At 37.1% G+C, this 990,614-nt stretch overlaps 2 protein-coding genes and 2 long non-coding RNA genes across 7 annotated transcripts; 2 read left to right on the forward strand and 2 right to left on the reverse strand.

Annotated features, from left to right (window-relative positions):
- Positions 1-181,179: 181,179 nt before the first annotated feature.
- On the forward strand, positions 181,180-799,873 carry SYT1 (synaptotagmin 1). Of its 4 annotated transcripts, none has more exons than XM_031463091.2 (11): positions 181,180-181,196; positions 330,002-330,112; positions 493,674-493,728; positions 626,039-626,223; positions 673,143-673,327; positions 679,254-679,367; positions 682,901-683,068; positions 686,299-686,466; positions 722,068-722,185; positions 792,283-792,416; positions 796,786-799,873. In XM_031463091.2, exons 4-11 carry the CDS (start codon positions 626,058-626,060, stop codon positions 796,990-796,992), a joined length of 1,260 nt encoding a protein of 419 aa, XP_031318951.1. In that variant the 5' UTR covers positions 181,180-181,196; positions 330,002-330,112; positions 493,674-493,728; positions 626,039-626,057; the 3' UTR covers positions 796,993-799,873. The 4 variants fall into 4 exon arrangements, with proteins under 4 accessions (XP_031318951.1, XP_031318950.1, XP_064347627.1 ...); XM_031463090.2 differs by having other exon boundaries at positions 181,182-181,196; positions 679,245-679,367; XM_064491557.1 differs by lacking the exon at positions 181,180-181,196 and adding an exon at positions 432,386-432,499 and having other exon boundaries at positions 329,720-330,112; positions 679,245-679,367.
- A 45,760-nt stretch (positions 799,874-845,633) lies between these two features.
- LOC135322526 (uncharacterized) lies at positions 845,634-853,931 on the reverse strand. Its single transcript, XR_010383137.1, has 3 exons — positions 852,233-853,931; positions 848,709-848,815; positions 845,634-846,195 (listed from the first exon to the last, which is right to left on the reverse strand). It is a non-coding gene; the product is annotated as an uncharacterized LOC135322526 (long non-coding RNA).
- A 7,053-nt stretch (positions 853,932-860,984) lies between these two features.
- PAWR (pro-apoptotic WT1 regulator) lies at positions 860,985-956,387 on the reverse strand. The gene is made up of 6 exons (XM_031463089.2): positions 955,605-956,387; positions 895,438-895,569; positions 885,602-885,636; positions 869,700-869,847; positions 867,985-868,089; positions 860,985-865,789 (listed from the first exon to the last, which is right to left on the reverse strand). Exons 1-6 carry the CDS (start codon positions 956,115-956,117, stop codon positions 865,703-865,705), a joined length of 1,020 nt encoding a protein of 339 aa, XP_031318949.2. The 5' UTR covers positions 956,118-956,387; the 3' UTR covers positions 860,985-865,702.
- Positions 956,388-956,578: 191 nt separating this feature from the next.
- Positions 956,579-971,663, forward strand: LOC135322528 (uncharacterized). The gene is made up of 3 exons (XR_010383140.1): positions 956,579-956,733; positions 969,326-969,449; positions 970,361-971,663. It is a non-coding gene; the product is annotated as an uncharacterized LOC135322528 (long non-coding RNA).
- Positions 971,664-990,614: the final 18,951 nt, after the last annotated feature.

Genomic DNA, 990,614 nt, shown 5'->3' on the forward strand with positions numbered 1-990,614 from the left:
GTCTTGCTTTCTCTGTGTTTGAAGCATTCTCTATGCTTAGAATGTGCCAGTGTCGTCAGGCTATTTTTGTTGTCATGTTGCTTTTGTGATTAGTTTGCTTGGGATATGACTCATCTCTCAATCTCAAAACACAGATTTTTAAAAACTGGATAGTTTTTGAGAATTCCTCTTTGATTATTGTTTACAGTCTCCTGCCTTCTCTTTGGAAATCTCTCTTATATAAAAGTTGCATTTCTATTTACTTTGCCATTTTTCTCATTTTCTTGCTCAGTGTACTCTGTGCTCTGTTCCTCTGGATTCCTCACTTTCTTCTCCGTCTTGCCCTGTAAATCACTAATTAAATGTTCTGCGATGTCAGATCTGCTAATTATTGATTCAGACTAAAGTGTTTGTTTTATAATTCAATAAGTGTGCTGTTTATCAACAGTTTTTCCTCACCTTTGTCATCTGTTTCTACTTCATAGAGGCAATGTTATACTGATTTGTTTTCCTTTCTTCTGTTTTTTAAGGACCATGTGAGTCTACCGAGTCAGATACTGTCCTTATATTGAAACACTTTTTCATTATCTTCTTAATTTTTTTTTTTTGGTTAATTCTCTTTGAAAATTAAATGTACATTTCATATAGTTTTACAATGATATATTGCTCTGAGTTTTGTCACAAATCATCACAATTCTCTATCCAGATCCTTCATAGAGGAGCCCCTCAAGATGCCTCCTGAAAGTCTTAACAGAGTGTCTCACTTTTCACATAGAATTAATGTCCAAACTAGATGAAGAATCATCATCTTTTTCTGAAGTCCCATGACAGTTTTACTATCATCCCTCCAGTTATCCAAGATTAATCAGAATCTCTTTCAGTCCATTTACCCTTTTTAAAAGAAAAACTTCCCAGTTCCACTGTGGTTCATGTGGTGTTCCCTGTACATGTGTGTTTCTTCTCATATGCATTTACTACCTTAACAACTGCTTGGTCTTGTCCTGCTTCAAAGCGACCTGTACGGTATTATCAGGTTGTTCTTCATAATGCTCAACTCCAATAGCACGTTTTCTTTGAAAGCGTTCAGGCACCGAAATAAACACTGAGACAGACCGCCCTGTAGAACAAACAGGAATTAGCCACAAGCCAGGTTTGCAATGCTTAAGGTGGTCAAAAGATTATCAGGAGTACATTAAGTTCACTCAGTAGAGATTGAGAGAGTGTGGAGAACGGTCTGTGGATCTCATGTTTATGTATTATATAGCAAGAGTTAGGGATGCTTTTCCTTCACCAAAACTAAAAAAAGGGGGGGGTCTTAAGACCACTCAAATACTTTAATAGGAACTACCTGTAATTTATGGGGTGGGGGCAGACAGAGTGGGTAGACAGTGGACTCCTACTACTTTCAAAATTCTAAAAGCAGGAAAAAAAATGACTGGATAACTATTATAATAGCTAGAAGATGTTTTTGTTGTGGCGAAGCATGATGAAATTTTAAGTGTTTTCCATGAGCCACAGATAGGTCAGGAACAAAAGAAAGTCTCTTGAGTATCATCTTGTGTAAAGGGTTGCCTGCAGGAGCAAATAGACATCAGTTTCTGGAATCTGGATTTTGAGGTTGGTAGAGTAATTGAGCCCTCAGAACAGAGACTGTTTTGTATGAGTTTAGGAAACCAGGGGGTGAGAGATCATCAGTGACTGAGCAAATAACTGAAGCCCCTGAAAAAGCACTAATGAGGGGAAAGGGTCTGCCCTAGACAGCTGCCAGACCCTCTGAACGCAGCTCAGGACGGTGTGGTCTGTCCTCTCCTCCATTCTGCAATGCCCTTCCTGGATTTAACTCTACAGTGAACCAAAACTAGTATTTTCAAACTGGAAAGAGGAAGAGAGAAACTCAACCATCCTTTTCCCCTTTCTGTGAGCTCCCTCCTCCACCCTGCTCATCTCCCTGCAATGGATGTGATGGATGAGAGGAAAGGATATACGTCAGTATTAAACAAGTTGGGCTTAATATTTTACTTATAAACCTGAGATAGTAGCTTTGATTTGAAGTGACTATTTCCTTAGAATGACACACACACACACACAAATCTTAAGACTGTCTGTGTTTCCATCCAGTGGAAAATAAACAACTAAATACATTTTGAAAACAATAGGAGACTAAAATAAACTTGTTTTATGATCTCATCCCATGAGTCATATTCATCCAGTGTACCAGTTACATAAAGAAACTTTAAGAAGTTATCTGTGTTTGAGAACTCTCCTCCTCATGCTGAAAGTAATAATCTGACATGGGATAGATGAGTCAGGAAGACTGTCCCTTCCTGTCTAAGTTCCTCTTTATCATCAAGGTGCCACCTCAGACATTAAGTCATTAATGATTTCCTTCCACTGCCTTTACCATCCAGTCAAAGCTGCTCACTCATCAGTTTATTCAGTAGATGTTAATTGGGTACCTACTATGCTTCAGATATTGATCTGATGTTTGGAATGCATCAAGGAATGAAACAGATAAAAATCTCTATCCACATGGGGTTTACATTCTAATTGGCAGAAATTGACAATAAACAACACACATGACACCTGAGAAGTTTCACAGTACACAAGAAGATAAATAAGTACCATAGAATAAAGAAAACAATAGAGGAGGATAAAGGAATTTGAAAAAGATGGATTATCTCAGCTTTAACAAGGGAGTCATTAGGTCTCCTTTTGAAGATGAGATTTGAGCCAAGTCCTGAGGGAGGTGAGAGAGTTAGCCATGTGGAGATCTGGAGGAAAGAGTTCCAAAACCTTAGTGTGGGGTTATTTTTGGTGGTTTGTGGAACAACAGGCAATCCTTTGTGGCTTGTTGGAGAAGAAGAAAACTCTCCCTGTTCTTCAAGGTTCTTTTGGCTGGTCTAGGCATGAAATGGACATGAAACAGATTAACAAGAAAAAATTAAATTAAATTTAATACATATGAGAACCCCACATAAATGAGGGGTTAGAGACCTTGCATCCATGAGAGGTCCAGAGACAGAAAAGTAAAATGAGGTCTATAGACCATTCTAGGCTAAGGAGTGGGATAGAGGCCTGGGGCTTCCAAGGGTAGAAGGGACATGCACAGAATGAAAAAAAGAGAAAATGTTGGGTAATTAGCTGTCTCTCCTGCCATGTACATGGGGACACTTAGATAAACTGTATCTCAAGCAATAACTCTTTTCTGGGAAAAATCCCCAATGGAAATTCTTCTGTGTAGTTCAGGGAGGGGCAGTGGTTTCTCTTGAACCCACAGGGTCTCAGTTGCCTTTAGCTCAGAATAATGCTCATGCCAAAGTGGCAAATTTTGGGAAGGCTTGCTCTGAACCCTTACAGGCTGAACAGGGTGAGTTCAGGGGAATAGTAGCAGGAGATGAAGTCAAAGATGTAATAGCAGCCAAATTGTGTAGGGCCTTAAAGCTCATTGCAGGGGTTGTTGACATTTTATTGAGTGAGGCAAGAAGCCATTAAAAGAGCTGAGGAAAGGAATGACGTAATCTGACTCGTGTCCTAAAAGAATGATTGCTTTCATCTTCAGTAGCCTTTTTTAATTGATCATACCATATTTACCATAGTCAGGTTTTTTGCAATGTAGTTATTTGTGTGTGAGTTCTTTTCTAAATTACAAATTCACAAATGAAAGAGCCTAGGGCTTACTCAGCTTTGTATCACGTACAGTGAATAGCCAGTACTTTGCATCTAAATAATACCCAACCTTCCTTTGCCAGAATGTGGTTTTATATCCCTTTAGGCAAGTGATACTGATGTTGTCTGACATTCAAAGAATTGTTTCATCGACTAGAATATCTCATTATCCTGGACTCATTATTCTCTTATGCTACAGAGCATGAAATTGCATTCTGTATATGTTTGACTATAGTATAGAACTTTGGTCGTTCTACTTTACCCTGTTTTTCTCTGTAATAGCAAACTGTTCTTTCAGGTCTCTAATCAGAGTGGGATCAGTTTTTTAAAAATTTGTCATCTTCCTTCTTTATTATCTGGGTTCCCTATAAGGTCTGAACTCCCCAAATATCTTTTTTTTCCCACTAGGGCAGGGGAGTAAGTATCTAGGGTTGGACAACATGTACTTGTTGTTGACTCACGACCAGTTTGCATCTCTTACATTGTCCTGATCCCCAAATATCTTGTTCACTGTTGAATCCCTAGTGTCGAACTCTCTGTTTGACACACAGTAAGTAATCATAGATGTTACTGAATGAATGCCTAAAAGAACGAAAATAGTGTCACATTATCGTAACATTCTTTACAACTATTAAGGGTTATCCAATTGAATATGAATCATCTGAGTTTATTTCCATATGTCTCATGGCTAGAGCCAGACTTTTAGAGTAAATCATGGTGTCTCCATTACTTGGAAAGACAGAAAAAAAAGAATGAATGAAAGAAAAAGGAAGGAAATGGAAGGAAGGAAGAGATGAAAGAAGGAAAGGAAGAAAGGAAAGAAGGATGGAAGGGAGAGAAGTGGGAGAAAGGGAAGGAGGTAAGGGGAAGTAGAATTTGTCACCTCTTTAGTATTACGATTCTTTTCAGCTAGGTATTTTGTAAAAACAGCAGATTTGGGAGAAACTCTGAAAGGTAAGTAGAAGTTACCCTTTTGTAAGGGACATTCACATTTATAAGAGAAATCTCCCTTTGTAAGGGTGTTTCTCTGCACCAGGGAGAGAAGGAGGGCTGTCTCTAGGAACTCTTCTTGTGGACTTAAATCTGCATAACAATCATACCTTTGTTCAGTGCTCTTGCCTGATAACCTCCCATTTACAGACCTTCTCCCACCTCTTCTCCTCCAGCATCTTTCTTTTGTCATTAGCAGAAGATGGTATTTAAGGAGGTGATTTGGGCCACTGTGGAGTTACTCAGGTTTCCTTGGTCTTTCCCTTATAAACAGGAGGTATATATGTAATTAAATTTCTGTTGGTTTTTCTCCTGGGAATATGTCTTTTTAATTATGAGGGGTCTCAGTCAAGAATTTCGATTGCTAGAGGAAAAGTTATTTTTCCTTCTCCACCGAGGAAAAGAAACAGAAAGGAAGGGAGGAAAATTCCTCACTGCTGCTGAGGCTCCTTCTCTCCTCGCATCCTTTTAAGTTTCTGACTTTATCCATTGCATACAGTCTGTTCCATATTGCTTTGCACCTCATCATTTTTAATGTTTAAGCAGTGAAAGGTACATTATGAAATAATACTTCCTGACTTGCTTGACACTGAGTGATCAAAGAAAAAAAATCCATTTCTCAGTGGGATTTTTATTCTGTAATAAAGAATAAAAAAAAAAACCTATAGCTACTTGTTAGGGAGCTGGTGAGGTTTACCTAGCCTTTTTTACATATTAGGCAGTAAGCATGTAGAACAGAACAGCCAAGAACCTAGTGATTAATGTAGCTGACTGCAGAAATCAACTCCAGTGAGCTCCCTTCATTGTAGAATGCATCTCGACCAGAACTTAATAGATACTTTCTGTGTTTTCATCAGTCAGCCTGCTGTGTGCAAGATGAATGCAGTTTAGATAGATTCATTCTATCATTTGGAATGTTCTAATCCAGAGAGGTCCAAATTTAAGTTTTGAGCAGTTCAGATTCATAGGACTTTAGAGACAGTCAAAGATGGTGAGGCACTATTTCTAAGGAGATAAAAGGCACACTTCATGACATCAGATATTCTAGGTTCCTGACCATTAAAACTCCTTACATAACGCGAGGCACCAGGACCATTATTTCAGTTGCAATGGAAAATGCAGGATTTCCAAAAACATCAAAGAACCAAAATCTTATCCTGCTGACATCTCACACAATCTTGTAAGGTGTCAAAAACATGTTACGTGTGGTTCTTTTCAGAACCTCACATGGTAAATATAGAATCAGCTTTGTCCAGGAGGTAAGGAAGGAATCCTGCAGCAAAGTGTGAGAGAGGGGTAGAAATACAGAGGTGAACAGAATTGCTTTTCCCTGCAGAGGGTAATTCAGGGCTTTTTGAACTAAATTATCCAGATGTTCACCATTTCCTCTGTTATGTATACATTAACATTAAAAAAGGAAAACAAGAAAATAACAGAATGAGCCTTCTACTGAGGCTTTATCAGAAATTGTGCAGATGTGAATCATAATTTCTTTACATGATGTTATCCAGTTATTGCAAAAAATGGTCTGAATGATTTTTGTCTATATTTTGCTCCAACCCTATTACCGGTGACACTTATCTGATCATATTGGATTTGTCAAGACACGAGCTTCTTTTTATGTCCTGGCTTTGTATCAGATGCCAAATAGAAAAGTTCTCATAGGTTAGAGCATTTGTCTTGGAATCAGGCAACTGGAGTTCAAAGGTTGAGTTAAATTCTGACATGTCTTACCATCCTCTTTTGCTTTGACTTTGGTAAATCATGAATTGTTCTTATCATCAGCTTTGCTATCTGTAAAATGAGAATAAGGATAAAACCATCCTTAATAGTTCTTATAAATATTGAAGAGGAAGTGAATGTGAAAATCCTTTTCAAACTATGAAGAAGACCTCCTCATGTGCAGGGTGATACTACTGTTAACATATGACCAAACCTTAAGCCCATATTATTTGTGATTGTGCAGAGGTCACCAATTTTTTTTGTTTGTTTGTTTGTTTACTGTTAAAATAGATCATTGCTGTATGGGTTGACTGGGGCCTCCAAAAAAAAAAAATCTACATCCAAATCATAATCCTTGGAATTTATGAATGTAACCATATTTGGAAAAGGGTCTTTATAGATGTAATTAAGTTGAGGATTTTGAGATGAAATCATCTCTGGATTTGGACTGGGCTGTATATACAATGACAGGTGTCCTTGTAGAGAAGGATAGAGGGAGATTGGAGACACAGAGATACGAAAGGAGAAAGCAAAATGTGGAGGCAGAGATTGGATTTATGTAGCCCTAAACTAAGAAGCACCAGGGACAACTGACAGCCACCAGAATGGAGGAGAGAGGCAAGGGATGAGTTTTTCCTCAGAGCCTTAGAAGGAACCAACTTGGTTTCAAACTTCTGGCCCACAGAACTATGAGAGAATAAATTTCTGATGTTTTACGTTATGTGGCTGGTGGTAATTTGTTATGTATGGCAGCCCAAGCAAACCAGTACAATTTCCGTTGAGAGTGTTGTTGGAGTAACCAGCCTGGATGATTTCTGAGCTTAATGTATGTACTCTGGATTCAGACTTAATTTTAATTAGAAAAAAAAAGACTCTAGGAAGCTTTTCAAAGTACATTCCACATTTACGCCAAAAGATATGAATGTGTTTGAGTAGAATGATATCATTGTAGAGATATTGAAATTTGTTCTCTTTCTTTCAGAAATTAAGTAGACTCAGCTTCAATTCTAAAAGTTCCCTTTCATGTTTGGAGTACAAAGTTATACTCTTTGTGGGGGTTTCAGCAAAGGCTATTTGAAGAAATTTAGGTTCTTTTGCAACCCCTTCTAGAGTGAACAGTCCGTCTGTCCAGAGTTTCATTTTTTGGTATGCATAGATACTCCAAACATTATTTTATATGCTTGGCATTTGATTTTTTCCAAAAAAAATTTTTTTTAAGTTACATTCTTCAGATCACATTACCTTAGTAATAGACTTAATTTTAAAGGTAATTTGTTAGAGATTTAGCATTTAATTGTTTAAATATTTGATATGTATTAATGAGGAAAATATGTGACCTCTTCACATATCTTAATATAATGCTTACGTTTTTTTCATAAAATGAAGGAGAAAGATACTTCCTACATTTTTATAGCAAACCATGCTCTTGATTCTGTCTTTAGAAAAAAATGAATAAATTAAACAGGTAGAAAAGGCAAAAGGGGATCAACCAGCTGCTTTACTAATCACATTCTTTTTTTCTTTTTAACTTGTCTAAGTATCTCTTGCTGACTTGATCTATTTTTAGCTCCTTAGTAAGTTAGGGAGGCTAGGGGTGGGAGAGATCCATGAAGATTGTGTATAGGCATTCAGCAAAAGCACTGCAAAAGTTCCCTGCTCTTCTGGACCAGAAAGGGCGGGGGGAGGGTTGTGAGAGAATCACTGTACAGATAAGGAAATGTTCGCAAAGATTTGATCTGTTTGAATCTTGTCCACTGGGAGGAGCTCCATGGAGGATGCCCAGGCCTGTCCTGGGGCTTGTCCTTTTCTTGTGTTTAACAAGAAGGATTAGGCCAGGGGTTCTTAACCTTGTACAAAAAAGCCATGTACTTTCTTGGCCTTCTGAGGAGGCCTATAAATCCCTCCTCTGAATTATGCTTTGCATTTAACTTTTTACTTAAAAAGAATTGTAGACTGACAGGAAGTTGCTAAAGTACTGCATAGAGTCTGTCCTTCACCCTGCTTTCCTCAATGGTGGCATCTTGTGTAACTGGAGCACAGTATCAAAGCTGGGAAATTGACATTGGTATATTACTGGTAACTAGATTGCAGAACTTGCTCCACTGTCAGAGGTTTTCCTTGGTCATCTGTGTGTCTGTGTATGTCCCTCTCTGTGCATCACATTTGTTTCCCAGCCTTGTTGAGATTGTTGACTTTGCATCATTGTCTCATACTTCATTTCTCACATCAGATCTAAATTTATCACCCAGCTTTGCCTTATGCTCTTTATTGCCTTAGTATCTTCCTGACGTCAGCTTTATAATTGTCTCAGGCCTGTAAAGTCTGATAAAAATTTATTGATGATGAAATGATAAAAGAAAATGAAAAAAAGTAAGACATAGATCAAATATTCAGCCCAGCTGTATGTGTGGAACACTTGGTAGGCACAAAGACTTTTGCTTAGAAACTAGGAGATTGTCTCCCGAAGAAGAAAAACTCAGCTCCCATGACAAAAGCCATTAGAAATAATTTGCCTAATAGGAGGGGAGTCCTATCAGTTTATTGTAAGAATCTTTTGTTATTTTTGTGATATTTAGAAGTTTAGACATTAAGGAATATTATTTTGATTGAACACCTGAATTTAAGACCCAATTTTGTGTCTATGGCCTGAGGTAAATCATTTAACCTCTTAGAGTCTCAGCTTACACGGCTGCAAAAGAAGAAACTGGATGCTCTACAAATAAATAAGAACACAAAATTTTTTTTTCATGAGATGACAGATGTGTCTTCAGCAAAACTATAAGGAACATTCTCTCAGATCCCATGTCCCTTTGCTTTCTGCTGTTTTGAATTGATGCTTTCACTGGATTTCTTTTCTTTTTCTTTTGTTTAGGTATAGCTTATATATAATATAATGTAAGTTTCAGGTCTACAACATAGTGAGTCACAGTTGTTCAAGGTTATATTCCATTTCTAGTTATTACAAAATGTTGGCTTGATTCCCTGTGTTGGACAAGATATTTCCGGCTGTTCCTATATCCCTCCTAAATGTGCTACCATTGTACCCTGTTATCTAGTTTGCCCTTTTTTGAAGCATGATATGACCCAACTCTACATGACTACAGACCTCTATCCTCCTTTCACTAAGGATTATCACCAAGCCACTTTGGGAAACACTGCCTCAGTCTTTATCCTCTAGCATCAGAACTTTTCTGTTTTATGTCCCTATCCCATCAGAGCCCCTTGGGTGAAGGTATTTGATAAACCTGTTCATTTTATTCCTATATTGGGAGGGTAATTTTTTACAGATAGTTATTTGATTTTGTTAAAAAGTTAAAAATAGACTTCCCATAGAAAGTGCCTTAATGGAGCAAACCTGTCTTCCATGATTGTATTCTATGTAATAGGAGCTGCAGGATGTTGATTATACAAAAGATTCTCATTTTATGAGAGAGTCTGTTTTCAGTCCATCTACATTATTCTACCATTTTCATTAATGCATATTGGTCTGTTTTTTCTGGGTAGTTTTAATCTTAGAAAACATTTCACTCTCTCTCTCTTTTTTTTTTTTTTTTGCGCAGGAGAGGGTAATTAGGTTTACTTATTTGTTTAATTTATTCATGGAAGTCCTGGGGATTGAATGCTAGGTATGTGCGCTACCACTGAGCTATGCCCTCCCCCTTCACTCTCGTTTTTGACATTAAAAAAAAATCTGATTCCATGTACTTTTTCAGCTAACAGAAATCTGTTTTCCTGCCTAAGCAGGGGTGGAAAAAGACAAACCCGCATTTTCATGATGGCAGATCTTAATCTTTCTCAGCTTTCCCAGGAGCTAGCGTTGTCACTGCTTGATCGGTGACATGCATGATGTGGGATTGAGCTTCTCCCACATTGTACATTCCACCCCTGAGTTTTCCATCTGATAGACATCAGACATGTATCATAGGAGCCTCCTGTTAGCACCTCCACTACATTATCACTGTAAAACTCTTACACATCTTTATATCCTATCATTTTCACAGCTATAATGGCCTTCTGAAGAGTTGACTTTCCAGCCTCAGCCTAAACATTCTGGCTCCTGATAGAAATATAATTGTTGTAATAACCAGAATGTCCATAACCTCATCATCGACTCTTTTACCTGTAAGACACCACATATTGATCTGACACTTTATCTTTCTTCCATCATCTCCCCAGTTCCTGAAGCCATTCTTGAGAGCTACACGTGGCACGTAACATTATCCTTTATAACCTCTTGGAGGCATAGAGACATTAAATGATTCACTTATCAGACAGCAGACCTGGAACTAGTCAGTTCTCCTGTGTTTTAAACAAACAGTTTTAGCCCTACTATCTTCATAATGCCCCATCTCACATGAGACAAGTCATACTTCGTGTATGAGAATAAATTTCAGCTTCTAAAATGCTAATACCATCTCAGCACGGTGTGCTGTATGACTCCATCACAATATGCCTCTACTTAGAATCTACTGGTGGGTCCTCATTTTTTTTCATAATCTGCCCCCTTCTCCTTTAATTCGCACATTGCCTATTACTTTTACCCCCGCTCAGTCTACATCTATACCTCCATCCCCACTGGCTTCCTTGACATTTTTCAAACATAGTGAGCAAATTTCAACCTCAGGGCTGTTGTATTGGCTGTTCCCTCTGCCTGAATCATTCTTCTCCAGGATATTAACCCCACAGATACTCATCTGTTCCCTTCTCAAAGAGTCCTACATTGTTCATCACTTTTTTGAAAATTATAACCCCTCACCACAAATTCTTTTACCTTGCTTTATTTTTTCCCATTGCACTGATGATCTTTAATATACTGTGTTATTTAGTTATTTGATACGTGTATTGTTTGTTATCTGGATTCCTCCACTAGAAGTTAAGCTCCTCGGTGGTAGAGATTTTTGGTGTTTCTGTTTGCAGATTTAGTCACAGCACCTAGTAAGGCTCAGTACACATAGGATAAGGGACACACACTCTGCCAGGCTCTCTGTGGGTTTGCAGATGGCACCTCCCCTTAGAACTCAGCTTTGGGATACTGTCTGTGTTTCCTGAGGCAGAGGGTTAATAGCCCTGTGGCTCCCTCAAAGGAGAGAGCAGAACACCAGGCTTACTTTTGCAGCTTGAGGGGAATCCAATTTAAAAAGCCGCCATATTCTATAATAGAATATAGCTTGATAAAAGATTTTGAAAATAACTTAAAAGCTTCCTGGTCAGCATTACTTTTATCAGCTGATACATCTCTAGACTGTAGCTCTTCTTTTCAGCTTGGAAATTGTAAAGTGCTTTTTTCCTCCTGGCTCTAAGTCTGAGGAAAACAGTATCTAAATACTATTTCTCTTAAAGACGAGTGAGCACTCTATGGAGAAACTCACTTGCAGTGTTCTGATTTTTACATTTCTCACTAACTCAGATGATTGTTCTGAATTCATGGGACTGGTTTGCAAATATCTAGCATTCTCTAATTAGACATGTATATGTAAATGCCTCTGTCTCCTGTGTGTATGTGTGTATTCGGTGGATTTGTCATTTAGGACTTCAGTCTTTCTTTTAATGCCTGAAAGAGGATTTTAATTGTTTTCATCTCGAAAGGGTGCAAAGTCTGTTCAGAGAGGTGGTACTTCAATCCTTATGCAGAATGCAGTGTTCAAGGTTGACAAACTGTCACAGAGCAGTTTCCAGTCCACCTAAACAGTGATCACCTCAAAACAAATGAGAAATATTTTAAGGACTCTGTTTCTCTTTTTAAGAGATGAATAAGAGAGAAAAAGATGGATATTTGGATGTTATTCTTACCAGCTCAGTCTGCAAGATTCCTCTCTCCTTCATCAGTTTACACCTTGTTTTCCTTAGGATGTTGACTGGAGACAGAGGGAACTCATTTCAGATGGATTGCCCGGAGGAGATGTTAATTGAGGCCAGTGGTATTGTGTAGCAATTCACCGGCTCTGTCATCTGTTCACATTTGTTAATTTACTTGGAAAATGAGAAATGGAAAGGTGTGTTTGTGGATAAGAACTTGCATGTTTTCACATTTGTGTTGGGCACCGAAAATGGAGGTGAGGAAGTCAAAGAATTACATCCACACAAAATACAAAAGGCACAGGCATGTCTCAGGAGGACTTTGTGGTACAATAAGTGACATGCTAATTTTCTCTCTGAGTGTCACATTTTTGTTCTCCCTGAAGTTTATCATCAAATAAATGAAACAGTAACTTACTCATTCCAGTGTTTCATGAAGCCTGAGAACAAATCCATCTCTCTCCTTTTTTTTTTTTCTTTTTAGCAAAGCTAAAAAGAAAATTGACTTCATTTCAAGATGCATATCAAGTAGAGGAACAGACCACTATCTGGGACAAGCATGAGGTGCTCCTTCACGCTATTTCACAACAGCCCGTTTTCTTGAAAAGTCAGGTTGGATTCGTTAAATTAACAATGAAGAGACTGTCCTCAGCTTTAAAGTCAATTGTAGTGATTCTAAAGCCTTGTTGCAAGTGCAGTAAATTAGGAGAGTGTTCGATTTGGCACCTAAAACATGACATTATTTTGGAGCATGAGACAGGTGAGCTGAGCCAGCAAAGTCTCCTTCCTGTGTGAGGTCTATATGAGCAACACAAAGTGACCCCACCCTTGGGAGGTGGGGGTGTGGGGTGGAGCAGGTGGGGAAGTTTCAGAGAGAGCCAGACTTTTCCAAAGTAGATGAACACAAAGGTGATCCTTTTTTCAATTGAAGTAGAGTTGACTTACAATGTTGTGTCAGTTTCTGATGTACAGTATAGTGATCAGTTATACATACATACGTATATATTATTTTCTGTATTCTTTCTTCATTATAGGTTATTACAAGCTATTGAAGACAGTTCCCTGTGCTCTACAGCAGGAACTTGTTGTTTTTCTATTTGCTTTTGAGTAAGGATGGGCAAACCGTCTCCGTAGAGGGCTAGATAGTGACTAGGCTTTGCTGGGCAGAGAGTCTGCCACAATTACTCAGCTCTATGAAAACTGTACTGCAGATGCTGTGTTCCCATAGAACGTTGTTGATGGACACTGAAACTTGTATTTTACGTAATTCTTCAAGTATCATGAAATATTCTCTCTTTTAACTTTTTTTTTTTTTAGTCATTCAAAAACGTGCAAACTATTTTTAGCTCACTGGGTGTATAAAATCCAGGAGCTGAGTTGTGGGTTACTGTCTCCTGTTTGGGGGCAACAGCTGATAATGTGCACAGACTAGTGATGGATATATATGCATTTTAAAGCTCAATTGAACATTTCTTGAGTTTTAAAAAAAATCAAATTCAGTATGGACAGTCTATGTGCTTGCTAGTCAGTCTGGCCAAAGTTAAAACTTTCAGTGGCCCAATAAAATAATGGGAAGAAAAAATTCTTGCCTTTTGTGGATTACTTTAAGCCTCAGTGACCATGAAATCAGCTCTTATGATAGAGAGGAAGACTCCTCCTCCATCCATCTCAGAAGTTTTAGCTCCACATCTCTCTTACAGGAAGTGAAGAGAATGATGCCATCTCTGTGTTCATGCCCCTCACTTCAAATACAAGCCCCTTCTCCGCCTCTAGAACGGCTGTCATCGTTGTTCAGTGATGACTGTGTGCTGAGCACCGTGGTCAACACTGCACAGGTGCTTGTCTTACTGAATCCCACTGTCCTTTATGAATATTTATAATCCCCACCATAGAGGTGAGGACACCGAGTCTTAGATGGGTTATATAACATGCTCACAACCACCCTGCTGGCAAGGTGTGGGAATGGGTTATAAACAGGACTTCCTGCTTTCAAAATCCAATTTTATCCTTTTTTTTTCCTACAAGTATTAGTATGATAGTAGCGTATCTCCAGGTCTCTAAGGACTCTGAAGGTCCTTGGATTGTGAAAGTTTAAAGATGGATTTCATTTTTGAAGGATGATTGACTAATGCATTAAATTAAAAATCCGATTTCTACTAGGTAGCAGGCACTAGGGCTAGTCAGAGTATGATCCCTGTCCCAAAGGATTTATTATCCAAGCAGAAGAGACAGGTACCTGAATGGTTAAATGCAGTTCTGTACTCTAGCAAAGGTAGGTACAGAATGTAGATATAGAAACGTGATTTATGAGTGATTTATTTCACTGAGAAGAACGGAGGGGCTGTGGGGAGGCTTCACAGCATTGATGAGACCTGGTCAGAATGGAGCGTGAATGAATGATTTCTGCCTACTACGTTGATTTGTTTATAACTGTAGTTTCTAACATTCCATAGTGAAGTAGTTCTTGGAGCTCTCAAATTTGTTTCAGTTCTTCTGTAAGAATTGAGTTGTTTTCTGGGTGTGCATTTTAGAGAATAAGCTAATTTCTTCTGCCCACAGAAGAGGAAACACAAAAAGCTTTCTAAACCAGATTGAATATTAACTCTCTTTGGCAGAAATCAATTAGAACATCAAATGAGTAATTACTTATACTTCTAAAAACCACCATAAACAATAATGGAAAGAATAGGAAAGCTAAAAATAAGGTCCAGTGGTATTTCTTTAACCATTCAATCAGTTATTCAGCCAAATACTTACCATGGTAAATCCCTCTTAGGTGGCCATGACATTTTAAGTGATGGAGATAAAGTGGTGAATCCAAAAAAAAAAAAAAAATTCCCTCATTACTAGAGCTTACATTCTAGGATAAGCTAAAGAATAACATATAAGCACAAAATAAAAATTAAAAAAATTAAAAGTGCTTTAAAAAATAAAAAAAAAAACCCTACAGTCATGGTTTAGAAAATAGACTGGACAAAGAAGCGTTTTGATAGCACAGCTAGAGAGAAAATGATCTGAGAAAATGATACTTCAGCTGAGATTTCAGTGGACTTAAGAAGTTAGCTGTGGGAAACCTGGGCAAAGGTTATATCAAATATAAGAGAAGGAGTTTGGCGGGGTCTTCCAGAGTCAGGAAGAAGTCCTGTTTAATAGAATATACTTACTGAAAGCAAAGGAGATGGTTATGAACTAAGGTGGAAGGCAATATTAACCTTTAACATCATGTTAAGCAGTTTTGATTTTATTCTAATTGCACTAGGAAGTTGTTAAAGGGTTTCATGCAGTGAGGTGATATCTGATTTATAATTTATATACCTTTGCTGTTGTGCAGAGAATGAAATGTAGTTGAGCAAAGGTAGAAGTCTGTCGTAGTTGACTGTTAATCCCGTTATGGGTAGAAATACTTTATACCAGTTGTCCGAAGTAAGAATGGTAATAATTTTTATGTTAAATGTTTTCTTAAATTTTGGGGTAAAGAGAATTGGCCAATCTGCAAATAAATTTGCCCATTGGCAAATGGACCAATTTGCATATGTGGGCTATTAACATTTATATGAAGATGGAGCTACGTCTGTCATAACTGAAACCTCACTTAAATGTTTATTGAAACCAATTTTCAAGATTCTGGTCAAAATCTGATTTAAAAACATTTGTTTGATGTCTTCTTTGGGCAGAACACTTTGTGCTAGGAGGAATGTGCAACTGTTAAGGCATAATCCCTACCCTTAAGAGTGTGGTGCTTTTGTCCGTGTTGCTTCAAAGTTTCCAATTCCTTTCTTGATAAATGAAACATTTTAGCTGGCCAGCTCTAATTAGTGGTCAATTTCCAATAGCAACTTGTGCTGTGATGGGTGTCACTATAGGGCATTCTCTTAAGACCCTTGGCTTGCCACAGTTAAAGTTGTTTGACAGCCGTTTATTGCCACAATTCAGGTTCTTCATAAGTCCTGGTCTTACAGTGTCTGCTAGCTAAGTGCCTGGTGCGTCGGTGGTGATCAAGAAGTTCTGGAATGGATGATACCGGGGGTTGCGTAATCACAGCTGACAAGGATTGTGTGCTTACTAAAAGTCCGACACTGTCCTAAGTGCTTTTCCAGCTCTTATTTTATACTTCTTATAGATGAGGAAACTGAGGCACAGAAAATACGTCACTTTCCCAAGGTCTCCCCACTAGTACATGGAGCAGATATTCACCCTTGGCAACCTGAGTTAACAGGCTGCACAGAGCTGGGTCTTCTGTCATTTGTTTCCAAAGTCCTGAACTGGGAAGATTTCCTGTCCTGTGAATTACTGGGGCAAAGGGAAACCTGCCCTTGTCTGCCTCTCTGGCCACACCTTTTGTGTACACACTTCACACTCCAGGCTTGCTCATAGCTGGGCTACACCAGGTTCCTTGGACACACCCCTGGCTCATGCTTTTGTGCCTTTGAACCAGGGCATGCTCTGTGAGTGGGCTACCTGTGCAGTTGCATGGGGCCTCACACATAAGAGGGCCAGTGCTTGATGGACTGCTGTGCTATAGTGGTCTCAAGTCTTAATAATTTTAGTTTTAAGCATGTGTTTTATTAATGTTCAGAGAGACAAGGGAGCATGAGCATAACTGTAGAGAATCAATATATGTGTGTCCAACTTTATTTGTTGCTCTGTTCACCCACAGGATTTGAGTTGCCCTGTGAGTGCAGAGTTCTGGCAGACCCACAGTGTGTCAAAGTTCAGCACAACTTCAAGGACAGTATTTGTATGAAGTCTACAACTGAGTCAGCCGGGACACAGATAGTCTGAGAGATCACACTTTCCTGTTGAATCAGAACTTGCTTTAAATGCAAAAGGGAGACAATAGCATTGCGAGAAACTTGGAAACCAAGGAATCTTACCATGTCGTTTGTTACTTGTGTTACTTCCCTGTATTAGCCAACTATTTATGCTGAAAATGGTGATGTAGATGGAAAGGGAAAGATAGGGCAACACACAGTTCCTTTTTCTTTCAGTCCTGCTCTTCAGGAAGTCTAGAAGTAGAGTGTGTCGGTAGACCATGTGCCTATCAAAGAACGACATAAAAATAGTTGAGTTAGATTTTGCAGCACTTCCGTTGTTCTGGTAAGAGCAGACTACATGCACCTACAAGCTACGGCCTACAAATTGTGTAATTCAGTGATTCCACATAGGAGTTAAATGCTCTTACATTTTCATTTAAAACTGATATTGTAAAAATAAAGATGAATGGTACAACTGATGCTTATAATTTAGAATTTTAATTTTTCTTTGCTTAGAATGACGTTAAACAGCAACTAGTAACCATGATGGCCAGTGGGAGAAAGACCATGGAAGAAAGGAAAAGCTTTATATTTTAGTACCTTTACCTCTACTTTCCTGCCTTTTTTTTGAACAAAGGACCTGGCCCCATATTTTCATTTTTCACTAGACCCCAGGAATTACGTGGCTCTGCTTAACACACACTGTTCACATAGCCAGCCAGCCAGCCAGCCGTCCCTGGCCCACCCGGCAAGTAAGATCTAGCTCACCTGGTGCCTCCTCAGGGATGCCTGCTCTATTTGGCAAAACTTAGGTGCTTCATTTTCTGTGAACTCACAATAGCCAGTGCCTCCTTACTCATTCGTAGTCACTCATTCCACACACACGTGTTGCCTACTGCGGGCCAGGCACTGTTCTGCACGCGTTTTATACCTTCCATAACAGTCATCTTACTCTGTTGTGTTTGCTATATTATCTAAATATAATGTCCTGTAGATAAATACTCTGTTTTGCAGTCATCCATTTGTTTATTCATTTAAAACGCTGTTGAGTGCCATAACTTAAGTTGTCTGAGGACAGATTCTGTTTTTGCTTTAACTACGATTCTAGTCTCACCCTGCAACACAGTGTCTGATTGTATTCTAAGCACGTGTGTGATGTTTATTGACTGAATTAGCAAGGAAATTAAAAAGACTGTGGTGAAATTCACTTGGATCCGTGGAGCAGCCTGACTCTGCCTTTCTCTGGGACTGTCCTCCCTCGTGATGGAAGACCATGTATGTATGATTCCCTTTCCAGTATTCTACTGTGAGATTCAAGGCAATGATCTGAAGAAAACTGAGAGTAAGTTTTCATTTGGTGATGATGGATACTCTTTCTAAAAGCAAATTTAATAATCTCCTTATGCACATTCTTTTCTTTATTTCGCACCATAAGCTTGATTTCTTTGTTTTGTTTACCCCTTTCCTAAAAGAGGGCTTGGTTCAAGCCTCCCAGGATATTCTTGGTCAACTTATGTTGAATGAATGAGTGAATCCTGATAGGATTATGTACTGATTTTAAAGCTCTGAAAAGCACAAAGCTGCAGTGATGAAACAGGTTGAAATAAATGCAGCTGCAATCATGGGGCAGCCGTTAGTTTTCATATTGTTCTTTGCCTTGTAATGACAATCTTAGGGCTTAGATGTTCAGGTACTTCTTCTGACCTGCCTAAGCCTTCTTGCATGTGTGAAATTCTCAGAGCCATAACATAAAGCAAAAGTTTGAATATAAGTTATTCAAAGAATGAATATAACTGTGATAGGACAGCATGGGCTTTGCAGAATTTTTTAGTAAAAGGGAAAAAGGCTTTTCAAAGCTCAGCAGTTGCTACTATGTATTTGACCCAGTGTTTCAGCCTGCAATTTCAGATGTTGTGCAAACTCCCGTAGAATATACCACCGCCAAAAAAAAAAAAAAAAAAAAAAAAATGCTGTTCTCTCCAGGAACCTGGCCTCTTGCTGATAAAATATAAAGTGTAAAATGGCAAAGAAAATTTCAGGCCGAGACGTTTACCTTCAAAAGACAAAACATGTGGGCGGCTTCTTAGCAGGAGTGAAACATACATTTCAGTGGGAAGACGGGGGAGGTCGGAGGTCACAATTGCTCTGGAACACATTTCAAGGTGGAATCGATATCCAAATGGTCATTAAAGGTACCAAAGAGGACACAGAGGGCCAGGGCAGTAATGCTTCAGGACTCTCAAAGAAGAGGCGAGAGAGGAAAAGCTTTCTTGTCTGCCAGGTAAATGTGCTTTTATTTTAGTTTTAAAAAGTCTATCCTCAAATATAAAGCACCATACCCTAACAGTTGCAAAGATGTTTTTATAAGAGAAATTACTAAAATGGGTACAGAAATACAGGTATTCCTTCTCTTATCAAGTAGTATGCTTGTAACAAATATTCAGTAGGGAATAATCTGTTTTGGAGAATCAACTCATGATTGATAAGGTTGCTTTCCTGTTGGGTATTGGAAATTAAGGGGGGGGGGAGTTAAGTGTATGTCAGGCAAGACTGTAACTGGGGCAGCTGGTTGATGGGTGATGCCATTCACCGAATCAGGAAAGACATGGAAATGCACTGATTCTGGTGAGAGATGAGGACATGGTCTCATCTGGACATGGTCTGGGTGGGATATTTGTTTTGTTCACTAGTGCATTACCAGTACTTCCCAGAGACCTGGCCCCTAGGAGTTGCTAAATAAATACTTGTCTATCCAATGAGTGAATGAATGAATGGCATCAGTGTAACTGTTAGAGTTGGAGAGATTTGGGTTGGAGACACAGATTTGGGAACCATCAGTACTTAGGTGGTCATTCATGGGAATTTAAAAAGAGTGAGTATAGAGAGAAGTTAGAAGAGTTGATAACATGGGTTTTCTTACAGGCAACAAACTACTTATCCTTGTTCCCTTGAGTTGGGCAGACGCCTTTTAGGCCCTCATCCAGGGGTAGGACTTTCTGAATGGTGCCACTGAGAACAAGTGAATGTGCTTGGAGTCAAGGCATGAGAAGAAGTAAAGAGAACAAGATAAATATTTTGAGCCCCCATGGCTATTGTGCTGTTACAGCTTTCACAGCCGTCTCATGTAATCACCACATGGAAGCTGTGGGAGGAAGGAGGGCAGATGTGAAGCTGGCATTCATGATCTCTGTCTGTTCTCGTCGGCCACATTTTCCGTGCTGATTGGTTGGAGCTGGCACCTTACTGAGTGCCGACTACGTTGACTGTCACCCTTGAAGGTGGTCGTCATCAGTCATATTTAACAAAGAAGATAAATGAGGCTCAGGAACTGAAAAGCCCAAGGTCATGGTACTTCCGGTGCTTACAGCTATTTCAGCCAAGATGTGAACCTGCTAGACATTTATACAGTCAAAGCCTCAAACCTCCCCTCAGCTTTCCTGGAGCTTCGGGCCCCCTGTGTCTCCCATCCCCAGTGACAGAGCAGAAACTTATTTGCCGAGAGCCAGGAACTGTCTGTGTATGTGGACTGTGGTCTCCATCCTGCTCGCCTCCTGGATGGATATATACTTCATGGGCCAGGGGTTGCTTGTAGCTGGAACTCCCCATGAAAATACCCAAGGGATTGCCTGTTTCTTTGCAGCTTTTTGGAGTCTTCCTTCATCCCAGCTGGTCCACCTTCTTACTTTAGTTAGTGAGTCACTGACTCTAAAGAACATGATTAAAGCTCACCTTCCTTTGCTCTGCTTTGTTCTGCTCCCTTGGAGTTGCTCTCAAACCAACACAAAACACATTTTAAACATCGCTTCCTCACAAGACAGTATATGTCTTATGTAACAGATAACTGCAAAGCAGACTTTGGCTGCCTATGCTCTGTGAATGAAGTCTAGATGTAATAAGTTTCAAGTGTGCAGACAATATGAAAGCGGTGTGTCAGTAAAATACCGACTAGCAGAGTTAAATGGGATCTGGAATTGCTCTGACGGGATGTTCAGACACAGATGACAGCTACTTAAAGGGATTCATTTAGGTAATTTAAATTGCTTGCATATTGTGTATAAAACATTCTATCTTCTTTAATAATGAGCAACAAGTTAAAAGACTAATGAGTCGGCAAGACAGAAAAAATTCCATTTCTAAAGAATCCTTTGATAAACTTCATCTAAAATTTACATTTTATATTTAGTATTCTTAAAAGTGGACACGCAGAGAGAGTTTTTGAATTAGTTTTGTTCCAACAATTCCAATTTGTTTAAAATACCTTTGGTTGAAACTCCTTTCAAGCTGTAATTGAGGATATTTCTTAACAGTTAAAATCAAATAACAAAAACCCTTCCGATATAGAGTCATTTCAAGGGCTCACAGGAATGTTTTAAAAGGTTTCTGCTGAAAAATCAGCTGGAATGGCAATAACAGTATCACAAACTCACAATTTTAATTAACATTGCATTAATTAGCAGCACATAGATTAAAATCCAAGAAAATGTATGCCTATGTGTTTATGTGAGGGGGTGTTAGTGCAAGTTCCACAGTGTTCCCATAGTTTTAATTATTCCAGAGAGCTATAGCATCTACCCATTTGGATTTTATGAGCACAGAGACTATCTGGAGAAAGTGTGAGTTACAGCCTGAAAGTATCTTTAAAATCAGCCCAGTTGTGCCTATAAATGCTGATTTTAGGGGCAGAAAGTTAGGAACTCCAGAGTTAACATCAATTCCTCTGTCTCTCTCCCCGTACACACCCCACAGATTTTACTAAATACGTGATTTCTGGTTTTATTTCTCCTGATGAACGCTGTCAATTTAATTCAGGCTATTATCTTTTGTTTTGACTCTGTTATCGGTGTCTCCTCACCCTGATCCTTCAGTCGCTACCAGAATTACTTCTGTCATCTGTATGTTGTTTGTTTCTGATACTAAGCATTCAATTCCCCATCACCAAATTCCCCTGACTACAGGATTGTTTTCAGATGGGCATTTGGCCAGTCTCGATCTGTCATCCGCCCCCTGCTGTTCTCTCTCAACTCCCAACACAGTGATTTGCTGGGGACTGGACTGTAAACAAAGCTGGTGCAATCAAATTGACCCTTGGAATGTGTACTATAAGCTACAGTTGAAATACTCTTATCCTGCTTAGAGTGGAACCTTGGAAGATGACACTCTGGAGCAGTTGGTAACTGTCTGGCCACTTGAAAGAACCCTGGGATTTAGAAGAGAGCTATGGAAAATGGACACTTTTGGATTAGTAGCTGGAAAGAATGTAGCTCTAACGCTCTGGGAGTTTTCTTGCCACCAGGTGGCGCCTGAGATAAAAGCAGCGGGAAGGACAGCAGAGAAGTTAGGTGGCAAGTCCCCGGGGCATCATTTGAACTTCTGGTTCACCCAGCCCTTGAGACAATTTTCTTTGAGATTTCTATCCCTTACAACCAAATGGATACTAGCTGATCCATCTTTAGACTAAGAAGTAAACCATTTACCAGGGGATTGAAATCCCTTCACAGTGAAGTTTCAATCATTCTTTCGGTATCATCTTTCTCTGCTCAGTAGATACACAATTCACTGCCCAGGAAGACTGCACTTTCCACAAGTTTTCTGTTCTTTAATAATATTTGTCTTTGTGCACTTGCTAAACTACTCATCTTTTAATCAGCTCAAATGTCACCTTTTAAAATAATATTTTCCCAAACTCCCCAAGGAGACATTATTTTCTTCTCTTTGATTCCCAAAGTTTGGGCTCATGTTTCTGTTTTTGTGCTTAAAAATTCTGTTTCTTGTTATTATCTTCTGCTTCTAGCTCCATTGTTGCAAAGGCAACATCTTATTTATTTTCATATCTCTACTGACTAGTACAGTAACTGGGAAAGTTCAGTATGGTGCTCTATAGGTGAGTGGTAAAGTAAGTAAAAAAAAAAGTCCAAAAAATACTCAAAATTTCCATCTTTTGGAATTGTACCATTGAATGCCCTGGTAAAATACGAGGTACTGAAGAATGTACATTTAGCAATTAATTGCCTTCGGAGTTTATTTTTTAAATATGTCATCTGTTTTAGCTGATTGACCTGGTCCTCCCCAAACTTGATGATCAGAATCACTAGGGAAACTATTCAAACACTGGGTCTTATTCCCAGACATCTGGATTCAGCACATCTAGGGTGAGGCCAGATCTGTGTATATTTTTAAAAAATACCTGGATTTTTCTGATTCTCAGATGCATTGGTGAAATACCACACTGACGCATTTAGAAAATGGCACTTTAAATTGGGAAGCTTAATTGATGGAGAAGAGAGAATCCAGAAAATCTTGAGACATAAACTGATTTGGAGTGGAGGAGGGGTGCAGGGAATCTGCACTTGGACGAAAGGAGGAGCAGTGTGGGGTAGGGAGAGAGAGAACGTAATGGAATTGGTGTCAAAGACAAGACTTTTACTTCTCGTTTTTCCCCCTTAAATCATTTTTTGATTTTTTTGCGAAGAAGAGTCTTTTTTTCATTTATTTTCAATATATAAAATTATTCTGTGGTTGAGTTTAAAGAAATAACTTATTTATAATTTTACTTCTTACTGTTGTTTGATATATGTTCTAAACAAAGCTGATCATGCATTTCATTGATAGAACACACTGAGGTTGTTTTTTGTTCTGGCTTTTGTTTTTGTATTGCATTTGTAAATTGGAATCTGTATTATAGAAGACACTGGAGGTTATCGCAATGCCATCAGACTAGCAAGAAGAAAAGTCACTGAGTCTCTAATGATCTGTTCATAGCTTCAGACCTGAGAACGTTTTGTGAATTAGGTTAAATGTGCTAACACTTAGAAGAAACTGGAGGATTAACTTTTAAGCTCATTAGTTCTGCAAGTGGCTAAAAAAGAATGCCTAGCCACTAAAAATAGATCAATTTCTTTTTCCTGAAGGCTTCAAATGGTATTTTTTTTTTTTTACATCTGCACTTAGAACTTTTCTCCCTTTGATTTTCATTTATGTTTATGTTTTTTCTTGCCTCTTTAAAACGTTTCTGAAATTGCTTGAACATAACTCATATAAGAAATAGTGCAAAAGCAAATGTGAACTCTCGTATCTGTAGTCCCCTACTTTTGAAAACAATATTAAAATGATATTCATGTTTGACTTTGTTATCTTTTGGGGGAAATAATTATCCATTCCAAACTCATAAAAAGTTTCCATGACTAAGTTTGGGGGAATTAAAAGACAAAATTTTAAGCAATTAATTGGCAGGAGACTACGAGCGTTGTGACTTACAAAGTTCGCAACTGAGGATTACTTGACATGTTAAAAAAGGTAAAAAATTATCAGCTGTTCAGGGAAACAGATGCTGTACACAAGCTCATTTCCATTTTTACTGAGAGTTATACCCGTTTAAGTGATATTTAAATCAATGTTTTGTTATAAAAGGGTTAGAATAATTGAAAACTGTATTTATCTAACAAGGTTGCTAACATGATAATTTCTGAAGCTAGAATTATAGATACATATTTTATATTTAAGTAGTAGGAAAGTCTCTAAATTGCAAATTAAGCCAGTTTTAACCAAGTATTCTTTTACCCCAAATTATAGATGTTTTGTATAACTTTCTTTTTTCCCTTAACTTTGTTGAGATATAATTGGCATATAATCTTGTGTGAATTTCAGGTGTACAACATGATGACTTGAGATACGTATACATTGTGAAATAATTACCCCAACAAGGTTAGTTACAACCATCACCTCATATAGTAATTTCTTGTGTGTTGAGAACATTTGAGATCTACTCTCCTAACATATTGCAAGTATACAAAATAGTATTGTTAACTGTAGTCACCATGCTGTACATTAGGTCCCCAGAACTTATTAATATTGTAACTAGAAGTTTATATCGTTTGACCAACACCTTCCCATTTTCCCCACCCCCACCTCCTGGGAACCACCACTCTACTCTTTGTTTCCTTGAGTTTCGCCTTAGTAGAGTCCACAGGTAAATAAGATCATGTAGTTTTTGTCTTTCTCTGTCTCACTTACTACACCTAGCATAATGCCTTCAAGGTCCATTGATGCTGTTGCAATTGGTGGGATTTCCTTCCATTTCATGACTAAATAATATTCCATTGTATATATCTACCACGGTTTCTTAATCCATTCATCCATTCAGCACTTAGGTTGTTTCCATGTCTTGGCTATTTTAAGTAATACTGCAATAAACATGGGAGGGGGTGTTAATATCTCTTCAATATAGTGATTTGATTTCCTCAGACATATACTCAGAAGTGGAATTGCTGGATCATATGGTAGTTCTGCTTTTAATTTGTTGAGGAATCTTCATACTGTCTTTTGGGCTGTGCCATTTTACTTTCCCATCTATAGTGCACAAGTGTTTCTTTTTCTCCATATCCTCTCAAACATTTATTACCTCTTGTATATTTGATAATAGCTATTCTAACAGATTTAAAGTGATAACCTCTTGTGGTTTTGATTTGCATTTCCCTGGTGATTAATGAGGTTGAGCACCTTTTCATGTATCTGTTGGGCATTTGTATGTTTTATTTGGAAAAATGTCTATTTAGGTCACTTGCCCATTTTAAATCATTATTTGGGGCTTCTTTGCTATTAAGCTGTAAGAGTTCTTTATATATTTTGGATATTAACCCATATCAGATATATAATTTGTAGCCATTTCTGTGGTATCAGTTATAATATATCTTTCTTCATTTATAACTTCATTTATTTGAGTTGCTTTTTTTTCTTGCTTAGGCTAGCTAAAATTTTGTCAATTTTATCTTTTCAAAAAAAAAAACCCCTAAGTTTATTGATTTTTTTCCTATTATCTTTTCTAGTCTCTATTTCATTTAATTTGCTATGATCTTTGTTATTTCTTTCCTTCTTCTATCTTTGGGCTTAGTTTATGTGTCTTTTTCAAGTTCCTTGAGGTGTAAAGTTAGTTGTTTACTTGAGATACTTTTTCTTTTACCATAGGCATTTATCTCTTCCCACTTAAAAATGCTTTTGCATCATTTCATATGTTTTGCTGTGCTGTGTTTCTGATTTACTTTTTGATTTCTTCTTTGACCTGTCAATTGTTCAGGAGTGTGATGTTCAGTTTCCTTGCATCTGTGAATTTCCCTCCTGCTCCTGATTTCTAATTTCATACCATTGTGCTCACTGTGATGTGCAGTCAGTCTTCTTAAATTTGTTAAGACTTTCTTTATGGCCCAACATATAATCTATCCTGGAGAATGTTTCATGTGCGCTTGAGAAGAATGTATGTTCTGGTCCTTTTGAACGTAATGTTCTGTGTATGTCCATTGGGTCCATTTGGTCCACAGTGTTACTCAAGTCCACTGTTTCTTTATTGATTTTCATTCTGGATGATCTTTCCAATGTTAAAAATGGATAATGAGTTCCCTCACTATTATTATATTGCTGTTTATTCCTCTCATTAGTTCTATTAATATTTGGTTTAAATGAAGCTGTTGTTGAGTCTGCAGTGGAATTGATGGTTGGCAGGGTTGTGTTACAAGGGGTTTGGGATCACCTGGATCCTGTGTGGTCTCTAGGTTAATGGGACTACCTCCAAGACCTTATTCAGGAGGGTAGCACTGGGAGAAGGATTCACTTCAGGGTCTGCAGTTGGATCATTAGATACCAGGCCTTTTACCAGTGCATAGACAGGTGGTGTCCTGATGGTTAGCTGGGAGGGCTCCTGTCAGGTCACCGGCTATTTCCCTGAGTAGGCAAGACTGGATCCAGATGATGGTTGGGAGGGGCTGGAACTGAGTCCCAGGGCTACTTTGGGTCCACAGCTGGGGTTGAGGTCTGCATACCTTGCTGTAGAGGCACAGATGGGCTCATCTCCTGCTAGTGCTCTCTGACCATGACTGGGAGGGCTGGAGCTGGGTTACAGGGATGTTTGAGGATCTGTAGTTGGACTGAGACTGGCAGGTTTACCTTCAGAGGCACAGGTACATGTGTCTCCTTGTGGGTCTGTGAATGAGTTGGACTCCTTCTGGACCACAGCTGGGAGAGGTGGAAGCTACGCCACAGATCCATTTTATGAGTTGCTGTTGGACTGAATTTGGCTGGCCTCCCTGTGGGGTCACTAATAAGCATGTTTCCCAGAGACACTGGACCAGCAGGGCTGTCTGTGAATGGGGGCTGGAAACGCTGGAGCAGAGTGTAGGTCAGGCCCAGATGGAATGTCTCGCATCAGGTCTCTGTGCCAGGCGGACTGCTCATGGATGAGGCTGTTTAGTGTAACTTTCAGTCGTGTTTTCTGTTTCCACAAAATAATACTTTGCTAAACTAAATATAGTATTAATGAAATAGTATTTGGCTCTAATTGCTGTTTTACTTGAGAGCCACTGCCAAATTCAAATAGTTATCTTCTCACTTTTTCCCCTACACATTTACCATGCTACACCCAGGGCTGTATAATCCAGTTTAGTTAGAAGAGGGCACATAAATCTTTATTTTCTAGTTAAATGGATGGTGTTTCTAGTTAAGTGGATGAATAAATGAGTGTATAAACGCATGAATGAAATGAAGGCTACACAACAGTGATGGAAATATTGCTGTCTGCTCTTTTATGACAGTCAATAAAAGGACTAGAGTACTGATCAATGGAGCTCTTAAAATGCTCTTTTGATAAAGGGAAAAAAAATTAACCCTGGTGCTAAAGCCTGACTGAAGGTGTTTCCCTTGGACTCTGCCTGGTCCACGTGATGAACTTAAATTGATTGCATCTAAGATGCAATGTGTTAAATCATGAAAACCTTGACCTTCAGAGACTAATATTCATTAGTTTTAGGACAGAAATCAGATTCTTTGAGAAGAAGAGAATGAGAGAAAAGAAAGCAAGAGAAGGAGAGAGCACTTCAGTTGAGCAAAGGTCTTTGGAAAAGTACATTAAAGAAAAAAATATGTAACTAGGTCCATTGTACATCCATGACTAACTGTGGTTATGTCTGTATTTCAGATAGTTTTATTTTCTTCCTGTCTTTTGTGTTTAATTAGTGTTCTGTTTTGATTTTGTAATCAGTGAAAAATAAAATTGAACCAAAAATATTTTGAATAAAAAATACCTGATGTTTGGTAAATAGTTAAGAGTAAAGGTCTGATGGTTAACAAGTTCTATTCTATATTTAGAACACTCTCCTTTAACAACAGAAATGACAGCAAGCATAGGAAGGAAAAAGAATCCCTTGGGGGATTTCACCTGAAGAATGCTCGAGTGTCCTTACTCTTTATATAAACTAAATATAAACGCTTGATGTAAAGTATTTCAGAGATAGTTGTGACTCTAGGAAATAGAGATTTAGGGAAACATTTCCTAAATTGTGTTCAGTGGAACATTAATATCCTGATAGTTTGCTAATAGGCATTCTTTACAACAAGGGTTTTATAATCAAATGAATCTACAAAGCTTGAAGTTAAACAAAGTTAAAGAGGCTTGTTTTTCAGAGCCATTTCATGTAATAATGTACCTTGTGATTGATCAGGAAGAGACATAATGTATAGTGTTTCCTAAACTTTCACCAAAAATCCCTGTTAACACTTGGTATTAGTAGAGTTTAGTGAAAAATATGATGGAAGATTTCTGCTGATACATTCAAGTAGGATGTAGTACTTTCAGTGGTTGGTTATCTCTAATTTTACTTTTACATTGTTTTGGTTCATCTTTAAAAATTTATTTATATCCTTAAATATAAAGTTATCTTCCATTCCTTTTTATTTTTTTAATTTAAATTTTTAAAATTTTTCCTTTTTTTCTCCTTTTTACAGAGCAAATGAAAATTACTATATTCATGTCTTCCCAAGTATGGCTACATATGTGTAAAAGTATATTTAAAAAAAAACTTTTTCGTGAAATTAAAAAATTTTTCTAAAATGAAAAATATTCTTAATGAACAACATATTTTATGAGATCATTATAACAATCTGATTAGAGCTAATAATGTGTATAATTGGTGATAGGAAATTACAACTCAAAATTTAACTTTAGAAATACATCATTATAAAAGCACAGTGTAGGGTTATAGAAATAATAGTGAGACAGTTGACTTATTTTTTTGTATGTGGTGTGCAGGAGTGTTCTAGTTTCATTAATTTACATTTAGCTGTCCAAGCTTCCCAACACTACTTGTAGAAGAAACTGTATTTCTCCATTATATATTCTTGCCTCTTCTGTTTTAGATTAATTGACTGTAGGTGTGTGGGTTTATTTCTGGACTCTATTTTCTGTTCCATTGATCTATATGTCTGTTTTTGTGCCAGTACCATGCTGTTTTGATTACTGTAGCTTTGTACTATTTTCTGAGATGTGGAAGGGCTATACCTCTAGCTTTTGTCTTTTTCTTCAGGGTTGCTTTGACAATTCTGGGTCTTTTTGGCTCCATATACATTTTAGGATTATTCTAGTTCTGTGAAAAAGTCATGGGTATTTTGATAAGGTTCACATTAAATCTGTAGATTGCTTTGGATAGTTTTTCCATTTTAACAATATTAATTCTTACAATCTAAGAGCATGGGAAATATTTCCATTTCTTTGAATCATCTTCAGTTTCCTTTATCAAGAATTTTCATTGTACAGGTCTTTTACTGCCTTGGTTAAATTTGTTCCTAAGTGGTTTTTTTTTTTTTTTTGGATACAATTTTAAATGGGATTTTTTTTAACTTTCTTTTTATTTTTAGTGTAAAGAAGTGCAAAAGATTTCTGTATATTAGTCTTACATCTTGCTACCTTGCTGAATTAATGTATTCTAATAGTTTTGGTGTAGAGTCTATATAGAGTATCATGTCATCTGGAAATAATGACATTTTACCTCTTTATTTCCAATTTGGGTACCTTTTGTTTCTTTTTCTTGTCTAATTTTTGTAGCTATGACTTCCAACACTATGATGAATAGAAGTGATGAGAGTGGATATCCTTACCTTTTTCCAAATTTTAGATCTTTTTTGAAGCTTTTGTTGTATAAGAGATCATCTACCAGTTTCCAGATGGTTTTCTGTGAGAGTTTTTCTGCATGTAGATGTATTTTTGATATATTTGTGAAGGGATGTGAGCTCCATGTCCTCCTACTCGGTCATCTTGATCCTCCTCCACTTTCTGTTTATTTTTGAGAAATTGAAACAGTATATCTTTTTACAAAAAAAAAGTGTTACAAATTGTATTTTATCACAGTAAGAAATATACAGGGCACTTACTTATTTGTTAGCTTATTTTTGATTATAAAATTCCCAGGCATATAAAAAGGCATAAAAATGACATAACAAGTACCTGTGTAAATACTAGCTTTAAGAAATAAAATATTATAATAAAGCTGAGTCTCCCAAGCCCCTTCCTACTCTCCATATACTACCTCCAAGTGGTAGCATCTCTTGAATTTAAAAACTTCAAATACAGGTTTTTATATTTTTACTATAGAATGTTTTATATGAATGATACAATTCTGTGGGTGTCCATTGGTACTCCCATTTTTTCCCTCACTAGTGTGCTTGTGAATTCTTTTACGTTAATGCTTTCATGGACACTACGATAAAAAATACTTGGGGTGAGCAACAAACTCATAACTCCCTGATGTGGGAGTTTTTGTGTTGGTTAAGCCTTAATTTGTAGCTTAATATGTGATTAATTATCAAAAGCATTCCATTTGTTCCTAAACATATCTATTCTCCAACTTTTGAGTGCTGCTCTGTGTGTGTGATACATGGGCATAAGTTTTTTTCCTCTTGGTATAATCTTTGGTCTGCTGATCTATTAACTCCTAAGAAAGAGATTTAAATTTTTTCTACATCCGAGTATGTACAGTTTCCTCATTTTTACCTAGCTTTGTTAATTTCTCTTTTTAATTCTTTCACTTCTTGCTTTATGACCTTTTTAGTTTGTATTATTAAGTACAAAGTGATTTAGAATTATTATATTATATTATATCTTCCTGGCGAATTTAACTATCTAATTGTTGTATTGCCTCATCCCATTTTATCTTTAGCAGTGTCTCTTTTTATAACTTTAATACTATTTTGCTTGGTAGTAATATAGCTATACCAAATTTTCATAAATTTGTTAATATTTCTGAGTCCTTATGTTTTATATATGTCTTTTTGAACAATAGGTAGGATAATTTAACAATCTGAAAATATATATTTTTAGCTGATAAATTGAACTACTTGATATTCATTTTGATTATGAATATATTTGCACTTATTTTTAATAAACATGTTTATCTTTCAATTTACTCTGCTTTTTCTTTTAATATTACAGTTCCTTCTTTTGGAATGTTTGAGATATTTTTACATTATATGCTTTCATGTACTGATTTAGAAGTTATACCTTGATTCTCTTCTTTAATAGTCACCCTTAAATATTTAACATGCATATTTAACAAAATCTAAAGTTAATCAATATCTCTGTGCTCCTTCTGAATAATATTATATACTTTAACTTCCATTACGTTCTTTCAATTTCCATGGAATTGTTTTCCAGTATTCTAATTCCACAAGAACAATCTTGATTTTTACCTCCTAAATTATTATTAATGATATTATATTATGCAATTATCATTTGTTTAGATTCACCTGCGCATCTATGATTTTCTTCGATCACTATTACTTTCTGCATCTTTTTCCTTTTTGGTTCAGCTTTCTTCCAGAAGTTCCTTTATTGAAGGTTTATCGATGGTTAATGCCAAGGTTTTATTTTTCTGAAATACCTTTATTTTACCTCCTTTTCAGGGGAATGTATACATTCGTACCTAATTCTAGATTAACAGTTATTTTCATTTAGAATCATGTAGCACTGTCCCACTCTCTTCTAGTTTCTGTTCTTACTGTTGAAAAGTCTGCTTCAGTCTGCTTCTTGTTTCTGTGATATGCCTGGAGAGTGACAGAGAAAACTGTCGGGTTCCAGAGTCATCTTGCACCCAAGAAGTTGCAACTCATGCCCAATTCTCTGTCCGTTATAGAGAAGTCATTGCTGCCTCATTTCCCTGAAACTCCATGGATTTAAAGGTGATTCAACCCCCAGAGTACTGGGAAATTTTATTAGTAGGCTTTCCCACTTTCAACTTTACCATTTGCCTCCATACCACCCTCTTCATTAACAGTGAGAGAGTTGACTGTGTTTAGATCAGAAAGCTCAGAGAAGTTCAGGTATAGTCTTTCCATTGAACACCAGATATTGGGAGTGAGTGTCCATCTGAAAATTTGACCATCAGGCCACAAAGATGCCTTGGCCTTTTGGCTCCTAGAGGAGCCTGGAAAATAACCCATCTTTTTTACTTAGGGTGTGATTGACCAACTGCATCAAGAGAGGACCAAGCTAGATTAAAATGACCCATGAACCACTTAAAAGAACTATATATGCAGCAATGAGGTTTGGGAATCATAAAGGAGTTGAATGGCCTTCTCTGTGTGCAATATATTGATGACTTAGGCATTTAGTCTCTGAGTCATTAGGGTATGTTAGATTCTGTCTGTGTGTACTGGAGAACACAGTAATGCGACAGTCTCTCATGACTGCTAAGGTGGGTAAAGAGTACATACCTAAATTATAACAGGATTATTTTGAACCCAGATCCTGTAAGATTTCTCCCATTTCTTTGAAGCAATGTATATAAAGTAGGGGCATGCATGCTGATGACTTGGGGCATCTCACAACTTCTCTTTTCTGTCCTTGATCATCTCTGGCTCTCAAGTGGTTAAAATGACACTTGGTGTCTTTTCTCAGTAACTCACATGCCATTCAGGGAATCTATATGGTTTCCAAGGAATGTATATACTGCTTGAAATAGTAGGTCCTGTTACTACCACTGCAACTGACTTAGGGCCAGGGTAACAGTACCTCGCAGGGAAGCCTTTCTTTCTTGAAAGGGGAGCCGGACACCAGGAGGGAGTTTCCACAAACTGCCTGACTTTATGTAGGTTGGCCACAGGCTGCTTCTCCCTGCTGTCATTAACCTCATTGTCTCCCTCGTGGAAGTGATAGTTCTGGTCCTCAGTCACACTGTCCTAGCAAGACCTTCCACCCAGCCCTGGCCATATCTTTTTTCCTCCCCTCAGTGGCACAAAAGACACCAGCTTTACATTTCTGGGTGAGACCTTCCCCTATTTCTTGGGTTCCCTGTGTGTTGCTTCTCTTTAAACTGGAGCCTTTGTCTAAACTGAGTAACCATTTTCTTCCCAGTATCTGGACCAGATTTTATCACATATTGACAAGTCTCTTTTTCTTCTCCAGACTATCTGTCGTCTTTACCTGTCCAGTCAGAATTTTCCAGTCTCCATCACCTCATATTTTTAATTTTATTTATTTATTTATTTGTTTGTTTGTTTATTTATTTATTTATTTTAACATTTAAAAAAATTGAGTTATAGTCATTTTACAATGTTGTGTCAAATTCCAGTGTAGAGCACAATTTTTCAGTTATACATGAACATACATATATTCATTGTCACATTGTTTTTTGCTGTGAGCTACCATAAGATCTTGTATATATTTCCCGTGCTATACAGTATAATCTTGTTTATCTATTCTACATTTTAAAATCTGTCTGTCCCTTCCCACCCCCCACCCCCTTGGCAACCACAAGTTTGTATTCTATGTCTGTGAGTCTGTTTCTGTTTTGTATTTATGTTTTGTTTTGTTTTTGTTTTTGTTTTTTTAAATTCCGCATATGAGCGATCTCATATGGTATTTTTCTTTCTCTTTCTGGCTTCACTTAGACTGACATTCTCCAGGGGCATCCATGTTGCTGCAAATGGCGTTATGTTGTCGGTTTTTATGGCTGAGTAGTATTCCATTGTATAAATATACCACTTCTTCTTTATTCAGTCATCTGTCAATGGACATTTAGGCTGTTTCCATCTTGGCTATTGTAAATAATGCTGCTGTGAACACTGGGGTGCAGGTGTCATTTTGAAGTAGGGTTCCTTCTGGATATATGCCCAGGAGCGGGATGACTGGGTCATATGGTAAGTCTATTCCTAGTTTTTTGAGGTATCTCCATATGTTTTCCACAGTGGCTGCACCAAACTGCATTCCCACCAGCAGTGTAGGAGGGTTCCCTTTTCTCCACAGCTTCTCCAGCATTTGTCATTTGTGGACTTTTGTATGATGGCCATTCTGACTGGTGTGAGGCATCACCTCATATTTTTAAATTGCTTGCCTTTGTTTATTTGTTTATTAGATTGTTTGGGGAAGGAGAAGAAAGGAATAATTCAGTAATTTCTATAATTAAATCATTTTGTTGTTTGCCATTTGTATTATTCTTATCTGAAACATTTGAGTCTTTAAAGTTTTCTTCAGTGGTTTAGATAAACAGAATCATTCTCTAAGTGAAAGAATTCTTTAACGCTAAGCTGCATGATATGATATTGAAAAATAACCTGCCAGCTCTCTGAGTAGGGTGAATGCATGAGAGTTTTATTCTAGGCATTGAGGAATGGAATTTAGGCCTTATGTCAAATCAGTGTCAAGGTCAATTAAAGCAGTTGATTAAATGGAGGCATTTTATAGAACCTGTATCAATAAAGTAGGTACTGATGTAGATTTAAGAGATTTGAAATGGAATACTTAAGGAATTAAAAAATACATCTTGAATTATTTCTCATCTTTCCCCTCTGAGCACCCCATTTGGAATTTTGTGGCTCATTTGCAAATTAAAAATGGAATTACATGAATTATGCACAATGTTCTTAACTGCAACATAGTCTCTGTCACTGGAACCACTGTCACCTACCCCCACGTCTTCTCCCTCCGTCCAAAAAAGAGACTATTTATTTGTGTTATTAGAAATGCCATATTGAATTACGGGGAAGAAATAAGCAGAATATCCAACTCCCTACATCCCAAACTGAAGCACTACAATTGCACATTGAATGTGTTGTTCAGGCAAAAAACACTAAATTTCCTTTGATTTTTACAGTGGTTTATGCTGTCTGGAAATTATGGGCTGGCATTTCAAAGTAACACTTTAGAAGTGGAAAATGGATATCTTAGAAGGATATTTCTTTTGGCATACACTGTGTCAGATGAATTTTTTTCAAATGGTGAAAATCCCTGTCTGCTGGGTTCTATCTTTGAAGGCAGAAGGGAAGAGATGGAAAAAGCATGTGACTTAAATACATCTTCCTGTATCTTAACTTCCAACTGTTTCTTCATAGAATGGCCTCTGAAAGATAAATTTTACTGCTCCTGAAAACTGTCTAAAGATGAGAGTCAGTTTCAGTAAGAAAAGCAAAGAGTAAACTGAGCTCACATACCAAAAGTCAATGACATGGAGCCTGAATAGAACATGACATGGATAAACTGATTTGTTCCACTCCATTGAGTTACATTGAATTTGGAGAAGTTTGTGGGACTTTGATGTACATAGAGGTAAAAGTGGTATGTGGTTTTTTTTTTTTTTATCAAACTGAATACTGATTGCTCATAGTTCTGAAGTGCAAATGATGGTGGTACAGCAAAGTAGTTAGAAGAATGTGAACTTTGAGATCAGACTGAAATTCGCTTCACAGCCCAACTCTGTCATTTCCAAGTTAAGTGTGGATGGGTTACTTAATCTAAGTCTTACTTCCTACATCTGTCTGTCACAGGGTAAGTGTTTATTATACAAAGAATGAGAAGTAAATAAATCATATAAATTAAGCAAAATGAAAGTACTCAGCACAGTGCCTGACTTGCACATATTAAGTTTTTGGTAAATGCTACTTCTTATATTAATTTATTATTATTATTATTATTATTATTATTATTATTATTATTATTATTATTATATGAGAAAAAGATTGTCATACAAACAATAGTCAAATTCTTATTTTAAACTTTTTTGAATTTTTATGGTAAATTAATACTAGTAGTAACTTCATAGATGAAAGGTACCAAAACTTGGAGAAACTGTGAGAAAATTAATCTTTTTAAATTCTTCTATTTTCTCAACTCTGCTGTATGCACTTGGTGATTATCCATAAGCTTTGAACACCTCTTCCGAAAGTAAGTACTTGTCTGTCCTCCTAATGGCCTCCAAGGAGAGAAATGTCAAGAAATTCATTTGAAGCCTGTTTTGGTGTTTAAAACCTGCTGAGCTCATGTCTCTACAATCTGACATTCAATGGAAGCAATAAATGGTGATCATATCATCAGGAAATCAGATCTGCTCCTCAGAACATTCCATTGACCCATTCCTTTCATATTCCTGTGTGAAAAGATTTAATATACCCAGAATGGTTGTGTGTATGTATGTGTGTGTGTGTGTGTGTGTGTGTGTGTGTATGTGTGTGTGTGTGTGTGTGTGTGTATCTACGCTTGTACATTTAGGATGACAAAGTCTAAACTTTTCAGTAGTCTGAAGTACAGTCTTTTCATGGAGGAGTCATGTGTTTGTAGAACTGTACTAACCTTACCATTTAATCAAAGAACATTAATTCATTTTGTCTATGTGGTACCGCATCCAACACATCCAATACTTTACCTTATTTGATTGCACATGAATATGGAGAGACTTATCTGAAAGGCATCTCTTTAAATCAGTTAAAAAGTTCTAGTGTTCTAGATTTTCAGCTCTCCCTAGATTGATGAGGACTTTTGATGACAAGTATGAGAAGTCAACTTCAACACGATTAAAATAGAGGGAATTCATGATAAGAAAGTACAGGACAGAGACACCTCATGAACCCAAAGGTAGGAAAGTACTCAAATCTCAAGAAGAGGAATTACAATCAAGAGTTGGTTGACCTTTAGAAATCCTGTAGTTTGTCTCTGTATATCTGTTGTAGTAATTCAACCTCAGGGGTGAACTACTTCTTTTTCTTGATGTGCATGGTCTTTGGAAAGTGGCTGGCTACATCTGTTTATCCATGCAGAAAGGATTCTTTAAGAAGGCTTACTTCGAACTTATTTTTCCATTCTATTTTCTCAGGGCAGAGAAACCCAGAGAAGCTTGGGTCAAATATACAAGAGTGTAATAAAGTTTGGACATATAGGTAGGGTTACACACTATAAACATGATTCTCTAGTTGCTTCCCTTTCATATTTTTGAGCAGGTAGAGTCATAATGAGCTAGGTTGGTATCACAGAGGAAGTCTACTAATCTTGTATCACATCCTAGTGTCTCAAGAAGAGCTGTGTCTCAGAACATTACGGGAGGTGCAGTGAAAATGAAAATATATTTCATATTTAAGCTGAGCCCCCCAAGTTTTCTTCACTGTATTTGTCCCTTAGTCTTTTGTCATAGTTATTCCTTCTGAAAATCTGTTGAATTTTCATGTGACTCCTTCCAGAATTAACTGTGATTACTTTAAATCATATTTCTGCATTCTGTTGTTAGTGTATTTATACCCCAATATGCTGCTATTCATAATTTTAGTAAAATTCTATTTATCCTAATATCAACAATATTCATAAATACTATCATTGGCTCAGCCTTTAGAATATTCCTCAATACAATGTCCTGAATAGATGTACATTTACTGAAGCTATAATTCACTAGATAACACCTTTTAAACTTACCAAACAAAAGCCAAGACATAATAAAAACCAGTGTGTGTTATGTTTTTGTGTGTATTTGTCTTTGGTGGGAGATTAAAGCAGCGTAGTGATTTGTGGGATCTATCAAGCATGGAAGAAATGTCTCTCTCTTCAAATACATGTACTGCTGACAGAAACAGGGGAAAATAGAACCTGTACCCACATCTCTTAGCATCTTGGGGATTCTGCATAGGTTTTAAAAAGCTTAAGAATCAGCTGAAATGAGAATAATCATCTATTGCAATGTCTATTTGAGCACAGTTTTACAAGTTTGAGGTTTTCATGCCTCAGTTTCTATTAATTTACTTGGCACACCATTTTCCTAGACTATGAAAAAGTTCCTACTGTCTACTTCAATCAGCTCCCCATTTAACTGGAGCTGGCAGTCACCGTGCAGCTTGAGCTAGTGAGACTCCCCAGAGGGCTCTTAAGGACATCTGTTGCTAATCTCCATTCTCCCAATTTCCCAAAGATTCAGTCCCCTTCTCCAGCTTTCTCACCCTTAGCAAACGATTTTACTTAACAGCTTTCCTGCGGATAAGTTTATCTGACATGGATTGCACCATCTTTAGTCTGTGTTCTTGCACCCATTACTTCCTGCATCTGCTGAGACATCATTCCATCAAATGTCTGTCCTTAAATCTTTTTTTTTCCTTTTGCCAAATAGGATGAATAACCTCCTGTGTTCTAAAAGATATTCCCTAATACTTTTGTATGGTGACGTCATATAACTGGACTTACTGTGGTGATCAGTTTGAAATGCATAGAAATATCAAAGCACTGTGGAACTAATATAGTGCTGGCCAGTTATACTTCAGAAACAAACAAACTCCTAAAAAAAAAAAAAAAAGAGATCAAATTTGGGTAGGGTAGCCATAGAGGGGAAGGGGACTTGGATGAAGGCAGTCAAAAACTACAGACTTCCAGTTACAAGATAAATTAGTGCTAGGGATATAATGTACAGCATAATAAGTATAATTAGCATTGCTGCATGTTACGTTTTCCAGTGTTTAGGATGTATATAAGGTGCATCTCAATTGAACAAGAATTTAGTTCTAGAAAAAAAATTTCCATCAGCATAATTTAAAAATGTGTTTAGATAATTATTGTATTGATTTAATTACAATATTTAATAAAGTAAAATTCAGTAAGAAACAGAAAAATACCACATGATATCGCTTATATGTGGAATCTGAAAAAAAAAAAAAGACGAACTTATTTACAAAACAGAAACAGACTCACAGATGTAGAAAACAAACTTATGGTTTACCTGGGGGAGAAGGGGGTGGGAAGGGATAAATTGGGAGTTTGAGATTTGTAGATACTAATATGTATATATATACAAAATAGATAAACAACAAGTTCATACTGTATAGCACAGGGAACTGTATTCAGTACCTTGTAGTAACTTTTGGTGAAAAAGAATATGAAAACAAATATATATATCTTCATGTATGACTGAAGCATTATCCTGTACACCAGAAATTGACACAACATTGTAAACTGACTACACTTTAATAAAAAAAAAAAAAGCAAAAAAAGAAATAAAAATTTATGCCTAAATTACAAGTCTACTATCGTAGTAAACATTTATAAATACAAATAACTGAAAACAAACATAATGGAAGCAATGAATATTGGTACATAGCAGGGTTATAATACATAAATTGAAAGAGACCTGGGAGAATGAAAGATTTTCTGTTCTGTCCCGTGCATGCCCTTGTTACCTGCAGCTGTTCCTCCCAACCCCCTATTGAACTTCACCTTACTAATTGTTTCTTTCACCTTCTTGACAAATCAGATTGCCAAAACCATGGTGATTGGGGCACAAGAACAATCTCTCCCTTTTGTGAAAACCAGTTTTGACCTCCTATTCCTGAAACTAGCTGAACTTCAGATGAGCACCTTGCTAAATAGTTACAAAAATTCTGCCTCCCAACCCCCCCCCCAGAATAATCCCTGGCCTTATGAATAAAGGCTTATAATTAATGGTGATCTGTTTGATTCCCCCCCCACCCCCCCCACCAAATTTAAGTTGTTTTATGATATGTTCAGTGAAGCCATAGCAGAAAGAGATAAGAAGTCTGTGTTTTTGGTGTCACTTCTAAGAAATCACTGCCCAGACCAGGGTCAAGAAGGTTTTATTTTATATTTTCTTCTAAGAATCTTACAGTTTCAGGTCTTATTCTTAAGTCTTTAAACCATCAAAGTTGATTTTTGTGTAAATAAGTGTCCAGTTTAATTTTTTTGGATATGGATATCCAGTCTTACCAGTACCATTTATTGAAGAGACAATCATTTCCCCATTGTATATTCTTGGTACTCTTGTCAAAAGTCAGCTGATAATATATGCATGGGTTTATTTCTGAGCTATCCATTCTATTCCATTGGTCTATATGTCTTTTCTTTTTTAATGCCAGTACCATACTATAGTGATCACTTTAGCCTGGTTAATATATTTTGAAATTGGGGAATGTGATGCCTCCAACTTTGTTCTTGCTCAAAATTACTTTGGCTATATATAATCTTTTGCAGTTCGTATGAATTTTAGGATTGTTTTTATCCATTTGTGTAGAAATATGCCATTGGGATCTTGATAGAGATTGCACTGAGTCTGTAGATTACTTTCAGTAGTATCAACATTTTAATAAAATTATTTCTTCCATTCCATGAACACAGACTGTATATTTATTTGTGTCTGCTTTATTTTCTTTCATCAGTGCTTAATAGTTTTCAGTGTACAAATCTTTTCACCTCCTCATTAAACTTACTCCTGAGTACTTTATTTTTTGATGATATTGTAAATGGAATTGTTTACATAATTTTCTTTTTGGATAGTTCATTGTTAGTATATAAAAATGAAACTAAGTTTGCATGCTGATTTGTATACTGTGACTTTTCTGAATGTATTTATTAGTTCTAACAGTTTTGTTGGAGTATTTGGGATTTTGTACATATGAAATTATTTAATCTTAAAACAGACAGACATAGTTATCATCTTATTTCTGATTTGGGGGCCTCTTATTTCTTTTTCTTGCCTAATTGCTTTAGCTTGGACTTCCAGTACTATGTTGAAAGAAGTGGCAAGAGAGGTCATCTTGCCTTGTTACAGATCTTAGAGGAAAATCTTTGTTTCTGACTACTGGGTATGATGTTAACTGTGGGCTTATAATATATAGAGTTAATTGTGTTGAAGTTAGTTCCTTCTATACCAAATTTGAGAGTTTTTATCATGAAAGGTTGTTGAATTTTGTCAATTGATTTTTCTGCATCTATTGAAATGGTAAGTGACTTTTATTCTTCATTCTGTACATGTGGTGTATCACACTGATTAATTGGTGATAGTGAACCATCCTTATATCCCAGGGATAAATCCCACTTGATTATTGTGCATGATCCTTTTAATGTGCTATTGAATTCAGTTTGCTAATATTTTGTTGAGTATATTTACATCTATGTTCATTAGAGATACTGGTCTGTAGTTTTCTTGTGTTGACTTTGTCTGGTTTTTGGTATCAGAGTGGTACTGGCCTCATGAAATAAGGTTGAATGTTTTCCCTCTTGTTTTTTGAAGGAGTTTAAGAAGGTTTGGTATTAATTCTTCTTTAAATGTTTGGTAGAATTCATCTGTCATGCCATCTGGTCCAGGTGGTTTGGTTTTTGAGAATTTTTTGATTACTGTTTCAGTCTCCTTAATGGTCATATTGGTTATTGATCTGTTTAGGCTTTCTATATCTTCTTGATTTATACTTGTTAGTTTGTATATTTCTAGAAATTTATCCATTTCTTCTAGGTCATTTGGAATATAATTGTTCATAATAGTCTCTTATTGTATTTTTTGTGGCATCAGTTGTAATATATCCTCTTCCATTTCTGGTATTCTTTATCTTCTACCTCTTTTCTTACTTATTTTAGCTAAAGGTTTGTTGATTTTGTTTATGTTTTCCAGGAACTACCTCATAGTTTTCTCAATTTTTTCCTTGTTTTTCTGTTCTCATTTGATTTATTTCAGTTCTAATCTGTATTATTTCCCTCCTGTTGACTTTGGGTTCTTTTTCTAGTTTTTTTGAGGTGTAAGTACATGTTGTTTACTTGGAGATCTTCCTTCTTTTTTAAATGTAGGCATTCTTCATTATAAATTTCCTTCTTAGTACTGTTTTTGCTGCATCATGCTTTAGTTTTAGTATGTTGTGTTTGTATTGGTATTTGTTTTGAGATTTCTAACTGCCCTTTGGACTTTCTCTTTGACCTAATAGTTCAAGAATGTGTTTAACTTCCATGTATTCATGAATTTTTCCTTTTTTTGTAATTGACTTTTAGTTTCATATGATTATAGTTAGAAAAGATACCCAGAATAATTTTAGTCTTCTTAAATTTGTTAAGACTTTTTTTGTGACCTAGCATGAGGTCTCTCCTGGAGAATGTTCTGTGTGCCCTTGAAAACAATCTGTATTCTGCTACTTTTGGATGTTATCTAAATGTCTATTATGTCCAGTTGGTATATAGTGTTGTTTGAGTTTCATTTTCTCTTACTGGTTTTCTTTGTGGTTGATCTATCTGTTATGGAAAGTGGTGTATTGGAGTCTTCTATTACTGTATGAGTCTATTTCTGCTTTTACATCTGTTTGCTTTTTAGGTGCTCTGTATTTAGGTGTTCTGATATTGAGTGTATATATATTTATAATTGTTATATATGGCAGTTAAGTTGACCCTTTTATCAATATGCAATTATCAACTTTGTCTCTTGTGACAGTTTTTTGACTTAAAAAATCAATTTTGTCTGATACAAGTATAATCACCTCTGCTCTCTTTTGGCCATTATTTGCATGAAATATTTTTTCCATTCCTTCAATTTCAGCGTATTTGTGTCCTTAAATCTGAAGAGAGGGTCTTTTTATAGAGCATATAATTCAATCTTGTATTTTAAAAAATCCGTCAGTCTCTCTAAATCTTTTAATTGGTGAGTTTAATCTATTTACAAATTATTGATAGGTAAGGACTTACTATTGCCATTTTGTTGTTTTGTGCCTTTTGTTTTTCTCTCTTGCTGTCTTCCTTTGTGATTCATTCGGCATTTTTTGTATTGATATGCTCTTTTCTATTTATCTTTTTTGTATCTACTATAGTTTGTGTGTGTGTGTGGTTACCATAAGGCTTGTATAAAACTTCATATAATTATAACATTTTATTTTAAGCTGATAACAAGTTCAGTTGCATAGAAAAACTTTACACATTTATTCTCGCCCACACTTAATGTTACTAATGTCAGAATTTACTTTGTTTTATATTGTATATCCATAAATAATTTTTTGTGATTGTAGTTATTCTTAATATCTTTGTCTTTTAACTTTTATACTAGGATTAAAAGTGATTTATGTAATACCAGTACACTATTACATGTTTCTCTGTTTGTCTATGTATTTATCTTTACTAATGAATTCATACTTTCATCTACTTTTGTGTTGCTGTCTAGTGTCCTTTCATTTCAACTTGAAGAACTACCTTTAGAATGTCTTGTACAGCAGGTGCAGTGGTGAAGAACTTCCTCAGTTTTTGCTTTTCTGGGAAAGATTTTCTTCTTTATTTTTCAAAGACTGTTATGCTGGATGTAGTATTCTTCATTGGCACTTTATTTTTCCTTCAGCACATAAAGCATTTTATCCCAACCTTTCCTGGCCTGCAAGCTTTCTGCTTAAAATTGCACTTAATAATCTTATGGGATACCCTTGAATCACTTTTCTTTCACTCCTTTCCAAATTCTCCATTTGTCTTTGATTTCAACAAGTTAGTTATATTATGTCTTAGTGTAGAACTCTTTAAAGTCAACATTTTTGGAGTTCTTTGGTTTTCATGAATCTGAATGTCCATTTCCCTTCCCAGATTTGGGAAGTTTTCAGCCATTATTTCTTTAAATAAACTTTCTGCCCCATTGTCTTTCTCTTCTCCTTCCAGTACTCCCATGACGTGATTCTTTTTATGGTATCCCATAAATTCTCTAGACTTTCTTTATTATTGTTCTTTTTCTTTTTCTTTTTCTTTTTGTCTTTCTGACTGAGTAATTTTAAATGACTTGTTTCTGAGTTTGCTGATTTTTTTCTTCTGATTGATCGTGTCTGCTGGTTTGATAATGTTTATTGAATATTTGAGTTCAGCCATTGTATTCTTCAGCTCCAGAATTTCTGTCTCATTCTTTTTGATGGTTGCTATCTTTTTGTTGAACTGATCATTTTGTTAAGGTATTAATTTTTCTGATTTCATTTAGTGTCTGTGTTTTTTGTGTTCACTCAGCTTCATTAAATGACAGTTCTGAATTTTTTTTATCAGGGAATTTGACTTTTATTTCTTTAAAGTCAGTTACTAGAGCTTTATTTTGTTTCTTTGTTGGTGATACGTTTCCCTGCCTTTTCATGATCCTTATAGCTTGCATTGGCATTTGTATATCTGAGGAAGTACTAACCTCTTTCCGTGTTTTCAAACTGGGTTTGGCAGAGAAATTTGTTCATTAGTTAGTTCAGCCTAAGATTTGGGCAGGCTGACTGGTGAAGTCCATGAGTGGCCTTCACTTCACTCATGGTGCCAGACTCCATGAGCAGATGGGCTTGAGGTTTTTATAATCTGAAAAGTACTAAATTTTATTTTAGTTTTATTTTACTCTAGTACTGATCTTGGGATCCCTTTCTAAGAGTATGAAGTATTGACACTATTTTCTTTGTGATGGTATTGGAAATGTAATATAAGTTACTTATTCTTAAATTATTTTTATTATATAATGTTTGATAAATACGAAAGAGTATATTCTATTAAAGATATTATCTACTCATATACATGGGAAAATAAAAGTTGATCAATTTTGGTTTCAAACTCACATGTTACTTCATGGAATTCCTTTATGGGCATGCACAAACCTGGGTTCTAAGAATTAAACACATTAAAATACATTTCATGCATCTTGGCTACTTCTGACCTTGTGTGAATGACTCATGCTCTTTCTTGGCATCCAGCAGGCTTTTTAAAAAAATTCCTGCTTCTAAAGTGTTCTGAAAAATAGTCAGTGACTTTGTGGACTAATAGTACAAAGTATGTTCTAGACTATGTTTTTTCCTGAACTTGTTTTTAATAAAGTATTTAAGAGAAGTCTCTTTCATCCCGAAAGAATACAGAGAAATATTTTGCATGTATGTGATGATAAAATAAAGCATGGTCCCCTGTACACTATAGGGATCAATAAAAGTGAGGTCATAAAGTATTTTATTTAGATGAATGCATTTTTAAAATTTATGTGCTTTGTTGATTTTCATTATACTTGTGTGTAATTTGTTGAAGTTTTCTTTCTAAGCCTATTTACATACAATTAAAGCTTTACAAGAAAATGAATTCCAGTACGTTTTAAAATACAGTTATGTATTCAGTTACATTAATAATATATTTATTTATTGCAGAATTATTCAAATCCAATTTAATAACATAAATATTTTACCCAGGATACTGAAAAATGTCTGTATTAATAAGATTGTCAGTCTCACACTAGGGAGACATATATTGGTCAATTATTTATTCCACTGGTTAATTAGGTGGGGGCAATGAGAACCTTTGGACAAATCCTAAAGCCCTGTAAGTCCCCATAAACTATAGAAGACAAAAGACAGGGAAGGAAATGAAGTTCCTGGCTTCCATTTTACCTCCTCTAACACTTTGGAACACTAATTATTATCTATTTGAAAAGCTGATTAGTAATCAAAACTCAACTTCCTCAATTTTAGGGTAAGGCTAAAAGGGCCCTGAATACTAAAAGGAACTTTTTGCATCTCCCACTAACTGTTTTGTTTTGATTTGCTTTAGATAGTATGTGCAGATTGTAGATATTAAGTAAATAAATGTTGTGTGCAGATTGTAGACATTAAGTAAATAAATGTTGATTTATGTTTTGAGACAGTTGAACTTATTTATTATATTTTCCATTTATTCTTAAAATTTTTTGAGAAGAGAATTTAGAGGTTTTCTTCTTTTGCTTCCTGAAGCAGCTTATCTTCCTGTAAGCCTTGGCACAGCCTTGAAGCTCACTGCCTTTGCTTCCTTATCACTTGTCTCTAGTTGAGGCAAAACCTTATGTTTCATCACTAATTGCCGCCTGGTTTAATTTGGAACAATCTGACTATTCATGGTTTCTTAATTTCAGAGGAGAATCTTTCTTTTCAATCCACTGGTATCATCATTTAGAAAATAAATCCGTCAAACTTAGGGTGAAATATAAACATTAAACTCCATGGACCATGTATTCCAAGATTTGCTTCCCAGTTTAAAAGCTATATGCTTCACTTGGATCTGCTGGGGATAACTATTTCATATGAATCTTCTGTATACAGTTGGCCTATGAACAACATGGACTTGAATTGTGCAGGTCTACTTACATGCATTTTTTTTTTTTCAGTAAGTACTGTACTGCAGGACTACATGATCTGTGGTTGGTTGAATCTGTGGGTGCAGAACTGAGGGCCTAATTTAAAGTTATAGGCAGATTTTTGACTACATAGGGGTCGGCATCCTTAATCCTCATGTTGTTCAAGGGTCAGCTGTACTTCAGACAAGACATGGAACAGCTTGTTTTTCTTCACAAAGTTTTTTCTTTCTCCTACAGGAAAGAAAGAGGTCATTAAAATTTTCATAACAAGTTGGCTCAATTAAGTTGATTAATACTGTTTACAACTTAACTTCTATCCTTGTTGTATTAATCATAAAGCTCTTATTAAACTCCACAAGGGAACAACATAAATTTTAATATTTATATGAAACATGAACTTAATAAACAAGATTTCATCTTTCCTGTATTCAAGTAATCGCTTTCTTAATGTATGTAAATGACAAGCACTTCTATTGATTTTAAAGGGAAAAAGTCATTACAGAATCATCCCTGATATGAAACTTTCCAAGTTGCTTTCCTAAAATGTTTGCCACAGAAGTATCTTTCTTTCACATCCTAGTTTTGGGTCAAACCAATATATCCCTTTTGGGATCAAGACAAGGATTTCTTTGAAATTTGGAGAATTATTATCAAGATAAATGTACTTTTTTATTGAAATATGGTTTGTTTACAATGTTATATCAATTTCTGATGTATAGCATAATGTTTTAGTCATACATATACATATTTTCCTTTTTACATCCTTTTTTATTATAGGTTACCACAAGATAGTAAATGTAGTTTCCTGTGCTATACAATAAAAACTGTTATCTATTTTATATGTAGTAGTATCTGCAAATCTTGAACTCCCAATTTATCCCTTTCTCCTCCTTCCCCCTATGCTGTAAGTTTATTTTCTATGTCTGTGAGATAAATGTACTATTGATGTAGAGGAAATTATAAGCAACTTTATATAATTATATGAAAATAAACATTACATTGTAACTTAACACTATGCACAAACTGGTTCAGCTTTTAAAAAAATACATAAACAATGGGAGGCAGTAGTGAGAAAATGGTCAAATGTTTGTGTAAAGGCATCTCTAGCCCAAGCGGAAATTAAATAAGGCACGTGTACAAAGGTTTACATTTTATGTATGAAGAAAGAGAGGATTCCTCCCGTTTCAACACATAAACGTGTTTGGCCAGGCGAGGCAAGAGGATTACACACTTGGTCTTTTCCTCATAAACAGAGGTCTTGCTGTTTTACCTCTATAGCAGTTTTCTAGGCTATGTTTTTGCTATTTCAAAATGGGAAAGAAAGATTTCTGATGTAGCTGTGAAAGCAGGAGAAGCATTTTTTGCCACCAGCATACTATATTATCAATGTGGTGTGGGGCTTGGAGAAGCTGAAGTGGTCACTTTTTTGTGCAGGGCAGAGAACGTTCTCGTGAGTCTACACCATTAAGCACTGTTTTCAACATTTGTAGACATGATCAATAATTCATAAATCTTCAGGAGATATTTGTATCAGGAGTAGGTGTTTCATCTTTTTCTATTCTGTTTACCTGGGTATTTTGGAATGGTTCATGTTATTGACTCTCTGTTCATCAAATCATTGTCCTTTTGGAGCTGTCCTCTAAAGGAAATGTCATTTTTTTTGTTCAGGTAGATGAACGATCATCCCAGCTCATCAACAAGCAACTACTGAGTGTCTGTTCTCCACCAGGTGACGTCTAGGTATGAATTGTAAACAATACCATTTCAGTGTCAGGGAAACAATACAAAAGATTCTGAAGAAATTGGCAAACATGTAAGACAGTCTATGCAAATTGTGTGAGTTCTGTATGATTTTAAGTGCTGTATTATGTGATAGAAATGAATGACCATATGTTACAAAACCAAAATCAGGATCCATGTTCCAGTAAATTATTTTTGCTCTATTATTAAGTGGTACAAACTATCTGGGAAGGGTAGTTTAGGTGCTCAATCATGGAATTTTTAGGGTATTTTAGTGATTTATGGGGACAGCAAACATAGTTGCAATTAAATTTGTCCCTCCAAACCTGATATGTAAACGTACTTTGGATATTCAGATATAACAAAGAGTACTGTTCAGGCCTTTCTATTCGTGGGTCGTCATGAAAGGTGTTTTTCTCATTTGTCCGATATTAGTGAAAAATTTATCATGGGTCGGTGTTGAGAAGTGGGTGTTGGAAGTAATCCAACAGGGCTTTATAGACACAATGAGCTGGATTTCTCAAGCAAATTGGATTTTGGTAAACATAGAGGATGGATCAGAAGGCATTTCAGGACAGGGGGATGAAATATTTGAAGAAATAAAGTCCTGGAAAAATCTAGCAGATTTGTAGAACTATGAAATAAAGCCAGGATTATGGAAAGGCATGAAAAACCAGGCAGAGTCCAGGCATGGTGGATACCTGGATTATTTATACATCCCTGTTGCAGTAAGGCACAGGGTCAAATATAAGATGACTTTATATTCCTTTAAAAGTTATGTTAATGATAGATTGGTATATTTCATGATGTCTGTGCTTTGATACCATTCTAAAGTTTGAGTTCATTTTTGTTTTTGATCATTTACAACACATGGAAACAACTTCTCTTTCTCCTGCTCCTTCTCATCTTCCTCTCCTATCTCTTTGTCTCTCTGTTTCAATCCACACACACACACACACACACACACACACACACACATTTATACATACACATACATGGTAGTCAATGAAGCTTGACTGAATATAAGAACATCAATTGATTACTTTTGCAGTGTTTCTTTTATTTTTCCTAAGATACTGTAATTTCCCCCTTGCTCTTATGTCCTAAAAATGGTTTTGAATAATAGAGCAAAAGTAGATCCCACCCTAATTATTGGAAGGTGGTGGAAGGAAGCTAACATGTGTTAAGCACAAACTACTTGATATTCACTAATGTGGTTGCCTTAAATGCACACATACATTTTATCTTCTAATCAACTGTAGTAGGGAAGAATTATCTCCATAATACAGATAAGAATATTAAAAAAAAAATCAGGTCAATCAGTTTGCCCAAGATCACTCAGAAAGTAAATGTCAGAGACTGGATTAGAACGCAGGTCTGTCTGGCTCCAAATGTTTTTTCATTCCTCTGTACAACTCTTTGCTTGAACAACATACTACTGCCTTAGGGTCAATACGATCAAAATTTCATTAATCTGAAATAATTCAGTGAGGTGTGTGCTTCTGTTTTATCATTTAATTAATGGCCCATGAAACAGTCACTTGTCAGTTGTCTTAATGGAAGAAAAAATTCACAACTGATTAGAGTCTTTATTTGTTCATAAGAAGCCATAAAATAAGTCAGGAATTGTGGAGCTCATGACTTCTGTTTGTAGTTAACAGAGAAAATAATCTACAGGCAGTTTTCCTGATAATAAAATGTGAAAGCCAGGGTCTGGTAGAAAAACAAAAATTAGGAAAAAAGAATTGGTCCTCTTCTCTTTGTGACTCTCTTCTCTCTGTATTCTTGTTGCTAATTCTGCTTGATTTTCTGGAGAGAGGAAGGTATGAACAGAAAATCACAGTCTAATTACATGCTGAACTTTTAACACAGTACCCTCATCAGTGAGTTTCCTGTATAATAAATGCTTCCCTCATCAGCTGTCTCTATGTATTAGGCCCTCCTAACTACCCGATAGTATATTAAGGAAAAGGAAAAAGCTAAGCTTTTCACAGCTCTTTTGTTCTTCGCGGTAATCATCATTCATGCTTCATCCACCTACCCCAATCACTGCCAGTGCTTTCATTAGAGAAATAATATCTGCTAGCATTTGTTAAGCCCTTACTATATGCGAGGCCCTGCTTGAAGTTTACAGGTGATGGTTTCTTATTCTCCGTACTTAACCCTACAAGGGTCATATCCTTTTGTCTTCCCTGCTTTGCAGATATCGAACCTAAGGCATAAACTGGTGATGAAGTAGCTATTTGAACCAAGGCACTCTTACTACAGAGGCCAGGCACTTAACCCCACATTGTCCTACTCAATTTCAGTAAGAAACTGAAAGATGTCTCAATTCCATTATTGGTGATGTGGGTACAGTATTTCCTAACTTTCAGAATTGTCAGGATTAAATTAGAGAACTTAATAAGATGATTATCATAGTGCTTGACACAAAACATTTACTATATATTTTATTTATTTATACTATTATATTTTATATAATTCTATATTAAGCTTCATTATGTATTAAATATAAGTGAAGTAAGAATGATCTGTTGATTATATCTTCATTATCATTGTGACATGCCTGTTTCCTTCTATTACAGGTACAGGATAGAATTTGTTGTTTATTTTTGTGCTCAAGGTACATAGTCTACTATCTAAAATGTAGCAGCTAGCTAACATATATTTGAACCACTTAGAAATACACAGATTGCTCAATTAGTATCATGTGTTTTTAAAGCTAATTTTGCAATTACTTTATACTTTCCATATTACAAACTCTTATGGAATGAAAGAATTTGATGCCCCTTATAATTTCTTAAGATGGGATATACCATATGTCCTTTAATGAGGGATGAAGGGTGGTAAATTGGGCTCATTAAATTAATTGAGAAATGCTAAACATTAGTATGTATATGAAAATGTTCCTGGTGACATTTTCTATAATAGGTCTACCTCGCAGTGGCAGCCTTCAGAAGCTCTCAGCAGATACAAAGCCTAGATATTTATTATTGGTGGTTACAAAGACAGATCAATAATGTGCTTCCTGAGAGTATTTGTAATTCAAGGGAGAGTTACTGTCAGATGATTGAATATGTTTTTAAAACTGATACATTGGCAGTTTAACTTTTAGCATCTATAAATACAAATGTTAAATAATTATAATATCACAACTATCTTATCATATATTACTAATAAATTTGAAAGAAATGACAGCCTTATCAGCCTGTAGCTCTAGAGTGAAGTCAGTGAAAAGGTCTGGAGCTTATGAAAAAGAGATCAGTGTGGTGGCACAGTATTGAAACTAGAAAGTAAATTCAGAAGCACCTGACTCCCCCCCCCCATTTTTTTCTTTTGTTTTTCGTCATTCACAGTCTCATTCAAGTGTGGAATTTCTCTTTAATTCATTATCCTCTTTCAACTCATCACTCATACATTTTCATAATTCTCTTGCTTTCCCCAGTGTTCTAGAGTGGAAATGGCATTCATTCATTTGTACAGTCACTTAAATATTTATTAAATGCCCATTAAGTGGGTGGATTTTGGAACAACATATTCATGAGTTCAAATCCTGACTCAACCACAGAGCAGCTGAGTACTGTTTCTTTTCTAATTACCTAATTATAAATTTCTTCATCTCTGTAATAGATATAGTGATACCAAACCCCCAAAGTTGTTGTGCAAAATAAAATATTGCCACAAGTGAAGAAAGTCATTTGATACCAGTCTTGCAAATAGGCAGAAAAGACACAAATAAACAAAGTAGAAGAATGCATCCTATAAACTGTACAACACAGGGCAAAGGTTTGCTGGAAAAGAAGTAGAGGTATCTGCTCGTTTTCCAGGGATCTGTGACATTTCCTGCTCCAAACCACTGTTGACCGTGTAGGTCAGAGATTTCATAAATAAAGAAGTGAGAATTCTAAGAAATAAAATGAAGGGGCAAATTTGCTAGGGGAAATTAAGATATTTAGAATAATCAGAGTATGCAAATCAGGATTTAGAGAAAGAAACATTATGGAATAGGATGAGAACAAGTCTCTTCTACAAGGTGAATTAGAGTAAACACTGCATTATGGGCAGTATGGAGTGTGTTTCTAAGTTTCCATTTTAAAATCTCATGATTCCTCTTGATTTAATCCAATTAATCCATTTCATACTTGTGTGAAAAGTGAATTTCCTGGGGATTACAGTGGGTTCACAAGGAGAAGGGGGCTTTATTGGTAAAGTACATCTTAGAGAACTTCTAGGAATGGAAGAACTCATCAGATTCAAAAGATGATTGTTGAAGTTGATTGTTATTTGCCTTATATTGTTAAATATTATTGTGTCCATTTTATAACGGACTTCACAGACACTTACGAAAAATAATCACAAACATGCCTGACTCTCTCTTCCGTCCTTCAAGTCTCTGCCCCCCCCCCCCCGCTGCTTTCTCAAACATTTTGTCGTGAACACTAGCATGTATAACAAGCAATAAGTCTACAGAGGATATTTGAACAGTTTTAATACTTTGAACAAAACAGTATGATTTATACTCATCTTTTATAAACGTGAACTTTAAAGAAACTACTAGAACCCAGGAAACATATACATAGAGATTCAATTTCACAGCTATTAAACACATTTATATAATATATAATTTATAAAAGATATCATCATATATTTTAATGTGAATCTCTTTGTCTGAATGCTCCAGAATCTGTCAGTAAGGGCATATTAATAAATCTCTGATGTCCTGAAGAAGTCTGATATTTTTATTTTTCTGAACTGTGTTCAGACCGATCAGGAATATAGGATTCATGCATCTGAAGCATGACGTTTTTACCAACAGAGACAGCATCTTCAGATATGTAGGAAAAATATACTGATTTAGAACACATTAAGGAGTGAATTCCACAAAATACAGAGTCAAGAGAACAGGGAAGGAGGTGATAAATCTGCAACGTGACTTTGGTTTTTACAGCTTTTAGTATAAGGACTGTTTTCTTCCCAATGAGGTTTTTCAAAGAATGAAAGTATAAGAATTCTAGAAACCATTAGAGAAACCACAGATGATTTAGCCTGAACATGAAAGAAACAGAACAGGTATTCTTACCTAGAAGGATCTGGAAGTATCAAAAATAGAAGTGGAGGAGGAACGAGGAAAAAATTGTCGTGATACTAGCAGGTCTGCATAAAGTGTGGGAGAAGAGATATTGGGGTCACAGAATCAGTGGAAGGATGTGGCCCAAGTCCTGGCAGTGAAGTTAGCCTTCCTGTCTTCTCCTGAATTAGAAAATCTTCTCCATTCTACCGTACGCCACCTACTGTTCAGTGCTTGCCTACACATCCTTGTGGGCAGGGTAAGCACAAGTAAAACGGTCCACGGTATACACTTGAGGGACAGTTAGAAAAGTTCCTCTGACTTAAAAACAAAAAACAAAAACAAAAAAAACCTTTGCTGAAATTCAGAATTCTAAGAGTGGCTCACAGTGACCCTCACCTTCCATTTGAGTATGGGTGGAACTTGTGTATGTGATGAGATGTCACTCCTACAATTATATTATGTGGGAAAGGGGAATTATTCTTGTTGGGCTAAACTGAAGCATGGGAGCCCTTAAAAGAAAAGGATTGCAGAAAGAAAATTTAGAGATTTGAAACATGAGAGGGTTTGCCTTGCCGTTGCTGGCTTTAAAGATGGAGGCAGAATGTGCCATGAAGTGTGGGTAGCCTTTCAAAAATGAGAGCGACCTGCATCAGTAGCTAGTTGATGAAAACTTCGTCTTAGAACTACAGGAAACTGAATTTTGTGGATGCAGGAGAGTTCCAGTTGTTCCACATCCCTGACAACACTCTGTACTGTCAGTGATTTAAATTTTAGATGTTTTTGTGTGTGTACGTGGTAGGATCATCATGAAATTGTTGCTATAGATCGTTATTCTGAGCATCTTTTCATGGGCTTCTTGTACATTTGTATGTTTTATGTGAGTTTAATTTGACGTTCTTCTGTTATTGAGTCATGAGTTCTCTACATAGTCTGACTACAAGGCATTTGTCAGGTGTATATTTTGAACATAATTTTTCAATCTGTAGCTTGCTTTTTCATCTTTCTAAGCATGTCTCTCAAAAAGCAGAATTTGAAATTGTATTAAAGGTTAATTTTTTACTTTTAAAATATAAAGTTGATTAGTGTTTCAGGATGTCCTGCCTTATAAATCTTTACCTATCCTCATATTAGGAAGATTTTTATCCCTGTTTTCTTCAGGAGGTTTATAATTTTAGATTTTACATCTAAAATCTGATACATTTTGTATAAAGTTTTATATTTGCATCTGGTATGGTAGGCAGGATTCTAAGATGTCCTGAAGTTTTTCATCTCTCTGGTGTGTACCCTACAGAATCCTTGGATCTGTGAATTTGATGTATTTTACTCCTGTTATTAAGGTATGTAGCTTGGATGACTTGAAAATAGAGAAATTATCCAGTGGGCCTAACCTAATCCCATGAGCTCCTTAAAAGCAGAGAGGTTTCTCTGGTGGAAGGGGAGGAAGGCGGGGATATTCATAGTGCGAGAGGAATTGGACGTGAGGGAGAGTCTCCTTTGCTGAGCTGGAGGGGACCATACGCCAAGAACTGGAGGCTGGCCTTTAGGAGCTGAGGCTGTTAGCTTCTTTCTACTTTTCTAACAAGGAAACCAAAACTAAAAAATCTCCACTGTCATAGAGCTTATTAAAAATGCCAATTCAGAATTTAAAATCCTTTCTGACTGACTCTAAATAGAATGCCTTTCCATTTTGCCACATTGTCTACCATGTTTTCAATCTCTCAGCTCTGGTGTATAAAATGCAGCAGTCAAGGTCTATCCAGTCCCAGAATGAAGATCAGACTGTCACACAGTGCAATGCTACACCAAATGAGTAATTGTAGGCTTAAGAAAGAGTGAATAATAAGAGTCTAGAAACTCTGTTTCGCAAATTTCAAATCCCCACATTGCCATCACCATCTGATGCCACACACTTCCCCACTGGGTCTGGTTTGGATAACCAAAACATTCAAGGCTGGTTACAAAGTCATTGACACTCTTTGTTTTTAATGTGTATATGGATAACCTGGGCTTTTTGTTAGACTGTAGATTTGGGTTTAGTAGTTTGGGGATGGGCCCAAGAGTCTGCATTTCTAACAAGTTCTTTGGTAATGGGGTTACTGCTGTTTCACAGAACACGTGGCATGTCAAGGAGTTAGAGTGTTTTTAAAAAACCACAGTATGGAACTTGAACTTGACGTAGAGTATGGCAGCATCCCAGCTGAAGTAGAGCCATTCTGTGCTTCCAGTGATACTAATATATTCAAATGTGAAGAGCTCCCAAATATTCAAATAATTTATTCAAATAGATTTTTGAAACTCACCCTATTTATTATGTATAAAAATGAGTTTCACTAGAATGAAGTGGCTGCTGGCAAAAGAATTTATAATTCACTGAGATGGTTAGGACTTAAGATTTTAGGAAACATTATAAAATTAACCTTCAGAAAAAGGGCTATCTTGTGTTGTATGAGTTTCATCTTATTTCTTTTTTCCCATTAAAAAAAACCCCAAATACTTGTTTATCTGATTTATGGCTGATTTTTAATGACAGAGAAAATGTATTGGTAATTTGTGAGATAATTAATACTTTCTATTTTTTGTGTGATTAGTCAAAAATTAGCTTAGAGGGAGTTTGATAGGCTTTGGTAAAAAATTCAATTCTGAGTCATGCTTTTTGTTTTGAAATGTAGGTGACACGTTTTGATTTCTCATTCAGTCAATTACCAAAAAAACAAAAAACAAAACAGCCACACTTGAAGACAACTGAGTAACTTTTTGTTTGATTTTTAGACAAAAGTGTATTGAACTGATGCACAAATTCTTAAAATGCATAGATTTGTGTAATGGACTATATTTATTTCTCCTCTGATGATTTTTTTGGAATATATAGGTTTTATGGAAATTGTCCTGATACAAGAATATTTTTAAAATAACATCTCCAATAACAGCTTCTTAAAAGTTTCAGTGGAAACGAACCATAATGTTAGTTACATCTGTAAACACAAATTTATAAATTTTTCTCATGAAAGTCAAATTTTGAGTGTCGCAGACTGATGCAGTTTGATTAGTCTCTTTGGGACCAAAGGAGTATATATTATCAGGCTTAGGTCAAGATGGGACAGGAAGTCTCTCTGGGGAGAAAATTAGTTTGACTTACTTAGGAAATTTCATGAAGAACTTGCTATTCAAATGAAGATTTTGTTTATAAGCAGTACTTCATAAAAACAAAAAGAGAGTTGTTTACCAAGAAATGGAATTTTTGGAGCTAGTTTATGCTGCTTATGAAGTAAACAAAGTTACTAGTTTCTCTCATTCTTTCACTTGACTTCTTTGTCTTGTTATCTGAGTTTCTGTTTATAAAAGAATCCAATCCAAAAATACAATTAGATGGCCAGAGCCAAAAACACGTTTTTAAAGTAAATTTGAACTTTTGGTCCGTTTTATTCTCTTGGGATTCAAATAATCAGCATTCCTGTCTTACCACAATTCTCTTATGCCGTGACAGCTGACATGTCTAAAACACGCCAGTAGTTTTCTCCAAGTCCTTTGGGAATTTTCAAGCCTGTGTAAAAGATTCTTTCTCCCATTGTCACTCAGAGGAAAGAAAGGCCCTAATGGCAATTTTTCATTAGCCTTATCATTAGCTTGTCAGTGCAGTGCAGTTCAAACAATAACAGCTTGAAAGTCAGAGTTTTTATAAGTGTCCCCTTTACTAGCTGCGTGGACTTAGACAATTCTCAAGGACTCAGTTTTCTCAGTCAGCAGTAATAATGATGATGCCTTTCTCTTATAATATGATGAGGGTAATGAAAAGGAACACATATAAAGTACCCAGCATGATTTCTGACCCATGATGATATTCCATAAGCATATTTATATTCTTTCCTTTTTTCTCTCTTTTTTTCTCTCAACCTTATGAAGTCTTTACTAAAATAAATTGCATTAATTGTCAGTATTCTGCGCTTGGCAGAGCACTTTAGATATCTTCTCCAGCTCCTTGAAAAGTGCTTTCCATTCTGTATAGAAAGAGAAAAGGAACTTGATCCAATTGTGAATCGTGCTGAAAGAACATTATTTCATGTGAGAGAGGATAAATTCGTAAACTTCCTCGAAATGCAGTTACTTTATTTCTGAACATAACTTTAAAATATTTCATAGCTTTCCACTTTCAATCAGTTTTACTGAGTAAATACTTCCTAGTTGTTTTGATGGCAACTCACTTCCAAGTTTTTCCTGCCACTAGCTTTGAGATAATAGTCCACTTGCTGAATAATGTGTTGATTTGAAATCCTTACATGATAATGCTATTTTAATGATATTGAAATTTTTATATAGACCATTGGTAATTAGGCATAAGGGCGTTCAGGAGAGCATCTGTATAATAATAGCAAAGTATTTTAGTAGAGGAAAAGCAAGCTAATGATACGGATTTTCCTCTGATGAAGGCTAATTAGTAGAAGAGAGGGGAATCTCTTTGATCTACATTTAAGATTTGCTTGATCTAAGTTCTTGGGCTCACCAAAAGGCCAAGGACTCTGGAAAGCGAAATGAGGAAACCACGCCAGCATGCGTCTGTTTAAAATGCCATTAGGACCTATCTGTCCTTAGATCCTCTAGAAGCATAAAGACAAATTAATATATTCTGTTCATTCATTCACTCAGAAATATTAATTGAGCCCCAACCATGAGCCTGACCCTTTGGGGATACATCAGTGTCCCAAACAAACTACAGTGTCTGGCCCCATGGAGCTCATGCATTTCAGAGAAGGATGTGGTTAGACAAGCAAAAGTATTAAACATACTAAAGTATATACTTTGCTGAAAGGTGAGAAATCATTTGAAAAAGAAAAGAGCAGCTCAGAGGGCCCTCAAATATTGTGAAAGGGGGTGGGTTACATTTGACCCACAGATGGTGATGTTAAGGTTATACTGAACGATGGACTGTCAAGTCAGAAAAATGAGAACAGAGCTAGAACACTGTGTTTACATACAATGAGAAAATGGTTGCTTAGTGTATCATTCAAAGTTCTCAGGTGGTAGAAATTTATTAAAGTTTGTTAGTAAGTCCAGAGTGTCTTCCAGAGAGCTGAAGACTAGCCAGGAAAACTCCCCAGCTCTGCCGCGTGAACTGTTGCAGAAATCTCTGTCGTCCCCAACCTGCACAGACAGCGTAGTTCTGAGTCAGCATTGTTTGTACCACTGTTGCTAACAATGGCCAGACCAGAGACTTCCACTGCTGCTCCTCTCAAAAGGTCTTGCTCCTTCACCACGTTAGTCACTGAAAGATGGACTCGGCACCTGCCCACTTCTTGTTGTTTCTGCTTGTCTCATGAAGAGTCCTCTTGTTTCAGCTAGCTGCCTCCCACAGGTGTGTCTAATTGGCAATCTAAGTCACCTCCCAATGTCCTAGCGGTGAGGAAGGCAGACACAGTGAGCCCTGGGATAGACTTGAGAAGAATAAAACTCCCAGTGTGGGAAATTCCCCATTTACCCAAAAGACATTCAAATGATTCGGGGCTAACCAAACCAAACAAGTATAAACCGCAGCTAGCAATCACTGATTAACTTCTGAGCCAGATAATCTTATTTTTATGTTTTACCTTATTCTTAATGATTGATTTTTTTCCTCTCAAACAGATTCATGAGAGTGTAGCCCTGTGTCTTTCAATTACCTGGGTTTGGGGACATTTTAGTTTTTCGAGCACCATTGATTTTTCTTTCACATAGGATAAAGACAAAATCAATGGGTATTGATGATGATAGTGGTTTTCAAGGTGATTATATTCAGATATCTAGTAAAAGGTGAGAGACATATGCTTAAAGGTCACAAACCGGTTATAGTTTTAAAAACAAAACTCTGGACTTTGATATGCTATAGGGAGTAGAATCTCTAACAGTCTCTCTTGTAAAATATTTATTCCTTCTTAGAAATAGATTAAAAAATACATTCCTCTCTCCTTCACAGCTGGTAAGACTAAAGGATGATCAAGTGAAATACTGTCTTAAAAAGTATATGCAACTATTGTGAAAAGCACAGTTGTAGAATTCCACCTTATGAACATCAGTGTATGCATTTTAGCTATGATTTATGAACTGTGTATTTTCACTGATGGATAATATTTTTGTGCTCAGCTTTTTCTGTCCTTTCCTTAATTTAAATTTAATTTTAATAGTTCTCCCCTTTATTGACCAAGAGTTCTTGAATATATATATTACTCATTTAAATACTTTATATATATTTATAAAGAAGGGAAGTGCATGTAAATAATGGGTTGTTTCATAATTTTTTTTACCTTGTATAAGTAAAATGGAATGGAGCCAAAAACTGTAGTAAAATATTTTTCCTGAAGAAACATATTCAGAAGAGAGCTTTCATCATTTAGGTCATTGGTAATGAGTGGCAGGAAGTGAGACCAAAATCATGAGTCCGAATCAGAAGGGTGGTTTGTGTGAGGTTGTTGAAGAACTACAGGTAAATTGCATTGGAAGGAGGAGGATCATTAAAGAAGAAACTGGCATAAAGTGAATACACCGAAGGATGGAGTGCGTGTTTATTAGAGATTAATTCTTCCTTCGATATCATTTCCTGACCCCAGCCATTTAGGGGCTGCTCATGTGCCCTGTAGGGTCACCCCCTTCCACTTGAGGTGATTCAGTCCATACACCTGATGTGATGCAAGGAAGAATTCCACTCCTGCCTTTTGTGAGACTAAAGCAAATGCTGCTTACTTCCATGGCATATTACTGGGTGTTTCTATGCAAGACTGGCACCAAATTGGGCCACGCATGAGTTCCTTTTGAATTAGTTAGCCAGACTACAACTTAGCCACAGTTGGAAGGACTTTGTAGCAGTTGCCAAGGATGTTTGGACAAGCAAGATTTCCACAGCTTCTCAGAGGAGAATCCTGACACATTTGTCACTTCCTAAATCAATCAGTGGCCTTGTTGTTTTGCTGAGTTTACCAATGGCAGGCCTGCTCTCCCCGGAGATGCTGAGAGCTTGGCCAAAGGGGCTGGGCGGTCTGCAGAAATATGTACCACAGCCAGGATTGTCAAATTGCCTGAGTTCTCCCTTGAGCTGAGAAACTTCAAACGCCATCATGATATAATGCCTTAAACTATCAGCAAAGGAATTTTCAGAACAAAGCGTCTTTGTATGCTTGGCAGTGTAGTCCATGCGACAAGCAGAGGGAGAATCTGGTCATTATCCAAAGAATGGAACAGAAGGGAGAGCCTGGCCCAGAACACCTTTAACTGTGTTGAGCACAACAACAATCTGTTTGGAACACACTTTATCCTTTTGTTTTCTCACATGCATTAGCTCATTTAACTGTAACAACCTCGCGAGACTTGAGACAACGTGGGATGTGGCTGAGCACAGGATTGGGAATCCTAAAACGTGGAGCCAAGCCACCATTAAAACTGTCTGTCATTAGCATCCAAGTGGCATTGTGTGCAACATAATATGAGGATAAACAAGACGATGAATGAGCCTGTGCTTTGTAAAAGACTCTGCAGATACAAAGGAATGATGTTATCATCGAAGTGGACCATACCTTGGTAAGCAGGGTTGTACACTATTATTTCTGTAACCTAGGTCATCTGTGAAGGTTCCCAGAAATATGTGAAGAAGGAAACCCAGTAAAAACACCAGACTCCTATGGATAAGCAGGGTCAGGATTTGGACTATTCTGATTTGGGCCTTAAAGGAAAAGATGACCCTTGAAACCTAGGGAAATCTAGGACATCTGGGTTACATAAGCAACTCTTTGAAATACAGCAATTATTTTTGGTCAGATAACACTGGAGTTAAAGTTTTTATAATTCTGTTTTATGTGAAATAAACAAGACCTGTTCAGATACTGGAAATAGAATGATGTTGCTTCTTTACAGAAGCAGCAGCTATGAGGTAACAGTTTTGACGTGACTATGTAGCAGTGGACATAAGGAGGGAGGGAGAGAGAGAGACAGGGAGAGACAGAGACTGATTATTATCCCACAGACAATAATTTTATTTTCAGACTCTGGAGCAGTTTAGTCTCAGTTTCCCATGAAATATTAAATGTGTGTGCCGGCACATACTCACACATCACAAATGTTAAAAAAAGATGCTTACTATAGGGCAAGGCTCAGGGATTTGGATGAAATCGTGAACAGCACTATTGAAGCTGCTCTAATTTTAAATTCTCTCTTGCAGCTGCAGCATCCTGCCCTATTCTCTATGAATACAACACATTGATTTAAATAAAAATAGTTATCTGCATCATGCTTCCCCTTACCAGCTGCAGAACTCTCATAAGCCCTTGATTTACTCTCCATTAGTGGTATAGAAATAAAGCTATTTAAGACTAAAATAGTAATGCCCCCCAGTCCAGTTCCTAGATCCTGTCAAGTTTAACCTAATGTCAACTAATGAGACTGGTTTTATATGTAACAGAGGAATAAATTTGGCTCTTTCTGTGAAGTAGGGAGGAAAGCTTCTGAACAGGGGCCGTCTTCTCCATTTTTCACAGGTTTTGTCCTAGAGTTGACATCCTGTAGAGCAGTTCCTGGACAGCCCCTGGTTTTTCTCTCTTCCTGTCCTTGCAAAGCTCTCCCTCTTTTTCCTATTCATTGCTGAAAAATCTGTCTTGACAGTGCTTTTTATCTCTTGCCTGCCCCTCTGTCATAGAGAGTACACAGAGACAAAAATCACCTTGGGTGCCCCTCCTTTCTGTTTCCAAGCACCATGAGCCTCTCCCTAGAGTAACGCACAACTCCCTTGAGGCTCGATGTGAGCAGAGGCCAGATCGGCATTTCCCCCATCGTGTATCCCTGCCATGCATCGCACAGTAGATCCTTAATAAAATAACCATTGAACACGTGGAAGACGGGAGTGAATCTGTTGCCTGTTTTCTTGCCTGCTCTTCTGCCTAGCACGAAGTAGGTGCTTAACAAGAAAGATCTGTTGAAGAAGTAAATGGAGTGTGCTAGAGTGGTTTTCACTTGTCTGTGTTGACTCTAAGAGGAAGAGAACTGTGAGGGCAGGAGGGAAGATATTCCCCTAATTATTCCCTCTGGCGCTAGAATCAACTGAACAGTTCTGTGGTGGTTAAAGGCCATCCTGGTTCAGACCTTTCTCACCCATCCCACTTCATCTCTTGCCTCTCTTCAGACTTCTGCTCTCCACCCCGCACACTGCCCACTGCATAACTGCAGACCTCTTGTTTCCAGCTCTCCCTTTGCCATTGCATGTTTTTCCTTCTATGAGCAACATCCTTCCTATTTCTTCACCTTGCTTCCTTGACCTTCAGGTCTTGGGATCAACATCACTTTCTCTGATGACCCTTTCCTGACACCCCAGGTGGACATTAGGGGACTTTTTATGTGTTCCTTTGCATGCTGAGGTACCTTGCTTTAATAGCCATGCTTTGTTATAAATTATGAGTTTTCTGGTCCTTTAAACCTTTTCCTACTGGATGACTTTGAGGGTCACTTCATTTAAGATAAAGATCCGGATTCTTAAATATGGAACCCAGGGTCTTAGGGGATCAAACCACTCTTTGCCACTTCAGCCCTAAGGTCTTTGGCCATCATGTTCCTTTAAGTTTGAAAAATTCTTCTACCTTCCCTGAAAATTTCTTCTCATCTTTTAGTCCTCCCTTAGGACACAGAGCCTCTTCTGTTATCCAAGTAACTAGTTAATACCTAGTTCAAATATTTGTTGCAAAATTAAATGTATTATCACTATGCAGCTAACTGTAATAACCAACACAAATAAGATATAAGCATAACATGTTTACTTAAATTAGTAATAATACCTTTTTAAAATAATCAGTAAAACATGCTTAAAAAAAGAAAGTCTGATGCTCTGAAGATGCACCAGAGATTTATGTGGATGGTATTTGACTTCTTCCTTCTCATTAGGCTGTAACAGTTAAGACCTAGAGGATTGTCATATTGTTCTTGTCTTCTTATATCAATTCAATTCTTCAACAGGGGTATCAAGATACTTAAAAGGGAGATGTTGTTTAGCCTTCTGCAGTTGAAAGTGCATGAGTTTAATGCTCACATCAATAAATAATCACTACAAGGTTATACTGTTCACCTGGACAAATTGTATAAACTAGATACTCATTGTTTTAATTAAGCTCCAGAGCTATTCCAATTAAGACAGCTGTAGAAAGATGTGAAGAGACAGAAAAATGGAAGTAGGGCATCTGAGTGTCTGAGGAAGAAAAAAAAAATGATGGGGAAACCGAGCAATCAATTCTGTGTTATATAACGAAATCAATTTGAGAAGTCAGATTGCAGGAACTGGTTTTCTCAATTTTCTATACAGCATCTAGTATACTATATGCCTTAATGATCTGAGACCTCCTTGTACCCAGAAACCCATACAGGAAGGACTAAGAGCTCCTTAGGTTACCTGCTGTGCAGATACATGAAACGCTAGGAACCGAAATTAAAATGTTGCACAGAAGGCACTGGTGAGTCAGGGGAGGGATTTAAAAGAGATGAATGATGTGTGGTTATTTTGTTTGAGGCTTAAGCTGATTGAAGTCAGGCATAATTAATAATAACTCAAAAAAAAAAAGATTTAGAAATATCATGGACTTTGCCTCTAAGGTCAGTTGTTCAACTAAAACTTTTCTGTATTTTATCTGTGAACTTCCCATAACTCTGTGAGATTCATGGTGGTATTATTATTGCCATTCCACTTGTTAGGAAATTAGTAAGTGCCCTCATGTTGTACACACATTAGATGTCAGAGCTAGAATTTGAACCTAAGACAATTGCATCCCCCAAACAAATTTCCTATCCACTTAGCATGTTACTTATTTATTCTTGACAGCAGTCCTTTTGGGAGAGTGTCATTATCCTCATTTTGAAGATGATAAAATTGAAACCCAGAAGAGCTCAGTAACTAACATAAGACCTCATCTGCAGTCAGTGATGGAGCTGGGATTTGAACCCAGCACAGTCTTTTCAATACTGTGCACAGTCTTGTTTTCTACAAGGTTAGCTTTGCTGTGGTAATTCTGTGCCATACTCTGGTGACTCTGTGGGTGAGGAAGCAAAGAATCATTCCACTTTTGCATAATTAAGAGAGTTATTTTCCCATTGAAGACACTAACTACTATATATAAAATAGAGTAACAAGGTCCTATGGTACAGCACAGGGAACTATATTCAATACCTTGTAATGACCTATAATGGAAAAGAATATGAAAAGAAATATATGTGTGTGTGTGTGTAAATGAATCACTATCTGTACATCAGAAATTAGCACAACACTGTAAACTGACTACACGTCAATAAGAAAATAAAATAAATAAACTATAAGGATATATAACACAGGGAATATAACCAGTATTTTATAGTAACTATAAATTGAGTATATCCTTTAAAAATTGTGAATAACTGTATTGTGCACCTGTAACTTAAATAATGTACAGCAACTATACCTCAATAAAAAATGAAAAGGTGAAAAAAAAAGTTATTTTCAAATGGTAAGTAAGCAGGTACCTGGGAATTGTGGCTACACATAATAGGGATTTCTTAAAATCAAGCTCACTCACAGGCTTACATTTCAATATGATTTGCTGTTTCCAAATTCCAGTAAGCTGGTGCCAAAGACTATTGGATCAAGTTACTGAAATTCTGAATTGATTTACTGATTGATTAATTTTTTTATAGCAAAATTTAGCCTACACTGACTGAAAAAAATCTACCTTCTTCCTAATTCTACCACTTTCTTGCTGGGTAACAGTGGGCACGTTCTTTCATTTTTTTCCATTGTGCAGCATCCTTGTCTGCAAAAAAAAAAAAAAAAAAAGTAATAATAATGCCAATCTTATAGGAGAAATGTGGAATTAAATGAGTTAATATATTCATGGTTCTTAGACCAGTGTTATTACAAAGTAATAATTCTTCTTTAGCTTCAATCCTCCATTTTCTCAGATGGTTATAGATAAAAAAAGATGAAACACTTTGTATGGTCCAAGAAGTTAACCAGGCTCTTCAAAGCAGTCATTTCAAAGCCTCTGCTGAATTTCTGGACATGTAAAGGGAAGCGCTGACCTGAGCTGACAGCAGGGGCAATGCAGAGCCAAATTGCTCTGCATTAGGAAATGGAAGGTAGTATCATTATTGGGTTTATGTCTGTATGTTTTTGCTTTTGTCACGAAAGAGATGAGAGAGGAGGAATGGGTTACATGGAATCCCTAAATCTCAGAGTGGCCCAAGGGCAATAAATAACAATCAATTTAAAGATGTTTTTGTCCCTCTGGTGTAAAACCATATTCGTTTCCTCCAAACTTTCAGTCACATAGACACCTTGGTAAATATTGTTTTGTTTCATTGCTTTAGTATCTGCCGTTGATTTTAATTTTATGGTTGCAATTTTTTTTTGAAGTCAAAGATTGGAGTTGAGGATAATGCTATATAGCAGAGGTAAAGGAATGTAAATAGTAGTCAGAAATAGAAGTCAGGGGAAAATACTGTAGAACATCACCTATAGCTAACCATAACAAATTCATAGTTGATTCCAGTATTAACCACTAACATCCCATGATACCATTATCAGAAACTATTAAAAAGTTTGTTTATTGAATGAGAGATCGAAAAAGGAAATCATACCAATGACATCATACACCTGGACTCTCCATTCCTCCATCTTTTGCCCAAGGGTAGAAGGCTCTCATGAGTCTGGTGTGCTTCCCCTAGGGATGGACCAAGCTTCTAGACCATGGCACAGTCTTGGGAGTTTCCATTTTTGACTCTGGAGATACCAGCCTGTCAGTGGGTCATAAGAAAGCAATGAATATATGGTCAACCCGAGTAACTCCTTTCTGTAATTGTCCAGAGTTTTCACTGACAGCCTTTCCCACCTTCAACTCAAACACACCTCTCTCCCCACAACAAAGGTTGATGAATTTCTCTTAGGCTGTTTCTTTAGAAACAACAGGTGAATGTCTCTCACTGGTTTATGTCCTCAGTTCTGACATAGGAGAGGGAGTCTGATATCTGTTAGTTTAACAGTTTTTGTTTTATACATAAGGGAATAAGTTTACTAAAGTAAAATATTTATCCATTTGGACTATGTTCTATCATAAATATATATATTTTAAATTTATAGAATGTTTGCTCCAAATAGCAGAGCATATTAACATGCCATTTACTTATACTATAGGGAGAAAAGTTACCTGCTAAAGAAAATTTACATGCTCAGGGTAAAACTTGATTTGCCCTTTTAGGGGAGTATTAGATAAGAAAAAGCATAACTTCAATAAATGTCTTCTTTAGTGACATTAAATATTACCCTTGTATCCCTTTTCCTCCCGACTTACCCCCAAATGTAGTACATGTGTTGGTGAAGGTGTTGGATTGTTCATAGGGTATTGCATGGGAATTCTAACCAATTTTATCTGACTTTCAAGGGGCAATTGACAAGTATATAAAAAGTGCATTGTTTCATTTAATCCTTTACCAGGGCCCTGTCCACATGATAAAAGCGAGGCTTAAGGTGGGTTTGGCTATTTCTCTAAATTCACAAGCTAATGAGGACAAAACTAGGATCTCATTCCAAGTCTATATCCATGTTAATGCTATAATGATTCCTACAGTAATAGCTTCCCAAGAATTAATTGTTACTATACTAGATAATTATCTCATTTGATCCTCAGAACGACCTTTGGAGTACGAATCATTGCTCTCATTTTAGTGTACTCAGTACTTACCTTATTTGATCCTTATACCTAAGGAAACTTACGGTCATATATCTGCAGCCAGTAAATGGTAGGGCTGTGAACTGACTCTGTATCTCTCAGTTTTCAAAATTTTTCTTTAACTGCAGTCTACATCTTTATCTCCCATTCTTCTCCTTTAACTCCTAAAAATCCTCCTTGGAAGCTATTCTGTTCCTTCCTGTCTGTTCTCAGCACCATCTTCAAGGTCCTTGTTTCACTAATGCTGCTCAAGTATTAGAAAGAATAATTCCACTCAGAAACTTCATTTTACCAGACTATTACAAAGCTTCTGGCCTTTATTTGATTATCTCTGTTTTTAAGCCATTGCAAGTTGATATTTATAGTCTCTTGTGGAAGAAATTCGATCACTTCACCATAGGTAGAGTGGCAAGAATAAAGTCAAACAAATTGAAGGTGAGCATGGTACATTACTCCTGACCTACCGGTGTCTTCCAAGACCCATCCTCTGAGATCTGGAGGCATTACTTCACTTCTCAGGAATCTCTCCCCTCAAAAGTTGGAGTACTAATTATCTTAGATTTTTTTCATAAATCTTGATGCTGCTAAAACCCTAAATGTGCTAATACTGATGTCGTATTGCTTCATGACTGTACTTTGGCTGCTTGAAGTGATGCAATGTTCCACCTTAAATAAGAAGCAGAAGTCATTTTATACTCACACAAAATTCATATTTAATAAGGAAATACTAGGAATCCCCTATTTCAAGGATGAATCACGTGCCCCCTCTTAAAGGAGCTTTAACTGTTGCAGGTGAGATAGGTACACAGAATAATGATAAAGCTGACTTTGGTAAAATAATGGTGAAACTGATGAGTGTAACTTAGAAAATTAAAAAGAAAAGAATTATTAGAAGAGAAGAGATTTCTGAGTTCTAAAGGGGTGGAATGTGATGGAGAGAAGGAAGAGCTGGTTACGTGGTTTGGGTTAATGGTGGATATGCAGGTGGGGCATTACTAGCACAAGACATGAGCAGATCATAGAAGTATTAAATCAAAGGATAAGAAGCAATATTTTGCTGTAACTGGGAACTGTGGTGCATAAAAGGAAGTAATGGGGATAAAATTGGAAAAAAAAATCATTTAGGAAATATGGAATACCAGGCAAAGACATTTGGAGACAATGGAGAGCTGTTGGAAATTATGAACAAAAGACTTACATGGTCAGAAATGAGTTTCAGTAATATTAATCTGACAATAAGACCCAGCAGGGATTGGAATGGGGAGATTCTGAATGAGTTAAGTTGGGAAACTAGGACAACATTTTGGGAGAATAGTAAAGAGATTCTGAATAAGTGCAGGATATGAGAAGGAAATGAGTAGAATCAGATTCAGTAGGACTTGGTCAATAATTAGGAATTGAAGGTAAAGAGAGGAAGGAGTCAAAAATGACTTGATCCTGGAATCAGTAATAGAATTAAGGAAGCCAGAAAAATAAACAGAATTTGGGAAAGGGAATTAAGTTTGGTATATTTTGAGGCTTAAGTAGAATATATAAGTGAAAAAAATCTAAGAGAAATTGGAAATATAGCCTAAATGACAAATTTCTTTGGGGAAGAAAAAGAATATTCTCTTTTTGGAGTTTTAAATTTATTTTTAGGTAAGCCTGCAGGTGCAGCTCAACATATTCTGGAAATAGGAGTGTTCAGGAAGGAGAAGGAATACAAGTGTTTTAAAATCATTATATTAGATAGCTGATAAATCTAACTGGAAAGTAATTTAGAGATGCTTACAATGTATTCTATTCCTAAGTCAGAGACATCTACTCTCTTAAATATCTCTAGGGAGGCAGTTTTAATTTATGTTTAAAATTAGAATGGCCAAAAAAAGACCATTATAATTCTTATAATCTAAATCTCATCTGTTGTAATTTATGACTACTTACACTCATTTTTAGAGACTTTTCTATTGATAAATTGCATCTTTCACTCAAATCTTATTTACTACTTACTAGCATTCTAGATCTGCTTTTGCATTAATTATCTTCATATTTATATTTTATCCTTGAATTCAAATTTACTAAGATGTGTTGCTGGGAATTTCCTACTATTCCTTGATGCGTTTAAAAGATTTTAAATTCTGTTCCATTGTGTTTATAGTGTACTTTAGCATAGCATTACCTTGATGTCTGGTTGAAATAACTTGGTGGTTCAGAAATTTAATGAAGATATTAATGACAGACACAGAACATTTATTTTAATTTTTTATGGTCTCAGAGATTTGAAAGTAGAAAGTATAAGTATTACTTAGGAACAACTGAAGTAGCATTTTGGGAATGTTTTCTCTTTGCTTAGGTCTGGCCTTGGGCATAGATAATTCTTTTAAGTCTTCAGTGTACCAGGTTCCTCCTACTCTATACATAGTCTTATGGTGTAAATATTTTTCTGCATTAGGGGAAAAAAATGGCAGTTTTACCAGGAAATTAACTGTGAAATGTATCTATGTATAAGGGAAATCTAATCCCTTCAAAATATATTAATAATTTATTTCCCTTGGTCATAATATAGACACATACTTGTAGCATGCATGAAAAAGTAAAACTTACCATAGGTCATACTGTTCTCTTGACATCACTTGAAACAATGCTACCTATCCTTTCCTTCTTGTATAGACTTTCTTTTCACTTAACGTCAGAGACGTTGAATACTGATGGTTCCTATCATGCTGAGCTACCTGGTGAACGTCTGGTTGACCTCCTTTCACACTCTACATGCCATTCAAAGAAAGTTCATCAGTTCACCTGGCTTCATCCACTCATTGCTAGTGATTCCTTAATTTTCTACCTTGTGTAGAAGTTACCTACTCATCTTTGACTCTTTTATATGGGCATATCCTGTCTAGTCTATATCATAAATACTGTCTGTGCACTCCTCACTGACCCCATTCCTGCTACTACTATTGACCGTGCTATTACCATCTTTCTGTGGATTGTTGAAATCAACTTCTAATTGACACTCTTCCTCTATTTCTCATTATCTACCTTTCTGTGCCAAAGAACCTAAGACACCTATCTGTAGCACACACCCAATTCTTCCAGAGTTTTATTAACATGCCAGTCAAGGCTCTGAACACCCTGCCACAAACATTTTTCAGAGCAAACTCCAATCCTCTCGCCCTCTACCAGTATGTACTCTTGCTTGACGAGAGTGTAACTTGGGCCTCTTATTCCTGTTCCTTTGCTTATGTTCCTCCATATTCCCAGGACATACTTCTAGTTCCTTCTCTGCTTTATAAGTTCTTACCCATTTTAAGGGTGTAGCACAAATACCACCTCCTATAGTTTTCCTTGGTTCTTCTGTCCGAATGACTTTATCTTCATCTGAGTTTCCAAAGATCTGTGTATAAACCTCCAGTATGGAACTCATCACCTTGTACTGGCGGGAATAGATTTTATACCTGGCTAAGTATAGAAGACTGAGAGCTTCCCACAGGTGGACGCATCTTATTTTCCTATGTCCTCAATGCCAAGTATAGTACTAGAAACCAGTAGGTCCCCAATAATTGTCCGAATCACTCTTTCATTCATATTGAGAGGTATAGAAAAAACAACTCTCCAAGGAAGAATGGAAAACCAGATCCAAGAGGATTAAAAGAAACATTACTATAATGTTTCTATAATTACTATAATCAAGATGGATGTCATTAACAGGGCACCAGGAGTGAAGTGGTTGCCCTCTAGAGTGCATGGCAAACTCGGGGAGGGGATCCTGTTGCTATGTGGTGGCGGAGACAGGTTTGGTGAATGGCCAGTTAGACTGGACGGATGAGGAGAGGAGTGAGAGCACCACCTGAGTATGAGCAACAGAGGATGACCCTAAATTCAGAGTTGAATTCTAAAACTGACCTTTACTGAGATTCGGACACATAGTCTGCCCCTAGGTAACCAGCTGGACAAGATGAAGCCTCTTTGTGCTCACACATCTCCCTTCCCTGTAATGTCTATGCTCTTATTCTTTATTCTTCCTTTCTTGTTCCCATTTTTCCTCCATATTAAAAAAAATTTTTTTTGTATGTGGTAGGGAGGGGGTGAGATTAGGGAAAACAACTAATAAAAAAGAATGTCTTGAGATTTATAAATACTGTTCTCAGATGCATGCTTATTCTATATTAGAGAGAGCAATGCTAGAGATACTGCCAAGTAAATTTCAAAATCTCAGTGGTCGTCGACTTCTTGCCCACATAAATCCCAATGGGCAGTTTGTGTGTTGACGGTGAGGGGAGGATGAGTGTATAGAATGTGGGGGGAGGGAAATGTGTGACGTCCGGGCAGTAGAGGGGGTTTCTGCTCCAGGAGTCATCCAGGAGTCTGAGCTGACAGCGTCTACTTTCTGCCATCGATTACACATTTCTGAGGCTATCACAATCTGAAATGAATTCCAGCCGTATGTCCAGGAGGAAAGGGAATTGGGTTATTGAACAAGCAGTCAGTCTGTGCCCACTAGGTACAAGTGATGCTACCAAGAGTTAGCAGGAAGAAAGTTTTAGATGTTATATGCATATGCATATGTATGTATATGTGTATGTAAAGCAACAAAAGAAACTGATAGAATATTCTTTAAAAGCGTAACAATAACTAATCACATACTTTTCAGATGTCTCCATATGACATCAGTAGATTGTGCTTCAGTAAATTTATTTTATAGTTTGGAGGCAGTGACTATAATATTACATATATATTGTTTGTGTTCATTTTTCTAAAAAAAGAGCTGTGAGAACTTTAAATCACACTTGCCTAAGGATTCAAAAGTAAAGAGATTTGTGGGTGGAAGTGATTTATGTGTCATGTAAATGATGTTATTTCTGTTTTGAGGCAACTGGGAACAGCAGAAAAAAGCAGTATAGACATTCTATTGAGTGAATGTAGGAACGTTATTGTGGATACATGCATTGCTGGACAATTGCAGAGTAAATAACAGAGTTGCCTGACATTTACACAGTTTCGGCTGCAATTTCTAAAATAATGAGACTTATTTTACAGAAAAATTACGTTAAATTTCAAAATAAAAAGGATAGTTTTGGCTAAACATAGATAATAATGTGATGTCAGATTTTTGTCTACAAAGCATTTGCATATATACCATCTTCACACTATCCTCATAATTGCTAAACCTCAACGCTGGACAATTAACAAACTGTATTAGTAAGAGCCAGCATCCAAGTTTGCACTTGCTGAAACACAGGCCCCAGATTATTTTTCATAGGGTTACATAGTGGCAAATAAGTTCTTAGCTTAAAAAAAAATTTTTTTTTTAGTGTGGTCTCAGTACTAATTCTATTGTAAACTGTATTACACATCATACATACTTAAGCATAGTATTATAGGTTTCATGTTTGTTTATTTCATCTTTGCAACAGATCAGCAGCATGGTTCAGAGCTCCCATCATTGGACCAGTGTCCTGTGTGCTCCGGAGCTGAAAGATGCTTTCCCTCGAAATGGACTTCTTCTTGACTTTACTGTTTGTGATTCTCTCTGTCTTCAATATGTCAGCTTCCAGTTAAATTGCACCCCAGGTAGCACAATAATTGCTTTTGATGCCTGGAGGGCTGAACATCAATTAGTTACCAGTGTTCAAAAGGCTTCTGACTGGCAGGTTACATTATTCTTGTATGAGGATTTCAAATTGCTCTGAAGGCATTTTCAGTAATGTCAACAGGTGGCAAAACTTTTAAATGATTTTGCCACTTATCTTTGCCACCATTCCATAGAACCCTAGATTGATCTACAGTGTCTAACAAAGCCTGATACTGGCCTCTGTGGATTCAAAATTATATTTCTTTTACCTCTGTTTCAGTTTTTTGCTGAAATTGGTAATATGACCATATGGAGGAAAGAGCTTTAATCACTTACAAAGAAGGGCTCAGAAAGTCACAGTGATTTACAGCAGCTTCTTAAATTTCCATGGACATACAAACCACCTGGGGATTTTGTGAAAATGCACATTGTGATTCAGTCGGTCTGGGGATCACCTTAGATTCTACATTTCTAATACAATCCCAAGTAATGCTGATGTTGCAAGTCTGTGGATCAAAATTTGAGTGACAAAGGATAATATTTCAATGGTCTGCAAGGCTAAAAGTTAGCTGCTAGGCTAGGACATATCCACAAGTTTAGGTTTCTCATTTTCTGATTAGTAGAATGAAGTCTAATATATTGTTTACAAATATGAATATTATTAGATATCTCTGAGTCCTCTAGTAACTACTTGTAATTGCTCAACCTTAATCCTTGGCAATTAACACATTCCACTGGGAAGAGCCAGCAGTTCAGGGATCTGGCCTGGAGAATAAATGGAGCAAATAAGAAATTTGACATAATAATTTGCTTCATGGTTGTCTATTGTAGAGCCTCAAAGAAACATGGATCCAAAATACCATACCTAGTATTTTGCAGAGTGTCTAACACTTATTTGTTTCTCAGCAGATGTTGACTGAGTAAAGGGTGAAGTAAAATAACCTCTGATTGTTAAGAGATGTTGATAACTGGTAGCCTACGTAGGTTTGAATAGGTTAATCTTTCAGCTAGACATACATAAGTGTATTACATAACAGATGTGCTCTCCCCCTATTTAATATCAATCAGCTTGTTGAAAGACTCTTACTATACAAACATATTAGAAATGATATGTATGCAGGAAATAATCCAAGAAAGAAATCAACAAATGTAAGATAGGATAACTCAATGGAATGCTACTCAGCCATAAAAAAGAATGAAATGATGCCATTTGCATCAACATGGATGGATCTACAGATTATCAAACTAAGTGAATTAAGTCAGACAAAGACAAATACTCTCTGATATCACTTAGATGTGGAATCTAAAAAAAATGATACAAATGAATTTATTTACAAAACAAAAAGGGACTCACAGACATAGAAAACAAACTTACGGTTACCAAAGAGGAAAGGTGGGGGGAAGTATGAATTAAGAATTTCAGATTTGCAGATACAAACTATTATATATAAAATAGGTAAACAACAAGACCCTATTATATATTGTAGGGAAGTATATTCAATATCTTACAATAACCTATAATGAAAAAATATAATGAAAAAGTATATATATATAGGTAAGAAATGCTATATACAAGAAACTAATGCAACATTGTAAATCAACTATACTTCAATTAAAAAATAAGTAAATAAGTTTTAAAAAGTAACCAAATGGAAGAAGGTAACATAGAGAATGAGGCAATAAGAAAAAATTCCAGCCAATTAAAAAAATAGTTAAAAAGCATTGAGTCTGGCATCACCTACAGTAGAACACATTAAACAGTGAATAAACAGTTATACTTTCCACCTAAAATTAAATGCATATTTTTACAGAAGAAATGCTTTTTTTCTACAATGAAGAAAGCAAAAAAAAAAAAAAAAAAGGAAGAAAGAAAGAAAATTCACCCTAGGAATAATATTTGTATATGTAGCGTTGTGTCTGTTGTCTCAGTGCTGAAAATCCGATATTCCACAGGTATTGTAAAAGGGAAACTTACCACTTATGGTAGCATTTGTCTAGGGCTGTCCAAACCAAATGTTTGTTTCACTGTAACAGGCTCAAGTCACCGGAATCTGATAAAGGGTAATGAAGTTTGAGAGACTCTGGGGTACCAGACTTTTACTTGAATTAAATGAAGACTTTCCTGAACATTGAACAATGGAGCCCATTTTAATTAACTGTGTTCAAACATGTAAACTCATTTGAGTCATATCTGGAGTGCAAATTTTCAATTCTTAATTAGCATAACCGCCATAAACTCACTCTTTCTAACTCTTAAATCCTTCTGAAATTTTCTCTTTTCCAGGAAGTTAATAAACTATTGCAACAGACTGAATGTTTACTGCCCCCAAATTCCTATGCTGAAACCCTAACCTCTTAGGTGATTGGTGGTCAGGAGGTGGGGCCTTTGGGAGGTGATTAGGTCATGAGGGCACAGTCGTGATGAATGGAATTAGTGCTCTTATAAAAGAAAGCCCTGTCGAGACCCCCTCACTGGTTCCACCATGTGAGGACACAGAGGGAAGTCAGCAGTCTGCATCCAGGAGAGAGCTGTCACCTGACTATGCTGGCACACTGCTCTTGGACTTCCTAGCCTCCAAAACTGTGAGGAATAAACATATGTTCTGTATAAATAACCCAGTTTATGTAATTCTGTCATGGCAGCCCAAACAGATGAAGACACAAGCTACTTTTAAAGCTCTGATGATCTTTGTTTTATTCTTTACCAGTCACTGAATTGGCCAGTTTCCGGGAGGTTGTATATTTATTAAGGAGGATAGCATGTTTAAGTATCAATAAAGTTGACAGAAGCCAGATAGTCCCTTTTCACCCCTGCCACAAGATGAATGATGCCATTAGGACAAATGTGGGCGATATTTTGAGGGTTCTGAAGATGTGAGCTCAACTTGAATGGCAGGCATGCACAGGTGATGTTTTCCCATTTTCTCCCAGTTGAACTATGAACTCTGGAATAAGAGAACACAGAAATAAACAGCAAAAGATGCGCATGGTGCCAAATAATGTAACTTCGTATTCTGGATATGATGGGCTTTGTCTTGTCTATGCCATATGTGTGTGTGTGTGTGTATAGTTTCAAGTAAAACTGAAACATCATATATACTGTGGTAGATGTTAGATGAGATATATTCATTCATTCATGCATGCATTCATATATCCAAAAAACATTTTAAATATATTTTTATTGAAGTATAGTCAGTTTACAGTGTTGTATCAATTTCTGGTGTCCAGCACAATACTTCTGTTATATAGGAACATACACGTTTGTTTTCGTATTCTTTTTCACCATAAGTTACTATAAGATAATGAATATGGTTCCCTGTGCTATACACTATAAACTTGTTGTTTATCTATTTTATATATATTAGTTAGTGCCTGCAAATCTTGAACTCCCAGTTTATCCCTTCCCACCCTCTTCTCCCCGGTAACCATAAGTTTGTTTTTTATGTCTGTGAGTCTGCTTCTGTTTTGTAAATAAGTTTTCTATGTTCTTAGGAAATGGCAGTGAACAAAAGTGAAAATCCTTGCATTCTTCGTGCCTGTGTGTCTAAATAGAAATTTATAAAATAAATAAATTGTAGTGTATTATACAGTATGATATAGGAATATAGTCTATGGAGAAAATATAATCAGAAGAGGAGGGATGAGAAGGGCTGGGAATGTGGGTTGGGGAGAGTTGCAGTTATGAATTAAGTAGTCAGAAAAGGTCTGGTTGAAAAGGTATCATCTGAATAAAAACTGAAGAAGGTGAGGGAGAGAGCCATATGCAAATTCAAGATCAGAGGTCCAAGTAGATGAAACTCCAAGAGTTTATGAAGTATGAAAGGGCCTGAGGTGTCCAGGAAAGGGCAGTGTGGCTGTAGGAGTTGAGGTCAGAGAGGTAGGGTTGTGGGGAGGAGCAGACCCTGAAGAAAAATGAATTAGAGAAGAAGCATGGGGAATGCTGTGTGTATGTACGGAGGTGCAGCTATAAATCAGGTGGTGATTATATGTAATTTTAAAAATTTATTTTAAACTTGATTAAAGTGGGAAGCTGGGCTTTGAGCAGAGGAAGACATGACCTCATGTTAACATAAAATAAGTAGATTGTTGTTTGTGTTCTGAATAGACTGAAATGGAGTGAATGTAGAAACAGACCAGTTAGGGTACTATTTAAAAAATCCTGGTGACAGAAGACTGTGACTTAAACACATCATTTCTAATGTGTTTGTATAGTGAGAGTCTTTCAGCAAGCTGATTCATACTATCTAGGGGGAGAGCGCATCTTTTATGTAATATAGGTATATAAGGGGAAACATGTCTGGCAGGAAGATTAATCTATTCAAACCTATGTAGGCTACCAATTATCAACATCTCTTAACAATTAGAGGTTATTTTACTTTCACTCATTGGTCATGTTCCATTATATATATGTATATGTACATACACGTGTGTACATGTATACATATGTATGTATATGTGTGTCTCTGTGTTTTTATGTATATTTGTTATTTATCCATTCATCTGTTGATGGACATTTAAATTGCTTCCATACCTTGGCAATAGTAAATAATGCTGCTTTGGATATTAGGATGCACGTATCTTTTCAAATTTTTTTTATGTTTTGTTTTTTGTTTTCATATATATACACAGAAATGGAATTGCTGGGTCATATGGTAGTTTTATTTTTGTTTTTATTTTTTTGAGAAATGCTTATACTGTTTTCCACAGTGGATGAAGCAATCTACATCCCCACCAATAGTTGAGGAGAGTTCGCTTTTCTCCACATCCTCACCAACATTTTTTATTTGTGTTCTTTTTGATGATAGCCATTCTGACAGGTGTGACATGATATCTTACTGTGGTTTTTATTGGATTTCCCTGATGATTAGTGATACTGTGCATCCTTTCTTGTGCCTGTGGTCCATCTGCATTTCCTCTTGGGAAAAATGTCTATTCAGTTCTTCTGCCCATTTTTTACTTGGGTTGTTTGGGGTTTTTTGTTTTTTTTTTTTGTTTTTTTTTTGGTGTTGAGTTGTATGAGCTGTTTATATATGTTTAATATTAACTCCTTATTGGTCATATGTATGAACCCTTAAATTATATAATTATTTTGCTGACTTTGAACATTATATAAACAATATTATACTCTTTTTACTGTTTTGGGATGAGAACTGCAACCAATTGCATCAAACACTGCTGCTAGGACTAAGAACTAAGTGTTACCAATATGATTTAGTTGTTTGTTCCAGGAAAGATAACACTGTGAACCAATGAGTAACACTTCTGCCTGCTTAAGAAAAGTTGGACAAAAAAATATGAGGCAACTGCTCAAGACAATTCAAGATCATCACTTTGCTATGTTTACTAATCTGGAAGTTTGATGCCACAGACTTTGCAAAATCCAATCAGTTTCCTGACTGGAAATTGTCATTTTTAACTACTTGTGCCAAGACCACAGATCCTATAAATATCCCTCTTCTGACCCCCACCTTCTGAATCACTGCTAAGACATTGCTAGGGTAATGTTTTCCCTTACTGCTTACAGTGACTGGTAAATTTAGCTTTTCTTCATTAACAAGTTTTCTGACAACGCTTTAGGGAGTTTGGCAAACTTGGGGAACTTTGGAGGAGTCCCACTGAGATGAATTCAAGACTTCCTCCTTGTCATGGTCCAAGAGGCTTGACTCAGAAATCATGTGCTTCACAGAGGGCCCTTACGCCTTTTACTCTGTGGATTTAGTCTCACAGTGCATCTCAGCACTGATTTCTTTGAGTTCCAGATGTTAAGTTTAGTTTGTATCAGAGAAAGTAGTATCTTTTAGGGGAGGCTTTTGGTTTTCTGATCAGATTTGAAATCTCTTATCTTGGGTGGAAACTTATCTTGTGACTACAAATGCTACTATTTGTTTTGTCTGTTTTTTTCCAGTTTATACTGTCAATCTGTAAGAAACCTACCATGGGGAAAATATGGGCATAAGCTCCCTAAGTCTGTCCTCAGGACAAGTTCTTAAAGTGTCTTCAGGAATCCCTTGGGCATGCTTTGCGCTGGTCACATTTTAAAAACCGTATAAAGACCTTCCTCAATTGCTTGTGTGACTGACCTGTTCATTTCTCTCTATTTGGATTTGAGAAATGTGTTGAGTTCTTGATTGGTGATAGACAATCTGATGACTAATTTCTTTAGATGCATTTTTGTATGGGTACCACTCTTAATTAATGACTGTTGCATTTCTCATGGGCTATTCATATTTGGGTCTTTAATCCACATAGAACTGGTTTTTATGTGAAGTGTGAAGTAAATGTTTAATTTCATCCTTCTTCCATATGTATGCATAATTTTCTGGGATATTTATAGAAAAGTCTGATCTGCTGTGACATTTCTGTCATGTAGTGTGTCTGTGTATGTGTGGGTCAGTTTCTTGGCGTCCTGTCATGTTCCTTTTGTCTTTGTCTAGCACAGGATTATTAAGACACAGTTCCGATTATTATATTTTTATAAGAAGTCTTGATATATGTTAGTGCAATTCATCCCAATTAGATATTTTCTTTTGTGAATACCTTGGCTGTATAAATGTCTTTCACTACTTTATATAGTAAAGAACAAGCCTGTCAAGTTTGAACCAAAAAAGTAAGGATTTTATTTAGGATGGCATTGAATCCATAAAATAATATGGGGAGAAGTGACATTTTTCCAATATTGAGTATTCCTGTCCTGAACATGGTTATAACTATTTATTTAGAGTTTTTTTAATGTCTCTCAATTAAATTTAAAATTTTTATTTACCAAAGTGTTACATATATTTGTAGACATATTCACCAGTCGTTAGTATTTCTGATTACAAGTAGTATCTTTAAAAAGTTTATATTTTAATTACTTGTTGATGGCTTATAGAAAAGCAATAGGCATTTATATTTTTTATTTTCTTCCTGTCAACCTAATCTTTTATTAATTTGAATACTTTACTTGTAAATTCTTTTGATAATACAGATGACAACTGCAAAATACAAATACCATCACTAAAAATGAAAGTTTTGTTTTTCCTTTTCAATCTTTAGTCTATTTATTTATCCTTTTTTGCCCTAGTATGTAGTGAGGACCTCTCAGGTAAATGCTGAATGAAAATGTTGCTGGTAGAACTAATTTCTATTCCTCATGTAAAGGGAAAGCTCTAAATATTTCAGTGTTAAGAATGATGTTTGCTCTAATTATGGTGGATACTGTTTTTCAGGTTAAGGGTCCTTTTTATGCAAATTTGCTAAGAGCATTATTTTAAAAGTCATGAATATTATTAAGTAATTTTCTGTTCATAATTACACACACACACACACACACACACACACACACACACACACACACAACCTTGGTGTCATCCTCCCTGCTCTTTTTCTCGGATACCTGCAATCTATCTGTTCATCTCTATCTTCAAAATATCCAGCATTTGACTACTTCTCACCATCCCCAGTGCAACTACCCTCATTGAAACCATTATCCTGTATTACCTGGTTATCCAGAAAGTTTCCATCCTAATTGGATGCTTTGCCTCCACCCTTATGGAGTCATAAATTTTAATACATAACACATATAATTTTTAATTATATGTATTAATTATAAATTAAAATAATTATAATTATGTATTAATTATAATACATTTAATACATAATACATATAAATTTTAATACATAAATTAATCAGACTGCATGGCTTGGTGACTCAAAATGATCAGCACCATTGAGTATCATTTTGCTCCATATTTAGAGTATTTCCTCAGGATAATTTCAAAACACTTATTTTGCCACTACATGCATGTATTTATTGTTTTTGTACATAGTGCCAAATACAAATTCAAAAGAATTACACCAATGTACAGTAAAGGCTCTGCCTAGCTTAAGTTTTATAATGTTTAATTATTGCTAATAGACAACTTTTTTGTTATTTTGATTACTTGTAGTAATGAACATTTTCCCAAGTATTTGCTAATTATTTGTATTTCTGCTTTTAGAAAGTTTTTTCCTATTGATTTTATGAGCTTTTTTAGATAATAGATTAACCTTTGGTCTATCATATTTACTGTCACTATTTTTCCTACTTTGTTCAGCTTTAAATTCTAGTGGGTTTTTTTTTTTAATGCTATAATTTACACCTTTTATGTATTTGAATCTGTATACGCTTTCCTTTGGGATTCTTTTCTCTTGCTTGTAGATTAAGAAATTTCTTACCCTGAAGATATTTAACAGTTTTTTTCTTGTTTGGCTGAAGGTTAGTGTTTACATTTAACTACTTGGTTAAGAGTCAGTTTATTTGGTATATGATGCTATGTAAAGAACCAAACTAAATCTTTTTTAGATTACTAATTATATATTCCAAACAACTCATAAAATAACTGCTACTCCATTGAACTGAGATGTGTCTTTTAAATGTATTAATTTACTAACCATGTTAAAATTTTAAATGTGGTTTTTACTTTTTTCTTCAGTGCAAACCAATGTGTTTATGGTCCCTGGACTATGTTTATAATAGGTGTATTATATTTGACATAGGGAAGGAGTCTCTATTAAATTACAAATTCACAATAAACAGATACTGAGGTCATCAATTATGTACCTTTGTGCTTGAAGAATAGGTATCTTCACTCACTAATAGTGGAAAAGGAATCAAATCACTTTATTTGTCTGTAAAATTATGGTAAGCTGGATTGGATCATAAAGAAAAACTTTCACAATTAGAGCTTTTTGAAAGGAATTGATCATCTGAGGAAGCAATGAGTTCCCCTTCACCAACTGTAGTTAAAGAAAGTAGTTAAATAAGAGCTCATTACCAATTGGAGGACTCTCATAAAGACTCCTTGTTGTTTTATATTGGAGGACTCGAAGCTCTGTTTCAACTTTAAGATTGAATGTTTCTTTAATCTACCTGTGCATAAATGTTTTTCACACTGTAAAACTTAGAGGGTAGGAGTATTTTGATTAACTTTTGAGTAGCTCCTAAACCATGGAGCAAATCAGCTGTTTCATTTAATTCTGTTTGACCAAATTTGCATAGATTCTCATCAAGGTTAATGTCTATACTTACTCTACTTTTTCTCAATAGTAGACAACAAAGTCCTAGGAAGAGTCCAGACCTAAGAGAAACACAAGGCTAATTTAGAAGTTCCCCAGGTAGTTTTAGAAGTTGGATAAAACAATTAACTGGCATGCCCAATAGGGGCTTCATGTCATTACTAAAACAGGAGATAGATGGTACCAGACTTTAAGGAGGATAATGGTGATGAATCCATGAAACCAGACACAAGTTTTACTAAAAGCAAAGTTATGTCTCATCTATCTAGATAATTAAGGAAATAACTCTAATATTGAATTATAGGATATTTTAAATAAAAATTTATAAGGCAATAAATAAAAAATTTTATAAAATATGACCTTGATAGAAAAAAAGTACATTTATTCTGTAAAATAAATTGCTTCAACAAATGAATGAGTATAAATTATAATTAATATAGTTACTACATTTAATATAGGTGTTGCACTTAGGATTTAAAAATTTGATTTCCCTCATAGTTTGAAAGATATTGATAGAAATGTAATGTATTAATATGCCCTTTAATCTTTTTTCTGTAGTAACCTAAACATTCATCTGAACCCTAAATAATCAAAAAAATTAAGTAGGTGGTTCTCACTGATGAAACTGTAGTACACTGATGCATTTCTTGCACAGCAAAGAGAATGCCATAGAAGTACACATCACAGAAGAAGTGAGAACCTGTGGCTTTAAGATGACTCTCAGGAGAGACTTAGCCCTGAAATTCCTGCATCCCTGACTCCAAAAAACTTTGTAAGCGGGTCACAGCAAATTGCACATTTTGGTACCTTCTGTTCTGCTGTATGTCTGCAGACACAACCCGAACTGCTTACATGGTACAGATGGCTCACATTTCCTAGAACAAACACAGAGGAAATTTTAGTGTATGATCATCATTTCAAAAATTTTGCTTTTATTTCCTCCTTAGGAGGAATCATTTAGTATAATGCATCTACTGAAGATTTTCATTGTAAAATGTAACACACATTCACAAATACAAAGTGATTTTACACATTTGGAAAAGAGCATCCTTATTTTCAGATAAATTTGCATAGGAATGTAGATTAAAAAAACAACATAAATAAATATTGTTTAAAGATGATTATTTTATAAGGAACAAGATAAAGATTTTCCTGTGTCAGTTTACTCAACTATTCAATGAGAATGATGGTAATACCCAACACACCTCACTGGGTATTGAAAAGGTGAATCAGGAGAAAGCACGAGTGCCGTGTTAAATGGCCATGCATATATTTATTATTGTTTGTTGGAGTTTAATTAAACGAGACACATCTTTGTTTAGTTTGATGTATGTTTGTAAACTTAAGTACAGTAGAAAGGACAGAGTGGATGAGATTGTATACATGGAAGAGACAGACATGAGGTTAACCAGTTGTAATATAAGATGGACTGTGATGCTAGAATAAATTGACAGGGGAGGCATGTTTCAGGCTGCAGGTGGGGGGATGATGGAGGAAGATGACGATGGGGACAGGTTTAGGTCATTGTCCATGTTGCATATTTCCCTAAACCAAAAATAATCCTTACGTACATAATCCAAAACTTCCCCATTGTACTCTCTTAAGGAGTCCAGTACTCTACCACTAGAGACATCCTTAGTTAGGTTCAGAATATTTAAAACATATTGATTTTCCAACTATCTTATAGATATGTTGTGCCCTTTCATGTCTCTAGGCCTTTGGAAGTGTGATTCTTTTTGCCCAGAATGCACATTTCTCTCCCTTCCTACATACTACAGACTTTATCTGACAAATTTGCACTCCCCCTCCAAAACCCAGCTTAAAATCACTTCCTCTGCATAAAACTCCTAAAAGAGAACCTACTACACTCATAGGGGGAAATTGTAGCAATATTTTTTGGATCTGTCTCCTAAGGCAAAAGAAACAAAAGCAAAAATAAACAAATGAGACTTAAACTTAAAAGCGTTTGCACAGCATAGGAAACCATTAACAAAAGGAAAAGACAGCTTACAGAATGGGAGAAAATATTTGCACATAAATGATATGATTGATAAGGAGTTAATATCCAAAATATATGAACAGCTCATACAACTCACTATCAAAAACAACCCCATTAAAAAAATGGGTAGAAGACCTGAAAAGACATTTTCCTAAAGAAGACACAAAGATGGTCAACAGGCATATCAAAGATGCCCAGTATTGTTAATCATGAGAGAAATGCAACTCAAAACCACAGTGAGGTATTACCTCATACCTATCAAAATAGCTGTCTTCAGAAGTCCACGAATAGCAGGTGTTCGAGAGGATATGGAGAAAAGACAATCCTCCTACAGTGTTGGTGGGAATGCAAATTGGTGCAGGCACTTTGGTTGACAGTATGGAGATTCCTCAAAAAACTAAACATAGAACTACCATGTGATCCAGAACTTTCCTGGATATATATATATAGCCCAAGACAATGAAATAAGTAATTCAAAAAGAAACACACCCTAGTATTCACAGCATTATTTATAGTAGCCAAGATATGTAAGCTACCTAAGTGTCCGTCAACAGATGAATGAATAAAAAAGAGATAATGTGTGTGTATATATGTGTATATATATGTATATATACAATGGAATATTACTCAGCCATAAAAAGAGTGAAATTCTGCCATTTGCCTCAACATCAGTGGAATTAGAGGGTATTACTGCTTAGTGAAATAAGTCCAACAGACAAAGACAAGTACAGTATGTTATCATTTATATGTGGAGTCTAAAAAATAAAATGAATAAATATAACAAAACAGAAACAGACTCACAGATGTAGAGAACAAACTGGTGGTTACCAGTGGGGAGAGGGAAGCGGGGTGGGACAAAATAGGAAGTAGGGAATTTAGATTCAAACTACTCCATATAAAATAAACAATCAACAAGGATATATTGTATAGCACAAGGATATATTGCCATTATTTTGTAATGACTTTAAATGGAGTATAATCTAAAAATATTGAATTACTATGTTGTACACCTTAAGCTAATATAATATTGTAAATCAGCAATAATATTGTAAATCAACTATACTGCAATTAAAAAAAATCACTTCCTCTATGGAGCCTTCCTCAAATTCTCCAGCATGGTGAGCTGCCCTTTCCTTGGTGTTCTCACAATGTTTTGCTTTGTGTCCTGTAATGTATTTATCAGACCATATATTGTAAATAGTCTGCACTACCTAAAACAGTGTTGAGCTAGTCCCCAAAACAAGGATGTATTTTACCCATATTGGATTTCCTAAAATCTAGCATATTCTGTGTTTCTAACAAATGTTTTTGCTTGAGTTGATAGATATAATAGATTTTGTATCATAACTTGCTAAAAGTAGCATAGAGACAGAAGCATAGCTGAGTGAGTAAGAGGGGGACAGTCAGAGATAATGAGAAATCTTTAGAAACGCCAGTTCTAGGAAGATACCTGGAAGCAAGACTCCAGTAACCTCTAGATGAGAAAAAGGGTTTGCAGGTAGTGAAAATGGCCACAGACTTTTAGACAAAATTATGAAACAAAATGTGTACTCCATTCTGCCTAGGGCGAGCTCTGAGAAGTTCTTCAAATTCAGCTTGGTTTTACTTTGAATTGTACCCCGTCCAAAAAGCCACCAGAATCACACTGTAGTAGACCTTCATGAACTTTATTATTTCTGTCTCTTTTATTCTTTTTACTTTCTAAGAGTTTTAATGTGCTGAATTTAAGTTTTTACGTGTTCATGCTTCTTACAGTGAATTTTCCCTTTCTGGTGAAATTTTACACCAAAAAAAAATCTATCCAAATTTTAAAGTAAACAGCGTACTTTTCTCACTGTTAGTTCAAAAATATGTATTTTTATCAAACTCAAACTTTGTACCAGGTCAGTACTAAGCTAGGTTTGACAACGCAGGGGGAAGAATCATATAAAGATGTCAAACCATGCAGTATGTTTCCTAGGATTTCTCAGGGTCATGGGCTAGTAATATTTTTATCGCATTTTATAGATTAAAAATACTTTGATTTGTTGAGTTTCATTTCATTTTTATTTACAAATTATTTCTTATCATTATCATTTACTTTTTAACAGGTGAGCAAACTAAAGGTAAGAGATTAAATGATGATTGAGGTCATACAGCTATTAAGTGGAAGAGTGTGGACTTACAAATGGATTTTCTGACTCCAGATCCCATATCCTTTCAACAGCATCCTACTCTGTTCCTTTGCGAGGCTCAGAATCACATTGATTAAGCCAGATGCCAGACCTCAAGAAAGTCCTTTGGAGACAGGCACATTGCCAGTGTTATAGAACTCATGGCATATATAGTGAAATGAGACCTCAAAGAGGTGAGCTATAGTATTTGGAATGGAGATGAGAAGGAAGCTTCCTGAAGGAGCTGATTCTTAACCTGAATTTCGAGGAACAAGTTTAGTGCTGGTTTGAGAAAGCTGGGGCAGAGTGCCTCCGTGCAGAGGGGCCTGAGTGTGTGTGTACAGAGGTAGGAGGGGCAGAATGAACTTGGACTAGAAGCACTGCAGAGAGACTGAAACAGAGAAAGAGGGCGCAGAAGGGGCTGAGCTAGGGAGGCAGGCAGATGTCAGCTTTTAAAGAGGCTGATGGACTCTGAAAATAAGCCTGGTCTTTTTTATGGAGTGGGGACCCCGCAGAAGCGTGACATGACCAAATTTGCGTTTGGGGACGTTCACAGTAGATGATTGGAGGGAGGACAAGGATTGTTTTAGGCCCAGACACAAGGACGCCATCACAGTCCCTGTGGGGAGAAGGAAAGAGAGTTTAAGACACAAGAATGGCAATCCTGATGTGGAGAAGGGGACATGGAAGATGAGGCAGGTTCGTACCCATAGAACTTGATATGTGATTTTATGGTTGAGTTGCGAAAGAAAGGAGGACCAATGGTTTTTCTCAGGTTTAGGGCTTGGAAAGCCAAAATGGACTATTTTGCTGTTTTCTGAAAGAGAAGTTGGGGGCAGGTTTGAAGAAAAGGTACAGCGAGTTTAGACTGGCATGTACTGGATGTGATGTATCTTTGAGGCACTCAAGGAGAGATGTCTAGGTCTCATTTGTTGTGGGGACAGCAATAGAACCCAGGATTTAGGATGGCAGTCTGTGGCACTGAGGTGACATATGTTTCAAGCCCTGCTCACCACACACCAGCTGCATGACCTTAGGCAAATTATTTGCTTAGTATCTTAAAACGTTATGTTCATCACTAGTAAAATGGGTTGAAAATAGCTTAAATTTTATTTTGAAGGTTAAATGTAATCACACATGTAATTATCTATGGTCTGTCTTTCCAATTGAATCATCTGCTCTTTGAGAGTAGAGACTGTGGGTTTGACGTTTAATTCTGTACCTCGGTACTTGGAACTGTGCTTGGAACATAGTAGGTACTCAGCAAATGCTGGGTGAGTTAAATGACCAAATGCATAGAGATTCTTGTGTCGTGGGCACTCAGTAAACAGTCAGTATAAGCTTAGCACAGGGGGTTGGGAAAGAGAATGTATGTGTGTACTTGAGTCTGGGTGTGGGTTCTGAATAGGCTCATCTGTGGAATTTGTACACAAAAGCTGTCCTTGAGGAATGGAAATTTTAAGGAGCAACTGAAGGAAAAGGAATCTGTGTTACCATGAATCTTGACTTTGCCCTGCTCTTCTTTTTCTAAGTTTATCAAATTTAATACTCTTCACATCAGAGCTGGTTCCTGGAGACACTCCTTCATTTGTCAACACCAGATTCAGCAGGGTGACTTCTCTCATGATGTGCACTGGTCAGTCAAGGGCAGGTCCCCCTTGTAATTGGAGGTCCTCCTTCCAGCAGCCTACTACCCATCTGTCTTCTGAGTTGGCAGGTTCCAGCAGCGACATTTAAGGGTGTCCTCGGCGCAGACAGGAGCAGCTGCCTGTGTGTAGCCAGCTGTAGGTGTTCCCTCTCTCTGGATGCGTCTCATAACTAACTTCTCTGCTGCTCTTCTGAAAACACGGGGCAACTGGGACATCTTAAGATGGGAAAATCTAATCTGTTTCATGCTATTCAGGATTTAAGTTTCTAATTAAACTCAGAGAGGTGACAACATTGTGGGTGTGTGAAGCAGTCTTCCAGCCAGCTAAGTGTTTCTCCTTTCCGCTTGTGCGACAGAGAAGGTTGTGCTGTGCTTCATTAACACGCGCCGAGAAGGCTTTCTCTCAACAGCTGGCCATTTGGTGTACACTCACGTGTTCTCCAGTCAGATGACAGAAGTGCCTTAGGGTGGTTTTTCAGTCACAACCACAATAGTTTTTCTGCATATTTACATGATAGCAACAATAACAATCATTCCCCAAGCTTCTGTTACATTGTAGAACAGGGAGAAGACGAGGAAGGGAAGGATGCAGACCTGTTAAAGGAGTTGCTTGTTGTGATCTAAGTACAAAGTGGTGGTAGCCTGAACTAAAATGGGGACAGTGAGATTAGAGGGAAATGAAAGGATTGAGATGGGTGAGGAGCTATGAATTACATGACTCGGTGCTAAATATGAGGTAATAAGCAAGAGGGAGCATCAGTGATGACCCGCTTCCAGCCCAGGTCATTTTAACCACCCCGTTGACATGCTGTGTGCACTTCTCCTTTTGTCCCAGTTTTAACACCTGTTACTCCGTTTCAAGTCTTATTCTTCACTGGTTGAACCTGAAGGAAGGCAGGGGCCACATCTGTCTCGTGTACCACAGCAGCTCTTGAACAGCCGGTGGAGTGAATATATGTAATTCACCAACACGTGGACCATAGAGGAAGGGGCAGGTTGGAGTTGCGTGACGAAAATGAAAATTATGGGCACATGTGAAACATTCAGATGGAGCTATGACATAACAAAACTGAGATAGCAGTCTGGACCCAGGAGAAGGTTCTCTGCTGGACATTTAGATTAACCATCACTAGTTAGATATCGATTGAAAGTATTAGAGGATTTGTAATCTACAGAGAATCTTTAGGGTGAGAGAAGACAGAACTTTGGGAACATGAGGACTTAAAGAGAAAAGCCGACTTCTTTTGAAAGAATTTAAGTAAACTGAACAATTAAAAGCAACCTTTGGGTTTAGTACCGATGATCTCATTGATTATCTTGCTGAGGGCAGATTCTGTAAGGTTTTGGCAGTGAAAATGCATTTGTAACAGGTAATCTGGCTTCTGCTACTATTTTGAAATGGCTGTTTGCTTTGTTGCCAATTTAGGGTACTTTCTGTCTGTACGACTGCACAAAGTCTATGCTTTCTGTATAGAGATTTTACCAGTTTCATTCCTAAGGAAGTATACTTTACTCCAGGAGAGATCTTTTAAAACACTGCCTCTGTCTTTTTCCTGTGACTGTTCTTTTTTCTCCATTTCTGTTCATTCCCTCTTTCAGTTCTTTTGGACTTGTATGAGACACTGTGATGGTTTTCCGTGAGTTTGTTCGAGTTTCTACTAAGTTTGGTAGACAGAAGTGTCCAAGCTGACCCACAGAAGCCTTGTATAGCTGTTCAGAAATGTTGGTGTGAAATAGCATAGATTGCCTTGACTTTAGAAGCTCAGTGTTGTTCTGAGTTTTCATGTCACATGAGTGAAGACCGTACAAATTCATCTCAAATTGTCTGAGGTAGAGGTAGGGGAATGGGCAAAAGTAATAATCCACCACCATGCCAGTAGCATCGGAACTAGAAGAAAACATATCTTCAGTAATTCTGACCTTCAGAACATCCATTGTCTGCACCACCATATTCAAAATAAACTCATCACCAAATGTTCCGTGTAGGCAGCTGGAGAAGCTGATGCAGGGGGTAATGAGGTCTGGGTCAGAGAGCTAACAAATCTTGGCAGAAGACTCCAGGCAAAGATTTGTTGGCAAAGATCGCTGAAGAGCAATAATCTCTGCCTTGATAAGCAGCAGGTGTGCACGTTGGACAAGAATTAGGTCATCTTCTGATGCCAGCGAAGGGCCTTGTCCCTACACTGCTATCGCTGAGCTCCCTGGAATATTACTAAATTGAATCCTGACTGCCACAGTGGCAGACAGAGCCTGAATTATTTGTTGGACTTCAATTGCCATGGGCATACCACGGGGCTTGAGGAAGAAATTATTTGGCCCCCAGTGTTGTGAATTTAATTTTCTTTCTGAATACCCACTGAAAGAACTAAGTCATTTGCCAGTGTGAAATATATCACACTGCAAGTTGATCGTGGCTGTATTTATTCTCAGTGGAGCCATATTTCCCAAGAAGGCTGCCTCAGTCTATAAAGCCAGAGATGAATTTCTTAAAGGTTTTACAACAGTTGAATCTTTCTAGGCTAAAGAGAATGGCTGAGATTTTGCAGGTTACACCTACTAGTCAGAGTATTGATTAAAATGTAGAAAGACTTTAGATTGTTCCTTCATGGTACATTTGTCTCACATTGTAAGTCTCTTCAGTTGTGAAAGTATCCTGTGTAATTATTGCACTTTTACTCAAAGACGCCCTGATGGGCATTCTCACCGACAGTCTCACTGACAATCTCTGCAAACAAGTCTAATAATTAATAGGTAGGAAGACCAAACTGTCCTCCTGCGGTAATAAGTAGGACAGAATTAGGGCAGACATAGTTGTGGGAGGAAACTTAAGAAGCTTTATCTTGCTTTTTGAAGGAAAAATAAACTTTCTACTTTACAGCTCCTTGATACTTTCCTAAAATTAAAGAAAAAATTAGAGAAATAAATTGTTAATATATACATTAATTAATAGTTGCATTTATTCTACAAATCTCTTTGAACTGTAGAAAAGGGGGAAGAAAACTAATTTCATACCTTTGGTATCCTCAAGAGTATAAATGAATTTGGGAGAAATGTTTTACATATATCTTGGAAGACCTCATGGTCTAAAAAAAATCCAAAAAAAATGAAGATAATGGATATAAATCTAAGATAGCATGGTCAGTATAGTCTAGCCTACTTATTTACTTTGGTATATATATGTGTGTGTGACAAAATCATATGTTTTGGGAAGGAAAGGAAATAACATATTTTTAAATTGAAATGATCTTTAAAGTAATCATTTTGGGAATTATAGACATGTGGTGATTTCCTCTTTGGGAATGCCTTCAGAATCAGGCTCACACATGAAATTCAGGTTTTATATTATAGCAATATATTTAAGACGCTAAGCCGTACTACCAAGACGTCACATATGTTATTCATAGAATTTGTCAAAATGCTATTTATTGATTTAAACAAATCTATTATACTCCCAGAGTACCATATCTAGTATGGCCTAAATGTATAATGTAGAAAATCCCACATGCCCCCTACCCCTTACCATTTATTACAAAAAGATCCAAACTCCACATTACAAAGGCCAAGTAAATCAAATCTAACTCAAGGCAGATCTGGGTCATCATCAGTTTCGGGGGAGCCTAATGTAAGTCAGTGGAACCCAGGAAGAGGACTTCTGTACGGCAGAGAAGTTTCTCAAATTCCAGCAACAGAGCAGTAACAGCTCTGGAGGTCTACCTACTGTGATGCTGAGATGATTTAAAAAGTTCATGCAGAGCAAGAAACAGAAACATATTACAATGTCAGTGCCACTTGGAAGGGCCAAATGGCACTGACATTTGTAATGTGACCAGGTCTTTGGTTTCATGTGGAGAGAGGAGAAGGGGGAGTGGCTTGAGGGAAATACTTGGAGTAAAGAAAGAAACAGAAACAACAATTCTCTTTTAGAAATGTTTACAATGAAGTGCTTAAAGTTTTCTCTGTAGAATTTGCACCCTCATGCCTCAGTGGAATTCGAGTACTTCGTGGGTTTCATTCTTTTTTAAAAATTATTTTAACATTTTTTATTGAGTTATAGTCATTTTAAAATGTGTCAAATTCCAGTGTAGAGCACAATTTTTCAGTTACACATGAACATACATAAATTCATTGTCACATTTTTTTTTAGCTGCCACAAGATCTTATATATATTTCCCTGTGCTATACAGTATAATCTTGTTTATCTATTCTGCATATGCCTGTCAGTATCTACAAATTTTGAACTCCCAGTCTGTCCCTTCCCACCCCCCGCCCCCTTGGAAACCACAAGTTTGTATTCTATGTCTATGAGTCTGTTTCTGTTTTGTATTTACATTCTTTTTTTTTTTTTCTTTTTAAGATTCCACTTATGAGCGATCTCATATGGTATTTTTCTTTTTCTTTCTGGCTTACTTCACTTAGAATGACTTTCTCCAGGGACATGCATGTTGCTGCAAATGGCATTATGTTGTCATTTTTGTGGCTGAATAGTATTCCATTGTATAAATATACCACTTCTTCTTTATTCAGTCATCTGTCAATGGACATTTGGGCTGTTTCCATGACTTGGCTATTGTAAATAGTGCTGCTATGAACACTGGGGTGCAGGTCTTTTTTTTAAGTAGGGTCCCTTCTGGATATATGCCCAGGAGCGGGATGACTGGGTCATATGGTAAGTCTATTCCTAGTCTTTTGAGGATCTCCATACTGTTTTCCACAGTGGCTGCACCAAACTGCATTCCCACCAGCAGTGTAGGAGGGTTCCCTTTTCTCCACAGCCTCTCCAGCATTTGTCATTTGTGGACTTCTGAATGATGGCCATTCTGACTGGTGTGAGGTAATACCTCATTGTAGTTTTGATTTGCATTTCTCTGATAATTAGTGATATTGAGCATTTTTTCATATGCCTATTGATTATTTGTATTTCTTCCTTGGAGAATTGCTTGTTTAGGTCTTCTGCCCATTTTTGGATTGGGTTGTTTGTTTTTTTCTTATTAAGTCGTATGAGCTGCTTATATATTCTGCAAAAATTTTCTCCCATTCCATAGGTTGTCTTTTTGTTTTACTTATGGTTTCCTTTGCTGTGCAGAAGCTTGTAAATTTAATTAGGTCCCATTTGTTTATTCTTGCTTTTATTTCTATTCTTGGGTAGACTGCCCTAGGAGAACACTTTTGAGATGTATGTCGGATAATGTTTTGCCTATATTTTCTTCTAGGAAGTTTATTGTGTCTTGTCTTCTGTTAAAATCTTTGATCCATTTTCACTCTTTTTTTAAAATTGTTAGACTTATTTTTAATTTTTCTAAATTTTAATTTCAATCTCTCCTCTGTTTTCAAAACTTTTAAACTGTTACTTCTTTTTAAACAAAAGAGAAAACAGTTTGGCTTGTCTTAGTTTTCTTTGTTCTGTTAAAGGAAGATTGAAGATGAATTATGAAGTTGCTCATTCCTGAACAACCAAATATCACATTCTTTGCAGAAATGACAGCTTGGTTAATGAATTATGTTGTAGGCTGTTATACAACTTCTGTGGGCAGGGCTGTCACATAAATTGCTCATATGAGCAGCTTCAAGAATATTGTACTGTTGGCGAAAGTGTATTGCTCAAGTGGTAGAACACGTGCTTAGCATGCATGAGGTCCTGGGTTCAATCTCAAGTACCTCCTCTAAAAATAGGTAAATAAATAAACCTAATTACCCCCCCCCCCAATTCTCAAATAAATTAATTAAATAAATTAAAATAACATTAAAAAAAGATCATTCTACTCTTAGTTCTCATGTACTATAGGGACTTCATCTATTACAATTGTGCATTTTATTTTATTGTCATCTCCTCCCTCTTCCTTTTGCTTACTTCTCAGTAGTTTTGCTAATGTAAACCTAAATGAACAGTTGTTCTCACCAAATTTATTGAATGAATGGTTCTCTCTGAAAATTTCATTGTTTCCTAAGCTTTCGGTTTCCAGGGTGTCCCTGACTTCTTCCGCCTGTACCTTGGAAAGAATCTCTCGCTTTCAGTTTATGCCAGCAGCTCACCCTGCCTACTCAATCTTTCTTGTCTCTTCCGTTATAGGAACTTCCATGGTTGGAGTGGTAGATATAAGATTAGAGCTTTAATTTCCAATTCCATGTGCTCTTTGACCATGTCCTAAAGAAACTCTGAGATTTCAGTATCTCATTTTTTAAGCAAGCATTTGTTGTAAAGAAGTCTGGCCACAACACCTGGGACAGTTAAGCCCCAGAGATGGATGAGTAGTTTTCTAAGGTGAGTAGAATTTTCCATCTGTTCAAATGGCACTTTGGGGGTTTAAGCAAGCCAGTGTTGGCTGCCCGGGGTGTGTGCCTTACACAAGCCTACTTTTTGGTCCCCCAGATATTTCCTGGCTGTCCCACTAAGAAATGGAGAAAGCAGGAAAATAAATATTGACTGTATTTTACAGCTGTTTGGCTGGTGTGAATGGATAACTCAGTTCCTTGGGGTTTATCTTTAAGAAACAAGAGCAAACAGTTTTTGTGAGATTCCAATCACATTTTAAATGCAGGACTTACTTTGGTTTATTCTGTTACAAAATATTTCAAAGCTAGAATTAAATGCAGAAGAATAAATTATCCCATCTGAAAGATATGGATGTACCATGTAACAGATTGTGGCTACCAACATTCTGAGTCAGGCCCTCCCCTCCAAATGCCCCATCCTACAGTCCCTCCACCCATACAGTCCACTAATTAATGCCTGATGGAGTCCTACCAAGTCAGTATTAGGAATATGCTATTTGGAACCTAGGTTATTGTTTGAAGGTCTCTTTCTTAGGATAAAACCACAGACGATGGTTCGTGAATTAGGCAGGATTTTTTGTTTGTTTGTTGTCTGTTTGAGAACATACAATAAGTTGGCTAGTACAAGGAAGCTCTTACATCCCCGCAAACTTCAGTCACATTGCCATGTAAAGTCATTGCCCAGTTTTCAAAAATGAGTCTGGACTGCTATTCCAGTTCACCACTGTTCCGCCTCCGTGGCAGATGGTGTTCGCTTGTGCAGGGGACACAGCTGAAACTGCGGTGGAGGTGTCATTCCACTGCTAAGGTTTTGGATTTTGTTGCTCTGAAGAACTCATATGCCAAAGAGTAACAGAATCTCGGTCTTCTCTCTCCATTGACAGCTGGTGTCCACCTTTCTTTCCATTTCCTCCAGACCATCCACTCCCCAGCATCATTTGTTAACCATAACTCTTTCTTTTTCTTTGGAACTTTTTTTTTTTTTGGTAAGCATATTGACTTACATGGTTTACTGATAATCCTGAATATGCATTTGCAGCCCTGAATCTCAGTGTCTTTCTGGCTTAAATATTGGACAGCTTTATAGCACTACTTGGAGAACTCTCTGAATACTGAGACCTGACCTATTGAAGTAGCATGAAGCACAAAAAGAGCATTGCTCTCAGATTCAGACAGACCAGATTTGACCTTGGCTGTGCCACCTGCTATCACTGTAGCTTTAGAGCATTTACTTGACATATGCTACTTATAAAAATGGAAATAATCATTCTTTAGAAACTTCACAGGATTAGGGGGATTAGATGAAATTGAATCTTTATGTTGGATGTAGTAAATGATTGTCTTCTTCTTGCTGCCAATTTCCTAATAATTGTGAACTTCCAACATTAGAATTATTCTTAATTTTTCACTCTTTTGTCTTCTAAGTCAAATCCATCACTGTGTATTATTAATCAGGGGGGCCCTCTTTCTTTGTGTCCATGGCTACATTTTTTTATTGGTTCAGACCATTACTGCAAGTCAGGAGTACTGCTGTATTTTATATCCAAATTCCTTTACCTTTTTCTATCCCATTAGTATAATTACATTTTCTTTCAATTTAGCAGACATGATTTTGAACCTACTGTGTGCTATAAAGATTGCTAGGCCACATCATAAATGAGGTTGCTAGACCCCTTGAAAGATACTAATGCTTAGATTCAAATGCCAGCTCAACAATTTAGTAGCTGAGTAACTTTGGACAAGTTACCAGATACTTCTCTATCTCATCTTCCTCATCTCTGACAAAGATATGTGGTATAGAGGAAAGCATACTGGTTTTAGGACAGAACTGACTCAAATTCCCAAATTCTCAGCTATTACCTTAGTGAATCCCAGTAAATATCTCTCTGATCTTCAATACCTTTATGTATAAAATATAGTAATACCTACTGTGATAATTAACTTTTGTTCAACTTGCCTGGGATATAGTGCCTAGTTATTTGGTCAAACACTAGCCCCAATGCTGCTGTGAAGACATTTCTTAGATGCGATTAACATTTAAACAAGCAAACTTCGAGTAAAACAGATTACCTTCCATAATGTGGGTGGGCCTCATCCAATCAGTTGAAGGCCTTTAGAGTAATAACTGGTTTCCAAAAAAAGAAACAATTCTGCCTTTAGACTGCAACATAGAAATCATGCCTGGATTTCCATCCTAATGGCCTGCTGTAAATATTTTAGACTTATCACCTGACAGAATGCTGTTTACCAATTCCTTAAAATCTAATATTCATTCTCTCTCTCTCTTATATCGTCTCTCTGTGTCTGTGGGCTTATATGCATACATACATATCATATTGGTTCTGTTTCTTGGAAGAACCATGACTAATAAACCTACCTTGCCTGATTGACATTAGGATTGAATGAGGTAGATTGTTGAAAACTCACAGTAAATAGTAGTGATTATTTTTACATAGTCAGTAAATTCTTTGGGTGGGTTATTGTACCTCCCACATAGTAGGTGCTCAGTAGGGATATGATGAATGAATGAATCAGTAACTGCCAGAAACTGGATGCCCTCTGAACAAATATTATTCCAGAAGACTGTAAAAACTTGTATGATTTGGTCACCATTAATCATTTCTGAGTCGTCTTTTTGGCTGAATGTACAGTACACTGCATTCCCTGTAAAGGTCTAAGGAAACCTATTCAAATGCAACATTATTCACGGAAAATAAGTCAGTATTTATTTTATGATGGCAAAAGTACTGTTTGGGAATGAAAGGAAGTCGAACACCAAGTCACTCCGTGAATCTTCCAGCAGCTTTGAGATAAATCTCATTTGCTACATCTGAAAACACTTCCTAAGAGTGTTTTGAACACTAGTTAGCTAATTGGGGCAATGTTCTTTGAAAAAAATACATATGCATACACATACAAATCTTAAGTATTTTAGTTCAGGTGGAAATGGGAGGTGGTAAGGGATTTTCAAAATGTTTCAGCATCTGGAAATTAAGTACACATATTGTAAGGATACATAAATTCAGGTGTTCTAGTGAGAACATACTCTGGTTCAAAGAACTGAGAAGATCGAAATGGTCAATGTTGAAATTTAACAGATTTCCTGTAAAGGTGTTTTGCAGTATATGGACTTGGAGGTTTGTCAGATGCCATCATATTTGGGGGTTCCCTGAAGGTATCAACTAGAAAACTAAGAGGTAGACCCATGTGGCAGGAATGTTAGAGTAAATGCCAAGACCCTGTAAGGGTCTTTAGTGCCAAATACACTCCCAAAGCCTAGGCTCTGAAAGAGACGTCTAGGGAGAAGGTGAGAGGAGGAGGGGAAGATTGAAAGATCCAGAATGAGATGCTAGAAACCAGATTGTCTACCCTCAGGTTTGCCTACCTTCCCAGCCAGAGTCTTCCAAAAGAAAGTGGTATTTTTTAAAACTCTATTAACATTCTTACTCTGGTAGAACCATCCTGAAATTCAATAGAAATTCTAGTCATTGTCAAGCCTTAATGTAGGACAAGTTTCTAATGGCCTCTGTTTTAACAGTGCCCCCTGATTTGAGAGTTAGGGATAAATGTCTTAATGAGAATGTTTTTGTTCATTAGGATAGGAAAATATCCTAAAAATAGGAAAATATCTCTACCACTTTTAAATACGCTTGCATTATAAACCTTCTCACTGGAATAACTAGCTTCTCAAACATCATTAACTACTTATTTAAAAATTTATTTTTAACACTTTTATGTTAGATCAAGCTTTGTTTATTTCAACAGTTTTTGAAGTAAGCCTGCCGGTTCCATGGGGATTTTAATGACGAGAGAGGAAATGACTAGATATCAGTTTTTTCTCGGTACTTAAATTCAGGCCAACTATAAGGTATCAGTCTTTAGATGTGCTCAAGCTGTCAAAATTTTTTTTATGAAAGTTGCATAGATTGGAACATCAATGAGTTGGAGATATTTGAAGGAAAGAAAGAACCCAATAAAGGAATCAAAGCTAATTCATGGATGTCCCCCTAGAATTCTAAGTTCCCTAAATGACATAAAATGTCTTGTGGCTTTGTGTGGCTAGGTGGTGACATTTGGACCATAAATTGAATTCCCCATTTTAAAGAAGAGAGATTTGTCATAGAGCAATAAAACTTGCAAAAATGAAGTGTGGTAAGCTGAACTGTATTTAAAATTCACACTGAACATTTGTGCCCTAGGCCATAAACATTCAGGAGTTGTCCCCCACATCGTCTCCTGTTGTGGTTGTTCATTTGACTTGTTGTGGGTACATGGCTGGGGAGCGTCAGAGACACACCAAGAGCAGACATCTGGGAAGCAAGTGGAGGTGGCGGTAGCAAGGGAGTAACAGGAGTGGCCTTGAAGGGGAGGGGCATTAAAGGGGGCTGAGACTGATTTTTCATAGCCTGTCACCGAGATTTGCTTAGGTATCAGAAGGAGGTTAGGGACAAGTAGAGTGACATAAGAGGAACCACTGAGGGGTTTGTTCCAGATTTGGGAGGGGAGGGGTAATTAGGTTTACATGCTTTTTAAAATCTTATTTTTATTTTTAGAGGAGGTGCTGGGGATTGAACCCAGGACCTTGTGTATGCTAAGCATGTGCTCTACCACTGAGCTAAATCCTCCCCCTTTCCAGGATCTGTTCTAACCCAAGTGATCTGTAGTTTGAGGGATCCAATCTCTGAATGCTCACCCAACTACATCATCATTTTTCAGTAAGCAACATGGAATTTGCTACAAATGACTGTTGCATTGATATGCACAGGTCTGAAGTGCCTTCAGCCTGATAACACGGCTTAGTAAGCTCTGAGACACCACTCAGAGTATGTATTTTTTAATAGAAATTAAAATAGTTGCCACCAAAGCCTTCAGCAGAGGGGAAGAAACTTGACCACACCCTTCTCTCTTTAGTTTATATCTCCATGTTCCGTTGTTCTGTGCATAGCTGTCTCTTGGACCTTTTCAGAAAGCCTTGTCACTAAAATTAAAAATACTAGCTGAATTGAATTTTAAGAAGAAGAGTATATTCCTGTACTGATTTTTTCCTTGTTTTGTTTTCAGTTTTGCTAAATTGCAGATACATCATTCTCTGCACAGCTGGACACTATATTCTTTCAAATATTTTTCCCTCTCAGAAATTTAAAAAAAAATACATAAATATTTGCCAAACTATCTTTCACCAAGCATGCTCAAAAAAATCATTTTATTCTTTTTATGTTTCGTGATGACGGATCTAACTTCAGAAACCAGTCACCAAACGGCTAGATAACCTAGTATTACTTCAGTCAGGCAGCCAGCATGTTGGCCACAGGCTTTATTGTCCAAATCTGCTCAGTGAAACCCCACACCAACAGAGATCATCACTCAGTAAGACTACAGATATTGCCAGAGAATCTAAAGACCATAAAATCTGCATTCCATATGCATAAATTTGCATATGGAGTTAAAGAGATCTTAACTCCAAGTGGGAAACTACTTGACGTTGTGAACTTAATGCTTTTGTGTTTGATCTCAGTGGTCATGTCAGGACATCTAAAATTTATAGCTGGTTGTGCCATGATTCTTGGGAAGAGTCGGCTGGGGGGTGAACGTATTCCCACAACTTCTTGGCAGGAAACCAAGGCTCAGAGTATACAGATAGGCACACATGGACCGAAAAGGTCTCTGCTGTTCTGTTTGCCTCCTTTTTCTACAGGGAAATGAGGTTAATAATTTAATTTTCTATTTTAATTAATCTGGTAGCCACAGTTCAACACTAGCTAGTGGTAGAGAGAAAGTTGCCTAAGTCTTTCTGACTCTTACTATTTTGATATTTCTCTTCTGTCATATTGTCTTAATATGATACCATAACTACAATAAGGTAAAGAATTTGTAAACAACCCACGTTAATTTAAAGTGCTTAGGAGATCTCTCCCCCTCTAATCCCACAAGAGCTGCCTGAAGATGTTTATGAGTGTGGAAAAATAGCCAGTAATTTGCTATTCATACAACTCTACCTCTGAGAAAAATACACTATAAAAAGATTTGCTCTGACTTTTCCAGCATGCAAACTTGATCTTATCAATTCAACATGCAAAAACAATTTAATAAACACTTAAAGACTCACTTTCCCTGGGCCCAAGGTCATATCTATGTAGAACTGTAAGAACTAAAGGTTTTTCAACACTATTACTGATATTCAGTCGTTTTTAACTTAGCCAAACCAAGTAATATTGACATGTACAAAATACAAATCTTAACCATCAGGATGATTAAAAATAACATACCAGTAACTTTTCTGAACAGTGCTTTACATCCCTTTTAATTGTACAGTCGTAAAATTTTCGTTTATTAATTTCACATATATTTACTGAAAATAAACTGTGCTCCAGGCATTGTGAAAAGTTTTAAGAATGTAAAGCTAAGTAGCAGAAGCCCTTCCCCAAGTTGTTAAGAAAATCTTGGTGCTTAAAAGGAATTGCAGAGAGCTTTTAATCCAGCCTGTCACAATATTCTTCACAGCTGTTGTTGTGTGTTTCATGGAAAGGCTGTGGCAAAAGCCCCAAGGAGGGGAATGAGAGTCCTGCATCCAAATCCTGCCTTTGTCCTCTGTGTGCTGAGTCACTTTGGCTAAGTCAGTGAAGAGTGACGCTCTCAAGTTTGTTCCCTAATTTATAAAATAGAGACTAGGGATGTAATAATACCTATCACTAAGGGTTCCTGTAAGAACGAAATGAACTGATATCGTGACAAGTGACTAACAGAGCGGCTTACGTGAAGTCAGCCTTATAAATAGTAGTTATTTTCAAGGAATTAACAGCCCAATAAGGCAGCTCATTCTGTTTTTCAACAGTTGTAATTGTCACAAAGTTCTGAAATCTGCCTTCCTGCAAATCCCAACCACTGGAACTCATGATGCTTGCTGGAGCAGGTAAGTTTAATTCTTTCTTCCACACGAGCACCCTTAAGATAGCGGAACAGTTTCCACCCTTTTTCATTTTCTCCCTGTTGAGCATCTGCAGGGAACTTTTATTGTTACTTAACTACTTTTTCTTAAGTGTAATGAATATATTAAAGCTTTCAAAAGCCATTTACGCTAGAGTGGGAATCAGTATAGGATGGAACATTTCGTACCGATTTTAAATCCCTGTAGTAATTGAAATTAGAAAACAACCTCTCCTCCCAAGTTCCACTTATCAGATAAACCTCCATAAACTTCCACCAAGGCAGCTGTCTCCTTGTTCATTTCCAGACTGTTTACTGAGTCATATTCTGAATCCAAATCTGTTTTTCTACTCATCGCCATAAATTTAAACTTCTTGTTTACTCAATATAGTGGTTTGTTTCATCACCTTTTAGGAGTGATCTCCTAACCTCTTAAAATTTATCGATGATCTCCAAAAGCTTTTGTTTATGTGAGTCAAATCTATGTGTATTTACTGTATTAGAAACTAACGCCGAGACAGCCATTTATTAATTTCTTTAAAATAACAGCAGTTCCTTTATATGTTAACACAAATAGCATATTTTTATGAAAAATAATATATTTTCCAAAACAAAAAGAAACAGTGAGTAGAGTGGCATTGCTTAATATTTTTGTACATCAATGTTGAATGTTTAACTTAATCGAAGCCAACTGTTGGCTTCTGCATTCAACCTGTTGTGATGTGTTGTTTTGGTTAAAGTTTGTGACAAAAATCATACCTCACAGAGATATGTGGTTGGAAAATGAAGGAATGCTTTTAATCATCTTTTTCAGATAATTATGAGTATTCTTAAATATTACACCAAATCTCAACAAATGGTAATTTCTTACAGAGTAGTTGAAATACGTGATTTCAAATGGTATCAATGGCCTTTTTCACTCTGTTCAATTAAAATCTATTGGTTTAACTTGAACTTTAAAAGGAACTTTTACCCATGTGTGATTTTGTAGTATTGTGTTTTGGTTATACAAAAAAAAAAAAAAAAAGAGGTTCACTGAGTTATACGGATATTCCAAAGATTGATGCATTTCACTGTACAATATATATAAAAAAAATCACATTCACTAATATCATCCCAAATCTCATTTAAAAAATGTTCTATGCTGGTAAGCTGTTAAGCTCATGGTGACAGATACAAGTTTTCGAAAATCCTTATTTTCTCTAAAGCTTGAATTTTGTCATTGGCAGCAAATGCTGTTGGTTGTTTACCTTACAATGACAAGTTCACTTTGTACATTTTCAAGAAAATGTCTGCCAAGTATGCTTTAGTCTTATAAAACTCATTTTGACGTTCAGGAACACACTGAACGAGTCTTGGGGACCCCAGGGACCCATGAACCGCACTTTGAGAACCGCTGTCTCAGCGTTTAATTGGATCCCCTACCAGCTGCAGCCTGCATTCCTCCCCTCCCATATCTCTAATCTGCTCTGGCCTGCCGGTGCCTGCTCTCTGCAGATCCCAGACTCTGTTTCCTAGATATCCCGGGCTCTTCTCACCCTTCTCCTCTACCTGGAATATCCTGCTAAAGACTCATTTTGGGTCCAAGATTCATGAAATCTTTCCTGATTTTTTTTTCATGAATTATTAAGATGTTACAAAGATAAACACTCCCTCCATGAATCTTTACAATATATACCTTCTACTTACTTTTACCATTGACTTACATGATTTCACTTGTTAACTACTGTCTCTTCCTTCTAGACTGTTGCTCATATCCTGGAACTCTGTCTTATTTGTATCTATATCAGAAAGAAATAGTAACTCTACCAATTATTAGCTTGAGCAGGTTTCTTAAGCACTCTGTCTGATTTCTCATCTGTAAAATGGAGTACTGTTACTTACTCCCGAGAGATGCCATGAGGATTGAAAGAGAAAATACAAGTATCAACTCAAAATACTATTAAGTGTAACCATTATTACTAAATGCTTTTGAGGGGTTATCCCATTGATAAGGTAATTCCTGCTTTAATATCAAAAATAGTAAGTTGTAAATGAGTCTATAACACTGAATTTACAAGGGTTTCTTGTCTTGTATTTTTCTATCTGGGACCTCACTCTAGAAGATAATTTATTTGAGTGATTTTAGATCTGTTACAAATTCTTTTTAGTAAACAAACATTTTCAGGTAAGATACTTGTGTCACAGTATTTATTCTGTGAGGCTCCATATTTTAAGCACAAGTATGTGGTTCCGACTCTCATTGATGCCATCAGTCTAGCCCCTGTCTTCTACCTACCCAAGAAGCCCATTAACCACGTCCTGCTGTCTCTCATGTTACTCCTCCACTCTCGTCCCTACTGCTACCATTTCAGAGTAGATTTTATCTCTTTTCTCCTGGAGTTTTCCAAGTAGTTTCCAGCCTCTCTCACCTACAATTTAACCTCCATTCTGATTCCAGAGAATGCAAATTCTTCATGACACGCTAGTATGACTGAAAACCTTTATTAGCAACCTGTCACCCAACAATGAAGTCCAAACTCTTTTCGTGGGTATTATAGCTCTTTATGTTCTCACCTCTTTATTTCTTGCTAAATTAACTTCTCATTCATTCCCTCTGCTCCACCCCACCTTTCATGCCCCTGCTGTGTTGAGTAACTTGCCGTTCCTAGAATATGAGATATCTATATACAATGGCTCCAATATTTTTTTTCCATTTCTGGGGTATCCTTCTGAAAGTCACCACTGAGCTTTCCAGAGTCAGCTCTTTTCTGCTGTGATGTCATCCTGTTTGACTTTCTCCTCTCCTAAGTTTATTTAAGCTCTGTGTCCTCTGTCATGGCCCACAGCACTTTATTACCTTTATTTGTGTATATATCTGTCTTCCTTCATACACTAAGACATATTTACAGAACCTGCCAGTCATAAACTCTTCCAAGAGAAACTGTTCTGCCTCAATCCCTGCTGTAGAAAGATCTATGACTTGGACCACATAATTCTGTTCTCCTGGCAAGGTCTTCAGACCAGGAATGTTCAACTGACAGGAAGGATGCTAATCCAAAGGATGCATCGTTACCTATGACTTAGGACCAATGGCATACCAAGTGTGAATGTTTGAACTAGGGCTGATCAGGTTCTCTCGGCAAACTGAGTTGGAAAGAATTGAGTCATAACCTGAAAGTGAAAGAATTTCTAGCAGTACTTCTGTGAGTCCCTACCTTCATGTCATCTGCCTCCATTTGTGTGCATATACTCTGCCTCCCTACTTTTAACACAGAGGTACCAACTGGCCATGCTTGCTTAAAGCCGACCCCTCCAATGGTACACTCAATCCTTGCCTCTCTCATTCATTCAAGAACAGCAGTCTAGTAGTTGTTTTTTTTTTCCTACCTTATCTTTTTCTCCTTCTAATAAATCATTCTCATCAATATACAAATATGCTGTAATTTCTTCAATCTAAATATATATATATTTTTTTTTCTTCCTCCTGATTCTACCTCTCCCTTTAGCTACTGTCCTATTTCTCTTCTCCCTTCTATGGAAAATTTTTCTGGAATAAAATAATTCCTAATAAATGTAATAATAGAGTTTTCTACTTTCCTGAACCTTCTCTAGTCAAGCGTTTACTCAACCACTGCAGAAGTGAAATTTTCATCATCTTCTTTCTCAACAGTTAAGAGGTATTAGACTGGCAGCCAAGTCTTCTAGCTTCAAACACCTTCTCCACCTGACCTTTAGGAGATCACACTCATCGCGTTGCCCTCTACCTCACTCACCCTACTTCAGGGTTTCTGCTTTCTCCTTGTTTTCAAGGTATTCTTTTTGTAAGGCAGTTTTTTTTTTTTCCTGTTTATACTGGCTCTGTTAGTATACTCATCCAGTCAGGTGGTTTTATAATACACCTATATACTGATGATTCACAAATTTAAGTCTCCCACTCAGACTACTTCCCTCAACTCCAGACTCTGAATGCCTCCTAGACAAACCCAGCCTCTGCATTTACCCCTCCCAGCAATACTTTTATTAATGCAGTAGCCAGAGTAATCCTCTTATAAAGTTATTCACAGGATATCGCCCTTCCTTTGTAGTCCTCTCATACAAAATCCAAGTCCAAGTCCCTGCTGTGACCTCAAGGTCCCTACATGATCTGTTCTGCCTCCTCCCTGCTATCTCCCTGACTTCATCTTCTACTCCCTTGTTCCTTAGTCCTTGGTCTCAGGACTCCCATCAAGCATGCTCCTGATTATGCCTGTTCTTACCTCTACCTGGAATTCTCTTCCCTTAAATATTTCCTTGGGTTATTCATGTTCCCTTCAGAACTTTGCTCAAAGTGGAAGTTGCTTTATTAGTGGAAACCTCTACTTAATTGAACTACCCCTTTGCCCACTGTGGTCCATGCCTTCCTCCCTGCTTTGATTTTCTCTGTAGCACTTAAATCAGGTATACATTTTTATTTATTTACTCAAACTTTGTCTTTTTATTATTACGGGTGCCTAGGGTATCAGCTTCATGAGGACAGGGTTTTGTCTAGTTTTTGCCTGCTATACCTTTGATTGACCTTAATGTTCCACTTGGCTCACCCAAACTTTAGACAGGCTTGTTCCTGACGACAGACTGCTGACCTCTCTTTTCTAAGGGCTTTTCTTTAGAAACCTTGCCATTGTAAATTCTTTCTCTGCCCCTTTGAGATGCAAATTTTCTCTCAGGTTATTGTCAGTTTTACAACCAAGGGATGACTTTCTCAAGGACCTGGGAGCCATCTCTCTGGAATGCAGTCATCAAGAAACAAGAGAGCTTATCCCCCAGTCTTTGTGGGAGGTAGGAGCCTGACTTCTTTCAACCAGCACCAGTGCGCAAACACAGATGGCCTGATCACACTGACCAACTTCCTCCTTAACGTTATCTGGTACTTGTCCACTAGTTCACCCCAGGGCTTAAACACTCTTCTGCCTTTTCTTATTGGAGTGGAGTTCAGTTCTGTACCGAAGTCCTCTCCTCTACTGAGGTAACTCAAATAATACTTGGCTTGTCGTTTTTAATGTATTCAGTGCAATTTCTATTTTACATCCTGTAATTTCCTCTTAACATTTTATGTGCTGTGCCTGCATGTGTTATATATTTAAGAACTGTTTGTTGTTTGAGTAAATGGATGCAAAGCCTCATAAAAGCTAAAAGTTTGAAAGGGTAGGAAAGAAGCATAGAAGATAAAGACTCTAGTAGGTGGGGGAATGAAAGACAGAAGGAAGGAAGTTGGAGGGAGAGCAAAGCAGAGAACCCTCTGGGGGCTGCCTTCATCAGTTCCTGACATATACGTATACTTATAAGAAAATGTATACTATAAGAAAGTATCCTTGGGTATATGTATAGCAAATATATAGAATATTTAATAAGGATGTTTATTATATAAATGAGCATGTAACAATAAATACATCCTTATCGTAAACCTGCTTCTTCTTAAGTTATATTGAGTGAATTTTCTGAATCCCTGATCCTAGCTACTAGATGAGGCCAATTAGAACTCTCCATTACTGTGATCTCATAGATAAGACCATACCTTTGAATCTGGAGTGCCTGGCATTGTACCTACTGCATATCAGGCATTCATTGGACAGACAATTTTTACATAAAAATAAAAATATACCAATGTCTTTCTCTTCCTCATAAGTAGATCTTCCATATATGAGGCGATTATGGACAAAATATGTTCTGTGTGGTTAAGAGAGTTATATAATTGCCTTCCCTTGTGGTAGAAATAATAACTTTAAGTACCAGCAGAAACAAATCAAGCTCTCTTGGAGTTGGCAGTTGTTAACCGAGGCCCCCACCAATTTCTGGTTGTTAGAAATCAGACTTGAAGCAACTTAGTAAGCCTCTAGACCTACTAATAAGAGAAAAATACATTTAGATTTCAAGTTCCAATTTTACTATTACTTCTTTCTATTTTATCAACATAGGGTACCTGGTTTTGCTGGAAAATCCACTCAGAGCTCTCAGAGGAAACAGACAATAAATATACAGTATAGGGGGTGCATTTTCCCTTTGTTTGAATGACCCCTCAACTCTCTGGCTTTTTAAGATTCTAATCTTCTTACTGCTGGCTGAATTCTCTTATTGAACCAACTTATCGTTGAACTTGTTGAACTTAACATTGTCCTCATGTGGCTGCAGAGCTTTTCCCTTCTCATGTATATTTTCCATCTGGGAGGCAGAAGGTTGTTCTGCAGAGCTTCACGTGCGATCTTTCGCCAGTTAACTTTGATGACCTCTGTGTCAGTTCACTACAAAATAGGACTCTCCCACTCCCTCAGAATATGAAAATCTTTCATATACTTCTCTCTTGACCTCTAAAGCAAAACAACAAGTATCTAAAGAATTCTTAAGTCCCCCATGCTAATTATTGTAGTAATTTGGTTGAACACGAAGATGGATGTTATGCTGCTATTTTATTGATCTGTTTCAACTGAACAACTTCTTGTGTGAAATAATTCTTTTTTTAAGCAGTCAAGAAAGATGTGAGGAAAGCATCTGTCTTTGACTTTAACTCAAGGCTTCTTTAGGACCAGGTCCAAAGGGATAAGTATCGAATGATTCATAATAGGACTAAAGATAAGAAATTTACTTCTTTTTACTGAGGTCCAAATGTCAAAGCCGAATCAAGATTCTTAAGGCAGTCTTCAACCATAGAGCTGTGGAAAACAGTGCTCTCTGTCCGATTCTCAGCAGGTTAGGCCTGCCCTAGCTAAATGCTAAATGCAAGCGAAGCACAGACTACATGAAGAGAAGCCTGAGGGGATGTGTTCTGCAAAGGGGTCAAATACAGCAGTTCAAATCAGTCTATTGGTGTCCTCGTTTCTTAGAAAAGTGTAGTATATTGAGTATTATGGATGGTCCAGTGGGACTGCAATGTGTTTTACTCTGCCTCTATTACGTAAAAGGATTCCAGGAAGGTTTGGAAACAAAATACAAATAAACCACTCACTTGGGTGCATGCACACACACACATTTAATCATCTAATGATCTGCTTTTATTTGACAAAAGCAAAACTGTTCAGTGCTAAAGATTGAATGACCTCTCAGGAGACAAAGTTTGGAGCATCATTTATTAATGTTACAGTGAGATGCTTAAGTATTTCATGTTTTTCGTACTCCATGGGAAATGTGATCAGATGGTAGCAATAAAAAATGGGATTTTCCTGATCCTCACTGTAAGCTCTTATTTTTCTTACTTGTCTTACTTTAGCTTTTTAATTATATTTTATGCTTATTATTACATAGTCACAATTAGGTAGGGTCTGCAACCTGCTGAGACATGTTCCATCTGTCCTTTCCTAGGAGAATTTCTTCTGACATTTCGAGTAAACTATTTAGATGTCTTTTCCACTTTTCAGTCTGGGAAAGAACTTTAGGAAAGCTAATTCACTGCAGTTTGATTCAAGGTTTGGATAAACACAAAATCTCCCAGAAAACTTGGCTTACTTCAAAGTTTAAAATGTCTTATTCATTGTGATTACTGTTAGGAGGAATTGAATTGAACAGTGATAACAGCTATTTACTAATTCTTATAGTAAGTTGCAGTACTCGGGAAAATATGGTAATCAGGGTTTGAATCCGATTCAGGCCCTGATTAGCATTCTGGAATGTGTAGCCTAGGGAAATATATACAGGATCTTGTGGTGGCTCACAGCGAAAGAGAATGTGGCAATGAATGAATATATATTTTCATGTGTAAGTGAAAAATTGTGCTCTACCCTGGAATTTGACACAACATTGTAAAATGACTAAAAAAATGGTAAAAAAAAAAAACAATTACTAAGAGCTTTGAGCAAGGAATGAGGCTGTAGAGACTGGTATTCAGTGAAGTCTTAGGACCTTATAGCTGGGAAATAAAAATATGATCAATAATTTAAATATTTGTATACTAGACGTCATACATAAATATATGGATGTCTCTGTTGTACGCACTGAAGGAGTGTAACATCAGTGCAGAAAAAGAAAAGTCTGCTAAATTCCTTACCGAAGTCGAGTATTTCTTGATGGTAGACCAATGAATGGTAGAGATAACACAGTATTTTTCTGGTGGTTCATTCAGTCTCTCTTAGATATTTAAGACAGTGTAAAGATGCTCAAGCTTGCTCAGAAGAAGTAGGGAGTCGTTGTGGGAGTTACACAGCAATGTTATTAGTATCAAAGTAAGTAAACAGTGTGGTCAGAGTTATTAGAGCTCTCAGAAATACTCGAGGCTTCCCACTGCATTTGGAATAGTTGAAACTCCTTTACATGGCCTTCATCTCCCAGATCACTTTCTATACTTTTCTTCTTGGTCATTTTGCTCCAACTGCATGGGTGTTTCAGGTTCTTGATTATTTCAAGACTTTTCTTATCTTGCGGCTTCGGTCTAGACGCCTCTCTCCACCTGGGCTGCTCCTGCCCAGCTCTTTGCATGGCTCTCTCCTCCTGTCCTTCAGACCTGGTACTAGTGTCATAGCCACGTGGTGGTTTTCCCGGACTGCTTTATCTAAGGAGGATTCCAGTGTCAGTTTCTATTCTTTTCCTGTGTGTATTAGCTTCATTAACATGATTCATAATCATATGCTTGTTTATTTATTTATGTGTGTGTGTGTGTGTGTGTGTGTGTGTATTACACAATTCTAAATTGTAAGCTTGATGAGAACCACTATATTAAAAAATCTAAAAAATCTAGTATGTAGTAGGGGCTCAATAAATCCTGAGTTCTCATCACCAGGGAAAATATATTTTTTCTGTTTCTTTAATTTGTTTAACCTATGAGACAGTAACTTTTTACTTAACTTACTGTAATAATAATTTCATGATATGTATAAGTCACATCATTATGCTGTAGCCCTTAAACTTGAACAGAGTGACATGTCAATTATATCTCAATAAAGCTGAAAGAAAATGTAGAAACAAAGTGATCACAAAAACTTTCACAGATATGGTGACATTTTTCTCAGTTATCAACCACAATTCCATGATCTGACAGTTTCTGTTTTTTTTTTTTTTTCCGCTGTGAAGAAAATTCTTCAAGCTAAAGGGAAAGGAAAATCCAGGCTAGCACTAAAACACTAGCAAACTCTCAGAAAGATAGATCGATCGATCTATCTATCTCCCTACCTACCTTCCTCCTTTCCTGCCGATATCTCCATTAAGGGTACACTTGTAAGGATATTAAGCCGTAGTCATCTCTTTCTAATCATTACTGACCAGCACATGTTTGTGAAAGGATTCCCTGCCACCGGGCAGGAGAGAAAGGACCCCAAAAGGAGAGAAAGAAAGATGGTTAGAGTTTATCCCTTCAGTCACTTTGAAATAAGTGAGAAGAAGAGACCACTTTTTCCTGATCATTGTTTACCTTGTAATTCTGTCTCTTTTGAAACGTCTACGCATAACAACTGCAACCCATCCCAGGGTAGGAAATATGGTCCACCAAATTTGTATTTCTCTCTTTGAGAGTGAAACAAGGGAAGGAGGAAGTGGTGAGAAGCCATACTCATCTAGAGGCTGTCTAGCAACCCTTTTGCACTTGAAGAAATGCAAGTGGAAAGCGAGTTGTGCTAAATCATGTGTCTGTCTGTGCCTTCTGTCTTCAAATCCAATGCTTGCCCATCACAATACAACCATGTCTGGTATTGCTTTAGAAAATCTGGGTTTGACATCAACATACACAAAAATTTCCAACATAAAAATGACTTAAAATAATTCAAGTGAAATTTTTATTAGGAAGAACATAAGGTAGTCATGGCAAGGATTTTTCGTTATACTATAACACTGGAATAAAGGTATGAAAACGCATTTATTACTCTGAAGTCCTTGGTGATTCATGTTGGAGGATTTGACAGGCAAGGAAGGTCATCTCTCAGACTAGTAGATCTTCAGACTAGACAAAAATAAATTTGGCACTAAGTGTGCCAGATCACGGTGATTTCTGCTGTGGACCCCTGACCTCATAGGACAGGAAATTTCCACACACAGATGTTCCATACCTGACAATAATTGGAAGCTTCAGGTTATGTGGCATTGTACAGAAAACATCTAGAATACTGATTTCAAAAAAAAAATCTAGGTATTCAGGCATTATTTAGTCTAAATCTCCATTTAAACTTTGGAGAAATTGTGTTTTTCAGATGTAATAGATACTTATAAATTCACGATATCTTTCTACCTTTTAAAAGTTATCCCAAATTTCAGAAAACATTAAAAATTATAAAGTGTGCATATCCTGGTCATATAGAATATGCTTTTGGCCTTGTTTTATGTGTAAATTTAGTCTGTTACTTCTTTGTCCTTTATATTTTATTATATAAACCTAAATGACAATTTCCTTGTGCTCCTATATTTTTCTCTTTTATGGTAAATGGCTTCATAGTTCTTTGTAAAAATCCAATCATCTCTCTTGTCCATATAAACCATTTTCTCAGAAGAGGCTATTTGCCTTGAGAACTCACATCATTCTTGAAAAATTCTGCTTGTCTCTCCCTTGTGGTTAAAGATAAACTGTTGTACTTCTTGGAAGAGAGAACTCCTGAAATGCTGGCTTATAGGTCAAATAGAAGGACACCATGACTCTGCATTGTGAATGGTCATTTCGTCATAGCTTAGATTAGACAGGATGTGTGGCATCTGGAGAATTGAAATAAAACCCTGAATAACAAACCAGTTGAACTGCAGTAAAATTTTGTAGAAAACTATACATGTTTTCCTAGTTGCAACAAACTTGAGTCCTACCTTTAAGTGGTATGGTCTTACATCCACACAGCAGAAGAATGGAGTTACCTAGTGAACTAAAAACCAAAAAAGAGTCACAGTCCTAGTTTTTTAAAGGCAGCATGTTATTGAAACATAAAAACCTGTTGTATAATTTCCAGAAGCCACAAAATATTTGTTTCTAGAAATCGGAAGGACCCCTGGGCCACTGATCTGGCTTACCTGGGAGTAGAAAGTGGACGCATTTAGGAATCTCCTTTCTTATGTTTGTTTAAAAACTTGATGCCATCTTACAAACAAATTTACACTTGCTCAAAAGATGTTAAAAAACAAAAAGAAATAGAGTCTGTTTGAGAAGCATGAGTTGGATTATATTGAGATGTTCAGGCCTGAAATGGGGAGGGGGAAAAGTGCACAATGTAGATTATCTACTGATAATGAGAAACATGGTATCGAGGATTTTGCTCTAAGTGTTTGGTTGCCATAGTAGCAAAAAGTCAAGGTAGATACTAATGAGGAACAAAATACCATGTAGTGCTATCAGATAGGATCAGAGTGGCATGAGAGAGTTTTATTTTCCTTCTAATTTGGAAGGAAAAAAGAAAAAAATAAAGAAACAAAAGTGAAGAGTGAGGTCAGCTGGGACAGATTGTAATGCAACTGGGACAGACCCAAAACAGTGAGTGTATTACTTCCGGCTTATTTGGAGAGCTGGGTCTGGCTAAGAGAATCCTGCTCTGAAGTACTAGTGACGGGCTACCTCAGAGCCACCCTCAAAACGGGGGAGAAAAACAAGGGCTGAACCATTGGATCCCGGGTTTGCTGTGCCTCCAATGGACGATGGTCTTAATACAGATAGTCTAAGACAAGAGTTTTGTGTCTAATGGAAACAATAATCAAAGACGTATGTTTGGGTCTTTTTAAATGTTTTTCAAAAGTAGTTATATTTTTAAATTTTTGGACACCAGTGAATGAAAGATGCATCAAAGTAATAACCTTTTGAGGAAAAATAATTCCTTTGACTTTTAAAACATCATGCACACATCTTGTTTAAGAAACAACAAAATGTGAAAATCTAGGATTTGTTTTAGTCGTGACGGAAGCTCTGTACGTGTATGTGACACCATCGCATGCAGAATATAAATTGTAATCTAGATTAGCATCGATACGTTCCACATACTGTGCTTTTTATTTGTGCTTCACATTTCATGGATTGTCATCAAAACGAAATTCTTACCATTGTGGTCCCTCTCAGAATCCTGTCCCCCTCTGCTCCTCCAACATGTCCCTCACTAGCCCTGCTCCTCTCAGTACAAGAACAAGCAAGAGGGACTTGTGCTTCTTTGAGGATCCCTGGCCTCCTCCCACATTCTGAAGTTAGAGGATGTAGCTCTTGTTTTCTTTTTTTCATATGCAGTATATATAGTCAGTCACAATGTGTCAGTTTCTGGTGTACAGCATGATGTTCTTTCTGAAGCAGTTTTGACTTTCCAGACACCTTTCCCCCAGAGAAACTTGTCCTCCTCCTACCAAAATTCCTGTGCTCAAATGATAATAGAATAGTAATCCTTTTGGTTTTAGCATGGGTATACAACCAAAGAGAGGCAGTGTTTTTGCTTTGGTTTTGCTTAGTACAGGGTTTTGCTTTGACCCCTTTTTGTCTCATTGTGCCACAAGGGACACCATCTATGCATCTGGGTGTTTAAAAACTTCTTGTACAAACACACTTGGCCGTACAAGTGAGCATATATATACACAGTCAGTTCCGGCATGCAGTTTGCTTGCCAAGGCATGAGCACTCTCTTAGGGGATGTGTCACCCAAGAGGGTGTACCTTTTTGAAATTTGTGCCAAAGCGCCAATTAGGCTAGCTGGCAGTGGCTTGGTGAGCCTCTGGCCCAAGCAGAGTACTTCTCTGTAGATGTAGTTTGAAACAGCAATAGACAGACCTGGGTATGGATGTGATCGTATCTAGAAAGCCCATTGGAACCTGGTGATTTTTCAGAAGTAAAAGCAATAAAATGATAATCATAAATAAATCTCACTCATTCAGCTTTTACTATATACATTCCTCAGTGCTTTATCTGAATGATCTCAAGATCCCTTTTCATTCTCAAAATAAACTTATGAGACCTGTGGTTTGAATCCTCAAGTTTCAGATGAGGCTTAGGAAAATTAAGCACCTCCTGCAAGGACAAACTTCTATTAAGCAGAAGAAACAGGATTCCCTCTCCAGGCTGACTGATGCTAACGCCAGTACTCTTAATGCTTTGATGTCCCGATGCTTCCAAATGATACAAAACCAAACGTCTAAGAACTTGCCATTCAAAAGTGCCAGTGGCCAAAGTTCCATGAGAAGGTCAGCACCCCAGAAATAATACATCATTGGATATTTGCCTGAGAGATGAGACATGCAAAGAATGGAATTCGATCGGAAGTCACCTCACACATAAGGATTTATAAGTTAATGGTAAAGGCAAATCATTTAGTCATCTAGATAAATGATACCTCCTAAAATGATTATCTAAATTCAATACTCATTCTCTGTAGCTTCTATCCTCAGTTCTGTACAAACACAGAAGAGAAAAGCTAAAACAAAATATATATATATTTTTGAGTCAGAAATAAAATAAAGCAATATATGTATAGGTCAGTTTCTGAACTCTTCTCCTCTGACCTGTGTTCCTTTCTTTATCTCAATAACACATCATCTTGATCACTGTGCCTTTTCTTGTCTTGAAATCGTTCAGTGTAAGTCCTCCAATTTTGTTCTGCCTCTTAAAATTGTTTTTATACGTCCAGGTCCTTTACATTTCCAGATAAAATTTATAATTGTTTTGTCAACTTCTGTAAAAGTAATTGAATCTCTATTAGGATTGCATTATTTATATATATATATATGGACATATATTTGAGGAGAAACAGTTTCCTAACAATAATGCGTCCCCCAATCCACAACCATGATGGATACCTCCATTTTTTAAATTTCTCTGACCAATCTTTTGTAAATTTCAAAATATAACTTTTTCACGTATTTTGTTATTTCATGCTGGTGTTTGATATTTAGTAGAATTTGTTGCTTATTGTTTATTAGAATTTATAGATGACATTTTATAAAAGTTTTTGCTAGCAAATGGAAATTCAGTTGATTTTTGTATGTCAGCCTTGCATCCTGTGTTCTTACTTACTGTTTACAGTAACTTTTTATGGATGTCCTAGGAGTTTCTTCAAATGTGATAATATTTGCAAATTAAGACAGTTTTATTTCTTCCATATAAATCTATATGCCTTTCATTTCTTTCTCTTGCTTTATTGCACTTGATAGGATCCCCAGAACAATGTTGAATAGAAATGGTAAGAATAAGATACCATTCCTTATTCTTGATTTTAGGGGAAAAAATTCAGTATTTCACATTTAAGAATGATGTTATCTCCAGTTTTCATAGATATCCTTTCTTAGATTGAAGAAGTTTCTTATATTCCTGGTTTACTGAGAAGTTTATCTTAGGTATTGAATTTTATCAAAAGGCTTTTTAGTATATGATCCTCTTTAGAAATGCATAAGGCTTTTTTATAATGCTCGTATGGTAAATTTATTTTGATTGGATTTTGAATGTTAAACAACCTTGCATTCCTGTAATAAACTTATTTAGACATAATATATTACCCTTTTCATATTTTGCTGAATTCAGTTTGCTAGTAATTTGTTAAGGGTTTTGCATCTGTGTTCAGGAAGGATATATTGTTCTCCTGTTTTCTTTTCCTGTAATGTGTTTGAGAGATTTTAGTTGGAAGATCACTCCTCCTCCTGTGTTTTGTGGAGAAGTGTGTGTAGATTTGTTATCCTCTCCTCCTTAAACGTTTGGTAGAAATCACCGGTGAAGGCATCTCGGCCTGGGGTTCAGCGTGGGAAGGCTTTTAACTATGAAACTGATTTATTTAAGGGATACAGGCTCATATAGGTTATCTATTTCTTCTTGAATGAACATTGGTAGTTTGTATCTTTCAGAGATTTTGTGTTTTTTTTTTCACTTAAATTGACAAAATTGTTGGCATAAGGTTGATGAAACTATTCTCCTGTTATACTTTTTTAACATCTGTAAGATTTGTAGGGAGAGCTTCCCTTTTCGTTTCTGATATTATAATTCATATTTTCTCTCTCTCTCTCTTTTTTTTGGTTTTGTTTGGCTAGAGATAGAGTAATTTTTTGCTCTTTCAAAGAAACAACTTTAGGTTTCATTTATTTTTTTGTTTAGTTTTCTGTTTTATTGCTTCTCTTGCTTTTCTTTCTCTATGTTATAGTTAAGGGGAGTGAGATTATAAATCTTAGACCTTTCATATTTTCTTATATAAGTGCTTATAAATAGGAGTTTTCTCTAGATACTATTTTAGCTGAATTAAATACATTTTGATATTTATTTTCTAATTCACTCATTTCAAAATACTTTTTGAAGCCCAGGTTCTAAGCTAGGAATCCTCTGTGATCTCTACCTTGACTCTAATAGCCTATCAGCTTTTAATCCTCTCAGTTCCACTTCTGAGATACTGACCAGTCACAGCCTCTCCCAGTGTCACCACCCTAGCCAAGGTTCAGTTAGTTCACCACTGGTCTCTTGCAACCCCTTTAAATAATTTTTCCAGTCTCCCGTTTATCCCCATTCACTTTATCTTGTCCATATAAGATGTCTAATAATTGAAAATGAAAACTCTTAGTAGGCATCTGTTTTCGCAGGGCTATACTTAGATACTGAAGAATTAAGGCTTATCAGTCACAAACCCCACCTTTTCAGAAATCTGATCTTGTTCATTCCCTTTCCTCCCAAATATTAAAGACTTACTGATTTTTTCCAAAGTAGTGCCGATTCTCTCTTACAATACTTAAGGCCCCTTCGTGAAGCTGTGGAGGCTTTTTTTTACCTTAAATAATCTTTATTTTCAAATCTAACATGAAAATACGAGGTAGATAGAGCAAATTGACTCCACGACAAGAAAGATAAACAGGCTTCCAGAAACACCGTGGCCACGTCTCCTCCCCACTCCCACCGCACTCTCTCACTTCCACCGCCCCTGACGACTCCCAGCTGGGCCCAGCCGCACCCAGCCGCACTCTCAGCCGGTCCCAGCTCGGCCGCACTGCCACTCTAAACACCTCTTTCATGCTTCAGACCAAAAGTCTGGTTTGGTTTTGTCCATGTGTCTGAGGAAGAGAACACTTAACTGGGAACATATTCACCACCTCTTATGGAAGAACTTTAAATGTCTTTTTTATAATTGGAAAGTTCTTGAGGAAAAATGATATATGTTAAATCTCTTTGAAAATCATGACTTACCTTCAGTGGATAGGAATGCTGTAGAAGAGATTTAGCTTTGATTGAAAAAGAGTAAAACAGATAACTGATAACACTGCCAGATTTTGAAGTGTGAAATTTGTTAAGTAGTATATTCTAACCACTGGTGTGCTAGAGTTCCAGACAGCTGACTATTAGTGTCTACTCCTGATCAGCTCTGTGTCCAGTGGCATCATGTTGGCCTCTTGAAATCCGCCATGGTGGAAGTAAAAATCAGCAAATCCTTTCCAATCAGGACATTCCCCCTGATCAGAGGGCCATTGGTTCAACGCTGACACCAATGCTCTTGACAAAATTCAACCTCGTGAAATAATTCCATTAGTATATCTGCCTAACATTTAAGAATTAGAATAAAATGTATTTTTTCCTATAACATTAAACTCTTTCCCTAAGTCCACATTCAGTCACTTAGATACCCTAAACCCTGAAAAGACTGCACACTGCCCAACAATACCAAATCATGACAATATGTGTAAGGAAATCCAGCTAATGTCTTTCTCAGCTCTGTGGGCAAGAAATAACTTTGATACTTTGTTTTTGAAATTATCACGTTGTAAAATGTTATGCCTTTGCCTTTTTAATGACTAAAATACCTGGTTGATATTAAAAATTAAATTAAAAATCTATTTAGAAAGGAAGACTGACCCATGTATTTTCCAGTATATGGCTCGGATGGATAGATGAATGGATGGTTAGATAGATATTGTGTCTTTTAATTTCATTCTTAAATTAACATTGTAAGGAAGGTGTTAGTCTTCCCATTTTTATATTTGAAGAAAGACTCAAAGAGCTTAAGTAAATTATCCTTATACATGTTTAGAGCTTTGATTTTATTCCATCTGACTGAATGCGGCTCTTCTATATACTACTTAAACACACACTTCTTTGGGTGTGGCTCCTTAAAGTCACTTACAAGTAGAGAGATATGGTGACTAGTCCACAGAATAAGTTAAAGCTGAATTAGCAGATTGACATGGCAACATGTTTGATTTTCTATAACATTATATATACGCACGTGACACAAACGGCCCGCTTGAAGAGAGGCACTTTTCTTTATTGTTGTTTGACCCGCTCGCTCTCTTTCCTAGTTTGGCTCCATTTATGGTATCTAGAGATACTCAGAATATGTTTATTAAGTGAATCAATGAAAGATTAATAGTATTCTTAAGTTCTTTCTGCAATTACTTCATGATAGCACTGTTCTTTATTTACTGTTTGTAGACATATGAAGCGGGTCCACTTATATTACTTCATTTTAATCTCACAGCTGAGTGAAGAATTGATTCAGCTTATGGATGGAGGACAAATACTTTACTTAAATGTATTCAGTTATTTAATGTCAGGGACAGAATTATAGAGCCAGATGACTTCTTTGTCACGCTCTACATGCTTATTTATTCTGCAAACCATGAACACATTTCTTTGAAATTTTATTCAAACTTAAATACATAATTTTACATCAAAATGATTACTTTAGCAATTAATAAAACAACTAAAATCTTACTAACTCTTCCTTTTAATCAACTCAGATGTTCCTGTATGCTCAATTTCCTCCGTTAATGTGATGGCAGTTTAGAGTTAAGTGCAAATGAGCCAAGAATCTAACATGGAGGAAGAGGAATTTAGAAAGAACTCTCTGGCACCTTGTCATGCCAGAGACTTCAGACACCTGAATCACTGTTGGAACTTTCTGGAATGGATTCTAAGCTGATACTCTTTTTTTTTTTTTTTCATTTTACATCAGTTTTATTTTGAACTGAGCCGTACCATTTTTTGAAATGAAATTTGATCGTAGTGAACTCTAGCTTATCTGCAAAGGTTTTACTTATTTTTAAAACTGTATACTGTCCTCTTCCTGTCACTTCCAGGCTGGGTCCAGGCCTGGTAACAGGAGATTCTTGTTGAGAGATCAGGACAAGATGGAGAAGTATTTGAACAGCAGCACCTGGGCAAATGCTTTACTAAACCACTATCTCACAATCTTTTAAAATTAAAATGCTATTATTACTTCATAAAATTAGAATCATGCAAGTTGGATTGAAGGAATAAGGGTACATTGACAACACAGTGTTACTTAGCCGTTTAAAAGAATGAAGCTGACTCAGATAACCTGGAGTGATTTGCAATTTTCATAAGCTACTGATGAGTAAAAACAGCACACAGAGATGCATGATAATTATTTTGAGTATACTCCTCTAAGTAATGGAAAATATCCCATGCAAGCTTATCTATGGGTATGTGGCTCTAAGAGAACGGAACATAGAGATTTTCACCCTCGGATGATTTAGACACATTACCTAGGGCTCCTGGTTGGGATTGTGGGGAAGGGAGCGTATGGAGGGTGGAATGGAGGGAACTAATAAGGAAGAGGAGGCAACTACAGAAAAGGAAATAGCACAAAATTGTATAAATGATCACATCTGTGTAAAATGTTATGTGTGTAGAAGTATATATGTGCATTAGAAATAACCGAGGAACAAAAGAAAGAGAGCATACGTACCAACTAATAAAAAAGGACAGCTGAGAATCTGAGCACCTAAGAATATTGAACAATGACTGTTTCACAGTTCTATGGGACTGCAAATAATGGGTATATAGGTGAGATAATATTTAGCTTTTCCTTCATATCATTTCATGTGTATTGTTTAAATCAAGAAATTCAAATATTTTCTTATATTCATATATACATTCATATATACGTCCATATATACATCATACAGTCAAAAGAGAATATAGCTGAAAATGATTATTTTTCTAAGCATTTTTTTCATGCATAGAGTACAAAAACAGGACTGTCTACATTTTGGTGGAATATAATTTTTGAAACCAAAGTAAGTCTTATTTATGTCATAATGGTACCCATTATTACATGAACATTTGCTGTATCACCTATAATTATTTTCAGCTGTTTGAGAGTTTCTTTTTCAGTTGAATGTACTTTTCAAAGCAACTAATTGGTAACACTTCCTTTACCAAGCTTTGAAATGATCATCAAATGGAAGAACATGCATATGTCATAAAATATTAGTTTTATATTATCGCGTGCTCTCTAATTATCTCTGTGTTCGCTTCTTTGCTGGAAGCATGTTTTTCTCCTTACACAGTCATTAATTTTCCTAAGTACGAATTTAAAGCATCTCAAAATTATTTTCTTTTGGTATTTCACACTCCCCACCAGCAGGGTTGCCCAATTCAATGACGTTGGAGGTAAAAAACTGAATTAATTAGTTCCTGGATAAATACAATAACAACGTATTTAGTTTTTAGAGAAACAAATAAAAACTCAGCTGTATGTAGTGAGAATGAAAATACATTCTACCTGTAGTACAATTCCTCTCTCTTTATTTAAGACCTGTAGATATCATCACACCAAAATATTTGCTGGCTGATACCAAACAAGGAAAGTAAAGAATTATTTCTCTTATAAGTCAGAGTATATAATGTTGTTAGATATTTATAGCATACAAGTCTTTGTATCTTCATAACTAAAAATTCACTATTCTCTTTTGTAAAAGAATGTGAACTGGAGTCTTCCAGTGTATACTAAATAGTGTGTAATGTATCCATATTAATTCCTAAAAAGACTATAACTCATTAAAATATAAGATTGAGATAAAAGGACATTAAACATAAAAATGTTCAGGACTTTAGATATGTTGTCTTATCTTATAATGAATGACATTTGCAAAACTAGTTTCCATTTGGATTTGCCTTTTCTGTTTTGATCAGTAGCAAGAAATTGTTTCTATAAATTAATATAATTTTTTAAAAATTCCAAGGTCATAAATAGTAATTATCGTGTTTTGTTTTAATTGATGTTTTGAGTTAGGAGACAATCTTAAATAAGGGTGCAGAAGTCAGTCCTAGAAAATAAACACAAGTATCAATAAAAATGTCAACGGAGAACTTATGATTAGGTCAGTAGTGTCCCTTATACACTGGCGGTTCCTGGCGTCTCATCACAGGGAGACGAATTCCTCCCCCTCTTCTCTTCTAGTGCTTGTTCTTAGGGAAACGGCTCCCCCGTATAGCGAAATGAGTGCATGCTTGGGAATCAAAGGACCCTTCAGTAATTAAATCCCTGTTAACACTGACTCAATGGCAGGACTCGGACAAGTCCCAAAATCTGATCAGTGTCATTTTTGGTGTTCTTCGTTTTGTGTTTTTTGTTTTGTTTTGTTTTTGCTTTCCTGTAAAATAGGAGAAAATCATATCTACCTCACATGGTTGTTAGCATTAAAACAATATAATGCATCTGCACATAAACATGGTATTTTTCCCATCTTAACTAAGCTCTTTCTTTACTTTATCTTTACGTCGTTTCCACTCATACAACTTCCCATTTCTCCACTCCTTTGTGAAGCAACATTCCTTGAAAGAGATTTCTTTGGTTGGAATCTTCAATTATTCTCCATTTCCTCTTTAATTCACTCCAACAAAGCTTGCACCCTCTCCACAGAAACCTCTCTTGTCACATCTGCATTGATGACTATATCCCTAAATTCAGAAGTCAGTGTCCAATTTTCATCATGCCACTGTGGATCTCTCCTCCTGCAAGTACTTTTTATTTATGTAGCTATGATGACATCGAATTCTCCTGATTTCCTTTCTGCATTAAAGACTGCTGCTTCTCAGTATCTTTTGCTGTTCCTTCTCACCTCCCCAATTTCTTCATTTTGGGGTGCCTCCAAGCTCAGTTCTTGGACATCTTCTTTATCCACCTTGGTGACCACACCCAGTGACATGTTTTAAATACAGTTTCTATGCTGGCGGTTCCCCAATTTTTTTCTTTCTGGTACATATCCCCTCCTGAACTCTCCAGACTTATACATCCAGCTGCCTTCTAAACGTCTGGGGGTATTTAATAGATGTCTTAAACTTAAGTAGGACAATACTGACCCCCTAGTTTCCCCTCCCACAGTTTTCTTTATCCAGACTTTTTCCCCATTTCAGTTAGTGGCTGTAGTCTCCACCCCATGTTCAGACCCCAAATTTTGAAGTCATCATTGATACATCCAATCAATTGGAAATACTTTCAGCTCCAACTTTAAAAATAGCCAAAATAAAATATCACTTCCTCTGCTATCACTCTAGTGCAGGCCACCATCTTTCTCTCTTGGATTGTTGCTGTATTGTCCCTAAGGTGTCTCTCTGTTCCTCTTCTTGTCCTCCAGTGTTTCTTTTCAGTCCAGAATAATAATTTTTTTGAAACTTGAAGTCAGATCATGATTTTGATCTGCTCTGATCCCACTAATGTCTCCTGTTTCACTCAAAGCAAAAAGTAAAGTCCTTAAAATGGTCTTCAAACCCTACAAAATCTGGTCTGGCATTAATTTTTGGACTTTTTTTGCAACCACTTTTTCTCTTTCATTTATCTCCAGCTACATTGTCTTCCTGGCCATTTAGAGAATACCTCTACACGTTGCTACCTAAGATCTCTGTGGTCTCGTTTCCATTCCCAAGAATGCCTTACCTCCAGATATCAGCGTGGTGTGCTCCTTTGTTTCCTTTACACCTTTGTTCCCTGACCTCGCAAGTGCTCAGCACTTATTACCTCCTTCCCCAACTTGATTTATTTCGGTGGCACCCATCGCCTTGTTACACACTGGATCATTTACCTTCCCAACAAGATCAAGAGTGCAAACGCCATCTGGGTGAGGATCCCGGTCTACTTTGCTCTCTGCTCTGTTCCCAGAATAGTGTCCATTGTATAATAAATGATCAATACACATGTATTGATGAAATGAATGACTGAGTAATAAACTACTTTGTGAAATATAAAGCACTAGGAAAACAGAGGTTAATATGTTTTCCTGGGATTACAGGAAACTATTTACAGTAACTAAGCATCTATTTAACTAATCAGCTCTGGAACTCTGGTACATTGCTTTGGGAAGTACATAGGTAGTAGGGACACAACGATGTCTGTCTGCTATATTTACACTCACTTACTATATATGATATACACAGTATTTATCTTGTCTACTATAATTACATTCAGTTATTATATACAATATACATAATATATATCTTGTCTACTATATTTGCTCTCAATTATTAACAGTTTGCCCTGCTGTTAGAATTCAAACATTTTGAGAGCAAAGACAATAAAAAAAATAGGCCAGATCAACGTTAGGTGACAATATGTTAGGTATTGGTTTTCACCATTGTGCCCGATTGAGTGGGAATATATTCACAAGAAATGCTGTGAACTTCAGCAACGGTTTGAAGAATCAAACTAAAACTTCTAGCAGGTTTAGAGAAAGATAATGTGGGAGTTTTCTTTAAAGTGTTTCTTATATTGCTCTGAAAACTAAACCTTTTTTACAAGGGATCTGCACTGGTTGTGACAGAGAATTTGTATAGTTATACTGCTGTGAGTGACAATGGCAGTGCCCAGCAGCTACATTCAATTTTTATTGACTGTTTCTTATTCCTTGTTACATGGCTCAAAGCTCTTTATCAGACATTATGTGCAGAATCTTAAATACCATGGATGAGGGCAAGGGGTACAGTTTGAGTGACAGGATTCCTGTTATTTCTTATATTTACTTTGAAAGCCAGAACAGAAGACTTTCCTGGCAGAAGATGAACTATAACACAATATTTCTAAAATAAGAGTTTGATAAAATTATTGTTCTAAGAATGGGGCTGGAAGAAAAGATGACGATATTTTTTCCCTCTCACTGTAACCACAGCAACCTCAATTGTGACTTTGTATTGGAAGGCTTTCATAAAGCACTTAAGCTTTGCATGGGGAAGAGGAAAAGGGGAAAAGTAAACATGGGAACATCCCCTCTCTCCATCTCAGCCCTTAGTGTCTTAGTTCTGCAGTCATATTTCCAGGGCTGTTACCACTGTCTTCTTGCTGTTTTTCCCAGTTCCAGGTTCAATTCTTCCTATTTTCCATGAAGCTGTCACAGTGATTTTCCTAGAACAAATATGAGTTTGTCTTCCTCTGTTTTAAGTCTTTAAATGCCTCCTATATATACAGTCAGTGTAGAACACAAGGGTTCCAGGAGCTTACCTCTCCAATCTGAAGGTGATGATGGTGATGAAGATAATGATAACAGCTATCATATGTTGAGCATCTTATTCCCCTAGACTGTGAAAATATTTCAGATGCCTATTTCATTTAATCTTCACTAGAAGATTACACAGTAATTAATATTCTCTTCTCTAACAAATGAGACTTGGATAAGTTATTTAATATGTTCCAAGTCACCCAGATACTTGGTGGTAGATCAGTACTGTGACCTTGTCTGTTTTCAAAGTTTATGTTCTTTCCTCAACAATCATACCTTACAGCTTAGTCGATGAACCTACATGGAGGTCCCCAGATGCTTCTCCAGGTGCCTTTGTGCACTTGGCTTTCACTGTCCGAAATTCTCTCTCCCCTTGGTCACTCGGAAAGTCATTATTCATCCATCAAACAACGCCTTTTTCTCTGAAGCTCTCCCTACTAGCCTTCCTGCTTAGAGGCGTTTAGGTAATCAACTCCCTCCACTGCCTTCAGTGAATTCTCTCTACAACTCTGTTATACCATCCAGATTATCACATTAATGATTAAGCTTTGCATATCTGACTCAGTTTTTGGACTATGATTTCCCTCAGGGCAAGTATCATGAATTATTCTTTATACGCCTTATGCATTCTATGAAAGTGATTTTCAGAAATTTCAAAACATTATAATGAAAGTATAAGAAAAAATACTTTGGAAACAGTTGCATTTTGCATGTTTTGAGCATTGCACCACCTGCTGTTGAGAGATTTTTATCTCCATTTAGTCATGGAAACCCCTACTTACGTTTTTAATCCACGCTTTTGGCTTTTCTGAATTGAATTCTCTGAGGCTCCATTTCCCTGAGGTTCTTTGCTAATCAGGGTATTTCCCTTATGTTGTCATGTGTACCTACTTGTGCTTGTGGGGCTGCTGATAGGCCTGAGAACTGTTGGTCTTCTTCTGATGCTCACTTGTAATTCAGGGTTCACTGGGGAAAATAAAAGGATGGTACCATCTCAGTTAACAGAAATTTCCACAAAAAAACTATGAGAATGAGTAGCCATTACTAGAGGTAGCACGTTGCTCTTGTGAATGCTGCCTCTTAGATGGTCAAGGCAGAAAGGACATGTTCACTCCCTCTGCTCAGTTATATCCAGTTGTCTGCTGCTTGCCTTAGGATGGTGATTTTAGAAGGCATGTCGTGGTTCTGCTTTCTCTGACTTCCTTGGCTTCCCTTGGTCTATGTTACCCTAAATTGTGTACTTCAGCTCTCTCTTTTTTTTTTTTTTTTTTTTTGTCAAAAGGAACCTTCAAGTCTCTAATATGTAGGCATGAGAAGTGAACAGATTCTCCTGGCCCTGTAATTTGGAGTAGGAAGGAATAGGTGCTGTTAGTAGGAAGACCACCCTCACTGATTAGCCAGGTTAGACTACGATCTCTCCTTTGGTGCCCCAAGTTTAAAAGTTCATGCTACAGAGACTGAGTAAAGAATAAAATGTTTAATGCAAAAAACGAGAATCGCATTCTAGCTATTCCTGTAAAAAGGAAAAGAAGAGAGAAAGCTAGAGGCTTAAGCTTTGCATCTTTTGAAACTATTTGAGGATTACAAAGGCAAATATTTGTAGTTTTGGATGCACATACATTCAATAAATAATTTATAATGGTTTATGAGTACTTAATATGAGCCTGACATTATGGTAGGTGCTTTAATTACTAAAATAAATAAGATTAATTTCGTCTGTCAACAATCTTTGGATTGTAGTTGAGGAAACAGACATATAAAAAAGATGATTATAACACAATGTGGAGACAATTAAATACACCATCTTATTGCAATGCAGATCAATCCTTCCAGAATAATCTTTAAAAAAAACAAAGCAAAAACATGTTTTTCTCTAGTTTTAAACCCTTGAATATTTTTCTGTTGTCTAATGGGTAAAAGTCAAACTCATCCTGAGGTCATATGTGATCTAGACCCTGAATACTTTTCTAAACTTCTTCTTTTTTGTTTTTAATTGAAGTATAATCTGTTATAATCTGTCAATTTCTGGTGTACAGCATAATATCCCAGTCCTACGTATATATACACATACCCATTTTCATATTCTTTTTCATTAAAGGTCTAAACGTATTTTTTTAAAATTTAATTAATCAACTTTTTTTGTTTGGTTTTTTGGGGGTATTTAGTTTTATTTATTTATTATTTTTATTTTAATTTTTAGTAGAGATACTGGGGATTGAACCCAGGATCTCGTGCATGCTAAGCATGCACTGTGCCACTAAGCTATACCTTCCCCCTCTAAACTTACTCTTAATGAACCTCTCTAAGACTCCATGTTTCAACCACATCAAGATACTCTGCTTGCAATAATTTCGTCTTCCTCTGAAATAATATACAAAATTATTTGCTATGATCAGGATATACATATATATTATATGTGCAGGATATGTATATTATATGTGCCTATGGGTGTGTGTGCATATGTATACGACTGACTCCCTAACTCGATTTTAAATGCTAAAAAAAACCTCAAGACTTAGATTAATTCTAAATTTATTCTTTTCCCTGACCCAACAGATAACAGTGCTAAACACATATGAAGTTATACTGTACAATATTTAGAGTGAAGAACAAAAAAGTAACAAAGAGGAAAGAAAAATTAGTAGAGAACAAAGGTGAGGGAGAAAAAGAATGATGTTTTCAGCTCCAAAGACTGAGACTTTCTGTAACTGCATGCACTGTCCTAAACAGTTGCTGCTAGTCACGTGGCTATTTAAATATACATTTAGCTCAATCATTAAATAAAATTCAGTTTCTCAGCCAAACTAGCCATACTCTATGTCCTTGCTATCTTTATGAGACCAGCAGCTGCCAGACTAGAAAATGTAGAACATTTTCATCCCAGGAAAAAATTCTGTTGGACAGCACTGATACACAGTCTCGAATCTGTGCACAGAAGAGAAGCTGGTTGTGTGTTGAATTAACCCTGTATTTGTGATAACTTTACTAATCCTCTTTCGGCTACAGAAAAACCATATTTTAACGATGCAGGCCTGCTATCTGGTCACATAATATACCTCTTCACGCACATACCCTCTTCGATTGACAGAAGAAGACCCAATAGCCAAAGGAAGATTGTTAGTCAATATTAATCATTCATAATTATTTATCTTCTAAGAGGTGCTTGGCTGTATAAAACTTAATATATCTTAAACATAAAATTAATATTGGGGTGACAGATTTCTGACATGTATACTAAATTTTATATTCATTCTATTAAAATGGGTATTTAACCCATGAGAATCATCTGTTTATGAAAAAATGAAAGGTGAAAAATTAACAGCTTGTTAAGGCACCAAGATGATTGTGGTAAGAATATTGAAAAATACTTATAAATATTTAGGCAGGTGTTCACTAAAACAGTATTTTTGTTTCACCATTTACTCAGCATTAATACTCTGCCTAAGAGTGGGCATGCTTAGGGGAGGTAACTGTTTTGATAAGAATGGCTCAAAATGTGAATCTTAGGAAACGGCTAAACATTCTGAAGGATTTCTCATCTGAGAAAATAAGATTTGAAAATCTGTGATTGATTGATTGATTTAGTATATATATTTTTATTGAAGTACAGTCACTTTACAATGTTGTATCAATTTTTTATGTACAGCACAATGCTTCAGTCATATAGGAACATCCATATATTCATTCTCGTATTCTTTTTAACCATAAGTTACTACAAGATTTTGAATATAGTTCCCTGTGCTGTACAGTATAAAGTTGTTGTTTATCTATTTTATATATAGTGGTTAGTATCTGCAAGTCTCCCAATTTAATAAAGTCCATAATCAGGCCATTAGGTGTTACAAGCACTTCTTTGTAGGGAGTTGTTGTGGATCAAGTTAAAGCAATATTTGCCCTATGTTATTTAGATGGATATCATGTCTAGGATCACTAGTAGAGAAGTGATGGCAGAGTTCAGTGTCCTTTTGTTGTGAAAGAAATTAATATAGTGTACTTTGAAGCTTTGAAACTGAATTTTAAGAATATAGTGCTGCTTGCTCTGATAGTTTTGAAATCTGAAGTAGCTGTTAATAATGTCACCCTAAATCAGGTACAGTTTTGAATGTTGAATGCAGCTCTTGTAATTTGTGTATATTATATTACACCTTAGGAAAGCAAAAAGGGTAAACCTGTATATATTTTAAGCATCCAGGTTGACTATCTAGAATTTTTTAAGTGACTTTTATTTTGTATTAAAGTTCTGTGAACTTTATTTTTATTCAAGGAGAATGTATTCCTTAATAACATAAGAAAATCATGTTAGGTATTCTTTGGGCTATTGTACAGTTTTTTTCTTGTTATTTTTCAGTGATAGATTTATTTAAGGAATGTCCATTTTTTTCAGTATTTGGAATCTTTCACTTTAGATGCCTCTTTTTTTTTTTTTAATTGAAGTACAGTCAGTTACAATGTGTCAATTTCTGGTGTATGGCACAATGTTCCAGTCATGCATATTACATACATATATTCGTTTTCTTATTCTTTTTCATTAAAGGTTATTATTACAAAATATTCAATATAGTTCCCCATGCTATGCAGAAGAAACTTGTTTTTTTTAATCTATTTTTATATATAGTAGCTAACATTTGCAAATCTCACCATTTTTTCTTCTATTTTTAAAGTGTTCACAATAATCTCACCTGCTCTAGTTATTCCCTGTCTCTGAATTAGGAACAATGGTGGGCCTATTTTTTTTCCTTCCTTCCTCTCTTTATTTTCTTCTTCTCTCTTTATGAAGATTTAGTGAACACCTGCTCTGTGCCACAAACTATAGTAAGTGTTGGGTTATCAGCAGTAAACCAGAGAAGTTCTTTGCCTTCTTGGAGCTTACCACATGGTACAGACAAATTAAAAATTTATAATGAGGTGTAGACATAATTCTCACATCATATTATATCATAAAGGCAAATTAATACCACAATTAATAAAGCTACAGCTGCCAGAGGAATCCTCTAATGCTCTCTAAATTGGATTCTTCACTGTATCATTTAGTTTGCTATAATTTGCAACCAGGAGAAAATTCAAGTCACTTTGCTTTTAAAAAAAAAAAAAAGACTTAAATTACTTCCATAATAAAAAGTCAACAGGGAGGGTGTGGTTCCATCAAGGGTCTCAACTTTGCTTTGTCCCTTGCTGGCATCCCTCATGCTAGAGCTGTTCTGGTGTCAGAACAGCACCTCCTGCAACCAGAGAAGAGAGAAACTGTTTCAGAAACTCTGATCCGTCTTGCTAATTCTCAGCAATATAAATTAGGTCAGATACTCACCAATTATTGTGTCAGTCTTAATAAAATGCAGGGCACAACAGCAAAAAAGAAAAGGAAGTTCCTAGTAATTAACTCGGGTACTCCTGGCAGAAAAATGAGGCAATGAAAGTTGGGGAGGCAATCAAGATTCATTCTTTCCAGCACAACTCACAGGATACTGAACATCAAATACCACAAGCTGCCCTAACTCTGAAGGTGGGGAAATAAAGGGCAGTACTTTTAGAAAGGGCTGGGTTTTATGGTCCTTCTTTTATAAGAAAATGAGAGTATAAAATATTATATTACATGCTGTCCAGAAAATTGTTTATCGTTTTTAAAACATTTATTTTTCCATTCTAGTTCCTAGGTGGACTTGCATGTGGGGGAAAAAAAAAAAAAACCTTTGACATTGAACTATTAGAAGATTTACCAAATTCAACACCAGCTGATCCAATCCAAGTACCTTTAATGACTGCATATGTGGCACTACGTGGTCCAAAATCTCTTTGCCACATCTTGATACAGACCAGGAGTGAGCATATACAGCCAGAGCTTCAGAGGTGGTAAGTGAACACTGTACATGGATTGCTATTGACACTACTGTTACTGTTCTTGTTTGGCCAGTCACTGCTAGACTTTGACTAATTTACATAATAACTATGGGGTTCAGTGTCATGATCTCATTGGACTATGGAGACCCAGTTATGTAACTAAAACCATTTCAGTGGGCACAAATCAAGATAATGTACATAAAGTCACGTGGACATATAGTACACAAATATGGAGTAGTCATATTATCTATTGGTTAATAATATGAGCTATAAATCTGGGCTCTCAAACATTAAGAAATATGTTTTGCATGTGTCATAGATTATATATTGTAGTACAAGCATTGGTCAAAATTGTTAAGAAGTAATTGCCTCAAGTATCACTCTGGGAACTGGCTGTTCTCCTCAATCTGACTCTAGAAGTATTCTTTCTAGATTATTAAGGTTGAGTGAAATTAAGTGTTTTTGATGCAAAATATCCCACTTAAGGAGCACAGATGCCTTCCTTACCTGCACACCAGTGAGAGCAGTGGGAGGTCCGTGCTCAGTGATGGAAGGGGGCAGAGGGATGTGTTCCTGTTGAGAGCTTCCTAAGTCAGGTGCCATATGGGCCTACTGACATTTGAAAATGTAGCTTTGTTTTTTTTTTTTTTTTCACACAGCTTTTTCTTTTCTGGCTTTGAAGTGTTATATTCATTTCCCTAAAGAAGCAACAGGGAAATGAACTGTAACAAATACTGTTTATTTCTGGAATGAGCACCCTCAAGTCCTAGAGAATGGCCTGGGATTAGAGAGATCACTGATATTCTTAAAATAATTCATGTCTCCACTGAACAAAAGAGCAGAAAGCACGATGGCTGTTGTAAACAACAATTATGATTTTAATAATTGCATTATTGAAGTGGTTTAAGTTCTTTGCAATGATAACACAGAAAATTTAAATAAATCCATAGAAATAAAGGTAGTTTTAAAAAGAATTAGATGAACCTGAAAAAAGGTTAATTTCATATTCTTTAGATGACAGCTTGGGTCAAGTGGTTAATGTTTTTAATTGATCTTTGAAGAGAACCCTGAAGCATAAATCCAGTTAAGATTTACATGGGTGCATGCATAAAAACATATAAATTTACTTGATATTTTATTAAAATGAGAAGATGTTCTGGAATTTAGCAATTTGAATGTACAGAAACGAGAATCTTTAGATAACCCAATTACGGATTGCTTAAAATAATTTTATAATAATACCATTGCTTGTCACGTATACAGAATGCTAGTACATCTGGTTGTGAATAGTTCAGTTATAATTAAAAGTATTCTACTAAAAATTCATCATGAAGATATGTCCAAATTAGTCAACCCTTTTTCCTGTGTTTTTTCCTTACCAGTCAAATTCTTTTCTTTTCTGTCTCTCAAGTGTGAATATAGTACCATTCATTTATTTTTAAGGGAGTTACTCCTTTAATAGAGAGAGATGAAGGAACTTAAGGCTTAAAGTTGAAGAAACTGGCCTAACTCAGTCAGCTAGTTAATATTAAAACCAGGACCAGGTATTCAAGCCCCCAGTTTTCTGTTCTCTTCCCTGCCATATGTTACTATGCATAAAATGAGCCTAGAAATAATTTAAGCCAACTTTCTACTCAACATATGAATTCAGATTGCGGTCATGTGAAAAAGGGGCCATTCTTTCTTGGATTGGAGATCGACATACTTCCACTTATTTCATTTTTAGATAGTTCTGAATTATTAAGTCCCTTCTAATACTAAGCTGACAGTTGCCTTTGGACAACGATCATTCATTGCTTCTGCATTTACAACCTAGTACAAAAAAGAACACGTACTTTCAGGAAATAAAAGTCAACTCTTAATTAACACCTCCACCCCCCTCAACTCAGTATCTCCTTTTTCACCAGAACACATCCATCAGTCATTCTTTATACACGATGCAGTGGGCCCTCAAGGATAACCTGTTGAAAGTAATTGAAATGAATTATTTATGATGTTTTCACCATTTCTTAAATATAATTCTTCAATTGCTCACCTGGAATTTTGACCCTGGAACAACAGCAATCAAAAAAAAGAACTCAAAAAACCAAACATAATTCTAATACGATTTGCCAAGTAAAAAGAGCAGTGAGATTTTTAATTAAGTTGTCTTGGTTTTGTAGTAAGGCATGTAAATGCTGTTCTTGCTGATCCTTTTGTGACCTGTAATGTGCATTTGTCAGATGAGTCGTGTTCACAGAGGTGGTCCTTTGGCAAAGAGCAGAGAGGCTCCAGCCACGAAGTGACTGCAGGATTATGACTTCCTAAAACACATCAGCTATACTTCATCTAATACCTTGAATGTTTACTATACTAGGCTCCACGATTGAAGACTGCTGTTTTAAGAGGCATGTCCCAAAGGAATTTGCTTGTCTCTCTGTAAACCCTGTTTATTACCTGTCTCTCACGTGAACTAATATTAGAACCAAGCCAGCTTGCCTGCCTTGAGTTTCTTCCTTAGCTCATCCTCCACATTGACAATAGGTTATTTTTAGAATATACATCTTTTTATATTTTTGCTACAGGTAGAACCTGAGTTTGACATACTTAAAAAATTGATAAAATTCAGGGAATTGGTCAGATTATGTAGGGCATTGATTGTCAGATCCAAGGCTGGGATAAATCATGTAGGTAATGGAAAATTATTAAAACTGTCAAAACGGGAAACAAAAATAATAAAAATTTTGACCTAAGAGTATTATTCTGGCAGTATTTACAGAAAAAAATTTACAAAAGCTAAGTTGGAAGCAAATCAAATAGAAAATTTTGTTCTCTCCTCTGTTATAGACAGGCTGGGGCAAATAATATAATATAATCTACTTTCTCACCCATAAAACAAGGGTGATTCCACTATTTTACAAAAAAAAATCTATTTATGTGATATTCCAAAATAAATGCATTATCCCTTCAACGAAAAGATAAACAAAAATTATAGTGAAAGTATAATGTACTCAACTTGTTAATATAATTATATAAATATACACATTTCAACATTATAGCTTCTCAAAAACTCTTAGAATTAAAAATAATGAAAATGTAAAAATGATATCCATATTAGTACATTGATTAAGATATGTGAGATTTAACAGGCATAACCTATTGCTTTGTTGATGGTAATAGGCAGACGGGAAGTTAGAGTGTTTATGTGAGTGTAATAGTTAGAAAATAACGAAGATAATGAAACATCAGCCATACAGCCTTTATAATTGCCATTCAATTATTAATCCCATCAGTTTAATTTAAAGCAATATACAACACTGTAACAAAACCAATTCGTAGTTACCATGGTGAATTCAAACACATAGAGAAAGCCAGCTGTGAGTCAAGATTTCAAACATTCAATTATTAACTCAATCAGTTTCAGTTAAAGGACCAACTACTGTATTACACAAGCAGTTAATAACTACCACAGAAGAGCCAAGTGTTTTGCACACTTTCTCATTATTATGTGTCAGGGAGTACTTTGACAGTGTCATCCACATTACATCACCCACTACAGAGTCACTGGAACTGCAAGTAATTTCTTAATCTAGGGTAGTGAAATATTTGAATCTATAATATAAATAAAAATTATAAATATTAACCTATTATGTTTTAAATGTATTTTATATAGAGGATTATAGCAATCGATACAAAGTGACTGTTCTCTTACCTCTCTGAGTCACAATGAGTACTGTTATGCATGAGGAAACCAATTACTCAAGTTGAACTACAGCAGTAATTCAAATTTCATGACTAGACTAGTAAAAACTACCCATAAACTTTTATTAGTCAGTGTAAATTTTCTTTGCTTGAAGGTGCCAATGTTAATGTGATCCAAAGCTCTCTTCACACTGCCCCCAGTGTGTGTGCACACATGCATGCGTGTGTGTTTATTTTTATTTTTAAAAATTAAAAAAAGTTTATTGAAGTATAGTTGATTTACAATGTTCCATTAATTTCTGGTGTACAGCATAGGGATTCAGTTACACGTATATATATATATTCCTTTTCATATTCTTTTTCATTATAGGTTATTACAAAATATTGAATATAGTTCCCTGTGCTATACCATAGAACCTTGCTATTTATCTATTTTATATATAGTAGATGTAGCTGCTAATCCCAAACTCCTGATTTATCCCGCCCACTCTTTCCCCCTTTGGTAAACATAAGTTTGTTTTCTATGTCTTGTGGGTCTGTTTCTGCTTCGTAAATAATTTCATTTGTGTCACTTTTTTAGATCCCACGTATAAGTGATATTGTGATATTTATCTTTCTCTGTATGACTTCACTTAGTATGAAAACCTCTAGGTCCATCCATGTTGCCACAAATGGCATTATTTTACTATTTTTATGGCTGAGTAGTATTTCATTGTGTACATAACTGTGTGTGTTTTTAAAATGGACTCAGGGAGCAGAAGAGATGAGGCAGATTTTAAGCATCATTAGAAGATAAACATCCAGAACCATGAGTTTCTGCCCTTCATGATCACCATTTTATCCCCAGGGAGACACAGTAGATTAATACAGGGTATCTGTCCAATGAATGAAAAACAAATGGTATCTGATCAAATCAGTGTATTTCTGGAGTGAGTAATAATGCTGGCTCTTTTGGTGCTTCAGATCTCATCTGTGAAAATAATTTTTAAAGGGAAATTCCATAGATGTTTTAAGCAAAGTAACCTAGTTGCATACTTTGACAGATCAGTATCATTTGGATATTTAGGCTCTCAGAAGTGTGTTCTATAAAAATCAATTCTCATTTACTTTCACACATTTAGTTAGTCTTTAGAGTTCATAGTTTAAAAGGGATTTTTAAAAATCCCTTATGGAAGGAAAAAGAAATGATCTGGCAACAAACAATAAACTACATACTCTAGTCTAGGTGTTCGCATCTACTCCTTTTGGTTTCTTTGATTCCTTTGTGCATAAAATATCAAGGAGAAAAACTAATATATATTCTTAAGATCAGATATCTGAGTTGTCAAGATTTTGGTGTTCATGAAAGGCAAATTTCCTTTTAGAATGCCTTTCAAGCAAGAAATTTAGACTAGTTTATTTTCTTGTATTAATATATAAACACTACTCAAATTTTTTTCTCAGTTTTGGTTAACTATGGGTTTTATGATCAGTTCCAAAAATTTTGGAAATTGTTTATTCGTGATTGATTTATTGAACAAGTATAGATCACCTCTTCTGTGTCATCACTCAGCTAGATGAGTACTCAGATCTTGTGACCTGATCAGAATAGGTAGGAAGTGAAATAGTATGGGGAGCATTTTAGGATCCTAATCAGAGAGAATGGCCTAAGAAAGAAGGGTGTGAAAGGTGTAAGGGAAGGGCCTGTAAGAGGGGAAATTGTAAAGTTCGCCAGGCATAGATCATTTTCAAAACCTATTTTATTTAGGGATTTTCAACAGGCAGTGGGATACAGAAAATGGCAGGACGTCTGGTTTGATGAATGAAAAGTTGCTCTGGCAACACTGTGGGTGATAAGGCAAGAGAAAAAAAGATTAGAGGCAAGATGACAAATTAGAAGCATAATTTGATAGATAAACTGCAAAACGATGAAAGCCTGACTTAAGTAGAAGCAGTGGAAATGCAGCGAAGAAGATAACCACGAGAGATGATGGGCTGATATGACTGACAGTACTTGGTCATCATTGGAAGCTGGTGGCAAGGAAGAGTCTGGAAGGAATATGGAATAACTTGGCAGACTGGATGAATAACAGTAGCACTCATTAACAGGGGGATAACAAAAGAGAGATTAAATTTTGGAGGAAAAAAAAAGTGATATCCACTTTTGGGCACTAGATTTATGTTGTCATATTGAAAGTGAAAACTTCCAGGAGGCAGTTAAATGTATAGTGTTGGAATTCAAAAGAAGCCTAGGCTAGAGATAACATTTGAGAATGATCAGCATGAATAATAACTAAAGCTGTGGGGGAGATGAGGTTATTCTGGAAGCATGATGAAACGCTCTTCACTTCTTTGTTTTTGTGGAAAAAGTCAGGAAAAGTAATGTAGATGAGTTTAGAAAGTTTTGTGCCTCCCATATTAGGACTGCACAAGCAAATGCCTTCTAAGAAACCTGAATAAACAGTAAATGGTTATGGGATGGCAGAGAAATTGTTAGGGATATTTGTTCAAAAAGTGGCATGCAATTAACTTGTCCCTTCCTTCAGATTCTCCCTTACAGTGTAATTTTCAAGAGAAACTAAGGGTAACTTTCCCTTACTTTCTGACTTCAAATTGGAAATGGTTTTAAGAGGACACATTGTTTAAAATGATCAGTGAATTTATGTTTTTGTATTTGCTTAAAAATAAAGTTCTCCATTCTCTACACAGAGTATATGAGTAAGAACCCTGCTGCAATGAATGAATAGAAAACCAAAATCAAAGTGGTTTAAACAATAAAGAAATGTGTTGACTCATATCACAAAAAGATTGGTGGTAGGGAAAGGCTTGTTGATCCAGTGATGTCATAATATCATCAAGGACAATGTGTTTTCTGTCTTTGTGCTTTGACCTTGGCTTCATCCTGAGCCTGTTTCCCAAATGACTCATCATGGTGGTAGAATGGCTGCCAGGAGCACACAAGGTTCCATGCTTCCATGCTTACAATCATATCAGAGGTGTAAAAAGAGGGGCTTTCTACACCTCTCTTAAGAGCAAGAAAGATCAGTCTCAGGAGCCTCCAGCTAATTTCTGAGGAGAGATTAGTATCGTTGGCCAGCATTCGACTAGTTGATTAGAATTACTCTTACACAAATGAGACCCACTCGTAGAGCTGAGGGGTGAAGTCAGGTTCTCTTAGCCATATGGATGTTGTGGGAGAGGATAGACATGTATAAAAATTCAGAATCTGTTAGGAAAGCATGAAGTCGAGTGTTTAGGTAGGTGGTCAGTGTCTGCTGCCAGAAGCTTCTGTTCTATCTTATAATTATTTACAATGCTAATAGCTTTAGAGAAATGTATCAAGAAAAATGCCAGGCATTTTGTATGAATTATCACATTTAATTGTCATAACACTCTATTTAGGTGACATGATTATATCCATTCTGCAAATGAAGAAAAGGAAATTTCTGGAGATTTTGTAATTTACTTGCGGTCCAACAAATGCAGGTCTCGATCCCAGCTTTGTTTACCTCCCAAGCTATTTGCTATGACATTTCATTCAAGTGCCAGGAAAACTTCATCTTTCTGCCTCATTTCCCTTTTGTTGATAAGGGTATTGTTTCTTTCCAAACAATTGACCAAGACCTCCTTGGTGACCTCAAATCTTCAGGTGTCTGAGAAGCGTCGCTCATATAAGAAATCTCCTCTTTCTTACTGTGACCTTCCCTCCTAGAGGTCCAGGAGAATAGAGTCACCTGCTCCAAAAACAACGTGGATTTCTGGAGTCTCTTGTACACAACGGGACATGTGCAGCAGTTATACTGAAATGCAGGCACAAAAACAATTCTCTCACAGCTCCTGCTTTATTAGAGGTGCTCAGAAAGAGGGACAAGGCTGAAGCTTTCTGCTGGAAATATATTTGTCTTGCAAGTTAGAACCAGCAATGTGGATCAGAATTTAAAATCAGGCTTCAAGAAAGCAAGACTTCTAGTTTGGCAAAGCCTTTTAATGGTATGATGTAGCAACAAAATGTTCCTTTTCTTCATTGGCTATACATTAGGCAAAGTGAAGGCAAATCTCTTTTATATCTGACCTGAAATATGAGGGTGGAGAGTTTCTTTGGTGAAATTTCTTTATTACGAATTTTCATACTAGATGAGAGAGATCTAAGAAGTGAACAAAAAGCATTCATTTGAAGATGCTTGTTATATTCTAATGTAGTCAGTGTTTAATTTCATTCTTTATATTACTTGATCAAAAGTCCATACATCAAAAATTTGGATTAGGAAAGTCTTGATTTTGATCATTGTAATGGGGTTGGTTGGATAATTTAGGAAGTGATGGGAAATTTTCAGTCACTAAGCACAATTCCTACTTGGGAGGGAAGTAAAACTCAAGATAAACCAATGTTAAAGAGGAAGATGATTATTTTGTCTTTCAATAAGCAATTTAAGTATAATTTATTTTCCAATGGAAACTATGTTCATTTACTTTCTAAACATATTAAGTACATGCAAGGAGTTATTATCCGTAGAAGGAGATGTGAATCCTGCCATGAAGTGGCTGATACTGGAAAAGGAGAATAAGATTTGTATTTAAAAAACTAAAATAGAATGTGAAATTGGAAGTTCCATATAAAAGTGCCAGCAAAAATGATAGTATTGCCAAGGGGAAAAAGTACTATATTCGGTTGAATAATCAGGGGAGATTTGGTGGCCAGGTAGACCTTGAGCTGAGTTTGAGGACTTGAACTTGCAGGTAAGAAAATGAAACTTCTCTGCAGGGACTAGGAACAGCAGGATGCAAAATAGGAAAGCAGGGAGTATGAAAGGCTATAAGCTGGTAGATCAGTGTGACTGGAGGAGGATTCTGCAGGTCAGTGTCTGGGGTGTTGTTTCTTCTTGAGGGAAGAGCCTGACCTTAACCTAAGATTGAAATTTTTCTTATCTGGGCTTCAAGAGATGGTGAGTGTTCCTAAGTGTTCTCTCCCGCAGATGCATGGATAAAAACCAAAGCAGACATTAGGTCTGAAGCATCAAAGAGGTGTTTAGCGTGGCAGTGGGGCTGAGCTGGGATCAGCTGAGAGTGAGGCTGGGCCCAGCTGCGTTTTGTCAGGGGACGTGGAAGTGAGAGAGTTTGGAGGGAGTGGGGAGATCTGTCCATGGTGTTCCTGGAAGCCTGTTTATCTTTCTTGTAGTAGATTTGATTTGCCCTTTCTACCTCATATTTTCACATTAGATTTAAAAATAAAGATCATTTAAAGGGCAAAAAAACCTCCATGGCTGCATGAAGGGGCCTTGGAAAAAGAATTGAAACTACTTCGGGAGAAATCAGTTAAGTCTTTAATATTTTGGAGAAATGGAATGAACAAAATCAGATTTCTGAAAGGGTAGGGCTTATGACTGATTTGCCTTAATTCTTCAATATCTAAGCGTAGCCCTGCAAAAACAGTTGCTTACTAAGAGTTTTCATTTTTAATTATTGGACATCATATATGGACAAGATGAAGTGAATGGGGAAAAACTGGTCATTGGAAAAATGATTTTAAGGGGTTGCAAGGGACCAGTGGTGAACATAACTGAGCCTTGACTAAGGTGGTGACATTGGCAACAGGGAGAGGCTGTGACCGCTATGTATCTCAGAAGTGGAACTGAGAGGATTTGAGAACTGATAGGCTATTAGAGTCAAGGAAGAGATCAAGGATGGTTCCTAGTTTTGAACTAGGGGTCTGGGAATTTGATGATGTAAAACACATACCTATATAAGGAAGACTGAAGGAATATTTTGAAGATGAAAATTTTAGTTTTGAACATGTGTTTGAGGTGACAGATACATTTTAGATGTTTAATAATAAATAGTTGGACAGGCAAGCCTGACTTTCACATGAAATAAGGGCTAGAGATAAATGTATGGGGGCATTTGAATCATGGTGACTGAGAAAGGAGAGACTAAATAGGATTAGAAGCCAATGGTGTATTTTGAGGAAATCTTTATTTGGAACGGTTTAAAGAAAATCTGGGAAGTACTTATAGAAATTTCAACACACTGTTTTGTTTAATGATAGTATTAGAAATTAATGAGATAATAGGAAGCAGAAGTTATCAAATCTACATTTCAGTTCTTTGCAGGGAAGAGAAATCTGAATTCAAGAATAAGCATTGGGATTCAAATCCATGAAACAGCCATGTTTCACTTGTTTATCACTCTCTATTCAGTTTCTTAGACTTAGTAGTTCCTCAGTGCATATATAAAGGTATTAGAATTAAATGGATTAAATAGGTTAAAAGTCAATAATTCATTGTGAAATAATTACATTCTCTGTTCTTCTGTTTTAGAGACTTTATTATTTAAATTACAGGTTAACATAATACTTACTGTGAAAAATTCAAACAAAAAGTATAAAGTATGTAGTAAAAAGTGAGTAGGAAATTACTATGATATCTCATGTATATTTTTAGATATTTTTATACACTATATATATTCATTTATTATTGTTAATAATCCAGTATTATTAATATACTAGAATTTATTCTAACATTCACAATGTATTTTGGGAGATTCATGATATTAGTACATGTACCTCAGTGTTTTTGATAGCTGTGTACAGTGTTCTGTAATACGATGTACAATGATTATTTCTACCATACTACTACTAAAGGACGCTTAAGTAATATTCAGGGTTTTTTTTGTATTTAGTCATGAAGATACATTGCCCAATCTTATACAAACATCTTTGTTCACAGGTGTGAATAATTTTGTGAAATAACTTCCTTTTAGTCATGGGATATACGCACCTCAAATTTTGTTAGTTATTGACAAATTACCCTTCAAATAGGCAATATCAATATAAACTCTACAAATATGCAAGCAAATACATACATAAAGCAACTCAACCACAAACTCTTTGCTTATTGCTATTTTGACAATAAGGATTTAAATATCCATGCATAACTTTTATTTTAAGTATTTAAAAAAAAAGTTCCCCTTTGCAATCTGAAGCAATGGACAAGTATTGCCTGTAGTGAAAATACTCCAGACTGTTTTCCTCCTTCAGTCCTCATCTCCTAATTCCACTAAAATATTCATGTTCGTTGAAAGCATTGGGCTGACTGCAATTGAGTTGTGTAGTGCAGGGGTGGTAACTCTATCAGGAACAACAAACCCACATATGTCCAGGGGCCAATCAGGTAATGAGGATATGTGAAGTTGGCTGCATTTAATAACTGGGATTCTGAACAGGAAGGATCATATGCCTAACATAGCAAAGGCATTCAAATTTAATTTAGCACAGTTTAATTTAATACTGTAATAATTTTCATATAAACATTCCAAATTCAATGTTATTAAGTATATATATAAAATTATACACATCAAAGCAAGCGTATCAGTGGGGCAGATTCTACCACATGATGCTAGTTCTGACTCAGTTCCTGATGGTGATGCTTGGGGCCCAAATTGGGTCTGACTGGATGAGTCCCAGCCTGTTCCAGTATCTCTGATCTGGAAGATCCTTGGCTACTAGAGAGAAGGAGTTTCTAGAGGGCTTCTTCCACGTCTGCAAAAAGGCAATGGAATCTCTTCTGAAATCCTAGTACTTGTCCTGCATATCTTATATTCATAAAACAGTTTTATTAAAAAATGTGTAAATCTGTTACTCTACTTGAGTTTCAGAACCTCTCTGTAATTTATCAGCAAAAATTTAAAGATTGGAAATTGGCAGATGACTGGATAAAGATGTGGTATATTTATACAATGGAATACTACTCAGCCATAAAAAGAGTAAAATAATGCCATTTGCAGCAACATGGATTGATCTAGAGACTGTAATTGTCAGTGACGTAAGCCAGAAAGAGAAAGAAAAATACCATATGATATTACTCATGTGTGGAATCCAAAAAAAAAAGGAGGGGGGGGAGACTAACGAACTTATCTACAAAAGGGAAACAAACAGACTCATGGACATAGTAAACAAACCTCTGGTTCTGGGTGGGGAAGGGAATGGGTAGAGGTAAACTGAGAGTTCAAGAATTGCTAATATTAACTACTATATATAAAATAGATTTTAAAAAAAAGGTTCTTCTTTATAGCACAGGGAAATATATTCACTATCTTGTAGTAACCTTTAATTAAGAAGAATATGAAAACGAATATATGTATGTATATGTATGACTGAAACACTATGCTGTGTACCAGAAATTGACACATTATAATTGACTATACTTCAATTTAAAAAAAGAAAAGAAAACTGAGGAGGCCTGTATAAGAAACTTGTTCCAAGTTTACATGCAAGTAAATGGCAGAGTAAGCCTCCAACTTAAATTTAACGGAAGATCTATTGTCCTTTGTAAGATACCAGGGTTATTCTTATGAGTACCTGACCGATTTCTGGATTGGAATTCTCTGGAGAAATCCTGAACCATATTTCAACCTCTTTTGTGTTGCCTATTTAGGTATTCAGGAAATTAAAAGACCTAAGTTGGTCAGGTTGTGTCACTACGGGAGCACATGTGCCTGACAGATAACCTTCAGGGTAACACATTACCTCCATATGGGCACTGGAGACTTACGCAGTGATACCAACTAGGAAAAACAAGCTACAAATATCAAGGACTCAACATTTAAACTGTATTCTTGTGAAGAGTGAGAAAGAACGACCAAGTTACGAGGAATGGAAAAGTGACAGTGTGTATCTGAGAATGTCACAGTCGTTTTGAAAGGGCAGTTACCAGAATTTTGTAGAAGTTACTAGAGATTAGTATTTTTCATGGGTAATAAAAAGCAAATGAATTCTTCGCAGCTCAATAAAACGATCAAAACTTAAATTACAGAAAATCAACACTTGAATAACTTTAAACATATGTCTGATCTCTTACTTAGATCATCTCAAAAACTGTGCCCCTTCTGTTTATTCCTGATTTGCAAGTAATTTTGAACTATTGATTCCCCGACATCTGTAAAATCAGCATTGTTTCTTACTGCATGTATTTGTATCACCCTTATCCTCCTATCTACCCACGTGCACTTCTTACCTTCCCATAGCACTGAAATAGGAGGAAGCAGAAAATAACCGAAATGGTGAAAAAGAGAATCAAAATTCATTTCATTTGTTTTACACTGGCTGTGTAATTCTCTTTAGGACTAACCTCATCCATTTAAAAATATATTTATATGCTGATTTTATATTTGATACACACAACAGAGGTCTCTTTAGTCACCGTATGCTAACTGCTATAGCACACTATTCCAAAATCTCAATGACTTTATACAATCAGGTGGTATTTTCTTTCTTGTGGATTAGTTGGGAGAGGAAAGGCTATGCTCCGTAAGTCATTTAGGGACCTGGGCTCTTTGAGTCTATGGCCACATCATCCTCTGAGGCTTTTGCGTCCTCCAGTAGGTACATTATATCCAGGTAGCAAACTAGGAAAGAGCGTGGAGGATCACATCAGAAGAGGTATATGGAACACACCTGAAGATGGCTTACAGCGCTTGTGGCAGCCCTTTGCCCACAAAACCTAATCATGTGGCTTCACCTGAAAGTTGAGGAACATTTAGGAATATAGTTCTAAGTATGCCAGGAAGGAAGCTAGAACACAGATCTGAGATTGCACTAGCAGTGTCTGTCCCACGTAACTGACTGACAGATGTTTCTCAGACATCTGTTTCATGATGCTTTACTTTTAGCCAGCACCAACAAAGATTTTTAAAAACTATTGAGGAAAAAGAAAGGACTCCACCCAAAAATATATAGGTATTTTTCCTATATCCATAGTAAAACAACCACTAGATTCTCTAAATATGAAAAGCAACCTCCTTTGTATATTTTTCCATTATATTAATAAAAAATATAAAATATTAAATAGAATACTTTTTAAATAGCTAGGAGTTATATAAATATAGTTATATAAGTTATAATTTATGCATATGGTCATATATTATGCAAGATGTTTGGAAAAATTTTAATAAAATAGGGAAATTAACATGATATACTCAATAAAGCTATTAAAAATATAACAGATCAATACACCACATACATCTAAAGTGCATAGGCTGATACATTTTGATATTTATGTATATCCATAAAGCTATCACTATAGCCAAGACAAAGACAAATCCATTACCCTCAATTTATTTTTCTCTTAAACATTTATAGTCCTTGCCCACTGCTACCCATCTCAAAGTAACCCATCTCCTTTCTGGTACTGTAGTTCTCATTTTATCTGGTTTATATAAATGGAATTATAGAGATGTGTGCCCTTCGTCTGCTTTCTTTCTCTCAGCATACCTATTCTGAGATTAATCCAAGCCCTATTATGGATCATACACAGTTCATTCTTTTTTATTGCTGAGTAATTTTCAATTATATGACCATACTACAACTTATTTATCTGTTATTCATCTACTGGTAGACATCTGGGTTGTTTTCATTTTGGACTTTTGCAAATAAAACTATTATGAATATTCATGTAAATACCTAGAAATGGAAGGGCTGAATCATATGGTGTTATGTACAACTTTTAAAATGAAATTTGCCAAATGGCTTTTCATAGTGATTCCAGCAATTTTTATTCCCATAAACACTTTATGAATTCCCATTTCATTCACATCCTCACCATCTTTTTGGTGTGATCAATATTTTCAGTTTCACCTATGCTACGAAGCTTGTCTTAGTAAATCTCATGAATCTCATTGTGGTTTTGATTTTCAATTCCCTAACAACAAATAATGTTGACAGTCTTCCTATGTCTATACATGCCATCCAAATATCTTCTTAGGTGGTATCTCTATTCAAATGCCGTGTCTGTTTTTCAGTTGAACTTTGAGAGTTGGTCCTTTCCTCTGATTCCTCGGTGACAGCTCTATCCTCTCTAATAGGGAAAGTAGTCTGGCACCCTGGACCTGTGCTCTCTGCGTCCATATTGACAGGAGCAGCCCTTCAGACCTCTGCGCCACATTTATTCTTTCCTTTTCTTGAAGGATAACAGATATTCACAGCTGAATGGCTCTATTGGCCCATATCCTGCCTATGGAGTTGCAGAATTTCAAAAGCCTTTTTTATCTCATCCCATCTCTGCCCCGTTCAGTCCAAGCTTGCAGTATTTCTGCTTAAGTAGTTGCTTGGATCCATGAATCTCATGTCTAATCTTTCCAGCAGAAATGTGTACAGTCATACTTTGGCCCTGTCTCGCATCAAACTGTCTGGATAGGGCTGAGAATTTTCCAAGTCATCAAGTTCTGATTCCTTTTTGCTTAACAGTTCCGTTTTAAATATACCTGTTTCCTTTCACATTTACTGTAGGCAGCAAGGAGAGCCAGGCTGCATCTTCAGCAGGCTGCCAGGAAGTCTTAGCTTATTACCCAAGTTCATCACTACTTAGTAAGGATGGGTTAGGAAACCTCTGGGGCAACGTCAAGGATGCTAACTTTTACAGTATAGGGGCCCAAGGAAGAGAAGAGAGAGAGAAAGAAGCAGAGAATTTATTTGAAAAAATAAGCTGAAAACTTACCTTACCTGGGAATGAAAACATAATTCCAGGTCCAGGAAGCACAGAGAGTCCTAAACAAGATGCACCCCAAGAGGTTCACACCCAAGACACATTATAATTAAAATGAAAACAATAAATATAAGGAGAGAATCTTAAAAAGCTGAAAGATAAAAAGAGAAAAGAAACTAGTTACACACAAGGGAAATCTCGTAAGAACATGAGCAGACTTTTCAGCAGAAACTTTGCAGGCCAGAAGGGAGTGGCGCAGTATATTCAAAGTAATGAAAAGAAAGAAACTGCAAACAAGAATACTCTACCCAACAAGAATATCATTCAGATGAAGGAGAGAGAAAGAGTTTTTTATAGACAAGCAAAAACTAAAAGAGTTCAGCAACACTAAGCTGGTTTTACGAGAAATGTTAAAGGGATTTTTCTAAGAGGAAAAGGAAAAAGCAACAAGTAGAAATGTGAAAATTATGAAAGGGAAAATCTGATTGGAAAGGCAAACATACAGTGAGAAGCTAGTCAGAAGGTTAAGAGACAAAAGTAGTGACATCATCTATAGCCACAATAAGTAGTTAAGGGATACACATACAAAAAAAGATGTAAAATATGACGCCAGAAACTTTAAACGTGGGACAGGGTGCAGGATAAAATGCAGAGATGTTAGGTTACATTCAAACGTAAGAGGTCATCAACTTGAAATATTCTCATATATAACTAGGTTGTTTTCTTTGAACTTCATAGTAACCACAAACAAAAACCTATAATAGATACACACACACACACACACACACACACACACAGAGAGAGAGAGAGAGAGAGAGAGAGAGAGAGAGAGAAAGAAAGGAATCCAAACATGACACTAAAGATACTTATCAAATCACAAGGGAAGAGAACAAAAGAAGAAAAGAACCAAAAAGAACTACAAGAACCAGAAAACAATTAACAAAATGGCAATAAGGACATGCCTGTTAATAATTACTTTGAATGTGAATGGACTAGATGTTCTAATCAAGAGACATAGAGTGGCTGAATGTATAAAAAAAATCAAGATCCATATATATGCTGCATCAAGAAGAATTTTTTTTAAAAAATAGGAATAAACCTAATCAAGATTTGTACCCTGAAATCTACAAGACATTGATGAAATAAATTGCAGACAACACAAATAGAATGATATAATATGTTCATAGTTTGGAAGAATTAATATTATTGAAATGACCATACTACCTACGGCAAGCTACAGATACAGTGTAGTCCCTATCAAAATACCAATGGCATTTTTCTTAGAACTAGAGCAAATAATTCTAAAATTTGTAAGGAAACACAAAAGACCCCAAATAGCCAAAGCAATCTTGAGAAAGAAGAATAAACTTGGAAGTAACATGCTCCCTAATTTCAAGCCATGCTGCAAAGCTACAGTATCTAGAACAGTATCGGCACAAAAAAACAGACACATAGATTAGTGGAACAGAATAGAGAGACCAGAGCTAAACCTACACTTATGTGGTCAGTCAATCCAAAAGGGGGCAATAATATATGATGGGGAAAAGATAGCCTCTTCAATAAATGATATTGGGATAGCTACATGCAAAGAATCAAACTGGACTTCTTCCTCACACTGTGTAGAAAAAAAATTCAAAATGGATTAAACACTTTAAGACCTGAAACCGTAAAACTCCTAGAATAAAACAGACAGTATGCTCTTTGACATTAGTCTTAGCAATTGTTTTTTGAAGCAGTCTCCTCAGGCAAGGGAAACAAAAGAGAAAATAAGCAAGACTATAAAACTTTTGCACAGCCGAAAAACCACAACAAAACACAATGGCTGCCTGCTGCATGAGAGAAGACATTGACAAGGGATATATCTGATGAGTGGTTAATATACAAAATATACAGGGAGCTCATACTTCTCACCATCAAACAAACAACTCAATTTTAAAATGGGCAGAGGACTTGAGTAAATATTTTCCCAGTGAAGACATACAGGTGGCCAACAGACACATGAAAAGATGCTCACCATCCCTCATCATCAGGGAAATGCAAATTAAGACCCCAATGAGATAACACCTCACACATGTCAGAATGGCAGTTATAAAAAAGATAGCAAATAACAGGTGTTGGTGGGGATGTTGAGAAAAAGGGATCCTTGAGTGCTGTTGGTGGGAATGTATTGGTGAAGCCACCATGGAAACGGTATGGAGAGTCCTCAACAAATTAAAAATAGAACGATTGTATGATCCAGAATTTTCACTTCTGGGTGTTTACCTGAAGAAAACAAAACCATTAATTTGAAATTATTTATGTACTCCAGTGTTCCTTGCAGCATTATTTACAATGGCCAAGATGTGGAAGCAACCTAAGTGCCCATTAATGAGTGGATGAACAAAGGAGTGATAAATATATGTATGTGTGTATGTGTATGTATGTGTATACACACACACACACACACACACAATGGCATATTACTCAGCCATTAGAAAATCTTGACATATGTGACAAAATGGATGGATCTAGAGGGTATTACACTAAATGAATTAAGTCAGACAGAGAAATACCACATGACCTTAGGGCCAGTCAATTAATTAATTTTTCTGTACCCTAGTTTCCTTACCTAAGAAATCTGATCCTGATAAAATATCTACCTCCTGGGTTGGTTATAATTTATAGCCCATGTGAAGCCTTTAGAACACTGTCTGGCAGATGGTAAGCACTAAATAATTGTTACCTATTACTATTATTTCCAAGATTCCATGCCAGTTCTTATGCCTGTGAGCAGAGCTCCTGGACACGAACAATTCCTTCTGGCGCTGTTAAGAGTGAGGTACTCCGTGTATGTATATAGCCTCTCTGCTCTTGTTAGGGTCTCATTTACCTAGCACTTTACCAGTCACTCAGGTGATCATAAAATTTACCACTGACAATTTGGAGAAAAACTTCTAGATTATATGGCTATCACTTTTCACTGTCCTGTTTCCCTCTTCATTTGCTGACTGCCAGGCCCCCGTCCACATGGTGCCCTCTGAAACTGCCAGCCTCTGACAAGTTGCCCAGAAATATCTTGCTATGAAGTAGCAATGCCACTTCTCAGCGGCCCTGATATTCCACCCTGTAAGATGAAAATCCTGAAAGGTCTCCATCTTCATAGTAGCAAAAAAAGCTTAGTTCAAAATAAAATTATTTTTAATTCAGTAAATTTTTGTTTTTGTTTTGTTTTGCTTTGTATTTTTTTGGTAAAGGAGTAAAAGACTGAAGACTGACATGGGATCAAAGAATGTTAGGTTGGTACATTCCCAGAAGGTAGTAAACCATTGCTTTAGAGAGCAGGGTAGGATAAAATATGTTCTCACTTAAAAAGTATTAATAAAAATTGGATTCATCATTAAACTCATCAGTGCGATTCATCAATTTTCAACCAAATAACTTGTCAGTGAAACAGAACTCCATGGTTTGAATCCTAATCTGATAACTTAATCAACAATCAAGGTGTAAATTTCTTAAATCATCTCCAGTTCAAATTCTCTAGTAAGTGAAAGCAAGCATAGAAAAATCATTTGATATTGGTTATTTTTTAGTCTCCATTTATAAAATAGCAGTGGTGTTTAAGTCTGTGACATAAATTTGGAGAGTACTGAATTCGCAGAATCTTCATTGCGTTTGGTATGATTATACTACTGGTACCTGTTTTTAAGAAACAAGATGAGATTTTGCTCATTTTTGAAACTAGGTAGAAGGCAATTTAAAGTTAAAGATGCTGTGCACTCTGGCTTTTCGGACAGTTTTTTTTTTTTGGAGAAGTTTGCTTTTGAGAAGGTGGCTGCATGAATATGTCTCCCTTCGCCCCACAGCAGTAGTTAAAAATCCATTCCGAGGTTTTAAGCAAAGTTCACTTGATTGTAGGTCAGTACCCAGTGGATAAATCACAAAATTGCTTCAAATAATGTACGTGATTTGCTTTCTCCCTGCTGAGGGGAAGCTCTGAACTGAGGAAGCATGAAGTAAGAATTGTTTCCTCACCCCTAAGGTTAATGCCCCTGTCACAGCTGAAGTCACCGCCAAGGAAACACAGAGATGTAGCTTAAAATGCAGCTGTTTTCATCAGTCTGCCACAGGCAGCAGAAAACAAATGATTGGGATCCTATCTTTGCCAGTGGCGGGGCATTTGTTAAAGGACAAAGATAAGAGAAAAGAAAGGGACAAGAAATCCCTTGGCAAAGACCATGAATGAAATATGCCACCGGAAGCGCAGGGCCTTTTTCACAAATAGTCTTTTGCAGTCACGGAGGCCTGTTAGGGTAGCAGAGTGTAATGTTTTGGTGAATGTGTTAGGTGTAAATGTTCCCCTTTCCAGTATTAGGCTATTAACCCCCTGTTGCAAGAATAATCTTTCTCAAGCACCATGTTCATCATGTCGTTCCTACTTAAGGACCCTTAGGGCAGAGCACCCTGGTGTCTGCCATATTAAATCCCACCTCTTCAGCCTGGCATCCTCAGTGGTCCTCTCCCACTGATCTTTGCCTCTGCTGCACCAGCAAACAAGCCCTCTTCAATCCATTCAAGTAGATTGGCTGGCTTTTCCCTACATAACTTTCTTGGTAGAAACTGGCTTTGAGATTCTGCTCCTCATTCTCCAGCCTTGAATGGTTTCCTTATTCCCAGAGGTACACGCTCACACACATACTGCCGTTCTATGCCTGAGAGTCTATGTAATCTCTATGGTTAGGTTTGCAATTGGCTTCCCTCAGGAAGTCTTCCCTGACTAACCACATTCCTATTCTGTTAAATATTGATTCTGGATCCCTCTGTTCAATTTGTATTATTTTTATATAAATATTCTGCCCTGTGGATTTCTCGTCTAGTTTGGTGCCCCAAGCTAGAGTCAAACTGGAACCAAGGTGGCATGCTTTATGTTTCTTTTCTCAAGGACTTGATCATCATTCATTCTTTTATTTATTCAATAAATGTTTATTACTTAATTACTGTATATCAGGAACATTGCTAAATTCTCAGTCCAAAAATAGACAACAGACTGTCTGGTTTGGGAGAATACTTAAATTCTAGTTGATTTAAGACCAAAGTGTTGTGTGAGTACAGAAGCTCAGGTAAAGCCTTCTGAAAGAAGCAACCTCCTCTTAACCTTTATGTATTTCATTTGAGATTAACTAGGAATTTCTGGCCAGGAAGAAATAAGATGGAAAATCTCATTAATATAAAGTAATAAAAAAGGTTTGTGGGAAGTCAGAATACAAATACAGTTCTTAAAAACCTCAATCTTCGTGTCATGTTAGCACAATCATTTTTCTCTCATGGGTAGGCTTACTGAATGTGAATTTATTTCAGAAATGTGGTAAATAAATAAATACCATGCTAGGTATCACATGTTATAGAATTATTTAGAATTTACCTGGTGGTCTCAGAAGTTAAATGAATGTTATGACCCTTCATGGGTCATAAAATTGAGACATATAATTACCAATTCAGTGGACTGACCTTTTCTCATTATCTTCAACCTTCCAGCAACATTCTTGACTATTAATCATTTCTTCTTCATTAAACTCTCTCTTGCTCCAAGGCACAATATTCCTGGTCCATCTCCTACCTCCCTGACAACTTACTGTATTTTTTTCTCCTTATTCCTTGTGAATATGGGGAATTTCCATATTTTTGTATTTGTTTGTTGCTTTCCTCTTTGTATTCTCACCCATGTATATTCTGTGGAAAAGAATACTTTTTGTTTTCCTAGCTCACCCTCAAGAGAGGAGAAACTTTTTAATGAACTGATGAGAATTTAAGACATTGCTTGGGTCACATTTACTATGGGGTGAGCTCACTCCCTGGGCAGCTTTCCCTTTACTGCTCATGACAGCCTTTGTGGGATGCAGGGCACCGAGCAAATCCTAGACTTTAAGGGTAGATCTCATCCTTGCACATTTCTGCCTCTACCTCCTCTGAAAGTGGAAAGGAATAAATAAGATTATTCAACATCTGCTCGGCAGATCCAGCCATCTTGCTTCCCATTGTTTCTGTGACTATCATCTTCATTCCATGAATTCCTGCTGTATTTGGAAGGTCAAGGCCATTTTACCTTCAACTGAAGGAGACATACTCTCTCTCTCATTTGCTGTTCTTTGTAGCAGACTCTCTAGGCCACTTAGGACCATGTTCCTAGACCAGGTAATAACATATAATACTGAAGTGCAGCTGCTACTGTTATTACATCATTGCAAAATACATTATTTTAGGGCAAGAAAAAGGTTACATTAAAAAGTCAGAGTTTCAGTATATAGACTTTTTAATCTGCATAATTGAATAGGCTTATTTTTATTGCCTAGTTTGATTCTTTTATCTTTCCCCTTAATTTGTTTTGTCATTTGCAGTCCTTTCAAAAGTATTTAAGTCTTACGTAAGCTACAGAGCATAAATATATGAAATTTTTGTCTTAAATGTTAATTCTAGATATTTAAATTGATGTTCCATTTTGAAAGCTATATTGGTCACATATATATACATATACACATATCTGTATATGTGTCTGTATATGTGTATATCTGTATCTGCCTGCCTATGTATCTGTCTATCTAGAGAGAGAGAAATTTATTTTAAAGTTTTGGCTCATGTGATTATGAAGGCTGGCAAGTCAAAAATCTCCTGGGTAATCAAGGAGTTTGGAGACCCAAGAAACAGCCAATGTGCAGTTCAAGTCCAAAGGCAGTGTACTGGAAAAATTCTTTCTTTTTGTGAGGAAGTCAGTCTTTGTTCTATTATAATCTTCAACTGATTGGATGAGTCCCACCCACATTATGGAGAGTAATTTGATTACTCAAAGTGTACAAATTTAAATGTTAATTTCATCCAAAAAAATCACTTACAGAAACATCTAGAATAATGTTTAACCAAATATCTAGGCACCATGACGTAGCCAAGTTGACAAAATTAAACATCACAGAAGTGAAAGGTTTTCTTCTTTGCCTTATTTTAGATCTTATTAAAAGTTAAGGAGGAAACTCTGTCCAAAGTTCATATTTTTGAATTCATGTGAACTGACCATAGGCTCATGAATCACAATCGCCACCACTGCCACCTCATACTCTTCACGTTGGCTGTGCATTATTCACTGAAATGTTTTTAATTCTTGCTAAGTAACCAATAGAGCAACCTAAGTGTCCATCCTAAGTGGATGGATGGATAAGGAAAATGTGGTACATATATAAAATGGAATATTATTCAGCCACTAAAAAGAAGGATATCCTGCCATTTTTGACAACATGGATGGAACGTGAGGCTATTTTATTAAGTGAAATAAGTCAGACAGAGAAAGACAAATATCATATGATTTCACTTATATGTGGAATCTAAAGAAACAACAAAACAATAAACTGAACTCAGAGATGCAGAGAACAGATTGGTGATTGCCAGAGGAAGGAGTGGGAGGTGGGTGAAATGGGTTGATGGTGATTAGAAGGTATAAATTTCCAATCTTAAAAATAAATAAGTCCTAGGGATGTAATGCACTTCATGGTGACTATAGTTAATAATACTGCATTGTGTATTTGAACGTTGCTAAGAGTAATTTTTAAACATTCTCATCACAAGAAAAAAAATACAACTGTGTGGTGATGGATGTTAACTGAACTTATTGTGATAATCATTTTGCAGTAAATACACGTATCAAATCATTATATTGTATACCTAAACTAATACAATGTCATATGACCGTATCTCAATAAAAAAAAAAACAACCACCACAAAAATATATTGAACATGTGTTAGGTTCCATTCCCTATTTCAGGTACTGTCCATAGCAGCCTCTTCTTGTGGAGCTCACGTTCTATTGAGGACCATACATAATAATAAAAAAATAAATGAATATAACATAAGCTAATGTAGTAATGAACTACTATGAAGAAAAATCAAGCTGGGCATTAGAGTAAGAATAGTAGGGGGATCTATTTTAAACAGTGTGGTCAGGGAAGACTGTGAAAGTGATGCTCCTCTTTTAACATGAACCTGAAGAAATGTTGGAAGAAACTAGGCAGGTATCTCGGAGAAATATGTCCTATTCAGACGCACTGGCAATTGAGAAGTCGTGAGATGGTTCTGACTTGCCATTTTGAGTTTATTTTTGTGTGTAGTGTGAGGCAGTGTTCTAAGTTCATTGATTGACGTGAGGCTGTCCAGCTTCCCCAGTGCCACTCGCTTAAGAGGCTGGCTTTTCTCCATTGTGTATGTTTGCCTCCTTTGTCATAGATTAATTGACCATAGGTGTATGGGTTTATTTCTGGGCTCTCTATTCTGTTCCACTGATCTACATGTCTGTTTTTGTGACAGTACCACACTATTTTGATTACTGGAGCTTTGTCCTATTGTCCAAAGTCTGGGAGAATTATGTCTCCAGCTCTGTTCTTTGTCCTCAAAATTGCTTTGAAAAGGAATGAAATGTTGCCATTTGTAGCAACATGGAAGCATCTAGAGAATAGCACACTAAGTGAAGGAAGTCAGACAGAGAAAGACAAGTATTATGTGATATCACTTTTATGTGGCATCTGAAAAATAACAGAAATAATTCCATATACAAAAGAGAAATAGACTCACAGACACAGACAACAAATTTATGGTTTACCAAAGAGGAAGGGATAAATTAAGAGTATGATATTAACACATACAAACCACTACACGTAAAATAGATAAGCAGTAAGAATTTACTGCATAACATGAGGAATAATATTCAATATCTTTTAGTAACTTAGAAAATAATATGAAAAATATGACTGAATCACTTTCCTGTACAGCTGAAACGAATATAATATTGTAAATCAACTAGATTTTAATTAAAAAAAATAGGAAAAAATGATACTTTAAAAAAAAACCAGAGATGGCTGATTTGGTGGCAGAAGCAATTATTACAAGGTTATGGAAAATAACGCATAGAGCAGTTGTAGCTATGTAAGTGAGGACAGCATTTACACAGAGGAAGAAATCTCCCTAACATTGCTGGATATCTACGACTGTAGAGACACTAAGGAATGAGCCGACAGTGTATCAGCTGTATCAGGGAAAATGCAGAGAAGATGGCCCCAGCAAAGGAGGATTTCTGAAGAACATACAGAAATATTTCATATGAGAAAGTCAGTTTAAACATTTAAACATTCATAGAATCTGCAAGCAGCTTATGACATTAGCAGTCAAGTAAGAACTCACTGCTTGCTTATAATTCCACCCTTTCTATTCCTCAGCCTGAGGACACTCTAGTCACACTCTGCAAAAATATAACAGACACGCTTTCACATGCACAGCTGAGTTCATGTGAAAGTGAAAGAAATACCCAGGGTCTAACATCAAACAAGAGTTAGGAAGCTTACATATGCCCCAAGGGCCTTCACATGTCGTAGAAACCTAGAACCTAAGACTACAGAAGCTACTTAGAGTAACAGACAAACAAAATAACAGGAGCAACCAAAAACCCTTGAGCTTATGCAAGGAGGGTAAAGAACTGAGGGCTCCACACGAACCTGAAACCCTTTCAAGACACCTACAATGTAAAGGAAGACTGAAGAAAAATCTATTTATTGTTCTAAGGACTGAAGAAAAAAATATTTTTTGCCCTAAGGAGGTGATAGGAAAACAAGTTTGTGTTGATTTGCAAGATGGAAAAGAGGAAGTGCCTGATAATTAAAATCCATAGACATGGCTCTTCTGTAAATTTGATGGTTGCATTTATATTACCTACAAAGTACAGAAAATGAAGGGAAAAAATGAATAAATTGCAGTGGTCACAAGTTGTTAGCCCCCAGAGATGTGGCAGGAGGAAAAGCAAGTCCTTTCTCAAGGCGCACAACTTCATGCCAAATCTCAAAGAATTTATACAGTTAAAAGTCTCATGAAACATGGATTCACAAACAAGAATTACAGAACACAGAAAAGTAACCTACCGTGAATGAAATCGTCAGAAGCAACAGACGATAGAGTTAAACTTACAAGAATGTCATGTAATTTGAAATATCATAAAAAAAGTATAAATCATATACTAAATATATACAGAAAAAAGAAATTACAGATGTAAGCAAGGTGAATCTGAAAAGAACAAAAGAGAATTTGTAGCAATGAAAACTGTAACTTTTAAAGTTAAAACTTAATGGATAACTTAAAATACATGAGACCCAGCTGAAAATGGATTTAGTGAACTGAAAAAATTAATCTGAAAAAATGATACAGAATATTACAAATTACAACAACAAAAAAGAAAAGTATCCAACAATTAAGAAAATACAGTCCTCGCCGCTTCAGGTAAAACAGTGACTTATCCTCTCAACATGTGCAGCAATTCAGATGCCAATAACAGAAGAAACTAAAAAGAGAAACTGGAAATTTTTAAAACTTACTACGAAGAAACAGTATTATAGAAATTAGAAAAATAAGTTGAATTCTACAACATAAAATGTCACACCTATGAAAAATAGGTGAAGTGGTATGTGAAGGAATACACACATCTAACTACTTGGATTGTATGAAATTATCAGGCAAGCATCCAACCAAAGAACTCAGAAACAGAACAAGAAAATATAGCTAAATAAAATAGAGGAAATGGAAAAGTAAAGATAAAAGCAAATAGTAGAGAAGACCAATAAAGCCATAAATTTGTTAAAAAATTTAAAAGACATATGACAGATGGATTTTGGCAGGAAGAATTGTGGAGAAAAGAGAAAAGATATGAATAAATATTACTAAAAATGAAAAGTGATATAGAATTACAGATAGAAAGTAAAAATGTTAAAGCAAACATTAAGAAAAACTTTAGGCCATTAAAGTTTAAAACATATAAAATGGTAAATTTCCTAAAACAAAAAAAGTAACTTGTGTACTAGTGATTCAAAAGAAATAGAAAGTTTCGGTGTATTTTTGATCATTAAGGAAATTTAATCAGATTAATTCATAGCTGTATATATACCCATCAAATATAAATATTAAATTACTAGGCTGGCATTATTTTATAAATGAATTCTAACAAATGTCCAAAATAAAGAGAGGCCCAATAGTGTAGATTAGCTAAGGAGAAGTAATAGTCGCAAATTCATCTTAATAGCAACTGTTGTGATCTTGATAACTTAAGAAGCTAAGACCATGTGAAGAAAATTATAAGTAAATCTAACTTGTAAAAACATACAAAAATCTGAAATTAGTATTATATTTTGATTTTGTTTTAACAAATCTTTTTTTCTTTGAAGTATAGTTGATTTACAATATTGTGTTATATATGTATGTATGTATTTTTTCAGGTTATATTATAGGTTATTACAAGATATTGAATATAGTTCCCTGTGCTATACAGTAAATCTTTCTTGCTTATATAGGATATATAACAATTAATAATAACATTCCATTATATATGTATGCATGTATATACATACTATGTCTTCTTTATCCATTCATCTGTTGATGGGCACTTGGGTTGCTTCCATGTCTTGCCTGTTGTTAATAGTGCTGCTATGAATATTGGGGTGTACGTATCTTTTCCAATTAGAGTTTTGAAATGAGTATTATTAAATTCTTTCTGACAACATGTAAAAGAGATCAGTGTATCAGACATAGATGGGTTTATCCCAAAAATGCAGAAATGGTTTAACATTAGAAAATATGTCAGTTTAATTTGCCACATTGACATTGAAGCAAATAACAATATGGCCATCTCAATAGACTGATGAAAAATATTTGGTAAAATTTTATACTCATTAATACTTAATCATTAATGATAAAAATTATAATAAAATTCTGTTAAACTGGGAAGAGATTATAAATCCCTTACTCTCATAAAGAGAATTAATATTAAAGAATGTCACTGGAAAATTTTATAAGCATTTCATTTAAAATTAAGATTAGGACAATGAGATGTATTGTCTCCACTTTAATTCTATCTATTTGCACACAAAAATAAAGGTGGGATAGAGAACGAAGGTAAAGATTACAAATGAAGAAAAACTGTAATCATCCTCAGATTATTTGTAATCACATGAAAGTCTCAAAAGAACCTAGAAGGAACATTAGAAGAATAGGAATATAGCAAAATGACTATGTATAAGGTTGGTAAAGAAGAATCAACACCCTTTCTACATAACTTTTAGAAAATATAATTTGTAAATTTCACTTACACTAATAACAAAAATATAAAATACCTAGATAGATGCAAATGATGTTTGAGATATATGGAAAATAACACTTTATTTAAAGTTATTAAAAAATACCTTTTAAAAAAGTGGAGAGACCACTTCAGTGGGTAGCAGAACTCATTATCTTAAAGATGACAATTATTTCTTCAGTGCAATACAAGTCAAAAGTCTGAGGTGGGTTTTTGCATGGGCTTGAGAAGCTAAATTGAATATGTACATATATTTAGAGGAGCAGATGGCCAAGAAGAGATAACTCAATCTTGAAAAAGAATAAAAACTAATGAGAATTTTTAGTTATCAAGATGTATTATTACATGTTTATTATAAAATATCAAGACTTATTATGAGTCAGCCTTACACATGCATCTATGAACACTTGATTTATGACACAGAGGCACTGCAGATGAAGAAGAAAGGATGGACTGTTTAGTAAAAAGTGGATGTTAGTCAAATGGTTAATCATAAGGAAAAGAAAATACAGTTAACATCCTACCTTACAGCATACACACAAATTGCAGTTTGATTAAAAATATAAGTGTGAAAACCAAAGTTTATGGAAAAATATCACAATGGCTTTTGTTAGAAAGGATTTCTTAAGATACAAAAAGCAGTAACCACGAAAGAAAAGATTAAACTTAATCTTTAATAACAGTAAAAATATTTGTACATTAAGATTAAAAACTTCTCTTCATGAAATGGGACAAATACAAGGCAGACACAGAGAAAAGGTGTTATAGTACATGTAGCTGACGAAAGATTAGTGAAAACGTGTCCGAATTAATCATAGTAAAAGAGGTTAGTAGAAAGGTGGGCAAAATACGCATTTTGATAGAAGAGATAACACCCAAACCCAAATTATAAGATTATTTATTGCATCAGTAATAAAGGGAATCCAAATTGAAACCGTAATTGTATATGATTTTACAGAAAATTGGCCAAAATAAATACTCTAGTGATTCAAAATGATAGATTAATGAAAACTGCACTGCTGACAGGAATCTTAACTGGTATAGCCTCCTTTGAGAGAAAGTTGACTGTATACCGTCTGGCAAATAAAAAATGAATTTAGCCTATGAAATTCGTTTAGAGAAACTCTTTACACAAGGAGACAGCCATGCATAGTAGCAATGTTAAAATAGTCATAAATAAATGTGGCATATTTACATAACGTAATACTTTGTAGCAGTGCACATAAATTACCTAGAGTCACATATATTAACGATGATGTATTTCACAAACTATATTGAATAAAAATAGTATTTTTTATGGTTGGTAAGAGAATAACAGATTAAAAATTTAAGTTGATGTTTCCCTCTGAAGATGATGAGTGTAGAATGAGGGAATTATACGCTATACTTAAACTGGTGGCTGTGTTCAAAATGTTGTTTACATATCTTCCATTGTCTGAAAATTTTCAGAGCAGAGTGGATAAAAGAAGGAGAAAAACTGCTTAACGTTTTTCATCTTTTTTCCTTTATCATCGTATAGCCTACCAGTCTATGCTACCATTTTGAAATGTTCATCCCCAGAAAAATCTTGGCTGAAGTCCTCCTTCTGGGTTAGTTATTTCATTACATGGATGTTTAGTTTGTATGTCTCTATCCTTACTTCCTAATTCTTGTATCGTTCCGGATTCACGGTACTTCTTGAGAAAATAATGTGAGAGAGAAAATGAAGTATTTGCTATACAATAAAAAGTAAAGCATGCTATAAAAATCTCTCAGTTCTATCTGTAAGTAAGTTTCATAGACCGGTATGAAGAATAGGTCTGACCTCACAGCTCTGGAAACAATTTGGCTCTTTAGAGGAGTACTCGAAAGTCCAAAAGCTATTCCGTGAAAACAGCATTAGTGAAGCCCTGTTCAATCATTTAATGTTTTAAGTGAATTAAAGACTGTATGAATGAGGTATCACCTCACACCAGTCAGAATGGCCGTCATTTAAAAATCCACAAATGACAAATGCTGGAGAGGCTGTGGAGAAAGGGGAACCCTCCTACACTGCTGGTGGGAATGCAGTTTGGTGCAGCCACTGTGGAAAACAGTATGGAGATTCCTCAAAAGACTAGGAATAGACTTACCATATGACCCAGGAATCCCACTCCTGGGCTTGTATCCAGAAGGAAATCTACTTCAGGATGACACCTGCACCCCAGTGTTCATAGCAGCACTATTTACAATAGCCAAAACATGGAAACAGCCTAAATGTCCATCAACAGGTGACTGGATAAAGAAGATGTAGTATATTTATACAATGGAATACTACTCAGCCATAAAAACCGACAACATAATGCCATTTGCAGCAACATGCATGTCCCTGGAGAATGTCATTCTAAGTGAAGTAAGCCAGAAAGAGAAAGAAAAATACCATATGAGATCGCTCATATGTGGAATCTAAAAAACAAAAATAAAAACAAATGAACAAACAAAAACAAAGCGTAAATAAAGGACAGAAATAGACTCACAGACAGAGAATACAGACTTGTGGTTACCAGGGGGGTGGAGGGTGGGAAGGGATAGACTGGGATTTCAGAATTGTAGAATAGACTACACTGTATAGCACAGGGAAATATACAGAAAATGTTATGATAACTCACCGAGAAAAATATGTGACAATGAGTGTGTATATGTCCATGAATAACTGAAAAATTGTGCTGAACACTGGAATTTGACACAACATTGTAAAATGATTATAAATCAATAAAAAATGTTAAAAAAAAAAAAAGACTGTAGGAACAGCACATCTTGCCCTGTTCAAGTGAGGGTAGTAAGCATATTCAGTGATGTAGGCAAGGAATGAAATTTGGTTTTTGCAGGGATGTGATATGATTTAAATATATGTATTTATATATATATATATGTAAAACATAGAAGCAACCACAAACCATGGAAGTAAGAATAAGATAAACATGGGCTAACCAGAGGAACTTGGCATTCATATTATTACTAATAATCTAAAAAGGCACTAAATGTTGCTCCATGGGAATATTGATGGATTGTTACAAAAAGCCAGAAGAAACAAAATTTAAATAAGCACCTTTGACAGAGTTGGTGCACCAAACTAAAGATGTAATGAGGAAGAGATTATCCATAGTGTGTGACTCTTTAGAAGATGTTGATAAAACTTATCCTTTGAAATATGACGCTGAAGGGAATTAGAAGATTTGTGTGCAAGAAAATGGCAATACAGGTCCCAGTGTGTATTCATGGCGATAGCATTGGGTTCCACTCAACTCTGGAGTGTGTGTGCAGGGGCTAGATTGTCGTAAAGTGACATATGAGGAAGTGATACATTTTTTCTGCTTGAGAAACAAGCAAAGACGGATAAAGCCTACTGTGCGTGGGGTTGGCACAGCTGTAGGGTAACTAATAGGAGCAAACCAACCAATTTCTTCTAGCAATACTAGATGAAGGAGATCACGCCATGGGCAAAGAGGCAAACATTCAAGTCGTGATGGGTCCCCTAAACCAGACGCAGCTGTGTCCCAAAGGGCACTCAGTGGCAAAACTTTGAAAAGACATATTCCTTACACATTTCAACTTGTGGACTAGAAATCATTTTTAACTTCCAATATGTACATATAAATGTGTGTATATTAAAAAAAGAAACCCAGGTTAATAACCATAACAAAAGAAAATTAAACAATGAAATTGTAATTGAATTTAAGAAGTGGTTATATAAAGCATCAATTATTGCAGTAGATGCCTTGCAGATTATAAGAGAAATATTTTCCTTATAATTCCCAAAGATTGGTTCACCTGAGATATTTATAAATTTGCTGTGAAGGAAAAACATTTGTAGAGTCACTCTAAAACATTTTAACAGAAAACATTAAAACACGTATTTAACTCAAGGATGAAGACAAAATGTGTAATAGATAAGGAAAGATTTCATGGAGGGTAAGTTATCTGAGATCATCTGTGAATGCTTTGCAGGATTTTGATGAGTGGGTTTGAATGGAAAATGTCTTCTGTACATTAAGAACAGTCCACTTAAAAGCACGAAGGCAAGAATGACCCTAGAGTTTGCAGGCAACTTTCAAGAAAGGAGCCTGACTGAGAAAAGTATTTTGAAGTCTTAGGAAATGATGTTGAATAGCTAAAGTGGAGTGAGATTCTTGAGAGCTCTGAATGCCTGGATGGGGAATTTCAGTTTTATCTCACAGTGGAGGAGAAGACATTCAATTATGTGAACTGAGTTGATCGAAGTAGTGTTTTAGTAAGATACATCTCTCTTTAACATGTAGGAGCTGTTTGAAATGGGAGGTTAGAAACTCAAGATAAATAGGAGATATTTGCATTAAACTACTTAAGACATGATTAGGACCGAAGCTACTGGTGTCAGTGGTGATGGGAAATGGTCAGTTCTACTCACATGCAGTTATTCTTCAATTTATTCACTCATGTTTTTTCCATTCAGTTAATATATATTGAATGCTTTCTCAGGGTTAAGTTCTATTCTAGGCACCAGATATACAAGAGATATACAGCAAGTAAAGCAAAGTCCCCATTCTCAAAGAATATACATCCAAAGACCGTGGAAAAGCAGAACATCAGTAACTTTATGTAGTTTTTTAAATTTTTTTGTTTATTGACTCATACTTTACAATGTTGTGTCAATTTCTGGTGTGCAGCATAAGAGTTCAGTCATACATATACATACATATATTTGTTTTCATATTCTTTTTCAAATATTATCTGACATAAATCTTAACAATGTTCTCCTAGGGCAGTCTAACCAGGCAATAGAAATAAAAGCAAAAATAAATGGGACCTAATTAAACTTATAAGCTTTTGCACAGCAAAACAAAAAGACAACCTATGGAATGGTAGAAAATATTTGCAAAAGATGAGACTGACAAGGGCTTAATTTCCAGAATATATAAACAGCTCATACAACTTAATAAGAAAAAACCAAACAACCCAATCCAAAAATGAGCAGAAGGCCTAAACAAGCAATTCTCCAATAAAGACATACAAATGGCCAATACGCACATTAAAAAAAATGCTCAGTATCACTAATTATCAGAGTAATGCAAACCCAAACTACAGTGAGGTATCACCTCACACCAGGTCAGAATGGCCATCATTCAAAAGTCCACAAGTGATAAATGCTGGAGAGGATGTGGAGAAAAGGGAACCCTCCTACAGTGCTGATGGGAATGTAGTTTGGTACAGCCGTTACGGAAAACAGTATGGAGGTTCCGCAAAAAACTAAAAATAGATTTACCATATGATCCAGCAGTCTGACTCCCAGGCATATATCCAGAGGGAATTTAAATTTGAAAGGATACGGGCACCCCATTGTTCATAGCAGCACTGTTTACAATAGCCAAGACATGGAGACAACCAAAATGTCCATCGACAGATGACTAGATAAAGAAGTTGTTAGCATTTCTTTAATTTGATTCTAAATTGTCTTTGTAATTGTTGGGACTGTTTTTCCTGTTGGTCTGTTATGCTACACATATCACATCAAAGTCCCTTTCATTTAGCGAATTCTGTATTTTTTCACAAGGTGTTAAACATGTGCATGTGAGAAAATTGTCACTGCTTAGCACATTCTTTGGCTCATGATGGTACATCTGCATCAAGCAGGTGAGATACCATGTGTCATTGTGCTGGTTCCTTTAGACTAGCTCAGCATCACCTATTTTGGGGTCCACCAGCTTTGCCACCACACTGTTTCAGTCACTCTCAACTCGTTTTGGGACCACCTCCCCAGTCAGTCTCAACTGTCCTCTGCCACTTTCTGGGCCCATCATTTTACAACCCCTGCTAGAATGATCGCCTTGGAGAGCCGTTTCATCTAGTTGCTTCTCTGAACAATAACTGGTTCCACACTGGGTACAGAATAAAGTAAGACTTAATCAGATAGTCAAGGTTTTTTTTCTCAATTGCACTCCAATCTACTTTTTAAAAATCTTACCTTCCCACATTAGCCCAGCTTGAAATTTCCTGCCCGTTCTCTGTGTTTTAGTGTTGTCTACCACCTAAAATAATATCCCCTCCTTCTAATATAATCTAATCCTAGTTACTCTTATTTCAAAGCCTATGTCAAAGCTTAAAGGCCTTTCTTTTAAGGGCCTTTTATTTCCATCACACAACTCACAATTCTCTTTTTTTCCCCAATTTCAATGACATTTTTTGTTGCCTGGACTCTTAATGTGAGCTATTCATATACACATGTATTATACATATGAGTTTGTTTATGTTATGATTTTTAATTATGAGAATCTGGGCATGTATGTCAACTTTAATGTGAGCTTTTGAAAGGCAAGAATGATTTACTTCTTTTATTTCTATTAATACCAGAAGAGTTGTCAGCACATCATACTCAGCACATATATTGATTGATTAAACACCTACATATAAATTATAAACAAACACAATTCATGAATTTGCTAATATAGTTGTTCTTATTACATCATTAGGCAAGGTTCAACTTGTCCCATAATCATTTTCCATTTTCTCCTCTTACTCCACACATCCTTTATAAGATGGGTTCTGTATATATACTTCTGTCTGTCTACATATACATATGCATTTGCAGACATATATGCATACCTGCATACCACATACACAGATTCCCTCTATACATAACATAGATCAGATAGGAGTTACATATGATAATTGTAATTGCAATTATCAACCGCAATCGACTGCAGTGTCATGTATTGGTTTGACAGTGTGTTGTCATATTTACTAATGCCACATAGGTTATTACTAATTTTCCTTTCTGAGAATTAAATAGACCAAAGGTTGGCAAATCTGACCCATTACCTGTTTTTGTAAATAAAGTTTTATTGGAACATAGCCATGCCCATTTGTTTACATACTATCCACAGTTGCTTTCCCTAAAAGGAAACATTGAGTAGTTGCATTATGGGGCATGTGGCTCACAAAGCCTAAGGTATCTGCTATGGCCCATTACGGAAAAAGTGTGCTGACACCTGACACAAAATCCGAGGAAATACAATGCTTTTTGTTTGCATAGTTCTCAAGACCCAGGTGCCATATATTGATTGATATGCTTCTGTGTGCCCTACCTGTTTATTCACTTGTAATAGGAGTCTGACACCAGACACATTCACAAAAGGGACATTATCATCCTCTTGTTGTTCAAGACATTCAGTCTGAGATATACTGGTCTTGAAAATGTGGAAAATGTTATAAGGAGATCTGAGAAGGTATGGAAGTTGAGCTTAAGACAGGATTATTTTCTTCCAAAGTCCTTTTGATTATGGAAGGCCTAATTAGCAAGCTAAATCATAACACAAGGAATGTGTTTGCTTTGCAAAATCAAATCAATTGCACAATTTATGCTCCCTGCAGCTGCTACTTCCCATTTTTACGGTAGCAGATCCATTCCAGCTGTGGCCGTGAGCAGCTCTGCCTCCTGCTCGTTGATAGTGGAGATATTTCATACTCATCAATACGGATGCCAACGACCAAATTTTATAAGCAAATTTCTTTAAAAAAAAAAACAAAAACAAATCAGAGGCCAGTATTTTGGAACTGAAAAAAAAGAATCTAAAATGTAATACACTGTAGGTTTTTGCAAGCCTGAGGAAATAACATAATATACACTATTACAAACTAACATATCAATTTCAAGGTTTGTCCTGTTAATTTGCAGTTTGAATTATTACTGTCATTTTTGTGCATCCCGAACTGACACATTAATTACTAATTTATGACAAGTTCTAAAAATATAATATTTTTATTCCTTTATAACATAACCTTAAGCAACTAAAGAGGATACACCTTAAAGAGACAACCAGTGTCTTGCTAATAAGTTAGCAAATGCACTCATTTGACATTTTCAATAAATTTCATTGACCTTACCACATTCAAGCATGTATCTGTGCAATATCTAAGGTATAGGTTTTGGCTCAATCTTTTCAGTTTTGCTTAATAAAATATTAAATTTTTGCTAAAAAATATGTATTGCTAAATAAATGTCTGGCAATTAGTCATGTTCTTTTCTTCCCCCTAGTTTTATAAGCCTTTTTTTTAGCATTAGTATGCTGTTAATTCTGGACTACAGCACAGTGATATTAAACAATCCCAGAACTGTAAGAATACTGAATTCTTGCCAAGTAAAGGCCATACATAAGAACCGCATGTGGTAAAATGTAAGTGGATTCATAGGCGCTTGGATAGTAAGTGTAATGTCTCCTTGTTCACAGAGCAAGATTCTGAAATTGCTCTCATTAACTTTTCCTGTATGTTGAGAAGTTCGAGAGCTGAGATATTGCCAAAATTATTTTTCATGCATTAGCACAAGCACGTTCACATCTTTGTTGTTATGCATTTGCTAATTTGCCCATCATGTTTCTAAATTTCTACTTTAACTGTGGTTAGAGTAAATGCTTAAGGATTGCACAAATTGATTCTAAAATGCACAAAGAAATAAAAGGAAAACCTACCATCACTATAATAACATATAATATTATTTGAAAGTCTGATCAGTTTGGAAATTGTACATTAGTGTAACATTTTTATTTGTACATGTGGCAATTACTTTTGAGCTGACATATTTACTTAAAACTTAATTTAAGGAAGGGTGTTTGTGTGGCATGTCTTGGAATGCCATTAGCACCAGCTGAGGAAATGTTCCTGAGCTTCTTGCCATATCTGAATCATGCAGGAAGAGTTGTGTGTACATAAAAGAGAAACATTTGATGAGGATACCGAGGGGAAATTCAGTGGTACTGAGTCACATTTCATAAAGTGCATTCCTACAGTTATATCACAAAAGTTAAAAATATTACAGTTTTATAATTGAATAGTTTTTAGAAAATATATTATTTCCTCTGAAAATTTAGTGTTTATTTGCATACTAGAGGCTTTGAAAAATCCTAATTCAGGAATCCTGCATTTTTTTGTTTTGTTTGGCTTTGCTTTGTTTTAATTTAGCCTTCATTCTTCAAATTCATTTAATCATGAAATGCTTTCTGTAAGTGACAACTATTAACATCCTCTGGAACAAATGTCCCCAAAACCATGTTGGGAAACACAGAAATGTGTCTTTGAAAAAACTGGTGAAAACGCTAAGGTATGCTAAGATCATGGGTTTCTGGCCAGTATCTCACCAGATTCATTTGTAGCAGATGCCAATTCTAGGTTCACTCAGGTTTTCTCTGGTTAAGAGATGACTGTGCAAAAGAAGATGCTCAGAAGGGAGCTGGGAGCATATGGTGACTCTCTGGCTCCTTAGGCGGGTGCTTTACAAATGGCAGGCACTTTTCAAGAAATGCCCTCTGGTCCTCTGTGATACTCTGGGAATTTCCATCTGCTAAGAACCACATGCTTCCTAAAGGCCATATCCTTTGTAAAACTCAAAGCTGGGGATCCACAATCATACCATCGAACAGTCAAAAGATTATAAAACACACTTCTTCCCAAACCAGGGGTCTTTGGCACTTTGGTAATTAAATTGAACAAGCATTTATGGAGACCAACACATGTGTGGAAGCCTGTGTTAAGACTGGAGATTTAAAAAAAAAAGATAAAGTAAAATCCTCAAAGCAGTAACAGATCAGTGTAAAATAGAATCACATGAACAAACAACCACAGTAAAGTCTGATAAATGTGCACTAGTGGAATAATTCAAGTGTCATAGGGACACAGGCGTGAGGGAGGGAATACATTCCTCGTGTGGAAGACAGAGGGAGAAGGGGGCTAAAATTTCACAAAGTAGGGGACATTGCATCTGAATAATAAATAAAATAATTTAATGGAAATGATTTAATAATAAATACAATAATAAAAATAATTCACTCCATCAAAAAAAAAAAAATGAACTAAGAAAGCTGCTGCCTAGAATGGAGTCAAGTCTTTAATCTGAGTCACAAACCCCCAGGGACAACTCTCAGCTCACTGTGGCATCTACGTCTAGCTGTGGCCTTGAGCACTAGTGACTCCTGGTATCTTCTTCAACAAATGTTTTTGAGGATTTACATTGTGTGAGGTGCACTTACTAAGTACTGGGCATCCCCTTGTAGATAAGATACAAACCTCAGGCTTAAGATTCTAGAAGTATAATGCAAAAAAAAAAAAAATGCAAATAAGCAATTAAAGTAAGCAATTAAAATACATGTATGCAAAATGCCTTCTGATTTTGTAAGTCAGATTGTTGTGTTTGTGAAGAGTTTACTATGCTGAGAGAGAGTGGTGAACAAAACATTAAAACCTTATGGTCACTGCCCTTTGGAATTTATAGTTACAGACTTTGGTAAGGCTGTATTTCTAGTTGATTATGTACATATTATATACATAACATTTCAGCTGTAAAATAATCCAGCGGTGAGTCTCAATTGCTTATAGCCAGTGGTGCAGCTTTACGACTTCAAAATGGATCGTTGTAAATATTCAATGCATATTATGCACATGTGTCCAGACCCATGCATCACAAGTAAAGCTCTCTGGTTAATACCTCTAGTTTTCTCATTATTGGAGAGTTTTTCTCAAAAATAAATCTCATTTATGTTTTGCATATTTCCTGGTATTACTAGATGCCTTTCTAAGAGATAGGCTGGGATAGGTAGGTGGAATTTCTGTATTTTGTCCCTTTTTTCTTTTAAATTTCTTTAAAATTTTGCTATGTCATTTTTAATAATATATTCCATTCTATACTTCTTTCCTGTCATAAAGTAAATGCAGCCTGTGCATATTTATGTAAGGTAACATTTTAAATTGAATATCTATATATGAAACTGGGAAAAATTAATTACATACACACGAATACACAACCTTTTTTTCACACAACTCTTTCCTCAAGAAATGCAAACAGTTCAAAATAAAGTTTGAATTCATCTTTGTACAGATTAGACTTATAAATAATGACTCACTTCTTCTTTAATTCTTAACATGATAAAACTGCCCTGAGAGTTTTATTTTTGCTACATAACTGAGACATGATATCTATGTTGTAGAGATCTTAAACGTTACAGAAACACTGTGCAGTTTGACACACTGTGCAGTTTGGCCCAGTGCATGCTCTAAGGTAGCAGAAGCATCCCATGAGATGTTAACAAGCGTGGAAGATCATACGTCATCCCGTGCCAAGTGTTTAGCAGTAAATACATCTGCCTTCAAAGATGGCTAGTCTGCCCTCCTACACACATACCCATACTTCTTTTCATCCAGAAATCAGAGATGATTTCTGAACTTTTCTTACCTTTTATATTTCTTTGAAGGAAAACCTTACCAATTTCTTATATAATCATCTAATGATTAATAAAGGAGCCATGGTCCAGTGACATTCAAAAACTACTTTTCTGCTAAGAGGAGCATATCTGATACATCTTGATTTTTGTTTATACCTTAAATTTGCAGAAGACAGTGGAAACCATGGAGTCAAGTCCTACACTGAATTCAAGTGGGAAAACAGATGAAATGATCATTTTATCACCAGATAGAATCACTGAAAATATAAAACAGAAAGTTGTTAAAAATTTGCATCGCACCGCATACTGACGAACATTTATGGGTTTCAATACTCAATGTATTCCACATTCTGCACATTTGTTCAAATGTTACTGTTGATTACTGAAATGTAAAGGTGGTCATGTCTGAGTAGTTGAAGATGCCTTTGCCAGCACTGAAGGCTTCATCTTTTTAAAAAGTGCACTCTCTTATCTTTGTGCTTTTTTACATTAATTTGCTTGTGTTACTTGATTTACAGAGTGGTGACCGTTCTCTCCAGCACCTTTAATCACGTTCTTTCAGACAGTAGTCTTCTAAAATGCTGTGAATGATTGCAAACACCTGAGACATAGTTCCAGAACAGCTGTTGCCTGCTAACTCTCTTGTTCTTTGATTAAGTTTCAAAGTTAAAATTAGGCTGTTGCATCTGTAAGCTATATTCTAGCAGCTTACACATAACGCAGGATCATAGACATCTCTTTCCATCAAGCTTCTATCTGATCTATTTTCATGCTCACTGTGGTCTAAACCAGGGTCACTAAATAGTGGCCCATACTTGCTCACCTGTATGGTATTGGGTCCCTGACGGGGAAAGGGTTACATCATTGTGTCTCAGGGAACAGGGAGCCCCAAGGAGAAGGAGATGGGATCAGTGCTGCAATCAGAACACATGCAACATTTATTGATTAAGTTCATCATCTTATAGGGGTGCCATTCACCCCAGTTAGGATAAGCACATCAAAGATTGCTGATCACAGATCACCATAATATAAAAATGAACATTTTAAAATATTGCAAGAATTACCAAAATGTGACTCACAGGCAAGTGAGCAAATGTTGTTGGAAAAATGGCATCAATAGACTTGCTTGACACAGGGTTACCACAGACCCTCAATTTGTACAAATCACCATATCTGAGCAGCACAATAAAACTGAGATATGCCTATACAAACAAGTTATTATATGTAGAATAATAGTTAAGACCTGCAGTGGTTAGGCCTTTGTAGTTTGAATTTAAAGTTTTTCTCTCGCACCGGCTCTGTGACATTGAGCAAGTTATATAAGTGGTTTAAGTAACTGTTTCCTCATCTGTAAATGGGAATAATAAAATGACCTATCTCAGAAGTTTTTTGATGGTTAAATTATATAATATAAACAAAGTAATTATTTCAATGCCTGGTTAATAATAGGTATTTAATATATTCAGTGCTTTTGGTCAAGAAGAGGAAGAGTCACCCAAAGAAGACAAATATAAAAGTTAACATCAGTTAAATCAGAAAAATTGAAAAAGCAAAGATGGTGGAACTGAGAAAAAAATTCTCAAGAAAAGACAAAGCCCACAACCTCACATGTTACAGGTTCAAGTCTCACTTTCCTGACAAGGCTTCCCTCTCCACTGGATTTACGTTTCTGAGCTCCCATCCCCAACATCACATCCCCTGTTCCACTTCCCTTCTTAATTTGCTTCCATCAAGCAGCTGGACCATTACCTGCCCATAGGAGGTACTAATAACTATTTTTTTTATTTTATGTATTTGTATTGAAGTATCGTCAGTTTACAATGTTTGTGTCAATTTCTGGGGTACAGCATGATACTTCATTTATATAGGAATATACTTATATTCATAACTATTGAATGAATGAATAGATGAGTCAATAATTGAGTTACAAATCAAGTAGAACAAAGATGAGATAACCTTGTTGCTTAGAGAAGGTGATACAAAGTTAACTGATGACAGAAAGAAAGCACAACTGTTCATCTTTACATTTATCTTCTTGCATCATGAGAATGGAGGCATGGGAGTTGCCCTCCATCTCCTCCTCTGTTTCACCTTCTCAATTTTATCAGGCACTCGGTCATGTCTTCTGATTATGTTTACCATCTTCTGCGCTCCATGTATTATTTTCTTTTTTAGTATCACAAAAATCCCTTTAGTAGACTTCTTCCTTCCCATGCCAGTTCTCTCCAGTTTAACCTCCACACTGTTGAGAATATTTTTTAAAGCGTGTAATCTGATTCAGTTAGTCCTTTATTTAAAGACCTTCACTTGCTCTCTTTTTTTTTGTAGAATAAATTCTAAATTCCTTAGAAAGGGGTGCAAATTATGGCACAGGGCAGTATTATGAAACACATTTCTTGTGGATTGAGGTGAAAAAAAATTACTTTAAAAGCCACCAGCATGGTGGTTAAGACCATGGACTCTAGAGCGAGATGTGCAGAGTTCCAAATTCAGTTCTGTTCTGCAGTTTACTAATTGTATAACTTTGGGTAAATTACTTAATCTTTCTGTACTCCAGTTTCCTTGTTTGTCTTGAAGCAAAGTTTAGTAATTATCTCTGTGATTATTTTGAAGATAAATGAGTTTATATATATAAATAGTATAAAAAGTACCTGACTGAAAGCATATATTCAATACTTATCAACTGTATTATTTGGAGGGTGGTTGGGTTTTGTTTTTAGTGTATATGTATTTTTAAGCTGGCTCCTAGTTTAGCTCCATATTCTTACCTTACTGACCCTTCCCCACCTCCCATGCTTCACTAAAGCCTATTTGAATTATTTAACATCCTTGCAGTGTGCCACCAAGCTTAGCACCTCATAACTGAAGAAGCTGGGGCAGAGAGAAGTAACTTACTTTGTCCAGGTTCATGGAGCCAGTTGCTCTGGCATGCTGGAGACCAGAGCTCAGATTCTTGAGCACCAGGCCATGCTGACTCTGTTGCTTTTGCTATAACCATCATCGTCCTTGTTGGGCATCACTTACTGAAATTCCCGAGTACTTACATATATCTATCTTTCATATTAGATTGTCTTTCCTGTACTCGCAATGCTCTTCTTGCAAAAGTGTCCCTGGAAAAGTGCAACACATTATTCTAGACTCTGCTCATAAGCACCCCTCTCTACATGTAACTCCTGACAGGCACGATTAGTTACTGATTCCTTGTACTCCAAAAGTACTTCCCTCTAACAGTATTTCTCAGCTTGTCTTATAGGGGACAGACAAAACAGATCACGTATGAGATGTCAAAAAAAAACAAAAAAACAAAAAAACAGGTCACTAGTCAGACTTGGGGAATGCTACACACTGTGCCTTCTTTCACTGAGGAAAGCCCCCAAATTTGTATATGTGTGTGAGTGTGTTTAAAAGTCTCAGAGAAGACCTGAAGAAAAGGTGGCAAATTTTCTTTTGTTTTCCACATTTTAAAAATAAACATTGAGTCATTATTTTGGTGTAATAATTATTAGGAAGATCTTTTGAAAGTGCTACACTATTAGCCTTTATTTCCCTAAATTGGGATTCTTTTCTGTGCCTCCATCTTTCACTGGAGTAACTGCAGTGTGTATTTGCTGTTTTAGCTCTCCGGGGTTGGGATGCCCTTCCTGTTTTGGCATAACCCTTAAATATTTAGGAAGTGACTTCACCTCCTACTGGGAAAGCAGAAGGAGCAAAATTACCTTTTGACACCTAATTACTTGTTTTCATCTGGGAATTTAACACTTCAGGGGGAAATAAGGAAAGCCCAAGGATATTCATTGCTATTTGTTAACAACATCTGTGGCTATCAGTGACCAGAAGTGGTGAGGCCATTGTTTTCCTGTGTCTCTCAGCTTCTACTGCGCAGCAAATCTCAGTGGCATACAGCAAATGCATTTGTTTCTCATTCAGGCATGGCGTGTTAACTGGTGCTCAGCTGATCTAGACTGCGCATGGCTGGACTTGGCTCCAGGCCACTCCTAGTGTTTAGGATTTCTCCATATGGCTCACATTTTCTGGGACAGCAGTATACTTGGTGCACACACATTCCAGGCATGTTTCAGGCCTTTGCTGTCTCATCATGTCCCCTCACATCCCATTGGGCACAGCAGGTCACACCACCAAGCTCAAAGTCAGGAGGCTAGGAAGTACACCTCCTCTGCCAGGAGGCCACGGCGAGGGTGTGCATGTGTAATGCTGTTACAGGGAATGGGGAGTTGTGAGCGTGATGTAATCTGCACATGTCCTGAGGATACACTTCCGTGGCTGAATCTTTGATGAACCTTAACTCCTTCTGTTCCTCCTGAAGAATTTTTCCATTCTTCCTGTTGATTCAGTGAGCTATGTGATGCCCTTCAGCAAACAGTGACATTTCAAATAAGGTGGCATCATACGGGCACGTGAGAGAGTCTTTGAGCACGCAGGTGAGGTGCTCAAATGACTTCAGGAGACCACCGTCTACCCTGTATCTTAGTAAATCCTAGTTCTGATTCATCAGTCTTCTCCATGATACTTATACTGTCCAATCAAATATTTTGTTGTAGGAAACATTGATCATTATATAGGATATGATTTTTAGAGATACAATTTAAAATAATACATGTCTTTATTAGGATGTAATTCATTCTTTTTTCACTTAAAATTTCTGATTTGTGTTATCTTTAAAATTGAAATATTTTACCAAAGCACTCACTTTCTTAAGTATGAATTGGAAGTAGTGGTATGTATGATTTTAGTTGCTTATTTTCCCTATTAGAAACCAAATTTGACAGGAGTGTGGGGTTTCTAAATATTTACATTCTTAAGTATGAAATAATTAAGTTGAGTTTCAAAGAGTCAGCAGTAACGATTATTTTTTTCCACAAACATTATTCTTCCAGATAACAAAATATGTAACTGTGACTTTGTTAATTAGTATCAGTACTAATTAACGTTAAAAGGTTTAATAGTCAAAGACTAATTCTTCACTTGAGGGCCAATAAGATGTATATGAGACATCACAAGAATGCTAGTTCACAATGAAATACCAAAAAACAAACCAAGACTTGGAGTGAAGAAAATCTCCAATATATGTGGGAAGGACACATAAGCCTAATGACCAGTTTGTGTGTGTTATTCTCAGTGTTCTTCCTTATGGTTAGAAATCTGAGCATGCAGAATAATGCACCTGCCCATCTGTGACTGCTGCAGGGAACTGCGTGAAAACGCTACTATCTATCCAGAAAGAAAATAGCATTTTAAAATACCTTGTAATGCAGGATAATGAGCTGATATGATTACAAGCTAACAGACTCCATTACAGTGCACAGTGCCACTCCGGGGTCAGTCTGATTGATACTCGTCTTCTCCCACTCCAGTTGCCACTCTCCTACTATTTTGTCTCTCTCTTTTTACTGTCAGTGTGTAGATTTACTGCTACTTTGTATGTTTAATTGTATCCTTAAAAAAAAAAAAAGGAAAAAAACCCCTCTGGTCTAAGGTGGTATTGGGTGTCTGAAAAGTAAATGTAAATCAATGCTTCCTAAGCTCCGGGAAGGTATGTTGACTAGTGAGGAGATGCACCACCGAGAGTCAGAGTCAGTGGCCTACGCTCATGTCACCATCTGCCGTGAAACAGGACTGTTTCTTCAAACTGCAGTTCTTTTTCCTTAAATGAGTAATTCTTTGTGGCAGGTTAGATGTGCCATGGAAGCTGTATCAGTTGAGGTTTAAGCTGAGCTGAATGTAACGGGAAACCTAAATATAGTCGATTAAACAAGGTTGGGGTTTATTAATATTTCAAGAAAGAGAAGTCAGGGAGTAGACCGCCCTGACTCCCGCCTACATCTCATTGTCCAGAATTTCGTCACCTGGCCAGTGCTACGTGCAAGGCACTATCTTTTAATTGGAAATACTGTCACACTCAGCAAAATAGTAAGGAAGAAGAGAGAAATGGATATATGGTAGGAAATTCGCACATTTAGTCACATGTCAAATCTAACAGCAGCCCTGGAAACTAATGGTAAGAGAATACTTCATGTTAAGAAAGACAGACACAGCCAACAATTGTAATGTAATCTCATTTAATAAGACTAGTAGAGGACTCCAGATGACTGTGGAGCAGAGGATTTTGAACTGTCAAAGAGCAATTATACCACACAGAGTCAAACAGGCAAGGAAGACCTTATTCAAGAGAATCGCAATAGAGGAGAGAGTTTGAACTAAACTTCCTTGAAACAAAAGATGGGAGACTATTTTAGCCCTGGGGTGAGCTAATGGAAAAGTACCAGAAGGCATTTGTTTGAGGGGAGCTTGGTTGATGTGATTAGGCCATCTGTGTTTGTTAATTGGTGCTTATCGAAGTTGGGCTTCTACCCTCCCACAGAGACTAAGAGATAGATGCTCCAGCTTTCTTGATGATTACATTTTGAAAGGATGACTCCTAGGTCTTGAGAAAGACATTTCTGAGTTGTAAAAATGGCAATAGTCTGGAAGAAGATTTTCATCTCAAAGGGGAGATGTTCTAAGAAAAGTGAGTTCAGGAGTGTGTTATGTTCAGGAAGAAACCTACCTGAGGTTTAATCCAGCTGAGGGGAACATTAAAGACCTCTTGGTCAATCTCATCAATGTTTGGAAATGCTAGACCATGGTAATGATAAAAAGCAGAATAAATTTAATTCATTTTTTAAATTCTCTAGAGGCAATATATTCCCTTGTTGCCTGCAGCTCAGGGCAGACACTCCCACTGTTCCTCCCCTCCTCTCCCCTCCCCTTTTGCAGGTGAGAATGATTTTGTAGATGATTCAATACAAACTTTAAGTATATGTGTTTAGTATTCTGAAAGACACATGTGAAATCATGGTATTTGGAACCATGGTTAAAATGAACAAAAAATTCTGAAACAAAAATAGGCAGAAAAGAAGTAAGAATAAGTTGTATATGAAGCAGCAGTTAGACATATTGGAAATGAAAAGTATATTCACTGAAATAAATATTCTATCCCGCTCAATCCTAGGGAGTTAATAAATTGCAGAATGTTGTACTAGATACTCAGCACAGAGAGACAGACGACTTAAGTGACTTGAAAGGTAGCTCGAAAAGTATCAACAAATAATCTAACAGGAATTCCTAAACAAAAGAATGGGAGAGTAACCATAGGAAGAAAACTTCCAGTTGAACTAGCCTGAAACCTATTTGCTAATTGTGGGGGAAAATAAAGCCTTTAAATTATACAATGTAAAAAACAAACAAAGAAAAATAATAGAAGAAATAGTGAAGAAGCAATAATTTAGGCAGCTGAATATTGCAAATTTTCCAAATTAAGGATATAGCTTCTCAGACTAAAAAACTTGCTGTAAGGACCAGAAAGGATCAGTAAAGATAAAATCACACTTAAATGTATCGTATTGGAACCGGAGAACAAATACTGACAAAAAGGAACAAGTTACGGAGTGGTAAGTCAAATGTAATATTTATACAGATATTGAGAATATACCAGACAAACTTACATCTTGCTTATGGACCCATTCATGTATAAAATAGTATAAAATACAGGAAAAGACTTCTAAAAATCATTTTGAGAGGGAAAACGCTGTTCAAGAAGGATTTTACAAATGGCTTCAAGGATATCTGTTATTGTTACAGGTTGCACTTTGTTCTTCCCAAATTCATATACTGAAGGCACACCCCCAGTAACTCAGAGCGTGACCTTCTACGGAAATAGTGGAAATAGGGATGTTGCCAATGTAATTATTTAAGATGAAGTTGTACTGAATATGGTGGTCTCAAAACAAATATAACCTGTGCCCTTATAAAAATGGAAAATTTGGGGGGAGTGTATACCTTAAGTGGTAGAGCGCATGCTTAGGATGCATAAGGTCTTGGGTTCAATCCCTATTTCCATTAAGAAAAATAAATAAGTAAACCTAAGTACCCCCCCAAAAACCCTCAAATATTAAAAAAAATTAAAAAATGAAAATTTGGACCTAGAGACATACACACACACAATGGGAGAACGTCATGTGAAGATTGAAATGATGCTGCCATTGGCCAAGGGACTCCTAGAAGCTAGGAGAGAGTTCTGAAACAGATCCTCCCCTGGTGGCTTCAGAGGGAGTATGGCTCAGCTGACACCTTAATTTCAGACCTCTGGCCTCCAGAACTGTGGGATAACAAACTTCTGTTCTTTAATCAGTCAGTTTGTGGTCAGCTGTAGCAAACTAATGCAGTCATTTTTTAAAATTATTTCTTCAAAAATTATTGATAGCAGGTATTGCAAAACTTGAAAAAAAGATAAAAGTGAATGATAATTATGTGTAGACTTGCCATGTTATTCTCTATTCTCTTTTCTGAACTTAGAAATGTCATGATTTTCAAAAATAAAAGTAAACTGCAATCCTCAAATACAGAATTAATAAAATGGAAAAGGTTTCCAACCAAGGAAGCAAGAATGTGAATATTAAAAAATTCAGTTTCACGGACAGCAAGAGGAAAGTCCTAAACAATAGTTAACTCCTGAACTGGTACACTGAAAATCAGTACAATTTAGGTAATTATTCTTTAAATTTACAAAGCAAAATGCTGAAAAATTCAGTTAATAAAAAAGATTTATAAGCAGAAAATAGAAGACATGGATTATGTCGATACACAGAGATATTTTTAAAATTATAATGATACAGTTGCCGAAGTTGTACATGAATATATTTAAATAACTTGAGAAAGAATAATTTTCTGAGAACCATGACTCATCTAATACACACACAGGAGAAAAATCCTAACGTCCCATTTCTATACATTTGTAATGTGGAAAGTATATATCATGGAACTTATAAAAGTGGGAATACACAATTTTAAAAATGATTAAAATCATACATCACGTAAATGCAAATTAAAATAATGAAATACATTGTTACATATCATTCTTTTTTTGTTGATTGTGTGTGTGTGTGTGTATATATATATATATATATGCATTTTTTATTGAAGTACAGCCAGTTACAATGTGTCAGTTTCTGGTGTTCAGCACAGTGTCCCAGTTGTGCGTATACATACCTATGTTCATTTTCATATTCTTTTTCATTAAAGGTTATTACAAGATATTGAACATAGTTCCCTGTGCTATACAGAAGAAACTTCTTTAAAATCTATTTTTATATATAGTGGCTAATATTTCATTCTTTGCTTTTAAGAAATCCAAACATATTCAGGTGTGGAAAGTTTAGGTTCCACAGCCAGATGGACCACTGCAAGGAAATGGGAGACAGTAGAGAATTTTGACATTTGAAAAGTAGAAACATCACTCTGACAGTGTCCTCAGTACCTTCTTTTGTGTATGCCCCTTAATCTGTATCTCACAGCAGTCAGAGCATCTTGAAAGCAAGGGTTTGGGGGTTTTTGCTTTTATATTCCACAGCACTTAAGAAAAAAATATGAAAATACATAAGGCTGGCAAGATTGTAGGTAAAAATTAAGTCAGTTACCTAGTTAGGAAGAATGGACATTGGAAATATGCCAAGGAAAATAATTTTGCAATATTTATGAAAACCCTTCAAAATACTCTTTTTCTTTTCTGTAATAAATTCATTTCTTAAAAAAAGTTTAGAGAAATAATCAGAAATTCAAATATGATCATCTCCTATAATGGTAAAAAGTGGAAACTACCTAGAGGTCTAAGAGCTGGAAAATTAAGATGTAAATCATAGCACAGTGTGTTATGCAGTCTTTTAAATAAACTTCATCAAGCGCTTTAATGATGTGGAAAAATCGCTTACAATATAGCATTATTCATTTTCCTCAGCTAAATAGTCAACCATGTGACCAATAATCAGAGAAGGGGAAATCTACCCAAATATGAAGAATGCATATCTTAAAGTGGTTGACTAATGATCCATTTTTATCCTCTTTTTGATATTGGTATGCGTTTTCCAAGGTTTTTGGAAAATCATGCACTATGTTACAGTCACAATACACATTTTTAGCAATGATAACTTTTATTTTAATTTTTATTACTGTTAATTTTTGCCTTGCTATAAAATGCTTTGATTCAACAAGTATTATTAGGTTATCTAAACAGCACTAGGCAAAAATTGTTAGGGAAACCAGTAAGACAAGAACTCATTGGACAACATATTTGCAATCTAGCTAACACAAAGGCAAAAAGGCATAAAAAGTAATTTTAAGGGCTTACCATCTTTTGTCTGGACTGTTAGAACAGACTCTTACTCACCCCTTACCTATTACTCTACCACCCTTCAGTTTATTTTCTGTAGCCAGAAGGCTTTGTCTAAAGAGCAAATTTCATGCCCTTTGCTTCCTAAACTTACTTGGTTCTCCTTTGCCTGCAACACTGATACTCATCCGTGACTCCTCATCATAACCGCCTGGACAGACTTTTTTTTTTAAGTCCAGTGCCCAGTCTTTTCTCCCTACTGAGCCCCTCACCCTAGGGTTCTGGATTTAATTACTCTTAGGTGGGGACAAGCCATCAATATTTCTTAAAGCTACCCAGAGTTAAGTAACTTAACATGACATAAATACTGTGATTACTTTTCCAGTCCTATTTCTCTTAACAGTTTCTCCAGGTAGACTCCGGATTTTAGGCTGTTCCTTGAATATGCGGTATTATCTCATAACTCTGTTTACCTATGATTCATCTTCTCCCTGGAATGCGCTTCCATTCTTTGTTACCTGGAATTCTCCTAGTCACCCTAGTCCTCCTTTTAAATTCTGTTGAAATAGTCCTTCACTAAGCAAACCTTCTCTGATACCCCACTGCAGAGTTAGGTGGCCCTACCCAGTCCCCTCCCGGAAAGCCCAAACACGGCCCTGCCTGGAGGGATTCTGTTCTGCAGCAGGATGAACCACTAAAGTGGTAGGAGGTGACAGAAGATTTTGACATTTCAAAGGTAGAACTGTCAATCTGATAGAGTCCTCGGTTTGGAAGATGTTTCTTTAGCTGCTTTCTTCTCACATTAGCCTGGGAGCTTCTTGAAGGCAAGGATTTTATCATGTTGATCTTTGTATTTCTTAACACTTAGTCCAATGTCAGGCAGTTTGCAGGTGCTCAGGCAGTGTTTTTTCTGAGTAAATATAAGAAACAATCATTAACCCAGTGCATGTGCTAAATATATGGCACAGGACAAAATATGGTAGGGAATCCAAAGAGCAAGATTGCTGGGCAGAGTTTTCATCGCCTCACAGCACAATGGGGAGCTTTGGGTTCACACAGACCATTGGGTGCTAATTGCTAGTTGTGTAAACAAGTTGCCTAATCTTCCTGAGCCTTCACTTCTCCAAGTGTGAGGATAACCAGCTTGATTTCACAGGGTTGCCTGGAACCCATGTGCTTGGCAGGTGGTCTGTGCATGTTGGTTGCTGTCCATCTTCTTCGTTGTTTGCACTATTGTAATTGATTCCTTGTTCACGAGCTATATGCTTCTTGGAGGCAGAGATGCTACCTTACTCATTAGTACTCTTTCATAGCATAAAACGGTTCATAGCACAAGCTATGTGCTCAATAAATAGTTTTGATTAAAGAAGAAATTACATAAGGTTGAGGGTTGGGTTACATTGGATACATATGAAGATGTAGCGTGACGGTAAGAGGAAGTAATACTGAGAATGAAAAAGTTAAAGGATAAATAAAATGTGGAGAGGAAAACAATCAAAACAGCTCCTAGAAGAAGAGTCAGTTCGGTGAAGTAGATGATTCAAGTAAGAGACTTAGTGGAAGAGTGAGCAGAAAGGTTAAGTCTTAATTACGAAAACATGAGAATTTGAGATTCTATCCTTTGTATAATAGGGAGCCATAGAAACATTTTGAGCAAAAGTGTGACACACTCTTCAGCTCAAGATTCAAGATGTTCCCCAAATTTGGGCAGGGTGAAATAGAGGTTGTTTGAAAATAGAGGTTGATTTTAATCATTGAGTGCACTAAAGAGAACTATTATTATTAATCATTGATGTGGTATAGTCTTGAAGTAGAGTGACATCAGAAGAAATAAACATGAAGTGAATATTACATGATAGTTTCATGTGAATGTGATAGGGAAGGACATGGAGAGCAAGGAAAAGAACAATGAAGAATAAGCTTGAGGACAGAAAATTCAGAAAATGTATTCAGCATGAGACAGCTAGTGGTGGTGGTGGTGGTGGTGGTGGTATATCCAAATACAAAAGCCCAGTTGGCGTTCTTTGGGGAGTGGGGAGTGGGACTGGATGGACACAATAATTACACAATTATCACTGACATGTTACGTTACAAGATTAGCATAGATGAAAATATTTTGACTCAAAATTCAAAAAGACAGTAAGAGAAGGCCAAAGTTTGGCCATCAGGGGAACAAAGTAGTAGATATTAGGAACCAAAGGGAAAACACACAATCTGGTATGTTTTGCAGAATTCTGATTTTTTTTTTTTCACTAGAAGCAGTGCTTCAGGGAAAAATAAGTCCTCTTTGGATCAATTTAAGGCAATCATTTTATTTTATTTTTTCTTCTTTTAAAAAAATACTTTTATTGAGATGTAATTCTCATAGTTCACTTTTTTTTAATGTGTACAGTTCAGTGGGTTTTAGTATATTCTCAAAATTGTGTACTGATCACTGCTGTCTAATTTCAGAACATTTTTATCATCCCCCAAAGCAACTTCATACCCATTCAGAGTCACATCCTATGCCTCCTATTCCCCCGTCTCTGACAACCACTAATCTACCTTCAGTCTCTACAGATTTGCCTGTTCTGGACATTTCATATCAGTGGGCTCATACAATATGCCTTCTTTTACTTAGCACAATGTTAATCAAGTTTCATCCATGTTATAGCATGTATCAGAACATCATGTATTTTTATGGTTGGATAATATTCCATTGCATGGATATACACATTCTGTTCAGCCATTCATCAGCTGGTGGACATTGAAGTTGTTTCCACTTTTTGGTTATAAATAATGCTGCTATGAACATTCAGGTACAAGTCTCTCTCTGAACATACGTATTCATTTTTCTTGGCTGTGTACCTACAAGTGGAATAACTCGATTATATGCCAACTTCATGCTTAACATTTTGAATAAATGCCGAACTGTTTTTCAAAGCAGCTGCACCATTTTACATTCCTGCCAGCAATGTTTCAGGGTTCAGTTTCTCCTCATTCTCACCAAAACTTGCTGGTTTTTTTTTTAAATTGTAACCATCCTAGTGGGCGTCTCATTGTGGTTTTGATTAGCATTTCCCGAAAGGCTAATGATGTTAAACATCTTTCATGTGCTTATTAGCCATTAGCACATCTTATTGGGGAATTTTTATTCAAATCCTTTGCCAATTTTGAAATTGAGTTGTCTTTTCATTGTTGAATCGTCAGTTTCTTATATATTCTTCATAGTAGACCCTTATCACATACATGATTTGCCAATATTTATTCTATGAGTTGTCTTTTTACTTTCTTGCTAATGTCCTTTAAAGCCCGAAGTTTTTAATTTTGAGTAAGTCCAATTTTTCTGTTTTTCTCTATTGCTTGTGCATTTGGTGTCATACCTAAGAAAACATTGTCTAATCCAGAGTTATGAAGATTTACACCTTCATTTTCACCTAAGAGTTTTGTGATTTCGTTCTGACATGTAGATAGTTGATTTGGACTCATCATTCTGGATGTAAATATTCATTTAGTTATCTTGTAGGTTTAGTACTCCTGCCTTTAACTGTGCCTGACTTTTCCTGGTTTGAAGAATGTCTCTTTTACTGTCTTCAGAGAACAAATCTTCTCTCTTAGGCCAGGATTCAAGAGGAAAAGGTATCCAGGTGCACGGCGTAGGGGATGGGATGGAGGCACTAACGCCGCTACTTGGGAGGCACCAGGTGCGGCTAATAATTAAGATTACCGGTGGTGTAAATTGGCTTGTTTCTCCGCTTTCCCTGCAATGGCTGCGGGACGCTGCGCTCTGGCGTCTGGTAAGTAAGTTGTTTCTTTTCTCTTTACATTTTGTTTTAAAAAATTGCACTGCTGTCTTACTCTTTTCTTTTCTTCCCTTTTGATCTTAAGTCTCAAGTAAAGTCCATCCTGTCATTTCAGTACGAATTCAGAAGGGAGCAAAATCATTGTTTTCTTTCTGCCATTTCTTTCTAGAGATCAGAAGTATCTTTTATTAAACTATTTCTTTCTCATGTCAAAAGTCCAGAAACAGCAAAATTTAAACCTCCAAATCAATAAATAGTATTTAGTAAGAGTTTCTGGTGCCTGTAAGATTGGTTAGTGAACTGGGAGTCTCTAAAAATAAAAAGTGATTTGAATCAAGGCATGAGGTTACAGGATGGATTATAAAATTAAAACAAGGAAATTGTTTAATCTTTATAATGATGGATTTTTACAATGAGGGTACTCCAGAAGGCAGGGGGTTGGTTCAAAGTGATTATCTCATACCATTTTTAGGAAGATGTCTGAAGTTTTTTATATAACTGTCGAAGGTATTTACAAGAAATAACCTAAATTAAGTTTTGCTTATGTTCATAGAATAAGCTAGCTTTCAGTTTTGCTTATGTGGCTTAAATGGTTTTGCCTGCTTGGGGCATTTGCAAATCTGGTCTCCACTTTGTATGTAAAATAACACTTTACAAAGTAAAGTTGAGCTGTGCTACGTGAGTGTTCCCTACTCGAGTTCTCTTTGCTTAATAATTAACGTCAATTCCTCTCATGTTCTGTTACTATGTTTTCTGACAGTCTTCATTTCCAAAGTTGTGAATCTTTGTTTTTTTTTTTTTTTAAACCAACTTAATGGATATCTTAGTGGCAGGTTGAGAGAAGATGTATTGGCAGTATGATTTAAAAATCTTCCTGTCAGAGAGCTTTTTAAACTAGAAACTACTGATTTTGTTTAGTTGGGAAATTATGTGACATGAAGGGATGAAAAATTAGAGTTGGGAATGCTGGCCTTGGATATTATGTTCCTTAAGAGAAAAAGCTGTTTATCACATTTCAAAAAATGGCTTCCCTCGTCACCTGAGGCCTATATCAGTATATACACGTCATCACACAGCACAGGTGTTTAATGAATGTGTCTAGGCAGCTGTTTTTCTGAGAGTTTTTCTTACAGCAAAAATCCTTGAAAGAGATGTCTGTCCATACTTTATCATGCTACTCCCTGAATAGTAACATTGATTTCCGTGACTCTAAAATGCTATCTATCCATAAGAAAATGGGTTCAGAACTTAAAATCTGTCTCTTACCTCTTTTTTAAGTTTAAACTCAGTTAACTACCACTTTGATTCCTATTAGGCATCTCAGCAAAATGGGTGTTGCTTTCCAGGTTGTTTCTATCTCGATAAGTAACTGCTGTTTACTCGGTGCTGCTCAGGCCCAAATCATAAGAGTATTCTTTGTTAAAATATAATTGGCATATAATATTATATTATTTTCAGTTATGCAACATATTGATTCAATATTTGTGTATTTTGGGAAGTGATCACCACAGTAAGGCTAATTAACATCCATCACTACATAATGAGTAAGCCTGTTTTTTGTAAGCCCTTTTCACACACCTGCTTCTGCCCTGCGCTCTGGGGCCAGTGGGTCCCTATCTAAGCCCTTTAAAAGTTACTTCTCATTTCTTCGCAGCCCCACGCATCTCATGAGCATGGGCCCCGCTGGTTTTCAGGCTAGATGTTTCAGGGGCTCGTTTTTCAGTGCACGTCTTAAAAGTTGGGGTGCTTGATGTGGGGCACGAATGCTAAACTCAGGGAGAGGCTCCAGATTTGAGTTTACTCTGGATGGTGCTGGGGGGTGGGGTTTAAGGCGAGGTTATGGCTCACAGCCTTTCCTACCTACGTTGATTGAGGTTTTTTTTCTCAGTTGCTCGATATGAAGGAGTTGCTGTGCTGGTTTCTTTGGTTTTCTTGTCTCTTTTTCTCTCCCCTCTCCAAGTCTATTGTTCTGTTTATAGCTGTAGATTGAATGTGACCACGGGAGGGGGTGAGTTCAGGATTTCTTTCTATCACCATCTTGAACCAGAGCCTAAAGCAGTCATTTTAGGAAGATAATTTGACGAATGATTTCCTGTCGTGTATGCTTGCTGCTGGAGCACGGGACTTTGCTGTCATTATTCATGATCTACTTCCTTAAACCATACGCTGATTCTCTGCATACACGTGAAAGTTAATGATGATGAAATTCATCATTCATCTCTTAAATTCATCTCTTGTAAAATGGTTAAATTACATACAAATTTTACCAAATAATTTATAGATAGTAGTTAGTAAAACTTATGAAGAAATGAAATTAAATGGCAAGAGTGTTGTTATTTTAATCTGCAATAATTCTGATTATTTTATTTTAAAGGTATTAGTTTCATCATTTTAAAAAATCAGTACCTTTGATTTGGATGATCCAATGAGCATCCTATCCTTTACAAATTAGTCTCCAATTAAAAGTTGCTCCTGGGAATGTGGATGATGATAATCAGGAACCATGAAATAGCTGATTTCATTTAGTATGAATGTGATAGGATTTCATAGTCTCCCAAACATAAGGGAGTTTTTTACAATACAATATAAAGTAACAACAAGATCCTACTGTATAGCACAGGGAACTATAGTCAGTGGCTTGCAAGTAACCTGTAATGAAAAAGAATATGAAAAAATATATATGTATAACTGAATCAGTATGCTGTAACCAGAAACGAATACAACATTGTAAATCAACTATACCTCAATTTTAAAAAACGAAAATAAAAAAATTCAAAGTAACCAAGAACAAATGGGTATTTTACTTTTAAGGTAATTCAGACAAATAATTTTTTCTGTGCACTTTTTTATGCCAGCCCTGAAAATTAAATGCTAGATCCTTCCTAGTGGAATAGATTCTAGTCTATTGTTTCTTTCTCGTTTTTCTTCCAGAACATTGTATCATTTTAAATGAAATACACTAAAAAACACTGTGTAATACTGGAGGGCTTAGAAAAAAAAACAAAACAGCAAAAAGGCAATGGAAAATTTCAAGCCTATAAACACAGACTACACAACTCAGGACTTGTCCCAAAATTTCTATAATAATGATAATAATAATAAAAGGGTAGGAAGAGAGTTTTCTTCTGAATTGTACAGTATGTGCATCCCAGGCTCATGGAAAATTGCCTTAGACCGAAAGCCACTTTTGACAAACACAGACTTCTGCTTACATGCCAAGAGAGCCTGCCAGTCCCCCCACAGTAGTGCAGTTAGCTGGCAGACAAGTGTTAAAAGAAGTTCTCATTCTATGACTTCCTGTTGTTGTGCTTCACCAACACCTTTCTTCCTAAAACAAAAAGACTAAGAAAAACAGGGAAGAATTCTTTATAATTCACATCTGATGATGCTGCCAGTCCTACCCCCAGCTCCTTCAACTGTCAAACTACACAATACACAGCTTAATCAGAGAACTTGCTTCCACATGCAAGTCAGCAGTGAATTGGTGAACAAGGTAATTGCCTATATTTTGAGTGAAATAGAAACATGAACCAAGGACTTCCGTAGCGAAATCCCACTTCAAAAAGAAAGAAGTAAGGCAAAATGATTTTCATTAATGATTTTAATTAAGCCTCTAACCATTTTTTTGTTGCTATTAGGTGAACAGATAGATGCCTGGAAGCCAAAACTATTCTTTTTGTTTTTTCCTTTAAATCAAGATATAATTGTCACAGAACATGGTATTAGTTTCAGGTGTACCATACATAATATAATTCAGTATTTGTATAATTGCAAAATGATGACAAGTCTAGGTAACATCTGCCACTCTACAAAGTTACAAAATTTATTTTTTTTGTGAAGTTATTAAGATTTACTCTTAGCAACTTTCAAATATGCAGTATAATATTAGTTGTAATCACCATCCAGTATATCACATTCCAGTTACTTATTTTACAACTGGAAGTTTGTACATTTTGAACCTTTTACCCATTTTGTCTAGCCCCACCCACTGCTGGCAACCACCAATCTGTTCTCTGTATCTATGAGCTCTTTTTTGCTTAAGATTCCATATATAGGTGAGATTATACAGTATTTCTCTTTCTCTAATTTATTTCACTTAGTATAACGCCTTCAGGCTTCATCCATGTTATCACAAATGGCAAGATTCTATTCTTTTTCATGGCCGAATAATGCATACTGTATCTTTTTCCACTTACTTATCAATGGACACTTAAGTTGTTTCCATATCTTTGCTACTGTAAATATTGCAATGAACATGGGTTGCAGATATCTTTTCAACTTGGTGTTTTCATTTTCCTCAGATAAATCCCCAGAGGTAGAGTTGCTGGATCTTAGGGTAGCTCTATTTTTAATTTTTTGAGGCACCTCAATACTGTTTTCCCTAGTGGCTGCACCAATTTACATTCCCACCAACAGTGCACAGGGGTTCCCTTTTCTCTCCATTCTTACTAACACTTGTTATTGTCTTTTTGATAATAGCCATTCTAACAGGTGTGAGGTTATCTCATTGTGGTTTTGATTTGCATTTTCCTGATGATCAGTGAAATCTTGACCATCTGTATTTCTTCTTTGAAAAAACGTCTGTTCAGATCTTCTGCCAAATTTTTAATTGAATTTTTGTCTTTTTTTCCTTTCTTTTCTTTTTTGTTTGTTTTGCTATTGAGTTGCATGCATTCTTTGTATATCAGAAACTCCATTTGTAAGTACTGTGGCTATAAGATTTCTGAAACAGTCCCATGAACCCTGCTTGGTGCTGTTACTTTCCACTTCCCATCACAGGTGGTACTCTCAACAATGGCCAATTTATTCGGTGTTTTATGGGCCTGAATTGTCTCCCTCAGCCCTTACCTGGAGAAGGTAATGTTGTATAACAAATTCCACTACTAGCTAAGCGCAAAGGAAAAATGATTTTCTCATCCTTAACAAGGAAGCCATCTGGATGGAGGATGGAGGGAGTGAGGAGGAAGGCTGTACTCCCTTCCTCGTGGAATTTGGAGCCCATTACACTGAGGCCTATAAGAGGAGCCCCGATGTGTCATTTGCCTCCCACACATCCCCAAATGGTTTTCTTAAATTTGCAAGCAGACATCTTTCATTTTTCTCTTCCAAGAGTTGACGTTTTAAAGGTCAACTATATTGAAAGGAATATAAGGGTTCTTGAGTAGCTGCTGCTTGAAAGAAGACAAGCAGTCTTGTATTTTTGTCTTTGCAAATACGTTTCTTGTATTTTCTGAAGTCTTCTGGATCTCAAATGCTTGACTTCTGGGCAAACCTAAAGTTTAACAGGGGTTAAACTAGTTCAACATTCGAATGCATGGAATGACTTCTGCTTCCTTAATTTTATATTACTGTGAATGTCTAATTGAGAAAAAAGTAATAGGATAAAGATTATCTAGTAAATCTCTAATTTTATAAAATTCCCTGTTGGGTAAAAGAGTTGCTGGTATCATTCTTATTTGAAAAATTGGGGGAGAGGATCAGAATTGGAAAAATAAGTATTTCAGTAGAGTCAGAGGCAACTAGCCTGTATTCCATAACTATGTGAAGCAAGATGAAAACCAAGACTGAAGTTGAAATAATTGAACCATTTCCTTGAGATACCACCACTGAACATTTATCACTTGTCTTTAACATGCCAAAAGACTACACTGACTTTTTTTTTTTTTAACAGAATATTTCAGATTGTTTTATCACCCAGGAGACTAAAATGAAAAGCTGGCAGTAATGCAAAGTCTAGACTATTCTTTCTCCCTTTATGAACTACCCCAAATCTTACGTAAATGCCTACTCTCACGGCAGTCACTCACTGCTCAGCCTCAGGCTTGCCTTAGTACTTGGTGACCTGAACTCTTTCTCGGTCTGTAAAAGCAGGACACTGTTTTACACAGGTTACCAGTGCCTTCCTAAATTGCCCAGCCAGAGTCTCACCCTAGAAAACCCCAAACGTGAAGGGTAAGAGCAGGATTGAGGTCTCCCCAAAAGATAAAGGGGAAGTGGAGAATCTAAGTTAGTTAAGGCAAGTTGAGAGGAGCATCCCCACCAGCCCCGTCCCTTTCACACAACCCCGAGAAAGGCGACCACTGCCGTGAACCGAGGTCTTGAAATGTTAGCGGCCACTATGCTCATTGGTTGAACTTGGTAAAAGGTCCAGTGCACTTGAGGGCGATCTCTCTTCTATCTTCTCTGGTGCAATTGGTGAATGAATGGTGTGAGAAGTCTAGCAGTTTTGTTGTACATCTTTCTTCCCTCCCTTTCTTCTCCTCCCCCTCTCCCCTTACCCTTCTTGGACTCCCATACTGCTTCCAAAATAGAATGGTTCTTTTCTAATGGAGGATTTTACTAGACCTTTGTTAAAACAGCTGAATTAAAAATAAATAAAATAAACGCATAAACTGACATGGCACTGAGACGTTTTCTTACAGTACTGAGCATTTCAGTGTGAGGGAATGAAGAAAACAAATGGTTCATTCAGGGTCTCTCAGGTTTCTGGATGGAGAAATTCTTAGCAGCCATTAGACACATCATTGCAAGATGTGTTAAGAAACCCAACTAAGGGGCAAGTGAAGCTAGAAGGGGATTATAGGCCTGGGGAAAAGGAAAGTAAAGGACGGGAGGCCATAAGGAGCAGAGACACTGGCATTTTGCAAGCATTAGGAATGAGAGGGGGAACACTGAAGACAGCAGTAAGGGACAAGACATTTTCGGTTCAAGATACTGTCTTAGCTCTTTTTCTCTCTCCTTCAGTGATTTATTTTCTCTCTACTCCTGTGACTTCAATTGTCATCTAAATGAAATATACTGAGTACCCTGCTCTCAAGAAGATTTCAATGAAATTTAAGTATCATCTTCTCAGGATTATTATTTGTTTATATGCAAAGGCCTCCCACACAAGTTTTCTGCCTTTCTTAGATAGCTCCAGGTTTATCATTTTAATACTGACCTTAAGCATCTCGGACTTAACTTAATCAAAGTAGAATTTATCAGTCCTTTTCAAGGACAAGCTTTTGCTCCTTTCCTGTGCTACAGTAAAGTGCCGTAAAAACCCAGTCTTACAAGTTAGAATAGAATCATCCAGTACTATGTTTTTTCCTGGGCATGGTCACATCCAGTCCCTCTATCTTACTGAGCTCCACGCAGAAGTATCTCTGAACGCTGGTCTCCACTCATCCGTACTGCCACCTCTGTAGGGGAGGCGCCCACCATGCCTCCTGATCTCTTAGAGCAAACTTCTGCTCCACTCCTCCACTGTTCATCCAGCTAGACAGTTCTCCACACTGTTGGCATTGCTATTTTTCTAAATCTACAATCATGTCACCAACATTAAAGGTACCTGAGGGCTCCTGATCGACCATGTGGTAAAACCATTCATTCATGTACCGTGTGCCGTTCATTGTGCCGGGTGCCTGGGGTGCAGCGATGACCCAGGCCGTTGTGATCCACCTTCCTCTCCTGGCTCCTGCTACTGCTTCATGTTCGTCTGCAGGCACGTCATTGCCTTGACGTCTCTTACTTTCAAGTTGGATTATTATCATCCAAGAGTATTCTGGGCTTTTTCACAATTTCTTCATCTAGGCAGTATTACCTGTCAACATTCAAACTAGGAACCTCTCAAATGCCTCTCCTTCTGTGAAACAGGAGGGTGTCACTGCCTAAGATAGTTCCTCTTACCTGTCCCAGGACTCTGCTCGTGCTTTTATTAGAGTACTTCCCATGTTTATCTTTCTCTTTCCCCTTTATTGTGACCTCCTGTAAAAACCTGTGTACCTGCAGCATAACACAATGCCTGACACACGGTACACAGCGAGCGAGCGGGCGGCAGTACTGAGAGGCATTGAGGACTCTGGAAATGGGGTGATGTCAACAGAAGGGTAAAAGCACAGATCCTGGAGGGAAACAAACCTAATTTGAATTCTTACATCAATAATTTTTTGTTATAGAACTTGAGCAGTCACTTAATGTCCTTTTTTTTTTTTTTTTAAAGGAAACTTGCTGTAATGGAAAACTGTACGCATACACAGCATCAAAATGAATAGTGTTGTAGACCTGCCTTATGTTTTCCTCACCCATTGTCATTTATTACCTACGTGTCTAATCTTTTCCCCTTTACCCTATCTGCTTTCCTCCTCCCGGTCTGAACTATTTTGAAGCAAATCCCAAACTTCATCAACTTTAATCCATAGATACTTTATCATGTATCACTGGATGATAGTAAGGTCCCCTATCTTTTATAAGACCTTCATAACATTGCAAGAATTAATAATCTGTTAATGTCATCAAATAGTCAGTTCAGATGTTTCCATTATTTCTAAATAAGCATGTGCTCTCTGAGTAAGTTTGTGATTCAGTATCCTCATTCCCACATTTCATGTACTGATAGATCTTTCAAGTACTGGTTGGTAAGTTTCCTCTCTGTTTCCTCCCTACTCTTGAGCCGTTAAAGAAACCAGTTTCTTGTTGCTTCAGGGGCAGTGCTTCTCAGATAGAAACGTACCTATAACTCACCCGAAGATGGTGTTGAAGTGCGGATTCCAAGTCAGTAGGTCTGGGCTGAGGCCTGAGAGTCTGCATTTCTAACTAGTTCCCACCTAGTGCTGGAGCCACACGGACCAAGGTTTAAAAACAAGACCTTAGAGAGTGGGATTTTGCTGATTTCCCCTCCGTGATGTCATCCACCACACTCCTCTGTACTTCGTGATACCCTACAGACTGATAGTTCCATCTAGAATCATGGTCCTCAACCTTGGCTACACAGGAGCTTCACCAAGGAACTTGGCAGAATCTCCATGTCTGAGCCATACTCCAGATAGGAGATTCAGGGTAAAAGGCTTTGATTCTGTCCTTTTATTGACCTGTTTTTAGAACAATGAGTTAATTTCCTTATCTTCCAAAAGATTCTGTTTAAATGGGCTTTAAATAGATTAACACATTTGTGTCTATGTAGCTATACGCACATATAAAATCAGAATTCTTAATAGAAGAAGAATTATATATTTTGGAACATCCGTTATTGATGAAGCATTTAAATGTAAAACGGGTGGCTCATGGTGCTGGTGGTAGTGTTTTTTCTCCTTTCATCTTTGCTGCTGTTCTGTATCTTTGGGGGAGCTGTACAAGCCTTACAGTCCCAGTGAACGTGTGCTATCAGCAGCCACCCCCAGAAGCTTGGCACTGACATCTCTGCCAGGGTCTGATCTTCCCCACCCCTGGGCTTCTGCCTCTCCAGGGGCCAGTACGGTTGTCCCCTTCTGAATCCTGGGAGCCCCGGGGCAGTGCCAGAGCAGGAGTGACTCTCTCTACTGCAGCTTGCAGGATGGGGAGATTCTTTTTCATGTGCCCAAAGCTCCCCTCACTCCCTTCCTTTTTAGGCTGAGTACAGGCTTTTATCAGGTAGGAAGAGTCTTTGTCTTCTAAAACAGTGCCGCTTTCAGCTTTGCAAAAGTCATCGAGGCGACGAGATACTGCGCCTCGCTCGCTGGCTAGGAATAGAGAGAGGAAAGAAAACTGGGGGGACAAAATTAACTTAAAAGGCTCTTTTTCCTTGTTATTTATTGTCATTGGCAGGAGTCTCGTATCTACTTTGCCACTTTCTTAATACGGCTTTAAAGAGAGCGTTTTCAATAAAACCCAGCATTAAACTTCATAGAAACACAACTAGAATTCTTACAGCTGTGGATGGTTACACATGCACGTGGGTCACTGAAAACTGACAGTTAATCAGAAAACTTAGAGAAAATATTTTCTTCTATTTATTTGTCCATAGTAGGATTAAAGATTTTAATCTACAACCTGTCTAGTAATCAGAGAGGTAATATTTAAGCAGTGTGCTTCAAATGAAAATAATCCTCTTGAAAATGATAATCAACTTCAAGTGGGTCTTCTGTTTCTGTCGTTTACAGAATGGGATTTTAAAAATAAAGCCGGTACAGGATCAGAGTACTTGGGGAACATTTGTGCAAACTAGCTCTGATTTGCAAACCCAGAGGCTGAAAATAATAAATACTAAAAGTATTGCCAGACAGTGAACTATACTATATGGTTGGCTGGAGGCTAATTTTTTTCATCTGCTGCTGTTGATTTATACCCATTATTCTCTCACCATGATATCATGAAATATATTGAAGAGTAGGTGCTTTAAAAGTTTAAGTGGTGTTAGAATTACTATGATTTAGCATAACTCTTCATCAGTTACACAATATGGTGAATGTATGTATGCTTAGACACCAATTCAAAAACACATTCAAGCCGTATAGTACCCCAGTGAGACAGGTGCTACTGTTATGATACTTTGATTGAGATGGAAACTGAGGCTCAAATAAAGACTTCAGAGATGGAAATTGATCTGTTGGAAACTAGAGCTCAGGTTTTCTGATTGCAGATCCTGGGGTGTTGTTTAAGCATAAACTAGATCCAGATGAGATCTGATCTGAGAGACATAATCAGGTTTAGGACTAGTCATATCTCTGACTAAATACTCAGGAAAAGTGATTGGCTAATGATGTATAATATACCAAATGGACATCTAGACATCCCATTTAAAAACTTAAAGTATCTTTACTGGTTTAATCTTACTTTAGTCTTCCAAGAAATCTGAGTTAATAGTTGCAAGACCTGACGAACAGATGAATAGACAGAGGTCTGGTGAAGTTATGAAACTCATCCACAATTACTAACTTACATTGTGACAAAAGCAGAAAAAGATTCATTCCTTCCAATTTTTCAAAGTGACCCTTTTTGCTAGAACCTTTCATTTATAAATACTCACTAGCCTAAAATTTACAAAGTCAGATTTTATGACCTATACTCATTTTCGGACTCTACAAACTTCTGTGGGGGGAAATATGCATATGAGAAAGTGGAGTTTACTTTTTAAAAAGAAAAAAGAAAGGAAAAGGGAAAAAAAAAAATCCAAAATCTGACCTGTATTTGCAGTTTGTAATGATAAAATCTGCCACACTGTTTTATGTGTACAGCTGTTAACCTTTACCCTACTCAGTGATGTAATTCTTTAGACCAATGTTTAGCCATAAAACAAATTATGAAATAAACATTTGGTGCCGTGAGAATGGATTTCATTTGTTTACAGAGTTAAGGCTATTGACCTGCATACAAATTACCCTCTGAGAAGCACCCTGCATCATTAAGATTTTGACTGTCATCAATATTACACTTTGAGAATTTTCTGTCTCAGAATTTTCTCTCTCTCAGACTGACTTCTCCCAGAGAAACGGAACACATTGTGCAGTTGAGTCCCTGGGGCCTTGTGAACCACACAGCTGTGAAAAGCTCTTCTCTTTAAGTGAGTTGGGCTGAAGTAGAAAGTTTTATTTAGGCCCTTCTATGGGAATGATTCAGGAGAGACGTAGTTTTCAGCCCAATTACCACTGGCTGAGTTGGGAAATCTGACTTGTTACCTCCATCTAAGGCAAGGATGTTTGGGTATCTGATGCTTAATGGGAATTGGAGAGGAGGGCTCTGGTGTTTAAACAGCACGGTATTCAGCTAAGTCTCACACTAAAATTATAGGCACTTTTGATAGAAGAAAGTAACTCCTTTGCCTATAGTGACACCAAAGATTCAACGTGCATCAAATGTGTTTTGATGATTGCAAAAGGGCTGGAAGCTTCAGACAGCCTGTCGGCAAGTCAGCCATGTGACTAACCAGGGGTGACTTCAGAACAGCCAGTTTTCCAAACAGGGAAGCCTTCCAAACAGCCATATGCCGCTAGAAACGCCTGTCACAGTTTAGCAGCTGAAGGTAATGCTGGCTTTTCAGTTTGAAGAAATGGTAAAACGCCTTGGCTTCCTACTAGACTTCTCTCTGGCATTGAATTAAACTATTTAGTGGCCAGAGGGTACAATGACTAGTCCTGGATATTAAAAAAACCAACAGACAAGTCACTAGGAAACAGGATCCTCAACTTCAGAAGCAAATAACCTTGTTGAAATACAGCTGTGTTAGGTGACTTAACCCTGCTGTAACCTTCCCAGTCCCTTCAAGGTCTTAATTCCTGAATAATAAAACCCAGGCATAAAAAAGCTACTGAAACATCATGCCTACACAGGTTTGACATAAGTAGGTCTGAGCTTCCAGGGCTGTTTGCATGTTAACAGAGACCAAGAAACCTTAAGTCAAAATAATGGCACTCTAGGGAATTACCTTGAGGCAGCAGCGAGCAGGAGGTACAAGTTATATTTCAGGACCCTGGTCCCTGCTGAGCATCTCAGAAATCATACGACAGGAACAGGTGACTTATTCCAGCTATATATGTAAGTTTGGTCCCCAAATTGGGACTCTCGTGCTCTGATTGCAGTAATAAAAATAATAATGATAGAATATTTTAATACGTTATTATATGTAATCTTAACAGCCTTGAGTTATGCAAAGCACTTAGTTTTAACCCCCCCCCCCACCTTTTTGTCAAGGAAAAAGGCAGACTGAGGTGGTCTAGATTACTTTCTGATAAATGACAAGTCTTAAGAATTGGAATGTACTTCTGAGCTGAAAAAGCTGAGTACTTACTGGTTATGGTAATGTATCCCAGAGGTATGCATGTCTGTCACAAAAGGAACATTTTTATTGAATGGAAAATGCAAATAGTAGCCATTGCTACATTGACAAGTGCTATGAGTATGAAATGAAGGGTAAAGCAAGTAGAGAGAAGAGGAAAAAAAAAAGAATTAAAAAAAATTAATAAAACTAAATGAAATAATGAAAGGGAAAAATTTTAAAAAATCATTAAAAACATCCCTAGCTATTCTAATACTTGTTTCTATTATTACAAAAGGGAGGGAAGTTCCTTAAGATTTTCATATTTAAAGATGTTTCTTGACAACTCTCAATGAGATACAGACTTTAAATTGGGAATATTATGACTTAAAAAAACAAAACAAACATTATGGACCAAAATCCCTTGTAAGCTGCTGCCAAATGGTGATAGACAGAGACATCCACAGAAACAGACAGACGTCCACAGAGCAATTTCTTCGTGCATATGTAAAGTTTCTGCCCAACGATCAAGCCTGTTAGTTTGATTTACACTAATTCCACTTTATGATACACTATTAGCTCCTACTGAGGTAAATCCAAATAAAAGTCAGGGGAAAGAGACATTTTCAGAATAGCTGGACAATGTACTTAAAGCAAGGATTAGGAACAGACTATGACATAGCATTGGATTACTGTGAGGTCCTTCTGTACTTTCTGATCTGTTACTTCCTAATTCTCTACCATATTCCTATGTATCTATGGTAAATGTATATCTGTAAATGTAAGATACTAACTAGATGAAGTTTTATTTTTAAGCCTTGGTAGCAATATAATATTGTGAAGGAGAGATCAAAACATGGAGGTTTCTATTTCATTTTCTCCATGAGCTTTTTTTTTAGGGATGCTCAAGTGTGCAGCCTCGTTAAGAACTAGGGTAATACGCTTCATGCAGATGGGACAAAATTTATCTAAACATGAGGGAAAAAGATATACTGGGACATTGTATCACATTAGCTAAGATGTGATCTTCCAATGTTACCACCACACGTAGCTAAGACTTGGGATAACGAAGCCTCCATTAAAGGATAACCTAATTGGTTAACACAATTACTGAGTTGCTCATGTTTTGTTGCTCATGCCAGACTTTTAAGGGAATAATAAGATTAGGTGAAGACAGGGGAATAAAAGGAATTCTGAAGGTTAATGAAACCAAGGGTAGCAAAGAAGGAAGATGTCAGTTCACGCACACCAGCTGCATATTGCAAGTACAAGAGCGTCTGTCTCCTGTCTGTGGGCCTGTTACTATTAAATCTGTCAAAGCACCAGCACCTAATGGAGGTTTTTTTTTTCCTCCAGTAGAAGGGCATTTCTTTGAAAAAGTCAAAGGAGGATTCTTGAGTCCATGGAAAATTCAAACTTTAAAAATCTCGTTTCCTTTATACATCCTAACCTTAGATCTTTTGTGTCTTGACTTCATCAAGTCTAACGACAAAATCCTGAACAAACCTGAGCGTAAGACGATAGGGGAATCGCATGGAGAGTCCATCTGTACGGGGCTCCTCAAATAGGAAAGCAGTAGAAGCCCAGCATAAACAGGCTGTGCGATTCCTGCGGGTGGGGAAAGACAGCACCACCAGGGGGAGAATCTCCATCAAAGCCAGTGAGAAAACCAGGCATCGCGGCCACAGAGAAAGAATGGAGACTTGGGACTCAGGTACCGGAGCTGCTTTGACAACAGGGAAGCAAGTCCCCATCGACACTGGAGCATGGACCTGTCCCATTCAACACTGGTGATGATGCGCTAGGGCAGAGTTGTGTTTGCAGTTATCCCCCTCCATTACTGGCTTGATGATAACAATTCCAGTACACTCTGTGTATGGCTTCAGGTAAGCAGTGTCTTTGTAACAGATGAATACTGAAATAACAAAGCCTTAAGCTACTAGCTGTGGTGGACTTGGCTATCTGGCAAGCGAAAATGTTGACTCTCTTTCCTTTCAGTGGAAGTTTTGCTGGGAAGCAACTGTCTAAGCAAGAGTTTAATTTTACATCCCTACAGGATGAAGGGAAGAGGTACCTGACTGAGTTGGGACCAGTGCTGGTAGAACTGACTTATCCCACTACTGGGCCTCTTCCCTGAAAAACAAAAGCAAACACAAACAAAACTCAGACAAGCAGTCTACCTCTATCTTCCCTTCTCAGCAACTTGTCAGAGTCCAGGGAAAGTAGAAACCATGTATAGAGGATGGCACATTCGTTTCTGCCGGATTTCTGGCTAAGGGCAGTAGCCACCTGCAACGCGTGAAACTTAAGAAATTTGCAAACTGACCAAGTCTTGATCTACCTCTTTCATCCAGTGCTTGCTAAATTCAGTCTGGAGCAAGTTTCAGTCTATAGTTGTCCTTTCTTATGAGCTACAGGCAAGGGATTGGTTGTCCGCCTTCTAAATTATTGTGTGTGACAATTATAACTCAGTATTTGGTCACTCATAACCTGGATCAGCAGCTTCCTAGACACCAGTATCAGTTTCCTCATAGCCCACAGCCCAACTACTAAGCCAGTGCCAGTTATTTTCGGGGTTGTTTTTTTTTTTTTTTAATGACATCACATCCCTTCTGATACCAGTTGGTTTATCAGTATACATAGACACCAGAAGTGTGACAGATAAATCCTGGAGTCTTAGGATTAACACAGTAACACAGCATCTCACTCAAATAAAAGCCAAGTGACAGCAGAGAAGGAGAGAGTTCTAATTGACAGTCATTCAGGGACCCAGGCTGACAAAGGCATTGCTATCCTCATGGGGTTTCTAGTTTGATTTGAGAAACCAACTTTCAAACACAGACATCCAGAGTGGTAAGAGAGTGCGTGTGGAGGATACACAGAATGTTTCAAAGCGTCAGGCCTGAACGTATCACAGATGGAAGGGACATGTGTAGAAGGGAAGACAGAAACATAGTTCCTGGCTGGGCAGCTGCTGCCCAGAAACAACTACATTGTCATCAGGACCTGGTCGTCCTTGCCATATTTGATCTCAATAAAAATATTATTAACAGTAGTGCCTTTTAGTAAAGTATGCCAAGTTTTACTTCAGTTGAATTTTGCTGAATAAAATCTATCTGAACTAAAAACGGGAAAGTTCCTAGCCTTTCAGTAAATGCTTCTTTACTACAAATAATAATACCAGCAAAAAACAACCAGAATAATAATCACTTGTTGACCATCTACTACATGCTAGCCTCTTATATTTATATTAATCCTCACACTTACCTTTTAATATGGCTAATATTACCTTTATTTTGTCAAAAAAAACCAACAAACAAACAAAACCTGAAACTGAGGGTGTTCTGCAATTTGGCCAAGCTTCTACTATGGCATTATCACACTCACGTTTTAAACTCAGATTTCCTTAGGCCAAGACGTGTGCTCTTTTGCACTGCACTTGCCTGTACCTTATCAAACAATAATTTGGAATTTCTGGTCAGTAGGATGGTCACAACTGAAAATAGAAATAATAAGTAAATAGTAAGTATAACTCCTAGAAACTAAAAGGCAAGAGTTTTGTATTTTTCAGGTAATATGTATATGCTTAAAATATTCCATAGGAAAAAGTGGCATAAACACAATTTAATAGCTTTCCTGTATGTTATGAGAAAACTTGCCGTCTATTAGTTTACTGATTAGAATTTAAATGAAAACATTTTGGAAGGCATTTCTTTTGACTGGATTATTTTTAGGAAGTTCTCCTAAGCCAAAACAAGTAAGTGTAGCAAAGGCATTAAGTACATGATGTTTTTCTAGCTTTATTTATACAAGTGAGAGATAGGAGGCAACATAAATATTTAGTAATACCAAATGGATAAGCATCCTCTTGATGTAATTTCCCCCAACTCTAAAAATTGATGTTTATATTCATTCAGAATACTATAATATAATGCTTATGTTACAACAAATTTTAAAAAGTATACTAAATTCTTCATACAGTGTGAACATAACCCTTAACATAACATTAATCAAAAACAAAGCGTAATGTGTAGAAAACCAGGATACACACCAAGTATTAATTGTGGCTATTTTTATGTGAAGGAAAATTTATTGCTTTTGTCTTTATTTCTTTAATTGGGTTTTTTTTTCCCCTCACAAATCTCTTGCATGGATGATTTTTATAGTGGAAAATATCTGACCTTTTATTTCAATGAGTGTGGCAGGGAATTACATTTGTGAAAGTAAGAGTGATTAATGCAATTATCTGCAATCAGCACTCTGGGTATAACACCTTCCATGACCTGCTCTATAAATGCACAATCCTAAATGTCTGTGATATGCAAAGCAGCTCCTTAAACACTAGCTGAGTATGTAGCCCTAAACATTTCACTTTAAACTAGCTCTGTTACTTTCTTACACAGAAAATTAAAGTTCTGAGCTCTTAAATTATGATAGGAATACCTCATCCTTATAATCATCATCATCTTGATCATTGTCATTATCACAATGTAGGTATTTAACGTAGATACTGGGAAGACCTGTGTTCTTCCAGACTAGCTCCCAGCAAATTCAAAGACTTTGATATGCTTTCATGTTTGAATGACTATAGATGATTTTTTGTTTAGCAGTCTGCTCCAAGTCTTCTTTGGCCACTGTATGCTAAATAGAGGGCAGAATTCCAGGTTTTATAGCAAAATAGTGCTGAATTGAAGGACTGCCACACCATTACTCATTTTAAGGATCTATATTCCACGAACCACTATGCATTTACATCTGATTTTGATACTTTATAACTATTAACTACCCACTCCGTACTGGAGAGAGCCTTGGTAAGAGTAGCTAATTTCAAAGTGCTATGGGACCCTGGCCATTTGGCTGCAATAGTTTCCATTTGCACTATCTCTTTAAATAAATTATTATAGATCAAGTTCCTAATTCACATTTTGTTTTAGCCAAGCTCATTTCTCAGTCCTGATAACATCAAAAGAATAAGCCAGATCCTCTTTAGCAAAGAAATTACATTATTTGGCATACCAAAAATTGAACTGTGATCCTCCCCACTGTCAGTATACAGTGAGTTCAGTTCACTCCTCTACTAAAAATTCATTTATTTGACTGTGTTTTTCCACAAACCTACACAGCTCCTGTGCCACCTCTTTGTGGAAGGCTTCCCTGACCTCACAGTCTGGGCCAGCTGCCCCTCCTCAGGGTTCTAGTGACTTCCGTGCTTCTCCCAGTAGTGGGGAAGCTCTACCGAAGTGGCCACCCGACATGGCTTCTACCTAAACCATATTGACTCAGGTGTAAGTCATATGAGGGAAAAATGGCCATTACGTTAGATTCATGAAAATCCTAGACTTGATCTTAGATGCTATCTATATGATCCTCTGAAAAGGGTTACTGCAGCTAATACCACATAACCAATTTGTCACGCCTGTCCCCATTGAGAAAGCTATCAATCCCAAGGTTTTTAAGCTTTCAACGTCTGCTACCCAGTAACAGACTCCATTATCTCCTCATCAAGCTTGTCAAACATGACTAATCACCTCTACACACAAAGCTGTATGGTCCTAGCCCCAGGACATGTAAATTACACATGTAAAGTAGGCACACTGTAGACTCCTGGAACATGAGACAGTTGCAACATCTGGTAGACAAAGCAGTGAAGCCGAGAAGACGAGCTTGCTAGGTTCTTTTGCCTTCTGCTTTCACCATCTTTAGGTCTCTAGTCTACTCTGTTCCCCGTTCGGGGAAGGAGATGGAGAGAAATAGGGCAAAGGACCCTCAAATTAGGCTGAGTTCTGGTTTCAGACCTGTGAAAGAGAGGCCCTCTGATGCAGTGGCCGACGAGAAGAGGTTGGATGAGCACCTTCTAATCAGACTCCCGCGCTCTCTAGAAACATTAGCAATGTAATGATGACTATCAAGAGGTGTGTTCTCTGGGCTTGTTTACCAGAATTAGGATGTACCAGCCCTGAAAATAATCCATTTGGCACAAAAGGGACAAGATTCCTTTAACATGTCAGAGATACAGGACCCACTGAGTTATCCAGACACGCTGAGGAGCCTTTCTCTGTGCCCTGATGCTTCTCTCTGTTCCGGCAGCCAGCCAGCCAGAGCACTGCATTTTCTGTCAGAATCTCTAACCCACTTAGCACTCTGTTTCTGGGCCTGGCCTTTTGTTTGTTTGCCTTAAGCCTGGGCCTGATTTAGTTAGACAGGCAGCCCTAGCCAGATTCTTGTCATTCAGAATCACTTCCTGACTCTTTTTAATTTCATTAATATCATTAATCTGTTCCTGACACCCTGGAAAGAGTTTGTCAGTTCTCATCCTCCGCATACATAAACGCTTGAAATTCCAAGATAAATTTAAATAAGCCACTTCAGGTTGGACTTTATAATATTCAAATATATTTGAAGCTCACATGCTGCGGTTTAAAAGAAACGTATGGAGAGTCCTTTTCAAAGGCAGAGAATCCTGAAAGGGAACCTGGAGAAGCGTTTTGAACGAGCACTGTACTGGAAATTAGAGTCAAATCCAGGTCCCAGCCATCACCAAAGCTTACTGTGTGGTCTTGGGCAAGTATGTCTGTCATCTAACCTTTCAACCTGAATTTCTTGTCTTTCCAACTGGAGTGTTGGATCAAGTAACCTCCATGTTCTGAACAGCTTTCAAATTTTACTATTATGCTATACCACCACCTGAATTACCAACACCCAGCCTCTACATAATTTTTTTAACACAAGTGACCCATAATATACAGAAGAATCCAGTTCTACCTGTGAACTACACATCTCACCACACATGCCACCCACCCAAAACTTGTAGGCTCTTTCTCTGAATGAAGACAATTGTAACTCCTGTCAGATGAGACATTAGTTAATTTTTCACTCATCTGCTTTACATGCATTGATTCCTTACCTTTAAAAGGTTAGATAATTTTTTTTAACAGAGTTGTTACAGAGATTTAGTAAGATAATACATATTCTGGTCCTAGTATATCTGGGGGAGAAGAGAATGAATTTGGTTTTTGACCTTTAGACAGAATTAACATTACCTATAGGTCAACTGGCTGTTCTGCTCAAAAACCATGTGAGACTTGAACTAGATGTGAAATTGTTATTTGTCAAACCAGTTGTTTTATCTTCATTTTTCCTCCTATTCTCCACCATCCTTAGCAAGGCTACAAATTGATCTGTAGCAGATCCCAAGCTCATGATTGAATTCACTGTAGTATCTAGTGTTGGGCACCATATTTAGCACAATGTAGGGCTTCATGTTGTATGGAAGTCATGCGAGTTTGATGATACCCAAGAAGAAATAGGTTAAAATGAAAAATCCTGGAGGCTTTTATGGTAATACAATAGAAATGTTTGACTTATAAAATATTATTAGCAGTGAAGATAGAATGAGGTGGATATACTTGAGAGACATTAACAGGTCGAATCATCACTGCTAGGTGATTAAGTAGGTGTAAGTGGAAGAGAGGGAAGAGTATGCCAGGTTTTTAGCTTGAATTGGGTAGAAGATGGTGTCATTTATAGAGTCAGTAGCAGTTCTGTACATATTAAATCTGAGATGACTGTGAGCTATCCAAATGTCAAACAGATGGTTGGATTTGAGAATCTTGAAATCAGAAGCAAAGTGAGAGCTCTAGAAATGCAGCAGTCAGATATAAGTGAACTCAAGGAAGAGGAAGTGCATGACATTTCATAGATAAAAAGGTACAGAATGAGAGGAGAGGTCAGGGGAGGATCCTGATGTTTTCAGACATTGAATAGTAAGTTCAGAAGGAAGAACTGAAAACGAGACCAAGGAATAGACGAGAGATACTGGAACAAAACCTGGAGAGGTGATATTATGAAGAATTACTAATTACTAATCCATAGGCATACAGTTTCATTTAAGAAAGTTGAATAAGAAGAGATGAATAAGATAGAAAGCCATAGAAATATGCTGTATAGTATTGACAATAATATATTGTACACTTAAGAGTTTAAAAGATTAGATCTCATGTTAACTATTCTTAGCATGAAGAAATTCTAATAAATTTTAAATATATTTGTACCATTTTTGTATTAACAGTATTACAAATAATTTGCATACTGTAGAAAACAAAAAAAATCACTCATAACCCCATCACTCTGAGATAATCCCAAATAACTTGATGCTTGTTAACTACTGATGCTTTTTGGCACACCCATCCTTGATATGTTTAATACCACAATCATAACAACATAGTTGTATTTTTTCTTAAAAATAACATGTTACTACAGCTATATTTGGCATAAAATAAGTCTGTAAGTCTGTTAACATCTGCTTTAGGCACTTTGGATGCAAAGATTACTAACACAAAAGTACCAGTAATGTCCAAATTGATAAGATATGAATAAAAATACTAAAATAGGTATGAATAAAATAATGGAAAAAACAAGGGATCCAGAAAAAGCATCACAGAAGGGAGAGTGCCCTTCTAAGATCTTCATAAGAATTAACAATCCTTTAAAAGAAGCCTAAATACTTCCTTAATTTCTATGTAAGAGAACTGAGAAGCAAATGATGGATTGCTCGTTTGAAGTCAAACGGCTAGTAGGTGACGTGGCCAGGACTTCAACGTTGGAGGTCTAAGGGCAGGGCCTGTGCTCTTTTAGTTACCAGGTGTCACTTCTTTTCACCAGCAGGACTTTCCAGAGCAGAAGGTACACACAAAGGCAGGATGATAAAAGTCCACGATCTACTCAAGGAAGAGCCAGAGGTTTTCTCTAGCAGTAGTGGAAGAGGGTCAGTGTAAGGTAATGGAAGAAATGAGACTGGAAAAGTAGATGGCAGATAGATCAGAAAAAGCATTTAATGCCATTCCAAGCATTTGGACTGTGTCCTGCAGGTAGTATAGGAGCTGATGCAGAATTTTAAGCAGAGGAAGATGTTTCTGTGTGCACTTCTAATTTGTATAATATTGGCATCACCAATCTTAAGAGTTAGAAATCACTTTTTTTGTTGTTCAAATTACTGTATTTTAACTTTGCCCCTCTAAAACCTCTAAAAAAGTTTACCTCTAAAAATAAATAAACTCTCTAAAAAAAAGTTAGTATCAAGAATCTTTAATAACAACTTAGGTTCAGATTTTCTTGCTCCGTCTAACTCGGTGGGGAAGTTGGGAAACTGTTAGGTACTGTGCACCTCTGTCTACATGTAAATGGCTTCAGAGGTTTTGCCATCAGTGGAAGGGCCATCCTCTTCCTGTTTCTTGTGTTGCCCAGGTATCCGGGGTCCTACTGGAGGTGCTGAAGAAGATGCAGGCCAATGAGCCATTAGCTTTAAAGGTTAAGTGGAGAGAGCTAATTAAGTGAAGAAGTGTACATTTACCATAGGAGAGTCTGGCTCTGATTAGGGAATATTTTTAATTACTTTGCTACAGTCATTTTCTACTGCTTTATGGCTACAACAAATGTATTCTTTAACTCCATCTTCACTTCTTGAGTAGTGCACAATGATTTTACTAGAAAATATAATACAGTTTCAAGTCAAAGATACAATTTAAGATGTCATTTCCCAGACCTGAAAAAATATTGCTTACTCACTTGGAAATCTGTCTTTTGGTTTTCCATGGGATTCAATACCATATTGAAGAAGCATTTTATGATCCTACATATTTTAAATCAACATCTGCAGTTTCTACCTAACTCTCTTAGAAAAAAATTAAAAAAAAAAAAACCTTTTCCTGAAGTTATTAGTTGTTGAAAGGACTTGGTTGAAGTTTCAGATTTTGATTGTTTTTTTTTTTTTCCTTTGCTCTTTCCAAGTAGGAGTGCCAGAGAAAACCAAAATAACTAAAAGATGTGAAGAAAGGCATAAAGGATAAAGCTGAATCATTTTCAGAACATGGATAATACGATTTGTTCATGCTGTGTTTTAGCAGATACACATTAAAGGTGTAGATCATGTTTTCTTATTTGGCAAATTAAGCCATTTGCTTCTTAGTTAACTATGAAAAAAAAAAAACAAACCAGCCAAACTTTATGAGCTTCCTTTTATTTTGCATCTGAAACCTATAGAGCTGTGAGCACTGTTACTCGGCTTCCTAGAGACCGAAGGTAATTAGTCATGGTTTGCCAAAAATCCAGTCTCACAAGCAGAATATTAAATTAAGGTGAGTAAGTGTGCCCCCACAGTTAGGAAACTGAAGCAGCAGAACAAATAAAAAGGGAAAGAAGTTTTGCTCTATTAACATCTAAAATTGAAGCTTGAATTCTCGGGCTGAACTCTGCCACTCCCTTCTTATCTGTTCCTGAGAAACTCTAAGCAAGAAAGGCCCTAGGCAAACATCTTATCTTACTGAACTCTTCATTTTGTCCTTCTCCATCTGGCATCTCTGTTCTACACATCACTGGCTGGTTCCATCACCAGCTACCTCTTTCTTAATCTAATTCCCATAAAGGTAAGAGTGAGTTGATACTGGCGGATGATGTCTGGAAGAAGCAAAGCTTATCCTAAAGGAACAAGCCTCTAATAGTGAACTTCAGGCAGTACCACATCTGGATGCTGTTCCGAGGCAGGGGAGTCTAGGTGGTCCCCTAGGTCTCACTGAATGCTAATTACGCAGCATGACTGCTCTTCTGAGTACAGTGACTTGATCTAGATGGTGTGGACTTGCATCCCAGGTTCACTGCCTACCTTAACTCAGAAGCAGCTATGGAAACGCAGTTGGGCCCAGCACTTCACCCCTCTGGTTTTAGTCTCTCCGTCCGTACAGCTGAAATAGTAATAATGTCTTCCTTGTAGGATTTTCAGAGGATTAAAGGAGTTACTCAATGTAAAGTGCTTAAAACTATTTTGGCCATGGCAGGTGCCCAATAATTGTTAGCTGTTGGTTTACTTACTTACACATTTTCTCAGATTTTTCGAAAGGAAAAAGAAAGGTGCTTGGCATCAATTTTGGTATCCATTCTCATGGCTCATTATTGTGGAGGAAAAATGTAAATGTTAACATTTTGTCTTACGATTGGTGGGTTCAAATATTTGCAATTCCTTCTGCCAAACTTACTGTTTTATACTGAGATCTTGCAAATAAGATGGTAGAGGTAGGAGAGATACTGTGTCCTGTTAAGAATGAAAACAGGCTTGGACTTAGAAGACTTACTTCGAATTCTTGCTCTGCCACTTAAAATCTAGTCAGTTCATAAAGTTTCTCTGAGTTTAACCAATTTCCTCTGTGAAATAGAGGTAGCAGTCGCCTATTTGGTTAGGTCATGGTGGCATGTGGAAGGTAAAACTTTCATCCCTAACCAAATGGAGTGTTAGAGGAGGAGGCTTGTGGAGGGATGTGGATCCCGTCGTGGTAAGAATTAGATAGATCTTCATTTCTACTTCCTGCTAAATATTACTTCCTTGCAAGTGATCCAGTAGGTGTTGATCTGACGTGAATGGGTACTGCTTTCGTAATGTCGCTTGGAAAGGCAATCAGCCAACGTACAGCCCTGAGTAACTGTCTCTGCGTGTTTCTTCCTCAGTTTTACAACCTCGTTTCTGATTTTCCTCCTACTTTATTGGCTGCTCTTTCTAGGATGGTTATTGTGGACTTACTCCATTTTTTAATTCCATTAAAAAATCTGAGTTATTCTGTGTTCATTTCTTATCTCACTGCTATTGATGCTCTCTGCCCGCCTTGGATGATCTCAAGAGCTTCAGCTATCATTTACAAACAGGTCATTCCCAGCACAGACCAGCCTCCAGGTCAGCCTTCTCTGCTATGCTGTGGACTAACTAGCTACTTGGTGTAAACCTCCATGGGCTATCCCACAATCATTTGAAACTCAGTAGTTCAGTACTAACTGAACACCTGCCCCAGGTTAAAAAAGATGTTTGTTTTGTTTTGTTTTTTGTTTTTTTTACATTCTATCTTAGAAAATGGCACTACTACCCACCCAGTCATTGAAGCCAGGAACCTAAGGAACATCTCGGAATATTGCTTTGTATGTAACCTCCATTATCACCTCTCCTATATTCTTATTCCTTAATATTTCTCACCTCCCTCCCCAGTCCGCTCCCCTGTTTTAATTTAGTCCTTCATGGCTTCTTGATTGAGTGAATTTAATAGCCTTAAAGTGATCTCCTTACGTTATACATCTCATCCTCAAGTCTTGCCTCACATTGTGACCATAGTGATGTCTCTTAGGGACAAACGTGAGCTGCTCTGTCTCCTGCTTAAAAGTCGGAATGGCCTCCTCCTACCACCCCAACACAATTATAATGGCCTACGTAGCTTTTCAGACAAAACTGAAAATACTCGAAGGCGAGTACATGACTGTTCCACAGTTTGCCCTTGCCTCTTTCCAGTCCCAGCACTGGAACGTGTGTGCAGTATCTTTACTTGTCACCCTGAAGTCATGGGACCATTTCTGACAGATGCCAAGAACGGCAGTCAGACTCAGGCTGCACAAAGACTTGCACCTGGGGTATTCCTTCTGTCACACCAGAGTACTTCCAGAGACAAAGGAGTGACGTGGACCTGGCTACCATCATTTGGAAGCCGTGAGCCCCGGAGATCTGTGACACTATTTAAGTAACATGAGGTAGAATCCACCAATTGGTGTGAGCTGGGCGAAGTAGGGGGCACCAGGGTTAGTTAATGGCGTATTTTCACAGCTTGAACCCTTACGGTGTAGGACTCATAGACTAATGGACTTTTTAGACCTAATGCTTAATAAAATGCCCAGCACACATTAAATGCTAATTAAATTATTTAGAGAAGGAAAGAGAAAGCAAGGGAAGAGGACACTATGAGCATGTTTTTGACCCTGTACTCACGTCCTGCATTTCCTTCTTTTTGATAATGTTCAGTAAGGTAGAAGATGAGAAAAGGAAAAGGGACTATTGACCAGCATGTTTAAACATTTTGTTTTGAGGTCAGATTTATACATTGTAAGTGCACAGTGCTTAACTGTGCAGTACAATGTGTTCTGACAAATGTACACACCATCCCTATCAAGATACAGGAAATTTCCAACATCCTACTTTTCTTCATGCTCCTTTCAGGCAGTCACTGCCCAAACAGCCACTTTGCTGATTTTCAGCACCATAATTGGTTTGCCTGTTCTTGAGCCTCATATGTGGGGAATTGTACAGTAGACACATTTTTGTATTTGACTCATCTTACTCATCAGGCTTTAAAGGCTAATCCATGATGTTGGAAGTATCAGCAGTCAGTTGCTTTTCATTGCTGAGTAGCATTCCATTGGATGAATATAAACATACCAAGATTTGTTTGTATTTTGACCTGTGGATGGACATTTCCATCCCAACTTTGCCCCCACTCCCACATTTTTGGCTGGTATAAACCTACTGTGAACATGATAATACAGATCTCTCTGTAGACAAAATCTTTCATTTCCCTTGGATAGAAACTTAAAAGAGTGCAATTGCTTGCTCCCATGCTGTATTATATGTTTCAGAAATTGCCAAACTGTTTGCCAAAGTATTTGTAAGATTTTGCATGTCTACCAGCAGTGCATGAGAGTTCCATTTTGTCCACATTTTCATAACACTTGGAATTGTTGATGTTTATTAATTTTAGCCATCCTAGTGAGTTTTAATTTGTGATTTTAATTTGATTTTCCCTGATTACTAGTGATGAGCATAATTTTATGTGCTTATTGTCCATTGTATAACTAATTTTGGAAAGTCTTCAGATCTTTTGCCTACTTTTTGAGTTGTTTGTAACTTTATTGAATTATAAGTGAGATAATTAAGTATATAATAATATTATATATGAATATAATTTTTGAGTCTATGGCTTATTTTTATTTTAATATTATCTTTTAAAGAGTAGGAGCTTATACTTTTGACATCCAGTGTAGTATTTTATACTATGTCTGCTGCCTTTTTAGTTCTAAGAAAATCTTCGCTACCCCAAGATCATGAATGCATTCTCCTATTAATTTTAAATAATATTTTGGGTCTGCATAAGATAGGAGTTAGGGATCATTGTTTTCCATGTGGATATCCAGTGGTTCCAGATAATTTATTGAAAAATTTCCTTTCCCCAGTGAATTGCTTTGCCATTTTGTGAAAACTCCATGGACTATATGAATGTGTCTATTTCTGGACTCTCTGTTCTGTTCTACTGATCTATTTATCGATATTCACACCATACCATACCATTCTGATGGCTGTAGTTTAATGGTAGTTTGTAAAATTGAGTAGCATAAGTCTGTTCTTCCAAGACTGTTTTGGTTATTTGATGTCCTTTGCATTTAATAATTTCATACATATTTCAGAATCTGTTTTATTTTGAACAGAGGAAGGGAGGCAGGAAGGAAGGGAATTGCTGAGGTTTTGATTGGAATTGATCAATTTTAGTGGAATTGGTGTTTTAAAAAAGGTTGAATCATCCAGTTAATAAACTGGAATATTTGTCAATTTAATTTTTCCTTAGTTTCTCTCAGCAGTATCTTGTAGTTTTTCAGTGTAGAGATGTTAAACATATTTTACTAAATATAATCCAGTTTTTATGATACTATGAATGATACTGGTTTGTAAATTTCATTATCCAACTGTTCCTAGTTTATAAAAATGCAACTGATTTTTGTATATTGTCCTTGTGAACTACTAATCTGTTTAGTGATAGCATTTCTTCTTTTCCACAGATTTTTAAAATTTACTATTAACTAAGTTAGGTTGTCTATTTAAAAATACATTTCAATTTTCCTCTTAATCTTTACCATTTTAATTTTTATTATTATTTTTTTACTGGTCTTAACTGCACTGGATGAGAACTCCATTTATATGGATGGAAGTAGTGAGAACAGACAAGTTTGCCTGGTTTCCTTGGAAAGGAAAGGATTTAATCCTTCAGTATGATGTTGATTGTAGATTTTTTTTTTCTCAAGTTAACCTTTCTCAGATTGACGAATTTCCCTTAGATTCACATTTTGTTGAGAAATTTTTATCATGAATGGGCATGGAATTTGATCACATGCTGCTTTTGCACCTGTTGAAATGACTATACAATTTCTTAGGTGTTGTATAGAATTCAACAGTGAAGTCATCTGGACCTAATATTTTACTTTTAGGACAGTTTTACATTACATTTACATTTACAAGTGACTAATAGGTGTAAGGCTAGTCAATATCTATTTGTTAGCAGATGAGTTTTGGTAACTTGTATGTTACAAGAAACTTGTTGATTGCATCTGAATTGTTAAATTTATTGGCATAAGTTTGCTGATAGTATTTCCTTACTAGTCTCCAAATGCCTGTAGGATCCATAGTAATGCTTCCTCTTTATTTCCGATTTTGCAGTGGATGTTTCCTCTCTTCTGCTGTTGTTACTGTTGTTCGTGGTAACTAGAGTTTTAGCAACTTTGTTTCCTTTCCAAAAACTGGCTTTTAGTGTGATTGAGTTTTCTATTATTCTATTTTATAATTTCCTACTTTTATTTTTATTAATTTTCTCCCTTCTAGTTGCATTGGGTTTAATTTAGTCAATTTTTGTTAGCATTTGAAGGTGGAAACTTGGATCAAAGATTTTAGAAATTACTTTTTGGTCTATACATTTTTCCCGGGAACTGTGTAGAAGCTGTCATTATACTCTGCTCAACTGTGAAGGCTGATTTCTCCCTGGAATTCAGTTCATCAGGTTTCTTTGCAAATACTTTTTCCTAATCTTCCTAAAAACCACAGAAAAGTGTGGTTTTTAATTGTCTTGATTTTTCTTAGTTTTACCATCAGAGAAAAAGTCTTTCAAATCCTCTACCTCTTCCCTAGTGGTAGAAGTCTTTTTGTTGGTTCTTTAGAATAGATGTCCTGTACATAGTGAAGTTCTTGCTAACATCCAGTTTAAAAAACATTCATATATCCTTAGCATCTTTCCCCATTTTCCTAAATTACTGCTAAGTAAAATCCTGGCATACTAATTCTGAGCAGTGTCAGAAAAAAAAAACTACTTTAAAAAACAAGATGGAAATATGAGGTCTCGCCTTTCCAGGCTAGAAAACAACCAGTTAACCATTTTATTTCCTTCCTCTAAATGAGTTACTAATTTGTTAAATTCTGAGGGAAAGCTATACAGTTCTCTCCCATATCTTTTTATTTCTGCTTTAAAAGTTTTAAGTAATAAATTGCGCTGGGAAGTGGTAAGTGTAAAATATCTTAAAAGAAAAAGAGTTGAAGAATGAGGGAACATTTTATTCTATCACAAGATTCATTTATCAGATAGTACATCTTTTTTAAGCAACATTAAAAGAAAAATTCTTTTCATAAATGACAGCTATGATTTGCATTCCAGATCATGTATGCTTTACTACCCAGAGAAATTTCCATGGGCCACCCCGCGAAAGGGGGTCTAGCAGTGAGGATCAGTCACGTCAGAGGCAAAGCCACGCCCACTTGATGATTTCATTTCAATAGATTTCATTTTCTTCTTCTGACTGCCTCTTTCCTCTCTGGTTACGTCAGGAAAAGACGTGGTTAAATCCCATTGTGAAGAGAATCCAGGAAAAAGCTTGCTGCAAGGCAGGAGCTGATTCTCTGTTCTGTAGGGAGTGGTACTCATCCATCCTCCAGTAAAAGCTAATGGCTCACTAGGCCTCATGCACTCAGCTAATCTAGGAAGAAGTTGATGCTTAGGAACTGGGATTCAATCAAGGATTAAGTGTAAGTGCTATTACTGCATATAAAAATATACTTACACCTACATGATATAAAATATGACTAAGTTTGTTTTTTTTAAACCTAACCTACTAGCTTTAGCCTTGTCAGTATTACATAGACATTTGGAAATGCGATAGTGTTTGGATGAAGTGCTACTGATGATCAATTTGGGTGTTACAGCCAATGATGATATCTGCTAATTAGAAAATAAATATATAAATCTCTGACCTGGAAATCAGCCTTGTATTCCCAAGGTCCTCTAAAGTATTAGAAATATTTAAGTGATGCTATTTAGAAATGACTCAATGACTGCTGTTTACTATTGAGTATTCAGACATCCTAATAAAAGGGGATAAGCTTTCCTAGGTCAGGTATTTTTGCCATTCATAAAAGTCAGAGCAGTTTCCTTTTGATATGAGGGGGGTGTTGGCTAAAGGCACTGCCATACTATGCACATCAGGTCCTGCAAGCAGAGAGAAAATCAGGAATAGGGAAAGAAAGCCAGTGAGAGAAATAAGCAAGATAAAGTTTGGAGACAGAGTTCTTATATAGGTAAAGAGCTGAAGAGTTCTGTGAGATTCAGTTGTGTCCATTGGGGAGGGTGTGCCCTCAGTGTGAGTCATGAGTGATCAGTACAAAAAAGTCCTCTCAGATAACTTCTTTTCACTTAATTACATACTATTTCTTTAGATGGCTCATTTTAGTTAGTTAAAACAGAGAAACCACAATGTTAAATTGCTTACGATTGCATTGAAGATAAAGAAATTTCAAACATTTTGATTTACCAAATACTCTTAGTATAAAAATCATATATACTGTTTTTATCATTTCAACCACAATATTCACCTTCAGTTTTATTTGGGATGATAACGTGCCTGTAAAGGCAAAAGTTAATTCATAAAAGCAATGCACTGTTCTCATGATGTTAAATGCAGCCATGTTTATGCATAGACATATCATGTTTTATGTAAAACATACACATTCAGTAGAGATTCTCTTGACCTCCTGGTCACAAATGTTTGCGTACTCCCTAGCATTTGAGTATTTTTATCTATGTTGAATTTTTAACAGTCGGCTTATGCTGAAACAATTTTAGTTTTGTCCTAAGCAAACAGAAATGTAGTGCTGTGAGTAATTTCTTCTTAATATAATAGGATTTATATTAAAGCCTGAGAATTGTATTGAACACCCACTGTGAAGGCTCTCTACTAAAACTTCAATTTGCTCATCAGAAAAATGAGGAGTGTGATGTATAGGTCTCCCACTCTTCTGATAGTTTAATATTCTGATTGTGTGATTTTACACGTTGCTCATTACAAAGGATTAAAAATAGGTGTAATTTCATTACCTAAGGAAGTGCTGTCCAAAAGTTCTCAGGTCTCATCTGGTTTCATCTCTCAGCAGTGTGACCTTTGAGAGATTTGGGAGCATCAGAAAGAATCAATGGCCTTTCATTTTCGAAGGTTAAAATGCGTTGCTCCTTTCTTGTAAAGAATGAATTCTTATGTACAGGTTTGTTCATCTGAAAAGGGAATATAAAACCAGGGTGCTTTGAAAACAGTAGCTGTTTGGCTTGAAGACACTTCCATTACTTACTTGTGAATCCTAGAATAAAGCCAAACAACTTCACAACAATTAGCAATACCTCATATTCACTGGACACTAAATACGTGCCAAAAATTCTAAATGCTCTAATACATGAACTTGTGTGATCCTCACAACATTACTGTTCCACCCATTACAGATGACTTACAAGTGATTGCCTTGCATAAGATATTAGTAAGTAGCCATGCTGAGGATCCAACCCATGCATTCCAGCTTCACAGCCTGCATGTGTATAATCAGTGCACTGTAGTGTTTCTATGGAATAAGTGTTACATTGAACACGGTCAATACTAGTTCCATATCATTGGTTTTATTTTTTTTACCACCAAATTGGATAACATGGGTCATCTAAGTGGTCTGTGGCAGCTGCATTCTTCTTGGAGAGAAAGTCAGACCCAAGCTACCAGGGTATTTCCTTTCCAAGACTCTGATTTATTTATGTCCTTAATCAACTATTAACTGTCTTTCATGGGCAACTGGCTAAGTCAGCTTGGGCTGCTGTAATTTGTTATTTGTTGATACTCGTTTTCTCACAGTTGTGGAGGCTAGAGGTCCAGGATCAGGGTACCAGCATGTTGGGGTCTGGTGAGGGCTCTGTTTCTGATTTGCAGCTGGCTGCCTTCTTGCTGCATCTTCACGTGGAGGAAGAAGCAGCCTCTGGTGTCTCTTCCCTTTTTACCAGGGTACTAATCTCATCATTGTTGGGGTGGGGGGCACACTCTTGACCTCATCCAAACCTAGTTACTTCCCAAAGGTCCCACTTCCTAATAGCATCACTTTAAGGGTTAGGTCTCCAACATATTAACTTGGGAGGGGGGTGGAGAACATAAACATTCCATTCATAATAGCCAAACTCTGCTCTAGGTACTGGGAATATAACAGTGAACAAGTCAGACCAAAAGCCTTTCCCGTGTGGAACTTAAAGTTGTCTGGGGAAGATATTTGATAAACAAGACGAATAAAATAGACTGTAAGTGATATGGGAGATAAAAGGCAGGTAAGGTTAGAATATGTCAAAATTTTGGATAAGATGGTTGAGAAAGTCTTCTGAGAAGTTTCCTCTTAATGTGAATGGGCTAAGCTGAGGGAAGAGCCAATGCTAAGAGCTTGGGGGTGGGGAGTATAGCTGGCCTGTACTGTTAAAGGGTGTGTCGACTTATGTGAATTAGGGAGGAAGTGTGAGAGATGAGGTTAGAGACATCTGGGGGACCCAGACCGTGAAGGTCCTTGTAGTTCATAATAAAAACCTCAGATTTTATTCTGAGTGAAATAGAAACTATTGGAAGATTTTGAGTGGAGGAATGACATGATCTGACTTTAATTTTAACAGCATCATTCTGATTGCTCTGCTGAAAATAAACTGGAGAGGGCAATAGGAGCTGAAGCAGAGAGAACAGATAGGAGGCTATCACCTGTCACATTATTAAAAGAGATTAGGCAAATGGGTGCTAATCATGTCTCATCTGAATTGATCAAATGTTTTTGTTTGCTGCAGAGAGAAAATTTGAAAGTGATTTTAACGCTAGTTTGGGAAGACTTCCAAGAAAGTTGGCAAAGTGTACAATGCATTAATCTCTTTCAGACTCGTTCAAAGAAGAAAAACAACCTCAGATTAGATGTAAACTGCATATGTCTACTGAAATTAAACAGTGACAACAAAGCCATACTTCAAATTCTATAGATTATCTCCTGGACAATATGCAATTTATACTTAGGTGAAGTACTCCAAAAATACAAATACTGCTTATAATCCTAAATATGAAAAGGAATTGAGAAAGTCGGACAATCTGACTACTAAATTCTCTTGCTTGGAGGTTAATAGTAGAATGTTATTATTTGTGGTCTCACTCTCATGCCATAGAATGGGAGGAGGACTGAGCAAGAGATCTTCTGACCACACAAGATAACCATGGTATCTCATTTGAAAGGAAAGAAGGAGATTGTAGTGGTAGCTGGGTCAAGGGAGAAACAAGGGAACAACGATGTGGGGACATCTTGGGTCAACAAAGACATTTTGTGTTGCAGATCAGTAGAAAAAAAAAAAAAATCCTACGAGCTGTATTGAATCACACTAGATGAAGCTTTTTCCAAGGTGGTGTTCACTCCTGAAAGCCTAGGAATGAAGATCTCATCCTAACCTTGCACTTATTTAACCACACAAGCCAATGGGAGATGGAAGTCAATGAATCTGTAGGAAAAGTTGACAAGAAGTTGCCTAGTGCCCTGTCTCCCTTAGTAACCACCCCGCCCAGTAGCCAAATAAACTTAATTAGATGAAGGGAAAAAAAATCAGTAACATCAAGGCTTCCAATTTAAAGTACTGAAACGATGTCATGATAAGACATAGAAAAGTAAAAGAGAATCTCTGTACCATATTTAGGAACAATTATTAGCCTAAGTGGCAAAATGAAAAGCGTTTTGCTATGAGAAGCAAAATCAAAAATAAATATAACATTAAATTAATGCAAAAGTTGGCCAAGAAAATTAAAGACACTTATGCTATATGTAAAGCATAGGTATATACATTTTGTAATTTTAGAAAAGAATTGCTTTACCCTTTCAAGTAAATTAAAGACATCAAAGGGTAAGAGGCAAAATATCAAATTACCAATTGGAAAAAGAACTACAGAAGTGAGTAAATTAAATAAAGTAGGTAATTTCAAAAACATTGAAAAGGAGCAAAATTTTATTTGTGTGTATATGTATACACATATGTATACACATACACACACACCCTGAGGGAAAGGTAAAAAAAATGAATATTGTCAATGCATAAATTGTGTTAGACAAAGTTAAGTAGGTGAAGATGGTTTTATTCAAGGCTACTGGAATAGGGAAGAAAGATTAGAATGCAGTCTGAACTAAACTCTGCTGATGGTAGGGGCAGGAGAGTTTTTAAGGGCTGAGTGCAGGGGACCACAGCCCATCTTCTCATGCCTGTGTCACAAGAGATGGTCTTAACACTTGGAGCAAAGCAAGTTAAGCTCCTGCCCATCCCACAGAAATTTAGAGAGAGGGGTACTCTTTCCCTTGTTGATTGCATTTCAAAGGGATGACTCCCAGGTCCTTGAGAAAAACAGTGTTAGGTTGTAAAATCAGGAAGAAGCTTCCAAAAGTATTTAAATCACAGTGGAACAGAGAAAGAATTTATGACAAGCTTTCTAAAGTAAATGCTCTAAGTAAAGGGAGGAGAGAGCTGTGTATTTAGGCCATCTGGATTCTGTACGGCAGGTGAGGGGTGGGATCAGAGGCAGGAAGAAGCCCGTCTAAAGTTTAGTCAAGCTGAGGGAAAGGTTAAAGTTGTCTTGATCAGTATAGATAATAATAGAGTTGATACAGAGGGCCAGACAATGAAGGTGCAATCCCCAGATAAGTATAAAAAATACTTTAGAAAACATAATGAAAGAATTCTTGAAATCAAATAACATCTCGATCAGTACATACTTAGATGCTATTCTAGGAAAACTTAACACCAAGGATTAACTTGGTAAAATAACTAAACTTTGAGGATTAAAAAAAAAAACAAAACAAAACAACGGTGTTCTAGGGGGAAAAACATAATAAAATTGTAGAGGAGGAGAAGTATTTAGCCAGGCCACTTTCAGACCTCAGGTCAGCAAGTGTGGGCCAATGTCATTTGCATATTTTCAGAGACTGGTTAGATTGCTGAAAGCAATAAATTCTAAGCTAAGAAATTTTGTCTTTATTCCCTTCTGTGCTTTTTTTTTTTTAATATATAACTTTATTGAGGTGTAACTGAGAACCAAAAAACTGCCCATATTGAAATGTGATAAATTTACACATATGTATGTATATATATGTGCACACATACCTATGAAACCATTACCACAGGTACATTTCCATAAGCTCCTAAAGTCTTCCAGTGCTTTCTGTCACTAAACATTAATATGTATTTCCTAGAATTTTACAGAAATGGAATCACACATTGTGCAGTCATGTGATTATGATTATTATCATTTTAGTACCATCATGCAATCCCATTATGCAGTCATGATTTTATAATGTAAGCAGAGGAAGAGAATGTGACTTTTTCCATGTAGCATTTTTGTTTTGAGACTCTCATGTCACATGAATCAATCGTTTGTTTTTTTACTGAGTAGTTGTGTAATTGCACCATGAAACATAGTTTGATTGACATGTTGGTTGTCATTTGTGTTGCTTTACCTTTTAGTTAAGTTTCTAGCTTTTAAGACAGAATCCCAAACAAATACCCCATGAACATTTCTATACAAGTAAGTCTGTGTGTGGAAATAGGCTGTAGTTTCTTGAGAGTGAGTACGTAGAAGTGGAAGTTGTATGCCATAAGGTAGCTGTATGTCTACCTGTTACCACCAGCGGTCTGTGAGAGTTCCAGTTGCTCTACATCCTCACAGACACTTGTCATGAACAGTCTTGTTAATTTCAGTGATTCAGATGGGTAGGTCATGGGATCACATTGTGTTTTTAAATTTTGTATTTCTCTGATAACTAAGGATGTTGAGCATTTTCTCTTATGTTTACTTGCTGTTAGTAAATCTTCTTGGAAGTGTCCAATAGTTTATCTGTTTATTTTTTTATTGGGATAGGTATCTTCTTATTGAGTGGTAAGTGTTCTTTATATATTCTGGATTAAGTTCTTCAGTTAATTGTTTGTCAATATTGTTTCTTAGTCTGTATCTTGACTTTTTATTGTCATAACAGTAGGTATTGGAGAGTAGAAGTTGGTCATTTTAATTAAGTCCCAGTTATCAATTGTTTTATAGCTCATATTTTAGTGTTTTTTCCTAAGAAATCTTTACCTAATACAAAAATGATATTTAGTCAGTTTTTTCTAGCAGGACTTCTATAGTGTTAGCTCTTAAATTTAGATCTGTGATTCATTTCAAGTAAAATACTATATATGGTATGAGGTAAAGATCCAGATTAATTATTTTGCATATTGGAAAACCAATTGCTCCAGCACTGTTTTGAAAAGATTTTTCCCCCACTGAAAATTGCTTTTGTACCTTTGTTAATCAATTGGCAATCCATGTATGGCTCTTTTTCTAAGGCTCTCCATCCTATTCCATTTCATATATTAGCACATTAAAGTCTTAAGTTCCACACAAATGTGTAGCTTTATAAACAATGTTTTCTAAATGTATTCAACTGCAAAATTTTTTGAGAAAGAACTTGTAATGTTGCCTAAACTATAGTAATATTTTCTAAAATTGCTGCCTTAGGTCATTTGATCAAAAGATTGACATCAAAAATTGGATGTTTGGGGGAGATTAACATAGTGGCTATGCATAGGATGGATTGGAAGCCAGGAGATCTTACCAACTCGAAAGCCATTGGGCTGGCTATTGCAATAAGCGAATCAGGAGGCGATGAGAGCCTAGAGAGTTATAAAGAAAGAATTGATGAAATGCCTTGTTCTTTGCTTTTCAACATGGATTTTAAAGAATTGTTTTTGTTTGCATAACCACAATAACAAGAATAGGCTGGTAGTATTTACTACTTGACAAGTTATAATCACGTTATCCCTGCTTGTTTCTGCAGTCTTCTTACCATCTTTATTTGAATTGACATGCAGCTTGTTACCAACAGATGAGTCAGTTAAAATGGATATAGTAATTTATTAATATTAAAAATCAATGTTGGTAAGCTCCGCCTTCATATACCAGGCCTAAAAGTTACTATTTGTTTTAAAAGCTGAATCAAATCCTACTTCTTCACCAAGAATTCCTAAACTATGCTCTCATATATTAACTCTCTCATCTCTGAATTACTCTGGCATCTATTTACTTTATTACTGTATTACATCCTGCCTTATTTTTTTAAAAGTATTTTACATATGAATTCTGTATTCCATGGAGAGAATCTTGCTTTAGATAAGAGCTTGCCCTCCTGCATCATCATCTATATACCTAATGCAGTGGGTACACGATAAGTAGTAGTGATTAGATTTAAATATTCTACTTTTCTTGATTTTTGTATTGTTTGATAAAAAAGCTGTGAATTTTAATAAAATATTTTCTGTGCATTGGAGAGAAATAGAACAGGATAATTTCATGGAAAGGTAACTTCTTAAACCTTTAAAAATGTAAACACACACACACATATATATCTAAATTAGTAGGACATTATACTTGTGATCATTCCATTAAGTTCACTGTGTCTCAGTGTCAGACAAGATAACTGAGAATACATAGCCAAACTTTTCAGCAGCAGAGCTTGTGCGCAGGTGAAAGTTTCATATACTTCATTTTCTTCGAGGCAAGCAAAAGTGAATTCAAATCAAGCATCTAATTTGCCTACCTACCCTTTAAAAAATCAGTTTCTATAGGAAAAAATACAGTGGCTAATAGCAACTGATTGGACTATTGTTACGAAGAGTAGGAGGTTAAAATAAAAACATCACGTGGTATAGTGATGGGGTAGAAGCTCTGGGTCAGTAGTCATTGAAATTGGGTTTGAATCACAGCTTTTGTTTTTCTAGCTAAGTGACTTTGGGCAAATCGCTCTATAACCATCCATCTATCTTCTTATTTTGAAAATAATAGCACTTTCCCCACAGGATTGCTATGAGGCCCTTGAGATAAAAGATGTACATAGTTATAAAGAGTGAGGGGAAAAAAAGGTTCTATATTTACTTTTGTGTAATTCATTGTAAGATATTGGGGCATATTAAAGCAAAGTAATTTCTCAACAGAGAAATAAAACATGTAAATTAATTTTAGGGCCATTAGTTATAGAGATATTTAAGACAATACAAAGTCAACTTCACTGAATTTTTTGCTCCACGGTGACAGTAAATATCATGGGCCCCACAACAGTTTTAATTGAATTTTCAGAGAAAAGTATTTGCATGGTCCAAAGTCAGTTTTTCTCCTCTGTTTTTTCTTGTTTTACATTGAGGTCTATGCTTTATTCTGAGTTAAATCGACTTTTATGTTTCGTAAGGTGTGGATTCTTTTGCAAATGGTTATCCAGTTGTTTTAACATGATTTAATGAAACAAGTGTCTTCTCCCCACTGGCTTGCTTTAGTACCTTTGTTGACAACAGTGGCCCATATATGTGCGGGACTATTTCTGACTTTCCATTTTGTTCCGTTGATGTATTAGTCTATATTTACATCAATATCACAGTGTCTTGTTTATTGTATCTTTTTTATTGAAGTATCGTTGGTTTACAATGTTGTGTTAATATCTGATGTACAGCATAGTGATTTAATTACACACACACACACACACACACACACACTCTCTCTCTTTCATTATACACTATTACAAGATACTGGATATAGTTCCCTGTGCTATACAGTAGGACCTTGTTGTTTATCTATTTTATATAGAGTAGTTCGTATCTGCAATTCCCAAATTTGCAACCAATCCCTCTTTCCTCCCTGGTAACCATAAGTTTGTGTCTATGAGTCTGTTTCTGTTTGGTAAATAAGTTCATTTGTGTAATTTTTTTAGATTCCACATATAAGTGATATAATACAGTATTTTTCTTTCTCTTTCTGGCTTACTTAGTATGACAATCTTCAGGTCCTCGATGTTGCTGCAAGTGGCATCATTTCATTCTTTTTATGGCTGAGTAGTATTCCATAGATACCACAACTTCTGTATCCAGTCATCTTTTGATGGACATTTAGGTTGCTTCCATGTCTTGGCTATTGTAAACAGTGCTGCTGTGAACATTGAAGTGCAAAAGCCCAGGAGTAAGATTGCTGCATCATATGGCAAGTCGATTTTTAGTTTTTCGTAAAGGAATCTCCTTACTGTTTTCCACAATGGCTGCACCAAACTGTATTCCTACAAACAGGGTAGGAGGGTTCCCTTTTCTCCACACCCTCTTCAGCATTTATCGTTTGTGGACTTTTCAATGATGGCCATTCTGACTGGTGTGAGGTGATAGCTCATTATAGTTTTGATTTCCATTTCTCTGATAATTAACGATACTGAGCTTTTTTTCATGTGCCCATATTGTATCTTTATAAGAGGTTAGGTAATATTCTCTGATTATTTCAAACTTACTTGCTATTCTAGGCTTTTTGCATTTCTATATAATTTTTAGAATTTTCCAGTCTCTACAAAATTACCTTTTCAATTTTGATTAAAATGTAAAATTCATAGATCAATTTGATGAGAACTGGCATCTTAAATTACTGAATCATTCAACCCACATAGAATGTACATCTCTACTTAGGCCTTTTATTTCTTTCAGCAACTTTTAAAATTTTCGTATCTTTCATGTCTTGAGAGATTTATCCTTAGGCATTCATATTTTTGATACTATCATAAATGGTATCACTTTTTAAATTCCAACCATTTTGGAATCCAGTTTGGCAGTTTCTTAAAAATTAAACATACTTGTAACATACGATCCAGCCATTTATCTTATAGGTATTTACCGAAGAGAAATGAAAGCACATATCCATAAAAAGACTGTGTGCAAAAATTCACAGCAGCTTTATTTGTAATAACCAAAAGCTGGAAGCAACTCAAATACTCATCAAAAGGTGAGTGAATAAACTGTAGTATATACATATAATAAAATAATACTTAACAATAAAAAGGAATAAACTGTTGATCCAAAGTTAGGACATGAATGAATCTAAACATGATTATATTGAGTGAAGTAAGTAATTCAACAACAACAACAAAAAATCTGTATAATTTCACTTTATAAAATTCTATAAAATGCAAACCAATCTGTAGTGACATTAAGCAAATCTGTGGTTGACTAGGAATGGGGTGAGGGGCTGGGAAGGGATTACAAAGTGGCAAGAGGAAAGTTGCAGGGGTATATTGGTTTGCTAGTTCTTCGGACAAAATACCAGAGGTTGGGTGGCTTAAACAGCAGAAAATTCTTGTCTCACGGTCCTGAAGTCTAGCAGTTCAAGGTCAAGGTTTCTCCTGCGGTCTCTCACGGTGGCTTGCAGCTGGTTGCCTCCTTGCTGCCCCTGTGCGGCCTCTCCTCTGTGCCTGCGAGCATCCCTTGTATCTCCCTCTCTTTTTATTAGGATGCCAGTCATGTTAGATTAGGGCCCCACTTTTATGACCACATTTAACCTTATCTACTTAAAGGTCCTATTTCCAAATATAGTCACATTGAGAGTTAAGTCTTCAACCTATGAATTTTACAGGGGGTTGGGGGAATACAATTCAGTCCATAACATTCTACCATCTCACCCTTCCCCAAATTTATGGCTCATAGCTGTGAGTCTATTTTAATTAAATCTGTGTGTTCCTTTATTATGTTAACCTAAAGCCTTGAGAAACTGTTTTGTGTCTTACGGCTAACGGAATTATTTCTAGTTAGTTTGCACAACTGATGATTTTACATAACTTTCTAAGAAGTGGTAGCAGGATCGATACAGGGAGAAGGTAGTGTCAACCCACAGATCAAAGTGGACTGCCAAGTAGAGTTGGTGAATATCTTTGAGAATAAAGTTGTTAAATTCTGTGCTATTTTAAAAATTCCCGACTGGCTGTTTCTCCCAAGTTGTTTTCCATAGGCGCTCTGCCAGCTGTTTATCACTTAATTTAGCAACATACCTCCCAACTGTGTGTAAGCCTTTGATTTGATGTGAAGTGGCCGCTTACTCAAATGGCAGATCTGAATTACATAGTGTAATAATTTATAAATATGCACTAATGTAGTCACAAGGATACAGTTAGTAAATAAAACAAATTTAGAAAAAAAGATTATAATCAGGGGAGTTCTCTGCATGACTCCAAACAATAAACAGGATTTCTATACACGCTCTAATTTTCCTTTTCAGTAGCCTATGTCTAAGGTGTTATGTATAAGCTTCTCGGTATTTAACAAGGGGAAGTAGGGAATTGTACCATTTTTATCATAAACAGAAGGTGTCATTCATGTAGATGAGCAAATAATGTGAATGAGATACAAGGTATTTTAATAATTGCAGCACAAAACATTTATCCTTTTCTTCTTTTGTAGACTCTACGTACTTTTCTTCTTAAATGTCATCCATATTTATCAGACTGCGTGGTTCCTGACATTTAAGACTTTTTTTTTTCGAATTGTAACTGAAGCTTTGACAACAGGAGCTAATTATCAAGGGACTGAAGAGTTACTTCATGGTTTTTTTTTTTTTTTTCTTCCAGGCAGCAGGCTACAGTAAAAGTGTGAATTATCAGTCATTTGTGATACTCTGTAGCTGAGAACTTTTATCATAATGTAGTTAAGTCTTTCTTAAAGCACTTTATAGTTCTTGGAAGTTTCCATGGAAAGTTTTAGAAATTAAGTTTAATTTATTAGACAACTTTTCCCATCTTTATATCTTTTCTAGTTATCTACGTGCATCATATTGAAAAGTTGTTTGGAAAATCTTCTACAAAACAAAAAGCCCTCCATGAAGTGTTTTATGGTGATAATTATTTCCCCATGAAAAGTGCATTGAAGCATTTCAATGTCTATCTTTGATCATCCACATTAATCTTTTAAAAGCCCCATTTTAAAGTATATTAATGACTAGTCAACTTCAATATTTTCACTAGATGTGTTTACAAATTATTTAGCAGCAGTGATAGGATTTCCTGCTCTTCAACCAGTCATGATACCATATGAAATATATGTTAATAAGCCTTAGGCAACACTGAGGAAAAATATTTGCTAGGAAACTTTTAATAACAATTGTTGACTTGTCAAGAATTGTGAAAGATCTGAGATCTGACCCTCCTTCAAGATAACAAGTTAGCCCGCCACAGTTTTAGGAGTTCTGGTATAAGACACAAGATTGCTAGATCAAAGACCAGTGACACTTTATGTCTCACAGCAGTAGCAGCGGACAAAGTCTAAGTTCTGCTTTGGTTCCCTGAGCTTCAGTTCCCACAGGGCGAGATGAAGAGGACCCGTTGACATTCACAAACTCAGTGGGTTGCATCACAAAGGAAGAACCCAAGGCTTGGGGAACTCCAGTTTGCCCACCACAAATATGTTGGTTGGACATTTCATAGCACACTATAAACTTTCTGTTTTCTCTCTCTAGGAATACAGTAATTAGCTCCTATTTGCAAAATTACCATAGCAAGTCTCTTTCCCTCTAAATCTATAATCCAGTTATGCTGCTGAAATCTGCAGGAACAAGGAGTGGGCTGGTGGTGGGGCTCTGCTCTTCTTTCACTATTTTTAAGATCCAGAGAGACTCTAATGGAGTCCCAACTTAAATTCTCAGCATGTACACAAAAGGGCAATTTCGTGGGCATCACTGTGTTTTACATTTCTTCTAGATTTAGCAACGTCTCTTCACCTTCAGAGCATGGTTTTATTGCTTAACTATTTTGAGATCTCTAGTGTGTAGGCTGTAGTTTTTAAAACTAGTATATTAAGGTAAAAAGTTCTGAAAAACTGTTCTGTAGATGTCGGGGAAGAGGAGAGAAAAAAGAAACAAATCTACCAACAATAGAAATTACTTTGCTATTTAAGATGAAATTGAAGGTGTGGTTATAACACTATCATTTCAATTTATTTGATCCTTCTCAACCTAGGATCAACAAAGGCAAATTCTTTACATGTTTTTACCCTTGAGCTAATTTGGTAATTTTTAATATTTTCCTAATTATCTCTCTTAAAATTAGAAGGAAAGCAATATATCTTGTTGGAAAAAAATATGGGCTCAGGAATTAGACAAACTGAATTCAAAATCTGGTTCCCCCATCATTACGTATACAAACTTGAAAAAGGCATCGTGTCCTCCAAGCCTGAGTTTAACCATCAGTAAATTAGGACTAATAACGTATAGTTTGCAGGGGCTTTTGAGATTTATGCTATTATGTGTGAAAAATACTATGATTGTTTGCTCTCAATAAACACTTAAAAATCAACTTTGATATAATTAAATTTTTGCTAACATAAGATAATAAGCCATTCTTCACTATTAAAATATTTAAGCTAACACAATGGTAGTTCCATTTGTCTTTTACTCTTTGACTTTGGAAACATTAAATGTCTTAACAATCCTACAGATCTTAAAATTCACACAGTGATCTCTTTGCTCTTCTGTAAGACCTCTACACCTTCTATCAGTCAAGAGACAAAATCATGTTATTTTATTAAGTTATTATACCATGTCTCTTTATGTTTCAATTCAATATTGATCTTTAAACCCTTCACCATGAAGCCTGTTATTTAAGAAAAAAGGGAAACATGATACTCAGTCTGTAGTAGATATTGAAGTTTATAATACTAGTAATAAGTATTGCACAGCTGTGATTTTCTTGATTTAGATTGTATATGGTCATAAACAAAGAATCGATCCCGTACATGCCTACTTAGGGTTCCTGCCAGTCAGAAAGGCATAGTAAAATAGCTGCTATAGTTAAAAAAAAAAAAAAGATTTCAGATGTAGTATGTCTCTTACAACATATTGACATATTACACTTTTGTGATCTCCAAGGAGCCTTTAAAAAATAGATTTTCTTTACGGCCAGCTTACCTATGCAATTCTCTTTTGATTGCAGATTTTCCTTCTTTCTGTTTTTTAGATCTTTCAAAAGCAGCAACACCTGAGTTCACAAAACAGTGTCATTGATTACTCTTCATTGTGCAGTTTTATAAACAGTAAGCCTTTTATTCTCATAGTTCATGCCTAAATGACACGTTCAAAGCAAGACTGCTATTTAGCCCATATGCACAATTTTCAGTCATGCCAGATGGTCCAGATGTTAGAATAAATGAATATTTCTGAACTGGAAGAAAAAGAGCCAAAAACTTGAGCCCAGTTCAGTATCTCCCCCCAGCACATTTTGTCCATCCTGTCAAGACTCCAGCAAGATCTAGGATGAATGAAGGAACAGTGGGGACCTCCAAGATTCTGCTTTAGCTCCTGTTGATTGGTGTCATTATCCTTGTTAAATATTTAAAACATCAAGGGATGTTGGGTAGAAGTTAAATATATGTTACATACCATTTTTGCTAGATTTTTTTATATATAATTTGAAAGACATATATGAAAAAGTTGATGTGAATGAACCATTACATCTAAGCCCAAGAAGGTGGGCAATGTCCTTATTACCCTGACCTTTTTGGTTTGGTCTCGTTTGGAGATGTTTTCTGGGATAGTTGAGGGGGGACCAGCTGTCCACCTGGTGATTCCTTGGACACCAAGGCAGGATCTGGAGTTGAGACTACCTGGATTCAAACCTTGCTTTTGTTCCCTCTCTAGCTGTGAGAACTTAAGTCACTAATTTAACTTCTTTCTGCCCTATCTGTAAAGCAGTCACCCTAATAGTAACTACCTCTTAGGGCTGCTGTGCAAATCATATGAGATCATTAATGTTAAGCACTTATGCAAGTGCATGGCACATGTTACATTCAGTAAATATTAGTTGTCACTGTGGTGTTGGTGGTCAGTGTTGTTATTACTGGGTCGTATTGATGTCTGTCAGACTAAATAGTTTCTCATGATTCATGAAGTTACACTTAGCAGCTTTCAGAAGGTATAAATGATGGCTTATATACAATCTATTCTGGCAGAAAGACCTCCAAAGTAAAAGTATAAGTCCACTAAAAAAGAAAAATCTTTATGCAAACAGTACTAATTATCAAATCACCTTTAATAAAATGTACTAATTGTATGGCATTGTAATAATGTGACTATAGTCCAGTCTCCATAATTGCCCTTCTCTCCTGCTCCTTGAAAGAAAAATATATATTTGATGAACTTTTTGCCTTCCGCATAGGTAGGACATAGCAACACTTCCGCATAGGTAGGACATAGCAACAATCAGAAGAACTACTGTGTACTTAATGTCATATATTTAAATATATAATCTTGATTCCCACAGCACCTCTAAAAAGTAATTATCACTAGTCTCATTTTACAGATGAGGAAACATTATCAGAAAGGTTAAATACATTTTCAAAATTATGGAACTAATAAATTGCATAATAGTGTTATAAAGTGTATGCTCTGAAGAGTAAGTCATTTTTAAAAGTATTGCCACTATGAGATTTGCATAAAAACATCTGTGGCACCACCACGTCAGTGTATCTTTAAATTAGGGGTATGGACACTAGGAGGATTCGTCAGCCTTGGCATCAGAATCATTTTTCATATTTTATTTCACATTCATAAGAAAAATCCTTATTTCTATATAAGTTTTGACTTTGGAAACAGTTTTAAAGTAGATTTTGTAATCTCAGGATTTTTTTTTAAATTACGCTGACTAAAAGCTTGAAATAGGAACAAAAGGATATATTTTAGTTTCAAAGTGAAAAAAAATTCTAACATAAATAACATTCCTTTTTTTAGTAGGTTTAAAACAGAAACACTCACTAATTGCAAAAACAATTTAGAGTAACATCACCTAAAAGGATACATGTTTATTTGATATTGAATAACTTTATTTAGAAAATTGTGTGGATTCCCGTGATTCTTACCTGCATGTAACTTTCCTCTAACTTCTACAGTAACTTATCTACTTTGTTTTATTTCCCATATTCTCTCTTTCCTTACTCATTTCCACAGTTCTCCTTTACCTTCACATTTCCGAGCACCTAATGGTGCTTCATTCTAGCTAATGCTTTATTTCATCTTTGGAATAGTCTGACAACTCAGGGATTTCTCATGATACTGAAAATAATTTGAACTCTCTGTGATAAATACTAGATTTAATTAGAAGCCAGAGAATAAGTCCAGAGGGAAAAGATTGGAATATCAAGGTGAAAATGATACATTTTTTTTTTCTGATTCTAAGGCTGTTAGTTTTTTTTGTTAGGTTAAAAAAACTAGTGTGTTATATAAATGATTGTTCCATTAAACTTGATTTTTCTTTTGCTTCTCAAATAAAAAGGATTTTAATTGAATAATTAAATCAAAGCCAAATGCAGAGTTTGAGCTGACCCACTAATGCATAGTCTCTATAATAACCATCATCTCGCATCTATCCTTTTATCATGGAGACAAAATTAGATGATTTCTTCTCTAGCTTAATGTGAATATTTAGTACATCACATATGAATGATCAGTATTCATGGAAAAAGTCCACCTTGTGAAACTGAGCAGCTTTCCAAATTGGTGCTGTTAGTTCTTGCTTCAGAACAGCTCGTGTTTTTAAAAAAAAAAAAAAAAAAAAAAAAAAAGTTAACAGGTCTGTAACTGTATAAATTTACCAATGAAATTAGCTGGTGCAACCACTTAAATTTCTGAAATCTTTTGCTTTTTGTAGATAAAACATTCTCTAAACGGCCAAAGTTCAGCTGTATGCCAAGACAGTAAAGTGCTAAAATTAAATGCCATTCTCATTTTAAACAATTGAAAAGAAGAGCTAGCTTTTATTGAATAAATTAAACAAAAGGCTTTGACATCAGAGGATCACTGTGAGAAATGCTCAAACAAAAGCAAGTGCAATGTTAGTCAGTAAATCCTTGAAAAGCCTTTACGAGAGACAACAATGTATTGCAGTGTTTTAATACACTGTGGGATTTTTTTCCCCCAACTTACATAGAATGGATTAAAGGGGGCTTGAAGCATAGGTGTCTATTCCAAAGCTTATCTATGAAAACAACCAGTGGAAGACTTACACATCTTTGTAAAACTTACCTTTTTACAGACCTTCGGGACTATGTAAATCTGGGCTACTCAAGCAGTTGGTAACTCACGGAGCCCCTTGATTTGGCTTGACTCTGCAGTAAGGAGGAGATACTGCTGTGTTGTGGTTACGCATCAAACAGCTTTCTGTGGACCGACTAGTAACGATGTGTCCATTGCAGTGCAATTAGCACAGCATCCTTTGAGATAAAAGAACAAAGAGGCAGGCTATTTACTTCAACATTCTCTGCACTATGCTCTCCCTCTCTCGGTAATGTCATACCTGAGACTCAATGGATAGAACTAAATTATCAAATGGGTAGACTCATAAAATGTACAATTCTGCTAAAATCATTCATCACTCCTGATAGGAGCTTAATCTCAAACTCAGTGGAGCTCAACTTCAGATCAAACAAATGAAATTTGACAGCCACAGACTAAGAGACATGCTATCGTCTGTTCCCTAATTCTCAAAGTTTGTTCTCAAATAAAGTCATCAGGCGGTCATTGCTTTTGTTTTGATCTAGGTAGGGTATCAGAATTGTCTATTGTAGTAGTTTTTCATCTCTTGCATCCTTTATAGATGATCTTTTTCATCTTTTGAGAATAGTGTCCATTAATTTGTTCACTGTCCTTAGAGCATTGAATAGCAGAAATTCCAGTGTAATGTATAAGAAAATTAGATTCTTATCCTGGCTTTGATACCGAGCTATAACCCTTTAAAAGGCACTCAGTGAGTTTGGGCTTCAGTTTTCTCATTTCAAGAAGCAGCAAATTGGACCAGGTAGTTTCTGCCACCTTCCCAAGATCCAAATCTTCATAAATTTCAAATTTATTTTCTCTCTCCTATAGGAAATAGTATGTGTTTCTCATTTACCTGTTGTCTCTCAGCTCTGAACCTCCCACTCTATACCTTTGCTCTGTGATGCTCAGAGTTGAGACTCTGTAACCCACATTTCTCTTTGGCCACTTGGTTTCCTGTTAGATTCACTCAATAGGAGGCACCATCAGGAGACAGCAAGACTGTTGACCTTTGAGCACTGCAGATCAGTCATACATTGAATAGCAGTCAGTTCCAGTCTCCAGCTTCTTTCCAAATTCCCACTTCTTTTTCAGTCCTTTAAGTTTAGTCATTGTCCTATATTAAATTCTTATGATAGTTTTTCGTTGTTTGGACCTAGACTTAGATCATGGTGCATCAAGAGGATAGGACTCAAGTCTATCTTCGTTACCTTGTTCACTGCTGTATTTGTGTTAGAAACCTAATAAGTTCTCAATACATATTGACTGAGTGAGTAGGGACTTTTACAGACAGGTGACCTTCACAACCTAGCCTTAACACTTCAAAGTTCTGTGATGCTGGGAGATTTTCTCAACATTTCTGATCCTCAATTATATAATCTAAAAGAAAAAAAAAACCCCACAAAGGTAGATGTTGTTTTTTCTAATTCCTGGTTACTTAAAAAATTGACTTAACTAAGTTTTTCTTACGTACCTCATAAGTGTCCCCAACATCCAGCACGTTGTCTGACTCATGGTTGGTATTCAGTGAATTTGTGTTGAATGAATGATGAGTGAAGGCTGCATGTGATTAAAACATTTTTTATAATTAGCCAGAACATGGTAGGTATTGGAAAAGTTTTGACTATATCATCTTACAATTTTTGTAAGATTCAAAATTCTCCAAAGAATAGCAAGTCTATGTGTCAGGACTACATTTTTTATAGCTCTGTTCTCGATGCGTAATATAGCATGTAGATGTCTATAGGAATAGTTGAATGAAGAATATTGCTAATTGTGTTCAGCTACAATAAATGCCTCATCTTACTCCTGGTTGCAATACAATAGTCTCTTTTTTTTTAAATTACTTTAACTGCATTGTTTATGGACATGGTAAATTTTTACGTTTTGAATCCTAAGCTCTTAAATGTTTCTCCACATTCGTTATTAGCTGTTAACTTCTCTGTTTCACAGCTTTCTTATATGTAAATGGAGATTATAATAGTGCTGCTCTCAGAGTTGTTTCGAGGATTCAATCAGTTACGACATCAAAGCTTCTTAGAGTAGTGCTAAATATATGATAATCATTCAGTAATACTAGTGACCGTTCCAGAGGCATTCATTCAGAGCTGCTAAAATCTTATTTCTGAACTCTATTATTGACATTCGTATATCCTTACATCCATATATCTTGAGCATCTACTATATGCCATTAATTTTTCTAGTAAACATAAAAATACTGTCATGATTCAATAGAATTCCAAACCAGAAACCCATCAGTCTTTCTCTCTCTCATCCTGCACATCTAACCAGTCACTGAGGGCTATACAAATGAACCAAAGATAGCCTCTGTGTATTGGCCTCCAGGTTGTTAATTTCTTCACTGCAAAGTGACACCTCTTAGCCCAAAAGCCTGCCCGCACCAGACTCAGATTTTCTCAACTCCAGTGATTACAAAAAGTAGCCCAACCAAGCAGTCAGCTTCCACGGCCTTTTTTTTTTTTTTTTCCTTTTTTTTTTCCCCTTTGTTTAAACATCTCTAGAATCTACTCTTTAGTTTTCGTCCCGGCCACCACTGCTGTCATTCATGACTCGTCCTCTGTAGCCCTCAACTTTTAAAATAGGCTTGTAACTGGTCCCTCCAGCTCCAGTGTTACCCTCCATGCAACTGTCAGAATGATCTTCACAAACGCAAACCTGATCATACTATGTCCTGCATAGTATCTTCCATTAGCTGAGTATAACACTGTGACTCTTTTGAATTGCAGCAGGTAATGTGAATGTCTAATTCTAAACTTCTAAAGTAAATCTGTATATAAATATTTTAAAAAACTGAAAAACTGAAAATTAAAAGAATATTATAAGTTGTAAATAATGTGAAAAAAGACAGGACTATTTTAAAGAGGAAGCAAATTACTAATTAGTAGTCTGACATATAAAAAGATCAAAGACATATTCAAAGATAATTTTAAAACAATATATTAGACTTAAAGTTATGTGAAGTATATTATAGTAATTCTCAAATAGATCTGTGTTATTTCCTTGTTCATAAAGCATGTTGTCACTTGTGTAAAAGATTTCAAAAGGCATAGGACTTTAAAAAGTAGTAGAAAAGAATAAAATAGCAACCTGTCTTCCAAATTTGCAAGTTTGCATGCTTATTGTAGCAAAACTTGTTTGAGTCAGGTTGGATTCATTTGTCATTTAAGAATTCATATCAATCCTAGAAAAAATTAGAAAAATTATCATTTGAAATTATGAATCCTTTACCACACACTCTTCTAATATCTAAAATTCCTTACATCTTGTCAAGGTTGAATTCCAAAGCTATCCTCTGATATTTGTTGACTTACTAGACATTTAACTGTTGAGCTCTGTGCCTGGTTCTGTTATAAAGACAAATAGAAAAGATCCCTGAGTTACAAGCAGTTTATATTTACAGGGAAAAAAAAACCCACATATAACCAAATAGTCCTCTGACTGAATAAAAATAACTAGAGAGAGTTTTGTGTATACCAGATGTAGGTATGGTGTAAAGGCGCCATCATCAACCCCCTTCAGGTGTGTAGAGAGAACGGTTGCAGAGAAGAAATCTTTGCCTTGAATCTTCAAGCAAAGAGAAGTTTATTAAAAGAGAGGTGGAGAGGAAGGTCACTGCAAACCAGAGATGAGTCCACTCCAGGCCTCTAATTCCTAAACAGCATTTATACCATATATATCAGGTTATCTTTAAGCAGTAAACTCTGTGCAATATTTCTCAGACATGAGCTTCCAAGTATACCTAGGTCTGACCCTTAAAGTCTAGAGGAGTTTAAAAAAAGAACTGTATCTAGTGATTTTACCTATACATTTGTCTTTGGGGAAATGTTCTTAAGTTACTTCAGGTAGATTTTTAATATTTTACTTGATCATAGAATGGTATGTAAAATTCTCATAATTTTTAGTTGAAAGGAAAAAAATAATAAGCAGTGTAGAGATTAACTGTGATAGAAAAGAACTCACCAGTGCCTCAGTTTCCTTATCTGCCAAATAGGAATCACAAACCACATACCACATAGGGTAGTGGAAAGAACTATTATCTATGTAAAGTGCTTAGAAGAGTACCTGTCACACAGTGAACTCTAGGTAAATGTTGTTTATTATTCTTATTATCAACATCATTATTACAACATGCTGAACACTCATATTTTTCCAGACTCTTGAAATAAGATAAAACAGACTGACAGTATTTTTCGTTATGTTCCTTTGATTATGTTTCCTATCTTAATATAGAAGTAAGTTATTCACCATAGGATATTAGATAAGTAACATATTATCATTAAAATCAATTTATGGGCCAATTTAAGGTGTTCGGAGATGCCCTGTACCCAACCTGTTACATCCTGCATGAAGGATCAAAGGTGGGATCAGGATATAAAGTGGCTCCCATCCCCCAGACCCAGAAGCATGTGGCTTCCAGTCTTACAGTTCGTATATGAAAGAGAGTTGACAGTGTTTTTCCAAATTAGATGGTGATTCTAAAAGTTTCTGTGATACTGCCAATAATAAGTTGTAAATCTAAATCAATCATTTCTAAAATATCAGTAAAATTAATGTACTCTGGGAGAAGAACTGAAATTGATTTTTTAAAAATCTCTCTATAGAAAACGATGTACAAAATTGCCATCATAGGAAAACGCAGTCAGTAAGTTTGTAGCCAAAATCTGCAGCAAAAAAAGTATTATAAATGTAACATTAGATAATGAATACAAATATCACTGTTTCCTCATTTTTTTGTGATATTTGTGGTCTCAGCTTTTAATACGTTGTACTTTGTTTTGATTTCTTTTATTCTCAGCAAATAACCACATTGCACCAATTGTTCCTCTCTATTTTGTAATATTGTTTTTTAAACAAATTGTCTTTGCTCCAAGCCCCTCTGTCTGAACACTGTTGTGGTATCTGATTTACAGTAGGGAAAACTGAGGCACAGAGCCAGAAGTCACATGGCTAGTAAGTGAGAGAGCAGGATTGGGTCAAGAGTGTGGTGTATGCGATGAGAAATGCAGGGATGACAACTAGGGATGAGGAACCCAGGGAAAACAAATCAAGTGTCCGTTGCGATGGAGAAAAATGACAGAAGAGATTAATAAATGATACGTGTTTGCAGCCTAGAGGGCATGTCTTTGTGTACCGAGCAGATTGAGGGATGGAGAAGAGATGGGCAGAAGCGCGGAGTTGGAGCAAGGAGATGCTCTGAGAACAGTTTAGGAGGCAGTGTGGAAGCGAAGCCAGGCAAGGGTGAGGAGCAGAGGGAAGAAGATGAAAGATGGGGGTGAAGGGAGAGAAAGAGTGAAAGAAAATAAAGCTTTTGGTCTGACTGAACAATCTGTTAGGGTTCTGCCTACAAAGAATAGACGCCTACTTGAAAGTTTGTTTTTGAGTAATATTGTGTGAGGAACATATGTGAAGTATCTAGTGAAAATTTATTATTTGGCTCCCTTAATGTGAGCTTACAGTTGGAAAAAAAAAAGTAAGGAAAATAAAGAAACCTGAGTACAAGAAGGATGAAATAAAAACAGTATAGTTATTCCAGGATTAAGTAAAAATTGCATAGGGATTAGTCAACACTTTGTAATATGCAGTAAAAAGCGCATAATTATAGCCTAAAGGGAGTTTTAAGCTAAGGCTCACCACTTCTGAGAAAACTGTGTTTACGTTATGGTAAGAAAGAGATTTAAATAATGAAAAGTATCCTAGTCACTTAATTATATTGCCATATGGCACCACCAAATCAAAGATAATCAGATGACATGAAATATTTTATACAGATTGTTTAAATGTGTTCATTGTTTCTCCTATTTTCCCCTTAATTTAGTTGATAAAAGGTGGATACCTTAGTCAAAGGCTGAGACATGAACCAGAAAGCTGTTTATTATATTCACAATCATTTATTCCTTGCTTTATTGATGTGAAGAATATCCAGTACCAACTGTGCTCCAAGCACTGTGCTCTGGACAAACAATTACTGGACCAAAATGACTGGCAAAACCAGGCACCAATGGCCTCTCTCAGGGAACTAACTTACTAATGGAGAGACAGACATTAATTAAATAACTACAGAAATGAATATATGAATACACTGCGAGATAAATCCTATAAAGGAAAGTAACCAAATGGGAAGACATTGCTGAGGATGAGAATGTGTCTGAAATGGAAGTGATGGAGAGAGAATATTCCAACAGAGGAAAATCAAGCATATTAAGGCTATTGGGCCCTAGTTTAAGAACAAAGAAAGTCATTTAAAGGTGGAGGTTGGGTTGAGGAGGGAAATACATGTAGGACAGAAGACAAACAGGGGCATTTTGGGTTAGATGGGAGCATTAGAAATGGAGAGAAATGGAAGCATTCAAGAAATACTTAAAATATAAAAGTGATGAATTGCATATGGGAGGGGTGATGAAAGAGGGTGCAGTGTCAGGAGTGACTCAGACTTTGTGCTTCTGGATAGATGTTTCCATTCAGTAAGATGGGAACCACCAGAGAGGTGGGCTGAGAGGGTGATGGACATAAGGCTTTCTTACCAGGATTACACTGGACTGTTGCAAAGATCCACTGCTGACACAGCGTTGCTGTAGGACTCGAGGCACTTCACTAAGCCAGTTACCTCTAATGATGAATGGGCAGATAGGCATAAATCACTTAGTAGTGTGCAGTATTTCATCATCTTCACAGATAATTCTATAATAGGACCGAGGGCAGTGTAACAGCACAGATTACATTCTGTTCTTAGATGGTTGCTTCTGGCTTATATAATTGTTAATTTGGTAACAGAATGGAAACAGAATATGTAAACATATGCAAGAGCAAAGCTGGCCTTTAAAAAATCTATGCTAAATGTGTTTTTCTTTACATTACTCCTAAGTAGCCTTCCTGGAAGATGTAGTCAGTTTACTGTAATTGTTTATTCATCTCATCTCCCCAAATAATTTAAACCAGAGTAAGACATTTCTCCTTAACAACAAAACAAAAATCTAGTTAGTCCTCATACATGGCTTCAAAGTTGTTTGTTTCTAAAGAGAACCATGCTAAGAAAAATTTTCTTACATATCCCAAACTGCATTTTTTACAACTCTTTTTCCCCCCAATGATTACCGGTATATAAACAGAGGAGAATTATTTATCTCTATTCAACATTCAATAGGTTTTGGTATCTTTTGGAATGTAATGGATTCGTTTGTGGTTTTTTCTGAATATAATGCTCGCTATTATAGCCCCATGACTTTGCAAATTTATTTTAGTTCTTTAAATGTGGATTCTAAGAACAGATGTTGAATACACGTCAGATTTTGATTCAGTCATCTTATTCCCCATGGTGTTAAAAATGCAATAGCTGATGGAATTTTAAAAATTAGAGCTAATTTCAGATGAGGAAATCAAGACCCAGAGAAATGAAACCTTTCTTTTTGCAGGAACACCTAGGAGGCTCCTGACCAGATCAGAGATGGGGCTATAGCTGCGTGGGTTCTAGCTCGTGTCTCTTCTACTGCATACACACTGTTTTCCACGGCCACTGGCTTCTGAAGCCATTTTATTTAATACTTACTAGATGCTCTAGGAATTCTTCAACAGTACCTCCGATGTTTGCTCATCTCTCATCAGCCCACTTTTACAGATGTGCTGTCTGAGGCATAAAGAGCTGAATGTTTCACCCTAGTAAAGGGTGGAACTGTTACCCAGCCCGTAGTCTGACGTCTGCATCGGAGCAGTTAACCAACGCACTATGCTGCCTTAGAAAAGCTCAAAAAAAGCTGAACCTGAAAACGCTGCCCCTTGACTAATCATTTTTTTTAATTAATTTTATATAAAACATATTTTTTCTATTAATATGAATAATTTATTTTAAACGCTTTCAGGTATATTTTTCATTGTTAAAATAGAAGGAATTTGCGTGAAACCTTAGTGAATAATATCTCCTAAATTTAATATATTTACCTCCTCTTAGACTCATATTCTTTCTATTCTTCAAAGGAATTCTCATTACTGTGACTATTGAGCCAAGTATGAAGTCAGCCTAGAATTCCCTAAAAGCCTTTAGAAGTTGAATAATTTAATTCAATGAAAGTTCTAGTCTGGTTAGTTTCCTCCTTTTTCACAGGGAGGACGTAGTAAAGAAAGTGCAAAATGCACTCATTACAAGCTGATCGTAATATACCTATTTGAACCACTTTCTACCCTGATTTTTTTTTGTAAGCCTTCCCATCTCAGCATCATTTTTTTTTGCTGCAGATGTGTATAGAAGAAGCATTGCATGAACTGAATAAAAAACAGTTGATATCTTGTGAAATCTTCTACCCTGATATTCTCTCTAGGCTTTGAAGCTCAGTTAGAACAATGGAGGAGGCTGACAGAGGAGAAAGATAATTGCCGAACTAGGTGCTAGGTTTTTTCACATAAAGTATCGCGTTTTTATCACAGCTCTAAAATAGGCATATATGGTCTTCATCTTACAAATAAGGAAACTAAGGCACAAAGAGAGAAAATATTGTGCACAGCACACAGCTAATTAGAGACAAATTCAGGACCCAGATAGAATGAAACTTTCCTTACTGTTTCATGCCAGATAGTCTATAAGCGTATAGATAGCTTCTAAAATTTTCCAAGAAAAAAAGAAGTAAGGGGAAATTTTGCTTAAGAAACAAGGAGCATTTTATGGAAGGGATGTGGAAGGGAGGGGTTACATGGAGAACAGTGTGCATGCGCATAAGGATAGAGTGAGAGACAGACACCACTCACGGTGGGGGACAGAGAATGTGGAGAGGAGAAATTGGGGTACCAGAACGAGAGGGGAGAGCAGTATTTTCTAGGAGTTACTGTATGGCATAGGTGAGAGATAGAAAATATCTAATGATGCCATGTTAAAAATTCATCGACTTTTCAGTATCTTTACAGTGAGAGCAAGGACTTAATTTTTTCTCTGATGGAATGTTGTCACTTATTTTAATGTGGTTTTGCATAAACCCTAGACCATGTGAGCCCTCATTATCACTAGTGTTACACATTAATGATCTGTACTGATAATCAGTTCATTCATAGATATCCCTCCATATCACCTCCTGCTTTTTTGTCTTTCTGCTTCCTTGAGGGAAGGGTAGAGAAGCAGATGAAAAACTACTGGACTTAGAAACATATATAGAGCACTTGTTTATGCTATAGGAATCAGTGCAAATACGACAAACTAGCATTTTGGCTAGTTTGAGGAATGTGGAGTTTTCCAATATCTAGAGTTCTTTAATGTAGCATTAATAATGGAAAGTGAGATTATTAGCTAGTGCCATGTATCTGGATGGATATGGAAAAATGCTTCTCTCACTCTCCAACCTTCTTTCAAGATTCTCCTCTAGAGTACTATTTCCTTTTTCTCAACCTTGAGATTCTTGTCATTTATTCATCAATGGTTGGTCCAAAGATTCCCTGATTTTAATCATCTTATCCATTTAACAAAAGGGCATAAGTACCTACTCTGTGCCAAATTCCCCCTGAAGGATTGCCTCTTGCTCCTGCCCGATTCCTTTGCTCCTTTATGAGTTGGTTATCTTGTACTAAGCAACAGAGTAAATACAATTACAGTGAATGCTGGCGTTCCCTCCTCCTGATGTGAGACTACCTAGTACGTCATCATAAAAACATGGTCAAATGGTTTCAGCCCAGGAAGATACATTTTATTTTTAAGTGGAAAATATAAAGTAGCTCTTAGGAACTTACTCCTTTTCAAATGAAACCGCCTCCCTTCAGTAAGGCTTAGAAATTTGAAGAGAGCTTTGCAGTTCAAAAGGAAAATATAGAAGGTAGAAACCTTTTCCAAACTGTGGATTATATGGCAAATTAGAAATACTGGGGTCATGAGTTGTCTCAGTGTCCTTGGTTTACTCTTGGCTACTTACTTGGTGCGCCAGGGAACAGAGTACACACCGCTCCCGTGCCGTCCTTGGACGATACCTCAGGTTACCAACCAGAGTCAGTTCTTAAAGACAAAGTATGTGATTTTTTATTTTCCCCACATATAGCTGCATGCAGTTGTAGACACCATAGGAAAAAATCTGAAAGAAAAATGGAGCCTTTAAATAAGATAGGAATTTTGGTGTACCACTACAATTTAAAAAATATATCTGTAAAATATGTCACATTCTACTCTATGAGCAGAGTATAGGTAATCTTTTTCAAATGTTTATAAAACATTGCTTTAAATGTTGATAAAAAACAATTATAAAACAAGATCTCATAGTAAGCTAGAGAGAACAGTTTAGAAAATTTCCCAAAGTTGTTATTTGACTAACCACATTCTCTCACCATAGTAACATAACACTGGAGGACAATTTTTAAATTTAACTAAGAGATAACTACAGAAACTGAAAAATACAATCTTGATTGCTGAAAAAGATACTCAAGTTTCAAATTACATAAAAGAATATTCACAATTTAGTTTTAGAACGTTGCATGTAAAAATTTACGAGATACCATTAAGAGTACCTATTTGGAACAGTGGACATTGAGTTTAATAGTGAGTTTGTGAACTTCTCACAGTGATGGAAATATTCTTTTAACTGTTGAGTGTGTAGCCACTAGCCACATGTTGCTGTTTATCAGTTGAAATAGAACTAATATAACTCACTAAATTACTGAATTTTATGAGGAAAATTTATAGTGAAAAATGTTCATGTTCTTAAACATGAAAGAATAGAAACAAACTAAGCACTCAGCTCCAAAAGGTTAAAAAATATTAAAATTAAAAATTGCTTAGTTAAAATTAGAAGTGCATTAGAACTTACGAGTAAATCTAAATTCAGGCAGGATATTTAAGAAAAAGAAAGAAGCCACTAAAGCCACACCTCAGGAATGAGAAAGACATTACAGCCAGAATGTAAAGAAGTTTTTTAAAGAATAAAAGAAAGAGAATCTCTTCTAACATAATGGGAAATTTTCAGTAAATGTGGCAATTGGAAGCTATAAATTACAAAAATTTTTATAAATAATTCTGTATTAAAATTAAAAAATCCCAAAATATGTACCAGACCAAATTTTTAAATAGGTAATTATTTAGCTATTTGATATGTTCATAGCACTGACAAAGATTAAATCCTCCTAGAAATAATTTTGAAAGCTAAAAATGGTTTGATAAGCACTCTTAACATGTTATACAAAGAATAAACTAATATAAGGTATAAAAGGAAAATTCCTGTAAAAAGTCTTTCAGAATTTCATACAGAAGAATGAAATGCCACAAACAAGTCGTATGTGTCCTAGGGAAGCAAGAATAACTAAACATGAGGAAATACATCTTCATTAAATCCGTCATACAAAGAAGTATTAGGGAATTTATTTTTAAAGAGCTATAATCATCTTAATTTATTTGATGAAATTTAACATCTGTTCCCTGTTCTCAAAAGCACATATTAACTAGTGTTTCTTAAAACATACTTCTCATAATATGAGTAAAAAATCACCGATTTGGACCAACAATAGACATCAGTTTTAATGGTAGAATCCTATGGCAGTGCTGTCCAACAGAACTTACAGCGATGGTAGCAACGTTTTTCACACTGTCCGATGTACTAGTCACTGGTCATATTTGGCAAGGCCAGGCGTTTGACAAGGCATTAGTCAAACGTGGCTGTGCATCAGTTGAAATGTTGCTAATGGTACTGCAGAACTAAATTTTTAATGTTACTTCATTTTAAATAATTTAAATATAAATTTAAATACCACTTGTAGCTAGTGACCACTACATTAGAAAGTGGAACCCCAGGCACACACCTCTTAAATTCATGAATATATTTATGGCGTTCCATCTGAGTGCCATGAACTATGCCTATGTCCTACTACAGAAACAAGAATGGTTGGATAGATCTTACTCCTTTCATCATGACACTAACATTCAAGTTATTTCAGTAGAAGCAATGCTGTTATTAAGAGTACTCACAGGTCTTATTTGAAATACGCAAAATTTTAAAGTACGAAATTTGCAAACTTTAAGACTGTAAACAGAAATGCACTGTTTTACATAAATAAAATTCCACTAGAATGAAAGCTCCTTGAAGTCTGGGACTTTGTTTTGTTCACTGCTCTATGTCCTTGCTTAGAACAGGGTTTGGAACACATAGGACATTCATTAAATTTTTAATGAGAGAGAGGGGAAAAAAAAAGAAAAAGGAAAGAAAGATAGGAAGGAAGAAAGGGAGATAGAGGGAGGAAGGAAGAATGAGTCTGTTTTTTTCTGTTCAATCTTACAGTGTTGGATGATGGCTTTGGTATTAAATTATGTAATTACATTGATAAGATAAATAATGAACACGTACAGTGAGATTTTTCTTAGCCCTTAGCTGTGTATAAGGCTATATCTGTTAGGCCCACACAAGATTGCTCCAACTGTTGAATAAGATGTTAAAGGAGCTTTTAACATTTTTATGAAAGCAAATACATTTCTATTTCAGGACTCCCCATTGCTATTAGTTACCAATTTTACTTTATTCTAGCCCAAGTGATTCACAAATCAAAGGGAATTATAATGTATTTAATATTTTTGTTGTTAGAATTGAGTCTTAGGTTCAAGAAAATGACGAAATACTGAGTTGGGAAAAATAAGAGAATGAAAGGCGTAGTTAGCAAGTCACTTGAAGACGCTGGTGATCCTTGGAGACCGGAAGGTCTGGACACCATGAAGGCTAGAGTGCAGATCCATGATCCCTAAAGGCCTGGTGTAAAGAAAGAGGACGTGCTTTAAAATTAGATTGGTCTGGATTCCAGTCCTTTCTATGCCAAGTGCTGACTTTGTGACATTTAGATTCACCGTGTGTAAATTTTCACGATGATAACACTTCACCGGAATGGTATAGTGTTAAATAGAATACTGATTTAAAGCACTGATATTGAACATGACACCTGGTTAGCACTTAGTAAATGTAAATTTCAACATGAATGCCATCTTTTCCTTCCTATTACTTCCCTACTTTTGTAGCAAAAGGGTTTATTCCGTGTTCAGATAGCAGTTTGCGTGATTGCACTGGGACGGCTTTTGTCACATATATCCCAAGTTCCAGCAGTAGCCCATAGAAACAGCAGTGTTAAATTTCATAGGAATATCATATTTGCTAACATAACAGGCTTTTCAATGTGATAGAATCTCTGTGATAGAAAGCTCTTCCTTTTCTTGAAATTCTGGCCAATAAAAGTGGAATCTTTCCTGCCCTTCAGTGGCCAGTTGTGGATAAATTACAAACAAGATCATACCTAGTTTGAGACAGCTTTTCCGTGTAACCCACATCCTCTGACCTTCCATGAAATAAGTGAACTCTATCAACTCATAAATATTACTTCTCAGCAAAGTTCTGTCTACACTGCATTCTTTTCAAGAATTTCCATCTTGACCTTGACTGACTCCTGCATTATTCCTGCACAGTCCTTGATTGATCACAGGGGAAAGTAGGTTGGGATGGAAAAAAAGATAGATAAAGTAGGACTAAGAGAACACTTCAACCCAATTTTTATTTACACTCATGTTCCAGAAATGGAGTGAAAAATATAAAATGCCGAGGGTTCATTTTTTAAAATAGATTTTAATGGAATAAGGAGAGTATTGTATGAAGACTTCTCATTAAGATGTAAAGAAAGTAAACTCGAATAGTCAAAGGGATACTGGGTGCTCCTTTATCGGCTCTCTTAGCTCCCTTTCTGAAGACGGCAGGAGGAAGACAAATAGGATAGCTTCTGTTTTGATTGTGAGATGCTCTGTTTCATTTCAGTCTAGACTCAGTTTTGTTTTAAGATTGACAATGTGGCTTAGTTTCATAGTGCATTTCTTCCAAAAGCAGCGCACTGGAGCAACATTGCAATATTGGTTCATTTTACATGGTTGATACTGTGACTGTATAATTAGAAGAACTGTGAAGAAATCTTTCACACTTCTGCCCTGGTTGAAGAAATAAACAGCTCCACGGGATGAATCGTTAAAACATTAAAGGATTTGAAAAATAAGTGTTGTGTTGGTGGTTCATGCAGCTCATAATAATCTGGGTTACATTTATCATTTAGTTAGGCAGATTGATACTTAGGTAAATAGTCACTTCCTTGGACAAAGCTGGGCTTAGATATCTCTTGACTTACTATAGCTAATAACAGAAGTTAATGATAAATGTTCAAGACAGTAGTTCTCAAAATACAGTATGTATATAAATCGCCTGGGGTGCTAATAAAATCCATATTCTCAGGCCCCACCCGCTGATTTTCAGTTTTAATGGGCAACACTTGGGCCTGTGAATCTACGTTCTGAATAAACCTCTGGACTACTTTGTTACAGGTGGTCTTAAGGCCATAGTATAAGACGCTGGAGTCCAAGACACCCTTCCTATGAATCAATTCAAGGAAGAGGTATGCACCTGTAATTTGCTTATAATGGGCATAAATTTGTGTCTTTATGTCATCAGAGACAACTTTTCAATGCTCCTAGATATAGAAGACGCTTAAAGTGAGATAAAGTAAACAAGTCCAGAAATAATGGGGTTTTTTGCTTGCTTGCTTGCTTGTTTGTCCCCTAGTACTTAAAAGAGCAGTAACAATCAGGTAACATAGAGACCGCTGAGGACTTAAAATTATTCCACCAACGCAACCATGAGAATTAAGGCCTTAATCAGAAATCCAGAGAACATGAAATAAGGAGCTATTAAGGAAAACTAGAGGAGCTACTAATTTTTGCAATGCCAAAATAGGAATCATAGAAATACCAAGAAGAATCAGAATACAGTGGTCTGGAGGGGACTGTTTCAGTTCCAGCTTGTAAAGAGCTTGGAGGGCCTCACTTGTATCCTTATAACAACAACAAAAAAAAACTGGACACACAGGAGACCAGCAACTTTTCTTTTCTTGGACCCACTAGAGAAATAAGGTTGCAGGGCAAACTGACACTGTGAAATCTAGAGAGAGAGAGAGTTCTTTCTTTCTCTGTGTGTGTCTCTCTGTCTCTCTCTCCTACCCCTCCGCTCCTGCCCTCCCTCTCCCTTCCTGTCTCTCCCTCCCTCTCTCTCATACTGAGAGTCACATCTGAGATACACTTACTTGGAGCAGAAGACTTGAGTCATGAACTAACTGGTCAAACACTTTCATTGCCATTTTGACAAAATTCTAAAGATTGAATGTGGACTAATGTAAGAGTGAAAAACTCCTTTTTGAATTAATGTTTCTCTTTTTCTCTGACACATGCCCAGGAGTGGAACTGCTGAGCCATATGGTGGTTCTATTTTTAGGTTTTTGAGAAACCTCCCTATTTTCCATAGTGGCTGCACCAATTTACATTCCCACCAACAGCGTACAAGGGTTCCCTTTTCTCCACAACCTTGACAACATCTCTTATTTGTGTTCTTTTTGATGATGGCCATGCTGACAGGTGTGAGATGATACCTCATTGTGATTTTGATTTGCATTTCCCTGATGTTGTGATGTTGAGCAACTTTTCGTGTTCCGGCTGGCCATCTGCATTTCCTCTTTCGGAAAAATTTCTGTTCGGTTCTTCTGCCCTTATTTCAAGTGGGTGGGTTGGTTGTTTTTTAATGGAAGTACAGTTGATTTTAAATGTTGTATTAGTTTCTGGTGTGCAGCATAGGTGGACTTGGACGGCATTATGCTAAGTGAAATAAGTTGGATAGAGAAAGACAAATGCTGTAAGATACCACTTACATGTGGAGTCTAAAAAAAAAAAAATACAACAAACTAGTGAATATAACAGAAAAACAGGCTCACAGATGTAGAGAAGGAACTAGTGGTTACCAGCGGGAGAGGGCAGGGGAGGGGCAAGATGGAGGTGGAGGATTAAGAGGTAATAAACTATAAGGTATAAAATAAGCTACAAGCATGTATTGTACAACATGGGGAACACAGCCAGTATTTTACAATAACTATCAATGGAATATAACCTTTAAAAATTGTGAAGTATTACATTGTATACCTGTAACATATAATATTGTACATCAGCTACACTTCAATTTAAAAAATTATAATTGTAAAAGAAATACACAAATTTTAAAAATGAAAAAAAAAAAAGAGAAAGTCTTGGGGACCCTCTAGTCCATTGTGGGTTCTACTGCCAGGAATCCTGCTAGGTTCTCGTGTTGAAGATCTGAGAAAGACCCCCCTTGTTCTGGCACGGGAAGGAGAAGAACAGTCATTATGAAAAGTACTCAGTACCTTTTCCTTAGCAAAGGCCTGATCTCCAGGAAACAATCATTTATGAGGCTTAGCTTCAGCCTCCATACCCTCTCTGTCTCACCAAAGAGGCAAGGGGAGGACACACAGTCAAAGGGATAGAGTCAAAGAAATAGATTAGAAATGCTTCCATAAGGGATGGGAGTAGAGATGGGATGGTGTTGTCTGTGCTTCTGGAAAAACACTATCGAAGGTCACAGCCCACACAAGCCCACTAAAAGACTGATACTCAATCATAAGATTATAGGGATAGCCTTCTCCCAAACCATACTACTGTACCAACAGGATTCCTGTGTAATAACAGTGAGTCATAGCAGAAAGAACTCAAGACAAACTCTGAAGAAGAGAAGGCCAAAGTCAAGAGAGGAAGCAAAAACCAGCATCCTGGAATAATTTAAAGCCTTGGGCACTTACGGCTAGGGCAAACATTAAACACAGCCCAGCTCCCAACCAGATAACCACAAAGCTTTGCTTTATGGGCCTGTTTACCTCTGTTACTAATAGCTAATACAACACCTCTCTCTTTTAGAAATTACAAGGTACCTCAGAAGGGAAGAAAAAGTACCATATGAAGAAACAAAACAAAGCAATTATCAGAATCACACTCACACATGACACAGATTTTAGAATTATTTGACAGGGAATTTAAAATACCTTTGTTCAGTATTGCTTTGGCAATTCTAGATCTTTTGTGATTCCATATAAATTTTAGGATTATTTGTTCTAGGTCTGTGAGAAGCGTCATGGGTAATTTGATAGGAATTGCATTAAATCTGTAGATTGCCTTGGGCATCATGGTCATTTTAACAATATTGATTCTTCCAGTCCAAGAACATGGGATAGCTCTCCATTTCTTTAAGTCATCTTTAATTTCCTTAATCAGTGTTTTGTAGTTCTCTATGTATAAGTCTTTCATCTTCTGGTCAAATTTATTCCTAAGTAGTTTACTGTTTTGGTTGTAATTTTAAAAGGGATTGTTTCTATACTTTCTTTTCCTGATATTTCATTGTTATTGTAAAGAAATGCAACTGATTTCTGTATGTTAATCTTGTATCTTGCTATCTTGCTGAACTCATTTATCAGTTCTAGTAGTTTTTGTGTGGAGTCATTAGGGTTTTCAATATGTATTATCATGTCATCTACATATAGTGACAATTTTACCTCTTTTTTTCCAATTTGGATCCCCTTTATTTCTTTTTCTTTCCTAATTGCTGTGGCTAGGACTTTCAAAACTATGCTGAATAGAAGTGGCAAGAGTGAGTGGTATCACCTTACACCTGTCAGAATGGCCATCATTCAAAAGTCCATAAATGATAAATGCTAGAGAGGGTGTGGAGAAAAGGGAACCCTCTTACACTGTTGGTGGGAATGTAGTTTGGTGCAGCCATTATGGAAAACAGTATTAAAAAAAAACAAACAAAAACACTTAGAACTCAGCAATAAAACAAACCACTCACTTTAAAGATGGGCAAAAGATTTGAATAAATACCTCACCGAAGAAAATATAAATACGTCAAATGAACATATAAAAAGATGTGCAATATCATGTGTTAGTGAAATGCAAATCAAAATAACAGTGAAAAAACACTATATTATCTATCTATTGGAATAGTTAAGAGTAAATTTTAAAAACTGGGACTACCAGTTGCTGGTAAGGATGTGGATTAACAAGAATTCTCAATCATTGCAGTGGGTGGGCAAAATAGTATACCCACCCACTTTGGAAGACAGTTTGGCAGTTTCTTGTAAAGCAGAACATAGTGTTTGAAATATGCTTCATCACTGCACTATTAGGCATTCACTCAACTGATTTAAAAACTTACATGTACACATAATCCTGCATGAGACTGTTTATAGCAAGCAGCTCCATTCATAATCACCCACAACTGTTACCAACCAAGATGTCCTGCAACAATGGGTAAACTACATGTAGTATATCCCTGTAATGGAGTATTATTTGGCAATAAAAGAGAATGAGCTCTCAAGCACACAGAAAGATATGGGTGAATCTTAAATGTATATTGCTAAGTGAAGGAGGCCAGTCTGAAAAGGCAACATATTTTTTTATTTCATTTAAGTGAAGTTCTGCAAAGGCAAGACTATAGATGCAGTGACCAGACCAATTGTTAGAAGCTTGGAGGATGAGGAAGGAATAAATAAGTAATGCACAGGAGACTTTTAAGGGCAGTAAAATTATTCCACATGGTACTCTTGGCAAATAGATGACATTGTGTACTTGCCAGTATCCGCGTAACTTTACTGAGTAACGGTGAACTCTTACGTATGCAAATGTTTAAAAGGTTTATTGAAGTTAAGGGATCTCAAGATGAATATGGGATGAGACCAAAAAGAAAAAAAAAACCCTAACACTAGAAAATATGAAACAGAGTTGGGGAATAAGTTGCTGACCTAAGCAGGTAACTTTGCAAGTGGAGTGGCATCTGTAAGACTAAAGGCAAAAGGAACTTTGCATGAACACTCAACTCTAGTTGATAAAGTTGGTTCCCGCAGGAGTATGGGTTATCAATTCTGAAACCACTATGTATTGGAACTGAAGTTAAGCGAGTGGAAGGGGATGGTGGGAATCGGTTTTCTAACTTTTGGAGTGCAGGTTACGTGAAAATATGGGAGAAAGGCTAGAGTAACCCATGCGGTTGTGGATTAGAGCAGAGACATCAGTATCAACTCACATCGTGCTTAATGTCATACCGATACTGGCATTTAGAAGTATTTATAGATGTGCGTATCCAATCTGTGTATCTACGCATATGTATTTCTTGCCCTGTCAGGTGAGAGGTCCTTTGTTCAAATAGCAAAAGTGCTGATTGTGACTTTTGAACTTCCTTCCAAAATTCAAGACATTTTTAATGTTTGCCATCTTGATCTGGTCCTGATTATTGGCTGTTATCCCCACTTGAAATAACAAAATAAGAAATCCTGAACAGTGGAATCTATTCATCCATTTGTTCATTTTCTTATTCAACAAGTAGTTACTATGTGTCTCTTTTGAACCAAGATACTTAAAATGCTTAACACGTGAAAGTTCCACCCCCAGGATATAAAATCAATAATGTCATGGCCCTCATAGACGAATGGGGAAAACATTCAGTCAACAAATAGTTACATATCTTCAACATATTAAAATACTTATAAAGTAAGTAAAGGAAAATATTACTACCCTGGGACAAAATTTCAGAGCAAGAAAAATATGCAGTTCTTTGACTTGGTATCAGACAGCTGCCTGCAGTAGGGAATTCTAGCCTGATGATTGCGGTACTTCATTAATCCAGTTATACACTGAATTCAGCAAGTACTCGTTGGCACCTCATATGCTATCTATATCCCATTTAGGGGTAGAAATGTCTATTCATTCCCTTATTGAACATTTATTGAGGGGCAGCTCTGAGACTATTTCTAGAAATGTTCAAGATGAATTAGACATATTTGCTTTTCTCTAATAGGTCAGTCTAATGGGAAATAAACACAATTTTTAAAAAATGCACTCTGACAAAATATGCACAAAGTATTCTGGAACTATAGGGAATGTCATCTATCCTAGCCTGATGGTCAAGGAGGATTCTTGCTACCTGCCTTTTCTGAGCTGTGAGACTGAACGTTTCAGAAGGTAGGTAGCCTCCAGAACCAGGCAAGAAGAATGTAAGAAGAGGGGATGTCTACTACGAAGAGAGGATGGACAATGAGAAAAGAAAACAACGTGCAGGGAGCTACCAGTAGTTTGGCCCTGAATTTTCAGGGAGGAGGCAGGAGTAGTAGGAGATGAGGCTGGAGAAAGAGAAAGAATCAAGATTGGACAGAGGCTTAAGCCATGTTGTGGAATTTTAATTTTATACTGTGAGGATAGCACTTGGGTTTCAAAGTTGGAAAATGATGTAGTTAGATTTAGAGGTGAAAGATGTATTTCACTCCTTGAGAATCATGTGGCCTCAAAAAGCAACTTTCTCTTAATAGGGGATACATTGCCCTTATCCTTGAAGAAATCCAAGAGTTTAGGAACAGAGAAATGGATTCTTGAGATCATAACAATGTCAAGGAGAGATACCAAGGACTCAAGGAAAAGTAAATACAGTGAGATTTATCCTATTAATTTTCTTTTCTTTTTTTTTTTTTTTTACAAGAAAGTTGGGACTGTGAATTCTGAGTTCCAAGGCTGATCTTTAGAAATATCTATTTTTAAGGACTGGAACATTTAAAGAGCTGGTTTGTTCTGTAACAGGTTGACATGTGTAGGAGGAGTGTGTTTTGCATATTCTGTATGATCTGAGCAGGATCACTCAAGTGGTCACAAGCAAAGTATGATCATAATTGAAATTAACCTTTTGGTTTCTTATTAGGGATGTGCCTTTTGGCTGGCATTATAAAATGCTTAACCCATGAAAGCACCTTCTTTTGATGTTGCTACAGTGATCACAGAAAAATATAACTTTCCTCTCAGTGAACTAAATGAAGCAAATTATAGTGAGGGCTGCAAAGAAGAAAATTACATGTTGTCATCAATTTAGACAGTACAGTAATAATTTTAATAAAAACTTTCCCTATTAATTTTGTCAGTCATTTTCCTTCTGTGTGTTACTGTTGAGTGACTAACCATCCCCATGGACTAGACAGGCTCACATTAAAAGTTTCATTCTTCGGCAAAAGTTTTCCAAAAGCTATCATAGAATTTAAGGTTCTCGCTCACTTGCTAAAATGTATAATGAAAGTGACACGTAATAAACTGAAATGTGTTGAGAAGAGAGTTACTTCTAAAAAAAGTCTGACAGAGGCACTGGATCTCAGATTTCATGTGCCACAGAATCACCTGTGAAGGCTGTTTAACGTACATGCTCCAGGCTCCTCCTCTGTCAATCTCAAGAAGGAAAATAACACCTACATTTGTAGTGCCTTTCTGGTGCAACCCAAGTTTGAGAATCAGTGTTGTAAATGACAGAAGACCTGCCAGTATCAATTTGGAAAACTAATTTTAAAAATTTATAGTAAGAACAAGAATGCTTTTTTGCTTCATGCTTAAACTTGAAAATGTATAGAGTTAAAATGTTAAATTCTCTTTAAATTAAGCAAGTCATCTAGAAGATTGGAATTTACGAAGATGAACAGATACTAACTGATGTGTTTAAATGAATATAATGAAAGATAATAAAAAATAACTAGTGTCATATGAGAATGCCAAATGCCAGTCAAGGGATATGCTGGATGTATAAGAAATGAGATTTACTGGCTATGCGAACTTTGAAAATACTAAGTTTATGTGGAAAAAAATAAAGCATGATTTAATGCATTCAGCAAGTATGTAAAAAGAAAAAGTGCCAAAAATAATGTTAGGGGGAAAAACCCAAGAAGGCAGTTGCCTCTAAAACTGGATTTTGATCCTCTGGAACCATTGGTTATTTCTTTTTGTTTTTGCTGCACTTACATAACATTAACAAAAACAAATATATCTCAAGCAAGCATACACTTCAAGTTTTTGGTTACTAGTACAAAGAAAACTCAGGGTCTATGTGCAGTGCAGACATTAAACATTTTCTAATGTCCTCCAGCATTTATGAAAATATGTATGTATACTTATACCAATATACTTATTACATCAATATATAATCTTTTCCCAATAATGCTGTGATTTCTGCCCATCACCTCAGAAATGGCTCATAAAATTTAATAAAATAATTTATTTTAAGGGAAGTATGCATGTACTTGTGGCATCTGGTTTGTTGAGGGACCCTGTGAATGCCGCTGGCCTATCCCTTTAAACTGCTGAGGTTTACATAATCCAGGCTGAACCGTCAGGACACTGAAAATAGAAGGGACAGGAGGGACTGGAAGGCAAGTATTCCACAGCTAGCTTCTGCTCAGCTCAAAAAGTCATTCTCCTGTCAGATTTGTTTTGGAGATACGTGCCTCCCCGGGGCTGTTGCCAACTTCTAGCCTCTGCTCTTTCGATCCAGTGGTGCAACTCTCAGACAAACAGAGGAGAACTTTCTAAGTGCATAGAAACAAAATAGGAAGTCTGAAACTTTGCTAAAATTTGAAAATGTCAGAATGGTTTCCCCCAGGCCTGCAAATTCTCTTTAAGTTGCAGTGAGCGCAGGCAGCCCTGCGTTTGTATTGGCATGACCAGTAGGAACAAGCACCGGATGGTGTGTTTGGGACTTGCCAAGACTGTGATGGGCCAGGGCATCAGTTTAGTTAGAACTGGGTTCAGGTGTGAACTCTAATTCTCATCCTCTTTGTGACCTGAGCTATTGTCTCTAACCCTTTTTCCCGCATGAGAAAATGTGATGATATACATCTTGATAGATTCTTGCGATGACTAAATGTTGAAATTCATATGAAGTACGTGGGAAAAAAAAGTCTAAATAGTTATCTATGAGGAAGAAAGTAGACAATCATTCTTGCAGATGTTTACTGATTACCTCATTTGTATAATAGGGGTGACAGGTTATATCAAATTTTGTGAGCATCTTTTTAGGAGCACTTCGGAAGGTCTTTGAGAACTTGGTTTGTATTTAAGTATAATTAGCCTCGAGGAATGGGAAGGGGAGCCAAACTCTGTCATATGGAGAGATTTCCAAGAATTTTGGAGGGACTGTATATTTATAGTGGCAAAAGATGACACAATTAAGTCACTTTCTCTCAACTGTATAAGAATTCCAACAAAAATGAAGAAAATAGAATGTTAGAATTATTCAGGATTAGACTATTGTTGTTTGTTTTGTTTTTCCAGGGAGTTATAAAGGATCAAAAAGAAACAAGGTCATAGATGGTGTTACAAGAATATAGTTGGAGTCACCAAAAAAGTATTAAGAAAATGGAATAGGAAAGTTTACAATTTGAAGGCAATATTTTTGAGAAAAATTAGCAGTTTCCAATATTTCATCATGGTTATGGGTGACTTCAGTTAAAAAAAAAATGTTGCTGGCTATTGAGTTAAGGAGATCAAGAAATTCCAAGGCTAGAGGCTAGAGATGGAGAGACACACTCTGGATCAGCTCACCGCCACCTTCAGTGGCTATAGATTTGACCAGGATGGTTAATATCAGTATTAAGAAAAGACAGTAAGGTTATATTGATACATATCAATGGATATCACAAATCTTAAAAGAGAAAGGCTCTTAACATCAAGGTATAAGTTGACAACGGGGAACAGGAGCTAAGTGATGCTGACACCACTCTTGTCATTGCCACCAACACGATGCTGATTGGTGATGGGAGAAACTAAGGTGAATGGGGCCAACAATATGGGGGATAATTAACAGCCAAGAAAAGATAGTGGAATTAAGAAAACTGTGAAATAGATGAGTGTGAAGGAAAGTTTGTTGACCATGAAAGGGCCACTCCAGAGGCCAGAGGAAAGAGTTAGAAGGGAAGGGAACCGTGAGAAAAATGGAGTAGGGAGAAGATGCACACAATATATGGGGATGAGGTTACAAGAGAAGATAGGTGTCAAGAAAGGAGGCATGGAAGTGGTATCGAGGTATGTGACTGTTACTGCAGGATGACTTGATCTCCGAGATCCCCAAAGACTTTGGGGTTAGTTTTTTTCAGTGTTTCCATAGTCCAGGTGGTTCAGCTGGCTTGTTTGTTGGCAGGAGGTATGTTGTATTCATTAGATGCACAGATTGTAAAGTCAAATCGGCTAGTTATAAAGTTCCTGCTGTGCCTGCCGGCTGTGCAACTCTAGAATCAGTTACTTAATCTCCATAAATCTTGGTTTCATCATCCATAAGATGATCAGTGTAGCAGGTTCATCATAGAGCTGTAAGGCTGAATGTCATTATGTGCATTATGTTAAGATTTAAACATGGCACAAAATAAGCACTCACTAAATGTACTTTGCTTTTACTAGTACTATTTTTGTATGTATAAGAAGGTGATGGTTTTTATTTAAAGTTCAAAACAGAACATTTAGTAAAAAAGTACAATTTCTTACTCAAACAGTAGACGTGGTTTTCGTTAGTTTATAGAATAATCACCTCAACATAGAAAAATCAGGAGATTGTGCAGAAGGAGAGGATTCGGGATCTTGAGAGTGGGAGGATTCTCCTTGTAAAGAGCCGTTCTTGTAGACTGGAGACCTTTGCAAAGAAAAGCTTAGTGAGGGAGAGGGGAAGGGGTGCAAAGGAGGTTTGTTAGTTTCCAAGATTGTTCCCTTTATCTATTGCTGCAAAACAAACCTCTCTGAATTTGGTGGCATTGAAAACAACATTAAAAAATACATATTCTCTCTCATAGTTCTGGGGTTGACTGATCTCAGTTAAGCATCTCTCCCTCTCTATTTTACCATAGGTCCTTTTTCCTGTGCCAGGATTTCATTCTGGATAATATATTGCATTACATACAAGGTCATGTCTCCCTAAACTCTTGGCTGCAACATTTCCTCAGACTTGCTTTGCTTTTGATGACCTTGTCAGTTTTAATGATTGCTGGTCAGGGATTTTATATAACGTGCCTCAGTTGGAGTTTGTTCAATGTCTTTCTCACGATTAGACTAGGATACTGTGTCTTGAGAGTGTGAACACAGAGATAAAGTACCATTCTCATTACAAAATGTCAAGTATAGGATCAATGTATATATATTATCTATGTGACTTCCTATTATTGATGTTACTTGTATTCATTTTCTATTACTGCTGTAACAAATTACCACAAACTAAGAAGCTTAAAAACAAACAGGACATAGCCCTTAGAAGTGAAGATACTTGGGAATACTGGAGAAAGAGGGATAATGGAATTAACAATGAAGGACAAAGGAAGCCTCCTTAGGAGTTTTAAATTCTGATATTTATGCATTCTAGGGTCCCTTCACCTCAAGAGAAAAACTAATGCATAGTAATTGCATAGTAATTCCTTTAATTGGAAGTGAATTCGTCTCTTAGCTGTGTGACTATTAGACGGGTTGTAATTTAGTTTATATATCTGATTTTAAAAGCTTGATCTATCAGACTGATAATGGATATCTAAAATAACTAAAACTTTTCACTTCAGCAGTATTTCTGTACATTATTCTTAAAATTTTTACCTTAAAATTTTTTTCCTGTAATCATCTTTATCTTTTCCACACCACTCAGCATTGTTTAGTACAAGTAGATTTAATATTTTAATCGATAACTTACTTTCTACTCAAAACAGTATTCTTTAAAACAGAAACATGAAATTTGGAACATAGAAAATCAAAGTCTTGCATATATCTACTACTATAGAAAACTGTTAACTGGTGCTAAATCCTTCATCTTTTTAATGCATACAGTGATGTTTATAAAGACATTTTTACAGACAAAACTGATCATACTCGACATTCTCATTTGTTTTCATTGTGGCAAAATTAGTGTATGTGCGAAGTAGAAGCCTTAAAAGTTGAGTACTATGCATTTTGACTAATGTATATAGAACTGTATGACAAACATCCCAGTCAAAGTATAGAATATTACCATCATCCCAGCAGGTTTGCTTGTGCTCCCTTACAAGTAAATTCCTCTCCTCATATTCTAATTTTTACCACCATAGATAATAATGCCTATTTTTGAAATTCATCTGAAAGAAATCATACAATATGTATAGTTATGTATCTAGTTTCTCTCACTCAAATATTGTTTTTGAGATGCATATATGTTGTTGCATTATCAGTGGCTCAGATTTTTTTCTTGCTTTTGAATAGTGTTCTATTTTACGAATGAACTAATTTTTATCCATCATCTTGATAAAAGATATTTGAGTTGTTTCCAAGTTTTGGCTATCTCAAATATTACCAAAAAATTGCTGCTGAAGTGTTTTCTAAATTGGTTATACTCTTTTACCCTTTCACCTGCAATATATGAGTGTTCTCTTGTTTCACCCATGGCAACTTTTGATATTGGCAGTCTTTTTATTTTAGCTCTGATAACATTCACATAACATAAAATTTACCATGAATTACATTTAGTACATTAACAATGTTGGCACAACCATCACCACTATAGTTCCAGAATATTTTCATCACTCCAAAAGAAAACCTTAATCCCATTACACAATTACTTCTCATTCTCCACCTCTCCCCAAAATACTTTTTTTTTCTGTCTTAAGAAAAATGTACTCTATCTCCATTCTCTTTATTGGACTCTCAAACATCTTTCTCTTTATTGGACTCTGTAATGATAGACCACCTGTCATTGTTCTATAAGCACTGAGGCTATATTCCTGTTTTGTTTTTTTTTAATATTTCTTTTCCCTGGTCTTGTGATTGAATTGTTTTTATTAATATGTCTTCAAACTTTATTATTTAGTCTCCAATCTGCTTCTTCAATTTTTTAGATATCATAATTTTCAATACTAGAATTTTCATTTGATTCTTGTTTATATTTCTCATTCCTCTGCTGAGATTTGCTATCTGTTTTCTCATTATATCTATCTTTTATTCTAGTCCTTGAATATATATAATACTTACATTAAAATCTTTGCCTGCTGATTTCAACATCTAGGTCGTCTTGAAGATGTTTCTGTTACCTGCTCTGCTATTACTTTGTGCCATATTTTCTTGCTTCTTTAAAATTCTGGATATTGTGGTTCATGCCATAGTTAATCTGAATGTTGTCTTCCTTAAAGGGTATCAGATTTTATTTAGTCAGGCAGATCAATTACTACATGATAATTAAATTTAACTTGTCAGAGTGTGTGTGTGTGTGTGTGTGTGTGTGTGTGTGTGTGTTTTATTTTCACTTGTCTGTACGTAGGATTTACAGCGCTCAGCCAAGGACATTTGGGGAATCTCTACAGAGTTCTGTGCCCATCTCTCTGTGCAGCTTTCCCGTATTTGGTGTCTAATCAGTAAATTCCAGCTACTTGAGCAGCATCTCTGACGGCTGGCCCCTCAGCTTAGCAAGACTTCCGTGCTCTACTTGTACCCCTCTTTATAGCATAGTCTAGAAAGAGACCACAGGCACAAAGAAAGAGCAAAAGTGCAGTTGACCTGGTGTGTCTCCCTTGTCCTGAGAATCAGAGTTACGTACTGCCTGTGTCTGTGAGTGGTTTTCTCTTATATTCTGCTCGGTTTTATATTTGTTTACAGAAAGGAACAAGTCTAGTATTAGCTACTACACATAGCAGGTAAGAAATGTCTTTATGAGCCTTTTATCATTTAATAATCGTATTATAAAATAATAATCAATATTCGTAAAAATACTATTTTCTCCTTCCTTGCAATGTTTCGGTTCTAGGTTGATAAACATATATATCCTTTTTTGTTTTGTTGTATTTTTTCATATTTTTCTATGAAGTATACTGTTGGTTGAAAATCAATTTAAAAAGTTAATTTAGACACTCCTTGAAGACAGTGATTATATTCTGTAGCAATAAAATGGTAAACAGAGATATTAAATATCGGAGTGGTAAGTTAAAAAAAATAGGATAACAGGATTAGTGTCATGGAGGATAATACAAAGAAAATGTACTGAAAGAGATACTGCAGTGTGGAGGTTACTGCAAGGTCTAAATAACAAGGATATGGGGACAGGGAAAATGAGAGGGTGAAACAGAAAGACTCTGCTGCTTTTACTTGTTTGCCACACTTGATTTCATAAAGGTTGTAGAAATACGAACACTGGCATAGAATAGAAATCAATTATTAAGTGAAGGAAAAATTAAACTTAGTCAAAACATTAAACTCTACGACCATGTTAAAGGAGTCACAAATCTGGCATGAGATTCCTAGTAAATAAAGGAAAAGGAAAGAGTGAGCACGGTATCCCTGAAGCTGAAAGAAAATCTAATTATTTAGAAGAACATAGTGAGTGAGCGAGAGAGTGAGTTTTTTGGTTCCAACAGCGCAAAGAGGTTTCTCTGATGGGTTCTCACAGAAGTACCACGTTTAAGCATGTACTCTGATAGCACCTTTATATTAAAGACAAGTATACAGTTTGCTCAAGTAACATAATTACATCTTCTGATGCTCAGGGTTAGTGTTCTTTCCTTTACACTGCTCATGCATTCCAATAGAAATATATTGACAAATACTCTGTTTTATTATATAAAGATTGGGTGGTATGATATCCTTGATCTGTAATATATTGTCTTTAATATCTAATATTTTTGCATACTCAGCAATATTCATCCATTCTTCTCTGTGCATATCATGTCGATATGTGACTGAATGAATAAATGGCTGGATGAATGAAGTAGGAGGAAGAAAAACACTCAAATCCTAAATAATAACTTTCTATGTAGGAAACAAAAATCTGTTCCTTGCAGTGATAAACATTCACTTATATGCCAGTTGGCCAAATGGGAGATTTGGGAGCAGTAATCTTTCAGAAAAATCACTGGATCAAGGCTTATAACTGACCTTTTTGGTATTTATTGTAATTCAGTCTTCGCACTTCCTAGCTTTCTTTAAACTCCGAAATGTTGGGACTATGCTAATCTCAACAGGAACTTTATAGCTTCAGCCTTCCCAGATATAAGAGCATATTTGCATAGCATGAACTTTATATTGACTCTTACGATTCCTCAGATAAATGTCTTTGATATATTTAAAAATGAATAAAATCCATGGCACAAAACTGAGATGGAAAAATAAAGACAAATTTTTATTTTCATTTCTTCTAAACTAAAAAGGCACCATCTTGGTAGAGCAAGAAGAGTTTTAAGACTTCTGACTCCCATATATTTTGGTCATGATCCCAAAATGGCTAATCTTACATTGGAAAGGTAATAATGAATATTGATTTTAATTATTTTATTTGTCCACACATGTCCTTTATTTTACTGTTGATCACACATGAGTATGAGTTAGTTTAATTTATGGGGAAAACTTTAAATGACAACCCAATTTAGATAAATCATAAAGAGACCTGGTAAAGAAGGAAATGGAGAATTTTGGAAACAAAGGAAGTTTTTCACCAACCTTTTTATATGTAGCTCTATTTTAAAAATGTGCTTCGAGTGATCTCATGTTCATAATTCTAGAAACTCGATGAAATATTTATCAAAACAGACTACAAAGCAGTTTATGTCATGATAAAGCAACTACACAAGGCACACGGGAGAAAGTCATGAGTTACAATTTGATATTAGAGTTGGTATTTTTCCTGGTTGGATTAAATAAATGTGATTGCTGCACCAACTCATTGATGGGATGATTTCTAAGAATATAGCTCATAAAACATAAACAATATTTGAACATATGATAAATAATCCTACTTTGTCAAGGATTTTATTTCTACTATGCTGCAGGGTATTTGGTATTGGATAACTCTAAAGAGAGAGAGATTTTGGCCTCTTTGATAGATTTCTCTATCAGTGGTAAGCAAAATGTGTAAAATTAACAGGGAAACAACGGTTTCTATTTTCTGGAATACTGTGTGAACTTTTCATTTAAAATGATTTTAAAAGTTATTCATTTTATAAGCTGTGGACAGTGCCTGCTCTGACTATAATTCTTTAATACATTTTTATTTATCTTATTATTGGTAAATTTTGTTTCTTACTCAATTTTGGTCATTTATGTTTCCTAGAAAACTGCCAACTTAATAAAATGTTAAAATGTATATCAGCATAAAGTAGTATTCCTAAAAATGGATTTTTGGAGATAGTGGATTCAGGAATTGTTAACAGAGGTACCAAGAAATAAATATTCCTTAACAGAATAAATTTGCATATTTAACAGAGAAAATGGAAATCAGCAATATACCTTAACCTTTCTGCTCTTGTGAAAAATCCTGAAGTCAGGATATTCCCTTGTTTTTGTTTAACCTGGGATTTCCCAAACATATGTGAATGTGAATGCTACCATTACCCAAAAACATACCTATAAATACACTATAAAACAATACTTTGTGAGACAGCGGTTTAGAAATACTAGTAAACAGCAGGTGTACAAATTGATCTCCTGCACTCATTTACGTATTTTTATTATATATTGCTTTTGTAATTGCAAAATAATGAGTAGACATTGTAGAATACTAACAAACATAAGTGTGAATAACGCTAGTGAAAGTTTTTATTTCCCTACCTCCATCTGTGCTTCCTTTTGTAGAATTCTGGATGGAATGATTATTCACATTTTTTCTTAATTGTTAAGTCATTTATCAGTTTAAACATATTTAATTAGTTCTTAACTACAAATTTTACTGCATAATTTGTACTTCTTTATTTGCAGTTTTTTCAAATTCTTTGATTTTTCCTTGAAATGATAATTGAGACTTTTTTCCCTTAATTTAATAGTGGATGAAGATTTCCTAAACTTTTTTTTTTGTTACTATCCAGTTTGTTACAGTGAAATTGGAGATTATACTCGTAAACCTGACTTTAAAGGAGCTCACTGAAGTATTCAGTAGGTGTAGCTTGGTATATAATAAAGTGTGTAAATACTGGCAAAAATGTACATTCTTTCCTTGGAAAGTAAAACATTTAATTTGAATCAGTTTGTTATATTTATAATTTATTGATTATGTAATATTCTTACAATGTTTACTCAAAAAAGCATATGAAAATGCTTCCTGGTTGTGGTTGTTCCAGGTAAATATATTCAAAAAGAGAAGGATGAAAGAATTAGAGGTATCAGCAAAGGAATATTATTGCTAATGCTAACATAATGCTAATGCTAACATAAATTGCTAACATAATGCTAATTGCATTATGTTAAACTTCCATCAGTGTGTCTAATTTGCTAGTTGTCCCACCTATGCTTGAATGGCATTTTGAACAACTCAACTCCAGTCACTTTTTCTTCAATTTTTATCAAATTTGTAATAAGTTTTTGCTCTAGATTGAGTCATTCATTCAACAAATACTTACTGAACATCCATCATATTCCAAGCATTCTTCTAGGTACTGTAGATATATTAGTTACTACAAAAAGACAAATCCAAAAGTCCCTGCTCTCACTTAACTTATTTTATATTCTCACGATACCATCTTTGATGCTCTGATATTTGACACTAAAAGATAGTGGAAGCCATGTATTAATTTTGGCTTGTCCTTTTATTAGTATACCTATTCAGTGTAAGTTGTCAACTCTTAGAATTTGTAAAACTTGACTGGTAAAATTTTACCTATACTTTTTTTTTTTTTTTTTTTACTTCTTTCTCTTTCTCTTTTTCTTTCTTCTTTCTCTTCTCTTTTTTGATGGTCTCTCATAGAAAATACACCATTCTTTTATATCCTAAATATTATTTGTTCTGTTGTAAGTGTTTATTCTGTTCAGTCAATATGTTTTTCATATGTAGCTTGGTGCAGGCAGCTTTCTAATCTCTGGTGGGTAGAGTGGTGTGAAATATATCCGAGGTTCTCACTTCCCTGTAGTTTAACTTCATGTGGGGAGAGGTAAATCCTATTTTAGATGCTAGTAAGGGTTATGAAGACAATAAAGCAAGTGAATGAGAGAAAGGGGATATGAGATATTCTACGTAAGGGAGCAGGGAAAGTTGCTAATTTCTGACTAAAAATCCAGTCATGCAAAGATGAGAGAGAATAGTGTTCTGGGGAGAGGAAAGAGCAGGTGCATACGATTTAGAAATTGAAAGAAAGTCATTGTAGCTGGATTGCATGGAGCAGTGGGAATGAGGTTAGATAGTAGGCCCAAACCAGATCACGAAGGCCTTTGGATCTGCAGAGTAAGTTGAGTGTGTAAGAGAATATTAAAGACTGTTCTGTTAGGAAGTGTGGCCTCAAATCTGACAGCAGTCACTACAGAGTAACCTGTCATTCTAGGTATGGAACCTTCATGCAGGACATACATAAGAGTGTCCAAAACTGGTTCTGCTGCTGTCAATCCATCTCCCACCAATATTAGATGAGCAGAAGCTACATACTCCTTAGAGAGCATGATTTCTATGAAGAGAATAAGGAATTCTCTGGAGCACTGGTTTCTTCCTCCCTCTCCATTGGCACAGACCTGTCACTCCCTCCCAGCCAAAAAAGAAGGCTTTACAAAAGCATGTTCAGAGAGAGTGCCAAGCGGCCTGGAATTGGAAAGGCTGCACTGGTACCTGTATCAAGCCTGAAAAATACCTGAAGGCCAGAGTGTGGCTGAAGGGGCTGGTGTAACAGAAGTGAGAGAGATGTGCTGGAAATAAGAGTGAGGTTCAGAGTTGGGCTGTGGGTTTTCCTGTGGAATACTCTGAGGATGATATAGCCAGGTGACACCTTGATGGGAAAGGACAGCCTCTGACTGCACGTACGTGGTGAGGTCCTCCTGAAGGCAGGACAGTGGGGAAGCCAGAACTGGTTATCAGAGGCAGCACTGCCCACATCAGGGTGCTGCAGGTGAGAAAGCCACACAGTGACAGTGTGGCCAGAACATGCCTCTGTACCCCGTTTACTGAACTGAGACTCGAGGACAAGAGTTTTGGATTAAGTAGAAAAGGCAGCAGTATTTCTTTGCCAGGCAAAGGCCGTCACAGTGGACTAGTGCCTCTAAGACTGTTAGCCTGCTGGGGAGAGAAGGCAGTGGGTTTTATAGGAAAAGTTCAAGAATTCAAGGGGTGGAGCTAGTTTCCATAGAGATCATACACAGGGTAACAAACTGTTGTAGAGGTTGTTCTTGTTTTTGCAGATGCAGGGTTTCTCTTCCCTCTGCTGGGTATGAATTTCACTTCCGGCTTTGGGACTCTCTTAATATTCTTGTACCTAGAGCAAAGGGTTAGGAAGGGGCTCCATGGAAAAGAGCTCTAGAGAAAAATTTGAGCAATTTGAAGTCAGGTTGATAAATACTTTTAGCCTTTAAGCAGCCTGAGGCCTGGGGCTCAAACAATAGGAAACAAGGGAACCACAAGGGGTCAAAAACAACTGCAGGCATGCACAGTTGGGGCAAGTTATGAACAGCAAGATACACAAAACACCCAACTGCCATTTCTGAGGTGTTGGGCTCAAAAGCAGGGCACTGGGGGCAAGAGCAGTCCACTGAGCATAATCCCCTCACACAGCTCCATGAGGGGGTTGGGCAGACCTCCCAAGCCTGCCTCCTCTCCAGCCCAACCTTGGTCAGTAAGAGTCTGAGAAAAACCCTTTAAACCATAATACAGTTAGGCAGCTACAAACACCGTTAGAGACCTCAGATGGTCACCAATGATAACAATACGGTCTTGTTCGGTTACAACAGGCATCTCCAAAGAGCCTGCAAAAGCTCTTCCCGGGCAGGAAAAGCAAATAGCAGTATTAAATAATGGGCACCAACATGGTGCTAGATGGCTGGACTCCAGTAGCACCTGTCACTTAAGGTTGTGCACGCTTGAGAATTCTTAACTCCTGCTGAGGCTGGCCCAGCTTTGGAGGGGAAGAGGCAGAACTTGGGGCTCATCCCCTTTCCACTTGGTAGGTTGGGTCAGTGAGGGAGGAAGAGAAGGTTTGAAAGGAAAGAAGTCATCCTTTGCTTTAGATCAAAGTGGACTTCATAAATTAGAAAATGAGGCCTTTCGTCAATATCTGAGAGCAACTAAAAATCTGTGAAATCTTTATGGTATTCAGGAGCAGAGTATGAAAACGTCTACTTTAACAACTGCATTCCTACAATTTAATTTTGTTCAATAGACTGGCAAAGTTTTAATATACTTATATATTTTAAAAATCTACATCCATTTATTTCCATACATTATAGATTTGGTCTTTCTGCATATATTTAGTCTATTTTTGTTGATGTTGTCTGAGAAGTACGTTACATTCATATTTTTAAAAATTATTTACTTTTCTACTAAGGACAGTGTGTTAATGTTATATTACTTTTAACTGTAGGAATTAATTTTTAAATGGAATTCTTTTCTTCTGTCTCTTAATTTAAATCCTTTTAAAATCCCAGTCTTTTTGTTCTTTCATTCTTCCTGCCATTCATCTCTCAGTCAATTCAGCTATCTCTGATTCAAGTTTTAGAGGAAGTATATTGACCTCTTATTATCTGAGAATGGCTTGGCATCATCTTTGAAGAGGAGTGAGCATTTGGTTGGTCAAGTGTTTGCTGAATGCTCAGTCTTTTTTACTTTAAAACTTATCCTTATACTCAGTGTTGCACAGATGTCTGCTAAAATTCTGATTTGGATTCCAAGGGTATTTGTAGAGTTTTGTTTGTGCTGCATCCTTCTTATTATCAGACTTGGTCTAGGATTAGGTCTCTTTTTCTTAGTTAAAATTGCTTTAGAAAGAAGTTCAAGAACTTGTTTCTGGTTAACAGTGTCTTCTTCTTACGTTTATTTGATCACTGCTTCTAATCCATCTATTTTGTTTCTCATTCTGAGAGCTGTATTATATGCGAGTTTAAATTCCTTAAACCTTGTATGAGCTGGTCTCGGAAAAAGAGTTCCCTGCTTCAAATCTGCAGTGCTAATCACGTTGTGAGTGTCTTCCCTGTTGCTTCTGCACCATTTGTGCTTTTACATATAAAAAGCTCAGTCTGCGGCATACTAACTAACTTAGATTCATCAAAGCTTCGAAAAACTAATTCATTTTCTAATACAGACTTTTCCTCCACTTTTTTCCTTCTTTGTGGGGATTTCTTTGGAAATCTGGGTGGGAGTTTTATCCATCTATATCTGGATAATAACAAGCTTATCCAGACCCAAAGCACTTGTTTTAAGTGATGTTTTATGTTGCACCCTTGTGGAAATATCTACAAATATCCACGTTGCTGAATGTAGTGCCTGAGATACATTTATATAAGTAGAATTATTGGCTTAAAATTATGAACACTGAAACTTTTTGATGCGTGTTACCAAAATACTCTCCAGAAAATGTAATGTCCTCTATGAATAGATGGTATATGTCCTTTTTGTTGGGCTAAATATTGCATCTCAATTTTTGTGTAAATTTGAATTTTCTTCTAGTAGGATTGAACATGATTTCATAAAGTAACTTGATGTTGTATAAAATGTCTTTGCAGGTCTTTGATCTTTTTCGAAGTAGTTTCCAATAAGTCACTTATAAATTTGAAAAGAGTTCTTTATACATGAAGTATACTAACATCACATTATATTAGTTATAGTAGGTTTGCCACTGTAACAAATAGATCCTTAAAAGAATACTCTTCTCCTGTGCAGATTTTTACTTTGACATAGTTGAGATAATTTTACATACGAATTTTAACAGCGCTGAACACAGGAACATTTACAGATTTTCTTTGTCATGGATTCCCTTTTATGGCAAATAATATTTTTTGTTTAGTTTTTTTTTCAGCACAATAATTTTAAATGTTTCAAAAAAAAAAATGAGAAGAAATTTCATGTGAGTTGTGTGATTAAGAATGTGACTCAAACATCACATTTTCCCTTATGGAGAATACAGGCTCAGAACCAATATTTATCCAAACCATATGAGAAGAACTGGAAAAATCAAATGAACTTTCAAAGTCAAGAGCTAAACTGTATAAAACTTCAGAAGTTATTTCATACTAGAAGTAACAGTTTTTCACTTGTAACCAGATGCTTCAAAAAAGACATTATATGTTTACACTGTCTTTTCTTGAACTCCTCACACACATAGGAAGACATGTTCCAAATAGTGGAACACTACTTCCTTTAATTCCTGTTCTTTTAACCTGGATCCTAGCATGGGAAGACAAAGGAAGCAGACCTGAACACCTACAGGCTGGAGTGAAGCCATGCTAAGGCCAGAGGAGTTTGGCAAAGCCACAGTCAACCCATCAATCTGAGAAGGAGAAAGAAATGTTCATTGTGAAGGCCATTTCATTTTAGGGTTGCTTGGTGAAAAAGGTGACTAATATATTGAAAAACTAATACATTGAGAAGATATTAGAGGCATTTCTTCAAAGTTTGAATAAAGTATGTCACTATTACAATTATTTAATACAGTACTGAGCTGTTAGTCATTGCATTTGGATATAAGGATGCAGTTAGAGGAATAAGAATTTTAAAAAATGAAAGTTTTACAGATTATATGATCATATATCTGAAAAACCCAAGAGAGTTAGTGTAAAAACAACAAATGATAAAAGACTATAGTAAAATAACAGGAAATAAACATATAGAAATCAATACAGTGAGTAACCAGTTAGAAGATATGCTAGAGAAAGTCCTATTTTCCATGGTAACGATAAGAAAACAACAAAAATACATAGGCACAAACTTAAAATTGTGCAAAAACTCTATGAATAGTTTAAAATCCCCAAAGACACATAACAGATTTAAGCAAGTGAAAAATAAAAACATAGATTGTTCTTGGATTTGAAAACTCAACATCAAAAAAATCATGTCTTGCAAAGTTGTAAATTTGCATGATTTCTACAAAAATATCAGTAGGCTTATTTTTCTACATTCATTGTAAAATCCATATAGAAAAATGAAAAAATAAGAATTACCAAAAAAAACACCAAAAAAGAGTACTATTTATAGAGATAACCCTACCAGTTATTAAAACATATTATAAAACCTCTATAATTAAAGCAGTTTATAATTGGCGCTGACCTACAATGGAACAGGTTCCTAAATTCACAAATAGATAGAAATACATATAGAAATGTAGCAGATGAAGAATGAGACATCTCAAACATGTGAAGAAATAGGTACTCTTCGTGTTGGTATTTGTAGTGGCAAATTATTGGAAATGACCCACATATCCATCAGTTTCGGACTGATTGAGTAAATTATTGTCTGTCTACACAATGAAAGAATGCAATTGCAAAATGGAATGAGGAATATCTCTATAAATTGATATGTAGCAATCTCCAGAATATATTGTGGAGTGAAAAAAGCAAGATGACAAAACATTATACATAGTATGCTATCCTCTGTGTAAGAAATGCACTAATATTTGTACATTTTCTTTCACTGAGAAGAATAATCACTAGATGGGTAAATTTGGGGGGAAAAAAAACACCCACACAAGAAAAAAATACTTGTAGAAGAATTGTGGAGATAGACTAAGTAGTTTGCTCACACAATACAGTTACTATTCCAACCTCATTTTTGTTACAAATCTTAAATTTATAGACTAAACACAAGATCACTGGGAAAAACCAGGGAATGGCTTCTCTACTTTATTTGAGAGGAAAATGTTCACATCCTTTTTAGGTCGCAGTACCAATTTGTTCTTAGTTTAAAATGTACTGGTCTTGTGGTTATTGGAAGTTCTTCACAGACCCTGTCAGTAGGTTGACAGTGAGTCTTGCTTTTTCAACGTGGTAATTTTCTTTTCCTATCTCTTCATAGCATCTTAAAGAAAAACATTGGAGAAGCGAGGCATTATACTACTCACAAAAAATCTACACTCAAATTATGAATTTTTAATTATTTTATCTGTGATAAATTTCTAAGATCTGACTACACAGTCTCCTTTCATAAATGGCTTGGCTAATCTTATTTATTTTATTTAGTTTAATATTCCAAGCCATTTCTGCACATAAAGGAATATTTTCCCATTTGCGATTTTGTTTAAAATTTCCCAAACTTGTTACTAAAGAAGACTTGGGAGGTTTATATCATTTGTTTTTTACTATGGAGGCTTTAGTTATAAAATTTCATATAGTTTAATTCTTTTCATCATTTTTATAATTAGTTTCATCATATTCATAAAACTTTTCTGAATATTTTATATTTGTACTGGTTGTTATACAGGGAAGCTATTTATTTTGGTATGTTTATTTTATACCCAGGCACTTGGCTTTCTCATTAGTTCTAATACCTAAAAAAGCATGTTTTCTACAAGTACTTATGATTGTGATGTCAGGTTTCCAAAAGTTATAACCAGTAAATCCGATTTGTGGCTTAGTGACTTAATAAAACATGAGACTGGTAATTCTCCTTTTCTTAAACCAAATTACTGTGCGAATGCTTTCAGATTGCATTTAAATACGATACCAATTGTTCTTCATAGTAGGACAGAACCTAGCTACCCTGAAGTTTACCATTGTGGGCTGTGTATGATATCCAATTATTTATGCCCACTTTAAAAAGTGGGAACTCCCCAGAACTCTCAGGAACACATTCCAATAATTAATAGCCCTCATTATCAGGGAGTATCTGTATACTTCACTTAAGTCCCTAGTGCTTCAATTCAAATCAGCTACTACTTACACTATCCCTCAAGAACTGAGCGAGTTCATTATCAGCATTTTGTTAGATCCCACAGTGTTCATTTCTATTCATAGGAAAATTACTGTTCCTTTTTCAATTATTCTCATATATGCTTCAAAAATACTCAATAACAAGTATGCTCATCTGAACAAATCCATCATGGGACAGATTTCGGTTACTGTTATTACCTCCCTTATAAAACTATTTTTATCATGCTTGAAAAGGTTTCAAGTGGCCCCCTTGGCCTGATGCTTTAAATTATTTAGTTATACTTTTAAACTTTATCATGGAGAAAGAGTGCTAATCAAGAGAGATTATTCTAATTTTATTCTAAACAATCCTTAAGTAAAAGTAATTTCTTAGGAAATAAAATATCTGATGAAAGCAATTATACTTAGAAAAACTCGATTAGCTATATAAAATTACCTTTTAAAGCATTCTGCACTGAGGTTATATTTTCTAACAATCAGTTTTTATGGAGAGCTAAGATAATCACTTAACATTCTGTATTCAGTTAGCTTAGTCAAAGGTAAATATGAGTACTGGGAAGTCTCTGTTAATTAGTATGGACATTGTTAAATATATAATATCAGTAGTTATATGCATAGCAAGGGAATAAAAATACTGATAATGTGAAAAATTTTCCAACTCAGGGACTCTATGGTTTGAAGTTTTGACTTTAGATAATAAAAGAAAAAAGTTACTAATTTTATTTTAAAATAGCATTATTTTTTAGACACAAATTAGGTAGCTCAAGAGAAATTTAAAATGAAGACTATACTGATATCACACATACATACTTGGAACATTGCTTTCAGAATCAGTTCTCAAGGCTTGAGACAGATAATGGACCTTTGCATGTTTTAACTGATCACTCATTTTACTATATTAGAATAGGTTCTAAATAAAAAGTGTTGGGTGGAAAATGAATTTATACGTTTATTAACATCAGTGAAGTTTATTTTTGTTATGAGACTATTCTGAAGCACAGTGTATCAATGAAAGACTTAGTTTCATATTAATCTTTTATTTCAAAATTGATTAATTTGTTTCTTGAAGAGCTAGAAATTATTGTCTAGATCATTTAATCTGACTATAATTTTCAGTTCAATTCAGTGGAAATAAAAATGGCTTTTTCTCTTGATAGTCCTCCAGATATGCCTATTTTGCTTCAAGGACTGTTCTTTATCAGTGGAAATATGAACTGAATATAAACTCGTATATTTCATACTAATATAGCTCTCCCTGAGTCTAAATCTGTGAAGGAAAATTATTCTTTCTCTATCGATTGCCAGTTACTTAAGGGGGAAAGAAACAACCCTTCAGCAATCAAGTAGAAGAATCAGATTTTGAACTTATAAACATCGAGTCTACTGTAATCACTCATTGCGGATAAAATCAGAAATCTTTCAAGTGTCACTAATTTAAATAGATCTTTTTTTGTTTGTTTTATAAAATCCAATGGACCATTTAGAATCAACTTTTTTTCCCCTTACCACTGTAGTAGTGTTCTAATTCAGTTACTATAAATCAATTTTTTTCATGTTCCTATAGCCTAAGCAAAACTGAGTTGAAATACGGGGCGGGGCGGGGAATGGATATTGTTGGTAGAAACTAAAAAGAGATACTTTATTCACTACTTTTGCTTTCTATCCTTCTTACTAACTTTGACTTCTCAATGAAGATAGTGTGATATGGGGAAATGAAATACAACTCATGGTTGACTCTGAGCTTCTTTACAAATTTTGCACCCAGTTCTTTTTTGGAACAGGCAAGTCAGAAAGTAGACATTTATGGGTAATTAAATCTGGTAGTCCAAGAAGGTAAATTTAACATGATTTTTCTACGTCCCCAAAAAAGGGAGACTTATTTTCCAAGCCTTATGTGCTTCTGACAGTACAAGAGAAGAAAGAAGTAGATGGATTTTATCTGGGACATACATATTTTATGTGTGTATATTCATTTGTTCAGTACCAGTTTACTGAGTTCCTATTATGTGACAATTACTGATAATAGGCACTAGGAATACAGTGATGAAAAACATAAATTCCTTCATCCCATGGGGCTTATAATCTGGAAGGAGAAGACAGAAAATTAACATACATACACCAGAAAAAAATGCTATGTGAATGGACTTCTAATTTTGGCTAAAATGGGGTAGCTTGTAATAGACAAATGCTCCACTAGAGAACAGAAAGAGACTCCTGATTTGAAAAACACATATTTAAAACACTGTAGGCACTGAAGAACTACTAAGAACTTAGTGGGCATAATCTCTGAGGCACAAACAGTTGTACGGTTAAGCAAACCAACATTTTACAGCTCTTTCTTTCTCTCACAATTCTGAACACAGGTCAGAAGACTGATGAACACACCATGGACCCAGATAAAAGGTGTTTACTCATAGATAGAGAAGTTGCATAGTTTTGGGCAGCTCTTTGGGGATAGAAAGACGTAAGGGGCCAGAATCCCAATGACAGGTGGTACAGAGAAATGATGTCAATAACTGTTGTCAGTTTTTACTCAAATTATTTGCCAAATTTTAAAGCTACATGGGACAAAAGATTAAGAAAGCAAGCACAAACTCAGAAAAATCAGAGAAAGATTTTCAGTAGTCTGTACAGATTAAGAAAACTAGGATTAGGATTCAGAACTAGTGTTCAGCCTTGAACACTCCACGTGTAGCTACATGTCAAGGAGGTTACCACCTATGTTTTCTTCCGGGTGTTTCATGTTACATTCAAATCTTTAACCTATTTTGAGGTAATTTTATGTATGGTGTAAGATAGCAGTTGAGTTTCATTCTTTTGCATGTTGTTGTCTAGTTTCCCCAACATTATTTAAGGAAGAGATTGTCCTTTCCCACTGTATGTCCTTGGCTGTTTTTTTCTAAATTTATTGACCATATAAGCATGGATTTATTTCTGGGTTCTCTATTCTGTTCCACTGATGTGTGCATCAGTTTTTATGCTAATACCATATTATTGTTTAACTAATTCAGTTTTATATGGTAGATTCAGTTTATACACACACACACACACACACACACACATATAAATTTGTCTTTTTTCAGGTTCTTTCCCATTATATGTTACTACAGTATACTGAATATGGTCCCCTGTGCTATACAATAGGACCTTATTTATTTGTCTTTATTTATTACTTACCTATTTTATATATAGTAGTATGTATCTGCTAGTCCCAAATTCCTAATTTACCCCTTCCCTCTTCCCTTTGGTAACCATAAAATTGATTTTATGTCAGTGAGTCTATTTCTGTTTTATAGGTAAGTTCATTTGTATCAATTTCTCAGATTCCGTGTGTAAGTGATATTTGTCTTGCTCTGTATGACTTACTTCACTTAGTAGGATAATCTCTGGATCCATTCATGTTGCTGTGGAAGGCATTATTTCATTCTTTTTTATGGCTGAGTAATATTTTACTGTACGTATGTATACCACATCTTCTTTATCCATTCATCTATTGTAGACATTTAGGTTGCTTCCATGTCTTGGCTGTTGTAAATAGAGCTGTTATGAACATTGGGGTGCATGTATCTTTTTGAATTAGTTTTCAGTTTTTCTGGATATATGCCCAGGAGTGGGATTGCTGGATCATATGGTAGTTTTTAGTTTTATTTATAGTAACCTCCATACTGTTCTCTATAGTGGCTGTACCAATTTACATTCTCATCAAATACATAGGAGGGTTTCTTTTATCCACACCTTCTCCAGCATTTATTATTTGTATACTTTTTGATGATGGCCAGGCCATTCTAATCAATTTGCATTTCTCTAATAATTAATAACATTGAGTATCTATTCATCTGCCTGATTGGTCATCTGTATCTCTTCTGTGGATAAATGTCTATTTAGGTATTCTGCCCATTTTTTGATTGGATTATTTGGTTTTCTTACTTTTTTCTCTTTTTTTTTTTTTTCAAATATTGAGCTGTATAAGCTGTTTGTATATTTTGGAAATTAATCCCATGTTGGTTGTATCATTTATAAATACTTTCTCTGATTCTGTAGGTTGTCTTTTCATTTTGTTTATGGTTTCCTTTGCTGTGCAAAAGCCTTTAAGTTTAAATAGATCCCATTTGTTTATTTTTGCTTTTGTTTCCATTACTCTAGGAGAGGTATTAAAAAAAATATTTCTGTGATTAAAACATATTTATGTCAAAGAGTATTCTGCCTGTGTTTTCCTCTAGGAGTTTTGGAGTATCTGGTCTTACATTTAGGTCTTTAATCCATTTTGAGTTTATTTTTGTATATGGTGTTAGAGAATGTCCTAATTTCATTCTTTTATATATAGCTGTCCAGCTTTCCCATCACCACTATGGAAGAGACTGTCTTTTCTCCATTGTATATTCTTGCCTCCTTTGTCATAGATTCATTGACCATAAGGTATTCATTTATTTCTGGGCTTTCTATCTTGTTCTGTTGATCCATGTGTCTGTTTTTATGCCAGTATCATACTATTTTTGATTACTGTAGCTTTGTAGTATAGTCTGAATTCAGGGAGTGTGATCCCTCCAGCTCTGTTCTTTCTCAAGATTGTTTTGGCTATTCTGGGTCTTTGTGTTCCTGTACAAATTAAAAAAAAATTTTGTTCCAGTTCTGTGAAAAAATTGCCATTGGTAATTTGATAAGGATTGCATTGAATCTGTAGATCTCCATTGCCTTGAGTACTATGGCCATTTTAACAATATAGATTCTTCCAATCCAAAAACATGGTATATCTTTCCATCTGTTTGTGTTGTCTTCAATTTCTTTCATCAGCACCTTAGAGTTTTCAGAGTACAGGCCTTTTCCTTCCTTAAGTAGGTATATTCCTAGGTGTTTGATTATTTTTGATGCAATGGTAAATGGGATTGTTTCTTTAATTTCTTTTTCTGGTATACAGAAATGCAGTAGAATTCTGTATATTACCTTTGTATTCTGAAACTTTATCAGATTCATTGATGAGTTCTAGTAGTTTTCTGGTGGCATGTTGAAGATTTTCTATGTATAGTACTGTGTCATCTGCAAACAGTGACAGTTTTTCCAGTTTGGATTCCTATTATTAATTTTTCTTCTCTGACTGCTGTGGCTAGGACTTCCAAAACTATGTTGAATAAAAATGTCTAGGTGGACATCCTTTCCTTATTCCTGATCTTAGAATGTGTTCAGCTTTTCACCATTGAGTATGATGTTAGTCATATATGGCCTTTATTATGTGAGGTATGTTCTTCCTGTGCCCACTTTCTGGAGAGTTTTTATGATAAATGGTTGTTGAATTTTATCAGAAGCTTTTTCTGCATCTATTGAGATGATCATATTGTTTTAATTCTTCAATATGTTAATGTGTGGTGTATCACATTGATTAATTTGTGGATATTGAAAAATCTTTGCATCCCTGGGAGATAAATCCCACTTGATCGCTGTATGACACTTTTAATATATTGTTGGATTTGGTTTGCTAGTATTTTGTTGAGGATTTTTGCATCTGTGTTTAATCAGTGATATTGGCCTAGAGCATTGATTTGATTCCTAGAGCATTGTAATATAGTTTGAAATCAGGGAGCGTCAAGCCTCCAGCTGTCGTTCTGCTTTATCAAAATTTCTTTGGCTTCTCAGGGTCTTTGGTAGTTCCAAACACATTTTAAGATGGTTTGCTCTATTTCTGTGAAAAATGACACTGGAGTTTTGAGAGGGATTGGGTTGAATCTGTAGCCTGTTAAGGTAGTATGGGCATTTTAACAATTTTAATTCTTCCAACCAAAGAACAGGGAATATCATTCCATTTATTTGTATTTTCTTCAGTTTCTTTCATCAGTATCTTACAGCTTTTGGTGTACAGATCTTTCTCCCCCTTGGTTAAATTATTCCTAGGCATCTTACTCTTTTTGATGCAGTTGGAAGTGGGATTACATTCTTGCTTTATCTTTTTGTAATGTGTTATTTATGTATAAAAAGGCAACAGATTTCTGTTGCAGTTCACTCTTGGTGTTATACATTTTATGGGTTTGGACAAATACATTATAATATTTATTTATTATTATGGTATTAACAGTATTTTCACTGCCCTAGAAACGCTCTGTGCTCTGCCTCTTCATCTTCCCACTCTTGCCCTACCGCAACCTCTGGCAAACACTGATTTCTTTACTGCTTCCAAAGTTTGCCTTTTCCAGAGTGTTACATAATTGGAATCATACAATATGTAGACTTTTCAGATTGTCTTCTTTCACTTTGCAGTATGCAGTTTCATGGCCATGAAGAAACATAGGGGAAACTTAAGTGCATACTGCTAAGTGAAAGATAGCTCATTTATTGTTAGCACTGAACAGTATTCCATTGTATGTATATGCCATGGTTTATTTATCCAGTCACCTACTGAAGGATATCTTGTTTGCTTTCAAGTTTTGACAATCATGAATAAAACTGCTGTAAACATCTGAGTGCAGGTTTTGTGTGAACAGAAGCTTTCAACTCCTTCCAGTAAATACTGAGTGCAGTTGCTAAATTATATAGTAAGAAAATGTTTAGTTTTTTTTAAGAAAGTACCAAACTTCCTTCCAAAGTGACTATACCATTTTACATTCCCACCAACAATGAATGAGAATTTCTGTTGCTCCGCATTCTCACCACTATTTAATATTGTCAAAGTTCTGGATCTTGGTAATTCTTAGAGAATTGTAGTAGTACCTCGTTGTTTTAATCAGATATACGATGTAGAGTATATGCTTACTGGCCTTTTGTATATCATTTTTGGTAAGTTAAGGTCTATTAAGGTCTTTGGCCCATTCTTTAGTCAGATTGTTTGTTTTCTTATTTTTGAGTTTAAAAAAATTCTTTCTATATTTTTGTTAAGAGTCCTTTATCAGATATGTCTTTTATGCAAATATTTTCTCTGAGTCTGTAGCTCCTCTTTTTGTTACCTTTCAAAGACTAAAAAATTTAACTTTAATTAGGTCTAGTTTACTAATCGTTTTTTCCCCATGGATTATGCCTCTGGTATTGTGTCTAAAAAGTTACTGCCAAAGCAGAGGTCATCTGAATTTTCTCCTATGTTACTTTCCAGGAGTTTTACAGTTTTACATTTTACATATGTATCTATGATCCATTTTGAGTAAATTTTTCTGAAAAGTTTAAGGTCTGTGTCTAGATTCATATTTTTGCATGTGGATGTATGGTTGTTCCAGCAGGTCTTTTTGGCTATTTTTAAACTTGGACTCTTCATTACCGAGAAAGGTGTCCTGTGCATAGTAGGCTCTCAATAAATAGTCCACATAAAAAAATATGTTTTAGTGTATGTGTGTGAGCACAATAATAGAAAAACAGAATAAAATTCATTTGGATTAAGAAATATTCTTTCTCACATATGATTATTTATAGGAGGATAATTTAGGATCAGCCATTCATTTATTTGTGACTTCATTTCTTAAGCTTTTTTTTTTTTAAGTTTTAAACTAATATCGGCAATTTTGAAGAGGTAGGAGATTTAATTATTGAAAGAGAATGAGTTATCTGAAAGAGGGCAAGAAAGGAAAATAAAACTACTGTGGCCAGATAACCAAAGAATTAAATACTTGAGTCCCAAAGGCCTTCGTGGCCAAGACATGCTAATGACTGGCTGCTACACTCACTTTCTGGAAAAGGAATACATCTCCGAGAATCTCATCAAACTCTGGTCAGTGAGTTGGATCTTTAGAACCATATTCTCTTGGCTTTAGATCAACAAAACAACATAGCATTCATTTCACTCAACTGTTTTAGAGCAAATCCATATTCATTAGGGAAACGTTGAATTGTTAGTCTGTTTCAGAAAAAACTGCTAAACATTTTCATTTTAATTATGTCATTTAATCTTCATAAAAATCTTGTAAGAGACAGCATCAGGGACAAAATCCAGCTCTGCTTGACTATAGAACACAGAGTTTTGTCAGATACAGTATTTTGAGGAATAATTACAGGTAGAATTCCCAGTGAGACCTTAGCTGAATCCCAATAGCACAAGGGCTTTTTTTGTTACCTAGACAAAAACATGGAGAAAACCTTGTTAAATGCCAAAAATGTATGTATAAACAGCCTACAAGTGTATTATTCCCATTCTGTGGGTGAGAAATACAATCCTGAGTTGAGCAAGGTCACGAGGTAGAAACAAAACTGATAGCAGATTTTTCTGACTCTGAGTGCCGTGTATCTCAAACATTAAATTGCATAAGGTTTCTGGGCTATATTGTTAAAATGTGGGGTTTGATTCCATAGGTCTAAAGTGTGTCTGGGGTTCTTTGCTTCTAACGAACTCCCAGGTGAGGCAGGCATTGCCTCACCTGTTTCACACTCTGAGTAGCAAGTTCTTAAAGAGAGTTGAACTCTCAGATAGGGTGATAAATGCAAGATGAGCCTGTTTGAACATTTGGAATCATTACAAAAGGAATAATTGAGTTCTCATCCTTTTTTTTTTTTCTCCTACTACAATATGGCAAATCTCTGTATGCAGCAAGTACCTTTATTCCACCTCTACTGATGGAAACAGTCACAAGTTGAACTAAAAGGGGGTAAGGAAAGCAATCAATTATATCATATCATAGCCCACCAGGGCTCTAGGCTGTGTGATGGGAGAGCCCTTAAATTTTAGCAGCTTTCACATTTGGGTTCTACATCAGTTTAACTAGGGTTTGGTCATGCTTTTTCTCCCATAGACAGAGATGTCATGTTGGTTACTCAAGAGGAAGGTAGAATACAAAGAAATACAAATTTTCTTATTTCCTACAGAAATGGAGTGTGATGAGATGGGATTGCCTCATCATTATGTTGAACTAAGTTTGAAAGCTTTTAAATGCTTGGCTATATATCACTCCCCCTGACTGACACACACACACACACACACACACACACACACTCTCACACACTCTCACACACACACTCTCACACACACTCACACATGCCTGCCTAGTTACATCCTAGAATTAAGTAGATATTTATGAAAAAAACCAGCCCAAGTACAGATAAATAAAGTACTTTTCTTCTGCATATCTGAGATACACTGTCAGTTAAATTTTGCAACTTGACTGTATAAACATTTGGAATACGACTCATTTATGGCCTACTACCTGTGCTTTAAAAACATTGTTAAATGTTTTTCTTAATTAGAGGAATATCTCTTTTGACAGTAGCTGATGACAATATTTTTAAGTATTTAGAATAACTCACTACTAAATTTATGAGGGATTTTACATTATATTGGTACTTGAGTGAACCTGGATTTTAAAATTTGTGTTCAGTTGCCTTAATGATTACTTAATTAATATAATCAAGGTTTTTAAGAAGCATATATAAATTTGGAAAAAGAATTTTAAATGGTGTTTAGATTGTTTTTAAATTAAGGGCCTTATTTGTAGTTGCTATGATTGATTTATTCATGTGCAGCTAAAAAATCAAATTTTGCTTTCCTTTACCATGGTCATTATAGTCAGAACTGCAAAGCCATTATTTTATTTTTAATTATAGTCTTTTCAGTTTGATGGATTTCATTTTTTTTTTTTTTTGGAGTTGATAAAGTTAACTGTCAGATTTCACCCCAGGGTGAAAGTCTTATTTTCTAGAACTTCTGAAAACTCAAGAACCATACTTCTTCATGAGTTTTTAAAACGTTATTTTTTCTTGACCTGCCATGTGAAAATATTGGAAGTTAGTAATAATAATAAGCCCATTTCTATGGAAATGGTCTAGATATTATTGAATCAGTCTTGCTAGATGCTGAAAAATTCATGAACTTCTTGTTGAAATTCAATAAGCAGTTCACGAATACTTGAAATGAGAGCTTCTGTTAAAAAAAAAAATAAAAGAACAGAAACTGAAAAGTACTGTCGATGACAAATGCTATCCCATCCAATTCAGACTGGTTATAAAACAGCTCAGTTTTAAACTCATCCTGAGTTCACCCACAGTGGTGAGAACACACGAGGTGTGACCACAAGGTAATGAAATTCATTTTCTTAGGTGGCTTGTAAAACAGGCTCTCTGAACACAATTCCATAAGAGGAGTTCCAAAGATGTTTCAAGCCGGGGTAACTTCATTGTAATTAATGTACCGTCTCCCAGAGCAATTTCTTAGAAGGTCAGCACTCATTGTGGTATTTGTTAGTAATTGTCCTTGTTATTTACTGTCACACCTTATAAGTTCGTGTAAGGCACTTTGCAACTAAAAGAATGCCTTCCAAAGGCCCGTGGAGAGGATGGTGTAAGGAGCCTTTCACATATCTGGAGAGTAGGAAGAGAAAATAACATCACATTTTTTGTACTCTCAGTGTACATCCTTATTCTGCCATGCATACAGTTTTAATTGCTCTGTTTAAAAGCTTGGTCCAGAAGCCTTAGAAGTAAACAGCTCTCTTCCATTATCCTATTACAAGTGAGCAGCCTCTCCATCCTGTCCTGATTTTCAGGAAGAAAAGAAAAGCATTTAGATATCATTCTGAACTACAGTTTCTACAAACATGTCCTATGGGTGATCTTACTAGCCTGTTAAGCACTTGTAATCACACACAGCCTAAAATACGGAACTGCAGGCACGTTAGCACAGTGTGAAATTTCAGTGCTCCGAGGTATCCAGCACTCACAGTGAGCTAATTTCCAGAACTGGGAGCTGCACCAGCTCTCCAGGGAGCTGAAGCTGCCAGGCCACCTTCCTGTCTCCCTTGGAGGATGATAGGTGGTGGCAACAATCCATGTGGGTGGAAACTGAAGAAAAAGGGAAGGATAAAGTCGAGGAGGAGAGGAAGGTGGCGCACGCACCACAGTGATGGAATAAATGACACAGCTGGAATTCAGTCGTGTTTCTGCTCCTGTTTTTAGACCGCTGATGTGCACAGATTTTTTTCCCCACTCCTTTTTAAATTAGCAAACATAATCCTTACTAAGCACCTGGCTGCCTCGCTCCTAGACCACATTGCTGTCTCTCTCCTTTCATCTGTCATTTTAATGCAAAAATCCAAATGCAGTTTCACTGCTTTGAGAGATTTGCTGGGAGCCTACTGATATTTTTCCAAGAACAAGAACACTTAAAAATATATCTTTGTATCAGAATTTCAAGCACTGGAATAATAAGAGTGATGACAAGAATAAGCAAATGGTTTAGGGAAAAATCATAATCTAATTTCAGGAAGTAGCAGCCATGATTAAATTGTTACATAATTAAAATGAAATAATAGATTTGATAACTAAATGTTATCCTGTCAGATTGCCTCTCTCTTCCTCCAAAAGGGTGAAGAACATAGGAAGTAGGGAGATGAGATGAATAGTCCAATCAGACAAATGTATTTTTCGGTTGGTTTGGATAAATATTGAAAACTGTGCTATGTCAATATATCAGCATGCCCTTTTCTTCAACAACACAAATGTTTTAAATCCCTTTTGTCTGTCTGTGTGAATTCAGCCCAACCACCAGCCCTGTACCTGGTTGCAATTAGCTGTAAACACACAGTTCCCAAGGTAGACTGTTTAAGGCTGGGTGGAAAGACTGTTCTTTGTGTTTCTTAGACACAGCCACATGGGTTACCACTTATATCAAGGTCTTTGAGCCCTCCTCTCCCGGAAATGTGTGCCGCAGCACTGGTTATTGGCTGTGGCTGCGTTCTTCATACGACAGTCCACTATTACAAGTGATCATTTTAGTTGAGTCTACTAAAGCAGGATGGGAAGATCAGAAAGCTTTAAAGGCTCCAGGTCTTTTGGGTCATGAAGACAGTCACACCCAGCCAGGTCCATGTCTGCGAACTATAACCATGAATCAGAGCCTCCAGCTGTTTCATGTGTCCACTTCCCTTTAGTGTATATAAAACCTTACATACAAGAAGAGGGACAGTAACTGTATAGGAAAGGACAAGTAAATTTAAACATAGCAAACTTGTCAGGTTGAATGTACACCTAATTCTTATGGGAGACTTGGTCATGGAAAAAAAAACAATGAGTGTGAAATTGATGGAATTAAAAGATAATTATGCCTGGGAGAAAATGTCCGACTATGTGGACATTTTGGAATGCTTTGGGAATTCTCCATTACAACTGTGGGTGTAGGCACCACCCTATTTCATTTCTGAGAAGTGTTTTTTACAGGTTTTGCATTTCAAGTGAGTTCTAAAAGTCTGTGCTACAGAGCTAATGTGAAAATAGCCTAATTCTAAAATAACACTCCTGTTGCTGTTACTGCACATATCTGCTTTGGAAAATAATTAGACTGCTTAATATCTTGCAAACTTATGTTGAGAAATCTCATGAATAAAATATTCAGCAGGATTTCCATTTGACAATGTGCGAAATAATGGATCCCGGTACTATATTTATGTTAAAAAAATTGTAGTCTCACATTTGACAAAGTTTTTTTCCAAATACAGACTAAAGATTCTGGGTATACTGTATTATTTTAGCTGTGCGGAACTCTGTCAAATCATCGTAAAGTCTGATAAAAGTTGATTCAGTTAAATATCTGGCTCTTAAAATACAATATTATAGTTAATTTCAACTCTTAAAAACTCAATGGATTGGCTCAGATTCAGAGAGAATACATTTCAGTTTTAGATAAGTTAGCTATTTCAAAGACTATCTAAATGCTTTCACAGCTTTCAGTCTGTATATTTATTTTTTTGTGAAGTAGTATATACTGTTGATTAAGATCATGGGCTATGGATTCAGACCCACCTGGATTAACTTTGTGGTCTACCATTTACTTGCTTTTAGGGCTTGGACAAATCCCATAAAATCACAAAGTCTTGTTTATCAGATTTATTAAATCAAGATGACAAAAAATTATCTCATAGGAATTTTTGTGGGGGTTGAAATAATACAAATAAATTATTTGGGACAATGCCTGGTACATCTGAGATGCTGCTATTCTTACTACAGATTTGAAATGAAGTCTAAATTACAGTAGGTTAAATTGCAGTTTTAGTAGAGAACATTGAACTGGTTGCAGACTCACTATATAATAACATTGTAGTATCTTGGAAATTAACATATGCCTCCTAATAACCTGTGCCCATATTGTCAGGATTGTCCAGGTACCAATAGTAAACCTTGAAGGAACAAATTTAACTGACAATTATGACTTGCACTAGGTGGTCTCTACGGTCAACAGTGGTATTGACCTAAAATCAGGAATTTTAATCAGTTCATATTCAAAAAGAAACTGAGGCCATGTAAGATGTACAGAAAATCAAGGAAATAATCTTATTCCCGTGAACTGAAAATTAAGATGTTACAGATGTTTAAGATGAGGTCTTAGCCCTCCACCAGTAAAGAACAGAAAGAGATGGAGAGAAAAAGAGAGACTAGATATTACATGACTCAGCAATTCATCTGGAGGATTTTCATCTTAAGGTCAGTAGATCAAATAGGATCTCAGGCAGTACAGAGAATTCTAAATATACTAGTTGTTCCTGCTGTGAAATGAGTATAATTACGCCCTCAGCCACCCAGGTCCACACCAGACTCCATTCACCCAGGAATGAGTCACAGTTCTGATGCACTGATTACCCAGGGCAGAGCCAAAGCAGTGATTAGACAGCTCAGAGTTTAGGAATCGGAGGGAACCTCTGCATTAATTCGCCTTCTTGCTTAAATTAAGGCTGATGCTGGAGGCTATTCAGGGATTGCTAAGGATAGGAGGATGGTCTTCTGCAAACCATCCACAGGAGCTGATGCCAACAGGCTCTCCACTGAGCAGATGAAGTGCTGGCTGGGGAGCTCTTGGGCTAATTTGTTTTTCATATATGATGAATGTTTTCAAGTATAAGTTATCGATGTACTTTAAAAGTTGACTGCTATAAAATGAATTTTCAGTTAACGTACACTCCAAATGCTCTGCAACAAATAAACCACTAAAGATGTAAAAACATTTCTTTACTCAACATATGACTACATTATCCTTTGAATGTAACATCATTTTTCTCCCCTGGACTCTTATTTTGTCACATGGAAAGACTTTATAATAATGATTTAAAAAAAATCCTTTCTAAACTGCTAAAAATGATATATTTCAAATTAATTGGCCCAGAAGGTTATAGTTAATGACGATTAATTTTCACTGATTGAGCATGATGATGCTGCCAGGGATGCTGCCAGGGTCACTAGCTTATGTTTTGCATATGCAGATTATCCATATGTTATGGATGCCTTGTGTATCCAGGTTCCATAGATATCTATGCATTAGAAAAAATTTAATTCCACACTCACATTTGTATACAGTTTCACAACTGATAGGAATTGCAAAGTACCTACAATACTAAATATGTGAAAAGAATTATCTTTTGCCCATCACCACTGTTCATTGCTCAAAGCAAATATAGTTGAGGGTGTTATAAGGACAAAATGCATGTATGGACAAAGTGACTCAGATACAAAGATTTTATCCTGGACCTCTATATGTATTTAATCACAGGTAGATTACATGACAAACTATGTGCAGTTTATATAATTATAGTAAATAAGTTTATTTAAAATGCATGTTAATAAGTTGGATTTCATTCTTGGTTATAAGGTAACTGAAAATGCTCTTCTTCTAGTAGAAAGAGGATACAATGAAAGAAACAGCCCATCATGCTTAAAATCTCCCACTCAGAGGCTGTACTTCTCTCACACCTTCATAGTTTCTATTTCTCCAGTTGGATTCCAGGGCCTTGAATGGTGAACTCAATAATAATAGCCTTGGAGTTGAATTCAGATCACAGTTCATACTCTAGAATTGACTTTCCAGCTGTTTTATTTGGGGCAAATGTTTAACTCCTCTGAGCTTTGTTTTTTCATTTGGTGAAAGCTGGTAAGTTTATAAGGTACTTTTTAAAAAAGAAATTAGAAGTATTGCCTGAATTCTCTTATCATGCCTAGCAAAGTCCCAGACACCCAGTATGTAAGCACTGTTTATGATACCACATTGTTTATCCTTATTTGTAATTGAAAAAGAATTGATATATTATGTTAGTTTTGGGTATATAACATACATTATTTAATATGGGTATCTATTCCAAAATGGTCATTAAAATAGGTCTAGTTAACTTCTGTCACTATACAAAATTACACATTTTTTCTTGTGATAAGTACTTCTATCAACTACTCTCATAGTGACTTTGACATATAAGATACAATATTATTAACTATTGTCACCATGCTGTATATTACATGCTCTTGACTTACTTTATAACTGGAAATTTATACCTTTTGATCACCTTCATTCATCTCCCCCATCCCTCAACCCCAGCTCTGCTCTGGCAACTACCAATCTGTGAGCATGGTTATTTTTGTTTGTTTGGTTGGTTGGTTTTTTGATTCCACATATAAGTGAAATCAGATGGTATTTGTCTTTCTCATCCTGACTTACTTCACCTAGCATAATAGTCCACCCATGTTGTTGCAAATGATAATGCCAGGATATCATTGTTTTTCAGGCTCAACTATACACGTGTGTGTGTGTGTGTGTGTGTGTGTGTGTGTGTATAAAATCTCACATCATGGGATGCTTAGGTTGTTTTTGCTTCTTGGCTATTGTAAATAATACTGCAATGAATGAGGATACACAGATCTTTTTGAGTTAATTTTTGTTTTCTTGAAATCAGTACCCAAAAGTGGAATTGCTAGATCATATGGTAGTTGTGGTTTTAATTTTTTTAGGACCCTCCATACTGTTTTCCATAATGGCTGCATCAATTTGTATTCTCATTATCAGTGCACAAGGGTTCCCTTTCCTCCACATCCTCACCAACACCTGTTATTTCTAGTCTTTCTGATAATTGTCATTCTGGTAAGTGTGGGGTGATATCTCATTGCAGTTTTGATTGGCATTTCTCTGATGATTAGTGATGTTGAGCATCTTCTTACGTGTCTATTGGCCATCTGCATGTCTTTCTTGGAAAAATGTCTTTACAGATCCTCTGCCCATTTTCTAATTGGATTGTTTATTTTGCTTTTGAGTTGTATAAGACCTTCATCTATTTTGGATATTAACCGCTTATCAGATACAAGATTTGCAAATATTTTCTCCCATTAAGAAGATTGCCTTTTGATATTATTGATGTAGCTTTTACTAGACAGAAACTTTTAAATTGAATATAGCCCCATTTTATATTTGCTTTCATTGCTTTTGTTTTTGATGTCAAAAAAAAATCAGTAAGACTGATGTCAAGGAGGTTACCACGAATGTTTTCTTCTAGGAGTTTTACATTTTCAGGTCTTACATCACATTTTGAGTTAATTTTTGTGTATGGTGTAAGACAGTGTTCCAGTTTCATTCTTTTGTATGTGTCTGTCCAGTTTTCTTAATACCACTTATTGAAGAGACTGTCTTTCTCCTAGTGTATTTTCTTAGTGCTTTTTCATAAATTAATTGACCATATATTTGTGGGTTTATTTCTGGCCTGTCTATCCTGTTCCATTGATCTACCTGTTTGTGTTTATGCCAATACCATACTGTTTTGATTAATACAGCTTTGTAGTATAATTTGAAATTAGGGTGCATGAAAGTTCCTGCTTTGTTTTTCTTAAGATTGCTTTGGCTACTCAGGATCTTTTATGGTTTGATACACATTTTATGATAATTTGCTCTATTTCTGTGAAAAATGTCAGTAGAATTTTGATAGGGATTGAGTTGAATCTGTAGACTGTGTGCATCATATGGACATTTTAACAATAATTCTTCTAACTCATGGGAACAGAGTATCTTTCCATTTATTTGTATTTTCTTGAATTTGTTTTAGCAATGTCTTACAGTGCTAGTGTACAGATCTTTTACCTCCTTGATTAAATTATTCCTAGGTATTTTATTCTTTTTGATGCAATTGAAAATGGGATTATATTCTTAATCTCTTTCTGTAGTTTGGTGTGCATGTATAGAAACACAACAGCTTTCTGTATATTGATTTGATATCCTGCAGCTTTACTGAATTCATTGATTGGTTCTACCAGTTTTTTGGTGGAGTTCTTAGGGTTTTCTGTGTATAATATATCATCTGCAAATAGTGTCAGATTTACTTTTTTCTTTCTGTTTTGGATGCCTTTTATTACTTTTTCTTGCCTAATTGCTCTAGCTGGGACTTCCAATATTCTGTGAATGAAAGTGGCAAGAGTGGACATTTTTCTCTTGGTCCTGAACTTAGGGGAAAAACTTTCAGCTTTTTAGCATTGAGGATGAATAGTTGTGGGTTTGTCATAAATCACCTATATTATGCTGAGGTATGTTTCCTCTATACTCATATTGTGAGAATTTTTATCATAAATGAATATTGAATTTTATCAAGTGCTTTTTCTGCATTTATTGAAATGATCATATGATTTTTATTTTTCATTTTGTTAATGTGGTGTATCACACTGACTGATTTGCAAACATTGAACTATATATTTGCATCCCTAAAATAAATCCCACTTGATTATGGTGTAGGAGGCTTTTAATGTATTCTTGAATTCAGTTTGCTAATATTTTGTGGAGGATTTTTGCATCTATATTCATCAGAGATATTGATTGGTAACTATTTTCTCTTGTGACATCTTTGTCTGGTTTTGGTGTCAGAGTAATGCTTGCCTTGTAATATGCTTTTGTACGTGTTTCCTTCTATTTTTGGAAGAGTTTGAGAAGGATTCATATCAATTATTCTCTGGATGTTTAGTAGAATTCATGAGGGAAGGTGTTTGGTCCTTGACTGTGTGTGTGTGTGTGTGTGTGTGTGTGTGTGGTGGGGGGTATTTGATTACTGTTTGATTCTCTTTACTATCAATCAGTTTGTTTATATTTTCTGTTTTTGGTTCTGTTGGAAGGCTATAGATTTCTAGGAGTGTATCCATTTCTTCTACATAGCTCAATTTTGGCACATAAATGTTCATAATAGTCTCTTATGATCCTTTGTGTTTATGTGGCATCAACTGTAATGTCTCATCTTTCACTTCTAATTTTATTTAGCCCTCTCTCTTTATCTTGGTGAATCTAGTTAATGGTTTGTCAATTGTGTTTATTTTTTCAAAGCACCCGGCTCTTAGTTTCATTGATATTTTCTGCTGTCTTTTTAGTCACTATTTATTTCAGCTCCAATCTTTTTTTTTTTCCTTTATTCTAATTTTGGGCTTTATTTACTCTTCTTTTCTCATTCCTTGAGGTGTAAAGCTAGGTTTTTTTACTTGAGATTGTTCTTGTTCCCTGAGGTAAACATGTATTTCTGTGAACCTTCCTCTTACAACTACATTTGCTGCATCCCATACATTTGGTGTGTTATATTTTCATTTTCTTTTGTCTCAAAGTATTTTTTGATTCCTCTTCCAATTTCCTCCTTGACCCATGGTTGTTCAGTTGCATTTTGCTTAGTCAGGAAAATACTTGATGCAATTTCAACCTTCTTAAAATTATTATAGGTTATTTTGTGGCCTAGCATGTGATCTATCCTACAGAATGTTTCATGTGCAGCTGAAAATAATGTATTCTGCTATTTTGGAATTTAATGTTTTATATATATCTGTTAAGTCTATCTGGTCTAATGTGATGCTTAAAGCCAAGGTTTCCTTTTTGTTTTATGTCTGAATGATCTGTGCATTTGTATAAGTGAAATTATGTATCCTTTAAACTACATATTTTAAATTTAAACATTAGTTTTTATACTTGTACTTATCTTACAAAAATCAAAGTAGATGTATATAACTTTTTAAGGTTAAGAGTACAAGATATAATAATATTGGTAAGAAAAGTAAAGGAAAAAGTGCTTCAATGATTAACAGAAATGATAGATCTGTTTTCTTCATCTGCTATATATTTAACAGTTTTAACACTTTATAATTACTTACTCTTTTATTTTTTTGATGCAATGTATTGAGAGCCTCCCAAAACTAAAAATTAAGAACGAACATAACAATGAATTTTCCAGTAAAATTGATGAACAGATTTTACTCTTTCCTCCTTCTGTCATCTGTACCAGATTAATTTCTTTTCTATCACATATAGCTGATTAAATATTGCTTTTAGGAGTGAATTCTCATGCTTTAAATCAAGTACTTTTTCTGTCCCTTTATACTATTTAACTGATAAGGCACTTTTAATTGGAAGAAATTTGTTGATTAAAAGAATTGATTTTTTTTTCTTAAAATTTTCACCTTTCAATGAGAGCTAAAACATGGAGCACAACGGGTTTTTGTTTTTTTTTTTCTGTTGTTGTCTAATTAAATAGCATGATGTGGAAGTAATGTTAATCTGCATGTCACATCTGGAGTGCAATACAAATTACATAACCATATGGAAGATTTATTATTTGAATTCAAATACTAATAAATTGAAATACTGAAACTCTATATATATGGCTTAAATTTAGTAAGTTATTTATTTTGAGACATTAAAAGAACATTAAAAAACTCAACTTAAACTCAATTCAGTAAAATAATGCAACATGGTTACATTAATCCCTTTAATTTGAGACTTTTAAATTATTTCTTTGTAGCCATCACTGATTTCTAGTTCTTGTTTTCGTATCACTTTTCTTCTTTATTTATTCCCTCATATTATTTGTTCAGATGTCTAAATCAGCAAAAGCCATGTCTTTGTCAACTGGTATTCACATTTTGCTCACTGTATTGTGTCTAGTGCAGGAGAATCTTGTTTATTATAATAAACAACGATTTAAATAATGCCACTGATACATCACAGACTGTGGATATTAAAAATTCTATGGAAGAATATTTAATAAGAGAAAATATTTTTAAAATAAAAAATCCAAAAGCAGGATACAAAATTTATGTGATCATAAATATAATTCCAATTTTACACAGAAATATATACATATACATAGGAAAATGCTGGTGGTTAATACACCAAAATAATATTCTATATGCTGAGGGTGTTGGGATCTGGAAAGTGAGATTACACATGATACTGCTTTTCTTCCTTACATATTTCTTTATTTCCAAAAATTTCCACAGTCAACATGTATTAATCTTATATGCATTTAATCATATTTTCAAATATATTTTGTATAATAGATTTATTTTTGAACCTAACAGCATTTAGTTTAAATTTTTGAATGTCACTGCTTTAATTCTTTTATACCTGATCTGATCTCATGCCCTGAGGCAATGATGTACCTTTTATTCTACCAAAAATAGAAAGTACAGCAAAGTTCCTTCTTTATTATTACAACTTGTGGAAAAATTATTGCCTTCTCTTAATTATATTCCCAATTTAAAATAGTATATACTTAGTAGAAAAAACTATGGTGGAAAAAAGTCTAGCCAGTCACCTTTGATATGAAAGCCATGTCCACAAAATTTTGTCTCTGAAAGAGTTACTGATTTTCAGTTTTGTAGCCAAAGCAGAAACTTTTTGTAATGGGGTTGATAGAGTATAAGATAGAGTAATATTTTGATTTTACCTTTTAAACTTGAGTATGGGCTTTAAATCAGTGCACAGACTTTTTTCAATTTATATATATTTTTTACCTTTTTGAAAGTAATAAATTTTTAAAGTTTCTGTAAAATATAAGTGCCATTTGATACATTGATAAACCAAAGCTACAAAGAGCATATCTCACAGAGAAGACCCAATTGATCATGAGTTTTAACTGTAATCTTAGCTGACATTTATCTAAAATTGTCTCCTACTTTGTCATTACACTATTACAGGAACAAGTTTGAGTAGCCCATAAATCAGAGGTTCTCTAGTTCTGTCTGAAAAATCAAGGCTGATTTATTTAAATTTATCTGAAATCCCAAGGCCCTTAGAGAATGGATTATTAAATAGAGATGTATGGCTCTCCTCCAGGTAGCCGACATTACACTACGGTCTATAAAAGCTCTGTACTTGCTCCAGTCTTTTAATTTATCAAGGCTCTCTATTTCAGGATAGATGGTATGAAAAACAATCTTCACTTTATTGAAAAGCTTCAACCCAACCTGATTTACTCATACAAAATTTCACTTAAACTGACCTTGAGGAGCCTTCTAAGAGGGTGCTCACTATTCTTTGAATGAAATCTTCTTTCCAAGAATTCTACTCAGGAAGTTTAGGGATGGTTGTATCTGTGCTATGCACATGGAGATTCTGAATGCTTAGGTAAATTTTCTAGTCCATTTCATGGCTCATTGGCAGATTGCTGTCTCATAATTTATTACCTCTCTAATAATATTTTCTCATTCAGTATTCATAGCTGTAAGAAGAAAATTACGTATATGTACATATATTAAATTACTGCCATCTTTTATTATAATTCCATTTCTAAGTGTTTGATTTCCAAAACAAAGGGTTTAGGTCCTTTAAATAGCATCCAAAACAAACCAAGGATGAAAAAACTCATTTTATCTTAAGAAGCCATGAGATTGAATAATTACCTGGTTATGTGTCTTTAGGTTTCATATACGGCTATTGAAATTTTTATCCAAATTTTAAATCTCTTATAAACATAATTTTATATAAAAAATAGTAGCGGTTGTATTGCAGTTCATTTAGTGCCACAGTAAAAAATGTACATATATGTATATGTGAAATATATGTGTGTGTGTATATGTATATATATATATAAACTTTCAAGTCTTCAAAAAGCATTGTTTTTTCTTACCTCTTCTTATACTTTTAAAAATTCCAAACTTATTTGCCAAGATTCCATACCAAGGCCAATATGTTGGTAAAATAAAATATCTTTTTAATTCTAAAATCATCAGAAAGATGAAACTTCTAGAATTAATAAGGATCATCTCTACTGTGAATTTCTCTTATTAAAAGAAATCCTAATAAATTATTACCATAAAAAATTCAGAATTATGCTAGTTGCAAGAATCCTTCATAAATGATAGATGGACTGAGTGTTTTCACTTTGTTAGAGCACTGTTTTGGTGGTCATACTGATTCCCGCCTACAAGATCAATGTCAGGTAATAAATAGAAGATACCCATAAATGGATAAAATAACACAAGGCTTCTAGGGTTCTGTTTTGAACTAACGTGTGCATTTCGTGTCAGAGGATGGAGGGGGCAAGGCAGAGAATAAAATTTTTGGTTTGGGACACTGGTACGCTGTTGAAAGATAAAATAGAAAAAAGAACTGCTTGGTTTATATTGTTTCTTCTCCCTTCCAATGACTTTGGGCAGTGATTTAGGGTACTCTTCAGAGATTTGTCAGGAGTAAAATACGAAGCCCTCTGAATTTAAGAACCTGATAAAATAGAGAAAAATAATTAAATTTAGGCAGTGTTTTTTCCAACCCCTCCCTTTCTAAACTTACTCGACTGATAAGTTATAATCTAAAGAGGGTCTCCTCCCAGTGCTGTCTTATTGGGGGAAGAGGGTAAGTGTAAAGCCTTTTCTGATTCTAAGTAGTAAAGTGAGTATTGCCCATGGTTGTCTGATGACTCTGGTTGCTCACCCCAGGATTCATTTGCTCTCTATCCTTCAGCTCTTTGGAGCTGCCATGGCCTTCCCACTTGTCTGACAAATAGCTTATATACTAAGGGCAGATGGGCTCACTGAGTAATGTGAATTAAAAAAATCAGTCTCTCCCAACACACCATTTATTAAATGAACTGTCCTTCACTCTGAAGGGAATCTTGAATTAATAGATGAAATTACCCAAACTCTTTTATCCTCTATCCATGGAATAATCCATTGTTAACAGGCCCAGAAAAATATTATAAAGTTTATCAACAGCAGTAAAAGGAACCTATCATTTATTTAAAAAAAAAAAAAGTATGAGAATAAAAGGTAAATTCAAAACTTTCCCACTGAAGAAATACTCCAAACCACGGAGCACTCAAAAACCGGAACACAAAGTCAGTATATATTTAATGTAACTAAATAATCATTACAGATAAGGTACACCACAGTAAATCAGGAATTCAAAACCAAGAATAGAAATAGAAAACAGATTTTTGAAGGAAAACAGAAAATCAACTCAGAAATGAACATTAACATAAAAAGTGCTGAAGGGAGAAAAATATGACAGACTGCACAGTGATAGATACAGAGAACATGAATATAAAAAGTAAAGGAACAAAATACAGTCTGAATAAATAGGTTAAAATAAGAAAAAGATAAGAAGGCAGGCAAGGTGATCCAACATACATACAATTGGAATGGGAAGATCCAAATATATGTATCAGAGCTAAATATTTAAAATTCTTCTGACATAAAGCAGACCTGCTCTTTCTGTAGAAAGGGTTTATCTTTGTACCTAGAAAAATGAATCTGGAAAGGCTAAGTTTAAAATACAGCAAAGTAAAGTTATCAGAAAAATCTGTGCTTCCAAACCAAAAAAAAGAAAAAGAAAAAGAAACCTAAGTCACTTATGAAAGGAAGAAATTGGTATGAATAAAAGTTCTTTTGTAAAGTGTGCATTCAATAATTTCCTTGTTTAAACTAGGTTGATTATCTTTTGTTTTTCAGTTATGAGTCCTTCATATATTCTGTATTAAAATATTTTATCAGATATGTTTTCAAATGTTTTCTCCCAGTATAGAGTTTGCATTTTTTTACATGTGGCTATTAAGCACTTGAAATGAGATAAGTGTGACTAGAAAATTGTATTTTTAAATTATATTGAAGTTCAGTTAATTTAAATTTAAATACAAATAGACAAAGGAAGATACATGACTTTTCAATCAACACATAAAAAAGATGTTCAACCCCATTAATCATTTGGAAAATGCAAATTAAACTATGAGCTACAACTGTAAATACATTAGTATGGCTGGAATGAAAGAAAACAGGTAATACCAAATGTTTTAAGAATGTAGAATAACTGGAGAGCTCAAATATTGGTGCTATGAATTCCACATTAGAATATACTTCATCAGTTTCATATAAAGATAAGGGTACTTATGCAAGAGAAAGGAAAATATCTGCCTACTCAAAGGCATGTACATGAAAGTTCATAAAGTTGTATTCATAATATGCACAAACTGCAAATTGCAAGAGAAATATTTTATGTAGTGATTGTGGCAGTAATTATATGAGTACATGTATTTGTCTAAAAACTTACTGGGCAGGTCACTTAAAATTGATGAATTTTACTGTAAGTCAAGTATACTTCAGTAAATTATAATCCTAGAAATGAATGATTATAAAAACAGTACTTATAAAATCCTGTAGAATTCTCAAAACCCATGCATTTTGGCAGTCGAATAGCCTCAGATATTTAGGTTATGATTAGAAAGGTAGAAAGCATCAAAATGAATGAATTCAACATGTATCAGGAAAAAAATGTGTAATTGCTATAGAATACACACAAAAGAGGGACAAAAGAGGTAATAAAAGTTATAATATAAAAAAAAGATGTTAAAACAGCTAAAAACTAAAACCTAGTCAAACTTGGCCAGCTGACTCAGGTTTTCAGTGGTAAGTTTGGTGCTTTTTATATTACTAAATTTATTAAAGTTATTAAAATATAATAACCAAACAAAAGCATACTAAGTGCTGACAATGATGAGTATGTTCAATGAACCACGGTTTATTACTGATCTAATTCTGTGCATCTTAAATATAATGGAGAAAATTACAATTTTGGAAAAACTTGATGCTTTCCTTAGGAACTCAAATACTAGGAACAATAACCTAATTTTACTTTTAGATGTGCATGTATTTCAAGATAATATTACATGTTTGGATTTTTTTATTTTAATCTTTCCAAATTTTAAAGGGAGTGTTCTTAAAAGAAAATATTAAAGTTAGTAACCATATTAAATTTTATTACTATTTCATTGAATTTTTTTAAATGTGAGGATGAAGGAACACAATGCATGTTGGTGCATGTTTACAAACAAGTACTGTGAAATATTTCTACCTAGAGTATCTTGCAGCATATATACACACTCACATACATACGTGTTTTATTTTATATGGTATATATACTATGTATATTACACATAGTGTGTTTATTTTTGATTCCTGCATTGCTTATTATAACAGTAGTAAATAATGTTTTAAAGCTTATTGATTAAAGAACTCACCTCTACCACTGTAGGAAAATGTGGCATAAAGGAATGTGTACAGTTTATGAAGAAAAATAGATTAAAATACTTACAAAGTTAGACAACCAGAGAACATCAGTGTTAGCCCATTTACTTTTCAATGCATGTGATTACAAAATGAGAAACATAACCTTATTGCATCCCTCATTCTTTGAGAAATGTAATTAAAACACTTCTTCATTTCTTGGCAGATGTTCGTTGACAGTTTCATAACAGTTGACAAGGGCCAAATTAAAAAAAATAATAACTTCATAGACCTATGCTGGCACTTCTTATATGGAAATATGGCTTTAAGCTTCCTAGCTGTTAATCAGTCATGAAACAGTACATATGTCTCAATAGAGATGTCTCCATTTTTAAAGTTACACTTACGTGCTCATTTTTTATATGAAAGTCAGTTTTCCTTTATCACCTAGACTCTCCCTGAAAGTACCTACATGAATTTCCAGTGGAATAGTCACTTTGGGTTCTTAAATATTAAGATTCGGAGAAGTCAGTGAGAATCCTAAATGAGATATGAAGCACAACTGCAGAAACAAATCCATCAATAAAACTGTAGTGACTAAAGCTCAAGAAAAGTTTATTTCTTGCTCATTTATCAGTTCAAGGGGGTGAATCCAGATCTTCAGGCAATTCTTTAAGTAGTAATTAGGAGACCCAGGATTTTTTCCTCTAACCTCCTACTATACTGTGTATTCTTATTATCATTTGCAGCCAGTCAGTGGAGGAAAAAAGAGTGCGGAGTTGGCCCACATGTCTTTTTAACCCTTTTCACTGATACAGCACACAGCTTTTCCGTTTCATCCCATTGCCTAGAATTCCATGACATGTTCATTCCTAACTGCAAGAAAGATTGGGGCACTTAGTCAATTTGTATAGCTAAAAAGAAGAGCAAATAGATTTCAGTAAACAGCAATCTCTGACGTAGAAATCAATTGTATGCTTTTTTAAAATTTCTCAAATATACAATTTATTATGATTTCTGTTGGCAGTATAACATTCCAGAACCCACAATTTCAAGTTACCCTAAAATTAGCATTTTTTAATTGAAGTATAGGCATTTTACAATGTTGCGTTAATTTCTGGCATACAACATAGTGATCAGTTATATGTATATATATATTATTTTTCATTATAGGCTGTTACAAAGTACTGAGTATAATTCCCTGTGCTATACAGTAGGACCTTGTGGGTTTACCTGTTTCATATATAGTAGTTAGTATCTGAAAATCCTGAACTCCCAGTTTATCCATCCCACCTCTTCCCCCAAATATCTGAATGAAGTTAAGTGGAAAAACTGAGTTCCTGTGGCAGAAAATATCCACTGCATAGCATCATAAGAAGAGGGTGAATTAAAATTTATTATACCTGGGCCATGTGCTGTCTCCACCTTTAACATCTGAATAAATAGGCAAATCATTAAACTTCCGTGTTACTCTATTTTGAGTTTTATGAGTGAATTATCTCTAAGGTTAGCTCCAGCGCTGAAATGCTGTAAGTAGACTTTTGACAGGTTCTAATGAGTTGAGTGAGACTCCATATAAAATGCCAGCGAACTGAAAAAAAGGTGAAGAATACTTAGAAATGAATATTTAGGGTTCATATAGCTGATTTTATTACATATCAGAGGTAAAGTATTCTTTTTCTAGGAATTGCAGTGAACATTGGTAACTATATCATACACCACTATATCATACATAACTTAATTTTTGTCACAATTTTTTAAATTACATTTTTTTTACCACCTTTTGCAAACCCCATTATTTCCTGCACATTGTAGTTACTCCATAGATACATGCTAAATGAAGAAATGCATGAAAGAAATGGATAAAATGAATTAAAATTTAATACTTATACCCTGAATTTGTGTCAAAAGTATCACACTGTACATCACCTCCCTGGTTATTTGAAAAAAATACATAAATAAAATACATATAAGAAAAGGCTGCTATTAAATTTAATATGTAAGTGCACTGCTCTTTGACTTTTTCTTCAGAGCATGCTGTCAATGAATTCAGATCAGTCTAATAATTAAACTAACTCTAGAAAAATCTAAAAAATGTAATTCTGCAACTGGGACTGATAAATGTATAGATATTATGTAGTTCAAATGAAAAGGACTGCATTTTCCATAACATATTACTTACCAGAAGTGATACTTTTGGAGGAATTTCCTGAGGGAAAGACCTAGAGAAGAAATGTAATAGGTAAATATGAAAAGATTTAGATTCTGAAACTGGCAGAAAGCTTCAAAACACTATGCTTTAATTGACACATTTGATCCTTTCAGATTCTTCAATATAACTGTTACCTCACTTTCCCAACTTAGGGGAGAATCTTCCTTTCACCAGTGCTTATGAGAGACAAGAATTTACTTATATCCAGGTAAATGCAGGCAAAATTCACCCACATAGTTATATATGGTCATTTCTTCAAATGTCATTTGATTTTTTTTATTAGTTTCAGGTATTAAACATAATTATTTCATTATTTGTATACATTGTGAAATGATCACCACAATAATTCTAGTTAACATTCATCACCATACATAGTTGTAAATTTTTTTCTTATGATGAAAGTTTCTAAGATCTGAGCAACTTTCAAATATAAAATAGAATATTATTAACTATAGACCCATGTTGTATATCACATCCCCATAACTTATTTATTTTCTAACCAGAAGTTTGCACCTTGTGACTCCCATTGATCTGTGTGTCTATTGTTATGCCAGTACCACACTGTTTTGATTACAGTAGCTTTGTAATATAGCTTGAAATCAAGGAGAGGATACCTCCAGCTTTGTTCTTCTTTCTTAAGATTGAGTTAGCTATGTATTTCACTTAACCCCCTACCGTCCACCTCTGGCAACAGCCAATTGTTTCTTCATATCCATGAGCTCAGATTTTTGGTCTTTTTTTTTTTTTTTTTTTTCAGATTCCACATATAAGTGAGATCATATGGTATTTTTCTTTCTCTTTCTTATTTCACTAAGCATAATGTCCTCAAGGCTCATCCACGTTGATGCAAATGACAAGATTTCACTATTTTTTAGGCTGAGTAATATTTGTCAGTATAAACCACATTTTCTTTAGCCATTCATCCATCAATGGGCACTTAGGTTGTTTCCATAACTTGCTTATTATAAATGATGGTGCAATTAACATGAAGTGCCTACGTCTTTTTTAGTTTGTTGTTGTTGTTGTTATCTTCAGATAAGTACTTAAAAGTGGAATTGCTAGATCATGTGGTAGTTCTATTTTTTATTTTTTGAGTAACCTCCATACTGTTTTCTGTAGTGGCTGTTATCAAAATTACTTGATATTCCTAGTTATTTGATAACAGCTCTTATAACAGGTATGAAGTGATACTTCATTGTGGTTTTGATTTGCATTTCCCTCATGATTTGAGTATTTTTTCGTGTACCATTGGCCATCTATATTTGTCTTTGGAAATTTTTCTATTTAGAATCTCTGCTCATTTTTTAATCAGTTTTTTCTTAACTGTTTAGTTGTATGTGTTATGTATATATTTTGTATATTAACTTCTTATCAGATATATAGTTTCCAGGTATTTTCTGCCATTTGGTAAGTTGTCTTTTTATTTTGGTGAAGGTTTCCTTTGCTGTTCAGACGATTTTTCAGTTTGATGTTGTCTCATTTACTTATTTTTGGTTTTGTTGCTTTTGCTTTTGGTGTCATCTGAGAAAGTCTTCACTGAGACCAATGTCAAGGAATTTGTTGCCTATGTTTTCTTCTAGGAGTTTTATGATTCTAGGTCTTAAAGTCTTTAGTTCATTTTGAGTTGGTTTTGTGTATAAGATAGTGTTCCAGTTTCATTCTTTTGCATGTTGCTGTCCAGTTTTTCCAGCACTATTTATTGAAGACACTGTCCTCTGCCCATTGTATGTTCTTGGCTCCTTTGTCATAGATTAATTGACCATAAGCGTGTGGGTTTATTTCTGGGCTCTCTTCTTCCATTGATCTGTGTGTCTATTGATAGGCCAGTACCACACTGTTTTGATTACAATAGCTTTGTAATATGGCTTGAAATCAAGGAGAAGGATGCCTCCAGCTTTGTTCTTCTTTCTTAAGATTGATTTAGCTATTTAGGGTGTTTTAGTGGTTCCAACTTTAACAAATACTTAACAAGCATTTTCATAGCTCTAGGTCTGAGTACATACTAGTGACATTTTAACCAAAAGCTCATGCCCTCGTACAGTGTATAATGCCCAATAACAAACCCTACATTACAGTATTGAATTGAATAAAAGAAGTAAAAAATTTAGCATTCATCAATTATAGAAAAGCAAAATACTAGAAAATTTAATATAAAAGGTAGATTATTTTCACACAAAGAGTTAAATGAAGTGGGTTATGTATGAAGTCTTAAATTCAAGAGTATTCCAGGATGTTCTAGATAAAGGAAAGCACAAATGGGATAAGCTAGAAGTAAAGACATCTTCCTAGTTTAAAACTTTATATAATATATTAAAAAGCTTGAAGCAGAAGTATAAACAAGGTATGCAGTTCAGTGGATTCGCTGCTTCACTGCCCAAAACAGTAGCCACTAGCTACATGTGGCTACTTCAGCTTAAAGTAGAAGTTAAAAATTTAGCTCTTTAGTCACACTAAAAGTCATACTTCAAATGCTCAGTAGTTACATGTGTCTAGTGGCTGCCATATTAGACAACAGTTGTACAAAGTATTTCCATCATCACAGAAAGATCAACTAGACAGTGCTGGGCTCCTTCAGGACTTATAAGAAATAAGATTAGAGGATTTTAAAGAGAGGTTTGGAGTTCCTGAACCTTTTAGAGTAACCTTCAGGGCAGAAATATTTTTGTTGTGTGTGAGTGTATACAGAAAGCCCCTCTCTGCTGAAGAGAAACTTCATCAAGAACACCAGTGCACTTGGCATTTGTACATCATTCAGCTGCATTTTAGCCACCTGATTGATTGTCCAGTGGGTTACTAAACAAAGTGGTCACTTGATAGTGAGGAACAATATTCATAGGCTCAGCATCACAGTTCCCCACTCAGTCAGTGCAGACCTTGCTATACCACGCATAAGAACCCAATTTTTCAGTGACAACTTCCACCCCTGAGCCCCCAGTTCAGTAACACACCAACATACCACAAGGGTGCAGCCCCACTTAGATACCTGATGTTAAGCTTCTAACATTGGACACCTTCTATTTGGAGGAAATGTGGAAGAAACATGTATTCTAGACTGAGATTTATTTTCTCTGCTCATCATGTTACACCAGCACAAACATTCATGGGCTTGCTAAGTGCCTTATTCCTCTCCCAGTATGATGATATCATTGCTTTAAGGAAATCATGATATGGAAAAGTAAAATGCAAAACTATGATTATTGGCCTTGTCAGTTGACTGGTCATCAGGAAGTAGCTGGTATTATAGAAAGAAAAAAATTCTATTAAAAATGAATTTCTCCAGCACAAGGAGACAAATCATTTTTAGATTTGGATGCTATCTTCTGCCCAGAGGATGTCGTATGGTCTCTGTGCACGTTGTCTCATAGCCAGAACTCATGTGTCAGGTCTCCCAGCAAGGAGTTTGATGTGGTGCTTGACTTTAGGAAACTAAATGATCCACTTGTGAGGTTTTGTTTGTTTGTTTGTTTTTATTAGAGTAACTGAAACAATAGCTCCACCAATTAAAACTGATGTTGCTACTTAGCCACTTGGGGTTTTTCATGCCACTTAGTAAACAATCCCAAACTGAAGTTTATATGGTTGCTGTGGCCAACTCCAGGGATTCCAGTCCTCCGTGCACTTCTGTGCATAGTCTCCCTTTTATACTTATTACGCTTTAACATATAAAATTACTTATTAGTGTTCAATGTTTATTTTATACCACTTCATGTTTGAATGCAAGTGGCTCAAGGATGGGGATCTTTGTTCGTTTTGTCTACCAAAGTATCCCACTGTATAGAACAGTGCCTAGAATATATCAGTTATTCAGCAAATACTTGTTGAGTGAATTGAGGTGTGAACAGAATCAGAGACTCCCCTAATTTCATCTGTTCCGTGATAAAAGTGAATGGAAGATTATGGCAACTCATTACCAGTAGGATTACCATAAGAATCAAATCTCACAAGGTTATTCTGGGTCATTCTTCCAAACTGAAACAAACTAACATGGTTAAGTTTCTGGCCAAAGGCAAGAGTAATAATTAATTGGTGAAAGAGTTAAAAATCATAAATATCAACCACGGCCCCATGAGGGAAGGGAACCATGCCTGCAGAAACACAGTGATTGTTTACACTTACATTTTTACTTCTTTTCCGTCTTTCTTTTACTAGTATGTATAGATTATTTTTATTGAGATGGGATAATAAAAGGCTTAAGGAAATAAAAGTTTCCATCTAAGTCTTAGGCTTAGAAACCTAAACTCTTGAAGCTATCTGCAGTAACTCATGAGAGTTTGTATTGTCTGCCTTTCTGGAGGGAGTTGCGTATGTTTGCAGTTAAAGTTGGTCAAATTCTGGGGGAGTATTATTTTTAGAAATGTAGTATTGGTAGAAAGATGTATGAGGAAATCAGGCAGCTAAAGAAGTAATTTTGTAAACATTTCGTGTTTTGTGTTGCCATCGACATTGAACACTCCTTCCACTGGTAAAAGCGGAAACAACGTATATAATACTTCTTCCATTTCTCACTATGGAAACTGCTGGAAATGGCACCTATTGGTAGCAAAAGTGTACAAAAGTACCTAAAGCTCAGCCTTGGCTGTTTTATCTGAAGTGAATAATGCAAAGGAAAAAGATGGTTGGTATTTATTAAACTTACCTGTGACTATGTCCAGAGACAGAAATACCCTGGCTATTTATTTTATTTAGTAAGTATACATATAGGTCTTACTATTTGGCAAGTCCAGGTCTAAGTGTTCTATGAATATTGTCTCACTTAGAAACTTGTATTAGGCTTTTCCAAATACTCTGGACTCATAGTAGGATTGCACTCCTCGATTCCCTTCCAGTGTAACCAAGGGACCAGTTGGGGCCAGTGAGTTTTAAGTGGAAGGGATGTGTGTTATCTTTACCAACCGGTTGTCAATATGCTGCTCTCCAGTGCTCTTTCACCTTTGTTGTGACCATCGATACCTCTCCAGAGAATGGCTCCTCCTTCAGCCTGGATATAAGAGGAGAGATGACAGCAAGGTGGAGCTGACGCGCAGCCAGCCCATGATGAACATATTCCATGAGCATGAAATTTATCTTTATTTTAAAGTTTGTGAGATTTAGGGAGTTGTTTGTCACCAGACTATAGCTTTCCCTGGCCTAAGACAAATACCTATGGGGTTGGTACTGGTATTCCCATTTATAGAGGAAACTGACCCACAGAGAAGTAATTTACACAAGGTCACATATAGGAAGCAGCAGATCCAGGATTCCAGCTCAGCTAAACTGACTTCAGAGTTAGGGTGATTTCCGTACTTTCCGATATTTACTGTCAGCTTTCCTTTGCTTCTGCATACCTTCCAAAATCCTCCATTAGCTACCCGTGAAGTAGTGTGGGCTCTCCAATAAATACAATTTTTCTTTCTTAAAATAGAGTTGTTTTGCTGCCTATAACCAAGAATCCGGAAAGAAATAAAAATATGCATACTTTTTTTTTTGTCTTAAAGCTATAAGTATTTGTTGAAGGAGTTCAAACTAACAAATTACATGGTCCAGTTGTAATAAAATAAGCCAACTAACCTTTTAAAAACAATAAAATTAGAAGTGTATTTTACAAATTAGAAGTGTATTGAAACAAATTGGTAAAAATAAAGATATTGATAGAAAGTCTCAAATTTCCAACAGATTGAGTCATAAATCTCAGAGAATTTTAAACCTTAGAAAAATACAACATAGTGATACTGTGTTCTCATTATGATGCTAACCTCAAATCCCAACTCAAATACAATATACTCTTTCAATCCTGAGAAATGGCTTCTGTAATGGTATGGCTAAGGAAATAGATTCTGTAAGCCCCACAGAGCTACTTTTCTATTCTATTGATTTTAAAGTGTTTTCACAAATTCTGCTTAAATGTTTGGAACTCTCTTTTAAAGGTAACAGAAGTTCTGAAAAACTAAGACTGGATTTAACATTTAATAAAACCACCAATTGCTTTTCAATTTGTTAGTTGAAAAAAACATTTTGACAGTAGATTGAAAGTTTTTATACCTGTCATTGAAGAGTGGTATTTGTTTCCAGACTATCTTAAATATAAATATGTGCTCATGCAGGAGCCTGAGAAAAATTTTTATTTTCAATGGCTCAAACTCAATGCCCGTCTCCTAGAAGTGAGACAGTATGTCAGTCCATGTTGCCACCTTTGTCTTCCATTGTTTTCATAGTTGCCAGACTCTTTGTCAGATTTTAAAAATCTGAAAATAATCAAAGCAAAATAACAATTTCACCCATTACACTTGAACATTTGAAAGAGAGTTCCTTATTGCTTATATACATTCAGCTCTTCTTGGAGTATATAGGCCTAGATTTAATCACGCAAAACCAACAATAATTTTGAGTTTTTAGTGTTCCCAAGATAATAAAAGAACGTATAGATAATCGAGTACAAAGAAGGTAATTTTCTTTAGGCCATATAAAAGACAGAAGCCAAGCTTATAAAGATTTCTTCTTCTTTCTTCCTTTTTATAAAAGAGTTGGGTATATTCATTTTAATGGGTGCATGTTTATTGTGATTCGCTAATTTTTTCAATCATCTCGACTGCAATGACTTCTCCTTTCTATGTGAATAGAGAATATTAATAAACCTAGGGCCATTGTTCCTAAGTGAGGTTTGCCAGAAGGTCAGTGCATTCTTTTCTGTAAAAATACATTTGCATGTTTGCACTAAGGAAGTGTGAATTAACATATGCAAATCCTATGACTTTTTTGTGTATAGATCTTGCTGCATGACCCTATTGTCTTAATCTCCTTAAAGGGAGGTTTATCCCTTTGTTTAAGGTCTAATAAGATTGCTAAGCAAGGACCTTTGTCTAGTAATTACTGTTGGGAATAAAATCCAGGATTCTGTGAATAAATTTTTGTCATTAACATAACCTAGTCATGCTATAAATTTTTATCACAACCTCTTTTCAGTGATGGAGTGAAGTAGTCTGGGATTTGAGGTAGACCGTATGCTAGAGGCTACCCTGGTTTGCCCCCGCATGATCAGCCCTGACAGTTAAGATGCCCAGGACCACCCAGGACCTTGAGCCCTGACAACAGTCATGGAATGGCTCAGTATGTTCTGGATATTACTTTGAGCAGAAAGAAATCGTTTGGAGGACCCCAAACAATGAATTAACAGTGTCTATTTAGAATCCACTAAAAAAGCACTTGAAATATGAGCAATTAAAATGGTATCAGTATTTTTGTACTGTATTTCTCCAATAGTGAATATGAAAAAACTGGGCTTTTACTGTTTGGGTTGGGAATTTTCCTGTTCTTTTATTAATCTCATCATCTGTCTACACGCTGGCTGTGTGATAATTATTATGGACAAGAAAGTAACAATGAAAAGAATAAGCATTAATTCAACTTAGGTTATTTTTGAAGTCTGTCAGTTGTACATTCTCTTGTTCCCCTGAAAAGGAGAGAATATGACGTGTAATTGTTTATTTACCTGAAGGAACAGGAAGATCCAAACATATGGTTCAAAATCACAGTTAGGCAGTTCGTTGCAGTGAGCTCAGTAATCCTTGCTAATTTGATACAAACTGACATTTGGCTAAACCTGTGACAAGGGAAAAAGCGAATTTTCTTTGGAAAAGAGGTTAATAATCTGGTAGGATTCAGAACCTGGGAAAAATGGGAAGTACAGGCTAAAAATTAAGACTTTGTCTGCATACCTGTTATCTTCACTAGCCCTTAGATCCTGTTCATTTTGCCTTATGCACGTGTTTATTTTTCTTGAAAATTCCCCAGTGACTGCAGACATTTTTCTTAACAGGTGATTCAATGAAATGTCATTTTGGCTTTGTGAGTATCCTTAGTGGCATGCACCAAATGACTCATCTCGTTTGTGACCAGAGCCAAATTCAAATTTAATTTTCCAGAGGGGACAAGTTAATGTATAACCTGTTGTGCCACCTGGCATCCTAAATTAAATTTCCCGAACTGTTTTCACTGAGAACAGAATCGGGTATATTGTTTTGTAAAGGCATTTTCAGCTGTCAGCTGTGACTTCATTCATTTCTATAGTTACATAATTAACCCATTTGTTATAATTAAAAAGTAATAAATACCCAGAATTCTTAATTTTGAAAATGACAATTGGGTTATTTAGTTCCATGCAACTGCGATGGTCTATATTCTGAACTTTAGAAAAATAGTACAATATCTTACCTGAACTTCCATTAGAAATCATGCACTGGGTATTGTTCCTCGTGAATACTGTATCATAGAGTGAAATATTCATTTGAGATTCAAACCCAAACCAATTTAATTCCAAAGCTCGTGTTTTTTTGTCCAGTACGTAATGGTTGACTTACACGTGTTTTGTTAATTTTTTATGGAAGGGGTGAACATTATAAAAGTAAAAGTTGTTAAGAAGAGTTTTCAGACCATTTCAAAATGGCATCTAGATACAAAGCCCTAATCAAATTATACGTGTTTCTTCTTATTAAAAAAAAAATAAGTGAGACTTAATAAGATATTTGTACATACGTATTTCTGAGTTACTAAGGGCACTTGCTGTCCAGAGTAACCTGGTATGTTACCAAAAGACCATAATTATAACCTAATCTGTGTCCTGATTTGCATTCTAGCTACAGCTTGCTCATTTATGTCCAAGTATTCAGGATAGCTCTGTAGGTTTGACTAAACCCCACATGAGCCATTTTAAATAGTAAACAACACATTTTACACTGCTTTATTAAAAAAATAATAAAGACATGAATTTATGATATTTTCTTCTTTACTCTTACTTAAGAAGTACTTACTCCTTTCTTATTCTTCATCAGAAGTTCAGACTACAGGTCTTGAATCAGACAAGGGTTTCAATTCCAGGCCTGTCATCTCTTAGCTGGAAAACTTTGGGAAGTAGTGTGACCTCGCTGGGTTATATTTATGCAATGGGGATGATGATGATGATGATGATGATGATGATGATGATGATGATAATAATAATAATAATAATAATAATAATAATAATAATAATAATAATAATGATGATGATGATGATAATACTGACCTCATTTGGTAATTATGAGAATTAGGTGATTTTATTTATGTCAAGCACTTCAAACAAGATCTGCACATAGTACTGAAGACATCATGTACTAATATTAGTTGTTAAAATCTTCATATTTGCAGGACCTTAGGGTGATAGCTGATCTAGCTATAATACTCAATTCTCAATCACTACTGTATTTTATTCTTTTCATTTTGCCTCATTTCTTCTGACCACAGTTGATAAATGATAAATGCAAATTACTTACCTATAAATAAAATCCATGGTATCTCCAACCAAGAACAATGTTCCATCAATATTTTGGGGTGTTCTCAGTCTTTCCACTCCCTAGGTATACATGGACAATGTTAGGACCATATTTCATATAAAATTCTAGGTCCTGATTTATTCACATAATGTTACCAAGAAAATCTCTTTACTACAAAATAGATATTATTTTAATGGTATAAGTTTATTATATACTAGGTTATTAAACATTCTCTTGTTAATCATTTAGTTTACCTTCATCTCTTTCTCTCTCTGTGTGTCTCTTTAAATTATGATAGCTAATAATATGGTTCATTCATCCGCCAAGTAAGAGTCTTCTGGCCAGAGGATACAGCAAGACCAAAGGAGGCAGAATCCCTGCCCTTGTGGAGCTGATGTTCTAGCTGGGGAAGGAGAATAAGCAGTTAACTCTACATACATTTAAAGGAATGATGTGCTATAAAGATCACTAAGACAGGATATGGGTATAAAAAGTGATGGGAAATTCTCTTTTAGACAAGCCAAATTTGGAAAGCCTGAGAAGGAGATACTTGAACAGACACCTGAATGAAATGATCAAATTATAAAAGTGTAGAGCCTAAAGCTTCTTATTGCAAATCTTTTTGAACATGTGTATTTCCATATGTGCGTGAAAATCAATTAACTCAAAAAACCTAAATAATTTCATGTCCTGTCCTAAACTCATTCCTCAGGAAGCATTTACCATAAAGAATTCATAATATTGTACCTTATTAACAATAGCAAAATAAGCATATTCAACTGACTGGTTGATATCATGAGATTCAAAATATGGCTCCAACAGTTACGTAATTACTCAAGCCAATTTTCTTGTCTGGTAGGTTAGAGGTAATGGTTCTGAAAACCAACTTTGGTTTTATATTTGCCATCAAAATCCTCATGATCTGTTTATCAAAGAAAGTAAGATCAACATCCATGAGTACGATTTGAGCAGGCACATCTCTTCAGGTTCAAATTATTGGCAACAGCATACCCATATATTTTTAAACTGCAAAAACAACCCAAAATATCTTATGGACTCCTAGTAGACAGAAAGCTGTTACATTCAACAGTGTGTTACCTGCAAAGGATTTCTGACAGTCGGGATACAAAGTGGCGATTGCCTTTGCTTAGCAGTTTACATAATCACAGTCAGGCTTCCTGGAGAAGTTCCCATATTTAGCACTACAGTGTTTTGATCATAATGCAATAGGACAAATGTCAGGAAATACATTCTCATAAAGTGAAATAAATCTTGTTCTTTAACCCAGAAATGACTACAAACATTACCTTCATGGGAATTTCACTCATATGCATATTTTCACCTTGTGTAAGGGAAACTGTGAATGACAATTAGGTGATGCTGTTTTAAATTGAGGAAAAGATTAAACCTTACTTATCAGATTCTCACATAATGCAAGTGGATAATTTTGATGTGTATGCTATAGTAAAGACATGACACATTGACCTCAAAGCATTTGAGGGTTGTTTAATTTTCTTTCACTAAAAGAAAGAATGAAATAGATTTTGATAAGTTGTCTTAATGAGAAAAATATAGTATTTACATGTGTGTTCTTTTGTAGTATGTTTATCTATTTAGAGATTTAAAAAATAGCATTTTCCTTTTGTTTTTTTATATATAATAAAGCACTGTAGATTTGTATCTCACATGGAAGCTTCAGAGCTTTAAAAAAAAACTAAACAAAGCAAAGACTTAGACATATAAATGAAGACATGAACAAGCCTCAAATTGGAGACACATTAGATTCAAGAATGGAAAATGGTAAGCAAAAAAGGGAAGAAAACAATGAATTGAGAACAGACCTAGAAATTATAGAGGACAATTATGTTAAAAACAGGCAGGCAAGCAAGGGTCAGAAGTACCCTGGAGAGGAAAACAGAGAGAAAAGTAGAAAGAGACATAAATACTGAATAGAAGTAGGAAGGCAATAGGAAAAAGAAGAGAAAAAGACATATAAGTAGGGAATTATGTCAGGCCTCAAAAAACAAAAACAAAAACAAAAACAAAAACAGCTATCAGAAAGGCCAAGAGTAGAATAAAAGAAGACCTAGAGGAAGAAGCAAAAGAAAAAGAAATTCCAAGTTGAGATTCTTTCAGCTAGAATTTGTACAATCTCACCACAGCCATGTTGCGATGTACTAATTAAGAAGAAAATATCTCATAAGGATACACAAGGTTCTCAGAGAATGCAATACATGGAAGTTCACCCAGCTGTATCCGAGGACTAGCATCAGGAACTGGAAAGTGGATGGTGTCAAGGACTTCTTCTTTGATTTTATTCTTTGTAGACTGGCTTCTGGTGGGAAGTTTGGTTTTCTTGCAGTTGCCAGTGTTTTATCTACTCAGTAGAATTAACAACAGAGACTGGCTCGGATTTCTGAATTTTAATCCCAAGTTATTTGTTTGTTTAACCTAGTTGGATCAAGGATCTACCCCTGGTATAATAGGTTTACTTAGTCTTTACTAGGTAGTGATAATTAAAGTGAGAATAGTTAGTCTTCTGCATATGAACTGTGGAACACTGCATAGGCAGTGGAATAGGAAGAAAAATTCAAAAATATCAACTTAGAAATGAAGATTAATTAAATGAGTAATGGAGGAAGCATGCTTAAAGGTTAGTAAAGTAGAAGGAGTGTTGAAGGGGAAAAAAAAGAGAGAATGGTAGAGTAAACTACTATGCTACAGAGAAATCAACTCAGTACATAGTTTGTGCTTTGTATTGTCTTAGGTATTTATAAAAAGCTGTGTAACAGTACCACACACTACCACACATTCCCCCTTTCTTCCTCCAGTCAGCCCCTGGCAAGCACCAGTCTTCTCTCGCTTCTGTGAATTTGGCTATTTTAGATACCTCATATAAGTGAAATGATGCAGTATTTTCCCTTCTTTGACTGACTGACTTCACTCAGCAGTAATGTCCTCAAGGTTCATTCTCGGTGTCACACACTGCAGGATTTACTTCCTTTTTTATGGTTTCCTGTGCTATACAGTAGGTCCTTGTTTTTATCTATTTTATATATTGCAGTGTGTATATGTTAATCCCAAACTCATAGTTTATCCCTCCACCCTCCTTTCCCCTTTGGCAACCATAAGTTTGTTTTCTATGTCTGTGTGTCTAATGCCTGGTTTGTCTATAAGTTGATTTGTATTTTTTTTAAATTTCACGTATAAGTGATATATCATATTGGTCTTTCTCTGTCTGACTTCACTTAATATGGTAATCCCTAGGTCCATCCATGGTGCTGCAAATGGCATTATTTCATTCTTTGTTTTGACTGAGTAATATTCCAGTGTGTGTGTGCCTCTTACATTGAAGTGTTCCTATATTGGGTGCATATATATTTATTATTGTTGTATCTTCTTGGATTTATCACTTGATCATTATGTAGTGTCCTGCTGTGTCTCTTGCAGCAGTCTTTATTGTAAAGTCTATTTTGTCTGATACAAGTATTGCTACTCCAGCTTTCTTTTGATTTCTGTTTGTATGGAATACCTTCTCATCCCCACACTCTCAGTCTGTGAGTCTCTTACTGGCAGCAAATACACTGATCTTGTTTTTATATCCATTCTGCCAGTCTGTGTCTTTTGCATTTAATCTGTTTACATTTAAGGTAATTATTGACATGTATGTACTTATTGCCATTTTGTTATTTGTGTTTGATTTGTTGTTTGTAGCTTTTTTCCCCCCTCTTTCTTTTGTTCTCTTCTCTTGTGATTTGCTGATTATCTTTAGTGTTATGTAGAATTTACTTTTCTTTTTTTCTGTGTATGTCTATTATAGATTTTTGGTTTGCCATTACCATGAGATTTTGGTATAGTAGTCTATATATATAAAATGTGTATATTTTATATATATATATGTGTGTGTGTGTGTGTGTGTGTGTGTGTGTGTATAATTGCTTTAAGTTGCTGATCTCTTAATTTCAAATGCATTTAAATACCCTGCATTTGTACGCTCCTCCCCTCATGATCACTGTTTTTCACATTATATTTTACATCTAATTGTTTTGTATATCCTTTAACTGCTTATTGTGGATACAGATGATTTCACTATTTTGTCTTTTAACTTTTCTCCTAGCTTTGTGTGTGGATGATTTCCTACCATTCCTGTATGTTTGCCAATGACCTTTTCCATTTATGTATTTCTTGTTTGCAATTGCGGCCTTTTCTTTTTGTTGTAAAGTTCCTTTGGTGGTGCTGAATTCTTTTAGCTTTTGCTTGTCTGTAAAGCCTTTAAATTCTCCATAAAAATCTGAATAAGAGCATTTCTGGGTAGAGTATTCTTGGTTGCAGGTTTTCCCCTTTTATCAGTTAAAATATTTTGTGCCACTACTCCCTTCTGGCCTGCAGAGTGTCTGCTCAAAAATCAGCTGACAGTCTTATGGGAGTACACTTGTATGTTATTTGTTGCTTTTTTCCTTGTAGCTTTTAATATTCTCTTTTTATCTTTAATTTTTGTCATTTTAAAATATAATGTGTCTTGGCGTTTCTTCTCAGGGTTAATCCTGTATGGGACTCTGCACTTTCTGGATTTGGGTGATTGTCTCCTTTCCCAAGTTAGGAAAATTTTCAGCTATTACCTCTTCAAATAATACCTCAGGCCCTTTCTCCCCTCTCCTTCTGGGACCTTTGTAATGTGAAAATTAGTGTGCTTGATGTGGTCCCAGATGTCATTTCTTTTCATTCTGTTTTGTTGTTGTTGTTCTATGTTAGTGATTTCCACTACTTTGTCTCCAGCTCACTGATAGGTTCTTCTGCATCTTTTAGTTTACTATCAATTCCTTATAGTATATTTTTCATTTCAGCTATTGTATTCTTCGACTCTGGTTGTTCTTTATATTTTTTAACAGTTTGTTAATAACTTCTAACTTCTCACTCTGTACATCCATTGTCCTCCCAGGTTTGTTTTTTTTTAATCATATTTTTGATTATTACTCTGAACTCTTTCTCAGGTAGATTGCCTATCTCCACATCATGTGTTAGTTCTTCTGGTGTTTTAGCTTATTTCTTTGTCTGGAATATATTTCTCTGCTGACTCATTTTGTCTAAATTTCTATTTGTATTTTTATGTATGCGGTAGGTTATTTGCATTTCTCAACCTTAGAGAAGTGGCCTTTTGTAGGAGACATCCTGTGTGTTTCAACTGTGCACTCCCCTCTCCTCACCCAGGGGCCAGCTGATCTCAGGGCAGGGCCTGGCCTGCATTTGCAGACTCATTCTGCAGGCTGCAGGATTATGGTTTTCTTGCTTCTGGTGTCTGCCCCCTGGTGGGTCAGGCTAGTCCAGAGGATTGTTCAGGTTTCCTGCCCAGTAGTGGTTGTTAACTGGGTCTTGGCCCTCTGGTGGACAGGCCCATGTTTAGGGGCATGTCTAGAATAGGCTGTGAGCTCAGGAAGTCTTTAGGCAGCCTGTCTGTTGATAGGTGGGGTTGTGTCCCCCCCCAGTTAGTTGTTTGGTCTGAGGCATTCTAGCACTGGATCCTACAGGCTGCTGGGTGGGGCCAGGTCTTGGTACTAATGACCCAAGCAAGATGTCAGTCTCAGGAGAGTTCAAATAGGTGAATACATCCTGGTATGTCAGCCACCAGCATCTGTGTCCTCAGCATGAGCCACAGCTACCCACCGCCTCCCCATAAGACTCTCCAAGTCCAGCAAGTAGGTCTGGCCCAGGCTTCTACAATTACTGCTTTTTCCCTTAGTCCTGGTAAGCATGAGATTTTGTGTGCATCCTTTAAGAGTAAAGTCTCTGTTTCCCTCAGTCCTTGTGGAGCTGCAGCAGTGAAGCCCGGCTTGCTTTCAAAACCAAATATTTTAGGGGCTTCTCTTCCTGGTGCCAGACCCCTGGGCTGGGGAGCTTTATGTGGGGCTCATAATTCTTACTCCTGTGCAATATAATTATGCAATATAATTATTCTCCAGTTTGTGGGTCACTCACCTAAGGGATGTAGGATTTCATCGTATCATGAGTCTACCCCTCCTACACATCTCATTGGGATTCCTTCTTTATGTCTCTAGTTATGAAGACATTATTTTCTGATAGGTTCCAGTCTTTTTTTTATCAATGGTTGTTCTGCAGTTGGTTGTGATTCTGGTGTGTTTGTGAGGAGAGGTGAGCTCTGGCTCCTTCTACTCCATCGTCTTGGCCTGGAACCGGCCCCAAATGGTCATCAGCCTCATGGTGAATTATAGTCTGTGCTGAAAGGACAGAGTACAAATAAATGGAATCCAGGTGGGTTGAATGACTTTGCTTCTCATATTCCTTCTCCTGGAATAAGAACATTTTATTGGAGTAACAGTTGAATTATTTCTCAGGATATCAGAATTGTTGGTAGACAATGGATTGTAGCATAGAGCTATGGCATATCTCAGTGTGTCAGGAGTCATCTGTATTGCACTGCCACATTTATGGAGCCCAGTGTCAGGATTCACTTCTTTTTAAAGCTTTATACTACGTTTTTTTGATTTGTTCGTCTGTTGGTGGACGTTTAGGTTGTCTCCACGTGTTGGCTATTGTAATAGCACTTCAGTGATTACAGGAGTGCTAATATCTCTTCAAGATACTGATTTCAGTTATTTTAGATAAATGCCCAGGAGTGGGATTGCTGGAGCATATGGTAGCTCTATTTTTAACTTCTGGAAGAACTCCCATACTGTTTTCCATAGAAGCTGTATTATTTTACATTCCCATCAACAGTATAGAGGGTTGTAAATTTCTTCACATCCTCATCAACATTTTATACCTCTTTTTTTGTGGGGGTCGGAGATAATAACCATCCCAACAGATGTGGATGATATCTCATTGTAGTTTCAGTTTGCATCTACCTGATAGTGATGTTGAGCATCTTTTCATACACCTGTTAGCCATTGTTATGTGTTCTTGGGAGGAATATCTTTTCAAGTCTTTAGTCTATTTTAAAAATCAAGTTATTAGCTTTTTTTTTTTCCTACTGAGTTGTAGAAATTCCTTATATATTTTAGAAACTAACTCCTTATCAGATAAAAGGTTTTTACATATGTCTCCCATTTTGTAGGTTGCTTTTTGTTTTATCATTTCCATTTCTCTGCAGATTTTTACTTTGATATAGTCCCACTCATCTATTTTTGCTGCTGTTGCCTATACTTTTTGTGTCATATCAAACAAATCATTGCCAAGACCAATGTCATGAAGCTTTTTTAGTATTTCTTTTAGGAATTTTACAGTTTCAAGTCTTATATTTAAATCTTTAATATATTTTGAGTTGGTTTTGTGTATGGTGTAAGATATGGGTCCAATATCATTTTTGTAATGTGGCTGTCCAGTTTTGCCAACAGTATTTATTGAAAAGGCTGTCATTTCCCCATTTTGTATCCTTGGAATGCCTTTTGAAGATCAGTTGGCCATGTATGTCTAGATTTATTTCTGGGATCTTTATTCTGCTCCATCAGTCTATTTGTATGTCCTTTTGCCAGTACCATACTGTTTAATTACTGTAGCTTTGTAATATAGTTTGAAATCAGAAAGTTAGATGCCTCTTCAGCATTTTTCTTTCTTAAATTTTTTTTGGTTATTTGAGTTCCTTTGTTGTTCCATATGAATTTAAGTATTTTTTTTTTCTTTTTCTATTAAAAAAAATCCATTGGGATTTTGATAGGTATTGCATGGAATTTGTGGGTTGTTTTGAGTAGTATGAGTATCTTGACAATATTGTCTTCCAACTCAAACATGGGATGTTGTTCAAATTGTTTGTATTTTCTCTAATTTCTTCATCAGTGTTTTGTAGTTTCAGTGTGCAAACCTTTCTTTTCCTTATGTTTATTTTTAGGTATTTTACTATGTTTATGCTGTTATAAGTGGTACTGTCTTCCTAACTTCATTTTCAGATAATTCATTGTTACTGTATGGAAACATAACTGATTTTTGTATGTTGATTTTGTTTCCAGATATTTAACTGAATACATTTATTGTTTATAATTTTTTTTAATGTTTTGAGGGTTTTCTATATATAAGATTATGTGATCTGCAAACGGGGATAATTTTACTTCTTCCTTTCAGAATTGGATGCCTTTTATTTCTTCTTGCCAAAATGCTCTGGATAGGACTTCTAGTACAATGTTGAATAGAAGTGCCTAGAGTGGGCACCCTTGCCTTGTGCCTAATCTTAGAGGAAAAATTTAAAAATTTCACCATTCAGTATGACAGTGACACTGGGCTTTTCATATATGACCTTTATAATTTTGAGTTAATTCCCTTCTATTGCTAGTTTGTCAAGAAAGTTTATGATGAAAATGTTAAATTTTATAGAATGTTTTTTCTCCATCTATTGAGAATATATCATTTTTACCCTTCTATCTATTAAGGTGGTGTATCTCATTAATTGATATTCATATGATGAATCATCCTTGCATCCCAGGAACAAAGCTCACTCTGTCATGGTGTACAAAGTTTTTATGTGCTGTTGAATTTGGTTTGCTACAATTTTGTTAAAGATTTTTGCATCCTTGCATTTGTCAGATATTGGCCTGTAATTTTCTTTTTTGTCTGGGTTGTCTTTATCTGGCTTTGGTATCAACGTAATGCTGGACTCTTATATGAGTTTGCAAGTATTTGCTGCTCTTCAGTTTTTTGGAAGAGTTTGAAAAGGATTATTAGCATGTGTAGTTTTTGGAGTATTTTTCCATTCTTTTTATTCCAGCCTATGCATGTTTATAAATGCAGAATCTCTTATAGCCAGTATATAGTAGGATCTTGTTTTGCTATTGTTTTGTTTTTTAATCCACTCAGCCACTTTTATCACTTTATGCCTTTGATTGGAGAATTTAATTCATTTACATTTAAAGTAATTATTAATAGGGAAGTAAATTAATTTAATATTGACATTTTGTTAATTGCTTCCTGTTTGCTTATAGTTCGTCACTCTTTCTTGCTGTCATCTTTTGTGTTTCATTGATTATTTTTGTATTGATACGCTTTGTTTCCTTTTTTTCTCTTATGTAACTTATATAGATATTCTATTCGTGGCAACCATAAAACTTGCATAAAATATCTTATTATAATAATCTGTTTTAAGCTGCTCACTGAACCCATAGAAATAGACTGATCTACTAACTAGAAAGCTTTGCATGGGGCCAGTCACCTTTACAAAAGCGCCTGCCATCAGAGGAATAAGGAGGAAATGTGATACCTATTAACACTCTCAGAAGGAAGGAAACAGGAATGGTTTACCCTTACAACGCTTTAAATTAGTGTACAAAAGTCTGAATTACAATGAGTGAGATCTATTAACAAATACTGACACCAAAATATCAATGAATTACAAGAAAAATAGAATAAAAAATTTTACTAAATTTTTTCTTAGATAACTATTTAATTTTACTTGCTAATTCTGTCATTGATTTCTGCTTGTAATTAATACATCATTACAGTTTTTATTTATTTCTTAGTAACGACAGCCAAAGCTCTAGTTATAATTCTCCAGTGTTAATTTAGTGGAAGCTATGCGGTGGCAATCTTTTAGATTTTCCCAGTTAAATTAGCATGATGGACTTTTAATGGATCTTTTAATAAACATTATGATGATCAAGAATATTGTGGAATCAAAATCACTCTCAATGACATTTTTGACTTTGTGTAGTAATAGTTCTCAGTCATTGATTCTGGTCCTCCGAGAAATAACTCAAAATGCATTATTAATATATTTCTCTAGTGTTAGAAAGAAAAGTAATAAAGGGAACACAGACTAGGCCAAACTTGACAAGAGTTTTAAAAAATAAGCTAATCTAAAGTTTTCATTTCATGTTATTGTGATTCTCGAAATCTGTGATCTTTCCCAATAAAATATAAGAAGTGAGATTTGATTTGGAATTGAAAGAGTAATAGATGCGCCATCTATTCATATTTATAAGTTTCATGTCTTAGGTCATGTGTTGAGATTACTTACAAAGACAAAGTTTGAGCTTAACTTAACCTAACTCAAAACAGCGTTTCCTCTGGGAGATGGGTTCTTAAAACCTTCATGTCCAGTGGGTGGCTATTCCTCTTTGCTCTGTGAAAACATACATTTATACCCCTTGAATTAGTGAAAGCAGGAGAACCTGAATAATTTCAATAATTTAACCTGGTTTAAGTCTTAAGAGAAAGCTGCCAAGTTGCAAGCTGAGATTCTCCTAGGACATACATTAATGAAATTTCTACAGGTATGTGAAAGTTGTCTTTATGCAGCTGTGGTAATGGAATGAAAATTGCTTACTCTGGCATCTTTGACTCTATCATCCTTTAGTTGTCCATGCACTACTTAAAGAGTTTACTGATGAGAAGGCCCACAGTTTGTTTCCATCCTGCCACCATCATTGCCTATAAACACTGGATACTCAGTGCAAGAACAGAAAATTGTGTCATTTTTTATATTAAATTTTCATTATATTTTTATTGCTTAAGTAGCATATTGTCACTAAAGACAAAATAGAATACACATACAAAGAAACAGTTTAGGAAATTTTTCCTGTAACCTAGCATTTAAATGTAAACTCTACTAATGTTTTAGTTAATAACCATTCAGATATATTTACATTAAATATATATGTTTTTCTTTTATTTCCCTCACTCATATTCACCAGTATATTAAAAATATTTTATATATGTTAATCTATTTTTTGATTGAATATAAATATTATAGAAAATTAGAAAAAAAGAGACAAAAATATAATAAATTGGAATTACTTTAAAACCTTTGCTCTCAGACACAACTGCTAGAAATGTTTTAAGATATAGCTATATATTTCACTGTCCTAATCTGTATCCTAAATAATTGGTATAATTAAGTAATTTATTAAGAATATATTCCATGTCAATAAATTTAGAGACATCAGTAGCCTAGTGATCAAAAGCATTGTCCCTAGATTCAGATTATCTCACTTTCTGATCGTGAGCTGCCACTTAGTTGTTATGGAACACACAACAAATTGCTTAACTCTGTTGAAAGTCATTTCTGTATTGGAAAATAATAGCACCATCTACCTCATACAGCTGTTGTAAAGCAACCATTACATAATATTTTATGTAACATAGTATAATATAAAACCTTGTAATTGTGTTTTATACTCCAGCTGTGTATTTTGTGAAGTGTAGATGTACCAGACTATTTAACCAACTCTATTTTGATAGACTTTTATAGCACTGCCAATTTTTCACTATTAAAGATAGTATCTGTAATGCGTATCCTTATTGGTGTATCCTTACACACATCAAAGTATTTTCTTAGAATACATTGCATGTAATGGAAACTCAAAGATTATTCATTTGAAAGAATTTTAGGAGTACAGAAATTTTCTACTTAAAAACATTTTATTAGCTCTCTCATAAGTATAAAGAAAACCGAACAAGCACAAAAAGTACCACAATTCTTTGTAGTAATAACAAATGACACTACTTACACTTGCACAGAAGAACCTAAGAACTTGTTCAATTTATTGGCATTTTACTGTTCATAGTAGGTCTCTTATGATCCTTTGCGTTTCTGTGATATCAGTTTTAACATTTCCTCTTTCAGTTCTGAGTTTTACTTATTTGAGTCCTTTCTCTTTTTTTATCTTGGTGAATCTTCCTAGAGGTTTGTTTGTTCTTTTTTAAAGGAACAGCTTTTAATTTCATTATCTTTTTAGCCTCTATTTTATTTATTTCCACTATAATTTCTATTATTTTCTTCTTTTGACTAACTCTGGGCTTCGTTTTTTCTTCTTTGTCTATTTTCTTGAGGTGTGAAGTTAGGTTGTTTATATGAGCTCTTTCCTGTTTCTTCACATAGGCGTTTATTTGCTCTGAGCTTCCTTCTTAAAACTGCTTTTGCTACATCCCATAAGTTTGGGTACATTGTATTTCCACTTTGATTTGTCTCAAGATTTTTTTTTAACTTCCCATTTCTTTTCTTCTATGACCCATTGGTTGTTCAGTGGAATGTTGTTTAATTTTCACATTTGTGTGAATTTTCTATTTTTTCTTCTTGTAATTGAAAGGTTTATACTGTTGTGATTGAAAAAGATGCTTGATGTGATTTCAGTTTTCTTAGATGTTATGAATTAACATGTCACTTAACTTCTTGCTTATTTTTAATTCTAGATAATTTTAGAAAATTATTATTACCACATTGTGACATTTTCTGAGTTAATTCTTAAAAGTATCAAACTTAACAATAAAATTCTGGGGTTCAGAATTCTGTCCTTGAAATTTATTCTGTCTTTGTTGATATGGCCTTAAAACTTTATTGACATTCAAGTCTGTTCATTTTCATTCCTTGAAAGGTTGTCTTCATGACCAGAGGAATGTTTTTCATCATCTTCAAGGGAATTCCTTCTTTTACACATAAAGGGGGACAAAGTCTTGATTTCATGAGATACCATTTTGTTTGATTATTTATGCAATTTTTAAATAACTTAAACTGTCTAAATAGCTTTGGTTAAAATATTTTAGAGAAAACCAAAATACTTTATGAGATTAATTAGTTATTCCAATTGCTACATGGAATTACTTTATTTTCCCTATATAGCACCTATTTAATCTTTTATTGAACTATCTAGAGTGCTATATCCCTTAAAAACCAAAATTACATTATTTATATTTGACTGAAGTGTTTCCACTACTACTATTCTTACTGAAAAATTTTTTTTAAACTTTTCTAACCTAGTTCCTTTCCTCACCTTGCACTGCAACTTAATCAGTGTCTTTTTTTAATTCTAAATGGAAGAACCAGTGTATCTGGGGGACTTTTTAATTTTTAAAAATTTTTATTGAAGTATAGTTGATTTACAGTGTTAGTTTCAGGTGTACAGCAAAGCAATTCTGTTCAACATGTGCATATATGTATATTTTTTCTTCTCAGATTCTTTTCCATTCTATGTTATTACAAGAAATTGAATATTGTGCCCTGTGCTATGCAGTAGGTCCTTGTTGTTTATCTGTTTTATCTATAAGTAATGTGTATCTGTTAAATTTGGAATTAACAAGGGAATTTTAATTGTCGTACTTTAGATTTTACCAATTGATACCAGTTCCTTAAAATTATATCTTTCGATTATAAGTGAAGTTTTCCATGTTGAAATAAAATACTTATTCAAAGACTATGGCTTTGTTATCCTATTCTTATAACTTTTAAATAATTTATAAGTATCAGTATCTTCCACTTTAGGTTATACTGATATTTTATTAAGTGGAATAAAGTATTACATGTGCCTGGTCATCATTTAATGATGCTCACTAAACTGTAATTTTGGTTTTGTTCCTAGATGATTAAATACTGGAAGTCTGTTTATTTGGGAGCGTAAATAAAAAGTGCACAGTTTGAAGTATCATAACCATGAAGAATTTTATATTGTATGATATGAGGTGGAAATACAAGTTAATCATGTTATCTATGTCGTTTAAAAAACTCTGAAACATATAGGAAAGGCATTGCTGTGAAATGCGCAGTGAAGAAATGAAAATTTTTATCAATATTTAAGTAATAGAAGGTTTTCTGATGTATAAAGAATAAAGAACTTGTTAAAGAACATGCCTGAATATCTTATAGTAGAAAATGTGTTCCTAATCATTTTGAATTAGAAAACTTTCTAAAATCCATTGGAATGAAAGCAATAGAAGTGAATGCCTGCAGTGATACATGTTTGAGACCAGTGGAATCCCTTTGGTACAGGCATTAATATGTGTTTTGAAACACTATAGAGAAGTATAGCATTGGCTTTAAAAATGAACTTGTAGTTATGCAGGGAAACTGGCATACATGGGTTGCTCCATCTTTTCCTGACTCTCACAAATACAAAATATCTCATTTGTATACTCCTGTAAAGCTGAAACCTGTAAATCTAGAGGGTTTGCAATTGTTGAAGTCAAAAATAGCTTTAAAATAGCCCAGAAGCAGAAGTTCTAAAGTGACTTGCATTTAAGAGCTTCGTATCTGTAGTCAGAGCTTGTACAGGTGCTGGACATCACAATTTTGAAGGCACATGGAAAATTTAGAGGACTCTGTGATTAAAGGGTTGTAGGAAGAAGCTAAAGGGACGGGGTTATAATGCAAAAGAAACACACATAAACCAAAGCAAAATAAAAAGACCTCATAGTTCTTCCTCAGACTTCATTTCTTTAATATTGTGGAGGCTGACAGGATACACTGGTAAGTCATTGAGCAGGGGCATCTGAACTGTGAAACATGTGTCCTGAAAATACCTCAGATTTAACTAGGGGGTCACAGAACTTAGATTACGTATGAAAATGAGGATTCAGCAAATTTCCTATATAGATGCTAAGCTGCAACAGCTTCCTTACTGAAGAAACTTCAGTCCAGCACCCCATTACTATTCAATTAGAATACACATTTCAGAAGTCTCACAACTATCCTTTTGATCCCTCTTAACCATACAACACATGGCCATCAAAGGTGACACTGTTAACACATAAAACATACAGTGTTATGCTCTTCTCTCTCTCTCCTTCTGGGCACATGGGATCATCTGTCTTTTTTTCCCACTGATTTCTAAATTGTGGAAAAATATATATAACATACAACATAAAATTCATCATTTTGAGCATTTAGAGAGTACAGTTCAGTGGCATTTAGTACTTCACCATATTATTCAGTCATTTCCACTCTCTAGTTCCAGGAATTTTTTTCATCCCTCCAAAAGGAAAACCCTGCCCTATTAAGCAGTAACTCTCCATTCATCCCTCTCCTCAGCCTTTGGCAATGAATAACATGCATTGGATCTCTGTGGATTTAACTACTGTGGATATTTCATATAAATGGAGTAATATGTGGCATTTCCTTCAGGGTTTTGTTCACTTAGTGTAATGTATTCCAGGTTTGTTTATGTTGTAGCGTGTATCGGTACTTCAACACTCCTCATGGATGAGCGGTATTCCGTTGTAGGCATGTGCGGTATTCCCATTCATCAGTTGATGGACCTTTGGCTTGTAATCCAAGTTTTGGTTATAGCAAATAATGTTGCTGTGAACATTTCTTTGCAAATGTGTGTTTGAGTATCTGTGTTCAGGTCTTTTGAATATATATCTAATCATGGAATTGCTAGGTCCTATGGCAATTCTGTTTTACTTATCAAGGAACTGCCAAAATGTATAAAGGTTAAAATTTCTCAGTACTCTTGCCAACATTTATTTCACTTTTTATAAACTTATTATAGCCATCCTCACAGGTATGAAATGGTATGACACTGTGGTTTTTAATTTCCCAAACAACTAATGATATTGAGCACTTTCCATGTGTTTTTTGGCAATTTGTGTATCTTCTTGGGGAAAATGTCTATTGAATTCTTTGGCCCAGATTTTGATTGGGTTGTAAGTCTTTTTGTTGGTGAGTTGCAGATGCTGCTTAAATATTTTGATACTAAACGCCCTGATCAGATAAATAGTTTGCAAATATTTTCTACCAATTTTGAGGTTGTCTTAACTCTGTTGATAGTGTCTTTTAATGCACAGAAGCTTTAAGTGTTGATGAAGTCTGGTTAATTATCTTTTGTGCTATTTCTGTTATATCTAAGAAAACATAGCCAAACCCAAGGTCAGAAAGATGTACTTGTTTTCTTTTAAGAGTTTTAGCTCTTAAGTTCAGGCCTCTGAAAGATTTTTAGTTATTTTTTATATATGGTGTGAGATGGGATTACAATTTCATTCTTTTGCACATGGCTATACAGTTGTCCCAGCACCATTTATTGAAAAGATTGTCCTTTCCCTTATTAAATGATCTTGGCACCCTTGTCAAAAATTAGTTGGCCATAGATGTTTGACTTCCTTGTGTCCTGTCACAGCTATTTCATTGGTTTATATGTCTATCCTTATGCACTGCCACTGTTTTGATTACTGCAGCTCTTTAGTTAGTTTTGCAATCAGGATATTTAAGTTTTCCATTTTTCTATTATTGTTTTGGCTCTTCAGGGTTCTTGGCAATTTCATATTAATTTTAGGGTCAGATTTCCCTTTCTGCAAAATGGTCACTGGACTTTGATAGAGATTTCATTAATTCTGTAGATAACTTTGGAGAGTATTGCCATTTTAATGAAATGAAGTCTTCCAATTCAGGAACATGAGATGTCTTTCCAATTAAGTCCTTTCTAATTTCTTTCAGCAGTGTTTTATAGTTTTCAATATACAAGTTTTCTATTTTCTTTGTTAAATTATTCCTGATTTTTTTATTCTTTTATAATTTTGTTTATTATTGAAGTATAGTTGATTTACAGTATTGTGTTGGTATCAGATGTACAGCAAAGTGATTCAGATATATTTTTTTTCAGATCCTTTTCCATTAACAGTTATAAGACATTGAATATGGTTTCAAGAATATTTTATTATTTTTGATGTTGTTATAAATGGAATTTTTGCTAAATGGATTGTTCATTGATAATGTATAGAAATACAAATAATATTTGTGTGTTGATGCTGTATTCTGCAACTTTTCCTGAATTTGTTTATTCCTCTAATAGTTGTATTGTGGATTCTTTAGGATTTTGCATATATAAGATCCTGTCATCTGAGACTATAATTTTAGTTTCTTCTTCTATTTCAATTTGGATGCCTTTTTTCTTTTTTCTTGCCTACTTGCTCTGGCTATAACTTCCAGTACAGTGTTGAACAGAAGTGCAAAAGTGGAATCATTTTTTTCTTTTTCCTGATCTTAAAGGGAAAGCTTTCAGTATTTCACCACTGAGAATGATGTGAGATGTGGGTTGTTCATAATGCCCTTTATCTTTTTGGGCAAACGCCCTTTCATTCTTGGTTTATTGAATGGTACTATCATGAAATGGGGTTGGATTTTGTAAAATGCTTTTTGTGCTTTAATTGAAGTCACCATGTGTTTGTGTGTTTGTTTTAACCTTCCTTCATTAATTGGGAATATTATTACTGATTTTTGTATTCCTCACCACCACTCATCCATTCCTGGAACAAATTCCATTTGGTCATGGTGTATAATCCTTTAAATAGGCTATTGGATTCAGTTTGCTAGTATATTATGTAGTATTTTTGCATCTGTGTTCATAAGGAATATTGGTCAGTACTTTTCTTGTGATGTTTTTAGCTTTTTGTCAGGCTAGTCTCATAGAATGTGTGAAGAAAGTATTTCCTCCTCTTCTGATTTTTGAAAGAGTTTGAGAAGGATTTGAGATAATTTTACCAAACTTTTTACAGAAGAATTAACCATTAAAGTGATCTTGTCTTGCACTTCTCTTTGTTGTAAGGTTTTGTGGAAATATTTAGAGTGGTTTTAATTAGAAATTTTCTGAAGATGAATGATCTAAGCACTTTTTCATGTACTTATTAGCCATTCATACATTTATCTTATGTGAAGCATATGTTAAATTCTGACCTCCATTTTTTAAATTGTTCAGCTGACTTTTTATTATTGTGTTGTTAGGAGTTGTTAATATATCCTAGATACAAATCCGATACATGTTTATGAATAAGTTTTCTGAATATGTAGTTTGTCTATTAAGTTTCTTAAGTTTCTTTTGAAGAGATTTTTAATAACGATAAAGTTTAATTTGTCAGTATTTTTTTTTTATAGTTCCTAGCTTGTTCTAAGAAGTTAGGAACTCTGTAAGCATTCTGGAGTTAAATCCTTTGTCAGATACATGCATTACAAATGGCTTCTCTCAATTAGTGATCGGCTTTTTCATTGTTTTAATGGTGTCTTTTGATGATGATAAGTTCTTAATTTAATGAAGTCCATTATGTCAGTCCTTCCATTAATGGCTAGCTATTTCTGGGTTTTACTGAAGAATTCTTTGCCTACCTCAGGATGTTGAAGATGTTCTCCTATACTCTATTACAGAAGCTTTATCGTTTCTGCTGTCACATTTAGATCTCTGACCTATTTCCGTTATGCAATTGGATACAAATACCCAATTGGCTTAGCATATTTGTTGAAAATAAGTCCTTCCCCCACTGAATTATAGAAGTACCTTTGTTACAAATTAGGTAACTATATATATGTGGGAGTGTTCTTAGACTCTACTTTCAGATTCATTGAACTATTTGTTTATTCTTTTTTTTTTAACATTTTTTATTGATTTATAATCATTTTACAATATGTCAAATTCCAGTGTTCAGCACAATTTTTCAGTCATTCACGGACATATACACACTCGTTGTCACATTTTTTTCTCTGTGAGTTACCATAACATTTTGTGTATATTTCCCACTATTTGTTTATTCTTGTACCAGTAACACACAGTTATGAATATAAACCTTTATAGTAAGTTTCACTATCTAATAGTGTAAGACTTTTAATTCTGTTGAACTTCTTTGAGAATTTCACGGAAACTATAAAACCTTTACAGTGTCATATAAATTTTTAGTAGCTTCTCAATTTACATTATAATTGCTATTGAACGGGATCTATAAATTAATAACAGAAATTTTGATTTATTATTTACTATAAGAATATGGTATTTTTCATTTATTTATTTTCTTAAATTTCTCTCAGCTTTATTTATAATATTTAACGTAGATTTCATAACCATATTTTATTAGATTCATTTCTAGGTATTTAATATCCCTTGATGTTATTGTACATGATGTAATACTAAATATCACTTCTAATTATTTGTTTCTAATAGATATTACAATTCTTTTTGTATATTGACCATTTAGAACACTTGGTAAATTCATTCTAAGACTATGTTTGTAGATCCTTTATATTTTCTGCACATGGAAATATATAATCTGTAAGTGATAACGTTGAATTTGTTATTTCATATATATGTCTCATATGTTTTTGTGTTGGTGTGGTTAGATAAGAGGTCTGTTTTCCAAAATCATCTTCTGTGTATGATGCCAAAATAGGGTTGTCCAGAGATACTTGTATGACGTTTGAACGATAAAAGTGAAGCTGTAGCAATTGTTCAGTGAAGGCCCTCGTGCCTCAGACATGGTACCAGATAGAATCTGGCAGATTACATGTAAGCGTTTAGCTCTTCTTGCATCTGTCTGTTCCATGTCCAGCTCTTCTCAGTAATGCTCACAGACCCACAACCAAACCTTTGGCTACAGACTTACAAAAATAATAAATAGACAGGCAATAACTTTCCATAAATTTCTCCATAAGCTTCATGTGTTAAACATCTATTAAGCCTTAAGCTTGTAATTATAAAGGACAAAAAACTTAAAGCTTTAACAACTTTGCAAAAAAGCGAACAGCAAAAAAATATTGTGAGGCATTCAGAAGGAAGATATTTTCAAAGAAGAAAGGATATGAAATGAGTTTCTATCTTATAATTGGTTACTTGAAAAACAACAGAATTGAGGCTTGAGGCAGTTTTTAAAGAAATACTTGCTTAAGACAGTTATTTAAAGAAAATTACTATAATTAAGCTGTAAATTATTTTATATTTAAAAGTTAAATGTCTGTCAATTTCTGGGGATATTAACAATATAGACTGCTTAATCATTTTAATTTTAGCATGATTCAGTATGTGCTTTGCCAACAGATAAAACGCAACAAAAATTTTAAAGTACCATATAAAACTTAAAATCTTACACATTAGAGAATTGAATGTTTATTCTAATTGAAATTAAATAAAAATTGCAGTTCAGTTTTTTAATGTTTGGAAAACGCTGCAGTTTAAGTGAAAGTATGAACACATGGATCATTCAGCTGAGAAACCCATAGTTAAGGAGGAAAAAATGGAGACATTTTGAAAATAATAAAATAAGCAATAATCATTGAGTAGATTGTTTAAATTATGTGCCTGCAAGATGCAGCTTTCTTAGGTCTTTTATTAAAATGAGGCTGAATGTTTTAGCATGACTAACATAAATATTCATGATAAGAGAGTTAAGAACTTCAAACAATGTCAAATCATCGAAATCTCAATTACATATACTTTAATTTTTATTAGTCCCTCTCCTGTGAGCAAATATCCATCTTGTAGCCTTAGGAATAGGCAGCACAGCAAAGTTAATTTCCCAAAATTTAGGTCAATTCAAGCTTGATTAAATTACCATTATCTACTGGCTCTTTGCTACCTGTTTTCAAAGCAGTCCGTATTCTATTTCACTGAGCTTCTCCTAATCAATTCTAAAGTCCTCTGATGTGTTAAGATATGCACAGAATCTCTCCCCATCTGCTCATCTCAACATCACTAATGTTAAATTCTCACTCTTTAACCCAACACCATCATGGTTCTTTCATCTCTTGGGAAAAACACTTACTCTGATCATTGAATTAAAATGACTACCTTTGCTTGGTTGCTCCAAGTTTTGTTCATGCTTATTGGCATACCCTGAACTTAGCCCTGGGTACTCCCTTCTGTATTTTCCTGGCATCGATGTGTGCTCTGCCACTACCAGTGCAGACAGTAAAGAGGGAGAATGGGTAAAACAAAAGATGTAGCATTGGTAGAATTAGGTTATACTGCTTACTCCCCTTAATTGCAAGCCCTTTAAACAACCTGACCTTCTTTCATCCTCTGTTAAGTGGGAACAATGGAAATGACATCAGAGGACTAGAAGATTAAGATGATATGGGTAAAATACTTCTTAAAAAACAACGTATTGCCATTATAAAATACGCTAATTTTAAAAAGATCTTTTTTTTTGACATTCTGAGATACAGTATTGATGTTTTTCTCCTATAGAAACAACATTAGAAGTGGTGGTTAGGGATGCTCAACATGAGATTATTAGTACCAAACCTTGTATAATAGCTCATGTAGGGTTTTATGAATTCTCTAGAGGAGTATTTTGACAGTGTTTCCATTCAAATATATATAAATTCCAAACAGTTGCCTTACAAATAAACTTTATTATTCGTTTGTTATAAGTAAAGGTATCTCTTCATGGTATTCTTTATATGAAATTAAGATCTAAGGAACATTTTAAGCAGGGTTAAATTTGAGATACCAGTATGCTTGCTTATTCCCTTGTTAAAAAGCTTATGCTAGAAAAATAATATAAATGGCAAGAGTGTTCTTTCTTACTTCTCTCTATGAATCCAATCACAAATTAACAGTAACAATCCCCAAATTGTTATCTCTAACCTTGACCAAATTCCCAGACCTAGGTATTATTGATCTAAGTCACATCACCCTATCTCTTTTCCATAGGCACCTTAAACTCTAAAACCCCACATGGAACTACATTCTTTTTAAAACATGCTTTTTCTTTATTTGCTCTCTAGTCGATGACTCTAATAATTATTCAGTTAACCAACTCAGAAATCTCGTCTCTTGTCTAAATTTCTCCCTCTCCATCACCTCCTACCTCAAACCTGGAAGACTTTTAAATATATCTTTTGAACATCTCCCAAATGAGTCCCAACTTACACATTTCATTGTTGCTGACTTCATTCAGGTCCACATACTTGCCTAAGCGAGGAATCAGCAAACTTCTTTGTACACTAGACAGCAAACATTCTAAGCTTTGAAGATCATACAACTTCTGTGAGTACCAAGTGCTTATCTCTGCTATTGTAGTGTGGAAGCAGCCATGGACAATACATAAACACATGGGTGTGGCTGGATTCCAATAAACTAAACACAAAGAAAACTGAAATCAAACAAATCATACTGAAATTGTTTAAAAAATGAAAATTCTAAAAGCAGAAAGAAATGAACATGTTTTATGTAGTCTGAGAAAGAAAAAAAAATATATCACTCATGTCTCATCAAAACCAATGCAAACTAGAAGATAGTGGAATGATGTTTCTGAGGTTCTGGGGGAAAGAAAATATACACACATTATCAGCCTACAATTCTATGTTCTGGTGAAAATATACTTCAGAAATTAAGATGAGGATATTTTAAAACAAACTAAAGCTCAGATAATTTGTGAATAGCTTATTTGTTCCACAAGTTGTAATGTTGTAAGATGTTTTTCAAGTGGAGGAAACCAAATCCAGATAAAAGCAGATTAAAAAAAAAAAAGAAACAATGAAAAAGAACAACAAAAGTTTGTAGGTAAAGATAAATGAATATTGTATAAAACTAAGCATAATAATGTAGATTTAAATATTTGTATAATTTAAATTGCCAGATTTATGCTAATGATGGCATGGGAATAAATGGAATTACATTTTCCTAACTTACAGCATTATTGAGAAAGTGGTAAATAGAAAAGTGTGTATGAGATTGTAGTAAGTAAATGGTATATGTTCTATAATCAATAAAAAAGTAGTAAAAATAATAAGTTGAAATCAACCAGCTATCCACATGGAAAATAAAAATAAATCTTGACCCCGCAGTCTAACATGCATAGAAATCAATTCCAGATGGATTGCCTATTTAAATTTTGAAAGTAACAAGCAAATATTTTAGCTGAAAGCTTAGGAAACTGTCTTCATAACTTTAGAGTAGTACACCAGAAACTGACACAACATTGTAAACTGACCATACTTCAATTAAAAAAAAAGATAAATTAAAAAAAAAGATAAATTTAAAAAAAAGATTAAATAAATAAATTTAAAAAATAACTTTAGAGTAAGCAAAGGTTTTGTATACAGGGCATAAAACGAGCTATCTATAAATTATGTGAATTTTTTTTTTTGCTACACAGTGAAAAGAACACAGACCCAATACGTGTTATTTGATGCTGCAGTAACCTTGAATCAAAATGAGCAAGCATAGCTCAAGAGGAAAATTACAGTGAAATCTTAGTCAACAATAGCAATGCAGACATCTTAACAGAATATCATCAAAGCAGATGCGATAATTTATTTTAAAGATAAATTTATATGAGAGCTAATTTTTATCATAGGTGCAAAGTTAATTCTGTATTAAAATACATACTAATATAAGTCACCACATTAACAAACTGAGAAAATTGCCTTCTTAGTAGATGCAAAAAAAACCTAGACAAAATTCAACATCTGTACATAATTTAAAAAAATTAAAAAGTAAACCAGAAATAGGAAAGATCTTCCTTATCTTAATAATGCGCTACCCTACCTTAACTAACTCTATGGCTTTTGGCAAGTAAATTTCTCCGTACACACTTTTTTTCCCCCCACATACATTGAAGAAAGATGTTGAACTATCATTCTCTTATATATCTCGTTAAACAGAAATTCTCCCTCTGATTTTAAAGGGAAAAAATATAAAATTTAGTTTTGCTCTGCTTTGTTAGGAACTTGTTTTCACCACAGTATATTCCTTGTATGAGAGAGTGTTTGGAAAATCTATCGTTTGTTTTCTCTGAGACCTTTGGCTAACATTAGCTCAAACTGCTTTTATTTTACCCTTGAGGTAGGTTCGCCTAAATATTATTTTCTTTCCTAACTTCCGCAGCCTGACACTGTATATTACTTTTTGAGTCGCTGTCCTCCTTTTCATTTTCAATATTTTCTTAGCCATAAGTTTAAGAAATGGCTTTTGTAAAGCCACATTGAATACTGCTAGGTCTTTCTTTTCTTTGGAAATTATGAAGTATTGTAGTTCAATCATGGGGCTTTTACTCTCTGCCCCAGAGACGAAGATTTGATGTGACTTCCATCTGTATTCATTTTCTTTTCTTCTTTCACTGCTAGATTCTCTTTATTTAAAACTCTTGCTTTCCATCTTAAAAAGCCAAGTGGTTAATTTCTTTTTATCTAATTCTGATACAGCCCTGATGTTTTTTCCTTACCAGTTGGCTATAAAATCATTAGCAGTACCGTCAAACCAAAATGTTCTTGAGAGAAAGAGCTGGAAGGGAAACCAAAAAGGATGGCTCCACTGTCTTTAAGTATTTTTAAAACACGTGGATGGCTCCACTTTCTTCCTAAAAAAAAAAAACATCAGTGCTCATATTTTTAGCACTGGAATTAGATTTTTCTTAAAGAGTAATATAAATTAAATATTAGTGACAAAAATATTTAAGTGCACATTCTCTAAAAATTATTCATCTCCTAGAAGCTTACAGTCTGAGATCAACACTTGCAAGACAGAAGATTATGTGTAAACAAGTTCTTACAAGATGGATTAAGTCTCTTCTAACTTCATTGCTCATAAGTAAGCATGTACACTTCACTGTTGCCTTAAATGGATTGGATGATTGGAGGAAATCCCATCTCCTAGAAATCTGAAAAACAATAATAGGAATGATAATGATAAAATAATAATAATGGTTAATATGATTAAGTCCTTGCTAGGTACTTGGAACTGGTACTTCATATACACTGCATTACTTAACCATCACAGCAAAACTTAAGATACATGTTGTGGTCTTATGTATATATCACAGATGAGAAAACTGGGGCTCGGAGGAGTTTTGTACATTTCTCAAGATCGAATAGACAATTAGTGTTGAAGCAGGAATTCTATCCAAAGTTTTGCTCCAGAAAACAATCAGTGAATCATCTGTCCTAGAGAGGAGGGGGTGAGGAGGCTGTATCTTGAAAGGCAATGGCAGAAAATATATAGATATAAAATAAAATGAATAATGAGACGTGAATCTATATAAACAAAGTAAAAATCTCTTCAGGCAAAATATAGAAAAATTGATATCTTTTCTTTTTTTTTCACAACGCTGAATAATGATACCTATGAGTAGATTTCGCCAGACAACTGGTGTGGTTATTATAGATATGAAGTTTAATGACATATCAGAGTGTTGACTACATGGAACTCTTCAGTACCAGTCATCAAGCCTTTACACAACGTGGAGAATTTTCTTGGTACCTCTCTCATGTATTCTTTCCGTATTCCTTCTGTGGTCTATAGAAAACCTTGACTAAGTTTGCACTTAATGAATTTCTGGTTTCTAGTCTCTAATTCCCACTCTTGCCATAAGACACACTTTTCTCCTAAGTGCCCCAATCCAATTTAATTTCTATTCTGAGCCTGTAGCCTAAAATAGATGGCAAACAGAACATTAAGGTAGTAAATAGATGAATCCATTGAAAAAGAAAATGGTGACGAGATCTCAGAGCAAAAATGTGAAGAAAAATGAACAAAAGTGGGTTTTTGAAGCAAAACACTGAATAGAAAAGATAAAAACAGCTCTGAAAATAGCAAATAATTGTTTAAAACTACCATATAAATCAGGAGATGAGTTCAAAGTCAGTAGCATAAGACACAGAGATTTTAGACTTTAAAAGTACCTGAGAAATGGAATAAAGACAAAAGACAATTGACCTGTTCTTTCCTTGAATGGAGGTGAGTCTACTATAGAGGCAAAGAGATGGTATCTACTCTCAGCAACAGAACAGCATGATATTCAACCCAGATAGATATCTTTAGTTCATTCTCTGAGCTTGGGGAGAACGTAAGAATAGGGGAGAGAATAAAAATCTTAATTCTGCACAAACTACAGTGTATCTATATACAGTGTGTAAGTAGAGTCTTCTTGATATTCACGATCAGAAATGCTCTTAATTCTAAAGTTAAGCACAATATACATGTAAAACCCATTTCTTACATTAGCTTGCAATCTCCCACAAGGAACTTTGGGACACAAATGTCTACCACCATTCATGTTGTCTAGAATTCTGACCACTGAGAGCTGCTTATTGAGAAGGATGTAAGGTGGACAGGAAGAGAAATTGGCTGAAATACTGATGATAGGAGCAGAGTCTGGAACAGAGATAACTAATATGGAATCATATTGTACTTAATAATTTCTTCTAAAATGAGTGTACCTGTTTCTACAAGCAGCTGTTGGATGTAGCTTTTGAAAGCATGCAGCTTTTAATTATTGGAATCTAGAGATTATATTAGGAGTATTTTTAGAATCAAAATATCTTTTAGATGAATAATGATCCTATCTTAATGAAGATACTTAATGGCAAACAATATTAGACAGGTGGTTGATTCTTCTTTTGCTCCTCTTCCTCATCCTTTTTTGTTCTCCATCAAATACTCAAAGTTGATTTTAAAATAACATCTATTAGCTTTCTCCAACTATGAAATTGTTCTAAAATAAGATTTGAGGAATATTTTTTAAATGGAAGATACGTATTTACATAGAGATACAGTTTTGTAGAACACACAGGTTATTTATCATGAAAAGGATTACTTTTTATCAGGTTGTCTTCTTTCCCCCTATACTTAGAATAAGGATCTTAAACATTATATAAATTGGAGAGATTTAATTAAAACTTAAAGAAATGTGTTACTGTTAATTGAATTCTTGATACAGTTACCTTTGCAAACCAATGTTAATGAAACTCCGGTTCAAAGTGGATGGGTTTGGGGAATTGAGATAGCTATTTATTTCCTTAACTGAGATGCTGCGATGGTCTTCTCAGTAAAATAAAGAACACGATTAGGAGAGTTCTCTTTTGTAGCTATTGATCAAGTTTACACAACTGCTAGGATTTTAAGCGAAACAAACCAGAGGTTCAAAGACCGTTAAACAAGGTCAGTGAGTGAGAAAGGGACCATACTTCTCTGCATTTTGAAAGCCTTTCACCTGTGGAGCAGAGAATGGACCGGCTCCCACCCGGCGCCAGGTTCCGCTCCGCCCCTCGCCCAGCTCGCTGTCCCTTCCCCCACTCGCTGAACCTCCCAGCTCGGTATCTCTCGGTATTACCAAGCTATAAATTGCCCCAGAGCTTAGAGACAATCAGGTCAGCACCGCTTTGACAAGGGAAAAGCTTCTTACTTCCGAGCAGAATCGTTCAGGGAAAAGAGAGGAAGGAGGGAGGGAACCCACTCTTTAGTCGTCACTGCGCTGGCAAAGGGTGGAGGGTGGTGGGGGAGGGGGCCGGCAGAAACTGCATCCCCAACAATATCGCACTCGACCCAAGTCTACAAACTTACTGGTCGCTGCAGTGGAAACTCCCAAAGCGCTCTCCGCTCTCCGCTGCCTGGCAGCCCCCGCTGCTGGGTGGAGTCGCGCTCCCTGGCCCCACCTACGGGAGGGAGCGTCCCCTGCATCTCTGATCCACTGCACCCTTCAGGAAAAGTCTCCAGGCATCTAACAAGGCTTAGATTATTCTACCCCCGCTTCCACCCGAGAACCCAGACAATAATACTTTCAGCCTCCGGTGGGCCAGAAGGCCACCTTCCTGTGGCTCAGTTTGAGGACGCTCGTATGGAATCCTTTCATATCCCCGCCCTGCTCTGCTTTCACAACTCCACCGGGTCAAATGGCCAAAGACAAACTTCTTCCTCTCCTTCCCCTCTCCCACGTTTTCAAAACCCACAGCCAGCAAACCCACACACATCAGAACTCCTAGGGAGCCGTTGCAGTCTGGGCATGCTCAGTATAGGGTCAGGTTTTGATTGAAAGTTTAAAAAAAAGAAGAAAGAAAGAAAGAAATTGCTTTGTATTATGCTGTCTCCCTCTCCCGTGCTTATGGCTCGCAGAACAGGTTGCAGGGCATTCCTGCGACTACCCAGAGGGTTTACCGGATGCCCTTGATTGCCTCTCCTTGGGATCTGTTCCCCTCTTAGTTCACTCCCCTCCCCCAACCCTCCTCAGCCCCCCTCCTTAGGTCCCTGTCCGCTGTGGGGATGGAGAGACACTAACAGAACTGGGATGGACGATGTTGGCTGAGCGGATCCACCTATTATTAGTGCGCCCGGATTGGTTCCTCCGCGCAGCGTACCCGAGGTGGAACCAATCAGGAGGCCGGGGCTGGGAGATGATGGGCGGCCGCCTCCTCACTGGAGGGATTCCTAGAGAAGCTGCAGTGTGGGGATGCTCTAGACCGAGTACTGCCCCCAGTGTCTTTCCACCTCCTTCTGCAGCGGCGGCAGCAGCAGCAGCACTTGGCAGCAGGCAACTTGAGGCTACACCCAGGGCAAGCCCCTCCAGGGTGGTGCTCAGCTGAGAACGGGGCTCAGCGCCCCGAAGGGGTGTGTGTAGGGTGGGGGCGGCCAGCTGGGACCAGCTGGTGGCCCTGGAAAACCTCCCACACACCCACACCCACACACCCCTTTTGTGTTGCAGGCTGCCCCTCCAAGAGCAGAGGCAGCGAGAGGACGCGTGTGCCTCGTACCCGTCCGCGCGGGGAAAGCTGTAGGGACGGAGCCCGGCACCACCTCCTGGTCCTCCCTCCAGGTAAGGCAGCGAGACTGGCGGCACGGCCACCTCAGCGGTGCCTGTTCGCTTGAATCCGTCTGTAAGATCTTGTTCTCGGTACACTTGGGTTTTGTTGGTGGGAGCCTGAGACCTGGGGAGGGAGCCCCGGGTGGCCTATTGTGAGCAATATAATAAGACCACATGTGCATCTCCTGGAGAAGCACTTTGCACAGCGCCCGTGATTCAGAGCCTGGAGTTGATGTTGAGCATCCCCCATCTTCTTTCTTTCTCTCCTTCCCTCTCCTCAGTCCCCCACCCCCAGTCTCAATCTCTCACCTCCCCCCCACCCCTTTCTCAGTCTCTCATCTTCGCCCTCCTCCCATCCAGAGCACGCACAGGGTTTCTTTCTCCTCCTGGAGAGAATTGTCTTTTCTCCGAGGAAAGAGGGGTGGGGGTAGTGAAGAAAGGAGAAAGATTTCTTTCTGCCCAGGGGCAAAAGAACAAGATAGAATACAATCTCTGCAAAAATTAGAGTACACAAAGCAATTAAACTGAATAAAGGAAGCAGACAAGCAGTGCAGCCCGGGCTGTCAGCGCGGGGAAGCGTCAAGTTTGACTTGATCTCCTGCTTACAAGGGGCTATGTCTCTCACTTGAGTCGTTCTTATGGACCAAAAATAAACCACCGGCCCAACCCACTTTCAACTGCTTAATTGCTGTTGCTTCTAAGTGCCGCCATCTGACTTTTTCTGTTTCCGTCTGTCCTGTGGGGCTGACTGTTTGGTATTGCCCATCAGTGGTGATGTCTGAACTTTGAGGGGTTTCTCAAGAAGAGAAAAAAAAATTGAAAACATTATTACTTTCCTGAGGATCTCTGATATGGCCTTTATATTTTGGGGAGAGAGGGGCAAAAACTGTAAAGTTTCAAAACATTTGTAAGTGACACCGGTATTACCAAGAGGCTAGGATTTCTACTTGGAGAAAGCTAATCTAGTTAGCTTTGTGTACATGTTGATTTTGACTTTCTTGAATATTAACCCTTTGGTGACACAAAGCAAACACTTTTGTGTTAAAGCTACATTTATGTATGAATGGTGATTTCATTCTACCTTTCTAGTATTTGCAGTTTATTGCCTGGATATCAGATTCTTGCCTTGTTTTCTTTAAATAAGAATCTTTAGTAGATGTAAACACGATGTTCATACAATTTCAGTACTCCACTTAGAAGGCTCATGGAAGCTCAGTGGGTCAAGAATACTCTTGTACTGGAATAAAGTTTAGAACGTAATGATAGGAAGAGAGCCTCAATTTAGAAAAAAATCTTACAGGGGAAAATGTTTTTGTCCTCATGTCTTTTTATAAAAAAGAGAGAAAGATATCAAAACAACTATGTGCCCTGGGTGGCTGTACGATAGGTCCAGTAAAGGTACTTGATGGATAGAGCGTTGACAGCAGCTTCAGAAATTTCTAATTTCATCATCAACCACATAAGCTTTCCTTTCCTATTATTCATCAGAGGCAGCTAAGTGATTCCTGTTAGATGGGCAGAGGTAAAGAGAAGTGCCTAGTTGCGTGTAATGGGAAAGCATTCCAAGTGGGTCCTAGATGAGTGCAGAGAAGTGAGCAGATGTTACTGTCCAGAAAAAATTTTCCTTTGATTTACGAGGGGAAATTGCAATCCTTACATTTTGTTTTTACAGGTCCATTTGGGATAAGAAAAGGGACCTGTCTTTCTCAGCTCTGCCTGATGCTCCACATTAATCTATGCATCCCAGAAAGTTTTTTTTTTTTTTCTTTAACCAGATATCTTTAGTGGATAAGTTTATCTGCTGACCTAGAGAGGAGCTGGTTTCATTTACCATCAAAGTAATCTATGTTACTTTCTAAGCCATTTTCCATTTGAAACACTTATCTTTCCTATCTAAGTAGAATTACCTAGGGTCCCTAAAACAAGATCTTCTTTCTAGGGCTTTGACATTTAAAAGTCTTTTTTGTTTTTTCTTTCTTTCCTTTTTTTTTTTTTTTTTTTCTCCTTTTAAATGTAGTATCTCTGTTGAAAACTGACTTAAATTTTTAGAGGTGCCACCTTTTGGTTGCATGGACAAAAGGACAGTCACTTAATTGCTTCATATGTGTACAACTGAATTAATGAGTTTAGACATGAAAAGACGGACCAAAAGGAAACCAACTGCTTTCCATGTGAACAGAGTAAGATTTTATTTACTTTTTTCTCCACTATCTTAGGAAAGGGAAAAGTTTGGACTTGGTGTGAAACAGCTAGGAAGAGAAACCATTAATTCCAAATTGGAACGTGATATTTCTTTCCTAGTGGTTGTGATGAAATGATTTGGGGAAGGGAAAGCAAAAATAAACAGTTTGATTATGTAACGGAGCCAGTTTGGTCTAATATTACAGAAAACCAAGACCAAAGTTAGACTTTCTGTCACAGAATAACGTAAGCGTGGGTTTTACAGGCATTTTGCTAAAAAATAATGCTTTCTAAAATTAAATACTTGACACACTTGATTTAAATGTTTCTTAATGATTTGCTTGTCATAAATTCATCTGTATTGAAAGTTTGATATATAAGATGCTTTCTAGCTGAATTTGTTTGTCATATGAAATTGATCAAAGGTATTTAAATCGGGTTTAAAGTAAATGGCACAATAAATAATTTCAACTTCCATTTAAGGATATACATATATGTACATAGGTGTGATCCATGTGTATGTATATGTGTAATATATGTGTTTAAAATTACGTAACATTTTCCAAAAGAATTAGAGACTAATGGAAGTAGCATATAATCTGCTGAAACTAGGGAGTGTTCCTGTAAAAAGTACCATGCAAACAAAAATGACAATGTCTGGAGGATGCTTTTAATATTTCTTTGGTTGAAAAGACTAGGAATACCCAGAGGCAAAAAATTAATGGGGTCTAGATATTTCCCTTTATACAGTCCTTCTATGGCTTAAAGAAGAAGTGATTTTTACATGAATCGGAAATAAAAATAAAAACTCTGTACAAGATGCACTTTTATATACAGGTAATCAATAAACTAAAATCGTATTTTCACATGTTTTGGACATAATGGCGTGATAAAGTTTCCGTCTTTCTAAGGTTTTATTAAGTGTTTCAACATTTGCATAAAGCTAAACTGGTTCTTAATCTTTTACGTAAATGACATGATGATCATTGCTTTTTCAGATAAAGGTGTTTCGATTGAGTTCTTTAATAATTCCTTTAGGAATGATCAGTTTCTTTTAGAATATTTTTGTAAAGTTGATTAAAACCTCTCTTAAGTGTGGCTATTTTTTAAAGCAGGAATTTAAACTTTCCAGTCTGAAGAAAACAGTGTTTTTCCTTTAGCTTCTCTGTCATTTTTTGAGTGTTATTAACTATAAGATAAATGGTGGTACCAAGTCATGTGAACATTATTCTACTCACATATGTTAGTATAAGAAAATAAATATATTTTAAATAATATTACAAATACAGTCATGCTATCTATGGAAAGTAAGAGGACACAGTCCTTTCTTGTATATATGAGTAAAACTTTAACCCTTATCATATTATTAAAAAATGAAAACTTTTATTTTGAAGTATGCGATGAGAAATACTGCTATGTCGTAGAAAGAGTAACACCGAGAGTGCAATTTCTGTAATTTCAAATATAATTATGTCTTTTTGCCAAGAAGTCTCCTTTAAAAATATCTGTTTTCTTAATTTAAAAACAATATTTAAGAGTGTTCTAAAACAGATTAAAACCTACATTAGAATAGAAATAACACACTTCTAATAGTGTTAGAATTTTCTTCCCTGTCTTTGAAAAATGCAATGCAGATTAAAAAAATTATTTCTGTGATTTCTATGATTTTTATATTTAGCTAAACCACAAGTTCTAATTGTTTAGAACTAGTTCTGATTCTCTTTGGGTTTGCTGTGTCTCCACAAATAAACTCAGTGCTTGGAAGAGATGTGGCACCCTGGTTTCCATAATTTACCAATCATGTCAATGAGGGGAGGTCAGAGTTCATCTTTTTTGGTTACTACTATTGTGGTGATCCAAAGAAAAGATACTGGTCATGCTTGTACTGGTCTCACATGTGGTATGTCAGACATACTACTTATACACACAGGGAGTCATTTTCTTGAGTGGACTCCCTACATGGAGCTCTGGAAAATTGTAAAGCTTTTGAAGATAGTACCTACTTTCTATTTTATAGGTGTTTGTACATAACAGGATCTGGAAAATTCCTACATAGAATGAGACTGGGCATTTTCAGCTAGTACAAGAATCTGGTGAAATAATTCGGTATCCTAAATAATTGGGTTAAGATATAGTTTCCTAAATTTCCTAGCAGCCCCAACAGACATTTCATTGAACATTCTAGGATACGGTCCTAGTACTGCAGCCCCCAAACTGTGCCGAAGACGATTAGCCACTTGTCTCCGTCAAGAGAGAATTTCGGTGGAAATAGCCAGTTAGTGAAATCCGGGTATGGAACAGAAACTGGATCTGGCCTTAAACCAGTAAAACCAGTAAACCTGTTGTTTCTCTATTTGTCAAACGTAGCTTGACTTACAATTCTAAAGTGCTCAGGGTTCATATAATGAAGTCATATTTTTGCTAAAGGGTGTTATATAAGTGACAAGAGTTGTGTGTGGTTTCCTGCAAGAGATAAATGTTTTCTTTTCCTTTCTAAATCATTGAGCTAGGTAATCAAGGGTAAGATGCACAGAGGCACATAAACAGAAACAGATTTAGAGACTGACTTAAATGTGAAACATTCTTATACTGCAGTTGCTTAAATGAGAGGGACTGTCTCTTGTCCGCACTCCTGTCCCTTCACACCCTCCCTGACTACAACTTTTCCATCACAAGCAAACAGAATGGAAAGCAGGCAAAACCCACATCACACGTCACAGCACAGGTGAGAGTTCCCTGGGTGTGGCCTCCTGGGAACAGCCTGCTGTTTTGACCGGAGGCCCACTTCCTCTCCCCACCAGCCTCCAGGCATATCACCCCACGCCTGCCTTGCTCCAGCTGGGAAGCAGATAATTGGATTTACTCATTGCTACTTGAAGATTTATTGGCATATTTTCATTAGCATGAAGGCAAACACACATGGAAATACTCAGACAAAACATACTCAGCCCTACCAGACTTCTTATTAACACTTGTCAAATGCGATGTTGGATCTTGAGGATAATTGATCACATGGCTTTTCTTTCATGGAATTTCTCTGGATGACTCACAAGTGATCCAAGCACAAGGTGAGGGTGTTAAACCAGGCATCAGTATAACTTTTTAAAATTGATTAACACCAGTGGATGAAGCTGCAGTGATTATTAAAAAGCATTTCACATCCTTAGATTGGCTTTTGTACTTTTCCAAAATCCACCTGCGTCTTGTTTTGATGATCCTTCCTTCACTGTTCACATAACCTCGTCCACATCATCACTGATACTGGAGAACCGGTTTGTACTTCTGTAGAATCTCCAGATGTTGTGAAACAATCACCTACAGTTGCTTTCAGGATGGATTATTACTCATCTTTTTTCACACATAATTTTCTGTGAAAATAACTGTAAGTGTAAACAACAAGATAGCGTCAGAGCAGCAGACAGCCCTCACTAAGATGTCAACTTAGAATTGTTGGCTTTACAAAGAGTCAAGTAAGTGTGTATTTTTTTCCTCATTATGAGCCACCCCCCAGTATTCTGTGTATTATAAACAGTCATCAGGTCCCTGTTCACCTATGAAGTATGGGATCTGCTTATTTTTGAGGAAAAAGAAAATCATTAACAAATATGTTTTTAGACAGATGACTTAATGGCCTTTGAAACGAGGACGGATGATGTAACGGCAGGTTCCTAAGGCCTAGTGAACTCCTCCGGTGAGCGGGCTTTGAGTTAGCAAGCTTATTCCAGAGAAAAGTTGACACAATTTCTCAGGAGAAAGACAAGGTAGCAAAGCCTCAAATCTGTTTCTGACTTGGAGTGTCTACCAGATCCTGGCTCACAAGGCTGGCTTCCTGCCTAATCCCCAGCATTTTTATCAGATGTGAGGAAGGAATAAAGGGAACCACTGGGCATTAGAGCACATTTCCAGAGCACCAGAATCTCTTCTATAAATAGAATAAGTACACTGCCCTATTGTAACCAGTGTCCAGACTCCAAGGCCACAGGTTTGTATTTAAATATGTATAAACCAGGCCATTATATGCCTTAAAGTGCTTGAGTTTTATCTATCTGGGTACAGGAAATTCTTATATTAAAAGCTTAGTTAACAACATGACATTACAAGTAAGGTACCTATTTTTAGTGTTCTGTATTAAATTATAATGTTAAATTTAAAACACCAATCACCTTGAGATATAGCTGAGTTGGATAATTCAAGAAAATGACATTTCAACAAAAAGCCAGCATACTCCTAAATTGACCAAAACTGTCCTGCTTCCAAATTGTGGAGAAAAAATATACTTAATATGCCAGTTTCTGTGTTGTTTTTTTTAATCCTCTCAGGGCACCAAACCATCCTAGATACCACAGAATGAATATTAATGATAGGACAGAGCCAACTCCTTCAGGACAAAGTGGAAGAGACAAGTGCTGTCATGCCTTTGAGAACTTATTTCACCATTTATATATTGAACGCTTAGCAACAGTGTGATTTCTCTGACTTCTGGACTTTGAGACCTATATGCATTGAAGCAAGCTACTATTCACTGCCAGAGCAGAAGAGATTTCTTCAGCTCTCCAGCTAAGAGAGTAATATAATCTCTTGCATTCTCCGCCTTGCCTGCCGTTTTCTTCCTTTTTCACCTCTTTCCCTCCCGTCCTCTTCTTCCTTCCCTTTTTCTTTCTTCTTCTTATACTAATGAATCATCGTCCTACAGACTCACTGGGACCTCAGTGCTCTGGGCCCCATGCTAATCTCTACCTGCTGAATTTCTTTTTTGTCAACAATCAAGGGATTTCATTCTTTGTTTGTATACATTTTAGGTCAGTTTCACAAAACGTACATACAGTTAAATAAGAAAGCAGTCTCTTTGTTTATGTCATTGGCTCCCTTAAATGGAGTGTGCCATGAGTGGAATGTTTTTAAGATCTTACATGTAAAGACTAGCCTACTGGTAATTTTTAGGACAAAATTAATTGAAGAGCAATAGAACAATAATGTTTAGAAATCCCAACGAATGGGATGCACTTTTAGGCACCTTGTTTCTTTTTTCTGTTTTGTGCTTCCAATGATAACATTGAAATCATTGTTTTCATGTTAGTTGTATCTCACTGTATTTAAAAAAAAAATTACATTGTCTTATTTGATTTTTATAGTGATGAGATTCTTCATTTTACAGATGCAGTAAAGGAGACTCAGAAGTTAAGTTTCCTGCCTGCAATTATACACTTAGGAAACCTTTTATAATTTTCACTTAATTAATCATACTGCCTCAGTACTTAAAAAAGAAAACAGGTATATCTTTTTAATTCTCTCACAATGTAAGAACTAGTTTGCTATTTTTTTTTTATCAAAAACAAAAGCAAATTCTAACATCTTCACTGAATATTGGGTATACAGGTCTATTCCTCCCAGTGAAAAGGAAAATTGAATATACTGTCATTACCTCTGTGACTCTAACTTTGGAATAAATTGTATTTGTATTTTAAAACGGTTGAAGGAACCATTCTCTCATCTGTAAGAGGAGTCACTAAGCCTAAGACGCTAGGCTCAGTTGGCCTTTTAGGCATCGCTGTGTCACTGTGATATTAGCTGTTATCTCATTTGCTTCCTTATTTGTAAACTCCGTAGTTGTAAGCCACCTCCTAGAACGCCCAGAGATGTGAGGGAATGCTGAGTGTGGTAGCCTTATCAGAAGCCTCCCACCCTCCTCTGTAATTATTTCTCTCGTTGGTACTTACACATACAACTTCTCCCTGTTTCCCGAATTGAACATTAATGGAAGTTGTTCAATCTACTGATGCTTTTTCTCTCCTATTTCAAGGTAGAACGGGCTAAGCAGGGAACATACTCAAGCTCCTGTCGTTATTCAGCCCTAACGTGAAGTCCATCAATTGGCAATTCTTTGTGTCAAGAATGGGGAATGTACTTTGGGGAATGATGGCCAAATACTTAAACCCATTGCAATGTGGATTGTCATAGTTGACTTTCTAGCTGATCTGATATAAGCAAATAGAAGATTTAATTGGAAAAAGTCTATAGAAAGAACGTAAGATTAATTGGAACATAAGATAGGTATTTATGGGGATTTTTGGACAAACAGGTTGATCATATTCTTGTGTTGTCTTACTGTGTCAGGTACTTTTTTATGTACTTTCCATATATCATTCCATTCAGTAGCCCCAAGAATCTTATGAGATTGGTGCTAATTTGTCTATAATTTTTTAAACGAGGAAAGTATGGAAAAGTAACTTGCCAAGGTCCTACAAGTGTTACGTAGTAGGAATTGGATTGAAACCCAAGTGGTCTATTGATAGAGCCAACACTGAACCATAGGAAATCAGATAATCAGTAAACTCTTTAGTCGTAGAAGATGCAGCACAGATGGTCGCAAGGAGGTAGAGGGGATCAAAAGAGACCGAAGAGTCAAAAGCAAACATCACTTCATAGTTTGAGTCAATAAAACCATCACTGCACTATGATAAAAGCATGAGACTTGGAGTCTCATAGATCTGGGTATAAAACCGTACTCTGGCATGGTGAGCTTCAGTAAGGCATTTCATTACTGAAAGTTTCATTTCACCAGGAATGGAAAGGTAATAATGTTTGCAGATTGGCACTCTGTTAATAAATGGCAGGTCTGACCACCCTTGCCCCTGTTTTTTTTTTTTTTTTTTTATTAGTCAGGAACTCTTTTTTTCACGTTCAAAAATGCCACCTAACCAAATGTTTTAAGAAAGAAAAGGGGCTTTAGCGGTCATATTATCATAAAATCTAGAATTTTCTGGATTTTGTCATAGCTCGAAATAGGAAATCAAGCCATTTGATCAAGACCAGGCCTATTACCCTCCCACCCCAACCCCTCCCTACTTCCTGTCTTGTGCTTCTCCCTGTCATTGCTTGCTTTAGAATCAGGCTCTTTCTTTGCAGTGGTGAGAACGTTCTCAGTGAGAATACGCTCATGTAAGAAATCTCCATGTAAAGCGAACATCTTTTTTCCCCAAAAATTTCCAGGATAAGCTTGGCTGGAACCACTTGTGTCCCTTGCCCCGAACCCATCACTATGGAGGAAGCTATGCAACATGATAGTTTTCTAAGCTGAGTCTTGTGTCATCCCTGGATTTGAGAATTGTGCAATGTATCACTCAGCTACCTGGACCAAGAGTTCTGTTGCTAAAAGAAAGAAAATTATTAGAGGTAGGGCCCGCAAAAGCGACAAGTGCCTAACTCATAAGGTGTGGGCACTGACCTGTCAGAGAGGATTGCTGCTGGCATTAATGGGCTCTTATTTTTCCTGGCACTAATGCATAGTTGATGGGTCAGGGTAAGATTCAAGGAATTCTATGGAAAGGTCCATAGTAGTAGAGGATGTAGAGAGGAGTGGCACTCAGAAGGTTTGCAGCCGTGGCTGTTTACAGACAGGCGTAGAGGTAGTCAATAATTTTACAAGCAATATGACTATACCAGTGTGAAAAGGCTGAACTTGAGAGGCTGAAGGCCAAGTTGAGTGTCATTTAACTCTAGTTGGGTCCTTGCCTTATTGCCTTTGCTTCCTTTCTTTCTTTTTTTAATTTAAATTCAGTAGGAAGATAGAGGACTTGAGGATTTGGAGTTCAGTAGGGCTGAGAACAGCCAACTAAAGCTATATCCAAGCTATGTATATGTCAGTATTTCAAAATGTTGTTAGTTTTGCATAGGGGTGGTTATTTCCAGGAGTTTATAGAGTGTTATTTATAAATTTCTTAACTACCTATATATTGCTACAGATACAACAGAATAAATTTGCACATAAACACTATACATTTCCTCGTTGCCTTTCCCCAAACTGAAAGGGAATTATTTAGGAATAACGTACTTCTTCAGTGAGTGCCGTGATGTGCCTGTTACATGCCAGGCACTATTCTGGTGCTGGCAATACAGAAGCAAACACAGTAGACAAGTTCCTTGCTTTGGGGGAGCTGACATTCTAGGGAAGAGGACAGATAATTAAAAATAACAGAACATAACTAAGGTAGTTTTTAAATAGTGAGAAATGCTATTAAATAATATTATTAACAGGCTAATAAATGGTAAATGGAATGAGCTTGGTCTACTTACTGAAGAGACAAAAAACAAATGTAGCTGAAGTTGTAAACATGCTGGTTTCATGAGTTTAAGTCTGCTTTCATATCTTAATTAAAAGCAATCTGCAAATATTAAGGAAATTTTCAAAACAATATGATCCCACATAACCTCAACATTATCTAAATACGTGTGGTGTCTATTTCTCTGTGACACGCTTCCAGTCGTTACCATGCTTATTTTTTCATGGTTACAATCATGAAATACATACTTTTTCCACCCTGACTTTCAAAATACATTCTCAGGTGTCCTATATCCTCCATTTTCATCTTTAGAAGAGTAAATTCTTTTCATTTTGGCACAGATTCCTTAGACACTTTCTGTGTATCTTTTGTTAAATCTTAATAACCTTTCTCCTCTTGCCCTCACTTCTAAGGGAGTTGAATACATAGCCTCCCCCCAGTTTTATTATTTCTCTAAATTTGTATGTGCACCTTAGCTTTTTATCACAATGATTTTTTTAATGTAATTTCCTTTTGAGCATATGTTTGATTATATCTTAAAAAACTTGAAAACTTGAATTTAGATTTTTGAAACACAAGTATATAAATGCTGAAAACATAATGAAACAAATTATTTTGTGCCGATGATCATTTAGACAACATGGGTTTCAGACCATTAACCGGAAATTATTTTTCCTCTATCTAGTTTCATATCCTGGTTTCAGGAACTCAATAACCCAAGTCTACCTAGGTCACTCTGTGATAGTAAACTAGGTGCTTACAGAGGCATATTAACTTTTGTAAGACTGCAGTACCACACAATATGCTGCAGCAGTAATGAAGTAATAATTAAAAAGTCAGTCTTAAACTGCATTCTTTTTTCCCCTAAGACTCCTATAGACATTATACTTTGATGATAACATATTTTGAAAAGGAAGTATTCTTTGCTGAATCCACACAAAGCTACCTATATGTTAATATAGCAAGAGTGTTATAATAGACCATTCTTGTCGATAAGTGATACACTCTGTTTTCCTTATCTGTGGAAACAAGGCTCTTTTGTATCCTAAATATCTTGTTTTACTATATCTATACTTTGCATATATAATGTATTTAGATTTTTTAATATATATGACCAGTCCACTAAATGCAAATTTTTCAGGATTTTGCAATATTTTTTTAAGCTCTCTTAACTCTCCATTGCCTGACAAACAGTAGGAAGAGAGCATTACATAACATGTTTATTAAATGGGTGAATGAATAAATCCACTAAATCTATATTTTCTAATGTTTTTGAAAGACATCCAAACTCAGAATGCTTTCAAAGACACACACTTTGAAATGTGTGATAGATGAACAAAAGCTCAAAGAAATATTTCTTACTGGTGTTATATTCTGGTACTTCCTTTTCAGTTCTCTTTTTTCCCTAATTCATTAATAAAATACTTGTTATGATCAACTAACTTAATGTAACAACCTACCAATGGATAACAATCTGTAGTTTTAAAAACACTTCCCTAAAAAAGTATCACCAATTTTCAAAGAATGATAGGATATTTAAGATTCCATTGGACACACACAAGTATAATATAATGGATATACAAGAACTTGCCATGGCTTATTTTGAATATAAAGTATAATACTGCAAAAGGATAAAATTTAGTAGAATTCCCCTACAAAAATGACAGCATTCTTGCTGTGTTCACATGTAGGTGGTTTTGCGTGAATTTACACTGTATTTTTTTAAGCCTACGGTGAATCTGGCTCCCATGCTGTCACTGGCCATTCTCAGTCAAGCAGATTCATGTTGGTCTGCTGCCTTCTGAGGAATTCAGTTAATAGCTATTAGTTAAAGGCTCTTAAGCTTTCTTTTTTGGTGAAATGGTGTCAATACATTGTACTCCGTTTTTTGGTTATGGATGACATGTTTTATAGAGTAGAGGAAGATAATACACATGTTATAGGAGATTATTTCTCTTTCTTTAAACTGGTGAATAGAGAAGTAGTCTATAGAAGCAACAATGAAGACTGAGTGTAAGTGTTTAGAATTTTGTGTTCAAATATAAAAATAAGTAAATAATATTAAAACCCTCAATCTGTCACTAAGTTCACGATGTGGGGATTTTACCAGCTGTTTTTCGGTACATTTCTGTGCTCACAGGTGAGGATCTGTAATCGATCATGATATTTCCCTGCAGGGTAATTAGACATTCAAGTGGCTCTGCACAGAAATGCTTTTTTGTATTTCCCACTATCCATGTGAGTTTTCTCATAATAGTGGATGAGGTTGGAGATTATGTCGTCAATTTTTCAGTCGTTCATCAGTCTGCTCAAAAATATTTGAAGAAAATCATGTCAACTACTTACGGAAGAGTGCAGTTCAGTTAAGAGAGTCACCATAAGAAAGTAATGATAATATATTCAGGTGTGAGCTGTGAAATAGTCAGGATTGGGTAAAATATGCTATAGTAGCAAAAAATACGAACACTTCAGTGGCTTAAACACCTAAGTCTTACTTTTTGCTCATACTACATAACCATTGTGGATCAGTGCATGTGTATTTGGTGTGGTGGAGGAGGGGGAAGGTCCTCTGATTTGCATAGTGATTCAGGGACCCAGACTGTTGAGGGATTCAGTGACTTATAACACTATCATCTCAACATACTGCTTAAGGAGGTATGACAGTAGGGGGAAAGCACTGGAAGGTTTCTCACCAGGAACTAATTACTTGGATGTATATAATTTCTGGTGACAGACCATTAGCCGGATCCAGTGTACATGGTCTATAACTTCAAAGGCATAGGAAGTACAACACCCTCCACTCCAACGTGAGACTTGAAAGGAGAGGATGCTGTCAAGTTCTTGAAGCTTCTTGTATAAGTTGTAGCAGGGAAGTGCAAAGCTTTTTGAAAGTACATGACAGTAAATAATCAATTAGTCAAGGCAGCTATGGCTTCACAGAGGAGGCAATGCATGAGTTGCACTCTGAGGGAATATTTGCATTATCATGAAAGATGATTTCTTCATTGTTTAGGGGAAGCTTCTCCCTCTTCCTTTCTTTTTTCCCTTTTACCTAAATCTCAAACACTAGATACTTATTTGATTAAGAATGCCAGCACTCCTTGCAAATTTGGAGGGTGATATAATACAATTGCCAATTTAACAGATCTATTTGGATGTTTAAAGACCTCAAATTCATCGCTGAAAAACTGAACTTATTCTTTCCACCAGCAAATGTGGTCCTTCTCCAGTATCTTTAACTGTAGTGAATGATTCCACTATCCATTAGTTGTGTTATCAGGAAACCTGACAGGCATCTTTGTTTGCATGTCTCTCATTCTTAACCCCAAGTTTAAAATATATAATGACTTAATTATTTTAGCTTATAAATATCTTTTAAATCTGTTTACTTCTCTCCACCTCCATTGCCACAGCATAACCAAACCATCCTTGCCTTCTCAATTCTACTATTCTTACCTTGACGTTCAAGTCCATGCATTATCTGGTTCCTCCTACTCACCAGCCTAATTTCTCATATATTTTGTCTCATTCTTGTGCTCTGGCCACATTGGTCTTCTTTCAGGTTTTTAATATTCCAGACTCCTTCCTGCCTCAGGGCTCTAGCACATGCTGCTCCCTATGCTTCAAGTACTGTGGAATGTATCTGCTATTGGAAGACACTAAAATTGTAAAATTAGCAATGTAATATGGCCAGCTGTTTAAAAATAAATTCCTATTCTTTATTTCTGAAGGTAAATGCTCAGTTTTTGTTTTTTTTTTCATTTTACAAGAGTGTGAAAATGTGACTCTTCAAAATTACTGCAGAACTGTCAAGAACCAGCACTCTCTGTGTGGTAGAGAGGGATTTGAACAGTAATTGAAACTTGTTTATATTTTGGGAAACCCTAAGTAGAGTTTAAGGTTGAAGATACCAAATACTTAACTGCTTTTAAAGGAGAAATGTATTTATAAATTCATATCTTAAAAGGTGAGGATACTGATGAGACTAAATTTAATTGAAGGAAATCTTAACTGGGATGTAGAGCAGTGATTTAAATATATACTGGTAAAATTTTAACCTTAGGAATTTTTTCCAGTTATTTTGAAACCATGTTTTCTCAAAATCATGCCATCAAAGGGTGGTTTTTTTTTTTTTTTTTTCTTGTTTGTTTCTTTTCTTTGTAATGGAAACACTCTGATCTTACATCCTCTGGGTGTGAAAACACATTTTCAGAAAATACCTGAAAAAAATATCATGAAAACTAAATCTTCTAGCCAATGATAAAACAGACTGTAACAGAAATGCAGGCTGATATGATTCTTTTAAATCTCTGATTACTGAGATTACTCTGATTACTGAGACTGAAAAATCTCTAAGCTGGACTGTCTCAGAAATTTTTGAGATTTATGTGTATATTTCTATAGTTTTCTTCAAACAGTAGTTCATTAAATTATAAAATTACAGCAATGAAGAATTAATGTTTGTCATCACAATGCAAAACATCAGACTGAACTCAAGTGCTCTGTGAGTATAGGAAACATTTTATATTGTTTTTCATTATATCCTCAGTGTCGATTGACCAGGCAGTGCTGAGCACTTTGTTAAGTAGGAACTTAAACATCTTTGGATATTGTTGGCTGGATTATCTTTGTTGCTGTTTTTTTTTTTTTTTTTTCCCTATTTGTTTCTCACTCATTTCTATTTTTCTTCAATCTAATATAATAAGTTAATGTGTGGCCTTGGTAATAAATCTTCACGAACTGGGATTAGTTATGGTTGACTCTCATTTTCATACAAGGTGAAACATGACTTCCTTCCTTTAATCAGTCTTTACGTCTCTAGAATAACTCAGCCAGGTAGCTCACTACTAAGTTCCAAATGAATGTGTGCTAATTTAAGTGTGTATTTTGTCAGATAATTAAGAGTGAAAACACATTATATAATAATTTATTCTACTTTAACGGGACCGTTATTTTGGATTATTTCGGTCATTGCTATCTTCGAAACAGTCATTCTTTTGCTTTATCTTTTTCCTTTCATTTCCTTTCTACCTTTTCTTCCTTCTCTGTTTTTAAACATTTCCTCAATTATAACATAAATATCTGTTGCATTCAAAACACAGAAGAGTTCTATTACTAAACAAAAATATTCTTTTTGTTATAGATTTTCAATATATGTTTAATACTCTACATGGGAAACTTGTATTTTTTAGAAAAGTCTGGTTTATTGCCTGTCAAGAGCAGTGTTGTTAAAGAACTATTTTAACTTGATTTTTAAATGAAAAGTATTCCATAAAAATATTTAAAATATTTAAATAATCCAAAAATATGTGAATTGAAACGTGTCTTCCTTTAGATCCCTTTCTATCTTCCCAGAGGCAACCATTATTAATAACCTTTTATAGTCTCTAGCAGAAATACTATGTTCATATGCAAATATACATCACATTTAAAATTAATGTTCCATTATATACACAATGCTGTGTACACTTTAAGTTACTAGACAGTTTTATTTATGTTGGATAATATTTTGTTTCATGCAAATTACAATTATTTTGTAATGTTAATATATTTTATATGTTAGTAAGAGTTCTATCAATTTCAGATAATGTAACATGACCTACTTCTATACACTGTTAATTGTAAGTGATTCAGTTTAAGCTGATTCAGCTTCATAATTTTAAGTATTTTCTAGTGTAATTTATGATGATTGTGATAATTCACATGATACATTAAATGATTTTATAGACTTAATCATATTTAAGGATTTTTATAAAGTTCTCTTTTGCTCATATTGCGAAGTATCTTTGTGTCAACAGATATTATAATACCTTGTTTAAAATTAATATTTTTATCAATAATTATCATTATAGATTATAATCTTCTATAGTATTTTTTTATGTTTAGATACTATTATAAGTAAAATCTTAGAATTGTACTTATGTCTTTTGGGGGGCTATATTATGTTAATCTTAAGGATTTTAAAGTATTTTAAAATGTAAATTAAGAATGATCTTGACTATTTTGACTGCATGATATGTATTTTACAACAAAAAGAATGAACACAGAAATGTTGGAAGGAATATGAAATCTTTAGGGATCTTTACGGAATTTGTTTAGCAGTTTACATACAGAGAGCCTTAATTACATGCCAGGTGCTATTCTAAGTATTTTGTTGCATTACTCACTTATTACTACTTCAAACCCTTTGTGAGGTGTGTACTATTATTATGACCATTTTGAAAATGGGACAGGTAAGGGTCGGAGAAATGATGCTGTCTGCTTACAGTCATAGCTGTTAGGTATTACAGGTAGGACTCAGTTTGGCGGGGGCCAAGGAGATTGGCTTTAAAGCCAATAGAATCTAGATCATTTATTCTTTCATTAATTCAATAAACTGTGAACATTAGATCAAAATTATTCAGTATCAGTAATTTTCAGCCCTCAGAGCTTACCTTTTAGTGAGGGCAGAAAAGAAGTTAAGTGAAGAGAAGGAAAGGAGAGAGGGAGGGAAGAAGGAAGGAAGAAAGGGTTTGCTGTTAGTGTGTTTTATCTTAGTAAATGCTATCAAAAAAGCCAAAAAAAAAAAAAAAAGTAAAGAAAGAAAGAAAGCAGAGAGTACCAGGTTGTAGTGGAGGTAGGTGGAGGATGAAGGCAGAATGCATATTTAAATAGTGTGCTCAGTGAAGGTCATATTTGAGCACAGATTTGAAGGAAGTGAGGAAATAGGCTTTGGTAAGAGATGGGACATGACTGGTGACTCAAGGAAAGTGAAGGAGGCTATTGTGGACCAGGTGAAATGGGCTGAGAAAGCACCAAAGGACGATGTCAGAGAGGTAACATGGGAGCAGATGGTCAACTTTCAGAGAGGTGAGCCTGGGGGCACTGGGCCAGCTTGGGCTTTTATTCTGAATGAGATGGAAAACCATTAGAGGGTTCTGAGCAGAAGGGTAACATGGTCCAAGTTAGATTTTTTAAAGGATCATTTTGAATAAAATGTTCTTGCTAGAATAGATCAAATGGGGCAAGTGTGGCAGCAAGAAGATTTGCTCTTTGTAGATTCATGTTTGAAACAAAATTGCCCACACCTTCTCTCCCCATTTCCTAGATTTGGGGGCCTCAGGTACATTAAGAGAGCAGTGGAAAGCTAAGGAATATGTTGCCATAGAATGTTTATGAAAAAAAATGGATATAATTTCCATCATACAAGCTTATCGTAACACTTTTTGTATTATTTTGTTTTGTTTTGTCTTTTAGTGTTCTATACATGCATTCCCCAGCCACTTTGCCATCTAATTCTTTGTCTTGAGGCAGGCAGATAAAAATTGCGCTAACTTCAAGGCATCTTGGAAAGTGGCAGAGGAAATCTTTTTTTCTTCTTTCTATGCTTCAAAGACTTTCTAATGCACGCTCAAACATTTGAGGAAGAGAAGCATTAAAGGTTCGTGAATATAGAGTGAGTGTAATTGGTGCTAAAAGTCATCCTCTATAAAATACCTGGATTGGCATTGCTTTTCAAGAAAATTGTTTTTAGATGAAATGTTTTTGCTTTTCAATATTTTACATGTAATTTTGTTCTAGACAAAAGTATATCAATACCAACATTCCAAATGACACCCACTCTACTGAAGGCCGATTTTGAGAGTTACAAGACATTTGATACAATTCTCTAAAATTAAACATCAACCAGATGTTGCTGATTGCAGTCAAATGCATAACAACAAATTCAGAATTAAAAGATACTCATAACCCTTACGCTGTGATGATCTGTACTTTAGTCAGTACATACTCCTGATGTCTCAATACATAGTCAGCAAATATTTTTCCTTTGCTTGCTTACTATGAGGTGAGCATTCAGCCAGATATTCTAGATTTTTAAAAGGCCTTTTTTTTTCTTTTAAGGAGAATATAATATAGTTAAAGAGCTAAGGAAGACCCACAAGATACTTTCAAGGAAAAATATAAGACAGTGTATTATTTGTTGCTAGAGTGAAGAAGATGAACATTTAAATAAAAGACATGGTGGATAAACAGTTACAAGCTATTTAAGGTTAAGTCGATCAGCAAGATTTCATGATCTATAAATGCTATTTAGTTATAGGATTGGGGAGTCTCAAAAGTCAATGTAGGACAGAATGCCAGGTTGTGGAACTGAGGAGAGAAGGCTCTCCAATGACACTTGCACTTTCTACCTTATAACATAGTTTTGTGTATGTTATTTACCTTCCCTATTACAACATAAGCTTCTAGAGTTGAGAGGATGCCTTAATTATCTTTATATCCCAAACAATATCTCACACATAGCTGATATTTAATAAAAATTGACTAATTGAATGCAGTATATGCATTCTCCTAAAATGGCAAAGGCATCATTTCAGTATCCAGACCTTCCATGAAGAGAGAGAGATCGTTGCTTGTCTGAGAGCACTGATTATGTCTCCCAAATGTGATATTCCTGGCTTATTGAAAGAAAGCTTACCTTTTTGGGGATGGAAGTATTTAAAACTGACTCAATTTTATTTCCTAAAAGGATTGCATAATTTTGCATCCCCAAATTATTATTAGTAGAGCATTTAAATTATGTTGAGATTATAGTTGGTAATCAAACTTACTACCTATGAAAAGTGAGGTGTTAATTAGTATTATTAGTAGTAGGAATAACAAGTATTAATTTCCAATATAAAAGTATTTTTCAATTATTTTTTAGAAGTAGGTTTTTCTTTTCAGTTTTTATGATTTACAAAGACTAAGTGTTGCTCTTATATATAGAAGACTGCAGAGTAGATGTAAGTAGATTGCTTACAGTTCATCTCCTATTTCCCATCTTACTTCCTTTTCCTGGATATTCTTCTGTACAATGTCCTGGGTTGATGGATAGACCCATCTCCATTTTTTAAGCTTTAATAAACATATTCAGGCTGCCGAGATAATAAAACATATTCCACTTACTGAATAATAATGCATTTAAAGTGATTAGTATGGTCCATGACACAGAGAAATGTTCCATTAATGATAATTGTATCTATAATTGCTATTATTCTTCTTACTAATCTTGTTGGAGTTGTTCCCTTTTTGAAATGCTTCAGAGATCACTTCTTCCGTTGACCTCCTGAACTCTTCCTCACTTTACATTGTTCAGCGTACCTCTGCCTGGTGATTGGTTAATATCTTTGGTAGCTTCTGAGTCATGCTTTATCAGGAAACCAAGGGTGTGATTTGCATCCCAGCATATCCGCCTCCTTCCTCCTGCTCACTGTCACTTCTATTTTTACTTTGGAGCCCAAGGTTCTTTAAGGCATCTTGTATTCGGAGGCTACCTGCATCCACAGATTTACTACCTGCTTCTCTAAAGAAATGTGTACTTGGGAACAAATCTTTACTAAAAGAAGACTGCTCTAGCTAGATTAATACCTAAGGCCAAAGCTTTTCTCCTGTCCCCAGTCTCCCACTCTTTCCCCTCCTTGAGCTATTATCAGTTTTCTGCCCCAGTTTCACCCCAAGTGTCTGGTCCAGTTAATTTTGTTAAACCATCAAAAATGGTATGAAGACCTTTAGTTAATCTTTGTTGACAAGCATGTATTGAATTCCTACTTTACACTAATACAGGATATCTTATCCTGGCCTGCATGTTGTCTCAAGGGTTTCCAAATATTTGCCTTGAAATGATGTGAAAGATGTGGTGTGCATGTTTGCAGATGGATTTTTCTAGGGAATCTCATAGTTTCTATCAGATTGTCAAAGGGTGAAGATGCCAAAGGGATCAAGATTGACCCACAACAAATGCATAAAATACATTTCTCTGGTTGAGGAGCTTGCAACATAAGTGAAATTAACAGGTAAACAACAGTGTAAAAATAAGGGCGAAGTAGTACGTAATACAGTAGGTAAGAAGAGAAAAATCACTTAGTAATAAATTGGTGGGAAGAATGGGGACTTGATCCGAGTTTGGAAATAAGTTATTTATTAAAGTTTCATGGGACTTCCAACCTGTAGGGAAGAATGTGAGCAAGTCCTTGGAACTGGTCATACTGATTAGAGTGCTTGGGATGATAATGAAAAGCCTGCTTGAATTATATTTGTTTATAAACAAAAAGTGTTATTGAGTACATGATATATTAATAATTCCCATGGCTGAAAGTGTTGGGTAGCAAAAAGATACATGGCAGATTGTCTTCTAGCTAATCTTTCTTAGATTTAAAAATATGTAAATTCTGAAAGTCTTAAATCTTTCTCAAGAATTTTTTTTAAATAACGATCAGCATGATATGTGATTAAGAAAGAGACTTGTCGACACAAGGTACAGTTCTTCAGTAGCAAATTATATTAGAGCAGCTTACATTAATCTAAACTGAATTATTTGTATTTTAGTTTTCTTAAATATTTCCAGTGCTGTTTGTTTTTAGGTTTCTGTTTTATCCAGTTAGAAGGAAAAAAAATTCAAATTTCATGGCTTGAAAGTGGACACGTCTGTACTTGAGTATCACAGTGCTGTCCGCAAATTAGGGTATTGTAAGCTAGACTGCTCATGACTGTCTTCCTTCTACTCGCTCCATCCTCATCCTCCTCTCCCTTCCCTTTCAAGCTTCCCAGTGTCTATCAATTGCAGTCCTAGTCTTTTATCTTCTGACTCACTCATCCTTCTAAAAATTGACCCCTTTTTCTTGAAAACTGTCTTCATTTTCTCCTTATATCATATTCTTCATCTGCATTACCCACTCTACTCACATTTCCATTACCTGGGAGTTCCTATCCAGAGTCACTCTTTCCCCTCCATCGGTTTAAATAGCGCACTATCTTCAAGGCTTAGCTGAAAAACACCAGCTAGAGTGTTTCTAATAAGAACTATGAAGTAGGAATCATGCTCCTAACTTGAATACTTCCAGATTTTAGGTATATAGATAGTACCCTACTTTATACTATGTTTTTCTTGTGGACTCATGTAGAATTAGTCCTACTGATTTTTTCGTGTATACCTCCGTTACTTATCTTTCCACCTTAACTGTAATCGTGTTGCTGGCTGGCCGGTTTGCTATTACTGGTTTTTGGTTTGTCTGCTTTGTTTTGTTTTTATCCATTGGACCATTAAGCACAAAATGGGCTATTGATGTGTAGTTATGTTTTTAGTTAGAGGCAAGATTTTGGGAGAAAACGACACATAATCAGTAATAACATACCTTGTAACTTACAGTCTACATACAAAGCATTTTCACATGGCTTTTCTCATTTTATTAACACTATCATGTTCCATCATCTTCATTTTGCAGATAAGGAAATGGACCTAGTCAGGAATAGGAAACAGTAAATGCCTGACCTGAGCATTAAACTCAGTACTTTTGTGCTATTCTGAGCTTTCCAGTTAACATAGCTGCCTTCTAGGGCTGCGTTTTATGAGAGAGAGTTAGAAGACTGAATAATTTTGCATATTCAAAGGGCAGTAGATCTGGAACAAATTTGTCAAGATAGCTAACAGAAGTTGTAGATGTTACTGAATTTTAAAGCAACCGCCATGAAATGACAGTTAATTGGTATTTACTTATATATGGAAGAAGGCATTTCTGACAGCTTTTCAAGGTGTAAAACTTAGATACTTCAGAACACATAGGATAAAAGGAAACTGTCAGTAATGTCCCTAGAAACCTGTGACAATTTGACTTGTGCTTAGGAGAAGGGTCACAAATCTACTGCTTCAGTGATATCCATTAAGCAGATTTTCCTCTCTTTAAAAGCTAATTAGTGGGTACCAAAAGAAGGTAACCTCAGACTTTGAAGAATGCTATCTTATGTGTGTCTTCTTAGATCCAAAAAGCCAGTGCCATTAAACTCTTAAGTGCTGAGAATTATTCAGTATATCTTCCTTTGTGTGACAAATAATCAAGAGATAAAAGATCTAAGAAAACTGTGAATAACAGCCCTATTATACTTTTCCATTGTATTCTTCTTGATGTATATTATTTTTGTCTTAGTGCTGTGAATCAAGGGTATTTGGTATTTGTAGGATCCAAGTGTGTGTTTGATTTAGCAACATATTTTCTCTCCCAAAATTATTCCAAAGAAGAATATTCAATGACAACAATGAGGTGGGAGAGTCATTTTTGAGAATTCCACCTAATTTAGAGATAGCTCCATATGAATCCTAGTTTGAGAAAAGTCACTATATTGGAGAAAATAGAGACAAATATAAGTCAAATTCTAAAATTGAAAAAATAGCCCCATATCATTATTATTATGATGTTCTCATTATGATTTGACTTCCCTTGTAACTAAATTGCCCAACAAGATTACTCTGCTGATGACCTTTGCCACCAAATGTGTTTACTAAGCTTTGTTAGGATTGTGCAGACAAGTAGATGACCGTCATGACTGCAGCCGGTATGAATGCACTGGGCATGTGCATACAAATGGAAACCATTCCAGATTATTTGCAGGCAAATGCAAAATCAAAACCAAAAGTGATTAATAGTAAATGATGATTTGTAGATACTGACAGGCGTATGTAGAACAGATAAACAAGATTATACAGTATAGCACAGGGAGATACATACAAGATCTTGTGGTAGCTCAGCGAAAAAAAAATGTGACAATGAATACATGTACGTTCATGTGTAAGTGAAAAATTGTGCTCTAGACTGGAGTTTGAAACAACACTGTAAAATGACTATAACTCAATAAAAAATGTTTAAAAATAATAGTAAATTATGAGTTACTTCAGATATACTCATAATGATTATTGCCTTGATATTTTTGACTTTCCATTGGCTAATTTATCAGAACATATAGATTAACACTGACAGTAAGTCGTTAGCCTATAGACCAATAATATTAATTCTGAATATAGTACTATACATATTTCTAAATTAAACTGTTTTTGAAGTTTGCAAGATTTGATTTCAGTACTAAGCATAATTTTCAAAGCCAGGTCATCCAGGTACATACCTTCCTTTCCATCTGTGTTGAAGAGAAAGAAAGTTTAAGGACCAACGTTCATTGAATACACAAAAATAAAAAGCCTGAAAACTTAGATACTCATGATATCTATGCTGTAAGAGGGTATTACAGAAAAGCTGAAGCAAAAATATTATTAAAGCCTTCTATACCTGAGTAAAATTTAATATGCTATGATTTCTGCTAAAACCTGGTCAGTGGGTAATGATGTGTTCTGAAAACAAACTTCTCTTAAATGAAACTAATCCTGATCTGAAAGGTAGGTTAAAGACTGGACTTAACCTCCTGTTACACAGATAGCCAAAACAAAGGGATAACAACCATGGTGCATTAAATTAAAACATCAGATATGAGCTTAAATGCATGTTGTTTAGGGAGGAGGGTGTAGCTTAAGTGGTAGAGTGCATGCTTAGCATCCAGGAGGTCCTGAGTTCAATCCCCAGTACCTCCATTAAAAAAATAATAAATAATTACCTCCCCCGTTTAAAAAACTATGTACTGTTTAGATATCCGATCTTGTCATAACCAAAGTAATGATGTAAAACGCAGTAAAATATCCTCTATGCTTCACCTCAGGACCTCAAATCTCAGGGCTTGTCATGCATAAAGACCCTTCTGAGATCCTGGTAGAATAGGGAGGCTAGCAGTGGATATGTGGGGTTTTTTGGGGGGTGGGGGGTAAAATTTGCAAAAATAAGATACTTTAACCATAATTAGTGAGAGAACTATGTCCTTTCCACCTAACTTTGTACTCCTATTACTTTTACTATTGTTTACTGAAAAGGACCCTCAGAACTGTGCAAGTGTTGGGAAACCCAACACCTGGGTCTGCTCCTATATGCTTCCCCTCTGCCTAGATCTCTCTCCCCTTCGTCTCTGAATGTTAAAATTCTACCTGACATTCAAGGCCGATTCCAAACACCTCCTCTTCTCTGTGGGTGTTCTGATTTGTTTATAGCGCTTTGATCATATTTATTTTTATTGTTAACCTGAGTCTTAATTCATGGTATGCGTGTGGTTTTTCTTGCTTTTTGCCACCAGCGTAGTCTAGTAACAGTGGGCCCCAGCCTAGCAGTTAGAATAATGGAGACCTGTACCTAAGCATGATGACTTCCTAGTGGTGTGACACCAGGCACGTCATTTACTCTCTTGTTCCCTCCCAGCCTCATTCCCTCACTATCAAATGGCATCAAAATAATAGTATTGTCCTCATTGACTTGTCAGAAGTAAATGAGATGATTAGCATTGAGTGCTTGTTAGAAAGTTTGGACAGCAGTAAAAACTCATGAATTTGTACAGTTATGGCTATTTATGTCAGAATTAATGGTATACCTTCCTTTTAGGTTTCCATAGCATCCCATAAAATATTGTGAAAGTAAGTGTGTGTTGACATGAATTATTCATAAGAGATTTGATTATTTCATGTCACCAGATCATTTTGAAATACAAAATGACAAAAGACAAAAAAGTCTCATGAAACTAATTTATGATATTTAGGATTATAGGATTAAATAATCAGCATGGTAAATATAACAATCTAAAATTCTTTGGTATAATATTTATTCTGTTAAGTGCTTAATGTAAAATAATATTTATTTTAGCATTTACTAAAGAGTTGGCACTTGTGTGCTTCCCACATAATAAACAGACTCCAAAACAACACATTTGGTGGCTTGAACTATGGCATTTCCATTTGAAAAATAAAATATGTTATCACAGAAACACTTTCCTTTCTCTGTGATTAACTTATTTTAAAAATATTTTGGAAGGTATTCTATAAAAATACTCCTTTTGTTGTTGTTGGCCCATGGTTTTGCTAAATCCAAAATATTTTAAATAAGAGCATATATTTGAAGTCACAGGACCCAATAATGCGTGATTGTGGTATGTGCAAAGTATCTGAATAATGCTGGCTAGTTCTGGTTTATCAAGGACAATAAACAGGGTCAAGAGTAACAGTAGTTCTGTCAAATGCTTTTCAAGTTTGTTCTGTATTTGGAACTCGAGTTACCACTACAGTTTATAGCCTCTGACTATTGGGAGTTCCAAGGTAAAGAAGTCAGGCCCCTTGCTATACCAGGGACCTTATGAAAAATGTAGTGGTGTCGGAGAAAGAAAATGGCCAAAGGAAACCTAAGGACAGAAGGCAAACTCAGATATTTAGTTGCATGCAATGGGCAGTTTGTTCACCCTTGAGCCTTTTTCTCAAATGTAAAATGCAAATCATAATACTGACTTCAAAGGGAGAAGTTGCATAAAACACAGTGAGATCAATTACTGGAGTATAGTCTTTGACTTTGCTGTGTGAATAAATGAAGGAAAGAACTGTTTCTAGAAATCCAGCTCTTAGGTATCATAAAATCCCTTTCCTAGTTTTTTTTTCCAAAGCATTTACTGTAAAGTTAGAACTGCATTTCTTCTCTCTTCTGACTTTAATTGCTACTTGGTCTGCTTGAATAAAGAATCGGCTGTTTGTATAATAGTTCTAACTAGTCAGTAAGTAATGTCTTCACAGGAATTGTAAGAAAAATGCATTGGAAAATGTATTTGAGAGAAAAGAGATAGGGAAATACATGATACAGAAATAACAAGGGAAAGGCCTCGGGGTAAATGATGAGGAAGAACATTTTAGCCTCCCTTTTTGTTTAACAAACAAGAAAACATGGCCGGTGGAATAAGTGGCCAGTGGAACAAGTATAAATCTCCTGGAAAAAAAAATTTATCTTGAGACAACCCAAAATTTTACCTAAAACGTGTGCTTAATATAGGAGATAACAAACATACTTTTTTTTAAACTATATTTTTTATTGAAGTATAGTCAGTTTACAACGTTGTGTCAACTTCTGGTGTACAGCACAGCAAACACATTCTGAAACACATATGAGCTGAACTTAATTTGAAATGAACAGCAACCACCTTCCCCGAGGGGCAAATATCCCCAAACTATACATCCTCATGTAAATGGAAACTTCACAATATTTAGGAGTTAATGATATTTCTATTTATTGTTTACAATGTAGATACCAAAGTCATTTAATTCTGTTTTAATTTAAAACAGTATAAAATATATTAAACTAAAAATTATGTGAAAAGAAGGTATCTTTGAATTAGCTTCATTTCTCCTTGATAAATATAAAAAGGAAAATTTTTATGTATTTTTCAAAGGATAATATGATTTCTTTTATTTTTTTAAACTTTTTATTGAGCTGTCTTAACTGATTTTGCACGTTTTAAAAAATTCTTTTTGTTTTTTTTTTTTTTTTTTTTTTTTGAGGGAGGAGAGGCTTTTATGTTTGTTTATGTACTTACTTAGTTAATGGAAATACTGGGGATTGAACCCAGGACCTTATGCATTCTAAGCATTCACTCTATAACTGAGCTATACCCTCCCCCCTTTAAAGTTCAATATACAAAAAATATTTTCTACAAAAAATTAGTTTCAATTAACAGAAACCGATAATTAGAAATTTACCTTTCTCAGAACCTCACACTAATGCACTTAAGTCCTTTTGAACTGTATGTAATATCTAAATAGATTTATGACAGTGTCAGCAGTCAACTGAAAGGATGTTTAAAATTTTATTTTACATTTTCCTGATAATTAGTGATATTGAGCATTTTTTCATGTGCCTATTGGCCATTTGTTTCTTCTGTATAGCACAGGGAACTATATTCATTATCTTGTAGTAACCTATAATGAAAAAGAATATGAAAATGAATACATGTATGTATACGTATGACTGAAGCATTGTGCAGTACACCAGAAATTGACACAATGTTGTAAACTGCCTATACTTCAATAAAAATAAGTAAATACAATTTTATTTTAAACTTTTCTTTGATTTGTACATATAGACTACAGAAGTAACAGGCAGTGCATTTAAATATGTAATACCTTCATACTGATTAAACAAAAATGTACCATAAAGTAGCTTTTGTACTTCATTTCTTTGAAATATCATTTGAAAAATATTCATCCTAATTTATTTTTATCAAATGCCAAATATCAGAAAATTATGAATGATTTCTGAGCTTAAGAGAAAAGCTACTTTCCTTTCTCTGTAGTTCAGTGGTGTCAACGTAGCAATACTACGTCCTTAGAGCACTTTGGGTAGGAGTAAATGTTTGGTGACTAGACATTAAACTGTTTTCTATTAGACCAGGTCTTGGATGCTGTTGGAATTCCAAAGGTTGATCTTTATCATGGCATTAAAGTTTGTAAGCCCAAAAAATGACAGTTCAAGGCTGCTGTGTAGAGGCATGTGCAGCTGTTTGTCTTGATGGTTTAAAAGAGTGGACAGTTGATGCTTCAACACTGATTTAAATTCGATCCCACCCATTGCTTTGCTCCATATAACGAATAAGGATCCACGTAATGTATTAGGTGCCTACAGGAGAGCGTCACGTCAGTTATCTCACAAAGATCCTACTTGACTTCTTGATAAGTGCATATTACAAAATAAAAATTGTTAGGGGGACAATTTCCCTTCTCAATTGTTTGGGAATATTATGTTGATTGGGGAGGCCCTGGTAGCCTCACTGCTTTTTAATTTTTTTTATTTATTTCCTTCTTTATTCAAGTTCAGTTGATTCACAATATGATGCTAGTTTCAAGAGACAGCAGACTGATTGAGTATTTTTGCGGATTATACCCCATTTATAGGTTATCACAAGATGATGGGTATGGTTCCCTCTGCTATCCAGTAAACCCTTGCTGCTTACCTTTTTATATATAGTGACTTGTATCTGTTAATCCCATAGCCCTCATTTCCCCTCGCCCCTTCCCTCCCCTTTGGTAACCACAAGTTTGTTTTCTATAGCTGTGCGTCTGTTTCTGTTTTGTATATACATTCATTTGTATCATTTTTTAGACTCCACTTCTAGTGGTACTATTTTATTTTATAGAGTTAAGTCTATACACCACTTCTGCATGGGCAGAACTGAAATTCCAAAGCTGAGAAATGAACTAAATATAATATAAAGGCCCACTGGGAACTTAAGCTTAGGTAGCCTTCCTCATCTTCAGCTCCCAGAGGGGTGGAGCTAAAACAAAATCTTACTAAAATTCTAATGTCAGTAACCAAGAATTTCTTGAGACATTCATGAACATTCATGAATGTCAGTAATTATAATTTATAAATCTTTTATGAACTCATAGGTACTATAAACAGTTTTTTAAATAAATGTGTAAGTGTTACCTGGAGTCAGATTCTTACAGTAACGTACTTAATAAGTGTACAACCCCGAGAGTAAATTACTTAACCCTCCTGTCTCACATTTCTTATAGAATTTGAATTAGTACAGTACTACCTAGAGACTTGTTTGGAGGACTTAGTGACTTAATAAACAGTGTTCTTGGAACAATGCCTGGGGAAAGGTAACAGTAACTGTTAATTATCATTATTGCTATTGTCCCTGTTGTTGTTTTCTCATATATAGGTTGATCCTATACCATGCCCGCACGATTCAGTCAACTTGAAGGAGAAAATGTTAGTCAAATGATGAGTTGGTGCTGAAACGTTTTACTTTCTGTTTGGTTGTTTTATCATTGTGTTACAGAATAACAAATGGTGTAATCTCCATTCTCAAAACTTCTTCAGTCCTCTGATCTTCCCCGAGTCATAGAAAGTAGGATTTGAATGGCTTTCATCTAGTTTGTCTTAGTAATAGACCCACAGTCCATCAAGAAACAAATGTCATTCTATGGCCCTAGTTAAACAGAATTCATGATTGTTTTTTCCCCTAGGATAGCATTGCAACCACAGATGAGAATGGCAGGCTGCCAGCCGGCCCTGCCAGCTGGCTTTCCACTGCTTTCTGGGTTTTGGAGAACAGGAGCACAGATATTTGTGATTCTGCAGGCCAATTTAAGCACAGTTCACAATGAGGAAGAAAACCCTTTAACACCAACTTCACCTATAGTGAAGTTGTATCTTTAACATTTTAAAAAAAATTCAATTTTTAATATATATCCTTTCCAAATGGCTGCTGGCAAATTAGCAGCTAAAGCTGGACATTTATAACAGAGCATGTTTTCCAGCAGTTAATTGCAGATTCAGTAATGACACAAAGATGATCTAGTTGTTGATCCTGAAATGTCTCATTCATTTCACTGATCTCATTTCATTGATCTCTTCAATACATAGTGCCTACTGTGTGCCCAGGACTTAATATGAGACATGTTCATTTTATTATTGATGGCTTCGAGTTGGCAAATTCTGATGTGATATTGTTTCGTATACTAGATGAGTTCTAGAAAATAATGCTCAGTAAATATGTCTGTTTTCAAATAAAACTTGAGATTATATTTCTCATTTAACTTTCATATTATTTAAAGCTATTGATGAGTTCCTCATGAGTGTCTCTAGGGTAGGACTTTGCTTTGTCCTCCAGTGTTTTCCTGGAACTCGAACAGAGTCTGGCATGAGTTAAAAAGGTACAATGCGGTAAACAATTGAGTGAATCAACATGAAAATTTAAGTAATACAGAATGTCAATTAGGGAAATTAAGGTAATGATGAAAAACTACAAACCCTGGAAGAAATGTTTTAATATCAAAATCTATGTGAAATTCTCCAGATAGAATTATCTTTATATTTATTATATATTTAGCATTTATTAATGTATTATATGGTGGAAAAAAAGTGTGTAAGTGTAGTTGGATACAACTTAACATCATCTCAAAGGTTTTAAAATACACTTGTGAACTATTAACATTTTTCTCCCAAAAGAGATTTTTCTTTTTGGTTGCTTCCTTATCCAAGATGGCTTTTCTCTTTGAAATTTAATGTAGCTCTTAAAAATGTTAATTCTCTCTGTTTAACTTGCAAACTTAATTGGATTTTTTTGAACCTGGCTTTTGAACACCATATGAAAAAGTTCCTGATATACTTACTGCAATATTCTTTGTATTTTTTATCAATTCTTTTTAATGAAGCTCCAAAATAATTTTATACTTTAATCATTTTATAGGTAAAATGAATATTCTTCCAATAGGAAGATTTTTTGAAGGACGTTATTTTGTTATGTAATTGAATTACCTCCTATTTTTTCATCTGATACCTTTAGAAACACAAATTAAGAAAATTGTATAAATAGATAGACTCCTTATCTAAATTTAAAATATTATCTAGTAATTATAGTACACTAGACCAAACACAAATGTGACAAAATGAGTTAACTGAATAACTGGTCATTGAAATTTGCTAGTAGGTCCACTAATACAGATTAAGAGAGGCAGTGGATAAGGATAGCTATATTTTCATAGTTTTCTGGTAAAATAAATGTTTTGATGAGGAAAAGTTACTGAAAAGATGTTTCTTATTTTATTCTTTGATTCAATAAATATTCATTTGGGCATTTTGCCAGGCACCCTTCTATGACCAGGACTACACTGGTGAACAAGCCAGACATCTCTCATGGAACTTACATTCAGGAGGAGAAGACAGACATTAAGAAGGATGTAGGTGAATAAATACGGTAATATCAGGTGTATTTAAGTGCAAGAAGAAAATAAAACAAACTGGAGAGTGACCAGGGAGAGATATGGCTAATTTTGGAATGAATAGTCCAGGAAGTCTCACTTGAACTGAGACGAGATGCCAGCCGTGTATCAGATGCTGCAGGCAGAAGAAAGAGCTGAAGGTCCCGAGAGAGTATTTGAGAGATGGAAAGAAGGCGCATTTGACTGAAGCATGTAGAACTCAGGAAAGGAGGGGAGAGGATACTTGATGTCTCTGAGTAACCCCCTGTAGAAACTTGTAGACCATGGAGAGAGTACTCCAGGTGCAGTGAAGTATTGTAAACAGCATATTGTCAGGCTCCTGTGTATAATTTTAGAAAAAAAAAATCTTACGTAGAGGAATATTTGTTCTGTACTTTTTAAAGTAACATATATGTGGATCCCTATTGGTGATGCATTCTTATTTCTTAGTTTAAATACTCAACACTGTCAAAATATACGTGACTTTTAATTTAATGTGGTTTGTCAGAACCCTAGAAGGCAATTAAAATCATTCGACACACTAGTTTCCTTTTTATCCATTTGCACAAATGCATTTTAAGTTCCATTATAATAAGATATTTCCATTAAATAATATCCAACCCATATATTTAACTATATCCTTCCTATGTAAAAACTTCACACATTATTTTTAAAGGTATATGCATAAGTATGTCTATCTGGCTAGTTTGAGAGTAATTCACTGCTTCTCCAACTAGAAGAATTGTCATGAACAGTGTCTCTCTGCTCAATTATTTCACCATCAACATTTTTCATGGTGATGAAATTATGTACTTTCCAGAAACAGAAACTTTGAATTGAATTTGGACCTCTTAAAAGAACTTTTGCCCAAAAGAGAGAGAATCTTCCTCCTTGACTGATAAAGATTAGAGTCAGTTACTGAGTTTTTGAGATTTTATTTTGGTGTAGTATTTTTCCTTTTATTTTCTAGACATGAATGTCTGACAAGCACACACTATATTTAAACCCCTGAGAAGTTCAAAAGGAATTGCAGACAGCAAAGGGAGTTCTTTTATATTTTATTATCCTCTGTAATTAACATTTCTGCCTCAGCATTAATAAAACTAAGCTTTTGACTGCTTTTGATTTGCATTTTAGAGGTTGAGGCCATTATTATTTGTGCAAAAGGACAATCTAGCTGTTAAAAGTAATACAAGTGCAAATTGGAGAGTAATTAAAAGAGATAATTTGCTGTTGTGAAAATATGTCCAAATATTTGTTCATGTAGTTGTCAACAAAATGGTGATCATCAGACCGAACCAATTCTCCTTCTCAGGCACCAACTGGTTGTTGTTGAATGTTTGGCCTTCACGTTATTCATGTGATTACGTCCCATTATGCGTGCTTGATGGAGCGTCTTTAAAATGGAAGAAATGTGCATGCTGCTTCTCTGCCTCTGCATCTTGAAAAGTATTTTATATTTTAGCTATATGCTTTAACCAGTCTTTAACTTGATCATATAAAGATACTTAACATTATGTATGTCACCATGCCCGTTTATTTATAGAAAAAGAAAAAATATTTTCTTACATAGATTTTTAAGGACCCAATTGAAGGTTAAGCTCAGTTTATAACAGTAGTTAAAACATAAAGAGTACTTTAGGGACATCTCTGTATCTTCTACATCAGGTGAACAGTTTATAAGGCTTTATACACAGTCATCTCTCAGAGTGTTATTTATAGACTATGAAGCAAAATGACATAGGTAATACAAGCAGATAGATAAGCTGAAATTATGAAAGTAAAAAAAATAGTTTATCAGTTATACTAGCTGTTACTTATTGAATATTAGTAGTATCATTAGTGAATATTGATCCCCCCCCCCCAAGGAATGTTCTGTTTTTCTAGAAAGTGGTAGACCATGAGCTAGTTAACAACCAAATAAACATCATTGAATAGATATCAAATGAAAAGATATTTAAGAAATTTTAAAACAATTCTTGTATCCTTTAAGCTGGGAGGCAATGAAGATACCAATTTATCTTTATTTCTGTTAAAGGATCACAAAATAGGTTATATGCTCTGAATGCATCAGATAACAAAACTTGATCTGCCTTATTAGTGGAACCAAATAAATAGTGTATTCAGTGGAAAAAAACCCCCAATAAATTAAATTATTATGTATTATAAAAGTATCAGAATCCCAATTAACTAAAATTGCTATAAATCGAATTTATCCATCTTTATTTTTTTTTGTTACAGTTTGAAAAGCAAACTGGAAATACTAATGTGAATTACATTTGAATTAATCTTTTCTTAGAGAAGTTTGCCTTTAAATATTTTAAGATTTCAAATCTGGCATTATCTGTAGGTGACTGAGCCCTTAAAATAATTGTCTATTAATCTACATATGTGATTCATCCATTAGAAAGCGTGTGCAAAGTTGAGAAGCAGTGAAGAGAGCCACCATTATCCCATAAAAAAGATAAAAATTTAATTGCTTTCTAAGTGTTTAATGCACACCTATTCTGGGCAAATCAGTATAATGGAGTTTGGTAAAGAGAATCAGTAAGTCTAAATGTGGACATGCTGCCTTTATTTAATAGTATGCATTAGTGGGGGGAATGTATCGTTCAGTGGTAGAGCACGTGCCTAGCATGCACAGGGTCCTGGGTTCAGTCCTCAGTACCTCCATTAGAAAAGCAAATAAATAAGTAAACCTAATCACCTCCCCTCCCAAAACAGTATGCATTCCTCTAAAGAACTGTGAGTGAAAGAAGGTAGCAGTTACGTGCAGTGCTATGATAAGCAACTAAAACTGCTCAATTTTAATCTTCATTTGAAGAGCATACAGAAGTCCACAAATATTTGGGGAATGTTGAGAGAAAAGAGAGTTTTTGCTTAAATGGAATTATATTTTGACTCTTTGTTATTTTAACTTAATGAAGATAATCAGATATATTGCTGGCTCATTGAGCACTTTATATGAGCCAAGTGCTGCTCTAAAATAATTATTGCTCAGAACACTTTATAAGATAGATGGATATTTACATGAAACTAGCATCTGAAAGTAAAGTTGACGGAGTTTTCAAAATTAGGGTAACATTCATATATTGCAGTTAATTCCATTTGTATATGTTAACCTGGGGGAGGGTCTAACTCAAGTGGTAGAGTGCATGTTTAGCATGCATGAAGTCCTGGCTTCAATCCCCAGTATGTCCTCTAAAAATAAACTTAATTACCTACCCCGCCCCCAAGTAAAACAAAATAAAATAATTAAATGTATATGTTAACCTAAAGAAAGAACTTTTATTTCCCCCAAATTGGCTAAATGTTTTATAAATAATCTCTTATTAGACATTTGAAAATTACTTACATTCTTAAATTTGGAGCTATTAATAATTTCTTAAATATTTTTGTAAATCTCCTTGAGTAGTAATGCAATCTTACAGAATATAGTACATATATTAAGTAATTTATTAAAGGGAGATTACGGGTTATTCAGATTTTTTAATGTTTTTAAAATGGAAGAATCAATGGATCGATTTTTGTTTTTCTTTTTCTAAAACCTCTTGGATATCATAATATGGCAAGTAACATAGGAAAATAAGGTCAAAATCATAGAAAAGATGGTAATTGTCTTATTTCTCTACAAAGTGAATAAGGGCTGTAACAGGCAGCAATTGCTCTCTATTTTCCATTTAAAAACAGACTAAATAAAGTGTTAATTATAGGAATAATAAGTAAAATAAATCTACTTTCAATACTTAAAGGTAAAACATAATGGAGATTTTCCGGAGAAATTTGTTATTACTCACTTATGGTGGTTTAGATTCAGCATAACCTTGAATCTACTAGTTAGACATTAAATTTCTTTTCTTTCCTATAAATTCCAGGACAGACTTTTAAGCCTTAGTACCTATAAAACATGAAGAATAGTTTTCTCAAAGGTAGTTATTCTCTAAGAATCCCAAATAATTGTTTACCTTCTCCTGGGAAATTAGAGCCATCATTAAAAAAAAAGAATGTCAATTTTAGCTGATGAAGATAAGAGTGATAGCTACTTTGATAGTTTCTTAATATGAAACATTGGACAGGGAACGTGTTCATGAGGTTATAAATTCTGTAACCATTCACAGGGACCCAGAAAACTGCTCAGTATATCAGCTTTTAGCATCACATTCTTTGAAAGTTTGCTTCTTGAAATTACAGTCATCGAAAAATAAATTATATCTGTAAAAGGAATGCTAGTAAATTCTCATAGGAAATGTTAGCAAAGACATTAGTGTATTTTTTTGTATTGAACATATTTCATTGTTTTTATCTTATTTTTGAATCAGAAATTATCATTTTTATGTCTTCTACAAAGCAAAATACAACATATTTCCCAGTAGTTGTCTACTGAAGGCAGTTCTTTACAAGACAATAAACATGGATTATTAATTTAATGGGAAAAAATAAATTATATCTGTGTTAGTAAAATTTACTAATAAAGAAAATGCAAGAAGATTCATTATGTTGGCTTAAACATAGGTTGTTTGAGATTTGGAGGATAAACCTTGTATGTAAGTCGTTTTTATTGTTGACGCGTACTTGCTTCCACAGTGGCAGTATTATCCAGCAGGACCTAAATGAAGTCTCAAGTTAACCTACCTGTTAAGTTAACTTCTGCAAAGCCTACAATAAGGTTTCACATATCAGCTGTTTAATTTAAAAAACCAAAACCTGAGCCGCCATTGTGTTGGAGTGGACGCTTTGCTATTAGAAGTGCCTTAAAAATATAAGGTAGAATTAGGAAGGGAAAGCTCTCGGGATGGAAAATTGTTAATGGTGTGGTCCGTAAGTGAAACAATTGTGCTTGCAGAAAAATATCTGTCCTTCTAAAGTGAACCTACAGTATTTTTTTAAACACAAAAATCATCTTTAGTGGAGAGAGTTTAGTTCGGTTTATGCCATATGTAAATATCAACTGACAGACTCTAAAAATTTTAGGGATCCATCCTAGAGACATACAAGTTGGGAAGAGATATAGTGAATATTTAGAAAATGATGAAGATTATGAAACATAAATAGAGACATTTTTCACTCTTATCCCCATGTTGAGAAGAGGCCATAAGAAAATAAATTTGGACAATTGAAGACATTGTATTTGTATATAATTATACATATGTAATAAACATGTAAAATTATATTTTACAGAAGTAGATGTTAAGGTTATGGAACTGTGCCAAGGGACAAAAAGGCTGAAAGTATGCAATAGACTTCGAAGTTTTGTAGTTAAAATGGTCTGTTAAACTATAGTCACCCTACTGTATCCCCAGAACTTAGTTATCATGTAAGTAGTATTTATACTGCTTGACCCCCTTTCCCATCTTTATCTGCCCCATCCCACCACCCCCCTGCATCTGGCAACCACCAATCTCTTCTCTGTCTCCATAAGTTTTCTTTTTTTCTGTTGTTGTTGTTTTTGATTCCACATATGTGAGATCATACAATATTTGTCTTTCTCTGTCTGACTTCTTTCACTTAGTATAATGCCCTCAGGGTTCATCCATGAAATCAGCGGTGACAAAACGTCTTTTTCTGTATGACTGAATAATATTCCATTGTGTGTGTGTGTGTGTATCATATTTCCTTTATTCATTCATCCATTGATGGACGCCTAGGTTGTTTTCATATCTTGGCTATTGTAAATACTGCTGCAGTGGACATGGGGGTGCACATATCTTTTTGAATTAGTGTTTTTGTTTTCTTTGGGCGAATACCCAGATGTGGAATTTCTGGATCACATGGTAGTTCTATTTTTAATATTTTGAGGAACCTCCATACTCTTTTCCAAGGTGGCTGCACCCATTTGCATTCTCGCTAACAGTGCATAGGATTCCCTTTTCTCTGTAGCTTCGCCAACACTGATTATTGCGAGACTTTTTGATAATAGCCATTTTAACAGGAGTGAAGTGATTTTTCATTGTGGTTTTGATTTGCATTTCCCTGACTATTCGTGGTATTAAGCATGTTTTAATGTGCCTGTTGGCCATCTGTATATCTTCCTTGGAAAAATGTCTATTCAGATCCTCTGCCGACTTTTTAATCTAATTGTTTGTTATGCTGTTGAGTTGGATGAGTTATTTATATATTGTAAATATCAACCTGTTACCAGATACATGATTTGCAAGTATTTTCTCCCATTCAGTAGGCTGCGTCTTCACTTTTTGGTGGTTTCCTCTGCTTTTTAGTTTGGTATAGTCCCACTTGTTTTTGCTTTTGTGGCCTTGATGTCAAACCACAAAAAAATCACTGCTAAAACCAGGGTCAAGGAACATGAAAATTGGTTATAAAATTTTCTAGGCCTCACGTGTTATACTTGAGCATAAAATGCCTCAAGCCCTCTACTTGTATTTTTTAAACAAGCTGTAAATGGTATTGTCCATTAAGATGACTGAAACCTTCTTTAAGAATGATTTGTGAATTAAAAATCCTCAAAGCAGGAACAATTTGGGAAAGAATAAACCATTCATCTTTATACCTCTGACCTTTTAATGTGTATCTTCTATAGTACATTGGCTTTGTACTGTTACGAATCTTAATTTCAGTTTCAGTACAATAAAGATAAATACCTGAATGTAGAAAACTGTTCTTTTTAGAGAAATGAACATGGAAAAAGGGGAAATAGATTATTTAACCTATTGAAAAATTTAAAAAATTACAGCACATTGCAATCCTATTAAAAATTATAAATAACATAAAGCCTACTTAAATCTCTAATACGGAGAAAAATAGTTCTAATTATATGTGATGTAACTTCAAGAATGTTGGTCTGTTTTTCAGAGAGGTTTCTCATATTTTGTAAACACTGATGAGTTTTTCCCTCCCTGAGGTAATAAGATAAAAATATTTATAATTTAGGAGTAATCCTCCTCCTCATGTTTTTCAAGGAATCTGAAGAAATCACAGCGATAGTTTTAGCATACTCTCAATCAAGCCAGTTAATAAAGATACAAAGTAAATAAACAATTTTGTATATTTAGAAAGTACAATTATAGAAAATGTTTCTTTTAATAGAAGGAGGGGATGGATTCAATTATGTTCAATAATATTAAGAAAGCCTTTAATCCCTAGAAGAACAACAAAAAAAGATAAATATTAGTCATATTGAGTTCTGATAACTGATTTTATTCTAAGCATTTGTGTATTTATCTCAAAGAATAGGAAGGAGTTATAATGTAAAAATAGGTTTCCTCATGGTGAGCAGAAGTTTATTCAAACATTCAACCAATAGCTGTAAGTACCAGCAAAGTGCCAGATCGAGTACTGAAGATACAGCAGTGAATTAAACAGATAAAAACATCTGATCCTGGAGTTTATATTCTAATGGAGGAGGCAGACAGATATACTAAAAAATAAAATATTTAGCATGTCAGATGGCAGAAATACTATTGAGAAAGAAAAAGGGGAAAGGGCCCACCAGCAGCAGGAGTATGAGTTGTCCTGGGCCACCCACTAGCATCCAAGCATCTAATTAGCATCTAAGAAGAATGGCAAAGAGATGAGAGCAAACAGAATTAGTTCTGCCTGTCTTGATGCAGGTGGTGCTCAGACTGGGAGTGTTCTGGAAGAGAGTCCTGCCAAGAGGAAGCAGTGTTCTGGGCTCCATCTTCACTCTGCCGGAGCACACAGCATACCTAGGTCATATTGATCATTCTGCCGTTTCGTCTCATCACTAAAATACCGATTTGAGTGCCTGCTGTGCCAGGAATTACTCTGTATCTTGTGACTACAAAAATGATTAAGACTTCACTACACATGAATAGCTTAAGTTCTGGTGCTTTTATAATACCTACCAGTATAACTCTGATGTAAATTGTTTAGAGATTAGATGTTCATGTTTTGATTCATTGAAGCATGTATTTACAATAAAGTGTTATCAGAGTGGGAACTTAACATTTATGGAGGAACTTTTCTTGTTTAGGTTCTGGGGCAGCAGCTTCATAAAATCAATAAAACATTGCCCAGGAGTTGGGTATTATGACCCTTATTTTAAGACAAGAAAAAGATAGAGAAGTTCATGGGGTTAATTAAGCAAGAAGCAGAAAAGACTATAGAATCCAAAGTCTTCATTTCATCTTTCTGTCAAAACATGATGCGTACACAAACTGCCCCATGAGATTCATTTAGTAGCATGATTATATCATCACAATTGGATGTGTAATATGGAAAGTGATTAAATTATGTGAAGATATGTTAAAAGATATTGCATGTATATACATTTGGAACAGTATTTTGTGGGCTGAGAGATGGAGCTCCGAGTAAAGTGATCAAGTTTAGGTGATGGTCTTAGAGATTTACATCCTCAAAGCAGTCCTCCTTTCCAGAAGTTCCATACTTACTAGAGCATTAACTACTAAATTCTCCTTTATGTACTGATGGAAGTCTCAGAAGTCAAGCTGTCTGAAGCCAAAATATAAAATGCCATGTGCAGTTAGGTCAGAAACTCTGATCTGCCTCCCAGTTATTACTGTCATGAAGCTACTTTTTATTTTGTCAAATGAAATCAAAATGTGAGTTTCCCTATGCCTTACAACCAGAGGAGCATTATGAAAACCGCTTGGGTCTTAACAGAAGCAAAATGATCAAGATGGCTGCTTACATAAGACATTGGTCCAATTCTCTGTCCTATGCTTTGAAGAGAAGGAGTAATTTGAATTATCTCTCACACAGAGCGGGGAAAGGCTTTTTTCCAGCTGTTTCCTGGAGTCTGACTCTGCAGTATCTGGAATTGCTCAGCCAGCAGCCATGTTGTTGCATAGAAAATATGCAAATTACATTTTATGCCCAAAAGGTGTAAATAATTGGGTTTATTAGAAATAGAAAATGTTAGACCACACTAGCATGATTATTTTTCTAGTTTTTTTAATCTCCTTATTTACAGAAAAACACACAATTGGAAGTGTAATATGTATATCATATATAAAGAGAGAGTGATTTATACAAAATTTATACAAAATCACTCTCTGTATATGAACTCACTGTGCCTCTGGCAAATGATAGAAAGCCACAGTTTTCAGAAACTCAAGGAAAAGTATCTGTCAAAGAGTCTCTGGACTAACCTTCACTAGCTGGTGGTTCAACCTGGAGTCAATCATTTCCCCCTCTTGCCTCAATTTCCTCATATCCATAATATCCAAAGTTCTGTAAAAATTCTATTTACTCATTCAACTAATATTCATGGAATTTATCATTTCCAGGCCCATGAGATCTTTTTTATTCCATCATTCTCATTGAAATATATATTTAAACTTGTATAATTTGAATACTGATGAGGGGTTTTTTGAGTACTGATTATATTATTTCTAAATATGTTTCCTTATGGGCACCTGGTGCAACTTCAGAGCTGTCAGAAGCTCAGACCACCCTCTCTGCCAATTTTGATGACTACATATCTTAACAATATAAAATTGAGCAGAACTCAGCAGTTCACTCTTAGACCAGAATTTGTGTCAGTCATTTTGGTCTATTGATCAGAATTTAAAGCCCTGATTTCCTCCCCAGTCACTAAAACAGCACTGTGCCGTGTTCCAGTCATGGTTTCATGTTTTCAGTTTACCCTGTGTTTTAACAGTCCTCATTTCTGTAAATAAAATAGGCTTAAGAAAATGTCGGAGCTCTAATGGATAAAGGAGGGTTCACGGATAGGCTGAGGGCAGAGTCCACTATTTTGGCCCTTAGAAGAATCTTTCCATGTCCAGGTTGAGTCTTACCTGGCATTACCAGGAAATCAGTTTCAATATTTCACTTAGGATTGATCAATTTCCGGAACACTGATGAATATTAAACATTTTCACAGAGAACTGAATTGAAATCAGAACACGATTTATTGTATAATTAAGGCCATTTCAATCAGCCAGAATGTTCATAATCTCTGCAGGACAAAGGGAACTTGAAAACTGCATTTTACAGCATGTACCTTATTTCTCCTCAGTGCAGATAATGGAATGATTGTTTCTGTAGAGAAATGTTTACCTTACTGGTATAGCATTCAATATACACTTTGTATTTCTTTTTTTTAGCCTCCGTGTAGATTCCGTGCTCCCATTGACATTTTCATTGACTTAGCATAAATATTTCCAAAGTGAGTGTTTATTTTATATAAATGTATGCTTGGTTTAGTGACTTTCTGGCTTCAGAGTATGCTTTTATTTCTTATCAGCCACTTGTTTATAAAAGATCTCTCAGTGAGTTACTTCTAAATTGTTCTTTCTTCATCTTATTTTTCAAGTGGAAAGATGATTTTTGCTGATCTTGTCTTCAAATTTTTTCAGGATATAGAATTTCCTTCTACTGTTAAGAATCCGATTAAAATCTGACTGCAACAGAAATCACAAATATAAGCTTAGTCTTTATGTATGGGAAAAGAAAAATCCAAGGACGTATATACTTCATCCTTGCATCCCCAGAGAATTGTTGCAGAAAAACATTCTAACCAAATTTATTTGCTGCCATGTGTTCCTTATAGTTAAATCTTGGTCCTTTTGTAATTTAAGCCAATTAAATATAGGTATAAATATAGATAGATACAGATTTGGTCTTCATTGTCCTCCTTGAATGAAATATACAGACAAAACCATAATCAATATAATATCTGTTTGTTTCCTTGAATATTGTCATCACCAAACTGGCACTTCAATAACTAACACTTCAATATAGTCCATTTTTTTTTTGATTCTTCTGCAATCTAATAGAATGTCATTCCACCTTAGTCTTCAAACTCTCAAGTACCACACACATTGGGTTGTTGTCTTAATTTTCCATAAATATCTTCTCTTTTCAAAGAGTAGTCATTCATAAAGTTATTTAGTACTCCTGATAGCCTGGGACCATCTCCAATGTTGTTTGATTGAACACCTCCTTCCTCTTCTGTTTATGTACATCTTGCTAAGGATTATCAGCCTTCAGCTCTGTCATTTTCTGATTTTTGTCATGTGCATCCCAGAATTATTGCAGTTCAGACCTAGAAATAGGTTAGAAGCTCCTTCCTCACCATTGGATGGGCCTTAGAGCCATTTGTCTACAAGATGGAAAGGGCAAGCATTCTCTTACTTCTGTGGTCATAATGCTTAGCATAGTCCACAGTACATGATAGGTTTTAATAAATATTTTTTAAGTAAATGGATGAATAACTAATTGAACAAACAAAGGATGAACACTAAGTCTCCTGACTTCTCTCCCTAGTGCTTGGTAATTCTTTTACCACATATTCAAGGACTCAAATCCCAGACGTTGAGTCTGCCTAAAGCCTTACATTAAACCTGGAAAAATTTTTTAGGCTCTAGATGCAAAATAGTGAAAATTTGGGTTTTTTTTTTTTTCTTCCTCTCATATTTATTCCTCATCCCAGCTTAAATCCCTGGATATTTACACCTGTCCAGTTCAGACTACAAATATTCATTGTTTATTTAATTGGCATCTATCAATTTCTTGCTATGTGCTGGGCATTTTGGATACAAAGAGCAAAAACAGGCACAGCCTTTGCCTTCATGAAAACCGCAGATTAGAAAAGGAGAAAGAGTAATTACATTATGATCATAGAAAATATAAAGTTACAACTCTGAAAAATACTACTCCAGAAAGTAAGATGTATGATGTATGGTGTTCTGAGAGCTTATAGTAAGGACATTTTGCCTTCCTGGGTAAACCAGGCTTTCCTGCGTAAGGTATATATCAGCTGATATCTAAATGACAAACTGGAAACTGATTTAGTGATGCGTATGGGGGAAAGAATCCAGGCAAGCTCTTGAGAGAGGGCAGACAAGGGACTGAAGGCCACTATGCTAAAATGCAGAGAACATGGAGGAGTATGCCCTACAAAAAGATTAAAGAAGTAGAGATAGATCGTGCAGGGCTTTTAGGTCATGTCAAGATTCATCCGAGTGATGGGAGGCCACCGAAAGGTATGGAACAAGGGAGGGAAGTGGTCAGATTTTCATTTGTAAGTGATCAGCCAAGCTTCAGTGTTGTGAGTCAGCGGAAGGGGCACTAAGGTGAATGTGGATAGATTAGTTTGTTGTCAAGATGAGTTTTCTGGCTTGGATGACTAGATGGATGTGGGTGTTATTCATCGAGATAGAAAATGCACCGAGTGGGTGGGAAGATTGTGAATTTTATTTTGGACATGAATGTGCGCTTGGAAATAAATCCTAGAAGAGCTGTCTTATAGGAAATTGGATATATTGGCTTAGAGCTCAGAAGAAATCATTTGTGTTTAAGTCATATTTCAAACTGTGGGTGTGGAAGACAGTATAGAATAAAAAGAGGGAAAGGCTTAGTCTGAACTTGGAGGTACTTCACCGTTTAATGTCTATGTACACAAGAATGAGCCTGCAAGCGACAACGAGCTGGCACAGAGGGAGGAGTATGATGCGACAAATGTGGCAGATGATCAGGGAAGAATATGTTTTGAGAGGGAGGGAAGACAATGTCTGTGTCAAAAACTACTGTGTTGTCACCTAAATCTGAAACTGTTTTACTAGATTTGGTGACAATGGAAATCATTGGAAATCTCAGGAAGAGCTGTTCCAATGAACTCATGAGACCAGAAGCCAGAACGATGGGTGAGGGGTAAGTGGAAGTTAAAATGTACATAAGTACAGACAGCTTCGGGCTCTCTGAGGTTTTGTGATTATGATGTTGGTGACTCCCTGGGGAAGTGAGGTGACTTAATTCCCAAGAAACCCTTTTGTCATTGCCTTATTTCTTGTTCTCTCTTTATTCTGAATCAGCTAGTGAGGGCGTCCTAGGGTGTCTCCCCACTGGGACTGGTTACTTTGTTAAAGTACCGAACATGATGACTATTTGCTCAGTATACCAACTGTATAAATAGAATCCCCAAGTCTTCTCCAAGGCTCAGAATACATCATTGATGACATCTATGTCTGACTTATTTCCATGACACCCTGGGTGAGTTTCTATGATACTTCTATACGTTTCCTCTGTAGAATGTATGAAATGAAATTTAGAATTGGGACCCATAAGAAAAGTAGGATCAGGGATGGAATATTAGGATGGGTCAACTGTGATATCTCAGATGATATATCAGAAAATGGGAACAGATTTATTACACCTTCACTCCATTTCCTCCCTCCCTCCCTCCCCTATAAGAAATGAGCACCTAATGATTGTTCTGTATAAGACAAGGCACTAGCTGATAAACAGTAAAGGTAAATGAAAAGATGATAAATGCACCAAAATTGCTAAAACAAAAAGGCTATGTCAGAATAAACCAAGATTGAAGAGAATGGGACTGATAGATACTTTCAAATGCAAGATGTGTGATATAGTGATGAATAGAGAACTATTAATAAAATAAAACTCAACAGAGATTATCGCAGAAGCTTTGCACAGGTCTAAAAGTAAAGAGACATTGATTAGTGTAATTACCTGGACATCAATTTTGGGGAATGAATTTAAGCAAGATGTGTTCTGCAGTGGAAGTATTCTCAAGCCTCAGTAATCACTGGGAACACGTCAAAAGGAAAGGCAGTCAATTTGGAGTCAGAATGAGCTTTACATGCAAGATACTTAGGGAGATACTACTTTTTAATAAGTAAAAATATAATTTTAGGGTTATTAGGCATGATGTGTTGATTAGACACTCAAGCGCACATATACTAAGGAAGAAGAAAATACAGCACGCTTAGAGTTACCGTGCAGCTGTGTACACATTTCCTCAAATACTCGATGAGAAGACCCACTCACTAACCAGCATTTTCTAACGTATGCCCTAGATTGATAAAGTTAAGTGAAAAAGTCCATTGGCTGATGTGTTACAAATCTATTTAGTTATATCTACTTTCAGAATGGAAAGTTAAAGTTTGCTTTTAATTGTAAGTAAAATCCTTTCAAGCTTATTCATGTCTAGTATATGTTGCTGACTCAGTTCTCAGATGGCATAAGTATAATATCTCAACTATGTCATAAGAAAATGTACACAGTACTTTTGATATTCCATATCTTAGAGATGACTTATTTTTAAGGAACAAAATTTAAGATTTTCTTTATCTTTAAAGATATATTTTATTTATTTCTTGTATTTCCTTTTTTCTAATATAATTTTAAGTCGTATTTACTTTGGATTAGTTTATTCTTACTGTAAGATCTAGCAGTGTCCAAGAATTGTTAGAGAATTTTAAACTAAGACAAACACACTCTTTTTTTCCCTGTATTAGTTGAGTAAATGCTTGAGTAAACATGAGTAGAACCTTAAAGTTTGAAGAATAATATTTCTTCAAAAAAGTATCAAATTTCTATTTAATATAACATTAGATACCTTACTGATATTTGAGAAAAGTTATGTATTTTCTCACTAGATTTAAAATTTGTACCTGTTTGCGGAATGCTTTATTATGCTTATTTTCCAGATCTTTTGAAGTTTCCTCAGATGATGGTAGTTATGATTTTTATAAATGTAGAATTCTTCCTTCATTCCTTACTCCAAACAAATCTTTCAGTAAATTTTACCAATATGTGAGTAATTAGGGGGTTTTTTGTTGTTGTTATTTGGTTTTTTGCTTTGATTGAATAATAATCAAATCTTTTGCAATATTTACGTGATCCAGTAAAATATGATTTATGTGACTCACAGTGCTGGATATAAGAAAGGATTAAGCTCACTTTAATTGAAATTTAATTATTAACCAGAGATCTAGACGATGACCAGATTAGCCTATGCGTTGTCAGTCACGTAAGTGCGGATGCTGAAAGGGTGAAGTATCTTCCTGTCCAAAATACTGATTGTGTCTTCTCTAGAAGTCCCCTAAAAATGAAGATATTTTGGAAAGGGCACTGAATTGGACTTACCTTGAGAAAATCAGTTCATCTTAGTTAGTTTTAGTTTTTTCATTTGCAAAACACAGATACTAATTTTTACTTACCGCACAGATTGTTCTGACTCTTCAGATAACATATGTGACGTTTTCAACATAGAAAGAGAACATTAATCCTCAATTAATTATTCTTTCGATCCCCTATCATATTCACCCCTTAATATAATTCTGAGGAAATAGACACGAATAAGTTTTCAATGAGGTTTTGGGAGAATGACTGTGGGACTTTAGACGTTGGAGCAATGAGGTCTTTAGTAAAAAATACCCTGTAAAGTATTTCTGTCGATGGGAAGAGAGAAGGTGTGCTAATATTGAAGAGTGAGGTGCATAACTGGAGACTAGAAGCACAATGAAAAGGAACTTCTGCTTCCTGGCTCTGTCCCTGGAATCTATTATATTAGCCTGTGACCTTCTGCAGGGGATGTTTTCATGTGTCTTAGCCACCAAGCAGTTTAATGAGTTAAGCCTACTTTAACAGCAACAAATTATAGAGTAATTTGTTTTCTTTTATTGATGCATATGTTATATATACGTTTCCACTTTAATGTCCTCATTTGCATAAGTTTAAATAGGCATATGAATTACAGCTCCGAGTCTGGTGTGCATTAGTATACGGGTCCCTACACCTTGTGAAGTCTGCTTAAAGAAATAGCTCAAATGCTGTATCAGAAACATTTCTTATTATTTTCCTTATAAAGCTTCTGAATTTAACTCTCAGTCAAGGATGCTATTTTGTTTTCTATGCCTTTTTATACATTAATTCATAGAAATGAATATCTACTTTTGTGAGACGTGTGCAGTAAACAGAGCGTGATAATCCATTGCACCTGTCCTCAATTTACATGCAGTCTAATGCAGAAATAAAACATGTACAGGCATTTATAATACAAAAGTGAAGGTTGTCTGTATCACATGCGTGATGCAGATTGAATGGGGGTTCCAAATAGGAAATGAGGACGTACCCCAAGTCGTGAAAGTAGCATCTTAGAGGAAGTGCCTTTTGAGCTGTACCTTGAAAGATGACTGGTAATCTCTTGAAAAATTTAGTCTGGACATTTACTATGAGCTGTTAAAAGTTTTAGAATCGAGAGGTACTATCATTAAAGAGATGCTTTAGGGAGAGTGAAGAAGTGGTTAGAACCCAGGGGATGATTGTGCAGGTAAAATTACAGTTAGGGGACTATTTTAATAATAGGTCCGTTGATGCCAAGCGCTGGTTCCCAAGTACCCCTGTTACAGAAGCATCTGCAGAGATTTTTTTTAAACAGCAAGTTTCAAAGTCCCTCCTGAGACTGATTCGGTTGGTCTTAGGTAGGACCCCAGAAACAATATTGAAAATCCACCAGGTGATTTTGATGCATAGCCAAGCTTAAGAACCACAGGTTGCAATGATAAAACTTCTGGCCTTGGAAGTAGAAACTAGAATTAGGATAAGATAATGGAGGCAAAAGGGAAATAAAAGTAGGAATACATAGAAGGGATTTTAGCTGTTATTAATTGCCCAGTATTCAAAATGACAACTTTTACCATTTCAAGTTTGTCAAATGCACTTGTGGAAAGTTTTCTGTCTCTATTTGTTACTATGTATATATTTTTTTTTACTGAAGTATAGTCAGTTTGCAATGTTATCAGTTTCTGGTGTACAGCATAATGCTTCAGTCATGCATGAACATACGTATATTTGTTTTCGTATTCTTTTTCACCATAAGTTACTACAGGATATTGAATGTAGTTCCCTGTGCTATACAGTATGAACTTGTTGTTTATCTATTTTATATATATATATTAGTATCTGCAAATCTTGAACTCCCAATTTATTCCTTCCCACCCTCTTGTCCCCCAGTAACCATACGTTTGTTTTCTTTGTGAGTCTGTATTTATAGTGCATTTAATATCTATTTTCCTGCCATTTTTTCTCATTTGACATCACAACAAATCTTGTCAAAATAAGTTTCGAAAAGTGTTTCTTCTTTCTACTTGTGCTGAGTATAATTCTGAAGTTATTGTAAGATTTTAAGTCCTTTTACAATTGCACTGAATATTAAAAATTGCTACCAGAGATACTTCTAGGAAGAATAATATGAACTGATTAAGAGAGAAAACCATTATGTTTGAAACAGTCTTCTGGGCTTTGTTAGCCACTTTCCATCCCAGATTCTCTATATTTTTATTAAGATTCCCAAATACATGAAGATAGAAATTGGTTTATTTTTAAATTTATATTTAACATATTGGTATTTCATTATGTCATGTTTATTGGGATGTTTTGCTGTAGAGTTTAATAAGATGTTTCTGGGCCTAAATGAAATCCAATCTTATTTTAATTAAATGGTAGACTGTACTAAAAAATGATAGGAAAAGCTAAAAGACAAAGAACCCCAGTGGAAGACTCAGGTTTCAGTGGTTGATTTTTATTTTTATTTATTTATTTTTAACATCAAGTAGCTCAGCTCTGTAGCTGAACCAGCCAGACAGGATTTGAAATCATGTATAGGACCCATTGGTTGAGCCAGGATCTTCTCTTAATTTCATTGAAAAGTCTGAATAACTTACTTAGCCCAATGCATAGGTTTTCCACTACATAATATCAGAATCATGGTGAAACCAAAAGTCTTATAGGAAGTAAGTGATGATAAAGGTAGTTGCAAATAAGGGCGTTCAAGACTTCTTTTTTTAAATAAAGAATACTCGAGGAGGGCTCAGATTTGGTTATTGAAACCAACATTCCTTTGATGACATTTCTTCTTTTTTTATCCTGAAGTTCAGTCTAGCTAATTCCATTTATTTCCCTTCTACATTCCTTTTTTGTGTATGCGCCACCAGATATAGTTGGTTAATTGCTTACTATTGATCTGTTCCCTTGAACTCTACAGTTTTCTTTTACTATTGATGCACATAGAGAAGGTACTTTATCTGTAAGTACCTCAGTTAGTTGCATCATTGACACTATGAAAAACCCCTTTTAATTACACCTAGAGCTCTATTCTCTGTCCAGGTCTCTGGGCTTACTATTTATGAAGCCATAGTGTTTAATAACTGTTTTGCTGCCTCATTTCTGTCCTAGTAATATAAACTTGAAAACCTTTCTTTTCACAGTCTCAGTATAAATTCTCAAAGCAGTTATAGCTGACCCTGTGTTTTATTAGAAACTTGTTTCCTATATTGAGTTGAAATGTTTTCTTATATTTCCACCTATAGCTCAACCCCTTGTGGCTATACAGAACAAATCATATTCCACACAACAGCCTTTCAAGTATTTGAAGATAGTTATATTCATATTCCTACATCATCTCTGCCCTAGGCAGCTTTTTATGAGTCATGGCTTTGATTTCTTTACCATCTTGTCTTCTGAATATAAGCCCAATTAGTCTTCATGCTCCGCGTTGACTGCAGGACCCTGGCATTAGTCTGAACATCCCAGAATAAAGTAGGACCTACACTAACCTTGTTCTTGAGAACATATTTACATTAACACCCCCAGCTATGCAGACGCACATAAACACACTCGCTTGATCAGATTAGGTTCTAAAATGATCGTTTCATAATGTTGGCTCATAGTTAATTTAAAGCCAACTAGAATTGGGGTCTAAGATAGAAGTCAAGCATCAGTTGTTGGGTAGATTAAAAAATAGTTAAATCTTAAGTTAAACTATTTTCATGTTGTTTATATTGAACTCATGTTTATATTGAACAAATCTTTTAGGAATTTTAAAAGCCAAACGTTGTTAAGAGAATTTTAAGTCCTTTGTAAGGTTTTTAAGTACTCCCATAGCGAATCCTATAAAAATAATTTAGCTCAGAAATGTACAGTAGCAACCTGGACTTTTTTTTTTTCCTTAAATAAAACAGTGCACCGTACATGCTCTGTGTGGGTTTGATTCCTCCAGGGAGGGGACTGGGAAAGCACTGATGTGAGAGGAGCCTTTCCCTAGCCCTTCTCTCCATTCTGGGCAGATTGCCTGCCAAAGCTTCATCCCTCCCTGTAATACTGCCAGCATCCGTCCATGCAGCATGCATGTGTAATTTGCTTTTCTGTGGAGCTACATCAGGGCTGGGTTGACTGAGAGAATTGACAGGTGCAGGCTCTGAGAGAAGAGCGCTGTCCTGTAGGCTTATGAGCTGGTTACATTTTGGTTCTTTTCCAAGCTTGGGCGGTAAAACTCTAGGTAACGTAGAAAAGACTGTACTGGCTAAACCAACAGTGCTCTCCTGAACAGCGCAAGTGACCCTCATCACAGGTGTGTTATTCATGTGGCATTATTCATGAGAGCACCACTTAGACAAAAATGAACAAACAAAACTAGAGAGAGAAACTGGTCGGGGCCAAATTTTATATAAAGGATGTTCCTTATGGAAGTATTTGTAATGGGAAGGAAAAAGGCTGCAGTCTAAATGGCCAACAATTATAGTATTAATTATAGGGTATCCATACAAGGAAATACTATGCATCCTGTATGGTGATGCTCAGGAAAAACCTTCGATTTCTATCAAATGTTGATGAGATTCTAAACCAAAATTCAAATTTCAAGGTAGTATTATGGTGCTATCTTAAAATACATAAGTGATGTATTTAGAAAGAGAGAGAGAGAAACTGAGACTGAGATTTGGAGACAAAGGGAGATATGAAAGATTATGAAACAGAATTTTAAAATACTGCTAGATGGTAGAGTCATTAATGGCATCAATTATTTTAATATCTGTATTCGTGCTTGTGTGTACTACACAAACACCTAGATGACAAAGTTAACTGCTTTTGTAATAAAAGCATGTATAATTCAAACATTCAAAAACAATTGCAACAGGCATAAAAGTAGTGTTAGGTTACAAACAAGAGAAACCAGCTCTAGGGAACTCGAGCCAAAAAAAAAAAAAGTGAAACAAAGAAAACAAAGATGTGTTAGAAGGCTATCAAAGAACTCGCCGTATATGCTGAATCCAAGATCGGGAAAGTTGTCAAGGGAAGCAGGGCAGCTGAAGAGAGAACTGGATCAGGTAGACCACGGGAATGGTCTGCTTAGAGCTCTTCCACTGGTACCTTTGTCAGTGGACAGTGATCTGTGCCACAGTCACCTGACACCCCTGTTCCCACGCCCAGAATAACCACTGACTCCCCTTACATCTCTGCTTCACTGTGTTAATATACAAAGTCCAAGTCAGAATGGTGTATGTTGTTGGCCCATAACCCATAGTAGATGTCCATGCCCAAGATTCCAGGGCCCTGCGTAGCTGTTCTCTGCTTCCCTTGGTTTCAGACAGAGATGCACCTCCTATTTTGAGATTTCTTTTGCCTCCCTCCAGTAGAAAGGGTGTTGGATGCTAAGTAGTGGCAAGTGTGCTGTGCATCAAGGGTTGGAATGGGATAGTGAAATACTGTGTTAATACTTCTCTGGAGATGGTTAAAATCCTTAAATAGGATTCTTAAGGTAGGTTTTTATCTGTACAAGAGACTCTAATTGTGTATCACACAATTCCTAAGACTCCGGAATATTTAAGTAATGTGTATTATGTGGCTCAGACATAATAGAAACGCTTTCCTTCCCCTAGAGACCAATACATGAAACAATTTATGGATGCATTGCCAGCCTCAGACATCATATATTAGTGTCAATATCCTGTAGAGTATCACCAGGTTGTTTTTTGCTCAAGAGAGCTATGACATTTGGTCCTTTTGAAATACTAAGGGAGAATGAATTGCTAAACAAACTGCCAAAATCCAAATTTTAAAGTACATATAAATATTTTTATTTTTGAGGGCTCTGTAGGAGCCTGTCTTCTTTTTATTAATAGACTTGAAAGAAAAATGTCAACTAAATTAAAGTCATGGGAATCCATGACTAGGTTAATAACGTAGTGACAACTTCTTGTTCATAAAACATTTAATAAAGATGCTCTGTGCACTTTTATAAGATGGTTTACAAGGTCACAAAGAAAGTTATAGATGTGGTTCCTGCCACTGAGCTGTTTTATGACCTAATAGGTGGCATTCCACAAATGGAAATTAAAACCACAGAATGCTCATCATAGATAAACATGTGATTATATTATTTATAGATGTGTGCTAAAGGATGTTGGAATGGCTTAATAAACACATCGAGGTCACTCTAATACAAATTCAAGAAGCAATTCAGTTTCCAGTTCACATGTTTTTCATTTCTTTGTGGAGTCAGATGCATTTTTTTGTAAGCTTTGTAACCAGAAGATCTCTAAATAAGCATTTTTAGTTGAAAAGCCCATATAACCTCATTGAGAATATTTTTTCACTGAGGAAAAGGGGGAAAAGCCCATTAAATATTGTTGTTATTTTATATGTATAAATTAAGTCTCAGTTGGCAGTTCAAAGCCTTCTATGGTTTGTTCAGTTGAAATTCATTCCCTCCCTTCTCCTCCATGTTTCCCCTGAACTTTTCTTCTGCCTCTATTATCCCGCTCATGTGTGCATCATATAAAGGTGAGGATGACGATGATAATGGTGAACACTTAGTGATTAGGATTTCAAAGTTTAAACAGATGAGCTAATTTGTTCAAGACTGTGCTGCTTATAAATAAAGTACTAAGATTCAATTTTGAACAGTCTGATTCTAGAATCCATACTTTCAGTCTCTGCACTATTGACAGAATATATATTTCCTTCTCTGGAGCGTTGATATTTGGAGGGAAAGGCATCCATCTTACTTAGTAATATAACTTTCATAATGCTTAAGACCCTAATGAGCACAAAATGAATAGGATTAAAAAGAAATAAACCAAAATGTTCAGTAGCGTTGTTACATAGTATGATTATAAGTAACTAATTTCATCCTTTTGATACTTAGATATGTTTTCCTAACATTCTATAAAGAATAGGATTCAGCATAAGAGATAATTAAGAGTAGGAGTTCTGGTCAAACATCCCTGATTTTAAATTATTTCTCTCTCATTTTATGACCATAACAGATTATCCATGGCTTTAGTCATCTAATCCATAAAATGGGGCTGTTAAAATGGAAAAGACAATCTAAAAACAACACATTTTTGACCATCACTACAGAAATTTCAGTATATTTTATCTTGTATCAAAAAGTTACATCCAATTATTTCTTTATAAACGTTTCCTTAGGGCTACACAAACCCAGAGTGGTACAAAATTACTTGACTTTTTTCTTTGAAATCCTAAATCAAATAAAGTTCTTTCAGTCATGAGATTCTGTAATTAATTTGGAGATCTTGAACTGCACTGTCCCTTATACTGAATGTAGGAGACAGTTGTCCGTATTTATCACTATTTTCCCAGTAGGTACCAGCATGTCCACTACATACTGTCTACTCAACAAATACATAATGAATGCATAACTATGTTTATATGGCACAAAGATCTTGGAATTACAAGACCTATCTTGAATCCTGGGCTTTGCCACTTACTGATTATTAGCTTTGGGCAAGGGTGATTTAATTTAGAATGTAAATTTATTTATTTGTAAAATTTTTAAAAGCAATTTTCTTAGTCTCTATTAAGGAGACATATGTAAATTATCTGTGAAAATTGGATAAATGCTAACCATCATAAAGCCATTTCTAAGACAGTATAGGGCAGTCATCTTAGTATCATGGAATCATAGGGTCTCTGTATTGAAAGAGACCTTAAAATTAACACTATTGTAAATCAACTATACCTCAATAAAATAAAATAAAATAAAATTCTAAATCAAGTCATAAAGTTAGACCACACCAAACTTGATTACCTTCCTAAGTAGGGATCTGATGGATATGAAATGCCTGTTTTATTTTATACATAGCAGATTTTTAACTCTGCCCCTGATATGACTTAAAACATTCCCTCTGAGTTACAAAGGCGTGTTATTTTCAGTACTTAACTCCACTCTTTTAATCTTCACATAATTCCACAAGGTTGACTACTCCTCTATCCCCATTTTACAGATGAGGAAAACCTAAATAAAGAATTGCAAAATTACTTGCCCAGTGACTCACAGCTAGTACGTTGTAGAGCCTGGATTTGAACCTGGGCAGTCAGGATTCAGACCCCTAACCAGCACAGCGCACCCACCCCACACACGCTAAAATGTGGGAATCCTCTCTGCATGCAACTGTGGATGGATATAAGGAGCATCCTTTTTAATTTCATAACAGTCTGGAGTCCAGCCTAGCACAGTCCAGTAGAACTTTCTGAGATGAAGGAAATGTTCTATATCTGTGCAGTCCCGTGTGGTAGCTGGTAGCCACCTTCGGCTTTTGCCCACTTAATAGGTGACTAGTGCGACTGAGGACCCAATTTTTTTGTTTTAATAATTTAAATAGGTAGATGTGGATAGTAGTTACATAGTGACAACATACTGAAAAATGCAGTTTCAGGTTCTAGATCAAAGGTTCTCACTGTTTTCCTCCTTGGTATGTACGACAGCTGGCACTTACTTGTGAGACACTCTCCCAGAGAGGGAGCCTGGCAAGGCGGCACCCAGCTGCAGCCATAAGCGGCTGCAGTGGTGGCGGTGGCAGTGGTAGCGGCTGGGCGTTGAGAGGCAGAAATTAATTAGACTTGCACTCACATCTTGGCTGCAGTGCTTCGTGTGTGACTCTGAGTGTGGAGTTGACTTCCCCTTAAATCAGGGTAGTAGTTAAAGTATATCATGGGGCTTTAAAAAATACTTTTTATTTGACATAATTTCAGAGTTACAGGAAAAAAAATTATTCAAGAAACGTGCAAAGCATTCCTGTGTGCACTTCACTTGGAATCCCCAAAGGTTATTACTTTCTCTGTCTCTTCCCCTCCCTCTCTCCCTTTTTCTCTCTGTCTCTGTGTGGGTATGATTATTGCCCTGAACCACTTGAGAATAAGTTGCAGGCACGATTCCCCCTTCCTCTTCTCAATACTTGAGTGTGTATTTCCTAAAAATAAAGACATTATCTTACATAAATCAGGAAATTAACATTTACTAGTCATAATACTATTATCTAATCTACAGACCCTATTCAGTTTTCAGCAGTTGTCCCAATAATGTCTTTTATATCCAAAGCAACTACCATCTTATGCTTTGCATTCAATTTTCCTGTCTCTCTAATTTCCTGTACTCTGAAATAGTTCCTCAGTCTTGATACTGTTTCATGACATAGATATTTTGTAAGTGATGTAGACCAGTTAGTTTGCAGACTGGCTGTCAATTTAGGTTGGTCTATTATTTTCTCATAATTCGATGGACTTGTGCACTTTTGGTAGCGATAACAAAGTGAGGATGTGTCCTTTGCACTTCGACCACTTTGTTAATTTTCTGTCTACCAGGAATGTGTTTACTAGTTAAGCTTATATTTCTTATAATTATTTTGATGCTCAAATTGGTCAAGATTTGGGTAGGGGGGACTCTCCTCAAGCTGGCTCTTACTTCCTTTGGATGATTCCATTATTATGTGAGTACATCCCCAATTTCTGGTATAAGAAATCGCTTCAGACTCTTACTTTCCCTGCCTTTCGCCTGGAATCAGTTTCACCAAAATGCCTCGGTTTATTTCAGTGAAAGAAAAGTATTTTGAAAGCAAGATCTTAGAGCCTGGTGGACTTCTTGCTGCTGCTGGATGTCATTCCTTCTAGGCCTTCTCAGCAGATAGAACGTAGGACACACGCTCAGAGATAGGGGTGTATGCACTGCCATGAATATACATATGCACACACGTGTGTATTTCCTCCTTCCCTCCTTCCTTCCTTCCTTTCTATCTGTGTCGTAAAAGTTGTAGCTTCAAGCTGATACTTTCAATTCTGGTCAACATCATGGAATTAATTATATCTTCCTCCTTTCTCACATTTTTAACTCCCTTCTCTGACAGTCCAAAGCCTCGATCTCATTATCCACAATGTATTTGTTTGTTCAATTCTAGAATGCATAAAAATTTGTTTCAAGATTATTAACCAACAAATCTGTAAAAAGATACCTCCTATGTAGAATTCCATATTTGCTTGGTGTTCTTTTATGTCTTCAGATTGAAGATTTATAGTTCAAATATTCAAGGTCCAGATAGTTTCAAAGTTACCTGAATTCTCCCCCTCTGCCCCTACACCCAATGTAGCTCTGTAATTCCTTTGACGTGTGACTGCTCTTGTTTCTGTTTTGGATTTTTAGATTTGGGTTCCTCCCCCTCATCTTGTCGATTTATTTTTTTTTAAGTACGTGAAACATGAATCACTTCCAAAAATTAGAACTGTATCAGAAATTCTACTCAGAAGTGTTATTCCACCCTCTCTTCCTTCATAGAAGTGTTTGGAGGAGTAAATAAGATTATAAATGTTTAGGTTTTTTTATATACTTCTTGGTACCTATTTAGGTTCCAAAAAGTCTCATCTAGCTGTTTATTTGGTAATAGTGCTTTACCTTGGTTTGTTGACACACTTTTTAAATATTTCATATATTTTCCTCCCATCTGTGAAACCAAATTTGAATGCAATTGTGTGGGTCAAATTCTTCTCAACCTTGACTATTTTAAGTCTTACTAGAAATAGATGATTTTTATATCTTTATCACAATTGATCACAAAACACGGTTGTGTTTAGTTTCCCAGGTAATCATTGGCCTGTTTTATTCCTTAAAAAAGTAGAATATGGTTATTGCATGTGGGATAAGCATCATGTTATTGTGGGAATTATATAATAGAAAACATAGCAGCATAAGACCTCATTTCAGGGATGCCTTAAATGTGAAGAAAATAGCTGTAATTCTGTGTGAAGGTTATAATCCTTAGATTGGAGTTGAACAGATAAAGAGTCCTGAGGCATGTCTGAAGAAATGAGCAGATTACATGCTTAACTAATTCTGAGAGATAAGGTTTCTAGAATGAAGTCATGCACCACAAAGGGTCGGGAGGGAAGGAGGAAGCATTACACCATTAGAATCACTTTTATTTTAATGCATTTCTTTTAAGAAAAGGCTTTGTTTCTGGAAACATCTAATAGTGCTTCAGTTTTCTCATGGGTTCTTTTCTACATTCTTAACTAATGATTCTAATGTGTATGCTTTACTAATGATATTCAATAAATAGGCCAGAGAAGAGATTTCTTCTCAAGGTTAAATGCTTGCAATGAAAGTTCTGGATCAAATCTGAGATATTTCTTCCATTGGGAGATATATCTATACTCTTAATAAAACATCCTTATACTCCTTTTTTTTTGTGATCATGTATAAAATATTGAATTTCATAAAAAATTTTAAAACATTTAATTTTACTATGCTATCATAACTGAGCAATGGAAGAAACAGAAAGGAAAAATACATTTATAGGGAACTCCTAAGTGACAAAAATAAATATGAATCTTAAACATTCATGGGAATCAAATAGAGATAATGTATCAAAATCAAAAATGTAATAACCACATAAGTATCAGCAACATGACAATCTCCCTGCGATGGTTACTTATTACATATGCTTTTTATATTCTTGATAGTATTTAGAAACATATTTTCTTGTCGGTATCTTAATACCAGTGTGAACTTAGAGGTGTTCCATTACAAGTTGCATTCATTTAAAATGTGAGTTCTAACACATTTTTAGTAAATGTCCTCTCTCAATTTGAATGGAGAATTTAGCCTGTGAGTCTATAGCACAGATGTGTTAAAAAAAAAATGCTTATTCATTTGTAGAGAAAATTTTAATGTATCTCCAGTTTCACCAGGAATTTTTTAAAGCAATATACAGATGCTTACTGCTTGTTTGGTACCCAGTTTTCGTATTTCTGGGACTCGTCTTCCAAATGAGGGAAGTACTACAACCCTTCCCCAGCAGCAGCCCTTCAGAACCCCAGTCTTGTCTGTTCCCAGGCTGTGGCTTCCAGAGCCCCTCATCCGCCTGCACTACCCCCTCTCCTGACGTGTTTCTTTTCTTACTTCTCATGCAGCCTTAATGTGTCAACCTCTGTCTTTCCTGCTGGTGAGTTAAGTGGAACTTCCAATAATCATTACCAGGTTCTAGCTGCATACTGAACCCCAGGAATTTCTTGGGATGCTTTATGTTAGATTATTTTTATGAGAAATTGGTTAAAACATTTAATTTTACTATCATTCTAAATAATTCAACTAGAAATTTTGCTCTAAGACTATACTATGAGGCATGACTTTATTCTTTACTCTGTATCTTGCATTCGCTGTGAGATATGTCCCATTTCTGTAATTCGGACCATGGGATCATGCCCGCATTTTTTTGATCCTTTTGAAATGACCTACCCAAATGTCTAGGGTGTGTTTCTCACTAGTTGCTATCATCCTCCTCCTTGTTGCTTTGAATGAAGCATGGAAGAGGAACGATCCTAATAACTTTGTTTTCCTTCTCTAGATAAAATTGTTAGCATGGCAAGGAAAACATATATTAGCTTTTCCACTTTTATTACAATAAGATTTTCAGTAGCTAACAGGAGAATTTAAGGTCCCCATTGTTACAAAGCTTGCCTTTGTCCCATTTGACTTTGGGATTATCATTAGGAGTAAGGCATCCGTAGCCTCCAACCGTCTGTAGTACAATGCCCCCTCCTTAAGAGGAGGCTCTTCCTGCATTTCTGTTTATTTATCCCAGTGCTTTTCTGCATACTTATGCTAAAAAGTCTGTAGATCTCTCAGTACTACATGTTTTAGTATTTCTCACCATTTTCTTCCACTGGGATTCGAAAGTATGCATTTGAACTTGAATTAAGTAATACTAATTGACGCGAATTTTTAAAAAATTCCCTCATAAGGTGGGAGTGAAGTGATAGCTTAAAAAGATGTAACTTATAATAGCAATAAAGGAGTTTTGGACAATTTCTCTTCTTGGCTGATCTCATGAGTAACTCCTGTTAGAGTCCTCTGTATTCCATTCTAAAGTCTAAATATTTGACTTGTATTCAATTGAGAATAATTTATGTAAGATATATCATCAGTTGTTTTGCCTTGTGTATAAATCATTCCCCGGAATGTAATCATTTCTAAAAGATGGTGCAGTTTAGCAAAAGAGATGGTATTTATTTCTAAGCATATTTTACTCTTGGGTCAATTAAATAATTTAATATATCCAACCCTTAATGCAGTGTTGTTAAAAAATAAAAGTCATGGAGAAGAACTATAATCTTAGAAAAGTTTGTGGCTTCATTAAAGAGCAAAAACAAAAAACAACAGGAAATGTAAGTTTTTAAAAAATCCAGAATTTGAGAGAGAGAAATGATACAACAAATAGGGCAGTCTGGGGAAATCTGAGACTGTTCTTAAGACATGTCATGCTGTTACCAACAGTTATGTTAAAGTATCTAGTGGATTCTAACACATTCTGAATCATGCATCCAGTCACACGTAGTTGTCTAACAGGAGTTAACCCAGTATAGCACGTACATTCATTTCAAGAACAAAGAATATGAAAGCTAGAATTTAATTTCTCTTGTGATCGTCTGGAAATATAAGTTTCAATCCAAACTTTCCTGTATAAGAAGAGAATAAAATGGAAATAATGTTGATGAAGCTGAAGGTCAAAGTCTATCAGCATGAACCAGGAATGTAACATAAAACCAAAATTCTTCTTCAGAACCCCAGAGTCTGAAGATGCTGTTAAGTCCTGCGCTTCGGGAAGAATAATGAAACAAAACGTTATCAGTTGGATTCTGTCTAATAATCTAGTATTATTTTTATCATAATGGTTCTAATTAATAGTCTTATATCTGAACATTGTATTTTCAATGTGACAATGCCTTAAATGCCCAATAAAGGGACAAGGCAGAGGGACTATTTGGTGCCATATTGCAACCTATCTCTAATTCAGCTTCTTCTGTTCTATTGATTCAAGTGAGTATCTGCTAATTACAGGGTAATTTTAAGGTGAAATTTAAGGTTGTTCACTGAAGAAAAAGGGGGTTAAAATAGGGTTGCAGAAAATAATAAATTTTATCCTATGTCTGAAATAATTAATACTAATAAATCAAAAAGTTACTAAAAGCAATTATTTTAGAGAAGGTAGTAAGAATTTTTATTTAGTAATTTTACTTTCTAACTTAATAACTTTGTAGTGTTTGATTATCAATTAGCAGTTAGAACCTATCTGATTAGGAAAAGGTCGTTTTTCAAAAGATAAGCTTGATAGAAAAGTCAAACAATGTAATAAAAAGTCATAGAATTTATGGTCAGAAAACCTGGCAATTGGCTAGCCATGTGGCTTAGTAAATGTCATGTATGTCTTCTGAGCCTCAGTATTCTGATCTATAAAGTGTGACTGATAATATAATTACCAAGGCAAATGTTGTTAAAAAGATCAAAGTGCAATGTATGAGAAAGTACTTTATAAGGTCAGATATCAAGATACATTTAGTGGTTATACATGTACAGTTTTATGCTGACTTAAAGGTACTTTAATTCAGAGAGAGTCAGATTGGGTAGACCTATTTGTGAAAAAGAGCAAAATCCTATAAAGAAAGCTGATACTGAAGAACTGAAGGCAGAGGTAGAAGGAAAATGCAATGGAAATATATCAGAACACATCTTCAAACAAGATGGAATAGCTGTTCAGCGCTAGGAATCGGGGGGGAGAGAAGTTAAAGAAAAAAAATAGCATAGTAGACAAGAGAGTCAGAACTTGAGGGCAAAAAAATAGAGCTATGGCTAAAAGACTTTTAGAAATAGTACTAAACTGTGAAACCTAAAAGTGGTCATTAGATTTGGGAAGGGGGGCTGAGGCCAATGTCAGTCTGACACTAAAAATGACTAAAAGACAGAATGAAAATACTTTCTAAAGGTGTCAACTTAGCTGTGCTATAGAGCTGGAGGCTGGAGAGTGGTCAAGGCTTAAATACAATGAAGTGATACAGCCAAAGTGTGATCTACTGAATGTGATTCATGTCTTCTGTGGCTGAAGGTTAAAACAATCAACAAGTAAAACCAAGGCATAAGTTTTAGGGTGAGGCAGACCTCAGCTCAGATGCCACCTCTCACCGCCCTCATACCTATGCAATCTTGTGCAAATTACTTACCATCTTTGACCCTCATTTATCTCATCTGTTAAGTGGAGATAAAAGCAATACCTATCTCATAAGGCTGTCAGGAGGAAAATATAATGTGTTGCAACACTTGAGACTGAAGAGATGCTTGCTCAGTGGTCAAGAAGTTAAGTATTCAGAGAGCTGGCTTCTGCCCATAGGACTGAGGACTTCTAACCAGGTCTTGAGAATTTCAATTGGTTACTTAAAAACAAGTGAGCCAGTACATGGCCATGATGTAGCTTTACTGATTTTTATCTTAGGAGTTATTTTAATTATTTTATTTTTAGAATTCTAATGAGATTTCTGTAGCTTTCCTACCAGCTTCCTGTAGCTTTCCTACCAGCTTCAAGTGTCCTGCGTCTCTTGTTGGTGACTACTTTCTATGAGTAAAGATGGGCCAATTTATTTGATGTTGCCTCTATAGGAGAGAGAGGTGCTCTCAGGGGAAAAGTGTGACTGCCATGCAGAGGACTCCCTTAATCCAATGAGGTAGAGAACTGAGCCTTCAGGAGAGGCAGTGTTTGTAAAAGCAGAGTCCATTTTCTGTACCCACCTCTCCCATGCATGTGGGAATAGCCAGCACACTGTTCTATAAGAATTCCTAAAATTTGGCGTGACCTGACAAGGATGCCTCTGATAGACATCATCATGTCAGTCTGGGCGTGGCTGAGTCTACCAGTGTGTTTGGACAGCCACTTCCCCTCAGTGCAAAGTGTGTTTCCTTTTTATCCTTAATGGTATTTTGGTTTATGCCTTTGTTTGTGACATTGTGAGAGGCTAAATTTGACTCTTCCTCGAAATCTGTAATAGCTTCAAAGCATAATCTGAATATCCACATTTAGGCTTTGATTTGGTTTCTTCTTATATTTATTTATTTGTTTATTACTGTAGTGGCTTCCGTAATGACAAGGTAATTGTAGCTTGTGCACTAGCCTGATGGTGGCAACTAAGAGAATATATACCTGCTGCCTTTATGCTTTCTGTACCTCTGTTTGCTCCTGTATGTTAGTAGGAGGTATGTCAGTATTTTTTATCGGTCTCATAGGATTATATTGAATGGCAATAATGTTTGTTTTAAAACACCTACGAAGCTATTTGTGCTCCCCAAATTATCTACTCTTAAAAATTTACCAATTTCAAAAGGATCCCTGTGGTAATGAGATTTATAATTAAGCTGTCAGTTTAAAACATTTTGGTTTCAATTTTGTTGAAAAAGGAAAAGCCACTTCCAGTTGTTTGCTGTGTGAAATTTTGAAATTTTGTGTAAATACTAACACCACATGGATATCGCATTTTGTTCAATTTCATAGCCACCATTTTTTTAAAAAATCTGAATGTTCGTGTAATTTTCTTTTCAGTTGCCTTTAGGGAACAATATGAGAACTCTACTCAGAGCTAATTTAACTCCTATAAATTCTTATCAATAAAAATCAAAGATTATACAAACATTTTATTCATTTGGATAAGAGGCAGACCATTGAATTCTGCTAAATTAGTTTTTGTATTGAAATAATTATTCATTTCATCACTTCAATTATAGGCTAATAAATTCTTACAGACTCCTGATACACAAAAATTCAGAAAGTCTTACTCATGTAAAAATTTTTTTTTAAAATTCTAAATAAGGCAAATGTCTGTTACATCAGGATATTCAAAATTATAAAAGTTATCAGTCATCACTCTTGGTGTCCTTGGAAATTATTTGATTTTGAGGGAAGCCTTTATCCAGTCAAGTTGAGTAACATTTTTAACTTACTTTTCTCTGATTTAAAAGGAAGTGCTTGTGAAGAAATATCTAGGTCATAGATAATATACCCATCTCTCTTCTATCATCTTAGTTTATACTCTGAATTGGAATGCATCTGGTTAGATGTATTTATGGGATGAATATTACAGCAATCTTGGCTCCAGCATATCAACTTCTGTGAGTCTGGCTGCTGTCAAAAGAATTTGTTGGCTGAGTGATAGAGCCTGATAGAGGGAAGGTTAAAAGGTTGAAAAAAATACATATAACTTGCTAAATAAAAATTTTGTCATGTATTATCAATAGTAGCCCAGGAAGATCATTCTTGTGGTTTCTAAGTCCTTGAATCCAGCAATATGAAAATTTTTATTTTGATTTAAATATAAATGTTCAGTTTCTTTTGGTATCATTTCTTTCCAACCTAAACTACTGTCAAATTCAGACCATGGGAAGGAACATTAGTTTGCTTCCAGTAGTTTTTGGTTTTTTTTTTTTGTTTTTTTTGTTTTTTTTTTTAATCCATTCCATTCAAAAGAGTGGAGATAGGAGTCAGACATCTTCTACTTCGTGTTTTGGACCCCCTTGGAGATTATCCATTTTGGGGATAATTTAATACTTTCGGATACTTGTCATAAACTTCCACCACAGATATCAGAAAAAAATCTACATGGAAAGTTTTCTTTATAAATACTTGTTTTCCCTCTTCAAGAGGAAAAAAGAAAGAGAGAGAAAAGAGAATAGAATCTCATCAGATTTCGATTTAAAGACACATGCCTGGTTTGTGTATTTGGCTCTTTCCAGAAATAGGGCATTTATTAGAAGAAATTGAGGGTAATTTATATTTAAGTGAAACAGTTGAAGTGTCTTACTGGTGATGGTTCCTCCAGTGAAAGAACACTTAATATATCTTGATTGAGAAAATAGACTTGAATACAATTTATAATTTATCAAGTATTTGTTAGATCTTATTTTGAGATGAGTAAAAAGCAGTGTTATGTCTCTTTTTGGTGTGCTCGCTAACTTGACTTCCTGACCCAAAGTCAGTATCAATCCATTCTACTTGTGAAAGACCTAAGAGTCATCTGAACAAGCAGGAATTGAGATGTTAAAACTACTGGTTTCTCACATCTGGAAACCAAAACATGGATTAATGGCTTATGAGTTAAAAAACAAACAAACAAACAACAACAACAACAAACTAGATGTTGAAGTAAAACATTTTTAAAGAGCTGAGTATGTCAATTATAATTGAATAGGAGCTGTTTTTGGAAAACGTACAATGAAATGTACTACAGAAAGAATCTGAGATTCTCTCTGATGAAGTTGGTATACAACCCCTGTCTTTAGAGAATAGAACAAGCACAGGGAACAGCTTCAGGGATCCTCAGATGTCTAGAGGTGATGAGTATCTGGAGTTTGTAGATTCTAACAGCTGTTACCAGCATATCACATGTTGGTAACTGAGGTGTGAGAAACCAAAGGACCACACTCTGGCTTATACGCCACAGAAATCATGCCTTAGTGGTTAAGTTTAGATTTGGCTGGATCCTTTTCCAGTGAATTAAGAGCAGGAAACATAAAAAAAAGACGAAAATTGAACTTCAGGCGAATTTAAAAATTTAAGTACTAAAGACAGTACGTTCTGGACCTAGATGATTTGAATTCTGTCTTTGAAAAGAAGGAGAACTATTGGGGAGACTAGCCTTCTTGTGATGACATCAAAGACATCTCATTCCCCTAGTGGACATGGTTGCGTTTCTTACAAAGGTTGATCTAAAGTCTTAGGCAGAGACTCTCTGCTGATAAGGTTCTGAGAGGCAAGTTTTAGGTCTCACTGAGTTACTCACTGATTCAATGAACAAATTGTCCAGCCCCTGCTAGGAGCCAGGGTCATGCAGCTACTGAATAGGCATGTCTCATGTTTTGCATCCTAAAATTTATTGCTTTAGTAAAAATAACGTTACTCCCAAAAAGGGAGGCTAAATACCATTAAAAACAAACAAACAAACAAACAACAACAACAACAACAGCAACAGAAGTAGAATGTCTTCATAAAAGAAGGCACATACATAAGAATGGAAATTGAAGTGTGTGTTCAATTTGGGTAAATAAAAATATGAGATTAATTGGTCCTATGTGGGTAATTCAGTTGTGTGTGTGTGGGGGGAGTGCTCCCATGATGTTAATCCTTTCTGCAATTAACATGCTTTTATATACTGCTTTCCATTTGTCATTTGCCAGTGAGGGCTCTTAGATAGCAGTTAAGTGAAGTCTGTATAAGTCAAAACAAAACAAAGAGGCACTTTTTCCTAGTGTACCAAATTGTTAGAGCTAAGAATGCACATAAAATAGATGTGCTGTAAAATCATTTGAAAGGAGTATATTTATCTGTGGCCACCTTAGCTGTATATGTGTCTCAGAACAGAGTAAGCCCATCTGATCATGTCATCTAGAAACCAGTATTTATGTAGTCTCATAAAATATTTCAAAGTTTAAAGTCGCTGATTCCCTTTGAAGTTAAAAAAGAGTGTGAATAGGTAAGGCTTTGAATGTAAGATAGGAAAAAGTTGGACGAAAGGTATTTCATTATCATCAAAATCAGTTATCGAGTTCTAACTGTATTTATATCTCTTCTTTAAGAGTGGTAAAGCTGGGAGAAAACTGAAAACTTTTCTTCATGAATGTGCAATTTAAAAGGAAAATTTCAATGTAGTAAAGGTTAACTGATAAATAGAACATGTTCCATTTGGGAGTGTTGACTTAGATTAGGACGAATTATTCATGTTTCCTCTTCTGTAATGGTAGTTGAATCAGCCTTATCTCTGAGTTCACTGTAGCTTGAACACAGTGATTCTGGACTTGAACCCTAAGGAGTCAAGTTCAAATGTTGACTTGTAAGCTCTCTATTATATAATTGGGAAATTAGACCTTGGCTATTGAAGGTTTCTTAAATCATTACATGTATGTTACATCTTTTAAACAGCTTTCAGTATAATTCTTCTGAGCTGGCTTTGCAGATAAGCCTGTTTACTTCTTTAGATTATTTACAGGTAGCACTAGGAGATTTACTTAATGACTGTTTTTCCTTATCAAGTAGGCACACTTTTTCATGTTTACTAGATCCTAATAAATGTAAAACCTTTATTTGTTAGTACATGTGGAAAATAATTTTCTCTGAGTGTGAGTCAGTCTGGCAGCTTTGTCTAAAACAAGCAAGGGGGCCTTAATTCAAAGCTATTGCAACAGGAAAGAAAGGCCCAAACTCAACTGGACCTCTACTCCAGTGAAAACAAAAGGCCGGAGAGTTTTAAGAGGTGGGGTGGAGGCCTCTCAGTCCACCTTTGTTTGCTAATTGGATTTACCTACAGGAAAAGGAAACTTCCTCTGATCTTAAAGACAGGAGATAGTTTTACAACTTGGAGCAGCTGTCACATTTAGGCTTCTGCCTTCTTAAGGCGTGAAAAACAGGTGTGCTGTCTTCCTGGGTGGTTACGTTTCAAAGGGATGGCTTCCAGGTCCTTGAGAAAGACATTTCTGGGTTGTGAAACTGGCAAGAACCTTTAAAAAGTATTTACATTTCAAAGGATAAGTTTTCTAAAGTAAATGCTGTAAGAGAGATCAAGGGCTTGGTTAGAGTCAGGAAGGTAACTGTGAAGTTGACTTAGCTGATGGGGACCAACCTGATCAGTGTATTCTGTGGTAATTATGTTAGCATTTGGACTTCTTTTCCAAGGTTCTCTGACTGTGTGTGGATCTCTGGGTGTGACTCATTTGGACTTTGGGAAAGCAGAAGGAGTCACGGAGATGATGCTTTGGTACCCTTCTTTACTCCCTGTTCCCAACTGTTTATTTCTAGAGAAGATGCCTTTGTGGCCTTTAAATCTTCTAAGTTGAGAAGAAATTAGATATTTATCCTAGTAACAATAATAAAATATCTTCAATAATTGGAATTGCGTAGAAGATCATCACAGAAACACAATTAGTAGTAGTATTTTTAGTACTTTGATTGAACACAGCCATCATGGTGCGTAGAGTAGAGCTGTGGTTGCATTATAAAGATAAGTAAATTAAGATAAGTTATGCTGAACAATTGCTTAAGGAGAATAGCCTTATTCTTATACCAGCAGCTTCTTACCTTCAAACTGGAATTTAAAAGAGAAAGAGTATTTATATGTCATCTTATTAAGGAGACGGTATTAATTATAAATTTTTATTCTCCTTCAGAATCTTTTCAACACAAAGCCTTACTTTCTGGAAAATTCTGTAGTCCTCTAATGCTGAAACATTATTCAGAATAAAATAACTCGTACAAATGTTGATCAAAAGAGCTACCTAGCTAAATTCTTAATTCTCTGAAACCTAACGCTCTCTAAGACCTATGTTTTGAATGCTGCTTAGGGTAATTAGATATGATTTCCCTCTTACGGGGGGAAGAGGCAGATGTGACTGGCGTGCCTGAGATCGTAGCTTGCTGCTGCCAATGTGATGCTGACATAGGAGAGAATGTGGCGAGGAGGCAGCTAACAGTGGATGTAAAGATTTGCAACTGGGAGGCTTTGAACTATATTTGAAAGAATCGTAGCCAGGGCTAACAATCATTGTACTTTTGCATTCCTCTTTTATCTTCTTTCTTTGTTTCCTTCTGCCATTCTTAGAGCAGCTGAATTCTTGGGTTCCCTCTTCTCTGTCTTCTTTTCCAACCTTTTTCCTTCTATTTCTTTCTCCTTTAGCACTGTTCTGTAGGAAAATAGGATACTGAAAAAATACATAACATCAAACAGCCATCAGGGAGTGAGCCCTAATCATGCCAGTACTCAGTAAGCTATGTCTGGAGACGCAACCTTTCCTCTGGGTTTAATAGGATAAAGCGAAGGGTGGAAAAGGAATTGAGAAATGTGGCTTGACTGATAAGGAAACCTCACCATAAACTATGAATTAGCAGCAGTTCACCGGATTTACTTCTGGAGTGTCTCATTGCTATTATAATTTTTTTTTTTTTACCCTTTGGCTTCTATGCACATAGCACCTAGGATAATGACCCTCTATCTATTTGCACAGGTGCAAGGAAAAGGCCCTAAAGTGTACACACAGACTCACGCGCACATCAACATGCCAAGCGTATGGAATTAGAGAAAAGAATAATGCGCCAATAAAGTAAATGTGATGTAGTCCTGGGACTCATCATTCATGATTTACTCATGACACAAATTAAAAAATAATTTGGAAATCTGTTGACAGATTGTACCAGAGGCATACATCTCAGCTATCCCGGAAGTGTAACTCTGCAGAGTAACATAATGGGAACAGCTGCTGTCTTTGTGTAGCTCACACCTAGGTTGCTTTTGGAGACCTTAATGATGACAAAACCAATTAGCAGATTAGAAATTGCCAGGAATTAGGGACACCTTGCTTAAGAATCACGGAAACTGAACAGTATTTTGGCTAATGCTATTCTTTGTTCATCTCAGGATTTGTAGGAGATGTGTGTTTTGTGTGTAAACATCTGTTGTTTCAGGAGGGCATCCATCATGCAGTTGCCAAATGATACAGCCACATGTGCCTCTGGAAAGTCTTAAGATCCGTGGTACTGCTGAATTTCTTACCATGGATTGAAACTTTTAATCAGGTTTAAAAAAATAAATAAATAAACCTACTTTAGAAAATGAGCTGCTGACTAGTTTAATGTAAAAGAAAGCATTTCAAAGGCTATTTCATTTAAATGTAAATGTGGACTATGAGTTATTAAAGAGAATGTGGCTTTTCATATTCTTGTTTTCCTAGACACCTGGGATCAAAGTCACCTTTCGAACTTGCACAGTAAGCTTCTAAACTTCAATCTTACTGTTAGGGATTTAAGTTCGTTATTTTCACTGTTAAAAGACAAATGCTACCTAAAGCTTTATCTGCAGCATTAATTTTCCCGTAAAGACAGGGGAACTGAATTAGCAGGGGAAAGGGTAGGCCTTTGGAACATTTAGGTCATAGCTTTGGAATCAGAGCTCTCAGCAGTTTCATGCTTTGTGGATAATTAAAATCGATACAAAATAATTACACAGCTGGAAGGATCTCCAGACACTTAATCCAGTCCCTTGCCTCCAGGAGAAGCTAACTCTAGTCTAAACTAACCCTCACACAAGCATTCAGGTTATGTTAGAGAAATAGGAAGCCTAGATTCACTATCTGCAGTTACTAAGATCATTGAAAATGCGGCTCAGTAATAAGTGTTTAGAAAGAGATGATTATTATTATTACTATTTTTAGTGTGATGTGAGCATCACACAGCAGTCTTCTGCAGCCCCAAGATGAGCAGTGGAAGGCAGTGATCGCCAAAATGACACTCACTTTTCGTATTACATTAACGGAGATTTTAGGATTTCTGACAACGTCCCATCTGAGAAGTGGTTTTGTCATTTTTAGTATTTCTTATGTCGTATCTTAGAAGTCCAGACCAAGTGCTACTTTTTTTCATGAAACCTAACTAATACTGGTATCCGTTGGTTATTTTATTTTTGGTCTCTTTATTTAATAAGCCTTTAGGATATATACATAAATCTATTCTATAGTTATATAGATAGCTATATAAAGTAGATTTTGACATCTCTTCACCTTAATGAGAAGTCCTTGAATGCTAGCCCCCAGAGTCTAGCACAATGCTCTGTACTCAGTCATTACTCAGCAGATGATGGTTTATAACATTTTTTCCTAAATCTGGTTGAAGCTAATTTTCTTTATTGTTCTGTCCTCAGGGCAAATGAGGACAATTATGGGAAGTGTTGAGTCTCCTGGCTGATTTCAGTTCTCTATCCCAGCTTATGTTTCTCCTTCTTTATTCCATTTTTAAGGCTCCTTTTTTATTTTCTAGAGGTCAAATATCATAAGAACAAAGCAAAACAAATATATCCAAGTTCCATTACTGTTTCACTTTCTTCAAGTGAAATTTAATGTGGCAAAATTAGTCTACAACCAAAGATTTTGGATGGTCCCTTGGAGTTCAATTTTATTTTTTAGATACACTTTTCCTAAAGAAAAAGGCAATGGTTCTTGAAGCTTTTGGTAAATCAGTAGAATTCTAAAACTCTAAAGTAATGTGTCAGGTTAGATTAGTGGCTTAGTCCATGGAATCTACAAAGTTTTAGGGAAACTTAATGTATTACATTCACTATATGCTTTGAAAAAAATAGAACTTTTCATCAATATTCAACATTTGTCTAGCATATGAAGCTGCACCGTATTCAGATTGATAATATTTCCTTTAATGCTGCCATCTTTGGCTACTGGTAAAAATACAAAATTTCTATTACAGAAAATATTTCCCATTGATGGTTGTTTCTATATCCAACGTCACAACTCTTTTTTTTTTGGTATTCCGTGACCTACTTCCTACATCTCTTTAAAATATATTCTTTCTTCCCTTTTTAGTTAATAAACTATCAGTTACTTCACTCACCAAAAATCGAGGGCAGCTCAAGTGGAGGCTGTTCATTCCATTACATCCAAAAAGGAACGAGGGAGTGGAGAGGGGAGGACTGAAGTGGGAATAACAGTCTGTTGCCATTTCCACTCAAAGACCATCACTTTCCTCTCATGCAAAACCTTTACTCTGCATGCACATCCCAGACACACGGTCCAACCATTGAGGAGACTGGAATCTGGCTTGCTGTCTTCCTGTTGACCCCAAACCCAAGCATCCTTTTGTACAACTTCAGTGTCTTCATAGTGAACCCATCAATTTATCCCAAGAAACTTGACCAACACTCCACTCAACAAACACTATCAAAGCTTAAGTCTAAAGAAAGTAGTGAATCAATCTCTCTCTCTCCCTCCCTCCTCCCTTCCTCATTCCCTTCGTTCAGCCTCTGAGCCCTTCAACCCTATAATTACCTATTTAATCTTCCCAAAGCACCACATTAATCTATGCAGTCATTGATTCCCATTGCCACATGTTCAGCCTTTTCTGGTATTCCAAAACCATCAAAATCTATCCTTAACCTTTGTCTCTAGACTTTTTTTTTTTGTTAACTTGCACAAGATTATACAATTAATCCAACAGTTCTCCAAATATGCCTAACTTTCTAGACTTCAAGTCATTCTTATGGCCTCTCTCCATCTTGCTCTACGCTCTCCTGCAAAAAAAAAAAAAAAACCCACTCTCCTTTAAGATCCAAATGTCCAGTTGTTCCATGAAAAGTTTCTCCATGTGAAAGTGTTCATGTTCTCAGTTCTACAGAATTGTGTTCCACTGTTTGAAAGCATAGATTTCTTCGTTTTGTGGTTAACTGTAAATTTATCTGTCTTCATAATTTTACCTAAAAAGTGAAACCAACTTACTGTGTTAGTGTCTACCTTTCATGAACTTTATCTGACTTACCACTTCACTGCTCTGAACTGCAGTTGTATTGTATGTAACTCAAGAATAAGGATGTTGGTTAAAATGGTGTATTAAACTTTGCATGTGTTCTATGAAATTATCAGAAAGAGTAGCCAGGGCTTTCTATTTTTATTGTTTCCTCCTCGCTCTTTTTAGGGTAGCCTAAAAATAGTAGATAGTCAATAAATATTCATTAATACTCATTGGATAAGAAAGTGGTGAGTACTTACTAAATTCTTTTGTACAGAGCACAGTGGTTTTCAAGGAGTTAATAATCCACTTAAGAATACAGTTTTCAGTCTCCTACCACTTTTTTTTTTTATTGAATCTATGATTGGATTTCTCCACTGAGTTCCGTCTTCGGGGTCACATCTTTAGCCTATGGCAAATACTAAAACTAGTATAAAAAGCATGGCATGCCAGGTTTGAAAAAACAGACTTGTAAGTTTTAGTGACAAGCTGCGTTTCGCTACAATTTCTCTGAAAAGACTTTGCAGAACGTCTCCACGTGTCTTCCTAAATATCTAATAAACTCTGTAAAATTCATCTTGTTACTCACCATTAAAAAAGCTCCATCACATGGTTCATTTTGTTTGAAGCTCATAATAAATTAGAAGTTATAACTTACTCCTTTTGAATTGGTTGCCTATAGTGAAAATTTTGCATGATTATATAGATTTTTTTTCAAATGATAGTATCTTGTAAACATGGCAAGCTACAGCTTTCAGAAGCCCGTATCTTTTTAGAGTTACCGATTGCTAAGCAATATTGAAAAAAATTAGTTCATTTTTACAAAGACTTCAAAATTTTAAGCATTTCTGAAAAGGGACATTCACCAGCAGGTGCTTAATTTTCAGTGTAGCCCGGGTTATGCTCTGCCCAGAGGATGTTTTCTCTTTTTTTAAATATTTAAATAACAGTCATCTTGGCAAACACCAACAAATGTGTAGTACCGGAATAATTTGTTAGCATTTAAGGAGATTAATTTCATTTGTCATTGCCCTAGTGATAAAGACTAAACGCTGGAAATCTTTTTGATAAGTAAATTATCACAAACAGCCTTGTTTCTATTTACAAACTGAGAAAAGCTACTAACTCAGCCTTTGGACTTTAATTTTATTTGTGTGCCATCTAATAGTTGTAAGTGGGCTTCACTTTAGGCTTTTTTATCTTGGGAGTTTAGAATGTGAATATAACAGCAAAATTCCCTGGAAAAAAATTTCAGCTGATCAAAACCCCCTTAAAGGATTGTTATTTTCTTTACTACAATAAATAAAATAGTATTGTGATCAAATTGTAAGAGAAATAAAGTTAATGTATATTAAATACAGAAAGGAAATAAAAATAACTTTACAATAAATTCAAAACAGAAATGTAGCTTATTCATAACTAGCTTACCTTATTTATCTCAGTATTTGATTTTTCCTTTGAATATTATTTTGGAGGAATTGTGCCATTTTTGGCTGAGGTTTTATTTTAAAGCACACACACATAAATGTTGACAACTCAGCCCTCCGTCATAATCACTGAAATTAATATCCAGTGTGCAAAAGTACTTGAGATTAAAATAGAATAATTGTGAAGTAAATGTGGTTTTTTTTCCCCTTAGATTCGGGACATGATTCAGCATTTAAAACTTATAATTTCGCAAAATATGTTACAGAGACAAATGGTGCTCAAATTCAAAATGCAATTTTCTGAATCCATTTCTTTTTTTTATATGCCAAAGTCTGGTTACATGTTCATGAAGAATGGTAACTTCAGTCACCTCATTAGTTCACCTCCAATACATTAATTCTCCTTCTTTGACAGTATCTCAGTAAAGCAAGTTAAAAAGAATGCTTTGCCACAAATATGTGTGGAAAAAAAGGAATTTGAAAGTAACAGGAATTGAGCTATTGGGTTTGTTTCAGAATAACTAAGGAACTATTTTGTATAATATGCATATATCATCCATATGCATATGTCTGTATATATTCAGACATATGTAACCTATATATTATGTGCAGATCTTTTTCTTTATAGTTTGCACAGTTTCAGTGATGCACTTAGGCAAATGTTACCAAGCCAGACCTCTCTCCTCAGCTCAGGAAATGAGATCAGCAGTGCTTACGTGAAACACACTTGGAACCATCTGTCTTTGGTGCTAATCTTGTCACATTAGCATTGTGCCTTACTAATAATGTGGGTTTTGGCACAAATCTAATGCTATTAATGGGAAATCACTTCTGTTTGTGTAGAGAGAGTCAATGATGGATAATTGTGCTTGGTCTGCCCTTACTCAGTCCTTCATCCACTCTCCCACATCCTACCTGAGACTGATGGCAGCCCTCCTTGGCTCGTCTGCTTTTTCTAATATTTCTTAGCCCTGTGGGTGGACATAGAAGGAATAGAAGAATTCTAGTTCAAAATATGCAGTTTCCCCTTTCATGTCACCACTCAACTTGACATTCCTCAAAGAGAACTCAGATCCTTTTTTATTTTTTCCTTTATAAAAGTAATAATATCTGTACAGAAGTTTTAGGCTCTAACTCAGGTACATAATGTTCCAGCAGATTTATATTTATGTATTAAATAGCTATACATTTATATGTTAGAGAAGTCTAACAGAGAAATCCTTTCTGTTTATATTTCAGTAAAATGTCCTTTTAAAAGTATTTCCCAAAAGATCATCTCTCTTATAAGGAGGGAACAAATTTATTCTTTCCACAAGAATCTGCTCGTATATACCAGGCATCTCCTCACTGGAGATACAGTAGGAAAAGGATGGCAAAGTTCCTGTGTCCAGTAATACTTACTGGGTAAAAGCATGTGTTTCTAAAGCTGGAGCTACTCTTAAAACCAATATACTCAGTGATTCTATAGCACCCCTCACATTTTACCCTAAATATGTAATATTTATAGATTTAATACATATTTACTATTATGTATTAATACATATTACTAAATATGTAATAAATACTTGTTTAATGATACATTTACTCACCAAATTGGAAGGCCAGTGAAAATTTTAGCTCAAATATCTCAGCTTTGGAGTTGAACAAACAAGAGCACTGGATTGGATCAGATTGTAGAACAGCAATATTTGCTTGTTAGGAGTCTGCCTCAGTGTAAAGGATATACGAATTCTTTACATCTATTAAACAAACCCAGCTTTACAAGTTTCGTTCCCAAAATGTTTCATGACATTTATTTATTAATTATGAGTGATTTGTATATTGTATATTATGATGGAGTACCACTTAAGGGTTTTTTTGGGGGGGGGGGTTTGTCTTCCTTCCCTTCCCTTCCCTTCCTTTCCTTCCCCTCCCCTCCCCTTCCTTTCTCCTCCCTTGCTCCCTCCCTTTCTTTCTTACTTTCTTTTCCTTCCTTTTCTTCCTTCCTTTTCTTCCTTCCTTCCTCTTCTTCCTTCCTTCCTCTTCTTCCTTCCTTTCCTTTCCCTTCCTTCCTTCCTTCCTTCCTTCCTTCCTTCCTTCCTTCCTTCCTTCCTTCCTTCTTTCTTTCCCTGAAAGATTTGCAGCTACTTTCCTCCATCAGCTTGGTTTCTTCCTGTTCTCCCCTAGTTTCCTGACAAACAGCAGGAATGTTACAGATTTAGGAATTAACCTCCAAGAAGGTGCTTTAGATGGTGAGGTCTGCGTATACTATTCAATTCTTTAGCCTCTCATTTGGGCAAAACCTAGCCAAGTGCAAATAGATCAGAAGATAGAGGAGGAAGAATTTTCACCTTGGAGATTTTTCACTAGTGAAGCCCTTTTCTTGAAAGAAATGTCACTCACATTGAGGCTAGATTATACATCATGATGTGGAACTGGAAACCCAGTGGCTGGTGGGCTTCTGTGAAAAAGCCAAATCATTTAACTTAGCATTATGGACTGTTCAGACAGGCTGTCAAATTCAACTAGATGAAACAGTGCCTGAGAAAACTTTGAATCCAGAAAAGAAAAACAGATTCACTGAAGAGGAGATGGCTAGGAAGAGATTAAAATTTTAAAATATGTACTAAAATGACTTGTTCAAGCTGACAATATTCTAAGTGCAAACAGACCACAGGAAGGCTTCCTATAGCAAATGTAGCTTTGGAGGATGACAAGGATTATTTTTGGTTTTTGTTTCTATGTTTTATTCAGATTACTGCTCTTTATAGAACTGTTCAGGTGATTTTCATTAATTTAGGGAAACCTGGGCCTGATGCAAGAGGTACTGTCTAAAAAAAAAAAATTGAGAGCATTAAAAGTCCTTACGTGGTGAGAGGAAAGTAACCAAGTTAGATCTTTTGTATAAACCAATCTTTAGAAACAATCTTAGTAGTACTTTATTTTAATCTAATAAAATATCCCCGTAGTCAAGTAGTGTTTTAAAAACCAGCTATACATTTTCATGTTCAGTTTTTTCAGAGGTTTTAAAGAACCACAGAATTACTGTGTGTAAAAAAAATAATAATAATAACAGTAGTGATAGAAAAGGATATAAATATGATATGTGAATAGTCCTGCAGATTATTTTAACCACTTAATTAGGAAAAGAGAGAACACCATTTCTCAGATAATTTTTTAAGTTAATATTACTGCAACTCACTATATTAAAGGCTCTCAAAATGAGGGAATTAGTCATAGAATAACATTTTCTACAATTAATGACACATTTAATTTTCTTATTTAGTCACATTGCTTTCTTTACTCCTAATCAAAATATAATTTAGAGAATGTATTATTTCATCTAGAAATTAACAGCTGGCTTGTAAGAAAGACTTATGTCAGGTTAATTACTGCCTTTTTAAATTTTATAATATACTATGACAGAAAATTAATGATGCCTGCAGTATTTAGCATAGTTCATAACCCATATTTTAATGAAAATATACTGTTATTAATGATAAACATTCTACAGATATACATGAATTGCTGGCCATTTTATGTCTGTTCTGTGTAATTCTATGAAGTGAAGCTATATTCATTCTGTTTATTAATTTGGGCTTCACAGAGTAAAATCTGCATTTTTTATATTCATGTGTGCATAGGATTATATGAATTTAATTAACTCAAAGCATGACAAGTGGTGTTTGACTGACAGTTTCTTCAAGATTCTAATCTGGTCAAGAATTGACTTGCCATTCATCTTATCACAAAAATATGAGCATCTTAAATGAGACTGAACATGTTAGCATTTTAAGTAGCATCTATTTCCTTCACGGTCCCTGTGCCAAAAGCAAGATAGTGTCCACAGAGAGATGCTTTCAGAGCACATGCTGATCCTAAAGGCATGTGTCCAATTTGCTGTCTGAGATGTAAGTTCTTTACATAGCTTAAGTTAAAAATCCCTTTTTCCTTTGGTAGATAGCAGGGTCCTCACATTATAATGTATCAAATGTAAAATTCCAGATTCTCCAATAGGGTCACCTCTTTCCTTTAGTCCTACTGAGTTCAGAGATTTTCTTTATACCAGCGACTAGTGATTGGCTAGAGGACTTCTCCAAACCAAGGACTATAGTAATAAGAAAGGCATGGTATTTCCCTGGGCTAACATAGGATCCGTTATTTTAGGAACCACAGACATGAAAATGCTAGAAAAAATGTCTTAATAGTTTTACTTTAGAGGATATTTCTGGAAATACAGAATTGCTATGGGATACTTACTGGAGTATTGATAAATGCATTGTATGAAGTCAGAGTGTCTGCATTAGTGATAAATGTGAATTAAACTTTATTTTCACAAAATAACACCAAGCAATATTTGCAGAGCTACAATAATGGGTAAAATGTGTCCACTGATTTCAGGATCATTCCAAGTGAGTTTAGATGTGTGAGTTATCACCAGATAATATAGCTGAGTTTTAAAAACCTTAAAATAATACCCAATCTGAGAGACTTCAATCACCGCACCATTTCATTTATAATTCACTTTGAAGTGTCTGTATTCTAGAGATTGACTGACAATGGTAGGTGTTTCGGAGTGATTGCTAGAGAAAATATCAGAGATAGGATAGAGCAGAAATATGTTTCTCTAAGAGAAGAGAATTAAAAGGAACCAGGTAGGGAAATTGAGTTCTGAGTGAGAAAAGACAACGGAATTTCACAAATGTCTTTGTAGCATGTGCGTCACATTGAAAAGGATTCATAAGAGAAAAACAGAGGAGCTGGAGAGAACAGTTAGGAAGTTTCCCTCCCATTAGCCCAAAGAGGGAACAGAGGTGAAACGGGGCAATGTAAATTACATTGAATTATCTGAACTGTAAAAACCTTTGGGATATGAATTTGCCTCTAATTTAATAGGAACAGAGGAGATGTAAATGAATATTATAATCAGTACTTGGGCATAGCAACAGAGTAAGATTCTTTTTTTCAAAAGTTACATATGTTTTAGCATCTTTCTGTCAAATCCTAATTTTCAAATTTTTCTAAAACACAAAGAAGCAAGTAAACCCTTTCTGGAATGATATCTCCTGAGAGTAACCAATATTGTCAGTTCGGTGTGAATCCTTTCATATTTTTGACAATGTATAAATATATACTTTTACATTAATGGGGTTTTGTATAATATTCTTCTGCAGATTATTTTTTCACTCAGTCATAGAAGATATAAAATAACGTATGAATGTATAGGAACCTGCTTTATAATTTTGACACTACTGTATTTCATTAAATGGTTGCACCATGATTCATTTAAGCCATCCTTTTCTCAAGTATATTCTTAATATGATAATGTAAACAATCATACATTCTAGTGGAATTTATGTTTTGATACAATTTCTGCTCAGCCCCAGGGATCAGAAGGGATTGCTTTCAGGGCAGTACGTATAAAGTGCCAGCCAGTTTCCAGAGTGTTTTTATGGAATCACAGTCACTTTTGCGTGTAGAAACCCATCAGCTCCATTTTACAGCCCAGAACAGTGGGTTTCTGAGAGTCTAAAAAGTTTACTGCAAAACACATAGCTAGTCTATGACAAAGCTAATATTCAAAACCAGTTATCTGTGAATGATTCTCTGTCGTTGACATACCAACAACCAGGAGAAAATCTCTCCAAACATATACTTACATAGTCATGCCTTTTTAGTCAGAGAGTTTGACTCTCAATTTGTTTTCCTTAACTACAAACCTCTGGATTTAAGAGAATTAGTGAACAAAATCGTACCATTCTGTTTCCCCTCTGACATCCATAACAGTTGCTGGTTGCTGAGGCCAGAATGGAGGGACAGTTGCCCTTTCACAAAGGTACCAACTTACAGATAGTTTCATGAGGATTGATGGGTTTCTGCATCTTGCAGTTTTACTTTATTTTTTTAAAACACATTTTTATGGTATGATTCCTGTACAGTAAACTACACGTATTTCAGGTGTACAGTTTGATGAATTTTGATAGACCTGTACACCAGTTAAACGGCCACCACAGTCAAGATAGCTCACATTTCCATCACTCGCTGAGAGGTGCAAATTTCGAATTCCCAAGTTATCACTTTACACCCCCTTTACACCCTGGTAACCATAAGTCTGTGTTCTCTGTGTCTGAATCTGTTTCTGTTTTGTAGATGAGTTCATTTGTGTCCTTTTTTTAGATTCCATATATAAGCGGTATCATATGGTATTTTTCTTTCTCTTTCTGACTTAAACATATCTTTTCATTTTAAATGCAGAGCAGCGTCACCCAGGATATCAAAAGATAAAGTTTTTATACCCAATACATTATACCCCCCCAATCGGGGGGGGGGGGGAGTGGTTTTTAATGGGAAATGAGACAGTCTTCTATGTGAATGGGCAGTGTATTTCCTCCAGACTCTTAGTGAAGTCCAGACTCTCTGGATGTGGATTAACTCTTTGCCCTAGATCAGTATAATTCTGCTGTTATCATAATAAAGCCTCACATCTAACTTTTTATAAAACCAAGACTACTGGATAAATTGTTATCTCCGATACATAGGTCATTCTATTATGGAACTAGGAGTTTAATTCATTTGTTTACTAAGCAAACTGTTACTAGATTTATGCTGAACCCTACTGATCTACAAATGAATTAGAAGTAGAGTCCATGTCCTCCAGTCCTCCAGGAGCTGCCAGTGTTGTAGGGAGGGAAGGGATGTGAGCAAGAAAGTGACACAAAGTATGATTTAAGGTAAAATGACACCCCAGTGGGGGTCCTAATATAGAAGACATATGACAAATGGGGTTAGGAAGGTCTTCAGGACAGCAATAATGTGGAATTTAATAATACAAAAATTTTAAAGTAATTAAAATACTCTAGGGGAAGGGAGAACCAGTAGCTGAAAATGTATTATTTAATATGTGGTGTCAGTTTGTCACTATATAAACAAAAGGTGTGGTTAACACGGAAATAATGAGACTCTGTTAGTCCGTGTTAGGAGTCAGTGCAGTGAACAAGTTAGTCAGTCCTCTCTTCCGCATCATGTTAAAAGCCAGATGAGTGACCAGATCTTTGGTTGACCTGAGGGGATGTTTCTCCAACATCTGGTCACGGCGGCCGTGCCGCTCCTGGTGGCTTGGCTTCAAGAGGGCTGGCTGGAGCTCCTGCATCACTCAGGATGTCTCCAGCCTCTGCACTTCTGTCTGTTCTAATGACCGCACTCAGCAAGCACCAGCTTCCGAAGGAGACTCCGCTAATTAGCTTAGTCGATGGAGCATCTGGTAACTGGTTGGTGGGATAAACAGAAAGGACTCCTGAAGGGAAGGAAGGACAAATGAGTCCTCCCGGCCACGAAGACCAAAATGAGATTACGAGCTAGCAACCCCAAACCATAGCTGCTCGATCATGTGCCTCAGCCCTGTCCTTGGCATCGCCTGGCACCCAATCTTGGGCCGAAACGCAGATAATTGAAATTACACAACGCTCAGCACTTCAGTTTGGCATCAGTTTCATAATATAATAAAACTTATCATTTGTCAGCCCGCCTGCTTTTTTTGAAAAAAGCCCGAGAACAATTTGATCTGTCCTGCTACAGCAGACACTGATGCAGGTGGTTTTAAAAACAAAGCATTTAATCAGGCAGGGTTTTACTTAAACTACTTGGTGATTCATCATCCAGCCTCTGCTCATTGTCAGTTGTGCCTCTCTGAGCTATTATTTATAGAATATTTAAAGAGCCTGGACTACATGTGCCTCTGTCTTGGGTTCTATTGTCCTATAAATTATAGTTCCACTTCGTTTCAACTTCGGCATGGATTGTCAGAATGCCATGACTCATGCTCTGTTCCCGTGAATACTGTATAGTAGTTTTACCAAAAAGCACTGTTGTCACTATTAATTTACTGGGGGTTCTGGAACGTTCCTAGACTACAGTGTTCGCAGGTTTTAGCCCCATAAAATCTCTCTACTCCTACATTTCCTTACGTTCACTTTCTTCACCGGGTAAAAATCAATCCATGGCTTAATGAACACTGGCTTCTGGTCCCGTGAAAGAGCCATCACTCTGAGTTTGCTCAGGAAGACACAACCCTTTCTCCATCAAGAAAAAAGACCAACATTTGTGGTTTGCTCTAAGGAGAGACTAGAGATTTCTCGAATCACATTCTGTATCCTGAGGTTTTTTTTTTTTTTTCCCTTCTTCTTAAGCTAACTATTAAAAACAAAGCAAATCAGAATCAGATGAAAGAAAGGGAAAGTTAACCTTAAATGACAAAACCGCGAGGACAGAATTTTTTTACTTGATGCTAAGTGCTTAATAATTGCAATTAAATACATATTCAATTTAATTCACCCCCTAGGTTCCCTGAAAGCAGAACAGCCTGTCCTCTTCACCATCACCATCCCCTCAGCCTTTAACTGCGTAATAGGGACATAATAGAGATTAGTGGCAGGAATTGATGCTGGAATGTATGATTCTGGAAGACAGGTTATGTGGCTCAATCATTGGGAGGCTGGAGGAAGTTAGAAAAAATAGAAAAGGATGAGAATAGGACTGAACAATACAGAGAAGAGCTGAAAAAGTCATTCAGCCTAAGATTTCACCTCTTAGTCCATTTACACAGCTATAATAAATTACGAGACGGACAGCTTTCTCACTGTGTCCGCACATGGTGGATGGGGCCAGGGAGCTCTCTGTGGTCTCTTTCATAAGGGCACTAATCTCATTCATGTGGATTCCACTTTTATGACCTAATCACCTACCCAAAGGCCTATCTCCTAGGGCCATCACGTTGGTGGTTAGGAATTCAGAATGCACAAACATTCAATCTGTTGTAACCTCAAAATGAGCAACCCTCCTCAGCGCACATACTGCCCATGTGCTGCTCACTCGTACCTCACCCAGCGCGTTTCGTTGTTAGAGCTTCTAGGAGTACTTCGATGGAGTGTGTCCATCTTTTCATTCCTAGCACAGAGTGTGGCACATTCCAAAGTATTCGGAGAGCATTTCTGGATGGACTGAATGAGTGTGTACACAGGACCGTTATCATCAAATCCTCGAGTCTTTTTCCATTTAAAGTGAATGGAGGTGTTGTGTTGAGAAGTGAGGCAAATTGTGTAATCTGCTGGAAGCAATATCTCAAAGAATTCAGGCGCCCAGCAAACACAAATTTTGATGATATTTGGAAAGTCGAACCACAATAGGAATTTAGGAAGACTCTAAGATACTTTGCCAGGAGAAAAAAGCTTATTAAATTTTTCATTAAAAATGCAAGAAGAAAAGAAGTTGGGGCATGGAGAAGGGGGAGTGAGAAGTAGGGAGTAATGAGGGAAGACAGTGTATCAGATTTTTCATTAGGTCTAGCCTGGTTTGCTCTGCACCCCTAATCAGGGATGATATTTACCTATTCAATTTTCAAAAGCAACCCTTAATGGTATTTTAATGTCCACTAATATTTTAGTTATATTTTAGAGTCAGTGATATGCAGATAGATTATTCAGATTTACATGGCAAACAAAGGCATTTAACAGAAGTCTTGGACTACTTAGAGAATCAGAGAGCTGTTTCCTCTAGCTACTTCATTTGTAGCCTTAGAGAAATAATGCATTAATCTGCAATTAGATCATGTCATCTTTCAGGGTGTTTAGCTAAGGTGAAACGTGTAATTAGACATTTTAAATTGCGTGTCACCTCCACCCACAGGGTTGACACATGTTGTTTTCTCTTCTGTACAGTTCTGTAAGGATTCACTCCATGTATCCAGAAGTCACCTTGACCATGAAAATTAGGCTTCTGCAAATGACAGCTTCAGAATTAAATCAAATATTGTCTTCCATTATTTGCGTACTCCAACTTGAAAGAACACGCATTATTGAGCTTTTCATTATGCTTACTTATTAATTTAACATAAATTTTATGTTTGAAGGTATCTTAATTATTAAATTATCAGAATGACCAGCAGATTGTGATAATGATAAATTCAAAATGGTCTCATACGTACTCTCTCCCCCTATCATTATGATGGGTTTATACACGGAAAAGATATACAAGGGAGAGACAGAGAATTTATGTAAATATTTTCTTATTGTGAAACCCAGTTGGTTTTCATCAGTTTGTTGTACCTGTGATAATTGGCCTGGAGCATTTTTTTTCAATAGTGGCATGTTTGTTATTATAAATAACTTTAAATAAGTAGTTTTTATTTGGGGTTTTGTTAAATATTAGCATGTTAGGCAAAAAATAAAATATGTAACCCATCTCTATGTGTATAATAATGAATGCTAAATATTAAAAGACCTATCCGCTAAAATGCACTTAAATGAAAGCAGTATGGCTTACATTAGATTTCTCTACCCTTCTATTGCAGTGTTAATCAGGAATTTAAATTCTGTTTTGGGGCATGGTATCCTGAGTGCTCTGTGAAAAGAAAGTGATGATAGGGTTTTTATTTTAGCGTTAACAACAGTTTTCAAGGGACCTAATTAAAATCTTTATCTGAATCTTGAAGACGGAAAAGCTGTGCATGCATGCACTGAGTTCATATGCCTTTTGAGATTTTCTTTTCAATTTTATGATTTCACATTTCTAGGATTTTTTTAAATCCTTTCTCCTATAAAAACAGTATTTCTTGTTACCTTTCAATCTGTTTCAACTTAAAGTGACAGTTAAACAGTTGCTAAAATATTTTGAAATACTTGAGGAGGGAAAAATATACTTTTCTAAGGGTTTAACAATAATTTAGGAGCTCTGTTTAGTTTTGCTCAGCTGCTAGACAATCTGTCATATTAAGGCGGTGTCTGAATGACCAGCAGGATCAGAATTCAGAAGATAAGAAAGGTGTTACTTGGTTACTTTTCAAACCCAGCATTCGGGTTTTGTCAGTATCTCTTGAGTAGGGGTAATACTGGTTGGACCTCAGGGGGAAATAAATGCTTATTGGTCATATGGGTGTCTATTTAGTATCACTGGTAGCCTTGGTATCAATGAACTACACCTTTGCGATGACCAGGAAGAAAATAATCTTTCCTTGACCTTTACCTAAAGGTTTTATGGGGCCATGCATTTTACTTCCTGTTGTATTATGTGTGTATATGTAGATAAAGATGGGGGTAGGGCAAGGGAGAAACACTGAAATAGAGTGTTTGCTCTATGGTCACCTAGTAGATTAATTGCATTTTCTGTGTCCTTCAAAATTTCAAGGTCAAGCATGTATTAAGATTCATATTTTTATTTGGCTGAAAATCAATGAATTGCTCAGTGTAGAATGAGGTGGTATAAACACAAGGTATGTGAGTTAGGATGGAAATGCCTGTGATGTGAGAAATTGTGATAAAATGAAGTTGCTTTACTCTTGAACTTGGGTCTTGTTTTTCTGGATGAGAACGAGGGGTGGAGCGATTTGGGAGGAAGTCCCTGGGTAATCGTGGAGTACTGACGCTGCTGGAGCGACTGTTTTTATATGTGTTTGTGTGTGTGTGTGTTTAATGAATGTGAAATAACATTCTGAGAAATACCTAGAACAATTTAATACAAACATTAACGGAATGCACACGAAGAAACTGGAGGCATGCTGCTTGAGTTTGAAGCCTGGCTCTTCCACCTGTCACCTGTTTTTTCTACAAGTCTGTTTGTTTAACCTACTTGCACCTCAGTTTCCTTACCTGTTAAACTGGGATAATACAGCATCTACATTATTAAATTGTCTTGAGGATTAAGTGAGTTAATAACCCACTCCCTCCTTTTGTTACAAAGGAAAATTCAGGGAGGTTTTTTTTGTGTGTCTTTAAAGGACGTGTCCTAAATACCTGAAACAATGGTGGTAATGATTTTAAATTTAAGATGCCTATCAAAAAATAAAAAAAAAAGTGTTTCTTATCAAAATTAACTACTAGCAAGAACATTTATGCATAGGATCTGTGTTTTAGTAGCAGTTTATTCTAAGATTACACTGTGATTTATTGAGATTTGACCTCTTACATAGTTGATAAATTAATCAGTAAAAAATAATTACAGAACTACAGATTATCGTTGTGATAAAAATTTGCTATTATGGTGATTTCCCTTTGGATTTTCATGGAGAAAATATTATCCTAGCCTTGCAGTTTACTGACTAAGAAAGTTCAAGTGATTTTTGGTTTGTTTCTTAATGACAGATGCCTGCAAAGATTTTGTTGTTGTTTGAGACCATGAAGTCCACGATGGTGAAAAAAGCTTTCTTGAGTAATTATTTTTGCCGAATTCTAATACCAGTTCAAGTTGGTTTGATAGCCAGCCTATTCACCAGTGATTACACAGCATTTCAAGTCATTGCTCTAGTGCTAACAGTAAATCTATTTTGCACTGTGTAATCTCTTACCGCCTTAATCAAACTGTCTTTGTGGAGTACTGTAGACCCACAGGAGAACTCTGTCTTCATAACTGGCACATAGCAGGCTCTCGACAAATGGTGGTCAGATGAACAATAGTCATGAATGAAAGGATGTCACTCCATTTGAATTTATTTCTACTTTATTGTGCTTAATTTCAAGGCATAATAAAATTGACCTTAAGACTTGCCCTAAAGGCGCAGTGACGGGAACCCTAGGAGTTGAGGTATGGGCAGAATTATATGGTTTATTTAGAGGACAGTCATCACTTAGACACGGCTCAGATCTACAGAAATTGGCCACTGATGCAGAGAATTGTGTATTATCAACGTTTGCTGACATGTGGTTAATATGATTTCAAATGTATTACCCACCAGGTTTTTACCTTACTAAATCCTCCTCCCCTAACAACTTCACTAATAGCTGAATTAGAAAACCAAAAGAATAAGTGAAAAAAAAAAACAAACTCAGCTAAAATAGTTGTTCAAAAACTGAAAGTATAAGTGAAATAAGTGAAAAGTGAGAAAAAAAGAACACCTTAAAGTTTGCAGCAAGCTCTGTATTTGCAGATAGATGGAATTTCTACTTAAGATGATGCCGTATTTCATTGATAAGCAGGAGTCCTCTGTTGATGACTTCCTGGGATTCTTTTAGAAGAATCCTGGGATGATGGAGTTACTCTGAAATCCATTCTGCATATCAAATCTTATAATTATGTCCTTTCTCCGAGCTGTATGGCCTGCCTCTCTCCTCTGTATGTTTGGTGATTTTCTTTCAAGTACGTTAACAAGCCTCCTTCCTCTGAACACATTTAGCCCATTTTTAAAAGCACATTTGAAAACCTATCTGAGCCCCAAAGCCTCTCCTGGCTAGAAAGAGATGAATGATTTTCGATGAAAATGTCCATCAGAGTAAACATGGACTCTGTTCTCTGGCCACTATATCAAAGGACCAGGGAGACAGTGCTAGACAAAGACATGGTGCTGTACGTTGCCTACACTGGATGCTACCAAGTGTCCACCAGCTGAAGGGAACCAGTGGATAGACTTATTTATTCACTTGTCAGCTTAATGGAGAATGTGTCTGTGTATCTTGATTATTGTGAAGACTGCGTAATGAGGATCTGTGGGCTTTTCTTCTCTATTTAAAGAAAAAAGCTTTCTCGATACCCTAGAGCAACCTCTCCTGGTTCCTCATTCTGCCACTTGCTGAAGCACTTACTATAGTCAAGCGTTGAGCTTCATACTTACTTCACTTAATAAAAATAGGCTCCATGGGGATGATTTTATTAATTGTACCATATATCTAAATGGACTCAGGGGAGCATGTAGCTTAGTGGTAGAGTGTGTGCTTGGCATGCATGAGGTCCTGGGTTCAATCCCCAGTACCTCCATTAAAATCAATCAATCAAATTAACCAAATAAATAAATACATACATAAATAAACCTAATTACCCCCTCTCCCCCAATTTTTTTTAAATGGACTCAGAAGGGTTAAGTAATTTACTCATGGTCACACAGCCAGTAGTGGGTAGAGACCAGAATTGGATCCCATGTCTTCCTACATGAAAAGCCTGTATTCTGTGCTTTTCTTTCAGAGTCAAACTGCTCTGAGCCAACCCAAATACAGGACAGTTTTTCTTTGATGCAAATGAATTTGCAGGGTCATGTTTACATTAAAAAAATAACAAAACACTCATCTTGTAAGGTATTTTCTTATAATACTATCCAAATAAATAATAAATATGAAAATCATACAAAATGTGGCAAAGCAGTGCCCATTGTAACATATTGTTGGATTAAGAAATCACTTAAGATTTTAAAATCAATTTGCTCAGCCTACATTTTTGTTTACCTTCTAGCATTCAGATAATTTTCAAACATCATTTGAAACAACCTAGAAATTTCATTTCCCTCCATTTCCTCTCTTATCCCCTAAATCCTCACACAGCTTCACTTGAGGTCACAGCCTCTTTAAGTTCTGTTCAAGCTGGAATTTGAAAGGAAAAGAAAAGCCATTTTTGAGCGTACGTTTCCTCTTCCTTGGGAATAAAGTTTGAGATAAAGTTTTATCTCCCTTTTCCAAGTACCCTTTAATACAGGGATGTTGCTTCTGAGGCCCAGGAAGTTCCAAACCACAACAAAACCACTGCATACAAACAAGCGCCATCCCTTAGAAACCAAGGAATCAACAAATAACTTCAAATTTCTCTTTTTGATTTAAATCTAAACACAGCAGAAGCTCATTGATCACTTCCTTGCTACATTTTTGTTTGCATTTTTCTGTCTCTACAGTCCAGTGTTGTAATTCTTAGCAATCCCTACCAGGCATGTCCAGGCACTTACCGAAGACTGTTCAAAACAATATATATTATTCTTCCCAGTGATTACTTTTTATTACTTGCAGCTGTAATTTAAAGAAAGTGCTCTATGCTTTAATGTCACTTTGTATCTTTTGTGCCAGTGTGAAAAACACTCAATTCATTTAGTATCTATTGAGAAGAACATTTATAGGACCTAAAAGTCTGTTGCATATAATGTATTTGAAATTATTTTATATGTAAATGTTTATTCTTGCACTAATTTAAAATTTCAGTCTCTCAATTTTTTCAGCAAATTATTTGACATTTTAAGTTACTTTCTTTTATGAACTGATAGAAAGCTGTGTATATTGTTTAGAATAAGCTCTATTTGCTGGAGTTTAACCACTGTTCCACAGTATTGAATCAACTGGAAGGAAGATTCTCTTATTAAATATATATGCTAAAAATTGATTTGGAATAAAATTATATGTAGCTACAAAGGCAATATTTTAAGATGCTTGCTTGGAGTTATTAAAATTATAATCTTACTTAAGAGTGATTGTCATCAGAACACTTCTTTACATAAAAATCCTGATTTGATCATGCCTCAAACGTCCTTTCATCCTTCTGTCCCAATCTGTTACTATGAACACATTGTTCGTGCTGCCTTAAAATGTAAACAAACATATATGTCATCAGAAGGACTTTTCTATATGAACACAAAAGAGAGAGGTTAATGGATGCAGGATTCTGATGGATGATTCTTACAATAGGCCCCTTGCAAGAAGCAATCAATCAAACATAGGTTCTGGTTCTTACTACAGAACAACATGTCAGGGCTTTTTAAGAAAATGTGTGCCCATCACAGTACCGCTGAGTTCTAGTCTGTTTCAAACTAGTAAAAACAGTTGTGATGCCAGCTATATGAGCCAGGGAGGAAGTCAGAGAACAGTTAGAGATGCTTTCATGTCCTTGGGAACTGTAAGTGCATTTGAATGCTGCGCTGTGATCAGGGAGGCCACATGAAGTGATTCTGTTTCTGACGAACGTGGTTCTAGAGTTTGAACCAAAGAATTCAAGAAACAAAGACACACTACTGGTGATTTTGAAAAACCATATAAAGCTCAAGTTAAGAACTGTATTCCGGAGTGGTTTAAAAATGGCACATGTTTCAAAGTGATTTAAATAATTAAGAAACCTCTCTCTTTATATATTCATTGAAGTATAGTCAGTTTACAATGTTGTGTCTATTTCTGGTGTACAGCACAACGCTTTAGTTGTAAAGGAACATAACTATATTCGTTTTCCTTTTCTTTTTCACCGTAAGTTACTACAGGATACTAAATGTAATTCCCTGTGTTATATAGTATGAGCTTGTTGTTTATCTATTATATATATATTAGTTAGTATCTGCAAATCTTGAACTCCCAATTTATCCCTTCCCCACCCTCTTCCCCTCCTCCCTGGTAACAAATGGGACCTAACTAAACTTATAATCTTCTGCACAACAAAGGAAACCATAAGCAAAGCAAAAAGACAACCTACAGAATGGGAGAAAATATTTGCAAAAGATGAGACTGACAAAGGCTTAATTTCCAGAATATATAAACAGGTCATACAACTTAATAAGAAAAAAAAACAACCCAATCCAAAAATAGGCAGAAGACCTAAACAAGCAATTCTCCAATGAAGAAATTTTACATATACTTAATTTTACATTCTAGTGGCTAATATCTTAGTAAAGAAACAATTAGAAAGTCAACTTTGCTATTTGCACGCTTTGTTGGGATGTTTGCTTGTTGTGGAAGAAAATAAAAGAAGGTAAATTAGGAAATTTTAAGAGTTTCTGTTTTCACCCTGTTCGATTTTGTTCGTTTAGTTTTTTTTTTTTGAAATTTTAGCCTTTCCGGAGTTTCTCTTAACAAACACTTTAAGGAATGGCATAAATTTGAGGAATTTTCAAAATATTTTTTGCTGTCATTTAAATATACACAGAATCTGGCAATACAGTGATCTGGAAAGTCAATTCTCATTTCTTGAGTGAATAGGTAAATATATTTAATAATTGGAAAATAGAAACACCTTTCTGGACTAATTTTTCTCATAGTTCTTCATTTGAAGAAAGAAGTTAGTTCCTGTAGCAAATAATGAAATCACTTGGTGGACATAGGTGAAATGGACAGGTGTATTAACATGCTCCCTGCCTGGGACAGCACAGTCTATTGGAAAAAACCAGCAAGCAAAGAGGTTAGTGCAGACTAGTACATTAGTGTCACATTAAGAGAGGTTCATGGGATGCTCTGGGGGACACAGAAGTGATTCTCTTTAAGGATGGCTTTTGAGAGATGTGAGTAGAAATGAGGAACCCCCTTTGAAGAATTCCAACTGAGAAAAAATAAGCTAGCTAAACGTTTTAAAGAAGGGCCTGCCATGGTTTTCCCTGTAGAACTAAAAACATCATGTACTTGAACTATAATAATTTCTAGTAGCTCGTGGTCTGTGCCCACATAGTGGCCAAGGAACACAGAGTGTGGAGGCAAAAAGCAATACACAACTATTACAATTCTATTTTCAGTAGCCCAGTGTGGATCTGACATCCATTAATTATCTAAAGTTATCTTTAAACGTACTTTTTATTCTACCTCTCTGACGTGTGCATTTCTATACTCCAGTCCCATTTTTTGGAATATTTAGTATTCTACTGTTGTCCTCAGTTGGCTATTTTAAGCTTTAAGCAGTTGTTACTCCCTTAAACTCTAGTGATTCAAGATTTCTATGAGCAAGTTCATGTTGACCCAATAGGCTGCTTTCATGTCTTCATAGAAGTTGATTACATCCTCTTTGTCTTTTTTTAAATGGAGATACTCTCTTTGCAACCCTGTCTGGTGTAGCAGTCCCCTCTTTTCTGAATCGCAAGCAGTATGTCAGAGAAGAGAAATAAGAAGGTGGTGGTGGGCATTGCTGAAATGGTGAGCTGTTCTCACGCATTACTAATGGCAGCTTGAAAACTATTTATGCAGAAGGATGCTTGGCACAGGATACAGTGATCATCCTTCCAGAAGATGTAAGCTGTGTAACTGAACTGGAATAACTGTTCAACACTGCATCCTTTTCTCTTCTGCTTGACGGGTCATACATGGGTAAGGGAACATAATCATTTACTACATACCTGATACTATACTTTGGCAACTTCATGGTAAAACCTTTTAACACATACGTTACTCAACTACTCATGTTCTACAGAGACCAAATGTAATATTGTTACATTCCTATAGTGTTAAATTTTAAGATCACATCATCTCTTCTAACTAAAGTGTATTGAGATGAAAGTACTGGATTGTGTTTTTTTATAGGTTGTTTTTTTTTGTTGTTGTTGTTGTTTTTTTGCGGGGGTTTGTGTTTAAGCTACATTAGTTTGATTTTGTTGTGCTTCCTTCAAACTGACTGTGCTGGTATAGTCTTTGCAGGAACTTGGGTCACTTAGCTAACTTAGGGAATTATCTCATAAGATTGTTACAAAGATTAAATAACAATAAGATAAAGTGTTTAGAACAATGCCCCCCACACGGTAGTCACTTGATAGCATTCTTTTTCGGGTATTATAATTAAAATTATCACTCCATAGGTCAATTACCTTTATTTTTTTCCAAGCAAGCTTACCCCAGGTAGCCTGTAAATGATTCATAAAACCTGAACATCACTACTAGAAAACTAGCTCAAGTTGATGACCTAAATATTACATCAGCCAAGTATGACAACTTTGCAAAGAGACTGGAATATGTGTTGAGTGTATATGTGAGTCTTTGGGGGGCAAAGAAGGGAGGAGTTGCTCTATGCGTGTTCTCAGACCTAATCTATATAGGATATTCTAAAAGCAAGCTGTCATTCAATTTTTTAAAAAGAATTGCCTGAGAGGAAAAATGAATTTGGTTAAATTGGATTGGGAATAAATAATTGTATAAGTTAAGTATGCACCATACCACAGCCCAACTGGTATTTTGAATATTCAACTCTGATCAGGTTACTGCCCACTACTAACCCACTTACAGCTCTTTGGTGATTTTATAAATTATAAGGGAAAAAGCCCAAAGTCCTTGCCTGATATCCAGGGACCTCTGGGATCTGTGTAACATGTTGATGTTGTTCAAGGACACTCAGAGATTTTCTCTTCTCACTCTTTATATGTTCCTGGGAATTTCAGCTCTTCCCTTAGCTTCTGTTTTCACCTCTGCATGGTCTCAGATCTCTCTCTTCAGATCCTCAATTTGTTCTTTATCCCCTAGTTTTGCAAATAAGGGTAGTTAAGAGCCTGGGCTTTGAAGCCAAAGAGCTTGGATGTAAATGTCAGCTTTACTTACTGCTTATGTGACCTTGTACAAATTATTTAATATCTTCATGCCTCAATTTTCTTGTGAAAACATGGAAAATGCATACTCTGTAATATGATTGTGAAGGTTAACTCCATATGTAAAATTCTTGGACTAGAACCTGACACATAATAAGTGTTTAATTAGATACCTTGTTGTCAGTGTTGTTATCGCTGATGGAGCAGATGGTATGAGCAAGGAGATACAGTACTGAGCAAATGAAACCCAACCCCTGCTCTCCTGGAGCGTGTAGTCTACCATCCCCTGTTCCGGCTTCCTGCCAGATTTCTGTGCTTGGTTGACCTCTTGGTATTTCAAATACCAGATATTTAAATCCAAATCAAGTTTGTGTTTCCCTCCCAAATCTACACCTAGTCCTAGTAACATTTAACATCTTTGAGGTGGATACCTGGTAAATTGAACATGACTTCAGTTACCAACCTTCTGAGTGTTTCACAAGTGAGAAATAGGGGTCAGCCACTTGCCAGTATACGTTCTGGAGCTGACACTCGGACCAAGATTGCTCTTCAAGCCCCTTATGTGAGAGCCTGTTGCCTAAGATACCATGTTTCCTGGCACCTGGGAGATCACCAATAAATATTCTTGGATAAATGAATATAATGAACCCTAATTTACTAATTCAGAATTTACTTTTTTTACTGTGTCTACTTTATGTTCTGTTAGAAGACAGAGAATTGGGAAAGGACCGTATTTGCTGAGCACAAAACATGTATATACTTTAATCATTCATTTGTCATACTTCATCTCATCCTATCCCATAACTCTAAGACTGGTGACATTATCACCATTGTAAAGGTGAGAAAACACTGGAGTTGGAACAATTTTCTTAAGATTCCTGAGCTGGTACATGTTACAGTTGAAATTGAATTCCAGATCTAATTCTAAGGACCTATAATTTTTCTGCTATACTACCTTGCTAATTAATTTTGCCTAGCAATCTGGAGAGAGTAGTCTCCTCTTACACCACAGTTTCAGCTTTTCACAATAAATACGTCAAATGTTCTATCATATCATTTATTTCAGATAAGTCAGAATTAAAACATTGACAAGATAAGTCATCTATGTACTTACAGAGCCTTAGACAGAATCCAAAGGTATGATTGAAAAACTCAAGGTTGTGATTTAATTCCCTGTTATTATATCTTTCTGGTATAATATTGGAGAAAGTACTTACTCCCTTATGTTCTTTTTACATATATAGAACATTCAAATAATTAATGTTCGTATAAGCCTCATCTTGCAAATAACTACTGAGAGAAATTTAAGTGAAATAATCACTGATTTCTGAATTACATATGACTATGAAGTCAATATATGCTTCTACTCTCCTTAATTCTTCCAGTATATTATTGACTAATTCCTTCAAAAACTAGGTATCAAGGATGATAAATAAAAATATTAGCTAATATTTGAGCATAAACTATTAGGGACTATGATGCAGTTTTAATTTCTTCGGTCACAGTGGAGAGTGGCATCTTAGCCAGCCTAGCAGAAGGCTGACATATTTTCTGACATACCTTATGCTCAATTTAACAAACATTTATTAAGTGCATAGTGTAGGCAAGGTGACTCTATGGAGGGTGTAAAAGAGGCTAAAATATCATTCCTGCCCTTGAGGCGTTAATAATCTCATGGCCAAAGCAGACTTGTATGCCATCAACTGAAGGATTTGGTAGAATAAAGAGCCAGGCTAGAGGGCAGAGCGCTGTGGAGCTTTGAATGGAGTGGCAGGATATTAAGGGAAGACACCCATTATGAAACTAAAGCACATATAGGCAATAACATGATAAGAGCCTGGATTAGTCAGTGGACTGATAGACTAGAAGGGGAGGAATTTCAGGGGAACAATCAATAATATGTGACATTTAATCAGATGGGGGAGTGGAAATTAGGGGAAGTCAAAGATGAATTTCAGTTTTCTTATCAGATACAAAGCAAGGGAACACAAAATAAGAAAAAGCTGTAAGGGACATGTGTAACATTTCATTTAAGGTTTGTAGGTTTGACATACCAATAGGACATCTATAAGGAGATAGCCATCAGGAAGAAATTTGGGTCTAGCATATAGTTAAAAGGAAGCAAAAAAAGAAACAACAATAAAACACAGAACTACAAAAACTGAAAAGTATGGGAACTGATATAGAACCAATGTAGTGAGATGGTGAAATGGTGCTTAGCAATCTAAATAACGTAGAGAAGTTGAAAATTGACAATTAGGTGTTGGATTTGACAGCCGTGAGATGCATGATGAGTTTAATGAATAAGGAAGCCAGACTGCTGAAGATTTAATAGGTATTTTCAAGTGAATATAGAAACATTCACTATGAAAATTTCATAGTTGGGAAGAGAAAAGTGAGTATATAATTTAAAAGGTAGGCGATGTGGAATTAATATTTTGGCTTAGCATGGAGAAAAATGAACTTGTTCATAAACTGGGAGAAAAAAATAGAGAAGAAAAAGAATAAAGATTCTTAAGGTCAGTAGAATAGGAGTCTATTTGCGGCTTGAGGTTGGTTTTGATCTCTTAAAAGCATAAACAATATTTTGAGTGTATGTAAATTTTTATGGGAAGAGTCATGAGATTCTCACAAGGATCAATACTTCTAACTGCAATACCCCAAAATAAATTTTGGAATCTCTGAAGTGTACAGCGGGAACACAGAACATTTTATGGACGATCCCCAAGGAAACAGGATGACATTAATTCAAGAGGATGTATATTCTGTACTATTTCACTGAAAATTTCATCTTTGAATCTGAGAGTCTTCCATGTATATTTATAACAGATTTGGAAGGAATAAGTCATATCATCTCTTAATTTACTCTGAATTCTGAAAGCACAGGACCTTCACTTTATACATTACCTAAAAGATAACTAAGGACTTGCCTCATCTGTGTCACACATAGTGCAGGATGGACTCAGATGATTAGGTCAGACACTTAAACTAGACTTTAAGGAAACTATGCCAATGTAGGACTCAGTAATATTTTAGTAGACAAAATATCTCAGCTGAAACAGGAAGAACTCATTCATTCAACAGATGTTTATAGATTGCCCATATAGGCCAGGTACTATCCACGGTGCTGGAATCATGGGCATGAACAAGACAGAAATGTCTGCATTCATGCACTGTGGCCAGAGGGATACAAAAATCAACAAATGGGCAAATAAACAAAGTCTATGATACCAGGTCTTGCTAAGTGTTATAAAGAAAGTAAATATGGGGAATGGGCACAGTGGCCGTGGGAGACTTCCCTACAAAGGTGACATTTGATAAAAGACTGGCTGGAATAAAGTGAGGGGAGGAGCCACGCACATGTTCAGGAAAAGATCATGAGTGGTAGAGAGACGAGGCCCTGGAAGGGGTAGAGGAATAAAACAAACCTGGATAGAACCGTGGTTTGCTGAGCTGGAGGAATGGCCAGTGAGTCCGGAGCCGAGTGAGGAAGACAGAGATGAGGAAGGCCCATGAGGACAGAAAAGGCTTATGGGCCACGGCGAGGAACTGAAACAGGAGCAAGTCAAGCGGGGGCTGGAGGGAGTAGCTTGACTTCCTCCAGATGTTTGACTTGACTGTGCGGTAAAACCTGCAGGGAGTGTGGAGAAATGAGGTTGGAGACGGGAATAATAGTATTATCTGGGATAATAGTAATATCACCTTCACAGGATAGAAAAGACTTGATACGTGATTTGCTACCAACTACCCTCAGCAATACACCAGTAACCCGAGGTCTGCAGATCAAAGACATCGCCAGATAACTTCATTATCCAAGATTCTCTACCAAAATATACTGATGGTTTATCTCTTCATACAGGACACTGTATTGAGTACAATACTTTAGTTTGAAATAGGTATATTCTGACATAGTAGGTTTAAATAATTATATACATTTTCTTACTTTACTGTGCCTAAAGTTCTAAGAGCTTCCAGCGTAAACGTGTTTCACTGATTCATATGTACATAGTTTAAAGAACATGAAAATAATTAAGGTAATTTGATTCTTCTCAGTTATTCTAAAATTGTACTTGTATATCATGAATAATGGTTCAGTCATTAATTGGGCTTGTTTATAAACTTTGTAAAATTTCTAACTTCAGTTTTTTGAGTGGTTCTCTTTAGTTCACAATGCTTTTAGAAATGTAAAATAATTCTAGGAACTAAAAAATAAATATCCCAGTCTACCCTTTCCCAGTGTAACTGATGGACTTAGAATGCTAGTGATTCTTGGGTAGATTTAAGTTTTGTAAATTATTTGCTTTTACATCTGATTTCAGAAACAGTTAAAATGTTACCTTAATTTTTCAATTGAAATTGATACAGTTGTCTTCTATTGATGTTATCTTCTTAATTCCCATAAAATATATGTCATTTTTAAAAAAGTATAGGTAACTTATGAAATTTAGAATCATAAGTTTGTGGTTAATTGTTACATGCACAAGTTATTTCAATAGAGGCTTCCCTATTCTATTGCATTATACTTGCTTAAATCTGGGTTTTCTCATACCTGGGTTCTTCCAACACTGACAATGTGTATAAAAATGTAGGACTAAATATTTTGTTCAAAATAACTGTTATACCATATACACCATACCAACAAATTTTTTTTTACAATTTATATATTTTTTTAATTGATAGGGTCTTTTCTCATCAAAGTTGAAAGCTTCTTTTTAAATTATAAATTTTTTATTGCAACTTAGCTATAACCTGGTTTATTTAGTGCTTATTTACATGAAAAAAAAAACTTGAACTTGTTTATTTGATAATAATGCAGAGTCATTCAAACAAGGTCAACATACTCTTCCTTCATTATTGTTAATTTTTCATGATTTTGTTGCCTTTTGATTAGAGTTTACATATCTTATAATTTCTGGCATTTTAAATATATTTTCTAAAGTATTTACTGTATATGTATTTTGTTTGTGTCTTTATTTTTCTATTTGGCACTCCAACATTGGCACTAGTATTGAATTTAGCAAATACAACAATAGTAACAGAATTTCAATTGAGTTTTACAAGAACTTAAGCAACATGAAGGCAGAGACTTTATCTTGTTTGTCTCTGTAATTTCAGACCTACAAAAGTGCACAGCACAAAGTAGGTGCTCTATAAATAAATGTTGATGAGAGAAGAAAGAAGAGATGACAAGAAAAAGGAAAAGATGAATTAATAAGACAGTTCTTTCCCTTAAGAGACTTGGAGTCAAGATAAGGAAATATGTGCATAAAAAACTAAAAACAATAATCAGTACACTGATGTACACTCCAACATATGATAATTGTATATACTTTCAGTATTCAAGAATGGGAACCTTTAGGCTGTTGTGTTTTTAAATTTGAAATTGTGTTAATGATACTGAAAAGAATAATTAGGTTAGTAATAGTAATGTTAAGACTAGCCAACCCAACAGGGCTTATTATGTACTAACATTTCAATGGAATTAAGTTATCCAATCCTTACAGTAGCACTACTGGACAATTTTATATTCATTTTTTTAGATGATGGAATAGGGGTTATAGCTAGGAAGTGCTGAAGACAGAATCCAATACAACAACCAAAAAACTAAGTCTGGGAAAAATCAGTTCAGTCCTTTAGGGTAAATATGACTCAAGAAAAGCTTTTTTTCCATACAGGACTCATTTTTTTCATTTCAATTTCATTCGTTTTTTCTTAAATTGGACTTAGAATAAAGTAGTAATAGTTATAAATATAACAATATAAATATTATTTTAAACTATTTGGAAGTTCAAATGTCTTAAATAGCACAAATGTTAATAAATTATCCTTTGAAAAATGTATTAAAAGAGTACCTTTTGAAACAAGCAACTCAAGAAAACTGAAGAGCATGTCGGTGCTCATCTAGGTACACCTAAATTCCCACAGCGGTCAAGTGTTGCTAGTGTCACTCTTACTGATACCTAGTAATTTAACATAACCACTAACAGTGGTCAATAGATCATGTGCAGGATGGCCAGTTGGAGCAAATCTATAGACTAGATTCCTTTCCTAACTAAATTTATCTTATAGAGAAGTCCAAACCTCTTTTGAATAACTGAATATCAAACTTGAAAATATATTTACAAAAGAAAAAATAAATATATTCATTTGTCCTCACTAACAAAGGACTAGAGAAACTGAAAGCAATCACTTGAACCAAAACAGGTTGTTAAAATTCACGGTGTATTCTACGTTGAGGTTTTAGAAATAAAGAAAAAAAGATGAAAGTAGGTGCATTGTTTTGTGGATTAAATCAGACAAGAGAGCCAAGTTCTTAAAACTCTCTTTGTCTGATCAACTTACAAAGAAGAATTCTATAAAATTCTCTGTGGCTTTCATCTCACAGAGACTAATATATGAAAGGATTTCTCCCTGGCATATTTTTGTTTGTTTGTTTTAAAAAAAATCTAAAGACATTTTACTTCTAATAGTAAAGCAAAAACTTATTTTTCTAAGTATTTTATGCTATTTTAGCATTGTATTCTAGAAGTCAAGTGTTATGTTGGACTATGATTGTAGCAAGGAAATATGAAGTCTGTAATGAAAAGGGTACTTTTAATTCACTGGACTGAGAATCAAGAGACATGAATGACAGCTTCTGCTCTGCTTCTGATTGTGAGAACTTGGGCAAGTGAATTTCCATTTCTGAACATTTTATTAAGGGAGGGCAGTCATTGACCCCTTTAGAGAATCTAGCGAAAAGGCACAAATACATGAATGCATACAATTTCACATAATACTTCAGGGGGTTTGCTGTCTTCTTGGAGCTTCGGTCTCTACCAATAGGTAATAAAACCAAGGACTAGTACTAGTAATTCTTAAAGTACTTTTGCATTCTGTGTTTCTAATACCATTTGCAAACATTTTGTCTTAAATTATTTTTTGAAGAGGGAAAATTTTTTTGAATGGTGCAAGTAAGAGCCTTATTTTCTCCTCTACTTTTTGCCTTTGCATGTTGCAAACAAAATTCTTCTTACATAGTTATCTTATAGGGCATCTTGGCATAAGGAATATTCAAATGTCATTTTTCTTTCAATTTTCATGTTTCGGGTAATTCTGCTGGCATATTGTCTGTGATTTACTTATACATCAGATGAAAAACTTGAGGTAATGCATTATAAACTAATCTTTTACATTTTCTTTATCAAGGTTCACTGAATCTTTAAACTTACACTGACTACTGTAATGTCAGTTTTCCATATTAAAGCAGTACTCAAGTTAGTTTTTTAAAAATTACACAATAAAAAATGAACATACATAAGTAAAAAGTAAGGACATCATAAGCAAATAATCTTTGGCAGTTGTTTTTGGAAAACTTTAGATACATTCCTCTAGATTATTTAAGCTCTTTGGTCTTTAAAACAATTTATATCTAACCCAGTTAAAATTTATAGTACATGTGTTCAATGGAAGAAAATAATTGTTAATTAAAAATCTCACTCTGTGGAAACATTCTATTAAAATTCCTGGCTTATTAGATATTTTATTTTGTCTATGAGCTTTTATGAATTCTGTATTATAAAAATATAATCTTGGCCTGACAAAATTAGAAGTATATACTTTGGTTAATGGTACATTCCTCCAAGTTCGCCTGTCAAATGAATTGTACAGAGAGTCCTGTATCTGTACCCATCTCTAAATTGATAATAACTAAAGGATTTAGAGTTTTGTGAAAATATCAAGAGAATTTGCTGGAAAATGACTGCATTTTACTGTAAAATTATTGAACCTAAAGTCTAAGAGAAATCCATTAGGAAAAAATGTATTTTGCTTTCAAGTTAACTTCCTTATCTTTTATTTTTTTATACATGTGCTTTGCCCAAATTGGTTTATTTACACCTTTTCCATGAGCTACAAGTATAAATACTGTTTTTTAATCACCAGGAGCACATTTTATTAGTCTAATATGCTCCACTTTACCAAGGAAAGTTGACCTCCCATCAAAGTAACTTAGGGAGAAATATAACATTAAATGATGGCTGCATTGCAGACAGCAGACAGTTTTCTAAATGATTCATACATTCAAGATGTCTTTGTTGAGTTACTACTGTTTTCTGCCGAATGGTGTTTGAAGCACTAGATAGGCATCAGTCAACCAAACTGAAAAATACTCTGGCTCTGACAGGTTTTTGAAGAGGTGGTGATGGTGAGAGGAAGAAAGCATCTATGTAGAGAAATGATAAGGACGAGGAAATAAAATGCAGCATAACTTAGAAGTTAAGAGAACAAGTAACCCCAAACCTCATCAAGTAAACCTTAAACATCGGGGAGTTAGAAAATTAATGTTTAAATGAATACAATAAATTTCACTCCCAAGAATAAGTAAAAGAAAATTTTCTCATTGTGATAAATATCCCCACCCCAATCTATAATCCAAAGAGTAACTGAAGGGCTTTGATGCTTCAGTGGTTTCCCATGGTTCCCACACCTGGAACCATTAGAAACGACCGCCCCAAGCCGGCCTCCAATGCTGACACCCATCTTGCTTCTCCATACTCATGACATTACAACCACATTGACCTTTTGTTCGGTTGTCCTTGTTCCTTAAACATAGGAAGCTCCTTTCTGCCTCAGGACTATACACATATACTTTTCCACAGTGAATATTCCCCTTGACCCCACCCTTTCTCTAAATCCAGCTAATTCCTAAATGTGATTTCTGCCAGGAAGCCAATTCTGGGTGAGACTCCCCAGGCCTCATTCTCCTAGCATCTTTACCTGTCCTTTTGGGAACTTAGTACAATGTTAAGTATGTATGACACATACTCTGTGTGTGTCCTTACCCTCTGTCTCCTTCATGACCTGCAAGCTCTGTGGAGTGAGGTGAGGTGAGGTGGGCACTAGAGGCAGCTGTTTGTCTCCTTTGCTGAGGAATTTTCAATGTCTCACACCCTGCCTGACACAAATAAGCATTGAGAAAATTGTTGCTGAGAGAAGGAATGAATTTCCTTCCAACATGTCTGAGGTTTACAATGCATAGTTTTATGTAACACATTGTAAAGTGGTCCTGGTGGGAGGTTGTAATGTCCTTCAAACCACATGACTGAGCAGAATGATTCTAGTTGAATCTTTTTTTCTAAAGCTGTGATACATACTGTTCCTGCCCCAGACTCTGCTGGAAGTCTGCTGCCTGCTTGTAGGCTCATAGTCCCAATGACAGATGGTTTTTAATCTTTGCTATTTGGCTTCCAAAATGGGTGTATATTACCAACTCATGTATTCTCACCGCCATTTAGAAAATGACTCTGGGGGCTGTGCTCTGAGAAATCACATACTTTCTGGGACCTGTAGCCATGGGAGAAAGGTTTTTAACGCTTTCTGGTGGGAAAAGTCATTTTATGCTTGGAATTGTTGTTGAAAAGAAGCTACAATTGTGAAAACCATTAAATAATCCCAGGGAGCAAGACAGCTCAGAAATTTATTGTTTGATCGCCTCACCTCCTGTGTGTGCATATAAACACACAGGGTTGGTGATGTTTTCTGCTTCTTTCACGCGAGAACTTTGAATTCTCCTCGAGGATGGGAAGAATCCATCTTCAGTGCCTGCCATTCCTCAAATCTCCACTGTGCCACTTCTCCATCTGTTGTAATCTTTTATTTCCTAATCTGTCTCTCCAATTTTTCATGTCTGTCTCTCCAACTTTTCTCATATTTATCCCCAAGACCTGACCAACCAAAAAAAAAAAAAAAAAAAAAAGTCCACAACAGACACTCAATTAATATTCATTAAATGAATCATAGATTGTAAATAAGTACTTATAATGGAAGCAGACTGAGCTGGAGTCCACCATCCCTTGTCTGTCTCAGCCAGGTAAAATGAAGTTCTCTTATGCAGCATCTGTTCCTTTAAACCAACAGCTAAGGTTTTCCCAAACCCATAAAACCTCAGAAGATTTTCCGAGGTGGATTTATGCCAGAATGATTCTGGTCCATTAGTTGGCAAAGAGGACTCCTGAATAACTGCAGAGGAACTATAAAATCCTACTCAGAATATAATGAAAGCTGCAGGGGATTGTGTGTTCATTTATCTTGTAGTAGGAAAACTTGAATCCTCAGATAACAGGGTGTTGCCATGTTAGCTTCCTCTGGAGAACTGAAACTCAAACTGGAAGAGAGCAGAATGGTCTGATTAGTATCAGAGCCACTGGAATCTGCAAAGCTTCCCTTCTTAATTGGAGCTACAAGCTGGAGCTGATAACTTACAGTTTTCCCCTGTGTGTTTGTACATTTGCAAATGAATTATGCCATTTTACTTAGTTTTTTAGAGATTTCATATTCTAAAGTCATTATTTAAACATCTCAAATATAAGATAGGTTGCTCTGCATCAGAGAATAGATAAACAAAATAAAGGGTATATAACAGGCACACATTACTATATATAAAAGCGATAAACAACAAGACCCTACTGAATAGCACAGGGAACTATATTTAATTTCTTGTAATGAGCTGTAAGGGAAAATAATCTGAAAGAAAATACATATCTATGTACATGTATGTATATGTCTATTTGAATCACTTTGCTGTACACCTGAAACTAACATTCTAAATCAACTACAATTCAATAAAAAATAAAATTTTAAAAATAAAATAAACAGAAAGATTAAAAGGAAGGACAGAAAAAAAAAAGGTAGAAAAGAAAGTAGGGAAGAGCAAAAGACAAAAGAAGCAAGCAAGGAAGGGAGCTATTAAAATATTTGATAATGCTCCTCCACAACTCGGATGCTTTCCTACATGCAGTATTTCAATGTCCTTCGTAGGTAAACAGCAGTGCCTTTCCTTTCTATTAGCACTGCTGCAGCTGCTGTTGCTTACAAAGAGATGCACAAGTCAAAATAGACTCAGTTGGCTTTTCAATAATTCTAAAAGGCGGGGGTAACATTGTCAGTGAAGGCTAGCACTCCAGTATCCTAACGAGGCATCTTGTTAGCAAAACAAAGTGTGAACTGCTTAGAGATGATTCCCTGCGGGTGGGAATTCCACTGGGGCCCTTCCGTGGCGGCACATGCTACTCCTCTAGAGAGCAACGCCACAGAACAGGGTATGTCGGAAGAAATACGAAAAAGTTGCTTTCTTGAAACATTTATTCTTCTAGATTTTTCTTTATGTTCTCATGTTTCATACCTATTGCTTCTTACCCTGGAGCACCTAGTGCAACCAGGAATTGATGAAGTAGAGCAGGATGTGGATAATGAATGGACCGCAGAAGCAAGTGTCTGTATACCCAGTTAGCAGCAAAGGCGAGTGTAGAGTTGCAGGCCAGCTCTTTTTATGCATTTTTTTTTTCTATTATTCCCTCTCAAGGAAAAACAGGAAAACAAGAACTAGTAAGAGCTTGACAGTCGCCTGAATTTGGGAAGACCATTCACTTGCCCATTGCTTCGTTCCTGGAAATTGGACTGCGACTCTCTAATCAAGGTATTTGGGAAAAAAACAAACGTTGACATGTTTTGTTGATGATCATCCCCTCGTCCCCTTACATATCTTATGATGCGGCGTGGGTGAGGGGTTGCGGGGGGGAATGCATTTGTGCGGAAGATTCCAGGACTGTATCTCTGACTTCAAAACTAGGGTTTTTATGATAGTAAAGGAAGTATTAGGATCTGTCATATCTTTTGAAATTATTACTTGTATTAATGCTCTTGATGTGCTAATTTAGTTGGCGGGGTACTGGCCACTTCCATCACAGTTTTGCTTTCTCCCACTCGCGTTTTGTACTTCATCAAATCCAAAGTTGTCATGGTTCGTTATCCATAGATGATCTTGAGCAGCCTTGCATTCTAAAAGAATATGCCGTGGCATCTGCCTCTGTGCTTTTGTGCCCTGCTATACAGATGCTGTTAGCAAGGGTACTGGGTGAGGGCTGGGCGTGGAGGCGGAATCTGTCTCGGGCCGATGTCTCTGCGCCGGACTGCGCCTCACTCTTTCATACATGCCTAATTCAACAATGAAGTACATATATCACATTGTGACGAATACATATGTTACGGGACATAATTAGGGTTGTCGAGTATCTGCTTGAATGTCCTAACTAATGAATTCCATCCAATTCAATTATCATTCTTAGACTCTTCATTAACCAATCAAATTGCATCTCCGGTCCCAGTTATTCCTAACACCCTTTCTCTAGGCATAAACACAATTCTATGCAGTAAATTGGAGGTGATTAAATTATCTCACTAATCGTTACTGGGAGTCCCATGTTACTGAAGTATTGGATTTCTGAAAAAGTGCCGTTTACATGATTCTCACTGTATATAGGAGAAATAATGTTACAGAATGAGTCTTTGTCATGAACTTCATTCTGCTGTTTGCATCTTTATCCCTGAGAAGTTGACCACAATAGGTCTCCAATACTAAAATCATACAGAAATAAACCGACTATACACTCTTATAAATTCATCCACTTATTAAATAAATCTGTCCAATAGGTTTGTGTTCTATCTCAAGACCTTTACCTATAGGGAATGAACCATTTCAATTCTAGAAGTTGCTTCTATCTCTCATGCAATATGATATCACAGTGTAGCACTGCAGTTGTACTGCTAAACCATGTTCTTTTCCTATTTTTTTTTTATAATTTCTTTACATAAATCATGAAAGCCAATGAAGTGGTTCTGAAAGTACATGTACCTGGAATCAAACGTACTTGAGTTTCCTAGGAAATAATTGTCACTGCTAATAATCTAATGGTTATGTCAACCATTTTATAGTGAAGGGCACTGCTGATATGCTGACAGTGTGGCTCTTGGCCTACAGTTCTTAAAATATTTCCATTTTGTCCTCTTCTACTTCAACGTCTCTTAGCAACAGTTTCGTCTTCTACTCTGTAGTCATTTTGAGATACATCTCAAAATGTAGCCTGAAGCCAACCTAAGAAAATATCTATTCCTGGCTTCCCCCAGACTTACTTCATCAGAATCTTTGGGAGGGAGCACTAGCTCCAGCATTTTAATTATGTACATCAGGGGGAGGGTATAGTTCAGTGGTAGAATGCATGCCTAGCATGCATGAAATCCCAGGTTCAATTCCTGGTACCTCCACCCAGAGTAATAACTTAACAGATGAACCTAATCACCACCACCACCACCCCCCTTTTAAATACGTACATCAGATCATCCCAGTGCACTTCAAAGTTGAAAAATCTCTCCTCTACCAAATGAGAGCAAGGAAATAGCTGAAAGGGAAACATTGGAAAACTATAGACATATAATTGATCTAAAAGCATAGAAAATAAATTAGGATTTTGCTTTTTTTTTTCCTATTTTTATTTCCTAGGACCATAGAAAGGATTTTAGACTATTTGTTTTCTCTTTCATCTGTGTCTTAAATATTTTGAAATTAAAAATTAAATATTAAAGATGTCAAGGATATGAATGCCTATTAATTTAAAAGTTTCCCAAAGTTGCCAAATAATAAATGATCTCTATAATAGTAAAAAGTATTAAATTCATAATTCGTACAATTATCACTTCCACCTTTGAATCTTCAGTGTCACAGAGCTTTCTAAACAAGTCATTCTTTCAATATTAGATATGTCTAGTAAGCAACACTTCTTTAAGAATTCCAGTCTGTACTTTTGTTTCGGTTTCCACTGAGACAACTCCTATGGGTGTCAGACTTGCAAAAGATAACTTTTTGGTACAACTAGGTTAAACCTTTTGGCTAAGGGTACCCCATTTATTTGTAACTGAATATTTTCTGTTATCTGATTTTAATGAGGAAATTTCCTCCTAGCTTTATTTTTAGTGCAAAAAAAGTTAGACACAATGTGTCAATTTAATATGCCAAACTCTTAAGTATACATTTAAGTTAGAAGGGACAAAGGACTGTCTTCTGAACCATGAAAAGCCAGAATGTTGTGATTATCTCTAACACTGGATGAGAGCAAAAAGCAACATTAGGTTTAGTAGGAAAACTGCAGAGAACGTTTCACCCATAAAATTAATTCTTGCTTCCTACACAGTAGAATCGACTGAGACAGGGACCTAAAAGGGGAAAATGCACTTACTTTATAAAATAAATGTGTCCTGAAATAGTTGGAATAATTTAAGTTGCTTTCCAAATACATATGAATCTTTTTAGAAATAACCATTATTCTTGGTTTTCCTCTAGTTTTAAAGATCACATTTACAACACAAAGGCAGGCACTAATTTCAGTTGGGTTGTATTTCAAAAGTTTAATTTATAAGTTAAATATTTAGAACTCAAAAGAGTTTCACACAGAAACGATGCTCTAAATGCTGTTAGATGCTTGGATTCAATTTTTTTTTTAATCCACAAAATTATAGTCAAATCATATGATTTGTTAAAAAAAAAAAGAGAACTTTGAAATGGAAAATAGTAGAAAACAATACTGTGTGATTCTCAAAAGTAAACCAATTAAAGAAAATATTTTTTAAAAATTCTTGTTTACTTTGAATATCAACACTAAAGAAAAACAAGCTTGATAAGTAAATGAGAAATTGAGAGAGAGTAGGAGGTTTTTCTATAACACAGAGAAAGTAGCTATAACATAAGTGTTACTCTCTTCAGCAGAGGAAAAGGAGATGCTGGAGGGGCAAAGTGGTCTCAAATATGGGAAGCCAAGCAGGATTAAACTAGCTATTAGACAGGATGCTCATTAATGGGCATCACTCAGGGAACAGGTGCATTCAGTTATTTTAAAATGAGCAGATACCTGTTGTAAGTCTACATTCATTTAGAAAGCAGATGAAGAGACTTGTTTAAGCAGAGACAATGAGCATGAAGGCTGATTCAGTGAACATCAGTGAATGATGTCAAGAGAGAACTGGTGATCTCTCATAGTCTTCCACCAACAGCTTTGTCTGTAAATTACTCAACCCACCACCCGAGGCTTTACTGGACCCCACTTTCTAAGGAATTCTATCCTCTGTGTCTTTCAAAAAGTTCAGCATCAAGTGTTGAGGTGGACCAAAGTTACCAATTGGCTGCGTTTATCCATACTGGTGTTTCTTTAAGTTGCCAACTATTTCTTGACTACCTACTGTGTTCTAGGCACGTGGCTAAATTTGCTACTTTTAGCCCAGGCATTAGACCACAAAGAATATTTTGCTCTACTTGAATTGAATTTGCTCTACTTAGTATTTTCTATTTTACTGTTTTTCTTTCTTTTCTATTCATTATTTTGGTGGTTTGAGAAAACAGGAAGCATCTATGCCTGTGATGGAGGACAAGGGGTGGGAATAACCCAGGGAATGAGGCCCCAAACAGGGTATATCTGTCTTATTTCTCCTCTACTCTTTGGTTATCAAGGAAGCCTCAGCAGCTCTAAGTAAAGTCACCATTACTTTTATTTAACCTAAAGATCAAGTGGTAGAGGTGGAAAAGCAAACAAATAGATCCTCATGACAAAAATTCTCCCTCCAAGGAAAAATTGATAATTTCAAAATAAAGACCCATAGTATTTAGCATCTCTTGATTTGATCAAGCCTGACTCCTGGTCTAATCTGCAGTATAAGAAGAAGTTAGATAGCCCTTCTGGAAAAGGGGGCCCATAATTCTTTATCAGTTCTAATTTTTAGTAAAATAAAATGTCTAAAAATTTCCAGAATCTCTTATTACTATTGAGGCTGAGGGACAACAGAAGTCATCATGTCAGTTCCTGAAATCCCTCTTCACTCTAGAAATTCCACTGGGGGAAAAGGTTTACTTTCCACTAAAGAAAGTTTTCAAAAGATGTTTTAAAATACTAAGCACCTCTCTTTTCCAATCTAGTAAAGGATGAGATGGAGTACTGGCAACGTTCAAATGAGAGTCTTAGGACAGGGATGGTCAATGCCTGTGTCGAGATATCTCAATCTCTATTTCACAGCTTTCAAAAACTACTCTGAAAACCCAGGCTTAATAAGACAACAAGGGTATCGTCACTTAACCACATGTCAATTTCCCAAATGCTTTTGTTCCCCCACCCCTTTGATGTGAAACTTCCAAACTTCTTCACCAACCCCGTATCACCAGTTATTTTCACGTATAAACTTGCTTGATGTTTCCTACATTTAGGTTTTAAATCAGTGTATCTGTGTTCTCTACTTTATTTTGGCCCAACAAACCTTGTCCATCATGGAGCCTGGGTTCACATATTTATGTAAACAACAGTGGTTTTGCTAAGCTAAGCACCTCCTGTGCCAGTCAGTCTTCCAAGCCCTGTGTGCACGTCCCAGTTCTCATGGAGACTTCACATTAGTGGAAAGGCAGGCAGTTAGCATGAAACAAATACATAAATATTCAGACCTGCTTAAATACTGGTCATGCAATAACTCTAATCATATTCTTCTCAACATTTTTTTCCTCCAAGTTTTTTTCAGTCAATGAACCTACTCTTTTTAATCTCACTGATTTTCGTGGTTGTCAGTCATGCACTGAAATTAGTCTGATCCACTTATTTTAGCTCTTTTATCCCTGCTTCAATGGAAAAGACAAGCAAATATGTAAATTTGCATGGTAGCTAAAGCTACATTGCCTGAGTTGTCCAATCCATGTAACTAGGCCTACGTAATGCCAAGGGGCTACACTGTGGCCATTATGGAATCAAATACCTCACAACCCAGGCTATAAAAGGCATCATTTCTGATCCCGAGGTTATTCTTAATTACATTTTCCAGTGATTAAGTGTCCTATTCTGGGACACATTAGAATAAATCTTTTGCTCTGTTGTTCTGTGTGTCTGGCAAAGTAACTTCACTATGGCTGAAGCTGGACTAACCACTTTTAAATTCAATAAGGATTGGATGTATCTAGTCAGTAAAAACAGACTTCTGAGAATTCATTGTGGTCATCAGAAGGGAAATTATCTAATTAAAGATACTGGATAGAATTCAGGAAATAGTTGATAAGAAAAGAGTATATAGCAATTTCTAAGAATATATACATTTTTTAAGAAGAGATAAACCAATAACCTGAAAAAGTTTTAGAAATTGGACATTAATTCTTAACAATTTTCTTTAAACTAATTATCAATTAAAAATAAATAACATATAGTTAATTATTCGTAGCCATAAACCAGATAAATAAAACAAATTCAAACATAGACAATGTAACAAAGCTACAGAACTCAAAGGATAGTGCAAAGATCTTAAAAATCAATTAGAACTATCAACTTATAAAGAAGCAAGGAAAAAAGTAATAGATATCTCATCAACTGCAATAGACAAGATGACAATGGAAAAAATAATTTCGAGTGTTGAAGGAAAATAACTAGCAAATACAAAAATTCCATATTTATATAAACTAGTTTTTCAATAATGAGAGCAAAATCAATGCATTTTTTTCAGAAAATGACTGAAGTTCACCATTCATAAATAATTTTGAGTAACAAAATTTGGTAAAACCCTGGTTTTCCACCTTGAAAACTTGGTTATTCTAGAATTCACTGAACTAAAAAGACTATCATCATTGGAGTAATGTTGCAGACCAAAGTCATTGCTGATGTATCTTTATATGTCAAAAGGCTGAGATTTTAATAGCATCAGAGAGGTGCCCTTTTATATGTAGTTGTGACCTAATATATAGAAAATGCACTGTCTTGATTGTTCACTTCTTTAGTTATCTAATCGATAACATTGCCATTCTTCTTAATAGGAACTTCAAGTGTAAAATCGTTATGTTCTCCTAAAATCATCATTATATTTCTTGAACCATCATTAAATGTAGACTATTACATTTCAAAATACACCTCCAGACATTTAAATGTGTGACATATAAATACTTATTTTGCTCAATTATTCTGTAATAGTGTGAAAAATACATAAATAATTTAGTGGCTAAACCTGTAAGCCATCTTTGTGCCAAATACACTTAACAAATATAGGATAGTTGAGCTAGAGATACAGAAAAGATTGCTGGGTTAATTGGAGTAAGTTCTTGCCAGGCAGCTTCTGATCATTAACAATTGCTTCATGTAGAAAAGTGATTCTGTCAAGAAGGAAAGGCAATAGAAAATTCTAGCAGGGAAACAGACTTAATGACTGTAAGTGGTTTAACAAGAGTGCATTTTCACCCAGGACAAAGCCTTAAGAACTCATAGAGACAGAAACTACTAAGACAAAGAAATCTGCATTAATAACTTACCTACCCCTTAAATTAGCTCAAACATTCACGAATCAATTATAACCTTTCATATATCTGTGATGTTCTCTTGTGCCCTGGACAGAATAATTAAAACTCAGAACATGCTAGCAATACAATGGCATACAACCATTCTATCACCCTTACTCTATTTAATTCTTGAAGCTAACGTGTATATTTATTAAGATGATCACAGCTTAGGAAACATAAAGGATGATTTAATAGAAAAGTATCAAAACACATTTATGAAAGAAACACTAAAGGTGAATTAAAATTTGCTATCAAATATGTAAGTTAGGTGGAGTTTTGGTTCAGAACAGCTGAGGAGTTAGCAATATGCTACTGTTTAACACCAGCATTATTTTAAGATATTCAAGTACAAACATAAGAATTATGTTGGGTATGATCACTTTATTAGAGACCTTAGTTCTAATTTAGATCCATAATCGAAACATAATTTAAAAGCAATTTAGAAAGAGAAGCAAAACCAAATTACTTAAGATTTGATACATCACCTATCAGAATAGAATAAAGAAATTTCAAGATGTTAAAATGAGGTAAAAAAAAAAAAAAGAGCATCAAATGTGGATTTAAAGTAAATATAGGCCATTACAAGAAGTGTTGGACACTGAGGGCCAAAAAGGGAGAAATGTGTTTAAATTGTAGAAAAGAATGGCAGATGAGATCATGTGATGTTCTATAGAACAGAGTGTTGAAATCTGTTCTTGAACTTAGTTAAGAGACAGATATTTATCTTTTGTGGAAAATTTTATATAATTCTGCCTTATAATAGAGAAATACATTTTTATACTACTTTCCAATTCTCATGTATCGATAGATAGGTTTTGAAACTATACTTGGAAGGTTTACGGTAGTAAATCTGAAGGTTTTCTGAAGTATGAGCCCAACATCACAATTTTCTAGGTGGTAAGTTACTTTATGACTTTGTTATTACACTGAATGAGCAATGGGAGAATTCCCACCCCACCCCCCAAAAATATATATCTTTCAGGGAAAAAAAAAGTCTGTTTCCAAAATGGTGGCTGTCAACACGGCAGCAGAGTACAGAGAATAACCAGTTTAATAGTTTGGGTTTAGTGGTTGTTTTGATGTTAACTAGGAGAAGTGATCACCCTGTGATGGTATTCAAGAAAGAGCTCCTACAGGGATAGCTAGAGTGGTCCTGCTCACCATCCCTCAAAACCCCTCCATAAAATGGGTGCATTCCAGGTCAAAGACAGATAGCAAATTCTTTGTTATTTTAGGACTTTTAATTCTAAAAATATTGGAGTTTTAGCTACTGCTGTTTTACTTCTGAGTATAAATGTAAGGAAACTGTTTTATAATTTAGTTTTATAATTCAGTCCCTTGAATAAGACTTTAAAACTGATTTATGGTCATCATGCTTCAAGTTTATTTTGGATGCCAAATGTTCTCTTTACAGAAGCTACTGAAATAAGCAAAGGAAATAATTTCCAAAAGTATTCATCTAATCAGAATTCTCTGTGGTTAGGATAATTTACATTAATCTATTTTTATTTACCACATCCTTGTTCTTTTCTTTATAAAAGCACATTGGAGGAGGGAGAAAATTTAAAAGAACACAAAGGGAGGAAAAATTACATAAAACTTTAAAAATTGTATGCAAATTTGCCTGCTTTTCATGTGGACAAATGTCCAGTGCTTATCTAATCTCTGATTCCATTATGTTGTAAACAGACAGGATATTTTCTCACTAGTTTCTTCTGTGTAGACAAGAGCATTCAAACCAAAAATTGAACAGCTTATGTTTTTGTGCTGAAACAAATGTCTCTGGTGAAGAGGGGATGATTTACATGCCTATATGTGACCTTATAAAAAATAATCTTTGTGTTTATCATAAAGTTGAATTTATATTGCATCAAACATTTTTTCCACTTTCTTTTTGTGTATCTCTAATACACCATTTAGTTTGTAGATCTCTGATACTTTAGAACATGTGACAGTACAAACCTACTGCATTTTCTCCATTTTTTTTAAGTTTATAGTTTTTCTTCTTTTTTAAAACAAATGAAATAAATAGTTTCTTACAGTTACAACTTCTGCAAAGTTGCAGCCAACACACTAATGATGAAAAATTGCCTTTGTGTATTATTTATTGTTCAGAAAGTAAAATTTAAATATATTTATTAATTAATAATTCTATCTACAGAGTAAAAATTAGTAGGTTTGTAATACTAATAATTCTTTTTTATATATAATTAACTTTGGATTTCTTCTAAAATGGGAAGAATTATTCTTCCACGTTAAGAAAGACTTTCCATTCACGTCCTAAAATTACATTTTTTAGCCTGTGGAATATAAAGCATCCATATGTTTGGTATGGATGCTGAAACTTACTTCATGAAATTGAATATATATTTGTGTCTAAGTCTCGCTGTAATAGGATTCTGGGCTGCGATGAGTGATTTTCCATACACACATGAAGGATTAGATACATATCTTTCTTTTTTCCAAAAATACCTTCAGCATTGTCCACCTCTGAGTATAGGCGGAGAACTGCCTCAATGTTTCTGCTATTTCTTTTTTTCAAAAAGCCACAATGCAGAATGAATAAATGCTAAAATTTCATAAAGCATGACTATGAAATAACAAAACTTTTTTTCAAAAAGCTCGTGCACTGAAATTTATATTCAGATGAATTTTGCCCTTCACTGTGGTCCCCTTGGATTTCAGAAATGCTGCCATTGTTCAAAATATTGTGTTAACACATTTTTCTTTCTGTCTTTAGAGTCGGTTCATGCACCAGGAAGTGTTCTTCAGTGAACACTGGGAAGGCATTATGTTATTATGTTCAGTGCAAGTGTGGAGGCAGACTTCCTGAAATCTTCCTTTCTTTCTTTCTTTCTTTGGCTTTTGTGAATACGTTTATTTATATTTTTCAAAAGCACTAAGTCTACAGCCCTAAGATACTCAGAATGACATTCTTTGCTTCCTTTGACCAGAGATGTTTCTTTTAATGAGTCTGTGCCATCTTCAAGAGAAATAGGCATTCATAAAGTATATGTTTATTCTAAATAGTACACTTTTTCCCCCTAGACAAAAAGATGTATCTGTCACATGGAAGGAGGGCTCTGAGGCTGGTGGAATCATGAGGTCACATGTTGGTTAAAGGACATCATAGCTATATGCATAGAACATTGGACTCTAAGATACTAAAAAATAAAAACAGACAAATTTGAAAAAAAACAGAAAACACAAATTTTCAGGCTGGATCAAGGAATATGGGCTCCTTGTTTTACTTACCTCTTGTTGTATCATTTGGCTATATCCTTATCCCAGACAAGTACACAAGGGCCTTATCAGAACCTGTAGACGATACATCACCTGCCCCTGCTTCCTCTCTTTAATGAGATATAAAACTTTCAGAACCTAAAGTACTCTGTACACCTACTTACTGTTTGATATTGATTAGGGACGTATAAAATGGATCCTAAAAAGCCAGGAAAAACCAGGCCCACGTGGTTCTTTAGTGAATTTCACCAAACATTTAAGGAAGAAATTATACCAATTCTCTTAACTCTCTTCCAGAAGACAGAAGCAGAGAGAATACTTCCTGACTCCTTCAATGAGCCCAGATAACCCTAGTACCAAAGCTAGAAAGACATCACAAGAAAAGAAAATCGCAGACCACTATCTGTCCTAGATGCATAATGTAGATGCAAAAATCCTCAGTAAGAGCCAGTCTGTAAGCTGTCATGCCAGCTGGAAATGGTAATTGAGCTGTGGGGGGATATTTTGCCTTGTACTACAAATTATTCATTTATTCAACCAACGCTGACTGTTCAGAGTGCTAGTCTAGGTAGGAAATCTGGTTTGTTACTGCCCCTCTTTCTATCAGTCACTTATTAATTCATTCATCCAACAAATGTTTCTTGAACAGGTACACTGTGTCAGGCATTATACCTGGTGCTGGGGGATACCTCAATGAGCAAAATAGGCCAAACCCCTGCCCTCATGGAGCTTACATTCTCCTGGGGAAACAGACAACAAACAAGATGGACACATAACATGAAGTGTGTGAGTGACATGTGCTGATGAGGAAACGTGGATGTACTAAAACGAGATTTACATAGGTTGTTCAGAGACAGCGTCTTTGAGAAGGTGATGTTGTGTTCAACCCTATGGGATGTGAAGGGGAGAATCTTGACAACGTCTCCTAGAAAAGAGAAGGTGGAAGGAACAAGAAGACACCAACTAGGAGGCCAGTGAAGGGAGAGAAGGGTTGTGCTTGGAGATGCAGTTGAAGAGTTAGGTGGAAACCCAGTCGTGCAGGGCTGTGGGGGAAATGGCAAGGAGTCTGGGTTTTCTACCCAGTGTGAAGGGAAACCACTGGAGGGTGTTCAGTGGGAAAATACCACGGAAGGACTGACTATTTAAGAAATGCATCCTCACTTCTATAGATCTATTTAGGTGTCAGAAGTACAGACAGGGAGACCAGTAGGAAATTACTGCAGTAACGCAGGCCAGGAAGCTGTCAGCTCTTAAAGGATGAGTAGCTTTGATTAGGCTTGTGGCAGTAGCATGGGGAGAAGTAAAAAAGACTTGAGACGTATTTTCAAAGTAGAACCTATTTGACCTGTTGATGGATTGGTTATGAGGAGCAAGTGAGAAGAAAATCAAGAATTATCCTAGCTTTTTACTTTTCACAACTTGGTGAAACCAATCAGTGTGATGAGGAAGATTCAAAAAAGAAACAGATAAGGGAGGAGAAAACAAGTTTTATTTTTTTACATTGTGGGTTTGAGATTCTCATTGGACTTCTAAGGGATGACAAACAGACTGTTAGCTATGGGAGGCTGGGCCCCAGGAGAAAAGACTGGGATGGAAATATCAAAGTAAGTTTTGCATCAAGTAAGATGCTCTCAGGAGCAAATTAAAGAACACCTTTCCGGAAGTTTCTTAAATATAAATATTACTGTCATTTGTTTTGTCACTTTATTACGTCTCTGTATTAAAGTTTAGAGAGTCCTGGGGTTGATTCAGCAGGTCATTGATGTAAAAACGCTGGGTCAGGTTCTGTGAGAGTCTTTTGGCCTGTCCCCCAGGTTTGCAGTGTTGGCAATCCAAGCGTCATGCCCTCATGTGGCAACAGGGAAGGCAGGATAAATGACAGGAGAGTGTGCAGCCCCAGAGGGCTTTTATTTTTTTCTGTTAGCTCTCACTTCTGATTAGGGGGCAGAATTTTTCTGGAAAACTACCATCAGACTTCTCCAGTGCCTTTTGACCTGAGCTATATCAAATGCCCATCTCCGCATCATCCCTTGCAAAAGCAAAGGGTATTATATTATTGAAACTTGCTAAGTGAGTCATTTTGTATGGCTGGGGTTCCATCATTAATAAAAAAGCTAGGATGTCTAGGGAAGGTAACCACCCATGTCTGCTGCAGGAGACTGGCTTGTAGGTGGCATTTAAACTCAGGACAAAATGATGTCAACAAAAATATATTCACTGTACAGTCAAAGTATTTTTCACCCTCTCTCTACAACACCTTTTTCTACATGGCCCCTGGAAGAACAAAATCATGTATTTACCGAGTCTAGAGTATCACCTACGGATCAGCTGCTTCTAGAAGTGAGAGAAAACTGTAACCCAACAAATTTAAGCTGACTGTAATAGGGGTGATTTCTCATCACCTGAATTATATACACACACAACACATGATTTCCTGTAACTTCATGCTTTCAAGTGCGCTTAGGGAAAAACAGAGCCTAGCACATCATCATCTTACAAGTGGTTACTGTGGGCTTAAATTCAGCAGACCTGGGTAGTAGCCACCTTACCTTCAGGAGACTCCACTGTCTGATCTTTGAAGTGCCTCCGGGCTTTGGCTGTGGCCCCGCCCATGCTGCCTGGACATCACCTCCGTTTGATCTTTACAGGGCCAATCAGCCCTTATTATTCAGGTCTCGCCTCCAGTGTCATTTTGTTTGAGCCGGGTACCTTGACCACGTTCCTGGGAGCAGCCACACCTGCACCAAGCCTCTCTATATGTAGTGCATACTCACGTAGCTGCTTCTAAGGCATCGAAGTTACCACTAACCGAACACTGCATGCATTTTTGCTTGGAGCTATATGTCGTTTACTCCCCGCACCCCACTTCCCCACTCAGTTAGGTCCATGTTTTCCTCTCCATGGGTCCCAGCACCTGTGGCAGCATGTGTGTTAGGAGGTAGATGCTCAGTTCATATTCATTTGCTCTTCTGTAAATGAGGTTACTTTGAAAACAACTGGTCCGTGTCATCTTTAAGAATACATTTAACGCTTAAATTCTATGATTCGTGGTAAGCTTTTTATTTTTTTAAACGACATTTGTTGGAATTTTTTTTCCTATTGGGATAATAAATTGCACGTAGAAATCCCTCCCATCTCACTCTTGTATTTGTACTTACGACATAGCTGCCCACCTTCTTTTAGTGACTCTTTTCTTCTTAGTGCATATTTTCTACTTCAAAATAGAGAATACATGAAAATACTTGACTGTGTTTTTCTAGACGTAGTAGCTGGGGTAAGGAGGGCCGCTAAATGCAAGAGGAGCCAATCAGTTAGCTTTTTCATATGTTTGTAATGATTTTATGTGCAGATACATTTTTATACTTGCAGGCCCTTAACCTGTGTGCTCTGCTGCCTCTTTATTTAGAAATGGAATGACTTCACAAGGGCCTACAATTTCATACTATGTTTTTATAACTTTGAAATTAATCATCTGCCTATGAACCAAGATGCAAATAAAATTTTTCCTGTGGGGAAAAAGTGTATCTGTACTTCTGGGCTTCCATGTCTAAAAGGTACAAATTGGAATAGAGATAGGAGAAGGAGCCAATCTCACAAGGATGATTTGTAGCATCTTTGCTAAGTGACAGTAATTGAAGTAGATATTAGAATTGTTCAGATGAACAAAATGTGATCGATGCGTCTGCGTGTTCCACAGCCTAGGAGGAGACCATAGGTAGTGTGCAAGGTGAGAAAAACAGGAAGGGGAACAGGAAGTACCCAGGATAAATGAGATTCAGAGAGAGAGATTCTTGAGGGAAAAGAAAGAATTCAGATGTAAACACACCTGATTCAGGGACTGTGCTGGGAAATGAATGAAATCAGTAGGAAACAGAGATGAAATCAGCCTAAGAGAGGGGATAGGCAGACCTGTTCAAGAATCAGTAACGAGACAATCAGAAATATTAGGAGGAGAGCTCAGAGAATTTACAGGAAAATGGAAGAAACTGAATTCCAGGGAAGAATTTTCTGGGTCTGTGCATCTTCAGTAGAGGGGTCATTGGATAGTATTCAGACATGAGCTTGTGTATGTGATGTGAGCGGGGCCTGTCACTGCTGCCTCCGTGAGAAGGGTTAATAGGTATTAACTGTTCATTCGTTGACTGAAAATCTCCCATATGCCAAGCGCTGTGGCACCGGCAAATAAAAGACAGACAGATGCCTCTGTCCTCCAAAAGGTCATAATCTCTGTTGGGGAGATAAGTAAATAAGCAATATGATGAAGTATATTTGCCACAACTTTTCCTATTATTATTATTATTATTATTTTTATTTCAGAAACGAATCCTAGCAACTCACTGGCATTTAAATCATGGCTCTCCAGCTTACACTGTCCTGACACACACTTACTTTGTTCTATTCGCTCTATTATAGGAAAAACAATGGGAGTTGATATCTGCATGAGTTTTTTAAGTCCAAATTCTTATCTCTGTCTGCCATATCACTCTGCATTGTGAGAACTCCAAAATTTAGGTTCCTTCTTAAATTTAATTATCTGGTACTTTCCGACAACGGCCTGTCTCCCAGTGACATGTCAAATTTCATTTTGTTCACATCTCTTTTGTGTATGTCGCCTTGATGATAACAGTGGCTGGTGTAAGAGCTTATCTGCTTTTGATTCTGAAAATGTAATAAAGAAAGAAAATACAAAGGAACAGCCACATGTACTAGCTGTTCAAGCATCCATCCAACTTCTGTATCAAACTAATATTGGAGGGGAATCTAAGGATGCAGGCTGCTCAGCCTCACTGGTATCAAAGGCAAACACCAACAGCAAGGGACAGACAGCACATCTTTGACAAACGCGTAAAGGAATAAATTATTGAATCAAAGCAAGCTCAAGTGGTCTTAGGACAATCTTTGTTTTACTTTTAAGGTACAGTAATTTCATGAATTTGGCCCTTTGTATTATGTTACTTTTTCATTCAGAACAACAGCATTTTTCTTACCTAACAATTATGAAAAAAAAATGTGAAAATTAGAAGAGATTTTAACTCTTTAGTGCTCTGGTTACTCCATTTGAATGTATCTTAAATAACTATCAAGCTAAAAAATAATTGAGGGAAAACAGAAGATTAAAAGAAATGCCAAGAATTTATGTAGTTCTTTCCTAACTGTAGGCAGTTTTGAAATTTGTCAAGGCTTTCTAAAAAGGGAATCTTACGACATCTTACAGAAATGTTTCCTTTATATCTAACTCAGATCACTTCTATTCCTTAGTAACCCTGTGTGTTCTTTTTCTTGGAACATTCATAGTAGAGTATCATGTCTTTTGGGCCTATAGCTAATGCCAAAAAATTGCAGTTAACTAATATTGATATTAAAAAATTGTGGACCACTAGATAATTAATTTGTTTCCCTTGGACTTCGCAGATAAAAGTAAAATTCAATTTGTAATTAAAGAAGAGTTAGTCATTTGGAATCATTTTATGTGAAAAAGATTTTTAATCACTTATTTAAAATCATACACTGATGTTTTTATCCAAGAAAATTCTAGAGAAATAATTTTGATTTTCAAATGTGATTAGAAAAACTCTAACATTCAGCCTTGCCCTTTCTATGAACTCTTTCATAGAAAGGTTAACAGATTTTCTTGGTTTCATAATTTGGGTGCTGTTTATAAAATTGACAGTTGTGCCTAAGCACTGAATCTTTTTAGAGATTTTATAAAATCAGGCTGACTTGTTTTGTGGATAAGTATGTTTATGCCAAGTTGATTTGGCTGTGTGTGGATTACCGTTTGAGGAAAAGGTTGATCGTTGCGTCGTGAGGGTCATTAGGTGAAGAGCCATTATTTCCTAGAAACCGAATTTGGGGAGCTCAGAATGTAGACTGGGGAGCAGGCTCTTCACCAAGGTCATTGTCCCACTCATGCCATTACCCTATCCTCAACTCAGAGTCACCTGAGTAGTCAAGAAGATTCATTTGTAGGGAAAGGAAAGGAATAGCTTCTTACCTGCTTGTGCCCAGAGCCACAAGCAACAAATGTCATCAGGAAGTCACTGTGGAGGAGTAGAATATTCACAAGTTTCAGAACTTGGTTATGCCGGGACCTGAGTCTGATCTCTGCTAGCTACGTGTCACTCTGGGCAAGATGACTGGCGTCTCAGCATATTGTCCTTTAGGTGCAATAATTTAAAGGTATCCTCCCGCCATCATTCCAAAGACAAAATGTCAAGGTTGAGATGATTTTCCAAACTATTTTGACTTCTGGTTTATCAGTGGCGTGAGGTTCTATTAAAATATAATTTAAAATAGTGCTTGTTGAATAAGGCATGGTGACCTAACTGGTGGTAGAATCAAATTAGTGGTGTGATCAGCATTTTAAATGGAACAAAATAGAACAAAATCAAAAATGTAAGTTACATCAGATGCAATGAGGATTAGGATTGTTTTGTGAGACTTTTGTTTCAGTTACGTATTTCCACTGTGTGACTGAGTCGTGCTATAAAATGTATTTCTTACTGATGTTGTTGCGTTAAGCAAAGTAGCTGAACTGTTGAGGTCCAGGTGAAGTACTCTATGGAAACTCCCAATGCCCATTCAGGTGGATGCTCATGAGAAGAAAGCAAATAGTTTCGTGTATCCTTATTTGGTTTATTTAAGAACCGCTTTTAGGAATCTTTCTTCAAAATTCATGGTTTTAAAAGTACTACAGAGATAATTCTCGATTTGCTTCCTCTTCATACTTAAATGTTTGTTCTCTGACTTTTTTTTTTAATATGAGTACCAAGATGGCTACTTTACACTAGTAAATCCTCATGCTCCAACCCACAACTCTTCCATTCTGAAAGCTCTATATTTAATGCCATAAAACCTGTATTAGATTTCTCTATTTCCTAAAACAGCATATGAAACTGTTAGACCTAAATTATCCTGGACCCCAATCTGTGAAAGAAAACATAACCATGGGAAAATATATTTCTTATCAGAACAAGCAGGTGTGCTTAAATATCAACTAAGCTGTATAGTATATCTTGGGCATAGTATATCTTGCAAAGAAGGACCGTAATGTTCAAATACCTGTATTTTTATTTTCTTTGAGTTTGGCCTTTTCCCTTCAGAATAATCATTTTCCACATTCTGGATGAAATCAGGTGCATGCATCAAATCAGCCATCCTTGAATATCTGAAGCCTTTGACATTAGGTCCTGTATGCTTTTTTACCTATTGCTTACTGATGTGGATGCTCGGCCAGAAACGCAGCTATTCCACTGAGACCCCACTTTTGTTTTTCGAGGAGCAGTTTCATATCCATAACATCCAGCTTCTGGAAAGAAAAGCTTTCAAACTAAACAGACTGTGCTCATTTATGTCACCCCAAATTTTTTAAAAGAGCAAAGGAAAGGAAAAAAGCATGTATATTGGACCATATGAAATTGCTATGTGACTCCTTTTTGTGATCTGTAAGGATGGTGATTTCATATCGTTTAATCTAATACTACTTTTAAAGATGACAATATCCTGTATCCAGTATACATTTCCTTTTAAATATCCAGACTGTGAGTTCAGCCAGGATGTGATGTGGGCTGATGCTTTTCTTCACTTTTGTATTTAACAAATATTCCCCATTCCTATTCCATTCACAGCACTAGGCGTGCGCTAAAGACAAAGCCGACGGATGCTTAAGAATCATGTAATATTTTTCCTGATTGCTAGTAGGCTGGTGGCAAAACAAAGAAAGCTAAATGCTTCTTTTTACACATAGAGTGACACAAAACATGATAGCTCATTAAAGAATGCGATTTTGCTTAAGTATGGTCTCAGCTTGGTATTAAAATCATCACATTCCTTCCTATGTTGTCCCAGTATTTATTTCCTCCTGGGCAGATACTCTCTCCAATCGACCTGCCAGTGTCATTTAGTCTCCCCTAGGACCTTCTTCCCCAATCTTTAATACTAATGATCTTCTGAAAGAATTTAACCACCTAAAGTTTCCCTGTGTCCTGAGGCATTAACAAAGCACCAAGGTTAGTCTTTAACGGTTTAATTGCACCAGCTACAATCAATAGAGTGTCACAGTTCTTCCTCCGTTATTGTTCTTTTTGTTTTGTCTTTTGATGAGAGAATGATGAGTAGATATCTATGTAGCTTGCTCCTTTATGAGACAGTCGCTGGATGCTCTGTTGCTGTTTCTAGCTCTTTTCATGTTTACTTTGGGAGTTGCAGTTTTGTATTTTGTTTGGAGGGAGTCCTTTGTTCTGTGGTTATTTCTGAAATGATTGCTTCCAACCATCACTATCCAGGGCTGCAGGGCTTTTGTTTCCTTCAGAGGTACCTTGTTTTGTTCCTTCAGATTGACCATCCCACCTGCCATGGTAGCGCTGACGTCACCAAACTCTAGACTTGAGTCGAGCAAGGCAGTGCAGCCACGGCAGGGATTCTCAGCCTTGGCTGCGTGGTGGAATCACTGGAGGAGTTTTAAAAATACTGGCGCCTGGGTTCTGCTCCTGAAACCTGAATACATTGGACTGAACTGAGGTCCAGGCATTAATATTTTTAAAACTCTCCCAGAGGGAGTCTAATGCACAGTGAAGTCTGAGAACCGCTGATGGAAATTTTAACAAGACTTCCCAGCTTAGTAAGCTGTGTGTCTTTGGTCTCACTGAAGCTGGGCCCAAGCTTTGGAGTAGGCTAAAAGCTAGTGTGTGTATCTACTTTTAGTAACCCATTTTGCTGATTAGCTGGCTACCATTTATAAAGGGTTTGCCACTTGCCCTACGTTCATCAGAAAGGAATTCGGATCTCAACAAGGGTGAGAAATAATATCCATCATACAGAATAGCCCTGAGTCACTCTTTGGTATCCACTGTAAGATTACGTTACTCACCTGATGCTTTGGGCAGCTTTCTCCGGAGAGTAATTAACATCTGTGTAAAGATGTAATCACCCGAAGCAGCTATGTAAGCAAGAGCTATCTCAAGAGCTTTCATTTCTAGCAGCAAAGAAATTGTATTACAGCAGCATTTTGCCCACATATCTTAGGACATCAGTGTAGCCAGTGTTAGAATGAAGCAATGGAAGGCTGAATAACAGAAAGAGATTAATTTCTATTAAATATCTACATCTGCTGGTTCTCGCAAGTAGATTCGTCTGGGGAAGACGGATGGAGGATTTTACCCGGTCTCCTTCGAACCTGTGCACAATTCCAGCATTTGCTGCCAGGGTTCTCCAGAAGGAAAAAAGGAGTAAGAAGTAGCCTCAAACATGTAACCAATCTCCAAATTAATTGCAGTTTGAATGAGCTGTGTTGTTATTTGGGTTCAGTCTTAATTTACATTGACAATGACAGTGTTTCCTGGAGAAAGACTGATTTCTTTTACTATGTAACATCATACGCTTTTAGAATCCAAAGCTTACCTGAAGTTTCTGAATGGAATTTACTGTTTTCCATATGTCAGTTTCACTAATAATCTAGGTCTGTCTCCCTCCATTATTGTTACAGAAAGGTCTACAGATACAATAATGAGTATAATCTTACTCCTTTCCACCTTCATGTCGGTTATTTTAAGAGCACTGGAAGATTTCTGTCAGCCTTTGCTGTAACATTTATGTTTCAGTGCTTCAGTGCATTTTGGTCAACTATAAAAAGGTAGACACTAAAAGTAATTTTCAATGAATACAACCTCTGTTTCCTATCAATGTCCAGCTGCTTTCAAGAGAATCCCTTGATCACCTCTACAGCCATGAGTTGAGCTTAGGGAAATGTTACTAAGCACCAGTTTTTACCAAAGAGAAAGGTTGGTTCCAGAATTTTATGGGAAAACCTTGCAAAATTACCTCTCTTTTTGAATAAAAGCTACAGTATATTGATACTAATTAGGAGGAAAGCATGAAATGGGAACTCTACTAGGTTTCTGAAAGTTCTGTTTTACTAGAACTTTGTTACAGCCCTGGGAAGAGCTTTAAACTTCCCTTAGTGGTTAGTTTTGTTGCTAATAGTAAAAGGTATTCTTGAAGAGCCTCAAAATTCAGAAAGATCGTATTGACACTCTTAGATGGTCAGGAGATCCGTTTCTGAATACTACATCTAACAGCATATGTAAGAATGACCCCAAAGCACAGTAAGATTTGAGGATGCCAGAGAGTCCAGCTTCAAACCCTACAACTCCATCTGTTACCCTACCCACCCAAATCCACTTTAGCAAAATATAGAAGATGGGTCAAATAAACCAGAGAGATAAAGAACAAAGATAAACTCACACAAGTGGCTTTGGAAATACAATGCTTAAAAGAAACCCAGAAAAACAAGGATTGGATTGTTCACAGATTGAATCTCAGCCTGGTCACAGTATGAAACAAGAATCTTTGAATGGCAAGTCCCTGAAACCATGTGAGTTTGCATAAATCTCGGTGACATTATCAGAAAGACACTGGGGTATCTACAGAATCTAAGGAAGCATTAAGCTTTCACACCTCGGGGAGACTGGGAGTCAATGCATTGGCAGAGATCTCAGTGGCAAGAATACGTTCTCCAGGCTTCTAGAATTCTCCTAGAGGTGCAGCAGTTTAATTCCACGCATCTCTCAATTTAAATTCCAAATGATCAAGAAAGTGATTTGACTTTCCTATTTGGGGTGAAGGGCCTACCCTGTATTAATAAGCAGTAGCTGAGAAAGCTGTTCTTTGAACAAAAGCGTGGTCCCTAGAAGTCATTCCTGTGGTCACTGTGGCAGTTTTCAATTAGGAAGGCCCAGCCAGATCACCCAGTAGGACTCTGTCATGAATATTTTCAGAGCGTCCTGAAAATGACAAGAAGAGATAAAGTCCTGGGACATCTATGGATCATGTAATTCTTGACATCTCAGGCCTTTCTGTTTGGCCTAAATTGTGGTATATTCTTGACTGCTAGATGTTCAGTGAGTGCACATTGAGGGAAGGTGGGCCTGTTTTCCTTGTAAAAAGTAGGAGCAGGAGCATTGTCCTTTGTTCCTCTTCCCTTGAGTTTCTGAGTGATGGTCAGAGGAGGCGTGTGTACCAAGGTGATCCTCTTCCTTCCAAGAAGCTGACTTGTACCCTTAATCTGTCTCTTTCCCATTTCTTTTCCTCTTTCTTGTTCCCTGTTTTAGAAAGGGAAGTGAAGAAGGAAAGAGTGGAGTTGCGGTGAGAGGATGGTGGGAAGGAAGAGAGAATGAGGACGAAGAGGTGTGTCTTTCAGGGGATGCTGTGGTCACTGTATCCCCTCACCCTGTAACCCAATGAAAAGTTAGTGGAAGCAGCTGCTTCAAGGAAGAGCTTTAGTCAGTTTAGATTGGCCTTTAGAGTGCCCTGTCCTCTTTGGTGACTAATGCTAAAGTAACTTTACACGAGCTGAGAGCCTTCAGTCCACACTTAACAAGGAAGAACCAAGTGGATTTAAATTCAGAACAAGTTAGAAATTGACTCCTATCAAATCTTTGCCCAAGACTAAGTTTTGAGAGTCATGGAGAGAAACAGAAGAATCATAACCGCCCAAGGGAAGAAGGGGAAAGAACAGAATCTGAGAGTCCCCCCACCACCACCACCCCAAACCTTGCTCTTGTCATAGTTTGCCTGGTGCTGTCCCAGATTAGAAGTCTTTTGATTTCATTTGCCTATGAGAAACGAAAAGACTGCAATTAAGACCAGACATGGAGCTTTTTTATAGCTGTTGACCCTGAACTTAGCTGAAGGGAAAGTGAGGAGGGCAAGAGCACAGGACTCAGGATTTCATTAAGAAGCAAATTTCATTCACCCATCTTGGAAGGTAACCCAAGGTGTGTGAATTCAGTGCCATCTGGATTCCTGATCTGAAGTTGCAGGAAGAAGTGCACCTTGCTTTGTCCAGGCCACTGGACTGTAAGCTCCGTGAGGACAGCCACCACATCTTCTGTGTCACGACTGAATACCCAGCCCCTAGCATAGGGCCTGTCCATGGTGGCACTGAGTAACATATGCTGAAAAGATCTGAAATCAAGAAGCACTGTCTAAACAACAGTGTGACGTTTGGGAAACGTGGGCAGGCAGTGAATTAGCACAGTGTTTACGAATGAAGACGCCCGACTTAGATGGACTCGAGTCAAATCGTGACTGCCATTTTCTAGCTGTGTGATCTCTGCTCCTTTGTGTAACCTCTCTGAACCTGGTTTCCTTCTCTGCAAAACTGGAGTGATGATAGGAGCATCCTCCTGTGACAGTTCTTAGAAGTAAATCAGCTATTGCACATAAAGCATTTAGCGTATTCCTGCCATACAATGAGTACTCAGAAATATTAGGTATAACACGTTGTTATGCAGAGTCATATGCAAAATTCAATCAAATTTTGTAAATCCCTTGAGTTTCGTGTGGATTGAAATTTTCCCCCTGTTAATATTTAGTACTTATCAAGGGATGGGTAGAGTGAAGAGAGGTGATAAAAAGGTCCTGCACTTAGCTAATAACATTGGCGTTCTGGAGCAGCAATGCTCTGTGACTATGTGATAGAGCATGGCTTTTTATGTAGTTCTCCTTTCAAACTAACCAATAAATAAATTACGAAGTATGCACATAGGAAGCTCTGATCACCAAGTGTTTTTAGAAATTCATATCTGCTGTTAGAATTTCTTCCAACCCTGGCGTGATTCAAAAACATTAGCACGCCCTTGGCTGTGATCAAGAGTGTTCTGGAACCTGCATTTATAGCTCCCTCCCTAGAAGAACAGTGAGGGATTTGGAGGCTACGTAATGGTGTAATTGCTAAAGGAAGATTCTTTTGTGTACCTATAGTTTCATTTTCTGGGGGTTATTTTTAAGGAGTCTATATCTTTGACATGTTTTCATATTTTTTGTCTAAAAATGGGAGTCTCACAGTGATGATCCAAATCAGGATAACCATGGTGTAAATTGCTCCTGACAGCCCTTCCAATAACAAGTTCATTTCTGACTTGTACTGCCCTTCCTTTTTTAATCCTTCCTGTCTGGCAGAGAGAGTCTATCCAGGATTAAATTTCTGTCTCTCAGAACAGATGCGCTGAATAGCAACTAGAATGAAAATAATCCCATCCGCCAACTTTGAACTTGGGTGTTTCAAAGAGGAAAGGTGTGCAGAATCCAGTGCAGAATCCAGTGCAGTACTTTGTCCATGGTATCAGAGACTTTGCAGGCTTCAGTCATTGTTAGTAGGTAATGTATTCAGTATGTTAGTGAAAGGCGGGGACGGGATCAGCGACATGTAGAAGCCGGTTAATATTCCTACAAAGAATTCATTAACTTCAACAAGGTGTGATTTGAGAGAAAAAGTTCCAATCACCACGTTTTAAATAAGCACTTGCACTTAATAGGTGCCAGGATCTTGATTATACAACTGGGTATTTCATACTGAGAAATGCTGTCTATTTTAAACGTATCAGCGAGGTGAGTGGAAACATAAAATGTTTGAAATGTGAAATAAATGCCACCGTTCCTGCTGTTAGATCAGGTTACATTAAATTGGATTAGGGTAAGTTAAAATGTAGGACAGGGTCTATTTCATAAGTAATTCAAAATTAATTCACCATTACCAAGTTGTGATTCAGATGCAAAGCGAAATGGAAAGGACAGTGTTATTTTCCTTCTTCAGGTAAGCAGGGGGAGGATTAAAAATTGTAAACTTCCTCTTTGGAAAAAAGGTACCTCTCTTGCTTTTAAACATGCGTGGTATTTAAAAAAAAATCACTTTTTAGAACTGCCTTCACCACGTGTTCATTTCGAAGATACGAAGCTCTCTAGCCTTAAAAGATAATTTGTCTCTATAATTGAAGCTATCAGGGCTGATGCTGGATTGTCTAATAGCACCTTAGTTACACACATCATCCTGGGGCCTAAAGACTTCAGTTAGTGTTTTGTTTCCCATGGAACTTTTTGTCATCATCTTTTTATGAGTTGAAACTACTGTTGTTGGACCAAGTGATTTACCCTTGATATCAGTGTCTCTGGGTGGTATATCCATGTTCTGGGCCACTCCAGCAAGTGCCAACTTAAATTCCCCAATACAGCTTTACCTGAAAATAACAAGCAAACAGTAAACAGAAAATTGTCTTCGCCAAATCGTCAACAGAAATCATTTCAAGTAAATTAAGTCACTGAACAGCAAAGAATTCCAAAAGTTCAGACTTCCAGTATATTTGCCCTTGAGACCTTTTTTTTTTTTTTTTGTAGGCAGACTATTATCACCAGGTACACCTTAATTTATATACTATTTTAGTGCAGAAACTACAGTAAGTCTAAGGGGCTCTATGACAGGTCCTATTTAAACTTTAAAATAAGTTAAAAACTGCCAGTATGAGAATCAGTCCCTCTATTTTACATGTTATATTTGATAGACTAAAATGGTGACATTTTACAAATTCTTGATAAAGTTCACTTTAGGGAAAAAGAAAATAAAAATCCCCAGTCTCACTGACAAAGCCACTGCTAAAGTGACAATAAAACATTATGGAGTTTCATCATTCATAGATGATTTACAGACATCAACAGTAGATCCTATGATTAATTAGATTCAAAAATCAATGGGGTTTTTTTGTGGTTTTTTTTTGGGGGGGGGTACACATTTAAACTCTAAGCTGTTTTATAAATAAGAAGAGAGTCCAAACATGTTATTTAAGAAGAGAATGTGATGAGGGTTGAAAAGAGGAAAGATGTTACACTGCCCCTCAACAGTCCATTCGATTGGCTAGAAAGATCGGGTGCTATTAGTGGCTACAGAAAGGCTGCAAAGAGTGAGCGCACCACCATTATCTGACTAATTGCTTCGTGAAGTGCTTTTAGAAAAACTGGAACTGAAAGGCACTCTAAACTACCAATTTATGGTCTATTTTTAGTGTCAGCGATGTCTGAGAGAACAGCACGTTGTAAAGTCTGTTTTTCAGATGATAATATTTTTGTCAAAGTGCTGTGGATTTTAAAATACAGTCAGCCCTTCATTTCCGAGGGTTCCACGTCTGCAGAATTCAACCAAATGTGGACTGAAAAAATCTGAGGAAGAAAATTCCAGAAAGTTCCAAAGAGCAAAACTTGAGAATTTGTTGTACCCCAGCAACTATTTACATAGTATTAACATAGGTATCATAAGTCCTGGAGAGATGATTTAAAGTATATGGGAGTGTGTGTGTAAAGTTTTATGCAAATATTTCGCTATCTTATGTAAGGGACATGTACTTCCTTGGATTTTGGTAACTACAGGGGTCCTGGAACCAATCCCCTGAGACACTGAGGGACAGCTGTACTCCTTGCTGAAAGCGGCAAAGTAATCATCTGCTTTTCATGATGTGAAATTTATCAGGAGCATTCACTTCCATTTTTACTTTCTTCAAATGTTCTTTTTTTTCTTTTGGCACTTACTTCAGAATTAAAAGAAGATGGATTTAGTTCAGTGGTTGGATTAACTGAGAGGTTTTGCTTTTGGTAATTTCAAGATTTTCTAATTCTTGTTTAAGAGTATTCTCTGCTTTAGCCATCTGCATGGTAAAATAAAATATGTAAGGAAGAAACTACTGTTGCAGGATGCATAGACATGTTTGGAGATTTTTTTTAAAGGACAGAAATATGTATACCTTTTGTTTCTCTTTATACTTTTTCCCAAAAAAAAGCAATTTTACTATACTTTTTCACTTGTTAAAAAGAATGGCAGAAATGCACAGATGAGGTATATTTAAGGGCAGGGGAAGCGCATCAGTGCAGTGCGCCCCCCTCCTGGTTAGGAAAACTATAAATTAAGTAATCATGGGGTAAATTGGGAGTTCTGGATTTGCAGATAACAAACTACCATATATAAAGCAGATAAACGACAAAGTCCTACTATAGCACAGGGAACTATATTCAATGCCTTGTAATGACCTATAGTGAAAAAGTGACAAGGAATATATATATATATATATATACATATATATATATATATACATATGACTGAATCACTATGCTGTACACCAGAAACTAACACAACGTTGTAAATCGACTGTACTTCAATTTTAAAAAGTCATCATGGCATGTGCTCACTGGTCACTTAGAATAATTTTCATTTATGAACAACCTGTTTGCTTTTAGCTGAAATTTCTTGGGCAGAAAGAATAACAATGCACTTGTGACTACAAGATGAAATATTCTTTGGCTTTTTCTCACATTGTCATGTTTTTATTTTTATTATGGGGGGAAACTTTGCTTAGAAAAATGTCTCATCATTTCACTATTTTAAAAGTTTTTTCTGATGAAGGAAATTTGGTTTTTGAACCTCAGGTTTGGCATCCCGGTAGCCAGTGGGTTACCAAGAAAATGAGAACATTTTCTTGCTGTGTTTACTGAGATGCCCTGAACTCTTGCCCTGAGCTTACTTCATTTATATCCCATATCTGTTCAAACTGTGAATTTAGTTTAGCATCACTAAACACATTCCATTTGTTTAATGACTGTGTACTCCCTGAATCTCAAACTCACTCCTCTGGGATTCTTCTGTTGTAAAGTAAGGCAAGATGAGAAAAATGAGATCCAACATTAAAAAAAAAAAAAAAAAGTAGTTTCAACGCTTACTCACTTTGTGATTTCATGAACCCTATAGTATTGAGGCTTTAAATATTTTTATCTATTAAGATCGATATGTTGCTTTCTTTTAAAATCAGTAACAGGTACATTTCTTCTGTACCTTTCACCACCCCTGAAGGAGGAGTGTGTTACAGACTCTATACAGAGTACAGAAATCACTTTATCCACCACTGGAGTGGAACACAGCAGTTGTTTAACAGAACACAACAATACTGCAAAATCATTTAAGAGAGGAATCGAATGAGAGTACAGCCTCCAAATGAAACTACAGGGGGGATTTAAGAAAAGCAGTCTACAATCTCTCAACTTGGACTGTGGCCAGAACATGCAGGCCAAACACTCCACTCCATTCCAGTTTTTCCCTTAAACATTATAGTGCCTTTGACCCAATGATTAGTGTCTTGACATTTTAATGTTGATCACACATGACATCGGCATCTAGTCCCTTGATAATTACAGATCAAGAACTGATCCAGGAAAAAAAATTCTGCTTAATGACTTTCCAACATTGACTCTTCAAATGCACCTGGATTCCCATCTTCATGTCTCCTTGCAAATGCCACCGGTCCGAATCAATGTTAGTAATATTGTAATGCATATACTGTTTAAAACCCAGGATGGCAAAGTTGTAGGTTGTAAGATAGATTTTTCTAATTTCATGTAAATATGAAATGGTAGAAGCTTAAGACACCACTGCAAAATTAGATTTTGAGAGATTTGGTGAAGCCAAGTGAATAACATTATAGTAAAACAGACATAATCTGTGTCGTTGAGGGATTTTTGTTTCTGTTTCTGATTGCAAAAGGCTCTGCTTTAATCTGCGTTGTACTGTGTAGATCTTCCCAAAGTCCTGAATGATAGTGATCATCCTACAGGTGAATTTATTCTAAAAAATGTGTGTGTATTTCATTTTCCTTTTGGAAGAAACAATAGACATTTTCATAACTTTTATGACCTACTCATATTTTATCTTTTGATAATGTAATCTATCTTCTCAGGTCATTAGTACATTGGACAGTCTCTTTTCATCTTTCATAATTCTATAGAAACTCTTCTTCTACAAAGAAAAATTAGGCTTTGAAGTCAGACTAGAGCTATTTCTTTTTTCATCTGGCAGGTTTGAATCAGCATGCCCTCTAAAAGGATTAATTTCTTTTGTTCCAGTTTTAAAGTAACAATTGCCAGCATCTTGAAAAGCATCAATTATGTGGAAAAACTGCCGTGAGCAGAAACCATAATAAAATAGTTAACCTTCATCTTTAGAGTGACTATGATGCTACCAAGAATTCAATTTTTTGTACTTTCAAATACCTATCTAATAAACCTTTTTAAACTTCATATTCTAATTAAGAAGAGACAGTCACCTGTAGTTTATATATATTCAAAATGATAGTAAAGAAAACACTTATATCCATTTAATTTTGTTTGATTTATAGTTGTTTGTGGTGAGAGTTACCAGTTGTCTAAATTTCCAAAAGTCACATATTTGGACATTTAAAAGTAAGTTAAATTTTCATTGAAAATAAATTGCATCATAAATATAAAGGTGTTGACAATTGCAATTTCTCTCAAGTAATTACAGCATGTAACTAATTTAGCTAATTCTTACTGACTTTTCTGATATGCTTAATAAATTTCATGATTTGAATATAAGCATTTAGTGGTGGGCAACAGAACACAATACAAATGTTATTGTTTTATTGTATTATTTTCTTTAGTTAGTATAACTAATTGTAGTTCAGTCAGATTTCATCAGTATCTTTGTTTAAGTGAGTTTGCTTTGTCAGGTTGGGGCTAAATATAAGAGATATTTGGTGCATTTCAATAGGATAATAGCACTTGTTAATACAGGGTGGAAAAAAAATACTGGGTGAAAATTAGAATGCAATTTGGATATAGATGTGGGAATTTTTCGAGTATCTAATATGTTCCTGTTTCCTTTAAGTACCTTATTTCATTTCACAACATTATTATGAGAGAAAAATTATTATTTCTAAATATGGGAATATTTAGATAAATTAGAGCAGAAAGGGGTTCAGTAACTTACTCTAGGCCACACAGTTGTAAGTGATAGATCAAAGTCGCTGGTTCGAGCACCCTCTCCACTCAACAGTGACACTGATTTGGTGAATAATATGCTTATGAGCTCATGTAACTTCAAACTTTCAAAGGAGAACTTACACAAAAACCTGAAGCTTAGCTGCATTATTCTTCCATGAAAAGAAGGGTTTTCCTAGAACCTAACTTGAGAATCCTGATAGGTGGCATCTCATGGAGAGTCTGGTTTCTTACTGTGTGGGCGCAGCAAAGCTTCCTGGTAGCACCCCTCTGTTCTAGCAAGTAACAAGCCTCCTCTAAAACAATGCTGGTTTTGCTTGCCCCGGAGAGACATGATGTGGTCAGCAGAACCCTTCGCTTCAACGGTCTAAGCCAGCCTTGTGTGTTAGAGGCCAGCTATGGACTTTAGAAAGGGAGCATGAATGAAGTCGCAATATATCTGAACCCATTTAATAACGTTTTAACATGACAATATTTTATTCATATATTGAAATCAATTAAAGAACTGTTTTTGTAAGTAGAAAAAATGCCCCACAGAGATAAAGAACATGTATTTTAAGGTCACACAAACCTAGATTGCAATCCTAGTTTTCCTTTTACTAGTTCTGGATCTGAGGCAAGTCATGGCAACCCACTAATCTGCAGTTTCATTATAGGAAAAATAGGGCTAATAGTAGTGTCTCTTTCCTAGGGCTGGTATTCCTCAGTATGTCTTAAATGAGATAATATAGGAAAAACTCAGAGTATCAGATCTATAACATGAGAAGCTTCAGAAATTATTTTTGTTCACTTACTGGTATTATTATTAATACATACCAGATAGCATGCATGTAAGATCCTTAAGAACAAATAGACACCACCCCGACTTTAGACATAGAGCTTGTGGACTGAAAACACAGGCAGTTAAACAAGCCTGGGCCGTGCAGTTTACTAATTACTGTGCTGGCAGAGGATCAAAGCCATCAGGAGTTCCAGACGCTTTCACTTAGTTTGAAAAGACCATTCCAAAGTGAGAACTGGTTCCATGGAAGGGATGTATTTCATGAGGGTCCCAGTCGAGTCCGAACTCTTCAAAATGCCCTTACCACCACGGACACAATTAAGCCCTCATGGATTCCTATCAGACACCTCGGGTAGTGCTCTGGTCTTGACTGACAGGCACTCAGTTGACCTCCCTTTTCTTTTCTTTAATTGGTTTGCACTGAAGGGTGATGGTATGCCTTCCAGGAGGCCAAAAGATGATACAAACGGATGTCACTGTTGGCAAAAAAACTAGAAGGGTTTTTCAGTCAGGGTCTTCTTCCAGTGAAGACCAAACTCTTGAATTGACCGGAAATACTGATTTCCATGTTAGTTTGCAGTGGAAGTGATGGCATTCATGATTTGAGGGTTTTCTATCTCAGACAGGTCTACTGGTGGCCATGTATGAGGATCACTTATATGGAAGGCATGGGAATTAAAGTCTTAGATTCTGTGTCGTTGAGGGAATACTTGGTTAGGACAAGCCAATGCAGCAGTTTGCCCACTGTTGGCACCTGAATGGCCGAAGTTGCCAAGGCCAGAGTGTGACTGTTAAGCGAGGCGTGGCTTCCATAGTAAGTTGTAATTGGAATACAGTATGAGAGCAAAAGGGACGGCCAAAGTGGCAGTGACCATGAATGAGCTCCAGGCAACAGATGCTCTTTTTGGAGAACTAGTCACGTTACTGGGAATGATGGCTTTGCAGGCTCGGATGTTGGGCTTTCTGGTCTTTTCGTCATCAGCGGGGATGAACATTTGGTGCCATCTTCTGAGAGTCCTGGAAATAACATCTCTCCCACTTGTTTTTGTTTGTGTGTGTTTCTTTTTTCCCTTTTGTTTTCTTTTGGGTTATCTAAAATGTATTATATAGGATCATTAGTGATTCACAGAAAGACATTCTCAGAAAGCTTCAGATCTTTTTGCTAAGTTTGATGCTAGTGGAGTTGATTCTCGTGGAGGGTAAGAGGGAGGTCCTGCAACACAGTTCTCACTTTCTCCATGATGAGCCATGACAAACCATGTGATGAAACACAGTGTTACTGTGGTTAATAACTTAGAAGCACAGTTTTTTCACAGCTAATTAAGGTGTTCTGCATCGGTGACTGACCTTAGTAAATATATAGCTCCTGCTCTTTTGTTGCTTTGTACATTTTTAAAGCTGCCAAGAGAAATCTAAAAAAAAAAAAAAAAAGTAGATTTGTATCCATACAAATATACTGCTAAGGTGTTCTACCCGTTAACATTTCAGTTTGTGCAAGTTGCAAGTGTTTTCAGCCGGAAATGGTGCACAGGTACCTTGTTGGCCGTTTTACAGCAAAAAAGCTACTGCCGTTGACAGGCGAGGCAGCCAGCCAGGAGAAACTGGGCAGAGGAGATGCAAATTTCCCCTCAAAATTAGGGGAGGGGAAATTATGCGACTAAGTAGAGCAGCTATTTAGATGCACTCGTAATTCAAGGCCCATTTCAAGTCCCTCTTCCTCCTCCTCCATGACGCTTTTTCAGTTGCTCCAGGCCACGATGACCTCCCTGTCCTCTGGACTTCTACACTCACTGCTTGTTCAAGTAATTAAGAAATTAAAGTTAAGATGTATTTTATATGGAAATGAATACATTTATGTATATGTATGACTGAAACATTATGCCGTACACCAGAAATTGATAAAACATTATAAACTGACTTGACTTCAACTAAAAAAAAAAAATCTAAAAAAAAATTTTTTAAAAAAGATGTATTATGTAAGTTTACGTATAAGTTAATTATTTGGCCCATGAAACCATTTTCCCAGAGCAGGGAAAATAACATGTTTTATGTAGTGGTTGTATCTTTTTTTTTTTTTTTTGAGTCAACTTTATTACAATTGTAAGGAAATTATTGCCTGGATCAGTCCCTAAGATCACCCATCATCACAAAGCAGTGACATCCTTAGATGCTGTGCTAAGGACCTCTATGTCCTGATACTTCAGATTCCTCTTCCTCTTTAGTTAACATATCATCTGAACTCAGAAGGTTGTGGAAGGTCAAGTTGGGTCTAGAGGAGAGAAAGTAGATAATACTCATACTTCTTTTTGTGACCATATGTCAGCTTTCCTCTCCTGAGAGACATCACCAAGAAAAGGCTTCAGGAGAAGGTAAATAGAAGATTTAGGGGTTCAAATCTCATTAGAAAAAATAAGGAAAGAGTTTCAATGCAATAGCTCATCAAAGACAGAAAAGGGTTCTGGGAGTAGGTGGCTTCAGAGATAGGGGACATATCCGGATAAAAAGTACAGGTAATGGCCCTCTTGGGTCATCTAACATTCAACTAACAAATGCTTACTAGGTGTCGGGCCCTGGTTTAAGGTGGTACTTGGGGATACAGGATACACACGTTAACCAGGATCCCTGTCCTCAAGGAACTTGCACTCTGGTGGAATAAAAAAGAAAATAAACCCACATACATATAAATAGTGATTACTGTGGTTGAAAAAAATACCCATAAATACATAAATAGAATAGTGAGTGGTGAGTCGAGGGTGAAGGTTCATTTGTAGACGATGGTCACAGAAGGCCCCTCTGAGATGGCGGACCTCTGAGTGGAAACCTAAAGAGGAACAACCATCTTCCAGGACTCTCTGGGAAGAGAGGGTTCCAAGCAGAGGGTTCGGCACGTGCAAGAGTCCGGAGGTAGGAGTGACCTTGGCTTGTTCTAGGAGCAGAGAGGAGGAAAGTAGGAGGCGCTCTGTGCAAACGGAAGGGGAGTGTCAGATGAAATAGGTGGCAGGGGAACACATGGGCTCCTATAAGCATGACAAGTGCTTTGATTTAATTCCAGTTGTGATGCGGAAACACTGAAATGTTTTAAGCAGAGAAATGTTATGAGCGAGTTTCTATTTGAGGATCCTCTGCAGGCTGTTGGGTAGCATGACTGTAGGTAGGAAGGACTGGAGTTCAAGAGACTGAAGAATGTATCCAAGGGAAAGGTGAATGTGTTTTGGGCTGTGATGGTGGCGGTGAGGCTGGTGAGAGGTCAGATTTGGACCATTTTGTGGAGGCAGAATAGGTTTTGATAGAGATTAAAGGAAAGAAAGGCATCGCAGACGACTCTCATGATCTTGGCCTCAGCACTGGGTTGGATGCATAAGGTATTCCCACATAATTCTTGTGTCATCCCCCACTGCTCACGCCTGTTTTTTGTTAGCCTTATTTCCCTAACTGATGGATAAGTGTGACTACCTCAGCAGCAGTTCAGTGAAAACTCCATTGATTTATTTTCTCTACAAGAAAATACTATTCAAAAACAATTTTCTTCCATAGGAAAAACATTATGGTAAAGTTTTTAGAAACTTTAGAGTTGCTGTAAATATATTTATGTTCCCAAGATTACTTATAAGATGAGTACTCCATTTAGAAGCTTTATGTCAAATATAAAATCTGAATTGCTCACTTTCATTAAATGTTTAAGTTGCACAAAGAATATCTCTTTTTGTTACCATGTGACAATGTCTGTAGAGGCTGTTGTGAAATAGAAGATGACGTTTTAAAAGCTTTCTAAGTTTTTAGTCCTTTCCATGAGAAGACAAATCTCTACCAATACTTGTGTGTTGTGTATTCCAGGAACAATACTTTAAATTTTAGTGGCTTTATCTTTACCATTTAGATAAAGATCTCTCTGATTTTTTTTTGTTTGTTTTGTTTTGGATTTTCAATAATTTATGCAAGGTCATCCATTCTGTGGATTCTCTAAAGCAGAAGGCAACCCCTACTTTCCATTTTCCCCTGACATCCAGAATAATCTTCCATTATCTGCACGGATCATTGTTGCTAAGTATTAGCAAAGGCAACAAAGCAGATCCTAGCTATTAACACTAAACTACATGTATCAAGTTCTTACTTGCTCCCTGGCACCGTGATAAACACTTGTATGTTTTACTTCCTTTAGCCAGTGTACATTCCCTATGAAGTAAGTAGTATAATTATCCCCATTTTACTGATAAAGACTGAGACTTAGAAAGGTTAAAAGCTGTGCCTAAGGTCACTTAGCTGTCAGTCAGAAGAACTGAAATAAATATTAATCTACAGCTCAAGCTTTTAACTGGAAGGTATGTTACTTGTTGACATAGGAAGGTCAGTTGAGTTGACATTTGGTTATTTTTTGTAATTTGGTTGCCTGTAAATGTTTATATCATCCAACATTTTGAAATGACATGGTCTTCAACCTATACCTCTTCTTTCGTTTCCTGTTACTATCAAGGCTGTTTGTTTCATGATCCTTTTACTCTGCTCTTTCTTCACCATCTTTCCTCCCTAACCTAGATTTGGTACTTACTTTACAGGGACTTAAAACTCTGCCCAGAGAAGACATTCTCTGTACTTCATGACAGTTTGCTGCCATTGCTGTGCCTATCAGGGACCTAGTGATACCTCAGTCCTGAGCTCCAGTAATATTTCCAAGATTTCTTAACTTGCTTTTGAGTGTTTCTGGGCGGAATACCACTGTGTGGCGTCTGAGGTCTTACCAGAGACTTACTGGGTTTCCTTTCCCTGGTAAATGGATGCTGTGGAATTCCTAGTACTTGAGGTTAATATTTCTTTAGCCTGTTCTTTCAATATTTTTCTAGTGCAATAGAGAAAGAGGTGGAAAAATCAATAGAATTAGAATTGAAAAGAGACTGTGACAAGTGAAGATTGGACAGAAACAAATTGAATGACTTTTTTTCCCCCAGTCTATGTTGAAGATGAGACTAGATGTCTCTTGCTTCTCTATGAAAATAAAAGACGGAGAATATCTCTCATGTATCCTGTCCTCGTTTTGGTTGCCTTCCATGGGATCCTCCATTTCATTCTGAACAAACTGTCCCCTGCAAATGATACCTTCTTATGTGTTAATATCAGGGACCAAGTTGTCTGTAGTACCATATTTCCTACCCCTTTCTTTCCTGAAGATTACACTTTTTGCTGTTCTTCTTGATATGAAAGTGAGGAGGGAAGCCATCAGTCTTTGAACCCCCAACTTATTAATGCCTACTAAAGTATTCTTTAGTGTGTGCTTTGTTAAAGAGTCTCCTCGAATGCCTCCAAGACAACTAGAGCCTGGTCACTTCACTCTCACCTCTGCTTCCTCTCTTTCTGCAGGACAAGCTTATCGAGTCCTCCTCTGCCAAGCCATCCCTGTGGATACTTAGATTTTTTTTCCAGACCCCATCCTAACTATTTTATCATTTTGTCTACATTTTCATTAGTAAATTTCAATCTTTGAGGACAGTTTTCTTCAAAAGCTAGATCCTCTACATGTGCTCTTTATTTCATACCCAGCCAATTCTGGATTGTTTCCATGAGGATGACTTCATTTCCCAAGTCTGTTTGATTTCCTCTTCAAGGGAAATGTGGAGGTATTTCGGACTAGGATTGTGGCTACAGAGATGGTGAGAGGCGGCCAGATTTGGGCCATTGTGCCAACCATTGTTGAGAAGTTCGACTGGAATTTTATGTCTGTTTCGCCTAAAAGGTTGCTTTGGGATCTCATGTGAAACCTTAAATACCTTTTCACTGGTGAAGAGGAGGTTAAAAGAGATCACAGTCTTCAAATAATGGAAACATTTATTTAATATTTACTGCATGTAGTTTTCACTCAATAAATAATTATTAAGTGCCAGGTACTCTGCTAGGTATTAACAGTTCTATTGAGCATAAAACAGACCATGTCTCCCAGAGTTTACCAACAAAAATAATCAGTTTATGACAAAGAAGTGTGATGAGTGATTTGGGAAATTACAGAGATGTATGAATCTGTAGCAGAAACATTTCTTCTAGTCAAGAAGGCAGTGATGTTTCATTTGAGGTCCAAAGAACAGTAAGTGTTAACCCTGTCCAAGTGCTAAGGAGAGAACGCTGAAAAGGATAATTCCCTTGACCTCACAGGAGTGTATGTACTTTCTGAGAGATCGTGCTAGAAATAGTGCAAATAAACTAGGAAAAACTTGCAGGCCAGTGGCTTTTCACTTTGCACTTAAAATTCACTTGAGCTTTGTTTAAAAAAAAAAATTATGCCTAGTCAACCTCAAATCTCCTGAATTAAAATTTCTCAGTATACCTCCTGGGAATTTGCATTTTATAAGATCCCCAGTGACTCCTGGATGGATGAATGCTTGGGAATCACTGCCGAAGATTTAAACATAGGTTTTCTTGAGACCCACCCACGGATATTTTACATCTGCAGATTCCCAGGGCACACCTAAGAATTGGAGAGTCTAGAGCTAAGAGGCCCCAAATCTTCATTTTTAGACATCAGTCCAGTTGTTTCTTGTTTGGGGGTGGGTGGATCATCCATGGATAAGCTGTGCTTCAGAGTTTTACAACAACGTTATCTGATGCCAAAGAAGATTATAGACTAGATATTGATTTAAGTTTTAGAGGAAGATTGGATCCAGTCAGCTAGATGGTGGCCACATCTAGCTCAAGCTGCGTCCGACTCAAACACAACTCAGCAGGTACTACAGTGTACAAGTGACAAACCACATTGCTTTGTTCATTAAAATCCCAGCGTATGCAGAGCTTTCAATATGTAAGGAAAGCAGTTGGGCTTTTCCCGTTCTCTTATTTGTTTCTGTGACACTTCTGAGATCTGTGGTGTCAAGTCACCATTATTTAGCTCCTGCTTTCAGAGAGAGGCAAGAAAAAATTTTATTATAATACCCCTTGGTGCTTGGTGAAATAGGTAGGCAAAAACGGATAGCTTTCTGTAGACAAGTGTTCAGTCCTTCAGAGAAAAGCAGAAGGCACCTTGTAGCTATTTTCCGGGCCTCTTCCCAGACGATCACTGTCTGCAGCCAGAATGCTAATTTTCCTCCCTTGGTTTCTCATCAGTCTTTACGATGAAGTCGTCTCCTTAATGAGGACCACCATGCTATAGAGGGCATGCCCCAACCCACCTCTAGCCTCCTCTCCTCGCCTTCCTTGCTTCATTAAGTCTGACACACATGCCTTATGTCACTAGCCCCCCTCCCCATGCTGTCTCTTCTCCCTCAAGATCCCTGCCATCTCCGCTTGCTTCTACATCAACCCATCTGAGACTCATGTCTCACATGCCAGCTCAGGAGTCACTTGGGGAATCCTGCCTTGATTCCCAGTCAAGGGCAGCTGTATTAACATCATTTCTATCTCATAGAGGGCTTTTCTCAGAGAGTTATTGTACACGCTTTCATGAGTTTATTTGTTTAATGTCTCCTTTACTAAACTGAAAGCAGAATGTATGTGTATCTGTATGGGCATGATTTTGTTCACCATCATGTCTATCCGTAGCAAGTGCTTAATAAATCTTTGCTGAAGAAGTGAATGAGGAATTTAAAATTCTTTAAGCAAGTCAGAGTATTGCAGAGTATGATTTCAATCCCATTCAGTGTGGGCTCATCAAACATTTATTCAATATTTGCTATGTGCTGGACCCAGTAATAAGTACCAGGAAGGCAGAGATGGGTTAACTATTTCTACACAGGAACCACAATTATGCACTTTAAGTTTTAGGCAACTTTCTTGCAAGTGGATGCTGTGGTATCACCCATTTGTGTAAGTGGTAGCTCTTTCTGACTAACTCATCTCCCCAACTTACCTGCAAGCAGCTTGGGCATATTCCATTTATATTTCTTCAGTTATCTCCATATAATACCTCACCCAGTTCCGGGAGGTCTGAATAAAGCATCCAGTCAAGCCCAATTCTAGAAACAAACCAAAACCTCAGATCAATTCTTGATAAGAGTATAAGAAAAAGCACCTTTTTTCTAGATCATTCTAGAATGTGCCAGCAAAATATGTTAGAGAATGAAATGGTACATTGTTTTTAATCTTAATATAAAAAGTGTTCTGTGATTGTATCAATTTATGTAAACAAAGAAATCTATCCTCTTTTTGACAACTTTTCATGAAAAAACAATTTAGATACTTTAATCACAAACAACTTTCATAATAAATACGATTTATTTTTTCTTAAATCTAACCTAAAATCTACACTCAAATGTGATCACAACTCTTATCAAATATTTGATCCATTTAGAATATGTTTTGAATTCTTCTTCCCTCTAACCATTCTGTATCATGCCTGTATTTGGTGGAAATATTTCTTCTCTTGGAAAACATATTCCAAAATCTTCATATCAAATGTAAGAATCAAAGCCAAAGTTGTATTCTAATATAAGCTTATACTTCTTAGGCTCAACTCCATTTTAAATATTTGTAATATTGTCCCTTCATTTTAAATAACAATAAGTAGTCAACGTTTTATTTGCTTTTCTTTCTTTTTTTTTTTGTTTATCTGTGCACATCAGTTGCCACCAGATATTGTCTTGTGGGCAGTTTCTTTATCTGATTAATATTTTTGTCTTTAACACTTACTACCTTGCTCATGGTTTAGATTAGAAGAGCCAGAGCCAAAATAGCCAAAAAAAAAAAAAAAAAAAAAAAGTGTATGCATTAAATAGACTTAGCCAATAAACATTTTATGTGTATTATTCCAGTCTTATGTAGCCAGCAGGTCTATGTCTAATGGACCAAAATAAATATTATAACACCTGTTTGTTTAAATGAATTCAAAGTACATAGTTGTTGAAGACACTCAGTTCTACATAAAGACAATTTGTTCGGAGGCTTATGTGAGTGATGTGGACATCTTATTCCACCATATTTTCCCTCTGTATCATTGATCTTCCTCCTTCATATCTATTGAATATATAGAGCTGGTGTTTGATTTTTGCCAAGTGAGGTTGGCCAGGATTAGCTATACTTTACAAATGAAAAGGGGTAAGAAGAGGTCAAATGACTTCGCCAAGGTCACACAGTGAGTACATGGCAGATCCAAGATGAAAACGAAGGGCAATGAGCCATGGCGCCTCCCTTCCTGGGAAATCATTTATCAAGCGCTTATCCCAAATCAAGATTAATTGGGTCAGATGATGGCTCTTCCTTCACCAAAGCACTTTCAACTAATATAGCTGAGATTTGTTATTGGTATGTTATCATTCTAAATGGAGTGTGTAATGAAAACAAAAAAAAAGCGGACAAAGTTTAAAAAAAAGAAGTTGTTTTGCTCTAATTGCATCAAAGATTTTATATCCTTTCACAACTTGTGTGAGGTAGGGCATTTAGTTCGGATAAAAGCTAAGAAGAATAGATCCATGGCTCTTCAGTGTTCTAATCTCTTACTTGTTCTTTCTAGAATTAGGGCTGCATTGAGTGTGTTTCCATAAGCATTATATTTTCCTTTGGAGTCACATTGTTCCTATTTAAACAGCTGTCCTCAGTTCTATTGCTGTCATACAGGTTGTAATTTTACTTCAACTGAAAACTACTGCTGCATTTTTATTTATAACTTGGCAAAGGACAGCAAGGTAAACTACATAGAGGTCAGTTTTTCAGAACTGGGATCTATTAAATTATTTACTAAGTGCACTAGTGTCAGAAATATTATCCTGTGGTATGTTTATAAATTTAAAGGGGAAAAACTCAATTACAAAATCTATGAGCATTAAATGGGTAGCAGTGCTCTCTGCAACTTAATTTGAAATGGATTTTTAAACAGAGTAAAAGTTATTTCTGATGATGTCATGGAGGACATTTAAGTTCCAGTTTATGCTTAGGATTTAAATATCTACATTTGGTCTTCCATTCAGTTCGTAACAACTTACTGACCCTCGACTAGCCGTAACTTGAGACAACTATTTTTTATTAGAAGGTTAGGGTATTATGATAGATAAAGGCCACCAAAGATCTAAATTTCACCATATACTAGCTAAAAGCACTTTGGACATTTGGAGAGACAAAGCATTTGTCTCTTTGTCATCTCCCAGATCAGGACAAAGGGTTTATTGTATTCATATCCATTTTGTTTTTTAACTTCCATCACCCATTTTTGAGGTTAACAGCTGTGAAGATTTGGTGACCTATTTGAAATTCCTGATAGGAGACAGAGGAGAAAGCACAGTAACTCTAATATTTCTCAAGATTTCCAAAGGTGGTATTGAAGAGGACAGCCCCAGGACAGCCAGGGGAGACCTGGGAACTGCTCTCTGTTATCATAGTAGATACTTACGTTTAAGGAAAATATGACTTCCGGTCAGGAGACAAAAATATTAGAAATAAAATAGTATGCACATTTTACACTTATTTGAATTAGTCATTTATTTTGTGCTGGGCACTATGCTCAATATTAAGAAGATAGAACTAACCAATTACAGGCCTTGTTTTCAGAGGGCTCACGTTCTAATGAAATAATCAGGTATGTAAGCAAATAACCACAACGGAGTAGTAGTAGCTCTAACTGAGGCATGTAGATAAACCCCAAACAGAAAAACCAAGTATAATAATTTGGGGAAAAAAAATAGTAAAGGTTCACTCCAGAGATATTAAAAAAATATGAAAAACAAATAAGCCAATAACAGAATTGATAAATGAGGAAGGGTTGTGAGCAATGTGTGGGATACTACCAGGAGAAATATAAAATGTGTGTATGACACATCATGGCTAGGGGACTTCAGCGTAGTCACAACATGCGGTGAGAGCTGGGAGCCAATGTGAGAAGAGGAGGTTGAAAAATACAAAATGAGGTTGATAAAAGCCCTGCATGCTCTGCTAAGGAATTTCATATTGAAGATTTTTAACTAGAAAATTGACATGATTGGATTGTACTTTGATAAAGTAACTCTCAGCAAGATAATAAATGGATAGAAGGAGTAATGTGAGGCATTAGAAATCAGAGACTAGGGGTAGGGCGTCTAGTAAGGAAGCCATTGCCATAGCCCAGGCAGAAAGTGGTCAGTGGGAAGGGTTAAAAAAAGTAATCAATTTGAGGGAAAAAACAAAAAGGTTAGTGTTTACTAGAAGGGTAGTGTAGCATGAGTGGCTGTGAATAATTAGGGAGAGGAAGGAGGCCAAGGTTTCTTTTATCAGTAGGAGAAAGTCTCAGTTTAGGGCAAAAGATGGAGCTTTTCGAAGTTTTTCAAATCTGTTAAGTTCTTAATTCTGAGTGAAAGCCAAACGCTAGAGAGGAACAAAGTGCTAGAAATGGATGCCTCTTGGGTGGCTGGAGCCAACAGAAGTCACATCAAGGCCTAGAGAACAACAGCTACTCTTTGGGGATCGGAAAGTATCCTCGAGCTGGACTTTGCTGGAGGAAAAGATGCCCCTTACAGGTATCCTCATTTGGCTTCAATAAGGAAGACTAAGACTGGGTCCTTTGATAGTTAAAGCTTTTCTTTAATATGTATCTTTTTCAAATTATTCACAGTTGCCATGAATTATTAGGTGTACAACCTTGTGTGCCTCTCTTGGACTCTCTCTGAGACGCAGTTTTATTATCCTCACCATGGGAGGATACCATCTGCCCCTAGAATCATTTCTAGGATTAAATGAAATAATGTAGGTAAGGTGTCTTAATATGCCCCTTAGCACATAATAAGCACTTTATAAATGGTAGCTCTTTGTCAAATTCCTGTTGAAAGTAGGGCACTCATCAGTTATATGAAGGCGTTGCTATATCTCAGTTTTACATTCCTCTGTATCTCGTTCCACTCCATTATTCATTCAGCAAGTGGTTTTTGAGCACCTGTCCTGTATCAAAAATGTCTGGTTGTGGTCTGGCAGTCTAATGAGGAGAGAAATGCAGTCAAACAAAGACAGGATAATGTGATCTCAGGTTTAATAAATATATGGGCATAATATCTCATTTATGTGTATTCTGTTATGCCCTTCTTTAAATAATTTAGGGGTGATTCTTTACACTGTTGCAGAAATTTGAAGCCCAATGGAGTTACCCAAAAGTTAGCTAGTTTGAATGACCATCTGTAGTCCCAGAATTATAGTGCAAAACTTATTGAGGTTATAGCCACAAAAATTTTATAGTGATGACTAATATCATAATTAAGATAAATACAAACACCGTAGCTCAGAGTGTCTTACCTGATACAGGTGGTACCTGTATAGATGTAATGATCAAGAGTAGCCAATATGAGAGACTTTTTCTGTGATGCATCAGCCTAATTGTAGTACTATGGTAATTGCTTTTAACTTTGCTAGGGAAAATGTCATTTGGGGTTGTGGGGGTTTATTTTTAACAAGTGGGGAAAAACCTACAGCAATTTCTTTCTACTAAACTCAATTCATGTCAGAGAAAGAGAAAATTTGGGGCTAGAGAAAGCAGAAGCCAATTTTGCCTGTGAAGTCAAAATACTAATCCATTCTTGCAGTATTAAAATGCTTTCATTTTCATAAGCCATTTATCAAGTAAGTAGGTGTGTCTTGTGATGCAAAACTACATTAATATTTGTTTTCCTTTCAACACCTCTACAAATTGCTTTTGGGTAATATACTGCACCATAGGATACTTACCCAGAGAACTGATGCAAAACCTCATTTTGAGAAACAAAAGCAGTGTCAATTACAGGGAATGAAGACTACATTCCAAGTTGATACAGGACCTGACACTGCAAATCTACAATAAATTATTTGGACTCTTTTTTCCCCTGACCTTGGTCTTCACAGCATTGGTGACCTCAAATGCAAATGAAGTACACTACTAAGGGTGTCCTTCATTGGCACGAAATAGCAGTTTTTTTTAATGTACGTTTCTGTGATCATCAGTTTATTTTCCAACGTGCAGTTTCTCTCCCCCTAAATCAATTTACCCAGCAGCGGGTTGTGAATGTGACTCATTTCGTCTGTGCCTGTGCTTAGGCTTATGTTGCTGCAGTAAGACCACTTGACAGATTTTTGAGCCTAGGAAGTTGTCCATTTCAATTAACAGAACACCCAGGATGTGTCCCTGTCAGGATAATGAAAGTGTGCACTAATTTGCCTCCACTCTGAAACAGGAGAAAATATTATGCACTGTTAAAGTGAAGTCAATTTCTTTTTTTTTTTTTTTCAGAACACAAAGTCTTAGCAGGAAATTAATATAAATAATAGAAAATTATATGTATAATATATATTATGTATATATTTTTATATATGCACACTACACACACACACACACAGTAGAACTTGGAGAAGGGATTTCTTTTTCCTCCCCACTGTTGTGTACACGCCAGGCATTCCTTTCCCAATTCAGTCACTCCTGTAGAAAAGTCGATGAAGATGGACACATTCATCCGTTCATATTGCTCATATGACCTGCTGTTACCTGTCCACAGCAATAGATTTGTATTTCCTGTGCTTTGGACAGGAAACACTTGGAAGAAAATGCATCCTTCCAATGTTTAAATATTGTTTACTTTACGAACCCTTTGAAGAAACCTGCAGCGTTTAATTCCTCCTAGGCTCGTGCTAAGCAAGACAGCCTAATGGGTGGTGAAGTAGAAACACAGTGTGGTTAAGAACTCTAAATGGTTTCATGAAGAACTGATGCAGCTTTTCAATAATACTGTTAATGAGGTTAGAAACTCTGTGACATTGTCTCTTCCTCAGTCAACGGTGGTGCATGCTGGAGTTTTAATGTAATTGCAGGTGTAAACCACAGCTTTTCTAGGCCTATTCAATTTCTCTATATTCTATTCTTAATATATCTCTTTGTGTTAATAGTTTTTGTAAGCCCACAGCAGAAAGGAAAAAAAAAAAAGGAAAACAAACTGAAGCAAAGCTCCTTTCAACTATAAAAACGTCCCTGCAAATATATGCGGGCTCTCTTTAGATATACCATTTTGTATGGTTAAGCTTCACAAACTCGTCTCTGCAGTGGCTGCACATTTAGCTGGGAGACAACCGAGTTATAAAATTGGTTTTGGACTATTGAGAAAAGAAATGGAGCTAAAGGGTACAGATTCTATCAAGAGCCCGTAAAATAGGAACTTTTCTTTCTTCTGGTGAATTTCTCTAATACTGGTTTATTTTCCTTTGTATGAAGAATGGTTATTATCAAGATACCTCATACTTTTCCTCTATGCACAGTTAAAGTTAAATTAAAGTTGTGCATATATATATATTTTTTTCTTTTTACAAAAAGCCAATGATTACAGAAAAAGAATAATAGCATTATTCAATTTGGGAGCTGAAAAGATAAACCTAACCATCAAAAAAATCATTTTAAAGATGAAAACTGCTGTTCAAAGAGGTTGATTTGCTCCCAATCAGAAAGTTAGCTAGTGATGGAAGAATCAACAAAGTGTCACCATCTACCTTCTAGAAAAACATTTTACCCTTCAGTGTGCTGAAGAACTTGACAATAGAATGAGGGGTTTAGAAAATGTATGATTTCCAAATCTAGACTTCTTAAGAGAATAGTTTATCATGACTCAGATTTTTATTTTGTCTTTTAAAGAGTTGAATTTGATTGAAGTAGCGGACTTATTCATTAACATTATTCTGTTCCCAAAGTAAGTGCATTTCTTATAGTTTAATGTCCTTTCTACTTTTTCAAAGCATCTTAAAATCTATCATTTTGTTTTGTCACCATACATCTCCAGTGAGGTAGCTATTCAAGGACACTGAAAAAGAGGAAGGTAAAATACAGCCCTACCAAGTTCACACACAAAAGAGGAAGGTAAAATACAGCCCTACCAAGTTCACACACAAATCCGTACAGACATTGACCGTGTAACTGTGAGTGCTAGTGAATTTGCAGAAGGAAGTGTAAGAGGGGAAACTTACTGAGTATTGGCTGATTTGTGCTAAAGTATTAGCAGATGCTTTATATTATTTCACTTAATTCTCTATGAAGAGGCATGAACTCAATTTCCTAAATGATGGAATGAGTCAATCATTTAGGAAATTACTTACCCTGAGTCAGTCAGGGTAAATAATTCAACTGAGGCTTTAAGCCCATTTAGAGGCAAAGGTAGGATTCAAACTCAGGATGTTCACTCCAAAGCAAATGCTGGGTCTTCTAGATTAGTAGTTCTCAAAGTATGTGGTCTGGGACCCCTGCAGGCTCAAAGACCTAGTCTATGAGATCAGACTAATTTTGTACCTTTTAAAATCTCATTGTCTAATGATATTATAATGTTTTCCAGAGGTTATGTGATATATAACAACACAACAAATTGATTAAAGCAGCAGACAGGAGAGTTCAGCTGCCTGCTAAGAAAATAGAAGTTTTAAAAGATTTGCAAATGTGTGAAACATTTTTTGCTTGGGAATATAGTTATGTTTTAAAACATGTCAATTCTATTAATATGTTATAGTTTTATTGTTATTTTAATAACTTATTAAAATTTTTCATTATTTAAAATTTTAGTAGGCTATACATGTATGCGCAGGTGTAACTCACATACACAAGAGCTCTCTTGGAATCCTCAAGAATTTGAGTGTAATGAAGTTCTGAGACCAAATACATTTGAGAACCACTATGTTGGATGAAGCTTCCTCACAGAGTAAAATCGGAAGCTAAAATATACCGCAAAACAACCAAGACCTATCTTTGAAAAGATGAGAAAATCTGTGTGTACATCAGTCTCTGTGCTAGAAATGACCTTTAGATAAAATTTTGCTGCCAGGTCACTTTTTTTTAACTTATCCTAGGAAAAAAAGTCAGTAATTTCTGTCCTTTTCTTGGAGGTTATGAGTTAAGAATCATCACGCTACTCGGGTATTTAATTCCTTTGATTTAGTTTCAGAAAAGGTCTCAAAGGTCAAGAAGGAAAGAGAGGTGATAAAACCTGCACATTTCAAATCAAGGGGCTAGAAGCCACATAGAACTTTCATAGAAAGATCAAAGTAGGAGAAGCCAGGTTGTTGGAAATTGAATAATTTTTTAAAAAATATAGTTGTTAATATGCTTTGAGTCTTCATGGAGGCACATAAAGAAAGCTTCCCTTTCACATGAAACCTAGAGAAAGGGGGCTTTAGGAAGACCGTTTGGAGATCCTTACACGCAGCATACAGAGTTCTGTGGCCCTGCAGCTGATGTGTGACCCATAGAAGGTAGGATCCTGAGCCTGGCTCAGGCTTGAGGTGGAGGAGCGTCAAAGACTTCACGGAAAACAGTCCGGACTCACAGAAGTTACAGGGCCCAGTCTGGTGAGCATTTTCTTTGGGATCAGATACTGAAGACACAGCCTAGAGTTGTTGTTTTTAGTAACTTTCATTTTTAAAATTCTTACATATTTTACAATAATACATTTATTATTACAGCATTATGTTATTTCATTCCTACAGAGAAGTTACAAGACAACTACCAAGAATTACCATACACTCATCCTAAGATTCAGCAATTGTTTATATCCTGTGCCATTTGCTTTATCAGTCCCTGTTTCTGTCAGTCTCTCTCTCCCCCTGTGCACGCGTGCACACACACACATTTTTTCCCCTGAACCATTTGCCTGCAGGTTGCAGACATCATGCCTCTTTATCCCTAAGTAATTGTCTGTATTTCCTAAGAAAAAGCACCTTTTCTTATAGAAACACAGTGTAATTATCAATGTCAGGAAATTCCTAGTTTTTATCATCATATTACCTAATCTGTAGCTGGAATTCTTTCAAATTCTTCCCAGAAAGACTGCCTGGAAGGGCATTCTGACTCGACATAGGGCAATAGAACTGCTAACCTCTCAAAGGTTGAGAGAGGAAGAATAAAGGGGAAGCAGGTGAAAAGGCAGTCTCTAACCCAGCCTTGAGTGACTGGCAAGGGTGCTAAGAAATTGGAGTTGGTGACAGAAAGGACTTACTTTCTGGGAAACAGGGTTGAAAGAGGTTCCTGGCCAGCGAGCAGCAAGGCAGATTCAAGGATGGCTAGGGGAGCACCTACCGCAGGCTGCTGCTTGTGCCGTCTCCTTAATGGCAGAACTGATGACGGAACCCAGGGCTGTGCTTCTGTGACAGTAGAGCTAATTCATGCTCCGTGGCCAAAACGAGCTGCTGTATTAATATCCAGAGCCAGAATTCTGCTTGACAGTATGTTAATGTAATCTGTAACCCATCTTTAGCATTCTAGAGCTATAGAGGTATTTATTCATTTAATAATCAAATATTAACTGAACGTATACATTGTAAAGTCTTGGGCTAGGAATAAATTCCTGAGCAGTGACAACACTCATTCGTTCATTCATTCATTTAACAAATATTTTCTGAGAATTATCATGTGCTAGCCTTCCTAGATACATTCTGTTGTCTTTGTTGAGCTTGACTATTACCTCTGCAAGGGGGATGCTGCAGAGGTGTTTTTTGTCTGTACTATTATAGTTTTCATGCTGTAATGATTTTATTAAGAAAGAATTTGGATCAGAGAATGAGGCTAAAAGAGAATTTAGTTCTGCTTTGTTCTTCTGTGAAGATGTATTGTCTTCTCGAAGGCCTGCTTGTTCGCTACATGTTTTATTTTTTAATAGCTCCAGGCTAGTAGCTACTTAATCCTGCATTTATTGTGAACTTTGGACAGTCAATTGCAAAGCGGAATACCCTTATGCAGAATACACTTACGAAATGTTTCCTTAGGCAGACAGAATTCATACATTCAAAAGCTAAAGCCCACGTGTGTGTACACTAATTAATTAATTTTCACAAACACCAAGTGGAGTGTTTTCTATCCGAAGTTCTATACGTGATTTTACCATTTAGGTAGCTCTGATTTGTCTAGAAGTCTTTTGACATGATACGTGTATTAAACACTCAAGCCTGAATGCACAGTACTTTTCCCTTGGAGGCAAAAAAAAAAAAAAAACCAGCATTATCTGAGCCATCATTACTCTTACTTCAGTATGAATCACAAGCCTTATCAGCATGATTCCATTTCCTCTAGTTTGACTCTAAAAACTCTTCAACTTAAAGCCAGAATATAATGATATTTGCTTAAGCTTTATAGAAGCATTCGGAAGCCTGGAAATGAGGCTTAAATTATACTGAACCTTGGAGTTTCTAATAGCCATTTTTAAAATCATTGGGAACTAAGTTCAGTGGCTTGCTTTGGGAAGACTATTCATGACTCATAAATCTAGAGAAAAATTAGAAGTACGCTTTGTGTCAGTTTCTGTTTATTATTTTACATTGTTGAATAAAACATGTAATTTGATTTCTTAGGCATATATATGTGTGTAGACACATGCATCTACACGTATGTACAACACACACATAACGTGTAGCTATGTCTTTTATGCATATATAGAATATACATGTATACATACAGGCTATATGTTTCATTCTGCCATGTATACAGTGTATATGCATATTTTTATATACATTTGTATATAGAAGAGCTTCTAAGTAGTAGAAAGTGATAAAGACTATCTGGCTCTAGGTGGGTTTTTTTGGTTTTTTTTTCCCCTTTTTTTAAATGTCAAACATCGTACCTGTTTAAGTGACCTTTCGAGAAAGTTGGTAACATTAATGTAACATACATTGTTGGAAAGTTTGTGATTTTGCTAAGCAAAGTAGCTTATGCCTATATATATATGAGTGTGCAATTACTTCAGAATGAATCTTCCTCCTCAGTGGTAGATGTAAGGTACTGAAAATAGATATTAAAAAAAAAACCCTCGAGCTATAAATGCTTTTGGTATAGCACTGTAGTGAAGAATTACATTTTAAAGCTTGTTTTCTTAATTTTATGCCTCTTTTTAGTTTCTCATTTCTTAAGAAAATATTACTATTCAAGCGTTTAAAATTGCTTCCTTTTCTAATTCTAAGTTAACAGAATGGCTACAGCATTTATGCTTCTATTTGAACACTTTCAAGAAAGAAGAAAGTTTTAACCCAGTGAGAGTAGAAATTATGCCTGTCCTATAAACATATTCCAAGTACACAGAGTTAGTGTTTCCCAATTAAGGAGACGTTAGTGTCCTGGTTATGGAAACAAGAAAGTGAACACTAAGAGATAGTTGCCTTCTCTGGGTGCTTAATGTATTTGTATAATTTTGATCACTAGAAAATATTGCCCATCCATTTAACATGTTCTTTCCTGATGGGAAAATGCCATTCCGCAGTTAGGGAAAACAACAGGGCATATTAAAATAAAACACTGTTGGTTTTATTTTATTGGGAATCACTTGGTTTCTTGGCTCAATTATTTGTTTTTGGCTATGAGAATGTGTTTATGGCTGCTTGAAAACCCACACAGCATTGGATACCGACGTGTTCCTTCCATACCCTTTTATAGACCCCCTGAAATTATCCACACAATAATCTAACTTTAATATTTGGAAACTGCTTTACTCGGCTGTGTTAAAGGCTCTTAAGATCGCGTCGTTTTCCTCTTTCTTGAGCCCAAAGTGCCTTGCCTCGGGCAACAGGCTTCCAATTCTCTCTACCCAGAAGGTTTCTGCCTGGGTCCCCACACAGCTGTTTTCCTCACCTTACCCTGATTTCTGCTCAAGTATCTTTCCAGAGTGGCTTTCCAGGACCACACTATCTCAAATAGTCTCTCCTGGCTGCTTTCTGCCTAATTTTTTTTTTAAGTCTTATCTGCCTATATTTTTCTTCATGGCCACTATTATTATCTGGAGTTATGCTGATTCACTTGTTTTGTCGATTCCATGAGCATAGGGATCTTGTGTGTCATGGTCGCCTCTCTCAACAGTGCCTGCCATATTCTATGTGCTCTAGATACTATAACCTATGTAGAAAGCAAGTTGAAAACCAAAAGATTTCGGTAAGTGACAACCACGTACAACTTGAAGCCATTAAATAATATCATATCCAAAGTATCTGAAAAATTGAATTCCTTTTTTCCCAAGTAGTCAAACTAAAACATCATATGCTATAGATAGTTTAGCTTGTAGCAGTAGAAATAAGTTATCTAAAACCATAAATAAGAAGCTTTAGTAAGATAAATTATATTTGCAACAATTAATTTAAAGATACAGCATCGTACCAATTATTTTGGATTTGCCTCTAAATAGATAACAATTTAGCATCAACCACTGGCCGAATTTTAATGGTCAGATTGCCTGTCTGCAGATGGATAGATGATCTTATACATTCCCGAGCTGTATTCATGTGAGCTTGTCTCTGTATAGGCATAGTCTAAATGGATAAAGATCTCCATATTTGATCAGGATAAAGGAACAGAGAGGCATATCGAGTAACACCAGATCCATAAGATGACATTGTTGCTAGCTTGTTCAAGTAATATAGAAATACATGGTTATTTTCATCATCTCAAAGATGTCCCCATGAAAAATGGGATAGAAAACTTTGACCAAATAATGCATTGTTGGTTGACAAGCCACTTCAAATCTCCTTTCTCTGCAGTTATTTGTGTCCTACCAGCCCTGTCAGACCTTATCAGGTATTTTTTTACTCCCAACAGAAAAATATACTTTGCAACATAATCTCATATTATTGTTGTATTATAATACAGCATTTACATGAAAAAGATTCAGAAGAACATGTTCCTGCCCAGCTGGCTTTAGAAGTTCAAAATCTAAAAACACAGAAATGAACCAATATGGACAGAGATAAACGAGTATAAACAGAGTATGATGATTGGGTAATTTGGTGAAGATTTTATATTTTTTTCCTTAAATAAAAACTGTGTTTTCCCTGCTGACCTTGTCTCAAAAGCAATAGAGTAGTTGAAATGGGAATAAGAAGTAGAAAATGCTTGTAGGAGTTTCTGCCATTCAGCGTGGAAATAAGAACAGTAATAGATTTTCTAAGAGCATTATTTCAAAGGAGCCTTTTATGTTAACAATAGTCATAAAAAATATTTCTTTTTCCTATAATTCAGTGGTTGGAACATTACTCTCTTATTCAGGAAGCTCTACAAGATATGCTTGGCTTTTGAAGTCCTACGTGGTAGTATGCTTCATCCTTCGCTAGGTAATTTCTGCTAATGAAGATACCAACTGTGGTTTCAGACTTTTCAGTGTCCTGCCCTTGTGTGTTACAGGTAGTACAGACTGGTTATGTTTTATAGCCTTTGTTAATGCGTTTGCAGATTGCATTGAAAGGGTCTGGGAAAATTACCCCATACATCAGCACGAGCAGTGCAGATTGTTTTCTTTCTTTCTTTTTTTTTTTTTTTTCAGTCTACATCCTGTGCTAGTGTACTACATTGTACAAATCAGTTAAAAAAAAAACCAATTAAATGACTCTGGTTGGTTCTGAAAAGTTGGAGGGCTGAGGCAAATATACTTTCTGAATGCTTTTCCAAACTGAGCAACAAAAAGGGAAGTAAATAGACTTATGAAACAAAACGCACATGCTGCCCTCTTCCTACCATCCAGATTCAGAAATATTTGCAACTTCTGACTTGGTGATTCATTTCACATCACTTGTGAAGTTAGTGAAATTAAAATATCTTCCATGCACGTAATGCTTTTCTCTACCTAATGAACCTTAAATGACGTTTTATTTATATTGCCATGCTAAGTGTGAACAGAGGAGGTTACATGATAATTGCAAGTTAGTTAATTAATTATAGCTGTAATAAATGTTCCCTTAAGAAGTCCTATTGTAACACTTCTCAAGTAAAGATAATTTTATAGTCAACTGCATATTCAAGATAATGCTCTTCTTCCCTCAGCCATATGTAAAAGAGGAACCTTAACTGAATGTTATAATGCTTCTAACCTGCATAGTATAAATTCTAATATAGTTAAGTGCTGTTGTGTTTAATCTTTATATAAGACTTGCTTCAGTGTCTACATTTACTTTTCCCTCTTGGATACAGATTGTGCCATATAGAACAACCTCTAGGGAATTTTGTTATTTTAAATCAGGCATAGTCTTTCTCTTCCATGTGTCATGAATTTCAGTGTTAAGAGCACTTTCATGAAAGAAACAAAACTGTTACGCACATTATAATACACTTTCAAAAATTTGCCTTACAATATTGTTACAACGTCTTCAAATATTTTTGTAGCACAAAGTGAAATAAGGCATTACCTAATCGAAAGTCTGCTACCCAGTCACCTTGCTAAATTGATCTCTTGAGAAACCTGCATTTGCTCCTTGTTGCCTTCTGTAATCTCATTCTAAGATTGTCTATGGTCCAACCTAATTTTCCTGCCTAACTTCTCTCTCCTTCTGTACACCATATTCTCCTGTCAGGCCAATCTACTCTCTAGAACCCAAGCATGCCTAGTGCTTTTCCTCATCCATAGCTGGTCCCTCTGAGACACTTCTTGCTATCCAAACTCATACAGAGAATTGATCTTCTTTCCTATACCCTGTGCCATTAGGATTTTTGCTGCTCCACTGGATTTTAGTTTGTATTCAAGGAGATCTCATCCTAGTCTGATTTGGATAAGAGTTATGAGGGACTTCAACTCTCGCTTTTCCACTCTGTCTTCTGGATAGAAATTTCTGGGGAATTCTCATTTTTGCATTTGGAACTGTGCCTGGCAGGTGCCTTGCCCAAAGTATTCCATCAGCAAATACATCAGGTATTTCCCGGTATACAGGAAAATACATCATTACATCAAATGCTTTGGTGAGGCTTTCATGGAATAAAAGAAAGGAGGATAGTTGTTGAAACAGTCTTGTGTTTAAATTCAGTGGAGGGATAAAGTGATATTGTCAGCTCCACTTTGTTTTAGAATTCCACCTACGTTGTCCTTAAATCATGACCTGATTTAGATGAGACAGGTTGAGTTTTGATTCCTCCCATGTTAAAAGTCTTATTTTAAAAAGTCAGGAAAAACATTTTCCTGACCTCATTAAATAGCTTGTAAATTTTATTATATACCTTCTACACAGACTTCTGATCATCAATTTTAAATAATATTAAATTTCAGGTTGTAGTGAACTGCACCTCGTGTGTTGGTTGGGTCTTCTGTGTTAAATTATTCTCTTGGCATTTGCTTCTTTTCAGTAAAGGAGCGTGAGGGCGGTACAGCACAGAAACGACCTCTTAGGACAGTGAGTAACCTGTGATAGCTTATCACAGAACGTAGGAGAATGTTCTGTTTTGGGCTTGAATGTTTCTAACTCACCCAGACAGTCATCCCTTATTCCTCGTTAAGGTGATGATGTATGTCAGTTCCTCACCATGTAACTTTCACATTAGACACATCACAGAATTAACCTGGCTCTTTCTCATAGAACCTGTAAGTGAGCAAGTGCATAGATAATGGGCGAGAGGAGGTGGGGTACCATAGGGTAAAATACAATATTCTGCACGGGAAATGTCTAGAGTACATGCCCATCCATGGCAACGTGTCTCCTGTACCCGCTTCGTTTCTGTTGATGGTAACAAAATTTATTTAATTATGTAAGCCTCAAGTAAGCCTTTTTGAAAACAGGGTATAAATCTAAATAAATAAATGTCATGAGAGATCATTGAAAATCATTTCCATGCCCTATATGGTAACTAAACAGTGTGTAGAAATCAAGTAACTTTTTCACGTGCCCTTAGCAACCAGTACCACAGCTAGCATGTAGTCTGTCTCTGAGCAAGGGTAGCCCCATGATACAACCTCACCACCAAACTGGCAAAATAGACTTCTAGTGAGAGGATGCTGTGTAGAGAAGGGAGACTGGGTTCTTCCAGTGTAATTCAGCACACCTTAATTTAGAACCTCACGCATGCCGAGCAGTGTACTTCCTAGCGCACTGTCATGGAGTTAGACCACAAAAACCGACGTTAACATGATGTGCTCAGTGCTGCCATACCAGGTGTGAATTGGGATTCTGTGGACAGGGACCTTTCCTTCTACTTCTTCTGGTTCACACGACTCCCAGAATAGTCCTACAGAAAGTCAAGGTAAATTGTTGAGATGTGCCTGATTAGGGAGACGGAACTGTGACTTCATGCGGGGTCACCTCCAGTAATACTGACAATAAGACTGTGATTTGTATTCAACTCGGAGAAGGCCTGTACTTCCCATCAACCTCTGCCAGGCAAGTTTACTGTTCTTAATATAATTAGCATTTAAATGATTTCATTATGTTGACATTTCAGTTCGTGTTATGATTGTTGGCAAAATTGGAAATCCACATGTGGTAGATGGTACCACATAGGCTCCATTAAAGTCTGTTAAAGTGAATTATTATATGATCATTTTCTGATTCTCCCCTGTATCAAAGATATGGAAGTGATTATAATAAAATCAGTTTCTTTTCAGAAATGACATGACCTTAAACTATGACCGAAGAGAAAATTACAATGCTAGGGGATTCCATGGCACACACACACACACACACACACACAAAAACCCAAAAAACCCAAACTCACAGTGACACCACTGAGAAACACAGTAAAAATTCACTTGCTATAATATGTAATTCCAAACGAATTATTTTAAATCGAAGGTTGGGCTCCTCAGCTGAGCTTTCTGTCAGAGGGTCAATAATCCCTGACAAGAGTCCTAGCTCCAAGGAAATTTGCCTGTTCTAAGGAATTAGTTCTGAGGCATTCATCTCGGTCTTATTCCCTTTGTCAGTGACAATTGGTTGCCATTCACATTAGACACCTAAAGGATCAAGGACTAGAGCTGAGAAAACAGCTCACCCATGTTATTGCCTCACTTGATCTGCCGTAATTCTGTTCATTATAACGTTTCATGGGTGAAATGAAAATCTTGTTTCAAACCCAAGTAAAGCAGTGTCAGATTTGTAAGTAAAATGTGATTCAACTCTCCCCCAAATCTCATACTACAGCACTCGACTGCTTTCTCTAGTGAAGAATTTAGTCTGATTTAACTATGCATTCCCCATATAATTTGTTGGATATTCTCCGTTTCTGTCAAATATAGTTAGGTTTTAAAACATCTTTGAGTTCTCTGAATAATGCATTAATTCAGAATTTTACAGGACTGCGTTTATGGTGATTTTAAGAAAAATAACCATTTTCTCAGAATTAGGTAGTTGGTTCTTAACCTATGGCAAGTATCTGATTTAGTTTCCTCTCCCCTTTGGTCTTTTCTGTTTATCAATTTGTTCTCATCCATTGAGGCAGGAGTCTAGAGTCTAGTGTTCGGAAACTATGACTTCATATGCGTTCACCTTCAGAATGGAAATCTCACTCTATTCTTTGAAATTCCTCCCACTTCCAATACCCACACAGCTAATTCAAAGAGCTAGTTTTGAAAATGTGTTTCCTTCTAAGTGAGGTTTTTTTGTTTGTTTGTTTTTACTTCTAGAGCTCTTGGAATTAAAGAAGCATGGTTCTTTAAAGAGTTGAGAGTTTGGCTCTTTGAGTTAACACAAGCTTTTGTGTTTTCTAGTCTCAACGTCTTTTATCCTCACACCTAATAGTTAGCTCTTAACTTAGATATTCAGTCAAATTTTCTATCTCTGATTAGAGTCAACCAAAGTTATCTCTAGATTTCCCGACCATGCAGTTTTACTTCCTGCCTAATTCTATGTGAACTATGTAGATGTTTGGAGTTAAAAATAGTATGACACATGTTTTATGCTTCTCATAAATATATCCTGAAGGTAATCCCACAATACTACATCCTCATCTGTTGATTTTGGATTCTTTTGCTTAATGTAGGAATAATGCCATTGGGGTAAAAGTTCCAAGAGTAATGATTATTTTTACAACTGTTACATGTTGTACGTTCCTTGAAAAGACTTACTTATATATTTTAAGGCTTTTTGTTCCTCTAAAATTATATATATTCAATTCCTTTTAGAAATCAAGGCTACTTCAATAAATCAATTAATCTAATCTTTTCCTGAGGGTAAATATTGCATTACCTCATTTTACAGATGAAGCAATTAAGTTGCAGAAAACTTACTTGAATTGCTTCAAGGGATACACATCTAATAAGTAAAGAGGAATGTGTAGAAAATAGGTTTTCTATCTTCTTAAAGTCCATTCCAACACTTCAGAGACTTTGTTGCAAAGGAAAAACAGGATTCAGATATAGAGAGAGTTGAATCTAGATACTACTTAGTGACTCCAAAGAAGTTGTGAACTGAACTTGCGCATATGTAAATAGATTTAGTACCTACTGCACTATGTTTTTGTGAAGATAAATGTGATAAATACATGCAGTCTGTTGAATGCAGCTTACTAAATAGCAGTTACAATTATTTTTTAAACCATACTGCTTCTCCAAAAATAAGTATATAACTTCCCACAGTGAATCTTTAAAGAGGGCAGTTTTCATGTGAATATAAAAGGGCAGGATACTTAGGACTAGATGTCTGCTATTGTTCGTATTTGTACACTTTTTTTTTTAATGTACCAGCAAGGAAGAGAGAAACTGTTCTCAAGATGTCTTCTTTAACACAAGACATTACTTAAATTCTATTGTATCACTAGAAGTGTTCCCTCAAGTAAATAGAAGAGACTGAAGACCACGTCTTCTAGGCTATGGTTTTGTCACAGGGGGCCCTGAATTTCCAGCTTGGTTCTATCCCATGGTGCCGAACTAAACTCCAAATGCATCCAAATTTGAGCCAATCAGCATAGAATTGTAAACCTCTCATGCATTATCCCAAAAACCTGCTTATTTGTTCAATGAACTTTGCTAGGCTTGAATTTGCAGCAAAGCAAGATTTAAATAAGCCATTTTCTCTCCTTTAGCCTTAAATCTGTACGCAGAATTTCTGCCCCATTCTCCCCACCCATCTTCAAAAATTTGTGAAACCTGAGTCAACTTATTTTATTTCTTGTCACTTCGTCACATCCTATTAGGACACGTGTGGCATTTATAGCTACCTTGGAGTCCTTTGTAAAGAAACTCAGTTGGCTTCTCCTTTTTATAAAGCCAGTAATAATGCAAGCATCTACGTTATGTAAATATCCGCTCCCCCCCCCCCCCCCCGCGCCTCTAATTGTTAGAGGAGCAGAATTTGTATAGAAATCAAAACCCACTGGAAACAGTCCAGTTCTTTTGTGTTCTCTCTCTCTAGTGCCTTCCTCGCCTTTTGCACCCCTGGCTGCCCACAGAGACACTCCTTCTGCCCTCAGCTAGCCTCCAGTTTCCTTAGAGTGGTATCACCACCAGCTGTCTTGCTTTGAACATAGAACCCTAAGGTACATTCTGCTCTGTTCTGACAAAGCTGAGAAAGTGACCCCCGCTCACCTCTCCAGTCGGTCAGATTGACATGGCAAGCTTATTTCAAATCACACTTTCAGGTGTCTTTCAGGCTATTAGACCAGGCCTTTCTAATTAAAGAGTATGCCTTTCTTCCCCAAAATGCCTACAGGAATGGGATGATGATAAGAAAGCAAGGAGTCTGGGCTTCACGGAAGTCCCAGGGCCACAAACCATGCTTGACGGCCAGTGTTCAGTTCCCTCAGTCATCTTTTCTCCCCCTCGCCCCCATTTCTCTTCATTTAAAACTCGTATCTGGCTCTTCTACAAAAATGTTCATGGTTGCCCATTTTAATAAACAGAAGCACGTACAGAGAAATTAGAAATGGAAGAGGCCTCAGAGAGAATCGCCTCTTTTCGCCGTCTCATTTCACAGCTGGTAAAGTTGAGGTCTAAACAGATGAAGTGACTTGCCTAGGGGCCGCACTAGGTAAGACAGGGGCAGACAAGGACTACAGGGCGCTTCATTTTACTTTTGTCTACATGCAATATTACTCATTCAACAAACGTTTATTTGTATGATGGGCACTATTCCAGGAGGTGATGGCTCACAGAGGCTCCCCTAGGGCTTAATTCTGCTCTTGGTGCTCACTTTTCTTCTGGGTTCTCCTCCCTTGGCTGCACTCACTGTGGCTTTCTGCTCTACCTTTTTTAAAAGATTAGTTTTATTTCTTCATGCATTGATAGTGTCCTAATCTTCACTCCGTCCCAATTAACTCTCCCAAGCTTTTCGTTTAATTAATTCCCAGCCTCCTTTTGAAGGTACAGACTGGCTCTCTCCTGACTGAGTGCTATTCTGTTCTGCCTCATTATCAGGCCCCCGTTCTACAATCATCATTTTGAGTGTAATGAAAATGTTAAACATGGCTGAACCCAGTATGTGCTTTGTCCTAACTCTGACTGCCAACAAATGTTACATAGTGCTTTTTGACTTGCACAAGAAAATGTCACATCAGAAACCATGAGTAAACCCTTCACCCCCCACGGGCCCCCGCTTCTTTTCAATCTTTGTTGGTAAATATTTGCGTCTGTTGTGATGAGGACAGGCTTCTTAGACTGCAGCCTCTCAAGTGGCTGTCAGTGGTCAGACACAAAGAGACAGAAATGTTCTTTGCCCTAATTATGAGGTGCTGTCCTTTTGGCTTTCTACCTTCCTTTTAAGGAAAGTCTATATTGTGTTACTGCCTTCTATACTGTTCCTACTGATAACCTCACAAGTGCCTGTAGTGATTACATTTGGTTACAGAACATCTGTTTTTTTTTTTAACTCTGTTACTTGATGGAATATTTTTCTCTTATCACCTAATAATCTCCAGTAGTTTTTACAGATAAACATCATTATCTGTCATAGTTATAGACAGATTGAAACAATTTTATGCTTAATGAACAAAATAAGAATTTTGCAGAGACTTTGAAAAATGCCATTTTATATGTATTTCAATTCTTTTTTAAAAAAAGGATAGTTTTAGAGTTTCTTTTTTGGAAATGTTTGTTTGCTATTTCAAACTCTAATAAAACAGAAGAATAATACAGAAGGTTCTCATAAGCCCTTGACCTAGATTAACCAGTTGTTTACATTTTATCCTATATATCTGCTTCTCTTTCTGTCTCTCTCATAAAAATGATATACATATATAGTATATATATTATATGTGTGTGTGTACACACTTCATGTATTTTTGAACCATTTGAGCATAAGTTGGAGACAGTGTTGATCCTAAACGTTTTAGCATATATTTCAGTATATTTCCTGAGAATAGGGCATTCTCTTCCATTATACAGAACAAGTATCAAACACAGGCAGTTTACCGTTGATATAATACCATTATCTAATTCATGGTCCATATTCAAATTTCATCCACTGTCAGAATAATGTTCTTAATAGCTAATTATTTTTTCCCATTGGTCCAGGATCTAACCTAGAATCCTGTGATCCATTTAGTTGTCATGTGGTGCTTTACTCTTTTGTTTAAAAGCTTGCATTCAGTCAGTGATGACCTGGATAGTGTCTCTTTTTTAAAGTAATTTCTGCAGACTACTGCTCTAAGAATAAGAATTTAAGCCAAAAGATGTCTAATGAAATCCCTTAGGAATAGCATTATCTGTGCTGAGAAAATGACCCATCAACTTGGAAACCATGTTCTGACGTCGAGTTTTGGCATTTCAGTAGGAGACAGTACAAGAAAGAGAACTCTGAGCTTATCAATCTTTTGCAGTCTTGGAATTTAAAACTCAGAAACAATATTCTGTCACCATTCCAGCCTACCTCGGACTAAAGGGATAGTGTTTACAAGCAGCCATGTTGCAAGGATTCAGTGTAAACTTAAAATCCAGCCCCAAAGAAATATTTAGCTCAGTGCTGTTGGTAAAAGCTCCATTAAAATCAATATTTTCATCCAAATGAAATAGTGGAGATAGTTTTAAAAGTTTGGATGTAAATATTAGTTATCTGTCATTCTTGAAACTAGTAAGTCCCTCAAAAAAAAAAGCTATGCATTTTAAAATGCCCAGTGTTAAAATGAGTACAAATAGTTCCCTCCCCTCCAAAAAACGAGAAACGCGATCTGTAGTATTTACAATGTCTAAAGCATGCTGTGTTTTGCTTAATTCTGCCAACAGAACTCTGATGAGGGCTGCAAGTTTTCAGCAGTGTGATTTCCAGTTCCTGTTGAGCAATAGTAATCCCTAAGTCGCAGATAATTTTCTTTTTTCTCCATGTCAGGCCTGCTTCTAAAACTAGATAGAAAGAACATGAACAAGCCATCAGTTTTACTGACTATGACCACATATAATATTTTGTGAAAAATAAATAAACCTACCTAAACAGGTTCATGGTTTTTTTTTTTTTTTTTTGAAGTACTAGAAAAATGCATTAAAGTATCAAGGCTCGATACCAGCCCTACCGACAGCAGTCACATGACTGAAAAACCAGATAGACAATGGAAGGTGCAAAGTTCATTATCTTGTGCTGTTTTCACTTTTTTCTCTTAAAATAGAGATGGTTATACATGCAAGAGACAGAAATTAGCCACCAGGAAAATACTACGCACATCCACATGCAGCGCGTAGATGAAAAATAAAACAGTTGTTTGTTCCCTACAGTAGACAGGCCTGCCCCTTCATCCTTGTGATAGATGTGCATGCAAAACCGAAATGAAGTCAAATCCCTGCAGATCGCTCATAAGTCACACAAACAGTTTAATCCTTTCACTGCCTCCCTTTGGGAAGCCTGCCCCTTGGTGGGTAATAACATACAATTCATATAATGTCAAGTATTCTCTTAGTTTGTTAGTAGAAAGCCTTCGCTTTCTGTAACAGGATTTTGTTTTTCCATATTTCTCGTAAAGAGCATTATGTCACTCTGTTATCTCAGTAAGTGTGTCCAGAATTCGGTCGTAGCTCTTGTTTTAAGAGGAAAAGTGTCAGTATCCTGAAACTATATATAGAAACCTTAGCTAAAATTGATTCTGGCACAGAGGCGTATTTTAGGAGGCAGACAGGCAAATCTAAGTGCATTTTTGCTTTGCTCTTTGTTCTGGATTTTACTGGAAAACAGTTGCATTGCGAGCAGGAATACAATGAAAGGAGACCTTGGAGTCTTAACCCCTGAACAGATGCCGTCAGTGCGGCTTTGGAAATACCGCTGTCACTTCAGATCTTTTCCGCTGAGTACCTATGTAAGCCAGTGGCCGGAGCTGCTGGCATTCGAAGATTTTTGTAGTTCTGCAGAAAACAGACACTGTGAGAATTCTTAAAACAGAGTCATATGCCTATTATCAATCTATTTTTAAATATTTTGTTCTTCTTTGGTTTTCCTTCTACTTAGTTTTTTGAGGACTAGAACTGATGAGAATTCATACAAAAAAGTATTTGTCTCTAGCACCATGAAATTTTTTCATTTGTGAGTTGCTAACTTGTCAAACCAAATCAGAAACTGTTGGTATCTTTATCTTGGGAAGGATTTAATTTTCTTACTCTCTCAACTGAAAGTTGCACTTTTGTCAACAATGATGTGAGATTATTTTTCTCCTTACCCCCGATGGGGTTATGTGTGTGTGTTTTGTATATGTCCATGTGTGTGTGTGTATATATATATATATGTGTGTGTGTGTATATATATATGTGTGTGTGTGTGTATATATATATATAATATATATGTATATGTGTGTATGTATATATGTATATGTACACTCTTAGCTTATGTCTGGATCTTGATCTGGCTCTGAAAATAGGCAAATATCAAGGTCCTCCTAACTTCAGTGAAAATAAAATTCAAAAATAGCATGATATGTATAAGTTTAATTTATAATAATCATGCATACTCAAGATAGTAGCAGGCATTTACTAATAATTGTATCATTCCTTTTTGATTAATTTAATAATATAATATTCTGTAACAATGTCTGCCTAATTTATTAGTATTTCAGTGTTCAAGTTGAAAAACTATAGTGTAGGGAGCATAATTAACTTTCATAAAATCAGTGTATAAACTGCTCACAGAACTTTGATCTCTGAATGTTCAACTTTAAAATCCCTATCCCTTCTATACTGTATTGACTAAATATACATATGATATTGTATTGTATTTTGATGTATGTATTAAGATTTTTAAGTAGAAATATTAAGTAATAAAATGAATCAGTTATAGTCATGGTAATCTGAAATAATTCTGAATTATGTGTAGTCGCCTAACCACTGTGTATGCTGTTTTTTTTCCTTTTAGAAAAAAAAAATCTGAGGGAAAGAAAACGAAGACTGTCCAGAATTCCTACAGAACAGTAAGTACTTTAAATGAGACAACAATTATACTTGAGTTTCTATAAAATAGGAAGACCGTACAAATATCTTTAATAGAAATATTCACCTTTCTACTTTCTAAGATAAGAAACTAACATACTAAGCAAGTGAAGCTGTCTGAAACTCAATTTCATTTCACTGCAAATCCTTTATCCTATAATCCTCTTGGATAAGAGACCAGGGGTAATCCTTGTGATACATGTATGTGGCAGGAAATGTTTATGTTGATTTCATCACTTTTTTTTACTAGCATCATATCATTTTAAATTCTATTGAAGAAAAAAAGCAGTAAGTAAAATTTAATCAAAGCACCTTGCATTCTCTGTATGTGATACAAATTTTTTTCACGTTGAACGAAATTTTACGCAGAATCAGTATGCTTGATTTGTTTATAGTCATTAAATTAGAATTATTTTAACATGACAACCATCTGCAGGCTTTAAAACTTACAGCTTAATCTCATTAGATTTCTTTCCAACCTACTCACAACTTAATTATGACCTGTATTTCCTTACATAGCCATTATTTGACGGTGCTAATTGCTTTCCTAAATATGTTTCTATGAAACAAAATTAAGTGTATTCTTGATCTCATTCTTTCTGGTAGAATTAGTAACATTATAGTGATTTTCTAGATGTAGAAATTCTGAATAGGTGAATGTCAACAAATAATCAAATAAATACAGGAAAGCAAAATCCACTCTGACCCATGTTACATCGCTTTTAATACTATGATCCTTTTGAAACAAGTTTGCAAATGTACTTCTCTGAAATGTCAAAGACCACTTAAAGTAAAATGTAGTGAATTAACAAAATGATAGATCTCTATCTCGATATATATCAAAATAAAGTTTAATAGAAAGGATGTACATGTGATATAAAAAAGAAATTCATAAATAACTTTTCTAGGATATATACAAATTACACTTATGTAATCAAATTTTCTAGCACCTAAAAGACTTTAGTGCATGAATCATATCTTAATTCTAAATGATTAAATCTAGTCAGGATGATGATGACCTAAATGTAATTTGTCTTAAATCTAGTTTCTTCCTTTTTGAAGTGTGAGAGGAGCAGGGAGAGAGAAGGATTTTATCCCTGTGATGCCTCACTTTACACAAAACACATCACCTCACTTTTGGCTGTGGTTATTTATGGATGGCTATAGACTTTCTGCTTTAAAGTCAGATATTTATAAAAATTCAAACTTCAAAACTTTCAAAAACTGTTTCTCGATTTAAACAATCAACTCCAAATATGTGAACTGCTCATTTGAGGTGGCAGAACGTGTTTACAAACACGTTCTGGGTATAAGTAGGCTAATTAAAGAATCAGGTTTTACTATCATGTAAAAAAAAATTGCTCATTTAATTTTCACATCTTGCAATTCACTCAAATTAGCAGTTTCTTTATGACGTCTCCCCCCGCCTCTCCCAACATCTTACTGACCAAAGTGTCAGCCGAGTCACTCAGCCAAAACATAGCAACACCTGGCAGTCGTCCCACAGGAGTCAAGCCTCTCTTGAAATTTTGTTTTGTTGTTTTGATATATATTTCCAGTTTTTAAGCATAATTTCAATTTGTACATTACTGTACATTACTCATTGGGGAAAAGGTTGAAGTTTTAAATGACAGAAGCATACATATTTGTTTTAAGGTCTTTCTATAAGAGCCAGATAATATCTACCCTAGCTTCTCACAGCTTCTTAGTCATTTTATCATAATTTTATTGTGGAAATCCGTCAGTGGCTTTTTATCTGATCTGACTTATCTGTAACTTACTTGGTCTGTTTATCCAGTGTGGCTTATAGAAGTTATTTAATTTGAATTGTAGTTTTCATAATTTTATTGAAATAGGGTTTATAGCATATTTTGGTGTGAATTGATTTAAGTGATGAGATCTGCTTATTTGGAATACTCTTAAAAAAAAAAAAAAAAAAACCACTCTACATGTTTCCAAGAAAGAAATCCTGCCTTTTCTTGGTGAATTTTTAGTTTGGGTCAGTTTTTCCTTTCAGGTTTTAATTGCCTTTTATTTAACAACTACATGCTAAAGGACTCATAAGTAACTGTAAGGAAAAAAAGACTCAATTTGAGCCTGAATAATAAAAAGGAATAGTTTTTTTTTTTTTTTTTTACTTAATAAAATATTTATGAGGAGAAGTGCTCTGAATTAAAATGGTGTAGTCAAAATGTGTCTTAATACATATCTTAATCTCTAAAGAGTTCATGCATTAGGGAGTCAGTACATGGAATAAAGCATGATACATGGTGAAGACATTGGATTATACAGTGACTGTTTTTCTTGTCTTCATCTATAGAATATACAATTGTACTATAAGCCCAGGGCTAATAAATCAACTCTTATAATTCCTATTTGAATCAAATCTTACAAATGAAAGACGTCTAACAGAGGAAAGCCACACAAACCTCTTATAATTTTACTTCAAAGTCCATAGCTTAAGAGTGATTTGGTAATTGATTAAAATATTAATAGAGATCGTTAGAGCCCAATGCACTTATATTTCACAAAAACACTTTGTGCTTAAGAAAGAAAGGAGAAATAAGGAAAGAGGGCCATTAGAGATTGAATTTTATATTAATAATTTTCCTCTCAACTGCTGAACACTTAGTGGTACTTTCAAGAACTCCATGGGTCAATCAGGTCTTTATTGACTCTAAACAGACTGGAAAAAAAATAATTACAAAGACGATGCATTAAAAAAAATCATATGCTCAGGCATGCTTCTTGGAAACTAGGCACATTATCCTAGATTTGCTAAACCTTTTTAAATACCACTGGGAGTTCGTGTTCTCACTCATCGCATGACTATTGTTGACATTCTTGCTTCCCTGGCACACCAAATAAAGTAAGAAGTTTTTAGTAAGAAAGGTCCTAACTGGGAAAGAGCTTGTGATTCATTAGAGAACAGACATTATTTGTAACTGCCCCTCACAAATTTCAACTAGTCAAACCACTCTTTATAATCAGAAAGTATAGACGTGTGTGTGTGTAATATCTAATAGTACAGAGCTAGGGAAAAAATTGTCTATAAAATAAGATATTAGGCCAAATAGATATTACCTCCCCTAATATCCTCATTTATAGAGGGACAGAGAAGACAAGTCATTTATCCAAGCTCTTGTATCTAATAACAGAATCAGGAAAAATTTCTGGCTTTGTTAACCACCCACTATTTTTTCCTGTGCGTCCTATTAACGGAAAGCATTTATACAGGAACTGAGGGTCTCAGATTGCTTCAAGGAGCCTCTTCTCAAATTTTACACTTCCTTCAACCAAAACTCTAATGAAATTTTATATAAATAACTGCTTACTCTCTACCTGCCTAAAATTTTACCTTGATATAGCTCATTAGGATGACGTTCACCGTGGAAAGGATTATACGTATACAGAGGGGGAAATTAGAAAATCGGAGTTTGAATCTTGACTTCATCCAGCTCCCCCTCGCATAGTGGAAAGCCCTGGGGGAAGTGATGACACTCAAGATTACACAGCTAGATTACTACTGGATAATAATACACACACATAATCTACCGTCAGCGACAGTTAAGCAATTACCTCTTTGATTCTCTATTTTTTAATCTGGATAATGAAAAAATAAATAAATCTGCCCAGTCTACTTCCCAAGACTCGATCTAATTAGATGTATGGGTATCGCTGCAAAGAGGCCTAATTATAAATTTTGGTTATTACATTGTTGCATAAGACTTTACACTGTTACAAAAAAAACTTCCTTTTGTATGAAAATTTGCATTTACTATTTTGGGAACCCAATAATATCATTTGACAATAGTGTGTTACTGATGAAACCAAAATTATTGACTGACATCTGTTACAGACAATAATGACCATTGAGAAAAAAAATTCCTTTTTCCTTGAATTTATAATTTATCCTTACTCCTGATCAGCGTCTTTCTCATACAGAGACCTAAAAGAGTTCTTATACAAAAGGAAGAGATTTAGGAAAGGAAAGGGAATGTTTATTGGGCTCTTAGTTTGTGTTAGATATTCCACTTATTATACAATTAAATTTCATTTGATTATCAAAAGAACTCTTCCTATGTGATTTTGGGTTTTATAGATGATGAAAATAAGAACTGAGAGCCATATAAAGTTAGCCTAATTTAGTAAGCAGCAGAGTGAACATTTGAATTCAGTTCTGTCTGATTATCTGAGAGTGGTAACTTGAAAAGGGATAAACACTTAACTGGTCAAGGCAAAGTATTTCATTTTCCTGTGTGAATGATGACACGGTGAGAGGAGGTGGAAGGAAAGAATATATCACTTTTTGTGTCATTAGTCTATGAGGAATACTTGATGTACAAATAACACCACTTTTATCAATAAACATTAGACTGCATCCTGCCTATTTGTCCTTCAGATGCTAACATTAAACCATGGTAGGAGAGTTTAATTATTAAAGACAGCTATCTTTAGTTAGAAAAAGTAGAACCAAAACTGAAAGGAATGATATCCCTAAGTATAAAAGGTCACCTGAACAAAAAGAACTATAGTCTGCATCTTGTTTGCAAATTAATTAACAATAAAATGGATGCTTACATTATACGCTTCTTAGATTTTTATGCTTATGACATTATCTGGGCTTATTCCCTTTAAAATCCTTGTTATAACTTGGGAAATGTTTTCCTTTATTTATTCATTATTCTTTAAAGTTGCTAGTGAGTACCTACTGTATACATTGTCTCAGGTGTTGGAGATATAGGAGTGAACAAAGCACAGCCTCTGCCATCAAGTAGCTTGTAATTAATTACAAATATTGGAATGTCTGTTTTATAAAGAGAATAATACTTACACTTAACGGTAATCTAAGATACTCATCTGAATAACTGTGCTCAGAATCATTTCATGTCTTCATTTACCAAATGATTGAGAATTCTGTGGCTTTCTTTGGGACAGTTGGGTAAGATGGGTTTCCCACAATTGTTATTTTTCATGATAAAGCAAAGCTAAACCACATTTCTTGACTTGGGGCATTTCCTAGAATGCTAAAGAAGGAGTCTTCTACATAGAAAACAAGCTGTGGTTACCAGGGGGTAAAGAGAAGGGAGAGAGAGAGAGAGATTAGGAGTTTCGGATTAATAGATACATATTACAGTGTGTAAAACAGATAAACCACAAGGAGTTACAATATAGCACAGGGAACTATATTGTTTCTTGTAATGAGCTGTAATGGAAAAGAATCTGCAAATATACATATATATATGTATATGTATAACTGAATCCTTTTGCTGTACACCTGAAACACTGTAAATCAACTACACTTCAGTAAAAAAATAAGAAGAATTAAAAAATAAATAAACGGGGTAAAAAGGAGCCTTCTATAAATGTACTGTAGCATCGTAGTTGGCTCTTGAAACTCACTCTGTGTTCAGATCCCAACTCTACCGTTTATTAGCTGTGGGATTTCGGGCAATTTAGGAGACCTCAGGATTGCAGATACTACATTAAAGTTAGCTGTTATAATTATTCAGCAGAATTCAGAACACTTTTTATCTCTAGAAACATGAGTCTTTGATTTGGATGCTCTCATCAGAAGTAGTCTTCATTTGTTCTGAAAACTTTACCGTCTTTCATGACTCCGAGATATAATGTACCATTACAAAAGAGAATAAGGGGAAATGCTTTAAAACCAGCAGTATGGTTTTAAAGATATCATGTGAAGTTCTGAAGTTAGTCAGACTGTCTTTAATGTATTAAAATGAAGACGATAAGTCCTATTTTATAGGTTTCACATTAGAATTCCAATACATGCTTATTAAGTGTTTATTATAGGAGTTAATATGGTAAGTTCAGGAAATAATTTTGTTGTTACATTAATTTAAAAAAAATGAAAAAAAGTTAAAGTATAGTCAGTTTACAATGTTGTGTCAATTTCTGGTGTACAGCATAATGCTTCAGTCATACATGAACATACATATATTCCTTTTCATATGCTTTTTCATTATAGGTTACCAAAAGATATTGAGTATAGTTCCCTGTGCTATATAGAAGAAACTTGTCTATCTATTTTATATTTATATTTGTTAGGATCTACAAATCTCGAACTTCCAATTTATCCTTTCCCACCCTCTTCCTCCGCTGGTAACCATAAGTTTGTTTTCTAGGTCTGTGAGTCTGTTTCTGTTTTGTAAATAAGTTTGTCTTTTTTTAGATTCCACACTTAAGTGATATCATATGGTGTTTTTCTTTCTCTTTCTGGCTTACTTCACTTAGAATGACCTTAGCTATGAAAGATATCTTTGTGATATTAAAAGGGCATTCTTTTAAAATTAGAAAACACAGAGAAGTCTGGAAGGAAAGTATGAAGGAAAAAGAGAAGTGAAGGCTGGCTAGAAATGCTGAATGCAGGATGAAGTTTGGTTTTGATACAGTAACAGTCCGCCAGGAGCCCTCTCCCTTCTTAAAGCAAATGCTGCCAAAATTAGAACAGGGCAATAGCATGACTTCCCTTTCTGAGAGGTCAAAAATAAGACTAGGGACATTTTGACAGTCATTTTGACAGTCTTCATGGTTCTACAAGTAAGCTGAATCAGTATGTATCATGATGTCTAGGGTACCAAAGAGAATTTCTAGCCTACCATGAAATGCCTGCCTTTGGAGTCACAAATGGGGTCATTTTCTCCAGAGATAATAAACCTATCCAAGCTGCAGGCTGAGCAGATTCCAGAAGTAAATTATACACAACATACGTTATTCCATGCACCATTGTAAAGACCGAGTTATGCCACTGCACGGCAAAAAGATATACTCTCCTTTGAAAAAGGTTACATAAAATGTTACATGCAATACCTGAAACTGAAGTCACAGAACTACTCTTTCATCCAGTAAATCTTAGACCACAAAATTTCTTATTTTGCTGCTTTTCCACCCATAGTAAGGAATTGAGTTTCTCCTCAATTTTAGTACTTCAGTTATTTTCTGTTAATAAATTTTTTTATCTATCATTTCACTTTGCTTTACTGTTTAAGTCATTCTTTTGCAAATATCCTAAAAATCCCTTCCTAATACTGACATGGAATATAAATACCACCACCACTCTCCCTTTTCATGTCAAGTCCTGTTTATGCTAAGTATCTTTTTCCTCTTTTCCTTAAAATTTAATCCTGACATAGGCTACAATTTTATTTCTTTCCCATCCTGAAATATGAAAAATCTGGTTCAACATATGCTCCATTGTACATTTGCGCAATTTATGTCTCCTGTTCTCATGGTTAAGATGAATTGCTTAACCCCACTATTGTTTTTATTTTTCCATTTTCAAAAAGAATCCTGGCAATGCCTGTGTTGATAATGTGGTAAAAAATGTTTCAGCCTGAAGAAATAAAGTCACTAAACAAATGCTCAAAATGCATTGGTTTGCTCGCTCAGTGACCCCCCCCCCCAATATGGTATTATATGACTTTTCAACAGTCTGAAATGTAAGAAATAATTCTTAGCAGTTTTGCCAGTTGCTTAGGGTTTTTGCTTCTCCATTGTATGTTGGCATGTAGCACTGACACATTTGCTTTAACACCGCCAGGGAAGTTATTTATTTTTTATTAGGTATATACTATTTGAACATTATTTAGCCTTGAATTTTCCTTCTCTTTTGTACTTTAAAATACCCTTTTCTTATTTTAGGGAAGTTTTTCATCATGGCCCCCCAGCTATGTCTTAAAGCATTTTATATGTGATAGCATTTATAATACTACTGTATTCTAGAATGCAAGATTTTTTTTATTTACCTGGATGATGCCTATTAACATAATTCTAGAAAAGATGGGTTTGCATATTTGTGTAAGTATTCATATGTTCATTGTTTCCAATTATGAAAAGATTTGAATAATTCTCAATATATTTTACAAAAGGCAAACCCAAATTTGTTATTGAGTCAGCGTAAAAAAAAAATGGAGAAAATGCAGGCAGTTCCCAACCTGTGAAAGCTATGTAATGAAATTCATTTTAAGATGTTTTTTATTACACAAGGTGAATATTCACCCAGAGTGGTTGCACAAACAGACCCATGAAAACACACGGTCTGTTGCTGAACCACATATTTCCCGCACTGGGACTGGGGACAGGATGATGAGTGAGGCGGGTGGGAGGCAGGAGCCAAGTGTTTCTCCATTTCTTCTGACACTCATTCGACCCTGCCCCAAATCTGAAAAATCAGCAAAGCTGGCTTTCGACACTGCCACACCTCTTTCTACCTTTGCCTTTTTTCCTGATAAGATTCTGCTTCTCATCTGACATTCTCCAGCTGCCTTTTCTTTAAAGTGGTTTCGGCTTCAAATCCCTTAACCCCACTTTGCTCTGGATCAGAATGCATCCATGCGGCTGGCACAGGGGAACGTCTAAGGAAAGGAGAACCAGGTCGCAGTACTCACACCAGCCCTGCATTCTCTCTGCTCCCTCACCCCCTACACACGCACAGTTGTCAGCCCAAGTAAGCAAGTGACATAAGGGATTTGACGCAGTGTGGGGTCCTGCAGTGACGAACTGAGGTAGGGTGGGTGGCAATATTTGGGGACAGGCACCGCAAGCCCTGGAGGGAGCATCCTGCACGGCTCTTGATGTCAGCCTTTCTCTCTGACCCTCCACTTAAGAGCCCAGGATCTCTCTCCAAGTTTTCCCAGGGGCTCTCGCAAAGCTTGTCAACAAAGAGTAGTCGGCAGAAATTAACTGTGCTTTTTTCTCCTGTAATGTGTAACTTAATTAAAGTAAATGCTTAAATATTATTCGTCTACTATTTAACACCTAAAATTTCTTTGTGATATGCAAAATATACAAGCATCAATTCATGACGTAAATACTTAAGTGCCCTCTCGACGTGGAGGAAGCTGTTTTCTTTGTACCATTGCCGTCGTCAGGTCAGGCTGCGAGAGTAAATCATTCTAGGCTGAGGGTGGCTTATCGACAACATGATGTACTTCTCATAGTTCTGGAGGCTGGGAGCCTGAGATCAGGATGCTAGGATGGTCACGCCCTGGTGGAGCCCTCTTCCAATGACAGACTGCTCATCACAGCCTCACGTGGCAGAGAGAGGGCAAGAGAGCTCTGCAGAGCCCTTTTCTAAGGGACTAATCCCACTCGTGAGGAGGGCTCCACCCTCATGTCCCAATCATCCCCCAAAGGTTCCGCCCCCTAATACCAGAACATTGGGCATTAGGATTTTGACGTGTGAATGTTTGCGGGGACGTGAACTTTCAGTCCATCGCAACCCTCTCGACCACCCATTCTCTTGGACAATGTGGATCGAGGAAATAATACTTCAATTTTCATTTTCAATTTCTATCATAACTCTGGATGTAAATAGTTATGTTTTCAAGAATACTAGTAATGACCAAAGGCTGTGTTCTTCCTGTGCTGGTGTCAACAGTTATGGAAGTGACACAGTGAGGCCGAGCCAGCCTGCTGGTCCTCATTGCACCAGGCTGTTAGGCAGCCCCAGCCAGCCGGTGCCTCTGCCCTAGGACTCGACAGCTGAGGTGGTCACTGCGAACTGAACGTTTACTCCCTCCTGAGCGCCTTCTGTATAATTTCCCTGTGAAGTTTGTATTCATATCCATATTTCATAAATGAGGAGACAGAGTCTGAGGAGCAAGCTAACTTTCTCAATGTCGCATAGCTAATGATTTTTTTGAGCCAGATGCAGACCTGAGTTACATAATGCCGAGACCTGTTCTCTTAGGCACACAAATTTCAGACTTACCCCGGAGCGATGTTGGAAGAGTTTCTCTATGAGAGGGTGAACTCCCTGGGCGTGGTATGCACATCATCTCTGTATCCCAGACCCTGGCACAGAGTAGGCGCGTAGTGCTGGTTGAACTAAAGACATGACCTGTTTTAACCAGATCTATCCTAGTGCTGGCTGTATTGAAAACTTTCTTTTCTCTCATTTTTTTCCCACTAAAGTTAGATTCATCCATATACTCAAATACCCCATTCCAGTAAGCTCTTATTTTCAAGAGTTGTGTTCTTTAGCCCTAGACAGATCTATAATTTATTTTGACCCTTTAAAATTGTGATAAAATATTCATAGCATAAAATTGACTGTTTTATCCATTTTTAAGTGTACAGTTCAGTAGTGTTAAGTACATCCGCACTGTTGTACAGACGGCATCACCATGCACCTCCAGAACTTTTTCATCTTCCCAAACTGAAGCTTCGTATCCATTAAACAATTACACCTCGTTCCCTCTCTCCACAGCCCCTGGACATCACCATTCTGCTTTCTTGTCTCTAGGAATTTGACTACTGTCAGTATCTCACATGAGGGGAATCATACAGTATTTTTGTCCTTCTGTATCTGACTGATTTCACTTAGCATAATGTCTTCGAGGTCCATCCATGTTACAGCATGGGTCAGAATTTTTATCCTTCTTAAGCTCGAATAATATATTCCATTGTATGTATAGGCTACATTTTTTTATCCACTTATTCTATAATTTATTGAATAATGTAGTTTTCCAATGTGGAATTTTTTTGCGGTTTCCTAACTTCAGATGCAAAGATAGAAATGCAATGAGACTGTGACTTCCAGGATGGCTCTCTTTTTATCTCATAAATGCTAAAATTAATCACAGAAAGCCAGTTGAGTATAGGCAATCAGCCATAGAAATAGATGAGTTTAAGGTAATTAGGGCATATGAGTCATAAATATGCCATATTTTAACTTCTCTGACTAGAATTAGCCAGTCTTCATCTGATTGTCTGATGTTTTTGTACATTAGCTTTTCTTTAGGAGATTTGAGAAGCTAGGGGTATTTTTAAATTGCCATTTCTCTAAACGTAAATAGAATAGTAAGAAGAGGATTGTTGATTCAGAAAAGGAATGTGAATTTATAGCCTTCAACTTCTCTAATACTACCATTTAATTTCCAATCTGTGTGTTATGGAATATTGTTCAAGAATTACTGGATGAATCTTAAATCAGTAAGATATCATCTATTTTTTTCATTCCTCCATGTTTTCAACAAACATCCCTTATGTGCTTATTAATTTTATAGCTAGCATTTACTGAACGCAAGATACACACATATATGTATTGTATCTGTACACATCTAATAGACAAGCTTTATCACCATTTTTACAGATGAGGAAGCTGATTATCAGAAAGGCTAAGTGATTTTTATAGCTAATAAATGACAGAGTTGGAATTCTAGGTGGTGTTATATGCAAGGCAAGACACCATCTCGGCCCTGGAGTAATTCACATTATAGTGGAATGGATACATTCTAAAATTAGGTATAACATAATAGTACAAAGATAAGAAGTATTTGGAATTCAGTTGGACGTGGGTGTACATTGCCTGAAAAACTTTACCAGTGAAAAGGCAGTTCATCCTGACCTTCTACGACTTAACTTGCATGTTGGTTTTCCACTTTGATTACTAAGGAATTTATGTAAGTACATGGTCAGGGTTAAGGCAGAATGAGATCATGAAGGTCAAGTTCAAGTGTCTGAAGTTTATCCCTAACCAGTGGGAAATCACTGTTTTAATTCGTTGTTGTTGTTGTTGTTAGTTTTTTTGCTGGATCTCTCATTCTGTAGAAGTCTTAGTAATAGAATAATAGTAGCAAATGAAAAAGATAAATTTGAGAAGAATAAATTTTTGCTATCCTGTGTTACTATTTTTTTTAATGATCTTACATTACAAAAACAAATAAAGATTAAAGTGTATGACCTTGCCTCTTGTTCAGAACCATCACACCTCTCAGGTGACCCTTAATCATACAGTCCATAAAGACATTTCGTGACTATTTTCTGACCTGTTGGGCAAGGTGCTTGCTTTAAGTTACTGTAGTGAGGAAATTTCACAGTGCTGTCATGCTTTTGGTTAATACAGTTTTGTGTTTTGCTTGGGAAAGACAATTCTGATAGCGTCCTATTGATTCAGATGTTTTCTGACAGTAGCTGCCTACCGAGTTTGCCTTCATTGACTTTTCAATGTTCTGTTACAAATAACTTGCATGTACAGTGTGATATTGAAGGGCACAGAAGGTTCCCCACTGCGCATGAACTTGGAGCAGCCCACAGCCACAGGGGTGTGGGCTTATTATCATTCTGAAATCACCCACTTGTCCTGGGCGGTTGCCAGTTAAGAGTTGCATTTTCTATCATTCTTTTTTTCTTCTCCTTGTTTTATTTCAGACATTCCATTGTACTTCTTATTCTTTAAACTTCATTCTTAGAAAAATCCCCCAGGCCAGCTGAAACTTGAAATATAAAGTCGCAGGTGTTTTCTGTTTTTTTTTTTTTGAACACCTGGAATCCAACATAGATTAAGTTGGAGGTACTTGTTTTGTTAGTAAAATGTGTAATAATCTTTTTTGTTTGATTCCCCCAGATCGTGGGATGGTTAGAAATGTCTGTTGTAATCATAATAAAAATATCACTTAATGACTGCCGACCATTGGCCAAGCTCTGTGCACAGGAATGTTTATATGTTATCTGTAATTTTGACAAGTCTACAAGGTAGATATCATTACCCCATTTTACAGATGAGGAAACTAAGAGTCTGAAAGGTTAAGTCCCTTGCCCAGGATAATAATAGTTGCTTCTGTCTTTCTAATTGTGCTTGATTTCTCACATATAAAATGATAGTAATGTTGTTTGGATTTGAAGACTACCTCACAGTTTGCATAGCAGTTTCAACATACAGTCCCTCTTTTAACCTCACAAAAGTAGTCTCCATATTTTGTATTTCATAAAACATTGTGAGGCTCTAGGTTTGAAGTGGATTGTGGATTTCCTTGTGTTGAAATATGACCCTTTGTTAAGTTAGCATCGTTTGTAATTTTCTACCACTACTAGTTTATGTTTGTATTTTTTATCATGGGAGAAAGCAGTTGGAGAATTAACCTGCTGACATCCTTGAAAATTTAGAGGGATTATCCTTACCCAGACAATAGCTGGGTAATAACAATAATATTTAAGCAGAAGTATAATAATATTTTTGAGACCAAAATTCTATGCCCAAGAAATCTATGTGAAAATTATATACATGGCTATCATTTTTCACTATCTCCTACCAAAATCCCAGCCCATTTAAACAGCATCCTTGCCATTTAAAGACACTCTAGTCTCTGCAGTCTGTTCCCTTATCTCCATATATGCCAAAGCACCTTATTCATTCATATACAGGAATAAACACAGGGCAGATGGGAGGAAAAAGACAGAGAAAAAGGACACCTTACAGAATCACACATGGATAAGGTAACATGAACTTCAAAAGTAAGTATATTTCTGTCTCATCACTTTGCTGTCTCAAAACAATGACATCAGATGCTCTGACAGAACTTAGGGATGGAAAGCACTAACCAGGTAATAGGAACAACCAATAAAAACATCGGAAGATTAAACAGAAGAAAAAAGTAAAACAGTTAAACCAACATGTTATCCTCCAACTACCCCCATAGGAACACAAAGTGATCCTGCTCATCGTTCTAGAAAGTGCCATGTTCTTTCAAACATCAAAAATTTGGCTCAAGAGCTGGACCCCACTTTTCCTAACCTAACCTCCTAACCTAACCCCCTCTCTTCGCTATTCCCAGAGCATCTGAGACCTGTCTGTACCACAGCACCCATCTCACCTGCTGGACAGGAGCAGAACCAGTAGGGAAACCTCACCAGCCCCTCACCCCTGCATTGCACAGAGCTCTCCAGCACTTAGAGCACAAGGCCCAGCGCTCAGCAGAGGATTCTTTTCAGTGACTGCAGCATCAGCCCCCGTGCTAGGACTGAGGGCTAGCCTCAGAGGATGTTTGAAGGAGGGAGCAGAGAAGAAATGGAATTAAGGGAGACAAGAGAGGAATGAGAGAGAGGGGAAAAAAAAAGAGGGAGAGAAGGGGCAGGAAGGCAGACCGAAGGTGTTAGTAACCATGTCGTGATTTAATCTATCTCACAGTATTTCATACACAACGTATTGTTAATTTGAAATTAACATTTTTTTTCAAATAGATACCTTTGCTGAAAGAAAAATAAATAAGTAAACATTTCAGAGTGCTTCAGAAGTCATGGTGGAGATGAGGGAAAATGAATCTTATGTAAGACTAGAAGCCCGATCTTAGATTTCTTCCCCCCAGATCTTAGATTTTTTTTTCCCCAATCATTTGGAAGTTTATTTTTTCCTATGACTAAACTATTTCTACTTTTCTGCGTAAGATCTTTGTTCACTCCTTAGCTAACAAATTTTAGAAACAGACTTTTATGTATCTTTATAATATATCAAATAAAATAAGGAGGCAAAAGAATTTTAGCTCCCAACCTACAAATGACTGCATTAAAATCTTCCTAAATAATGCAAAATCCGCCATATGCATGCGTGACCAGTTTCCCGTTGGTCTCTGCGAGACTGATTATGCTAATTTACACCAGTGCTCATAATAGGAACTAACTGCTCCCCAGGGACACACCATTTCCTCTTCATTCTCCTGCTCAGGCACTCTGTAGCTTTAATTTTCTCCTTTTTAAAAATGTATCAGCCCTGCCCTGATTGATCCTAAGAGAACCCCTGATTTCTCTATCACTTCTAGGCGGTGAGGGGTTCCTCTTTGTACTTTCCAACTAGAAACTCACGGGTCAAGTGTGTATCAGAGGAGGCTTCCTTGGTCTGCTTAACGATCGCGACTTGATTCCAATTCTCGCTATACCTGTCGGCAGACAACGTATTGAATAAAAAGCCGATGCTTTATTTATTTATTTATTTATTTATTTATTTATTTATTTATTTATTTATTTATTTATTTTCCTCTCTCTCTGCTACTCAAGAACAAATACCGCAGGAACAATAGTTAGCAGTCACGGAAGGCAAGAAGATAAACAGAAAAATAAACAATCTTGAGAAAAAAGAAACTCAAGGATGATTTTTGAATATTTATAATCATATCTTGAAATTTATCATCATCACTCCTCAATTTCTAAATCAGATCTGACCAACATGTGCCCCACTGTCTGTTGAAATCTATAGTTCAGTAAAAAATTACACAATGAGAAAGGGAAATTTATTAGCCTTTGTGTATTTATAGGCATAGAAGATGAATTGGTGTGAATTTTCCTTCTGTTCATTATGGTTTAATTAGTCACAAGCAGAAAATTGAAAAAGATGGGAAAAAAGAGGGAAACTTAGTGCTCTAGAGAAAGGGTTGCAAAAATTACCAAAGAACACAGTAATTATTCACACCCCCACGTGCCACACACACATCACCCACACGCGATGTACTGACCACACTCACATACGAGATGTGCGTACATACACAGACCCCACTACACAGATATCATCCACACACGCAAAAGCACAGACTACACACTTGCTCATGTAATCACTCACATACAGCCACAACAAAATTATGCTTCCAATTTAATTAGCTGAGGATCCAACATTTTCTCAGACACGAGATCACACTATAGGTCGGCACCGTATCTCGAAGTAGCTCCCCTTGGTCCCCAGTGCCCCAGAGATGGTTCACAGCTGCCTATGACTGGACACACAACCGGATGTGTAAAGCTCAACTATTTTTGCAGCAGTGCACTTTTGGATACAGTATCCTTCCTGAAAATCCTAAGTTCATAGTCTGTATGCTTCAAATTAAGGGTAAGAGTTATGTCTTCTGCTTCTCAAAGCAAACTCAGTGACACCTTGGCCATGTTACCATCCAGAGTGGGAGCAGAGTCAGTGCCCAGCAGCTATGAGCAATGTTGCATTTCTTTGCATTAAGTATTCTAAATTATATTTACTGTAATACTGGATTTATACAGTGGGAATTCTAACACTTGCCTGTTTAGGAATAAAGGAAATAATGTTCATAACATACCTAATACAATGCTTGGTGCATAAAATATGCTCAAGAAGAAGCAATAGAGAAGGTGAGGCATAATTTTACTTTTTTGCTATAATTGATTTCCAACTGCTCTTGGTTTGGTTGATTTCTCACGTACAATCCACTAGTTTACACCTTTTTCCAATTTGATCATCTTTCTAATAAGAAATTATTACTAGTCTGTCTCTGAAATCTGAATAAAACCTTAAAACTTTCCAAGATAGACCAGAAACACATACTCCTTAAGTGTCACCTGCATATTTCCTCAAGACAGTCAGTTGAGTGTGCTTTTAGGTCATGTATTCGTGCACAGGAAAAACCTTCCTGCTCAGACCAGCTAGTTAAATTGTAAGATTCCCCCTAGTTTATAAAAATAAACATGCTTTTCTAAAAGAAAGCACTTTTAAAAATTCTTTGAAATGGTAAGAAAAGGATAATGTGACAGATGTTGGTTAAAGGTAGTTTTATGTTATTAAATTCACACAGCTCATGCCGATCCTTCCGTTCAGATGTCCCTCATACAAAACGTACAGCTCTTAGGTGTATTGAATTCTTACAGTTGACTTTATTTAGAGTCATGGGACTGTGGAACTGGAATTTGCAGATAGACACTTCAACGCCATTTAAATATTAAAAGTAGTAGGAAACTGTAGTGATAACCCAGGCATTTTTTAGAGTCAGTTCTGAGTCATCCCCCCCACCTTTTTTTTTTTAAACCTTTAAGTTTCTTTACTTGGAATCCCTTAGAGGAAAAAGTTCTATAAAGCTAAGATCATCTTAAAAACCATAGTTTTCCAAAAGGCTTTATATGAACTTTGAAGCAAATAACTAGCAAGATATGAGCAGAAGCAAGGCCACGGATGATGCTCTCTGGCTGTTAGTTTGTAAGGAGACCTTGTAATATAGACTTGTTGGGGTTTCGAGGTAAAACATCAAATACTAGCTGTACTTTCATGCTCAGTGGTGTAGAAAGGCAGCGGGGAGAAGTCAGGATATGGGCACCAGGTCCTGGACTTTAAAGGCTCACTTAAACTTCCTCAATTCTTTTTGCTAGCACAGTCCTCCCCTAGGATCCAGTTGCCCTGGGCTATAACCAGAGACACGGAGAATCTATTTGTTGAAGACCACACACACCAAGTACAAACTGAAGTAGGATGTGTTAGGCACCTCCCAGTTTCAGGGTTGCGTATCATCATTTGGCAACGCTGTTATTTCCGTGAGGACACACCCACGTGGCAAGTCGGAAAGAGGAGGGCAGGAGTTCACATCATGCATGGGGTTGCTGCCAGGCTTTGGGTTTCGTTCTTATTAATCTGGGCTGTAGTTGCAAAAAGCCAGGCCAGAAATGACCTTTGATTATTTTATGAAACCCAAACACACTTGTCAAACCCAACCATGCAGAACAGCACAAATTAAGTCAACTTTCACTCTGGTTTTGTGCCACATGGAATGAAGCCTCTGGTGGGCTGGACAGCTCTATTTCCTGCTTTCAATTTCTGAGAGTCCAATTAGTAAATCAAACTTTTTAAAGCTGTGTAAAATAATTAATTAGGTCATCATTACTCAGAAGCATATTTTACAGTGTACTGTAATCTACTGTCTGGTCTAAATGTTTGAAAGGGGTATCAATTTCATTATTAAAGAATTAATCATAATTGGGCATAATCCTTGGGTGATGGAGGTTGAAAAAAATTACTCTAGGGATTAACTGTTCGTATACGTGAAGTAGATAAATTCCTCCAGAGCTCGAGTGCTAGTTGTGCTTTGCAATTATTTTCTGGTTACATTATTATTCCCTTTTTCCCCTTTTTTTAAAATTGAAGTATAGTCAGTTACAATGTGTCAATTTCTGGTGTACAGTATAATGTCCCAGTCATGCATATGCATACATATGTTCATTTTCATATTCTCTTTCATTAAAGGTTATTACAAGATATTTAATACAGTTCCCCATGCTATACAAAAGAAATTTGTTTTTTTATCTATTTTATAAATAGTAGTTAGTATTTGCAAATCTCAAACTCCCACATTTATCCCTTTCCAAATTCCCTTTCCCTGGTAATCATAAGATTGTTTACTATGTCTGCAAGTCTGTTTCTGTTTTGTAGTTGAGTTCATTAGTGTCCTTTTTTTTTTTTTAATAAACATCACCCAACAAATAAATGCCTCATTGGAAAAAAAAAAAAGGCCCCCTGTCTGAATGTGTTTATTACATTTGGACAACTGATTTTCCATCTTCTCTATCCCAAGAATTTTCAATCATCAGTACATTGGTACAATAAAAGATAAGAATGCATATGTTGTATCAGCCTCTATACTAAGGAGTTTTACCCACATTAATTATTCCTTTTAGTGTAATAATATAATAATAATACAGTGCTATAAGGAATGTATCATTTTACAGATTGAGGTCCAGGGAGTCAATGGTTTTCAGAGTTAATAAGGGCAAGATCTAAGAACTGAATTCAAGCCTATGTAATTTCAAGTCTAACTTTTTTTTTAATGCTATTTCAATATTTTGTTACATTGGCAGCCTTAGAAACAAGTTTTCTTGAGGATATGAGTACCATAAAACCATTTTCTAAAATTCTAATTTTTAATTTCAGTAATAATTTTAAAGTATATATATTTATATATATATAAACAACAAGGACTTACTGTATATAGCACAGGGAACTAGATTTAATTTCTTGTAATGAGCTGTAATGGAAAAGAATCTGAAAAAATATATATGTATGGATGTATATGTATAACTGAATCACTTTGCTGTACACCTGAAACTAACATTGTAAATCGATGACACTTCAGTAAGAATTTTTTTAATTTACGTGTGTGTGTGTATATATATATAAAATATGACTATAAAACAGCTACTTGATAGTGATCATTCAAAAACCATCTTAATAGAATATAATTGCAGCTATTAAGTCATGATTTCTCAGACAAGGTCTTCAAGTCACATGGAGATATCCTCAAAAAAAAAATTTTTTTTTTTTTTATGAGTATTTTTAATTAATTCTCCAAATTTCAAATTTTGTTTATTTTCACAAGCACTAATGAACTTCAAGCCCTGTATGTTACCAGATAAAAAAGTATCTAGTCACAAACTCTTTGAATTGTACACTGTTTGTTAAGGGAAGTTTTATTTGACCAACCGTTCGGAGCCTACATGAGCATCTGACACAAGACCAATTATTTGATCCAGTGATTCGTGAGCATCTGACACAAGACCAATTATTTGATCCAGTGATTCTTAGCGGAGATAATTCTTGTTCTTTCACGCATTATTATTATTATTTGATTTTAACCAAACCACTGAGTTCTTTTTATACATCATTTGTTCCTGGTTTACATATGTTTTAATGAATTCCACGAAGCCTGTTGTGATAATATCTTTGTCCCTGTCCGATGTCTCTACACTATACATTTTATTTGACAAATAGCTTTTTTCAACTGATGTTTTAGTGCCACATTCACAAGAAATCAAGCAGAAATGCTAAATACAATTTGGTTTGTCTGTAAGGTAGGGTTTTATAAAGAGCTTTCCATCGAAAAAGCTATATGAAAGAGATAATATAAAAGATGGAAAAATATAGGTAATTACCTCACATGCTAATATTTATATAAGATGATGCAACTTCTTACCAATTACAAATAGATAGTAAATATAATAATTACAGTAAGATTATAATAATTATAAGACAATAAATACATTAAGACTAAAGACAATATGATATTATCTTAACGACAATATTATGCCATCCCCTACAGACTAGTTCTCAATTTTATTAAGATCCAATAATAGAACTCCTGTCTGCAGATTAACCTAAAATTTCTCATTTGGAGCCACAGCTTTTGGTGCTTGTGTTCTGTTCCTAAATGTTACTCTCTTTAATATAAAGCCTTTAAGTTACATGGAGACTAATTTTCCCCAGTCTTTTCTTTCATGGATCATGAAGAATGCCAAGGGGCAAAAATGTGGCTATTTCTTTTAAGTTCCTACTTATGTCTTTTTAATGTTTTTTTTAGGATCTTTTTAGGATCTAGCAAATCAAATAAGAAAATTTAACTTATCATCAATAGTAACAAACACCTGAGATCAATATAGCTTATCTGTGCCTATTCATGTCAGAGAGGATATGTAAGTATGGACCATCTCCACAGCTCCCTGCATAGTTAGGCTGGAGAGGATTGTAAAACTGAAGCTGCAGAGTTCAGTAAATGAAAGGCAGCTAATCAGGACAGTTTTGTCGGTAAACTGATGTAGTGAATTAGTGTATTTCTCAGAAGAAAGAGAACAGATACTTACCTATAAGCTATTGAGTGATGTGAAACTAAGAAGACAGGAAATGCACCTGCTAAGGGTTTCACAACCCTATAAACCACAGCAGGTGCCAAAATCTTAGGTCCAGAAGCAGACAGGTTAATCAAGAACATCTTTTAAGCACGGCTTCTCCTACGATTTTTCTTTGGTTTACAAAATACATTACATATGTAAGGAAAGCCATAATGCTGACTTAAGTTCTTATGTAAAATTTTTTTAAATGAAGAAATGTTGAAGTTTCTTTTACATTTAAGCAAAAGAAGCATATATTATTTTCTATACTTGTTAACGCACATTCCTATTTTTCCACAATTGTGTTTGAGTGTTAAGACTGAGGGGTTTTTTTTTAGTATTTTGTTTATGAATATTATAGCATTAGCTTTTGTAGTAATTAAAAATTGACATTGAAGTATAAAAAGGAATGTTAAAATTCCTGCTATATAGAATGATGACTACTAAATACCATTTGTACGTAACTTGGCGTTGACAGAAAAATATACACATATTTCTAGCAGTGAACACATGATAAATACAAAATGTGGATATAGTCAAATATTAAAATTCCTTTCTGGAACTCAGTCCTCTTGGCAAACATAAGTATAGTGCAAGTCTTTCTATTTCAATTGGAGAAAAGTGCTTGGGTGAAAGGGTAATTTTTACTGTTATCTTTTCCAAAAATACATGTGCTGCTGCTTAAGATGCAAAATGGAAAAACTAGAAAGACCTGAATAAAATATCTCAGTGCCCAACGGATTCAATAAGTAATGAGAACAATAAATAAAAGAGGCTCAAATATAACCTTGAACATAATGCTTTCAAGGGTTGTAAGAATTTTCAAAAATGCCTTCTATTTTCATCCTCTTAGAAATTTTTCCAAAGCTATTCAAGGTGGCATAAATCATAATGCTTCCATTTTAACTAGAGCCTGTCTTTTGAAATTTGTTTATCGCCAATTCCCACTGTTTTATATAACAGTCCTTTACCAGTATATAGAATGAATGACTCGCCAACTGACCGGGACAGACCGAGGGACCTACCTACACATCAGTGCAAAAATAGTCATTTGTCTAGTCTTAGGGTTTTTCTCTTCAAAATGCTTTGTAGGCTTCAAGAAATTCTAGCCACACCCCTGAGAGGTAATTTGCTGTTACTGACGATTTATGGTTAAGAAATTCTTGGCTAAGTAATTGGCCCGAGGCCAAAGAAAGTCAATGAGAGTTTTCAGCTCACGTTTTTCAGTCCCATCGATCACTGGGGCTGTACTTCTTTTTAAAGTTTTTATTTTACTTTAGGAATTTGGCATCACTCGTTTTACTGCAGACCTATGCTGGTGCCTATACTTATACTTGAGATTACACTTCTATTTTAATTCCTATTTTCGTCACTAACAGCTTTTTCAGTTTTACTCTCCCCTTTTCTTCCCCCAAGCTTGATTTTATTCCAGAAAATGTAACTAAAAAGTTGGATTAGAAACTGCTTGGTAATGTTTAAATTAGCCCAAATTTGACATAGATCACACCTCCAAGTGGTAGAAAATTCTTTAAACTTTGTGAATATAAACTTATCTTAGAGACCTCAAACCTAGGTTCCCCTCAGAGCACAGTCTGAATCTAGGAAGAGCGTTTTTGCCTTTTGAAAGTGAGGATGTATAGACGAAAGGCTGTAGGTGACTTGAAATCGTGACCCTCCCTTTTGAAAGATACTACCTCTGAACTCTAACTGGAAAAATACAAACATAGAAGAAATTCAGTCTGTGTTCAACTTCACGTTGGTGTTGAAAAGCAACAGACTCTTCTTCAGTAATCATTGGGCTGAAATGTAGAGAAATCATTGTAAATCAATACTATTTAAAAAATAATGTCCTGATTAATTCACATGTTATTCACTAACTTTTAGGCCAGACAATATTATGACCCCTGAAGTTAAAAATAGTAAGTGAAATGGACCTTGCCCTTTAAAAGCTTAGTCTAAGAGAGAAAGAGAAAGAAACAAACTCTACTAAATTTGCACTGAGAGTACAAGGGAAGAAGTAATTACACTTGTGGACAGTAAATATCTTAGGCTGGAAAACTGGATCCCAAAGCATGAATGTTTAGTAAATGCCTACTGTATTTCTTTCCTAGGATTGCCTTAACAAAGTATCAAAAATTTGGATGGCTTAAAACAACAGAAATTTATTCTTTCACTGTTCTGAAGGCTGGAAATCCAAAATCAAGGAGTCCGCTGGGCCCTGCCTCCCACAGACTCCCTAGGGAAGGAGCCCCCCTTGCCTCTTCCAGCCCCAGGAGCCCTGGGCTCTCCTTTGTGCAGCATGAGTCCCACCTCTGCCCCTGTCTTCACGTGACCATCTTCCCTCTGTCTCTTTTCCTCTTCCTAGCAGGACACCAGTCGTATTGGATTTAGGTCCCACCTTCCTGCAGTATAACCTCATCTTAATGACATCCGCAAAGCCCCCATTCCCAAATAAGGTCACATCCACGGGTACCAGGGTTAGGACTTCAACACACAACAATACATACAGGCAGTAAATACAGGGTTGTAAGTTCCCCATCCTCAAATGGCTGAAATTCTTTTGGTGGGAGGGGTGGGCAGAGGTGTCATCGGAAAAATACAGCATGCTCTCTTAAATTTGAATTTCAGGTCAACAGCAAATACATTTGTAGTAAAAGTATGTTCAATGCAATATTTAGGACACACTTCAGTAATTATACAATGAGTAAGTTTTCAGTGTTAAGTAATAACAAGTAATAATATTTTAGTTTTAGTCTGATACAGTATTTAGGACACATTTATAGTAAAAGTGTTTTGATGTTCATCTGCAATTCAAATTGAACTGGGAGCCTTGGATTTTTTAGTCGCTGAATCTGACAATCCTAAAGTAGGGAGACAGAAAATAAACCTACAAAAAATAGTATTCCATGAGTGATAAATACCAAGGGGAAAAAAAAAAAGTAGGGTTAGATTTAGAAATGCTGGAAGACTAGAAGGTTGGCCCTATATATATATATATCAGATAGAGGAGACATTTGTCTCCAAGAAGGAGACATTTGAGCAGAGATCTGAAGGGAGTGAGGGTGTGAATCCCACCACTGCCTGGGGGAGAGCTTTCCTGGCTAAGAAGACAGTACGTGAAAATTCCTGAGGCTGGAATATTGCAGGGTTCCCAGGGATCCAAGAGCCCAGTGTGTTGGAACAGAGAGGGCAAGAGGCAGAGCAAAATTTTCATTGCCCTTTCAGAATGTATTATGAGCCCTAATTAATTCTTTGGCATACTCAGAATACTACATTTAGTTGTGTGCCTGTCCATCTCTGTCTTTGTTTCTTTATCACTGCCTCTTTGCAAATGCGTTGTGTGTGTGTGTGTGTGTGTGTGTGTGTGTGTGTGTGTGTGTCTATGCGTAAGATATATATATACGGAGAGAGAGGGAGACTCAACACAAAGTGATGTCTGCTACAAGGAAAAATAATGAGCAACTTAATTAATCTGGGCTTTATTTACCCTTGTGTTGTCAATTTTGATTATTTGCTTATTTAACTAAAATGCTCCGCTTTCATTACAGTCATTAGCTTCCATCTATAAATAATAATGTGTTTGTATTCCATAAGTATGTTACAGTTCTGCACATTTTGCATTTTGCAGCAGAGACCAAGACACGGGGAGTGTTTTGACTGAATGAAACCTCTGATCAAATCCTGGGGGCTTACTAGCAGTTGGTTAACCTTCAGAATAACGCCCCGTCTCGGGACTCCCGTGCCCGGATGTGTTCACCTCATTCACTGTCTTGGAAAGCACTTGACGCCGTGTCCTGCCCTGTGCTGTCTGTGTGGCCCCAACGTGTGGATTCAGCACTGCTCCCCATTTTCAGCATCAGGAATGTAAGTCACCCTAGATCCATGGGACACTTGTACAGCATTTGTGTTCAGGTTCTGCCTCTGTCTTTGTGCCTTGCTCTCTGACTTGGTAGCTTCCCAATATGACAGCCCCCAGAAACCTGAAACTCAACCCTTCTCTTGTTATTCATGCTTCTAAAACCCACCTGTTCTATGACCTCTGGCCTGGCTGTTGCAATCACTTTACCTGGTGATAAACAATTTTCAGAATCAAAGGTCAGACCATTAGTCATTCTTCATCCATGAGTTCTGCTGACTCATGAGCCGAGACATCCCAAATTCACTTCTCAGACTCCTATTCTTGACCTTTGACTTGAATGTGTGTCCTGCCATTGCCATTCTTCCTGACATAGGCCGTGGTTTGCCCAAAAGACCGAACTTCCTCTGAGTCCCAGCATGTGGGTTCCGCTCTGAGTGTGCTCTCAAACTCAGTTCATGCACGTGCTTCCAGGGGTCTGTCCCTATTGAACTGGGCATGGCCAGGACACTGGGGCATAAGCTCAGCTCCCCCCTTGTGGCCAGGAATGGAACTGGTTGGATATTGCTTCTTATTTCTGGCTTTGCCCAGTGAGACTAAGACCAAAACTACTATATACCTTACTCTAAACCCTCAAATCAGAAATGTTATAAAGATCTCAGGGATCACTAATTAGAGGCACTCACCCTATACAAATTGGTATGTACTTCCAGAACCAAGCACTACAAGAGCCCTATATTTGTGGGATCTAGAACTGTAACTGAAACATTTCTAGTCATACTCTTGTAAAAGAGATAACATGACTTCCTCCCTCTCAGTTCACCCAATCTTGTGCTCCCTGGCCAAAATCACCAAGGCTTCTGAATTTCATAATGAATTTCTCTTTTTGGTCTACAGACTCACTCTCCACCTATGTTACTTCTCTTGAATTTCTCTCCTTATACCCACTAGAACTTCTCTGTGTGCTGGTCCAAGCAGACTTTTCTGTCTGGCTCTGGCAGCCATTTAGCTCTTTCTTCCCAGCAAGTGTCTGTCTCTGAAGTCTGATGCAGAGCTTAGCCAAAGAACCTTTCCCCATGTAAGTAAACAGAGCCGTGTTTAACTAGGTCTCAAGATGAAACACCTAGCTGTCTTTGTGCTGCGGGGAAGTGCTTCTGATGCTTTAATATTTATGTTCTAGATCTAAAATGTCTACTATTAGTTCTGTGAACTTAATCCTCAAGTCTTACTTTCCTCATTTGTAAAAGAAGGATGTTGGCTATCTGATCTCCAAGGTCACCTCCTCCTCTGTGGTCCGTGATGCCACTATTCATCACGTTTGACAGAGCCTCTCCTCTTTATAAAACAAGTCTGTGGAGTCTGAGAGAATGACAGTGATGCCAGGCATGATTTTACTCTATCAGGATTTCTATCTTCTTCATCCTATAGTCATCTTTTTAGAAAATCATAGGAAGGGGCAAGTATGCAAATTAGAGGTAAATATGGATCGGATGATTATAAGTCACAAACTATATCTGCTTTAAGAATAGAGAGAGAACTAAAATCTCCTAAGAAGTACCATGACATTCTATATGTCATCACCTTTGTGCCTTCTGTTAATTCCTTACTGCTTTCTTTGGAGGTGGGTACATCTATGGTTTTAGATTTTTTAAAACTAAGCTGATCAGATGAAACATAATGGTGATTCCTATTCCTTGGTTTTGTTTTCCCGTAGTGGGTACTGTGTCAAACATTCCATGTGAGTCCATGTATAAGACTATTAAGTGTGAAAACTATTTGTATCATAAAGCTCATTCTCCAGGGTTGGCTACAAATTAGTAATGTTTAAAGAGCTTATTTGAAAATGAAGAGTCATCCGGTCACATTGTCTGGGAGATCCTAAATAATTGGAGTGGTTGTGGGGTTTTTTTTTTTTTAATTAACTGAGACAATTTTTAAATTTTCTCTACCAGTGTAAGTAGTTCACTGGTGGGTTTTTCTTCTCCTTTCTCTCACTTGCCGGACCCACCCTCGTCAATTCCTGAGTCAAACCTGACGAAGGTCAGATGCTTTACTGCCAGCCTCATCCCAGCAGTGCGTAGGGCCTGGAGTGTCTTCCCACTAGTCCCAGCAAGTTCTAGCCCCGCCTTTGTTGCCCAGCTCCAGCCACTGCACTGACCTACCATAGAGTGTCTGCTTCAAGATCCGAGCTCCCTTAGACAAAGCCTTGGCCCCACTGGATCTCGCCAGCCCCACCTCTAAAGTACAAGAAGCTATTCATTCATACATATTGGCACGTTCCTTCCAGGAATGGGCTCCTGATCCCAAAGACACAGCACTGCCATTGAGCTAATTTTGACCTTGAACTACTGCTTGTTCTTTCATGACTGCAGCCAAATCATACTATTGGATGCAATACCCACATGACCAAACAGATTTGTCTGCTTTCCAGTTTCCAGCGTTTTGTCCATTTCTCTTTCCATTGCCTCTTGTTGATGAAATGGCAGTCTGATCCCATCTGATGTTTCCAAATAGGAAGGGAAATTACATAATTTTTTGAATCATTCGTGATTGACTTGGGCATTCAATGGGAAAGTAATTGAGACTGTTTATGAATATTCCTCTTTTTAAATAAAATGGTGTTAAGCGAGGTGTTGGGGTGGTTGACCATGCAGTGTTTACAAGGATAAATACAAATTGTTTGGATAAAGACATAAACTTTTGACAAGAGCTTTATGTACTTTTTGCTTTTTCTACATGTTGTTAGCTGAAGAGGACTTTAAAAAGCTGATTAAAAATAAGCACTGGGCCATTCAGTATTAGCATTTCAATCTTTCTGGCCCTTTTAGAAATAAAATGCTTATTTTAAAAATTACATGCTGTCTTCTGCTATTTTTTGGCATTTAAATTTCAAATTATTAAAAAGTACTATTCATTTTCTTTTCTGATTCATTTTCTGAAATATTTCTGTACAAATGTGTGTTAGGCAGAACAGAGCAAAATTTTCTAAAACTAAAATTAAGCATTGTATTTCTGGTTTTGAAGACTGTTGCTTCCTGTGAAAGAATTTTTTCTAAGATTTCCATAAGCTATGAATAGAATCATCAGATTAAGTTTACCCTCTTTTTTTTTTTTTTTTTTTTTTTTTACTTACTGGGCACTAACTTAACCCCTCGACCATCATTTGAGGGGCAGAGCAATGCTGGGAAAGAGGACATTGACTTCAGAGTCAGTCACTAATTCTGGCTTCTCCACCTCCCTCCACTAGGCTCATAGCTCTGACCCTTTCCAGCCCTCAAATTCTCTCATTTCTAAATGGTAAGAATGTCAATATCTTCCTTGTTCAAGGGTCGTTGTAAGGACTAAAATAGACAATATATGTAAAGCGCTTAGTTCAGTGTCTGACACATAGTAGGAGCTTAATAAGTAACTATTAAAAATAACATTAATTATATATCCTTGGAGTAGTTGGGGCAGATGTCATAATGTGATGCTTGAATCCATTCTAATTATACCCATGCTTTTATTAAAAGCCTTTCATATTTTATATTATTTTATCTAATAGTAATAAATTGTCTTTTAAAGGCAGAACCCATGGCTGCTTTTTGAAGGATGAAATATTCTGTAAGATTCTATTCTATTTTATGCCAGAATCCTTTTCCAGAATTATATAATGGCTTTTGTATATAATTACACATAATATAATTATGTATTGCATAATCATATAAATTATACATTATGTTATATAAATACATGATATAATTATATGTAATTGCCATGTATACATATACAAATATATACACACACACACAAACATACAGGGAACAAGAGAGGGGAGTTGTTCCCTAGTTTAGATTTTCACAGAGGTCTGATGTGTACTAGCTTGCCCCTAGATGCTAATGGATACTTAAACCACATGGTACAACTTCATGAACAGTCAATGATGCTCAATGGTTAGTGATAAGTAAACTCAGCTATACTAAGGGGTAGAATGAAAAAGTCACATGAATTAAAAGAATGCACAAGATCCACCTAAAAATTCTTTTCTGACAAGGGAATGATGTAGGCTACAACCCAGAATCTCCAGCACCTGTAACACTTCTGATTTAGGGTGTTTTGGAATACCCTACAAAGTATGAGGGAAAAAAGAATGAATAGAGACTATTGAACATAAAAATCACAGTGGAAAAAAAAAGACTAATATAGAAACCATTGTCACAGGCTGTAAAGAACAGGAGAAGGCTGTTCCAACTGATTTTAACCTCTCCCCACAGCAGAGCTTAATAGAGTAATCATTTGTATTTTGATGTATAATCCATATTAAAGACAGTGATTTAAATGGCTCCTATGATGTATGGAGTATTCGAATAATCAAAGGCCCTGGTCCAGGCTGTAAAAACCTTAGAGCTTTATAAGATGATTGGCATGTATTTGTGGGATTATTTTCTCAAATATAGACTAGGAAATGTTATCTAGGTAAAATTTAAATTCCCACAAATACAGATTACCATCTCATTGAAATTGGGAATCATGTGTTATCTGAGTTGACTACCTAGATATTTTATATATCGATACATCAAATAAAATAAATGTATCAGAGTATGGTCGTAGAAATGACATTTTCAGATATTTGAGTTTGCTTGAATTCAAACTGAATTCGAATTTGTTTTTAAGTACAGCAGTATTCCCTATCAGCTACAGAAACTGTGGAGAATGTATGTTATGTTATAAACATAAGCATAAATAACCTTATTCTTTTGAAACGCCACAATAATTTCCAAGAACTATTTGCTGTTGACATACTGCAATGAAATACACCAAAGTGATAAAACAGACTTTGGGTCTTAAGGTTGTACTGACTGCTGTTAACATTAAACAGATCCATAGACATGAAAAATGGGCCATCTGTCCTCTTTGCTGACTCAAAAAGAGTATCTTAAAAACAAGATCAGTACTTTTAGTTAGCTGATTGTTATGGATGAAGAGAACCTTAAATTCACAGGACAGTATTTTCTATTCCTCATAGGTGAGTCATTGCTCCAAAAGTAAAACCTCCACTTCAAAAATAAATCCCCTGCTCTTTGAATGAGGTCAAGCATGTCAAAATGATACTCATTTTTAATTTAATATTATATTCTTAGGTCCTATAGAAAACCAGACTGAGGATTTAGTATGTAGATATTTACCCATTTATATAACATCATTGTTTTTGAACCAAAGTACTGCAAATTATTTATTTCTTTTTACATTGTACCAAACATCTGGGTATCTTGGGACATCTGGATGTTTGACAATCACTAAACTTAACGTGACTAAACAAGCATTTCTTTTTCTATCCAAAAGATTTGGCACCTAGGAGAAACAAATGTAATGATTATTAATTAACTCTCAATTCCAAGGAGAGCTAGAAAATTTTCTACTGTGAAACAAAGAGATGCCATTCACTGCACTAAAACTATGTTGCCTAAATCTGTATCTCAAAGAAATCGTACATAACTGATGCTGGTGAATGTTCATATAAATACAATGCCCTTGATCTTTAAGACAAAACAGATCACAAGAAAAAGATGGTGGAGTTGAATATATATATAAGTTTCATAGGCTAAATTTCACAAGTGGAGAGTGAAGGAGAAAGACTTACTGGCTCCCACATAAATGAGCAGCAAGAACACCAGGCAATACTTTGACTCTATTATCTTAAAGACACTGGGATCTTAACATGGCCACTCAAGCCTTCCACTTGGTCGCCATAGCTCCAGGGGGACAACCTAGCAGCCACAAGGATGCTGTTAGCCTAATTGAGTTGGTCACTTCCACTGTCAATAGTTTGTCACAATAGTCTAAGAAAACAGATGGGTCAGGGAATTGACATGAAGCTAGAAAGTGTCTATGGCCAGGTTGTAGCTTAATGATAATAGCAGATTGAAGGCAAAGTGACTAAAACTAGATGGGGGATGTGGTATCATGCTACAAAGCTACTTAGGTAGTAGAACTGTATGTTTGGACAGTGAGGAGTCCAAGTGTGGTAGGAATAGGTCTGTAGTGGAACTGACAAAGTTTGGGACTGAGAAGATTGAAAAAAAGAGAGGGAGAGATTGGAAGAGCTATATATCACATCAAAAGCAATCATGTGTATGCGTATCCGTGTGTATGTGTTTGTGCAAACCTGTACACATGACCCAGCACAGCCTCCCCTTTATTTCTGCTCCCCTTCCAGGGAAGGCCACATAGCTACAAACATTGTAAAGCTTCTATATAAAAATCTATAACAAAGTAAAATTAAAAAAACATATGACTACATTTTTACCTATACAGTGCAACATGGACAATGTTACACCTCACAAATTCACTTTTCGTCCATGTTACGAATGTGGGCTCCTCTCCTGTATCCGGTAATTGGTCCTGATTGCTCTCTTTGTTCCACACTGTCTTCTTCCTATCAAACTATAGATTACCTTTTGTAATTGTTTCTCTGATGTAGCATATTCAAGTACTTCCGCCATCTTTCCTAGGGAGCTTCTAAGCCCACAAGTGACTGCTTTATCATTTGATTCATCTCACTATAAAAGAGTTTTTGTCATTGTAAGCTTGGTATTGTCTTACACCATAGCTGACTGATTATGTGACCTAAAACCTTAGTTTCTTTGTATCTCAATTTTCTCTACAAAATAAAATTAGGGTATACATTGCCATTAAAATATTTCCTACTGTATAGCACAGGGAACTATATTCAGTATCTTATAATGGCGTGTAATGAAAAACAATGTGAAAAGGAATATATATATGTATAACTGAATCACTATGCTGTACATGAGAAATTAAAGTGACAATACTTCAATTAAAAATTTTTTTTAATTAAAAAAATTAAAATAAAAATTTTTCCTACTGAAATTGTTGTGGCCAAAACAAATAGTGCAGTAAATTGGGCCTCAAATACTCTTATATTGGAATACTGGCGGAGATTCAAGGTAGATTTTGGAGGGGTGGAAGTTTGACCCTTCTGTACACACTACCTAAGAGTGGAAGCCACATGGCCTTTTATCCAGAGATGTGTACTTTTTGGTTTATCACTTTTCACAGAGGGTTATAAATCCATCTTCAGGTCAACAGGCTGCAAGAAGTAGCCTCAGTTAGCATCAGAGAGTAGCACCCTTCCAGATATTGCAGGGAAATCCAACCCCTCATGTATTAATTCAGTTAACATAAATTTTTGTACAATGCTGCTGCTCTATCCCAGAAGTGCCAGTAGGTAACTGTGAACACATGTGGTTTCTATCCTCGAGGAACTGACAGAACAGAGCAGAAGTCAGACAGCAAAAGAGCAAAAGTAACATACACACAAATGTGCACCTCATAAAAAAACCATTCGTGCAGTGATAGAGAATCACTACTAGGGAATTCTGGGAAGACAAGTAAAAAATATTACACATATGAACACACATCTTAGAATAAGTGCTATGAAAGAAACTGATCAATGACAGAGAACAACTACTGAGGAATTATGGGAAGATGGTAGCCAGAATATATCTCTACTCCCCTTGCTGCTACTGTATCTGACCCAAGCAGCTACCTTGGTTCCATGGGCTGCTGGGGTCTTGAAAGAAAGAGGAATTGCTGGAATGTTTGATTCATGAACCAAGGAAGAGGCAGGAACCAGTGGGGGAGAGGCGTGAAGGGATGCCCCCTGTGAATGTGGTAGATTCTGGTGGGAATCTGGCTTGAGAGGTGGATGAGCAAATGGTGCCCACAAGAGTGGTTCCAGCTGGATCGACCAGTTGGGTCTACCAGTCTCCCCAGGTCTTGAGCCCCTTCCAGGTGAAAGAAGGATTTTTTAATCATGAAACAAACAAAAAGGCAAAAACTGTAAAGAAATTGATTATTCAAGATGCCTCTACCAGGGTAAAAATTTATATAAAAAGAAACTAAAAGTGAAAGGACAAGGCAAAATGAAGAAAATATATCTGAAAAAGTCGAACAGCCTAGAAGAAAAATGGGCAAAAGAGTAGACATTTCACTAAGAAAAAACTGAGAATGCCAATAAATATATCAAAAGATGCTTAAGCTCACTAATAACATCTCAAAGATTAATTAAGAGAGACTGACCCAAATTAATCTTATACCAAACTGGCAATGCAGATGTGGAAAGGGAAGACCTAATGGACATCGCTGGTTGGAGTAGGAATCAGTACCACCACACAGGAGAGCGCCTTCAGGCACCTGCTGAACTTGATTGTGCTCATGAGCTCTGACTCACCAGTTTTCCTATGATGTGGACTCCCTAGTGAAACTTTGGCCCATTTCCACCAGGACTTACGTACAAGGATGCTCAGGTCTGCTCCCTTTGTAAGAGTGAAACATAGCAACAACTTAATTATTCTTCACTACGGAAATGGAGAAACTTTGTTCACACAGGAGGATCATGAACCAAATGAAAACAAATGAACTACAAATCCATGTGTTTTGACCTGAATAAATTGCTATAGCCAGAGTGATTTTGAAAAACTAAGTTGAATTTTAGAACAATTAAATGATTTGAACTTGTAAAAATGTATTCAATGTAAGAAATGCATGTATTTTAGAACGTTTACATAAAAAATTTTAAACCTAGAAAATAACATGTATATTTACATAGATATCCATATTTTATCAAATATAAAAATTATACATCTATCTACCAGCTTCAGGGACGTGACTACAGCTCAGAAAGAAGGGAGGGGACAAGGAAGGGAGAGGCTTTAGCTGTATGTAACATTCGATTCTGAAAGAGTATCTTGATGCACAGATGTCAGCATCTGTTTATTCAGGCAAGTGAACACCCTCTGCAATGTTATTTTTATTAGACAAAATCAGTTTTAGTGGAAGATTTCACAGCTATACCGCCTAACAATAACAGAAACCACAGTTTGTCGAGGAGTGAAGGGTAGAAAGAATGTCGTAGAAGTGCAGAAGAGGATAGTTGCTTGGAGGGGGTGCTTTGGGATCAGGTGGAGAACAATCCAGATCCACCACTCACCAGACCTGAATCTGTGAAAGTCTCTCTAGGAGTCAAGGTTTTCCTCTAGAAAGTGAAGCTAATAATGGAATCTACTTCATGGTATTATTGTGAAGCAAAACGTACTAACGTAGCATATTTGAAACAGTTGGCACTGTGCCCAGAATCAATGGTCCATAAATGTTGGAGGACACATAGTTCATTTATTCATCAAGATAGTATTAAAATTTCCAGTCTAAAAATATAATGTCATGAAGATTTTATGAGGGCAAACGGAGTGATGTGGTCCTTTAATAGCAAGCAGCAATTGAGCATCCACTGGGCTCCAGCACTTTGCAGGTTTCAGTTTTTCTTTCAATGCAATGGAAGCATTGCTCAAGAACAAGGAAGCAGTGTTCCAAGGCATTTTAAGTCCTAGACCCCTGTATTAACTTGAAATTTTAAGCCAAAGTCAAATATGTCCATTTGAACCCAGGAAAGGAACACTGAGCTCTCTCCCCAAATCCTTCGACACATCTACCCGGGATAAGTTAGGGAAAAAATGAGTGGATAAGATGATGTCAGATTAAATTAATTATGGAGAAATTGTGGGCCCCAAAATATGACCACCTGGGTTTGAATTCCATATCCTCTATTTACTAGTCATCTGCTATTGAGCAAATTACTTAACTGGTATAAAACTAGTTCCTTGTAACCGACCTGATAGTGTTGTTGTGAATAGTGAATAAAATAATGCATGTGAGGCACTTAGAAAAGCACCTGGAATCTAAAAAAGAGATTAATAAAGTAATCTACCATCAATTTACCACCACCACCATCAGCAGCATTATTGTTACTAGAAAATTAATCAAATGTGGGGGGGGGGGGAACCTAGCAATTGCCTGGTGTAAGATGTGTACATATTAACCCCCATGATTCTTCCTATTTTAGTGCCAAGGTATCTACTCTGTATCGGGTACTAGAAGTATAAAATGCTGTTAGATTAGATTAAAAGTTAATGGTGGGGAGGGCATAGCTCAGTGGTGGAGCACATGCTTAGCATGCACGAGTTCCTGGGGTCAATCCCCAGTGCCTCCATTAAAATAAATAAAGGAATAAAAGTTAATGAGGAATGAGATAGCAATCTCAAAACACAACGATGAGAAATAGTTATTTTCTGCAGTTTAGAATGAATGTGGAGCTAATGGTATCTTTGCTTTCCTCCCTCCCTAGTAGTATTGTGTCTCCTTTCCTGGATATTTTAGTGGTTAAGACATTCCTGGCTACACAGGGATGTGAAGTGTTCATTAAAAGAAGCGTCCTAGTCACTGCCTTGTAAAGATGATTCTGACAGCCCAGTTCTTTATGAACTATTTGTGTGTTGGCTTGTCCAGACTTTGGACGAGTTGGCCACTGAAGCAGAAAAATCACTGCCAGGGCTGTCATATATCATTGATGCAATGTGCCTTTCTATGTGCCTGGCTGAGCACTTCCCATGACATCTGACATGGGGGCTTTCTCCCAAGGCCGTGGCGCGCTGTGCACAGCAGATCCGAGCTGAAAAACTAGTGCGTGGCTGGCATTCTTGGTAGGCCTCCAGGCATTTCACGTTCATTTATAAAATGCCTTCTTTCTACTGCAAATTAATCTTATGTTCTTTCCAATCACCATTGTAATACTCTTTGGACTTTATATTCTGACAGGCTTGAAATAGCCTGATAGGATTGAACTGAAGTATAAAAACCCAGAGTTACAACAGTCAGGAATCAGTGAAGAGCCAAAAACCGAGTCTGCAAAGTTACCTTCACAGCTGTGTGAGTGCACAGTTCAGGCCTCTTCTCACTTTGGGCCTCAAAACATTATGCCTTTGTTTTGAACTGAGTTGTGGGTATTATGATCACAGAACAGTTAATCCATCTCCAAACTTTGTCACGCTCCTGGCTGTTCTGTGGCTTTCGTTGCAAATGGAACTTCAGTGTCTGGTTTCTGAGAGAGCAACTAAAGCAGGAGGAGAGGTGTCCCCAGACTCTATGGAGGCAGTAGCTCATGGTGATTCATCTGAAGAGGACATTTATTTTAATCCATGTAAGCAAATCAATCTAAATTGTTTTTCCTGGATATATAGTTTAACTCCTGTTTAGGTTCAAATATTATATTTCTTTAAATTGTTGGTCTTAATGGGTATTGTTGGGTTATTCATTCACTTAATAAGCAATTATTTGGCACCTACTTTGTGCCTGGCTTTTGGAATTCAGAGGTGAATGGCACAAAGTTGTTGTCCTCAGAGGGTTCCTAGTCTGATAGAGGAGAAAGAAACACAAACAAGGAATGTGTAAGGTGCACCAAAGCCTAATGGTAGTCGTGTGTGCCAGGCATAGAGGTGATGGAAGAGAATGGGAGTTCAAGGAAGGCTTCCTGGAGAAAGCGGTGTCTGAGCTGGACAAAAAGAGGTAAAATAATGACAAACGTGATGGGAAGTCAGGGTTTGGTCATTTGTTAACCAAAAGGATCCAAGTGGAAGTGAATTAGGGACACTGAACAATTTGTATGGGACTTTATGTTGAAAAAATAACACATTTATGCATTTATCTGCTCATTCTTTCCTGTCTTTGATAGAAGTCCCATGAAGTATGCAAACCAATATCTACCTTATTTTTTAGGTTAGAAAACTAGCTCTCTGTTCCCACCTGGTGACTGTTACCTGAATGAGATAACAAATATTTACTGGGTACAGGCTACCTCTCCCTGCCAATTCTGTATCTGTAAAATTGGCATGATAATCATACTTCTCTCTTTTTTTATTTACTTTTGTTAAATTTCATTTTTTATTGAAGTGCTGTTGATTTACAATGTTACTTTTAGGTGTACAGCAAAGCGATACCTCTCTCTTGAGATTATTGTGAGGAATAAATGAGATAGTGTATGCTATTAACATAAAACAGAGCTGGGCTCAAAATCAAGTAATAATTACTAAGCCAGTTAATATTACTACCACATGCCAGATATAGTCCTGAGCACTGACTGTGAGCAAAACAAAAAGCTGGTTTTCAAGAATTTTATAGTACAGCTACCCTGGAGAGACAGAGGAGGGAGAATAAAAGGAAATGAAGTTGGAAGATTTGCTGGAGGTTGGTAAGGCACAGATTGCATAGGAATTGATAGGCATGCTAAAAATTTTGAATGTTAAGCCAAAATAGAAACATGACCTAACTTACGCTTTGAAAAAACTACACACTCCAAATAGATTGAAGAAGGGCAAGGATGGAGAGAGGATACCAGGTAGAAGATGATTCAGATAATGACTTTGGGCCAGAAAAGAAGTGGTCAAAATCTGGATGTATTTTAAATGTTACCATGCAGAATTCTCTGATGGATTAGATACTCAGCATTCAAGAGAGATTCCAGAATTTTGGCCTAAGCAGGTAGATTGAAGCTGGCATTTCGTAAGATGGAAGAAGATTTATGAGCAAGAAAATGGACCGTAGAAATCAAGATTTTCACTTTAAACAAGTTAATACTAGCTAAATTGATGAATATGGCGTGGTACTGCTAAAGACCCAGGAAGTGACCTGGGTTAGGAACCATAGGTAGAAATGAAATGAACAAAGATACTATGATGGCTTGAAGATCCAAAGTGAGAGGTGGGGGACAGTAAGGCTCATAAAAGAGAAATACTGTTTGGCCCTGAATGGGAAAAATCATGCAGAACAGTAATGAGGATCAAAATTGGAGATAAGTGAGCAGGGCATGGAAAGCTAGAAGGAACTCTCTAAGCTACATTTACTAGTTGGTTGGCAACAGTTAAAATTTTCAAAATAATTTGATCTAAGGATCTTTGTGTGTATCACACTACATTGAGTTAACTGTGTGGTTTGCTCTCCCACTAGACTGTAAGTTCCCCTGTACCTTATTCTCCTTTGTTTTACTTCGGCCCAGCATGGTCCCTGGCACACAGTCCGTATTCAATAATTGTTGTGAAAGTAAATTGAAAAGAAATGGTTTGTGCCAAATAGGGGCTCTAATTGAGACTGTAGGTCCCCAGGGTCTGCTCTTGTATAAATTCAAGCCACTCATGCTTGAAGAGCATTTGGGGTTGCTGAGAAAGTTCCAGATGTCGGTCTGATTGTCATAAAGGAGGAACACTCATTTCTCACAGCCTGCAGATGACTCCTAGCATCCTGCTACGACTTTATTTTACCTCACCTTAGAGTTAAGAGCAACATTCCAATGGTTCTCTTTCTCTTACATTGAATTTGCTGAACTCCAAGTCAAAGTGACCCCTGGTCCTCTTGGAAAAAAAAAATACACAGACCTAGTTTTCCTTCCCTGGGTAGGTTCATTTATCTGTCTCCTAATTCACTCAAGACTCAGAAAAATCCATCTGTATCAAAACATTTGTATGGCATGATTGCTCCCCATGTGGTGATGCCAACAACAATAGTGCAGCAACGTGAGGGTGTATGCTATTAACATAGAACTGTCGCTGGTCTCATGTGGGTTTACACCCTGGTGCAGTGGACAGATAGCCTACGCTGCATCTCAACTCTTCTCTGAGACTTGCCTTTTCAACACGAGTTTATTATACCTCCTTCTTGCTTTTAGGGAGTGATAGATTTCTCAAAGATAGAACAAATTATGCCTTTTTCACTTGAAAACACAATTTCTTTTTATTGTAGTAAAGCTATCCCTTAAAAAAGTTTCTAAAGATGTGAGAATAGGTGTTATTTCAAGTTGGTACAAATTGTTCAAATTTCGATAATAATAAATCAGACTAAAGGTGTAGGATACCGATTTTTTTCTTCCTCTAGCTCCACTTTCAGCCACACACACATCCCTGCAAAATCTCTGCCTCTGTCTTGGTTCTTCCTTCGTCTTCTCTCCCCTTCTACTGTTCTGCTCTCCCATAAAGCCTCTTACGCTTTCCTGTCTTATCTGTCAACCCAGTGCTCCCTCATAATTGAATATTTGAGACCAGTGGAGACCTCTCAGCAGTACTGGGGCTCATGAAAGTCATATGTGCCAGGTGCTAAGATGTTGGCCAGGTAGAACAATACACCTGCTCACACGGATCTTCCAAATTCCCTACGAGACAGGACATGTAAACAGACTTTGCTAAGTGTGATTCGTGCTTCAATAGGTATTGTCCAAAGAAGAGGGCTTTGGCTTTTTCTGGGTCAGTCGAGGAAAATTTCACTGCTAAGGTGATATTTAGCTGAACCATAAAGGGTGAGTAAGAATTTGCTAATGAGGGAAGGCATTTTAGGTGAAAAAAAAAAGTAGTATGATAAAGAGAAGAGAGGAAAGCAATGATAATGATCGATTTGGAGAAAAGAAGTTAAACGGGACTGGAAAGAAGAAAAGTAAAAGGTGAGGGGCTGGATGTTGGCTGGGTGGATATTAAAGGATTCTGAGCAGAGGTAGGTGATTCGTCATGTCAGAAACAGTATAAAGGATGAATTAACTTACGTACCAAGTTCACGTAAAAGTCTACTGCCATATTCACAGAGAGGTGGGACACAGTCAAGGTGTTTAAGAAGCTGAGACAGAATCAAGAGATTTTTAGGGAATCAGGGTCCACACCAGTTAATGACAAAGCACAGTAGCGTAAGATGAAAAGAGCGGGAAGTAAAGGGTCATTTCCAGGCACCATTAACCTAAACAGAGAATGAAAGAGAGATTGGCTGGAGTTGAATCAGTGTGAAAATAATATGCCTGATTTTGGAAGCCTTGGGTGGAAGGATCCTGTGAGATAAGCTGATTTATATACTTAGGAGTCTCACATAGGCAGGAAGGTTGAAGCCACAGGTGTAGATGCAATTGCTCAAGGTAGAACGTGTAGCATAAAAAGGGATGTGGGATGAATTGAAAACATCAGAGACTGTCATTCCTCTACCACTGAAGTCAAAGTCAAAGAGACTCTGAATGGGCCTGGTTCCTCTAAACCGGTCTATGGGATATCAGCCATATTTCTGAGCAATCTCAACTATATATTCCCTCGTTTGCAAAATTACAGTAAGATTGTCTCATCCTTTAATGATGCATGAGACTGCCAGACAGTCCATTAGCCAGAGGTCACTGAGATCATCTACCCACAAGGTTTAAACCCCTAAGGTCTCAGAAAGCAGTTTTCCAAGGGGCTATGAAAACATCATTCTCCCTTTTCTTAGAATACCCATAAGAGCTGGTATCGCGATGAGATACTGTGCTATCTTTGACAGTCCCTCTGGAAAATCAGAACACTCATAAAAAGGCTAAGATCTTGTCAAAGAAGGCCTTGTCCATCGCTATTCAAGGAGAAAAGCACTCCTTTGACTTCTGAAAAGCAGCCTATTTGCCTGCTCCTCCAAGGAATAATCTTAGAACTATCACAACTGTAACTGTATATTTAATAATGATAGAAAATTTTAACTTTTAAGGATCCTACTTGGAAATAGAAAAGTAGGACTCCTAAAGTTGCACTGTTAGTTACTAACTGGAGAAGACCCTGGTTTTCCTCACCTCCTTCACGGTGAGACCAGAAGGCCAATCTCTTTAAAGTGTGTACACACACACACACACACACACACACACACACACACACACAATCCAACAGACCATCCATTACCTTTTAAAATCTGTTTTGTTTCCCAAAAAGCTTTTTTCAATTATGTTTTTACTTAACCCCTCTGGGCTTATGTTTTATCTGAGCCACCATTTAATAAATTTCTATGCTGGGCCAAAACATAGGAGTTGCACGTTCTTGATTTTATTTCCTCTTCTGATACTCACATGAATGAGATATTAACATTGAGCTTTACACACAAATGTGAATCTACAAAAGGCTAACCAACTTGTCCAAGGTCATACATCCCAAAAGAGGCACAGCCATCGTCTGAAAGGAAGTCTTTCTGACACTAAAGCCCCCACTTCTTCCAAAACACTGTCACCTCCAAAGGAGCTGGGAGTAAGGTGGCCCCTACTAATTCTAAGTTACCTTGACTCTGTTAATTCCATAATTCAGCATTTAATAGCAAACTCTTCATATGCCACATCAGAAAACCAGGAATGGAAAACCCTACAGTCTTGGCAGCAAGAACACAAGCAACATGGAACGTGCAGCAGCAGGGACTCGGTTAACGTTGGCTGTGTCTAAACTTGTCCAGGTCAACAATGTTGCTGGTATCACCCTATCTCAAGGGGTAGACTAGAACTTCGGGTTGTGAAGATGTCATCTCAGCTAAATATTTTACAGTAGTCTTTAAAAAGAAATTACTTTTACAGAGAGTCCAATTTATCACCAGAGAAAACTCTGGAGGTTCTGGCCTGTGGTGACTGACAGTAATGTTCCCATCTTCCTACTCTTGGCGCACCACCACCTTAGCCATGTGGTACCCGGCAATGGCATAGCGGGAGAGGACCGCATGCCAGCAGAGGCACCTGTCAAGACCTGGTGAGGGGCTGGATCTCTTTGTGAACTAATCAGCAGTTCCTAAGACAGATCCAGTTGAACCACAACAAGATCTCCAAATTGTGACCTGTCTACATGTGATTTCAGAACATGTCAATAGCACACTACATAGATTGTTTGAAGAGCAACCTTAACCAGTCTGATGTCTAAGTATTGATTTTTTTTGTCCTTCCGAGGTTTACTGTGGCCACTTAAGGACAGACGAGGAAGTAATTTCAAAAAAGGCAGTCAATGGTAATTTTCTACACAGTAAACACAGGAAAGAAGAAATAAAAGAAAAGATGAATGCTCAACCTGAGCCCTATGCTTGGTAGCTCCATCCAATCTTGGCAATGACGAACCTATATAAACTTCACCAAGTAAAGGCCATGCAGCCAGGAGGTTCATTTTTCTACTCAACTCACAGTCCGTGACGTTAGTGATCCTGAGAAAGATGCTAGTTTCTCTCTGATGTCACTTACTCCTTTGTCACCAATCAAGAAATATATTAATTCAAAAAACCATGTTTTTCCCCACAAAAGAGAAGCTCTACCATAATCAGGTTCTTTTTGTCTAACCATTACTCATTGGAACTGGAAATTTTAAAGCAGTGCAATTTGGAATAAACATATGCTTGGTTAATCTTATCTTTTAGCAAGGAATAAAAATTAGTAATTTAAAGACATAGACTTGTTAGGCATCTGGTTTGATAGAAATGTACTCTTGAGAAAGAAGAGCGAAGAATTATCCAAAAAAATCAGAATTATTGAAGGAATCATAGCTTCTTGGATGGAGTCCTCCGTGAGCACAAAGTAGGCTTTTCAAAATTTACATAGGTTATTTCTAATAATGTGCAGGAAAGCATTTATAAATATCGCTGGTAAGTATCTTTAGAAGAGTGAGAATTTTTCTTGTAAATCCGTGTCTTTGTTAACAACACACACTTGTACACTTTAGAATGTCAGTGTTGTCCTGTGTGATTTTATGTAGATGGCGGACACTGGTCTCTGACTATGGCAATGACTTGCTTACTGAGATCAGAGATGTATCCAGCTCAGCTTTTTCAAGGCACAGCACTAAGACTACAGTTTTACTCCAGATCCTCCAAGATGGAATCTGAAAGGGTGCATTTCTATTCAGCATCCCCGCGGTTGTGTTGTATGCTGAAGTTTTAGAATGACCGTAATTCATGAGGCACCACAGAAATTTCCCAGGTATTGTCAAAGTGTTAAATAATTTAATAATTCCTATGATTTTCCAACTTTAAGATAATGTATCATCTATATGTGATATAGAACAGAATTTTAAAATAGACTTTATGCTAAATCATAAAAACCAACGTTGGAAGTGTTTATTTGGTGCCACGTAATGTTTTAAGCAGTAATCCATTAATCTTAATTTATGGAGTACTCATAGCAACTACAGGAAATATTAGATTTATCTCCATTGTAGAATGAAAAAAAGAGGCACAGAGAAGTTGAATGATTTGCCCATGGTCACACAGCTAGAAAGGGACAGGGTTAACTTTGACCTCATGCTGTCTCCCAAAGCCTCACCTTAACCACCAGATCCTACTGTATCTTACATGTTTGTCACTGAAAACTGGACTGCTTAAAAAGTCATAAGAATAGGAAGAAAAATTCTTCCAAGATAGCATTTGTTTTAGAAGAAAGAGAAGGAGAAGAGGATGGTGGGGGAAGGAGAAGAGAAAAGACGATCTTATACAGCAATATAGACAGAAACATTTCTCAAATATTTATGAAAATATGCCTACAAAAAATATTGAAAAGGTAGAAACAAAAACTGATTTGATGACGCAGTTGCAGTGGTTTATTATTATGTTGGCTCCATTTTCTGAATTCCCTGTAATAAGGTAATGAACGAGGATGAATCACTCCGGTAATCAGAAAACAAAAGTTGAGCCTGTTTACGGAATGATTACATACAATAGTGGTTGACTCGTTTCATAAAAATATCAATTGATTTAGATTTTTAATTATTCTCTTTTAATACTTAACCACCCTTAGAGCTATGTAGGTATATATCTATTAGCAGCTGGGTTTTCTTTTTTTCTCATCTGAAGAATGGCTAAATCTTTGCATACAAAATCCTCTATTTTTATATTACTCTTAGTTGCACTATGAAAAGCAAAAAATTCCAACCACATTGTAGCAATGACAATAAATATGCTACTTCTCTATCACCGCCCTGGGAAACTTAACCAAATCTTATTTTGTTCTCCAATATTCTTATGCTCATAAAGGAATAAATAAGGTTGTTTGTTGGTAGGTTTATTTTATTATTGCCAACAGAATATATTTAAATACTAAAATCCAGGGAAAAAGTCATACCTTCAAACGAAGAAGACAGATATATGTGCACCCACGTTCATAGGAGCTTTATTTACAATAGTCAAAAGGTAAAAGCAACCCAAGTGTCAATCAGTGAATGACTGGATAAACAAAACATGACATATACACACAACGGAATGTTCTTCAGCCTCAGAAAGGAAGGAAAGGCTGACGTGTGCTACACCATGAATTAAACTTAAAGATGTTATGTCAAGTGAAAGAAGCCAGTAACAAAGGCAGAAGTGTTGTATGATCCCACGTATTTGAAGTACCTAGAGTAGTCAAATTCATAGAGACAGAAAGTAGAAAGGTGGTTGTCAGAGCCCAAGGGAAGGAAGGAATAGGGAGGTAGTGTTTCACGGGACCAGAGATTCAGTCAGGGAAGATGAGGAAGTTCTGGAGATGGATGAGGATCATGGTTGCACAGCAGTGCAAAGGTACTTTATGCCACAGAGCTATACACTTAGAGATGGTTGAAGTAGTAAATTTTCTATTATGTATAATTCTGCATGATAAAGAAAGAAAAAAATGGAAAGACATTAAATATTATTTCTTCCTTTGTTGTTGCCTTCAAGAAAGATCACTCAGAAAATCATGCAATGACCTGTTCATAAAGGTTAAGTTCACAGGGATGCTTTGACAGACACTGACATCTTTTTAGAGTTCATTTACTCAAATTTATCTCCTCCTAATTGGTCTTTTTAATCATAATCTATCTCTGCTGCTTGTGCCGTCCTCATGGCTTTCATCTATATTATGAATAAAATCTAAATTCTCTAAAAGATCATTCACAAATCAGTCCCTATGCATAGAAATATACCTGCACACATATCTGTTCTCTCTTTCTCCCTACGCCCCCACCGTCCCTCTTACTGGCACAGACTTTTTGCTGTTTCTGGTACCTACCAACCTTTTAAAATTATCAGAAACAAGACACTTTCTCCATCCAGAAAGCTTCCCCCAGACCTCAGAGTCCCTCCTCAACAAGGATATTCCTAAAGACCCTTCTGAAACAGCGCTGCCTTTAAGACATAGCCACTCTCCATCCATTATGCTGCTCTGTTTCCTCCCCAGCCTTTCTCTGGAACTGAAATAGTGCTGTTTTTTACCAAACTGGAATGAAAGCTATAGGAGAGCAAGTATCTTGGCTGTCTTTCCAATGCCTGGCACAAAGTAAATACTCAGCAAATACTCACTGCATAAGTAACTATATAAATATATCCGAAATATCACATTGGCTGTTACTTGTATTTCTGAGACAGATAAAATAAGATTAGGGCTTGCAATAATAGTAAGATGAGCCATTTCTGAATCAATTTATGTCTCTGAGTTGTTGGTCTCTGTTCCCTGAAATACCATCCTGATTGTGGCGAATAGAATTTGATGAAATAAACTCACCCTTTGTCTCTTCTGAGAAATAACTTCAATGTTGACATTTGTCATTTATTTTCTTAAATGTTTTACATTCATTGAAGCATTTCCTCTTCACAAATCTATGATGTCAATTGTATTGTCATCATTCCCAATTTATAGATGTAAAAACTGAAGTACAGAGAGCAGTCTACTCAAGGTCAAGTAAGCATTTGAATTGTCTTCCAAAATCAATGACGCTAGAGCCAATGCATTTAAGCAACATTAAGTATGGCTTTCCCTGAACATAGATGCCCATTTTATTTGTCATGGCATTCATTTTTATTATTGACTATGTGAAAAATATGTGTTCATTCAAAAAAATGGGAAGACATAAAAAATGCAAGTAAGCAAATAAAAGAAAAACCCTGAATCTTCCATCTAGAGTACTTTTAAAATAGATTACTCTTGTTTTTGCTTTGCACAGACACTTCAAAATATTCCGAGTGAAAGAAGGAAAATAATAATTTCCAGAATAAGAACATTCTTAAGGGATGTATTTTTTTGGCATGTTTTTTGTTTATTTAGTCCATCTATTCCTTTTCTTATATTGATAATCTGGAATTAGGAGTAGAAAGTTGTTGAAAAACTTCACTTAAAAAAATATACCTAATGTCTACCGGGTCAGTCTTTATGTAAGTACGTATAGACTTATTTAAGAGTTACTTAAAGTTTTTTTTTTAATCAAACTATATAGCATAATATTTATTTTATCTAAAATTTTAAAAACACATTTTAAGTAACTATTGTTAGATTCATAAAAATGAAAAGGATGTAACCTATTAGTGTCCAACTCAACTTTCCTGATTTAAATGTATCTGGGATCACTGATCAGATTTTAAAAGGGTTTGCTCTGCCCAGGCAGTTTTTTTTTCATATGTGTGAACATGAATTATTAAGAATCTTTAACAAGTAATACCAGAGAATGAGGATCTCTTAAAACCAATTTTCTCACCCATGCTAGGAATTTTTCTTATTCCTGGATTTGTAAATATAACTTGATAGATATTTCAAATGCATATCTTAAGCACTTGGACATAGCAAATAGTCAAGGATATTGCCAGAGTGAAGAAAATAAAAATTTTAATACTAGCTACCCCAGGATTTGTTGTTTTGCTGTATTATCATGAGCTGTTGTCATTGGAAAATAGTTTTTCTTTAGCAGTATATTACAATGTTATATGCTAAGTTACTATCAAAAATATTGTGTTGACAGCATACAGTCGAGTCAAAATGAATTTTTTGTAGTTTGGTCTACAAAATATTCATCTCCAAATGTGCCTCAAAATATGAAGAACTGCTTTTGAAAGTTTAATAGAGATTTACTGAGAAACTACAGGAAGCATATAAATAAGGAGTTTGGGCACTTACAGAACTGAATAGATGACAGTGGCCCTCCAGGAACTTACAAACCAGCGGGGCATGGGATTTAAAGACACAATATACAACATGCATAATGTGTAGATGGCACGTTTCCTAATGGGTACCAAGTGCTAAGACAGTTCAAGGACAAAAGAGTGATCATAACCAGTACAATTTGGGAAGTAACAGGGAAGATGTGGAAATCACTATTTTTGAAGTGGTGGCTTTAATTTGGATATTGAAGGACTGGCAAACTTTTAATAAATGAAGATCTCTTTGTTCATTAAACAAATACTGATTTACCAGACTGTTATATACTTTTTCTCGGGCTAAGCAGAGTGGTTGAATAAAGCTGACTAGATGTTAACGCTCATTCATTCCAGTAAACAAACTCTGACATTGGTAAGTTCTTCACATACGTAAAATAAGATAACATCACAGTGATGGCATTGGCTAAAAGAGGCGTGACAAGGGCCTTTTTGTAAGGTAGGGCTTTCTAGAAATAAGATATCTGAATAAATGTTAAATAATGAAGCTGACTATTAAAATAAATTTTAAGAAAATACTGAATAAATCTTCAGCTTGAACCCAGGAAGGAATCAGATACAACCATTGAACACACCTGTGTTTCAGAAGCAACTGGCTTGTCTTCAAACTCTAACTCTTCTGCTTCCTAATCCGTTAGTATCAGCCAACTTTCCTATTTTTCAGGCCTCAGCTTCTACACTTTTATGCAAAAATATTGATGATGCCTACCTTGCAATTTGTACTGAGTATTAATAGGTATAATACATGTAAAAGGCTTAGCCAAGTGTTTGATACTAATAAAAGTGACTATTTTAGAGCATGTGAGGAATACAGTTTAGTTCAGTTTGACTGTAACATATGAGAAAGTAATGGAAGATAAGTCTAAAAATATAACTGGAACCAGAATAAGTCGAATGTGGAATACCAGACTATTCCTTAAGCAGGAGAGAATCATTAATAGTTTTTGAGCGGAGAAGTGATGTATCAGTCCTAGGCTTTGGAAAGATTAGCAGAGCAGTTATTTACAGAACGTTATGGATACTGGAGATACAGAAGTAGAAAATCAGTTAAGAAGCAGTTTAATTACGTCTACAATAGAGACCACAAGGAGAGAATGAACTGCAGACATTACGGAGGTCAGGTTGACAGGACTTTGTGACCAAGTGAATGAGTACAGGGGGGCCTGATTTGAGTCAGAAGAAGATGACTCAGCTGTGGGCATGCTGATTTGAGATTCCAGCAGATTTCCAGCCAGCAGTGGAAAATGGAAAACTGAAATAAAGGGAAAAGCTCTGGTTGGAAATGTAGATTGGAATATCATCAACGTTCAGATTGTAGCTGAAGCCCTGACTATTGGTGGGATATGTCTGCCAAGAAAGAATGGACATAAAAGGACAGGATGCTAAGGGCATAGTTCCAATGTCCAAATATATTTCCCCCCCCCAAAAAAAATCTGGAAGAATGAGGCTGGGAATGAGAGGGAAGGAGGGGTCCGTATGAACAAAGGACAGCAGGAAGAACAGAGTGAACAGATTCTATGTGTCAATTGTATGTAAACGGTACCTAAATAATGAACTTAAACTCTTTCATTCAGACACTCAGTTTATAGGATGCCAGAACAGTCATTTAAAAATCGTTGATAAAGCTTTCACTCATAATGAAAATGATGTAAAATTCTTCAGCTGTATCTTTCTTCTTGTATATGTCTAATTTAGGAAGTCTTCATAATGAGGTCTTTTTTAAAAAATGTCCCATTTCTAAAGGAATGTAAATGGGTAAATGGAAATCTCACCTGTAAGATCACAATACATTTTGATTTTCTACCTAATATATTTGTGGATTTAAAAAAAAATCCCTACAATATTTACATATTTAAATATTACAGTATTAACATATTTTTCACTATTTACCTATTACTTTTGTAATCAGAAAAATAAATTTAAAAATCAATAGTTGTTTTATATAAATGCCACAATTAGAATTTTTAATACAGTATTTCTTAAATTACTGTTTTTCTTAATTTGTTTGTATCAAATATGGTTATGACCTCAATTCCCCTCCCCAGTAAATTCATTCATAATATTCTAGTGACTGAAATGAAAACGCGCAATTTTCTTCTCACAGGGATGCTGGGTGATAGTATAGTAGTAACTGTAACAATACTAGTAATAGTCTATATATTTAACATTACCATATGCAGGGACTGTATCAAGCTCTCCAGAGGCATTAACACAGTTAATCAGCAAACCCTATAAGGTCACAAGAGCTACAGTAAAACAAGGCTCAAACTCAAGTCTTTGGACTTTACGTCCACTGCTGTTTTTCTTACATCTCAGATGAGAAATCAGTCCCCTAGACAAAGTACAAGAACTACAGAGTTCTGGTATACCAGATTTCACACTCCAACAAAGTTTACTACGTTGATGCGGTAGCGTGCTACAGAAATTTTTAGCTTTCGAGTTTAATGGACGAAATAAGAGTTTTCTTCAGTTCAGTAACTGTTTATCACAGAGCAGAGAGGTAGTAAGTAATAGAACCTTTGCCCTTCTCAGAGTTTAAAGTTCAGTTGAAAGGATTAGAGAAGAACGCAGATAATTTTAACTCAAGGCAAGAAAGAGATGCTACAAGAAAGTCAGTAGCTCACTAGACAAATCTTTATTAAATAACTAAATCTATGTGCCAAGCATCATGTAATGTGGTAGACATATGAAGGTTTAAAAACGGGATTGTGGGCTCCCAAAAGAAAGTGATGATCATGCAGTAGACTGGATTAAGAATAGACTCTTGGAAGTGGTAGGAACTGAGAGGAAGTTTAAGAAGTGACTGACTTTCAAAGAACAAGGATAAAGGTGGTCATTCTGGGAGACATGGAGACATTAAAAGAAACTACAAGACAGAAAGTTGTGGGGCACATTTTGGGGAGAACCAGCTTAATTAGAGTGATAAAGGGAGAAAATTGGTGAAGAAAAATAAAATGTTAGGACCTTAATTACCAGGCTAAGGAATTTATTCATAATTTGATGAGCAATGGGGAGCCAATGAGAATTTCAAGCAGCAGAATGACATTACTGGTAGTGGGATTTATAAAGATTTATCTGCCCAGTGTATGTAGGATGCAATAAGAAACTCAAGTTTTCAAAGCTAAGTATGATAAAGTAGCATCATTTAATTACACCATTATAGGACAGAAAATATTTATGTGATCTAAAATAAACACGTTCTTTTATTTTATTCCCCTAGAATGGATGAAACAGTTTTAAGAGAGTCCCCACTGATGAAGTTTTCATACTAAAGAAAATGCCTATCAGGGCAAGAGATTGCAACTCAGTACAGTTAAATTAGATTTGTTATTTTTTCGAACTAAACTCCCTCTGGTAGTTGTAGAGAACTTCGATTGCTGATTTAGAAAGAAAAAGAAGAAGATGGAGCACACAACAATTTTTCATAGTTATTACAGGTGACATCTAAACTGGCAAAGTGCAGACAAAGAAAAGGCCTATAAATTAGACTAATAAAAGGGTTTCTTTAGACTCATCCTCGAATACCAACAGAAGTATATAAAGAGATAATGAACTTGTCTAGGTTAGCTGCTGATGAATGAGCAAGCCTGGATATCTTTCAATTCCAAAATGTATTTCACAGGAAGGTCAAGTCACTTTTGATTGTTATTTTCAAAAGGAGTCATTTTGGGGATAGTTATGTTTCACATATAAGTTAGCCAAAATACTTTAGGTATCATGTATCAATTTTAATTGTACTGATAATAAGTAGATAGTCCTCAATATGATTTTAACAATTGACATCCCTACATGTCTTAGATGATGAACTTCAATGATTTAATGATGTTTTATCAAATAGAATAAGAAGATACTTGTCATAGTGCCATACCATTGAATCTTGCACTTATGGGTATTGAATAAATAGTCCTTTAAAATAGATATTTTATACCAAAGAGATATGACTTACAAACTGTATTGTATTAGGTGGCCGAAAAACTTGGTGTTACAAATTCCGTGGTCTAAAAAAGAAAATTTCTATTGTCAGTTGCATCTTGGAAATGGTGCACGTCTTTTTCCTTTGGAGACGCGTCCTGTGTATTAGCACAGTGAAGTCCGATATAGCCTGCCTACATATGAAACCGATTTAACTTGATTCAACCCACCGCCTTCCAGTCTTAGGTGACCATATAATCCATTTCTTTTCCTTTCACATCTATTCATATTCCATGCCAACTTTAGGAAATATTGCTAGAGAACAAGGAAGACAGCATTACATATCAGGGAAATGTGAAGTTTTAATAAAAAATTTGCATACCATTGACCCCAGTTCCTAGAAAACTGCTACTGGGGTTCTGGTCTGAGTCAACCCATGGGGCACTCAAATTCATCATAGGTGTTCACAGGGTCCCCATAGCTCTATTTACCTCTGCCTCAAAAATGAGAAATTATCTCTGATTATTTTGTCTCCCCGCCCCTGTTGCCTCCATCCGTTCATTTGATTGATGTTTTCTGTGTTCCGACTCCATGACGGGGAGCATGATATATTCTGGAGGTAAATGGTAAGGAGAGCTCCATGACCCTCACCTTCGCCAAACGAGCAGTGTAGTGAAAGACGGGACAAGAGCCTGATATGCTTCTGCTGAGGGAAATAGCTGGGCAGTGTGGGAACACCGATTAGGGCTATCCATGCTGCTTTGGTGGATTAAGGTGGTCCTTTGAATACAGTGAAATCTGAAGGATGAGTAAGTGAGAGAGAAGGAAGTTTCATGCAAAGCCTTGGCGTGGAAGAGCTTGGCTTTGAGGAAAAAAGTCAAGGCAGTAATTCACTCCATGCAGTGTGGATCCCAACGGAAAATCTTTTCCTTACTGTTGGATTTCCACTCACAGGACAGCTTGGAAACTCTATTCATCCCTGGTACCTGTACAGTAATCCAAAGGTGAGAGGAGGTGGCGTCATGCCGTTTAGAAGCTTGATGAGGTAATTGCTGTGATTTCGAGGCAAAGGGCTAATGTTGCAGGCACTGCTCCCACCTACCCCACCCAATTTAAATCCTGAGCTACAAAGAGCAACCCAGCTGACCAACAACTCCTCCTACAGGGCTTCCTCTGTGGTTTTATCGAACTCTGGGGAAGTTCCTTCAGTCAGCATTCGACGCTAAGTCATTAGTGCAACCCTGAGTCAAGACAGAATGTAGCTATTGGAAATATGTTCACAAAATATGGGACATATAAGGAGACTGTTGGCCAGGCCTATATGGATGTTCACTTCTTGTCAAAACACTGATTTGTCTTTGAGGGGAAGGTCTACTAGATTGTGAAGTCAATGTGTGTGCCGTGTATAAGCAAAATAATACCTAAAACTGAAAATGTCCACATTATTCACACAAACTCAAAAAATATCAAATTGTAAAGATTCTATTCAAATGAAGATTAAAATATTTTAAAAATGAAAACCTAAACATTAAATGAACATGTTAGTGTACACACCGATTCTACATTTTTAAAAGGAAACAGTCACAGGTGGATGTGAATCATTTATCATCCTGACCAGATTTCTCCCACTCTTTTCTCTTTAAAGTTGAAAATGGTGCAATTATTCTGTTATGCTTCATAAAACAGTAAATTATCTCCAACTATTGTAAATTCCTAGTAGCAGTAAAATGCTTGTGCAGAACAACACAATTCCCATGGTCAGCTTGGAATTTATTACAATATTACAAAATTACAACTCTGAAAAGAGTTTTCAAAAACATCTCTAGCTCCATTTTCCTTGCCTCTGGGAAGGTCTGAGTTGCAAGTAATTCCAGAAAAATAACTATCTAAAGAGAAGATCCAACAATTATTCTTGTTAGCTACAGTGTTCAGCTACACTTAGAGACAAGAATTTTCCCACATGCCACATTTCTTAATGTTTCCTTATGCATATATTCAGCTCAGTTCTCAAAATTTCACATCCCACCACCTCAACGCAAGTGAGTAGTCCCTGAACAGCGACAAAACTACATAATTAAATAAATAAATCTGCCATTGACTTTACCCCATAAGCTTTTGAAAAGCTTTTCATTTCTCTGCCTTGATAACTCTATTTCCGTCGAAAACATAGCACTGGCGAGACAAATTTTTCACCACCTCTACGTAAAAGATCAAAAAAGCGTCCTAAGAATGCTAGGATCATCTAGCCTCTGCACAAGAACATTGTGTTATTCCCACAGAACCATAAAGTAAACACAGCTTTCTTCACTGACATTAGAGAGTATTAGTACTTTTCTTAAATTGTCATTAATTTTACTTGGGCATCTGGGAGATGCCAGATGTTTGAACACATTGCACTGTTCTTTTATCACTCAGCACACCATCGAGGCCCCCTTCTAGAGACTGTCCTTCCACAATTTAGGACTGCTTTGAGAATTTCTAGAACCGTTCTGAGACCATGTACTTGTCAGTCAACCAAGTACGTATCAAGTTCCTACAGTTTTTTCTTCCGACTCTGACAGCTACAAGGAGTAGCTCTAGTAGACTCTAGCAACGTGAAAATGGTAGCAGACAACCTCTGAAGTGAGAACAGTCTGGTACCCAGTTCTATCACTAACCAGCCGGATGGATTTGGAAATGTCATTTGTATTGTCTGAGTTTCAGATTCTTTGTCACTTAAATGGAAATAATAATGCCCACCTTGTAAGTAGAATAAGGATTGAGAGCATTTATGGAAAGCAAGTAACAGCCAAACAAATTGAGCCTCAGTCCATGTTCAGAGTTTCTGTCATCATTGCTGTTGTTCTTGTTGTTAGTGGCACCACCGTGTCCATAGGGAATGCAGAACACGAGGCCAGAGAGCCCAGAGAAGTTTAGGATTGGTCTGTGCGTTCACTCGGAGAGGTGGATGGGATTTTCCACTGGCAGGGACGTGCACGATGGACAATGAAGTAAAAGTTAAGAAACTAGAAAACAAAGTATTTCCTCTATGGGGAGCTGAGGTACTGGTTTAGGAGGTACACAAAATCTCTAATAAAGCAAAAAAAAAAAAAAAAAAAGTCTCATGAATCTCCCACTTTGTAGATGGGAACACAAAGCTTAGAGAATTAATGTAACATGCGTGACCCGAGCGAATTGGGATTCCAACCCAGGATTTCTGAGTCCAAAGTCACTGCTTGATCTGCTTGTACCAGCCTTTGCCTCTGCTTTTTCTGATGTCAGTCCTCCCCTAGCCAGTCACCCTCCTAGTCACTGTCTATTTTGACTTCCCATTGTATGCTACACTCACTTTGTTATAACATAAATATTCACTGTATTCTCTTTTTCTACTCAATTTTGAGCTCTAGGGGGTCAAAGAGAATTTCTTATGCATCTCTAGATCTTAAGGCCTATACCCAAATCTGAGTTACACCTCTAAAGGATTGGGTGGGCAAGTCCTTTATTTCGCACTCCAGGGAGGGTGGGCAACTAGAGTTCTATCAGGACCCACTGAGAATCCAGAAGTACCTCTGTAGATGGAAGAACATGCATGGAGATGGGTGAATAATAAAGAGAAACAAAAAAGCATTTCAATTCTGGATCAAGGATAAATTCTTGAGCTTAGGAGTTGCTTCTTAAAGTCCTGTTATTGGGAACACTAAATCTAGCAGTAATATACAAGGACAGACTAGCCAGACATGGCGGTTCCAGTAAAATCATTCATAAGCTAATTAAATTCCCTCTTCATTCAGTTTTACTGCAGTGAAAACAGAAAAGGTCTGGTCTGTTTACATTTTTGATGCCATGGTACGTATTGAGAAATACTATATTCTTAAGTGGGTTTCCCCTTTCCTTTTCTGTGCCACAGTATCATGCAGTCATTATCCATGTGGGCCAACAGTGCTCCGTGTTAAATTCACCAACTGCTGTTCTGCACGTTCCCTCAGCCAATCTATTTCAATTTCAGAAGGAGCAACCAACTCCACAGTGGCTGACTGCTGACTGCAGTTCCACACCATCACTCTTCGAGAGTGAACGCATATCAAGCAAAGAGTTCCCAACATTGTGAGCACGGATGCAATCAGTCCCCTGTCAGGAGAAGCAGCTGCGGGTCTGGAGGACCCCTGTTTCTGCACAGGGGATGCAGAGCTGCAGACAGCTCACCTGCCTCTAGCACAGGACTGGATTTTTACCTTTAAAAAGTTAAAAAGCTGTAAGGGGAAATACATAGGTTGCACAGAGAAGATTATCAAACCAGTCTTTATCCCACGTAAGAACTAGGTCATACTTAGGACAACATAGTTGGTGGTAGCCAGCTATCATGAATGCTTACGTTCATTTTGGGGGAAAAGAAATTCTAGAACTCTCAGGGTACCAGCTTAAAACTCCTAATTTTCATGGTTAGGGGTTAGAGCCTAAATGTTCAAAAATTTTCCACAAATGGCTATCATCAACTTAAGATAGTTGTATTTACTAAATAAATGTGTATCAGGATGAACAGATAGGGTAGAAAATCTATAGCACAGAGCCTGTGAAGGTTCCATTTTGTCCATCTGACCTCCCTGCTCTGGACCCTGACTTCTTTATATGCTGATTCCATCACATAATTTGATCATTATAGAAATGACCCTTGACAAGATCCTTTATCCTGGAACTATTATTATCACTTACCCCATCACCTTGAACTTGTGAATTGCATGCTAGAATAAGCCATTTTGCTGTTTCACTGTACACTTAATACTGGTTATGCATTTGTCACATTCCAGCAAAAACTATGATTTTAATAAGTCACATTCCAGCAAAAACTATGATTTTAATAATGAAGTAGATGTTTCTAGAAATGTATGCACAATGGTCTAATGGAGGAGGTTGTTCAAATTTTGACTGCATATCATAGAGTTGAACATTTTTCTAGTGTAATGTAAGGGAAATTTTTTGTGTGTGATTTGAATAGACAAGCCATTTCATTCCAGTCTACGTACAATTTTTATGTGCAAGTATTGGTGCAAAAACGGACGGCAAACTATTTAGTCTTCTTTAAAATAGTAAACCACCTCTGCTAGGTAATAAAGCAAACAGCCCGAGCACAGAAACTAGAAAGAAAAAGGAGCATTTAGTAAACATCAAAGTTGAGTCCAATACTACACATACGTTACCTTGTACCAGTTTTACAACACAAAAATGAAGTAATTATTATCAGAGTTTCCAGGGAATTAAATGTCCTGCTGGCTCTTTAAATGCTCTTAACTCCACAGCTGTCTGTCCTCAGTACTCTGTTTTGCTCTCATCTCTTCCTCCGGTTTCAACTGCCACTTACGTACTCCAACTACTCTGAAATCCGTTACATTCCACTGTAACCTTTCTCCCCAACCTCAGACCCATATGTCCCACTGCCTACCAGATAGCTTCCCTTCCTTGTTCCTAGGTACTTCCTTCTCCAGGTATCCACTGTTGGTTTCCTTATTCTCTGTACTCTGTCTTCTGTATTCCTAAGCATTTGTGGCTATGACCATCCAACCAGGATAGGAGAGGGCCAGTGCCATGTTGTTTTTCTCCATTACCCCAACATCCTTCTGTAAGTTTTACCTCCTTAGTATCATCCAAGTGCAACAAAAGAATCTGTGCCCACCTCCCTATCCCGTCCTTATCACATCTGTCATCATCTCTTCCCTAGACTCCTAACAGGTCTCCTGCCTTCAGTCTTAATCCTCCCAACGCTGCTGGGGAAGTCTACATCAACCGTGCAAATACGCCTTCCCCCTTTTGAAAAGCCTTCAGTAGTTCTCCATTTCCTGTAAGAAGCAGGCTGAGCTCCTGATCAGGGCTATCCGTGACCTGGTTCATGCTTTCTTCCATAAAGCTTCATCCCTCTTCACCCTCAAGGCTCACTTGATTCTCTGGAAATGCCAACTCCTTCTATTGTTTTTTCCTCATAAAACATGATTTTTCTTCAGTCATAATATTCCTTCAGCCTGAAGATCCTTCTTCTCTACACCCTCATTTTTTTCTAGCTGATTCCTTCTCACCCTTTAAGACTCAGTAAATGTCACTATCCCCAGATAGTGACCCAGTCCTACAAAAATCAGAATAGTGGGGTTTCTATTTGGAAGTTGCTAAATAACTAAATGTCTGGAGAGTTGACTTGACATCATTGGTGTCTGGGCTTCCGGAGCAGAAATGTCTGCTGGCAGATGACCTTGAAAAGCCTGAGACTTGCTGAAACAAAGAGGAACACTTCAAATCATTGTGGAAGATTCCTTTGCTTCCTGAATTAACTTGTACTATTTTTTTTCTAAGGGAAATTGCTTAAATAGCTTTCTTCTTCCCTTGAGTAAGGACGGAAACTAATCAAGCATCCTGCAAGGCACAGATGGGAAAATACCATCTCCCTTCCTCTTTCCTCAATCCCCAGTACAACCAGATGTAGTGAAGATCCCAGCTGCCTCCTAAAGAACTGTGGTGGAACACTTGGATCCAAGAGACTGGGCCAACCAACCAAGCTCAACATTTGCAACCACAGGCCTCCCCAGAAGCAATGCATTCAGCTCCCCAATTCCCCACCCATCCTAGTGCATATGGGAAACATTACCACATTAAAGACAAGGGCCTGTGCTTAGGGGAGAAAAACATTTATCCAAGTCAGAGCATCCTTCTGTCTTCCATAGTGATGTGAACTCAGTCAGTTCAGGAGAGCAGAGCAATTAACTGATACATAATTTTAAATGTGAATTACAACATTTGAGAGGGAGAGTTGCTTAGAAAAGCTTCATGGTGCCCGTATTTTCTGAATTTCAATTTAGCAGTCAGTTCCACAGTCACAATATATAATGTGTCTGAAACAGCATGTTACCAGTAAGGCTGGACTTGCCTGATACATGCTAAGACACACATTCCCCCACTTACGGTAGCTGAAATAGACACTTTTTTTAACAAAGGACTCCATGTGAAAAGTTCATGTTTATCAAAAAGCTGTGTGGTATTCCATGTGTTCAAATACATGCTTACAGTAAGAGAATGTCCTTACACATCCCATTCTTACACCTCAGAGGCAGCATGGGCATCATCCTGATGCAGACTCTTTGCCACAAAGCCAGCATCAGCCTTGAATCCCGAGTTCCCTGACCTGGGAGGAAGTTCTACTGCACCTTGTCAATGCCTCCTTTTTTCCAAAAAGGAATTACTTTGGAATGTGAGTCAGAATTGAGAGAGCACCGAGCTATAATGTTTCACATCAGCAGAAATCATCCAGGTGTTGTCTCCCGTGGGCCCTTATGGAAGAGTGGGGTTTGGTCCATGTCGTCACCTTGTCTTCCATAGACACCCCAGGGTTGGGGTCAGTTTCTCTTCCCAGAAATGACTCCTAGCCTGTCTTTGCCTTTCCTTCTCCTCTGGCAAACCCATTTCCCAATCATTAGGACCCCACTGTTCACATCCACACTACTCACTGCCCTACCTGCCTCCCGAAACAGCAAGAGACATGCTTCCAGCCGTGCCTGTCCCAGGCATTCCTGATGTGGCGTGTTAACGCTTCTATAGAAAAAGGCAGCCTCGTATGTTCATTAGAAGTGAAAATTTTCTTTGTCTTTGGGTTTTCTAACATCCTAGAACAATCTGGAGTAAAATGCAGAGGGCACTTTTAAGTGACATCAAATAAATCTGAAAAGGTAGACTGCTGTTCAGCATTGCTAGCCTCTTGTTGATTTCAGAAGCAAGACCTCTATAAAGATGTATTCAATTCTCCCCTTTTGTCCTCTTCCCATTCAGGGCTCATTAACCAAAGAGTCACTCTCCACCTCCACCATCACCCACAGGCTACTCTCCTGCCCATCCCTGGCTATTTATGCTGGGTTAGCTTTAAGGTCAGGTTTTCGAGTCTGCTGAACTTGCGTGCTTAGCCGCCTGAGATGCTACTAGAAAGGAAATGTTCTTATTAGCTGCTTTCAAATAAAAATTCCAGAGCCTAAGTAGTGTCTTTAATGCCCCAAGGACAGACCTTGCGTAGGGAAGAAATCGAGCCTTTTATTCACTTAATTATTAATAACCTGTTAAGGTACTGAATAATATACAACATTGTAGATGCCCATCAAGTCAGCGAGTACTTACTGAGTTCCTAATACATGACAGCCAGACATAAACAAAAAAGAAAAAAGAAAAAGTCCTGCTCCCCCGATAAAGGGAAACTTAGAAAAGCTGCATTTTTAACCACACATTTTAATGAAACTGTTCCCCTCTTGTCGTTGCTTCTCAGCACTTTTTGAAGTTGATGCCTTCCGTCTATCATGTTCCCTGGCAAGATTTTTAAGATCCTCCAAATGACAGAACTGTAGCACGTGTTTAAGCATACTCTCTTCCTTCAAAGTCATCATCATTCACAGGATTAGATGTAAAAGACTGTAGAAATGATATGAAATTTCTTTGAAAAAAGGTCAGTAAAAAGATTCACACTCCAAATGTGTGTGAATTTTTAACTCGTTTCCTGAAAATTGAATTTTTTAAGAAAGTTTCCTGTAGATTGGAAAAGTTCCCTATAAGTTGGGCTGTTAGTGAACGTGGCTATATCTAATTCAGATTCCAAATGTGATAAGTAAAGCAAATGTATCTGATCATTTATAAGTTGCATTCCTTTTCTTGCCTATAAATTAAGTCTTGTCAGTCTGAGTGAGAGTTACGGATTTATGTGAAGCATGATGATATTTAAGGTGTTTTCTTAGCTGTCACTTCAGAAATGAGGGCTGGGGTGGGGTGGAACATCTTTAACGACACAAAATAAGTAGTCATTTTAAAATAATAACACCTAATTGTTAACTCATTTGATCCTGTAGATATTAACAGCATCCCCATTCTACAGATGAGGAAACTGAGCCTCATAGGGATTGAGTGACCTACAAATCACTTAAAACCACAGCACTGCATTATGGTATCACAAACATTTTGTTCACCTACATTTTCAGAACACATTCACTGCATAAATCCTGTTCTTTTATGCATATAACCTCACTATATTTTTTTCCCTCTGGCTAAAATAAAATGGAAGCATTTTATATTTTCTTAAATGACAGCAGGTGTCTAAAGGTTTAGTTTTTCGTTTTTGGTGTTAGAACTCAATGAGCTCAAATTACTGATTCCCCATAAACCTGAAACAAATAAATAGGGTGATTTTTTAAAGTTCATAAATGTAAGGTTTTTTCTTTTTTGGCCTTGACCAGGCCAAATTGACAAAAAAGGAGGGAAAAAAAAATCCAGAATAGCTTTACTCTCCCCCTTAAGTGAAGAGGAGACCAATTAAGGACTCTTTCAGATGCCAGTGGGAGAAATGCCTTTCCCTACATGCTTCTTTTTGTTACTGCTCTTGTCATATTTTTTAACTAACGTTCATCAAGCACATACTGCATGCCAGACACTGACGAGAACCTGCACTGACGTATTTAATACCTGCCACGTCCCCAGGAGGACTTCATGAACTAAGTCACAGTGAAATTGTCAAGCAAAACTCTTACATACAGGAGACCAGGATTCACACTCGAAAAGCCAATCTCTAATTCACACTTTTGACTCAGCCTTAAACATATCCAGAAGTATACTGCCTTTCAGAATTCCAACACGATCTCTTGGAACGTAGGCTCCATTAGACCAAAGATTTTCTTTGTTCATGACTGTATGTCATAGAGGAGGAATTTAGGGATCATCTGTTAAATAAGTAAGTGTTAAAGAACTGTTATCTTTAAGAAGAGCAAGCCCTGAGTAGATCTTGGAGACTAGCAAAAATTAGTATCAGCACATTTAAAATAAAGATTTTACATCTTTATTATATAGTCTGTGTGCATGTGTGTGTACATATACATTTAGAGAGAGCATGTGTGTATGTATAGAGAGAGAACAAGGGGGAGAAAAGAGGAATGGCACTATTAAAAGCATTTTATAGGGGGAGGGTATAAGCTCAGGGGTAGAGTGTGTGCCTAGCACGCACAAGGTCCTGGGCTCAATCCCCAGTACTTGCATTAAAATCCATAAATAAATACCAAATTACCTCCCTGCAAGACAAAATAAAAAATAAATACTTTTTAAAAAGATAAGAGGATATTCTGAACAACTTTATTTTTTAAAGTATTTTATCGTATCTTAGAATTGTCACTCAGGTGACTCCAGCGACAGCCACTTTGGAGGATATGCAGTGTCAGATGACCTCATTTAGGGCGTCTATCTGGAGACCTCAAAATGGTGTTGGTAAAAAGTATTTTTAGACCCAGAATAAGATGGGGCCCCGGATGTCCTCAGTGACTGAGCGGACTGGAGTAGACAGGTGCCAAAGTGAAAACTACAGGAATGGTGACTCCGTCAACCTTATCTTGGACTCAAGATTGTAGTTAGGGAAGGGTCTAGGAATGACATGAATTCTACATTCGTCAATCTTGCGGTGTTAGTCCTTAATTCACTAAGACTCAAGCTTTCAACTTGAGAATTAGCACCTAGGCTGTTTGATCGCTATTTTGTGTCATTGAGATTTATGGGACACTCCCATCTAAGACCACACCTCACAGGAGGAGGTTGCTGGAATCTCTCAGCATTCAGTCTATTATCTCACACAATGAAGATGTGGCCCCAAGGTTTCTTATCCTTTTGCAACAAGATAAAGGCTTAGGAATGATCTAGACCTACCTTCCATTAAAAGTAATCAAATGACATCGGTTGCTTGAGCATAAGTAACCCCTCCGCCCCTTAGAGTCTCAGCCCTGTCACCCAAGCTGCTCATCAGAGTAGAATCCCAGAGGCAGAAGCAAATTCTGGTAAACACAATTTTTTTCATTTCTTACAATTCAAAGATACATTTTAGTGCTACTTACACAGTGGTTTTCTGGGAAACTCCTGACTAGCCTACCCTTAATCTCATTTTGCCTTAACTTAGCACTGGTTGCAAGAAAGATATGAAAAAAAAAAAAAAAAGAGTCAAAACCAGAGGGACAATTTCTATCATGAAATAAATCGAGGGTCAAGAGTTTAGTAACATTTAAGAGCAAGGGATTTGAAGACAGCCTGGGATGTGTTATATGCGAGTTTGCCAGTTGCAGCCACGTGAGTATGAGCAAGCTACTTAACCTTTTTAAAGCTTAGATTTCTCAACTATAGAACAGGGAAAATAGCAGCGCCTAGCTCGAAGGACTGGTGGGAGGACGCTAGGTAGATTCTGAGCAGAGCTGTCATGAGGACTGAGAGGGACGGTGAACGTGTCTGTTTCCTTTTCCCCCTCCCTCACTTGGGAAGGAGCCGGTACCTGGGTCTCTCTTGTGCTACAGAAATCCTGCCTTGGTGTGGCTTTTCCTATTCCCAACTGTCTTTAATCTGCCAGTCGTAAGAATAAAAGCTGATAGGAAACCTAGGAAACAATGACTACCTTGTCTTTATTTATTAAGAGCAATAGAAGAGGCCCTTCTTTAGGAATAAATGTTGGCTCACATTGGCAGAGGTGATTAACATTATTTAATACTATTTAAAGTCAGCTATTTAGGAAGTTAAGTATCTGGCTAGACAGACAGACAGACAAAAGTAGACACATAAGTAAATATATTTATGAATGGATAGAAACAGTTATATATGGATGGATGGATGATCAAATAGGTGGATACATGCATAGATGGATAGGTTGACAGACAGACACAGACAGATGAAATCATATATGGATGGATGAATGGGTGGATGGATGGACAGACAGATGTTATGAGATGAATAAGGTATGAAAAACATCATAAATTGGAATTTAAGGTAGAGAGGGAAATTCTGTCTCCCTTTGGAATTACAGCCAAGCACACATTTTCAGCCTATGCCTTTCAGACTGCAGCACGGTATACTCAAGTTACAAGACAGACTTCTTACATTTTCATAGAAATTCAATGAGCTTCAGGCATTTGGGAGAAATTTTTTGTTTGTTTCAAAAATTATAAATATATTATGAAATAAGGTTAGTGCAAATGCGTATGTATTTTTTTAGGAAGAAAAAAAAAAACAACTCATAGCCTCAGTGTGATATTGTGTTAGAAAGGGGTGGCCTTCGGTTACAATCCTCTAGACTCTCCTAATGGTATCCTTTCTTTCTTTGTTGCCTCTCTGGGTACTTTGGTTGAAAATTTTAGAAATCTGTTGTCAATCAAAGGGTGAAAACAACTGGTGTGGTCTGAAACACAAATTCTTTACAATTTTTGTTTTGTTTTGATTTTAGCAATGTATATATTAATTTTTGCTAAAACTAAACATGCATGCTGTTAAAGTCATGTTGATCTGATGAACAATTAAGCAGAACAGGCTGTGAGATGCAGTGGAGAACAGGACACAATTCACTACAAGCAAGAGAGAAAAAGCACACATGCGTATCAAGGCAAATACTCAGCAGATCCATAAAACATCCCCTCACGGGTCTGTAAGAGCACAGTCAGGTCGGTGAAAGTTGTAGTAAGAGGAGGAGGCACTGCTGAAGGAACTGAGCAGTGTAGTGACCATGGATGCTTTTCTAAAGACACCTAGGAACACCTGTGTACTCTGGGAGGAATTGTATCATAAAATATACTGCCTCATTCACCACTTTGAGTATGAATTTCTACAAATTTAGTATTTGAAAGTGTGCTAAAAATACAAAATGGTTGGAAATCTCTGGATTAAATTTTGCAGTTTAGATCCAGAGACTTAATGATACCTATTAGCAAAATACTATAACCAGATGGAGGGAGTGGCTTTTAATAAGTGAATTTAGGTATAAATGTGTAAGATTCCATTTAAGTCACAGGGCTTTGGATGGGATGTAAAGCCTTATCAAAGATGATTCAATATGAGTACACTGTAAACATTTTCAAGATGTTTTGTTTTGCAAATGGGTATAGACTTCTGCAAATGGACAGATGGAGAATTAACAGACACACAAAACTCAGCGCAACATTTTTTGATGAAAAGTTTGCAGATCTTTCTCAGAAACCCTTACATAAACAAGTAAACTTGTCTTTTCTTTGTACATAAAAACATGAGGTATTTGCTAAGATTCATCAAGAATTCCTGGGGATACAGAAGGAGCCATCAAAGAAGAATTTTTAAGATTCGGAAAAAATATGTTTTCAAAAATTCAGTTTTTTTTTTCCATAGTGAACTAGAACCTGGTGACTATATCATGTAAGTACTAAAGTAGGATGCTTTTGAGAGTTAGAAGCAGTGCTAATACAAAATTAAAAGGAATTGCTTGATCTAGACCAGGCTTTGCAGTATGCAGACTGGAACTCATACTCTCTCTAGGAAGAGCAGCCATCACCTGAACACCATCCGTCATCTCACGCATTACACTGTCCCCTGCATCACTAAACTAGTGGAAACTCATCAGCATGTTGCTCTGAGATAGCGCATGGGTGTCACATTTCTGTACCTCTTGAGACCATACAAACCAGCTGCCTTCATTCTCAGTCTTTTCAAGAACGTTTGTGTGGCAGACAGCTTTGGAAGCTAGAGATTTAGAGCAAGAGGCAGACTGGTTTGCTTGCCTCCCTGTTATAAAAGATTCAGATTTTATAAGTTTAGGATTCCTCAGCTGCGACACACATCCCATATGTAGGTCATCCACCCAGGCCGTTTCACATAACCCTCGCGGTACTTGGGATGTCAGGGGGAGCTGACACCAATAAGAAGCTCGCACCGTTTGCTGCGCCACGAATAAAAGTCCTTTGTCTTTGGCGCGGGAGTTTCAGGTCTTCTGCCAGCATCTGTAAATTTGCAGAAGGCTAACCTGTTACCCTACAAGTAGGGCAAAATCTCAGTCCTGTCATAGCTGGTAACACACATGGGTAAGGCAAAGTCAGAACAAATAAGCACTGTGCTGATGACGTTTAATCCAGCTGAGTCCCAGGAAGGGCACTGGACAGGAGTCCAGAGGTAAGCTGCAATCCCACCAGACTACTTTTCACTTTTTAAGTGACTGAACAAAGCATTCCATTTCTCTCTGGTCCTCAATTTCCTCATTTCCAAAGAAGCCAGGGGAGGGAGGTGGCCTTTTAAGGTCCTTCTGACTCTAAATTCTTTGGATTTGTGATTCTTTCAGTATGTCCAGATCTCTGCCCCTCATTTATACTGCACGATTTATATATGTGGAGCTGCATGTGGTAACGTAAAAATCACAGAATAGTAGCATGCTGAAGCTCCTCAGAGCCCATCTACTCCAGAGAGTTCCGTAACTATGCTCTGAGAAATCCCAGTATTCTTCAAAGATGATTCAGGAGCTCCAAAATTCTTGATTGGTTTATTTTTCATAGAAATGCAAACTAGTTTTTAAATTGAAACAAAATCACATGGACACTGAAATGTATTATAAGCCAAATGCAACCACAAAGAGATAACATATGCTCGTTGACCTTCCAAAATGCAAGCGCCATACAATCCAGTCTAAAATAAACCTACACTGGTGAAATTATTTTTTGGACTGCTCTTTAAATGAGGAGTTAAAAACAACAAACCACTTAGACAAGCCAAGTTGACCCATCAGAGACATGAAACAACGGATGTATTGTTACAGGACTATTAGTCTGATGAAAAGGAGTATAATGAGTTGGGGTTAAAAAGAGAAGTAGAAGCAGAAAAGCTAAATATATATATGTATGGAACTGTTATAATTTAGTTGAATTTTATTTTCCTTTTAAGTTGAGGTATAACCTATTTTCCACAGCTTCTGAGAGTAACACGGTAATAATGACAATTATTGCATGTGGCTAGTGTATCTCCATTAATTTTCACTTTCAACGTGTTCTCTAATGCACTTCTTTCTTAAATAATTCTTCTTGGCCAATAATTTATTGGTTTTGTTAAATAAAAAGTGTCTATTAAATGAGGTTATTCCGTGTAAATGGTAAATCTCTTCTATTTAGAGGGGGAAAAAAATCGTATTTCTTGTGTTTGTCATTAATTATAATGGCAACTGATCAATTTTAAATATGAGCGCCCTCTAGATATTTAAATTGATTTTTTTTCTCTCCGTTTTAATTCTGCAGTTAATTACTTATTTGGGAAACAAGAAAAATTATCAATTATTTTCATTATTCCCTGTATGCAAGGTATGGCAAGTCATTTCTGCAGGTCATGTTAAATACTCGTTCCAAAGTAGTAGTACTTTGCCTCCAAAAGCATCAGGAACAAGGCAGACCTACTATTTATTGAATGACTGGTACGTTTCACGTAATACACTTGGATTATATTTTGTATTGAACATTTTATAACCATTGTATCATGAATATCCACGGTCATCCCATAAAGTAGCTATTATTACCCACAATTACACAAGACCAGTGGGGCTCAGATAAGTTAAATAACACTCTTGAGTGTTTAACAAAAGCTACTTCCAAAACCAAGGCTGCCTGCATCCTAACACTAGATTTCTACCTTATCACCACGCTGCCTCTAAGACACCTTTGAAAACATTGAAAATTAAACTATTAGGGTAAAAATAAGATCTGAGTCGGTTTAGTTTCTGGCTTGTACGTCATGAACATTTTAACACCTACCCTTAAATCTTAGGTTGTTTCTTTATGTATTCAGCATCATATCAACCCTTCGTTAGCACAGCTGAACCTTCCCAGCACTGGAATTTACGTATATGATCCTGCTTCTGTATTGACTCTAGATATTTCGTTGTTTATTCCTGCACAGATCTCTTTGTCGTCATGTTGTTAGCAGATATTTATCCCACGCTGCAAGCAGGAATGCATAAAAATACCATTGTAGATGTTCATGGCCTTTCTCAAGCCCCAACACGTACTGATTGTACCATCATGTCATTCATAGATATTTATTTCACTACGACAAGAGCGCCATCAATAATTAATATCGACTGCCCTGATCTTGCCTCTAACCCATACAGCTTTCACTAGGACTGACTGATAGAGAAACACTTTGCCTCTGAAGCTCTCTGACATTTAAATATTTAACTTACATTTCATAGCTCACTAAATATTACTGGGGTACACAAAAAGAACTACCAAAACCACTGATTCAAACTAAGAGCTTGAGAAATCAACTGAAGCCAAAAACTTTTTTTTAAAGGTACTGCTAGAAACTTAGACAGTCTTAGCATCAAATGTACATTTTCAATCTCAATGAAAGACACATAAACATTATTGCTCTTTAATAAAGCCTTGAATAATGTTTTGTGGTATTTCCCAAGTGCAGTAACACCGCTAACTAGCAGTCTCTTAGTATTTACAGCTTACTCTCGAATTTATAAACAGACTCCTCTGACTTTCATTCACTTCTTCCTTTTAATCATAGATCTGCAACTTTGGGCAAGTTACTTAACTTCTCCAAGCTATCCTTTCCTCATTGTTAACATGTAGAATAAATCCACGGATTAAATGAGAGTATGTGTGTGTATTTTATATACCACATTTGTTGATATATTGATATATTTATATATATATATATATAATATATAATGCTATGTATCAGGCAATAGACACATGAAAATAGATGTATATATCACACAAGCGATGCCTGCCACACGTGTAGTAGGCTCTCAGTAAGTGTGCGTTGCCCCCTATTTTTTTCATTTTGTATATATTGTACACTATGTACATTTCTGTTAAATACATTGTAGTTTTATCACATACTATAAAGCACACGCATACTATAAAGTATAATGTGTAAATATACATTACTCTTTACCATATACCTTGTCACCTCTCTATAAAGTATAATGTGTAAATATACATTACTCTTTACCATATACCTTGTCACCTCTCTATACGTACTACGTGTATCTCTGTTAAATACGTTATATTTTGCGAGGCTTTCACTCAGGATGGGACCAGAATGAGGCCCTTGCTTCATGCACAAAATTTAAAATGATGCAAAAAAAAAAAAAAAAAAAAACTCAGTCATAAGTAAATCGTATTTAAATGCAATCTTTTTTCAATGAGGATTTCTCAGAAATTCCATGAGGAACAAAATATCAAAATACTAAATAAGGCAAAATCAGTATTACTGGTTTTCCCTTTGCCTCTCGGGCTCCCATAAGGCTCAGCCCAGCCCTTCTCTCACCAGAGTGACCTCGGGACGTTTCATAGCCTCTCCCCAGAGAGAACAGTCAGCTCATCTGTGTCCTTAGTCCGGGGACTCTTTCATGAGGTAGCTCACAGCCTCATTCCTTTTCCCAGTTTGAGGCTGATAAGTTTAAGGCTTGAAATTAGAGATAGGAATAAAGACTAAAGCCAGAGCTGAGAACCTGAGGCAGTAAGAATGGGAGTGTCCAGAGGGTCCCAGAGATCTAGTGATGAATGTCTGTCTGTTCTAGAACTTGCCAAGCTTCAAAAGGCCACAGACCTGTCTCTGCCATTCTGCTTTCATTTCCTCATCCAAGAATCATTTCTGACCATGACATGCTTCTATGACGATTGGGAGAGGCACAAAAGACATTCCTGGCTTCTCTTAGGCCTATGAATAGAACAGGGTACCCCCATGGTTATTTTTCTTTCTAATAAACTTGGAAAAAGAAAACCCCTTGATGATTAAGTTATCTAAGTACGCGGCATTTGTAGGCTTTGAGTTGATTTTAATAGGGCTTTTGAGAAATCAGAACAGGTACATTCTCTTTCTGTAATATTTTCCTCTTATTTCGCATTGCACCTCTTCCCAAATATTTAAGTTAGCCTCTACGAAATGCCAATTGTAGGCCAAGTGAGTACTTGATGTGATTTGGTTTTCATTGGTTCTCTTGAGGAGACAAGATGGATTGCCTTCTGGTTTACCCCAGGGGAAAGAACTGCATCTCCAGCAGGCAGCCCAGTAAACAGATTAACCAAGCCAGAGTGATTATGTGTTCCAGTCTGCACAGAATTATGCACAAAACATGTCTCCAGTGAGGGTGGTCATGCATGTGTGCAGCAGTTCAGGTGGGCTGTGGATGGGCAGGAAAAGCCCACATGAACCTACAGAAAGTCCCTGATTTATTGCACCAGTGTGCTGAAAGGAATGGAAGCGTGGTGGCTCCCCGCCGTGGGAGCAGGTAGGCAGCATATGGCTTTCCTCTTGCCCCTGGCTCCCCTGAGGGGCGCGCAGCTGCCAGAGACTCATTTCATCTCAGGAAGGCCCTGCTACCATGAAAAATAGAGCCAAGGTCTTGCTATGCCATGGTCTTTCAAAACAGGTGGCCTACGACACCCGTCCAAGGGAACATAGGCTAATAACCTGTGTGCTTCCGTTCAGGGAACATTTCCAGACTTTCGACTCTACATGTTCTGCAAACTCTCCCCAGGAAGCCCACATCTCCTTCTGGTATGGAAAACAATCAGGTTTCCTTCACAGTACATCTGCCTCTACAATTTGGCTATTTCCAAAAACCACTTGCTAGCAACACAGCTTTATAAAGATTTAGTACTTTTTTTTTTTTACTAGGTGTCTCAATATGCAGTTGGGTCTGAAGATAATAGATGAATTCCTCTGAAATATATTTAGTTCCTACTATATGCGAAGTTCAGTGCCTGCCGAGTTCTAGGAGTGAATGAGTTTGAACCCAGGCCTCCCTGATTTAGACGAGACTGAGAGCTTCATTACCATGCATCAGAGTCAACTGGAATGCTTACCAAATGCAAATTACTGGGGATCTTCCTAGATTTACTCCTGAATCATACTCGTTGGGGATGGGGCTAAGTAAGTGTTATTTTCCAGGCTGCCACTTGACCCGGGCAAAGCTGGGGCGTCGCTGATTTGCATCTAAGATGCACTGACTCCTCTAGGATTTGAAATTCTGGTTATCCTAGGAGGAGAAGTCTGTAGGTATACATGTTGCCAGCACCACTGTGACAACTATCTTTACTGCCCTCAAAAAAAATCCCACAGGGTTCCTTGACGTTAGTACATTCTGAGCTCAGCCTGCCTTCATCAGAATGAACTGGCAGTCAGGGTCAAGGGAGTCAACTTCCTAAGTGTTCATCTTGAAAAAAGTAGGCCAGCCTTTCCCCTCTTGCCAAAATAAAGCCTATTTTTATCTGTACAAACAAGCATGTAGGCCATCTGTTTCCTTACACATATCAAAGTGCTATCATATTTTTCATCCAGTAGCAAATATTGATGTCACCCCTCCTTATGGTGTTAATTCATCCTCATCTCCCCTTCTCCTGCAGCTCTATGTAAGCAGGTTCAGTCTGTGCGTTGCTACATTGATCTATTCTTTGTGCTTCATTTTATTCCTAATTTAGGCCTGAGGAATTTTATATTTTAGTATCCTGTGACACCCTATGCATTCCTTACTTCTTCAAAAAATGTACTCCTCTGAAAATGTGCAAAGAAATATTTCTATCTTCACTGTTTCTTACATTTATTATTTAGATGCATGAGATAATGTGTATATTAGACATGCTAGGATGGATGGCTTAACTAAAGTAAGCTATTTTACTTCCATTAATGTTTACCTCCATTATTACTATTGTGGTTATATACGTTAACATGAAAAACATGACTAATATATGCTAGTTAAGTTATTTTGCATTTCACAGCACAAGACAAGAAAAACTAATGCTCTAGTATAGTCAAAGAAAAAGAAATCATTGAGTGATGGGAGCAATGTTGGAAAATATTTAGATTAGTAATGATTATTTGAATGTAGAAGGGTAGATTTTATCTATTAAAAAAAAAAAAGAGTACATGTGAACCTGAAACAGCTCTTAAAAAAAAAGCCTTTAAAAAAATACAAACTGCTATTTAGAAATATTTTATTTAACATAATTAAAGTGGGCTCAAAATGTCATTTTCATTGCTTTGAATGCTTTTATGATTTTTTTTTTATAGTTCATTGATCGCATACTTTCTAAGGAGCATGATGGGGACATAAGAACACATTGCATTAGGATGCATAATTCATTAGGTTAAACAGCATATGTCATTGACTTAGGTTTCCTTCTTTAGGATGCACCCAGGGTACATCAGAACACAGCTCAGCTAGCAGCAGTTCGAGATACAGAATTAGCATACTGTTTCTTAGGGAATGCCCTTGAATGTGCTTGGAGTAGCTGTGTCATGTGAGGCCTGAGCAGAATTGCTGAGAACCAGAGAGGAAGCACGTTCCAGGCACCAGGCAGTAATCCTGTGTGGCCGTGCCTGGCTTGGTGTCTCACGAAGGGAAATGCCAAGATCACTGCTGAGTGATTAACACGCAGGCAGTGCAGGTCAGTGCTCCACCTGGGGACCCGCAGCTCACTCACGACACAGCACCTCTGCAGAATTCCATACCCTCTGCGGGGCCAGGTAAGCATCTCACCTTCATTTCTAATAGTCTGAAGTTACTACTAAAAATAATTGAGAAGTTAAGACCCTCCTTTGCTTACTACTTAGTAATTTACATTGTTCATCTTTTTATGATTGGGTTTAAATATGAACATTTTCTAGAAGGTACTTAAGATGGAAAAAAAAAAAATACATGGCTAGCTGGGTTAAGTATACTGAAAATGCGACCAGAATAAAGAAAAACAACTCGACCTGCATGTAGACCCACCAGGAGAGACTGAGCAATAAGACTTTTTATTAATCTCACATGCCAGGAAGCAGTCACTTACGAAGACAGATGAAATAGAATGTTCCCATTTGGCAAAATGCTTAGAGGTGGAGACAAATTTCATCAATCAAATGTGAACATTAGTAAAATGAGGAGAAATAAGACACTATAAGCAGATCACAATTGCGTAGGAACTTTCATTTGTCTTTTGAGCAGCAGAATAAAATGACTGTCACTGTTTTAATCACTTGAGAACCAGAATTCTTTTCAGAGTTTTATCACTTATTGTGGAATATAGCCTGTGTTATGAGTCCAAGGTCCAGGTTCTGAATCAGAGAATAATTTATTTGATTTGTGTCAGCCACAGAACGCGTGAGGACTATCACCTTGGCTTACAGAAAACGGAAACAGGCATGGTAGGATGTATTCCTCTGCCTCAAGTGCATTTTAAGACAAGAGGTCAAACTCAAGTTGTCCTTGGACAAGTGAGAAGCAGAAATAAAGTTTTAAGCCTGAGATTGTTTTCATATAACCTTGTGGGTCTATGATTTTGAGAAAATCTTACGTTAAAAAAAAAAAGATGGATAATTAGGTGTAGAGAGTAACAAACAATTTTCTCTGATAATACTCCAAAAATGGATTCTTAAGAGCAGATCCTATTAAGATCTTTTCATGTTGCTAGGAGAACTGTTACCATAGGAACAATGGTGCTAGTAATCATCACTTACATACACATAACACATTACCTCAAAAGTAATTTAATTAAAATATCTTTAGAATTTTATATTGTTGTCTTTTGTGGTGCTTGTCTGTGTTTGGTACAACTTATTAAGCCCTCTTTTAGGCAAACCACAAGTAAATTTACCACTACCAGCTTTTATTAGCTTAAATTCTCACTCACTTGGTTATACTGAAGTTTTGTCTTTCTTCAGCCCATGAGGGAAAAGGATTTAATATTCTGAGCTCAACTGTCATTTTTATTGGGAACACTGAGTCATCAGTGCTGGGTGCTCAGACCTGATGGGTTGCTGTGCTCAAAGAAGAAAATCAAAGAAAATGTTGGGACTGCTACAGATGTAAGTCATGTTTTACCCAGAACCTAGTCACATTTTATCTTGAGTATTAGTTGGAAAACACAAAATCAGATCAAGCAGCCATCCTCACAGTCCTTAAAAATAAAATATTTTTCATTAAAAATCACAAAGTCTGATCAAATGGAAGAGAATTCAGCTCAAGCAACTTTGGGAGATGCTCCTCTACTTTCTTCCTTAGAAGTGTGGTTAATAAGACTTCGTTACACAGGAAACTGACTACACACCCATGGTTAACTGTCCAAAGACTATGCTAACTTAGGTTACAGATCTCACTAAAATCAAAAGCTTAAAGTCTGGTTTCAGGATGTAAAATGTTAACACACTGCCAGAAAACAAATTAGGAGAAGCGTTCCTTTGTGCATTGCTAGTAGATTTCCTGAAATATTGCAAATGGGAGTTTTACGAGGGTATTATAGAAGCTAAAACATACTACCATAGGCTTCTGTTAACGGCACATCCATCATCACTTATTTGACCTACCATTTCCTCCAAAATTAGCTCACTTATTTTACTATAAGCCAAATTACTTTTCCGTTTTTATCAATAAAGTATGCTATTTATTACTGCAACTATGCAATAGACACGGCACCAAAGTTATTTCCCCTGAATCCCAAAAGCAAATGGAAAAGCAGAGTCAATAACACCTGTTAACGAGGATAATGCATCCAACAACCGACAAAATACTGCCTTGATGATACAGGGAACAGAGACAAGGCCGCTGGACATGAATCTCTTCCCTGACATTCCATAGTAAGACACTTCCTCTTTTCTCCACCGGCCAGGCAGGCATGGCTTCACCATCCCCTCAGGCCACCTTGGAATTAGGAAAGGGGCTTCTGACTGACTGAGGACTCTTTCCAAGAACACCCAGGCCCCAAGCATCCATGGCCCAGACAGCACAGTTCCACTTACAAGTGACAGAGCTAGACAGTACCAGGAAGTGATCCTTTCCATCCAACACACATGCACCGGAGTAGTCATGACAACTGCTCACACAGCACTGGGAACACTAGAATACTTCTTAATCCTCTTCACAGCCTGGTTCATTTTACTTTGAGAGTCTTGTCTCCCAAGGAATTATCATGGGCTAACCTTCCAGTAGGCTTTCATTGTAAACTAGCAAGAATCCTGTTTTACTTTTCCAGGGTGGAAATAGCCTTGTATCTGCCTGCACCACCAAAATCAAAAAACTTTTCTATCCCATTTAGCTGTGGCCTGAAGTGACTTTCCAAATTTTGTATCATGTCAGTGTCCTCCATCGTGTTCAGGGCTTGGTACTCTTTGTAACAAAATCAAGAGTGTCAGAGTCTGACCTCGCCCTGGACAATTTGCTCTCCCTACAGTCATCATACAAAGAGCAAGAGCCTTGATACCAGTGAATCTCCAAGCCTTAGTTTCCATTTATAGAAAATTAAGAGCATAATCTTAACTACGTAGTACTGGAGTATCAATGAGGATTAAACTTTATTAATGAGGATTTAAACTGTGCATATAAAGGTACATAGGACAGTATATGGAATATAAAAACTCTTGAATAGAGGGTAGCTTCTACATTATATTATCTGCAAAACTAGTTCAGAAGGAGATTGGACTAGTGTCTCTAATTGTGGTCAGTTTGGCTTGGGCTTATCTTAGGAGTCACTTCTCTTTGTGACAATCATTCATGAATCTTCCACTTTGAAATCTAAAATTAACTCAAGTTCCAGGTGGGTGTTTTCTAAACTTGAGAAAAGGAAATGCCCATGGGACAACAAATATACTGGTTTAAAAAAATTACTGCTATAAATGGCAATGAGAACACAGTTTATCATAATTTAAGTAGTGGAATGTGGAAAAATCAAGTCACAGAAACCAGAAATTTTAAAAGCCTAACAAGTCATCAGTTCTGCCTGTGCACTCTCTATCCCTTCAGGTGAGTCCAGTCTTTATTTTTTTCTTTTTGGTATATATGTATATTTTTTTTATTGAGGTATACTCAGTATACAATGTTGTGTCAATTTCTGGTGTACAGCACAATGCTTCAGCCATACATGAACATACACGTATTCGTTTTCATATTCTTTTTCACCATAAGTTACTACCAGATATTGAATACAGATCCCTGTGTTATATGTCCCAAATGATGAAGCTGCTTCTATTTCCCTTGAAAAATTCTCATAATCAATAACTGTTCTGTAAAGACCTTTCCTGATATGATAGACCAAATTTTATATTTTCATGCATTCCATTCTGTTGCTTTTACTTATGACCCAGAGTACTCCCAAGCTTTGTAATTCCGCCCTCCCAGACTTCTATATACTGCATGGCCAACCTTGTCAATTTTTTTTTAATCTCCATTATTTCCTAAAGATTTTCTCTTCTTTTTCTCCTTTGATCAAAGCACCAGGGCTTATTTGTAGCTTTTGTAATATAAATTTTGCAATCCTGACTGTTTTTCAGTGCAAGGTTTTGGAATTTCTGCTTTTCATTAGATTACCTTAAAAGACTTAATTTAACTTTACCCCTTTCATTTTGTTGGCAAGTTCTACTTTTACTTATCTTCTACAATTCTCAGTCTCACTTACATCTTTTTAGATCTCCACGGATGTGTACACAAGAGGGACTCCTGAACACAAACCTGTACACACACACTGCACATTGTGTCAAAGCTCCTTTGGAGTTGAAACCCCATTGTATTAGGTTTATTGTGTGCCCAAAATCACACAGCTGAGTGTTCTGCATAGTAGTTGCTCAATAAATGTTATACTGCATTCCCTTCTCACAGTTGAAATAAAAGCCATAACTTTCTTGAGACTTGAAGGTAAACTAGTAAATTTTACTAAGTTAGAAAGAAAATAATAAAGATTGTTAAAGAGAAACTTCTTAAGTCAAAACTTATCTGTGCAACAATTTAAAAAGGAGATCCAGTGAAACTCAACTTTTATGTTGTTGAATAAAAGCTAGCCACAAAATTACAAGCAATAAAACTACCAAAGTTCCCATGCAATGACAAGCAGTTATATTAATCACATCTGACAGAAATATTCTTTTATTGGTGTTTATTTCTCCATTTCAATTACTCTTTCGTTTTCTTACTCAGTTTCTTACCTTCATGCAACCATTTGTCAAGCAGATGCCCTAGCATTGCACTTTAGTATTAATTTCATATTTTTTTAAGCAAACTTCCCATGTCAACTTCCAGATAAGTATTTTAGACTTTTAAATAAGCCTCTTAATGAGCACTCCTATCAGCTACTCTGCATGGATTTCATCCCTTTGAATGCTCTGATTAGACCTTATACTTTTCCTCTGTATAATCCGTTACAAAGGTAATTATGTAATTATTTGCTTGTTTAGTGTCTGAGTCTTCAGCTAAATTGTAGGCTCCATGAAAGGAGTAGCTCTGTCTTTTTAACTACCCTGTCTCTCTCTCAGCTCATTACTATATGTTTAGCATTTAATTGTTATACAATAAATACTTACTAAACAAGTAAAGAAATGAGCGAGGTGACGGATATAATCTTATTCTGATAAAATGTCCATTGGCTTCAGCAATTGATGAATTAATCTATGGACATCTTCACTTTTTAGTATTCCTTGCATGGTTTTGAATTGCCTAGAAATATAAATACAAACTTACCTTTGGTTCATCTATGTCTAAATAGCTAGTGATTTCCCCATAGTGCTCTTAACAAAGGTATTGGATTTCCTGCTGAGTCATTTCTCACCAGTGGAACTCCATTCTTCTAATAGAGAAGTATCCAGCAGAGAAATAGAAGCTGCCAGAGTGAGTAAAATTATACCTTAAGAAGGAAAATGGCTTGGCATTGAGGAGATAGCCAGACTTTTTTTACAAAAATAATTAAACAGGTCAATTAAATCCAGTAGCCATCATTTCAGTTAAATATCATTGCAGCTGTTGATGTCCAGAGAATGAAAAACTGACTGATGTAATTCCTTATATTTAAGTTTCATAGGAGACATCTTTGTTAAATAGGAAAATCTCAGTCAGTCACTACCCAATATACATGTCATGTCTACTATGCGACTTGCCCCATGTCTTCGTTTCTTTTAATGGTAGTATCTATACTGTATTTAAGTACAATACTAAAAGCAACTATGCTACCCGGCATGTTTTCCAATGCCTAAGTTGCTTGTGGCTTCTGCACTATGAATTTTTGGACATTCCTTTCTCAGTATGCATTTCATCAATTTATGAATTGACTTTATAGGATAATCTCCAGTCTAAAAAATTATTAAGACCTTATCTGCTCATGACCTCATAAATTCACTTAGCATTCTATCATTTGTACTATAGATGCCTAATAATACATTACCCAGTTTTCTAAATCTTTATGGCTTTGGCTCATCTTCATTAAAAATCTGTTTTTCTAACTTTATTTAGAATGTTCACTTTAAAAAAAATTTGACTTAGTACACCTTATCATTTTGTTTTATGTACATTTTAAAGATTGTAATCTCACAGAACTGTTCAAAAATACTTAAATTAATGCTTATTTCTAACAGATTCATTTAATGCTTTTAAACAAAATCATTCTGTTTATTGCAAGAACTGTTTAGCCATATGAGTGTAAGTCATTCAAGAACTAGTAATACGTAACAGGTGTATGTGCTCAGAATGTGCCCAACACTGTCATCATTCTTAATGCTTTTTATGTACTAAAATATACTCTTCTTTGTCAAAAACCCAGTAAGATTGGCATCATTGTCAACAGACCTACTTTGGAGATGAGTAAAGAGAGTCAGAAAAGGTTTAAGTAACTTTCCCAACATCACACAGCCAATGATTCAGACTCCAAAAGTTGGACTCCAGATTCCAAGCTTTAACCAATTATGATACCTACACTGCCTTTCTCTACACATATAGTATTTTAGGTCCTATGGGGAAAAGGGGAAAGGAATTCACAAAAGAAACAAACAAATAACCACAACACAACAACCACTTCAGACCTCAAAGAACTTTTAACCATGAGAAAATGTACAGTCCAATATGTTAATCACTCTCCCAGCCCCAAACAGATTCTCAGAGAGGCTGCACGTTCCTACACTCAGAGCTCACACACTTTAAAGTACATATCAAGTTACAGAAGGATGTAAGTTAACCTATGTGTAGGGGGAAAAGTTCATTAGAGGGATCAGAACTAACATGGAGAGACTGTAAACTACTTGACAGCCCTTTTCCGTATACCATCTCCTGTAATCTTCATCACTTTATAGAAGATCAAACTGCGGCTGAAGGAAGTTCAGTAATTTGTTGAGGACCACTCAGATGATTATGAAAGAGCTGGCACTGAAACCAGGTTCTGAGACCAAACCCATGACATCACCACCCCACAATACAGAAAAGACAATGCTTTGAGTAGTGTGAAATTGTACTATACTCCAGAGACTCGCCACAGAACCCAGGAGGAGACACCCAGAGTGAAAGTAGTTCTGGAAAATAATAGGCTTTAAAATACGGCCTTATGGAGTGATTTCACAGGGAAATGATCAGAGCCTGTTGAAATTCATCAGAAAATACTTTCTGAAAGTTCCTAAAAACTGACTTGGGTTTTTCAAAAAACTGAATTGTGATATATGTCTACAAGGTAAAGGAGGTAGAATGACTAAATAGCATATTGTTTGGTTTTGAAAAATACATAAATCCCCAGAATGAAATTTGTTTATAAACTGAATATTTACAATCATGACCAAAAATTACTATTTAAGCTGCCTACCATTTTCTCCCCTCTTGCACCTCCTAAGCTAATAGCATATTTATTAACAGTTATCTTCTTTATTTTCCAAGTATATGAAAAGAAAACACAAGGCTTTACCAAATATACCTTTAGTGTTTCCCCTAACTGGACACATCTATGAAAATGAAAAGACAAGGAAAGGAGTGGAGGTGTGTACTTTAAGGTCTACACCTGTTTTACTCTAAATTTAAACTGATTTTCCTTTTATCTTGGTGAGTGTGGAAAGTGGGGAAGCAAATTTATTATAATGTTCATTGTTGTGACTGTAATACTGGTTTGGACAATTTTAAGCAGCCTTTGTGACATTAAACCACATCAAAAGACCTGAAATTCAAAAAGTGGTCAACTAATCATTATGCTTCTTAAGATAATGTGGTTCAATGCCAAACACTAGTAGCTATGATATTTAACTTGAGCAGTCTCATCAGAATAATTCAAGAATGTCAAGTGTTAGAAAGGAGCAGTTACACCTAATGAGTTCGTGACAATCTGTGATATTGACATGAAGTATCAATCCTAGGCATTTTCAAAGTTTTAGTATTTGTATGTCAGGATGAATCCAACTTAAAATCTTTCAAGGATGCATAAGGGTATCTTTAATGGTGAAGCTGCAGTGCATTCCAGCACTAACATGTAATTGGTTTGAAATAGGAACTTTTGAGGCCACATCTGGAGGAGAGAATAATGTAAGCGACTACAGGTAGTAATTACTGAAGGTAACTGTAATGCAGCTTGAGTGGTAAACATTAATGGGAAAAAAAAAAGATTTCTAAGCAAATAAAAATCTCAAGCATCAGAAAGACAAAAAGTTTGTGACAAATGGTTCATTTAAGCATGCAGTGCTGTGTGGGCAAAATTGGATTGCAATCATAGCCATTTCAAAAATGAAAACATTAGGAGGAAAGAAAATTGGACAGAAATGGCATGGAAATTACAGCCTTTGATCCATTCTGAAGAGCCTTTTTTTTTTTGAAGCATCATCATGAGTGGGCAGCACATTCCTTCCAATCTCCTGTTGAAACCTTTATGAAAGCCTGGAGACCCTGAGAGAGAAGTAATCAGTTCAGGGCAGACAATGGAAATATTTTTTAGTGATAATCTTCTTTTCCATAAAATTGTGCAAAATTAATTCTGCTGTTAAATTGCTATTTGATTTTGCAATTGACACTTTTAATTTCAGGAGAAAATTCTTCCTAAATTATTCTTGACCTGTCCAACTAAAGATCAGTTAATAAGCACCTACTTCATGGTAACTAACAAAGAGATGACACAGTTTCACATAAATAAAGAGTATCTTAACATTCCTGGTGATATTGTTGAGACTATCATGGGTCCAAGAATCATTCTGTGGTTAACGATGCATACCTTGGAACGTAAGTCGGCATTATTCTATGGAAACAGATCTTTGGCTGCTATAAATAATTCACTATAGTTTCCAAGGACATGTAGTGCTAAGTCTTTCTTTGCAAAAGTTAAATTAATTCCCACAGCTTTGAAACAATCATGATCATAGACTTGTTCAATCACTATTAAAATGTCTATAATTTGGTTCTAAGACATTAATAGTGAAATTACCCATTGGCTTTCTTTAGTAAATATTGGTAATTAGTCATTTCATAAGGTTTTTTAGCCTATTTTGTTAAATCCAGGTTTTCCAATTAGCTTCCCAACGATCATTTAAATTAGTTTTTACAAATAAAATAATTTATTATTATTATCTTTGGGAGAATGTTACATCCTGATGCTAAAAAGAAGAACTATTGGTAAATAAGTATAAGAACATTACTTTACATTTCAGTAAATAGCAGCTTTAATCTTCTGAGAAGACTGTTTAAATCAGATTTGCAATGCCTGAAGCAGAATCTTGGTTTATTTTCTTATTTTATTTGACTTGACTACATTCTGTTTTCATTAACATTTTCTATTTGACCTTTTGAGTTATAGACCACTTCCAACCTAAAAAGATGTTATTGTGAAAGAAGAATGTGTCTGTTTTATATCTTTGAAAGTGAATATTGATTTTATTGCTATTTGAAAGTATTACTTAAAAGATAGTGGTGTGATAAACCAGATTCCCATTGCATAGCACAAGGAACTATATTCAGTAGCTTGTAATAATCTATAATGAAAAAGAATATGAAAAAATATGTATATTGTATAACTGAATCACTATGCTGTACACCAGAAACTAACACAACATTGTAAATCAACTATACTTCAATAAAAAAAAAAGATAGTGGTGTGAAATTTCAAATGAAAATATGGAGGTTTTTATTTCTGTCAATGATTTTAACTCAACTATGAGCAAAGCAGTTTCTTAGTAAGACTTGTTAGCTGTGTATAATTTCTGTAAGCAAAATGACCCATTTTTATAATATTTTAAGGCTTTCATGGTAATTTTTTTCTAAATGTTCTCTTTCAAATTTAAGTAGCATAAAATAATTTTCTAAACAGACTTTCACTTGGATCATTGAATACACATTTTTTCTTTTTTTATCTGAAAGAGATGAAAATCCTGGCCCTGGCCCTTGAAGAACCCATAATCCAATGGAAAGGATAGAGAAGTGGCAAATTGAAAAATAGCATGATGACTGCTTTAAGGGTGGTACTTAAACATCACTGCCTCAGGGACCACGAAACTAGGTTTTATCCCCTTATAATATGCTGCCTTAGCACACTGAACTGCCTATTAAAAAATACTCCACATTCGGAATGGCAATCACTTTTCAAATCTGTCTTCCTGATAGACCATCAACTCTCTAGGGACCGTCATCTTGTCTCTTGCTCACCGCAATATCTTCCGTGCCCAGCCCCATTTCTGACATGTAATAGCTGCTATATGCATTCATGATGAATAAATGAATGAATGAGAGGAAATGAATGAATGAATGCTATGAATAGGATGTTCTATTATTTAACCTAGACCAGACCATTTTAAGTGAGAACTCAAGTAAGTCATAAAGGAAAGTCTAGATGAATACGGAGAGGGAGGACATGAAAGACAAGATGTAACACATGCAAAGGCACCGGGGGGGGGGGGGGGGCGCAGAGCAGGGAAGGCAGCCGGCAAGTCATCAGAATGGCTAGGATATGCACAGAAACCGAAACAACAGTGATGCAGATTATTTGTTGAGATACTATTTTTTTTATTTTCATCTTAACATCCTTCTCCATGTCAAGCAAGTAAACCATTCTTTCCTAGAGGGATTTCCTTTCCAGGGAAGAAAAGATAACCAGAAGTCAATTGCTTATTGCTTTTAATAAGAATAGAAATATATTGAAGAGATATGCTTAGTTTCAGGAAAAGGATCATAAGGGGAGCATGCTTTTGAAGACAAGGAGAGAGTAAGAAGAGAAATTCCTTGAGACAGATAAGGAGAGCTGGGTTGTCAGTACCTTAGGTTGATGGAAATGACTGTGCCACCGACCCAGGTGCTGCAATGTCACCAAAGTTTCCTGTGCCTCAAGCAGGTGATGGAGAACAGGGAGCCATTGGGGTAAGGAACCCATTGAGAGACCATGCTGGCTGAGACAGTGGGCATCTCAGGGGTGACAAGGATGAGCAAGGAATTATGACCATTGGAACTTCTGTGATTTTGGCATTCTGCAAATCCCTAGGACTTAGGGACAAACTTGTAGTGACAAAGCCCATATTTACTAAACTTGGCATTCCCACCTGCCAGGAAGGATGGAAGCTTGGAGCTAGTCATAAAGTACTTTGAGAAAATTAAGAACTGCAACATTTATTGTCATTTGCATTTGTAACTTGAGATTCATATGTGCTACCTAACCGAGAGGGGTAGGTTGAAGCCATTTCATTGAAAGGCATCATCTCTCAAGATAGTAAGTTTGAACTTGATTCTGAAGAGAATCAACCACTCATGGTTTTCAATTAGGGGAATTATAGGTGTAGATACAAATTTTATCAACATCGCCCTAATGGTAACAAAAGTTTGGACTGGATGGCAACAAGACTAGTGGGAAGTTGACCAGGTATGAGCAATAATGCCGTCAGGATGTAATGAGTTGAACCTAAGACTGTAAGAAAGGAATTGATGATACAAGAGATATTCAGAGCATAGAATCATCCTGATTGGATGTGCCTTGTAAAAGAAAAAGGAATCTCCGATGACTCCCAGGTCTCTGGTTGACCTGCAGGAGGCACAGTGTTATTATCAGCTGTACAAAAAGAATATGGGGAATGTGCTGCTGAGAGAAGGGAGGAAATGATCTGGAACTCAGGAGAGAGGAATCTGGGGCTCATCAGTAAAGCTGAAGGTTGAGGCATGTGTATGAGACACAGCCCAGGAAACTCAGAGAAAGTAAAAGGCTGAGAAAGAACTCTGCATTCAGAAAGAGAAGCCCTACAGATGAGTGAGAAAGAGTGAGCAGAATGCTAGGAGAACCGTAGAGAATAACGTCACAGGCAAAACGAGGAAAATTTTTCATGAAGGAGAGAAATGAGAAATGTCAACTATGCCAGATGTGATTTAAAAAAAAAAAAAGCTAAGCAAGTAAAAGAGATTTGGGAAAAGTAAATAAAACTCAATACCTGGCAGGGAAAATGGATTTTGGAAACTCTTGAATATGAGATCTTAGATGGCCCCGGGGGAAAGAATTGCTATGATGCAGGGAAAAGGTGAGGAACCAGACTTCAGTGAGTCTAGGAGAGAATTCTAGGTGATGAAAGAGATACGATGTAAAATGTAATCGGAAGGGGAGACAGACACGCAGGTCTCTAAATGGGTTTGAGGATCAAGGAAGCCGAGGTAACTTGTTTTCACTGCTGCTTCATGGGGGAGATCTGCACAGTTAATATGCTGGAAGGTGGGAAGGGCAAGCAAAGGAAAGAGTTTGAAGAGAAAATAAAGGAGAAAGCAATGGCAGCCTTTTGCAGCAAAAGGCAGAAAGAGGCAAAAAAGCAGATGGACATGGAAGGGAAGGAAGTTAGAATCCCCATGAAATCAGAATCATTTCATGTCTGTGGAGCAAGAAGACATGGATAAAAAATGGAAAAGGTCCAGGAAATTGTTGCTTGTTTGCTTCTATTTTTTCTGAGAGAACATAGATGAGAGTAATTTTCTATTATGTGAGGAATATTTTGGGAGGAATTAACCTATTTTTGTATAATCTTGTATTATCTAAATATCTTTTATGTCTATTCTATGAGGAATTATATAGAGGAATCTATGATGTGAGAGGGGTTTGTCTAGTGAGAGTGAAGACACAATTTGGAAGACAGAGTTTAGAAGTTAGCATGACAGAGGGGGTTGGTGTGGGGGTACAGTTCAGTGGTAGAGCAAATGCTTAGCATGAAGGAAGGACGGAAGGACGGAAAAGAAGGAAGGAAGGAAGAAAGAATAGTAAATATGTGAAGAACAGAGGGCGGGGGGAGCTGACAGGGTAGAGTCAAACAATGACACAGTAATTTTTGCTAAGAGAAGAGCTTTCCTATTGGGCGTAAACTATGGAAGTTAATGTACTGATGGTGGTTTATGTACTGATGGTGGTTTATAAAAAGCAAGAAAAAAATATAAAAAGCAGTAAGACAAATTTAGACCCAGGAGAAACTTACTCAAAGTCAATGGTGGCCCCATTATACTGCAGTCCCCTCCCTGCCTTAACACAAGCCTTTCACTCCTGCAGCTGCCTCTTGATACAGGGTCCTCATCCACACATAAGGAAGACTTACCACGAGGCGTGTTTTGCAAGATCAGCCAAGCACATATACAAGCCTTGAAATTCATCATTGTCCCTGAAACTTTACCTCCTGCTCAGTTTTCAGGAATTGGAAATTTTTTGTGGTGCAATATCTCATTTAGTATATATACACTTAATTTCACTGATGATAGCGCATGCCTTTGTCCTTTGAAAAGGACATACCTCAATAAACATATTCTTAGGGATTTTTAACTCCAGTAATTGTTTTACTCTTAACAAGTACAGGAATAATTTCACGAACAGCTTTTAAAATCACAGCTTCTGGAGGATATGACATCACCTGCCTTTTGAAGACTCTTAAGCTCGATTTTCTCAGGGACCATTTTGCCTGAAATTGTTGAACAACAGCTTCCTTACTTAATTTCTGGCATGAAATGGATGTCCCAAATTGAGTTACAGGTTGTTTTTTGTTTTAATTTTTTCAGTGATTATAAAATGCCTTTTCCCCATTCCAGTCTTTCCTATAAGTATTCTTGGCACACTCTATTTTGTAATCCTTCTAAAGGGAAAAAAGAAAAGAAAAAGAAATGTTCCCAATTTTAGGCAACTAAAAGATCACATTTTATAAATGTGAAGTTTAAAAGAGTATCAGTCTGTTTTCTGGTTTGCACTTCACTTAGATCCAAAGGAAAAACCCAGGATTTTAGAAATACTAGGAAGCTCTGACGATCAAAGCAGAGGAACCGGCAAAAATTTTCCATGTAGAGAACAGAGAAGAATTTTCGTGGATCAATATCACAGTATTGTTAATTACAAAAGAAAAACCTATTTTTTTAATTATTGAAGAAGCACTCAGCTTCATCCAGCCTTAATACCCTGCTCAGTAATTATACATAAGAAAATTCAAGACTTGAAAGGTTAAACTATGTTTATTTGGACGATGAGCCACAAACACCTATTTTCCAAGTCTCGATCAATGACACAAAACATGAATTACAGCGCATCAAACATAAAAGGAAGCCTCCCTAGGGGAGGCTGGGAGAGACTGGGGGAGGTGGGGCCCAGGGTCTGGGCATGAGCCAAATTACTGAATTTCCCCAGTTACTCTATTTTTGTCATCTGGAAAATGGGAACTTGAGAGTCTTTCGTTTCTTGTTCAGTTTTGTTTGCCTTAAAATAGCCTCACTTATTTTTCTCATAGTAACAAGGATGGGGGCATTTTAAAATATTTAGAACAAAGAAATGTCTAGCAATATATCTCATAGTTTAAATTTCATATGAAAAAATAAATATCACATACCAGCTGATATGGTAAATATTAAAGAAGTCAGCATCTGTCTGCCTCCGCCCCCCCAAAAAAAAACTAGATAATCTTTCTGACCCCTGCCATCAATAGGATGCCAATCAGTCCAAATTCTCCTGGATTCAAAACTTTTAACAATAAATTTATGCCTCTGGCTAACTTTCTTTGAAATTATGGATAGGAGAAAGACCCACTGAACACATAGGAAAATTCTGTTGTTTCATCATTTAAAAGAAAAATTGAGCTACACTTTCTAATGGTTTCTAGGCTGCCCTAATGCATCTGTGTTATAGAATGACTATGATTAAAAACTCAATTTATGAACAATAGGGACATATTAATTATGACTGGAAAAATAAACATAAGCAAAGAAAAGACACTATGTTTTATGTACAAATTGTCCTGCCATAAGTGAAGGCTGAGTCAGACTGTGCAGCACTGGTAATCTTTCTTTCTCGGAAATGGTGTTATTTTCAAATGCTTTTTGACTTTACTGAGTGGACCTCACAGGTGATAAGCTTGTTTCCTGGCATGAAAAAAAAATCATTCAATTGTCACCACAGTTTCTTAGGGAATTTGAAAAGTTCAGAGGTCTTTATTTAAAATGAGTCGTTACGATAGTGCTGTTTCTCTATGATCTACCAGTTGCTGCTTCTGCACCACTGAAGATGCACGGCAAGCTGAGAAGTCCTCATTACTGAATCCATTTACCAAGAAACTTACAAGAGAGCCAGGAAATTCTCTCTACTCCCACATAAAACCACCATATGGCCATGGCATCGCCATTCCCCTCCTCTGAGCTCTTCTGCTCAGGATCTGATGAGCGAGAAAAAGTAAAGATAAATATTTGACTAAATTCATGAGCCAAGTTTAGAAATTGCAAGTATACCAACATCAAGTTAATGGAAAAATGAGGTTGCTCTACTTAAAATATGTAATGTCTTACTAAAGGACATACTAAAGAATTATACTCATTGCCACGGAGGGCCAGACAAATCCAAGAGAGATGAAAATAAAGCAAGATTGTAATGTTTCATAAACAAAACTGTTTTCTCAAAAAGATAATAAAATATTAGAACGGGTTGCCAAGAGGGGTTACTTAGCCTCTGTTTCTGAATATCAGAAGTGATGTTATCCATCCTTATTAATTAAAGATTCAGATGTCTAGAAGTGAGGACTCTGTAGAATCCTGCTATTTAATACAAAAATCCGTATTTAGTGATAATCATTGTCTCTGAGGCATCAACAATCCAAACATGCTTGAATATTTTTATTGACACTGTATTCTTTTAAAATAGAGGAAAACTTTCTTTTCATCTAGGCACCAAATCAACTGTACATGTTAAAATCTGTGAATAATTTAGTAATGTCCTAGATTCACAGGGTAATGTCTCTAAAGAATACAAATCATGCTTTAAATGCAATTTATATACCAGGAAAGAGCCTATCAAAAAAAAAAAAAAAAAAAACACGCGGGGGGAAGAGACTATCAGAGTTATAAGTCCATTAACGCAGTCTTCTGAAAAATTAGAAATATTTAGTTCAGCTTTAAAAATAGCCTTTAAAATGGAATAAAGTTTTCTCTGGCAAACCTACAGTGGTAATTCCATTTCAGAAGAGGAAAAACAAAATGGAATTCTTCTACTGACTTCAAGCCCCTTTTGAGCACTCCCTCTTTACAGAGTAGAACTTAATGAGTATTTCTAACTACCATTCACTGGAAATTTGGTAACAATTTTGTAACTTGAGTATACGATTTGGTTGCCTAACCTCATCCATTGTTATATGTATGGAGCAGATTACTAAATCACCTGTTCCGTTGCTAACCGATATTACTAGAGGAACCACATATTAAAATTCATTTGAGTCTCACATTTGGTTATTATATACCTACATCAAGTACTGAGTGCCAAGTATGTTACAAATATCACCTCATACCAAGAACAACCTTGGGGAAGATGGATCTATTACTCTTCTTTTTACAGATAACAAAACCAAGACTCAATAGGGTTTTACAAAATGAAATAGCAGAACTGTGAGGCCAATTCAGATAGGTCTGTCTGACCATAAAGCCCATTAACAGTTCACAAGTCTACGTGGCCTCATTTTTATCAGGGAAAACCACTAGGTACTCATTTGATACACCTTTTGCTTTTATAGGGTCCTTATTTGTATGTGCGTCCAATGCTTTGAGGTCATCTGCCTTCAAAGTCTGTGTTCACCTCAAACTGCATGAAAAATACGGGCTATTCAGTTTAATTCATTTGTTCATGTATTTGATAAAAAACAGTAAAAATCAAACACAACCTAAAGTGCAGATTAGATGGCTGCTGGGCAAGGCTTACAGCCCACTGCCACAAGAAACACTTCCAGCTCATCTTTCCCCCTCCCCAAGACAGGCACGAGGCGTCCAAAGCATAACCTCCAAGATTGGCTCAGACAGGAGAGACAGACAGGCTGACGGAGAGGAAGAAAAGGGAGAGGGGTCAGAGGAAGATGCAAGCAGGACCACTAGCCCGATCACGAGGTGTGGCCATCCTGCCATCTCTTCACCCTGCTGTACTTAGGACTTTGTCCTTCCCACTGTCAGGCAAGCTGTTCCACAAGACCAAGTGAATGGCTTGCAGTTTTATGCAAGGGAACCTTTTAGCTGAGACCTTTAAAAGCAGGGTATTCTATAGGCACGACTCTCCTCACCGTTTGCATTGATGTGGCTGGTTGGGGTTATGACACCAGGTATATGCTCTGTGAGCAATTAAAACTGCAAAAGACAGACTGTGGCAGGAAGCGAGAGAACCAAAATAGCTACTTCAGACAGACCCTCGGTCCCACTACTATTTGAAGACTTCCTATTAGAAATAGTGGGTGACAAGAAAGCCCCCACTTAAATGAAACTCTAAATGTGTTTATCTCTCTCTGTACATGAAATCTGATCAAAAACTAACTTACCCATTTGGCCACATAGATAAATTTGTGCTTCTATTCAATGTTTATCTTATGGCACCATTCATTAAGTATGTACAGAGTGCAGACATGTGTCAGGAATGAAGTTGGGGGATTGAAGATGCAAAAGAAAAACAGAACATTCTTCCTTCAAGGCAAAAGTTACTCCTTAATTGGGGAGGCAAATAATTATAGGGCATTATACTAAAAACAGTTGCTTTATTATGACATTATGACCCTGAAACTCTGATTTTTTTTTAATGCATTTCTTTTTTGCATTAGCTTTTCCTTTTTTTTTTTTTTTTCTTGGCAGGAGGGAGGTAATTCGGTTTGTTTGTTTGTTTATTTAATGGAGCTACTGGGGATTGAACCTAGGACCTCATGCACGCTAAGCATGAGCTCTACCACTGAGCTATCCTCCTCTAAGTGATTTAAATGGATTGATTCAAAAGAATTTTCCCAACAACCTTTTTAAGTAGTTGCTGTTAATATCCCCATTTTACTGATGGAGAAAATGAGGCTCAGACAGGCTGATTTATCAAGCTGGTAGGTACTGGAGCTAAGGCAGCCTGGCTCCAGAGTCCAAATTTCAACACCCTGGCTACAGAGCACAAAAAAAAAAAAAAGAGAGTGACTACTCTCCAGGGGATCCAGAACTGAACTCTAAAAGATAGGTTGAATTTAGTCAAAGAACAGTCTTTCAAGGCAAACCATACAGCACATACTGAGGCATGACAGTCTTTTCAGGGAACATTGGTAAGTCTGTGAAAATGGCATTTAAAGTGTGTAGGAGAAATGAAGAAAGGCAGGGAAATTGCATTAGGACCAAACGGGGAAGGGCCTTTTATGTTATGCTGAGGAAGCTTGAATTTTTAGCCTACAAACAATAAAGAGACAGCAAAGATTTCCCAAGTAGGGAAGGAGAAGTAAACATTAAGTTGAAGTACAGTCTGGTGGAGTCTGATCAAATAATGGAAAAAGTAAAATGTGGAAATTAGATAGGTTTAGGGATTATGCAAAGATACCATATTCAGCATTTTGTTCTGGCTACTGATTACAAAAAAAAAAAAAAAAAAAACACTGGGGAGGGATAAAACAGAGACGAAACAGAGAGCCTGGGAAAGTATTCAGAAAACCATTAGCATGTTTCATCAAATCCAAGACACCATCAATTTTAAAATTCATGATTTCAAGAAATACTAAGGAATAAAAAGGCTTCCAATTAAACACCATCAATCTGAAAATGCATTCCAATATCACAGATGTTAAAATGTAGAAGTGAGAGCATCTTAGACTCTATGAAATATGGTATAATGACCCAAACAAAAGTAGGTTTAATTACTGGTCCCAGTTACTGAGTAAATGAGAACATAAATTCATTGAACAAACACTTACTGAATGTTGGCATATAGAAATATACCAGAGATGTTGAGAATAAATGGCAGTAGTGACTAGGAGAAAGAATGATATTAGATATAAGACATTTTAAAAATAGAATCATTGGCCTTTGTTGTGCTGCTGAATGCAGAAAGAGGGAAGGAGCATTAAGGATAACCATAAAATGCCTAAGATGTCTGATATGGAAATGTCTTTAAGTCCAAAAGCATAAAAAGAGAATATTGGGCTGTGGCATCATGAGTTTGGCCTTGAATATGCTGAGGTTGAAATAAAGATAGGACGTACCCGTGGAGATGTCAGCAGGTAGTTAGAATCAGTGCCTGGCTCCTGTTTAGAAAAGAGGTCAGGGCTAGAGAAATGGGTTTAGGAAGCATTCAAGTGATGTGGTTAGTGACACCATGGAAGTGGATGGAGTCACCAGTCTTGCCAAGAAGTGATGTTGGCTTGAACCAGGGGAAGGCATTAGCAGGAAATGAAAGGAGATGGATTCAAGACGCCCTATGAAGGTAGAATTTCTGGGTCTTGCTATTGATCACCCTTAAGGATTGGGAGGGAGATGGCTCCATTAGGTGATATGGGAAGATAAGAGATGCAGCAGCTTGGTTGGGGAGGAGAAAAAAATTCGATTCTAGATGTGCTGTGTTCAAAGTGCTGCCAGGATATGTAAGTGGAAATGATGTAAGAGGGGTCTGAAATGCATAGTCTGTATTTCTGGAGATGAGTCAGATCTCAAGACATAAATCTGAGAGTCATCTATTCACACTCAAAGTTGCTGCTGTAGCATAGAAGACAGCCAAGGGGGAAACATAAAGGGATGGTAGAGACAACTCAGCCACGAGACCGTGAAGTAAGTTACATTTAAGTGGAAGTAGTAGTTCCATCTTATACTAAGTAAGATTATTTCATAAGAAACTAAAACGACTATGACTGATTGAATGCCTGTACGTAGGAGACATTTTACATCTGCTATTTATAAAACTTTTAAATAACTGCATAGTAGATTCTCAAATCTCCATTTTACAAACAAGGAAGATCTTGAGGTTTAGGAGCTTTCCCAGGGTCACACAACCAGGAAGTGGCTGAGCGGGGATATGAATCTAAGGCTCTTGCTTGAAAGTCCTCGTGCTTCCTAACGCACCCCCAGCCCACACCAAGCCCACCTTCGGTAATCATCAAAGATTGCTCCTCTCCTTTATAGAGCACCCGCACCACATCCAGATGCTTACAGGGGACACAAGCAAATAATGTGTTTGAGACACTCGAGCTGGATCTGTCCCTAATGGTATCTTGAATTGTATGCTTTGGACATCAACACCCTTCTTTGGATTATGAAAGTATATTCTTCGCTTCTACAGAAAAAGTTTTTCTTAAAAAATGGGATCCTCTTACTCTGTTTTCATTTTTCTCACTTTTGATTTAAACATGGAGACAAGTATTTCTCGACCATGAGAAAACCACAATGTAATGTGACAAGAGCAAACGATGCTTGCATTTAGTACTGAGGACAGTAGAGAATGGTGAGGACTGCAGCCAAATGGAGAGTAAAAGCCCCATCTAGAAAAGTGGCCATCCTTCAAAGTCTAGTGTTGCCAAATCTTCAGATTTGTTAAGAGAAGATGGGAAGTTAAAATGCTAGGGAAAACTTTCCATTTAAAAAATTTTAATTGATTTTTAATTGATTTTAATTGTTTTATCTTTGGGAATTTCATATTTAGCAATTTTGTAATTATCAAAATACTCATTCCTCACGAGAGGAGACATAGTAACAGGCATCATTTGCTTTGGAAAGTGGATGGATTCGACTTAAATTTAATTTTTAAGTGAATCAAGAAATATTCAAGTTTTTACATTTAAGAAATGAGAAATGGCAAATGCACAGAGGGAAATGGTGACACCACAGAACCCTGGGAGGAATATGGATGGAGATGTGCCCTAAACCCTTCACTTGTCAAGGCTTTGATATAAAGCAAAAGGCGTGTATCTAGAGGGGTGCCCTTCTGACTATCATTAGCCTTTTGTAAAGGAACTGGGCACAAATTCTGGGAAGAGATAGGTGCTAAAGAATGTTGTATCTGGATCCTTGTGGAAATGGGAGGACAGCAATGATAGTTTTTCATCATCTTCAATTTATTTTTTGCTCAAGAATATTCCATTTGTGTTTAGAAATGTAATTTTCCTTAGACAAATATCACCTAAGCCCATTTAAGGGAAATTTGGGGAGGCGGGTATTTTTGCTGCATTTATAACTTTTTTTATGTCACTCATGGTTGAAAATTGTAATTGAACAGTAGTGGGAAAAAAATCTCTGTTGATCAGTTATATAGCTTACATGGCATTTAAATAGCCACATTTATTACATCTTTGTAGCTTGAGAGGATTCATCACAAACAGAAGTGCTATTTTTGTGGGCTGGACACTATCCTAGCTCAGATGTAGGAGAGTATTGGAAAGGTTTTGTTCACTAAACTTATTCCAAATTTTCTAATGTTCTTTATCTTTTGAGATACAGAAGAGATGGTTGCTGATTTTGTATGATAGTTGTGCTGTGCTGACTCTTCTATTAAAATGTGTTTCACTGAAAATTTATCCTTTGAACAGACGCCTAAGAAATTTATCTTGATTGCAGTGGAAGATGGCAATTTGGAACAAATTATTTATCCTTATAATAACTCAAGAGCTTTTATCATCAAGCACTTGCAATCTGAAGACCTGACTTCCATTCCTAAAGAAGTGAATATTAATCTGCTTTTTTTAAATCCTTGGAACACAACATAATCTTTTGCTAGCCTATTCTATGAGCTAACAAGGACACATTAAATGGCAACTGAATTGTCAACCTTCTTCATTGTTTATAAAGATACATACTAAATGTACACAATAGGATGAGCGCCAAAGCACATTTTCTTTGAAACAGTTATATTATGGGAAACTTTTTTTAGCTGCTTCAGGCTAAAATCTAATTACTTACTAAAAGTTCACCCACTGAATTTATAAAGTTTTCCATACCTTTTCTCATTTTGAGTACCTGACTTCTAACACAAAAACATTTTACTTTTTATGAGAAATCATTATCCTTTCTTTTCGAATGGAAATGGAAAACCAAAGACAATCAAAATTGGATATTATACCAAATTCATCCCCTTAAGAGTTCCAACATTTGATTATCAAAACATGGAATTGTATTTATAGAAAAAGGTTACATTTTTATATTTTCTGCAGCTTAAGAGCCATGCAACCTGTTTTCACAAAGCACCATTTTAATACAAATAACTTCTCAGAAGGCAACTTAGAATTTTGAAATATTTATCCGTTGTCAGAGTCTATAAAAAGTTCTGCTGATCATTAGTTTTTCTTCTTTTTTTTTTTTTTCTCTATTTCAGTTGTGGTCAGTTCTACCATAAAAATTGCAAATAGAATACATCAATAATGAACAGAAAGGTTAATGCCGTGCGTAGAATAGCATCCAATAGCTGATGTTAACAGTGGTGTCTTCATACTCTATGCAGGGAAGACCGAGCTTTGTACTGACATGTACCACAGAGGCTACCTGGGAGGCAGAGATGCTATGCTAAAGAAGAGTATTTTAGGAAGAAAAAGATAGAGTGTTGAGTAGCCATCTAGGTCATCTCTTTAGACCAAAATTTCATTTAATCTTATTTTTACGATACCCTAGTAATGATTCAATAGCATCACAAACAGCCCTGAATCCTGGGTGATAATGTTCTTCCAGTTTTAGAAATCCAACTGAATCTAAATAGGCATAAAAATACCTATACCTCCCTGGGTCTTGTCAGGATCAAATGAGATAATGTACATTAAAGCACCACAGATGCTATACAACTGCTATTTGGTTTGTAGGGGGTGGCTTTTTAGAGACAGGTTTGGCACAGTAGACAGACACTTGTGCCCAGTGTTGGAAAAATCTTAATCTTTCTCACTGTATTCCTTTGAACAAATCATTTAAAAGTGAGTCTCATTTTTCTATATGTAAAATAAGTAAAATCATGTCTAGCCCAGTGCTGGTCTGTAAATCACCTTCAAACAAAATCAAATCTGTAAGAAAGTCTTCCATCAACACTGAAGCACCATATTGGTCTACTGTTCTTCAAGTGGTTATTTATTAAACACAGTGACGTTAAAATAATGGTATTCTAACAAAGTTAATTGTTTGATTTGAATATCTATTTAGAAAGGCTAGGCAACTGAAGTGAGTTCTTCATTGAGTACCTATCAAGTGACCATCTCAGTGTCCCTATGGAGAGGACAGAGAAATATTGGATATGACCTTGCCTTTAAGAGCCTACCATTTCAAGAAAAGTAAGGCATTCCTTTATACAAGATGTAAAAGAATTTTTTTGAAGTTGAAGTTGAAATGCATACTACAAAAGAGTGCAAATGGTTATTTCCTCCCTTCCTTCAACAAGCTTATTCATTTGGGAAACTTCAAGATTTCATAATATGAAGCACAAAATGAATGTCAAAAGACTTGTACCAGGCCGTGTTATTGAATTGACCCTACTCAATACTTGTAGTTTTGAGCCTACTATGTAGAAACTGGTCTTTATTTTTACAAACTATAAATATTAAAAGACTAAAATATCAAGTTCAAAATATTTGTAGCTATACATTCCCTAAAGTCCAGTAAATTGGAATTAAAACACGAGGAATTAGGAAGACATCATGTTAAGGTCTAACAGATACACAGTTGTTAGTCTTCTAGTGATTAGACAGAGAGCTTAGTAGAGTCTATGAGATCTTACTTGAGTGACAGCTGTCAAATTATCTCACTGAGCCTCAGTTTCTTCATCTGTACATGGGGGAAATTCTAACTCACTGAGTTGTTGTGAGGATTCAGCATTATAATGAACGAAAGTGGCCCAAACTGTGCCATACGAATGCTTGGAATTCAGTTAGTAAACAGTAAGTTTAGTAAGTGTGCATCTTCATTTTTTTTTCAACTTCTTAATACCATACCTCCTTTCTAACCCCCTTCCCTCTCCTCACTGACAACCACTAGTTTGCTCTTTTTATCTGTATAATCTATAAAATTACAGCTTTTTAAAAAAATCCACAAACATTAAAAGTTTATTAGAAACTTATATCAAATGTTGGGGGGGCTGTTATTTTACCAGATTCATTCCATTTGCTTACCACACCTGCTAGAAATTTTTCCATTTAAAAAAGCTTTAGAGATTAGAATTTACATGAAATTTTTATGTTCAATACTATTTTGTTTTTTGTTTGATTTACAATATTATGTTAGTTTCAGGTGTACAACACAGTGATTCAAAGTGTTTATAGATTATATTCCATTTAAAGTCATTATAAAATGTTGGCTGTATTCCCTGTGCTATAAAATCTATCCTTGTAAGCTTATTTATTTTAGACATAGTAGTTTGTACCTCTCGATCCCCTACCCTTATCTGTTTTGTTATATTCATTTGTTTTAACTTTTAGATGCCACATATAAGTGATACATTGTATTTATGTTCCTCCGACTTACTACACTTAGCATGACACCATCCAAGTCCATTCATGTTACTGCAAATGGCAAAATTCCATTCTTTTTACGGCTGAGTAGTATTCCATTGTGTGTGTGTATATATATATATATATATATATATATATATATATATATATATATATATACCACATCTTCTTTATCCGTTCACCTGTTGCTGGACATTTAGGTTGCTTCCATATCTTGGCTATTGTTATTTGTGGGAGACGGGGAGCTCCACATCCTTCTATTCTGCCATCTTGAACCCTCCCCATTATCTTTGCTATTGTAAATAAGTGCATGTATCCTTTTGAATTAGTATTTTTGTTTTCTTTAGACATATACCCAGGAGTAGAACTGCTAGAACATATGGTAGTTCTACTTTTGAAGAGGAATCTTCCATTTTAATAAACCCAACAAATGTTATTTCAATCTGGCAAAGATGGGACAACCTGCCCTAAATTTACGTGCTCTTTCTGTTTCCTACTGACTACTACTGGTTCTTACTGGTGAATCATTAGTATTACCAGAACAAAGACACCTCTTTTTCACATTTTTAATTTTTTCAATATAGTCACTTGGAAGACAAGGTAGAGTATTTATGGTTAGAAAAGAGCACACAATTTTCTAAATCCTTTTTCATTGAAAGAAATGTTTCAGATTACTGCTTTGCCCTCAGAAGTATTTGAGCTTGAATATATTACCGTGTTATTTGAGGTTAACAAGGATGTAATTTCTGAGGTCACAACTAGCTATTGTTTACTAAATGTGCATAAGAAAAAAATGAGATGAGAGGCTAATTATTGATAGATTTTTTTTTCCTTAATTAGCAAATACCATTTTCTAATTCAACTTGATCTCAACAATAATAATCAGCAGTCAAGTTTCTCAACAGCTTTCCCATATCCTTTTGGGCTATTAGTCCCCTCATCTTTAAACTTTTCAATATTCCTTTCAAAGCATCTTGAATACTTGAGCAGCAATTTTCCCTGTTTGCAGCAATCACCAGTTGAATGCTTTGTGAATGGGAAATTAAATGGATTTTCAACAATGTAGATACTTTTAAATGAGAGTCCCAAGGAAATTATGGATGAATCAAGGGACAGCAGGAAGTCTGTGATTTTCTGCATTTGCAAATGTCTTTCTTAAAAATGTTATCCTTAGATCTCTGCAGATATTAACCCACTAATGTCAGTGCCTCCATAGTTTTTAAATAATTCTTATTCTTTTTAATTTTATTTTTTGATTGAAATATAGTTAATTCACAATATCGTATTACAAAGATGTGAAAGATAGTGATTCAATATTTTTATAGATATTCTTTAAAGTTATCACATAGCATTGGCTATATTCCCTGAGCTATGCAATATATCCTTGTAGTTCATTTATTTTATACATAGTAGTTCGTACCTTTTAATCCTCTACCCCTACTTTGCCTTTCTCCCCATCCCCTCTCCCCACTGGTAACCACTAGTTTGTTCTCTGCATCTGTGAGTCTGTTTCTGTTTTGTTAAATTCATTTGTTTATTTTTTTAGATTCCACATGTGAGTGATAACATTTATGGCTCCAAAAATTCACACAAGAACAGTTAGTAAAGGAGCCAACTTTATACATAGACTATCAAGCTGTATAAAGAGCACTAAATGTACTACTGGTCATTGGCGGACTCCTGCAAAATGTTTATGTCCTGGCTTCTAAAAGTTTAAGTTACAAATGGTATGAAAAAAATGTTTTAAAATCTAAAGCACATATAAGAACTTACTCAGGGAACAACAGAAATACACACAATCTTATACACAATCTTATTTAGCTACCCGCTTATTTTTATCACATGAATCTGTGAGCAGAATAATTCAGAGGCTTCTCAGACACAGTGAGGCAAGTAGAATTTTAAAGGCCTCTCTGGAAGAAGAGAGCTCAAAGGTGGGGGAAACTCATTCGCCGAGGCTGCGAGCAGATTTGACCTCCTGGTAGTGTGAGATGGAGCAGCTGTCTTTGAAAGCTGCTTTGGGATTTGCCATCTATGTTTCTGAGAAGGAGTGCAGCATGCGGAGATCAATAATTAACAAAGATGGTTCTCACTGTTCCTAAATAACCAAAGAAGAGGAAGACTCATTTGACCTTCACGTTAGTCACAATGCCGTATCTAAAACCGGTCTTTTGAATTAATTGCCGCTAATTTCATATATTCCCTCCAGAATTTAACTGTTCATTCCATAGAGGGTTAATCTCCAAAACCATTGCATGGTCTTCCAGCAGAAGGGTTAGGAGTGATTAGGAGCACGGGCTCTGGAGCTGGACCATCTAAGTTTAGACTTGGGCTACGCTCCTTCCCAGCTGTTGACTTCAGTAAACTATTTAGTCTCTCCCAACCTCAGTCTCCTCATCTGAAGGACAGGGGTAATATAATGTCTCCCCTCTTATTTTAACAAGAGGATTAAGTGATAGAGTGCCAAGAAGTTACTATCACAATAATTCACATTATAAATGCTCAGTAAATGCTAATTTTTAAGATTTCTAGGATTTCAAGAGATCATTTATTTGTAAGGTATATCTATTACTACACCATGCAAACCTGTTTCTCTTGATTTCTGTAATAGAGAAAAATATTGTCAAAACTGAAAAATCAGAAGTCCAAGTACCTAAATCATTTCTAAATGGAGATGTAGACATTTTAAAATTTACAGCAATGTTTTAATTCCCCAGAGCTTTACAACTATTGCTTGTAAAAATGATTCTAAATGCTTTGAACTAAATGCTCAGATTTGACACTTGTATAATTTTTTAAGCACAAAATGTGTACACTGGATAATGAAATTAAGGTATACTGAGACTTCATTTTTAAAATGCTACATTTTTTAAAGTGTTGACACATTTGTTGAGAAGAACAGAATAAAATTGTGAAAAATTATGAAGAAAATATCTGTGTGATGAGGTTAAGGTAACTTTAAGGTCTCTTTAAAACAGGATTTAGTAATTGGAAGAGATTAGTTAGATCTTTTTTGGTGAGTTTTTCGCTGTTATTGTTATTTTTGGTATTTTATTTGTTTTGCTTTCTCCTAGTTTTTTTTCTAAATAATAGGACTAGCTACATATGCACACAATCTAGTATGATGATCTGTAGAATGCCCTGCATTAAATCTATGAGCTAAAAGATACTATTCATACTACTTAGGATTTATCAATTTTCTAGTGAATTAGAGTTCTCCATTTTAAATGTTTTGATTCTGGAACACCCATAATGTATCCTATACTTCTTTCTGTTGCTTTATTATTTGTTATTTTCTCTTAAGCGTATGGCAGAAGCATCTTCCCTTGGAAATACTGTGATCATTTGACGACGACACAGAGTTTCAAATTCTAGATGCCTTTCTAACATGGGGATCATAGTTCAATTCAGTGAATATGTGTCAAGATGCTACTACAGATCAGTGAGAGTTCTTGCCCTCACAAAAGGAGTTATGCTGCTAGTAAGAGAGATGTCCAAGGAATAAAATGACATGGTATGTAACGCATACCAACTCTTAAGATTTAAGGGGACTGGTTGAGAGCATACCTATCTTTTTCCTCTGGAGTCCAGAACCATATGAGATGTAGGCTGAGGAATCAAGCTACAGAGATCAAAACAGTAGCTTTGGGGAGCATATTAACTGCACTGTGGGCCTTAGAGTATGTACCCTCAACATGGTTCCTTGAATTGAGCTTACAATTCAAATCTGCAATGCTCCCTGGAAGTGCAGACTGTACCCCCCGTAAGTTCACTGCACAGCCAAAAGCATGCACCTCTCTGGGCAAGCAGATAGAAAGTAAGAACCTCAGACACCCTGGGCCACACAGGCTTGATTCCTTCTCTCAAATTTATCAGTTGGGCCAGGCATTCCTCCCCTGGGGAGGATGGAGGGAGGGAGGACGCCAAAAAGACAGAAACATCACTCCCTTATTTTGTCCTGTAAAGAGTACTATGGAGAGTTCCCCTCCACCTGGTGGAGAAATGAGAAGTGAAAAGTCAGTGTTCTTGTCCTCAAGGAGACAACACGCACTGAGATTCAAAGAATAGTCTAGATGGTTGAAGTGATCAGGAAGCAATTCAGAGAATGGAAATATTGGAGCTATGCTTTAGAAAGGAGTGTAAATTAGCCAGGCAAGATGAAAGGATGAGGCTACCACGAGGAGCCTGGTAGTATGTCCAGAAGAAACGACTAGAAGAACTTTCAGACGTCAAAGAGGACCCATCCAAGTTGACAATGAAGTGCATTTTTAATAAACTGAGAATGACTGAGACTTTATTAATATTTAGGGGACAAGAAATAGCCAGCTATCATAGAGGGGTTAAGATTAGCAAGCACATGTGGTGTATATTTAAGACGGCATGACATGCTATAGAAATAGCATGTAATTAACTAGATATTGTGGGGTTCAGGCTCAACAACTGGATAAATAAAACCAGTATCTGTATCACATACTAGAAGGGGTAGTGAATAAAGAAAATAATGAACAGATTTATAGAGAAAAGAAGACAGAAGGCTACCCTGAAAGAGAAATTTTGGAATGTCTAGAATGGAACGTGGAGCACAGCCCAGAGATGAAACCCAAACTATAATTGTGAACATCAAGAGAATCAAAGAAATGAAGGGATTCTGAGGGCCAATTGGCAAAGGATCATCAAGGGGTGTTAAAATCATGAGGAGTGCCTCTAAGGATGTTGACAAAACGCAGGACAGGCCAGTGGAGGGAGATGGACACCCATCCTAGAAGTTGTTGGTGACGATGAAAAATTAAGTAGCATCAGCACAGAAAATGGAAGTGGCCTAAGTGCTGGGAGTTTATCACCTTGAGGAACAGACAATATGCTAAGTCGTTCTTCTGCCTTTATAGGAACATAAGAGACTGGGAGGCATCAAGGGGAAGTTGGGTTTCAGTTAATAGAAGATGGAAAGAGTTTAGAAGAAAGATCGAGGATGTATTACAAGGTGTCATCAAATGCAGGTGGTCAGTAATGTACTATGCATGACACCCTAATAAGGGAATGTAACTGACCTGGGGAAGGGGGGCGATCTGGATAGAAAAAGGGATGTGGGAACTACGGAGAGCAAGGACTAAGAAAACAATCACTTGAGAGAGAAGCTCTAGGGAACTGTTGACAGTACAGGAGGTGGCATAATTTAATCACCTGCAGTCCTCTGGAATGGCATTGCCAAGTCACTCTGGGATGTTGAAAAATTCTATTCTTTCAACACCTTATAATTAGGAACAGGAATTGGCATCATCCTGTTGGACTTTGCTGCTAACGACCGACGTGGGAATTTTGAGAGACAGATACGTGGTCTCACCGTCACATTCTAATGTAGTCCCAGTGCCATCCAGTGGTTAGTTTGGTGCCTTTTACAAGTACTGTCCATCGCCTTTTAGGAATATATTTTGCTTTCTAGTGACTGTTCACCCAAGTTTCAATAAGCGTTTATGAAAAGCATTTTATTGTATCTTCAAAAATCACAGAGGAGGGATTTGATTTGCTGTCTGATTCTCAGCTAATGGAGTTACATCCAGCTTGTTTTCTATATGTGTTATGCTCGGGGAAACATGATTTAGCCTGTCTTCTATCGAAATTAATGCAATAAGGAACCATGAAATAATGGGCCTTACACTGTATTCAATTTTGGTCCTAATAGAAACACAGTGGAAAGTACCATCTGTGACATAGGGCTGGCTGATCATAGGAAAGTAATGGATATTTTCTGCCGTGATTTTATTGGTGGTTCTGGGCTTTATCCTTCACGGGATGTTCATCAGTGTAGTAATAATGCAGTGCAGGCTTTGGCTTCACGTGCATTTAGTGTCCGTTTGTCTGGAAGTTTACCTGGGCAGATTTAGCCAGAGGCTTTCATTTGGCTGCTGACCAAGTTAGGATCAATCGAGCTGCCTCTAGCAGGAACCCTTCTCAAGTTTTTCATAAAAGCACATCTTTCAAATTCATTTCACATCTCTTTAAAAAAAAAAATGTTTAAAAGAAATTTTTAGAGACATTGTATTTGGACATGCACTCCTTTGGCAATAAAATTCTCCGTTGCCACAAAAATTCTTCATTTGAATTTCCATGGTAAATTAGCTTTATGAGATAGCTACTTTAATTATTCTTCTTCTATGAAGCCAAGGCAAGAATAGAGACAATTTCATCCTCTTTATCATCGTTTGTATGAGGTATCGCTGAACAGTTCTCTCGCAGAAAACCTATGCAGAAGGCCCTTTGGTTTACCCCTTTAGAGCAGGCATGAATGTATCTAAATGACCCCAGAAAAATGTACATTAATACCCAATATTGCTTCTAAAGACCTAGACGGTAACATCACCACAGTCAACTATGTTAAACTAGTGCAGAATTTTAAATCGTTTCAATTTGAGAGTGATGGGAGCCGTTTGTCATTTGATTATTTGCACATTGTTTGTCCTTAGACTGCTTAAATTCAGTTCGGAAAATACAGAATTGATTTGGAGAAGAAGGTGGTATTGACATAAACGATAACGCTGTCTGCAGATTTTCAGGGCTGAGGGTGCAAGAGATCTATTGCTTTCCAGACTGAGAGGCAAAGCTGCTGATGACAATCAAAATACAAACACTTTATAGTTCAAATGAGTTACTGTATTTGATCTTAACTCATGCGATTGAATACTCCGTACTGTTTATCACTATTAAATTAGTACTGAATACTTTTTTTTTTTTTTTTTTTTACTAGACTCTGCCACTCTACAACCTGCTCTACTCAATGCATTTTTGGTGGTTTGGCTGCTGATGAGTTCATATTTTTTTAAACTCTACATTTGGAAAAAGTTTTTAACTCACCAAAAAAGTTGAAAGAATAGTACAGTGAACACACATACCCTTTGCTTATGCTAAATGGTAACTTTTTGCCACATTTGCTTTCTCTAGATAGATAGATAGACAGACAGACAGACAGACACTTTTGTGGCTGAACTATGTGAAAATAAGCTATAGACGTTCATCCCTAAATATTTCAGTGTGTATCTTAAGAATAAGAATGTTCTCCTACATAACCACAGTACCAATATCACATGCCTAAAAACTGAACATCGGTACAATAATATCAAATATAATGTCTAAATGTAAATTTCCCCAATTGTCCAAAAATGTCCTCGACCACTCCATTGGAAGGTACATATCAACCTTTACAATGAATATTCCCAGATACCTTTTACACAGTGTTTTTAACACCTATGGATTCTTGCCTAATTGACTTACTACACCGACTACTGCAAAAAAAAAAAAAAAAAAAAAGTCATTTTCTAATTTTACCATTTCTTCTACATTTTGAGATGGCCTTCTACTGTCAAGAAGTTTATTTTCCTTTTATTTAATAGTATCACCTTAGATTCATGGATTCCTTTTTCTATTCAACTTTTTATAATTTATTACCATCATTTTCTTTTTTCACGTTCATACTGTCCCAATTTTGGCCAGTAAGAGCCTCTGAAAACCAGCTTGCGTGTCTTTCCTACATGTCCCAACAGACGTGGGGAATGTCCTTACATCCTTACACAGTAAGTGCTCTAGGTCCACCTAGTACCCTCCCTGTCCCAGACTTAGACATGAAACTTCCTATTCTGGTCCTCTTCCCCTCCCCTCCCTGATGGGTAATGGTATTTAGAACCCGAAATATACTCATTTTTACTGGAAGATCACATCTTCTAGGCTCCTTTGGCAGACAGAACTAGATTTTTTTTTTTAAATAATGTGTTCAGACTGACACCTTTCAGTCCAACACCACAGGATCCTTCTTCACTTTTTCCATTCTACATGCACATCTCCCACCTCCCACTCTGAGAACACCATCCATATGTTTCTCACTTGCTCTATCCTACAATACACATAGTTTCAGAATTACGACACCAATAGCAACACTAAAAAACTTGCTAAGTCAGAGTCAAGATTTTTTAGACCATTCTTTTATGGCCCTCGACTAAATATCACTAAGGTGTTTCACTTAACAATACATCCTGAAACTCACTCCACATCAGTCCCTAGAAATATATTTTGTTCTTTTTTATGGCTTTATAGTACTCCGTTCTATGGATACATCAGAATTTACTCAACCAATCTCCTATAATTTGGCATTTAAAGGGGCTTTTCCCCCAATATTATGCCACAATGCTAACTTTGTTTATATTGTTTTAAATTTTTGAAGGTGTATCTTACAGGTAAATTCCTAGAGGTGGGATGCCAGAGGCAAGGGTTACCAAAGACATTTTGGGGAGATATTACCAAATTCCCTGCCATTTTTTGCTTTCATCACTAAACTTCTTAAAATAACCAAATCATTATTTCTCCCTGAAAATGTTAATAACTCTATTTAAATATTATTAAACAATTAAAAATTTTATAGAATAAGAATTCCTTGCACCCACTTTCCAATTTCAAGCTCAAATTTAAATTATATAGGTGGCAGATTTATATAATCTACAGAAACAGGGAGACTATAATACAAGACAAACTTGGACAAGTGGTGTATTTTGAAATTGTAATATTTATGATCACTTTTCTCTTGGACTAAGTTAAAATATCAAATAAAACTAAATAATTCATATAATGGAAATCTAGAGTGAAAAGAAATCTCAGAGAGTGATCTTTATAAATTATGTTAGTAGAAAGTAAAGTGCTTACAACACAAACATGATTGAATACACATCACACTGATTTTTTCGAGTGTGACTCTATCTACATAGTATATATTGCTACTCTGTACTCAAAATACAATCTTCTCGGTCTTTATTTTTCTTCTAGGGCTCTCATTAGTCTCCATACCACCTTCATACCTTCCTAGATTTCTAATATTTCTGTTCAAACCGTTCCTCAGATCTCGCAATCTGATTTATCTGCTCCCATCCCCAGGCCACCAAGCGTGTAAGACCAACCACTTTAGACCCTCCTCATGTGACACCAATGGGTCCTCACGGCCACTCAGCAGTTCTTCCTTCTCCAGGCTCCAGACGTCTGGAATGGGCCCCTCCGTAACCTCTTCTTTCAGCTGATGACCTTGGTTTTTACTTTACTTAAAAAACCAAGGGCATTCAGTTCTTATTCCTACAATTCTGTCCTCCCTTCCTTATAACCTCTTTCCATCCACGCTCCCTGTTTTTCTTTCTGCAGGTTCACTGGCCCCTTCCCCCTCCACACACCTGCACCCTTCCTCTGGAACAATCCTCCGTACATCATCTCCTTTTTAGCTTCCAGTTTTGAAATCTTTCTCTCTTCTGGCACCGTCTCTTGGTCCACACACACGCTTAGGACTCTCACATTCCAACAACAGTTTTCTCCAGCTTCTTACTTTGACTTGTTACTAGGCTGTTGGTTTTTGTTGTTGTTGCTGTTTGTCCTTTAAATGGCACAATTCTGAAAGTCACTGTTTTAAAATCACAGCTTCCCTTCACTCTTACTGAGCCCCTATTATCTGGCTTCCACTTCACAAAATATGTTCTTTTACAAGTTTCCAGTGAGCTCTAATTCTGGTAGTCTCTTACTGCTCTCCATCCTTCTTAAGCTCACTGTGATGTTTGGCACTAGTGGTTGATTCCTTCTTTAAACTCCCTTTCTGTAATTACCAGGACGCTTTGCCCTTCGTTACCAGTTTTTCTCCTGACCTTTGCATCTCTCTCGTTCACTAGTTTGTCCCAACTCCTAAAATTAGAGATTTCCTAAAAATCTTCCTTCTATAAGGTCTACCTGAGTAGTTCACCAAGTGAACAATATGTTGGAAGACCACACGTAAGGATACATTATCTAGATTTTTTTCAATGTCAGAAATGCGTATTGGGGAGCTCACTGCGTGAAGCCTGAGAGTTACAGGTGTGTAGATAGGCTCAAATTACATACATGGTAATAGGTAACAGGTTCAGATTATGAGCCACGTAATTCTAAGTCTTTATTTCTTGGGTCAATATGTATCACAATATTTGTGGGCCAATGTTTCTTAGGCAATTATATATCAGAGTAACAGTTTTTAGATAGAAAGCGGAGGTCTGATCTATCATTTAAAAACCTAAATGTTAACCCTTCCTTTAGCATTTCTCCTGAAAAGATTTTCTTTTAATCTACCACCCAACTGCAGACTGCATCATGTCACTATGCCTAAACTGCCCTTAGTAATGTCATCAGTAACCATCCATTACTTGTGTCAGAAATCAGCTCTGTTTCTCCATTTTCAGAGGCCTAACATGTTTGAAGACGTATTTTCTACAATAAACATTGTTACAGCTTCAGCTGACATAGGTCAGTTCCTGATATAACCTGGTCTTCATTCAGAATAAGAACCAAATGTGTTATGTTCCTTTAGTCGAGAATTGAGCCAATATTTAATCACAGATCCATTGCCTAAGTTACCACAAATATTTATTGTGCACCAGCGGCATGCATGTCACTATTCTGGGCATGAGGGATTCAAGCTAGACAAAATCTTTGCCCCAGGAGGATACACATTTTATCTGAAGAATCAGACCGGCTTAGATGTTATGGTATTTGTAGCTTCTAACTGTCTCTCCTGCAGTGAGTGGTGCTGTGTAGGGTGTACCAGCCGTTAGTGAACCCACTTAATTCGGCGGATAGGAAGGTATTTACCTGCTATAAAGAGGAACTGTTCATCTTGACCAGTGGTTCAAATTAAAGGTGATCTTAGCTCCGGGGAACTTTTGACAATATGAGGAGACCACTTTGGTTGCCACAGCTGGTGGGGAGGGGTTCTGTCATCTCGCGATGCTGCCAGCCTACAACACACAGGACAGCCTCCCAGACAAAGTACCCTGCCCACAAGGTGCACAGTGCCAAAGCTGAGCCGCTCTGCTCTGGGAAAAGGGCCCACGTGGCTTGGGCTCTCTCTTTGAAGAGAAACATAAGCCAGTCTTCCCTTCACCGCCCTCTGATCACACAGATCGTCCTTCAAGTTTATTTCTCTGATCTTTTTTGTTCCATGGGTGAACATAGCGTGTTTAGCTGAGACCTGTGCTTCCTATTTTTTTTCTGTGTTGTTCTCAAGGGTCAATCAATGCTTCCTCAAGTTTTCAAGCAAGCACTAAGGTAAGTTCTGTGCCTGCTGGGCATAATTATAGTAAACAACTTCATTTTTAAAACCTCCTGAAAAGAAGCACAAGCACAATCCACAAATCACAGTTTTTTTTCCAGCGCATCTGTGCGCTCGGCAGCGCACAGCAGGGCCGAACCAGGCACCTCCAGCCACCATTTTTCTAGCCATCTTCCTAAAATATCAGAAGCAACAAACCTCCCGGAGTGAGGAACATTCTGCAAGTTTGCCTACATGGATCACTCTTTTTCCCCTACCGTGGTTATGTTGCTAGAAAATGGCCAATAAATTATTATTTAATTCATGAACAAAAGGGGACGTTAATCCTGTCATTCATTATTAGTATTACAGTTCATATGGCAGGAAACTCAGGGGTCTTGGTTGTGAGTTCAAAATTCACTTGCTTTCCCTTCCTTTTAGATGCAGCCTAAACGTTTTAGATTATCATGTCATCATTTTACCTGTTTAACTGGATGGCTGGGTATAAACTCAGTCCCTTAACAGTAGAACTCCAGATGAAATTTATACTTTTCCTACTTACATAACATTAGGTAACTCATTTAACCTTTCCAGGGCTGAATGGAGTAATGTGTTAAATAAATAGGTTGAGCCAGTATCTGGCATGAGAATCTTGGGTTTAAATTTGGTCACACAGCCAGAAACTGGTGATGCCATTTGCAAGTCAGCCCACCATTTAGACAGATTATAGTGAGAAGAGATTAGTTTGAGGTTACAAGGATTTTTGCCATTGATGTCATCATCTTGAGATGTTTGTCTTGAATGTGTCTTCTAGCTCAACAGACACAACCCAGTGACACCCTAAACCCTGTATCTAAGAGATGATATCCAAAATTCAGGTTTAAATTGGCCAAAATAGATAAGAGTTTAAAAATCGATGTTTCAGCTTTTTTTTTCCTAGTAAAATAATTATACTCTGCATGCATAGAAGTATAGGAGTAGAAATGTCATTTGCACCCCAAGGGTTCCAAATATCATCTTTCTTAACATGCACAGCTATTTCAGATTTACTGTGAAACTACTAAGACGTTATAAACTAAATACTTCTCTTTAGTAAAGGTTAAATATTTTCTCTGAAAAGTCTCCCATTTCAGAATGTGTCTTCTTTCGTCTCATAAATTGCATGAGCTCTGTTCTTACAGCAAGAACATCTTCACTAGCAAACAAAAATGTCACCCAGCAAAACAGAGCTATGGAGAGCCTGGTCCTGTCCACTGTGAACTGGCATTCTGGACTCTAGTTACTGATCCTCAAGAGTGTTACAGTTCATTTTTAGAAAACCTTCTGACTTACTGGCCCAGAGCAAGCAGAGGGACATGTCTGTGGGTGGGTGGCTGGAGCGGACTTCAGACACCCTTTCTAGAGTCAGTGATTTGCCAATTACCTGTGCTCCCAAGAAGTCAATCACCAGTGCTTAGAAAGAGTCACCCATCTGAATGCAAATAACTAGGTTCTGAGGGACTATTAAAATGAAATTAGATGCCACTTCATTTACACTTCACCTATCCACTTGCATTTCAATTTATCCAGACCATTTTTCTTGGCACTCTGTTGAGTATGGTAAAGTCCCCACCTACCTCAGGGAATTTTGAGGTCAGAGGCACGCTGGAGTGATTCTCATGTGCTATTTCACAAAATAACCACCCCAACTTTCCAATATCCCTTCTGTGTTAGGTTTCTTCCAAATACCCAGACAGCAAGTAGACAGGCTACATCTCGTTGTGCAGGCTTGCACTACGGAAGGAGTGATCTGATTCTTAAAGCAGCTGTCACCAATATTGGAGATAAAAGACCATGTATGTAAAAATATAAATAACCCACTCAAAAAATTCTGTGATGATTTATAGCCAATCAATTGGCTATAAATATGATTTATTATAAATCATCATAGTACCAGCTATCTTTCAGCAGTGTGAACTAAAAATGTAGGAAAGTAGTATATAAAGAAATGGTTTGAAAATACCTGTAATTACATACTGGTTCCGCCTAACCAAGCAATTTATCATTTAATAGATATTTTATAGCAAAGTAACCTATACATGTTTTTTTCTATAAAGTACATCCTACATTTCCATTAATTTCTATTAGAAAATCTGAGGTGTGTTCTTAAAAATCTGAAATTCTTGGCAGACAAAAATTTAGGTGCAACCCCACAACATGTCAAGAATTAAAGTTTTATTTTCTAACATTTCAGCCCTCAAAGAGTTCATTTTGCTGTTATAGCATTTTACATACCTTCTTTCTTTGTTCAACAAGCTCCTTGCAATCATTTCCTTAAAACTACAGGATTTTCTTGAGGCTCAAGGATCCCCAGATATACACACCTTCTAAAATTATTCTTTTCTTGCTTTACCTGTAATTTTCTAGTATCCCCTGGATTTTACACATCAAGTATAAAATACTTATAAATGACATGAGAAGAAATACAATTCCTCACGTTGTCAGTTCTGCCCATTCAAACTCCCTGGTGTTGTTTTCACCTTACATGTGTGATACCTACAGTTGGTTTGCATTTTATTTATATTTGTTGCATAGAAACCATTACGTTGTAAAAAAGTGTTTTTCCAGTACAGTGGAGAGTGTGCAGAAGCCTTTGATTCTAATCCCGCAGAGCATGGCACTTTCTTTCCTAGAGCAGAGAGCGGGAATATTGAAATTGATTGTGTTCATTTTCCCCTAACTTAGGATGATATATATGTTTTTTAGTCACGTACCCTCTCATTTCTTACTCTCCCCAGGTCTAGAAAAGAAATTGAACTTTTAGATTTCTTTCTGTGAGAGAAAGGAAGTAATTTTATTCCCCAAGTCCATTTCGGCTAGTAAAATTGTCTGAGAGGCTGATCGCCCAGAGATGAAATGTCTGATAAGTGAAGCAGAAAGTGGACTTCCACCCCCTTGGTTTCCCGCACCACACACTGTCTGTGGGATAGACTTCCTCCTGAAATTGTAATTTGTCATCTTCTAAGTAGACAGTTAAGGCCCGAGATTCATTTTCATTGCAAGTGAATAATTAGTGAATGTCAATTTCATGTTTTCTCAGTTCTCGCAAAAGATAAAAGTAGTGACGTTAAAATACTTAACACGCTCTCTTTAGCTGTGATGACACACCAATTCTTGGAGATGGTGAACATAAATATTATTATTGTTTCCCTCCTTAAAAGATCATCTAATCTGGTCTCATTTAAAAGTTGACTTAACATTTGCCTTCTCTACGTGTAACGTTAGGAGCGTTCTGCTAATTAGATACAAGGAATAGAGTCACCTCTTCTAAACATTATTTTATTTACATTTGGTTTTAGATTTTTTTTAATTATTATTATTATTGTTTCTTTGTTTCTACATCCCCTGACAGCACAAGGTATCTCAAACCTCAAGCAACTGCCATCTGGCTTGTTTTACATAACTCTCTAAGCCCATTCAAGCGGCAATATAGCAGTGAAAAATAAAAAAATATATATATATTGGATGGAGCCCAGGAACTGCGCCCAAAATAGCTTTTTAAAAGTCATTGAGCATAACAGTGGGGATAATAAGGAGGTCATAGCAGCAGCTGGCGGGGAGTGCTGGCATAATTCTCCCATCAGCATGCCGCAGGTTCGGTCCAGAGAGCAACACCTCCACTTTCTCCTTTAGTTGTTATTTCTATCACTCAATCTCAATAGCTGACAAGCACCTGGGATTCAACTCCTGCAGGATTTCATAAATCCACATTCATTTTGGTAATTTCCCAGTTGTAACAGTGAGAACCTTCCCCCCAAGTTGGGTGAACTGCATTAATATTTCATTGCATATTCATGTATCACCGCGTGTTATTTTTAGGGTCTAATGGAGAGAGCAGACGAGACTTCATAAAAGATTAGTAGGAGCCCTTCAAATAGCTTTCTCACTGTTCTAGTGGGTTTTTTCTTTTCCTGGGAGGGTAGACACGAAGACATACTTGGAAGTGAACAAAAAAGTAACTTCCCACAAACCACCAAGAATCTCCTGGATATGTGAGAGTATCTAATTTTGATTCCCCCAAGACAGCCTGCCACAACATGTGTGTTCTGCTTTTGTAAGGCACCAGCTACATTTTACTTTCTCTTTTCCCCCAGTTCTTCCCATTAGTATTATTTAAAGAACATGTTGTGTTTCGTTATTTCCGCATTTCTTTCAGTGAGATAGCAAGATTACATTGGGAAAGAGCTATTATCTTTAGAAAAAGAAAAAAATGACCACATAGACAATAACAGCTTACCCCTTTACAATTGGAGATAATTTTTTCACACCATATTGGTATCCTGTAACTTTTATATTTACTGTGCTGTTTTTCACAAGAATTCTCTGTTCCATTTCCCTTATTCGTCCAGAGATTTTCTATAAGATTGTGTAGCATGCAATACGGTGAAAAGCCCAAAATACTAGAAAATATTTTTAGAATGGAGACATTCTACACATGACAGACTTTTCCCCCATTTTAGACTTTATGAAAAATGGATTTGAAACTTATAAAAAATGTATCTGGAACATCTGAGCACCAGAATTTTTATTGGATTTTAGAATTCAGATCTATGATTTAAAAGCCCCTTCTTTTCTGAAAGTAGCCATGCCAAATTGACTTTTAAGGAGAAAAAAAGGGTGTAATCTGGATTTTGAACCCTTTTCTAAGGACATATATTGTTTTCATTTAGGCTGACTTCCTTTACTCCCATTGCGTCCTCACAGAGCCGGGAAAGCACGTGTTACCATAACTCTTACAAGGATGAACCTCGGGCAAGGCTGTAAATAAGACTTCATTTTCTTTTGTTCCATTTCAACTTCGATTCTTCATCTCCTGTTTCAGACCCTGTGTGGCTTTCTAGCTAACAGTTTTTTCCTATCTTGAAAGAAGGGTCTTTTATCTTTTTTTTTTTTAGAAGGGTCTTTTATCTTATAGCATCACTCAGAGAGATTCTGCTTCCCCCTTTCTCCCTCCCACCCCCCACCCCAAAAAAGGTAAAGAAAGGAGATAACCAACCCAAATGAATGAATCACTAATGGTACACCTTCAAATAAAGATCCAGTGAATGAGAGATATTTAGGAGATGTAATTAGAACTTTTCCACGTCTTTGAAAGTACACAGAGGAGGAGGGAGAGGCCCATTTTTTGTCTGTATGAAAACCAAAAAATCTGAGTATTAAATCCCTAAGCCAGATTTGAAAAATCTTGATCCTCAAACTCTGAAAGTAGTTCTCTCTCAGACTTAGACTTCTGGGACGGCTGCAACAAATTCCACTAATTCTTAGTGCAGTTAATGGTGTTAAAAAAACAAAGCTAACTGAATAAAAAGTTGACTAGGCTGGAGACCAAAAAGCCAAGTCTAATCTGATTTGCCACTGTCTACCGTTCTGACTTTTGGAAGCGACTCTACCTTTCTGAATGCTATTTGCCACCTCTAAAATTAGGAAGCTCAAGTCTGTTTAATGGTTCTGCAACCATCTTCTTGGATTTAAATTTGGACTCTGCCATTCTACTTGCTGTGTGATCTTTCACAAGCTATTTAATGTGTGTATGGTTTGCTTTTCTCATCTATAAAATGGAGGTGATTGCAGTACCTACCATGGAAGGAGTTAGATCAAGTGGGTTAAGTGCTTAGTTAGCTTCTGGTAATTCTTAGCTGTTACTTGATTTCAAGAGCTCTGCTCAAGTTCTCACAGATACACTAAATAGCATAACTGGAGAATGTAAATATGATTTGAGATATTTGTATAATAGCTGATGTTTATCGAGTGCTTATTGTGTGCCAGATATTAAGTCCTTCATTTGTAAATGCTTTCTAATCCTCTCAATCACACGGTGTAGAAGATACAATTACCCTTGGTTCACCAATGAGAAAACATTTTTAAAGCTTAGATAATCACACAGTTACACAAGTTGAAAAAAAAAAGTGCTGGGGGTGGTGGGAAGAGTCTTTCCGCCCGGAGTCCACTCTTTCCGTCGCTGTGCTATTCTGCCTTCCATTCTAGTCTCCTGCCTTCAGCCTGGATGACTAGCACCTAACTAGTTGCAGCACCAGATCCTAATAAAATACACCTTTCCATCTCTTGAACCCTTTTCATGACTCCCTATCTGGTTTACATTCATTCTGTTCCAAACTTGCCAGTGGACCTTTTTTTTTTTTTTTTTTTTTTTTTTGCCAGTAGACATGTTTTGAGGATGCAAACCCAGAAAGTCAAAGAGTGTTTTCAAACCATGACTTATTCACCTCCCTCTTTTCCTTTCCAAATCACGTAAGAAGGAGCAAGTTTCTTGGGAGTCTCAGAGACTTGTTTAGATCTAGCCTGGAATCCACCTAAAATTAGATAAAACTAGTGTCAAAAGGCCTGTAAGAGCCCCATAGAAAAAACCAGACACATACACATCCCTTTCATTTCAAGTGTGAGTAGTCAGAGGTCAGAGTTTTAACACCATTGTTTTCCATAGATGGTGGAAATTAAGACATTTGAAATGGATACATTTCAGTCCCCAGGTTCTCACGGTGCCACACTTCACTGCACTGGGGAGAAACATCTGTTTCATTCTCCAGATTAATTCCCTTCTTTCAGAGAAATGACTTTCAGCTATTTCAGATAGATGTCCTTCACTTGAGAAGCAATTTATATTCATTCACTCACAGCCATCATTCACTAATATCATGGCTTGATGGACTTAAAAAGCCTAGCTTTTTATTAGTTCCATTTGCAAGGCTAATTTTTATGCCATGTGGTCATTTTACTTCCAGTTGCTCCCTTTTCCAGGACTTTGTGTCCCACAATCATTCTTTTAACAGAGTCATCGATTACATGTTTCTATCTAAAACGATGTGTCTATTCCCTTAGTAATGGGAGCAGGTACTTACAAAAAGCAAAAAGGTTTATGTTACTTATGCTAATCTGCACAGGAAGTTCTGTGAAACCTTTCACTTAGCAATGAGACAATTAGAATATGAGTCTTGGAGAGGATCAGAATCATAGTTGCTTGTGCAACACATATTATTGGCTCCTAATTTGCACTGAATATGTATTAACTTATTGCCCCACACCTCAAGAATCCTATTATTTGTTTGCTCTTGTTACTATAAATTCAAATTAGTTACAGGGTCTTTCAACATATCACTATTCCCTTAACAAAAGTCAATGATGATAGACTTGAATGGATGGATAGAAGGAAGGAAGGATAAATAGACAGATAAGAATAAGAAATGTATGTATCTATATATCTAAGTCCACATACATAATAATTTTTTTTATCTTATTAAATTTTACTTACAAAGAACAAGTGTAAAAGAAACTACCTATCTTGCTATTTAAAGATACACAAGTGAAATTTTCTCTTGAAGCAATAGATTCTAGTACATGATTTGCCTTGGGAATAAAAAAGATGATTCCTTGTAATGATGAGTCATACTAATAGAAATATTTCTAATTACAGTGTGACATCCTATATTTTAGTTGCTAGGAAATTAACATTTTCTCTTTCCTTCTCCCCCGATACACTTGTATGTGAGGGTATGTGGGTTTTTATTGTAGCAGAGTGATGAGGGAGAGATATTTGGTTGAGATTCTTAAGATGCATTTTGACTTCTAAAGTGAGAAATAAGTGATTTCCTTCTTGCTGTCAGCAAACTTGTACTGGGCATTACTATAGCCCAGGAACTTCACTCTTCCCTGCAATCTTCATTTCATCCTCCCAGCAACCCATGAGGTGCTTCCTGATGCAATATGAAAGATGCTACCTGTGCCCTGAATGACCCCAACTATAGACATAAAACGATGACTGTTGCACAGATGTATAACGATCGCTGTACAGAAAGAAGTGTCCTTTTCTCTGAAGAGATTTTTAGAAGCTCCTTTAAAAGGTAACATTAGGGTCAGATCTGAGATAGAAGAGGTATTTCTAATTTTGTTTCAAATCCTATGACTTTGTCTTCCCTTTAGATGTGTATCACTAACATTCTTGTGGTAAATAAACAATATGAGATCCTTGGCAAAATGTGAAGTGAAGATGAGGGAGGAAGGGGAAGAGGAAGAGATGGAAGGCAGGACAATATCTGAAGTACCTACCAAGGACGATGAGTGAGGAAGAGTATGTGTTCTCACAGAGAAGAGCATGTGAAAGGTGGAAAGCACCAAGCTCTTGTTCCCAGTCCGTTCAAGATAAAAGAGTGGGGGCGTAGGAGAGTCACAGTTGAGTGCTCCCTTGACACAACCACCAGTTGACACACCAAGGCCATCTAGGTTCTCTGTTGCCTGAGTTGACCTAGCGAGTGTCAGAGGAGAATCTGTCTTCTGATCTCACCCATCAGTCAGTCTCATTCAAAGCTCGGATGCTCATTACTCAAGAAATGCCTACGAGGACAGAGAACAAAGTGCTTCAGCTACTGATGACCTGAAACTTTGCTAACGTCAATGCCTAGTAAGTGAAGAAAAGGGATGAAAAGGAGGAAAAGTCACCCATTTTGATGATGGTGAAGGTGGCCTCTCTCCTACAGCCAAACTGAATGACTCTGCTTGTAGGTGAAGTATTTTGTGAGATCATGCCTGGCGTGCTCCGGGGCAGCCTTGTTGATTGTCTCTCCCCATTCCTGGAGGGACAAAGTACTGCCCCGAACGTCACCCCCAGGGTGTAAGAAGTGGTTCATGTGAGTGCATTTACCATTTATCACTCACTCAAATGTTAAGACTCACTGAATCAAAGTAAGCATTCTTGTCCTTCCTTTCTTTCAAATAAATTGATATCACTGTCTGTCCTTTTCATATATAGATGCTCCAGAATCAGGTGATTTCTTTCACAACTGTGGCGTCTCAAACTGGCAAATCACATCTGAATCAATTCTATTCAAGTGACTCCACATTCCATCCCATCCATCACGGTGCCATAGTCAGTAGGCTTAACTAAGGACTCCAAACAATTTAATAGCCTGCAGTAGTTCGTATTACTTTCCAACAAACTGCAGATAAAAACACAGGATTAAAAAATCTTTTCTTAGGCTTATTTTATTAACGTCTTCTTTCTATCAGAGACTGTTCGAGACCTAAGGGGATATAGTGATGCCACTATTGGGCTCTCAAGGAGTTTACAATCTAGCGTAAGAAAAATATGTACAAGCAAATACATACTAGGCAGTAGTTCATAAGAGACATAGTAGGACAATAAATGAATTCCTACTGAACTGGCTCAGAGAAGAAGGAAACAGTTGACTTAGAAGAATTAAAAAGATAAAGATAGTAAAGAATTGGGGGCAGAGTATGGATAGAAATTTGGCTGGAACTAGAGGAAATTGGATTTCTATCAATATGATACATTACCTAACAGCAGAAATTCAGTGGCATTTCACAACAAGAATTTCCTTTAAAATACTTATTTCTATATTTTGATTTTGTACTGTGATTGAGATCCATCAACACATCATGACCAAAATATATCTTACTTTGTGTAATCAGTGAAAAATAGATGAAGCCAACTTTAAATATCTTTATTATTTCATTTCTTCACAAGATTTCAAAACATTTCTGCTTTCATGGATTTATTTTGATTCTATTTCTATTTCATAGGTAGTTTTAAATCCCAGTATGCTCTGAAAAATCATTAGCACATACAGAAGTTATCAGATCCCCAGGTTAATTTAAAAACTGGAATTTAAGTAAAAATATAATTGGCTATAAAATTTATAGACTCTTACTATGGTAATCATCTAACTCCTGTGGAATCGTGAATTTCAGGTCTTTGGTAAGCACTGAAACATCCTGTTTAAACCCATTCAAAAGAGTAGTGTTTTATGCAGTGAACATCTCAAGCAAAAATTATCTATAGTCTAAATGATCTTTGAAAATGAGCATACCATAAAATTCAGGAGGCTACTCTTTCCTGTTTTCCGGTAAATCTAACACAACTTTGTAAGAGATCATTATTCTTAGCGGGAAATTGAGATGAAATGATCACCTGAGTTAGAAACCACATTGTATGAAAAAAATTCAGTTGTTGCTTTTTTTTTTTTTCCTGAGTGGGTAAGGTTGATGTTGCCTGTGCTTTATTAAAACAATACTGCAGAGGTTCTCAAAGATAATCATGCATCATTGTCACCTGGAGGGTGTGTTCCACTAGATTGCAGAACTCTAGCCTCGGTAAGTGTAGAGTGGGGCTTGAGAATTCACATTTCCAACAAGCTACCAGCAATGCTGATGCTGCTGGTCCAGGAAGCTCACTTTTTGGCGTGTGTGTGTGTGTGTTGTACAAGCATATTATTCAGTTAACTACATTCTTTCATCTTTTAGTCCTTTTTTTGTTATTCAGTACTGTTTATGACCACTTCTGCCCTATAGGGCTGTTTTGATGTGCAAAGCTGGCAAAAACCAATTCTCAGCTTCTGGGAATGCCTTAAACACTGAGGTCAAATTGTCAATAGAATCCTGTCTGGGTGGACTTAATGTCAGGAAGATAGATATAAAAGTGGCATTTCAATAAGGCACTTTGCTAACCTTTAATAACACAAACTCTGTTAACCTTGGAGCCCTGATTAAAACACAAGTAAGTGAGGAAATCCCTATTGTTAACTAAATCCACTTTGCATATTTATTGCTATTCCTTTTAATTTGTAAGGGCATGTCAGACTGTAATGAAATCTATTCTCTGCGTGCTAGATCTTTGATTTTGCCTTTTCCACATGTTACATTAACTGTAGATGCCTGATGTGAGTTTAGTAGCAGCTTACCTACATTTGCAGAAAATATGAAAACGTTTGAAAAAAATCTCTGCTGTCATTCTGTCATTCCTTCCTCAACTTTGTCATTTCATCCTATGCTTGTCTATAGACTGTTTTCAGAGTCCAATAATTTTAATTTGCTTTTTCACTCCACCAAAATGAAAGTCCTGTATCTCTATTGAACTATTTATTTAAAAGATAAATGTTACATTTTGTGGGTTTCAGTAGTACATTTAGTCTTCCAGTGTTTAATTTAAAATTAGACTTTGCACAATCATGTATCTAATAAAAGGGCTAACCCTAAAAAAAGAGAATACGTTGCAGATAAGCTGGGGTTGGGGAGCCAGAGGATACAGAAATTCGGAGGCTTGGGGATGATCTGACAACCAAAAAGATTATCACATTGTCATCATCAGGCTTTGGGGCTGATTAAAGAGAGGCAAGAGGCTGCCCAAAGCAGAGTAAGGAAAGACTCAGAGTAAAGACTCAGGCATAAGAGGTTATAATGTGCCATATTGACAGTGTCGTCACATGGTCTACCTTCTTCTGTTGTCTACCTTGGGAGGAACTAAGAGAGAAAATATAGAAAAAAGAAATATAAAAATTTGAAATGGAAAATCAAATTACCTACTTTTCCCCCTTTTCTAAGTTTATGTAAAGTTATATAGAATACAGAGTGAAAACTCCATCTTTCACCTTAAGTGCTCTATCTACTGATTTCTTCTAGAGACCTGGCTTCAGGGGCAATGAATAAAAGATCTGGCAATGTTTGTATCTGAAGACAATAAATTCTGTTTGTTCATTCATTCAGCAGTATTTTTTAAACAACTTCTGTGTGACCAGTGTTAGGGAATACAGATGTGAGCACACATCCCTTGCTCAGCCTGATGGGTAAAGCACGCCAAGAAACGGCTCACAGCACTAACGCGTGTTGACTATAGAAACAGAAGGTCATGCAGCTATGATGCAGCATATCAAGGGGTCCCAGTCCTCATCATAAGGTCTGGGTGTTCCTGCCAAACTTAAGCCCGAACTGAGAATTTAAATTACATGTGGAAAAACAATCAGCCTAACCTATAAGTTTTTCCCTTTGGCAACAACTACAGAGAACAAATGTGTCCCTTTCACCTTTAAGGAGGTTATTTTCCCTTCCAACAGAAGGGGGGGATCTCCAGATCAGAACTAATTGTTCTATGATTGATTAATGGCTTCCCTCCTGTTGCTGCGTGCAGCCAGGAAGACGTGCGCGGTACACACCACGGGAGGTAAGAGAGTCAGCTAATTAGGGAAACAATTAGTTCCAGTGTCTACAATTTATTTGAAGTTGTAGATGAAATTGCCTGAAAATATTAAGAACATTAAAGATCAGTAATGGAACCTAAAGAAATAAATTTATGTTCAAATTTCAGAGGCAGATGCTTAGTTGACGCTGCTCCTCTGCAGATAGGCGACATTAATGCAGTAACAATTACAGTTTGGCAGCAATTAATAAATAGACTGTCAAAACCAGTCAAGCTGTGTTTGTGGTTTTGGAAGGCTGATGATTTTAGCTTTGACATGATGTGGGTGAAGTGTTCCTGAAAAGCTCAACGTGGTTAATTAATTTAGAGGATGCAATTCTGTGACTCACCTTCTATGGGTCTTAGGTTGGCAATTTCAGAAACCAATCATTTAGTGCAACCTACCTGGTCTTCTTTGGGGTCCATATTTCGTTGATTTTTTTTTTAAATGCAAACTGTAGGACTATTCTAAGATTTATAAGATTTGTGAACCAACAACCAAGGAAACATGATTCAACTTGAAGTGATGTAATTTGATGGGATCTCAGGTCACATCAAATTCTAGATCGAGTTTTTGTTGCACTATCATGGTATAAAATTCAGCATAGAGGTAGAAATCAGGCTAGGAGTGATGGCCTGAATCTAAGTAAACGTAAGTCATAGCTCATGCAGAATTATCTGTAAGTCTGAGCCTGGCGAGAGACTGGGGTCCCTCTAGACCAGGGAATGAGAAAACAGAAAGAAAGGACTAAAAACGGTCAAGAACGTTTCACCTAAAACAGTGAAATGAGCAAAATGGTCAGGAACTTTACTATGAATTCGATTTCTTTTAAAGTAACACACAAGAAAACATTTAAAGCCATAATTCCGCCAAGTTTCAAGCATGGAGATCAGTCTATCCTTACGTAATAATTATCAACGCTACCTCAGCCCAGAATGTAAATCCCTGATCAGTTTCACATATCTACTAGTTTGTCTAGACTTCAGCAAAGGAATAAATATATTACTGATGTTAACATGTGTGTAAGCAGAGTATTTAAAGCCTAAATACATTCTGAGAGGAGTGTTCTCGAGTTACTCAAATTTAATCCCTCAGAGACAATTTATATTTTTAAAAAAGTAGCACCATTACTTTGATGAATAAATAATTTCCTGCTTAAAAAAAAAATTCTCTGACAGATACAAATAGGACAGCTAAGAAATAAGGAAAGCAAATAAAACATCACTCTCCCCTGGAAAACAAAGTAATACTGTCAGAGAAAATTAAATTTAAATATTAAATCTGTATTTAGGTCAAATCTAGGTCAAAACAGAAGAAGAATTCACCTCATCTCACACATGTTTTCCTAACCTTTAAGTAAAAAAATCTTGTAGAAATTTGTTACAAAATTTCATTTTGTAATTTGATTCTTGAAATTAACTATAAGGAAAAAGCAAATTGATATTCCTGGTTTATCTGTGGTGTTTTAGTACTTCTGTCAACTTTTGTGCTAATTAATTTTATTAATCCCATCAGTTAGTGAATAAGTAAATCAAGAGCCAGGAGGAAAAAAAAATCCATCAATTGCAAGAAGAGTGTTAGAAAATTGTTAGAGGTGACCCCCAGCTGCCAGAGTGATCCGTCAGCATGGCTTCGCTACCTTCGCTAATATTCTAATTTCTGTTTTATTGTTCTTCATAGACCAAAACGCTTCTCAGTTCATCTCTACAGTGCCCTTGTTTCTAAGCTCTCCAAAAGACATCGATTTGGCAGTAGCCAAATATTTGAATATAACTTGATTTTATGCCATACACAGAAAACAAGCATTTTATTGATACAAATGGTTTCTTTATTTGTCGAATTACACTAAAAATTATTCTGAAACAGCATGATCCCTCTCTGGATGGTGTTAGAATTTCATGCCTAAATCAAGTTGAACATTCATTTTGTGCGAATTTTTCGTCCTCTGTCAGTAGCATCAGTGACTATGGGTGGAAGTGTCAGGGGGAGCGGAGATGTGGGTAACAGCCCTGAGAAACGAGACGTGCGTGCGCAGGACGCCAGGGTGATCATGAGGGAAGGAGCGGCTACCGCTTCTCTCTCTCATTCCTGTTCATGAAGGAAAATACTTAGGGACTTCAGTCCTTTTCTTTCTCTCTGGTTGATAATAGCAGAAGACTCGGGCCTGAATTATAAACTGCATTCACAGTCGAGTAAATGCCCAGACTCGTGGAGACAGGGCGCAGTCAGGGGAAAGGCCGCGTGAGTTTTCAGAACCATGCACCCTGGAAACTGACATTCTGAAATCAGTCGACATTCTGATATTGATTTCCAGGCTTCCTGCACTGAGGAAGTGTCTATAATCTCTAACCAGCATGGCCAAGGGAGGAGACTCAGGGGCGGGAGAGATTCCTGCAGTTGTTGCCCGAATTCTTTTGATCCCCTTCACGGCCACACCTTTCTTACCACATCTGGAAGGCACTACAAAGTACCGTCTGAATCAGCTGATTTCTACAGAGACTTTGCTTTCTAACGCCCTCTGCAAAATGCTGGCTGGCTCCTTTACTTGCTATCATGAATAACAGCATGATTTGGCAACTACGTGTTCTTTCTTTCCACACGGAATGCTCCGTAGCCTTTTTCTGTCTACCAGCTGCCTTCGCTCTTCACTGTCAGCATTTTGTCATGAAAAAGATCCAGTGACAAAGTGTGCCTCATACTGTGTAGGATTTATATTCACTCGGGATTTGAAACCGGCCGCCATTCTTACTGTTCAAATGCCCTGTCACCTCTCCTATGACCAGTTCTCTCCAAAATTGAACTTAATCCACCTAACATGCAAAATTCGGAAATGGATCCAGAGCCTCCTCATGAAACCAAAGAAAAATGAAGAATAGGCGCAACTTCACCTAAGTTTGCCTAAATGTATACGTTTCACTCCCTCATACCAGAGAAATACAGTATTTGTTTATATAAATATTATAAATATATACCCCAAACACATTCAGATTTCTACCATACCATGCTAGAGATTGAGACATTGTGAATATGGCAAATATAAAATACGAATAAGACCTGATTCCCAAACTCAAAGGGCTCAGAGGCTGGTGGGCAGAAGAGAAACGTAAACAGATAATCGTAATTCTACAGATGCAATAAGAATGCATGAAAGTCCTCATCTTTTCCCTTTTGCAACATAAAGACATAAAAGACATAAAATACATGTATTTTATGTATTTGAGAAAAGAGGCATGATGTGTTTCCATTACAAGTACAGATAGGACTTCTGTTCTGACGGCTTATTAACCAGAGATTATTTATACTTCCCTTCCAAAGCTATTCAAATAGTAGAAAAGATATAAAAAGAAAGGTGAGCACATAAAACTCTGGGCAACATGAAAGTACCCTAACAAATCAGAAATTGAGACCCTTCCAAGAGATAGAAAGCATTTAATAATACGTGATAGAGACACCAAGTCTGAGAAAAGTGTAGCCCAGGAGTGCCTGATGAAAATGCACTCCAGAGAGAGGAGCCATTTTCCCCAGCTGGCCTGAGATATGTTAACAAATTGATCAAGGATTTTTGCCTGGAGAGTAATTGCAGCGGAGTAATTTATTAGTGGAGAATTGATTGCCTCCTCACGGCTGGGCAACCGGCTCCCTGTTTACACGGAGGTGCAAAGAGCCACACTGAGCGCTCGCTGGGTAATGTGGGCAAGGATCTGGGAAGGGTTTAGGACCGGAAGAGAAGCAGAGCAGGGTACTCGGAATCTCACCGGGGTGTGGAGAGTAGAGTTAGCCCCTCTGTCAGGAAGACAGCATGGTCCACTCCCTGAGAAAGGGTGACCCCTATATATGTACTCCCAGCAAGTTGGGTCTTCTAATGAATGCCTACATCTTAGTGTCCAGCAAAGCCTTGCCACGGCCATAGAGCTTCAGAAATTCTAGCCAATTTCACACAGAATCCGAAAACATTCCTTTGGCAGCAACTGCTATTTTCTGTGAAATTTGATGACTCTGAAATACATATTTAGATGCTACTCCACAGAGGAAGACAAAAAAACCTCCATCAAGAAACAGAAGTGTATGTATATATATGTGTATGTATATATATATATATTTTTGTGTGTGTGTGTTTCTTTCTGAGTCTAACTGATGTTGTCAGAACAAAAGGTGGTAAGATAGAGGTAGATGGAAAAATTTAGCCAAATTCCAGGATCTGGTCTTCAAAGTGAAAGGCCTGGAAAATTATTTTGAAAAAAAAAAAAAATCTTTTGGTATGACTCACATTAACCAATTCACAAGGGACTAATGTATAAACCAGAATGCCAGTATTTGTTTAGGGACTAAATGTGCATTCTAGCCTAGCAGAGAAATCTACCTGCAAATGTTACTGAGTTAGCCTTCATGAATCAGAGCAGAAGTTCCTTGCTTCTAGCTCTGCAATTGGGGTATATTTGCTACAGGAACAAAATAATATCATCATCATCTTCATTATTAATGATGCATTAAACATTGCATTAAGGCAGTTATTAACTGCCATTGAGTGCCTGCTATGTGCTTATTCACATACTGTCTAATTTCATCATCAACATACCAGCTGTATATTATTATACTTTAACAGATGAGGAAACACTGGGCTAGAAGGTAAGCAGTTTGCTTCTATTTTTATAGCTAAGAAAAGACAAGAGTCAGAACTGAACTCTCTCTCCAGCTGGCCACCCTGAGTCTCACATGTGCTCAGTCAGGGCCTCCTTTAATTGTACCACTTATCCTGTGAACATTCCCTCTCCCCTTAATGGATTTCATCTTTTTTTTTTTTTTTAGAACACCCTAATTCCTACATTTCATTATGAATTATTCTTCCTTTAGCTGTTATTATTTTTACCTTTGCAGCTTTAAAAGTTTGTAGTGGAGCTGTATTTTGCCTATTCTTTCTACGTTTAGCCTCAAAAACTTTGTGATTTTAACTTGCTGTTTTAAAAACTCCTCATACTTCAGTTTGATTTTATAATTTTACTCCATGAACTGTCGTGATGCTTTGCTGGCATTCCTGCTTTTTCTTTCCTTTCTTTGTTAGGCCCAAAACTTTCACACAATCTTTCAGTTTGGGAGTTTGGTGGTGGTGGTGTTTTTCACTGATGTTTGTCTTTGATTGCAAAAGCCCCAGAGTGATTTCTAAAAGCAAAATCTCCAGTAAACAAATGGGATGATATTAAGTCGTATCTCCTATCGGATTCTGCATCTCACCTTCTGTAATACAGGGGTGACTTAGTTGATTGAAATAACAATCATATTTTATTCATGCTATCAGTATACTTTTAGCTTAACAAAAGTGTTAGTTTATCTGAAATATGACTTTCAGAGATGAATTCGTAATAGTGTGTCCTCACTCTGAAACATCTCCTTTGTCAGTTGGTTATTGGTTGATTCAGCTATTGCTCTTACCTCTTTTAAGGAAAAGCAGTTGCCTATTCATGACATGGAAGGAAAAAAAAAAGTTGGACTAAATATAAACACTTCTGTCCCACAAAATGCATCATAGTTCATGACCAAACTGATGAAACAAACCTGAGGTTCTAACCATCAACCATCTCGGGCTACACAGTAGGGAAAGTTGCAAATCTTCCCTGTATCTGTTGCTTTCCTGTAAGGTAGAGATGGTTCTACTGGAGAATATTAAAAATAATGTGGTAATGTCACGTTTTGATATTAAAAGTCATCCAGTTACTTTCAAAGAGGAAGTTGGGCACACTCACTGCAAGTACTTTAGATCACTTTTCAGTTTTCTTTCAATATGTCATAATATCAAATTATTAATAAGTTTGGGGAAAAAGCCTAAAGAGATGAGATTACTGCCTATAGAGTAACTTTATTTTGATGAAATTATAGTGTCTGTAATTACTGAATCGAAAATAAAAAGGCAATTTAACGCCATATATTGCTGTCAGTAAGCCGGCACGCCTGTTATGATACAAATGAGAGGGCATTTACAGACCATGCTTCTCAACACAAACTATTATGCCGAACTCCAACTTCTTTGAAGATCTAGGATGCAAACTGCGGTGTATTCATCTGTCTTATTATTGAGACACGCAAATGAAAATGGCATTAAGTACGATGGCTGGCCAAATGAAAATTTTTTAAAAAAGCTACAGATAATTTTTGTCCAAGTCATGTTTTTCATAGTGATGCTTAAATGTAAGATGATGAGGAGAAACAAAAGAAAAGGAACCCACCAAGAAATGCTTGCAGACAATGCCACAGGATAGACACGATAGGGTCCCCAACTTCCTAATTTTCTTTCCAATTTTTTGGCTCCCCTTGATTTACTTCCAAAGTGTTCCAAGTGGATCAAGGCATACTTGTATCCTGTCCCCTTAGTCACATATCATTGATTAATGATGGGCAAATTAAGAGGTAGAGCATTTGGTATGAATACAGTGTACCAAATTAGAACCTTACCTAAATGTTTTATATCTTCTAAATTAGAGAGAACTAATCACAAAACCAATTTGCTGGTATTTCAAGTCAATTCAATTTGTATTTATCTAGCATTTTAGGATGCAAGACAATGATCTTCACCATAAGTTGTAGATGTAGGGAAGTTCCAGCCCTGTTCTGAATAGGAGAAAATGTCATGAGTGTCTCCCAAAATTCGTGAGAATCAAAAGCTAGGAGTCAAATGCACACAGGTAAAGGGTATTAGCAGGCAGTCAAACTGGCACAGCATAGAAGAAAATACACCTATAGGAAAAAAAGTTTGCTATTATGGAAATCTTATTATAAAGTATTTGTTTAGGCCAGCTTTGGGCTGCAGGCAACAGCAAATGCAACGCAAAATAGGTTAAACCATAAGGAAGATGTATTATGTCCCATAGCAGAAGTTGTAAAGTGTGGTGGTTATAGGGTTAATAAATACAGCAGCCCAGAACCAGCCTGATGGTCATGGTTACTACCAAGTTTCAGCCCCATTGTCGGTAAAGCATCAGCCTTCTCTTTCACTAGACTCTCTCATGATCACAGCCTGGTCACAAGCAGTTCGAGGTGCCACACAAAAACACAACACCAGCCAACAGAAGAGACATTACTTCCTGGCCATATATTTTTAAGAGTTAGAAGAAAAGACATCACTCACCCTCTTATAGTCCAACAGGCCCAAAGTGGATCATAGACCACTGCGTAAATCAACCACTGGGGAAAAGAATGGAATTGCCATGACTGGCCTAGACTGATGTGATTTACCCATGAGTGAGGGACAAGGGGTAGGAGTTGCCTGAAAAATTGTGTACGATCTAGAATCAGAAGGAAGGAAGCACTAGCTGTCATGTAAGCAGCCAACCTACAATTCTGTGTATTACGATTTTGTAAATTGTTTAGTCTATTCACTCAAGTCTCATGTTCCCCAATGAACTGGCACACAAGAGAAGGTCGAATTCAGGAAGAAGCAGCCATATCACTTTTTATATTTCATATCTGATATATATAAATATATGGCATATGAACTTGGCCTTCAGGCCCAAATATACTCAGATATTTCAATCCTCCTGGTTTTGGACATGGTGTGTTATCTCAGCACTGTTTCCATCATTATGTCCGCTAGAGCACATGTCACGTTGGATTTTAACCATCTGTATGCATACGGATGGTAGATAACTACTGTCAATTAATCTACAGCACCTAGGATGCTGGATGCATTGTAGGCACACAAGTTATTCATTCAACATGTATTTATTTATTTATTTGTTAGCAAGGCAGAATCAGTTCAAATCCTTGCTCCCGCCCCTACCAGCTGTGCAACCTTTGGTTAAGTTTTCTCATCTGTAGTAGAGAGAAAATCTTGCCTGACTCACAGGGTTTATTTTGTGAGCATTAAATGAGCGTCTGTGTTTAAAGCTCTTATAAAAATGTCTGGCTGATAGTATGGGCTTATTAAGGGTTAGGTATTTTCATTTATTATCATACTATTTGAAACTGTAGACTGCAGAATCTTCCATCCTGTTTATCACCATCTGAACTGTGTATAGATCGATTTTAAAGTTTTGCTTCACTGTGTGACAAATAATGACAGTTTGCACACAGTTTGATAAAAGAGGGCTTTGAGTTGCAAGCTTAGATTTTCTCTGAAGTGCCTGCAGCTCGCAAACAGCAAGAATTCAGAGCTGAGTTTCAGCAAAGCAATGGAGACTGGGAATTCCACATGATTATTCTGCTGCTGCTATAGAAAATCTTTTGAGAGCCAATTAGTTTCATCCAGCTAACCTGTATGTCTTCAAAAACTGCCAGAAGCACCTAGCTTTATCTTACTGTGTAAAAAGCTAAAGAGGTCGTGTCAATTAATATTGTGCACAATGAGCACTGTTGGTGAAAACTGCTAAACCGACCCACGTAAAATTTCCACTTCATCTCTAGGTTTTCATGTCTACCTTTTTTAATCAAAAAAGGAAAAGAGACTTTGACCCTTGCTGAGTCATTTTCCAAACATGACAAATGCACTTGAAGTCTTCATAATGCATTTGAAAAGGCTATTTGCTGCCTTTTCTTGATCGTGCCCCTGCCATTCTTAGCAAAATCTTGGGAGGCCCTTTAAAGCTATAAAAGTTCTCCGTTACTGAGTGGTGCTTTGAAAAATAAATGACAATTTTTGACACCACATTAGTGGGAAAGTGGGTACATAATAAGTGGGTTAGAAAAGTAACTTTACATTTGTGAATTTATTATTCAGTGCTTTTAGAGACATCTCTAGTATCCCAATTTCCAAGATTTCTTTCCCTGTTCAAAGTGGGGAATTTTCCATTTGTTTAAGAAATCTTGATTTTCTGTTTCATTATTACAGTAATTCAGTACTTGGATTTTGACTTGGATGGGCTTTGTTTCCATTCTCTTACTCTCTATATTATACGTCTACAGGGAGAAATAATTTAGCAATGAGTATAGTTTTCATTTGGCTCATGGATTCATTTTTATTTTAGTTAGTTCTTCTTGAAATTTATGCTAACTATAATTGCTAAATGTAATTGTGGTGATTGATCTTCTGGGAATGAGAAACTCAGTTTGTTTAAAATTTTATACAGTTCATTACTTTATAATACATTATTTGCAAGCAAGGCTCATGCTTTCTCTTCATTCTTTAGGAAATCTCTGCTTCATGTACCAAAAGAAACCATTATTTTAAACACCACCAAGAAAAAACTGCTGCAAATTAAACTATGTCAAAAAAAACAGTTGCCCATCACATGAATTTTTATTTTGTACTTGCTGAAATTTCATTGACTTATGTAGACAGATTTTATTTTGTGTCACTTCTGTGCATGCAAGAGAGGAAGATAAAAGCAAAAGAGACTGGTTAATAAATTACTAAGATTTCTAAGTCTGTTCTCAACTTGGAGTTGATGGCACCCATAGTTTCTTACAAACCATTTTCCTTTGTGCCCTCAAGAGGGTTAGACAAAGCATTTCTTTAAATATTGTTCCATTAGTGCTTCTAAAACCTTCCAAGCTGTTTGACTCTCATCTGGCCAGCTTGGGTTGTATAGGCTCAAAATAGAAAGCTCAGGCCACAGCCAGGACTCAGCTCCTTTCCTCTCCTGGCCTTTAAATGATTTGTTACTGGAACATCAATGGAGTAAGAAGAAAGTCGGCGGTGCCCAAGCCTGGTGGACAGCGATAGTAAGACACCCTAGATTCTAAGGCAGATCCCCAGGTCAGAGACATAAAAATGTGGGGGGAAATCTATTGTTCCAAAGCTACACAACAGGGGCCCCACATCACTCTGTACCATCAGTCTTTTCACTCCTCCATGCACGTCTCGTTAGGAAGGCAGAGCAGACTTAGCAACAGAATTCACCGCCGCTGGCTGTAAATCCAAATATTCTGGAAACGACGGAACCTAGTACACCTACACCGTAGGTTTTACTTCTCATTACGCGCTCTAGATTACAAGGTACAGAGACTCAGATCACTATCAAAATTAGTATCTGCAGGATACTATGTACTGAAACTCAGAATGCAAAACTAGGGCAAGGAAACAGGATGACCCGAGGGAAGCCTGGTGATAAGGATATGAGTCTGGGGGTGAGCTGTGTTGGGAACTCTGGCTCCACCACCACCTGTTAACCCTGTGACAGTGAGTATGTTATCTCTTTTTCTCTGTCTCTACGTGAAACAGAGGGCTCATTAAACGCTCATAACGTGCATCAAGTACCTAGTACATAATAAGTGAGACCTACCAGTAAATAAGTATGGATCCCCTCTTTGGAGGAAAAAAAGACTAAGAAGAAAGAAAAGAGTGATGAGAAGAGCAGGAGGATGTTGATCAGAGAAGAGAGACAGGGCAGAAAGATAGGAGAGGGAAAGCCAGCCTGGCTGTAGGAGACTGCAGGGAGACAGGCGTGGCAGAAGGGAGAGGGAACACGGGGAGCAGCTTCTACAGAGCGGGGAACGGGAGATGATGGCGATGGTGTACACAGATGTTTGCGTATTTCCTAACTCATCAAGTTGTATACATCAAATAGGTACAGCTTTTTGTATGTTAATCATACCCCCAAGTACTCAATGATTCAATAAGGGATGCTGAAGAAATGGAGCTGGTGAGTGCTCACTCTTTCCTCTCTCCATATATTTTTCCAAAGACACCTTCAGCATAATAATCCACACGCCTCTTCCCTATTAGCACTGTGGTATTTGTAGGACTGGGGAGGCATGTTGAGCCCTCTTTCAAAGTAAAGCTAAGCAGGCCCATTTGTGTTCAAATTTGCAAAGTCATTTATGAGAGTTACTGGCTGAGAACCACACTCTTAAGCAAAATCTTCCCTGCACCTCTTAGGAGACTTTTGCAGTGAGATAAATGGGTAAAATCTAGAGGTGACTGAATCTATTTTGAATTTTAAAAGAGAAAAAGAAAAAGGATCCAGGAACCCTTACATTTTATGGTTTCATGAAGGTTGGCTGCCTGCTGTGCTTCCTGTGGCTCCAAGGCCTGAAAACCACCTTTCATCTCGAGCCATTTTACTGAGACTATCGCCGGAAGTCAGCTCCCTGCCACCATGACAGGGACCAGATAATCTCTTTTACTTAAAGCAAGAGGGACTATCTAAACCAGAGCGACACTACACCTCAAGCCTGTCATTCAAACATTTGCAAACTTGTGGAAGGTTTTGATAATGCTGCTAGACTTCACTCACTGGCTAAGGATCCTAGGGTTTGGAAAGAATTTAAATAAAATCTTTGACAGTGACTTATTTATTTTTTTTCCAAATATCTTTCAGAGTGGGTGTCACAGGTGGGATTTCCTGGGAAGCTGCTCTGAGTCAGAGGTAGCTTGCCGGGAAATGCTTTCCATGTAATGGAGTGGCGGAAGCAGGCTTGGGCAAAGGGAGTTGCTGAACTGAGTTGCAGTTAACCACAGCCTTCAGCTATCCCACAGAGCCCTTCAGAGTTGAGCCAAATTGAGGCAAGAAGCCTGGCCTTTACATCAGCACCCACCAGTCACTGGATGTGGGCTGTCCCTGAGGAAGTGGGTTTGACCTTGAGCATGGCAGGTCCCTTTACCCAAGGGCAATTCTTTAGGAGAGGCTCCTGACTGTGAGCTGTCAGTAGGCAGTGCTCCCTGAAACTGAGGCCTCATTCCTGAAACAGAGAGACAGATGCACACAGCATCCTCTTCTGGCTCTCACCTACACCTACAGAAGGTCAACGGAACTTCTGGTGGGCGAAAATCAATACGTTCTACCTTCCACCTCATGAACACATTCTGAACACATTCTGTGATATCTCCTGGACTCTGTAATCATTTCTGCAAGAATTATTTTCAGCTTGGGGCATTTCTGTGTTAGAATACTTTTTATTTCTTAGGAATAATATATTTTTCAATATTTCCTTGACCTTCTCCTGTTTGCTTAATTCTGTATGCCATTATTATAAAATACAATACTTAAATAGAGATAGAAATAGTGCTTCATCAAAAATCGTGTTTATGCAGTATGTAGACTATCTCACTATATAATCTGAGAAATCCATATCAATTTGCAGACATAGAGATAGACATAATTAAAGTCCTACTAAGTAGAATAAATGTAAGGGGCAGAGGGAAGTTGTCATGGCAACCAAAATCCTGATTTTCCTCATATTATACCACAAGTGTATTAACCTTTATGATACCTTAAAGTGTTTTCTCCATTCTATTTTAACCAGTGGCCATTTTGCATATTATATTTGCTAAATATGTAGCTGAATTCTTCTTCCCTGCAATTTACCTCTTTACATTCCATTTTAAAGCATTTTTTTGAAAATCTGGCATTAGGAAATAGAACTCGGCAAGATACAGTTTTCTCAGAAGCAAAACAGTTTTAAAGGTTTTTTTTTTCCTCTGTGCAATTTGAAATAATTCAGGTTTATGATATATTGACAATATCTAAACATACAGGTGGGAAAAAAACCAGCAAGTATTCGAGCACAAGGTTAACATTTTTAAATGTATATTTCCAACCTCATTTATACAAAAGATCTTATTTAGAGAAATTGGATGTGCTTTATATAATATTTCCTAATTTGCATTTTTATGTAACTCGTTAATATATTTCCAGGTTTGTAAATATTTACCTTTAAGATAATTTTAATAACATCATTTTATGGATTACCACGATTTAAGAAAGTCTGTTAGGTAGTTTCTGGTTTTCTAATATTGTAAATAAGTTACTATAAATATCCTTCTATTAAGTTGTTTGTACAGTTAAGATTGATTATTATAAATTCCTAGAAGAAGAATGAGTGCTTCTGTAGCTTTTAAAATGTTCTGTCACTTTGGCCTTGTAATGTATTTCTCTAATCTACCGACCTTCCCAATTGCCAAGTTCTTTGCATCCTCACCTCCGTATCTTTATTCAGCCACGTTTACAAATGAATATATATTTACGTTCAATTCTTTGACTATTTGTGAAATTAAACACTTCTTTTTTTTTTTTTTTTTTTTTTTTTTTTTGGTCAGGAGGGATTTATGTTTCTTTCTTTTAGAATTGCCTGCTCATGTCCTTTGGCCGGAACTTTCTTCTAGAAGGGAATTTACTTTTCTATTCAACAGTATTTCTCTTGGCATATTCCAGGTGCTAAATTCCACTCTAACAAACTAAATGACCACACCTCCAAAGTCATTCAGTTTCCTATCAGTCAGATGACTTGTGTTTGCTATTTACCAGCAAAGCAATTCAAAAGAATGTCATAAATACCTTTCCAGTGCTGACTGCATTGTTTCAGAATACTTAGAGTAGACAAGTGGAAGGAACCTTAAATCAGACTAAATCCACATAAAACAAATCACCTAACCTCTCCACAACCCACTTTTTTTCTGTAAAAAAAAGACCAAGTTACTTTTCAAGTTATAACAAGAATTGAGGATATTATACTTAAATCTCAACGACAGTATTTTGGCACATAGTAGATTCTTAATAAATGGCGTCTTTAGTTTCTGTTAGCCCCATTTAGTGTTATTCTATCTCCACACGCCCCTTATTATATAGTGACTTTCCCAACTGTAGGTCTCAAACCAGTAGTGGATTGTGAAACTACTAACATAGACAACCAGAAATTTTTAATAAAAAGAACAGCATAGAATGGAATATATAAGAATATTTCACACATGGTAAGGCAAGTTGTTTTTTTATATGAAACATGTTTCATATATAACATATAGAAGGAAAGTGTGTACTGGAGCACAACATAAAATGTACTACTTACTAAGGGTTATAGTCTGAAACTCCTTCAAAAAAACACAATTTTTTTAGCTTCTACTCTCATAGTGGGCAAGTCCTTTACACTATAGTGGCTAAGACACCTAGGTTCAAATCTCAACGCCAGTAATTGCTACTGTGTAACTTTGAACCAGCTGCATCACCTTAGTCTCCTCACCTGTAAAATTGATTGATTGCTGGGTCCATCAACTGATCAATACAAGGAACAAACTTCCATGCCAGGCATGGTGCTGAATTCTTCACATAGATTAAAACCTTCTATATCTGGTATGATTATTCTCATTTTACAAATGAAGAAACTGAAGAACAGAGATGCCCTGAGCCCCTCTCTGCCCAGTTCTTCCCCTTAGGATTTTATTAGTAGCTGCTATTGAAATTAAAAGCTTGAAATAAGAGAACTAATCTGTTATAAAGTAAAAATTGATTATCTGTGTATGTGGATTGGCCTCAGCCATTATCTCCTTTCAGATCTAAAATCTAGATTTTGATTAAGATTCTAATAAACCCCGCATAACCGAAATTGTTCCACTTTCAGTTATACTTCCACTGAATCTGTAAGTATGCATAATTAATTCATGCAAGGTTTGAATTCTATAAAAATCCTTTATCCAATTCGCTGGTTATTTCCGTTTCTTTGCAAGTCCAAAGGGCGTTAGGGGTCCATCAGCTCTCACTGAGAGTGGGAAGTCACTCATACCCAAGCCTATTTGTATTTATCTGTTTCTCCCCCAAACCACTCTCCCCAGCACAGCCTGAAATCTGAAATCGCAAAATTATTAAAGTCCAAAATATGTTTAGATGTGAAAACATAACTTCAGTTCTACACCTTTAGAAGACCTTATTTTTATAGATCACTCCACATGTACTAAGAAAAATCTAGGGGCAGGTTTCAATTCTTTATATTTCAAAAAGTGTATAAATTAGGAGATTAAATGCCTAGTCAGTCTTCATTTAGCTAGTGAGGAACACTAGAACTGTTTTCTCTAAGGCTAAGATTTTTTTCACTAACTACGTTAAGGATTAATTTTTTAAAATGTTTTGAAGATAAACAAGTATTTAAAGTAATTGAAGAAATCAATTGAATAAAATAATCCAAAATATAATCAAACTAAATAAATTGAAATAATTAAATAAAGTCATGTTTTATCATCAGTACTTTGGTATATGTCAGTCATGTCACATTTACAGTGGCTTCAAAAACTCACTCAGAAAGACAGGTGAATAATTGATCAGAGTATTGTCGATAGTAAATGCCAAAAAAAAAAAAAAAAAACTAGGAGGAAAAAAACATACTGTCAATAAGTGAGATTCAAGAGCTGATTTCTGTGTAAAATTCAGCAATCCCAGAGTATCAATGTTTTAATAGTGTTCTTTATAACCATTTTTAAATTGACTAACATTTTGAATGTATGCTATATCAGCACTTCCAATGTAAATATTTGGTCTCTCCTGTCCTTTTAGAAAACACATAACGTTCAGAGTTTAGAGCATGTATGTTGTCAACAAGTGTTTCGTACACATTTCAGTAAGATCCAGGTTAAAAAGTTAAATCTACTGAGCAGTAATTGCCTGCATAAGTAACTAACAGATTTGACACTTTCACATTATTGTTGGGCGAGAATGCTTTCAGTAGTGATGTCTGGTCTTACCTTCTGGGGAAGAACCTTTGCTGTGGGTCCATAAATATTTCATGAACCAACATAGAGTAATATGCTAATGACAGACTATTTACCCAGTGAGCAGGTGCACCCTCTGATGTTTTTTCATTTCTGGTATAGCTTTGATGTGGGATCAGTTAAGCCATTTTGAGTTGTTCTTTGTTTGCTTCCCTCCCCTCAGAGCTCCACCTGAACCTAAAATGGTGAGTGAAAGTCATCACGAGGCCCTGGCAGCCCCGCCAGTCACCACTGTTGCCACTGTTCTACCAAATAATGCCACAGAGCCAGCCAGTCCCGGGGAAGGAAAGGAGGACACATTTTCTAAGCTGAAGGAGAAGTTTATGAACGAGTTGCATAAAATTCCATGTGAGTATTATTTATTGCTACCTGAGTAAAAATAAATGGTTGAAAATCAACTTACCCATTGGGGGAAAAAAGCACATTTTCTTGTAACATACTACCAACATGCATTTGATTTTTTGTTGTTGGAATGGGAGTATTGCAAAAATAAGATGGAATATTCTTGGAAATGGAATATTCTTATTAAGTATTAAAATATACTTAACACATGAAAATCTCATTTATGAAAAAAACTATTATGTTTAATGTAGGTGGATTCTTTTTTTTTTTTTTTTATCTTTTTCAGTCTCTCTCTGGGGAATATTAATGTTTATGGGTCATGGTGTATGTATTTTTTATTTCTATTTAGGAAATCATTCCACTGTGAAGATTATTCACAAACAATAGCTAAAATGTACTTTCCCGTTGGTACAAATTTGGCTTTGTTTCATTCATGTGTTAATACTTCAAAATCGTTTGCATAGCTTTTAGAATTTTCTTTGTTGTCATCAGGATGAAAACAATCTATACCTAAGTTTATTTGTTTGAGTGTAGCACTCAGTTCAATCAGTGGCCTTTAAATCTCAACCTACAGGTGGGTCTTTTTTCTGCAGATCTGAATATTTACTATGCATTAGATACGTTTCTAGGGGTCAGGAAGTAGGTCTTGGCCCTCACAAAGCTGATATCATAGTGGAAGCAAAGAAGTAATTTAATCAGTAAAGAGGCAAATCTATATAATGCATCATGTAGTGATAAATGATAGAAGGGAAACTGAAGGAGAGTCAGTAGGATAGGGAAGGGGGTGTAGGGTGAAGGGTTGTTATATTTTAGGATGATCTGAGCTGATGCACCTGTAAGGAAACTTGGAGGAATTTGGGGAGAAAGTTATAAAATCTGGGCAATACAGACAAAGGCAATAATCTGCCTAGATCAGCAAGGAGCAACCTGTGCCTTAAGTAGAATAAAACAAGGTGGAGAATGGCAGAGGATGACCTGGGTTGTAGCTGAGGCCACAGCATGTGGAGCCTTGTAGATTGTTCTAAGGAACCCGGATTTTCCTCTGCGTGAAATAAAATGCCTTTGGGATATTTCCAGCAGAGGTGTCCCATGATCTGACATAGATTTTTCTTAAGAATCACCCTTGCTATTGTGTTGAAAATGTACTTAGAGGGGTAAAGGCAGAAGAGAAAGCAGAATATTGCAATAATCCAGATGAGCGATTTCTAAAATGTCTATATTCTCTAAGGACAATGAGAAATGTAAACTACAAGAAATCATCTTCTTATCCCCCAAGGAATTAACAACTTGTTGATCTGTCTGTCCATTTTCAACAAATTCAAGTACATCTGAGATGCACTCTTTGTACAATAATGTTAGTAATTACCATTCTCAGCAAGAAGATCCTGTAACCTAGTGAAGATGGAGATGGTCCAACAGAGCGAGCCCTGGGTTGGGCATCACAGGCTCTCAAGTTCTCTGCTCTGCTTTGCTACTGAGCTAACAGACTGATTTTTGGCACTTTTGATGCAACTTAGAAGTCACAACTACATAGCAAAAACCGAATTCCTATATCATGGCAAACTCTCACTTGAATATTTCATCAAAATATTTGCTTTAAAAGAAATGTGTTAGAGAGAGGCAGAGAAGACAATGAATAACACCGACCTAAATGCATATTCTGCCTTGTCTTCAACACCATCTCCTTCTCTGGGAGAGTAAACACTATGAGAGGCCTCACAACACTGTCAACAGTGGGATTTAAAGTTCCCCATGTGTCCACACAACCTATTCTCTCATAGGCCTCCGCCGCATGTCATCTTCTTAACTAGGATTTCCCCAACCATGCTTTTTAAAATTATCCTCCCAGCCATCCACATCTTTGCCAGCATTCATTCTTTTATCCTACCCCATCTTTGCCGGCATTTCCTGTCTTCTCCCTTGCTCTGTTTCTCACTGTATTACTCAGCACCATCTGCAATGCTGTGTATTTTATTACCTGTTTTTAAATTGCTCCAGCTCTCTCTCAAAAAGCTCTATGAAGGCAAGAAGTTGGATCTGTTCTATGCATAGTCTAGTCCCTGGTGGTCCTTGGTCTATATGGGGCATTCTATCTATTTGTTAAATGAATGAATCAATCAATCAATTTGATTGAACTTATATCCTGAACTACCACTCTTAGATTTCTGACACCTTGTTAAGATGCTGAGAATTTAAAGCATATTAATTTTTTTAAATTTCTGACACCGAAAAGCATCATTTCAATGCTTGACGGTGTCATTCACGTTGAAAAAAAAAAGTTGTTTTCATATTTATAATGACAGCTCCATCTTGTAGCCTTTTCCACTTAGAGCCAGGCATTACTTTATATTTTCCTCCCTGTTTATCAGCAAGAAAACAATCAGCTGGAAAAAATATCTCTGCGATTCTCCCTTCTTTCTTTTCTTTCCCTTGGCTAATCTCATTTCATTCCTTCCCAAGCCACTGTCCCATTCCTGTATCTCTTTCTTGCAAACTGGAATTCAGACCAGGTAATCAAGTTTTCCCTGCCTGGAGATTCGCTTGTGACTAGCAACCTAAAATATCAGAATGTCAAAGGATCTGGGTAACACCTGTAGAAATATTATTTTGCTAGCTCTCTCCTTGATTTAATGGGAAGAAACAAGTAAAACCCATAAAATCTTAAAATGGCTTGGTAAATAAGTGTTAGAAAAACCCAATCATAAATACAGCCATGCCGTTTGATTATAAATATGTAACTGCATATTTTATACTTTCATTTGAATCCATCACAATTTTACTACCCATGTAATTGAAACTTCTAATGGGATTTATACACAGGGAGTGACATGCAACAAAAATACAACATATCCCTAAATCAAATTCCTCTAGGAGCATATGTTATATAAAGGTGATTACTTTTGACTTGGCATAATATGGCGAGACGCTAAAGACAGGTAACAAATTAGAGTATTAATTGATTTCCGTCTCTGAACTAAATCTTGGCTATCTGGCAGATGTGGGTTTTTTTGCAAATTGATAGCGAACAGCTTTAGTCTGTCACTTGAAATTCCCACTTGTGAGAAGAGGGGTGTCACAATGGCAAAGAGTGTGCATGTCATTAGTTGGGTAATCGGCACAGTCCAGCATGGAACGCATTCCAACCAAATTGCCTGATGATATCATCCAGAGCAAAACAGGGCTTCAAATAAGAAAAGGAAAAGGAAATGGTAAACGCAGAGCATTTTTATCTTTCACTTCGTTCTGCACACTGTTATCTAAATGAAGCAGACGAGGTTTTTTTCAGAACGTTTCTTTATTTTGCAACTTTGATTTTAATGTGACTGGGGCCATGCTTGGTTTGTAAAGCATGCACTCGTGTCATCCAAATAGCGGTGATTAAGGTTTTGATATTCATGAGCTTCTTGAAGTAGAGTGCACCTTTCCTTAAGCACAGCAGAAAGCCAAATAGCCGGAACTCGACTCTTAGCCCAGAATAAGAGCAAGTGGGCTAAGGGTGGTTAGGCAATTCATGCAAAATACCAGTGGATAGACAGCTTAACACAGGGACTAAAAACACAAGCTCTGAAAGACAAATGCTGTATGATCTCTTCAAAAAAATAGCACAAATGAACGAACTTACAAAGCAAAAACAGACTCACAGAATAGAAAACAAACCTATGGTTACCAAAGGGGAAAGGAGGAGGGATAAATTAGGAGTTTGGGATCAGCAGATATAAACTACTGTATATAAAATAGATAAACAACAAAGTTCTACTGTATAGCACAGAGAACTACAATCAATAATTTGTAATAACCTACAATGAAAAAGAAAATATGTATGTGTGTAAACCTGAATCACTATGCTGTACATCAGAAACTAACACATTATTAATCAACTATACTTCAGTAAACACACACACACACACACACACACACACACAAGCTCTGGTCACAGATTGCATGGGTTCAAATCTTAACTCTGCCACATACTAGCTCTGTGACCTCGGGAATGTTACTTCACCTTTCTGTGCATCAGTTTCTTCTGATATAAGAAGGAGATAAAAAGAATATCTCCATTATAAGGTTTGGGGGGAAAGGCATCAACACATACGAAGTGCTAGCAGAGTGTCTGGCATGGAGTAAGCGCTCTGTATGTGTCAGCTATTATTAAACTCAAGCTGTCATTTTTTAACAAGTCTATTTCTATTTTAGAAAAGCCCTCTATTCAGGTCAGACAACCCAAGATTGAGAAAATTCCAGAAACTTTGCAGCGCAATATTCAAGCATTGCATTCTTTAAACTCATTACAAGGCTGCCTGTTCTTAGAAAGATAAATTCCCTCTTGGTGTTTCCTCTTCCCATCATCTCCTCTAATTTTCCCCTGTAATTTCATTTTCCTACCCCCTAATTCCTCTTAGCCTACAGTAGGCTCAAGGCTCACATATCAGCAAGTACCTGTGAAGTTCTATGCATAGCCGGTGCTTCTGAAATGTCAGTTTTCTTCTTATGCTCTAAACTTTTCTTCTCCTAACCTTACACCTCCTCTGTTGTCACCCACCACTCTCTCTTCCTCCTTCATGTCTACACCAGATGGATTAGAATACATAGACCCTGACACCTATTTCTTCAACTCCCATTAACAACGCAGCGTTTTCCACTCCAATTTCCACCCTTCAAGTACTAATAAAATGGCCACCGGGTACTTACTGATGCACGATTATGAGGGTTATTGTTAACCTTCACTTGATCAGATATTTCTGCATCGTTACTATGATCGGCCTTCGTCATCTGAAAATTCTTGGTTTCTAGGACTCTGCTCTCATTTCCTCCCCTTCTTTCCTTCCCTCCTTATTCTTTTCATTGACTGGTCCTCTCTTTTCATTGTCTTTCCCTCCCTTAAGTGGCAGAGGTCCTTGTTTACAGGGTTGTGTTTTTAACACTGCTCCGTTCTTAGTCTACAGGCTCTCCCTGGGCTGCACCGTTCTCCCAGCTATTCAGATAAGAAATCTCACTATTGTCCTCGTCTCCCTGCTCTCGTGCATCTCCAGGTCTATACCTGCATCCATTTAAGTCTTGTGAAATCTCCTCCTTAAAAACCTCTAAAACCAGCCAGTACTTTCACACTCCGGTGTCTCCCCTCAAGCTTTCTCTCTTCCTAAACTCCCTTTCCCCATTAACCCTGACACATTCTTTTTTTTTTTTTTTAATCACTCAAGAACTAGTTTAGATGTTGCCATTTGGATGAGAAATTCCCTCATTTCCCAAAGCAGAATTATTTGAGTCTTCCTCCAACCTTTCTGAGCTCTCCATTAAAATCTCGACCTTGGTTATCTTGTTTTGTTTTTCCTTTCTCACTGAAATGTAAATTCCTCAAACATCCCTATCCCCCATACTTTGAAAGTATCTGACAACATGCTAGAAATAACAGTACAGGTAGTACCATATTATAGATAGTAACATTACATCCAACAGTGTGGTTCTTGTGCCATGCTTGGAGAAACTGATCTAGAAAACAATAGTTTTCAAACCTTTTTAGCCAAGGATCCCCTTTGTTCAAATGAAATATTATATAGAAACCTATGTAAAGCAAGTCAGAGCTGCCTTGGTAAGTTAAAGGCACCTTCCTCACTCACCCTCCCGGAACACTCACATCAGCAGCGACAAAGGCACCTAGCTGTACGGAACACAGTTTGAAAGTAGTGTCCTGAACATCTAGTAGGTGTCCTCAGTGTTATCCCTCATAGCAACAGCCAACAAAACTCAACAGCCAGTGGTGATAGAACTGATTAAATATGGCACAAGTAAATATTCATCAGTGAGGAAAAATGCAGTCCAGTAACTGTTTTCCTTCATGTGGCTGCAGAATGAACGTATCATTGCTATACGCTAATGCCAAGGGCATAATGTTAATTCAAGAAGATAATCTCAAGAAACATATGAGGAGAGTCCTTAGGAACATACGGTAATCCACAGTGTGTGAATAACAATAATTATGGTAATGATCACCAAAATTCATTGACCACCTAGCATGGAAGCACGTGCTCCCTTCTGCCCTGTAAAATCTCTACTAAGTGAGAATAATTATTATACCCATTTCACAGATAAGAAGGCTGAAGCTTAGTAAGGCACACGTGGTTCAGGTTGCAGGTGCAGGGCTGTGTCAGGAAACAATTCACAGTTTTGTGATTATTCCTTAACAGAATATCAAATGGCTACCAATCACCTCCCCACTGTTCCTTTCTCAACTGACATGAAGCTATCAGGGTTCTGTGTGCCTGTTCAGAGATGTTGGTTGGTATTTGATATTTGTCTTTTGTTGTTTATTTTAAATGATCGAATACTTGGAACACATGTTTAATACTTACTCTGAGTTTTTCATTGGCTTTAAAGGCAAATGTTGATTCACTTCACGTTTCTGCGTTTCTTTTACTGGACTGACTCTGATAGATCGTCCTGTGAATAACCCAGTAGTGCCTAAGCATTTATGGCTAGATTTCGTTTCATCACGTAGATGAACTCTTCAGCTATCATTGGTGACTCAGTTCTTCTCACACTTCAGAAGAGCACTGGCTAAAATGTTACGTGAAATTATTCATTGTTAACCTCTACTAAGTTGAAAAATCTCTTAAGAAAAAAGTTACAATACCAATGAGTGTTATTTTCAGAGAAAGGGCTTTGCAATATTGAGTGACTTCATCAACGCAATGCTGAAGGACTCTATTTGGGACAAGGACACTTAGAGATAAGGGTTTCAATCCTTCACAGCACAGTTAGTGATCATGCTTATGCTCGATAAACATTTGAGTCTAGTTTAGTTTAATTCCGATTCAAATGTAGGCCATGCACTGTGTATATGTAAATCCAATGTGAATACAGGGAGTGTGTGGGTATATGTGTGTATGTTTTAAGAACACATGAGCAGGAAGGGTATAGCTCAGTGGTAGAGTGTGTGCTTAGCATGCACAAGGTGCTGGGTTCAATCCCAGGCACTGCCATTAAAAATAAATAAATAAACTTAATTACCCCCACTACTACCCCCCGTAAAATAAAGAATACATGAAAAACTTAATCTTAGGGCAGAAAGTCAGTTTGGTTCTTTATAGAGTTGGCACTGCCCCCTACAGGATACTGTGGAATAATCACTGAGCCTTTTCAGTGCTGAAATACACAGCTACTGCATTTCAAGGCCATGGGCCCAGGGCCCTACACATCTTGCAACATGGGAGACAAGTTTCACATAAAGAAAAACTACCCCACCTTCAGCACAAATTTTACAGTCTCCCTGGGACATGCATATAGAAGGAAACCCTGCTTATCATGATCTGAACTTAGAACAATCTGACATATCAACACAAAAGTGTTTTTGCCTGGCTCTGATGTAAACTGAATATTCTAGCTTTTATTCCAATGTTTGCCTCACCTCTGATCTTTCATTTTTGCAAATCTTTTGTCTTGTTTCTCTAAATCCAAACATCCCTTTTAGCAGCTGCAAGCATTCAGTTACTTCATTGTGTCTTCTAGTGTAGTTTCGCCTGAAGATTTTTATAATGAAATATAATTATTTCATTATAAATTACTTTCTTGTTTCTCCTTTATATTGTAGCTCGCCCATTTCACTGATTTGCAAAAATTATTTATGCAGGGAGATCATATTATCTATTATTTATACTCTGAGTAAAAGGATTATTATAAAATATTTGTTATCATAGTGATTTTAAAGAACGAGTATGTTATCTGACTCCATCAACATCCTATATTCACTGCAGAAACCTAACAAAATTATTTGCTACTGATGCTGTATTTCAAGAAGGTTGTTTAAATGTGTCCTTGAATTTTGTTTCCCTTTTGGAGGTCTATTATGCAGAAAATTCCCCCAAGAAACTCATGCCTTTAAAATGAACTAGTCTTGAGAGATTTTATAAATTTCCAAAGCACAGGTAATACCAAGTATCAGTAAGTACGTTAAACCACTAAGTGAATTAAGATCTCAGCCAAGTTTCTAAACCTTATTTAGCTATATTCCATTAGCATCTCAAAGGTATTAAGTAAGCACACCTAAGAAAAATAAGGACAGTGAACAATATTTGGACATACATTAAAAATAGCTCAGGAATCACCTTGCTGAAATACTACACAAATATATCCAAAATTAGTTTTAAATCTCTCTTCCTCATATAGCAGCTGCATGTCAAAACACAGGCTACGTTTTCACTCAGGAAGTCTGACTCCAGATGCAAATCTAGAAAGAAAACAGCAGAAGGCAAGAGGCTGAGAGACTGCTGTGTTCGCCCTACTCTAATGACTATGTAGGTCTTTTATTGCACCGCTGACCCGTCAGCTTTGTGCCAGTTTCTATTAAATTAGATAAAGAATTTAGCAGCGGAAACCAGAGGGAAATTCTGGGATGTACCATTATATATATATTTTTTTAGCACTCGGCTTTTTCTTTGTTTTCATTTTCACTAATGAGAATACTTTAATAAAGTATTGAACTTGATACCTTCTGAGTCCACACGCCTCCCCCTTTCTGCCTTTTAAGGGAACGCAGATAACTTTGAAGTAAAGATTGAGAAGATATTGGCCCTTTTACAAGTTTCCTCACCAAGCAGCACTCTCATTGAAACTGCTGTCCTGGAGGAATCCCCAAATCACTTCAACCCTCTCCCTTTTTCTCTTTTAAGCTTTTTACCTACATGCAGGTGGAAGAAAAAAAAAAAAGGCAACAGTAAGCTACAAATAATAGAAATATATTTGGCAAATAAATACACTCTTTATGGAAAGAAGGGTGTACCTGTCCACAGAAGCTAAGTAATGAGCCAGGATCTCAGGGTAACAAACCTCCATTGATAGAGTTATATGGTTCAGTGCCTTGAAAGTAAAATTTTATTACAGTAATTTTCTTTTCATAAGGATTTGGATCAGATTCTTCAAAATCAATAAACTGTTGCGATGGATTAAAAACACTGCTGTTACATCATATAAATACTATCCCCTAAATTCTTCTGTACATCTCAGTAACCTTAAGTTTTTAGACTTTGTCCATAGTTCTATGTTAGTCACTCAGAGTCTCGGGCCCAATATTAATGACAAGCCCAGGTTGGGGGAGCAGTGTTGGCTCTGAAGAAAGGCCAGAGGATAAGATCTGGAGTAGGTCTGTCTGGGTTCAAGGTCCCAGTGCTGCCATTACTGCTGTATGACCTTGGGTGTATCATTTTAATCTCTCTGTAAAATGAGGATAATCACAGTATTTACCTCTGGGAGGACGTGAGCAGTGAAATATTAATACACATGAAGTGTGTAAGACATTGTCTGGAATATAATGCAGGCTATATTCAAAATCATTCAAAGTAAACTTCTAATGCATATTTATAAAGTTCCTACTATGTGCTAGGCTGTGTATGCCATGCTTAGGAACTAAACCAAAGCACATGTAATGCCTCAGTAGCATTACAGACTCAGAACGTTTCTACCAGAAGGATCTCTAAATTCAAGTGTCTTGGCAAGATACCGACAGCTTTGTAAGATATGATATGACCTTTGTATACATTCCAGCCTCATCTCCAACTGTTCAGCCTCACACAGTTCATTTCAGCAGGACAGAGACTCAGAGTTACTGAATTTATTACCCGTATGGTCCCCTGCTCCCGGATCTTGGTACAAACTGTCTCCTCTGCCTGAAATTTCTTGCTGGCTTCTGCTCGTCTGGCTGAACAACGTCAAGTTACGCTTCAGAAATCTACTCGTTTTTAAAGGTCTTTCTGTTCTCACGCTACAAAACCTTGTCATCTACTATTAATCAGCAGTTCGCCCTCTGTTAGAAGTCTGTGCTTTACATGTGTTTGTAATTTCTACTTTATGTACGTATCTGTTCATGTTTTCTCTCTTAATGCCAGCCGATCTGCGTGAGATCAGAACAGTCTTCCTCTGTGTGTCTCCAACCTCAGCACCAACCTTGGCTCATACTAAGCAGAAATACTCTCCTTTAGCTCAAAAGATCCTAGATAATTTTATTAACAAGAAAATGCTCCAGTCATAGATAACAGAGAACAGATTGGCAGAGGCCAGAGGCAGGGGGTGGGGAGTAGGCAAAATGGGTCAAGGGGGCCAAAAGGTAAAAATTTGCAGTTGCGAAATCCGTCAGTGGTGGGGAAGTAATGTTCAGCATGGTGACTGTGGTTAATAATACTGCAGTGTGTATTTGCAAGTGGCTAAGAGAGTAGATCTTAAAAGTTCTCATCATTGGGGGAGGTATAGCTCAGTGATAGAGTGCATGCTTAGCATGGACAAGGTCCTGGGTTCAATCCCCAGTACCTCCATTTAAATCCATCAATCAATCCTAATTACCTCCCCTCCAAAAATTAAAAAAAAAAAAGTTCTTATCACTAGGAAAAAGATTTGTAACTATGTGTAGTGATAGGTGTTAACTAGACTTATCAGGGTGATCATTTTGCAATACACACAAATATTGAATCATCATGTTGTACACCTGAAACTAATATAATGTTATCTGTAAATTACATCTCTTTTAAAAAAAAAAGTGCTTCCAAAAAGGTATTACTGGAAATGGGTAATAATAGTAGTCAAAGGTGGAATTAAACACTATGCTGGACTACAGTTAGGCCACTCTCTGAGCCATCTTGCTTTGCCCTCAAGCACTCAGCCCTTCACAATCATCTTTTCTCTCCTTTTATTTTTCTCTCCCTTTGCTCAGTCTTTGTCATCTCTTGTTTCATTTTCTTTCCTCCTTGCCTGTGATGAATTAGAATATACCCCATTTGGTTCGTTTGAATCTCTTTGGCCTGTGGCAGTCCAGTCTGATTCAGCACTGAGATACAAACGGCTACCAAATTGGTCCTCGGAGTAAACGGTTCTCCCCGTAAGCATTTTTACTCAAGTGGAGACCTGGGACTTGATACTAGTTTCGTCTTTCAGTTGTAAAAATAATGCAGCATTGTATTGCAATGCCCAGGAAGCAAGATGAACTCGTTTCTTATAACGATTGCTGTACAACATGGCCTGGTTTTTTGTACGTTCACCGAGAGTCCAAAGATGCCAGCAAGTGTTGTGTTACAGCAGTTTCTCCCCCGACAGGTACTTTTGTGAGGTTTTCTCTGGTGAGTAGCTTTTTATAGAAAACTCGTCTGAGTCTCTCTTTCATTTATGAGCCACACAACGCACAGCACGTTAGCCTTCCAGGGGCTGTTGTTGCTGATAATGCCACAACCGTGGATATCATCTGAAGTGGTGCTTCAAGATGGCTGGCAAGGTAACTGGACCTGTTCCATATCACTTCATCTTTCCGCCGCTGCTGTCATCCATCCACCTTTCTTTTCCAGACCTGCTAATGTGGCTCTCGTGTGATTTCACTGGCTGCCTTCCAGGTCCTCATCAGTAGAGAATGCTTTGCTGTTTTGCATTTTGTAGCCTTCAGCTCTGACACCAGTGCGGCGGAGGATGTGAAAGCCCATCAGAGTTCAAACTTAATGATCTTTCTAAAAGTTGAGCACCGCATGACTTCACCGGCGCTTCCGTTACAGGAAAACAAGTCAGTTCTGCTGCTTTCATCCTCCACTGGAGCTTGACGCAGCTTTGCGTCTGTCTGGACTCCCTGACCTGGCCCTTCACTCAGCCAGAGACACTGGGCCTGTCTGTAACAGGCACCCATGCCATGTCCCTTACCCTTACTTGTATTCTCTTCTCTCTTGGTTTCTGACACTTTCATCCTCTTTCTTTTGGAGTGTTCTTTCTCTTTCTCTCTGCCTTCTCTGATCACTAACAGGTGGGCACTTTCCAAGGATCTCTATGACCTTCATCTACCTCTACGATTTCTTCATAATTTCAGTATTTCCAATACTATCTGTATGTACATCATACTCGAAAGTCAGTCCCCAGTCTTGATGTCTTTACTGAGCTCTCCCCTCGTGTTAAATTACCTTTATTAAAGAATGGTTTGCCTACAATGAGATGCACCCATTGCAAATGTACAGCTCTGTGCATTTTGACAAGTATATCAAATGTAATCACACTCCAAAACAGGGCTCTGGTCTCTTGCCAGCAATTCCTGCCCTGATTCTAGGTGATAATTGTTCTGCCTTCTGTCACTATAAATTAGTTTTGACTGTTCAAGCATTTCATAAAAATGGAACTATGCCCTGTGTAGTCTTTTACATCTGGCTTCTTTCACTGAGCCTAATGTTTTTGAGATTCGCCCATGTTCTTTTATTTATCAGTAATCCATTCCTTTTTATTGCTCAGTATTCTACTGTATTTTCCATTGTAGTCCACAATTTGCTTATCTATTAATGAAAATCCATGTTGTTTTCAGTTTGGGACTCTTAAGAATAAAGCTGCTGTAAATATTCTTGTGCAAGTCTTTGAATTGATATATGTTTATGTTCTCTCTTGTAGAATGCCTAGGTATGGAACTGCTGAGTAGTAGGAAAAGTATTTTTCTTTACATAAGAAAAAAAATTCAAACTTTTCCAAAAATGACTGTGATATTTACCACCCACCAGTGATGTACGAGAGTTCCAGTTGCTCCGTGCCCTTGTCCACAGTTGGAATTATTGGTCTTTTTCATTTTAGTCATTGTAGGTACAGGTAAAGAAGGTATCATTGTAATTTTAATGTGCATTTCCCTGGTAACCCAAAACAGATTATAGATCTAAACATAAAAGTTAAAATTGTAAAACTTCTAGAAGAAAACATAGCAGATAATTCAATGATCTTGATATAGGCAAAAGTCTTCTTTTTTCCCAGCTTTATTGAAGTATAGTTGATAACATAATATTGTATAAGTTTAAAGTGTTTACATGTTGATTTGATACAAAATGATTACCACCATATTATTAGCCAAAACTTCAATCCTATGACATAATTACCATTTCTTTTTTGAGCTGAGGATATTTAAGATCTACTCTTAGCTGCTTTCAAGTAGTAATACAGGATTATTGGCACTAATCACTATGCTGTACATTAGAGCCTCAGAACCTATTTATCTCATAACTGGAAGTTTGTACCTTTTGGCCAGTAACTCATTTCCCCTACCCAACAAAGATCTTCTCAAAAGGATACAAAAAAGCACAAACTACAAAAGAAAAAATTGATAAATGAAATTTCTTCAAAAGTAAAGACTTCTGCTTTTAGAAATACACCATTAAGAAAATAAAAAGGCAAGTCATAGATTGAAAGAATATCTGTAATATATATATTTGACAAAGATGCTGCTTCCAGAATATATTAAAAAAAAACTCTTACAAATCAATACAAAAATGAGCAAAAGATCTGTACGGATACTCAATGAAAGAAGATATACATAACCAATAAATTCATGTAAGGATCATTTACATTCAACATTTTTAGTCATTAGGAAAATGCAAATTAAAACTACAAGGAACTCCATTTTTAAAGGTGTCTTTTTAAGATCCATTCATCTGTATATGCCATTTGCAATCGAAATTCAGTCTATTCCAACTAAACTCACCTTTTTCCCCAGCAAAGCACACACATACATGTGCACACACACGCACACACTCACACACCTCTCTACCCTGAAGCTCAAAACCCTAGCATTATCTTCGATTCTTCCTACTTCTTGCCCCCCTTGTCCAGCTAGTTAACAAGTCCTATTGCCTTACTCGCTTGTCTTTTCACCTCTTCTTCCCACTACCACTGCTCTACTGGGGTCTTCATTCATATTACAGTTATTAGAGCCTCCTAAGAGATTTTCCCATAATCATTTCCCACTGTTTGCCAATCCATTCTACATAATCTTCCAGATGATTCTTCCTGGAGCATAGCTCTGAACACACCAAGTCCCTTGCTCATAAGCCTTAAGTACTTTCCCCTTAGCTGAGTTCTGAAATCCTTTGCCATCCAAGACCCTCTGTAGTCTAGCCCCAACCTACATTTTCAACCTCATCTCAGCTTCTCAAACTGAACTATTCACTGTTCCAGAGACACAGCTCTAGTTCCTGCCTTTGTACCTTAGTCCATGGTGTTCCTACACCTGAAATGCCATCACCCCGTCTCTACATATCCAAGCCTCCCTGTCCTAAAAGGTTAAGGCTCAAGTCAAATGCTAGCTCTTCTGTAAAGCTCCTGCTACAGAAACCATATTACCCTTTTAATATACTTATCTTCTACTGTGTAGTATTATGCTCATATCTTATCTTCTTTACTAGATTTTAATTTCTTAGAAGACAGCCTCAGACTTTGACCCACTTATCTTCTAGACTACATGCTGCGTGCCTTACAAAGACTAGGCAGTCAATAAATATGTATGGCATGGAAGAATTGCTTGGTGGTAGAATACAAAGTGGAATAAGTTATCCTTCTTAATAGGAGAGATAAGATATGCATAGAAACAATAACAATATAAGACAGTAGAAATGTGTAGAGGATTCATCAAAGATGAGCCTGGAAATGTAATTTGGAATTAAGTTAGAGAGAGCCATCAATATCAGGCTAAAGACTTTAGACTTCATTAAATCGTTAAAGAGGAGCCAGGAACCATTCAAGATATTTAAACATGGAAGTAACGTAATTATTGTTTTGTTTAAGGACCATCAGTCCGGCAGCAGTGTGTGGGCAGGACAGACTGCAAGGGGTGAGCTTGGAGAGAAGGACCAGGCAGGAAGGAGGCAACTGAAGGAAATCTCGAGATAATGAAAGCATTAACTGATGTGACAGACCCAGGGAACATGCAGTTGACGGGCACTACAACTGGACCTGAGGGTGTGTAGGAAAAAGAAAATGCAAAATCATTCCAGAGAACCTGGGTGATCATTCGACGGTTATGCCTGGCAGGGAATGGGGAACCCAAGAGAGAGTTCAGCATGGGAAACTGAGGTTAAGGGAGCTGACCACATATAAATTGAGGTTGTCAAGGTGGATAGTTGTCATAAGTAAGAATGTCTGGGGTCAAGGAGTCAATGATAAATTCTTAAAATATTGAAGTCATGGATGAGGAATGAAACTGATGAAGAGATAAATTAGCTGTCAGAAGAGTAGTGGGTAAAGCCGAAGTAGAGAGTGCCATAGAAGCTAAGTGAAAAGAGTTTCTGAGAAAAGCAGCCAATATGATTCAAAAGAATTTACTGAATGTACTGCTTGAAGTTTGGGGAAACAAAAATCACAGAGCATGCAATCTACCCTTCCCACGTTTTCAGTATCGTAGGAAAGAGGAAGCAGGTATCGGCACTATCACCATTATCAGTATTTTTCAGTGATTGCTACAGGACCTCATCTGTATATTGAATTATTATTTGACCAGTTATTCCTCATAGCAACCTTGATGGGCGTATGTTTATGATTTTAATTTTATGTAGGAGTAAAGAATCTCAAAGATATTAAGGAAAACATACTTTAATACAAGACATAGTGAAGTAAGTATTCAAGAAAGGTCCAAGTAAGCAAAGCATGAAGGAAGGAGAAATCGTATGAGGATAACAGAGGAGTTAAAAAAAAAAAGAGAGATGGCTTTTGAATTATGCCTTGAAACAGAGAAGGATTTACATAACCCAATGGATAGAAGGTGATTCCATACTGAACAACTTGAGTTGTGAGCACCATCACACAGTCTTATGGTTAACAGTTTGGTTGCTGTGTCTGGACTGTAGGGTACATTGAATGATGCTGATCTAAGAAAAAGCACGTGACCCCATTTTTTAGAGTATTTAATGTTTTGCTAAGCAGATGATATTTACTCTGCAAACCATAAGCCTTTATGGGATTTTAAAGAACAGAGTATGGATCCAACTCATTTTTTTCTTTTTTCTTTTTTGACCACGGGAAGAAATCATTAGAGATATCAGCGTCCAGCCATAGCAAATGCTGCAGAGATCATGGAAGCTTACGCTGGAGAAAAGGCCAGTGTATTTAGAGCTCTTGGCTGACCTTGGAAAGCCTTGTTTCATTAGACAGCTGGCATCAGAAGCCAGCTTGCAGGGTGTGAGGTGAGGAATTAAGAAGTGAGAAAGTAAGAGCAGGGAGTGAGAACTGTTCTCCCCCATGGCAGTACAAACAGAATTATAGCCGGTGCACTTGGCAGGATGAAGGGGAATCAGGGCCCGTGTTGAGGTAATGAGCAGAAGAGATGAAAGGACATAGACTGTCGTTAGCATAGGCAAAGCTCACCCCCTCCCGGCTCCCTCTGAATGCCAGCACATATCCACACCCCTGGTGTTATCACAAAGCTCTCCTATTTTGGTGACAGAAGTTGCTTGTGAACCTGGGTCAGAGAAGTTGGTGACAGTCCACTGAGAGCTTGAATGTTAGGAACTTTTTCTGACACATTCCAGTGACTAAGTCACTTTGACCATCAGGCGTTGCTCAGACCACAGACTAACATGATCGTCCTCTTTCCTGCTTCATTGATCAGAGTCTCCCCGTCCCTAGACCTTCCATGGGCCTCATGCTTATGGTACTTGCCAGTTTGTTCTTATGTTAGAGCTATCTGTCTTATTCTTCCAGATAAGTCTAAATTTTTTTCTGGGAGGAGCAGAAATGGACATTCTCATATTTACTGTTCCTATAGATACTAAGTAATTGCTTGTTGAATTAATTTGGGGGTCTACATTCCACTATTAAAAACATATGCAAAAAATTGGTTTGCAGAGAGATGTATGAATTTCCTCCTGCTGCATAAAAGCTTACAACAAATTTAGTGGCTTCAAACAATACACATTTATTATCTCATAGTTTAACTGAATCCTCTGCTCAGGGTCTCCCAAGACTGCAATCTGTGTCAACTAGACTCCAGAAGAGGGACTCAGGACCTTCTTCCAAGTTCCTTCACATTTTTGGCAGAAATTCAGCTCCTTGTGGTTGTAGGACTGAGACCCTCAGCTCCTAGAGGCGCCCCTTTTGTGGGCCGTTGGCTTCTTTGAGGCAAGTGGAAGAACATCTCTGTTACCTCAGCACCTCAGGAAAGGTCTCGTCCCTCTCGAAGGGCTTTCAGCTGCTTACATCAAGTACACCCAGGAGCATCTCCCTTTTGATTAATTCAAAACCAACTGACTTGGAACCTTAAATACACTGGCAAGATGCCTTCACCCTTGCCATATAAAGTAACCTAACACAGTCAAGAAGAGGAGATTAAGTGGGATATGTACACAAGGGGTGCTAAGAGGGGTAGGTGACATCTTGGGAGCCATCTCAGAATTCTGCCCGCACAGAAGTGGAAGGGGAAATAGCATGTGGGAGAGAGCAAAATAATTTTTATTTAATGAAAAAGCAACAGAGATTTCCTTTTCTCTAACTAATATCAATTTGTACTACGTACCTTTTTTTTTTTTTAAACAAAATTAAGATTTGTTTTGGAAAGCATCGTTCATCCTCATTTTGTCCATTTCTTCTTTTGGGAGGCATTCCATTATAACCACTGATGGAGTGTATTTTCACAGGGTTGGCAGGAGCAGAGCCCAAGTGCTGAGATATTACAGGGCAGGTTCTTTGGTCCCTGAGCAATGTTAAAGGGAGTGTGAAAGCTAATGTGGTTTGCTCTTCAGAACTCTCAGTTTAGCAAATTTTCCAAAGATTATATTTTGGTAAAAGTAGTTAGTTGTCATCAAGAGGTGTGAATGTCTATGAACTGAAGGGCAGAGAGATTTAGTAACTAAGGTTATTCAACTACTAAGTGGCAGCAGAGGATTCAAACCTAAGCCTGGCTTTTTTTTTTTCCAATTCTTAATTTTTACTGAAGTATAGTCGATTTATAATGTTAGTTTCAGGTGTACAGCAAAGCTTTTCAGTTATACATATATATACATATATACATACACATACATACATATATTATCAGTTTCTTTTCCATCATGGCTTCTTACAAGAAATTGAATATAGTTCCCTGTGCTATACAGTAGGTCTTGTTGTTTATCTATTTTATATACAGTAGTTTATATGTTAACCCTAAATTCCTAATCTGTCCTTCCCCCCACCTTTCCCTCCTGGTAACCAGATTGCTTCCTATGTCTGTGAGTCTATTTCTGATTTGTAAACAAAATTTGTACTTTTTTTTAAGATTCTACATATAAGTGACATCATAAGATATTTGTCTTTGTCTGACTTACTTCACTTAGTATGCTAATCTCTAGGTCTATACCTGTTGCTGCAAATGGCATCATTTCACTCTTTCTTTAGGGCTTTTAACTAGAGCCAAATCCAAGTCCACCCAGGCTCTTAATTCCTACAGGAAGCTCTCTCCTCCCAGAACATTCACAATTAAGACCTTGTATTGTTCTTAATTAATAACTTGTATGTAAAAGTGTGTGTGTGCGTGGGTGTATATATATATATATATATATCCTCCCCAAATTCATATACTGACACCTAATTCCAGAGTGAGGGTATGTGGAGGTGGGCCTTTAGGGGTGATTAGGTCATGAGGATGGAGCCTTCATGAATGAGATCAGAGCCCTTATCAGAGTCCCCAGAGAGCTCCTTACCCTTTCTGCCATGTGAGGACACAGTGAAAAGATGGACATTTATGAACTAGGAGGTGGGCTCTCACCAGGCACAGAATCCTGCTGGTGCCCTGATCTTGCCTCCAGAACTGTGACAAATATCAATTTTTCTAATTCACCCAATCTGTGAGATTTTTGTTACAGCAACCTGAATGGACTAAGACAGGCTACTTTCCGCTTTTCCACTAAAACTGTCTCCAAAATTTGAAGCAATCATTTTCTTATTTCTTCATTTTTACATGACTTTTTTTATTTTCCTCTACAGCTTGTTAAGTAGAATTTCTTAAATGACTCAGGTATAACCACATGCTTTCTCAGATTTCAGTACCAGGCAAAACATGAGGCAGAGGTTTTTTTTTTTTCACACTGATGTAACTGTGCTGGTAAATTAAGATAAGAAACGTGTTAGATGCTTCTTGGGTCTCTATTTATTAAAAAAAAAATTCTAAAACAAAATCAGTGCAGCAAGAATGCCCTGGAGAGCCTTACTCGGGAGCAAGGATTGCTGAAGCTGGAGACACAGTGCAGAAAACCTCGCCCCTTTACTCCATTTCCAAACTCAGGGATTATGAAGCTTTGTGCATGGCAAGCAGGAAGTCTCTGAAGTTAAACCCACCCCAGAGTGGCATGTGCTGTTGCTTTTAATGATTGACTGTAATTAAGGTATTAATTATCAAAAGTCTACTCTCTAAAAGTGCTAAGTATCCTTATCTCAGAAACAGGGAGCAACGTTATCAGCGCCGTCAAGAAGTGGGAGGAAAGGCATTACCGATTTAGTGAGCGGGGGGTGGGGAAAGGAAGAGGAGGGAGGAAGAAAGGCGGGGGGGGGGGTAAAATCACACCTAATTAAGCTGAAGAATCTAGTACAGATTTTATGATGTAAAAGCATGATGCTATACACTCTATCATAAGGTACAAAGAATTAGTTTTCCATTTTATCCAGTTTCACAGTAGACTCATTCCACGTTTTCACATGTGTTAGAACAATTGATCAATTCCTTTCAATTCCATTCAGGGCACTTTAAAGTACTGCAGTGAAGGGGTTCACATGATAATTACCAGTGTTCTCTGCTCTTTTCCAGGCCTAAAATTAAGGTGCCTTTGTTAATTCCTTCATCACTGTTACTGGCTTTGCACATTGCTGCACCCTTATTATCTTTACAATTGGCTGAAGCTTTTTTTTCCTGTTTGGTAACCTTGATCAAGAACTTTCTACCTGATTTCCTTCACAGTCCTTTAGCATTTTTTTTCTCTTCATAGAAATTCTCATTGCCTATGTGCTAATGCAGAAAACACTACTATTTGATCATAAAACTCCAGGGATCTATACTATATTAACCTTTCCCCCCAAGTTTTCACGTGTTTCCATTTAATTCTTGTTGAGCTGATAAAACTGGGCTTCCAGTTTTGCTTTTGAACAGCTTTTCTTCTACACTGAGATTTCTTTCTTTAGTTTCTTTTCTAACGTGGCAAAAATGGGACGAGCTCTTGAAAAGTTATTCTAAAACTTAGGCTGAGGAAGTAGGTGGCAGTTTTAGCAAATATGTGCACTTCCTGGAAACTGTTTCCACTGAGTGACAGCTGTTAATAGCTGCAAAATCTAGTGTAATGCAGTGAGTCTTTTCACCAAAGGAATGACTCTGAAATTGTTATATCTCTGTGTAAAAGCCATGGTTAAAAAAAAAAAATCACCTTGCTCGCCACTTGAAAATTCAAATACAAATCAATCACCTTCAACCCCACTTTGACTTCTTCAGCAGAACATTCTATTTTTGTGTGGAACTTTATACGAGGTAATGTTTATGGGAAGGAAAACAAGAAGTTGTGGCAAAGAGGAGAAAATAATTCTGAAAAGAATAATAGTCTTTTGCAATTTTGTTCATTCTCACCAAGACAAGTTCTCCTGAGGAAGAACCCAGGAGAAAAAGCGCAGATTCGTCTCTAGTTTCACTCAATGTGGTCTTTTCTAGAAATCATGCAAAAATAGAGGATAGATTAATAGAGGATAGATTCTGGAGACCAGACGACATATTATTCATAAATTCCAAAAGATAAGGGTCTTCTTGAGAGTATTGGGTACAATAGACGTCTCAGAACATGGTGATTGTTTTCAGCATGAAAATTAAAGTAAAATGAAAATCAAAGATGATTAAAATTTTAGGCCTAGGGAAAGTTGAGTGAAGTGGGGAGCAGTAATTAAAACTGGAAATTTAGAGTGTGTATTGCATAAAGGGAAATGGATGTAAGATTATAAAAATGAGTAGAACCCAGTCAAAGGCCTTGAATGCCAAGCGTCTCTGGGCCCCCTCAAGTACTGTGAGTAGAGAACGAACCTGACCAGAGCTTTATGACAGTGACTCAGAGTATGTATTTCTGAATGAATTGGGGGAAGGGAGAGGCTGGAGAAAGGGAATCAGCTAAGAGGTGATCCAGGTGGGAAGGTGCAGCTCAGTGGTGGAGTGTGTGCTTAGCACGCACAAGGTCCTGGGTACCTCCCCAGTACCTCCATTTAAAAAAATAGTAGAATATAAAAATAAACAAACAAACCTAATTAGCAACCCTGCGTGCGTGCGGACACGGACACACACACACACACACACGAGGTGATCCAAATGTCCTAGGCAAGAGTTAACAGTAACTTGACTTAAATAGTGGAAGAGAAATTCAAAGAAGGAAATCTGTGTAAAAGTGTTGTTCCTTTTCCAGTCTGGTACTTATTTTTGCCTCCCTTCTTTGGTTCACTTTGCCGGTCACTCCCTCATCAGCCCTCCACATGTGAATTCTGCACTTCTGTCATGATACCATCATCCTGAGGCCATTCCAGTTTTTCTATTCTTTCTTCTATTATTTCTCTGAGTTTCTTTTTTTTTTTTTTAAACCTTGGCCTCTGAGGCAATTATTATTAATCCTCTCTTGCATCAGAGTCATTTGTGTTTGCCTCTGATCTCAGCTACTGGGAGTTCCTAGGAGATTGATATGATGCTTCGGTTTCTGTCCATCATCCTTATCCAGTCCAGTGGCTAGAACATAAGGGTCCAGTAGAAGGTGACAGAGTATTCATTTGTTGGGGGTGTTACATAAAGTGACAGAACTAGCGATGCACACTTGCTGGGAAGTCAAAGAATAACAGCAAGAGTTTCAACGGAGGAGGGATTTCTTGTTAATTTAAAATTTTTAAATCTGTCTCTAATTTCAAGTGTCAGAATAGGTAAGGGAAAGTGAAGATAATTGAATCTAGTGATTATTTTATCACCTGTCAACTTCCAGGGTACAGTTTTTGTAGAGAAGATACTAAGACTTCGGGGAGGGTGTTTCCAAGTCAGGGGCTACCAGGCGTCTTTGCATAGCTATGTAACTAATGCATTCGCATTTCTCCCATTTACCAGCACTTTGGATTCACTGTTAGAAAGATATCAAAAGTTGCAAGCCAGCAACTTACGAGGTGTGACTTACCGAGTAGAAATGCCTTTCACACAGTTAGCTTTTACAACAGTGTTTTAAACGTTCTTGGCATCAGCAAAACGTCCTACTGCTGAGATATATAGGGTATAATGAAAAACAGTACACACAAACCCACTGATTCACAGCTCTTCGCTATGAGAGAAACAATTTATGAGGCATTATTAAGGACACTCTGGTTATTAGCATCTCACTAGCAAAGGGAAAAAAAGTCATATATTCCCTTTACACATGGTAGATTGTTTTGCAACCACTTACAAATTGGCAGTTGATCATTCAGTATTTAATGAGTGCCTATCGTGTGTGAAATGACCTTCTAGAACACACAGCAATAGCAGTGGGGGAGAGCTGGAATACAATAGATGCTTATAGCATAAAGACATAGATACTCAAAAGGCTCACAGACATACAAGACACACACACACACACACATGCACACACACTCAAAGTGCTGGAGAACACTTTCCAGAGCAGGGGATTTTTTTAAAAAGCACTACAGGAAACTATAGTAAAAACTATGAATTTACACTGAAGGAGCATACAGTGGCAAAGAAATGAGAGCCATTTTGGAGGCTGAAATTAATTCCTCTCGAGAAGGTACATTCTGAATTGCGTTTTCAGAAAATGAATGTCAATAAAGATCTTATTGGTTTTTTTTTAAAAAAATAGCAAAAGGTAGTCAGACTGGTTAAATCAAATTTTGAAAGTTCACTGAAGCAGAACCAAGCTCATTTGACCCAGCTAGCATCACAGGGCATTTTAATCCTGTCAGGGATGCCCCCCGCGGTAGCAGGTGCACTAGTCACATGAAGAAACTGGTGCAAGACTAACTACATTCCTGAGACAATACTCAGAGTGAATTCTCCACTGATGGAGAGCAATGCGTTTATATTAAAAGACAGAATTAAATGGTGAGAGGAGGGCAGTGGAGGAGAGTTCAGCCAAATTAGATTGCGGTAAAAGTATGTTATGAAGAAACAAGGATTAGGCCGAGGGAGAAGCTGGATTCGGCAGTTGATGGAGAACATCCATTGCACCTGACATTCTTAAAAAGGGAAAGCATACCTACTGGAAAAAGAAAAATTATTTGAATAAGAATGTGGAAGAGAGGTCTCTCTTGCCTCTGTGCTTAAAAATCATCACAGCAATTCAGGTATGAAATATCCAAAGCATGGACAAGTATGGTGCTTGTAAAAATGAAGAAGTCTTGAGTCCCAGAAATACTACTGAGAGGAATTTAGTCTACTAGTTCCCATTAATTTAGTAATTAGTAAGTGTTTTACCTGGATCATCTTATTTAATCCTCATGTAATCCTGTAACATAGGTATTATTTCCATTTGAGAAAGACTAACTTGCCGAAAATTATACAGCTAGTGTGTAGCCAAAAGGGGACAAAATTTTTAAGTGTATGACAAAAAGATTCCACGGAATGGGTAAAAGGAGGATTCAAGACGAGAGTGAACTTGTTATAACAACACTCCTTCTACAAGTTTTTCCAGGAACGGAAAGGCCACCGCTGATTTTTTCTGATTCTGTCTCCCTCCCAAGATAAGTGACCTCCCAGTGTGACAGAGCTCTTCACTTCTGTTCACACCCTCTACTGATAAATAAAATCCCAGGATGTAAATATAGTCCTACAGCTCCCATTAAGGGCTTCTCCGGAAGACTCAAGTTGAAGCCCTCTTAGATCGATCAACTCCCTCGAGTCATTTAAAATATTTTAAATTTGAGAGTAAATCTCCTGTGGCATATCTCTGGAGGTGGTTTTTATTGCTGCAGGAGAGAGAGTCTCTAATAAAATATTTAAGAATGTAACATTCCAGTCAGTGTCTTAGGGCAGTACAGTTGTGGTCATTCTGTTACAACAGCTCAGAGCTAGAAGAGCCTCCACACAATTCATGAGCCTTCTTTTGGTGAAATCCAACTCTCATCTGTATACCTGAGGAGTCAATTTTTTGTTCCCTGGAACTAACAAATACACACGTACCCTGACTTCCACCTGTCTGTGTCCTAAAGCTCAAATGATGTCATCAGAATGCAGTTTTTCTCTCTTTTGAAACTTTAGCTTGGATTCCTTCCCCTTTTCCTTCCCTCTGAGGCAAGCATTCTCCACAGGGCTGCTGCCCAGCAGTCAAGGCTAACATACAGCCAGCGTAGCAAGCCCAGCATAAGTGACTGTTTCATTTATTCAACAAACATACGTTGAGCACTTACTATGTATGTCCCAGCCTTGCCCTACAGGTAGAGTTACACCAGCGTAACTGCCTTTTCTAGAGCCATCACATGTCGGCACAGTTCCAGTCTAAGCCCTGTTTCACTGAGTTGCATCACGTGCCCACCCACGGAGCCACCGTCATGCCCCCGGGGGAATGAAATGTTCTCGTTCACCAGACCTAAGACTTAGACCCTTGCTTAAAGCAGGGAAGACAGGATCAAGAACACTCAAATCATCTTAAGAATGGAAAAGAGGAATTAGTGTGCTTCTACCAAACAACTTCAGAGGACAAATTTTTAGTTGTACTGCCAAAACCCAAGTTCAGGGGATTTGGAAGAGGAAGCTTCCCCTGAAAACAAGTAGAACTTGCTCAGATGAGGGAAAACGAAAATTGGAGGCAGGCTGAGCTTCCAGGCTCACCAAGTCTGGACACCCCCTCGTTTACCCCATGAGCACTGGGAGAAAGACAGTCTTCCAGGAAAGCGTAAATTGGGTGCAGCCCGACTTACATGGGTAACAGCTCTCTGCAGTCATTGTCTGAGTATAAGGTTTATTTATGCATCGAATTTCAACATTCACAAATAGCTCTGGGTGATGGGTACTTCTTTCCAGGTGGAAGTTATGTTCAATCTTGTCTCACGCCAGGGGAGGAGAGCTCAAGCTATTAGTCACTGAAGCCTCAGGCTTCGTCATTTATAAAATTTACTTTGCTCCTCTGTGTCATGGAAGAAAAACTGCCCCCCTGTGCTTTGGGAAAATTGATTCAAAAATTGTTGTCTAATATACCGACTCCAGCTAACTGGACAGGAACTGGAAAAATAAAATTTCATTAGGAAATGCTTATTTTTTCCAATGACGGTGTTACTGTTGGCAGTGGCACCTGTTTATTTTCTTTCTTAACATGCTAGATGATAGATAATAGGTATGTGTTTAAAAAGCCAAATTATTACACATTTATGACATAGTTTAGAATGTTGATTTTGGTGCTAAGCTGCCTAAGTTAACGTCATGACTCCAACGTGAAGGTTCTAACTTCTCTAAAACAGTTTCTCAGAGAATGAGAATAATAGTACATTATAAGATTGTTGTACATATTAAAGGTAGTAACAGATGTCACACAATGGCTGATAAATAGTTAACATTCCAGTAATTTCAGTCATCATCATCCTCATCATACTGAGGATACCTTCTGCTGCAAGTAACAGGATTCTCATCCTAATAGGGATCATGAGGTCTGTGCAACAAGTATTTCTGGTCACCCCTCCTTAGGGGCATCTGGCATAGTTGCACTTCCTCACCCTCCTGGAGGTGGCGCTGTTCTCAGGGGTTAGCTTGTGGGTGAAAGCAGTACGTGTCACTTCTGGGCTAGAACATTTGACTCGGGTGGGAGACCGTCCAGAACTCTTCCTTCTGGAACCAATACAATCAATTTTGGAGACCACCTAATCCATCAACCCAGATCCTTGAGTGGCTACAGTAAGAAGCCCTGCTGATGCACGAAGACCTCCAGCATGAGTGGGAAATCGCCATTGTTATTTTAAGTCCCTGAAATTTTGGATTATTTGTCATTGGTGCATAATCAAACTGATGCTGACCGATGCAAGCAACTTAAACAATGAAGTAGTCAAGTGTCTCAGATAAAATACAGTCTTGGGGTTAGGCAGTTCCAGAGTTGGTTTACGGTTTGAGGCAGTAACTCTAAGCTCCCCTTGGCCTTCTCTGTATAACTGAAAGATGGCTATGCCTGCTCTGAACATCGTATGCATAGCAATCCCATCAGGAAGCGGATGGTGGGAAGAAAAGGCAAAAAAGGGGTCTTTCCCCCTCAGTGCTCTCTCTCTTACCAGGAAAAATGTTTTTCCCAGTAATCTGCAGATTTCCCCTTAGACAGCATTGGCAGTACCAGCTCTTAGGCCCAACTCTAAGCCAATGAGTGATGGAAAGAAAGGGTTTACAAAACAGATTTAACTCAATCATAACTCATCCCATAGCTCTGGAGGAAGGGCCGACTATTCTTGAGTATACTAAGCCCTGCATAATACCTCAACAAAACCAGTATTCGCTTGGCAAAGAGTGAGGAAAAAGAGTGGTTGTTTGTCTAAGCAACCGAAAGTATCTGTCCCAAGAGAAATGGCCTTCTACAAGACTTCCTGTAAAACTGAAAGAGGACTTTTTAAAATGAGGTTCCCCTGTACTTACAGTGTATGCAGTTGTCCCAGAAGTGGATATCAGACCTTCTGAGAAGACACTGGGGTTTACTGGTCAGTCTCCCTGCTTGCATATTACAATGCATATTGTGAATTTCTAAAGAGATTTGCTCAGCCACACCCAATAATTTGGTGAACGCTGAAGTATGCGAATAGGGAGAATGGGTTCATGGATTATTTAGATTATGACTATCCCAACTTTAAGAAGTTCTTGAATTAAAATGTATGCCTAGAATACAAAATGAATAATGGTGTACCTTGTTCTAAGGCAGGAGATGTAGGAAGAGACAGGCTTACCAGAGGATGATGCTCTACTCTGTAACCATCCTTATGGCTTTGAAAAAAATCACACAATTTACAGTGTAAAGTATGGGTTCCACTTAAAAGCTGGAAGATGGTGACCCCCATGTCTTTCCGTAGCATGATCGTGCAGAACAGTAAGAGAAACAGCGAAACAAATCCTACCTTGTAGCACACATTTTCCTAATATTTGCATTTCCCGTTTTCAATAGCACAGGTGTATTTCATTGCCTCTGAATGTTGGACTGCAAACCCATTCAGTGCTGAAAATGGAGCCCAAAGAGGAATCTCAGACGTTGTTGGCCTGCAGAATCCCATATGCAGTCTGATTTTACTGTATCTGGGAAGGTTTTTTTTTTTTTTTTAATTCTTTGCCATTGTGCTTGCTTTAGAATGGCATTTAAATTATAAAACCATTACCCTCTCAAGCATGAATGTCTTGCTAACACTTGTGATATCTGGGTTATTTGTGTAAGAATTACAAGGCTTCTACTAAATATTTTGATCAAGTCTAGTGATGGAAATGTATTTTTTTCCTCATGCTATAGTTCCAAGATCTTTTTAAAAGGTCGGTTAATAAACCCAAATCATTTTTTAACCAAGAGACCTCACTACTGTTAATAATAGATATCCTTTCAAAAGATTACTAACAATAGGAATCCTTTCAAAAGCTTAATGCCAATTACTCTGCCTGATGCAGAAGAAAAATGCTGCCTCCCCAAATGCATTAATCTCCATTTCTTATGCATCCTACACTTGAATTTTTGTCTCTGAGCAGCAATATTACAAAGCTTAAATAATATAAGGATACAGAATTTTCCCCTGTATATATCCATGAGTCATCTTTAAATTAACTTCAAGAAATCTCAAATCAAAGCTTGCTAATATAAACTTTAGTACCCTTTCCAGCAGAGACCATTTGACTAAACAAAAAAAGCTTCTAGCATTTGCTAGAAGAGTCTCTCTGTGTGGCCATAGTCAAGATAAATGACCTGGAAGATTTAGAACAAAAAAGACTGCTCTGCTAAATTTCACCTGAACAGACATTTAGCAGCATGTATCCCAATTCAATTTTATCTGAAACTGAAGACAACGTATGAGAAGTTAGAATAAGGCAATCACTCACTTTTAACTTTGTAGACAAAGGTATATTAACTGGGATGTGGAAAACAGTCAACCTCTATCCTTCTAAAAATGTCGATCAGCTTGTGTGATAGCTGGACACTTGACTTTGATGATTAGCAGTCATGTATAAAGGATGTGTTTGCCTCATGGCTAGTGCTAACTACATCTGTCATCTCGCCAGGGGTTTTTGCAGTGAGGTCACACTTTGGGTGCAGAACAAACAGAAACCAGGAATCTGTCATCCTCCCACTGGAACATTACTGTTAAGTGAACCAAGAAAGAAAGGAAAGTATCTCACTCTTAACCTCAAATACTTTGGGAAACAGATGTTGGCATTCATCCCCCCTCCGATAGCCTGGGTTATAGCCTTGGAAGTGAAAATCCCTAGCTGTGTACATAGTGGGTCAAAGGAGTAGGAAGAAAACTAACTGAGATGTTTTAAAGATGGCTCCCAAAGACAGCTGAATCCTTTCCTCCAGTGCTTAGCATTTTATTTCCCTAACGGCAAGACCACTAAAAGGAGAAAAAGATCAACTTCTTAGATGAGGAAGCAAGTTAAACAGTTAATGGAAAAGGAGATTACTTTGTTTTGCTATGAAAATAAACGAGACATCTCATTCTTAGAAGATGATCAGCTTAAAGTACACCTTTGTTTTACGTACCCCTATGAATTGCATATTTAAGAACATTACTGAGTACCGATTGATTTATTTGGTTTCAAAATGTTTGTGACAGTGCTGGAAGGCAGGGTTTTATGTTAGTTTTGTTTTTCTGGCTTCGCGTCCTGTCTGACTTTCAGAGAGTCCAAATGAAATGAGAATGCCATCTAGACAAGGCATGGAGGTGGGAGGCACCTCAACTGCTTCACTTTTGTCGATCAGGATAGTCCTGTGGGGGACAGAGAGAGAGAGAGAGAGAGAGAGAGAGAGAGAGAGAGAGAGAGAGAGAGAGAGAGAGAGAGAGAGAGAGAAGCGAGAGAGAAAGCGAGAGAGAAAGCTGAGCTCCACAGAACACACAGAGCCTGGGTTTCTGGGCATGTGGGCTGTCGCTGGGTAATTGGACAAACACATCATGTATGGTGCACTGATTACTCTGCGGTGGCTGTTTTGACTCTAACACGTGAAAGTTCAAATTGCCAAGATTTCACTGTAATGGGTGCTGGGGTTCCCTTAAGAATCAAGAGTTAAGTCTACGAAGTTCCTAAGAACCACTTATGCAAACGCATAAGGAAATGCTTACATATAAGGAATAAAAAAAATTTTTTTTAATTAAAAAACACTTGATTTCATGCCGAGGTTACCTCTTGGGCAGAGAGGAGGAAATGCAATCAGAGGTGGTCATGTGTGGCCTCAGCACCTGTCCTCTTTTATTTCTTCTGCTCGGTGTGGGATAAATGAACTTCACATTTTATTCCTTTTCACTTGACTTAAATTGTAATCGTCATGTTTGAAAGAATTAAAGAAGTCCATGCAGTAAAATGTGAAGATTCGTAATGAAAAAAGCTGAACACAAAATTGCACATACTGTGAAAGCAACTCTAAATACACGTGCAGAGAGGAAGATGAGAGGTGGCTTGTTAAAGGAATAGAATTGTGAGACTTTTGGATGGAAATTGATGAGAAAGGTGATTTGAAAGTGTGGTGATCAAGAAAGGGAGAGTAGAACCTGTGGAAAATTGAAGCATCTCTCACATAAAACAGAGGAAATGTTTTGTACAGTTCAGTTTAAATACTAGGATGTAACCTATCTGAACCTGGGCTTTTTCTTCCTCCTCTTCCCTATATTCACCCAGTCATTTTTCAGTCTTTCCATTAATGAAAAATACTTTCTTTTATATGCACATCTGGAGTTAAAATTCAGAATTCTACAAGAAAAGGTAATTCAGAGCTCTAAATGTAAGGCAAGGTGGAAAGTACATTCACAGTTTTTAAATATTACAAACACATTAACTGGCATTAAGTTGAATTTCCTATTTATTGCATATTCTAAATTTGACATAGTCTAACACCATAGGCTTAAGAAGGAGAATTTTTCACTTCTGTTGTAACTATGACATTAAAAAAAAAAAAACATGTTTTATTTTCCAAAGGGACTTGATTGTATAGAGATATCTGAGGCAAGGAGAAAATACACCTCAGAAAGATTTGAAAATACTTATTTTTTCTATAGGCATTCCTAGCCAGAAAGCCAAACTTGCTAAGTCTAATTTGCAAAAAGATTTTTCTCTGTTTTCATTTCACTCTTCCTATTTCCCCTGGCATTGGATTAATTCAAATGCAGCACTGCTTTGATAAAACTCAGTAGAACTTCTCATTTATCTACTATTGCCCTGTTGGATTTACTATATTTTGATCAATTTCAGTCCAGTTTCCTTAGTTGCTTTGAAATCGACAAGTATTCTAAATGAATATCTTGTCATGATTGGTTGAAGTAAATAAGCAGTTAGAGAAAAAGGCTATTTCACTGAACTTAAAAGAAAAAAAAATTAGAGACTTTGTTGTTGTTCTCCAGCCCTTAAGAATACAGACCATCATATTATTACAGAATTCTGAGAAGACATCTTTACTGATGGCTGACTTCCTACACAGGCACACCAAAATGCCTTCAGAGACTGGCGTACAGGTGTTTCCTCAGAGAGCCACAAGTACCATAAAGTTCGTTTTGATGTCATGCTACTTTAACAAGAAATTCAGATTTATGGAAACAAAATTACTATAATTGTATTTTCAAATTGGCCCTAATACCCAGAAAGTGGCAGCAACTCCCTGTGCTTCATTAACTCTGGGCTAGTTAAAATGAACTGTAAGATAAAATTCTGCTGGGTTCTAGAAATCTCGTCTTTCTGATCTAACACTGTGCCTTGTGCCTTGGACGATGCTAACAGTAAGGATTTCCCCTTTCCCAGGTTTGAACTTTCTTGTGTGGCTGAGAGCCTTCTTGTAGCTCGTAAACCTCATTTTCTCTACTCCACACATCTCATCAATGATCAAATACTCAAAACTTGGAATGCAGAATTCCTCCTATGTGAATATTGGATTCTTTTCTTAAGGGAAAATGTTAAGATTCTGTTTTTCTAGAAATATCTTTTTTTCCCCAAAGACCTAGGTCTCAAGCTATTCTGTTAAAGGGAAAAGGGAGTAATTTTATTAAAATATCTGATCATATTATGAGATCAAAGGACAGAGTCTTATCTTGAGGATCATTTGGTGAGTCCCTCTACCTGGAGACACTCTGCACACCTAAAGCATGTATATGTATTTTTTTTTTATCTTACGGGATTTTTTTTTTTACTTTTTTTTTTTTTGAGGGAGGAGATAATTAGGTTTTTATTTATTTATTCATTGATATGGAGGTACTGGGAATTGAACCCAGGACCTTGTACACGCTAAGCACATGCTCTACCACTGAGCTCTCCCCCCCTCCCCACCCGCCACCTAAAGTATTTTGAACTGCTTGGCATGGCCCAGGGGTCACTTCACTGTTGGGACCTGGGCTGTGGGCAGCAGTTCCTCAGTTCCATCCCCTCTCCCACCGGTCATTGTTCTTTGGGGTTACAAAAGCCTTTGAGCGCTCAGTAGTCTTACACTAGCATGCGGGTCTCTCAGACAAGAACTGTACTTTACAGTCATCTGCTCAGAACCCAGTGAGACAGTCTAAGTGATGGCCAAGCATGAAAAACAAAACTGCCTGCTAACCTCCATTGCCTACAAGATTTAATGATCTATGCCAGAACTACTCGTTTCAAAATCCTTTCAGTATGTATCGATTCTTAACGCTAAGCGATTTCTACCTCTCAGGTCCCAATATTTTCAGTCTCTTTTGCTGAACTCTGTTTTATCTCACTCCCCCCTCTTGGAAAACAGAGAACAGGTCTTTAATTTTCTTATAAATCTCACTGGCTAAGATTTAAATATCTTCTTTCTTTGATACTGAATTAACTCGAAATTATTTATATTTCTTCCAAGCTGTAGAAATTACACTGGGAAGATTTTCTTTTCCTTTAATTTTTAAGAGAGGTGAATGGAGCCAGGTCTTTAGAGGAACCCAGCAGGTTTCATATAGTTTTATTGCTTGGGTCTAATCACTTTAAATGTTACCCAGAAATACGTTTAGAATGAGAAAACAGTCAATTTCAGAGAAGAAATGTGATCTCTATTTCTTTTTATACAAAATGGAAAAGAGAATTCACATTTATTAAACTTCATCTGTGTGCCAGGCATTAGGTATGTCATCTCGTGGAATCCCCCCAGTTACTACTGTGGTGTAATCATTCCCATTTCTCATGTAGAGAGATAAAGGCTCAAAGAAGAAAAAGACTCACTGTGCTTTGAACTCAGGGTTCTTTGATTCCAAACCTCTGCTCACTTGCAGTATGCCATGAGTTGAAGTAGTTACGTAGCATTATAATCGATTTTCTGTGACTTTGCTGCTATTCAATCTCACATTTATTAAAATTCAAACAAAGAACATTTATTTTAACTAAAAATCAAATTATATTGACATCATGCCAAAATAACTGCTCTGTGAGAACAAGTACTCCAGCTCTTTTCCCACCTACAAAGGTCAGACTCTTGGGTGCTGCTTTTTGACAACAAAATACTGCATCATTATGATTCAGCCATTTCAGAAACTTATTTTCCACCACTGACTGTTAATTATGATTCTGATCAGTTATGTTAACAAGACTTTTTCTCCTTACACTTTGCCTTGTTTTCCCCCCAAGGAGCATATTTTGTTTTATACCATAGTTGGATTTTTGCCTAGAAGATTACAAAACCACTCAAAATGAACAGCATTTGTCCCATCTTTCTGAAGAAACAGACGCGTCTCCTATCTAAGTCCCACCTCATGACTCTTCTCTGACATTTTTCCAGTCGTAGGTGTTAGTATCTGCGGTTGTCAAATCTTTGGTTTTGATGGGAGGGGTGCTGGGGTGAGGACTAGAGCCAACATCAGTTTTCTGCACTGAATATTATATAATCCTGCTCCGTGTCCAATTACACAGACGACTGGAACTTTACAGAAGAATCTACTTCCTTAAGCTCATCTTAACCATTTTCGCATTTGTATTTTTGAGATTGCACCCAAGATCCCCACCTGTACAGCCCTTAAATAAAGCAACTGACACCCTTCTCACAAGGTAGGAGCACAAAGTCAGATGCTTTCTCCACCACCTGCTGAGCACTGTGGAGGCTGAAATGGCTCTTCAATTCCTCTTTTCCTGGAGAAGTACTGTAACTCTCATACCACTTACAGCCTCCCTTCCCTGTCTCACCAGTTACGTGGCTACTCAGGGATAATCAGAAAAAGTACCAAACGACAGCATCGCCCCAAAATAGCTTCCCCAAACTCTGTGCTGTAGCCTCCCCTCTCTCGAAACCCTGACATTATTACATAGGCAGAAAACAGCCCACAGACGCAGAATGAATGGAAAGGAGAAAGCCAAGGCACAAGGCAGCACCACGAGCTTCAAGGACCAGGAGTGGTGTTTAGAACACTGGGTTCATGGAGGGAGCTGACCCAGGTTAGCGTAAACATAGGTCACCCACAGCGCCCTCCACGGAACACATTCCTAGTTTTGTTCTGTTTGTCTCAAATGCACAATAGGACTTCAAAGAGCACTGATTAAAGAGATGATTTAGTGCCATCGGTTGCCACTTTTAAGGCAGTGAGCTGTGCTTCTGAGGTTAGTGGGATGCTTTTTCGAGAGCAGATAGCGCTCTCTATTCATTTCTCTTTCTTCTTAAGATCCCTCCTCTGATGATTGGTTTTATGCTGAGTGCACTGCTATTTTCTTCCTTTCTGTCCATCAATATTTAATTTAAAGTCAACATCTTTTTCAGATAACAGTTTGACCTTTAGTCTGAAAGACTTACCCACATTAGTTGACTCAATTCTCCATTTTTTAAATTATTTTACTTAAAATCATTAAGATGAACTTCAAATATAAAATTTTATGTTGCTTGAAAGGCATCTGCCTAAGTATGTGAAGTAATGGATCTACCATCCTTTTTCAAAGAATCTTAAGAGGATGCTGGTCTAGCAAGATAATTCTGTTCTTTTCTAGCCAATATCTGGATTTAGGGATCCAATAAGGATATGTGTCAACATTACAATATTTGCAGAGTGATCAGGTTCTTGATTTTGATGGTTACATATAAGCAAAATACTGAAGAAAAACAAACAAAAAAGCATAGCTATAGCTTCCATTAAGTTTCATAGCTTTTAATCCATAAAGAAAGTCCTCTAGCTATTTACTATCTTACTAAATCAAATTAAAATATAAATTTCAGCTACTGTTTCAGTTCTACTCAAAACCAAAAGAAAACTGCAGGCTCCTAACGTTGCTTTCTTAAAAATTATGAGCAAAGACAGACATTTTCTATAAATGAGTGTGACGCTGGAATGATTTAAATAGTAATAGCCCAGAGATTGTGATCCTAGTTAAATTTAAACCCTATCATCATTGCTAATTTGACACAGGAATTATCAGAGATTGGATTAGCAAAAAGAGCTGGATGGTTCAAAACACTGACTTTGAGATTGGGTCATGGTTCCTTTCCAGAATCTTAGGACAGTAAGATCATTTGGGGTGCTTTAGATCTGCCATCTACGAATGCGGATAACATTATGTAAATGAAATAATAAGCCCAACTGTTTCATAAATCATTCAGTGGAAACAAATGGTATAAGATCCAAGCTGGGTCTTCATAAAAATTGATCATTCTAATTCAAGTGTGTATGTAAGTAATTACTGAATAGTAAATGCTGAATTCAAGGTAACTTTTCCGTCACTTAAAATACCTGGCGAGTTTTAATGCCTAAGTACTGTATGACTGGGAGCGGGAACAAGTGAAACTTACCATTTTGCCAGTAGAAAGAGTAAAATCTTGCCACTAAGATCTTTACTACTATATTAAAATGTGTACCTCAGGTCATGTTAGCTGGGCTGACCAATTGTTAAAATGCAAAGTAGGACATGTTTATTTTCATTAGTACAAATTTAGCATTATTCTAATCCTGCCTGCATTGTTTGAAAAACAGTCAGCCAGTGTGATTTTTGAAGGACTATTATTTATTCTCCCCCAAAGTTTGATTTATTCATTCTATTATTTACCCGTGAATAGCTTGATCACTACCAAAATGCTTTGGCTTTCAGTTTTTTTGACAGCAGTCTTTATTTTCGAATGTTACCCTGACATTCTGATATATTGTTAAGGCAGAACACACTGAGTATATTGGGAGCTGTATAATACATACAGAAAACTGCTTGTGTTTCATCTTTTATCTATGTAACTTTCAGAAGTTGCTTTTTCAGCCAAGTTTTAAGCATTTTCAAGTTGTGAGATTTTAATAGGAATTGCTGGCAAATAATAATGAAAACTGACATTTAAAACTTCCCTTCGTATTATCCACCATTCTAAGTACTTCACAAATTTACATATTACAAATCAGAGTTTCTCTCATTATCTCCTTGCTCCACCCACCTCCCACAACACAGATGGTGAAACTCAAGTTCAGAAAGTTTAAATAACTTGATCAGATTTATTTAGCAATTTAAGCGGCAGAACTTGGAGTCAAGATCCAAGATCATTTTTTTTTTTATCTGACATGGCCCTGTTGTTACAATTATTATCAACAATATTTTTTGACAAATGATTTTCATTGATTTGGCATCCACAACTAAAGATTATTTCAGTTCAAAGAAGCCTGACAGTAATGTACAAATGTGTTCACAAAACTGAATGCTTCTTAGCAGTAATTAGTCAATATTCGCTCACTTTTCAGTGTGGACACAAGACTGTCCGAATATACGGAAAGAGCATGAAAATTGAACCCCAAAGACCTAAATCTGATCCCAACTCTAATGGGAATTACATCACAGAAGCCACATTTCAGATCCTCAATTTTCTAATCCCTAAAGTGGAGACAATGATTATGTATTCTAGCTACTCCACCATTTGCCTTTTAGGGTCAAATCAGTTAAGATAATGCAAAAAGGTATCATAATATGAAAAAATTGTATCAATGAGAAACTGAATTATTAGATACTGCAGGTGCTCGATATGAGAAAGAGAAAACCGTATCAGCATTACTAGTACAATTTTAAGAGACTCTTTTCAAGGGGGTATACAATATAAAAATTATTTAGAAAAAATAATTGACAGAAAAAAATGAGTCTTACTGCGTTTTCTATAGTCTACCTAGAATTTAAAAATAAGAGATACTTGCACAGATTTTCTAAATAATCTGGAAAGTTGACATATCTCTGAAGTTTTTAGCAAGATTTGATCTGTAGTATTTTTTAATGTACTTTTTAGCTTCTACAAGGTGTCCCACAGAGCCAGGCCCTCACTATGTGGAAACGATATTTGAAAAAGACTCTCTGCATCTAATTATTCTTTCGTTCGTTCAGTAAGCATTTAAGACTTACCACATGCCCAACCCAATTGATACTTTATAGAAAGCAAAAGAAAGGAAGGGAATAGTGTCGTCCTCACGTGGAAGAGACAGATCACCACTAGAAAACAAGGCTCAGTATGTAGTAACACAAGGCAGAGGCATAAATGAACGTGGATGACGGACAACATACAGGGCTCCTGAGTGGTGCTACTCAGGTAGACACTTGGAGGAAGTCTGCTCAGAGTCATTTAAAGGAAGAAATAGCTGAGTTTGATAAAGAGAATAAAGGAAAATCTACATTCTTAGTGGAGATCTGAGAGGAACCTACAAAACCCAGCACGATTTGTGCAGGGCCTTGAGCCACGTGCTCACTGTTGCACCGCTTAGAAGTACAAGGTCTAAACAGAAGAGGGATAATATTTAAAAGGGAAAAAACAGAGGGAAAAAAATCACTAGACATAAGACTGATTGGCCTAGGGAAACCCCTTCCAAAGCAAGAACAGAAAATAAATCAAGGTTGGGGAGGTTATAGCTCAGTGGTAGAGCTCATGTCTAGCACGCAGGAGGTCCTGAGTTCAAATCCCAGTACCTCCACTAAAAATAGATAAATAAACCTAATTACCTCCCCCTACCCCCTCCCCAAAAGGAAAATAAAGTTTAAAAATTCTATATATCACAACTATCTAGGAAAAAAATTTTTAAGCATTGAAAAAAAAAATTAAGGATCATGGGAGCTATAGACAAGAAATGAAAGTTCACATCCAAGAACCAGGACACACAGGAAGAAATGATGCCACAGACTGGGCACCGGACAGGTAACACTGCCGTGGAGAGAAATAGATTGAGAGAAACAGGAAACAGCTGGGAGAGGAAAATTAGTCAGTTGGGTCAGTAGCCGCAGCAATCCACTGAATCATCAAGGAAAAATGTCCCATGGAGAGACAGACAAGCCAGTGGCTTCGTTTGCACTGTCTACCTGTCACTTTGTATACTAATGAAATTAATGAACCTGACCCTTCCCTCTCATGACTGAAAAGACTCAAACCTCCTGCTCTTCTTCGCTCATGCACAGCAGCCACACGGTTCTCCTGTCAGTACAATCAAATCTCTCCAAGTGACCGAGAATTCTAAAAACGTGTCATCTGCTCCCAGAATAATAAACAGGAAGTACAGGGGAAAACATCCTTCCCCAAAGCAGGTGATCAAACCAAGTGGCATTTTTGTTTGTTTGTTTCTTCTAACTGTGATAAAAGAGCACAGGGGATCAGGGATTTAGGGGATCAGGGAATATATCTGCCCCTTTAGCTGATGTTCCTTTAGCATAACTGGATTTAATAACATTAAATCGCTTAGTAAAGGAACAAGTAGCTACTCAACTATTGAATTATCCCAAAGTTACCAACAGCTGCCATGTTCAATTCTTGGAACAGATTTTTTTTTCCTTTGGCCAATCTTTGTCAAAGACAGAAACCAGATTAAAGTTGTTAACCTAATTCAAACATCAAAATCCAACCAAATATTAATTGGGTCTGAATCCAAAAGATGCATATTTTGAAGACTTCTCATACAAATGTCAGGAAAGCCGGTTTCTCCTAAGGGAAGAAAAACCTGAGACCTAATTCCTTTTTCGTTTTGAACTTAGAAATCAAAACTCAAGAGAGACACGCTGCCAGTTTTTCAGGATAAGTGGATTTCCCTTTAACCACACAACTGTGTTGTCCACAGCATGATTGAAAACTGTTACAAACTTCCAAAAGCTTCAGAACTCATTAGCCCGCAAATCGCCTTCATCTCTGCCAGCCTACCTGGCATCCCTCTGTGTTTGCCAACGCATTTCTCCCTGGAGCTCGCTGACAACACACTGCTGGGTTCCTGAGCCTTATCTAAATCCTCTGCAAGTCGTGCAGGGGGCTTATCTCTGCCTGAAGACCCAACATCAATTTCCATGTCCAATTTCAGACATTTCAATGTTGGGAAGATATGGATGACTTTGCCTTCTTGTTGAAAGCAGACTATTATTATAGACATTCTATAAAATTAATTATTTGATTAATACCTGTGCAGATAAAATGACCTTCAGTCAACTCACTTCTGTTATCAAGACTGATCCTTGCGTTCAGGAAGAAACGTCAATAACCTTAATAAGTTATTCAGGAGGGCCTGTGCATTTGTTCAATAGCACAGCACATACTAAAATCAGATCAATGGAGAGAGGTTCTGGTAAAAATTTATCAATGTATAGGTTGCGATTTTGTGTATATCAAAGCAATGTCATATTTTACTGAAGTTTTTTTGTGTTAACCATTTTTTAAGCATATACAGGCAAAGAGACAGATTTCCTTTTTCATTAAATTTTCAAGTTTTTAAAAGTGATTCTAAACTAGCGCTCATTTGATAAGTAGAATGAGATTGCTGTGACTACGTAGAATTAAAATCTAGCAAAGATCGCGTTTAATTTAGCAGTTAACATGGTGTTGTCCACAACTGCTTCATGTACAGTAATCAGATCTGCCCAACTGGACTGTAAAGTGATTAATTATTTCAAACTTGTTCACAATTCCTCCAATGTTTTGAATATGACGGTTAAGTAGACATTCAAATGGATAAGTGAATGAATGAATGAGCCTCTCTTTCCTCCATTACTGTTTTTTACACAATCCATTCACCTTAAAATCCACCAGTAGCTGACTCAAGTCAATGGCTTGGATCCTTTTTACAGAGTATTTATACAAACACATCTCCCAATTTGCTTTTTTTTTTTCTGTCAGGGGCTCATATTCAAAAGCTAAACAGAACTATGTTAGAGAAATGTCAAAGGTGTTCTTAAGAAGGTAATTCTGAAGGCTATTTAGGGAAGGCTACATGTGTTTACTTCATATAAATATCTTTTCATTTACTATGATTAAAAAAAATAACTAATGTAAATTCTCATTAAGTCCATGTTTATTGAGAGCTTTAACAAGGTGTCACTGAGTGATAAGTTAGATTAAAGTGATTCCTAAACCCAAAGGAAAGAAGGAAAGGAACAAGGAAGAAGAAAGAAGAAAGGAAGGAGGGGGGCAGACAGGAGGGGAGGAGTCAGGAAGGAAAGGAGGGGAAAAGAAAGCCGGAGTCCCCAAAATGCTATTTGCACGGTGAGGCAGGCAACGCTTCACAGCTCACCTCCTCCATGACCTTGAAGTCTAGGACCCTGTATCTCGCCCTTCTCTAACCTGCCACCCACAGAGCCCACCTATTCCACTCAATCCCATCTTTAACGCTGTATTGCCTCCTATCTCTTCATTTTTCCTGGGAGGTAATCTTCATAAGCTCCTTGAGGAAGGGAACCACCTCTTCTGTCTTCCGTTTCCCCCACCACTCCCAGCACAGTGTAGACGCACAGCAGATTGCCAGGATGAAGTAAGTGATTAACCAATGACCAAATAATGGAATGCATTTTCCCTAACTCCCTAATCTTGAATTTTACTCTGATGCTCCATGAAAGGAGTTTTTAATTCAGAGCCCAGTGGTCTTCCAGACCCAGGAACTGTCATCTCCACAAGCATACTGCACACTTCCAATTATGTGGAAATTTAAACAAAAACACAACACACACAGGTATATGTTTTCCCATCAAGAGCCCGTAACTTTTGTCCTATTTTAAGAGGAGAATATAATTCAAAGGAGGCTTAGAACTACCATTCTGAAGAGTGAGGAAAAAGTAAGTTTAATACCCAGAAGCCAAGAATGCATGGTCTTTGAAGCCGTTTCATTCTATAATGAGAAATTCTTCATTCTGACCATGAAGAGTTAGTTTAATCTTAACCCATGTTCTGAATGACTTCATACATTTCAAATCTTGCATTTAATGTTCTGTCTCCAATGACTGGTAGTGAGTATATTAATCCACATATTTCCAGAGCATTTTTTTCTCTTTGCATTCTGTAATTTAGAAAAAGCTTTAAAATGCAAGCCTTATTTTCTTTTTTTGCCCATTTCTAAAAAATGATTATCCGTATGTTTTTAAAAATTACTTATCAACAGTCTAGAAGCAAAGCTTTGAAATACACATTATTTTTCCTCCCAGTTAATAGCAAAACTATTATTTTTCTATTGTACTCTGCATCTTGCATCAATGTATAGTAATCGAGAAAGACAGGTTGTTAGGGGTAAACCTAGAAGTTGGCAAAAATCGTCAGTAAATTTAAGAATGAAGATTATAGATAACTTACTTATAAAATGAATTACACAGACTTTAATGCAGGGCTGAGGCACTCATATGACAAAATAAAGTTATGCTGAAGCTAGAAAATGTTTGAGGACATTGCTGAATTTTTGGTGTGGCCATAGCAATGGTGTTACCTACGTCACCTTGAGGCTCCTGGCTGAAATATCAAGGACTCGTGCCAATGGACCAGCTTACATTTCTCCGAGGGGAAAACGCAGCTCATCTTGTGAAAGCATTATGGGTTTAAGGTTGTGTCTTAATATGATGAATGGGAATGGAATGGCGATAACTCCGAATGCGATGACCTTGAAAGTGAATTCAAGGCAGAAAGACTAAAATCAGTAAATTTTACCCTCGATTAAACCTTGAACCCCATAGTAAATCCACCAAAAGTTTGCCAGTGTAGGAAATGGTAGTAGCTGATCGTGACCAGGAATGAGGAAGGAATCAGAACCAAGGACATGGGATCGAGTAGGTTACCTGTGGAAAATACATGTCAGAGGGTGGTGTACCTCAGAGACTGGCCAGTCCACTCTTCCTTGAGCCCAAGAACATGGGGATGTGGGTTTCTTTCAAGCTGTCTTAACATTTCCTGAGCACCATTAAGCGGATAGTACTCAGTCAGATGTTTTAGAGAAGGCAAAGAACATCTTTTTTAAGGGAGAACTCAGAACTAGGAAGAGCAGGGCTCCTCTCAGCCATAGGGCACCTCATACCAATCAGAAAAAGCTCCTCTCCCCAGCTGCTTGTTCTGTAGGTGTGACGTACGACGCATGTCTGATGAATAGACTTCAGATATGGGAGGGAGCATCACATTGACACACAGGGCTGCTGTCAGTAATGCCAAGATTTTTCCTTCTATAAATGTGACACCCTTGGTCTTGGTGAGGCTTTCATCTTTGATTTCACCATCCATTAAGGAAAAGGATATTTCTTGCTCTATTAAAGACAGTAATATTTGGAGTATCTATTTTTTTTTCTCACAAGTATATGTCAGGGACCCTTAAATAAATAATTTAAGAAATGTGTTTCATGTCAAAACTCCCTGGGGGGGAAAGGATGCTTTTCAATTTGATAGTTACATTTTTACTGTAGAAAGAATATTTACTAGTTGAGTTCATCAGTAAATGTACCCCCAGAGCTCTAAATTTGTCCACAGGAATGTATTAAACCATGTAGTTTCCATCTGAAAATGGACCATATTATGTTCTGAGGACTGGGCTCAGCAAATATGAGAAATTTGCTCCTCTTAAAAAAAGAAAATTAGACCTAGCTTTTCACACCTGGGAAGTCAATAGTGAGTTTCATGATTGCACAAACCATGGTTAGCGTTGTATCCCGACTTAAGAAAATTGCCCGACAAATAGATGTTCAATAAATATGTGTTTGATTAAATAATTACTTTTTAAACTGCCTACTTCCCATGAAACAACAGCCTCTCTCAATAAGGGAAAATAGTTGCGCAGGGATCCCCCCCCCTCCAACAGAAGACCACCTACTGAAAATTTATTTCTAACTAGTTCCAAATTATTTTCATTGTGCTTGCATTAAATACCAGGGCTTCATGTCATGAACCTACGAAGAGCTGATTTTGAGTCAGCAAGAAATGAATTTCATGTATAGGAAGGAGTTTATTAAAATACCTTTTGCATATTTTTACAGATTTGTCTTTTTATTTTTACATAATGCATCTTTTTTATACTAGTCTAACAAACCACCCTATGTATTCCACATGTAGTCACTATTTCCCACTGGGAGGGGTGGGGAAATTTTAGCAAATATACACAATATTTTTATTTAAAAATCTGTCAACACTAAGTGAAACGTGTTGAGCCTTGAAAAATAAGCACCACTTAAATGACTAAAGATAAAGAAGAATAGCATTTCCAAACAGAAGAAATCTGCTTTAGAAAAAGATGAGGGCAGAACTGAGCAAAGAACAATGAGATACGCAGTCTGATGGGACTACAGGTGGGTGTAGGGGAGCGTAAGAAAGACGAATAGGGACAGTGGGCCAATCACAGAGGACTGTGAAAGCTATGCACAAAATAATTGAAAACTATGCATTAGACAGTTTTGCCTGATGACAGTGAATGGTAAATGGTAAAATGGAAGAATACATAATTGATGGGAAGGGAGATCAAGTGGGAGGTAATGTCAGACCCAAACCTTACAAGTCAAAATAGATGTAAATTAAAAAACATGAATGGAGTCCTCAAAAAACTAAAAATAGACCTACCATATGATCCAGCAATCCTACATCCTGGGTGTATCCAATGGGAACTCTAATTCAAAAAGACACATGCACCCCAATGTTCATAGCAGCACTGTTTACAATAGCCGAGACATGGAAACAACCTAAATGTCCATTGACAGATGACAGATAAAGAATTTGTGGTATATTTATACAATGGAATACCATTCAGCCATAAAAAAAAGAATAAAATAGTGCCATTTGCAGCAACATGGATGTACCTAGAGATTGTCATTCTTAGTACAGTAAGCCAGAAAGAAAGAAAAATACCATATATAACTCATATGTGGAATCTTTAAAAAAAAAAAAAAAAGGACACTATGAACTCATCTACAAAACAGAAACAGACTCACAGACATAGTAAATGATCATATGGTTACTGGGGAAAGGGGGTGGGATGGGATAAATTTGGGAATTTGAGATTTATAAATGTTAGCCACTATATAAAAATAGATTTTAAAAAAAAGGTTTCTTCTGTATAGCACAGAGAACTAACCTTTAATGAAAAAAATACGAAAATGAATCCATGTATGTATATGCATGACTGGAACATTGTGCTGTACGCCAGAAATTGACAGATTGTAATTGACTGTACTTCAATTTAAAAAATAAATGAAAATAAATAAATACAATAAATAAAATCCCTTCCCAAAAAATGGATGTAAAAAAGTGTAAAATGCATCAGAGAAGAAATGCCAACACTTGCTAATCAGTTGGATTTCGGAATTAGAATTCCCACCCAATGTCCAAGAGGCAGGAAATTACAGAAGCACTGACGGAAGCCACATAGTTGGTTTGGAGAACTGATCTGAGAGGAGGTGAAAAATTCCTAGGAAATGGTTTACAGGCAGTCGGGAGCAAAGCTCTAGAGTACAGAAGAAGAGACAGAATGAAAACCGACCTAAAAGTTTAAAGCCTGAGGAAGAATGCTCAACAATGAGTCAATGTGAGAATGATCAAGGAGCAGAGAGCCTTGACTAACAACTCCATCTAAGACATGGGACTGGGGAAGGAAAGAGCAAAGATGTCAGAATCGTAGACGGAGATGCAGGTAAGGGCAGGAGAAACAAAAGCAGAAGTAAATTTCAAGGAGGAATATATGATCAAGATTTTTTTTTCATACCATTGACAATGTAGTTTGGGTTTAGCCAAAAGAAAACCTCTAAGTTAAAACAGCAGAAGCAGAATCGACTTTGACTCAATTCTTACGTTATCTGTTTACCTTAAGGTTAAACAATACATGAGATTAATTCATTAACCAGAAGAAAAAAATAACATTTTCAATGAAGAGTTTTTATATTACTCTATTACTTTCTGTTGAAAGGTCTTTTAAGTTAAATGTTAAAATTCATGTTCTAAAATTTCACTTAATGATATTTGGGTAGCAGTAATAATAAGCTGATAGCTTTCTGCCAGTAGCAATATTTCAATGAGCCTATTTTTGATTGAAACCTATAGTTTATATTAAAGAAATCACTCTTGGCAGCATCTTATGCTGTTATTTATTTTCTCCATTTCTGTTTTCAAATCGAAAATGTCCTATTAAAGAGGCTTCAAAGCTAGGCGAGGATATTTCCATTGCATACATTTATAATAGGCACATTTGTAACCTAATGATGTAAAAACCTATTTGAATTTCTCCCACTATTCAATCTATGGTTTTTCCTCTCTATATAATTTTTCCTTTGTTAAATTGAAGGGATAATGAACAAAACTTCTATGAAGATGACATGAGATAATGTATGAAAAGCTATAACACAGCTGCTGGCCTATAAGTGGGTCTTCAAAACAATTTTAGCATAATCCAAAATATATTTCATGAGATTTGGTAACACTGAAACATATTCTATAAATACTACAAAGTAATGATATTGTGAATGGTGTTTCTTACTAAGCTTAACCAAATTTTAAATATTTAGTTGCTCTACAAAATAGAGTAAAATTGTTCATGTGAAAATTCTATGCAAATAACTACATTTAATTTAAAATGGTGGTTTTTAATTAACTATTCAGTCCAGCTTTCATATGGGTACACAAAATGACAGCATTAGGCTTTTTAAAAAGTTCTATCTAAAGGGGCCAGTAAATTGTGAGGACATTTTTGCTAATTTCGTATATGCAATATAGCATATTCCAAGTTAAAATTAAGCTATTCAGAAGATCAAGTGAAAGCAAATCTGCAAGACAGCAGCACGATAAGAAATCAAAGTCAAAAATAAAAGTTTTTCAGTGGTTGTATTTCACCTTCAAGTTTCACTATTTCAGATTTCTTCCTGTAACCCTATGTTCCTCTCTCTCTAACTCCTTTAAATATTCCTATGCTTTCACTGTCTATTTTCTTTTTGCGAAGTTGTCACATGATCTCTGTCTTGTCCTGTGTAATTTAGGAGACTTATGTAGCTCTCTGAGAGACTATCACACCGTCCCACCAGGAGAGTAATTGACGAGGCTCAAAATGAAGGGTCATTATTAATACTGTCTCGCTTGCAATGAATACATAGGCTCTCTCGTTCATGCATGACAAGGTTTTACCTAGATCAAAAGAGGGAGAAGCTTTTAAATGAAGTATTACGAATGACATCATTGGTTACATAAGCTTACTTTCATTTACATGTTTGAAAAACAGGATTGCTTCCAGAGATTAGACAACTGTAAGAAAACATGTCTTTGGGTGTGGGATTAACTGTAACTTTCATACAAATATTTCTTGGACTGAAAACACGGCTTCAGAAGTTACGGTTTTCCGTGACCTTGGGTTAACATCTAGTAGTCTTCCCTAAGCTTGAACCGTACACGGAGTAAGTGGTCTGCACTAGGCAGCTGTGCAGAGAGAGCCAAGTGAGTGGGTTTCTCAGGTTGGAAGGGAGGTTCATCTTTAAGTGTTTTTGCTTTATCAGAGTACTCCTGACTTGTGTTCAGCCATCATTGACACTAATGATGTTTATGGAGCTAGAAGAAAGTAGCACTTTTTCTTCCCATTTCTGTGCCCAATGTCTGTTTTGATTACAGCCGGCCAATCTACTTCTTGGGATTAATCTCAATAGTTGAAATAATTACTTTCTAGGCAAAGTGAAATCCTCCATGAGTCCATAAGACCTTTTTTTTTTTTTTTAATAACCACATGTCAGGGATGCCAAATAAGAAAATACGTTTATAAGTTGTCCAGCTACTAAAAGTAATGGAAAAAAGTGTTTGAATAGATTTATCTGTACATGCTTTATTAAACAGACCCTGTAAATTTGAAGTCTCTGCTCTTATCTAAAACATTTTCTCTTCCTCCTCTCAATTTCTTAGCATATCCAAATTCCTCTCACTGTATTCATCACTTTCTTTTTATGTATTTATTGATGTGCATGTTTTCTGTACCAACATGTGCTCTGAGCTGTATCACTCAACACTTAGCCTTATGCCCTGAATATAAAATATAGCTAATACTAATTGAATTCTTGCTATGTGTTGGGTGCCATTCTAAAGTTTTTAGTATATTAACTCAATCTTGGAAAGAGATGAAATGAGTACCATGACGATTATCACTTTACAGAGAAGGAAACAGAAATCCAGCACAGGTAGACAATCTGGTCACCCAGCCTGTAAGTGGCCAAGCCTGCATCTATGCCTGGTTTTGTAACCACTGCCCTCATTGCCCTGAGTGGGTAAATCTCCCCACGATCGATTTTCAGAGCAACAAGTTCTTCCGAACCTTCACTCCTGTTATGATTTTACTTTTGTTTTCCTGTTTATTTGATTAATGTCTACCCCTTCCACTATGCCCAGAACATATTAATAGGACCTGCAGTTTTTGACAGATGAGGAAGAGCAGCTAATATTTATTAAGTTTTTGCCGTGTGCCCAGCACTGCATCTTCTTTTCATCTTCAAAAAGACTGTGAGGTACCTACCAATTTACCTCCACTTTAGAGATGAGTATACCGAGGCAGAGGGAGGTTAGGCAACTTGCCAGAGGTCACACAGCCAGGAAAAGGCAGGGCCAGGACTGAAACTCAAAAGCCAAATTGGAGAGGTACACTCGGAAGAAATGAAGGAATGGATTAGTGAAAATCTAGCTTGGAGGGGGGCAAGGAAACCAAAAGGGAGGAGATGACATTTGACACACCTGGAAGGGCGAGGTGGAAAAGATGGAAACACTCCAGGCAAGGAAACAACATGTATAAAATAACCCAGAACAGTGTGCCTGGAGCACAATAAATACGAATGAAGGACTGAATAGCTTCATAGCCCATGAATGTGAGGGGTTTGTGTATATAAATGTTTTATCACTAACAGTCTCTGCACATTTTTTTTCTTTCAGTGCCACCGTGGGCCTTAATTGCCATCGCCATAGTCGCCGTCCTTTTAGTCCTGACCTGCTGCTTTTGTATCTGTAAGAAATGCTTGTTCAAAAAGAAAAACAAGAAGAAGGGAAAGGAAAAGGGAGGGAAGAACGCCATTAACATGAAAGATGTCAAAGACTTGGGGAAGACCATGAAAGATCAGGTAACGTGTTCATTCCATGTTTCTTCTTCAATTATTTTACTGAAAATTTGAAAATAGATTATTTTATGCCAGATCAGTACGGAAATAAACAATATCTGGACATGTGTTATTGCTGTAGGAATGCTTTGCAATCCTTTCAGACATGAGTCAACCTCCCAAATGACAACGGAAACGTGTAGTTGGGTTTTCTGGTCTCATCCATGACCATCAGGCCATCTTGGCAGGTTCACCATATTGGAATGATACCTGAATATTCTTATTACATCTGTTTAGCCAGTCTTAGTAGTGTTTAGATCTAGAGAAACAGAATAAGGAGTATTTGAGTGTTTTCCTTCTTGGGCAGAAAGAACATCTTTCTAACACCGTCACTGATCGTAATCACTGTTAAATGAGTCTTATAGCTGTTTATCACGACTGATGAAAGTTACCATTCCTATATAACCAACCAGCTCCATTATTAGTGCTTAGGAGTAGAGAGGTATAGAAGGGAAGGAAGTCAAGTCCGAGCTGGTTCTAGAGAACAGAGTAGAATTGCAAGGCAAAATTCTCATTGTTCACTTAGGGACATTTAGAACCATAATGCAAATTATAAAATCCAGCTGGCTGAGTTACCGCCCCAAGCCCAAGGAAGCTATTTGGATGTCCTTTATGCGGTGGTCTATTTTTCCTAAATGAACTGGGTGATTTGGTTCAGAATAAAGTCTCCTATTAATAATTATAATAATTAAATGTCTTCCTCTTTTGGAATCATATTCATATTGGATACATCTAAAGAACACTTATTTCATATAAAAATGTAAATGCAGAGATTTCAGAGAAAGAACATTTTCAATTATCAATGTTTCCCTTCAATTATCAATGCTATTCCCAAACAGCAACCCATATAGCGCTGTTCCCTAGTAAACGTGTAAAGCACCGTGAATAAAGGGCAATGTGTAAGTGCGGGTCCCTGACAGCTAAGTACATAGGCAGTTTCATGAATTCTTCATGTAATATTACTATTGATTGAACTCTTAACTACGTGTATCTCCTTAAGAACAGTCTAGGTAAGGAAGGCATTTTTAGTACATCTGCATAGTCACCCACACACACAGGACGCTAATCCCTCTCCCCAGCTTGAGTTTTAAATACTTTCCTCAAAGACCCTGTCATGACGATTGACGAGAATTTCACACAGGCTCATTTTTCGCTTGAACTTTTGCTTGGTTTCAGAGCTGTAGGACAGTGCCTGCCCTCAGAGAGCTTTGTCCTGAGCTCAGAGTAGCAAGGGTTATGCTTTTTTCAGAGTTTCTAATCACAGCCACAGAAGCCCAGGTACCAGTGTTCAACCATAAATGTCTAATAAGGATTTCAGTTAATTTGTTACATAGATTCTGAAGTTTTAAATCATGCCTTGCTTCATTTAATCATTTTTCATAACAAGCAGAACTTGACACAGATTTCTTTAAACAACGTTATTTGGGAGATTAAGTGTAGAAACAATCTCCTAGATGGACATGGACGGACTGAATAATTTGTATGTGAGTTTCAGCTATGTCTATGACACCAACTGAGAATATAATACTGTCATTTTCATAACTGCAATAACATTCAAATGGGGTTTTCATGTATGCTAGAATTAACAATTGAAAGCACTGAATTATCTTACATGATTACTACACATTTCTTCCTAGGACAAGAAATTCATATTTTTCTTTGTGGAATTTGTTCTGTATGATGTAAGACTGTAATTTATAGCAAAGTAGTGGTGTTATGACCTGGATAAATGACCAAGATCTCAATACTAGTAAATGCAGAGAATTGACAGTGGTTAATTTTTCATTGATCACCAACTCCTTTGGATGGGAGGGGAAGAGAAAATGGGTCAAATAAGGAAATACTCTGAGGTCAGTGATCATTTATACTCATCTACTATTACAACGTAGCATTTAAGATTTCAACAAGTCAAAAAAGGTGTTTTTTAAATCCTTAAGTAGATCACTTTGTGTAGGATTTTATGGGTCTTATTTTAACTAACAATTAAATGTACAGAATAAAATATAATTTGGATGAGTAAAAGTAGACCCATTGATCAATGGTTGTCTAACAATAACTTATGCTACTTTTTAAGGAGACAAAAGTAGCTGATAGAGTTCCATTGTTTTATGAAGAGAAAGGGTAAAGAAGCAAAACAGGATGTTCAGATTTTAAGATACTATGTCACATGGGAATCATCTGATCATCCAAGTTCAAAACAGCATCAACACACAGTAAAATTATTCTTTAATTACATTTTCAAACTATTTAGACAGGACACTGATGTGAACACGTGGAAGACAGTCTACATCTCTCGTTTAGAAACAGGACAGACGTAAGAGGCATTTTAGATATGGTTTCTTAACATACAGAGGCTCTAAGGGAAATCACTAAGTTTTTACCATTCAATTCATACAAAAACTCACAGAAATTCAAATCTCAGTGTTCATGGCTCTGTGTCTCTATGGGAAGATTTTATCACCAACCAAGGAAGCTTTTTCAGTATTCTACAATGACAATAAAATAGTAACCATAGGTAGTATATTGACACAGCAAAGGGTATCTATTTAAAGTTTTGATTTTTTTTTTAATGGCTTAAAGCTTCAAAATACTGAAAATTGAGAGGGGCACGATCAACTGGCGAATCAGAGGTCTGGAGAGGTCATTTCTCCATGGTTTTTACTAATGTGTGTGGATATTTAAATTTTTATTTCTTCCTTCTATGTCCTCCTTATCTGTGTTGTGTCTCATGACTGTTCTGGACTGTCCCTTGCGGTAGGTTTCCTCTGAAATTCAGACCCCCAAGTCAATGCTCAGATACATCTAGTGGCCTGGCAACTGGCGCTCCACAGCTGAGGGTGTACCATTCTGACACACATCAAGAGGCTGAACTAAATTGATTTTTTTTTTAAGATAAAGGTTTTTTGTTTTTAAGCATTACTGATTAAATAGAACACTATTAGAAAGCTCAAGTTTCAACTGATGGGCACAGAAAGAAAATTTCGTGTCTTGGGCAGTGTGCTTTTATCAATTCCAAATCTGAACAGCGTAACTCAGAATGAGCAAAGGCTCCTTCTGATGGTGCACCGAGAAGAGCCAAGCACCTCTGGAATGTCAAATCAAGGCAGACATACATCCACTAAATTTTTGAAATTTAAAACCAGGTCTAATATTCCCAACACAGCTTCTTCTACTCCAATTTATCAAACTCTCAGAACTGCTGGCTTTACATGCGTTTTCTTCTGCGTTTTGTTCCCGGGGTGGGAGGCGAGTATGGAGGGAGAGACTATTGCTTTCAAGATATTATAATAACTACTGGCTTAATAGGTCTGAATTTGATGTCATGGCACAGAATACCTCTTGCTCAAGCTCAACCTTTGGGATAAGAATAGACTTAATCAGTTCAGTGACGAACAGCGGCACTGAGAAATTATCAAATTGAGCCCTGTTTCATGCAGAATAATTACCGAAATGGCCCTGCACCTTTTATGAGAGCCCAAACCACTTACGGAGGAGGAGATTTCCTATCTCAGCTCTTTCAAATTGCACGAAGCTGAAATACGATATGTAAACTGTTAGCCCTGAAAGAACTTTTGAAGCAGTATTTTAATCCATGAAATTTTGTATGATGATTGAGAAATGCGCAGATTTTTCAGACAGAAACATGCATTAAATAGTTTGCTACTTAAAAAAAAATTAATATCTTACAGGGAGTCAAATGTCCCAAGTCGTGATTTTCCCAACACATCTTTTCAGACCGTAGTAAGGACTTAGACACACAGCTGAGGTTTTGAAATGGCAATGTGGATTCACTGCCTGAGTCCTCCAATTACACCCAGTCTTCTTTTCTTGTCACTTTACTATCATGTTTCCATTAGCAACACCCCCCAGGTTACAAGATTGAGATACATTTTTAAATAATTGTGTTGTTTCCTGCCTTTGGCTATCAGTAAATCCACATTTTACCATTTAGGGAAACATCCAAGTATAAAGTTCCCAAATTAACTGCTGTATGTCTAACCAGATTTGAAAAGGTTTCTCCACAGATGGTGATTTTCAATTTTCCAAAGTCACTGTAGGCTCCTGAAAGTTGTCAAGAAGCACAAAATGGGAGGCACTTCTGACTTCGGCTCAACTCTGTTTATTTGACCTTCCCACCCGAATGTGTTCTAGTAAGATGGTACCAAGTCTGTTTTTTCAGGATCAAATTAGCCGAGTAGAGCCCAGCTGGCAAGTCTTGTCAGTGCAGAGACTGAGGGCGCCATTCTGAAGCACCCCCGAGGGTCTCTGTTTAAGTGGCTTGCTCGGAGCAGAGAAAAAAGACCATGCAATCTGGGAGGTAAAGGGGTGCTGGGTGGTAGAGCCACAGTCTGATGGAGCCTTTCTGTCGCCTGGTTTTACTGCTTGCATTTGAGTCCTACAAGAGTTCTCAGATTTAATTTGATCACTGCCAAGAGTTCAGATTCCTTTACTTTGTCAGAGAGATATAACAGTCTAGCACTCATCATGTCTTAGCTTCATTTTTGTGAGATTCTACTGTTAACACACACACAGGAAAGGCAATAAAAAAAAAAAAAGGCATAACCAAAACCTAGGAGAATATTTGCTATATGTAACAACAGAAAGGTTGAGACCACTAAACTACAAAAAGTCTTTACAAATCAGTAAGAGGCAAACAACCCAAGAGAAAAATTAGCCAAGGATATATATACAGGCAGTCCCCAGAAGAAACAATACAAATGGTTAACAGAAAGCTTTTTAAATTTTTCAACCTCATTGGTGGTCAGGAAAATGTAACATTTTATCATTTTTAATTCTGAATAATAACTACATAGAGATTTCTAATCCTTTTCTTCTAATTCTGTAAAGCAGTTAAGAATGTTCATCCCTAGAAACAAAACTTCTAATATTTATAATCTTTATAACCTTTGATTATTTGAGTAAAATTTTTGCACTGAATGGAAAAACATATTTTGATTTTTAAAAAAAGAGGAACTTGGAATGAAATTTTTATGAAATAATGACCTTTCTAGTATTTCAATGTCTCCTACACTTGAGTTTTAGGTTATAAAAAAATATTTAATTGGTTTGGTCTCAAACTGAGTTTTCAGAGTCCAGGGCCGTGACTTTTGCTTTTTAAGGCAAAACTAATTTTTATACGAGTAAAATTGCCAACGTAACTCCTTTTATCTTTTGATATCAAATAGATCCATAAATCAGTTTAATTCAGCCTAGCTTTCTGTGGAGCTGTTTTAAAAATAACACAGTCAACTTAAACTGGAAGTGGGGTAGATTTTTCTCTAAACGCGCATTTGCTGATGGCATGTTTTCTTTTTTCGTCTTTTTTCATGGCCATTGTAAACGTATATGCAAAACCTAGGAAATTACAATTTTCTGAGAATCACTTACTCAACTATCTTTTTCATAGGAAATGAGGCAAGAAAAGGCCACGCATTTCATATAAATTCCTCCACCGCATGTAACAAGGATGTTCTACATGACGCTTAGCTTAGATCTCTTTCGACTTCATGAATGTGAAAACCGGCCTGGTTAATAGCATGTTTCTCATGCCTCTGAAAGAAGCAGTTTTATCAGAGCCAGAGATAACACTGGGTTGACATTTTCTTTGCAACGACTTTTCATGTTTTGCTTGCAGTCTTTGGAGGGGCTTTTTCCATTGCTTCCATGTTGCTTGCTGATTGGGGGAAAAAATTCCGTGCACTAATGGAATTTAAAAAGATACATAAGCAGCAGATGTGAATGTGTGTCAGACAAATGGAGATTTCCAGTATCTCAGTGCTTGCTTCTAACAGCTTTCCAAGTATGACCACAGGCCCAGTTTAATTGGGGTTTTGATGAAAATTCACTGGAATTTACACATAATCCGTTTCCCTACTCATAGGCCCTGAAGGATGACGATGCTGAAACCGGACTGACTGACGGAGAAGAAAAAGAAGAACCCAAAGAAGAGGAGAAATTGGGAAAACTTCAGTATTCACTGGATTATGATTTCCAAAATAACCAGGTCTGAGGGGGAAAATGTCTTCTCGTTCCATTCCGTTTTCTGAAATTACCAACTAGAAATTGAAACAAGATACTTCTTAAAACATTTTGTTTGCCCTGAGGGGAAAATGCAATTATCAAAGCTATTGATGAAATAATTTCTAAGCACAGGCAGTCCCCTACTTGCTAATTTAACTTCTGGTAATTAGGATTCACAGTGTTCAGCCGATTACATCTACTCATGGCACTCACAGAAGGCAGGTGGAGTACAAATTAACTTAAGCAGTCAGTTGAACTCCGAGAGCTCCCAGGAGCCACTGATCCCGCAGCCGGAGCTCGAACAATCTTCCTTGGAATTCATGGATTTAGATCCTAACAGGGCAAGGGGCCTTTGAGTTAGACCACCATTTAAGCCAAAGTTTTGAAACAAAATTTAACAGTTTGATAGGGAATCAAAGATAAAAAAAAATGACTGTCCTCCATGGATTTCAAAGGCAGGAATATCTTATGAATGTCATGGTACTGGGTACAACTCCTATCACAAATGAGGTAATGGTTCTAGAGAAGTAAAAAGACCACCAGCTTGATTCCTAGTGCCTTGTATGCTGCCCCGAAAGTGACATGGTACTAGCGGTGGTATCAAAACAGGCATTCCTGCTGTAATTTCTCAAAAGGCTGCCAAGTGCCACCCGGATGAATGGTAATATTAGCTGCCTTTTATTAACTGCCTGTTACAGAGGTAGCTCAAAGATAAATGTTAGAAAGTCTCTCTATCTAAAAAGACCTTCTAGGCTCTGTGACATTGATGAAGATGTCCCTTTACCTTCTGAATTGCTGAAGAAGTTTAAAAGCTAGATAAGAATTAGCTGAGTTAGAGATCAGGCTCTTAATCTTTAGGACACAGTTCTTTACTGACCTTTTATTAAATTAATTATTAAATCTCTCCGGTTTGTTTTGCATCACTCATCTTTTGGGGCCGGGAAGAACTTCGATACATGGAAATACAGTTACTACAAATGTGGCGTGTGTTAATTACATCCAGTTTGATGAGGAATAAACAATAAATACAGCAAACACCAATGCTCAGCTTTGGTGACTCATGTCCAAAGTCGGTAACACTGTGAGCTCTAAGCAATTGCAGAAATTCTGGGCTTTGTTTAGGAACTGACAGCTCTTATAAAGTCTTCATGTTTTGAAGCGTCCAGAGGGTTCCTCACAAAGAACGTACTGATATGCACTGTCATATTATAAATAATTGTATTTAATCAGCTTCATTGCAGCTCTGGCTAGTTATTTTATAATACCTTCTAGAAAGCTGAATCATGGTTACAGATACAGGCTTACAGGTACGGATTTATATACATCTATAGGTGTATCATTTCTGGCTAATTAAATAGGGCATTTGAGGTCATTTTTATCACTTCTACCAAACTTTGATCAGGAGTTAGTTGAGAGTAAAACTTCCTAGTATTTATATATTCTAGGGCAGGTCAAGGTCAACTTATGTTCTCTTTACGCATAACGTGTTTTCCAGAAATTTAACCTGTCTTCCTATATGAATCCAGCATCTTTCTACTAATTTATTCTATTTTCCTATTTCCCAGTAGAAATCTAGTCGTAGCTCATCCTGACTAGTCATAATTTTCCAACTTCTCTGATGGCTTTGAGTACTAAGGTATCATTTTATAAAGCAGCATTTTTAAGAAAATAGCAGTGAGTTTTTTTACTCAAACATAATGTGAATGTATTTACTATTATTCCCTTTCTAGCAAACATCAAATTTTAAAAGATATTTCATTCTGAGAATCTAGAATATTCTACCTGATAAAAGATTTTTTTTTAATATTAAGCATTTATTTTTCCAAATGTTCTTAACTAATCTGATTTATGACTCCTATGAGTCATGGCAGCTAAAGTTTGAGGGGTTTCGTAGATAAAGCTGTAATCAGATATACACATTTGCTTACCAAAACCTAAAGACAACCCTAGAAGTACGCTAAGAAGCTCCCATGGTAGAGAGGAATGTGATCCTGATCTCTCGAGCGGGGGGTTGGAAGAAGTAATTCCGCCTCTTGTCAACAGAACACCCAAAAAGTATAGATGATCCAGTTTGAAAGAGTTTAAGGCTTTACTGCTAGTGCTCTCCCCGCCCCAGAGCAAAAGTATTGCAAAACATGAGAAGGAAGGAATGTAATCCTGCTTACTCACATTTCTATCCACAGGCAAATTCCCAGTGCCAACTTGGCAGACCAGGAGACACACTGTTTGCTTTACTGACCATGTCTGTCATCTGACGTCTATTTTCACTATTCTTGGACCATCTGTTTACGTTCTGTGTACCTATAATCCAGCACTCTTATTGCTACTGTGTATGATAAAGTCACAAAGATATTAAAGCATTAAAATGGAAACAGTAATCATCAAGGGTATTGGTCTAGGTTGAAAAATTGAGCCAGCTAGCCCAAACGCACTTACGAACGTGGTGGGTCAGTTTCGTAGAAAATGGATGTGACTTTTTTTTTTTTAAGGAGGTGAGTTGCTTTTCCACTCTGCTGGCTGAAAAGTCACATACTCAAAACTGCAGACCCCTGATGGGAAAAACTATGATGTGACTGCATTTACTGGCAGCCTACACCTTGCACAACAATAAGAGAGTCTACTTTTGTTTCCCCTCTGGATCTAAACCGCTCTGTTCATGCAGAATGTCTGACGGCAGGGTATCAGAATAGTCCTCTCACACCTTCTGTTTTCTTTGCAAAAATATTAACAGCGCCAGTCAACACTCACACTCATAAAAAGAAATAGGAATGTATCACTGAGAAAAATAAACTTGAAGAAATGCAGAGATTTCTCCTGTATTAAAAAAAAAAAGTTAGAAACTTAGTCACTTAGCATTAAAACCTGTCATCCTCCCTTCCTTTATATGAAGCTAAAATTACATTTCTTTGACTTCATGTCCTATGTTTAAATACAGAAAGTATAATAATTATTTTACTGTAAGTTTAAACAAAACATAGCCAGCACACAAGTAAAGGTCAAATATGATAGAAACTTGAAGATCTTATTTGTATCTTCTCAAAATGCTATCCAATTTCTAAGAAATTTCTATTTAGCTGGTCTGAGGCTTTGGTTCAAAATAAAAATTTCCTACTTTATAATTTCAGACTAGTGATTGTTTAACAATGTATTTTTCCACTTACAAATCATGCTGTCATAAGAAAAATAATACACAAGGGCTTTTAGCAACTGCAAAGTTATTTGATTGCAGCCCTTTTGCAAAGATGAATTCCATATTTAACTGTAATCAGCAACCTTTTAAAAGCCTCTTTTGTGTTTCAAACCAGGCTTCCCAGAGCCTGCATCTGTCATAATTGGGTTTCTGAATTCTCTATAGCTCACTTCATTTGCCTTCTGTGTTCAGACTCATAGGAGAATAATCATTTATTAAAAGCAAAGAAGTGGGAGAAATCACAATGTGCGGCACTGTGAGCAAATCAATCTTTTCCAAAACGTCCACCAATGTTGGTCTTTGCTCTCTCCTGACTCTCATTTCAGCTGCTGGTAGGAATCATCCAAGCCGCCGAGCTGCCCGCCTTAGACATGGGGGGCACCTCCGATCCCTACGTCAAAGTGTTTCTGCTGCCTGATAAGAAGAAGAAATTTGAGACAAAAGTCCACCGAAAGACCCTTAATCCTGTCTTCAATGAGCAATTTACTTTCAAGGTATTTTTTTTTTCTGTCCTTACTAATAAACTTTTCTTTCATTATTTTCAATAACAGACTGATCTCATCCTGACACATACATAGGTGTGCCCATGACCACTTGTTCAGAGACTCACAGATAAGAATTTTAAACATTCTCCATGAATTATCTTCAGTTCAGTGAGGATTCTATAGTGTATTTAGATTTGGTCCAATTAAGACTCAGCTCAAGCCATTTCAGAATAGAACGTGGACCAGAACGTGACCAGGACGTCACTCACATCTAAAAAGGCAGGTCAGCTTCAAGTGTGTTCAAGGGCTGGAACACTGTCCCCTCTCTAAAATAAAGCCGGAAGAAGAATGACCTTTTTGTAAGTTGCCAAGTTCCAGAAAATAAATCACAACCACAGAATGAAGGAAGCTATGTTCCATTGTTTAAATGGAACAAATAGGTATATTACACTCATTGTGAAATTCTCTGTGTACAGGGGTAGTGTGAGCCCTCTAAAACCACTCTTCCCAACCTGTCAATAGAAGGGAATATAAACCGATGGTTTTTCTGCGTCTCTAGTGTTTTCCTTTACTCTCGGCTCTTCCCTGGTGCTTTTCATCTTGTTGAGACACCTCAGTTGACAAACAACAAAAAAGAGGAATTCTGGTCATGTAATAACTCAACAGGAAAACGTGCTTGGCAGTCCTCAGGCATCCCTGCATACAGAATTTCTGTAGCTGTCGGTTTGAAATAATGCGTAAAACACAGTCTTTTGGTACATCTCTCTAGTATGTGAAATTTATAAAAATGCATTAGTTAAAACAATTCATGTCAGTGACTATGCCAGCTGGCCGACTGAAAACCGCCCGTCCATCGCTCAGCCTTAGCAGACAGATAGCACGTGCCTCGTGTTAGCAGACATTCTGGTATGAAATAAATGGATGAAACCCAGGACATAAGTTATTTTCACGAGCCTTGTTTCCAATTTTGTCAAAGAGCAGTGTCTTTCTATTCACTCTAAAATTTCAGTTTTTAAGACCAAAAAAAAAAAAAAACCTAGTGTATTGTCAGTAATCCTTTAAAACCTACACTTTTCTAAACCCAGGTAGTTAATTTAGAGTGGCAGTACAAACATTCTGAAACTACTCATTTTATGAAGAGCTAATCACTATGGTCAATATGCCCCAGAACGTACAATTAAAACTAAAAAAAAAAAGTATTGCAAAAGGTAACCATAATCATTCTATCTGACTATATATTCATCTTAATTTAGGTCAGCAGTTTCTAACCATAATTTCATCAGCAGATTCTTAAACTGTTTGAAATATTGTGAGGCTTTGTTTTGTTTTGAGTTATCCATGTTATTTCTAAAATATATATATAGCTAATAGTTTTTAGTGATTTCTGTGAATTCAGGAAGTGTAATGATGGACACTTTTTAATTGCCTATAAAATTTTTATCAGGTTCCATTTTATTTCAAGAAGGTTGATCAAACCATAAATCACTCCAAAGTGCACAGTACAATATATTTTGACAGATTTAAGAAATACACCACTGTTTCTAGAGAACTGGTTAATTTCTCCAGTAGGCCTTGTAGATTATGCGGCCTAGGTGCCAATAGGCTTCATGACGTGGGAATGGGAGCATAATGGAGTGTTGAGAGGACTGGCTTTAAAACTGAGTCCAGATCCACTTCACACGCACTCAGCATGCCGCAGACTAAATGCTTCTTTCCTCCCACACAATTCCCACCTGAAAGAGGTACTAACCAACAACAACTAGTAAGCACCCACTGTGCGCCAGCACGGTGCTCAGTGCTTCACTTGTGCACAGTTGGCCTCAGCCAGCCTCTGTGAAGTAGGCACTATTATCATCATCACTCTTTGTTGGATTTAAAAAAAAGCTCAGATTTCTTTACAGGCCCCAGGCCCTTTAGCGGGAAAATGGGGAAACTCAGGCCCAGGCCTGTCTGATCCAAAACCCAGGTTCATGACTGATACCATTTCAATACAGTCACCAAAAAAACCCAGAGACATTTCAGAAACAAGGTGAAATTTTCAAGAGTTCACTCCTACTCTAAAATTCACTATTTCTTCCTTTCAAATTCAGCTCTTTAGAAGGGTTTATTTTTTTTCCTTTGAAAATGGAACATACACTGTGACTAGTTTTTAATCATACAATTTTAATCAGATTCCAAATAGATGACCAATAAGTGACAGGAAATAACTCTCAGGAAAAATTAAACTTTTTGTCCATATACAGTCAAATATTCTTCCTTCTCCTTTCCTTCTTAATATACGGAGTTAATTGAGCAATGTTTGCTGGAGCCTAAGACAACAGTTTACACTGATAAAATAATAGGAAGTGTCTGGAAACTGATGAAACCTTCAATACAAGTCTAAACAATTTCTTAATTAGGGACCTCTACCCAGTCACTGAAGTGTAGCGCTCTTGGATTGCACTGCTTTCCCTGAATATTAAAAATGTCACTAATAAATATCCCAGCCCGTAACATCTGTCCCAGGTATTTCTGACCAGCTGGAGAAGTCATCAGTTCTGGGCCTTTTGCCACCCCTCGTCCTAAAGACTGCCACACCTGGGCATGAACTTCGAGATCTCTATTATAATGCATCTCTGATATTCAAAACATCAATTTTCTAGTCAGCTCCTGTCAATCAGTAAATTATTTTAGGGAGTAGGTGAGGCACCTTGCAACTTTCATTTCAATCTTTGCAGACTCCTAGCGTGCCTTTTCATAAATCACCACTCCATTAAACTGTAGCATCCAAATGGCTTGAAAGAGTTCACAGAACTGTTGAAAGAAGTTGTCTATCGGATTTGCACCCTGACAATGTAACTGATCCTAACAGTAACAACAAAATATTCCACAAGAAAACTGACTTACAGAGTCCAATGCAATTGGCTTGGTTTATTCTTGTATTACTCTTGATGTGTTTATAGCATGACTAACAGCAGGAGCTGTTATTAATAATGCTACCAGCTTCAAGAACTTTGGGATAAAGTGATAAATCACTATGGTAAGTCCCCATTTTCTCCCAAGTAATTTGAGCCTCAAGCTTTTAGTCAAATGGTTCAATTTAAGGAAAAAAAACAAAAAACAAACAAAAAAACCCAAAGCAGAATTACCTCCCTGTTCTATTTATCCAACATAAATATTAAAATTAAACACTATAAACAAGTAACATGCTTTAAGCATTTTTTTGTGACCAGACATTTTATCCTCCTCTTTCTATACAGGTGCCATACTCGGAACTGGGTGGCAAGACTCTGGTGATGGCTGTGTATGATTTTGATCGTTTCTCCAAGCATGACATCATTGGGGAATTTAAAGTCCCTATGAACACAGTGGATTTCGGTCACGTAACCGAGGAATGGCGTGATCTGCAAAGTGCAGAGAAGGAAGAGGTAAGAGAATTGCTACCACTTCCAATATGACAAGCTGTACTCGCCAGTTACTACCCACATAATAACCTACTGAGAGATGCTCTTTACAAAGGATGACTGGGCCTCCAGCAGCTGACAGATGGCCAAAGAGGGTTAGGGGACTGTGTAACCTTGGTAAAAGTACACAGGTCTTCTGGGTCTTGTTTGAAAGAAAAGAGAGAGACGTGTGCAGGTCTATAGATAATTCCTCGGAGAGACGCGCGCACACACACACACACACACACCTCTCTACTTCTTTAAATGGACAGTGAAAAGTCATCTTACTTTTTGTATTTTTCCACAAAAAAAAAAAGTTATGTTTTCTACATGGGTTATGTAGCTCTTAAATAGAAATGAAATGGCATTTTTTTCCTTGATTATTTCTGCATATCACAGATAGTTCATTGTTTCTGCTAAAGATACAAGAGCATGATGGGTGAGACATCAGATGAAATTCACAAAGGCTGATCTGAAATCTGTTTTTAATGACTCACATTTTTATAGTCCTCTTCACATTGTTTTTCCCCAGTTATAGTAGTTTAGCCCAGGGTTTTTCTGTGATTTTAAAAGGGGATGTTCAATATCCTTAGTGCATCTAAACTACATCATAATGAATCCTATTTGATTATTCCATGCCAGCCTGACACTAGCATTTTTCTGTGCTTATGTATCAACAGGCCGATACCAGAAAAGCAAACTCCTCTTAGTTTCTCTGAATCCCTAAAATTAGCAACTCCTTTTCCAGCTTTTTTTTTTTTTTAAGTCCTGACATGGGTTTTTAAAGACCCAAGAATTTGCCAACAGCCTCCATCATTTAAGATTCCTAGATCCCTAGGATTATGTCAGGTGTGGTCACTTTGGGCCACCAGGGAAATCAGAGTAGCCCGAGACTGCAGAGAACCTCAACCAAGACCATTACCTGAGAAACATAAGGTTCCCTGTGGCCATTACTACGAAGTGAGGTTTTAAGAACAGATATGTTTATTACTGCCCTGAACTTGAATTTTACTAGTGCTGTACAATTATGACTTGGTTGTACAAAAGGAAGCAAAATTATCTGAGTTAAGCTCTGCTTTTTTTGTGGGAAGGAAATACCCATTACTTAACCAAATAGGTTACTCAAAATTAGATTCTTTGGTAGGGAAATAGATTTAGCCTCTCTGTCGATAGAACCACCTAAGAATAAGATATTGAGTTTTTAAATTTTATGACTTTTATGAATAGTTCTTCCCTGTGAGTAAGTAATATCGATATTAAATCCAACATCTGTATGAAAAGAAATGTTTAATCATTTGATCACCATGCTTCTAATCATTTAACAAAGTCGTGAGCTGTTTCATTGAATTTTTATCTTTTATAGAAGTATCTGACTCCATGTAAATTCCTGTGGCTGGGGGTGGGGGCATAAAGTGGGGCCATAACAGGTATTTATTAACTGATGGGTCTTTGTTAACTGACTGATTATTGGTTGGCTTTTTGGTTGAGTATCCAGACATGGCTGACTTGTGCCTCACACTGCCCACCTGTCCAGGGTCCATGGCTCACATCCCTCGCCTCTACTAGCTGGTCACTATCAAGTTGCATGGATTCCACTACCACACCCTGCTGGGTTTCTAGAAAGTTGGTAAACATTTTTGCCTGAGTTAGGAAATGCAAGCCATTGGGTAGTTTCCTCTATGGGCAGAGTCTGAGACTTGACACTAAGTGGACAGATTTGACTTTCTAGAATCTAACAGTTTAGGTAGACTGCCCTCCCCCCTCAAGAAAAAAAATCACATTTTTGTTCTCACCCCCTGACTTGCTCTCTTTCTTTCTTCTATTTCTTTCTTCTTCCATGTCTTCTCTCCCTATCTAAGATCATTGTCACCCAACTCATTCAAAAAGATTCAGTATGCAAATACTTCATATATGGTGCCATATTCCTGGAACTGTGCCAGGTGTTAAAAAAAAAAAAAGAAAGAAAGTGGCAAGAGTGGACACTGCTCCTGCTTTCATGGGGCTTAGAGCTGTCGCATGTTCCTCCCTCACCCCCATCTTTGCCTTGCTCATTGCCAGCGAGACTGGTTTCTGGGAAATGTCTTACCTTTAAGATCCAACACTCCTGGGTTTCAGTCCTGACTGATCCATTGACTAGGTCAGAGACCTTGGACAAATCACTTACGCTCTCTAAAATTCAGAGGTTTTTTTTCACCTAGAGAGTGCTCTAACATGACCTACCCCTTATCCTACAGATTAAGTAGGATAGGGTACCAAATGCCTAGCATGGAAGCTGCCATGTGTGTATGTCCCTTTAGCAAGAGGTCACCCAGTCTCTCTTCTTGACCAATCTACTTTTTTGTTTTTTCTTTCTTGTGCATTCGTCTCCCTCTCTGTTCTGCTCTTTTTCCTCTTTCTGTATTTCTCTATTCTTTTTCTCACCACCGTTGTACTTACTGAACGTCTGTAGAAGTTTTTAATGAGACTACATTTTAACTACATTTTTAAACTCTGGAATCTTTCCTCTTTGAGATCTACTTGGGAATAATAATTTTTGGTGTTCAACTGAGTGACTGTTGCCTTTTCTTGTGATGTAGAAAATCTCATGAAACAGATGTCTAGCTTACAAAGTATCTCCGGATGACTAGATTCAGATACAAACTTTCTCATAATAAATAAAGTAAGATTCTGGTCACATTCAAATCTAAAGAATTACTTATTCTCACTGATCTGTGCTCTTTTTTCATGCCACTGTTCATTAACGGAGAAAATTTAGCTGTACCAATCATCTGAAGTCTTAGATTGACTTTAGTTCTCATAATTTTAAAGAAATGTTCTTCCTCTTTATATGAGCAATTTTGTTGAGGATTTTTGTTTTGCTTTCCTCTAAAATGTTAAATCTTATTTTTAATGTCATAATGAGCAAAACGTACCAAAGAAACTGAGAAAAAGGCATTCAAGAAACAGCTCTGGAATCTAAATACTGAACCACTAATCACAGTAGTCTGTTCAGGGAGACTTGGATTCATACGGGTTAAATCCAGCCCACTCAGATCCAACCCTGGGTCTGTGATAGAACAGGGCAGGACTTTGTTGTTGAAAGTTAAAATATATAAAAGTCATAAGATGATGAAGCAATTATATAAGTTAAAGAATTATGTGTTAATTATGTAAGGTAAAGAATTACGTGTTATTTTAGTGACTAATATGCAAGCAATTTGGGGAAAAAATGGGAAGCAGCCTTATCTGAAAGTTACTGAGCACATGCTTAAAATACAGAGGGTGTTGAAGAGATAAGTTATCCAGAAGCACCCTAGCAAGCACACAACTCCCATTGTTAGATTCTAGTCCCTCGTGAAAACTTCTCTGCTGAGGTTTCCCTTCTGACTTGATAACGTTTCTCTAATTAACACAGTCAAGTCCACCTGCCTAGTTCAGGTTCATTTGCCTTTTCGTATGTTGCATGGTTGGTCACCCTCCCCCCTTCCACCTCCCAAGAGATGAAGATGGACCCTGAGCTCACAAGCCAGCTACATCTCTCTATCCCTCTGTTTCTTTAAAACAGAAATCCTTTGAGTTTTGAGAGATGGTTAGATATCTTATTTTCTTAATTTTCCCCTTCTTCATGGGAAAGCCTCAAAGAGCATCCTTTACTATCAGCATATACAGTTCTTCCATTTGCAAAAGGCTTCTAATATGTGCAGCCTTAGTCTGCCTGGTGGATTTTTGAAATTTTCTTCATTGGAATCAAGAAACATTTATTTATGCTCCCCACAAATCAAACCTGAAGCCAACCTTCGGACTTTTGGAACAATCCACTCAGTATTCTCACTTAATTCCTTCAGATGTTACAATCAATAACTAAGATTCTATCTTCTTTAATAAATTTTATTTATGATCATTGTAGAAAGTGTCTCAGTCCTGTGCCCCAGTGTCAAGTAGATCTTCAAAGCATTTAGACCCTTCTTCTTTTAGCATTTTGTTCCTAAGTTTTCACCCCCATGCCTCTCACTACTATTTCTTATCTCTCAAAACAGCCTAAGAAATATACCACCAGAATACAACCGAATCCCTTTTTTGTTTTTTCGAGTCTGTCTCCTGACTCGACCAGTACTATTTTGTCTCCATCAGAGAGCATCCATCACCTCTCCTTTGTGCAGAATTCATTAAAGAGCGATTTTTAAATGAGATTCTGTGATCTAGTACAAATAGAGGAAAAATTGATTGCTGAATTAAAACAAGTTGGGACATAATTTAATTAGTACCCAAGCAGAAGGGAAGAGAAACTGCTTTAGTGCCTTAATAGAAAATCAATTTTGCAAGAAAATTTCCCATTTTTAAGCCTAATTAGAAAAACATTGACTTCACAGAAAAGCATTTGGAGGATACATATTCAATCAAAAAGCCCAAGTTTCTTTGTTTGTTTGTTTCTGATCATCCATTACTTAGTACTTCTTTCGAATGGGTTAAAGTCATTCTTCCTTATGGCATCTCTTTTGTCCAAGGATCAAAAGAACTGATGCCGTTTCTTTTTTGTTTGTTTCTAAGTATACTTAGCTGTCGAATGGTAACTCATACCTTCCAAGAATCTCCGCACAACAAAATCAATGCCCTGAATGGGAATCCTTATAAAAGAGGTTAAGGTTAACTGCGGGAACTTGTAATATGGATGCCAGTAACAATCTTCCTTGTCATGCACAATTTACCGCATTAGAGAAATGCAGCAAGCTCTCATTGTGACCCACAGCATTCTAGGAGGGTGTATTTACTTGCATCTGTTTACTTGTTCACGTCTGCCTTCCCCGCTGCACCGTGAGCAGCCCTGTCTGTTGTTCCCAATTCTGAAACCAAGTTTGATCACAGAGGCAAGCACACAGTAGGTGTACAAAAGTATTTTCGAATCAGTGTATGGGGTAGAGGTGTTCACTATACTGTGAGAGATGTTTCCAAACTCCCATTTCAAAGTCCAGGTTACAGTAATTGTCATCCACTTTACAGATGAAGTCTAAAGTCTTCGGAAAAACTGTCAACAAAACATCTTAGCACCCAACAATGAAAATGGCTCAGTACCCTTTTTACCTTTTTGGTCTTTTTCTATAAAAGGGAGGCAGTTTGATGCTTAGCAAAATCACTGTTACTGTTTTTGCTGATGGTCATGAAAATTAATGAGTTTCTTTCACTAATTTTTTTTGTGGGGGGGTCAGTGCTTATTCAGTATCTCTTTCCTCTCTATCACCTTTTTATCCTGTTCCATGATGCACAGAGAGCTTGTGGCTCAGCTTAATTTAACTTTTATTTAAAGTTAAGATTTAGTTAAAGCTCTGATTTAAGTCTCTGCTAGCAACATGGAAATTTACCCAGAGGGAAATAAAAAAGAATCAGTTCCCAGGAGAATTCCAAGAATATGAACAAAATCTAAGCTTATTGTATCTAAGAATATTTGTTGCTAGGCAGATTTATAATGTAATTGGTATGATGTAATATTGAATTGTCTTATATATAGACCATGATCTATTTTAGTGTGCTGAGTATCTATGTGTCCATTCTGTGGTACTTGGAACATAATCGTTTCCCTTTAAACAAGTATAGATACAGAGTTGCATTTGATTTGTTGATACGTCTTTGGCCACAGCTATGATTCACTTACATCTGCATCCTTGGTCCGAATTTCAATCACCAATTATAACTGTATCTCTATGCATAATAAATGCTGTTTGCTTCCTGATGAGGTTTCTAAAAACATCATAGGAAAGAGCAAATAATTGGTAATATTCCTCTAGTATGTAGGACTGTCATTTGATCACCTTTCTAGTTAAAAAGACTTTTCAGGCACAAATGGATAAAACCAAATTCTCACTTCACTGAGATTCTAAAGGACAATTACATATTGTCAACCAAAGTCAAAAGTCACAGTGTAAGGACTGTGATTTTCAGTTTTATGAGGACTCACTGAGCACTATAGCCCAGGAGACAGCCTCTCAGAGCTCTGAGAAACCGCTCCGAAAATACAAGATGGGGAGGTCAGTATATGTGATTCTGGCGAGGGGTACATGCAGTCAGACACACGTCTCGGTGGAAGGTGACTGCTAGCCAAGAGGAACAAATAGCTTAGTTAGTAGTTTTAGGGCTTTTTTATGTATTGGTCTGTGCAAGAATTTGAGTCTGTCAAATTTTCTCTGGAAAATATCTTAACTATCTCAAGATCTGTTCTGCCAGTTTTCCCAGAGCACAGAGTGCTTCACTCCTGACCTGCACCCCAGACTCCTTTCAGGGTACGTTAAAGGTCAGCGACTGCAGTGGCTAATGACTCTGCAGACAGCAAGTGACATTTAGTTGGCACATTTTATTGTGAATTCCCTAGCAAGTTAATACACATTTAGCCACAAACATTGTAGATACAGTAAACTTAAGATTTTGTTCGTTTTCTTTGAATTCTCCTTGGAACCAATTAATATACATTTTCAAAACGCCCTCTGATGACCTTCCATCATTCCCCCATTGTCATAACCCAGCCCACTGCATCGCCCTCCCTTGTCCAACTGTAATCGCCCAAAGGCCTGTGTTCCCAGCCCAGCTCCCTTCTTTCCAAAATTCATCTTATTAAAGCTTACCCTTAACTTCTCTACCTAAGTTATAAGCACAAATAATTTTTACAAAGCTGCCACTTATTGAGCGTCTACTGTGTGCCAACAAAAATAATTCTCACAATGTTCTTTAAAATTGGCAGGTTGAATCTGTTTTACAAAATGGTGGGGGGGTGGGGAACAAACCTGAAGCCCAGAAAAGTCTAAGTGGTTTGCCCAACTTCACACAGCCAAGGCCAGAGCTGAAACTCCAACGCCAGCCGGAAGCCCGTGCTCTTTCTGCTTCACCATCCCATCTTCTCTGAGCAGTCTCTCCCAGTCTTTTCAGACTCAAAGTGTAGCTATACACTCCACTTAAGTACAAAACAAAAATGATACAAATCAGTTTTCCTCAGCTTTGGCTTGTTTATTTTGGAATCCTAAAACTTGGTCATTCTGCTTTGACAACATGCAACTGACTAAAATCTATATATTTATATTTTTCACCTTACATATAATAATATGTTGCCGCTGTAATATAGCACAAGAAGAAACAACAGTAAGTAGCTGTGGCACTTTGGTCTTCTTAACTATATTTCATAAATACTCAGCATAAATCCCTGCCCAGGATACAGAGCCCTGAAATTCAAAGGTACTCATTAACACAAACATGTTATTACTCACTTGTGAGTGCTGATGAATTTAATGAAGACAGAGGGATTTTGCTTTCCATTTTAAAAAAATTGTTATTAAATAGAATGTAAATTCTCATTCATTTATTCAAAACGTATTGAGTATCTGTGAAATTACCACTGAAAAATGCATAAAATGGAAGATTAAGATTCACGTATGGGAAATGGTCAATAATAGTAGCAAAACCTCATGATGCAAAATAACAAAAGCAGCTTCACAAAGAACCAAGTAAGAATCTCAATTAAAATGCACCGTATGTTTTAAGCAAAAAGAAGAGGCACGGATGGCAGGGCTGGGGTGGGTATCTATGGGAGAATTGAAAAAAGTGAGCTAGTCTTTAAACCTGAGTAGAATTTGAATAGGCAGGAAGAAGCTGAGGATGCCTTCCAGACGGTAAAAGCCAAGAGATGGACAACAGCCAATTGACAGGACTAAGACTGCCCATGACAGGCCCAGGGAAGAGCGCAAAGTCTGAACAGATATCCTGAGAAATAAGATTGAGCGAAGTTGCTCAGTGACAGTTTGTCCCTTACCATATCAGACTGATGAACCTAGACTCGGGACAGATTAAATAAAGCTTGTGAAACTGGTTCTTCCCAAGGACAAGAGCTGGAGTCTGAAAGCCAGGCCCACCTGCACGCCAAGCACTCTATTCCTCGGGGCTTTTCTCCCACCGTCTCAGGTAATCCTTGGAGCAGTCCTGTGGGGTAACTCTCTGTATTCCTATCTCACGTGTTAGAAAATGGAATTGGCCTAGTGCCACCCAGAAAATAAGCACCAGAATGAAGATTCAGAGCAAGTCTGATTCCTGAAGGAGTTCTCTCTTTACTCCGCCGTACTGTTACTTAGTTGACTGACGCTCAGTTAACGCAAGGAGGTCGCCTATCTTGTTTATCTTCTTATCCCCAGTGCCTGGAACACCCATTGTGCTTAAATAAATATTTTCAGGTGAACTGGTTGGACAAAGTAAAATCACGTAGAAGTTTTCTTTAGCAAACATGCGTCATGAGTCAAACCGCCCTCAAAGAAGTCATCTTCGAAGGGTCCCGAAGTACTCCATCTGTAGTGCCTCTGGGGTCCCCCCAGATACTGTGAATCCCAGCCCTTCTCTCCCATAGTCTTTCTGAATATACAATCCATTCTTCTCTCTGTCCTCAATAATGGTTTGTCTTTGTCTTTAAAATGTAAGCTTTATTGAAATGGCCAGGAGCTGTTTCCCAGAACGGACCATGCAGGGATGATCAGCTTGAGTACAATAGCTTTAGTTGCCATGGTGAAGTAACGAGGTGGATATTCTTGTCAGACTTATATTCTGACTCTGACCAAAATGTTTTGAGCATTAACATCATTACACCATCTCTCAGATGGGCCACCATGGGAAAAATCATCGGCAGATCTAATTTCTGATACATATAGTGCCAAGGAAACCTGTTTTAATAGAAACTAGTGTAGGTGTTAGTTTTTCTTTTTATTCAAAGAATAAAGAGTTAGAGTCTTCAGTTGAATTTTAAGTCAAGCAGAGCGAAGTGATTTGGAAGCATGGATTTCATGAACACAGATCAGAGGAGCAGAAAGTGAGGAGTGGCAGTTGAAATAGGAACAGATAGAAAACCAAGAGAGCACAAGAAAAATGGTACAGAGGAAGAATTATCTTGCCTACACCTGGTCCTCATCACTGGGACAGCGAGGAGGGCTTTGGCTGGGAAGCAACGTCATCAAGGCAGGAGGATGTCTCGTGCGGTCCTGTCCTCCAGTTCCACCCATTGGATCTTTTGCAATGTCATCTTTTTCTGGTGAGGTCATTGTCTGCTTCAGAACAATTTTTTTTTTTTTTTAATCTTGTTTGTGACTTCTTCCAATTAAATGTTTTCACCTTCTGTTTTACTCCTACCTCGCTTTGAGCGGCCAAATGTTTGCGTTGGGAAATCTTTAACCCATTACATTCTGTTACTCGGCAAGAAGATGAAATGTCAGCAATTGAGCTGTACTGTTTGTACCACAGAGTAAGGGAGAAGAAGGCAGATTTGCTGATAAGCAAGAACTTAAGTAATTGAAGGATGAAAGAGGAAGCACACAGACACACACGCAAACCTGCTTGCTTTACACATGGCTGCGGTGCTTTCCAACTATGAACAGGAGGCCTTAAATACTGCAAATGGATTGTGTCCCTTCCTTCTTCCATTTAGTCAGTATATATTATTAAGCCTCTTTTCTGAGCCAGGAACCATACTAGTTTCTAGAGAAACAGTGGTGAAGATAGACAGACCCATTAAGCTTAGTCGACTATAATTTAATGGTGGGAAGAACTGCAAGTAGATAAAAGCTCTGGCCCTAGACTCAGCCTCGTGCCCTTAGGCTTGTTACTTAACCCCTCTGTAAAATGGGGCTAACATCCTCCTTTAGAGGTGGGGGGATACGCTCTAAAGGAGATAATTCATTGAGAACAATACTTAGCACCTAATGAATTCTCAATAAATATTAGGTCTTTTTTTTTTTTTAAATGACCAGCACTGATCAGAACTCTTATTTCCTTGCCAAGTGAAAAAGCATTGTTATGACCACTAGACTTAGATCCTTTAGTGATCAGATTGAGACAGCCTAAGGGTTCAGAAGACACGGCCATACAGTTTTGATGATACAGAAACTTCCAGGCTTGGAAAACACATGAGAGAATTGGGCAGTAGAAGAACCCAGAGCACAGCAGACCCAGCTGAAGACAAACCACCTACCTATCCTGTCCCTTCCAAATGCTTAGAGGCCAGTGTGCTGTGAGGTGATGACTTCCATCCTAGAGTCAGCCCCTCCTTTCAGCTTCCTTCCTCAAAGTTCCTTCTCAGTCAGCGCTTTTCTATGTGGAATGTAACTGTACACAAGAACAGTATTCTGGACTTCAGAGAGCACGAGACGGTAGAGGTGAGAAGTTGTGAGGGAAGCAAAAGGTCCCACAGACAATTCTCTAAAAAGGGAAAATTCTTCTTGTTTAGAAAACACTTCTAGTCAATTCTCCTCATCCTCAAAGCAGCAGACCTTTTGGAATGCAGTGAGAGGTGGTTTACCCAAAGTGAACCAACCCCTTTTCATTTTAAGACGTTATCTCTACATGTATAAATCAATATTCTGACAAGGCGCTTCCCTGAATTCTTCTCTCTCTGCTAGTGTTTACAGACAGCGAGGTGGAGGGGGGTGGGGGACGTCTTTTAGGAATTAGCATCGGGTCAGGAGTTGTCTGTTCTTAATTGTATCTCAGTGTCAACAAGTGAAAATCGAGTGAGATTAGAATATTAAAATAGGTCAAGAAGCTGGAGTTTTAGCTGTTGATTTTTGAACATATTTTTGGACAGCCTCAATCATGAAGAGGGATTGAGGATAGCAGCCTTTGAAATGCTTGCCTGGTTGAAAAACAAAAAAATGAACATCAGTGTTTAACTTCGAATCTGCGGAGAGACGGATGTTTCTCTTCGAGGTCACTGGTCTTCCAAGCACTCTCATACTGATGCTTTGTTTATACTGAGGCCGCATTTGACGAGGACAGAAAGGCTATGGACCTGACTGTCACAGCAGGATTGCCTAATTTTAGAGGTGGAGGGGGGAGAATGTTATCTTTTTCTTTTTGGTGGACAGTATTTTCAAAGCCCTGTGAGCTGAAAAAATCAGATAGAGCACAAAGTTACCTGTAACTTTGTTGAAACTCACATCACTTGAGTTTTTCAGTGAGCCGGACCCAGTGCTAACTGCGCTAGCTCGTTTATTCGCCACAGTGACACTCTGGGGTAGGCGCCAGGAGCTTCCCCAAGTAATAGACGCAGAAGAGAAACCCGAGTAGCACAAGGCTGCCCAGCCCATGGGAGGGCTGAACTTCAGAGTGGGTTGGACTCCAGAGAGTCATCATCCATCATAAGGGATCGCCCATAATAGCGAAAGAGGCTATCGGGCCCACACTAGGGGTGATGTTCTAGTCTGCGAGCACACGCCCACACTGCACGCCTTCTGTACTTTGTTTTTTTCCCGTGTTTCTGTTCTCCCAGCTCCAACGCTGCCACCACACGGTGCCGAGGGAGGGCTGCAGCAGCCTACCTCCATTCAATGCCTTTCCCTATTCTCAACCCTCTTAGCTGCCCCCCCACGCTTTCCCGATCAGTCTTTCTGGCCCATAGATCCACCTGTGAAAGATTCCCACATCACATTCACTAGTTTGTGCTCCCAAGTCTCTCTAGTCCCCATCTTCTGATTTACTCCACTCTGTTATATTGCCCGTTCCTGGCAGGAGGAAGGAATTGCTTCCATCTCTCTCATCCCCTTTCCTTATACCGGCTCTCATGATGATCATGGAGTCAGATCCCTCACCTTGTACTGATTCCTACAATAGAAAAGACCAGTGAAACATTGTCATGTTCTCCAGACAGTGTTTCATTAGGTATATTTGGATATAAGAGAAAATTCTCTGTAAAACAAAGCATCTTTTTCTGCTTAGAGCTTCCTAAGCCCCTGCATATCATAAAGCAATGGGAGAAGCTCCTTATTGGCCCCCTCTGCAGAAGATCTGACCTGGAGCTCTGCAGAATCTCCCCACTTTTGTCTCTACCAGAATAATTTCTCAAGAGCAGTGAATGTGACAAAAAGGGATGACTGCTTTATGAAGCACTACAATCTGAAATACAGCGCTGACCAACCTCCTAGATTTCCGTTTCAGAATTCTACCTCTCATGAGAGAAAGAGGGAGAGAAAACGCATGAGCTACATCGTACAAAAAAAAAGAGGATTACTACGTGCCCGGCATTGCACCTCCAATGTATCCATTCTTTGACTCCAAATGTTTACTATTTTGAAGAATAACCTTATATCATCCCTGCCTGGAGATTTTCATGCCATCTTTATATGAATTCTCGCAATCAGTGTCACATATACCTTAGCCAAATGTTTAAACACTTTTTATGTTAGGTCTCAATTTAGTGGGATAACAAACCTTTATGAAGTGAGAAGTGAGCAGTGCCTGTTGTCACTGTCCATCGTGACTTTCAAAACCTTGTCTCAGTTGGTTCTAGACCTGGTTTCCTCCATCGGCACCGTCTCTTTTAGATCGTTTCTGGAAAGTCTCACCACCACCCCCACAAACCCAACAGAGTTTTGTCATATTTGCTGATCAGCTCCCTTGGGAGGGAAAACAAATTACAAATTTAATTTAAATCTGAAATAATGAAATACAATAGGTCAATTTCATGTCACAAACTTGTGTTATAGTTATTATTAAGCCATATTTGCGGGTGAGAAAACTGAGCCTGACGGAGGCTAAGAAACTACCTGAAATCACTTAAGGGACATAATGAACCGACATTTAAATCAATGCTTTGCCTTAGTCTAAAGTCCATGTCAGTTACTACTTATTTTTAAATTCTGATGTGAAGCAGGGGCTACATGCCAATTCCTAGGATTGGAGTCAGGAATTGTCCCAGCCATGTATAAAAGGCTCTGGTAATTCACTTTCAGAAGGAACACAGCGTGTGTCTGTGATGACCTTTAACAAATGGAGCGGGGTTTTTCCCGAAGAATTCATCAGGGTCAGAAGGGTGCCTATTTTAAACAGCAAACATGCAGTTTGGATTCTTTTCCTGCCTTCCTTTTTTGATGCGGTGAGAGGAAAGGAAGCTGTGTATCCCAGGGACTGTTACTCCATCACCCATGGTGCTGAGCCTGATGGTAGCAAAAGGATGAGATGCAGTTTTATGTCAACAAGGCTGGTTGAGGCTGTTTGCTACCTTCAGTTGGATTCCGAGATAAGCCAGGATGTCCTGTCTAAGTCACCGGGGGATGATTTCAGGGAGAAACCCAGTACCCTAACACGAGGCTCCAACCTCCTTTCAGATCCTTGTAATGAATTCAGTGCCCAGAGCTAGCACTTAAGTAACTCGGAGCAAAACCCAGCTCACCATGTGTCATTCCCGCAGAAAGGTAATGCTGGAGACATCGTTTGATCTCCTCTAAGTGCAGCAGGAAGCCGCTTGCCCAGCCGTCAGTCAGAGCGCTTGGGGCAAGGGCAGGAAGCAGAGGCAGGAGCACAACAGGCCGAGCGCAGTGGATGGTTCCTGCCCAGCCCCGGGCGTGCCAACCGGCCAGGGCCCGCGGCCCCCTGCCCTCTCGGCATCCCCGCCTGCCAGTGTTCTCGAAGGAAACGCTTCAGGGCTCCTCCTCTCCACGTAAAACCGTTCGCACTTGGCCTCAGGACTGAGAATGCGAATGGTCCTTTCCTCAGTGCAGGTTCTGGCCACCTAAACTGAGACTGGTCCGTGGGAAGCTCAAATCTCTCCAGGAGTTTCAGGCGGAAATCCTTCCCACATATCCTGAGATGGCGACAACTAAGGACTCCTCTCTCCCCACATGCAAACTGCTCACTGACATCATCCTCTGTGCCTTCTCCTTTCTATGAAAAGCCTCTGAGATGACGTATTTCCTTACTTTTAAAAGGCTGCATCTGTTTGGATTATCTTTTATGGTTCATCTATTTCAACTTGCATTCATTCATATTTGTCCCCCCAAAATGTAGATCATTTAAAAAGTGATAAGTTTAAGAGGTACATGATCTCTGTTCTTGTGAGTTTAACAGTAAATATTATTACTGCTGCTCCACATTTAGGTGACACTTTCACATGCTTCAGAGGCCACTGGGAACCAACCCTGTGCTTCCAAACCAAATGCTCTCAAATCATAGAGCTGTGGCGTCTATGGTAGTTGGCAACCTGACTTGGGATCTCATAAACCACAATCTCTTTCTCTGAAGGAGAGAATGGAGTCGTGAAAGTCCACTAATTGGGGGCAAAATATCTATTTGAGGCAGCTTAGAATGACCTTTTGAAGTCCCTGAAGTCCAAATAAAAATAAAGCCCTTCAAATGTGGCATGGAACCCAAAGACAACCGCCCTGGCAGCATTAAATGTTGAAACAGCTCTCTCAAAAGAGCCAACCTCTCTGGAGGATTTTTAAAAATAAGAACTGGGACATGGATTTGTAGCCCTGCTTCAAGGTAAGGGAATAGACAAGGTGATCTCTCATGGGATCTAGTCCTGTGATTCATCAAAAAGATGCTTAAAAAGCAAAGCCATGAAAGCAAAAGAGCTGTAGCATCAATCTACATCAAGGCTTACAGGTACTTCCTCTTTGCTTTTTAACTTCTAATCTCTCCTTGCATTTTCATAGGACCTATCACAGTGGGACACGCCCTCTCCAATTACTCTGACAAACAATGACATGAGGACTTAGGGTTTTAGTCTCTTTCAAAGTAATCCATTTCTGACAGTGAAAAATGGCAGAAATGGATTCCTGGAGCTCTGGACTACAGTGATAGATTTGGGGGAGTTGATTAAGCAGAGTGGCTTTCCATATATCAGCCTCTGGCTAACTTTCTTGGGCAAGTCCCCACAGGCAGCAAAATCTCAGCAGAGAGTTAGACCAACGCAATAAAAATGAAAGTCATAGCATGCTGACTTTTCTACCAGGTAGCGTGTATTAAAAAAAAAAAAAAAAAGTACCAGGTTGAAAAAAATGTATTTTTAATGAAGGTTACTTACAGCAAAATAGTCTGTCCAGAGATGTGAAATTCCACGTTGTAAAGGGTTCTTACAGAGGCAGTATAACAAGCTAAGCCTCTGGCCATCCTATCTCAACACCATAGAAATTCAAATACATGGAAGCCAACTTACTCTAACTTACCATTTCACACACTGAAGTAGGCTCAGTGTACAACACCCAGAAAATGATTACTTCCACCACCATTTACTGGAATGGGAGACAGCCATTAGATATAACAACACAGGAAAATGCTTTAGTACGTTAAGCAGAAAAGGCAGAATGTAAAATTTTAAAATACACATATAGATGCTTGTGTTGTAGGCTTTTCGAAAATCTGCATATGGCTAAAGGTAACTTGGGGACCTAAGAACAAGAGAATATTGTCTCAGGATGCTAAGATAATATCGTGGTCCCATTTTTACCTTACATGTACAAATATAAATGCACACACACGTACGTTTGATATAACAAGTGACAACTCTTTCATAATTCAGTCTAGTATATTCTGGCTTCAGCGCAGGGTTTTTCAGTGCTTTTTACCTTGAGTTCTAAGAAAATGAAGGTAAACCCACGTGATCCCTCTTTCATTCCCCTTCCTGTTCTCAAGACCCTCGGCAGCTGTAATGCACACATAGTGGATGAGTTTCCATGTGAACTTAACATTCAGCTGATGTATTTCTCTTTCCCTTTCTCCAAATTAGTTTGCCCCAGAAATTTTCCCCTAGATTATTCCAGAAAAGTGTTGCGTATCTGCCCCAGAGTAATTAGAATACAGGAAGGTCCAAACAGATTAACATTTAAAAGTAAGCCAAGAGCATGCCTGCCGCACTTCTGTGGCGTCTGGAATGTGTGGGAGCGCACACGTCTTAACGTCACCGGCAAAGTGAGAAATCTGGAAGGGGGTACAACAGGCAGAAATACAGTCTTGATTGGCAAAGGGAAGTTTTTGTGGTGAATGTTTCCACGCCTTACAAAGGAATGGGGCAAAATGAGAAGATCAAGACTTAGACCTTGGGTTAAGGCAGCAGAAAATATTGTTGAAAAGCTTTCAGCACCTTTGAGATACTATCACACAATCGTATTGATCCAGAATGCTTCCTTGAAGCATGGATTGTAAACCAGCTGCATTTTTCATGCCAGATGAGTTCCAGTGTAAGCCGCCATCAAATCTTTGTTTCCGTCCCCTGGACACCTCCGGAAACTGGTGGCTGGCAGGTTTGCTCCACTGCAATAAAACCTAGGAACCCTTAGATATTCTACTCTGATATCTGAATCCCACATAAGGGAGGAGCTTCGCAGGGGGAATGTGAGGCCTGGGGGAGGCTGAACCAGGCATTCATTTCCGCAAGACCTTTGGCCTGCTTGTGAAGCTAAGGAGATTTGACTTCCTGGCTAGCCTCCCAGAAGCTCAGGGAGTAAGACTTCCCAGTATTTACTATGTCATTTCCTCAGTGACAGCTTCAGACAGAACGTGACGGAGTACACTTTGGTGGGGAAAAGCTGTATAGCTACAAATGATTGTTTTTCTCTCACCTTTTGATGGCCTTAATTTGTTTTAAATTTATTCTTTTTTTTTAAAAAAAACAATTATTTCAAGTGGATATTCCTAGCAGTACCTTCTATAACTGCCAGGAAACCTAGCTTGAGCTTTATTCATTATATTTAAGTAGTCATAAGAGTGAACCAAGGGTATTTTACTTATCAGAAGAGTGATTCCTCACACTGTTTTTGTTTGTGAAAGCTTCATTGTTCTGCCTTTCAAGTTATGAAGAGTTTAATAAATATTTGCTAACTCTTAAGTTATGGCCTAAAAGAAACAAACGAAAAAAAGAATACGCCCTCATTCATGGTAGATGTGGAAAAACAAAGCATTGGGTGTCAAATAAGGGAAATAAATACTGTTAGGCACTTATTTCATATCAGAAAAATTTAACTGTTGACCTTGTTATCACCCTTTCGATATCAAGTCTATTTATAAATGCCAGCTTTGTGCAATTCAAATGTATATAAAATCATTTTGGGGAAACTTACAGTTCATGGGAAGCAGAGACAGGGCTGTCCATTTCATGTAAGGCCTGTGATTTCCTTCATTTCGTACTGATTTATGTAGCTGCAGCAAGCCATGGACCAAGAAGGGTCTTAGGCAGACCTCTGTTCCCATTGCTGCTGCCATTCATGGCTGTGCAAACTTGGGGAAGTCAGCTAACCTCTCTGTGCTTTAATTCCCTTATGCATAAGACAGAGAACACATAATCTTACCATCATGTCAATTATACCTTAACACAACAACAACAACAACAAAATCATCATCACAGACGAATGTAGTAAGATGCTGTATGTGAAAATACCCAGAAGTAGGAAGCATGCAAGAAACACCAGCTGCCTCTCTGTTTTTCCTCCTTCTACACTCTTGGGCTTTTATAATTCACACAAGAATTAATGCTCCTTAAATTTCCCACAACTCTTTTAAAATAGCAAGACCATATTTATTGATGGAGGAGAAAAATACATCAAGCATAAGTCATGCCATGCAATGTTCTCAGAAAGGGTAGTCCAACAACACGCGGCAGAGGTTTTGTTGCCATTTATCGACAGTTAATTTTAGCTTCAGTATGGAAAAACTCAACTACTGTGACTTTTCACGGTGCCTGGCAGTCCAGAAAACCCTTAGCTCATATGACTTCTCCCCAAGCTGTAGTTGGGCTGTTCAGTCTGAGAGGCCTGTGACAAACTATAGTTAATAAGTTTTCCATGGTGTCAAAAATAATAATATTAACGTGCCATTGTGAGTTAAATTAATTTTGTTTTGTGCACTGGCCTGCATACAAATGTGAGTGACATTTCAAAAAAGGATCCGGCAAGAGCTAAGAAGGAGGCAAGTGGAAAGCAGACGAGATGGGCTCACTAGAGCAGGGCGGCCGGCTGCAGGCATCTTGCAGGGGGGGGGGGGGGCGGGCAGAGACATGCGGGATATTATTACGCAAACATGGGGGCAGGAAGGGTTTAGTTCATTCAGCCCTTTAAAAAAAAAAAAAATCCAGAAGAGAGAGCTTTGTCTTTAGAGAAACTAAAAATGTTTGACATCCTGGCTCCCTGTTTGGAAATGGGAGAGCGTCTCCCTGCTCATCTCTGATTTCAAGTGTCTCCAACCCACAGATTATTTTTTTTCCTTCTGCCTGCAAGAGGCAGCTGATTGGTAATAGCCTTTAAATGGATGGCCGTCGAGTAGCATCTTAAAGTCCTAATGGTTGTGTTCATTCCAGCGACTTCTTCAGATTCCCACACACACACCCTGCCAATGGCCCAGATAAATATGCTGTCTGCGAACAGCAAAAACCTCCATGGCGAACCTAGAAAGAAAATGTCTTAAGATGACTCGGGAATCAGATGACCAAAGCGGCTGGTGTAAGATCGTGTCTTTTTACGTCTGAGCTCGAAGGTTAACGCTTGCAACTGGAAATCAAGTTATGAAATTGAAGCTTTCCCTTAGTGGCAACCAAAGATAGGAAGCACATCAAAGTTGACATGATAATAGCTGTATGTAATACATAATAGTTTATGTATAAACTGAATAGTTTAAGAGGAACTATATAATAGTTAAAGGCAGCTGTGTGCCTTCTGTTACTATAAACTTGACAGTTCAGCCTAGGCCACATCCTGTGGCAAAAAGCCCTAGATTTCTTTCATGCATCTGTTAACACAGATTTTTTTTTCCCCTGTCTGTTCAGGAGTGCTATTGATACACCACCAATTTCTAAACTTGTATATGAAAGTTCCTTTATTTCAGTAAAATTAAGAGCACTGTGTTCCAGGCTGTACGTTTTGCTTCATATCTAAAGACGCCCTACACAGTGTTGGAAGTATAGTTATCCCCATTTTATAAAGGAAAAGGAATAGGACCCCCCCCCACCCCACAAAGTCATACGACCATTAAGTTACCGAGTCTGTATTGTAACTCAGGGCAGTCTGAGCCTGTGCTCCAGGTGACCCCACCCGAAAAGTCCCTCCCCCATTTTCCAGCCATTGATCCACTGTATGCACTGAACACCTCCTGTAAAAGCAGCTATGTTCTATACCTTCTCCATTTAACTGTCTCAAATGAAAACCCGTATGCAGAGGAAATGGCTCCTTGATGGAAGAGTCTTCATCCATCTGATCCCTCAATGCAGCAAACAGATCCACCCGTCATGGGCCCCAGTGATATACAGGTGGATTAAATGTGGGGGTTTTTTCCCCACTCAAGGAGTTCACAGGTGCTAAGGAAGACACGCTGCTGTCTGGAGGCAAGTTCTGAAGGGATGATCAGAAGGTGAATTTGAAGGGGGTTATAAAGGATGATTAGGAATTCAACAGGTCAAGAATAAGGATGTCCAAGCTGGGGAAGCAGAATGAGCATTTGAGACATTTAGAGAAAGACAAGATCTGGTTGGAATGTAGTGCGTGTGAGAGTAGAACGATGGGGGTCTGAGGCCAAGCCAGAAAAATAAATCAGGGTAATACTTGAGGGCCTTGAATGTGAGAGTTGACACTTTATTCTCATAACTGGGAGCTGGGAGGGTATGCAAGCTGCCAGTGGCCCTATCAGCTCTGTGGTTTGAAAGCGAATCCCTTGGCCGTATGAACATGAATTAGATGCTCTTGCTCCTTCTAAGAGGATGTGGCAGAGTCCACGAAAGCACGTGCCAGTGAAGATTTTAAAAGTCAAATTTGAGTTCTTAAAGAAACAGATGTACAGAAATTTGTTTCCCATCAGATAGTAGGGTGAGGGCTTGAGAACCACTGAAAGGGATTCCAACTCTAGCTTGGTGAACAGAGCCAACAGGGCAATCAATGAAATTAGAGAAACAGGCACTAATTTTAAGGAAAAACAGCTAGTTCTCTTTTGGCCATGTTGATTAAAACAGAATTCATTTCCATTTAGGATCGAATTAACACCCTCCTGTTCCCTCACCACAAACTTGTTTCATGGAAATGCTTTCCACATTGTATTTAATGCTCTCAGTAGTACAAGACCCGCAATCCGACTGCACTGCTGAATTTTTCTGATTCTATCATCCCCTTAACACTCAGTATTTTTCTAAATTGCTCAAAAATAAAGCCAAAAGCCATATCCTTTCTTCAAGAAAAAAGATCTCCCAAGGAGAAAATGTTCTGAAGAATAGAACATGAGGAAAATGACCGTCATTCTTGCAGTTTAAGTGAGTACATTTTCCGGCTTCCTCATCAACTTCCCGATTTCCGTTTCCCCTCCTCCCAGTTCGCAGCCAGGTGTCCTAAAGCACAACTGCCACCTGCTCGTCCCCGAGCTGGTCCAAGCTCAGGACCACTGAGGGGTGAAGTGAGGAACAAAATCCAAATCATGTTTCACCCAAGGGTAGGAGCTAGTGGTAGGACTTCAACCCGGAGAGACCCACCATGTGAGGAGACCCTGAGCTCACTGTCAAAGGAGGATGCTGGGTGGGGCCCAAGGCAGTGAGATGCACATCTCCATGTAGACATCTCACTGGGCCCCACACCTGGCTGTCCACGGCCCAGGCTCTCCTGGGTGTCCAAGAACAAACTCGTAAGAGGGCTGACTCAGAGGAACAACTCTGTATCAACATTCACATGACGTCATCCTTCATTAATTAATACAACAAAAATATAAGTGTCTGTGATGGGCCAGGCACTGTTCCTGACACCAGCTGAGCAGGGTGTCATACACACAAAGATGGATTTTGCATACACACAAATATTATTTTGCAGAAGAAAAAAAAAGTCACCCTTACTCTTTTATTACTATTCTTAGTAGCGTTTCTGTCCATAAAGGGACTAGCAAGCATCGCGCACTTACCAAGTTCTGGGCATTGTTCTAAGCACTTGATGTGTCCCAGCCCATGTGATCCCCACAACCACCAGCTGAGATCAGTACATCATTATCCTCATTTTATCTAGTAGGAAACTGAGTCTTGGGGAGATGAAACCACCTCCCCAAAGTCACTAGCTACGAAGTGGCAGACCAGGGTTTCCCATCTCGGTCTACCTGACCTTCTGCTTCAGCCTGACAGGTGCTTCAGCCCACAGCCGTCCCTGAACTACATCACTGACCTCCGGCCACCTGCGAACAGAGGCAGTCGCACTTACCACGTGTGCAGAGGTGGCTTGCTTTAATATTTTTCTAATTCACTGCTTTAAAATAATCCCTTTCTCTCATTTATTTATCCTCCCTTCTGCAGAGAGCTTTTCCTTCTACCTTTTTTCTTATTTGACCTCACTCAATCCTTTTGAGGAGAGGACAGTACATTTTATTATCCCTCCCGACTCAAGGTAGTGTAATACCTCACCTTTTAGTCAATATGCTTAACTCAGGCAACCTCAGGAATGTGAGGAAAAATCAGGGAGCTTGTGTTTGGACCCACTTCTGCTCCCCCGGGAAACCTTTTCATCCTGACAGTCTGTAGATATCCATGGAAGACCTTGAGACGATCGTTCAGGAATTGTAGCCTGCTGATTCTTGTGCATTCAGGAAGACATGAAAGCAATTACCAATTGCTTAACAGACGATGCATAATATGAGAGATGAAGAATCTGGCTGTGAACACTTACACTGGGGAAATGCTGCCATGTGATTTATTTTTTCTTTCCCAGTTCAGCATCTTGTGCTAACAATATCTTACTGAGTCTTAAATACTATTGAATAATAACCCAATATAAAAAGAAAATTAAGATTTCAGAAGTTTTACCACTCAGAGGAAAGAGCATGGACTTTGGTGCTTAACCAACTATGTTCTGGGTTCTAATAACCATGTCACCTTAACAAAGTGACTCCACAGGGCTGAGCATCTACCTGTCTGTTGAAATGGAGGTAATGATAACCTGTATTCCATGCCTGTGAGGATGGGGAATAAATTCTATGAAGGATCCAACATGTAGACGCGTATCCGTAAAAGACCCCCGAGATCAACAAGGACTAACGTTTATTGAGCACTTCCCGTATGCCAAGGACACATCCGCCGTAAGCACGTCAGGTGTATTAACTCTTTAACCCTCACAACGGTCCTTTGATTTAGCTTTTCTATCATCATCCCCATTCTACTCTTAAGGATGCAAATTCCCACCCAAGATTAAGAATGTTTCCAGATCACACAGCTAGTAAGCAATAGGTCAAAATTTGAACTCAGCAGACTAACTGCCATCTTAACCATGGCACTAACGATCTCTAAAATCAGTTCTGAGAAACCTTTCAGGAGTAAAGACTTAACCTCCAAACCATTTTCCTTTCTTGATGTACCTTATTTGTAAGCACAGGAAACTGTTTCTCAGTGACCCCAAGAAAAATCGTCCCCGGTTAACTCTGTAAGCTGTTCGATTTTACCCTCACACACAAATGAATATTCTTAATTTCTACTAATAACAGCTTCTTTCAGAAAGATTTCCCACCTGACCCTGTACCCTTGTCACCTACAAGGGACATCCTGGGGTCATTTCCCCACCTTTACTTCACTCTGGATATATTTGAAAGTAACCTTTTAAAATAATACACCTTTTCTTTACTTTTTTTGTGTGTGTTTTTTCCCCATAAGTTTAACCCAGTAAGACTCTTCTTTCTTATCTTAAAAAAGTAGTCATATGCATCTATGATTCATCACCTTTGGCCAAATACTTTCAAATATTCAAGGACTCCAACTGCCTGAGGCCTTTTTTTTAGATAACACAGTATTATACATATTCTTTTCAGCTTCAGATTCAAAATAATGCCCCTTAGATCTCACCCATTCTTTCTCTGAGTTGAAAGATTTTGGGGGGTCATCTGAAGTTTGTATGGTGATTTTTAAAATTTGTCATTTTCACTTATTTGCCTCAGGTGTGCATTAAAGCAATGGCAGTAAGGATTACCTCAGGCTCTTAATTTGCAGAATTTACTGAACAATAATGGTTACTGCTTTTCTGAGATAGATTTCCATGGCAATCTGTAAACCACCTGAAGGCACAGTGTTGGCAAACATGCTTTTATGGGATTGCAGATGTGAAAAAGTTCTCTTTTTAAAAAATTTTTATATTGATCTCCATGAACAGGATATCACAAAATAAAATCATAGCTGAAAAACCAACGATCAAAACTAAATCCTAGTAAGATGATAAAAATCTGATGAAACTGACCAGAACTTTATGGGTCCGTTTTTCATTCACATTTTCTAGAAGCTAAGTTTCCCTCATTAAAAATATGATGTTCTAAAGTCGAAAACTGAATGCCATTACAACTAAAGAGGAAAATTATTGTAGTTTAAAATGCCTTGAGTTACAGTTGCATTATATGTTTTAAAAAAATTCTTTTAGTCGTCATTTCTCATAACAATCTGCAGTGTACTTTACGTAGCTAAAAAACCCCTGGCATGTCAGCAGGGTCATTCCAGCTGTCAGTCTGAATATAGGCAGGACGAAGGAAAGAAGGCATGCCTGTCTGCTTTGTCTGAAGAGAAGAACTTCTGTTTGGATTTCCCCCATGCTCATCTGCAGATAAACTCTCCTCTTGCACTGTGTATTTCATGACATCCACATTTCCATGCAAGGGACCACTGAACTCTCTAATGATGTTCTGATTTTCTTAACCATGAACACCAGTGAACTTTCCCCGAGGCAAACCAGGTGGAAGCTAAATTATTTCCGCAAAATGAACAGTTTGTGAACTCCTGGCAAATTGAATTCCAAATAATACTTAGAGATGATCTTGACTTCTCCTGTTAAGTCTGCCACAACACACAACGCGTTTAAGACCTACACGAGAAACGCACTAATTAGCTGCATAACCTTTAAGCAAAAGTGAATGAGAACAGAAGATCACCATTGAAGAAGTAAAAGTCAAAAACCCTGAAACAGAAGTAATATGCAGATAGGACAGCTTCACTAAGGAACTGAGGTTAATGTAGATGTTGTTAGAGGTGCTGACTTACCACCTCTGAGATCTGTAATCTATTTTGTGAAGGAGGTAACTGAAGTTAAGCACATTCCTTCAAGTCAGCTATATAGCCAAGATGAAAATCTAAATTCCAGTTCTTGATCTATGTGCCTGTAGTTTGCTGCCCTGTGTACTTTCATCTGTATCTGAAAACTGAATTAAATGGGTTGTGCGTGAGAAAGGCTCTGTTTCCATTACCCACAATCTGATTGTATCATTTTCCCAGTGACACTGAAACCATCAAGTAGATGCAACATGGTTCAAAAGCGGGTACTTTTTTCTTCATCTCAAGTAAAGAAGCCTTCCAGTTCTTCTAGCATTCCATCCAAAGAGGGTTATAATTCCCCTGGAAATGACTAAAAGGGCCATAGTCGTAATTGGGATTTATACCCATTCAGAAATTCAAATATTCCACCTCAGCTATTATATCATCAAGTAATGAGGGTTCTTTTGCATCTTTAGAAGAGCCAGCTGCTCAATGTCTGATAATGAAGAAGTAGTGGAAACCATTTAAAGATGGTTATTCTACTGATATTAAACTAGCAGGAAAATGATATTAATATGTTTCATTTACAGGTTCAATATTTCCAAGCTCTTTTACATCTTTGATTGCATTTTAGTCTTACTAGTTCTTCACTAGAAAATGTAGTTGCATTATTATATATAAATCTAGGTACAGTTTCTCTCCAACCATCAAACTAGCCAAATTCCCAATGTTACCATGTATAATATTTAAAACCTACTCTGTGACTGTGGTTGTTTTCTCTTTGCCTCTTTTTTAGTTTGGTCCTGTCTAGCTATTCCACTAATGACCTTTATTCATTGTCCTTGGCGTGTCTACTCTCCTGGGAAGCTTGATTCCCAAAACCCTACTTCCGTATTCTCTTTGGTTTTAGTAAGAAATCCAAATGATATCTTAACTCTCAAGAAACTTTATTTTCAGTTACGTGCCTGACAGTTCTATTTTTTTTTAACATCATAGTGCATATAATATTGCTTTTCATATTTTCCCCCAGATTCCAAATTTCTTACTATAGCAGAAAAACAAAGAATTGTCACGTTTCACTATCCTAGCCCTTTCCTACAGCAAGACTCAGCCTGTCATGACCTGGAACTGATACTGGCTTTTAGACATATGACAGACACTTGGTTAGGTAAACCTGATGAAAACACAAGCCTTGTTTAATGAAACAGGGAGATAGGGGACAGACACCTGGAGTATATTACAAGTACTGTGCTGAGAGTTTGGAAAGGTGTCCGAGAAACACAAGTAGGGGAGAAGAGCCCACCTCTGATGAGAATGGCTGGGAGATGACAGCTGAGAAGAGGAGTCCAGTAGTAAAGCAAAAGGACGGAGGTTATACCAGGCAAAGCAGCAGGATGTTCAGAGGTTTGGAAACACAGCAGAACATGGTACAGTCAAGAACAGGCAATGGTTCTTGTTCTGTTTCCTGCAACCCAAAATGAATTTGCTGTCATGTAGTGTCATTTCTAAGTGTGCCTCTCCTTTGATATTTCTTTATGTAATAGTTTTATCATTTTCCTTCTTAGGTCCATGGCCTTTATCCTCTAATCTGATGTCATCTTCATAGGTCACCCTTTGAATTTGCAAAATTCCTAAGAGGCTGTCAAAAGGGCGGTTGTGTCTCACCTGGTTCCTCCCATTTCTGCTGTCTTAATTCTTCTTGCTCATAGAGATTCTGAGAGCCAGGAACATTCACAAAGTTGGTCTTTCTTTCCCCTGTACACATTCACCCTCACGTGTCGGACTCCATGTGTTTCCTCTCCAACAATCCATTCCCCAACTCTCGTGGTAGCCTTCCCCTACTGGTGGTATCAAGAACCCTCAAGCCAATCCCTTCAGGAAGGGTCACTTCCCTCTTTATTGTAAAGTGCTTGTACTTTATTGCAAAATTTCATTCTGCCTCTAGACTCTGCTTTTGTATTACATAGTCCTACAGTAATCAATGCTTTCTCTATACCTGGGATTTTAGACCCCCAAGTCATTTTAAATTATATGCTTCCCCTCCCCCCCCCCCCCAGTTTTACTGAGATATAATTGACTATCCATTTTTCCTGTGATCTAACCCCTTCTCTTGTCTCTGACTCTCCTGTACTTTTTTTCTGGCAATTTAGATCCCTTAGAAAGTCTGTTATATTTTTTTTTTGGCGGGGTTGGGGGGGTACTTTCCTTGCATTGGCTTCTCTGGGGAGTCATTATTCCTCATTTTTTCTTTATTCTTCCATGGACTTCACACACAGGCTTCTCTTCTTGGGTAAGGGTTTTCCTTCTTCTGTAAGAGCCATCTTCTCCCAGCATTTTTATCTTAGCTCTTCCTCTTTCTGACTAGGTTATCTAAATTACTGCTGCACCTTCAAATCCATTTTCAAAGAACTATAAACAGCATGTAACCTTGAAAATAATTTCCTCCATTCAGTCAATAATTTCCTGCATCTCCCCTAAAAGTACCCAACTGCAACCTTTTTTAGGGGCTACCAACCCCAACACACTTACCCTTCCCTTCTTGCTGAACCCCTCATGCCGCCTTGCCCTTGTTTAGGACTTGTCTCCGGGCATTTTCTGCTCAGAGGATTTGTTGACACACCTGTCAAGGACACCGCCGGCTGTTCCTACAACAGCCAGGATGCCTCTCTGTTCTGGATTAATAGCAAGTGGGAAGTGGAGTGTTTGTGTACCTCTCGATGGCTTTCTGTTTCTCCCTGTTCTGTTTCCCTATCTTAATGCCAAATCTCTTTGCTGCTGTTAATGGAACTTCAGCATACCATAGTATGTTTTTCAGTGAAACTGCCGTGTGACCTGTATCCCCCGTTTCCATCCTGAAGAGAACTAACAGTCTTTAGCCTTAGCTTGCTTGGGGACATAACCCCTGTGCCTCGCACTTTTCCTTCTGATACAGTGTACAAAATACATCCATTCTCCCTGTCATCTGAGGTTCATATCAAACTGTTTCTGTGGATTTGAATTACTGCAGTTATGTCTCCTGCGTTCTTCCCAGTTGAACTAGTAATGAGGGTCCCGCCACTGAGCCCCTTGCCAGGCAACAGCTCTCATCCCTTTTGAAGGGAACCCACACAACCAAAAAAAGACCCTCAAAATCCTCCTACTGCTTTTTCTGCCGTCCATGAGTTGTTTGATTTTCCTTATCTTCTCTCTTCCCCCTCCCCACCCTCTTGCTAAGGGAAGATAAAACAGAAAAACTAGTTTTTCCCCTTTATTCTCCTTCTCAAATTTCTTTTCTCTCCTCTGTTCCTTTCTCTATTACTTCCCACTGCCATGCCTCTCCAACCTCAATTTATCAGTTACTTTCTCCTGTCTTCTCTCTTTTTTCAAGTCTCCCATTTTCTGGGGACAGACCGAATGTCAAGCTGAAGCGTGAAGTAGAAAAGCTGGGATTGGCCCCTCGGATTTCTCTAACCTTCTCCCCTCGCCAGCTGCTGTGAAACTAGACTAGTGTATACCCTGCTCTTTTTAATGCCTTCTTTTTGGTTCTCTTATGATTTTGAGCTCCTCTTGGCTCACAGGTGGTTCTGCTGTTAACTCTCACAGAAGGAAAAAGCAAGTATGCGTTAACTAGTTTAATGGTGCAGGAAGAACTTGCTTGGAGCGCCCCCTGGAGGTGGCTGGTGGCAGAACTTCGGTCTGCAGAGCGTTCACCCAGCCGGCTCTGAGAAGGAAAAGGGAAACCTTCCTGGGGCAGTGGTGTCCCCTGCTTGTGTGGTATTGCCGCTCCTTGTGGATTTCTTCTTGGTCACCATCCCAGAACTGAAAAGGGGAAAGTGTTCTTTGAATAAAAGCAGCATCTTGGCTTCTGTGTTCTGTTAAGACCCTGTGACCCCAGGATATCCTTTTAAGTTAGTTACAATGCACCCGTGAACATAGCTGTGGAGTGACAGAAGGTCACGAAGTCTTAGCGGTTTTCGAGTATGATTAGTGAACATTTAATGCTGCTCTGCCGGGAAGACTAGATATACATCATTCAAGGGCTTCTCTCAGTCACTAGAGATGACACTTCTCCGAGTTCAAAGTGCCAAGCAACACCTTCCAAGCACTAACTGGCATTGTTTTTCATGAATACTCCAGCACCACTCATGCCTTCTGGCGCAACATTTCTATACAATGGCTTCCTCTGTAACTGCATAGGTCAAATTTGCATTTGTATGCACAAAGAGGTTGCCCCTATTTCAAAATTAACTTAGTATTCACACTTCTGTTTTAAAGAAGACAATACTGGTTCTCATAGTCCAAATGACTATTTGAAGGAGCCCTCAAAGTCACAGGAGGACATGAAAATAGAGTATTTAAAATTGGATCTGAGAATATGAAAAGGAATATATATACACACACATATATGAATCACTACGCTCTAACCAGAAATTACCACAACGTTCATTGTAAATTGACTATACTCCAATGAATGAATGAATGAATGAAAATTGGGTCTGACCCAGAAAATCAAGGACACGTAGTTAACAGAGAGGGAATGTTAAAGGGACAAAGCAGCTTGGTAAAGGTTTCTCTTTAGATACCTTCCACAGGCTGTTCTCCATTATTTTCCCTTCCTCTTCACATGTCCTCGTACAATTGGTCATTTACCTGGATTCCTACTTAGGCCCTCTAATTAAAGCCGCGTCCCAAGCTATGGGGGCGTCTTCACCATCTCCGGAGATCTGCCCACCTCACTTACGTACATCTTCCATAACCCAAGGAACAGTCAACTTAAGTTTAATCCCATGATGAACTGCCATGTCATCCACTAGGGGGCAAAACAGCATTTCATAATATTTTCAAGTACTCAGAAAAATCAAGTTTTAGGGAAAGGTAACAAACGGCAGAATTTTGGGACTACAGCGCTCTATGACGTGAAGAATCTTTTGACAAGGACATTTCTAGGACTCACTTTCCAGTCTGTATTCTGCCCACATTCACCTCCCCATCCACTCAAAATTCATATATGAAATTAACCACAAATTTCTCTACTTTCTCTATTATGGTCCTTTCTAATACTTATTTCTAAAATGGAACTTACCACTTAATGGTAAACTTCTCTTTGTATGCCTGTTCTCCCCAACACAGTAAGTTTCCTAAGTGCAAGAACAAATTTTAATCCTCCTTTCTTCCTAGTACCTCGAAACATGACTGACATACTGAAAAAACCAAGTAAGTGTTTGGCAAACTGAATTAATGAAGTACAAACATTGCTCATTTTCTATGAAAAGTGTAAGGGATCACTAATCACACTTTTGAAAATATTGTTTAGAATGCATTAATTTGTATTAATTATGTCAGTCTAGGCTACAGTAAGAAATTGACCCAAATATGTAATGGTTCAGCAAAAGACATTTATTTCTTGCTCAATCAATAGCACACGGCAGTTCCGTATTGGCAGGTAGGGCTCTTTTACTGAACCATTTGAGGATCCTGGCTCATTGAAACTCCGCTATCTTCAGCATCCAGGTTCCAAGGTCACTGTCACAGTCATAGGAGAGAACAAAGTTCATAGGTAGTTGTCGTGGAGGTCCACACCACTTCTGTTCACATTCCACTTGCCAGAATCCAATCACAAGACTTCACCCAGCTACAAGGAGGGCTGAGAAATGTAGTCTAGCTGTGTGTCTAGGAAGAAGAGGATGGATTTTGACAAATAGCTGGTATTCTCTGCTAGAGCTGAACATCCCATAAACATATATGCATTCTGTGCCAATGAATATGTACAAATCATGTCCAATGTGCCAGGCACCACACATAGTTAAAAGGATACCATATAAAGATGGCCAAGTTCATGTAAGTGAGATACAATCCCACAACCACACAAATCAACACAGGATTACTGTACATAATTACTGTGCGTGATTCCAATACCTGATAACTACAGTCAGTATTTCAAAAGAAGAATATAAGGAACTACTAAAGAATTTTGGAGAAAGGCTTTACTTGGAGAGTCAGGTAAGGCTTCTCTAAATAAACAAAATTTTAGATCAGGTCTGAACGATGAGTAAAAAGTAGGTAAGTTAAAGGGAGAATAACAAGAGGACAGAATGTGTCAGGCAAAAGAACAATTTACAAGACAACACAGTGCAATTAACATGACTTATTCAATGATGTAAAGAAGCTTGATGGGGTTGCAACACCGAGGGGGAAAGTGGATGGAGAGGAGACTGAGGAGTAAGCAGGAACCATACCATGAAGGATATTATAACTGATACTAAAGCTGTGGGTCTTTATCCCAGGAGAGACAGTAGACCTACTTGAGGATTTTAAGCAGATTTGTTATTTAAAAGGTGACCCTGCCCACCATATTGCAGCAGTCAGTTTAAGGAGAACAACTGAGAGACGACTAGACTAACCTAGATGACAGACTGTCAGAGTAGAGGGTAAATATTCTGATATTGGGATATTAGAGTTTTACTGGGAAGGGGTGGAAACAAGTGAACCTACCTAAGAGATGTCTAACAGATAAAATCAGAACTCTAAAGTCAACAGTCAATGGTAATGCCCAGTCTTCTGTCTTGAGCAACTATTTGGAGGCTGTTACCAATACTGAAATAGAGTGAGCCAAGTTTATGAGAAAGATCATAAAATTCAGTTTTTGGCATTTGAGACGAAGATCTGGATGAAATATTCTAATGTGGAAATGACAAGTAGGCAGCGGATTTATGGGTCTAGAGTCCAGATAAAAGATCTAAACTGAAGAAACAATCTTGGGAATCCCTTCTAGATGGTAACTAAAGCCACAGACTGGGATAACACCAGCTTAAGAAAAGAAATGGACTTGGACTAAACCTTGAGAAGGGAGACGAGGAATCAGCAGCCAGAGAGGCAGATAAATCAAGGAAGCATCATACTACAGAATCAAAGGAAGAAAGAGGGAGTCAACAAATTCTGCTGAGAGTTTGGGTTCATGAAAGCTGGAAAACATCTGTGGCTTACTCAGGTGGAGGTCGTTTGAAACCTTAACAGGAGCCATTTCAATAAAACAGAGAAAGCAGTGGATCATGAGTAAATAGGGACAGTGATTACAGTCTATCCCAAAAGAGGTTTGGCTGTGAAAAGGAGCACAGGGGAGTGGCTCTATCTAGAGAAGAGGGTGGTAGAAACAGGATTTTTGTTTTAATAGGAAGCACTCATACAGTTCATTTTATGTGCCAGGGACTCTTCGAACTACTTTACTTGGCCTTCTATTTTACTATTTATTTTGTTCATTGACTTCACATTCTCTATTGTATCCCGGATTCTAGAACAGTGCGTGGCACACAGGAGATGCCCAATAAAAACGTTTCATGAACAAACAAGTGAAATGCCCGTGCCTCAGTCCGGTGATGTTTCCGTCACTCTGTCCTGCACTCTGCTGTTACTTTCAATAGGCATTTTGACTTCCTACTTTCATCATTCTTAGATCACTTCAGAATATCCACTTTTCTGTTGCTAATTATTATTTCTAGTAGGACTTCAAGTGTATCTCTTAAAATAAAAGTTAAAGATAACTGTGAAAAATCTTGAAGATAATAAATCATAAATAGAAATCTGTCTTTAACTGAATAACATGAGTTTTATGCTTATAGAAGAGTAATGAGTTTAAGCAGTGAGGACTTTGCACACGCGTCCCTGTGCCTAGAACATTCTTGCCCAGTTCTTCACAGGGTTCGCACTGAATACTCCTGTGGAATCGTCCCATCTCAGCTCAGGTACTTCAAGGACACTTCATGTCACCAGCCACCATATACACTAGCTCTGGCTGAGAGGGGGAGCTGGAAGACACACCCTAAAGCTACATTTATATGGCAGGCACATTCATTTTACAAAGGATGTTTATTTGGGGTGGCTGGAAAAACTGACCCTGATTATTGGGGATAAACATCTCCAAGTCAAGCCTTCGTTCCTTCCTCAGTTCTATCACTAGACCCTGGAAAGGTTTAACCTTCTCTGCTCCCACAGCATCTGTGCCTCATATAGGGTGCAGTTAACACATTATATTGTTATTCTGTTTGAATTTGTCCTTCCACGACACTCTGAACTTCAGGTCACCTTATTCATCGAGGTATCTATGGAACCTAGACTAGAACCTGGAAGAGTCTTTGGTGAAACTCAACCACTGTTCAATAAGAAATAAATGAATAATTGAACGAAGACCAAGTTAATAGATTGTATAGCACCCTCACAAAAAATCAGTATTAAAAGCAGTAACACGGTCTGCTTCGCCTGAACAATTTACTGTACATTTGTACACAGGCCGGATTCAGTCTTTTTAGCCTGGGTACGTCCACAGCAACACCTCACACTGTGACCATCTGGACCATCAGATGTAAATACCGACTTGGCAGACACTTCAGGGGTAGGAGAGTAGTTACGGGAATAAAATGAATTTGAAAGATACCACCACACAAAGGATATATTTAAGGCCACCCGTTCTGCTATTAAAATTTAAAGCCTGTCATTGTCCTTTCTTACAAATGAATAACATTTTTGCATTTTTGCATATAGAGAATACGCAAATAGTCTAGATTTTCATTTTGAGAGATTATTGGACTGCCATTTGTCTGTTAGCTCTGAATAGATTCCCAACCTCAGAGAAAAACCTTCTATTCAGAGAACCTCTTGCTAATTTAACACAGAGAAAAATCTTACAATTAACATAAATAGAATATGTCCTTTTAAAATGTCACAGCCTTTAGCCAATTCAGGTACCTTTTTAAAAACTCATTCCAAAGAACTGCATTTCCAACAAGCATGTGAACTTAGCCCCATTTGCGAAGGTCATTAAAGCAAACACCTCTTTTTACACGTGAAATAATGGATGGTGCTATTAAAGTCATCAAGTAAATATTCATTTTAAATCAAGCTTTTCATTTATCCATTGGAGATGACCTCCGTTCCAATAACTATAATGCTTTTCAGAAAGGAAAGGTATTACTGTAGTTGTCTGTTAAGTCATTAATTTGTGTCTACTCTATTCAGCGGCTACTTGAAAAAAAAATCAGAATTATCAAACTGCTCAGAACAAAGGTGCTTTCTGATTGTCAGCTCCACATTCTAAAAGAGCAGGTTAATTTCTCTGAATCTCACAGCTGGAACTCTCTAACACTAACTGGCAGTTTCCACCCAGTGATCAAGGCTATTGACTGAAATAAATGATACATACAGCTGAAGTTCCTAATAGTAATAAGGCCCCGTCACGAGCTAATCGCAGCAGCAAAAGCACTCATCTGTCAGCTGCAACCCTATAGGATCCTGGAATTATCTTATAAAAACGACACGTCCAGAAATGTTTTCATTTCCAGTTTTAGGAAAGGAGCTACATCTACAGCACTAGACACAAAGAAGGAGCTCCAAATATATTCATTAGTTGACTCGCTGATTAAACTGAGAGACACTTTTGATAGAACACTGGTGTCTGTGCTGTGTACAAAGCAAAAGGTGAGTGAGGTTCTCACTTCAATGCAATCAGCCAGCAGTGATTTATAAGCCCTTATTATGCACCTTATTAAGAAGTGTAAGGTACAACCCCTGTTCTGGAGTTTAGAGTGAAAGGAACTCACCTATATGAAAGAAACAGAAAAAACATCCCTAAGCACCATACTCCTGGCTATAAGGCAATCAGCAGCAGAAATCCATGTGGGCTGGCATCATAAGGAGGTACTTTATCATTAAAGATTTGGAGCTTGGACTAGGGCTGAATAGTTAGGGGTAATTTGATTAGGCAGAAGGGACTAAAGTCACTCTAGATAAATTTCCTGACTAAGCAAAACTCTACTGGATGGGAGCGAATATAGGTAAGATAACCGAGAGGTAGTCATTGCTCTGGTGACTGCCAGTAATAAGCTCCCCAGAGAGGCGATTGTGGCGAACAGACAGAATCCTGCAAAAAAGAACCCTCCTAATGAGCATTTTTGAACAGCAATTTCATTCATTTCCATTTCTCTTGTCTCCTAAAGTTCAGATGAATTTGTCTGTACTTTGTATTAATTTCTGTGCTACTGACACCCATTCTGTATTTTCAGAGACTGTGACAAGTAATTTTTTCCACTAGATTCTCCTGATGTGTAAATTAATTCCTAGGGGCGAGTAGGCACTTCAGGTGAATTTAGCACATTAGAAGTAACTCTCTATTATCTACACTAATGGAAGGGAGGTACGACCTGGGTAATTCAAAATGGGAGAATCATCTAAATCTCCATGTATTTACTTTCTGAAAATGTGTGGAAAGTAATAATTCAGGGAAGGACCTTGTCTTCAAGGAGTTTATAGTCATGTGGGGAATTGACATGTGCAATCAGACAAAAAAAGTCCTTAGTAACCTAAGAGACAATGGGTAAGATGCTCTAAGAACTCAAGGAATGAAAGAACCGAGGCTATACACACATGCTGTAATGTTCGGGGGGGTTGTCTGTTTACTTAATGGAGGTATTAGGGATGGAACCCGGGACTCCAAGCATGCGCTCTGCCGCTGAGCTATACCCACCCTTCTATGTGGTAATGTTTTCAATTAAAGTATTACTTTGATTAAGCAGAAAGAGGTACCAGTTCTCACACACACATTGAATATATTACTTCTCACCTATAGATAAATCATGTCATAGGTAGATACCCTTTCCTTTTTCAAAGATGGATTTAATGACTACCCCCACAGGAATCGCCGCAGTGGAGACTCCGGCTAAGTTAGCCAATTTAACACAACATCAAGTTACAGATAAGGCCCAAAACAGTCCTATTAAGAGTTTAACAGGAGAGGACCTGAGGATATGGCTTCTGCAGATAGACTTCTAACATCAGAATGCGGTATGGAGGTCTGACACAACCATTACCTTCTCTGGAATCACTGTTTGGGGGTGAGGGGAAGATACTAAAAAATCAACCCTGATTTGCCATCTATACCCTTCATCCCCTATGCCAGAGAGCAATGGAGAGCCTCCGGCATCCAAGAATACAACTCCACACCCTCTTGCTTATAAATATGAATGCAGAAATTCTGCACGTGTTCGATACCATGGTTTTTAGTCATCCTCAAGAGTAAGACACTTAAGGTGGGAGAACACATAGGTCTCTTTTCTGAGAAAGGTACAAGTTCTCTATATAGCATCATCATTTTAAATACTTATCAGTTGTTCAGAAATATTCAGGCATAGGACTGGTGGATGTTCTTGGAACTGAAATATGGCACTAATTAAATCATGTGAGGGTTTGAGAAACTTTGTATTACTATGTATTTGGGTTTTAACCTACCACTTAGATTTTTTTTTTTTTTTTACACATTTTAGGATAAAGAAAAACGCAGTTAGACCTCACTTGAGATGAGTACAACTAAAAGTGAAAAAACTTACACTTTGTTGTATTTCTGCTATTAGTAATTTAGAATTTCTCATCAATAAATAGAATTTAAGTATAACACAAATGCAAGTCTTCTATTCAAAAATCTAAATACCAAGTATTAGACATAACCCTATTTTGAAATGTTAAAAAAAAAAATTAAGTAGGTTGATTCTACCCAAAGAATGTTAGGTTCTTTTCAAAGCTATTTAATCAAGTTACGAATTTTTGCCAGGAGTTTGGCAGTACTATTCAGAATGCAGTCTCTAAAAATGTCATCTTGGTCTCATCTCCTGAACCATTGAATTATGGATATGTTTTGATGAATGTTGAAGTATAAATGAGCTATTTAAAAACTGAAATGGGTTCCAACCACTCCTGATACCTTAGTGAACGCACGACTACTGGTTAATGCCAAGAGTTTTCAAAGTCTAATTGTCATAGTCCTCCTCCCTGAGTTTACAATGTATATGTACAAACTACAGTCACTTTTGTTTGGAAAATGACTTACACTTTCTTATTGGTTTTCATAGCAAGAGAAACTGGGCGATATCTGCTTCTCCCTTCGCTATGTACCTACTGCTGGCAAGTTGACTGTTGTCATTCTGGAGGCAAAGAACCTGAAGAAGATGGATGTGGGCGGCTTATCTGGTAAGTCTGTGATGCTCATTGTGTGTGTGGTGTTTTTAAATGCTGTTTCATCCTTGACACCGAAGGCGTAGCACACATGCCACGACTCCCCGCTCCTTAACTGATCACAGTTCTCTTTCCTACGGAGCCTGGAAGCAGTCTCAGGATTCATCCCACCACAGAGCCCCGGGAAGCCAGTCTCAGTTTATTGGAATTGGCATAGAAGATGTAACCTATTTGCCTCCTTCATAGCCAAAGTATCAATTGTCAGTCCTACACCACTGAAAGCTGAATGTTTTTGCTGCTCTTTTGAAAGGCAATTCTTATGACCACTTGTAATTTTGTCGTGGGTTGTTTTTTGGTTTTTCTTTTTTTCAAAATTTATGATATGAAAGATAGTTTTTATCTGAGATTTATTAGGTAAATACTTATAAAGAATTACATATTAGGCAAATGTATCAAATATAGCCTAACAGTTTTTAACAACGGTGTTTCATTGAACAGTCAGCATTTCAAATATATGTGAACAGTACCTGGTGGAGAGGGAATCCTCATGGTAATGCTTTTTTTTTTTTTTTTTTTTTTTTACAGCTTATATTGGGGATGGGGGAGACTTTGGGATTTGAAGTTCTCTAGAACCCAATTTTAGGTTTTTTTTAAAAAAAAAAAAAAAAGCAAAGTATACTCTTGCTCAAAAGCAGTCAGCACAAGAACTTGTCATCTCCATAGCTGAGCCCAGTTTTTATTTTCTTCTCTGTGTGATCAAATCAGTTCTGTTTTTGCTTTTCTAATAAATCACTCAAGTGTGAGAAATGTTCTTGCTATGTCACAGGGTCACCCTAAATAGTGTCTAGCTGTCACTGTGGTGGTGGAGTTAGAACCAACATTACTGGGTATTCAGTGATCTCTCTAATAAAAATGTTGCAGATTTCCAAAGCCACTCTAATGCATCATGGCGATTTTATATTCTGAAGCCTAACAGCTAAAAAACGCTACAGCTACATTTCCACTTCCTGAACCACTAATTTGCCATCCAGATTCTCCCGGTGCCCAAGTTTATTGCTGTTGATAAGTCAGTCGCCTGGGGAAGCTGCACCACCTCTTTCATGTCACTAAGACCCCACTTTAAAATGCACTGCTTTCACTGCCTAGGAGCCGAACAGAGCAAATTTAAAACAATGGTCAGTTTCTTTCAAAGACCTAGAGTATTTATCGTGCCTAAGGTGCAGAATATATGCATATACATACGCACATGCCTATAGACATACAGCTTTCCTGGCACTGTCCATGGAAAAAGCCTAGAAACAAAGACCGACCCAGTAGCAGTGAGCATCCAGAGAGTCAGAAATGGTTTGAAAATACAGTTTCTCACTAAGAGAATCTGGGCCTTACTGGAGAAATGGAAGATTCCAGGTATGGCCCAGGAACTATACAAAACAAGCCCAGAAATCTCATCTTACCAGAAAGCATGGCAACTATGGAAGACTTAAGGGGGTCATGTCACAAGACTTAGGAGCCTCCGTGAAGAGGCTTCTGCTGGCCAAAGATGTGATAATTTGAACATCAATGATGGTAATAAATACCAAGCACTTAAACCTAAAACAACAGAGTATTTAACGTGCAGAGAAATTTTTAGGCACAAGAGCAGTTCACGCCCAGATTTCTGTTTAGTATCCTGAGTGATGACTTCAGACACTTTTGACCTTTCTCCTTCCCTTGGCTCAGCAGCCAGCTCTAATTACAGGGTTCCTCCATATCCTCTCTCTCCCCGTCCTTTCCAGACTCTCGTGCCAACCATCTCATCACCTGTGCCTAGTGGTCTTCCTCCCAGTTCACCTGATACCCCTCCTCAGAGGTCCAGAAGCAGCTCTCCCATGATGCCAGCTGGAACTTCAGGCTCCCTTACTTGTTCAGTCTTCTCTTCCAAGGTCCCAGAAATGAGTTCCCCTGGTCATAGAAAGAAATTGCAACTACAACTTGTTTGTCAAAGTTTGTGCCTCCTGACACTCTGACTTCTCTTCCATCATCCATCTCTCTTGCTGTTTGGTGGCCTCAGAGAGGCTACAGGCATTTTTGAGATTGAGCCCAGGGACGCTGTCCCTGGTAGAACGTATTCACATGGCCTGTACTCGTATCTCTGGGTAGTTTGGTTACTGCTGGGCATCTCAGCGAAGGAAGGACTTCTGGGATGACTCCTGCCACCCAGTGGACTAACTTAGCACTGTGGCCTGAAAGGGGCCAGGCCAGAGGTCACATCTAATTTACTGTTTCTAACTTTATATTCTTGACTCTATTCTTTACTTTTTTCCAAACATCAACCTACATTTACTGAAAATGGCTAGTTAATTGGAACCAAAGTGGGCTGTTTTGCCAGGGTTTACAATTACATTAGCTTCAGGAACGACCCAACCTGGTTTCATCCCTAAATCTGAATTGCCTGGAATGACTTGGCTCAATTGTTAAATATTAAATTAAGGCTATTTAAAGTCTTAATATCCTTAAAGAGTCCTCATCTTAAGGGCTCCCTGCTGCCTGTGAAATTAAGTCATCATCACTGAGGTCTATGTGATATAGATTCTTCCAGACCTCACCATATTTCTGTATTTTAACCAAGGTGACCAAATACTTGTCTCCAAACAGCCTATGTCATTCGCTGCCTCCATTCTTTGGTCAGTTCCTTCCCCTGGAATTCTCTTCCATCCAAAGTCTAGCTAAATCCTATCCATTCTTTGGATCCAGCTCAAGTCTTATTTCCTTCATTCATTGAACAACCATGCATTGCTTCCCTACACTGTGTTAGGCATTGTTTTGAAACTAGGTTCACATCAGTGGACAAAACCACCAAAGAACCCTGCCCCCCTCCAGCTTACCTTGTAGCATGGGGGAAAATGCGACAGGATGCTCAAAAATAAGAAGAGCACAAGGTACGGGAAGAGGTGCTAAGTGCTACAAAGGACGCACAGCAGGGCAGCAGGATAAGGAAGGTTGGGAGGAGTTTTAAATGGGGTGGTCAGAGAAAACCTCGTGAGTAGATGCCATTTCGGCAGCAACCTGGAGGAGGTGAGGAAGTGAGCCATGGGGTGCCTGGAAGAGAGAGCATTTTAGGTGGAGGATTCCATGAAGCCTTTTTTGACATATCCCAGAACAACGAATCTTTTTTTTTTTTTTTTAATGCCAGTAGTTGTTTACACCCTTCAAATATCACTCTTCTCTCACTAGACTGTGCCCTATATTTATGCACCCAAAGTGCCTGCACTGACTGGTAGCACTGAGCAGAGCTGCTGAAGGAATAATGAATTATTTACAAAGGAGCTATGGCCTGGAAAAAACAAGTCTTGCATTTCAAATTTGTTTAACCTATTTACCATTAAAATAACTTTGAGCACTTAGATGGTCTGTCTCAAAGTACGTTGACCTATGTCCGAGGAGACCAAAGTTATATAATGAGATCATTCCAGGTAATTCCAATACCAAACTACATTTGCTGGAAAATGGCTAGTTAACTGGAACCCAAGTGGGGGTTTTTTTGCCAGCATTTAAATCTCAGTCTGCCACTGCCAGCCATTTGACATTGGATAAGTTACCTAGCTTTCTAAGCCTCAGTTGCATTATCTGTGAGGTGGGAGTAATAAGAGACTCTTGTTTATAAGGTTATTGTGAGAAATAAATGAGAGCAGACTAACAAGCTCACTGGATATTACTGTAATTATTTCTATTAGTAATGCTATTGAATCCTAAGCTAAATATGCAAAATGTGAAAGCAGCCAATGGACAGTTTAACCAATTGCTTGATTCAGTGGAAAGAAAAGAAAGTTTGATGGGGTTGGCTGCTCAGTTCAGAGGAAATGGTGCAGTAGACCCGTGTTTTGCACAGACCCAAAAGTTAATTAAGACAAGGTATGGAATTCAGATGAGGTATGGAATTCATCAACAAAAAAGATTGAAAATAAGAAATGGAAACATTTTAAAAACTAATTTCTTACTACCCTTTAACAGGGTTGGTTTCTTTCTTTTCTACTGTGTTAATTCAAAATGAATTGCCCTAAGATTTTGCCTCTATCATAAACCCAAAAGAGAAAAACATGTGAAACCCAACTCTTACTTTACAGTGACAGTCTTGATTGGACCATCCACATACCTACAGCAGACCCCTGAACTGTCATGCTTCACATTACAACTCTCAAGTACTTGTGAGCAACTGTCAGTGTTTCTGAATCTAGCTATTTGTACTGAAATGTTGAATCTTTCAGGCTTCAAGGCTGTTCTTCAGGAGCAAGTTGATGCAGTAGGAAATGAATAGCTTTTTTGCCCTGTACTTAGAGAAAAAAATCAAGCCTTCTGCCTAGGAACCACATCTTAATATTCATCTGCACATTTGGAGTACATCTCCCTTCAAATAAGAAATGTTTCCTTTTGGTTAAAAGAGAGGGAGGACATGAAAAATGCCTTAGTTCATTCAGGCTGCTATAACAGGATACCGTAACATGGGTGTCTTGTAAAGAGAAAGTTCACACAGCTCTGGAGGCTGTTAAGTCCAAGATCAAGGTGCCAGCAGGCTCACTGTCTGGTGAGAACCTGCTTCCTGGTTCATAGCTGGTGTTTTCTCTGCGTTGTCACACGGTGGAAGGAACAAGGGAGCTCTCTGTGGAGTCTCTTTTATGAGGTCACTAATTTCATCCATGAGGGCTCCACCCTCAAGACCTAATCACCTCCCAAAGGTCCCACCTCCAAAAGCCATTGCATTAGGGTCTCTGATTCAATGTATGAATTTTTAGGGGAACATTAACATTCAACCTATAGCAAAGAGATCTAAGAAACTGCAAGCATCAAAAAAGTTAAGGATTCCTAAAAGTATGAGGGTATATGTCTTACATTTTCTAGCTGTGTAATTTTTATGTTTGAATTTATACCTGTGTAGACGCTCAAGTCAGAAATAACTAAGTAGCTTCTTCCTACCTCCTTGGCCCCATGACGTCACAGATACTCGTTTGTCTTTTTTGTGTGTGTCATCCTAGAAATTTGAGACTTCTGAGTACAGGTTTAATGAGGAGTGTCAAGATTGTAAGTTCAATTTGAGCTTTCTATCACAAATTAAACAAAACTCTGACAGTTTCCCAACAAGTACAGTAACTGTTGAAGCAAAGACACAACTTCTGAATCAGCAAAATGGAAATGATCATAAGCTTTTAAGTTTCTGTATTAAGGAGAAGGTCTGTTTTTCGACTTAAATATGAACATTGTTCTCAACTGTTAAGAAGTCATTATCACACTTTCCTAATTTAGAAAACCTTTTATAACTTGGTTTTTTCATGTGGTCTTCATGATAGACCTGGGAGGTAGTTTCTGAAGGTGATATTCTCAGAAAATTGAAGCTTAGAGACGTAAGTCATCCTGTTCCATGTCTGGCACGGAGAAGGTGGCATTCACTACTGGCAACTGCTTTTGTGAAAACTGACACTCGAAGTCACCTGATTTGTAGACAGGATAGCTGGGACCGAAGTCCAGGTTCTCCAATTCCCCAGCATAGAACGTCTCAAAGACCGTTGCATTTCCCTCTTCCCCTGAAGCTAGAACATAATCCTTTTGAAATTTTTCTACGTGTCTGTAGTACTGGGAACCATGGCAAACAGATAAGGATAACAATTTGCAGCACTGCAACTCTGATAGGGTTTGTATTTACCTAAACTGTGAGAACACCAAAAACATGTCAAGCCTTGGCAGGAGGAGAATGCTGGGGAAAGCAGGAAGGACTGAAGTCACATGGACCCGTTCCAGCTGTCTGCTGAAGATCAAGCTGCTGGGCAGGTGGCTACAAGGGGGATCAGATCAAGGACATCCTCAGAGCTGGTTGGACAAAGTGTGGTGGAAAGTGTTCCCCCTTACTTACTGTCTTTTCCCCCATCACTTTCCACCCCAGGCCCCACCCCTAGTCTTCTTCCTGTCTGTCCCCAGTCCTGTCTTATCGCTATGGAATTTATACAGTGAAAAGCAAAGATTGCGGTCAGAGCAGAGATCCCACAAAGCACCTATGTCTCCAAAATTAAGGGCGATGGAATTCACAAACGATAGCAACTACTCGAGAGGGATGATGGGGGAGACTCATGGAGGGGTACACGGTGGTACAAGAGTCACCATCGCTTTATGAGAGACTGCCTGTGTGCGGATAAGCCCCTGACGCCCAAACCAGGAAGATTCACCTTGCCTTCCTAACCCCGCCAGCCCTACCCCCTCACACATGCCTTTCCTTTCTTCAAGACGCAATTTTCAAAAATTTGTCATGGGTTTTTCCTTCTTATTTCTACTGTCCTAGAAATAGAAGTTGGAAAATAGAGCCAATTCAAAGTGTTGAAGTCATCTAGGAAAGAGCAACTCACCCAACCTTGGGGAACCACTAGATTCCATGCAGAACCCATGAATGAGCACAGGCATCGAGCAGTGTTTATCAAGATGTGATATTCCATCTATATCAGAACCACCCAAAGTTCATGTTAAAATTTAAGATTTCATGGACGACCTCAGACCACACTGTCACTGAGTGTCTACGGGTGGGAACCTGGAAACTGCATTTCAAACATCCCCCCATGTTACTCATATGCATCTTACATTTGAAAACTACACTATATAGAGAATGTACAGTTAGCTGAAGCTAGGGTGGAAATCTTATTGCAATATATAAGCATATTAAGTCAACACATTGTATGCTTTAAACTTAAAATGTTTGTCAATTATATCACAATTTAAAATAAGAAAAAGAAAATGCATTTTAGAGGCTTTAATGCTACATCATAATTTTATCCGAGGTCCAGGTCAGCCAAATTCCAAATCAGAATTTTTAGCAGTGATGTAAATATATCCTTTGCCTTATATATTGGAATTTCCTTAAATAAGAAGTCCCTTTTTTTTTTTTTTAATTAGTTCAGTATCCCCTTCCTTGAAAAATACCTTGCCCACATGTCTAAATTATTGTTTCTTCTTCTTCAGTCTTTTCTGACAGAGGACAAAAGCAGTAGGTGGTGTGGTTAAACATTTATGACCACCACTCTTATCTGCCCTTCCATTGGTATTGAAAGCATGACAGAGAAAACCACCCCAAATCCAATTGATTTGGACTAAAAGACACCAGTCTGGGAGCTGGGCCAACAAATAAAGTGGCAAAAACTTATTTGAGCCAATTAGATAGGGATATGCAAATTAATTGGCCATGCTATCAGGGTCAAGCAATCATATGCAAATAAACTGGCATCTTATTGAGCTAACGAGATCAGAATCTGCATAATAAGTTGGCTGTGATGTCAGAAGCCTTCATCATAATTTTAGGCTTGAATGTTACAATATAAAATTCTGTGACACTTCAAAATGCTTAATTACAGTATTGATAAAAATAGTCTGAATCCCTAAGAGGTGAACAAATTGGTCTGAAAAAGGTAAGAAGGATCTTTAAGCTGGATCATCCTACCATGTGAGACCCAGCCAGTTAGGACTGAAGGACTAAAGTGGTTTTAATGAAACATGAAGAGCAGATGTGGGGTGGGGGCTAGATCTGAAATTAAAAGAAGTGAGGGACAGGCTGAAATGTCTTACTGCAGAACAGCACAAAAACTCCTCAGTAAGTCTATCATACAACAAGCGTCATTTGAATACCCAGTCAGTGCACTCTGTTAGCCCTTGGCTCTCCAAGTAAAAATGACAGCAGACACTCTCATAGCACAATGTGAGCCAGACACCATCCTGACATGTGTAAACCTAAGCTTTCCATATGTTAACTGATGTAATCTGCATTTACAACTCTATGAGGTAAATACTACTTTTAATCCTATTTTATTGGTGAAATGGAAGCACACAGAGGTAAACATCTTTCCCCACATCACAGAATTAGTATTTGGCAGATTCACGATTTCAACCCAAGCAGTCTTCAGACTCCACGGGTAAAACATGATTTCCAAGTGCTTATCCTTTCTCACCCGGTTCAACCTGGACAACAGATGGCCAGCTACACGTTATAGCCTGAGAGATGGCCAAAAGTTCTACCTGATTGCAGAATGCCCTCATGCCCCAACTAAAATTCGATCATGGAAGCCAAACTAATATAAATTAGTTGGTTGACTGTTCAATTAGTTTTGGGTTATTTAAATAGCAAAGACAGTAACAACAAGTTCAGAAGATCAGACATCAAAGATTAATACATTTCCAGGCTGAAAGGATCTTGTCAGTTTTTCAATGTACAGATTGGAATGTTATTTTAATGATTGATTCTTAACACACAGAAGAAGATGAGATGCCAAACACAGCAGTTTCAGCTGTATCAGTGGTAGAGGAATAGGGGGATTGCAAGGACGCTATGGAAGAACGTCCAAGTCTAAGGGATTCTAGTGCCTATTAGGTGATAGAGAAAGACTGAAGAAAAAATTTGCCTGCTACTCGAATTATCAAGGGCTGATTCTGGAAGGCAGTATGTGATATTATGGAGCTGGGGGTGGGGGGAGCAATATGATGTAATAGTACAAAGGCTTACTACCCCTATGAAGTGCTACGGGACTCTGCAGGCCAATATTATGTTTAAATAATAAAACTGAAGAGATCTGAATTGAAACAACAGGAAAACAGAGCTGAGCTGAAAACTGTTAACAAGAGATCCAGAAACAGAAGACAGAAACAGAAATAGTTCCAAAGAGGTCTGTGAGTTTTTACCAGTTACCTTGAAACTCCCAATTTTGAAGGTAACATGCATGTTTGCAGCCACTGAAATTCCAAGCTTAGTAAGTCAAAAGAATTTTGCCAGGCTCAGTGAGCCAGCATGCGGTAGATGAGCTTCAGTGCGGGCAAGTTTAGAAATAATACATTGAAAGGAAAAAAAAGAAAGCTATTTTTTAAGTTAGAGTGTGAAATAATAGGGTTAATTATAAACCAAGAAAAGTCACATAGAAACCATCCATTGAAGACATTCAAGTGGGTCACTACAACCAAAGAGGCTTGGTGTTGTCATGGAAGATTGTAAGAATTCAGTATAAATTCAAGAGGGAAAAAATGTCCTACCTTTGTCCCAGACTGAAACTCACCTACCTTAGGAAAGATCTAGTGGGGTTAGAGGACCACAGAGGCAGCTAAACAGGGATGAAGGAGCTGTGTGTGAGGACAGGCTAAGAATACTGGGACTTTGTAGTCTGGAAAACAAAGGCTGAGCTGAGATCTGATTAAAGTCAGAAAATCATGAAAGGCAGAGCTGGAGTGATACCTCACTGTTTATCACATCTCACAATGCTGGAGTTAGGAAGTGACTTTGAAGATTGAAGGAGAATAGATAAAAGGGAGGGCCGTTGAGAACAAGCTCAAAGGCACCTTTCTACTCTAAAATTCTTCATCAAATTTTCTTTGCTACTTTACAGTTGGGTAGTAAAAAAAAAACTTGTTCCTCTAGGAGATGGAACAAATGGCGATCCATGTATGGGTCTGCTTTGAGTTACAGACTTAAAAGGAGACATGTTCACACCTTGACTTTGTGTTGTCCTGTCAGACCTCATGCTTTTCCATGGGTCACCGTCAGAAACAGGCCCCACAGCTGCATAGCTCACTAATTCAACCCAGAACGCCTACATTCGCATCTTCGAGTTTCCAGTCTATCATATGCTCTCTATTCAGCACACAGGAAAGGAAGAAGGCAGGTCAGATTTTCTCATAGGTAATTGCATTGGCAGGATTCAAGCCCCCCAGTAGTCCTGATTTTAAAACTATTTCATGGGCTTTGAGAGTTTATTATCTGTATTATCTGTCTTTGACAGAGTTTTTAAATAAAGCTATTAAAAACGTATGTCCTGCCATTTTTTCACTTCCTTTTATGAAGCTACAATTTCCCATTAGGCCTACAACAGATAAGCGACAAAAGTGAAAATACTATTGAGTTTGAAACACTGCAACGATGCTCAGAGAACTAGAAACAACAAAAACAATCTTTTTAAAAAAAATTGCACTCGACTATAGTGCCCTCCACTTCCAAAAGGATATACTGTTTGTATTTTGTCCCTTAATCCCTTATTTTCCTGATGTCTGCTATAAATTTATCATCCTTTTTCCTTCTTCATCATCTTGTTTTATATCTTGAGCTACCTTGAGAACAGAGATGGTGTCTATGTAGGTTTGCCTTCTCAGAAGCGAGAGCATTTATGTTAGGGGAACATACCTCAACATGCCCTGCCTGGACAACCAGTTACAGATTCTAAGATTTTGCCAATCTAACCAGTGATTTTGCCTTCCTCTTCCAACGGATCTGACTTAACTCTCTATATTTAATGAAATTCTTTTGGCATCATATAATACTAATCTTATTATAACAGACATAGCAGGGAGAGGTCATAGCTCAAGCAGTAGAGCACATGCTTAGCATACACGAAGTCCTGGGTTCAATCCCCAGTACCTCCTCTAAAAATAAATAAATCTAATTACCTCCTTCCCACTAAAAAAAAAAAAAAAAAAAAAAAAAAAAGACATAGCAACTAAGAAATAAGATCAGAAATGTGAAAGAGAATTCTTGAAATTGATTTTTAACTGTTTTCAAATTTTTCTTCTTTAATCCCCCAGTCACTTAAAAAAAAAAAAAGTGGAACTTACTATTTCCCTGAGATAAAGGAAAAGGGTAACTCAGAAATGCACATTTTACTACAATTATTCCTCAGTGAGAGTCATAAAGACATCTTCCAGAAAAAGAAGTAAAGGCAAAAATGGTCCCCTGGTCACAGCTTCAGCCCAACACGAACAGCCAAGGCAATGACTCAGCTTCTTATTTGCTCCCTGCTTTACAGACTAACTCCTTACATAAGAAAGGCAAGAGCCTCAGCATCCGGTTGCCTATTTGAATTACTAATGGCCTAACCTTTGCTTCTCATCATTCTCCATGGTCCCTGGAAAAATAGAAGACTTTCTCTATTTTTTTTTTCTTCTACAAATAAATGATTTCAAGTGTTTGTCTAGGAAGTTAACTTTTTAACTTGAAAAATATGAGACAATCACATTATTTCCTCTCCTTGAAAGAGCTAAAACTGCTTTTACGCACAAGGAAAGCAACATGGTTGATTGACTTAGGAAATTCTAGACTTCAAACTACTGATTTCAGCCAGTATTATAATAGTGTCATTAATTGTCCCCTGTGAACCAGAAAGAGCAGAACGCATACTTAGTGCAGTGCACTTACAGAGCCGACACACACGTAGGGAACTGCGAGGGGTTACAGCTGTCTACAGTCCTACCGCTGCCACTTGTTCACGGTATTATGGACTTTCATATCCTAATTAAGGAAACAAATGCTTTCACCAATAGCCCTGTTACAGTGTTACCCTAAATTTTTAGTTTTCAAATTATAAAGAACCTTAATAAAATCAAAATAACCTATCTCAGTACTAATTTAAAATGGAAGGTAAAAAAAATTTAGTCCCCAAACCAGTCCCTTACCTCCTCCTCATTCAGAGATAGTTAATTGTCTCAAGGAAACAATTTGCAATTTCATATCCAGATTTTCTATTTGGATTTGTATAAATTATATGCCCATCTAATACATATGCATTTTATGGAAATGAGATCCTATCAAACACATTACTCTAGTATTTTTTCACCCAGCCATATATAATAGAGGTCCTTCCAGGCCAGTATGTGTAGATGTGTCATTACTTCTACTTCCTTTTGTTTGGACGTACCGCAATTATTTAGTAATACCCTTATAAATGTAACTGTGAGGAAAACTATAACTTCTCTAAAGGACTTAAAGCAAGACCTAGATTAACAGAATGTTATCCTGGACAGAAATATAAATATAGTAAAGATGTCAGTTCCTCCCAAATTAATATTAAATGCCATTAACAGATTGGAAGAAAGCAAAAAAAGGCATTACTACCCCCATAAGACCAAGAGTTCCTACCTATCAAGAAGACAAACACAATGGAGGAAGTTCCTATTTTTTTTTTTAATATTTCTAAAATTTTCTTGCTGCTTTTACTACTGGCTCCTGTTGCTGAAAGATAAAATGTTACATTTATACAGTCTCATCGTGCCTCTAAATAAGAAAGGATTTTAAAGTCAGATGCAATTACCCTTAGTTCAGAACCTAAAAATGTGTTACTTAAAAAGACAACCTTGATTGATTGCAAAGAGTACAAAAAAAAAATCACATCATTAGTTTGTAGATTCAGATTTTCATCAGCTCTGTTTGCAGGAGTTTGAATCCATTAACACACTAAATCTAGCAGCACTGCTTTGATAGCAGGTTGAGGGTATCTGTGACAGTCACTAAAAGTCAAAGTAAAAATACATACCTTTACCAAAGTCAGAACCAACATTTAAGAGAATTTCTCAATTTCTAGATTTTATAAAGCGACTTCAACATTGGAAAGCTGCTTATATGAAAAGTTGCCAGTTCAAGGTGTACATATCCAGAAAATGCCCTTGAATGCTATGGTATCTCCTTCACATGCAGTGAAAACACCATGACTGAAACTAGCCTGAAGAGCTGTGTTATATGTCCGGGGGGCTTCAGTTTACTGGAATTAGAAACCTATTTTAATCTTAACTAGAAGGCGTGCTCATGTTTGATATAAGAATTTCACTGAAAATTTAAAAAAAGAGTTCAGTGGCAGAGATTTTCAAAAAGGCAACGAGTGCTTATGAATTATGCAAGTCTGAACTTTCATTTTAATAACTTCATTAAAATATAAAACCTTAAAAGCCTCCCGACAGGAATTTAACTCTATAGGAATGCTTTATCCCATGCCCTGACCTTGCCAAGAGCCAAGCCTTAGGCGTGATTTAACGCTTATTACAGGGCAAAGCCTACTAATAAAGACCTATCTGCAAATACCAGCATCTGTCCTTGCCTCCTTGGCCTCCAGTGCAGTTGCAGCTCAGCCGTAAACAGACCCTCTCCTGAGAGACAGCAGGATGCAGCGGGAGAGAACAGCACTGGAAAACCTGGATCTGAAGCCCTGAACCTTTCTGATCCTGTCCATTTAGACCTTTGGGGTATTAACATTGGTACATGAGCGAATGAAGCAATGGAAGGTGGAAACTCCTAACCAGCATTTATATAGTGTTGTCAATGTATTTCTAAGCCAGAGATGATTACTGGTTAACACTCTTTCTCACCATCTCCTGGCTCCTAGAAATTTGGTCCCATATGGCTAATACTGGGTGTGTGTTTGAAGAATACACCCTCATTATTTGGATGGCAGTCATCGCTGAGACTAACCTGTCCGAGGAGAAAATCCAAAGGCTGGAAGACTCTGCTCCCCACTCCTCTTAAGATTTGGCCACAAGACCTAGCCTATTTTATGAGAAATATGCTACTGGTCTTATTTCTTAAGTATATATTTCTACCTCTTTCAACTTTTTAAGTTATTCGAATTTTCAGAGATACTAGAATTCTCTTTCAAGTGGTTCTTTATGATAACAGTTCCAAGATAAACACAGCTAATTGGGCCAACAAATAGGAATAAGGAATAGAGCGCCTCTGTCATCCTAATTATCAAGTTAATGCCTGGTTGCTGGACAAACTCTCTGAAATGAAACACAAGATGGAACCCACTGTTGCTTTGGCAATTTGACTACAAGTGGCAGGACTTGGTCCCAAAGTAACCCCAGCTTATCTTTCCAAACAGTGGTGTCCCAGATAATGAACACCTTTAGATACAACTGGATACACTGTGAGTCAGCCTCTGTTGCCCATTGCTGGTACATAATAATTGAATGGTCAAGGTTCCAGCTTTCACTTAGCTCTACAAATTCTCAAGTCAAAAGTGAAAGAAGTACCCATGTGAACTCAGTTAAAATACTTACTAAGATACTAGGTAAGAAATGTGAACATTTGTGTCCTACAGCAGAGACAGTTCCTCTGTGCCACTCTGATTTGTTCCTTAACTCATTATTAAATTTGCCCCCATCAGTAATGCTGAACTGTGCCTCTCTCCAACTTGGGTCAGCCAGCCTGACCCAAGGTGAAACCACTTGCCTAGGAAACATTTTCTGTGGAGCTATGAACCCGAAGACCATCTATATCCCAGGGATAAAGGTGTCAGAGCTTCACAGGATGCTAAGGCAGCTGTCAACAGGAGACTAGGAGGTACATTCCAGCCTGCTCCTCACATTTAAAAACAATCTGTTCACAAACCTATTGCAATCAGGGGTGCTTTTATTTCTTTAAATCAAGATACCTTTAGTATTCCTGGAGAAATATACAACACAATAGAATTAAAGTATTATGTAACTTTAGCCCAAAGCTAATCAGAAAGATGCTATCCACCAGCCAAATTAGACACACCAGATTTTTATACAGAGATTTACCTTTTAAATCAACTTACCCACGCTATTATAGCATATAGATTTTAATTCTTATAACTACCACTTGGAACTTTTTAACCTGGTCTAACCACCTTTACTGCTGTAAAAGGAACTCGTTATTAAAGCTACTAGAACCTAATATTTGCTTACAAGCCAGATACAGGAGTGGGACCGTTTTTCATCTTGGGTAGGTCAATGAGCAAAAAGACTTTTTATTTCTGCTTGACTGCTGTTGGTATGAGTTGTTCTTGTCATTGCCTCCCTAGCTTTCCATTTAAATTTCAAAATGATTTAACCTGAAATGTAGAACAGCAGTGAAATCTTATTACCAGCTGGGATTATTCATTTCAAAGATGAGACTGGCCACTGAGCTCTGATACTCTTCACTGAGAAGTCTGGAATACTGCATTCGCTTCCAGAAACACACTGAAGAGGAGAGACATTAACTTTCTGAAGCAAATCCAGAGGGAAACCAGGGTCACGCAGAGGGCAGATCCAGTCTGTTCTACTGAGGAGCTGTTCAAGGACTTGGAGATGCTCAAGCTACGAAGAACAGATCTAGAGAGGACAGGATGACTGCCTGCATATACGTGGGGAAAGAATTCAGCTTACTCTTGTTAATTCTAAAGGTGTCAAGTACGATCAGTGGGTCTCAGCAGTGGAGACCCCTACGTGGTTCTTTCAATTTCAGCACCTAAGCAAAAGGCTAGAGGCAAGCTTAGCAGAAACACAGGGTCAGAAATGGTGCCCTACTCACCACCGCAGGTAGGGGGCTAACCTGTTAAATCCCTCCAATCTCCTAAAACTGTCGCATTCTAGGTGGGAGCGAAAGCTCTAAATGATCACGCTCGGCCTGAAGCTAATATTAGCACATGGCAGAGCCTATCGATTGAAGACAAGTTTATCCCCACAAAGGGCCAGTATTTTTCCCTTAAAAAAATGGACGACCACTGATGATGATAGCTGTAATCTGGTGCTGCTCTGGGTTTCCTTTAATCCTAATCTCATGAGGTCAAGATTATCTCCATATGCAAATGAGGAAACTAAGGCTTAAACATTAAGAGACGTGTTCAAGGTCACAGAGTGAATGAATGGCGGTCCCGGCTCCTCACTCCAGCTGGGTCTGTTACCTAAGCCGGTCTGCTTACCCACTGCATTCCACTGTCTAGACTGTGCATGCTGTCATTTCAATTGGCCATAATCCCCAAACCATAGAAACCTCAACCCTAAAAGATAATAAATGCTTCTGAGCTGCAAAATGATCAGTTGACTCACAATTAATACCCTTATAGATTATTTTGACAGAGTAACATTACCCAACTGTGCCTGCGGATGCCAACACATGCAAATGCCTGTGACTTCATAGATAAACAGCCAATGCCCTAATGAGCAAAAAAAAAAAAAATGCTCTTTATTCTTTTTTTTTGTTTCATGTTTCTTAATTCTGCTGGAAAATAATGTCCAGAAGGAATTTATGTTTTCTCCAACAACTGAAAAAAGAGAGAGGTGGTGGGGAGAGAGAGAGAGGAAGGTTAGTGTTTACAAGTTTACATAATGCAAAAAAGAGCAGCTATGAAACAGCGAGCTGTGATTTCCCAGTGGGAAGCCAATCACAGGCAGCCAGCGAGTTTCTGGGCAGTTTTAATTTCCTTTCATCATTTCAGAAGTCATGGCCCAGAGATATGAGCTAAAAAGCTTCCTGTCGTCTTGCCTTTCTTTTTTGCCCCTCCTCTGTCAGTTGGGCACAAAGTAGCAAAAAACAAACCCACTGACCTGGGTAGAACCAATTAAATATTTGCTTCTCCAGGAAACTTCCCGTTATCTTAGCCCCATCGTCATTTTCCCTCGTCTTTATACTGTCCACATATTTCACTTGATCACAGGTTTGTCTTCCTTTGATTGTGTCCCGTAAATGCCTTTCCTCATTCATGAGACTGAACTCTTTCATCATCAGGGTTGCCAGGCACCCTATTTGTCCCTCTTTCTGTGTCCCCAGGGCACAGTGGAATTACCCGTTCCCATGGTTTATCACACTCTGTAGGTACCTGTGGCTCTTCCTAAATTCTTTTTGCCAGAGACCCGACTTAATTCATTTTGCGTGGCCATCATCTAGCTTTGCCTAAAGCAGGGCCCGTAAAGGTTGAAATAAAAATGAAAATGCAGATATTTCATTTTATCCCCTTCCACCATGTTGAGCTTATAGTATGAACTGAACTGAGTCAGAAGTTAAGTTGAACGGAACTGAGTACATTAAGACATTATGTCACAATGGAATTATCCAGATTACACTTACAAATTGATTAGCACGGCTCAATTATGATGCTGTGTGATTGTAACAACGATACTCCCAGGATTACCGATTATGTTCCCATAGAAAGGACAGTATCTTTAGGCATAATACTGTAGTTAGTTCTTTAACCTAAAGCCGGCATGGTTGACACAGTCTAAATCAGTGTCTATTTCAAGACTGGCTAGGAAATGTAGAACAAACCTCTGGAAGGTTGTCAGTATGTCTGAAAAAGCAAATGATGTATAAAGTAACATGAACTGACGTTCAAGAATTGCAGATACTAACTACTCTATATAAAATACATAAACAACATGTTTATACCATAGCACACAGGGAACTATGTTCAGTATCTTGTAATAACCTTTTCACTATAGATAAAGAATCTGAAAATAAATATATGTACGTATATGTATGACTGAAACATGCTGTACACCAGAAATTGATGCAACATTGTAAACTGACTATACTTCAGTTTTTAAAAAAGTAAAGAAAGTAACATGAATTAACACCATACTAGGTTAGACAGCAGGAGGATCCCCCAAACAAGTGGGTCTTAAATTTCAATTGCCAGGCTAAATCCCCTTCTTGGTCCAAGGTTTGCCATCATCCTATAAAGTGAGAAATCCCCCTCACCATCATGTCCTCACCTCCCTCCTCTTTGCTCATTATCTCTGGCTTCTTAAAAACAAAACAAACAAACAAAAAAAAAAACCCAGTCAATCAGCACTTCAGTCACCATCTGGGCGAAGTGCTACATTGGGCTCTTGAGACTCAGTCAATTAGATGGACGTGATCCATCCACCTATGGAGCCTATGGTCTCAGAAAGAATAACAAACAACTTAAAAAAAATTTTTTAAAGCCTGCATTAAAAAAAAATTAACAGGATATGAAATTAAAGATTTCCCTCACCCAATGGATGTAGACTGATTTAGGAGTTATAGGTCATTTTTCTCAAAATTATCTCTTTTCCAAATAATTATTTGTAAGCCAGATAAACACTGTGAAAACCAAAGAGGATGGGGCTGAAGGGAGCTATCCCTTCTTTATAATCAAAGCTTAACCAGTTGTCTAATGATGAGATCAGAGATCTTCAAATTTTGATGATGTTCACCTAACACTTTGAGAACATTCTCATTTATATGGTTACTTGTAGTTTTATCAATGTTGTACATTTAAGATTGTAGTAATATAAAATGGACATTATATACTTATTTACAAGTAAAACAATTTAAAGGCTAAAGCAAAAATAAAATACGCATTTTATAATTGTTTTATATATCAACAAAAATGTTATTCTCCCTTTAAATTTTATTAATATTACTATTATGTTAGTAAATATGCCTTATTCTGTTTGAAGATACAGTTTTAACTTAGTGACATAGCCATTCACAAATATCAGATTCCATCTATTTCACTTCGTTTTTGAGAAGAGCCTCCTATCTGAAAAGACATCTCACAAAGGCACAATACTCTTAATATTTAGTAGGGGCTTGGTTTGAGATTCATAGTAAATACAAGTCAATAAATCACATTGACTGAGGTTGCTGATGTTTTTAAAAAGATATTTAGCCATCTCCAACCTAAAGTAGGTCATTTTTACATCCAATAAGATAAAATATACAAACTCCTAAGACTATTTAAATCATACGGACTACAAAGCACAATCTTCAGTTTCTCTCCTCTTTCCATTTTCCAAGATGTCACATCTGCCTCTTGAAATCTAATCCCATTTACACAATAGAGTTGCTTTTGAAAATTCAGACGTTGACCTTATTACCACTGTTGTATAAACAACTTAGTTCCCTCTCTCCCTTACAGATTTGCAATCCTTTGAGTGATTATAAATTGAAAATATCCAGGATGCTAAAGTGATACACAATTTACTCAAAACACCAAATCTGTTACTTAGAAAAACCCCATCATTTTCTAAAGCATGCTTATAATTACACTCTAACACCTATTTCGTCGTCATCACTCTGGTCTTGAATGAAATTAAACAGAAGATAGTGTATGTGAGAAAAGTTTAATTATAATTCTGAAAATGAGTTCTTTCCAAGAAAATTCTATTCAAATGTGATGAGATCCTTCAGATTTTATAAATTTGCAGGTACTAACTTGTTAACCCAAATAAATGGGGAGATATATATTCATTCAGTGCCACAAGTATGTATTCTATGAATACATGTGTATTGTGTATTCCATGATATATATTCTGGATTTTATCTGAAATCTTAAGGATAACTTAGCATCTTAACGAAATATATACAATATACACAAGATTTAAACATCTGACTATTCAAGGAGGCACATAGTGAGTACACAAAAATAGCTGTTGAATCAACCAAGAGCAAATCTAATTCAGTGTGTGTTGCCCTTTCCTCTTTCTTCCCTACTGATTTTATTTGCATTCAAAAAGTGTAGCACATCTACTATGTGTTGGCCGTTCTGGAGGCTAAGGATATAGCAGTAAATAGAATAGTCAGTTCTCTCTCATAAGGCTGATATTCTAGAAGGGAAGAAAAATACTAAGCAAGATGAGTGAGTAAGATACAAAGTGTGCTAGATTCTAAGTGTTTAGGAGGAAAATGAAGCAGGGACTGTTTATGAAAAGTAGTCAGATTCTGAGTATATCCTGAAGGAAGAACCAAGAGGATTTGCTTGACTCTGGAAGAGTAAGAAGCCAAGGATGAGTGCATAGATTTTGTCCTGAGCAACTGGAAGAGTGGGGTTGCTGAACACTGGGATGGGGAAATCTGCAACAGGTGCACGTTCAGGGAAAATGAACGGTACGGGCTTCCTTTAGAACAGGTTCAATTTATGGTACCAATTGGAAAAACAAATGGAGAGAGCTAGAATGAAGTTAATCAAAGTTAGAACTTCTTTAACTTTGAAGCCTGCCATGGAAATGTGCCTTTCTTCATCTCAATCACGATGAATTGCTCCTATGTGTCTATCATGTCAAGAACATTTCCAAGTTATTGGCTTAGAGTCTCCTTCTCACTTCCTCTTCATATAATCTCACTCTTAAAGCCACTGATTATATAAAACACAAGCCATTAGGCATGAAGTTACCTTCATCTTCACATTTAATCCTCATCCTAGATTTGATTTGCATTCTTTCCTTATGCCAAACAGCATCCTGAAAATACTTGTCTCTCTGATAACCAAACTCAAATTTCCCTTCTGCTATATATATTTTCCTCAGTAACTGGAAGATGCTCAAGGCTTAATTCCTTTATGAAATCCTTCCAATCCAACCCCAGTTTGCCTGTCTCCAGGACAGATCTAAAAATCTTCAGAAAGATCACAAGTATGGCCCAGCTTCAAGAAACTTCTATTGTTGCTTTATAATCTTTGATACATAAATACCAACTCTTAACACTCCAAAGAGAAATAGTCCATTGGAAACTAATTTTTTAGTTCTTCTAACTACTCAAGAGGCTGGATTATATATAGCCTATTGATAAGTCAATTTATAGAAATGTATTTGTAAAGAAAATAATTGCTTTTAAAGAATTAATTGAGGAGAGTTTAGTTTAATAAAGCTTGAGGCACTGAAAGCAAACCGGGGTCCTCTTGACTTGGCAATGATTTTCATACCACTCTGATTAAAGAACCACTTGTGAAGGTCAAAAGCATAATTTACTAACCCCATTGAATATAAAAATTAATAAAAAAAAACATGACCCACAGTTGGGCAGACGTTTTTGATGAAAAGCTACCATTAAATCATAAACTCATGCCAAGAACAAAAATACAAAGATTGGAGTCCGGATCAGCAGTGATTAACCGAAGGAACATGCTGGAATGCCCACACGGACGCAAACTAAGGACCCCACCTGGGGAAGCACCAAATATCACAACTAAAAATGATCATTAGATGAATTTACAACTCAAATAGGGAAAGCTCTTACATCAATTACCTGCATAAAGAGCCTAGGAAATTTGTGGAAGTTACAAGAGTGACTTCTTAGGAGAGAACAAAAATGAGTATATGTTTGAAAAACAGGGCTTGGGTGAAAATGTTTCTGTTCAAAATGGGGCTGGGAATTGGCGATCTGTTACCTTCTACATCCTTCCATGGTAATTTTCTCCTGAGATAAGAAATGCATTTAATTTAGTGTTATTTTCATATTTCTGACCATTTACAACCTCAATTTCAGCTCTAAGATTATGGTTTGGTAAATGGTCCTCAGACTCAGTAAGTGTATCAGCAGAGAATTTTTTTTAGCAAGTTAATCAAAATGCAGGCAAGACAATGGGATATGCTTGAAATAACAAATCACTTGATTACTTAATTAGGTTAGCAAGAGTGCCACGCGATGAAACCCTGTCATTTTTTAAAACTTCTGTTGAGAATATTCTGGGGAATGACATGTACATTCTCAAAGAATAAAGAAAATTGGCCTTTTGAACGTTACCAAAGGGAGCCAGCTGTGTACCATTACAAGGAGTCCGCAGAGGACCCTGAAAATACTTCAGGGTTTTGTTAATTATCTTAAAATCTCAAAGAGCACTCTAAGCTACGTAATATATTAAAGCTTCCTGGTGTTTTTATGGAAAGTCCTAGTTGGCCCAAGCTCTTGGATTGGTTGAGCTCTTTCATTCTAAGCTCAGTATCAAACCCCTGGAAAGCTGTGATTTCAAAGAAACCTCTCTGTTGTGTCTTTTGCCTTAGTATAGTAGTCATAGACACGTCTGTATACTGAATCATCAGCTCATAGAACTCCATCTTTGGCAAACAGATTTACTGAGAGAATACTAAAATGACCCAAAGGAAATATAACGATTTAAAAAAAAAAGCTATCATTGAAGCCCACTGGCTGTGCTTAATACTTTATATGCAGTACAGCATCTTACCATCACAACAAACCTGAGACAGGTATTTTTCACCCCATTGAGAAGATACCTTAATTAACTCGCCAAATTCACTCCAGAGAGTGAAACAACTGAACAAGTCATCCAAACCTCGCCTTCTAACTCTACCTGGATTATGTTTCCTGATTTGTGAATCTAAAAGCCCTTTCTAGAAACAGTCTGACTTCTTTGGAAAAACTTCTTTGACCTATTATTATACTTTAATTTTCATAGCAGATGGAATCCTTCAAAGTATGATTTTAGCTCTAATCTTGGCCTCTCTCTTAACGCTCCTTCTACTTCCCCTAAAATAGAGGCTGTAACAGCACATGTCACGTAGAGCTTTTGAGAAAATTTTTAACAGCGAGAACTAATTAGCATGCTCTAAAATACAGATAGGGCTGGGAGTTGAGAGAGACTCTTTGGAGAGAGTTTGAAATGTGCGTGTGTATTCACACTGATACCTTATTGCATCAGCCAGTATCTGACACTCCTCTGTCTGCACCTGAGATCAAGCAAGAGCTTTCCTAAAAGTGAAGGGAGTTTGCTTAGCAGAACTAGAAGCTTCCCTTGCCTTTCCCCAAGTGAAACTTTGCCAAAAGTTTGGGGGTTTTTTGTTATCTCCTGGCAACGCCTACTTGTGCCTTTTTCCTTCTTGAAATCCCCAAATTTCCTGGACCTGCTTAAGCAATCCCATGTGTAGGATGTGAAAGTTAAGTAGAGGAGTATAGTGTGTGTGTCCCAGAACGCCAGCCCCACAAGAAGGGGATTAGCACCGATGTATAATACCACGTGGGCTGATGGAGCACTGGTACTGCTGCCTGCCCCAGAGCTTACCGTGTGCCTCTCGTGCACTCAACACTCGACAATCTTTGCCCCATGTAATTCCTATGACAGTTCTAGAGCATACATACTATCATTATCAACATTTTGCAGTTGAGATAACTGTGGCTTAGAAACCTAAGTCATCTAAAGTCTGTGCCCTTAGCTGCCGCACCATACCTTCCCAGGATTTCAGTTTTTAATCTCTTTAAAAATGGAAGATTAATAGCCTGGATTAAGCTACAGCACTGTTATTCTGAATTCCCTGATTTCTACTCTAAAACACACCAGCGCTGATTTTTGAAAGGATTAGAGGTGCTTCTTTTGCTCTCCCCAAACGAACCGATCCTCCCTTCAGAAGGTCCAGCTGTATACTCAACTTGGTAAAACCCTGTTGTTGAGACTATCTCAAGTTCCCATCGATTCAGGGAATCAGATCATTCTTATCAGAGCCCCTTGAAGATCAAAGGTAGTTATAAGGCGCATAACAAGAGCCAAGGTGCGGGTAACAGCACCTCATAGAAATGCAGAAGCATCTGTGTACTTAACTCCCCACCTCAGCACACAGAGTGGCAGGGGGTTTCAAGGATTTGAATTCTGACTTTCCGTTAGAATAACAGCTGCCAAGAACAAGCCCTGAACGTACTACTTGTCCCCACAGAGTAGAATGAGCAGCTTATCGTGCAGGTCTTTGTCGCGGTAATACCAACACCTGTTGTCAGGCTAACATTTAGAAAGTCCTAGATGGAATGCCAGGTCAGCCACGTGCAGTCTAGGGAACATGGCTGAGCTACAGATTGCTTGGAAGGAAGCTGAATTTTGGTTGCCATGGCAAGGAAAATGCAGACAATGAGAAGCTTTTACATGAGTAGTTTCTATGTCTCGTTATAATAGGCACGTCCAGCTGAGGGGCACTTTTTTGGTACTACCACCGACGTGAACGGATCAGATAATAAACACTAATTAGACAGCATTATCATGCTTCCTGGGCTTCACCGCAGAGGGGCACAGCTCCAGCTAGGTAATTACTTCTCTGCCAGATCGGGTTTTACGTGAGAATTGAGGGTTATGAGTGTAGTTTATTGACGGCTGATGAGACCACAGGGAGGAAGGTCCTGAGGCGGGCTTATTAAGAACATTTTAGTCGACATGTTTTTCCATCAAGTTGTCAAGGTACCCAACCCCTGGTTAAAGAAATGCTTGCGATGGAAGTAGTGATTCTCAGCCGCGGGGGTCTGTTACCTCAGGGAGGTGACAAAATGGTGGAGACTGTTCTCAGGTTGAAGTGGAAGGCATTTCCCAAAAAGGATGCCTTTGCCTAGCATGCTTTCCCAGTTTATTCCTCATGTGCAAGAGACGGCCAGACTCTATTACACTCACTCTCCCCGAGAGATTATTTTCCCCCTCCCAGTTCAGATTTAAGTTCCCATGCAGTTCTGGATAATGTTTAGAAGGTACTCAGACCTCAGGCAATTGATTTTCATAAAGACATAAACACACGTGCTTTGTTCCTTTCCACACCCTCTTGAGAAACTCCCTTTTCCCCAGGTCCTGCTTTGGCCTGAAAAGGCGGGGTGGGGTTGGGGGTGCTAATTCTCCTTGTTATTTACCCATACATAGTAAAGAAGCTATAGAAGAGGAAAAGAAAAGAAAAGAGAGAATTCAGGGAACAAAGTAAACAAATAAGGCTTTATCAAAAATTTGATGTTTACTGTGCTTTCCTTCTAGAAATGACCCATCTTATTAGAATGACATGGTTTTAGCACTTTTCTTTTTAGCCCTGTTATTAGTATAAAGATTCAAAGAAAAAAAAAATTGGTTTAGTGCCCTGGCAAATGATTTGTACTTCAAACACGGAGTAGAGATTCCTGGGTTGTGATGAAGTATAAATGCCACAGTGTGGTCCCCTCTACGAATCACTAAGCAAATTCAGATATTGTAGAAATGCAAGCACATGTAGACTGCTTGTAAGATTTATGATTTTTCCCCAGGTAGTCTGGGTGGTGTTTGGTACTACCGATAATCTCGCATCATGTCTTCTATGAATACTCTAAGGGAAATTTATCCACACCTAAACAAAGCTGCTGAAATATTTATCACTGGCATAATGGAGGCTCTAATATGCTTTGCAGAACAGACACCTATTTCCATCACTTCCCTAACTATACTTTTTCCTGCTCACTGTAAGACAATAGCAAAGTAAATTTATGTGGTACAGATAGCTATTCAAGGTATCTTTATTTTAGTTAAATAAAGTGTTTTTCCTACCACAAAAAACAAACAAAAAAACTCCTTCTGCTTCTCTTATTACCCTTTATGAATATTTTGCTGTTGTCCCTTGCAGAATTTACAGAGTTAGACAAAACACACAGTAGAATGATTTGTATTTAATTAGGTTTATTTGTTGTTGCAACAGCTTTCAAATTCTTTCATTTGATGAAGGAGTGAATCCCTAGATTCCTCAGACACATGAAAATAAAAAAAGTTGAACCACAGAGAATTTGTACACTGCACTTCTCTGTTCTTAATCATGGAAGGACCTGTGGCTTTCTAGACAATGCCAGTCCCTATTTATCTGTATTATTTTGATGAGCTAACAAGACGAATTCACCTCTAGAACATTAAAGACTGAACTGGGATCGATGGCACCAGGAATGTAACCTCCCTGGGGTCATACCTATTGTTTGGACTGCTCTGTGGAAGCTAGAATCTTACAGAAGGATTATTTGTGTCCTGGTTACTCAACTCGAGGATTCACCATCCTCTGGAAAACATCAGGGGTAGGCTGAGAGGTGATCATTTTAATTTAGAAGATCTTTCATCAATAAAGGAAATTGAGTTTTAGTAATTGAAGCAAATTCTCCATATGCATCATGTTTTTGTATTTTACTGGGTCCTGAACTGTACAATCAACATGGCAACTAAAGAGAAGTTCCCAGCTTTGAAAATATCCAGCGGATTTAAGGATTGTTTACCACTTGGTTACAGTAAATAACAATACTTAGTTGCTCATTGCAATCGCTAATACGTAAGCTTTTGTGTAAAAGTCTTTATAGCACATATTTTACATACAAAATAGAAAGCAAATTTTACAGGGTTAGATTTGTATGCCAAAAATAATCTTTAGACCACCTCTTTCATGTCTGTAATTCCCTAACTCTGGGGTATCAAAAACAAGACTAATTGAACAGGTTAGTATTAAAATAAGAATTTATCATCTACTGAGACCTGTAACCAGAATAGGTATAAGAAATATTCAGCTAATCACATAGGCAAGTAAAATTTGTGAGTTCAATAGCAACAACAAAAAAATTCAGTAGCTTTACAATGCGTAACCATATGGGTTATGGACAAAAATCCAATGGCAGTGAGATTAATGACTATTTTGACAAACCTTTTCGACACCAGCCTGGGAGCTCTGGAGCACCATATACTTAGAGCCACATGATGACTTTAACTTATAGTCCCATCATCTCAAGTTTTGAGTAGAAGTTTATCAGCAAACAAGAATGAAACTTGATTCAGTATTGTGGGCAGATGTGAGAAAAAACATCACTTATTATACGATAGGTTTAGTTGGCTTGCTCCTGAATTACATACATTATGTTCCTAATCTGTTTATATAGAGGTGCTTAACAAACCTCAATCTTTGAATTATTGTATGATGGTTTACTCTTTTCTGCCAAGAGTTATTCCCACCAAGCAATTTATCATCAACAGCTGATGGAGGAGGGGGCAAGTATTGGATGGCAGTGTGGACCAAGCCACTGTCAAAAAAAAAAATCTTTTTTCCCCGAACTACAGAGATAAGAACTATATAAATCAGTTATTGGAAGTGAATTCTCAAGAATGTTTGTATATTTTTTGTTTTCTACCTATTTGTGGATGCTCAATCAAGGTTTATGTATATTCATTGATTTTTTCAAGTCTGATTAACCTTAAAAACATCTTGAGTCTTTATGCATATCCCCCCAAAAATGTCACCCACTATTAAAATTAAAGTCACAATATCAAAATTACTGGCAGCAGAGTGCCAGGATTTACAATTCAAAATGGTGTCAGGGCAAAATTGTGAGCTCAATTACATATGCAGGCAATTACAGATTTTAGAATAAATTGGTGTATTAGGCCAAGGTTACCAATTCTAGGGGACCATCAATCGAATCTGAATATAAATTCGATTACTGATGTTTTAATTCAGAAAAATGTGTTGTATATGAACACACTAAATGAAAGAAATAAAGCCATGAACAGAATGTGCCACTGGTGTCTTGGGTGAGAGCAAACATGGTGATTCCTGACTCTCCAGAGACTGCTCCTGTCCCTGCTCTTGTCAGTTCGCCGGACAGAGTGGTCCACCACTCAGTGACAAGCTAGAAAAGTCCTGCCGTCAAAAGGAAGACAAGCCTTGTTAGGGAAACTCAGGCCAGCCCACGGCTAAGGTAGTGCAGTTGAACGTCATGGCCGGGGTCTCCGACGCTGTTCTGGTGGCGTCAGAACTGCTGCTTTTAATCGACACTGGCACATCCTGGGCCTTAAACTAACATGTAAGGGTTGCTCAGTCCATCACCCTGCTATTGGATAAAACTGCTTGAAACCATTCCAAAGGTACCTTATCTCTCTTCAGAGAATTGTTTGATTTTCAACAAACCAAATATGTACATATTATAAATATAAATGTAGATAACATAAATTATATAGTTCTATTTGGAAATGATACATTACCAGCCCCCCCAAAAAAAAAAGTTCACAAATTTTAAGATTCCTTTGGAAATAGCCACACTTTCTCCCAAATATGTTTTTGGGGTTTTTTTTCTATCCATTTTGTTTTTTATCACATGGACTATCTTCCACGCCCATTGTGCTTTTATTAAAAATATTAATAACTACTCTACTTTCCTGAGATTCCTTAGCGTTTGAATCTTTAAATATCCATTATGACCGTAATCTCTGTAACCTTTTAATGATTTACAAAAATCCTCAGTGCCCTTTCCTGAAATTCGCAGTTTCCAGGCTTCCACACGCAGTCTCATGGCCCCTGGGTCAGAGGGTGCCTCTGCAGGACCCTCACACTTGCTTCAGTTTCCCATCACTCCCTACCTCTCTTCTCCTGCCTTGTTCACAGTCCATGTTTCTACAGTTCTACATTCTTCTCACTTTCTCTCCCAGCATGGACCTCACATAAGTGAAAAGCATTCTGTTGGAATAACCTATTGCAACATTTTATAAAGTCATTCTGAATATGACTGACATAAAGCTGTCTGCCTAGTCAGGTGCCTGTAGGGGATAAAGGAAGTGAATATGTGATTGGAAACATTATTACAAAGGACAATTATAAGCTAATATCTTAACCTGTCTTTCTTATCTTATCTCAGTTTATCTCCATTTTCAGCCCTTCTGCTATCTGCACCCTCTTACCCACCTTATTGTCTTTGAATATGTTATCTAGCTAGTAACTAGTATTCCTTCATAAAAGGCGTATATTTATACATCATATGCCTTTGCTTGAACAGACAGTAACTGTCAGACAGCAGTGGCCCAGAGAAGCGACTGGGAATTAATGGTAATTCATAAGTTAACATCTGCTTCTTTTTTCTACCTAAATTTAATGAAGAGAACATTAAACTGAGTTCTAGTCACAGCTATACCATCATGAGAACCATAGCCATGGGCAAGTCACATTGTCCAGGCATCAATCTCTCAAATGAAAAAATGAAACTATTTGACATCCAATGCTGTTCTCATTTTTTAAAAAATCAAATGATTCTATTAATTTTTTTTTATTATTAAATAAAGTTTAGAAAGCTGCCCTATCAAATGAAGTCACTGTAAAGAAAAAAACCACTGTGAAATAATTTCAAATATGAAGCTATGTCAGTTGTGCGGTCATTTTTGGAGTATTTCTAGCTCATCTTAATCACTGTTTTCTTACTCTTTCCATTTTTTTTTTCTATGTGCATTTGATTCAGGATGACGCACAAAATTTTCTTTTTATGTGCATTCTATTAGGGATGCCAATTAAGATTTAACTTGGTTATTTTAAAAGTTTTTATAATGTCAATGAATTCCTAAGAAATGCCCAAATAATAGTTGCTAGGAGAGAAGCTAAAATGCCTATTAGACGGTCTTGGAAATTTCTGTAATAGCTGTAATATCTAATTACCTATAGATCAGCTCAGTCCTGCTTAATATACAAGTAACTGCTAGGCATTAGAATGGTTTGACCAATACACGCAATTAAATGGATGTGTTTTAACCCTTTTCTTAGGAGGTTGCTTTTTATGACATGAGCATTAGATATATTTAATCCAAAATCTTTTGGCATCTTACAAAGAACCATTAAGTTTTCATGAACACTTAATGTCATTTTGCCACATTGAAAAAAAAGAGCCTCTCCATCCTGTGCACACTTTCTCCTACTATAGTTGTACAAATGCTGAAACACGTGTGCCTGTAGCTGTAGGGGGGGCTATGGGTGGAGCGAGGTCAGAAAATCCCTGCAGTGCCCTTGTAATATGTTTCCAGTTCCTCACTCACCATCTTTCAACCCTTTCCTTTACCTGTGTCTTTTTTCTCATCAACATTTACATACGAACACTTTGTCTTGCTTCTTTCAAAAAACACCTGACTTCAGGGGAAGGATTCTATGCTTGAAACAATGTATGTTTGGTAGTGGTAAAGATTTCTAAGAAGAATTTCCATATCCTATTCACAGAAAAACTTAAGCAGGTACTTTAAATCCCAATTTCCAGCACTAAATATATTATAAAAATTATACAAGGACATGACATATGCATGTCTTCAGTCTTCTTTTGTTAGGACATACCTAAGTCTTGCTGTTTAACAAACTCCAAGGGAACTCATTTTTGAGGGTTATTAAGGGTGCGTATCCACAACGCTTGAAACCTGGCTATCCCATGTTCAGAAAAACATGCTTGATAAGTATGATTATCCTACTTGTCCGTTACCCTCCATGACTAGCTACTTGCAACAGAATTGTGCGTAATTACGTTATCCTCATTCACATTTGCAAACCCTGACAAGACATAACAACATGGAAATATCAGCTCTGGCTCAATAGATTATGGTGTCATCACATCTTTTAGCAACACAGTGTCAGCCATAGTTTTTATATAACTGTATCTTCATCACACTGTAAAAATTCTGGTACAGGCTGTCCGTACTTTTCCCAGTATCATGTCCCCTGACAGACCTAGGAAGCCCTCAGTTAAGAGAGCCAAGGAGAAGGAAGAACGTTTTTAGTGAGCTTCAGAAAGTAACCTCAGATGCTGCCATTTGCTAAGCGCTTGATACAAGTCAGGCGCCATGCTACGTGCCACACAGACGAGTCCATCTGATCCTCCCAGCAGCCCTGTGGCCTAAGCACTGCGTCATCATCATTTTGCAGATGAGGAAGCTGAAACATTTAGAGCTTAGGTGATCGCCCGTGATCACAGAGGCAGAGCTGAAGTCAAGTTCATCTGGCTCCTGCATCGCCACTCTATACTGCACCGAAGCCAGTCATTTGTACTCAGATTTCCTTTGTGATCTCACCCTAAAATGCTGCCAACCCCATCCTAAAGGTTGAAGAGATTCAACCTTCAGTCCTAGCACGTGTAATAGGATGCCATTTTAAGTGTAACTCTAGAAGTATCCAAGAACATTTAGCTTGCTTGGCAAGCTCCTCCTCAAGTTGAATTCAGTCTTCCACGTGCTCCCGCCACCCAGTGCAAATTATGTCACCAGAAGCACAGTGACAGTCTTTACTTTCAAGATCAGTCACAGTCACTAGGACCAGAGGTTAAACAGTTGTTCCCAATCAGTGGAGTGCATTAGCGTCTCCTGGGCTACCTGTTAAAAATGCAGGTGCCCCAGCCCACCCTAGGGATTCTGATTCAGTATCTCCGGGATGGGGTCTCAGGACCTACGTGTAACAACTCCTGATTATTCTGATGCAAAGTCCTCAAGAATCAGCCTTCAAGAAACACTAGCTTCAAGATACACAGCACAAAACAAAGGACAGAAGTGGTTTTTGAAACAAACGGTCAAAGAAGCTTTCAGAAATTCCTTCCCAATTCTGAAATGTGTACATCTGGGGGTGCCAGCATCCGAGTGCTCTTGAAAGGCCCCCTAAGAATGGGAAAATCTAATTTAATAACACAGTCCATTAGGTCATTAACTCCAAAGTATGTATTAGGAAGGTGGCCAAGAGCTAAAGTGGACCATTTTCATTATTTTCTGAACGTGGGAAAGATGTTGCCAAGAGCAAAGAGGAGATGACATGTAATCACTGAAAGAGAATATTCAGTTGATCCCCCAGCAGTTTTGAAGAGACAGTGAGAATTGCACATGATTACACCACTTAAGAAAATGAGAGAAATAGATGGATGTATTTTTATTCAAGATGTCTGATTTGTGGTGATCAGAAATCAAGGAATTTTAAAATACCAAGTAGTTCAAACCTTCATGTGGGGTTTGGGAGACGATGGGCAAAATGCTAGATGTCACAACTGAAAATGAGGCCATCGATATATTGGTTTTGAAAGCTATATATGGCAAACATCAGTCCATCGAGGAAAGCTCTGCAATTTGTATACACTGTAAGTTCTTCTCCAAATGTGCCACATCTGCCCTGTGAACAGCACGCGTCAAAGACATAATCACCCATTCTTCAAACAGCATTATCAGTAGACACGTGAAATATGATAACATGCTATTAGTCATTGTTTCTCCCAAGTTATGGTTTAGATACTGTTCTGTGAGAGTATCTCCATGGCTACCACATTTTCATTTTTTTTTTTCATGTGTGTTTGAAACACTGTAAGTAGGCAAGTTTCCATGGGAATACACTTGGGTTACAATTTGAAAACAAAATAATTACCATCCATTGTCTAAAAAATCTTTTTGTTCCCTAGCACACCTACAAAAATCACATCAACTTTTGCCTTTGTGGGAAAACTACATAGAACAGGAAAAATAATAATGATATAGATAGATTGCATAATTTATAGTAAAGCTGTCAGCTGTACAAAGAACATAGCAAATAATCCAGATTGTTGATAAGTGAGAATATTCATGGGTTTCCAGCACATGAGAACAGGAAGATGATGGACCATTCTTTACTCCCCATTTGGCCCCACCTGTGATGTACAGTTTACTTGGAGAATAAAGGACAAAGAAAAAGAGTAAAGAAAGACTGTCATGAGGTAAACCAAATTTAAGTTGATGCAAAAATTTCAAAGACAAATATACTTACGTGTGATGTACGTAAAATAGTGATTCAGTTCAGTCAAGATTAATCTTTCCAATTACTAAAGAAATGTGATTATATCTAATCTGACCCTGTCTGCATAGACAGCCCTGAAAGCACTTTAGACTTCTGTCAGCCTCCATCTTCCCCTGCCCCTCTCTGATCTCTTCTGCCCTTTGGAGAAGGAATAAAGTCGAAGGAACTCCACCAGTATTAACCCTCTGCCAAACCCTCCATCTGTATGCTGTCACACTGGGAGAGTGAGGACCTTGATTCTGATGAACCTGAAACCTACAGCAGAGACTGCATTGAAGAGGGAATGTATTATTTGGCTGCAGTCTGCTCTAATGCTTGAGCATCTGATCACATGTATTATTTAAAATCAGTTACATCAACTGTTCACGTAGCCCAGGTAGCTGGGTGATCAGCACCTGGTCAATGCTAGGGGTGTACAGCTACTTATTAACTTGAACTGCAGTGGACCAACAGATGTGAATATGATTTGGCTTATCACCAAAGCAATTGTCAAAATGGAAATACTGCTTTTACTGAGAAGGAAAAATTGAAAACAGTGAAAAATGCAACTAGAAAATTACAGGAAGAAACTCACACACTGTCAGGTTTAACCTGTGTAGGCAACTGATCAACACTGATAGAGATAGATTGCCGTGACAGCAGACAGAACAGAGTCTGCAAGATGATTCAGCCCAAATATGAACCCATTTAAACTCATAGGGATCAGTAGCAATCAGAAGTTGATGACATGTAACCCACCCTTTATTCTCATCTTAAGAGGTTGACATTTTTCAGAGTTAATACATTTAAAGGTGCTTGACTATTGGGATAGGCATTGATTTGGCTTATTTTATGTTAGAGAAAACTTGTCTCAGCCCACATCAATAGACCGGAATACCTAACTAGAATTCATCAAAACAGATTTCTGCTGCATCATTTCAGACGGGATCAGGTGTGTTCAGGGTAGTATGGTGGTAGGCGTCTATTGCATCATTTCAAAAAAAAAACCAACAGACAGTATGTTTTCCTTCTTATCATTCAAACGCTAAAACATCTGGACCATAGATTTAATCTTACCAATGACGTGTCTACATAATACGGTTGTTTTGCTACTGAGAGTAATAGTCATTCAATGGATTAGCCTGTTGACATAAAATTATCTCCATAATTATCAGTGGAATTAAGGTTAAATGGATTAATCTCATGAGAATCCTAATGTTTTTAAACTACTTTACAGTACACTTAACAATTTTTTTTGTATAATTTCTTCATGCCAAGATGATCGTGAAAGGACCTAATGCATCATAGGCATTAAACCATTTGACAAATGAGAGAAAAGGAAAAAGAGAGGAAGACTGCTCATAAAGAAGACACCCATCACTCTTGCCTGTGCTACAGAAATTCCTCTGAATGATTTAGTTCTTTAGTTTAATTAGTGAAGTAGAGAGCGCCACATTTATTACAGACTTCAATAATCTTTGATTCATGAAGTAAAGAAACTTCTCCTAGGCCATGAGGAGTATACACTTTAGTCCAAGAGTATAATGAAAGGAGAAAAAGTACAGAAAGCAGACTAAGAGGGAGAAGAAAAAAAAAAACAATTTTAAGTTGATGCCTGTCATATCAAAAATAAAATAACTTACACTTAAAATATCATACCACTCTTGGTAAAGAAAACCAGTATCCAGATTTTCCTAAGTTAATTAGTAATAAATTTAAGGAGGTTTCTTCTTATAGTTCACTAGACATCCATGGACTCTTTATTATATTATGGCAGCAAAATACTCAATACTTTGTGCACTCAATTGGTTACTATACCTAGAAATACAATTGGTTAATTAATGCTCAGATATGAAGTTACTTATAGTCATTTCTAAACCAAATGTTTTAATACTTTAGAAATTAAGGTGTTTATTATGTTGACCATTTAATAGGGTCCAAAGAGTATGCTAACAAATTTCCATGTGACAGTAAAGGAATCTTTATAATCTCTATAATGGTAAATTATCATCTGAATCACTCCCCTACAGGAAAGTTGGTTGATATGTTTTCTGCCCTAAATTAACTTTGTTTTTCAATTGAATACATGCTAGGAGAATATATTTGATAATTGTGTTGCATATTTATAAGTATTAAATATTTAAATATTAATTTATATATTAGTCCAATGTTTCTCAGCCCTCTCAGCACATCAGAGTCACCTTAGATTTTTAAAACACAGATGCCTGGGCTCCAGCCCAAGACCAACAGTTGGTTGAAGATCACAGGAAGCAATGATTTTTTTTTTAAGTTTCTCCAGGTGATAATTATCTATACAAAACTAGATGAAATGAATTCATCAGATTCTTTTCCTGGTTGAGAATAAAGGGATAGAGCTCAAAGAATAGAAGCTTTATAAATTAGTATGTATCCAGGCTAAGGGACATAATCACAGGGTAAATGGAGAAAACTGTAGCTCCAGTACTTTGCGTGGCTTGGTTCAAGGCTGGTATTTTTCAGACAAATATTTATTGAGCATTTATTTAGTGCCAGGCACTACCATAGAGATACTAGGAACAGAGAAGTTAACATGGTAGTTTGCCCTTAAGGAACTTACATTCTAGTGGGGAGAGAAAATGAGAATTAAAAAAGTAAAACAATTTGAAGTATTCATAGGTGCTATGAAGAATACCAACAGAATAGCGTAGGGGGTGAATACAGAGGGTTGACAGCTCTGGTGAGCAGAAACATTTGAAAACCTGGAGGAAAGTTTTTTAAGCAACAAAAAAAGTACCAAGCTCATGAGATGAGAAGAAGCGGTCTATGTCTGAGGACTGTCTGGAAGGCTGGCGCGGCCAGATCCCGGTGCACCACTGGGGCGTGTAGGGAGTTAGGCCTGAGAGGCGAGCAGAGGCCAGCCCTTTGCAGGAGCCCAGAGGCCTTGGAAAGGTATTTGCTTGCATTCAGCTGCACTGGGGTTTTAAACGAAAAGATGACAATGAGGAGATCTGCCTGCACGTTGGAATGTCACTCTGGTCGCTGTCTAGAAGATGCTCTGGGGAGGGGGTGGTCAAAACTGGAGGCAGCCCCCCATTGCAGCAAAGTGCATGGTGGCTTCGTATTGGAAAGATTCTGATTCTCTAAATATCACAAGTAATGATTTTTCTTCATCATTCTTCTAGGTCAAAAATTCCATACTACAAGTCTTAAAAATGAGGTGGGGTGGGGGGTGATTAATAGAAAAATACATCAGGATAGTTGCTTTCTCGAAGGGTATGTGATGTTCTAATCCTCACAGCTTCCAACCAAGAAAAGCTTACTCTGTGTTTCCCACCAGCAACTGGCCATTCTCTATTACTACGTAGAACTGAAACCTGACGTTTTTGTGTTTCCAAACATCTTGGTGAATTTTTAGTCTTATGGAATGAGGTTATGTTAACACTACAAACATTAGATTCTGGATTTCTGTTTAAAGCTGAAACTAGACCTTCTAGTTAAATTAATTTCTAAATATGAAGTACTTTTTCTGTTACTGTCAGTTACATTCCATTTGTCATTTATTACATTTCAGTAAGCAAGGTCGGTCTGATCCACTGAGGAGGAGAACATGGGGGTAGGAGGGCCATCCTACAACACAGCTCCTCTGAACTATGAGGGGAAATCTGTTCAAATGCTATTAAAGGAATTTCACACTTTAGGTGGATAGAACACTGTGCTCTGAGTTCATGGTAATCACTATCTTGTATTTAATAACTGATGTGGCTTTTCAGCAAGTACTGCCTTAAATCTTTAGAATTATTATATTCCAGCCCTATTTTTTTCAACTTTTTTATTGATTTATAATCATTTTACAATGTTGTTCTGGCCCTATTTCTTAACTTACCCTGGCTTTGTATTGTCAGCCACCTTAATTTTCCTGATGACAGGGACCAGGTATTACCTGTGACACGTGTCTTAATGCCTATTATGGTGGAAAATATGTGATAGGAAGTCAGTAAATATCTGCTGAACAAAAACATTTAGTGGAATGTGGTCCCCCTACCCCAGCAGCCAAGAAGAAAATACAGTAGATTTTAAAATGTGACTGAATCAGAGTTGATGTATATAAATCAACATATATAAAGTTTTGTCAGCAACCGACATGTATCAACACACAGACAGGGTTTGTTGATGAGGAAAAGTTTTCTGGGAGGCCTCATCTGAAGTACCAGTTCAAGAAGACAAGGTGTCTTAAGTATATGGAATGGGTGTTTTATAAACAATGGAGCTCAGACAGAAGGGAGAACTTGACACTGGGAGCCAAAAACAATGTTTTCTGGTTCACGATTCCCTTAATATTTTTGTCACAGCCCTGCTAGGTGATCTCTCTCCAAACCACTGTCTAGCTTGATGACTGATTAAATAAAGCACGTAATTTCGGGAACCCTTCTCTGTATTCCTGCCTTCTTAATTAGTCATGTTGGCAACATTGATACACGGTCCAATATTGCCGTGTTTGGTCTCCTTTGAAATCCTGCAATCTTAGAACCCTGTTATTTCAAAGACATGTCTTTCCTTAGGGGATTGGGATAGTGCAAAAATGAGAAGCAATGTTGATCTATCCTTTGATCTTTTCAAGTTTTAGGAGGGCTTTTGATATTGTTATTTTAGAGTAAGTATTGTCATAGGACATTGTAAACAAGTGATCTGTGGTAATTTGAATAATTATTTTTTGGCCTTTTAAAATGTCAGTCACTGTCTTCAGGAGATAATTTCAAAGAAAATATGATAAAAGATATGTAGAACTTCAGATGTGATGTTCTTATTCAGAAGTTTATTTTCCCTAGAATTAAAGTGCTTAAATATATTGCCAAAAGGAAGAAAAATAAATAAAACAGTCATGGGCTTTATTTATACTAGGAACCATCTAGTTATTACTACATTTATCTCATCTTCCCTCAGGTATCCAGAGAGAAAAGCCGATTAAGTCTTATCAAGCACATTTGATGATTGCTGATGGATTTGTTTTTAAAGGCATCTTTTCATACATAGATGAGGAAAGACTAAAATTCTCATGTAGTGGATATTATGAAGAAGTGGCTTTCGTACTTCGGTGTAATTCAGAACCATCTGGAGGTGTGGTTAAAATGCAGACTGCGGGTCCCACTTACAGAGATCTGGAGGGGAGCTCAAGAGTTTGCATTTCCCCCAAGCCTCCAGGGGTTACTGGTAATGAGAACCAATGGAATAAAGCTAGGTGCCCTTCCTCTGCTCTTCTTGAGGAATAAAATTTAATTTAAATCCATTATATCCGGAAGAACAATGCCTTTTAAGAGAAGCTTTATCTCTCACCACACTCATGTGCAGCTCTGCTGGACAAACCAGTGACCTGAATGAAAGCAGAGCTTATCTGAGTCCCTTTCTCTCTAAAGCCAAGGTCACTAGGTCATACCTCATCCTCCATCTTTTCTCCTATTTCTGGGTCTGACTTCTTCAAATACACTGGTCATACTCCACCAAGTTCAGACTCCCCACTCTACTCTCATTCCCCTTGCCTGACCATCCTTAATGTTTACAGACATCGTGTGATGTCACAGCGAGAAGCGGGCATGAGGACCTGAGGCTAGTTACCCAGCTAAGCCACGATTTCTCCGTCAAAACATGAACACCCATGTACAAGTTTTTACATGCATTTTCCATATTTTCAGGTAAAAATTTTATATACATATATGTTCTGTACTTGCAGTTTGCATTTTCAGTTTGCATTTCTGTAATTTCAGATAAATTACAATGATCTCACTGAATATCAGAATATAATCATCGTTTCCTTCAGAAGCTACCTTTTAGCTTGTAATAAAATCAATAACTTAAAAAAAAAACACTTCTCCCAGCTATTGTTGATTGAATCCCATGACAACTTGTAGGGAAGCAAGCCTGATGCACGCAGCACACAAGAGAGCTTCTCTCCTCCTGCCTGCAAAACAAACTTCCTTTCCACCCTTCCAGAACTTCTGGCCCTACATGTCATTACATTCATCTCCTTGTCAACTGTATTTGTACAGAGTGTACTAGGCACAGTATGAGAATGAAGATGCCCAGGAGGCTTGGCAGGGTTTTCAGTAAGCAGAGAAACACCACAGGATGGACTGATGGCTGCTTACAAGAAGGTGGAGGGGGCCAGGAAGTCAGAACTCTAGAACTTCGTGGCCACCTCCATCACCTCTGGCTAAACGGCTTACACCCAAGTAACCACACCATCTGACAGAGCACTGCAGACGCCACCACGCAATGTTTGATACGAAGTTTTAGACCCAGGGCACATTGCTGAAAGGCAAGTGCTACTTTGTTCACTCTTCTTACCGCCTTGTCGTCTGTGCTGTTGCTGTATATCCATAGGACGTAGTAGTGTATTCGGTTTCCATGAAGTCCATGCGTGAACCTAGAAGAACTTACCGTCTTCATCCAAAAGTGCAAATATCTTCATTATATTTTCATTCACCCCTTTAGACAGTATCACAATAACCCATGTATAGTTTAAGAAGCACGACTGTAGCCATGAGGGACATGTCATCTGGCGGCCAGCTCTAACCAACAACGTGACCTTCAATCAACCTCTTCAGTTCCTTGTGTCTGTTACCCCATCTGGAAGATGGACCTAAAGCTGCCTGGCTAATCGACTTTTTATTGTTAGTATGATATGTATCAAAATGCTTCACAAAGTCAAAACATATGCAAATGGAACCTGGTGGTTAGCTTAAACGAACATTATTAACTAGACGTCAGCTATTAGCGTTTCTATATACCACACATAAAGAACGTGCTATATATCCCGGTAACATTTTCGCTTAGCGTTCATGAAGCTAGTAAGAGAAACCCCAGGATGATCCAGCATGGGACAAAAAGCCAAGCTTGTTACTTCTACTTCGGAATAACTCTCTTTTCTGAATCCTCCTGTTGGCTAGCTGATATCTGTAAAAAGAATTTTACTTTCCGGTTTATTTCATGGACCAAGAGGAGATAACCGCATGCAAGAGAGATTAAAAATAATAACTCAATCTCAAACTTTTTAGGAAGAAAGAGAAGGCGGAGTATCTCTGGGGTTTCCCAAACAACGCTGTTCGCAGAATGGAGGCTTTAGCACTTTGAGAACCGTGGGGCCCTTCACAGAACCTTCTGACACTGGAGTCGACCCTCCAAGGTTGAGTCAATCTGCCCTCAACCCCTCGCAAGCTCAGACCCTAGGAATTCCTCCCCTGAAAAAGCTTCCAGGGCGCTCAGCCCAGACTCCCCTCTGGAGCTGCTGTCTCCCACTTGGCCAGTAGGTGCTGCTGTCTCAACACATGTGATTCTCCCTCCAGCCCGAACGCAACGCCAAGGTTTCCAGCTCCCGGAGATAAGATCTCATCTTATTTCAAACCCAGGTTTTGTTTTTTTTTTTTTAAACTGCGGTTATCTAGGATTGATCCATTCTGAAAGCTCTCATTTCTGTTCATAAAGCCAACTTGAAACAAAGCAGCCCCGAGAACGGCCCCCTCTTGGATGGGCACCTTCACAGGGCGGGTTTCCACAGGTGCACCCTTGATGCTACAAACCTCAATAGCCCCCTACCTTCAATCACGTTGATGCCGGAGGCAGGGAAAAAACTGCAACAACATGAAAAGAGTAAGCTCAGGAAAGCTTACGGCTCCCCAAGAGCTGTTTTGATGTAAAGATCTTTGTGAACGCTCATTAAATCCTCAGTGTGTGAGGCAGGACTTCGAGAAAATTCAAAATGCAGATAATAAGACACCACATCCACTCACACTGACACATTTGTGAAGTGTTCAAAATACGCCAACGAAACTCCACGTGACTCCCCCCTCATATTAAAGGCCGGAATTAGCTTTGGTTAAACCGTAGTCCCAGTGAACAATTACCTACTTGGGAGACCGTTTTGTTACGACGTTGACCACAAACAAGACAATTTAAAAAGTGATTTAAAGCATGGTCCCCGGGACGAAGAGCAGGTGAGGGTCTCTTCCTGGGCACAGAGCAGCCCCTTATACCGTGAATATTCAATATATCCGCGTAAATGATAAGAAAAGGCATTAAGTGAGGGGTGTGTATGATGAGAAAAACCAGTACGCGCCGTTTTCCCAGTGCTTTTACTGACTGGAAAGTATTGCTAAGGAAAGGCTTCTCCTCAGGCTTCAGCCAGAACCTGAGTGGCAATGAGACCTCGTAGGAGTCTCCAGAGGGACAAAACCAACAGGAGGGATACGTGTGTGTAAAGAGGGAGAGAAAACTGAAGGAACGGACTCACGGTTCTGTAGAGGTTGGCAGGGGAGGTGGGAGGCTGGAGACCGAGGGCAGCGCTGACGTCCCGGCTGGAATCCGAAGGCAGTCTGCTGGGAGAACGCCCCTCCTCGGGAAGGGTCGGCCCTTTTCTGTGAGGACCTCCCATTGGTTGAAGCCCACCCCCACCACCCCGTGACCTCACTTTAACTTAATTACCTATTTAAAGGCCCTGCCACCGAACACAGTCACATTCCTGGGGGTTAGGTCTTCAACGTATGAATTAGGGGGACAGAATTCAGCCCATCACAGGCCTCAACGAGTGTCATCATGGTCTAGAGATTAAGAAAAAAGAGGTGGGGAGAGGCTGGTAAAACGTGTGCTTCTTGGAGCAGCAAATTCTCAAAGTGCGGTTGGAGGCCCCGCAGCATGAACACCACCTGAAAGTTATTAGAAATGGACCTTCTCAGACCACCTCCCCACCCGAGATCGACCGCATCTGTGAGTGGGGCGCAGCAGCTAGGTTTAACGAGCCCTCCAGGTGATTCCGATGAAGGTGAAAGTTCAAGAACATCTCAGAAGTTTCTTGACTACAAGAACAATGCCACCTGCGAGATTTTCCAGCCGACGTGGGTGTCAGCGTTGTTTAATCTGTGGGTTTTCTTTAAATGTATTAAGCTGAGTCATATTTTAATAAATGGGCCTTGGAATCCATTTTACTCTTATAAACTGGAACTGAAGCCAGAGCTCCAAGGATAAGCATGATGAGAAACTGCAAAGGGGCTTGGCCTCTGAGTATAGGTTTCACAGGGGGAAGCATGACTGTGGGGACCCAATAAAGCTAGTTTATCAAATACCAGGGCAGTCTAATTGCTCTCTGTCTGGTTGGAGGCCGCAATTACCTAATGCAATTCCTAGGAATGGCAGGCTAAATTATAAAGGTTGAGCTTAGTAAAATTCATTCTACTTGCCTTCTTAAAAACGAAACTCTAGAAACCGAGCTGTTAAGTGGTCACTTTTGAGCAGAAGCCGAATTTATACTATGCTACCCCGGGGCCCCAGATGCCCTCGACACCCTCACAACATTAGCCTCTCCGAATACACTGGGCAGTAAACCTCTGGCCATGCCTCTCACCAGGCCCTTTGAGTGGCCACACCACAGCAACAGGAGGAAAAATGTTGAATTCACCTGTGAATTACTTCCAAGCCTCAGCAGATGGTCAGATCTACAAATGAGGACACAAATAACCAACTTATCTGGAAAAGCCAGTGTCATCTGAGGCATGGATGCTACCTGGTGGTCAGGTACCTGCCCCTGAAGGGGGAAAGCTTCTGCCCAGGAAACATCCCCACCTCGCCCAGCACAGACAGTCCTCAGAACCTGAGCTGTGGGACCGCCCTGTAGAGCACAATGAAATCCAGCACATAATCACAGTTGTGTAATTTATAGGGCAACAATTTCCCAGGGCTTTGGGGAAAAGGAGTATTTTGGGGGGAGCCTAATTTTTTTTATGTTGGCTATCAAGAAAAAGATTGTGCCAGTGGCCCTTTTGATTGAACTTGGACCTAGATACACCTTCTCTGCGAAATTCTGTCACAGAATCACAACTGTGAGCTTAACCCACTTGGGCAGGACCTTCCGAATGACTTCAGAGCCGAGTGACCTTCAGAATGACTTGCAAGTTGCAGTGTTTGACTGTGTCCGGATGGAATAGAGAGCATTTTCACAATGAGCAATTATATTATTGGTCAATGATCAATATCTTATCAATTACCATTGATTGAGAAGTTGACGTTTGCCTGGTGCCACGAGAAAAAGTTCAGTCCCATGGCTGGAAGCCAGTGTTCTAGAGAAATAGCTGGCGAGGTAATCCATATTCTTTTTTCACTCCTCCGTGACTCACTCTGGGTTTGTCACCAGAACTCCCCCTGGGGTGGTCTGTTACCTGTGACTAACCATACTGTGTGGGCCTCTCCCATTAATAAGTGAAATCAACTTAAACTTAGCACCAGAAACTATCTTGAAGGGAAAACAGGCTCGTAACAGTAGCTTCTCCTGGCTTTTAGAAGAAAAGAGGCCGTCCCACATGTATGTTACGGGCCTGGGTGATGAGACAGGTAGGGCTCTGTCACCTATCGTGACTCTGTAGCACCAGGTGGCGGGACTGCCACCTCCCTGGCCCACTTCCCCTCCCCCAGCCCCGTTACCCAGCTGCTCCCTAGAGTTGCCTCCCCATCATTAGTCAGGAAGCCGTAAAAGAAAGACAAATTTGAACCCTGGCACAGTTATCCGAATTTGCTGAACCGTCGGGAGGCTCTGATGGCCACATTCTCAGAAGCGCACATACTAAACTCCAGGAAGATCCGGAATCTTCTCTGTGTCCCGCTGCCATCCCAGTTCTTGGCCTCACTTGCAGGTGGCTGTGTCTGCCACACATCTGTGACTCGGATACATCAAGGCTCTTGTCCTGAAATCAGAAGAGGGTCAGCTTTTCTGTGTTCCGTTAGTTCTCTCGTACGTGGACCACACAGCGCTCTCTGTTTCAGAGCGGCGGGTCAGGCGGGACACTCAGAGTAGGTGCACATGGCTGTCCTCCTCCCCTCCGTCTTCGGCCACATGGCCACCTCGCAGAGACCTCCTCTTCCCAGCTCCTCCTCCTGCAAACAATAGTCTTCGCTCCCTAAATCCCATTGACATTACCTTCTAGCACTGGCCACCACCCAAAGATGTTGCTTCCAGAACGAGTTGAATAGGGGAGCTCAAATGTACGGGGGAATATCCCTGACTCTCCCCTGGAATCAGTTCAGCTCAGGTATTACACGCGAACTTACAGCACATGTATGTAAAGGCAGCTCTGGGTGAGCCAGTCTGAACAGGAGGTGGCAGTAGTGGCCAAGGTATTGGGGTCCCTTCTCCAGTAGTTCTAACAAAGGGCAATTCCTGCCTGTTGTTTGTCCATTCTGGGCGTAGTTTTGCCTCACCAACGCCGAGTTGTGGAGTTCCCAAAACTGTTGAAGAACTAAAAATTTGTCAAATGGAAGGCTGAACAAAAGAGCAAGGTGGGAGCTGCTACTCACTGCAAAGGAAAGGAGGAGCCCGCAGAGAACCAGGTGCCCCCGCGTAGGCTGGCGCTAGTGAGAGTTTCGCGGAGAGCAAGGACGGGAGACCTAGTGCACCATCTTGCTGAGACTCCAGGCACAGTGACCCAACCATGGGTGACGGGGGTAAAGAGGCCTTCCTCACAGACTTCGCAAAGGGTCAAATACGCTAAGATCCAGGAAAACCTTGTAAACTCTGACATGCGATAAACACACGAGGAAGGCTTTTTTGTTGGCTCGTCCCTGCACCTCCAAAGGTCCTAGACCTCTTTTTTTTTCCCTTTGTTATCTTTTTTGTCACCCAGGTAAGATGGCCAGAAGCACTTTGACCATGGGTCTATTATTTTGCATAATTACAATTTCCTAGAGAGTCATGGTACACAAATTACATTGTAATAGCTCTGAATTCTTTGCTTCATCCAGAGTCTACAATTACACTCTCACCCAGGCTCTTGGCATCTGTTGTTCTTGATTTATGAAACCTTCTGTTCTCCAGTCTCCTCATTTCTTACCTCTGACTCCTTTAAGACTTACGAAACGCAGCTGCAAGGTCAAATTATTCATCGTGACTGCATTACATTCTCAGGTGTTATCATTTACTGTCTTAATAAAGCAGGCAGCTAGTTCCACAATAGTCTGTTTAATTCACTAGGTAATTGCTCAGCCTTCACCATATAATCCCCATCGCACCCCTTGTGAGGATTCCAGAACCACTGTGTTGTGGTTTGAGTCATCTATTCGTTTTGTCACATGTATTAATTAAAAATTTATTTCTACTCAAATACGTGCTGGATCAAGGGCTGTGCATAAATTAAGCAAATGTAACTAATCTTATAACCAGTTTCACTTGGAGTGAAAATAGCCAGCAGGTTTTCTGGTAACTTCCAGATACTTCCAGGCCCTTTGCAAAAGTTGGAAAAAAGAAAATCTAATACTTGAAGTATCGCAGAATCAGTTTGGGGTTAGGAGGTAGAAGATTTGTGAGGCCGGCGACCATAACAATTTTTAATGTAGGTAATAAGGCAGAGATATATTATTTCCCTTTGCTCCACTTGTGACTAAGAGAGAATTATTTCCACAGTAAAATTAGACCCAACTAGCCTCTGGTACCTGAGTGGCCAAGAGGTACAGGCATTCCCAGCCCAGCTGCACTAGTGAGTGGGGTGTAATCTAAAGACCATCATCTAAAGCCAGTCCTCAGTTTTATTATTCATTTTGCCGCCTTGATCATTTTTCTGCACTCATTTGGCTTGAAGGCACAGACATTCCCCGTTGATTATCTCGACTTGGCAGTGGGTTTCTGCTACACATTTTGATTCCTAATATGGTAGCAAGAGAGGGTTTTGTAAGAGTTCCAGCGAGTTTCTCTGGGCTTGTGGAATGCAGGGAGGAAAAAATCCTACAGAGATGAAAACAAGACCATTTGCATTGATAAAAGGAAAGCTAAAATAAAGAAAAAGGGGATGTCTCTCTGTAAATACATGTTTTTCCCTTTTTTTTTTCTTTTACTCTGGCCACTGTCATTTCTAATAATGTCTTCAGTGGTGGGGTGGAAGAAATTAATGTTGTGGTTTTTAGTTGCCTGTATTGTCACGTCATTTTAAATGTCATTTTGAAATGCCCAAGTGTTTTCTTACAGAAGCAGTGCTAACAAAATAAACTTTTCGTCATCATCAAGATTTAAATCTTTGAAGCACGCAATCACGCTACTCTCTAAATTAGCTAACGATGAAATCTGAGAAAATTAGTTCCATGTCCCCAAAAGAGAGTAAAATGTTTCATGCAGTCCATTCATGATACAAACTTGACTGCTCCTCTTAACTTTTGTAGCCATATGACTGAATGCTAAAGAATCCGTGTATTGATTGCTCCAGAGTTCGATACAATTTTTCTCTCAAAGCCATGAGTTATTTCACAGAAATACTCATTTGGTAAAAATTCCTGTAACACTACATCCCGGATGATGAACTTGCCTTTAGTAATAGGCTCCTTTATCCTAAATGTAATCATTCAAAGCCTCTATACTTTAACAAGGCACATTTGCACGGGTGTAAAAATGGCATTATTTTCATCACGACTAACATCCATTTAATGTTTAAATTTTATACCATTAAGAATTCCATTTGGCAGCTGCTGCCTCCGTATTGGCTGGATCAACATTTAAGATCGTGTCTAGATGGGCTTGTCTGCTCCATCCAAAAAAGAGAAATCACTAATGAGAAAGTCATCTAGAAATTTCAGAAACTCAATATGCTAGTGTAGATACATGTGAAAGCATGGGGTTTTTTATGATGCTCCGAATCTTTTCTTTTTCTGGACAACCGATTCTAAGAAGCCCTTCACTAAAGGGTTCTGATCAGTTAGAAACAACCACAAACACACTAAGTCCATGGCTACAAATAGCTGAAAACCCCCAAATCACAGTAGTTTAAAAGAAACAGAAATGAATGTTTCTATAATATGAAACAGTGTGAAGGCAAACCGTCCAAAGCTGACATGGGGTCTCTGTCCATCCCAAGGAACCTACCCTCTACCTCTGTCTTCTGCCGTCCTGCACACACAGCTTCCATGTCACGGACCCGTGGGGCAGCCAGTACATCTGTCTGAGAAGGGAAAAGGGAGAAATAAAGTAAACCCATGCCCTTCGGTGGGGGTTCTTAAAGTCCCCACATAGTACTTCCATTTACATCTCAGTGGTCTGAATCTAGTCTTGACCACCTTTCCTGCAAGGGAGGCTGGGAAATGTCGTCTTTTAGTTTAGCAATGTGCCCAGCTAAAAATTGGGGAGCTAAGACTAAGAGAAAGGGGTGAAGTGGATATTGGAGTAGGCAACACACAGTCTCCATCAATCATAGATTCACAGGCTCCTAGACTTGCTGTCATTGCCACAAATAACTTAGTTCTTCATGCATATTCATATTGGTTTATTTAAGTTAGAATTAGTTTTTATGTTTCACTAATGTAAATATATACACAGAAATTATAAAAAATTTTGAAAATGCAGATAATTAGAAAAAAATTAAAACAACCTTAAATTTCACCACCCAGAAATAAGTGGGGTTAATTTTTTGGTACCTATCTTCATACACACGTGTTACCTAAATACTTTTCATAATGAAGTTGGAATATACAAAGTGTGCTAATTTTTTACCTGCTTTTCTAACAACACAATACTGTGAACATCTTTCTGCATCAATAATCTTTTCAACAGTGTTTTAAATGACTATAGATCATTTCTTTATGATTATACCATAGTTTATTTAACTAACGTCCAGTTGGTAAACACTTTCGTCATTTCAACTTTTCCTGTATTAGAAACCATACTGCAATTAGTATCTTTGTCACTAAGTCTTTGCTCATATCCTTAATTGTATCCAAAATATATCTTAGAAGGCATATTTTCTGATCAAAGATATGCATATATTTTGCTATGCTGGATTCCCCTTCAGAAAAATGGTTAACATTTTACATCATTATCCTCCCATTCTCATATATGACTGTACCCTTTGACTGATGAGTGTTATGTAATTTTTTTAAAGTCTTTGCCAATTTGATGACAAAAACATGGATTCTCATCCTTTTTTTTTTTTTTTTTAATTTCTTTGATTACTATTGAATTGGAGTATTCTCACCTTGCCTTAGGTTTAGCCTTCTTTATGATTCCAAAAAGATATGACAGGAGAAAAAGGGGTTCATGGATTCCAGTTGGGAACTACTAACTTCTGACTGAAAGGCACAAGTCCCTGGTTATCAGATAAGTCATGTATGCTCAGATAAGTCATGTATGCTCATGCACATAAAAGAAGAAAGTATCCTTCCATTCCAAGTTGTACTCAGTGAAGATGCCACCTGACCTCTTCCAGTAAGGGACCTCAATGTGCTCCTCCAGTTTTTAAAAAAGAAGCCACCATGCTCTGTGCTTGAAGGACAATGCATCGTAGATGATTAATGAGTCTTCCCCATCCCAGGCATTCCCTTGAGTTGACCATCAAGCTCTCGTCTCAGCAGAGTGGCAGGTAAAAATATTCAGAGGGTCTCAAATTAAATTCAGGTAGTCTGTAAACCACACTGAGTGCCCAACATCTTTCATGCCAAATAGGATATCTCCTATCTAAATTTGCAACTGAGCTGAAAACAGTTTTGCGCCTTTCAAAGCTGATGATGTGCCAGAGTGAAGCCAGGGTGATGTACAGCAAGTAGCCGGATCGCAGCATGCCAGCCAGACAGCTGTTGGTACCATTTCCTGATGTTCACTAAGTAGAGAACTTCACATACCTTAGGCACATGCTCTCTGTGAATGGAACCGGTCTATTTCCTTGCTCGGGAGCTGTATATATTAGTCTGTAGCCGTTTACCTCTGCAGCTTTTTAATTCTTTGTGCCCAAAAACCAATCAGTAAATCAAGAGTTAATAGTAGAGATCGTTTGAACACCATAGGAGAATTCCCAATTAGACCATAAGGACAAAACTTCAGAAAATTGCATGCCTGAATAGCAAGATGCAAGTAAACATTGGAGAAAGCAAAATAAACTTCATCTTCCACCAGCAAAACCAAAACTTAAACATTGAACCGCAACTATCTTTTTTCTGCAAGCCTAACAATTCTTTTCCATATATGTAAGGAAGGCAAACACTCATTTTTGTTTACAATTTAGGCTGGGCCTTGTACAGTGACTCACGTGGAGCACACCCCAGTGAGAATGCAGTGGGCAACGACACGGAACATTACAAACCCACAGGATTGTGAGACGTGGTTGGGGTTTGCCCATCCTCCAGCTGTCTTGCTGGAGTCTTTTTTTTTCTCCTTCTAGGGGAGAAGCTATTTAGAGTCAAGCATCATTGAGTCAAAATGCAAAGGAAGGAGAAAACGAATGTGGGTTAATTGCATCCTGGATACCACTGAACCACAGTTGGTATAAATTAGTATTGCGGTAGAAAAACACACTGTGTATTCCAGGAAGACAAATAACTTGGTGAAGCTGGAGTATGGGTGTGTACCAGAAATTGACCGCAGATGGGGATCCTGAGTGTGTGCGTGTGTATGTGTGTGTGTGTGTTTTGGCAGAGTGAGAATGCATACTGAGTCTTATGCTTCCTGCTAAGAAGTAGGGACTTTGTCCTGAGGCAGGAATCTCCCAGGAGAATCGCAGCTACTGTCCAAGAATGTCCTGTTATCCGCAATTTGGCACACTGTGTGAACTTCTCCCCTTTACTGCAACAAGAAGCCCTATACCTGCAGTCCTGGTGGAGGAGCAAAACCCTTCCTCCTCACCAGCAGGTCTGCGGGGTAGCCAAGGGGGCACTGTGGTCGGAGCAGCTGTCGTTGAGCTGAAGGCCTCTTCCTACCATCAGCTCCCCGGAGAGAAAAGGAATACAATTAATATAAATAAAAAGTAAATAGGCACTAAATCAGTGAATTTTTTTTTTGTAATGGGAGTGAAAAGAAGGCAGAGACCAATGAGGGCTACAAGAATCCCAGAAGGCATCTCAGGAGGTGATCTCTGCCACCCCTGCCAGACTCAGGGCACAACCTTCAGGGTCCTGACAAATCAGGTGGCCACAGGACTCCAGGGGACCGTGTCTTCAGGAGGGATACAGGAATAGGCAAAAGAGACAAGTGTCTGATGTGCGTGGCCAGGGACCACCACAGAGAACACGGGGCCTGCATGGTTTTGCAGGGCCTTGTTAAAGTGCCTGTACCCAAAAGATTGAAGTAACCACCCCCTTTCAGTGGCCTTTACTAATTTTCCATTTTAGGTACTTGTTTATGTAGAGTTCTAGGTTTAAAATTCATTTTTTTAATTATAAAAGTAGTATGTGCTCATAACAAAGCAGTAAAAACAGACCAAAAGTGTAAAGTCTCTTCTCCACCCCCATCTCCAGCCCTTCTATCCAGAGATAACCCCCGTTTCAGGGATATCCTTGAAGACACACATGTGTATGCGTGGATTCCGTATTGTGTCTAAGTATTATCGTACTATTTTACTTTTTTAGAAAACTGTAACTGCTCTAGTGATAGCTCCATATTGTTGATACAGGAGGGACTTGACGAAGGCAATCTGGTTGGGAAGGGGTCCTGAAGCTCTGGTGTAATACACTTTATATAAAGTGGAATGCCAGTTGTTGATATCAAAGAAAAGAGGGTGCTGGAAAGTAGGGAACACTAAAGCCTCACCAAGCAAGTCCTTGTCTTCACCACGGAGGCATCTTTGCTTGAGAGCACAGAAATTGTTGCCTAAACCGTTTCATTGTGTGGGTGGACCATGATTTTTTAAAATCATACTCTAGTAATAGACATATATAGATTGCATTCGTGCTTTTACCTTCATAAACCACAGCTTTGAATCTCTTTGGACATGCATCTTCGGATACTTAGGCATCAATGCCTCTAAGCAGAATCCCTGAGTGGAAGGGAATGCGCATTTTAAAAATTGATAAAATGTTGCCAAATTGCTCTCCCAAGATGGTTGTTCCAATTTACAGTCAACGGGAGAGACAATCTGTATATTTTAGGATTTCCTTGGAGGAAGTGCTGAGCTCTGCTGCGAGCCTACCTCTTTGCAACTAGGATCCCAGCCCTGCGTGCAAGCTCAGCCTTCTCCAAGCTGTAAGGTCTCAAAGCAGTCCGCATTAGACGTGCAGCTCGTCTACCCTAACAACCATTTTTGTTTGAGCTTTCTGGAGTGCAGATAGCTATTAGAGGGTTTTCTTTCCAAATCTAGGGAAAATTCTACTGAGAAAGCAAACTACTAAGAGGGAGGGAGCTGTGAAGGCTGACTCTGCGCTGCTGTTGTCAGGAAGATGGAGGCAAAGACACAAGGCAGAGGAGCAAATTTAGGAAATTGAAGAAGGAACTATGGGATGGTTACGTGACCACTTTGTTCTCTTACAGAAAAGATTGGGTAGATATTTGCCTGAAAGCCCCTTGAGAAGGGCGTGGCAGCGAGGCCAAATGGCAGAGACACAAGGTTCAGCTCCTTTGCTATTTTGTTGTTGTTGTTGTTTTGTTTTGTTTTAATTGAAGTATCGCTGAGTTAGTGTTGTATTAGTTTCAGGTGTACAGCAAAGAGTTTCAGTTATATGTGTACATTATATATGTTCTTTTTCAGATTCTTTTCCAGTATAGGTTAGTACAAGATATTAAATATAGTCCCCTGTGCTATACCGTGGGTCCTTGTTGTCTGTCTATTTTATAGACAGTAGTGTGTGTTATCTGTTCATCCCAAACTTCTAATTTATCCTGTCTTTGCTATTTTCATCTCATGTTCAAATGCTTCTCAGAAACATACAACTTCCCCTTCATTACCATTTTGATGTTCACAAATAACTCCTATTCTAAGTAGGTTTGGCATTTTATATTTATGCTTTTGTGCTAAAATGACAGATAACCACAACATATGTTTTCAAACAGAAAAAATACAACTGATAGAAAAACGACAGCATTGATCATTCACTTTCAAGTTTTGTCAAATATCTTTTTAAAATGCAGTTAATAATATACTAAGGCTTCTCCGACATCATTGATGTCATTGATTAAAATGTAAGAATGGAGGGAAAAAGAATCCATTTTTTTTTCTTGCTAAGAGAATGAGTAAACAATAATCTGTCATGTTAATACTTCAAACAGCAAACTATTCAAAATTTATTTCTGCTCTTAAAGAAGAGTTTGAGCCTAACAAATTCTTATATACACGTGCTATTAAGAAAGGAGATAGGCAAGGTACAATATGCTCCAAAAAGTGATTACACCTTCAATGAAATATGAAAAGAACAGCTCCTTTGTTGGTCAGTAAGCAAACCACTTTTGAAACCCTTTGTATACAGTCATAGGCAGCAAAAATACAACTAAAACCTGAAGATAAACATGTATGTGTGAGTATGTACTCTTTTTGATCTTCAAGTTTCCTGCGAAATTATACAACAGCGATGTATTTTTAACTTAATCTAAATTGTAAAATATGTATCAGTTATCAGGCATCAAAAGTGTCTGGGAGTACAATCTGAGGCAGCACAAAAACAACGGAACAACCAACATTTTCCCTCCATCCTCCCTGCTTCTACAAGATGTCCTGGATACCTGTGTTTTCCTCCTCATCATGTTTTCTTGAATTTTTCTTTTCTTTAGGTCTGGTATTTTCGAGAGTTTGGGTTTTGGCTCTGTTTATGTGTTGGTTTTTCTTCTTCCAATGACATACAACTTATTTCCGAAAAGCCTTCCAGGGAAATGCAAATTGTCATAGCAGTAAGTCTGCCACTCAGATCTCCTGGACAACCCCCCATCTCCACCTCCACCTTTTCCGGGGGGGGGGGGGGCTGCCTGGGTTCCTGTCTCACCTCTTCTCCATGGTGGCAACAGCCTCCCAAAGTCGGGCCCCTGGGCTCCCGCGCTGACCTTCCTTCTATCCTCCACACCTCTGCCAATGGTGTCTTCCTAAAGCAAACATCTCACAGTGCCACTGGCCTCTGAGTCTTACCCATTATAGGCCAAATAAAACCAATCCAAGATGTTTTTCCTTTTTCCTCATGCAGCAGACACCCATGATGCTGCAACTGAGAATTTATTTCCACCCACATCCTCAGATTCTGTTAAATTGTTAGGTCAAGAGAAAATGTGAGGAAAAAGGAAGCTGAGTTCATTTGGGGTAGGGGAGGATATAGCTCAGTGGCAGAGCACGTGCCTAACATGCATGAGGTCCTCGGTTCAATCCCCATGACCTCCATTTAAAAAAATAAACAGATAAACCCAATTACAACCCCCTCCAAAGAAGTCAAATGTAATTGAATTCATTTGGAATAGAAAGCTCCAAGTCAACCAGATTCCCTCTCCCAAATTCCCTTTCTTCTAAGTCTTGATAACCTGCTTTGCCTTCATTCTCTCCCACTCTCTGCGCAAATCCATCTGTCACCGTGGGGAGCTCACAGCCTCTGGCAGGAGGTCAGGTCAGGTGGGAACTTGACTGACTGGCAAGTCAGGTGGGGTCACACCGGCTGCGTCCGGAGGTACCATGCAGAAGTGTCAAGGCAATGGGATTCCGTCACATCTGTAAGCACAGACTCCCCCAGTTTCGGGAGGCACACGACCAAGTGTGAAGGGGCCCTGTGCCAGACGCGTGGCAGGGGCTTCAGACACTGGAGCTGAATCTGGATCGGAGCTCCTGGGGTTTTCTCGTATTTCAGCCCCTACAGTAGCACGTGTAATATGATGAACACTCCTGTCCCCGGTACACAAAAGAAACAAAGCCTAACATACATCATCAAACCCCCTGCGTACCCTTCCCTATCCCTTTACTCTTTCTCTCCTCAGAGGTAACTTATCTTAAATTCAGTGTTTGTGATTCTCAGGCCTGTTTTCATGATTTATGTTCACCCCTCCTGTGCATTTTGATTACATACGCACACAGTTTTGTTTTTGCATGTTTCCAGCGATATAAGTGGTCTTAGACTCTGTGTATTTGATATGTTTTCAAACCTTATACATATAAATGGTATCCGAGTATGTATCCTTATGCAGGAGCGGGTCTCTCCAAATTATATTCTGGAGGTGAATCCATGTTGATTAATGTAGACTTGTTATTTTTAAATTGCTGTAGAGCCTTCCATGGTAGGAATATATCCCAACTGAGGTTTACAGTTTTCTGTTGATAAATATTTGGGTTGTTTCCAATTTCTTGCTGTCACAAACAATGCAACAAGGAGCATTCCTATACATGTCTCTTTCTACAAACGTGGCCGAGTTTCTCCAGGCAATTCATGCAAGAGTGGGATAGCTGGGGTGGAGGAATTTGTACAGCTGAAGCTCTTCCAGGCGTTACTTCATAACGCCCCAACCACAAGAATATGAGCATTTCTGCTGTTCACATCCTCGTCAACATTGATACTGCTAACTTGTATTTAGTCAATTTCAACTGGTGTGTTTTTCCCTAAAAATCCTGCAGGGGGCAGCATATCATGGTTTCTGCTGCATTCCAGTTCCTGAGTCCCTTCCTTCGCTCCTAGAAATCCTGTGGCCTTCTCTAAGCCAGTCACTCCTCAACCCACCGCCTCCCCGCCATCAGCTCCCTGGCAGTATTTTACAAGAACAGACAAATATGACACTATCTGAAAGCTGAAAGCTTCCTCCCACTTGTAACTCCACATTCCCGGCACATACCTGTCTGCTGACAGGATGGGAGGGAAACAGAGACCAGTCAGTCCTGAGTTAAAAGACTTTGCATAAGGGAGGATGTGAGTAGACAGCGAAAGCTTCCAGCATCCTGAAGCAGTGGTATGTAACCTAATTAGAAGGCTTTGCACACTGTCAGGAACTGCTTAAGTAAATTGGAAAAATACTGAGAAGTAGGGAAAAGTAATGCAATGCAGTTGTGGCTTTGTTTTTCTTCTGCAATAGGAGATATTTATTCCTTTGCCTTCTTACATTGTTCCTGGTTCCCTAAGGAAGAAAAATTGTTCAGTTTCAATACCCCTCCTCAAATTTCTCTAATTTGTACAGAGCTGAAGTCTTGCCACTCCCAGCGTTCCATAGTGGGAATGAAGCCTTTAAAGGTGCATTCCTTTCAACAAAGTAGATGTGAAACTAAGCTGTGCTTAAAGATTGGAAATGGCAGCTTTAGCAGAGTCAGTACTTTCCAGGTAGTCCTACTGTCACCACTCTGCTGGGAAGACTTTTTCCTTCCTGGAACTGGATCTTAAAATTCCACTACTTTAAAATGAATGAATGAATGAATGAATGAACAAATGAATGAATAATAAAACTGTATTACTGTCCTTGAGGGGGAAAGTAGACAAATAAATATGATTTGCTTTTGGATTAACTACTGTTACTGGGGTTATTAAATCTTTTCCCCCTTCATTTATCATAGATTAAACATTCTCCAGATGCAATCTGTCGAATACTCTTTCAGAAAGGCATTAATAGGTGTTTGTTGTAGGGAGTAAAATTTCGTTCAATAAAAATGCTGGGTTAAAGAATTTTTTTTTAAAGAAAACCAGGTTTCTCCAGTGCAAAAATGACTTAGAGACCTTTATACTCTACTGTGTATCATAAATCTCTAAGGTAAGACTCACAGAGATTCTGTGTTTCTAAGCGGTTTGAACACAACTCCCTTTTTCATGGAACACCTGACAGAATCAGAGTTCAGAAGACACACTTTGGAAACTGCTAGGAGAGATATTCTAAGGTTGGCTACGCCATCATCCCGAATCACTGAAACCAGAAACTCACAAGACCCGATTATACGTTAGCCTTGACTGAAATTCTTTCATAATAGAACATCTGCCTTGACCTGTTGGTTGGTGTGCACGTTGCTTTTGTGTTGAATATGGTGGAGATATTTGAGGGCAGCTGAGTTTTTTTGCTTCCTTGTCTCTGACTTTTTTCCGCTTCAATGCCCGAGGAATGTCTGTATTCTTGAATTTCAGTTATTCATTCAGAGATGTGTCTGTGGTTGTACAATGTTGAGAGTTCCATCATCAGTACTTCCTAGAACATGGTATACTCTTTCCATCTCTAAGTGTGGTTATTCTTTGTCTTTAGTGACACTTCCTTGTAGGATATTCGCAAATACTTTTCCTGTATGATATTTGCAAATACTTTTCCTGTTCCATTTCTCTTTGGGATCCTCGATTTTGCTTAAGTGCTTTGGAACTCCAGTCTCTTATCTTCTAATCCCTTTGCTCCTCTTATGTTTACAAGCCTTTCTTCTAGGGCAGTCATTTTATTGGCAGCCATATTTATTTTGTTCCCTGCTAGGTCACCTTTATTTAGTGTTCTATAATGTTATTCTTCTCCTCCACCTCTTTAATTCTATAACCTTCCTGTTGTTCTGTCAGCTCATCTTTTAGCTCATATTTTTCTGAGTGCATGTTCTCATTAACTTGATTCACTGTACAAAGCACTTCTGAGGCATTTCGGTTTGTGCTTTGGATTACGCTCTTTAAGAGTGGGGGTTTTATCATTCCTGTGTGTGCTATGCTTCTTTCTTTGAAGGGTTGATTGGTTTTGTTTGTTTTTATTTGGGAGCATTGCCTTGGCATGCTTCAATATTTGTCACTGTTCTGTTCCCCCCATCTTGTTCCACGCAGCCCTTCTCTTTGCTCTGGTCCAGTGCACATGACTTCTCCTTGACTCCATTTCCATTGACTCTAACTTGTTTTCCCCCTCCCTGAACTATGGTTTGAGAACTTGGCATTGAATTCCATCCACTTTCCTGTAGACTGAAGGGAAGAGGGGCTCTGAGGAGGCTGTGTGACATCTGTGTGAATTAGAACTCCTGGATTCTGCTCTCCCCTCTGGGATTTGACAGGCATTTTGAACTTAGTTTTAACTTCTCCCTACAATCAGGACTCACATTCACCCTGAAGGGGAACCCTCTCAAATTTTTGTCTGCAATCATTTGACAAATCTCTATTGAGTACCTGTTCTCTGCTAGTCACTGTACTAATCTAGGCAATGGGAACAAAGGAGACAAAAAAATCCCTTTCTCATGAGTTTATATTCGTTGTGGTATCTTTACTGATAGAATATGGTATCCGGAAGGAGCCGACCACTTCTGCCTGGTAGCCCCTCCACTACCCCTCGGTCAAAAGAGGGGGAAAAAAGGATAGTCATTCCGTTTAATTTTCTCTAGATTTGAGGACAATAACAAAGGCTTAAGATGAATCAGATTCTCCAGTAAATCTTCACAGGGGCCGGGAGGGAGGTGAGGGTTAGGAGTTGCAGTGTGTTACTCCAGAATCTCTTCTTTTCTTGGCCAGCAGTTTGCGCACGTGTGTGTACGTTTGCACGTTTTGTTCTGGTGCCCATACTATTAAGTGGCAGTCCTTGCCTTAATTTGGTAGCTGGTTTATTGTTGGGGAGGAGGAAGCTAGTGCTCCTTGTGGCTGGCACGCACTTTTATAGCTGTGAAAGGAAGAAGGCGAGATTCTATGATCTGTTTTCACTCTGTCGCCTTCAGCTGGAGGCCTCAACTTGTTCTTTTAACTCGAATTAAATATCCTGCCTGTGGTCTGCAGAAATGAAGATTGTCATGAACTAATAATTATTTGACTACTTTAAGACTCATATTTAAAACAAAAAAACATTGAGCTGAAGCAGTTTGGTTGGGTTGTGTGTCAGCTCCTCTTGGCTAAAAACCATTTCAAGGACTTAAACTTGAGAGTACTTCTAAGACGTTGGCTAGTCTTAGCCCTGGACGCTGAAAAATGGATTCCTTCATATCTAGGGATCACATTTGTCAGAAGAGTTCTTCAATTTATGATACCTTATGCTCAAGACTTTTCTTGCACAATCCCATCCGAATCCAGTCGCTCTTCTAAGTATGTCAAACACCTATACAGATAGTGGCAGGCAGAGGCAGGAAGTGAGAATACATATCTATCTCTAGACTTCCACCAAGATCTGAGCTCCGTGTTAGCATGAGAAACCCCAAGCCCCTAGACCTATTTGCTGAACTTAAGCAGTAAAAGAAATAACCAAACGCTGGTGCTTTTTATTGTGTACAGTAAGAGACTAAGCATTACCTAGAAATGTCTCCCGAATAACTCATCCTTAATTCAGATTACAAAGAGAGTATTAGATAGATGCTGTACTTATAAGGGAATTTGAAGGGCACTAGCTGGATTGCATCTTCTTGTGTCATTGCCGTGCCTCTGGTGTAATTTCCCCCACCCAGAAATGTAATCCTTAGCCAGTTGCCTTGCAAGCTGGTTACCTTGGAGATGATAATCAGTATGATGATGACCTATTTAGAGGAATTTCTGCGTTGCCGGAAAACAAATAACCATAGAGAGAGCCTCACATGAGTGAGGCGCTTTGCCTGAAAGTGCCTTTACGAACAAATGCCATAGATGTGATGTGGTGTGTGTGTGTGTGTGTGTTCGGTGTAGATTTGTCCACAGTTAGGGTCTGCAGAGGTGTCTGTGGAAGCGCAGTGGTCCTGCAGCACTCCAAGAGTAAAGAAGGCAGTACAAACACAGCAGGCATGAGCATACGGATGCCTTCCCTCTTCCTGCAGTTTGAAATGCATGGCCACGTTGTATTGATTTCTCAGCAGCGTTCACAGAGCTTTCGTTTGCCTGGTTTCTTTTTCTTGCTCAGCCTGTGTCTTTTGAGGATTTTCTAGGGAAGCTGCAGTATGGTTGACAGGCGATGGGTGAGGATTGATTTTTACAAACCAATTGACTGGCCATTAATGGTTCCTAAATAAACTTGATAGCTACTATTTTGATCTTCTCAGAGTTATGCCACAAAGTCTAACCTCTATAGGGTGTCCCGTTTTTCTGTGAAACTGGTGTTTGTGATTATATGCAGATCTGGCTTTTTAGGTTTTTATATTTAAATGTTTTCCATTCATCACTGCCCTGTCCATTAATGGGAGGGCACAACTTTTGGTACTACTTTAATATGGACCTTAAAAAATTCCAGTGATAAATATGAAGCCTTTATTATGATCAAAGAAGCAGGAAAAACATTGTGCTGTACGCCAGAAATTGACACAACATTGTAAACTGACTATACTTCAATTAAAAAAAAGATACAAAAAAAATTAAAATGACTAAAAAAAAAAGAATCTGATCAAATGTTTCCCAAATTGCCCAATTAAAAAATATATATCTATGATTTTAAAATAAAAATTCTCAAATCTAAGATGATACTTTTATCATAAAAAAAAAGCAAGAAAAAACAACACAGGCCAAAATAGGACCAACAGGCATGACTGCCTCCTTCTAATCCAACAAGGCCACGTTTTATGTCATTTTAATATTTATTATGTTCTCAGGTGAAAACTCTCACTCGCTGTAACTTCCTCCGAGGTCATAGCACGTGTCCTTATTTTCTACCATCTTCGCAGATCATCTAGCAAATAATCTGGGCATATAATAAATGTTCAATAAACCTGACTCATCAAATAATTTGCCCTCCAAGAACTTCCAAAACCGCGTTCCTTCCAACTCGATTTTCATCTAGTCGTGTTCACAGTGGCCTCTGGGAAGAAAGAGTCTGTCGAACTCTCCCTTTTTTAAGCCATATGCAGTGAGTCTGTTTGCACAGAAGACCTTAAGTCAAGGCCAGTGAACTCATTCAGGGCCGGTTTTTCATTTCTGTACCATAGGCCTGTCCGTATGCCTCAGATCGCATGGCTGTGAACTGAGGGCAAATATCAATTTCATATTCGTTACCTCATTAAATTCTCTGGACTGTTCTGACTGCCTTGTTGAAAACGTCAGTGTAGGAAAATTGTCCTTCATTTGCCCAAGTATAACTCTTTCTCTTTCAATATTTTTGAGAGGGAAATACATTGATATTTTAATGAACAATTTCTTAGCTAAATTTTAACTGAAATTCTAGCACTACAAATTCAAATTGCTCATGTAAAGTGTTGACTTTTCTTCATCTACCAGAGTTGCTAGGAATGGTTTTATCTAAAAAGCGCAGATGTTGCTTATTGGCATACAGCCTTTGACTCATTTATGACATTTCCTAAAAGAGTCATTAAAAACACAGAGGTTTCCCATCTAATTCAGAGCCCATAAATGGTCTTAGAACATAATGTCTGCCCTCTTATTTTTTTATTCAATAAAGGTATTTAACTGTCCCTTTAATATGGTCTTCAGATTAAGCAACAAGCTGTGAGTTACTGGAAGTACACGCACGTTCAGCTTGGTGAGAATTAACCCTTCTGAAAGTAGACTTGCATCTTAATCATTCAGAATATTTCCAACAAGGTTCACATTCAGACCTCTGACTCTGCCCAAAAATTCCACTAAATTAATTTTCTCTGCTTTCTCTTGGATGGACTTTCAAGGCAAACCATGAGCCGGCTTTAGAATATTTGCCCTGTGTCTAATCTTCACTCCGAGGGTTGACAGTTCTTAGCATTTAACACTCGCTCCCCTTCCCACCCTGATGCTAAATTGAGAAGAATGAGAACAGAATGTTCTAACCTCATCCTTACCACAGGCAGTTATTCAAGAGGGAAAAAAAAAACCATATTTCACAGCCTTTGGCTAGATAAACCTGCTTTACAAATAGGGCATAATCTTCAGAAGAATGATATGGAAGAGCTTTTCTCCAAAAGGAGTTCATGGCTTTACTGCCTCTGCTCTAAGAAAACTCATGTCCTTGACCGCCAGTGATTGAACACAAATCAAGAGATTAACTCACTACAATTATTTCAGCTGCTAAATTTTGTCAGATTCTAATCAGTCCACAGCAGCACCTGTCAGAGTACTTGTGATGAGGAGCTCGGGGAGAGGGTTGGTGGGTACATCGGCTGTTTTCACTGACCCCCATTTGTCATCCTTTTAGTAGATTATGACCATCCTTTATGAAGACTATAAAAGGAGAAGACGCTGCAAAATGGAGAGTCACAGTTTCCATGAAGAGGTGGTATTAGAGCTGAGCTTAACTAAAGACATAGAGGGTGGCGACATGAAGTGGGGGCATTTCATGGCATGTACCCCCAAAGAGGGAGGAATCTTTCAAGATGCTGAAAGGGCAGTGTCCTGGACTGGAGGCAGCATGGGGAGCATCCTGAAAGATGAAACTGGAGAGGCAGACAGAAGCAAGATCATTCAGCGTCTGTTAGTCTAGTTAAGACATGTGAACACTTCAGTTACAGTATAATTACTGGACTGAAAACCATATAAGGAGTTATATCATGTTTTCCCCATCCTTCCTCGGACAGTGTACAATGTCTGTAGTCTAAAATTGATAAAGCTGATGAATATTGAACTAGATGAATGTTCAAAGGCACAGGATTTGTACTATCACTAATAGAAACTGTCTGACCATAGAGCCATCACTTAGTCTCAGGTCCCTCAGCTGTAAGACGGCTGAGGGATGGCTAAGGAGCAGCCTTGGGGGACCAGCGAGTGAAGCCTGGACACACAGGCTGGGGCTCCCCGTGTGTGTGTGTGAAACCTCTTACAGTGCATGTTGGAGTTTAGTGAGGAGAAATAGGGGACCATTTCCATTGCTGAACCCCAAGAAGTCTGGGAATTCTCCATTTAAAGCTGGATTTCCTGGTTATGATAAATGTTCACTTGTCGGGTATGAGAATAGAAAATACCTATTTTAACACTTTGTGTTTTAGTTTATAACTTTTAACAATTTGGACATACGGTATATGGACTTGCATTTGTAGCTTTAACCTGGGCCCTGCAAGTGTTGCAGGAATGTCTGATCCTATGGTTCATAAAATTCTGCACATCACAGAAAATTCCATTTCGTTTAAACCATCTTAAGATGTATAAATTGCCTATTTATGAAATCATGTTAGGGTAACCATGAAATTCCATTATGCTCAGGAAGACTGGAAAAGGCCAAAGGAAAACACCCAGGTTCAAAGAAAGACAATCTGTCGAGTGACCTCTTTCCCTCTCTATACAAGTTTAGCACTGTCCAAATAGCGTCTTATTCGTGTTTTGTGAAATTGTACATCGGTATGTGGAGGTGGAGGGGAAAGAAGACATAAGAGCTGAAGATTTTTAGAATTGACAAAAGGTTAGTTCTCTCTCTGTGACATTTCTTTGGATCCCTTAAGTGCAGAGCCTTGAATTCAAACTCAGCATTTCCAACTGAGGGAAGGGTGTCCATCTGCTCTGAATTCCCCTACAGTCTTTTCTGTACACATCATTCAGCAAAACAACAGCCACTGTCTTAAGCTATCTTTCCTACTACAAAAAGATGTGAGTTGACTTAAACTTAACTTTTCAGGAATTTGGGTCTTCTCTTCCCGGCCAAATGTGAGCTCTTTGCAGAACAAACTGGATTCTAGAGTTTTCTGTATCCCCTCACTCTCTTCCCTAAGAGTTGCTCAGTAGATATTTATACTTCACTGATGGATTCAGTCATTTGGGAAATATTTACTGAGTTCCTACCATGTGCCAGACTCTGTGTCAAGCCTGGGGATGTGAGATTGAACAGGACACTGGCTAAAAGATGAATACCTGGCACATGATAGACACTCAGTAAATGAATGACTGAGCAGGTGAATGAATGAATGAGTGGAATCTGTTCCACAGAGCTAAGGAATAAGAGCAAGAGAAGTAGAATTACCACCTACGTGGTATATTAGACCAAAAATCATCAAAGCAAGAGATGTCAGCTTAAGGAAGAATATCTGTGATTCAAGAACGTGGAAAATGTGGGGGAACTAAGACCGGCCCTAACATTTATACCTCTGCGCCTCCTCCAGGGCCATTTAGTTTGCGAATCTCTCCAGAAGCTTGCAAAGAATTAAACCAATCCATAGAAACCAAATTTTCTGTATAAAGAATTTGACTAGCACCCCAAACGTTCATTTCTCCCAGATTGAGGGATGAAGTGTCTTAGGTGATGTCAATTCCAAAGACATCCACGTATACAATAACATTATTGGGAACTTTTACTGAGCTCTGCAGTGCGGATGTGTGGTGATTGACTTTAATCACAAATTTGTGTCATAAAAAGCAGTAAAATCACCCCAGAATGATATTACTCCTTATCATTTTCTTATATGAAGTATAATATTGAAGCCATAGTTTATTTTTATTTGCCCCTTACAATATTGTAAGAAAACCAGATTACCAAGGTGGAAGCTGGTCTCTCCTACCAAGCTACCTATCTTCTTGATGTGCAGGGCACCGGCCGATTTCAAATAAGAGTTTCACAGCTTTGTTAAATAGAACCATATTTGGCCATCAATGAACCAGAATGAACTCTCTCTCAGGAAGGATAAAGGAAATCAACATTCAAATAAAGAAACTAACAACAAGCCAACGAGGGTGTTCAATGCTTTGTGTCTTTCTAAAATACTACATGCATTATTCATACTGTAAAATCTCCAACCGGAGTGGGCAAGTATGAGTTATCAACAGTATTAGGAGTCTTAAAACCATTATGTCTTTTTCTAGAAGAAAATGAGGCTTCATTGCTCATCCTCTTCTAGGTCCACAGATTCAACAATGTCACGTAAAGGCCCAGAGAGGGGACAGCAAGGAGAAAGGAACCCTTCTGAGAACATGAATGCATTTCCTTTTTTCAAGCAGAGAAAAAAGCAGTGAGATACTTCCATCCAAGAAAATGCAGGGGCCATTCCCCTGCTCTCGAGGAGACAGACAAGTTCTAGAAACAATTCAAAATGAGGACATGGAGAGAGATTCCTCCACTTCATATGGAAACATTTCCAAATCTCTCTCTCAATTATCCTAAGACAATCTCCATCCATAAATTTTCTAAGGCTTAGATGGAAGAATGTTTAAAAGACATGGAGATATTTTAAAGCAAGTACATACAAAGCATAGGGAGTCAATGAGAGTGACGTCGATTCTGTCTGAACCAATCTGTGAACTGGGCGAGCCTGCAGTAACCCCACTACAGAGCACTCACCCTGTCCAGTCATATTATGTGTAAGAGCTCCTCTGTTCTCACATTGTCTTTGTTTTGAATTCAGGCTGGATTGTCCAGAAACCACCTGCATGTCGGTAAGGAGTAGCATCCATCTGTCGTGTTACTTTTAAATCCCAGCGATGATGTTATCAAGTAACAGTGTTACCAGCATCATCTCATCAAGTAGAAATGTCTAATAATTGCTGTTTTTTTTTTAAAGGAGAAGAAAAAAGAAAGAGATATCTTACTAGTGACCTTTCATCTGGCATAAACAAGAGGCTAAGCCCAATTGTCCAGGAAAAAATACAAGTCAAGTGAAATTTGCCATCTGCAATTTGGTTTGCTTTGCTGAATCCTTTGACTGTTTTTTTCTAATCAGCTCATACAGTTTAGACGTGGTCATGCCACCAAACTCTTTGTAGTCATCCAGAAAGAATCAGACATAATTACTACCGTTCTTAGTCTTATGTGTTTGACCTTTCCAAAAGATTTTCCAAAGTTCAGGGAAAAGAGGGTTGAATTATAGATGAAGGATTCCACCTTAAATACAGAACAGAAAAGATTCAGATTTTGCAAATGCAGTGTACTCCTCCCTCTGCAAAGGTCAGTAGATAAATGTGCCACATATGTGAAATCTTCCTTTGCTGGATTCCTGTTCCCCAGGTTTTGGACGAGAGTTCCCACATTTTCAGTCAAGGGGCTGGCAGTCGTATTCAGTCCATTTGGCAGCAACAAAAACGATTGTTGGAATTCAGTGGCTTCCTCCCCATGACCAAAAATGCTTTCCATTTAATTCCTAACAATAGAATTTTGCATTTATGTTTTTGTCTCCTCGAAGCAGTCCGCCACCATTAATGAACGAAGTCAGCTTTTGCTAATTTCTGATCTGACTCATTAAAACAAGGTTGCTTTTCTCTGTGGCAAGTCACTTATGCAGTGTTGTTTTCTTCCGGCAAACACTGCACTTAACTAATATAAATTCATTTTTAAATTGTGGGCTCCCATAGAAGATTTTCCCAGAATATATTTTTAATGCTACATCCTTGCTATAACATTACAGGGAGCATTTTAAACTATAAAGATACTAAGTTCTTCAATGTAGTCTTCTCACAGTACTTGTAAATTATTTATAAAGACCCCCCTCAAGTAAATGTGCTGTAACTGCCAGTGACGGCAATGGAAATTGTCTGCTCTGTGAACCCTGTTAGTATTTAATTATCTGTGTACTGTTAAATGTTCGGCTTAATGATGAAACAGGCCATAGATGCACAAGAAGAATCTGCCGTTGGCAAGGAAACTCTAAGCCCTAAATCTGCCAAGCTTTCACTCAGCGCTCTCTGCTGCTGCTGGACCACTTGAGGGCTCACTCCTAGGAATTTGATCTCAAGTAGGAAGGAATGTCTGTCTGAAGATACATCTATACGCACTTTCAAGTTTAGACAGAGATGGAATCCTAGAGACCCTAGGCTGAGAAACTCTACACACATTGGTTGTTTGTCTCCCAACTTCTCTTCCCAGCCTTCTTGGTCAGAGCCTCCTAATTCCTGTTTGAGGGGCCACCGTATTCTTCTATTCTCAGCTTTGTGCTTAGAGTAGAGTTGCGCCAACTCCCAACTCCAAAGGTAGGATTCCTGGCCCTCCTGACTGGTTTGGGGATGGATACATGACTGAGGACTAAGCCAGTCTAGCTCACTGCAGCCTCTCTACCACAGGGATCACTGTAGGTACCACGTGTCATCAAGGTTGTCCAGAGCAGAGTGAACCTGGGACTTTTCCTGGGAATCCTGATGGAGACTGTCTTTCCCTTGGATGGTACAGTGTGATGCCAGGAGACATGAAGCTGGTGCAGTCATTTACATCCTTAAGGGAAAAGCCTAGGATATCTCAGGGAGGCCACCATGTGAAATCTACAGAGGACTCTACAGAAAACAGACTAGAGACACAGGCAAACCCGGGACCCTGCTGGTTCTGGTGAATCTGAATTAGAGAGAGAGAGCAGACGTTAACTGCTGGAACAGAGACTCCGAAATACAGTGGCTCCAAAAGATAGAATTTTTCTGTTTGAAATTCTTTATCTCCCACATGTCCCTAGGTGGGTGAGTGGACAAGATTGGTAGGCAGTTTGGGGCTGTGAGGTCATTTAGGGACCCAGGATCTTCCCATCTTGCTGTCCAGTACCCCCAGAGTACTGTCTTCATGTTACAAAGTAAAAGCTGGTTCATTGCCCTCCCATCACATCCCTGTTTCAGTAGCAAGAAAGAAAGGAAAAGGGGAAGGCGTGAAGCTGGTTTTAAGGAAGGGTTTATCTGTTTTAGCTCTGTTGATATTTCGGGCTTGATGATGCTTTATTGTTAAGAGCTGTCCTGTGCATTGTAGGATGTTTAGCAGAATCCCTGGCCTTTACACACTCAATGCCCATATTACCCTCCAACCCCACTCTAAGTATGACAATCAAAAATTGTCTCCAGACATCGCAAAATGTCTGGCGGATGAAACAGCTCCCCGTTGAGAACCACTGTTTTAAGGACACACTGTGGAGTTTACACACATCACTTCCATTCCCTGCCAATAGGCAGAGGTGGTTATTTGGCCATAGTGAGTCTGGAAGAAGTATTTCTAACTGGACGAACTGGTGCCCAAGTAAAACTTTTAGGGGTTCTATTGCTAAAAAGAAGGGGGAAAGGATTTTAGGGGACAGTTGACAGTCTGTGCCACACAGCTCTACCTCTGGACTTTTCCATCATGTTAGTCAATGAGCCACCATGTTGAAGCGGGCTTTCAGTCATCTGAAATTCAGAGCCCTACTTGATACAAGTACTACTTTCCTCATCCAGCACGGTAAGCTGAAATGTAGTGGACATTATCCATGGGTTGGGGGGTGGAGATGAAGTGAATGATACTTGAAGTTACTCAGAAGCTGGGTACTGGCTCAGAAGGGACTGAGCAAGACAGCTGAAATGAGGCTATTTCTTACCAAAAGAAGTCTCCGGTTGAAATGGAAAGGCCATGGTTACAAGGGCTTCCGGTCACTGTGGTAGTTCAGAAAGAAGACAGTGTAATTATGCAAAATTGTCAAGATAAAAACCACAGGCATCTTGCATTATTCAGCTTTGAACTGCTGGTTTCTAGTTCTCATTGTAAATACAAAAAGCCTTTAGTGGCTCTTTTATATCTCACACAAAAGGAGCATTGCTTACAGCCAGCTGTCTTGCAATTATATTTCTGTGAAGTTAGCATAATTTGACATTAGAAGTGCCTAAGGGAAGAACAGGGTGACAGTGGTCCCGGGTATTGGAGTGGAGTCAGGAACAGTAGTGGAAGGAGCCCCACCCCAACCCCGTCACAAGTAGATCTTCTTCCCAAGGTTCATCCTGAAGCCAATAGTTCTGAATTCAAAACACATTTTCTCACAGGAATATTGTTTTGATGTTGTTAGATTAGCCCAGAAGTCCTCCAATACCAGAAAAGAAAGAGATGTAGGCGTTGCAGTAGCACAAAGGAAAAGGCTGCGGGGCAGAGAAAGGTTTGTCTGAAGGGTCTGACTGAGAAAACCACCAGTGAAATCTGCAGGGGAGAGGTGACTTTTAGATCACACTTACAAGGGGAAAAGAAAGAAAGGACATTTCAGGCTACAGGGCAGGCAGTTCAAAGACAGGGCATTTTGAATTCTCTGTGCGGAAAGTGAGTATTAAGTAGGAGCTGGGTACAGGCTCTGTGGAAATGAGATGAGTAAGTTGGGGTGGGGCTGTTAATGCCCCGGTAGAGTTTGGATTTTTTTTTTATGTTGGCAAGACATGAAAGACTTTTAATGAGGGAGCTAGTGTGATCGAATATCATTTTCACAATTCTAGAAAGACCAGTTTGAAGCTGAGGCCATGGTCATAAGAGAGATTGGATTTCTGAGCTTGAGATGTGGCAACCAGTTAGAAAGAGGGAAGCAACCAGAGAGACAAGGTGAAGGTAAATTAGCAGGATGCGGTGGCTAACTCTTCGTGGGAGATGGAGAAGAAGGAATCAAAGATGGCCCCAAATCAGGCAGGACTCGTGGCGCAAGAACAGGGGAGGTAATGAGCCCAGCAGGTTTCTGTCCCAAGGACAGAAGCAGAGCTGAGACGGTTAGGACCCTGCAGCACAGCATGGGGGCTGCACTTCTGTTTCTGCAAAGTTTGCCCACAGTGTCCCCATAACTGAAGGAAAACAGCTTCCTGGATTTTACACTTGCTTCCAAAGTCTTCTTCCAAGGTTATTCTATAGCCTTTTTTGGGAACGTATCTCTACATGTTGAAACTGTGCCAGTGACACCAGTGTTGGGGAAAACACTGCATTCCAGTGCCAGACCCTATGGCCAGAAACTGTTTAACTGAGGTGGCAGTAATATTGGCAGCATAAGGTTATACTGCTGGGTGCCTGAGGAAAGTAGTATAGAGAAAAATCCTATTAAATGTGTGTTAAAATAATATCAAATGTGGTTAAACTGAAAAAAAAAAGTCCTTGAGAGTCTTGGGGCCAATGAAGGGACAGGAGAAAATAAAGAAGGATCAGCTCATGCTAAGAGAGAGAAAAGAGGGAACCAAGGGAGAGTTCAGTGGAAAGAGTGCTGTCTTGGTCTGGAGATAAACAGAAGATGGATGGATGGATGGATGGATAGATGAATGATAGATAGAATGAATGATAGATAGGCAGATGATAGAATGAATGATAGATAGAATGATAGATTAATTGAAAGAGTGATAGATTAGATAGAATGAAAGATAGATGATTGAATGATAGAATGAATGACAGATTCACTGATAGAGTGATTGACTGATTGACAGATAGATAGAAGGAAAGAATGATAGATAAGACAGATAATAGAACTACTATAACAGAATGCCACAGACTGGGCAGCTTAAACAACAAATATTTCTTTTCACCGTTCTGGAAGCTGGAGGTCAGAGATCAGGGTACCAGCACGATCAGGTTCTTGGTGAAGGCTCTCCCTGGCTTACACGTGTCTCCTCATTATACTCTCACGTGGCAGAGTAAAAAAAGGTCATCTCTCTCATGTCTCTTTGTATAAGGCTTCACCCTCATGACCTAACAACTCCCCTAGGACCCCACCTCCTAATGCCATCACACTGTGGGTTAGGATTTTAACATATAAATTCAGAGAGGACACAAACATTTAGTCCATAACAAGCGTCAGGACAATGCCTGCGAAGGTGGTACCAAGAATCAGCTGGAAGAAAGTGAACTTCTGGCATTCCACTTGATCGCCTTACCCAGCCTCCCCATTTCCATTCCTTCCATAGACAAAGTCACCACATCAGCCAAACCTGTGCACAGCACAGTACATGGTAGAGAAAGAGGGAACCACAAGAAAATCGGGGAATACATGTGTTACCACTCTTCTTACTCCCTGACCAGAAGAGGGTGGCAGGTCCAGTGTAACCAGGGTATATCGGCTGGAGGGCAGCGGGATGGGATGCAGTACCTGAAGGACCACGTGGAGGTGAGCGCTCACTTCTCCTGGAGCTAAATGCTGAAACATCAGGGCCCCCCAATCTTCAGGTGTCTGGCTCCTTGCTGCCATTTGGTTCTTAGTTCATACCGGGCCTCCTTGGTGAGGACACTGCCGATCAGTCTTCCTAAATTACCTCGTTCTCCCCCAGGCACTGATTCCATCCCCTCAGAGCTCCTAGTGAAATCTGAAATTATCTGGTTGGGTTTTTAATTTGCTTACTCAGATGGCAGACGCACAAGGAATTTTCTCGTCATTTACTGTGTTAAACGAATAAATAAATAGTCATCATGCTTCTCTTGCAAAAACCTGGGCCTGAATTAGGTTGATAAAATTTCAACACACGAACAAAGGAGGCATAAACGTTGATTTATGGGTATTTTGTCAGTACCAAGGAGTAACTAAAGACTTGACCATCTTTACAAAAGTTCAAGGCGCTGGGAAGGAGGACCCAGGGAACTTCGTAAGCAAACAAGGGCTCTGAACCAAAAAAGTCAACGTTGCCTGTGAACAACAAGATAGATTATCAGATAAAAAAAAAAAAGTGCCATTTTCCCCTTCATCTGCAATTATTTACAGTGTATTTTTTTTTTACTAAACAACTATTTAGTTGATGGAGTTGGTTTCTCATCTCTTGGTCTGACTTTTAAAGATATTCTTCATTTCAGTGAAAATCTTCATTGCCAGCCCCTTGACCTAATGTAACATTAAAAACCAAAACAGACCCCAGACGACACTTATCCAAGTAATGCGGGCTTTGGGGCGATGGGAAGACGCCAGGACTGAAAGTAAGGAGACCCAGATTATGAGGCCCTAAATAAATTCCACTTACTCATTCAACAAAAATTGAACAGTACCAGGTACTGATTAGTAAATTCAATTAGTGAGTATGGCAGACAAAATTTCTGTCCTTCATAAGTTATGTTGTTCTAAGAGGGGACAGGCAGAGAGAGAGAAAAACCACATTTTCTGGCCTACAGTTGTATCCTGTAAACAGTATGTGAGCCTTAGGCTAGATTATCCAGAAAGTTTCTCCCAGCTCCACATGTTCTTTGAAAGAGAGGAAAGAAATTTTGGAAGGCTTGGTAGGGGTGATTTGAGGGAGTAAAATTATAGATGATTTAAATTGTTTTCTTCATTTTATTTGTCATGGCTTTCTGATATTCTTTCTGTAATGAACATGCGTGGCATATCAGATGGGAAAATGTTAAAAAAAAAAAAAAAAACCAGTAGATTTTACTATCAAGAACCTGAGTGTTGGTTCTTAATAACCTGAAGGTATGTCATTCATCCATTAGTAATGAGAATCGTCTTACCCCTCCAGCGACTGACTTATTACTTTACCTAATGAGGCTTTGGGGAAACTGCTAAGGGAATCTTTCTGCTTCTTTTCTCATTACCTCTGTGTGTGCTACTGGCTTATTCCCTTTTCCCTGAACCCTGGAAGCTCTTCTCTACCTAGGATGTTCTGACACAGGTCCTGGATCTGTTTCTCTCTCTCTCCCTCTCTCCCTCTCCCTCTCCCTCTCTCCCTCTCACACACAAACACACACACACACACACACACACACCCTCTTTCTCATCCTTCAATATTCACATTTCACATTACACGGTACCCCAGGGAGAAGCCTTACTCGAGTGATCAAAGTACAGGTTTTCCATTCCTCCTGTAGACCCAGCATATCACCCCTGGGAACACCTGTCATATCCCTATCTGCTTTTTTATTCCGGAACACTCTTAATGTACAATTTCATATGCATTTGTTTTCTTTCCAAGCGTGCTGTCTATGTCCCCCACAAGGCAGAATTTCCATCCTGAGAACAGGGACGGTCTGTTTTGTTCCTGGCTCTGTCCCTAGGGCCTAACATTGGTTGAACATATGAATAAATGAATGGATGAAATGGCCCCTTTGTCCTCTCTGTGTGTCTAGAGTTTTATTCCCACGCAGTGGTATACTGCAGCCAGTTCTTTGCCAGCTCACAAGAGCCAACTGTTAAATTTTCAGGAATTTAGTAGCCAGTTGTTAAACTGCTGGCTTGAAATCGGCCATGCAGAGAATATTTACACCATGGACGTTAGCAAATGCTACATGTCAAGACATTTTCTTTCCAAAGAGCTGGTTTAGCAGCACACCACAGATCCCATCTCCTAAATCTGACCGTAAATATTGACATATCATGGTGCAAAAACATGGCCCATAGGTTACTTAAAATTTTTCAACCAAAAATTTTTCAACCAAACTTTAAAAAATACTAAATATATGCTACGCAGTTATTTTCCTATTGGGAATACTGGGTCTTTGTATAAGCTACATTATAATCTAAAATATGTATCTCTGACCGCCTAAAGTTTTTGTTTCTGTTTTTCAGATCCTTATGTGAAGATTCATCTGATGCAGAATGGTAAGAGGCTGAAGAAGAAAAAGACAACAATTAAAAAGAACACACTCAACCCCTACTACAATGAGTCATTCAGCTTTGAAGTACCCTTTGAGCAAATCCAGGTAATGTCAAACGTATTTTGTCTTCCCGTTCAATTTCATCTCTTCAGATCATATAAATTAAACACACGGACCTTACAAATGATCCGTGCACGTGCCTCCACTGGAACTACCATTCTTATTCCCCCGCACATTTGATGCTCAAGTTACATCAAGAGCAACCTGACAAAATATGCAGCACAGGACGTGCTGATTCATCAGCCAAACCAGCAGAAGTGAAGCAGGAAAAAGAAAATCCACAGAACAACTCTACTGATTCAAAAAGTACATCCACGGAGGTTAAAAGGCCAAGAGAAAAATGAGTTTTCACCCTTTACTCCCCGGCCGCAATGTGTAATTCTCATTCACGGATCTTTACAGCAAAAAAGTGGTGATAAAGTAGCATTTTGGATGATGTTAAATATTCAGCCTCTTTAGTCTTTCATTATTCAAAAATGATTGACAGTGGATAAGTTAGGCCACGTTGTGTTTTTAATTGTTTAAATTCAGCTTCCTGTTTCCGAGTTGGAATGGGTGGGTATTTTTGTAAAGACAGAACCTGAATTTGTGAGGTGATCATTGTTATGATAGGAAGCATTCTTTTAAAAGACCTTGTGGTTACCATGTTCAAAGTAGTCACAGTGGTAGCCTTCGATCTTATTACTTAGAAATGTTTACGTATATTTAGGTTTTCTCACCTCATATGCCTAGTTAGGCTATTGGAATTCAAAGCTCACATCCAATCATTATAGGCTATTTCTTGCTATCTTTAATGGATATCAAAGAGTCAAATTACTTAAAGCCACTCTATTTTTACACTTTCTTAAATGATTGATGTGAGCCTAGCTTTTCAGTCATATAGAAGTTTGTCTGTAACTTGAAGGAGAAATGAAGGGCAGCACGGAACCTTCTAAAGGACCAGAATGACAAATGTCAGCAAGCAGCCTTCACTTGCATATTTGTGCATTTAATCTATTCTCGAAACACAGCACCTTATGAGCGACTCACACCTTTATTCCATGAAGAAAGCTAGTAGAATAGCTCTGTTTACTGTATATTTATTCTGTGCCTAGGCTCATGTTAAGCACTTTACCTGCATTAAGCTCATTTAATCCTCACAAGAACCTTTTAAAAGAGGTACCGTTATTATCCCAATCTTATGTACAGATAAGGAAACTGAGGCTTAGAACTGCCTCATATATAAAATAGGAATAATAACAGAATCCACGTCAAAGTGAGATTACGCATACAAACGCATCTGGAGCTGTGCTGAGCACATGGGAACATTCAGTAAATGGTCCCCACCATTATTACTCACAACATGAATGCTGTCTTTTTTTCAAATTAACGCTTTATTAGAAAATAGATCTAACAATAAGACTAAGGCAATACAGAAATCAGCGCTAGACAATCGAACTCCCTGTGAGGATGGAAATGTTTTATCATCGCTCTTGCCATAGGTGGGTAATGAGCATCTCAGCCACTAGTGTAATCAAGGGACTTTATTTATTTAAATTTAAACAGCAGCATGTGGCTAGTAGCCACTGTATAATATAGATCACCAATAAGCCCACCATTCTCACATTAGTTCATGGTTCTGGGGTAACCTTTCTTATATACTTTTTCACATGACAGCGGATGGTGCATCCTTACTGACTCTCAGTGGCTGTGATGTAAGTTAACGGCATTGCAGAAGATGCTGATTCCCTGTCCCCAGTCACTTGTTCCCTAGCCTGAACCAGCAAGCTCACTGCTTTGGATCCACTGGCAACCTAAGACATCCAATTTTTTCCAACAATTTATTTTGCAGTATTTGTTCAATGAATTTTTTTTTTAGGTCTAAGACCACGTTCCTATGGAAACAAATGCCTCCTGGCATTTTTGTTTTTTAATTCTGCAAAACAATGTAAGGCAGGACATTGAGATGAAAAATTCTATTGTAAACTTTCTCCTTTGAGCTACAGTTCTGTACCTTAAAAAAAAAGCATGTCTCTTTTCAACTATAAATTTCAGCAAATGCAAATATATTGCAAAAGAAGCCCATTAAAAACAAGACATACGCTGGGTTTATGGGGTAGCCTCTCTGAGCAGATAACATTTGTCGGGACAGAGAGACCCTCAGCCCGATACCGAGTCCATGAGGCATGGAAATAATGAGCATGCCTTTGACTGCTTCCCTCCTCTCTACTCCTTGAGCCAATTTGTTCTTTTCTTTTTTCCGTCACCATCCCCCTTTCTGGGAGGCTGCTCTCCTAGTCGTTGCATTTCCCTAGAGAAAATAATTGAGCATTTAACATGCTGTAGCAAGGGTTTAGGTTTCATTTGTCCTGAGGTTATAAGATGATCTGTCTTTCTACCTGTCTCTATCCCTATGAAATATATTAATGAGAGAAGCAAAATCCACTGATTTCCAAAATCATTTGAAAATGTTGCACTCCTCACCCTCTCCCCCTAAAATGTATAAACCACACAGGCAGCTGAAAAAATTAACCCAAGAGCTTTATAGGGATATTTTGTCTTGAGTGCTACTGGTCAATACATTCCTAGGCAAAATCATCAAAACTCACTCCAGCTATTCCCTCCAGCCTCCGAAAACTGTCCTTATCTTTATGCATGATGTCCCTAGTGTCCCTGCCCTCCACCCCCTGCAGTATGACTACATCCAGAGGAATTCTCTTGGGAAAAGTTCTCAGAACCAAATGGATTCTGTTCTTGGTTCCAAATGCCATCCAGTGACTAGGTTAATTTCCTTGATACGAAATCAAGCCAGGGCTGCACAAGGGAAAATGGAAATTTGTTTCCCTACTGCCCACGTGTTGCATTTTACATTCTAAGTTCCACTTTCTGACGTGATCATTTTCTCTGATCTGAACCTGTGTCTGAGCACCATCCCTCAGCACGTCGGTACAATAATGCAATCCTTCGAGTACAAAGCCCACTAAAGGGCCATTACTGGGCAGGACTTCATCCGGTCCCGGCTTCCATCATTACATTTTCTGCTTCTTTTGACTCTGGCCACCAAACATTACACATTCTCTTTTATTCTAAACATTTCCTTTATCTTTTCCTTCAGTTTCTAGATTGGGGCCGTTCACATATTTCGACTAAGCAAATTCATTACTTAGGAAGTAATAAAATGTACTTTTTTTCTTTGAGAGTGGGGAGGTAATTAAGTTTTATTTCTTTATCTTAATAGAGGTACTGGGGAACTGAACCCATGCTAAGCATGTGCTCTACAACTATGTCAGACCCTCCCCACTAAAATGTACTTTTAAAAAGGGATTCTTTCATGTCAAAATGGTATGGGTTTGCTTTCACCAGTTAAAAAAGTAAGTCATGAAATAAACTCTCACAACCTAATGGAATCACTGTAGGCTATCTTGTGTGGCCTAAAAGGTTATTTCCGTTTGATGTCAATGCTGGATACACAACAGTAACTTAATAAAGATTTACTGAGAGAATTTTATGAATGAGAAAAATTATCTTTTAAGTTAGTTACTGCTTTTTTTCAGACCTTCACTCTATTGTCACATTCTGTACCCACAATAATCATGTGATTAGCTAAAATTCTGTATTGGTTTTATGCAACCTGAAACAGAACTGCAATATATGGTTGCTTTGAAAACCTCCTTGAGAGGCGGGAGGTAATTAGTTTTTCGTTTCTGTTTATTTTTTCAGTGGAGGTACTGGATATTGAACCCAGGACCTTGTGCCTGCTAAGCATGCACTCTACCACTGATCTAAACCCTCTACCACTGATCTATACCCTCCTCTACTGAAACCATTCATTTCTTTTTCTTTTTTTGATTGAAGTATAGTCAGTTTACAATGTTTTGTCAATTTCTGGTGTCCAGCATAATGTTTCCATCACACATATACAAATATATATTCCTTTCATAAGCTTATTCATTATAGGTTACTGTAAGATACTGAGTATAGTTCCCTGTGCTCTACAGTATAAACTTGTTGTTTACCTATTTTATATATAGTAGTATCTGCAGTGTTTTATACATAGTAGTTAGTAGTTAGCATCTGAAACCATTCATGTCGTCTGTGACTTCAGGCAGGTGATTTAACCTCTGAGCTTTGGCATCTTATCTGTATAATGGCGCTGTTAACAAGATCTACTGTAACTGAGTAGTGCACATGAAAGACTTAGAAGTGTGCCAGAATTAACATTTGAGTGTTTTGAAGATGCTGAAGCTGATGGTGGTGATGATGTAATAGTGGCAACAGGGATTGGACTCACTTCTCCTGTTCAGGTCATTTTCAGCCTTGCCCTGGTGTTTGGAGACTGGTTCTTATTTCCCATTGCTTTGATCTCCAGGAAGCTTGGTAGCAGGGCTTTGTCTCAGAGCCGGATGACTAAAGTTTATTTTGTGTCCTCTTTCAGAAAGTGCAAGTGGTGGTAACTGTTTTGGACTATGACAAGATTGGCAAGAACGATGCCATCGGCAAAGTCTTTGTGGGCTACAATAGCACCGGAGCGGAGCTGCGACATTGGTCAGACATGCTGGCCAACCCCAGGCGACCCATCGCCCAGTGGCACACCCTACAGGTAGAGGAGGAAGTTGACGCCATGCTGGCAGTCAAGAAATAAAGGAAAGAAGCCTTTCTGATTTGCCCACATAGCACTCTTTAGCCAGTATCTGTAAATACCTCAGTAATACAGGTCCTTCCATTTTTTCCAGCCATGCATTCCTAACACAATTCAGTGGTACTTCAAATCCCATTTTACTTTGCGCAAATTTAAACGTAGAGAGCCCCTAAGCCCTTCATCATACCACTGCCCTCCAGGCCTACTCTTCTTTTAAGCAATATGATGTGTAGATAGAGCATGACTGAAATTATTTATTGTATCAACACCGTTGTATATACCAGTATGCTGAAGATTTATTTCTAGTTTGTGTATTTGTATGTTGTAAGCGTTTCCTAATCTGTGTATATCTAGATGTTTTTAATAAGATGTTCTATTTTAAACTATGTAAATTGACTGAGATATAGGAGAGCTGATAATATATTATATGGTAAATAGAGTATCGTCTGCATTCCAGCAAAAATATCAACTCGTAAGGCACTGGTACAGTGAAGCTGACATCTTAAAGGACAACTTAAACCTGAGCTTTCTACTGAGTCATATGACGACCAAGATACACTTCCACCACATACTCAGTGGGTGAATCCAACTTTGTAGAATTTCTTCACAGGCAAATTAGCATGATCTGAGCAGCATTCAGCCTGACCTCCAGGAAGCATAGCCACAAACCAGAGCAGCACCTGTCTGTACAGATCTGCAAAGACCAAGTCAGGGCTTCCTCTCACATTCGAGGAAGCAACGGAACAGGAGTCAATGATTTCATATTACTGCACGTAGAGCAACAACATGATGGTGTTCCATGTGTGCGTGTGTGTACGTGTGTGTGTGTACGTGTGCATTCGTGTGGGGATGGGGTGGGTGGGAAGAAGCTGAGGGAAGAAGTCGGCATTTTGGAAATATTGCCTGACCATTTAAAAAGAAAAAAAGTAGCTCTCCATTATCACCTTTCTACAAACGGGCATCCGGTGAATACTCTTCCAGATTTCACACCTCTAATAATTCCAAAAGGTTTGCACATTAGACTTTGTAACAAAATATTTTATTACACAAAGCCAGATTAGAAGGAATGCAGAATATTTTTAACACAGCAATCTGTGCTTATTACACAAAAGTACTTTGTGGTAAACAGACAGTATTGTGATCCCATCAAAAGAGGAAAAAAATTAACAATTAGCCATAGCTCTGAATGCACTTCGATGAAGCCAAAACAGACAGCTAGTGATATCTTTTTATATGCTCTTTTTACGTAAATAAGTTTTAATTTGTCCCTTAAAAAAAGGTGAAACAAAACCAAGAACAAGTTCTAGAAAACTGAAGCAACCTCTTCTGTACACTAGATGCTTGATTTAGGAGGCGTTTTTATATGTTTTCAATGTTATTATGTAGTAAATGGCACTATTATTGAAGCTACTAGTCATTCCTTAAGAGTCTCAAAGGACTGCTCTGTGTAACACTGTGACTGCCGTGTGTGTGCTTAGACATGTGACATAGTTTCCTCAGTGGATAGCACTCAATCTCTTCCGTAGCTATATTGTAACAATACTGCCATTCCCTTCTACTGCACTGCCCAAGGTGTGTGTAGCACATACAGTTCTCATTACAAAGGACCAACTCAGAACTGCAAAGCTATGCATAGGACAAGAAAGGTGCAAAGAACGGGGTGAAACACACAGCATTTTGTCAAGCACTGTGCAATATTCCATGCTTTTCCCCGCTATAGTAGACAGCCACTCGGCTGAAGGGTGGCCTATGATCTCACGCAGCATCTAATCATTTCTCCTGCTCACTTCTGTGACCCATTTTAACTCCCAGGCCACAGAGAGTAGTGATGCTCTGAAGTGAACACTTACCTTCAAAACTGTCAAAACCAAACGGAGGAAAGCTAAGCATTAGCGTACGTTCAGATTTTAGGTGATCACGCCATGTTTCTAAAAACCGCAGAGAGAATTCCAAAAGGGCTGACGGGAAGCTTCAAACACGAGGCTGGCTGTGTCCTGACAAAACCAGAATTCCTGTCTTGTTCTTTCCTAATCAAAGAGGCCAGTCCTTTGGCCTTTCAGCAGTCACAGCAAACTCTTTAGGACTGGGACAGACACGGAGGACAAGGGGACAATAACACCTCCCTCTTCTGTGGATGGTCCAGACTTTCTTCAAAAGGTAGATCGTAGAAAATGCCCTAGTCATTAGGTGAGATTAAATACCAGTTTGAACAGAAGGTTCAAATGAAAATCCTTCCAATTTAAAAAGGCCAAACCATGCCAAAGAGAGAGAGAGTTGATTGACTTTTTATAATTCCTTGAAGACCAGAAACTGGCCTGTAATTTCACCGTGTTCAGCTCCAAGTTGCTCATGCTGAAACACACACTCAGAATCAAGCAGGTTCAAGCCCACCGAACACGCATCATTTCTTGCATTAAAACACGACGAATGCATTCTCTCGCAACACTGCCAGACACGGGATATTGTCACACAGAATTAGTTGGTACCAGGCCATCTTTCATGAGACAGTGACCGAACCTGTTTGAAGACCAAGATTCATCCTGATAAGCCACATGTACCTTTCTGACAAAGCTGTGTCAAGTACTAGAATCTGACGCTCTAGAAAGATCCTAGTTGCCTTTGTGTATATTTACTGCCTGCTTGAGTGTTTCTCTGTGTGGGTTTCCTCTGTATCCTGTAGAAACGTTGGGGTGTTCCCTTCTGCCATACGGCTCGCGACCCGCAAGCCAACAACTCTAGCTGTACTTTACCTTCATTTTTGATGAGGTGGTTCAAATTTTGTTTCACTTCGTGTAGTGAATTCCACAGTAGTTTTCTGATTGTTGTTAAAAATGACTTAACCTATTACACGGATATTCAATAAAAATGTTTTATTTCCTGTTGATGTGGCCGCCTTTTAACTCTTTCTTACCTGACTCAGTGGTGAGACAGGGGCCTACTGACTTTGGGCCGTGCGGGAAATGGAGGTAGTTAAACCAAAGCCTGCAGCGCAGGCTTCCTGGGCTGTGTCATTCCCAACACGTGTTTCTCTGTTCCCGTTTATGATCAATTCATCGGGCGCACTCTCAGGCTTTCTGCTTTGCCCAGAACGCATCCGCCAGGATTTTCACACTCCACAGCCTAAGTGACAGAAGCCCCTCCAGAATGGAACTAAAAATCAGATTCCTGAAACCCCACTTTCAAGGGAGAGCATGACGCATTAAATTCCCTGCCTACCGAAGGTCAAACAGGTAAAATATCTTTCCCCTACTAAACAACCTTTACCAGGTGCCTACTGAGTACCATGGATGCTGGAGAAACACCAAATTATGTAATAAGGCACACCTGGTTCCAATGAGCCCACGGTCTCAGACAGCGATGTCAATGCAGTACCTCCAAACACTAAGATACGTACCATGAGTCCCTGAGGACTTGCACCAGAGCGACTGTAGTGGACACCACAGTGTGACACCCCCCCCCACCCCCGCTGCTTCCCGTCAGCACTGAGGCGTTCAGCCTGCAGCTTCTAGAAGCCTCTGCCCTCTAAGAAGCTGCCTTACCTGGGGTTATGCCTCCTCCCGGGGGCAGCCCACACTCCGTGGTCTGAGGTACTTCTCACTCCTGTGCTGTCCAAGCCCAGAAGGCTGGTTGACAAGGCTTCTGCAGCTGTGCTGCCGTTCACCTGCTCTCTCTGCAGTCCTCACCCCTCCACCGGTGTTGTTCCCACGAGCACTCCCTGATCAAACTCCTTCATCTCCGAATCTGAGCCTGAGGAGCCCAGCCTCCTGTCAGGGAAGAGGTGTGAAGGGAAGTTTCTAGAGAGACAGTAACACCAGAGGGCAGTCCTAAAGGAACAAGTAGGAGTCATCCAAGTCAGTGAGTGGGCAAGGCTCTGGCAAAATTTACCTTATCAAGGCTTAAAGTTGACCCACGATAAGGTCTCCGACGGCTGTCCAGGCCATACGCCCTTCAGTAGGTTTTATTCTGCCCTGTCAGATAAGGGAAGGACGACGTCCCAACAGGTGAGACAGCCAAAGGAAAGGCCCCTGCACTACTGTACTCTGAGGACGCAACTGGAGAGTTCTAAATGTAAGTTTGTTGCAGAAAAATGTGTTACAGCTAAGTTGTGACAGCAATCTGGATACTGAGACTTGGTTTATGACGGCAGCATTCCCAGAAAACTTAACACTTGGAGCTCTGGACGCCCGTGTGTACGTTTACACAGGACTTTTATAGGTTGCCAGTTTTACACTTTGCAACATCATATGCAAATAAAGTACAACAGAATTTGACCAACCAGGAACAAGTTTTGTAGAAATAGACCAATCAGGAGTGAGTTCCATGCAAATGAAGTACTACAAATGGACCAATCAGAAGTTAGGGAAGTAGACCAATCAGAAGTGAGAGTAATAACCAATCAGGAGTGAGATTAATAACCAATCAGGAGTGAAGGAAATAACCAGTCAGAAGTGAGCTCAGGGAACCAATAGTCTTCTAGGTGTAAGTTAGCCGCTTTAGAGGCAAAAAGTGAGATAGAGACTCTGAGCCAGGGAACCGGACGGTGCTAAGAGAAGAGCAGCGGTCTTTTTATGGGGCTTCCCACCTCAGTTGAGAAAAGAGAATTTTAGACCCGTGAGGGTTAGGTGCCCCCCACCCCCCAAAAAAACAGCATTCTAAATACAATCGTTTGGTTTTCCATGGTGAGCATTTTGTTTTTCTTAAATAGCTCTTGACACTAGGTACGAAAAGAATATTTCTTAATAAATACATTTTTTGTTAATTACCCCATCCTTTCCTCAGTGTCTATTTTCCCGAAAGGCCTTTAGGCTTTTAAGACACACACCCTTTGGATATTTATTAGGTGTCTTAGTAAGGAAAACAAAACCATTCCAGGTATTTTAAATAAGGAATTTTTTTAATGTAAGAAATTGGCCACATAAAGAGCTGAGAAAGCAAAGTGGAGACAGTAGGTTAAACAGAAATTAATAGATACCACCTGTAATTGTACGCTGGGGCCGCCCTAACAGGACCTGGTGGCTTAGACAACAAAAATGTATTTTCTCACAGTTCTGGAGGTCAGAAATCTGCGAGGAAGGTGTTGACAGGGTTGGTTTCTTCTGAGACGTCTCTCCTTGGCTTATAGTTGGTGTCTTGTCCATGTCCTCAACTTGACTCCTCCCCTCGACTCCCCTCTGTGTCCTTACCTCTTCTAACAAGGACGTGAGTCATATTGGATAGGGATCCTCCCTAAAAACTGCATTTTAATTCAGCTACCTCTTCAAAGACTCTGTCTCCAAACAAAGTCACATTCTGAGATATTGCAGGGGTTAGGACTTGCGTATGAGTTGGGGAGGGGGGACGCACAATTCAGCACTAAAACCCCTAAGGCTGAAAAAACAGAACGGAGAAGATAGTGTTGAGGAAGCTCGGACTGTGGAGGAGGGCCGGAACCTGGGGGAGGTCCTGGGACCACCAAAACGTCGCGGGCACTGGTGTTGGGACCAACACACAGGCTCCACGCTGAAGATGCTGAACTGCCAGGAGCAGCTCACTCCTGCTAGAGGAAAGCCAACAGAAGCTAAGAGCAGGAAGAGGGTCCTTTCTCCTCTTCCACCTTCCACCTCAGTCAGTGCCTCCCCGCGGCAGAGCTGAATCCGAGTCAGCGGCCAGCGGGTCTAGGGAGTAGCCCGCAGGGTCTTAGCGCCCGCCCGCACGAACACAGCAGAGCACAGCAAGGTGGGAGTGAGGCTGGAGAGAAAGCAGGAAGGTGACCGACACATTCGCTGTCTGGTGCATTCAGGCTGCTATCAGCAAGAACACTGTATACAGGGTGATTTAAACAACGTATATTTATTTCTCACAGTCCTGGGGGTGGGAAGTCCAGGACCAAGGTGCCAGCAGACTCCTTGCCTGGTGGGAAGTCGTCTCCGTGCTGCGTCCTCCCACAGCGGGAAGGACGAGGGCTCTCTGAGGTCCCTTCTATCAGGGCACGGTCCCATTCTTGAGGGTTTCATCCTCTTACCCAGTCACCCACAAAGGTCCCACCTCCTAATACGATCCCTTTGAGTCTTAGGATTTCAACACAGGAATTTCGGGATGACATTACATTCAGCTCATAACATGAGGAAACCTTTTAACAGCTGCATAGACTTCCTATCCACTCTTGTTTCTTCCTCAGAGGATTCAGGTGTTCCTACCTGAGCCATACCTGATGAGACAGATGCATAAAAATCACATCCTTACTCCATTTATGCAGCGAAGTGACTTAGAGATTTGAAAATTCCCACCATGATTGCTGTTACCCCCTCCCTGCAACGCATCTTTATTACATACGCACCGGACTCTGATGTTGAGCAACTGAATTTAAGCTGCACACAAATCTTTACCATAAAGCAGTCAGACGGTGATTTTGGAATAAGAAGGTTAAAAAAAAAAAAGCAGGAAAATAAAAATGAGAAATAGCCTGATACTAAATGTACAAGGAAATTTTCCAAAGCCTACAGAATAATAATTATGCAGGAGGGAGCAGTAATACAAACACCAGGTGACTGTGGGGTGCTTTGTGTGATCAAAGTTCTGAGTCTGGCTGTCAGGTACCTGCATTTTAGCATCTGCATTTTGGCCATATCGATTTCTTCACGCTCCCCCACCAATACACGTCCCCACAGTTCCCACACTCAGCCTTCTTTGACAGTAACTATCCTGCCAGCAAAGCCTTTTCCCCTGTGCAAAGTGGACTCGCCCTTGCCAGGGTGCCCACAAGGTTAAAGAATTTGTACTGAACAAGTTGGGACACACTTCCTTCTCAGCCGTCCAGTTTACCTTGGTCCCTTTCCTACCTTCTCTGGCCTGGGAATGAAGCCAAGAGTTGACATCCTTTATTGGCAGGATTGTTAGAGTGGCCTGTGGAAGGAACCCAATTCAAGCTGCATTAAGGAATAAAAGGGGGGTGGGGGAAGGGGTGCAGGGGAGGAAGAGAGAGAGAGAAAGACAGAGACAAAGAGAGACAGAGGCAGAGAGATGAACCGTTGGCTCATCTATCCAGAAAGTTCAAGGTATGATTACATCCAGGAACAGCTCCATCAAGGGCCTCAAACCATGTCATCATTCTCTTTCTCCACTCTCCCCCAACCCCCCATCCAACTCGGCTATCCTCAGTATTACTTCATTGTCAAGTGCCAGTGTCTCCACCACGGCCCCTTCAATCTTCTGTTCTTCTGGCTGAGCGCGTTCGCACAGAGTGCTGTTTCCACAATTATGTCGCTCAAGTTCCCAGACCCGACTTACACGCCTGGGGCACATGCCCTCCTTAAAACCACCGTTGTGGCCCCACGATGCAGTGTTCACTTTGGCCAAGCCTAGGTCATGTTCCGGCCCAAGAGCCAGAGAGATGGGATGAGGACAGTTCCTCAGAGGAAAATCAAAGTGCTGTTACCAAGGAGACAAACTGGACACTGCAGACAAAAACCACACACGTCTTCCACTTTGTGGCCCTGGTATACTTCTGTCCTAAGGGGAGGGGCCCTGAAGGCACAACCTCAGGCCACAGCAGCTGTCCAGTCACTTCTCCTTTTCACCAAAAACACTATTAGAAAGGAAATTTTAAAAGTATGCACCACCTTTCAATTATCTGAAAACATTTGTTCACCTTCCTATTTATTGCCAAGAAAATCAAGCTTCTGCAGTGTATTTGAAGCAGGCTTCTGTAGCAAGCACTGAGATATTAACATACCTTTAGATTCCTGAATTTGTCAAAATAATTTGTTATTATTATAGAAATTTAGCGGGAAGAAAGGGACACAGAGAGGGGAAAAAGTCACTCCACGTACCTTTTTTGTTTTTCACAAATGGGCTGTCTTTGGCCATATACAATCACCTTTTAAATAGTTTTAATCACAGTGTGCACAGAATTTATCATCAAATTCTTGAAAAATAAGACTTTTTTCTTGTTGCCACATAGTCTATCATTTTTATTTTTAATGGCCACCTGGCTTTTCTTCAGGGAGAGAAACAAAATGTATTCAACGCTTTCCCTGGTATCAAATGTTTAAGTTGTGACTTATTTTTTAAATAAATTACATGGCAGTGGATACTTTAGTGGAGATTTTATTTATGTATTTATTATTCTATGAATCTACTATGATCTATTTTCTCAAGGTAAGTTTCCAGAATTTTCCAAATTGGTTTCTTGGAAGTTGCCACCAAAATACACTGCCATTGGTGTTAATGTGTTCCGGTTTTCTCACAGCCTCCCCAGCTGTGGCCCTCATGCTTCAAATGTCTACAAGTGTGCAGGTTGTGGGCCTCGGTGAGGACAGGTCCAGAGCTGGCCTAGGAGTCTCTCCATCCCGGGGCCACTGCCCTCCTCACTCCTCCAGGCAGCTCGGTTAAAAATTAATAGCAGGAGCAAAGCATTGGTGGAGACAATGTCAAGGAAGAGAAGGCCCAGGACGAGGAGGGGTCAGACAGGACTCTTCCCTTGCTCTCACCTTTGCCTCAAATCCGGGAGATGCTGAGCGCAGAGGAGTTTCTGAGGTCCCTCCTGGTTTCTTCAAACCCCTCATTCAGACTTGCATCTTACACCGCTTTCAGCATCCCAGAAGCCTCATCAGCACCACCTCCCAAAGTCCAGCCTCACCTGCTCCCACTCTCATTACAGAGTGAAAAAAAAGCACCAGCCTTAGAGCCAGCAGCCTGGGTTCAAATCCTGCTTCACTCAGGGAGCTGCGTAGCCCCAGACAAGCCACTTGATTTGCAAGTTAGAGATAATGGATATTAAAACCTGGTATAAAAGAAGCACTTGATTAATGGTTAACTGGTCTTCCTAAATCTAGCCCAGTGTCAGCAAACTTTGTCTGTAAAGCAAAGTATTGGGAGCTTTGTGGGTAATCTGTTCTCTGTGGCATCTTTAAATGCTCTGTCTGCTAATCATCCATCCTTCCTTTCTTTCCAACCCTTTAAAAACGCCAAACCTTTTGCACTGGCTTCGGCAGCACATGTATTAAAAATGTAAAACCCTTTTGTAGCTCACAGACCCTACACATACAAATGGCTAGGGTTTGCAGACCAGCTTCAAGTCACATCACTCTGCTTCTTAAAAATCCCCCCTCTTCCCCCTTCCCTACAGATGAACATTTAATTCTTCAGCATTGCATCCAACCACCTCCTGCTCTCCCTTCAAGCCTCACCCTGTATTCTAGCTACACAATTCTCTGGACCATTCCACACGATCTCACAGCCCCCTACCTCCACAAAGTTTGTCCCCGCCCCCTGACACTTCTTGACAGCATCCTGCAGGTGGGTGAACAAAATGGGAAGGGAAGGAAGGGTGCGGAGACACTCAGGCAATTTGGGGAAGGAGAGAGTTGCGACACTGATTTCCCAATGTCACTTTCTGTGAAGCGCAGCCTTGGTTCTCAGGCTAGTCCATCAGTGCCGCCTTTTTCCAGCCCATGCTGAGTTCCTTCCAGACCCACGTGCCTCGGACTCTCAGGCCAACAACAACGTTCTTTAGAGTCACAATGCCTGAAAGACTCATCGTTTTCCTTGATCCTGGAAAAGAATTTCCTTTTTCGTCCAGGGGAAAATGAACCCATTTCAGAATATGAAAGCACTGCTTCCTTCAGCAAATGTGAGAACGTCAGATGAATTACAAATTATAAAAGGGAACTGGACCATCAGCCCTTGACTAATTTCCTGTCAGTGTCACAGTCGCCTCATTTTCTCACATTTCCCTGAAATATGGGCGGCTGGCATCTCATCGCCAGAACGCAGACTCAGGTGACTCAAATTAGGCAGGCTCAGGACAGTAATTTATGGGCTGAGTGACTCATTAAGTTTTGCTTTGCCTCTAAGCCAGGATGATCACTGCATGTGTCCCGTGGCCAGAAAGAAGCCATCGGGCCTCTTCGACCTTCCCACCCCCAGGACCCATCACCCACGCCTGCATGTTTTACCCTGAAAATTCTGATGTCACCAAGAGTTTAGGAAGAGATGTACCATCTCTATGTATCTAGTCAATACTTACTCTAAACTAACAGCTAATTCTCTGGTCAGGAGTCTAAGGCAGACTGGACCACAGTGGGATCCTGTTATGGACAGAATTGTGCCTCCCCCCAAATTAGCATGTTGAAGCCCTAACTCCCAGTACTTCAGAAAGTGACTGTATTCAGAGGGATGGCTTTTAAAGAGGTGGTTAACAGACATAGAAAACACAGTTATGGTTACCAGGAGGGGAAGGAGGTGGGAAGGGATAAATTGGGAGTTCAAGATTTGCAGATACTAACTACTATATATAAAATAGATAAACAGCAAGTCTCTACTGTATAGCACAGGGAATTACTTAGTATCCTGTAGTAATCTGTAATGAACATGAATATGAAAAGGAACATGTGTATGCATATAGATGACTGAACTACTATGCTGTACACCAGAAATTGACACAGCATTGTAAACTGACCATATGTCAATTTAAAAAATTTTTTTTAAATAAATAAAGCAGTGATTAAGTTAAAGTGAGCCATTACGGTGGGCCCTAATCCAATCGGACTGCTGTCCTTATAAGAGAAGGAGATCGGGACTGAGAGCAATCCTGGGAGGGTTTTGTGTGCACAGAGGATACACTGTGTGAGGAGGCAGCAGGTGGGCGACCTTCCGCCAGCCAAGGAGAAACGCCTCAGAGGAAGCCAGCTCTGCCGGCCCCTCACCTCCAGCCCCCGGCCCTCAACTGTGAGGAAGTAACTGTGTCTTGTTTAAGTAGCCCAGTCGGTGGTATTTTGTGCTGGCTACCCTGGAAAAATGAACACGAGGTCCATCCGTTTGGCCCTCGACAGAACTCCAAACGTCAACCCCAGTGAGAGCAGCCTGCCCAGGACCACACGTCAGACCCTCTGGACCTCTGTCTTACCCGAAACAGAGGGTGCCCACTCTTTCCGAAGTCTGTCCCAACACAGACCCTTCCCCTCACGTTCCTTCCTCTCACCTCCAGGAGGGGAGAGCACCTCTCCTCCGGCCCTGTTTACCCGCTCCCAGTCTACATCTTCTCTCCCCAGAATTATTACTATCCTGTAAAACTCTGGACTCTGGACACAGGGACAGGCAGGGGTTTACACATGGGCTGTGTCTTTCCTTTGTCCCAGATGCATGTGGTATTAGCCAGGGTTCTCCAGAGAAACAGGATCAACAGGATACGTGTGTGTGTGTGTGTGTGTGTGTGTGTGTGTGTGTTTGTGTGTGTGTACGTACATACATATATATATATAGAGAGAGAGGATTGATTTTAAAGAATTGGCTCATGCATTTGTGGAGATTCAGAGAAGAGTCGCAGTTCCAGTCTGCTGGCAGAATTCCTTCTTGCTCAGGGAAGGTCAGTTTCTGTTCTATCAAGGCCTCATCAACTGATTAGATGAAGCCCACCCTCACTATGGAGAGTAATCTGCTTTACTCAGAGTCCACTGGTTTAAATGTTAATCTTATCCCAAAAAATACCTTCACAGAAACATTCAGAATAATGTTTGACCAAGTATCTGAGCACGATGACCCAGCCATGCTGACACATGAAATGAACCATCACACGTATCTTTCTTGTACTAAATTGCTTTGCCCTTTTCTGGCTTTACTTGTTAGAAGTGCAGTGTCCAAAATAATAGCCACCAGCCACATGGGGCTGCTGACATTTGAAATGAGGTTGGTCCAAGTTGAGATGTGTTAGATATGTAAAATACACATCTGATTTCAAAGACTAAGTATAATTAAAAGAAGGTCAATAGCTCACTAAAATTTTTTTATATTGATTTCACCTGGAAATGGTCATTGGGGATATGTTGAATATATTCCTTTCCTATAACTGCCATACAAATTATTACAAACTTACTGGCTTAAAACAACAAATTTATTATCTTACTATTCTGTAGTTCACAAGTCTGACACAGGTCCATTGCGTTATCTAAATATTATTTAACATGATTAATTTCACTTTTTAAACTTTTCTTAATGTGTCTACTAAAATATTTTAAGTTACCTAGGTGGCTCTCTTTTGTGGCTTACATTATATTTTATTGGACAACACGATATTAGAAATTGAGAAACACAGAGATCGAGGGACTTGTCAAAATTTATAGATCAAGTCAATAATGGTGCTGAGAACTTTGAAGTGGCTCAGGGGTCAGAGCTCTTTTCTTTCCACACTCATCTGGGGTGATCTCATCCTGCCTGATGGCTTTAATGCTATTTATGTGCTGACTCCAAAATGTTTACCTCCAGCCCAGACCTCCTTCTTGAACTCTAGTCTCATATATCCAACTACCTACTCAGTGTTTCATTTAGATGTCTAATAGGCATCTCAGATGTCATATGCCTCAGTCTGAATCCTTGTTCTTCCCCACAATGATCCCACTCTCTATCCCACCCTGATGCTTTTTTTGTTTCCTGATCCATATCCAACATATCAGCAAGTTCTGTCAGTTCTACCTTGGAAATACATCCAGTATCTGCTCATTCTCAACACCCTCCCACCGTCTATGCCATCCTTGTCTTTCACCATGGTTAACTCAACAGCCCCATAACTTGCCTCTATAATTTCATCCTTCTCCCCTTCGGTTTATTTTCAATACAGCAGCCAAATTTATCATGTTAAAACGTGTAAATAATGTCCTTCTCTATCTTAAAATTCTCAGATGGTTTTCCATCTCACTCAAAAGGAAAACTGAACTCCTTACCATGTTCTACAAGACCCTACATGGTCTGGACCCCAGCTACTGCTTTGACCTCATCACCCACCTCTCCCTCCTTGACTTAAGCCACACATTCATAATTGCCTCCTTGCTGGTCCTCAGACATGCCAAACATGCTCCTACCTCGGGGCCTTTGCACCTGCTGCACCTGCTATTCCCTCTACTTCAGCAGTCATTCTCCAGAGAGCCCCAAAACATATTCCTTCATTTTCTTTCTGTCCTTAATCAAATATCAACTTTCACCATTCTCATTTCATCTCTCTCTATCCCCCTCCCCTGCTTTATTTTTCTCCATCAAACATCACCATCTAGCATACTGAATATTTTCTTGTTTATCTGTTTATTGGCAACTTCTCCTCAAAGAAATATATCCGTAGGGACTGAGCCTTCATCTGCTCTGTTCATTCTTGTACCTCAAGCATCTAAAAAGTGGCACATAGTAGGTACTCAGTAAATACTGATCAATGATGGTATAAATTAATAGACTCAGAAAGAATTTGTAGTGTTAAGCTGAATAATTAAGAATGAGCTGGATACCCGTGTATTCAACATTATTTTTTTTCAGAATTGTATTATGGAGTTCTAACAGATCTTTAAAGGTGTCTTTCAAGACTCATCAACCACTTTAGCTCATTTTCAGATGAGAACTTTATCCTTCAAAAAGCTAGTGGTTTCAAGTCCTAGTTACCCTTTTGCCATTTAAAATCAGTATCTCCAACATGGATAATTGTTTAAATCTAGTCTTTAGAACTGGTGAGGGAAAATGCAGACAACTGCTGTTACAGTAAATGGAAAGGCAGCAAAAATGACTGATATTTTCAGTTCATTTAACCCCTAATCAACTGTCAAGCAAAACACCCTTCCCAAATGACAGCTTCAGTTAGCAAACTAAAGCCTTCTCTTCTCAGGCTCCTGTCACCTCACAAGTCTTAGGAATCAAACTAATTGCTTATCACTTATGCAGAATGAGAATAGGAGCACTGTATTTTCTTATTACTGTACAACTCTATTTCCCTATTTGCTAATGCTTGTGGAGCTGTGGATGTCGGCTTTTGAACTGCATTTTTTTCCTCAACCCATACAGAAAGCAGCTATTTATGACTGTGAAATAAAATTTTCCTTTGCTTAATTCTTCTTAAAATCACATTGCACTTGACATTATTGTCTGTATGCAACACTGTCATGTTTTAAAGACACTTCCAAACCACCAACAGCTTTCATCTCCTCTCCATAAAACCTTGAGGTAATGTCTACGTTTTCTCCCTAATCATTACATCTTATGACCCTTAAAGATATAAAAAGTGTTCTGCTAAATCACTTTAAAAATTACAAGAAAACTGGACCTAAGAAGAGTATTACAAAGTTGAAAGGAAACAACATAAGTCATAATTTGAGGGCAGTAGAAACTCTTGCCCTACAAGATAGTAAAAAGTTAGATGGTAACCACACTACACAGATACACCAACGGAACAAAATGAAAAGTCCATAAAGAGACCAAAATACATGTAAGACTTTAATGTATGAGAAAGTAGCCATTTCAATAGATTTTTAAAAATAGAATGTGTTTATATAACTCTCCAAACAGCTGGAAAACAAAAGATTTATTTCTACATCAGATAGGAATACTCTGGCTGCAAGTAGTAAAGCAGCAATAGAAACTAACAGAGACTTAACACAAGAGGATGTTGGGATTTACATAACACAAACCCAAAGGGAGACAGTCTCAGGGTTGGTTCAGTACTTTAGGGATGTTTTTTTAAGTACCCAGGCTCTTTTTATCCTTCCTCTTCACCATCCACCATCCACTTTTTGTCCTTGGCTGCTTGCCCCATGATCCAAGATGGCTGTCATTACTCAAGACATCAAGTGCTCACATACTGAAGGCAAGAGGTAGGTCAGGCTAGTGAGGGAGAGCCCTCCTTCAGTGTTTGTCTCCTTTTATAGGAAGTTAAACTGTCTTTCCAGAAACCTCCCAGAAGAATTCCTCTTTTGCCTCATTGGCTAGGTGAAATCCAGACCATTCCTTGTTGCAGAGGATGGTAAGACAGTATCTAACTTTTTCCTTCTCTGCAGTTAGGAAGTAGATAATGGAAAGGGGGTTGAAGAGGAATGGATATGGAGTAACCAATCAGATCCTCAATAATGTATATCAAACATATGCTTTGGGCCATAATGAGAGTAAATGCTGCTGGATTAGCCCTCCCCCAATGCACAACTATAAAACTAGAGAAAATATATGAAGGGATTGTTTTCAGATGTTGGACAACAGTATACACAGGACTGAGCTCACTGAGCAAGAGAAACAAAGCAGGTGAACCACACGACCATCCCACGCTCCTTCCTGGAGAAACCTTCAGACTGCAGCAGAAGGAAGGGGGCCCACACAAAGCATGGGGGTCTTGCTGAGCTGAGGAAACAGAGATCAAACTCACAGCTACTGAGGTGGCTGGACTTTGGGGTAGGGGACCAGAAAAAAGGGAGATGTGTAGAGAAGCAGCTAAAGAAATCTGCATAGCAGTCCCCTGGAGTCTTGGGTCAAATACTAAACTGTGTGTGTGAAAAATGAGACTCCATGAGGCCGGGCCAGAAAGAACTGTCAGGGAAGGAACAACTACCAGGGTGCTGTGAGCTGTGAGCTGAACAACAACCAGAGCCCTCATGGGCCTGGGAGACGTCTGAGTTCCAACCAGTCAGAGTGAAGAGGCCTCGTTGAACACCCCGGGCATTTGGCAGAGGCTCCTTCTGATGTAGCCCGAGAGTAAAGACGACTCTAGACCCACCCCAACAAAGCTGAAGAATGAATCTGGAAAGAATCATGTTGACTTACAAGTACCTTAACTGCCTGCTGAACAAAACTCTCTATGAAGAAAAAAATAAATCCAGACATTCAATTATGTAGCATCAATCACACCCATATACAAGCAAAATTTACTAAAACATACACACACCAAAAAAATGGGACCCATAACCAACAGAAAATCAGTCAACAGAAACAAAATTGAATCTATATGATTAAAATATTTAAAGGTAAAATGGCAAATACAAATGTCCTAGAAGAAAATGCAGATGGAAATGTCCAAGCCTAACAAGGAAAGTAAAGTGTACAAATAAAAGGATGGCTAGATTTGATTGCCTATGATTTTAAAACATTTGTGAAGCAACAGCAGCAAAACATTGTGTGAACTGACTTAAAATACCAGCAGCAAGAGCAGCTGGAAGCAAGATGTCCAGGATTTGAGATTCAGAGTTAACATCCACCAAGAAGTGAGATGAGGGAACCAAAGCCCGCCGTCTCTATGGCCACCTCCCAGCTGAGTAAAAGCACAGTCCCATTTTAAAAATTAAAAAATTTTAAGAAACCCATAACTTCTAGTCCAGAGGCCAAATCCTCTATAGAATTTGATTTCTCTTGCTTGAATTCTCAATTCCCCTGCCATATTTTTTTGTCTTCTGTCTTCTCTCTCCATAGGACGCTCAGCTGTTGTTTTCACTGATTATACTTTTCGTTTAACAAATTTCTCTACTCTTAGTTTTTTGAGATAGTGGGATAATGGGTACATTATTTCCCTTTTTACTTAGTTTTTTTTTTATATGACTACATTTTGAAATTCAAAAGTAGCAAAGTTAATGGAAGATACAGTTATTGGGAAGCAAAAATGAAAACCGCTCTGATGCAGTCCTCAATACACGAGTACTTAAATGCTCTCTCTATATTTACATCTTGTATTACAGTTATTCTTGATATGATACTCATCTCCACAAATACACGTCCAAAAAAAAAATCACATTCTCTAAACTGAACTTGATAGCAGGGACTTTTTCCTTTCATCCATTCTTTAATTCAACAAAAGCAATGATTATTTTAAAATGCCAGGCACTGAGTTTATAACCTGAGCAAAAGAAATACAATTTGTTCCCAAAAGGATTTTCAGGTGAAGGCATTGTTTTGTTTCTTTGCATCCGGGAGTCTCACAAATGCTAACAATAAAGAAGACATCATATACATGTTGGTTCAACATGTTGCTAACTGCCTGAGTTACCAGGGCCTTGTGCTAGGCCCCCCAAATCCCTGAGGCATTTTTCAACTATCCTTTTTTCATTCAATCGCAGACACTCTGCTCCCCAAGACAGGAATCAAAAAACTGTTAGAGCAGGCAGATAGCTAGATATGAGCAGAGAAAGGGGGACGCAGGCCAAATGACAGGAACTGGGCATAAGGGAGGGGCACAGGCCAAATGCAGGAAATCATACATCTGGTAAACAATAGTAGTCCCTGGGCAGAGAAGAAAAAGCAGGAACCTTTGGGCGGATAAATGGTCACACATTTTGGGGTGACAAGTGGCCTGGAGGCTGACAAAGAAAGGTGGAAAAAAGCAGGAATCTCCAGTATCCAAATGTAACCCTCTGCTCATTATGCCTTCATTTCAATAAAATTCACCTTGCAGATTAGAAGTACCCAGCATGCACCGACGCCGTGGCACTTCCAGTCCAGACTAAATAAGGACAAAAATCTGTCCTCCCTTCAGAAAGGTGGAGTTGGGATAATAACCAGGGAATACCACCCCAAACCCTTCCCTCCCCAATGACTATTCCATCCATTCATTTTTACACTGTATGTGACCAACTCGCCAAAGAAACTCAAAGCAGCCGCTCACCTGAGCCTGCCCCTCTCCCCCTGAGAGTGTGCTATCTATCCCTTAATAAGCCCCCACTTTACTTTCCTGACCTCTGAATCCCATCTCTGAATTCTTTCTGTGATGGTCACCACCGGCAGCAAAACCACAGGAACAACTCTCTCCAAAAAGGGGGTTGCGGGGTGATAGGGGCAGAGCACAGGAACCAGAGGTCAGTCTGTAAGTCACTGCCTTCTCTTCAGAAATAGTATTGCTCTGTTTATGACCCCAGTAGGAGCTTAACACATAGAGATCTTGATGAAAGGGTTAATGAAGGGGTATGTGCTATCAAAAAATAACAACAATAATGTGGAACAAGAAGATAGAAATTAATATGGCTAGTTTTTTAAGGAAAAAAAAAAACCTCTGTGTGTGTATGAAGGGGGGAAGATTCCAATGAATTTGCTATTGCTCAAAACATTTTTGGAATTCCTTTTGATAAAGCTATTCATAAAAAGGTACCCTAAGGATAGGTTTAACTAAGGTTTTTGGAAACAACTGGGATAGGAGGAATTTCTTTCGGTCAATCACAAGATGAAATTCTACTCAGTCTTTCTCAAATGGAGATCCCTTTTATACTAGTCTTAATAATAAGCCAACAAAAGCGTTCTGTGGCCAAAAAAGTTTAGGAACTATTTCATCCTATTCTCTGCCCTGGGGATTGACAAAGCAGATTTCTCTTATGTTATCAGCCCTTGCATCTTAATTATGGATTCCCAAACTAATTTGACTCAGAAGTCTTTAAAAAAAAATAGTACTTATCAGTATCTTATAGGATGCACATTGGAAAAAAATTATTGAAGTAATTGACATATAACAAGAAAATCTTGTTTCAAACTAATGCAAGATTTTCTTGTATAATTAAAAAAAAATTTTTTTCTATCACTTCTCAGCCTAAGATCAAGTGTAAAATTTTTTCTTTTTCTAAAAACGCTTACCAGGACACATAAATTTTAGATACACCTGTTTTTAAAATCAGTCACTGAAGCAAACATTGTGAGTCATTTTTCATATCCATTTTTCCTTTCTACCTTTACAAGACAAATCTCTTTGGTCGAAAGTGGCCAAGTGTTCAGCTACAAACACTTACCTAATCTACATCCTTTTGTGACTCTGTGACCAAGTTTTAGCAAGTCAGATGGAAGCAGAAGTAACTCGGTCTGGCTCTAGGAAAGCTATCTATCAGGTGAAAATTCTGCTGATGCGCCCGGATAGCCTCTTGTCTCTGTCCCTCTACCCTGCCTGGAACACAGGCTTGGCACCTGAAGGGCAGCCAGCATCTTGCAACCATGACATCGAAAGCTACAGTCCAAGGAGACTGGAGCAGCAGGATGCAAGCCCTGGACACTGCGGGCATTACTGGGCTGCCCTGGGCTACAGAACTTCTTTTGGTTTCAGAAGAACAAACTTCTTTCTTATTCAAGCCATTGTCTGTCACACTTTCTTTTATTTGAACCAAACATTCCCAACCAGGAGTCACATTTATGATCACATGTCCCATAATTTTCATCTCGCAATGAGTTGATTGTGTCTTAGACTTATTATTCTCATACTTTTAATGTCTATCACCTCATACCCTTCTTGACGGTAGGTATAATGTACAGGAATCAATAAAAATACACATATGTATACCCATTGCAAGCTCTACACTGCAAACTTCTGGAGGTCAGCAATTAGAAATAAATACACAAATGGCCTGCAAAGATTTTTCTAAACCTGGGTATTGATCAAAGAATCCAAAACCATTAGTTTTGTTTAATTTTGTAGCAATCACCTTCTACAAATTATGTTTGTAAATACAGTTCAATTCAGAATTTAAGCAAAGGAAAATAAATTTTGTGGTGAGAATTTTACGCCACCCTTTGTGAAAACTATAAATGCCCTGAAGTATTATTATCTTGGGTTGGGATGCTGGGATATAGATACACATCCTTAATTTGACTTTCTTCTTTTGAAATGGAGAGAATCTGATTTCATCTCCATTCCCAGCACAACTGGCCTTGGGAATGCCAGGAAATGGATAGCTCTAAAATATATGGGGAAATGAAAGGGAGATAAATTGCTGAGAATTATCATCATCCTGATGGCACTGCAGTCTTTTTCTCTTCTTTAGACACAGAGTCAGTGACTGGGAAGAGAGAGGCTTCCGAACTCTGTAAGTCTATGTAAAAATGGAAGGCCAATAAGCCAAGCCACTCCTGAGGTTCTACGGAAGATGGGCTGCTTTGCCATTATTGCAAATTGCCCTGCAATTTTCAAAAGCAACTATAGAGACTTGAAGTTTTTATCTGTGGAAAAGTGATGAGACAGAATCCAGGCTCATTTAAGAAGTTTCACCTGATCGAAAAAGGACCAAGAAAATCAAGGCCACTCCTGGAAATTTCCATACATCTTAGTTCTTCATAATTACAAATAGAATTCTATGGAGAACTGAAGGAGTGTTGCCATTTAAGGGCATTCTAAATAAGCCTCCATAAAAGGAGGGAGAGGTCAAAGAGGACGTGTGGCAAGAGTTATCTGAGATAAATTACAAAGAAGGTGCTTCTCAGCTTTGCATGCAAAAAGAATCTCCATTAAGTAATTAATTAACCACAAAACAGTCCTTAACAATTGATAAAATTTAACCAACTTCACTGAAGACCGATCATGTGTTATCATTGAGAGTCACACAGAGGATACAAAAAGCATTTCTATGGCAAAAGTATATAACCATAAGAAATCTACAACTGAATAGGAAATTTAGGGCATATACAAGAGGAAAATAAATAATGATGCATAAAATAAGTATAGTGAACCCAAGTGACTCAGCCAAAGGGACTCCAGGAATTCAAAGGAATAAATACTGTGTCCTGGTTAAAGGCTTTGCAAACAGGCAGAATGGGCTTCAGTCCCTGTTCCATCTCACTCCACCTTTGTGACTTTAGGTATATTACCTAACCTGTCTATAACTCAGTTTCCTCATCTGTGAAATGAATTTAATAATTGTAACTACTGCAGGTTGTTTTAAGAATTAAATGTGATAACGTACGTAAAATGCTTAGTATGGAGGCTGACAAGAGTAAATACACAATAAATATTTCCCATTGTAAATATTTCCATATCTCAGCGATATTGCAGGTTCCGTTCCAGAGCATTACAATAAAGCAAAGATCACAATAAAGCGAGTCATGTGAATTTTTTGTTTTCCCAGTGCATACAAAAGTTATGTTTACACTATACTGTAGTCTATTAAGTATGCAATTGCATTATATCTTGAAAAACAATGTACCTAACTTAATACAAAAATATTTCATTGCTAGAAGACGCTAATCATTGTCTGAACCTTCATTAAATCAGGCTTTTCGCTGGTGGAGGGTCTTGCCTCCATGCTGATGGCTGCTGACTGATCAGGGTGTTGGGCGCTGAAGGTTGCTGCATCGATTGACTGTTCCTTTCACAAAGGGTTTCTCTGTAGCATGCAGTGCTGTTTGTTAGCATTTTATCCACAATAGAACTTCTTTCAAAATTGGAGTTAATCCTCTCAAACCCTGCCACTGCTTTGTCAACTAAGTTTACATAATACTCTAAATCTTTTGTTGTCATTTCAACAACCTTCACAGCATCTTCACCAGGAGTAGATTCCGTCTCAAGAAACCACTTTCTTTGCTCATCCCTAAGAACCAACTCCTCATCCAATCAAGTTTTATCATGAGATTGCATCAATTCAGACTCATCTTCAGATTCCACTTCTAATCCTTGATCTCTTGCTATTTCCACCACATCTGTGGTTACTTCCTCCACTGAAGTCTTGCATGAGGACTGGGATCCAAACTCCTGTTAATGTTGATATTTTGACCTCTTTCCATGAATCACAAATGTTCTTAATGGCATCTAGAGTAGTGAATCCTTCCCAGAAGGTTTTCAATTGACTCTGCCCAGATCCATCAGAGGAATCTGTGGCAGCTATAGCCTTATACAGTGTAGTTCTTAAATAATAAGACTTGCAAGTCAAAATCATTCCTTGATCCATAGGCTGCAGAATGGGTGTTGTGTTAGCAGTATGAAAACAACCTGAATCTCATTGTCCATCTCCATCAGAGAGCTCATGGGTGACTATGTGCATTGTCAATGAGCAGCAATGGTTTGAAAAGAAGCTTCTTTTCTAAGTGGTAGGTCTCAATGGAGGGCTTAAAATATTCAGAAAACCATGTTGTAAACAGATGTGCTGTCATCCAGGCTTTGTTGCTCTGTTTATAGAGCACAGGCTTTGTTGCTCCATTTATAGAGCACAGGCAGACTAGATTCAACATAGTTCTTAAGGGCCCTAGGATTTTCAGATGGTAAGTGAGCATTGGCTTCAATGTCAGGTCACCAGCTGTATTAGCTCCTAACTGACAAGAGAGTCAGCCTGCCCTTTGATGCTTTGAAGCCAGGCATTGACTTCTCCTCACTATCTATGAATGTCCTAGATGGCATCTTCTTCCAGTATAAAGCTATTCTGTCTACACTGAAAATCTGTTGTTTAGTGGCGCACCTTCATTCATGATCTTAGCTCGATCTTCTGGAGAACTTGCTGCAGCTTCTACATCAGCACTGGCTGCTTCACCTTGCACTTCTGTGTTGTAGAGACGGCTTCTTTCCTTAAACCTCAGGAGCCAACCTCTGCTAGCTTCAGACTTTTCTCCTGAAGCTTCCTGACCTCTCTTAGCTTTCATAGAATTGAAGAGTTAGGGCCCTGCTCTGGATTAGGTTTTGGATTAATGGAACATTGTGGCTGGTTTTATCTTCTATCTGGACCACTAAAGCTTTCTCCATATTAGCAATATAAGGCTGTTTTGTTCTCTTATCATTCTGTTCACTGGAGTAGCACTTTTAATTTCCTTCAAGAACTTTTCCTTTGCATCCACATCTTGGCTAATGAGCACTAGTGGACTACCTTTTGGCTTGTCTTAGCTTTCGACATGCCTTCCTCACTAAGTTTCTAGCTTTTTATTTAAAATGAGAGCCAGGTGACTCTTCCTCTTACTTGAACACTTAGAGGCCATTGTGAGGCTATTAAATGGCCTAGTTTCCATACTGATATTCTCAGGGAAAAGCCCAGGAAGACAGCTGGCCAGCGGAGCAGTCAGAACACACATACCATTTATCTGTTAAGCTCCCTATCTTGTATGGGCACGATTCCTGGCCCCCAAAGCAATTATAACAGTAACATTAAAGACCACTGATCACAGATCACTGTAACAAATACAGTAAAATTTGAAAGGGTTTGAAATATTGGGAGAATTAGCAAAATCTGACAGAGAGATATGAAGTGAGAAAACGCTGTTGAAAAAATGATGCCTGTAGACTTGGTTGACACAGGGTTGCTATAAACCTTCAGGTAGAAAGAAAGAGAGAAAGAGAGAAAGAGGGAAAGAGGGAAAGAAGGAAAGAAAGAAGGAAAGAAAGAAGGAAGGAAGGAAGGAAGGAAAGAAAGAAAGAAAGAAAGAAAGAAAGAAAGAAACAAAGAAACAAAGAAACAAAGAAAGAAACAAAGAAAGAAACAAAGAAAGAAACAAAGAAAGAAACAAAGAAAGAAAGAAACAAAGAAAGAAACAAAGAAAGAAACAAAGAAAACGTAGAATCTGTGAAACACAGTAAAGTGAAGGCAATAAAACGAGGTATGTCTGTAATTAGGGGAGGGATGATAACCAAAGTCTGGGTCTGTAACTGAACCGCAGGTCTTTCAGAAACGTTGTGAAGGGTCCAGTGGAAACAAATAGAGGGCAGAGGAGAGAGGGAATAACTCAAAGCTAGACCAACATGAGTAAATATGGGGAAACCGGAATGCCCAGGGCCTGTTTTAGGATTAATACATCTGAATACAGCTGAGCAGGAGTTCTTAATTCTTAACAAATGAATACTGCAATAAAGAAAGAAGCTAAGGAAAGTCACAAAAGCAGCAAATCCACAAGTTAGGAAATCGTAAACAAACATGTGGGAAAATATTCAGTCTTATTAGGAATCAAAAAATGCAAATTAATACCATGAGAGGAAGATTGACTCAAGATGGTGGATTAAGCAGAGAAATTTAATTACTTTCTCAACCCCAAATCCCCGAAGCAACAGGAATGATGGCAAGAAAGTAGAACAAAGGGCCATCAGCAGACTAGAAATGTTGTGAAATTCCTGAGGTATAAAAATCACGCTGCAGTGGATTGATGGAGGAAACCCACAAGAGTGTGGGGGGAAAAGACCACTGCAGTGATACCAGCCATTCTGGAGGTTACCCAAGCTCACAGGTAATTAAAGCACGGAGGAGGTGGGATGATTAATTGGGGTGATTACTGGGTACCTGCCGTAACAGACACGTCCTGACCCCTCACTGGCTTAACACAACAGGAGTTTCCTTCCCTAATTTGCATCACGTGCCATCAGCAGCAGAGATGCAAGCAGGGGTTTCAGGAAGGAGAGCTGCTGATGCACCTGTCGTTGTGGCTGATGGAAGCTCTCCCATCTTCTAAAAAAGAAGGTGGATGCGGTCCCACATCATGCCCCTCAGTGGCGATATTGTCTTTTCCTTACACAGCTAGATTTGCACTCGTATTGTTGAAGGATACGCACATAGGTGATAAGACTATCGGGAGAAACACCACGGTGAGCACAGAACCAGAACAGCTGTTCCTCTAGAAGGGTGAAAAGAGGGTCCCCTCAGGGAGGGTCCTGGGACCATTTCTAAAGGGTCAGTAGTGTTTTGATCTAGTTAATGGATCCGCAACTTTTCATTTTATAATTATTTTTTCAAATGTGTATATGCATTTTATACACTATGTGTGTGAGATACTTTGCAGTAAAAAGAAAAAATGTATAGCAACGCAATAATGTTCATAACTGAAGGAGGAAGCCAGGAAGTGGAACGCCTGCCATGATTACAACTCCGGGCATCACGTGACAAGGGGGAAGGCATGGAAGGCAGTTATTCCCGAACAAGAACGGTAAGTTACTGTTGAAAGAGTTTGCCTGATCTTCTCACAAAGCCAACAGCTTTCAAGTGACTTCAAATGCATCATTCCCATTTAGTCCTGGCCATTGTGTAAGGCAAGGGTTTTTTGGGCTTTTTTTTTTTTCATTTTCATATTATTTTTCATTATAGGTTACTACAAGATATTGAATATAGTTCCCTGTACTACACAGAAGAAACTTGTTTATCTATTTTATATATAGTAGTTAGTATCAAATCTCAAACTCCCCATTTATCCCTCCCTACCTCCTCTCCCCCTGGTAACTGTAAGTTTGTTTTCTATGTCTGTGAATCTGTTTCTGTTTTTAAAATAAGTTCATTTATTTTGATTTGTTTTTTAGATTTTACATATGAGTGATATCATATGGTATTTTTCTTTCTCTTTCTGGCTTATTTCACTTAGAATGACAATCTCTAGGTCCATCCAGGTTTCTGCAAATGGCATTATTTTATTCTTTTTATGGCTGAGTAGTACTCCATTCTATAAGTATATACCACAACTTCTTTACCCAGTCATCTGTTGATGGACATTTAGGTTGCTTCCATGTCTTGGCTATTGTAAATAGTGCTGCTGTGAATATTAGGGTGCATGTATCTTTTCAAATTAGAGTTTTCTCTGGATATATGCCCAGAAGTGGGATTGCTGGATCATATGGGAACTCTATTTTTAGTTTTTTAAGGAACCTCCATACTGTCCTCCACAATGGCTACACCCATTTATATATAGTCCAACCAGCAGTGTAGGATTCCTTTTTCTCCACACCCTCTCCAGCATTTATTATTTGTAGACTTTTTAACACAGTGACATGGATGGATATAGAGATTATCATATTAAGTGAAGTAAGTCAGACAGTAAAAGACAAATATCATATGATATCATGTATATGTGGAATCTAAAAAAAAAGATGCAAGTTCTATTTACAAACCAAAAATAGACTCATGGACACAGAAAACAAACTATGGTTACCAAAGAGGCAAGGGCAGGGAGGGATAAATTAGGAGTTTGGGATTAACAGACACACATTACTATATATAAAATAGATAAACAATAAGGACCTACTGTGTAACACAGAGAACTTGATTCAATTTCTTGTAATAACATACAATGGAAAAGAATCTGGAAGGAAAATACATGTATGTATGTATGTATGTATGTATAACTGAATCATTTTGCTGTACAACTGAATGTAACTTTGTAAATCAACTACACTTACTAAAAATAAAATTAAAAAAAAGAAGAAGAAAAGAATCCAGCATCGGGGTGAATCGTACCATTCACCCACAGCCCTGCTGCTCTGACACTAAGTCCAATCAGATTCCAGCAAACTGCTGACCCTCAGTCTCAGGTCTGGGGTTCAGAAAAGGCAGGACGACTGACCCTGGATGGAGTTAGAAATGCAGGGGTTAATACCGGCTCGCCCTAGAGTGAAGGAGAGATGTGGGGCAGGGAGGAGCCAGGTCCACTTCAGGGAGGGGCCAAGACCCAGATTCAACAGCCCTGACTCTCAGGGGTCAGTCCAGAGTTTTGGGTTTGAAATCTCAGCAGGCTGCTTCCGTGGCTGCTCACTAACAGAACCCTCGTTATTACCCAATAACTACATTTAATGATGCAGGAATTCTGGCTCACCACTTTTCAGTAACTCAATTTTCACAGCTACCCTAAGTTGGCCCATGGTGGGAGGAAATTATTCCAAAATAATTATCCTAAGTCAGTGAGAGGAATAAAATTATTCCTTTTCTCCATGCAAACCACAGAAACATTTTCCATCTTTTCTCCTATGCCCATCTGTGAAAAGGTGTCTGAATCAGTGGTCCTTTGAGAACCAACAATAACCCTCAATTGTTCAGAAACTAGAATTCCACTAGCACAAATGATTTTCTTAACAATGCCAGCTGAGGAACTGAGAACTATTTGTTGCACTGTTTAGCTGCCTTAATAGGGCATCATTAAAATTCCCTCTTCCGTTCACTACTTGAGATGCAAAGCCAGGGAAATGGTCCACTAGGTGCAAGTACAGATACTCTAATTAGTGTCATTGTAACCAGAGTTTCTGCCCACCAATATGCTAAAGCAGGTGAATTGCATGAATAGTGAAATGGAGTGTCAAGGATTTCAGAGCTGCCTTCAGAGCTGAATCCATATTCTGCTTCTAATTAGAGCTGCAAAGATTTCCTATATACAATTTCACATTTCTAACTCTCCATCCATTCGTTATTGACTCTTCCTTGGAGCCTCTCATCCACAGTCCTCACAGCAATACTGGCTCCTGTGTATTTTTTTTTCTCTCCCTGGGACACAATCCATTTCCCCTCACCAGGAATTCTCACTGACAATCCCCGGAGAGCAGAGTTATTCTCAGAGAACAGCTCGCCCAGTGCCGAGCTTCATTTGTCTTTCCCCATGGGTCATTTATCACAGGGAGGTAGCCTGCTGAAGCGAATCCTAATTGAAAGCCTGTATGTTCTCCTGTGTGAAAGGTATACGTTCTCCAGCACTGAGCCAAGGAAATCATTTTGTACCCTGTGTACGGATGCACCAGTCCAGAGCTGGACAAAGTCCCAGCAGCCAGCAGTAACACATGCCCTATCACTGTCTTTGGAAGAAATATTCTCCCAATTCTTGGTGAAGTGTAATTACAGAGTACTACAATTTACATATGAAAGCTGAGATTTCCCCCAGTCCCAAGGCTTTGTTTCTATAGTAGCTTTAACTACCTTCATATCAGACCCAACAGGAGGTTGGGATCCACAATTTTTTTTTTCAATTTTCAATTTTTTTTTTAATTGAAGCATAGATGATTTACAATGTTGTGTTAGTTTCTGGGGTACAGCATAGTGAGTCAGTTCTACATATATAACTTTTTTTTCTCATATTCTGTTTCATTATTGGTTATTACAAGTTACTGAACATAGTTCCCTATGCTATACCAGAGGACCTTATTTAGGTGTATTCCTACATCTCTTTCCTCACCCTTCTCCCACCCTCCCTCCACCCTAACGGACTTGACACTGCAGGTAGAATCCACTTGTAAATAACTCACACATTCATTCATTCATTCATTCAGCAAATCCAAGTGCCCGTGATGCACCAGGCATAACGGTAAGCATAGAAGATAGAGTTTTGATTTTGAAAGAGAATTGTATGCCACGGTAATCCACACATCAATGGTTGATTTTCAACAGGGTCAATATATGCATAAAACTTGAACAACTGCAAAACGTCCCAAGCAGAATGTGATGGCAGCAAATGTGAGGCTGTAACAACAGCACAGATGACAAATGTAAGAAGTGAAAGGAAGGGCAGATTGCCGCGGGGAGGGGTCGGAGAATCTACGGAAGAACAAAGAAAGGTATAAATAGATGAAGGCTACTGAGATCATTAGAGGGGACTTCACTGACCCCTGACCTCCCCTGCTCTCCACTCCCTGCCCCCCGCCTCTCACTTGTGAACAGAGCCCAGATTGTATGATTATAGTCCTGTGTCCACACTATTCTTTGGAATCATGTGCTGGTAACCCAGGATTGATCGGAATCGTGGCAACGGTACACCCCTTGTCAGTCATTAGCAGTGAGTAGGAGGCTGCTTCCAGCCAAAGAGACAGGGAAAAACACCTGCACTGGGCTTCTGGGAAAGATATAAAGAAAGCTCTCATATTCTCTTAGACATTATCTGAATTAATTAACCTTATAGCTGACCTACCTTGGAACATCTTATTGTGGGAAAATACATTTTCCTTACTGCTGAAAATAGGTGGAATTGATTTTCTCTTACAAGGAGTGAAAACAACTTAACATATGATAGCCCACTGCAGCATTTAAAACGGTGATTTAAATGTACGGGGAGGAAGGAAAAAAGAAGGAAGGAGGAAATGTAAGTGAAATAAATTCTCAAGTACAATAGCAGAAGATTACATATATACGTATAGAATTAAATTTTTAACAAAATAAAAGAAGTCGCAGTTCAAGAATTCTATTTAGAGAGATGGAGGTAGTTCTCAGAGGAAATAGATGTTAAAAATGGGACCAGAACTAAGGAGGGGAGAGCGAGTAAATTATTTTTCATTATAAGTCGTTTTGCACCATTTTACTGTTAAACTATGTGCAGGTACTATTTTTGATAAAAGCTTTAACATTTCCATAAAGAAGAAAATGAATTCAAAACTAGAAATTAATTGCCTCTTCTGGAGCTACTAGAGAGAAAATAAGACTCTTTCTCGGAGGCAAATCAACAAACAAGTTCGTAGAAGCACTTTTCACCCCGGGAGGGTTCCAAGGGCCCCGGCGCTTTTCCTCGCGCTATCGGTGGCGGAGTACTCTCTGTGTGCCGTTGTGGCTTAGGTTTTTGTCAGGGAAAGTGTGTGAAATAGAAGGAGATAAAGGAGCGTGGAGAGCAAAGAAAGAGAAAAATCCCTCGTCTACAGCGCAACCAGTTTTCCTCTCTGGCTCCCAACAATGCAAATGACCCAGACTCTCTGAGCCCATTTTGTTAAAATAGGTGGTAGTTGTACGAGTTGGATAACTAAGCATGCTGCATTTCTCCCACTGAAGTAACATGCCAGTTTTCTCCAAGCTGATTTCACTCTTAAAAGTACAAGAGAAAATTGCCTTGGTTGTCTTGACAGTGTCCTCGGGGATATGAACAAAGATCCCACTTCAAACTGCACCTCCCGCCCCTCTTGGACACCACTGATGGAAAGGTACTAATGATCTAACTTGAGCCACCAGCGTTGCTTTAAACCATCTAAGGACATTCCTCTTTGGTAAATCCCAAAGCTCCCAAAGCTGCAATTTTGTTCCCAAGGGATCAGAGTTACTGAAACAAGTTCCAGGAAGAGGACAACCCCATAACTTCCAGAGTCCAAGAGAAATAAACATTTACTTCCAATCTTATTCAGTTGATGTCCCATTAATTCAGTGGTCAACAGGCCATATCTTTTATGTTGTTTTTCAGTAGTGCAAGCCATACATGTTTGTTCAAAGTCAGTAAAAATAAATCCTAACTTGAACCCAGTAAAGTCTTCTGAAAACTAGCTTATTACAATATCAAGTATGCATTGACCCAGAGGTGCATATTTCTAAGACTATATCCTACACAAATAAAACATTTAAGGTTGTGCATTGCAGCATCATTTGTTATGGTTAAAAAAAATAAATGATCTAAAAGTCAAACAGCAGGAGACTGATTGAACAAACAGCAATGTATCCACACTAGGGAATATTATACAACTATTAAAAATATATAATAAAAACTAGATAGAACTTCATGAATTATCATAGAAAGATGTCCATGATACACTGTTGTATAAAAAAAGCAAGTTGCAGAAATACGTGCACAATATAATTCCATTGTTACAAAAAATGTATATGCATATGAATATATGTGTATTTTTTCATGTAACTAGGGAAAGATGTGAACAGTAAAACTGTTCATCATGATCAGGTGATCAGCTCAGGGCACGGAATTGGAGGAAGTACAGTTTTACTGTATATACTAGTAAATATACTGAATTGTTATACCAACCCAACATTATTTTGTATTCAGGGAAAAAACAAAATAAAATTTTATTGTTGGGAGTGTGAGGAAGGTTTTCAAATCCCCTTTTCCAGGATCACACCTAATATTACAATTTAATGGAAATCTGTGTATTTTTCAGTATTTTTGGAAAATAAGGATTTTTCAGCCTTCCTCTGTAACTCTGTCATTATAATAGCTTCCATTTATCGAAAAGCTACCGTGTACCTGATGTGGCAGTGGGTGTTCACATACAGTTACTTAATCTTTCGGTAACAGCCTGGGCTTTCTAAGGTGCATTGTACAGATGAGAAAAGGGAAAAACCAAGATCACATCAGTCCAACAAGCCGCCTCGTCAGAATTCCAAAGCAGATCTGGCTGGAAAGCCTGTGCTCTTCCTGAGACGGTAGCATATCTATGAAGCACAGGCTTCTAAGTTAAATCACTCACCTCACTTCAAGTTCAACAGCTTTTGTAAATGGAAATAGCAGAGACTATGGGAGTCTGAGCACCTACCTCACAGAGGTGTCAAAAAAACCAAAGGAGACCTGCCCCAACCACCCCTCCCCTTCCACTCATCATACCTGCCTCCCAAAGAGAACTGTCCTTCACAAGCCATCACATCCTGTTACTCAAAGCCGTACTCTTCTACCTTTGATCTACTTTTTCAAAAACTCTCTTGGTGAGGTCTCAACAAATTCTCTAGATTTCCCCAGATTTCTCTAGACTGGAAATCTGAACAGATCCCTTCAATATTGAAGCTCACCTCACAGCTTCCCAAAGCTAAGATCTTATTCCCAAAGTATTCCAATAATCTGCCTGCAGCGGTGGGACATTCTGTATGTTAACAAGAATAAAAAGATTACAAACTGATGGTCACTTGACTCTAACATTATTTTTCAGCTCTGCTTGCACATGGTTTGTCATTCCTGGCCTTGAGCTTGTAAGATTTGTTAGCAACTCTGTAGGAGGGACAGCGGTCAACAATTTTTGGAGAAAAAAATGTTCATTAGAGCCAAAGAGGAAAACTCAGCAGGGTTTAGATGACACAAAGCACTGTAACTAAGAAATGGGAAAATACAGTAGATTCCAGAGAGGCGGCAGCCCTATCCCCATCGTGTACGCTGAGATGTGACTGCATTTATTACTGATGCTGTTTTCTCACACAGCCTCAGTGGCCAGAAATGCCTTTCATCCCATCTCTGACTGGTCCAAAGATCACACTCCCCAGGGACCTAGCACTTTGTAATAATGATTCATTATTTATTCCAGCCCCAGGACATTTCAAATGAGTGTTTCAAACCACTGCTGGTTATCATATTGGATTTAACTCTACTGATGCCACAGGAAACACCAAAATGCCGTGGGCTCCTTAGCTCTTTGAAAGCTGTATCTTTATTTGTTCTTTCATGAATCCAGAAAGCATAGTCTTTTCCACAATAATTAATCAATAGAAATATATTTTCTTTATTTGCTGAATGAATTAATAAGTGAATCTTTAAACAAATGAGCAGAGGAAAACACTAATGACTTTAAAGTTCTAAGGAATTCTTTCTTCTTCTTCTTCTTCTTCTTCTTCTTAATGAGTGTACCAAACTTTCCCAAGCCTGTGCCAACGTAACCGTGAGGATGGGAGCTGAGCCGGCACCACTGGGCACTGAACGAGACCCTCACCGAGTGTTTCCTGGGGAAACGAATGACAAGCTAGATTACCATAACAACCTCCCCGCTTTTATTTTCCTGATGACATTCCTTACACAAGCACTGTGGAGCAGAAATTAGAAATGTATACCTGCTCCTTTTTTATCTGCGTTTAACTTCTCTGCCTGGGCTTGAGGCTGTCTGAGTCATAGTGTCTGCATTTCCTACCACTAGAAAGCTACCTAACCCATCAGAGAGAAAATTCAAGAGGCTGCTTTTAAGCCATTTCCAGAAAACCGAAGTCTTCAGAATCAACAGAAGAAAAGGAAACAAGACAAAACAAAACGAAATAGAGCATCCTCAAAGTATAGATCCGGTTAATTGCAAAGGATTCTTTAAACCATGGGAGGAACTCTCACTTGAATGCTACTACAGGTCTTCACAGCCGCAACAGCAATGGTGTCTACCCAGCTTACTTCGTTTGCTTGACTTCATAACAAAGGGCTTAGAGGAATGAAAAGAACAGGCTGGTGAACTAAGGTCAACCACATACTTCCTAGGAATATTCTTGAATTGGAAAATGACTCGAGTGATAGCATATAATAAAGCAATTACATTAGGAAGAGATTAAAAGCTACTGTTCAATACCTTGTAATAGCCTAGAATGAAAAAGAATATGAAAAGGAATACATATAACAGAGTCACTGTGTTGTACACCAGAAATTAACACAACATTGTAAACCAACTATACTTCGATGAAAATAAATAATAAAATAAAAAAATAAAAGCTACTGGTATTAACTAGTTTGGCAGTTTTCTTACTCTGATCTCGAAGCATTTGCTAATAAAACTTCAAGAAGGTACATATTATAACTCTTGTCTTTCCTAGGAGGCACAGAAGGCACTCATTAATGGAAAATCACAAGCCTGTATATGTGGAGAGACCTGGGAGGGAGGGCAGAGGTCTAGGGGCAGGTGAAGGGTACTCCTGTTCATTTACTTTTCATCTTTGTACTGTTGCTATAGCGGTCTTTCTTTTTATTGAAGTATAGTTTATTTACAATGTTGTGTTAGTTTCTGGTGTAGATCACAGTACATGTATATATTCTTTTTCATAGTCTTTCCCATTACAGGTTATTATAAGATATTGAATATAGTTCCCTGTTCTATACAGTAGGAGGACCTTGTTTACCTATTTTGATGAAAGCCAAAAGCTAAAAATGATCTTTCTAATGTGCGAAGCCAGATCAAGTCGCTCCACCTGTAAAAGCCTTCAGTGGCTCCCCACTGCCTTCATGGTAACCCGCTTACCATGAGGTCTCCCCTCTTTCAGGATCTGACACGAAATTCCCCATCTGAGACCCAGATTAAACATGTTGCTGTTACTCATTTTAACTATAAAACAGTTAATAGTACGGAACAATAGACTATAAGTCTTTGTATAAAGAGAGGCTAAGAGAAGGCTTAGTATACAGTAAATACTTGTTGACTGACCAAATGACTGAATGAATGAAAGAAGAAGCAAATGAAAGAATGAGACATTATTCTTACAAGATGCTGTTCAGCTGTTTTAATTCAAAATTGTGAATGTTCCTGCTATCTCATAGTCACAGGAAGAGGACCGGGGAGAAGACAGAGTGTTTCCTGTGAATATAGGCATACAACATATATATATATATCTTCATTCACAGAAAATATTTACAGGAAAAAATATTCTCTCTCTCTCTTTCTCTCTGATACCCCAACAAAATCAAGCATTTTAGATAAGGTTGCCCTTTTCAGTGGGGGTTGTTGGCCCCAAGAATGTGAGGGATTTACTTGTGTTTACTTTCTTATCCTCAAGGCTAACTGTTATCACTCACTTAACATTCCAAAAGCCTCTGGAGCCAATAAGCAAACCATCTGACTGAAAATAAAATCGTAACCTACTCCTCTATTGCCTAGATAATGAGAGCCCCAACTCACTTCCTTAGTACTATTTTTGTCTGGGGGAAAAACCTAACTAAAGAAATCGCATGTCTCTGATATTAAGGCTTCTCCCAGACCACACATTGTATGCCACTGAGTACTGGGAAAGAAACTGTCTCCTAAAAGTGCCCCCTATAGGCTAGAAGTATTGGATGCATCTCCCTAATAACATCAACAGAGTAGCCTGGCACAAAATGACTGATTCCTTTACACAAATCTGAAAAGAACTCGGTACAGCATCCTTTCTCTGTCTAACTCCCCTCTCTCCCCAACACCACTAGAGGCCTTAGCTAATAGAACCACCACTTACTCGTTGCTCAGGTCAAAAACTTAGCAGCCATACCTGAGTCTTCTTTCTTATGTTCTACAGACACTTGTCCTGATAGCTCTGACCACAATATATAAGTATCTCTAAACTGGCCATTCCCCCTCCCCTGTAACTAGCCTCGTCTAAGCCCACTAACAGGTGTCCATCACCACCACACCTGTCCCGTTTGTCCATCCTCTCCAGAGCAGCCAAATTAATTTCTTCTAGTTACATCAGCCCGCATCCCTTTCCTGCATAAAACACTCCATGACTTCTCATTGCAGTGTAACCAAACTCCCAGCTTCTCACCATGGCCTCACCCTCCCTTCTCCCTCGTCCATCACAACCCAACCCACCCGCCTTGTTCTTACCTTGTTCTTACGCTCAGCCCCTCCTCCCTCTAAATTGCAAAATGGCTGCATTCTTCCCGACATTCAGACCTCAATTCTCTTGTCCCTCCTCAGAGAGCTCTTCCCTGACCAATTTAGTCCAGTTACTAACACATGATCCTATTTTATTTCCTTCCTGATTAGACTTTTATTATCTGTCTCCTTCCACTAAAATGGGAGCCCCTGAAGGTCAGGAACTCATCTGTTTAGTCCTCGGCTCTCCCCTCATGGACCAGATCAGTTCCGGGCACAGAGCACACAGCAATAAATATTTGCCAATGAAGTGAGTACCACAAGAAAAGCATCTTCTCTTGCACATACCAGATGCTAGCGTCCTGCCTGAGTGAGCACACCTGGAAGGAGCCATCGTTTCGAGAAACAAACAACTTATCTCTTTGAAAGGAATACTTCAGACCACTGTGGGTAAGATTCGTATGCCAGAGTAAAGAAATGACTTGTCATGAGCCGATGCTACAGGTAGTTCATCTTTCATTCTCCTGGATTAAGATCTAAAAGTCTGATTTCAACACCCTGAGATCTTCAAGCTAAACCTGATGAGTTATTTCCCCGCTCCCATCAATTGATAAACAGACACCTGCTGTCACTCTCACTATCATTCGCTCCATCTTTGATCTTCGGAATTCTATTTGCTTCGTCTGGTGCAGTTACAGCTCCACTCTGTGGAATAATGGGGAAGGCAGGCAACGCCAGATACAACCGTCACCTACATGACCACCAAGAAAACTGGGGAGACGGGGCATAGATATTACAGTTTGTAAACACATGCACAGAACATCAGAACATAGAAGTGCGTTTTATTCTTATTTAGATTCACGATGGTGATCTCTACAAATTAAATTTGAATCCTAGCCTCTCAATGTTTAATGATGTACTTGCCCTCCTCCCCGTCTTCCCACCTCCTTTATTTCCATCGCAGGTTTGAAACTGTTTCAGCCACATTCTCTTTTAAGTAACGCATCTCTGTCAGTAGATGCAGCGACATGTATAAAAATCACAAATACAAAACACCAAGTTCATTCTGGTCAGTCCCAGAAATGAGGCGATTAAAAGCTAGTGATTTCCTATATCTAGATGCACAGAGATGCAGTCATGCAAACTAGGAGAGGCAGTGCTGACTTTCCTTAAAAGGAGAGGAATGTTTTTCACTAACCGGTGTCCCTCAAGCCTTGCCTAGGGGAAAAGGTCCTTCACGAAGCTGTCAATAGTTATGAGCAACATCAAACCAAGACCTAATCAATGTCCGACTGGCTCAGCGTCCAGGAGAACGGGTGCAGAAAGAAGTTAACGAGCTCTCCCAGAAAAGCCCAGAAATATTTTCACACTTCTTAGGGTCGAATCCATTGCAACTTGGAATCTCCAAAGCATCAGCGCATAGCCTGATTTCTGGCAACACTCAACACAAGAGTTCCACGGCTGCCACCACTTTACCATCTAAAGATTTTAAAGCCATTTCACAACGAGTTTCCACAAATGATTGACGCACAGTATTCAACATCCTCTCTCCAGCCTCAGGGAGTTGAACTTGAGCTCCACTTTACACTGGATTTTTCACTGGACTAACTCATCAGAAGGCTTCAGCCCTTGGTGAAATTAGAAACTAGGCAGAGTTTATCTCTGGTGACCCAAGACAAACCCTTCCTCTCTACCCTCCCCCGCCCTGTCCATGTTTCCCTCTCAAGCTCTTTCCCTGTTGAAACAGCCTCTACAGAAGAGATCTGAATTCCTTAGCCCTAAAATAAACCTCTGCTAGAAGCTTCCAGGATGACCTTTCTCCAGGAGCTAAGGGAACAAATAGGAATCAAAGCTTTGAATCATACTATGTTCTCAAAAACAAACAAGAGGACACAGAGGGAGACAGTAGAGTTCTTCCTAAACTCAAGAAATTGTCCTGCACAGCGGCTACCGGCTTAGTCTACAGTGTGGCTAAATCAATTCACTGAAAAACCTCCAAACTAGGCCCTTCCTTCAATTAGTTTAGAGTTCACAAACATGCAAAGAATTCATTTTCATTCATGAAATAATTACAAGACTATTGAAAGGACATATTAGTACCCGAAAAACAGGGGGAAATTTTCCCAGAGGACGCAATGACTGAGCTTGGTTCTCAAGGATAAATAAAAATGTTATCAGCAGTCAAGGTTAAAGGACATTGTAAGTAATTGATCAAAGTGAGGTAGGGTAGTGTGAAACCATTCTGTTGGTAGCCTGGTTCCTGACTGCCCTCCCTCTCCCCGCCAGAAGATCCTGACCTTAGAGATTAGGAAGTCAGCTGACAAGTACCAGCGTTCAGCTCCAGAACACAGACATGGACTGAGATTATTAGTGATGGCTATTCGCTGTGCGAAATGATGAGTAAGACACAGCCTGACCGCAAAGCTGTTCACGATATAACAGGTTTAGATAGAAAGGTAGGCATATCATATAAGAGCATAAAGATTGACCAGGATTAAGAGAGAACTGGCTGAAAAGGCAGCTAGCTGGAAAGTTAGCCTAGCTTCCAAATCGGAAGAGATAGTGCGTGGATCATTTAAAATCCTATCCAGTGGTGAAGTCCTGCCTGAGTTAGAGGAGACTGGAGTGGGTAGACTGGCTGCCTCCTGCCCCGTGCTCATGTTTCCAATTTGTTGAATAAATCCAGCACACAAAGATCAGGCTATCCTGGCTCAGGTCAGAGACTACAGGGTTGGACATTTTCCACATTTACAAACTTATCATGGAGAAGTCCTGATCACTGGAGAATTCACCCACAGCAAAAATTCTGTGAAAGCGTGCTCAGCGGAAAAAAAAAAAAAAAAAAAAAAAGTGACCACTTCCTCATTTGCATGAACCACAAAACCCATCTTACTTGAAAAAGAGAAGAAACTTCAATGCTCTGCTGATGCCTCAGAATCTTGCCGCCGCTGCTAAGGGCTGCATGTCCCCGTCATCCAGTTGCCTTGGACACATCACCTCTCTTCCTCATCCCCTGGATGGGGAGCTGCACAGGAAGATCCTTCCCGGTGAAACCCAGGAAACCTCTAGTCTGGAAGGGTCTACTAGGTGACTGCCCACAGCTGTCCCTGCTCAGTCCACCTTCCCTCAGCTACGAAGAGCAGGGAGAGCTGTGGTGCTGCTGCGTAGCTCGACTAATTGCCTGGCATCTGGGGCTGATCAGCTGGCTACAGTCCTCTGCGCTGAGTTTGAGCTAGGAAGCCTCTGACCCAGTGGGCCCAACGTCCAGATGATTGTCTTTGGACAGTTCTGAATCGGGTCAACATTTTCTTAAGGCTGAATATTTTTAAGTTTGAATGAGTGCTCTGCAAAGCTTCAGGTCTTGGGTCAAATGCACTTTTCCTTTACAGAAAAGATCTCATCCCTTCTCTTTTTACCTGTTAAAGTTGAGTGGACATTATTTGAAATAGCTGCTACTTTTGTTTTTCTTTTTTCTTTTCTCGAGTGTGAATGTGGAAGGCCCATGTTAAGGGGGTCTTCTCTCTTGAGAAGGCATCTCGAGTCCAGTCACATGCCTTCAGATTCCCACCTATGTCAGGCTAGGAGCCCTCATGGAATATGAAAAATTAATACACACACAGGGGATTTCAGTAAACACTGAAGTTTTTATTATGCGAGAAAAATATGCATGGGGTCACCTGTGGTTTAGCAGAAGCATAGATTCAAAAAGACCTCAGAGATCATCTCATCTAAGCTCTCATGTTATGGTTTAGGGAATTCATTCTCATGCGTTCATTCATTCATTCAAAACCAGACAGGAGGCATCCCAGGCCAGCCTGCATCCTAGCAGTTCTCAAAGTGTGCTTCGTGGACCAGCAGCGGTAGCAGCAGCACCTAGGACCTTCCAAAAGTGAGAATCCTTGAGCCCCAACCCAGAGCTACTGCATCCAGAAACTGTGGGGGTGGGATCGAGCAATCTGTGTGTTCCCAAGTCTTCCAGGTTATTCTAATGGACACAAAAGGCTGAGAGTCACTTCCTCATGACCTATAAGTGGAAGGTATTAGTCAGGGCTATTTATTAGGACTATTTAACTGGATTAAACCAAAAACAAGGGGATCTGTTGGTCCATGCACGTGAAATGTTCAAGGAGTCATTCTTCCTCCAGAATAATCTGTGAAAAATACCATATTTTGTTTTTCTTCAATGGCTGCAAATTTCCATCTCCATACACTGCTCCTCTGATAGGGTTGTTCAGACAGCGTCCCCAAGATCTCTTCTTTCTAATTCCATCTCCACTGCCCACTGCTCTCCAGCAGGTACCACAGCGAGAACCTTTATGGTCTCCTCCCCGCATCTTGACCGTGCCATGTCCACTCCCCGATTCTTGTTTCCTCCATCAAATTCCCCTTGATTGAAACACCTCCCTTCCCTCAGCCTATTGAAAACCCTGCCCAGACTTTAAGAACGTGTTCAAGTTTTACCACTTCCAGGAAACATCCTTTGTCTGCTCCAACCCTCTCTTATAAATGTTCTTGGGAACTCCTACAGCATTCAGTGTCTGCCCCCAAGATAGCCCTTCATTATACTTTTTCATTAGGGACCTTTGTGTTGGAAGAGAAACCATCTGTGCCCGTTTAAGTAAACGCAGATAGCAGTGAGGATTCAGAGGGATTTCACATAACCCAACTGCAGGATGATTAGCTAAACCTCTGCGGGTCTGAAAGAGCTCAAGTATTAGCAGGAGCACTTGTTCCTCCTGTTTTAACATGGATGGGCATTTCCTGGCCTCTCTCCCTACTCCTCAGTCACTCTTAACTTTCTGATGGGTGAATCTGGGAGAAGAAAGTACATGCTTAGGGTAGCCCCTTGTTCTTTTTTGGGGGGAGGGGGTTCCTACAGGGCACAGCCAAGGGCAGGTGCATATGGCAGGGATAAATGAGGGCAGGGAGGGTGGCAGCACTGTAGTTTTTCAACTCTGCTTGGACAGGTGCAGAAGTTTATTTTGGGGGTGAAGTTAGTGAGCCCTTTGTTACTGCAGGGTCAAAGTTCTCCAAACTGTTTAATCAGTAATAAAGGTGACATTTTTATCTCCTTCTGCCTTATGTATCTGCCTCTCCACTGATTCCAACTCAGGAGAGAAAGGGGTATTATCACTGGTTACCCTAAAATCTAAATAATAAGCAGCTGTTTTCTCCCTCTCTGAAGCTACATGGATCATGCTGGCTGTAATCCACTCCCTCTCACTCTGAAAATGAACTTCTTTTTAACATGGGCTTCTGTTTCCTCATTAACTTAGACATTTATGTGGAGCCACGTGTTACCATTAGTGACAGAGATTCCTTCTCCCCCCCGACTTATTACCCTCTTCTTCTTTAGTAACAGAACACCCAAATTCCAGCTGAGCACATGGAAACGCAGAATAAAACATACCTTTCCCAAGTAAATGTGGTCATATGATTAAGTTCTGTCCCATGGGATTTAAGCAGAAGGGCTGTGCACAACTTCTGGAAGATATCCTTAAAAAGGAGGAGGTTTGCTTCCCTTTTGATTTCCTCCATTCTACTGGTTGCAATGCAGTTCTGATGTCTGGACCATTCTGGACAATGCAGCCATTCTGGACCATGAGGAAGAAGCAGGCGTATGCTAGAGCTGGCTCATGGGCTCAGGAGAGAAGAATGCTGAACATTCGGGAACTTTGCGAACTAGTTATTAAACCACTGGTAGTTTGAAATGGGCCATTCAGGGAATATTTCCAACATAGGAATCAGGGAAATCCTACAAATCAGCCCTCCGGTCCCCGCTCCAAGGATGAGTTTACCAGCACACCACTGCTTAGAAACACTCATTGAAAGACGGGAGAGCAGCAGGACAGAAGAAGCCTGGGTCTTTGATGGCAATGAAACAGCTTGCCATGGGAGCCCCGGATTGCCTCCGCTTATGTGAGAGAAGAGGGAGTTTCCATCTTGTGGAGGCATTATAATTTTTGCTTTCTACCCTTTGAAGCCAAACCCAGCTGGGGCACTGGACCAAACTCAACATCAATGGACCATCATTTTGGGGTCATTAAGAAACTAAGAAAATCTAATTACTTCAGCTTAGATCCGGTTTCCACATCCTTAGTGCAATCTTGGGGGGACAGGGGTGTGTGGGTTCCATAGTACAAACCTGACTGCCTAAACCCATCCTTTTAGCAGGGCCTGTGGGTTTACATCTGAAAAAAGATAAAGCTCCAAACTAGGTAACTACACTACTATTCAGTATATTAGCACTCAGCTAACTTCTTTAACATCATCCCACATAGCATCTATTTCCTTTTAAGCCAATTTGTCCGAATTACTTTCCAAAAGCATTTTATAAACAATTGTTTATATGTCATTCCCATAATTGACAGGTGCTTCCCCCTATGCCCTGAGTGCTGTAGTACACGACCCTCTTCTCGGCCACCCAGGGCTCTCCCAGGCTCCCCTGAGTTCAGCGTCTTGTTTATTCCAGTGTGGTCTCTCTCCAACTCTTTTGTGCTCTGGCAAACAGTCCTAATCAATAGCACCTGACAAAAGCTGCTCAAACAATGGGGGTGTACCTGCCAAAAAGGAGTGAGAGAGAGCATCACAGGAGACCTTCAAGTGCCTGCCTGACTACAGCTGCAGGCACCTTCCAGGAAACGGAGTGAAGTCCCTTAGTCATTAAGAGACTCACAGAAGCCCTCTGACTTTATGAAAATCCTTGCACCCACTACTGTATCAATGGCAAATGACCAACAACCACGTGACTAAGTTGCGAGAGGAAAATACAGGCGGAGGCTTCTCAGAATTTCAGGGGAATCTGAGGAAACCAGAAAAGCTACTGCCCATCTGCTGAGCGGAAATGCATTTCCAATGGACTTGGCTACAGTGGCCTTTCATGATGCCGATCCAGTTGGGGTGCCCAAGTTCAAGAACCAAACTGTGTGCCTACACGTAGTTTGCATCTGCTTGAAATGCCTATGTGGGTTTTATGTATGGGTGGATATTCTGTCTCTAACAATAAGATGAAAAACCCCTGCAGGACGTGGAGAGAAAAAGATCAATAAGACAAGATCCTTGACTTATTAGAGCAAACAGACAAGCGAAGAGAATATTGCAAAGTGATGTGAAAAGTGCTGTGAGAGAGAGGAGCAGAGTGTAGCACTCTTGGTGCTTGGCTCTGCGGTATCACGCTGCTCCTCAGGACCAGCCTAATGCGCCCGTGAGAGGCCCATCCCCTTCACTGGTCATTGGTTTAAAATGGACATAGGAGCCAATCTTGGTCACCGAGACACGGAAAGAAGTGCAAAGTTTTCTCACTCCTAAAAAGAAGACAAAAAAGAGATGTTCGCACTCTTCCTCTGGACTTTTCAGGTCAACCGCCTACCCGGTGGGCTTACTATAAAGCACCAGGCGAAAGGAAGCAGATGAAAAGGAAGGCGTGGAAAGAAGAAAAAGCTAGATGTCAGGGTAGGGGGACTTAAAACTGCCATAGGAGGAAGGAGTAATCATTCTCAGAGGCAGGAGCTCAGCCTCTTCAAAGAGACTGGCTTTGTCTGATAACCATTTGCAGAAGTCTGCCCTTATCCCTGCTCTCTGCTAAGTCACAGGGCAAGGTCCACGTCTGAACAAGGCCCCGGGCACGGTGCCTTGTGCAGCCCTATGGCAGGGCTAAGGAAAAGTTTAAGAGCAAAAACTCCAGTAAGTCTTTTTCAAGGAGTGAGACTGGATATTTGATGATGAGAAAAACAAAATGACGAGAAAGACAGACTTTGGGGGAACTAGAGCTCTTCTAGGGCCTCCCCTCCCCCCAGAGTCTTCATCCCTCAAACCTGCTTTCTCCTACAGAAGCCTGCTGCCTCCCACCACAGCTGGAGAACCACATCTTCCCCACACCATGTCTCTCACTTTAGCAGTAATTCTCCACGCTGGCCCTCAGGACCCCGTGCTTCCTCCATGGATCGTGTCATGTTCCTAACCCTCAATGTGAACCAAAATCACTAGCAGATTTTAAACTTTTTAAACTACTCAGACTCAGGTCCCACTTCCAGAGTGACTGAATCTAGTATGAAGCCAGGGCTGAGAACCAGGATATTACTATGTCACAGACGGCAGTCAGGCACTAAGTATGGAGAATTGTTGAGGAAGGCCTGTAGCTACAAACAAAACTCTACCTGCATTCCATGTCCGGAGAACTTACAGAATTGGGCTGAGATGCCGTGAAGGACCCAGCAGGCAAAGAGAGTTTTGCCAGAACACAGTAGCGACTGTGGGAAAAATAAAACCCTTTCATGTTTATACTGTAACACAAGGAAAGAGTCTCACAAAGCTGGTTACCCATGTTAATATTTGCACTCCTTGACTGTGAAGTGTCACCTGTCCTAAGTAACACGTCTGTGTTTCTAAGGAGATGTTTATGGAGGCAAAGGTGGAGCAGGGCGGGGGTGTGAGGTGGCTGCAGTGTTAGAGGGTAATGTTATCTTCAAGAGCCGGATACAGCAGGGAGGGTGTAGCTCAGTGGTCAGAGCACACGCTTAGCATGCACAAGGTCTTGGGTTCAATCCCCAGTACTTCCATTACAATAACTAAATAAATAAACCTAATTAACCCCCGCCAAAAAAAGGAAAAAAAACAAAGAGCCAGCAATGACTCAAGATAATAGCTCAATAAATAATTCAAAACATTCCTCAACTCCCCAAATCCTGTCCCCCATGTGAGATTCTTCTGATTGTCACAAAACTGGTTGGGTGGGGGCGGGGCTGATGATCATTCTCATAGTTATGTGAGTTAAGTGCAAGACACCACAAAACAACCAAACAGGGGGAGGGTGTAGCTCAGTGCTAGAGTGCGTGCTTAGTATGCATGAGGTCCTGGGTTCAATCCCCGTGTATCTCCATAAAAAAAAAATAACCAAATAAAAAAGTGAGTGTGAATAGAGAGCCTGTGGGACTCTGGTGAGAGTTCTGAGTTAAACTCCTGCCATATTTTTCCCCCTTTCTTGAAGGAAATGAGACCCTGGGGGAAGTTCCAGGATGTCACAGACCCAGGAACAGTACTCCACAACTCCACCCTGAAAAGACTGTTACAAAGTCGCCTCACATTACCTATTGTAGTGACGACAACCAAGAGATCACAACAGACAAGCCACATGTCAAGACTCAGAGCCACAGTCGCGTGGCGTGCCTGCAGTTGGCTACACAGCCACCACCTTTCCCAGCGGCCACTGTTCTGAGGTCAGCAGTCAGGAAAGGACTCCAAGGGGAGACTGTGGCTTCAGAGTCGGTTCCTTCTCCTGAGGTCACTGTGATCTGGGGTGTTTGTGAAGGTCCACCCCCTCCCCCCTCCATCTTCTTTCCCGTGGGTCTGAAAAGTAGTGCAGAAATTCTCTGCATTCCTGTCATTCCCTAAGGGCTGAGACAGCTCTCTCAACATTCTTGCCCTCAGGCACCTGAGGAACTGGACCATAGTTCTGCTGGGGGAAGGCAGAAGGAAGTTAAGTGCACAGCGAGACCAGAGCGTTTGGGAGAATGACCTAAAAACACACAAGAAAGGCAGAGGCAAGAGAGGGAGCTTGGTCTGGAGGAGACGTTTGCAACACCTGGTTCCAACCAGCTGGTATTTTTTTTTAGAAGTTCAAGAGATTTATTGAGATAACACCTATGAAAGATAAACGGGAGAAGGAAAAGGAGAGGCAGGGAAAGCCTTCAAACCCAATGCTAAAAAGGGGCCTAGGAAAGGAGATGTGGCAGATCAAAGCACTGGGTTTCAGACTGTCTTAGAATTTTGAGAAATACTCAACCAGTCCAACAATTTGCTCCATCACATAAATTCCTTGGAAGGGAATGTGGGCCAAGGGGAGCTGATGTAAAGCTCTGGAGGCTGGAAAGGAACCCAGAGCCTGAGTACAAGCCCACAGTCAAGGTTTGTAGCCAGTACCACTTGCTGGAACCCTGGGGAAAAATGTTCTCACTGAGGCCCTGAGCAGACCTCAGCAGCCCTGTCACTGGAGCCTCAGAGAGGAGCTCCACTGGCAAGAATCCTCTCCCTTTCCTGTCTCTCTCCCTCTCCCTCCCTCCCTGCCTCCTTTCTCTCTCCTACACACCACCTGGGAGTGGACTGGGATACATTTTCCGGGGGTTGGGGGGACACCTGCAGTTTATTCGTCTATGCCTCAGACAGACCACTAGAGGGCAGTAATGCCACCAATCCTGCACAGGCTCCAGGTTTCCTCCGGAGCAGGGCTCAGGCCGGCCAGACGCACATCCTGTGACAGGATGTTTCTGAACTTTTCCTTCAGTTCTCATGGTAAATAAACAACCTCGGGGGTGGATCCATCCAGATGCACATCGCAACGCAGCACGGACAGCCCGGGCCAAAGTTTCTGGCCTGTCTGCAACCATCTCACTCACTCATGTAGCCCAGAAGCTGGAGCTTAAGCTTGCATTGTTGTCCCTCTGAATTTCTGCCTGAATTTTGGAACTTCTCTCATATGCTCTTCTCTGCAAGAGCAAAAGGAACTTTTCAGAAGAATGAGCCAGAGTTAAACAATCCTGCACTGCCTTTTTGTACAATACTCTGTTTCATTTCCACCGACAAGTTACGAGTGTTTGGCTTGCTCAGAAGCACGGGTGCCCAACTGGTCAGAGCTCTGAGCAGACGGGTCATGTGAGCAAACGTGGGGACCAAGAGCCACATGTTCCTCCCCGCTGGAGGCACTGGGCTTGTGAACGGGCCCAGTAGACTTGGTTCTGGTGAGTGTGCCAAGGAAAGCAAAGTTGCCAGAAACTCTAGGCTTTTTTTTTTTTTTTTTTTTTTTTGGGCAGAATTCCCCTCCCTGTGAGTTCAGTGCTCCCAAGGCACAGGGGGCAGGCGAGGGTCTGACTTCTTTGAGATCAATATTTGAAGAAGCCAAACAAACTAACCTCCTGACGGAAGATGTAAGTGAAGTGACAGGTCAGGGAGTGGGAAAGAACTAGGGGAAGGCACGGATCTCGGTGCCCCAAACGGGCTGTGCTCCTTCCAACAACCCATACCTCCCGGTACCCAGCTCATCTGCTTTATCAGCAGAGGCAGATAAAGTGAGGGAAACATTTGCAGCCAGAGGGATTTCTGGAATTTTCCTACCGTGCCGAAATACCATCCAGAGTTCAAGTGGGCCATATTTGGACAAAGATTACTACCTTGTTTTTTCCCCCCTATCTTTTGTATTTTCACTGCTATATAATAACAGCAACACTCCTTACACAAGGTCAGTCCTGTTTACCTAAGACTTTCCCAAAGGTCTCTCTTCTCTTTTCCTGTTCTCTTCCCTCAGAGGATCATGAGGAGTCCATACTCCGCTTGTGCCGGGAAAGCGGAAACAGAGGAAAAGGGTATTGATGTTAGTCAGGTGGGAATTGTTTCTCAGCACATCCACACGTACTGAAGGGAAGACGGAGCTAAAAACTAGTCCCAAAATGTAAAGATGACATTTCAACAGGAAGCTCCCAGGGTTGGGCCCCATTTTGTGTCACAGCAGGCGAACAGAGAAAAAAGTGCAGAAAGACAAAGGCAGCAGAAAATGCTACGGAAGATTCCTCCCGAAGGAGCAGAACCTGATGAGGGAGAAAGTTGACCAAGGGTGGAGGTGGATTCCAGAGTGTGGCAGGTGGCACCGTGGTCCCCACCAGCCACCCACACCCTAGGAACAGGACCCAGGGGACGGCACAACCTTTTCTTTTACAGGCCCCTTCTTTACAGGACGTCACCCCAGGAAATTGGGGAATAAGCACATCTTTGCTGCCAGCTCACCAGGGCAAATCCAAGACTTTGGCACATAGGGACAAATAAAATCAGACAGTGAGGGAAGGACAGGCAGTAGCTAAGATCCCAGCTGTAACCTGGCTAAACAGGGCTGCTTCGGGGCACGACCACCAGGCTTCAGTCTGTGTTATTCTGAATGTGTAATCAACGTGGCCTGTTTGTTTCCAGGAAAGGAACTTTTGTTCTGCGTTTTCCTTCTCCACTTTCACTCATAATGAATTGCTTTCTCACTGGGTATTGTCCACAGGCCCTCAGAAGATGTGTTTGGAACAGAAAGACTCCTTGGAGTCAGGGATTGTATTGCCAGCAGAGCTGAGTGTGTTCTTCCCCATTCTGAGCTGTGGACCTGGGCACTCATGCCGTTCTCCGCACACGGAGCTTCTCAGGTAAGACCACTGAGGCCCTGGAATCATCTACTTAGTGTGGTTATTAAAATCCCACAGCACCCTGGTGAAGAGTGTGTGGCCTGGCAGCCAGAACATCTTTTCCCATTCCAGCCCTTATCTTCCCTAGATTTATAGAAGCAAAGCAAATAGGTAAGATTTATGCCCATTTTGCAGACATTAATTGAGCACTGACTCAAAGCATTAGGCACTGGAGTCCAAAAACGAACAAGATCTCGCAGAGCCTTTGCCTTCACAGAGTTTAGTCATGAGAAAAGCCAGCCAGCTAAAAAGTAATTATACTTTCATACTCACTAGGGTGGATACCATTGAATAAAAAATTTTTAAAAAAATGTAAAAAGCAACAGAAAATAACCAGGATTGGGAGAAATTAGACCCGTCGTATATTGTTGATGGGAATGCAAACAGGTATAGCTGCCGTGGGAGACGGTTCCCATACGGCCCCGCGATTCCACTCCGAGGGACACAGCCAAGAATGAAAACATGGAATCAGCCAAAAACTTGTTCACAGATGTTCACAGAAGCATTGTTCCCAATAATCAAAGAGAGGAAACAACCCAAATGTCCATCAACTGATGAATGAAGAAACAAAATGTGATCTATCCACACAATGGAATGATGTTCAGCCATAAAAAGGAGTGAGATGCTGCCGCAGGCTCTAATGTGGATGAACCTTGAAACCATGATGTTGAGGGAAAGAAGCCAGAGACAAAGGGCACATGTTGTATGATCCCACTTATGTGAAATGCCTCGAGTAGCTAATCCACCAAGAGAGACACATCAGACTAGTAACTGCCATGGAGGGGGGACGAGGGGGATGGGAAGCAGCTCAGTGGCTGGGGATTTTCCTGGGGTGATGAAAACGTTCTGGAATTAGAGAGTGGTGAGGATTGCACAATCTTGTAAATATACTAAAAACCACTGACTCGTGTAGACTTTAAGAGGGTGAATATTATGGTAGGTGAATTATATCTCAATAAAATGAGGTAATTGCAAGGCAGTGTGCTGAGTGCCACACTGGAACAGAGCGCTGCTGGACACACGTGGAGTGGAGCTGGAGAAGGGGTTTGGGAAAGTGTTCTGAAAGGAGTGACTTTTAAGCCGAGACTGTAACAGAGAAGTAGGAGGAAGTCAGACAAAGGAGGAAAACTGAGCAATGCTACAGGCACAGCAGAACAGGCCGGGGAGAGAGCGCCTGGCACAGTGTGGGAAACAGTGATTTGTCCCCTCAGCTGATGTAGTGGTGGTGGAGAGGTGAGGTTGAGCGTAGAAGGGGCTAACTTGCCAGGCTCAAGAATTTGGACTTTATCCAAATTATAACAGGAAACTTTTGAAAGAGTTATAGCTCAGGAGCAACAAGGTCTGATTTGTTCTCCGGAAAGGCTCTTCGTGGTTGCAGAGTGACGGCTGGACTGGAGGTGGAAGGAGAACAGAAGCCAGGAGATGTCGCTGCACTGACACAAGTCAGAACTGACCAAACACGGGGGATGGGCAGGGCCTGGGGAAGCGCATCCCTGCTACCTGGGCTGCTCCGCCAACCCCCACAGCCTGAGGCTCCTCAGGGAGAGGAGGTGCCCAGGCTGCCAGCGAGCCTCCCAGCATGTCTCACTCCTGCTTTTGGTCCAGACTTGCTTCCCCTTTTCTGACTACCATGACCATCCAGAGCCTCGCCATCTGCAGTGGAAAGACAGTCGACTCTCTGGGGAGTGTGGAACTGGGAGGCAGACACTGGAGTTAAGGTCCCTGCCCTGACCCTTCCCAGCTGTCTGACCCTGGGTAAGCCAGGTCTTCTCTAGTCTCTGTCTCCTCTAATGAGAAATGAGGAAGATAACACAAATCTCACCGTTGTTTTCTGAGGGCCAATAGGACTACATATATTAAAACAAAAAATCTTGTCCCTGGCCTGCCCTGTAACGTGTTTTCTGTACTGTTCAAGCCCTCTGAGATTGTAACTCTGTGGTCTTCGTCACAATCGCAATTCTTCAATGCAAGCATGAGTCCAAAGGAAAAAAGTAAAGTCAGCCTCAGGCCTGGCACTGTTAGTATTTTCATGAGCTTAGGGAAGACTGTTGCACCAACGTCCTAGACATAGGTGTTTGTCCAGACAACAAACATAAGTCATTTGCATCCAGGCTCTTTAACTACCGTTTCAAAATCAAAAGTGTTTCAATTAATTCCTAAAGAGGAAGATCCGAGAGTTCCTCAGACAAGTCACCAAATCAGGCTTGTTTACGCTCCAGCAGGAAGGCCAAAGTTCCAGGTGAGGCAGGCGCCCCTTTCTGGAGCTCAGCATAACTCCGGGGCAGCAGACCATAGAAATAGTTTGAGGCACTGAACAAATGGAATGTTGTCTGGAATGATAATGTGGAGAAAGAAAAAGAGTCATGGAAACACGGCAGGCGATTTAATTTAAAGAAACAACATTTAACAAGCCACCCTGAGCTTTCTAGGCATAAGTCGGAGGGAACACGCTTAACGAACAGGGAAGGAGAGGAAGTATCAAAACATGTTTTAAAACCTTTCTTAAGGAGCTTATTGTCGTCAGCACTAAGACCAAGGTCTCCACTCTTCTCCTTTGCCAGGTTGCAAGTCCGAGTCATAAAATGTAATTTTAATAGTGATGTAATCTAGTAGAAAGATCTCTGTCTCTCTGTCTCTCTCTCATACACACAGTGTATCTTCCATGGATCTGAAATATGTTTCCCTCTCATCCTCCTCCTATACTAGAACGCATCTCCAGAGAAATAACCACCTTGCCAAGTGTTTTTCTTTCTTGGCTGATCACTGTAATGGGTTGCGGAAAGCAGCAGGTGGCAGAAGCACACTAGAAACGCCACTGGAATTAACTCTTGGGCATCATGGAAACTGCAGAAAAAAACCAGTATTTAAATCAATCAATCAATCAATCAATCAAAGACTTTTTCCATGTAGGAACAAATATGTTCAATAAAATTTGGAAACTATGACAGTGAAAAGAGGAAAGAGAACTCTGTCACCAGAGACGTGGACAAATGTCTCACTCTTCTTCCTGCCGTGCTGAGCAGCTGCGGTTATACTAGAAATGCGACTTTCTATCTTTACCTTCTCCCTTTTAAACTTTAGCAGAGTGAGTTTCCTTATTCCTACATCTCCTTATTCATACATCTCCTTGTTTCAAAAAAAAGATTTAAGGCATCTGCATGTGTCCGTCCATATTTTTAACGAACCCTTTAAAAAGGTCATTTATTAGAATGTGGCTTATTTAATCTGTCCATTTTCCCATTAGCAACAATTACTTTCAGTGAATTACATTACATTATCAGCAGTGCCTGAGCCAGTAAATCTACATTTTTAAGATGCAATTTCCAAAAGTAAAAACAAAAAAAGCCAGTTATCAGGGAGAATCAGAACTGAACAAATGAAATGGTACCATCTCTTTTTTTTCTAAAACAGAAAATGAAATCATGGTATCCTTTCTGTTAGAACAGCAACCACTCTAAGACCTTTGTGACTCCCATTTTCTTATTTTTCAAACCTGTATCAACACTGTATAATATGTATTTTATGTATGTGTATATAATGGTATATATAAGTATAATTTTATACATAGAAAATATTATGTAACAAAATAATTTTTTAAAATACTTAAGTATTACTGAAGCAGTCAAAAGTCCTTTAAACTTCTAGGAGATTGCCACTAACTAGATTTGCACCTGGAAAATTAACCAAAGACAAAATTCATTTGCTGCTTGGGAATCGTTAATCTGAATGCTGAAAAGAATTGTATAAAATCAGCTGGTCTAGTCATCTGTTTTAGACGTTTGAAAAACCATCATGATTCCCTTCTATCCAGACAAGTGAAGCCTTCACCAACATCAGCCAACTAAAGTGGAAGACAGGTACTTAGAACCCTGTAGCAAGTGCTGGAAAAACTCCACATCACCTCCCCATGCCTTAGTACCTTAATCCACACCTTTAATCTGTAGGTCTAATATGAAAAATCAGAATTAATACGGTGACTCTTCCCATTCTTCAAAGGAAAACTTATTTTGCTCTATTAAATGAGCAAATACTGACCTCCCAGGGAGGGGAAACTCAATTGTCAAGAACAAATATTAATTCCCGAAACTCCTGAATGGTAAATCTCAATTCTCTCTTTGCTAAGAAGGTATTAGGTGATCGCATGAATTTCTCTTCAAGGAACAACACACATGATTCCCCGGGCCCCAGTGAGAACCCTGAACTCAAGGTTGCTCAATCCGAGGGTTTCACTTGCTCCTTCCTGCCTTCCTCCTTCCCAGGTAGCTTTAGAGAAATTCCCCACGTTACTCCAGTGCTCTCAGCCAGTCCCAGAAGGGGATTTCCTAAACTCCGAGCACCAAGGTTAAGACCTCAGTGGTCCAATACGTTGTAAGTTGGAAATGACTGCAGGCAGAAATAGTTGGCTTAAAGAAATTATGCATGCGGGAACTCAGGTTAAGACCTCAGTGGTCCAATACGTTGTAAGTTGGAAATGACTGCAGGCAGAAATAGTTGGCTTAAAGAAATTACACATGCGGGAACTCAGCGCACTTTCTCAACATTTCTCCGCCTTAGGATGGCCTAAGAAACTCAAGACGGAATGTGGATGCTCTGACTTGAAACTTTTTTTGCTTCCCTAGGAGCTGAGCTTTCCCAAAGGTTGGGCTTTTCCGTTTCCAGAGCCCTAGAGAAGATTAAAAAGCATGAACTATATTAAGTAACATGCTTTGTCTATAGAGCATCCACATTTTAAAAGCCTAGAGATTCTGGCTTGGGAAAGCTAGAAAAGTAAACACCAACTCTGATGACTGGAGAAGTTAATCTTTCCACTGCTGAATCTTGTACCCAAATTTTTAATAAAAATAATTTAGGTTTTGGCCCCTGGAACTATTCCTTACAGAAACTGCTTATCATTATACAAGAATAGTTTCCACTATTTTCTGTTTATTTGTTTTTCCTCTATTTCTATTCTTTCCCACATAGATTAAACCAAAATAAGATTAACCAGACCTAATTTGATTCCAATCCAAGCCACACACCCTACGTATTCCATTCCAAATCAAGTTTAATTTACTAACTTCCTTGGGGCCCCACTGAAATGACCTACTGGAATTCATGAAAGAGGTCACAGAATAATATTGCAGGCCAAAAAAAGAATGTGAAAAACACAAACAAGCCTGGAAACAGATTGGCCCAAACACATGACTTGGTTAAGATGTTTCTTGTGGAATTCCAGTGATAAAAGATTAAGTCTTCCAACAGGAGAAGCAGCCAAGAGAGAAGTATATGCATTTCTGTTTTTTCATTACCCACTCATTCATTCATTCAACAAATATTTATTGAGCACCTATTGTACAATAGACCTTGTACTCACGGACCTCACAGGAGTAGAAGAAACTTCAGGAGACTATATGCTTTTCTGGCGTCCAGTTCTGCACTAAAGCTTGTCTCCCCACTGCATTCAGTATTCTGTATGTTGTGAAATCTGTGAACGTAAGTTTTACATTTTACCTGTTTCTATCTTTTCATAATTTAGAAGCTGAATTAAAAACCTCCCTTTTGATTCTGGCAACCAACAGCTTTTGGATTCTTTTAATCCCAGGGATTTTAGACCACTTCTTTTTTTAAACCTTCTTTTGAAGTCAAAATTTACCTCTAAAGGGTAAAGTCAATTTCATTTACTAACAACATAAGAGCTATAATATAACAGCTATATGTGGTTTTATACTAGCAATAAGCCCCTGATATTGTTATAGCTCATGTTATAAACTTCCACCATATTTTTGATCCTCAAAATCACAATCATATGATAGAAGGAGAGTTATTATTATGACCATTTTGTAGATTAAGAAGTGGAGGCTAAAGAAGGGGAAATGACAAATCCAAGGTCACTTAGTAAGTCCTGAATCCAAATCTTAAGACCATCTCATCAATGTGCTTCTCTCCTTTTCCTCAATTTAAATTTAGTTGAAAATAAGCTTTTGTTTGTTTGTGCTAGGGAGTAGGACTCTTTTATGCTACAAACACATCAAGAATTCCTGCTTATGATTCAGAAGATTCCTGCTTAGTCCTAAATCTTTGGTTTTGCTTTAACAGCATACCATCTGCCCCATCTGAATTAAAAAACAAAATTAAACACATGATAACAGCAGACTACAGACATATCAGACTTCCATAAATAGAACAAAAATGTTTACTTATTTAGAACATGTCATTTTAGTGAACAAGAAACCAGAAAAACTATTTTAGTCTCCATTTCAGCATTATTTAGCTAATTAACCCTCTGTGTCAAGTTCTGTGACACAGTTTTACTCACTATTAAATGGCTATAAAAAAGTTGCCCTTTAAATTTTATAAGTACCAAATCATTATAATTCTTATAAGAGGTACCAAATCACTAATTTTATAAGAAGTACCAAATCATTAATTTATAAGAAGCACCAAATCATTAGTTATATAGAATCTAGTGCTACTGCTATACAAATTCTGAAAAGGGAGAGAAAAAAAGCCCATTTCCGGTTTCATCTCAGTAATATCTTTATGAGAGAAGGTACCTTTTTTCAGGTTTCTAGTTTAGTATCTAGAATATTGTAATCACAATCAGTGAATTCTTTAAATTCCTTTCCCGACATCCCTTTGGACCATGAGTCCAAAGTTAGGTAGGTATTTTACTTATCATACTAATAGGCTGTCTGGTTTGCACAGGGTACACAGTAAGTTAGCAGCTGAATCAAAGGTCAAAATCCCTGATCCTAACCATGCCAGCATCACTAGGTCACACCTCTGCGAACAAGCCAGGACTGTGACACCCTCTCAAATATCAACAGAATTCTCTAAGCTGAGCCTGTTTTAGCCATCTGTTTCTTTCAGTTCCCAGGCTAAGTCTTTTTACCAGATCTGCTTCGTTTTCTTTCTCAATTCATGCTTAACAAGCAAAGAAACCGATAAAGGGAAAAGCTGTACATGGAGCAAAGAATCTGAATAATCCACGAACCAGAAAAACCTGACTAAATGAGAATCAACCACACGGATTTCTTTTCTACAGTTTAGAAAATGAGTTTTCTGAAGTCGTATCATGAGTTCCAGGATCCACAGCAGGTACAATGTGCGTTTGTATTAGAATTTGATTTTCATGAAATTTTTTTCAGAGTCACAAAATGGAAATAAGAAAATGCATAAGTTGGTCCACAGAAAGAGAAAGAATAAAATGCCTGTCAGAACTCTGTCACCAGGACAAAACTGTAAAAAAATCAAAAATCACAAATCACAAAAATCTTACAGTAAAAGTAATCTAGTCACCCAAAGAGATTTATAAATTGGCTGGAACAGATCTGTTGAAAAATATAGACACTGTCCTTACAGATGAGGAAGAAACGAGCGGCGTGGGTGGACCAAGCACATGTGGAAATAACAATACCAACAGTTCTGCATTTACCATGGAACACAAACTAGTCTAGGCATTTTTTAAAATCCTGCTTACACCCTTAAAAAGGCTAGATCCTTAAGAAGTTTTACTAGTCTTTTAAGGGAGTCTCTCCTTCCTCTGTTTTGTTAACATTTTATCTGTCCTTTAACTATATGTAAAACTTACTGAAGACAAAGACAGTCGGGTTCATTTTAGCGCTGCCATTGGCATATCCCCTAGTGCCCTGCCCAATAGATAGGAGAGTTTAAATGAGTGGTTTTTCCAGCTTTGGGTGCATAAGCATCACCAGCAGATTCTGTTAAAAGGGCAGGTCTCCAGACCCCAGACTCCAGAAAACGGGGTCTAGTATATCTAAATTGAATCTAGTGAGTAATTCAGATATTCAACAAACATGTCTGTAGTGCTTATGTAGTAGGTGTTATTAATTCCACTTTATAGACAAGGATACAGAGTCATGAATAAAGTAATTCGCCAAAGATCACCAAATGTAATCAATAAGAGTCAGTCAGCATTAGGTTAAAATAGCAACCAAGGGCTCTCATTTATTCATTCTTGAGTTCACTTATTTAACAGGTGATTGAAACCTCCTATGGACTTTTGAAGGAAAATGCACACAGACACCAAGTGCCAATGATTTCTGTACCGTTAGCAGACAGTCCTGGAAAAGCTCCCCCTCACCAGTGTAGTCCTGGAGTACCCATCAGAAAGGATGCAACAAAGAAGAGAAAAGGGATGTCCTATATTTATTTCTACAGCTAGCAGCATTTCACTATTTTAGGAATAGTTTTTCCTTTGTATACTAACTTTTTTTCAATGGGAAATATATTTTTAAAGGTGCCTTTTTAAAATCTTTTTCTTTTTAGCAGTTTAGTCAGCTGTCTTTGAGATCTTAAGAAAATCTAAATATCTCTTTAAATCCATATTACCTTTCATAATTTCTACCAATTTAAACTGAAGTCCCAAATATTTCTAGCTGAAAAGAGTCTAACACTTGTTTTAATTTTTCTCATCAATCTCACTCATTGGGAAAAAAACATTCCTACCATTTCTGAACTTAATTAAAATAGAGATAACACTCTCTTTCTTATGCTCCACAAATTTCACATGACAAGTAAAATCACCCACGTTTAAGCTGAGCAGAGTATTATCCTATTAGAGTGATAGTCATATGTAAGGTCTAAGAATGGACAAGTCTAAGAGCCAATATAACACTTAAAGAGAAAATAAAACAAAACGAGTTATACTGTGTGTATGATTTTAAATTAATACATATCATTGGGCAAATTAAATTTCCATATTCCAGTTAAGATTCTTCTTCTAGGTCATAAGCTAACGATACCCTCAAACTTGTACAATTCAGGGGGGGAAAAATGTTTTGTTCTAGCCCTTTCGAGTGCCACTGTGGTGCTCTGCCTTAGTGACAGAAAAACCACCCCTCGTCCCAGCACCTGTAACTGCCACCCTCTGCTCGGCCACCTTATAGGACGCAAGTCCGAGTCAACACAAACTGCTTCTTGTTATCCAGGGGCAGGTCAGGAGACAAACAGCCTCTCGCTTTGATCTGCTTCCTGTTTTCTGCTATCAGGACATACCAGTCTCTAGTCATCACGTACCCTGAAAAAACAAGTAGAGAAATAGAGAAAGAAATTGACTTGCTGCCAGCCTTCGTGAATCCAAGCTGATTCACCCTGTTTGTTTAGTTCCCGTATCAGCTCGGTTAATGATACTCCTCTGGCATATATTTGCTCAGGAGTCCGGGCAGAGACATTTCTTACTTAGGAAAACAGGCCCAGGTCGAGCCTGGGGATTTGAAAGGAAGAGCAAGCTAACTGAGAAATGCTCTGAGCTTCTCGAGTAAAGTAAATCAAGAAGCTCTCTTTCTAAAAGATGTTTTCCTTTAACCAAGATCTTGTTCAGTGTGTCTTGAGTTGCCACAATTTACCAGGGGCTAAGGAGATTATATTACATTTGTGTCAACACATACTGCATTTTTTTGCAGGACAGAGTTCTGACTTGCTTCCACTGGACTTCTGAGGACAGACAGCCTCCCTAGAAAAGCAGAGATATAAGACCAGATGGCAGTTTTATTACTCATCCAGAGCTTCCCGATTCCTTTTTTTTTTTTTTTTAATTTCAGGAAAGACAACCATCGTGACCTGCTCAACTTCTTCAGTGGGACAAATCACACTGTAACAGACTTCATTTGAATTCTTTTCCCATCATGGCTATGAACAGGCAGAGCTGCACGCATTTTCATTTATCCTTCACAACGAGCCAACAGAGTGAGGCATGATTTTGGCCTGGTTGCAAATGAGGAAATGATAAAGCACCTTGTCTTAGGTCACAAAGCTAGTAGCAGTGGTACAGCCAGGTTCTGAATTCAAGTAGGTCTAACCTGGCAGCTAGCACTTCACTACAAGGTGTGTACAGAGAACCTTAGGCGCCACCTCAGGTGTAGGTTCAGCAGAGGTCAAATACATTTTTCTAAATATTCCTGACTATGACTGACACCAGCCCTCCTTCCCCAGTCCCTTCAAAGCTTGCCTCAAATGCTAGGTCCTAAAGATGTCTCCTCAGTCCTGTAAGGAATGAATCTCTCCCTCTTTGTGCATACCATGTCTATTCTCTAACCATATGCTTTTTGAGAACAGAGACAGTCTGACTCATTTGGGTGTTCCTCTGGACTCCACGTGATTCTAAGGCAGAGGTAGAGAGACTAACACTTAAAGAAACACTGCCTCCAGCTGTTGGTAGCACTGAATTGAAATCATGTTCTAAAGAGGCAAGGACAAAATGTAAGTTAATTTCCACTCTCCCTCCATTCAAATAATTTTTATAATTTCCTATATCTTACGGTTTTATAGTATTTTGTTATCTCTAACCTTTCTCTAAACAGACTGGTGTTGCAGACTAATCTTTTAGTGGTCAGACACCTCCATTTTCAGGGACTAGTAAGATATCTGATTCTGTTTGCATCACCATGTGATCTCAAGGTAAACAAGACACTCCTTTTGGTCTCATTTCCCCATAGATGCAGAGATACTCAGTTTTTTAAAGTTAGGAAGATGTCATAAATCTGAGACCAAATAAGAGAAACTTCTCAAGTATCTGGGGGAGGGGAAATAACTCTTACTAATTTATTTTTAAGAGTTTTAAAAAATCTAAGTATAAAAGGGTAAATGATTAAGTTTATAAGTGAATGAAGGGTAAATCCTAAAAACTGGATCTAATTCCCCCGCATATGTCCCTCCCAAAAGAAGTACATGTTTAGGCAAGAATCATAGGAAAAGGATAAAGTGTCCTGACCACTCAATTATGGAAAAAAAAAAAAGTAAATTGTTGATGATTTCACCATAGGGGGAGTGTTTCTCAAGTAACTAGATACCAGAAGCTTGTAAAGTACACTGTACTTAGTTCCACCTCAATTGCAGAGCTCAGAAGGAAAGAAAAACACACCGAGAAGCAGTTCTATTTAACCACGGGTGATTTGGGTAATTTTATGAGCTATAGGAATACAGATCCATATTTGGTATAATGCTTTTTTGGTATAATTATAAAATTAAGCATGGAAGTGGTGGATAATCATAAATGCTTCAGATGATCAGAATGTACTGGAAAATGTGGAGTCCTGACTCCCACCGAGAAGTTACTAGCATTTGCCATTAAAGACACGATTTGGGGGCAAAAATAAAATTCATGTAACAAATTAAATTAATGGAAATATGAATTTATGCTCTAAATCTCCCAATTTCTCAAGATTAAGGGAATAAATCTGTCTTTTCTAAACATTAGAGCTACCAGCATGATTTGTATAACACAAATTATACCCCATGACACATTATTAAGGCTACTATCTGTCAAATGATAAGTGAATTTCAATTCTCATCTTTTGAAAAGGTCCAAAGGACATTCTGAGAAACAACCAATCCTCAGCCCTGTGCCAACACTTTTATTTGGCAACAGAGAATAAAAAATGATGTAGGCTAGGTTTGTCTTTTCATTCACTGCAATGTCCCTAGTACCTAGAAGAGAGCCTAGCACAAAATAGTAAACAGGAATTATTTGTGAACCAATACAAGATCCAAGAATTCTAGGCTACAACTGTTTCCCACATTCTGGAAAAAAAAGACCCTTCTTCTTGGATGGAGATATTGGCAGAAGAAAGTTTTTGCCAGTATTATTAGGTGGTCCCCTAGGTGACGGCTGCCAGCAACTGGGCTTTATTCTAGGCACTGCAGGGACTCTTGGTGGCTTAATCAGTAACAGGGCAACTTCATAACCTGCCTCTAGCCCTCATCCAACATTCCTCCTCCTCCTCCTCACCGGGAATGCCTCATAACCAGCTGTGAAACCTTCTTTGTCTGGTCCTTCTGCATGGACCCTCATCCAGGTGTGACTAGAGGTAGAAGTGTCTAGTCTCTATTAAAACCCCTACTGTAAGTTTGGGCCAAATTATTATTTTTTTTCATGGATGTATTGGGGATTGAACCCAGGGTCGTGCGCATGCTAACTAAGCATGCACTCTACCACTGAGCTATACCCTCCCCCCTAGTTTGGGCCAAGTTTTAATGGGGGAGGGGAAACAATTTGGGCACCACCTTTTTTATTATGAATTTAGCTTTATTAACATAAGCTCTTTGATGTCTTTTAACAATCCAATTCAATGATTATACATTTTTACATCAGTTATCTTCTCCATTCTAACCTGAACACCACTTTTATGTGATTTAACTACTAAAAAAAATTTGACTTTTATAATCAATCTCCTGAGCTTCTCAATAGGCGTGAAGAGATTTAAATTTTTTAAAAATCAAGATATCTGAGGGGGAGGGGATAGCTCAAATTGTAGATTGCATGCTTAGCATGCCTGAGGTCCTGGGTTCAATCCCCAGTATCTCCTCTGAAAATAAATAAATGAATAAACCTAAGTACCCCCCTCAGAAAAAAAAAAAGATATCTGAGATCTGCCTACCATTTGCACAGCAAATGAGCAAAAGAATGAGACATGGCAAATAAACAAGCAGCTTTTTATCATCTAAAATTTTCCAGTAAAAATACGAGTTGGAAAATGTTTCAAGGTCCTTACAGCTTTTAGTTAAGAAGAGCACTATAAATGCTGAGTTTTATATCTGATAATTTTGGTGGTTATCAAGGCTCTAATTTTCTACAAAGAAAGGTAGCTCTTATTTTCCAGGTCTTGAAAAGGAAATGTACAAGATGAGACTAGAACACCTCACGCCAGAAAACAAGGAAGCTACCCATGACCAAAAGATCACAGGAGCCTACTTGGAAGGGTACCCACTGGCCAAATATGAGACAATCTGGACACGAAAAGTAATGACTGCAAGGGATTAAAACACTGTAACCATCTAAAACAAACAGATGACTTACCTTTTTGGAGGTTGCTGGGGCTCTGGCCCATTACTGTAAAAGTGGAAAATAAAGGGAGAGAATGTGATTTTTATCTTTCTTACATTTTAGGGAAATCAAGTCAAGTGATGAAGAAAAGTTTCTCTTTAAAGAATTCTAACTACTAATGTAAACAGAATGATAGAATTTGAAAATTATCACTCTGCAGTATCTAATGATATAATAATTAGATCTGGGTAATGATTATCAGTAATGATAATTACTGATCTGGGCAGTAATTATCAAAATTTGCTAAGACCATTACATAAAAGGTTGATGTAGAATTTTTAAATAAAGTATAATAGCATCTGAATCTGTTAATCTTCCTTAACATCATTAAAAGTGAGGCAACCAGACATTACGTACCTTCGGATGTGATTCAATAGAAGTACACACCACCTACATATAAATTATTGTCCCATAGGTATATGCATCGAATCCAGTAAAGTGTCTATATCTAGTGAACAATTTACAGAAAAAAGGAGGGTAAAGAGACAAATCAAACAGTATCTTAAAAACAGAATCTGTCAAATCCAGAACGTGGGAAATTCCACAGAGTAAATGATCTGATTTCTTCAATTTGAAAAAATGGCATAAAATTTGGGGGTGTAATTTATAGATTAAAAAAGACTTCACAGGGAAATACACACAAGATCTTATGGTAGCTCACAGACAAAAAAATGTGACAATGAATATATATACATTCATGTATGACTGAAAAATTGTGCTCTACACTGGAATTTGACACAGCATTGTAAAATGATTATAAATCAATAAAAAATTTAAAAAAAGAGTTAAGAGACATAGTAACCAAATACAATGTATGACTCTCATTTGGATCTCTATCTGAATAAACAGTTTTTTGAGATATCTGGGGGAAACCTGAACACAAAGTATCATACGCCGCGGCAGCCGTGAAAATGGGTTTCTCCACTCTCCTACTGTGGGGTGAGTAACTGACTCACAGTTTCAGCTGCTGTGATCTGAATCCACCATGATGTTCAGCTGAGGTCTGCTTCCTACAGTCTGCTCCTGGCCAACAAAGGAGCATAGCAGGAATACAAAGGCAAGCCCATTCCTGTTGGATCAGGCCTATTCTGATGAACGGGCACCTTTGGCATGAGGATGTTTTACAGACTTGCTAAAACTTTCTTAAAACTGCACTGTGGATTAAGACTTCCTGCTCAACCATCCTCCTTCCCTCTCTTCTTCATATCAATCGGACCTATATTGAGGCTTCCCAACAGCCCCATTTTTCCTCACAGGTGTTTCCCCCAGTAAATCTCCCTCTTGCAGACCTGCCAGGAGAACCCAAACTAAACATCTGATATTAAGAAACTGGCATTAGATTTGTTGGGTATGGTAATATTGTGGTTGTTTTTTAAGGCTTTATCTCTTAGAGAGAAATATTCAAATATTTACAGGTGAAATGAGAGGACCATTGAAATGTAACTAAAATACTGCAGCAAAAAAAAAAAAAAAGAGGAGAAAATAAGATTGGCAAAATATGGGTAATTTCTCTACTTTTGTGTATATCTGAAAAAGTCTGTATGAAGATGTGAAAAATACCTTACCAGTAATCCTCAAAACTGTCACAGTATTCAAAAATAAGGAAAGTCTAAGAAATTGTCACAACTCAGAGGGGTGTAAGGAGACATGACAACTAAATGTAATGCGGTATATTAGGGTAGGTCCTGGAACAGAGAAAGGACATCAGGGACAATGGGAGGATATCTGAACCAAGTATGAACTTCTAAATAATTCAAGTATCAGTGTTGTTTCATTAATTGTCACAAATGCCCCAAACTACTTAAGACATTAATCCGGGGAAACTGGGTGTGGGGTATTCGAGTACTTTCTGTACTGTCTTCCCAATGATTCTGTAATCCAAAACTGCTCCAAAGCTTTAAAATTCATTGTATAAGGAAAAAAAATGATCCCCGATAGATAAGCATAGACTTTAATTTTTTTCTTTACTCATTGGGATGCAATTCTGTGGATTTCTCCTCACTGCTCAATTAGCTAGAAAATGCTATTGATTTTCTGGGTCCACAGAGAGTAAACTTTGAAAATTCAATCTCCCCATTGTCCCTACAGTGTCCATACATGCAAAAAAAAAGAAAACCCAGAAAACAAAAACAGAAACAAAACTGTAACTCTGATGAAACATACATTTGTTCCATTCAAGTTTTAAAATGTAACAAAAAATGCATTTCTGTTACCAAAAACTTCAGGCAATTAGAGAGATCGACCTTAACACAGAAAAACAAAGATTTCATTCCACAGTCTCTTGGACTTAAGAATCCATTTGAGTTCCAGAGATAATACTCAACTAATGGGGTTATGTCAAGCTGCCAATATCCATGCTGAGGCTTTTCCTGATACAATCTTTTGCAATGTAAGCAACAAAGAAAAGACCACTTATTTTCTTTTTCACAAGTTCATGTTATATTACTTATACAGTGTCCAAAGACAAAAGAAAGACCAACATTTTTGCTTAAAAATAAAAATGCGTAATGCAAATTCGCAAGCTTTGACTTGCATTAAAATCATTTAAAGGGCTTGTTAAAACACAGATTTTTGAGCCGCCTCACCTCATTTTGTTGCTGAGTGGAGCCAAAAAAATCGTATTTCTAAACAGGTTTCTTAGTGAAACCAATGATACTAGTGTGGGGACCACACTTTGAGAACTACTGGGAAAATACTTAATAGAACAATGATTATGTCATAAAAGTATGTCACAGCATAAGGCACAAAGCATTGTTTTGTGACCTTGGGCAAATAAATCTTCCAATCTGTACCTTGCCCTTTTAAGGTATCAAATAAAAACAATATTTAAAGCACTTAACATGATGCCTGGCACATATGGCTACTGAATTACTAATTACTGAATGTTTTTATGCTATACTAAATTAGGGTTAAAGTTATGTTCAAATTGTTAACTGAATTGCTATGCTTTGCTGAACCTCTTAAGTTACATTGATCTCAAAAGAGTTACAAGAAACAAGAGGCACTTTCAGGCCCCTTAGGATCATTAATCAGCATTCTTTAGTGTTCATTATTCATCCCATTATAATTTTCACTGATTCACTGATTTACTTTAAAAAATAAAGAATACAGTTAATATGAAATTACTGGCATAATGTTACTTTAAATTAGTGATGTTGTTTACTGTCCTGAACCATCCATATATGAAACTTTCAAACTGCTATGGAAGGCTAATCATTTTCCAACTTTTCTTAACACTGTATCAAATGAATGTATTCTTACCAAAAGGGTTTTGCAGGTTCTTCAGGATGGGATTTCCTATGTCTCTGACTGAAAGCTTTGTTTATACTTTTACACTCCGAGAATAATAAAAGGAATCAGCTATCTTTCTATTATTTTTCTTAAAAATTTGCTTCCATAAAGCTAAAATGTCCACTGGTGACATCATCTACCTTTGTTTAACCACAGTAAATATAGTTCATGTTTCAAAGGAATGCAAGAATTTCCCTGAATGAAAGCCTGTAACATAAAATAAAGGTTGTAAATTTCATGTTCCATAGTATATCTAAACCAGAGTAGCAGTTGATCATATATGGATTAAGACTATATACTGAATAATTCTACAAACTTCAATGTGAAAAAGATACATAGCAGTCAAAATTCCTATTGTTTTCCTTTCACATGCATAAAGTCAAAGTCCAATCTACCTGTTCTAACTGCCTCATATTAATTTTTTTTTCATATTGCTGAACTGACACCAAGTAGCTTTCTCCTTTATTAAAAGCATCTTTAGTCAGTAAGAGCAGTTTTTTGAAAGTGAGAGTAGAATTGTGAGTTTGGTCCAGAAGTAAGAGGGCAGTTTTGCTTTCTAGCTTCCTTTTTAACCTTAAATGGCTAGACCTTACTAAAAATAAAATGGATGGATTGTAAAGGGTATTATAACCAGTCCTATCTCTTTAACATGAAGGTCCAATAGTACATAGTTCTTTCCAAGAAGCTGATCAGGAATAAAATGTAACCTTTTGCAGAGGTGAAAAAAAAAAACTGGAGGCATGAGATTAAAAAAATTATATGACTAGTTTATAGATACTCATAGGATTGTGTGCATGCAGAGTGAATCTAGAAGAAAAAAATAGAGATTTGATGAAGTCTAAGATAAAGAGCTCCAGTTCCAGTTAAGACTAGACCTTGCAAATTTTTTTCAATAAACTTGCTAATGGAGTATGTTCTTACATAAGGACTTGAGACATTATCTAAACAGTCTGACTGAAAGATGCTTGTTCACTTGTTAGACATGTATGACATCACTGAGAAGATCAGAGTCCCAGAAGTAAAGACTGATTAGCTTGTGCAGGTGTATGAAGAATGACACATTAGGCAAAAGGTTATGTAAACCATTTACTAAAAAAAACACAGATTGGATTTTTACATTCCCAGACCTCTACTTATCTTTTCAAGTAGGACCTAAAATTCTCTGACCACCATCAGATTTAGTGGATGACAGATCCAGTTTTGAATTAAGAAATTATTCGTGTAGTTTTAAAACACAAAACCAAAGCTTTCACCTCAGGTTGAACATGTATACACTTCCTCAAGAAGCCCCACTACTTATGTATTAAGATCTTATCAATACTATATTTTTGTTTGTTAAAACATTATTCCTTCTAAAATAATATATTAAAGATTTTAAAGTACTGTATACTGTTTCAGTAAGAGGTACATAAGTTAATTTGAATATTAGCACTGTCCTATAACTTCAAAAGTAAAAACTCATGGTCAGGGTTTTACCAACAGTACAGGAAGGAAAAAAATAATTAACCAGTGTTAAAAATTAAATGAAAATTTACTTTTTTATTGAGTATTTTTATTTTACATGCAAAGCATATTAAAAGTGAATCCATATCAAGTTGACTACCCCAGTGAAAGCCTACGCAATGGGGATTATGAAAGCTGTCTACACAATACTAATGTGATCAATAAATTATCCAGATTTTTCTCTACAAATATTTGGATTACCTGAATTAGCTGATTTTTTTAACAAAACAGTCAATTTCAGTTTTCATATGGTCTTTGCTGGTAGCAGCCACCATCTGATACTTAAATTTAGAAGGAAAGCATAATAATAAAAACCCTGAATAGCACAGTCAGATCTTTCAAGAAACAAGTTCACACAAAAAAAATAATATACATCTATTAGGTATCCAGAGGCAGAAACAAAACAAAACAGGCACACAAAAACATCCATCAAGTGATCATCACTAACATTCTATTATTACCAAAGTGACTGCCAATATGTGAACTGTTCATTAGACTTAAACATCTAAAAACAAACCAGTAATCAATAATGTATACAGAAAAACTAACTTAAAATCACTTTTGAACACCATCAACAGTTTGGTACAGCTGACATACGTTGAATTCTTTTTACTTCATTACTGTGACAAATTCCTTTAAAACGTTCTTTTCATAATACATAATTACCTAAAGGAAACACGGTAAGATGCTTCCCAATATGCATCCAGTCTTTCATCCACCATTCAGTAAACACTGCAGCAAATTAAATAGTACCTATTAATCAGACCTAAAATACAATGGCTGGATAACTAATACAGAAAATACTTTTGAATGAACTATTCAGAGTAGACTGGCTAATGCTGCTGAAGACAGCACTGACACACACTACACACACTGTACACTGACAGATGGAAGGGCTGATCCATGGACATTTTTTAAAACTTCTGTAATATCTATAATTGTATGACCAGTTACTTGCTGAAAGAATAAGTATGAAAATTTAACATAACCCCCTCAGCCATGTTTCTCTCACATACTCACACATAATTGTTTTGGGGGTGGGGGAAGTATGGGGAGACAACTTTAGTGTGCTGTTAGATTCTAGCTAAGTAAAATTAAAAAAAAAAATGTGGGCTGAGGTTTTCTTGGGCAATGGTTTGAGTCTTTATACTGGGAAGGAAACAACCAACTTTGATATATTAAAGAGAAAACTTGACAGCATGGTGGAGAGTGCCTTTGTATATGCACCTGACGAGTAAAATGTTTGCTATTGGTACCATATTTTCAGCTTACTGAAACAACAACAACAAAGTGTCACTAGTCCTAAGGTAAGTCATACAAATTATAATCCTAATCAATAGGGTGTCCTTTATTTATGAGAGCACAGTTCCAATGCAAAAAAGTCAAGTTTACTGTTACAAGTTAGGAATGGTTCAGACAGAATGAGACAATGTTTATCACTGACTTTAACATGTTATTTTAATGCTAGTTCCTTCTCATTTAATATATTTCCCCCAATGAAAAGCTAGTGTGTTTGGTTTTTTATATTACAAGATGAAAATATATGCATGAATCTTAGAACAGGTTATTGACAACATCAAGAACAGGTATTAAGTAAGTGCCAACACTGCATGGAACTTACTAGGCACTGAGTCAAGATAAAAAACTACAAAAAAAGATGAAATATGACAACCAATGTACATATGAATATTGTCTGGGACATCAGATTAATTATCAAACCCAAGGTTCTTCCTATTTTATCTTCTGGTGTTTGAACATATGAACATGTTATTACATTGACTTGCATTATTTTCAACAACATATTATTAATGGACTCAAAAACCTGCATTTTAATTTCTAATTATAAAAATCCAGATTAATCCAGAAAACATAAACCACGTGTAATTGAGGTAGGTTTTTCACCTTAAGAATACATTGCTTCATGTAACTGCCCCGATAATTTTCTATGTATTAAACTACTTGAGCAAGTATGACAGAGCTAATCTACTATATTTAGTAAATTCCTTTAGAAATATACACTCTAATGCCTTCTTCTTCCTCTCTAAAGGTAACTGTAGTGCAATAAAACTAATAATTCTAGAAAGATGAAATAGAGATTATTTCTTCAGTAATATCCAAGTTAATGCATATCAGAAATCAAGGAGGCAAGTCACATTCATTTTAAAGATAAAAACTTATTGTTTTGAAAATAACATCATAAACACATTAGAACTCTGGATATTTGGATATGCTTTATTATGCCACAAATTCCCAGGAAATATAAGAAATATTATTTCTGAATGGGACTAATAATTTCACAAATACTAGTACTTTACTGACAATAGCCCAAGTTTTTTAAGGTAGTGTACATGTACTTAAGTAACCTTTTTAAAATTTCAATGCTTTTTATAAATTTTAAAGGGAAATTGTAGCAGATCCTACTTTATTTTTCAATATTCGGTGTAAAAAATCATTAAGTGATACAAATATACATTTTAAGCATGGGAGAGAGGACTGCACGTGAACTACTTTGCCTCAATTGTCGGGCTTCTCTATTTGCACTAGGTACTGTTATGTATAAGGTCACTGTTGGAAATGTTCCTGATAAACTGAAATAGAGGAAAAACTTTAAAAGAGCTCAGTCTTTAAAAGCCTTAATAGCTGGTATAATTTTAAACGGGGAATTGAAATATTCCTTTAGTTACAAATGGATTAAACAGAAAATTCAAAATACTTCTTTTATTGAAAAATCAGTATACTAATATATTTTAAGGTTGGATACTAACAGCATTTTCACAACATCCAAACTGTGGTTGGGAAGCTAGGCAATACCAGTACTTCTGCCACACAATTAAGGGTAAATTATCCAAGGGAAATGAGGACCACACAGCCAAAGGCGCTGCCTGAGCCTGGAACACCACTGCAACACCTGGGCAACAAATCACTGTTACCATGCTGGGACTATTCTCCAAAAAAGATGTCCTAATGCAGTAATTCCACAACTATATCGAGCTTGGTAATTTAACATTGAACTTTTTGGTAAATACATATATTGACATATGTGAACTTCTCCAGAGACCAAGTTAATTATTAAATAAACCAAGAGGTTAAAAAGTGCTGGTAGCTAAAACTATGTTAATTCCAAGGTCTCCAACAGAAGATATAGGAAGAAAGTGGCAAGGGTAGCTGTTTCCCAATCTAGGTTATGACCAAAATCTTCAGATGCAAGGTTTAAAAATTCTATCCAAGGTCTCAATCTAAACCAATCTAGAAGCTATAACCTGATAATTCTTAAACAACCCAAGTGATTCTGATGATCAGCCAAGGTTGAAACTTCTGAAGCGGGGTGGGCAGGGGCAGGGGCACGGGACGGGACACCTAGGTTATTGCAGAGAGTATTAAAATTCAGCATTTACTCTGTGCTTTTTCTAACTGTCTTACCTTCCCTATCTTTCTAATAAAACAAATAATGAAGGGGCTTAGCAAGTAAAAGAAAGAGTCAGAAGGGGACCCAAAATGGATTTTACTATGTTCAAGACATTTACATACATTAATTGGATAAAAGGGCATTAGTACACTATCAAGGCTGACATTTCTTAATGTATTTTAAAGGAGAGGGCTTTCTTACTCAACATGAAAATGTAATACAAAACAACTCTAAACACTAATGATATCTAATAGAAGAGAAAATCTGCATAATTCTTCAAAATAATTCTGTTTTTAAAAAATCCAATGTTAGGAAGAAAATCCCTTAAATTTGAGGTAGGGGCATAATTCTCCACATGAGAACAACTGCATTACAGTGTTACTCTCCAAGTTAGAAATTAAGCAAAGTATTTCAGTATGATTTCTGTTTATGTAATGTATTGTTAATGTAAGTATAAATGTTTTGTGTGGATAAATAGTTTCCTTTTGGTTTTAATGCGTATGATAATTTAAAATGTGGATTTTTTCTTATATGCTGAAATTGTACACTCTCTAGGCTTCATGAATAAAACACCTTTTAAAATACCCCATGTTCACTTATAAACCTTGGAATAATAAAAAGAGTACCTACATAAGAAATTTTACTTTAGAAGTACAACTGTATGTCTTTTAGAAGTCAAAGTGACTTAAATTTTTTTCAGTACTTGAAAACAAAATACTACATTTTAATTTACGATAGCACAATTCAAGTATTCTCTTAAATTTTATATTTAGCCAACTAGTACATGATATTAAGTGACATTTTATAGTAGTTTTCCTTTTTAAAGATGACTGTTATACAAAATAGCTTGACTCTATATTCCTCTAAATTGCTTAGAATAAGTTGAAAGAACAGACTGTAGACAAAGACCTTTATGAATAAAAGGTTGCACATATCAGTAATAAGGCATTTGCAGGTAACGCCCCAAAAAGTACTTGAATTTATGTAAACAAAGACTATGTATATTCTCTTAGGGAGAAAATGCATTCCCATAGATGAAATATATTCAAATGGTTGTGACTTTAAACTATGTATTACTTGAATACCACACAAAACCAAAAGAGGCATAAACCTACAAGTTTAATAACTAAAAGTGGTTACTTCTTTGTGAAATAAATGGTTGATTTTTTTTTGAAACTGATAATGAAAAAGAAATATTTTGAAAATAAACATCCACTGTTTTCTAGAAATAAATATACATACTTGCATAGGAATATTGTCCTAGTGTTAACCATAACATTCGATCAGTAGTTTTAAAATATTTTTTTCCACACTGAGCCTTGAATCTTCTACCTTGTTAGCTGCCCAACAACTTTCAAAAGAGTTTTATTCTCCTGCTTTAGTTGTTCATTTTCATCTTCTATGTCATCTAGGTCCTTAAGGAAACAAAAAGGAAAACAATATGTGAGTTTTTAAAATACTTAAAAATATTCTGAAAGTGATAAAAAAAAAAACTTCAAAATACACATTTAAAGATAATTCTTACAAGTAATTCATTTGGAAACAAGGGCTACCTCTGAAAAAAGCTCTGGATAGAATATGCCCCACCCAAAGGCAGCATCCACTACTCGACTCCTCATTGGTATCACGATATTACAGGCCAGCTCTCGCCAGATCTCTCAGTTTTTAAAGAGAAGCCAGAAATCAGAATTAATTGTGAATCTTCCAATTTTTAATCATTATAAATAACTTAAATTTTTAGTTAAAAACAAATCCCTCCTTCCTCATATTGAGGGCTAAACAAAATACATAAGTAGCCAGTATGAGGTCTAGGGCCTTAGATCTCAACTTTGTGTCAAATTAGGCATCAGAAAGATCCAGGTGCAAGTTCTGGATGTACTCCTACTACCTGGTGTGATCTGTGTACGTGTTGGGGGATAAGAACCCGGGAGGGGAGAGAACTGAGGCCCACAGAAAAGGAGATCTAGGGCTTATAGAGTTCATCTGGTTCAGTTTATGTTAGGCTTCTCTATGACGTTTTGTTTGAGAGAAAGGTTTTTAAGCTTAAAAAAAAAATGTGGAAGCCACTAAACTAGGTAATCACCTCCTAGCTTTAAAGTTATCCAATTCCAGCTCCACATTCCATAAATTAATCCCAGTGCCACATATACAACCATTTGGTAAACATGAAAACAATCCACTATAAGTTTTAGTTAGAAGAAACACTATTTTAAGGCAGATTATTTATTGATGGTTGGAAAAGCAGACATTTATATTTATAGCTTTATCCTTGAAATTCAAAATACTAAACTTGGAGAAATCAATGTGAATTCTAAGTATGCTACTGAATAGCTGCATTCTGATACATTTAGTATACTGTCTTTGGAGAATTAGGTAAATGATTTAAAAATGTACAGACACAGAATTTGTATTTACTCACAAACTGAATGATAATAGGAAATTAATTTGTTGAAAATAACAATAATGAAGATATGAGATTGCTAAAATTACTACAATTGAGACCCACCTAAGACTTACAGAATTAAATGAAAAAATATACTCATGTATCATTACTAGATTATAAACCTGTAAGGGCAGGTGGTTCATTTTTCTTTTTAATGCACACAGTGTCTAAGACAGTGCCAACAGATCACAGACATCAAAAATATTTGCAGATTTTATATCATATTACAGAAATAATAGAGGAATGCTTGTGTTCTGAACCAAGATGAAAGGCAGTCTATAAGAATGGAAGAGCTTCCTTAGTATTAAGACTGTCAAAGACCTGAGGTCAAATACTGGCTCAGCAGATTTCTAGGTGATTACTATATATGACCTTGAGCAAGTTAAACTCTGAGTTTCAGTGTCCTCATCTACACCCTGCAGTTAATGCCTTACAGCTTCATTAGACCAAGTCTGCACATAATGAAGCTTTCTATTTTTCTTCTTCTAGAATTAGAGTTAAGACTGGATTAGGAATTTGTTCATTCCTTTTCTCCCTGAACCAAACTTGCTCCTTTCCTCTATCTTATGTAAAGCCTTCTAAAAGGCAAAACTATGAAATCTGTTCTCATTATCATTACCTAAGTATGGCCTAGCATTAATACCTGCTTCTTAAGCAGGAAGTAAATTCTAGAGCTGAAACTGATTTAAAAAAAAAAAAAGAGTTATGAACAGTAGTAATAGAGACCCTAGGGTAAGGCTGAACCTAAAGCCAGGACGCATACATATAATTGGAGAAAAAGAAAAGTGAAAATACACACAATGACATAGTTTCTTATGGCAAGAAAGCAGCAATTTTAGTTCCTCATTAAGGCAACTCTATGCCAGAACCCTTTTATGTGGCGCTGACCAAGCTGCTTCTCACCTCCAGACTCCAACAAAACACAGACTAAATCCATTCACCTGGTCCATCCCCAAAAGAATAATATTAAGTAAATACAACTGATAATTGGCCAGAGGAATCAGTTTATGGGATGAAATGATGGTTCTGACCACCACAAATTACTATCTCATTAACAAAAGAATGAACTAAAATATAAAATTAAATAATGTTTTCATATTTATGTACTTTTTATCCAATTGCCATAAAAAATGGAAACCGTAAACAGAAATATATATGAATACTCACTCTATTTAACAAATCAATTTCTTCTTTGAGTTTTCCGATCATTTCCTCTTTATCTTGCATTAGTCTCACAAGTCTTAAGTTTTCTTGCCTTTCTCTTACCACTTCCTAGTTGATACAATTACAAAGCATTAATTGGTAAGTAATGGGTTATTTATAATCTTAAATAGCACATCTGTCAAGTTTGATAAAGTACCTTAGATATATGAAGATCTCCAATTAATTTCTTAAGTCACTTGGTGAGGAAAGGAGGAACCCATCCCAGAAAAGAACCGGAGAATGAGAGGAATACAGGGGTTGTAAAATATGCTTCTGATTAAGTCTGTTTACCCAAGTTTTTAACAAATACTAATAGTGTGACTTTAGCTCTTTAGCTTATCACAATCGTTAGTAATAAAATATCTTATATTTTCATGAATAATATTCTGTTTGGGGACATTCAAAATTTTTATTAAAAACACAAAATTTAAGAAAAAGACATGGCTCTATGGAAAATTCTAAACAGACAAATAATGGTCCTCAATTTTACGTCTGGCTCTGCCAGTTAACTGACAATGGATGAAAATGAAGAAACTAAAAATGATTACTGGTTTTTAAAATTTTTTGTCTTCAAATAATGCAACACCTTTTTCAAAGAAATCTTATGTAGAATCCAGAATCTTGAGCTAGGTCAGCCACCTTGGGGGCAAAAAAAGAAGCAGAACTGAAAAGGTCTTGCCCAGAACTTGGCTTCTTCATTACTAACCCTCAGAGAAAACAGCCAGCCAGCCAGCCTCATTAATCAGCTGCTGCCAACTACTAGAACACAATCCAAACTCATGTGGAACTTCCAAAGCCCCTCTGAAAAGCCCCCTCAAAAATGATTAGACTACGTATTCCTTAAAGTTTTTAACTTAAACCTATAGAAACTAGTGTTAAAGCTCAAATGTGAACTAAAAATAATCATAATGTTATAAAAATTCTTTTTGTAATTTAATCTCTACTTAAAACAACCTTTATATTACAGGGAACAGTTTCAATTCAGCAAAACAAAACATATTTCCAACAATCAGAAAGTAATTAAGCACCATTATCAACCTTAGCGGATGAATGTCTATAGAATAAACTTGAGACCCCATAGTTGATAAATTAATGCCAATATTCACTTGAGATGTTCTCAAAGATATTCCTTAACAGATTTATTCTTGAAATTGTTTCAAACTCCACAATGGCTCTAGGCTCTAACTCATAACTCAGAAGAAAGTCTATAAATGACAATCTGCAGATAATAAAATAAACACTCAGTAGTACATATCGCCAGCACAGACTTCTAACCATTTCGAAGGCAAAGATTCTTTTCAACGTATTAAAGATAACACTTGGCAGAATGAGAGTATCCATTAAATATTAAAGAATACAAGAAGTGGCTCCATTTCTAGAAGTTTGAACATCAACAGAACTGGATATTAAAGTTTTAAGAAAATCAGAAAATGCTTAGCCACTATGCATCTAGAAAATACATATTTAAGACAGTGATTCAAAGCTGCTGCTTGACTACACATAGAAATACCAATTAACACTATTGGCATCTTTCATTAGTGCCCCTCATTCCTTCCCTTTGTCGGCATTGGCTCTTCCTCACAAATTTCAGTTTACTTTCTCTCAGCTGCTATGAAAGTAAAAAAGGAATCCTAATAGAATATTAATTTTATAAATCTTAAATAATTTGCATTTCATACCTTTTCAAGATCTTCAATTTTCTTTTCCAATGTGCTACTTGAGACCAAATTACCTGAAGCACTTACATCCCTGTTATATCTGCTGAACCCACTTCTATCTGTTCGGGGATATCTACTTGAGACATCTTCTTCAGAGGCAGTGGTTGTGCTATGGAAATAAAGATACAATTTTTTTAAAAATACCTAATATTCAGTAAGAAGAGTGCCAAGAGTATTTTCTATTCACCATAAACAATTACCATTCCCCTGAGGACATACGGCTATAAACAAGTCAACTTATTTCTAACTATGGAAGTTAATCATTATTCTAACAATTAAAAAAAAAAAAAAAACAGTAATTCTTTCGACCAGTATCTACTGAGTAGCTGCTAAGTACCATTCACTGTTCTGAATACTGAAGATGTAACAGGAAACTCACACATGGAGACATGGACTATGACGTTCATAAAGTTTTCAGTTTAACATGGAATATAACCAATTATAATAAAGCAAGACAACCCTCACAATAAGGTATTATGAAAACTATTACAGGGGACCTAATGTGGACTATATGTGGTGAAGAACCACTTTCTTTTTCCTTTTACTTATAAATTTCATTCCATCATGGGCCAACACTTTGGTGTTGAACTACTGGAAAACACTGAAAATGAAAAATGAACTACTGAAAAAATTAAAGTAAAAAGGACAATACAAGATACAAGTCCAAATGTTTTACTAGATTCAGACCCACAAAATTATATTTTGATAATAGAATAAATAGAAAAAAGAAAAGAATTACAGAAAACTGCATAATTTTCACTGGAAGTATGCATATAATTATAGAAAATAGTCATCATACGAGCAACTTTTGTCATTTCATAATTCTTATTAACCAAAAATTATGAGTGAAACAGCAATTCCTCACATTAAATACCAATTCACACACTTTGAACTAATAGCATATATGTCAATATTTATAGTCTTTAATGTAATAAATATGCTTGCTTCTTGTTTTTTGTATTAGTTATCTACTATCTGCATAAAAAATTATGCCAAAACTTAGTGGCTTAAAACAGCATACAACTATTATCTGACAATTTCTGCTGGTCAGGAATCTGGAAGCATGTTAGCTGTGTGGTTATGATTCAGGGTCTCTTATGAGGTTTTAGTCAAGATGCTGGTCAGGGCTACAGTCATCTGAAGGATTTGCCTGTAAGCTCGCTCACATGGCTGATGGCAAAAGGCCTCAGTTTCTCACTGGCTCTTGGCCAAAAGACTCAGTCCCTCAGTCTCTCTACTGGGCTGTTCACCACAAGACCGCTGGCTTCCATAGAGAAAGCGACACAACAACCAAGATAGACACTGCAGTCTCTGTCATGACCTAGTCTCAGAAGTGACAGGCTTTCACATCAACCCCATGCTGAACGTGGAAGGGGATTACACAGGTGTCAATACCAGGAGGTAGAGCTTTCCAGTGGTTCTCCTGGAGGCTGGCACCATTCTTGTTAATTTACCTAATCTAGGTTGGACTGATGACAACATTGATCACAAGGGATATGGTATATCTAAACTACCTCTACGATTTCTTTTAACAGCACTTACAACAGAGAAATTAGTTTCACAAGAGTAGGAGAAGAGGCTTGAAAGCAATTTCAGCAAGCTCAGGATTTTCATTTTTAACTCTTACCCCAAACTCATAAAACGATGCCTTTCAAAATTTGTCCTCAATTTTTATTGGTAGCCAGTTCCAATCATTTATCCAGCAAAATTATAGTTAAATCTAAAATAATTCTGACAGAGGTGGGAGGGTATACCTCAGTGGGTGAGCACATTTAGAATGCACGAGGTCCTAGGTTCAACCCTCAGTACCTTCATTAAATAAGTAAATAGATTAAAAAAAAACCAATCAAACCAATTACCTCCTCCCTTCAAAAAAAGAATTAAAAAATACTTTTGATAAAAAATAATGGATTCTTGATCTACTCATTCCTATCAGTGGGTTTTCTTTTGATAGAATATAAAATTCAAAGTGTGTCTTAACAAATCCATAAGGTATTTATTTGATTATAACATTCTGCAAATATGCAATACTAAAATCATCACCTATTTACTAATATATTCTGGAACTCTTCATAACAATTTGGAAAAATTTCCCCCCCAAATTTCTAACTTTCATTTTTGCCCTTTGACCATATGTAACATTGAAAACATTTGACATTCCTTTCTTGCATGGAAGGCTAAGATCATTAAAAAAAAAAAAAGAATAAAGCTGTCAGACAAATAAGTCTAACTCATATTTTAAAGCTGGGGACCAAACTAGTTTCTTTCTTTTCTTTTTTTAAATTGAAGCATAGTTGATTTACAAACCCTGGTTTCTTATCTTGCAAAAACATGAAGTATTCATCCTAAAGATCAAATACTTTTATCTGAAAATTTCCCTTTGAAAATGATTGTATAATGCAGCATATGGTAACAGCTGATTGGCTCAGCTTCCAAACTATCATTTACTTTTTCTTAAACCTGAGGTTTAATGTATTATGCTATGTAAAGTAATTTACACTTTAAGTGAATGGTTAAATTTAGCTGATTAACAAGCACACTGTTTAGTTCAGCTGACGTAACAAAGACTTTCTCAATGAAAGAAGCAGGACAAAGATTTATATTCTGGCACAAGTTCTAGTATTTTTTCCCTGTCACTATCTCTATATAGTCAGAACATTCTCCTGCAAAAGCAAAGGAAAACTCTGAACCACATATGTTGATTTGCTAACCCTTTAAAGTTTTATATACTTCAGAGCAAGCAAGCTTGTCAGCAAGGAAATTGAAAAATAAATGTTTCCTTCACATTACTGTCATGTTAGCACAATCAATATGCTCATCAAATTACAACAAAAATTCCTTTGCTATCCTGATTTGTCTGAGTTGGTCTTCTATATCACTAAACTGTTTCCAAATGTATCAAGCTATGGGTGTTGCTGGCAAGTATTATATGAACTACCTTCATTGCTACAGACTTATCCAACATCTCCAAGCAAACATCTTTGTCTTGTCATTTATGTATAGTTTTTTTAATGTTAGCAACCAGAAGTCAGACTATAGAAGAAACTCACAAAACACTAATGATCACATATGGAATACTGACGATCTGCTTCTGCCAGCTTCTTAACTATAATATTCTTTCTTTCAAATAATGCATTTGTGGCTGTGAGTATAATTATGTCATGCATATAAATGCCACTTAAATTTTATTGGTTTTATTGTTTTAGCAGCCAGTATATCACTGCAAATAACCCACTGTGGTTTTAGCACTTCCCAATTAATAATGGTTAAAAACTGAACTCAATATAGGAGGGATTAATATTTCCCAACAAAACCAGCACAAACTCTTTTGGTCTTTATCTCTTTGAAATTACTTTAATCATCATCATTTGGTTTACTACTACTGTCACACTCAGAAAAGATGTTATCTTTTCTTGTTTAAAAAAAAACAAGTATAGTAATGCTTGCTTTACCATTGGTAAATTAGGATTAAAAATAAAGAACATAAATTTTACTTCCTAGATTTAGATAATACTAACAAAAGCAGAAACTGAAAAGATTTAAAAAAATTTTTTTACTTTCTATTTATTTGCTTATTTTATTTTGACTTAATTATTACATGTTTACATTTGAATTATTTTATTTATGGAACAAGAATAAGTCTGATTAAATTTAACACAAGATTTTTAAAAAATTTTATTTTATTGAGTCATAGTCAATTTATAATGTCAATTTCCAGTGTAGGACACAATTTTTCAGTCATACACGAACATACATATATTCATTGTTGCATACTTTTTCCACCGTGAGCTACCACAAGATCTTGTATATACTTCCCTGTGCTATACAGTATAAACTTGTTTATCTATTCTATATATACTTGTCAGTATCTACAAATTTCGAACTCCCACTCCGTCCCTTCCCACTCCCCTCCCCCCGGCAACCACAAGTTTGTATTCTATGTCTATGAGTCTTTCTGTTTTGTATTTATGTTCATCTGTCTTTTTTTCTTTTTTCTTTTTCTTTTTTAGATTCCACATATGAGTGATCTCATATGGTATTTTTCTTTCTCTTTCTGGCTTACTTCACTTAGAATGACATTCTCCAGGGACATCCAATGTTGCTGCAAATGGCATTATGTTGTCATTTTAATGGCTGAATAGTATTCCATTGTATAAATATACCACATCTTCTTTATCCAGGCATCTGTTGATGGACATTTAGGCTGTTTCCATGTCTTAGCTATTGTAAATAGTGCTGATATGAACAGTGGGGTGCAGGTGTCTTTCTGAAGTAGGGTTCCTTCTGGATATATGCCCAGAAGTGGGATTACTGGGTCATATGGTAAATCTATTCCTGGTCTTTTGAGGAATCTCCATACTGTTTTCCACAGTGGCTGCACCAGACTGCATTCCCACCAGCAGTGTAGGAGGGTTCCCTTTTCTCCACAGCCTCTCCAGCATTTGTCATTTGTGGACTTTTGAATGATGGCCATTCTGACTGGTGTGAGGTGATACCTCATGGTAGTTTTGATCTGAATTTCTCTGATAATTAGTGATATTTAGTATTTTTTCATGTGCCTATTGGCCATTTGTATGTCTTCACTGGAGAATTGCTTGTTTAGGTCTTCTGCCCATTTTTGGATTGGGATGTTTGTTTTTTTCTTATTAAGTCATGTGAGCTGCTTATACATTCTGGAGATCAAGCCTTTGTCAGTTTCATCTTTTGCAAAAATTTTCTCCCATTCTGTAGGTTGTTGTTTTGTTTTGTACATGGTTTCCTTTGCTGTGCAAAAGCTTGTAAGTTTAATTAGGTCCCATTTGTTTATTCTTGTTTTTATTTCTATTACTTGGGTAGACTGTTCTAGGAGAACATTTTTGAGATGTATGTGAGATAATGTTTTGCCTATGTTTTCTTGTAGGAGGTTTATTGTATCTTGTCTTATGTTTAAGTCTTTGATCCATTTTGAGTTTATTTTTGTGTATGGTGTAAGGGAGTAACACAAGATTTTTAATGTAAGTAAATCCTTACATTTTCTTCAATTCTTAAACATTTTGGGGTACAAATGACTAACATGAAAGTAACACTGGTACAGCACAATACAGTCTTCTCTATCTTGCATGGTACACTGACCAAGATAAACCATATTCTGGGCCATAAAACACATCTTCACAAATTTAGGAGACTAGAAATCATATAATGTCTGCTCTTAGACCACAATAGAATTAGACTAGCAGCAGCAGAAAGATAACTGGAAAATCCTAAAATTACATGGAGATTAAGCAACATACTTCTAAATAACATAAAGTCAAAGAAGAAATCTCAAGAGAAATTTTAAAACATTTTGAACAAAAGGAAAATGAACCCACCATTTAAAATTTGTGGAATGCAGTAGAAGTGCTTAGAGGGAAATTTTAGCACTAAATGCATATACTAAAAAAGCAGAAAGGTCTAAAATCAGTACTCTTAAGTTTCTATCTTGGAAAACTAGAAGAGAGTAAATTAAATCCAAAGTAAGCAGAATAAATGAAACAACAAGAATTAGAGCAGGAATCAATGAAATTGAAAACAGGAAACCAACACAGAAAAAATTAATGAAACCAGAAACTATTTCTTTGAAAATATCAATAAAATCAATAGGCCTCCAGTCAAGCTACCTAAGAAGAGAGGACACAGATTACTAGTATCAGAAATGAAAGGGGGAACATCATTAATGATTCCATGGACATTGAAAGAACAATAAAGGAATATTGTGAACAACACTGCCCCAAATTTGATAACCCAGATAAAATGGATCAATTCCTTGAAAGATACAATCTGCCAAAACTCACATAAGAAATAGACAATCTGAATAGTCCTGTATTTGTTAAAGAAATTGCACCAATAATTAATAACTTTGCAGAACAGAAGTAGCAGTCCAGATGGGTTCACTAGTGAATCCTAGCAAACATTGAAGGAAGAAAATTATACTGATTTTCTAACATCTCTTCCAGAAGATAAAAGCAGAGGAAATACTTCCTAACTCATTCTATGAATTACCCTAATACCAAAACCAAAGACATCACATGAAAAAAAAAAAAAAACTAAAGACTAAGACTAAGATCTCTTGTTGACACAAAAATTCTCAACAAAATTTTTGCAAATCAAATTCAAAAATGTATAAGAAGAATTATAAGTCAAAATCAAGTGGGACTTATTCCAAGTATTCAAGGCTGGCTCAATATTAAAAAATCAATTAATGCAATCTATCACATCAACAGGCTAAAGAAGAGAAATATCACATGATCACGCACAGACATGGAAAAATTATTTGACGAAATCTGACACCTATACATGATAAAAACTGGACAAACTAAGCACAGAAGGGAACTTCCTCAACTTGATAAAGAATATCTACAAAAACCTATATCATACTTAATGGTGAGACACTCAAAAGCTTTCCTGCTATGATCAAGAACAAGGCAAGGATGCCCCTTCCTCCCCACTCTTAGTCAACATCTTATTGGAAGTCCTAGGTAATGCAGTAAGACAAGAAAAGGAAATAAAAGGTATACAGATTGGGAAGGAAGAAATAAAACTGTTTTTGTCCACAACTGATGTGATCATCTGTATCGAAAATTTTAAAGATCAACAGCAACAAGAATTTGTAAAATAGTAAGCAGTTATAGCAAGGGTGCAGGATTCAAGGTTAATATACAAAAGTCAATCACTTTCCTACACATGTGCAATGAACAAGTGGAATTTGAAATTAAAAACACAATACATTTACATTAGCTCCCTTCAAAATGAAATATTTAAGTATAAATCTAATAAAATATGTATAACATTTATATGAGGAAAACAACAAAACTGATGAAAGATTTCAAAGAACTAAATAAATGGAGAGATATTCCCTGTTAATTATGTTAATGAACAAGAAGAGCCAATACTGGCAAGATGTCACTTCTTCCCAGTTTTGATTTCCCATTGACCTATTGGCTCAATGCAAGCCCAATCAAAATCCCAGCAGGTTATTTTGCAGCTATTGACAAACTAATTCTAAAGTTTACAGGGAGAGGCAAAAGATCGAGAATAGCCAACACAGTATTAAAGAACAAAGCTGAAGGGCTAACGTTACCCAACTTCAAGACTTACTATAAAGCTACAGTAATCAAGACAGTGGTACTGGTGAAAGGAAAGACTAATAGAGCAAGGGAACAGCAACAGAAGTAGAACTAAACTCACATAAATGACACACAACTGATCTTTGACAAAGGCACAAAGGCAATGCAACAGAGCAAAATAGCCTTTTCAACAAATGATGCTGGAGCAACCAGACATCTGCAGGCAAAAAAATGAAAAATAAAACAAAGACCTTATATACTTCATAAAAGTTAATTTAAAATGGATTGTGAACCTAAATGTAAAATGCAAATAAGATGGCAAATAAGCATATAAGAAGATGCTCCATATCATATGTCATCAGGGAAATGCAAATTAAAATGAGATACCACTACACATATATTAAAGTGGCTAAAGTCAGAAACAATGCTGGCAAGGATGGAGCAAAAGGAACTCTTACTCATTACTGGTGGGAATGTAAAATGGTACAACTGTTTTGAAGACAGTTTGGTGGTTTCTCATAAAACTAAACATACTCTTAACATACAATCCATCAGTCATACTCCATGTGCATATTCATGTCTACAAAAAATATGCACATGGATGTTCACAGCAGCTTTATTCATAACTGCCAAAATTTGGAAGCAACCGTGATGTCCTTTTACAGGTGAATGGACATCCAGAAACTGGAATATTATTCAGCACTAAAAAGAAATAAGCTATCAAGCCATGGAAAACATGGAGGAATCTTAAATGCCTATTACTAAGTGAAAGAAGTCAATCTGAAAAGACTCCATACTGTATGATTCCACATATATGACACTGAGGAAAAGGCAAAACTACGGAGAGAGTAATAAGATCAGTCATTGCCAGGGGCTGGGAGGAGAGGTGACAGGGAAAGGGATAAACAGGTAGAGTACAGAGGATTTTTAGGGCAGTAAAAACACTCTGCATGATACCATAATGATGGATATGTGTCATTATACATTTGCCCAAATCCACAGAATATACAACACCAAGAGTGAACCATAACGTAAACTATGGACGTTAGGTGGTTATGATGCGTCAGTGTTAAGTTCATCAACTGTAACAAATATGCCTCTCTGTTGAGGAATGTTGATAATGGGGTGTGATGATGACAATGTCAAAGTGCAATTCAAGTTTCTAAATGTTTACTCTAGAGTTCTGTTCTTATCTTGTCATGGATTAGTAACAAACAGTTCAAGGACCACACCTGGAGTAGCATTATGCTAGAGAATGCTTAAACTTAGACTTAAAAGAGGAGTAGGAATTCAAATGTCTAGAAACAAAGAGTATGTGGCCATCTGAAAACAGAAAAATCCAATAGGGCTACAGTATGAAATGTAAACATAGGAGCAGTAAGATATAATGCTGGTAAAATGAGCTGGAGACCTGAAAGCTATTTTATGAAGAATTTAAACTAATGTCTCCAAAGAACAGACCAGTTACCAGTACTGAGATTGAATCGGTAATTTAAAAACTTCCAACAAACAAAAATCCAAGACCAGATGGTTTCACAGGTGAAATCTACCACATATTTAGAGAAGAGTTAACACCTATCCTTCCAAAACTATCCCAAAAAATTGCATGAACACTTCCAAACTCATTCTATGAGGCTACCATCACCCTGATACCAAAACCAAAGATATCACCAAAAAAAGAAAATTACAGGCCATTATCATTCATGAACATAGATGCAAAAATCCTCAACAAAATACTAGCAAACCAACTTGAACAATACATTAAAAGGCGCACACACCATGATTAAGTGGGATTTATCCCAGGGATGCAAGGATTCTTCAAAATCCACAAATCTATCAGTATGATACACCACCTTAACAAAGTGAAGAATAAAAACCGTATGATCATCTCAATAGATGCAGAAAAAGCTTTTGATAAAATTCAACATCCATTTATGACAAAAACTCTCCAGAAGTGGGCACAGAGTGGGCAGATAGGGAACATACCTCAACATAATAAAGGCCATATATGACAAACCCACAGCTAACATCATATTCAATGGTGAAAAGCTGAAAGCATTTTCTTTAAGATCAGGAACAAGAGAAGGATGCCCACTGATGCCACTTTTATTCAACATAGTTTTGGAAGTCCTAGCCACAGCAATCAAAGAAGGAAAAGAAATAAAAGGGATCCAAGTTGGAAAAGAAGAAGTAAAACTCTCATTGTTTGCAGATAATATGACACGATACACAGAAAGTCTTAAAGATGCTACCAGAAAACTACTACAATTCATCAACGAATTTGGTAAAGTTGCAGATTTCAAATTAACATACAGAAATCTACTTCATTTCTGTTCACTAGCAATGAAATTTCAAAAAAGAAATCAAGGAAACAATCCCATTTACCACTGCACCAAAAAGAATAAAATACCTAGGAATAAGCCTACCTAGGGAGGCAAAAGACTTGTACTCTGAAAACTGTAAGATACTGATAAAGGAAACTGAAGACAACACAAACAGACGGAAAGATATACTGTGTTCTCGGATTGGAAGAATCAGTATCATTAAAATGGTCATATTACCCAAGACAATATACTGATTCAATGCAATCCCTATCAAATTACCAATGGCATTTTTCAGAACTGGAACAAAACAATTGTTAAATTTGTGTGGAAACACAAAAAGACCCCAAATATCTTTCTCATGCTAAGAATTTAAATTTTTTAAAACTTTCACTTAAAACTCCAAAACAAGCATCAAAATATTTTTCTACTTTTTAAAAAATTAAAAAAAAATTTTAAGAACAGATCCAATATTACGTATCTTGCCAGCTGAACAACCACATGATCATTTCTGCACTTACATACTTGATTTGATATTCTCCTTAATCTACTCCTCCAGACTTACCAATTTTGTGGATGTTGGTTGAACTACATAATTCATAAATCCACTTAACCACTCAAATTACAGTATTGTGCAATACTTAGAAGGTAAACAAAGAACACTTCCCTCAGGATACCTCCAGTGCTAAATGATCATCGGACACTCAGAGCAAGGGAGTAATACGCAAATAACTAGTACACAGTACTACCTATTAAGTACACAGTGGGCCCTCCAAATCTGTGCGTTCTGCATCCACAAATTCAAGCAACTTGGATTGGAAATATTCGGGGGTAGAGGGAGAATTCCAGAAATTTCCAAGAAGCAAAACTTATATTTACATAGCATTTATATTGTATTAGGTATCATAAGCATTCTAAAGATGATTTAAAGTACATGGGAGGCTATACATAGGTTATATGCAAATACTACAACATTTTAAATAAGGGACTTGTACATCACAGATTCTGGTATCCTCCGGGGTTCCAGACCCAATCCCCTCCATGGATACTAAGGGATGACTATAAATGCCTTAGTGTTTTTTAGATTAAGAGGTAAACATAAATACAAGATCTATTTTCCCTCCTGTACCCTAACATTATCTTATGTACCACCTGCCTTGGAGACTAGCTTAGACTTCATTTAAAGGTCATGGGAAGCTACTAAAGCAGGAAAAGTGACAGAATCACTTTAACAAAATGCACTGGAAATGAGGAAAACTGGAGGCAGGGAGGCCCAGTTTGGAGGTTATTGTAATTATATGTGAGAGACTATGGGTGTCTTGGATTGGTTTGCTGGCACTGGAGGAGGAGATAAATTCAACAAGTTCTGGTAAATGACTGGATGTAAGTGAGGAAGTGGGGCGGAGGGAAAATGTCATAAACAATGTCCAGATTTCTGGCTTGAGCAAGAATGGATTTTAATACCAACTGCTGAAATCCACCAAGTTTCACAAGTTTACTTTTGAACATGCTGAGTTTAAGATGCTTCTGAGATATCTAAAAGTAGGTATTTAAAAGTTGTTGGTTATACAGGTATAATGATTTGGAATCATCAGAATAGGTATAGAGAGTAACTGAAGTCATCGAAGTTAAAGAAATTTCTAGCACAAATACACAAAAGAAAAAGAACAAAGTCTAAGACAGAGAGCTGAGTAACACCAACACATAAAGAACAAGTAGGAAAGAAGAACGATGAGACTGGGAAATACCAGCAAAGCGGCAGGAAGAAAATCCAGAGTAAGGTATCACTGAAGCCATATATAAAAGAGCATTAGAATCATTTTAAAGGATCTCTTTCCACTTAGAAAAAAAAAAAAGTCCAATTATCTTTATCTGCATCAACCACAAGATTATTCAAATAGAAACTACAACACTGACAACTACAAATGAAAACCTAGAAATGTGGATATCCCTTAATAACTTTGTATTTGCTTAAAGTACAAGCTTAAAACAGCATTTCAAAAAGTTTAACCTGTTAACAATTTTAAAAATTCTTCATATCAGGCTTGTCAATATATAAATGACACTAACACACAAATTCAACACAAGGAATAATTATCACTGAAAAATAAATCATGCTTCATCACCATTACATATTAGGTTTGTAAAGAACAGTCATAATTGTGAATAACTGTGTTACTTGATCTTATTGCCAAATTTAACTCTGTTTATTCTAAAAACAGAAATGTTTTAATCTATTTTGAGGGCTGCATATGTACAGTGCAAAATACCCAGAATAAAAAATTGTTTTATTAACTCCAAAAAGATAATAACATTCTACTCAAGAATGTTAACACAAATCTCTAACTAATACAATTCCAAAAAGAATTCCCCTCTGCCCTTAGCTACAAAGTTACTAACCATAATGTTCAGAAAAGGAAAAAGAATAAACATTATCATCAAAGATAAAAACCACCTTTTACTGAAAATTTTCCCCTCTGGGGATTTTCATATCTTCTGTGGAAAGCCTAGAAGGTGTTGTGTTGGGGGATAAAGCACTGTTATTCTAAAACTATCATGAGAACAAGATTGGCAGCATTATGAGATTATAGCTAGAGGAATTTTCCACTAAAATAGATATTTTAAAGCTTAGCAATTAGAAGAAGTACAAGACTCATGAGTAAAATCCTACTTTTAGAATGGATATCAAATATTTAGAAGTACTGGATAAATCATGAAATTCTTAAATAACCAGTAAGTACATGACTGGTCTCCGTGTGTTTTATGTGTTTCTCTACCTTATTCTATTCCACCCCCACTCCCACTGTTCAAAACAGCCCCTTACTCTATATAGGTCTTCTCTCTCTCCCCTCTTTAAACACACACACAGACACACAGAGCAACAACTAAAGATCAAAATTACTTCTCAGACTCCTTATTAAAATTATGATACATATTCACTGTGGGAAACAAATAATATGAATCAACATCTCCAGTAATCCTACCAACCCAGAGATAACTGCTGATATCAGTAGTTCATAATCTTTTGGGATTGCAGATCCCTTTGAAAATCTGATGAAAAATACAGCTCTTCTCCCAGGTAAATAAACATTATATTCTTTTACATAGAATTTCAGCAGTTTATTAATAGATTTCAAGTTGAGAATGCTTTATGTATGTTATGATAGACTTTATTTGATATCATACTATTTGTAATATGCTCTCCCTCTTCCCATTTAACATAAATAGGTAATAATTTTCCTATAATTATTAATTCCTGTCATTAATGGTTTTCTACAGACTCGGTTTAATGTCTGTATTATAACTCTGTATTAGTATGCCACAGCTAAACCCTATCTCATTGTTAGAAATTTTAAGCTTTTCCAGTTAGGGGCTATCATACATGCTCATTTCTGGTATATTAAATATAGTGGATTATTCTAAAAAGATCACTATAAACTTTACCAAGTAAACATTCTACTAAGAACATTACACATTGGGAAAAAACCCCACAAAAACACAACCACTGACCCATCTTTCCTAAGCCTTGAGTTTCAGAAATTTTACAACCACTGCCTCTAAGCAGTTTTCCAAAGGTTTTAAAAAGGAGATCAGTGAATATGTAAGAGATGTTCTAGAGAAACAACAGCTGATTAGTAAAATAGAGCATAACTAGAATGAGTGCTTAACAGATTCAACGCTTAAAAAGGTACAGCCTTGATACTTCTGAGAAAAAAATAAATATCAAATTCATAACTTATAAGAGCACACATACAAACTAGTCTTGCATGTGCTTGTAGCCTCTAATGACTTTTTAAGAGTTTGCCTATTTTACTGAAGTTATCTGATTTACTGAAAATATTTTCTAACATATAATGCCAAATTTCTATCCTTTAGCCCATTCCTCCTTTTCTCCATCTTCATCAGCAGACACTCTCTAAGAAACATCCATATTCTAGTCTTTGTTACTACTTGCTGACAGATTAATGAAAGTAATGAACTGTTGATGTACAATACAACAAACTCCTCTAGAAAGGAATCGATCATTTCAGATCTAGATTCTAGGTTTTGTGTTTGTTCTTTTTCTTTTTAGATAGTATTCAAACTACAAGTTGCCATGAGTCAGTGAATAATGACTAGAAACATAATTTTTTTTTGTTTTATAACAGTTATTAAATGTGGCTAAACCTCTGAGAGCTGCAAATTAACAAACCGCATGCTCTAGGCTATGAAAATAAAGGAAGTAACAGGTATACAAACAGGTCACAAGTAAAATAATGGTCTGAAAATCTTAAAAATAAAAACATACACCATGTGAAATCAATTTTCTTCCTGATTTAACACAATGATATATAAATAAACCTTTTGATGAGGATTTATAAAACCATTCCCCTAACGATTCTAACTAAAGAATACAAATCTGAAAAGTATCAACCATAATTTAAGGTTTATTATTTAATAAGAACTAAATATGTATGAATGATACAACAAACTTGTTAAGTTACTGAAGTTTGTCTTTACTCTCCAAACCAGAAACTGATGATAAAAAGTTTTTTGGCTTGAGAATGTAACCTGGAAATAGGCCAAATGAAAGGTATTTGATTGGTAATGATTGCTAGCAAAAGAAAAGATTCTTTCCAGTTTAAACTATTCATGTTAAGTAAAAATTACCAAGTAAAAACATAAAAGTTATAACCTTAAAAGAATCACAGGTTTCGTTATACCTACATCAAAATACTCATAAATGAAAATGAAAGCAGCAGCAGTGACAAACATATCAGATCCACTTATTCAAATGTTGATTATCTTGGCCTTATCTCTTCTAAAAGTTAAACACTGAATTTTATTTCTATAGTAACTTGGTATTAAAATTAGAGCTCTTCTTAATCAGTGTTTTATTTAGATGAACTATAAAAACTACAACTTTTAACCAAATATTTTAAACTTTACCATAAAATAGAGGAAGACAAAGGTTTAATATGTATAAATCTAGGTGGACTGTCTTGTGCAAGCATGTGGGCTCTGGAGTTAGGTGCCCTGAGTTCAAATCTAGATTCTTCTACTCACTAGCTATGTAACCACAATGAAATTATTCTACCTCTTTACCGCATTTCCCTCAGCTACAAAATGAAAGCAAATATTATACCTACTATACTTACCCTATAAGGTAACTGAGAATTGGATGAAGTTTCTATGCAAAGCACCTTGCACATTATAAGCACTTGATAAGCTTTACCACTATTCTATAATTATTAGCACAAGTATGACCACATCTTCTGAAACTTTCATGGCTTCAACAGGGAAGGAAGCTAATATCCCAGGCATCTCCATTAAACACCTTCTCATACCTAACTCTGATTTTTCTTCCTATACATGTGCATACACGTTCAAACACATTTTCTGGTAAAAGCATTACTCATTGTGTAAAGGTGGCACCATGGACTTGCTATGGTCTGAATGTGTCCCCCTAAAATTCATATGCTGAAATCCCAATGCCCAATGTGAGGGTAATAAGAAGTGGGACCTTTGGGAGGTGCCTGGGTTACAAAGGTGAAGTCCTCATGAATGGAATTAGTGCTCCTGTAAAAGAGACCTCACACAGCTCTCCAGCCCCTTCCACAAGTGAAGACAGTGAGAGGCTGCTATTTTGCAACTGGCAAGAGGGTCTCACCAGAACATCACTATGCTGGCAATCTGATCTCTGACTTCCAGCCTCCAGAACTGTGAGAAGGACATTTCTGTTGTCTGTGGTATTTTGTTACAGCAGCCTGAATGAAGGAAGCTTGGAATGAATTGTGTACTCTACTCCCAAAATTCATATGCTGAAGCCCTAACCTCAATGTGATGGTATACTTGGAAGCAGGGCCTTTGGGAGGTACTTAGGTTCAGATAAGGTCGTGAGGGTGGGGCCCTTACGATGGGATTAGGATTAGTGCATTTATCAAAGGAGACACCAGGGAAGTCACCATTTCTCTCCCCACCATTTAAGGGCACTGCAAGAAGGAAGCTCTCTGCATGCCAGGAGAAGAATCCTCATTAGAACCAGACCATGCTGGCACCCTGACCTTGGACTTCACAACCTCTAGAACTGTGAGAAAATAAATTTCTGTTTTAGCCATTCTGTCCATGGTATTTTGTTATGGCATCCCAAGCTGACTAACAAGGTGATACACTTGTACTTTCAGTGTTTAAATACACAAGACAAAATGATTCTAAGTTTTTTCTTTTGCTAAGTTTATCAAACCCATACAAATTCATGGTGTGCAGTTTTCAAAGACTGCAGAGTATGTCAGAATAAGTTACGGTCAGACAGACATTACACTCTTGCCTACAATGTAATTTATTTTTAAGAGCACAATAGTAAAGTTCCTTATTTTTCAAACAGCGGCTTTAAACAGTTTTAGTCAGTTAAGCCATGGTCAGAAAGACATTATACTCATGTCTACAATATGCTTTTAAGTCTTAACTTATGGATTCTTACCTCTTATATCTGCCTGTAACTGTTCTAGATGGTTCCTGTAAAGTAAAAAGGACATATCAGTTTGGGTATGTTTATAAGCACACAATTCCAAGTTACATAAAACAACTGACAGTGCTACAACAACTACCACTACATTTAAAAATTCACATTGCTGGTCAAACAAAACAAGACTCTATGTCTAATTTTTCAGACAAAATCAATCACTTTTTATAAATTATATCCTTAATTTGGAAGTATTTTACAAGCTCAGAAAATGAAAAAAAGGATCATCATTCATCATCCAATCAGCTTAAACCTTTTCAGAAGTCAACAAGCATTAAAAAATACAACACATCTCCCTTCCAGGCTTTTTTATGCCCTAAAATTTTTAAAAAAGCTACAACTCAACATACATATAGAATGATTAATGCTTATTTTAAAGACAGCTAAAAATGAAATGTGAGAAAGTACTTTTTATGCTGATTCTAAGCTACCCATAAAAGAAAACAATTGCTGAAAGTTAACATTAAGCATTGGGATGAGAAAACTATTACCTCACAATTAACCAGTCAGTCATTTCTCTGTTCAGTCTTTTGCAGTTTCATCTTAATAACACTGGTCAAAATTAAATAAGTCTTCTTAAAAACTGATGAGAACTCTATTTTTTCTAGTTAATCATTAAAAATCTCCATGAGAGACTCTCTGAGTTATTTCTGATCTGGTTAAAATCAGAGAATAAGTTCCCTTTGTAAGATGACCAGATTCCAGACTGAAACAGCAAATACTGACTGCTTGCTGCAATACAGAACATCTCAATGTGGGAAAACAGTGTAAAAAACCATACGGTTAAGAGTAAGATTTAGATTGAAGTTCCAACCAGATAGGCTACCCTACCTGCGAGACTATGGGTAAGTTACTTAACTTCTCTCAGTCTCAGTTTCTTCACCTCTAAAATAGGAATAACAACTATGTCTATTTTACTGGGTTGTTGTGGGGATTAAATGACGTAAGTGATAAAACAATTGGCAAAACTCTTTACAACAGGCTAATACTTTAAATTTGACAGCTAAGATATTAAAAAAAAAAAAACCCTGGGGTACAGAAAAACCATTATTGAATTTTCTATGTGGAATTTTAATAAATCTGACAATTATTCCAAGTCAGTAAATTCCCATTATAACAGACTACATCATTTACTTAAGTATAACTTTAAGTAAAATAGAAACTTCTGGAAGGCAGGGACCCCCACCTTTGACTCTTTTCCCCCTCCAAAACCTCAGCTCAAATCGTATGCAATAAATATATATTGGCAACTTACAGAAATAACTTCCTTAGTAATCTACAATTATAGAAAAAGCACCACTTTGGAATTAACCAGTTGCAGGAAGTAAACCAGGTGACAAGGTGCTAAAAGTACCCATGTGTGTGGGCCTGACCCTTTAGCAGGATTACCTCTGGAGAAGCCATGCTTTGACAGTTGGTTCAAAGACATTTTAACCCTCCCCTGGGCATCAGCTGTTCTTACAGCAGAGACAGCAACAAAAGCCTAGCAAGAAAATTTTAAAGAGTTCTTATCTGCCTGTTATCTGCCTGTCATTAAAGTGTCAGCCTCTAAAGATGAAGCAGATTAATCTTTGTACTCTGTACACCAAACATGTAAAACAAATCTCCTATTTATAAAAATACGGTATCTCTAAGTGAATAACAACAAAGAAAATACTTCATAAAATCTATCTTGTAAACTACTTTTGAAACCATAGTAACTAGATTAAAATGTTTAATCACTGGTTATTTAGACAAAGTAGAAAGAAATAAGAAGGTATGTGTATCCAACTCAAAGTACATTTTATTGAATGCAGATAATAATGACTTCATATGGAACTTCCCCCTAAAGTTTCACAAAACAATATTCCAACTAACATTTTATCAAGATTCTTTCATAAAATTCTCTTATCTTATTCTATTATAAACTAAAGCTATGGCATAGACCTTAAATGATGTCTATCTAAATATGCATTAGAAAAAATGATAATAATGCCTTAAGTTCCAAAACAACACCTCTCTCATTTTAATTATAAGTGAAATATTTCAAAACATGACATCAGCTTGAATTATCCAGACCACCTCTTGCTGAAATGGAATAAGCAGAATTGTTTAAATAAGAATAGCCTTTGTTGCATTTACTGACTTGTGCATAACTGATGTATCAATTGTCTTGGTATGAACAACCGGGCAATAAATAACATTTCTGAGGCATTTTCGCCTAACGTGGTAAAACTTAATATCATGACAGCAGAATTTTAATAAACACAAAAATGTGAAATGGAGGATGTTTTCAGCAACACTACACTATATTGGTAGCATACTACTTTTAAATACTTTGACCCAACTAGAAATGACTTAAAGTCAGTACAAACAACTTTCCACTAAAGCATACTAATAGGAAGTTGTGTAATATCAATTTTCTTCATTTTTTACAGCTTAAAAAAAAAAAACTAGTCACTTGAAATATATCTCAAATTTTACACATTTTCTATACAGCTAGTTTCGTGCAACTGATAAAATTACAACTCGGGCATATTTGATCAAATCACTCCATGCGCATGTCCACGATATGTAAACAATTAGAATGTAAGCCTATTTCTATAGAATATTCAACAGTTAAGATTCTAAAGCAGATAGACAACACTTAAGCTTATTTATTTGTCAGATTTGAATATAGCTTTTATTAGATTATACATTTTGTAGCTAAATGTTCTTTTACAGTGATTCCAGTAATCAAACAAACTCCATTGCTTAACATTGGAACGTTCCCTAAATCAGATAAACTATATTAGTATTGGCAGAGATTGTGAGGGATGGTAGCCTGTTCCTCATGTCTATTCAAAACTGACATTTACAGATGGAATTTAAAGTGATCTGTATGCCCTGCCAAAAAAAGGAAAAAGAAATGTTAGATAGAAAATACAAAATCAACCCTATAGTGCAGTGAACAGTCTCTTATAATTTAAAGAAAGAAAATACTTGCTGTTTCTATATCTATTAATACAAAAGTCTGTACAAACATACACCTTTGATTCATTAACTAGAAGCCTTTATATCTCTGTGGCCTCAAAGATTTCCAAGTAAAGAGTGAAAACTTAATAGTTACTGTAACTATTAAAGTTGACAATTCCATTCTAAATGTTAGTGGGGTGGAGGAGAAATACCAGTATCACTGAAACTGCTTATAAAAAATACAAATGCTAATAAGACTCTACTGGTCTTAAAAGTTTCAAAGACTATGTAATTAGACCTTCCAATAACTCTAAAGTCTATTATACAACTGATTTAAAATGTACTTTCCTGAAATAATCTTCCTTGCAGTAGGATGGTTTACATTACTAAAGGGAGGGGGAAAGACCTATGTAGAGCTTAGAAAATGTTGGCAAAGCACAGACTGTCTGGTGTAAGTTTAAATAAAACAATCTGCTTCATTTAAGCTTAGAATGGTCAAAAAGGAAATCCCATGAACATTGTCTTTACAGGTGCAATGGCAGATCACAACTTGTGAAGTATAAACAAATACAAAAGCAGATGTGAAATAAGATCAGACCAATACATGCCCAGGAGAATATAGTAAAATAATACTGAAGTTATTGAAATAAACTAATTATCAACAAAGCTAAAGCCTTCAGTAAAACAATGGCATAACGTGTTCACTGGCCCTCAACAGTAACCCCTCAGCACTAACTTAAAATACCTATACTGGTGTACAGAATATAGTAAGGTACATTGGTTAAGATGAATGCAGAACAAACTAACTGCAATGTATAAATGACAAAATAATTTTAAAATGGAAGTAAGAACATCAAATTAACAAAGATTAAAAAAGCAGAAACTATAGTCAATATTTTTAGTAACTATAAATGGAGTATAACCTTTAAAAATTGTGAATCACTAAATTGTATACCTGTAACATATCTAATATTGTAAAGCAACTATACTTCAATTAAAAAAAACACAAAACGGAAACTCTCATCATTCCCCCTCCTTTCCTGAACTAAATCGATTTAGTCCTAAAGCCGTTACGTGGGGCAGACCAAGCTGCGAAGGAACACAGTGGCCCAAACCAGGGTATCAGGATACAGAAATGCTACTCGATAAAGAGCTGCCTGGCAGAGAGAAGAGTCCAAGCAAACTGAAGAGAGCGTCCATATAGTAAGTAGGAGGATCTGGCCTGGCCTGAGAAATCAGAGCCTAAGCAGAATGAAGGGGGGTCTCAAAGCAGGAAAGGGAAGTCAGGTATCAGGTCTGAGGCAAGGGACGCTGAGAGTCCCAAGTAGGGTGTGATGGTCATCTTTTCAGGAGGGCAGCCCAGAATGGGAATTTAGAGCCCAAGAAGGGTAAAGAAGGTGTTCCTTCAAAGAGGCAGGCTGGCATGGGGAATTCACAGTCCTCGCAGGGTGTGGAGAGCATCTCTGGAGGGGATGACCAGGGCTGACATGCCAGAGCTCAAATATGATGAAGACAGTATCCACAGAGACTAGCAGCCAGGCCTGGAGGCCAAAACCCAGTCAGGTTGACGAGGGGTCCCCATGGAGAAGTAACCCAGCAGGACGTCTCAGTAGGAGCAGGAATAAAGAAAAGAACCTAGGGAAGTGCAGCCTGTCACAGGATGGCAGAAGCTAAGCAGGGTAAGGAGGGGAACCACAGAGGGGGTGATCCAGTGTGGGGTGATCTGGTGTGGGGAGCCACAATCCAGGCAGGGTAAGAAGGGTGTCCTGTAGCCTTACGTGGGATGCCCAGGCCTGAACAAAGTGAGGAGAGTGTTCATGCCCAAGGTAGAGCCAATGTGTGATGTCAGAACCCACTTGTGGTGAGGAGGACTTAAGTGTGGGGATGGAGTGGCAATGGGAGATAGGTTATACACAAGGGAACTAAACAAATAGGAAAACATACTAAGAATAACAGGAAATAGGTTCCTCGATGTCACAAAAGGGGGTTACAAATACTAGATTAAGTCTTATGCTATGAGATTAGAATTGGCCATATCAGTATAAATTAGTTTCAATATCTACATAGATAGACAGATGTAGCTAGCTAGGTAGGCAAGCAGCAGACATATGTATATCTGTATATACATACATTTTGTAGATCTGTACATAGAGAGGGACTAGGAATGGTAACATCTCAATAACATGAAGATACCTACAGCCCAGATCTTGGCTTCAAAGTATCATTTTCTGGTAAAAGGAATCAGGGCTCCTTAGAGAGAAATAGCTGCTTCTAAGACTGGAGTAAGAAAGCTAAAGATGAGGCTGTAATATTTCATTATGCCAGAAAACAAGTATTCCAAGAATGATGGAGGCGCAGTAAAGGACACAAAAGGTTGAAGGGGCCCCCACAGGCCACATCCGGGATAATATGAATATTAAAGTAAATAATGATGGTATCGTAGGCAGATTAATGACCCTTAAAGATGTTCACATTTTGATCTCTATAACCTTCAAACATATTAGGTTACACAGCAAAGAAAAACTAAGGCTGCTAATCAATGACCCTAAATAGAGAGATTATACTGGGTTATCTGATAAGCCCACTGTAATCACAAAGGTCACTGAGAGTGGAAGAGAAGGACAGAAGACGGGCAGAAGGAGATAATGGCAAAGAAGAAAGGTCACAATGACACCATGTGAGAAGCACTCAACCCACCGCTGCTGACTCTGAAGAAGGAAGAGGGACAAGGACTACAGGGAGCAGCTAGAAGCTGGGAAAGGCAAGGAAACTAATTCTTCCCTAAAGCCTCCAAAATGGAATGCAGCCCTGATGTTAGCCTTTGATTTCAGTCCTTGATTTTAGCCCATTGAGACTCATGTGGGACTTTAAACTTACAGAAATACAGAACAGTGTATTTGTGTTGTTCAAAGACACCACATTTGTGGTAATTTGTTATAGTAGCAAGAGCAAACTAATTCAGATGCTAACAAGGTATAACCCATCAGATAAAATAGGTAATAGTGAGTCAACATAGATATACAGATATAAACACATGATAAATGGATAGAGATAAACAGAAAGTCCAATGGGGATTAAGATATCTACATGGTTCAAAGCACTCGTGCACAAAATATTTATTAAGAAGGGGCAGAGAAGACTGGCGGACATCACCTTAATTACATGACCAAAATGATCATCATCAGCAATGAAACAAATTAAGATCATTGATCACCTGATAGGATACACAGTGAGAAAAACATAGCACCAATCCTGTGATATTTCTGACAAAGACGTAAAACCTGAATCTAATTATAATTAAGTATTAGATAACCTAAATGGAAGGCCATATCACAAAATAAATGACCTATAATCTTAAGAAATGTTAAGATTAAGAAAGTTAAGGAAAGACTGTGGAACTTTTTCTGACTGAAGAAACTAAAGCTATATGACAGCAACTAAATACAGTGTGATTCTGAATTGGAACCTTTTGCCATAACTTAGGACATGATCGGGACAACAGAAGAAACTTGTTAAGGTCTGACTATATTAGATGGTACAAGAATATGTCAACTGTAATTTCCTATTTTTTAAAGTTGTATGGTGGTTATGTAGAAGACCTTGCTTGTAGAAAACACACAGTGAAGTTTGAGGATAAGAGGGTATCAGGTTAGCATCTTATTCTTACACAATTTAAGGGGGAAAAGTTCTCTGTGCACAATACTTGCAACTTTTTAGCACACTTGAGATGGTGTTAAAAGGCACATCAATAAATAATCAAATAAAAGAAAGGAGAAACATAAAATTTGTAACTGCCCTTTCACAAAATGCCATTGATTATATAAACTGATAAACTTTTTTCATAAGTAATTTAGGCAATATGTATTACAAATTTTTTAAATCTTTAAAATAGTTTATGGCTTTTGGCCAAGTAAGTTTATTTCTGGTAGAAGTTTAATCTATACAGATGTTAATTCCAGTATTATTCTTAACAGTAAAAAAAGTTAACCACTGAAAACTCCTATTAATGAGAAATCTGTGGCAACTATCAAACACATTAAAAAAGCAAATTCTATACCACTGAATATAATACACAAAGTGCTTTGAATAACATGAAAAAAAATATTCATGCTGTAACACCTACAAAGATAATTTTGGCAATGTGATCAAAATTACAGATGCACATTCCTTTTCACCCAGAAATTCTAGTGGTAGGGTTTTATCCTACTTATTTACACACACATATGCAAAATAACATATGTTGGAAGTTTTTTCACCAACATACTGTTTGTAATAGAAAAAATATATATATAACCCAAATGACCACCAACAGAAATGAGTTAGAAAAATGATACATCTATAAAACAGAATATTTTGCATTTACAAAAAATAATAGAGAAGCGCTTTATGTACTATTGTGGAAGTCTCTCCACAATATTAAATGAAAAGAGCAAGATGCAAAACAGTGCTTAAAATCAGGAACATATATACACACATACATACAGATATACATACAGATATGTTTGTTTATGGACTATCTTTGGAAGGACAGACAAGAAAAGCACTAGCTGCCTCCAAAGAAGGTAATTAGGTAGCTCAGGGAGACTTTTTACCACATACCTTTCTATGCTTTCTACATTTTTACCATGTGATAGTATGCTTCTTTTTAAATTAACTAAGTCTAAAGTTTAAAATTTAATAAGTAGTTCACAAAAATACAAGAGTAAAGAAAGAGAGCAAACTAGGTAATTTCCTCTTTCTTTTACATTTATATTATTTTTAAAAATTTCCATTGATTATGTATTATTTAATCAGATAATTAATGTATGACTTTAAAAACTGGCATGATTATCTAGGGAAAACATGGCCAATAATGTGTAAAATTAAAGTTAAAAACATGAGAATTTTAAAGGCTCATTTCTTATTACTACTACTGCATATTACCTGAAAAATGTCAAACAGAATCATAAATTACTCTAACCTTTCACAAAGCATACTGTTGTGTCAAATTCCTATTCCCATTTCATTCTTCATTTTTAAAAATCTGTTTCATTGAATGGCTCAAATTCACATAGATAATACTAAGGAAGTCTTTCTTTCTGTCCTATTCAAAAAAGCCTTAAAACAACCAATGATGCCTTTATTTTCTCCCTTTTTGTTGTTTTTTTAAGTTGGAGTTGTAAATAAAATCAATCCTATATGAGTAACAATATATGAGTTTAGATAGTAACTCAAAGAGAAGTCATCTACGTAGACACAGAGTTCCTGTTCCCATTCCAACTTCGGTGTGGCAACCTGGGACCCGTGGGAGAGTCTTCGCCTCACTTTCATCCTAAGCACACAGCCTGGCAAAACAGAAACTTAGAACCAAGAGCACCACTGAGTCACATCCTAATTGCTAATGAAACAAACAAATGAACAAAAATGAGAGCAATGAAGGGTGGACCTAGGAAGAGGTCAGAAAAGCTACAGGAAAGAAGATAAACCAGATGAGGCAGAAAGCTCCTGAGAGCTCAGATCAGCTGAGACTGCTCCATATCCTGGTATGTACCTGGGACTAAGCTAAACACTAGGCTCCCCAGCTTTGCCTGGGTAAGGATTTCATTCAACAGAAGGAAATCAGCCCTCCTTCTAAAAGCTGCTGCCTGATGTTTTGAGTATGCCAGAATTAAGTGACATGAACAAGAACTGAAAACAAGACTCGATTCTTAATCAAAACGCTACATTGCCTCTATCCCGATAAATTAAGCCTATTTCTTCACGTGGAATAGGCATATTCAATTTCAACTTTGCTAGACAAAGGATACAAAGATATTTTAGACTCTGAACAGTCACAGAGGTGCTAAGAAGCACTGCTGGTGAGCCTACACCACATTATAATAGGCTACTCCTCCTCCTAGCAGTAGCAACTCGACTACAAGGGAGCAGATAAACCCGCGTCACTCTACGATTCTTTATGTCAATACATCTGCCTCAAAGAGCAGAGGAGAAAGAAGCCTTGCACTGGCATCCAAACCACTTCAGAGCATTTTGCCTCTCACTGCGAAATGTCTTTTATCATAAATTTGCAAATTAATAGACAAGTTTATATGTCATTTTTTTATCAATAAAATGCGAAGATGTTCGTACTGCTCAGAAACTCTTCAAAGTGGCATAATAAAATGCATTTAAAAAGTCAAAGCTGTACCTCTGAAAAGACAACACAGTAGCTGAAGATCTCAAAATGTCATCAAATTAAAGATTAGATTATATCGAGATCATTCCCACATGACAATTTATATGGAATGATTTTGTAGAGGGACTTGCTTCAAACTGAGGCATACCAATACCGACAACTTTCAATTTTCAGTGCCACAAGAACCCAAGATAACAGCTAATTCAAAACTGACTTAAATTTTATTTTTAAATGTATTTTATAATTACAAAGAAACATTGATGTTTCTGTCGATTCACAATACTATATATTGTGTTTTATTATTATGCTTAAATATCTGAATTTGTAGGATCTTGTTATTCAACTCTTTATTTGCTACATAATTCTAGTGCAAATATAAGCCTAGAGCAGAACTGTCCACTCACTTAAACTCACTAATTCTGACTTTTTAAGAGCAAAAAGGTAATTATTTTTCCTGGTTATTTTACAGTTGATACTGTTTAAACCTGCTTAATCAGTCAGTCAGCAAATACTGATCAGGAACTAAGGACCAAGTACTGCTTACATTAAAAAAGTATTTGCATATAAGGAAAGTCAGTGGTTAAATCCGTGAAAATACTTAAATGGAGTTGATGCAACCAAAATGAAACTGGAAAAAATTATTAACAGTAACTTAAAAATGATCATTAAAACAGCTAGTGACATTTCAGAATTTTTAAACACTCACTTGCAGCAGATAGGAACTGCCTGGATCTAATAAGCTTGCAGCCTCATTCTGCATCGTGTTCTGTTGTGTAATTGCATCTTCTCGTTTCCGCTCTTTCTGCCCAGCTTCGTCATCTTCATATTCATCTAAGCACTGAATGAAAGAAGAGTTTCCATTTTATTTCCATATAATATTAATAAAATGTTTTGACAGTATATGAAGAAACATTTGATAGCATTACAAAGTATTTGTGCATTCAGAAACTAATTTACACAATAAAGGTGTCTCTTTCAACAACAGGTTCATTTAACTCCTGTAAACTAAATTATCTGCTTAAAATCCAAACCTCCACATTCACACCCCTGCCAACGTATCTTTTCTCTAGGCTCTAACTACCAGTGACAGGGTTTGCTTAAAGGCAGGGTTCACTCTAATTTTTTATTACTTAATCAAGTAAATGGGCTATCCATGGTAAACCAAGTAAATGGACATGTGTGAGGATAACTTACTGAGACAGGCCATTTTCTAGCTTAGTAGTACCTTTATGAGTATTTTCACCTGGGGAGTAAGTCGTCTACAAAGACTGTAGGACAGCTTATAATTTAAAGGATGGGTTTAATTTCGAAATGCATATATAGAAAAAAAGGTATTTCTGATGATAAGAGCATATGGAAAAGCTTACAGGAAAGGGTGCTGTTTAAAAAGCTGAATCAATACATGTGTAATCTATCTCCAAACTTTTTACGTGAAAAAAAAAAAAACCCATAAACAGAAACAAAACTCTATCCATTACATCCATTGTGAAATGGGTCATCTGTTCCTTGCAACTAAACACATTCTTAACCAATACACTATCCTATAAGAGACAAAAAATCAATAGTATCTCTGCAGGCGCTCTGTAAACACTAAGACACTGACAGCACAGAATGGCAGAAAAAACAAGAGGATTTACAACTTGTGCAAAGAGAAAAGAAAGACTGAGGCCGCTGTGATAACCAAGAAAGGTCACTGGGGCATGTGTAATAGGAGAACATAGCAGATAAGCAGAACATTCAGAGACACAAGGTCCATGGTTGCAGGGATGGAAGAAAGCATCTATTTGAGTCTTAAGTTAGGATGATGTGGAGAGAAAGTCGGGGGACAGAATGGAAGGAGTGAATTAATGAAACAAGTAGGCTGAGATTCCAGAGAATGTCCAGGGTCCTCTCCTGTAATGCACTAACTGTGTAGAGGTGTCACCTGGCCCTCATCTCCTCACCCTGGGGGAAATGGGGTTAGGTAACTGGTACAAGAAAAATGATAGTACTGTGGCTCCTGCTATTTCTGTGAGTAACAAACTGTTCTTGACTCTGACCCAGAGACAAGTGTCTTCTGCCAGGATCCATGAAACTATAGCAGGCCAATGCATTAACTTTCAAGCAGGGTAAGATCTTAGAACCTTCACAGTTCTTGACAGAAGTGAGGACTGGAAAGGTATATACTCTGATCACAAAGGAACATAAATAATAAATGGCCTGAGAAGTCTGGACTTTTCACTACGTAACATGGAAAGATGTTATAGTGTTATAATTCTCTGGAATAGAAGTAAAACATCATCAAAACTGATTTGAGGGAAAGAGTCTGTATATAGCAATTCAGAGTTCTGATTAACAGGGACAGGGACCAAAAGTGGAGAGACTACTTAAAGAACACAGTAGGCAATTTGATCCTATGAAGAATTATATAACCTAGGAGGAAAACAGAACCAATCGAAATCTAGTAAAGGGCAGCAAAGTTTAAGAAATTAGTCCTGATTAGAAAAAGAATCTCTCTTAAGACTTTTAAAAAGACTTTCTCAAACCAATAGAGAGTATCATGTTTTAGGCAAAATATCAACAAAATTCAAAAACAAAGCCAAAATTGAGATAACTGATGACCACTATCAACACAGGTGTTAGTATCATGCTGAAAGTGCTACCTAATAAAACTAGGGAAGAAGAGTAAGAGATTTCAGCATAAGAAAGGCAAACTTCTCATCATTTCAAGTGATACAGTTTTGTCAACCTAAAAATATTTCAGAATTATTAGAGTTCTTTAAGATGGTTTTTCATTAAGTATACAAAAATTAGTAACTTCTCAAAGTAACATCAATAGCTAGGTAGCTTATATAATTTTAGTAGTAACCATAAGAAAAACTAAAAAACTATAAAACTTTACAGAACTTCAATAAAAATATACAGATACCAAAAAAAAAAAAAAAAACTTTACTGAGGGATATAAATTAAAACCTATTCTTAAATTAAGGGAAAAATGAATATTGTTAAGGTATCAATAGCCTATAAATCAATTCATAAGTTGAATTTACTTGGAAAGGAAAGGTGGATCATCTGGATGAGTAAATACCTGCAGAAAAACTGCTTTTTAAGGAAAGAGTTATGACAGAACACTCACTCTAGTTAACATTAAAGCGTATAAAACCACAGTACTGAAAACTGTATGATAAAGATCTTGGAAAAGAGAAAGAAGTAAAGAAATTCTTCAATACATAGTACTGAGACAAGAGGTCAACAAGAGTATGAGATCTGGAAAGAATAAAGAGCGGTCTCATCCAGTCTTCTACTCTGTGCAAGCAATCATTGTCTAGCACCTAGACTGCAAAACCCCCTGACCATAGGGTCAAATGTCAATAGCATGAAGCCAAAATTCTTAAGTCAGAGAGTAGTACAGACTCCCTTGCCAGCGCATTAAAAGAAAGACGAAGAAAATAAACCGGTGAATGTTTGCTAAATGAATGAATGAGTTACCAAGACGAGACAAGTCAGGAGATGGACTGTGGCACCCCAAGTCAAAATTCTGAATGCTCTTTCCTTCACAACACTCTTACCCACTGACCCGAGAACCTATTTATCACACATAATTCACACATACTTCTTCACACATACTATCTCTGTGGAGAGTGTGTACATCTTACTTCCCAGGAAGCTTTTGGAATAGGGACTACAGGATGAATCACAATTTCCCTCCAAAGTTCTTCTAGAAACAGTACGGTTCTTTTAGCAACAAGCATCTTACAAATTCTTTAAGCTTTCTTACTTAACTGGGATAAATACACGTGGAGGAACTATTTAGTCAAAATGGTAAGAAGTAAGAAAAGAAAGAAAGCAAAAACGAACTGAGTTAATGGACAAAGGTGGGTAAAGACATTCTCTATTTCTATTTCTTGCAAAGATTAATAAATCTCTGAGCACAGAGTTGGCTGGTATCCTTAAGGGAGAGAGAGCTGCTATTTAAATAAGTACTAGCAAAAGAGAACCAAAAAACCCTCTAAACATTTTTTAAGAGATTCTTTCTGAATTATAAGCTTTTTATCTGCAAAAGAAAAATATGAGAAGAAAATAGTTACTGATTTTATATTATACTTACATCAACAATGTGAAACTGAATCTCCTGTCTTTCTCAGATCTCATTTATAGATAAATGTAAACATGTAAGTTATTCTCTCCTTTTACATGGATTAGACAGGAAGTTGCATGAGAACTGGGTTAACAATTATTTGAAATTGAAACCAAAAATGGAGATTTTATGAAATAATAAGCATCACTAATTCTCATCAAGCTCTTCGCTTTTCCCAAAGATGGATTTTAGAGTTCTAATATTTTAGCAAATAAAACCTCAGAACAAAAAGAAAATGTATTATTTTCATTGCTAATAACAACATACCAATATTGAAAAAAAAAAAGAAGCTATTTTTACATGCTATAAAAATTATTCAGATTTTTGCTACAGATCTGAAAAGTAACCAAATAAAAAAGAAACTGGGTGGGTGGTTTTTTTTTTTTTAGGTACTATTAGTTAGGACTTTAAAAAGCTGTACTTCATAGGAACACAACAGAAAGTTCAGAAATAGATCCAAATACACAGACAAATTGTGTTTACAGTACAAGTGGAAACCAGGGGAAAGGGGGAAGGATGGTCTTTTTTTAAATATGTAGTTTGGGGATAACTGAGTAGCTATATTTAAAAAAATATATGACACTGGATTTATTCACATACCCAGATAAATTTCAGTGAATCATTAAAAATAAGCAAAAATTGGAAGACACTCCACCAAAGAAACTACAGGGATGGCAAATAAACACATGAAAAATGGCTCGTATCATTAGTTATGAGGGGAATGCAAGTGAAAACAACAGGCTACACACCTACTTGAATAATAAAATTAAAGACTGACTAAAATTAAAGGGTTAATGAGGATTTGAAACAACTGAGCATCTCGTATATTGCGAATAGGAACTAACAGTGGTATGGTCACATGGGGGAAAGTTTGGCAGTTCTTATAAATTTAAATATACACTTACCATATGACCCAGCAATTCTACTCCCAGTTATTTACCAAGAGAAATAAAAACATATTCACTTAAAACTTCTATAAAAACTTGCAAAAAAATCAGTTTTCATAATAGCCCAAAACTTGAAGTAAGTCCAAATGTACATCAACTGGTGAACAGATAACCAAAGAGTAGTGCAGCCATGTAGAGGAATACTACTCAGTCACAAAATGAATGAATCTCAGAAACATTATGCTAAGTGGAGGACACCAGGAAATGAAGACTATATAGTGTATGATTCCATTTATATAAAATTCTAGAGAAAGCAAGATCAGTGACGGAGAGCAGATCAGTGGTTGTCAGGAGCTGTACCTGAGGGGAGGGGCCTGACCAGAAAGGGAGCAGGAGTGATGAAATGTTCTATATCCGGATTCTCATGGTGGTTTACCCAGTTGTGTACATTTGTCAAAATTCATCAAATCACACTCTTAAAACAGTAGCACGTTATTATATGTAAAAGATACTTTAATAAATGATTTACAAAAAAATAAATATCATGGAGGTACTGAACAAATATAATGAGCCTAAAAACAAGACTGAACCTAAACCTGATTAAGAGTCTAGATCCAACTGCCAATGATAGGAAACAGAGAGGGCAGAAAAACATTAGCCAACACTATAGAGATACAATCATGAAAAACCAGACTGTGGGAACTCTAAGCAGGCGCTGGAAAACTGTAAAGGACTAAGGAGCAAATATTGTCATCTGGGGCTACGTAAGGTCTGTTGCTTTTTTTTTAAACAATACTTCAAAAATGTAAAAACCATTTTTAGCTCTTCATTATACAGAAACAAGCCTCTGCTGATCCCTGCTATAACTATAAAATACAAATGGCCAGTTCTACAACTAATAAATTGTAAGAAGGGGAGAGAGAGTGTAAAGGAGAAGAGACCTACACATTTGAAACTCAAAGGATATATGAACAGATACCAATATACTGATCTCACTGGCATCCTTATCCAAAGAAATTATTTTTTAAATTATCATTTAGGAGACCGTTTGAACAATGAATATATGATAAAATCTGAAATTAAGTCTGAGGAGTTTCATGAGATTAAGGTAACTTTTTCAGGTTTGACTGTGATATTGTTCCTTTGTTTGAAAAAGATTCTTTATCCTTTAGAGATATATACTGAAATATTTAAGAATAAAATACGTCATCTGAGATTTGCTTGAAAATAACAGAGATAGAATCGGTAGTGTGTGGTGGTATAGGTAAGACGCAACTGGTCAGGAGCTGATCCCTGCTGAAGCTGAAGGATGTGGACATAGGACAGAGGTGACTTCGTTACACAATCCTCCTTACTTCTGTATGTGACTGAAATTCCCATAATAAAGTTTTTTTTTAAATAGCAATAAAATTTAACTGCACATTGACTAAATAACTAGAACTTCATAAGTATCTTTCCTATGTAGCATAACATTTCTGCCTCTAGAGAATGAAACGATGGAATATTACTTGAAAACTGTTTTCAAAAAATGGGAAATGTCTGCAATTTGATGTAGAGTGGAAAAAACTATGACTAACAAAGAAAAATAAACATTATCTCTAGATTTTCTTTTTTAAATGTTATAATTGTCTATAAATTATATGTTAGATTAAAAATTACAAGACAAGAACTAAAATTTTAGAATCAGAGAGACCTAGATTCAAATCCCAGGTTGGTCACTTAAAGTAGTAACAGCATCTGCTAGTAACTGAATATTTTCTAGGTGGGTAGAGCATGGTTAAGCATTAACATCTAGTATTTCAAATACAGGTAATTTTCACAAAAACCTTAGGAGGTGTGTACTACTTTATATAAGAGGAATGTGAGGATTAGAATTAAGTAACAGGCTTAAGGACACGAAGTTGTTGAGGGACATTGTCAGAACTCCAACCCAAGCAGTCTAACTACAAACCCAAAACTCCATTTTCTAAGGACCAGGTGTAACCTATTTATCATTCACAAAATCCATTTAGTGCTTTGCAACCCAAAGTTTTTATGAAGAAAAAGAGAAGGAACAGAACAGAAAGTATCAGTGAGTACTTGTCTGTGAAACTTTGGTTTCAGATTATCTGTGAGTGTCCTGGGTCACTTTGCAGAACACAGAATTACTCAAAGTTACAGGAAAAAAGAGTGGCTATGAGTTGACTACTATTGTAGCTGGATGATAGATATATAAAGGTGCATTTACTTTGTGTATAATGGCATTTTTATCTTTTTTTCCATTTTAAAGGGACTTCTAGGAATTCCAGGTCTCATTTCCATGTTTATTTCAGTCACTGACAGCAGACCAAACCTCCCCAGGTCTCACTCATTACTGTACAAACTCTTATTTCCATATTGCTCTGTATGTTCCCTAATCTGATCCAACCCAGAGTCCCTCCTCTCCCTTCCATTCCTTTGTGCCCTCTGGAATTCCTGCTGATTAACATTTTGTTCTCCTCAGCTGCAGAATGAAACCTAGCTGGCTCCTTGAAAAAGCCCTTTACCCTGTAGCTCACTCAACTGGGAGTTATTTGTTTTTGAAGTTCTTTCATGCCTTCGGGCCTGGTGGGAGGATTATTCTTCTCTGACTATCTCTCTGGAGCAAGTATCTCCTCTGGCCACAATGCTCTAGGCCAATGATTCTCATTCAGTCAATACCATTCCCTGTTACAAGGCGTGGAATTTAGTGGAGGCATTTTTTGGTCATATTGATGACTAAGAAATATTACTTGTTTATGGATGAGAAGCATGGAATGGATATTTTGCATCTGAAAAATTAGCCCCTCTAAGAAAGAAATGACCCACATCCCATTCAAATACAGAATGTAATACTGAACAGTCATGCAGATGAAAAATCTATTTATAACTATTCGAGCCTAAAAACGTTTTACAGGGGAATGGGGAGATGAAGGTTCCAGGGTTTTAAAATATGTATTGATTTTTCCAGGAAGACAACTACCTTTTAAATCCAGGGAATATAATATGTTGTTTGTTAGTAATCTTATTTTTAAAAAGTTGCTCAACATTTTGGAAAATGTCACTAACAGCAAAACTATTCATGGTATTTGACTTACTAATAAAGCACACTTTTATCAGTCCAAAAAATGTTCTTTAATATATCAAACATTTAGTAAGTTCATAGACTGAAATAGCTAAAAAGGATCCATTTCATGGTAGCTTTTCCCTATCAATTTCATAAAGCAGAATTCCACAAAATTCAGGAATCCAAAAAAGCAACCAACATACCATTTGCCTACTTTAAACACAATTTTTATTAAAATATTTTAAAATGCTTTTAATATACGGAGAAGAGCATATTCCATGGGACTTTTTACTTTTGTTAATAAGAATTCTTGGACACTAGGGGTATACCTAAGCACAACAGACAATCATCACAACTATTATTTACCTCAAACTATGCACACTGAACCAAACAAGAAAATACAATTTAAAAAAAATATTTCAAATACATTAAAAACTGTTAAAATTAATTTAGAAAAACAAATGCTTAAGATAAGTTTTGACACTTTTATAATCTGACAGAATAAACTGTGTAGTATGCTATCTAATTCTTGGAAGAGCTCACTAAAGATTGCTTCACATTCCTTTCTCTTTTTTCACATTTGTTCTCTTAAGTGAAGGGTCTTACAAATGATAATTCATTCATCTTCAAATACCATTGACACTAGTTCACAAAAACCATTAAAAAATACTAGTTTCCTTAATTTTCAGAATTCCTCCCAAAAAATGTACTATCACGTTCTTCTTTCCAAATGCCTCAGCCTATGTAATCTATGCACATCTGATCTTAATATAAAGAATCCACACAAATTCCTTAGGTGTTTTAGTTTTTCAATAAATTTTTTTAAAGTATAATTACTTCTCTATAAAACTCTAACACTAGGGAATAATGCAACACTTTCTTCATATAAATCAGAATGAGGAACAGAATTATAACAGAATAAAATGAAATTTCAAAAGCCAAGTAAGTTTAATTGTATCTATGTACAATAAATCATATAAATGTGGCTCTAGAAGTATGCTGATTTCCCTTCCCATTTAAAAGAAAATCAATTAAGCAATCTTAGCAAAGCTTTAAGGGAAAAGAAAAAATTATATATAGCTCTATGAAAAGGAAAAAAGTCTGTATTTGGGATCACACAGTTACAAACTATGAAAGGGGATAAGTGCCTGTGCTCTCCAAAATGCAAGTTACTCTGTCCAGGAAAGGTATTAGGGGAGTTAAGATAGATTCTACTCGTGTTCTTCAGAGACACCATGCCAATCCTATCAGTGCTGCTGCTTCCTTATCTGCTTCCCTCTCTGGTAATACCCTTTTTCATCCTCCATTAGTCCTTTATCTAGCATATACCACTCTGTCATCACTCACCCTCTGCCTAGCTTTTCCTTACCTTCCCTCTCTGCTCCCAAGCCAAGAGGTTTATTTAAAATGGTTAAACAAAAGAAACTTTCCAACATAACAAAAACTGAAGTAAGATCAAATTAATAAGAATCCCTATGTGAAAAGAACTGAGCAAAATAAATGACTGCTCTCTTCTCATCAGGTAGCTAAAAAGCCACATAGATGTATAATTCAATGATTGAAAATTGCTACACCTACACACACAGTCCTAAGCTAGAAAGTTTGGGGACTAAACGGAATGACTTAAAATGTATGAATTTCCAAGACTAATTATTAAATACCCTGATTAACTTTGTAAATTAGCAATCAGTTTCATTGATCTTACTGAATTAGTTATGCTTTCTAACTTGGTAACATACTTGATTTTATGAATTTAAAAGCTGAGTTTGCACCAAGGGTAGCATTTCACACAAAAAAGAAAACTGATTTGTAAAGAATCTGAACATGTAACTCTCCAAAAACCAGGAAACGAAAGCAGAATTTCATTCTTCCACAGTTTTAAAGTACCTTCCCTGCCATTAAAATTCTACACCAATACTATCAGATATGACTCAGCCACGGATGATCCAACCACACTACCTTGTGCTGGGATCCCATCAGATCTCAGGGGGTAGTAGTGTCAAGTTCTCTGAACAGCAATATTCATGATTAGAGAAGCAGCATTCTCATTTTCCGCAAACTCAATAAATAATAATAACTTAAAAACTATAGTTGGGTACTTTTTATTAAAACAGAAGATGATATTTTTCCTAACTGCAAAATTAATGTACATTACAAGAAAAATTTTAAAGTAGAGAAAAGAAGAAATTTAAAATCACCCTTTATCTTAAAATAAAATAAACCAAACTGTCATCAGTTTGGTACAAATTATTGTAGTAGAACTTCTTCCTTTTAAAATCCAGATTAATTGTAGGCATCTTATTCTGAGATCTACTTAGCTCATCTCTTCATTTTCAACAAAAATATTAGTAGCTGCATGGTATTATTATGAATTATGAATACAGCATGATTTGTTTGACCAGCTCTATGTTGTGGGACATATAGGCTAAACTGCCTTTCAAATAAATTTTTGTGCCTACTTCTAATTTTTGCAGTTCTTTAAACATGCTGCCAATTTTTCCTTCAAGAAAGTTAAGGTTGTCTCATCCTTACTGTTATTTTTTTAAACTCTCTCCAAACATATTAGACAAATAATGGTTTCACTGAACTCTAGTTAGCAGGATGAGTGTGTTCTCTTTTCATCGGCAATATGTATTACTTTATGTATCTTCACTTTCTTCACCGATATCTTCTCTCGATTTTAATACTGGTTTATTCATTTTCTTAGTATTTCCAAAAGCTCTTCATATAATAAGATAGTAATCTTTATCTGGCATACATTGTCAATTTTTTTCTAGCACACTTTTCAATTCTGTTTAATTCTGTTTTCCTTTTGAAATTTTCTCCCTGTGATTTTATGTTAATGTTTTTCCCACTTTAAGATCTAATTAATATATATATTTTCTAATTTTACCATCTCATTTTTAAACTTTGTTAACTCAGGTTTAATTTCTTGTATAGTGAGTGAGTTTGGAATCTAATGTTTTTTTTTTTTTAAATGAAAAGCAATTGTTCTAGGCACAGACATGGAATAACCCAGAACCGCAACACTGGCAGTAGGTTGTATGAGCAATGTTCTGGGAGGAGTTCAGCATCCCCTCTAGGTTTCATACCTAGGAGCTCTGAGCAACTCCTATCTCCTCACCACCAATTCAAAACTGCTATCTTTATTATATATTTTTACACATGACTATGGTTTAGCTTTCTATTCTGTTCCATTGATCTACCTATGTTAAAAGCCAAATCATATTAGTTTCATCATTAAAAGTTAATACTATCTGGTAGTATCTAGCCATTTCCTTCATTATTATTCATTTTTAAAACTCTTGACCACTACCAGAAAACATATTCTCCTGGTAGAATAATTATTTAAATACATTTGAATTAATGTATTTGGAGAAAACTACTGATAATATTAATTAGCTGTGTGATCTTGTAAAATGGGATCAGCAGTACCCACATATTAGGGTTGTGCAGTGACTCAGAGCTAAGAAAATGCAAGTAGATATGCATCGTGGACAGACACGGCAAACAAGTGGAATCTGACTGCACTGGAAAGAGCCAAAAGCAGTGAAGTAGCAGTAACAAGATGACTCCTAGTTCATGGTATCATTCTTGCACGCAGATAATTTAAAAAGAGGAGAAATGATGAGGAGTTTGGTGTTGAGCATTTGAAATATTTGTGGGATATACAAGAGGAAGGGAAGGACCAAGGTAGAGATCAAAGGCTAAAATAAACCTTTTCTACTAAAACTGCAGGGGAAGCTCTCAAGATGGCTCTAAATGCAGATAAACTGGATGATAACAGGCAAAAATTGAGAGTGCTCTGAGAGAGGCTTCTCTAGTTTCTCTGAGAAGTAACTGTGTAACCTCTGCTGACAAACATGGGTAAAGGTTTAGGATAAGTTAGTGCGTATAGATGGATTAAAAATTTTAAAAAGCTATTTGTAGAAATACAAAAGTGAGTGAAATAAAAATACAAAAAAGATTTCCAGACAAGCTGAGGATCTAGCTTAAAAGGAAAACCTTAAGACTTCAAAGTGGGACCAATGTGTAATATCAGCTGTTACTAATTTAAAGCTTATTACTGCTATGAGTCCAATTCTACTACAGAAACTTATTCATAAATATTTTCAGCAAGTTGTCTAATTATTTTTGGAATGAGTAAGGAGGAGGGTCTCCCCATATTCCTTAACTGTTCAAACAGGTAACTCATTAATTGTGCAATTATCCTTGAATATAACAACTTTTGTTATTATTTTCCATCAACATCTGACTTTCCCCCATTGGATTTTTTTTTTTTCTTTTAAGTTACTGAACTTAGTAAGAAAGATTCCAGGATCATATAAATTTTAGGTGAAAATTCTTTCCACAGTTTTATATTAAACACTTTTTTTTATTATCTACAACTCAGGTCTCAACCTGTTTTAATGCTTGTTTTAATGCTTAGCAATTGAGAGTACTGGGCTTGGGTATTTATAACATAAAAATTCCTCAACATGAGTCACACAAACAATGCTAGGGAAACAAACTAGCCACTAGTGTAGGGAAAAAGACTATCCTCAGAAGGAACTACCAAGGAGACAAATATGTAAAATATATTCTTTCTTAAATGTATCAATGATAGCTTTTAAATAAGTGTAGTGCTGAAGTTGGAAAAATAAACACACTTTTGTGTGTGTGTGTGTGTGTTTGTGTGTTATATATATTTTGAAGTATAGTCAGTTTACAATGTGTCAATTTCTGGTGTACAGCATAATGCTTCAGTCATACATGAACATACATACATTTGTTTTCATATTCTTTTTCATAAGTTACTACAAGATATTGAATATAGTTCCCTGTGCTATTCTGTAAGAACTTGCTGTTTATCTATTTTATATACAGTAGTTAGTATCTGCAAATCTCAAACTCCCAATTTATCCCTTTCCACCTCCTTCCCCACCTGGTAACCATAAGTTTGTTTTCTATGTCTGTGAGTCTATTTCTGTTTTGTAAGTAAGTTTGCCTTTTTGTTTGTTTGTTTGTTTTTTAGATTCCACATATATGGTATTTTTCTTTCTCTTTCTGGCTTACTTCACTTAGAATGACAATCTCCAGGTCCATCCATGTTGCTTGTTGCTGCAAATGGCATTATTTTATTGTTTTTTATGGCTGAGTAGTATTCCATTGTATAAATATACCATAACTTCTTTATCCAGTCATCTGTTGATGGACATTTAGGTTGTTTCCATATCTTGGCTATAAACATCATACTTTAAGCTCAGTAGCCCACAAATTATTGCTTATACTCCTAGAGAAGAAATGTATAATCAAAGAAAACAAATAACCTAACATAGCTATATTTGGCTTTCAACTATTATCAGATTTAAACAATCTAATACTCACTGCCTTTCTTCAGCTACACCCAATGACTCAATCTAATCCTATGTTAATTCTTGAACTTCTTAAGATGTTTGGGCAACATACTTATCTGCTCTATGCTTCAGTTTTTTTTCCATCTGTAAATGGGGATAACATCAATAATTATGTCCCGTAAAATTGTAAAGATTAAAGGAAATAACATATGCAAAAAGCTAAGAACAGTGATGCAAAAAGCAACTTAGTAAATGTTTTATCATTACTATAACTCCCATCAAAGAACACTCAGATGTACACGTAAACATGCTAATAATAACAGCAATAGCTAACTTTTACTGGACATTTACGATGCACTAGGCATTATTCTAATACTTTATTAGGATTATATCATTGAATCCTCACAGTTAGGTACTAGTATAGATTTCTTTGGTCAATGCTGTTTCCACTGGAATCACTTTCTCCTTCTCCATGCTAATTCACACAAGTATCCAATTCTCTCACATAGTAGACACTTCGCATTTATTGAATATTTATTGACCGAAACCTTGTCTGATTATTTCAAATGTAAAAATAGATTATGAATTATCAATTTTTAATTAGTTTTAGTTCTTGATTACGTACTGTATAGCATTGTTCCCTTCTTTCATGTTGCAAATCCTATCTACTTACTTAGGTTTTAAGGTTCCCAAAGGCAGAGACCTCATCCAGTATTGGTTCTGGATCCTTAGGTCTCTTGTCAGTAATATCTACATAATGGGAACTTAAGTACAAATGCAAATTCTCTAATTTAATATTTCCTAAGACTGTCCTATAAAATTTTTAAACCATTTTAACAGCAAATTTATTCACTTTTATTCAAAAACATTCCTTCTGCTTAAAAATAGTTAGAAAAATTCTCCTGTACACAGAAATAACTTCTGTTAACTACTTCCCATTTTATCACAGTCAATTTCATTATAGATTCTAATGAGAAATACAGGATTTTCAAGAACTCTCATACACAGTATGCTTAAAGAAACACTATATAAATGTAGTAAAGCCCTGTTTCTTCAGCACCGAACTAGCAAAACTTCCCTATCTCACATAATGAACATGGATCACTCTCAGTCTCAAATTCCTCCTCCCAAAGAATGAAAAGCAGTGATTAATAATTTAGAGGGTCTGAAATGAAGTCTAAAAGCATTATAGCCAGAGGCCCTTTTGAAACTTTTAAAATAAGTTATCTTACTCGTTCTTGTGGGAATGTTTATTTATAAACACACTCAGAATTTCCTTCAGTCAAATCACCTATTGAGATTCTGGGAAGGGAGAGATAAGATTATAAAACAGAAGGCAATCACCCACATGTTGCGATCTCTCCAACGCAATATGCTTTTTCCAAGAATTCAGAAATATTTGGATAAACACACTGACAGAATAATTTGTATACATACTTGAACAAAAGGAATGATAGCACTGAATCCTTTGGAACTGAGCAATTATCCTGGAATCTCTTTCATGCTTAGAGAAACAAAACTACCAAACAGCTTCTCTGTCTCCTCTGCCAGAATTTTCAATAATGAACATCACCAATGGTCAGTACTAATAAAAAGAAATTACTAAATAAGGGAAGATTATAAGAAAAGGGATCCTAGAGAAGAATAGGTGGAGAGTCATAGTTTTGCTAAGGTGTCCACATGCACAGCATAAAGCTCTGTAGAGGTCCTACAGAGGACCTCCCCTTTTGGTCTTGTGCGTGTAAAATTTATTCATCTCAGTCCTCTTTTGCCCTTAGAAACATCTGTCCAGCCCCTCTCAAGAAGCTTTACATTTCTGTTTAACTTTCCTCGTCCCCTGTGTACCTCCTTCCCTCCTCCATAGAGTCAATCTGAAAGTAATTTAATTTAAACTTATGAAATAAATCATTCATACTAACATATATTTTCAGTTTTAAGAACAGTTCCTCTCACAAAAAATAAAAAGTTTTGTCTATATAAATCAAAATAAAATTGATCCTGAATATAAGCTAGCACTTAGCACAGAGGCTGGCACACTACAGGCACCTGAACAGTAAATAAATGAACAACTTAACAAGTAAATTAATTCATCTACTTGAGTTTAGCATGCTCCCCATACATCAAGGATCTTTCCTTAGCACTCCCTTCATCCTCAATCTTCCATGTCTCACCCATCCCTTGGCCCCAGGACTCAAGGACTCAGTCCTATTTGCTGTACCTCCTTCCCTTATCCAGGCCTGCAATCATAAAGTAATCCAAGGAAGCAATCCAACCTGTATGACCGAGAGATTCTGTCTTCCCAAGCTCTTTAATACTTTGGATACCCACATCTCGGGCATGAAGAGAAAGGAACTAGGAGAGAACTGATTAGCTGGGAGTACAGGGGTACAGCTTAAAGAAACTCAATCCTGGAATGGTTTGATAAGTAGGGATCTTGGATGAGTGCTTATGAGTATATGTGTATATGCATCTAAGAGTCTGAAGTTAGGGGGAATAACTAAATTGTACTGGCAATGACTAGATAAAGAAAGTAAAAAGAGAACAAAACATTTAATCTCAATTTTGTCTAATTACCAATATAACACCCATCATTAAACAATGGGTTAATTTTACTTTAACTTTCATTAAATAACATTAAGCTCTATTTATGCCCTTAATTAATTCTCAGCTTCTATTGATTATACAGAGGTAGTTAACGAACATTTTTTAAAACATTTACAGAGAGAACACAACTCATGTTAACTCAAATACAATAGCAACACTAAAACTATACAGCAACTATCCACCAGACAGTGTTCCAAGTACTTTTCAGAGCATAACTCTTTTAACCCACACAACTCTATGAAATAGGCACTATCATTACCTGTATTTTACAAATTGGGACCAGGTAAGCACAAGCTAACAAGTGATGGAGCCGTGATTTAGAAGCAGGCAGTCTGGCTGCAGGGCCTACGCGCTTAACCACTAGGCCGTATTTACCATTCTGTGGTGCCTAGGTTTCAAATACAGCAGATATTTTATACAATGTTTATCAGCATTTTAAGAAATCATAAATACTTACAGATTATCTGAGATACTTACTACAAGGGAGAATTTGGGGTGGGGAGTGGATAAAAGGAAAAATACATTTCATTGAATTTAAGGATGTCATTGATTGAACACACACCATTATTTTGTGTGTCCTGAGGAAAAAAAATGTGCCAAACTATAACATGCCATTATTTTAAAACATATCCTTAAATAAAAAGTGGAGCAAAGTATAACTAATCAATGAACTACACTTACTACTTATCAAGGGCACTTCCAATATATGGTTGCTTAACAGATGAGGCCATGTAAAAGAAAATTAGCATTTCTTGAAATCTGCTTTATCATCCTGGGAATCTACATATTTGGAAGAAATTAAAAATCTGAGTGTAAGTTCTGTTTGTAGAGAACGTCAAGGTTATATGAAAAATTGGTGAGGGCATGTGTACTAGTTTGTTGGGGCTGCCACAATAAAACACCACAGACTGGGTAGCTTAAACAACAGTTTATTTTCTCATAATTCTGGAGGATCCAAGTGCAAGATCAAGGTATCAGCAGGTTTGGTTTTTACTGAGGCCTCTCTCCCTGTCCTGCAGATGCTGCCTTCTCACTGTGCCCTTATATGGCCTTTTCTCTGCACGTGCATCCCTGAGGTCTCTCCCTCTTCTTCTAAGGACGCCTCACTCTTACGATCCATTTAACCTTAAATATTTCCTTACAGGTCCTATCTCCAAATACAGTTATATTGGGCATTAGAGCTTCAAAGTATGAATTTGGGAGAAGTGTACAAAATTCAGTAGATAGCAACATATAATAGCTGATCTTAGTGAAACCCATTCCTGCAATACAAAACATCATATCTGTTATAGCAAGCTACTATTGAGCTAGCAGTATTCAATAGAAGCCATTTCTACATTAGGATTAACAACTCAAAAAAAAAAAAAAAAACAAAAAAAACAAAGACAGAATAGCTCTTCATTTGAGACTAAAATAAATTACTCCATGGGATTTTTAAAAATTGTTTTTGAAGGCTCAAGAAAGTGTCCTTATTTTTGGTTTTTGCTATATTTTCATACTACAATCAATTCACATTTTATATTACAAAGGCAGATCTTGCTTTCAGGCAACTATTGCACATTATTCCCACATTACTTAAGAATAAGAACCACTATTTACCTTTGACTCACTAGCACCTCACAAAGTGCCTGGCATATAGTAGCTGCTCAACAGTATCAGAGGAATGAAGAGTAGAGGGAGAGAAGGAAGAATTAAGTGAGATAATTATCAATTTAGGGTATAGCACTCAAATCTTACCTGCTTTTAGTTTTGTACCCTGCAGATTCCTTGAACCAAAATACTTAATGTTCAAAGAAGGCAGAAAGATACAGCAAGTTTTAGGTCTAACAGACTCTGGCTGGTTCTTAGCTTCATGTCACAGCTCATAAAAGTAGAAAGCAAGAAAATCTTATGAACAAAATGTCCAGCCCCCTGAATGAGTATTCAAATACTATCTGAAAGCAGAAACAGACACAGTTTAAAAGACTTTTCAGATCTTATGGGCCTATATAACTGCCAGGGTGTCTACTAGCTCAAAAGCTGGCTTCTGAAGCCAGCTGATTCTGCAGTTTCAACAAGAAATTTTTACAAAATTTTTTACCTCCTTCCTCCCCTAAAAAGCCTTCATAAAACACAGTATTTACATATAATACCTACTCTAAGTCCTAGATATTCAGAAGCCACCCAGAGAGTAGCCAACTCATTTAGAATTTATCATCTTTGTGGCTGCAAATCTATAAAGGGAAAAGTGGAAGCACAGAGTTAAGCTACAGCTATGCAAAAAGAAATATTCTTAAATGGTTACCTGCTATTTTCAACTGTCAAAGGATATCAGAATGTACACAGCCAAAAGAAAGCAATATTAAAATGTTTCATTGGGTCTTAACCACATGAAAGATGGCACTGGACTAAATAATAGAGAGGTGGAATATTTCTGGTCTATTATTTGATTTGTGTCCATGCTTCTCTATAAATTTAGACTATTTAGTCTGAAAGCAAATGGTAAGATAATAACACTAATTTGACACATCTGAATCAATGAACATTAACACACAATAGTTATTTATTATTTAGAATGAAAAGCATTCCCTCCACACAAATGTGCTTATTATGTGGTTTCTTTTCTTTGTAATTGAAATTTAAGATTTGTTTAAATTGCCAAAATCCTGTATCATTGAGTTTTAGTTTATTTTAAAAGGATCCAAAGTTCTTGATCTCATATGTCAGAACTGAACAAGACGTCTATGAGAAAAAAAAATGTCTACAGTAAATGATAAGTTCATTTTGTCTTAACTCTGATATTTACTGAAAAATGCTCTTTTGTAGCCTACTTTTCAAAGGCTTTTAAAGAATGATAATAATATGCCTTTCTCACTACATAGTTCAGATCAAATTATATACCTAACAATTACAAGCATGAAGTATTCATTTACATACCTTCCTTCAATACTCAGAACACATCTTCTATTGGCCAAATCACTTAAATAGAAGATGTAAATAGGACGCTAGGTAACAAAAATTCCATCTCTCCATGCCTTGGTTGTTTTCCTATTCCCTTTATCAAGTAACAGGTATTGCAACAGTGCCCTCCAGAAAGTTTCAAAAAACAACTTTTACTTACATCAATGATTCACTTTTAAAAAGTCTGTGAGCAAAGAGAGGAAACTTTGTATTTTTGTTATTTTGTTCGTAAAAATATATTTCCCTTTAAAGACTAAAAACCCAAGGTAAAGAAAAGACAACTTATTTGATGTTTAAATTAAAGCTAGGATTTTAAATTCTCTTAGATTTCAAATAGATTTGAGTTAACACATTCTATCCGTAACAATTCTTAAATAAGGATGATGGTTCCTAAACAGTGCACCACAGTACAGTGAACTCACAGGCTCCTCCAGGGGAAATTAACAATATTTGACATCTGTGGAACACTATATAAGCCACCTGCTCAAGGTAGCTCAGCTTCAAAATTAGACCCTGCTGCATTCCTTTAAAGCACTTCGCAAAACTAAGTCTCTGTAATTAAAAAAAAGGAAGGTTAAAAAAATCGTACCCAGCCAAAAATAAAATAAAATCAACATGGAATAGGAAATGAGAATAGAAGTTCCAATCTGATTCCAAGTTTTAAGAAGTCACATTCTATGAGATATACATATCCATTAGAAAAAAATTTTAGTTAATCAAGAATAAAATAAAAATATTTCTTCAAAGAAGAAAGTTAAATAATTCATATGCATTGTTCATTCAAGTTGTTAGGACAAATACTTAAGCTGTTTGGACATAACCACTAAGTAAATGGAATTGTTTGGTATAATTTGTTAGCTCTAAGGTCATCATGAAGAAATTACTAACACACTAAGGGTGTGGTAAATTGAGAAAGTTTGGGAATCTTTTGCTCTGAGTATAAAACGAAATGCCACTAGGACTGAACTTAATGTAACATTAAGTGACTGTATTTTCATCAAAAGACCATATATAAAAGTTACTGTGTGGGCTTTAATATACCCTACATAACAAATGTCTGACGTCCTCACCTTTTCAAAGAACATTCTCTACCCTGCCCTCCTGCACTAACCAAAGTCTAGCTCCTGCCTAAAGAGTCCAGTTTCTCTGCAGTTATCTTCAGAGTATAATACTCCTCTGTCCTCATTTGGGCTTGTAAAAATCCATTTTCCTTTCTTCCATACTTAGGGAAAACAACTACATAGCATTCTTATGATAAAAGACTAAAATTCTTCAACAAAGTAACACAGTTCTTGGTAACAACATATACAATACGAATAGTAACAATATTAGTATTATATAAAACTTCCCATATCCTGAAATAGCAATATCCCAGCAATACTGTTTCTCTGTATAATTTGAAGGCCCACAAAGCCACCTCAATGTTGATCTGACTACAGCAATTTAAAGAGCCAGCAGCCTTCAATATCAAGCCCAGGACCTCAATTAAAAACAAGTGGTGGGGAGGGTATAGCTCCAGTGGTAGAGTATATGCTTAGCATGCACAAGGTCCTGGGTTCAATTCCCAATGCCCCCTCTAAATAAATGAATAAACGGAATTACCTCCCCCTCAAAAAAGAAAGAGAAAAAAAAGAAAAGACTAAATGTGGAAAAAGAAGTGGGTAGCAGTCAGGTTCTGCTACCATGTAACCTTAAGCAAGTCCCTCTACCTCCTAGGTTCCCATTTCCTAAACCATAAAAAGGATCATTTATTTATATAACCACACTTAGGGATGCTCAGATAAAATTATGCTTTTCATAAAATGCTACTTATCACACAAGCAAATGGATACATCATTCCTCCAAACAGTGATATGCAAAGCACTGTGTTAGCAAATGGGGATAGAGCAATAAACAAGACAAATAATCTCCTCTTCATGGAACTTGGATTCTAGTTGGGAAATATTATACGTAATATCAGTTCCCTTCTACTAAAGTGACAACAAAGACATGTGAAAAATATCTTAGCACATATTGACAAAAATTGAGATAAAAGAATGAGATGACAGCTAAATTTTGGAATACACAAAGCAGATGGACAATTGCTGATTTCACAGGCCAGAGAAAGCTGAAATCTACATGTCAACCAAAAAAAAGGAAAAAAAAAATGCAGGAATTGGGGAAGAGACTTAGAAACTGAAAGTTCAGAAGCCCCTAAAGGCAAGGGAGAGGGGTGGGCAAAAACAGGAGGAATGGTGAAACATCTACATAAAAGGAAGTTAGGACACTCTACTCCCTACCCTCCTCAGTCAGGCAACTATCTTATCCTGTGGACAAGGTTTAAAATCTACAAATACTGAACCAAAGAAGTGCCAGACCCTGAGACATCAGTAGTAGTCAAGGGTGAAGGTGAGGAAGGAATCATACTGAAACAAGGAGTGAACGTCTACTATAAAATAGTGGTATTTCCAGTCCCCTCTCCCCAAGTGAACTCAAAACATCAGAATGAAAACAGTAAAATAGGCAAATATTCTCTGTATTTTCAGACTTATCAGATAACTATATACAGTAAGTATTTATGATGGTTCTTCTTTATCATGAAGCCATATTTCACTATAAAAACAATTTATTTCAAGTATATATAAGAAAGAGTAAAAAATGAGAAAGGGAATTATATTCAGAGCCTAGAACATCTTATCAGGATTCTTTGGGCAATGAATAAAGAGGTAACTCAATACAATTTAAAGTAGTACACAAAATGGTTATGTAGTTATTTTAATATACATTAGAAATAATATAGCTAATTTACTGAAACTGTAATTTCACAATTATTGCTTAGCTAAGGCTAAGTTTAAAAACTATTAGGTATATTAACATAGGCACATTGCAGAAATGGCAGTAGTATGTACATGTCTAAACTATGAGGTACACTACTGCAGAGACAATGACTAAATTGGGTGGTCAAGTTAAGGCCAGATAAACTAAAATTCCTTCAGACTCCAAGGATTCCTTCAATTCTGATTCTAGAACATTTTTAATAGACATATTTTAGAAAGCAAGTGTTTTTTTGGAAGTATACTGACATACTGTAGGCTGGTCAAAGGGATGTTTTTTCAGAGACATTTTCCCAAAACAGGATATAACATTAGGTAAAAAGTATTCTTTGAGCTATAGTTATTTAAAGTTCTAAAAACAGAGTAATAGACTAGATGAACAAGAAAGCATTGACATAAGGTAGAGAAGAGAATTAGAAATTACATTAACAGAAACTACCATTTATTGAGCTTCTACTGCATACAAGGCACTGAGTTAGGCAATGAAAACAGGAAGTCCTTACACAACTCCCTTTTACAGATGAAAATTCTAAGACTCAGAAGTTAAGTAATTTAATTGTGGTCGCAGTCGGTGAGAAGCCAGGTAGCTGAAGGGGAAAAACTGTGACATAAGGGGAAAAAAATCTTTGATAATCAACTAAGTATCACAATTAAATTCCCAACCCTATAGTTTTCTACACTCCTAATATTTGGAAGTCATTATAAAAATCCATAAAGTAAAGACTAGCAGGTAAACAAACGGCCAATAAATTAGATTTACTCCATTTAGCACTCTATAGAGGTACTATCCCCAGAAAACCCTTCAGTTCAACAGAGTAGATTCACCATGTTCATCTTATCCTAGCTGAGGACTTAATTACATTGCTGGTTCAGCCAGTGAAGAGTCATAGCAAAAAGAATGTCCCCCCAAAAGGAGAGAAATGAACTTATTTACAAAACAGAAACAGACTCACAGACATAGAAAACAAACTTATGGTTACCAAAGGGGAAAGGGATGGTGGGGGGAGGGATAAATTAGGAGTTTGGGACTAGCAGATATAAGCTATTATATATAAAATAAACATGGTCCTATGGTATAGCACAGGGAACTATATTCAATATCCTGTAATAACCTATAATAAAAAAGAAAATGAAAAAGAATTATGTGTATATATGTACAATTGAATCACTATGCTGTACACCAGAAAATAACACAACATTGTAAGTCAACTATACTTCAATTAAAAAAATGTTTAATTAAGAAGAACGTCCAAAACTTCTTAAATGGTCACATCTCTACTTTTCAATTAAACATGGTCAGAAGTTATTGAGCAGCCCAACAAAACAACAAAAGTAACTTTGCCATATGCCTTATAGTTCTACAATTTGTGTCCTTAAAATGTCAAAGAATGTTCAGCAGTTAAACAAATTCTCTACGTTTTCAGAAATCCTCCCATATTTGCACTATCGTAAAAAGCAGCATTTCTGTGAAACTGAAGGGAGACTGCTATTCATGCTTTTAAAATGTGCTTCTAATTTTTCTGACTACTAAAGGCTATAATAATGTCACTTGGAAAACAGAAGGCTGAGTGAGCATCTGAGGGTAAAAAGGAATGTTTTCACAGGCGCAGCGGGTAAATACCACTGGCTCTAGATGAACATTCTTCCCTAACTGGAAGCCAATCACAATTTAACTTTAAAGATCTCCTTGTTACATAGCCCACTGGGAGATGGTATCATCTCAACTATCCCTTCACATAAAACTCAAAAGGTTGAACTAATACTTTAAACATTATCAACATCCATTTCTTTTACTGTGTTTCCAATCGAGTCCATATCCAGAGTTAAGACTTTGTTAAACTAGTCAACAGGCTTAGATGTTAGTTCTCCAGTTTGGGCACTACGCAAAGCTGAGTTTTATACTCCATGCTTTCCATTTTGATTATGCAAACATTCAATTTGCAAGTTACATTACAATATAAGTGCTCTCAGGGAAGAACAGCTTGTGAGACCCAAGCCAAACTTCAATGTCATAGCAATCCTTCATTCTCTTACAGCACAGACGTGTGAATAAGGCCAGTATGGTATGGGAAGATTTAATTTTATACAAATACATTTTATAGTAATAAATCTACAACAAACAAATCTACTTGGGGGGAGGGTTCAGTTCAGTGGTTAAGCGCATGCTCAGCATGCACAAGGTCATGGGTTCGAACCGTTAAATTAAAATAAATAAGTAAATAAACCTAATTACCCCCCCAAAAAATTAAATAAATAAATCTACCTGGATGCTGGAGTAAATGATCTTGAAGAGAGAAGTAGGTGCCTCAGAAGTAAAGAAAGCATAATCACATGAAACAAATACAAATATTAAACTAAAACAAAATATTACATTTCTGAAATTTAGAGTATTTTGCTTTCTGCACACATACATTTTTACTCTGTGTAGAAAATGCACCATAAACATCAACAGGCAATTCAGAAAATGCAAAACCCAGTAAGTAGATGTAGTATAAACATACATAATCTCAAAGAAAAGCAAATTACAACCAAAAGAGAGAAAGCTGGTTAATGAAATTATGGCACGTATGTAATCTGCATTTGCTTTCCCTTACAAGCCGGAATCCTGGATCCCAGCTCTCAGCTTCCATGACTCGGCTCATATAGCTGCCTCATGTGGTATTTCAACTTAGATCCGGCCCAAGGATCAGGCTATTCTCCTAACCAGGCTGGACTACCAAAACAAAGACTCCAGTGACAATGAGGAAAATCAAGGAGGAAAGGAATAGTCAGTCCCAAGACTTAAATCCCTTGACCCCCTTCCACAGTGGGTTTCTGAACCACTTGTAAAACACTAGAAAGGACTGATCTGATCAGTGTCTAAAATTTTTGTTATAAAAGGAAAGAAAAGGAAGCGACCCATGAATGGATAAATAGTAAGTGGTGTATGTACATATATATATACATACACACACACACTGGAATATTATTCGGCCTTAATAAGGAAATTCTGACATATGCTACAACATACATGAACCTGTGAAGACATTAAGCTAAATGAAATAAGCTAGTAACAAGGGACAAATGTAGTATGATTCTACTTCTCCGAGGTACCTAAAGTACTTAAATTCATAAAGACAGAGAGCAGAACGGTGGCTGCTAGGAGTGAGGGCAGAGAGGGAGGGGAAATTGTAGGGAGTTATTTTTTAATGGAGTTTCAGTTTAGGAAAATGAAAAAGTGGGTGCACAACAATGTAAAGATACTTGATGCACTGAACTGTAAACTTTAAGATAGTTAAAATGTTAAATTTTATGTTATGTATATTTTATCACAATAAAAAAAAGAAAAAGAATGATAAAAACAATTGAGCTCACAACCACAAAGACTGAAAAACTTTCAAGAGTATTAGTGGTATTTAAATATTTAACTTACTAAGTAATACAGAGATACTCATTGGCTAAATATACCTTGTAATACAGATCACAACCTGATGAATATAAATATTTGAGCTGATTAAAGAAAGGCTTTCAATACAAGTCACTTTAAATCTTTTATATGAAAAAGCTTCAGATTTGTGATTATGCAGGGAATGTCTTTTCAAAAGTTCTTTGGAAAGAGTTCAATCATAAAATAAGATAAAAATATGAACCATCATGTGCTTACTTCATTTTCCAACCTTTATATTAACCTGTTCCTGAAATGTATTTACAAAGAATGCAGCAAATCTTTTCATCAATCACCATGTGAAAACCTTTGGCAGGGACACTGTGCATTCCTGGGAGGATTTAAATTGGTTTGTGAGGGACTGAAACCTGGCTTAAAAGCAAAGAATTGGATTTAGGATTTGACAAAGAGTTTGTTTTCTGAAGAACTTAAAATGTTCTATCATGAGTTTTCATATTTATGTTCTTAATCATTAGCAAAGAAACAAAGTAACATAGAATTTCAATTAAAATTATCCTTTGGTAGTTTTCTACACATTTTTGGGTTAGCCTTATCTGCCTACAACAATATAGTATTTGAAATCACATTTCTACCTTGAGTAAAAAAGGACTAAATTAAATATTCCAAATGTAGGAAATCTTGTTTCAGTTGCATCATTTAAAAACTCTTAACTGATCTGCTTTTGAAGAACAAGAGTTCTCCACCAGAAAGTGGGATAATTTTTTAATTGACAGAATTTCAATTTCCTTAAAGACTTTTCACGTGAATGTATCAGTGCTTATTAAAAATAAATTCACTCTATCTTTTTCATTTCAAATTCTAGTTTATTTTTTAAAAAGCTAGTTTCACAAATTATTTTAATTATAGACAACAAGCGCTTAATTTAATTCTGCATTGTTAGTTTAGGCCTAAAAACTCAAATTGCTCTGAAAGATCCTTATATGTAGTGTGGTAACTCACAGAAACGCAAATAGTACTAGAGGTACTATCTGAATGATAATGTATTCTTCCAATAACAGTCAATTTGTCAAATCATCTTAATTTAAGCAGTCAAACATGTTAAATAGCTGCAGTAAACTTGACAAAAATAAGAAGAAAAGATTTACAAAAATAAATTGAATGAAAACAGAAATGGAGAAAACCAAAAGGATCTTGTGGCAATGGAAGACTACTCCAGTCCTATGACTCAGGGAAATAACTCAAAATCTACCCATAATAGCAGCACCCTTCAACTGCATAAACAATATGTTTGGTTAAATATGACAGTATTTAAATTTTATATTAATTACAAATACTCTTCCACTAAAGCACCAGCAAAGAAGGTGTGTACAGAAGGAGAAGACAGGGACTAACCAACCCAATTGTTCTAATATGACCAAAAATAGTTAACAATGGTGATAGCAATAAGGTAGTACCTATGATCAATACACTAAAAAGAGGGGATAGAGTCCCACAGAACAAAAGCTTTGCATAAATTCTAAAACAATGTCTCAAAAGATAGCCCTCTTGTCCCTCTGTGCAAAAGTAGTGTGTTCCTCCTTCCCAGAAATCAACCAACTAAGGAAGGCTCTGGGAGAGTACGTTTCCCCTCTTAACATGGAAAGCTGCTCAAAAAGCCTAATTCTGGGGGTGCTTTACCACTCCTTGGGCAAAAGAGTTACCACCTAGATACTGAGGACTGCAGCACTTAAATGCCCCTTCTTCTGTTCAGTAACAATCAAGGAATACTTCTCGCTTGTGGAGTATTGCTGCTGAACTCTGAGGGGAAAACTAAGGAAACAGGAGGAAGCACAAGTTTGTTTTATTAAAGTCTCTTAACATCTCTATTAGTTTTCTAATGCATTCAAGCTTGCTAAAATGCAGAATCTCAGGCCTCACCCTAGACTTTTCCAACAAAATCTGCATTTTACAAAAAAGCCTTGGGTGATTCGTATGCACATTTAAGTCTGAGGGTCCCGGTCTAAAGTGTCACACCTGCCAGCCTGACATTATCAACTCTAGCCCCATGCCTCATTACACATCACTTCTCTCTAAACATTTTAAAGCTTTAGAATGGAAGTGTGAAAGTAGCTCAAAATCTGAATATAGTTCTGATATTGGCTTTCTCCAGTGTCAGACTAAAATGAGAGAAGACATGAACAAAAGTACAGGTTCTTATTCCTGGCTCTCCTTAGGGCCCCCTAGGGAGTGTTGCAAAAATCTGGATGCCCAGGACCTACACCACAGGATTAAATACTGAGCATCAGTTCCCCAGGTGACTTTAACATACAGCTAAAAAAGATAATCAATAAACTTGAGCTTGGCTTCTCACACTTTAATGCACTCATACATCCACTGTGGATCTATGAAAATGCAGGTTCTAATTCAGAAAGTTTGAACTCAGACTTGAGGTCTGCATTTCTAAGATGACTGATTCTAAGAAGCAGCAGCTCAGCCTCTGTCCATGTGGTCTAAGAACTCAGGACAAGTTGTCAAAAACTAAGATTTTGAGTTTTTGCTCTCAACTCCTTTTTCTCACAGTCAAGTGTGAATATGATCTCCAATTCCGAATATTCACGTACGTGTCAGACATCGTTTTAGACAAAGCCAATACAAAGATTAACAAGACACATGACACTCAGACCTTCATGTCGTCTAACGTGGGAGAGACAAGCAAACAGAGCGCTGATGGAGCCACCTAACCCGGATCTGCGGTGGAAGAAGACTTCCCAGGTAACACATAAAGGAGATGAGCATATTTGGGATGGAATTCGTTCAGGGGCAGACGGAGGTACACGTGAAGGCCTAAAGGTGAGGGAGAGCATGTCATTTGAGGAACCCAGTATTCACTATTTCTGAAAGTCCAGAATGTGAAGGATAAAAGATGTGAGAGATGAGACTTAAGGGGCACAGTGAACAGAGGTCAAAACATGAAGAATCTTGTAAACTACCTTAAAGAGTTTGGATTTTTCCTAACTCCTTTTCCAACAGGAAAACTGTAAGAACAGATTTGTGCTTTGAAATCTAGCTCTGACTACAAGGTGGAGAATAGACTGGAAGCAACCGAAGTAATTAGGAGTGACTACAGTGATCCAAATGAGAGACAACAGTGACCTGAAAGAGTGCAGTAGTAATGAGCGTGGAAGAGAAGATGACGAACCTGAGCCACATGCAGGAATAAAGTTGACAACATGTGGTAAAGGAATGGGTGTGGCATGGAGGTGGGGCAGGGAACTATAGAAGATGCTCATGTTAATTCAGAACACTCACATCAATAACTTGGAAAAACTAGGTAGATGGCTGGACTATTCACAAGTTAGCGAACACAAGAAAAATAAGGTTTAGCAGGAAAAAGATTATACATTTTTTAAGAAAAACAGCAGAAATGTTCAGGTGGCAGTCTGGCACACAAGTCTCAAGCTAAAGACAAAAATAAGGACTGGAAATATAGATTAGTAAATTAACAGCAATGACATCCACTTCTGACCAAGCTGGAGAAACAGGAACCAGATTTACTTGCCTGCCTGAAACAATGAATAGAGCAAATCCATGAAATAATAGTTTTCAGACAATAAACATAAGGCAGCACATACTAATGAATCCTGAGAGACAGAAAACTGACAAGGTGAGCTCTGGAATTACTGCCTAGGGAGTTTCCAGACTGCAGCACAGTGAGAAACAATGTGGGCAGAGACCAGCAATCTCTGAATCAGAGAAATGGATGCGGAAGTCAAGGAAGGCCAAGGTAGCTAGAGTTCGCAGGGTAGAATTCTGGAAGGGAGAGAGCTGCACAGAAATCTCCAGACATCTGAAAGGGTTGCCTCTCTAGAGTCAAGCTAAGCACTGACCAGCACGTGCATACGAGGAAGCCCCCCAAGGCCAACTCAACTGAAAGAATTAGAGAGAACCAATCTAAACAAAACTGATACAAGCAACATGACTGTGCTGAACAAGGACAGATTTTAAAAAGGGTGCACACTCTATGACTACATTTATATAAAATTCTAGAAAATGTCAAGTAATCAACTGGCAGATAGAAAGCAGATCAGTGGTTGCCTTGGATGGGGAAGAAATTAAAAAGGATCATGGGTAAACTCTTGGGAGTGACAGATACGTCCAATATCTTGGTTGGAGCAATGGTTTCACAGGTTCATACATATGTCAAAACTTGTCAAATTGTATACTTCAAATTTATGTGGCTTACTATATGCCAATTATATCTCAATAAAAATTTTTTTAACTGTTAGCATACACATGGAAACTGAAGCTATGGGGGGGCTGAGATTGCTGAGCAATTATATACAGATTCAGAAGGTCTAAGAAAGGACAATAAAGAATACAAACATTTAAAGAAGCAATAAAGCAAAGAGATTGTGAAGGAGTGCTCAAACAATTAGAGGAGAAACTTGTTGAGTGTGGCACCACTGAAGCAAAGGAAAGAGTTTTCCCTTAGTCTTTCAAGGAAAGAGCAATCTACAATGTCAAATGTAAGATAAGGCCTAAAAAATGTTCAATATACAAAAGAGAAGAGGATTGTGAGGTAGGCAACATGGTGTAGGAGAAAGAGCATTAAGACAGTCCTTTTTTTTTTAGGTAGGGACAGTGGGAATTCCGTGCATTCAAAGACAGTCATTCTTGATCCAATCATTTGTGTTATTTTAACCAGAAAGACTAAGAAATATAAGAAAAATGTATTTGAGGTTTGACAGTTTAGAAAAATCATGAATCCTAGATGCCAACAAATTATCTGCCATCTGGCACTGGCACCCTCTTAAACAATATTCTATATTCAACATAAACAACAGTAATTAACTGTCCTTAACTGAGTCTTTAAGGAAACTAAATCAGAATCAAGCTAAGAGTTATTAATGCATATACTCATTAAGCATGAGGGAAATTCCGACTTGGAGGTCTATCTTCCCATCTAAATTTAATAGGAAACTAAATACTTGAAATTCTTCCAGTTTTTCTTTTTTAATGAGTAATGGAGTTATTTATGTTCTTCCTATCAGCCAACCAAGCATAATAAGATTTTTTTGGCCTAATGTTAGAATAAAAATTTATGTTTACATACAGATGCACATCATGAGTACACATAAGAATTTAATTCAGTAAATTAAATTTAGTGAGTAATCTTCAAATAAAATGTAGATTTATCTGTTATATAACACTAAATTCCAAGAGGCTAAACTAGTCATCCTTCAAAGTAAATAACACCAAAGAGCAGTTATGTTTAGCTGCTTTTAAATGTTTACACAGAATGAATTTACTAAATATTCCAAAATGAAACAAAAAAAACCAGTTTTAAAACAGATTCTAACTCTTTTGATTATTCATATACATTTTAAAATCTAAGTTCAAGCTAAAAATATCTAATATTTTGTAGCAGGGGCATTTTAGATCCTGCATAAAATAAGCCAATGTAGAAGGCCAAACACTGCCATATGATTCAGAGACAGGCTTTATTTGTTCTTGTCATTAAAAACACTTTCTCTGCTCTCTACCCCATCTTAGTAGCTTCAGCTCCATTTGTACAGTAATAATGAATGTCTGGAGAAAGCCCACTAGTTAGCAATATTGTCCACACCAACCAATCCCTAAATAAGACATTTTAAAATGTTAAAAAAAAGTTCACAGTAAATCCCACTTTACAACTATGAACATTTTTACCTGCAATCATTCAGAACATCAATTGCATTCTTACATAACTTGAGAGGAAAATAAGCTATATTAGCTTGAGACCAGACATTCATTAAAAAACTTGTCAATGATAAAGACAGAACATCAGAAGTTCTAAAAAATTATTTTCTGTGCTATTTAGAAAGGATTTTGTTTTGGCCCATCCTGTTTCCATTTTCTTCTTTTCTGATATTTAACAAAAGAAAATACTTGGATTTAAAATTACATACTCCCCAAAAGCAGTTTTGCAAATTGTTCAAAAGAAGATATTAAAGGTAGGACTAGGGGCTGGGGAAAGATGGGTGTGGAAGAAAAAGATTCACTCTTCTTAACCAACTATTTCAGAACACAAGGCTGCAAGAAATGATAGAAATAGAAAATGCTGAAGACAATATTATCACTCACTATGATTAGCACTAGGCCTGTGTTATCAGTTTGGGAAACATAACTAGCCTTTTAAAGGCATTAAAAGCAAATCTACTCCAGACATTGCGGGTTATAAATGCCAGAACTTGGAGCTCCGCAATCAACCACAGTGAGTAGTCTCTGATGAACTTACCCTGGTCAGGAGTAGCCAGAGGAAATGAAATGAGGGAAACAGGAAACAGCACAGATAAAATGCCTTCTCCTGAGGTAAACTTCAATGTGGCGTTGACAGGGATCTGGTCCTCTCCTGATCAACTGACCATGTTAGAAGGCAGAGAATAAAGCAGTTATTAAGTACCACAGGACACTTCAAGATGACAGAGAAGCAAGCAACGAAAGTGCTGAGGGGAGGCATTGAGAAAAGGGAAAAAGAAGGGGGGGAGGAGAATGAAGCAAAGCAGAGCTTAACAAACACTTCATGTGGATAATCTTCACATACACACACCACCCTCATCACTTCACAAGAATGTCGTCCAGTGCTACACGATTTCATCACAGCCTACACCAAAGCTCTCAAGCTCTAGCATGCATCAGCATTATTTGGAGAGCCTGCTAGAACAGCAGGTCTGGGGTGAAGCCCAAGAACTTGCATTTCTCACAAGGTCCTGGGTGATGATAATGCTAGACCCCAAATCACACTTGAAGAAGCACTGCCCTATACTTTCCCTTTTGTAACACTCGTCCTACTCACGATCACTTATTTAATACCTGTTTCTGTGAAAGAGAGACTTAAATCCCTCCATGTTCCGAGCATCCAGCACAGTGCTGGACACACCACAGTCTTTAAATATTGTTTGCCAAATAAATACTGCTGTGAAAAACGTGGAACGTAGTATACAGAAACAGGAGTGAATGTGAGGAACCAAAAGAGAAATAAAAGTACGAAGACGCAGAAAACAAAAGCACAATGTATATGTACTAGTATTTACAATGAGAATGACAGTAACTGGACACCAATCTAATTTCATAGAGAGGTCATAAGCCAGAGAAATGTAAGAGACAAAGGTAGAAAAAAACCAAAAAATTAGAAGTGAAAGAAGAAAAATCAATGAATATTTTATATCATTAAAAGGATGGTAGTTTTAAATGGCAAGTTTTAAATTCATGTGGAGAAGAGAATGTGTTATGGATATACTGCCATTAGACTTCTATGACATCGTCATCATCATCATCACTACAGTTCATGAAGTACCTACGAGTCAGACACTACACTATGCAGTCACATTTACTCAGCCACTCCGTATAACTCTTCTCCACATTTGACAGATAAGTAAACTAGGCTGTAAGTGATGAAAGCATTTGTCTTTAGAGTCAGATGGACCTAGGTTCAAATCCTAGGTTTTCCTACCTCATCTCCTAGTAGAATGGCCTTGGGCAAATATTTTGGCCTTTTAACCTCTTGCCTAACTATTATTCTTTCCATTGCATCAGTTTATTTGTTATAGTTGTTTTGTTTTGTGTTTATTTTTAATCTACCATTTAATGAATACCCAGTGTGCTCTATAACATGGTAGTCAAGGGCATTAAGGTATAAATTCAATTAACACAATAGGGCATGGGTCTGAATTCTAGATAAAGCCAATTTCTTCATTTATAAAACAGAATAATAATAATATCAACTACACAGGGCTTAGCAGAGTATTTAGCAATAAAACCCAGCTTCTACTGTTATTATCACCATTCTTACTACTAATCATATATCAACATCAAGATGAGTATTAGTCTCATTTTACAAGTAAGGAAATTGAGGCTAAAACAGATTAAGTCCTGGGATCTGTAATTAATTCTTATTTGATTTAAGTACTTGTTGAATTTGTTTATTTTATCTCTACTCAGATTGCTCTTACTAAAATTTTGTTTCTAAAAGTTGCAATTTGTAAACCTTATAGTATTGAGTCTTCTCATTTATAGGAAAAAATTGTGTTTATGTGATGGGGGTTGGGGAGACATTGTGTAACAGAATTAACCTCCAGTTAAGAACAGGTAGAGAGGTGGGGTAAAAGAGAAAAGAAAGCAGGGGCATCATCTATCCAATGCTACATCTAGAACTCATAAAACAGGCCTTCAAGAAATACTTGATCTGACAGAGTTCCACTTTCTGTATTTCTCATTTCAGGGTACATATACCCCTTCTAGGAACACACATCCTGGTATGCAGAGGCACAGCACATAAATGGCCTATTCCTAGACCACTAAGTATATTCAGAGACTGGGGAGGAGGGGAGTTGAACAGACTTCAAAGAACAGGGCAATCATAACTAGTATAACTCGGGACTCCTGGGGTACAGAACTATGTTCTCTTTTAGCCAGGAGTCATTTGGTGGCAGTTTGAGTAGCACCAGTTTGTATAATAAACCTATCAGTGGCATGACATTAAATCTGTTTCTACAATTACCAAAAGTGAGGGCTATATGATCAAATCAGATAATACATGTGCATTTTCCTCAAATTGTCAGGCCCTATCTATATAAATTAATACAAATGTCTTTGTTTTTTAAAAACTATGGCTCACCTCCTTGAGAAAAAGGGCACATGTAACAAATAGTCGTTTTTCTCTCCAAAGTCATTTTTATAACTAACATTTGTGTAAGATTCTCTATCGATGGATCTTTTGAATATATAATGCAAATTACTATTGCCAAGCAATTTAAAGTAACAGATCTGTGTTAATCTTTTCATAACACTATATGATTCACTATCTGGTTGACCTCTTCCCTTCCATACGTAGTTTTTTCATCCACTGACAAATGCCAGAGTATTAAAAGTTAGATATTTCCATTGTGATTTTCTCCCCCCCATATCTAAGCTGTTCAATGGAAATAAAATGCAAGCTACATATAATTTGAAATGTTCTAGTAGCCATATTTTAAGAAGTAAAAAGAAACAAGTAAAATTAATTTTATTTAATCCAATAGTTCAAAAGTATCATTTCAATATGTAATTCATATATATTCATGTTATATATGAGCATTTAATATTTCAATAGTGTTTTAATAACACGTTACATTTTTTCAAACAAAATCTTCAAACTTCAGTGTGTGTTTTATACTTACAGCACATCTTAACTCAGACTAGTCACATTTCAGGTGCTCAATAGCCAGCTGTGGTAGTGACTGTCTACTAGATAAGGAAACTTACATGGTGATGCAAACAAGTTTCACTGATCTTAAGGCTACAAATTCCTGACATTCATGCCTACCTAATCTGCTAAAGCAATCAGAAGAAAAGGCCTTTATTTACTCCCTACTCTTTTATTATGTATGAGAGTAAAACTGAAATTGAATGCAAAAAGGTGTAACTCAACATAATAAATACAGAAAGTATAAATCTCTGCATTAGCAAAATTAAAAAAACTCTAAAATATATCTACAAGCTAGAAAACAAAAAAAGACTGTTTTGTGAAAGTTAAATTTTATTGAGTAACTACTGTGTCTGACATCAAATCTATTAAAAAAAAATACAAATACCAGTATTAGTCAGTGATTCTCAAAAAAGGCTGGAATTCAAACACAGCAAACTGACTTCGGAATTAGGAAACTCCACTAGGATCTTTTTATTGGGATCATATAGTTTCTGCCATAACTCAGATGACTTTCCTTTTGTAACTGCCAATACCTCTCCCACTTTCATACCACACCCACCCTCCCCTGGCCAGCCAGGAAAGGGAACAGTCCCTATTGCAACCCTTCCCTTCTGTCCTAAGGCAGACATACAGAACCTTTCTATAAAACATGTGTAATTCTTTCCTCGGGAACTTTATCATGTTTGTGCGTACTCTGAAACTTCCAAGAGAGTGATATAACACAAAAGATCTTCCAAAATTACTTAACTACTTGAACTTTTTTCCTCCTCCTGGCAAGACCTCACTGTACCTCATCCAACCCCTTGCCTCCATTAAGTAAAGGTACTCAGTTCTCAGAACTCTTTTATATCCAAGCTAACTCTCTGGGTGATCTACCTACTCTCACCTGGTTTAAACAGCAAAAGTCACTGGTTCTCAAAGTGTGGAATCAAGAGTACCATCAATATCCCCTGGAAATAAGTCAGAAACGAAATTCTTGGACATCAACCCAGACCTCCTGAATCGGACCCTCCAGGTGGACCTCGGCAATGTGTGTGTAACAAGCCCACCAAGTGATGATGCGTACTAAAACTTGAGAACCACTGCCATAGACCAGCTAGCTCCAAATTGTCATCTCTGGGCCAGGTCACCTCCCTAAAATCCAGACTTGGTCTATCTAGTAGGATAGTCTAAAAGCATTTTATTGAACTTTGAGAAAGATGAAATCATACAAAGTAGAGAATATATATAGTAAATATATATATTTACAGCTAAGGGGAAAAAATCTGCCCTTTAGAACTTGTATTTCATACTCTTAACCATAACATTTCTAACTAGACAACTTACAAAAGATTTCAAATTCATGACAGTATTTATTATCAGCCTTGAAAGAAAGAATCTCTGATGATATCCATACATATTTGTTGGCAAAAGTAGAGAATATCCCTGGAAGCTACACAAAAAAATAACAGTGGTTGCCTGTACCATCTGAAATTTTACCAGGGGCAGGTAACTCTTAAAAATTAATATATTTAAGTTGATATTTCACTTTTAGTTATATGAAGATATTTTCTTATTTACTTTCTAAAAAAAATGTTTTTATCAGTACCACTTTAACTTAAAGCCCTATAAGAACCAGGAAATTTGTTAACTACATAGTTTGATGCTGCCTCTACATTATTATGTTACGTTAAACCAAAGCCCCCTCCCCTCACCATGTTCCTCATATCTACACAAAACATTTGTTTCAGGAAGCATCTATGAAAAAGCCCATGTGTTATTCGTAAAAGAGAATATGATCAATTAAGGGCATACCTCAAGCAGAGCTCAGAGTCAATAGGATTCAGGGAATTATAATATAGAAGAGTTACTGCCTGGATAATCCTATTCAGAAAGTAAAATGCAAAAGCAATAAACTTTAATAAATAAAAATATCTCAAACAAAAGCCCAAATGTTGTCACTCGAGAAAATGGTAGAAAAGATTTTCAAACTAAAAAACAGCCTTCTCAAAAAAAGTTGAAATGCTACCTGAATTACAGAAAAATCTCAGTAAGTATAATACAGCTGAAAAGATCCAGACAGCTGAGACGGGAAACAGTGATAAAAAGCATTTGCAGGGATAACACTTTACTTTTAACAAAATAGGTTTTATAGATAACTCTTCATTTGATTCTCACAATAATCCCTTTAATATGCTGTGATATTAGAAATAACTACGTTGAGAAGTATTCTAATTAATAAAGAAATCAAAGGTCCGAGAAGATAGGTAAATACACAGAATCATACAGCTACAGTAAAGTCAAAAATCTTTTAGTCTTTAGCCTGTATCTTTCTTCTGTATCTAGTCCTATCTCCATATGGGGAAATCTAGGAAGCCTGGGATCACTAACCTCTTACTTCCATTCACATTCTCATTCTGGCCCATTCACTAGTGGACAAATCACATTATCAAACTGAACTAGAATTCAGATTCAGTCCAACTTTCTTCCCTTTATCCTTTCTGTAAGGCACAAGCATTACTCACACATAAACACGAAAGAAGGAGCCCAGCTCTTGGGGATTTCAGAGTAAGAAATCCATGAAGGCTTAAACTAAATCACATAAAATCCATTTATGCATCTGCAAACTGTAAAGTCATAAAATGGCACCCATTCCCATCAGGTCTATTCCTAGAGGACAGAAGATAAATATAGAAACAGCTTAAAATGCGTGAATCAACATTTAAAACCGTAAGAGAGATAGGAAAAATGGGCAGGGCACCAACAAGAATCTCAGCAGATCTCCATATTATGGTAATACCAAAAATATGGTAGAGAGTAAGCCATTGGGGGGTTCCAATGCAAAACCAAGGGAGCAAGCCCCATATTACCAAACACCTATCCAGTTATTATGGAATATTAATTATTAATGATATTAATTTTTAAAAAGATGGATTCAGAAATTAGTTAAAACTGGATTTTAATCTCAGTATCATCAGTTACTACTTGTGTTAAATGGAGCAGGTACAGATTTCTCATAAGTAAAATGGAGATTCACTTACCTAGCTTTAAATTCAGGACTAAATAGTGTTTACCCAAAAAATTTGTCAACTAAGAATACCCAGATAAGTGGTAGTTATTTTTACTTACAATAACAACATACTATCATTTTTATCATTTCCTTATGATTAGGGATAACATTTTTTAAGTAGCATTTTCTCAATGCTTCTTCACTATACCTTCACAGGCAAAATACTAAATGTTTAATAACTCTGAGAAATCTTTTCAAAAAGTAGGATTTTAAAAATGAAAGTCAAGAAAAATAAACCAGAGACGAACTGAGTAATCTGTTTTAGTTAACAAGAAGCTATTAATAAATTCTGTAAATCAATGTTTCTCAAAAGTATTGTTGATGGTCCACTTTGATCAAAATTATCTGGTGAAATCTTTAAAATATAGATTCATAGGTCCTATCCTAGACTTAATAAATCTCTCTTAGTGATTCTTTGGCAACTAAAGCTTAATAAATTTGTTTTAAGTAGGCTAGTGTAAACTTTAAACACAGCAATTTATAAGTGAAATAAATTATTTACTAACACCTCAGTTAAGAATGTAAAATTAACTAGGCTATGTGTTTATAAAGTAATAAATTGACAAAGATAGATCCAACTACAAAGCATATGGAAAATACACATTCCAGGAAAAGTTCTAAGTCTTGGCAAATATGAAACTGTCGAAGGGAGTAATAGCTCATGTCTTAGTCCCTTTGGTCTGCTATAACACAACATCATAGACTAGGTGGTTTATAAACAACAGAAATTTACTTCTCACAGTTCTGGAGGCTAGAAAGTCCAAGATCAAGGCCCTGGCAGGTTGTTCACAGATAGAGGTCTCTTTGCTCTCCTCACACAGTGAAAGGGGCAGTGTAACTCACCGGAACCTCTTCTGTAGGAGAACTAATCCCATTCATAAGTGCTCCAACTTCATGACTTCATCACCTCCCAAAGACCCCACCTCCAAAAACCACCACACTGGGAATTAGGTTTCAACATACTGAATTGGAGGGGAAGAATAGGGGGACATAAACATGTAGTCAACAGCAGTTCATAAGAAAGTAGTTCATTTTACACTCTAAACAAAAAGCTGTATTAAAAATAACTAGACCTAGTGAGAAATTTAGCAGGACAATATTTACATATTTTTCATAAATGATTATTTTCATAATCAAAAAATAGTTCTTAAAATAGTCACCAGAGGCCACTAGTTCAAGGGCTGGGGCCTGCAACTAGCCCCTCAATTTTTTTTGAAGTGAGTTTTCATCACTCAAAAAGATTTAGAGATTCAAAAAAGGAAGGCTAGAATGATCTTTTTTCACCACACCTCTGCAAAAACCTCCCTCAATTAAAGAAGTTATATTATAAATTAAAAATTCAAAGAGAAAGTTTTTTACTACCTTAGAGTCTTCTCTAAATGTTGGCCCTTTAGGGTCATGTCATGCTTTTAGATCATTAATTACCATAAACCACAACTACCAAATTTTTTGACTAACTATATTTACTGGAACATGCCCTGAAAGTATATTTTTGTTTATGTTTTTAAACCCATGGCATTAGCCTATTTTGGGTCATATATTGTTTTCCAGAAAGTCAACACTTCTAATGCAACATTTAAAAGAAAGTACTAAATGACACCAAATTATTTCAAGGTCAAAGTAAGAATTTTTTATGAAGGTCCAAGGTTTATACTTTAAAAAAAGAATGAGAACGAAACACTCACTTATAATTGTGTGAGCACAGTCAATATGCATCTACTATACTACCTTATGTAAACTAAATTTTTTTTTTAAATTTGGAGTGAACATTCAGTCACTGCATTCATCACTGACAACTGGAAAGTTCCTCTTTAATTTCTAGGAAGGAGGGGCAGTTCACCAAATATTTTTCCAAAAATCAACAATATTTATACGTTAGGGTTTAACTATTGATATATACCCCCAATAAATATTTTTAAAAACAGATTAGGACAATGAAAGAAAAGATTTAACTTTTCCAAACTGAGATCTTTTTCCATGGAATGATGGTGGTTACTCATAAGAGTCTCAAAAAAAAAAAAAAAGTAATTTTCAAAGAAATTTTATAAATGTAAAAATTACTCGAGTTAAATTTTTTGTTACAGCATACAAATAAATCTAAAACAGATACCTTCAAACCACAACTATGCTATTAAAGTCTAATCTCTAAAATAATTTTTATCAGTTCCAAAAACAATAAGAGATTAAGTCTAACAGGAAAAGATTTATTTTGCTGACAGATTATTCTGTTTAGTTCAGCTTCTTTCCATCATTCAATTCACATCCTTCTCACTTCTAATTCACATTAAATGGCTATTTAAACTGCCAAATATTTTAAGATCTACAGATGGCTGGCTCAATAAACTCATCTCAACATATTTCTATTGTATCGTAAAAATTCCAGAAGTCAATTAAAATAAAAATTAAGTACAGAAAAACTGATTCTACATTTCATCTCAAGTACACACAAGTAAGAAATTAAGACGACCTCCCTCTTTTACTTGTGTTCAGAACAAGAAATTAAATTTTATTATGCCTAATTAATCTATTGCTTACACTACTCTGACATACATCTCCTCTCTCCAGACTTCATTCCATTCCAAGTTTCAGTCTCTGGATTTTATCATTTATGACGGCTTACAACTCCCAGTCTTGCTTCAAAAGTGCTCAAATTTTGGAAGCAATTCTGGAAGTAGATTAGAAAGTTCAGTTTTCTAAAATCAAACTGCAGCAAAGCTTAACATCCCATAACAGTAATATATCTCACAATATACAAGAACTTTAAACCATTCAGACATTATCCTGTTAATCTTTACAAAATTTCTATAAGGAGACAAATAGGTAAAAGCATCAGATAACTTGGATGCTTCCAATTCTTTTTATACTCTTCAAGCAGTTTCTTTAAGAGATTATAATGTTATATGATATCTACTAAAATAAGCAACCTGTAAGATACAAACTGCACCTCAATAATTTAAGAAGGCAACTCAAATGTATTAGCAGAGGGCTTTCTTTCCCCTGCAGGAGTATCTACCTGGAAGAAATGGTTTAAATTAGTACAAGGGGGCATCACGGTCCTCTCTTTTTCTTATGTGGTAGAACAAATGCAATAAAGCTTCTATCTCTCTAAAGGGAAAGAACCAAGCATGTAGCCTACCTTATTTGTACAAACCATATCTCCAGGTAACTAGGTAAGTGATAAAAATTCTCTATATAAAATACTTCAGTACTCGCTTTGGCAGCACATGTACTAAAACTGGAACAATACAGAGATTTAAAAATATATATATTTCAACTTATAAGTTACAATGGAATGAAAGAATTAGAATATCACCATTTTGCAACCCCTAAAAAAATGGAGCTAGACCAGCAGTCCCCAAAGCACAGTCCAGGCACCCTCTATGGGTCCCCAAGACCCTTTCAGAGAATCGCAAAGTAAAAAATATTTTACATTACAATAATACTAAAGTGTTACTTGCTTTATTTTCCCCTCTTGCTCTCATAAGTGAACATGACGCTTTCAGACGCTACATGATAAATGATACCATGACAAACTAAATGACAAAGCAGCTATGAGAATCCAGCTGTATATTTTTAAGTCAGACAATGAAGAGATTCACAGAATGTAAAAATATGCTACTCTTCTAAGTTTTTGTTTTGGACAATAGTTTTCACAAAAATGTTATTTATTTAAACATGCAATAGGTTTATTATTATTTTTAAATAAATAACATATTTCTAAATTTTCTTAGTTTTAATTTCTAATAAAGTAAACAATAATAGATGTAATAATATTTACACATAAACAAAAACTCTTTAGGGTCTTCAATTATTTTTAAGATTATAAAGAGGTCCTCGGGGGGGAGGATGTAGCTTAGTGAGGATTAACACCATGGGGAAAGTTATTGTTTTTAATGGATTACTCTTCTAAGAAAAAGCCAATATGTTTAACCTGTGTGCACAAAAAACTAAAGCTAGATGTCTGTTTGAAATAGGAAAGAAACAAAAGTTGTCAATCACAACTTGTAATTGTAAAGCAAACTTTCATTATTTTCCCCCACTATAACAACAGAAATAGTTTTAACAACAACAACAACAACAACAACAATTAAAGAACTCATTGATAGTATGTAAGCAAGGTCTAAAAGAAAAATGCAGGAAAGTTACTAAATTACAAAAGGGTTTTTCCTTTGCTTGTTTTTAAAAGTATCCTCAGAGATTACCATGGAATCAGGTAATTTAAACTTAAAAAACAAAACTATAGTCCCAGTTAATGCAGTAAGAAAAGGAAATAAAATGTTTATAGATTGGAAAGGAAGAAATAAAACTATTCATTGACACAACATTGTAAAATGATTATAAATCAATAAAAAATGTTAAAAAAAAAAAAAAAGAAAGAAAACTATTCACAGATGACATGGTCACCTATGTGGAAAACCCAAAAGATTCAACAAAGAAACTCCAGAACTAATAAGCAATTATAGCAAGGTTGCAGAATACATGATTATTACTTTAAAAATCAATCATTTTTCTACATATCAGCAAGGAACAAGTGGAATGTGAAATTAAAAACACAGTACTTTTGTATTAGCTCCTCCCAAAAATGAAGTATTAGGTTTAAATCTAACAAAATATGTACAACATCTACATGAGGAAAACTACAAAACTATGATGAAAGACATCAGAAGAACTATATAAATGAGGAGGTATCCCATGTTCATAGTTAGAATGATTCAACATTGTCAACACACCAGTTCTTCCCAACTTGATTGACGGATTCAATGAAAACCCAATCAAAATCCCAGCAAGTTATTTTGTGGATATCAACAAATTGATTCTAAAATGTACATAAAGAGGCAAAAGACCCAGAACAGACAACACAATATTGAAGGAGATCAAAGTTGGAGGACTGACACTACCCAACTTCAAGACTTACAATAACCCTACAGTAATCAAGATAGTGTGGTACTGACAGAAGAACAGACCAGCAGGAGCAATGAAACAGATAGCCCAGAAACACAGTCACGTAAAGACAGTTAACTGAAGCAAAGGTAATACAATGGAGCAAAAATAGTCTTTTCAACAACAGTGCTACAACAACTGGACATCCACGTGTTAAAAAAAAGAATCTAGACACAGACCTTACACCTTTCACAAAAAAAATTAACCCCAAATGGGTCACATACCTAAATGTAAAACCTAAAGCTATAAAACTCCTAAAACATAACTAACACAGGAGAGAACCAAGGTAACTCTGGGTTTGGCAATGACTTTTTAGATACAACACCAAAGGCACAATCCATGAAAAGAAATAATTGATGAACTAGACTAGACTTCATTAAAATTAAAATTTTCTGCTCTGCAAGACACTGTCAAGAGAATAAGAAGATAAACCACAGTTAGGGAGAAAACATTTACAAGCCACAGCCAGAGAGAAAATATTTACAAAAGATCCATCTGAAAAAGGTCTGTTATCCAAAATATACAAAGAACTCTTAAAACTCAACAAAAAGAAAACAAACAACCCAATTTAAAAATGGGCCAGAGACCTGTTAACGGACATTTCACCAAATAAGATATACAGATGGGAACATATGTCATCAAAGAAAAGCAAATTAAAGCAAGGTACTACCACATACCTATTAGAATGGCCAAAATCCGGAACAATGGCAACTCCACATGCTGTCAAAGCTGTGGAGCAACAGAAACTCTCACTCATTATTGACGGGAATATAAAATAGTACAGACACTTTGGAAGACAGTTTGACAGTTTCTTACAAAACTAAACATATTCTTAAAAATACAATCCATCAATCATGCTCTTTGGTATTTACCCAAAGAAGTTGAAAATTATTTCCACACAAAAACCTGCACATGGATATTTACAGCAGCTTGATTCATAGCTGACAAAACACAGAAGCAACCAAGATGTCCTTTAGTAGGTGAATGGATAAATGGTACATCCAAACAATGAAATATTCAGCACTAAAAACGTATGTGTGATCAAGCCATGAAAAGATATGGAAGAAACTTAAATGCATATTACTTAAGTGAAAGAAACCAATATGAAATGACTACAAACTGTATGATTGGTACTATATGATGTTCTGGAAAAGGTAAAAATACAGACACAGTAAACAGATCAGTGGTTGCCAGGGGTCAGGAGAACAACTGCATAGACACAGCACAGAGGATTTTTAGGGTAGTGGAACTACTCCGTATGGTGCTATAATGGTGGATACATGTCACTGCATTTGTCCAAACCCACAGAATATACAACACCAAAAGTGAACCATAATGTAAACCATGGACTTTGGGTGTCTGTATAGGTTCATCAATTCTAACAAAAATACCACTCTGGTAGGGGATGTTGACAATGGGAGAGGCTGTGCAAGTATAGAGACAGGAGATATATAGGAAATCTCTACATCTTACACTCAATTTTGTTGTGATCCTAAAACTGCTCTTAAAAATAAAGTCTATTATTTGACACAACATTGTAAAATGATTATAAATCAATAAAAAATGTTAAAAAAAAGTCTATTAAAAAACAAACCAAAAAATTGAAACTATCAAATCTGTTCCTGGAACCAAAATAAAATTAAATGGGTAAAACATTTTACCATTATAATGTCCATCTTACATGTTACACAAAGTAATAGTAATTTTTCCTGAAAAAAAAAATTCAAATCAATAACAGTGAAAATTCTTCATAGAAAAATCAGTAGGTTTCAAAATGCTAAAAATATCTCTTACTGAGTTTCATTCTGAAAATTTCCACTTGACATAAAAAAAGAGGCTTCCTGAGACTCAAATGTTGCAAAGGGAGTAATTTACAAAATATAACAGCAATTACTGTAACTGACTTTCTTATGCCCACACAAAATTTTCAGCAGGTATTTTCTAGCATGTTATGTTCAACTATTCATTGGAAGAGATAACAACATTAAAAGCTGCAGTTCACAATAAAAAGGGACTATCGTAAGTTGAATTCCAAATTTTAAGTCAACTTCAAATTTTGTAATTTTAGAGTACAAATCTAGGAGAAAATATAATTTATAAATGAAATTATTTATTGAAGACACACCACATTCTTACTAAGTCAGTCTTGATTCTGCATAGCAAACAATGAGCTAAATATTGAGGATACTAAGTAGCCTCTCATGGAAAACTGAGGGTAAAAAAAGGAAAACATTACATTCAAATCATTATTTCAGAACCAGTGATAGCCTAAAGTTCTTTTGTGTTCACTCTTTTAAATTTGAATTCAATGAAATGAAAAGTGTTGAAGAAGATAATTGAAGTCCTTTTTCTCTAACAATTTACCATGGAAAAAATTCCACCAATCTCAAGACTGAATCCCTCCCCTGGGAGAAGAAGGGATAGATTTCATTGACACAGGAAAAGTTTTAATCAATAGACTAGAAACACAGGCCTTATGTTCTATGTGCTGAAGGTGGAAGTAACTTCTCTGAATTCAAACATAGTGCCATCTAGAAAGGAAACCAGGCAGAAAGAGAGCACTTAAGCTCTAGATGTTTACTTTCTGATGTACCAATTTGCCAATCCATCAGTGAACATCCCTTTCTAAGGATCCCTGGAGAGTCAAAGAAACATTAGATTTGTTTCTTTGTGAAAACACCTGATCAGATATTTAGTGGAAAAAACCACATAAAAAGCTACAAATGTGGACTAGAAAGTAATGATTAATTTTCTAACACAAACATACTCTAATTGACATGATCAAATAAGCAACAGGATCTTCTCAAAGCATTACATACACCTTATGAAGATGCACATATTTTATGAAAATATCATCAACCAAAATATTTTAGGGGCTCCTCTTTTGGAATTTCCATTAGAGCCTTGGCATATTCTTCTAAACAACTGTTCACTTTATAATCATTGATTCGTCACTTCATTTGTGCTGTAACTCCTCAATGGTAACAAACGTTTGTCATCTGGCATAACTTAGGTAATTAGGTTAATACAATTATTATGTGATTTTTAAAAATGAAATGTTGGGATCATAAATTCATGTTTCTAAAATCAAAAAGCCAGTCTGAAAAGGCTGCATTTAGGATTCCAACTATAAGACATTTAGGAAAGGCAAAAGTATGGAGACAGTGGAAACATCAGTGGTTGCCAGGGGAAGGGGAAGAGGTGCAAACAGGTGAAGCACAGATTCTCTAGGCAGTGAAACTATTCCCTATGGTACTGTGATCACACAGATACATGACATTATGCATTTGACAAAACCAAAAAAAAGTACAGAGTGGACCTTAATGTAAACTATGGAGTTTATTTAATATTGGTTCATCAATACTGATTCATCAACTGTAACAAATGTACCACACAATGCAAGATGTTAATAATGGGGGAAACTACAGGGAGTAGGGGAGTACATGGGAATTCTCTATTTTCTACTCAGTTTCTCCATAAACTAAAACTGCTTTAACAAAGTCTATCACAGGCATACCTTGTTTTACTGCACTTTACTTTATTGCACTTTTCAGATGCTGTGTTTTTTTTACAACCCTGCCATCAAGCAAGTCTATCAGCACCATTTTTTTCCAACAGCATTTGTTCACTTCCTGTCTGAGTCATGCTGTCGTAATTCCTGCAATATTTTCATTATTTTATCTGTTATGGGAACCTGTGATCAATGATCCTGGATGTCACTATCATAATTGCTTTGGGGCGCCACAAACTGCACCCACAGAAAACAGCAAACTTAACAGATAAATGTTGTGTGTGTTCTGACTGCTTCACCAACCGGCTGTTCCCCATCTCTCCCCTTCTCAGGCCTCCCTATTCTCTAGGACACAACAATATGGACATTAGGCCAATTACTAACCCTACAATGGCTTCTAAGTGTTCAGGGAAAAGAAAGAGTTGCAAGTCTCTCACTTTAAATCAAAAGCTAGAAAGGATTCAGCTTAGTGAGGAAGGCACATCGAAAGCCAAACAGACCAAAGCAAGGCCTCTTGCACCAGTTAGCCAAGCTGTGAATGTGAAGGGAAAGTTCTTGAAGGAAATGAAGTGTTGCTCCAGTGAACTGAATGGTAAGAACGCAAAACAGCCTTTTGCTAATATGGAGAAAGCTTTAGTGGTCCAGAAAGAAGATAAAACCTAATTAATTAAACCTAATTAATCCAAAACCTAATCCAGAGCAGGGCCCTAACTCTCTTCAATTCTATGAAAGCTAAGAGGTGAGGAAGCTTCAGGAGAAAAGTCTGAAGCTAGCAGAGGTTGGCTCCTGAGGTTTAAGGAAAGAAGCCGTCTCTACAACACAGAAGTGCAAGGTGAACCAGCCAGTGCTGATGTAGAAGCTGCAGCAAGTTCTCCAGGAGATCGAGCTAAGATCATGATTGAAGGTGTTCCACTAAACAACAGATTTTCAGTGTAGGAAAAAACAGCTTTATACTGGAAGATGTCACCAAGGACTTTCACAACCAGAGAGGAAAGGTCGATGCCTGGATTCAAAGCTTCAAAGGACAGGCTGACTCTCTTGTCAGTTAGGAGCTAATGTAGCTGGTGACCTGAAGTTGAAGCCAATGCTCACTTACCATCTGAAAATCCTAGGGCCCTTAAGAACTATGCTAAATCTCCTCTACCTCTGCTCTATAAATGGAGCAACAAAACCTAGATGACAGCACCTATGTTTACAACATGGTTTCCTAAATATTTTTAAAGTCCACTGTCAAGACTTACTGCTCAGAAGACTCCTTTCAAAATATTACTGCTCATTGACAATGCACCTGGTCACCCAAGAGCTCAGATGGAGATATACCAACAAGATTCATGCTATTTCCATGCCTGCCCATAACATCCATTATGCAATCCATGGATCAAGGAATAATATCAATTTTGAAGTCTTATTATTTAAGAAATACACTGTGTAAGGCTATAGCTGCCATAGACAGTGATTGCTCTGATGAATTTGGGCAAAGTAATCTGAAAACCTTCTGGAAAGGATTCACCACTCTAGATGCCATTAAGAACATTTGTGATTCATGGGAAGAGGTCAAAATATCAACATTAATAGGAGTTTAGAAGAAGCTGATCTCAACCCTCATGGAAGACTTCGAGGGGCTCAACACTTCAGTGGAGGAAGTACCTGCAGATGTCATGGAAACAGCAAGAGAACTAGAAGTGGAACCTGAAGATGTGACTGAATTGCTGCAATCTCATGATAAAAACTGAATGGATGAGGAGCTGCTTCTCATGGATGAGCAAAACAAGTGGTTTCTTGAGAGAGAACCTACTGGTGAAGATGCTGTGAAGACTGCTGAAATAACAACAAAGGATTTAGAATGTTACCTAAACTTAGTTGACAAAGCAGTGGAAGGGTTTGAAAGGACCAATTCCAATTTTCCTTTCCTCTCCTCTCCTCTCCTTTCCTTCCTTCCTTTCTTTTTTAATTGAAGTACAATCAGTTACAGTGTGTCAATTTCTGGTATACAGTGCAATGTCCCAGTCATGCATATACATACCTTTATTCCTTTTCATATTCTTTTTCATTAAAGGTTTTTTTTTTTTTTTGACCTATTCCAGTTTTGAAAGAGGTTCTACTGTGCGTAAAAACAATATCAAACAGCATTGAATGCTACAGAGAAATCATTGGTCAGAGAGTCAACTGATGAGGCAAACTTCATTGTCTTAGCGTAAGAAATTGCCACAGCCACCCTCAAACTTCAGCAACCACCACCCTGATTATTCAGCAGGCATCAACATCGAGGCAAGACCCTACAGTAGCCAGGAAAAAAAAAAAAAAAAAAAGACTTGCTGGAGGTTCAAATGTTGGTTAACATATTTTAGCAATTAAGTATTTTTTAATTAAGGTACGTACTTTTTTTTTTTTTTTTAGGGATAAGCTACTGCACATTTACCAGACTACAGTATAGTGTATACATAACTTTTATAGGCACTAGGAAACCAAAAACTTCATGTTTCATCGCTTCATTGCAATGTTCACTTTATTATGGTGGTCTGGAACAATCAACAATATCTCTGAGGTATGCCTGTCATTTAAAAAGAAATGTTACTATAAACAACTGTAAGTGGTTCAAATGATCCACAGAGTAGAGCTTTGAAGGTAACATCAAACCAAACTATCAACTATAATATCTGCATCCCACCACTATGTGTTTGAAAGTTGAAATATTATGTATCTCCTAATATAAACCCTCTACCCCAATCAGGCTGCCACTCTCACCTTTGTACCACTGCCCACTCTGCTCTCTCAGTCTGAAGTATGACTCTCTTCATCAGCCCATTTCTTATCAGTCCTTCAAGATCAGCTCAAACCTTATACTCTCTTCCCAGACTATTCAGTCCTCTAGGAACTCTCACCTCTCTGTACTAACAGTAGGACATAATATCTAACACTTTATTATACATTTTTTAATGTTTCAAAATTATCTTATATAACCTTATTTCTCCAAATTAGATTTTAAATTGCCCAAGGACAAAATCACGAATTAGTTTGTCCAAATCACGGCAATGCTGATAACAGAGCAAATACAACAAATCAAATGACTGAGAGGCCTAGTTCAGTGTCTAATATGCAGTAAGTACCAAGAAGGTAGTAAATTTATTGTAGCTTTATTGGAACATCCAAATTATGGAATATTCTGTAGCCAACAAAAGAATAACAACACATTATTATTGCTATGAAATGATGGTATTTTTTTTTGTGTGTGTGCTATTAGATTGTAAGCTCAGTGAAGGCAGAAGCTTTGTATTGTTTACTGCTGTGTCCCCACTGGGGCACAGTAGGCTCTCAGGAAATATCTGTTGAATAAATACATTGGGAGAGTTAATAGAAAAAAAAAAAGAATAACACAGCCACATATTCACTGGCATAGAAAGATGTTCATAAGATATGAAAAACAAAAAAGTTTTATTGTAAAGTTATTAAGTTTCTGGATATGTATTATTTTATGTGTGTGTTCTCAAGAATTGTATACCAAAATATGAAGTAATAGTTATCAATCATTGCATAGTGGGAATTACATTTATGAAACAAAAATATGTAGCAATTAATATCTCTGCTTTCAAAACATTTTTAATAGGAAATAATATTCATGATATGATGTCAAGTTTAAAGGTAGGTTATAAAAATGTACGTACAATATAATCCCAATGCATAAAAATAATAATGAAGGAATATAAGTCAAATTGAAAGCAGTAATCTATAGCTGATGTTTGCACAATCCTGCTTTTTGCTGTTTAATTTCAGATTTTCTACAATAAGAAGGCATTACCTTTATACCATCAAAAATAAACACTATTTCTAAAACGTGATTTGGGGAAGCACTTAATTTTCTCTCAGAGAGGGTAAAAGAAAGGGAGCGAGGAAGGGCACATTTGTAGAAGCTGAACAAATAATATGCAGAAAAGACTCAAAGGCAATGCCATCCTTTAGTACTTGTATTCCAAGCATCTGCACTGTAAGATGAACCAGAAGAATCTGGCAATGGAATTAACACCTACTTTGATATCAAGTACAGGGCAAAGTCTAAACCCAGGGACAATATTAAGCTAAAACCTCTCCATGACTACACTCAGAACAGAATCTTGCAATTCAGTATCACCAGAGGCCCCTATTTCCATTCCATCCTGTCCCCCACAAAAAGTCATTCCCAAATCTATCTGTAGTACAGAATTATTTTTGTAATAAAAAGAATCACCTGGTAAAATTTTGCTTAGAGCCTATAGTCTCATTTCTTTTTAACCTATGTGGAAATTTGGATTTATTCTATTATATGCATATTATTTTTACAGGATTTTGTATTGTTTTCTATTCTTAAACAGATACTTGTCTCTGAACAAGAAAATTCCTTTAATGACTTTAAATTAGGCAGCCAAAACTTCTTCCACTCTAGAAACTGTGAGTTATTATATAACTAGGTATGAACAGGGGAAGGAAATGCCCAGCCAACAATACTGAAAAAAAAAAACAAAAAAAAAAACCCCACAACTGAATAAGTTTGATTTCCCTGGAACGACATTCAGCTCTATCACAACTGATCAGTATCATTCCTCTTTAGCTGTTCTCCATTCACTCCCAACCATGAATTTCTCTGCACATCAAAGTTTCCTCTGTTAGAACATAGCTCTCCCTCTTTCAAACAATGATAACCAATGTGTGCAAATAGGCACCTAAACAAATGTGGAGTCAAATCTAAATTTGCCAGTATGGCCTCTGGGCAAGTCACATCTTCTCTGAGGCTCAACTTTCTCATCTTGTAAAATGAAAAAAAAATAATAATAATCTACCTTGTGAGTTAATGTGAAGATTAGAAATGATGCATAGCAAGCCCCCAGTGCAGTGCTGGACACACAGTAGACATGTAATACAATGCTACTATCTCCTGCCTGTGTATCTTCGACCATGCTATTTGCTCTAGCTAGAATGTTACCGAGTCCCCTCTATGCACTTGGGGAATCCTCCCTCATCAGTCAAGACCCAGGGCTTAACACCACTTCATCTTAATAAAGCCCTCCTTGACTCCCTTACGTAACTGGTGGCTCAGCTAGTTCAGTACTTTGTTCTTTTCTCCATCATAGTTTTTATTACAACAAATTCTAGTTACTTGTTATCTGTTATGGACTAAATATTTGTGTCTCCCCAAAGTTCCTATGTTGAGATTGTAAACCCCGATGCGACAGTATTAGAAGATGGGGCCTCTGGGAGGAGATTAGGGCACAAGGGTGGAGTCCTCATGATAATCCCATGGATTAGTGCTCTGATAAGAAACCCGAGATCTCTCTCACCTTCTTCCATCATGTGAGGACAGAGAGAACAGGAAGCAGGCTCTCACCAGATTCTGCTGCCACCTTGATCTTGGACTTACCAGCCTCCAAAACTGTAAGAAACAAATCTGTTGCTCATAAACCACCCAGTCTATGGTGCTCTGTTATAGCTGCCTAAAGGAAAACATCTTTTTCCCAGAAAGAAGACTGGAAGTTCCTTGAAAACTAGTGATATGTAACTCACTGTATCACCTAGCACTGGGCCCTGGGGCACACAGATGTCACTTAAATGTTTCTGAGTAAATCAACTAAAAAACATTCAAGGGAAAGTGACAAGGGCAAATGCTACAGAGAGGTCAGATAGGACAAAAATAGAAAAGAAGTTGCCACATTTGGCAATTATGAGGTCATAAGCAACCTTGGAAAGATCAATTTTAATAAAGTAGTGGAAACTAAGCAGTGAAATGGGAGTTAGCATATGAAAACAGTGCCTTTAAACTGAGTCATTAAGGAAAGAAAACTAAACTGAAGGTGAAGCAGTTAAGGGACCATTCCTTCATGGCAGGATGAACCAAGAAAGAAAGGCCAAGTATTTACAAAAGAAGGAATAAAATATGCAAGCAAGATTCTAGATAGGAAGGAATCAGGGTAGAGTTAGCCCTGGGGCAGGGCTGGGGTGCAGGGTGGGGCTAGGGGGGAGAACTGTTATACTCAGCTAGAGGTAAGAAGGTTGAGGCTGAAATACAACATAAGTTTTGAGATAAAAGTACTCTGGGAAAAATTAATACTTTTTTATAGCAGACTAGATGATCTCTTAAGACTTTTACAGCCCAAAACATCCAGTTATGTAATTTTCTAATACCAATGAAATTCCTCTCAAATCCATCCACTCCTTTTCTCCCACCATTGCCCTAGCAATCAGTATTAGTATACTCTTAAATGAGTGTTCTCAGCTCTAGGCACTGTCTGCTCCCTAGACCTTTCTCCACCTCACTACTTGGAAAATCTTCTCATGGCATTGTTTGACCCGTTTTGGATATATGGATGTGGACATGCATATAGATGTGGATATATAGGCAGATGTGTATGTATGGGTGTGTACATACACACTATAACATTTATTGAGAAAACTGGATTTGTTCCGAAGCAACTAATATGTTAGGAAGCAAGCTGAGCCTAACACAAATTTCGCATTTGCTTCTGCGCAACTGCATGAAACACTAGATGAGCACAGAAAATGCAACCCAGACATACAGAAACACACAAAATGCACATGCCACAAACATCTGCATGTGCTATGAGCCACACCCATTCATATCTGGTGCTACATTTCCAGTCCAATTTCAGATAACCCTTCTTACACCACCTCACAAGTTGCAACCCTCTTGATGCCCAATTCTATGAGCAAACTTCAGGTCTTTTTCAAAGTAATGTGTCATATTTACTGCCATACTTACATACTGCTTAACCATTTAACATGGATAAAACTGTGCTAGTCTTTATTAGATTTCTTTTTACATGTCACTGACAAAAGTTTTCGAGTGCTATGCCCCTTAAACTCCATTTTTCCATATGCCCTGTGGTTTTTATCATGTGATTTTGTGTATCATGTTGAGTTTTATGAACTTGTAGGCTGAGTTATAGCTTACACACCCTTATAATTACTGCCACTATAATCACCAATTTCCCATCAAAATCTACCTTTAATAGATAAGGTAAAAGAAAAAAATCTCTGGGCCTTTTCACAATTATCTGAAGGTCCTACTATCTATGAGACAGTTTGATCCACTTTCCTTGAAGAATGTTTCAGGAAACATAATATATGAAAAGAAATAAACAGCTGTTTAGAAGTAGGGTCCTTTCCCAATGAAATAATGTTTAAATATTGTAGTATCAAATAATACAATAAATCTACCCTTGAAGACAGAAAGTACAATGGTGCCTGTTAGGAGCTGGAAGGAGGGTAGAATGGGACTTACTGTTTAATAGGTACAGAGTTTCAGTTTTACAAGATGAAAGAAGTTACAGGGATGGACAGTGGTGGTGACGGCTGCACGACAGTGGGAATGTATTTAACACCACTGAATGTACACTTAAACATGGTTAAGATTTTATGTATGGGTATTTTACCACAATAAAAAAAAATCCATCCCTGTTTTTGAAGAATAACACTATAAAAATGCTCATAATAAACTACCAAATACACATAAATCTGTATAGTGTGGTTCCCTTTTTATGTCAATACACAGAAAAAGGATTAGAAACAAATGCTAGTATGTGTAAGATAACAGGTGATACGTTTCTCTATCTTTTCTTGAATTTCCACAAGGGAAATACAATGAACACGTAACTTTTTTTTTTAAACACATTACTTTCACCAGTAGAAAAAAATTAAGATTACATGAATGTGGTCTGGATCAACTTTTGCTTGCATTATAGAATATCAAGAAGCCTTGTCAAGAATTTGAAACCTAAATTAACTTCTTTAACTATTTCAGCTAAAACAGTTTTTATTCATATTCCTCAAGTACCATCTTTGGAATGTTAATTTTGTTCTTCATAACTTAGATTTCCATTCTTCTTAAAATACTACTAAAAATAGTCTGCAAGGAATTCCAAAAGTAATAGAAAATCATTTCATATTTTATATAACTTGAAAATTTCTCAAAGAAGTAAGATTAAGTAGTTCACTTGTATGGTCCATAGATAAGCTGAGTATTAGTATCTTTTAAAGTTAATTTTATTACATGCTTTCATCTGTACCACAAACTATATTTTACTATTTTTACAATTTATAAAAAGAACCTGTAAACAAATTTTTAACTGTCATAGAATCGTAATCTACAACATACTCTCCTGTCTGTTCATTTCCCAAAACCCCTAAAACATGCTCACTTTCAGAATATAATGGCCCTTTTTCTTTAAATTCAACTTATACAACAAATGAAACTATTACTGAAAACCACACTGTAACAGGTAAAAATTTGGTGAAGAAAATTTCTAAAGACTATCATAGAATAAATGCTAATATACATGCTAAGTTTTGAACTCACTGAAGCTGATTCTACCTTTGAAGTATATAATTCTGCTGCTTTTAGAACTTAAATATTCTTACAATTTCAGTCAGACATAGCGTTTTTTAAGTAACCTGAGGAGAATGTAATAAATGGCTGAGACTCAATCCTAACACCAGTATGTATACAGCTGTAAACAAAAACGTCTAAGACTTAAAGCTGCTTCAGCAATAACCAAATACATTAAGAATCAATTGGCTGGCCAAGGATATCTGCAGGTCTAATGAGAGAGCAGTGAACAAAAGGGAGTTTTGCACTTGAGAACATTTGGATAAGAAGAAAAAAACCTATCTTAAGATTAAATTTAATAATTTGAACTAATCATTAAATACATTTATACACATAATTATACACTTCTCCTTAAAGAATATAACAAAGAAAAATGAGTTGAAGTTCAAATTGCCCATTAAGTGTTAGAAGTTTTTTCTGTAGTCTAGGCTTCTAATAAATTTTGGACAAGAAGCAAGGCAGACACAACATTTTGCACTAAATATATGACATTACATAAATGTTTAAGGTGATTTGAATTTCCAAGTAGCTCCATCTGACTCTTAAAATATCTATAAAGCTCTTAATTAAAAGGGAAAAATGAGAATGATTAACATCCCAGTAAGAAATTTCCATTAGACATCAACCAGCTATCAATGTAACCTATACAATAGCTATAATTTGTCATTTGGTCATTCTTAGAACATTTTCACAAACGTTCTCTAATAAGATTGTTATATGAATTAAATAATCAGTATCAATTTCATTTCATAGATCAATAACCAGTACAAGGCATTTAAGTCAGTTCTTCTCAAACTTCAGTGTACACAAGAATCACTTAGGAACATGTTAGAATGCAGTTCCACGTAACCCCTCCCCACTCCTAGACTGAGGTGGGTCCCAGAAATCCACAATAAGCAACCACAGGTGATACTGGTACAGGTGGTCCTTCCCTCCCACACACACATAGCCGGATGTTTTAAGACCCTAATTTAAGTAACATGAGTTAAGCCATTAATGGTCCATTTTTACTCTGAATCAAAGTTTCCAAATGTTTAGATTATAGAGCTTTGCAGATCTCCATGAAAGATTTGTCAAATTTTAAATAAGTTGAAAATCCTATATTCAGTTAAATTAAATACCTCTTATACTAAACTCCAGTAAAAATAAATGGTAGTAGATGTCTAAATTTTAAGAAACTTAAAACTGGGGCGATTCTGCCATTTTTCTCTGTGAAATGCAGGAAAAGCGGATATTAAATTATATTAATTTAATAACTACTCATGGTTTGAATACTGCTGCAATTTACTGAGTAGGGGAAAAATTTAGGTACCACAGGTTTTAGGAACATGATAAAAAATTAAGATGAAAATATAAAAGCACTTAGGGCACAACTTTGTGAATATATTAAAAACCAGTGAACTGTACACTTTAAAAGGGTGAATTTTATGGTAAGGAAATTATATCTCATTCTTTAAAAAGAAAAAAAACACTTAGAAAATTTCAAACTCTAATATTTTCCAGTAATTTTAAACTTCTAACATACTATAACAGCATTACTATTAAACAACGTAATTGTGTTCTGGCCTATGTCACAGGTGCTAAAAACCAGTGTAGAAATAATAAAAAGCATAAATGGGGTCACTAGCTTCATAAAGATTTTAAGAATTTTAATGCCACTGTTTATATATTTATTTGCTCTCAAAATTTTCCAACAAAGTCCCACTTCATCTGCCTTTTATAATAGGACTATTTTCAAATTCTAGAGTAATGAAATTCTTAGAAAATAATCTTGGCATTTCTTAACCTAGGTGTATAGTATGTGATACACTGAAATATAAGAAGATGGTTATTAAGCACAAGGCTTTGAAGACAGACTTATCTCAACTCTGTTTCTTACCACACATATGACCTCAGGCAAGTAAGTAACTTACCTTCTCTGCTCCATTTTCCCATAAGGTTGTAGTGAGAGTTAAATGCACCAATACAGGTAACGCGCTTAGATCAGTGGCTGGCACTTAATAAACAAACCATAAATATCACCTACCTTAATTACATAATTATTATTTTTATGGAAAAAGGCATCTCACCTTAGAAAATTCATTACAAATCCTGATAATATTAAAATGTTCATTTACTTTATCAAGCAGTGCAAACATTTAGGAAAGTAGGGCTTGATACCTTAGGAAGGAGCCTCAGTGTTTATGCTGTATCTACCCTATACACACGTCCAATTTTCTCCAACTCTGAATCACTATTAGTTCTTCTCCTGACTCATCACATAGAAAGGTAGACAGTCTGGAATATAATGGGCATACCAAAAGGCATTTCTTAATCTACCTGGATTTATAAGATTTACTAAGTGGAACTTGTCCTGTATAATGGTAAATAAATATACTGAATAATTATGACTTGAATTGTGTTCACTTAAAAGTGTTTCTATATATCAAGTGCTCCTTCAAACTATGGAGTAGGTGTTAATAACCCGATCTTGACAGAAAAATAACATATCACTTAAGCAAAATCAAAGATTCACATTTTCTGACTGCTAGCCAAAAGTAGATTTATTTTTGCTATGACCTGGTGTTCAAAACTTTGCCAAGCAAACTACAGATCAGACGGTCAGAAGCAATCTCTCAGCTTACAAATTTGACCTTAATTTCTATTCAATTCCATACTTTGACTATTTTCCCCATTCAGATGTTTAAATTATTTAAGATAACCTCTAATAAAAAGTTATTGAAAAAAATCTAGAGAAATAAGCCAAATAAAGTAAGATAAACTAATTCTTAAAAATTCTCCTTTCCCTAGACACACAAATACAAAAAAAAAAACAAACACAAAAACCTTTAAATTACTGCTGTGACACTTATTCACTTTCCATGTGATCTTGAGCCTTTTAAACGTAAACCTCCATTTTCTCCTCTGGAAATGGAGATAAAAAGAGTAACTACAACTACCATATGGGATTGCTGTGAACATTAAGATAATACATACAGCACTTTAGCCAACCACTATGAAAACAGTAAGTTTAAATATGTTAACTTTTATATTTGAATCAATACTTTAGTGTCATTTGACCTCTATCTATTGAAAGATTGTATCTTCTACGAAAAACATCTCTGTTAACCCATTCATGCAAACCTACTCAATGGCAGTAACTTCACAAGCACTTGGAAAATGGGGGTGTAACTATCTAGGAAGCCTTCCTCAACTATTCCCCTCCTCTTGAGTTAGGGACCCTGCTCAGGAAAGAGCCTGTACTTAACACTGTACTACTTAACACAGTTTCCTAATATTACGTGAGAGCCCCTTGTGTGCAAGGCCTGTGTTCTATCTATTTCTGTGTCCCCAGACTGCAACCCATTAGTTCTTAAACCTGACTCACAAATGAATCACATGGGAAGCTTAACAAAATATTAATGCCTGGGATCCATCCCAGACCCACTAAATCTAAGGGCATCAGGGAGGGAGAAGACAAGTCATCAGTATGAGGGACCATTTTTTTTTAATCTCCTCACATGATGTTAATGTGCTGCCACAGTTAAGAACCCACTACACTCTGACATTTAAAATACGTAAATTTATGTGTTAATATATGCATAAATACATAAAGAAATTTAAGTCTTAGCTCAAGACCCTCAACTTCAATAGCTTCTCTCAGCCCCATCATCTCTTCCCTTTAAACACATATTTTTAATAAACAATTAGTTACATACCGCATTAAGATGGCTTTTAAACTGTTAACTCAGTACTTAAGTCCCTCATGTAATTATGCCTTAGTCTTCTTCCCAGATTACAGTCTTGCGCCTTGAAAATACACTATTCCTGTTTTCTCCACAGTGCTTAAGATAGTGCCCTTGAACAGACATGTAATAAACATTTGGCTGATCTAATGAATGTATACAAAAATTACTGGCATGATGTATGTCACATTCAAATTATCCAATTTGGGCTTCTACCCCCAAAAATAGAAAAAGTAAAAACTTAGGGCAAAAAAAAAATCTCTTAGTAAATGAGAATAACTGAAGTTTTCATTAATGAGCAACTGTATATTCACTCTTATTACAGCCATCACACACCCTACCATCATCAACCATTTTCAGCTTTTGGACTGCATCCTTACTAAAACCATCTCCTAGTTGCTTGTGGTGGCTTTAGCTGCTGTCAGATTCCTTTATAACAACTTTATAACACTCAGTAATTAGTAAAATAAGTTAATGAAAGTCACAATGCATCAAATAGATGCTTAATAAACACTTCCCGAAGGAACTTTTTATCAACCAATAAAACTGGCCCTTTGCATGCAAGTTAATTTACTAATGGTTGGGAATACTGTCTGAAAACAAGAAAGTCTTACCCAATACTGTATATAATACAATACAATATTGACAGATGGGTGATTTTTTGCTTTTATAATATTTTTACACCTGATAATTTTGTAAAATATTATATGACTTTTCAAAATCGGCGTGGTAGGCTGTACACACAAGAGCTCCACAGCAACTGGCTTTCTCAATGTTGAAACTACTAAGAGAAATGAATAGAACACAATTCTAAAAAAGCCGACAACCTAAAGATATGAAAATGATTCACTTTTAAAGTTTTGTGTCACATGTTTTACCACTATCAACATAATATGAAGGACTTAACTTTTTTTTAAAAAGTGAAAATATGGGGAGGAGGCACTGAAGAAGTATGTCAGCTAATCAGACACTGTGGTAAAACATTACCATGTTTTGCTGGGTCCTACAGCATGAAACAGATAGAGCCACAGTTAGCACAAAAAGTACTCAATTCCCAACTCAATAAAAAAGGTTAGGTTCCACAGGCAAGAAATGGTACCCTGGGTTGTTTGTTTTTCAGGAAGATTAAATTTAGGAGTTGCCAACACCCAAACGAAAAACATTCCAGAGTATTAGACTCAATTGTAGTGGGGAGTCATCTACATTCTCAGCACTATGTTCCCTTACCCAAAGCAGAAAATATTAACAAAGGATGTTTCTTAGGCTCTCAAAAGATTTACCATGCTTATTCCTCCCAGTAAACACTACCCTTGTTTAAAAAAAAAAAAAAAAAAAAAGATATTTGAGAATAACTATTTTAGCACAAGTAGCCAGACAAAAAAATGAAGTTTAACATCTGCCAAGATATTTCCTAAAATAAGACCCCTGTCATATGAACAATGAGGAAAAGATTGGAAATGACAAATTCTTTTATTTGGACCATCAGCTACTTTTAAAAATAAAGTTGAGGAATGTAGCTTTTCCAAAGCCTTGTCTCCAGTTTCCCCTTAATCTTCATATTTTTAACTTAAAAAAAAACCCTAGAAATTTGATTACCACTCTTATGAATTCCTTTTAAAGCAATTTAATGAATAACAGATCTTTTGTGCAAGTAGCAAACCACAGAGGACAGTTTTGCTGGCTGATAAAAATCTCTCTGAAACACTCATAAAAATACACCCTTCAAGGCAAACTCTGATTTTTTTAGGTATGGAAACAGTATTAAACCTTAAAAATATGGGTATGTTTGATATACACCCTAACTTACTGCAAATGCTTTTATTTGAACCACGATTAAAGTTTGTAAATTCTACCTATTTATCTACTATGTCAAAGTTGAATAAACTAGAAGGCCAGGAGGCCAAAAAAAAAAAAAAAAAAAAAAAAGAAAGAAAAAGAAAAAAGAAAAAGAAAAGAAAAGATAAAACCTAGAGCCAATGAGAAAAAGACGCAACCTACTTTGAGTGAAACAAGGTTGTTGAATTACTTCCCCACCGGTCAGTTACTATTAAAGTAACCAAAACTTGTTAAGGATTGTTTCGTTTTGTTGAGGGTAGAAAGAGGTACCCCAAGTAAAAAATGTTTCACCAGTCACTCTATTGGGAAGATGCTGCTGCTGCTGTCTGCAGGAATGTTTTTGAGACTGCTCAAAAATACCAGAAACAAACAACAAGCAAACAAAACAAAAAACCAACCGTACCACAAATGTTTCCCAGGACACATAAGAGTCAAATACTTAAATACAAAGAGAGATCGTCTTAGCAAAAATTATTGTGAGTTGATACAGTGTTCCTACTGTGCTGAATATCACTCAGAAAAAACGGGTGGGGGGGCACTATTTCCAAAAGCAGGTTTATATGTGAAATATATATGCTATATGCTCATTTGGATATACTTATCTTGGGTTCATCGAACTTATCTTGGGTTCATTCTCGGACTGTGCTAAGGCCACGTTTTCTTTACAGGTGCTATTAAACACTGTTCAGAGAGAAGAGATAAACTATCTGATAACTTGAGACGGACACACGTGGGAAACTAAATAGAGTATGTCGTCATCACCATTAATCAATTTCTCTAACTGATCAAGCATAAACAAACCAGTCCAGGGGAGCAAGTTCTGGAGCCCCGAGTTGTATTTCCACCACTGAAAAGGATCCTGGGTCTGAGATCTCAGCCAGGAAGCCTGAAAAGCACGTGTCCTACTCTGGGTTTGGGGAACTTCCCAGGAAGCAGTTGTTCCGAGTAAAACTCCATCACCCTCTGCCTGCCCAGCGCAGGGAAAGGGAAAGCAGTACGAGCTCGAGTGGGAAAGCTCTGCGCCCCGGGGGGAAGACCCAGGGAGGCGGCAGCCCTCCAGGGTCCGGCCGCGGCCCCAGCCAGGCTCACCTCTGCGGCTGGGATGTTGACCACGCCGGTGGAGCGCCGCTTCTCCCGCAGCTTCCTCTTCTCGATCTGTCCCTTGCCTTTCCTGGCGCTGGGGCCCGAGCTCTTGCCCTTCTCCGGGGCGCCGTCCCGCTCCTCCTCGTCGCCCCGGGCCGGCGCTGCCCCCGAAGCGGCGGCGGTGGGGGCGGCGGGGGACTCGTCCTCGGGCCGCCGGGAGCCCGGGGCCGCGCGGCTCAGCGGCGCGGGGCCCACCGCGCAGTTCACGCCCCCCGGACCGGGGGCGGCAGGTGCGGCGGCGCCGCCCGGGAGGTTGTTGTTGAGCTCGTTGGCCGCCGCGGCGGCCGAGGTGCCCAGAGACCCCGGAGGGAGCTTCCCGGCCGCGTCGCCGGTGCCCCCGCCGGGCGCGGGGGGGTTCTGCTTGGCGCGCATCTTCTCGCGCTTCGCCTTCCACTCCTCCAGGAAGTCTGTGGTGCTGCCGCCGCCGCCGCCGCCGGTCCGGTAGCCACCGGTCGCCATATTCCCAGTGGGGCCAGCCGGCCGGGCTCTCACCTCAGGCCGCCCGCCCCGGCTCCGGCCGCCGCCGCTTCCTTCCCGCCGCCCGGAGGAGGCGAGGGAACGACCCCCGGGCGCGGGGGTGGCCGCGGCTCCCCCAGGGACCGGCCGGTCTGCGGGGAAACACAAAAGGGGGCGGGGAAGGGAAGCGTCAGGTCCTCGCCCGGCCTGAGGGTCTGCCCCGCGGCCGCGCCCCTCAGAGCGCACCCCACGCCCGGAGAGCGCGCCCACTCAGCGCCGCCGGCAAGGAGCCGCCGAGTCCCCACCCTGCAAAGTTTCTCCAACGCACCTACACGGCGGGTCCGGACGATCGCCGCCCCCGAGGGGAGGAGAGAGGCGCTGTCCCCACCCCCGGCCCGCCCGCCCCATCCCCGCCGGAGTCCGCGCCTGCGGCGGTCGAGGGGCCCGGGCCGGACCCCGCCACCTGTTGGCCCGTCGCATCTCCGGCCCCTCGCTCCGGTGCGGGGCCCCCGCCACCGACACCCTCATTCCCCGGGCGAGGCGCGGAGCCCCCTCACCGGCTCGCGGAGAGGTGGGACGCGTCCCGACCCAGCTGTCCAGACAAGTCCGGGAGGGACGGGTAAGCGCGTGGAGCGCGGGCGGCCCCTTACCTGAGAGGAGTTGAGGGGACGAGGAGCGGGGCTGGGAGCGGGCGCCCAGGTGAGCCGCAGCGCCCGCGCGGAAAGTGCCGAGGCCAACTCGCCGTCCCGAGCCCGCGGCTCTCCCCGGCTGGGAGGGAGGGAATGAGGGAGGGGAGGGAGGGGAGCCGAGCGGCGCCGAAGCGCGGGCGGAAAGGACCGAGACGGCGCGCGAGGGGCGCGGCGCGCGGCGGGGGGGCTGCGCCCGCCGACGCCCCGCCCCCGGCGCTCAGGTGCGCGGCTCCGCGTCCTGCCCGCCGCCGCTGCCGGCCCCGCGCCCGCCGATGGGACCGCACATTCCTGGGCTCGCAGCCTCGCGGTGTCCGGCCTCTCGGCGCCTCCGACTCCGGGGCGGGAACGGCCCTCCACGCCCTTCTCCCCGCGCCTCTTCTCCGCCTCCCCAGTCTCCCACCACTCTTCCTTTTAAGTACAAGACATATTCTTCCAGGGAAAATCTCGAATGCTGCTGGCTGAGGGGGAAAGTGCAATCGACTGGTGATGATTCAGGGCCTGACTAGCCAAGATGGGAAAACGCTCGCGAGTCACTTTTCCTCGTCGCTGCCCCCTTTTCGGATGCTCTAGGGTAGCAGGCAGGAAACTAGAAAGAACTGAAACCCAAGACCCTCCTTATGAGTCTGTTGGTCTCAGGTGAAAGGGTCGGCTGAAAGGAGGGGCTTAATTGTCAGTGAATAGTCAAGGCTTTACTATTTCTTAGGCTCGCAGGAGAAAATGTAAAACTCACTTTGACAATTGGCGATCCCAGTCGTATTTGGAGTTTCCTCTTAACTCTGTCTCGATACCTCCTCTTTACAGATAGTGGTAGCAGCAAAGTTCCCTACCAAAGTCCTAAAGCTGCACAGACGCTGATTTGATGTGAGCTGAGCGATTATTGTCGCAATTTTTCTATCTTTAACATGCCATAGGGTAAATCTTATCTTCAGATACAAGTCATCTCAGATTTCTGGATCAGGGCTGGATGGACAGCCACCGTCAGGCATCTGAGGAGACAGATCTCAAGGTATCCAAGTAATGCCAGGGCACATCATTGTCAGAGGGTACAAATGCCAGGTTACCATTTTGTAAGAAGTAGGCGAGCCCTGAGTCACATTCTTACCTAACATAAATCTTTCTTCCTACTTAGTACCTGTCTTGCCCAGGTGGCACCTGGTGGATGAGCAGTCAGCGTGTGCCTGCACAGGAATGAGAAAAGGAGAAAGTGTTTCACAAGCAATTTATTTATCAGAGGGGAAAGTCACTCAGTTCTGGTCTTTGGTCTGGTTGCTGGGGTGAACATGTGGATAACCCAGAGAGAGCTCTGGAAAAATCTTTAGAAAATTAAAGGCTTTCCTTGGGAATCGGTTTAAAAGGCTGAGCCTAGCTGCTACCAACCTGGGTGCGCCACCTGAAACTCCTCATTAATGATTCATTACTTTGTTTTCTGAGTTTTAAGGGGGGAGAGGGAGGGCTGGGCATTAAACAGATTAACATGAATATGCTTTGTAACTTACCAGAGGATTTTCTCTTGGAGGGACTGCAGGATGTGGAAAGAGGATATCATGTGCCTGAATACAAAATATAAATAGCTGAGTGATCTTGGGCATGTTGTTTAAATTCTCTGAAACTCGGCTTTTGTTACTATAAAACCAGTAATAACAGCATATGTTTTTGAGTTGTTCATAAGAACTGGCAGTTAATAAGAATTTCCTTGGTTCAAGGAAAGCACCCAGTAAATATAGTCTCTTTAATTCGTAGGACATTATAAATAGAGTCCTGGGTCTCTAAGAAGGGGAGAGGGGCAGACAAAAAATATAAGGTCCTAAATATACAATATTAACTTGAAAACAATAGACTTTGAATGAACTAGGGTAACACTTATGACACATAATTTATCACTCCATCTCTTAGACCAGTTCTCTTAGTATTAATAGGTGCTGAGTCAGGAATGTTGGCTACTACTGACTTGTGTGACTTTGGGCAAGTTGCTTAACTTCTGTGCCTCTGTTTACTTACATATAAAATGGGGATAATAATACTTCCTACTCTGTGAGAGGGTTGTGAAAGTGCCTGAGATCCTTAGATAAAAGGTAGGATGTGAGTACCAGGGTAGTTATTATTAGTCTATAAAGTGCCCTAGGAACCATGGATGAAAGAGATTATTGAGGTACAAAGCAGTGTGTATTATCGTTATCGTTTATTATACCTTCTGTCTTTACCTTACCATTCTCAATATTCCCAAAGATACATTTCACAGCCAGATGGCTGCCAACATTGCATCAAGATATTTAGCTGAGTCACTCCTAAATTGCCATGTTTACATGTCATCAATCTTTGTGTATAGTGTTCTGATGAAATAAGCCTCAAAGACTCAGAGCTTGGTTTCTCAACTACAGCATTACTGACATTTGGGAGTGGATAATTCTTTGGGTAGGGGGGCATTGTTCCATCTATTATAGGATGTTTAGCAGCATCCTTGGCTTCTAGTTACCTACCAGTAGCTGTCCCCCACCCCTAGTTTTGAATTTGCCAAGTATTTCCTGGAGGGCAAAATCTTCCCCAGTTGAGAACTTCTGAGCAAGCCTAAAATAGCTAATTTTGGTGTTACACTTGTCCTTAATAATAAAGGAGAAATATGGTGATACTAAGAAAACAAATAAAAAGATTCATTTTAACAAGGGCTTAATTTCCAGAATATATAAACAGCTCATACACCTTAATAAAAAATTTTTAAAAACCCAATCTAAAAATGGGCAGAAGACCTAAACAAGCAGTCCTCCAATGAAGACATACAAATTGCCAATAAGGACATGGAAAATATGCTCAATATCACTAATCATCAGAGAAATGCAAATCAAAACTACAATGAGGTATCACTTCACACTAGTCAGAGTGGCCGTTATTCAAAAGTCCACAAATGATAAATGCTGAGTGGTGAGCGTGTGAAGAAAAGGAAACCTTCCTACACTGTTGGTGGGAATGTAGTTTGGTGCAGCCATTATGGAAAACAGTATGAAGATTCCTCAAAAGGCTTAAAATAGACTTGCTGTATGATCCAGCAATCCCACTCCTGGGCATATATCCAGAGGAACCTTAATTCAAAAAGATACATGCACCACAATGTTCATAGCAGCACTATTTACAATAGCCAAGACATGGAACAACCTAAATATCCATTGACAGATGACTGGATAAAGAAGCTGAGGTATATTTATACAATGGAATACTATTGAACCATAAATAATAAAATAATACCATTTGCAGTAACATGGAGGGACCGGGAGATTGTCAGTCTAGGTGAAATAAGCCAGAAAGAGAAAGACAAATACCATATGACATCACTTATATGTGGAATCTAAAAAAAAAAAAAAAAAAGACAAACTTATTTACAAAATAGAAAGACTCACAGACATAGAAAACAAACTTGTGGTTAACAGATGGGGAAAGTGGTGGGAAGAGATAAATTGGGAGTTTGAGATTTACAGATACTCACATATATAAAATAGATAAACAAGTTCATACTATATAGCATAGGGAACTATATTCAGTATCTTGTAGTAACTTATACTGAAAAGGAATATGAAAATGAATATATGTATGTTCATGTGTGACTGAAGCATTGTGTGATACACCAGAAATGGACACAACATTGTAAACTGACTATACTTCAATAAAAAATATATATATATATTTAAAAAAAGGTTCATTTCAATATGTCAGAATGAAACTGATTCTAAATGTTGTCTTACTTAATGTCTTCCAGGTATAATGTGGTACAGCCTATTTGTATATGTTGAAATAATTAATATGATATTGAGAAGTGATTTGCCTTCAATGCAAATATTTCTGGGACATATGCAATTCACCCTCTAAAATTAAAATAATACCTGTACATAGTCTTAATGGTTAAATACTTCAGTTCTATAAGGATCAAAGCAAAAGACAGCAATCCCCTACCTAACCTTCCCACTCTCAAAATCCTACCCAGAACTTTGAACTCTTATAACTGTTTCTGCTAATATAGATCTTCCTATTTATTTTTTAATGCCCTCACTTGCTAGCTTCTACCTGGTTTCTCCATTTTCGTACATTCTTTATTGACTTCTTGATACAGAGGAAGAAAATTTAGTTTTCTTATCCTTGAACTTACACATACACCTTTCATATTCTTAAATTCTTGCTATATTTATATTGCAATTTTTTACTGAATAAACATTTCACGTTTATAGTTATGACTTCGCAAATGTTCACAACTGAGCCATGCAGTGTACTACGATTGTTTTCCTTTTTATTAACACCTTTTTTCTTGTTGCACAATTATTTTTTTCCTACAGTTAAAACATGCCTTTCTTTCTTTTTTTTTTTTTTAATCATTGGCTTCTTTTTCTATATATCTTTCACAGATTTACACCCAAACTTCCTCCTCTCAATGCAGTTAATTGTGTCAGATGATCTGTTCCTTCTGTCTCTTTAGCTTGGAGATATGTCTTCTAAAGCCCTTCATCCGCTGCTCTGGTCTGGACTGACTTTAAGATTCATTGCTACATGGTCAACCTAGGACTATGCTTCCCTAACAACCTGGGAATCATCTCCTGTGCAGACTCCTTGTTTCCTGAATCCCACACTGTCCTCTTTCTTTTCTCCTCACATTAGGGGAGTACTTCTGTATCCTCTGGAAATGGGATTACACATTCTTGGAGAACTTATGTGTAAGCAAACGTTTTTAATGTATCTGCACAATGGTTAACAGTTTGGTGAGGCATAGAACTCTAGGTTGGAAATCATTTTCCTTTATAATTTTGAAGATAGCACCATATTGTCTTTAGGTTTACAGAGTTGTAGGTGAGAAACCCCATGTCATTCTGACTCCTTTGTATTTTCTCTCTGGAAGTTTTTGGAACTTCTTACCCAGATCTTCTGAAATATCTTGAAGATTTGTCCTGATTTTTTTTTTTTTCATTATTATGTTAGGCACTCAGTGGGTCCTTTAAATCTGCCACTGCCCTTCAGGTGGGAAATGTCCTCATCTTATACCTTTGGTAACTCTTCCCTGTTTTCTCTGTTTTCTCTTTCTGGAATTCTTGTTAAATAGATTTTGAACTTCTAAGAGTTTTCCCATAAATGTCTAATTTTTTCCCTCCTAGTTTCCATCTCTTGACATGTTATTCTACTTTCAGTGAAACTTCCTCTATCTGATTTGCCAATCTTTCTTTTGAATTGTTTTGTATCTGCCACCATTTTTCAGTATTCTCTTAGCCTCTGTATGTCCTTCTTCCATTTTATTGTGTTCTTGTGTCAGATTCATCATCTTTTTTCTCCCTGAGGAAATTAATTTAACTTTTCTTCAGCTAGTCGTGCACTGTGTCTCTCACGTATATGTTGCCTTTTTCCTCTTTGTTTTAGCCTTCATCTTTCATGCCAGAGGATTTCCTCGTGACTCTGCTGTTCATTTTTAAGACTGAAACTTTGAAGAGCTGATTGGATGCTTTTCTGTGAAAAGGCAGAGCTTGTTGACTACTGGTCCCCGTTTAGGGGGCTGGGGTGTGGATCTAGACCTTTTTTGGAGGCATGTGTCAACTGTCAAGAGTATCTACAGGGCTATTCTCTTGGCCAGATCAGTTTCCCTGAGAGAAACTCTGTTTCTGCCTGTTGCCAGTTGTCAACAGTTTCAAGTGCAGAGCAGAGTAAGCAGACTAGGGGAGTCTCCTTCCTCAATATGCAGGTTTCACTCCGTCCCTATGGTGTGCTCAAATTCAGTACATTTTAATTCAACAACTCCGAAGAACCTTCCAGTCCCCTGCCGGGATCAGGAGAAACAGCCTCCTTGCTACTGGGCCTTACCGGAAGCACTTGAGAATTGAGAATTGAGACTCTAACTGTCCCTTATGCAGATTTTCAACTAATCTTTCTGTTTTCACCACCATTCTTTCCTCTCTCTCAGAAGCTTATGCTGCTGCCTCTGATTTATGAGCTTTCTTCACGACAGAAAGGATTCCTTCTTGCTGGCGTTGCCCCTTGCAGGTGGTTAGAACTCACCTTTCTCTTCTCTGCTAACATCTATCTGTTTTTCATCTTCCTTATCTTCCACAATTTTGTTCTTATTTCCCACCCTCTTTTTTTGTTACTGGTTTATCACCTTACTTTTGTTTTAGCGAAGTTACTTGAGGGAATAAACACGTGCGTTCAATCGCTTATGTTTAACAGGAGGTCTGATCTATCCATTTTGCAGATTTCCAGATACCCTGACATCTAATCTGGGATGAAGAGACCCCTGCCTCTGATTTCCCCCTCACTAAATTACAGCATAAGCCCCTATTGATTGATACTATTAGAAAGAGCTCTGTGAAATGTGTTGTATTTTCTGTAGGCTGTTTAAGAAAATGTGGCCCATTACATTACATAATATTCCCAGGAAAAAATGCCTGACATTCATATTAAGAATTGCTGGGGGGAGGGTATAGCTCAAACGGTACTGCGCATGCTTAGCATACACAATCCCCAATACTTTCTCTAAAAATAAATAAGTAACCTAATCACCTCCCCCCTACAAAAAAATACAAAATAAATACAAAATTTTTAAAAAGAATTGTATTTCCCTTGTGTTACTATTTTTTTTTTAACCGTAGTAAAACTACGTGTTTTATAGCTTAGCGAGTTTCCCTTTTTAAATTGACTACCGGTAATCTTAGGCCAGATTTATGGCCTATTCAGGAAAAATCTTATTCTTTTGTGGTGCCTGAAGCTTATAAAACTTAGGGGACCTTCTTTAAGAAAAAGAATAGGTGAGGGGAGGGTATAGCTCAAGTGGTAGAGCACATGCTTAGCATGTATGAGGTCCTGGGTTCAATCCCCAGTACCTCCATCAAAAAACTAAATAAATAGATGAACCTAATTACCTCCTCCCTGCAAAGAAAAAAAAAAAAAAAAAAGAAGAAGAAGAAAAAGAAAAAGAATAGATAAAAAAATAAATATTTAGAATGAACATGAAATTTTAAAAAATTATATATTGTAACAAATTGAAAAATACCATAAACATCACAATAATCCAGAAAAACAACCTGAATTTTTTATTAATTTACTCTCTGACATATTTCCATAATACTACTTAATCTGGATTTTTATATTGATTTTATTATTTATGGATGCATAAGATATCTAACTTCATACACAGATGTAGCCTCCATTTGTAGTACAAATATATAGATTTGTGCACCATAAACACAGGAACTCTGGTAAATTCTATTCCATATATGCTCGTCAGAAAGGAAAATAGCCTATTGGGCATGTATAATTTTATACCTTGAATTACAGAATATATTCTTGATAGGAGAGAACGTCTGATTTGACTAGACATCAATGAAAACAGATTCCTCTGCTGATTTCCCACACCTGATGACTGGAAGAATCTCCCACAGCCTGGATTTAATGCTGTCAGACCTGCCCTGTCCAGAAGCAGCAACCTCCTTGTTGTGTCATCAACCACCCTCCCAGTCACTCCAATTTACTAAGGACCTTAGCCCCTGGCTGACTGTCTTCTTCTCGTATTTATGTCAGTTCTTAGTGATAACATATACAAAATAATCTATTCAATCTTTTGGCATCTCAGATACTTGAGCTCCTCCCTTCCAATAACCATTTCCTCTTTACCCTTCTTTAGCCAGGCATTCCCAGACTCAGGCTCTTTGTCATCACCAGTCAATGCATCTCCAAACTCAAATGCATGACCATAGTCCGAACTGGGCAGCCCACACTGTCTGACAACCATACAGGTCTTAGAAGGCTTGCTCTCCAGTGCTGCAAACAGACTAGTTCACATAGTCCCTTAAACCTCCAGAATCTCCTCATCTCACCCTCACTCTCTGCCTTCTTACTTGTAGATGAAGTTCTCGACTCCTTTCAGAGCAGTCCTATCATCTGTATCTTTCCCCTTTCTAGGACTTGGCTCCTACAATGACACTCTCCTCTTGTGTATAATTAATTTCTTCCTTATTAAATCATTCTGTTCAACATACAAATGAGCTCTAGTAATCCCCTCTGTATTCGTTTTCTATTTACCACGGTAACAAATTTCCACACTCCTAGCATCTTAAACAACATAACTTTGTCATCTTACAGGTCTGTAGATAGACGTTCTACATGGATGGGTCTTACTGGGTTAAAATGAAGGAACCGGCAGGGCTGCATTCCTTTCTGGAGGCTCTCTGGAAGAATCCATTTCCTTGCCCTTTCCAGCTTCAAGAGGCCACACACATTCCTTGGCTCTTGGTGCTTTTCCCCCATCTTCGAAGCCAGCAGGGCCTGGGTCTCTCTGTGCCTTTCTTCCATAGTCACATACCCCTATGATTCTCTCTGTTGCCTCTTTTCCACTTTTAAGGAGACTGTGATTATATTGGGACCACCTGGATAATCCTGGATACTCTGTTTACAAGTCAGCTGCTTAGCAACCTTAATTCTATCTTCAATATTAATTCTCTTTTGCCAGGTAACTAATATTGACAGGTTTCAGAGATTAGGGCCTGGAACTCTTTGGGGCCATTATTCGGACTACTACACCCTCCTAAAGAAAAAAACTTTCCTTGACTCTAGAGTCTAATCTGGTCAGTGTCCTGTTTCTCTGTTCTCATTCACAGTCCAAATTCCTGGAAGAGTTATCTTTACTCACTGTTGCAGCCTTTTGGGACTGAGCCACTAATCTGTGGGGTCTGTGCTAACTCTGGCTAGTTAGTGTCATCAGTGAATTGTAAGACTTTCAGTTGGTGTCCAGAGAGTAGGAGAATTGGTTAGTGTGGGACAACAGCACACATATTTGTTGTCGGATATGTTGAGAGTAAAGGAACAGAGTGTTTGCCCTTTCACCTGGTTAAGATGAAGATGTGATTTCCTGACAGCCCAGCAATTACATTCCGAGAGAAACTCTGACGTGTACACAGGGACACGTGGACAGAAATGTTCATTGCAACACTAAGTGTAACAGCGAAGAAAATGGAAAAACTACTTGCAGTTAGCAGGAGAGTGGATATATAAATTATAGTTTATTAGTACAATAGAACATTTATAGCCCTCAGAAACATCATCTAAAACCAGTTTCAAATGGATATGTAAAGTATGATACTACTCATATAAATTTCTAAAAGGTACAATTATATATATATATATATATATATATATATATTTACAGATACTTATTTTTGTAATATAAGCACAAATACCTCAAATTCAGCACATTAGTTACTTCTGAGAATAGATGGAGGGAAAAGGTACAGGAGCTGTAATGTTGTTATTTATGTTTCATTTCTTCAAAAAGAGATCTAAGACAAATGTTGCAAGACATTAACATTTGTTAAATCTCAGTAGGGGGCTACCTAGGCTATTTGTTATATTATTTTCTGTACTTTTGTATGTTTGAAATACACTACAATTTAAAGCAAATTTTAAATGAAAATGCCTGGGCTTGTATAAATAGTTTCATAAGAAAAGGCTTGATTTTTAAAGTCTGAAAATTTAACACAATTGAATTGCCCAACATGTCTTGGGGCACAACCTTAAAATATCCCCCCTTTTTTGGCCAAGCAAAAGAGGACACAAAGTTATAGAAAACTTAATGAAGCCACGTACCTTGGACATATCTGAAATGGTTTATGGCGTGGGGCAAAGAAGAAAACGGGAGCCATGCTAATTTCAAAAGGCACAATTTCCTTGAGCATCACTGATTTTTCTTTTAGTATCTGGAAACAGATCCTTACACTGGCTCCTAAACCACTTTCCTTCAAAACAGGCAAGAACTGGATGAAACTACTGCCTCTCGCTGTAATCAGCTCTTTGATTATCACTCTTCATCTGCACACTGAAGAACTATTCCAATTTTTCTGATCCCCTTTTGAAGACTTGACAAGCCCTTATCATTTTCCAAATAGTGAAAACATGTCTTTGTCCAGGAAAACTTTGTGTGGACGGAACGTTTTGGTTCTCTGGGCACAGGTGGAGAACCTGAGCTCGCTAACACATTTGGTTGGGCTGCTTTGCTGAAGACACTCCATGCGTTGTCATGACCCATTGCTCTCAGCATCAAATAGACTGGGGCTGTGCCAGCAGTTCTGAAAGGAGTCTTGTCTATGGCTGTGAATGTCGATGACTTTTATACAGCCTGGTCCTGATTTCAATCTTTTCAAGAAATTTTGACTAGAAAATTGGTCGGAGTAGGAAGCTGACTTCCCAAAGAACACATCTTCAAGTATGTGATTGAACTTGATGCATAAGTCATATGTGTGCTCAGTAGAGCGGGACAGAGAGACGGAGAGAAAGGAAGTGAGAGGGAGAAAGCCTTCTCAGAACAGTTTAACTGGGAGGTGCTCATTCCTGGTTTTGTTACATCATAGGTGTCTTTGACCATGAGAATAAGGTAAATCTTTTGATGCAAGGTCCTACACAGAGCATTATGGATGCTGCTAAAAGAAACCCCACCAACTCTTACAGCTCAGCCGCCTTGTTGGGAAGGGATGAGAGAATGCAAACAACAATGTAAACTTTCCAATGAGGAGGAAGGACTTTCTGCGGTGTGAAGCCCACAGAGAAAGTCTTGTTAGTTTCTCTGCAAGCAGAAATCTTCCATACCTGCAAACACCATAACATTCTTTTGAATGTTACTTCTGCTTACATGACTTTAAAATTGAAACATGAATTAATCATCCTTTTTGGTCCACAGAAAGCTTCAGTGATATACATCTCACCCAAGATGGTTCCATTGATTTACAACGATGAGGAGGAATGAATTCAACTCAGTCTTGATATATGTCTTTTGACCTATTTTAAGCCCATATTTTGAGAACTTTTTGCCATATTAAAAAAAAAAAAAAGAAATTAAATGGGGGACATAGATGACATAACCCAACCTCTTATTCAAATCAAAAGCAACCTTTCACTGGAATTTACTATTGAATAAAGTTGAGGTTGCCTTTCATTTTATAGACACTTGGATTTAATTCAAATTAATGAAAAGAACATTTTGCATACTAACATTTATAGCAGTTATTTACTGTTTATGACAAGCTAGGCACTGTGCTGTCACTTCAGATACAGTGTCTAACTGAACCATTTAAGCAGTCCCGTGAGGGGAGCACTAATATTACTTCCCTTTAGCAGATCAGAAAATTGAGAGAGACTGTGTGACTTGTCCAGTGCCACACAGTTAGTATGTGATAAAGCCAAATATTTCAGCACATATCTGTCTGATTCCAGAGCTCATCCTTATATGTCAAAGGAATTAATTTTCAATGCAATAAAATAAGCAATTCGAACACTCAGTTTCTGTGCATTTTTCTGTGAAAGATTTGTTTTGATCTTCTCAGAATATTACGGCTTCATAATCAGTGCTTCTTAGGGCGAAAAACAACTGGACTAGATAAGCCACATGACATGGGCTCCCTGAGAAGCCCCTTCCCTCTCTGTCTTTGCATCACTGTATGTGACACACAGCAGGTGCTCTGTATACAAATATCTGTCAAACAGCACACAGGCGGGATGGCTGTCCTAAGGTTGCCCTGGAAGTATGCTGACTGTCTCCCAGGGCTTTACTTGGGAGGTGGGGACGGTTTGGGGTGGGGAATATTCCCTGGCGTCTGTACCACAGCCAGCCTTTGATCCTCAGCTTTGCAGATTCAGAACTCTGATTTTATCAGCAGTTAAAGAGCTTATTAATGTCTCAGGGACACAGTCACATTACTGTAGCCCACTTGCCCTGGCTACATTTGTCTCAGGACCAAAGAACTCAATTTATAATGAAAAGTATGAAGGTCAGAAACACAGGAATGTTAAAGTCATCATGAACAGTGTGTATCCTCCAAGAAGGCAGACCTACATGGGAGTGGAAGCATAACTGGAAGCTTCCTTGGTAAATATGGAAAATGAGCAAGAGGGGTTGATTTGAGGAATCCAGTGCGTACTGGCTTCTGCTAAGAGAGCCTGAGACATTTATCTTAAAAATAAGGAGAGTCCTGCCAAGCCGCACAGAACAGAATGGCTCTCCCCAGGACCTTTGCATTCCGATTCTTGTTTGCTAAGGGGCTGCTGACTCTGCTGCTGATGGACACATTCTTCCTTTGTATATGCTAATGACGTTCCTCTGGTTACGGTCCTGAATGATTGGTCAGACCTCTTTCAGGTGAATTTGCATATCGCTGCAAGATCCATTTAGCCAATTTTTTTAAAAGTTTAATTCCCCAAAGGCAGTTTTATTGGTGGGCATTCTACTCTAACTTCAGTGTATAAAGACCAGCATTTTCTAAGGCCATTCCATAGCGGGGTAGTCCCTTCATCTTCCAACAGAGATTGCTCCTCCTAATTTTAAAGTCAGTATATAAGCTCCGTGAAGAAAAGGATTAGAGTCATTTACTCAATGAACATTTTAGGGGTGTGTCTATTGGGTGTCAGGCTTGTTCCATGCAAATTACTCTTTAAGCAATAGGGTACAAAGGTGAAAGACACCAAAAGAGTATTTATATTATAAGACTTATAAACAAAATGATGGTACTTTATTTTAAATAGAAATGAGAACCAGTCACTGTGCGAGCACAGACTACAGAGAGATGGCTTCACCAGAAGGAATGGAAGATTTTTTTTAAAGTAGACAACAGAGGGCATTCCAATAGATGGAACCACTTATGCAAAGGTACAGAAACAAAGTGCTGCCTGGGAACGGGGGAGGTGGTGGCCCTGGATGGAAGGCTGGGAGTGGAGGCAAATGTGGGCTGGAGGGGACGCAGGCACAGGGATGAGGCTCCTTGAGTTCAGGGTCAAAGGCACAGGAGACCTTCCCACCTTCCCTGTTGCCCCTGGAATACTCACCTCTCCATGTTTGTCACTTGTGCCTCTGGCTATTAATTCTCTGTCACCTTCAGAAGCTTCTGCTTTCCTCAGGTCATTCTTTAGATCAGTAGATTTTTTTAAAAAATATTTTTATTGAAGTATAGTCAGTTTACAATGTTGTGTCAATTTGTGGTGTACAGCACAATACTTCAGTCATATAGGAACATACATATATTCATTTTCATGTTCTTTTTAACCATGTTACTACAAAATATTGAATATAGTTCCCTGTGCTTTACAGTATAAACTTGTTTATTTATTTTATATATAGTAGTTAGTATCTGTAAATCTCGAACTCCCAATTTATCCCTTCCCATCCCCTTCCCCACTGGCAACCATAAGTTTGTTTTCTATGTCTGTGAGTCTGTTTCTGTTTTGTAAATAAATTTGTTTGTCTTTTTTTTTTAGATTCCACATACAAATGATACCATATGGCATTTTTCTTTCTCTTTCTGGCTTACTTCACTTAGAATGACATTCTCCAGGTCCATCCATGTTACTGCAAATGACATTATTTTATTATTTTTATGGCCGAATAGTATTCCATTGTATAAATATACCACAACTTCTTTATTCAGTCATCTGTTGATGGACATTTAGGTTGTTTCCATGTCTTCGCTATTGTTAAATCAGCAGTTATAAAAATTGAGTTTTTTCTTTTTTCTTTTTTTGGTGGCTGGAAATAAATAGGTTTATTTATTTATTTATTCTTAGAGGGTCCTGAGGATTGAACCCAGAACCTCACACATGCTAAACATGCGCTCTACCACTGGAGCTGTACCCTCCCCTGAGCCACACCGTTCTGCTCCCCTGCTCCCCGGGACAACATCTGGTACCAGCTTCCTGCATATCCTTCCAGAAAGTCTCTGCATTGTCAAGTACACACATGTGTGTATACACACAGGCATTTATAGATAATTTTTCTATACAAAGAACAGAATACTACTGCATCTTGCTTTCTTCACTTTAAAATAGATTTTGGAGATCTTTCCATTTTTATTTATTCTTTTATTCTTTCACTTGACAAGTATTTATGGCGTGCCTACTGTATGTCAGGCATACTTAGGTGGTGAGGATTGTAGCAATGGGCAGAATAGGTAAAATCTCTGTCTTCATGGAACTTATATTCTAGTAGAAGTGGTACAGGAAAGCAGACAAAACCCAAATAAACAATGAAATATATACAGTATGCCAGATGGTGATACGTACTATGGGGAAAAATAAAGCGGCATCCTGGGAGGGCAGAGGTGGGAGAGTGGCCGCAGTGGTTACAGAAGAGATGGAGACAGAGAGATCCTGTTTCTTCTTGGTCCAGAAGCACTCTATCAGATGAATATACCATAATTTGTTTAATCAGTCCCCTACTGATAGAAATTTACCTTGTTTCTAATATTTTGCTGTTAGAAGGATGCAATTTTTGCCCACATGCCATTTGACACATCCAAGAGTATATGTGCAGCTTAAATTCCTAAAAGAGGACTTGCCATTTCAAAGAGTCTGTGCAGTTTTAATTTTATGAGATATTGCCAAATTCCTCTCCGAAGAGTACCAGTTTACTGACCTTTCAGCAATGAAAGAGAGGGCCCTGTCTTCAACAACACTGTGTGTGGTCAAGATTCATGATGCTTGCCTATCTGATAAGTAAACCATGAAATCTTATAAGTCTAATTTGCATTCACTTTTTATGACTGAAGTTGAGTGTCTTCCCACTGTTTAAAGGCCATTTTTATATCTTGTAAACTGTCTATTTATATCCTTTGCCAGATTTTCTATTATGTATGTGAGGTGGGGGAGGGGGCTGGTTGTTTTGTTTTCTTTCATTTCTAACTTGTGGAAACTCTTTTCAGTAAAGAATTTATATCCTGTTTGGGATGTGAGTAGCAAATATTTAACCCAATTTGTCATTTCTCTTTTGACTGTGTTGATAATAAATGGCTTTTGTGATACAGAACATTTTTATTATTATGCAGTCCAATTAAACCATCTTTTTAATGGCTTCAAAAACTATTATTCTTTTTAACTTCCCGTGTTTTCTTCTAGTATTTTTACAGTTTGTTTCTTAACATTTAAATATTTGGAATTCATTCTGTATAAAGTGTAAGGCATGGCTCCAATTATGTTTCTTTCCTGACTCATGACCCAGTTGCCCCAACACTATTTATAGAATAATTCCTCTTTTCTCCATGATTTAAAAAAATCCCACTTTTTCACATGCCAAATTCCAATAAGCATTTGGGTCCAGCTTGGATTTTCCAATCAACTTCATAAATTTGACTGTTCATTTGTTCAACAAATGTACATTATATGTGTCAGGCACTAATCTATACATGCATCAGTGCCTATTTTAAAATGTTTTAGCTTATAAAATATGTTTTACTGTCTGATAGAAAAATGCATCTCATTTATCTTTTTCTTTCTTTTTTTTTAGACTTTTTAGGGCTATTTTTATTTGCTTGTTTTCCATTTGAACCTTAGAATCAGTTTTCTAGTTCCAAAATAAAGCATCTTTTTATTGGGATTACCCCAAAATTTATGGATTAATTTTTGGAAATTGACATCTTTTGTCATGCTGAAATTTCCTGAACAAGAGCATGGGATGTCATTTGATATATCTTTTCTCGTGTCCCTTGGTAGTTTTCTTTTTCTACAGATAAATCCTTCCCATGTTCTATACATTTTACCTTTTCTTTTGATTTTTGTCTTCTAACTGTTATATAAGTCTTAAGTTTCCATATACTAACTCTGAATTCTCTTATTGTTTCTAGTAGTTTTTCATTTGATTCCCTTGAGTTTTCTTGGTAAACACTCATACCATCATCAAATAATGATGATTTTGCTTCACTTTTTCCAATTTTTAATTTTTATTCATTTCTGTTACCTAATTATGTTGGTTAAATAATAGTGGTGATAAAGAAGATCCTTAACTTACTCCTGATATTAATAGGAATACTACTCTTTGTCATAGCTAGAAGCAGCAATCTCCATTCAGTAGCTTTAATCATAAAAACCTGAGGTACTTAATAGAGATCAAACTTTTTGAAAGAGAAGAGACTTATACAAAGTTTCTTTCTAGTGATGAGCGTTTATCATAAGACTATTTAGAGAAATGAAGAAGATAAGAAACAGTAATGGTCTCGTCACTAATTGCTCGTTGTTTCACTCTTCTTTTGTTTTGTTTTGTTTTGTTATCCCAACACTATTCTAACAATTTTACACATACAAGATTGTCTGAAATTAATCTCCTTAAAGTTTACAGGCTTGACACAGAGGCAAAATGCCCCCAAAGGAAACTCAGTTGATAGGAGTTTCAGTGTCTTGCTCTGAAATTGCTCATTCTTTAAGGGATGTACAAGAGGAGAAGTAAAGTACCAAATAAAAAGAATACAAAGGGAGTATGAGATCCAAATAATCTAGTAGTACAATAACTCATCAGCCTCTAATTAGCTAAAACTTGACCTTAATTTAGAGGCTATTTCTTTTTTTTCTAAAACATGCAAAAATTTGGCACCTGCTTGTCTAATCTATCAATACTCAAGCTTTCCTGCCTAGAAAAATTGCTTTTAGATTGTGCAAAGGCATTCACCTTTGTTTTCCACAATGCCTTAAATGTAACAGATGTTTAAAAGGATCCGTTGAAAGTGTGTTAGGTAATTAGTGCACCTTGTGTGGTTTTATATTAGCGATGTGTTGCAATGTCTCCTGAACAAAGGAAAGGCTTTAGTTAGTCTGAATATGCATCAGCTTTTAAAAAGATGATGATTGTAGATAGTTTCAAAATGTTACATTACTAGAAAACTACATTTATGGATTATTAACAATTGGGTTTGTACTGAGTTATGGTTACATTTTACTCTATCTTCTGTTTTATTTTTCATTTTCCTTTCAAAACACCCAAAAGGCACTGTAACCCTCTTTGTTATTCATTAACAGCATGAATGTTGAGGTAAGGACATTTCTAAAGCCCCAAACTGCTGACTTTAAGGTTTTAGTGTCTGGTTTATTTGAAGTTTGCAACGGTGGGAGTAAAGAGTTGAATAATTTAAGTACAACTCTACATGTGATAAGACAAAACCAGGACAACTTTAATAGCCTGGAAAAGGCTTGTCAAAACAACCCCTTTGGTTTCAGTTTCTAAACTCTATTTGGAAGATCTGGTTGATTCAGTTGTCACAATACAGTATCACTTTCCCGCTTGGATTAATCCTCACCTCAGGTTCCTGGCTAACCTGTGCATCAGCAGCTTCTAAACATTTTGACCACAATCCACAGTAATAAATATATTTTACATTGTGAATTTGTGCATAGATGCATAGAGTTTCTTAAGGTAATATTTAGGCAATCTACTGTCTTACACTCTCATATCTTCTGTTCTTAATCTAGTCTATCCCATTCTTCTCTATTCATTAAAAAAATTGCTAGTTAGAACTTGCCAAATTGACTTCATAACTCTGCAGTTTGAAAAACAATGCTATAGATCAGTGCTTCTCAGATTTTAACGCTCATGCAAATCACCTAGGGATCTTGTTAAAAGTGCAGATTCTAATTGGGTGGATCTGAGATCCTGCATTTCTAACAAACTTGCGGGGGCTGCTCTGCTGCTGTTGGTGGAGCCCACCTTGGGGAAGTAAGCCCGGAGGTATTTCTCTTTGGTTCTTGGGGCCCGATCTCTGGTTCATTCTGCTTAAGGTGAGGGTATTCAAATCTTCTGGCATAAAGCACAGAGCTTTGTGCAGGATCTCTGGCTGCACTGAGAAAGAGCTGTGGCCACGGTAGACGTTGAGAGCAGCACAGATTCTTATTAGTACAGAGACATGTAGCTCAGATACTGAAGACTGTAGCATTCGTGTAATGAATGTTTACTTATTTCACTGTTTACTATGTGCCAGGCCCAATTCCAGGAAAAGATAAAATCTTTCTGTATTTTACATTGTATTGAGTGAACAATTAAATCTATACTTTCAAGTTGTGGTAAGTGCAGTGAAGAGAAATGAAGCTGAGGGGGAATGATGGTGATGGGGAGGGGCACCAGATGTTTCTGTCGGGTGTTTGGAAAACGCCTGACTGGGTCAGTGACATTTAGCAAAGACCTGAGGGAGAGGAGAAAAGTCTGGGAAGGTCTAGAGGAAGGACAGTCCATGCGGAGAGAACGATGTGCAACAGAACAGAGAGGACTTTTTGTTCAGGTAATCAAGTGATGTACCTGGTTAAAAGCATCAGCCGGCTCATCTCTCATAGGTGATGACCTTCTCCCTCTCACCCTCCTGCCCAAATCTCATCTTCTTCCTGTGTCCCTGATCTTACTTCCCATATTATAATAAATCTAATTTGTCATCATGTGGCTGATACACTATTATTTATTGTATCACAGAGAAAGGAAAAAAAACTACTTATATTAAAAAATTAAGTTTGCTTTAGGATAAAGTCCAGTCTTAGCATAACCAAAGCATACTTTGGAATCTTGTCTCTGATTCCTTTTCAATCAGGATCAAGCACATGGAAACAAACCAGCGTATAAAAATTGTGTTGTCTTTCTGTAGTAGCTTCCTCTGCTCCCATTTCTGCCTTGAAAACACCTACTTACTCTTCATAAATCAGCTCAGATGTCACCTCGGCAGACTTGGATGCCCACTGTGCCCACTCTCAAAGGAGCTCAGTGCTTGTTCCTCTGTAGCAGTCGACCCACAGACCCCCTACTTTAGCCTTTATCATATTTCACAATTGTCTGTGCTTCTGGATTGTAAGCCCCTCAAGGTCAACAACCACGTTCAGTCCATGTTTATGTCCTCAGCACGTAGCATGAGTCCTGGCACACAAGCAGGTCCTTAGCAAATGTTTGCTAAATGAATGAGGAAATGATTCATGACCGAAAAAGAGCTCTCCTTAATAAACAAGATGTAAAAGTTATGAAATATCCATCACTCAAGCTTCGATGAGGGAGCCAGGCCAAACGGAAGACTTGGTCCCTCTTGTCCTCCTCAGCCCCCAGGGTAAAGTCCACGGGTTTCGCATAGGCCCAGAGCCCTATGGACCCTGATCTTGGGACCCTTTTCGCCCTGAACCCATGTTTGTGAGGCCAAGCACTCTGGGTGACCACAGAACTTGGGGTGCCTTTCTGACTGCCTCCTCCACAGTCAAGAAAAGGAATTTAGATTTACAGTCAATTGATTCATATGGCTTATTATTAGAAATCATTCTATCAACCACCATTCCAAAAAATCGTAATTGGTAATTTGCAAAGTACATCAACAATAAGGGGAGAGGGCAACAGCCCCAGGCAGACTTTCTGTGTGCGTAACTCTCCCTTATGGACAGGTGGCAGAAACCAGAAAATCCCAAAGAAAGCTTAATAGCTTAATAGTATATAAGCTGGCCTTTAAATTCTTCTAGGGCCAAGATGATTTTTTTCCCCTCATGGTTTACATCTTTCAACACCCTATTGCCTCATAGAGTGCCAGTACTTTGTGAATACTTAATACATGTTGATTGAAAAACGTTGAAAGGAGACACTTTGAAAATTTTTTCCAACTTTATTTTTGCCTAGGGCTTGTTTCTTCCAGACTGGGATAAATACCAGAGGGAAAACATACTCAATAGTACCTAAACCACTAAAATCACAACTGGTATTTCCGTTGCCTTATGTTATTATAATATAAATATCACAATAAATGTACAGTGCAGGGTTCAAAGGTAGTAGGTTAGAAGTAAATAGGCCTGCATCACAGGGAAGTGAGGCCCAAATTTCTTATTCTTCTATGGTATTTTTCTAGTTATATGGTCTACACAGTTACAAAAGTTTTAAACAATAAGATAGAGGATAGCCTGTTCAAGAAGTCAAGGGAGGGGAAAGAAAAAAATTATACTGAGAAAGATAGCCATTTTGTAAATGATTGAATATCACCAATTTCATATGGTTCAACCTACTAGCAAAAAAGGAAGGGAAAATGGAGGGAAAGTATTTCTGAAAGTACAAGACAGGTTCTTGCCATGTTAATGCTTTGAAGGACTCAACAAAAATGAAGATGGCCCTTCAGTATCAGAATCAGCCAGAGGCTATACAGTGTATTGATTAACATGCGAATTTCAAAGTTAGACTTTAACTGAATTCTGTTTATACCACTTACTGTGTGATCTTGGCCTTCTGCCTCAGTTTCTTCACCTATAAAAGGGAAAAATAATACTTTTCTCATTGGGCTTTTGAGTAGATTAAATGGAATAATACTGTATTGTGCTTAGGAACATGCCTTAGTAGGAACCAAGCTTTTACTAAATGAACGATGTTATTTCTATCAGCCTTTTTTAATCAGAAGGCAACCATGATTTTAGCAGTCATTTACATGAAGGCAAATAAGAATTTGGAGTTCCTGAGTATTTTTATGTATTTACTAGAGGAGATCAGGCTTTAGGGTCAAATAGATCTGGGTTTGTCTTTGGGGCAATTTATTTACCTTTTCTAAGCATCATCTGAAAAAATGAGCAAAAGATGTACCTAATCCATATGGTTGAAAAGTAAATGAAAAGATGAAAAGTAAATGAAATTATTTATGTAAAATCCTCAACAGACAAGTCACAAAGTGTTTAATAAGTCATAGCTATTGCTATTAATATTAATTAACTACATTGGCCTGAACGTTACACATGTATCTTATTAAAATTGGTTTCTAACATTAACAAATTCAAAAAAGAAGTTAAAATGTTTATTTTACAAACTTATCCTTAAATACTCTGTATAATCATTGCCGAGTTAATTTTTTAAGTGAATTAGAATTTTTAAAAACATAAAATTTGAAGATCTTCACTTGCACATAATTCTCATGTACAGTGTTGTAATTTCAAAATGAGTACCATATAGAAGCATTAAAAATAGTATTTACTGTATCTTAAAATATTATTTAATGCATCTTAAAATATTATTTACTACATCTACAGTTTCTAGTTGTAAAGTTCTACTGACAAATACATAAAAAAATAGAAAGAAACAAAAATTGTTTGGTCTTTTGGTAAACAAAGGCATATTTTGTTGATTATTACAATGAAGGACAGGCGACAAAAGAACTGACAGGCCTGCCGTGTATCTGCTCCATTTCCCATTGAATCTTCACATAGCTCTGACTCAGTGGTACTGAGATTCACAGGCTTCGACTCTAAGGAGATGATCTTCCAACCAGAATGTTCTTGTAAGTGACATAATTTAAAAGGCAAGCAAGAAAGAGCAAACATCTTTGCTAAAACTGACTCCAGAAATTGGGAGAAAAGCAGACAGAATATGAACAAGAAAAGATCAGCTCAGATTGAGTCTTCAGATTATTTTGAGAGGCATTTGTTCAGAAAGATGCTTCAAGGGATCCATAGGTTCAAAGAGAAAAAGGATGAATTCAAAGATGATATCACTGTGATGTATTTGATTAATGTAAAGGACAACATTAATGGTTATAGAAAAAGTGCTTTTAATAACTTGAAAAAGTGGAACTGATACACAACTTCATAAAACTTCATTAACCAGGAATGTATTTTCCCCTGAGGCTCAAGAGCTTTAAAGCCACATAAAATATTTCATTGTTTTGTGATTCATGATGCTGGCATATCTTACATCACACTCAGTTAAAGAACAGTGCCTGTTTCTCTGTATCATCTTCCCACAGAGAAACTGAGGAACGTGAAGGAAGGCAAGTGACATTGTCAGGAGGAAAATCCTCACTTCTATATCAAATGTTTTTGTTCATTTCTTGTTTGGTATCTCCATATCTCATTTTGAAGTTGTTGCTTCTAAATGTGACTGTGTATTCAGATATTTTTCTACATCAATCAGTCTGCAACAGTTTGGTTTTGGTCTGAACTAGACAGATGGTGCCTGAAGGTCCCCTCTACATGCATTTGTTTTGACTTTGAAAGGAGTGAGTCAGCATGGCAGAGTGGTTAAAGTTCAGTATTTGGTTTCAGACAGGCCCAGTTCAAATGCAAGATTTGGCTTCTTTACTTTAAGTCTTACTTTCCTTAACAGTAAAATAGGTAATTGTGATGATGCTTACTGCATTTGGTTGTTGAGAGTATTAATTACATATAAGACAAGCAACATTGTGTTGGCATGTGGTAAAAGCTAAGGGCAAAATAATTATTTTTGAGATCTTTATTAGGATAATGTTTGGAAAATTATAGGACTTATATGATAGCATTTACTTATTAGGATGGGACTCAAGTCCTTCTTGATTCATGAGGTTTCCTTAAGCTATAAGAATCTCTTCTGTATTTGATACTAATTGCACACTTTAAGTTAACTTTATTATCTTCCATGGCAGGATTGTCTCAAAGTAGGAGATAAGAAAGACCAGAAATGAGACTTCTACTTCTGCAAAGAGGGAGGAGATATACTTTCCCTACTTCTAATGTTATGCATAACTTAAAAACTCTGTACATCTTCTATAAAACAAATACAAATAGACTCTGAAAGGTAGAGAGAAGTCAGACCAGCTAGGAACCTTGGGACCCAAGGAATGACATGATGGTAAACTCCCTGGCTGTTCTTTTTGCTTTATGTATCCTGGAATGGGTACTGGAGAAGCCCACAAAAACCAGAAACACCAACTGATAGAGACCACCACCACCACCAACAAAAAAGCCTACTCTCTCAAACCAAAAGACCAGGAAAGGGGTGGTCTAGCTGGGCAGAAAACTTTGAGACAATAACCACTCTATTCCCACCAAACATCAGAGAAAAAACTGGCGTCACCCTTACCCATACCAGGAAAGGCCAAATGGAGGGTCTAGATTCTACCCTCTCCAGGCTGAAATGAAGCGCTCCAACTGCTCGAATGGTGTGATGTCAGAGAAGGCTAAGTAAGGAGCTGGAACTTTTACCCTCATTAGGTAGTAATGAGTTCCCTACCCCTATACTCCTCCACACAGATGGTATAAACCATGTACAGAGCCTGGCAGTAGACAGTGATAAGTTATATATGTAAATGGAACACCTAGAACTACCATTAAAAAACTATGTAAATAGTTATACTCAAAAACAGTATAAATAAATAAAGAATTCGAAAAAAATGTTTAAGTGACCTGCAGAAAGACAGTAAAGACAAAACAGAGAATAAACAGAAAAAAGTATAAAATGGCATACTCAATCCCTAAAATAACAGTAATTACATTAAATGTAAATGGTCTAAACATACCAATTAAAAGACAGACGGAGTAGGGAAGGTATAACTCAGTGGTAGAGTGCATGCTTAGCATGTACAAGGTCCTGGGTTCAATCCCCAGTGCTTCCATTTAAAAAAAAAAAAAAAGGCAGATTGGCAGATTGGGTTAAAATACATGACCTAAATATATGCTGTGTATAGGAAACTTATTTCTAATATAATGATACAGGCAGACTTAGAGTAAAAAATGGAAAAAGACACATCAAATAAACATGAATGAAAAGAAAGTAGGGGTGCCTACATTAATATGAGATAAAGTAAATTTCAGAGCAAAGACTGTTGCCAGGGACACAGAGGAATGTTATAAGTGAAAAAAAAAAAAAAAAAGCCAATTTACCAAGAACACTCAGCAATGCTAAATGTTTACACACCAAACAATAGAGCTGCAAAATATGCGAAGGGAAACCTGATAGAACTGAAAGGAGATACAGGCAAATACAATAATTCAGTAATTCAATAATGTCAATAATTCAACACCCTTTTCTCAGTAATGGACAGAACAACTAGAATACCAGCAAAGACATAGAAGAAAACAACACCATCAACCAACACAACACCATCAACCAACAAAATCTGATCAACATTTATAGAACACTCCACCTGACAACAACAAAATACACATTCTTTTCAAGTGCCCATTGAATCTACACCAAGATAGATGATATCCTTGGCCATAAAACAAACCTGGACAAATTTAAAAGAAATGAAATCATATGGAGTATGTTCTCTAACCATAAGGGACTCAAACTAAAACTTAAAAATTGAAAGGTAACAGGAAAATCTCCAAACATGCAGAAACTAAACAACATGCTTCAAAATAATCTATAGGTCAATGAGGAAATCTCAAGGGAAACAAAAAAATACATTAAACTGAATGCAAATAAAGACATAACATATCAAACTTTGTAGGCCATAGCTAAAGCAGTGCTGGGAGGAAATTTAAGCACTAAATTCATATACATGAAAGAGAAAAAGTCTAAAATCAGTGATCTAATCTCTTACTTAAAGGTCCTAGAAAAGAGGAGTAAAACAAAACCAAAGCAAGGAGAAGGAAGGAAATAATAATGACAAAGCAGAAATCAATGAAATTGAAAACAGGAAAACAATACGGAGAATCAGTTAAGGAGTTGGTTCTTTAAAAAAATAGTTCATCAAATGCCTCGGGAGAATGAAAAAAGGGAAAAAAAAAGTAGGAGGCACAGATGATCAGAATCTGTGAATGAAACAGTGATATCACTATACACTTTGCAGCCAACAAAAAGATAACGAGAGTAATAGGAACAACTCTACACACATAAATTTGACAATTTGATGAAATGGAAGAATTCCTTGAGAAACACAAACTATCACAATTCACCCAACGGGAAACAGATAATTTGAATCCTTATAACTGTTAAGGAAATTAAATTTGTAATTTAAAACTCCTCCCAAGAAATATCCAGGCCTAGATGATTTCACTGGCAAATTCTACCTGTTGTTTAAAGAAGAATAACCCCAGTTACATAGAAGCTCTTGTCTCTTCCAGAAAGTGGAAGGAATATTTCCTAATTCATTTTGTGAAGCTACTATTACCAAGAAACCAAAACCAGACAAAGGCAGTACAAAAAAAAGAAAAATACAGACCAGTATTCTTCATGAATACAAATGCAAAGATCCTTAACAAAATATTAGCAAATAAAATTCAGACATCCCTATATTTACATATATACATACATGTACACATAAAGAATTATACACAATACCAAGTGGGGTTTATTCCAGGAATACATGGTTGGTTTAATATTTGAAAATCAATTGCCATATTTGTTTGGCTATATTAATAAGCTAAAAATGAAATTTATTTAGATTTATTTGCCATATAAATAGACTGAAATTTAAAAAATCATGTGATCATATTAATTGATGCAGAAAAGCATTTAACAAAATTCAACACTCATTTATAATAAAAAAGCTCATAAAAAGAGGAATAGAGGGGCACTTCCTCAATTTAATCAAGAACTCCTACAAAAAAACCCGAACATAGCTTTATACTTAATGGTGAGTGAAAATGCTTTCCTTCTAAGATCAGGACTAAGGAAAGGATTTTTGTTCTTACCATTCTTCTTCAAAATGGTTCTAGAAGTTCTAGTCAGTGCAATAAAAGCAAGAAAAGGACATAAAATCATACTGATCAGAAAGGAAGAAATAAAACTATCCCTATTTACAAATGATATAATTGTCTGTATAGAAAGTCCCAAGGAATCTACCAAAAACTCTTACAACCAATAAGTGAGTTCATCAAGTTTACAGGATATAAAATAAGCATATTAAAATCAATTTTATTTCTGTATGATAGTAATTAATATGTGGATACCAACATTAAAATATGATATTATCTCTAATAGCAAAAACTGAAATTCTTAGGTGTAAATATCACAAAACATGTCTAGGTCTTCTATGCTGAAATCTAAAAATCACTCTTGAAAGAAATGAAAAAAGATTGAAATAAATGGAGAGACATACTGTGTTCATGAATTGGAAGAATCAGCATAGTAAAGGTGATGATTTCTCTGATACGACATACAAGGTCAATGCAATTGCTATAAAAATTCCAGTAAGATTTTTGTAGATGTAAACAAGATTATTCTAAAATTTATATGGAAAGACAAAGGAAGTACAATAGGTAAGAATTTTGAAAAAGAAAAATGATGTGGGAGGGATCAGTCTATTCAATTTCAAGATTTATTGTATAGCTTCATGAATCAAGACAGTGTGGTATTGAGGGAGAGACAGACACATAGATCAATGGGATAGATTAGCGACCCCAGAAAAAAAGCCTACATAAATATGCACAACTGATTTTTGACAAAGGTACAATGCAATTCAATGGAAGAAAGATAGCCTTTAAAAAAAAAGTGTTGCTGGAGCAATAGGACATTCATTTTTAAAAAAGAATCATAACCTAAACCTCAGATCTTATCCAAAAAACTAACTTAAAATTGATCATGGAAATAAACATAAAACACTAAATGATAAAACTTTTAGACAAAAACATAAGAGAAAATATTTGAGATCTAGAAACAGATAAAATGTTCTTAGACCTGAGACCAAAAACATGATCCACAAAAGGAAAAACTGATAAATTGGACTTCATCAAAATTAAAATCTTTGGCTACGCAAAAGATCCTGTTAAGAGGATGAAAATACAAACACTAGTGTTTAGAATACGTAAAAAACTCTCAAAACTTAACAGTTAAAAAAAAATCCAGTTAGAAAATCAGCAAAAGACACAAAGAGACATTTCACTAAAAAGAATACATAGACAGCAAATAGTCACGTGAAAAGATGTTTAATAACACTAGCCATTAGGGACATGTAAATTCAGACCACAAATGACATCATTACGGGTCTTGGAATGGCTAAAATAAGAAGTAGTGAAAATTCCGGTGAGGATGGTGGGAAACTCGATCATTCCTACATTGCTGGTGGGAATGTAAAATGGCACACGCTCCGGAAAATACTTTAGCATTTTCTTTAAAAAATAAACATGCAACTACATAATGCTTGTGCTCCTGGGCATCTATCCCAGAGAACTAAACACTTACATTCACACAAAAACCTGAACATAAGTGCTTATAGCAGTTTATTCATAAGAGCCCCAGACTGAAGACCACCCAGATGTCCTTCAGTGGGTGGATGGCTATAAGTCTGTGGTACATCCATATCATGGAATACTCTTCAGCAGTAAACAGGAATGAACTCTTGATACATGAACAATCTCCAAAGAATTATCATGAGTGAAGACATAAATCATACAAGGTTATGTACTACATGATTCCCTTTATAAATCACTCTTGAAATGACAAAATTATAGGAGTGGAGAACAGATTAGTAGTTCCCAGGGGATAAAGAGGGGGTAGGGGTAGTAGGGAAGTGTGTGTAGCTATGAAAGCACAATAAAGGGATTCTTTGTGGTGCTGTAAGTGTTCCGCATCTTGACTGTATTAATATCAGTATCTTGGTCTTGAAATGATACTATAATTTTGTAAAATATTACCATTGGGGGAAACTGGGTAAAAGGTACACGGTATTTCTATGTTCTTTTCTTTTTTTATAACTGCATATGAATCTGTAATTTTCTGAAAGTAAAAAAAGTTTATTTGAAAAAAAAAAAACAAAAAAAAACAAAGACCAGGAGTCTTGGACTCTGATCCTATGCCTAGGTGATTTTTAGTAAGACATTGCTCAGCCTCAGTTTATTCATCTGTAAAATGGAGGAAATAATATATGCACTATATCCTAGGAATGGGCAAAGCAAGGGGAAATTTTAAGAATTTTCACATAGCTATACACTTGGAATCAGACTTCTGGAACAGAAGGGACCTTAGTAATCTCCTATGTCATTGTCCTCCAAATTAGTTTTTTCTGGACCACAGAGACCATGGTTGGACACAGGGCAGAGTGATGGGAAGCACACCTCCTTCTCTTTCTGCCATTCCACCTCTGCTCCCCTCCCCACTCAGCCTTGCTTTCATTTGCTTTCCATATTAGAATTCTGAGGGGTTTATACGAGAAAAATGTTCCTTACTCAAGGCATTTTTGAAATCAATTCTTCCAATCCCAATCTTTGACTTTACTGACTAGGAGAGTGGTAACCAGAGAGCTTTAGAGACTTACTCAAGACACTAAGATAATTGGTGGTGAGGCTGGGAGCAGAACCAGGGCTACTGACCCTCAGTCCAGTGTTTTTCGCTCTTTCACTGAGTCATGGTGCCTTGCATTTTGATTGCTTTCCCAGCATTTTTGTCACCAATGCAAATAGCTTAAGTAGGTAGTAAATTTGCCAAAGTAATAGCATTTATTGTTGTCTAGGACCATAACTTTATACAGTCTTCCTCAACATATGGGTTGAATTTGTCGACATGTTGATAATGGTGATACTGGATATCGTTTATAGGTGAATGGAATTCAAGGAGTGTCTTACACATTGTTTAGTGTACATATTTGGAAAAAGCTTGTTGGTGCCACCTAGTGGTCCAAGTGACAGATGCTAATAGTAGGACTTAAGACATTTTAAACCCCTGTATTTGTTAATGCTATTTCAATTAATATACTAAAAGTCATTGCCAACTACTTGAGTCACTATCTCTTTTAGGTGAAAATGCTTTTCTAAATAAAAAGGAAGAGGCTCATTTTTGGTTTAGCTATAAATTTTATCTCTGCTAATTAAAATTTTTCTCATTGACAGAGCAAATTACTTAGATGAATTCTTTTCAGGCCCCGATTACTTGTTAACTGCAACCAGTTTTTCAATCGGAGTGGTGAATCCTTACTTAGTACAGATCTTTAGGATTCCTGTAAAGCTAACAGTCAAGTTACAGTAGGGGCTTAAAAGTACTAACATATTCTTTTTTACAAAATCTGGAATTTAACCCTTCTCCTAAATCAAGTATTGTTCTGTGTAAAAAAAGCTTGTGACTGTGTTAAAGACCAGTGTCATAAGGGCTGCAATTAGAATTAAGTGCACAATTTAATCATTAGAAGGGTTTTAACTGAAGTTTTCCAATGAACGTATATTTTTCAATGAAAACTTTAACAGATATAACCTTTCTCCTAACATCAAAGCAATTATCTGAGCAGACCAAACCCATCCCAACAACTACTGAACACTTAAAACACTTAATTACTTCTATATTCTCACCATATAACAATTTTCTTTCTTTTATGAGGGGTCATGAAAGGAGTGAATCATAAAATAATTTGTTTGCTAAAGGTGTTATTAACATTAAAAATTGCTTGTCTTCTGGGTTGGCCCACTTACCAAAGCTATTTTCGGAACAATTATGACAATGATGACTAAGTACTCGACTACACAGAAGATATTTGGTTGACAAGGAAAAGGGAAGTTGTTAGTAAGTCTGTGGCGGGAACCTGAATAAATCCAAGAATAGCAGGATACAAAAGCAGCCATTGCGAGAAATGGAACCAGTGACAGAAAGAGAAGAGAAAAAGGTTTTAGAAACACAGGTGAGGTACCACCATGGCAAAAGCAAAAGAAATCTGAGACAGTGCTGAAAAAGTTTAACTAACAGGAGAAATCTGGAAAACAAATTTAAGTGTCCATTTAAACATATCAACCGGTGCAAAATTTTGCTTTCTGCTGTTCCAGATTTATTTTTATTGAATATTTTCAACTATTGAGTGAAGGCATATTTTCACAATGCCAATTCAGAAAAGATTTATTATGAAAACATGATGCAAATGTAGCCCATCTCCAAGGGCCTGGATCAGAGGTGAAGTTTATGGGTAGCCCTCATTAGTCACGTCAGGCAATTTTAAGTTCTTCGTGTTAGTTACCCACTGACTAACTGAAGCTATCTCCTCCTTTAAAAAAAAAAAATCTGAACTCTACTGGATCTTTCCAGCTACAACAGTTCAGACTCAATGTTGAAGACAGGTGGGAACAAAGCAGATTTTGAGGAAAAGTACCTGAAGCCTTTTGTGCTGACTTCCTGAAGTCACATGAAATAGAACGGACGTTGGGTTGGGTATTGTTCAGATCCTGGCTTCATGGCTTATGCCCTGAGCTCGTGACTTCAGTTTCTTCTTCTGTAAAGTGGGAATCATATTGCCTCTTATGTTTGTTGAGAGGACTAAATCATATATATGTAGATATACGCATCTGATACGCATGTGATTATATGTATGTGCTATACATGTGATATTATATGTGTATATATATGCGTAAGGTGCTTCTCAATGCTTGGCACACAGTGGGTGATTAAGAAGTGTTAATTTCTCTTTCCTTGAAGACTGAACATACCAGGCAGTATTTGGTAAAGCCATCAGCAACGCATTCAAAGTTCCTTCCCATGGTCTTTTGGTTTCACTGGCAGCACAGGCTTGCACTGGCAAAGCAGTCACGAGCTGTTTTAATAAGTCTCACATAAAACTCTTAATGCCCTAAGAATCTATTATTACACATAATTATAACAAGTAGATTTTATGCCTAGGGATACATATTTTAAACTCTTCTAATAATTACAAGATAGCGAAACTCACTTGTTCCATTCTAACTTGAGGTTGCAAATTTTTTAGTTTAGAAACTAAACATGGAACTTTTTAAAGAATAAGGGAATAGTAAATATGGAGGGTACAAAAAGAGCATTTCTATTTTGAGGATCAGTATCAGCCCAAATGTGAAAAGCTGGTGGCATCTAATGAGATTTTTGTACCAAGATTTGAGAAAATACTCTTGGCTCCTATTAACATTTGCAAAGATGTATAAATGAATAGAGACTACAACTTTTAAGAATTCTATTCAGGGCTCACTACCTGTTCTGTTATTCCTGTCTAAAATCCAGAACATAAACATGCTTTAACTGGTAAAATGTCACTGTTGAGATGCAGTGTCTACGTAAAGGATCTTCAACAACAGTTTAAAACTCACGCACTCTCACATTAATAAGTTGTGCCTGTAGACATATCCATTTTTAACTCAGTAGTTTACTGATGAACTTAACAAAAGAAAAAAAAAGATTCACACATTTGTAAAGGGCAAGTTTAGCCCTTTTAAAAAAATCTGGCAATAAAGTAAAATTATAATGGAAAACTTAAATTTTTGAAACTCTGAGTACTAATCTTACGTAAGAAGCAGCACTTTAGTAAGTATGCCTATTTATATAGCTTTGCCATTTGGAATCTTGCTTAACATTTCTGTTATTAAGCCATGAAATGTATTTTGTCTCCTTATTTTTTCCCACTAGATTATTTAAAAAATTAAAGCCCCTCAATGTAATTCTTTGCTTTTTCAAATTCGTATTATTCTCTCTTTATTTACATCAAATACTATTTTACTTAGTTAGTTATTCAGTCATTCCTTCGTTCAATCAGTCTCGGGTGTGTCTGACAATACGGGAAGGTTTGGATTTGCCGGGGTTCCTTCTGCACGTAGCTAGCCAGGGCTGCAGGAGAAACACCTACACGTGCATTTCTTCATTCTGAGGGTTTTTGAATTTGTCTTTAGTGTAGTTGCAGCTCACCTCTTAGCCTCATCTCTCTCTTCCTGTCTCAGGGGAAGAGGTATGTATGCGAGTGAGGATGGGGGCTTCCAAATGGTGCTCTGGTCCCCAGGTCCAGATGGAAAGGAAAGATGGGGTGACCTGCACAGCTACCACCACTGGCTGGAAGAGGAGGCTCTGAAGGTGTGGGAATTGAGAGGGCCTTTCACATCTGGGATCAGAAGTTACCAGCCCTGGCTCTCTGCTCTGACTCTTCCTTCCTCTCATGCCTCAGTGACATCCTAGCCTATCTGGCCAATGATTCTCTGGCCCAGCAAGAAGAACCAGGCTATCAGATCAATCCCAACTCTGCAGTTCCACGGGGGTTCACGAAATCTTACTCTTTAGTAAATTTCATCATTGACAAAATGCTTCATTAAACGTAGATATTACTATAATATTTTTATTAGATTCAATGAATATCTTTTTTTCTTTGTTACTGAACTAGTTTTACGTCCTAGCATATCAGACACATTGTTCTTTCATGCTTAAAATAGCCTCTAAAATGGATTCAGTTTGTACTAGTGTAAAAGGAAGAAATGACTCATTTCGGGGCCTTGAAAAAATAAGACGAGCTGCCAGTTTATGGTCTGCTGGGAGGAACTGATGGACTCAGGGCCGATTATAACTACTGTGGCAGAGGCAGAAAGGAGTGCCGTGAGAACCCAGAGAAAACCAGGCTTCTTGAGAAAGGTGCTACTTCAGCTGAATCTTGACAGCTGCCTTGGAAACAAAGTGGGTGGTGGGCAAAGGCTTGGAAAATCTCAGACCTGTTCTGAGGGCAACTATGCTCGCGTGGATGGGGGTAAGGGGACAAATCACAGTGGGATCGAAGAAGTAGGCCTGGCACAGTGCTTGACATATGGTGAAAGAAATGAAGATAACGTCTGTTCAGTCAGTGGTGAAAGAAAAGAAGACGTATGTATCATTCCTGTGCTTGAAGTCTTCCCATCACATTCGGAATACCATCCTGGGGCCTTGCTCTGGTTCATGCGGCCCTTTGTTTCTTGCCCCCTTAACCGTCTCACCTCATTTCTTACCACCTGTCACCTTGGCTATCCTGCTCCAGCTCACTGGCTCCCTTCTCTTCCTCACCACGCTACATCTGTTTCTGGTTCAGAAATGGCAGTTCCCTCTGCTAACACCACTGTCCTTTCAGATGTGCACACAGTCCCATCTGTCCCTTCCCTCAGGTCTCTCCTCCTCAGAGATGCCTTCTCTTCTGGAACAGTCACCCCATACCCAGTTACTATCCACTCGATTTTCACTTTTTTGAATAGCACTTATTGATGCTCAATATTACATCCTTTGTTTATTTGTTAATATTCTATCCCCCCCACTAAGCTGTAAGTTAATGCACTGAGGATGGGCACCATTGTGTCTCCTGTGCCTCATACGTAGTAGGTTCCAATACATTACTTGGGGAAGGAAAGGAGAGAGCAAGGGGGCAATTGGTGGAGGGCGTTGAATACCGTGTCCAGTTATTCTGCAGGACACTGTCTCACTAGTCATACTTCTTTCGTCTCTGGGCTTACATGTGGACCCTCCTTAAACTCTTATCATCTCCTCCTTCATTAAATAGGAATACATTCAATATGTAGCATGTAGTTAATATGTTATTATATGCACGAGGGAGAAAAAACCCCAAATCAGTGGGTGATTCTTTAAGTCAACAAAGGGCACTTCTTATTGCCAGATGCCAGACTAGGTGCTGGGAATAGAGCAATGAACAAGACAGGTTTATTCTCACAGAGTTTAGAGGCAAGTAAGGAGAGGTATAGGGAAGCATGAGGAGCCTTCTGTATACGGGACAAGAGCAGATACTCTTGTCTACTCTTATTAGAGGGAAGGATGTTCATGCTGAGACCTGAGGGGCGAGTTAGCCAAGTAAAAGGGGAACAACAAAGTATCTAAGAGTGAGCAAACAGAATGTGCCAAAAATCAAGGCAGTCTGATATGGCCGGCGCCTTAACTTCTCTCTCCTCCAGGGACTGACATTCCAGTGGGGAGAAAAGATATGGACATTTGAAGCACTTAAATAAGAATGTGAGGTCCTTACAGGAAGAAGACCAGTGGTTACAGAACTGAGTGAAAAAGCTCCTACAGAAGAATCTTAGAGAAGAGGAGAGAAATGAGGGGAGAGTCTAGGCTGAAGGTAATACAAATCTTCAAGGAGCAGGTGAGATGCAAGCAGAATGTGGAAAGGTGGTTGGGATGTGCCTGGATAGACAGAGAGGGAATGGACCTTCTAATCAGGAGAACTGGTGTTTGAGGGACTAGGATAAGATAGGACTGCCTGGACTGTCAAAGTGGGAGAGGAGGCAGAGATCAGGTTTGAGGCCCTCAAAGACAGGCATGAGGAATTTGGACTTTATCTTGAGAATGATGGGGAGAGAGTAAAATGTCCAGAAACAAGTAATTCAATAACAAATATTTATTGAGCACCGACTATGTGCCAGATACAAGGTGTGCCAATACAGCAGTGAATAAAACAAAGTTCCTGCCCTCGTGGAGGTTACATTATAAGACAAAACATTAGGTGATAAAAGTATAGAGGGTAAACCACGTGGGAAGGTTAGTACTGAGAGCTGAGAGAAAGTGATGCACGTGTGATACTATTTAAAGTAGGGGGAAAGGACTTGCGCAGACATGAAATACGGTAAACAAAGGCAAGACAACAGTTCTGGATCTTTGCTTTGCTTTACCTTTCTGGCTTCCAGGTCGTTTATCCTCACT

Source organism: Camelus dromedarius, chromosome 11 (genome assembly GCF_036321535.1).
Source record: "Camelus dromedarius isolate mCamDro1 chromosome 11, mCamDro1.pat, whole genome shotgun sequence".
Lineage (NCBI taxonomy): Eukaryota > Metazoa > Chordata > Mammalia > Artiodactyla > Camelidae > Camelus > Camelus dromedarius.

Bases quoted from the DNA above. Each gene is read 5' to 3' on its own strand.
- SYT1 (XM_031463090.2), top strand. From the start codon at position 626,058: ATGGTGAGTGAAAGTCATCACGAGGCCCTGGCAGCCCCGCCAGTCACC. The intron at 686,467-722,067 runs GTAAGAGAATTG...TGGTTTTCATAG, and splicing joins AAAGTGCAGAGAAGGAAGAG to CAAGAGAAACTGGGCGATAT. The intron at 792,417-796,785 runs GTAATGTCAAAC...GTCCTCTTTCAG, and splicing joins TACCCTTTGAGCAAATCCAG to AAAGTGCAAGTGGTGGTAAC.
- PAWR (XM_031463089.2), bottom strand. From the start codon at position 956,117: ATGGCGACCGGTGGCTACCGGACCGGCGGCGGCGGCGGCGGCAGCACC. The intron at 885,637-895,437 runs GTGAGTGTTTAA...TTTACTTTACAG, and splicing joins GCAGTTCCTATCTGCTGCAA to GAACCATCTAGAACAGTTAC. The intron at 865,790-867,984 runs GTGAGTATTCAT...TGTTTCCTTAAG, and splicing joins AAATTGATTTGTTAAATAGA to GACCTAGATGACATAGAAGA.